Below are 1049478 nucleotides of genomic sequence, written 5' to 3' on the forward strand. Positions count from 1 at the left end.
ATACTCCAGATACTGTTCCAAATCGTACAATTGCAAAACAATTTTAAACTCTCCTTAAAATACATAAATCACCTTCAGGCATTGTATTTTCCCCCCCAAGAGCCAACATTTTCCCTTTCCAAAACACAGCAATCTTGTCGTTTTCGGTGTAATTATCTAACACACACAGCTCATTGCCACCTCTTAAATACACAAAATAGTGTGTATTCCACAGAACCAAATCAAGTGCATATCATTTTCCTCGTCTATAATTGCTTTAAGTACCGAGGCAGTTGTCATGGTTATGAGGCTTATGTTACATTACCCTTTAGCTTAAAGGTTTTAATGGAGAGAGTTGAAAAAAATGACTCCAGCCCGTAAATGCAAACGTTTAACATCTTAACTTTGAACCGCGTACTGAAAGATCGGAGAGAAACACTGGGTCTCTGTCTCAGTTACCCCAAAGCGGCTTAACGCCGCCGGAGCGTCTTCAGCCGGTATGGAGCTGGCCTGAGGACCCTCTCCCAGCCAGGGACATATTGAAGGTGCAGAGGGGAGGGCCCGGCATCACTCCAGAATATGAAGAGCACAATGGAGACCGAAAAGCCACTTTATCAACAGTACCTGCCTGAAGCACAGGAGCGCGGGGGTGAGGGGCGGGTTGTTGAGAACGGGGCCATTGGCCTTTATTTCTCCTTCCCAACACCATCCACTCTCAGCATCACAGGGCCTGATCCAGAAAAAACTCAGCTGAGCATCACACGCCACACTCTGAGCAGTCCTGCTGACGCCCATGGGACTACTCATGCAACAATAGGCATTGCACCCAATACTCAGTGCTACCAAAAGCTCATAGCCCTCATTTTTCCATAGCCCCCTGGGACGTTCCCCTGGTGTTATCTGGACCGGTGAACTGCTAGGTCACTCCAATCCTCGACTCTGGGAGCCAGCCTTACCCTGCTCCGCTGTGAGAACCCCCACTCCTGGGCTGTTCACGCACAGCCTGCGGCATGTAAGCTGCTCCCAGCTACGTGAGTGAGCACTTTTGGCCAGCCGTTGCTTGGATTGTGCAACTGAATGACACTAGCCAATATCTCTGGTCCCAGACACAACTCTACGAACCTCTGTCTTGCAGAAGCAGCAAAGAATCCTGTGGCACCTTATAGACTAACAGAAGTTTTGCAGCATGAGCTTTCGTGGGTGAATACCCACTTCTTCGGTATTCACCCACGAAAGCTCATGCTGCAAAACTTCTGTTAGTCTATAAGGTGCCACAGGATTCTTTGCTGCTTCTACAGAACCAGACTAACACGGCTACCCCTCTGATACTCTGTCTTGCAGTGTCCAGTTATGCCCCCTGGACGCTGCAAGCTTATATGAGTTTGTCAATTTAACAAAGAAATTGATATGTACCAGGCTCGTTATCCCGACATGCTTCAAACCAAACACACTGCTTCAGGTAGAATAAACAAACAAATTTATTAACTACAAAAGATGGATTTTAAGTGATTATAAGTCAAGGCACAAGAAGTCAGATTTTGTCAAATGAAATAAAAGCAAATCACGTTCTAAGCTGATCTTAACACTTTCAGTAGCCTTAAAAAATTAGATGCTTCTCACCACAGGCTGGCTGGTTGCTCTTCAGCCAGGCTCTCCCCTTTGATCAGGGCTTCAGTTGCTTGGTGTGGGGTCTGTAGATGGCGGCGGAAGAGAGAGAGCCTGGCAAATGTCTCTCCCTTTTATCATGTCCTTTCTTTCCTCTTGGTTTTGCCCCCTATCCCCGCCCACCTTCAGGGTCCGGTAACCATGACCTCATCGTAGTCCAAGGGAGGGGGCTCACTGGAGAGTCCAACCGATCCTTTGTTGCTGCCTAGGCCTGTGTCCTTCGTTCCTGTGAGGCTGGGCTGGGTTTGTCCCATCCATGCCCTGATGAGGTGTGAACTGCCCCTCTGCTCCTGGAGAATTGTGCCTGGGCTTGTTTTAAGCCATGAGGACACATTTTCAGCCTCATAATTCTATACATGCCATTGCAACCTATAACACTACTATAACAACAATGCTCAGTGCACCATGAGCCTTCTGAAGACACCCGACATGACAAACTTTGCATTGGATACCACACAATCCTATTATAAGGATGAATATGGGGGTGCAGGTTGCTCCCCTGAGGTAGAGTCTCACCTCTACTTCCCCTCTTTTTATCAGCCTTCACTACCACATGGCTATATGCTCCCCAGTGCAAGCCATGGGTGCACAATCTAGCCCTTAACGTTCAACCTCCTTGGGGCAGTAGCCTGTCGGTCACTTGTCTGGAAAGCACCGTGCACCCCTATGGAAGGATGGCCCAGTGGTTAGGACACTAGTCTGGGCCTTGGGAAACCCAGGGTGACTTCCCTGCTCTGCTACAGTCTTTCTGAGTGACCCTGAGCAAGTCACTTATCCTCTATGGCAGGGGTGGGCAAACTTTTTGGCCTGAGGGCCACACTGGGGTTGCAAAACTGTATGGAGGGCCAGGCAGGGAAGGCTGTGCCTCCCCATATATCCTGGCCCCCACCCCCTATCTGCCCCCTCCCACTTCCTGCCCCCCTAACTGCCCCCTCAGAACCCCCAACCCATCCACCCCCCCCCGATCCTTGTCCCCTAACTGCTCCCTCCTGGGACCCCCCACTGCTAACCGCCCCCCAGGACCCCACCCCCATCCGACCCCCCCTGCTCCCTGTCCCCTGACTGCCCTGATCCCTATCCACACCCCCACCCCCGACAGGCCCCCCAGGACTCCCACGGTTCTGCAACCCCCCTGTTCCCCATCCCTTGAGCGCCCCCCACGAACCTCTGCTCCATCCAACCACCCCCTGCTTCCTGTCCCCTGACTGCCCTCTGGGACCCCCTGCCCCTTATCCAACCCCCCAGCCCCCTTACCATGCTGCTCAGAGCAGCATGTCTGGCAGCTGCGCCTCCAAGCCAGAGCTAGACACGCTGCCGCCCAGAGCGCAGCCCGCATGGCGGCGTGGCTGCGGGGGAGAGGGAACAGCGGGGGAGGGGCCAGGGGCTAGCCTCCCCGGCTGGGAACTCAAGGGCCAGGCAGGACGGTCCCGCAGGCCATAGTTTGCCCACCTCTGCTGTATGGGCCTGGGTCACACTGCCCTCCCTGCAGGAGTCCTGTGAGGATAAACGCATTATAATCTGGGAGATGCGCCAACGAGATGAGAGCCACATACGTACCTTAGCTAGGCAAATAAACCCAGCACATACAATAACAATGCTAATATCTCGGCCTCTCAGCATGCAATCGATTTGACAGGGCTCACGCAGAGGCATAAAACGGATTCTCAGATATTCTGGCTGTTAATTGGAGTTGATTTGAAGCTGAGTTTGGCAGAACTCTCGAGGGGTTTGCTCAACCTGAAAGGAAAGAGAGAGAGACACACACACAACATCTTGAAATCCGGCCAGGAGGGTGTCAGAGGACAGGTCTCCTCTGTTTTTACAGTGACTCAAGGTTCACCTGGGCCCTGCTGTGGAAGCAAAGGGAGGCAGCAGTGTCTGATCCATTGCATTCGTCCCTGCTTTCAACTGGGTTCCTCTAACACGTTGGCAGGAGAGCAAACAGCAAGGGTTGCTTCTTGTCATAGGTCCTCTGTCACTGCCAGCTGCCATTTTCAAGGTGAACAGTCTGGCCAACCTCAAATATTTAAAAAATCATTAGTTAGCCCATCCCCCCCAAAAACTCTTGAGATTGGCTTAAAGATCACAAAGTTTAAAAACAAACAGATTATGGCTTCCTTTCCTCTGCCTTCTGGTTTCTGGTGTCTTTAGGCTGCAATCAGGTGCCCAGCTCTGAAGGCAGTGCTGCTGCCAGCACAGAAGTAAAGGGTGGCATACTTTTATCCTATAGGGTACTTACATAAAAGACCAGATTTCACGGGGGAGACCAGATTTCATAGTCCACAGCGTGTTTTTCACAGCCATTAATTTGGTAGGGCCCTACTTATTACACCAGTCCCTGAAACAATTCCCGCCGAGTCAGCTGGAATCTCCCGTTCAGGCACCGCCCCCTCCAGGAAGAGCTGGGACATAACTCCACAGTCTGGCCCTTTCAAGGATCTGTGTCTTATTAAGCTGCCAGTCAGCAGGGTCTGCCCACTGGGTGCCTGCCCGTATTGTTGCTAAGTGTGCTGACTGAATGCTGCTTCCTTTTCTAGCCCTCAGCCCCGGTCCCTCTTTGGTTCCAATTGCGAAGTGGAGAAGCCAATTCCAAATCCAGCCCCCCTTTCCACAAGGGATTAAAGCCCCAGCTCTGCCATTGAGCCTGGGATCCAAACCTCCTGACACGAAGCCCTTCCTGATCAAAATCCTGGTCAAACGGCCCCACGGAGCCCCTGGGAAGGAAAGGAGCCACTTTCCCCCATGCTCTTAGCCCGTCAGCCTAACACAGCATCTCCTCCCATTCTTCTCCCTTCCCCGCAGTCTCCTGCCAGCATCATTTTCGTTCTCAGTGACCCAGAATTAGTAAAGTTTGACTACATTTATTTCAGAAGCATTTTGGCTGTAGAGCAGTGTAATGTAAGCTGAGCCTCTGTCAGTAGGCGCTTCCGTATAGCTTCACTGCAGAGGCCACACACTAACCTGTCACGCAGGGCATCATTTAACATCTCTTTAAATTCACAGTGTTCTGCTAGCTTTTTTAAAATTGCTACAAATTGTACAACTGTTTCATCTTCCTTTTGGTCTCTTTTGTAGAACCTATATCTTTCAGCAATTACCAGTGGTTTGGGGGAAAAATGGGACCCCAGGATTTCCACAATGTCACTGTAAGATTTAGTCTCAGGCTTAACAGGGTGTAGTAAGCTGCGTAGCAGGGAGTAGGTTTTAGCCCCTACAACACTTAAGAATATTGGCACCTTCTTCGCTTTTGTAGTGTCATTTGCAATAACAAAAAGCTCAAAACGCTCAGTATACACATGCCACTGCTCTGTATTCTCATCAAAAGGTTCCAGTGGCCTGGTCAGAGTAGCCATGATTTTTAGTTTCACTTTCACAGTCAGTGCAAACAAGCAGCTTTTTTGTTTGTTTGTTCTTTACCTTGACTTCTACTTCCTTCTGTTACTGGAGCAGCACCGGAATCCCATCCATCGTCGCCACTTGTTATATCCTTGTGGGGAGCCGGTTTAGGAAGAAATCACTTGAGGCCAGACAGCAGACAGCTAACAAAACTACCATTTTATTTACAGACACAGAGAACTCACCCAACCGGCTGAAGCTGGCTGGGCTATCCCCTAATAATCTGACTCAGTTGCCATAGGAACAAAAACCATGACAACCACATTCACAACACCAACTTTGTAATATTTAAAAACAGGACACTCCAGCAAGAGTGCTGGAACCTCTTCTCTTCCCCCTGAGAACTCACCCCTCCCCTAACTCTTCTCCAGAGGCCCTGCCCAACAATCACTCCTCTGTCCCTCCTCTCCCCGGCCTCCCTCTGCACAGATTGGTAGGGACGTGCCTGCGGCCTGATGCAGGTAGGAGGCAGCCCTGCCTCAGTAAGGGCTGATGCGGGTGAGGGCAAGTGCCTCCCTGCCTCCCCCACCCACAGTAACCAGACTTTGGGTGTCCGGTGAGTAGATCTGACTGGACACTGTCGGAGCCCCTTTTTGACCAGACTTTCCAGTTGAAAACCAGGCACCTGGTCACCCTATTTCAGCTCCATTGATTCCCAGGGCAGTGTGGAGCCCAAATACCTTTAGGGACCTGATGCCTGAGCCAAACCCTAGAAGGGTGGGCACAGAATCCATGTGCCGTCCTACAGCCGGCCTGGGGGCGGATATCACTGCCCCCAAGCCCAGCTGGGAAGGGCGGGCTGCCCCTGCCCCGTGCAGTGGTTTCCCCAGGAATTGAAATTAGGGGGGGGGTGTTCGAATTTACAGGGGGGGTGTCAGAACCAATGAGAGATATAAAAGAGATATGAATAAAGTAAATGTTTTGTTAGGATTATGCAAATTTAACATAAGAATAATGCAAGTTATACCATAACACATAACAGGTCTAGATTTCTATAAAAATATACATTTAAAAAAAAAGTATTTAAATTGACTTTTGAAAAGTAAGCCATCATGGGATAAGAGGAAAGTCCTCTCATGGATCAGTAACTGGTTAAAAGATGGGAAACAAAGGGTAGGAATAAATTATCAGTTTTCAGAATGGAGAGAGATAAATAGTGGTATCCCTGAGGGGTCAGTACTGGGGACCGGCACTGTTCAACATATTCATAAATGACGTGGAAAAATGGGTAAACAGTGAGGTGGCAAAATTTGCAGATGATACAAAACTATTCAAGATAGTTAAGTCCCAGGCAGACTGCGAAGAATTACAGAGGGATCTCATAAAACTGGGTGACTGGGCAAAAAAATGGCAGATGAAATTTAATATTGATAAATGCAAAGTAATGTACATTGGAAAACAATCTCAACTATGCATACAAAATGAAGGAGTCTGAATTAGCTGTTAACACTCAAGTTAACACTGTTTGCTTTTTTAAAAAGAACAGGAGTACTTGTGGCACCTTAGAGACTAACACATTTATTTGAGCATAAGCTTTCGTGGGCTACAGTCCACTTCATCGGATGTAGCCCACGAAAGCTTATGTTCTTTTTGCAATACAGACTAACACGGCTGCTACTCTGAAACCTTTGCTTTTTTAAGAAAGGGATAGATAAGAAGACAGAAAATATCACATTGCCTCTGTATAAATCCATGCCACATGTACACCTTGAATACTGTGTGCAGATCTGGTTACCCCATCCCAAAAAAGACATACTGGAAATGCAAAAGGTACAGAGATGGGCAACTGAAATGATTAGGGGTATGAAACAGGAGAAGAAATTAAAATGACTGGGGATTTTCAGCTTAGAAAAGAGACGACTAAGGGGGGATATGCTAGAGGTCTATAAAATCTTGACTGGTGTGAAGAAAGTGAATAAAGTAAATGTTTTGTTAGGATAATGCAAATTTAACATAAGGAAAATGCAAGTTACACCAAAACACATAACAGATCTAGATTTCTAAAACAAATATATAATTAAAAAAAAGTATTTAATTTAAATTGACTTTTGAAAAGTAAGCCATCATGGGGTAAGAGGAAAGTCCTCTCATGGATCCGTAACTGGTTAAAAGATGGGAAACAAAGGGTAGGAATAAATTATCAGTTTTCAGAATGGAGAGAGATAAATAGTGGTATCATAGAATCATAGAATCTCAGGGTTGGAAGGGACCTCAGGAGGTCATCTAGTCCAACCCCCTGCTCAAAGCAGGACCAAACCCAACTAAATCATCCCAGCCAGGGCTTTGTCAAGCCTGACCTTAAAAACCTCTAAGGAAGGAGATTCCACTACCTCCCTAGGTAACCCATTCCAGTTCTTCACCACCCTACTAGTGAAAAAGTTTTTCCTAATATCCAGCCTAAACCTCCCCCTCTGCAACTTGAGACCATTACTCCTTGTTCTGTCATCTTCTACCACTGAGAACAGTCTAGATCCATCCTCTTTGGAACCCCCTTTCATGTAGTTGAAAGCCGCTATCAAATCCCCCCTCATTCTTCTCTTCTGCACACTAAACAATCCCAGTTCCCTCAGCCTCTCCTCATAAGTCATGTGCTCCAGCCCCCTAATCATTTTTGTTGCCCTCCGCTGGACTCTCTCCAATTTATCCACATCCTTCTTGTAGTGTGGGGCCCAAAACTGGACACAGTACTCCAAATGAGGCCTCACCAGTGCTGAGTAGAGGGGAATGATCACATCCCTCGATCTGCTGGAAATGTCCCTACTTATACAACCCAAAATGCCATTAGCCTTCTTGGCAACAAGGGCACACTGTTGACTCATATTCAGCTTTTCGTCCACCGTAACCCCTAGGTCCTTTTCTGCAGAACTGCTGCCCAGCCATTCGGTCCCTAGTCTGTAGCAGTGCATGGGATTCTTCCGTCCTAAGTGCAGGACTCTGCACTTGTCCTTGTTGAACCTCATCATATTTCTTTTGGCCCAATCCTCTAATTTGTCTAGGTCCCTCTGTATCCTAGCCCTACCCTCCAGCGTATCAACCACTCCTCCCAGTTTAGTGTCATCTGCAAACTTGCTACGGGTGCAGTCCACACCATCCTCCAGATCGTTAATGAAGATATTGAATAAAACCGGCCCCAGCACCGACCCTTGGGGCACTCCACTTGATACCGGCTGCCAACTAGACGTGGAACCATTGATCACTACCCGTTGAGCCCGACCATCTAGCCAGTTTTCTATCCACCTTACTTACTCCATTCATCCAGCCCATACTTCTTTAACTTGCTGGCAAGAATACTGTGGGAGACTGTATCAAAAGCTTTGCTAAAGTCCAGAAATAGCACATCCACTGCTTTCCCCTCATCCACAGAGCCGGTTATCTCGTCATAGAAGGCAATTAGGTTAGTCAGGCATGACTTGCCCTTGGTGAATCCATGCTGACTGTTCCTGATCACTTTCCCTTCCTTTAAGTGGTTCAGGATTGATTCCTTGAGGACCTGTTCCATGATTTTTCCAGGGACTGAGGTGAGACTGACTGGCCTGTAGTTCCCTGGATCTTCCTTCTTCCCTTTTTTAAAGATGGGCACTACATTACCTTTTTTCCAGTCATCCGGGACCTCCCCCGATCGCCATGATTTTTCAAAGATAATGGCCAATGGCTCTGCAATCTCATCGGCCAACTCCTTTAGCACCCTCGGATGCAGCGCATCCGGCCCCATGGACTTGTGCTCGTCCAGCTTTCCTAAATAGCCCCGAACTACTTCTTTCTCCACAGAGAGCTGGTCACCTCCTCCCCATACCGTGCTGCAGAGTGCAGCTGTCTGAGAGCTGACCTTGTCTGTGAAGACAGAGGCAAAAAAAGCATTGAGTACACTAGCTTTCTCCACATCCTCTGTCACTAGGTTCCCTCCCTCATTCAGCAAGGGGCCCACACTTTCCTTGACTTTCTTCCTGTTGCTAACATACCTAAAGAAACCCTTCTTGTTACTCCTAACATCTCCGGCTAGCTGCAACTCCAAGTGTGATTTGGCCTTCCTGATTTCACTCCTGCATGCCTGAGCAATACTTTTATACTCCTCCCTGGTTATTTGTCCAATCTTCCACTTCTTGTAAGCTGTTCTTTTGTGTTTAAGATGAGCAAGGATTTCACTGTTAAGCCAAGCTGGTTGCCTGCCATATTTACTTCTCTTCCTACACATCGGGATGGTTTGTTCCTGCAACCTCAATAAGGTTTCTTTGAAATACAGCCAGCTTCCCTCGACTCCTTTCCCCGTCATGTTATTCTCCCAGGGGACCTTGCCCATCAGTTCCCTGAGGGAGTATCCTTGTGGGGTCAGTACTGGGACCAGTGCTGTTCAACATATTCATCTGGAAAAATGGGTAAACAGTGAGGTGGCAAAATTTGCAGATGATACAAAACTATTCAAGATAGTTAAATCCCAGGCAGACTGCGAAGAGCTACAAAGGGATCTCACAAAACTGGGTGACTGGGCAACAAAATGGCAAATTAAATTCAATGTTGATAAATGCAAAGTAATGCACATTGGAAAACAATCTCAACTATACATACAAAATGATGGCATCTGAATTAGCTGTTAACACTCAAGGAAGAGATCTTGGAGTCATTGTGGATAGATCTCTGAAAACATCCACTCCATGTGCAGCAACAGTCACAAAAGCAAACAATGTTGGGAATCATTAAGAAAGGGATAGATAATAAGACAGAAAATATCATATTGCCTCTATATAAATCCATGGTACGTGCACACCTTGAATACTGTGTGCAGATCTGGTCAACCATCCTAAAAAATATACATTGGAATTGGAAAAGGTACAGAGATGGGCAACTAAAATGATGAGGGGTATGAAACAGGAGGAGAGATTAAAGTGACTGGGAATTTTCACCTTAGAAAAGAGATGACTAATGGGGATATGATAGAGGTCTACAAAATCTTGACTGGTGCGAAGAAAGTGAATAAGGAAATTTTATTTAATCCTTCACATAACACAAGAACTAGCAGTCACCCAATGAAATTAATAGGCAGCAGGTTTTAAAAAAACAAAAGGAAGTATTTCTTCACACAATATAAAGTCAACCCAGGGAACTCTTTGCCAGGGGATGCTGTGAAGACCAAAACTATAACAGGATTTAAAAAGAACTAGATAAATTCCTGGAGAATAGGTCCATCTGTGGCTATTAGCCAGGATGAGAGGGATGCAACACCATGCTCTGAGTGTCCCTAGCCTGTTTGCCAGAAGCTGGGAATCGGCAACAGGGGATGGATCACTTGATGATTCCCTGTTCTGTTCATCCCTCTGAAGCACCTGGCCTTGACCACTGTTGTAAGACAGGGTACTGGGCTATATGGGCCATTGGTCTGACCCAGTATGACCATTCTTATGTAAAAATTAATTATAATAAAAATGTTTAGTACAGAAACTCCCCAACATAATGACCTCCCAAGATAGCAACAATGTGAGATAACAACCTTGGCAAATACTGCATTTTAAAAATCTTGGCCTACTGGGAAACATATTTATATAAGTTTCCATTCCCAGTCACAAATCTAGCATTCTGGAGCAAAGTGACTAAAATATAGTCCAACAAACAAATGTTTATTTAACGTGCCCCTCACTTTTCCCTCCACCGCACTCCACTCACCGGTGTTGTCCTTGGTCAGTGGAGACTCAGAGTTCAGAGGTGCTTTCACATGAGTACACCTTCCAGGTGTTAGGCCTGAATAAAGATGTAGCACAAAACCAGTTGTGCCAACCTGACTAAAATCAGGCTAGCAGAGGTTTCTGGGAAAACCCAGAGTGAAATACTGACAGGCAGAATTGTCTCACAAAGCCCTGGGAAAGAGCAAGATAAGTGAGGGGGCTGATGCCAGCTGTGTTGTGTTAAGATACAGTGTTTGAAGGACCGATAAGAAACACAAGCATCTCACAGTTCTGACTAACTCCCTGGTTTAGTGTTCGGTGTGTTTTTAACTCCCTCACATTCCTAACCTTTGGCGCTTGTTGAGATATTAATAATATAATGCTGTAGAGACTAGGCATGCGTATATATTAAAAGGTGTCTAATTTCTAGTTGTTAGACAAAGGGGGTGGATTGCTTAAGTAAATGATTTATGACGTAATAAAACTGTCTATATAAGCTATACTAAGCTGTAAAGGAGTGGGCTGGTTCTTTTCGGATACGAGCTGTTCTTTACTGATACGTGCACTTGTCAATAAAGAACTTTTGATCGGACCTTGCTGGTGTTGCCTGTCTCTCTCTGCGGTCAGACAACAAACTTCGCTGTTGGGGTTCGAGTCCCCGACACAGGTGAGGGACAAAAAGGCACAGTTCGCTCTGGCCACGGCTGTTCATTGTGCCACCGTTCACTCCACCGTTCTGTTGCCAATGGCCCTGCACAGTCACCTTCTGCTGCCCCCAACACTGTGACCTCTGCGAATTGGTCTCTTGAGGTTCCACCAGCTCTCAGTGATTTCAGCTGAGCTCTCCGTGGGGGAAGCTCGCTGCTAGTGCAGTCTGGGCTGTCTCTTACACAAAAACACTGTCCCCACAGGAACACTGTCCCCACAACAGGACTAAGCACTTAGACCTGATTCTCAGTGATTTCAGCTGCAGTGATCACTTAACAGAACAAAAGACTATGGAGCCTAATCAGCTCTGTCTTTAAACAGTGGAGAGGGACAGGTCCCCACCCTCTCTCTTGATGCCTTCAAATCATCACAGGCTAAGTACAGTTCTACTGCCCTTTACTCATACAATAAGAACAACATTTCATCCCCCTTTTCCCCCCACATTCAAATGGTTTGTAACCCAACCCCAGCCAAAATCTATCACTTGGACAACACAGCTCTGTTTGCTGGATCCCTAGGTAGATTAGGTGTGAATGTAAATATAATCTGGCCCTGAAGCCTTAGCCCCCAGCTCATCACTAGCTGTCAGGGGGAGCTCATTGAGACTTTGCTTACAAATCATCATTTGAAATTATTAGGTTGGCCAACATCACTGAAATGAATGCACTGACATCATAAAAAACCAGGGGCGGCTCTACAAATTTGGCCGCCCCAAGCAGTCATGCCCGGGAGGCACCCCCGAGCCGCGGGAGCAGCGGACCTCCCGCGGGCATGACTGCGGAGGGTCCGCTGGTCGCGCGGCTCGGCTGAACCTCCCGCAGCTGCGGGCGGTTCGCTGGTCCGGCAGCTCCGGTTGAGCTGCCGCAGTCATGCCTGCGGGAGGTCCAGCCGAGCCGCGGGACCAGCGAACCGTCCGCAGTCATGCCTGCGGGAGGTCCACTGGAGCCGCGGGCCGAGCGTCCCCTCCGCAGTCATGCCTGCGGCAGGTCCGCTGCTCCCGGGGCTCCGGTGGACCTCCCGCAGGCATGACTGCGGCAGGTCCGCCGGCCCAGCCTGCCACCCCCCCGGGAAAGGGCCGCCCCAAGCGGCTGCTTGCCCCGCTGGGCTCTGGAGTCGGCCCTGTAAAAAACAGCTGTATAAGGAAGCAAGGAAGCTAGTCTATGTTCATACTTTTCAAATCTATTATACTTTTTCAGATACACATATTTTATCATACACTGTATAAGCTTTTAAAGTGTGTATTAATGTTTCAGTTTAAATTCAGATTTCCAAACAGTCACTAAATTGGTATGTAACTAGCTCACAAAACTGGGGGGGAGGAGAGGGGTAGGGAAATCACTGGCCCCGTGCGTCTCGCAAGGGGGCCCCCTCGGACTACAACTCCCAGGCGCCCTTGCGGGCTGCGGGGGCTCCCATTGGCCGCAGCGCCCCTCGGCCCCCACGTGACGCTCCAGCTGGCGCCCGCCCCGCACGTGCGCGGCTGCCCCGGGGGCCGGGGCCGAATGGAGCCGGGGCGGCGGGACTCGCTGGCGCTGCTCACCGACCTCTACCAGTTCACCATGGCCTACGGCTACTGGCGGGCCGGGCGGCAGCGGGAGCCGGCCGAGTTCGAGCTCTTCTTCCGCCGCTGCCCCTTCCAGGGGGGCTTCGCCCTGAGCGCGGGGCTGGGCGAGTGCCTGGCCTTCCTGCGGGGCTTCCGCCTCCGCCAGCCAGGTAGGGCCGGGGCCGGCGCCGGGGCCGGGCGGAGCGAGCAGGCGGGATATGGGGCCAGAGCGGGGCGGGGGGGAGCGAGCCGGCGGGATATGGGGGCCAGCGCGGGGCGGGGGGGAGCGAGCAGGCGGGATATGGGGCCAGAGCGGGGCGGGGGGGAGCGAGCAGGCGGGATATGGGGCCAGAGCGGGGCGGGGGGGAGCGAGCAGGCGGGATATGGGGGCCAGAGCGGGGGGGGGAAGGGGGAGCGAGCAGGCGGGATGTGGGGCCAGAGCGGGGCGGGGGGGAGCGAGCAGGCGGGAGAGGGGGCCAGAGCGGGGCGGGGGGGAGCGGGCAGGCGGGAGATGGGGGCCAGAGCGGGGGGGGGGAAAGGGGAGTGAGCAGGCGGGATGTGGGGCCAGAGCGGGGCGGGGGGGAGCGAGCAGGCCGGGGCCGGGGGGAGCGAGCAGGCAGGATATGGGGGCCGGGGCCGGGGGGAGCGAGCAGGCGGGATATGGGGGCCGGGCCGGGGGGAGCGAGCAGGCGGGATATGGGGGCCGGGCCGGGGGGAGCGAGCAGGCGGGATATGGGGGCGGGGGGGGGGAGCGAGCAGGCGGGATAGGGGGCCGAGGCGGGATAGGGGGGCGGGGGAGCAGGCGGGATAGGGGGCCGAGCCGGGGGAGCAGGCGGGATATGGGGCCAGGGCCGGGGGGAGTGAGCAGGTGGGATATGGGGGCTGGGGCGGGGGGCGGGGGGGAGCGAGCAGGCGGGATAGGCACAGGCAGGGTGGGGTGGTGCCAGGGAGCATGGGCGGGCAGGCAGGATAGGGGAGAGTGCCAGGGTGTGGGGGAGTGCCAGGGTGCATTAAGGGAGGGCATTGTTTGTCACAGATCATTGGTGGCAGTGGCAGGAAGCTGGAGGGTGGCGGGTGGGGGCACTTGGGGCAGTGACGGGGAGCCCCGGGAGCAGGCAGGGGCGGGGACCAATGCCAGGGAGCTGTAGGGGCAGAACTGGCGCTAGGCATAAGCAGACTAAGACTTAGGGCCCTGAGCAGCTCAAGGCAGCACTTTATTTGCTTTTTTAGTGTGTGTTGTGTGAGGGGGATCCCCAGGAGGCCCCCCACAACATTATTCCTGCTTAGGGGCCCCCAGTGGGCTAGCACCGCCTCTGAGTAGGGGCAGGGAGCATTCGGGGCAAGTGGAGGAGGGGGTGTTAGTGTTAGGGGCTGGACGTCAGTGCCCAAGAGTTGTAGGGGCAGGGGCAGGTGGTGGGCAAGGTTGGGGTCAGTGCCAATGAGCAAAAGGGGCAGGGGCATTGGAGCAGGCAGGGAAGCGTTGAGGGCAGGTGGGGGTTGGGTGAGGCAGGGAAGTGTTGGGGACAGGCAGGGGGTGAGTGGCTTAGGGGAAGTGTTAGGAGCTGGACGTCAGTGCTGGGGAAATGGCCGGGACAGGTTTTGCCTCATGTGGGGGGTGAGCTACAAACCCCCTGGGCTTCCACCTGTGTGGCACAAACCAAGGTCACAGCCCTTGCGTTCCCCTCACCTGCCCCAGGCAGGGTCCCTACCGGGAGGAGGGTATTACTAGAGACGCTACCATGTTTCTGAGTGTTGCTTTCCCAGCGGGTGGGGGAGCATGGGGCCCTCTGTCTAGGTTTCTAGGTTGTTATAAGGTGACTCCTCCCTGTCGTGTGTCAGTGCCACCTTCCTACACTGCCCGCCCTGTAAACTGCCTCTTCCCTGACTCTGAGGCAGGGGCGGCTCTATGTATTTTGCCACCCCAAGCACAGCAGTCAGGCTGTTTTCGGCGGCATGCCTGCAGGAGGTCTGCCAGTTCCGTGCCTTCGGCATACCCGCTGCCAAATTGTCGCCGAAACCACGGGACTGGTGGATCTCCCGCAGGCATGGCACCGAAAGCAGCCCAACTGCCACCTCCACAGCGACGGGCAGGCCGCCTCCCGCAGCTTGCCACCCCAGGCACATGGTTGGTACACTGGTGCCTGGAGCTGCCCCTGCTCTGAGGCCAGGTCTGCACTGTAGCAGAGATATGGTGCATCGTTATGCCGGCATAATCCCATAGTGCAGACAGAAAGAAGGTTCCAAAGAGGATGGAGCTCAGCTGTTCTCAGTGGTGCAGGTGACGGAATAAGGTGCAATGGTCTCAAGTTGCAGTGGGAGAGGTCTAGGTTGAATATGTTCTTATATTGAGAAACACTATTTCATTAGGAGGGTGGTGAAGCACTGGAATGGGTAACCTGGGGAGGTGGTGGAAGCTCCATCCTGAGAGGTTTTTAAGGCCTGGCTTGACAAAGCCCTGGCTGGGATGATTTAGTTGGTGTTGGTCCTGCTTTGAGCAGGGGGTTGGACTAGATGCAGGGCCGGCTCCAGACCCCAGCGCGCCAAGCGCATGCTTGGGATGGCATGCCGCGGGGGGTGCTCTGCCTGTCGCCGGGAGGGCAGCAGGCGACTCTGGTGGACCCTCCCGCAGGCGTGCCTGCGGATGCTCCACCGGAGCCGCAGGACCAGCGGACCCTCCGCAGGCACGTCCCTCCGCGTTGCTCAGGAGCATGGATTTTTCCCACTCCTGAGCGCCAACCTGTGTAGACCAGATCTCAGTGTTCACCATCTCTCTTAACTCCTCTCGGCCCAGATTTCTTTCTTTGCCTGCTCCCTCTGTCTCTAAGCTGTGCTATTATTATTATTATTTATCGCAGAAGTTCCAGGACAGGGCTTCATTGCAAAGAGCACCTCATGAACATGTAGCAAGTGACAGTCTATGTTTCTATAAAAACAGGGCATCATGGGGGATAAGACAAACAGGAATGGGGAGGGGATGAAATCCTGGCGTCCTTCCAGGCTGATAGCAAATCTCTCCTGGACTTCAGTGAGGCCAGTGTGTGCTCAATTAATAGCCAGTCAGTAGCAGTAATCACAACTCTGTCTTTCTGTGACTTGGGTTATCACTTGTTAAATATTACCCCAGCTCGGCAGCTTTGTCTCTCCCGTGTGGCTTCGTCTCCCTCATCAGTTGCCCCAAATCAAGGGACTTCACAAATAAACAGCTGATTTATTTCCTTTTTGTGCTTGGGAAACCTTTACCCAAACCTTCTGCTAATTGATCTCTCCCGCCCGCTGTCCAATCCAAATCGCCATATGTTCTGCGCTGGAGAGTTATGAAATGTTATAAAAACACTACTTGTGTATGAAAACAAAAGGTCATTCGGGGTCATTTCAAGTCTCTTCTGGCAAGGATTGTGATGACCAGTGTGAGACACAGGCTTTCAATAGAGATCTTACCTGATGCTCTTTGGTGAACTAAGATGTAAACACCACACCAAGAGAATCGTTGGCATCATGTGGTCCTTAGTTCAGAGGAAGGGTGGCTTAGTGGTTAGAGCACAGGACGGGGAGTCGAGAGCTCTGGGTGCTACTCTTGGCTCTTCCACTGATCCCCTGAGTTATTCTGGTCAAGTCATGTCCCTGCCCCGTGCCTCAGTTTCCCCAGGATTCTCCCCTGCCTTGTAGGGTGGTTGTAGAGCAGTTAGAGATCCTGGGAGGGAAGTGGCTACAGAGATGCAAAGTGTTTATTCTGCATAAAAAGCTCCCTGGCTCCTGAGTGCTTTCAGCTGGCAGATAAAGCTGATTACGGTTAAATCCGAGTGTCTCTCATTTGGGGTATCGATGACAAGTTTTTAAAGTGCTCATATACCAATGCTAGAAGTCTAAATAATAAGATGGATGAACTAGAGTGCCTTGTGTTAAATGAGGATATTGATATAATAGGCATCACAGAAACCTGGTGGAATGAGGATAATCAATGGGACACAGTAATACCAGGGTACAAAATATATCTGAAGGACAGAACAGGTCATGCTGGTGTGGGAGTGGCATTATATGTGAAATAAAGTGTAGAATCAAATGAAGTAAAAATCTTAAATGAACTAAATTGTACTATAGAATTTCTATGGATAGTAATTCGATGCTTGAAAAAATAAGAATATAGCAGTAGGGCTATATTACAGACCACCTAACCAGGATGGTATTAGTGACTCTGAAATGCTCAGGGAGATTAGAGAGACTGTTAAAATAAAAAACTCAATAATAATAATAATAATAATGGGGGATTTCGACTCTCCCCATACTGACTTGGGTGCATGTCACCTCAGAAAGGGATGCAGAGATAACGTTTCTTGACACCTTAAATAACTGCTTCTTGGAGCAGCTGGTCCTGGAACACACAAGAGAAGAGGCAATTCGTGATTTAGTTCTAAGTGCAGCACAGCATCAGGTCCAAGAGGTGAATATAGCTGGACCGCTTGGTAATAGTGACCATAATACAATTAAATTTAACATCCTTGTGGCAGGGAAAACACCTCAGTAGCCCAACACTGGAGGCAAAAAGGCATCCTTTAAAAAGTGAAAGATAAATCCTAATAGCAGCAAAGAATCCTGTGGCACCTTATAGACTAACAGACGTTTTGCAGCATGAGCTTTCGTGGGTGAATACCCACTTCGTCGGATGCAAGAGTAGAAAGGAGCATAAACTCTGGCAAATGAAGTGTAACAATATAATTAGGAAGGTCAAAAAGAATTTGAAGAACAGCTAGCCAAAAACTCCAAAAGTAATAGCAATTTTTTTTAAAATACATCAGAAGCAGGAATCCTGCTAACCAGTCAGTGGGGCCACTGGACGATCGAGGTGCTAAAGGAGCTGTCAAGGACGATAAGGCCATTGCGGAGAAACTAAATGAATTCTTTGCATCGGTCTTCACTGTTGAGGATGTGAGGGAGATTCCCAAACCTGAGCCATTCTTTTTGGGCAACAGATCTGAGGAACTGTCCCAAATTGAGGTGTCATTAGAGGAGGTTTTGGAACAAATTGATAAACTAGATCTCACAAAATTAAGTGATTGGGCAACAAAATGGCAGATGAAATCCAATGTGGATAAATGTAAAGTAATGCACACTGGAAAAAGTAACCCCAACTATATGTACAATATGATGGGGGCTAATTTAGCTACAACTAATCAGGAAAGAAATCTTGGAGTCATCGTGGATAGTTCTCTGAAGATGTCCACGCAGTGTGCAAAGACGGTCAAAAAAGCAAACAGGATGTTAGGCATCATTAAAAAGGGAATAGAGAATAAGATGGAGAATTTCTTATTGCCCTTATATAAATCCATGGTATGTCTACATCTTGAATACTGCGTACCGATGTGGTCTCCTCATCTCAAAAATGTTATACTGGCATTAGAAAAGGTTCAGAGAAGGGTAACTAAAATGATTAGGGGTTTGGAATGGGTCCCATATAAGGAGAGATTAAAGAGGCTAGAACTTTTCAGCTTGGAAAAGGGGAGACTAAGGGGGGATATGATAGAGGTATATAAAATCATGAGCAGTATGGAGAAAGTGAATAAGGAAGTTATTTACTTGTTCCCATAATATAAGAACTAGGGGCCAGTAAATGAAATTAATGGGCAGCGGGTTTAAAAAGGAAGTTCTTCTTCACGCAGCGCACAGTCAACCTGTGGAACTCCTTGCCTGAGGAGGTTGTGAAGGCTAGGACTATAACAGGGTTTAAAAGAGAACTGGATAAATTAATGGAGGTTAAATCCATTAATGGCTATTAGCCAGGATGGGTAAGGAATGGTGTCCCTAGCCTCTGTTTGTCAGAGGGTTGTGATGGATGGCAGGGGAGAGATCACTTGATCATTACCTGTTAGGTTCACTCCCTGTGGGGCACCTGGCATTGGCCACTGTCGAAAGACAGGATACTGGGCTGGATGGACCTTTGGTCTGACCCAGTATGGCCATTCTTGTGTTCTTATGTTAAACAGTAATAAGTCTCCAGGATCTCATGGTATTCACCCAAGAGTTCTGAAGGAACTCAGATGTGAAATTGCAGGACTACTAACTGTAGCCTGTAACCTATCATTTAAATCAGCTTCTGTACCAAATGACTGCAGGATAGCTAATGTGACACCAGTTTTTTAAAAGGGCTCCAGAGGTGACCCTGGCAACTACAGGCCAGTAAGCCTCACTTCAGTACTGGGCAAATTGGTTGAAACTGTCATAAAGAACAAAATTGTCAGACACGTTGATGAACATAATTTGTTGGGAAATAGTCAACATGGTTTTTTTTTAAAGGGAAATCATGCCTCACCCATCTACTAGAATTCTTTGAGGGGGTCAACAAGCTGTTGTCAGATGCTACCGGTGTGGTGCTCTGCTCTGTTCAATGTTGATATCACTCGGCTGCGTGCGTGTGTTCCCTCTGTGTGCTGTCCCAGCTCTGCGCAGATCGCTGACACAGCAGATCTCGAGAGAACCCCCAATGACCACAAAGTCTAGTAAGGTACGAAGGCACGTCGGCCAGGTTTATTGTCGAAGAGAAACACAGTCTCCAGCTCCCTGGCAAACGAAGTCCAAGGTGCTGCTAAGGTGCAGCTAGCCAGTACATATGTGCCCCCTGGCAATGGACTCAGCTCAGTCAGTGGCGGGACTTTCCACTGCCCCCAGGCTGGACAAAGACACTGCCCCAGGGATGCATTCTTATACACAGTTACAAACAAGTTACACATCACTCCTGATGTATTGAGGTGCAACCCCTCTACATAGCAAGGTACAACCCCTCTACACAGGAAGGTGCCACCTCTCACCTTGTACAAGTTGGTTCAAGCAAAACAACTCTATCCATCATATTACTCTTTTGGCCCTGTCATTTGGGTGGGTCAGCCTGTTCCTTGTTACCCATGTGGAGTGTATAAGTGTGCGAATGTTCTGCTATGTCTCTTTTTGCAGCATCAGCCCTTTCCTTGCCAGCTTCTGAGAGCAGGGCCTGCCTCTGGCTCACAGCTTAACTTTGCTTTACGTTAGCAAAGTCTTGACCATTACTTTAGTTCAGGCCTTAGGCCTCATACCAGGCCTCTGATACCAAGGTTTATATCTCAGGGCCTCCTCTTACTACACAAGTATGCGGACAAAGGGGATCCAGTGGATATAATGTATTTAGATTTTCAGAAAGGCTTTGACAAGGTCCCTCACCAAAGGCTCTTAAGCAAAATAAGCTGTCATGAGATAAGAAGGATGGTCCTCTCGTTGATTGGTAACTGGTTAAAAGATAGGAAACAAAGGGTAGGAATAAGAACATAAGAACGGCCGTACCGGGTCAGACCAAAGGTCCATCTAGCCCAGTATCTGTCTACCGACAGTGGCCAATGCCAGGTGCCCCAGAGGGAGTGAACCTAACAGGCAATGATCAAGTGATCTCTCTCCTGCCATCCATCTCCATCCTCTGACGAACAGAGGCTAGGGACACCATTCTTACCCATCCTGGCTAATAGCCATTTATGGACTTAGCCACCATGAATTTATCCAGTTCCCTTTTAAACATTGTTATAGTCCTAGCCTTCACAACCTCCTCAGGTAAGGAGTTCCACAAGTTGACTGTGCGCTACGTGAAGAAGAACTTCCTTTTATTTGTTTTAAACCTGCTGTCTATTAATTTCATTTGGTGACCCCTAGTTCTTGTATTATGGGAATAAGTAAATAACTTTTCCTTATCCACTTTCTCCAAACCACTCATGATTTTATATACCTCTATCATATCCCCCCTTAGTCTTCTCTTTTCCAAGCTGAAGAGTCCTAGCCTCTTTAATCTTTCCTCATATGGGACCCTCTCCAAACCCCTAATCATTTTAGTTGCCCTTTTCTGAACCTTTTCGAGGGCTAGAATATCTTTTTTGAGGTGAGGAGGCCACATCTGTACACAGTATTCGAGATGTGGGCGTACCATGGATTTATACAAGGGCAATACTATAGTCTCTGTCTTGTTCTCTATCCCCTTTTTAATGATTCCTAACATCCTGTTTGCTTTTTTGACCGCCTCTGCACACTGCATGGACATCTTCAGAGAACTATCCACAATGACGCCAAGATCTTTTTCCTGACTCGTAGCTAAATTAGCCCCCATCATACTGTATGTATAGTTGGGGTTATTTTTTCCAATCTGCATTACTTTACATTTATCCACATTAAATTTCATTTGCCATTTTGTTGCCCAATCACTTAGTTTTGTGAGATCTTTTTGAAGTTCTTCACAATCTGCTTTGGTCTTAACTATCTTGAGCAGTTTAGTATCATCTGCAAACTTTGCCACCTCACTGTTTACCCCTTTCTCCAGATCATTTATGAATAAATTGAATAGGATTGGTCCTAAGACTGACCCTTGGGGAACACCACTAGTTACCCATCTCCATTCTGAGAATTTACCATTAATTCCTACCCTTTGTTCCCTGTCTTTTAACCAGTTCTCAATCCATGAAAGGACCTTCCCTTTTATCCCATGACAGCTTAATTTACGTAAGAGCCTTTGGTGAGGGACCTTGTCAAAGGCTTTCTGGAAATCCAAGTACACTATGTCCACCGGATCCCCCTTGTCCACATGTTTGTTAACCCCTTCAAAGAACTCTAATAGATTAGTAAGACATGATTTCCCTTTACAGAAACCATGTTGACTACTGCTCAATAATTTATGTTTTTCTATGTGTCTGACAATTTTATTCTTAACTATTGTTTTGACTAATTTGCCTGGTACTGACGTTAGTCTGTAATTGCCGGGATCACCTCTAGAGCCCTTTTTAAATATTGGCGTTACATTAGCTAACTTCCAGTCATTGGGTACCGAAGCCGATTTAAAGGACAGGTTACAAACCTTAGTTAATAGTTCCGCAACTTCACATTTGAGTTCTTTCAGAACTCTTGGGTGAATGCCATCTGGTCCTGGTGACTTGTTAATGTTGAGTTTATCAATTAATTCCAAAACCTCCTCTAGTGACACTTCAATCTGTGACAGTTCCTCAGATTTGTCACCTACAAAAGCCAGCTCAGGTTTGGGAATCTCCCTAACATCCTCAGCCGTGAAGACTGAAGCAAAGAATCCATTTAGTTTCTCCGCAATGACTTTATCGTCTTTAAGCGCTCCTTTTGTATTTTGATCATCAAAGGGCCCCACTGGTTGTTTAGCAGGCTTCCTGCTTCTGATGTACTTAAAAAACATTTTGTTATTACCTTTGGAGTTTTTGGCTAGCCGTTCTTCAGACTCCTCTTTGACTTTTCTTATTACACTCTTGCACTTAAGTTGGCAGTGTTTGTGTTCCTTTCTATTTGCCTCACTAGGATTTGACTTCCACTTTTTAAAGGAAGTCTTTTTCTCTCACTGCTTCTTTTACATGGTTGTTAAGCCACGGTGGCTCTTTCTTAGTTCTTTTACTGTTTTTCTTAATTTGGGGTATACATTGAAGTTGGACCTCTATTATGGTGTCTTTAAAAAGGGCCCACGCAACTTGCAGGGATTTCACTTTAGTCACTGTACCTTTTAACTTTTGTCTAACTAACCCCCTCATTTTTGTATAGTTCCCCCTTTAGAAATTAAATGCCACAGTGTTGGGCTGTTGAGGTGTTCTTCCCACCACAGGGATGTTGAATGCTATTGTATTATGGTCACTATTTCCAAGCGGTCCTGCTATAGTTACCTCTTGGACCAGCTCCTGCGCTCCACTCAGGATTAAATCTAGAGTTGCCTCTCCCCTTGTGGGTTCCCGTACCAGCTGCTCCATGAAGCAGTCATTTAAAGTATCGAGAAATTTTATCTCTGCATTTCGTCCTGAAGTGAAATGTTCCCAGTCAATATGGGGATAATTGAAATCCCCCACTATTATTGGGTTCTTAATTTTGATAGCCTCTCTAATTTCCCTTAGCATTTCCTCATCGCTATTACTGTCCTGGTCAGGTGGTCGATAATAGATCCCTAATGTTATATTTTTATTAGAGCATGAAATTTCTATCTATAGAGATTCTATGGAACATGTGGATTCGCTTAAGATTTTTACTTCATTTGAATCTACACTTTCTTTCACATATAGTGCCACTCCTCCCCCTGCACGACCTGTTCTGTCCTTCCAATATATTTTGTACCCCGGAATGATTGTGTCCCATTGATTGCTCTCAGTCCACCAGGTTTCTGTGATGCCTATTATATCAATATCCTCCTTTATCACAAGGCACTCTAGTTCACCCATCTTATTATTTAGACTTCTAGCATTTGTGTACAAGCACTTTAAAAACTTGCCCCTGTTTATTAGCCTGCCTTTTTCTGATGTGCCAGATTCTTTTTTATGTGACTGTTTATCATCCGACCCGGCCCTTACATTATACTCTTCCATCCTCTGCTCCTGACTATAACCTGGAGATTCTCTATCATCAGACTCTCCCCTAAGAGAAGTCTGTGTCCGATCCACATGCTCCTCTGCAGCAGTCGGATAAATGGTCAGTTTTCAGAATGGAGAGAGGTAAATAGTGGTGTCTCCCAAGGGCTCTGTACTGGGCTCAGTCTCATAGACTCATAGACTTTAATGTCAGAAGGGACCATTATGATCATCTAGTCTAACCTCCTGCACAACGCAGGCCACACAATCTCACCCACCCACTCCTGTAACAAATTCCTAACCTGTGTCTGAGCTATTGAAGTCCTCAAATCATGGTTTAAAACCTGTTTAACATATTCATAAACGATCTGGAAAAAGGGGTAAACAGTGAGGTGGCAAAATTTGCAGATGATACAAAACTACTCAAGATAGTTAAGTCCCAGGCAGACTGCGAAGAACTACAAAAGGATCTCACAAATCTGGGTGACTGGGCAACAAAATGGCAGATGAAATTTCATGTTGATAAATGCAAAGTAATGCACATTGGAAAACATAATCCCAACTATACATATACAATGATGGGATCTAAATTAGCTGTTACCACTCCAGAAAGAGATCTTGGAGTCATTGTGGATAGTTCTCTGAAAACATCCACTCACTGTGCAGCGGTAGTCAAAAAACGAACAGAATGTTGGGAATCATTAAGAAAGCAATAGATAGTAAGACCGAAAATATCATATTGCCTCTATATAAATCCATGCTACGCCTACACCTTGAATATTGTGTGCAGATGTGTTCTCCTCATCTCAAAAAAGATTTATTGGAATTGGAAAAGGTTCAGAAAAGGGCAACAAAAATGATTAGGGGTATGGAACAGCTTCTGTATGAGGAGAGATTAATAAGACTGGGACTTTTCAGCTTGGAAAAGAGGCGAGTAAGGGGGGATATTATAGAGGTCTATAAAATCATGAGTAGTATAGAGAAAGTAAATAAGGAAGTGTTATTTACTCCTCATAATACAAGAACAATTGAAATTAATAGATAGCAGGTTTAAAACAAATACAGGAAAGTATTTTTTCACTCAATGCACTGTCAATCTCTGGAGCTCCTTGCCCGAGGGTGTTGTGAAGGCCAATACTCTAATGACGTTCAAAAAGGAGCTAGATAGATTCATGGAGGATAGGTCCATCAATGGCTATTAGCCAGGATGGGCAGGGACAGTGTCCCTAGCCTCTGTTTGTCAGAAGCTGGGAATGGGCGACAGGGGGTAGATCACTTGATGATTCCCTGTTCTGTTCATTCCCTTTGGGGCACCTGGCATTGGCCACTGTCAGCAGACAGGATACTGGGCTTGATGGACCTTTGCTCTGACCCTGTTTGGCCGTTCTTATGTTCTAAGGGTCATCCCCGGTCAGACGCAACCGTTGGAGGGTGGTTTATACTTTCCACCAAAGCAGCTGGTGCTGGCTGCTGTTGGAGACGAGCTAGTGAGCTAGCTGGAGCCCTGCCCTGCTCTGCTCTGCTCTGGCCGTTCCTGTGCCTCAGCCGTCACTGGGCATTATATCCATCCTCCCCCCGTGTGGTCTTCTCACCGAGGCCCTGCTTTGGGATCAGAATTGCACTGTCCACAGCCAGGTCCGAGCACAGTCACTGCCGGCACGGTGCTATCACGGCTGCCCTGACCAGCTGCTTGGTCCCGTCTGCTCCCGAGTGGCGCTTGGTCTTATCTGTGGAGCTGGGACCGGTGGCGTGAACTCTCCTCTGCAGTCGTGCCTCAGCCCAGCACGACGGGGATGCAGCTGGACTCGGGACCGTGGCTCCCCAGGCGAGAGCACAGTGGAGATCGTCTGTGCTGTCCTGCCTTGGAGCTGCAGTGAGGTGGTTCTCGCAGGGTAGATGGGACTGTAGAGGGCTAGGGAACACATGGGGGTTGGGAAAAAATTCCCTGCATGCCCTCAGGGAGACCTTGGTAGTGACATCATCTAAACCCACAACCCCGCCTGCCGCTGGGACACCTCTCCCAGGGCGCGAGGGTGCTCCTCCCTTCTCTGCGCTCAGGCTGAATAGCGATCTCTGGCTGCTTTCCAGAAATCGAGTACCTGCAGTCGGTCCTGCCCAGCACCATGGAGAAGGCTTTCTTTGATTACCTGCGCACCGTGGACGCCTCCGAAATCACTGTCTCCTCTGTGCCGGAGGGCTCCATCGTCTTCGCCACGGTGGGCATTAGTCACAGCAGCAGCGCGATTCGGTGTAAAGCAGTGGCATGGACGCAGGCTGAGACCCCTCAGGTGGTCTCTGCCGTTAGGCTTCAAGTGAATTATTCCTGAGTCAGGGTGGCCTAGTGGATAGAGTATTGGACTGAAATTGGAGAGATCTGGATTCTACTCCACTGGCCTGCTTGGGCAAGTCACATGACCCCTCCGTGCCTCAGTATCTCCATCTGTGCAATGGGGATAATGATACTGACGTCCTTTGTAAAGCACTTTTAAGATCTACTGGTGAAAGGTGCGATATACAAGCTGGTTACTATTGTTATATAATGTGGGTGGCTCAACCAATGCATTTCGCCTGGCTTTTCTTCCACTCCCATCTCTCACCTGTAAGTTTGATTGTTCACTCAGAGCTGAGAACAGAACCCAGGACTCCTGACTCCAAATTCTGTGATTCTCCTACGAGACCGTCCTGCCCTTTTGTGCTGGACTGGCAGTTTCCTCTGCAGTGGGCGGGGTGTGGATGCAGCTGCTGTTTGAATGTCTCAGTCTGTAGGCACGTGTGTGAGTGCTGGTGAGTGAGAGCTGGTGCAATGAGAGTTCAATCAGATTCTGGCTGTGTTAGCTGAAACCAGCTTGACTTTGGGTTTAGTTCACACTGGTTTCTTCAAGACCAGAAGGATGAACTTGTCCTGCAAACTAAGGCGTGCACTGAGCGGCATGTTCTTATATAAATAAAGCAGGGCCATTTCCCTCCAAACACTAAAGTCTTATTAAAAGACTCTTATCCACTCTGAAGAATGCTTTGTAGGAAAGGAAGGCGCTAGTCTGGAGAGGATGGAGGCTTCTGGCTTCTGAAAATAGTCAGAGAAAAGTCCCCAGAAGGAGAAGGGAAATACAGAATGATTGATGGACTAGCCCATATATAGCTACACAGGAATATTCAAGGTAGGAGCCTGGTAGTTAAAGGTCTCCAGACTTTGTTCGGCAAGAGCTGACAACTGAGTGTTAGTGAGAGACGGAGTTACCCCAGATCACAGAAAGGCAGCTCTGCAGACCATCTGAGGATGTCCACCCATTCCTGGAGAGCCTGGGATTCTGGCTTGTGCGATCAGTTCTAGGGAGAACTGAGTAAAACCAGACTTAATAAGTGGGGGGGCCCCTTCCTTTGTCTCCAGCCAGATGTTCCCCCTTGTACTGTCAAGGTTCCTTCCCCGCTCTGAACTCTAGGGTACAGATGTGGGGACCTGCATGAGAACCTCTAAGCTTAACTACCAGCTTAGATCTGGTTTTGCTGCCACCACCCAAATTATTTATGAGTCATTTAGGAAACTGTCTACCTCCCCCCCCAGAATAGCTCCCTCCCAAGTACTATAACCCTTCCCTGGGTAACCTTGAGAGAGTTCTCCACCAAGTTCCTGGTGAACACCGATCCAAACCCTTGGATCTTAAAACAAGGAGAAATTAACCGTTCCCTCTCCTTTTCCCCCACCAATTCCTGGTGAGTCCAGATCCAACCCCCTTGGATCTTAAAACAAGGAGAAATCAATCAGGTTCTTAAAAAGAGGGCTTTTAATTAAAGAAAGAAAGGTAAAAATCATCTCTGTAAAATCAGGAGGGAAAATAACTTTACAGCGTAATCAGAGTCAAAGAGCCCAGAGGGACCCCTCTAGCCTTAGGTTCAAAGTTACAGCAAACCGAGGTTAAACCCTTTAGCAAAAGGAACATTTACAAGTTGAGAAAACAAAGATAAAACTAACACGCCTGGCCTGGCTGTTACTTACAAGTTTGAAATATGAGAGACTGGTTCAGAAAGATTTGGAGAGCCTGGACTGATGTCGGGTCCCTCTTAGTCCCAGGAGCGAACACCCCCAAAACAGAGAGCACAAACAAAAGCCTCCCCCCCACCAAGATTGGAAAGTATCTTCTCCCCTTCTTGGCCCTTTGGGTCAGGTGTCAGCCAGGTTGCCTGAGCTTCTTAACCCTTTACAGGTTAAAAGGATTTTGGTGTCTCTGGCCAGGAGGGATTGTACACCGGAGGGCTGTTACCCTTCCCTTTATAGTTATGACATACTGGGACTCCATCTGGTAGAGAGGAGACCCCAAAGCTCCTGAGGTCTTAGAAGCCCAGCTGGAGTAACGTCTAAGAATTCACTGACCTCCTTTGTAAAGGGCTTTGTGATTGACAGACAAAAAGTTCTGTATAAGAGCTGGTATCTCCAGCTAAGGATCCTGTATAGCATACAGCACTACAGCTAAAAACTGAAAGCCCCTGCAGGAGACATGCTAGAGGAATTCCAAGGTGATTGCAGCCACGGGGGCTTGTGTGGGCCGGCAAGGGCCAGGGTGGGTGTCAGGGAGGCCGCGGCGACTGAGGTGGGAGAGTAGAGGGGAACGGGTGAGAGGATGGTGGTGGAGTCAGCTATGCTAGAGAAGCGGGGCAGCCTAGCCCACGACGGGGCCTGTTGCTTGGACCTCAGGGACGTGCTGCTTCCGGCTTGCAGGGCGTCGCTCCGGCGGCTTCGCAGGCACGGCGAGGACGTGGCTGCGAGTCCCGCGAGAGCATTGGCCGGATGTGGGGGCCAGGTGTGGCTTTGAGGCACCGGGCCAGGGAGCGGAGGTGGGGTGAGGAAGAGAGATGAGCTGGGGTGAAACCCCCCCCCCCTTTCCCCCGGCTCTTCCCCTCCAGGTTCCGCTATTGCAAGTGAAGGGGCCGCTGCTGGTGGTGCAGCTCCTGGAGACCACGCTGCTGTCTCTGGTCAACTACGCCAGGTGAGAGGCTCCGGGACATGCAGCTTGGTGGGTGGAGTATCCCCAGGGCGGCACCTGTTGGTTTGTTATAGGGTCCCCAGGGCCCTGGGGCAGCACGTGGTGGGTGGGGGCGCTGGGGGCTGTAGGGCCCTGGGGCGGCACGTGCTGGGTGGGGCTGCTGGGGTGGCAGGTGCTGGGTGTTAGATGAAGGGTTCCAGCCACTTGTAAACGTTTCCTGCCCCCTACAAGGGCAGCACAGGTGTCTGTGCGCTGATCCCCGGCTGCATCTCTGCTCTTCCCTCTCCCATTGGCTGTGGGGCTCCCAAGTCTCCCGTGTGTCCCTTCGGGTCTGCTCATCCATCTCGCCCTCCCCACCCCTGACAGCTGGAGCCGTGTCCCTCTCCCCCACAGCACCCTCCTCGTCCTGACCCCCAGGTGGGCTGCCTGGTGCTTGGCTCCACATTACTGCCCCCGTAACTCAGATCCTCCAACCTGATCCGTCCGCAGCTCCAGTCAGGGCCCTCTGGCTCCCACATGGTCCGGTCAAACTGATCCGCCCTCTGAGCCTCCCAGCACGTGTCCCTGTGTCATCTGCCCCTGTCGGCAGGGAGCTCATGGGCATGGGGCCTGACCCTTCCTGGGCCTTGCTTGGTGTCCAGCCGGGGTCGGCGTTCGGGGAATATTTGGGTTTTTCCTTTTCCAGCCTTGTGGCCACTAACGCTGCCCGGTTCCGCATGCTCGCTGGCCCAGACAAGAAGCTGCTGGAGCTGGGGCTGCGACGTGCCCAGGGCCCGGATGGGGGCCTTTCCGCATCCAAGTACTCCTACATAGGGGGTGAGCTTCGCCCAGGAGCCAGGCCGGCGTGCCAGCTCCTCGCAGCAGGGCGTTCCCTGTCCCCTTTGCTCCCGTTCGGTCTGCATTCCCCTCGCCCACGTGCCCCTGATCTCTCCGTTCCAGGCTTTGATTGGACCAGCAACGTGCTGGCAGGGAAGCTGTACGGGGTTCCGGTGCGGGCAACCGTGGCCCATTCCTACATCATGTCCTTCACGTCGCTGGCGGAGGTGCAGCCCCGGGTTCGTGTCCCTGCCGAGGGTGGGAGGATGGATTTGTTTAATAACTTTGCACGGTGATGAGAGGGGGTGGAGGCCTGTGCTGTAGTCTGGGGCGCTCACCTCTTCTCTTAGGAGCCTATTCAGCTTCACTTCTCCCCACCCATATGGTTCCATCCTGCTCCCTGTAGTTGTCCACCTAACCATGGTGTTAGTGCCTAGATGCTACGCTGACGCGTGCTATGGAAATGCACCGCGATCGATGCTAGTGTGATGGTCACGTCGTCGGAGCACACTAGACCCTTGCAGAGCACTGTGAACCATCCCGCTGCCTCCTTGGAGCATTGCATGCTGGGACTTGTAGTCTCCCTGGGGCACCACCTGTGGATTGAAAAACCGACAGTGGTCACAGTCTTCCTAGCTTCACACAGATTAGGAACCCACCCTGGGCTCCTGGCAGCGGCCACTAGCCCCCTCAGTTTGGTCACTTTGACATAGATGAATGGCCTTTGTGCATCATCATTGCCTGCATTTAGGAATTATCTCTACTGAGCTGCTGCTTCAGAGCCAGCAGGGGGCTGAGGAATCTTGAGATGTGTTTTTATAGGCCCTACGGAAAGCGGCCATTGTAGATGATGTGATTAGTGCCATGGAGGTGCTGTTTCCCATGCAGACCCTGAAGCCCCTGGACGGAGATGAGCCGGTGGATTTCCTGCCCCTTGCTGAGTCATGGCTGAGGCAGGTGTGCCAGACCCTGCAGGTCCCCCATGACAGGGTGAACCACGGGGAACTGGCTGCCTTCATGTCGTACGCCATCGCCTTCCCCCACAACTTCTACGGGCTGGTGGACACTTACTCCATCATGGGGTGAGGAGCAGAGGGGCGGCGGTGGCCTTTTCTGAGCATGCTCGATGCTTCATGATTGTTGCACGGCACCAGGATTCCACGGTGACCGGTGTAAGTGATGTCCCATTGACTGCGGGAGCAGAGATGGCGAACGGGGTCAGACTGGGTCCAAATGGGCTGTGGGTTTATATACGAAGTGTATGTGGGGTTAAGAAGCCGGCACGGGGGCAGCTGGTTAATTGCAGGATCTCTGAGACGATGTCTTAGAACCCAGCCGAGACCCCCCCAGAGAACCCAGCTGGGACCCCTCCCATGTGTTCCGTCTCTTCTGCATGGCCCGTGGTCCTCCATTCCCACACGCTGGGGATAGGACAGCTGTGATGATGCTGCAGAGCCTCTGGTACTGACTGCCCCGGGGAGTCCCTCTCTCCTGCTCCCTTTGTCCTTGCCTTGACCTAGATGTGGGACCTCGAATCGTCTCCTACCCCTGACCTGGACACAGCCTGCTTGGCCCATCTGTGTCGCAGAGGGTGGGGTTCCCAGGCCTTTTTGCCAGCCAGACCCATCCTCCTCCTTGCTCTTGGCAGGAGTGGCATCCCAAATTTCTGTGCCGTGGCGCTGGCATTGAATCAGCTGGGATACCGCACAGTAGGGATTCGCGTGGACAGCGGAGACCTCGGCAAGCAGGCGAGGGAGATTCGCCAGGTGCTCCGGACCTGCAGTGCCGAGTGAGTGCCATGCTGCTAAACAGACACTATTACCCCTCTGCTGGGAACTCCCTTGCAAGGCTGAGACACAGAGCCCTTTACGTCGACTCGGCACTAGGGGCTCCTATGTGGGGGCAGTTACTGACCCTGGACGATGGCCCCTCCTTACTCGCCATGTGTAAGAGTCAGAGGAGCAGTCAGATCTTACCCAACCAAAAGGAGGGTGTCCCTGTCTGTCTGTCTGTCTTCTGGGCCGGATTTTCAAGAATTGGACCCCCTTACTGCACCCAGCCCAGCCATAGTTCATAAGCCTGCACAGCAGCGACAGCACCTTTCTCTTATGTTTTAAAAGCATCCAGGAGATTTGGATGTTACCAAACCTCGTAATAAAATATTAGGAGGATGATGATGGTACTGCAGAAGCAAGGGAGCTGGATTCCCTTATGGCTTATGTTTCACTAAGAATTTTTCACTGATTCCCAGTCACAGAGTCAAGTTCTCCGCCCTCGGTGGAACCCCATGAGAGATGATGGGGTTGCACAGATGCCCCTGAAAGCAAAATTTGGTCTGCAGCTTCTTTGTGATCGGTGATGCTGCACAAACCTGAAAGAGCCCAGCTTGACTCTCAGATCCCTGGGGCAGTTTCCAGGGTGCCCAGGTCGGGGGGCACTTTTATAAACTGAGCAAACTGTCCAGATTTCTGGCTGGGCTGAGAGCCGCGATGGGGAGACAGACAGACACACACACACACCCCCTCCCTCCCTCCCTCCCTCATTCAGATCTAGCAAAGCTTCAACCAGCCTGTGCTGTAGGCTCAATGCTGGGGCACCTGTCCCTTGTAAGAATCCTGCAGCCGTTTATAGCGACTCACTTCCATTGTGTCCAGCTTCCAGGTTCCCTGGTTTGCAACAATCCCCATTGCTGTGAGCAATGATGTCAGTGAAAGGAGCCTGGAGGAGTTAATGCAGGAGGTGAGATGGTCCTAGTACTAACCTGCCTCTTGGAGGTGGTGTTTCAAACTACAGATTGTTTGTGAAACTGTCTAGGGGCTTCTCTACACATGAAAATTAATCTGGACTAAGGCAGGGTGTGAATTTAAATGGATTTAACTATTCCTGATTAACTCCATGTGTCGTTGCTCTTATTCTGAATTAATTTAATCCATTTGAAAACTGGATTAAGCTAATTTAGAATAAGGCGCTTGGAATAAGAGCATCCACAGGTGTTAATCAGGAATAGCTATTCTGGAATAACTGTGTGTGTAGAGAAGCCTGAGGAGCGAAGAGAATGAATCTGTTGCCTTCAGACATGGGGGAACGGGAGAGTTCTTAGCAGGGCAGATAGACAAACACTTGGTTACCTACAGGCAGACAAGCCCTTAATCTGTGTGTTCCCATGAGCTGTCCAAGTGGGCATGTGCTGCTCCCTGATTGCTACCAGCCTGTGGCCTTCCCCACCATCAGGGAAGAACTTGTAACTATGCAAGATAAGAGAGATTAATCAGGCCTTGGTTCAGGGCATCAGTAGACTGCAGGACGTTCCCCATTGGCCAGCAGCGGCTTTGGGGTGGGAGTCTGCCATCCTCTGGAGCTTCAGGTTTTGCCACTGGCCATGACTACCCGGATACCAGGCTCCCAAATGGGAAGCGCTATTCCTGCCTGTGCCCTTCTGGGAACCCAATGGGGAGCCCTCTGGGGCCAGAAATTCCATGTTCCTATTCAATGACCATGTTCCCAAAGATGGGGAACAGCCAGAGACCCTGTGATCACAGAAGGGAGGGCAGAGGTGGCTGGTCCAGGACTTGGGCAGGAAGATGAAGGGGATCCTGTCCTCTTCATCCAAGGGGTTTTCCTCAGCAGGGAGCTTCTCGCTATGGGATGCTACCTTTGTGAGCCGTGTCCCAGCCCCATGCCAGCCGGTGGAGGGAGGCTCTTCATACAGCACAAGGGAAAAAGAATTGTCCAGTGGTTAGAGCAGGGCAGAGGGGTCTGGGACTCGTGGGTTGACTCCCAGCTCTGCCACTGACTCGCTGTGTGGCCATTGGCTCCATACTCCCCCTGCCCAGGGGCGTTGTGGGGCTTGGCTGATGTCCGTAGAGAACTCGAGCTCCTCAGAGGGAAGGCGCTAGCAAGGCGCAGAGGTTGTAATCTCTTCAGGGCAAGTTAGTGCCGTACCTAGCGCAGTGGGGTCCTGGGCCGGGCAGGACTGAGGCTGCTAGACTCTGCCGCGATGCAGCCAACGAGTAATAACTCCTTGTCATCTGTCTCCTCTTCTAGGGGAATGAAATTGACATGATCGGAATTGGGACCAACCTGGTGACGTGCCCACTGCAGCCCTCCCTGGGCTGTGTTTACAAGGTAACCTCCTCACTGGGATAGTTCAACAGGAGCTCGTCCACAGCTCTGTTACTCTTCCGTTACACGTACGCGCACACACTAAGCCCTCCTGGAGTTCAGTGCAAACCTAGCAATTGCACCAACCTGCAGCTTCTTGACGAAACTGGCAACAATGATATACTAGCCGTTAAGGCTGCAATGGTTGTCTGGGTTTATTGTGTGATCGAGGGGGGGTGTTGCCGTTTTCTCAAATAGCCGGACTCCTCTTCCCCTTTCATTAATAGGGACTGGAAAGAGGCCCCATGGCCTGGAGCTTAGAAAAGGGAACTGGGCGTCAGAGCTGGGCTCTCGTCCTAATTTTGCCATTGGCTCACTGTATGCAGAGTGTGATAGTATCAGCTGCTGTAGATGTTTGGATGAAAAGCTCTGTGTGAGTTCACAGTGTGGTGATTCGCGGGAATTATTTTGGTGGACATCCTGTTGACACCACTAAAGAGACACTGTCAGGTTAAAAATCCTGGGCCTGATTCTCCTCTCATTTACATTGGGTATGAATCCAGAGTAAGGGCCGTAGGGCATGGGCCTGAAAGGTCCCTCCTGATCATGGGGTCCAGCTCCCTGCTATCACAGGCAACCCTCCCAGATAATCCCATTCACAAATCTATCAATCTCCATCTTAAAACTAGTTAGGTTCTTGGCCCCGCTACTCCTATTGGCAGGCTGTTCCAAAGCCTCACTCCTCTGAAGATTAGAAACTTTCATTTCATTTCCAGCCTCAGTTTATTCATAGCCAGTTTATGCCCAAGGCAGTGGAGTTATGTTAGGGTAAACTGAGAGAAGAATCAGGCCTCTCTCTCTCTCTCTCTCTCTCTCTCTAAAATTGTGTGTGTGTGTATATATCTGTACACACACACACACCCCTGCTCCGTCATTAACACTAGGTGATTAAAGCTGAAGCCATTTATAAATCCTCATTTACATTTTGCCTCTTTCCTGTTTGCTTCTGTATCGCACTGGACTTGGGCCGCCGCTGGTGAGTGCGGGGGCGGGCCTGACCCCTTCCTCCATGCGACAGGGCTGAGAGCAGGGAGGACTGGGGCCGGGTTGCTCTGCTTCCCGCTGCCATCGGGGGGGGTGGGCCCGACTCCTGCTGCCGGCACCAGCCCCCCACTAATCACCCGTGCTACCCTGGCCTCCCCCCCAGCTCCTGCCCCCGCGGCCCTGCAGCCCTTGAGCGCACCCCCCCTCCCTGCGCGGGGAGCGGCGCAGGGCACCACCGTAGGTAAGGACGGCCCTGCGTAGAAGTGAGATCTCCTGTGCCGTAGGCACTGAGGAGCCTTTCATCTTTGCTCCTTCCCCCTGTAGCTGGTGAAGGTGAACGGCTGCTCCAAGCTGAAGCTGACTGAAGACGAAGAGAAGATGACCATCCCGGGGAGCAAGGTGGTGTACAGGCTCCATGCTGCCACTGGTGAGACATTGACCCAGTGCTCGCCCTGCAAAATGAGAACGACATCCTGGGAATCCAGACCTGGCCGTATAAAGACTGGTCCCCCAGAGACCTGAGACACCGAGTCTTAAACATACACACCTTGCACGCCCGAGTCCTGGCTCCGGATTTAGGGGGGCAGTTTTGGAGCTGGGACAAGTGGCCATTGCTTTGGGTCCCTGGTTTGAATCAGGCTCAGGGCAGTAGTGACGGCCGTTACCACGTGGAACCGAATTGGCAACTAATGAAAGGGTATCTTTAAAACTCCCCATCAACCGTACTAGCCCCCTTGCTGGCAGTCCCAGCTGAATGCCCAGGATCGACTGGCCCTTCCCCCGGGATGTGGGTCTTTCCTGCTCAGGGCTGAGAGTACGGTGCTGCAGGAAAGCCTGCCTTGCTAGCCATGCTGCGCCTGCTCTGTGGACTAAGGCCAGGTCTACGCTACGATTTTAGGTCGAATTTAGCAGCGTTACCTTGATTTAAGCCTGGACCCCTCCACACGACGAAGCCCTTTTGTTCGACTTAAATGGCTCTTTAAATTGATTTTTTTTACTCCACCTCCGACGAGGGGATTTAGTGCTGAAATCGGCCTTGCTGGTTCGAATTTGGAGTAGTGTGGACGCAATTCGACGGTATTGGCCTCCGGGAGCTATCCCAGAGTGCTCCATTGTGACCGCTGTGGACAGTGCTCTGAACTCAGATGCACTGGCCAGGTAGACAGGAAAAGGCCCGCGAACTTTTGAATTTCATTTCCTGTTTGGACAGCGTGGCGAGCTGATCAGCACAGGTGACCATGCAGAGCTCATCAGCGTGATGTGCACATTGCCGGGTCAATTACTTGTTTTGATCCACTCCATCTATCTTTTACATCTTGGCTGGCAGCAGACGGCGGAGTAGGACTGCTAGCCATCGTCATCTCCCGGGTGCTCGGCAGAAGATGGGAATGACCTGGCTGAGTCACCCCCATGTCTTCCCAGGCGCCCCGACCGTTCTCACCGAGGTCGGCTAAAAGAGCACCCAGGAATACGACAACAGTGGCTACCAATCGTAATGCACCGTCTGCTGCCAAAAGGCAATGAGCTGCTGCTGTGTAGCAATGCAGTCCCACGTCTGCCAGCACCCAGGAGCTGTACGGTGACGGTGAGCTGAGTGGACTCCATGCTTGCCGTGGTAAGACGTCTGCTCAGGTAACCCAGGAAAAGCGCAAAACGATTGTCTGCCGTTGCTTTCGCGGAGGGAGGGAGGGAGAGGGGAGCCTGACCACATGTACCCAGAACCACCCGCAACACTGTTTTTGCCCCATCAGGCATTGGGATCTCAACCCAGAATCCCAACGGGCAGCGGAGACTGCGGGAACTGTGGGATAGCTACCCACAGTGCAACGCTCCGGAAGTCGACGCTAGCCTGTGGACGCAGTCCGCCGACTTAATGCACTTAGAGCATTTTGTGTGGGGACACACACAACTGTGTAAAAACGATTTCTAAAAAAAACGACTTCTATAAATTCGACCTAATTTCGTAGTGTAGAGAGACCCTAAGACCATCAGCCTCCAGGGACGTCGAGCTCAGCGTTTCCCTGTCACAGCCCAGATCTAACCTAAACGCCTGCGTGTTTCCCTCTGGCCTTGTGTCTGGGGCTGGGGTGCCCGTTCCCTAGGGGGATTCTGCTGAGCTGGGATTTCTCCCAGCACTAGGAAGGTTCCACCTCTGTGGCCAGGGCAAAGTCCTCTGGCTACTCAGCAGCCCAGCCCCTCCTCTCTCCCCGCCCCCTGGGCCGAGCATCCCCTGTCCTTGCTGTTTGCTCAGCTTCTAAAAGCACCAGGTGTTCCCGGAGCCTGCGGCTCAGGGCATCTGTCGGTGTCAGGATCCCCGGAGGATCGTCCGGAAAAGCTGCTGTTCCAGGCTCATGTTCTGCTTCCCAGAGCTGGGACTGTTGACCTTTGCAGCAGTGTAGCCCCCTTTCCCCTCCCTACCTGAATGAGGAGATCCTGCAACATCCCTTGCTCATAACCTCTCTCCCCCCCCGGGTTAACCGTGCGCCCGCCAGGGAGATTGCCTCACGTTCGGAGTGTGGGCACCGGCTGATGAAGCCTCGGTCTTGGTCTGGATCTAAACTGGCGCAGCTCCCCGACGAGGGGTAGCATTGCTCTGAACCCCAGCACGTGCACCCCCCTAACCTGGGAGGCTAACGTCTGCCTCCGATTCCTGGCAGGTCTTGCCTTTATGGATCTCATGGCACTGGAGGAGGAGCCCCCGCCCAGGGCGGGGCAGGAGGTGGCTGTCCGCATGCTGGGGAGGAGTGAAGCGGCCAGGAGGGTGACTCCCACGGCAGTGGAGATCCTGCACCGCACTTACTTTAAAGATGGACAGGTCAGAAAAGGCGTGTGCCCCTCCCTCCTTGCAAGCCGCCGGGCTGCTGCAGCTTTGACCATGTTGCAAGTAGGGTGACCAGATGTCCCGATTTTGTAGGGACAGTCCTGATTTTGGGGTCTTTTTCTTATATAGGCTCCTATTACCCCCCCACCCCCTGTCCTGATTTTTCACACTTGCTGGCTGGTCACCCTAGTTGCAAGCTTCTCTCTGCCTAGCTGATTTCTTGGCTCCCCTGCCGCCGTGACTCTCCGGTGCTAAGCGGGCTGCTGCTTAGCCTGGTACTTGAATGAGAAACCTCTAGAGAAGTCTTAGAGTAGTGCAGGGTCGGTAGCGCTGTTCCCTTCAAATCAGAACTGCCCCAGCAAGATATTAGGGGTGCTGTATCATCTGTCATAGGGGACAGAAAATCAAGGTACTGTCGTCTTGGCACAAATTGCAGGAGTCAATGGGTTAAACTTGGGTGTTCACCTTACCTTCACCTAGACCCCCCCACCTCTCCATTTTCAACTGAGTGTAATAATTGCTTCCTGTCCTACACTGTTGGGTCGTGTTGCTTTGCCCAGTCAGACAGCTGCCACCTTCCACCCCAGAAGTGGCTGCTTTTGGATGGGAAGCTGTCTATAAGAGTTCCTACAGAGAGTAAATATCCGAATAGGCCTTTGGGAGTCATCTGGATGAAAGGGAGAGTGCAGGAAAGTCAACAGCTCGGTCCACTCTCCTCCTGGCTCTTGAGCTGCGTCTCTGGCAGCACCCAGGCTGTTCCCAGCGGGATGTGGTTCTGCCGATCAGGAATCGGGTGCCCTGGGGAACTGCGAATATGTTTGAATCTTGTCTTCGTTTTCTGTCTCTAGAGAGCCTTGCAGGCAAACTGAGCTGCCCAGCCCCTACCGGTGCTGTGCGGAGGGCCTTCTTCACAGCAGATCCCATGCTCTGGCTTGAAAGGCAGCACATGTTTGGGGGAAGGCAGGTGACCTCCTCTCCTTTGTGGGAAGAGAGCAGCCAGGCAAAAGTGGCTCAGTGGGATGCCCCAGCTAGGACTTTCTCATTAGCGGCACAGCTTAGGGGGTTTGTTCATGACTCACTTTCAGCAGCATCCATGGTTTAGTGCTGGGTTCTCTCTTCTGCCCTGCCTTTGGCTTGCTGGGTGACCTTGGGCAAGTCACTGCCCTTCGCTGTGCCTCAGTTTCCCCCCTAAGTGGGGATCATATCTTCGGGGGGGAGGGGCTTTGAGAATGAATGCGTACGAGGCGCTTTACACGTACTGTCTCCTGTTCTGCCATCGCAGTGTTGTAACGTTAAATCTTAGATGTGGGGAGAAGCAAACCCCAGCTCTGAACTCCCCCAAACTCCGCTTCATCTTGGATGCAGACCCCTGTTCTGCTCGGGCCCAGCTCTTGCTTTTAATACAAACCTTTGTCCGTCTGTCCTCCCCCCTTCCAAGCAGGTTTGCCAGGCTCTTCCCAGCCTGCTGGAAATCAAGAGCCACGCCCAAGCCTCTTTGAGCACGCTCAGCCCTGCGCACAAGAGACTCCGGGACCCAGAGCCGTACCAGGTACGTGAGCCAACTGGCTGTGACAGGCCATCTCCAACGGCAGGGCGTTCTCGAGCTGAGCTCTTCCACCTCGACCTGGGATCACGCCTTGCAGGGGCAGGCCTGGTCAGTACTTGGCTGGGAGACTTCCAAGGAGCACCCAGGGTCTCCAGGTGGTGCTCTTCCTTCTGACCCTGCTGTCCATGCAATACTCAGATGTGCTCTCTGGAATGCCCTCTCGCAGCACTAGGGGGCGTTGTGCTGCCCCCTTTCAATGATGCACCCCTGGGCGGTGTGCCTCTGCGGTGGCATCTTTCAGAGGGGAAGTAAAACTGAGGTCCTGACAACCTGTGATCGTTAAAGACCCGCTGGCACTTTTTTGCAGGAGTTAATCCTGGCTGCATTCTCCATTCTGTCTCCCTAAACATGCTTTGCAGTTTCAGCTCATGCAGGATTTCCTCTGCACAGCATTGCTGTGTGCTGTTAAATGACTTTCCTGTTCCACTGCAGAGGTGGCTGCATTTCGCTGGTGGATGAAGTGTTTCCTGGCTAGAGTGTGTTCATTGCTTTGTGATGAGAGCCACCATGGAGGCGCCCATTCTGATAATATATCCGACCTTTTCCTTCTGTTCTTCTCTGCCCGTCGTCTGGGGTCTCTGGCAAGTCGGGAGCCTTCATCCCAATCATACAAGGCTCCGTCCCTCATAGCCTGTGATGACGCAACAAGAGAACAAGAGTGGCATCTTACATCAAACCACTGACCGGTTTCCTCCCATCTCCCCCCTGTTCACAGGTTGCTGTGACTGAGAAGCTGCACTTTCTCCTCAGTGACCTGCGTCGATCCAGCCGGTGAGCTGCCCTGCCTGCATCATCTCGTCCAGCAGCAACCTGCACCTGTGCAAGCCCGAATTAACCTGCACAAAGACCTGGCCGACCTCAGGGCCTGGGCCTTTCTATTTAATTGTCTAATCCTTTTTGAATGATGGTTTTGCTGTGCAGGGCAGTAGCTACAGGGCAGTCCAGCTCCAACAGGTACGGCAAACATTCCCGAACAGGACCTGCGCAGACGGGAAGGAGATTTTTCAGATCTGGTTTGAAATGCAAGGGGAGGCGTTGATGGGGGCAGAGATCCAGCAAGGCTCTGCCTAGTTTTACTCTACTAACAGTGTGGCTTAAGTGTTGGGATCCGCAGCTGTCCTCGGGTGCTGTTCTTCTGCCACCTCTACTGTGTGTTTTCGAAAGTAGTATCTCCTAATGTTGTCCCTCCCAGACTGCGGCACTTTCCTCAATAGGCCTGATTGCTGCGTGTCTTTGGAGTCGCACCTTCTGACTTTAATGCCTAAAATAAGGGGGTGTTTGTAGTGCAGAGCCATCCCAGCTATGGGAGAATGAGCTGGATTCTACTCTGGGCTCGTGCATCATGAACAAAGTTGTTTAAGAAACAGCAGATTCATCCTAAGCAGAATCAAACTCTCATCATAGACACATTGATTAGGAAATTCTCTAGGGCTATTAATTCTCTTTAGCTTATAGCTAAGTGTAGGCTCTCAGTAATTGTATTGGGCCAGGACTTGTTCTGTATCCTGTCCAATGGTGGCCAGTGCCAGCTGCTTCAGAGGAAGGTACAAGAAACCCCATGGGCTGCATCTAAACTGGGGAAATTTATGATCTAATCCTGAAATGAGCTGTGGCCAGGGGGCTCCCAGTGGGGTTCTGCACAGAGCTCCTTGCAGGAGCAGCAGTTTAATCTTCAGTTGTAAGTTTAAGAATACAAACTGACCTCTTACAGTTGGATCTTTGAGTAGGAATCAAACCCATTATTTCTCCCAATCCCACTTTGCCTGCAGATCCCAGGAGAGGCCTTGCAGGGTCTTCAGAAATACAAGTACAGTGTAAACAGCATAGAGGCAAGTGATTGCAGCCCCACAATCTGCTTTGTGGAGCTTTCGTGAAATCTCTCTAAACGTGATGGAAACGTTTCCCCTGCAGTGATTGACAAACCATTAAATGTTTGGATTGCAAAGGCCCCGTTGTGCTGCACAAAACAAGGAGAGATGTGGCCCCTGCTCTGAAGAACGTACCCAAAGTTAGTGCATGAAAGCTAGAGTGTGAAACCAGAAAGAGAGAGAAATGAACCATGTAGCTTGTTTTCACTGTCCAGCTTGAGAGAAGTACAAAAAGGTAAAAGAATTTTTAACAGGGTAACTGACCATTAGGGATGGGGTGGATTCTCCGTTACTTGGAGTCCTTAAATCAAGGCCGAATGGCTTTCTAGAAGCTGTAGCACAACCACAAGCTATGGGCTGGCTGCAGGAATCACTGCGTCAGGGTCTGGGACCTGTGCTGTGCAAGAGGTCAGACTAGAGCAGGGGGTAGGCAACCTATGGCACACGTGCCGAAGGCGGCACCCGAGCTGATTTTCAGTGGCACTCACACTGCCTGGGTCCTGGCCTCCGGTCCAGGGGGCTCTGCATTTTAATTTAATTTTAAATGATGTTTCTTAAACATTTAAAAAAAACTTATTTACTTACATACATACACTAGTTTAGTTATATATTACAGACTTATAGAAAGAGACCTTCTAAAAAACGTTAACATGTATTACTGGCACGCAAAACCTTAAATGAGTGAATAAATGAAGACTCGGCACACCACTGCTGAAAGGTTGCCGACCCCTGGACTAGATGATTGTAATGGCCTCTTCTGGCCTTCAAATCTATGAGTCTTTGAATGTTTCTTTAAATGTTTATCCTCTCAGGTGTGTTTAGTAGCACAGAGATCAGTTTGTTTTCAGAATCGTATTTGTATTATAGAATCATAGAATCTCAGGGTTGGAAGGGACCTCAGAAGGTCATCTAGTCCAACCCCCTGCTCAAAGCAGGACCACACCCAACTAAATCAGGGTAAATTGTACCCTGACTCTTGTATAGAAAAGTTATTCCCAACTTTCTGAGGCAGTTTCTGTTCAACAGCAGCGATCACACTTAGCATCTTCGTCAGTTCCCTGGAACATTCACGCACATTCTGGCTGAAGCGTTTCCTCTTTAGAAAAGAAGAGAAAACACCACTTGCCTTAAACCAAATAAATGTTAAAAATAAAAGATCTGCCCCCTGCCCTAGCAGAACAGAGGCTGGTTCTCTCCAGTCACACACGGGGGAGAAGTCGGAACCTGCTGGCTTTAGATGTCTTTCCTAGCGTTCAGTTTAATGAAGATAGCAGCGGGTGCAGCAGGGGGTTGGCTGGAGGAGGGGGGTCGGCCAGTTAGATGTGTCTGTTCTCTGTGGAGTAGGGATGAAAGTAACATCGCTGTAAAGGACCCAGGAATCACATGGCCTCTGCTGTGGGGTTTGTAATGGCTCTGTGACACTCTTCTTAGGGAGCCTAGGACCATAAGCCAGGCTGGTACCCTTCTGCCTCCGCAAGAGAGAGCGTGTGTGACAGCCCCTGCCACACCGGTCTGGCCACCCCTCCAGCAACCGCCTACAGTCTAAACCACGCCTGGCAGGTACCATTCAGTGAACAGGAGTTCCCCAACACATCTCTTGGCAGGGTCCAGTTCCTCCCCAGGGCCGCCGACAGAAATGAAGTCCCCGTCTCCAAGGAGACAGCACACGCACATACTAGCCTTTAATACACGGCACTGAGGTGGTTTATAGTAAAACTTAGAATACGTTTACTAATAACAATGATTGACATGATACTGAGCGAGAGAGAGACAGGGCTGGTTACAAACCAAACAAAACAACCTGCTTTCTAGGCACTAAAACTTAACTTTAGAAAGTTACAATCTTTGCCTAAACCAATTTGTCGCATACTCAAGCTACCAGTATCTCCTGCCCCACAGGCCAGAGCAGTGATCTCCAACCTTTTTACACCCAAGATCACTTTTTGAATTTAAGGGCAACCCAGGATCTACCCTGCCCTTTCCCTGAGGTGGTCCTCCTTCCCCAAATCCCCGCCCCTCTCTATCCCTCCCTCGCTGTCGCTTGCTCTCTTTCACTGGGTTGGGGTTTGGGAGGGGGTGTGGGCTCTGGCCTGGGGCAAAGGGGTTCACAGTGTGGGAGGGGGCTCTGGGCTGGGGCAGGGGATGGGGGTGCACACTCTGGGAGGGCGTGGGGTGCAGGAGGAGGTATGAGTCCTGGCTCCGGGAGGGGTTTGGAGTCAGGGCTGGGGTAGGGGATTGGGTTGCTGGCTCCGGGAGGGGGGTCAGGGCTGGGGTAGGGGGTTGGGGTGCTGGCTCCGGGAGGGGGGTCAGGGCTGGGGTAGGGGGTTGGGGTGCTGGCTCCAGGAGGGGGATGGGAGTTAGGGTGCAGCCTCCTGCTGGGCAGCATTTATGTCTGGTGGCTTCTGGTTGGTGGCACAGCATGGCTGCTGCTAAGACAGGCTCCCTGCCTACCCCAGCCCCATGCCACTCCTGGAAGGGGCCAACGTGCCCCTGCAGCCCTGGGGGGGGGGCATGTGGCTCTGCATGCAGCTGCTCTGCAAGCACCGCCCCTGAAGCTCCCATTGGCCACAGCTCCCGGCCAATAGGAGCTGTGGGGGTGGCGCTTGCAGGCAGGAGCAGTGCATGGAGGGAGACCCCCTGCTCCGGGGGGCTGTGCTGGCTGCTTCTGGGCACAGCGTGGGGCCAGGGCAGGCAGGGAGTCTGCCTTAGCAGCAGCCACGCTGCACCACTGGAGATGGCGATGGACTGGGAGATCCTCTAGGATCGACCACCACTGGGCTAGAGGGTCCAACCTTCACAGAAGCCGTGGGTGCTGACCCCTATATCCCTGAGGGTATGTCTACACTTGGCATATGACGCTTGGGCTAAGAGGCTGTTTAATTGTGGTGTAGATGTTTGGGCTGGAGCCTGAGCGCTAGGACCCTCCTGGCTTGCAGGGCCCCAGCCGGAGCCTGAACGTCTACACTGCAATTAAACAGCCCCTTAGCCTGTTGAATGACCACATAGACATGCCCTAAGTGCTGGATAACGAAGGGTTTTCTCTCCCCTTATAGTCTGGTAGCCCTTTGAAATGTAGTCGTTTGAAGTGTATCCCCAGATAAAGTCCATCTCCCCTGCTGGTGTGCAGATGCCATGCTGCCTTCCTCAGCCTCTTGTGAAGTAGCTCTTTCGCTTGGTTTGATCCTGTAGATGTACTTTCCTTGTCTCTGGCTTATGAACTTGACCCTAGCAGACTGGTACATCCACATTCCCTTGTCTAGGACAAACCTGTTTATTTGCTCTACTCAGATTGCTCGGTCTGACCCTGTGTTAGGAACCTGTTTCCAGCACATGTACCTACCTCTTTACACATGGGTGCTGGAACTAGGGATGCTGGGGCTGCAGCTTGAAGTGGTTTCTATCATATCCAGGGTTTACAGTTTGGTTCAGTGGCCAGCATGTCACCACTTCTCATATGATACCTTACGAGGTGCGGGTTGGCTAAATATTCTGACAACCCTGTGTTGGGTGCACCCTTTGCCAGTTGGCTGTTAGGGTCACAGGTTCCTGTTTGATGCTTCACTGTTTACAATGCATTCAGCCACCAGGAAATAAAATCTCCTTCCTTGTTGTGTTTTGCCTCTTTTTCCATGTGGGATGGAGGTGGCCACTGGGGGCTCTATGCTTGGGGAACAGTTGTAGGTGCGAATGCCCCTCATGTGGCTGAGACTGGCAGTCCGTTGGGGCCATGTGTGCACCCCAGACCACATGCTCTTGAACGAGGGCATAAAGGGCGGAATGGCCCAACTCCTTCCTCTGTTCTCTCTTATCGCCCATGGCAGTGAGATAGAACCTGGTGAGTGTCCGATCTGCGAGTACTTCCACATAGCCATCAACCTGCCCCCCCAAAAGTGCCTCAGATACACTGAGGCCCAACCCTTACCGGAGCAGGGTTCTGCCCTTCAGACACTGCATGGCATGGAAAGTATTCACCAAATGCCTTGTTGTGAATTTAAGGAGGTAGAAAATCCACATCTAGATGACTTGCTGGTCAGAGGCAGGACCCAGCAGGAGAACACAGCCTATGTCCTCTCCCTCTTCTAAGCAGGACTCAGCATGAGCAATGGTCCACTCATGATCTGCAGGAGCATTCCTCCCAGAGGCTAGGTTCTAGCCTCTCCAACTGCAAACTCTCGAAAATTAAATCCAACAATGGTGTGTACAAGTCTGGGACTTAGGCTGCATGCTGGTGTGTACATATGTGTCAAGTATCAGAGGGGGTCACCATGTTAGTCTGGATCTGGAAAGCAGCAGAGAGTCCTGTGGCACCTTCTAGACTAACAGACGTATTGGAGCATGAGCTTTCGTGGGTGAATACCCACTTCGTCGGATCCAACAAAGTGGGTGTTCACCCACGAAAGCTCATGTTCCAATCTGTCTGTTAGTCTAGAAGGTGACACAGGACTCTGTTGCTGTACATATGTGACACTGCTTGCCAGACTTCACATGTGGCTCTTACTGTGTGTTTCCCATGCACATGTCACACAAGAGTGTCATAGGCCCACCTCAAACCCTGTGAAAGCTCATGTAGGAGCTAGACCCAGTGAATGTACAGAAAGGGAGGCTGGTCTCTTATCCCCCATTCTGGGCTGACCCTTGTCACATACACTGCAGGGACTGGTTGAGATGCCTATCTAAACCATGCTGGACTAGCATTTTAACTCGCAAAGCCCATCTTGTAGCAATATTGGCATGTCACGCACTCACAATTGAATTCTATCTTTATAGACTATCAGGATTGGAAGGGACCTCAAGAGGTATCTAGTCCAACCCCCTGCTCAAAGCAGGACCAATCCCCTGGCAGATTTTTGCCCCAAATTGTACCCTTAAGGATTGAGCTCCCGACCCTGGGTTTAGCAGGCCAATGCTCAAACCACTGAGCTATCTCTCCCCACAACTGAGCAATTGCCCTGCCTGCCAGTCTTGAAGCCGCATTCAACGCTAGGAGAAAAGAAGCTATGTACTTTGAACATGGTCAGCATTTGCTCTGTTTCCTTAACTACACCACACCCTTCCTCAGGCTGTCTCCCTGCCTCTTTGTGGCCATTTCTGGCCAAGCCATCTCATCACAGAGCCTCTCTAAGTCGATCTCACAGGGCATTTCCCCTGCTAGCAGAGAGCTGCCAAGCCTCCCCCTCTGAGTGACAAGGTGCGCTCCACCAGCAGCATCTTTTGCCTGCGTCAGGTAGGTGCAAGTGTCTGCTAGCTGCACGGTGGAGCACTTCACTGCCTGTTCAACGTTGTGCTGTAGACGTGGTAACCAGGTCAGATGCCAAGGGCAGGAGAGCAGCACAGGTTGGGAGAGCAGTACTTCGATCCCTGTTTGACTGACAGCTGAAACGCCTCCCGCCCACCATCCAGCAAGGATGCTACTTTCCAGTCGCCTCGATCAGAATCCACATGGATGCATACGGCAACAGGGAACTGCCACTCGGCCCACAGCAACTGTGGTTCTCTGGGATGGCATAGTCCATGGGGATCCCCCAACCCGGCCTCCATTTGGAGACCTTGGCTACATGGGCGTTGAATTGTGAGGGAACTGAGGGAGGTCTGTCCACCCTGCCCTTTATGCCCTCTTGTGGGAGCATGAGGAGGCACAGTGGGCATGTGTGGCCTGGATGGACACCGCTATCACACTCAGTGGGGGATTAGCCACTGGGACAACAGGGCAATTGGGGGGCCCCAGCCAATCAGGGGGTCCTGGAAAAATGGGCATGCCCCGACCTGCTCCGCCCACCTGCCTGGAGCTCCTCTTGGGGAGCAGGGTCGGGGTGCTGGGGCTTGTCCCGCTCTGCCCACCCAGTGCTCCTGTCAGGGAGCGGGGGAAGCCCCCATGCCCCAACCCCACTCCCCAGCAGGATTGGGGACAGGGAGGACTGAGGCAGAAGGGGTGGGGAGGGGCCCTCTGGCCCAGGGATCCACAAAAGCCCCGATCACAGTTCCAGGGTTAACTGCACCCCTGACCCTTTCATAGCTTCCTTGAAGGCCCCCTGCTCAGATCTCAGGCCTGCAGCCATCACCTTTCTCCAGGTGGGAAATCGCGCTCCTCTCCCTCCACACCACGGCTTTAGGCTGTAATTTCCTCTTGTGACTCATTGTGATCAACTTAGTGAGGCTTAGTTCAGCACTTGCTGTCCTGTCTCTATGACCGGGTGAGCCATTGCCTAGCCAGGCTTCATAAAGGAAAGGATTTATTCAGAACAAATACATGGGAAAAAAAAGGTAATAAAACACTAAACAGCATCTATGCCTGCCTGTGTTAGTGTGTCACCCATCTTCAGCAGGGGTCTGTCCCTCAACCTTCCAGCAGGGTCTGACCCCTGGCTCAAGTCTCATGTCAGTGCTTGGACCAAGTGAGAATGACACCCCCGCCCCTCTCCCCCCAAAAAAAACCCTGCTATCATAGGTTGCCCACTTTATACAATTCTCCAAACTTAATCTGCTGGGCCTCTTGAACCCTGTTCCAACCAACATATACAATTCACACACACAACCACACCCCCAGGCTGGCTTGGTGATCCATCTAGCCATCTGCAGTAAGTACTCTCTAGTGCTGTTACTTCCTGCTGCTTCATCCATCTCACCCACCCCCTCCAAGTCCCTGCATTGCTTTGTCTCCTTTCAAAAAAGAAGTTAACCCTTTCTGACCCGGCAGGTAACACACAACTAAAAGGGGAACTGAGTCACGCCTGTTCGTTCATGAAAATGAATGAGACGTTTCTCAGTTCAGCACAACAGCTATTCAGAAACACTCCTGGCTGATGTGCATCGGGCTCACCCCCACACACATACACACTGGGAGCTGCAATGCCCATATCATCTCAATGAGCCACCGTTGCTGTAGGGAAAATGACCGTTCTTTTCCAGACACTACCAGGTGGGGTTGTACTGGGACAGCTGAAAAAATCCCACCCCTTCCTTCCCTCAAGCTGCCCTCTTGATGCACGTGGCCTCAGGGCAGCAGGATGGGGTAGGTAAGTTGCACGGATGGGGGGGGGAGAGTGAGGAAGCCCCCATTTGTAACCCTCCTCCCTGCTCTCTCCCGTTCACTGAGCCTATTGCTTAAGCTCCTAGCGGTAGGTCTCTCCCTGGAGTTATTTCCCTTTACTCTCCAGGATGCTGAGCCCTCTGATGCAGCGGGCAGCTGAAGAAGGATGCGGGACACTAACTCCTCTTTGCTTATCAAACCCTCTCTCACCAACTATTCCGTTAAGTGACACCCTCTGCTGGGAGAGCCTGTGCTACCAGCCATTGCAGCTGCTCCAAGGAGCTACGAAATGGACCTGTCCTCAATCGTGTGCAACACCGAAGAGATCCCTGCCTCTCCTGCCCCCAGCCAGGCCCACACTGTTCAGTTTGGAAGTTGGACTGAAAAAGGTGACGATAAAAAGCCAAAGAGGTGGGTTTATTTGCAGCAGTTACACAGACACAAACAGCAACCAGCAACTATTTACAGTTTTGAAATTAATATTTTTCACAATAATGACCGGTAACATTATGTGCAGCAGACACCAGAAATGAGCAACCAGAAAAGGTGTCACAGTCACTTCTCACAGAGTGAATCACATGGAGTAAATAAGACGTGCTGGAACTAGGGATGCGGCTTCACCCCCTGGCATGAAATGGTTTCCATTGTGTACAAGGGGTTACAGTTTAATTCAATGACTCTAAATACCCCCCTATACAAATCGTTCCAGAACGGCTGGAGTAAACTCTGAAAGGCCTGGAATGGGCACAGGAGCGTTCAAATCAATATCATCTGCTGCACAAGCTACGCTGAGTGGACGCAGTACAGAGAAGTCCCATTGTTCGACTTTGTTGCTGGTTTCAGGAATCTCTGGGGCTGGTCTCCTCGCTCTCTCCTCCTGTCTCCATCTCGCTGCTCCCCGGCTCCTTTCCCTCCGTGGGCAGGTTTCCTTCGCCTGCCTTCACCCCCTGACAGACGCTGATGGGAATGTCTCTGCCTTGTGCCGCTGGCAGGGCCAGACGTGGCGCCTCGACGCAGAGCTGCCCATCCTGGGACAGGGAGCAGAGCACGGCCTCCACCTTCACGTCTTCCGGCAGGAGAGTTTCTCTGCGGATCTCCCTGTATTCGTGGGAGCAGACTCCAGCCTCCGACTCCGTTTCCTTCTCATGCTTCCCCGTCACCGTCAGCTTCCTCCCGTCCACTCTCACCATCAGCTCAGCTGGGGAGAAGCCGCTCACGTCCATGGAGAGCTGGTACGTCTCCTTCCCCTGCGCCTGGGCCCCGGGCTCCTTCCCGGCACCCTCAGCCAGGGACTGGCTGCTCTGCCTCGGGGTCCTGCTCCCCTCGCCCTCCCCGCAGAGAAGGGGATAAGCCAGAAGGAGGGAGCGTCTCATTCGCTCCATCTCCTCCAGGTGCGTCTGCACGTCCCCCACCAGCTGGTCCCAGAGGCTGTGGGGACCCGGCCCCAGGAGGCTGGACACTGGGGCTCTGCTGCGAAGCCACGCGGGGCCACAGTCACGCGACTGCCACACTCGGAGCGGGAACATCCTGCGCGGGGCTGGAGCAGCTGGTCCGAGTTCAGCTGCTGAGACGCTGCTGCTGGAGCTGCCTCTGCCCGGCTCCCGGCTCCCGGCTCCCGGCTCCCTGCCCGGCTGCTGCTCCCTGGCTGCGGCAGCCCCGGTGCCACCTTTTATACCGGGCTGGGGGCGGGCCGGGCACCTCGGGAACCTTCCCGCTCCGGCCGGGTGGGGGCGGGGCTGGGGGCGGGGCCTGGCTCGGCTGGGGGCGGGGCCTGGCTCGGCTCGGGGGCCCAGCAGCTTCTAGCGGCCGCTAGTGGGCGGAGCTCCCGGGCTGGGCGTTGCTGGAGCCTTCCCGATCCGATCCCGCTGTGTTGGGGGGGCGGGGGAGGGGAGCCGGGGACACACTTCCCGGGCCGGTGTCTGGGCGGGGGAGGGGCCGGGCGACCACGCGCACGTGTAATAAACAATAACAGAGACTCGTGTCCGGTCCTGTTCCGGTCGGGGGGGGTCACACCCGGCACTGTCTCTGCCCCCCCTCCCCAGCAGCTCCTCCTAGGCTCTGGCTGAGGCAGGAGCTGGGGTGGGGGGGTGAGCAGCCGGGAGAACACCCTGTCCGAGCCCCCCCCCCCCCCGTCCATTCACAAGCACCAGGCAGGAGCTTCAGGGCACCTGAGAAACCCTCCAAGTTTGGCCGCCCCACAAGCGGCAGATCCCGACCCCCGCGGGAGGAGAAATATCCCGTTCGCGGGAGGGAGGGCGGGGGCTGTGCCGGGTGTCTGTGCTACCGGGCTCGGAACCCCCCCCGGGCAGAGCCGGGCTGCAGCCCCTGCCCCGCCGCTGAGACCTGCCCCCCCCTCCCCGCCGGCCGGGATCGGGAAGGCTCCAGCAAAGCCCAGCCCGGGAGCTCCGCCCGCTAGCGGCTGCTAGAAGCTGCTGGGCCCCCGAGCCGAGCCAGGCCCCGCCCCCAGCCCCGCCCCCAGCCCCGCCCCTCCCGAGCCAGGCCCCGCCCCCACCCCGCAGGAGCGGGAAGGTTCCCGAGGTGCCCGGCCCGCCCCCAGCCCGGTATAAAAGGCGGCGCCGGGGCTGCCGCAGCCAGGGAGCAGCAGCCGGGCAGGGAGCCGGGCAGAGGCGGCTCCAGCAGCAGCGTCTCAGCAGCTGAACTCGGACCAGCTGCTCCAGCCCCGCGCAGGATGTTCCCGCTCCGAGTGTGGCAGTCGCGTGACTGTGGCCCCGGGTGGCTTCGCAGCAGAGCCCCAGTGTCCAGCCTCCTGGGGCCGGGTCCCCACAGCCTCTGGGACCAGCTGGTGGGGGACGTGCAGACGCACCTGGAGGAGATGGAGCGAATGAGACGCTCCCTCCTTCTGGCTTATCCCCTTCTCTGCGGGGAGGGCGAGGGGAGCAGGACCCCGAGGCAGAGCAGCCAGTCCCTGGCTGAGGGTGCCGGGAAGGGGCCCGGGGCCCAGGCGCAGGGGAAGGAGACGTACCAGCGCCCCATGGACGTGAGCGGCTTCTCCCCAGCTGAGCTGATGGTGAGAGTGGACGGGAGGAAGCTGACGGTGACGGGGAAGCATGAGAAGAAAACTGAGTCGGAGGCTGGAGTCTGCTCCCACGAGTACAGGGAGATCCGCAGAGAAACTCTCCTGCCGGAAGACGTGAAGGTGGAGGCCGTGATCTGCTCCCTGTCCCAGGATGGGCAGCTCTGCGTCGAGGCGTCACGTCTGGCCCTGCCAGCGGCACAAGGCAGAGACATTCCCATCAGCGTCTGCCAGGGGGTGAAGGCAGGAGGAGGAAACCTGCCCACGGAGGGAAAGGAACCGGGGAGCAGCGAGATGGAGACAGGAGGAGAGAGCGAGGTGACCAACCCCTGAGATTCCTGAAATCAGCCCCCGGCTCCAGTAACCCTCAGACTCTGTTTCATTGACTTTACTCAGCCCAGCTAGTGAGGCCATTGTAATTTGTCAACACTTCTGTGCCTATTCCTTGGCTTCGTCTCTACTCTGCTCGCTAACTGTTTCTATGTTTGAGGAAGATGTCAGATGCTCTGTGTGGCTGTAGAGTACAGTTGGTGTTCAGAATTTTTTTATCTTGTGACTGTGATAACTAAACTTTTATTTTTACTGTAAATAAAATGCTGTTGTCTGAATTGTTTTCTGTGTGATTTCTTCCTACTTTTGCACAGGGTTCAATTTTTCCCCATGCTGTAGAAATTATTTTCAGTCTTAACTTCCCCACAGCAGCGAGAGGATGTGAGACCTGGTCAGGTGTTAAGAGCCAGGAGTGGGATGGGCTGGTTCAAGGAGCAAGTGTAGTGACAGTCAGGCCCCTCCCTTCTGCAAGAGGCTGCCAGGGAGCAGAATATTTCGGGTGGATTGGAGAGCCGAGGGCCTTGCACTGCATAAGGAAATAACTGTGATGGGGCTGGAGTAGAAGCAGAGCACTTAGCACCTGTATTCTGCCCCAGTGTAAGTCGTACACATTTTCAGAGCAGGGAAGGAGGGAATGGCAGTACAGCTGCAGCTAATGGTGCCCAGCACCAGGAGTTCTCAGCCAGGGGTCCTGCCCCGCTATGTGGATGGAGAGGCTCAGAGGAGGGCAAGAACTGCTGTGCTCCAGCTCTGGGAGGATGTCATTTTTAAATAGTGCTTTTCAAAATTGTGAGAGAAGGGCAGAGATTTGCGGAGGAAGGAGTTGTTGATGGTGAAGCAAGCTTAGGGCAGGACCGTCTGCCAGTCACAGGGCTGTCTGTCCAGGCTGGAAGGCACCTTCCCTCCTGGGAGGCCATGTTCTCCAGCTCTCCAAGCACACTGTGGGCCTGATACAGATGATAGCAGCAGCTGGGATGAAGACAATGGTGTCAGTTTAAAAAAAGAAAACCCAAACCCTGCCATGTTCCTACAGGGTATTAATCCAAACCACTCCCAGCTTTGCCCCTGTAGAGTCTTATGCTAGAACACGTGGATCTAGGTGGCCTGGATGGATCCCCTCTCAGGCCTCTCTTCCCAGCCCGAGTCTCTTGGCAAAAGCAACTGAAAAGGGAAGGGTAAGGGTTCATATGAAGAGAATTTGGACAGAAACAGGTACAGGCTGGTCCTTTGCCAAGGCGATGGTGATAGATCCGGTGCAATAGCTTGGAAGCGGAGCAGCAAAGCTGCCTGGCCCTTTAGCGGCCAAATGGGGAGTGGATTGGCCCAGGTGCAGAACTAAGCCAGTGCCACCTCTCTCCAGCCCCTTTACACCAGCAGGCCTGCTCCCCTCGATGAGCCCTCTCCCCTCCCCGCTGCTGGAAGCCTTAGCCAGAGCCCTTCGAGCAGCTAAAGAGCTTTGGGCTGCCCCCAGGCCACACCCCGTGGGGATCTGCTCCTAGGCTTGATGCAAGGCCAACACCAGCCACTGCTGCATCCCTATGTCAGGAAGTGGGGACGGCGGGCGGGAAGGCTCACCAGCTGACCCAGGATGGGGGTGGAGGCCTGGCTGGCAGAAGGAGGGCTCCAAAGAGGAGTCAGGACGGCACTGAGCCAATAGCTATGTGGCAGTAATAGGGGATCCCGGCAGGGGATGAGCCCCTCAGCCCACAGTGGTGCTCCCTGCTATCCAGCAGGGCTGAAGGACCCACCAGCAAGATAGCAACTGGAATGGAGCTGGGGGAAAGCGGGAGGAAAGAAAAGGGTTCCAGCAGTAGGGGGCAGAAGCAGCATCAGTATGAGGTCCAGGCTCAGGCTGTAATGCATGAAGGGACGCGCCAATGAATGCAAGAACAGGCCTAGCACTAACTCACACCTGGAGCCCAGCTGGATAGGCTCACCCTGCAGACGCAAGGGGTCTGAGAAGCAAAGCCACCCCCCTCCCCTGGAGAGCAGGAGCCAGAACAATAAGGGGAGGGGCCCCAGCTGGGTTCTTCCTATCACCTGGAGAACTGCTCTAGGATTCCCCAGCGAGCGCTCTCCCAACTGTTCTAAGCACCAGCACAGGTAGGCTCACCAGGTGGTGGGAAAGCTTTTCCTGACCGGGTCCTCCACCCTGTCCCACACAGTCTCCTGCCCTGTTCAGAGTCCCCTCCAGCCTCCTGTCCCTTCAGCAGCCCTGTATTTTCCTTCTTTTTTCCTAAGTCTTCTACACCCCACCCTGCCACGCCAATTCCTTGTCCATCATCTCCTCCTGCTTCCTAATCCCTGACCCCTCTGAACCCTTAGATACAGCCAGTTTGCTCAGGGTTATTCACAAAGACCAGGGTGGCCGTTAGTCTGGGGAGTTTGACACACATAGGGCTCCTAGCTGTCATCTCCAGACTGTCAGATGCCTACACTTCGCTTGAGAGCCTGGGTTCCTGAATCACCCAAACACACTAGGAGTGGAGAGGGAAGAGCTCCTGCTCTGACTCCAGCTGCGCTCTCACCAATAGGGGAGAACATGTCCCCCTTAGCCCTACCCTGGAACAACGGCTCAGTGAAGAACAAACACAGGCCCATGGCTTTATTAGAAGACATTCAAATTGAACTGGTATAATTAATCGCATTGCCTGGAAGAAAACAGACCGCGTATTCTCCTCCCCAAATCAGTTTAAGGCAAAGTTACAGAAACCACTAAAAGAAGAGACTTATGCATGAAACAAAGAACAGAAACAAATCTGTAAAATATACAGAGGTTTAAACAGTACAGAAAACATCAACCAAGCAATATACTACAGAGGAAGCACTGAGAGAGGCTAATGCACATTATTCCTGTCTGACTTATCAAGCATCAGAGCAGTGACTGGGTTACTCCAAGTGAAGTCAATCTGATATCCGGAGTCTGGATTTTCCCAGCATTACAAACTAGTGACATGTCACAAACCATGCAGCATCCATAGGCAAAAATGAATGGCTTCCACTTGTTTTGGCACTGAAACCTCTAGTTTTTAGGATACGGCATAGATTTACTGATGGACGCTCCTAATGCATGATGAATGCAGGGAAATCCAACTGGATTTGTGCATCCCACTATTGTCCTGATCAGAGAAATTCATTTCAAAAGTGCTGAAAGCTGCTTTGGTATTTTTGCAGTATTGGGGGTGGGGGGAGGAAACAGTGGAAACTCTACAGAGCTTAGGGATGTGCCCTGGATCAGCTCTTTTAGAAAGCATGGCTTGCTCTGTCCCCTGTGCAGAAGCTACGTCATGTCAAGAAGGCAGTGCTTCTGACAATTAAAAAAAGGTGTCTTGTGCTTAGAAATATAAAGAGAAACAAATCACATAAATATCTGAAGTAAAAATCATCTGATAGTTACCATTTACACTGTAAAATCCCAGAAGAGCTAACTCTCACCCTAAGAAACCACAGGATGGCTCCTTGAGACACAGAACCCCGGCCCATGCGATACCTGAGAAAAGAGGCCAGAGCTGTTAAGAGACGTCATATGGAGAAAACCAACTTGGGCCTGAACAGCTAATCATGGCTTTGAAAGAGAGCGGAGAAAGGTTTCTACAGCTCTATAGTTAACAGGGCATTAGTCATGGCAAGATCAGCAGGTCAGTTCGCATTAGAGAGCGGGAGAACCCAGCAACCAACACTTTAAGGAAGTTTGATCTTCCTGTCAGAGACAGGAAGCAATGAGCAAGAAGGATAAAAGTGAGGAGGTGGGCTGGCTAAAGGAATCCCATTGCTGAGGGAGTCCTGTGGCCCAAAGCTCTCCTGACTTCTTCAGACAGAAGCACCGAATTAGCCGTGGTGGAGCTGGGAGTCAGTGGAGGATCTTGAGGTTCATACAAGACCAGCTAAGAGGCAAGAGAAGCACAGGGCACCTGGAGAACAAGTACCTGATATGTTAACTGAAGCCAGCTATACGGGAGAAGATATTTGGGGCCGGGATCCGCGGGAGGCTTTCAAACCTCCTGTACTCCTGGAGCCCATGTACCATACAACACTAAACTAATACTATTACTGTTACCTTAGAAACCGCAAAAGCTTCGCTCCCAGGCACGGTGCATACACAGGATCTAACATGGATTTAAATAGCAGGCGATGCGGAGAGGGGAAGAACACCCACAAGCCCCAAGGCAATGGGAATTATAGGTGCCCAGCACCGGTCAGGATCAGCCCCCAAGGATGATGCTTTTGAGTTGAGAAGGGGCATCAGCCGCACTCTGAACTTCCTGGCTTGTGTCAACGTAACTCTGGTTTCTGTGCGTGTTTGGAAAGCCAGCTAAGATAACAGCATTTGTTCTAGTTCTCCAGGCCTTTCGGCAAATCCAAGTTCATTATGTGGATAATTTTCCCAACAGCTGAAACCATATGGAAACAGAACACCATGTTTCAAACTGGCATATTAACTCAATAGACTGTTATAATACGGAACTGGTTAATAACAGGGTGGCCAAAGATGGGCTAAATGCAGCCCGTTATGCTATGCACCATGATTTCTCCCATCTGTACTGGAAAGGGGCAGCCCATAGACAAGACACAATGTTCCAGCTTGACCCACACAGACAGGTCACTCAGATCAAGACAGTGTTACATGCTGTGAGTTGCCGCTGCCACACCCCATGTATAAAAGAGAACAGCTGCAATCAGCTACCTGTTCTACACCCATTCTGGACACCCCTCAGCTTCTTGACAAGTTGTCCATGTAGACTTTGGTTGGATGACGTTTGGGCAACCTGGGTCCATGACTCTCCTAGGGGCCTCCTACCAGCATTAGGAGAACAGAAACTTTGCAGCAGGCTCAGTACCAGATTTGCAAAGGTTAACTTGGCTGTTTTAAAGAAGTTGAAAGCCAATAACTCCCCCCAAACATACCCTCACCGTAGTCCTGTTACGGGTGGAAAACCTGAACAGGTTCATTTTTAAAAAGCATTTTTTCTGGGAGGTTTGTTTGGTTATCGCTGTTCCACATGCGCCTCAGGAAACCAGAACAATGAGCTTTAAAATGATGAGCTACAGCTAGAAAGCCACACGCTCCGAGCAATCTCGCAGCCTTTGGGGGAGGACATTCCTATGCTGGTTTTGACTGTATCTGCCCCAGTTTTCTTCTTAAAATTATATTTTTGTTCAAAGTGCGGCTTGAAACAGTGAGACAAAGCTTCAAGTCTTGAGCCAAATGTCATGTCTAAAAAGAGGGGACTTCCATCAGAAAGTGCTACTGATGTTAAGCAGAGTGTCAGAGAAATTAGTGCTGAACAGGGGGAGTAAAGGAACACAAGGGAGGTCTAAATAAGGGAGTGCAGGTCTGCATCCAGGGAATGGGGAGGTTCAGAACGGCCTGTTACTGGGACCTCAGGATCATAGTCACATACCCCAGAATTTAGTGAAGATCTACGCAAAATTCCCTTCCTGAGAGGTTTGATTCCTGACCATTTAGAAGGCGCTTTTGCATTTACATTCAGGAAGCCGATGAGCTGAGATGTCACCCAGAGGCCTAGTGCAGTTCTCTTGTGCTCTGTTGAAAACTGGAGAGTCACAGCCCATGCCTTGACTTGGGCTTCCTGATTCCTGAGCTTTGGGGAAGAGTTAATTGTGAGAATGAAAGGCTGGAGGGGTTCTGGTGAGCCCAGAGCCGTAGAGAGGGTCTGGAGAAGGAAGGATGATGGAAATCCGGGGTGTGGACAGGGGAATGGGATGAAGGTGAAGTTCTCTTACTCAGGATATGTAAAAGTGTAAACTGGTTCTGAGTCTGGATTTGCAGAAGGTCCAAACTGTCCCTCGGCTAATGCCGGCCACAGGCTTTCCACCACCGAATGCTGCTCTTATCAACAGTCTGACACTCGACTTCGGAAGAGGTTAGCAGAGGCAAAGCTGAAAGGTCACTTGACCTGGACTCTGGCTGGGTTTTCTCTATTAGCAGCTGCAGGCAGCTACTGTCTGGTTTGAACAAGCCCCCATTTCCAGTGTCTCATTGCTCTGCATGGGAGCAGCAGGGTCTCTCCCAGCCCAGGCTGGGGTCATTTGTAAAGTGCCATCTTCTTGCTCTGGTACATGTACATGTAGGCATCACAGAAGAGGCGTTTGGCCACGCCTTCCATGTCCCGGGGCTGCTCCATAGCCAGCGCTGCCACTGGCAATTGCAAGTACTTGGCAACTTCAGGGCACAGCGTTACGATGGGAATGTTGAAGCCATTCTCATCACCTGAATATGAGAGAGAAGAGGGGAGGGGTGAGCCCAAATCTCAGTTCCCAGGGGACAGGTGTCTACAGCACAAAGGAACACTAGGGCAAGTGGCATTAACTGGGCCCCAGTCAGCAGGGTCAGCAGAGAGGCCACGGACTGACTCGGCCGTGACTGAGCTGTCTTTGCACCCCTAGAAAAAGTCCCTCTAGCTGAGGTTTGAAGCACTGGTGCGCAGTGGAGGGGGCAGCCTGCCTGGTCACTACCTGTTCTACACTTACACAGAGGCTGTCAGTCCCCAGAGCTGTCAAGCCAGCACCATTCACCAGCATTAAACTCCCTGTAAAACGCTATGTTTGAAGAAGTGACACCTTTCCATGCTTCCCAGCAGACGGACCCTGTGGAGTTCGGACACACAGGCCTCCTGTTTTACATTACAGATCTGTGGAGAAATTACTCATGACCGCTGTGCGCTGGGACTGCAATTCCTGCACAGGGTCGTCCAGGTGCAAAGGGCCGACCAGCCTCCCCTCCGAGCAGAGCCCCTCCTCACCGTGCCTGTCAGCCATGCTGTCGAAGAACAGCCAGTCCTCTTTCTCCGGCCCGTACTTCACAAAGGAGACGTAGTGACTGGTCTCTATGCAGAGCACTGCGAAGAGCTCCATCCTCTCCCGCGGGATTCGGGGGCTGTCCATGTGGCTCCTGCTCTGAAACTCCTCAGGGACATGCAGTTTTGTTGGCCTGTGCGCTTTGCGCTGGTAGTGAGAATGAGCCTGGGGACAGACAATAGGGGGTGCTGGTGGGTCATCAGGGCTATCACAACTTTATATACACCTACCCTAAAGGGAAAGAGGAGGTGTCTGAGGACAGGCTGGCAATCGGTCACCAATTTGTTCTGCGGTCACCTGCTTTCCACTCAGTTCCTCACCTGGGTCTTTCCCATGTGCCAGGAGACTGCTTGGATGGGGACCTCTAAGGAGAAGCGAGGGTGCTGCAGGAAGTGGAAAGGTTCTTCCCTCAGAGCCTGCCCAGAATCAGGGCCCCAGCGTGGTAAAGCACATGGGGTCCCTATGGATGAGGGGCCATGTATGTGCAAGTTCATGATCCTGCAGCAACTACCCTGAGTGGCTGATCCAGTCAGCAGTGCTGGTCTGCTCAGGAAGGAGCCTCCCACCTGACTGGCTGCAGGGAACGCAAGGGAAGGCAGAGGTTTCGGTCTGTGATCTGCCTCCTGGGGGATCAGTAAACACACGGAGGGGGAAACTGGATACCTGTCTGCAGCAGGACTTGCAGTACTGCTTCATCCCCGTAACTGCAAACATCTTGTCTTTGAAGCACTCGGAACACTCCTCGGTGGCTACGTCCCCGCACACAAAGCACTCCCGGGGACCTGCAGTGGGAACACAAATGTCAGCAGTGGTTGTATGACACTTACCATACTGCTTACACCCGAGCTAGGCCAGCCTCGCCACCTGGATCCAAACGAGCACGTGTGCGCTAACGTGGGCAAGACAGCCCCAGAATCCCCAGTGCCCAGGAACTTACTGTCGAGCAGCAGGTCGGTGATGTCCAGCTCCAGGGAGGGAATGATTTTGCTGAACATTTTATATTCCTTCCCGAACCGTGGCATTTGGATAATGAAACAGGAGGGGATCTGGGAGAAAAAAAGCAAGTCACCAAATATGGGGAGACAACGCCTTGCCCCACCCACATAACCCCCTCTTGGACCTGCTCCCCAACCCAGCAGCTGGATGACACCTTCTCCACTCAGGTTCTCCACAGCCCACTATCTGTGAAGTGTCCATACCCCCTTTCATGTTCTCCACTGCACCCCTCCGGTTCTGGCGGTGTGCTGGGGGGCTCTGCTGCATAAAGCCCCTCGCCAGCCTTGCTGTGGAGATGGGGAGTAAAACATTCGAACAAGTCGTGTGCATGGGGCAGGGAACGAAGGCGGACGCGAAAGACAGAGGAGGAAAAGGGTAGCTGCACTCACCTCCACTAGCTTGAGATTGGAAGACAGGAAGGAATGTTCCACTAGCTGCTGCACGTTTGGCACGACCAGCCCCTCTTGCTTGTCTATGAATATCTGGTAACAGTAACACTCCTGCTCCTTCTGGCCTCCAGATCTGGGAGCAACGTTCCAGAGTCAGGGCACTGGGGCTGCCTCTCTGCACTATGTACGTACCCGGGGTGCCCTGGACGGCGGCGCTCTCACAGGACACAGCCTTTTAGTTCTAGGACAGCCTCCAACCCTGGCACTAAGGGGCTCCCAGCTCTAGCTTTCAAAAAACGAAGCATTTACCATCCAGAAACACCCAACAAATGTGATGGGTGACGGATACCGACCAAGTATTATTCTCACTCGCATTTTGCTCCTCTGCGATGGGTGGGCCAGACACACGTTTTTTCCCCTTTAATTTAAAAATGAAGACACACTGATTTTCTTGTAAGTCAGCTGTTTTACAGTGTGACCAGAAGATTCCTAGATCTGAGTTATAAGATGCCAGTTTTGTGATCCAGCCGCATGGAAAACTGCAAAGCAAAGCTGGCTGCATTCCCAAGGCAACTTATACATGAAAGATCCTCCAGGATCCTTGTGCTCCCCTGAAGCAGCATAGAAAGGATTCCCTGGCAGGAGGGTTGGAGTGAAGCGAGACAGGCTTCTTTGTATCCACTGCTTTTCTGAGTAGCTCCATGATACAAGCCACTGCACATTCCTCCACGGGGAACCCACAAAGCTGGCAACCCAGGTCTAAACTCCTGAACAATGCAGCTATTTTTGGGAGTCCTCACACTAAGTGAATCTCCTCTGGGACTAAATTCAGTGGATTCCCTGTTTGGGAGCTCTAGGCTCTCTGCTAATTTGGCAGCCTGGAAACACCAGACTCTTCAGAGGTATCTGCTATACTACTCTACAGCCAACGCATCGAAGACTAGGAAGACAAGCCCTGTGTTTCTCATGCCACCATTGACCCTATCCAGGGATTACTCTATGCATCTGATCACTCCCTGAAGGTGGCACATCTGGGAATGATTTATAAGTATCATCTTCCAGGTACTGTCCTTCCTGGAATATGACCACAATGTGATGGGCAGGCGTGATCACAACGTGATTCAGGGGCACAGCGGAGAATAGTTGGGCACAAACTTTTCCATCTCCTTCACGAACAAGGGAAATTCACTGATCCAATCCAGTCAGGCCTTATCTAACAAACCAAGTCACCTCCTTCCCTCCCCAGTCTCAAACGTGTGCAGCATCAGTAAGATCACAGAGAGATGTCAACTTACTGCAGTTTCAGTAGTGGCTCAATTCCCAGGATGTGATGCATGATGAGATTGAGAAACTCCTCGGGGTCTGAAAGTTGAGGGAAATCACAGTTCAGGCCAAGCCAACACACTTCCTGTCCCGCCTCCTCCAGGAAGGAAACAGCACCGTCAATTATGGGCTGGTGTTCCTGACACTGAGCTGCTTCTCTCTCACCCCAGGTATGGCGCTGGCCTGATTAGGAGCTGAAAACACTTGGTTAGTTTCATAGTTTGAAAGTTCTATGGTCAGCGTCAACGCAGAGAGATAGGGGAGAAGGAGAGGACAGAAGCCTGGTAAAAGGACACATTTCTCTTAACTCCTTCACTGCTGAATGATTTCTTTGCTATATTGAGGGAAAAATCACATTCATGCATCACAGGTACATTTACTCCATTCATCTGCACTCAAACGCGGGGGGAGAAAGATCTTGATAAATATTTACTGCTAGCACCAAATTCATTAATGGACACTGAAACCAGGGGCAGTGCTGGAAACTGGAGGAACAAAGAGCAAAAATCTGGGGTGTCGTTGGCCAAGATACAAGAAAATATCAAACAGATGAAACAAAAATGCTGTTCAGTAAATGACGGGACATGAGAGCAGAAGATGGACTGTAACTTCTACTTTTTAATGTTTATACAGCCATGATGACAGCATCTGGGTATTTCAATAATCCTTTGGCATTCTGCAGCTCCTTTCATCTGCAGATCTTAAAGCACTTTACAAATACTATCCCCGAGGCAAGGCAGAGACAGAAGGCTGTCTACTTCTGGATGGGAATGTGGTAACTGTTCAAACATGCATAACAACTAACAACAACAAATGCAGAAGAAGAATCTCTATCCGACTGAATCTGCAGAGGAATTTAGGTGAGCAAAATGTAATGAGGAGACGTGGAATCTTGCAAAAACCACATGGTTAACGCCCCTAGTAGGGCCTACAGAGTTTAACTGCAGACTGCAAATACAAACCAGTGGGTCAGATAAAAACCCCCCTTGGGCAAATTCTGCTTTGGTGGTGGTTTCTTCTGAGCAACAGGCCAGCAGCAAGGAACCTAGCAATTCCAATCTTTCCATCATACTTGGGGAACCTTCCTGCATGGCCAAACCTAAGCGGACACGTCTGAGGAATTCTCCAGGTAGCAGGACATTTATTTAAAAACAAGCGTTCTGGGGGCAGACAGGAAACCAGCTTGCGGGGCTGCCTGACTGGAAAAGGGGAAGATAAGAGAGACCACTCTGATGTAAGACATCTGCAGAGAGCACATTACCTTTCTCAGACGTGGCAAAGCTCGAACACTGGCCCTTCTCCGTCAACTGCTGCCTTAGGTGCATCACGCTACTAGCGTCAACAAAGCCATTCCTGGGAATGAGGGGAAGCTGGGGATGAGCTCTCTGTGCATCGGCAAACTTACATCTCAGGGGCAGAAAATACAGCAGGTGAAGCATGGAGCCCACCTGCCAAAATCCAAGTCAAGATGCACCCTCCCAAAAGGCAAGAAGTCAGCGCCAGAGGCTGGACCACAAGCAGCGCTGAACAAAACATTCCTGCCCCATGAGCATTGGGGGAGGGAAGGAGTGGGCCAAATATCCTTGATGAAGGCCAGTGGATACTCACTACCCTCCGCAAGGCCCTGTTTCAGTCACCAGCCTTACAGGCTGGCGGTGCACAGGTAACCCTTTGGAGCCGTTCAGTATTTCTATGAGCCAGCTGTTTAAGCAACATGGATTACTTGCTCCCTGGAGACTTTGCTCCCTTATCAGCATCACTCCCAGCCCTGGGAGCAAGAAATCAGGGCAACAGATTAAATCAAAGTCCTTCATGTGACAGTGCAGGGGGGCCAGCCTTTAATTGTACATTTCTTCCCCTCTCCCACAACACCTCGACTGAGACCTCTGAACCCCGGGATCCCTTCTTTAACCTTCTCACCTTCAACCATGAGTCATGACAGCCTCCCTTCTGGCCCAGGAGAGCAGGATGTGGCTTGTCACCACCACTCCCAAGCTCTCTGTTGACCCCTCCAGAGGGCCACAGGCAGCCTTCTCCTGCCTGGGACTTTGCAGCAGCATTTAGCAAAGGAAATCCACAATCTCAGCATTTGCTGGGTTAATATAAGTGGGAAGGAAGAGCAGAAAAACTTCAGAGTTGGCCAAGAGACATGAATCTCTAGGATACTTCTTGTCTCAGAGGCATCTGAACTACGGCTGTCAAGTGATTAAAAAAATTAATCGCAATTAATCATGCTGTTAAAAAATAATAGAATACCATTTATTTAAATATTTTTGAATGTTTTCTACATTTTCAAATATATTGATTTCAGTTACAACACAGAATACAAAATGTACAGTGCTCACTTTACATTTATTTATTACAAATATTTTGTAAAAAACACAATAGTATTTTTCAATTCACCTCATACAAGTACAGTAGTACAATCTCTTTATTGTGAAAGTGCAACTTACAAATGTAGATTTTTTTGTTTTGTTACATAACTGTACTCAGAAACAAAACAATGTAAAACTTTAGAGCCTACAAGTCCACTCAGTCCTACTTCTTGTTCAGCCAGTCACTCAGACAAATTTGTTTACATTTTCAGAAATAATGCTGCCCACTTCTTGTTTATGTCACCTGAAAGTGAGAAGAGGCATTCACATGGCACTGTTGTAGCCGGCGTTGCAAGATATTTACGTGTCAGATGCGCTAAAGATTCATATGTGTCTTCATGCTTTAACCTCCATTTCAGAGGGCATTTGTCCATGCTGATGATGGTAACAGTCCAAAGCAGTTCCGACCAATGCACGTTCATTTTCATCATCTGAGTCATATGCCACCAGCAAAAGGTTGATTTTCTTTTTTGGTGGTTCAGGTTCTGTATCATCAGAGTGTTGTTCTTTTAAGACTTCTGAAAGTATGCTCCACACCTCATCCCCCTCAGATTTTGGAAGGCCCTTCAAATTCTTAAACCTTGGGTCAAGTGCTGTAGCTATCTTTAGAAATTTCTTCAGTACCTTCTTTACATTTTGTCAGATCTGCTGTGAAAGTGTTCTCAAAAAGAACAACGTGCTGGGTCATAATCCAAGACTGTTATAACACGAAATATATGGCAGAATGTGGATAAAGCAGAGCAGGAGACATATAATTCTTCCCCAAGGAGTTCAATCACAAATTTAATTAACTTATTTTATTTTATTTTTTAAACAAGTGTTATCAGCATGGAAGTATGTCCTCTGGAATGGTGGCCGAAGCATGAAGGGGCCTATGAATGTTTAGCATATCCACACGTGAATACCTTGCAACACTGCCTACAAAAGCACCATGCGAACACCTGTTCTAACTTTCAGATAACATGGTAAATAAGAAGTTGGCAGCATTATCTCCCATAAATGTAAACAAACTTGTCTGTCTGAGCGACTGGCTGAACAAGAAGTAGGACTGAGTGGACTTGTAGACTCTAAAGTTTTACATTGTTTTGTTTTTGAGTGCAGTTATGTAACCAAAACAAAAAAACCCTACATTTGTAAGTTGCACTTTCACGATAAAGAGATTGCACTACAGTACCTGCATGAGGTAAACTGAAAAATACTACTATCATTTTTGCAGTGCAAATATTTGTAATAAAAATAATACTATAAAGCGAGCACTGTCCACTTTGTATTCTGCACTGTAATTGAAATCAATATATTTGAAAACGTAGAAAAACATCCAAGGTATTTAATAAATTTAAATTGGTGTTCTATTGTTTAACAGTGCGATTAAAACTGCAATTAATTTTTTTTAGTCGCGATTAATTTTTTTGAGTTAATCATGGGAGTTAATTGCAATTAATCGACAGCCCTAATCTGAACTGTGACAGACCCAATTCCGGCTGGAAGGAGGTGATAGCAGCACGGAGATTACAGAAGAGAGACTTGCTGCTTCCAGTAGTCCTACGTACAGTACTCACCGTCGGAGGGGATTCACAATCTCATCCCGGAGGATCTTCTGGACGTGCCCGTTGGGTGGGAGGGAGGGCTTGAAAAGCATGGAGTCCAGCACAGAGGTACAGGAGAAGAGGCTGGGAAGAGAGAGTGGTTGGTAACAGTGGAATCAGGTAATATAACAGTGTTTTTTGTTTTAAATGATACACAGCAGAGAGCTGGACAGATTTAAGGGCGAAAGAGAGAGATTTATAGTGTCACAGATGCCAAGACCAGAAGGGACTAGTGAAATCATCTTGTCTGACCTCCTCTATAGTGAGGCTCGGCAGAATTTTATTTGTCAAAATTATAAAGAAATAAAAACCAAAAAATAAAAATAAATATTGATTTTTATCAACTTGAATTTTCAGTTGGAAGAAATAATGGGGGGGGGGTCAGACAATTATTTAGTGACAGTAGACGTTGAGATTCAAGACGTTAAAGTTATAACCATTAACACACAAATTATCAACATCACATGGTAAAACACACACAGTAGGTATCCTTAAATCAAACTCTAAGAAGTTCTCAAGTGCATTTTACCTATTTTCCCTATCAGTAAATTTCAATGATCATCAATGGAAATATTTTTTTGTTGGAGTGTGCGGTGAAATGGACGTTTATACCAAAATTATTCAATAACTATCTAGTCCTTCCAAGCCTATCATAACACAGGTCACAGAACTTCCCAAAAATAATTCCTACAGCAGATCATTTAAAAAAAACAAAAAAATCCCCAGCCAATCTTGCTTTACAAATTGCCAGTGATGGAGAATCCACTATGACCCTTGGAATACTGTTCCAATAGAGTAGCTAATTACCCTCACTGTTAAAAATTTACACCTCTGATTTGTCTAGTTTCAACTTCCAGCCATTGGTTTCATGTTAGACCTTTCTCTGCTAGACTGAAGATCTCATTACCAAGTACAGATGCCCCCTGGGTTATGCAAACCCGACTTACGCAAATCCGCACATACAGAAAAAGTTCCACAAGCTAGAAATAGGAGTTTTTTTTTTTTTTTTTTTTGCGCGTAATGGTCAGGTATATGTTTCCAACTTACGCAAAATTCGAGTTACGCAAGGCGTTCCACAATAGAATGCTTGTGTAAGTCGGGAAGCATCTGTATTTGTTCCTCATGTGTGTGCTTATAGACTGTAATCAATTCACTCATTACCATTCTCTTTCATAAGCTACAGAGATTGAGCTCCATCAAGTCAACATTATAGGGCATACTTTCTAATCCTTTATTCATTCTCATGACTCTTCTCTCTAAACCATCTCCAATTTATCAACATCCTTCTTGAGCTGTGGATACCAGAACCAGACACAGTATTCCAGTGCTGGTCGCACCAGTGCTAAATTCAGAGGTAAAATAACCTCTCTGCTCCTACTCGAGATTCCCCTGTTTATGCATCCAAGGATCTCAGCCTGTCTGGCCACAGCATTGCACTGGGAGCTCACATTCGGCTAATTATTCGCCATGACCCCGGAATCTTTTCAGAGTCACTGCTTCCCAGAGTCCTCCATCCTGTAAATATGGCCTACATTCTTTGTTTTTAGATGTACAGATTTACATTTAGCCATATTAAAATGCATACTGTTTGCTTGTGCCCAAGTATACCAAACAATGTAGTTCGCTCGATATCAGTAACTGTTCCTTTTCATTATTTACCACACCCCCAATTTCTGTGTCATCTGCAAACTTTATCAGTGATGATTTTGTATTTTCTTCCAGGTCATTGATAAAAAAGTTAAATTACCGTAAGGCCAAGAACTGATCTCTGCAGGATCTCACTAGAAACACACCCACCCGATGATGATTCCCCTTTTACAAACACATTTTGAGACCTATCAGTTAGTGGGATTTTAATCCACCGAATGTGTGCCATGTTAATTTTATATCATTCAAGTTTTTTTTAATCAAAATGCCTTGCAATACCAATTCAAATGCCTTAGAGAAGTGTGTTACATCAACAAATTTTCAACCCAACTTTTAATCCCATCAAAAAACAAACAAACAAACAAAAAGCAAGTTAGTTTGACAGCATCTATTTTCTATAAACACATATTGATTGACATTAATTATGCTAGCCTCCTTTAATTCTTTGTTAACCGAGTCCTGTATCAGCCGCTCCATTATCTTGCCTGGGATCAATGTCTGATTGAGAGGCCTATAATTACCTGGGTGATCCCGTTACCCTTTTAAAACACTGGCACATTATCTTTCTTTTAGTCTTCTGGAACTTCCCCAGTGTTCCAATACTTATTGAAAATCAACATTAACAATCCAGCAAGCTCCCCAGCCAGCTCTTTTAAAACTCTTGGATCCAAGTTCTCTGGACCTGTTGATTTTAAAAAGTCCAACTTCCGTTGCTGCTGTTTAACATCTTCCCAAGATACTAGTGGAATGGAAAGAGTGTCATCATCATGATATGACTGTGTCATCTGTTTTTCCTCAATACAAAGGAAAATATTTATTGAACACTTCTGGCTTTTTTTGCATTAGTATTGATAATTCTACCATTTCCAGCTAGTAATGGACCAATATAATTGTTAGGATTCTTTTCGTTCCTAACATATTTAAAAAACTCCTTAACTCTGCTGGCCATACATTTCTCTTTGTGTCCTTTTACACTGCCTTCTTCCTCAATTGTGGCTTTTTCAATACCTAGTAAACTGTTCTTAAACAACTCTCAATTATCATTCACATCTTTCTGATTACATTTTTCCTCCTGGCTGATGTGACTCATAACTGTTTTCAGCTTTGTGAAATTTGTCCTTTCAGAGCACCAAACATATACACCACTACCTCGATATAACGCCACCCGATATAACACGAATTTGGATATAACACGGTAAAGCAAGGCTCCGGGGTGGGGGTGTGTGGGGGGGCTGCGCACTCCAGTGGATCAAAGCAAGTTCAATATAACACAGTTTCACCTACAACGCGGTAAGATTTTTTTGGCTCCCAAGGACAGCGTTATATCGAGGCAGAAGTGTATATTACTGGTCTGAACTTTATTCCGCTTGGACATTATAAATGCGATCAAGTCATGATCACTTTGTACCTAAGCTACTATTAATTTTTAGATGTAAGGACTGGAAAGAGAGAATGCGTGAAAGTGGCAGCGTGAAATGAGAAAGTTTTCCATCAATTGTGGATGAGTGAAATCCTGTGGCTTGACTAATTTAGGAACATTTGTAGCTAGGCAGGGTGAGATAATCAAATCTCATTCTTCAGGGCTAAAACTGACTGCTTCTGGGGGTCACCAAGGGATTTTTTTCCCCCACGTACAACATTATACCATCAGCTAGGTGCATTACTAGAGGTTTCTCTTAAGTATCAGTTTCTGGCCATTACCTGAGATGACATACCAGACTTGTGAGGACCAGTAATCTAATCTAATGTGGCAATCTATGATTTTTCGTTACACACAAATGGTGTGTGCTTAGCATCTAAGAACTTTCTCCTTCAGGTTATTGGGGGTTGGGACCTGTCATCTCTAGGCTGCATCTCTATATTAAAGAGCAATTACGTTCTACTCTTTGTGCAAATTACGTGTCATCCCTGTGCTCCTGGTGAGCTGCCTGGTTTGACGCTCAGTAAGGACCATCAGCCCTGGATGACGGTCCTCACTTAACAGAGGGAGATGGTCAAGAGAGGCCATTCTGCGTGAGGTTGAAGGAGAGTAGTGCCTCCTACCTGAAAAGGGCAGCATCCATGTAGCAGGAGTTGCAGTGGCCTTGAATCCCTCTCATGCGCCCTTGTAAAACACGCACGGCTGTGCCATTCCTGAGAGGAGGAGAATTAGCCAGAACCGTAGGACTATCCATCCTACCTGCAACAGAAACAACAGAAACTGCCTTTAGCATCCCCTTGCCCTCGGGACAGCTTTGCCCTCCTGTTCCTTTCCTGTGGGGCTAGTCCACCTACAAAGGTCACAACCCACTGTTTGTTCTGTACTGTACCCACCCCTGCATTCAGACCGTAACCTCTCTGGGACAGGGACTTGATTGCTTGGCACACTTACCCACTATAATCTGCTGCAAGAGCACAGACCCATAACCTCAGCATGAGAGGGAACCTCTGGGCAATCCGCTGGTCACTTGTTCGGCTGCTGGACTTTTTAGCCACCAGACATTCCCTGCCATCCACACCGCTGGTACTATCCTCATCGTCCTGCCAGCGAGCGTCTGACGCTGAAAGGGCCCACAGTGGAGGGAGCTAGTTTCCTGACACCGAATTGAATGTAAGCTTGAGATAATGGGATCTCTGTGTAAAGCATTCCTAGAAAATGCTTCTGCACTGCAAGTGTCCAACAACAAGCTAGAGGGATTCTCAGGGCTGCTGCTGCTGTAATGCCCATTCAGCCCATTCCTGTCAGCTTGGCTTTGGTATGGATTAGCTGGCCTAACCATACTAGGGGAGGGAAGGAGTGCTTCTCTAGCTCAGGAAAGCAGCAAAGATGCAGATGATGTGTGATCTGTACTTCCCTGCCCTTTAGGTCTGCTGGGCCTCCATGCGTAAAGGCTCAGGAGCATTTATTCTGTGGGGTCCACAGCTCTGTCCCGAAGATCTACACCCTCCACTCCATGCCAATGTGGTCATACGACCATTCCAGGTGGCCCATAACTATTCCATTGCAGCACAAATAACCTCCTGAAGGGCAGATACAGCATGCGATGCAAGTGGTAAGGGGATATTAGAGCAGCAGGATCTCAAATGCTTTAGCCTGACAACAACCCTGTGTAGTTGGTAAGTATCAGCCCCATTTTACAGAAGGGAAAAGTTAGGCAACAGAGAATTTAAGTGACATGCCAAGGTCACAGCAAGTCAGTGGCAAATGTCAGAATAGAACTGAGGAGTCCCCTGCCTCTACCACTAATAGCTTGAAAACGAGAAAATGGAAGGTGAAAGGAGAAGGGAGAGATGAGAAAGAGGACGAGAGAACAAAATTAGTCGCAGAGTCAGTTCGAATGGGGACGGGCGGGGGAATACAAAGTGCAGTAGATTTAGTTGTGCTAGGATACATCAGGGCTATTCTCTGGGAATGGAGGGGGGCACCTTGGACTCTCAGAATTATAATTTTACACAAAATGCTGGTCCTCAACACAGAGACTAGCAAAGACAACCCACATATGACCCTCCCATCCTAGCCGGAGCCATTAGCTTCTAAGGGAACTCACTGCAAGTGCTGGGGTCCAGGAGGCCACTGCTCACACACTGGAAGCGCATGTCGGGCTGGCATGACTGAAGCTTCACAAAGAGGCCACGCTTCGGGGGGCAGTGGAAATAGCGCGTGCCTAGCCATTCGCCATCTGTGACCCCCTTCTCTTCATCCTGTGAAAAGGACAGAAATCCATCCACAAGCAGTTCCAGGCCAGGCTTTCGAGGAATGAGTTAGATCAGTGGTTTTCAACCTGTGGTCTGCTGATCCCTGGGGGTCCACAGACTATGGCTAGGATTTCCAAAGGGATCTGCACCTCCATTTGACATTTTTTAGGGGGTCTGCAAATGAAAAAAGGTTGGGGGGAGGGATAGCTCAGTGGTTTGAGCATTGGCCTGCTAAACCCAGGCTTGTGAGTTCAATCCTTGAGGGGGCCATTTAGGGATTGGGGCAAAAATCTGTCTGGGGATTGGTCCTGCTTTGAGCAGGGGGTTGGACTAGATGACCTCCTGAGGTCCCTTCCAACCCTGATATTCTATGAAAGCCGCTAAGTTTGACTAAGCGGCGCTTGTGAGCACAGCTGTGGAAAGAGAGTAACAGCAACAATTTCGCCACAAGAGGGCCCAATCATCTGAAATGTTACATGTGACCAAACACTCTAGTAAACAAATCACACTGTCAGAGTTGCACATATCTGATGGCTGCTCTAGGGCTGATGTTAGGATGGGATTTCATGACCTGACAACTACATACAACTTTATACTTATTTTGACCCATTTTTTTTTTATTGGGTTTAGTTACATTTTAGACCAGTGAATCCCTTTTGTCAGCACAGAATGAATTTCATGAATCCAAATCCCAACAGCAGCAGCAGCTGTTGTCCAAGGATCTCAAAGCACTTCACAAATAACTAATGAAGCCTCACAGCACCTCTGCAGGCAGGTGAGAATGATCCCATTTTACAGATGGGGAAAAAGACAGAGAGGAGACTTGACCAAGCTCACACAGTGAGTCAATAGCAGGGCTAGGAACGGAACTCAGGAGTCCTGGCTCCCAGGTCCATGCTCTCACCAATGTACCACTCTCCCTCCACTAAGAAAGTCTGCATACCAGTATCTGTATTCTCCCATCCATGATCCCAGCAAGAGAGGCCTGCTTAATCTGCCCTGACTCTTTAATTAAGCAGTATGAAACGTTAGCAGCCTAACCTAGGGCATGCTGTGAAACAGACATGCTCATGACCCCCAAAAGACCTGCCAGTTCTGACCTCAGTGCCCTTAGAGAACAGAAACATTATTTTGCTACTTACTAATTCAACTCCTGCCATTTTGGGCTCAATACCGGGCAGGTACCCCAACCAGCGGATGATTCCAGAGACTGGATTCCCCTTGCCTAAGGGGATCTGTACCATGGAGTTCACGTCCAGGGACTGGTTTTCACTTTCCAATTCCTCCCCACTTCCGCTTCTCTCTCGCTTCAGTTGTCTCTGAGATCCCGGGGCCACGTCTGGCTCAAATACTGAAAATTCACAATACACACAATAAAGCCTGGGCAAGAGTTGGGGTGGAAAGTCTATCTTTGTTCATTAGACTAAGTGGTCACCAAATATTCTGCAGCATTGTTTTCCTAATAACAAGACAACCTAGTGTTTCTGTGCCTCTCAGAAGTGGATCTATGACAGAGGTGGGCAAACTATGGCCCACGGGTCACATGCGGCCCACGGGATCCTCCTGCCCGGCACCTGAGCTCCTGCCCCGGGAGGCTCGCCCCCAGCCCCATCCCTGCTGTCCCTCCCTCTCCCGCAGCCTCAGCTCGCCCCGCCGCTGGCGCAAGGCTCCGAGCAGCGCGGCTGTGAACTCCTGGGGCAGTGCCACTGCAGAACCTGGCCTGATGTGGTGCTCTGTGCTGCACGGTGGTGGGGCTGGCTCCAGCCAAGTGGTGCGGCTGTAGCACCGCCAGCCACTGGTGCTCCAGGCAGTGCAGTAAGGGGGCAGGGAGCAGGGGGGTTGACAAAGGGCAGGGGAGTTCAGGGGGGTTGTCAGGGGGTGGGGGGTGGATAGGGGTTGGGGCGGTCAGAGGGCAGGGAACAGGGGGGTTGAATGGGGGCAGGGCTACCAGGGGGTAGTCAGGAAGGAGAGCGGGGGTTGGATGAGGCAGCAGGGGATCCGGGGGCTATCAGGGGATAGGGAACAGGGGGGGTTGGATGGGGCAGGAGTCCCGGGGGTGGCCGTCAGGGGATGGGGAGCGGGGGTGTGTGGCTGGGGCAGGAGACCCGGGGGGGGAGGAAGGGTGCCAGGGGTAAGAAGCAGGGGCGGGGGGGCAGATGGGGGGTTGGGGCCAGGCCATGCCTGGCTGTTCGGGGAGGCACAGCCTCCCCTAACCGGCCCTCCATACAATTTTGGAAACCGGATGCGGCCCTCAGGCCAAAAAGTTCGCCTGCTCCTGATCTATGAGTAGGAGGCTAAGAAGAACTGAAAGGATATAGAGGAACTGGAAGAGGTTCAGAGAAGGGCAATGGAACAGCTTCCACACAAGTAGAGGCTGAAAAGATCAGGGCTGTTCCGCTTAGAAGAGAGGCCTAAGGTGGGAGATGATCGAGGTCTATAAAATCATGAATGGTGAGGAGACAACGACTGGAGGAGTGTTATTTATCCTTTCCAACATCACAAAAACCAGGGGTCACCAGACGAAATTAATAGGAAGCAGGTTTAATACAAACAAGAGGAAGGGCTTTTTCCGACAACATACAATGAACCTGTGAACTCACTGCCACGGGATGCTATGACGGTCAACAGTAAAACCGGGTTCAAAAAAAGAATTAGATGAGTTAATGGAGGATAGGTCCATCAGTGGCTATTAGCCAAGATAGTGCATGGGGATGTATTACACCTCTGACTACCAGAAGCCGGGAGGGGAAGACGGGGGGCTCTCCCCATAATTGCCCTGTTCTGTATAATCCCCCTTAAACTCTGGTACTGGCTGCCCTTTCAGACAGGGTACTGGGCTAGATGGACCACTGGTCTGACCCAGTGTGGACGTTCCTATGAGAGTCAGGAAACTCGGGGACTGATTCTCAATCAAGCTATGGCCCTTTTATACTGCTCTGGAGAATTCACCGCTTCCTTTTGGTCGTTTGTTCTAATGGTTAATCCCCTCACTGTTAATAATCCGTGTCCTATTTCTCATTTGAATTTGTCTGGCTTTAACTTCCAGACATTGGTTCTTGTTCTGTCTTTCTCCAACAGACAAAGAGCCCTTTAGTGCCCTGTATTTTCTCCCCAGGAAGGTATTTATACACTGTAATCAGGTCGCCTCTCAGTCTTCTTTTCAATAAGCTAAATATACAAAGCTCTCGAAGTCTCTCACTGTTGGGCATTTCCTCCAGCCCTCAAATCATGCTTTTAAAAACGTAACAAACTCCTCCATTGCATTTAGCCTTGTCAGCCACACGGCAGAGAATGAGGTGAAAGAAAAGGGGAGGGGGGGAGAAACAGCAAATCCCATTCTACCCTGGTGGGGTGGCTGTACTTGTGTGCTTTACCTGGGGAGAGCAGCCCTTCCTTCACAACAGAGTCCATAGGGATCTCTCTGAAAACATCTGCTGGGCCTTCTTCTTCCTGTAAGAGACAATGCAACAGAGCAGTGGTTCTCAAACTTTTGCACTGGTGACCCCTTTCACATAGCAAGCCTCTGAGTGCGACGCCCCCCCTTATAAATTAAAAACACTTTTTTATATATTTAACACTATTTTAAATGCTGGAGGCAAGCAGGGTTCGGGGTGGAAGCTGACAGCTCTTGACCCCCCCATGTAATAACCTCACGACCCCCCGAGGGGTCCCAACCCCCAGTTTGAGAACCCCTGCAATTAGGGTGACCAGATGTCCTGATTTTATAGGGACAGTCCTGATTTTTGGGTCTCTTTCTTATATAGGCTCCTATTACACCCCGTTCTGATTTTTCACACCTGCTGTCTGATCACCCTACCTGCAATAAAGGGTTATGCCAGCTAAATGGTCTGTAAGTGATGGGGTAAGATGAGGAAAGTCTCCCACAGGAAGACAAAATGGTTTTGTTTGCCCTAGACAAAGACTTCACTCCGTGTGCAGGAACTGATTTTGCACATTGATAAGGCTCCTACCACAAGGCAGGCCACAAGATAACAACGAGAAATAAAGGCAAGCTCCTCTTACCGGGCAAACTTTAACAAACCACCGGGTTCCCTCCTTGTACACGTCCATAGCTATGCCTTGTCTGAAGACATCATCCAGGTAGAAGCCAATTGTGTCCCCGGCTTTTACAGGAACAACCTCGTCCACATCCGGTTTGGGCTCCTCTCTCGCTGGATCACTGCCCAGCGCCGGGATAAACTGGATTTTGTTAAGCGGCAGAAAGAGTCCAGAGTTCTGCTTACACTTGAAATACTCAGAGCCGTTATAGGTGCCATCACTGTGGCCTCTGCCTTCACCGTCACCCTGAGGAACCAGCAGAAAGGCACATTATATTCTGGGCAGGGACGAGTCAAGGAGAAGCCACCTGACCCTTGGCACAGTGACATGATCCCATGTCAGAAATGAGGTACCCACCCAACCCAAGAACAACAACAGAACTGTTATACTGGACCAGAATACAGACCCACCCAACCCAATAAGAACAACAGAGCTGTTATACTGGACCAGAATACAGACCCACCCAACCCAATAAGAACAACAGAGCTGTTATACTGGATCAGAACACAGACCCACCCCACTTTTACAATGAGGAAACTGAGTCAGAAAGAGACAGAGAAGCCCGAGTCACACAGGGAGTCTGGAACAGAGCCAGCAACAGAACCCAGGAGTTCTGATCCCAGGCATACTGACCAGGGCCTTGCTATTAGGATAAAAAGGCTAAATGTTCAGTGAGGTATGATTAGAACTAGCACTTCCAGGGCAACAAGATTTGTTTTCCTGACCGAGGGGTTTGATTGTAAGATGTGACAGGGAGGCAATGCAAGTCCACGCCCCTCAGCCAGACCCCTTTCCATTGGGCTGAGACGCTGGGCCTATATAAAGTTAACTGTGGGGGAGGGGGAGGGAGGCATCACCTTACCTGTAACTCGACCCCAAAGTAGGATGGACAGAGTGGGGAGGACAAAGGGCTCTTGCTGATCTTCCCAATATAGCGGATGGTGCCAGTGAACAGTTGTTGGTTGAGATCCACTATCACCGGTTGGCCCACTGTAGCCTTCACTGCTACTTCAAGGCTACACCGGTCCAGGAAACAGTTCAAGCGCTCATTGAGGTTGTTGATGGCCAGAAGGAAAACAGCTTCCTCCTCATTCACGGGTTGAAGAATTTCTGCCTCAATAGTGGCTATGGAATGGTCATCCAGCATGGTGACCCTCATGTAGCGAGTGGAAGTCGTGCCACAGGCGATACTGTGCAGATACATCCTCTCTTTGAGGAAGCACATGCTCCCGGAGGGAAAGCACTTGCTGCCATACGGAAAATCATCTGTCAAGATGTAATAAACGTTTCCGTCCCCTTGTGACGGCAGAGGGCTGCCTGGTACAACTGCTGTAGTCATCTTTGCTTCTACTCCGTCCTGAGAAGTTAGAGAATCACAACAGGACAGCACAGAGCATGTGATTATTATTGTGTTTTATGGTAGCACCCATATGTGCTAGCTGCTTTTCATAAACACAAGCAGAAACTGTGCCTGCCTTGAGGAGATCACAGATTAAGGGGAGACAGGCATCAAGAAAAGGGAACAACTACCCGGATTTTCTATACAAGGTCCATACAGGCAGTCTAGCAAGGGTAGGAGTCTTGCAGATGAGTTCAGGGAAGTGAAAACTCGCTGGGGGCGGGGGGGAACTGCGGAAGAAGGTGATTGTTTGAGAGACTGACATATAGGCAGACTAGAGTGAAAATGTTGGAGGAGTCTGGACGGGGAAGGGGAGGCTACGTAAAGGTAAATAAGTAGAAAGGGGCAGAGCTATACAGAACCTGGAAGGTGACCAGGTATCGGGTTCGTTTTCAAAAGGGTTAAAAATCATCATTCGTAGTGTGGCAAATCTAGACATTAATGCCCTGGCTAAAAACCCCACAGAGCCACAAGTAACCAGGGAGGAAGGGCTGGGGGATTCTGTGCAACAGCCCTGGTCAATACCCAAAACATCTGGCTACTAGACAATGCTCCTCTGGCGCTGATGGCGGCCAGGACACCTAAACAGGTATTATATCCAATGAACAATCCATGCCTGGTGAGACAGTTGTACTGCCAGATCCTGCCCAAACCTGCCAGTATGGTTAACCTTGCCATTAAATATAGGAAGTCGATGGACACTGTACAGGTAACCAGGGCTGGCCACCAAAGGTCTCATCCAAGACTGGGAGAACTCTCTCTCTCTAGGTGGTAACACAGAGGCATTCACCCAAATATTCTACGTAAGTACACTTCCAAAGCAGTCTGGTATCATTATAGTCACAGCGATGCTTTGTGGGTGTATGAGGTGCCCTGAGTCTGTGATGCATGTAGTCTTAGTCAGGGACTCTGCACTTTAAAGATCTGGAGATCAATCACCTTGTTACATTAATAAGAAAAAACACATGTCACATACAAAGGTACGTTCTTTCATTTCAAATTAACACAACACCGAAATCTCACCGAGTTTTATACCCTGGCTAAAGGGACACCAACATGAAATCCAGCCAGATTTAAGAAGTGAAGTACAAGCAGTTTCTGGTGCTGCACTTGCCAATTCCCCCTGCCTAACGTGGTAGTTTTATAACAGTTTTTTTTTTTTTTTAAAGTTCTCTCTCCATGGGGAAAATAGTAAGTCTGACTGTATAGCAGGGGTCGGCAACCTTTCAGAAGTGCTGTGCCGAGTCTTCATTTATTCACTCTGATTTAAGGTTTCGTGTGCCGGTCATACATTTTAACGTTTTTTAAAGTCTCTTTCTATAAGTCTTTAATATGTAACTAAACTATTGTTGTAGGTAAAGTAAATGAGGTTTTTAAAATGTTTAAGAAGCTTCTTTTAAAATTCAATTAAAATGCAGAGCCCCCCCGGACCGGTGGGCAGGACCCAGGCAGAGTGAGTGCCACTGAAAATCAGCTCATGTGTGCCATAGGTTGCCTACCCCCGCTGTACGTTATGTGCTGTTGAATGCACAAAACAAAACTGAAAATAAAACATTTCTTCCTTCTAATCTCTTTCGGTTATAGGACCCTTTCGTGTTACTTGTATTTATACTGGTAAAAACACATTCAGGCAGAGGCGCGATTTTTAAGTTTGGCTTCTTAAATAGTGCTGTCATTGTAGCGTGAAAACCCTACACGCATTTAGAAACAGCATTTAACTGCCTGGGTTAGTAACAACATACCAGATTCTTCATACTGAAATGACTGTTAAGACTAAGGCAAGACCTCTGCACTGGTGCAGCTCACAGCGACTTCAATAGGGCTCCAGGTGGGCACGCAGCAGAGCCCCTTGCAGGGTCAAGACCTTACTTGGCCCCATTGTTGGCGGTTTGCTGTGGGCACGCCGTATACTTTGGATGGTCGAACTGCACGGGATGATTTCATGTTTGCTCCTAGTCTGTATCACTCCCCAGTTCCCAGCTCTTTTTGGAGGATTTGGATCCTGACACAGGCAGCTGGAGGTTCCCATTTAAATACAGGATTTTCCAACTCCTTGTTGATTAGGTTTGGTAAATTCGGGGACTGCCTTAAAACCAAACCCTCGTGGCTGGGCTTCAGCTACCTGACCTTTCACTTCTGCAGCACACAGAGCGCTGGGGGGTCAGAAGGGGTGACCCTAGTGCACTGGGAATGGGGTCCAGTGGCAGTTGGGGGATTCTCTCTGGGGGGTGTTCTCGGGGTGTCCCTACAGGGTGAGTGGGAGTTCCCTGAGGGGTAAGGGGTGCACCACAGGCTGGGACTGTCTCTGTTGGAGTCACAAATGGGGGGAGGGGGTGTCCCTGAGTGGAGGTGGTGGGAAGATGACTGTAGGGGGGTTGGGGATCCCAGGGGGTGGGGTTCCCATGGGAAGGAGGGGAGGGGCCCCAGGTAGGAGTGTGCCAGAGGGGAGGCAGTGGAACGATGACCCTGGGGGGAGGGGGTCATAGAATATCAGGGTTGGAAGGGACCTCAGGAGGTATCTAGTCCATTCCCCTGCTCAAAGCAGGACCAACCCCAAATAAATCATCCCAGCCAGGGCTTCAGCAAGCCTGACCTTAAAAACCTCTGAGGAAGGAGATTCCACCACCTCCCTAGGGAACCCATTCCAGTGCTTCACCACCCTCCTAGTTCTGTCATCAGGTACCACATCCTCTTTGGAACCCCCTTTCAGGTAGTTGAAAGCAGCTATCAAATCCCCCCTCACTCTTCTCTTCTGCAGACTAAACAATCCCAGTTCCCTCAGCCTCTCCTTGTAAGTCATGTGCTCCAGCCCCCTAATCATTTTTGTTGCCCTCCGCTGGACTCTTTCCAATTTTTCCACATCCTTCTTGTAGTGTGGGGCCCAAAACTGGACCCAGTACTCCAGATAAAGCCAGGGGCGGCTCTAGCCATTTCGCCGCCCCAAGCACAGTGGCACACCGCGGGGGGCGCTCTGCCGGTCGCCGGTCCTGCGGCTCAGGTGGACCTCCCGCAGGCGTGCCTGCGGATGCTCCATCGAACCCACGGGACCAGCGGACCCTCCGCAGGGACGCCTGCGGGAGGTCCACCGGAGCCGCCTGCTGCCCTCCCGGCGACCAGCAGAGCGCCCCCCGTGGCTTGCCACCCCAAGCACGCGCTTGGAGTGCTGGGGCCTGGAGCCGCCCCTGGATGAAGCCTCACCAATCTTGAATAGAGGGGAATGATCACATCCCTAGATCTACTGGCAGTGCCCCTACTTATACAGCCAAAAATGCTGTTAGTCTTCTTGGCAACAAGGGCACACTGTTAACTCATATCCAGCTTCTCGTTCACCTGCAACCCCATGGTCCTTTTCTGCAGAACTGCTGCCCAGCCATTCGGTCCCTAGTCTGTAGCAGTGCATGGGATTCTTCCTCCCTAAGTGCAGGACTCTGCACTTGTCCTTGCTGAACCTCATCAGGTTTCTTTTGGTCCAATTCTCTAATTTGTCAAGGTCCCTCTGTATCCTATCCCTACCCTCCAGCGTATCAACCACTCCTAGTTTAGTGTCATCTGCAAACTTGCTAAGGGTGCAGTCCACACCATCCTCCAGATCGTTAATGAAGATATTGAACAAAACCGGCCCCAGCACCGACCCTTGGGGCACTCCACTTGATACCGGCTGCCAACTAGACATGGAACCATTGATCACTACCTGTTGAGCCCGACCATCTAGCCAGTTTTCTATCCACCTTACCGTCCATTCATCCAGCCCAGACTTCTTTAACTTGCTGGGGGGAGGGGTGCCCATGGGAAGGGAGGGAGGGGCCCCAGGTGGGGGTGTCCCAGAGGGGAGGCTGGGGGGAGGGGGTCCCGGGGGGAAGGGATGCCGGGGAGAGGGGCCGCAGGCGGGGCTGTCTCAAGGGGAAGGGGGTGCTGGGGGGAGGAGATCCTGGGGGGAGGGGCTGCAGGCAGGGCTGTCCCAGAGGGGGGAGGGGGTCCGGGGGAGGGGCCCCAGGTGGGGGATCCCAGAGGGGAGGGGGCCCAGGCAGGGGAGGGGCCCCAGAGGGGAGGGGGGGTCCCGGGGGAGGGGTCCCAGGCAGGGGGTCCCGGGGGGGTCCCGGGGGAGGGGCCCCAGAGGGGGGTGGGGGTCCCGGGGGAGGGGCCCCAAGTGGGGGCTCCCGGGGGGGTCCCGGGGGGGCCCAGAGGGGGGAGGGGGCCCAAGTGGGGGGGCCCAGGGGGGGCCCAGGCGGGGGGTCCCGGGGGAGGGGCTGTCCCAGAGGGGGAGGGGCCCCAGGCGGGGGGTCCCGGGGGAGGGGCCCCAGGCGGGGGAGGGGCCCCACGCGGGGGGGATCCCAGTGGGGGGAGGGGGTCCCGGGGGGTCCCGGGGGAGGGGCTGTCCCAGAGGGGGGAGGGGGTCCCGGGGGTCCCGGGGGAGGGGCTGTCCCAGAGGGGGGAGGGGGTCCCGAGGGAGGGGCCCCAGGCGGGGGGGTCCCAGAGGGGGGAGGGGGTCCCGGGGGTCCCGGGGGAGGGGCTGTCCCAGAGGGGGGAGGGGGTCCCGGGGGAGGGGCTGTCCCAGAGGGGGAGGGGTCCAAGGCGGGGGGGTCCCAGAGGGGGAGGGGGTCCCGGGGGGGTCCCGGAGGGGGTCCCGGGGGAGGGGCTGTCCCAGAGGGGGGAGGGGCCCCAGGCGGGGGGACTAGGGAGGGGCCGCCTAGGGGGGGGCGCTTCCCGCTCGCGACGGGGACCCCGGGGCCCGGCCCGGCCGGAACCCGCCGCCGCCGCCTCTCACCTCCCGCGCCCGGGCGCCGGGGCCCTTCGCGGAGCCAGCCGGGGCCTCCCGCAGCCGAGGCGCTTCCGTGTTGGGGGGGGGCACCATAGAGTCCCGGGAGGGGCGAGACAGAGCGGCGGCCGCTCTCTCCCCGCACAGCGCCCCCTCTCGGCCGGGCGCAGAGCCCCAAGGGCGGAACCAAATCGGGATGAGGGGGAGGGACCTTGCGAACGCGGCTGTCCTATGAGAGGCGAGAGGGAGGAAACGGGACGGAGCAAGCTGACCCCGCCTCTTGCTGGAGGACTTGCTGTGTGTCATAGCCCCTCCACTGCTGCTCCTGAGGGGGAGTCCCCACCAGCCTTTCTGGGTGGGAATAGGGTGGGGCTGGGGGTGAGCACCCCTCCACTGCTGCCTCATGCTCCAGGGCCATGGCCCTCCCCCAGCAGCAAAGTGCCACCGGAGTCTGAGGCACCCCGCGGGTGGGACTCCTGCGCCTGGGTGGCGGGTGCACATGCTGCCCGGGCCTGGTGGGTGTCTGGCTGCGAAGGGATGGGGAATAGAGGGTTGTGCATGGTGCTTCCCTGCTCTGGGGATCCCCAGCAGGGATTCTCTGCAGCTTGAGGTCTTCAAACCACAATTTGAGGACTTCAATAACTCAGCCAGAGGTTAGGGGTTTGTTATAGAAGTGGGTGGGTGAGATTCTGTGGCCTGCGTTGGGCAGGAGGTCAGACTAGATGATCATAATGGTCCCTTCTGACCTTAAAGTCTATGAGTCGACTTGTCCTGGTGGAGGGAGGGGTTGGCTTTGGTGGGGGTCAGGGAGGAGGGCCTGCAATGGCAGCTGGGCTGTGGGGAGGGACGAGGAATCCCACTCCCATGTTGTCTTTTCTTTTTCCTTTACCTTGCTCTCTCCCTGCTCTGGCACTAATCGTTTCTCCCCCTTTCCTCCTTTTTCTCTCGCTCTCAGCCTCTCTGGCGTGTCTGTTCTCCATCACACTCACTCACTCCGTCCCCAGCCCGCTTGCTGCTCAGGGCTGGCCCCGTGTGTGTGCACTCAGTCAGCCGCTGCCCATGCCATTGGCTCAGCCACGCAGGGGCTCCTTCGGGTGGCCAGTCTGCTGAGGTTGATGGAACAAAATGTGCAAACCCCAGCATTGACCCAGTGAGAGGCCCTGCAAACAGAGTCATTCCTGGTTTGCGGGGACACATGAGCAGCCTAAGCACCCTCAAACCCAGGCCAGGGAGCCAGGGGCTGGGTGAGGAGCTGATCATCACTGTGATGTTTCCCCCAGGGTTTTTAGACGAGTGGGGGAAGCATGGGTCACCCATGGAAAATGATGTACGAGGATGGGATGGGGTCTGAGGAGTGAATCTTTCTCAGTGTCTGTCTTCACTATAGTCCTTTTCTCTCTCCTTTATCTCTATTTCTTTCCTGTCTCCACTTCTCTTCAGGGTCAGGGATTGTGCCCAGTGGGACGGACTGGTGCAGTTTCATTAATAACGTAGAAGAGGAGAGTAAGCAGCATGTTAATTGAATCCCCACAGGGGCCAGGAAGAGAGCCAGGGCACCTTTCTCTCGGTCTGAGCAACCCGTCTGCTGGGATGGGACTTTAACCTGGAGCACTGCAATGTGTTGGCTCCGGGAGCTGCCCCTTTTCCTTACAGATGAGGAGAATGATGAGCTGCATTTGGCCAATGTCCTGCTTTGAATCCAGAATTGAGAGCTAGCAGACAGAGACTGTAGAGGTCTCTGGGGTGAGTGGGGCAATGCACCAACAGAAAACAAGACCAACACCTGTGTGTATAAATATTGGCTAAATAGATTTATTTTCATACAAAGAATTCACGGATCTCCCTGCAGTGACACCAGCAGGACGCCTGATCCCCCATAGGGACACTCTATCCTCCTGCATGAGACCTACAATAACATCCTGACCCGATACCTGCCTGAAGCTGCTGCAAAGACCTGTCTTCCAGCTGCTGGCTCCCTTGTGCTTCTTTTACTAGCCACTCTTGGAAACGTCAGTACCTGCCCCAGTGCCAGCGTCTCCTAGCACTTTCCAGGGGCTGACGTACAACTGTGCACCTCCTATTTAACGGGAGGGGAACCAGCATCCGGCTTCCCCCCTTCTCCTCCACATGGGTCCAAAACAAATATTGAGTCAGATTCAGCCATGGTGTAGGTGGGCACAACTCCGCGGGCTTCAGTGCTTACACCCAGGCTGCATCTGGCCCACTGAGGTACCTCAGGCATTTTCCTGGCATCCCCCCCTTATTATGTTGCATTCACAACAATCCCAGAGCTGGGTGGACACGGGATCCTTCTTCTTGGACCCGAGATGCTGACTTTTGGAGCTGAGAGGTTGGACAACCCCTCACAACACAGGCATGAATCCAAAGTGGTTTCCTGCACTCCTCCTTTTATTTATCCTACCGGGGCTCTGGAAGGCAGGGAAGCTCTGTCTGGGATTCCTCGGAAGGGGTTTCACTTGCCCCTTCACTGCTCTCAGATCAGAGGTCCTGTTTTTAAAAAGAAGGGATTTATGTAGGGGTGATGAAATAGCAGGGATCTGCAGCAGCTGGGAGGGCAGGGGAGTCTCAGCTGGGTGTTTGGTTTCTTCCCAGCTCCCTTCTGTAGCCGTATGGCACTGTGGCTTGCACTGCCAGCGGGACTCAGGAGACTGATGTCTATGGTCAGCTCTGCCACTGACCTGCTGGGTGATCTTGGGCAAGTCACTTCACTGCTTTGTGCCTCAGTGTCTCCTCTCACCTTTTGCCTGCCGTGTCTCTTTAGTAAGTTCTTTGGGGATAGGGACTGCCTGTAACTATGTGTTTTTGCAGCACCTAGCACAATGCAGCCCATATATCAGCTATTGTCATACAAATAAAATAACAATAAAAATAATAATATAGCACATTTCATCCTGAAGGATCCCAAAGTGCTCTCTAGACTGATCTCTGAAATGCAGCCAGCTCTGGGGTGGGATGTGGCAGCTGTTTAACACCACACAACAGTGTTTAAAGAAGGGCGAGAAGGATAAACTCTCTGACTAACTGCGCTGGGCATGCTAGATTGGCAGAACGTCGTTCCCTGAGCTGGAGTTTCGTGCGTACCCTCCTCCTACCCTTGTCCACCCCCGTCTCCTACTTTCTTCCATCCTGCACCACATGCCTGGAACAACCTCCCCATGATCACAGGCCGAGCTCCCTTTGCCTCCACCTTCCCCAAATGTGGCCTGCAAGCTCCAGCGACTGGGTCCTGTTTATGGTCTGTCAACTGAGCAGGGCCCGCTCTGGCTATTTTGCCGCCCCAAGCAAAAAAAACCCCACCAAAACCGTGCAGGGCGGTCGGAGCGGCGAAGCAAAAAAATAAAATAAAAACCGTGGAGGGCGGCCGGAGCCAGGGTGCAAACTTTCAGTGCCACTTATTTGGTGGCTCACGGCTGCCTCCCCTGGCTGCGCTGGCTAGCGGGACTCCCTGCGTTGCAGACGTGCCCCGGGCAGTGGAGTGCGTGGGAAGGGGGAGGGAGCGGGGGAGAGCGAGAGAAGGGGGGCAGCCAGGGCTTCCTTCTGCCGGGGTGCTCGCCAGTCGGCCCCTCCCGCCTCGCCGCCTGCCAGGAGGGCTCCACAGCGCTCCTGCCTGCAGGTGAATTGAAGGTCAGCGGGGAGGGAAGGACGCGGGCTGCCAGGCTTGCTGCAGACCCGACACCGGCTGGGGCAGACAGAGCGTGCAGCCTGCTCCCAGCAGGGTGAACCAAAAAAGAAAAAAAAGGAAAAAAAAGGGCGGCCGTGCCACCAAGGATTGAACAGAAAGCTGCCCCTTAGAATCTGCCGCCCCAAGCACGAGCTTCCTTGGCTGGTGCCTGGAGCTGGCCCTGCACCTGAGTTTAGACTGTCAGCCCTGTGAGGAAGGGGGCTGGTGTCGCTCCTCTATTTACAGCACCGCAGATGGGATTTGTAATGACAACAACAAAGGAACATGCCCAGGGCACTCACTGACTGCGGGTGGTCAGGGCCTTGGTTTTACATCCGCACTGAAAGGTGGCTGTCCCTGCAGAGTGCAGGCGGAGCTCTGCAAGCCTGACCCCCCTCCCTCATTCTGTGAGGTCTCTCAGGGGACAGGGCATCATTTCCACATGCCCTGATACTGAGGCAGGTCACAGAACCCTCCCCGCAGTTCATACACACATTGAAAAAAGAAATCGCAGCTATTTCTCGAGATCCCAGCACAGTTCCTGGGTCTACATCTTCCCTGTGCAGCTAAATGGCCTGGAAACCTCAGCACTGGCTCAGTGAGTGTCTCATCCATACTGGCACCCGTTGGAGATCCCAGCTGTTAGTATGTGACACCCGAAGGGCAGGGCAGCCTGTGTTCCTGCCCTGGGCAAGGGCTCAGAAGTGGGTCTGAGTGAGCCGGGCTCCTGTCTGTGGTGCCTAATCCTAGTCATTGTGTGAGCGCGCCTGCTGATAGTCCTTTCTTAGGCCAACTCAAACGTGCAGGGAGGCAGCACGATCGGTTGGACGCCTGGGTCCGAAGCCACTGGCTTGTTGCATGCCCCCTTCCCTTCTCTGTGCCTCAGTTTCTTGGTTGGTCCGGTGGGGCGAACGATCCTGACTCACCTCCCTGCCGGGGGTTGCGGAGCTGTCCAGCACTGGGACGGTGGAAAGCCCTAGCTACGTGCAGAGTGCAGCTGCTTCTCAGTCCACCGATTCCTCATCCCGGTTCCCTGCACCCTTCTGCTCGACAAGCTAACGAGGTGATGGGCAGCGGGTAACGCAGAGGTGAAAAGCCCTTTCAGTGGCAATGACAAGAACCCCTCGACCTCAGCTGCACAAGGCCAGGCAGAGCCAGAAGCTCCACTCACCAGCCTGGGGCCGGGCAGCTCCCCAGGCTCTGATCTGCTCCAGGAGGAGGGAACTGCAGCCAGGGGGAATGGGAATGTACCTGTCTTACTGGAGCAGGGCTGGGAAGCCCCCCACAGCTGTGTGGCTCCCGCCGTCGGCCGTTCAGCCTGAGGCTCCCAGGGATGCACTGGGGCCTCTGCCCCCCCAGCATGTCAGGGTGACTGGTAGTGGCCTTTGGCTGCCTCTTGGGAATGTCTGAGGGCAATTCAGACCGTTTATCTCGTTGCAGAGCAGGAGCCTGGGGGTCACAGCAGCTCCCCAGGCCCTGCAGGCTCAGGGAGAGCTGCAACACATCAGCAAGTGTCACCCCGACTCTAAAGGGCCGCGGAGCAAGGGATCAAGCGCCAGCCTCCCAATAAATAAATAAATAGGGGGCAGGGTTTCCTCTAACCCTTGTGAGGGGAACAGCCAGGCAGAGCACACACCCTCCTGCTCCACACACTGCTCTGCCGGTGCCCCTCCATTACAACCTGCAGCCCCCCGGGCCAGTCACTCCTGCTACCCTTGGCACTCCCAGGGCCCCTGTGCGTGCGGTGGTTTTGTACGGCAGAGAAATGTCATCCAGGGACGCCACCGTGAACACAGGCAGACTGGTGAGTTACGAAAGGATTTGAACCTACAGCTCCTGAGATGTCCCTCTTCCCTCCCCCCTTTTGGAAGTCTCATGGTGGTGAAATTTTTTTTTTTTAACAGATGTTGAAGCAGATCAGACTGACTGGGGATAAGGCGGCTGCTGGGAACCCCTGCCCCGGGTGGCTGCTCGAATCCTCTTGAGAACATTGCGCGCCCTGACACGTGACCCCTTTTCCATCTCATTGAAAAGCTCGGTTGTTACAACAGGAAAGGTGCTAACACAGCTCTGCGCTCCCATCTTCAGAACCACCTCTAGTTCTCTCCAGGTCCTGCAAGTGCTGCGGTTCTAGCAGCCAATGTCTCTTCCCCCCAGGGCAGCCGACGGATGCAGGGTGAGAGCAGCGAGCCAGCTGGAAAGGTGGACTGTTGAGGGGATGGCTGGTAGCAGCAGCCAGATCTCCTGCGGGCAAGAATTTCCAGGCTCCCCAGCAGAGGGCCCCAGCTGGGAGAGCCCCGCGGCTGGCTCAGTTGTGCTTGTTGGCCATCTGTCGATCTCTCTTCTTTTTCTCCATCAGCCTGGAGGGGGAAAGAATGTGTAACATGTCTTTGGACCGTTAGCCATGGCCCTCTGGGAGCAGACAGCAGATGTCTGCCCGCTTCACAGCTGCTCCCTAAGGGACTGGGATTTGTCACTGCATGAGAGGATAGTTAGGGAGGAGTGCATGTGTGATCACACTGCCCTCCAGTGGCTGGTCTACAGAGTGGATAAAGGACCTACTATTACTATAGCTAAGGGAGCGCTCCTTCAGCTGCGGGGGCAGCAGCCTGTTTTTTTCATGCTGAAGTAGCTGGGTTCTATCCCAGCTCCCCAGGATGGGTGGGTGGGTGGATGGGGTTTATCACGTGGGATCAGGACTCACTTCCTGTTGCGCACTTCGGTCAGCTCCATCAGCCGCTCCTTGGCTGCCCGCAGCTCGTCCAGCCACTGCTGGTGGCGCAAGTCACAGTTGTTGCTGTGTTCGAAGCTCGAGACCCGGTTGGAGAGTTCGCTGGCTCGGTCACGCAGCTGCTGGATGGAGGAGTACAGGTTCTCCTCGTCTTCTTCCTGCAACAAGGAGACGCACAGGGAGTCGGGAGCTGAGAAACTGGCCTGACCTCCTTGCTCCACCTTGAGAAACACACTCTCGTGAGGCAAAGAGGGGCTGCGGCTCTGGGTAGCCCAGGAGCCAGGAGTCCACTAGCCCTCCGGAGCTAGACAGCTGGCTTCAGAATCACTTTCGATCACAAGTGGCATGAGTTTGCCAGCCTCAACATGGTTTCTAATAGGGATCCACATCCCCAACTGCCCCATCATTTAGTGACATGCAGACCCCTTAGTCAATTAACCCAATGCTTTAATTAACCCTCAGAGCCCACCCTGTGAGCCAGGACAGCATCTGAACCATTCTCCCCATTTCACAGATGGGAGAACTGAGGCAGAGAGGGGCAGGGCCTTGTCCAAGGCCACACAGTAAGTGAGTGGCCAAGCAGCAAGCAGAACCCAGTTCCTCTAACCACTATGTGACACTCTCCCTGGGGACCTTCCAGCTGCCCAGGACAGCTGAGCCCGACTGGCTGGCAGCAATGAGGAATGCAGACTGCTCAGCTCCCAGGTGGGAGTGAAAGTGCCTCACACTGCTCCGCAGTGCCCTCTGCAGCTGGTGAGTGAGCAGTACCAAGCCACAAGGGGTATATCTAACTAGTGAAGTGTGGGTGCTCCTTAGTGCCTAGGCCGGTGGTTGCCTGGGCTTGCTTAGATTTTGCAAGGGCCCGGGGCTGAAGTCTGAGCCCCACTGCCCAGGGCAAAAGCCAAAGCCAGAGGGCTTCAGTCCTGGGTGGCGGGGCTCAGGTTACAGGCCCCTTCCTAGGGCTGAAGCCCTTGGGTCCCACCCAGGGCAGTGAGGGTTGGTCTTTGGCTTCCCGCTGCCCACAGCAGGGGGGTTCGGCCGGGCTCAGGCTTCGGTCCCCACTCCTGGGGTTGTGCAGTAATTTTTGTTGTCAGAAGAGGGTCGCGGTGCAATGAAGTTTGAGAACCCCTGGCCCAGGCCCTTGATCAGGGCACCCCTCCTTTGTCCAGCTACAGGCTCTGTGGGCACCGCACCAGCAGCCATGTTCAGCTGGCACCCACCACACTCACATCGGGATAGCAGTGCAGCCTGTGAAGACTACAGATCCCAGCATGCAGAGTTTCTAGGGGAGCTGAGCCAGAAGCTGCATTGCATGCTGGGACTTGTGGTCTCCATGGGCCACACCTCTGTCGGAAAGATGAGGCTTCCCTGCTGAATGCTATAGGCTGTCCCTGGCCTGCCTGTTTGAGCTTCGTCTTTGGTCAGCTGGCATGGGCTGCTCAGATGCCCAGCAGTGCCCTGAGCTCCCAAGGCCGGTCAGCAGGGGAAGGGTCCCTATGGTGCAGCTATCACTACCTTCAGTTCTCCTAGCCAGTCCCTTCCTTCGGAGGCTGGCAGCTCTGCGGGGCGAGGCACTGGGCCTGGGGCAGGGGCGAGCCGGCTCTGCAGCGCTGTTCGGAGTCAGAGCTGGGGGCCGGGTGAGAAGGGAGTTTAGGGAGCTGGCTAAAGACCAAAGGAGGCGAGTGACTTAAAGGCACCAAAGAATCCTGTGGCACCTTATAGACTAACAGACGTTTTGCAGCATGAGCTTTCGTGGGTGAATACCCACTTCTTCGGATGCAAGTGGTGGAAATTTCCTGGGGCAGGTATATATAAGCAAGCAAGAAGCAAGCTAGAGATAACGAGGTTAGATGAATCAGGGTGGATGAGGCCCTGTTCTAGCAGTTGAGGTGTGAAAACCAAGGGAGGAGAAACTGGTTCTGTAATTGGCAAGCCATTCACAGTCTTTGTTTAGTCCTGAGCTGATGGTGTCAAATTTGCAGATGAACTGGAGCTCAGCAGTTTCTCTTTGAAGTCTGCTCCTAAAGTTTTTTTGCTGTAGGATGGCCACCTTAAGATCTGCTATTGTGTGGCCAGGGAGGTTGAAGTGTTCTCCTACAGGTTTTTGTATATTGCCATTCCTAATGTCTGATTTGTGTCCATTTATCCTTTTCCTTAGAGACTGTCCAGTTTGGCCGATGTACATAGCAGAGGGGCATTGCTGGCATATGATGGCATATATTACATTGGTGGAAGTGCAGGTGAATGAACTGGTGATGTTGTGGCTGATCTGGTTTGGTCCTGTGATGGTGTTGCTGGTGTAGATATGTGGGCAGAGTTGGCATCGAGGTTTGTTGCATGGATTGGTTCCTGAGCTAGAGTTACTATGGTGCGGTGTGCAGTTGCTGGTGAGAATATGCTTCAGGTTGGCAGGTTGTCTGTGGGCGAGAACTGGTCTGCCACCCAAGGCCTGTGAAAGTGTGGGATCATTGTCCAGGATGGGTTGTAGATCCCTGATGATGCGTTGTAGGGGTTTTAGCTGGGGACTGTATGTGATGGCCAGTGGAGTCCTGTTGGTTTCTTTCTTGGGTTTGTCTTCTAGTAGGAGGCTTCTGGGTACACGTCTGGCTCTGTTGATCTGTTTCCTTATTTCCTCGTGTGGGTACTGTAGTCTTGAGAATGCTTGGTGGAGATTTTCTAGGTGTTGGTCTCTGTCTGCGGGGTTAGAGCAGATACGGTTGTACCTCAGTGCTTGGCTGTAGACAATGGATCTTGTGGTGTGTCTGGGATGGAAGCTGGAGGCATGAAGGTAGGCATAGCGGTCGGTAGGTTTTTGGTATAGGGTGGTGTTGATGTGACCATCACTTATTTGCACCGTGGTGTCTAGGAAGTGGACCTCCCGTGTAGATTGGTCCAGGCTGAGGTTGATGGAGGGGTGGAAGCTGTTGAAATCGTGGTGGAATTTTTCCAGAGTCTCCTTCCCATGGGTCCAGATGATGAAGATGTCATCGATGTAGCGTAGGTAGAGAAGGGGCGTGAGTGGACGGGAGCTGAGGAAGTGTTGTTCCAGGTCGGCCATAAAAATATTGGCATATTGTGGGGCCATACGGGTGCCCATAGCGGTGCCACTGATCTGGAGATATATATTGTCAGCAAATTTGAAATAGTTGTGTGTGAGGATAAAGCCACAGAGCTCAGCAACCAGGTGTGCTGTGGCATCATCAGGGATACTGTTCCTGACAGCTTGTATTCCATCAGTATGTGGGATGTTTGTGTAGAGAGCCTCTACATCCATGGTGGCCAGGATGGTGTTTTCTGGAAGGTCACCAATGCATTGTAGTTTCCTCAGGAAATCAGTGGTGTCACGGAGATAGCTGGGAGTGCTGGTAGCATAGGGTCTGAGTAGAGAGTCTACATATCCAGACAGTCCTTCAGTGAGAGTTCCAATGCCCGAGATGATGGGGCGTCCAGGATTTCCGGGTTTGTGGATCTTGGGTAGTAGATAGAATAACCCTGGTCGGGGCTCTAAGGGTATGTTGATTAGTTCTGGTGTTAGTGTAGGGAGTGTCCTGAGTAGATGGTGCAGTTTCTTAGTGTATTCCTCAGTGGGATCTGAGGGAAGTAGCCTGTAAAATTTAGTATTGGAGAGTTGTCTGGCGGCCTCCTTTTGGTAGTCAGACCTGTTCATGATGACAACAGCACCTCCTTTATCAGCCTCTTTGATTATAATGTCAGGATGGTTTCTGAGGCTTGGATGGCATTGCGTTCTGCACGACTTAGGTTGTGAGGCAAGCGATGTTGTTTTTCCACAATTTCTGCCTGTGCACGTCGGCGGAAGCATCACCGGTTCATTCACCTGCACTTCCACCAATGTAATATATGCCATCATATGCCAGCAATGCCCCTCTGCTATGTACATCGGCCAAACTGGACAGTCTCTAAGGAAAAGGATAAATGGACACAAATCAGACATTAGGAATGGCAATATACAAAAACCTGTAGGAGAACACTTCAACCTCCCTGGCCACACAATAGCAGATCTTAAGGTGGCCATCCTACAGCAAAAAAACTTTAGGACCAGACTTCAAAGAGAAACTGCTGAGCTCCAGTTCATCTGCAAATTTGACACCATCAGCTCAGGACTAAACAAAGACTGTGAATGGCTTGCCAATTACAGAACCAGTTTCTCCTCCCTTGGTTTTCACACCTCAACTGCTAGAACAGGGCCTCATCCACCCTGATTGATCTAACCTCGTTATCTCTAGCTTGCTTCTTGCTTGCTTATATATACCTGCCCCAGGAAATTTCCACCACTTGCATCCGAAGAAGTGGGTATTCACCCACGAAAGCTCATGCTGCAAAACGTCTGTTAGTCTATAAGGTGCCACAGGATTCTTTGCTGCTTCTACAGAACCAGACTAACATGGCTACCCCTCTGATACTTAAAGGCACCAGCCGATGCTGGGGGCAGCCAGCTCCTGGTGGGGTGAGTCGTGTCACAGGCCGCTCACCTTGGCGTTGATGATTTCGATGTGGATGAGCAGGGAGGAGAGCTCCAGATCCTCAGTGTAGCTGTTCTTCAGGGGCACTGACCGGTAGCCTGCAGGCAGCAGCGAGGTGATAACAACCCAGTCGGCATGGCTCCACCTCAGCTCCCGCGCCGCCCTCCCAGCACGCCCGGGCCTCCGCCTCAGCTCCCGCGCCGCCCTCCCAGCGCGCCCGGGCCTCCGCCTCAGCTCCCGCGCCGCCCTCCCAGCGCGCCCGGGCCTCCGCCTCAGCTCCCGCGCCGCCCTCCCAGCGCGCCCGGGCCTCCGCCTCAGCTCCCGCGCCGCCCTCCCAGCGCGCCCGGGCCTCCGCCTCAGCTCCCGCGCCGCCCTCCCAGCGCGCACGGGCCTCCGCCTCAGCTCCCGCGCCGCCCTCCCACCTAGCCCGGGCCTCCGCCTCAGCTCCCGCGCCGCCCTCCCAGCGCGCCCGGGCCTCCGCCTCAGCTCCCGCGCCGCCCTCCCCGCGCGCCCGGGCCTCCGCCTCAGCTCCCCCGCCGCCCTCCCAGCGCGCCCGGGCCTCCGCCTCAGCTCCCGCGCCGCCCTCCCAGCGCGCCCGGGCCTCCGCCTCAGCTCCCGCGCCGCCCTCCCAGCATGCCCGGGCCTCCGCCTCAGCTCCCGCGCCGCCCTCCCAGCATGCCCGGGCCTCCGCCTCAGCTCCCGCGCCGCCCTCCCAGCGTGCCCGGGCCTCCGCCTCGGCTCCCGCGCTGCCCTCCCAGCATGCCTGGGCACAGATGCAAGCAGCCAGGACCGGCCTCCTCACACGCACGCTCCCGTGCACACGCAGATGTTCTTGCACACTCCCCTGCAAACCCGGCAAGCTCACACTTTGTCCTTCCTGCCATCTCACAGCAACACATTCGTTTGGGAAGGGAGGGAGCTGGCAGGTTTGGGGCACCAGGGGATTGCTGGTGAGGACAGAGCTGGGAGGGGCGGGCACTGCCAGCTGAACAGGGAGATGTCCTGGGGTGAGGAAATCCCCATGCAGAGCTGGCTCCGGGGACAGGCCTACCTCAGGGAGGGAGCGCGGAGAGGAGGGGCTGGCGGCAGGCAGTCTGTACCTGTTTTGAGGCCCTTGACGGGGAAGGTGGCCTGGGCCAGGAAGTTGGGGTCGCTGAACATGTCCTCCTCGTACACCACAAAGCGCAGGAAGGCAAACTCAGGGTTGTTGATGTCGAAGACGAACTGCTTGAAAAGCCACACGGGGTTCAGGCCGTTATCAGCTGGGGGAGAAAGGGGGGGGAGTCAGCGCACAAGAAACACAAGCCTCCGAATGCCTTACGCCAGCAGGGAACAAAGGGGAGTGCCCGCCGCCTGGCATGGCAAAGGAGCTGGCTGGCGCGGGTGTGTGCGTGCATGACACATGCCACTGGCCCTTGCGGTGTGTGTCTGTAGGGACCCGTCACCGCCCCCTTGTGGCAGATGTCAGACCCACGCCGGGGTACACTAGTCCGGATGGACACATCACCGCTGCCTGCTGGAGTGCACGGGACTCGCTCAAGAGCGAATCGGTTCCATTACTGGCTGCTCCCGGGGGGAACGATGTTACTAACAGATCCCCTGTTCTAGGGTCACGCTGTCCCTGTAGATCCACCCTCTGCCACGGGGAGCAGTTTTAAGGCAGATGCACTGAGAGACCACGGGCTGACATTGCTCCTTTTATAGACGCCCTCTCCAGCCTTGAGGGGTCACAGCCCCTTATTAGGGCAATTGCTACATCACACATCTGGGGTCCGCACAGCCGCTCCAGAGGGGCCATTCATGGGGGAGCTGCCCCTCGCCACCCCAACACGCAGGCCTCCAATACCCTGAGAGCTGCAGGGCACGAGTTCTGGTCCTGCTGCCTCCGGTACTGAGGCTGACAAGCTGGGGGCTGTGTGCGGCATGCAGAAAGCTCAGGGCATTGCGTGGCAGAGCAGTCAGGCCCCTTGTATTCATGCTGCAATTAATGAACAGCCCAATCATGCAGGGAACCAGCTGAATGTCTGCCCAAGCCAGGTGGGGGATGAGCCTGCTAGCAGCATTCTGTTCGGCTACAGGAGAGGGCCCAGTTCTGTTCTCTGCGATGCTTGTTCCCCCTCCAGCTCCTCACCTACGACGTCCGTCTTGTTCTTGCTGCTGTCAAACTCCGAGCCGCAGACCTCCACCTCCACGAAGGGGCACACGATGCTCCTGCCATTCTTGGGGAGATGCCGGGCGCCTAGGATCTGGGGCGAGGAGGCGGAGATGCCGGGAAGAGACAAGCAGACTGCAATGTTAGAACTGCTGCAGAATCCCAGCCAAGAGCACCAGAGGGCCATGGCCCCATCACATTTTACCATCCATAAGGGTGAGAGACAGAGCGGGGACAGGGGGATGGAGAAGAGTAAATGGGAGACGAGGTCTTGAGGGGGAAGAGGCCGCAGTGGGGCGGGACCTCAAGGGGAAGGGGTGGCATGGGGGGCGGGGCCATGGTTCAGGCACCAGTGGCCCCCTCCACACTTTTAGGAAGCTTCCGCCCAGGGGCAGCTCCAGACCCCTGCACGCCAAGCGCGTGCTTGGGGCGGCATGCCGTGGGGGGCGCTCTGCCGGTCGCCGGGAGGGCGGCAGGCAGCTCCGGTGGACCTCCCGCAGGCGTGCCTGCAGAGGGTCCGCTGGTCCCGCGGCATCCGGAGCCGCGGGACCAGCGGACCCTCCGCAGGCACGCCTGCGGGAGGTCCACCGGAGCCGCGGGACCGGCGACCGCCAGAGCGCCCCCCGTGGCGTGCCACCGTGCTTGGGGCGGCGAAATGGCTAGAGCTGCCCCTGCTTCCACCACTCCTGATCCCAGCTCCTAGTCGCCTCATTTCTGACTCAATCTCTGTGCTGGGTTTCTGTAATGCCCATCTTTCGGGTCTGATCCTCCTCCCTAGGGATCCCCCATTCTGTCCTAAGGGGCAGCACAGTTATGACATTGTGTGTCCTAAATCATAATGCACCAGCAGGGGGCAGGCAGCGCCCTCCCAGGGGATGGGAGCAGCACACACCCGCTCCGGCCTCAGGGTTTTTTCCAGTGTCCCTGCACCCCTCACTATTCTATTCTAGAGAGATTTTTATACCGTGCTCATCACAGTGGTGTCTAAGCACCCGCCTGTACTGCCACGTGATCCCACATCTGTCACATCCCAGGCCCAGGCCTTGTTGCTTATCTGATTGTAATTCTTGGCAGCAGAAACACTCAGTCATGGAGCTGGGGGGCTTGACAAGATTCCTGGCCTAGTCCCAGACGCTGCTCACCCTGCCCACTAGCATCCTGAATTCACCATCTTACTGACTCATCATAAAAAATGGCTCGCCCCACACAAGCAGGGAAGTAGAGTCCGTATATATATATATATATATACGGGGCATTGCCCCCTACAGGATGGAACCAGAACTGCTCAGCTGTGTGTCATAGGCTGTATACTGCTAACACCCAACAGAGATTCTCCTTGTGCTCAAGCACTGGGGCCTCCCGTGATTCTGGAGCAGGCTCTGAGCTCCCTGCCTGTGAGGGTGGGAGGGGTCACTGCACAGTGAAATATGTCTCTCTGTCATTGTCGCCTGTGTCGACACTGCCCTCTGTCACCCCCGTGCGGCCACATTGGCTGCAGTGGGGTTCTATGGGTGTGACGGACATGAGGATTTGACCAACGGCATTAATAGATGAAAGAAACAGACATTAAGTGATTGATGGGCCTGAGGCGACAGGTCCCAGGACGTGGGTCTCTTGGTCCCTCCCCCAAGTCCTAGGCTGGTCTCTCACTTACCTGGAGCTGCACAGTGATGGGTTCCACGATCTTCAGGCTGCTCTTGTCAAAGGGGTCAAACAAGTCGTCCCTCATGATGTCTGGCTGCAGGACGTAACCGCTGCGGCCTCCCAGCATGAACAGGGCCTGGTTCAACTGCATTGGTTTATCTGGAAGAAGCCCAAAGGCAGTAACCAATCAGCACATGGAAAGAGACAACGGAACGTTCAAAAGGGGCAAAAACCAATCAGCACGTGGCGAGAGACAATGGAACGTTCAAAGGGGCAAAAACCAATCAGCACGTGGAGAACGGGAGAGAGGAATAATCCAAGTGGCAATGACCAATGAGCTGGGGGAGAAGCCCGTGTGGGGCCAGAGGCAGCACAGAGGCACGAGGTCTCCGTGCGGTGTGGAGGCATGTAGGGCATTGTGCAGAAGGCCCTGCCCCCGGCAGTGCTGTTGGTTGGGGGAGCTAATCCCCCCACTTCTGTCACACAGAGGCAAACCCATGCCTTGTACCCCGATGGGAGACAGTGCCGCGATCTCCACAAACGGCACCTTGCAGTGCGTTCTGAGCCCTGCGTGGGAACAGCCTGTATAGTGGATGGAACCACCTGGGGTTGCTGGCAATTGCGTCAGGCTGGCTCTTGGTCACATGACTGCAGGGTCTTACTTAAGGAAGCCATTCAGCTGTGGGATTATCTCCTCAGGGAAGGGAGGGGAACCCCATTGCGAAAGGAAGTGGATCTGTGCCCAAACTGCCCCGTGCCCACTGCTTTGGGGCTGGAGAGTTACCGGGGGTCTGGAAGTTAAGGGCCACCAGCTGGCTGCCGCAGATCCACATGGGCAGCGGGTCGTAGTTGGAGGAGTCCAGGCGCTGGCCCTTGGGGTAGACGCGGCTGAGCTGGCGCCGGTTGTACTGCAGGAACTTCTTGCCCTTGCTGCGGTTGGCGTACTTCTCGGCCTTGGTCTCGGGGAAGGAGGACATGTCCCGATAGCAAGCCTTGTCTGTGCCGATCTCTGCAAGGACAACGGGCAGGGTCGGCGGGTGGCCACCAGGGGCCCTCGCTAGGGAGGTATCAGGGTGCTCTGGAGCCTGGCACATCAGTGATGCCCACTGAGGACAGTTGTTCCCTAGGCTGGCAGTCCCCACTGTGAGCTTTCCTCTGCCTGAACTTAGGGCACAGCCTCCACATGGGGCCCACCTACCACTGCACTTGCTATGGAGCTAGGCTGCTCTGAATCCTGGCGTGGAGAGGGGTGGCTGGCTGGAGGGGCTGGAGCTGGGCAGTTCTGTTGGGGACCAGAGCTGGCTGGGACAGCCAGGCAGGGCCTGGAGGGAGCAGCTGTTTGGACGGGTGGGAAGGATCTTCCCAGGGCCTGTTTGGTTCCCATCCACACTGGCAACACCCCTCGGAGGGCTCAGTCAGTGACGCAGTAGCAGCTGGGGCCTTACTCTCTTCATCAAATGGCACCGGGCGGCAGTAAACGACCAGCTCGGAGAGCTCCAGGGCGATCTTCTTCCTCCGCTCCATGATCTTCCCCTCTTGCATCTGCGCAGGGAAAGGCAGGCGCTCAGGTCACTGCCCAGAACGCAGAGAGGCCACAGAAACATGAGCCACCGACACACCCTGCACAAACGGCCTGGCAGAGCCTGTCTGTTAGGGCTGGGCACCACGTCCTCACCCGTGGCAGGGATGTTTCAGGGGAACCACTGAGTCCTGCAAAGCAGCCCATGCTCACACTCCCCTTCCAGACAGAGGTGCATCCTCTGGAGACTACAGGTCCCAGGATTCTGTGCTCCATAATGAACCACGCAGCCGTCCACTGAGATTGCTTTGGAGGAATGCATGCTGGGAACTGTAGTTTTCAAGGGCTGCACCTCCATATTCGGGATGATGGTGGCTACAACCTCCTTCCTTTAATGGATCCCTTCAGCTGCCAGCAGATCCCCGAATGGGCAAAGTGTGGGCATTACCCCTTAGCGTTAGTGCTCACTGTATCTCGGACCCAAGCGTCAAGGTAAGCTAGAGCCTGAGGGAGTGGAGCTGCACCTCCCCCAGACAGGGAGTGGGGAACGCTCTGCCTTCCTGGGTGCCATGGCACCCCCCAAAGTCAGCCCCAACCCCCACCTTTGTGAGGCACATTGGTCCTGGCCTGGATGTTTGTTAGGGTCACTCTAATGGCGACAATGAACGCCACTGACACTCAAAGCAGACGGCTCCTTTCACTCACCCTGGCATCTGCGTTCTGTGTGGCCTCCCGGATCTTGGCCACCCAGTCGTTGAGTTCCTCCTGTGTGTCTGCAGCCACGTCCAGTGATTGGGACGGGTGGGACATCTGCTGGGAATGGATGGTGAAGACAAATGGTTTGGAGCTCCTCCCGTCTTTGGAGATAACTATAAGGACATCAGAGGGGGCTTTACTTGGAGAGATTCCCAATGGACAGCTCTGTGGAGCGAAGGACCCCTCCAGGGTCCTGCTCTCCAATCTGCTGCACACGGGGGGGTGGAGTGGGGCTCGGCTCCTTCCTCTGACGCAACATCACCGCTGGCAGAGCGTCAGAACCTAGCGTGAAACCTGGTCTTCTGTCGCCCTGTGCAGCCCTGCGCTACCCAGGGCGCTTGGGCCAGCTGATTGACGCAGGGTATGATTCCTGACTCCCCTCCCAGTGGTGTCACTCACACCATGGGAAACCGGGGGAGGAAAGAGGGCGAAAGGTTCTTAGCCTGAGCTCCCTCTTATTCACCTCAAGCCAAGAGGGACACGGGAGGCTCTGCATCTCACAGCCTGTCTCAGGAGGTCCTGAGTTCCCTCACTGTCCTCTGCCTTCCACGGGGCTGACAGTGCTCAGCACCCCCAGGACTGGGCCCAAAAGCTCTGACAGTTCTCCGGAGAGGGCCACAGCTCTGAGGCAACGTGCTCGGATCTACCGCCTAGGACAGGGATGGGAGCTGCCCGGGAATGGGCTGGGCCTTCAGCTCAGGCCAGTTAAGCTGTAGTAAAGGCCATTCAGCAAATCTGCCTCTGGGGTGGATTCAGCTTCCTCCTAGGGCTTGGGGTGCTCAGCACCGACTGTCGGCTTCACCTCTCCTTGTGAGTCCCCTTCCTTCTGAGTCCCGATTGCTAGGACAAACGGGGGCCACAAGATAGCAGCTCCCTTGCAGCCAGGCCTCGGGCAGGGCCACAGCTGGGAGAGCCGCAGCCAGTCACACGGGAGCACGGGCTCCTTCCTAGCAGCTCAGAAGTCACTGCCGACCTTCGCAGAGGTGCCTGCTACAAAGCTCTGGAGAGACAGGGGCGCTCCAGAGCCTGCTCTTTGGGGCGCAGTAAAGGCATTGCCTACCTCCCTTTGGATCACTTTATGCGGTACTCCACAGCCCCACTCACAGGAAACCCCCCACAACTCACTACAGTGAGGGATCCAAGGTAGGAATCCAGCCAGGAGGAAACGGGTTTAGACCCACCAGACCTCATTTAATAATCATGATAATACCCAGCTCCTATAGAAAATTCTACCTATAGCTCTCCATGCACTTTACAAAGGAGGTCAGTATCCCCATTGTACAGATGGGGAAACTGAGGGATAGAGCAGGTGGATTGACTTGCCCAGGCCAGTCGCAGAGCCAGGAACAGAACCCAGCTCTCCAGAGTGCCAGTCTGGTGCTCTATCCACTAGACTGCACTGCCTCCAGATGGGCAGCTGCACGAATCACCCAGCCAGGTGCTCCAGGCAGGAGTAGCACCCATGCAAAAGGTGAATACTCCAAACGCTGCTCCTGTTAGAAGAGGTTTCTGTCTCCAGCGGTGTCTCATGGTTAAATACCCTCCCCCTCTCCTCCCGAAACGATACATTCCAGAACCTCTCACTCCGCCGGCGACAGTTACAGACACTCACCTACATGGCAGGACGGTACGTCAATGAACCCTTTCAGGAAGTTCCCCAGGGGGCTGTTTTCTGCCGACTGGAAGAGAGGAAGGGATGGGGCAGAGAAAGGCCAGTTACCAAGAGAAATACAGACAGACCTCTGCTTTCAGGCCAGTCTGGGCCTTTCTCCTGCTGTATTTGCAGTACCGAGCGGAGGGGCTGGAAAGCGGTAGTCAAGAGAGTTTCCGATCTAACCCTCTCGTCTGAGTTGCTCCAAAGGGTCAGCTTTCTGGACAGAGGTTTTCCAGGATGGGTCCCTAGACCCTGCCTAAGCTTGAGGCAAAATCATTGCAGCTGTTTTTGAGTAAAGCAAAGGTGGGGAAATCCACTTCTCCCACTTATCAAGCAGGTTTTAAACAGGGCTGTATCGGACGGGTGGAGAGAGACACCAAGGCGGGAGAGGAATCATTCAGGGGGTTGCAGTTTGGGGTGGTGAGATGAACTTCAGAAGGAAAGAAGGCTGCTGGGATGGAGCACTGTATGCTGGGAGCTGTAGTTTCCTTGGGCCCCTACTCGACACTAAAGGTGAGGGTGGTTAGAATTCTCAGCATCGCTTGGGCTCCAGGTAGGGTGACCAGACAGCAAATGTGAAAAATCAGGACAGGGGATGGGGGGTAATTGGAGCCTATATAAGGAAAAGACCCCAAAATCGGGACTGTCCCTATAAAATCAGGACATCTGGTCACCCTAGCTCCAAGGAAGTTGGCAACCTGGCCAGGTTTGGTGCCTGTGGCTTATTAGCAACAGGGGCGGCCTGTTAGTGGTGTTCAGGACAGCTGAATGGGTCCCTCAGATTGTGGTGGAAGGTGGGGAAAGAAGCCAGCGTGGGGGCTAAACTCACAGCCTCGTCCTGCTCCTGTACCAGCACGTTCATGATCTCCTCCACGTAGTTGGCTGGGAACCACAGCTGCTTCTTGCCCCCGTAGTCTCCCCGCCACCTAGAAGGGGTCACAGGAACAAGGCAAGCACACTGACTCAGGGGGACTAGGGATGTGAACACTGCACGCAATGTCAGGGGAACAGGGAAACAGAAAAGGAGCCATTAAAACACGTCTCAGCAACACGCACAGGGCACGCAATTCCTGTAGCCACCCGGAGCAGCAGCTGAAGCCGGGGTGATGTCTGCTGAGCTCCACTCTGCAGGAAGCCTGGGGCATAGAGCAGGGCACAGAGAACCGCTGGAGGGTTTGGTTGCCTGGTAACCGGCCAGTCCCGTGGTTAGAGCAGGGACGTGGGGGAGTCAGGATTCCTGGGTTCCACTGCTGGTTCTGCTGGCGTGTCCAGGGCAAGTCACTTCTCCTGACTGCCTCACTTCTGCCATCTGCCCTGACTTCTACCCAGGGCTGTGAGTCTTAACGAGCGCTTAGGAGGGGCCAGAGAAGGGCAGAGATTTAACACGAGTGTGGGCTCTCAGGGCTGCCCTACACTACACAGGTAGGTCGGCTTAAGTACATCACTCCGGGCTGTGAAAAACATCACGCTCTGGCTGGTGTAATGAGGCCAACCTAAGCCCTAGCGCTGACACCAACTGGTGATGGAGGAATTCTTCTCCCGACCTAGCTATTGCCTCTCGGAGAGGGGGATTAACGACAGCAGGGGAAGAGCCCCTCCCATCGCTGGAGCAAGTGTCTGCGCTGCAGCTGTGTCGCTGCAGCCCTTCTAGTGTAGACACACCCTCAGTCTCAGGCTGAATCAGCACTTGCTGGGTCAGAGGTGATTGGGCCGTGGAGTGGAAGCCCCAGGCTGGCCTCCCCTGGACCACCCTCCGCAGGGTGGCTCAGGGGAGTGATCAGCCCGGAGCGTTGCCTGTTAGCGCTTGTGCCAGCAGGGAGTGAAGGAGTCAGAGGAGCTCGGTCCTGGCGAGGGCAGCGTAGCTCCACCACAAGATGTTCACAGCAGGCATATGGCACAGCTGTCCCTGACTGGGGAGAGCACTGGGCATGTCAGGGATCAGGCGTCCCATCAGATGTCCGGACAGTAAGTAGGAAGAAGGACTCCACCTTGCTGGTAGAGAGCATTTGGGGCCGCTTGTGGCATGTGGGTTACACCACTGGTGTCCTTTCAGCTCTGGTGAAAGAGCCCCTCTCGGAGCCTAGCCCCGCAGGCCAGGACACAGATGGCCCCCATAAGAAAAAGGGGGATCTCCCGACAGGCCCCCAGTGTCAGTACTTTAGGTGGTGAGCCGGCTAGGACTGAGCCAACAAGGAGACACCCAGCTGCTCATGAGCAGAGGAAAGTCCTTGGGAGAGGAGCGTCTCCCCAGAGCAATCAGACAAAGCGACATCAGACACCTCGTGTTATCCTGAGCTGTGGCCTTTCTTCTTGACTCCACAGCGCCCTGGCCCCACCGCGATCTGATAAGAACGTGCTTTCTAGGCAGGGGACCCCTCCTCCGGGACAGCCAGGCAGTGCCAGGAGAGGAGTGGACCCCTGACCGGACGGGAGGGAGAACTCACCAGCCTCCATCCTGCTTGTCCACGTTGTGGATGATGGCCTGTTTGCAGAATGAGAGCTCGTCTTCCCGCTGGGCTTTGTAATCGTAGAGGGCCTTCACCGTACACTGTGGAGCAGAGCACAGACACACTAGCCTTAGCAGTTATGAGCCCAGCATTCCTGGGCAGGGAACGCTGCAGAAGAAAAACTGCAAAGGAATATAAAATAGCTCCCCAGGCCTTGATCTCAGGTAACCGAGGACTCTCTCAATATATATATCATGAGTGTCAATGAACTATTTAGATGGGCGATAATGCAGCTGGAAGCAGCCATATTGTCAACCCAATCCCCTGTGTCCAGACAGAAACATCTGTGCTGCTGGCAGAGACAGAGAACCACAGATTTCACAGCTCTTCTAGGGGCAAGTCAAAGGTTTTTCCACTGTCTCTCCAGACAGGTTTGGGGGAAGAGAAGGACAAAGCTTGAGTGTGGGCAGAGTGGGTGCCGGGAGTCTCTGCCGGCCGCTCTGATGGCATGCCTGCCGTGCCCTGCTCCTTGTTGGGATAATCATCAAGGGCCTGACCTGCCACAGTTCCCACTGGGACTGCATAGGGAGTATGGGAGGCAGATTCAGGCCCTAAGGTGGCAGCTGCTCTGGCTTACAGACCTGCCAAGAGAGCAGGGGAGATTCTGAAACATCTCCAGGTCTTCACTGCAGTCTCCTGGTCTAACGCACAGACTCTGCGTCACTGCCATCTACGGCAGCAGAAAAGTCCGATTTCCTTTTCAAGGTTGCAAACGGTTTCGAATATAACCAGAAAAGAGCTCCCTTTGGGCTAACGCGTCCCGTGTTTGGTCTCGGCCCAAGGGTTCACTTGTTGGGAGGGGAAGTTTAAGGTGCAGTGGTGCCCTGAAAAGTGATTCGATAAGTGCCCCCAGGGGGCTCCATGTTTATTCTCTACCTGACACCAGATCCAGCCCGCGCTGCTGATACATAAAGAGTTGTTTTTTCTAGCTACTAGTGCTGAAAACGCTGCCCAGGATCTGAGAGTCAGGCTGGGTCTTTCTGGTCCCTGCATCACCAACTAAAGATTCTGCCATCGGAGCTCCACTACTGTAACAGTTCTGCGGGTGAGCTGGAATAGACCCCTGCTCTCGCGCTCCAAGCCGCACCGGCTCTGCAGGGCTCACCGGTCCGACAGAGAAGGGATCCAACGTAACCCTTTCAAGTGAACGCTGAGTGTCAGACGCCTGGGTCTGCAGCCGGGGGTGGATGCCATGGGCACAGAATGACGGGATACGCAGGCTGCAGTTCCCAGGATGGCTGGGTGACTGCTGGGAGTCCCAGACACTTCTTGAACGGGCAGCAAGTCGGAACAAAGTATCACCCAGTTCCCAGGCACCACGTGAATCCCTCTCCCCCTCCTCCTGCCCTCCCTGTGCCACGCAGCCCTGGGGGGAGTCCCCGGCCCAGGCTCTCTTACCCTGGCCATTGGCATCTTGTTGGCCTCCACGTAGAAGTGAGGGGTTCGCACTTCATACAGGGCTCCATAGTCCAGCTCCTGCAAAGGACAGGCGGCAGCGGTAACATGGGAGGCAAGCCCACAAGCTTCCCCCCTTCCCCCTCTCCTGGGGGAGAGGAAGGGACCTGTGTACATCCCCACTCGAAAAGAGGAGATGTGAATAGAACGTTCCTTCGTGGAGCACTAGAGAGCGGGCTGGGAGCTCCCCCTGTCATGGGATGGGGCATTCCCTTTCGTACCCCTAGGCTATGTCAGGCAACTGGGGTCAGTCCAGAAAGATCTGTCTCTTCCCCGCTCTCCTGTGTGTCACACCTTGATTACAACCTCCAACGTGGCCCTAGGATCAAGCCAGAGCACTGCATGCTGGGAGATGTAGTCTGCACTTGCTGCACCTCTGCATAAGGATTAGAGCACCGGCAATCTGATTAGCCAGTCCCTGGGACTCTGGGCAACTTGCCGATGCACCCCCTGAGCAAAGTTTAGGGACCCCAGGATGCAGCCATGTTTGGCTTTTCCAAGATTCTGTGGGGTGGCCATACGGCCCCCCCATATTCACCACACTGCCCAGCTGCATTGCCCCTCTTCCCCGATGCCCTCCGTGGGATTCCTCTGCCCCCCAGGACTCACAGCGGTGCCCATCTTCTCCAGCGTCTCCTCGTTGATGGGATAGCGGAGTTTCATCTTGCGGTAGAGCGGGTGCTTCTCATAGTAGCTCACCAGATCCACCAGGCTCTCGAACTCGGCGGAGCTGCCCAGCATGAAGAGCCGGCCCTCCTGCTGGATGCGGCAATGCTTGATCTTGCCCTCCGCTCTGTTACCAACACAGCCCAAAGGGCACATGAGGAGGGGCTGGCGGGGGAGGGGGGACGTGCCTTCTGTTTTTACAAACTGCAGGGGGGAACCATTTCCCCCACCCTGAGATGCAGCCACCTCTGGGGTGGACGGCAGCAACTGGGGAACAGCACACAGCAGCTCTGCACAGCGGTTCAGGAAAGGAACGAAGACGATCCCCGTGTCCAAGTGGCTTATCGTGGGAGGTTTCGCCCCAGTGGGAAGGCAGCCAGGACACTGGGGTAACATCCTGACTCACAGTAAGTTCCACGGGGGTATCTACTGACTAGAGCAAGAGCTCACTTTTCCATGCAATCTACAAGACGGCACGACTGCCTCCCAGCAGCACGCTGTGTCATCGGTCAGTACTGAGCAGCAGCCCCAGCACAGCAGCGAGTTACCCACAGCACGCCGGGTATGTTTACCCTGCAGTTAGACACCCGTGGCTGGCCCATGCCAGCTGACACGGGCGGGCGGGGCTGTTTAATTGCAGCATAGATGTTCAGGCTTGGGTTGGTGCCCTGCGAGGTGGGAGGGTCCCAGAATGTCTACACTGCAATTAACAGCCCGAGTCAGCTGGCATGGGCCAGCCAGGGGTGTCTAACTGCAGTGTAGACAAACTCAGCCAGTCCTGAGGGAAGGGAAGAGGACCCCTAGCGACTTATCAACACAGCTTCCTGCAGCAGCAGCTTTCCTTGAAGGTCCCCGTCCCAGAACCCATCCAGCCCAACTGTGCTCAGCTAATGAGACTGGAGAAAATCATGTGCAAGCACACGGGAGGGCACGGGGCTGGGAGGAGAGACAGCAATGGCTGCACGCTGTAGCCTTTGAGTCCAGCGGGTCACGAAGGAAACAAGTCTGCTGCTTCTCAGCTCAGGCCCCAGTGACGGGTTTGGCCGACTGGCCAGCTCGACCCTGGGCAGCTCGCACTCACCTGAAGGAGATAGCATAGGAGTTGGGCTCGCTGCGTTTGCGCAGCAGGAAGGCTCCGTCCCGGGGCACCCTCATCAGCATGTGCTCGGCCTGCAGGCGGGACAGGTTGGCATGGTACCACCTGGGCCAGGAAAGAACACACAGCAGGATCAATGCATCATCTAGACCCTGTGCCATGGCATTGACTCAGCAAATGAGAGAGGGGCCGACTCTCTTCAATCTCCTAGTCCAGGGGTGGCCAACCTGTGGCTCCAGAGCCACGTGCGGCTCTTCAGAAGTTAATATGCGGCTCCTTGTACAGGCACCGACTCCAGGGCTGGAGCTACAGGCGCCAACTTTCCAATGGGCTCAACCCCTGGCTCTGCCACAGGCCCTGCCCTCACTCCACCCCTTCCCGCCCCCTCCCCTTAGCCTGCCGTGCCCTCGCTCCTTCCACTCCCCTCAGAGCCTCCTGCATGCCATGAAACAGCTGACCAGGAGGTGCGGGGAGGGAGAGGGAGGCGCTGATTGGCAGGACGGCTGGTAGGTGGGAAGTGCTGGGAGTGTGTGAGGTGGAGCTGATGGGGGGCTGCTGACGTATTACTGTGGCTCTTTGTCAATGTACATTGGTAAATTCTGGCTCCTTCTCAGGCTCAGGTTGGCCACCCCTGTTCTAGAGCATGGGAGTCCAGTTCTGGCTCTCCACCCTCCAGGGGCCCCAGGGAGACGGCCGATCTCTTGCCTGTATTAATGTACCGGCTGAGTGTCTAGGTGTGAGACCTGCTCTCGTGTGTGTATCTATTGCACTAGGAACCAGGTCTGCTCAAACGTGCGGATGCACACCCATGGATGTGTGCACTCCCCATGCTGCCCGTGTGCTGTTCTGCCGGCGATCACAGTCTTGGCTATATGTGGCCTGAGATTATTTACACATGAAACCCCTGTTCCCTATTGGTATCCCCAGGGAATAAGCAGGCTGAGGGAACACCTAGTTCCCTGGGGCTTGCGGGGGTCATTTCCTCTACAAAAAAATAGCCACTGCTAGGGCTATAGGCCAGAATCTCCCCCCATCCAGGCTCCTGCCCCAGAGCTCGATGTGGTGCCTCACTGACACCCCATAACAGAATAGCAGCAAAGAGTCCTGTGGCACCTTATAGACTAACAGACGTTTTGGAGCATGAACTTTTGTGGGTGAATACCCACTTCGTCGGATGCATGCAAGTGGGCATTCACCCACGAAAGCTCATGCTCCAAAACGTCTGTTAGTCTACAAGGTGCCACAGGACTCTTTGCTGCTTTTACAGATCCAGACTAACACGGCTACCCCTCTCATAACAGAATAGTTCCACTGGCGACACCGCCTCAGTCAAAGAGGAAGTGCAGCCCCAGTGACACCTCATCTCCGGCAGGGGGTGCTGGATCCGGGCTGCATGGTTCAGCAGAGGGTGCTCGCGAGGCAAAGAGGAGAGAGGCGCTGTGTGGAGACGACCAAGGGCCGGAAGGACAGGGAGAGGAGCAGAACAAAGGGGAGAGGGGAAGGGAGGAGAGGTGACACACTTACTCTTTGCTCTCGTGGGCGTTGGGCTGCGGCACGGGGTCTGTGAGCCTCATCTCAAACTCATTGCACCGCAGCGGCACCTCGCGGTAGTGGCAGATCAGGCTGTAGAGGCTGTCGAACACCAGGTTGTCCGTCAAGTAGAACTTGGTGGTGCCGGCTTCCTGCCGGGAGTGGATGCGGCAGTGCTGGACTCGGCTGGACCGCCTGCAGCGGGGACAAGAAGGGATCGGCAGGGTCAAGCACAAACCACGTCTCCCTGCAGCTGCCCAAACCGGCGCACAGTGGATGGGGGGGAAGGTCAACCCTCTGCACCAGTCCTGGCGGGGTGTGGGGAGATGACCGGACAGCAAAAAACATCCCGAGTCACAATGCGGGGTTTGGATCGAGACTCCCAACATTCGGAGGTTGGATCTGGGCTTCGGTTCCACTCGATACTGAGATAGCAGCCAGCCAGTCGGACATAGGGTGACCAGACATCAAGTGTGAAAAATCGGGACGGGGTGGGGGGGTAATAGGGGCCTATATGAGAAAAAGCCCCAAATTTCAAGACTGTCCCTATAAAATAGGGACATCTGGTCACCCTAGCTGGGCCATCCATATAGGGATGTTGGAGCAAGACACTGGCTTAGACAGTGTGACCATGTTGTCCCCTAGTGGATGGTGTAGGCAACTATTCCAGCTGGTCGCTCACAGCTAATGGTGCTATTTTCAATCCAGCAGCGGTGGGGGCGTGTGGTTTGGCTGCTTGCTCCTGGCTGATGCAGGTGGGAGCTGCAGGTATATGGCTGTGGTCCTTTACATTGGCTCAGGGCTTTGGGTCAGCCCACCTCCCCCTCACTGGGGCTTTCCCACGTGGAATCTATAAAGGCCAGACCCCTAGGCCCTAACTCAGGCAGAAGCCTCTCTGAAGTCAATGGGAGCGCGGTCTGTAATCCTGAGCCGCACTGGGAGGCCATCACCACGCCCCGAGAAGCACCGATCATCAGCCATCGTGGGGCTGCGGAATGATGTTGCAGACAGGTCTGGGAACCGCAGCCCTCGGTAGAGCCACATAACTGGGATAGCAGCAGGGCAAGCGTCCCTCCCCGACCCCACCCTGACAGGCCGCCTCTGGGGAGCCCAGTCTCCGGGATCGATTCAGGTCTCAGCCTCGCTGCTAGGCTGCCAATGAGGGAGAGGATCAACGCCCCTTCTGGTGGCTCCCGAGACTGGTCCAGTAGGAACCGGACTGAGGCCCACCAGCTTGTTTCACAGAGATGGCTGCTGTCATCAGATGGTAGCAGCTTTCCACCGCTACCACCTAGGACTGAAGGGAAACTGAGTCCCCAATGTGAGGGGATCACTGGTGCCGGAGGCAGAGGAGATCCTGTGCCCCAGTACGGAGGTCGCCGCAGGAGGCTCCTACCAGAAGGAGAGGGTGTAATCTCCCACAAAGGTCTCGCTCTCCCGCACCAGGAAGGTGCCATCCTTCCCACCCGTCTCGGTGCAGTACTCGTGCAGCAGCTTCTCAGCGATCTGGCGCCCGTCACGCCCCCCGCCCAGCTTCCCGTGAAACCACTTCTCGCTGAAGTGCAGCTCGTTGTTGTTAAACTCCTGGAGAGGTGCAGAACCCGAGGACGAGACGGGCGGGGCCGGGAGAGACCAGAGAAATCCAGGGGGGAGAGAGAGAAGGAAAGAGAGACAGTGGGTTTGGTGTCATGTCCTTAATCACTTTGGCCACCTCTGGGGTGGAGCACAGCAGCAGTCTAACAGCGCACAACAATGCTGCCCAACAGTTTAGGGCAGGTAGTGAAGGTTCTCATGTCCCACTGAACCTGCCTGGGGAGCTAGTCGGCAAAAGTTAATAGCCCCAACCGGAATCTGAGCAGGACCCTGAGGTTAATACCCTGCCTTGTGAAAAGTGAAGTGGGATATTTAATGGCCAGGAGTGGTCAGGACCTTGGTTCTGCATCTCTTACAAAAACACACATCTGTGCCCCTAACAACATTGGCTTAGCACTATCGGTGAAGGGCACCCTCTGCTGGGTAACTAATACTAGCACCTGGGCTTTTCTTGGCCAGCTCCTCTCCAAGCATTGACCTGGTCTAACCCTCCTTAGCTGGTGAGCTGGGGCAGAAGCACAACCCAAAGGGGTACATGCAGCTGCAGGTACTTGGGTGGCTCTGTAGGTGAATCCTGAAGGTCTCTGAAGCACTGTCTTCCCCCCCAATCCACACCTTTTCTCCCCACAAACACACCTCTTTTTGTTCCACCTCTTCCTCATCCTCGTTGGACTGGTAGCGGGACGTCTCCTCGGAGTAATAGATCTTGTTGCTTGTCAGCACAAAGTAATGTGGGCTCCAGGTCTGCCGAGGAGAAAGGAGCATCAGAACCAGGCAGCAAGGAAGCCGGGGAGTGGGTACAGGGCAGGGAGGTGGCCAAGGATGTCAGCACCTGCCAGAGATCACAGCTGCTTGCATTGCAGGCATGTGAGTTCACCCCATGCTTCTTGCTGATGCCCCAGTAACCCATGGCCAGAACATGTGTTGTGTTTCCACTCCAGTGAGTAGTCCACTAGAGGATACCAGCCTATTACTGCTAATGGGGAACGGAGTCCCTCCTTTAGCTTACATGGCGGAGGTCTGTGATGAAGGTCCAGGGTTCAAGCCCTTCTAATGACCCATGGAGGGGATGGGACTGTGATACCTCCTTCCCCACTGCTGGAATCCAAGCATTGGTATTCCAGCCTGCACCGTGAGGCTCAGTTCCTGGTTCCACGTGCAGACTATAGCCCCTTCCCTTGGCTGTTAGTTCTGGAAAGGGAGACCGAAGCCTGGGCGAGGCTCTCACATGATCAATGGGGTCCTCAAGGTACAGGATGCCATTCTTGATGGAGTTGCTGATGTCATTCTCCGAGTAACTGGCCGTGGAGACTTCTTCGTAAAGGTTCCCTTCCACCAGCTTCTTGTGCTAGGGAGCGAGAGAGCAAACAAGAGAGAGGAGAACTCACATAGTTAGACTGACCCTTGACCTGTGCTACCAGCACCCGAGCCTGTGTCCTGTCTGCCATGGTGGATGTGTAACATCACTCAGCCGGGGCAGTGAAATGACTGGTCAGTTTCACTCCCTGTTTACAACTGGTTTCACTTCCTGGTTCTCCTGGCCCAATGCTGCTGCTGTTTGGGTTCACGATACCGTGGGCAAAGGAGTCTGTTCTGGGAGCAAAAATGACTTAAATGACTGTGAGTGGCCAGGGCTGGTGGTTAGGTTTCATCTGGGAGGGAGATTCCCATGCATCTTTGTACTTTAGAGCTGGAGGAGGAGAAAGCTCACCCCAGTATGTTCCTGTAACCCCCAAACTATAGGGCTCTCCCACGAGCTACCCCTGCCCACACCAGGGCAAGGCTGGTGCGTGCAGTTCTTGTACCGCCCCCCTCTGGACAGTATCGGAGAAGGACTGGGGGAAAGGGGAGAGGACAGGCCCTACGTGCTGCACCTTGATGAGGATTTTCTTCTTGAGCTGGGTGGGGGAAGGCAACTCATCGGCGTTGATGTCCACTGGCTTGGTGAGCAGCATGTCCCCAAAGACCTTCTTGAAGTGGGAGGCCATGTTCCTCTGCTGGACGATGCTGCAGTGGTCCTCAATGGAGAGGATGATGGGGAACCTGGTGCGGTGGGGGAAGGAAAGGCCAGATCATTCAGAATAGCAACCGAGAAAAGGCTCCAGATCACGGGCCTGCTCCTAGTGTAGCCAGGGGCAAAACTAATAGGGTAGAGCCCCAAAGGGGCTTGCATCCGAAGAAGTGGGTATTCACCCACGAAAGCTCATGCTGCAAAACGTCTGTTAGTCTATAAGGTGCCACAGGATTCTTTGCTGCTTCTACAGGAACTCAGAGATCCATGGGACAATCTGGTAAAGACCTTGGTGTAGGGAAGCTGGATTAGGGCAGAACCCTCGAAGCTGGGGAACACTCAGTCAATCAGGGTGTGGCACACTCAACCTGGGAGTGCGCTGCAGGGAATGTATCCACGCCTTGGAATGGGCAGTGCGGCAGGGAACATGCCCAGACCCAGCAACAGGTTCTCACGATAAATACAGAACCAGTGAGTGCTGACCAGGATAAACAGGGACTATCTGGCTGCCACACATGGTTAAACAGGTTTCACCCCGGTCTCTAATAGTTGCAGACTGGCTTAAGGCCTGAAGCAGGAGGTTTCCACAATCATTGTTACCACTAACTATGCGAACTCTGGATATTCTTGTTATCCATATAAATGTCCAATCCCTTTTTGAATCCTGCTAAGTTCGAGGCCTCATTGGCTTCCTGTGGCCATGAGTTCCACAGTCTCATTACATGTGACAAGCTCCATGCCCTTTAGCAGTTCCTAAGCAGCAAAGGGGTGACAAAGCCCCTGTAGTGCAGTAGGGTGGTCCTTACTCAGAGGTCACGAAGGCGTGTTCCTTGATGGTGTGCAGGACATCCAGGAATTTGATTTTGGAGGTGAGTGTGTGTCCGTGGTAGATGATTGGCAGGTCGTCTGGACCATCCCAACAGTCCACTGAGGGCAGAGATGGTTGAGTTGTTAACACTCCCCCCACGTGCGTGAGCATTTATCCCCGTACCCCACACACGTTCCCGAGGGTCCATGTCCTAGCTCCCTCCTTTCCTGCACAGAGTGGAATGGACAGCACCACCTCTAGAGCCCATGGCCACTCACATGCATCGGCCCCAAGCGTCACTGTGGAGCTGTGCACACTTCATTGTCGCGCCAGTACATGGGCACTTCAGGGGGGGACAAAGGGGTAGAAAACACACTGGCATTCACCTCTGAGACGCCAGATAACAGCACATGCAGGGTCAAATGGGACTGAGCTAGTGAAAGAGGCTGTGGGGTTGGATGGGGGTCTGCCTGCCATTGATATGAAGGGACGGCAAGATCGCAAGGGTTCATCAGGTGGACTGAACGATCCTCAGCTGAGCTCCCATTGGGTCGTAGATCCCAAGGCCTGAAGGGACCATTGCGACCATCTGGTATGACCTCCTGCACAGCACAGGCCAGAGAACCTCAGCTGGTGATTCCTGCATCTGGTGGATTTTAAACTTCTCCCCAGGTTGCCCCAGAGGACAACGATCCAAGCATAACATCTCATGTTTCCAGGGCACCAGAAGGATCCCAGAACGATTCACCAAGAATTGCTGTAGCCACATCTGGGGTGAGACGGGGCGGCTGTTTGACTCCGAAGTGTAAGACAGAAAAGTGGGGGCAATTTAAAGGAACTACCCATCACAGGATGCGGCCGAGGCTCTGGGCTCAGACCCACACATTTGTCCGAAGTGCCGAGGGAGTTTTGGGGAGTGGTCAGGAACTTGGTTTTAGAGATTCCCCCAAAGGATGCTGACTGCAATGGTAACTTGTGGGGGGTGGCATCACCAGTGCCATTTCCTGCTGCCCTTTGGCAGTCCCCCACCCAGTCACTGAGCGCTACTCATGCTACTCAGCTCATGCAGTCGGACCAGCTCACAGCCGCTGACAGCAGCCCGGCCCCCGGCAAGGATCCGCTCACTCACGCTCTATGCAGCGGCAGCCCATCCGGAGGCAGCGAGCGTAGGCTTCCAGCGAGGACTCACTGGAGAACTGGTCCCCAGTCAGATACCTGCAAAGAGAGCGAGAGGGCCTCTGAATCACCAGCAGCGCCTGGAGTGGGGCCAGACTGCAGGGCCTGGGGGTGGGACCGGGAGGCCTGGAGGAAGTGGTGCAGCTGCAAATCATGTGGCTCCCAGTCCATCTCAGGGAGCAGCCACTGCAGATGGTGGGTGTCCAGGCAGCCGCCAGGCCAGCCACAGACGGTGTGCCAGGGGAGCTGCCTGGTGCCTTGCCATGCCTGGGAGCTTAGTGCAGGCAGGGCCTTGCTGTTTCAAGGGCACCTCGTTCTGAACCCAAGGCCTGGAGCCCATCAGATGTCAGTGTCTGCTGTCCCGTGGAACCCCTGCTCCTGCCAGTGCCGCCTGGGCTCGGGAGACCCATCCGAGGCCCAAAGCCACAGGGCCAGGCCCACAGCTGGTGTAAATCAGCAGAGCTCCGTTGGAGTCAATGGGCCAGATCCCTGGCTGGTGTAAATCAGCAGAGTTCCGTTGGCGTCAATGGGCTAGATCCCCGGCTGGTGTAAATGGGCAGAGCTCCGTTGGAGTCAATGGGCCAGATCCCCAGTTGGTGTAAATGGGCAGAGCTCCATTGGAGCCAATGGGCCAGATCCCCAGCTGGTGTAAATCAGCAGAGCTCCGTTGGAGTCAATGGGCCAGATCCCTGGCTGGTGTAAATCAGCAGCGCTCCATTGGTGTCAATGGGCCAGATCCCTGGCTGGTGTAACTGGGCAGAGCTGCATTGGTGTCAATGGGCCAGGCCCACAGCTGGTGTAAATGGGCAGAGCTCTGTTGGAGTCAACGGGCCAGATCCCCGGCTGGTGTAAATGGGCAGAGCTCCGTTGGGGTCAATGGGCCAGATCCCCGGCTGGTGTAAATGGGCAGAGCTCTGTTGGAGTCAATGGGACAGATCCTCAGTTGGTGTAAATCAGCAGAGCTCCATTGGCATCAATGGGCCAGATCCCCGGCTGGTGTAAATGGGCAGAGCTCCGTTGGGGTCAATGGGCCAGATCCCCGGCTGGTGTAAATGGGCAGAGCTGCATTGGAGTCAATGGGCCAGATCCCCGGCTGGTGTAAATGAGCAGAGCTCCATTGAAGCCAATGGAGTTGCTGGTTTAGCCCAGCCGAGACACTGGCCCATGTTTTCCAGTACCTGCTTACAAGGAAATGTCCAGGAATCCCATGTCCTAGATGGACAGAGAAGTGGGGCAATCCCTGCAGAACTCCCAGGGGAGGCTAAAGGGAAATCCCCCCTCCCCCCGGTCACTATTGCATCGCAGGCCAGAGCCCTTCTGGAGCTCAAACACCAGACTAGTGGCTCCCCGAGTCTCCAGAATGGCTCCTAGGGCTGCGGCGGGAGGCACCCGTTCCGCTCAGAATCAAACAGATTGTGCCACTTTATCTTCGCCCCACCATGCTGGGGGCCCTTCGTCGGTGGGCTGACCCCAAGCTCTTACGTATTGTGGGAGGAGGAGATCCAGTAGTGGGACAGCGGGTAGTTCATCTCCTCTGGGACCACCCGCTCGTACTTGGCGTCCATGACCATGTTTTCCCTGGAGAACAGGTACATCAGAAACTGAGGACAGAAGGAAAGCTGGTTAGAGCAACACGAGGCGGGTCAGGCTCCAGGACACCGGGGGTCACCCCAGGCAAAGGGGAGAGATGGGTGTGGGGCCAAAGCACTAACAGGAGTGGGGAAAGGGAGAGAAGTTGGTGGAGAAGACCTGCCAGCAGCAGAGGACGAGCTGAGGAACACAGCCCAGTGAGTACAGCTAGAGATGGGCTTCAGACGCAGAGTCTGGAATGTGGACTTTTCCAGAATGTGAGGGGGAGGGGTTCACTCTTTCAATACAACTGGCCTGTCTAAATACATGTAGTGCAATCACCTGTGGAATTCACTGCTGCACCTGCACACAGTCACCTGATGGTGGTGGATTTTGGGGCCAATCTGTAGCTGTGCCCCTTAAACAAGGATAATTAAACCTGATGCTTCAGGGCACAAGGAGATCACCTGGAAGGGTCAGGAAGGAATATCAATCCCCAAATGTGCAGCACTGTCCACTAGCCAGATGGGTGGTTTATTGCGTCCTTTTAAGCCTCAGGCATTGGTCATCGATGGCGGCTGGGACAGCAGTCTATAAGCTCCCTGGGTCTGATCTGGCATGGCCCATCCTAACCTCCAGCCTGAAGTGTACATTGTCTGTTATAAATACACCTACATCCGTGTGCACCAATTCAACAAACCCTAACTAATCTAGAGACTTTATCTGCCCCAGGTGGGAGTCTGAGCTCCGCTGGTGGGCAGAGCTCGTGGAGTTGCTAAGGGGATGGCTGAGGCAGGAGGATGGGCTGGGATCTGGGGTACATATTCCCCTACCTCATCCAGCTGGAAGAAGGGTTCTGCCATGTCACTGAAGGGGTCCCTGAGGCAGCCACACATGTACTCCCGCACCTTGCCGATGTCACTGGCCCAGGGCTCCTAGGGCAGAGAGCGCAGAAGGCAGCATTAGGGGGGGAACTGCACCGAAGGTTTGGAGGTGAAACCGTGATGGGAATCTCAGATCTGCAAGATCAAGAGCCTTCAGACAGATGGAAGGTGACTGGACTCAGGGCCCAGGAGACTCACGACCTCTAGCTATGCACAGGGCAGGCACAGCACATACTCGCCCCCCCCCCCCCCCCCCGCACCATCACTGTGCCTCCAGACTGACCTGGCCTGTGATGGATTCTCCTTCGCAGCTCAGCATGAGCTGTTCTGATGGTTAATCACCCTGCTGTTAAAAACAGGCACCTTCTTTCTGGTCTGAGTTTGTCAGGCTTCAGCTTCCCCCACCCATCGTAGCTTTCTCTCTGCCACAGCTGGAGCCTTTCTCTCTGCCACAGCTGGGCACACGCTGCCCTTCCCGGGAGACCACCATGGCCCCTTCATCCCATGGCCTCTCTGCTGAGACTGCCAGCAGAGGATGCCAGCTTCCGTGGCGTATCGGGAAGAGGAGAGAGATCCACCGGCTGGACAGCCATTGGATGAGCATGACTTTAGGTTACTAGCAGCCTGGGCTGGCTTTGAGGTAGCCAGACGCTCTCTCAGAACAGCTGCAGTCGTGAGAATTTCTGCTATCATCCACTGCATGCCAAGCGGTGCCTGGCAGAAGGGCTCGCAGTCCCTCAGGTCTGACAGGGTATTGGACATGCGCCTTAGCGGATACCTTCTGGTCGTGCTGCAGGAACTTCTGGAAGTCGTACAGTGTAATCTGGCACAGCTCCGCCCGGTCAACGTTCCTGGGGAGGGGCAGGGAGCCGGTCAATGGGAGGGTGTGCAAGCCGGATATGCCAGTCTCCCCCCACCAAACGAGTCAGGCACTGAGTGTGTCTCCCCCATACAGATACCTAGTCCCCTTAGTCCCCCCACTATTCCAGCTCTTCCCCCACATCCTCACAGCTTTTCCGATGAACCCGACTTGCACTCGCCTGCCCCTATTAGTCCAGCCCAGGGCTCCCCTGACCCAGATCTGCCAGTGCCCCTCAGTTCTAACCTGCAGCCCCCCCGCTACCCCAGCCCTGGGCTCCCCACACAGCTCTGCCAGTGCCCCTCAGTTCTAACCCGCAGCCTCCCCGGTACCCCAGCCCTGGGCTCCCCTGACCCAGATCTGCCAGTGCCCCTCAGTTCTAACCCGCAGCCCCCCCTGATACCCCAGCCCTGGGCTCCCCACACACAGCTCTGCCAGTGCCCCTCAGTTCTAACCCACAGCCCCCCGGTATCCCAGCCCTGGGCTCCCCCTGGTCACAGCTCTGCCAGTGCCCCTCAGTTCTAACCCGCAGCCCCCCCCGGTACCCCAGCCCTGGGCTCCCCACACACAGCTCTGCCAGTGCCCCTCAGTTCTAACCCACAGCCCCCCCGGTACCCCAGTCCTGGGCTCCCCACACACAGTGCTGGTGACGTGCCCGAGTCCTGACCCACAGCTACCTCCCCAGACGCTGATCTCAGTGACAGCATTAACCCGAGCACCCCAGTCATTGCCCTGGAGTCATTCTGGTTTAATCACTGTGTCCGAGAGTAGAGTCCTGCCCGTTCTCTGGGGATCTAACAGGGTCAGAGTCATGTACCAGCCCATTGTGTCCCGGGCTCAGCTTCACTGTCCCCATCTCTGGGAGCAGGGACAAGCAGAGTGTGGGTGCCCAGTGGTCCCCTCTGTGTGCTGCGGTGGGAGCAGACTTGTGAAGAGACCTCTTGGCTCTGAGTCTCGTTCTCACACACACACAGTGAGCCAGGCTGACCAGCAGGCCGGTGCCCCACCCGGGGCTGGGGCTGGATCTGACAAGGGGGGATCTTTGGTACTCACCGCAAGGGGAAGGAGAGCTCCAGCTGCTCGATGACCTGGAATGCAAAGGGGGGACAGGGGCAGGTTAGCCAGCGGAGAAGGTGCCACCTGCAGGCTGGATGGGGACTGGAGGAGGAGGCCCAGGGGGCCTTTGTCTAGAGTCTTGGAAAGCATCAGGCACAAGGCATCTCAGGGCCTGTGGCAGGAATCTGAGCTGCCCCTGGGACCTGCTGCACTGGCAGCAGCCTCCCCTCACTGATTCACTCTAGATGGTCTTCCCCATCTCCTGTCCCTACAGCAAAGCCCCCGCTCAGCCAGTCCTGGGGGGCTCTCTCCTGTGGCATGCCAAGTACATTTAGAGTGCTGGAGAAATGTCCATTAATAGTGACGGGCAGCACCATGACCCCACTCTGGCCTTCCTTACCCATCCCCGGGGCTGGGCCCAGCTGCAGGGTCACCCCAGGCCGGGCAGAGTCACCGAGGGCCCCAACTTCTTACCGATTTCTGAGCATCGAACATTAGGTTTTTGTAGAAGTGAGTGAAGTGGGTGAAGGCCATGTCGCTCCTGGCTTCCACTTCCTGTCGGGAGGAAGGAGAGAGACAGAACCTGGTGAGAATGGAACGGGAGGCAGCAGACCTCCCAGGGCTGAAGGATCTAGGAAGACTTCAAGCCCCTGGTGCAGAAGATGGGGAACAAAGGCCTCTGGCTGAAAGCATTGGCTCCAGTGGGATTCCCATGCTGTACCGCTCCAGCTGGGGGCAGCTTGAGTCAAGCCCGTGGGCCATGCAGAGCCCAGGGAGATCTACAATGTGGCCTGCAGCAACCGTCGGGCAGTCCCTGGGGATTACAGGTCCCAGGATGCAGTGCTACATTCTGAGCCAATATTGTAATCCTGCCTCATGTCTAGAGATGGGCTGGCCGGATTATTTGGAGGGGAGGTTGGAATCGTTGGATGGGGAATGAGCAGCAAATGTGATTGGCCAGCTCTAGGAATGGACTACGATCCTGTGTTTCCCTGTAACTGTCCCTTAGTAAGAGGGAGTGCAGGAGGAAGGTACAGATAATCCAGTACAGGCCAGGAGCAGAGGGGCTTCCAGAGAGACCACTTGCCCAGGCGGCATCAGCTGCTCGTTACTGTTCATTGACTGAAGACACCCCTCAAACACATAGCAAAGGAAAGGGAACATAAGAGAACATAAGAATGGCCACACTGGGTCAGACCAAAGGTCCATCTAGCCCAGTATCCTGTCTCTGACAGTGGCCAATGCCAGGTGCCCCAGAGGGAATGAACAGAACAGGGAATCATCAAGTGATCCATCCCCTGTCGCCCATTCCCAGCTTCTGGCAAACAGAGACTCGGGAATGGGCAGGAGATAACCCTTACAGGAAAAGCCAATGGGACTGAATGGAGCAAGAGACCCTTTCTCTTGGCTTCACTGCCCATCCTATAGAATTCTATAGCTGGGGGAAGTCCCTGTTCAATTCTATAGGGCAGCTCAGCACCTCCCTCCCCACAGGAAGGGTCGATTCTATAGGACTTCAGAGTCATCTCTGTAGAACCTGGTTGGTTCTACAAATCTCTACTGGTTTCCCTCCCATCCCATTCTATAGACCCTGTCTATAAAGGATGGGTCAGAAAAGGAGAGATAAAGGGGGGGAGGAGGAGACCGCGGGAGTGTTCTTACCACTAGCTTGTCCCGCAGGAACCTCATATTGGGCACCCGGTAGTTCACCTGGGGCAGCATGGCCTTCAGATCCTTCACCGTGATACTGCAAGACACACAAAGCAGGAGTCAGGCCTCAGAGCGGGACATGTGGGAGCCCTGCCTCTCATGCAGGCTCAGGGCCTCCAGCTGGCCCCATGGGCTTGGGGCCTTGAGCAATTTCACTCCCGCCCTTCTCCCAGATGAATCTTCAGGAGAGCAAGGGCCTGTTTCCATGAGAAAGAAGAGGGGTCAGGGGCCGCAGGCACTCCAGCCCCCATGGCTCCAGAGCTGCCAGGCATTCGCTGGAGCCCCATAGGTGGTTCATTCAACCTGTGTCTCCCCCAGGGAACTGAACTCTCAGTTCACTGAACAGGGGCTGGCCTCCAGACTGAGCTCGCACTCAGGAGGTTCCAAAATTGAATCACTTCCGTCTGTGCAACTCCCTAGTGTGGACACACGGAAATGGTGTGGTTTGAGTGGCTGCAGCCCGTGTCACTTAGCCTGGCTGGTACGGAACAGGGTTTGTTCCTGAGCTAGCTGAACGTGTGCAGAGCAGATATTGCGTTCAGGGATAGTTCGTTTATTCCAAATAAACAAAGGTGAGCCACTGTAAGAGGTGAAGTTCTAGGCACTGGGAACGCCCAGGTCAGACAGGCTGGTCTGAGCAAAGCTAGGGATCTCCCATTGCTCATTTTAAAATCTGAGTTACTTAATCTCCTCCTACGAAGGCGGGACTAAGAGGTATTTGTACTAGAATGACACCATCTACTGGGGACGGAGAGGAGAGCAGTTCAGAAACCTGAGAACTAAGACTGATACCTGGAAAGCAGGTCTGGCGGACGGACCAGTTGGGAAGACATTCAACCCTCTGTCTGATTTTGGGCCACACAGTTATTTTGCATAGTCCTCTTAAAAATACCAGCAGCCAGAGGGGTCCTTGCTGCATACTTGCCGTGAGGGCTGTAGCCACAGAATCATAGAAGATTAGAGTTGGAAGAGACCTCAGGAGGTCATCTAGTCCAACCCCCTGCTCAAAGCAGGACCAACCCCAACTAAATCATCCCAGCCAGGGCTTTGTCAAGACGGGCCTTAAAAACCTCTAAGGATGGAGATTCCACCACCTCCCTAGGTAACTCATTCCAGTGCTTCACCACCCTCCTAGTGAAACAGTGTTTCCTACTATCCAACCTAGACCTCCCCCACTGCAACTTGAGACCTTTGCTCCTTGTTCTGTCATCTCCCACTACTGAGAACAGCCGAGCACCATCCTCTTTGGAACGCCCTTCAGGTAGTTGAAGGCTGCTATCAAAACCCCGCTCACTCTTCTCTTCTGCAGACTAAATAACCCCAGTGCCCTCAGCCTCTCCTCGTAAGTCATGTGCCCCAGCCCCCGATCATTTTTGTTGCCCTCCGCTGGACTCTCTCCAATTTGTCCTCATCCCTTCTGTAGTGGGGGGACCAAAACTGGACACAGTACTCCAGATGTGGCCTCACCAGTGCCGAATAGAGGGGAATAATCACTTCCCTCGATCTGCTGGCAATGCTCCTAGTAATGCAGCCCAATATGCTGTTAGCTTTCTTGGCAACAAGGGCACACTGTTGACTCATATCCAGCTTCTCATCCACTGTAATCTTCAGGTCCTTTGCTGCAGAACTGCTGCTTAGCCAGTTGGTCCCCAGCCTGTAGCAGTGCATGGGATTCTTCAGTCCTAAGTGCAGGACTCAGCACTTGTTCTTGTTGAACCTAATCAGATTTCTTTTGGCCCAATCCTCCAATTTGTCTAGGTTACTCTGTATCCTATCCCTACCCTCCAGCATATCTACCTCTCCCCACAGCTTAGTGTCATCTGTGAACTTGCTGAGGGTGCAATCCATCCCATCATCCTGATCAATAATAAAGATGTTGAACAAAATATAGGGGGGTGGGATAGCTCAGTAGTTTAAGCATTGGCCTGCTAAACCCAGGGTTGAGTTCAGTCCTTGAGGGGGCCACTTAGGGATCTGGGGTAAAATCAGTACTTAGTCCTGCTAGTGAAGGCAGGGGGCTGGACTCAATGACCTTTCAAGGTTCCTTCAAGCTCTATGAGATAGGTATATCTCAATGTATCTAAAACCAGCCCCAGCTCCAACCACAGGGGCACTCCACTTGATACCAGCTGCCAACTAGACATGGAGCCATTGATCACTACCCAATGATCTAGCCAGCTTTCTATCCAATCCATACCTTTTTTTACTTGCTGGCAAGAATACTGTGGGAGACCATATCAAAAGCTTTGCTAAAGTCAAGATATATACATCATCCACCTTCCCATATCCACAGAGCCAGTTATCTCATCATAGAAGGCAATCAGGTTGGTCAGGCATGACTTGCCCTTGGTGAATCCATGTAGACTGTTCCTGATCACCTTCCTCTACTCCAAGTGCTTCAAAATGGATTCCTTGAGGACCTGCTCCATGATTTTTTCCAGGGACTGCAGTGAGGCTGACCAGTCTGTAGTTCCCTGGGTTCTCCTTCTTCCCTTTTTTAAAGATGGGCACTATATTTGCCTTTTTCCAATTGTCTGGGACCTCCCCCAATCGCCACGAGTTTTCAAAGATAATGGCCAAGGGCTCTGCAATCAAATCAGTCAACTCCCTCAGCACCCTCGGACGCAGTGCATCCAGCTCCATGGATTTGTGTATGTCCAGCGTTTCTAAATAGTCCTTAGCCTGTTCTTTCTCCACAGAGAGCTGCTCACCTCCTCCCAATACTGTGCTGCCCAGCCAACTCTCCTGGACTCCTTTCCCCCTCATATTAGCCTCCCAGGGGATCCAGCCCATCAGTTCCCCGAGGGAGTCAAAGTCTACTTTTCTGAAGTGCAGAGTCCATATTCTGCTGCTCTCCTTTATTCCTTTTCTCAGGAGCTGGAACTCAACCATCTCATGGTCACTGCTGCCCAGGTTGCCACCCACTTCTACTTCCCCTACCAATTCTCCCCTGTTTGTGAGCAGCAGGTCAAGAGGAGCACGGCCCCTAGTTGGTCCCTCCAGCACTTGCACCAGGAAGTTGTCCCCAACACTCTCCAAAAACTTCCTGTATTGTCTGTTCACTGCTGTATTGCAGGGCTGCCCAGAGGGGGGGGCAAGAGGGGCAATTTGCCCCAGGCCCCGAGCCCCACGGGGGCCCCCACCAGAGTTTTTCGGGGCCCCTGGAGCGGGGTCCCTCACTCGCTCCGGGGTGCCCGGCAAACTCTTGCGGGGCCAGGCACAGGAGCTTCTGCCGCTCCCGGTCTTCGCCGGCGGGGGGTCCTTCCGCTCCGGGGCGGAAGGACCCCCTGCTGGCGAATTACCGCCGAAGACGGAGCGGGACCCGCCGCCGAAGTTTAGCTCGGTCTTCGGCGGTAATTCGGCGGCGGGGGGCCCTTCCGTTCCGGGACCCGCCGCCGAAGTGCCCCGAAGACCCGCGGCAGGGCCCCCCTCCGCCGAATTACCGCCGAAGACCGGGCTGCTTCGGCGGTAATTCGGCGGCGGGGGGGCCCCGCCGCGGGTCTTCGGGGCACTTCGGCGGCGGGTCCAGGAACGGAAGGGCCCCCTGCCGCCGAAGACCCCGGGCCCCAGGAATCCTCTGGGCGGCCCTGCTGTATTGCTCTCCCAGCAGATGTCAGGGTAATTGAAGTCCCCCATGAGAACCAGGGCCTGTGATCTGAAAGCCTCGTCCACCTCATCCTCCTGGTCTGGTGGTCTATAGCAGACGCCCACCATGACATCATGCCATGAGAGTGCCCTTCTCTGAAAGACTAACCTGTATGTGACTTCAGCAAAAGAACCCCACATCAGCAAACCTTTAGCGATGGTGGGGCCAGATTCCCAGCCGGTGTAAATCAAGGCACCTCCACTGACTTCATACAGTCCCACCCGCTCATGGTTACGTGTGCCGGTGTGTATTTGTTTGCAGAACACGAAGGGGAAGTGGGCCCCGCCCAGTCCTTCCAATCCCAGACCTTGCTGGGGATTCGGCTTGGAAGGGGTGTGTGCAGAATCTAGCATGCTATTGTGTTTGTTCTTCACTGGCATTCGGTCGTGCCTCTGGGGACTAGTTAGGGGCTGAATGATTGCAAGAGCTGATGTTTACGCCTGATTCCCATCCCTAAATGTTGGAAATCCAGTGAACAGACCAGGCCCTGGGTTAATCTGGCCCAGTAAACAGTCCTCGGGGCGTTAAACTCACTAAATATCATCATCAACACTCGGGCAGCCACCAAGCTATTTGGGTTTCAGCAGAACCCAAATGCCCAGCCCTAGGGTTTGGCTTGAATCTACAGTTACCCAAATCAGACAGCAGGTGGCAGCATGTTCTATTCCACTCCTGCTCCCCCCTCTCCCCGACCCCTGTCCGCACTTGCTAACCTAGTCTACAGCTGCTCAATGTGTTCTCTGGGATTTGAGGGAAGGCCCTGGGTGCAGTTTAGTAGCATGTGCTCTGAGCTACACCAGAAAGGGTTTGCTGGTATAGCTACACCAGCAAACCCTCCTAGTGCAGACGCAACTTATAACAGCAAAAGACTTCTTCCCCCAGTAGGGATTATCCCAGATCCCTGAACAAAATAACCTGTCCCAGCAAAGGGATTCTTTTTTGTGGATATAATTGTGTCTACACTGGGGCTGTTGTTGCTGCAGCTGTGGCAGTTAGGGGTGTGATTTTTTCACACTTCTCATTAAGAGAGCTAGGCCAGCCAAACTTTTCCAAGTAGACCGGGCCTGAGACGCCAAGAACCACGTCACTTGATTCCGTGCTGGATGGGCCACGAGCCGTGACTTGGAGCGGCCCCTGGAAGGGCTGGGTACTGGTATGCGACATCAGCGAAGGGAAGGCAGGCAGGAAAAGCTCAGCCGAGTTGCAGAGATGTGGGTCCTGAACCGGAGACGTGCCAAGTGCCGTCCCCGCACGGGGACTCCGATCGGAGGTGTGGGTGCTCTGAGAGTTCAGAGACCAATCACTGACCGGGATATGGGTGCTCAGCACTGCTCAGGATCAGGCCGTTAGCATTGCTTTGCTTTGCTTCAGCTGGCCTCACTGAATTTAACGTGATCAGCTTCAACTGCCTTCAGCTCCACGGCCAGGCTCTGCAGCTGCGCCAGAGCGCTGTGCTTGGGAAAGCAACGTCGAGCGGCGTAGGGTGGGGGTAGCACAGGGGGACTCCTGCTGCGTCTCAGAGACTCAGCGGCGCACCATCCCGGCAGGCCTCCCAGGATCCCTGCCGTGTTATTAATACAGCTCTCATCTGGCACTTTGATCATGCTGTGCAACCCGCAATGGTGTACAAATTCCACCCCGTCGAGCTGGGTTGCGGTGTAAGCCCATCGCTGGAGTACCAGAGTGCTTTGTAGGACAATCCCAGGGGGATAACAAAACATGCCTAATCAAATCATCTCAGTGGGATTCTGCCGAGTGCCTGGTGCAGGGAGGCGTCCCTGGAGACTCCCGCAGGGCCGTCCCTTGGGGATAGTCCAGAAGGCCTTTCTCCCTCACTGTGCTTCTGTTTCAGACTTGAATATAGCACTCAGGGCCCCAGGGGACACACCCATGTTTTTGTAAAGCCGATTGCTCCTTCCACACTAGCCCCACTTCCTGTCCCATCTCCCATCATTTCCTGCCCAGGCCCCCTCCTCTTCCTGGATGGAACCCCTCAGTTCCTGTCCGATGTCCTGTTTACACAGAGCTGGCATGCGGCAGGGCCAAGAGCTCATCCTTGGCGGCGGCTGGGCCCCACCCCAGCAGCCGGGCCTCATTAGCTAGCTGGACAGAAAGGAACCAAAATGCTGATTAAACAAAAAATGTTAAATCCAGTTTTCTTTCCTCCTCCCCCCGCAACTCCGCACAGCTTCTCAAAGAGACACTGTCTCATTTCCACCTTCTCCGTTCAGTCCTGTCTGGCTCCAGATTCCTTGAGAGCCTGTTGCAGTGGGATCCTGGCCCTAGCCGCGGCTCTGACAATGGGATCAAATTTTCCCCCTGCTTAAAGCCACAATGTCTTAGAACCTGAGCCTGCCTAACAACCAGCCCTCATCCCGCTGCCTTCACGTGCTCCAAGCTCCCAGTCAAGCCCGTGGGAGGTCGGAGAGCACAAGGGCTGCAGGATCAGGGCTGTCGCTGCTTTATCTCCTGAGGCTTTATCTGCCAGTCTGCGGGGACTGGGGGATGGGGAAGGAGCGGCAGGGCTGTGTGGTGGCAGACAGCTGGAAGGCTGGGCAAGGTCTCATTTCCCCAGCCACCATGAAATGTTTGTCTCCTCTCCCCATCCTCTGAACAGCTCAAGCATTTCTCAGCTCCCGAAGGGGGTTTACCAGCCTCAGGCTCTATCAGGCCAGCTCCCCACATCCTGTGCAGACCGCCCTCCGGTGGCTGCCACAGGAAGTGTGGCAAAGCTGAGCGAGGGGCAGATAGTCTCTGCAGTGACACCTGCTAGGATGAAAACGCCGAGGGTCATCAACCCTCCTTTCGTCCCTGCCTGCCCGCCTCACTCACCTGCCTTCTCTCGTCCTGTCCATCAAGTCAAACTGTTTCCGCAGCCACCTAGTGAGAGGATTGAGAAGTGGATCAGCCCGGAGCCGAGGGGTCCCAGCAGTGACACGGCTAGGAGCGCGGTGCAGTTATCACACATGCTGGGGTGATGGGGTCCGGCCTCTTCAGGAGGAGATTACACCTCTGGAAGGCGTTTCATCCCCTCATCAGCACCCCAGCCAGCTCTGGGGCCCGCAATCAATCAGTGCTCTCCAGGATTACTGGCCACCCCAAAATGGGGACGAAGGAAAACCAAACTGGCGATCCTGTCTGCCCTTCACTTCTCCTGGTCCCACCTCACTCTGCAGTGCCCAGGGGTGGCTCGGCTCTCCCGGCCCACCCAGCCCTGCTCTGGAGTGATGGGGCAGAGGGGTCCCCAGCCCCCGAACAGCCCAGCTCCCTGCCCATACCTTTCAACCTGCAGCGGCGTCTGGGCTTTCTGAGTGTCCGTCACCAGCCAGTTCAGGCCCGTCATCCACACGTTGACGTCTTCCTCACAGAAGGCTGAGGAGGGAGGAGAGCAGAGTCCAGCCGTGGGATGAGCGGGGCTAAGGGACGTTCCCTCTCCGCACTTACATGAGAAACGTAGCTGGGCTGCAATGGTCTGCTCCGGGGCTGACCTCTCCCCACAGCTCAGGGCTACGGAGATTGAGAGATCTGGCTGCTCCTCATCTCTAGCTGAGGTTAGACGATGCACCGAGATGACGCCCTTCTTCGTACAGATAAGAGCACCCTTAGCCAACTGGCTAACCCCTACAGGTGCCGACTTTTATTTTTCATGGTGGGTGCTCCACCCCCATGCTGCCCCGAGGCCCCACCCCCTCTCTGCCCCCTCCCCGAGGCCCCACCCTCACTCCGCCTCTTCCTGCCCCCACTCCGCCCCCTCCCCCAGGTCCCTCGCCCACCGGCCTCTTGCTGCTTTCCGCCCTCCCCCTAGCGCCTCCCAAACAGTTGGGGCTGGTGGGTGCTGAGCACCCATTATTTTTTTCCCATGGGTGTTTGAGTCCCAGAGCACCCCCCAGAGTTGGCGCCTGTGCCAATGGGCCAAATTCACCCAGACAGTGGCATTCCATCAGGGATGGCCATCACTGCAAGTGGGGTCTGGGTGGGGGTGCTTGTCAGGGAGGAGGGATGCTGGGAGAAGGGACTATTGGGGGGAGATGGTGACAACCTGACCTGTCATCTCCCTGCTAAGAGGTTCCATGGCCCTCTTCTCCAGCTTGTGTGCCCACGTCCTGTTTTCCACCACAGCTGATTCCCACCCTCTCCCTTAAGCCAGGACATAGCTAGGGTGGGTGGGAAAGTTAGTGAGGCCACCTCATCCATGAAACCCTAATGGCCCTAGGAAGAAGTGGGGGAGGGAAAGAATCAAGATTAGACCCTCCCCGCCTGTCGTCACCCTCTGTCACCCAGTACTGACCAGCAACACTGAGTGTCCGGAGCCTGAAATCCTGTCCATACAGGATGATGAAACACATGGTGGAGTCCAGTTTCCGAGCATCTTCTGGATATCGTTCAAAATCCCGGGAATTCTTCCCTGGGCGGATCTCTTTTATCTCCCGAATGTCAACTAGAGAAGAAAGAGAGGGACACGTGACACTTTCCCAGAAGCCAGTCCTCATTTTAACTCTTCCATGCCCAGAGCCTTGGCTGCTGTCATGCAGTGTAGTAATTAATAATGACATATTCCGACAGTACCTTTTAGCTGGATTGTGTGCATGAAAATAACTTCAGGCCTCACTGAAATGCAGTCACCTCTGGGGTGGAACACAGCAGCTGCTTAACTGCATGCAGCAGCTTCAGACAGGAAGTGAGGAAGAATCATGTTTCCAACCAAACGCTTGGGAGGAATTTGGGGAGGCAGAATGCATCCAGTCAGGGATACCATTTCTACTCTTGTGAAAAGTACCATGTGATCGGTTATAACCCCAAGCAGCCAGGACTGCAAGTTTATCTGCACAGTGCCCCCTAGCATGTCACTGGGGCTTTGGGGTCTATGCCATCCCAGAGGGAAGCCTGTCGGAGCATGACCACTTTCTGTAAGATAGAGGTTTTCCTTGTGGGTCAGCTGTGCAAGTAGGTCTGCAGTGGAGCTCTGCAGCATCGCTTATGTATTGTGAGCCTTGGAAGGATTCTGGTTTTACTGGTGAATGTTGATTTCCCTGCACACAAACAAACCAACAACAAATCTTTCCACTGATAATAGCTGAAACTGACAGCTAGGCAAAGTACGAAAAATGCTGCTTGAGAACTTATTAAGAGTTTGCTTTTAGGGGATTTGCTTGGTATGCTTTGACGTAACGCAGCCAGTTTGTGTGTGAACGATTGTACAACTTTAACTTTTTGAATCTCAGTCATGAACTAATTATTGTCTGACCTCCGCTATTGTCTGACCCATCCCGATAATTTCCCCCACTGTGAAAAGGTATATCGATACACCTAAAACAATGCTTAAAAACCCTTCCTTTTGTGCCGTTGTGAAAAATTAAATTGATAAACATTTTTTAAATGCTTAAAAATGAATATTATCCATCAAAAGTACATATTAAAACATTGAATTCTGCCAAGCCTAGGCATCGTAACTGTGAATGTAAACTAACGAGAGAGCAGAGGGCACGGCCCAGCACTCAGATGCAACCTTACAACAACAAACCAGCAGTAAAATGGCTTCATGTTTGCAACGGGGCTGCAATTCAAAGACTAGAAAGTTATTTTAAAGCGTGCTGGGCAAAGGCCTGGTAACTTTATTTCGGCAAAGCTCTCTCTGAGGGCTGTGGGAGTTTTGCCTGAGTAAAGACTGAGGGGGAATTTCACCCTTGGGTGGGGGCCCAGAACAAAGCCTAGTTAAGTCTTGCTTAAGTCCATACCCCGTTAGGGCTGGAGAAGGAGTTAAGCGGTGCCCTGCTGCCCGAGGCTGCCTTTCATTCGGCGAGAGAGGACATGTCACTGTCCTCCAGATGTGTATTTTTAACAGCTAAGCCACTGTGTATGACCGGCCTCTCCTGCATGGTGGGATTCTCGAGCGGCAGAAGCCACAAGAATGGAGCTTGCAGATCAACCAGCGTCATTGCTGGTGAAGCTGCGTGGCAGGCAGACTTGTCTCTGCCATGGAGGAGCCCATGGGTGTCTGACACAGCCCTGCCCATCTCGATATTGCACTCAAAGGGTCCTGTCACTGTGGAGTCTCTGCCAAAGCTAAGCACTAGCTGGTTCTCATGAGTATTGTGGGGTGTTTGTACAGGAAACCATTTTAGAGTCATGTAACATGTAGACCAGAGGTGGGCAAACTATGGCCCATGGGCCACATCCGGCCCGGGGGATCATCCTGCCCAGCCCCTGAGCCCCTGGCCCCTCCCCTGCAGCTATGCCGCTCAGGGCCGCCCACAGGATTCAGGGGGCCTGTGGTCTTCGGCGGCAGGGGGCCCCCGCTTTGGCGGTAATTCAGCGGTGGTGGGTCCTTCCGCTCTGGGACCCGCCACCGAAGTGCCCCAAAGACCCGCGGTGGGGACCCCCCACCGCTGAATTGCCGCCGAAGACCTGGAGCAGAAGAAGCTCCAGGGGCCTCGAAAAACTCTCATGGGGGCCCCTGCGGGGCCCGGGGCAAATTGCCCCACTTGCCCCCCCCCCAGGTGGCCGTGACGCCGCTGCGTGGGCAGCGCTCTGGGTGGCGGGATTGCGCACTCCTGCCGAGCAGAGCGGCAGCGTGTCTGGCTCCGGCCGGGTGGTGCGGCTGCCAGACATGCTGCTCTGAGTGGCATGGTAAGGGGGCCAGGGCCGGGCCTGGGGCGTTGGATAAGGGGCGGGGTGTCCTGGGGGGCAGTCAGGGGACAGAGAACGGTTGAATGGGGCGGAGGTTTGTGGGGGGGTGTCAAGGGACAGGGAGCAGGGGGCGGTTGGATAGGCGTGGGGTCCCAGGGGGCCAGTCAGGGGCGGGGGTGTGGAGAGGGCTCAGGGGACAGGGAACGGGGGTGGGTGGGATAGGTGTGGGGTCCCAGGGGGCCAGTCAGGGGCGGGGGTGTGGATAGGGCTCAGGGGACAGGGAACGGGGTGGGGGGGTTGGATAGGCGTGGAGTCCCAGGGGGCCTGGGTGTGGATAGGGCTCAGGGGACAGGGAACGGGGGCGGTTGGATAGGCGTGGGGTCCCAGGGGGCCTGTCAGGGGGCAGGGCTGTGGATAGGGCTCAGGGGACAGGGAACGGGGGTGGGTGGGATAGGCGTGGAGTCCCAGGGGCCTGTCAGGGGGCGGGGGTGTGGATAGGGCTCAGGGGACAGGGAACGGGGTGGGGGGGGTTGGATAGGCGTGGGGTCCCAGGGGCCTGTCAGGGGGCGGGGGTGTGGGTAGGGCTCAGGGGACAGGGAACGGGGTGGGGGGGTTGGATAGGCGTGGGGTCCCAGGGGCCTGTCAGGGGGCTTGGGTGTGGATAGGGCTCAGGGGACAGGGAACGGGGGGGTGGGATAGGCGTGGGGTCCCAGGGGCCAGTCAGAGGTGGGGGTGTGGATAGGGCTCAGGGGACAGGGAACGGGGGGGTGGGATAGGCGTGGGGTCCCAGGGGCCTGTCAGGGGGCGGGGGTGTGAATAGGGGTCAGGGGACAGGGAACGGGGGGGTTGGATAGGCGTGGGGTCCCAGGGGGCCTGTCAGGGGGTGGGGGTGTGAATAGGGGTCAGGGGACAGGGAACAGGGGGGTGGGATAGGTGTGGGGTCCCAGGGGCCTGTCAGGGGGCAGGAGTGTGGATGGGGTCGGGGCAGTCAGGGGACTGGGAGCAGGGAGGTTGGATAGGGGGTGTGGTCCTGGGGGGCAGTTAGCAGCGGGGGGTCCCGGGAGGGGGCAGTCAGGGGACTGGGAGCTGGGAGGTTGGATAGGGGGTGTGGTCCCGGGGGGCAGTTAGCAGCGGGGGGTCCTGGGAGAGGGCAGTCAGGGGACTGGGAGCTGGGAGGTTGGATAGGGGGTGTGGTCCCGGGGGGCAGTTAGCAGCGGGGGGTCCTGGGAGAGGGCAGTCAGGGGACTGGGAGCAGGGAGGTTGGATAGGGGGTGTGGTCCCGGGGGGCAGTTAGCAGCAGGGGGTCCTGCGAGAGGGCAGTTAGGGGACAAGGAGCGGGGGTGGTGGTGGATGGGTTGGCGGTTCTGAGGGGGGCAGTCAGGGGGTGGGAAGTGGGAGGGGTCGGATAGGGGGTGGGGGCCAGGCTGTTTGGGGAGGCTCAGCCTTCCCTACCCGGCCCTCCATACAGTTTTGTAACCCCCATGTGGCCCTTGGGCCAAAAAGTTTGCCCGCCCCTGATGTAGACTATCATGCTCCAAAACTGCTGGAGGTAAAACACGCCGTCCCAGGCGGGCTGAGTCTCAGAGCTGAGTCAGTGAACACAGCATAATCCACCAGCCCTGGGTCAGGTCCAGGCTGGAGCATTCAGCTGGCCTCTGAATCGGGGACTTCAGGGGTGAACCGAAGTTAACAATCGCCCTGATTATGAAACGAGACAAAAGTCTGGGGCTGCGTCAGAGGAGAAAGGGCACGAGATGTTCTCCATTACGGACGTGGCTCTGCCCGCAGGAAAGGCGGAGCCCAGAGCGCAGGACTGGGCAAACGCTGCAGGGACTGACCATTGCCTGAGAATCACCTTATCAGATGGGAAAGGAACCGGTTAATAAGTACGGGCTCTCGACTGTTTTATATTTTTATCTGTCACCATATGTGGCCAAATTCTTATCAGGGGCAACAGAAGCTCCCTAAAAGTGGGGGGGGGGGCACCAGTGTCTGAACCATGGCCCCGCCCCCACGCTGCCCCTTCCCCCCCAAGGCCCCTCCCATGCCCCCTGCTGCCCCTTCCCCCAAGGCCCCCCCCCGCTGCTCCTTCCCTCCAAGGCCCCGCCCTAACGCCACCTCTTCCCCCCAGACCCCACCCTCCACTGGCTCCGCTCCGCCCTCTCCCCGCCTGTTGCTTGCTCTTATGCCCGGGGAAAAGTGGGAGGGCATAGCCCCCTGGTCCCCCGGTCCAGCACCCCTGATCCTTATACTTGCTTTTATTTAAATCTGTATCTCAAGCTCGGGCAAACAAACTTCACTTTGGTTTTACTACAGACACGTCTAAGGGCCTTATGCTAAGGAGCGTGTTGAACTGAGGTGACCCCAGGAACGAGGGGGGCGGGTGCTGCTTCCCCAGAGGCCGCGGCTCGTTGGGCAGTGTGGGTGTCCAGAAGCCACGGGACTGGGCACTCGAGTGTAACCAAGCGGGGTGTGTACATTGCTAGGCTGTACTGGGGAAGAGTGGGGCTTGTGTTGCCAGCAGCCGGCTCCTTCCCCTGGTGGGCGCTGACCGGGCTCCCTCCCGGGGTAAGTGGGTGGTGGCGATTCACCCCGGACACCTCGATTCACCCCCATAAATGTCACAGGCATCTCGGATGGAGGGGAAAGCGAGCTAGTGCTTTACCAACCTCCTCACAGGGAACGAGAGGGAGGCCGCCCTGCTCCACTCCCAGGCCCACTCTGGAGCGTGGACAAGATCACCAGACCCCTGCCCATCTTTCCGTCTCTTTCCCGGGGCGGGGGCCCCACTGCAAGGGCAGGTCTCCAGCCACTCCGAGCCCGTCAGACGCTGAGCTGCGGCCGCCGGGTGCCTTCCACAGGGACCGACTGGCATGGCCAGAAGACAGGAGGAGGCAGGGCTGAGAGCAGGGGCTGGGAAATAAATTCAGAGCCTGATCCAGGGCAGGGTGCAGCCAGCTGGGAAGTCAGAAGTGAATCCTGGGCTCCCTGGTTGTGGGGTGGGAGCCTTTCTGCCATGGCTTTACCACACGCCTCCTGGCCATACCATGGAGAAGGGCTCTGATTGGCTGGGCAGAGCGCCAGGCAGGGGTTACGGAAACCCGCGGCCAGTCTCCACCATACGCACATGCACCTGCTCACCCCCCGCCAGGCAAAACAGCCTGGGAGTGGGGGAGGGACACCGGGCGAGGGGCAGGAGCCAGAATGGGTGAGACACTGCCCAGGGGACTGGGCTGAGGTGGGGTCACACTGGGAACAGGGGTAGGAGTCCCGGAGAGCTGATTGCTTCCTGCCCTGCACCTCTGGTCCCCATTCACACCTGGGCTGAGGGGGGTCCAAAGCTACCGATCTGACTGGCACTCACGCTGCCCAGTGTGAATGAGACCCAGGGCGCGAGACAGACAGGACTGAAGCCCAGGACCATGGGTAGAGGGCAGAGGAGTTTTGGGCCCCGTGCAGGGAACCGGGTCCTGGGGCACTGGACAGATGTGATTCTATTTCTGTTAGTCTAATCCCTGACAAATGAATCACTACTGAGAGAGCCCTGTGAGGCTGATATGGGCATCCCGTGTCGGGGGATGTGATGGGGCAGGCTGACGGGGGGTGCAGGCTCCCCTGTGCTGGGGGATGGGACGGAGGACGCTGGCAGGGGTGTGGGCACTGGGCACCCCTGTGCCGGGGGATGGGACGGAGGACGCTGGCAGGGGTGTGAGCATTGGGCACCCTTGTACTGGGGGATGGGACGGAGGACGCTGGCAGGAGTGTGAGCATTGGGCACCCTTGTACTGGGGGATGAGATGGAGGAGGCTGATGACAGTGTGGGCATTGGGCACTCTTGTGCTAGGGGGATGGGACAGAGGATGCTGGCAGGGGTGTGGGCACTGGGCACCCCTGTGCTGGGGGATGGGACAGAGGACACTGGCAGGGGTGTGGGCACTGGGCACCCCTGTGCCAGGGGATGGGATGCAGGAGGCTGATGGCGGTGTGGGCACTGGGCACCCCCGCTGCAGGTACCAGGAAGGAAGATGCCAGCCTCGGAGCGAGAGCAACTCCTCCCAGCTCCATTGGCACTGGTGTCTTTCTCTGGCTGGTAAACAGCTCCCAGAGGTCAGGCCTCCTTCGCTAGCAGTCGGGTTACCCTGGTAACACCAGAATGCTGTCAGGAAACTGACAACGTCACCCGCGTCGGCTGCCAAGTCTGATGCTGGCAGCACAGCCGAGGCGAGGAAATCTCCCAGCAGGTCTGGAGGGACACGGGGTCCGCGGGGGCTGCACAGAGAGGGGAACCGGGCATCTCAGGCTGGGCTGGACAGAGCAGCCCCCTAGGCCCCCCATGGAGATGCAGAGGTGGTTTCCCTGCGCAGAGTGCATGGGGCTCTGTCCGGGCTGGGTAACCTGTGCCCACAGGTTAGACCCCTGCATAGCTCTCCTGGAGGCATGCTAGGGTGTCAGCAGGGCTTACAGGGCTGGGGTGAGCTGTAGAAGCCGTTCTCTCTGACAAGGCCAACATCCCCTTCCCTGCGATCCAGTCTGCTTCCCTCTCCCTGGATTGAGTGTCTGATTCCTGTCGCCAACCGCCTGTGAAATAACTTCCTCCGGTGCCCCCACTCTGCTTTCCCACGCTCCTGGCAGCGACACCTTGCTATGACGTCCCACTCCTGTCAGGCAGGTGCCCCACAAGCAGTGTCTGAGTGGGGACAGCAGGAATCCAGAGGCTCAGGCAGTGGCTAAGAGAGCGGGGCGTGTGTATGTGGGGGATATCCACCCAACCTCCTGCCCTCTGCAGCCTCCATTCCTAGCTCTCTAGATGGCCCCTCCCTGCAGACCTCAGAAGATCCCTCAGGGAGGTGGGGATGGGGTGAAATCAGGGAGCTCTGGGAGGGAAGGCTATCCTGGGGAAACCCCCTCCCCTTGGCATTCTGACATCTGCGGGAACGGAGAGCCCCCTTGTGAGGTCTCGAATGGAAAATCGGTTTTCCACTGACACTGTTGATCAGCACCGGCAGAGGATCCAGCCATGCCTCTGCAAGGAAACAGGTTAGAAGCTTCTTTCACAAAGGGAAAGTGCGGGTCTCCAGCAGCCCTGTGACAGGCTTCACTGAGCTCATCAGATCACTCAATCTAATTCTAGTAGCTCCTGAAACTGGACTTTGACCCACTGACTGTTGGCTGTGGGCACTAAATCCCACCAACAGTAGGGACTGGATCTCTCTCCTGCCATCTGAGTTTGTGCTACACGCTGGCAAAATGAATTGGGAGAATCTGGGAATTGCGTTTACTGTCTTCGTGCTCAGAGACTCGTAATTCAGGAAGCCCTGGTCTCAGTCGCTTCAAATTGTGCACAACAACTCTACTGTGAGCCCAGCCCTCACCTGTCAGGTTTGAGGTCAATAGATTTTTTCCGTAGATTTTAGAGGTGGGAAGGCAAAACTGTCTTTATATCATGGAAACTCAGTTGCAGCCTTAATCATGGAGTGACTGTTGTTGCTCCCTAGTACACAGGGATCTCTTCGCCCACTGCTGAAATGCAGCCAGCTCTGGAGTGGAGACCAGCAATTACCGAGCAACGCACAGGAACACGACGCAACGGTTTAGGACACGAAGGGAAGGAGAATCCCATACGCAATAGGAACTGCACCGAAGTCGGCGGAATGTTGTTACCTGAGTTGGCTTGTGCCCAGGACACCCAGCTTAGCACTTCCAGCTGCTGGCAGAAAGTGCCAGGGGATCTTTAATGGCCACCTCTCCTCTGAAAGGCACCACCTGACACCGGGGTCATCACTGACTCGAAAAAGAGAGCGCCCCCTACTGAGTCACCCACCCCAATCCCTGCAGCACAGCACTCCTAGTACTGACTGATGGGGGAGAGAGGCCCCTCGTGCATCACCATCACCCCTTCCTGCAATGCAGCACCCCCTGACACTGCGCTATCTTCACTGTTTACTGAGTCACCGACACCACTTCCTGCACATATAGGAATTTCACAGGGTGCAGCCTTCCCTTCCCTCTGCCTCCACCCACCCCCTTATCTCCACATAGGTCACCTTTGAACAGGGAAGTCACTCTCTCTCTCTCTCTGCTAATCAGTTTCACTTAGGATGACAACAGATGAGGTAAGCAGCAGTGTGGGAGCAGATAGCCCTGCGTAATCTGTCCATGCCGTGGCCTGTCCTGTGGTGGGACTGGGGGGGATTCTCAACTTCCCCATCGGCATGTGACGTTCATCTCGATATCTCTGATTTCCCCCATCTGTTTCCTCTCCTCTGCCTTATCCAGCCCTCTCCGTCTTTCCCTGTCCCCCTTGTTCTCACTCCTTTCCTCTCTCTTTGCATATTTCTCATGGTTATTTGTCCACGTCTAGCCAGGGCAGGGGAAAAGTGCTGCATTCACACACTTGGGGCATGAAGTCTCGTGGTTATCTGCAGAGCAGGTACAGCGCAGCCAGTGGCAAAGCCAGGTCACCCCCCTGCCCCCTGCTCTGCATCCCCGCCCTGCCTCGATGGACCAACTCAAGGGCCCGTGCCAGCGGAGGTAGTGGGTTTTGCAATGTGTGTGCTTAGAATGGACCGAGACCAGCCAAACTCATTTCATACAGGACAGGAAACAGCCAACACTGCTGGCAACAACTTTCACCATGGGTTGACTCCGAACTGGTGACCTAGAGGTAGAAGGCTCCATGTCCCTTTACAGCCCACAGGACACTCAGATCCACCCTAGCTTTCCCTGCTTTGTTTTTCAGATCTACCCTCCACGTGCCCAAGGAATCCATCCCATAACCCTCTTCACACTGTTGTCCCACATACCAGCCATCCCCTTCCAGCGCAGGAGGAGCGGGTAGGACTTCCTATGGAGCTCCTCAAAGTTGCTCGTTAATTGGCCAGAGGAGTCAACATCTTTCTGAGATCCCCAGACTGGGAGCGGTATCCCGGCTAGGCCACATCCTTCCCCTCGATATTATGACAGTCTGGCTACATGGACACTGGAGCTGGCATTTCCAGCGTGGCTAGACACAAAAGTAGGCACTTGGGTGCACTCTTAAAAATAGCCACGGCTGCATGGGCAGCGGGACAGGCTAGCTGCTGCGAGTATACAAGGTTTCAGACAGGGCGGGGCCCATGCAGCTGCAGTGACGTTGATAATTTTTAGTAACTTCTACCTGAGCTGGAAATGCCACCTCCAGCTTCGACGGAACCATATTCCAGGCCATTCCAGGCCCCGTCACTGCCTCAGAGCTATAGAGGGAGTTAGTGACAGAGCTGGGATCAGAACTGCAGTTCCTGGCTGGTGGGATAACAGGGCAGCACACAGAAATGCAAGGCAGCACCCCGTCTCCCTGTTCTGTGGAATAGGAGCTGACAGCAGAGTCAGAAATGAAATCTGCAGCTTTTCCTCTCCGAGGAGACACCCAGACAGCCCATTTCCCCAACTCTATTCTGGGATGGTTCAGGAAACAAGTGAACACAAACAAAGAGCAAGGCTTAGGGGAAAGGACTGGCTTGGCGAAGGAGGGCGTAGAAACACACAGCACAGCACATATGGATTCTGGTCAGTTATTAAAAGAACTGAAACCAACCCTTCCTCCCCCGTGATTTCTCCTGGGGGAGGGAGAGACAAAAGACCCCCAGGGGACAGATATTAGTCATGTTGTGCAATGCACTTCTGGAAGGCCCTCAAAGGCTCTGTAATGTAAGAACCGGAACAGACTAGGCCGGAATAGAGTAGGATTGATCGATGAACTCAGGCCTGGGAGAAAGGAAGGCCTTCGATGCTGAGGGGGAAAGATCCCTCACTGCTCTTCCGGCTGTATGGACTAGGAAAGAAACACCCCTCAACCTCAAGTGACCCTGGCCCAGAAAGAACAATGAAGAAAATACAGAAAATGTGCTGCCTCTGAGGAATGATCAGGTCTAACTAGAACATGGTCCGGAGTTACTCTATGGTAGATCGGTGGCTCTGTAAATCACCTCGCACACCCCTCAGCATGCCCAAAGGAGGACTTCATACTTGTGCACGCCGTAGTCTGTAGGGCCCCAGGCAGGGGCGGCTCTACAAATTTGGCCGCCCCAAGCAGTCATGCCCGGGAGGGGCCCCCGAGCCGCGGGAGCAGCGGACCTCCCGCAGGCATGACTGCGGAGGGTCCGCTGGTCGCGCGGCTCGGCTAGACCTCCCGCAGCTGCGGGCAGTTCGCTGGTCCGGCGGCTCCGGTTGAGCTGCCGCAGGCATGCCTGCGGGAGGTCCAGCCGAGCCGCGGGACCAGCGAACCGTCCGCAGTCATGCCTGCGGGAGGTCCACTGGAGCCGCCGGCCGAGCGTCCCCTCCACAGTCATGCCTGCAGCAGGTCCGCTGCTCCCGGGGCTCTGGTGGACCTCCCGCAGGCATGACTGCGGCAGGTCCGCCGGCCCAGCCTGCCGCCCCCCCGGGAAAGGGCCGCCCCAAGCGGGTGCTTGCCCCGCTGGGCTCTGGAGCCGGCCCTGGCCCCAGGCCTGCCCCCAAATCCCCTGGCACTCCCCATTCAGAGCTCTCTTTCTCCCCAGTGCTGTAACGGCGCCTTGGCCATGTGACTCTCTGATTCTTTTCTGGGTCTTGCAGAGCGACATGCCCCTCACATGAGGCAGGGAGTTCCACAGTGGCTTGAGAACGTGCCTCCTTTCATCCTAGCTGCCGAGTTCTTGTAATGCTGGGACGGGGTAAATAGAGGCCTCCAACTGGCTTTCTTGGCACTGTGCACTTTCATAACAGCACATCTCATAGCTCGTCTTCTTTGCCTGCTCTCGCTAAAGAGGAGTGCTCCTCTGGGCCAATCTGAGCTCATCTTTTAATTGAAGACGTCTGCCCAAAGGTGGCAATTTAAAACCCCCGAGCCCTAACCACAGGGTGTTTCTCTCTCAGTGCACTCTTATTATCCTCTCTATATAAAGACACAGACCGTGGGTCAGTAGGGTGGGGTTTCCGTGCTGGGCTCTTTCTCAGCGTTTCAGAGACAGCATTTCCAGCTGTTGCTCACGCAGAACTGGTTCAATGGGCACCTCGTGGTGTGCCAGCCCAGGGTGGGTGCAGCCAGTAAGGGGCGCTGATCGGTGCCGTAGTGGTTGCACAAAGGCACGCGTTGGAAATCCTGCGCTCTAGGGACCCCTGTGTGCATGAAGCCCAGGCACTGTTCTACCCTTCATTTGTGTCTGGGGCCAGTGGTTACGAAAGATTGGTCTTTCGTGATTATACGTTCTGTTCTATTTGCCACAGGCAATGCCCAGGCACTCTAAACAGAGCAGGAATAGTAGAGACGGGGTCAGAGCCCAGCACTGTCCCCAGCGGATTGCCAGCGCTACCGACCAGGGCTGACCTTATGGGTGGGCCATTGCCCAGGGCGCTGTGGTCGGGGGGGTGTCAGTGCTTAATTTGTGCTGGGCCTGCCAGGGCTGAGCCCCGGCGCCTCTAGGCTTGGCAGTTCATCGCCCCGGCACTTCTGGGATGCCGGCCGCCCAGCTCTGAAGTCAGCAGCGCAGAAGTGAGGGTGTCACGGTATAGTATTGCCACCCTCACTTCTGCACTGCTGCTGGCAGCGGCGCTGCCTTCAGAGCTGGGCTCCTGACCAGCAGCCGCCGGTCTCCAGCCGCCATGGTCAAGAGGGGCGGGCCTGGGTACAAGTCTGTGGAAGGGAGCTCAGGGAAAAGTGTGGGGAGGCAGCAGGGCCTGGGGGCAGTGGGGAGCCCAGGGAGGCAGCAGGGCCTGGGGGCAGTGGGGAGCCCGGGGAGGCAGCAGGGCCTGGGGGCAGTGGGGAGCCCGGGGAGGCAGCAGGGCCTGGGGGCAGTGGGGAGCCCGGGGAGGCAGCAGGGCCTGGGGGCAGTGGGGAGCCCGGGGAGGCAGAAGGGGCTGGGGTAATGGAGGGTGGATGGGGAGGCGGCGGGGGCCAGGGGCACCAAAATACAAGTTTGCCCAGGGTGCCATTTTCCCTAAGGCCGGCCCTGATACAGACACCGTGACTTTCACTGACCTTACAGGCATGGCAGTGCTAATAATCTCCTGAAAACCTACTCCTCGAGGCCAGCCATTGGCTACGGCAGATCGACCACAGCTCCCTTCTTCCATTGAAAGGAGATCGGAAGCTCTTCGGGGCTGAGGCCACGTCTAACGATGGGTTTGTAAAGCACTGTCCAACCTGGTGGCTGGCTACGAGAGTGAGGACAGAGAAGGACAGGCTTGTGGTTCAGGCACTGGAACTCCGGCAATCTAGGTTCAACTCCCTGCCTTGCCACAGACTCACTGTGTGACCATAAGAGTGTCACTTAATCTCCCAGTGCCTCAGTTCCCCATCTGACATCCCACAGATGCTGTTGGGCCAGCAGCATGACTGCATGTGGATTTGGCCACCGGGCAGGGGATTTACATGGGAAGGCTGAAGAATTAAATCTTTTTGGCTTGGCCAAATGAACACAAAGGGGGATGGCGCTAACCACCTAGGAGACAAGGTCCTGGACATGAAGCGAGAGCAAGTGTTCCAGATGGCCCAAGAGTGAGAGAACTGAAATAACCACAGTAAAATTTCACCTGGGTAGCAGGGAATGTTTTCTAGCAGTGAGATCTATTATGCCAGTGGATCCCAAACTGTGGGCCTCAGAGCATTTGCTGATGGCCTGTAGAAAGCTGGCTGGTCCCCTGATGCTGGTTCCTCCTGCTTGTTTCCAGCTGCTACATCATAGTCCAGAAAGCTAAAAATGTTACTTTCCCATCAGCGTTTGCTGCGGTTGCCACAGGGATGGTGGGCGACTGAGAGTGGGAGGAGAGGTGGTTTCCAGGATCATGAATGGGAGGTGAAATGTCCTCATAATTGTGAATGGAAGGGGGGCTGCCCAGGAGGGAATCTCTCTATTAAGCTGTGGCCCACCTGCTGGAAAGGTTCGCGAACCCCTGTGGTAAACGGGACGAGGCTGCCAAGGAAGGGGCGAAAGTCCCGCTGATTGAGGCACTGAAGACTAGACTGGACAGGCAGCCGACTGGACCAAATGGGTCTTCGCTCTCTCACGTCTATGAATCTGGGCTATTGCTGGCGTAGGGGCTGGTGTGGCTTACGGCTGCTGCCCTGAATGGCAAAATCTTGTAACTTCCACTCTCCTCCTCCAGTGTCTCTTCACAGTTCTCCCGCTGCCCTGCTTGGGGCCTTGCCTTCTAGCAGGGGAGAAGGTGCAGCCCTGGGGCACAGGAAACGAGGTCAGCGGCGGTGGGTGACATTATGACAAGGGAGGGCGAGAAAGCCCCCTCTCCTGGACACTGACTGCATCTCAGGGTGCTTCCCAGGGGGGCCAGCCGGCATGGTGATGAACCTCGGAAGAGCTCTCAGGATGTGCGATAACTGCTGCAGGAGGAAAACAACTTGGGGGCCCTTTGTCCGGCAAAGCCTGCTATTAACGAGAAACAATCAGCGCTACGTGGAAAGAGACAGCCAGCGCGGGGTTATTGTGCTGCAGGAGCGAGCAGGAAATGGGTCATTTCCCGGGGAATTTCCAGCAATGCTCCAGCTGGGTTTGTGACACAGTGGCAGGGACGGGGTTGGGGGTAGCTGGAGTGGGCAGGGGGCCAGGCCTGGGAGGGGTCCGGAATGGACTTCTCTACGTGCCACTGTGTTAGTTATCCAGACCCACAGCTTCCCAGCATCACGTGGGGGTATTCCTGTGTCCGCAGGGGTGTTCGTGTGTGGGTGTGACTGGGTCCGTGCCTTTGTGTGTGTGTACCTCCCTAACTGGGAGCATGCCTGTGTGCATCTGCGGGTTTATATGTATGTGTCTGGAGAGAGAGGAGAAAATCCTGAGCCCTGTAGTGCCCACGGGCAGCACCTGTATATGAGAGTGGACGTAGAGACCAAGCAGGCTTCCCACAAGTCGTCAGTCCAGCCCCTTCAGCCTCCCCAAACAGCCAGGCATGGCCCTGCCCACACTCCGCCCCCAGGGCCCTGCTTTGGCGGTGCCCCTGGGCTCCAGGGGCTGGGGCCACACCGCCCGCCTTCCCAGGACTGAGAAGGCTGCAGCGGCACCGCACACTCTCCCTCCCGGCACTCTGGGGCTGGGGGGCCTGCGGGCACTAGCCGGCCTAGAGGGGCTGTGGGTTCCAGGGCACGGGGAAGGGGCGGGGCCTTGGGCAGAAGGGGCAAGGCTGGGGGCTAGCCTCCCCCAGCCAGAGGTTTCAAACACCGCCCATGCCCTTCAGCTGAGACGTGCTCTAGATCTGAGGTGGCCAAGCTGCATCTTGTGAGCCACATGCGGATCTTTTACAGTTAAAGTGCGGCTTGTGGATCCCCCCATGCTCCCCGCATTCTCCATCTACCAGACTGGGGTGGGGGAAAGCTCGGGACTTCTGTCCTGCGATGGGGTGGTGCCAGACACAACTGGAGCCTGCTGAGAGTGGGGGGCACAATTCAAAGGTTCGCCCCCCACAGCAGCTTGAGTCACACACACCCAGGCGCACACGCCCCCTCTTGCCCTCAGAGGCCCCTCCCTGCAGCTCCCAGGTGTTAGTTCTGCCTGGAGAGGGAGTGGCAAACAGAGGCAGCAGCAAAAGCAGCGGCTCTCCCTGCAATTCCCAGCTGTCTGCTGCTGCCTCTCCCCAGGGCCACAGCTTCCAGCTTGACAGCTCCGGCAGCTGCTATACAGGGAGGGGGCCTGGAGGCATCATGTGAGAGAGCGGGGCCAGCAAACCCTGGCAAAAAATTGGGGGGGGGCACATGAGATGTCACCTCCAGCTTCTTCCCAGCAGGGAGAGGGGGCTAGGGGCTTTTGCAGGAGCGGGGCTAAAACCCTGAGCCCTGGCAGGTACCTCCCACAGGGCTGAAGCCCCAAGCCCCGGCAGGTGCGCCCTGGTTCTCGAACGTCTGAAGATTGTCGGATGCCGTTCGGACGATCAGTACGTTTGGCCACCCCTGCTCTAGATAGTCACGTTGGGTCATTCTGGACTGTCCCAGCTTGTCTGTTCTACGGAGGAATGGGTCACTGGGAAGAAGGACAACTTCTTAAGCTGGTTCTTCCGACATCTGGAGACCAGCACAAATAAACACAAGGTGGGAGGGGGAATTGGAACCTCCTCTAAGGGAGAGGAGACAGTGGCCCATCCAGCAGTTTAGTCATCATGCGCCTGGTCTGGTGGGGAGAGGATCAGTGAATCACACGTGGCAGATGTTAGTCATGTTGCTTAATGCATGACTGGAAAGCATCAGATCCGAGACAACCTCTGCAAAGGGAGGAGAAGGAGCGTCTCAGTGAAAATAGTAACAGATGGCAGATAATCAAAGGAGGGAAAGAATCAGAACGGGAGAGCTAGAGAAGGGTGAAAGAAAGCAGGATACAAAGTACAAGCACCATTCTGGGACCTAACCCTGGCTCCGCTGCTCACACCTCTCCACCCATTGATGCAGAACTCCTACGGAACGAAAGCCACACACGAGCCATTTCAAAGCACCGTTTGTTCACGGTCAGGCCCCTTACAAGCGCATGGCACTGAAGGTCAGGGTACCTGCTGAGCATGGTTCCAGTGGGGCCATTGCTCACGCCCAGAGCAAGCAGCAAAATCCCTGACACTAAACACAGCCGTTTGTACTTGACCGAGACTGGCAGCAAAACAAGACATGCTGTTCAGGACATGTGAAACTTCACCACCCCCTCCCGCCCTCCGCAGACAATGGGGCCATTCATGCTGCAGGTTCCTCTCTTGTGATCCTATTCTGCACGCCTGCAAACCCAGCGTGCATCCCAGAGACCACCTGGGAAGTGGGGATCCTCCCACACATAGGCCAGGCAAGGCCATTTCCCAGTGCAGGACAGCGACTTCCCACATTCCCTTTCAGTGCAGATCCAAGGCAGAAATAACGTGTGGCAGCTCTGGGTGAGGGATCATTTCAGGGGACAGCCGGGGACAGGCTTCTGGGGCGTCTGCCTAAGGTGGGGGCACCAGAGATCTGAAAGCCCCCAGCTCATCACCAATGCATGGGCTTCTGGCTGGTCAGAAGACAAGTCCCTGCTTTAGAGAAGGGAAGAGGAAGGTGGAGATAGGAGAGATTGAGTGAACTAGGGAAGGGAAAGACTATGCTGTTTTAGCAGTTTAAACCAAACTCCATTTTCCCCAAGGAAAAGTCCTATGGGATTTGATAGGCATGGAACCAAGAGGGTTCTAAAGAAATGTAACTGGATTCTGTTGATATTACTCTAAAATGCTACAGAACAGATGATTGCCACCTTCTGGAGCCATCCTATGAGATTCCACAGAAGGAGTAGTATTTTCTGTTAAATTCATCAGGAGATTCCAAAATCCTGCCAAAAGGTTATGTGTCCATCCCCTTCCACAGGACCTTTCAATAAGGGTGGTGATCGATTTACCTATATTCTCATAGTGGGCCCATCACCACCTGCGTGCCTCCCACACAGACAGCTCATGGACACTCCTTCCCCCGCCCCACAAAGCCATCGGGATAGTCCCAAATCACCCTCAATTATTATTAATTTCATCACGATTCCAGGAGAGTCATGGTAATAAAAGTGACTGTAAAACAGTGTTGACTGGGTTCCATATTCTCCAGCAGGGATTGCCAGATCAAACAGAACTGAGGAACCAAACCAAGATTAGGAGGCTTCAGGATGGATGAGTAGGGACAGATCGAAAGAGCTGGGGATGGTCACTCTTACAGTAGATTTAAATAAAAGTAGACCTGTTAAGCAATTAAAAAAATGAATCGTGATTAATTGCACGATTAATCGCACTGTTAAACAATAATAGAATACCATTTATTTAAATATTTGTGGATGTTTTCTACATTTTCAAATATATCGATTTCAATTACAACACAGAATACAAAGTGTACAGTGCTCACTTTATATTTATTTTTGATTAGAAGTATTTGCACTGTAAAATAGCAAAAGAAATAGTATTTTCAATTTACCTAATATAAGTAGTGTAGTGTAATCTCTTTATTGTGAAAATTGAACTTACAAATGTAGAATTATGTACAAAAAAAATCCATTCAAAAACAAAACAATGTAAAATTGTAGAGCCTGCAAGTCCACTCAGTCCTACTTCTTATTCAGCCAATCGCTCAGACAAACAAGTTTGTTTACATTTGCAGGAGATAATGCTGCCCTCTTCTTATTTACAGTGTCAACTGAAAGTGAGAACACGTGTTCACATGGCACTTTTGTAGCTGGCATCGCAAGATACTTACGTGCTAGATGTGCTAAAAATTCATATGGCCCTTCATGCTTCAACCAACATTCCAGTGGACATGCGTCCATGCTGATGACAGGTTCTGCTCAATAACAATCCAAAGCAGTGCAGACCAATGCATGTCATTTTCACCATCTGAATCAGATCCCACCAGCAGAAGATTGATTTTCTTTTTTGATGGTTTGGGTTCTGTAGTTTCCACATTGGAGTGTTGCTCTTTTAAGACTTCTGAAAGCATGCTCCACACCTTGTCCCTCTAAGATTTTGGAAGGCACTTCAGATTCTTAAACCTTGGGTTGGTTAGAAATCTCACATTGGTACCTTCTTCGCATTTTGTGAAATCTACAGTGAAAGTGTTCTTAAAATTAACATGTGCTGGGTCATCATCCGAGACTGCTATAACATGAAATATATGTAAAAGCAGCAAAGAATCCTGTGGCAACTTATAGACTAACAGACGTTTTGGAGCATGAGCTTTCGTGGGTGAATACCCACTTCGTCGGATGCAAAAGTGGGTATTCACCCACGAAAGCTCATGCTCCAAAACGTCTGTTAGTCTATAAGGTGCCACAGGATTCTTTGCTGCTTTTACAGATCCAGACTAACACGGCTACCTCTCTGATACATGAAATATATAGCAGAATGCAGGTAAAACAGAGCAGGAGACATACAATTCTCCCCCAAGGAGTTCAGTCACAAATTTAATTAACGCATTATTTTTTTAACGAGCGTCATCAGCATGGAAGCACGTTCTCTGGAATGGTGGCCGAAGCATGAAGGGGCATACAATTGTTTAGCATATCTGTCAAATAAACACCTTGCAATGCCAGCTACAAAAGTGCCATGCAAATGCCTGTTCTCACTTTCTAGTGACATTGTAAATAAGAAGATGGCAGCAATATCTCCTGTAATTGTAAACAAACTTGTTTGTCTTAGTGATTGGCTGAACAAGAAGTAGGACTGAGTGGACTTGTAGGCTCTGAAGTTTTACATTGTTTTATTTTTGCATGCAATTATGTAACAAAAAAATCTACCTTTGTAAGTTGCACTTTCACGACAAAGAGGTTGCTTTACAGTACTTGTATGAGGTGTATTGAAAAATACTATTTCTTTTGTTTATTGTTTTTACAGTGCAAATATTTGTTATACAAAAATATACACTTTGATTTCAATTACAACACAGAATACAATGTATATGAACATGTAGAAAAACATCCAAAATATTTAATAAATTTCAATTGGTATTCTATTGTTTAACAGTGCAATTAAAACTGCGCTTAATCGCGATTAATTTTTTTAATCATGATACATTTTTTTGAGTGAATCCGTGAGTTATCTGCGATTAATCAACAGCCCTAATAATAAGCTCTTTTGAGCAAGGTAGGGTGCAAGCTTCTATTGAGGTATCTTTGTTTTTCATCCTGTCCAGAACCCAAAAGTTCAGCGAGCCACAAAAATGCGTGTTCTACCTCTTCCCCGACCCTGTGTCTGTCTTGTCTATTTACAGTATTGGCTTTTTGGGGCACGGACTGTCTCACGTGGACTCTGCATTTGCACAGTACTTAGCACAATTAGGTCCCATTCTTGGCTGGCACTTAGGCACCACGGTAATAAACATGGTTAATTAATAGTGACTGAAAAACAATGAGATTGGGAGAGGCAGGTGGGGAAGTACGCCACAAACCTCCAAAATGTGTCAGTTCCAGTTTTGTGAGGAAGGTTTGGAGTGTGTGTGTGTTATTTTCGCTGCCTGTGCCTACTCCATAAAACGGCACTCTTTGAGCATATGGTAGATCAAATTTGTATTCTGCCCCACACACACGCTGGAAGTGACAACATGTGGCCAATGCCAATGCTGAGGTTTACTATTCTAGTTTAGCTGGAATCTGGCATTTGAATTTCCACTCGGCCTGCTCAATCTAAGCTCTGTGCAGCACACTTTCTGGTTTGCTATGGCATCTGCATCGGTGGTTTGTCCATTCCCGCCTCGATGAAGCACTGATGCTATTATTCGTAATCTGTCAAAATCCTGATTTCTAGTTTTAAATCCCAGGAAATTAGGAAAGAGCATCAAATTTCTAAGGACAAGAAAGACTTGGAAATGTAGAGCCTTTTAAGTTGCATTGTTACAAAGACGGTCTTGAAGACGTGGAAAATTAGCATGTTGAATTAGTGACATTCACTGAGAGTATCAAATTGGGAGGAACTGCACACACTTGTGAGGACTAGTATATAATAAAAGGGGACATGGGCCCTGATTCTGCACCATTCAAGTCAATGGAGCTTTGCCATTGACTTCAGTGAGTACAGGATCAAGCCCACAGAGAAGGTTTTTCACTCTCCACTGTCTAAGATTTTATGACTCACAAACCTGGGGGGAGTCTGAGATTTTTCCTTTAAAATGTGTTGAGTTTTAGTGCCCATGAACTTGGAACCTGACCTACAACTTCTCCTGCTATTTCGGCTGGGGCCCTCCCCTCACACACAGCCCTGCCAATGCACCTCTATCCTGACCTACAGCCCTCCTGCTATTAGAACTTAACTTAAGAGGTAATTCAAACCACAGACCTAGTCCCTGAATAGCCCAGCATCAGGAGTCATTAAGCTCACAACACACCATTGCTGAGAGCCAGCAGTTTATTTGTTTAGCCCCATATGAAGATCTTTGTACTGCTAACACGGAGCCACCAAGTCTCGGTGTTATGGAGCCAATGCACCAGGGAGAATGGAGAGGACATAAAACAGTGGCTTGTTTGCCTTTTGGATGGGATGAGCTATCAATATGTGGTGTGTGCAAGAGAGAGGCAGCCTAATGAATACCCCATGTCAGCTTTGAGTTACAGTCAGGGAAATTTGGAGATGTTCAAGATTATTTTTCCTGCAAGAGACTCTCCAAAGGACACTGGTGATTTCGTGCAGTATTTGCAGCTCAAACTTTACTTGAAGCAATAAATAAAAATGGCTTTAGCCTGAATCAAATGATTATTTCGTTAATTTGTAAAAAAACTCAATGAACACAGGGTTTGCTCTCCTTTTTATTTTTTTTACCTTAAACATTTGTTACTGGGAACCCAAAATCTACCAGCCTTGTGCTACCAACATTGTCCGGGTGTTGTACATCCCCCTCAGTGTCTAATCCACAGAGGTTATGATTCCACTACAATTCCTACCTAGGGGATTTAGTTTAGCAGCTCAGGTTGGAGAGGGTCATGCTTTAGGTCTGGAGGCACCAGATTCAATTCCCGGTGATGCTCAAAATGGCGGTTGTTATATTAGGGCATGATAGCCGGAAACTGAAGGTAACTCCTGGATTTGTGTGGGAGAACCTCAGTGTTCACATGGATCTGATTGCAGGATTGGGGCTTAAAAGGGAAGCAGATCAGCATTGCTTTCTAAGCTGAATGATGGGGGTGAAATCTACAAACATCAAGAATGATGGAACGTCAACTGGCTTTGTTTTTACACTCATTGGGATTTAATAATCTGAGGTGATATTAGGATCCCAGGGAATTAACTGAAAAATGAAAAATCTATCACTTCCCCACCTTAGGTACTTATCCGAGCCCCATCTTTGGAGCATACAGTCATTAATGTATTTATCCTTACACACCCTTGTACGGTGGGAAGGTAGAGACTAAGACCCAGATGCTCAAAGATATGTCAGTGCCTAAAACCCACTGAAATCAATGGGAGTTAGATGCTCAAAAACCATTGAGGAGCTGCCCCTAAGTGATTTGCCCAAGGTCACACAGGAAGTCTGTGGTGAAGCAGGGACCAAATCCAGGCCTCAGAAGTATCAGGCTAACACCTTAACCACTGGACCATCCTTACTCATGGCAGCGTCTCCTGCAGATCATAGAACAGAATTGTAGGACTGGAAGGGACCTCAAGAGGTAAGCTAGTTCAGTCGCCTGCACTCAAGGAGGACTAAGTATTATCTAGACCACTTGTTCTCAACCTCGTTACCATTGTGGGCCACATCTAGTACTACCTGTATGGCCCCGAGGATGTCAGCTGGGCTGCAGCTGTGTGCTGATTGGGCTGCGAGTTTAGAACCACTGATCTAGACCATCCCTGACAGGTATCTAACCTGCTCTTAAAAATCTCCAGTGACAGAGATTCCACAACCTCCCTAGGCAATTTATTCCAGTGCTTAACCACCCTGACAGGCAGTTTTTCCTACCTAAACCGCCCTTGCTGCAATTTCAGCCCATTACTTCTTGTCCTATCCTCAAAGGTTAACAAGAACAAATTTTCTCCCTCCTCCTTGTACCAACCTTTTAAATACTTGAAAACTGTTCTCATGTCCCCCCTCAGTCTTCTCTTCTCCCGACTAAACAAACCCAGTTTTTTCCAATCTTCCTTCATAGGTCATGTTTTCTAGATCTTTAATAATTTTTGTTGCTCTTCTCTGGACTTTCTCCAATTTGTACCCATCTTTCCTAAAATGTGGCACCCAGAACTGGACACAACACTCCAGTTGAGGCCTAATCAGCACTGAGTAGAGCAGAAGAATTATTTCTTGTATCTTGCTTACAACACTCCTGCTAATACATCCCAGAATGATGCTTGCTTTTTTTTGCGAACTGTTACACTGCTGATGTTGTCTAGTACAACATTTCACGAAAATGATCAGGGAGTGAGGTGTTGGCTTATGAAGAAAGAGTAAGAGAAACAATATGATAACTGAAGGGAAGAGAATTACAGTCCAGAAACATGAGGGATGTAAACGCCAAGCAGAGGAAATATTCAGCATAATTAAAAGGGGTGTATCTAGGACCAACAGGATGGAATCTAGAAAGGGAAATTGAGCTCGACCAAACATAATAAGAACATAACGTAAGAACATAAGAACGGCCATACTGGGTCAGACCAAAGGTCCATCTAGCCCAGTATCCTGTCTTCCAACAGTGGCCAATGCCAGGTGGTTCAGAGGGAATGAACAGAACAGGTAATCATCAACTGATCCATCCCCTGTCACCCATTCCCAGCTTCTGGCAAACAGAGGCTAGGGACACCATCCCTGCCCATCCTGGCTAACAGCCATTGATGGACCTATCCTCCATGTATTTATCTAGTTCTTTTTTGAACCCTGTTATAGTCTTAGCCTTCACAACATCCTCTGTCAAGGAGTTCCACAGATTGACTGTGCGTGTGAAGAAATACTGCCTTTTGTTTGTTTTAAACCTTCTGCCTATTAATTTCATTTGGTGACCCCCTAGTTCTTGTGTTATGAGAAGGAGTAAATAACACTTCCTTATTTACTTTATCCACACCTGTCATGATTTTATAGACCTCAATCATATCCCCCCTTAGTCATCTTTTTTCCAAGCTGAAAAGTCCCAGTCTTATTAATCTCTCCTCATATGGAAGCTGTTCTGGGACTGGGACATATTGTTTGCACTATTGCCAACTCTCATGATATTCTAACAATATTTGGCAGTTTTCTTAAAGCTCCAGCTTCTGGTGGCATGTGATGACGTGAGACTCCCAGCTTTCATTTTTTAAAATAAGCACGTTTCTAGCCCTCTTGGTTGTGTGAAAGGCTTGAAACTGTGACCCAGAAGGTTCAAATCCCAGAGAACAAATACAAAGAACAGTACTTTTTTTTAAAATGTTATGATTTTTAAGCCAATCTCATGATTTTTTGAAGCCTGACTCAGCTTGGGGCTGACAACACTGTGATAGCTTTAGGAAAACTCCCCAATGCCAGATCAAACCTTCTCACAGAGCCAATGTTTGGCTGTGGAACAGTCTCTCCAGCCCCAGCCCCTGCGTCCTTTAAAACTGGACAAAATCCTTGGGATCAGACTGTAGGGAATGATCCTGCTAAGAACAAGGGGGATGAACTCAAACAAATCACGGCACTATGGATCGGTTAAGGCTGGTCTGCACACAACATACCTACCACAGAACCACCAAGGCAAAGAAATGAAAACCTAAGCAACCTAACAGACATACATATCCTCTTCTCATCCACTCAGGGACACAGACTTCACAAATGGCACAACCATCACACACTACAGACCACAAACTGGACCCTTAACTCTGCCCGTTCATGGCCGTGGGAGGAGGGACATTTGGGAAAGGAAGTGCTGGAAACCCTATGGGGGCACAGTTAAGGATGTGCTGTCTGTCATTAAGCGTTTGTACAGTGCCCAGCACGATCAGGCTCCAATCTCAGATGGGGCCTCTACATTCTATTGTAATAATAAATACACCTCTACCCTGATATAACGCGACCCGATATAACACGAATTTGGCTATAACGTGGTAAAGCAGCGCTCTGGGAGGGCAGGGCTGTGCACTCCGGCAGATCAAAGAAAGTTCAATATAACGCGGTTTCACCTATAACACGGTAAGATTTTCTGGCTCCCGAGGACAGCGTTATATCGGGGCAGAGGTGTAACTAATAATAAATAATGAGACAAGCTAGGCGTGAATGAACAGAGCTAGATGCATCTCTTTTTCTGTACCCAGAGCTGCATATCCCCACAGTACGATACCATTCTCAATTTCCTGGAAACCAACATCTGCATTGGATTTTCAGAGATCATGTCAGAAATATGTCTCCAACTTCCCCCTACATTGTCTCAAGGGTCCCAGCTATTAAAACATCCAGGAATCCAATTCCAGCTGTACTCATCCCTTTCTCTTCTAATGGGATCCAGTACATTACAAAGAGTGCTTTAAATATATACACAACATGGCTTACATATGGGTGTAATGCTGGACCAGCCATTGTAAAAGGCCTGACCTGCTGCTTTTATCAACACTAAAAGAATCAGAGAGCTTCCTTTATCCATTAGGAGAAAACCCCAATGCCAAGTGGCCAGAAGTAATTGCTCTAACCGGAATCCTCTTCTCCCTGGGCACAGCTGTGGCTGGGACTCTATGGATGATATGAAAAATCTTGCAGCCTGAGACCTCCCCACTTGCAGAAGTTGGGTGAAAATGAGGATGCTGCTGAGAAGGTAGCTGCACCTCCATTCTGCATGGAAGGGGTATGATCCATCTCCTTTCTATGCTCAGGGAGTCCTTACTGAAAATAAAATTAAAAATTTCCTCCTGGTTCAGAGAAGTTAAAACACAGCTCTATTTTTCCTTCCCAGATGTCCCCATTTACAGATATCAAAAGATAGCAGGCATGCGCTAGTAATAATCAGCAATCCAATCCTAATTGCTAACATGAATAATTATTATTAAATGCTTTCTGAAAATTTAAACCCACTGACTTTCCCTTTTCTATCTTAGCCGTAACGTTCTCAGCAAATCCTAGCAGGCCTGTTACATGTGGCCTTCTGTGCCTGAATTGAAACTGGCTGCTCTTAGAGACTGTCAGCTGGTGTAAGCCCAGCATTCTTGGTCTGTGTAAAAAACGGTGGCTCACAAAACCATCTGACTAGGAGTGCTCTGTGACTTAAAATAATTAATTGAAATACAGATTTTGGTTTTGTGTTTTTCTGGATTTAAGCATTGCACTCGAAAGAGCACTGGGCTATTGCAGGGGAACCAGAAAGTAAAACTGACTAGAAACAAAAGTGAAAGGGACTAGTGGAGTTTCACTGTCCTAACTGACTGAAACAAACAACCAGCAGCAATAGGGAGAAAGCAGTCTAGGTTTGAAAAACCCTTCCTAGCTGAACAGTCTAACCTGCTGGTTCTCCAGCTTTTTCATTCTGTGGGCTGTTGTGTAAGACAAGCAGATCCTGTAATGAGAGATCCTCTTGCACAGTCAGATTCCTTCCCAATACCCCAATCCTGCATGGCTTGCTTCTCAACAGGCTTCATCTTGTGACCTGCTGGGGTGGGCTCCACAGACCACAGTTTGAGAACAACTGCTCTAAAATGTTATTAGTTGGGGGTGGAAGGAGAATTACGGTACTTTAAATACATGATTTTAATCTTCCCAGTGTCCTGTTCACCAAACCAGCCTTTTTGAGACATTCTCCCACCACATCCTGCAAGACTGTTTCCAAGCAGAGATTCTAACCTGCCCTATTTTTAGCCAGGATTTTACTCTCCCGCTCCTCCACCCCCAGTCTACCTCATCAAAACGAGAAGGAAGAAAATTCTCTTGTTCCAATGTATTTCAGAAGAGTCAAAAGCTGCTTCCCTCTGCCCCACTCCAAATGTCCCTGTTCATAGCCTTCATGGGTTGGTAACGATGCCTCGCTGATGTTAACTCATGGATCTATAGTCCTCTGGCTTGTCTGTCACGACCCATTCTTTCTCTAATATAGGGGAATGCTTTTGCCACTTCCCAACCCTCAGGAAAGTTCCTCCAAATCTTTTAAAAATGCTAGTGTGGCAGACCTGCTCCTGGGTCAGTGGATTGAGGGTCACGTGACTGCATGTTGGAAGTAGAGCCTGCTATAAAAAGGGGCTCCCCCCCCCCATTCCTCCGCCTTAGCCTAAGAAAGATCAGAACCTAATTCTCCATAGAGAGGAGTAGAAGGACAGCTGCCCTGGGGAAGAGCAGCTGGAACAGGACTAGTCGAGCTCCCTGTGCAGAGGAAGTTGGGCCAAGAGCCCAAGAGGGGCTCACTGAAGCAAGACCAGTGAGATGCCTTGATAGATAGAAGCTGGGAGTTGTGGACTGTGTTGTGCTTGGGGAGACCTAACCAGTAGCAGCAATAGGCCATACTTAATTTGTAATGAAGGAGGTGCCAGGACTCAACCAATTTTTGTACAGCAAGCACAGAGGTGCCGGGGCTATGAACTGCCAAGCCTAGAGGTGCTGGGCCTCAGCCCTGACACAAGTTAATCACTGGGGATAGGGAAGGAACCTGTGAACCCAACAAGCTGGGTAGGCAGTCCTGGGCTGGAGTGGGGTTTAGGGCCCGAATAGATGGCTGCTCCTCTGTATGAGGCTCAGGGCAGAGGATGGGACTGGGCTAACTCCAGTGTCACTGGGGGGGAGAGTGGGGGGGTGGCATAAACCCCAGTAACCAAGGGAAGAAGGAGGCTGAGTACTGAGAGGAACACCGAGCCCAAAGGGAACAGTGGAAAAGGCCAGCAAAGCCCTGTAGTAGGGATGGGGCTCTTGGATCAGCAATCTCCATCCCTGGTGGGATCAATTCTGTGACTAAGAATTTGGCCCATAATTCTGTGCAATACAGAACTCATTGTTTGTATAAAAAGAGCCAGTATTCTCGTTGTGTAACAACTGAACTCCTGGGTTCCTGGCAGTGGTGGAGGGGTGCTCACTTGCGCGCAGCAGAGGTCCTGCTGGGAAATCCTCCAAGCTAACAGCAAGAGGTTAATTTCAGGGGTAACTGCTTTGCAGTTAATTTCCTTGGAGGTTTAGCGCCCCACCACTGACGGCTGCTGCCCAGGAACGTGTTTTTTATGGTGTCTTCTCGTGGTTTATTGGGTCTCTTCTGTTTAAAAGGACATCATCAACCTGACGCTCTATTTTTTTTAAACAGGCTAACTGGAAATGGCAGAGCTGCTTAATGAGTTCTTTGTTTTGGTCTTCCCCGAGAAGTCGGAAGGATGCCTGACAGAGTGAATGCCAATAGGAAGGGGGCAGGTTTAGAAGAGAAAATAAAAAAAGAACAAGTTAAAAATCACTTAGAAAAGTTAGATGCCTGCAAGTCCCCAGGGCCTGATGAAATGCATCCTAGAATACTCAAGGAGCTAATAGAGGAGGTATCTGAGCCTCTAGCTATTATCTTTGGAAAATCATGGGAGATGGGAGAGATTCCAGAAGACTGGAAAAGGGCAAATATAGCACCCATCTATAAAAAGGGAAATAAAAACAACCCAGGAAACTACAGACCAGTTAGTTTAACTTCTGTGCCAGGGAAGATAATGGAGCAAGTAATTAAGGAAATCATCTGCAAACACTTGGAAGGTGGTAAGGTGATAGGGAATAGCCAGCATGGATTTGTAAAGAACAAATCATGTCAAACCAATCTGATAGCTTTCTTTGATAGGATAACGAGTCTTGTGGCTAGGGGAGAAGCGGTGGATGTGGTATACCTAGACTTTAGTAAGGCATTTGATACGGTCTCGCATGATATTCTTATCAATAAACTAGGCAAATACAACTTAGATGGGGCTATTATAAGGTGGGTGCATAACTGGCTGGATAACCGTACTCAGAGAGTAGTTATTAATGGTTCCCAATCCTGCTGGAAAGGTATAACGAGTGGGGTTCCGCAGGGGTCTGTTTTGGGACCGGCTCTGTTCAATATCTTCATCAACGACTTAGATATTGGCATAGAAAGTACGCTTATTAAGTTTGCAGATGATACCAAACTGGGAGGGATTGCAACTGCCTTGGAGGATAGGGTCATAATTCAAAATGATCTGGACAAATTGGAGAAATGGTCTGAAGTAAACAGGATGAAGTTTAATAAAGACAAATTCAAGGTGCTCCATTAGGAAGGAACAATCAGTTTCACACATACAGAATGGGAAAAGACTGTCTAGGAAGAAGTACGGCAGAAAGGGATCTAGGAGTTATAGTGGATCACAAGTTAAATATGAGTCAACAGTGTGATGCTGTTGCAAAAAAAAACCAACATGATTCTGGGCTGCATTAACAGGTGTGTTGTGAGCAAGACACGAGAAGTCATTCTTCCGCTCTACTCTGCGCTGGTCAGGCCTCAACTGGAGTATTGTGTCCAGTTCTGGGCACCGTATTTCAAGAAAGATGTGGAGAAATTGGAGAGGGTCCAGAAAAGAGCAACAAGAATGATTAGGGGTCTAGAGAACATGACCTATGAAGGAAGGCGGAAAGAACTGGGTTTGTTTAGTTTGGAAAAGAGAAGACCAAGAGGAGACATGATTGGAGTTTTCAGGTATCTAAAAGGGTGTCATAAGGAGGAGGGAGAAAACTTGTTCACCTTCGCCTCTAAGGATAGAACAGGAAGCAATGGGCTTAAACTGCAGCAAGGGAGGTTTAGGTTGGACATTAGGAAAAAGTTCCTAACTGTCAGGGTGGTTAAACACTGGAATAAACTGCCTAGGGAGGTTGTGGAATCTCCATCTCTGGAGATATTTAAGAGTAGGTTAGATAAATGTCTATCAGGGATGGTATCTTGACAGTATTTGGTCCTGCCATGAGGGCAAGGGACTGGACTCAATGACCTCCCAAGGTCCCTTCCAGTCCTAGAATCTATGCATTTATATATATAGCTGGAGGCTACAGCGGCAAGGCATCGTAAAGGGCAAGGGTGACACAGCTACTTAATCTGGATTGTAGCCTGATACACATGCTTAGCCAAATTAACGCTAGAGTCCCAACACCACTTTCTGCTGCACTCTGGATCTATTTAGGTCTCTTATCCAAGTGCCCACCAGACCTAGTCTTGCTTAGCTTGCAAAAGCAGGGATACCCTAGGACTTGGTGGCAGCTCCACTACTCTTGCTGAGCTTCTTATTCTCCAGGTTTCCTGGTGGTTGATGGCTGGCTGCTTTGGGACAACTTAGGCACAGCTGAGGCTTGAAGCCCCAGACATGTGGAAGCATACGGACACATTTATATTATAAGAAACAGCATGAGTTCCATCTGGGTTAACTGACCGTGTAATTAGTCTCCAATAGCAAATCGTCTTCTGCTTTAAAACATGCCTTTTTTTCCATACATAGCAGCACTGCTTTGCCTGCTTACCCAGTTAATTAATTCATCAGGTGGTGTACAAGATGCCTCATTCACTCCTTTACAAGTTGATCACCATATTGATGGCAGATTTAAAAGTGCGGGGATGGGACTGAAAGGGGAGGGAACAAGATCTTGGCAACATAGATAAGAAAGAAAACTATTTAAATAGCCCCGGCTGTGAAAGCAGGAAGCCATCTTGACAGCTAGAGAATTGAACTTTCCAACAATTAAATATACTCTGCACCCAGCAGCAAGTCAGGGGAACCGTTGTGAAATAAGCGTGATGGGGAGATGTGGCGCCCTAATCCCTTTCTCTGTAGCAGTGGGCTGAGGACAGCCCTGCTTTATTTGCAATTGCGTGCTTGGCTCTAAGGCATGGAGCTGGGACTAAACGCAAAGGGGAGATAGCAAGTTCTCTGCCCAGTTGTTCCTATTCCCCTTTGATAAACTAAAAATGATCTGGATTATACAGATTCACTTGGCTGAAGATTTACGACTGTTTCACCTGCTTTGGAATGGGAGACCTAAGCACTCGGCTCAGTGGCCTGACAAGGTGTGTGCTTAGATAGATAAATCGTGTTGGTTCCCTGAGATCCCTCTGCCAAAACTTGATGCTGTAACTTCCTCATAACAGCAGACACTCTCTATGTCTCTCAACAGCAGGGCGGGACTATTTTTCCGCTGTTGATGGTGAGGAAAGCACATCAAGGTCTTAAAAAACAGTACCAAATCAGAAAGGGCACTGCCTCTCTACACTGATGTCACCGTCTGTGGCCCCACAAAGTCATGAAACCTCCTCATTAGCCTCCTCCTGGGGCTGGCCAAGTCGGCTGTCCATCATACCAGGAGAAGGAAGCTGGATGGGGGTGGGGGGTGATTATCGGTGACTGTGTGGCCTATTTCCAGGCCCTTGTTAGGGTGACCAGATGTCCCGATTTTATAGGGACAGTCCTGATATTTGGGGCTTTGTCTTATGTAGGCACCTATTACCCCCCACTCCCTGTCCTGATTTTTCACACTTACTGTCTGGTCGCCCTATCCCTTGTACAGCCACGCATCAGAGCAGAATTCCTCTGGGTGGCGTCTGCTGACTCTCTAGATGCCTCTGAAGATCAGTGGGTGCTGTCTGGGGTTCTCTGATTGGTGTCCCCCTCCAGATCCCTCATTATTACCCTCTGATCCCACTCCTGCCCCTGTTTTTTTCATCTGTTGTCCCCTGCCATTACTTGTGGCCTGGCTAAGGAGGAGGGCCGTTAGCTATAGGTAGGCTTTAGGCCCGCCATCCCCCTGGTTTCCACAATAACACTGATAGCAATAATTCCTGTAAAATAGGACCTGAGCCATAAGCAAAATCAGTAGAAGTTCCACTGCCCATAGGGCAGTTACCTATTGTGTATGCAGGAAATAACATGCAGCTTCTTTCATCTCAAGATCAAGTGCTCTGCAAACGTTCCTTAAGCTGAGCAGCTGCCCTGGGACTGCAATCTCTTTTAAAACTGGTGAGATCATCCCTTTTCTCCTGGGGTCACTGATTTCCCTACACCCCCCTTGAATTTCTCCAAATCCCACTCTCCCCCAGTTTTGTGAACTAGTTACATGCCAATTTAGTGACTGTTTGGAAATTTGAATTGAAATTGAAACATTAATACATGCTTTAAAAGCATATACAGTGTATGATAAAATACGTGTATCTGAAAAAGTATCATCGATTTGAAAAGTATGAACATAGACTAGCTTCCTTATACAGCTGTTGTTTTTTATGACAATGCCAGTGCATTCATTTCCGTGATGTTGGCCAACCTAATAATTTCAAATGATGATTTGTAAGCAAAGTCTAAATGAGCTCTCCCTGACAGCTAGTGATGAGCTGGGGCTGCGGGGGAAAGGCTTCAGGGCCAGACTGTATTTACATTCACACCTAATCTACCTAGGGATCCAGCAAACAGAGCTTGTTGCCCAAGTGATAGATTTTGGCTGGGGTTGGATTACAAATCACTTGAATGCTGTGGGGGGGGGGGGGGGGGGTTAATGTTGTTGTTCTTATTGTATGAGTAAAGGGCAGTAGAACTGTACTTAGCCTGTGCTGATTGAGGGCACCAAGAGACAGGGTGGGGACCTGTCCCTCTTCAGTGTTTAAAGACAGAGCTGATTAGGCTCCATAGATAGTCTTTTGTTCTGTTAAGTGACCACTGCAGCTGAAATCACTGACAATCAGGTCTAAGTGCTTAGTCCTGCTGTGGGGACAGTGTTCCTGTGGGGACAGTGTTTCTGTGTAAAAGACAGCCCAGACTGCACTAGCAGCGAGGTTCCCCCACCGAGAGTTCAGCTGAAATCACTGAGAGCGGGTGGAACCTCAAGAGACCAACTCGCAGAGGTCACAGTGGCAGGTGGCAGCAGAAGGTGACTGCGCAGGGCCATTTTTTTAGAAATCTAGACCTGTTATGTGTTTTGGTGTAAAACTTGCATTATCCTTATGTTAAATTTGCATTATCCTAACAAAACATTTACTTTATTCATATCTCTTTTATATATCTCATTGGCCCTGACACCCCCACCCTGTAAATTTGAACACCCCGCCTAATTTCAATTCCTGGGGAAACCACTGCCTGGGGTCATCTCATGGGAAGTTCACATCTCTCAGCATCACTTTAGGGGCCAATGACAGGTCATCGTGTAAGAGGAATTTGTTACTATGATCAAGATGCCAGCTGTCCCTGTGAGGCGGGTTTTACTGGCCCCATTGTATAGATGGGGACATCGAGGCACAGAAAGGATAAGTGACTTGCCCATCAGTCACATGTGAGTCACTGGCAATGCTGGGAATTGAATCTGGGAAGCCTGACTCTGTCCTTTCCTCTAATCACTAGACAACACTGCCCCCATACAAGCAAGCAAACAGGGAAGGGGATCTTTACTGTGCACAAACAGACAGTAATCCCATTCTCCGTGTGGTAAGGGGACGCATATGTTTGTTTGAACAGGAGCGATAGGAGGAGGTTACCAGCTACCAATTCAGAGAAGGGTACTGGAGATTTAATTTTCACCCGCCTTTTCGAAGTCAAGTTGCCTAGGTCTGGTGCTTGCTCGTGGTCCAGGTCACAGCAGTGGGATATTGGAAGTTTGTGGTTAATCAGTTCCACGTGGTGAAACCTGTGCTGTGAAGGGACTTTCCAAATGCCTGTCAGAACAGCAAAGGGTCACTTACGACACTGATGTTATTGCTTCAGTTGCCAAAAACGGGCTCGAGAGCAATCTACTGCTGCCCACACTACAAATCACCACTTCGGTACTAGAATATAGCCATGCTACCACCAGCTGGCCAAGCAGACGCAAGAGTCTCTCTTCTTTCCTGAAATCTCACCTGCATGGCAATCGAGAGAAGGCTGTTCGGAAGCCTGTGTGATCAAGGGACTAGTGTGGAGGGCTGGGATTCCGGGGGAGCTGGATTTGATTCTGGACTCTGCCACTGACTTGCTGTGTGACCTTGGCTGAGTCTCTCATGCTCTGTGTGTAGTGGGGCTAACGCTAATGACTCACCTCCCAGGAGGGCCACAAGGATCAGTTGCAAAGTGCTTTGAGACCCTAAAAGGGAAGACACTCTTAGGCAATGTCTACACTTATGGCAGCATGCAGAGTACCTACACTGCATGCCCCCAAAGTACGGGTGTCAATAGCTGTGTAGACAGCGAGGCACCATTTAGACAAGTAAAGACATGCCAGAACCTTAGCGTATATACCCTACATGGCTCTCTACGTCCCCAAACAGTGCATCCATTGTCTATGCTGCTATTTTTAGCAGTGGAGTGTCCAGCTGCCTCCCTGCTGATGGAGCCTTTCCCCACTGCAGGGAAAGGCTCTGGCAGCAGGGAAAGGCTCTGGTGGGGGAAGACAGTGGGGAAAAGCTCCAGCATATGCTACACACTGCAACAAGTGTAGACAAGGTTTTAATGACAGGCCAAGAATTATTCTGGAAAATCAAATGGCGCAGGCCGTGGTTCTTTCATGGCCTTGGAAGTCCTCAACTCACCCTCCTGCTCCCCATTTCAAAAGTTAGGGGCTCATTGGTTTTAGTGATGCCAATTCCTTCCACATCTCCCAGCTGGAGGTAGGGAATCGATTTGTATCAGACACTGAGGGCACCATTCTGTGGGATAAAACCCATGAACAAAGCGGGGTTCACAGACTGATTGGAAACAAGGGAGGACAGATTCAAAAAGCGAGACTGACCCATTCCCTGTAGTCCACTTCCAACTTCTGGCAAACAAAATCTAGAAGTTCCCATTGACTTTATTTAGGATTGTAGGTTTTCAGCATCTCTGAAAGTGAGACTCTTGGTAGGAAATTTTGGCTCCACTGAAGTCAAGAGCATAACCCCCCTTGATTTCAGTGGGGCCAGAATTTCACTGTACATATCTCAAGTTGGACACCCAAAATTACTGAACACTTTGGAAAGTTAAGGCCCAAGTCTTTCTGTACCTGTTTCGCCATTAATAAACTTGGGTTATTATTATTTACATACCACCTATGGCTGCTTTATGGGTAGATTAATTAGTGTTTGCACAGCACTTTGATCTGTTAAATGTTGCAGCATTTTGCAAATATCCAATTTGACCATTAGAGCACATCTCTGCGCTCAAAAATCACCATAAAAAGCAATCCATATTTATCATCTCTCAGCGAGTCCAGAACAAATTCTATACATTTCCAAGTAAAAAGATATTTTTCTATCTACTGCCCTGGGATCTGAGAGTCAAGCTGGGTTCTTTTTGGTTCATTCATCATCAGCCGTGATAATGACTCTTCAGGCTAAATTTTGTCCTCACACCTGTTCAATTTCACTGTTTTCAAATTATCCCTTCAGTTCTACCTGTGCAACCCCATTGAGGGCAATAGGGTTGTAAAGATATAACTAAAGCAGGACATGAAAGCAACGAAGATGCACAGTTGACCCTGCAAGTGGAACTTAAACAATCCTGTTGACGATGCATGACTCCAGCCCCCTCTCCCAGAGCTGTGTTGGGTCTAAGGACTGATAGGAGTAAAAGTAGTAAACACTTATTTTTGTCACTAAAGCAAGTAGCTCTGACTTTGATATACCCAGGGGGAGCAGATCTGCTGAGTAAGAAGGGATCATTCTTTCACAGCCACTTTTCAGAGGATAACTGCACTTTAAAGGGACTCCATACCCAGTGGGGCTTTCCATGTGGAGGGTTAGTGTTATCTCCATAACCATGTGCTGGTTTCCTGGGTAAAATCATGGCTGGCTGCAACCACTTCTCAAGAATAAGGGATGGGATTGGCCATTTAAAGCATGACAGAGGGAAAATACCTGCCTCTTCTGCTGCTGATGAATTAGACCCTAAGTAAGCAACACACAGGAGGCAGATGAACAAGTACTATCTTCTGAACTCTGCACGAGCCACACAATTCCCCCTAGCAGTAACATGCGCTAGGAGAGTGAATCTGCCCATGCTGAGCTGAGAGTACCCTCCCCCCCCCAAAGATGAGAGGGCAAGCAGAGTAGAAGGGACTAGAAAGAAGAAGGGTGGGTTAAAGCACAGGGAAGGGCATAAATGAGGCAAAGCAGGAAAACACCACCCGCTCACCCCGGTCAATTCCATTATCTTCAGTGGAACTGCGGCAGTGACGCCAAGGGCAATCAGAAAGGAGGAGATGACAGAGTGGCCGCATGTGCTCTGCAGGCTGTAAGTATGCAGCTGCCAAGGGAGAGGAGGATGGGATTGTGGTGGCTGAGTGAGACAAGGGAACTTATTGAAAATTAAATGGCAGGCAGGTGAAAAGAGGAGCCCAGACCCTTCACGCAGTCATCTGCTCAGGCACAATGTGCTAAACATGGCCGGGCTAGGTCACGGCTTGAGTGGAGAACCTCCAAGGAGAAAACTCGGGGCCACTGCAGGCAGTGGCGTGTTGCTGCTGAAGTAAGTGGCACTCTTCCCCGGCGCAGAGCCAGTGCCCTGGGGTGGTGCTAGGAGATGGAGTGCTGCTGCAGGAGCCCTCTTTAGGATGCTATGTAAACAAAGGTCACGGCCATTCGTGATTATTAATGATCTCCTGGTGCTTTTTGTCAGGGAGGGAGTGTTAACCCTGGTATCCTGGCCACCTCCCTACTCAAGTAACTACATGCTCCTGACCTAAATCCCCCTGCACTTACATGCTGCATTCTTCTTCAGTGACTGTTGCAGCGGAACAGATGCCACATTCCGCTCCAGAGGTTGCTGCTTCTCTGTGGCTAGCGAAACAATCCCTGGGCAAATGGTTGGTACCGCCAGTAAAGTTCGTACCATTGCTTAGAATAAAGGTGCTATGACCGATCATTAAGCCGCCATCACCACAGCGATTGATAAAACATAACATGTAAATAGCACTTTTCAAAGAGCTTTACAAATGTTAACCAGTGAACCCTCACAAAAGCCACTATCCCCATTTTACAGGCTAAGATCTAGAGACTTGCCCATGGCCATGCAGCAAGTCACTGGAAAAGCCCAGCCAGAGCTAGAATAGGGGAGTTCCTGGTTCTCAATCCACTAGGCCAGGCTGCCTCCCCACAGAGATTTACAAGCCAGTGCATTCAGCTTTGATTTTCCTGGGATCTTGGCCAGAGCTGCACCAAGCCCAGCTCCCCTAGTGAGAGGCATTTGACAGTTAGCTTTAGAGACAGACATTTTCTTGGTTCACGCCACGATGCGGAATATACTCACTGTCTCCTTCCACTTTCTCAGGCGTCCGGCTCCAAATGATCTGCCTGGTCTCCAGCTTCACCTGAAACGTCCTCCTCTCTGGCCTCTGGGACTTTTTTTGGTAGAACAAGGTCAGCACGGTCCCAATTTCCAAACTCCTGAGGATCCTCCCCATGTCCCCAACCTCCATCCTGGAGTCCTCCAAAAACCCATTGACACTGTTCAGCCTGGACACTGACATCTTTACTGCATGGCCATCGCCTGAAGGAATCACAGAGCAGGATCTGTGTCATTCATGAAAGGAACGAGCCTTTGGGAAATGAAGCCAAGACCCTCAGAAACAAAATCTACCCTCTTATTTTCAATTCCTTTCCCCCAAATCACCCGAGACAAGTGCTTCCTTTGCTGCAGTGGCTACTGGTGCTGGCTTCCACTCCGATGCACCACATATGCTGCAAAGAGCCAGGACTCTCCTCGGAGCTGTGGAAAGAGGAAGGGGGTGGGATTGAAGGATCCTGCAACCTTCTCTCTCTGCAACCCAGGAATGAGGCTTCCCTGCTATAATACAGCTGCAGCTGCAGCAGTGAAAGATCAGGCAGGCAGGAAGGCTTGGTGGCTGCTTTTCAAATCAGAGCTATAAAAAATAATCCAACCAGGGCAGGTCGAGGAGGCTGAAATTACAGCAGCCCCTTTACACACACAAAATCCATACAATCCATGCATGGGAGCTGGAGCTGTTGGCGCTGCAGGGAGGCATGGAGGGACAGCCCCTTGCAGAGCTCTGCGAGGCTGGGTTTTACTGTCAGTGGTGGAAGAGATGCAGGAAAGAAGCCCAGAGGGTGCAAAGTAAAAAAACTGTCCAGCCAGATTCAGAGAATTCCCCCTCAGCAAGCAAAGAGCAACCTCCTCCAAACTGGGGGTGGGGAGGGCTGGAGTGGAGGAGGGACAGGCGATCTCCTGATGGCTTTTCCTGCGGATCCTGGGGAGGAATGAAGAGGAGTTGGTCCAGTAGATTTCTGGCAGGGAATCTGGAGGATGTGGGGTTCCCCCTGCTCCAGCAGATCACAGTCAGGGAGCCCGCCTGCAGATCCTGGCGAGGGAGTACTGGTGTGAATTCCTGGGGGCTGCTGCTCTGCTTCTGCTTGGGGATCAAGATGACAAGGGGGGTTTCTCCCCCCTTTTCTCTCTCTCCCTCTTGCTGCTGATTAATTTCAGGCTGATGAAATGGACGCCCAGAGGAAACTGCAATCACACATGGCCGGAAAGAGATCAGAAAGGAATTTAAAAAAAAATTGCAGGATCTTGGAGAAAGAAAAATAGAAGGAGAGAAAGAAAAGATGGAGGAGAGTGACATCTAGAGGCAGAAAGCACCTGCTTCCCTCTGGAGGGAGAGGGAAGGAAGGCTAAGTTGGGAAGCCGCATGGGACATGCTGCTGTTCACATGGTTCGTACATCTGGAGAGGCTGACTTTTGCTTTTGCAGATGAGTGCTTTTGAAGGGGGGTGGGGGGGGACTCTGCCAGTTTTGGGGAAGGCTATTTTCAACATATTTTTACACTTCTTCCATATCCTAGTTATTGAATATGAGTCTATCATTGGTATCTTAACTATTTAAACATTATTAAAATAGTAATGAACTATACAATTACATGACCATGAATTACAGTATATTAAAATCATTGCACTCACCCACAAGCCGTCTTCACTAACATCCCAGTTTAAAGACATTACGTCTCTCGTAGCTTTCTGGATGAAACTGTCAGCAATCGTATTTACATCTAGTTCCCTAGTATGGTCTTGAGGCACGTTAAGGACAGCCACATTCTTCAGTCGCATCTGTCCCATTGATGACCGGAGATCATTTTTAAGTCTTCTGAGGCTGGAGAATGAGCATTCCATAGTGCAGGATGGTACAGGTGCAGTGAGAAGGATTCTTATACATTTGCAGTACTCTTGAAGCACAGTGCGCAAATGTTCATTCCCCTCAGTTTTTAAAAACGACGCTGGAGACTGTTACATTTTTCTATACAGCTATGTCCAAGAACGTGTCACGCTGTAGTTTCCTTTGCCTCGTTTTTCTTTTGTGTTTTGTTTGCTCTCGCTGGTATCAAAACCAATGGGAGCAGTTTCAGCGGTTGGCTCGCCCACTGTTGCAGCAGATGATCCTGTATTTGCTGGAGCACGCTGGGTTCCTGAAGGTTTACCACGGTTGATTTTGAACACAAATGTATCCATTTCAACCTGGCCCTACCCACTTCCATTCCCTAACTGTGAATCGCGATATACTAGTTAGGAGGAACCGCACGTCCCGTTTTGGCTGGGACAATCCCTTTTGTAAGCCCTCTCCCAGCCGTCCCAGTAGGGTGCTACCCCTAACGGGGCAGGGGCGGGGGGCAGGGGGCAAGGGACAACTCCAGCCCTGCGTGGGAGGGAGGGTTCTGGAGAGCGGCTCAGGCCAGGCCAGCCCCGCATGGGTGGGAGGCAGGGGGTCTTGGGCCGGTCCTGTGTGCAAGGGCTTGAGGGGGGCCTCGGGCTGGCCCTGCGCACGGCGGGGGGAAGGGAAGGTCTTGGGCTGGTCCCACATGATGGGGGAAGGGAGGGTCTCAGGCTGGTCACACACAGGAGGGGAGAAAGGAGGTCTCGGGCCGGTCCTGTGCCAGGGGGAGCCTTCAGGTTGGCCTCATGCAAGGGCAGGTGGCAGAGGACCTCAGGCTGGCCCTGTGCATGGGAGGGGAGAGGGGAGCCTCGGGCTGGCCCCACACAGGCGGGGTGGGAGGGCTCCTGCCAGTCTCATGGCAGGAGGCAGGGCTGGGGCGGGGAGCATGGGGGGACAGGGGCCTCGGGCTGGCCACACGCAGCGTCCCATTTTCCCTTTGGGAAAATATGGTTGCCCTAATACGAGTCTAATAATTCTCCCTTCCAGTTTCACTGTAAGTGCTCCTGCCACCTACTGGGGCCATCGTAAAATGTCGGCTTACGGCAAAATAACTCCCAGCCAACATCTTTAATAACATTTATTACGTAAAAAAACCCATTGTGGCTTGTGGATGCTGAGCCCCCCCCTATTTTTTTTCAGTGGGTGCTTGAGCCCCGAAGCACCCGGGGGGTCAGTGCCTATGAGATGGAGGATGACGTTTGTGGGGCATTATAGGGGGAACCTGATGGACTTTGACTACAAAGACACAACGAATTTGCAATAGTGTTTGCACCAGTAGCATGGAAATACAGGCAAAGCCTTTCAATGGTGCTGGCTGTGTTACACACGGTGTAGTAAGATTAATCAAGGCTCAGGGTATGTGGTCTCCTGTAGAAGTGTCTTTTTATTAGTATTTCAGACTAAAGAAAGAAATAGTAAAACTGGGGCTGCACGGAGAGGCAGGGAAGTGAGGTGGGGGTGAGAGACAGGAAGGAGATGGCATCCAGACTGGAGGAACCCTGGAACAAGGCTTATCATCCTGGAGGGAGCTGCCAAGTGTTGCCCTCACAGGTGACTTTTCTCACCTGACTCCCCTCACCTCAGCGCACTGAGAGCAGCGGTGGGTGAGAAGGTGCAGTAGGAGGTGCTCTCCCACAACCCCTCAGAATTGGAAGGGGCCAGAGGCAGCTGGAGGTTTTTAGGGGGCTGAGATGGAAGGAGGTGAAAGGGATACAGAGGAGAACAAAGTGTTGATAGGATCTGATGGGTGTGGGGGTTTGAGGGGGAAGAGGGAGCATGGGGAGGGCTGGTGGGGGTGAATCTGGATGGTAGTGCTGGGGAATGACACAGCCCAGAGCAGCCTCCTACATTCTCTCCTCCAAGTGTAAGGAGGAGAAGAAGAGGCACCACTGGCTGCATGCGCTCCATGTGCTGCAGCTGGGAGCTGACTCTGCCCGGGAAACCCTGCAGCCCTTGGATGTGCATCGTGAAACCTGCAGTCTGTGCAGGCCGGGCCTCCATATTACAGATTAGGGTTTGCCAAGATAAATGGTAGAACTCTCGGCTTTAACGATCACTGGCTCTTTAATTACCTAAATGGTCAGAGCCAGAGATTTACCTCTCAGCCAAAAGATGGCCCTTCCTGGAGCACAGCACTCTCTGGGAGGTGGTCATTCGGTACTGACTCACGGCGAGGATTTCCACCAACCTCACTTCTCCGTGCAGCACCTTGGGTTTTCTGTGGCGACCCCTCCTCCAAGTATTGACTGTGTTTTTCCAGATTAACGTGCACAGCAACACTGAGAAGCGAGGGAGGAAGCAGAGAGAAGAAGGCAGGAATGAATCTAGGAAACCTGGAAAGCCTCTTACCCCTAATTAAAGGGCACTTAGGCTATGTTGCTGTAAGGTCTCCCGTGTAGCCGCTCTTTGCCGGCAGGAGAGAGCTCTCCTGCTGGCATAATTAAAGCACCCCCAATGAGCGGCGTTAGCTATGTCGGCAGGAGAGGCTCTCCGGCCGACATAGTGCTGTCCACACCAGGAGTGTGTGTTTTTTTCACACCCCGACCGACAAAAGTTTTACCGAGAAAAATGCTAGTGTAGACATAGCCTTAATGTCAAGCAGCTCAGTAGAAAAGACCCCTCTGTGCAAAGCAGCTGATTGGTCTGAACATAGCAGGTGTGGTCCTGGGAGATAAAACACTTCACAAGAATTCTTCTCTGTCCCAGGTTGAATGCTGCATTGTGGTTGCTGCTATCACCCATCACTCATATTTAACATCTACATTAATGAGCTGGAAGAAAAAGTCAAAAGCATGTTCATTAAATTCTTGGATGATACCAAATGAGGAGGAGTTGCAAACGTCAGTGAGGACAGAAGCTGGGACTGAAGGACAGTCATAACCTTTGGGACACCCAGAGCATGGGATTGCATCCCTGACCATCTTGGCTAATAGCCAATGATGGACTTGTCCTCCATGAACTTATCTAATTGTTTTTTGAACCCACTTATACTTTTGGCATTCACAACATCCCCTGGCAATGAGCTCTACAGGTTGTCTGTGCATTGTGTGAAGAAGTACTTCCTTCTGTTTGTTTTAAACCTGCTTCCTATTAATTTAATTGGGTGACCCCTAGTTCTTGTGTTATGTGAAAGGGTAAACAATGCTTCTTTATTCACTTTCTCCACACCATTTATGATTATATAGCCCTGTGTCATATCTCCCCTTAGTCATCTCTTTTCCAAGCTGAACAGTCCCAGTCTTTTTAATCTCTCTTCATATGGATACTGTTTCATACCCTTAATTATTTTTGTTGCCTTTCTCTGTTCCTTTTCCATTTCTAATATATCTTTTTTGTGATGGGGCAACCAGAACTGCATGCAGTATTCAAGGTGTAGCTGTACCATGGTTTTATATAGTGACATTATGATATTTTATGTCTTATTACCTATCGCTTTCTTAATAGTTCCTAACTTTCTCTTAGCTATTTTGACTGCCCCTGCACATTGATCAGATGTTTTCAGAGAACTATCAACAATTATTCCATTTAGACCTCATTATTTTGTATGTCTAGTTGGGATTATGTTTTCCAGTGTGCATTACTTTGCATTTATCATCATTGGATTGCATTTGCAATTTTGTTGACCACTCAGTTTTGTGAGATCCCTTTGCAACTCTTCGCAGTCTGCTTGAGACTAAACTATCTTGAGTAATTTTGTATCATCTACAAACTTTGTCAGCTCACTGTTTATCCCTTTCTCCAAATCCTTTACGAATATCTTGAACAGCACTGGTTCCAGTACAGGACACTGGGGGACACTGCTATTTACTTCTCTCCATTCTGAAAACTGACCATTTTACTGATTCGAGAGAGGACCTTCCCTCTGACCCCATGACTGCTTACTTTGCTTCATAGCCTTTGGTGAGGGCCTTGACAAAGGTTTTCTAAAAGTCCAAGTACACTATACTCACTGGATCACCCTTGTCCATGTTTGTTGACTCCCTCAAAGAATTCTAATAGATGGGAAATCATGCCTTACCATTTATAAAAGCCATGTTGACACTTCCCCCAACAAATCATGTTCATCTATGTGTCTGATAATTCTGTTCTTTACTATTTGCCTGGTATGGAGGTTAGCCTTACCAGCCTGTAATTACCAGGATTGCCTCCGGAGCCTGTTTTAAAAATTGCCATCACATTAGCCATCCTCCAGTCATTTGATATAGAAGCTGATTTAAGTGGTAGGTTACAAACCACAATTAGTAGTTCTGCAATTTCATATCTGAGTTCCTTCAGAACTCTTGGAGGAATACAATCTCGTCCTGGTGACTTATTACAGTTTAATTTGTTCCAATATCTCCTCTAATGACACCTCAATCTGGAACGGTTTCTCAGATTTATTACCTAAAAAGAATGGTGAAGATGTGGGAATCATCCTCTGCAGTGAAGACTGATATAAAGAATTCATTTAGGTTCGCCACAATGACCTTTTCATCACTGAGTGCTCCTTTAGCATCTTGATCATCCAGTGGCCCCGTGGATTGTTTTGGCAGCCTTCCTGCTTCTGATGTACTTAAGAAAAAAATGCTGTTAGTTTTTGTGTCTTTTGCTAGTTGCTCTTCAAATACTTTTTTGGTCTGCTTAATTATACTTTTACATTTGACTTGCCAGAGTTCATGATCTTTTCTATTTTCCTCAGTAGGATTTGATTTCCAATTTTTAAAAGATCTCTTTTTGTCTCCAACTGCCTCTTTTAATCTGTTGTTTAGCCATGGTGTCATTTTTTGGTCCTTTTACAGTTTTTTCTTTTAAATTTGGGGTATACATTTAATCTGAGCCTCTACTATGGTGTTTTACAGAAGTTTCCATATAGAATGCAGGCATTTCACTCCTATGACTGTTCCTTTTAATTTCTGCTTAACTAGCCTCCTCATTTTTGTGTAGATCCCGCTTTTGAAGTTAAATGCTATGGTGACTGGTTCCTTTGGTATTTCCCTCCCTACAAGTATGTTAACTTGAATTACATTATAGTCACTATTACTGAGCTGTTCAGCTATATTCACCTCTTGGACCAGATCCTGGGCACTACTTAGGACTAAATCAAGAATTGCCTCCTCCCTTATGGTTTCCAGGACTAGCTGCTGCAAGAAGCAGCTGTCATGCTGCCTGGTATGGGACACAGCACAGAGCGCCAGTCTCAGGTCAGACTGCCAGGAAACAGGGCATGTTCCCCAAACTGGTGGTATAGTCTTTCATAAAATTTAATCAAGCCAATAACAAATAAGTACTTCCAAAATACTATATTAGTTATTATGAAGCCACAGACAGTCCCCTTCAAGCCCTCTAGCCCCTCATGTACCACCCAGACAAACCAGACTTCTGTGATAAATTATTTTTAAAACCAATAATCACATATATTAGGTTCTTCTCGTAACAAAGAACCAGACACATACCCCAGGAAAATATACTTCAGTTCTTACCCAAAAACCATACTGGTAACCAACCCTTTAGTAACTAAAACTAAAGGTTTATTAATATTAAAAAGGAAGAGCATTAGCAAGAGGTTAAAATGAATCACATCCATTACAGTTGATGTCAGAGTCTGTAGATCAGGATGATAGCAGTGTGGTTAAATCTGCCAGTTTGTAATAAATCTCTCTGGTTCATCCAAAAGATTGGAGTCCAAATGGTAGCTTAGATGTGGAGTCTGTTGGAGTCCTTCCATGAATTTTTCAGGGCATCCCAAGTAATTACTTGGGGCTCGCTGTCCAATGGCTCAAACTTTCCCTGTTAAAGTTCAGCAGATCAGAGATGGCAGGATCCTGCCCCAGGTTTTTCTTTTATAGCTGAAACAGGCTGCCAAGTGTTTTGAGCACAACCCACCCATTGAAGTTAACATTCGATTTCCTCTTGACCTATGCATAATCCAACTACACTGATTTACATAAGGCAATTGCTGGCCATTCATTATAACAGGGATAGATAAGCTGAAGACAATATAGGTAATATTCATTAGATTCATGCAGTATATACACATCTTTGATCTTAAGGTTAATTAGAGTTACAGGATATAGACAGACATAAACATACACACAGTTCTTATTTCTTATCAAGGCAAATGAAAGGGCCAGCCTATTAACCCCTTTTAGCATCTCTTTGATGCCCACTCACAAGTGAATGGGCCAGATTACAATTGCAGTGCCTCTTGTCAAGCCTTTAAGGTTCATACACAGGTTACTTGGCCCGCTGATCCTAACTTGACTGCTGGTTTGCCAGCATCACAGCCGCCATTCATGGTGTCTAGAAATTTTATCTCTGCATACCATCCCAAGGTGACATGTTCCCAGTAAATGTGGGGATTGTTGAAATCACCCCATTATTATTGGGTTTTCTGTTTTGTAGCCTATCTAATCTCCCTGAGCATTTCACAGTGTGTATTATTTTCCTACTGCTATACTCTTATTATTCAAGCACAGAATTTCTATCCATAGAGATTCTATTGTATCATTTGATTCATTTAAGATTTTTTACCATATTTGACTCTATGCTTTCTTTCACATATAGTGCTACCCCCGCCCCCAGCTCAACCTACTTTGTCACTCCTATATATTTTGTACCCTGGTATTACTGAGTCCCATTGATGATCATCATTCCACCAAGTTTCTGTGATGCCTATTATATCAATATTTAATACAAGGCACTCAAGCTCACCCATCTTACTATTTAGACTGCTTGCATTTGTATACAAGCACTTATAACATTTGTCAATATTTAGCTGTCTGCCTTCATGTGATGTAATTGCATGGGACTCTTTTTTGTGTGACTGTTTCTCTTCAGTTCCTACCTGTTCTTTGGGTATGTCCAGACTACCCGCCGTATCGGCGGGTAGCGATCGATTTATCAGGGATCAATATATCGCGTCTCATCTAGACGCGATATATCGATCCCCAAACGCGCTCCCTGTCGACTCTGGAATCCACCGGAGCGAGTGGCGGTAGCGGAGTCGGCGGGGGAGCCGCGGTCGTTGGTCCCGCGCCGTGAGGACAGGAGGTAAGTCAGAATAAGATACTTCGACTTCAGCTATGGTATTCCCATAGCTGAAGTTGCATATCTTACATCGACACCCCTCCCCAGTGTAGACCAGGCCTTTATCAATTCTATTCTCTCCTCTTTACTAGGATATAGAGTATCATCTTCTATAAATCCTCCCCTAAGGGATGTGTCTGTCTGAACCATGTGCTCCTCAGCACCAGTCAGCTTTCTCCCAGCCCTTAGTTTAAAATCTCCGCTACTACCTTTTTCATTTTACATGCCAGCAATCTGGTTCTGTTTTGGTTTAGGTGGAGCCCATCCTTCCTATATAGCAGGGGTCGGCAACCGGCAGCAGGCAAGCTGATTTTTACTGCTGCCAGCCGGGGTCCCGGCCACCGGTCCCGCTCAGCCCCCTGCCATCAATATTTCTAATAATTGTACCCCTCATTACTATTACTTGTCTCTTCCTACTAACAGGGGTTCCCTCCCCCGGAGAGGTATCCTCAGTGCGACAGGATACCATCCATCATGTAATGAACCAGTAAGACAAGTTCCTCTCTAAACAGTTCAGCTGATACCACAACTGGATTACAGCTTTAGTTTCTGGGTACCTTGTTGCTGGAAAGCTATTGACAAAATGCAGCGAATATGGAAGAAAACAAAAATGATCAGAGGTCGGGGGAGACGGATTTATAAGGACGGACTAAAGACCTGATCTTGCAAGGCACTGTCACAGTCCTGCAAGGTTCTGATTAGTAGCATGCACTAGATGTAAGTAACATACCCAGCCTCAGCACCACTAACTAAACAATAGCACAGAGTGCTCTTCCACAATGGCTAACAGGACTTGCACCTCATGAGAATGTCATCCCCACACACTTTCTCCTGTCTGATGAGAATGTGTCCACTATGTAACAATAACCCACTGGCAAGCCAGGTTCATGGGGGGTAATGTCTTAATTGTGAACAAGCATCGTCATCACTTTTTAAGTGACTTTGCTGATAGTGGAAGGTACTAGACTGAATGCCCTGGAGTCTGACATTCTCTGTTTGTTACGCCAAGAGCTTGTCACAGGTAATGGAGAAAGAAGGGAGACTTCAATAGGCACTAGTGTGGTCTTTCTGTTCTGACTCCAAGATACAGAAACCTCCACCACCGCCCCTTAAATCTTCCCCATATACTGCTCCTTGCAACAAATAGGCCTCTCTTTACTGAGGTGCTCAGCAGAGGTGTGAATGTGTATGGGTTTCAATTCCTCCCCTCTACTTTACCTCTTTTTGAGCCTCATTTTCAAAGGAGTCTCCAGTCTCCCATCAGCCTAGGACAGACATTCCCTGGCTCCTTTCCCCTGGCACCTCTCCTTGTGACTTTGCAGGAGTTGGCTATCCCAGGCGTCCCTGCATGTTCTTCACACTTGCAATGCCCACTTTAAGAGAACATTAGGCCACATTTGGCCTCTGGTTTGGGGTACCTTGGGTTTTGGGAGTCCCCTTGAGACACCCTGCACCTCACTTGGAGATGTATTGAGCACCCAGAGGTGCACTTGAAGTCAGTGGGAGCTTTGGGTGTTCAGCACCTCTGCAAATCAGGGTCCAGGTGTCTCAAGTTGCTCATCCCAAAACTGAGACACCCAAAATCAGTGACCACTTTTGAAAATTGAGGCTCTGGACCTCTCCTTGCAGTCAGTAACAAAGAAACCTGTTCTGGTGGTCTGACCCTCAGATAATCAGTGGTCCTTGAGAACATATCCCTGGGCGTTGTTATGGTAACCCTGTTCACTGTGACCTGCTCCTGGCTCTAGAACCCTGGCATGACTCCATCCCATCCCACTTGATTCCTGCAGCTGCTTTACTGCAAAGGGGCCAATGAGCTGGCTGAGGCTTCCCCTGGTGGGATTCATGTTTCAGAGGGACGATCCAGCACACGTTCAGCATTGGACGCTCCTATTGACAGCTAGACAAGGTTTGTCATTTAATTTTTAATGGCAATGAGCCTCTTCCGAGCCACAGGGTGCCCCAAAGTAGCCGTTGATGGTCTTATGGATGTGACCTCCCCTCCGGAGAACATACTGAAGAGGTTAGGGAAGAATATTATTATGAGTAACTTTGGGTAAGAGCACGGAGTCCTGGCCCATGACGGGTTAACTGTGGGAACATGACCTAGAAATTGCCCCTATTGACTTTATGAGGAATTGAGGGAAATAATTATATTTTAAAAACTCCAAAAAGGTGGCACTGAAAAAAAAGGCCAGAAATCCAGATAATAAAGTACATCTCAGCCCCCTCCCTCCATCTCCCCAGCTCAGGCCAGTTAACATTAGACAGGACAATATGCCATAGAATGTCTAGGATAGAGAGCCCCTTGAGGGTGGGAAGGACCCAGTGGTATCCAGTAAGTCTTTTCCATCTCAGATTTAGACATTATTGGTACAGGGAGCAGAGATCGTCTCCTTGCTCACCTTTCTCAGAGGTGCAAGTAGTGGGATAACAAGGGCTGGGAACATGTCAGGGAAAGTCAGGGAACATGACAAGGACAGTTCCCTGGTATTCAGGAGGGAAAGAGCGAGGCTGAATTCTCCAACCAGTAGCTGAAGGGCTGGGCTTTTTCATAAGCTCATCCCATGTCCTTTTCAATGGTTGGTTTGGTTTTAACCTGGGAGCCCTCACACCTGAGAAAAAAGCCTGGTGAATAAAACTCGTAGTGAACTCTCGTTATTCGACCTACTGGCCCACTGGCTTAGAGCCATCTAAGCAACCGTTTGGGTGTGTGGACAGTGAGGGAAATAAGATGTTAGAATTGAGATATTAGTTGGGCCTAGTGGGAAAGTGGGAGGTAGAATTAAGACATTAGCTCATACGTGTGTGTGTGTGTGAGAGAGAGAGACCCCTGATGTCAACTAGATGGAACCACACTACTCACATGTGTGTCATAGGCCTTATTCTGCTAACAGCTAATGGGGGTTCTCCTTTAGCTCCAGTGGGGAGGCGCTGTGCCGTTGAAGCAGGAGGGTCTGAATGGTAGCACTGCTGTTGCAGTGAAGCTGTGAATGGCCACTGGATGCAACAGAGTGACAGCCAGGATGTCCTAGATTGCCAGGTTGTTACAGGATGTTCTGTCCAATGGATGTATTGGCTAGCAGCAGCCAGCCAGCCCCACACAGGGAGGAGGAGCAGTGGTCTGGGTGCTGTGGGTGGCTGTCAGGTCATTTTGGTGGGCAACAGGGCTACTTCTTAGGTACTCTAGATAGAAAAGGAAAGTTATTATTTATTATTATTATTATATTTAAATGTACTGGGTTCTTTCCAAGGATCTAGAAAGACAGTTCCTACCCCAAAGAACTCATACATTTTTTTTAGATAGACAGATGGGGAGCTGCAGTACCATGGAGCACTCATTATTTATTGTCTGTATTGTAGTAGTGTTTACAGGCTTCAGTCAGGATCAGGGGCCCATTTTGTCAAGTGCTGTACAAAAACAAAATAAGAGAGAGTCCTTGCTACAAATTTAAACAGAGAGCTTAAGAGCCATGAGGAACAGCAGGCAGAAAAAACACAAACCCTGACACTCTCTCCTCCAGGGGATCATTTATTTGGTGGGGAACTTTCTATTTATTTTAGAGGTATAGTGGCCTGATTGATCAGGCACTGGACTGGCACTCAGGAGACCTGGTCTTGTCTGGGCCCTCGAGATGCTACGGCAATACAAACAATAACAGTATTTATTTATTTTGGATGGTCCAGTGGTAGAAACTGTGATTGTTCATAGGGATTCTGTTACGAACCCCAAGTGAAAGTGGTATTTGCACACCCTGGAAGTGATAGGATCCTGCCCTGGGTTTTTTTATTTGGAGTGTGATTTTACTCTGAAAAGTGACTGTAAAAATGGAGAGTTTAATCTGGTTCCTGCCTTTAACTCTCTCCTCTCCATGGTGCCCAATTGTCACATCTTGAGAAGAAGAGAACGTCTCATCATACTTCTCAAATGTCCCTCATAGGAGGCGCGTTACTTATTTTAGTCCCAAAGCTACCCACTTTCCCTACAAATTTGCCACCCCTCTTCCTTATACTGTTGAAAATTATTTACCTAAGAAACAAAGAACCATTAAGATGCAGTTTACAGTCAGTTATTTACACTAAAGGAAGGGATTGACCAGCATTTTCAATTTCCTGCATGAACCATTTTTAGTGTCCTTGATTTTGGGTCTTGGTCACATATTGTGTCTCACAATTCAGCCGTGGCAAGTTGAGATGTATGGGTCTCTGACATTTGTTCTGCAATTCCTAAGCATGAATGGAAAATAATTAATTGCTCTTCCTGATTTAATTACAGTATGACTTCAGTTGCACGGCAAGACCCTCAAAAGAAGAGCAAACAGAAGTCTGGTAGTGTCTCTGAGATCATTATTGCTGGTGAGGGCATAAGCTCCTCTCCAAAGGTTGAGAAGAACCTAACCTTACAGCAGGAGAAATCTCAAACAGTCCAGCCGGTTGCTGCCAGGAAGGGAACACTGCCTAGTCTGAAGAGAGAACTAACCTCCTTGTGGGTTCAGGAGAAGTTTCAGGCTGTAAAAAGGCTAACATCCTCTCTCTCTTCTCCTGAAATAGCCATTGTCCCTCCCTCAGTGAGAGATCTCTCAGCTGTGTTTGAAGAAATCCAGGTTATTAAGGGGACATTGCAGGTACTTTCAGACTCATCTATGGAAATTAAAGCCAAGCTCTCCAAAGTACACAGTGAAATCTCACAGATCAACATGTTGATGGAGAAAAATGAATCAGGAATCAGCCAAGTTGGAGACCAAGTAAAGATTCAAGTCACTAAACCGGAGGCCAACTCTCCAGATATGAAAACACAGCTCTGTCTTGCAGACAAACAGGACCTTACCCTACAGCAGGAGCAGCAGAGGTCTGTAACGCAGGAGTCCGGTGCTGCTTCAGGAAAAGTGGTGGAGCAACACAATGTCAAGAATCAATGGGACCTCACTCTTTGGCAAGGGAAGACGAAATCTGAAACAGCAGGGCCCCTGATAACAGGAGACTGGACAAGCTTGCAAACTCAACAGAACTCCTTCCCACTACCGCAGGAGGAAGGCAATGGTCATGTATGAATGTTCTCCATTTATTACAGCTTCCTTCCCACTTACACCATCTGGGCCATACCACAAGCTAATCCCAGGCAACCCAGGCCTCTCTGCCTATTTATGCCACCCAATCCAGGTCTCTGCATATTTAACCTACAGAATCTGGGCTTCTTTGTACACTTATCCTACACAATCTGGCTCTCTCCACATATTTTTTCTACCTGATCTGGGCTTCTCTGAAGCACCATGCACCCAGACCGGGCCTCTGGGCAGACTCATCCCACTTGACCTATGCCATATGAAACAAGCTAGCAAAGGTTTAGGCTAATGCTTTCAAATGTTGACGCCTAATGCTAGGCCCATAAATCCATATGTAGACACCTACTTAAAAGGCCATAATCTCAGACATGCTGAAAACCCAGCAGTCCTCACTGAACTCAGTAGAGGCTGGGTTCTGTGCATCTCTGAAAACCAAACAAATTAGGTGTTTAAATATGATCTGAAATGCCTAACTTTATTATTACTAGTATGTGTATTACTGTAGCACCTAGGAGCCTTTTCTGTCATGGACCCCATTGTGGTAGGCGCAGTATAAACAGAGAATAAAGACAGTCCCTGCCATCAAAGAGCTCCTACCATCTAAGGAATCCACGTTTGAAAATTCTGTCCTGAGGAAACCTTGCAATCTGCTGGGTGATTCAAGTGACTGAACCTCTAAGGAGCCCTAGTGAGGGACTGGTCTTTGGCCAGATTCCTCTTGCTTTTAGTCTCCCCAGTGCGGGTGGCATCTAGAGCTGTGCCATCAATGAAAGGGTTTATCTTGTTTATTTCAGAGCAGCAAAGAGCATATTAGTCTGGTCTCACTTACCGACCTGGTGCTGACAACTGTAGCCAGTCTGAAGGACTCTGACAATGCCAATGAAGCAGCCACGACAACACTGGCTGCAATTCTGGAGCACCATAGGGCTGAGATGAAGGAGAAGGTAAGAGGGCAGAAGCTGTGAGTGGTGGAAATTGGAGTTTTCTATGCTGGGGGCAGTGAATGGACCTTCTTTGTGGGTTTGTATAGTGACTTTGCCATAATGTAACAGGTGTACCAAAACTGCTCATGTTCTTAATCGTATCCACGTCTGTATTATTGCAGTAGCCCTCTACTAGGCATTAAACTAATCATCTGTGTCTTCATTGCAACAGTGAGCTATGTGCTGCTATATGAATGAGCTGCCAGTATGAACTTGTGAATCAAGTCTTCTACAGGAAAGATGCTCTGTCACAGTTCCTCCCAATCCAGGGCTCCTTCAGACGCGTCTTGTCCTTCTTACTCTTCTCTGGGGCTTCATGCTCACTCCATGGGTTCTAAAGCCTGGTCTACACTAGGCGTTTAAACCGGTTTTAGGAGCGTAAAACCGATTTAACGCCACAACCGTCCACACTAAGAGGCACCATATATCGATTTTAATGGCTCTTTAAACCGGTTTCTGTACTCCTCCCTAACGAGAGGAGTAACGCTAGTATCGGTATTAACATATCGGATTAGGGTTAGTGTGGACGCTGATCGACGGTATTGGCCTCCGGGAGCTATCCCACAGTGCAGCAGTGACCGCTCTGGACCGCAATCTGAACTCGGATGCAGTGGTCAGGTAGACAGGAAAAGCCCCGCGAACTTTTGAATATTTCCTGTTTGCCCAGCGTGGAGCTCCGATCAGCACGGGTGGCGATGCAGTCCGAAATCAAAATAAAGAAAGAGCTCCAGCACGGACCATGCGGATGTGATCACTGTAAGGGCAGGCAAATCTGTTCTATCAGCGCTCCGTTACAGAAGATGAAATTCAGAATCCTTTTTTAAAAATCTCCAGACAGACGCCATAGCAGGGACTCAGCGCACTGCAGCGTGACAAGCGTAACGGAAAGCCAAAGAATCAAATGGACGCTCATGGACTGGAGGACTGGAGGACTGAAGCTATCCCACAGTTCCTGCAGCCTCCGAAAAGTATTTGCATTCTTGGCTGAGCTCCAAATGCTTCTAGGGTCAAACACAGTGTCCGCGGTGGGTCAGGGCATAGCTTGGCAATCTACTCACCCCCGCCACCCACCCTCAGAAGTGAAAGGGAAAACAATCCTCTGACTCTTTTACATGTCACCCTATCTTTACTGAATGCTGCAGATAGACACGATGCTGCAGCCGTCAACACCAACATCCTCACTCCCCCCCTGCCATGGGTGGCTGATGGTACAAAAGGACTGGTAACCGTCCTCGTCATCAGCCTATTGGCACATGGGGCAGTAACCATGCTGACTAGCATCCGTCAGGTCGATCAAGGGCGCCTGGCCCTAATTTTTTCTGGTGGATGGTGCAGTATGGCTGGTAACCATCGTCATCATAGCAACAGGGGGCTGAGCTCCATCAGCCCCCACCCTTCATGTGTAAAGAACAGATTCAGTTGCCCCTGGACTAGCAGAGGGATGCTGGGCTTCTCTCCTACACACTGCTTAATGTCCTGTCTGGACTATCATAGCAGCTGGAGGCTGCCTTCCACTCATTTCTCACTAACAAGTCACCATGTCTTTTTATTCCTGCATTCTTTATTACTTCATCACACAAGTGGGGGGACAATGCTACGGTAGCCCAGAAAGGCTGGGGGAAGAATGGAATCAACAGGTGGGGTTGTTACAGGAGCACCCCCTGTGAATAGCATACAGATCATAGTTTCTGCAGGATCTGACACAGAGCAGCTGTGCTCTCTGGTTCTATAATACAGTGGTTATCTAGTACACTTGCCTATATTCTAGGCAGGACTGATTCTATTTTTAGATACCAAAAAGGAGGGATTGACTCAGGGAGTCATTCCCAATTTTGGCTTTTGCGCCCCTGGCTAAGAGCAGCCAGGGGCACTTATGACAGCAGCAAATGGTACAAAAGGACTGGTAGCCATGATCATCTTAGTTCCAATTTATGGAAGGGTTTGGATGGTGCAGTATGGCTGGTAACCATCTCTGCTGTCATGCAAAAGCAAAAGCATGCTTCTGTGTAGCGCTGCTGAATCGCCTCTGTGAGCGGCATCTAGTACACATACGGTGAGAGTCACAAAAGGCAAAACAAGCTCCATGATTGCCATGCTATGGCATCTGCCAGGGCAATCCAGGGGAAAAAGGCGCGAAATGCTTGTCTGCCGTTGCTTTCCCAGAGGAAGGAGTGACTAACGACATTTACCCAGAACCACCCGCGACAATGATTTTTGCCCCATCAGGCACTGGGATCTCAACCCGGAAGTTCCAAGGGGCGGGGGAGGCTGCGGGAACTATGGGATAGCTAGGGAATAGCTACCCACAGTGCAACGCTCCAGAAGCCGACGCTAGCCTCGGACCGCGGACGCACACCACCGAATTAATGGGCTTAGTGTGGCCGCGCGCAATCGATTTTATAAAATCTGTTTTACAAAACCGGTTTATGCAAATTCGGAATAGTCCTGTAGTGTAGACGTACCCTAAGTCTGTCAAATTTGTTATTGTGGTCTCTGTACCTTTTTGCCCTGTGTATCACATCTGTCTGAGTTAACAGTATAAGCTCCACAGAGCAGGAACCATGTCTCTCCAGGTATTTCATAAAGACCCAAATACACATGGCCAGAAATAACTACAGATATGATTAACAAGAATTCAGTTCCCACCACCATGAAGAAGTGAATCTTTGAGTGTCTTTTCTTTTGCTCCAGGTGTCAGACATTGTGGATGGCATCTATTTCCAGATAAACAATGTCCCAGAGGGCAGTGCCAGGCGGGCAGCTCTCAGGGTGGTGTGTTCATTGGCTGAGGAGTACCCAGAGGAAGTGGTCTCAAGCCTTCTGAGACACTCACTCCCATGCGACAGGTAATTGCATTCATGCATAGCCCCTTTCCAGCGCCTTTCATGTGAGGCTCTCAAAGCACTCGATACATTGCAATGACTTGAGCCTCACAACCCCTCTGAGGTACGTCAGTACTCTCCCCATTTTACAGACTGGGAAATTGAAGAGAGGTGAAGTGACTTGCCTAAGCTCAGGCGCTGGGAATAAGACCTAGGAATCCTGACTCTCATTCCCAGTCTCCATGGGCGATGGGTGCTTGTTAAGACATAAACCGTGGCTCTAGGGGCACATGTTGGTCTTTGGGGCCCTACACATGCCTCTCATGAGCCTGGTAGGTCTGGTCAGAGCGCTGTCTCAGTTTGATGGTGCAAAACTTCCACTGCATTTTGATTTTACAGAACCAAACCCAGCCTGGTTCAGATCCAGCTCCTATCAATCCAAATGTGGAGTGATGGTTCTGTTTTTGTCTCATCCTGTCATCCCTGCATTTCTTCCTGTTTCCTGACGGAACACATTCCGAGCAGATTCCCTCTGTGCTGTAGGCCTCCCCTGGAACCGTGTTTAGGGGCCTGGCTCCATTTTAGGCCTCACAAGTGCAGTCAGACCCTGGAAAGGGAGTTCAGGAGAAACTTCTCCATGCAGAGGGTGATTAATGAACACAATGGAGCACAGATACCATGGTGATGGGGGCTATATAAGTACCTAAATAGGGGAGAGTGGTGAAGGTCTGATCAGTATGCCTACATTTCTGAATTTTCAGCAAAGCTGCTGAGCTGTGGAAGGGCCTGTGCACAAACCTAGAAATCAACGCCAAAGTTATGTGGCAGCTGCTCAGAGAGCTGAAACAGAGACCCCGACTCCAGGAGAGCAGCAGCAGCTCTGGTGATGGAGCCTCCCTCACTCCACTGGCTGTGAGTAATTAAACCAACAGGCCTTCCCATTCCAGAGAAAGGGAGCAGCTCTGTATCCTCCTTCATGTTGACCAGCAGCATGTCGGAGTACTGAGGGATGATGCTGGTGACACATCTGGGGGGAATAGTGTGTATGGGTTCCACATCTGCCTGATGACACTCTGAAAGTCTCCCTGTCTTTTGTACGTTACCTTCCACCATGACTTTTTACCATGACCACCCCTTCTGACTAGGGGTGGCTCTATGTTTTTTGCCGCCCCAAGCACAGCAGTCAGGCGGCCTTCGGCGGCAGCCTGCGGATGGTCCGCTGGTCACGTGGCTTCGGCGGCATTTCTGCAGGTGATCTGCCGTTCCCGCGCCTTTGGCGTACCCGCCGCCGAATTGCCGCTGAAGCCGCGGGACCAGCGGACCTCCCGCAGGCATGCCGCCGAATGCTGCCTGACTGCCGCCCTCACGCTGACTGGCACACCACTCCCCATGGCTTGCCGCCCCAGGCACGCGCTTGCTGCACTGGTGCCTGGAGCCACCCCTGCTTCGGACAGAAGACCGGATGGACTCATTTGGAGGAAAAGCAAGTTCTTAACCCACCAGAGGGGTCAGCATCATCATCTGTTTCTCAGGGCAAAGCACTCTGCCTCCTCACAGCCCCTTCTATAGTAGGCTAAATTTCCCGCTTGAACACATGTCTAGGTGAGCTTAATGATAATCCTTCTTACTGGCAGGGCCCTACTGAAGTGATTCCATTTTGCCTTTGCAATTGGGACACCATTTAACGAGCCTGTTAGTAACTTGGGAAATGTGGTCGAAATGAAACTTCTATAAGGTGGATGCACAACTGGTTGAAAGACTGTACCCACAAAGTATTTACCAAGCAGGGAGGATGTATCTAGTGGGGTCCATAGGGGTCAGTCCTTGGTCTGGTACTAGTCAATATTTTTATTAATGACTTGGATAATGGAGTGAAGAGTATGCTTATTACATTTGCAGATGACACCAAGTTGGGAGGGATTGCAAGCACTTTGGAGGACAGGATTAGAATTCAAAATGAGATTGACAAATTGGTCTGAAATCAACAAGATGAAATTTAATAAAGACAAAAGCAAAAAGTAGTACACTTAGGAAGGGAAAATCAAGTGCACAACTACAAAATGGGAAATAATCGTTTAGGTAGTGATACTGCTGAAAAGGATCTGGGAATTATAGTGGATCACAAATCGAATGAGTCAACTGTGTGATGCAGTTGAGAAAAAGGCTAATGTTCTGGGGTGTTGTGATCCTAAGCACCCCTGTATTCACACCCTACACACTATTGTAATAATCTTTGTACAAAATATGGCTGGTGAGGTATCATTTGAAAACTAATAAGTCATTGATCATTAATATTCTTGCGTGATGTATGCACATGGTGTGTATTAAGAGTTATGAATGTATGCTGCAATTATTACTAATGTGTGTTTAAACCAGGCACGTCAGGGGGAGTTGGTAAAGAGGTCTGCTTTAGACAAAGGAATGTGTATTTGCTTCTCTGACCAGCCCGGTCATCTGATTGAGACAATGAAGGTCCATTTTTACATACCAGGTAAACAAGACTATCAAGCAAAGAAGATGGGGAGGAGACAGTATGGCATCTACACTCAGCCAGAAAGAGAAGCTTGGTTTGGGTTTTACTTTTCAAAAAATACATTGCAAAGGTTTATTGGTCTATAAAGATAGGGGCTGAACCTAAAATGATAAGTAATTGAATCAACTCATGTTCTACAATATTACCGTATTATAATGTAGGGTGAGGTATTTTCTGGAACTTAATGGCACATGAGTGATGAATATCACTGTGAAATGTCTGTATTATACTGTATGAAGAAATATGGATACGCAATGATATTATGAAGTAAAGTCTGTGGCCAAACAGGGAGAAATGGGTTCCCTCCCAGAAAGGAGAGAAGGTAGCTATCTATATAAATTAAGCATGGTGGAATCAAATCAATGGAAGCCCCATTTACATCCAGAGGGATGGGAAACCCACAGGAAGGGAAAAACAGCATGAGGGCATCCGGCCTCTGCAAACAAAGTCACTGAACTTTGGAAGATATGAGCAAAGACAGAAGCCATCTTTGGCACCCATCGCTAAACAGACACAAGGGAACAGAGCTCTTGCAAGTTGAGAAAGATGGGTCTTCAGTCCAGAGGTGGTTGAAATCTCTGAAAACTGAATAAAAGTGAGAAACCATCTTGAACAAAGCTTGCACCTTGCTAGATTAAGTTTTAGACTTTTAGATACGTGTTTTCACTTTGATTTGCTTGTAACCCTTTCTAAATTTATTCCTTTTACCTGGCATCACCTAACCTCTGTCCTCTTGTTAATAAATTTGTTTTATTTTTTTACTATAAACCAACTCAGTGCTGTGTTTACAGGGAAGGGTGTATTCACCTCTGTAAAGTTAATAAGCTGTGACGTGATTTTGTGTCTTTAGAAGAACAAACTAACTTTTTCATGTCTGGACTGTCCAGGATGGGGCTGGGCATTGCAGCGCACACAGTTTTTGCCTTCCCTTTTGATTCTTTCTTCTTGGGTAGACAGGCCATGAAGAGGAGGAGTCCTGTTTGCCTTCCTCCCCACCTTCAATAGGATTTACATAAGGTGGGAATGCTTTGTTTCCCAAACTTGACCCCCCTTCCCTTACAGTGGAAAGTTACAAGAAGTCCCATGTAATGTTTTAGGCTTTGGCTACACTTACACTTCAAAGCGGCAGCGCTTTGAAGCGCTAAGTGTAGTCAAAGCGCCAGCGCTGGGAGAAAGCTCTCCCAGCGCTGTCCGTACTCCACCTCCCTGTGGGGAATAACGGACAGCGCTGGGAGCCGCGCTGGGAGCCAGCGCTGGGGCTTTGACCACACTGGCGCTTTGCAGCGCCGCAATTTGCAGCGCTGGAGAGGGTGTGTTTTCACACCCTGCTGCAGCGCTGCAAATTTGTAAGTGTAGCCAAGCCCTTAGTATCAGGGGACAAGACCACTTGACTCTGTAAGATCACAGTATCCATGAGTCAGCAGCAGTATGGAGAGTCCCCAGGAAGGCCAAGACTTTCACAGTCTATTGTCCTTGCTGATGGGTCATCCGCCCTGTCTGGCTTTTCCATTGTTGTACCTGAAGTGTTAGCAGTGGGCGTCACCCAAAGTACCATAGTTGAAATACAGATACATAGTCAATATTCCTAACTTCAGATACAGAAATGATACAGGCATACACATTGGATAATCGCATTCAGTAAATCATAACCTTTCCAATGATATCTCACATGAGCCATCTTGCATAACGTATATCTCAGTTATGTCATACTCATATCATAAGCATATTTTCATAAAGAATATGGAAGAACACATCACACGGGGATGAACAGTTCTCCATGTCCACGGAAGGTAGGACAAGAAGTAATGGGCTTAAGCTGCAGCAAAGTGAGCTATTAGCTTTCTAACTCTAAACTCTGGAATAGGGTTCCCAGGGAGGCTATGGAATCCCCATCACTGGAGGTTTTTAAGAACGGGTTGGACAAGCACCTATCAGAGGTGAGCTAGGTTTACTTGGTCCTGCCTCAGCAAGGGGGACTGGACTTGATGGCCTCTCCAGTTGCCTTCCAGCCCAAAATTTCTATGATTCTATGTAGGGGAGACAGAGGATTTTAGAGTTAGATTTGTTTCTTTTACCTTCTTCAGGCAACCAGAGCCTTGTCTGAGATGCTTACTATCTATGTGTGCATTGGAGCAACGCGGGGCTTCTACCCCCAGCTATTCCTAGCCCTGCTGACTCAAGTTCACTACCTGGTGAGTCTGCCGGGCTACACTGAGGTCACCAGAAGGGAGTGCGGCCAGCAGAACAGGCTCACGACAGCCAACCATGTGAGGTAATTATGGAAAAAAGCAGATGCTAATGAGGCAAGTCACCACATGGGTGGTTCCTCGTGGCAGGGCTTGGGCAGAACCTACTGAAGGCTCGGATGTGAACACAAATCACTCTCTGGAGGAGAGGTCCTGTTGAAGGTGCTCTGGCTTAACTCAGATGGACACAAACCTAGTAAAAGTCTCTAGCTGCTTCCCTTCCATGTTGCCTTACAAGCAGTAAACTCCAAAATTCAACAAACCATGAAGGGTAGTTCCTATGCTTCCTCCAAGCATCCTTTCTTGGCTTCTGATCAATAACAAACCTGTTTTTAAAGACGATGAGCTTAAACAGCCTCAGCTGCATCTGAATGGCTCCCAGCTTGTCAGGCTTCCCTGAGCTGCCTCTGAACCCGGGCTGGGACTAACCCCCTTGTCACTCTCTGGCTCAGCAGGGCCTCATCTGATGGACACCACTGGGATGGCTACCACAGGGCTTTTGGATCCCCTACAGGGTGGCACCAATAGACCCATAAGCCTGATGTGAGGTTGAGTCATCCCTGAACCAGAGACCGACTAAGCCACATGCGGTGATGAGTCATTCCGATGCTAGGCTCCAGCCAACCCACAAGCCAGGAGCTGGGCTGATGAGTCTCAGGGCAGGTATACAAGCCTCACGGGAGAGACGGCAGCTCAGTCTGCTCAACGTCACTTCATGGCTTGGAACTCTCCCCTGCCTGCTAGTTGTGACAGACTCCTCAGGCCTTAGCCTGCTCCAGCCCTGCGCCAATTCCAGGCGTGTTCCCACTTCTGCTCCAGCCCCATCCTTGCTCTGGCCTAGCTCCCAGTCCTACGCTTGCCTTGTTCGGACTGTGCTTTTGACTCCTGATTTCAGCTCTGGCTCCAGCTCCTGGCCCAACTGCCACCATGCTGACCACTAGACCCAACTGCCACTACTCCAACCACTAGGTCTGATCATCCAGGTCTCAGTTTCTGACACCCTATAGGGGTTATATCACTGTACACTGTTCCTCTCCACCCACCAGGCAAGGCCCAGTTACAAAGGGAGTGGGGGGATAGCTCAGTGGTTTGAGCATTGGCCTGCTAAATCCAGGATTGTGAGTTGAGGGGGCCATTTAGGGAACTGGAGTAAAATATATATATATATTTATATATAATAAAATAAACTGTCTTGGGATTTGTCCTGCTTTGAGCAGGGGGTTGGATTAGATGACCTCCTGAGGTCCATTCCAACCCTGATAGTCTATGATTCTATGGCTGTGTTTCTACTCTCATGACAACACTATAGGAAAATAAAGAGGCAGTGTTGCCTTGTACATCAAAGATGTATACCCTTGTACTGAGGATGAGACAGAAGTGGGAAGCACACCTGTTGAAAGTCTCTAAGTAAGGATAAAAGGGGTAAAGACAAGGGTAATGTCATGGTAGGGGTCCATTATTGACCACCTCACCAGGAAGAAGAGACAGGTGAGGCTTTTTTTAAACAACTAACAAAATCATCCAAAGCCAGGACTTCAACTACCCAGACATCTATGGGGAAAATAACACAGCAGTGCACAGATTATCCAACAAGTTCTTGGAATGCATTGAAGATAACTTTTTTGTACAGAAGGTGGATAAAGCTACTAGGGGAGAGGCTGTTCTAGATTTGATTTGGACAAATAGAGAGGAACTGGTTGAGAATTTGAAGGTGGAAGGCAGCTTGGGTGAGAGTAAAATCATGACAGAGTTCATGATTCTAAGGAATGGTAGGAGGAAAAACAGTAGAATAAAGACAGTGGACTTCAAGAAGGCAGACTTTAGCAAACTCAGAGAACTGGCAGGTAAGATCCTGTGGGAAGCATGTCTAAGGGCTTGTCTTCACTACGGGGTAAGTCGACCTAAGTTATGCTACTCCAGCTGTGTGAATAATGTAGCTGAAGTCGACGTAGCATAGGTTGACTTACCCCGGTGTCTTCACTGCACTGAGTCAACAGGAGACACTTTCCAGTCGACTTCCCTTTCTCTTCTTGGAGAGCTGGAGTACCGGGGTCGACAGGAGAGCGCTCTGCCGTTGATTTAGCGGGTCTTCACTAGACCTGCTAAATTGATCCCTGCTGCATCGATTGCAGCAGTGCCAATCTCCCCATAGTGGAGACCAGTCCTAAGGGGAAAAAGGAGTTCAGGAGAGTTGGCAATTTTTTAAAGAAACATTATTAAGGGCACAAGAGGGAACTCTCCCAGTGCACAGGAAAAATAGTAAGTATGGTAAGAGACAACGCTGGCTTACCCAGGAAATCTTCAGTGACCTGAAACTCAAAAAAGAGTCATACAAAAAGTGGAAACTAGGTCAAAGTTCAAAGGATGAATGTAAAAAACCAACACAAGCATGTAGGGACAAAATTAGAAAGGCCAAGGCACAAAATGAGATTAAACTAGCGAGGGACATAAAGGGTAACAAGAAAACATTTTACAAATAAGTTAGAAGCAAGAGGAAGACTGGAAAAGACAACAACAGAAAACAAAGCAATGGCCAATGCATTAAATGCCTTTTTTGCTTCAGTTTTCACCAAAAACTGCAGTGATCGGATTACTAACATAGTGAACATAAGTGTAAATGGGGTAGGATCTGCGGCTAAAATAGGGAGAGAACAAGTTAAAAATTACTTAGACAAGTTAGATGTCTTCAAGTTGGCAGGGCCTGATGAAATACATCCTAGACTACTTCAGGAACTGTCTGAGAGATCTCTGAGCCATTAGCAATTATTTTTGAGAAACTATGGAGGATGGGAGAGATCTCAGAGGACTGGAAAAGGGCAAATATAGTACTTCTCTATAAAAAGGGGAATAAGGACAAGTCATGGAATTATAGACCAGTCAGTTTAACTTCAGTACCCAGAAAGATAATGGAGCAAATAATAAAGCAATCAGTTTGTAAGCACCTAGAAGATAATAAGATGATAAGTAACAGTCAACATGGATTTGTCAAGGACAAATCGTGTCAAACTGATCTAATATTCTTCTTTGACAAGGTAACAAGTCTTGTGTATAAGGGGAAAGCAGTAGATGTGACATATCTCGACTTTAGTAAGGCTTTTGATACTCACATGACCTTCTCATAAGCAAACTAGGGAAATATAGCCTAGACAAACTTACTATAAGGTGGGTGCACAAATGGTTGGAAAAACATACTCAGAGTAGTGATCAATGGTTCACTGTCAAACTGGAAGGGTATACTGAGTGGGGTCCCACAGGCATTTGTCCTGGGTTCAGTTCTATTCAATATCTTCATAAATGATTTGGATAATGGTAGAGAGTGTACGCTTTAAAGTTTAAAGTTAGATCAGTTTGACACGATACCAAGCTGGGAGGGGTTGCAACCACTTTGGAGGACAGGACTCGTATTTGAAATTATTTTGGCAAACTAGAGAAATAGGATGGAATTCAATAAGGACAAATGTGAAGTATTATGTTTAGGAAGAAATAATCAATTGCACAAGTACAAAATGGGAAATGACTGCCTAGGAAGGAGTACTACAGAAAAGGATCTGCGGATTATAGTTGATCACAAACCAGATATGACTCAATAATGTAATACTCTTGCAAAAAAGCAAACATTATTCTGGGATATATTAGCAGGAGTGTTTAAGCAAGACATGAGAAGTAATTCTTCCACTCAGCACTGATAAGGCCTCAGCTGGAATATTGTGTCCAGTTCTGGCCACCACACTTTGGGAAAGATATGGACACACTGGAGAAAGTCCAGAAGAGAGCAACCAAAATTATTAAAGGTCTAGAAAACATGACCTATGCAGAAAGATTGGTTTGTTTAATCTGGAAAAAGAGAAGACAGAGGGGGGACATGATAACAGTCTTCAGGTATGTAAAGTTGTTATAAAGAGGAGAGTAATTGTTTTCCTTATCCACAGAGGACAGGAAAAGAAGTTATGATCTTAAATTTCAGCAAAGGAGATTTAGGTTAGACATTAGGAAAAGCTTCTTAACTGTCAGGGTGGTTAAGCACTAGAACGAATTACTTAGGGAGGTTGAGGAATCTCCATCATTGGCGGTTTTTAAGAACAGGTTGGACAAACACCTGTGAGGGGTGGTCTAGCAAACACTTAGTCTGCCTAAGTGCAAGGGACTGGACTAGATGATCTACCAGTGTGTGGTGCCCAAGTCACTGAAAACTCTTGGAAACCACACCCAATAAAGGTGTAGCAGTCAGAGGAGTCTGTTACCCAGCTATGCAAAGGGGATGTTGATAACTTAGATCAGTTATCCACTGTGGGGCTCCTTTACCATTTCCTGACCTTACCAAAGCTCCTAAATACTCCAACATCTACACATTGTAGCTAGATGGAAAGAGGCCACTGGGCCCCATTCAGGGCCAAACCCCCTTCTGTCTATAGTATTTGTCCCCTGAGCACTGAAATATCCTTCTTTCTTCCAGGTAGTTCCTGAGATCTTCTCAGTGCAGGTTCCCTAACTCCTTATGGGAGACATTAATCTCTCTCTGCACAGAGAAATTTGTCCTGCAATCCCACACCCCCTTACTCTTCTTTCAGCTCTCATCTACACCCTCTTGTTTTATAGCCAGTTACCAGCTATGTTATTAGCTACCTTCTGATTTCCCATCCCATCACCATATTTGATTGTCAGGCCCTAGTGGAGATCAGAACCAAGTACTGGAGCAGAGAGTCCAGTAAAACCAGCTCAGGGACTATTACTAAGATAATAATCGTGCCAGGGAAAGTTCCCAGGGATTATAGGGAGGGACTCAGACAGAGAGAAGGCATTTAATAGCCATATGTTTCATCCACCCACCCACCCATGTGAACAGAAATTAGATGGATAGGAGCTATTGTGTCACATCTAATCTACCCACTGTAGGTCAGTGCAGGATTATTCCCTGCAGTTGATTCTGCAGGCTAATTTTAGATGTCTCAAACTAGGAAGCAATCCCACATTCCCCAGTGTGCCCCTGTGATATCTGATTCAAACTTATTCTGTGATCTCCCTTCCCAGGGAAAGCAGTGTCCTTTCTTTGCGATACATGCCATGCCTGCAGGGTGTTGATGTCTCAGGTCTAGCCTGTCAGACTGCCCCTGAGGTGATGGGCGTGTCTGTGCAGTGGGGTGCAGGTGGGATTGGGGTTTCACTTATATCCCAGTATGCTGAATGGATCAAAATAATCCCTCGTGTAACTCTATAGAAGTTGGCCCTATGTATCTTGGTGCTTATAAACAGGAACTGAAAGGGATCTTTTAATTCCATAATCCTGGTCTTTTTTTCAATGTAGCTGTGCAGTGGAATCTCTGAAGACCCTGTTGATCCGAGACAGAAAAGAAATTGTGTTGCCATGGATGGAGAAAGTGGGAGGCTGGGACCTTCTCTCAAGTGCTGAGGGTTACCTGGAAGGGGTCCTTCTGCTAGCTAGGTAGGCAATGCGAGCTTCAATGTGGGGAGGGATAGCTCAGCGGTTTGAGCATTGGCCTGCTAAACCCAGGATTGTGAGTTCAATCCTCAAAGGGGCCATTATAGGGATATGGGACAAAAATTTGTCTGGGGATTGGTCCTTTGAGCAGGGGGTTGGACTAGATGACTCCTGAGGTCCCTTCCAACCCTGATATTCTATAAAGTTTCTCTGGCTACCCTGGGCAGCACTGATTCATGCTCAGGCTGCCATCTGTTGCAAACTCATTTGTTACTGTATATTCCGCCAATAATTATGAGTATATGATTTATATCACAGAGCCATGGTTACACATTCAAGCTACCATCTCTCTGGGCTTCTTGCCAGTACCATCCCAAATCTCCACACTGAGGATGAAGAGAGAAAACTGACAGCCATTGCCTTCTTTGCTGGGGTAAGATGAGTTAGTTGACATGTGTGGCTAGGCTTCTAGGAGCAGTTTAGCTCCAGACTTCAGTAGCTCACTGTTGAATGGGGAATTTGCATTGGCAACTTGGCCATCCTCTTAACTGTTCCTTGTCGCTGATTCTGGTGGGAGAGACATGATGAGAGATCCTATCTTTGGTTGCAGAAGTACTAGTTTTGGATAGGCTAAACCATCAGGTGACACAGGGAAAGAATGAGAGATCACCAAGGATATTTCTCTCCAGGTTTCCTCACTAATTAGATGGCTTGTCTTCTCCCAGTTCTTTGGGGCTGTCTGCACAGAATGGTCCTTCATCTAAAGCCATGAGATCTAGAGATACTCACTTTATGGGACTTTTATTTTTAATTTACAGACCAATCCTACTTCTGAGTCCCTTGCCTGGGGACAGCTGTGAGAAAAGCCTATTCACACCTCATATAATGTGGGTGAGGAGTGAACTGCATTCACACAGGAGTGGGCTGTGAGCTGTAATACTTTGGTCTAGTGTTTTAGTGCGTGAGTGCTGGTGGTTTGTGATATACATGTCAAATTAGATGATCTGGTGGTCCCTTCTGGCCTTAAACTCTATGACTCTAGGAGATTTTATAGCAGAATGCAGGGAATTTTGCCTCTGATATCCATCTAAAGAACACACCTGGAGAGAGAATTCTGTTTTCCGCTTGTAATGGACTCACTGTTTTGATTTTAGCTTCTCCGTAGCAAATCTGTGACCAAGCTATTGCCAAAACGAACTATTCTGGGTAGGCTGGAAGAGTGGCGGATAGATCCGAGACCCACTGTTCGCTGGCTAAGTCTGCATGGGCTTGGAAACATGGCACTTCACCGGCAGAAGGTAATAGCAATAAGAGGGACTTCCGTGGGAGCTGGAGATACTCAGCTCCTCTGAATACCAGGGCTTACATTTCTGCAACAAGGTCCCAAAATTAGAGGCTACTTTTGAAAGCATGTGTGTAAGTAACTTGCTCAAGCAAGTCGTTTGTGAAGCTCAGACTAGAATCCAGGAGTCCTGACTTGTTCCAGGCCGATTTCTAGACCAGGCTGCCTTAGGTATAGCAGTGACAACTGTCACTGAATGGTGAATTATCATTATTTTCAGTTATAAAACCAACTCCAGTAATACCAAAACACGCCTGTAGTGAACACAACAGAACTGTGTAGCTGGTGTTGATGGCGCAAATCCTAGGTCCGTGGAAGTAGAATCAGAACTGATGGATGGTTCGTGGCTGAGTGAATTACAGCTGGGAGTGCTTCATCAGGGGTCAATAATGTTCCAGGAAGGTGACAAAGAGCTGTCAATACCCTGCATCCAGCTAAAAGAAAGCGAGTCTCTGAATCCTGGGAGGGACCATGCTCTGAGCACCCTCTATCTTCAGTCTGCTGGTTACACTGTGCAGTGACTGGAGAGCATGAGTCAGTATTCATCTCTTCTGATGAGCTTCTTTTCCACAGGTGAAACAGCTCCAGGCTCTCCTTCCCGCCATCCTGGTGGGTTTGAATGAGACACACGAGAGGCTTGTTAGGGAGGCCATCACCGCTCTGGGAAGTATTCTCAGACACCACAGGGACAGGGTGAACATCAGCTCCATCTGTGTTCGGATTGTGAAGACGCTTCGGCCCTTCCTGGATGACGTAAGGCAATGGGAAGAGGGAGGTTCCTACGTGCATGGAGGAGGAGCTGGTTACTGCTGCCAGGAAAAAGCAGTAACCTTTGTGAGGAGAGAACCTCCTTTTTTAATCCCTTCGATTCTTGGTTCCTCCTGCTTTCCCCGATCCCGAGCTAAGTTTTTGTTCAGTGGATCCTGCTGGGCCTTTATTAAGCAGCAGAACAGATCCACTTATAGCCATGCTTATTAGGGTTGGCTTTGGGATGCTCTGTCAGAAGTAAAGTTAACGTCCTATCACAGTCAAACTCAATAGGGCAATATCTAGTCTGTTACCCATCTGCAAAATGGGGTTACTGATATTTCCTGACCTCCCAGGGTACTGTGAGGTCATATTCTATATTGCTTGTGAAGTGCTCAAAAACTAGTGACGAACACCATAGAAAAGCCTGTAAACAAGTGATCAGTAGGGCAGATTCTGATGTCCTCTATTAGTCAGAGGTATACTCTCTGCTATAGCCATGATCTGCAGCTCACAATACTACAGAACCAACATTGGCCTTCCTCATTACAGGAGGAAATGAATGCTCGGGGTACAGCAAACCGAGACATTTGAAACTCAACCAGTCTATAGACTGCATTCTCCATTAGGCATATGGCTCCCCATATAGGGTCTCCCATGAGAATGGGGACTTCTGTCGCTGGTTGATTGGGTGACTGAGAGTGAATATCTTTATTGATTCTGATCTAGAAGGGCAGCTTGATTTCCCCCCAACAATCTTTGGTGAGCGAATGGACCCTGAGACCAGAAAGATAATATGGCAACACTATCTGGAGGTTCAAATTTTATCTGATACTCAAGCAGTATGCTGCAGAATATGGAAGATGTAATCCACTGGAAGATGCAGGATTATGATGTTCTATGTGTTATGCAGCAGAATGTGCTGATTTAATAACACCCTCCCCACAATGAATTGTCAACAAAGTTTGGCCCCAGGACCTTCTGTGCCACAGCACAAGTCTCTACCACTTGAGCAAATGGAATAATTTAACTAGCTGGTAGCAGTAGTGAGTTGTTATCCTCTAGTGATCCACCCGCTAGAGAAGGACATGGCACAAACTCTGCCACTATGTTACAATGACATGGTGTTAGCAGGGTGTGCACCTCTTGTATAGAGATGCCTGAAATGTAGAGCAGAGAACTTCCTGCACCTACATATGAAACTGTAGTGGGAAGGAACTGCCATTTCATCAATCCGCCTCATTGTATAAAGAGCCATTCTTTCTCCATAGGCAGGCTATCCACAGTTATAAAGCCGCAGTCTGAGTCTATAGTTTCCATTACACAGACACTGCTCTGTGCTGAAACAGCTTTCAGTGAGAGCTCCCTCTTTGTGTATTACTCACAGCCCAGAGACAAGGTGCGCTCTTCTGCCATTGGCCTGTTTGGGAACCTCTTAAGCGGTTTGAACCTAAAGTCTAAATCCATCATGCAGGAGCAAGTCCTCAGCAGCTTGGTGCCGTTGCTCCTCCATCTGCACGACCAGGACCGGGAGGTGGTTGAGGTAAGACTTAGTGTCATTTCTCCAGCCCTAAGGAATGACAATTGTCAGGCTCTTCTGCCAGATTCCTCTCTAGATCCATTTCCCAAGGCACAATCTTTTCTGCTTTTTACCCTAACGTGTTTCCTATACACATGTACCCAAAGGTAAAAAACAATGAACCTCATGGACCCTTCCCGTACCCTTTTAGCCCATGCAAAGAATCAACGCCAGATGCCATTAACAGGAAGGCAGGGACATTAAGCCCACATTGCTAGGTGGCATCTACAAATGCATGCTCATCTGTCTGCAAGTGCAAAACTCTATAAATGAGGTAACTGCAGCCTAAACACCTCATTTGCATGAATTCATCTGCAAACATCTGCCCACCAAAAATGTGGGAGGAGACTGTAGGAACCCAGGGACCTGGCTCTGGCTCTTTCTGTGGGATAGGAACACAGAGACTACAAGGGCCAAGGAGGAGGCCATTAACCCTTTCCTTCCCTCTCCTACTTAGGGTAAGTTTTCTTTATTGGCTTTCAGTGGCTATTGGACAGGATCATCTGTCCTTCTGACCTCCCTCTCTCTCCTTTGCCATGCAGAGCTGTGAGTGGACTTTAGCACGATGTAATGACTTCATGGGATGGAAATTGCTGGAGGAGATATTCACCATGGCCCATTATGACAATCAGCAGGCCTTGTGCAAAGTCTGCAAGCACCTGGTAAGGGAACAGTGGGCTTCTCTGTGGAATGGGATGATTTGGTGGTGGGGGGAACATGAGTTATCTAATAAATGGCACCATATTTAAAAAGACTTGCATCTCCCCCAAGATCTCGCTTTGCAGGCTTAGTGACCCTCCTGTCCACACCGGGCTGGTGCTGTCTTAGATCACGTTGGTGAACTGGAAAGCTTTAAAATCCTTGGTGTTTGTCTAAAGGTGATACCTTGAGCAATGCGCATAGGCACAGGCAGTGGGAAGGGCACTTGAGGACAATGCAGTGGGAATAGGTAGGTGGCATCAGTGCTGGGGACGAGGCCATGAAGCACTCAGAGAATGGTAGTGATGCTTCTTCCTGTTCAAAAGCTCACTGGCAGGAATTGTCTGCAGCAGAATCACAGACATTAGAAACGGAACGGCGGTATTAGGTGACCCAGCCCCTTCTCCTGACAATGGAGGAATGTCTGTGCTCCATCCCGTCTAGTTTTAAATATTTCAGGTGATGGGTCTTCCACTGCTGCCTTTGGGAGAGTCATCTACTACCAGCAGGCTCCCATCTTCACTGAGGTCCCATAGGACCTCTTTTCCCTCCCCCTAATGCTGTTCTCTGGTGACTCCAGCACCATTCCAAGGGCTTGTCTACACTTGAAACACTACAGTGGCACAGCCATGCTGCTGTAGCACTTCCATGTAGACACTACCTATGCTGACGGGAGGGGTTCTCCTGTTGGAATAAGTAATCCACCTCCCTGAGAGGCAGTAGCTAGGTGGGAAGAATTCTTCCATCAACCTAGCATTGTCCATACCGGGGATTAGGTTGGTTTACCTATGTCGCTCATGGGTGTGGATTTTTCAGATTCTTGAGCAACGTGGCTGGGTCAACCCAACTTTTTAGCGCAGACCAGGCCTGAGAGGAGCTTGCTCAGAAGGTGAAAGCTCTGGATTTGAAAGAATGAGCTGCTGGCACCACAGTTTGACTAGTCTGTTAGCCCACTAGGATCCAGCCTGTGTCTCCTCTTATACCTGTCTCCACTTATACCCTCCTCCCCTTGTTGACCTAGATACAGTATTTCCCTTTCTTCTACTCCCCAGCCAAGCTCTCTCTAATATTCAGAGAGGTCTCCTCATTCCTCCCTAGGTTCAGCGATACTCAGGGAGAGTCCACAAATTCCTGTCCCAGGGCCAGCACTATCTGAAGAGCGGCCAGGCTCCTGTGAGGAGGGTAGCCAGTATGTTCACAGGTAAACAAAACCAAACCACACACTTGACCTTTGTAAGCAACGTCTATTAAAGCCTTTTTCTGAGCTTCCCCTCCTCTCTCTTGGGGTTTATGCAGAACTATAGGAAGCAAGTTACATCCCTTTCATGCCCCATGCTCTCATCAGAATTCCTCTAACCCCCACACTATGCTATTCCTGGAACAACTGCTATAGAACAATGCAAATAATAGAGCTGAGTTAATAATTCACAGCTCATTATTTATTAGGCACATTTTGCTTTTTTGATCTTTGACCACATTGTGAAATTCTCCAGTGTATTTATGATTCAAAAGGATTTGGAAAAAGCTTTAACGACCAATTCTTGGGCAGCTGATTATGCAAACTGCAAGTGTTACAATTGACTATATATACTTGTTCACACTGTAACTCAGCAAACTAACGTAACTGTCACTTTGGGCTTCTCTACACTTAAAATGCTACAGGAGTGAAGCTACCTCGCTGTAGCGCTTCAGTGTAGACACTGCCTGTGCTGATGGGAGGGATTTCCCATTGGCGTAGTTAACCCATCTGCCTGGGAGGCGGTAGGTCAACGGAAGAATTCAAGAAGAAGTTATAATCAAGCATACAACTGGAAAATAGTTTGTGGCCATTATTTGAGATACAATTTGCTTTCTGCTAGTATTTGCCCTAGCTAAGCTTGAGTGATCACAGATCCTCTGACATTCACCAATGCTACTGAAGGAAAATTCATTTTTGCATTTGACCAAATCTTTGCCAGGGTGTCCCCATTTGCCCACTTTTAGTAGCTATCCCCTCCTTTTCAATATAGCCCTTCAGGCATGCTCCATATTTGGGCTCCTAGGAGCTTGTGAACTCCTCTGATGACCTGATAAGATGTTGTGAAAACACCTCAATTTGGGGATAGGCCTAAGCAGTAGAAGCTCCCACTGGAGGTTGTGAGAAATGAGAGGCTAATTATTTTAACCATCTCTCTAGGGTTCATTGTCCATCACATGGATGCCAGCTGCATGAGTGTAGGAGATATGTCCTCACTGCTCAGTGGTAAGTGAGGATCCTGGCCTTTGAACCAAACAAATTAATTTACCTGGGTGTGTGCATCTAACTGGTCATGTGTCTGTGCACGACTGTTTCAGGGTGTGTGTTTAACCTGAGTGTGTGCCTGTCTCTTTCTGGATGTTTAGGTAACAAATTTGCACATTTAAGGTATTCCTCTAGGCACAGCTGTTTCTGATCACATGGGTAGCAAATTTGTGTATCTAAGTTCATACTTTCTGACTGCGTATTTGCATATCTCTGTGGGTGATCATGGTTCAGTGCCTGACCTGCTCCTTGTTTCAGCTCTCAGCAATTCGCTGCTTGACCCTGAGCCCTCAGTCTGCAGTGTTGCTTCTGTTTCTATCCAGCAAGTGAAGCAAGTCTCTGAGAATCTGGCTGTGACAAGTGTCCTGATCTCACTGAGGAGGCTATTCTGCTGCATGACGAGCCAGAACAGAGAGAAACCTTTGTATGAGGACAGCCCCTTTAAAAGAAAGAGATGGCTGGAACTCCAAGATTCAAAGATTGCGTGAGAATTAATTCAAAAAGAGTAAGAATAAAACAAAGAGACTCCTTACTGGAGGCTTCTGTGCCTCTGGGCCTGCATTGGAAAGTACACAAAGAGGAAAAAAATCCCACGGTCTCTGTAGAAGAACTTGTTCCTCCAGCATTAAAAAAACTGGCAGAGCTCCTGAGAGGTGAACACAGATCTTACCTCCAGGCAGAAAATTGGACTTATAGCTTCTCTCTCAACAAAGAAAAATAAATTTTGATGCAGTGTGTCGTTAACCTGTGGAATTCTCTGCCCCGGTAGGTCAGTGAGAAATACTATGGGGAGAGGGTGGGAAGGAGACTGTGCCAATATGCTCTTCAACCAGGGTGTGCTTTAGCTGGAGTTCAGATGTTACCGCATATACAAGCTCCTGGTTTTGCTCAGCTTCGAATCATCTTCGTTTAAAGGAGCATTGTGAAATGGAGTGAGGCCGTGTACAGCATAAACAAGGAAGTATCTTGGTTCAGTTTTAAAAAGGATCTTGTTGGGCCTAGACTAATAGGAAGGCTTAGTCCAGCTCTGGGCTTTTTGGGTCCCATTTGCTTCACAAGCTCAAGGAGAGAGGTTTTGGCTACAGAGGCATTCCCATAAGCATTCCCACTTGCAGACATACTCTTTAATGAAAGATTCCCTGGAGGCTCTTTCCCCTTAGCAGACCACTGTAGTCTATTAATTTCTGGATTAATATATTGATTATTGATAGATTGGTTTTATATTGGATCACAGTCACCTGGGTTAAAAATTCAGCTTCCTACACAACTTGTTATGTACTGGGATGTAGGCGGCCTCGCCTAGTAGTCAGAGCAGCAGTCAGGTCTAGTGGGTGGAGCAGGCATCCCAGTTGCAGAACAAAGCCGAGGGTCAGCACCAGAGTCAACTGCCAGTTACCAGCGCCAGGGTCAAGCCAGAGTCAGAACCAGGAATTGAAGCTGTGGGTCAGAGCTGAGATCAGATGCCAAATGCCAAAGACAAGGGTCAAGCCAGAGTCAGAAGTTGGAGGCTGGGGTTGGAGTCAGGACTGGTCACTGAGGATTGGAAGCGAGGTGTAAGGGCAAGAGGATAGACAATGATGAAGCATAAAGCAGGAGGATGGTGGGAACAGGAGCAAAGGCAGGGGTGAGGCAGGAGGCAAGCAGGAATCATGAACACAGTTGGGTGCAGAATACAGGCACAAGCAGAGTCCAATGCAGCCACAGCAGAAAACCACCTTGTTTCTCAGACAAAATTCCTATTCCTCTTTCTTGTTTAAATAGCATAGTTAGACCAACCCGCGGAGCCGTGTGAGCTTCCAATCAGAGTTCATGTGGGTGGTGCCTTGGCTGGGGCAATAATCCTAGCAGCTTCTCAGCCCATCAAGTTTCAGCAGACATTGGGTGGAGGCCAGGAGGCAGCAGCTGTCTAGGGACTCCCAAGCCTGGCTTCAAGATCCGGGACATCACACAACTACAGTAGCAGGATTAGTCGCATGAGCGTCACCAGCTTCAGAGACTCCAGAAGCACATGAGGGACCATGACCACAACTGATGTACTTACAAGTTCTCAAGTGTCCTTTTATTAACAATTTTACTGAACAGATAAACTATATCACAAATACTATAACACAGCAGGAAAGAAAGGGGTAACACAGCATGTGTAATCCTAATCCTGGCATCACTTACACTTACGGGTAGTGATCAATGGTTCAATGTCTAGTTGGCAGCCGGTATCAAGCGGAGTGTCCCAGCGGTCGGTCCTGGGGCCCGTTTTGTTTTACGTCTTTATCAATGATCTGCATGATGAGATGAATTTCACCCTCAGCAAGTTCGCGGGTGACACTAAGATGTAGGGAGAGGTAGATATGCTGGAGGGTGGGGATAGGGTCCAGAGTGACCTAGACAAATTGGAGGATTGGGCCAAAAGAAATCTGATGAGGTTCAACAAGGACAAGTGCAGAGTCCGGCACTTAGGAAGGAAGAATCCCAGGCACCGCTACAGGCTGAGTACCGACTGGCTAAGCAGCAGTTCTGCAGAAAAGGACCTCGGGATTAGAGTGGACAAGAAGCTGGATATGAGTTAGCAGTGTGCCCTTGTTGCCAAGAAGGCCAACGGCATATTGGGCTGTATTAGTAGGAGCATTGCCAGCAGATCGAGGGACGTGATTATTCCCCTCTATTCGGCACTGGTGAGGCCATATCTGGAGTATTGTGTTCAGTTTTGGGGCCCCCACTACAGAAGGTATGTGGACAAATTGGAGAGAGTCCAGCGGAGGGCAATGAAAATGATTAGGGGGCTGGGGCACATGACTTACAAGGAGAAGCTGAGGGAACTGGAGTTATTTAGTAAACAAAAGAGAAGAGTGAAGGGGGACTTGATAGCAGTCTTCAACTACCTGAAGGGGGTTTCCAAAGAGGATGGAGCGAGGCTGTTCTCAGTGGTGGCAGATGACAGAAAAAGAAGCAATGGTCTCAAGTTGCAGTGGGGGAGGTCTAGGTTGGATATTAGGAAACACTATCTCACTAGGAGAGTGGTGAAGCACTGGACTGGGTTACCTAGGGAGGTGGTGGAATCTCCATTCTTAGAGGTTTTTAAGCCCAGCTTGACAAAGCCCTGGTTGGGATGATTTATTTGGGGTTGGTCCTGCTTTGAGCAGGGGGTTGGACTAGATGACCTCCTGAGGTCTCTTCCAACCCTAATATGATTCTATGACCCTGAGGTGTCAATCATTGTCATCACCACCACCAGTGGCTGTCATCCTGGCTTCTCCTTCCCACAAGACACATAGGCCAGGACTCAACTTTTATAGACTATTACTCTGACATCCCCTGTACTTTATGCTTATGCAGAATGGTTTCAGCCCCTTTTCCTTATCTGTACATCCAAACCCCACTAATTTCAGGGTGTCATGTTTTACATAGGCTAACTCCTTCGTTCCTCTTACATTCATTAGCACTTATGTCAGTGAGTTACTATGCGACAGACAAGGAGGAAAGTACCAGCTTTCAAGCTACACACAGCTCTTCTTTCTATGTGGAGAAGGAAGCAGAGTGTCTGAGCTAAACACAGGTTGGGATAGATTGTTAAGCAGAAGGGGTAACGTGGGTGGTGGTCACTTGAAATGAAGTGGGCCATTTGGGGATAGGCTTTTATGCATAAAGAGTTTGAAGTGAGCCATTAAGGGCAGCAGGCAGTGTGGCGTGTTATAAGTTGGTGCAATGAGCCATAAAATCTGTGTCCCTGTGAAGTCCATGTTTTTTGTTGACTTTATGTTCCCACTATTTCCTGAAGTCCCTCTTTGGATACCTGCCATCTCAGTACTGACCTAGACCAACCTCGCTTAGCTGATGAGAACTGAAGAGCTCTCAAAGGCATTGTCTTTTAGATCCCTTTCTCCTTTAAGAACTTCTAAAAAATAATCATTGTCACTGTGAATTACAAGAAGGTCACTAAAATAGTTTTGAACTAGCGCTCCCATTTCCTCCTAGTGTTTCCCTCCCAAACTCATTTGTACACAGGTATGATGCTGTTCCCAGAAGAGTGATGGCACTAAACCCAGGCAAGAATGAGGCCAAGCAGCAGGAATTATAATAGAAAAGTGATGCTCATTTGATAAATGAAAGTGGCTCTTCCTTTAGGATTATGCTGCAGCCTCTTTTCCTGTAACTGACATTTTTCTCTCCATTTTCTATATAACCCAAGAGACATCTCCCTCCCTCAGGCAGGTACTCCTGAGTCTTGCTGTTATCAGCAAAAATACAATTCTAAAGTTTATTTGCCCTTGGGAGTCATATTTTTTTAAAGTAAGAATAGCAAAAGTTTTCAGAACAGATGCAACTTTTTTTTAGTAGTAAATAAATGTCAGGCTCTTCGGGGCTCCTTTCTCAGTCTGGGGACCAAGTATATTATTGAGTTATTGCAATGCTAATAAATAACAGTCACATGAGCATCCCCAGTCGAGCTCAGGGCCCCAGTGTGGTACAAGGCAAAGACAGTCCCAGTGTATAGACAGAGACAAAGGAGGAAGATGAGAACTGAAATGTGAAGTGACTTGCCAAATGACACAAAGCAAGTTAGTGGTAGAATTGGAATTAGAATTCTAGTCTCCTGATTCCCACTCTAGTGCCCTATCCACTGGAACATGCTGCCTCCCGCAAGCTTGCTGAGTGGCCTGATAGCACTATCAGGGTTAGACACCTCTAACTAGTATTAATTTGTTCCTACAGGGAGGAAGGCTATTTGAGATCCAGCACTAGGAGACTTAAGAGCTGGGTTCTATTCCGGGATCTACCACTGACTTGTTGCATGACCATAAGCAAGTCACTTCACCTGTGTATGTCTCTGTCCATACCCGAACACTTCTTGCCTTGCCTACTTCAACCTCCTCCTTTTCGTTGCCCTCCCAGTTCTCACAGCATATCTAACATCATATCCCCATATCAAGCATGTTGCTATCCTCCTTTCCTGTTGGCCATTTCTCACCTCCTGAAGCTCTGAATTGGCTTCTGTCTCTTTCCTTATCATACCTCGATGCCTCATCCTCGCTTTCATGGTCTTGCACAACTCCACCCCAGCCCAGCCTACGTCTTGTCTCATCTCTTACAGTACCACTCTCACATTGCACTCAACGTTCTGCCAACATGTTGCAGTTTGGCCCTCCCTTCATTTCCCCCCCAGACAGCTCTCTGCCAACACTGACACTGGTTCTTTTCCTTGGAATCTACTTCCTCGTCCCATGTACCATGCAGCCTCACTCTCCGCCTTCAAATCCATCCTCGACACCTTCCTTATCTTACTAGTGTTTTATATTGAGCCAGCCGTTGTAGTTCTGAGCACTCCGAATATTTAAAATATGTTCTTATCCTACTTCGTCTTAGCATATGCACAATGTGCCTCAGGTGGCATGTGACCAGGATTCATCACCAAATTTGATCTTCTGGTTGGATCATTACTAGCAACAGCTATTATAAATACCTTCTTCCATCTCTAGCTGGACAGGAGACTGCATCCCATCCAGATAAGTGCAGGTTTGGCTGCAGTGACTCATGTATTCATATCTTCCAGGCTTGATTACTGCAACACACTGTACCTGGGAATGAAAACACAGGCCTTGAAAAACCTCTGTCTCATTCTGCATGCTGCAGTTCATTTCCTAGTCAATACAGGTCAACATGAACTCCATTAGCCCCACATTGCTCCAGTAGCTACCCTGGCCCCCATTGGATTGCAGATCAAATTCAAGGTGGTTTTAATAATCAGAACACTCAGTAGATTGGGCCCACATAGTGCAGGGAACTGCCTTTCTCTCCATGACTCGGACCTTTCACCATAGGTGCGTTCTTCACAGACTATGGATCTATGAATGAAAATTGAGACTGGTCAGAGTGGGAGGCAGAGCCTTCTTAGTGGCCAAAGATCTCCCTTTTACAGGAAATTAGAATGACCACAGACTCCACTGCTCCCTTCAATCCCAATGCAAAACACTTCTCTTAAGTAAGTCTTTCCCATGACATAAAGAAAACCTTTCTACCCTTCCAACTGCAAAAAGAAGTGCCACAACTAAAGACTTAGACACCTGCTGGATTTTGCAAATATATATGGTGCACAGACACTATAATGATGCACATGGTATAAATACCTAGATAAATCTGGTCATTAATTGGTATTTGCTACGTAATGAAACAATTATGCTCTTATTGCTATTAATAGTAGGGCTCTAGGTTGGTGCAAAACAACTGTGAGGGTGATGCTTATTATAGGTAATATTGAAAGGTAAAAGGTTCATAGAAGATCCCTGTGCATTCTCCTTTGGAAGCCAAATTCTGTGAGCAGCCAGCAGGAAATGCTAGCTACTCCCACTCACGCTATCATCAGTTCTCTGCAATCTGCTGGTTCAGCGCTTAACTAAGTTGAACATTTTAGCTCTTCTCAGCAAGTTTCCCCTAAGCCACCAAGAGACTCCTGACTAAACCAAAGCTGATAAAGCTATGATTTCAAATGTGTGAGTAATTTAATTGGGTCCTACTGCATGCATGTCACAAGATACACAGTTCTAGTGACGTTTAAACCCATTAGAGGGATTAGCACAAGGTTTGTTCTAGGCAGAATGAGACAATTTAATTTCTCTTACGCGTGCCATCCTCCCTGGGGCATGTTCTCATGTACAGACGCCCTGCCAACCCAGCATCAAAAGCTTGTATTTGCTTTTTACTGTTTCTTTAATTAAATTAGACTCACAAACAAGTGTCATGCAACTGCAGTGTAATTATCAAAGAACAAGTGTCAGGAATACTTTGTGGTTTTCCGAATGTGTTTTTTTAACACACATCTAGCAAGACTGCTGAATGTTTGGCATTTGGCATTAACCCAGCAAAGGGAAAAAGGAGTTTATTTTAATGGTGCAGCATCCCTTGGTACTTTGCCCCCAACAATAGGAGACATCTGTAAGGTATACGCTATCTATCTCAGATACTTACATAGTTCACTCACTGCTAGGCACTCCCTCATGACCATATGTGGCATCACACCTCTCTTGCTGGGCTAATGCCCCTGGCACTGTGGAGGTTTCTCTGCCTGGTTATTTGGTCCACCAGCTGGTTCACTGTCTTTAGCCCACCCGTTTTGGGGTCCCAGTTGTCCTAACCAAGAAATTGTCCCTTTCAACTTCAAAAAGGGGAACTACCCAAAAATTAGGAGTCTAGTTAAACAGAAATTAAAAAGAACAATCACAAGAGTGAAATACCTGCACACTTCATGGAAACTTTTTAAAAATACCAGAATAGAGAATCAAACTAAACATATACTCCAAATAATGAAAGCTGGTGAGAGGACCAAAAAATGGCACCCTGGCCAAGCAACAGAGTAAAGGAGGTAGTTAGAAACAAAGACACATCTTTTAAAAATTGGAAGTCAAATCCTGCTGGGGAAAATAGAAAGGAAGATAAATTCTGGCAAGTCAAGTGTAAGGCAGGCAAAAAATCTGAAAAGCAACTAGCAAAAGACAAACATTCTAACAGCAATTTTTTTTAATGACATCAGAAGCAGGAAGCCTACCAATCAATCAGTGGGGTCACTGGGCAATTGAGGTGCTAAAAGAGGATTCAAGGAAAACAAGACCGTTATGGGAAAGCTAAATGAATTCTCTGCATCACTCTTCACTGCAGAGGATGAGAGGGAGATTCCCACACGTGAGCCATTCTTTTTAGGTGACAAATCGGAGGAACTGTCCCAGATTGAAGTGTCATTAGAGGAGGTTTTGAAACAAAGGGCTTGGCTACACTTGCAGGTGTGCAGCGCTGGGAGTTACAGCTGTCTTCGTACAGCTGTGTAGGGAAAGCGCTGGAGTGTGGCCACACTGACAGCTACCAGCGCTGCAGTGTAGCCACATTTGCAGCATTTGCAGCGGTGTTGGGAGTGGTGCATTATGGGCAGCTATCCCAGCGTTCAAGTGGCTGCAACGTGCTTTTCAAAAGAGGGGGGTGGGGTGGAGTGTGACAGGGAGCGTGGGGGAGAGAGAGAGAGTGGATTTTGGAGCTGACACTGTATGTCAGCTCCCTGCCTTGCAAGTTCCGATCCCTTCCTTTCTTTTAAGTTTGCCCAAGGTGATATCAGTGCAACCCTTGGCTCCTCTCACCTCCTCGTTCATGCTCCCTGCCTTGCAAATTCTGACCACTTCCCTGACCCATCATTCACTCTTAAATGCAAATAGCCTGCAGACCAGATAAGCAGCTGCTCCGACGGACTCCCTTTCCCCCCCGCCCCCGACGTGCTGTTTCTCTCCTCAAGCAAACACTAGGCTGTGGACATTCATCCCCCTGCCTGCCTCATTCACAGCAAACAGGAGCTGTGTTTGTTTTTTAGATAAGCAGCTGCGGGAGCCCCGAGTTCACAACAAAACAAAGAGAGGCATCATAACAAAACAAAGAGAGTTATTTAGTTAAAAGCATTATGGGAAAATTCCGGAGGTCAGTTACAGCATAGTAAGATTAATCACTGTTTACACTGGCACTCCAGCGCTGCAGCACCAGCGCTGCAGTCGTTATTCCCCAGGCTGAGGTGGAGTACAGCCAGCGTTGTAGCCAGGGAGATACAGCGCTGTATGTGCCTTGCAAGTGTGGACGGTGAGTGAGTTGCAGCGCTGTAAAGCCACCACCAGCGCTGTAACTCTCCAGTGTAGCCAAGCCCAAACTGATAAATTAAACCGTAGTAAGTCACCAGGACCAGATGGTATTCATAAGAATATAAGAATGGCCATACTGGGTCAGACCAAAGGTCCATCTAGCCCAGTGTCCTGTCTTCCGACAGTGGCCAATGCCAGGTGCCCCAGAAGGAATGAACAGAGCAGGTAATCATTGAGTGATCCATCCTCTATTGCCATTCCCAGCATCTGGCAAATAGAGGCTAGAGACACCATCCCTGCCCATCCTGGCTAATAGCCATGGATGGACCTATCTTCCATGAATTTATCTAGTTCTTTTTTTAACCCTGTTATAGTCTTGGCCTTCACAACATCCTCTAGCAAAGAGTTCCACAGGTTGACTGTGCATTGTGTGAAGAAATACTTCATTTTTTTTGTTTTAATCCTGCTGCCTATTAATTTCATTTGGTGATGCCTAGGTCAGTCATCCAGGAGTTCTGAAGGATGAAATTGCAGAACTACTAACTGTGATATGTAACCTCTCACTTAAATCAGCTTCCATATCAAATGACAGGAGGATGGCTAATGTGATGCCAATTTTTAAAAAAGGCTCCGGAGATGATCCTGGCAATTACAGGCTGGTAAGGCTAACCTCCACACCAGGCAAATTGGTTGAAACTATAGTAAAGAACAGAATTATCAGACACATAGATGAACATAATATGTTGGGAAAGAGTCAACATAGCTTTTGTAAAGGGGAATCATGCCTCACTAATCTATTAGAATTCTGTGAGGGTGCCAGCAAGCATGTGGACAAGGGTGATCTAGTGGATATGGTACACTTGGACTTTCAGAAAGTCTTTGACAAGGTTCCTCACCAAAGGCTCTTAAGCAAAGTAAAGTGTGCTGGGATAAGAGGGAAGGTCCTATCATGGATCAGTAACTGATTAAAGGATAGGAAACAAAGGGTAGGAATAATCAGTCAGTTTTCAAAGTGGAGACAAGTAAATAGCAGTGTCCCCCAGGGATCTGTACTGGCACCTGTGCTGTTCAAGATATTCATAAATGATCCGAGAAAAAGGGGTAAGCAGTTTGGCAGCAAAGTTTGCAGACAATACTAAATTACTCAAGATAGTTAAATCCAAAACTGACAGCGAAGAGTTACAAAGGGATCTCACTGTTCCGGGGCAGTGCTCGGGACTAGTTGCCTGAGGCCACCCGAGCAGCGGCCGGTGTGGCTGGCCCCGGAGCTGCCCCAGCTGCTTCGTTGGTCCTGGAGTCAGCAGTACTGGCCAGTGCAGAAATCATGGAAATCCCAGAAAGTCATGGAATCTGTGACTTCCGTGACCTCTATGAAAGACTCGCAGCCTTAGTGACTGGGCAGTAAAATAGCAGATGAAATTCAATGTTGATAAATGCAAAGTAATGCACATTGCAGAACATAATCTCAACTATACATACAAAATGATGGCATCTAAATTAGCTGTTACCCCTCAAGAAAGAGATCTTGGAGTAATGTGGATAGTTCTCTGAAAACATCCACTCAATGTGCAGCGGCCGTCAAAAAAGCGAACAGAATGTTAGAAACCATTAGGAAAGGGATTGAAAATAAGACAGAAAAATATCATAATGCCTCTCTATATATCCATGGTATGCCCACACCTTGAATACTGCATGCAGTTCTGGTCACCACCTCTCAGAAACGATATATTAGAATTGGAAAATGTACTGATAAGGGCAACAAAAATGATATGGGGTATGGAATAACTTCCATATGAAGAGAGATCAAAAAGAGACATACTAAATTGATATGATAGAGGTCTATAAAATCGTGAATGGTGCGGAGAAAGTGAATAAGGCAATGTTATTTATTCACATAACTCAAGAACCAGGGGTCACCCAATGTAATTAATGGGCAGCAGGTTTAAAACAAACAAGGAGGTACTTCTTCACACAACGCACAGTCAATCTGTGGAACTCCTTGCCAGAGTATGTTGTGAAGGGCAAAAGTACAAGTGGGTACAAAAAAGAGTTAGACAAGTTAATGGAGAATAGGGTCCATCAATGGCTAGTGCCCAAGATGGTCAGGGATGTAACCCCTTGCTCAGGGTGTCTCAAAGCCTCTGACTGCCAGAAGCTGGGACTGGACAACAGGGGATGGATCACTCGATAATTGCCCTGTTCTGTTCAGTCTCTCTGAAGCACCTGGCATTGGCCACTGTTGGAAGACAGGATACTGGGCTGGATTGGCCATTGGTCTGCCCTGGTATCATAGGCGCTGACTTCTTCTGGCGCTGGTGGGTGCTTGACCCCCCTCTGCCCTGACTCCACCCCTGCCCTGCCCCGCCCCCTCACCCCCATTCCAACCCCTTCACCAAAGTCCCTGCCCCTATTCGACTCCTTCCCCAAATTCCCACCCCAGCCCCGCCTCGTCCCCTGAGTGCGCCATGTTCCCGCTCCTCCCCCTCCCTCCCAGAGCTTGCTACAGCTGTTTGGTGGCGGCAAGTGCTCGGAGGGAGGGAGGAGCGGAGACGTGGTGCGCTGGGAGCAGGCGGACACGGAGGTGAGGTGGGGGGGGGCGCAGCGGGCAGCTCAGCTGCTGGTGGGTGCAGAGCAGAGTTGGCACCTATGCCTGGTATGGCCATATTTATGTTCTTAAGAGTCTCAAACTCTCTTAATGAAAACCAAAAGCCATCTCCCTTCTCTGACGCTCTTCTTCAGCCAGTCCTCAGTTCAGCCTGCTGCTCCTTGCTAAGCTCAACAACCTTTGTGCAGGGCTTGTAGGGGGACCCCAGTCCCACCCTTGCAGCCCAGGGCCCTGCACTGCACAGCTGGATCAGCCCCCTTACCCGTAATGCGGTCTTCCTGGGGCCACTTCCTACTTTGTCTCTTTACTTCCCCTCTGGATCTCCCAGTCACTTCCCTGGTTAGTCAGGGGCTCTCCCAGGCCTCCCTGCCTGGAGAGCTTTTCTTTTTCAGTCCTTTCCCTGCAGCTTCCTTTTCCTGCTCGGAGCTATCCCACTGCTCACTCAGGGCCCTGCAGGAGCCTTCTTGTGCCCTACAGTCTCCTCCCACCAGCTCTTGCCCCAGAGAGGCCCTACCAACACGGAAACCCAGCTCCTTTCATACAGGAAGCCTCGGATTCCTCACAGGTGGGGCTTGTCCTGTAATCAGAGCTGGCTTAGTCCCAGGCTCACCAGCCCACAGGCAAGCCACCTTGTTACATGCCCCCCTTGCGGTAGTATCTGTACCCCTCACATTCTAACGTATTTATCCTCACAACACCCCTGGGAGGTAGGATGCTGCTATTATCCCTATTTCGCTGGTGGGAAATTGAGACACAGAGGGATTGTTTCATACAACTTCATAGATGTAAAGGCCAGAGGTACCATTAGATCATCTAGTCCAGTGGCTCCCAAACTTTAACAACCTATGAACCCCTTTCACTAAAATATCAAGTCTCACAAACCCCCTCCTAACAATGAATATTTCCAGGGATTTTCTCCTTTACCTGAGTATAAACTATAAAAGCAGTGATCTTGGAAATATAAAATTTGTTTTTATGACATGCTGATTACACACTATTTATTATTATCATTTATCATTACAGTATTTTTATTATATTATGAAAATAGCAACACTCTTCCAAGATCTCACTTTCATAGCTTGTATCACTTTGAATAAGCCTGTGTGGAAGTAGAGCAAGAGTCAGGCTAGCTGTAACCCTCATAACGGGAGATTTGAGGAAGCGAGGATTGTGTGAGGCGAGTGGGAAAGAACTGTGTGAGAAGTTGTTGCGACCTTGTGTCGACAATGAGGAATGTAGACTAGCGTCTAAATAGAAGTGAGAAAAATAAGATATCAAGATGACCTATCTTGATATCTTATCAAATATCAAAATGCAGCTGTTGCTTATTATTGTATGTAACAAAAGGTATAAATGCTTGCTGTAATTGTTTACCTGTGGAGAGACCTGCCTAGGACTGGGGCAACCCTGTGTCCTAGGGCACTCCCTCCCTCTATACAATTGTAAAGAGAAAATAAAGTATCTGACTCTGCTGCACCCAACCAAACAGTGAGAACTAAGTTTTTCTCTGACACCTGTTATAAGACAAGGCTCCTATGTTTCATCAAGGAGTATCAGATGTGAAACAGCAGGAAGGTATTTAAGAAGCCAACTCAAAGAGTTCCTCCTACACAAGCATTCAGGTCTTGAGCAGTCCAGGCAAACAACACATGTTACAACAAAGCTTAAACTTGTTCTTCATTATAATTTTAAAAACAATACTAGCTGCCTATTTAATTTAAAAAACAGCAAAAAATATTCACCTCCCTTTCCGTTTCTTTAAGGAGTCTGAAGTTTAAATCTCCTCAGTGTGATAGACATGCTTGCTTTGATCTTCTTAGCTCTTGGAAGTCCAGGGGCTCCAGGCTCCTGGCCCCATGCTGCCCAGGGTCTCTAGGGACAGCTCTGTCTGCCATTAGGGATTTTTTTCTGAAAACCCCCTGTAACATTTCGCGAACTTCACTTTGGGAACCACTGATCTAGTCTGACCTCCTGTATAACACAGGTCAGAGAATTTCATCCAGTTACTCCTGTACTGAGCTCAGTACCTTGTGTTTCACTAAAGCATCTTCCAGAAAGCGTTCAGTCTTAATATGAAACACACATTTACTGTGCAAAGCTATATCTGAGATGGAGAAGGGACTCCCAACAGAAGGGATTCACAACCAGTGCAAACCCAGCCAACTCACTAAAGCTTTGGGCTCACAGCACAGTGAATAAAGTTACTCAAGTGCTAATAAAGGGCTTTTTCAAATCTGATGGGCTGTTAGCAAACAACATTTTCTTTGGAGAAAATCCACATTCAGCAACACACCAACACTGAGTGGGATGTTCACATACCACAGGCTCTTCTACCTCTTCAAATCAGGTTTTTTTTTTAACCTAGTTGACAAAGCCTATCCTATACACTGTTCCTAGCTTTCAGGGGAGGGCTCTAAAAATCTTCCCACTTGCCCCATTTGTTAAGCTGCAGAAATGTCTTTATTTAGTGACATTTGAATGCATTACAATTAAAAGGTTAACATTTTCCACTGTGGCTACCATCAGTGGTAGCAACATAAGGAGCTCTTGTATAGACTGGCTTCCTGTAGTTCAACTGCCATGTTATGCAACCTTGCTCAAAGCAGGTCTAATCTGGACAACTTCAGCCATAGCTTCAGCCATCTGAAGTACTGCTCCTTCAGTGTGTCCTTCAGAGGATCCTCCACATTCTGCCCTCCAACTTTCTGTAGAGGAATTCTACAGGGCTCTGTCCTCGGTCCCTCTCTCTTCTCCCTCTACACCTCATCTCTGGGTAGTCTCATCCATAAACAGAAATTAAACTACCATCTTTATGCTGATGACTCCTAGATCTACATCTCTTCATCAGACCTGCCTTCTTCGATCCAAATTAAAAGGTCAGCCGGACTCTCTGGCATGTCCTCATGAATGTCTAGCCATCACCTCATGTTTAACATGGTTAAAAACAAAGCTCTTATTCCCAGCTCACCCCACTACTTCCCTTCTCAATCACTGAAAACACCACCACCATCCTGCCTGTCACTCAGGCCTGTAACCCGGGCATTATCTTCAACCTGAACATCTCTCCAGGTTTTCATATCCAGGCTATGGCTAATACTTGATGATTCTTCTTTCATAACATCTCTAAGATGAGGCCTTTCCCAGCCATCCACACAGCTAAAACTCTCATAATCTTGTACCTTCATTACTGAAACATCCTTAAGAACATAAGAACGGCCATACTGGGTCAGACCAAAGGTCCATCCAGCCCAGTATTCTGTCTTCCGACAGTGGCCAATGCCAGGTGCCCCAGAAGGAGTGAACCTAACAGGTAATGATCAAGTGATCTCTCTCCTGCCATCCATCTTCATCCTCTGACAAACAGAGGCTAGGGACACCATTCCTTACCCATTCCTTCTTTTTGGCCTTGACAAATGCACCCTTGCCTCACTCATAGCCATTCAGGGTGCAGCTGCAATGATCATTTCCCTAGCCTGTTGCTTTGACCACGTCACTCCTCTTTGTACATCCTTCCACTGGCTCCCCTTTCTCTATTGTATCAAACATAAGCTTCTTGTCTTTACTTCAAGGGCCTTTGTGGCCTTTACGCAACTTCATTTCTCTGTCAGTATTGAAAGGTTTATTTCAGCTTATGATCAGCCCAGGATACCAGCCTCCAGCTTCACTTTTCTGAAAATCTAACAAGCCCCTTCATTCTTTCACTTCTGTTGCCCCTCATGCTTGGGAGGAACTCCCCATCAACACAGGTGCTAGCTTTTAATTTTCCCTGGGGATACTCAACGCCCACTCAACCCCAGACCCTACCTCTTCTCTCAAATCTCCACCCCTTCCCACCCCCACTCCACCCCCATCCCCAAGGCCCTACCCCTGCCCGCCTATTCCTGCCCCCGTTCCTCCTCTTCCCCTTCTGTCCCTTACCCGAGTGCACCCCCTCCCTTCCAGCACCTCCCGTACACCGCTGAACAGCTGTTCTGCAGCATTCAGGAGGCGCCAGGAGGAGGAGTTGATCGGCGGAAGCCATAGGTGGATGGGAATGGGCGGGAGGGATGGGAGCTTGGCTGCTGGTGGGTGCTAAGCACCATGGATTCGGTGCCTATGCCTGTAAACCTCCATCAAGCTATCTCATTATCCATTTTCAAAACCCCCTTAAAACTCTCCTTTGTTGCAATGCCTGCAAAAAAATAACTAAACGTGTTGACCAACATTAGTCCATTGTTTCCTTGTACTCCCCTATCTGTCTGTCTCCATCTATTGTCTCTTGTTTTATACGAAGATTGTAAGCTCTTTGGGGCAGGGATCATCTTTGTACAGTGTCTAGCGCAGTGGGGCTCTTGTCCATGACTAGGGTTCCTGGGCACTATGGTAATAAAAATATTAATAAGGGATTAGTCTATAGGAACCAATAGTCAAATTGAGAAATAAAAATGTGGTAATACTATCTATGTCCCAATTACCATAATAATTGAGTGCTTCACAATCTTTAATGTATTTGTGTTCATAATGTCTGGATGATGTAGGGCAGGGCCATTATTCCATTCATTTTTCGGAGTTAATCGCGTGAGTTAACTGCGATTAATCAACAGCCCTGATACTTATCTAATCCATCATTTAGGGTCTGACCCAAAACCCACTGAAATTAACAAAGCTCTCTACTGACCTCAATGGACTTTGAATCAGGCTACTAGTACTGCGGTTGTCAAACTGTAGTCCACAGCGCACCTGCTGTTGGTCTGTGGAAAGTTGTATGTTCATATGGTGCCAGATCTTCCTTATTTCTAGTTACTCAATTGCATTAAAAGACAGCTACAAATACATTAGACATTATCCTATATTACTTTTCCATGTTAGCAATTGCCACTTGGCCAGTTTTTCTACTGCCTTGGCTTTTTTATTGCAGCGTGCTGGGTTGTTTTCACTTTAAGTGTGCCAATCTTCTAACTACCAGGAGCAGATGCCTGTCACATGGCTGGAAGTGCTGCTGGCACAGCAGATGGTGGTGATGGTTGTGGGTGCCTGAGAGGAGGAGAGGAGGTGGAGGGATGCCTGGTAGGGCAAGTGGGAGGCAGGGTGGTGGGGTGCCCGGGATGAGTGGGGGAGGGTCGGGGGTATGAAGACACTTGGAAGGGGAAGAGGAGAGTCAAGGCGGGGGTGTGGGCTGCCTGGGAGGAGAAGGAGGGTCAGGGCCATGGGGATGGGGGGATACCTGGGAAGAGAAAAGGAGAGTCAGGCTGGTGGTGGGGACACCTGGGAGGTGCGGGCTGGTGAGGGTGCCTGGGAGGGGAAGAGGAGGGTCAAGGCCGTGGGAGAGTCAGGCTGGTGGTGGGGACACCACGGAGGTGCCTCGAAGAGGAGCGTCAGGGTGGGGACGGAGTGCTAGGAGGGTCAGGGCCGTGGCGGAGCGGGGAGGGGAGGGAGGGTCATGCCGCTGCGGGTGACAGCGATGCGGGGCGGGGGATGGTCAGGCGGGTGGGGAGGATCAGGCCGCTGTGGGGCCGGGGCCGGTTTTTCCGTCTCTCGGGGACGGGGAGCTGGGTTGGGCTCGTGGGGCCGGCGCGGTCCCTGGTCCCGCTCCCGGGGCCGTAGGCGGGGTAAACTCTCCTCCCTATTCCAGTTGCCAAGGGAACGGAACGCAGCAGCCCCCGGCGTCACGTGACCAGGCTCCCTCACGTGACCGGTTAACAGGCGTCGCGGGCTGGTGACGTTTCCAGAGGGAGGCTCTCCGGTGCCGGGCGATGACGTAGAAGGGGGCGGCCAGCGGCGGGGATGGAGGAGAAGGAGCAACTGCGGCGTCAGATCCGCCTGCTGCAGGGTGAGGGGCGCTCGGCCGCGAGGGAACGGGTCCGAGTCGCTGTGTCCAGCCTCCTTCCCCGGGCTGTTGGGCCTGAGGGCGGCCCTTGTACCCCCCGCTGCGCCGCCCCCCCTCGCGGGCCCGTTACCCCCCCCCCCGCCCCGGCCCCTTTACCCACCCCCGCCCCGTCGCAGCACCGCCCCCCCCCCCCGCCGCGGGCCTGTTAGTCACTCCCGGTAGGGCCGCCGCCGGGTCCCGTTACCGCCGCTACGCCACGTCCCCCGCCCCCGCCCCGGGTTCGTTACTGTCTGTGTCTGCTGTCGCGCCGCCCCCCGGTCCGGTTCCCGCCCCCCGTTGTTGTGAGCTCCTCGTGCGGTCCGCCCCCCCCCCCCGTCTGCCAGTGTTCCGCCCCCTGGTCCTGTTACTACCTCCCCAGTCTGCTGCCGCGCCGCACCTCAGTCCTGTCCCCCCCCCCGCTGCGGTGCGAGGGGCCCCGCTACCTGCGGTAAGGGGAGGGAGCTGACCTGCTGCGACACTCGTTTTCCCCGAGCTTCTTGTCCCTGGTGCTGGGATCGGGTCGTGTGGCCCCTCAGCCTGAGCTGCGGTGCAAAGACTGGGCACCTTCCTTGGCTCCCCCAGTCTCTCAGGTCCTTTGCAGAGAGGCTGGGACCTGTTTGTGTGGCCTTGTCTAGTTCCTGGTGAAAGACACCAGCTGAGCTCCCGTGCCTGCGCTGAGGGGTGCCTTGCTTTGCGGGTTGCAAGGTTGGTTTTTCTAATGTGCAGTGCTAGAAACCCCACCTTGGGTCCTGCAAATCCTCTTGTGCTCTCCCCTCTGTCAGGGCTCTTATCTTTGACCGAGGGTACCTCTAGACAGCAAAAAAAACCCAGACCCATGGCAGTGAGTCTTAGAGCCCAGGCCAGCTTGGGCACATACCACAGGACTAAAAATAGCAGTGTTAGTGTTCCCACCTGGGCTCTGAGGAGGGTAGGTCTCAGGGCCTGGGCTCCAGCCTGAGCCTGAACGTATACACTGTTGCTTTTAGCCCCAGGCTCTGAGATGCTGCAACACACATTTTTCTTTGCAGTGTAGACAGACCAACACTGTCTGAGTTGGACACAACCAGATACACCTGATCTCATATGACTAATTTTGCACCACCACAGGCATGCATGGAGCTGTACACACAAGTAAGATGACTTGGTCCTTGCTCTGAGGAGCTCATAATTTTATTAAATGTAATACAGACTAAGTGTGGTTCTGGGGGGTGGAATGGAGAGCAGCAGAAAAAGTCATGAGATTTTATTTGTGTTTTGATGTGTGTCTTGTTGCTGCTGGATTTTGAAATACATTTCAACATCAATCCAGCAGTTTGTGGGCAGGGAGTTTAGCTGGCAGGTCAGCTTATGTTGCCTTTCTGCAGCTATATGGTCTAGTTTTTGACAGCAGGAAAAACATGTTTTCTTCATTTAAAGCACACAGAGATCCCTCGTAATAACACAGGGCTCAGATATAGTCCTTTGTTAACCCCTTTCATCTGAAGATCCCAAAGTGCTTTATAAATATTGATATTTTGCAAGTCTCGCAATCCCTCTACCCCTGGAAGCATATTCATCCATATTATTGTTAATAGGGAAATTGAGGCACAGAGACATGAAGTGATTTGCCCAAGTGACTCACATGCACTGTTAATCAGTGGTGGAGATGGGATTAGATCCCAAGCCCTCCTGACTCTTAGACTTATTATTAAAGCAAGAGTCTACCCTTCCTTTCCTAGACCAAATTATAAGCACCTCTATAGGGGACTATATTGTGCTGTATATGAGCAGGATCAGATTAGGGTTGCTAGGCAATCTCCACTATAAAGGGGCTCAGAGATGCAATGGTGAGAGCTAAAAAGATACCTATAAAATAAATAAGCAGTAAGTTTTCTCCCCTTCTTGTCTGTGCCCCCTCCTACCGCCATCCTCACCACGAGTGATCTACAGGAACAATGATCAGAGTAGTGGATTCAAGACTGGTGCATATAAGAGGAACTAAACATGGCCAAAAGGTGGGATGATGCAGTATTTGATTGCTATGTAAAGATCCACAATAAGAAATCTGTGATCATTACATAGCTCAGCTTTTCTTCCAGCATTAGTGATGATGTCTGAAACCTACTGAGCATGAGAGCTCATGTACAACAAGTGGGTATTCACCCACGAAAGCTCATGCTGCAAAACGTCTGTTAGTCTATAAGGTGCCACAGGATTCTTTGCTGCTTATGTAGAACGGGTGTTTTCAGTGAAATGTGAAGACAATCAGTTTGCATAACTTGCTGTTGCAAGACTGTTGTGGAAGATGCAACTAACAGAGGTTGTTTTGCTTTCTTCAGGTCTCATAAATGACCATAAAAACATCCATGGAAATGCACCAGTGCCCCCGCCCTCCAGGACTCCAAGGTGGAGAAATCCCAGGCAGACTGCCTTCAACAGTCAGGGAGTATTCTCTGCAAGATATTCTCAGCAAGCTCCAAGGGATTTCCAATCACATCAAGGTAACTCCTGGAGGAAAAAATACTCCCTTGTAAACAGACCGCCTGCACCAACACATCATCCTGGAAGCAGTGCATCTGCTAACGCACTTCAGGCTTTTGTGAGCCAAAGGAATAGCCAGCCTCCGGGGCCACAAGGAACAGGCTCGGAAAGGCAAGTGGGCTTAGCAACAGGTGATATAGTCATAGGAGTCAAACTGCCACAGAAGACTAGCTCAGCCTTGGACAGTAGAAACGTTAGTGAGTTGGGATCCCAGCAGGGTTCCTCTGGGATGAAAGCAGCCATAGCTGCTCCAAAGGGAAATGAAAAGGTTAATGAAAGTTCTAGCTTTCAAAGTGTTGCTCAAAAAGAGGACAAAGAATCGTCTCTCTCTGTCTCCCAGAGTTCATTGCACCAGCCTGCTGTTGCTGGAGGCAGAGATGACGCAAGCCCAGCATATGTGAAGGAACCGGGCAAACTTCGGACTGTGAAACTGGCTAAAAGTGCTCCTGAGTTACGTGACGTTATCAGTGAAAGTGCCATAGCATTAAAATCGAAGCCTCAACAGCCTTCAGCTCTTCCTGATCGAGAATCAGGCTGGCTGGTAGCCTGGAAGAAGCCAGTAGCACAGGTTCCAGCTCACTGTAGTTCAGAGCAAGTCACGGCAGGAAGAGGTACTTTGAAGGAGCCAAAGACCCTTGGAAAATCTGAGGCACGCACAAACTCAGTTCAGGCTGTGACTTCAGACTTTGGGATAAACCCAGTGAAGAACCAGTTTGCAATACCACACAAGCTATCCAGTTTCCAAAGAGCTGCCTCAACGCCAGTCTCCAGTAAAGCTTCTAAATTCAGGAAAGCCAACTATACATGGGTAGCAAATCCTAGTAAATGCTCTTGTGCTGTAAAGAGATGGACCAGCCCTAGAGCTTCTGAAAGCACTAGGAAGCTTTCTGTGGGAGCAGAGAGAACTGCTAAGCCACTGCCAAAGGGGGACTTGGGAGCAAAGCAGAAGAAATCCGGAGTGCATTTGAAGCTGGATGCCTCTCCTAGTAAATACAAATGGAAAGCATCCAGCCTACAGCCACCTTCTTCAACTTCCAAGTCAGTGTTCAGGTGGCAGTCTGAGGGACGAAAAGAGGCTGGAGTCTCCCAGGCTTCCAGAGCCAACTTTGGCCTTCAGACTCTAAGCAACGCATCCATCGGTCATGATGGGTTGAAGTCATCTTTCAACGATGCTGCACTTTCCACTTACAAAGTGAAGAGCCGGACCAAAATCATCAGGAGAAAGGGGAGTTGCTGGTAAGTTACTAGTTGTCTGAAGTTCTGTAGCTGGTACTAACCTTCTTCGCACTTCTCCCGGGGCCAGTTCCTACTTTCATTGAAGTCCCTAGGAGTCTTGCCATTGACTTCAGTGGGAGCAAATACTCAATTATTTACATTGTAAGCTCTTTGGAACAGGGACCCTCTTTGTGGTCTGTGTACAGTGCATAGCCCTGGTCCATGACTGGGATTGCTAGGTGCTATCGCAGTACAAAGAAATGCTGCTTCCTTTCCAAACACGGGACTTTCAGATCAGCGTGAAATATGCTGTTTTTGAGAGGTGAGAGTCCTTAAACTTCAACTGCTTTATTTCCCACAAACAACTGCTATTTCCTTTCCTTTTTCCCCAACTGTAGCCCCCTCCAAATATATATTGCCGACAGCTCTTATTAGAAACCTACAATAATAAGCCAGTATTCAGTGGGGGAAAAGAAGTCAGTAAGGAAACAGGTTTCAGAGGGGTAGCCATGTTAGTCCAGGGGTGGGCAAACTACGGCCCGGGGGCCACATTCTATCCTTCAGACGTTTTAATCCGGCCCTTGAGCTCCTCCTGGGGAGCGGGGTCCGGGGCTTGCCCCGCTCTGCGCGGCTCCTGGAAGCAGCAGCCTGTCCCCCCCTCTGGCTCCTATGCATAGGCTCAGCCAGGGGCTCCACACGCTGCCCCTACCCCAAGCACCACCCCCGCAGCTCCTATTGGGTAGGAACCACGGTCAGTGGGAGCTACAGAGGCAGTGCCTGCAGACGGGGCAGCACGCAGAGGAGCCCGGCCACGCCTCCGTGTAGGAGCCGGAGGGAGGATATGCTGCTGTTTCTGGGAGCTGCTTGAGGTAAGTGACGCCTGGAACCTGCACCCCGATCCCCTCCTGCACTCCAACCCCCTGGCTTCCAAACCCCTCTGTCCCAGCCAGCACCCTCCTGCACCTCCAACCCCTCATCCCCAGCCCTACCCCAGAGCCTGCACCTCCACCTGAAGCCCTCACCCCCTCCCGCACCCCAACCCCCAATTTCATGAGCATTCATGGCCTGCCATACAATTTCCATATCCAGAGGTACCTTACTAAGTTGGGGGTCAGTGCTAATGAGGCCAATTCAATCAGGGTGGATGTGGCCCATTCCCAACAGTTGACACAAAGGTGTGAGTATCAACAGAGGATTAGTTTTTGTACTCGCACCTTCATGTCAACTGTTGAGAATGGGCCACGTCCACCCTAATTGAATTGGCCTTGTTAGCACTGACCCCCCACTTGGCAAGGCAACTCCCATCTTTTCATGTGTTGTATGTATACCTGCCTGTATTTTCCACTCCACGCAGCTGATGAAGTGGGTTCTAGCCCACGAAAGCTTATGCCCAAATAAATTTTAGTCTCTAAGGTGCCACAAGGACTCCTGGTTGTTTTAGTAAGAAAAGAAGTTTCAGTTTCAGGCTATGACTTTGTTAGATGTAGGGGATGAGGAGGGGAGATGGAATGATTTCAGTTAATTGTTTTATCATGCCTCTCACCCCAGGGTGTTTTACGTGTTTTATATGCAGATGCCTCTGGAGAAGGAGGCAGCAGCTGATCTGTGTACAACACTCCACATTACAGTGGGGAGAAGGGATACCCGGGCAAAAGTCTATTTGTACCAAAAGTACCATGGGCTTGTTGTTAATCCCATGCCAGGTCTAGCATGATACCATCCCTTGGGCCTAGGCGTGCCTTGTCTCTCTTGTTAAGAATTTTTGCAGGTGCTTTTAGAATTTCCCATAGATTGAAATTGACAAGGATCCATGTCCCCTTGGTGGTCGTGCAGTTTTCCTGGATGCCACTAGGAGAGTACTATGTGCAGGAGCAGCAGATCTATCCAGCACAATTCATATGCAGTGAAACTTCTGCTGTGGGCACATCTGATAAATGTAATGTACAATAGGAGTGGAAGTAAACAGAAGTGAAGAGAAAAGGCATGTGGGCTAAGTCACACATCCAGGGAAGTGGCACAGGTTGGACTGATGGTCTAATGCAGTGCTTCTTAAAGTCAGGCCGCCACTTGTTCACGGAAAGCCCCTGGCGGGCCAGGCCGGTATGTTTACCTGCCGCGTCCACAAGTTCGGCCGATTGTGGCTCCCACTGGCTGCAATTCGCTGCTCCGGGCCAATGGGGGCTGCGGGAAGCGGCACGGGCTGAGGGATGTGCTGGCCACTGCTCCCTAAGGGGCCCCCTCAAGAATTGAACTCTCAATCCTGGGTTTAGCAGGCCAATGCTCAAACCACTGAGCTCCATCAATAAACTAGAGATGCCCAGAATGAACTTGAAAATTTTGGTTTCACTGATTTGTCCAGGGCCATGCAATAAGCCAGCGACAGAGCTTAGGTTAGAATTTGGGGGCATCTGGTCCTTACTCCCATGTCCAAGCTGCTCTTTTCGTCCATCTTCTACTAATCTCCCCACCGTGGCTTGGCATTGTCTCCTGGAGAGAGGTGAGGGTGTCTCCACATGAGTGGTGCTGAAGAGATGGGGTCCGTGGGGTGAGGTGAGGAGAGTTTGGGGTCTGCTTGCTTATTTCTTTTGCCTGGCTTGGCCTGATTTTCTCAGCCCTCTTAAGAACATCCTCCTCCTCCAACAGCTATAGTAGGGGAGAGACTGGGAGTGATGGGGGATACCTAGATGTGAGTTGAGTTGTCAAAGAGCGCTGTCTCTCTTCATGCTTTCCCAGCAATTGGTCAAATTTGCCCTTTCACCTGGCATTACCCATCAGCATATTTCCATTGCTCTTACTAGAGAAGCACCGTAGTTCAATGGATAAGGTATCAGACCGGGAGTCTAATCCCAGCTGTGCTACTGTCTCGCTGAGTTAGTGGAGAAAGGAGAGAACAGATAGCTAGGGACGGGGAGTTACTGTTTGATACCTTTGTGGTCCCTTTTAAAACTCCCTGTGTTGCATTCTTTGCAGTTCCCCAACAGATAAGAAGAGCAGCTCCTTCCCCACAATGCCACTGAAAAGTCACTACTCTCTCAGGAAAAGAAACTCCCTGCGGGGAAGACCTGCACCACTGAAGAGAACCCTGCCCAAGGAGCTGGTGCAGATCACCAAGCACAGGCTATGCCGACTGCCAGCCTCTAGAATGCACATCCCAGCCAAAGAAGGTAAGAGCTTGGACGTGTGATGATAGAGCTGGAATACGGCATGAGGAGGGACAGTTTTAGGAGTAGGTTTTTGGAAGTAGGAAATGAGCTGCTCATTCCTCAGTGAAGTAAACCTGCTGATCACTGTTGTAGGGTCAGTGTTGAGAAGAGAAGACAGCATGGGATGGGGCCTTCACTCCATCTCAGGGCTTTCTCACCAGGTCCCACTTCTCTAGAGCCTTGCGTTCCCCCACCTTGCCTCCACGTGCACCGTGAAACCTCCCCTCAGGACCACCTCTAATTGACAGCTATTCTAAAGTGTCCCCTTGCTCCTAGGATGGGTTGGTTGTACCGTCAGTTAAGGACCAGCTTTTACTGGGCAAATAATTGTTTTCAATAGTGTTGTGAGTGGTGGCATAAAGTAACTTTCACTGTGTATAGATCTGTACTCAGCACTGAGTCATCTTCTGCACGTGTAGGATCAATTCCCTATCTCTGAACGTATATGAACTGTCGATGGGCCCCCATTCCCCATGGTTAAGAAACCTTATTGGTGTGAACAGAACCTGAATGGTGACTGGTCAATGTCTGTTAATTTCGGTTGTGTCCTTCTTTCTCCTTCACCACTGTCACCTTGTCACTCTCTAGATCAGGAAAGGGCAAGGACTTTTCCATGGAAGATCTTGCAATCTAAACAGACACTCAGTACACAGAGAACTCGCTGAGTGGTCAGGAGAGTTCAAATATCGTTGGTCAGTATAGAGATATACCAATCTCCTAGAACTGGAAGGGACCTTGAAAGGTCATTGAGTCCAGCCCCCTGCCTTCACTAGCAGGACCAATTTTTGCCCCAGATCCCTAAGTGGCCTCCTCAAGGATTGAACTCGCAACCCTGGGTTTAGCAGGCCAATGCTCAAACCACTGAGCCATCCCTCCCCTTAAAAGGTTAAGCCAATTGTATCTTTGAGTGGGCTAGAGTCTATAGGCTTCACAGAGAGAGTGTGTTTGAAGGAGGACTCAAAGGAGGAGGTGGCAGAAGCGTTGTTTGTAAGGTACAGCTGTAAGATTGTATAATCGCTCTTTTTCCAGTAGGGAAAAAACGGTGTCTCTCTCATGAGATGCTCATCTCAGCAAGGAAAAATCTATCTGATAACTGCATCATGGTTAGGAACTGTGAGCATAACAGCTGAATCTCTGCAGGGGTAAAGCATGTATGTGTGAGTTGGTTGAAATTAATAGGTTAATTTAAACATTCTCAAAGGGTTATTAAAAAAATGAATGTTTGTTTGTGGAATGGAGTACTGCCCCCTAGGTAGAGCAGCATTTATCCGTAAAGCACCTCTTACCCTAGATCTAGCTGCTAGAGGATTTGACCTCATGCACATGGACGTCTATGTTTTGTAAGTTGGTGCGTCTCTGGTTTGATTACCTGCTGTGTATGGTGAGATTTGGCAGTTAGTGGGGCAGGCTTTCTGTGTCATTTCTGGCCCATTAACTTGTGTTTATATGATTCTCTTGTGTGGTCTGGGTTGACAGGAAGCTGTCTCCATAACCCTCCTTGCAGAGCAGGAGCTTTCAAATAACCCAGCCCATTGCTGCACTGGCAACTTGCCGGGAGTCTGAGGGCTGCACCTAATTGGCATGAACATGGAACAGATGAGATCTAGTGGTTCCAGTACAGGACTGGGAGTTGGGAGGCCTGGTTCTGCTACTGACTTGCTGTGTGGCCTTGGGCAAATCGTTTTATCATTTCTTTCAATTTTCTCCTCTGTAAAATCGGTTTAATGTCTGCCACAGGGGTGGGGAGGGTGGTAGTGTGAGTATTGTTTATAAAGCACTTGAGAGCCTCACATGGAAAGTACTAGAGAGGGGTAAGCCTTGAAGACTCTTGCTTTCAGCAAGTGTGGGTGGGAGGAGATGGAGTATTGTGGAGTGTGTGCACTTAGCCAGTTGGGGTACAACAGCGTGGCTATTGCTCTACTGTTACTGATGCCGCTGCTTATTTGAGTTGGAAGGGACTGTTCTATGCTCTGGCTACAGGAATTGGTCTCAAAATGGCTTAGGCATGAATTTTCTGGAAAATGCATGGGCAATTGCCTAATTTGCATGTGGAATTACTAGGCTTACATGCACAATTGCAGTCACTGCACGTGCAGAAGAGCAGCTGCATGTCTAACTTGTCATTTGTGTGCACAGATGCTGCTGTTCTTAGACAAACAAAAGACAGTAAACGGCAACACTTCAGGCGAGAATAGAGGATCAGGGGTTGTTGGTGAGGAGCAGGGAAGAGTGATTTTCTGCAGAAAGTGGGTGGTTTTATATATTATATGTGTGTGTATGTATGTGTATATATATATATATATATATATATATATTTATTTATTTATTTATTTATTTATTTATTTATTTTATGGAGGGATTTTGAGATGTGTGGAGAGGTTGCTTTGCAGCCGTGGTCAGGAAGAGTGTGCCAGGTATAGGGGGAGAGGTTCCAGGGGTAGTGAGCCAACGTGATAAAAGGCACAACACAGTGTGTGGGAGAGGAAGGTGAAGAGAGATGAGATGTGCATTTAGGTGTTTGATTGCATGTGTTGACCACCTGAGCATTTGTGATTGTCAGACCCCTGGAAACCAAACCAGTCACTGTGCAGTGGAGTCGAGGCTCAGTTTCTCCCAATTTTCTCTCTAAATTCTATTGCACCTGGAGAGGCTTTTAGGTTGCTGGAGACAGGACACCACTGAAAGGCCCTACATGAAAGGCTTGGGTAGAAAAGAATGTCATGGTACATGGACACTGCAAATAGAACCAAAGGTCTCTCTCAGCTCACATTGCACCTAGGAAATCAACTTATCAAAGACAGTTCAGCCACAAGGCCTCTTCAGAGCTCATCTCCCGAGGGAGAAGGGAAGAGAGATCCGGAGAGTGCCCAGGGCTTCACTTCATGTCAGTGAGAGTGTTTCTGTGAGGGCACAATATTTGGTGAAGGCTAAGGGGAGACTAAGGCTATGTCTACGCTACAACCTGTATTGGCAAAACGTATGTCACTCAGGGGTGTGAATATTCCACCCCTCTGAGCGACATAAGTTACACTGACATATGCGCTCGTGTGCACGGTGCTATGTTGGCGGAGAGCTTTTCCTGCCGACACCATTTCTGCCGCTCGCAGAGGTGGTTTTTTTTTATGCCAATGGGAGAGCTCTCTCCTGCCGGCATAGGATGTCTTCACCCAATGTGCTGCAGCGGCGCAGCTGCATCGGTACAGCTGCAGTGCTGTACATATAGATATCTCCTCAAGCTGTCGAGCACAAAGCAGCAAGGATTTAGGAAAAAATTAATGCTAAACCTGGTAGCTGGAAAGAGCAATGTAATGACAGCTGCTTAGTTCAAGTAGTGGGGTCTGCATGGAAGCCTCAGACAGGGAGGCAGCTTGCTTGTGCTGTACCTGCTCTAGGGGTATATATACAGCATTGAATCTCCTGAGTTGTTGTTCTGGCACCTTTCACCAGCGTGATATTCTCGGTGTCACAAATTTAAAAATTCTTTACAATTCACCTCTTTTAAAAAGAACATTCTGATGCATCTGCTGAGGTGCTGGAATAAGTTGCTCTGCTATAGAAGCTTTGAGGGGCGCAGCAAGTGCAGTCTGTAGTAATTCTTTGCACTTTAAGTGCTCTTTATCCACGGATCTCAAAGCACTTAGGAGGCGGGTACATGAGAAAACTGAGCCACCGAGAAGGGACGTGGGTTCATCGAGCTGAGTCAGTGGCAGAACTGGGACTAGAACCTCGCTTTCTTGACTCCTAGTTCTTTTGTTGTAACTGCCGGACATGAAGTTTTATTGAACCTTTCGTTTCTGGAAACCTGGCTTCAAATTCCGCAGTGGCTGAGCTGCAAATGAAAATGAGTGTGGGGATCTCTCAGGACCTAGTAGTTACTTGTCCATGTTGCAGAAGTACCACAAGAGGTGTCCATATTGACATTTTCTGCTTTGGAGAGGTCTATGACTCCACTCTCGAAGCTTGCACGTCACCTACAAAGATGGTACCTGGTTCTAGCTGGTGGTATTGGTCCCCCCCATGTAAATCTTATGTTCTTTGGCTTGTAGCATTTGCCTTTCAGATAGACCAGCACTGTGGCATTATCTTCTCATTAGCATGGCAAAATGGGGCTGTTTGTGTGTATCAGTTTTGCTCATGTCTGCCAGCTATGGAGGGTAGCTATGGAGCCCTTCTTTGTAGCACATCTCCCTGTTTTTAGCCTCACTTTTCAGGGCAGAACTTCACTATAAGTAGATGCTCATGATAGGCTGTTTAGCATAAATTATAAATGTACCACTATTTATTCCAAAAGCTGTCAGTCAAAGCCCATATAAGGATTTCGTAGTTAGAAGTGAAACCTTGTGTAAATTCAGAATATAAAGACCAAGTGGACTAAACCCTCCCAGTGCCCTAATGTCTCCCGGGGACCTGTACAGCAGTGATTGAATGTCTAACAGTGAATGCCAGTGAAAATGAGGTAGGATCAGAGGCTAAAATAGGAATAGAGCAAGTTAAAAATTACTTAAGACAAGTTAGATGTCTTCAAGTCACCAGGGCCTGATGAAATGCATCCTAGAATATTCAAGGAGCTCACTGAGGAGATACTTGAGCCATTAGCTATTATCTGTGAAAAGTCATGGAAGATGGGAGACATTCCAGATGACTGGAAAAGGGCAAATCTAGTGCCCATCTGTAAAAAGGGAAATAAGGACAATCTCGGGGAATTACAGACCAGTCAGTGTAACTTCTATACCCAGAAAGATAATGGAGCAAATAATTAAGCAATCAATTAGCAAACATCTAGAAGATAATAAGTAACAGTCAGCATGGATTTGTCAAGAACAAATAGTGTCAAACCAACCTGATAACTTTCTTTGACAGAGTAACAAGCCTTGTGGATGGGGGAAGCAGTAAATGTGGTACATCTCGACTTTAGTAAAGCTTTTGATACTGTCTCATGTAACCTTTTCATGAACAAACTAGGGAAATGCAAGCTAGATGGTGCTACTATACGGTGGGTGCAAAACTGGTCTGAAAACCGTTCCCAGAGAGTAATCATCAGTGGTTCAGTGTCATGCTGGAAGGGCATGATGCGTGGGGTCCCACAGGGATCAGTTCTGGGTACGGTTCTGTTCAATATCTTCATCAGTGATTTAGGTAATGGTATAAAGAGTACACATACAGAGTTTGCAAGTGATACCAAGCTGAGAGAGGTTGCAAGTGCTTCGGAGGATAGGATTAACATTCAAAATGATCTAGATAAACTGGAGAAATGGTCTGAAGTAAATAGGATGAAATTCAATATGGACAAATGCAAAGTACTCCATTTAGGAAGGTACACATACAAAATGGGAAATGACTGCCTAGGAAGGAGTACTGCGGAAAGGGATCTGGGGGTCATAGTGGACCATAAGCTAAATATGAGTCAACAGTGTAACATTGGTGCAAAAAAAAAAAAGCAATCATCATTCTGGACTGTATTAGCAGGAGTGTTGTAAATAAGACAGGAAAAGTAATTATTCCGCTCTACTCTGCATTGATTAGGTCTCAACTGGAATATTGTGTCCAGTTCTGGGCGCCACATTTCAGGAAGGATGTGGACAAATTGGAGAAAGTCCAGAGAAGAGCAGCAAAAATGATTAAAGGTCTAGAAAACATGACCTATGAGGGAAGATTGAAAAAACTAGGTTTGTTTAGTCTGGAAAAGAGAAGACAGATAGGAAACGTAAGTTTTCAAGTACATAAAAGGTTGTTACAAGGAGGAGGAAGAAAAATTGTTCTTCTTAACCTCTGAGGATAGGACAAGAAGCAATGGGCTCAAATTGCAGCAAGGGAGGTTTAGGTTGGACATTAGGAAAAAATTCCTAACTGTCAAGGTGGTTAAGCACTGGAATAAATTGCCCAGGGAGGTTATGGAATCTCCATCATTGGAGATTAAGAGCAGGTTAGACAAACACCTGTCAGGGATGGTCTAGATAATGTAGTCCTGCCATGAGTGGTCCCTTCCCTTCCCTCTCGAGGTCCGTTCCAGTCCTGTGATTCTATACCTGCTGCTTTACAGGATGAAGGAGAGACAGTTCCCCGCCTGGTTCATGAAGCTGCTCCCTAACTTTCTTTCTGCCTTCTTCACCAGGGAAGAATTACCATCCCGTAAAACACCAATCATCTGTCCTTGAAACAGGGTTGCTAACAGGTAATAGAATCCGTTCATTTTAGAGACTGAAAAGACTCATTGGGTCGTGTTACCCTGGGGCAAGTGCAGGGTTGCTCCCTGCAAGTACGTTTTCTAATGCTTTGCCCAGTCTTGGTTTAAATGTCCCACATGACAGGAGGTCATGCTAGATGATCACAGTGCTCCCTTCTGGCCTTGGAATCTATCATATAACTTCCACCATTTCCCTTGGGAGGCATTTCCGCAGTTCTTCTCATTAGGAAGATCTTGCTCATTTCAGACTAGTATATCTTCTTGGGAGCATCTTTTACTGAAAAAGATAGTTCTAGGAGAGCTTGACTGTGTATCTTACTCCCTGGGAATATTCTCCAGGCAGTCAACATAGCAATATATTCTGTAGAAGGACCCTTGTCCTCTCTTCTCCCTCACACCTACAGGCTTTCCCAACTAATATTTCCAGCATAAGATATTAGCAGCATACCAGTGTCTAACCTGGGAAGTGTTACCAGAGACGATGTCCGCTTTTCATCTTTGTAATGTCTTTCATCCTGAAGGATCTCCAGTCACTTTACAGTCTCTCTAATCACCATAGCCACCTCTGAAGTGGAATGCAGCAGCTGTTCAGCAACATGCAGTAACTCGACCTAACTGTGTAGCACAGGAAGCGAGGAAGAATCCTGTAGCCAGGTGAAATTTCAAGTTTAATATTGGTAGAATGTAGTCACCTTAATTGGAATTTGGCTAGGATCCTAGGAGTAACACCCCTATCCTTATTAAAAGTGACATGAGATCTTTAATGGTCACAAGTAGTTAGGGCTCTGGTTTCGTGTCTCATCTGAAAATTGATGTCTCCAGTGACACACTGCCCCCTAGACCTCTTCTGGGATATCTTGGAAATGAATTTGATATGTTATGTCTATGTATCATAGAAATTAAATTATAGAAATGTAGGGCTGGAAGGGACCTCAAGAAGTGATCAAGTCCAACTCCCAGCACTGTGGCAGTACCAAATGAACTGCAACCATCTTTGGCAAGTGTTTGGAGTTTTGTAAGAACAGGCTGGACGGGGATGGGGATTCTACATCCTCCCTTGGAAGCATATTCCAGAGCTTAACTATTGTTTTAGTTTTCTTCCTAATATCTAAGCTAAATCTTCCTTGCTGCAGATTAAGTCCATTACTATTTGTCCAATCTTCAGTGGGCATGGAGAACAATTGATCCCCATCCTCTCTTCAACAGCCTGTAACATATTTGAAGATTGTTATCGGGTCCTCCTCGGAGTGTCTGGTTTTGTATTGGCTAGTCGTGCCGCTTTGATGAGTTGTGGATCTGCATAATTGCCTAATTCTATTGGAGACCCTGTGAAGCGTGCAGTGTTCAGAAACATATACAGGCTGTAAATGTTCACCTTTTTGTACTTAAAAAATCAACAAAAAATGAATAAAAAAAAATGCATCTACACCAGCACTTCCTTCAGCACTATAGAATTTCCTTTATAAGTATAACTGGGTCCAAAAAGTTCATGGAGAATAGATCCGTCAGTGACTATTAGCCAGGATGGTCAGGGGCACAAGCCCATGCTCCAACAACCTGGGACTGGATGACAGAGGATGGATAGCCTGAAATTGCCCTGTTCTGTTCATTTACTCTGGAGCATCTGGCACTGGCCACTGCTGGAATACAGGATACAGAGCTAGATGGTCCATTGATCTGACCCTATATGGCTGTTCTTGCATTCTTTATTGGGCTGGAGTAGGAAGATCTCCCATCAAGTTTGATTGATTAGTTTGTGAGATAACAGCCTGAGTTGCGGTAGTTGCAGGCGTTAGACATCAGACCTTTATTAAGCTTTTTTGGTTTCTAATACTGGTAATTAGCATTAGATGAACAAACACTAATGTGGACATCTAATGCAGATAGCACCATTAGTGTTTCCCTAATGGGACAGCGGATACCATGCTGTTCCAGCAATAAAGGCTGTGTTGTGTCTGACTGGGTTTGTGTACAGCCAGGGCACAATCCCACATCCTGAAATGAGAGTAAAGAAAATACGGTACTACTACTACTATCAAAACAGTCTCTAACTTGACTAGAACAGCTCAGGTGCAGATATTGCCCAAATTATAGTGCCAGAATATATATTAAAAATTAAATGTATAATTGTTGGTATCGTCTAGTTTTTCTGTGGTCTAACGGTTATACAACAGGAGACTGGGAGTGAGGACTTCTGGGTTCTATACCTGACTGTGCCATAGACTTAGTGACTTTGGGCAAGTTATTTCACCTCTCTTGTGCATTAGTGACATAGGGATGATACTTGCCATGCAGAGTTTTATGAGGTTCTAAGAGATTATTGGGTGAGAGATGCTAAATCATTACACTTTCATCCCAATACTCTCAGGCCACTGGGTGTTGATGACTCTTTTGGTCGGGAGAACCAGGCTTGGTTCTCTGTGGAGCTGTCCGTGATGATCCTGGACCACCCAGATGGGATTGCTATGTAGTGACATTAGGCAATTCCTTTCCTCCGACTTCCTTTCTCACGAGGCTGACTACACAGCTCTGAACTGCAGTGTGAAACCCTGACTGAAGGCCAGGCAGGGAGACTGTTTGGGCTCAAGTTCCAAAGCTTGCACACCTGTGAGTTGAGCCAGAAACCTCCTAGGATGCTTGCATGATTTTCATGGAAAGCATGAGATCACGTGTCAAGCACCGGAGACATGAACTGCAAGGGTGTTGAAATTTTGTGGAACAATATGTCTTGGGCCGGGTCTGACAGCGTGGTCAGGAATTCTGGGGAGAACGGTGTTGTCCATATACCACCAGGATTTCTAAATGCCCATTAGGAGCACAAGCTTAGATGCATATCTTTCGGGGGGGGGGGTCATGCACTTGGGTTCAGAGGCTGGAAGCATGGCCTGTCCCCCCTTCTCCTTTCTCAGATTCACACAGACCCTAATGGACAGAGCAGTGTCAGAATTAGGCCCATGGAATTCTCCTGCCAGCTCTGTTACACAAGGAAGATTGGGTGCCTCCTCTTGGGGCTTGAGTAGCAGATCCTATGACTTGGTCAAAAAGCAACCATTATCCTCTCCTGTCTCCAGATGCAAGTTCCTCAATTAAATCTATCCAGTCACTCCTTTCCCAAACAAGCAGCAAAGAATCCTGTGGCACCTTATAGACTAACAGACGTTTTGCAGCATGAGCTTTCGTGGGTGAATACCCACTTCTTCGGATGCAAGTGGTGGAAATTTCCTGGGGCAGGTATATATAAGCAAAGTATAAGTATATATATATATACCTGCCCCAGGAAATTTCCACCACTTGCATCCGAAGAAGTGGGTATTCACCCACGAAAGCTCATGCTGCAAAACGTCTGTTAGTCTATAAGGTGCCACAGGATTCTTTGCTGCTTCTACAGAACCAGACTAACACGGCTACCCCTCTGATACTTTCCCAAACAAGTTACACAGCTGTTATCCTCATTTGACCCCCCCTAATTCTCCCTCTTCCTAAACGGAACCACTACTGATCCCATCCAAAGGGACCCCAATTCAACCAGAACATCTGTCATGCACAGGTCTAGAGATGAGGGAACTAATTCCGCCTAGCTCCCCTGCCACTGAGAGCAGGTAGTGAGTGTGGGTGAGCAGGGGCACACACATGTTAGAGGGGAAACTTAGCCCATTTTATAGCACCTGGAAAGTCCACAATGAAACCCTGATACCTGATTCCTTCAGCAACTCATAACGTTGTAGGATTACAAAATTGAAGTGTAAATGTCCCTTTGCGTTAATATTAGTATCATGTGTCGTGTCTAGGGCATGATCCAGCTCTCACTGAATTTGTCAGAAGTCTTTTGTGCTTACTGGGAGGTGGATCTGGTCCCTTAACAGCAATGCTCTATGGAGTGTCGTTAACACCAGTCTCATGTGTTGCAGGGAGGGGGCCGTAATAGTGTAGTGCAATTGGATGCATGGGTACAATAGACTCTTACAGAGTTCTGTATATGCAGAAATCTCATTTGAGAGGTTGTGTGATGGATTGTGGGATGCAGAGGTTAAAATTTGATCCTGGATTGGTGTTTCCTCTAAGCATTGAGTCAGTGGGACGTTGGTACAGTGCCTAGCGCAATGGGGGCCTGGTCCATGATTAGGGCTCCTAGGCTCTATAGTAATATAAATAATAATGATGCTTCTGTGGGATGAAGCAGTAATTGCCTTGCATCCAGCATTTTCAATTTACGAGCTAATGACGATGCAAGGGAGAAAATGGAACATTGTCACAGAATGATGGCGTCTGGCCATTAGATTATCCAAAATAGTCTTTAGCATAAATTCCACATCTGTTATAAATTAACTGTAATATATTAGTCTGAATGGAACATTTAACAAGTGCTCAGTAATTAAGAAAATTCCCAAAATTTAAGTTGCTCTGACAAGGTTAATACAGCCATGATGCCTCTATGGTATAGTTTATGGCCTGTTTATCGTGGTTTTTATAATACCACACTCATCCCTGTGGTGGTGTGTATTCATAGATTCCAAGGCCAGAAAAGACCACTGTGATCATTTAGTCTGACCTCTATGGCACAGGCCATAGAACTTCCCCAAACTAAATCCTAGAGCAGATCTTTTAGAAAAACGTCCAGTCTTGATTTTAAAATTGCCAGTGATGGAGAATTCTTCACAACCCTTGGTAAATTGTTCCAATGGTTAATTAATCACTGTTAAAAACGTATGCCTTATTTTTAGTCTAAATTTGTCTAGTTTCAATTTTCAGCCATTGGATCGTGTTCATAACAAAGGGTAAAACATACCTACCAAGGGAAATAGGAAGAGAGACTATTCCATTTATGAAGTGCGGCAAAATTAATGTTTCTAGAGCAGTCTTAATTTTCTGGATTTTTTTTTTTGACCCTTCAGTGCTCAGTCTTGCACTTGTTCCATTAATGTTAGTGTGGTTTTTTACATTTAATTTCCTAGGATTGATTGATTATTTATTTTTAGGATGGGAGTGAAAAAAGAGACTCTGTTGATAATTGGCATGCCCTAATTACAAGCTTTTGTGGGGCTTGTAAATGCTTGCTTTTGACCTGGCTGGTAGCTTGATGAAGTTAATGGAAAGACTCCTACTGTGTTCATTGGGTCTTGTGTTGGTCCTTGATTGGCAGCGTATCTGTTTTAACTCTACAGCTGTTTTCTATAGATGGAAAGGGCTGTACAAGTGCAAAAATATTGTTAATACTGTCACTTCTGTGTTTTTAAAATTGTGTGTATATGGTTTGCCTTGATTTGAAATGCACTTTTAATTTGCGCTATAAATTCCCAACATTATTTGTCTGTGAATAACTATGGAAGAATGATCTTGATTCAGTTCTGGCACGTGAATCACTAAGCAAACTCTCAGCTTTGTTTCAAGTGCAGAATTTTTGTACCAAGCAGAGGAAGCCCAACTTGATTTCTGGATCCTGTGTGGAGTTTCCACCTGTCGTAAATTGGAAAAAAGCATCTTTTTGTCATCTGAGCTAAACTCATTGCACGTAGACACCACAGAGAGAAAATCATAATAATTATTTGTATTAACATATTGCCTAGGAGCTCTGGTCATGGGCCAGAACCCCATTGTGCTAAAGGCCTTATAAACATCGAACAAAATGACTGTCCCTGCCCCAAAGAATTTACAGTCTAAGCATGAGACAACAGACAATGGATACAGACAGACGGGAGCACAAGGAAACAGTGAGGCAATACCGGTCAGCATGATGGGCAGGGGACTCCCACACTGGTTTTTAAAAGTAAATGTTCTGCCATTTAGGACGCTTCGTAGCTATTACTGTTTCAGTTGCAGATGTTTATCCTGCATCTGTGTTCCATTGCAGTGACTTTTTACAACAAACAGTTAAAATAATAAAGTAGCAGACTGTAGGTTGGTGCAGTCTGATACCTGCAGCTCCTTGGAGTGCTGTTGACAAGCTATATTCTGATTGGTGTAGATAAGACGTGTTTATTCTGAAGAGGACAAGATGGTGCAGATTGTAGTTTTATAACTATGCTGTTTTCAGACAGTCTTCATTTTTTCTTTTTTTTAAACAAAACTTTTTGGTAACATCTGACCAACAGAGACGCAATAATACATCCCCGCTACTACTGTACAAAGGGTTATCAGCTGTACAATGCAGTTTCCGAAGTGTTCAGACACCCTAGGACAAGCTAATGCCCTTCTACCAGGTAGTCTTAATTATGGGCACAGTCCTGCGAGGTGCTGAGCAATCCCAACTCTAGTTGGCATTGGTGGCATTTGAGGGTGCTCAGCACCTTGCAGGATCAGGTCCTTCATGAGCTCTGTCCTTTAATGACAGGAGGGTAAAAACAGTCAAATGGTTAGAGTTGTGAACCTTTTCTCACCCCTGTAAAATCAATGCTGCTGCTTTCGTTGGTCGCTCCAGCTCTGCTGCCTTTGTGTAATGCTCCTTTCCCAGTGGCATTCAGCTCTGCTTAGGCATGCAGTGCAATTGCGCAGTCATCTTGTTTCTGTGGTTTAGTACTCTATTAATAAATAGAATTAATCTTGTCAATTAACATTTTCTTTTCTGCTGGAGAAGTGGCAGCCATGTAAATGTCAAAGCAGGCTCCCATGTGTATATTATCCACGATTCTCAACACTTCCTTGCAGACCCACATATAGAGTGTGTGTGTGTATACACATCAAAACAGGATTATAAATTACAGGACGTGCTGGAAAGCAAGGTAGTGCTGCCTCTTTTTTGGCAAAGGCTCACGTGATGTCTCCTCCCTCTGACCTGCAGAGGGCAGTCTTGCCCCTTGTATTCTCTGTAGTCCACCTTTTTCTGGTAATTGATTGCCTAATTTCCTCTTTATGTGAAAGAAAGCAGATATCCAGTAATTTGCAGCAATAACCTGCTAATGCTGGGCCAGTATCAAAACTCCCATGTTCATTTCAAGTGGCAGATAAAACACTAATATATAATTATCCTTGCAAATTGGATTGTTTTAAATAACCAAAAGGCTATGGCCAGGAGAAAACTATCCCATTTCCCTTGAGTTACTATTGCAGCGTAATTGCTGCGTTCAATCAATTTCCCTGGCATTAGAAATTCCATCACAATCAACATTAAGCTTTATTCATTGTGATGGCTAAGAGCCGGGCCATTTCTCCTCTTTTCCTTAACTGGCAAAATTAATCAGGGAAAAGATTTTAAACATTTACCCGTGTGAAAGAGGTCAGCTCTGCCACTATATTGCTCAGCAGATAAGGGGGCTAATAAAAAGAAAATTGAATTACTAATGATCGCCAGGAACAGAGTATATAAAACCTGGCAATCGCCTGGTTCAGGAAAAAGGAGAATCAATTTTCTTCAGACAAGGTGCGCTCATTTTTTATTTTTGGCGCATATTATCAGCAATTTAATTTGGAAGTGCATAAACAGGAGGAAACAGTTAGAAAATAATGAGCCTGAAGGTGTAAAATGCTGCAGGATATATGCTGTACACAATTTATTTGGCACAACAGATAATCACTTTAATTGAATTCAAAACTGCATTGTTCAGCAGCAGTGCAGTCTGCCTTTCTTGCCTGTGGGGATTGCAGAATATTACAGAGATTCCAGTGAGAGGCTCTTCTGCGTCTCTTTCCCCTTTATAATGGCTCCTCCTAGGCAGGATTCCTCGTTGCCTGGGTTCGTTCACACATGGCCACAGCCACTTGGAGGTGTAATGTTTAAAAGCTGTGAGAAAATCCCCCTTGGGAATGCTGCTTAGGTAGCATTGTGAGCGAGTTCTTAAATAATAATGTGCCTGTCTTTTGCCATGATTGATAACTTAATGCAAACTCAGCATATAAAAAAAGTAGCCCATTGCTTCAACACAGTGCACACCTATCCTCTTAGCAGGTTTTGTGTCAGGGAGCAATGGGCTGAACTGAGTTGGTTGTTTGGATGTTGCTTGTACGGCTATCACTGTACTTATTGTCTGCTTAGGTGGGGGGTGTGTGTGTGTGTGTGATTTACACCTCTTCCCATTGTACTTTACAGCCAGCGTACGCACCTTGCTTCAGAATGGTTCATCTCTTCCCTTCCTTGGGCACCAAATGGTTATGATCCCAAATTTGCATGGTTAAGACAAATATTTATGCCTTGGGAAAAAAGCATCTGATTGAGAATCTATTTTATCTATCTATCTGATCTAATCTAATTTATGTATATTTACAGTGGTGACTTTATTGCTTAGTTTTATCCCCACACAATTAGCAGGAGCATTGCAGAATTTCATTCTTTACAGACAATGATCTGTGGTAATGGGTTTATTCTGAGAAATTCGAGTTAAATCTATTACTCAAGAGTCAGACCAGTTAACTTTCCCCAGGACTGGTTCTCCCCATTCAGCTCTGCAAGTGCTGCTTGGTTCTGACCTGCAGCACCTCATGCTCTTCTAGTCCTGGCCTCTGAGCATAGAGGATCAGTTATGGCAAAGCATTAAGGGATTTGCAGATGGCGAGAAATATCCTCAAAGGGATGAGGCTGAGATAATCAAGCTCATTTTGGTAGTGACCTAATCCAAATCTCCTGAACTCAATAGCAGATGTAACTCATCTGTCCATAGTGAACGACAATCCAACCTACATATTAAACTAGTTTTTATTTATCAGCTTAGGGGTGACACGTGGGAAAGTGTTGCAAATATGGGTGTTGAGGAGATAATTTTGTTTAAAAGGGTTATTAATGGGTTTCCTCCAGCTAGATTGCAGGTCCTTGTGATTGCTACACAAAAGCCTGTATTGTGAAAGGTGTCTCTTCAGCTGTGTCTAGGAGAATCATCTTTTACTTCACTGTGTTCCTTTAATTTGGAGAGCAGCATGGAATTGTACTGGTGTGTGAATAATACTGTTACTCAGCACTTTGTATGTTCAGAGCACTTTACAGACATAAACTCAAGGATGGTATGATGGGATAGCCTAATTTTGGCAATTAATTGATCTTTGACTATTAGCGGTAAATATGCCCAATGGCCTGTGATGGGATGTTAGATGGGGTGGGATCTGAGTTACTACAGAGAATTCTTTCCTGGGTGTCTGGCTGGTGAGTCTTGCCCACATGCTCAGGGTTTAGCTGATCGCCATATTTGGGGTTGGGAAGGAATTTTCCTCCAGGGCAGATTGGCAGAGGCCCTGGGTTTTTTTTGCCTTCCTCTGCAGCGTGGGGCACGGGTCACTTGCTGGAGGATTCTCTGCACCTTGAAGTCTTTAAACCATGATTTGAGGACTTCAGTAACTCAGACACAGGTTAGGGGTTTGTTCCAGGAGTGGGTGGGTGAGATTCTGCGGCCTGCATTGTACAGGAGGTCAGACTAGACGATCATAATGGTCCCTTTTGACCTTAAAGTCTGAGTCTAATCCTTACAAGATTCCTTTGAGATGGATATAGTAGGGGGAAGTATTAACATTCCTGTTTTCCAAGTGGCAAGATAAGGAAGCCTTAAACATACCTAAGATAGATGGAGGATTAAAAAAGTGACTTGCCCAAGGCAAAGAAGTCAGTGGCAAACCTGGGGTTAGAATATGGGACTATCCTGTGCTCAGTCCACTAGCTGCACTGCCTCGTTGTACTGCCAAGATCCCAGGATTTCAGGCCTCTCCCATTCGAAAAATGCTCTGCTTCCTGCGTAGAGCTCTCTAAACTTCACAAACTGCGGAACTAGCTTGGCTGTCTGTGTGAACAAAACCATTCCCGTTACCAGCTTGTTCTCAATGCTCTGTCAGCTATTACAAAAATTAAAACTGAGCTCTCTGAGTCATTAACCAAAAGAGAAAACATCTGTTTTTTAAAGGGACACTGCCAAGTTTTTTTTTTTAAGGTTTTGTTTTGACCTGATATCCATCAGAGTGGTTCTACACGTCTATTTAATTTTAATGGAACTTAAATGTATTAGGAAAACAAATTCCTCTGCACTCTTTATCAACCCAACAGTGTAGCACTGAGCTAGTGCATTAGAACAAGGGAGTGGGACTCCTAAAAACTGACTGTGGACAAAAGTGAAACTGACGAGTGTTCATTATCCAAGCACAGTGAAGTGCAAAATGTCAACCAGGTGTGAAGAGTGACTAGTCAGTTTAAGGGTGGGATTTGGACATGCACTCAATTGCCACTAATTATATTGGGAATTAGGTATACATTTCTCTTTGGCAGCTTTGAAAACCTCAGCCTAGGTTTTTAAAATCTTCACACTGTACTGGAAGGTGGAATTAGTAACATGTAGCTCTAACAGAGGATTTCTAACGCCTGTCTCTTTAACACTTTATATTTCTTTATATAACACCTTTTTTTTTGCTTGCTCTAATTTTTCTCCCCATCAGTCTATTCTACAGATTTATTTGTGTATGTTTTTCTTGTGAGATGACATCCCTGATCACGTTACCAATGAGCGAGGCTGGTGCGGTGTCTCAGTAAAATGTTACCAATTAAGTCCAAGGTTATGATCTTTGCCCTCAAATGAGACCCTGGCAACATGTGTAAAACTAGCTGGGACCCCTGTGAGTTCCTGACGTCTTTATTTGGTGTGTTCCATCATGAGTCTTGTCTAAGTGACTAGATGCTTCCTGGAGCTGCTCTGAAGAGTTAACAGGTTTGCTGTTTGAAGCCAGCAGGGTTAATGTCATTACCAGCTATGCTGTCAGATACTATGTAGATTGACCTTACTCATAAATCATTATGTTCTCAAATCTCTCCTCTGACTTTCACTGGCTTGTCCTTGGGTATGTCTACAGTGCAACCCCTCCCCCTGCAACGCCTGCGAGTCTCAGAGCCTGGGTCAGCTGACTTGGGTTGACGCGTGGGACTCACGCTATGGGGCTAAAAATAGCAATGTAGACGTTCTAGCTCGGGCTGGAGCCCAGGCTCTGGGACCTGATAAGGGGGGAGGAGCTGGCTAAGTGTTTGTCCCTTGCAGTAATTGGTAAAAGTTCACATACTTGGCTGTATCCTCAGCATCAGTTACGTCAGTATTAGTAACGGTTTTGGGTTTCCCTGGCATTTACAGGTGGCTATTCCTAAACTACAAACAGCCAGCAGCAGGGATGCTGTTTTCTGAGAACTCTCTGAAATAACAGGCTTTTGGTTTTCTATTACTGGAAGCCTGTGCTCCTAAATGGGTGGGTGTCACCGAGTCAACTGCATTTTCACCAGTGGTTAGATAACTTCAGGGAGTTAGGTGCCCAGTTCCCATTGAATTTATTGGAATTTAGGCATCTGATTCCCTTGGGTTTCCTGGAAAATTCCAGCCTAAATCCTTTGAGCAGAAAAATTCACATAAGGTTGGGGTGAATGAGTGGGGATGGACTTCATGTGAATGGGGGTTGGGGGAGAGAAAGAGGAAGTGTAAAAAGGTAACTTGCCCTTTGTGGAGCGTTACTCCAGTTCATCCTTAATCCCCATGTATATTTTTTCTCCCCTTTGTTTTCTAGCTCAGTGACTTTCTTCCACCACTATTTCAATGTGGGATTGCTCCTCTTCCTGGTGTCAGATAATCCCCCGCCTCCTTCGCCACCCACAGAACTTTATAATTGGGATGAGTTTATATTCTATTAGTAGTAAGCAGGTCTTTGGTAAATATGTATTTATAGGTTAATGGGAAAAATATTTGGCTTTGGAGATGTATGACGTCCTTTTGTTGGCTGTGACCTTTGATATTTTGAAGCCCCTGGGGTGGGGGTGGGGTAGGGGGAAGCTTTACTAAGATTTTGAACCTTGCCCAGTGTGGGACCAAAATAGAAACCCTCCCCCCAAATCAAAACAGAGCACAAGCCCTTATCACATCAATATGTGCTTCTCATTTGTCCTGCAGAGGCTTGCATTGCACCACTTCTTAGCTAATGCCTGTAGCTTGTAACTCTGCATAGCATAGCCACGTGTTGGAATTGCACAGTGTAATTCTGGTCATCAGTGGCAGACCAGACAAGCACAGAGTGTCTTGCAGTTCTGTTTTAAAATGAAGTTTTGCAAATGTAATCCTGACTGGTAAAGTACTAATAAAATTAATCTACATTATAGCTTGCGCTGATAGCGAGAGAAGACTACAAAGTCTGCTAGTGAAACTGTTATTAAAATAACTTTTACAAACACCCTGGAAGGTGAAATTTTCTCATCTGCACCATCCAGTACATAATTATGTTTAACAAATACATTTGCAGAAATCGGGAACTGTTCACAAACATGAACTGTGGCTGAATTGTTCATGCTGATTAATTCCTCCGGCTCTATTTGCCACACTACATTGTGCAGAGTATCTGAGCCTCTCTGTCAATTAGACCCCTTATATAGTCTCTTCAGTTTGTGCATTTGTCTTTTAAAAGAGCACTGGTCTAGTTGCCTTTTAAAATGTTTTTATAGCTGGGTATGTTTAAAAAACCAACAACAAAAAATCACACCGCTCCTTGGAGTTTGCAAACTAATCTCTCCCCTTCTTGTGTTTCCTGTACTATTTTCTTTCCCCTCTCCCTTTTGCTTCATCTTCCTGTTTCCCGTCAATTGAAAACCAACACCTATGTTAGTATAATAGGCAAGGTAACCCGTGATGTTGCAGCTGGGGCCCTGGTTGCTGGCAGCCTCAGTAATGAGGTGCTTGACTGCACTTTACGGGTAATGTGTGTACTTCATGGATATTCTTCGCAGAACTTGCAAAATTCCCCAAGTCCCATCCCAACCGACAGTGGGCTTGTAAAACCTGGAAAGTTTTCCACGGGGCAATCACTGTGTGCTCTGTGCCCTCCTCCTTCCTCTTGTTCTCCAAAACGCTCCCTAAAATCTGTTTCTTTTGTAAACTCCCCTCCTGTGTTGATTTCCTCAGTGACCTGAGCTCTCTTCAGTTTCTTGCTTATGAGTCGTTGGAGCAGTGTATTGTAACTGAGCTGGAGCATCAGCTCTTCTGGGAAGAACCTGCCCTTCATTTACTTGTACAGGGCCGTGTAGAATCTATAGTGCTATATAAATAAGTAGTAAAATTCCTTGAATATGTAACAGATGCACAAATGCACCTAGTATGTGCTTCCTAAATACAGTAGTTATTGCATGCAACCTCATACACCATGTTATCCCACCTATTTTGTTGTTGTGAGGCTCTGTTTTATTTGAGGTGATAAATAAGAGTATTTCAGTTGTCCTTATGAATGGTGCTGCTACCTGTGAAAAGTCTGGTTTTAAGGGACTTTTTATCTGTTCTTATGCCAGTTAGTACAAACAGACCTTTAAGTTTGCATCTGTGTCAGTTTGTCCTACAACATTATATAGAGTTGAAGTGTCCTGTTGTAAGACTCTATTGTCTCTGTGTTCTTGTGTCCCTCCTGAAAATGGGGCTGTCTTGTGAGGCTATCTTAGTGAATGGATAACTCAAGCTAGCCAGGACCCATGTGTAGTATTTGTGGAAGTCCGTGCAAAAGACAGAAGTGTAGATAATTATTAGAAGATTCAAAGGGGTGACCAGCATACTGCCATCCTTGGATTTAAAAGCTGCTGCTGTTTGTCGGAGAATATGCTCATGTTTTGTGGAGGTGCAGGGAAGCATCTGAGTTAGGAACCAGGTCAAGAATGGCCAGCAAAAACTGTGGAAATAACCCTCTCAGCAATTGTGCTGCTATATGTTGATGGCTATCTCATCTGGGTTATCTGAATATATTGCACAGCTTAACTTATTGCAATATGCATCAGACAATCGCTTGCTATCTTCACCTCTGAGTTTTCCAGTTTGGTGGTTGGGCTGAAAGTGAGGCTCTCAGATCAAAGGGCCCAAATACTTTATGGCCGAGGTCCCCAAACTGTGGGGCACACCCCCTTAGGGGGATGTGGAGGAAAGTTTAGGGTGCTGCAGCTGGGGCCCCGGCTTGGGTTGCCAACCATCCCGGTTTCTTCGGGAGTCTCCTGGAATCAGGCCCTATCTCCTGGAGGCTACTGAAGCCAAACCAGGAGATTTTAGGTACTGAAAGTCTGGAGGTGCAGCAGGGCTAAGGCAGGATCCCTGCCTGCCTTGGTTCCATGCTGCTTCCGAAAGTGGCTGGCACGTCCCTATGGCAATGGAGGGAGGGTGGCGGAGGAGGGGGGAGAGGGAGTCTCCGTGCACTATTCCTGCCACAAGCGCTGACTCCACAGTCCTATTGGCCAGGAACTGCGGCCAATGGGAACTGCAGGGGCGGCACTTGTGGGTGTGGGCAGCGCACAGAGCCCCCCACTCCCTCAGTGGCTACAGGGATGTGCCAGCTGCTTTTGGGAGCTGCATGGAGCTAGGGAAGGCAAGGAGCTGCCTTATCCCTGCTGCGCTGTCGACTGGGAGCTGCCCGAGGTAAGTGCCTCCTGTCCGGAACCTGCACCTCGCATCCCCCTCCTGCACCCTGGCCCAGCCTGGAGCCCCCTCCTGCACCCAAACTCCCTCCCAGAATTTGCACCCTATACTCCCTCCTGCCCCAGGCTCATCCTGGAGCCCCCTCCCACACTCTGAACCCTTCGGCCCCAGCCCAGAGCATGTACCCCCCCACACACACACTCCAATCGCCTGCCCCAGCCTGGTGAAAGTGAGTGAGGGTGGGGGAGAGCGATTGATGGAGGGAGGGGGGATTGAGTGAACAGGGTGGGGATCTCGGGGAAGGGGGCGGGGCCGTGGGGAAGGGGGCGGGGCAAGGATGTTTGGGTTTGTGTGATTAGACCGTTGGCAACCCTAGCCCCAGCCAAGGCTCCGCTCCCACCCCCAGCTGTGGCCCCAGCATCAGCCCTCTTACCCCGTCCATGTCCCCACCTCTCGGAGCTGCAGCCCCGTTTCCAGGGAAGGGGGTGCAGACAGAGGTAAGGTGGGGCCTGAGGTAAAAATTTTGGGGACCACTGCTCTATGGGATAATTCTGACTATCCCCCCCCCACCCCAAGAACTGAGCAACTCCAAAAGTCAACCTCTCCCCAAATGATGTTTCTCTTGGCTGGGTCTCCCCATCGACTGGTGAGCTTAATCTGGTGACAATGACTTTGACGTGTTTCCGTTGCCCTGCAGCTGTTTGCTGAACTATTAGAAAAGAATTGTGCTTTGTGTACCAGGTTCTGTGTTATCAATGAGAAAAACCAAAAGGGTATTTGACAGGGCAAGGATAGTTCCGTCAGGAATATCAGTGTGTGAGTGAAATAGGTGAAGTGGGATTTACACCACCATCTGAACATGGTTTTACCATGCCTCCTCCGTTAGGCTGCTGCGATCCATCATTTCCTTGCTGCTGTACTGTACTGGCTGTTACATTTTACTACACCAAACACTGTAAAAGGGCATTAGAGCAGTTAAATCTAGAGTCTTGCTTTCATAAGGAGAAAAGAAAATGCTGAATTAGGCAGTGGAAAAGGCAACCACAGCGATACTTTAATCTTGCATAAATTATGAAAAGAGAGGCTAGCAATTTTATGTATTGTTAGAGCTGTCCTAATTAATTTTTTTTAGACCAATCAATGGCGGAAAAAACCCAAAGTTTTGGGTTTTTTTGTATGAATGGAGTATACTATGTACTTCCAAAATGGCTGCTGTTTTTTCCCCTGACATGACTATATTTTAATTTTATCCTACATAAATTTGAGATTAATGCACTGGCTTTTTTTAACTAAAGTACAGTAGAACCTCAGAGTTACGAACTGATCGGTCAGCCACACACCTCATTTGGAAGTACGCAATTAGGCAACAGCAGAGACCAAAACAAAAAAAAGAAAAACAAATACAGTACTGTGCTGTGTTTTAAATGTAAACTACTCAAAAAAACCAAACAAACAAACAAAAACAAAAAGAATTTGACAAGGTAAGGAAGCTCTGTGCTTGTTTCATTTAAACTAAGATGGTTAAAGGCAGCATTTTAATTCTGCATAGTGTTACCCGCACACTCCTGGGGCTCCCACCTTTATCCAGTTCCTAGGGCTCAAGGCGTAAGCCCGTTGATTTAGGCACCCCTGCCCTTACCCCGTTCCTAGGGCTCAGGGACACCCTTACCCTGTTCATAGGGCTCAGGGCGACTCTTCTACGGGTTTGCAGGATCTTTTTACCAGTGAAATAGCCTTACACAGAGTAATAGCTTTATCCTCTATTTATTAACAATTGCCAAGCAGAATACGCACGCTAAGCCAGGGGTGGTCAGCCTGAGCCTGAGAAGGAGCCAGAATTTACCAATGTACATTGCCCAAGAGCCACAGCAATACGTCAGCCACCCCCCATCAGCTTTCTTCCCCACTCCCAGCACCTCCTGCCCACCGGCAGCCCCACCGATCAGCGCCTCCCTCTCTCTCCCCACACCTCCCGACCAGCTGTTTTGTGGCATGCAGGAGGCTCTGCGGGGATTGGGGAGGAGCGAGGGCACGGCAGGCTCAGGGGAGGGGGCGGGAATGGGTGGATTGGGGGCAGGGCTTGTGGCAGAGCCAGGGGCTGAGCAGTGAGCACCCCCAGCACGTTGGCACCTGTAGCTCCAGAGTCGGTGCCTATACAAGGAGCCACATATTAACTTCTGAAGAGCCGCATGCGGCTCCGTAGCCACGGGCCGACCACCCCTGCGCAAAGCATAGTGCTGTACTTAGCAATCTGATCATGCAGGCAGAGTTTCCCTGCTGATCAGGTTAGATCAGTCTTGTCTGGGTTCTGGTTGCTGTACGTCAGTCGTGCAGAGGATTCTTAGCAGCTCTGACTTTAGGCCAGGGGTCTCAAACATGCGGCCCGCGAGCTCCTCACAGCCCCCCCGCCATCCCCCAGCGTTTACCTAGAGCGGCTCTGGCCCGGTGTGCACCGGGGGCAGGGCAGGCTCCCTGCCTGCCTGCCTGCCCTGCCCCGGCGCCGCTCTGGGAAGCGGAAAGAACGTGGGGGAAGAGAGGTGCAGGGGCATGTGTTGATGTTGCTTCAGGCACCACCCCCAGCAGCTCCCATTGGCTACGGTTCCCCATTCCCGGCCAACGGGAGCTGCTGGGGAAGGTGCCTGAAGCAACAGCAACACACGTCACTGTGCCTTTGCTCCCCACGTTCCAGCTGCTTCCCAGAGCAGCACGGGGGCGGGCAGGCAGGCAGTGAGCCTGCCCTGCCCCCAGTGCGCGCCGGGCCAGAGCCCGCCCCCCGAGCCCCTCCTGCACCCCAACCCACTGTCCTGAGCCCCCTGACCTGCACCCCGACCCCCTGCCCTGCACCCACTGCCACACCCCGCACCTCTCCTGCACTCCAACCCACTGCCCTCAGCCTCCTGCCGCACCCCACACCCCAACTCCCTGCCACCCCCCACACCCCTCCTGCACCCCCTGGGGGCAGGGGCGGGGCCTCATGGAAGGGATGGAGTGGGGGGGGGGTGTGTCAGTAATGCGGCCCTCAGGCCAATGTACTAGTCCTCATGTGGCCCTCGTGGTCATTTGAGTTTGAGACCCCTGCTTTAGGCTGTCTTTGGGGGGTGAGTTCTTCTTTCAGGTCTTTCCTTCTTATTCTTTTTCTTTTTCCTTCCCAGCTGGTCTCCTTCTTGGACTTCAGTTTATATCATGAAACTTGAGTCCTGTTTAGCTTTACCTTAACCAATCATTTTACTAAATTATTACAAAATAATTCTTTGACCAATCGTAACATATTGCAAAATAATTCTTTACCCAGTCCTATCCCACCACCTTAGTTGATTAAATCTTGTAAAATTAATTATGCAACAAATAGAAACAAAGAACCAGACAGAAACCATACAGATATACAATGGAGAAGTGGGTACCCATAAAAGCAAAACAGTAACAAAGTAGATATTTCACACCCACAACTAAGTGATTCCTTGCCAGACAGAATGCTGTCAAACAATGTTTTCTTTAAATGTCTTAAGATCTGTTTCTTTATCTGGTGATGGTGGGTGCTAGTAGGACAGAATCTCCTTAACAGCCCAATATTACATTGTTTTATGTAATTTAGGCTTTATCTACACTGGAAACTGAACAACAAAACTACTGTCATTCAGGGGTATGACAAACACCCCCCTTCCCTGAACAACAAAAGTTTTGCAGATGAAAAGTGCCGATGCGAACAGTGCTTTGTCGGCAGGAGCATGCTCCGCTCCTGCCGACAGGCTACTGCTGCTCGTTGGGAATGGACATTTTTTGTCGGTGGCAGAGCTCTCGCTCTCCGACACACAGCAGCTACACTGTGCGCCTTTTAGCAGCATGGCTGTAACAGCACAACCGTGTTGCTAAAAGCTGCATGGTGTAGACAAAGCCTTAGATGGAATGTGAGGATGTGACTTTTTGCTTCTTGGCTCATGGCTGCTGCTCTGCTAATATGGCTGCGGGAAAAGGTCTCAGTCCTTACAGTAGTAAAGTTTCAAAGCTATATTAAGTCAGTGTTCAGTTATAAACTTTTGAAAGAACAACCGTAAGGTTTTGTTGAGTTACGAATATTTTCTTCGAGTGCTTACTCATGTCCATTCCAATATAGGTGTGCGTGCATTGCGTGCACAGTCGCTGGAGGACTTTTTTCCCCAAGTGGTACCCGTCGGGTCGGCTCTGGTGACCTCTGGAGTGGCGCCTCTATGGCGCAGTATATAGGCACCTGCCGGCCTGCCCCTTCCTCAGTTCCTTCTTTCCATCCACGGCAGTTGCTGGAATGCTCCAATCCCTTGCTCAGCAAGTGATTCCAGTGGTGGTCTTCCTGTAAATAAATTGTAGATAAGTGTAAATAGTTTGTTAGCATAAGTATTGTGATAAGTCAGTAAGCACCCGCCTTGCGGGGCTCTCCCACCCGGGCCCTGGGGCATGCCTCGGTCCCAGGGTTTCAAACAGTATGCGGTGTGCCGCAAACACATGCCAGTCAGAGACCCTCATGAGAGCTGTTTAAAGTGCTTGGAAGAGGGTCATTTTGACCCATGGCTATAAAGGGTTAAACCTCCTGCAAAATAAATAACCCTCAAAAGATGTGGGGAAATAATGTTTGTGTGTTTGTGTATTTACATATGTATGAGTAGGGTCAACAATGTAATCAACAGTCCCTGTCTATGCTGTATTCTGATAGTTCAGAGATCAAAAGAACATCCTAGCATTTAAATGAATTGTAAACATGGGATATCTCAGTATTCATCTCTGTTTGAAATGTACCGTGAATGGTGGAGGAACAATCAAATGGCCTTATGTTAATTCATATATCTAAGTACTGGTAATGGACCTCCTTCAAAGTCATCCTAATTACCTTTTGTTCCCCGAGGAAATCCCAACTTGTCAAAAGGGACATGAAATTGTATAAGAGATCCTTGGGTCCTGATTCTGTCATCTCAGATCTGTTTAGGCTTCTCTGGGGGAAGTTTGAGTCACAAGACTGAGGTCCCAGTGAATATGATATTTGGACATTGGACTATAACCTATGAACAATTTTTGAAAGAACTCTTTGCAACTACCATCTCTCTCAAAGCTCACCATCTCTGCTAAGAATCTCTTCACTCTCTTCTAAATAATTTCTTCTCATCTTGGATACATTTGCAGCATTGTCTGTGACCAAGCTGCGTACTAAACATTTGAATTTTTTTTTCACAGTTCGTTATAGCTTTTACTGCTACTTCTTGTAGGTATTCTGCTGTGTGCGCAATTCCTGATGTATCAATTGTTTCTGTAAGGAAGACATTCCCTTCTTCTGTTGTCACACAAGCACATACAACAGGATCATTGTGGACATTGCTCCACCCATCAAGACTCAGGTTAACAATTTTACCCTCTAGACCTTTTACATACTGCTTAATTTCTCTTTCTTACACTTTATCCAACAATTTGCCTGCGACATCTGCTCTGTTGGGTGGACTGTACCCTGGTCTTAATGACTAAACCATGTTAATGAGGTGTGGGTTCTCAATCATACGGAAAGGAGAGTTTGTTGCATAAACAAACCGATTTAATTTTTTTCATCTATTACCTTTTTTTGTAATCTGCTGGATCTTATCACAAACGTATCTATGGTTGTTTCTGGATGATAGAGATTTTTTTTTCTTTTTGCTAGAGGTGATATACTGTGGTGATGTGACTGAAACACTATCATTGGCAGATAACTCTGAAACTATAGAAAATGATGGTAATCTTGAAGGTGGATAGTCTTCAGAATCCTGCACATTGAGGATGGATTCTCCTAAACAAAATAAGTCAATGCAGTTATTTAATTATTATTGTTGTTGTTGTTGTTATCGTGCTGCTCATTTAGTATTACTCATTGCATTCACTGACACTCAGTACTACTTTAAAGGTGAAATTGTAAAAGGAAGATCTGCCTATTTCAGCTATTTATTTTTTATCTCAACTGCATCTAAAATGATAGTACCATAGAGTAACAACTATATTTTTTGCTCAAACATGCGAATTCAAGAAGAGTCCAGAAGGAAGATGAGCAGTCCTTAAGAAAGAAGTATGAAATAAAACAACCTGAAGATTCTGCATGTTCAGACATGTTCCTTTCATCATCTTCAAGCAACTTCCTCCTGAGAAGGAACACTTCTCATGATGTTGTTTCATTTGGGCAACCAGGCCTTGCATTTCTTTGTTGCACTGTTTGCATAAGAACATAAGAACATAAGAACGGCCGTACCGGGTCAGACCAAAGGTCCATCTAGCCCAGTATCTGTCTACCGACAGTGGCCAATGCCAGGTGCCCCAGAGGGAGTGAACCTAACAGGCAATGATCAAGTGATCTCTCTCCTGCCATCCATCTCCATCCTCTGACGAACAGAGGCTAGGGACACCATTCTTACCCATCCTGGCTAATAGCCATTTATGGACTTAGCCACCATGAATTTATCCAGTCCCCTTTTAAACATTGTTATAGTCCTAGCCTTCACAACCTCCTCAGGTAAGGAGTTCCACAAGTTGACTGTGCGCTGCGTGAAGAAGAACTTCCTTTTATTTGTTTTAAACCTGCTGCCTATTTGCATTTTGCACACATGCCTGTCTTATCCACAGGTAGCGGAACTTCATTAAAATATTCCCAGACTGGGTCTCTTTTACGGCCTGCTGCCATTGTAGGTTTTTCCTTCTAGTGAGAGAATGGTATGGTAGATCTCAAATCAATGAAGGCTACACTCAGAAAGACCTGAAGACTTCTGGAATATGCTGCTCAGACAGTTCACTTTTGTTTCTACTGCCTGCCCTTCCGTTCTCACATTTATCTCCAAAATTTGTCTCCTTGTCCAGATCTATTCTGCTCCCAACAATCTTCTATTCATTGAACTTTTGGAAACTTTACACTTTTAGAGAGAGGTAAGGCATTGACAATAGGGTTGAGGTCTATTATGTCTCACCTCTATATGTTGCTTGTTAAATGTTTTTAAATAAACATGTTCTCTCAGGAGACACAAATCCACAGTTTGAGAACTGCAAAACTAAGCATCTCTGATGGTATCTTCTAGACTGAGCACTGAGTCCCATTGGATAGATAGAAAGATTAACCTAAATAATCTATACAGAAGCCCTTGGAACCCCATAAAATTGGGTCCCTAATCGATGAGCTATTGGAACTCATTTACAAAACTTTTCTTAAACATTAGATGAATATATTGTCTCATACTACAGAATTAGAATTTATAATCCCTATTCCATGATGAGATATCTTTGAGCTATAATGTATCTTAATTAAAACTATCTTTAGATCGGTTTTTTCCTCAAAAAGCATTTTATAAAAAAAGATTTAAATAAAAACTATATATATACATAACATAAGAACGGCCGTACCGGGTCAGACCAAAGGTCCATCTAGCCCAGTATCTGTCTACCGACAGTGGCCAATGCCAGGTGCCCCAGAGGGAGTGAACCTAACAGGCAATGATCAAGTGATCTCTCTCCTGCCATCCATCTCCATCCTCTGACGAACAGAGGCTAGGGACACCATTCTTACCCATCCTGGCTAATAGCCATTTATGGACTTAGCCACCATGAATTTATCCAGTCCCCTTTTAAACATTGTTATAGTCCTAGCCTTCACAACCTCCTCAGGTAAGGAGTTCCACAAGTTGACTGTGCGCTGTGTGAAGAAGAACTTCCTTTTATTTGTTTTAAACCTGATGCCTATTAGTTTCATTTGGTGACCCCTAGTTCTTGTATTATGGGAATAAGTAAATAACTTTTCCTTATCCACTTTCTCAACATCACTCATGATTTTATATACCTCTATCATGTCCCCCCTTAGTCTTCTTCTCTTTTCCAAGCTGAAGAGTCCTAGCCTCTTTAATCTTTCTTTGTATGGGACCCTCTCTAAACCCCTAATCATTTTAGTTGCCCTTTTCTGAACCTTTTCTAGTGCTAGAATATCTTTTTTGAGGTGAGGAGACCACATCTGTACACAGTATTCGAGATGTGGGCGTACCATGGATTTATATAAGGGCAATAATATATTCTCAGTCTTATTCTCTATCCCCTTTTTAATGATTCCTAACATCCTGTTTGCTTTTTAGACCGCCTCTGCACACTGCGTGGACATCTTCAGAGAACTATCCACGATGACGCCAAGATCTTTTTCCTGACTCGTTGTAGCTAAATTAGCCCCCATCATGTTGTATGTATAGTTGGAGTTATTTTTTCCAATGTGCATTACTTTACATTTATCCACATTAAATTTCATTTGCCATTTTGTTGCCCAATCACTTAATTTTGTGAGATCTTTTTGAAGTTCTTCAGTTTGCTTTGGTCTTAACTATCTTGAGCAGTTTAGTATCATCTGCAAACTTTGCCACCTCACTATTTACTCCTTTCTCCAGATCATTTATGACTAAATTGAATAGGATTGGTGCGAGGACTGACCCTTGGGGAACACCACTAGTTACCCCTCTCCATTCTGAGAATTTACCATTAATTCCTACCCTTTGTTCCCTGTCCTTTAACCAGTTCTCAATCCATGAAAGGACCTTCCCTTTTATCCCATGACAGCTTAATTTACGTAAGAGCCTTTGGTGAGGGACCTTGTCAAAGGCTTTCTGGAAATCTAAGTACACTATGTCCACCGGATCCCCCTTGTCCACATGTTTGTTGACCCCTTCAAAGAACTCTAATAGATTAGTAAGACACGATTTCCCTTTACAGAAACCATGTTGACTATTGCTCAACAGTTTGTTTTTCTATGTGTCTGACAATTTTATTCTTTACTATTGTTTCAGGTAATTTGCCCCGTACCAACGTTAGACTTACCGGTCTGTAATTGCCGGGATCACCCCTAGAGCCCTTTTAAAATATTGGCGTTACATTAGCTAACTTCCAGTCAGTGGGTACCGAAGCCGATTTAAAGGACAGGTTACAAACCTTAGTTAATAGTTCCGCAACTTCACATTTGAGTTCTTTCAGAACTCTTGGGTGAATGCCATCTGGTCCCGGTGACTTGTTAATGTTGAGTTTATCAATTAATTCCAAAACCTCCTCTAGTGACACTTCAGGTGCCAACTTTCCAATGTGCTGGGGGGTGACTCATGTTCTTGAGTGTTTCCCTTTCAACCCCAGGATCCCTCCATTTTCTCTGGGATGAACTTCACTAGGTTCTGCAGGCAAGTCAGCAGTACTACATGGCTGGTTGGTATCCAAGCCAGCTAACATGGATATCCAACTTGTGTCCATGGCTGTGAAGAGGTCACTGACCAACAGGATAAGTGCAGATTCTTTACCATACCCAGTTCAGAACCATCTCCAAAAGGGGTCGAGGCAGTCTGAAAACACCAGAAATGCTTTACCAAAACCTCTTCAATAATCTTTTCCAAAGAATGAGAAGGCAATAATTGCAAAGATTCTCAGTAACTAGAGATGGTTTCTTGAGCAGTGTCAGAACAATTGCTCACTTGAGGGATGATGGCAGCTTGCCCTCAGAGGGTGTGTCTACACTGCATTGTAAGCCCAGGGTTAGTAGAACTTGGGTTTATAGACCCTGGGTTTGTTAACCGAGGGCTCGAGTGTCTACGTTTATCTGTAGCCCCAGGTTAGGAATTGTTGAACCCTAGGTCCCAACCTGGGCCTCTAGCGTCTACACTGCATTATGCACACCCGAGTCCAACCACCCTTATCCCAGACTTCCTAGCACGCTCCCAAACTGTGGCCGCTCTAGCCCGTTGTTCATGGTGCAGTGTGGGAAAACTGGACAGTCCACAGGACAAAGAAAGTTGATTTGTGGGATACTTTTGGCAGACACCCAGAGAACGAGTGCAGTGGGGCTGCACCTATGCTGCAGAGCAGTAAGGCTTGAACCCTGGGTTCCCTCTTGACTCGGGCCCGGCCCCTCCACTCCCATGGGATCCTGGGACCCTGCTTCTAAACCCTGGCTTAGTGTGATTTGTGTGTAGATGGAAGGGGATTAGGCTTGAGCCTGAGTTCAAACCCTGGATTTACACTGTAGTGTAGACATACCCAGAGATGACTGTCTAAGGCCTAGTCTACACTAGAAAAGGTTTGTCAGTATAGTGATAACCCTCCTAGTGTGGATGCAGTGTATACTTACCAAAGAGTGCTTTTGCTGATATAGCTTCTACTGGTTCCCAAAGAACAATAAGCTGTGATGGCAAAAAGAATTTCATTCTGCTCTAACTACATCACCGCAGGAGCTGTTGCTGATATAGAAGTATGCTTAAAAAAAAATCACACCACTCACCGATATTGCTATACTGGTAAAAATGGCTACAGTAGACCTGGCCCAAAAGCACAGTGGACGCAAATCCACCTACAAAATTTTACTAGCCTTGAGGATGGCTTGAGTCCAACCTGCTGGCCCAGGATCCCCTCACATTTCCACAATCACTGTGAACAAGAGCGTTCTTGCATCTTCAGGGACGTTATTGATTCAGGAGCCCAGTTCCTGATATTCCAAATTTTGCTTAACAGATCAGTATCTCACAGTGTGTTTCACTTAGCACAGTTGCCTGATGGTAGGACCACTGTGGTTAGGTTTTGCTATTTCGGATGATTTGTCATTCTGTGGCATTACTCATGCAGCACCATAAATGTAAATTGCACGTTACAGTCAGTAGAATGGGCCAGGCAGTTAACAAAATCCTTGTCTTGACGAGTTGACATTCTAAAGAGTCCAGTGCAGGGATGATGTGGAACAAATACGGGTGGCCAACAATGAGAGTGGTAGTTGAATGCAGATGGTTTTGTGTGTGGGGTGTGTTTTGGTTTAGCTTTGAGATGTAAAGATAAGAAGATTCCAAGGAGCCTTAATTCAGAGGAAACTGAAGCTTTTAAATGTAAGGAGTTCACATCATTTCCTTCTTGAAGTTTTTGCTTTTGGTGTTTTCGTGCAAACCCAGCTGGTGTTAAAGCACCTGAGTAGCCACACTGTGCAACACATGCAAATATTTGCAAAAAACAGTTTGCACTTGATAGCACAGCTTAGTGTAATCTCTACTTATTTTGATTTATAAAGAGCATGGCTCTGTTTACACAGATATTAGAAGTTGCAGTAAGGGGAAACATCCTTCATCCAAACAGACTTCACTGTCCAGAGCCACTTGGTGATATAGCAGTAATACAAACAGCTCAGTCATGATTCAGGATCACCTTATAAATATTAAAATGATTGACCATTGGCCACTCTTACTCCCTCAAATCACCCCTCCTAGGAAAACCAAACGAGATGGGAGGCGTGCAGTGTGCCCTGACTTTTTTTGGGGCGGCCCAAGTGGGGAGCCATATTTTCTTCAGGTCCAGTTTAAATGGATAAATCCTTTCCATGCCCTGGAACTTGGTTCTCCTCCTGAATCCCTATAAGAGCACTGAAAATCTGCCTATCCCTTTCCATTGCACATGCACAGAGTTTCTCCTTGTGGCAGCTTTCCTTCTGGGTGGAGATAACTGGATGGGATTGAAGCTTTTGGAATCCATCAGGTTTGCTCCTTCTTTGGCTGGAGAAGTTGAGTTTTGCCTGGTTCCTAGTGTCAGGGAGGTGAGCAAAACAGGCCACTGCCTGCTAGTAACACTGCACTGCCACCAATGTGGTTTCATAGTCTCTCTGGGAGCACAGGATAAGGACCATTGTAGAGCCCCAAGGAGAATGTGGAACACTCATTATTGTGTGATCGAAGGACTCATGCTGATTGGTAGCTCCTGACATTACTCTTTCCAACAAGGCTGGTGGAAGTGACATGGGCATGAATTAGTATTGGGAGGTAATCATTAATCCTTCTTATCTTCCACATGTATCTCTCCATCCCCTCAATGTCCCCCGTGCACTTACTTCCTTGTGCCTGTTCCTTTACTCATCCCCCTCACCTTAATCATTTACTTTGCAAGGGCTGGAATATGTCGTGGCTCCTCTGCCTTTGTCTCTCTGGAGGGCAGGGATTGTCTCTTTGTATGTGTTAGTATAACATCCAGCACAGTTGGGTCCCCTTCCTGATCAGGTCTTTGGGTGCTGCTGCGATTAGTGAGTCCTAGTACTGCTCAGTGTGAACAGCACAGACTTACTACATATTATCGGCGCTCAGGAAGCAACAGTGCTATGGATTTAACTTCCCTGTTTAGAAAACCCACCTCCTCACAAGTGAACTGCATGGCTCAGTAGGGGGAGTGCTGGAAAGAGACAGTTAATAGAGAGGAGGCAGGGATAGCTGTACCGTGCAGCAGTTGCTCTGCAGTAACATTTGGCTGAGGCATAGAGGGACAGGGAGTAGTTGCGGTCAACGCGTACAGTATTAGTAAAATGATCTGTGTTTGAATAATTCCTCCCCCTCTCTGTCTCCAGATTTTGAGGGCGGGGGGCAGTGACTGTGCCCTCTGTCACCACTTTTATTTCAGGACAGGGGAGGGCGTGTGTGACATGCCATCACTTGTGCATCACACTGGTGAAGCAGCTTTGTTGAAAAGTGGCTTAAACTAGATATCCTTGTTTATCACTTTACAGCCTCTGCCTGGCTGTCCTAGACAAACAGGTGTCACTGTATACAGTTCCCAGCAGTCCTTTTCTGCGTAGATAACGTGGAGAGTAAAGCTTGTCTACACATGGAGCTATTCCTGATTAACTCCATGTGTGGATACGCTCATTCTGGAACAACAGTGTCAGCATATAGAGTTAGGAACACACAAGCAAAGGGGAAGGAAGGCAAAGGCTGAAAGTTCAGAGCACTTGCCTTGCCTTCATTGCTGTTTGTTGTGGCAAGATGAACAATGGAAGAACTTTGTGTAGCACTTAATCTTGCAGTGACGAGCCGCAGGCTGTCAGGCCTGTCGCAGCTAGGGGAGCCAGTGTGTCAGTCTCTCGTAGTTTTGTAATAGGGATAAAAATCTCATCTTGTATATGTGGCTGGAAGCTCACTTTCCTGTGTTCTGTGTCTTTAGTGCTGCTGAATAATGCTTGATTGACAGCCTCAAAGATACAAGAGGTACAGCACAGGCAGGGACCGTGAAGGCTTCCCTCTGCTAATGTGTCTCAGTTCTATGCTAGAGGGGCCATTTCTAGTGGTCAGGGGGATTGTCATCCTGGCTCACTCAGGTCTTGGTTGTCTCTGTGCTTAATTTGTCAAAATTGTGCTATCTGTAATAGCATCTCTTCTGCTTTGGATGCTGGGGTTTATTTCACGCACAGGCCGCCAGGTATATGTCATGCCTAACTTTTCTATTACCTTGAAAAAGGAAAGATTATTCTGGTGTGTAGGAACAGTCCCTCCTCATGAGCCATACCCATGTGTGCTGCATTAGCCAGCCTATTTTCCATCCTCATAGCCTCTACAATAGGCAGGGCACTAGGACAGGCTGACAAAAGTGCTAGTGTAGACAAAGCCTTGATATATTCTTAAGATATTTAGGTTTCAGAGTGGCAGCCGTGTTAGTCTGTATCAGCAAAAAGAACGAGGAGTCCTTGTGGCACCTTGGAGACCTTAACTGTTTGTTCTGGCTGAGTTATGTTTGAGCTGCTAAATATCCTAGGTAAACATTCCAAAAGTGATGTGGGGCTTGTCTACAGGAGCAAGTAGACCTTGGCAAACTGGGGTGTGAATCCATCCCGCACTAGCCTGCCATCCTCTACCTGTCCGTGTGCACCCTGCTGGTGTGCATTAATAGTTCATTCGGGTGCTTTGATCTAGTCCTTTTTGAAACAGGACTAGCTCAAAGCACTATAATGAACTGGTAATGTGTGTCAGCAGGGTGCACACAGACAATTAATCTGTGACAGGCTAGTGTGGGGTCAATTCACACCCCAGCTTGCCACAGTCTAATTGTTCACTTAGACAAGCCCTTAGGCTGATCATTGTGCTTAATTTGTAAAATGCCCTTTGGGGAGAACTTGAGATGAAAACCAGGCTATACAAAGAACCGTGTGGTACCTAAGGTGAAGGGGCGAGATAGGAGTTTATTAGTTTCAGAGGGGTAGCCGTGTTAGTCTGTATCAGCAAAAACAACAAGGAGTCCTTGTGGCACCTTAGAGACTAACAAATTTATTTGGGCATAAATACTTGCATCCGAAGAAGTGGGTATTCACCCACGAAAGCTCATGCTGCAAAACATCTGTTAGTCTATAAGGTGCCACAGGATTCTTTGCTGCTTCATTTGGGCATAAGTTTTTGTGGGCTAAAATCCACCTCATCAGATGCATGGAGTGAAAAATACAGTGAGCAGTGTGTGTATATGTATATGTGTGTGTGTGTATGTGTGTGTATGTGTATATATATATATATATAGCACAGCACGTGAAAAGATGGGAGTTGCCTTGCCAAGTGAGAGTCAGTGCTAACGAGGTCAATTCAATTAAGGTGGAAGTGGCCTGTTCTCAACAGTTGACAAGAAGCGGTGAATATCGAGAGGGAAAATTACTTTTTGTAGTGACCCATCTACTCCCAGTCTTTATTCAGGCCTAATTTGATGGTGTCCAGTTTGCAAATTAATTCCAGTTCTGCAGTTTCTCGTTGAAGTCTGTTTTTGAAGGTTTTTTTTTTATTGAAGAATTGCCATTTTTAAGTCTGTTATTGAATGTCCAGAGAGATTGAAGTGTTCTCCTACTGGGTTTTGAATGTTACAATTCTTGATGTCTGATTTGTGCCCATTTATTCTTTTGTGTAGAGACTGTCTGGGTTGGCCAGTGTACATGGTAGAGGGGCATTGCTGGCACATGATGGCATATATCACATTGGTAGATGTGCAGGTGAACGAGCCCCTGATGGTGTGGCTGATGTGGTTAGGTCCTATGATGATGTCCCTAGAATAGATATGCGGACAGAGTTGGCAGCTGGGTTTGTTGCAGGGAATGGTTCCTGGGCTAGTGTTTTTGTTGTGTGGTGTGTAGTTGCTGGCAGTGATGAGCTGCCAAATTTTTAACAACGGGTTCCCTCCTTCCCCCCCCTCTGGGGGGGGGGGTCGTGCCCCATCCAACCCCTCATGTTCCTTGACACACACACTCCGAGACCCCTGACCCATCCCCCTCTTCCCTGTCCCCTGACTGCCCCTTGCCGCCCCACCCAACCCCTCCTCTCATTCTCAATGGCCCCCCAGAACCCCTACCCCATACAACTACCCCTTCTCCCTGTCCCTGAGTGCCCCCACCACCTCATCCAACCTGCTCTTTCCTGACTGCTCCCCCGGACCCTTGCCCCCATTCAATCCCCCTGTTCCCTGCCCTCTGACCCCCCCACCCCCAAACTCCCCTACCCTCTCTCCAACACCCCCTCCCTGCCCCCTTACCGCGCTGCCTGGACGTGGCTGGGCCAGGACAGGAGTCGCGTGGCCGGAGCCGGAGGATGCGGCGGGAGCCCAGCGGCTGGAGCCAGGTGGCTGGCCGGGTGGAGCCAGGGAGGGCTGCGGCCAGAGCTGGAGCCGGGCAGCCGGGGCCGCCGCCAAGCCCAGACCCGCGCTGCCGGAGCCCGGCCCCCTGGCAAAACAGCAGGGGCGGCTGGAGCCACGGGGCCAGGCCGGGCTGGAGGTGGGGGGCCGTGTCCAGAGCCGAGCATCCCGGTAGGTGGGGGCACGGCAGGGCCGGGGGGGGGTGCGGCCAGAGCCGGGCGGCCGGGGAAGGGTTCAGGGGGGGGGGGTCGGGGACGCGGGGCCGTGCCGCAGCTGGTGAGGGTCGGGCGGGGACCCGGGGACGGGGGGGGACGGGCAGGGCCGGGAACGCGGGGCCGGAACGCGGGGGGGGGGGACGCGGCCAGGGAGGGTCGGGCGGGGACCCGGGGGGCCGGGCAGGGTCCCGGCCGGGAACGCGGCCAGAGAGGGTCGGGCGGGGACCCGGGGACGGGGGGGGCCGGGCAGGGCCGCGGGGGGGGGGGGGGGATGCGGCCAGGGAGGGTCGGGCGGGGACCCGGGGCCGGGGGGGGGCCGGGCAGGGCCGCGGGGGGGGGGATGCGGCCAGGGAGGGTCGGGCGGGGACCCGGGGCAGGGGGGGGGCCCGGCAGGGCCGCGGGGGGGGGGATGCGGCCAGGGAGGGTCGGGCGGGGACCCGGGGATGGGGGGGGGGGCGGGCAGGGCCGCGGGGGGGGGACGCGGCCAGGGAGGGTCGGGCGGGGACCCGGGGATGGGGGGGGGCGGGCAGGGCCGCGGGGGGGGGACGCGGCCAGGGAGGGTCGGGCGGGGACTCGGGGCCGGGGGGGGGGCCGGGCAGGGCCGCGAACGCGGGGGGGGGCCGCGGCCAGGGAGGGTCGGGCGGGGACCCGGGGACGGGGGGGCTGGGCAGGGCCGCGAACGCGGGGGGGGGGGGAACGCGGCCAGGGAGGGTCGGGACGGGGGGGGACGGGCAGGGCCGCGGGGGGGTGGGGGGATGCGGCCAGGGAGGGTCGGGCGGGGACCCGGGGACGGTAGGTGGGGGCACGGCAGGGCCGGGGGGGGTGCGGCCGGGGAGGGGTTCGGGGGGAGTCGGGGACGCGGGGCTGGGCAGGGTCGCGGCCGGGAAGGCGGGGACGGGCCGCCGCCGCGGGGACGGGCCGCGGCCAGGGACCGGCCGGGGCACACGCCCCCCTAGTTTCCTACCTTAGGGTCGTCTTCCTGGGCCGGGGAAGCCTGCTTGCTTCTCAGCCCTCCCAGGCTTCCCGCGCGAACAGCTGATTCGCGGGAAGCCTGGGGGAGGAGAAGCAAGGAGGAGCTTCATGGCAGGAGGTGGAGGCAGAATTCGCAACGGTTCGCGCGAACCGTTTGCTAAAATTAGACGCCGGACAGAGAACTTTAGCCTCCGGTTCTCTGTCCGGCGTCTAATTTTAGCAAACGGTTCGCGCGAACCGTTGCGAACCGTCTGCAGCTCACCCCTGGTTGCTGGTGAGTGTTTGTTTCAGATTGGGAGGCTGTCTGTAAGTGATGACTGGCCTGTCTCCCAAGGTCTGTGAGAGTGAGGGATCATCCTTCAGGATAGGTTGTAGATCCTTGATGATGTGCTGGAGAGGTTTTAGTTGGGGGCTGAAGGTGATGGCTAGTGGCGTTCTGTTACTTTCTTTGTTGGGCCTGTCCTGTAGTAGGTGACTTCTGGGTACCCTTCTGGCTCGGTTTATGGAATCCACAGGCTTCTGGGATGATACTGTTTCCTTTCTCCACAATCTTGCTGGAATCTTGCCTTGCCTCTCCAGTAACCAGATTGTGGTGCTTTCTTGCCTTGGCTCAGGCCAGAGGTTTGGTGGCTAGCTCCCTTGTCTTGGTGCCAGTGATAACAGTCATCAGACTTGGCAGTGTCCAGCTGTGGGGTCGTTTAATGCCTGTACTTCAAGACCTTTTTGAATGAATCCCTCTAATCCTCTCCTGAACACTGCAAGTGGCAACATAAACAGGCAAAACCCAGTAATAAAGTACAAATGAAATCAAGATGTTAACCCCCCACTAGTGACAAGCAGTAAATCTGAAGCCTGGGGCGTTCCTTTTTTTTAATACTTGTTAAGGCGGGCAGCTTGTTTTGTGTCATCTCTTCTCATGAGCTCTTATAGAACAGGGGTGGCCAAACTGTGGCTCGTTTACAGTTAAAGTGCGGCTTGCAGAGCCCCCCCGGTACCTCCCCATTCTCTGCCTACCGGACTGAGCAGGGGAGAGCTCAGGGCTTCTGTCCTGCGGTGGAGTGGTGGGACGAGGGGCTTCTGCACTGCAGGGAGGGAAGTTTAAGGGCTTTAGCCCTGCAGAGGAGTGTCAGGGCAGAAGGCACCGTTCCACGGGGCAGGTTGCGCATGTCTTGCAGCTTTTGAACTTCTGAAGTTTATTGTATGCGGCTCGGAGAGTCAGTAAGTTTTGCTACTCCTATTATAGAAGGTGGTTATCTCAGTACGAGGTGAAAGGGTAGATTTTTGTTTTATCACAATATTGTGCCTCCTTATGACATCAGTTGTTCCCAGTTATAGCTACTTCTGGCTTTCAGAACTGCTGATTCTAGGCTCCTACTTCTTGTCTTAAAGACTTCTGGGTGGAGGGTCTTAAGCACATGCCCTTTCTTGCCATTACATCCAAGAAAGTGGCAATGTTTTCTTTTCAGAACAGCGAGCATTGTGGGCAAACTTGCATCTGCTCAGGAGGCTGTTGGTATCCTGCCAGAGAGACGTTACCTGTAATGTTTTCAAGAGTACCTAAGAGATGTAGGAACCCTAAACCTCGCTGATTTTCAGTGGGACTTAGATGCTTTTAAAAATTGTACCCTTCAACTTCAGTGGCAATTTCTTGCCTCCTCGTTCTGTCTTCAGTTGTGCAGGTTTCACATTCCCGGAGATCCTTGAAAAGACGTCCATCCCTGTTCGGGATGGGCAGCTGCAGATGTTGATCCTTGACTTTAGTAATATCCATCTCTTGGAGACACACACACACACATATGTATTAAAAAAAACGTATAAGACTTTTGTCTGGCGGCTTACAGGCAACAGTTGGTGTTGGTCTTGCTTTGAGCCGGGGGTCGGACTAGATACCTCCTGAGGTCTCTTCCAACCCTAATATTCTATGATTCTTTGGACAGTATGGCCTGTGCAAGGCACAGTCTGTCTGTGTTACTGAGTATGAACTCAAAGTCTCACTAGCAATATGCTAAGGAACAGGCTGTGTTCAGGAACATGTAGCACACAACGTTGTTCCTTTGAGGAGTGCACTGCAGTGGTAACATGTGTATGTGACCTCAGATTTTTTCAGGCATTGTGGTAGTGTTTGTTGGGGAAGCTTTTCTTAAAGGTTTTATTTTTTTTAATTATATGTATTTATTGCATCTTGAGGACTCCAGGTCACTTTTTCTCAGTTTACAAGTAAAACTGTTTTCCTCCCCCTTAGCCAACAGCTTTGCAAACTCCCTCTGGGATCAGAAAGTCATGCTGGGTTCTTTCTGGCTCATGCATCACTAGTAATAAAGGCCAAGATTTTAAAAAATGGGTGCCAAAAATTAGACTCTCAAGGCCATATTTAAACACCTACCTAGATGTGGGCCTGATCGAAAGCCCATTGAAGGAAATGAGTCTTGCTGTAGACATCAGTGGGGTTTGGATCAGGCCGTTAATAACCTGGTTTTTCAAACATGCTGAGCATCTGGCAGCTCCCAGTGAAATCAATGGGAGCTGCTGAGTGTGCAGTTCTGAAAATCAGACCACTTATTTAAGAGTCTAAATTCAAGCATCTGTTTAAAAAAAACTTAGCCAGTGAGTCTACCGATCAAATTCTGTGCTTGTTTATGACTGTACAACCCTGTTGTCTTCAAGTGGGTTGCCCAAAATGTAATTAAGGGAAAATATGGACCTGCACTTAGAACTTGGCTAATATTTCTTTTGATATGTGAACCAGAATAAACTTCAGCTCGCTCTCCTGTAGCTGTGTTGTCTCTGCCGAGCCAAACAGGAGTAAAATGAAGTTTAAAAGAAGACTGAAGTTGTCACTCTGATACTTACAGGCCGGGCTAGTAAAGGAAGAAGGGGCTGTTTTTATCTATAGTCTCTTTTCTGACCCCAGCTAAACCTTAAATCGGTGTGTATGCATGAATGGATGAGGATAGTTGTTCTTCTGGATATTCTGGGCCACATTTCTCTCACATAAGAATGGGAACGGTCCATTAGGTCATCCAGTTCGTTCCTCTGTCAAACGCAAGATTTTACCCTCCAGTGATTTGTCCAATCTAATAATTAGATGCCTGGAGAGATTTGACTTTCCACATTTCCCTTAGAGATTTTTCTGTGGCATAATAGACCTCACAGTTGGGGAAATGTTTAATCCCATTATTCCTGGTCTTACACCCCTGCATGCCTCCCTCTTTCTTATTTGTTTGTTCGTTCCTTACATACTTGAAAATTATATCTCCCTTAATTGTGATTCAATACGGCTATTGCCTTCCACGGCACGAGTAGTGCTGAGCATTGAACAGCCTGCTCAGTGAGACTGCTACTTTGTTCCATGCTAAAATGAGATGGTGTAGGAGAGGGCTATGCCCGTTGTGGTCTTATCCCAAAGGCAGCATGCTGATACTTCCTGCATACTTCTCTCCCATCTTCCTGAAGAGCTCAGTGTGCATCCTGGGCTGTTTGGATGCCTAGTGCTGTCCTTTTTTGTTGTTTTAAATATTCATGTGAGCAGAGTGGCTTGGTGACTTAATGAAGCTGCACGGTCTTCTGAGTCCAAAGCAAAAGTGGACTTGCCAGTAGCTTGTATAAAACTTCTCATTAACCCAGTCAGTGGCCTCTAATATTGACACATTGTCCCCCTTTTTAAACGTTAAGAAATTAAAATGAATCCATGTGCAGTAACAGACATCAGTTGCAAACAAAAAGTTGCTCTTACCATACTGGTAGGATAAAGAATGCTCTTCGTGCATGAGAGATAACTGATGATCACACAATACTGTTTACTTCTTGTGTTCCTTAGTGCTTTTTGATGGGTTACTTAAGTGTGTACCTGAAGCTTATTTAAGAGTAATAAAAAGAAAGAGAGTGTCTCAGAGGAAGAGAGGAAAAATGAACAAGTTGGTATTCTGGATCTCTGGGGGGTTAGATGTGATGTAAACTACCCCTTGGAAGATGAGATGAATGGGCTGTATGCTATTACCGTATTGTCCTGAGTATAGGCCACACTTTTTCCCCCTAATTTAAGTCTTTAAATTAGGGGTGCGGCCTATAATCAGGAACTTGAAAAAAAAAACAATAAAAATACTTCAAATCCCAGCCGTGGCCGGGAATCAGAGCGCTCTGGGCTGCCCGCTGCGGCGGGGAGCCCAGAGCGCTTTCAATCCCAGCCGCGGCGGGGAATCAGAGCGCTCTGGGCTGCCCCAGCAGTGTCCCCGCCTCCCCCGCCACCCGGCCCCGGCCCCGCGTACTCGCCTCCACCGGCCCTGGCCTCGCGCCACCCGGCTCCAGCCCCGGGCGCGTCCCCGCCCCGCTCCGGCCCCAGGCCCACCTACCTGCCTCCGCCGGCCACGTCCCCGCCTCCCCTGCCGCCCGGCTCCACCCCGGCTGCGTCCCCGCCTCCCCCGCCGCCCGTCTCCAGCCCCGTGTACCTGCCTCCGCGGGCCCCGGCCTCAGGGCCGCGGGGGGGGGGGGGGGGGGGGGGCAAAGGGGGCAATTTGCCCCCGGGGCCCAGCAGGGGCCCCCATGAGAGTTTTTCGGGGCCCCCGGAGCGGTGTCCTTCACTCGTTCCGGGGGGCCCGGAAAACTCTTGCGGGGCCGGGCGCAGGAGCTTCTTCTGCTCCTGGTCTTCGCCTGTGGGGGGGGGGGGGGGGCCTTCCGCTCCGGGGCAGAAGGACCCCCCACTGGCGAGTTACCGCCCAAGCAGGACCCGCTGCCGAAGTTCAGCCCGGTCTTCGGCGGTAATTTGGCGGCGGGGGGCCCTTCCATTCCAGGACCCGCCACCGAAGTGCCCAGAAGACCCGCGGCGGGGCCTCTCGCCGCCGAATTACCGCCGAAGACTGGGCTACACTTCAGTGGCGGGTCCCGCTTCGGCGGTAATTCGGCAGCGGGGGCGCCCCGCGGCAGGTCTTCGGGACACTTCGGCGGCAGGTCCCAGAATGGAAGGGCCCCCCCCCCCCGGAATTCCCCGGGCCCCCGGAATTCTCTGGGCGGCCCTGCCTGGCCTCGCGCCACCCGGCGCCGGCCCTGGCCGCGCGTCCCCCACCGCCCGGCGCCGCATCGCCCGCCGCCCGGCTCCGGCCCCGGCCCCGCATCCCTTCCCGGCTGCCCTACTCTGGCCGGCCAGCTACCTGGCTCTGGCCGTCCGGCTCCCGCCACATATTTTAAGTTAAAAAAAGTTAAAAATTTAATTTTTTTAAAATAGCACCAAACTTTAAGGGTGCGGCTTATAATCAGGAGCGGCCTATACTCGGAACAATACGGTATATCTTGTAAACTCCCTGGATGAAAATAATTCATCCACTTTGTTTCTTCAGAGGATAACCATCCTTCCAGCCATCCATCTACGTGTTGAGGAGAGCTCAGTATTGTGGGGTTCTCTCTTCATTGTTTGTCTGTGCAGTGCCTAGCCCAGTGGGGCTCGGACCCTTGATGGGGCTTCCTGGGTGCTACTGGAGTACAAATAACAATCCACTGCTTCACTTTAGATTCAGTCCTGCATGGCGCTGAGCACTTCTATGAGGTGCTTGCTGCCTTTCTGCTGAAGATGGTGGGAATTAAGGATGCTCAGCACCTTGCTCTTGAAGAGGGCGTGTCTTGATCGTTGCAAACTGCTTTGAAATCTCAGCTGCAAGGTGCTATAGAATTGCAGTGTATTAAATTAAGAGTAAAATAACATGCTGAAGGAATGTAACAATGTTGAAGAGCATGGCAACGCTGCAAGAAATAAACAATCTGCTCTCCTGCATTCAGGTCACTGGTGGGATGGGGGCCGGAAGTCCGACTCTCCTGCTATTAAAATAGACAGTAGATTCAGGAGATAGCACCTGACACATGGCCTGGAGAGCATAATTTGACATGGCGGCTGAGTGAAAAATGCTGGATGCAATTTTTATTTTCAGTGCACTCAGACACAGGAAGTTTTAAAAACTTTTCTAGTAAAATAGAACAGGGTCAAGTGGGGATTCGTACAAGCCCTTGGACGAGTCGTGCTCCGGGACAAGAGAGAAGTGCAAGCATTCCACTCCCACCGTGCACTCCCAAATCTGGGGCTGTGGCTACACTTAGCACTTCAAAGCGCTGCCGCGGCAGCGCTTTGAAGCGCTAAGTGTAGTCAAAGCGCCAGCACTGGGAGAGAGCTCTCCCAGCGCTGTCCGTACTCCACCTCCCTGTGGGGAATAACGTACAGCGCTGGGAGCCGCGCTCCCAGCGCTGGGGCTTTGACTACACTGGCGCTTTGCAGCGCCGCAATTTGCAGCACTGGAGAGGGTGTGTTTTCGCACCCTGCTGCAGCACTGCAAATTTGTAAGTGTAGCCAAGCCCTGGGATTTCTGATGGCTTGGAGAGATCCTCTATTTCACTTGGCAGTACTCTTCAATTTTAATACTCAGTATGCCTCGAAGACGCAAGGATTGTCATTCAAATACATCTCTAGCTGATTAAAACCAAACAGCCATAACTCCCGCTGGACCAAGTTTTATAGAAAATCCTGTGAATCACATCAGAGGAGTCTAGCACATTCTGACTGATGCAGTTACAGTTAAAGCTTCCTCCAACCTTATTTTAAAGGATGGTAGCAAGCATTTCAGTTACTTGAATAATAGAAAAAATACTTGTGTATGGAGCAGTGGGGCTGGGACTCAGGAGACCTGGTTATTAACATTCCCAACTCTGGCACTGATTCAGTGTATGATATGGGGGCAAGTCAGTTTAACCACTCAGTGACTCAGTTTCCCCATCTGAAAAAGGAGAAGAATAAAGTGCTCTGAGATCTGTGGATGAAAAAGCATATGTCAACAGCTTATGTTAGTATTAACCTAATTTTTAAGTACAATAGCAAGTCTCAGTTATCTAAATAATAGAAAGAATTGTTGCATATGTAGCTATTGGCATATTCAAAGCTTTTGCAGTCTTACACTTCAAATGAATGGGATGTTGGGGTGTGACTACTATGCTGGAAAAATGCTTGGATTGGATTTTTCTGGTAGGTGACCACCAGTTGATCTGGTTGTCAGTGCTGGTATGTAAGTAGTTATAATTGGGCTGTAAAGTTAGCATTCCATTAAGGTAGGTGGGAGCAATTCACACCTCTTAATGTTAATGCGTCCTGGAGAATAGGGTGCTGATTAAATTGTTGAGACTTCACAACCAGGCAAAATAATTCCTTTGAAAGAAAGGAGGAAAATTTAAAATGGAAGCTCAAGGGCCTAACCAAAAGTTTAAAAACAAATATAAATTGTTGTACTGCTTAAACTATTTGCGGATAGTCAAAGCAATTACCCCCACGTGGACTTAGTTATAGCCTTATAAAGGTGCTTTATACCAGCTCAGCTAGTCCTGTATTGGAGGGGGAATAAACTCTACTGGTGTAATGCACCAATATAACTGCGTCCACATTAGGAAGTGAGCTGATATCACTTCTGGTATTAAAAAAGACACTACACTTCTAATTGAAGTAGTTATACTGGTACAAAAACTGTGTGTAGACCAGACCTAGGTGTAAGTTTTGCCTACATAGGAAAGCTTTTTGGGTCTAACCTAAGGTGTGCCTTAACCAATATAATTCTACCGTATTATCTCCCCACCCCACAATGTGCCCACTCATAAGTGGTTTAGCTTAAATCACATGGGAAAGGGCTTAAGCAAAACCCCAAAAGTCACTCTTGTATTGGTCTGAGCCCTCCCACAATGGGGTTACACCTGTGTAACTATATCAGGATGACTGGTAAAAACTTTCCCTTGTAGATAAGACCATAGAGCTTAGAGCAGGGGTTCATTGCACCGCATTCCCTTTCTGACAACAAAAATTACTGTACAACTCCAGGAGTGGGGACCGAAACCTGAGTCCACGCAAGCCCTGCCCCCCAAGCAAAGCCAAAGCCCCGGGCCCTAGCAAGTCTAATGCCAACCATTGCAACCCCATTAAAAAGGGGTATTGACCCGCTTTGGAGTCCTGACCCACAGTTTGAGAACCACTGGCTTAGAGGAAAAATGCCTCTGGTGGTTGTTTAACATGTAATTAGCTCTGTATTGGATGAAAACTATCTCCCAAGACCTTAATCTACAAGCTTTCTGGTTTTCTCTGTCTGTTTTAATTGTACTGTAGTAGTGCTCAGATTGTGATAGGAACTTTCCAAACAGAAAAGAAGATGATGGGGAGGGGGGAGAAGAATACAATAGACAAGCCGATTGATCAAGCTGGTGATTGGGAGATACAATCACAGAATATCAGGGTTGGAAGCAGTGGCGTAGCCAGGTTTTCAGTGTAGGGGGAGTGTAACCGGGTCCTTTCCTCGGCCCCACCCCCGGCTGAGCTCTTTGCTGTTCCAATAAAGCACTGCGAGCCTTTTCTTGATGCAGCACCCGTGGCTTGTATTCACACAAAGTTCCCACCACCAGTGATACTATTTACAGAGCCTTACAGGTCGTACTGTCTCCTCTTTTACAGGGAGTCTCCCCCAGCCTGGAGACTGCCCTTTCCCTGGCCATTCCCCCCCTTGCTCTGGCTGCCAGCCAGCCTTTATGGCTCTTCAACCGGCAGGCCCAGAGGTGCAGCCAGTTCCAGAGGCCAGGCACCAGACTTCTCCCCAGCCCCAATCTATTTCCCCTGATTGGGGCTGGCTGAGCAGGGGCTAATTAGGTGCCCTTGCAGCAGCACCAAGGGAGCAAACATAAAAAAGGCACCCTCCCTTGGCTCCTCCTCTGGCCACGCCCCCATTGGCTCCTCCCATTCCCCCCCCCCAGATTAACCCTGGGACCAGCTCAGGACTCCTGCGGGCTTCCCGGGGGTGCGGATACCTCCTCGTCCCCCTGCAGTCCCGGGAGAGTCTCTCCTGCCCAGTGCGCTCAGCAGGTACCCCCTGCCGGGCTGTGCCGCCTGTCCCCCCTGCCCCAGACAGTCGGACCCCCCAGTGCAAGGCACCGGACCCCCCACATCCCCGGCTCACCTTCTGTCCTGCATCCCCGGCCTGCTTCCGGCGCTCCATGCGGGGCTCGCCAGCCAAGTGGCCTTAAAGGCGCAGGGGCCTTTTCGCCTCCCCCCACCCGCCGCATTAGCAAGGGGCCGGGGGGCGGGGGGGAGCGCTTGGCTGCTGAGCCCTGAGCCGAGGAGCTGGCCCCCTCGCTCCTCCGTGCCGGCCTGCCGGCCCATGGCTCCTCCGGCCGCGCTGCTGGCAGCGCCGGCCCGGCAGGCGCCACTTCCGCACCTGCTGCCCTGAGGGGAAGCGGCAGCTTCCGCTGAACCTCGCTAGCTACGCTACTGGTTGGAAGGGACCTCAGGAGGTATCTAGTCCAATCCCCTGCTCAAAGCAGGACCAGTTCTCAACTAAATCATCCTGATGATAACCTAGAGATGTCATCTAGGTTACACATTCTTTAAAAAAAAAAAAAAAAAAAAAGGCACTAAAATTCATCTCCTCCTCCTCCCTCCACCATTCAACCCACATATGTTTTCCCCAGAGCGATCCCCAGCTTTGTTACCAGTGTCCTTTTGCCCCTTTCTCCCAATGTTTGGCTGCTTACCTCTGCATACATAAGCAATTCGCTATACCCAGGAAGTCTTTTTTTCTCTGCATGGTGTCAAGTATCAGAGGGGTAGCCGTGTTAGTCTGGTTCTGTAGAAGCAGCAAAGAATCCTGTGGCACCTTATAGACTAACAGACGTTTTGCAGCATGAGCTTTCGTGGGTGAATACCACTTGCATCTGAAGAAGTGGGTATTCACCCACGAAAGCTCATGCTGCAAAACGTCTGTTAGTCTATAAGGTGCCACAGGATTCTTTGCTGCTTTTTTTCTCTGTGGATAATTTTCTACAATGTTCAAACACGCCCGCCTGAAACTCTTTCCCAAAGATGGCGTACTTTGAGAATTCTACAAATATTTTTGGGAGAATTTGTAAGAAAACTGTCCAGTTCATCTAATCCATCCATGCCCCTGAATAAGTAAGCGTGTTTTGCTAGCACAATAGCACATGCATGCTGTGCCTCTGGGAACTGTTACAGTTCATCTGATGCAGCTTGTGGTGAGCTGTTAAATCACAGCCATGTCTGAGGCCACCAGCCTAACGTAGCTGTAGCCTGTCTTCAAAACTGCCACATGTAGTGCTTGATTCCTCAACACGGTTTAAATTGGTACTATGGAGTGATTTGTATTTCAGAATATACAGCAGGAAAGGTGGGGAGCCCCAAAAGTTCCTGGACTTCACAGGTTATTTTCCTATACTTGTGCATTGTTGATTCTCTGCCAGGTCAGTGAAGCCCTTGAGTTTTGCTCGAGGCTGGATGATTTTGAAGTGGCTTTCTTAGTCCACCTTTAAAATCTCTCTGCTTTCTTTTCTTTTTCCTTTCTCTGAGTTTGGGGGAACTTGCTTACCCGGCATACTGGAGCAGTCCTAACTCTACTCCGTGTTCACTGGTTATGGTGGGGCTCCAGAGGGCCGTGATCCCATCACTTTTAAAAGTGGGAAGGCTATGCCCTTCCGCTTCTTACTGGCCATAAGGGCAAGTGGTGGAGGGGGTGGAGATGAGCGGCTGGGGGGCGGGGTCTTGGGAAGGGGAGGTTCAAGGGCGGGGATTCAGGGGGAAGGGGTGGTGCGCGACCTCAGGGAGCAGTACGGCATGGGGGGCATGGTTCAGGTGCCTGTGGTGTGTGCCCCCCCACTTTTAGGGTGCTTCCACTGCTTGTGGGATATGGCTTGAAATACTTACAGGATGGGAGCATATCTATGTTTCTCTAGTATGATTATTTCACCCTATACACATGCCAGGGATGCAGGCGTTGACAGGAGATATTCTTGAGCAGCCAAGAGTCCTGGCAGTGCAGCCATGGGTCTATTTTAGAAGTGCTAAGTTTTGCTGTTGTTTATAAAAAAAAAAAAAAAAAAGGTCTAAATCATGTTTTCAGTCTTATTTTCTTGCAAATTTTGTAGAAATATTTCATTTGGACAGTACAATTTATTTCCGTTTTATGCGTTTTTTTCATTTGAGTACTTTATTTACCATATAACGGGAAGTAATTTGATCGTAATAAAACCCTTCAAAACTTTCCTCCCGGTTTGTTCCCTGATCGTAATGTCGACTGATTCAAGGAACTTGGTCGGTCTCATTCCCTTGTAGAAGAAGAAAAGGGAAACAACCCTTCTGTGGCTCTCATCACCGCAATATCTATGGATGTCACAAATGGTATTACGCATACCCGCATAAGGTAGGGTGTAACAGAGCCAGCTGTTTCCAGAGTGCCCCCTTGTGGCCAGAAGTGGTTTTGCAGCACCCTGCCTCTGTTTCCCCTCTTTAGGACCCCTTGAGATGTCCTGCTAACAAGCCCCCGCCCCCCACACTTCCTCAGTGACTTTCACACCAAAACAGGCTTTCAGGCCCTGCTGTCCAGGTTGTTATTTAGTTCTCTGTTTTCCAAGTAGCAAACCAAACCCTGAAAATAACACCAGAGCCATTACCCTGCTGGGTCTTAGGCTGTGCCCTCAGGGAGTCTTTTTTCTAAAACTTACTGCTGGGTTTCCTCTCCCTGACAGTCTCAGTGGCTCATTTTCTCTTTCTCCCAAAACAACCCCCCTCCATTGCAGCTTCCTGCTGCTTGTATAGTGGAATTGCCTAATCCAACCCAGGTGTGCCTATTCAGTAATCAGGGTTGGCCAGTCCCAGGCCCTCCAGACTTGTAAGTGGCAAGCTGCCCTGTTACACAGGAAAGTATTATTTATTAATCAGCTACGTATAATAATAAGGGATTATTTCCAATCTATACCTAAATACAAGAGGGCAATGCTTTGCAAACATTTCTACGCAGTAGCATGCACTTGATGCATATCCATATGCCAACACTTACAAACAGCTAAGAAGAACTGAGGGGCGGCTGTTAAATTCCCAAAGTGGTGAACCCTTGTCATGGCTGAATGTTGTCCATGCTTGCTTAATATGAATTAATTCACAGCCCTGCTCCCTAGAAATTGGAACCGTTTAAAGAATGTGATAAAAGAAATGAATAGCCGTGCTGCTACATTGTGCTTGACAGTCTATTAGGATGTTATTGCTAAGAAGAAAATTGCTAAGATCCCATAATTATAGGTGGAGAAGTTGCAATAGTTATACTGAGGCTGCCTTATGCTTTCCATTACAACCCCTTCTGCAGATAACTTTAATGATTCATGCTTGCTCTCTGCCTCGTGTTAATTGTTCATGGATTCATAGATTCCAGGGCCAGAAGGGAATATTGTGATCATCTAGTCTGAGGTCTTAGAGCTTCCCCAACATAATTCCTAGAGCAGATCTTTTAGAAAAACAGCCGATCTTGATGTAAAAATGGTCAGTGATGGAGAATCCACCACAACCCTTGGTAAACTGTCACAGTGGTTAATTACCCTAACTCTCAGAAAATCCCACCTTTATTTCCTGTCTGAAAGCTATATTGTTGTTGTTTAAGTTTGAGCTTTCTGCTTTGTAGCCTTAGATAACGGTCCATGCTCTGAGGAGCTTCTGGTTTTCATAGCTGTTGAGCACCTGCAGTGCCCCCTGAGGTCAATGGTATTGGAACCTAAATGAGACAGTTGACATAATGGGATGATGTGCCAAGGGTGGGGGGTAGCTATGCCACAGCCCTAGGCACCCGGCTGACGCAGTTGATGAGCACAGTTCAGATTGCATTGATATTCTGGGTCTGGCACTGTCCTGCCTGTGTGTATCAAATATACCTTATCGAAGGGGCGATGAAAGCAGAGGAAAGGCCAAGGGTTCCTTAATGCTGTCAGCCGCCATGGGTGCCACGTGACAACCATTTATTGCAAACCTCAGATACTGAGGGGGTTCTGTGTGCCATGTGGCCCAGTGCTGTTGTGATGCCGTGGTTGTTGAGCCGTCTTCCTTGCTGGGAAGCTCCCTCTGAACCAAGCACATTTCTCAGGAATGTGGGAATGTGGTAACTCCATTCCTTGAGAATACAATTTGAGCTATGACATAATCCCTGTAGCAAGTGAGGAGTCATTAGCAGGTTCTTTCTTACTGCAGTTGGTGGAGTGGAGCTGCATGTCTTTGGATTCTGCTCATTCCTTGGTATTTTCTCATGCTCTAAACACTAACAGGTGGCACCCTTCACCGAGGGGAATGGATGGGGGTAAATTATGTTTTAAATCATTCAGCACCTCAGAATGGCTTCCTATGTATATCTGAGCTATCAAGCCTACCTCCATAATTATGAATATATTCTTTATACATGACCAGTCCTGAGAGCTGAACCTTGCACACTGAAGGGGGCAGATGAACTGTGTTCTAGTGCTGGTCAGGTTACCAGAACCTCGGGTTTGATCAGCTATCAGGAACCGTATCCCATGAAAAAGAGCAGAACAGATAGAAAGTGAACCCCAAATGCCCCAACTGGAATTACGCTAGGTTATTGGGTGATTTACAGATGTATCCGGATGTGCGCACACAAGGGCTGTTTATAGCAGACTCTGGGAAGGGAAGGTTGGCAGACACTAGTTTAATTGAAATTGATTATAGTTAGGTTGGGCCCCAAAGTTCAAACTACTCAGAGTTCCAATGACGGACCAGGTCCTCTAGTCGGAGTCTATGGTCTGCTAGTGAGAGAAGGGAATGGAGGCCGAGACACAGTGGGTCCATTGCCCTCTTCTCTCTGCCACTGACTTGCTCTGTCACCTAGAGCAAGTTACATGGGGGTAGGGATAGCTCAGTGGTTTGAGCATTGGCCTGCTAAACCCAGGGTTGTGAGTTCAATCCTTGAGGAGGCCACTTAGGGATCTGGGGCAAAAATCAGTACTTGGTCCTGCTAGTGAAGGCAGGGGGCTGGACTCGATGACCTTTCAAGGTCCCTTCCAGTTCTAGGAGATTGGGGTATCTCCAATTATTACCTTTTTTTTTTATTACTTCTTTGTGCCTCAGTTCATTCCTCTGAAAAATGGGGATAATTACCCTGATTGTTGGTGTGAGTTTAAGTGCTTTGGGATCCTCCCATGAGAGAGAATACAGAAGGGCAAAGAATGATTAGTATGAAGAAGCATTGGGGACCGGGGATGCCATCATCGGAAGCAGACCCAAGTTTTTTAATTCCTTAATTTGGAATTGGGACGCAGTAGTCCTGCCATGGTGAATTCAGAGTTTTTTTGTAGTTAAAATGTCTCTTTTCCAGGCCTCTCTGCTCTTTGTTTCAAGGGGCAAAGTGGCTCTCTTTCCAGAGATGGGATGTCTCTCCATGGAAGTGGCCATCTGCTCTTTAAGGATTCCCCTCCTGTTAATGGCAGCACTTCTGCTATGGAGTAAAGTATACACGTAAGCTACTAGGAACCTTGTGTGTTTATTCCCTGGTCCCATTGCCTCTTATACAGGGACAGAGAAGAGGAGCAGAATCGAAATCGCTCTTGTGAGGTTTATCAGTAAACCTCTAGGCATTATACTGGTTTTTACAACAGTGGCCATCTGAGAAGGTAGATGAGTTCTGTGGCAAAAGGTTTGTAGTTATGTGAGATCTTTGCTCTCACCTTCTCCGAGACCTGTACAAGCATTTCCCTTAAAATCTGTGCACCGCTATTAGCAACAGCTGTAGCGCTCATGTCACCTATCCACTGGCATTGTAGCCCATGTTGCTGAACACTGCTTCGAACTGGTCTAGACAACACAGTGGTTGAAACATCAGTAGTGTCTCCACACTAGCACTCCCGCCTTTACTGTCACTGGTCGAGTTGCTTCAGTTGTGGCGTAACAGTGGAGTGGCAGACTTTCAGAATATGCTTTTGCGTAAGGCCCCACAGCATTGATCTAGACAAAACTGTGAATTAACTAGTCCACCATTATCCTTGCAGTTGTTGCATTATTAAGGAAGTGAGGGGATTACCTAGTTACAGTCTTTGTTCTATGGACAGTGCCTAGCACAATCATGTCCTGGTCTGTGACTGAGGCTCCAGACCCAGATGCTACAGTAATACAAATAATACATAATATTTCTAAAGAACGAAATGCAAATTGTAACAAATGAGCTGAGATTTCTGAAGAGCTGCTTCTTCCAAGGAGCAGGGCACTTCATCCCAGGAACTGGCCAGATTCTCCATTCGCGTTCTTCCATTATAAAATATATCTATAAACCTCAGAGCCCATCTAGAGCTGAGGGACAGAACCAATATGAGATTTCACTTGTTGGACTTTGGCACTGTGTTTAAGGCTTGGAGTTTTGTTCACTTGGAGATCCAGTATCTTTTTGTTCATATTTGGATTGTGAGAATTTTTGGTTCCATGCTGGACCTGATAATTTATTAGTTAATGTCAGGCGATGTGTCCACACAGAAGACAGTCACCGCCCTCAAGGCATGAGAGTTGTTTCCAACCTGCAAAGTTTGGATCCAGATCTTTTCAGTCTTCTTCAGAGTTGGAGGGTGTTGAGAGCCAGGGTTTTGGTTCAGTTCTAACTCTGATTACAGTAGTTGGGCTCTACTTCCAGAGTGGCAGTTGTTCACACTTGGGTTTTTCCTGCTTTTGTCCCACTGAATAGCCAAGCACTTCGGGGTCCTTTTAATATAGTATGCTGCATTGAAAGTTTAATGAGCACAGAATTGTGTTCATTCCTTTCTGTCCCTTACCATAGCTGTATATGAGCATTTCCTTCCTGTGGATTAGGCCCCTCTGCTTGTGGGATTTGCTGCTAAGCGGCATTATGGGACAGAGTGTCATGTTTTGTGACAGTATTTACCCCTCTTTAGTGGAGGTCATTGGCTTCCTTTGTTCTAGGCTGCTTTTTGCCCTCATTCACCATTCTGTCCCTGGAAACATTTTGCCCCTTGAAACAAATGGAACTGGCTGTTATACCATAGTTGTTAGGGGATCTGTAAAACAACCACTGTCCTGTAAAACTGTTACTATTTTGTGCCTAAAAACGAAAGTGATAAATGTAACTTTCAAGGGTCTTATTTCTGCCTTGACTTCAAGTGACATTGACATGAACGAGGCCCTGCAGGTACTGCAGAGTGGAAAAAGCATCTTCTCTCGTGTACGGTGTAATGAGCTGCTGGTTAGTAACATGTAACTCCTAGTGCTATAGAGTGGACACTTCTTGGGCCAGGGCCCGTATGCACTTCTGCATTTGTTTGGTGCCTCATTGTGGACCGTGTCAGAAACAATATGAATGTCACAGTTTTGCTTTGCACTGAACACAGTGGGTTGTCAATCCAGTTCTGCCACTTGCTCAGTGTGTAACTTGGTGTGTCACATTTCCCCTTGGCACCTCAGTTACCCCAGCTGTAAATGATATAGGCAGTATTGCTTGAACTGTGCTAGGCGCTTACAAAACTACATGCGGCCATGGTTCCTGCCCGGAAGAGCTCTGTCTAAATATGGAGATAACGAGCACCCGCCTTCGTTATGCTCTCGGAGGTCTTCTCTGAGTTGTTATTGCTATTTGCTTATTAATTAGATCAAATGATGTCATGCTGCCAAAAGGTGCGGGGGTAGCAGTGCTGGAGATTAAAGTAGTCTGCTTATCCACAGAACAGGGAAGACAGGCAGCCACCGCAGGGAAAGGATGGATGTTCTAATGATTAGGATGCCAGCCTGGCATTTGGGAGAGCCAGATTGAATTTTCTGCTCAGCCACAGAAGTCTGTGTGACCATGGGCACCTTTTTAAAGGTTGAAATCAGTGGGAGTTAAGCACCTAGGCGCTTTCATAAATCCTACTAGGCACCTATCTGCATCTTTAGGCACCTAAATCTCTTTACAAATCTGCCCCTTCGTGTCTGTGGGCCTCAGTTCTCCATCTCTAACATGGGGATAACAGCTCTTGCAAAGCTCCTACCAGTGTGAGGAAGATACAGACATTAATTATGGGGTGCTCAGATACAACTGTAATAAGGGCCATACACGTTCTGTAGCTAAAAGCTTTCCTCACCATAGGGTTGCTGCCTGGCTGGTTTTTAACTGGCCTGGCTGGGTTTTGTATTATCTTGCTGGTTAATAGACTTAATGTGCTGTTTGTTTTTTCACTTGGCACACATTAGAACGCTCTACATTCACACTTCTGCCGGGTGGGGAAAGAGAAATGACACAGTAACACATATTGCACTATTCTTTTGGTGTAACATGGTTCTCTAAAATATTGTAGCAGTTAGAGTTGGTACTGGAACCACTTTTGTTGGGCGGGGGGTGGCCAGTGCCTATTTTTTTGGGGTGGTGGTGGTGTCGGCCAGTATCTGAGTTTTCTGGGCCTTGGAGGTGGCAACCCTGTGCGTGCCTCAGCTAACTTGTTCTGTGAAGTATTCCAGCATTTGGTTGGTTAGTTCCAAAAATCTGTGGCAAAATCACAGACTGTCTCCTCAGAACGAACCAGCATACTAACTGTTCTCCCATGCAGTTGGTGCTGTTGAATAGCTGCTGCTTTCCCCCCTCAGTAGTTTACAGAGTGTTTAGGGATCCTTTAGGGTAAAAGTATCAGAGGGGTAGCCGTGTTAGTCTGGTTTTGTAGAAGCAGCAAAGAATCCTGTGGCACCTTATAGACTAACAGACGTTTTGCAGCATGAGCTTTCATGGGTGAATACGAAGAAGTGGGTATTCACCCACGAAAGCTCATGCTGCAAAACGTCTGTTAGTCTATAAGGTGCCACAGGGTTCTTTGCTGCTTTAGGGTAAAAAGCACTTTCACACTGAATCTCTCCAGGTATCGTCTACACACCTGCGGTATTGGGGGAACTTCCACTGTCATGTGTCTTTTCTGCACCTTTGCTGATGCCCCTGTGCAAAGGAAAGTTTTCCCCCTTCTAAACTATAAGGGCGTGAGTGAGAGCCTGAGCTGCAGCCTGAGCAGCAGCACCCATGCAGCTATTTTAGGCATGCTTGTTGAAGCCCTGATAGCATGGGTCTGTTACCCAAGCCGGGAAGCTTGCTCCCAGCTGCAATGAACACCTAACCAATGACGCCACGGTTCCATGCATCCCACCCCTGACCTATCATGCACTCAAGCACGTATGTATAATATAAACAACAACAAAAACTTACCCCCAAATTAGAATAAACAGGGAAAAAAAAAACCTTGTGGAGCTAAAAACATTTGCAGACTCACTCTGCTGGTACGTCTGATCCCTTCCCTTCCCCCCCCCCCCCCGTCTTTTTTTTCTCTCTATTTAGATTGTAAGTTTTTCAGAACAAGAAATGTCTCTTATGGGTTCAGTGTTTAGTACTATGGGGCCCCAGTTCTGGTCAGGGTCTCTGGCCACTATTATTATAAATGTCTTGTCACTTGTGGTCTCTTCCATGGGGCTGAATTGTAATGAGTCATATGCTTGATCTTGAAATCTCTGAATGAACCAAGCAACAGCAGCAGGATGGGTGTGAAGAAGACAGAGTCTGTTTGCACACAACCATCATATTATTTAGCAAAGATGATAAAGTGCATATAGAAATAACAGATGACACTTTCAATGGGGTTTTCATAAAATCTACATTGACTGACTTGCTTGTAAAATGCTGGGTACTTGAGAAAATCCCTTATTTAGGTGCCTAAGTGTGGATTTTTAGGAGCTTAACATTAAGTACCTGCAGTTAGGGTTGGACCCCCATTGTGTTGGTGCTGTATGAACACGAAGTAGGATACAGTCCTTGCCGGGAAGAGTTGGCAATCTAACATGGCAAATGAGATCTGAAGGGTAGCGGGTGAAGGAGACAATCACATTGATAAGCTTAATACCGTTTTTCGTATACATTTAATAGAATCATAGAATCTCAGGGTTGGAAGGGACCTCAGGAGGTCATCTAGTCCAACCCCCTGCTCAAAGCAGGACCAACCCCAACTAAATCATCCCAGCCAGGGCTTTGTCAAGCCTGACCTTAAAAACCTCTAAGGAAGGAGATTCCACCACCTCCCTAGGGAACCCATTCCAGTGCTTCACCACCCTACTAGTGAAAAAGTTTTTCCTAATGTCCAACCTAAACTTCCCCCTCTGCAACTTGAGACCATTACTCCTTGTTCTGTCATCTTCTACCACTGAGAACAGTCTAGATCCATCCTCTTTGGAACCCCCTTTCAGGTAGTTGAAAGCAGCTATCAAATCCCCCCTCATTCTTCTCTTCTGCAGGCTCAACAATCTCAGTTCCCTCAGCCTCTCCACGTAAGTCATGTGCTCCAGCCCCCTAATCATTTTTGTTGCCCTCCGCTGGACTCTCTCCAATTTATCCACATCCTTCTTGTAGTGTGGGGCCCAATACTGGAGACAGTACTCCAAATGAGGCCTCACCAGTGCTGAGTAGAGGAGAATGATCACATCCCTCGATCTGCTGGAAATGCCCCTACTTATACAACCCAAAATGCCATTAGCCTTCTTGGCAACAAGGGCACACTGTTGACTCATATTCAGCTTTTTGTCCACTGTAACCCCTAGGTCCCTTTCTGCAGAACTGCTGCCCAGCCATTCGGTCCCTAGTCTGTAGCAGTGCATGGGATTCTTCCGTCCTAAATGCAGGACTCTGCACTTGTCCTTGTTTAACCTCATCATATTTCTTTTGGCCCAATCCTCTAATTTGTCTAGGTCCCTCTGTATCCTATCCCTACCCTCCAGCGTATCAACCACTCCTCCCAGTTTAGTGTCATCTGCAAACTTGCTAAGGGTGCAGTCCACACCATCCTCCAGATCGTTAATGAAGATATTGAACAAAACCGGCCCCAGCACCGACCCTTGGGGCACTCCACTTGATACCGGCTGCCAACTAGACATGGAACCATTGATCACTACCCGTTGAGCCCGACCATCTAGCCAGTTTTCTATCCACCTTACCGTCCATTCATCCAGCCCATACTTCTTTAACTTGCTGGCAAGAATACTGTGGGAGACTGTATCAAAAGCTTTGCTAAAGTCCAGAAATAGCACATCCACTGCTTTCCCCTCATCCACAGTGCCGGTTATCTCATCATAGAAGGCAATTAGGTTAGTCAGGCATGACTTGCCCTTGGTGAATCCATGCTGACTGTTCCTGATCACTTTCCCCTCCTTTAAGTGGTTCAGAATTGATTCCTTGAGGACCTGTTCCATGATTTTTCCAGGGACTGAGGTGAGACTGACTGGCCTGTAGTTCCCTGGATCTTCCTTCTTCCTTTTTTTAAAGATGGGCACTACATTAGCTACATTTATCAATTAAGAAACTACATTTGTGTTAAGGCACTGCTGCTTTTTTAAGCCTTCAATCAAGAGGTGTATTTTACCAATAGGTGAGTGTTTTCATCCTCGTTTTACAGGTGGGGGGAACCGAGGCAGAGAGGCTACTTGCGGTCAAGCATGGAGTCAGGGTAGAGCCAGAATTAGAACTTGAATTCCTGGCTCTCAATCCTGGGCTTTAAAACTCTGCTCTCTCTGGCTTTAATTTCACCTTTTGTTTAGGGTGAGGTTAGTTTCTTAAATGCTCAAACCAAAAAAATTTGCAGCCGCGTAGATAATGAACACTGACTTTTGTGTATTTGCAGCTTGTGTTCAAAGAGTCGGGTGATTCCTACAGAGGATAGATATTGTGGACTCTCTTTGTCAGTTTTATTAAGTGGTAGAACTGTCTATAGAAAACCAACCATCCAGTCAAACAAAAAACTACTCTCCACAGTGGAGTAAAGAGCCCATTTCCCACTGAAATATACAGCTGAGTGGACTGTTGATTTTGTTGGGAGTTTTGGGTTCACAAGAAACTCAGAACCAAACCTAGCATTACTTTGCCCCTCAGTGACTTCATTGTCCTTTGAAAGCACCATTCTCGCTGATTACTGCTAACCTGGACTCTTATTCAGCCTTTAATTCACAGTCATCAGAGAAATCACTGCAAGTTTCTTTGCTTTGCTTCCTGGAAGTGACTCCAGCCACTTCCTGAAGTGAAGTCCAAATATTGCGGTTTGACCCACTTGACTTAGGCAGTGTGATAGAACAGAGTGTGGATTGTTGTGAGTAATTGCAAGTACTTAGCTGGTGAGGTGTGTATCAAGCACCTGATCAGTTTGTTGGGAACTATTCAAGCCTGTCCAGCTGCGATCAATGAATTAGTTTGTTGAATGGGCTAGTGGAAAATAAATGAGGAATGTCCAGAACTCCTGGTTCTTAGGGAGGTGTTTTGGATGATGATGGGCTGTTAGATGTTACTTCTGGGAAGGTGACTTCTCTGAATCTTAAAAACATTTGAGCTAAAACCCTAAGTAAAGGCATCTGCGCAGGCTATCTGCTTTTCTGTCTCTTCCTTTTCCCGTTTCTTGTGTCCATTTAAAACAGCAAATGTTTACAGCAAGAGTGATGAAAATTACCAATTAACTGCCTGTGAGAAAGCTAGAGAATGGCAGCTGTGAGCAGGCCACTGCTCCCTCCCTGATCTCTGAGTAACCCTATCCCCTTTGCAATTTGCTTTTCAAACTTTCCATTTCTGTGCAACAAGCCAAAAAACCAAGGTGGGTTTATTTGGGGAGGAGAGAGAGGAGAAAGAGAGCGTTGAGAGCGAAACCTGAGCTGCAGGTTTATTCTGGTGTGCAAGAGCTATCTTTACCCCTTTTGGCTCAAAGAGAGTCAAAGCCCCTACAGAAGCATCCAGCTTGGCATCCCATTCATGACAGGCATGCTGGCACTGGCTTGGCCTCCTTGCCGCAGCCTCGGTGAGATTCTCCCTCTGTACACAGGTGCCTTTCCAATTTTAAGATTTGGTTTGAGTGCATAGAATTGATGGAATTTGCAAATGAAAATGTCTCATCAGATGCAATTACCATAAATTAGAAAGCACCCAATTGCATACAGGGTGGCTCTTTTGTGTCTTCAGGTTTGGGGCTCTTGAGAACAGCAGGGAATCATGTTGCATTAGAAATGAGTTTAATGTCTGCCAACTTCACCTGGTCATTTTGTTTTGTTTTAATAGCTGCATGTCCACTTTATTATTGACTAGTCCCTCTGCGTGTACCCTACTGTCCTGAACTGCCCTGCGTATCAATCCTGTATATGGTTTGAAGGACACTTAGCCATAGGAGTAACTGAGTGGCTGTGTTGTGTGAAATATGCCAGTGTTCTGCAGTGCCTTTCTTTTCCTTTCACTGTAACCTCCATGAAACATGGATGGGTAAAATCCTGTCTCAGGCTGGGCTCGCGTTGTGCCTCACTTTTCTTCATGGATTCATAGGAATCAGAGATGGAGAAAGTCCCCCGTTCAGCCCTTGTCCATTACTGGTGCCAGGTGGTTCTCTGCTGTGCCCAGTGTAACCGATCTCCACGTCGCACAGCTTTCCCTGAGGTTCAGGCTGTGCATGTGCTTGACTTCTGTCCTTAGGAGTTTTAAAAGTACCTGCCCTGAGAGAGAGACAAGGTGGGTGAGGTAGTGTCTTCTATTGGACCAGCTTCTGTTGGGGAGAGAGACAGGCTTTTGAGCGTACACAGCGCTCTGGGAAAGATACTCAGGCCTGATGTACGCTATGATTTTACTTTGGTATAGCTGTGTTGCTCCGGGGTGTGAAAAATCCACCCCCTGAGAGATGCAGCTATACTGACCTAATCCCTGGTGCAGAACAGCGCTAGGTTGAGAATTCTCCATCAGTGTCACTACTGCATCTTGGGGAAGTGGAGTATCTATGCTGAAAGGCGAAGCCCTCCTGGGCATGGGTTGTGTCTTCACTGAAGTGCTACAGCAGCCCAGCTGAACACAAGAGTTAACATGCTGCAAGAGACCGTTCAAGGTGAAGTGGACTGTTAACATAGCTAGCTGGGATCATAGGACAAAGGAGGATTAATGGGTTACAGATTGTTATAATGAGCCATAAATCTAGTCTCTTAAATCCATAATTTTTGGTGTCTAGCAGAATTATGAATTTGCGTCCCCAGTCTCGTCTTCTGAAGGTGTTGTGCAGGTTTCCTGAGAGGTCAGATATAGAGTGATTGTTAGAGTAATGTCTCTTTTGGGGGAGTTAGCTGCCACTTAGTGTTAAAGCAGCCTTTTTTGGTGGTGTGGTGGATTTGTTTGGGGGATTGGGTTAAGGGTCACTGCTCGCTTCATTTACTGCCACGTCATGGCTGACATGTAGCATCTAGAGACCCATGTTAAGCCTTCCTTTTGAATCAGGCACATACTTCCTCCATTGTATAGCTGTAGAAACTGAGGCACCATAAAGAAAAACTAAGTGACTTGCCTTCCATCATCCAGTAAGTCATAATGTGCAAGGCACCCAGATATCAGGATGATGAGTGAATATAAACACCTAGATCAATAGCTGGTGACAGAACTGGGAATAGAATCCAGGCATCTTGTTTCCCAGGCCTGGTCTACACTACGAGTTTATCTCGAATTTAGCAGCGTTAAACCGAATTAACCCTGCACCCATCCACATAACGAAGCCCTTTACTTTGATATAAAGGGCTCTTAATATCGATATCTGTACTCCTCCCTGACGAGGGGAGTAGCACTGAAATCGACACTGCCATTTTGCATTAGGGTTAGTGTGGCCGCAATTCGACGGTATTGGCCTCCGGGAGCTATCCCACAGTGCACCGTTGTGACTGCTCTGGACAGCAATCTGAACTCGGATGCACTGGCCAGGTAGACAGGAAAAGCCCCGCGAACTTTTGAATTTTATTTCCTGTTTGCCTGCATGGAGCACTGATCAGCACAGGTGACCATGCAGTCCCAGAATCAAAAAAGAGCTACAGCATGGACCGTACGGGAGATACTGAATCTGATCTCTGTATGGAAAGATGAATCTGTTCTATCAGAACTCTGTTCCAAAAGACGAAATGCCAAAACATTTGAAAAAATCTCCAAGGCCATGATGGACAGAGGCCACAACAGGGGCTCAACACAATGCTGCGTGAAACTTAAGGAGCTGAGACAAGCGTACCAGAAAGCCAAAGAATCAAATGGACGCTCACGGAGGGAGGGGCGACTGACGACTGTAGCTATCCTACAGTTCCCGCACTCTCCGAAAACCATTTGAATTCTGGGCTGAGCTCCCAAAGCCTGAAGGATCAAAAACATTGTCACAGGTGGTTCAGGGTATATGTCTTCAGGATTGGGGAGTCATTCCCATTTTTGTCCAGGTGCCCCCGACCGACCTCACTGAGGCTGGCCAGGAGCACCCATGACAGCAGCAGACGGTACAGTATGACTGGTAACCATCATTGCCAACTTGCAAAGCAGCAGATGGTACAGTAGGGCTGGTAACCGTCTTTGCTAACTTGCAAAGGCAAGGGGATGTCGCTGTGTAGCACTGCAGTACTGCGTCTGTCAGCAGCATCCAGTACACATACGGTGACAGTAAAAAAGGCTGAACGGGCTCCATGGTTGTCGTGCTATGGCGTCTGCCCGGGCAATCCAGGGAAAAGGGCAAGAAATGATTGTCTGCCGTTGCTTTCACGGAGGGAGGATTGACTGACGACATTTACCCATAAGCACCCGCGACAAATTTTTGGCCACATCAGGCATTGGGATCTCAACCCAAAATTCCAATGGGCGGGGGAGACCGGGAACTATGGGATAGCTACCCACAGTGCAACGCTCTGGAAGTCGACATTAGCCTCAGTACATGGACAAACACCGCCAAATTAATGTGCTTAGTGTGGCCGTGTGCACTTGACTTTATACAATCTGTTTCCAAAAATCGATTTCTGTAAAATCGGAATAATCCCGTAGTGTAGACATACCCCCAGTCTCTGACTCTTGCCACTAGATTCACTCCCCCCCCCCACGTTTTCCTCGGCACCACTTTTCAATCAGTCACTTACACTTAGGGCTGGAAGAGATGCACCAAAGAGATGCCTTTTCCTTCTACACACCCCCAATGCAAGGGCCTACTTGACAACTCTCTGCCAGGGTTTGTCTGCCGCAGGACATAACAGTTCTGACTTACAAAACGTCTGCTTAAAGCCACTGTCTTTGCAATGTAGATGATGTAGACGTTTCCTAAATGTATATTTATCTAATATTAAAAAGACCGATATCCAAATACCACTAATACCTGTAAGTTTCAACTTCTCCCTTGGCCTGGTCCAGAGCACTTTGCAATTAATGAGGGACTTTCCATTGACTTCAGTGGACGTTGAATCAGGCCCTCTGGCTGCAGCGATCTGTAGTTTCCTACATGGAAACTACAGTAGCCATATTGCAGAAGAGCAGTACCATCATTACTGACACAGGTGGAGATGATTCTGACGTATTGATTTCCATCAGCATTGGGGGTTTGAAGTGTCTTTCCTCCAAAACATAGGATTTCTCTGTGCTTCGATGTAGTACATGCGTCCAGGCTCAAAGGGACCTGAACCACATTGAGGCAATGAGGGGAAAGGAACGGGAGGCCTAAGGACTTGGATAGGTTACCGAACCAAAGAGGAGGGGGATTGGAGCAATCCTGGTGAACAGGTGCATCTGCTTGTCTTAAACATGCTCTCTCTATAACACTTCCAGCCTGGAGAGCTTGGGACCAGAATTCGGATTCTGTCCAGAGGTGCTGCTAGACTGTTGGCCTGGCCTGTAGCTCTGTTTCCTTTTGATCCTTCATCTGTGGAACATAGGAACTGCCAGACTAGATCAGACCCCCGTTTCATCTCTCTAGGATCCTGTCTCTGACAGTGGCCAGCACCACATGCTTGAGAGGAATGTGTAAGAACCCCCCCCAATAGGCAGATGTGGGGTAATCTAGTCCCCAACATCAGGTCTTTTCCTGGTCTCCAGTAGTTAGGTAGGTTGAAGCCCTGAAACATGACATTTAATATCCCTCCCACAATGTTTCTTGTCATAATTTATAACCGTTCTGGATTAACTTGGTTTTAGCAAAGCAAAGGGGATTTAAAAACATCACATCTTTTTGTGTCCTTTTTGCTGTTCTTTCCCAGCCTGTGGCTCCAGGAAATGCTCTGTATGGTTTGGGATTGAGGTGCACGCTCTGCTAGCGTGACAGTCCATCTGTAAGTGATCTTGCTTCTTAGCATGGCAGCTTGTGACAGGCTGCAGCTTGTGGGGAAGCAAACATGTTTTTCTTTCTACTCCAGGGAATGCAAAGGGGCTGCAAAAATCCAGGTGTCCGATCAGCCACACTTGGTTAAGAAACCAATATTCTAGTAAGCATGTGATTAACTAAAGCCAATCTTATCTGTATGTACCTCACCCTAGCCTCCCGGAGCTAAGCACAAAGGACACATGACCTCTTGTCAGATGGGGCTTTGTGTGTAGGACTAAATGCACTAAGAAGCCCTCAGTCCATCCAGTCGTTTAGGAAGCTGAGTATTCATAACCTTCCCCAAGTGGGAGCGTTTGAGACAGCCAGAAGGGAAAGGTAATTATTGCAACTTCTTTGTCTCTTCATACTGCCCATGCAGAATGCTGCCCCTTACCGGCTGACATGCCCAAAGAAAAGCCACCATATCACCCCAGTCCTCCAGCACTCTCGCTGACTCCTATTCATTGCAGGATCCAAAATTATCATCCTTGTTTTTCATGGCCCTCTGTGGTCCTGCTCCAGTCTGCCTCACACCCCTTCTCTCTCGCTTGTTTAGCATTAACTGGTGCTCTGTTCCTTCGCATTATGGGGACAAGAGCCTTCACCTTGGCAGCTCCTTCAGTCAGGAGCAGCCTCTGTGTATGTTATTTCTCTGCCTCATTGATTTTCCATCTGTTTTCAGATCTCAGCTGCAAGCATCTCTTCTTTGGCTCTTAATTTCTCTTTCCCTCCTCATCAGTTTTTTCTTTTAAATGTAGCTTTATTCTTTAACTCAAAGCATTTGGGGGGAGGGATAGTTTGAGTGGTTTGAGCATTGGCCTGCTAAACCCAGGGTTGTGAGTTCAATCATTGAGGGGGCCATTTAGGGATCTGCGGCAAAAATCTGTCTGGGAATTGGTCCTGCTTTGAGCAGGGGGTTGGACTAGATGACCTCTTGAGGTCCCTGCCAACCCTGAGATTCCATGATTCTATGAAAAACTGTGTGCTGGTATCTGAACTGAGCACAAGAAATCCCCCAGTAACTTCATCAAGGCCCTGATCGAAAGCCCTTTGAAATCAATGGGAGTCCTTCCAGTGATTTCAATTAGCTCTGGATCAGACCTTAATTGACTAATTATATCTCCTGACTGGGAATGTAGTTAAGCTGTAGAAACATCTACTAACTGCATATTTTCACACAGCCTGTTCCATGCAGGAAACTCAATTCTTTATTAAGCTGAATAGTATTTTGTTGTTGTTGTTGCAAATTCCCTATTTCTTTTTTACCTTTTAAATGTATTCCGGGGGTGGGGAGGAGTCTGCAGTCTGTGGCAGTGGATGGCACGTGGCACTTTTCTCCTCTGTCTTGCCATCTCCACTTCAGCCGTGAAATGATTAAATACTGGAGTTCAAGCATGAAGTAGTTCTTCTGGCATTGTAGCTGTATTGTGCCTTCCTCTGGTATAGATGTTCCCTGATCAGTGTGTAACAACAGCTTCACTCAATCCCCTGAAATGCCCTCTAGGGGGCATAACATGCCTGTATTTTTGCTAGGGCCTGGTGTATGCCTTGTAAAGCATGTTTGCAGCCACAGAGAGGAGGTTCCTCAGAAAACGGCTGTAGGTAAATTAAACGAGGACTAAAAGAAACAGCAAAATACAAACATGTTTAGCAAGGAATAATGGCCTAGCCAGAAACGCATGGCCTTTTGCCCATCAGTAGTACGTTGTATGACATTGCAACTAACAGTTTCCACTTTTTCTTTTGAGATGTTCTAACCCAGTAGCTCTGTCTTCCCAGACTACTGTACCTCTTTCAGGAGTCAGATTTGTCTTCTGTACCCCCAAGTTTCAGCTCACTTAAAAACTGCTTGCTTACAAAACCAGACACAAAAATACAAAACTGTCACAACACACTATTATTGAAAAATTGCTTATCTTATTTTTACCATATACACCTCTACCTGGATATAACACTGTCCTTGGGAGCCAAAAAAATCTTACCGCGTTATAGGTGAAACTGCATTATATCAAACTTGCTTTGCTCCGCTGGAGTGCACAGCCCTGCCCCCGCTCCCCCGAGCACCGCTTTACTGCGTTATATCAGAATTTCTGTTATATCGGATTATCTTATATCGGGGTAGAGGTGTAATTATAAAATAAATCAGTTGGAATATAAATATTGTACTTACATTTCAGTGTATAGTGTATATAGAGCACTATAAACTAGTCGTATGAAATTTTAGTTTGTACTGACTTCACTAGTGCTTTTTATGTAGCCTGTTGTAAAACTAGGCAGATATCTAGATGAGCTGATGTACCCCATGGAGACCCTCTGAGTACCTCCAGGGGTACACACATCCCTGGTTGAGAACCATTGTTCTAACCAACATTAATTTTACTTGTGCTTTAAGATCTGGGGCTCATGAGGAAATGGAGATGGAAAGCAGCAATGAAATCAGTCTTTTAGCAGTGCTGTAAGTAACTTGCTCCCTCTTCTTCCTCTGCCCTCACCAAAACAAGCTTATTTTCTGGAACTATTACAGTTGTTTAAATGGGGTGAGGTGGGGAAAGATCAGTGTTTTAAAACTTTGACTTATGTATGCGGACAAGAAATAGTGGCTATAACCATCCCAAAGTTTGTGAGCCCATGTGCAAGGGGTTTAACAGCAGTAATATTAAACAACATTGCGTATGCCACTTTAACCCATGACTTTGAAATGTGTAAAAGCAGCAAAGAGTCCTGCGGCACCTTATAGACTAACAGATGTATTGTAGCATGAGCTTTCATCCTTGCATCCGACGAAGTGGGTATTCACCCACGAAAGCTCTTGCTACAATACATCTGTTAGTCTATAAGGTGCCACAGGACTCTTTGCTGCTTTTACAGATCCAGACTAACACGGCTACCCCTCTGATATTTGAAATGTGTGTGGCTTCCCTCATCTCTAACATAAAGGTCCCAGCAAGTAACACTCCACCTTGAGCTGAGCAGTGTACGCTGAAGTCAAAGTGGAGCACGGCATGCTGGCACTCGTAGTCTGTCTTTCTTGCAATGCAAATCAGGTGCATCCATCTGCTTCTGGTAAGATCAGAACATGGTCCTGGGTTGGCCAATGCCTGTCTGACCCTTTGTTGGTGTTTAAATAGCTATAATGTCACACTGACAAATTTGGGATGTGTGGTGGAGTGGGGTTTTATTTTAAACATAGTTTTATTGCTTTTACAGTTAACGCTGCTTGTTGCATAAAGCTATTATGCGTGGTGGTAGTTGTGTGAGCCACATGCCTCCAGAGCTGCTGCAGATGTGTTGAAAACCTTTCTGAGTAAACCCTGTTTACAGTGCTCCCATAATTAGCTTCTGCTCTGGTATATCTGATCTTTGTGTTTAGAATTAGACTGTTTATTTTGGGGTTTGTTACACTTTGCATAATACACTGAATTCTGCATAACTGATTCCTAATATTCCAACGGGGGGGGTCACTCGGAATTCTTATTTTATTACTTTCTTAAAGCAAGCCCAACGTTCTGAATCTCCACAGTCCAAAAGGTGACGTAAATTTTTCACTCCCTTCTTTCTGTTGTCTCTGGGTTTAGGTATTTCTGGCTTGATCACTAGATCAGGCAGAGGAGAAGGAGCCAGAAAACCCCTGCCAAAATCTGAAATAGGCATCTTCAGTGGTTGAAGAACAAACTCAGGAAAAGGATCTACTGTTTAACTGTACACATGCTAGTCAGTTAGGTACTTTGTTGCTGTGTCTCCTCCGAGCTGCAAAGCCTTGCATTCAGATGGCAAGCTGCTATCTGTACGCTGGGATATTTAGTGGCTTTTACCAAGTTAGCTGGCTAGTGAAGGGCTGGCATTGTTCTGGCTTCTATCAAAATTTGTCTGTTAGCCAAACAAATACAGTTTCACCCTGCAATTCCCACATGCCAATCAATGGCATATAGGGATAGCGTAGAGAAACCTGGATACACAGACATTTGTAATTACACAGCAATAATGCTGCTGCTGGAAAGAGCCCTGTTCTTTGTTACCTCTTTACACCTTGTGCTGAAGGGGGACTGCAGAGCAGTGATGAAATGTAAGGAAAGAACAACATGGGAAGGGGATGCACAGTCCGGTCCCCTCAAGGACGCACATCTGGAGTAAAGCTCTCTCTGAAGGATACTGGGACTTTAAAAGCATGGGATTAAATTCTGAGAGACTCAAATGCCCTCAATTCTTAAAAATCACTTCAACTGTGATTCTATATAGCTATGTACAAATCCTGTCATTGGAGGGTTTTAAGAACAGGTTAGACAAACACCTGTCAGGGATGGTCTTGGTTTACATGATCCTGCCTCAGCACCGGGGGGTGTATTTGGTGGCCTCTCGAGGTCCCTTCCAGTTCTACATTTCTGTGATTCTAAACCACATTTAATGATTTTTCTCGTCTGCTGATATTGATAAGTGTCTTTCCTACAGAAGAGAGCGGGCAGGCTTGAGAACACCGTCCTAAACGTGGTTGGCCCCAGCCGTTTTCCCCGGTCACAGCTTTCTGTGTGTACCTGCCCGCCGGCTGCCTCTTTGGTTTCAGCTTTGCTCCTGTTCTTACTAGTGACATCTCCATACAGGGTGCTGAGAGCAATGTCTGGTGCTAGTGAACCACACAGCAATTCCCCTGACTTTCAACAGAGCAATGAAACTGGCTATAGGCAAAGTCCCATCAAAGGCACAGAGTAAACAAACCCGGGAAAAGATTGTAGGGATAGCTTGTAACAGTGGGTGGTACCAGAAGTTCACAGGGGAATGTGGTTATCAAATCAGTGAAAGTAAAATGTATTCTGCAACACTAGTTCAATCAGTTGGTATTTCTGCAATCAGCGACGCTTGCATTAGGTGGGAAGCCGAGAACCTAGAATGGGGAAGGTCCCTTAATCAAGAAGGAGAGTGGGGAGTTCAGAACTTAGACCTCTTTGGGTCATCTTGTACATCACCCTGCCAGCGCAGGACTGTTCAGTATGTTCCCCATGTGCTTTATTTGGGCCCGTTTTTAAATATGGGGAGATGGCATCGAGATGGAGCATTGCATGCTGGGGTGGGGCCTCTCCTCCCTTCAGGCCCCCTCTGCATTAAAGAGAAAAGGATGGGCATAATTTGCTGTGCTCTATGCAGATTATGTGCAGCCTTTGAGCCCCCATCAGACTGCTGGTTCAGCTGTCGGTTCAGCAAAGCGTGGGCACCCTGTGAGAGCTCTGTGTCTGCGTATGGTACTGCTGTCTGTGTAGTAAATAATGCAGTGTGTCTATGTAGCATAGCTGGTAAGTAAGACACTCGTCGGTTCACTACATTGTGAAGTAATGAAGTGGAAATGAACTCTCTGCCTGGAGAAGAGAGAGGGGAGGGGATTAACCTCCCGACAGTAGCACTCCGCTGCAGAGATTGATGGGATGTGCTGACGTCGGGCGCCAAACACGACCATCTCACTTTGCAGAGCAATTAATCTAAAGATTCAGTAATCTGTCATCCTCTCACACTCCCTAATAGGTGGCGGGAGTCGCACCAGAGCTGGGAAATTGTTGAGGTGGTTTGAGAAGGGCTTTGCATGGTGTTTTTCCCCCCTCCCATTCCCTCCCCCTTCCTCTTGGCTTACGCAGCTGAGGAAGAGTTGAACATGTTAGAACATCCTTTCCTAGCTGTACTCTGGGATGGCAGGATTCTAGATGGGAAGCATGTGCCTGTGGTTTCATCACATTTTTTGTGTTAAGGCCCTGATTCAGGAAGCCACCTGAGCATCTGCTATTTCATTCCTAGACAGCAAACCACTTACTGTCTTCAGTGAGATTTTTAGAATGTGCTTAAGTGCTTTGCTGAATCGGAGTTTAAATGGGTAAAATGCTGGGTTTTTATTCCTGACTTTTTTCCACATTCCATCCAACCATTGAGTGGGATGGATAAAGAGACATGTTCTCCTCAACTATTTACTATCCTGTTTGTCACTGTCAGTGTGTCTGCATGGCTAATGTTGTTCTTACTACTGATTCACCCAGCATAATGATGTGCCCCTTGTAATAGCTGAATTCAAATATATGGAGGCAACGTACCTGACTTGTGATCACATTCCAGCATGTGCTTGCTGCAGCCTTGGTTCTGTGTAGGAAGCTAGTGCAGTTATTGATTGAAAAACATGTATTTAATCTGGTGAAAGTGGTTTAGTGGTCGTGACAGGGAAGGATCAACAGCTTTGTGTGTATAGTGGATAGGCATTTCTCTACAGCTCTGCCAATGCATCTCAGCTCTGACCTACGGTATTGTTCCAGCTGCAGGCTTGCAGTCAGTTTTGTCCAAGCACCGCCCTTCTGAGCAGGAGCCCAATCTCATATACTTGTCATGAACCTTATGAGTGTTGACTGTTACTCTTGATTGATGGTTGCAAGCAGTTTAATAGATTTATGCTGTGGAAGAGATTGAGATGAGGCCCCACCAAAACTAAACAAAACCAAAACAACTGAAAACAAAAGATTAACCTTCCTTTTTACTGGTGACTGAATTTGGGTTATGAAACAGGGCCAACATAAGTGAGAGGCAGTGCATTAAGTCACTGGGCTGGTGAGTCCCTACAGGCAGTCTTTTAAAACATCCGTTCTGCTGTCCTCCATGTAGACCATTAGAAGAAAGGTCTGAAGTAGTCTCTACAGAAGAAGGGTAGTTAAATAGTGCCAGGATCCCTAGGTCCTATTCCTGGCTCTGCCACAGACTCCTTGTATGATCTTGGGCAAATCTCTTCACCTTGTAGAAACCTCTTAAAGGGCATCAAAAAATAATGTACCAAAATAATTTTGAGATACTCTTATGAAAAGCATTATGGAAGGACATAGTATTAGGCCATGTCTATGCTATGGGTGCTACATTGGCACAGCAATGGTGCCATAGCTGTGCCACTGTAATGCCGTAGTGTAGATGCTTCCTACAGTGACGGAAGGGTTTTTTTCATCGCTGTAGGATCTCCACTTCCCAGAGCTCCAGTAGCTGGGTTGATGGAAGCATTCTTCTGTTGAACTAGCTGCATCTATGCCGGTGTTTAGGCTGGCATAGTAATGGTGCTATGGGGTGTGAATTTTTCACATCCCTGAGCGCTGTAGGTATGTTGACCAACGCTTAAATGTAGACCAGGCCGCTCTTCCCTGAGAGCCGCACAAGGATAGAAAATGCCAGTCAAATTGACTTGGCTTTCTCCAGACAGCTAATGTCTCTTGTTTTCTTGGGTAGATGCATATTTGCGAATGGTTGGGGAGAACTAGTATGATAAGTTACTGATTTGCGGTGGTGAGGGGTGTGTGTTTAAATGTATTTGAACCTAAAATATCAGGGTTGGGAGGGCCCTTGGGAGGTCATCTAGTCCAACTCCATGCTCAAGGCAGGACCAGTCCCTAGACAGATTTTTGCCCCAAATTCCTAAGTGGCCCTCTCAAGGATTGAACTCACAACCCTGGGTTTAGCAGGCCAGTGCTGAAACCACTGAGCTATTCTCTCCAACCCCCCCTCCCCTTTTAAAAATTGGCCACAAAATTCAAATGTCACATTTGGACAGTTGAGAATAGCAGCTCTTAATCAAGCATACACAGGCTCTTCGGGCCAGGGTTTATTTGATTATAATGCCTAGGTTACACGTTAATGGATATTGTGTACTGCTATTGACAAGCAGTTTTGGACTGAGAGGCAGACTCAAAGTTACTGAGGGCAGGACAGTGCCTAGCTAGCTGCTGGCAGAAAAGGAGCAGGAGAACTGAGATGTGGCCATTGTCAGCCATTAAAAAAGGGACACTGCAGTCCCTAGTACAGGCTGCTTGCACAGTTGCTACAAATCTGGAAGCACAAGTGGCATGACATGTTAACGTTCTAGTGTTTAACCCCTCCCAGCAGGAGAGGATGCCTTGGCGTATTAATAGCCGTACGGTTTGTGAACTTACATGGCTGTACTGAAACCTAATGCCAACTACTTTCACACATGTTGCCCTGCAGATGGACAGAATTATTTCAGAGAGTCACTGTAAGCTACAAAGTACATGGCTGTTTCTAGGGCTAGGAGCCACACTGCCAAGTAAAAACCACAGATCCTTTATCTACATCGTTCTCTCATCCCTCTGCCTTTGATTAAAGCTTTGCACAATGGGGGAAAAACTGGATACTGCAATAAGGAAGATGACTAAACTTGTTGAATTCAGGAATTGGGGAAAATATCCTGGCATAACAAAGACTGGACTCCTTCCTTCAGAACTGCTTCCATGAATCCCTGCTGTCAATCAGGCATTGTGCTGTGCAGACCTGGAGTGTTGGAAAGCAGTAGGGTACTTCGGGGCCAGTCCTTGCTTGCAGCCAGCAGGGGGCTCCGGTGTCATTCGACCCCCCCTCTGTTTTCATTTCCTTGGCCTGCCCTTTGAATCCAGAGTTTCCTCCCTTTGAAGCTTCAGCTCCTTAAGTAACTGTCCCTCAGTGCTGCCTTTTGGTGGCTTACCTCTGCCAGATGGGTGAGGAGGCTTCAGGCCCTTATTTCTGATCCTCTCTTGACGCAGTGCGTAGCCTGGGTATTATTGTGCATAGATTGGAAGAATGCTCTGTTTTCTCCGAGGATTCTGCAGAGATCCTTGCTTTTGAGTGTTCTTTCAGGATGGTAAATGGGCTGATTCCATCACATCACGTCGCTTCCACGGCATGTTTTCCATGGTCCTCCTTGCCAGTTGCTGCAACACAACCACTTTGATGGCAGTCCTTGCCTTTGCGTTCATAGCAACATGAAGTCACTTCATCTCTCTGTGGTTCTGCCTTCCCTGCCTGCCCTGGTTTGTCTTGCGTGCAGAGATTTAAACTCTGCACAATGGGGCCCTGATCGCAGCTGGAGCCTTTCTAGGAGATACTGAAGTGAACATATAGTTGTATGGTTATTCCACCTCATTATCTGGGAGTACTCAGCCCACCTCTGTGGGAATTGCCATTCACTGGTCTCCAGGAGAAGGCATTCCTGGGCACCGATTTATGGATACAGGGTTATTTGCCTACAATAGGAGTTTTCCAAATATACCGTCTCCACATTTATCCTCCCTGTGCACCAAACAGTTTTGGAGACCCCTTTGTGCAGGCTGTCAGGAAACCAAGGTGGGGAGGCTTCGAGAGCATTCTTTTATTGAGATGTCTCTGGAGCATTTTAGTTGGCCTTGTTACGACAGTAGACTCTAGCAGAGTGGTAGTCCATTTTTTTTTTTTTTTTGGTCAAGGTCCAGATTTCTTGGTGAAGGTATAGTCAAGGTCCAGACTCCAGAGAAAATAATAAAAAATAATGATAATAATAAGTAAATAAAAAGATTTCAGGGTCTGGTTAAAAGCATCTGGCAGTCCGGATTTGGCCCGTGGTCAGCCTATTGACTCCCCCTGCTCTAGCAGCTGTTTGGCTTTTAAGAGCTCTGTGTCGATGTGGTTGCCCCAGTGTTCACCACTGTAAGTGATCAACGAAACCCGTGATAATGAAAAAATACTCTTTCAAAGGAGAAGAGAATGCAGAATTTAGTGGTGTGAGTTCAGGTAGGACACGGTCTTGCAAATGCTGAGCATACCAGGGTGCTTGATGCAAGCTGTGCCAGCTGCCTTGACCATAATAATACGGTTATGTCCTGCTAATCCTCTTCAAAGTACTATGCAAACTAAGTAATCCTACAGGGAGGGAAATATTACCCCCATTTTACAGATGGGAGCGAGATTGTGACTCACCCAGGTCACACTGGGAATTGCTGCTAGAGCTGAGATTGGAACACGAGTCCCTAATTCCTGGGCCTGTGCTTAGACAAGTAGATCACAGTGGCTCTTGGAAGCATCAATAACCTCGAAAGGAGTCCCTTCCAACCAAAGGAAGATTGGGTTAGTGTGTGTTCAGTGTATAGCATTTACATTCTACAATAATAAATGCTGCTAGATTAAAGCTTTTCCATAGGGTACCTCTTAAAAGAATATACTTTTTAATATTTGCAATATGAAATATTAAAATTTACAAAATGTCTCAGTTGGGGCTGAACTTTCAGGAAATTGTTGCTACCTCCCTTGTGTTGGTTTGTACTCTTAATGCCTTTTTAGAGAGAGAAACACACTGGAGAGGAGAGAGAGCTTTCATCAGTGCCAAATATTTCTATTGTTTAATATCATATGTAATGCAAATTACCGAATGTTGCATTAGAAATTGCTTCCTAGGTTGTTATAAATTTCCATGTAGCTAAATATTGATAATCTGCTTCAGCTTTTTTGATATGCATTCTCTTAGGCTGCCATGTTTTTCCACTTTTTATGGATATGAAAAATCAAAGATGGTGTATTATTTTAAATAGCTGCCCAGTTTAGTTGTATTGTACATCCAAAATCATCTGTGTTAATCATAAGAACATATGAATGGCCACACTGGGTCAGACCAATGGTCCATCCAGCCTAGTATCCTGTCTCTGACAGTGGTCAATGCCGGGTGCTTTAGAGGGAATGAACAGAACAAATAATCCTCAAGTGATCCATCCCCTGTCACCCACTCCCAGCTTCTGGCAAACAGAGGCTAGGGACACTTCAGAGCATGGTTTTACATCCCTGCCCATCCTGGCTAATAGCCACTGATGGACCTATCCTCCATGAATGTATCTAGTTCTTTTTTAACCCAGTTATAGTCTTGGCCTTCACAACATCCTCGAGCAAGGAGTTCCACAGGTTGACTGTGCATTGTGTGAAGAAATACTGCCTTTTCTTTGTTTTAAACCTGCTGCCTATTCATTTCATTTAATTTCAAAATCAGTGGGGAAGGGCCGAGCTATATTTGTCTGCCAACCGCCAGCTTTCAGTGCATGTCATTAACACACTTTAAGGAAGGCAAGCTAGTGTGGTACTCTTGAGATAGGTGATGGGAGCTGAGGGGGAATCAGACTTGTATCAGGAAGCAGAGTTGTAAATTAAGTAATAAGTAATCTAGTAATAACGAGGGCACCCATGGTTTGTCCACCTGAGGGCTGCTTTGACAACTGTCAGGAGCCTGAGGGTGCTGCATAACAGATCATGTGTTGGCCCTTGTCTTTAATATGTTGGTGCAGCCAGTGGGGATGATGGGTCCCATGGTGCAGTGCTCCATCTGGAGTTGGGCAGCCCTCCCCCACCCTGCTCCTCTGTTTCTCCTCCCCATTGTCTTGTGTGCCTTGCAGCAACGTGATCCTACCTGCTACATTCTCACCAGCCCTTTCAGCAACAGTATGGGTGGCATCTGACTGCTGTAGGAATGAGAAAGATGGGAGATAGAGAGCGGGTTAGAAGTGGAGTTTGTCTCATGATCAGTTATCCTCCTCCCCCCCCCCCCCCGGTCACATCAAGAAGTGACACTGCTTCTGTCAATTCTCAGGAGCAATAATACCATATTCATTTCTCTCCCGCAAGGGGTGGTAGATATCTAGGGAATGCTCACCGGTGCTTCTGGGAGTTGTGCACATATATCAAAAGGAAGAGAGACCCCTGGAAGAATTTCTAAAAGTTTTTGCTGAGTTTGTAAGAAAAAACAACTTGATTGTATTTTCTCTAATATTCTTACAGGCATATAGTACTTTCTGGGGAGTTTAGATGGCCAGACTAGCTACCTGAGTTGGCCATTAACGTTGGCAAAAAGGTCTCTTGGATCCTGAATGTCCACAAGTGGTCGGGACCTCAAGTTTTACACCTCCAGAAGGTGGCACTGTCAGAAATACAACACTTTCAGTACCACTCTGTGGCATTGCTTTGGTACAGACTCGGAAGCGCGCCACCTACTGTAGCAACACCACTTCCTGCAGAATCGTGAAATTCCTTTTAGGTCTCCTATACAAATACCGACCAGGCCTTGACATGACTTATCTTACAAAATTTGATTAGATCAAAAGTCAGAGCTGGGTGGCTGCAGGCCATTTCTCTACAATAGGGCCGTAGTGGAGAGAAACTACACTAATGGAGTCTGATAACATTGCCGTGGGAGCCAAACTGATCTTTGTCTATCTGCAATCTGGCATTAATGTAGGGTCTTCACTTGCCAGGGAAGGGTTTTCATGTGGTGCTTTGTTGCCTTCTGCCTTGAATGAAATAATGCTGGTGAAAGACTTAAAATTAGCACTAGTTTTCAGTTCTCAGGCTGTGTAGAGAACCTGGATTTTACAATGAATTACTGCTGCTTCCTGTCTCCTGCATGCTACAGTCCCTGCAACTGCTGCACAGACCCTGAGCTTCTTTTCCTAGCTGCAGAGCAGTTGTTCCAAGCTATTTTTTCCCCGGAGCTCTGTATTGACTTGTAAGATTTGTTATGATTGGTTCCTTTGTGTCAAAAGTTGGCCTGGGAATGTACAAGGATGAGGATGCTGCTCTGGTTTTTAATATACAACCCACTATTCCAAACTGTTCTTGCTGAAAGCTTCCCCGAAACCGCTGAGTCACGATAATGGTTTGGTGGGCTAACACTTCCTCCATTACCTTCTGTTCAGACCCTTGAGCCCCATTCACACATGGGAAGGAGCTGTGGTTCTTGGAAAGGAATGTAGTTGAAAGGAACCTTCGGATCCTTGCAGGAGGAGATGGAGAGTATTTCAGGGGGCAGTTTTAATGCTGCTTGAACTGCTTTCAGGCTAAAAGACCCCTCTTCTCTCCACGCCGCACTATGTTAAAGTTGTCTTTGAAAATAGTGTTGTTCTAAGACTCAGTCAAATCTAGACCCACCATGGTAACTTATTGTTGTTTAAAAATCTGTCAAACAGGCTGATCCTGCTTGTGCTGTAGCTTGTCTGTGTGTGTTTGACACACCTTTATAGGGCAGGGAATGGAGTTTACCTTGGAAAGCATGTGTCAGTTTCCAGTGCTGGAGTTTTCTTAACCCCTTCTCTCTCACCGGTAGAAGTGGGACTGTAGGAATCACATTGCTAGGTTAATTTCATAAGCTCAGCCAAGACCTGCAAGTAACTGCAGCTTCCATGCCTCCCTCTGCTGGGCCCATGGCTGTTGCTAATGTGGCTGAAGGGTACAGTTGGTTAAATGCTTTTTAACTTAACTTCTCCAGCAGTGACATTGACGAAAGGTTATGTTACCCAACCAGGCTATCGTTAAGTGTGTGTATAGGAGCTTGGGGGGTGGGGAACCTAAACCAAAATAGTTAGGCATCAGGCTGAAATCATTAATGCCTGTTGCCCACAGAGACTAATTAAGGAGAGCTGCAGCTGTTTTTGGAAGCAGTTTATGGGGATTACATAGCGAGCACATGCTGAAGGAGCTCCTAGAGTGTGAAACATTAGGAAATCTGTTTCATGCTGCCTCGTGTACAGCCACTATGCCCCAAAGAGCTGCTACGGGAGGGACTGGCACTGGCATATGGGAGGGTGCTGGAGTGGGACGAGGCTATTATGCGCCGTTTGCTTTGAAACCGCTGCTGCTGTGCCCGCAACAAGGCGTGTAAGGTGGCCCTGTGGCTGCTCCTGATTTTCGATACTAATAGCCCATTAGCTAGTGTAACTAATAGGAAAGAATAATAGTACCACCAAAACCAAGAGGCTGCCTCTTTCATTTGCCCTGTGTAGTAAACATGGATGCCAGCCAAGTGCCTAGCAAGGAGATCCTAGGTCAGCACAGAACATTGCTTTATTTTGTCATGTTACTCTGCTGTCTGGAGAAGATCAGATTTCACGTTGTATTTGGTCATCTCCAGAATCCACCTTTCTAAAGAAGATAAAACAAGCATGTCTGAAATGCCGTTATCCCAGCCCCATAATCTTTTCTCTTTTGGTAAATGACATACTTTCCCTCCACACGTCTGACTGCCGCTGCCACTATCAGCCTCAGTCTATGGAACAAACTGAAGAGTTTACCAGTTGCAGTTTCACCGCTGCACTTCTAGAAGGGAAAAAGCTGGGCTTCCCATCGAGTTAGGACTCCTGGGTTCTGTTGCTGGCTCTGCTATTGAATTCCTTGGTGACTTTGGTCGAATCACAATATCTGTTTCCCTACCCGTGGATTGGGCCTACAGGGTGTTGAGGCTAAATCTTTGCAAAGAGCCCTGAGATTCTTGAAGGAAGAGTTATGCTATAGGTGCTTTTATAGCGGCGGTGGAAGACACTGGTGAGATTCAGAGAGGAGCCGCGAGAAGTGTGTGGAGAACTAGAGCTGCGTAGGTAAACAGAGTAGTTTCTTATTCGTCCCTTTATTTTACAGCTAAAGTCATGTGTGTGCCTTGCGTATCCCACTGGACATGCTTTGAAGCTGTTGAACTCCATGTCTGTTGTCCTTTCTACGTCAGGTTTGCACGCTGGCTTTCTCTCATGTTTTATTCTTCTAGGCAGTGTTGCTATAGAATGTTAGAGCAGCGGTTCTCAAACTGGGGTCCGTGGACCTCTGGGGATCCGCTGGCCCTGCTGATCAGCTCCCCCCCCCCCCCCGCGCCTTCTGCACACTGGGGAACAGCTGTTCAGCGGTGTGCAAGAGGTCTTGGAAGGGAGGGGGAGGAGCAGGGATGGGGCGCGCTTGGGGGGAAAGGGCGGAATCATGTCCAGGGCTACTGGCCCCGGTGATCAACTCCTCCATCTCCCTCCCAGTGCTCCCTGCACACTGCAGAACAGCTGTTCCCTGGCATGCAGGAGGGAGGGGGAGAAGCGGGCACAGGATGTGCGAGGGGGCGGAAAGAGGCGGGGAACAAGAGGGGCAGGGATGGAGAGGGGGTGGGAAGAGGTGGGGTGGGGCCTTGGGGGAAGGGGTGGAGAGAGGCCTGGGGCTGAGCAAGGGGGACTTGGGGGGAATCCACGAAAAATTTTAAATGAAAAGGGGGATCCTTGGGTTGCTAAAGTTTGAGAACCACTGTCTTAGAGTAAGTCTACATGGCATTTTGGGGCAAGCCTCCCAGCTTGGGCTGACAGATGTGGGTAGCAGGGCTCACACTAGCGCTCTAAAATGAGCTGTATAAACAGGGCTTTGAAGTTGTGGCGCTGAAGCTTAGGGAGGGGGTGGGCTTCCGAGCCTGAGCCGCAGTTTCAGAGCACTGATGATAGTTGTTGTTCGAGCACTAGCGCGAGCCCTGCTAGCTCAATCTGTCGACCTGGGCTGGGAGGCTTGCTCCAAAGTGCTGAGTAGACACACCCATAGAATCATAGAAATGTAGGGCTGGATGGGACCTCGGTCCACAGCTTTCCATAACACAACTTCTCCCTGTTCCTTTCTCTCTGGTTGTCCATAGACATAACTCGTAATTAACATTAGTTAACATATGGGGAAAAGAACAAGTGTGGCTAGTGAAATCATTTCATCCAAGTTGGATTTTCAGACCTATTGTTTTTGTGTGTGCATGTGCAGTTTGATCTTGAAAGATTTCTGCTCAGCTAGCCCAGGCACCAACATTTACTTGAAATTTAATAGTTTGTATTGAGAATGATTGATTAGAAAGCTCAACTGCTTAGTCTTTCAAGTTCATAGTTCCTTTCCTTAGTTTTCTCCCCCTTCTCCCTGTAATGGCATAGTTGTAAAGTGGCTTGGTGTTCACTGAGTTCTCAGTTTTTGACAGATAATACAGCCTTGGTTGGAATCCTGGGTCAGATCACAGTTCTAACATTCATTCATGCAGTCACCTACTATTATTTTATAGTGCCTAAAATTCTGATAGATGCTTCATAGAAGACCTAAAAAAAAATAGTCTCTTCTCCAAGGAGTTTATAATCTAAGTTTTAGATGTGACACAATGAGAGAGAAATGAGGGTAGTTGTCTGGTGGTGTTTGCTGTGAACCCCCCTGACCCCAAAGCAAGTATGAATCCTACAGAGGAAAAGGGAAAGTATGGCTCATACAACTTGTATTAAAAACATTAACTACCTTTCCCATCCTTGTTAACCTTATTTTCCTTCCTGCATCTTGACACAAATGAGATGGTAAGCTTTTCAGAGTGGGGAACGTTACAGTACAGCACCTAGTGCTCAGAGGACTTGGGCCCCGTTGTGGTATTGTACTAGCAATGACAGTAATGCTCTGCAAGCTTTCCTACAACATTCAGCCCATTCGAGCTTCACCTGGAACGTGTTTTCCTAGTCTTGAACCCCCACAAAGGAGCACAGAATTTGCCACCCCAGATCAGACCATAGACCTATCTGGCATCTTACCCTAGCAGGAACCAATGGATAATTCTTATGATAATTTATGCAGGAATTAACAACATTGAGAGAGTCAGACACAGGCTTCAGCTATTCCCACTCCTCTACTTGTCATGTATGGAATCTCTCTAGCATTGAGGATTACTGTTATGGTGTGTGCGGGGAGTTTGCTGTAAACATCTAGTTCTTTTTGTAGCTAATCTTCTCAGGGTTTTCTTGAGACTGTTTGTTTTTTAACCTTTTAAACAAGAGCCCACTGAATCATGGAACATTAGAGGAAACAAGAAGTGTCTCAGATCTCCTCACTTTATGCTTATCCTACCCGATGTTTTCTGTTAATATCCCGCCTATTTTCTATTTTGGAACATTGATCACTTAGGTGACCTTTATTGCAGTATTTGGTGCTATGTTGAGATGTATATTAGAAAGTAATTTGCAAAGTACATTTCCCTTGTATCCCGGTACTGTCCAAAAAGGTGCTGAAATACTAAAACCAACAGCCGATTGTTCTATAAGTAGCTTGCAAAGAGAGACTAACTTAAAAATAGATATGAATATTGTACAGAAGAGTTTCGCCAGCTATGGACCAAGTACTCAGCAGCTGTATATTTGGCTACTCCGCTGATGGAATAACTGGCAATTAATCAGAAATAGATGAAAGAGCATGAGGTGGAAAATAACAGCAGAGTAGATTATGCAAGAAAGAGAGGATTGAAGCAATTAGTGCTGAGTATTATTAGATTACAAAATACTCCATTATCTTCAAAAGGCTGCCCAAGCGTTAATTAATCCTGCCACAACCTGTGAGGAGTAGCAGTAATACATTTTTACTGGTCAGAACACCAGACACACAAAGTTAAGGCCCCAGTTCAGCAAGGTGCTTAGGTTTGTACCTAACTTATCACATGTTGAGTAGTTCTGTTGACTTCAGTCAGACTGATCCCATGCTTAAAGTTAGGCATGTGCTTAAGTACCTTGCTGAATCAACACCAAAGTGATTTGCCCAATGCTACACCCTGAGTCAACGTCAGAGATAGGATTAGAGTTTGGGGGTCCTGTGCCGAGTCCAACGAAACCTGCTGCAGAAGATCTTATCCTCTGGTGCTAACGAGGGTAAATAGAGGGCTAGAATAAGTATTACACGATGCAGGAAAAATATTAAATGTGCAGCTATATTTTTGACAGATGCTAGAGATGTTGTGGATGAGCAGAACAGGGCAGCTAAAAAACTGCCACAACCTACTGTGAGAGGACTATAGCTTTAACCAGAAACTTGGCTGCTGCAGTCTGATATTTATGAATTTTATATAAATTGTTCAGAGCACGATTTCACTGGCATCCCAGTATGATTAGAAAATGAAATTACAGAGCTTTAATCTAAACCATCCACGCTCCCAATCACAACAGGATGCAGATGCGACAAACTTGCTTTAATAACTTGGTACCCCTTGGGGAGGAGAGCTGACCGCTCAAGCCAGCCATCTTAAATCTCTGACATATCTGTAGGGCCCTATCAAATTCACGGTCCATTTTGGTCAATTTCATGGTATAGGATTTTAAAATTAATACATTTCATGATTTTAGCTATTTAAATCTGAAATTTCACAGTGTTATAATTGTAAGAGGTCTTGTCCCAAAAAGGAGTTGTGGGAGGGTTGCAAGGTTATTGTAGGGGGTGGGGGCATACGATGCTGCTACCTGTACTTCTGTGCTACTGCTGGCGGCGGCGCTGCCTTCAGAGCTGGGCAGCTGGAGAGCGGCAGCTGTTGACTGGGAGCCCGGCTCTGAAGGCAGAGCCGCCGCCAGCAGCAGCACAGAAGTAAGGATGGCCTGGTATGGTATTGCCACCCTTCTGTGCAGCTGCCTGCAGAGCTGGGCCCTCAGTCTGCAGCTGCTGCTCTCTGGTTGCTCAGCTCTGAAGGCAGCACAGAAGTAAGGGTGGCAATACTATGACCCCCCTAAAATAACCTTGTAACCCCCTTCAACTCCCTTTTGGGTGAGGACCCCCAATTTGAGAAACGCTGGTCTTCCCTGTGAAAGCTGAGTACTATAGGGTAAAAGCACACAAAACAGCAGATTGCATGGGGAGAGACCAGATTTCACAGTCCGTGATGTGTTTTTCATGGCTGTCAATTTGGTAGAGCTCTGCATAGCTGTATTCAACTAAAGTAACCCATGACGAGGGATCAGTCAAGCACTGAAAGCTGACACCATTGGAGAGGGTGGAAAGGAAGGTGTGGATCTGAATGGTTGCCTATGTAGGGATAATTAAGGCCAGGTGAACTAATGAGAGCTAAGAGGGGATGGAGGAAGCAAAAATAAAGAAGGGGGGCTCCATTGAGAATCATGAGGCTATATTGCCTGGGGGAAGGAAATGGGAATCTGGAGAATTTGTCCTGTGGGGGTGGAAGGAAGTTATTTATAACAGAATTGTGACTTGAAGGTGGTGGTTGGTGTCGTGGCTTTAACATTTTTTCCTATATGACCATAAAACCCAGGACTAACAGTGACACGAGCGATACCATTTGACAGACCCACCAGGGAGTGATGTGGGCCCTATATAAAATGGCATGCTGGTTGTAACGGTATTGTTATACATCCTTTGAAGGACAGCAGCTTGATGTGAAAAGATTTGTGGGGGATGGGGTGAAAGAGAAGGAAGATTAGCAGATGTTTGGGGAACTTGCATGGTCTTTCTATTACATTCCCTGTCTGGAAGGGGAAGCCTTCAGATGGCGACTGAGCTTTTAGCAGAGTTTTTGCAGAGCGTGTGTAAATCCGATGTGTGCACTCGCTCTCTCAAGGCTCCACGGGGGGATTAGAAGGGCTGGACTAATAAAGTAATCAATAGTGCCCCATTGCACTAGGTCCTGTATAAACCTGTTGGTACATATGGTCCCTGCCCTGAAGAGCTTATATGAGATGGAGGGAGGGAGCAGAACAAGCAATAGGAGGGTAAGGTTGACAGTACCACCACCATACTGGCATGTACAGGAGAAAGGAGCTGATTTTTGCAAGAGGCTCTGAAGCCAGAGAGGCCAGATTCACCCAAAACAAACAGTGCCGTGCACAGCTGCAGGAGAGGAGGATTGGTGGTAGTAGCAGGTTGGTCTAACTGTGTAAAGTGTCACTCTTGGAGCTTCTGTGGAGTTCTGCTCATCCAGGGTGTCAACATGTTTGGAATCTGCATCTGCAGCCACCGTTTCTCTTCTAGCTTTTCAAATGAACTGTTGGTGCTTAAACTCGAAGGGTGGGATTTTTGGAAGTGCATAAGAGCACTTTTCAGTGGGCTTTAGGCACCTAATTCCCTTAAATGCTTAGAAAATCCCAGCCTTAATCACCGATGGGGTTGTCATTACAGGTATTAGTGATTCCCTTCCTCTTTTGTTCTTTTAGATTGGAGTTTAGACTTGCAAAAATTACAGCTGACAACCAAAAACCAGCCAGCCAGACCTTGGTGCGGAATCCCTCTGTGTTTAAATGGATTCTCAAGGACAAGAGGCTCCAAAACCTTATATGAATATGAAGTGGAGTAGTAGGAGTTTTATGTAAAATCCAAGCTGCTTGTCCTTGTTACTGGCTTTCTTGGTAGCATTTCTGCACTTTAATGTCTTACCTTGGTTTTGGGTGTTCATGACACCTTGTGCTTCTGTGTGACCTCTGTAACATGGTCCAGCGGCTGGAAGTTGAAAGTAGACAAATTCAGACTGGAAATAAGATGTAAATTTTAACAGTGAGGGTTATTAACCACTGGAACAATTAACCAAGGGTCATGGAGGATTCTCCTTCATAGTCAATTTAAAATCCAGATTGGCTGGTTTTCTAAAAGATTTGCTCTAGGAATGGTTTGGGGAGTTTTGTTGTTCGTGTTACGCGGGAGGTCAGACTTGATGATCACAATGGTCCCTTCTTTTATTATTTTTAATATTCTATAATATGCTCTGTTGTTGGGATTCTTTTACGGGCGGGGATAACTCCCCTTCCCGCGTTTCAACAACGAATTCCAGACTAATGGAGTTTCTCTTTGTTACTAAAGCATACATAGTGGGCATCGGCCTGGGGAGTTTATAAAGCATTTCCAAGGTTTCCAGTAGCTCTGCGGCCTCTGGTAGTCCTGTGGCATCTGTTCCAAATTGATACACTAGCAAATGTTGTAGTTGTAAGTACCACCACTCCATTGATGCTGTCAGGTCATGTAGTTGCTTAGTGTTAGAAATGAGACAAAGTGCTTGTTCCCTCACTAACTCGGACATCCCTTTGATGCCCTTGCTCAGCCAGTTGTTCCAAATTATAGCTCCCCTCCCCATTAGCAAGTCATATGACTTCCTGTATAACACAGGCCATAAAACTTCCCCAAAATAATTCCTAGAACAGAACTTTTAGAAAAACTCCAATCTTGATTTAAAAATCAATAGTGATGGAGAAACCACTATGACTCTTGGTAAATTGTTCCAATGGTTAACTATCTTCCAAGTTAGAAATTTGTCTTATTTCAAATTTCAGGCTGACAGGCCTATAATTACCCAGGTCATACCATTTACCATTTTTAAAAATTGGCATGTTAGCTTTTTTCCAGTGCCCTGTGCGTCAAGACTTTTTAAAATCAAGATTAATGGTCCAGCAAGCTCCTTAGCCAGCTCTTTAAAAACCCTTCGATGCAAGTTATCTGGACCTGCTGACCTTAAAATTTCTAGCTTTAGTAGCTTTTGTTTAACCTCCTCCAGAGATACCAGTGGAATGGAAAGTGTGTTATCACCATATGATGAGACTGTATCATCTGTTTCGCCCGCCCAAATATATACAAAAATATGTATTGACCAATTCTGCCTTTTCTGCATAATTATTGATAATTATACCATTTCCATCTAGTAATGGACCATTACCATTGTCAGGATTCTTCTTGTTCCTAATATATTTAAAAAAAACCCTCATTGTTCTTAACTCTGCTGTCCATAAATTTCTCCATGTGCATCTCAGCTTCCTTTATCAGTTGTCTATAATTCTTAACGTCTGATTTATGTTCATTACTATCAATTTCCCCTTTCTTCTGTTTGTTGTATATTATTTTAATTTTTTTACAGTTGCCTTCAGTTTCCCTTCTAAATCCAGGTGGGTTTTTTTTAACCAACACATCCTCCTTCCTCAGCTGTGTGATTGTGGCTTTTGGGGCATGTACTAAGGGTTTGTTTGTCTCCAGGAACAGCCAATTTCTTTTTCAATAAAAATTTTGGAATTGGGATCTAATAAAAGTGAAGAATGGCCCCTCCCGCTTTTAGTTTGCCACCAAATGTTCCGTTTCCCTTCTTCATATTAACTAAATGTAGCTAATGGGAGAAATCAAACTGCTCCCACAAATTGTAAATCACTGCACCAGAGAACACAACAAACAATCCAGTTGAACAAGTGACTCTTCTATATTAATGTTGTACGTTATGTTCATGTACTCGGCGTTTGAGCTTATAGAAGGTGTTAGGGTGGGGGAAGGGGCTGAAGAAGTTTGTGTGTTAGATTTAGGGCAAAGGGAGATGGGGCAGCCGGGGAAAGAGATTGGGGAAGTGGGATGGAGGGTAGATACAGTGGGAGAGGAAGGCCGGGGATATTGGAGAGGAACAAGCAGAGACAGGGTGACAAGGAAGAAGTAGGAGGTGATGAGGAGGGCAGAAATCATTGTCCACGTAGTTCGGCAATCTGCGTTGGCCTTCTCTGCTCATTTGGTGGCCGTAGGGGTACAAATACCTTGCTCGTTTCCATGACATCTTGCAGGGAGGAGAGCCACCTCTTGCGCTTCCAGCACATGGGATCTCCAGCAGACGGGCTCTGAAGATCCCCAGCCGTTAGACGTGGTCACACAGCCAGGTCTCCCACTGGCACCAATTTTAAAACAGTGGTATTGGAGCTCTCAAATTTCTACAGAGAAACAGAGAGCGGCACCACCTCCGGGTGGTCTCTTCAGTGTGCATGGGTGCTGAGCTAACACAAAGGCCTTTTACAATGACAAATAGTTCCCATGGATCTGTCCAGTTAGGGATGTTGTCAAATGTTTCATTAGTTTCCCAACACAAATAGGAGTAAAGACACTTGATATTGCTAATGCGCAATTTAAATAAATCCTTTCCCAAGTCAGTTCTCTCCCCTGTGATCGATTTGGGATGAGGTGTTCCCTTGACTCCTCTGCCGGGGTACTTCACGTGCAGCCATGTGATGAGAATTGATATACATGACCCACAAGTTAATAAAATATCACCTTGGAGCAGAAGAGCGAACCCACGCAAGTCCCAGTAACTGAATATGTTCATGAGTGCAAGTAAGGGAGACATAAACAAATGAGAAGTAAAACAGAACAGGTACTCAAGTCACTGCAGGCTACTTTAAAAAGAGTTCTGCTTCTTGTGGCTTTTGGAACAGATACACTTCCTTACCAATCTTGACATGAAACTGAGCTGGATACTTACATAAAATATTTCAGCCCTCGCTGTTTGACAAGTTCAGTTGTTCTTCTAAGGCTGATCTCTGTTCAACCATATCTTTTGCAGACAGTTGAAAAATCATTACCTTTTCGTGGCATCCCCACAACATTTCTTTTTTTCACAAATTAGCTGCATTTTATTTTACAGTAAATCTGAGAAATTTGATAATGAGGGTGCAAGGTTTGGCATTTGAGGCTGGCTTAGGAGCTCTCTCAAACTCAAATTTAAAATCATCTGGCAGGCTGAGCACTTCTGAAAGGAGCTGGGGAACAAATGCTAGGTGGGTGCCTTTCTCTACTCCTTGTGGAACTCTTATAATTCTCAGATTATTGAGGCAAAACCTTCCCTCGAGGTCTGCCACTTTAGGTTTAAGAGAAGAAAAGTGTTGAGTCTTCACTACACCTGGGCAGAGTTAATTGATGTAACAGTCAGTTGTACTGTGGCTTTGAGATGTACTGTAGCTACTGCAATTTTCTCCAGTCAGGCCATCAACAGCCACCTTATGCAGGCGGTGGGGAGGCCTCCGTTCTCCTTGATTTTTGGCTACTTGTAGAACTCTATGTAGACAAACTTTTGTCTGCTGATATTCCAGAGATTTGAGGTAACTCTGCCTTTATTGGCGGGAAGGAGAGGAGTTGGTCGGGGCCCTGGATTAGAGATGGAAATGGATATTAGTGGATGGCTCTGGAGGCCCCCCTCCCCGCGCACGCGCGCGGAGTCCTCAAGTGTTTAAGAATAATAGGGCAACATTAAGTCACAGAAAATTTTCCTGACATTGAGATTTGTTAACTGTGGAATCATCTCCCCAAGGAAGTGGTAGAAGCCCCATTGCGTAGGTAATGGAAAAGCAGACTGAGAATAAGAAACAGAGGCTATTCCCATAATTTGTTTGTACTGTGGTAGCGCCTAGGGGCCCCAAATGTAGACTGGGGCTCCCACCATAGACCAAGGTACCGCTGTGCTAAGTATTCTCTCTGTAAAGCTTGTGCAGTGTGTATAGTTTTTAAGTGCATAGTTGGCAGCTGATATCCCTGGGGTGGGGGGGACAGCGTTTTCTGGGTGGGTGGATGTTGGTTGTTTCTCCATTAGAAATATGTATTTGATTTAATAACAAGCAGGAGTGTAAGCCCTTTCCTTGAGACTACAGAAAAACTCCTATAGCACTGTCAATAAAAAGATTACCTGACAGCCTAGAAGGGAAAATGAGAATTTATCAAATATTACCACCACTGTCTAGAATTGCTTGTCAAACTTGGAGGCAAGATAAGTGAGATTTCTCGCTCCTCTCCTCCTTTCCCACACTGACTTCATTTGGTAATCCTGAGAAAGGTACAAGGGGAGCATTCTGCTTTCCTGTCACTCATGGTTTAGAAAATTAGGTGTTTATTGGAGGCAGAACCAGCATGGTGTTTCAGTTGCAGAACAAGAATCGCTCCCTTCAGAGTGTGCTGTCAGGAAGGACAGAAAAGAGCCACTGGATTGGACTGTGTGGATTTAAATCTAAACACAAAGTGCTCTCAATTGTATTGTAAAGATTGGATTATTGACTCCTCGGATGAAACAACATTCACTGTCGGTTGGAAATGGAAACTTTCCCTTCATTCTGCTAGCGCACGCTTCTCTTTGTGTTCACACTCAGGCAGCTGGGATGCTAATTGGTTACCAGCAGACTTTTTGGCTTGATCTTGCCTTCTTGCTGCATCTCTAATTTACCATTGGCTTCCAAAGTTAGAAGCCATCAAGTAGATAGTTACTGTCCTCTTTGTAGTGTTACGCTAGCATGCTGAGCCTGAAGAGGTTGGGGTCAAAATTCTGTGCATAAGGAGTCTTGTATACTAGTTGCATTGTGCTTATTTAGGGTTGTTTTTGTTTTTGTTTTTTTTTTAAATAAGGGACAGCTCGGGTGAGCAATCTCGGTAGTCAGTGAAGATGGCCTTCTTGTATGGCTGCAGTCCTCTGGTCTTATTTTCAACATAGCACAATTACAATACTAATAGGCCCATAATGTAAATGTTGCAAATACAGAATTTGACAGCACCGAGACTCAATAACTGTGTTCTCATGATTTAATTTTTTCCCAAGAGAACTGTTCATCTGCATTCAAACCTTGCCCTGCAGTGTTTCCAACTCAACACCGTAGCATTATGCCGGGCTTTGTCTACGCTAGCACGTTTAGGACTTGTAATTCTCCTGTGGAGGTGGTAGCATGGGCAGGACTCAGGTGTTTCTGCCTCTGTGTCCTCTAGTCTGTGGTGAACTTGGAGCTATAATGGTTGTGGAATTGTGGGTCCTTATTTTCTTAGGGTAGAGAGGGCCCTCCTGGGTGAGGAAATCAGCATGAGACTGACTGGTCTGTTCTGTCCAAACAGTGAAACAAAAAGTAAGCCACATCCGCTGATCCTGGGTTGTTAATTTAAGTGGAGACAGTTTTCACTTTTAGTAACCTGCAGTAGTCATTATTCGGTATAGAGAAGTAAGGAAATTTTTAATTTTAAAAATAAGTTTAACCTGATGCTGTCCATGATTTTATGGAGCTGAAGAGAAGTAAATACAACCAGAGTGTAATTGTTCCTGTGAACCACTCAATATTGCAGCGAGTAGGTACACGGAACACTGCAGTGAAACTAGAGCCCTCAAATCCTGGATTTAATCCAGTTAAATCAATCTGGGAACATCTCCAGTGTGGAGGAGGTATAAATTGTCAAGTAAAATTAACAGACTATGGGAGAGAGAGAGAAGGTGGGTGAGGTGATGTATTTTATTGGACTGCTTCTGTTGGTGAGAGAGAGGAGCTTTCCTGCTTACAGAGCTCTTCTTTAGCTCCATGTAGACTCAGCATTCTCACCAACAGAAGTCGGTCCAATAAAAGATATTACCTCACCCACCTTGTGTCTCTAATATCCTGGGACCAACACGGCTACAACAGCACTGCATCCAACTATGGGGGAGAGATGCAGAAATCTAAGGCCGATGGACTGAGACCAGGCCATGGCACCTGTGAGCTGTACTGAGCACCAAGAGGTGACACATTGCATTACATTCTAGGTTTTGTTCTTTTGTGGTCCGGGATTCTTTTCCTACTTGAGACCTCCCTGAAACAGCAGAGTGCCTGCTGGCATCTGTGAATTTTTCTCTGGTTGAGTAAAAGCTTCATGTTTTTCAATCTCTCACTGTGTAGACACAGCTTTGGGACCCATCTTTGCCTGGATGCTCAAGGTGTCACCCTGCTGAAGTAAAGTGATGGGCTCACTTTGCCCACCAGTGCAGTGGTGGAATACAGTAAGGCCAAGAGATGGGAGGATTTTTTTTTGAAAACTAAGGTGTTTATTAAAACGTCACAAGAAAAAACAGCCTGTACAGACCAGCAATCCCAAGGCTGAAGTGTAGCACTCTGGACAATGTACCCCAAAGACAGACACACAATATGGAGGGGTTTCTTCCTTTGTTCCCCATACAGGGGCTTTGTTGGAGTTTCAAAGCCATTACTGTAGGAGAGCAGAGTTTTATTTTGACAAATGTTCCATCTTGGCCTGTGCTTTTAGCGGAGGGGATATAAGCTGCATAGTCTGCTTCATGCTCTGAAACATGCAGCTTTCTGTATTGGAATTCCTTCCTTACCTCTATTTTCATTGTTTCTGAGTAGCTCTCCTCCCCCCATGGTTCAGATTTCCTTTATACAGCTGAGAATTCAGCGCATTATCTGCAAACTGAAGTGGAGAGTTCATATTGGACTAGACGTTTTCATTCTGGCGGAAGGATTTGTTTCTATGCGCTGCCAAACCAAAATTTAGTTTTCTGCAAGTAAAATAGAATGACTTTGAAATGACGACTGTAGAGCCCATGTTAAATGGAAGCAGACAAGGTTAACAAGCATTTAAAATGAAATTAAACCTCCCAGCCCTTGGGAGTATCTGGATCCTAGCCGTTGCCTGTATTTTTAGATGGGAAAGCAGAGTGCATAAAGTAGCCCTTTAAGTGTGGCAGAGGTTGGATAGAGCCGTGTCCATGTCCGCTCTAGCAGTGCCTTTTTGGCTCCGGCAGCTCTCATTGCCAAAATCAGTGGGGGGAGCCTTTGTGTCTGAATGGTGAAAGTCTAAAGGTTTGAGTTTCAAGTTAAAACTTCTCAGGTCTCCTTCTCTCACACCGAAGGCTACATTCTGCCTTCTTCCGTTCATTCCCTTTGAGGATCTGGTGTGGACACTGTCGGAAAACAGGCTACTGCGTTAGATGGACCATTGGTCTGACCCAGTGTGGGTCATTCTTATATTCACATTAGCCTTGCTTACGCTCCCCTTTTCTGAGCAACCTCCCCCAGTGCAGCTCCCTGGATGGAAGCAGTGGTGAGCGCTGAGGTAATGGCTCAAGCAGCCACTGGCACGTTGGCCACCAAGTCATCTAGATCTGTTCTGAGCGGGTTTAGAGAACAGCGATTAAAATGTGGGTGCCCGTGTACACTAGCTACCACCAATGGGGGTGCATCAGTGGGAGGATTTCCAAAAGGCTGCTGGTGCAGACACAGTCACTGCGGTGGCAGGAGGACGTGACTGTTGCAGCAGTGGTTCTCAACCAGGAGTCCGGGGCCCTGTGGGGGGCTTCAATCAGGTTTCAGGGGGTCAGCCAAGCAGGGCCAGTGTTAGACTTGCTATGGCCCAGGGCAGAAAGCCAAAGGCCCACTGCATGGGGCAGAAGCCCGGGGCCTTGAGCCCCACCACCCAGGGCTGAAGCCGAAGCCTGAGTAATGTAGCTTCGCGGGGGCCCCATGCAATTGCCCTGCTTGCTAAGCTCTAATGCAGGCCCTGGCTTTTATGTGCAGAGAACCAGTGATTGTGGCACAAGTGGGCCGTGGAGTTTCTATAACAGGGGTCTGTACCCCCCCCATGACCCCAGCCCTGACTCCAGCACCCCCACACATATCCAGCCCCGCCATGTCCTGACTCTTGCACCCCCCACATCCCCACTCTGAGCACCAAATGGGAGCTCCTGCACTGCCCCCCCATTTCTACCTGCAACCCTCACACCAAATGGGAGCTGCCCAGGTAAGCACTCCTCCTCCCAAACCTTCTGCCCCAACCCTGAGCCCCCTCCTTCATTCTAGCTCCTGGCCAGACCCTACACCCCAACCCCCAGCCTGCTTCTGCACCCCCAGCCCTGTGCTCAGTGCACCCCCACCCTCAGCTCAATGCAGAGAGAGAGAGGAAGAGAATGGGCCAGAACCAGGGAGAAGGTAGGTACCCACTCTGCGTGGGCAGGGCCAGGACCCCAGACCGGCAGCGGGCTGAGCAGCTCAGCCCCCTGCTGGTCTGGGGTCCCAGCTGCCAGCCCCGCTCAGCCCGCTGTCGGCCCTGGGTTCTGGCTGCCGGAGTCCTGGCCGCTGGTCCCACTCAGCCTGCTGCCGGCCTAGGTGAACAGAACCCCCGGCCGGCAGCGGACTGAGCAGGCTGGCGGCGTAAGATCAGCATTTTAATTTAATTTAAAATGAAGCTTCTTAAACATTTTGAAAACCTTGTTTACTTTACATACAACAATAGTTTAGTTATATAATATAGACAGAGACCTTCTAAAAAACGTTAAAATGTATTAACCTTAAATCAGAGTGAATAAATGAAGACTCGGCACAGCACTTCTGAAAGGCTGCCGACCCCTGGTCTATAGCATGTTCGGGGGGCCTCGGAAAGAAAAAGGTTGAGAGCCCCTGTGTTACAGCATGGCCAGTAGAGATGCTGTGGCAGTGGCGTTAATTTTTGCTGCATACCGTATAAAGCAGGGTTCAAACCAGTTGAAAGTAACAACCCTGGACTGGCTCTGGGGCTACATCAGCAGCTGCACAATGAGGGTTTGATTCCTTTATCCCCTTCTCCACCAGCCCACCCTCCTCCTACCTTTTTTCTTTCTGGAGTGTTACTTTTCGGGCTTTCCACACGTGAACTCTCCCAGCACTGTTTTCTCTTTCTCTGTGTGAACGTGTGATATCAGCGCGCACTGTTCCTGGCTTTACAGCATACGTTGGGCAGGTATTTAATTCCTTCTTCCTTCACAATGGAGCAGTTGAGACATTCAGTTCCTCCTCCTCTTGATGACCGTGTTTGGCTCAACGTTCAGGTTAGAACATCACTCCAGTGGAGCATCCATTCCAGTGATCACCTGGCGAAAGTGGAAGGAGCACATAGCTGATAAGTTCCCTGAGCTAGCATCTTCTGTGCAATACAGATCCTTGCAAATAGACTTTGTCCCTTTTTCTGCAGGCCAGGAAGACTTTGTGTTGAAATTTACCCAGGGGGCTGGCACTTCATGAGTTCTTTATGGTGACCGTGGGTTAGCTCCACATTGCCTGCAAATTCAGAGCTCCCTAATGTATCTATATGTATCTATCTAGGGAGCTCAATATGAGGATGTTAACTGTATGTTAAGCACTCGTGAGTATCCTGCCATTGCCTTGATGCCATGGAGTTAATGGGTGGGGGGGGGGGAGGAGAACTCAGCTCCCTCTTACTTTGTTCTTAGGATTCCCAACTTTGAAAGTCTTTGAAAGCAACTTGGGCGCAGAGGACTGGGATGGAAAAGTGTCTTTGGGGGAAGCTGTGCACTTTTTTGTCTTCCTTCCTATCCATTTTCGGCTTTGTAGAGCAGTGGATAAAAGGGGGGAAGAAAAAAACCACAAAAAACCACCCACAATAATCTATAGCAACTGTCACCCAGCAAACTGCTCCCATTTCATACAGCTAGGTTAGGTGTCAGTATGCGATCGATGGCTCTCGTACAATAATTATAAAAACTAGCGGGTTGTGTTGCTTGAGTGAGTTTAAGAAGAGTAGGGTCTCAATCTTTCCTCTAATAGGGCTTTGACAGTCCGCAGTGCAGAGGCTTCGTCTTAGTCTGACAGTGTTGTCATTAAACACCAGGTAGTGTGGAACAACAGAGAACAAAGATTCTGAGCGCAAGGGAACATGCGGTTTTGACAGGAGTTATTTGTCATCACGAAGCTGCCCAAACTCTTCAGACTGCAATACGGACGGCTGCTTAAAGTGACTTATTGCCCCTGTCTGTGGCTGCAGTTGTGATTTGATAATCGGTAAATGTTTGTCAAAGATGAATTCCCTACCTGATTCAGTGCTGTGCTGGAAAAGCAAATGAAAAGCAGTGTGCAGGAAAACAGATTGGGTGGATTAAGGTGCAGGCAGATGATGACGACAAAAAACAGGTTTCCCAGACAATTTGACCAACTTTCTGTGGGACATAAAGCTACCAAACTGCAGGACTTCAGCTTCTCCGTATTCACAACTGGACTGGGCCATACTCCCCACACACCCACACCCACGCACACACACCCACACACACGATCTTGCAAATCAGCGTGCTGTCTGGTGTGTTGGGGGAATTGCTCCTGTTTTGATTTGTTTCAAAGCTTTCTAGAGTTGCATGTTACAGTTCTAACCCATATTTGATCTTGAGGTACCAAAGCCACTGGACAGCTAGAGGGATGCATTCTCTCGTGCTTAAGATGCATTACAGCATTGTCTCTCTATTTTGGTGCCCTCCCATTCTTCCAATGTGTGTAGTGGATATTTTAAAGGAGCAGAATCCTGATGTCTTTCAGTTTGCATCATACTAGTCAAGGTTTGGACTCTGCGTTCCTTTTAAGTATTTTTCTCTGCCAAGTGTGTTTGCATGTGTACGCTCCCAGCAAATCTGGGGCAAAATTAGACCCCTTTTTGTTACTCTCTCTAGATACTGTCATAGCCAATCCATAGCATCAATGTTTTTATTCAGAAATTCGGAGGGGCGGGGGAGGGGAGAATGAAAAGAACTTTGCAAACCTGCCCTCTTGTGATGTGGCTCGAACAGTGGCTGCAAAGTTTTCTTTCATTCGTAGGAGTTTATACAAGTTTTTCTGCTGATGCAGGAGTCTGTGCAGGGTCTTTTAAATGGATAGCTAGGAAAGTTAAAGGCTGGGAAAAAAATAGTCTGGCCTTCAATTTGATATGCGGTTTTGGGGGTGGGGAATCCTAATGGATTCAAATTTTTGATCATTATATAAAAAAAAGAAAAAAACCCAAAGTATAAATGCAAATTAATTTTGCATCTGACAAGAGGTTTTTTTTTGTTTCCAAAGGCGGTGATTGCGGGGGTGGGGGCAGGGGAAGAGACCTCTCCCCATGCCCCCGCCCATGGCCAATCTCTAATGCAAGATCCATGAACCCATTTGATTATAGCCAGGTTTTTTCTAGTGTTTGAATTGGTGAAAACGATCAAGAGCAGGAAAAGTGGAGTGATTTATTAGACTCATAAAAATTCATACTTTGTTATTCCAGTCATCTTACATCTGACGCTTGTTAGAACGAGAACCCTGGCAGCTCCTGCCGGGTGAGTGGGGGAAGGGGGGCATTTATCAAGCTTCATTCTGCCTCGGCTGCCATCGCTGTTCTCATTTAGAGAAATGGACTGGATTCCTGGAAACACATTAATAATCATTCACTGAAGGAAGGGGTTATTATATTGTTATAATAATAAGGGTTGTGTTTGAACAAGGCCCAATGCTCCAGAGACCCATTCACTCTCTTTAATGGGGGCTTTATTAGAGAAATGCGTGTTCCGTGTATTAACTGTGACCACCTCTTAGTAATCGCAGCAGAGGAGTGGAAAACGCACAATCTCTCCTTATCCATCCATGAGACACTAGTTTATCTGATCCTTCCTGTTGTGTTGGTCCAGCATATCCAGGAGACTTGAGACCTGTAGTTATCCACTGGCAGTAGCAGCAATGGAAGCTGCAGTGTAGGCAGGACTCAGCCATCTTTATCACCATGTTGGCTGTCACACCATGCCATCTACACTGGTGGTAAAAATTGCTGCATTCTGTCATGTTACAGCTGCTACCAGTGGAGTTGGGATTATGGGTCATCAATTTTTCCCCAGAGTGGGAATATGTGTGGTCTTCTCCCTTGTTTGCAGAGAGAGGCAGTGAAGCTGGGTGCAAACAAGCAAAATGTATATTAAAATGAAAGTGTATAGATCTAGGAACAAAGAGTGTAGGCCATACTTACAGAGTGGAAGAGTCTATCTTGGGAAGTAGCGGCTCTGAATAAAGATTTTGGGGTGATGGATAATCAGATGAACACGAGCTCCCCGTATGATGCTGTAGCCAAAAGGGCTCAAGTGATCTTTGGATGCATAAAGTGTGAAATCTTCAGTAGGAGTAGGGTTATTTTACTGCTCTATTTGGCACCGGTGCGGCTGGAATACTGTGTCCAGTTCCGGGGTCTGCACTTCAAGAAGGATGCTGATAAATTGGAGAGGGTTCAGAGAAGAGCCCCCAGAATGATTAAATGATTTGAAAACCTGTTTTATAGCAATCGAGTCAAGGAGCTCAATCTATGTATCTTAACAAAGAGAATGTTAAGGGGTGACTAGATCACAGCCTGTAAGTACCTACTTGGGGAATAAATATTTGACAATAGTTTCTTTGGTCTAGCTGGGGAAGGTCTAACGTGATCCAATGGCTGGAAGTTGAAGCGAGGCAAATTCAGACTGGAAATAAGGCATACATTTTTAACAGTGAAGATAATTAACCATTAGATCAGTTTCTCATGGGGGGTGGTAGATTCTCCATCACTGGACATTTTAAAATCAAGATTGGATGTTTTTTCTAAAAGCTCTGCTCTAGGAATGGTTTGGGAGCAGTTCTGTGGCCTGTGATGTACAGGAGGTCAGACTAGATCACAATGGTCCCTTCTGGCCTTGGAATCTGTGACTCAGTAATGATGTTTTTTAGTGCTTGAAAGGGCTCTTTTGTCTCTTAGGGAAGTGATTCTCAACCAGGGGTACATGTATCCTTGGGGCTACTCAGAGGTCTTCCAGGGGGTCCATCAACTCATCTAGATATTTGCCTAGTTTTACAACAGGCTACATAAAAAGCACTGGCGAAGTCAGTACAAACTAAAATTTCATACAGACAGCAAATTGTTTATACTGCTTTATAGACTATACCCTGAAATGGAAGTACAATATTTATGTTCCAGTTCATTTATTTTATAATTGTATGGTAAAAATGAGAAAGAAAAGGCATTTTTCAGTGCTAGTGTGATGTTACACTTTTTATATTTTTAGGTCTGGTTTGTAAGCAAGTAGTTTTTAAGTGAGGTGAAACTTGGGGATATGCAAGACAAATCAGACTCCTGAAAAGGGGACAGTTGTCTGGAAAGCTTGAGAGCCACTGTTTTAGGGTAGGTCTTCACTGCAAGTGACGGTAGCTTACCGGGATTAGCTTTAATTTAGCTAGCACAGGTAACAGTAGTAGTAAAGATGTGGCAGTGCGGGCTTCTGCATGAGCTAGCAACTCGAGTCTGTACCAGGGTTCCTTGTGGGTACAAGCCTGTGCTGCCTCTTCATTTCTATTGTTACCCATGCTAGCGAGATTAAAGTTAGTGCAGATACGCTCTTGGTGTGCTACAATCACCCCTTCACTTTGCAGTGAAGACATATCCTTGGTTTCTGTTGCATTTTTGATTCAGCTGGATTTTAAGTATCAGCACTAAAGTTTTTAACACCACAAAATGTGTGATTTTAAAAACACTAATTTGTGTGTGAGTTGTTCACTGGACTTCCCTGCCCACCTTGCTGATATTGTTAGTGTTTGTATACTAATGCTATACTGTTAGTATTGAACTGAATCACAGCCTTAGAATGAAGCCCAGACCGTCTCAGGAACTGATCTCACTGGATCTCACAGGCTAAGCAGGATGGTTCTCTATTAATGCCTACATGGGAGCTTTCCCAAGAAAAGCTAGATATGGCAGGCAGTAACATAGATAATGCAGAACGTGGGACTCCTTTCTGAGTACCTTTTGATCAGGTACTTGGCCTGGAGCTAGAGGATGTTCTTCTGGTGGAAATGCTTTTTTTAATGAGAAAAGCAATCAGAGTTCCTGATCACTTGCAGTCATTAAAGATTCCATGGCACTTTTGGGAAGGGTTAGGAGTCCTGCTGCAGTTGGAATTCAGACAATCACATTCTCTTCTCTATAGTTTAATTGGATAAAAGTCTTTGCTCCTTGACCTAAACTGCTGTGTAGTGCTGTTGTGTGCTTCTGCATTCAAGTGACTTTATTTGTTTGTAAATCAGTTTTAAAGCACTGTGGGTTCCTTCTGCACTAAAGTTAAACCGTTACTTCAAGAAATGTGCATTCCTGCTAACAGTGTGCTGTTAGCAGGGCCTTTCTGAGGATAGCTTGCCTTACTGCTGCTGCAATATTTGAATGAACCTGTAGGTGAGTGACAGGAATATTTCCAGAATAACTGCCACTGTGACTAGAGAAGGGAACTCATCTAGGCTGTATGAACCAGAAGAGCAGTGGGAATGGATGAACAGAAGTGATATGAAACTGTAAGCAAAGAAACATTCAGGGTAATGCAATGTGTGATGTATAATGTGCTGACGATTGGTGTGTTATGGGCCACCAATCATCTGTAAAGATCTGTGTGTATTAAATCAGTGTTAGCCCTTCGAGGACCAAAAGACATACATCACGAATCTTCAGAAGTATGTGCAAGATTTACATGCCTAATTTAGTATGATGGAAAAATTCCCCAACGGTGCAGTCCAGTGATATGGTGCTCAGATGACTAGAGGAATATTGATTATTATGCTAAAGCAGCAGGTCTCCAACTTTTTCATTCTGAAACCTGATTTATGGGCCAGACTTGGTGCAGCTCCACCCAAGTCATGGAGCTACACTGACTTACACCAGCTGAGGATTTGGCACTATGAGTCATCGTTTAAGTTAGAAGGGACCCCCAGATCATCTAGTCTGACCTCCTGGACTGCCAGCACCACCCAGCCTCCACACACTAAACCCAACAGCTGAAATTGAACCAAAGTATTACAGCCCTCAGGAATCTAGACTGTCATGTGCCACAACCAGAGAATAGGAAGGACTGAGGTGCCCGGTGTGTGTGAACATAATGTAACTGGAATATGCTTCATGCAAAAGGTCTCTTGTAAGGTATCATTATAAAGCTTATAATCTACTGAGTGTGATCATCCTATTTTATGAATGTATCATTCTTGTATCTGAAACTAGGAATATAAAATATAACTCTGAGGTCCTACAGTAATTATGCAAAGTGTGGGCCATTAATGGTGGTTTGGAATCTTGATGGCTCCCATCAACTAGGACTGTTGACTATAGATGACTCTGTTTACTTGCAAGCCTTCCTGTGAGTCAGGCTGGGTGGAATGAAGGCTTGGGGTCTCACAGGACATGTGACCGTGTCACCTGGTACTGGAATCCATCTTAAACCTGGTGCTTTTCCATTTAGAAGGAAGGGTGGGCACCCAGAGAGACAAAAGATTCCCACCTTATGCCAAAGCTATAAAAGGGGGTGGAACAGAACACAGAGGGCTGCAGTCATGAGAAATCCCCTAGCTACCACCGGAGCTGGAACAAGGACTGTGCCAGGGGAAAGGATTGGGCCCAGACTAGAAAGAAGTCTAGTCTGTGAAAGAAGCTTATTGCAACATCTTTGAGGGTGAGATTTCATCTGTATTTAGTTTCCTACTGTATTAGGCTTAGACTTGCGTGTTTTTGTTTTATTTTGCTTGGTGATTTACTTCGTTTTGTCTGTTATTATTTGGAACCACTTAAATCCTACTTTTTAGACTTAATAAAATCACTTTTTGCTTATTAATTGACCCAGAGTAAGTAATTAATTCCTGGGGGAGCAAACAGCTGTGCATATCTCGCTATCAGTGTTGTAGAGGGCGGACAGTTTATGAGTTTACCCTGTATAAGCTTTATACAGAGTAAAACAGATTTATTTGGGGTTTGGACCCCGTTGGGAACTGGGTATCTGGGTGCTAGAGACAGGAGCACTTCTTAGGCTGTTTTCAGTTAAGCCTGCAGCTTTTGTGGGGCATGGTTCAGACCTGGGTCTGCGTTTGTAGCAGGCTAGTGTGTCTGGAATGCCGAGCTGCCAGGGAAAACGGGCTCAGAGGTAGTCTCAGCACGTCAGGTGGCAGTCCCAAGCGGGTCTCTGTGACCCAACCCGTCATACCCGAGCTACAGCTTTTCAGGTCAGAAAGGAAGTAAACACGCTCTGTGAACTAATATAAGATGGGTGCTATTCTCAGTGTAGTGGAAACTTTTTTAATATGTTCCCTCTTTTCCCTTTCTAATGAGATACCATGTCCATAGGAGCACATGGGCTATTACACAGTTTGCTGAAATACCAGAACTGTTAGATCTCCAGTGGCAGACAAACTAGAAATGGTAAATTCCACAGGCAGATGTCTATATTGTACTATACATGTAGACAGAACACGGACAGATGGGGAAAGTTGATTGCAGAGGAGGCTGGGTACATTAAACAGATGGGTGGATTAATCAGAAAGACAGATAGGTAGATCTGAAAGGCAGATTAATTAAATCTCTTACTAACTTCCTCGTAGTGAAAATGTACATACAGGTTCTTTCACGGAGATGGTCTGTAGCTCGCAGAAGAATGCCACTGAGTAGCTGGGTTAAATAATGTATATGCTGATCTAGCAAGTGGCGCATGACTAGTTCTTTCTGGGAAACCCTTGTCTTGTTTTTGCCCTAATCTACTTTGAGTTGCATATTCTGAACACTCGTTTGTTGAGGTAGTTCTCGAGTGTGCCATCCCCAGTGGTGTGTGCAAGGTAGGAATACGTTTGATCAGACATGGAGATACTATATACATTTGCTGTGCTGAATGCTGTTGAAATGTTCCAATTAAAGAGTGGGCAAGCACATTAAAAAGCCACACTTAAACTCTCCTTCTCCCCACAGAATAAACGGGAAATGCATTGAAAGTACTTTACTCCTTTCTTTCAGGGAATTTGATGGTGCAGAGAAGGGGGGAACCAGACTGAGGGGAGATAGTGGTTTGTCCCTCCTGAATTTGATACCAGGGCCACCGGGGGGGGAAGAGGGGCAATTTTCTCCGGGCCCTGCAGGAGCCCCCATGAGAGTTTTTTCGGGGCTCCTGGAGTGGGGTCCTTCACTCCGGGGGCCCTGGAATACTCTTGTGGGGCCCGGGCCCCCGGAGTTTCTTCCGCTCCGGGTCGTCGTCGGCAATTCAGCGGCGGGGGGTCCTTCCACTCCGGGACCCGCCGCCAAAGTGCCCTGAAGACCCGCGGTGCGTCCCGGGGCGGGTCTTCGGCGGCAATTCGGTGGCCGGGGGTCCTTCTGCCCCGGGACCCGCCGCCGAAGTGCCGGGTCTTCGACGGCCCCAGGCCCCTTGAATCCTCTGGGTGGCCCTGTTTGATACAAAGGGAACATGCGGTCCTGCTCATTTTAGGAAGATGTGGACTACCCACAGTCTCCTGTTAAGGCCTTAGCAGCCCTTCATAGATACCTTTGAATCGCCTTCTCCTGAACTATTAGCCCTCAGAGACAACAAGGGGGAAAATAGCTTCTGGGTTTATCCTTCACCAAGGACAAACCTGCCAGCATTGCTATTCAAACACTTGCTGGTTGCACTGGCTGTAGTATTCTTCCAGGTAAGTTTCTTATTGTTCTGGTTCCATTGATGTCTATTATTTCCCTCATTCAAACCACATTCCCTTTCGTTTTCCCACCCTTCACACTGCTTCCTGTCAACTTTTCTTCACAGACTCTTCTCTCTTCCTCAAAGTGCTGTCACTCTGCTTCTCTAGATCCGTTCCAGGCATCCATTCATCCATTCCGAATAGTTATGGAACTGCCTGGTTCCAATGTACCTGTCCAGTTCTTGGGGAGGCTGCTTCGAGCCTTTGGTTTTGCGTTTGAATGGTAGTGAGGAGATAGAGACTAGTGCTTGCTGTACACTGTACCAAGAGCTTTGTTACTGTCTAACACGCTGTCTTGGTTTTTAATAGTCCAAATGCAGGCACAGTAATGACATTCTTTTTATTCTGCTCCCGAGCATTATTCTATTAGCCTGCATTAGCACTGTGATTCCTTATATTGATGGCTAGAGATGTTTCAGATATGGCTGCATTCTGCACTGAATATTTGAGGTACAGTAGATGTGGATTCGTTAGCTCTTGTGAGCAGGATAAACTCCTTATTTATATATCACTGCTTTTTTTGTATACTTTCCTTCATGCAAACATAATCGCAACTATACATATAAAAAGATGAATCTAAATGAGCTCTTACCACTCAAGAAAGAGATCTTAGAGTTATTGTGGATAGTTCTCTGAGAACATCCACTCAATGTGCAGAGGCAGTCAAAAAAGCTAACAATGTTGGGAATCATTAAGAAATGGATAGGTAAGACAGAAAATATCATATTGCCTCTATATAAATCCATGGTATGCCCACACCTTGAATACTGCATGCAGATCTAGTCACCCCATCTCAAAAAAGATATGTTGGAATTGGAAAAGTTACAAAAAAAAGGCAACACAAATTATTAGGCATCTGGAACAGCTTCTGTATGAGGAGAGATTAATAAAACTGGGACTTTTCAGCCTGGAAAAGAGACAACTAAGGGGGGGATATGATACAGGTCTATAAAATCATGGCTGATGTGGAGAAAGTAAATAGGGAAGTGTTATTTACTGCTTATCATAACATAAGAAGTAGGGGTCACCCAATAGGCATCAGGTTTAAAACAAACAAAAGGAAATATTTCTTCACGTAACACACAGTCAACTTGTGGAACTGTTTGCCAGAGGATGTTGTGAAGGCTGAAACTATAATAGGGTTTAAAAAAACAACTAGATAAGTTCATGGAGGATAGGTCTATCAATGGCTATTAGCTAGGATGGGCAGGGATGGTGTCCCTAGTTTCTCTTTGCCAGAAGCTGGGAATGGGTGACGGGGATAGATCACTTGACGATTCCCTGTTCTGTTTATTCCCTCTGGGGCACCTGGCATTGGCCACTGTCAGAAGACAGGATACTGGGCTAGATGGACCATTGGTCTGACCCAGTTTGGCTGTTCTTATGCAGACTGTTTCCCAAAGTTTGTCAGAGTTCAAGGGGCATTGTCAACTCAATTTTATGAGGTTAAGCAATTTTAAGAAAAATTCTACCTCCTGATAGAGCATTTGGTGATACCACTCTTGCTTGTGTCCAGATCACTCTACAGAACTGTCTAGTTACGCCGACTTAAAACCCCAAACTCTTTAAAATAATAAAAGGCCTTCAAAAAACTTGACAACGATTAGGCTGCTGGTGCGCAGAGATCACTGCTGGCCAATATTATCTCACTGTTTATTTGTACTCCCCCATCTGTCTGTGTCCATGTGTTGTCTTCTCGTCTGTTTAGTTTGTAAGCTAGTTAGATTTTTTGTTCTGTGTTGATGCAGCATCTAGCAAATAGGAGCCTGGTCTGTGACTGAGACTCCCTATGCACTACAGTCCCACAAATTATAAAATTCAATGCTTATGTTTACGGTTTGTTTGTTTTTTTTTTAAAGCAAGTGAGTAACTGCCTAACTGGCCATACAGAATAGTGAAACTGACTGAACACACACACAGCTGTCAAATGCACAAAGAGAACACTGAACAAATTGAAAATATTTGTACTAATGACTTTCATTTCTAGTGAACTCAGGTGTTACTAGTATCTATAGTGGGTGTAAGAGTTTCAGACAGAAATTTGATTCCCCCCCCAAGTTGATGCTAGTGAAAAAGAAATAATTGAGAGAGAGGTAGAGAGACAAGGAGGAGGAGAGGAGACTTTCTTTTTCAGCTGGGAATTGAAATGGGGCAGAGGGCTAATGAAATGACTACAGTAAGATGGCAGGAGAATTCAGTGGAGGGTTTTTGCACCAACAGTGAGTGGAGAGGAACTGGAGAAACAGCAGGCCATATTTAGGCACGTAGTCAAGAGAGGAGGAGAGTGATGTGGCAAACTAAGAAAGCTAAAAGGCTTTTTAAACTAAGACTGGGGGGAAGTGAGTGATGTCATCTGGGAAGATTAGAATCTTCACAATTATCTGGTAAGAATTGCAATGAAATTTCATTCTGATGCCCTTTTATATTGGGACTTTACTCCACCACTGTCCTGCTTTAATTCCAGGCTTCAAACCAATTTGTTGCCAAAAACATCTAAATGAAAAGTCCCTAATTGAAGCTGTTTTTGAGAAGTGTTATTGCTTAGTCTGTGCCCTGCAGCTAGGAAAATGTGATTATTTGTTCTCCAGTTTGTTTAAACTTGGCGATAAATACTTTTAAGCATGTTGCACTTATTTCAGGAAGATGGACATCATTACCAGCATGCTTTGAACTTGGGGAGGAAAAGGCAGGCAATATTACTAGTATAAAAAAAATGCAGTGTCTTAAAATTAAGATAATAGACTTTTCTTAAACAGCTCAGCAAGTCCTGAAAGTTAATTTTTCTCTCTACCATCCCCAAAGCAAGGGGAGATGGGCCTTGCAAGGTGTGAGACCATAGTCTTGTGTGTGTGATGGTAACATATGTTATAGGACAGGCTTCACACATCCTCATTTGGGGCCAGGACTTTGCTTTAATTATCTTGCAACAGATCTGTATTTTAAAAAGCTTTTGAAAGAATAAAATGTGCCCTTCTGTTCACTGCCTTGGCTGAATCTATTAGCACTTATCCTGAGATTTTTCACCTCTTGCTCACTGGTTCATGTCCAGCCAGAGTTGGTAGTGAGCAATATAGTTTTGTTTTGCTTTGGTGGAATATGAGTGATGAGTTAACTAGTCTCAGCCCAGCTCCTTGAACGTGATTGTCTGAAGAGCCAACACAGTTGCCTCTGTCTGCCTAGCGATAGTGTCATGTTGTTCTCCATTGTGTTCTCCTCCTCCTCCAATAGTTTTCCTGTGAGTTAGGAGGTGCTAGTAGCTCCAGCATTCTCAGCTCTTAATAAATTATTGCTTGATGAGCCGTTGATAGGTTTGCCCCTAACTTTGGGGAAAGGTTTTCCCTGCCACAAGGTGTCCTGGAGACAGAAATCCTATTTCCTTTCTTTGAAAGCTCAGGAAATCCGTTTGCAAAACTTAACTTATATTTGCTACTTAACAGCTAGATGCACTTCCTGTTAATAGTTTACATGGATTTAATACCTTCACTACAAAAATGGGTATTTCTCTTGGAGCTTGCTAGACTCAGTGCTGTCTTGCCACTGCATTGTCATTCCTGATAAGTTATGCCAGCGTCATCTGCCTGGGTCCATTCAACGTAAGGAATTAGTGAGCAGATTTGGCACTAATTCCCCAAATGTCTCCCTCTGAAACCGATTGCCTTGCTAGGCAAACATTGGAGGGTATGTGAAGCCCAATAAGATGTTTGAGTTGCAAAGCCAATGCTACTATTGTTCTTTGTGGATCTAGAGTCTGAACAGCAATCCTGCTTCGGAGTCACAGGTAAAGTACTTTTAATCATTTGGATTTATTTCCTATTAAACAGCAGTTTGTGATCTTAAACTATCGATTACACTCTGGCATAAGTAGCAATCTCTCTTGAAAGAGCTCAGAACTGAATGAGTGTGAAAATTAAATTCCCCTCTTAAACCGAAAGATGGTCCTTTTAGAAGCAGATTCCAGTAGCAATATAATTAACCTCTCGCTGTGCCATTCTGTGTGAACATATTGAACATACTCAGTGATAATCATCCCATAATACTGGGTGTCTGCTTTCACACTGAATTCGTAACAGTATTACAGTAATCCCAAATCCTTTTGTTAACTCCAGGGACTTGGCCAACTTGGTAACCAGAACAAAAGACATTTGAGTTCTGCAGCACAGCACTTATGTTTTGCAGGTGTTTTTTGGGTAAAGTGAATCACCAAGAGAATTTGTAGTTGGTTGGGATAGGCGCTCTGATAACCTTGAATCAGTTTTAAAGCACTGTGGGTTCCTTCTGCACTAAAGTTAAACCGTTACTTCAAGAAATAATAACTGCCACTGTGACTAGAGAAGGGTATTGTATGATCAACAACCCTTGAATGGTCCAGCGAGGAATTTTGTGATTCTGACACCAAGTCTGGAAATGCAAGGACGCTTCTAATGCCATAAGATATAGTCCCATTATTGTATGTACCGGTGATGTTTGGCTTTTTAATTGTCAAAACCCCGTTTGCAATGGATTTGAGGATGGGCACCTCTCACATACACACCTCTTCTCTTTTGAGCTTCCCAGGCTCAGTTTCTGCTCTCTCCTTTTGTCTTTTCCCCTCTCTCCCTTGTCCCTTTTTTTTCCTTCTCATTTTTGTATTGTTCTTCTAGTTCTTTTCTCCCCGGTTGCTTCCCTGTCCTGTTACTTCACGCTCCAGAGGGCCACGTGTTCCTCGGCATGGGATCTCCTGTGTGGCTTTGTGGTGTGACCTTACATGTGGTCTTGGAGCTGCGTTGATCACTGTGGAAACAGAGACCAGAAAACTTGTGCTGGTGTCTGCTGTCTGTGCCTATTGACAGCCAGATGCATTGCACTTCTGAGAAAGGAGCACTCTATAGGAGACAGTGTGCCCCTTTAGTTCCATCCACTTATAACTTAGATAGCCAAGATCCAATCCCACTTTACTTCACAAAAAGGCAGGATCAGATTATTTGATTGTGAGGCCTCAGCAGATACTTGGCTGCTCAAAAAGTAATAGATGGTGATCTTTATAAGGGCTCTTGCAGACCATATACACACAACACAGCTGTGGTACACCCACCTATCTGGGGAGAATGGGGACACCCACTCAATGGAGTTACTCAGCAGTTCCCAGGTGCTGTTTGTAGCTCCTACCCCTTTTCAGCTCTCAGCCGTAATTTCTGAGAGCCAAACCTGTTCCCAAACCATGGCTTAAAAACAAAACTAACCCCGTGTCACTGGTATCTGATAATGCAGTGCCTGCCCATTGCCACGAAAACACGAGCCAGGAACAGCTAGTAGCTATGAGTGGTGGTCTAGTCCTCTCTCATCAATTTCAGCTGCGGCTGTTAATGGAGAGCAGAATGTTTTTCATATACACCTCTACACCGATATAATGCCACCCGATATAACACGAATTTGGATATAACGCAGTAAAGCAGCGCTCCGGGGTGGGGTGGGGCTGCGCACTCCGTTGGATCAAATCAAGTTAGATATAACACAGTTTCACCTATAACGTGGTACGATTTTTTGGCTCCCGAGGACAGTGTTATATCGGGGTAGAGGTGTATGTTTAATAGAGAGAAACCCTATGGTATCACTGGTAAATACTCCAGGCAGCTGCAGAAGATCGTTATCCTTTCTCTGAGTATGCAGCGTCTGTCTCTACCTATGTGGGTTTTCACTTATTTGGTGTTCGATCACGCACAAGCCAATGGTGGAAGCAGAGACATTTAGAGCAGCAGCCCAGGTTGTTCTGAAGCTCCTTATGACCTTCCCTTGTATGCCCTGCCTTCCAGACGGAACAGCATGGGAGCTTAAATCTCACTCTTGCTTTCAATTGCCCCAGTGAGGTAGGAAAGTCCTGTTATCCCCCCAATTTACAGGGGGAGCCAAGGCACAGAGAGACTAAGTGACTTGCTGAAGGTTGGAAAGAAGTCTGTGGTGGAGCAGGGAACTGAATCTGGCTTTCTTGGGTCCCAGGCTACCACCCTTACCACTGGCCCATCCTGTCAGGCATCGGATGATACCAGCTTCAACTGTAGTTGGTGAGTTGCCAGACCTCCCCAAGCTGAAAGTAGCCTCCAAAGGTAAGCTCTTGGCACACGCTGACAGAGCTATGCCAGTGATAGTTCTTGCCCATACCACTGTGAGATGAGCAAAAGACTCAATTGGCAATGGAGAAGTTGTCATTAGTAGTTGGGAGGTTTTGGAGAGCTGGTAGTAAAGGTAAAGGTGCCTCCTGGCCTGCGGTTTTGTCTAAAGTACGGTAGGCTAATAAAAAAGTTGACCAAGTGCCTATAAGAGTTCTGGCTTTTAAAGTACCAGATACTGGCTGTCTCAGTCTGCATTTCCAACCTTCTCAGAAAGCAGGCCTGTGCCTCCTAGTGAAACATTTGTCACCATTTTTCCAGGAGTACAGCTCAGCATCGCAGATCATTTAAACATCAGCTATCTGACATAATCTTACATTATGCAATTCAAAGGATCAGTATCACACGTGTGCCTCTCTGCGGGGTCCCTCATATATTATGCAAAAATCAGTATAAAGAACAATTTTCCATCGTAGTATTCACTGTGCAGAACAGTCTCTTATTCAATTTGTGGCACATCTGGGGAAATTGTTTGAGATCCCTTATGAGGCAATTCTTGACTAGATAGCAAATTCGGGAGGCGTCTGAGCCTGAAGAGCTAAGTGCCTGTTTTGAAGATGCAGAGGGAGAGTCCCTTGCAGTCTGAGAGTTAGTAACAGGCTCTTCAATATTTAGCAAGTCTCCAGCTTGCAGCTATGATGAGTACATTTCTCTCAGCCTGTAATGCTCATGTTGGACAGTTCATTTCTGCCCCCCGTGCCTCTGTCCACGGGTGCTGGAAAACGGAAAGGAGGAAAACTGGTTAAAATTATGAAAGATCCTTCCCCGTTCTTTGTTTTGTACCTCACATACTGAGCAATGTTCAGCGCGCTCGCCTTTGTGAATCGTTTTCTTTCAAGGCTGTCTGGTTGCAAAGCCAATAGAATTCTTCAGGTAATTTCAGGCTATAGAGGTCAGAGAGGCAGACTGAAGAGTCAATCCAGGTGTGTCTACACTGCCAAAAAACCCATGCATCAGTGACTCTGAAAAGTGTGGACGTACATTAAGTTAACACCCCTTTGACCAACTCAGGATTCTTCCCTATAATATGTTCTCTGCTGCTTTGTCCCAGCTAATCTCTTGTGACCCAAGCAATAAGGCGTCCGCTACTTCTCCATGGGGCTGTTCTTCAGGTAAGAAATTGTTTCCTTGTATTCAGCCATAAAGTTTCCTTTGCTCAGTTTCATCCCGTTCCTCATAGTTGTAACCACTTGCACAACCATAAATAAATCCTCCTCTTGTGGTAGTTAGACAGTTATCTTATCTCTGTTTAATCATTGCTTAGCCGACTGGTATCTACTGGTTATTCATTTGCTTTCCGCTAATATAGCAAACTTTTAAGCCCTTTATATAATATTTTTGCTGCTGTTCTCTGAATTCCTTTCAGTTTATGTGCATCTTTCTGGTATTGAGTTGCCCAGAGCTGAACGTAGGATTCTAGGCATGGCCTCACTGGGACCTTATAAAAAGGGACTATCGGTTGCTTGTTCTGTGGCTTGATGCCTTCTGCATGCAGCCTGAACTTTCATTAGCTCCTTTTGCTGCCAAGTTGTGGAAAATCCTGCTGAGTCTTCTGCCTCAATAATGCAGAGTTCTGCAGATCATTAACATTGCATTTACCAGCTGTACAGTGTGGGACAACTTCTTAACCTGTTTTGCAGGTGTGCTTGCAAATGAGAATATATGGGATCTATGGATCCGTTGATAATGCAAGGCAAGCAGGTTCTAATTAAATGATTATGCAACAGCAGACAGTCAAGTGGGAGTTTCTAGGTAAAATCTGGACTTGAGTGCTGTGACATTATTGATATAAACTGGGACCATAAAGAACATGGTTTGCAGCCAAGGTCCTGTAGTGGCACCAAATCTTATGTAAAGGGGGTCATATAAGGTGTCTAAGACCAGGTTCTGGGTTGCTGGTTATGATTATGCTGTCTGTATGTCTGTGTATCATTTTGTAGTTGAAGTTATAAGTATTGGCTCTGTACTGTCTGTATTTTGTATTGTGCTCTGCTTTTGGGTGACACCGCAGACAAGTTGGTGTTAGCCCTGCCTAGTCTGCTTGATGGCCCATTAAGGACCATCAGCTACACAATTGACCCATGGAGAGAAGGCAGACACACCTTGTGACTCAGCAAAGTATGCAGGGACTTGCCCATGTGACTCCAGACTCCATTTTGCTGTAATTTTCCACAGTAAGGACAAAGAGGTTCTTACACCTGGAAAAGCCTATATAAGGCTGATGCCTCATCTCCATCTTGTCTTCAACCCTGCTTCTGACCTCTGGAGGGACTTTGCTACAAGCTGAAGCTCTGCACAAAGGACTGATGACCCATCCCAGTGGGGGATGTTCCAGAGGCTTGATTTGAACCTGCAGTTTATGCCATCACTGCTGCAAGCCTGAACTAAGAACTTTGCCATTACTGTATGTAATTGATTCCATTTAACCAATTCTAGCTCTCATCTCTACCTTTTTCCCTTTATGAATAAACCTTTAGATTTTAGATTCTAAAGGATTGGCAACAGCATGATTTGTGGGTAAGATCTGATGTGTATATTGACCTGGGTCTGGGGCTTGATTCTTTGGGATCGAGGGAACCTTTTTCTTTTATTGGGGTGTTGGTTTTCATAACCATTCATCCCCAGGACGAGTGGGACTGGTGGTGATACTGGGAGACTGGAGTGTCTAAGGAAATTGCTTGTGTGACTTGTGGTTAGCCAGTGGGGTGAAACCGAAGTCCTTTTTGTCTGGCTGGTTTGGTTTGCCTTAGAGGTGGAAAAACCCCAGCCTTGGGCTGTGACTGCCCTGTTTGAGCAATTGGTCCTGAATTGGCACCTCAGTTGGGTCCCGCCAGAACCGTATTGTCATAGGTGCCTACTCCTCAAGCTTGATACCTTGGAGTAAACTTAGTCTTGCCAAAGGTCCCCTTCTCCCCCACAGTCCTATGCCAGATGATATGTCCAGCAGCTAAAGAAAGGAACTGTGTGTGCCCACTTTGGGCTCCACCTAAGACACCACAATTGTGATTGCTGTAAAGCAGGGTATCCTGGGAAATGTGTGCCCAAGACCCACCTGTGCCACTTAGGAAATCAGCCAGTCACTAATGGGGTTAGGGGCAGTTGGGAAGAATTGGTACTTTGTATATTATTATTGGTGGCGGGGGCTAAGGATTTGAAACATTACAATTATATCTGATTGTATTCCTCTCCCCCACATTTTATTAATCATTTATTGTCTTATGTTGTGGGCTGTTTGGTACAGAGAAAGTATCTTCAGATGTATTTGTACAGTGGCTAGCGCCACGAGTGTTTTGGGTGCTACCATAATATAGTAAGGAGAAAAAAGGTCCAACATGGAAAGAGACCCCAGTTGCATTCACTAGGAGGAGTGTGATAAGAAAGGTCTATTTTTTGGGTACCAGGGGAGCAGAGAACTCAGCCTGGGAGCAGCATTGGGGGGGACAAACGCAATGAATTTGAGGGCTCATCTGCACAGTAGGATAATGCATTCTGTGGGGGGTTGATTTCTAAAGCGCCCTGATGTGTGGTGCATTAATTGGTCCATGTAATTCCCGCTGGTGCTCACTGGTTTAGGGTTCGTAGGTTCCAATCTTGCTGAGGCGTGGGTAGCAGTGTCTGCTTAACACTCTCCTTCCTCACCAGCTCAGCACTCCTCAGCCTAAACCAACCTCCTCCCTGTGGTGAGAGGACCTGGAGCTGGGTTCCACAGCTCAGGGGGTTAGAACAGTGGTCTTGGAAGACAGGGGTTGCAGGTTTGAATCTCAGTAGGGCCTGAATAGTAGTCTCTGGTTCAGTCTCTCCTCGCTGGTGGCTCATCGCGCCTTCCTTGGTCATATGTTGCTCCTCAGCCTTAAACAACCTCCTCCTTTTGCTGAGGGGACCTGCGGTCTAACTTCGTAGCTCAACAGGTTAAAGCAGTGGTTCAGAATGCAGGGGTTTGCAGGTTTGAATCTCGCTGTAGCAGCCTCTGCCTCAAACAGTGCACTTTAACTTAATGCTGTTTGAAACAATACTACATTAAAGTGCACCAGACTGGTCTGCGTGGACCAGTTCGTGCAAAGCACATTATAGGGCTTTAGAAATCACACTTCCAGAGAGCACTTAACCTCACCATATAGACAAGTCCTGAGATGTGTTAGACGTGCCTAACAATGTTAACATTTCAGCAGCCCTAATTAGGATTTTGAAGCAGATAGTTCATAGATCACTTGATCATTTCCTGTTAGGTTCACTCCCTCTGGGGCACCTGGCATTGGTCGCTGTCGGAAGACAGGATACTGGGCTGGATGGACCTTTGATCTGACCCAGTATGGCTGTTACGTTTTTATTGAAATGAAGGAGGATTACAGTGTGTCCCTACAGCTAGAGAAATAGACCAAGGTCTTATCTACACACACTTTGTGCACAAATTTAACTCAATCAGTGAACCTTCCTAGTGTGGATACTCTGAAATTGGTACAAAGCCTGGCCTACCTAGCTCTGTGATTTAAGTGGGTGATTTTTACCAGTGTAGCTATGCTGGAAAAAGCCCTAGTGTGGGTGCAGTTATACAGTATAACTCTGCTTATGCCTGTTGGAGGAAGGTTCCCACACAAAGCTGCACTGATTTAACTAAATTGGTTTATATCACACATTGAGGCCTGCTCCACACGTAAAACGGACACGAGCATTCCTGCGCTGGTTATGGCTGTGATTCTGTGTGTTTTTTACCATCACAGTCTCAATGTAATCTTCACTCTGGTGGTTACCCCCCAGGTGACCTCTGCAATACACATTCATATTCATTCAGTAAAGATTTTCAGTTATTCCCTTATGTGATTTGTGGCCCTGATCCTGCACTAAGGAATTCAGTGGAAGCAGAATCAGAGGATCGGTATCTAAGGTATATTATACTTGTCCCCCTTTAGCTTTCTTGTTAACAGGCTGCCTTTGAAACAGGCGGCTCTGTGGCTCAGCCACACCAGAATTATTGTTGGTTTCATCTGTCTCCTGCTTTTTCACTAGCCTGTCTTCCCTGATAGATCTGTAGAAGCCTGTTAGGCTAATGCTAACTCATCCTTCTTTCCAGCAATTCCCCTAAAGCCCTGAATGGCTGTAGCCGTACCACCTTTGCCTAACCCTGGCGTTCATTGCCCTCGAGGGCTCCCCTACCCTGGACTGAGTTCCAAGTAACAGAAAATAAACACTTAACTTCTGCTATTGCCCATTTTCCACGGACTTCGGGGTTCAGTTTGGTGCCTACCCTTCCTGACTGTCTTGATGGCAGCTCCTGTGGCTCTCCCCCTGCAAGTCGTAATGGCCCCTTGTGACCCCATAAGGGGTCCACAGTCCCTCTCTGTTTCCAATGTGGATCCTTGTGACCCTCAGATGTTGGAGCATCTTACAGAGCCCGACTGGCCCACTTCTTGGTTCTTGCATTTTTCTTTTACAAAGGAATTGAAATCTGTTGTCTCTGGGAATCCCAGCTCCCAGACTTTATCCTTGCACTGTACCTTGATCATTGGGGTACTTTATTCCTCTCACTTCTAGGAACATAGCATTTACCCTACCAGTTTAGATGATTAGCTAATCTATCCCAACAATGGCTGCTAGTTTACTGTCTTTCTCTACTTACCAGGCTTATTGGTACTCTGGGCATGTGCTAATAATACTCTACTATGTTATTTCTCTAGAGATAAACTGAACAAAGATCTGCAGAAATAAACAGCAAAGGATGGTGAGTTATCATCATCTGGTCAAACGTGCTGTCTTTATGTCAGTACAGCTCCGGTGTGATTGTAGGCATAAGAAATTATGCAGCAGAGAATTTAGGAAGTTTTTCTGGCTCCTCAGCCCAACAGTGAAATCCAGCAGACTATGGCACATTCTCCTCAAGGAAGAGACAGACTAGACTGGCTAATGTCTTTCCCGCTTCTGATTTCTATGGGAGCTGTGGAGAAGTAAAATGTAAGTGGTTGGAGCCTTTGAGATAAAGGGTGCTATGTAAATAAGAAGGAGGTAGTCTTTTTCCATGTTCACCCAATTTGGAGGGGATGTAAGATCTCAAGATGAACCCGTGTACGTGTGAATGCGTGGACATAGAAATCCATTCTAAGAAATTCTAGTTTTAGGGAAACAATAATATTTTGTCACTTTGTATAAAAAAGTTAGCCTCTCCCCTCACTTTGAACATTTATTTTAGCTATTCATTAATTTTGGGGGAGGAAAAATGAAAAATGAAAATCACTGATGTCTGAAGACGATGGAAGATGGATGAACACTAGCCTTGAGAATGATCCCATTGTTAAGGCAAAGAACTAGAAGTTTGAGTTCTGTTCCTGGCTCTACCATAGACGCCCTAAGTGATGCTAGGAAAGGATGTTTATTCTCGCGGCACCCCCCCCCCCCCGATTTTCCATCTGTAAAATAGGGATCATGCTTCCCTAGCTCTCATGAGTATTGTGTGTCTCAGCGAATGCACAGACACACTTTGAATGTGCTGTGTAAGTGCGAAGTATATTATTGTGAAGCTTAACCAGAGAGCTTTGCCACCTTGATGTTACAGCATTCAAACGTCTTCCTAAAAGGCTGAGTCGAAAGAGTGGCACGCTTTGGTTCTTTAACTCCATCAGCTCATAAGGAACCTTGGGAAGGATGCATACATAAGTATCGCTTTAAGACTTTTATGGCAATAAGGTTCCATTGTGAAGGTCAGCCATAAGGTGTCTAAGTTTCCACACCAGGTTTTTTCCTTCCTCCTTTCCTCTTCTCCTTGGGTGTGGTTGGTGTGAATTGTTCATGGGGGAGGCATGTCTCGGAGTAAAACCACCATCTCAGCAATGCACAGAGCACTCTGGTGTGCATGAGCTGTGAGCCCTGGCTGATAAATGGTGCTCATATCCCATTCAAATATGATGCAAGCAGTTTTTTTGTAGTTTGTCTTCCATTGCGGTAGTAAAGTTTTTAATTAGGAAAGCTAATGAGATCGATTAGTCATTAGAACTGACCTCTGGATCTCTGCAAGGAGCGTGCATGTGTGTGCTGGGCTGATAACGGGAGACGCTGGGGTATTGTTTGTAATAAAAGCGTAAAGTGTTTGATTTGAGTGAAATGTGCCACAGGGAATACATCATGCGGCGAAAAAAAATTACAACCCTGGGAGCCTGTAATGAAGGGAATTAAACCAACATCCTATCTAAATAACATGATTATCTACACAAAACCCCTCAGCTAGCAAGTAATAATAGAAAACTGAGCTGCTTCGGAGAGTCTCTTTCAGAACATGGTTAATGCCAGAGACTCGCGCACAGGCAGTATCAGAAGAGCAGCTACTGTATGAATGCAACATCCAATTACCGCTGTGGAATAGAGTTTACCAGGCGCCGGTCTGTCTGTGTTTTGGGAATGGTGGGGAGGGGGAGCTGAAAGCCACAACAATTTGGGACCTCTATTTCTTACATCACTTGTAAGTGCAGGGCAGTAAGGGATGTCAGGCAGGAGTTTGATTGGATGTCTGATTGATTAGCAGCCACTAGAGCTTGTAAAGGTGCCAAAAAAAAAATTAATGTATTTGAGAAATTCCCAACTTAAATAATTGTATAAGGTCAGAACATAGGTAAAGAGTCAGCTAATATTTCAAATATGAAAGTAGCACGTTTAGGCAAATTTCTACAGGGATCTGTACATATTACATAGTAATACACAGTGTTCTCGCAGGCAAGTTAAAGAAGTCTGGGCTGGATGAATGGACTATAAGGTGGATAGATAGCTGGTTAGATTGTCGGGCTCAACGGGTAGTGATCAACGGCTCGATGTCTAGTTGGGAGCTGGTATCAAGCAGAGTGCCCCAGGGGTCGGACCTGGGGCCGGTTTTGTTCAACATCATTATTAATGATCTGAACAGTGGGATGGATGGCACCCTCAGCAAGTTCACAGATGACACTAAGCTGGGGGGAGGTAGATACTCTGGAGGGTAGGGATAGGGTCCAAAGTGACCTAGACAAATTGGAGGATTGAGTCAAAAGAAATCTGGTGAGGTTCAACAAGGACAAGTGCAGAGTTCTGCACTTAAGACTAAAGAATCCCATGCACTGCTACAGGCTCGGTATCGACTGGCTAAGCAGCAGTTCTGCAGAGAAGGACCTGGGGATTACAGTGGACGAGAAGCTGGATGTGAGTCAGCAGTGTGCCCTCATTGCCAAGAAGGCCAACGGCATATGGGTCTGCATTAGTAGGAGCATTGCCAGCAGATCGAGGGAAGTGATTATTCCCCTCTATTCGGCACTGGTGAGGCCACATCTGGAGTATTGTGTGCAGTTTTGGGCCCCCCACTGCGGAAAGGATGTGGACAAATTGGAGAGAGTCCAGCAGAGGGCAATGAAAATGATTAGGGAGCTGGGGCTCATGACTTATGAGGAGAGGCTGAGGGAACTGGGCTTGTTTAGTCTACAGAAGAGAAGAGTGAGGGGGGATTTGATAGCAGCCTTCAACTACCTGAAGGGGGGGTTCCAAAGAGGATGGAGCTCGGCTGTTCTCAGTGGTGTCAAGTGACAGAACAAGAAGCGAATGGTTTCAGGTTGCAGTGTGGGAAGTCTAGGTTGGATATTAGGAAACACTATTTCACTAGGAGGGTGGTGAAGCACTGGAATGTGTTACCTAGGGAGGTGGTGGAATCTCCATCCTTAGAGGTTTTTAAGGCCCGGCTTGACACAGCCCTGGCTGGGATGATTTAGTTGGGGTTGGTCCTGCTTTGAGCAGGGGGTTGGACTAGATGACCTCCTGAAGTCTCTTCCAACCCTGATCTTCTATGATTCTACATTCAAGGAAACACACGTGTGAAAGTTCACAAATAGGATGTAGTCTAATGTTTGGCAAGGAGAAACAGGGAGCTAGGACTCCTGGGCTCTCTTCACACTTTTGCCACTTCTTTTCTGTATGACTTCTGTGTAAAATAGCTTCGTGACTTTTAAGATCCATAAAAAGCTTTTAAGAGTAGTCCTATTAAATCTATGGATATGAAATGTGTAGAGTGGGTCAGCCCAACCATTATATTCCCTTCTAAAGGGGGAGAGGCAGAACTGCTTTCCAGTGTGGACCTCTGTGATATTATAGATGCGTTGCCAGAAACATGTCCTCATATGAGTTGTGAATGGCTTTGTTTGAGGCCATTCAGAGAAGTGGAGTCATTTATTTTTTAGTTCCGACTCTGGACTTTCTGCTAGAGGATAGCAAAACATATGAAGGCCTGGTATCACTAGAGCTCTCTGTGTTTGCTCCCCCTCCGACTTGGTCTGAAACAGGCCAGATGAGGGGACAGTTTAGATCTGTTAGGTAGGGCTTTGGGGAAGATTGAGGGAATGCTCCTTAGATAACGAAGGGACGGAAAAGAGGTTTTGTAGGTGGCTGGCTGAGCGCCTGCTGAATTTATCATGTTAATGTTGCTGAGATATTGTTAATGGTGCATTAGCGCATCCAAAGGCTTGGATAGGTGTTTTTTAGTTATTATTTAAATCAAAATAACTAAATTAAATAGATGTTCCATGAACAAAACAATCTAACCTGGCCATGGCTCAATAATATTATAAATTATATTACAATAGGTCTGAAACCGTGCTATGGCTTTACAGACACACAGGATGACGCACTCACTACTCTGGGGAGCTTACGATAGTTTTTAACAAGTCCAGTGTGGGGAAACTTTGATAAACATTCTGTTTAGATGAGAAACTGTCCCGTTTGTTCTACATTTTCAATCTATCCCCTTTCTCAGTCTTTAGTGCTAGGGAGATTCGCAACACAACAGGATCTTTCTTTCATAGGTCTTGTCTACATTAGGGAAATTTTGTAACTGCAGGACTTTGCTAACACTAATTTAGCTACATCATGTCAATTAGACCCACTGTGATCAAGGTGAGATGAGATAGTCCTGAAAACACCAATGAGACCTGTTTCCACTGGCACTCCCAAGATAGCTAACTTTGGTAGAACTGAACTGGTGTCTGAACAATGGGAAATTTTTACAAACTGTCCCAACTGTAGGCAGGGCCTTAGATTTCCCCACTGCCTGCAGCCTGTTACCCAGTATGGAATAGGAAGTATCTTTTAGAACTGGTTGATTTGGAAATGCCTGTCAAAACCATAGACTTCTGTGTGGGGAACAAGGGGCTGGAATATCTTGGAAACAAAGAACATTTTTTAATGTAAATAATAGTTAATTAAGAGAGAAGGAAGAGAAGTATTGGGAATATTTGATTTGATTTATAGATCTGTGGGGAGTTTATTCATTTGTTTTTTTTAAGCAGAATTTTTTACTAAAAGGCACCAGCAGTTCTTTAAGCTGCTGGCTTTAACTTCGTGGCTTTTGTGGGTATTTAATACTTAACATTAACTTAATGTACCCTTTTTGGTATTTAATATACTGTATAGCACTGCTACTTTTATTAATGCTTGCTGATAATTGCAGACTGCATTATATCTCTAGGTCTCCCTACAGCAGAATCCTGCCATCCTAAAAAGCATTATTATGTGTTTTGTGCTGAGGCTATTTATTAACATAACCGTACATAAGATTATTTCAGGGCATTTATTATTAATTATTTACATTGTGGTAGCAAGTAAGGGCCCCAATAAGGAATCAAGGCCCCTTTGTGCTCAGCAGTGTACAAACATATACCAAAAAATGCAGTCTTTGGACCCAATATCCATGTCTTTGCCAAAACGAGCTGGTTTGCATCAGAAGCTCAGTCATGCAGTCTTCTCCGAGGACTTCCTACTTTTGCATGCTTGAACCACTGCATTTGCTGTATTTAAAAAGTATTGTTTGGTTTGATTTTAACCATTTGAATTTGGGCTGTCAAGCGATTAAAAGAATTAATCACGCGATTAATCAGTAATAGAATACCATTTATTTACATATTTTTGGATGTTTTCTACATTTTTCAAATATATTGACTTCAGTTACAACACAGAATATACAGCATACAGAGCTCACTTTATATTTATTTTGATTACAAGTATTTGCACTGTAAAAAACAAAAGAAATAGTATTTTTCAATTCACCTCATACAAGTACTGTAGTGCAATCTCTTTATCATGAAAGTTGAACTTACAAATATAGAATTATGTACAAAAAATAACTGCACTCGAAAATAAAACCATGTAAAACTTTAGAACCTACAAATCCATTCAGTCCTACTTCAGCCAATCGTTCAAATAAACAAGTGTAGTTACAATTTGCAGGAGATAATACTGCCCACATTGTGTTTACAGTGTCACCTGAAAGTGAGAACAGGCGTTCGCATTGCACTGTTGTAGCCAGCATTGCAAGATATTTATGTGCCAGATGTGCTAAAGATTCATATGTCCCTTCATGCTTCAACCACCATTCCAGAAGACATGCGTCCATGCTGATGACAGGTTCTGCTCGATAACGATCCAAAGCAGTGCGGACCGACGCATGTTCATTTTCATCATCTCAATCAGATGCCACCAGCAGAAGGTTGATTTTCTTTTTTAGTGGTTCGGGTTCTGTAGTTTCTGCATCGGAGTGTTGCTCTCTTAAGACATCTGAAAGCATGCTCCATGCCTTGTCCCTCAGATTTTGGAAGGCACTTCAGATTCTTAAACCTTGGGTCGAATGCTGTATCTGTCCTTAGAAATCTCACATTGGTACCTTCTTTGCATTTTGTCAAACCTGCTGTGAAAGTGTTCTTAAAACAAACATGTTCTGGATCATCATCCGAGACTGTTATAACATGAAATACGTGGCCGAAAGTGGGTGAAACAGAGCAGGAGACATACAATTATCCCCCAAGGAGTTCAGTCACAAATTTAATTTACGCATTATTTTTTTAACGAGCGTCATCAGCATGGAAGCATGTCCTCTGGAATGGTGGCCGAAGCATGAAGGGGCATACAAATGTTTAGCATATCTGGCATGTAAATACCTTGCAGTGACGGCTACAAAAGTGCCATGCAAACACCTTTTCTCACTTTCTAGTGATATTGTAAATAAGAAGAGGGCAGCATTGTCTCCTGTAATTGTAAACTAACTTGTTTGTTTTCGCAATTGGTTGAACAAGAAGCAGGGCTGAGTGGACTTGTAGGCTCTGAAGTTTTACGTTTTGTTTTTGAGTGCCGTTATGTAACAAAAAAAAAAAATCTGCATTTATAAGTTGCACTGTCACAACAAAGAGATTGCACTACAGTACTTGTATGAGGTGAATTGAAAAATACTACACTTCTACCTCAATATAACTCTGTCCTCGGGAGCCAAAAAATCTTATCGTGTTATAGGTGAAACCGTGTTATATCGAACTTGATTTGATCTGCCAGAGCGCGCAGCGCCCCCCCTCCCCCAGAGCGCTGCTTTACCGCGTTATATCCAAATTCATGTTATATTAGGTGGCGTTATATCGGGGTAGAGTTGTATTTGTTATCATTTTTTAAGGTGCCAAATATTTGTAATAAAAAATAATATACACTTTGATTTCAGTTACAATGCAGAATGCAATATATCTGAAAACGTAGAAAAACATCCAAAATATTTAATAAATGTCAATGGGTATTCTATTGTTTAACAGTGCGAATAAAACTGCAATTAATCACAATTAATTTTTTTGAGTTAATCGCATGAGTTAACTGATTAATTGACAGCCCTAATTTGAATATTTTTAAATGTAAAACCTACAATATAACGGTAAAAGCTGCAGGTAGTAGAAGGGAAAATGGTAGATTAAAATTATTGTCCTAATTGTATATGCTTCAGTATGGGAAATTTGCTGCCAGATTTGCCTTGATTTATTTACACTGAGCCCTTTTCAGATTGTCACAACTGTATAGAATGCTGACAGTATTTGTATAGCGCCACGAGTGCACAACGCTTAATAGGCAGAGTTGAAGATCTCAATATTCCTAAATCTTGCTCTCTTCAGTCAGCGATCATCTTTTTTCCATTATAATTCATGGGGAAAGTTGCTATCTTCATTTTTATTATTAAGATCTCCAGTGACATTTTGCACTATTGAGCCTTCTCTTGCCTATCCCATGTGTTAAAGATTTTTTACCGCTATCTGAATTTGGGATGGGAGATTCATGCTGCTATTCTACCCTCCAGATCCTAACAGAGGTGCTGAGTTGCTGAATTTAAATTAGCTCTAGGACCCAGCTTCTGAATGAACTAGAAAAATGAGTACCTGTATTTTAGCTCTGGTGCAAGAGGGCACAGGAGTTATTGCCATCACATTCTCAAAACCTGCTCTGCCTATGGTAGTACTTAGCACTGATGCAACTGCTGGAATGTGGTTGTACGCTGGCAGTGGTATCTCTGTGCTCCTAGCACCCTTGTTATTACCACATGCTAAATTTAGCTTGTGGGCAGCACTAGTCCCACCTCTCCCAACAAGGGACACATTAGGCAAACACAAAAGTGGGGTCTGGTTTTCCCCTCTCCATCTTGCAATAATTTTAATTAGAAGATCTCCAAAAAAACCCAGCCAGCCCTTTAAATCAGTTATAAAACCAGAGGATTTAGTCTCAGCATGTAGTGTCAGCTTTAATTATCTGGGCAGTTATAGCTGTATGTTATAAAAGTCAGGCAATTAGACGCATTCCTTAAAGCTGTGAAAAAAAATTGCTAACTATCAAGGAGAGGAAAAACAGAGTCAAACATATAACTGTTAATTGCATGAAGCATTCCACATTAAAAACCGGCGTGTAGATCATCTTGCAAAATATTATGAAAATGGAAATGATTAAATACATAAATCTATTCAGAACGTAGATGTCAGGGATAAGGTGTGTTTTCTAAATGTGTTTGAAATGTCTCAAAAGACCATTGTGCAGTAGGAAGGCTGGAATATTTGTACTCCTTAAGATGCAGTGGGGAAATGCCTGCTTCAGTCAATAGTGTGCAATGATATAACCAAGGATGAAAACATCTTCTGCCTGTCAAACTGGACCGATCACTTCTTCTCTCTTAAACTGAGCTGGCTAACTAGTCGTATCCTTCAGACTTGATGTATTAATGACCTACTGAAACTTAGAACCTCTTTGTCCATAAGCAGGAGCTAGAGTCAGACTCTGTGAGATTAATGAAGATTGTAAAAGCAGCAGAGAGTCTTGTGGCACCTTATAGACTAACACACGTTTGGGAGCATGAACTTTCATGGGTGAATACCCACTTCGTCGGATGCATACGAAATACCCACTTTGTCGGATGCATTCACCCACGAAAGCTCATGCTCCCAAATGTCTGTTAGTCTATAAGGTGCCACAAGACTCTTTGCTGCTTTTGCAGATCCAGACTAACCCGGCTACCCCTCTGATACTGAATGAAGATTGACACAGTCAGTACATAGTAATTACAACAGTGTTCCATTTTGTCCAGTTTCTACCTTGGACAAAAAAACATGAACACCCCTATAATACAGCTGATGGCTTGTGCTGTACATATGCACGTGTGTGTATGTGCACACTTCGGGGGGCATTACTTTCTGACCAAATTGGGGATCATAAGTAGTTGAAGTGCTAACAAGCTCTCCTTAGTTTTAGCTAGAAGCCACTCTTCTCTGCGTAGTGTGAACTGGTTATGTAGGTGGCTCTCCTCCTTCCCACCCTTAATCACGTGCGTCCTAAGGATGAGAACTTTTCAGGTTATTCTTTTGCTTACTTTCTTCCAGGGTCCAGCTTGCACCTTGTAAGGAGCCCTGTGGCTAATAAAGTAGTACAGACTCGCTATAGGATAGTGAAGAAGAATGTGGCTTCGCCTTCAAGTTCATCATCATTCTTCAGCATTCCTGTTCCCAGCTGGAAGACAAGGCGACTTGTGACATCCAGGTAATGTTTCTGCCTATGCTAATCTATTAGGATGCTATTAGGATGACAGAACAAGGAGTAATGGTCTCAAGTTGCAGAGGGGGAGGTTTAGGTTGGATATTAGGAAAAACTTCTTCACTAGTAGGGTGGTGAAGAACTGGAATGGGTTACCTAGGGAGGTAGTGGAATCTCCTTCCTTAGAGGTTTTTAAGGTCAGGCTTGACAAAGCCCTGGCTGGGATGATTTAGTTGGGTTTGGTCCTGCTTTGAGCAGGGGGTTGGACTAGATGACCTCCTGAGGTCCCTTCCAACCCTGAGATTCTATGATTCTATGATTATAATAGACTTCTGTTGTGAGATGCACAATATATAGTGGTTCATGAGGGAGATACTTCTCCCATATCCTGTCTGGAGAAGTTCGTCTCATGACACGCTACCTTGGAGTGATCTGCCTTTAACTACAAGGCCTAGAAAACATAATTTTCAGCGTACATACACAACTCCCCACACATTTTCCGTACATTCGTCTCTCAGTGATTAAATAGCCCCAGTGTGACAGGCTTTCAGTAGAGACCCTTGCAGTGACCCCTTTTGGTGAACCCATGGGATCTCTGTACACCATGCACCTTGGTGTCCTCTGTCAGTTAGCATCAAGAGGTCCTGAGCTCACACTCTTCCCCAGGGAACATGCCCTATTCTCCATACTAGTCTACAAATTACTCTTGCACTTCATGGAAGGTATCTACTGAGCCATGGACCCTCCTCCAATTCATCCCCATCAGCCTGGAAGTTGCCCTCCTCCTCTCTTGAGTTAGGTGTATCTGGAGAGTGTATCTTTTTGTCCTGAACAAGCAGTATTGAGCGAATCTTGCTCTTTTATTTAAATCTATTAAGGGGAACCTACCTTGCTTGAAACAGTTGCTTCTTTCTTTATGTGGTACAGCCAGTCTTGTTAAAATGACCATTCTCCCTGTTACTGCCCAGTTATCTGAAAGCCTGAGCAAAGATTGATTTTTGTTTCTACTTTTTGTGTGACCATAAATGTTCTGTGTAGGGTCTGGACAAAACTGCCACTTCAGTGTCTCTGCACTTAATGTTTCTCTAACTGGGGCCTGGAAAGAGGGTGGCACCCATTAGATTCCATAATTGTCCCAATTTTATCGACCGGGGGTCGGGGGGGATTTGCATCCTGTAAGTGCTACTTGTTGGTTAGTCAGGGTTCTGAAATCACTTCCGGAGTCAGTGCAACTTGCGGGTGTTGTGTGGTGGTCCAGCGCTGTTTGTACGGAGCGTCGTCGTGTTGCACAAAGCTTGATATGCCAATCTGACTCATGAGACCAATTCAGGATTAGGAGAGGCGACCCTAAAGAAAGAGGAAGGTTATTTGTATTTGTACCAAATTTTGCACTGAAAAAAAAAAAGCCTCTGCTCTTCAGTAAGATGAGCCCTGTCAAATTTGAAATGGGTAAGTTTAATATCAGTGATGTTATTGAGATGGGGCAAAAAGAGGCTTAGAACGGGAAGCTAGCTTCAACCATAATGATGGAGAGACAAGTCCCTCCTCGATTTGATTCTGTTCAGGTTCTCATACCCTCCTCCTTACCATGCCATCCGAACATCTAATTGATTGAGCATCTGACTGAGAGGAGGGGACTTGTGGTTGAAAATGGGGGAGGAGCGGGGCTAGAGACAGTGATTAAGACCAGAGATCAGAGTCACACCATCAGTCTTACTCAACAGAGCAGACATTTTATAGAGGGGTAATCGGATCGTTCTGTTTTGATTGGATGAGAGCTTCCACTTGTAGAATCATCTTCTACTTATTAATCTTGGACTTCATTAAATTGTGTAGCTTAGATCTTATGGCAGTTTCATACAGATCTCAATAAAGTGCCATCAGCAAATTAAAACAATTATATTTTAAAGAAGTGATAAATCTCTGATTCAGTCTTGCTATTACCTTTGTTGCGTGCGATCCATCATACGGACCGTCTGCTCAGGACATGGCAAACGCTTTTTCTGTAGTTCTGACATTTGTCTTATACTCCAGTGTTCATTACATTCTCCTGGATGTGGATCAAAAAAGAAAGATCGATTAGACTGTTGAGCTACTGTCTCAGGGGAAGGAGGAGGGAAGATCCGACGTTCGGGTTGTTAAAAACTGGACTGGATGAAGCGCTGGAGATGTCTCTAGCGGGGAGTCATCCTGCACTGTTTGGAGGAAGATTGAGATATGGATTAAGTGAGTGGATCTCATCCATCTCTAGTTTTGATGGTCCAATGACCTCCTTTCAGTCACATTTAATCTTGCCCCACTCTTAAAAAGTGGCTCATTTTGAAGGAGGTCTAATTCAGAACCACTGAAAAATCTCCCCGCTGCTGCCCTGTTTGCTAGTGGTGATGCCTGACGTTGTTTTTCTCTGCGTGGAATATACTCTCTCTGCCCCCTCCTCTCCCCCTTGTGTGTTACTTGGTTTAGTGAACTGTAAGCTCTTTGGGGCAGGGACCATGTGTTTGTACAGCTCCTAGGTCAGTGGGGCCCTGATACTGACTTGGCCACGGGGGGCTACTGTAACATATTAAATAACAGTTGAATACTAAATAATACAACCGGTGCTGGGAATAAGCCCAGCTTGAGGCAAAGAGATCTCAGGTGTGTCTGACTGCTGCTGCATAGCAATAAGTGGGGGCCAGGGGGTACTTATGCTGGGATAATGGCCAGCTTTCTGTGTTGGTGACAGTGGTTAGATTTAGCACATGCACGCACTGCCCTCCTTCAGATGAAGTTGCAGCTTGTTTGTCGAGTGGCTAAGCAGCGGTGATTTATTAACCTTTTAGTTTTACCCTTTGGTATGGTACCGAGAACTGTAAACATTTTTGTAATGTCTGTTTGGCACTGAGCCACAGTGCTGTAAAGTAGAGCTCTAAATGCAGCACTGGGTGCACGTGGCTGCTGCACTTGCAGCACGTAGGGACTGGGAAGTCCCAGCGATCAAAATTCAGATCGTTCAGGGCCTGCATGAGATGGCAGCGGCCCTTCAGTTCTGCCGTAATCCCTTGATTTATGTGGCATTTTAATGGACTTCTGGTGGGGGCCACATATCTGACCCACCGAACACTTTGTAAAGCTTGTCTCTGCAAAGAGTATTGCTGTGCATCTGCAGGGGAAACCACCCGGCAGTTTGCAGCACGGAGTGGTGTCTCTGGCATTAGCTCCATTGCAGGCAAATCCCATGAAGCAGTTTGCCAGAGACAGAAGACAAATGTGTCTCTCAGGATTGTGAACGGGGGTGGAGGGGTGCTGCTGCTGCTCGGCCACAGGCACCCAGTGCTAATTCGTCAGTGATTGGTTGCTTTCTCCCCTCATTGCTAGATTGCATTAAACTTTGCCCTGCTGCTGACTTTTCTGCAGGCGATAGATGGGAGTGTATTTTAAATTAATTTTACTGCACTTTTTGTAATATTTTTGTTTTAAATAGATTTATAAGCAACTTGGGGGCTATTTCTACAAATTTATGAAGATAATTTTCACTCTCTTGATAAGGTTAAATTTACACCTGCTATTTCCATATTAATTCACATTGCTAAGTGGATCTAATTTTCTTCCGTTCTTCTATCTAGTGAGCATGGCCTTTCCTAATGCAATTTCCCCCTCACTAAATCACTGTGATCAGGAGTCATGATCGAGTTAAATTAACTTAAATTAATTTACTTAATAAGAGCTCCAGATCATTGTGAATGAGATTAAGATTTATTGATTCTCCTTTCACTCCGCCCCCTAATCTCTTCCTGCTCTGCAGGAGTGAGTTTTGGAAAGGCTGTGGTTTCTCTCTTAAATTTCATTTTTGTGTCACATTTGGTGGTTGTGTGAATCATGCAGGGACATCTTAACTCTGTTGAGAGCCTCCTCTGGCCATGGATGAGCTTGAAGAACTGGTGGTGATGTCAGGGACACTCTACACTCATAAACCCTTATTAACAGATACTTGAGGTTTCAGAGTAGCAGCTGTGTTAGTCTGTATCCGCAAAAAGAACAGGAGTACTTGTGGCACCTTAGAGACTAACAAATTTATTTGAGCATAAGCTTTCGTGGGCTAGAGCCACTTCATCGGATGCATAGAATAGAACATATAGTTAATGGTATCTAGTTTGCATATTAATTCAACCTCAGCCGTTTCTCGTTTGTCTGTTTTTGAAGCTTTTCTGTTGCAAAATTGCCACCTTTAAGTCTGTTACTGAGTGACCAGAGAGGCTGAAGTGTTCTCCTACTGATTTTTCAGTATTATGATTCCTGATGTCAGATTTGTTTCCATTTATTCTTTTGCGTAGAGACTGTCCGGTTTGGTCAATGTACATGGCAGAGGGGCATTGCTGGCATTAACTTGGGTTTGAATAGAGACTGGGAGTGGCTGGGTCATTACACATATTGAATCTATTTCCCCTTGTTAAGCATCCTCACACCTTCTTGTCAACTGTCTAAAATGGGCCATCTTGATTATCACTACAAAAGTTTTCTTTCTCCTGCTGATAGTAGCTCATCTTAATTAATTAGCCTCTTACAGTTGGTATGGCTACTTCCACTTCTTCATGTTCTCTGTATGTGTATATATCTTCTTTCTGTGTGTTCCATTCTATGCATCTGATGAAGTGAGCTGTAGCCCATGAAAGCTTATGCTCAAATAATTTTTTTAGTCTCTAAGGTGCCACAAGTACTCTAGTTCTTTGGGGTAATTTGTTTGCCAGCTGCTCTACTGCAGCTGCTTTCAGGAAGGTCTTGCTTTCACCCTGGTTCATAGCCTGATATTGATATTAGGTGACTTGCCTGGGGCGTCTCTGATTCTGCCCTGAGAATAATAGGAGACCGTTCAGCTTTTCCACACTTGTTTGGGGGAGGAGGAAGCCTTTCTCCTCATTTGAGGATGCAGCAGTATTGTGGAACCTACTAGAGAGGACACAGATTCCCTTACTGGAGAGGGGGCCAGTGGAGTGTCAAGCGGGAGTGCACCTTGCTTGCAGCTGGTGGGTACAGATAACAATGCAGAGATGCTGCCTGTCATTAAAAACAGGACCTCTTTCCCTTGTCTCCCCCCCTCCTTCCGTGAAATCAGAATCTTCTGAGCCTGTCTGGAGAAAAGAAGACTGAGGGGGATCTGGTAAGTCTTCAAAGATGTTAGACTGTTAATCTGCAGCCAGGAGGATTTAGGTTAGATATTAAGAAAAACTTTCTAACTATTTGATAACGGGCTCTTCAGTCTAGCAGAGGAAAGTCTAACACGCTCCAATGGCTGGAAGTTGAAGCTAGACAAATTGAGTCTGGAAATGAGGTTTTGAACAGTGAGGGCAACTAATCACTGGAACAATTTACTAAGGGCTGTGCTGGATTCTCCATCATGGGTGGCTTTTCAATCAAGACTGGATTTTTTAACAAAAGATCTGCTCTATTTCAAACAGGAATTGTTTTGGAGATGTTCTAAGGCCAGTGTTGTATGGGAGGTCAGACTTGCTGATCACAGTGGTCCCTCCTGGCTTTGGAAGCTGTGAATCTATAATCTTAACCTTAACCCACATGCAAAACATTTTTCTGCATACTTGGGCTGTAGTGCTGCTTGTGCTAGGCACAGCAACTGATGGAAGGTGGAGCCATAATTATTATTGGAGTGCTCCGTTATGCTGCTGACATTAATTTGTATTGCAGGAGTGCTCCGGAGCCAGTCAAGGAGCAGGGCTCCCATGCTCTGTACAGACAGGAACAAAAAGACAACTCCTGCCGCAAACAGCTTACATTGTAACTTATCAGAGGAGACAACAGGTGGATACAGACAGGGGAGTACAAGAAAACAGACACATGCTATTGGTCAGCCTGACAGGCGATGGTCGCAGCGCATCAGCTGCCCAACTGTTGTCAATTTTTTTGTAGGCATCGTGTCAAGTAAAGTTTTTTAGGAGTCCTTAAACTTTTGTGTTATTATATAATACAATTGTGGTTCTATATAGCTATGTACAATTCATGTCGTCGGAGGGTTTTACGAACAGGTTAGACAAACACTTGTCTGGGATGGTCTAGGTTTACATGGTCCTGCCTCAGTGCCGGGGGATGGACTTGGTGACCTCTCAAGGTCCCTTCCAGCCCAACGTTTCTGTGAGTCTATAACTGTTATGCTATGTGCTGTCCACACACTTAAGGAGAAGTAGACCTTGTCCCAAAGAGCTTTCAGACTAGGCTACAACAGAACACAACAGGTGGGTGAAACAAGCCAATGGGAATTGGGGAGGGAGGTGGGGAAATGAGGTAGCTGTAAAACAAGCTTATCTTAGCACACTGAGTGTTAGTCATGGCTTGCCGCCTGCCTTGCCATTGTCAGCTGGTACTTCTTGTAGGTGTCAGGCAGAGCCTAGAACTCAGGACTTGGCAGGGAAGGGAAGGGGCACCTGCTTTGCAACTCTGTTCTTTATACATGTGTGTAATTTGTCTGCATATATACCCGGTCGCTTATTAGGGCACTCAAGCAGTTTACTGTGGAAAGCTTTGAAGTTCACCTTGGAGAACAGTGTTAAAGAACCAGTGCTGCATGCAAAGAAATATAGCTAGGGAGAGAGAATATTTATCACCATAGGATTAAAGTGTATTTTTCCCTCTGCAATTCCATTCTCTGAAGAAGAGCAGTGTGGTCCAGTGGACTGAGCACTGCTCTGCACAATAGGAGCTTCAGATTTCTAGCCATGCCTTCTCACAGGGACTCCCTTTAGCCTATGACAAGCCTTCACCTCAGTGCTTCAGTTTACCTGTCTGTGAAATGGGGTTGATGATTGATACTGAGCTACCTTACGGAGTGTTGAGGATAGATTAGTTGTTTTTTCCCCACAGTGGTTCATGGGTGTAAAGTGCTCTTAATGTCCTGGGTATCATTATCATTTCATTGCTGCCTGTCAGTATATTTGTTTGTAGATTTCTCCTAGTACCCAGCTGCCTTCTCTTGTGTGATTTATCCAGGGTTTGTGACATCATAATTCATTGTGACTGTGACTAATGAAGTCAGAGACGTGCTTGAGAGATAAGGCACTGCCTCTCTAGCTCTGGTAGCCCTTGCAATCCCAGGGGGCTGGCGCTCTAAGCTTCAGATCTGCCAATGATACCATCCTCCCTATCTTGTTTAGCTCTCTCTCAAGTGTCACTGTGCTTTTTTTATTCCACCCCGCCTGGGTGCTTGGGATGCCCTTCTGAAATCTAGTCAGCCAGCTGCCTCCCTCTCTCCGTTCAGGTCCCACATGTGCAGCTTTGCCTACAAAAAATGCATGTTTCCACCTATCCTGTCTTAAACTGAGTAACCGTGTCATCTTTATAACGTATGTCCTCCCCTTCTGGTGCATGTTATATTTTCTGGTGTCTGTAGCGCGACCAGTGCCCAGTTTTCAACCGGAAAGTCCGGTTGAAAAGGGGACCTGACAGTGTCCGGTCAGATTTACTGACCGGACACCCAAAGTCTGGTTACTGGAGGTGGGGAGGTGCTGAGTCATCACCCGCAGCAGCCCCTACTCAGCCAGGGCCGCCTCCTACCTGCATCGGACGGCTGCAGCTCCCAGCCCCGCAGGTGAGTCCCTCCCGACCCACGCAGGGAGTGAGGGAGAGGGAAAGATCAGCGAGCTATGGGGCAGGGGGGAAGAGGAGCGAATGGTGGGAAGGGGCACCTCAGTAATACAAAATAATAATTCTAATGTAGGCCGCCTGGCGGTTAAGGGGCAGGGCAGTTCTGTGGCTATGCTGCTTCACCAGCGACACCACTGCGGTGCTTTGCTAGAAAAAGGTGGTGATCTTACTCCAGCTAATTTCTTGCAATGCATCAGGGTAGCAGGCTGAAAGGCTCACATATTTCCAGCATTACTCCTGCGCTCGTTTGGATCTTGGCAGCGTGGTGTTTGTCCTTTGAGATTTTCTTCACCACTTGATCTACTTTTTGCTGACATTTCTCCAGTCCTGTTATGAGCTTCTTCAGAGGAGTGAAATAGCAGTTTGCCTTCTTGAAATTGTTGTTACCGCCCTATTTAAAAGGTCAGTTTATCCTTTGCTGTAATGGAAGTAAATGGCTATTTCACACTTCCAGAGAGTGGTGAGCGGAACACTCACAAGACACTGGAGATTAAACGGTAACAAAGTCGTTGTTTTGTTGGGCGAGTTGTATTTTTTCCCCCTCTGTCAGCTGGGACATGCATGTCAACTCTTGGAATATTAGTTGCTAGCTCAACCCTCAAGCAACTGAGAGTCAGGTGAGTTGAATTCTTGTGTTTCAAGACACTGGGACTCGTGCATTCTGTTGCTGAGTGTCTACACTGCTTTCCCATGCTGATAGCTCTTTCTAACTTCTGCAGAATGAGAACCACTAGGAGTCAGTGTTGCCTACTGGGAGGAGCACTGGACTGGCTCTCAGGAGATCTGGGTTCTATTCTTGGCTCTGCCACTGGCCTGCAGGGTGACTTTGGGCAAGTCACTTCCCCTCTCTGCCTCTGTTTTTTCAGCCGTAGAATGGAGATGACACAAACCTCCTTTTAAAGTGCTTTGAGATCTGCCGATGAAAGGTGCTAGATAAGAGCGTGGGTGGTGGTGCTGTCTTGCTTTGAACACAAAGGCCACACTTACGTTGCATGTTAATTTATGGACATTTTAAAACCTAAAACTCAATCCTCACATCCCTGTTATGTGCTTTTACTTGTCTTCCTTGATAGGTAATACATTGTGTCTTCTATATCTGAGGATCTTGCTTTGCATAGCAAACATTAATGAATTTGTCCTTCTGACTTTTCTGCAAAAAAGCTCAGGATTAGCCAGATTTTATTGATGAGGAAACTGAGGCACAGAGGGGTTAAGTGAGTTGCCCAAGATCATACAGTGCGTCTGTGACGGAGTTTAGGAGAAGAGCTCAACTTTCCCAACTACCAATCCTGTGATTTAGCTGCAAGAGGTAACATTTTCAAAAGCACTTGAGTAACTTAAGAGCCTAAATATCATTAAAAGTCAATGGAACTTAAGCACCAGAGGTCTTGGCTACACTTACAAGTTGCAGCGCTGGGAGTTACAGCGCTGGTCATGCAGCTGTGTAGGGCCAGCGCTGGAGTGTGGCCACACTGACAGCTACCAGCGCTGCAGTGTGGCCACACTTGCAGCATTTCCAGCGCTGTATTGAGAGGTGCATTGTGGGCAGCTATCCCACAGAGCACCTCATCCCATTTTGGCGCTGAGTATTGTGGGAAGGGGAAGGAAGTATGTGGCTCATTCCGCTTCCTGTGCCCCATGGTGCATCGCTTCACATCCCAGCATTCTGTCTTTCCGGCAACGTTTGGCGCCATTGTGAGTGTCTCTCTGTTTTACTGTGTGTGAATCGCGATTTCTGTGGGAAATGGAGCCTGAGCTGCTGAGGACTGTGCTGATGAGTGTCGCCAGAACAACACGTTTGGCAGTCGAGCTATTCCTTCAGCTCCAAAGTGACAGTGAGGAGTCTGACGATGATATTGATATCGATTCTCCTGCCGCGTGTGACACTACAAGTGCTTGTGGCATTCACGGAAATGCTCAGCACCGTTGAACGCCGCTTTTGGGCTCGGGAAACAAGCACTGACTGGTGGGATCACATCGTCATGGAAGTCTGGGATGACGAGCAGTGGCTGCAGAACTTTCGTATGAGAAAAGCCACTTTCATGGGACTGTGTGCTGAGCTCGCCCCCACTCTGCGGCGCAAGGACACAAGATTGAGAGCTGCCCTGACGGTGGAAAAGCGGGTGGCTATTGCAATCTGGAAGCTGGCAACTCCAGACAGCTACCGGTCGGTCAGGAACCAGTTTGGAGTGGGAAAGTCGACCGTTGGAATTGTTTTGATGCAAGTTTGCAAGGCAATTAATCGCATCCTGCTAAGAAAGACCGTGACTCTGGGGAACGTGCAGGACATTGTGGATGGCTTTGCACAAATGGGTTTCCCTAACTGTGGAGGGGCGATAGATGGGACGCATATTCCGATTCTGGCCCCCCCCCACCTGGCATCAGAGTACGTTAATCGGAAGGGGTATTTCTCTATGGTTCTCCAGGCGCTTGTGGATCACCGTGGGCGTTTCATTGACATTTACACAGGCTGGCCTGGAAAGGTGCATGATGCACGCATCTTTCGGAACAGTGGCCTGTTCAGGAAGATGCAGGCAGGGACTTTTTTCCCAGACAGGAAGATCACAGTAGGGGACGTCGAAATGCCCATTATGATCCTTGGAGACCCTGCTTACCCGTTACTGCCTTGGCTCATGAAACCCTATACAGGGAAGCTTGACAGGAGCAAGGACCGGTTCAACTACAGGCTGAGCCGGTGCCGAATGACTGTGGAGTGTGCTTTTGGGCGTTTAAAGGCCCGCTGGAGATCCTTGTATGGGAAGCTAGACTTGGGGGAAAGCAGCATCCCCGCGGTTATATCCGCTTGCTGTACCCTCCATAATATTTGTGAAGAGAAGGGTGAAACATTCAGTCAGGCATGGACCACCGAGGTTCAAGTCCTGGAGGCTGAATATGCACAGCCAGAGAGCAGGGCTAATAGAGAGGCCCAGCACAGGGCTACAAGGATTAGGGATGCCTTGAGGGAAGAATTTGAGGCTGAAAGCCAACAGTAATGTTTGCTGCCTTGCATGGGAGTGAAGTGCACTGTTTACACTGTTATTCTATTATCCCTAAAATGATTTGCAGTGCCTGTTTCTTTACTGGGCTAAGGTATCTTTCACTATCTGCTATAATAAAGACTGTTTTCAAAGCCAAGAATTGTTTTATTGAAAAGAAAAAAACTTCCTTGACAGACAGACAGACACACAACATTTCATGAACACAAGAGGGCAGGGGTGTGGGTTGGTGAACTGTACAGTCACAAGTTTGCATATGTCCTGTCTGGAGTGCTGTGCAATGAATCCTGCACTTCAGGGTGCATATACTGCATGGTGATGGGGGTTGAGTGCAGAGGGTAAGGGTTGTAGTTATCAGGGCTGGTTGGTGAACGTACAGGTGTTGGAGGCAGCTGGTGGTGGTAAGAACCTGGATGCTGGGGAAAGGGGGTTTGAGCTGACATTGGGGCACAAGGCAAAAAGCTTTGGGACGGGGGGGGGGGCTGTGGGGCAGCACGGGACTGCTCTGCCTGCATGGCTACGATAGCCTGGAGAGAGTCCGCTTGGCGCGACAGGATGTCTAGCAGCTGGTTTGTGCTTTTCCTCTTTGCCACAGCGTTTCTCCGCCAATGTCTCTGGCGGATCATGCTTTCCTTTTCTCTCCACTCCTGCAAGTTTTTACTCTCTCTAGTAGAGTGATCAATAACAGTTTTCAGCATGTCCTCCTTGCTCTTTCGGGGCTTTTTCCTCAGATTCTGCAGTCTCTGTGCAGTGGTAGATCTGGTCAGTCCAGCAGTCAAGGTCACTTTTGGAAAGCAAAAATGGCAACAGTTAACAGGGTAGCATTGTTTTTATTATCTCATCCAGACAGTAATTCCCACACACTGAAGGAGTTTTCAGTCCTCACCTTAGCATACTTTTCCCACACACATAACACAACAGAAGCCACGAAATGGTGAGTGAGGGGTGCTGCATAGAGGGAGAAGTGGGGCTTGAGTGATAGAGGGGAGCTGGTTGCTTCGGGGAAGTGCACTGAACAGCTGCAGTGATAGAGGGGTTGAGTGAAGATGCAGCTGCAGGGGTGATCTTCACTATCTCCCTATCTCTAAAGAGTCTCCCAACATTTTTCACAGGAGTTAATCCTGGAAGATATCTCCCTGCTCCGGGTCACTAGGGAAGAGCGGGAGGCTCTTCTACAGCAATGTGGATTCCGTCCTGGACCCTATGCGGGTTGCCTGTGTGCAGCAATGGTCCCACCACCCCTCGTGGCACAGTGGCGCGGACGCGTCAGCGTGACTGGGACAAGGACCACAGTGGCTCTCCCTATAAACCTGCGCAGGCACATTGCCCACACTCTGGCTGAAACTTTTGAGGAGATCACTGTAGCCGATTACCGCGACGTGATAGACCACATCAATGGGCTATTCCACATCTAGGCTGGCATGCATGCAGCCCTAACCCCCCTTCCTCTCCAGAAACATTTCCACCCAGAAAATAAAAGCCGCTTACCGGTAACCCGCTGCTCTGCTTGTCCTTCTGCAACTGCTGGCTGCTGCGATTGGGTACTTTCCTCCTGGCTTGAGAAGAGCTCCTGGCTGCATGCCTCCTGGGACTCTGGGGTGTCTTCCCCCATCCCAGTAGCTTCACTCGCCTTTTCCTCCCCCCCCCCGCCTCCTCCTCCTTCTCCTCCTCCTTCTCCTCCTCCTGTCCCCCACCCTGCTCAGAAGTGTCCATCGTGGTCCTGGGATTGGCAGTGGGGTCACCCCCAAGTATCGCGTCCATCTCCCTGTAAAAACGGCAGGTCGTGGGGGCAGCTCCGGATCGGCGATTCCCCTCGCGGGCTTTGTAATAGGCACTCTGCAGCTCTTTAACTTTCACCCTGCATTGCAGTGCGTCCCGATCATGGCCCCTATCCAGCATGGACCTTGATACCTGCTCAAAGATATCGTAATTCCTACGGCTGGAGCGCAGCTGGGACTGCACAGCTTCCTCCCCCCAAACACTAATGAGGTCCTGCAATTCGCCAGTGCTCCATGCTGGGGCTCGTCTGCCGCGTGGAGGCATGATCACCTGGAAAGATTAACTGATTGCACTCCACACCTGGCTGCAGCAAACAGGAAGGAGATTTTTAAATTTCCCGGGGCATTTAAAGGGCGGGTCACCTGAGGCAAGAGCAGTAGAGTGCAAACTGATGAGCAGAGTGGCTGAACAGGAATTCTGGGATAACTCCTTATTCCCTGGAGGACAATTAAAGCGCTGGTGAGTGTCCACACCTGATGAGCAGCGCTGGATCACCAGCGCTGCACTCCTTATACCCCAACCCGGATGGGTTTTCAGCCAGCGCTGCAACCAGGGAGTTGCAGCGCTGGTTGTGCCCTGCAAGTGTGGACGGAGTGTAATTGCAGCGCTGGAAAGCCTCCACCAGCGCTGCAACTTGTAAGTGTAGCCAAGCCCTGAGTCACTTGGGTAAAAATCTGAAAAGCACGTAAAACTATTCTAGATTTCTAACTGCTTGTTGGCTGAGTTAATTTGCCATAAAACCCTGCAGTTGGTTAGTTTTGTGTAACCGCACAGTTACAGAGAACGGGCAGCTCCTGCATTGAACATACTTTAGGCCCTATCTTACTCTTTATCATTAAAGAGTTCAAGACGTTCCTTGATATGCATTGCCAGCATTGGGTTACGCGCTGATCCCCAGAGTAACCTGGAATTACTGGTGAATTAGTCCCTGCACTCTTAGGAGATCACTGGTGGATGGGATGAAGTATAATGAACTATTTATTGAGATGCAAATGGCTGAGACAATGTACTTTTAAAAATGTGTCTTCTGCAAAAATAAATAAATAAATAAATAAAGAAAAGTAATTAGGGCTGCAAGGAAGTGGGGAGAACCTTATAAAACATGTTGGGGGGCATGCGGTGGGTCCCAGGCCAGCTCTCACAGGGGGTGGGGAGGGAGCTTCCAGCTCTGTTCCTGCTCCACTCTGCCCCCAGCCCAACTCTGTCCTCATTCCCTCTCTGCCCCCATCCCTGGTTCCGGCCCCAGATCCACTTTCAGCCCAAGCTCTGCTGCTGAGGAGGCCTTGGCTGTGCAGTAATGGAGGGTGGGGGCGCGCAGACAGATTCCGTTAATGGTAGCAGGGATGTGACTGGAAATGTTTACGCACCACTGTGCTAAAGGAATACGAATTTTAAACACAAATCAGTGCATCTGTTAAGGATTCTAGAATATTATGGGAATTAACATCTGAATTTACCACACAGTGACTATTAGTTTTGAGAACTCAGGCAAAACTGCAGAGGTAGCAAAAGAAAAGCAATTTTGGGACTGAAAACGGAAAAGAAAAGTAATCCTGTCAGCGAATGTCCCATAAATCTAACTTCTCTCTGCATTAAAATTGGGACATCCAGTGAAATAAAGGGCTGTACGTTTAAAACTATAAAAGGTAATACTTTTTAGCACAATACATACTTAACCTGTGGAACTCATTGACACAATATATTGATTTTAAGATCTTACAGGATTTGAAAGAGGATTAAACGTATGGATTTGAGAACATCCACAGTTATATTAAATGTATGTTTATGAGCAATATACATCCTCCTGCTTCAGAGCGTAAGTAACCACTAAAGTGATGGGGGTTAAGAAGAAACCTCCCCCATCAGCAGCTTATTTTGGAATGGTCCATTATAGGGATTCTTACCCCCTTCGTCAGAAGCATCTGGTACTGGCTGTTGTCATCAACAATAATAATCTGTGCACCATTGGTTTGATCCAGACTAGAAAATCCTATGTTCCTAACATAATTGTATGGAATGGAATTGGAACAAATAAGCAGTATTAGTTTATAAAAAAATAGATCTTTACAGGTAAACTTTGTTGCTCTTTTGGGTAGAATTACAAAAGTTAATAAAGGAAGGGAAAGCAGTGGGTGGTAATATATTTGGATTTTGGTAAAGCCTTTGTTATTGAGACTCAGAAAATAATATTCTCAGTATTAACTAAAATTGGCTTAGCTACCACTATTATCGTTTTACTTGAAAACTGGCAGAAGGACCATAAACAAAGGGGGATAAACTACAGTGTGCTAGTTGGGATGGGTGTCAGGTGGGTGAGGTACCATAGATTTAACAGGAGCAATGAAATTAAATTTAAATGTATGCTGAATATCAGCCTAAATGTCTTAAAGTGAGATCTGTGAGGCTGGGGAATAGTCTGCCTCAGGGAAGTGGTGGAAGCCTCATCACTTGGGACATGTTTTAAAACTAGACTTAACAGACACGCTGTCTAGCAGAGCATGCTGTGTTGGCTGGGAGGTAGAGCATCCTGCACTGTAGTGGATGTCTCCATGTGTAACCTCTCTGTGGTGAACTGGCTGGCTCCACAGGAAAAAAACATATTTCCAAATGAATGCCTTAGGGGTTGTTAGTACATAAGAGCGGCCATACTGGGTCAGACCAAAGGTCCATCTAGCCCAGTATCCTATCTACCAACAGTGGCCAATGCCAGGTGCCCCAGAGGGAATGAACAGAACAGGGAATCATCAAGTGGTCCATCCCCTGTCGCCCATTCCCAGCTTCTGGCAAACAGAGCCTAGGGACACCATCCCTACCCATCCTGGCTAATAGCCATTGATGGACCTATCCTCCATGAACTTACCTAGGCTTTTTTTTTTTGAGCCTTGTTATAGTCTTGGCCTTCACAACATCCTCTGGGAAAAAGTTGCACAGGTTGACTGTGCGTTGTGTGAAGAAATACTTCCTTTTGTTTGTTTTAAACCTGCTGCGTATTAATTTCATTGGGTGACCCCTAGTTCTTGTGTTATGAGAAGGAGTAAATAACACTTCCTTATCTACTTTCTCCACACCAATCATGATTTTATAGACCTCTGTCATGTCTCCCTTAGTCGTCTCTTGTCCAAGCTGAAAAGTCCTCATATGGAAACTGTTCCATAGCCCTAGCTGACTGAGAACATGGTTTAATCCTGTTCTTCTCTGCCATGGCTGAATCCTCATCCTTCAGATGCGTTGTTACCCTGGGATGTGTACCATGTGGTCGGCTTGTAAACTGACTCAGTAGCACAGGCTGAGAATTCTAATTTGTGATAAGCTTAGTGAATGGAATTAGGTGGAAGCATGTTCCCAAGTTCATTTTTGGTGCAAAATGTACCTTTTTGTGTAATGCGTTGGAAGCAGCGTGATGGGAGTTTCAGCTCGTGTGCATGGCGTTCTGATTTGGATCAATGCGGGCGATAAGGGCTCTGAGCTGCCATTACTGACAATTATGCGTACAGTGTGCTCCAGCTGCAGTATCATTTTTTTCTCCATTCACAACCAGAATGGCTCAAGAAATATCAAGGAGAAGAATCAGCTAGAGGCAGATAAATTACAAGTAATTATTTCTTTCTGTTGCTAGCTAGTTTCTGCTCTTGTGTATTTTCTCAAATGCACCTTCTGGAGAAGCTAGCTGAAGTGGCCCCTTGTCAGCAAATGTTTCTGTGAGCTATGCAGAGCACGGCATGGAAAAGAGATCCTTCTCAGTTATTAAAACTTGCTGTTGGTTTAAACTCATGCTCTCTGCTACGTAAATACATCTGGCATCTCTTGTCCACACCATCTCAGCTGCACAAAGATGCATGTTTAGACACTGCATGGCAGGAAAGAAGAAGGGAGAGCTGAGAACGTGTTTCCTCCTGAATTCTTGGGAGGGAGGTTTATGTATTACTCCCACTTTGTCACTTGAGAGAGGAACTTTAATCCTGATGGAGTGAAACTTGTTGATAAGGGACAGACATGTTAAATCACGCTGAATATACAAGTGTGGGGGTTGATTCTCAGGGTCCTGGATTGCAACTGCTGAGAGTGTGATTCTGGAACATAATGCACCCTGGATAGATAGGATCTGTATTGCTCGGGTGCAGCAGAGTCCAATGTGCCATTTCCACAGTGGCAGAGAAGAGGGTAGCGAAGTGTTAACGTAGGTTAACATAGATAATCACGGAGTGTGCGGGTGGGGTGGAAGCTTCGAATGAAGTTACATATATTGTGAGGTGACTTCTTTGTGGTGTCCTCAGCAGAGGTCTGTCTCTTCCCCGTGGTCCTCGACAGCTCTCTGCAGTGTGCAAGCCTTTGCTTGAGCAGGAAATGAAAGCCCAGACCTGCAAATCTGCCACTGGACTCCCATGTGCCAGTCCACAGTGATAACCAGCCCAGCCCTGTGGCTAACAAGTGGCTTTTTTTTTTTAAATAAAGTGTGCACGTGTAGTGTTTACTTGGTGACAATGAGGTGAGCATGCTGAAGCTTCTTTCTCTGGATTCTCCTGGGTTTTGTCAGTTTTGAACAAGATTAATAATGTCTTTCAGGTAGGTTTTTATAGACTGTCTGAATGATCAGGGAAGGTATCGAGAGGCTGAGTGGTGGATCACTTGGAATATTATTTTTGTTGTACTTTGTTAAATCCTTCCCAGCCATGAAGCACACCCTAGCCTTGGCTAATCTGAGATCCCCATATAATTTCAGTGGGACAGAGCCAATTGCCTACCTGAATTCCTGGTGTCCACCAGAAAAAGCAGCAGCAGCGCTTGCATTTTATGATGATCAGTCTACTAAGCATTTGACTTGGAAGAATTTGGTTACTTTAGTGTGTTTATCAATTGAGAGAGATGCGTATGGTCCTCTCCTTTCGGATCCTCGTGCTGGCCTTTACCTTTCTTACTGTGACTCCCCTCCTGACTTTGGTCTGTATTTGCACTGCAGAACTGTGCGATCTAAAGTTGGGGGATTAGGAGTTAATTTTATTTTATCAAGATATGCAGTTATTATCCCAGTTCTTATCCCCTCCTCTCTTTCTCCACCATCCCCCCACCCCAAAAGCTCTCAGTGCATTAATCTGAAAGGGACTTGAAATGTGACTAATGTCCTTAAAGTTCCTGTCAATTTTTTCTTCCCCAATTCATTTGACATGAAAGTGAGAAGTAAACAGAAACCCTGTGTTTAAGCAGATAACTTGGAAAGCCTTTTCCATCACATTTAAAAATGGCCGTGTCATGGATTCTGCGAATTGGCGGGTTCTATTTTGTTTTATTTTTTTTTGTCTGGGTGGTAAATTTTCTTGTAATAATCTCTACGTGGTTTTATGAGGTTTAGGGATAAGATTTTTTTGAAGGGATGTTAAACCATTCTCAAAAATGACATCTCATTACAGTGAAATTCATCTGCTGAGATTGGAGACATTATAGGCCGGGGGAAACTATGGCTCCAGTTTAAAAATATGATTTTTTTTCTATAGGAAGTACTTTTTAATCTTTTTAATGAGGGTGGTATGAGATACACAACCCCTTATTGTTTCTGAGAAGTCCTGACATCCGGCCTAACATAATCCATTTTCTGTTAGCTACTAGTTAGAGGCTTTAAAAAACAATGTAGGCTCGTTTTGGCAAAGCTGTGCATTAATCTTTCATATGCTCAGTGCTCCCCCTCCCCGAGAATGAGACACTTTATAATGCTCCATCTCGTTTTTCCAAATGATCCTGATATCTGGGTGCGTGGCTTGACTTTCCCTAGCATGCTACCAAGTGTTGGACTCCTGCACATTTACTGTGCAGTGTGGGATGTTGAAATGGCAGCATGGGATCTTTCAAGCCACAAATATCCAATCTCTGGTGAAGTTCCCCTTGACCCAATCCCACCCCAGTTCCTGAAACAATCAGCTGTGAGCATTACCCACCATTGTACAGACCAAATAGGGGAGACTGAGCGAAGAAAGGAATGTGCATCTTTCCCCTGCATTTACATATGTTGGATTGTTTCTATCCAAGAAAGAAGTGAGGGGGAACATGGTGATCAGTGCTGGTTGAAATCCCGATTTCCCAGATGTACCCCCAGGCCTTGCCTAAAATGCCGCCTTGCTCTCTCTTTAACACTGGTTTGTGATGATGCTTTGCCCTTGGGCTCCAGGCTGCTGGTATGCACTAATTCTGGTCTGCCTGGGGAGAGAACCCCCCCCCCCTCAGTTTCCTCCTCCTTTAAGAGACAGCCATACTAATTGAGCTCTACTTTGGAGGAACTAATGAAAACAAAATAAAAATGGGATTCAGAGGTTAACTGCCAGCTTTAAATGCATATGAAAATACTTAAGAATAATGGGATTTTCTTTTTTTAATTTTGGTTAATGGAGTAGTAGATTTTTGAATTGATTCTATTAAAAATAAAACTGTCAGTTTCAAACCTGGGGAGGCAATTATGGGTTATTTAGTTGACAAGGTATTGTGTTAATCTTGGCTCGTTCCTTCCATGCAGTCCTTCTCTAGAGCGTTCCATGCAGGGGAGAGTGGTTGGTGGAGGTGCTAAAGGACCAGGTCCTGGTTTCTAAAGCCTCCAAGAAAGAATTCGCTCCAGGTTTAAGGAAATGGACATCTTGTGTGTGCATCACATACTGTGTCGTTTCTGTAAATGAGGAAGAAGATGGACCTACTTCAACTGCTTTGGCCTCAGCACAGGGAGGATTCAAAGTTTTCTCTTAATTTAATGAGGATAAAACTAATATCCCAAGGCCTCCCATTATGTAATGTGTTTGTATGGGTCTGATTTTAAAATGTGGGTGCTTAAAAGTGTGCACCTAAATTAGCTGCCTGACTCTTTCCATGCTAACCAATAGGACCTGCATGTTCGTAGCTCCTCTGAAAATCAGGCATATTGTGCTGTTTAAATATGCATTCAGATTCCTAACATGGGGCACCCATGAAAATGTTTTGGCCTGTTTGTAGAGAGCTAGACAAAACTTAATACCCAGCTGCAGACTGTCTTTTGGCTGAGTTGCATGATTATAAAAATGGAGAGCATAGCACACCTTTGAATTCAAAATAGTGCCTTTTTGTTTGGTACTGGTTGGGCATAGCTTTAAACCGAGACACGTAAACTCCATCGATGAAAGGTACGTAAGAGTCAGTTTCCTCCACTAGGCTCTTCTCCAACTGGCTGAGCTTCCATTGAGACCATTCCTCCATGCAAAATCCCAGTCTAGCTCTGGCTTTCTTCTGCCACGACACTCTGACCTTTCACTCGCTAGGTAGCAGGGCGGATGGAAATGAATGGAGAGACCCAACCAGTCTGTAATCTGGTTAATGCAGAACCCTCTGCTCTGTCAGCTGTTTCAGTTTCTTGTGTGAATGTTTGTTACTGTAAAAATCCACTACAAACACGTGTGTTTGTGGGGTGGAGTGTTCTGAAGGTACAAGGATGGCGGGGGAAGCCAGAGTGGTGTGCAGAGTGACTAGGGCTGCCAAACCTCCCTCCAGGATTGGCCTGCAGTCTCCTGGAATCAGCATCCATCTCCCGGTGACTATTGAAAGCATTTCAGGAGATTTTAATAGGATATTTTAAGAAAATGACATTACGTCATGGTGGGAAAAATAATCTCCCGGAATAGCTTCAGTCAGAGTTGGCAACCCTAGGAGTGACCCAGAAGACAGGGCACCGGATTTGGAGATGGGAGATCTGGATTTTAGCCTTAGCCCTGCCACTGACCTGCTGGGTGACCTCTGGCAACTCACTTCCCTGCTCTCTGCCTCAGTTTCCCCTCTCTACATCTGTATTGTCTGTTCAGAGTGTAAGCATGGACTGTCTCTTACTATGTGTATCTACAGCATCTAGCACAGAGGTGGGCAAACTATGGCCCGCGGGCCACATCTGGCCCGCAGGACCATCCTGCCCGGCCCCCGAGCTCCTGGCCCAGGAGGCTAGCCCCCGGTCCCGCCCCTGCTGTCCCCCGACCCCCGCAGCCTCAGCTAGCTCACTCCAGGTGGCGGGGCTGTGAGCTCCTAGGGCAGCACAGCTGCAGAGCCCGGCCTGACCCGGTGCTCTGAGCTGTGTGGTGGTGGCGGTAGCATGGCCGGGCTCCAGCCGGATGGTGCGGCTATAGCGCTACCAGCTACCGGTGCTCCAGGCAGCACGGTAAGGGGTCACTGAGAGGGGGGATTGGATAGAGGGCAGGGGAGTTCGGGGTGGTGGTTGGGGTCGGGGGTGTGGATAGGGGTTGGGGCGGTTGGGGGGGGAACAGGCAGTTGAATGGGGGCAGGGGTTCCGGGGGGGGCAAGTCAGGAAGGAGTGGGGGTTGGATGTGGCAGCGGGGGGCAGTCAGGGACAGGGGAAGGGGTGGTTGGATGGGGCAGGGGTCTCGGGGGGCTGTCAGGGAACAGAGGGTTGGATGGGGCAGGAGTCCTGGGGGCGGGGGGAGCAGATTGGAGGTGGGGGCTGGCCCTCCATACAATTTTACGAAACCCGATGCAGCCCTCAGACCAAAAAGTCTCCCCGCCCTGATCTTGTACATTGGCTCCAGGTTGCAGGCGGGGCCTCTATGTGCAACTGTAGCCCCTGATCTCTCATCTGTTCATGTGGGGTTTTGTAACACACTCGCCAGCACAGCCAGCATCTCAGCTGCTGACAGCAGAAGCTGAACCAAGGCTTTGGTCCAACAATACGGGATATGCGTTACTGGGTAAAACCTTTTCTTCTTTACTTTTGTCAGACAAAGTTTATTGCTTGTCTAGCATAGACATTTCTGTTTCAATATTTGTGTTAGATTTTTACAGGACACATCTAATGAAGTGAACTCATTATGTAAAGTGTAGTAAGTACCCAGTAATCACATGGTACATAGGCACAAGGAATTATGCAAACCTCTCATACTGGACAGAATAAATCAGTGCTACTGAAAGATCAGAGGCATGCTAGTTAAACTTTCTGATTGACCATCTTCTGTGGTGGACAAGAAAAGCAGCCTCATGTCTAATACAGCCCCATTGCTGATTCATTGCATGTGAGAGGAAATTGGAGTATACAGCAGTGTATGGTAGAGTGGAGAAGAGAAGGTAACTAATGGCCTGTTGGACTGATTCATCTATCAAACGGCTTCAGGTGAAAACCTTTCACCAGACTGTTAATGATTATGTAGTCGAGCAGGCTTGTCAATGGGGTGTTATGTTGTTCTGCACATATAGATGACGCTTGTAAGCTTAATTCTTGGTGGCACTGGATCTTACATGTTAACATATGGGCCACTTGACCAACCAGACTAACAGAGAAAAGGAACAAAGAAAAACAACAACCTGAAAGTTTAAAAAAAAAGAGGTAGGAAAATCTCTCTCTGTGCAATGCAGGTCAGTCCAGCGGAACTTTATTGTGTGGCAAACTATACGAGTGTTACTGAAGAGTAAGGAAAAGCCAGACTGGGCAGGTGTCTGGGGTGGTGGTGGTGGGGTTTTATCCTTTATTCATTATTGTCCATTCCTGATCCAGTGGCCAGTTGCTACGAAGCACAGTGCCATCTCTGCTGTGTCTCCTCTTTTTCCCAGCGTCAGGATATGACAGCTGTATCTCTATTGCGGTAGGTCTTTGTGAAAATACCCCCTCAAGTAGGTATTCTAGTTTTATAGGTTGAACGTGATTCTGTGCCGAAGATACTACACTGAGGCATTGGAAATACCTACACAGAATATGTTTAACAAGACAACTAGCAGGCAGATTCCAGGGAAATAACCATCAAACATAGAAGACAATCTATAGAGTCTTCTTAAACAAGGAGACTTCCTTAGGATTTTAAAATCGTTTTGGTGGAGGTGTGAACCTGCCTCTCCAAATTCCTGCCTATGCAGCATGCATGCATGAGCTCACCTAGGAGAGGGTACTAGTCATCCTGGCCTGAACTTTTGAAATCGGCCTCTGTTTTTGGGCAACCACCGTCAAATTCCAAGGGTTCTGTTTTCAGAGGTGCTGAGCTTCTGCAGCTTCCATTGACTTAAGAACATAAGAACGGCCATACTGGGTCAGACCAGTGGTCCATCTAGCCCAGTATCCTGTCTGCCGACAGTGGCCAATGCCAGGTGCCCCAGAAGGAATTAATAGAACAGGGAATCATCAAGTGATCCATCCCCGGTCACCTATTCCCAGCTTCTGGCAACTGGAGTAAAGGGATATTCTGCACCTCTGAAAATCATGCTCATTGGGCACCCCAAAAGTTAGTGAGGGAGTTTTGAAAAGTTGGGGCCTTGTTTTTAGCAGTTAAAGTGGCTGCTTGTGGCCTTTGGAATAGGTCTGAGGCCAGGTCTCCCCTAAGAAATCAGGTTGGTATGAGTACGTCATTCAGGGATGTGAAAAATTAGTTATACTGACCCAACCTGTGGTGTACACAGCGGTGAGTCGACAGGAGAATTCTCCCGTCGACGTAGCTTCTCGGGGAAGTGGATTAACTATGCTGATGGGAGAAGCCCTCCTATCGGTGTAGGTTGTGTCTTCACTGAAGCGCTACACTGGTGCAGATGCACTGGTGCAGTGTTCTGCCCTGAAGAACCCTTACTGACTTTCTCTGTGCAGTGTGGGTGACATGGAGCTGGTCCTTGTCCTTATTCATTAGAGAGTCTCATGTGGAAATACTGCGCAAAGGCTAGTGCACAAGTAAAACTGGTTAATTTAAATCATTACATTCCTATCTCCAGTAATAGGAAGGTGAGATTTGTAGATTTCCAGATTGCTCTGGGAGGTGATGGAAGCTCCAACCCTCTCCCCACACCAGGGTGTTTTCTAAGAGGCCATAGTGCCATACAGATAAGTTTTCATACACCCGTAAGATTTCGTGGTGGGATGTTATATACCTGTAGCCGACTGTACTTCTGCAGCCTCTCACTAGCTTGGGATGCCATTGTAGCCATCCAAGGGTAGAAAAATAAGGCAGTTGAAAAGACTTGTTTCTTTATTTTATGCTCCCCAATCACTTACAATAGCTGCAGCCTGTCAGTGATATGGTGATAGCTCATTTTTACCAAACTGCCAGGATGCTGCCTCATGTTCCATCTCTGTTCTCCCCTTGTACATTTTCTTTTTTTAATTTGAATAAATGTTCCTCCCTCCCTCCCTGATAGTGGCAAGTACCTGTAGGCGTAGGCTAGAATTCTTGTTCTCAGTTTTTCCCTTCTATAAAATAGATTTCCCACCTCAGCTTCCCAGGTCCCTAGGCTACTTTCTGTCCTTGTTCTGAGTTCTCCATTACACATGTAGCCACCTGTATCTGTGACAGACGGGAATTTGTGTTGCAGCATTGCCTAGAGACCTCACCCGAGAAAGGGGCCCCATTGTACTGGATGCCATACAGACACACGCAAAGCAATGGGCTAGACCAGGGGTCGGCAACCTTTCAGAAGTCCTGTGCCAAGTCTTAATTTATTCACTCTCATTTAAGGTTTCGCATGCCAGTAATACATTTTAATGTTTTTAGAAGGTCTCTTTCGATAAGTCTATAATATATAACTAAACTATTGTTGTATGTAAAGTAAATAAGGTTTTTAAAATGTTTAAGAAACTTCATTTAAAATTAAATTAAAATGCAGAGCCCACCAGACTGGCCAGGACCCAGGCAGTGTGAGTGCCACTGAAAATCAGCTCGCGTGCCGCCTTCAGCACGCGTGCCAGAGGTTGCCTATGCCTGGGCTATACCCTGGAGAGTTCACACTCGAAGTAGACAAGGCCAACAAAGTGCAGGAGAAAGGAAATATTGTTATCCCCATTTTACAGATGGGAAACTGAGGCACAAAGTTCAAGTGGCTTGCCCGGGGTCACACAGGATCTATGGCTGAGCCAGGAATTGCACCCAGAGTTCCCAAAGCCTAATCCACTGCCTTCATGACAAGACTATCCTTCATCTTTTTGGTCCACATCCAGTCCCGGGGTGTTTTATTTTTAATGCTGCAAGTTTGTCACAGAAGTCACCAGCAGCAGGAATTTGTTGCGGGGGCTCAGGGCTGGGGCATGAGCTTTGGGTAGCGCTTGCCTCAGGGGGGAGGCTCCCTGGAAGTGGGGATATGTCCCTCCCTCCCTCAGTTCCTGGCTCTGTGTGCTGCCTCCGCTCGCAGGCACCGCCCCCACAGCTCCCATTGGCCATGGTTCCCGGCCAATGGGAGCTGTGGAGCTGGTGCTCGGGTGGAGGCAGCGTGCAGAGCTGCCTGGCCACGCCTCTGCCTAGGAGGAGCTGGATGGGGATGTCGCTGATTCCGGGGAGTGTCAGAGCCAGGCAGGGAACCTATCAGCCTCCCCCCGCTCCCAGCACCATCAGGGATCCCAGGCTGCACCTGGGCCGCCGACACCCCCTGCACCTGTGGTACCCCTGGGCCACTCATCCCACCCCGATTTAGTCAGGGTACATACAGTACAAGTCAGGGTAAGGTCATGAGCTGTGAATTTTTGTTTACTGCCCGTGACCTGTCCATGAGTTTTACTAAAAGTACCCGTGACTAAAACGTAGCCTTATTTATTTTTCCCTGTACAGGAAATCAAAGATTAAATGGACTTTGTCAAGGCAGATGTTTCCTCCTAGGCTTCTGTCCTCTCCCAATCACCCAGATGGCAGCTATGCCTTTGGAAATACACATCTAATATGGTGAGAGCATCTACCTTTTGAAAGCCAGATTTCCAGTGCAATTGAGCATTTTTAGATGCTGTGATCTAAATGACCTAAAATTGTACATATTGTTTTTCTGTATTAAACACTTTTGAAAAGACGTTTTTAACCTCTGGAAGCAGTTACATAAATATAATAATCCTACCTAACAGTATAAGAAGTTTGAGAATATTTTGTTTCAATCCTGGATATTTATAAAGTTAAGGGACATTTGATTTTAAATCTGATTTTTAACCTGACAATGACAGCAGAATGAGTGATGTATTTAATTTCTACTCCAGACTGGGAAATTAACAATGGCAAGTTTTTTTCAAATGGTTTTCTAACTTCTCTGGCTTTCAGTTGATCAGTTCCAGAAGTTTGGCACCAATTGCTGGTGTAGAAGTTGGTAAAAAGTCCTGACATACTGCAATAAAATGAACACAGCTGAATGGCAGATCAATGCCCTCCAGCAGTGACCCTAATCAGTTTGTATGAGCTACCAAATGCATCTAAATAGTGGTCCCTTCCTCTAAGCCCCACCACGGTCTGTTGCACTGAGCCATATCCAACTGTTGCTAGCATCTGGGCTGTACCTCGCTGCACTGCCAACATGTTACAGATGAGTGACAGGGGAAGTCTCAGGCCTCGAAAAAGAGCTAACCAGTTTCCGGGGGCAGTAAGGTCGGACCACTTGGCAAGTACTTGGGCTTAATTTTCAACTGATTAATTCTTTCCAGGCTAGACAAACATTTAGTCCTCTTTCAGGCTGAAAGATGGATCCATCTGTTTCTTCCTGGCATGAGAAAAATGTTCTAAAACCCCTGGAAATACTCCTGGATTTGTGGATGTAAAAGAGCGATTGTGAAATGGCCTAGGCCTGGAAACAAAATGAATGTCTCTCGTCACAGGGGTACTGTGCTTCTTCTGACCTGTAGCTTGGGTCGGTGCAAACCAAAGGCTTCTAAATTACATTGAAAACAAATTGAATGTCGAAGATGAAGGCTGATTGAGCATTTCTTCCCAGTTTGATTAATCAGGAGTCAAATGAAAGCAGAGTTATTTCAGAGGCTATTAAGGAAGATAAGAATCTGGATAAAAAACCTTTTAGTGGGAAAAACTGGGTGGCTGATGCTTTGAGGGACGGCGAGGTAGTTCTGGGAAGAACGGCAGATAATCGGTCCTTTTCTTGAGCAAACTCACTGGAACTGTGGCAATGGTTATACACCGATAACGCCTGCTCCCCACCAACATCCCAGATGTTTTACAGTCAGGTTCAGACTGAGCCACGGGATGCGGACAGCTCTAGCAGTACTAACTTGCTCTTGGAGGAGCTTGTGCCCTTTAATCTGGGTTCTCATCCATGATGGTGTTTCCTGTGCACCCACTGGACCTGATAGTCACACTCCTTATGAGTGAGGACTCTAGTTCAAATCCGAGTGGGTGTGAAATTCCCAAACGAGCTAAGACCCAAGTGGCCTAATTAATATGGAAATTAATTAAGACGAGAGAGAAAAGATCAAGTTAAAACAGAAATGGTTTGCATAGCATGTCTGACCGGACACTGCAAAAGCCCATCCTGTTAGGCCTAGTTTAGGGTTAGCTCCAGTGAATAAAGAAAACCTTGCGTTTGTGGAGAATGCCCTTTCTCCTCTGACCCTTCCTGCCGAGCAGTTTGTCAGAGACCCGTCCTTTGTGGCATCTGTTGTCCCCTGGCTTTACTTACCTCTCTCAGCCCTAGTGCACATATCAGATTTCATTCTGTCTGGCTTATTCTCCTAGAACGCGTTCTGCCAAAGAGAAGTGGTGTTTCCTGGGGTAGACTGTCGCCAGATTAACTCATGATTGTGCTAGTGCTGCGGATGTCAGCATGATATCGGTTACTGCTGTCCCATTCTGATTTGCCTCTTATATCCCCAAATAAGCATCCTCTCTTCTCCAAGGCTGTCTAGCTGTGGTGCTGGCCTTACTGACCATGCTTTGGCATGTGCATTGTTTTGCCTGGGGAGCTCAGTTTTCTGTAAAAGACACAAGGCATATAACATTCTGTAACTGATAGTTAACATTAATTCTAGCATTTCAGCATGAATGAATCACAGACAGCTTAACTGATCTGTAACAATGAATGGTGAAGGAGTAGCTTTCTTTAGGGTAGAAATCTAGTCATCGTTGTTGGCTGTCCCTCGATACAAGGCTGATGTCTGCCAGGGGAAAAGTCATTGATGAGACTTAAGATTGCCGAGGAGTCCAATCCGTGCTCTACAGATTTTTCCGCATATGTGACAGGTGGTTGCTTGGAGAGAGCACAGCTGCTGGCCAGGATGCTGTACACGTTCCTTCCTCTGCTGTTTCTCAGCCTCTTGAGCAAGCTGATTCCCTTCAAAACAGGCTGAGGCTGGGTGTATGACGCGTGGTGTGACACCACTGCAGTCTATTTCCAGCCAGCTCTTCCCAATTCATGGGGTCAGTGCCTCCCTTCTTAAGATGTACTTTCAGGGTGTCCTCGTACGTTTCCTCTGTCCTCCGCAGGTCCTCTTACCATGACTAAGTTGAGAAAAGAGGACTTGCTTCGAAAGACGAGTATCAGCCATCCACACGCAATGACCAGCCCAACAAAGTTGATGTTTCATAATCTTCACCTCAACAGTGGTGATGTTAACTGCAGAAAGAATGCTGCCGTTGATGCAACGGTCTTGCAGTCTGATAGGCAGCACTGCTGTACCACTCCAGACACTTAGGGCTTTGGTATGCCACCCGTGTCTCACACCCATAAAAAAGAGTGGGGATGACTACTGCATTGCAGGCTAGGAACTCTAGTTTCCATCCACAGATCTCTGTCAATAAAGACATGACAAAGCAACTTTCTGAAGTATGCGCTGGCACAATTCTAGTAGGAGCTTGGAGAAGACTGAAATCACATGTGTGTCTATAATAACGTTTGACACTGCAGTAGGTTATTCCAGTATCATTATTTGTATTGCAGTAGTATCTAGAGGCCCCAACCAGGATTGGGACTCCCTTTCACTGGGCACTGAGCTGTAGGAGAGAGATCCTTCCCCAAAGAGCTTACGGTCTAAGTAGACAAGATGGACGAAAGGGTGGGAGGGGAAGTGACTTGCCCAAAGTGAGCCAGGACCAGAACTTGGGTCTTTGAGTCCCAATCCCCATGTCCTATGCATTGGACCAATATGTCCCTAATAATGACCCAAACTTTAGACCATTGGTCTACCCATGCTCTGAGTAGCTAATTGCCATCCACAGAGGGATGTGAAATGTTGCACTGTAACAAGCCTGCGTTCATCGTTGACTTTGGCATGAATGCCTTAAGGGCTGAAATCTGTGCACCAACATGGTTTGGAGGAAGGCAGGTGCAACTCACAGGTGAAGAAGCCCCCCAGCTTGCTAGTGTCTTCCAGGAGATGCAGCAGCATGACTTACCATCCTCATAAATATGACCTCTTATACGTTGCAAATGCAGGTTAGCTAATGTCAAAGTTATTCCTAGTATAAACTCTTCTTGATGAGAAGGGTGTGTCATTGCTTCTTCCTAGGCACATGGGACAGTCAGAAGAATGCTTGTTTTATGCTGATCAGTCTTGTGTTCAGACTGAAATACTTATGTTGATTAATGCATCAGGGGAAATCTCTTCCTCTGTATTATGGTATCTCTGCTTGGACCAAAATGATGAGGGTTAAAATTTTGCTGTTCAGTCGCTCCCAGTTGTTTGTCTGTCCGTTGGCTTCTCACATGGTCACTTCCATAACTTCTTCCACGTGACCCCCTATGGATGGTGCAACTTCCTGCATCTTATCCACAAGGCCCCTGCCTGGTTCACAGTTAAGTCCCGCTCGAAAACCAACTATTATGAATCAAGTAGATTTGTATATAAATAGGCTGTTCCCATTTCCTTTTCTTTCACCTGTCTCCTCGTCTGTTCTTAGACTGTGAGCACCTCTGTGCAGGTCATGCTTTCTCCAGTGTTTGGAAAGTAGCTATAACAGAGTGAATGCTACTGTAAATGAATAATAGTAGGTTCTTTACATCAGGCACAGTGGCCTCAGGGCAGAAGATCAGGATTTAGCATTTGATCCTATGTTTTAGGGCAAACCGTTCATGCCTTTTGGACCAGGAACACCCGGTTTAAGTCGGATTTTAACAAATGTTGGGCTTTTCAATGTGGAATAATTTTTCTAAGTAATTACTCGTACATTTCTGTATTATGAAAAAGAGAGGAATTGGCAGGAAGGTGAGTCAACTGGGAAACACAGTAGACCTTTTGGATTTGTGATGGGATATATTTGCCCCTTAATATCTGCTTAATACCAGAGACCCAATAATCAAGAGCGAGTTCGTATCGCTCAGTACACTGTACCTCCATAGCCTAGCTGGAGCCTTGTGTGAGCTAATGAGCCTCTGGCTTACCTTTTCCCCCCTCCTAGATTTTATTTTGAGGAACAATGTAATCGGCTTCCTCAGTCACTGTAAATTTATTTACTTCTGCTGCTTTTGAGATGATCAGAATTAACTTGTTTAGTATTGAATAAGTACCACCTTGAGGTATCATAAAGATGTCTGGCTCAATCATTTCAGGAGGTGTCTGTATCCACTCCTTATGGCTGCACTCATCTGTGGTTTTTAATCCTTGCCGTGGCAAAGTATTTTTTTTTTAAATGCAAATTCTCTGTCTGACCGCATAGAAGTTCTTGCCCTCTAGAGCAGTGTGGTGAAGCTTTGCAATTTGTGGTATGACCTATGGGCTTTCTTTCCTACTAGAGGAAATCTCTCTGGCTTTTATGTTTGATTGTGTAACGTCAAAGAAAGCCAATAAAGAAACTTGTACAACATATTGTTTGTGTCGCTAACCTCAGATACCACGAACCTCTAAACTGCTAACAGTTGTCTTGCATAAGGAATAGTCCTTTTCTTCGTCACTTATCAAACAAACTTGCGGGGTGGTGGAGAGGCGGCAACTGATTTACCTCTATATAGTCTTCTGTTCCCACCCTGACTACCCATGTTAACCATGGGACTTGTCCTAGGACTAACATCCAGATCTCTTCTTTAACCAGCCAGTATGTGGCCTTCATAGAGGGGTGGAGGCTGGAACTGTTGCCACCCACACAGATTCCATGATGCACACAATCTCCACTGGGTTGGTAAATGGCATTCCCTTGAGGCAGGATCCCCAGCATGGCTGTGAAATGTGCTGAGTGGGGTGTCATGGATGGGATGGTGGTCTGCCATTAATCAGTGATTCCTGAGTATCGGTAGGTTGATTTGCACAAGATTTACAGAATCCAGGCTAAACTTGGCATGCTGTTTCATTTCCATTTGGCTAATAGCCGAACTTCAGTGAGCTGGTGAGAGGCCTCCGAGAAGTAAGTTACCGTGGGACTGCCGTGTATTGGAAGAACATCTGTGGTCAGCATCTTCTCTGCTCCCTTTGTACTCCTGATATCTGACTGGGGCCCCCGGAGTGCTAGCTGACCCCAGCAGCATCTGTCTTGCACTGTCCACCAGGCTTGTCTGAAGAAGGGATTTACAGATGGACATAGGAAGGTCTTAAAGGTCACAGCTGTTAAATATGAGAAAGTGAAAAAAGGGCACAAGGGTTGAACGTGGCACAAGTGCAGTAGCCGCTTGTCCAAAAGCATTGACAGTTTCCAAGCTGCTGACCATTTTGAGAACAAATAATTTCACTTGCTGTGGAACACCGCCTGAACTTAATCATTTATCAAATTAAAACCTAGTGAATTCAAATATAAGAAACTGAAAGAGGCTTTCATCCCCTAGACCTGAAACAGAGAGGGGAGGGAGTCTCCAAGGGGGGCCCCTAAAGGAAACTCCAATATTTTTTTCATAAAAATTTGTATGGATAAATATTTTATTCTCAGTTAAGCATGAACAGTACGCTCGGGGCTGTACAGGACATAAAAGAAGATAGTTCCTACTTGAAATTTTAATCTAAAGAGATCTTAAATATTCCTTTTAAACCTATTTTTAAGACTATATTAATAATTTGAGGAGGAAATGTGGAAATGCCTGCAGTTCTGTGGCTTTGCATGGCTTGTCATTTGCTCTGTGGAGGCTGCATTCTTAACGGAGATGGACAGTGTGTTGCTTTCTCAGGACATGCAGGATTGTAAACCACCCTGTTATCCTTCTGCCTTAGCAAGAGGGATTTATTGGTGCTATACTGTGTGGCAGCTCCCCGCCTCCCCAGTCTGTTAGCCAGCCAGACAAATCCCTTAGGACTCTGCCAGTCTAACCCAAACTCTCCAGAAGCATCTCCCTGCGTCATCCAGCCCCTGTCACTGATGTCCACAGATGCACCAAGTCCGCTGTCTCCAGAGAGAGAGAATATACACGAGCTTGTTGGCTCAGCTAAGGATGCTCACCTCACTTTCCTATCAGCCCTGCAATGAATTGGTAATAAAACACGAATATGTTTATGGATAAAGAACAGAGATTGGAGTGACACCAAGCAGAGATAATAGAAACAGAAAATGGTCACAAATAAAACAAAAGTATAACATGCTTCAGAGAGGCTACTTATAACCGGAGCAGACTCCAAGCTTTGTCTAAAGCAGTTTTCTTACCTACAGCTGCTTCTCAGCATCACCAACCCACATGGCTGGGGATCCGTCACTCAGATGCAAAGAGCTCTAACTTCTGTGTTCCCTCAGTGATGGATAACAAGATGTCCTTTTGCTTCTCCTTATATTCCCCAGAGTTCATTATCTTTGTCTCAAGTTAAGATGGCCGCCTGGGGTTCACATTGTGATGTGTCCTCTGGTGTGCTGATGCCATGCTGTTTCCTCATTCTCCTGATAACTGGTATTTACCTGGATTGCAAATGAACTGCCCATTGCCTCTGGCATCACCATGCTCAATTTACATTGGAGACCCAGGCAAACAGGCAAATCAACATTCCTTTGTCTAGGACAAACTTGTTTGCGGTGTTGTAACCATTTGGTCCTAGGATATTAGAGAGATAAGATGGGTGAGGTGCAATATCTTTTACTGAACCACCTTCTGTTGGTGAATGAGATAAGCTTTTGAGTTTATACAGAGCTCTTCTTTGTGTCTGAGAAAGGTACTCAGAATATCACCATTAAATACAAGGTGGAACAGATAAGGAGTTAACACATGTTGCAAGAGACAAACACATTGCCAATGTATCCATTTCATCCTTGCCTATAACAATTTTACATTCAACAACAAACACTTTGTAAAAACCATGGGAACAGCCATGGGTACTAGGATGGCTCCCCAATATGCCAACATCTTCATTGACCACGTGGAGGAAGAATTTCTGGACAAGTGCACCACAAAACCAATGAAATACCTGAGATTCATTGATGATATTTTCATTCTCTGGGCAGATGACCTAAACTCCCTTGTAGATTTCCATCACAACTTCAACAACCACTACCCATCCATCAAACTCTCTCTAGAGCGACACCACAATCAGCTTCAGTAATGGAACCCTACAGACAAGTACATACAAGAAATCCACAGATCACCATCCTTACCTTCACAGATCCAGTAACCACCCCAAACACACCAAGAAATCTGTTATCTACAGCTAAACCCTCGGATACCACAGAATATGCTCCGAGGAGAAAGTCCAGGATACACTCTTGAATACAGTTAAAACTGCCTTTCCCAAACAAGGACACTCCACCAGAGAAGTAGATTGCATCATGGAAAGGGCCACCCAAATATTTGGCGAGAACCTGCTTCAATACAAGGGTGAAAAAGCCTCCAACAGCACACCCCCTAGTTGTCACCTACCACTCCGCACTGGAACCTGTACAAGGTCTCATTAAGCAATTACAAGCCATGCTCCATGGGGATCTCATCCTGAAAAAAATCTTTCCCAACCCCCCCACTCTTCTGGCCTTCTAACAAGCCACCAACCTAGCCAAGCTCATCATCAGAAGCAAGCTCTCCACAGACAAAGGGGGAGGGATAGCTCAGTGGTTTGAGCATTGGCCTGCTAAACCCAGGGTTGTGAGTTCAATCCTTGAGGGGGCCACTTAGGGATCTGGGGCAAAAATTGGTCCTGCTAGTGAAGGCAGGGGGCTGGACTCGATGACCTTTCAAGGTCTCTTCCAGTTCTAGGAGATTGGTATATCTCCAATTATTACCTTTAGACCAGGACCCACCAACTCAAAGTAACACCAGATCCTGCCAGAACAACAGATACAAAACCTGCAGATCTATCTCCATTGCTGAGAGTATCAACACCCGCCACAATACACCTTTCAAGATTCATGGTTCCTACATGTGCCTATTGCAACATGTGGTGTAGCTCATCCAGTGCACTAAATACTCCAGTAACAACTGTGTGGGTGAAACCAGACAATCACTGTGCTATCAAATGAACTTGCATGGAAAAATAAGACAAAAACAGCATATTGCCCGTGGGTGAACACTTTTCAAAAAACAATCACTCCATATCTGACCTCTCAGTCCCTGTCCTCAAAGGAAGTTTACATAACACCTTCAAAAGATGAACCTGGGAACTTGAATTTCATAACTCTGCTAGACACCAAAAATCATACTTAATAAAGTCACTGGAATTATGGCTCATTCCAACAATCTGTAATCTATGAACCCTAGGATTTAGGGGTGATAACTGCCAATTTCACCTTAAATAATCTCTTGCAATATGTATTAACTTCTTATCTTTTCCACCTGGTATTTAGCTGTGACATAGATTCATAGACTGTAGGACTGGAAGGGACCTCGAGAGGTCATTGAGTCCAGTCCCCTGCCCTCATGGCAGGACCAAATACTGTCTAGACCATCCCGGATAGACATTTATCTAACCTACTCTTAAATATCTCCAGAGATGGAGATTCCACAACCTCCCTCGGCAGTTTATTCCAGTGTTTAACCACCCTGACAGTTAGGAACTTTTTCCTAATGTCCAACCTAAACCTCCCTTGCTGCAGTTTAAGCCCATTGCTTCTTGTTCTGTCCTTAGAGGCGAAGGTGAACATGTTTTCTCCCTCCTCCTTATGACACCCTTTTAGATACCTGAAAACTGTTATCATGTCCCCTCTCAGTCTTTAAGTCTAACCAGCGCAGAGTAGAGCGGAAGAATGACTTCTCGTGTCTTGCTCACAACACACCTGTTAATGCATCCCAGAATCATGTTTGCTTTTTTGGCAACAGCATTACACTGTTGACTCATATTTATCTTGTGGACCACTATAACCTCTAGATCCCTTTCTGCCATACTCCTTCCTAGACAGTCTCTTTCCATTCTGTATGTGTGAAATTGATTGTTGATTGATGTTTTGAGGCAAGGAGAATAAATGACCAGAAGAAAGAAGACATCCTGGAAAAAATCACAGTACAACATGGCAATTTTTCAGTGCACACAAACCACTCTACCCTTCAATCACTAGTATCTCAGACCCTTCTGGAGAAAGAGGGAGTATTTTGTAGAACTAACGAGGAATCTTCTGACACCTTAAAGACTAACAAATTTATTATAACATAAGCTTTCGTGGGCTCTGACCCACTTCTTCAGATGTATGGAGAACTGTGTATGTTGTTGTCTTTGTCAAAGAGACTAAGTTAGAGTTGCTGTGGGATCCATAACTGAATTTCCTAGGGGGTTTGTGCATTTAAAAAGGAGAAATCTAATCAGGGGACTTGGAGCTGGGCCTCCTGGATTCCATTACCAGCTGTGCCCAGCCACTAACCTGGGTGTCCTTCAGCAAATCACTTAACTTCTCTGCACCTGTAAAGTGGGGTGAACATTTTCCTACTCCATGGAGGTGTTTGTAAATTGCTTTGAGTTTCATGAATCAAAGGTGCTGTAGAAATGTGTTTTATAATAACCTTGACCCTGGCACTGCATTTAATTTCCAGAGTGTTCAAAATAAAGGATCCAAACTTAAAAAAATAAATAAAATGCTCACACCATGGGAAATGTGATTAGAGCCAGCTGAACGCTCTGTGTGTGTGTGTGTGTGTGTGTGTGTTGACCATGCAGTCACTGAACATCAGCACACCTTTATTTTTGTATTCCAGCAGTCCCTCCATATACTGGTTGCTGCCCAGACACATGTGAAGTTATTGTCCCATCGCTAAGATCTCACAATCTAAGTATTTATTTCAGGGTGCAGAACTCCAGACATGTTCCAGCTGCATTCCATACCATTGCACTGTAAAATGGTGTGGTGTTCGGACAAGCTTATGAATGATTTTTTTTCAAACTATAGAAAACCACCACCCTGGGGTAACTGAAAGGCTTGAAGAGACTCTTACCAAACCATCCAGAAAAAAACAAATCACTCTGGATTGAGAAACTTCAGCCCAATGAGTGTATCATTCCCTCTCTGGAAGTTTGATCTGCAGTTGGAAGAAGGAGCTGGGCCTTTTCCTTGACTATAATAGACATTGCAGATATAATAATGCCCAGAATGTTCCAGCACTCTAGCATCTGCACGCAACTAGGTAGGAATCAATTTACCCTGATTGGACACTGGAAATACAAAGGCCACACCATGAAAGTAACAGTGAACCTATACTGTGTTGAACTATAACCTGTGAAACAGCAGAGAACCCAGGAAGCCTAGGATGTGTGTCTATCTGGCCTGGTCTCCAGTAGAAAATGAAGTCGTCTTAACTGTGTCACTCAGGGGTGTGAATCCAAGCCCCTGAATGGTGTAGTTAAGCCAGCCTAATCTCCGGTGTAGACCGCGCTAGGTCAGTGGCAGAAATCTTCCATCGATCTAGCTACTGTCTCTCTGGGAGTTGATTTTACCTACAGAATGGGAGAAACCCTCCTCTCAGCAGTGTAGTGTCTACACTGAAGTGCTACAGTGGTGCCACTGTCACATTTCCCGCGTAGACGAGCCCAGAGTGTGTGTCTGTGGCGTGGGGAGCCAAAGGAGTGTCGGCGTGGGCAGTAATCCTGTCTTGTGGAAGCCTGTCTAGCGGTGCCCTTTCTTGTCTGAGGGGATTGTTCTGGGTGGCTGGGGACAGAGGTAGCCATGCTGATAAAGTGGAATGTGGGCTGGTGGGAGAAATCTCTGCCTGTATTTTTAAACTCCTGGCTCCTCCTTTGCTTTCTGTTGGCAGTGCTGAAGCAAGGCTTCCTCCGGCAGGTTTTTTAAAATTTTATTTTATGAGAATAGTCGGTTACGACTCCCCAAGTGCTGTAAAAGTTAATGTGATAGTCTCTTTGCGCCTGTGCTCATTTTTATAATTTTTTATTTTATGAAACAGGACAGGGAGCTTAGTGACTTATTACTATTCATTTCGTTTCAATGCAGTAAATATTGATTCAGTTGGGGGTTTTCAATTTAAACCACTCGGCGATTATATAAAATATTACTAGCCTCTGAAATTATGCTTACCGATCTCTTTGGCTGCTCATTAAGGAAGGAGTGCAATTTTTAGATCCCTTTGCTTTCATCATTCTAATAAATGGGCTAAACTACAGTTTTGCACGGAAGGTGCTGTAGACTCAGCTAGCAGGAGCTTGACAGCATGGCTGCAGCTCTTAATTTGGAACCACTTTCAAAGGATTTTTTATATTTTAGTTTGAGACACATAGGTCTCCTCCTTCGATTCTTCAGCCGCGGTGGAGCATGTGAATGACAGCCAGGATAAATAGAGCTGGTTTGCCATGGCACAGTTAGAAGGGAGATAACGTAGGCTTCTCCCTCCATTGAGTCCCAGGATTTTGCATGAACCTAAAAGGTCCTGTTTACAGGTGTCAAGGGGAACAAGAGAGGAGGCACAAAAAGAGGGAGAGAAATCTGACCAGCATAATTAGAAATTGTATAACGGCATCTTTAGCAGTGGAGTTATTATTTGCTGCAGGCCACATACTGGCGATCAAAATTTTCATGACAAATCGCTACGTGAAACCAGTTCAATCAACTCCTGAAGTGCTGCTTCAGCATTGTGCTGAGGCTGAAGAAGTGTATCTAGCTGGGAAATGGAGCTAAATAAGCATTCAGAATATTTCTGAGATGACACCAGGGGCTGGTGTGTAGTCAAATAGTGTGTGAATGCCATTTCCTGTGTCCTTGGAGTCCTATGGGACCTGGCATTTCCACCTGTTTCACATCCCTTCCATCCTCCAGGTATGCTGGTGCACCCTCCTGGAAGAGCACAACAGTCCTCAGTGCCTCTCAGTATCACTCAACTGTTGAACCACATGAGGCCCTTGCATTCACACCCTGTCTAGTCTCATGCTGCTTCCCCAGCTCTCCTGTCCCTAGTCGACCCAGTGAGCTAGTACTAAAAAAAAAAAAAAAAAAAAAATTTGAACCAGAGTTATCCGCGGAGCATTATGAAGGGCTGATTCAGTTCATTCCAGCTGTATGCTAATTTCCTCAAGGTAGAGACATTAGCCATTTTTAATGAAATGTTTCCAAAGCACTTGTTCCTTTTAAAGTCTTCTGGAGCCTTCTGACCATTCTTGGTTGTGTGGTGCTGGAGAGGTGATCAAGGTTCAGGGGTTGTTTGGATCAGTGATGAGGAGATTTAGGCCAACACTTTCAAACTTGGGTGCCTAAAATTAGGGCTGAGGCATGACATGAAGCTTTCTGAATATTTTTCTTAGCATGGGGAAGCTGGATTCATAGATTGTAGAGCTGGAAGGGACCTCGAGAGGTCATCGAGTCCAGTCCCCTGCCCTCATGGCAGGACCAAATACTGTCTAGACCAGCCCTGATAGACATTTATCTAACCTACTCTTAAATATCTCCAGAGATGGAGATTCCACAACCTCCCTAGGCAGTTTATTCCAGTGTTTAACCACCCTGACAGTTAGGAACTTTTTCCTAATGTCCAACCTAAACCTCCCTTGCTGCAGTTTAAGCCCATTGCTTCTTGTTCTATCCTTAGAGGCGAAGGTGAACAAGTTTTCTCCCTCCTCCTTATGACACCCTTTTAGATACCTGAAAACTGCTATCATGTCCCCTCTCAGTCTTCTCTTTTCCAAACTAAACAAACCCAATTCTTTCCGCCTTCCTTCATAGGTCATGTTCTCAAGACCTTGAATCATTCTTGTTGCTCTTTTCTGGACCCTCTCCAATTTCTTCACATCTTTCTTGAAATGCGGTGCCCAGAACTGGACACAACACTCCAGTTGAGGCCTGACCAGCGCAGAGTAGAGCGGAAGAATGACTTCTCGTGTCTTGCTCACAACACACCTGTTAATGCAGCCCAGAATCATGTTTGCTTTTTTTGCAACAGCATCACACTGTTGACTCATATTTAGTTTGTGGTCCACTATAACCCTTAGATCCCTTTCTGCCGTTCTCCTTCCTAGACAGTTTCTTTCCATTCTGTATGTGTGAAACTGATTGTTCCTTCCTAATGGAGCACCTTGCATTTGTCTTTATTAAACTTCATCCTGTTTACCTCAGACCATTTCTCCAATTTGTCCAGATCATTTTGAATTATGACCCTATCCTCCAAAGCAGTTGCAATCCCTCCCAGTTTGGTATCATCTGCAAACTTAATAAGTGTACTTTCTATGCCAATATCTAAGTCGTTGATGAAGATATTGAACAGAGCCGGTCCCAAAACAGATCTCTGTGGAACCCCACTCGTTATACCTTTCCAGCAGGATTGGGAACCATTAATAACTACTCTCTGAGTACGGTTATCCAGCCAGTTATGCACCCACCTTATAGTAGCCCCATCTAAGTTGTATTTGCCTAGTTTATTGATAAGAATATCATGCGAGACCGTATCAAATGCCTTACTAAAGTCTAGGTATGCCACATCCACCGCTTCTCCCCTATCCACAAGACTCGTTATCCTATCAAAGAAAGCTATCAGATTGGTTTGACATGATTTGTTCTTTACAAATCCTGGCTATTCCCTATCATCTTACCACCTTCCAAGTGTTTGCAGATGATTTCCTTAATTACTTGCTCCATTATCTTCCTTGGCACAGAAGTTAAACTAACTGGTCTGTAGTTTCCTGGGTTGTTTTTATTTCCCTTTTTATAGATGGGCACTATATTTGCCCTTTTCCAGTCTTCTGAATCTCTCTTGTCTTCCATGATTTTCCAAAGATAATTGCTAGAGGCTCAGATACCTCCTATTCCTTCTGGATGGGAGGAACTTGCTTCATAGGAATGCCTGCAAGGACCAGGTTTTGTGTGGAGTTCGGCAATGGGAAAAGTGGCCCACTCTTTGAGTTTATAGCACTTAATTTCTTTACTATGTGGTCATCTCTAAACCTGCTGGAGAGATGTCAGTATTTCCTGAATGACAATTGAGCCACCTGGGACTTGGCAAAACTGTGATCCTGTGAGCCCTTATTAAGCCAATCTGGATTCAGAATTATTATTTTAGGTATAGATAATGTGTGTGTATGTGCCCCTTATGCAGGGCCGCCCAGAGGATTCCGGGGGCCTGGGGTCTTCGATGGTGGGGGGCCCCTGCTTCGGCGATAATTCGGCAGCGGGGGGTCCTTCCGCTCTGGGACCCGCCACCGAAGTGCCCCGAAGACCCGGGGTGGGGGCCCCCCGCTGCCAAATTACCGCCGAAGCGGGACTCACCGCCGAAGTGCAGCCGGGTCTTTGGTGGTAATTTGACAGCGGGGGGCCCCCGGCGCGGTTCCTCAGGGCACTTCAGTGGTGGGTCCTGGAAGGGATGGGCCCCCCGCTGCCGAATTACCGCCGAAGACCTGGCTGCACTTCGGCGGCGGGTCCCGCTTCGGCGGTAAGGACCCCCCGCCGGCAAAGACTGGGAGCAGAAGAAGCTCCGGGGGCCCGGGCCCCACGAGAGTTTTCCGGGGCCCCCGGAGTGAGTGAAGGACCGTGCTCCAGGGGCCCCAAAAAACTCTCATGGGGGCCTCTGCGGGGCCCGGGGCAAATTGCCCCACTTGCCCCCCCCCGGGGCGGCCCTGCCCTTATGTTCCTTTTTGCCTCTGACCTGCTAACTAAAGTCTTGTTTCTAACTTCCTTGTCAGATATTTACATTTTATAGTGTATATAAAATCTTGTGTGTTATGAATGTGAAAATCTAGGGAGCCATGCCCTTTTAAATTGGTGCCTATGGAATTCTTAATCACCGATTCAAATGTTCCAGGTTGGGGTGTAAGTATATCTCCACTGTGCTTGATTATGAAGTGCCAGTGGGTGCTCATTTGAGATCCAGATTTCTGTTTCTCATACACAGACCTGTTGTGCTCTCTGTTCATTATTGTGAATTACCAATCCGAAGTGCCGAATCATGGAACTGAGGGTTCTTGAAAACTTTATACATGTCAAAGGAATTAATTCTACATTATTTTAAGCTCCCTTCTCTATTTTCCATTCTCTCTCTCATTGGATGTCTTTGCATTACCTTTTAAATGCTGTTGGCACAATATAGGTAGTGTTAGAGGCTCCTTTGGATAGCAAAGGTTTGGCTGTTAGATCATCTTGATTATCCTTTGTCTCCCTTAATTTGTGCTTGGTTTTTTGAAAGGATTTCAGAAGGAGCAGATCTGTGTTTTAAAAACCATTTAAATTTCTTGGTGACACTGATGGATTTGACCGGGACAATTATCCCTATAATATAGCAGTCGAGATTTGTCAGCCTTTTGGTCTAATCAGTTTGATAGCAAACACAGAAAGTGTTAATTGAGGAAGAAACCATCCATCTGGGGCAAAATATTTTGACAAATATGAAGGCGGGGGGGAATTCAAATTGGTCTTCCATTCTCTGCTTCTTTTACATGCAACTAGGAATATTTGATGACCACAAGGCTTAGGGATGATCAATTAGATTTAGCCAGAGCTGCATTAATTGAATCAATATTAATATGTGATTTAAAATATGTTGTCAATTGGAATAGAGTGTTTGGCTAAGAGTCCAGAGTGACATATGAATTATTATGTTTCAGATTCTTTGAGGCAAGGACTTTCTTCACTTTGTGTTTTGCACAGCAGTGAACAAACGGTTGGCATTGAACCAAAAATAAGTAATGAAATAGCTGAAAAGAACCCAGAAGAGACTTCACTGAAAAAATCCTGCAAAAAGATAGAACAGAACTTGTTATACACACTGCTATCTAGCCATCTTACATAATTAAACACTGTTTTAAATACCACTTTACTCTAGGTTTAAGGATAGTAGTAAACCATGTTTAAGGTAATCAATAGAATGTTAGACTACTTGCATATTTCAAGCTTGCTGACCTAATCTTGACCAAAATACAGTTCACTTTTCATGGCCCTGCTTATCAATTCATTGGAAAGCAGTAGAGACCATTGCATTAAAAGTGACGTACAAATCACTTTCCCCAAATTCCTTTGGTGTTAGCAGTGGGAGATAGGTGGGGTGAATTCAGAGCATATGTCTTGCAATTGATTTTCACTTCTTAATTTTTAACTAAGACTTTGCTAAATATGCCCCTGCCCCAAAGCAGGCTGCTTGATGAATATTGCTGAAGTGGAGTGAATCTTTAAAAAAATTATTTGAAGGTCATTTTAAGAAGCCTTTTTATGACGTTCCTCTTAAATACAGCCCATTCCTAGTCATCCGAATGGCCCGGGGGACAGCTGAAACTTTCCGAGGACAGGCATTTGTTTTGAGCTGAGCTACAGGGCTCCGTGATGGGACAGCAGATCTGACAAGAGGTGCAGCCATTTGCCCTGGACATGATGCAGAAGCCACAGAACACCACATTTGGAGTGGATACATTGCACTGGTGTAACACAAATTAGACACATTGCTGTAAATTGCTCTCATAGTTATCTGAATCCAAAGTGTTTGCAGAGGGGTGACGTCTTGTGGATTCGGAGAAGTAGCATTTTGGGATAAATGGAATTTGGATAACAGCATTCTGGGAAAGATTAGCTCAAAATATTGAGAAACTTGAGGTGCTGTGAGGGGAGTGTGTGTGCGGGGGAGGGGAATGGTTCTGGTGAAAAGGACTGTATTAAGGACCCCTCGACCCAGAGAACTCACATGTCACAGACAATGGTAGTGGAATATGAGCGAGACACCGTAATAGATTTTTCCCATAGATAACTCCACTGATGATGTAAGCTTGCTTCGTGCTCATCGCTGTATTTCAGCCCTCATCTGGTGGGAGAATAGATTCAGTTCTTGTGCCCACTGCTGAGGCTGCCTCTGATTGTTGGGTGGTGTATGTTGATTGGGTGCAGCCCACAAGGGACTGCGTTGAAATCACCAGCTCATGTGCCATAGGACAGTGGACAACCACCAGGTGGTTTCTCCTTTTGGTCACTAGTAGCAAGGGCTGGCTTGGATCAGAACTAGTAATCTAGAGGTGAAAGGCTCTGCAACCTGTTACTGCTCCCACCCCAGCCCACCTCATCATTTCTTCTCATATTTTTTAAATAGCTTGGATGTGACTCTGGGTTCTCTAATCAGATATTGCCACATAAAGGCCTGGGATCTCCTACAAACCATCACCATGCTCCACATTCTTAAGGCTTGAGAACACTCTTGGCTCAGGGCACGTGGGAATTTTGGTCAGGTGAGAGGCCAGAGAGTGTGCTGCCTTCTTCTGTGGAGGAGAATGGGGAGGCAGGGAGCGTACAAGGTTGAAGTGATGAGGGGGAGGGATGCATTGGCACTGGCGAGGCCACACCTGGAGTATTGTGTCCAGTTTTGGTCCCCCCACTACAGAAGGGCAATGACAATGATTAGGGGGCTGGAACACATGACTTATGAGGAGAGACTGAGGGAACTGGGGTTATTTAGTCTGCAGAAGAGAAGAGTGAGGGGGGATTTTATAGCAGTCTTCAACTACCTGAAAGGGGTTCCAAAGAGGATGGAGCTGGGCTGTTCTCAGTGGTGGCAGATGACAGAACAAGCAGCAAAGGTCTCAAGTTGTGGTGGGGGAGGTCTAGGTTGGATATTAGGAAACACTGTTTCACTAGGAGGATGGTGAAGCACTGGAATGGGTTCCCTAGGGAGGTGGTGGAATCTCCATCCTTAGAGGTTTTTAAGTTCCAGCTTGACAAAACTCTGGCTGGGATGATTTAGTTGGTGTTGGTCGTGCATTGAGCAGGGTGTTGGGCTAGATACCACCTAAGGTCTCTTCCAGCCCTAATATTCTATGATTCTAACAGAGTGGCTGGAGAGTTAGCTCCTTTTGCAAGGAGGACAGGGGAGGAGCAGGAGGAGGGAACAAAGTGACAGGATATTAAGGTAGAGAACAGAATGACTAGAGGACTAGGACCTCTTGTGTGTCCAGGAGAGCAGCCGTGTGATTAGCAGCAGCAGAAGAGACTTGCCGTGAGGCAGGGGGCTAGACTCTATGAATTCGGTGGGGAGGATCCCAGAATTAATTGATTTATTCAGGGACAGGGTGGAGATCCAGAATGGATTCAGTGGTGGTGGGGTGAAGATTTGGCAGTGTAAGTTAAATAGACATGGTTTCAGGGGTCATGACAGCACAGGTACTCAGCTGAGTAATGTTCAAGCTCTGCATACAATGAGGATGAAATTGAATATATCTTTACATATGGCATATAAAACACACTAGCACTGATGCCTCCTCAGCTAACTCACAAGCTAATGCACTGCCTTCCCAAATGTGCTTTTTTCCCATCAACGTTCTCTTCATAACCACTGTGGGTTGGGTTTTTCAAAGGGGCCATTAGAAATCAGTGGGATTTGGGCACCTAACTTCTTTAGATCCTCTTGAAAATCCCTGGTGCAGGCTCCAAAGTCTTGCCATCTGATTAAGAATTTTGGGATAGATACTATTACTGTGGGTGGTTCTAAGAGGTTTCTGTTGGTGACCTGTATGACATGGCATTCTCTTCTAACTTTGTTTCTTTGACTTTTTAAAAACCATGCCCCACTTAGGGCTGTAAGAACATGAAAACCTTTACTATTATATCCTGAATTCCTTCTATCCCAGTCAGCTATTCTGAATTATTAGTAATAATGCGTAGTCGTTTATCCATGGGTCTCAAAGCACATTATCCAAGCAGGTAAATATCATTAATATCCAGGCCAGCTAGGACACCAGGGGATATCTCCTACTTTTCTGAAAAGTGCCCAAGAATCCCCATCTTCCAGTTCCAAACATCTCCTCATAAGGGCAGTATTTCAGGGCTCATCTACCCTTGGAAATTTACCAAAATAGCTATCCCAGAATAAAAGTGTCCACACAGGAACTTATACCTGTATAACTATTCCAGAATAGCTATTCTGGTAAATTTCCAAGGGTAGATGAGACCTGTGCAATGCCCCCTGCAGTTCTATCATAGTGTCGTCAACCCTAGCCAGGAGCCCAGATCCTCAGGTAATATGTTGAGCTATCTACTACATCTGTAGACATTCTGGTTACTCCTAATTTCATATGATCATTTAGGACATTCAAGGGATATTTTAAATTTTGTTGTAAAAAATAAATCCCTGGGCAAGCAGTCCAGCTTCTTCAGTGCTCATTCAAAACCTCGTAATGGTTATCTCATTTGTGAACGCGTAGAGCATGTCTGCTGAGAACGATCTGGAAGTTTTGTGCCGACCAGAAAGCTCCAGAAGCAATGAGGAAGGATCTCTGCTCCTAAGGGCTCACTACAGTGCTGGAAAGGGGGCCTCTCCAAAATAGTCTTTGTATTTTTTAAAAATGTCTTCCCTGATCTTTTGTTGCTGGGCGTTGGCTCTTTTTAATCTGTCAGTTGCCAGCAGTGGGCTCACCAAAAGGCACTGTGCAGCCGAGGCTTGTATGACTAACATTTTCAGAGCAAGCATCACCTGCTGCTGAGGAGATGAATTAGTGATTTGCTGACAGGAGCCTGGAAGAGGCCCAAGCATCTATAGGAATGCCACATATTGCGTGACAGTGAGGGGACATAACTGCTCAGCCTAGCTGGGAGGCTTTACCGTCCAGATTGCATTGAACCTTTAATGACCACCAGTATGCAGCTGGGTCTGTAGTGATCTCCTCCATCTGAATGGGGAAAGCCCACCGGGGCTGGTTTGGGGTAGGCTGCTGGGCCTTCGGAGGAAGCAGACTCGTTGTTGTTAGTTCTTTGCTTCGTTTTATTTTTTCTTCCAACTCAGCAGGGTTCAGTGGTCTGGCCCCGCACACCGCAAAGGGTAAGAAACCCCCAGTTTAATTTGTGGTTAGATATCTGTTAAGATTGCATCCACTTCCCCAGTCAGCACTTAATTGGCAAGTCGCTTGATTTAACAGTGTGGGAGCCAGTACCGGAAAAATGGCTTGAATAAATCACCGCCTGACGCTAGAAAATAGATATAATCTCAACATTAACTACATTAATAGTAGCAGGAGCTGAATTAAGAAAGCCATAAAGTATAGGCAGGAGAGTATAAATTATAGCCATCTCACTGTCTCCGCAGTCTCCATTCTCCCTCCTCCTTCAGCCCCTCCCACACCTCAGCCCACCCATTCACATGGGGTTGTGCCTTTACCAGCCCTGTTTTATGATGAAGGACCCAGGCTGATCTGCATAGAGAGGAGTGATCTTCTGAACTGCACCTTTACCAATTTGTGTCATCTGTTCTGGGGACCACCAGACTTGGCCTAATCAGTTTTAGTGGCTAAATATTGATTTCAAAAGGATACAGAAAGGAAGGTAATTGCTCTGCTGTTGCAATAATGCATTTCATTTTTCCCCTCCCTGGGCTGGTGGAGGCTGTGCTCTTTTATGACTCTCTGATCGCATACATCTTTAACATGATTGTTTGAGGGTGAGGAGATGGACAAGAGGGGAGAAGTGCACTGCTGTTGCAAGATGCTTTTTAATGGCACAAAGGGAGATCTTCACTGGAAGCCCTGGCTTCCATGCATGCAACTGGCCACGAGGGGAAATGTGGTTTTTATTCCCACAATGGGAAGTGGTTTCGTTTTGCTTGCTGAATTAAATTAAGATAGATGCCTGAGTCTAGGAAGGTAAAGGAAACTAATTGAGTTACACCTTGATGGAGCTTAATTAATTTGTGTCTTGCAATTGCTTCATAATCTTCTTTTTTTGGGAGCACTCAGAACTGAGCCCAGAGAAGTTAGGCTGTAGTATAAAAGGGGTGTGTGTTTGCTTATTTGCAGTCTTGGCCTATTTATATACAGCACTGTACAACTTTCTTTATACATCTTCTTGCATGCAAACTGCATCCCATAATGCTTATAGCATTGAAAGGGGACAAAACCATGGTCTTGTGGTTGAGGCAAAGGACTGGGGCCCAGGTGACTAGGGTTCAGTTCTACCACCAACTTCCTTTGTGACCCTGGGCAAGTCATTTAATCTCTCTGGATCTAAATGTGCAATCCTGTAAAATGGGCATAACACTCCCTTAGTTCACAGTGGTATGAGAATAAAATCCATTAGTGTTTATGAGGTGCCCATACACCACATTAAAAAACCACCCTAAGAAAACCTATAAACAAACAAGAAAAATAGCAGAGGGAGGGAGAAATCGAGAGATCTGGGCAAGGGAGAAAAAGTTATTCAATCTGAGGTTTGAAAAAAATGGAACCGTTGTAACCTTTGTGCCTCAGTTTCCTATCTGGAAAATCAAGGCTTGTACCCATAAGGGCTCTTATGAGGATTACGGTTTCTATGGTGTTGTGAACATACAGAAAGCTAGATAAGCACCAAGTATTCGTCTAGCAACTGGGCCAGGACCACCGATTTAACACCCCCTACTCTTGGGAAAAGTGTCACAGGATTGCTAATGACTGCTCGTAGTCAGGACTTCACCCAAAGGAGGAATCCTAGTGAGGAACACAGGTAGCATCGCTGGGTCAGGATGCCTGGGAATTGAGCAGGGGCAGGAAGCGCAAGGCACAGAGTCCAGAACTGGGTGGAGCCCACTTGGTTGGACAGCTTCCCGTTCCTCCTATTGGCTTATGTAGGATCAGGTGGCCAGTCAGCTGTTCCGGGACTCTGCCAATAGGACTGCAGGGGCAGAGCCTCAAACTGGGGCTGGGCTTCATGGGTCCCAGGTAGGCAAGCATCAGCAGGCTGCCAGATGGAGGGTTGGAGCATGGCTGCTGCAGAGCCGGTTCGGCTCCAGGGGTTATGACAACCGTGGGCTTTTGAAACTCACTGATTTGGTATAAAAGGCTCCTAAATGCCCTCAGCCTGGAACGTTGAGCTCTTCTTGGAACAGGCTCGGCTAATCTGGAATCTTTTTATGCCAGACAAGCATTTCCTTTCTCCCTTGGATAGTGGCACAGAAGGCCGTGGTGTCCATGTGAATTTCATGTCAGTGTGACTGCATGCTCCCCGTCACCATGATGCGCACAAGGAACTCTTGCCATGTGACAGCTGTTTCTCTTCCCTTGGAGCTGGATTGAAGTGTTGCACCTGTTTCGTTAGGCAAGCATTAAATACTGTCCTTCCTTTCCACTGCAGGCTGAGGGGAAGCAAACACAAGGGGCCTTCTGGAGAAGACCTCATGCTAATTAGATTCAGTGAAGTCTGTGGTGTGACACAGCCCCACAATCTATTAAGCATTCCCACAAACGATGTGGCAATTGTTAACTCTCTCTGAGGGATTTCTCTCTGGAGGCAGCTGTGACTGACGCACAGCCCCTTTCTCCCTGCACTCAATTGTTCATCCTCCAGTCTCAGCTCTTGTCCATGTGGGGTTGTTTTTCTGCATTCCCCAGGGTGCTCCTCATACTGCCCCAATTTCAGTGCCCCATGCACTACTGACTGCCAGCTGACTGACTGATGGTCTCTCAGATGTGGCACTGAAGGTTGGCTTCTGGCAGATCTGATGGTGCTGCTAATTCAAATTCCTCAGAGACCCGATGAAAGCAGTTGCACAATCCAGCCCTCTCTGACATGCACAACAAAGTTTCAGCATACAAGGAGGGGAAGGTAAGAAATCAGCACACTTCTGTTTGGTTGTGCACTTCCCTTTCTGAAGAGTTGCTTGGTTCTTTTCCTATCTACCTTAAGGTTTTCAATGTAGTATCAAAGTGCTTTTTATCAGTAAACGTTTAATGATTCATCAGCCACTACTCGTAGTGCTTTATGAAGTTGAGTGTTTGTTTGTTTGTAGCTATCAAGGTCTGTGCAGGAAGTTATGATTTTAGGATTGATCTAAGAAGTAAAGTATAGATTTGGAACCACGCTTTCCATGATATCAGGGGTGTTGGGATCGGGAGTTTTGCTTCAGGATCCTCTTTAGCTAAAATACATATCACTTTCTTCCTCGCATATCTGCCATTATGTGGGATTTTATAACCTAAGATGTGGTTTAATTATGCTATAGATGTGGCTGTAACTGTAAATTAAAGCCTACTTTAACAAGACCTAATCTTTCCACCATCCATCATATCAGTGCACTGGGCTGGACACTACAATCATGAATTCCTTTAGTTTGTAAAGCTTTGCTGTGTGCTTTGTTTCTTAATCAAGTTGCTCTCATTCTCTTCCAGCAGGGGGAGACAGCTCTATATGAGTCATCCTCAGGGAAGGCTGAAGAATTAATTTAATTTTAATCACAGAATACCTGTGAATTTCAGGTTTGTTTAGGATTTTTTTATGTATTAAAACACACAATAGCTTAGCAGCCCTGAGATGCTGAAAGTGGGGTGTAGGGGGGTTTCATCTTGGGCGTGCTAAGCAGAATGCTTGTATGATCAGGTGGCCTCATTAGAACTATTTCCCTTAAATTGCGTGAGTACCTGATATAGCCCTAACACCGCAGGCTTTTGCAGACTTGTATTTCACAGGGAACGTCACAGTCATTACATCATTTTGCTCCTGTAGTTTCTGTTGTCGCCAGAGAGCCCCTGATAAAATACATAGGAAAGAAAACCATTCAGAAGGATGAAGTTGCTTCTCTTTGTTTCTACCAGGGCTTTATATATTAGTCATGTGTGAGTGGTGCCTTTAACAAAGAGTAATCTAAAGACCTTGGGAATGTTCTGAACAGCCTGTACAACTGCAGCGGGTGCTTTTCAAGATCCCCGATAAGCAGGCCTCAGAGTTTAGAGTTCCAGTAGAGAGAGGTACAAGAAAACATCCTGCTAGTTGATGTAGAAGTTGCAGGCACCCGTGAAGTCTTCCCTTAAAGAGCAACCCCACTGGCAGAAATTATGCAGAAAGGTTCCCAATACAGTCAGTAAATGACTGATTCAGCTGCAACATGCCTATTGGCCACTTCTTCTCTGCAGGTTCTTGCTTTTGTGAGTGCTCTAATTTTTTTAATGGTTCTTGGAGGTGGTAGAAGCACTGGGGAATTAGAAACTGTCCCCTAAAGACTAACTGTTGGTTTGCTTGGGTTGATACAGTCAAAAAAAGCTTGAATCCTGATCCGAAAATCCAAGTCTGCTATTTTCATGCTGGTTGGGATCAGCTGAACTATTCTCCTGACCGCATTGAATGGATTGTATGTGCATAAACAAACTTCATTAGACAGTGGTTGTCGCAGATAATCTATTGTGTTGCTTAATTAAGTTCAGACTTTTTAAAAAAAGTGATTCTGTAAAAATCCGAACCCCGCCCCCTGAAAAAAAACAAAACTGTGTGATCCAAGCAGTGCCAAGATGAGTGCATTCCAGGAAATACCTCTGCCCTGGGGCATGTTGATTTGGCACTGATTCCTGTGTTAACTTCCGAGCACTAGTCGGATTTGAGCTGTGTTCTGTAGTAATTGTGCCAGCCAAGTTTCTGGAGTGATGCGGTGTGTTAACTACATGATGCTTGTCTGCATTTTCAAATTTCGGAGTTATCTTAGATTGTGAGTTCTTTGGGGCAGGGATTGTCTTGTTCTTCGTTTGTACAGTGCCTGGCACAATGAGGGATGGTCCATGGCAGGGGCTCCTAGGTGCTCCCATAATACAAATAATATTTGAATTGAGACCCCATTCCTCTTTCCGCTGAAGTCAGTGGGAATCTTCACTTCATTTTCTTTGGGGTGGCTAACGTTCCCCTTATTCCTGTGTTCAGCTAATTGAGTTTTGTTCCCCTCTTAAGGGAATATCCAGCGTAACCTTTGGAAGCAGCTCTGCAGAGTTACATTCTGAACTCTCTAACTTTAAGAGCAACCCCTATCTCTTTGTGGTTGGTTGGTTTGCAGCCTGCGTTGCAAAGTACCAATAGCTCCAGCTGAAATGGATTTTTAAAAGTGTCATATTATGGAGAATTTTACTTTCCATCTTGTTGTTTATTAGGCTCTTAAAGGGAAAGCTTGTAATGCATCCATTGATCGAAATACCAATTGAATAGATGCGAGCACATAAAATTGTCCCGACCCTTTAATAATGGAGCAATATCATTTGTAATGTAGGCAGTGCAATTAGTATTGCCAACCAATACACTACCCCTTGATGGGTGCCTTTGAATCATTTTTATACATTACAGCGTATAGAGAAACCAAGCAGACTAACTTGCTTTAAGTATCTAGCCAACGAGTAATGAAGCCCTTAGAAGCGTGCAATTCTCTTTGGAGGATACTATATCTTTCTTTCTCTTTCTTTCCCTCTGAAGTGGAGCCTAAACTCCCTCTATGTATTTTTTTTTTAGCTCTTGCTTAATGTAAAGGTAACCATATAGGGTAAGGAGCCAGGAACAGTGCAAGACAGCATTGCACAAGCTTTCCCCAACCCAGCTCTGTTGATACAGTTTCAACTTTAGGCTTCCTTGTATCCGCTGCTCAGATAGTGCCATGATGATTCCTAGGAATTTAAGACATAGAAAGAGCCACTGTCCCAGCTTTCTTGGGGAATCAGATTAGTGTTTATAGAGCACTTTACATATCCAAACTCGTCATCAAACTTTAATTAAAAATAGTACATTACTGCCTGAGGTCAACACCAAAACTGATGTGATGTACAGAGAAAAAGCAAAGTTTATGTGAAGACTTAGGAGAGCCAGGCTGATAAAGTCGAGATAGTTACAGTTTTCTGACACGTGAGACAGCGGAAGAATAATTGAAGGGTGCAAGAGGTAAAAAGATCAGCTACACAAGAGGCAGGATCCATTTTTCTCTAACCAAAGTGTATGTGTAAGTGGTTAAAGCACAGGACTAGGAGTCAGGAGAATACGGGTTCTGTTTCTGGATTTGCCTTATGTGACCTTAGGCAAATCGCTACGGCATGTATTTTGAGTGCCTCTGTTTTAGGGTGCCCAACTTGAGACGTATTGGGTCTTACTGTAAGAAGTACTGAACCCTCCAAATGTTAAATGAAGTTACTGGGAGCTGCAGGTGCTAAGCACCTCTGATAACAAGGACCCAAGAGGTCAGAATTTGAGCCCCAATGTTTAATAGACGATTTGAAAATGTTGACCTTAACCTTTGTGTTTGTTTCATGTCTGTAGAATAGGGATAGTACTTATCCTGCCTCACAGAGGGGATGAGGTTTAATTAATTAATGTTTATAAATCGCTTTGCCATTCTTAGATGTCAGGTGCTATAGGAAACCAAAGTGTTTGTGAGCAGGTATCTTTGCCAGCCTCTTCTAAAGCAAAGTCCTCACACTGAGTAGAATTAAAAACTTTCTGCTTATTGGGGTTTGACTGTGTTAATTTCCTTGTTATTACAGTTCAATCTCAAACCTTTTCCCATGCTTGGTGATTCCTAGGTCCATCCCTAAGGACTGCTCAGCCCACACACTGGATCCTCTCTCATCAGGCAGCCACTCTCAGCTACCTCCTATCTGAGCGTGGTAATGAGTCCCTTTTTACATGAGTCCTCAGAACGCTCTTAAAGCTTTCATAGCAGGATCAACACCTACCAGTAGGGTGTGGGTTATAGGCAAAAATTGCTGGCCTGTTAAATGTATTCATTAATAGAAATAAATAATATTTTAAGTTACATATTTTTTAGGTTATGGGGAGAATGGCATTCAAAAAGAATTCACTTGAGGAGAAAATGAACGTGCTGAGTCATTTAGGAAACTGGAGAAGAGGGGAAAAACATTGATTTAGGGTATCGCTTTGTCTTTGGCTGATTATTTCGGAGAACATTTGCAGTTGTTTCTCAAAATGGGGTTACGTGCAAGTCATTTGGATTGGTTACTTCAGACATCATAACCGATACTTTTAATCATTTCCAAGATTACGCAACTGCCATGGATACAGTGTCAAAATAGGTTCCTGTCATAGCACTCTAGTTTATGGGATTTATCTTGCTGTTTAGGATTTTAAAAGGTAGTTTTCAATTAGGCTTTGCAAAGTGGTGAGTGTAGCTCGAACGTAAAAATATGCATTGATGCAAAATCACATGAACATCTGTTTTGCCCCAATGTATTGTTGAGCTTGTTTGGATGCATACTCCATCAAGGTGGTAATAACACTTAGCACTGTCATAGCACTTTACAAAAGGAGACTTACACCTGTCAAAATCCCAGGCTTATTTTATATATCAGTAGATTAGAAGGGAAGCAGCAAAATACAAATTCTGTTTCATGAGCTACCTTAGTTGGAACACATCCAGAGGACTGAAATGTAGGTCTTGTCTACACTGGCAAGTTTCTGCGCAGTAAAGCAGCTTTCTGCACTGGAACTCCTGAGGCGTGCACACTGCCAAGCCACTTAGTGCACAGAAACTCGCAGTTACAGCACTGTAAAACACCACTCCAACAAGAGAGGTACAGCTTCTGCTACAGCGTTGCAGTGCCAGCGTCACCCTGGTCAATTACAGCACTGCAATTGGCCTCCAGGAGGTGTCCCACAATGCCTCTTCTTGCCTCTCTGGTCATAGGTTTGAACTCTACTGCCCTGCCCTCAGGTGACCAACCGTGAGCCACACCCCTTAAATTCCTTGGGAATTTTGAAAGTCCCCTTCCTGTTTGCTTGGTGATCCATGCAGTGGCACAAACCGCGCAGTACAGAGGCAGAGCGCGCAGTACACAAACCGTTGAAAGATGGCGCCAAATGCGGACAGAAGCACAGGGATTGCTGGAATGCGAAGCAATGCATCACGGGGCATTGGAACAGGACCCAGGATGGCCCGCAACCCCCTCCACCTTCCCACAACTCTTAGTGGCAGAAGAGTAAGAAATGCTGTGTGGGATAGCTGCCCAGAGTGCACTGCTCTGAATACCACTGCAAGTGCCGCAAGAGTGAACACGCTATTGCGCAGGCAGCTGACAGTGTGAACACACAACAGCGGTTTCCCATCAGCGCTCTCTGAGCAGCGCTGTAACTGCCGGCGATGTAACATACCCATCGTTTACTAGCCTCTGGCATTAGTTGATGGAAAAATGTCATTTGTGTCATTGTGGAAGAATGTAGACATTGCTTTGCTTTCATTTTTCTTCTGACTATATTACTAACCTGAGTGAGTGAACATGCTACTTAAAAAGAAACAAACTTCTACTCTCCAGTAGCAGATAGATCCAAAGAGGCAGTTTATTGTGGTTCTCAGAGCAGACACTTACATGTAGCAGAGTGTATTTCACAAGTGCTCAGAAGCCAATAGCACCTGACTGCAGCATGTGTCAGAAAAGATCCATTTCATGTAACCTGAAATAAACCATAATCAACTTCTGAGCTGAGCTAATGGGGGTAAAAGAAAGCTACTTAAAGGGAATGGTACTCCCCTGGCCTTCCTAGCATAATTACTGATCTGCTGTAGTATTAGAATTTTGCCTTTGCAAAGCTACATGTTAGGGAGTTGTCATTATTTCCATTCTAAATCTTGGCTTAAGCAGTTGAATGGGACATTGTCATGGGTTTTAGGCTAAAAGTTGACCTACCTTGAAAATGATTTAGACTAGACAGTCATACCTGCTGGAGTTTTTCCATCTTTTTCTCTCAATGACTATTGCAATGGTGGAGAAGCTTATAAAGTGTTAAGACATAATTTATTAGAAGACTTAAGTAAACTGTGAACCATTTTAAAAAAAAACATTTCCTGAGTCCAAACAGTGGGGTCAGAGAGTTCATGGACAGCAGAGAGTGTGGATCCAAGGGTATTTTAAAGACAAGGGGTATAATTTTGAACTGGATCCTGAAATGAATGGGGAGTTAACACAATGGTTTGAGGCTGGGATCTTATACATTTTTGTATGTGTGAGATGATGGAGCAGCAGCCCGGTTCTGCACATGGGACTTTGGGAAGCTCCAGAGAAGGGAATTGCTATAGTCAAAGCAAGAGGAGACGAAGGAATAGAGGTGAATTTAATCAAAAGATCACAGCATACCCAGCCAGCGTTGCCCACATGGAAGATGAGATTAAGCAGGCACAATTTGCTGATGCACTACTAAATCTCTGCGGTTTAGTCTCTAGACATATCATAGCTTCCAAACTCTGGGTGAGGGGGACATGAGAATAAGCTCTTGGTGAGAGGCTCCATGAAGGGACATGTGTGAAGCTAAAGTTGCAGCAAGCAAGCTGTGTGCTAAGAAGGCAAGTAAAGCGTAAACATAAAGCATCTTGGGTCTGAGTTGCTCTGGTCATGAGGTGTTGAATAAACCAAGTTGTACAAGATCACAGAGGAAAGCTGAAAATAAGAGAGTTGACATGATCCCCGTTACCCCTGAGGAAAGCAAGAGCCACAAGAAGATGCGTGACTGAGATCACAGCAGCTGTTTGCTTTCAAGAGCAATGATGAAATATTAATTACAGGTAGAAATGGCGTCCTGCAGAGAGCAATGGTGTTCTACGGAGCCATTTGGCAGGGTATTGCAGGCCCCCTCTCATTGCAGGGGAGGCTCAGAGGAAACCTTTTTTTTTTTTTTTTTTTAGTCCATTAAAGTGAGAGGGAATAGAAGAAGCGCTGAGATACCGTGGTGATGGGTTCTACAGAAAACACTGAGAGACAAAATAGTCCTGAGGCCTTGCCACCGACGTCTAGAAAGGGCAACTGAAGAACTATTCAGTCTGGAGAGGAAGTCGATGACATCTGTTGTCATTGTCTCTTTACACAGCATAGGTAATCTGAAGGAACCACACAACTGCGGCGAGGGGCGGGGTGCTCTGGCAGCGTTCTGCCGATGGCCTCTGAAACACAGAAGACAACAAGGGCCGCTAGAGGGCTCATAATATATTAAAGGGATTCTACCCTAAGCTAAGAAAGCTAAGGATGACTGGGGACTGCCCGTGAGACTGCGCTTTCACCAGGGTGTCCGTCAATCCCGCTAGGGGAGAGAGAGAGAGAGAGAGAGACAAGAAATCCTCAGAGAAATTCAGTAGGCTTTGTAGAACATTTTCTCTCGGTTTTCCTTGTTCTAGCTCAGAGGGGAGCCTCAGCACAGGTAAATCTGCTAATGCTGCAGCGCATGTTGAGGGGAAAAATGATCCTGTATCTGAGACATTTAAAGCGACTCGCTTGGGGATGAAATTTGCCTCTGTGTTGAGGGGCCAGCATAAGCCCTGATCATCACTGAAATCCCACAGAGTCCTTGTTTGAAAGGCTTAGGGAGGTACATAGGGCCTGTTCTATTTGGTGCAAAGAATTATCTTAAGCTAGCTCCATGACTTTAACAACTGACAATCAGTAAATTATGCCTGTCACTGGAGTTTGGTTGCCCAGTTCAGGTTGTATTGGACAAGATCATTGCAATTAAATAACTGATATTCACAGTGCTTTCAAATTAAGAGGAAAAACTCCCTTGTTATTAAACCCCTGTGTCAATATCCTTCTAAAATACTCTGCATTGACTCTAACAGTGGTTTCTGTTTGCCTGAAAACTTACTGTGGAGCAGTATTCCATCGCAGAAATATTAACTCTCACTTCCCTTTGCTGCAGCCTCTTGCAAAGACTGGGATTTAAGATCGCCTCAGGACAGGGTAGCACTGCTGACGTACAGGTTTGTTATTTTGACTTGCAAAATCCTCCCTGATGGAGGAGTTCAGAGCGCGTCGTTCTGGGTCAGCTGGCAGGTGATGTCTGAGATTAGTGTATCAAGTACACAGAATTCACAACCAGCCCTCTGTTGGGTTCGCTTGCCTGTCGGCCTCTCACCCTGCCTTCATGGGTTTGACTAGATAGGCAGCAGTCTCCCCCCCAAGTGTCTTCCATCACCCACGTTGCCTTAGTCTCTCTCCTCCCACTCATTGGCAGTGATTAGGTAACTGGTGTTCTGAGACCACGGTTTATCATGCTGACCAGTATTGTCTCATTGTTTCCTTGTTCTCCCCTGTCTGTCTGTCTAGCTACGTGTTGTCTCTTAGATTGGAAGCACTGTGAGGCAGGGACCGTCTTTTACATTAAAGATTGTGACATGTTCAGATATTGTGGTAATAGGGGCTGTACAAATACCATAGACAGCACTAGATCCAGCACCCTGTGGCATTTATGTGAGCATTATATCCCCACTTTACATAAGGGGAAACTGAGGCATGGAAGAGGTGAGGTGAATTGCCCAAGGTCACAAAGTGAATGGCAGAGCTGAGAAAAGAACTTGGGAGTCCTGACTCCCAGTCCAGAATTCTATCCACTAGACAACATGTAGAGGTTTTTTAGAAAGCATCTTCCAACAGATTTAATACATCTGTAAATCAGAGAGGGGCCTTTGTTTTGATCTTTTAAGGCAATCTGGCACATTCCTGTAAATTCCCCAAACATACAGTTCAATCTGCATGGGATGCAGCTGGGGGCACTCGTAACTGGAAAATTGCAGGGATTGTCAAAGGCCTGTTGACACACAGCTGTCTTGCATAACAGTTGAAAATACAGGGGATGTAAAAGAACCATGGTAGTGAGGAGGTTGAACATGACATGGGACATTATAGGTTATCTGCTCCTTTCAATTTATGTTGCTGCTCAGGCTATTAAGCTCCCTTATACTCTTGGCTATTATTGACCAATAAAAGATACTGTGAACAGACATGCAGCCTCAGGTTAAAATCTTTCCGGAGCATGTCTGCACATTCTTTTCCTACAGTGGAGGAGGAAAAGGGAGTGTAACACAGGATGACAGGTCTTGCATGTGGTAAAATATTGTTCACCATGCTAAATTAGTAATCTCAGGCCTGATCTACACACATCATTGCACAGGTTGAACTGAAGAGGTGATTTTTTAAACTGATTGATTGTTAATTCCGTGCAGCTTTGTGTATGGACACTATTAAATCAGTTTACACCTGGCTTACATAGAGGTAGCTGTAAAATTGATGCAGGCAAGCTAAAGAGGTTTAATTAAAACTGATGCAAGCTTGTGTGTAGACAAGCCCTGAGTGACTTATTTGTAATACGGCAACAGTAGTTCACATAAAGTCTGTTACCTAATCACCTGGCAAAGGTTCTTGGCACTTCGGTTTTGGGAATGGACTGAGCTGGTGCACCACACCTCGGCAGACAAGGGGGTGAAGTCCTGCCTGGGAGCACAAATCAGAGTGAATTTGGTTTGCTGTAATCCCTGTACTCTTGCCTCATGGAACCCTTGCACAGACTCATACAATTTAGTGCAATTGCCAACTTTCTTTCAAAGCAACCTAGGCTTGATTATGGGTTTTGGGTCCATTGGTTAGAACTGTGTGGGGAAAGCTTACCCATACTGAGCTTGCTGGAAGCCACTTCTCTTACCCTAGACTGTGTTCCAGAGCCTTTCATAGTTCGGTTTTTAGGGGGGCTTAAAAAGCATGAAGTTCCCCCCCCCCGTGGAGTCTCACGTCTCTTTTTGGAGCTCTGCCCACACCTGGAATGCTCAGCACTCCCCATGCACATACAGCTGATGCTGCATCCACCATCCTGCTGGTGGAGAATGATTGGAAGAGCCTCACTTTGGGGAATCTCAGTGCTTCTCCTTAACCAGGCATAAAGGACTCTGAGCACCAAGAGATATTGCTATGTGGGGAGGAGGGTGTGAGAGATGGAACAGAGTAATATGGATAAGATTCACAGGATGAGTATCTAGGGCAGTGTAAAGTTGAAGTCACCAATTCGGTGGGTGGGGCTAGTTATGATCAATGCTTCGTAAATTCTCCCTTGGACTAAACCATGTAAACTCAACTTGCTGTTCTAGCCCTCCCTGGCACCCCCCAGATGGAGACTTCAGGAACCCCACCAGCTTCTTAACAATCCCACCCTGGTATTTTCAAATGCTATAGAAATGTGACTTAGCTGCTCATCGAGAGGCACATTCTGTCCCTCCCCCAGTGACTGTGGAGGGTCTCAGGTACAGTGGGACACTGTGTAGTAATTGAAAACCATTTCACCTGGCTTCCCTGCACAGCACTTTGTACACAACGCTGTTTTTGCAGCCAGGCTGTATGCAGTCTTGTATAAGAAGGCATTTGTATTCCTCATGATCAGTGGAGTTGCAAGCAAACAAAGGGAATTGACCCCAAGGCCTCAATCCGGAGTGATTTGGGATGTGTTGGTGTGTGTCCACAGTTACACAGTGAGCTCTTTGGGGAAGAGGCCATGTCTTATCTCCGCTTTCTAAAGTGCTTAGCATGCTTTAAGCACTATGACATGGAGCATCTCCACCACAAAATGGTAGAGGCGATTGGCACGCTCTCCAGCTGGACTGTGCTTTTGAGATCTCAGCACACAGTGGTGCTGCCAGCTGCGGTTTAAACTCTGCATTGTGATTTTTTTTTCAGGAGCAATAGAGGAATTAAGGGGAAAAGCGGTTGTGGCACTGAAACGCATTCAAGAGAGAACTTGAAATAAATCCAGTGGGAACAGAGCAGCTGGATTATAGCTCATGGCCAGAAACCCAGGGGGAAAGGAAGAGATTTAGTAGGGGGTGCCGCTGAATGTGACGTCCCTGCTTCTCCCCACAGTCAGACCCTGCCATACAGGGGAGACACTGGATTGAGGGTCACGTTTTGTCATCATAGCCCATAGCTGTGTTGGATTTATAATTTCTTTTTTTTAGGCCAAGGGCCTTGGATTCAATTGTTGCCTAATCTAGGTGCTGATGGGGCAATGGAATATTGATGCCTTGGCCAGGGGGTTTGTAACTTCATTTTGAGTGAATAAGTAAGAAAGAGGGAAGCTTTTGGGGAGAAACATTTTGTTTATGTGCAAAAAACTTTTAAACTAGGAAAAACTTGGAAAGATTTAGAGATTTTTCAATCTGGGCTTTTAAAATACAAATCTTCCCAGTCCGTTTAACATAAACCTCACAGTAATTTTAATTATCAGAGGGGTAGCCATGTTTGTCTGGATCTGTAAAAGCAGCAGAGAGTCTTGTGGCACCTTATAGACTAACAGACATTTTGGAGCATGAGCTTTCGTGGGTGAATACCCACTTTGTCGGATGCATGTGTAATTTTAATGTGACTTTGGAGTCTCTAACCCTGCATGACACATCAAATATCTGCATTTAGAGAGAGCCAGCAGAGACCTAGTGGCCTTGTTCCTACTATGGGGGACCGGGTTGCTCGATCCACCTACGAATACTCTGTGTAAATGCCTGTATATGAATGGATTTATTGGGATGAAGTGTGGTCCAGTGGCCCATTGAGCAGGAGAGCTGGGAGTTGGGATTCCTGGGTTCTAATTCAATCTCTGCTGCGGTTTGTGACCTAGTGCAGCTTATGTAAGATCTCTGTGCTGTCTGTAAAATGTCTAATGACATCAACCTACCTTGCAGTGGTATGTGACTTAACTATTTTGTGGGAGGCCCTTTGAGGTTTTCAGATGGAAGGCACTGTAAAAATAATGCAAAGTGCAGAGAACTTAAGAACAGCCATACTGGGTCAGATCAAAGGTCTGTCTAGCCCAGTGTCATAGGTGCCCCAGCAGGAATGAAAAGAACAGGGAATCATCAAGTGATCCATCCCCTGTCACCCATTCCCAGCTTCTGGTAAACAGAGGCTAGGGACACCATCCCTGCCCATCCTGGCTAATAGCCATTGATGGACCTATCCTCCATGAATTTATCTAGGTTGGTTGTTTTTTGTTTTGTTTTGTTTTTTTTAACTTTGTTATAGTCTTGGCCTTCACAACATCCTCTGGCAAAGAGTTCCGCAGGGTGACTGTACGTTGTGTGGAAAAACACTTCCTTTTGTTTGTTTTAAACCTGCTGCCTATTCATTTCATTTGGTGACCCCTATTTCTTGTGTAATGAGAAGGAGTAAGTAACACTTCTTTATTTACTTTCTCCACACTAGTCATGATTTTATAAACCTCTATCATATTCTCCCCCCCCTTTAGTAATCTCTTTTCCAAGCTGAAAAGTCCCGGTTTTATTAATCTCTCCTCATACAGAAGCTGTTCCATACCCCTAATCATTTTTGTTGCCCTTTTCTGAACCTTTTCCAATTCCAATAGAGATGAAGTGACCACATCTGCATGCAGTATTCAAGATGTGGATGTACCATGGATTTATATATTTATATTAGGAAACACTATTTCACTAGGAGGGTGGTGAAGCACTGGAATGGGTTACCTAGGGAGGTGGTGGAATCTCCATCCTTAGAGGTTCTTAAGGCCCGGCTTGACAAAGCCCTGGCTGGGATGATTTAGTTGGGTTTGGTCCTGCTTTGAGCAGGGGGTTGGACTAGATGACCTCCTGAGGTCCCTTCCAACCCTAATCTTCTATGCTTCTAGAGGCAATATGATATTTTCTATCGTATTATCTATCCCTTTCTTAATGATTCTGTCTGCTTTTTTGACTGCTGCTGCACAGTGAGCGGATGTTTTCAGAGAACTATCCACAATGACTCCAAGATCTCTTTCTTGAGTGGTAACAGCTAATTTAGACCCCATCATTGGGATTATGTTTATGTTGGGATTATGTTTATCATTGGGATTATGTTTTCCAATGTGCATTACTTCGCATTTATCAACATTGAATTTCATCTGCCATTTTGTTGCCCAGTCACCCAGTTTTGTGAGATCGTTTTGTAGCTCTTCTCAGTCTGCCTGGGACTTACCAAACTACTCAAGATAGTTATCATCTGCAAATTTTGCCACCTCACCATTTACCCCTTTTCCCAGATCATTTATGAATATGTTGAATAGGACTCGTCTCAGTACAGACCCCTGGTGGACCCCACTATTTACCGCTGTACATTATGAAAACTGACCTTTTATTCCTACCCTTTGTTTCCTATATTTTAATCAGTTACCACTCCATGAGAGGACCTTCCCTCTTATCCCATGACTGCTTATTTTACTTAATAGCCTTTGATGAGGGACCTTGTCAAAGGCTTTCTGAAAATCTAAGTACACTATATCCACTGGATCCTCTTTGTCCACATGCTTGTTGACTCCCTCAAAGAATTCTAGTAGATTGGTGAGGCGTGATTTCCCTTTACAAAACCATGTTGACTCTTCCCCAACAAATTGCTAATCTATGTGTCTGACAATTTTGTTCTTTATTATGGTTTCATGGCTGGTACTGGAGTTAGGCTTACCAGCCTGAAATTGCCGGGATCTCCTCTGGAACCTTTTGTAAAAATTGGCCTCACATTATCTATCCTTCTGTCATCTGGTACGTAAGATGGTTTAAATGATAGTAGATTGGTGAGGCACGATTTCCCTTTACAAAAACCATGTTGACAATTCCCCAACAAATGATGTTTGTCTATGTGTCTGACAGTTTTGTTGTTTACTATCGTTTCAACCAGTTTGCTCAGTATTGAAGTCAGACTTACCAGCCTGTAATTGCTGGGATCACCTCTGGAGCCCTTTTTAAAAATTGGCATCTCATTAGCTATCCTCCAGTTAGTAGTTCTGCAGTTTCACATTTGAGTTCCTTCAGAACTCTTGCGGGGGAGGGATAGCTCAGTGGTTTGAGCATTGGCCTGCTAAACCCAGGGTTGTGAGTTCAGTCCTTGAGGGGGCCACTTAGGAATCTGGGGCAAAATCAGTACTTGGTCCTGCTAGTGAAGGTAGGGGGCTGGACTCAATGACCTTTCAGGGTCCCTTCCAGTTCTAGGAGATTGGTATATATAATACCATCTGGTCCCAGTGACTTATTACTGTTTAGTTTATCAATTTGTTCCAAAACCTCCTCTAATGACACCTCAATCTGGGACAGTTCCTCAGATTTGTCACCTAAAAAGAACGGCTCAGGTTTGGAAATTTCCCTCATATCCTCAGCCGTGAAGACCAATGCAAAGAATTCATTTAGTTTCTCTGCAATGGCCTTATCGGCCTTGAGTGCTCCTTTAGTATCTTGATTGTCCAGTGACCCCACGGGTTGTTTAGCAGGCTTTCTACTTCTGATGTACTTAAACATTTTTTGTTATTATTTTTTGAGTCTTTGGCTAACTGTACTTCAAAAAAATTTTTGGCCTTCCTAATTATATTTTTACACTTCATTTGCCAGAGTTTATGCTCCTTTTTATTTTCCTCACTAGGATTTAACTCCCACTTTTTAAATGATGCCTTTTTGTCTCTCACTGCTTCTTTTACTTTGTTTAGCCATAGTGGCACTTTTGTGGTTCTCTTACTATGTTTTTTAATTTGGGGGATACATTTAAATTGAGCCTCTATTATGGGGCATTTAAAAAGTTTCCATGCAGTTTGCACAGTGGTACACTGCTGTACCTCTTAATTTCTCTTTACCTAACTTCTTCATTTGTGTGTAGTCTCCCTTTCTGAAATTAAATGTGACAGTGTTGGGCTGCTGTGGTGTTTTCCCCCGCCGCAGGGATGTTAAATGTAATTATATTATGGTCACTATTACCAAGTGGTCCAGCTATATTCACCTCTTGGACCTGATCCTGTGCTGCACTTAGGACTAAATCAAGAATTGCCTCTCCTCTTGTGTGTTCCAGGACTAGCTGCTCCAAGAAGGAGTTATTTAAGGTGTCAAGAAACTTTATCTCTGCATCCCTTCCTGAGGTGACATGTACCCAGTCAATATGGGGAGAATTGTTGTATTGTTATCTGGCTGTTTCCAGTTGTACCTGTCTGAGAAGGGAATTTCCCCAGCCTGTAGGAAAAGGAGGAGATGTTATATTTCATGTGGATAATGTGGAACCACCATCCCGCTGCCCAACCCACTCCCCCCCAAATCTGCATTGCAGGTATAATCAAGTGTTTGTTATATAATAGTCAGCCATAAAAATGACTACGATAGTTTTGATTGCAAGATTAAGTAATAGATTGAGCTGCGAAGAAGAAAACTCTTTAGATAGCTTCAGTTATAATATTGGCAAGGAGAACACAGGAAATCTATGAAAGGTTTTAAAAATATGAAGAAAATATTAGATGCTTCAAAGGCAATTTGTATTATTTACAATTGATCCCAGTGGTTCTGCTCTTGCGGCTGGAGTTCCCTGTTAGTGTGAAACCGCTCTACTGTTAGCAGCTGGGGGTTGGGTGCGCCTTAAAGGGGGTGCTTGGAATGGATTCCATTGAAATGGGGACCCACTTTTCTAGGCTCTGCCAGACTTGCAGCTGAGGGCCTTACAGAAAAGGGTACAAACCTGCTTTGGTAACGTGGGAGAGCAAAGCGTCTGTTGCAGAATCTTCAGGAAAAAAACTAGTCATTAGTCAAATGGCCACCGAGGGAAAACTTTCTGCTGAAATGCTGGTTTGCTCCACACACAGCTGCTGAGTAGACTTACCCTGTTATGCAGCAGCCAAGGGGATTTGGTGAGGGGCTGTGAGCCTTCTGAGCCGTTTCCTCTCTAAAAAGAGCTCCCTTTCCAGTCCCTGCGAGCGGCCGGCGCTGCTCTGGGAGGGCTTTTAGGGACCATCCTCCCCAGCAGCTCTGCTCTTCTCTTTTCCAAAGTGAATTGTGTGCTGGCGTTAGGTGCCAGATTGACAGCCATGAAGGCTAACGCCTCCAGAATGGAATCAGCCTGGGCAGCAGTGGTGCCAGCTCCCCACATGCTGCCTCGTGAGCCTCCGTTGGGGGAACTAACCGTAACGGTGAGAAGGGAGTTCGGAAAGTATGGCCCGTTCATCCTTGGCCTCCATACTGACGCTGCCGGTAAGGGTGCCCACTGAGATCAGGGGTGTTTTATGGCAAAAGTAAAGCCTAGATCCCCCAAACATTGAGGGCTGCTAATCGGGGGGTCCCCATCAAAATGTCAGTGTCCCTGCCCCAAAATCTCTGCTTCTCAGAGCCTAGAAGCATTCTTCTTCTCCAAGCCCCCATCTCTCCACCCCTTTACTGTGCTCCCCAGTCTCCTCTTCCTCCTACTTTCAGCCTTTCCTCTCCTGCACAGGGAGCTTGGCATTGCAGGCCTACAGCGTTCTCCCTGCAAGGTCCCTCTGGAGACCAAGCCCTGTCTGGGAAGCCTCCACTGCTTCACATCCGTCGCCTTACGGTGCTTGAAGATGAGAGGTGGAAGGAAACTAGCTAGGTGACAGCTAGCCCAGCTCCAGGGGCTGCTGAGGATTTGTTCTCTGCTGTACATCTCCAGATGCATTTTCCACTCTAGTTTTGGGTGTGTCAGGCACTGCAGCTTCCACCCCTTCCCTTGGGAGACTGTTGCATAGTCTGATCACTCTCACTCTGAGGAAGTTTTTCCTGTTGTTTATTCTAATTTTCCCCTGTCTTAATTTAATCCAGTACCCCTAGTTATACTCAAAGGATCATCCCTAAATCATTCCTCTTCCTCCTTGGTGCTTGTACTTCTCAGTACCCCAAGAGGGGACCCATAAGAGTCAAACGAGAGTGAATGTCAGCTTCTGGCTCTGTCATGAGGTCTTTGTGTACATGCAGCCTGAAGCAGTAGAGGTGCTAGAGCAGAGGTGGGCAAACTTTTTGGGCTCAGGGACACATCTGGGTGGGGAAATAGTATGCAGGGCTGGGACAGGGGGTTGGGGTGTGGGAGGGAGTGTGGGGTATGGGAGGGGGTGCGGTGTGCAGAGGGGGCTCAGGGCAAGGGATTAGGGCAGAGGAGGGGTGCGGAGTGTATGAGGGGGCTCAGGGAAGGGGGTGCAGCGTGCAGGAGGGGGCTCGGCAGGGGTGCAGGAGGGATGCGGATTACGGAAGGGGGCTCAGGGCAGGGTGTTGGGGTGCACAGGGGTGCAGGATGCAGCAGGGAGCTCAGGGCAGGGGGTTGGGGTGCAGGAGGGGTGCGAGGTGCAGGTAGGGGGCTTAGGGCAGGGGGTTGGGATGCAGGAGGGGTGCGAGGGGCAGGCAGGGGGCTTAGAGCAGGCAGTTGGGGGGCAGGGTGCACGAGGGAGCTCAGGGCAGGGGGTTGGGGTGCAGGAGGGGTGCGAGGTGCAGGCAGGGGGCTTAGAGCAGGCAGTTGGGGGGCAGGGTGCACGAGGGAGCTCAGGGCAGGGGGTTGGGGTGCAGGAGGGGTGCGAGGTGCAGGCAGGGGGCTTAGAGCAGGCAGTTGGGGGGCAGGGTGCACGAGGGGGCTCAGGGCAGGGGGTTAGGGTGGAGGAGGGGTGCGAGGGGCAGGCAGGGGGCTTAGAGCAGGCAGTTGGGGGGCAGGGTGCACGAGGGGGCCCAGGGCAGGGGGTTGGGGTGCAGGAGGGGTGCGAGGGGCAGGCAGGGGGCTTGGGGCAGGGTGTAGGAGGGGGCTCAGGGCAGGGGGTTGGGGTGCAGGAGGGGTGTGAGGTGCAGGCAGGGGGCTTGGGGCAGGCAGTTGGGGGGCGGGGTGTAGGAGGGGGCTCAGGGCAGGGGGTTGGGGTGCAGGAGGGGTTCGGGCTCCAGCCCTGCTTCCCTCAAGTGGCTCCAGGGTGGCGGCTGCGTGCCCCGGGGCCAGGGCAGGCTCCCTGCCTACCTGCCCTGTCCCCGGCCCTGTGCCGCTCCCGGAAGCGCTGCGGCCCCTGGGGGAGGTAGGGTAGAGGGCTCTGCATGCACTTCCCTTGCCACGCCTCCAGGTACCTCCCCTGAAGCTCCCATTGGCCGCGGTTTTCCGTTCCCGGCCAATGGGAGCTGCGGAGGGTGGTGCCTGGAGTCAAGGGCAACGCACAGAGCCCTGTGGCCCCCCTGCCCCCCACCCGGGGGCTGCAGGGAGGTAGTGCAGGTGGCACTGCGGGTCGGATCCAAAGCCCTGAGGGTCCGGATCCTGCCCGCGGGCCGTAGTTTGCCCACCCCTGGGCCAGAGGAAGAGCTGAACTCAGTGTTGATTGGTTGGGGAGGAAATTCCCCCCATAGATTCTAAGGACAGAATAGACCATTATGGTCACTTAATCACACCTCTTGAATAACACCAGCCATAGCACTGCCCCAAACAATTCCTAAAACAGATCTTTCAGAAAACATTCACACTTGACTTAAAAAATTGCCAGTGATGGAGGATCTACCACGACCCTTGGTAAATTGTTCCAATGGTTCATTACTTGCGCCTTATTTTGCACCTGAATTTCTCTAGCTTCGGCTTCCAGCCATGTTAGACCTTTCTCTGCTAGCCTGAAGAACCCATTATTAAATATTTGTTCCTCATATAGATAGTAACAGACCGTGATCAAGTCACCTCTTAATTGTTTCTTTGTGACGCTAAATAGATTGAGCTCCTTGAGTCTATCACTATAAGGCAGGGTTTGTAATCCTTTAATCATTCTCGTGGCTCTTCTCTGAATCCTCTCCAATTTATCAGCATTCTTCTTGAATTGTGGGCACCAGAACTGAACACAGTATTATAGCAGCGGTCACACTAGTGCCAAATTCAGAAGTGAAATAACCTCTCTGCTCTTACTTGACATTCCTCTGTTTATGCCTTAGCTCTTTTGGCTCCAGCATCACATTGTTGAGCTCATGTTCAGCTCATAATCCACCGTGACCGCCAAATCTTTTTCAGAGTCACTGCTTCCCAGGATAGAGTCCCCCATCCTGTAAATATGGCCTACATTCTTTGTTCCTAGATGTATACCTGTATACATTATACATTTAATTGTATTAAAATGCTTACTGTTTGCTTGCACCCAGTTTGCCAAGCGATCCGGATCTCTGTATCAGTGACTTGTCCTCTTCATTATTTATCACTCCCCGACTTGGTGTCATCTGCAAACTTTATCAGTGATTATTTTGTTTTCTTCTTGGTCATTCATAAAAATGTTAAATAGCATAGGACCAAGAATCAATCCTTATAGAATATTAGGGTTGGAAGGGACCTCAGGAGGTCATCTAGTCCAACTCCCTGCTCAAAGTAGGACCAATTCCCAGACAGATTTTTACCCCAGTTCCCTAAATGGCCTCCTCAAGGATTGAACTCATAACCCTGGGTTTAGCAGGCCAATGCTCAAACCACTGAGCTATCCCTTGTGGAATCCCTGTGAAAACACACCTGCTTGATGATGATTCCTCATTTAATATGACATTTTGAGATCTATCAGTTAGCCAGTTTTTAATCCATTTAATTTGTGCCGTGTCATTTTCTATCATTATAGTTTTTTTTAATCAAAATGTTGTGTGGTACCAAGTCAAATGTCTTACAGAAATCTAAGTAGGTTACATCAATACTGTTATCTTTACCAACGAAACTTTTAATCTCATAAAAAAAAATATACCAAGTTAGTTTGACAGCATCTATTTTCCATAAACCCATGTTGATGTGCATTAGTTATATTACTCTCCTTTAATTCTTTATTAATCAAGTCCTGTATCAACCATTCCATTATCTTGCCTGGGATGGATGTCATGCTGACAGGCTTATAATTGCCTGGGTCATCCCATTTACCCTCTTTAAAAATTGACACATCATTAGCTTTCTTCCAGTCTTCTAGAACTGCCGCAGTGCTCCAAGACTTATTGAAAATCAACATTAATGGTCCAATGAGATTCTCCGCTTGCATCCAAGCATTTTAAAAGAACTGGCTATCTCGACATGCTGATTTTAAAATGTCTGACTTTAGTAGCTTCTGTTTAACATTCTCTGGAGATACTAGTAGAATGGAAAGAGTGTTGTCATCACCATATAGTGAGACTATATCATCTGTTTTTCCTTTCAAATACAGAACAAAAATATGTATTGAACACTTCTGCCTTTTCTGCATTATTATTGATAATTCTACCATTTCCATCTAGTAATGGACCAATACTATTGTGTGGATTCTTTTTGTTCCTAATATGTTTTTAAAAACTCCTTACTGTCCTTAACCCTGCTGGCTATAGATTTCTTTGGCTTCCCTTATCAATTTTCTACAGTTCCTAGCTTCTGACTTGTATTCCGATATATCAACTTCCCCTATTTTCCATTTGTTATTTTTACTTATTTTTTTAACAGCTGCCTTCACTCTCCCTATAAACCAGGTCATTCTGTTAACCAGCACAGCCTTCTTCAATTGAGGGATTGTATATAGAGCATAGATGAGAGGGCCTTTCGGGAAGGCGTCTGTAGCAGGGGAGCTCTGCTTTGAATGGGCCTTGTAAGGTTTGTTGGAGCAGGATTCTTTTCATATGCAACATACACACCAACCGCATTTAATTGGTGGTGTTCATTCAAAAAACCTAGGAATTTCCCAAACCAAAAACTGTTTTTAAAAAAGTAGTAACAGTGGGCAGTGAAGTATGGCAGTGAGGGAAAGGCTGTATCCCTTGTCTGATCGCATATTTGGAAACATGGTTTTTAAGAAGGAGAATTTTGGCAAAGAAAGTTTAACGTTGTTTTTGGGTCCAGCCTTAGCTCTTTTCAACCAAGTTTGTTTTGTTTACAAGTAAATAGTTTGGTGGTTCATTGAGCCAAGCGATCTGATTAGCTGACCAGACTTTAGTGCTGCTTAACGCTACATTGTCTTGCTGAGTCCTTTGCTTTCCTGCCAGCCTGGACTGACACTTGAATCTTTCTGGTCTGTTGGAAGAGAAAGTATATTTGCAAGAATTCAATCTTACAGAAAACAAGCGAGGGAAAACACAGACTCTTAAGTGTTTTAAGTAGAGAAAATGGAAGAAAGAAAATCAAACCTGGCCAAGTGTGTGATTTATGATGGGCCTGACTAAAATCTCAGGTCACTAGCTAAGTTATTACTGTTGAGTAGTCAGTGGATTTAAAGGGGAAAGCCCAGACATAATCATTGCCTAACTCAGGGAATCAAACCTTTTCCTAGAGCAAGACTTGGGCTCTGACCGTTGTTAACACAGACCGTGGGATTCTGCTTTTGAAGCTCTCACTGCTGTTGGCAGCTGATCTTTGGCAGCTGCTACGCTGTTTTTAAACGTATATTTTTGTAGTGTCCCTCTATCCCCTTTTTTCATTTAAAATTATATTCCCCCTCCCCCATCCTCCCCCACGCAGGAGTGGGGGAAAGACAACCCTCAACCTTGTGTAGTCAAGGTTATGGCGATAAATTCTGTTGCATTGTCACTTCTATTCGGAGTAAATTGGCTGGCTGCTTTCGGGCTGAAGGGAAGATAATTTGCTGTAGTATTTCAAATGGATTAGAAATGGATTTGAAGGGAAAGTTCATGCCTCCCATTACAAAGGCTAGAAAGAAGACTATCTTAAGGCACTGTTCCCTCTCTGGCCTTCATTATCCACGCTTAATACCTTTCCTATTTTCCAGCGTTAATGAAATTTCCTGCCGGAGCAGGCCTGCTGGACGGATGGGAAAAGTCTTTAGATCTGAGAGCTTGTGTTGTAGAAAAGGAATTACAAGCCCCTCATGTTGAGGGCCGGCGTATTCTTCAGGTCCTTGGCCCAGCTATTATCTCATTAATTTTATCCTCTCTTCTCAATACAGTTAGTTTCCAAAGGCCATCCTTTCCATTAGGGTAACAATTGAGTAGAGTGCTGTGACACTGCTGCGAATTAAAAGCTACATGCTGTTTTTAGAGGCACCCTGCCCTTCTTTAGATGTGTCCTCCTTCCTTCACGCCCCCGCTCACCCCATGCTGCCCCTGTCTCTGCCTTTTGCTCAGACTTTTAGCCGGTGAGGCGAATGTCACTTTAAGCAGGTGTAGGAGAGACAAGCCGAATATTACTGCCAGAGCTAAATACCCATTTGGAAGACCAATGAATCCAGCTTAAATCTGTAGAGCCTGCTGTAGGAATGGAAGGCAGCTTTTATAAAGGCATGATTGGAACAATTAAGTTCTAGGCAAAACCCTCTCCCTTCTGTATGGGAATGGCTTATATGTGCTCAGCAAATTCACATAATTATTCTCTCTCTCCCCCTCTGATACATGGCGCATAATGGATCTTTTTCCAGTCAATTTCTGGATATCTTATGCCACCTGAAAATAAGATAGCTGGAGCCAGAGCTGAGCAGAGGTAGGCAGTGTCTGAGCTTCCCCTTCTAATCTCTCACAGCGAGATTCAGGCCTCCTTGCACACAAGCCTGTGATCTTGGACAGCCCTCTGTTTAAGAAAAGACCTGATTGTGTAAAATTCTGTTGCAGACACGTGTCCACTGGAGACTAGATTGACTCCTCCAGACTCATTTGACTGGTAACCCAAGCCAAATGGAAACCTAGGATTCCTGAGGGTGAAAGGTGAAGGAATTAACCTCCTGGTGCAGCGTGAAATGCAGAAATTAAAAATAACTCCCGACATGTTTAGTGTAACCATGGGTTATCAGGGTTCCCATGCCTAGCACTCTATGTGCAGTAAGGTGAATTCAGGCAGAGAATGTATTCAATCTTCTGCTCTCCCACCCCCACCTCCATGTACAGTAGGTATTCTGTAGCATTCCCTGCACCAGTCTGGACTGTATCTTTTGCAAGCAGGGTGAAGACAGATAATAAAACTGCTGAAGCAGTAATGTAACTTCCTGGCGCCTTTCCCTCAGTCTTTCTGTCTCCAGCGGGGGAAACAGCTCTAAAGGTTATTGGAGCGGATTACAACTCCATTTGGGAGTTTTTCCCCCCATTAACTTTGACTTTTCTAGAAATAAACATTTTTCAGGTCATAAGCCCTAGCTGGTAGGTGACCCGGTCTTCCTAGAGTCCTGGGGCTGTGGGCATAGGGCACAGGTGGAAGCAGTGTTCAGAGAAATCACTATTCAGAGTCTTCCTGGCACAGAGAGAATGGGAACAAAGGCAGAGATGATTCCAGCAGTCACCGCTGTGGCACAAAGCTTCCCTCGGCCAGCAACACTGTCATGCCCTCAGGTTAGACTTCAACTGTATGTATCTTGTCCCCACAGTGTCTTCAGATGTGTGTCACCCACATTGGTAGCACAATCTGTGGGTATGCAAACACAGTATGTACGCTAACGCGTGTGTGTGTGTTCAGAGTGCTGCTGAGATTTCACTGCTAGGGACTTGGGAGGACCATGTTATATTCTGAAACGGAGGAGCTAAGGGTATGTCTTCACTACCTGCCATATCGGCGGGTAGCAATCAATTTCTCGGAGTTCGATATATCGCGTCTAGATGAGACGCGATATATCAAACTCCAAACGCGCTCCCGTCGACTCCAGAACTCCACCACCGCGAACGGCGGTGGCGGAGTCGACGGGGGAGCCGCAGACGTCGATCCCGCGCCGTGAGGACGGGTAAGTAATTCGAACTAAGGTACTTCGACTTCAACTACGCTATTCGCGTAGCTGAAGTTGCGTACCTTAGATCGAACCCCCCCCCAGTGTAGACCAGGCCTAAGAATGCAGTATAAAGGCCTCTCTGTCTGGCCTATCTGTTACTATGCCACTCCCACCCCACACAAGTGCAGCTCTGAGTCTCTAATCTCAGAAGAAAGATAAAGATTCCTGTAGCACTTGAAATATTATTTGGTCAATTGGCTATGAAGCTTAGTCAATTCCAGGATCTTTCAACCCCAGCAGAATCCGACACGCTCAGCTACCAGTCCCAGAGATTTTCTCCTAGCTGAATTTGAATGGGCCCCACACTTAGGCCTCAGTCCCACAAAGGGAACAATGCAAGTGCATGGTCTGCCTGTGTAGTTCTACTTAAACATACCACGCCTTCATCCTTTCAAGTTAGTTCAACTTTTCCCCAAGATTCCAGCAGTCTGGCTAGTGGTTCTGAAGGCAGAATGAGGAACAGTGCTGTTATCCTGTTCTGGGATCTCCCATGTGATGTGTGATTGTCTTTGGCCTGGTGTTCTCTTCAGAAGCCTTCCAGATGTCACTGTGGTGGAACATCTCCAACTGGGGGAAGACAGCTTAGGTGGCCCGTCGGTGGTTCTGAAGCTTACATTCCAAACTCTGCCTGCTAGTTAAGAAAGGCAAAGCACGCTGAGGAGCTCTCCAAACTGTGACACTATCCATAGCATTTAAGTAGGGTTGTTGCTCCCAAGATGCAAGCCTGGTTCCCTCGGATGTTCTGGGCGCTGACTACTGCTTTCTCTTTATAAAGAATTAAATATTTATAAACCACAGCGGTTGCTGTGAGGGAGTTAGTATTTGCCAGCAGGTACTGTACAGTTATTCTCTGCTCAGACACAAGGGAAACCTGTGGGGTTTTTCATGGAGTGGTAACGATTGGGCAAATGGTGTCTTGAACAGGGACCACTGTAGTTTGTAAACATTTAATAGCTTGTAACTCTGTGATGAAGAGAGAATCATTGTCCAGAGTAGTCAGGGAAACTGCTGGAACTCTGGGAGCAACAACTGGGCTTAGGCTGGTTGTTAGCAGCATGGTTTGAACTGCATTGAGCGCAAGCCCTTCGCTCTCGTCTGCACAGGCCCAAAAACTGTCACTTAACCCAATTTTAAATGAGCTCCACTTAGACGGAGCTTAGCCAGCCTGTGTGAATAGGGCCAGGTAGCGGACAGAAATCGTGCTCATTTATTCTAGAGAATTGAACTGATGGGCTAAAAGTGCTTTGAACACAAACCGATCGCTGTGTGCACTTAACCATACGGACAGAAGTGCTGCAGCTCTTGGCTTTGTATTCAGGATGTTTAGCTTCCAAATACAGATGAGGTACAAACACTTTTTTTCCTGACCTGAATGAATGTTTTGGGGGTAAAAGGATTTTCCTCCCAGTGTAGCCAGGGCTCTGTTCCCCCGTAGTTCTCTCATTCACCCATGTTGTATTGTGTGTAAGTGGATGTTAGTTTTTCAGACACCAAGCAGTGTACAACACAGTTCAGTGATTGTTGAGCTGCTAAATTAACCAAGTTACTTGTCAGAAAAGCAAAGACGGGGGCCACAAGTCATTCCACCGAGATTAATACGCTTTCAGCATTCAGTTCCAACTCGCAGGAAGTGGCTTGGCTTATATACATTTTTTTTCCCCAGTGAGAATTACCTAGTGTCTTGACAGGGACAGCTTTCACTTCAGCAGTTTGCATACACACAATTTGCTGCTAACACAGGGGGAGAAAAATAAGCGTAACTTTCAGTAAGCTTCTTTTCGTGTGCTTTGCAACATGATAGATGTAAGATATTAACACAGCAGCGTCTGTATGCCCTGAGCACTGCATCAGCTTCACTGAATTCCGTGCATCTCTGCTGGCAAGCTGGAGATGGAAATTTAAATGAGCATGTGGGTTTTTTCTCCTATCAGAGACTAAAAGAAAATATTGAAAGTTCCTGTATCAGAGTAATTTTGTAATAGCTGGGCCTTGTGTCTCGATCAGTGATGTTTTATAGGCATTCTTTGGTGTTTTATATGTAGAAATCGAAGTAAATACATCCCATATCGCTAATCATTCCTACCTTGCTGCTTGTATATAGGGATTATGGACACATCCCTATCTCTCTGAGCAAGCAAATACTCTGTTTCTAACAACACAGTCACAGGATTCCTTTTTTAGTATCAAGTGTGTGTAGTTCTTAGTTTCTTGTAGGCAGCTCTCTTGGGTGGAATTTTCTTGTAAGGATCTTTGCTGTTATACATGACTTCCAATTAAGTTGTGGGAAAGCAGCTTAAGTACTTTCAAACAATATTTGCTAACCTGAAGGCTCCTATATTTGATTAGTTTTTACACTTGGGTTTGGTTTTAGCTCAGGTGGAAGTAACTTCATGTTCTGTTAAAAAGCTGTTTGTCTGTAGTGGTTAGTTTTAATCACAGCTGTAGCATATTACAACTATCACAGCTAGTGAAACCAGGCAGCATTTACCTTTTAGCTAGCATACTTTATTTAAAGGAAACTAACTGCACCAACCACTTTAGGGTGGATAGCTTTAATGAGGCCTTTTCTGGGCATGTTTTCCAGCGAGGGGTTTACTGAGTCTCTGTATTTAGAACAATACTGAATGCAGGTGTCTGTATTAAGGATCTTCCTAGTAAAACCCTGCAATCTAATGCAAATCTGAGCAAAGAGCCCTCAAAGTACAACAAACTAATTGATACCTTAAGTACAGGCCTGTCTATGCAAGCCATTGTGTAGCTCTGAAAGAGGCTTGTGCTCTTTGAAGGTGTGTTTTTTTTTATAGGTACATAAGAGAGATGCTTTGAGCATCTATTGTGCTTTTCATAGAAGGATCTCAAAGCGCTTTACAAGCATTACAACATTTAAGCCACTCAACCTTCTTGTTGGTACAGATGAGGGAAACTGAGGCACTTTTAAACAATGCCTGCAAGGTCACATAGTTTGGGGCAGGACTGGGAATAGACCCCACATACCCATTTCAATCCTTTAGCCCCCAAATCACCCTTCTCCTGTAAATTCACACCTTCACTTTAGCTTTGAGTTTCCAGTGCCCCATGCAAAAGGTGTGTGACTTCAAAGAACCTGTGGTTTTGCAGTGAGGAAGTTATTCTACTAGCTACAAATGCCATATAAATAGCATCTAGCTCTGAACCCATTTCATTTTGTGCAACATGGTTATCTATAATATTTCCTGGATGTGGAAAGTAGGCAGCGTAAGTGGAGATGTAATGTAGATGCCATGACTCAAAATGTGTGTTGTTTTTTTTATTCTGAGCCCCTGCAGTCTATAAATGAATACAAATCTGTCAGTGGCTGTGGTCCACAGCTCAAGACTAATGCAAAATGGGAACATAAGAATGATTTGCATGTAGGCCCACTTGACAACGCGTTGCTCCAGGTTAAAATATGGAGCTGGTCGAGTGGAGGTGTGTAGTTCAGGTGGTCTCTCTTGCCCAGGGAGTGTTGATATTGCTTTATGGTTATGAAAACTTTTGTGTTTAACATGTATTATTTATGTGTCCATCACTAAGGTATCAGGATCCATTCTTAATGTATATACACTATAACTCTGTACATCCTCTCACAACATCTAGTTCGGTTCCCTTAGACCAGACCGAGGAGCTAACCAGCTGGGAGACCAATTTCCAGGGGGTGCTGATACTCATAATTTTGCTAGGGCCCACACAAAATAGATGCACCTTGAAGATAAATCTCTGGCTCTGATATGTCTGTGCTGTGAGTGAATTTGACAGCTGAAGCCCTGCCACTGAGAGGCCTTTACCGCAGGTCCTTGGAATTCCACTCTGGGAACCAACGAACAAAGCCGTGGCTGTTTACCCCTGCCAGGATGGGATTCAGGTGGTTCCTGAGGCAGGCACTATGTGCCTTTTAGAGGCTGACCAAAGTCTTGAATTGCACCAGGAAGAGCATGGGATTAACATGCGGTTATTATGCTGTGTCCTATCCCCCCTGCCTAAAAGGAGAGTAGCTTCATCCTGCACTAGCTGATGCTTCCAAATGCCCCACCAGGGGGGTGCCACAGAGCACACGTTGCAGTGTAGCGTAGCTCGGAGGTGAGGAGATGAGGTTCATTCCTGCCAGGCCTTGTGAATTTCAGGCTCTGCATTGATCTCCTTGTGATGTTCTTAAGAACCAAACATCATGCAAACCAAACACCTCTGATCTCTAAAGAATCCTGTTCCCCACAGACCAGTGGAACTAGATCTCTCTAGAGAGAAGATTACTTTCACATTGATTTTTGGTATGGATGAGCTGAGAAAACAGATTGGAACCAAGCTGACAAACTTCTGAAATGCAAAAGATAGGGGTTGTTTCCCATCTGCAGGCTGATCGCTAGGCTGTAACCTGGCATAGTCAGGCTTATCGGGGGTACTTACATTGCCCCTTTACCACAGTAATGGAGTGCCTCATAATCTTAATGCATTTATCTTCACAACACCACCGGAGGGTGGGGAAGCGCATTTATCCCCATTTTACACACAGGGAACCGAGGCAAAGAATGATCGTGACTTCTGCAAGGTCACACAGCAAGTCTGGGTAGAGCAGGGTCCTGAACCCAGCTTTCCCAGTTCCCAGGCTATTGCTCTAACCACTGGGCCGTCCTCCTTCTTACTGTATCACAGATTTGCGCTTTAAGACGGCAGAGGTGAGAAGCTCAGTGGAGAGAATCCAGGAGGAAATCAGGTGCCGCTCGCTTTCATTCTGCATCACGATCCAATCCCCACACACCTGTCTGTCCTGTCAGAGATCCCACCTGGGCTTATGCTGTTTGTAGCCCCATTAGAAATGCTAACTTCACTATACAAGAATGACAGGGAAGTTCCTTCTCCATTTCATGTGAGTCCTTTGCTATAAACACAGATTTTTAGACCTTTAATAAGATGAGTACGTCCCAAAGGCACATTGAAGGGCTTGCCAAAGAATCCGATTGCAGATTGCTGCAGCATAACCGTTCATTCTAAGGTTTCTCCCGCCTTGCGTCTGTGGAAACTCGCAAGCAGATATGTAAGGTTGGTAGCCAATGGCAACAGCCATATTAAATGAATAGACTGTCAAACTAAGCACTAATAAATGTAACTATTACATTTTACAATTCTCTCTTTCTTTGCAGCACATCTTCATTTAAAGGTAATGCTCCCAGGGTTTGCGTCCTGCTGATAGGATGCCAGGCCTTAATTTACAGATATTCTTCAGTAATGCGCGGTTTATATATACGTTCTGTTAATAGCATTAGGAGCATAAATTGTACTAATACAAAATTAGAGCTGTAATTTGCATAAACAAATTACTGTTTGGATTAGTGGTAAATGGTTAAGAGGACTGGATATTTGAGTGGATTTGATTTGGCCGCAACAGCTCTGTGTGCATAACAGCATCTGTACAAAAATGAGGCGCACGGCTTTACACAGATTGAATGCAAGCTGGCATCACATAGGAAAAGTCAGTCTGTCAACGGGAAGGGTTTCCTGCAGTGAATGAGCACACGGAGGGGAGAACTGGTACTAAGGTATTAGTTCACAGCCTTTATCAGCGGCTGTTCATCTCATGCAACTGTCAACAGGCCCTAGATTAATCGTACGCCAGTGTCCTAAAAGCACCAGGGCCATGTGATTGTGCTAACCTGGCTCCCGCTGACTGCTGGGAAGTAAGGGGTGTCACTCCATTCTCATCCCTCTCACTGGCTGCAAGATCTGCTCTTATAGCAGAGTCTTATAGCAGAGGGGCTGGGAAGTTGGTCCCAGTAGCTGTCCGTGCTACCATGTCTTTTGGTTCCTAGTCTCCGCTCTCTGCTACGTAGGCCCTAGGCAGGTCAGTGTCTGTGCCTGGTGTTAGGCAGAGCACTGATTAGACGTGCAGGCCCTGCAAGAACCACTTGTAAGGCCCTAAAGAGGTGCGGAAGGGTCACAGTTTATGGATCACTTTCCTACAGCTTTAGGGCTCCAGTAAGTTTGGTTAGACTCTGTTCAGTTGAAGTAGTGGGGCACAATAAGGGGGAGTAATAGCTCAGTGGTTTGAGCATTGGCCTGCTAAACCTAGGGTTGTGAGTTCAATTCTTGAGGGGGCCATTTAGGGAACTGGGGTAAAAATCTGTCTGGGGATTGGCCCTGCTTTGAGCAGCGGGTTGGACTAGATGACCTTCTGAGGTCCCTTCTAACCTTGATATTTTGTGATTCTACAATCCGGTCACTGTTTGTCCCACCTGTCTGTGGAATTCCAGGCCTACATCTGTTGCCAGCTACTTATGATTGCAGATGGGTCTTGGGCTGCCAGCCCCATCTGGGCTGCCCCAACACTTCCATCTGGCTAGGAAGGACATCCTTTCTTGGGGAGATTTTGCAGAGAGGGCATCTTCTCCAGCACTGGTGCAGAACAGGGACAACCTGGAAAAGGGGGCTCCTCAGAAAGAGCCAACTTCTGGCTTTAAATGAACCATTGAGCTTGGTTTTCCTGCCCTTGGCAGCTATGGATCTTCCATGGGCTAGGGACAGGATGTTCCAAACCAGTGGGCAGCTGAGCACTCCTGTGCCCAGTTTCACTGGGATGGTTGTGTCCACATGTATGTATTTGGTAGCAGTAAAGTTGGCTCTGTATTTAGAAGGCACACAGAAACCTCGAGGTGCTATATGCTGTCATGCACTAATGTACAGCCCAGGTTTTAGCTGTACTTTGGGTTCAGCGTTAGAGGTCCACGGTATCAGTCAGCAATATTTAGGGACAATGAACAGGGCTGGGTCAACCAAAGCCAGGGTGCCCTGAGAAGCCATTTGATGTCCCCTAGCGCCCCTCAGCCAGCTTCAAGACCCAGAGTTCACTTCCCAGCAGCAATTCCCCCAAACTTCTATTCTGGCTTGGGGAGGACGGGGCTTCTCAGGCCTGTAGGGAAGGGGGAATGAAGATGTACTGTGTCCTGAGCTGAGGAGCGGAAGGGCCTTAAAGTGAGTAGTCAATAGATGTTAAACAAGAGGAGTGGGGGACCTATGATTTTTCTCTGGCCTGCAGGAAAAGAGAGCCCCTGATTCCTCTAGTTATTTAGAGCTCTCCATCATTATGGTAGTACGGAGCATGAGCAGGAAGGATCCAGGTAGCACAGCAAGTGGCCCTAGGTGGGGCTGGAGACTCCCTCCATCTGTAGGGCTGTCCATGAAATCTGAAGCAGAGTGGATACCAAGCTCACGTGTTCTCCCGTTTGTGGCCTTTCTTTGTCTTTGCAGATCTCTGGCATTGAACCAAATGCGCCAGTCACCCCTAGGCGGCAAATCCCAGCAGCTACAGCCAAGATGGAGGAACAAAGGCTTTTGCTGTATAGGAGGCGTGATGTACACGGTGTCAGCCAATAAGCTCTCCAAAACCACCAGCTCCCCAGTCAGGGGTGGCGACCTGAGTAACAAGCTCCACAGTAGAACAGGTAGGTGACGACAAGGCCTCTGTGTTCTGTGCTGAGTTTGCACATCAGTGTGTGTGAATTCCCGGTGAGACAAACTGAGCAACATAGGTCCGCACTCACATCTCTCCAACTCCATCGTGTGGCATCTTCCGCTGCGCTTTTGTCCCCTGCTTGCTCCTGAAGGGTCCCAGCCACCAAGGGGCCAGTGAAAACCAGAAATCAAAGTTGGAGAGAAGCGAACTAATGCAGCCATGCAGGCCATGGATACTGCATCCTTTAGTCTGACTGAATGAGAAATATGGATGTTCCTGAACAGGGCTATGAGATGGTAAGAGCAAGGTGAGGCTTACAGAGATGTGACACCACTTTGTATTAAAGCTCGCCAGCCCGGCAGTGTTCCCGCAACCACTGCTTCTCCCCAGGCACTCTTTCTGCTACTCGGTGTGACTATTTTAACTCTTCCCAAACGCATCAGAATCCTGCAGGAGCATGTGCCTGAACTATCATTTGGTTGTCACCCTCCCATAGCCTGCTCGACAGCCCTACCCATAGCTGTTTACCAGACAAAGGGAAGACTGCCTGAACTCAGGTGATGTGATATCCCATTCTCCTAAACGCCAGAGGTGCCGAGATACTACTCTGATGGGCACCCTATAGCTGCCTAAGATAGTGCTGCCTGTAAATGGCTCATCCAGTTCAAAGGCATCTGTTGGGTTCACCAAATTAAACTTAATACTGATCTAAGTAGATCAGCCGTGGTTGTTAACTGCTTCTAGAGATATTTGTCCCAATCACATTGGTTTCCCGTCTTCATCACTTTTGTTATAGAAGTGTCAGCTGTTGGTTACTGCTGCAGGTAAAATGATAAACCTAGATTGACCAGTATCCTAGTCTAGAATGGCCTGTGTTCCTATCCCAGGTGTATTTGACAGCTAGTCTTATGTACTTCTCTTAAGCAATCCAGGGCTTGAGGACCTGTTGTGCATTTTCCTCCATTTCTATCTGTGCTCAGCAGGTGTTTATTCTGTAACCACTGTCATAAAGGAAAGTCAGGGATAATCTGGCTGTCTCTCTCAAGTATTTAGGTGGCCCCATCACTGTAATACCGGAGCTGCTCACAGTCTGTAATGTATTTATCTTCATAACCTCACTGAGGTGTTGTGACGTTCCCTTCTCATTGTACAGGTGGGAAACTGAGACACAGAGACATTGAGGCTATGTCTACACTGGCGCTTTTGTCTGCCAGGGGTGTGAAAAAACACGCACCCCTGAACGATATAAGTTTCACCAACAAAAACGCCGGTGTGGACAGTGCTATGTCGGCGGGAGACGCTCTCCTGCCAACATAGTTACTGCCGCTCATTGGAGGTGGCTGTGCTGCTGTAAGATCTCTCCCGTCGGCATAATTCAACCAAGTCCAAAGTTAGTGCCTTATCCACTGCACCATTCTGCCTTGCTAACCATGATAAAGCTCGACTAAGTCAAATGGTTGGTATGTAGAGTTTTTGGTGGGAGAGGGTTGAGTTGTGGAGAGATGGAGGGTGGATGTATAAATTAATGTTACTATACTTGGATCTGACTTGGTCCCCCCCACTACAGAAGAGATGTGGACAAATTGGAGAGAGTCCAGCGGAGGGCAACAAAAATGATCAGGTGGCTCAGGCCACATGACTTATGAGGAGAGGCTGAGGGAACTGGGCTTGTTTAGTCTACAGAAGAGAAGAGTGAGGGGAGATTTGATAGCAGCCTTCAACTACCTGAAGGGGGGGTTCCAGAGAGGATGGATCTAGGCTGTTCTCAGTGGTGGCAGATGACAGAACAAGGAGCAATGGTCTCAAGTTGCAGTGGGGGAGGTCTAGGTTGGATATTAGGAAACACTATTTCATTAGGAGGGTGGTGAAGCACTGGAATGGGTTACCTAGGGAGGTGGTGGAATCTCTATCCTTAGAGGTTTTTAAGGCCTGGCTTGACAAAGCCCTGGCTGGGATGATTTAGTTGGTGTTGGTCCTGCTTTGAGCAGGGGATTGGACTAGATACCTTCTGAGGTCTTTTCCAATCCTAATATTCTATGATTTTATGAGTTGATACAAAGGCGAGGATTTAATTTTAAATATAATTTAAAACACTGGGAGATTGACAGATTAAAAAGAGCTCAGGACATGTGAAAGTGGATACAGTAAGCTTATTTGAAAGGCTACTGAGGGGGAGGACATCTCAACTGTCCAGACACTGATTGGGATAACTAGAGTGGAATCAGTTAAAGGGGAGAGACATTTCCAGAGGCTCTCATAGAGCTCTGTTGCCTGGCATAGTTAGGGGAACATCCCATCATTTTAGGAGGGTTTTTCCTCTTCTTTCTCTTGGTCAACGGAAATAACTGAGGTAGGATAAACAAGAAGTTGGTGAGCACCTGGGGTCTGCAGATTACAGCGTAAACAGAACTGAAATGCTTCTCTCACTGTATCTGAAAGTGGCATTTCGGCAGCGCGCCCACAACCCCCGACTTCACAGAAGTGCAGGATGAGGTGAAGGAAAATCTTTGGAATCGATTATTGTCCAAATTAACTCAGGAAAAAATCAATCTACATCTAATTTCCCTCTTTCCTCCCTTGAAAACAACCCAAAAGAGAGCAAAAGCCCAAGGCAAATGAAATATTTAAAAGGGACGCTGGCAGCCAGGGCGGTTAAACAAACCCATAAAGAACAGGATTAGAGAGTGAGCGAGTGAGAGAGCCTTGAATAGGCACAAAAATCCTGTCAGCAGAAGAACTGAGCAGCCTCGGAAAGTTTTTAAAAATGGGCAGAAATTAAGAGCAAATGGCAACATCTCAACAAAGAGTAAACACCCTCCCTCCCTCCCCCAGCTTACATGCAGACCATAAATGTGAGAGAGAAAAAATTGAGAGTGGGAAATTAGGGATAGGCTGGAGAAGTAACCGCGGCGATGAGAAATGCTTACGGCACATCATCTCCGTAGGTGAAGAGGGCGGAGATTTAGCTTAAACCAGGGATTAGCTTCCCAGGCCCTGCCGATGGGAAATGAAGAAGTGTGCAGATAATGCCAGAGATGATGATGCTGAGGAGGTCAGAGGGGTGGAAAGTTGATGAAGCATCGTTTCCAGGTAATCTGCCTTCTGAGAGCATTAAAAGAAGTCTGGCCAGCAGTTTGGGAAGGAAGCTGTAGCTGGCATTTTCACAACTTGGGCCTGTTCAGGACAGAGACCCACCCTGTGGCTGGCTACGCAGGCAGGTACTGTACAGTGTCTTCCCTGCTGCTGGCTCTGCACCCACACGCACAGGTTCTTGTTTGGTTTAAAAGCACTTGATCCCGCCTGTAAGCTGTTGACTCGTCACTTTGCTACTGTGTGTGGGAAAAGGTACGGGGGAACTTTGTGAAGGGGGAAGCAGGTGGACCAAACCAAAGGGAAATCTTTGTCACTTGTGTGTGTGTGTGTGTATACATACACAGTATAAGTTTTAAACAGACAATTTAATACTGTACACAGCAATGCTGATTGTGAAGCTTGGTTGAGGTGGTGAAGGAAGAGGGTGGGATATTTCCAGGGAATGCCTTACTGCTAAATGATGAACTAGCTGAGCCCTCAAGGGTTAACACATTGTTGTTAATGTAGCCTCACACTCTACAAGGCATGACAAATGGAGGGAGGGGAGACAGCGTGGCAGAGAGAGAGAGAGAGACACACACACACACACACACCCTGTGTGTGGGAGAGAGAGAGAGAGAGATGCGCATTGCCCCTTTAAGTACCCTGACGCCACTCTTAGTACATTGCCTTTAAAAAGATCAGGAAGTTGAGACAGCAGCTACGACCAGCAAGCTCTCTCAGTCCTGACCCCTGTCGTGTCCCCACCCTGCTCTATATGGAGAAGGGGTAAGTGGGGGGCAGGAGTAGGGGAGAGGGGGACACCCTGACATTAGTTCTCCTCTTCCCCCCTCCCCTGGAGCAGCTCCAAGGCAGAGGGCAGGAGCAGCACATGGCAGTGGGGGGAGGGACAGCTGAACTGCCGGCAATTGATAGCCTGCTGGGTGGCTGCTGCACAGAGAACTTAGGGGAGCAGGGAGCTGATGGGGGAGCTACTGGTCCACCCTGGTTCCAAGCCCCCACCAGCTAGCTGCAATGGGCTGCTCTTCCTGCAAACAACGTTATAAGGGAGCATTGCACAACTTTAAACGAGCATGTTCCCTAATTGATCAGCAACGTAACAACGTTAACTGGGATGATTCTAAGTGAGGAGTTACTGTACAGTGAATGCTGGGGCGAGTGGGTGATCTCTCATTTGGGGGAATTCAATACTAGTAAAGGTCCCTTAGTTTTGAATCCCTTCTGTTCTGAATGGCCCTTTTACCCCTGCCATTTGAGCCATTCAGTTTATACCCCTGTAGCTCTGTCTCTTTGTGTGACTTTTCAGCCCTCCTTTGAAATGTAGCCATATTATCTCCTGCTTGGAAAGGGTGAATTCCATTGAATATCAGGATTCCTTCCTTCAGGACAGGTGGGGCTGTCAGGCTGCAAAATCGTATTTATTTGTCATATATAAGACTCCACACATCTGCTTAAGCTTGATCTTAAGCACTTTAAAAGGTATATTTAAAAGAGAGCTTTTCAGTTCCCTTTCAGTGCAAAACATAGTGTATTTTGGGCTAGCAAGGAGATGGGAAACACTCTTGACAATTTAATAGCTTGGAATTTACTTAAGGTGGGTTATAATTTTGCCTTGTGATTCTGCTCTTCGTCTGAATTTATTGGGTCAGTCTCCTCCAGTCATGGCTACAATTAGAGTTATGATAAAATTCTGACATGTCCCTACCTGCAAATCAGATGGGCCACTAATCTTGTGCTGTGCGCCAGAGTAGCTTCTAGCGAGCAGACGCTGAAATCTAAAGAACAGAAGGGAGAAGGAGTTACTTAGCGCGATATGCGCTGGGAGCGGGTGCCACAGGTCTCGCGTTCAAGGCAGTGTTTTCTCAGTGTTTGCCTCGGACAAGAAGCCAAATATTGAATTTCAGTAGCTAGTTAATGCTAAACAAACCAGGCAGGCTACTGCTTTATCCAGGAGTCCCTCCCTTTGTACGCGCTGTTGCCACTCTGTGATCCTTTCATTCCATCATGTCATCTACCACCACTGTATGACAGCAACGGGCAAGAGTTACTGAGTATCATTTAGTCTGCTTTGTTCAGACTGTCTTGTTATGTCCTCTGCCAACCTTTCCCCCCCCCGGCAGCTGGACCATTCCAATTCACTTCTGCTTTCCAGGCCAAATGCCTACTTTAACCGCTGGAGCAGGTTAGAATTTGGTCTTGGGGCTGCGTGTGTTCCAGCCCTATACAATCTCAGTGGCCAATCACAAGGCTGCCAGAAGTGATAAAGCAAGTCATCTGTCTCCCTAAGTGAGAGGGAAACCAGGAGTTTTACTCCTGCTTGTCTGCAATCCACCTCATTACCATGAAGACGGAGCGTGGTAAGCATTGTGCCAGGCACTTTTTGGGCAGGAGAGCAGAGGAGGGGTGGGTATGTGGGTTTCTTTATGCCGAAACCTGAACTGAATGCACACAGGCAAGAAAAGGGCTGGTCTGCACAGCTAGAAATGGCTGTTAGATCGCACCCTTCCATTAGAATGGATACCGCTGAACCAGGGCCAGATTTTGCTCTTACATCCATATAGTCCCGCTGACTTCAGCGGAGGCTGCACAAAGGGAACCGAAAGCAAAGTCTGGCCACCCATAATGCCGTGGCGTCTCAGTGCACCTCGCTCACGGCTCCCTGAATGTGGAGGGGTGACGGCGGCAATCACACCTGCACGGTGCTGGATTTCATCCACCTTTTCCCCTTTCCTCCAGCTCTCAAAGGAGCATTAAACTTCTAACAACTCTTAGGAATCCCTTGCAGTTTTTTTCAAAAAGGGGGTGTTGAGGCTGGTAAGGAGAGCGACTGGGGAGTGTGAGAGAAAGACCTGGCCCCCCTTTCTCCTGGACCAGGGCTTTGTCATCAATACAGCAGCTAAAACATCAGAAGCCGCTAGAGCTCCTGCCCGTGCAGCTCAACTGGTGTGAACCCAGGAGGAAGTCATTTGTGAAATTCCCTTGTATAGGTGTGGCCTCTGGCAAGGGAATGGCAACTTTTCACCCGTAATCCCATTTTTAGATGTTCCCCTAGCCTCCCTTTAGTATTATGATGTATTATTTATTTGTATTACAGTAACATGTAGGAGGCCCAGTCCTGGATCAGGGCCCTACTGTGCTGGGTGCTGTACAAACAGAGCGCAGATGGACAGTGAGCTCTTTGAGGGGGGGCTAAGTGTAAGAGGCCTCCCCAGAGTTCAGAGAATTGCGTTTCCTTCCTGTGGAGTGCCCTGCGGTATTAGAGGGGAGAAGTCACCAGTAACTCCGTACAGATTGTTTATTGACGAAACCGGCAAACAGCATGAACATCGGGAGGAACGGAAACCCAGCTAGCTCAAACCATTGCGGTAAACGTACCTAGCTACCTCCCAAGCCTAGTTACAGGGATACTGTTAAGCAACATGAAAGCTCCTTAACGTGTCAGGTAGCCTTTTTTTTTTCTTTGCCTCACTGGGGAAGACTTTAATAATAAGATTGAGAAGTCCTGTCCATGTAAAGCCCTGCTTTACTGTTCAGTTGTTCCTTGCAATAATACTGAGGACCTGGGTAGGGGAATCCACTCCTCGTTGCAAGAAAAAGATCATTTTGAAGGACAGGAGTGTCTCACTTGCATTGTATTTTTCATGAAAGCTCTGCAAACGTTCTCCTGCTAATGGTGAAATAATTGTGTAATTTTTACCTGTAACCCAATAATAATAATAATCCCTTGTATTTACATAGCACCTTTCACCCAAAGATCTCAATGTGCTTTACAGACAATAATTAACTACCCTTCCCCACGCTCTCCCTTCCAAGTAGGCAAGCACTCAGCGCCTTTGAAAATCAGGCCATTGAGATAGGTGCTGACACATCTATGAATTTGGAAGCCTCACATTAAGTGCCCACATTTGAAAACTTTAGCCAAAGTGTGAGTAAGGTCATGGAGGAAGTTGGTGGCAGAGCTGTGCCCCACAGTCCTGTATCTTAACCATCATACCATCATTTCTCACCCTTCTAACTTTCCATTCACCTTTCATAGATTCTCATTCTGAAAATCCACTAGTGCAGAGTTCTGACCATGCAAAGTAGTGATAACCCTCAGATACAGTACTGTGGTTCTGATTGTCACAGAAATGCCATATGAAGATAGTATAGTTAGCTTTGCATTTGTCCTGAAATCTTAATATATCCTAGGCTGTAGGTGAGTATATATCTTCAAAGTTTCTTTCCCTTGTCTGGTTTGGTAAGTTATTCCAGTTTTCCTGTCCTGGAATCAGTAGAAGAGTTCAGCAGTTTAGGACGCATTTTGGAACTTTTATGAACAGAACCATGATAAACTTTAATGCACTGTTGGCTCCATTGCCAACTGCAAATTCAGCCTGGGATCTGAAAGCCAAGCTGGGTTCTTCCTGGCTCATGCATTAGTGCTGTTAATCAAAATATCTGTAATTGGAACATACATAACCATTTCTTTTGCTGATACACAAGCCAGACTAGACCATCTTTTCCCATAGTGGTGGTGGTTCGGCAGGCCTTGGTGAAGTGAAAGCTTATAAAAAAGCATGTTTGTGTGGGGAAGTCATCAGATCAAGTCTTTTAGTCAACAGATCTGATCTCCAGGCTGTATGGAAAGTGCAATTTTTATGCTAGACCTCATCTGACTGTAGTGGCATTTTAATGCTCTTTCTCAACAAATGTGATTTTCCTTTGACCTAAGATAGGCTATGCCTATAAAGGGAGTGGATTTAATGACCACGCTCAGTGTGTGTGTATGCACTTACCACACGCATCACTCTCAGCTTTCTTTTTTGTTTGCTTAGCAAAATTCTCTTACAAGATCCATCTGCCAGCACAGATCAGAACATGGATGTAGCATGGTTAGACCATTGGGGTAAATGGTTCAGGGGGGAAAACATGCAAATAAAAATGCTGACCTGGTTACAGAGTCACTCTGCTACTCCGTGGCAGCCAGTGCGTGTTGGAGGCATGCCGATCAGAAACGAACGAACCTCTAACCTTGGGCTCTTCTTGACAACTGCATTTCATTTCATTAGTAGCCACCTCAAAGTGGTGGGTACAGAGATGATTTCAATTCCTCCTCTGAAACAAAGGAGTATGAACTGGGCAGCGGGTTAAAACAATCTACACCCACATATTTTGCAGCTAGATGTGTCTCTAATTGGACAGGCTGATAAGTTGTATTTGCTCACAAAGAACCTTCCCTCTGCTCTTTTCACATCTTACAAAACAAAATTGAGGCACGTAAGGAATTTCCATGTCCCATTGTGGAAATGGGGAAGAGGTCCTGGAAAAGTACCCTTTGTTTTTTTCATAAATTCTAAAGGAAAAAAGAGCAACCCCGGTACAAGATTGAAAGCAGCAGAAACAAAATTAAGGTTTGACTTTGTCTGGAAAGCAGCCCTGACCCCAATCTATTAAAGAACTGCTCCTGGTTACAGTTAAAGCTATTGGTAACATGATGGAATTGAAGGTGCACAGAGGCATCTGTGGAGCACGTATTAGATACAGCAGCTTGAGGGCTGCACCTAATTTACCTGGTTGGGAACAGATTGCAACCTCTTTCGTCTGTAATACAGAAGGGCAGAGGATGGGGATTGCAGTCCCAACATGCAATGTTCCATTTCCATGTTGCTCAGGATGCAGATTTGCAGGCTGGGATGTTTAGTCCATGGGCCTGACTTGTGTACGAAAGACACAGAAGTCAATTGGCTGGATTTGGCTTCTGGGCCATGCCAGAACCCCCTCTTGGCCAACCGTGCGAGATTTTGAACCCTACTTATCTCCTCTATAGATGTCTCGCAGAGTTTTCTAAAGGTTAACATTTGGCATAGATTTCCAAGCCTGGGAGTCAGAAGATATGGTTTCTAGTCCTTTAGCCTCTTCCCCCAGACTGAACCAGGCTGTTTCAGTACAGCCCACCCTACATGGTCCAAAATCATGAGTCAGGACTAGAAAAGTCATGAGTTCTTGTTTTTTGCTTTTAATTTGTTCTTTTTATTTGCCTTTTGAATTTCGAGCTTTTCTCTGTAATCACAAAGGCTAGAAAGTTATCTTTTTCATTTTAATGAAAGCTGAGATTCTACCATCATGAGAAGATTCCAAGAGCTGGAGTTTTAAGAAAAACAGAAAATATCACAAGACTCAGAATAAAATCATGAGAATTTAGCAACAAGGCGATTTCTCCCACACTTTGGGAAAGAGGAGAGAGGGAAAATGTATGATTTATAAATACTTGGGTATGTTCCAATAGTACACAGGTGCTGGGTAAATACCTAGATAGATTCCCAGCCCTTCCATGGGTTCGCTGCATCACACTGGCCCTGCTGCTTCCCCTCTGTGGGCCTCAGTTTCCCCATACAGAAAAGGAGGAGGATGATACTTTTCACCCCCTCCCCCCAGTAGCATTAAGGAGTCAAGACTCATTACCATTTGCAGCGCACTTTGAGCTCCTCAGCTGGATGGTGCCAGAGGAGGATGACTAATAATAATAAACATTATTTCAAACCCAGCAGGGGAACTCCGTACTCGGGTGAAAGGAAGGGGAAGAAAAAAAATTCCGAGCCAAGCTGTCAGCTGCCGTAGCAGGGAAGAATGCATCTGTAGAAAGTGCACTATCTGCTGGTTGTTTACCAACTCATTTTAGAAGTGCTGAGCGCCACAGAAATGCACTTTCCACATTTGCACAGATGATCAAGTGCTCAGCACCACAGCCAAGCTGGTGATGTCACCGAGGGCTTGTGTGAACAATCCATTCTCTAGTTCGCTCCTTGGCTTCAGGCCAGCCCTTCGAGAGCTGGAGTGCTTTCGCCACGACTTGCCCCCTTTTCTTTCCTCTTATGAAGCTCTATTAGTTGCTGCTCTGACATGCAGAGACACTTTCCGCAAAGGAATTGTGGGCTCCATGTCTGCTCCTGTTAAATATCACCCTGGCCTCCATTGTGCCTGTTAGTGCAATACCTGCATTTTTGCTCTTACTGATTTTCTGAGCCCAGGAACGATGCCAGCCCCTCAGTCACGGAGTCGGCACAGTTGATCAGTGAGCTCACGATTCCTTCTTCTAATCCCATCTCAGATGCTGACTACCTCTGGTTTGGGGCAATTTGCTACCTTCTCTGCCTCTCTTTCTGTAAAATGGGGATAATACCTCTGGGGAGGGGGTATTCTGGGAGGGCTAAATGGATGTAGAATGCTATGTAAGGGTACAATGTTGTTTTTGGTGTTAACTCTGGGCCAACTCACAAAAGACTTGTAGTCCAATATGATTTGCCTTTCAGTGCTCATCTGTCTCTAGTACCACCCTCAAGGCTGCAAGAGATGGCTAACTTGTAAGGGTGCAGTCCTACAAGCTCTCTGCTAGCAGATCCCCAGTTGAAGTCAATGGGAACTCTGTGCATGGAGGCCTTTCCAGCTCTGGCCTTGAGTTGGTGATATAAACAGGTGTCCGCATCTCTTCCTAGCCACAGCCATTGTACGTACTGCATAGGCTGTCTCATACCTGCAGGAGGCTGGGTACCGGGCAGAAAGCAAGAAAACCCTTTAATTTCTTATACATTTCAGTTTTGGGGAGAAGCCTGATGAATTGTGCTGGTGTCGGAGTGAGGAAAGAGGCTTTGTTGCAAGCTCCTAAATACAGTAGGAAGAGCTGAAAATAGGGAGACCCGTTCACCCTTCAGTGATTTCACTTTGCAGAGCCTCATGCAGGCCTCTTTGGCACCACTTTTGCTGGGCTCAGCCTTGCCTCCCGAGCCTACAGTTGTGCTTTGAACTGATCCCAGAAGGGTTTAATCAGGGTTTGCTGACTCAGGGCTGAACCCGACTTGCTCTGGTCTACGCTAAGTGGTAAATTGTGCTCAGCAGCCTTCCAGCCAACTTGATGTCTCGCCATCTTATTCCAACATGATGCAATATACTAGAGACAGTACCCTTACTGCAAGCTCTTGCGGGCAGAGACCTTGTCACCTAATTGTCTAAAAGCACCTGCAGTTTTGTAGTGCATCATAAATAATAATCTTATGGCTGCATGTGGCCCAGTTTGAAGTTTGCCCTGAAATCCTGAGCATCTCGGGTGGTTTGGGGGTTCCTTGCAGAGATTTCCAGAGCCAGAATATTAATAACCTGGAAACAAACAAGTGGTTTTTTATTAACTTAGTCTCAGGCGTGTTTCTGTAATAACAAAATGCTCCGGGATGTAGTTTGTATCAAGGCCATTGGTGCTCCTCCTACGACTCTGTATGCAGCTCACTTAGGTCAGCAAGGAGGAAAGTGTGGCTGCTTGGCTTTAATGGTACCTTCTACCTTGTTTTGTCATTACCTCGTAGGGAATGAGGCCTCTCACTGTCTGGTGAGTAAAATAAATTACCCCCAGCAGCCGCTTGTGCTGATCATCTGAAATGGTGGAACCCACTTAAATGAATAATAATTAAAGAAATAAATTTCCTCGGCACCAACCTAAAAACTTTTTGTTCAGCAATAAAGCCAGAGTCCTCTGCAATGACTCGTTCGCTGCACGAGGAGTAGGGCTGCCTGTGCAGCAGAAGAGAAAGGAACAATGATAACGTGACCTATTAAAGGAATCATTGTGGTTAAAAGAATATTCTTCGTGGGTGCCAAGGTCATGCATTAAACAGGTTTAGCAGAACAAATTGTGTTTAATGGTGCAGAAGTACCGTACGGGGAACAGATGAAAGCTGCGCAGTTTGGTGGGAGCTGCATCAAAAGCCCTTTCCTTTTAGAAGTAGGCAAAATAATGGAAGCCTTGGAAAAACCCATTAAGGTAATCCAAGGAGAAGCCCATCAGAGGGAGCATCCGTCAGCTGTGATCACCTGTGCGGAGTGTTAATCGCTCCTGGTACGTTAATTTCACTTTCTTTGTGGGGATTTAAACAAATAAAATGGATTTTGTGCTGGTGAAACATTGTAGGAGAAAACGACAGCCCTGGGCACCAAAGTCCTCTATCCACAGAACAGGCAGGGTAGGGCCTTTACTCCGGCCACTCGGCCTCCACTCTGACCTGGAGCATTCTGCCTCCTGAGGTGAGAGCTGAGTTCCCTCTGTGGCCCATTCGCTCCTTGATCTCTGCTGCAACTGTATGTGGTGACCAGCTGTGCGTTCTTAACGTGCTCCTATCAAGGGACTCTGCCAATCTTTTTTGGTAAATGGGAATGTTACCTTTGTATGGTACCCTCCTCCAGTGCTAGGCATCCCTGACTCAGTATGTCCTCCATCGGCTCCTCTCAAGCTTTTTCTATGGAAAATCTGATTTCCCTATATATAAAGCATTAGCGTATACAAAGTGTCCTTCACATCTTGGATGCTGGCATTCTTTCCTTCCTAAATAGTTGGACTGATAATTAACCAAGCAAATATCATGCAATAATTACAGCTAATATTGGTGAAAAGGAAAATATTCAATGTACATCCAGTGTGTGTGTGTGTGTATATGTGTGTGTGTTAATTGACCTTCCGTCTATTCCGATCTATTCAATATCAGTTCCTATACTGCACTCATCACCGTAGTATCTGAGTGCCTCCCAGTAGTGTGTTAAGCAGTGTGACTACATATCTGTCATGTGTTTTCTGTTCGCTTAGTCTTGCCCCAGGAGAAGCAGCATGTCTAGTGGAGTGTCTTATTTTGGGACTTGGTGTGGTGAAGTTTGTGATGCGCCTTTAGTTCCTGGGGGAGTTCGTTCCACAGTTTCAGATCGGTCCCTAAGAAGGTTCTGCATACAGCTCTCTAGCCAGCACATTTTATAAGACACTGAACATTTTCTCCCAGACAGCACTCATGAGGCTGTCTGTGAAATTATCCAGTGCCCCTCTCCAGGGGCTATGGAGACGAGGGTAACAGATGAAGGATCTCTTGATTGTTGATCAGCTTTATTTGTGTCACAGTTGCTGGGATGACCTTAAGGGCAAAGGTCGGCATTGATGTGATGGCGTTGGAAGAGAAACACTGCGTTGGAGCCCACTGGTTGTAAATACGTTTTGTGGTTGCAGAACAGCTTAAGCAGAGAGAAATCCAGACTTTTGTCCTTTTAAAATAAAATTACCAAAAAGTTCAGATGCTTTGTGATGGACTCAGTAGAAAATCCTCGAGTAGCTGGATTGACAGGACAAGGCTACTGTGCAGTTTGGCTGATGATTCATTCAAAGGATTGAAAGAAAAGTCGTTAGGCTCTCGACCCCACTATTAATCATAGCTGTAATCATGCATTTAATGAACATGACAGTTCCTGTTCCCTCCGGAGAGACGCGCGGAGTCTCGCAGCTGAGTTAGGTACAACAATCACTTTTCAGCGCACTTGCTTGATAATGCTGAGAACTGCCAGCGCAGGCAGTGTCAGGTACAGATGATGTATTGAGAGGAACAGCCCCTTTGCATGGGCTGTGTATTTTCTTACAGATGATGTGCCTCAGATGGACAAAATCATTAATTTAAAAAAAAGATACAGTAGCCCCTTATGCAAGATATAAAATACCAAGCCCACTGCGGCTGTGCTTGTGTAATCAGTTAAAAACTCCTTAACGTGCAGTTCCTTGATGCAATCTGCAGCAGCCTTTTTTTTTTTCCCCCCCTTATGCTCACTGCTGCCTTCTGAATGTGCGCCTGGGAAGGAGTGTTATATGCATCTGTTTACATCGGTACATCAGGAGCGTTCCAGGTTATGGGGGAAAGCAGAATCTGGCATGCGTGACTTGCCATGCAGATCCAAGAGCAGTATTTACTCCTGGATTTGAAGTTAGACCCATTGTTGAATCAGCTCGTGGCTCCCAACGTGCTGAGAGGCGCCTGTCATTTAGAGAGAGGCCCAAATCGGAATCTGATCTTATTATTATTTATTAATTATTTTAATAAATAATTACACCTGGGAGCCCTAGTCTTTTCCCTGGATCTAAAGCCATCACTACAGCTTTGTGTTCCTAAAACTTGAAGGAACCTGTTTCCCATCTCTGGTTCTAATACAGCTCAATATGCAGAAATTTTGCAAGGCCAGCTCTGATTTCATCACACACACAATGCTTTGGATGGGAAGGAGACATGTCAGGTGTAGTCCAGTCTCCACCTCTGACCATCAGCACTAAGCTGCCTTTGGGTTTCTCCCCCTTCTTCCCTCTCTTCCCCCCGCAGTTGAGGAGGGTTTATGACTTCAGAATCTTTCAGAGACATCTGAGTTGGTGAGGGCGAGCTCTGTGTAAGAGTTTGCACCGTGATCACCAGCATTAGCAGGTTCTTTTAGCAAGAGTAGTGAGAAGAATCAAGAAAGTAACGACTTGAGTCATTACCACTGTTTACTAAATTAACCCGGCCCCTGCTCCCTGCACCTGCTGTGTTGATGCCACTGAAGCGGGTGGAATGTGCGGTGCAGCGGATGGGCCTGTTCTGCAGTGACTATGGCTTACCTGGGGCACCCTTCCTGAACAGAGCTTTGGGAGCCAGGAACTGCTGAGTTCTAGTACTTGGCCTTGCATTGACTCCCACTATTTGGCCTTTCTCCCTTAGTTTCCCCATCTGCAAAATAGGCGCAATCTATCCCTTGCAGCGGTGTTGGCAGCGTCCGTTAATAACTGAAGTGCTTTGAAGATGAAAAGTGTAGTGTAAATACTAAATACTAGCAGCCCAAACTTTGTGATTTTTTTTTAACTGCCTCACTTTTTGATTGACTGACTTGAGATACATTTAAAGGGCTTGATTTCCAGGGGGCAGGTGCTCAGGATTTGTCAGACCCCTTTCCAGTTGCCTAGACAAACACCTGCCAGGAGTGACCTAGGTAGACTTCATCCTGCCTCGGTATGATGGGGTGGACTAGATCAGGGGTTTTCAACCTTTTCCTTTCTGAAATCTCCCTCCTCCCGAAACATGCCTCAAAACTCCACAGCCCACCTGTGCTACAACAACTGGCTTTCTGCATATAAAAGCCGGGGCTAGGGGGTAGCAAGCAGGGAGATTGCTGGGGGCCCCACGCCACAGGGGGCACCACTAGGCTAAGTTGTTCAGGCTTCTGCTACAGCCCCAGGTGGCAGGGCTCAGGGCCCCAGGCTTCAGCCCCATGCCGTGGGGCTTCGGCTTTCTGCCCTGGGCCCCAGTGAGTCTAACGCTGGTCCTGCTTGGCGGCCCCCCTGAGACCTGCTTGCGGCCCCCAGGATCCTGGTTGAGAACCACTGGACTAGATGACCTTTAGAGGTCCCTTCCAGCCAGGGCTTTGGAGCGGAGCCCGGACCAGTAGGTTTTTGCCTGGAGCGGAGCCGGAGCGGAGCAATTCAAAAATTTGATTGCTCCAAATCCCTGCTTCCAGCCCAACATTTCAGTGGTTCTATGATAAACGGCTCCTAAAGTCAGTAATCAGATTTGAGAATCTGGGCCAGCGTTGTTAGGTAGATGGATCCACTTGCAGGATTGTGGCCACAGATTGTATCTCTGACGTCTTTTTTTTTTTTTTTTTTAAAGATTTGCAAAATATGTTGCATGTGTTTTAAAATTCTTTTTGCACAAGGGAAACACTTCAAAAAATTGAGACATTTGTCCTGGGTAAAAGCCTAGTGTATTAAACCCACTTCCGGACTGTTAAAGGCTAATACATAATGATGCAGTTTTTTTAACCAAGAGCATTAAGTAAGCAATGGACTGTTTCCAACTGTGTAAATATTTAGGCAGTTTTTAAATAGTTTTCAGAGCAGGTTCAGTTTGGGTAAATAATTAGGCAGCTTTCTAAAATGCAAGTAGCGCTAAGAAGCAATTTCTGTTCCAGCTATCAGTCTATTGGTTTTTGTTCTATCAGTTAAAAATTCTAGCCACACATTTTTCTAACTTTTGCAATAGACAAGAATGTCTCTGGGTTGTTGTAACTCTGTGTATAGGATGTTAGTTATTTGCAGTAAAATCCCTTAAGGGGAAATATGCACTGTTCATGCATCGTAGCACGTTTTTAATCCTTAATCTCTTGACAGTTTTAAATGTCCATATAATGGTGTGGCTCCTTGCCAGACCGCATGTTAGAAGAGTACAAAAGTTGTGTAAATAGCATAGATAGATATTTTTTTTTTCATATAGACATTTAAAATCAGCTACCTGGAAATTGTTAGCTGTATCTTTTCATAATGACTCTTGGCAAAGACTTGGTGGGTCAAATTACTTCAAACAGCAAGCTGGTTTGCAAGCACAGAAATGCATATGCAACTGACAGTCTACATTTGCATGCTATTACAGATGAGAATCAAATAGAGGCGTTTTATGCAGCATTGGAGAGATCACTTTGTCCAGTTCTGGTGTCCACACTTTAAAAAGGATGTTGAAAAACTGGAGAGAGCTCAGGGAAGAGCTACAAAAAATCCTTCGAGATCTAAAGAGCAGGCGTTACAGAGAGAGGCCTCAGGAGCACAATCTGCTTAGCTGATCGAAGAGAAGGTTCTTCGAGATGTGTTGCTCCTATCCATTCCAGTTAGGTGTGCGCGCCGCGCGTGCACGGCATCTCGGAACTTTTTTACCCTAGCAACTCCGGCGGGCCGGCTGGGCGCCCCCTGGAGTGGCGCCGCTATGGCGCTGGATATATACCCCAGCCGGCCTGTCCGCTCCTTAGTTCCTTCTTCCCGTCCGTGACGGCCAGTAGGAACAGTGGAGTGCTCTCTTACCTCCACAGCCCTAGCGTTCTCCATAGCTTTAGTGTACATAGTTGTTAGTAGTTAGTTAAGTTAGTAATTGTAGTTGTAAATATAGTTGTATAGTGTAGTATAGTAGGGAATTAGAGGGGTTAGCCCTCTTCTTCCGCTCCCGGTGCGGGCTTATGCCCGGGGCACCGGGATTCAAGCCCTGCGCGGCTTGCCAGCGGCACATGCCGGTGAGTGACCTGCACGACTCCTGCCTCCGCTGCCTCGGGGAGTCGCACAGGACTGACAAGTGCCCGATCTGCGTGGCCTTCAAACCCCGAACGAGGAAGGAGCGGGACTCTCGCCTCAAACAGCTGCTGATGGAGGCTTCGCTCCAGCCTCCGGCGCCAACTCCACCGGCGCCGAAGCCTTCCTCGGCGAGCAGCGCACCGGCAGCACCGAGCCGCTCCGGTGCCGCAGAGGCCCCTCGACACCCGGCACCGAAGTCCCGGCACCGCTCCCTCTCCCCAGGAAGGAAGCATAAGGCGCCGAAGACGGCCTCTGCAAAGCAGCCGCAGAGACCGTTGGCCCAGCCGCCTCCGACAAAAACGGTTCAGGCTGAGGCAGTGCACAGGCAGTGCACCGTGCCGTCGACTCCGGCGCCGCAAGGGCCGTCGAGTCCGGCACCCCCCAGCTCCCCGGTACCCATCGAGGAGGAGCTGTGGATCCCGTCCACGCCTGAGGCGTTTGCGACGGCGAGTAACCGTCTTTTACTAGGTGACTCTTGAGCCCAGGCTGTGAGCACCTGCACTGGGAAGAGGGAGCTGATATCTATCTACCAGATATCACGAGAGCACGTCGTTGGAAGATTAAGTTAGACAAATTTAAACGGGAAGTGATTTAACAGTCAAGGTCATGAACCACTGGTGCGGCTTCTCAAAGAAAGAGGTAGATTTTCCATGACTTACAGTCTTTAAATCCAGCTATTGGGTGTCCTTTGAAAATATCTGCTCCAGCTCAAACATAACTTATTCGGCTGGATGCAGCAATCACTTGGTGATGTTCTCTGCCTGTGCTATTAAATCAGTGGTTTTCAACCTACTTCCCATTGTGGGCTGCATATGCAGCTCTCTGTGTATTATGTGGGCCACATCCACACACTATATATACTACCTGTATGGCCACGAGGAGGTCACATGGGCCGCAGCTGTGTGCTGATTGGGCCGCAAGTGGACCGCGGGCTGCAGGTTGAGAACCAATGGACTAGATGATCATGATGGTCCCCTCTGGCTTTAAAATGTCTGACTCTAATGGTAGATCAGGAAACGTAGGTTCTAGTCCCAGCTGAGCCACTTATTTGCAGTGTCCCTGTGGCTGTTTGCCTCATCTCAGTGTACCTCAGTATCTCCATCCATAAAATGAGATCATCAACCAATACCCGCTCTGAGGGTGTTTGGAGGTTCCTGGATGAAAGACATTCTGTGAGTGCCCTGTATTCTTTATTATTGATGAGGAACATTCAAGTGGCTATTCTATGTGTGCAGGCTTCCAGTAGGCTTATATGGTTGTCCCACAAATGGGCCTTTCATTCCCCAAATAAGAGACCCCCCCAATTCCTTGGGCCTGGCTGGCAAAACTCAGCATGACTTGGATATGTCCTCCTGTTTGATCAGTCTGATTTCACTTCAGAGCCCAGCGGCTGAGCTGAGATCTGTTTTGCCTCTGAATAGCTGAAGGTCTCTACACAGTCACCTCCTTCCCTCTCGTATGAAGTTGAGCCTGAGAGAGGTAAGGGGGGAGATGGAGAGAGACAGGAGGAGAGTGGCTCTGCAGATTGACTGACAGCAGGCGAGGAAGAGCCCGGCAGCCTGACCTCCCCTTCTATATCACTCCGTGGCCCAGGGCACAAGTTCGTTCCACATCCTCGGTTTGTCACTTAGCAGCTCAGTATATGGCATTGCACCACCAGGCCCAGTGCTTTGTCTGGTGGAATCCCATTTGTCTCCATAAAGTCAGTTCTTACAATGTAAACTGGCTCCCTGCTAAGAGACGCAGCTGCTACGTGTCGGCACTGGACTGTAGTCGCATGTCAGAACGATCCCTTCAGAGCTGGCCACTGTCTTCCCCCCAGCGTCAGGTTTGTTGAGTCAAATGCTTACCTGGCTGCTGGAAGCCTCACAAGATGTTCGCTGGTTGCAGATGGGCTGGGGCTGGGGCTCAGCACGTGGCCTTGGTGGAATCAGACCAATTGGACAGACCTGCCTCTGGCAGTTAGTCAGGATCTGGAAGCCAGGATTCCCGAGTTTTATTCCTGGCTCTCCTGGTGACTCACTGTGGAACCTTGAGGCAAGATATTTAACCCCTCTTTGTACCTCAGTTTTCCCCTTCTGTAAAATAGGGATGATGATGTTTCTTAGTTTGACGCTTCTGTGGTGTTTGTAAGACCCCTGGCGATGATTGATTGGATCCAAGGTGCTCTAGAATTGCAGAGCAATAACACTTCATTAGCAGATAGTATTATGCAGGTGAGGAAAGGGGAAAGAAAAATGCAGCTGTAAGTGGGCTCCCGACCTCTCTTGGAGAGGAGAGACAACCAACCATAATACAAAACACTGGAGCATGTGATAGGGAATCGTCTGCGCTGACATCTGGTGTCTGAGCAGATAGATGCACTGGCTAATCTTTTCCACCTCTGACTTCTGCAATTCTATGAAACTATCACCAAAGCCACAGTCATTGGTAACGATCCTTTCTGCAAACAGGGCTCATGAAATCAAGAGATTGTTCCTCTAAAAACTGTGGTTTCTCCTTGTTACACCCCTACTGCATTTGGAACCAAGGGTGGGCCCACGCTGCAGGTGAAGGTGTAATGATACAGGCTTTAAAATGTAGCTTTCATCTAGCTGGCGGCGGTAACGGCATTAGTACAAGTGCCAGGGATTCTGGATACACATTTGGGCAGCTAGTCCTCAGATTTAATCTAACACAGGTACCACGGTCTCACTGCAGTTACACCCTCGGTACTGCAGTGCCGGAGTACCCCAAGATACAGCACAAGCTCTAGCCACCCATTCAGCAAAGCACACAAGCATGCTCTTAAAGTCCATCCTTCTTCAGCAAAGCATTTAAACGTCGGTGTAAAAGCAAGCAGTTGTTTAAGGGCTTTGCTGAATTCATGGCCCTAATCTTAGGATATATCGACGTAATGCTGCAATTAGACACCTGCGGCAGGCCTGTGCCAGCTGACTCAGGTTCACAAGGCTCGGGCTAAGGGGCTATTAAATAGCCGTGTAGATGTCCAGACTTGGGCTGGAGCACAGGCTCTAGGACCCAGTGAGGTGGAGGGCTCCCAGAGCTTGCCTGAACATCTACCACAATTAACCAGCCCCCAAGCTGGAGTCAGCTGGCACACGCCCGCGGTGGGTTTTTAATTGCAGTGTAGACATACCCATGGCAGATTCCAAGTACTGCTCTCACTGAAATGTACAAGTAACTTCAAAAGGAGTGTGTGAGCTGTATTTACTCTGCTATAAGTGTCCCTTCTCCAGGGACTGCATTGCTGTGGCAGGGAATAAAATACAGTTCATTATGTAGGTTCAGCTTCATGCTAGGGTTTGTGCCATGTACACACATTCAGGAGCCTCACGCAGGGATCCCTATTAAACTAGAAACAGTCAGGAGGCCTTTTATTTATTTATTCGTTTAGTTAAACATGGATTTCTTTTTTTAATTCCCCAAGAAGTGAAGGTTCTGCAAAATGCTAAACACCTTCTGCTCTTTAGGTTCAGTACAGATTTGCTTGAACTTTTTAGCACCTTTCCACTCCGACATGTTTTGGTTTTAGTGCCTCTTTTCAAGCAAGCTAGTTTATGTGCATTTTTTAACACTGAAAACTATTTGAAAAGGTGCCTGGCTGTTCTTGTCAAAACTCCCACAGTGAGGCAGGCTCTGCAGAAGGGGGAAGGGGGAAACGAGCAGAAAGTAAAGTTTAAAAAAAAAAAAAGAAAGAAAAGATGCAAAATAAATGCAGCAGCAACTTAAGCGACCGGTTCATATTCTGTTAGATTGCGGCAAAACCAAATCCAGTTGTCGGCAAATTGTATCAGTCTGTTAGCCGGCCAGATGTTCGCAGTGACTGACTGCTTTCATTTTCGCCCCGTGGCTGGGATGTTTGATGCCTCTGATAGACAGGCATGTGACACCCACTCCTGGATTGCGACTGCGCCAGCGTTTTATTTGCACACGGAACAGATGGGGCTATGCCGTCACCGGCGGGCCGAGTGACAGCTCGAGCGATGGGAGAGCTCATTGACACGCTATCAAATTCCACTCGCTCACTCGGTAACACACTCGGGCTGGCAGGTGAGTGACTGAGCTGCACTCTTACCACCTGGAACTCCAAGATACAGGCCTTTTTTCGTTTGATATTAATTCCCTCTTTCATGTGCCAGTCAAGGGCGATTTAATGATGTGTGTACACGTACACGAGTCAGTCAGTCTGAACGTGAGGGAGCGCGGGGCATCCCCACGGCTGCGACAGCAGGGATTTGGAGGGCTCTGAAGCGACTCCCGGCATTCTGACTCTCAGGCACGTGGCTGCCTGGTTCTCTCACACACGCTCAGAGCCATGTGTGGGGTTAGGAAGGAATTTTGCCCCAGGTCAGATTGGCAGGGACCTTGTGGGGGTTTTGCCTTCCTTGGTAGCACAGGGGGTAGGTCACTTGCTGGGATTTACCTGGGTACTTAATAATTGAGCTGCCATAGTGGGGCCTGCACGCACTGGTGCCCCTTACACAGGCAGGGAGGGGCTTACAAGATCAGGACTGTGTGTCCTTTGAGTCGATTTGATACCCAACCTGCTCCTCAGAGGAGGATTTTGCGATGCTCCTTCACACCAACCTGAAGGTCCAGAGCGTTTTTGCTCCAGTGCCAACCCAACCCTCTCCCAGTTTCCTTGTTTCCTTCTCTCTTGCTGTGGAATCTCCTGAGGCACCAGCAGCATCCAAGCCCACAAAGAGTGTATTCACCCCTGTGTGAACTTTGCATGCCACCTCCTGTATGTTAATCAATAAGATATTGAGTGTCTCGTGAATTCCAGCTAAATTCTTGGCTCTGAATGAATTGTAATGAGTGTGTCTGTGTTTCTTTCTCTCTCTGAACAGCAAGGTTGGATTGTACAGCCAGCAGCCTCGGTTATTCTCCTCCCAGCTGTCTGCACAGATCAGCTACAAGCCGATACATTGCAAGGTTTGTACTCCCAAGAAAGAATGGCAAGATCCGCTTTCGCAGGGTGCCCATGATGTATGCACATATTGGTGCAAGTAGCCTGATATCCAGCTGTTTAACTGGCCGTTTAGTCGATGGGGCTTCTGATTGCTAAGCTGCTGGTTTTCTCCTGCCGTCTGCTGTGAGTTTGCAATAAATGAGACAAAATGACATGGTTTCTATTTTGGAAGCTTGCATCTAGTGGCAGTGTCCTGTGCTGAGACCCAACTCCTGTCCTGGGCACGGAATGCAAAGTTACATGTCTGCCCCTTCTGAATAACCCCTTTCACAATGACTTTCCTCTAGGTCCAGGTTGGGTGTTCTCATGGGACAGCTGTATCTCCGTCTTGAATATTTCAGCAGTCCTCATATAGTCAGAATATAGCAGTAGGGATATATTACCGACCACCTGACCAGGATGGTGATAGTGACTGCGAAATACTCAGGGAGATTAGAGAGGCTATTTAAAATAAAAAGCTCAATAATAATGGGGGATTTCAACTCTTCCCATATTAACTGGGTACATGTCACCTCAGGACGGGATGTAGAGATAAAGTTTCTTGACACCTTAAATAACTGCTTCTTCGAGCAGCTGGTCCTGGAACCCACAAGGGGAGAGGAAATTCTTGATTTAGTCCTAAGTGCAGCACAGGATCAGATCCAAGAGGTGAATATAGCTGGACCGCTTGGTAATAGTGACCATAATATAATTAAATTTAACATCCTTGTGGCAGGGGAAAACACCACAACGGCCCAACACTGTAGCATTTAATTTCAGAAAGGGGAAATACACAAAAATGAGGTTAGTTAAACAGAAATTAAAAGGTACAGCTCCAAAAGTGAAATCCCTGCAAGCTGCGTGGAAACTTTTTAAAGACACCATAATAGAGGCTCAACTTAAATGTATTCCCCCAAATTAAAAAACACAGTAAGAGAACCAGAAAAGAGCCACCATGGCTAAACAACAAAGTAAAAGTAGTAGTGAGAGGCAAAAAGGCATCCTTTAAAAAGTGGACGTTAAATCATAGAATCATAGAATCTCAGGGTTGGAAGGGACCTCAGGAGGTATCTAGTCCAACCCCCTGCTCAAAGCAGGACCAAACCCAACTAAATCATCCCAGCCAGGGCTTTGTCAAGCCTGACCTTAAAAACATCTAAGGAAGGAGATTCCACCACCTCCCTAGGGAACCCATTCCAGTTCTTCACCACCCTACTAGTGAAAAAGTTTTTCCTAATATCCAACCTAAACCTCCCCCTCTGCAACTTGAGACCATTACTCCTTGTTCTGTCATCTTCTACCACTGAGAACAGTCTAGATCCATCCTCTTTGGAACCCCCTTTCAGGTAGTTGAAAGCAACTATCAAATCCCCCCTCATTCTTCTCTTCTGCAGGCTAAACAATCCCAGTTCCCTCAGCCTCTCCTCACAGGTCATGTGTTCCAGCCCCCCCTAGTGAGGAAAATAGAAAGGAGCATAAACTATTAGCCAGGATGGGCAGGGATGGCGTCCCTAGCCTCTGTTTGCCAAAAGCTGGGAATGGGCAACAGGGGATGGATCACTTGTGATCACTGTTCATTCCCTCTGGGGCACCTGGCACTGGCCACTGTCGGCAGACAGGATACTGGGCTAGATGGACCTTTGGTCTGACCCAGTTGTTGGCCGTTCTTATGCCCTGGATGGCTGTTGAATGCAGCCCAGTTTGCTTTAGCATTGTCAATGTCTGTGCTCCCCCCTTTCTCTCCAGCTCCCTAACGAAGGAGTTGGGTGGCTTTTCCAAGCCATGTTGGTTGTGTTGGTGGAACCTGTTGATCAGGGTGCCAATATGTGTGCTGTTGCTACCAGTGAACGGCAGGTCATCAGCCTTAGCAATCAGAAAGCAAAGTGTAAAGGGAACGAGATTGCTTATTCCAGCCACGTAATGCCCTGATGACCTTGGTTGTGCCTGTCCTTTCCTTTGTGCAACAGACACGAAGTCTTTCATAGACTATTTAAGCATTTTCAACTGCATGCAATGCTCTCTTTGCTTATAATAGATTAAAATGGCTCCAGGGTTGCGTTGATTCCATGGTATAATTCCTAGCATAATTCCTGGCTGCATCTTGTTGTGACCTTTCTTGAAGGCGAGTGATGCATCAGTAGTTTTCAGCACTCTGTTGGATAGTCCATCAGGTGTCTGACTGTTAGATATATGCTGCGTAAGAGAGATTATCCTCTGGAAAAATTACTCTGGAAAAAGGCATTGTGGGGTTCCTTACTCGTGTCTTGATGACTCTGGAATAAATTTCCTCAGTGTGAAAATTAAAGAGTGGCTTTTTAGTCTGCCTAAAAAGCTTCCCCTGGGATCGGAGAGTCAAGCTGGCTTCTTTTCTTGATTGTGCGTCACTACTATGAAAAAAAAATCTGCCATCAGAATTTAGCCAACAATAGAATCCAGTTCACCAACTGCGCTGTGACTATGCAGGTCTCATTGGAAGAAAATGAAACAGTCACTTATTTAGGTCAGTAAATTCAGCAGCTCTGGCTAGATACACATTAGGGAGATCTATTGAGTAAGAAGGAGCTGTTTTTAAATAATCACTTTCCAACCAGAGTCTCAGTAAAGAATTCTCTTTTTGGAGGCTCCTAAAGCCAAACAGTCACCTGCCTTGCAGCAGTCATTTAGGGAACAGTGCAACAAATCTATAATTGCTAGTCTGCCTTGACACATGTTTTTCCAAGACACGTTTTGAAGACAGCCATTTGCAGCTGAAAAGTTGACACTCCTCTTCTGCTGCATAGGGGTGGCAGGGAGTTTAACTTCAGAGAACACTAGACAGCAAGTAAATACTGACTAAAAATGTATTTTCCCCAGGTAGACTCCTTATGTCAATGCTGATCCTGGGGGATATCAATGTTATCAACCTAGTACATACTCTGGCACCCAGTGGGACTGGGAAATCAAGACTGTGGAGGGATAATGGTTATCCCTGATCTCTGAAGAAGCAACACATGCAAAATGGGAAGCGAATTGGAGGAGTTTAGTTTTATGTGCACCCATCAGAAGTATTGTGCTCTCTAAAAGCTTTGTTCAGCTCTTTTCTTCCACGTTAATTAGCTGCACGCAGAGAAATCAAACATCAGCCCTCTCACTCTATTTTACCAGAGACAGATCTCGATGCATCCCCTGGACCTACTGGTCTCCTGGAACATGGGAACTCTATAGTCACCGGGTAACTACAGTAAAGCTGTGTTATCCGGCACTTTACCAACCATAAAGCTCTAGAAATCGGCATTTCTGATATCTCCATAAAAGTTTGGTTGGCTCAGAGCTGGCAATCTCCCTCCCTGGCTCCGCGTGGCTCCCTGGAAGTGGCGACATGTCCCTGCTGCTCCTAGGTGGAGTAACAGTCACAGGGGCTCCGTGTGCTGCCCCCATCCCGCCCTAAGCGCTGGCTCCACAGCTCTCATTGGCCAACAGCCAGTGGGAGCTGCAGGGGCGGTTCCTTTGGGTGGAGGCAGCGTGCAGAGCTGCCTGTCTGTGCCTCCGCCTAGGAGCAGCAGGGACATGTCACAGCTTGTGAGGAGCTGCCCGAGGTGAGCACTGCCCAGATCCGGCACCCCGAGCCCCGTCCCGCTCCCCAATCCCCTGCCCCGAGCCTGAACCCTGCACCTCCTCCCATGCCCCAGCCCTGAATTCCCTCCCTCCATTGGTAAATATAACTCTTAGTTAACTGGAATTTTTGATTAACTGGCACCCCCCATTTCCCCAACATGCCGGATAACAAAGCTTTTCCTGTACCTGGATATTTCTGTCTCCTCAGCTGGAAGTTTATCACGGGCTCCGACTGTCACAAGATGTGGGCTAAGCAACCTTTGAAATACTTGGTAGCTTCCTCTGGTATCTGCAGGTGGTGGGTTGTTCATTGATATTTGGTGTTACCATGTGCTCCTACAAGGAACATGTAGGTCCCAGTTCACTGGGGCCCTTAAATATGTGCCTACTTTTAAGCACATGAGAACTTGGTGGAACATCTCTCATGCTTAAAGTTAGGCATGTGCTGCAATACCCTCTAAATCGGGACTTCAGTTATTGTTCACATGCTGTGTGCTGTATACGCACAGAGCAAGACTAGCTGCCGTCTGTGCTATGTCGTGTTTGTAAAATAGGTTGTAGTTCTTCAAAGCTGCAGTCAGCCCTTCCCCTGTCCCGGAGGCATCCTGCAACATGGACTTCATAGGGCAATTTTTTAGAAATACTGGGTAAAATTTTCAAAGCACCTAAGTGACTTAGGAACCTGAAGCTCATTGAAATTCAATGAGACTGAGGCTCCTATGTGTTTAAATCACTTTTGAAAGTTGGATTGGGCTCCTTTGTCACATCGGTACTTTTGAAACATTTACCCTAGACGCTTGTGTTTGATGGAAAGAAAACTTCCCAGTATGTTGTAAGGATGCTGCCTTGAAGTTAGGAATGTTATCTAAATATCTCTTTGTTCCTCCATTTAGCCGAGCTGTGCAGCGGAGTTTAGCCATCATTCGTCAGGCCAAGCAGAAGAAAGTGAAGAAGGAGTATTGTATGTACTACAACCGCTTTGGCAAATGTAACCGGGGGGAGAGCTGTCCCTACATCCATGATCCGGAAAAAGTAGCTGTCTGCACCAGGTGGGCGCGTGAACACGTAACTTTTCTCGTTGCAAGCGCATATTTGTGCTTCATCTCAATATGATTGGACGCAGAACTCACCTGCAATCAGTCCTTGCCTCTGTCACACATTTTAGTGAAACAGACCAAACAGTAGCGATACTTTGAACTAGTACAGAATTTTACATCTTCAAAGTGCGTGTCATGCCGGTAAAACACTATTTGAACCGGGGAGCGTGTGAGTGAGAGAGAGGGAAAGAGATTTGCTTTACTACATGTAATGATGGCCTTAAATCCGGAGATTGCCTTTCATCCCAAAGGATGCCAGAACATTCTTTGGTAAGTTTTTAACAGGAACCACAGACACACAGATTTCTGAGAATCATAGCAACGTTGGGTTGGAAGCGGCCTCAAAAGGTCATCAAGTCCAGCCCCCTGTGCTGAGGCAGGTCCAGGTAAACTTAGACCATCCCTGACAGGTGCTTGTCCAGCCTGTTCTTAAAAACCTCCAGTGATGGTGATTCCACAACCTTCCTTGGAAGCCAGTCCCAGAGCTTAATTATCCTTATAGTTAGAAAGTTTTTCCGAATATCTAACTTAAATCTCCCTTGCTGCAGATTAAACCAATTACTTCTTGTTCTACCTTCAGTGGACATGGAGAGCAACTGATCACCTTCCTTTTTATAACAGTCCTTAACATATTTGACGACTGTTATCAGGACCCCGCCTCAGTCGTCTTTGTTCAAAATGAAACGTGGTCAGGTTTTCTAAACTTTTTTTTCATTCTTGTTTCTCTCCTTTGGATTCTCTCTGATTTGTGCACATCTTTCTTGAAGTGTGTTTTCCAGAACTGGACACAGTACTCCTGCTGAAGCCTCACCAGGGCCAAGTAGAGCAGGATAATTACCATCCACACTGACATGCCTGGTTTAAACACACATTAGTAATAATTCCAGCATATATCCATAAGTCTTGATACACACCAAGTACATACATCACACAAGAATATCATAGAATCATAGATTATCAGGGTTGGAAGGGACCTCAGGAGGTCATCTAGTCCAGTGCCCTGCTCAAAGCAGGACCAATCCCCAACTAAATCATCCCAGCCAGGGCTTTGTCAAGCCAGGCCTTAAAAACCTCTAATGAAGGAGAGTCCACTACCTCCCTAGGTAACCCATTCCAGTGCTTCACCACCCTCCTGGTGAAAAAGTTTTTCCTAATATCCAACCTAAACCACCCCCACTGCAACTTGAGACCATTATTCCTTGTTCTGTCATCTTCTACCACTGAGAACAGTCTAGATCCATCCTCTTTGGAATCCCCTTTCAGGTAGTTGAAGGCAGCTATCAAATCCCCCCATATTCTTCTCTTCTGCAGACTAAATAATCCGAGTTCCCTCAGCCTCTCCTCATAAATCATGTGCTCCAGCCCCTTAATAATTTTTGTTGCCCTCCGCTGGACTCTCTCCAATTTATCCACATCCTTCTTGTAGTGTGGGGCCCAAAACTGGACACAGTACTCCAGATGAGGCCTCACCAATGTTGAATAGAGGGGAATGATCATGTCCCTCGATCTGCTGGCAATGCCCCTACGTATACAACCCAAAATGCAGTTAGCCTTCTTGGCAACAAGGGCACACTGTTGACTCCTATCTGGCTTCTCATCCACCGTAACCCCTAGGTCCTATTCTGCAGAACTGCTGCCTAGCCACTCGGTCCCTAGTCTGTAGCGGTGCATGGGATTCTTCCTTCCTAAGTGCAGGACTCTGCACTTGTTCTTGTTGAACCTCATCAGATTGTTTTTGGCCCAATCCTCTAATTTGTCTAGGTTCCTCTGTATCCTATTCCTACCCTCCAGCATATCTATCACTCCTCCCAGTTTGGTGTCATCTGCAAACTTGCTGAGAGTGCAGTCCACGCCATCCTCCAGATCATTAATGATGATATTGAACAAAACCGGCCCCAGGACCGACCCTTGGGGCACTCTGCTTGGTTCTGGCTGCCAACTAGACATGGAGCAATTGATCATTACCCGTTGAGCCCGACGATCTAGCCAGCTTTTTATCCACCTTATAGTCTGTTCATCCAGCCCATACTACTTTAACTTGCTGGCAAGAATACTGTGGGAGACCGTATCAATGATTAATCATTATTAATGGTCAGTGACCTATTCGTTTTCAAATGATGCCTCACACGGCATATTTTGTACAAAGATTATTACCATAGTGCATAGGGTGTAAATACGGGGATGCATAGGGTCACAATCCCCCAGAATGGTACTACCTTTTTCACAACTGCTTCACATTGCTGACTCACATTCCTTTTGTGATCCGATATTACCCCCAGATCTATTTCATTAGTACCAGTGCCTAGCCAGTTATTCCCCATTTTGTAATTGTGTATTTGATTTTTCCTTCCTAAGTGCAAAGTACTTTGCACTTGTCTTTAGTTAATTTCATCTGGTTGATTTCAAACCACTTTTATAATTTGTCAGGGTTGTTTTGAATTCTAACCCTATACTCCAAAGTGTTTGAAACCCCTCCCAGATTGATGTCATCCACACATTTTATAAGCGTACTCTCCACTCCATTATCCAAGTCATTATAGAAAAATATTGAATAATACCAGACCCAGGACAAAGGACCCCACTAGATATTACCCTCCCCAACCCCCCCAGTTTGACATTGAGCCATTGATAACTACTCTTTGAGTACAGTCTTTCAACCAGTTGTGAACCCACCTTTTGTAATTTCATCTAGATCATATTTCCGTAATAATTAAGTTGTTTTCCTATGGCAAAAGATCAAAGGTAGTAACTCATGTAGCCTGTCTAAGAATCAGCATTAATGTTTACTCAACATGTACACTGGCTAGCGTGAAGTTCTACAGCCCTTAAATTTAATAGTAAAGCTTAGAACTTACTGTCAAGCACTGATTCTTCTCGCCTCTATGAGGCCAAGTATTGTGTCTGGTGGCTGGGGAAAGTGAGGCAGAGAGTAAATGGTTTACCCAAGGCCACAGGGGGGAGTAGTCCCACAAGGGTAAGTTCTTTCACCAATCCTGTTCAACATGTACATGCCGCCCCTAGGCGAACTGGGCAGGTGACACAGACATCAGAGCAGTGTGGGGTTTTAGCTGCAGGACTCGTTAGCCTGCACTTTACAAAAGTCTGTCCTCTTCTTCCTCCCTTCCCATGTTTATTTTATGCCAATGGCTTTAAGAAGATTATAATCCAATTTAGCAGATCGATTATAAAACACCTCTCCTGGGGAGCGTATCTAGAATTCAGTAAAGGAGGAATCGCTTCTGGTTTGACATCTAACAGGTGTGAGCTTCTCTGCCTCTCAGGTTAGGTTTTCCCCTTGATGGAGCACGTGAAGATGTAAGATATTTGGACTCTGTTGCAAGCACCCTCCTCTCCAACATGCGCCGTATGCCCAAACCTGCTTTCAGCCCAGTCTGTTTTCCTGGAACTGAGACGTTGCGCACGCAAACACATTTCCTAGCGCCCCTCGCTGTGGGCTAGGCCCTCTGAACAAACCACTCCGTGACTCTGAATCTTGAGGGGGGATGTTCTGAAAATGCCTCTGCGGTGGGAAAGAGACTGTGCTGCAGTCGGACATTGTTTTATAGCTAATCCCAGGTAACAAACAGTTAAAGTTGCTTCAGGACCCATCCACTGGCCCAGGCCTTTCAGAACAGCGGAATGCCAAGCTAAGGGAAAAGTTCCCAACATTCCAGGCCACCTGGACATCTCTGTCAATGATCCACACGCAGACATCGCTTCTGCTTCCAACTCTGACCACCTCTGCTCCTCACAGAGCACCAACAGACCTTGCTGCAGCTGCGTGCTCGCACATCCAAAGCTGCTGCCGATTGCTGCTGCTAAGGTTAGGGCGAAGGTTTGGCGTTAGTGGTTTGCTTTCTGTCACACAGTGGTTGTGCTGACTCCAGCCTTGCTTATTGTCCTACATGCTCCACCGAAAAAAACTATTTTACAAATGACTGATTAGACAAGTAACATACTGCAGACACGTTCCTCATGCCTCCTCCTGGGGCCCAATCCTGTGACATTCTTAAGGCACTCAGCGCCTTGCAGGATTGAGCCCTACGATTCTGGGTGCCAACAAATGAGCCCTGTGGCGTTAGATGCTGGGCTAGCATGTCTGAAATGAAGACATGAAACATTTTTTAAACCAGGGGTCTGTGGTGCACCTATTTCATACTCTACTTCCAACCTATGCCAGTACAGACGCTCCCCGACTTACACCATCGTTCTGTTCCGGAAAGCCTTACGTGACCCGAATTTGACGTAAGTCGGAAACATATATTGTGCAAGCATAAAAAACAAACAATTACAACAAAAAGGTTGCATTGACCTTAATCCTATTGTTATCCTGGCACACTGAAGGCTGCATTTGGTGGTGGATGACAATGGGCTTAATTGGTAGATGAGGAAGGAGAGGAGGAGACAGGCATGATTTGAATGAAATAATAGGGTGAAATAACAGAAATACAGTATCACTGAAATAACATGAGACTGAGAGGCTGTGAGAGCGCAAAGCCTTCCCTTGTAGGAGATGCTACCGCTGTATTCCACCGCACTACAGTTACTTTGCGTTCCCGTACGCTATGCAATATTTTCCACAACTCGAAAATTTTATTTATGCCTTATGGCACTTTTTGCGTAAGGTCAAATTTGCGTAAGTCGGGTCTTGCGTAACCCAGGGAGTGTCTGTACTGTGCTTGTTAAACATTTAAGCCATGATCCGGGCAGTATCTTCCCCAGGGTTAGTCTGACTTCATGTAAAACCTCCAGTAAATCTATTATTTTTTCCTCAAAGCACAGGCGGCAGTCTCCAGTAGGGGATGGCAGCCCCTTTCTCTTCTAAAGTGTGTAATTTTGAATGCTGCTGCACACTGTGATGTTCCTCTCCAGAGGATGCCGTCTCCTTATATATCCTTTTGTAGCAACATGCCAGGAGTGGAGAGGGATCATACCTCTGTGGATCTTACATACCACTGACCTGAGGAGTCATTCTCTGGGGCAACACTTGTGGAGCTTGTCATGCCAATAAAACCTGATTGAACTGAACTGAACTGTGTGTGTCGGTTGCGATCTGGAAAGTTCTGTGGGATGCTACAGGTTGAGATGATGGGTAGCTGGGAAGGGATATTACTTTATTACAGAGATGCACTGAAGACTGTTCCCAGCTCATCTTACTTCCCCTATTGCTGTAAAACGTTTGAAAAATGAACAGTTTTGCTAGTATCATTTCTTACCCAACTGTTAATGTTATGATATTATTCTTTTAAAAAGTCATCTTAAATAATTTCTCCTTTAAGAAAATGCCTCTTCAGATCCCCACTCCTGCTGCTAGAAATCATTTGGATCGCATCCATAAACTTACACCGTGCTTTACAGAGATGAAGGCACGTTCCCTGCTGCGATGAATGTCGGTTAAGTCATAGCGGCACAAGCAGTGCTGTGTAACTCCAAGAGGGTGCATCACATCGGGAGACTGTATTTGGAGGATTCCGGTAACTGACAGAGTTGGGTCTGAATGTGTCTACCTGAATTTAAAAATCCACTATAACTGTGGTATCCAAATACTGATTAATCAGAAGACGCTGGCTCTAAATGCCTACACATATTTTAGGGGCTTGTTTTCAGAATCTTGAGCTCTGATCTTCATCCAGAGTTCATATATTATCCCCCATGTCTTTTGAATCCAGACCTTAAATACCCCTGAATGGGGGACCAGGCCTTCCTTTGTCTCTGTTCACTACTGGGCACAGTGAAGTCCCAGTGCGACTGGATCCTTTGGGCACTGCCAAGGTATAAATAATCCTCCTGATAACCGCAGGGTTTCAAACACTCCATCTGTAGTTTGTAGCTCCGGTCCCTCTGGTTACTGGTCTGTAACTTAGTTGTCTAGAAATCGTTTATGAGCCATCACTTGCTCTTTTAGGGGGAAAGATAAGTACCGGTTTAATATGTGAAATGGGCTTTAATAGGAAATGTATGGAGCAGTTATGTAATGTTCACTTGAACTGTGCCTCAGGCTAATACAAGTATGAAATGGTGAGTCCGAGGATATTCTCTGTGTTTAAAATAGCATGTTTCTGTGAACTGTTTGTAATACTCCGTATCTGTCTCTAAACCCCTTTCCGGTTCTTTGGCAGATTTCTCCGTGGCACATGCAAGAAGACTGATGGGACATGTTCATTTTCACACAAAGTTTCTAAAGATAAGGTCTGTATGGTTTTCTAATGAGCACATTCCAGCTTTATGAGAGAGTTGACCTAAGGAAGCAACACTTCTGCTGGTTGTAGGGAAGTCTATGCTATAGAGTGTTTCAAATTGAGTTCATTTTCAGTTTGCTTGCCAAGCTGTTCAGGCTCATTACGGGGTCCTAGCTTATAATGAGAGAAGAGTGTGCCTCTTAAACCAGCTTGGTGAATCAGTATATTAGTGCATTAAGCAGCGAATTTGAGACTAGAGCACCTGGGGCTGTTTGCAGTGCTGGTAACGTGTCTGGTTAAGGGGTATTTAAGCTCTTGAGATCAGAACAGAAGCACACGGAGTCAGAGCATTTGCCATCTCTTTAAGACTGTGCTTCATTCTAAATCACGCCCCAGCTGGGGTCAGACCGAGAGACTGTTGGAACGTACCGTAGTTAGGAGACATAAATTAACTTTTTTTTTTTTTAAAGAAAAGCTAGACAATGAAACTGTCTGGCAGAATGATTTTTAATTTCATCATTTTCACTCTGCTTGGAAGTATTCGGAGCTCTTTCGTTTTATTACACAGACTAAGGTTGAGAGATAATTAGATTTTCTTTTAGCGATTATTGGCTGATAATTTAGCAGGTTAATCTTCATTCGCTGGATAGGACTTCAAATTGGAAGTAACTTGTGAGGTCCCAATCCGGCAAAGCACGTAAGCACATGCCTAAATGAAACCCTGGGACTTAAGAATGTGCTTAACTTACATGCTTGGGTTCTTTGCTGAGGAGGGCTGGACTTTGCCCCTGTTAAGCACACACTTAAGTGGTTTGCTGAGTCAGGGCCTGTATGAGTGAGAGAAGTTCTCAAGCCCTAGACAGAGAGTCAGAACAAAAGCTAGAGGGGCTAATGTCCAAGCCAGAAGGGTTTATTCCCCTAGGAACCCATGCTCCCACAGCAGCAGGGATCACGGTAGCAGAAGCAGTTCGGTCTTCATGTTCCGCTCTAGTGGTGGAGGTGCAAGAGGCTGGGGTGTGAAAGGGAAAAGATCCCTCCCCAGCAGTCCCTAAACGCTATGCCTCCCCCCTCCATCGTGTCACTCAGTAATTGTTCCAGCCCCGCTGTGCATAATTCTGGCATGTAGTTTGCCTACATCAGCTTTAGTGCAACTTTAAGGACAGGAATCAAAGCAGCAGAAAGCCGTCAGGTCAGGAAGCATTGCTTTGGTGCTTGTCCCAAAGATACCGTCATAAATTACCCTGGAGATGCCACCATCCGGTCTCTCCTTTCTCCAGTCCCTATTGGTTAAATGTCTCTGTCCATTCATAGTCCATCATGCCATTTATGTAATCAAAATGTATGACACAGAGCTTTCACTAACCCAGCGATACGGCCCAAGGATTTAACCATCAGCCCCCCATGTCTAACCAGTGTTTGAAACAGAACCATTTTCAACAGCTCTCGTCTCTGGATGCAGCTTACTTGTTTTTCTTCCTCTCTGGCGGTGGTTGATGGGTAGCTCCGAAGTGATCCCAAAGGCCATCTGACTTGTGCTCTGAATTATTCGCCAAAGTGCCACGTGGGGCTTTTTGTGCACACAGCACTTGTAGAGCAGTCATTTAATCATCAGTATGTAAAACTGGTCTAGAGCAGGGGCGGGCAAACGTTTTGGCCCGAGGGCCACATCGGGTTTCCGAAACTGTATGGAGGGCCGGGTAGGGAAGGCTGTGCCTCCCCAAACAGCCTGGCCCCTGCCTCCTCCCGCTTCCCGCCCCCTGACTGTCCCCCTCAGAACCTCTGACCCATCCAACCCCTGCCCTCCTTGTCCCCTGACTGCCCCCTCCCGGGATCCCCCACCCCATCCAACCCCCTCTGCTCCATCCCCTGACTGCCCCGACCCCTATCCACACCCCTACCCCCTGACAGGCCCCCCGGGACTCCCACGTCTATCCACCCCCACCAGAATCTCCACCCCATCCAGCCGCTCTCTTCTCCCTGTCCTTTGACTGCCCCCCTGGGCTCCTTGCCCCTTATCCAACCCCCCGCTCCCTGCCCCCTTACCATGCTGCTCAGAGCACCAAGACTGGCAGCTGCGCTGCCCGGCTGGAGCCAGCCATGCTGCCACCCAATCTAGAGCGCCAGGGCAGGCCGGCGGCTCTCACAGCCGCACTGCCCGGCAGGAGCTCGCAGCCCCACCGCCCAGAGCACTGGTGGCATGGCGAGCTGAGGCTGTGGGGAGGGGCCAGGGGCTCACCTTCCCAGCCGGGAGCTCCAGGGCTGGGCAGGAGGGTCCGGCCTGCGGGCCGCAGTTTGCCCATCTCGGGTCTAGAGAGTGCAGATCGGGAACTTAAAACACAAGAACAAGGAGAGATTTGATGACTTCAAAAGGTGGGGAATTCAGAACTGATAAAAAGTGGGTTTTTTATACAGTGTGTAACCGGACTGTGGAAGTCATTGTTGAGACCAAGAACGTAGCAAGATTCAGAAAGGGATTGGATGCTTATGTGGAGATCAATAATATCCATTGTTACAGTTAAAGCTAACAACCGTTTTGGAAGGAAATTACACTTCATGCTTCAGAGCCTGACCCAATCTCCCACTATTAGAGATCAGAACGAGACTGAATGTGAGGGGACGTTTATCCCACTTTTGCTATTGCTGGTTCCTGACAGCTTCATTTGAAGTATCTGGTGCCGATTGCTGTCACAGACCGGACAGTGGACTAGAGGGACCTGGGGTCTGATCCAGTCAGGCAGTGTATTAGCGCTAGTGTATGGAGTAGAACTATCCAGAGCTGTAGTCATGCTTGTGTGTGTGTGTGTCCTGCAGTGCTTAGAGGCATGTTGTGAAGGCATTTCTCAGATCTAGTCACGCCTAAAATCTCTGTTACACTGTAAGCCTGCAGCTGTAACATTTCCTTAGCATTTCCCCCATTCCACTACATGCCTGCCCTGACCGAGCACTTGTCTCTGGGCTCTCAGGAGCGCTGGGACAGTGAGGATTAAAACAAGCAGCCACCGCCTTTTTTTTTCTTCAAGTGACTGTTGCAAGTGTTTCAGTGGAGTCCGGTGAACACCCCAGGCACCATTACTGAACGTGTCCAACCTCAGAGAAACCCCTTAGAGTGAAATGGCTGGAAATGATCAGCCAGGTCCCAAGAGCCACTCCGGTCCCTCCACTCAGTGTACACCCCCACCCAATCGTAACTGTGCCCCTAAAATAACAGCTTGACCTTTTGCAAAGGTGAGACTCTCCCATTCCCAGAGCAGGGAGCACGGCTCCATGCCATGCAGTCCCTCACCGCCAGTCTGTGCGCCTCTCATCCACTACCCACTTCACCATCCCTGCCACCCCCACATGTCCCCCTCTGTCCTGCCCACTCACCCCCAATCCAGGCCTTGAGTCGGGAGCAGGTCAGATTTTATTTCTAAACACAGGTTAAAACGATTGGACCTTTCTGGGTGGAGATGTGAAAATAGCTCGGGACAATGCCGCACGGGCTGTAGGCGCAGGAATGGGATGTAGGTGACACGGGAAAAGAGAGAAAATACTGCTTGGTCACTTTAAGGCGCACGCAGTCCTGTCCAGGGCATTTTCACTACCCTGGCCTACTGAGAATCAGGACCTGGGCTGTCTTCAGCCTGGCCCAACCTCCCTTCCCCCAGCAAGCAACATAAAGCTTAAGCTGTGTCAGTTGGGAAAGTCCACAGTCCTTCCCTTACCCAGTCTCTTCCTTCTGGCTCCCTGATCACTTCCTCATCTTTCCCTGCTCCACTCCCCTCCCCTCCATCAGCATCCCTCTGTTTCCTCTAGAGGCCTGCCTTAGCCATCCCTGGTCCAGACAGCACTGGAGCACAGGCTTATTCTCTCCGACTCCAGGGAAGGGACTGTGTCCTGTGTTCGTACAGCTCCCAGCACGACGGGCCCTGATCCTGAGTGGGGCTTTTGGGGGCCACCACAATCTAAAGCATAATCATGATGCTTAAAGTTAAGAACGTATCTAACAGCTGTCCTGAAATGATGACGCTTTCCTGATTCAGGGTCTTAATATGCCCCTGGCCAAAGTCCTGTCCCTGTGTGTCATGCAGGGAATCACAAGCGGTCTTTATTACATTGTAGGCTTCTGTTGGACTCTGTCCACCTGTAGGTTTCCTTTACCGGGGATAGTTTTGTCAGCGAAGCCTTCTGTACACCCAGAAGCAGTAGCTGTCATAGCAGTGAGCCTCAGACATAGAAGAGCATGCAGGGCTTCCTGTACATCTGAAAAACCAATATTGTAAAAATGTCCATTGTGCTACCAAAGGGGGGAAGTGACTGTCCCCAGCATTAGTCTCCCTTAAATGGTTTAAAGGTCCCCGCGTGCCATCTTGTAGTCAGTGTGGGCTGGAGGAGAAACAGCCTTCTCTGCTGAGTTCAGAGCCCATTCACTGTGATTTATGGCTGCAGGGAGCAGGCTCCCCAAAGCAAGAGGCGACTCCGGCATTCACTTCTGTATCTTCCTGTTAACCTGTGTGATTACTAGCAAAGGTGATGTTAGCCTCATTTATCAAACACAAACCCAAAGAGAGGGACAGGTGAATTCATTCAGCACAGGAAGGAAAGTGGTTTTCTGCTGCTTGGAGGCTTCGCTGTGACCAGGCAGAGCAAATTCCACTTGCTCTTCAAATGAGAAGTATTGGGTGATTGTTTATTGTTTTAACTGGTCGAGCTGAGCTTTTGCTTGTTGATAATGTGACTTTCCCTTGGCATTGTTAACTTCAAAGCAGGGTGTGGGTGAAGAGGTACCAGTCTCCATCCATATCAGATCTGGGGTTGATCACCGGGCAGATTCTTGTAGAGTAAATTGCCAGGAAATCAGTGTAAATCATCCTAAATTGTAGGGTAATAAGATTCTTTCCCCCTCGCTGCCCCCGCCCCCATCAGTCCAGCCCTAAATATCTGTGCTCTGAACATACACAACACTTGCTGGTACCCTCTGAAGCTGGATTGCTTGGTAAGCTTCATAGTCATATCCTGCTTTAGCCAGCAGTTCCAGCTTTTACAGCTGTCAGTCTTGCCCTCTCTTGCAGGGCTGGTGGTCCTCCAGCACCCTTACAGAAATGTACAGCACCTCAGACAGGCTTGAATATACCCAGTTTAGATTGTGCTGCTTAAATCATCTGTTTGTGGTGCCACTACGTCCATTTTGCACCTTCACGTGTTAAAGCCTCGCCTCCTCCCCGTTGTGCCACATAGTTTGCGGCTGTTACTGGTAGGCATTCATGGCTATTATCCAGAAATCACTAACCCACCACTCTCAGCCCCGGATGCTCCCAAATGCATTTTTCCCACCAGCTCACATGGGAGCAGTATGTCTCCTGTGATGGTTCCCCTTAGCACGAGTCAGGGTAAAAAGAGCACAAGGATGAGGGCAGTTAATGTGGTTTACTGTAACTCAGGCTTGTCAGTGCTCCCAAATATCTGTCATTAATATTCATATGCAGGAGCGTGCGTACGTAGAGGGAGCATGCCCAGGCATTGTCGGTGCACAGTAGGTATTTCTAACATGCCCAGTACTCTGGTTTTGAGCACATAGATTTTATATCTCGTTAGAGCTCTATGTGCGTAAAGCTCATGTAGCTTTTCAGGAAAACAGGCGAACAAATCCAGGCTGCTTCAGCCCTTGAAAATCCACCAGTTTGGCAAGGCGAGCGGAGCATTCCTTTACCTGCTGACATCTCCGGTGGCAGCTGTAGGTCAGCGTGTTGGTTGCGTTGTAAGGAAGCGCCCGTTGGTCCTTTGCTGCAGCTGACGGGCTAGTCAGTGGAAAAGTTACTGCAGCTGTGGAAACCCCTAGTGGAACGTGCACATGGGCACGATATTCTCGGGACAATGGAGCGGTTGCTTTGCTTGTATCCTTTATGTGGGAGAAGCTGTTCTGTTGAAAGCACCTTAGTGCATTGTTGGTTGTTTACCAGATAATAAGCAGTCTAATGGCTGTGAATGGTGCATGGGATTTTGCAGCCGGCCCCTTTATTTTACTCTCATTTACCTTTTGTTTTTCTGAGTGGGAGTGAGACGCGCAGGGCTCCACCAGAGGAGCCTTGCTCATTTTCACGTGAGCCATTGTCCCATATTGGTCTGAGGTAACGTGAAATCTCCTTGGGGGCCTTAGCCAGCGGTGGAAGACTGGGCTAGTCTGCAAGCAGCTCTCTATGAGAAGACTCAGCTAGGAAATCTCCCAGCACTCAAGTGCAGCCCCCCTCTGGAAAGTACCCAAAATAATATTGTCTTGCGCTGTAGATAAATCTATACAACGTAAACTCATAAATTTGCCCCCTCCCTCAATATGGAGGAAGATATGCACAATTTCTCCCCCCCCCCTGTTATAAATTGCACAAACTGGGTTTTATAATAAACAAAACCAGGCCTTGATGCCTTAATCTTAGGAACATAATTTTCATGATAGATACGTAACTTTCATGATAGATATTAACTACAAAAGGCAGATTGTAAGTGATTATAAGGGGTAGCAGATAGAACAAAGCAGATTACTAAGCAAATAAAACAAAACACGCATGCTAAGCTTAAGATCTTAGCGACTGGTTTCAAGAAGTAATTTTTCACCCTAAATGCTGCTTTTGGGCAGGATGCAGAAATTCCTGAAGGTTAGTTACCCTGCTTGCAGCTAAATCTTCAGACACTGTGTTCACAGACCAGCTCCCTTTTCCAGCCTGGGCTCCGCTCGCCCTCCCCCCACCCCCCTCCACTCCTGTGTCTTTGTTTCTGAGATCTTTCCAGCTGTCACCCTGGGTGGGGATTCAGTGAAGAGAGAACCAAGATCAACTTACTCCCCAGCCTTAAACAGAATTTACATAAGGCGGGAAGCTTTTGTTTCCCAGTCTTGACACACACACCCTCCCCGAAAATCCCTAGAAGCCCAAGATGGTGTTTAGTACCAGGTGACATGACCACCTGACCTTGTAGTGTCAAAGCAATGTATGAGCTTCTCAGGAAGGAGAAAGATTAGTATCTTCAAAGTCTTATGGTTTCTTCCTAATGGCCCATCAAGGCTGATGCCTGTTGTCTGGTGGGTGTTTCCCAAGTACACACACAGTTGTAATTGTTACATAGTCAATATTCCTACCTTTAGATACAAAAATGATGCATGCATACAAACTGGATAATCACATGACCCATCTTGCACAAAACAAATCTTAGTTATGCCATATTCATATCATAACAATCTTTCTATGAAGATTATGGAGTGTAACATCAGTGTTTATAGTGAAAACAGGTATAAGCAAAGCACAGAGATTCAGGTGATACCAAGTAGACGTATTGGAAACAAATGGCTACATATGAAATAAAATCGTAACATGCATTCTATAACCTAGACTTAGTTAACTAGCTACTCTTGTGTCTTATAGAATAATGCTCACCCTAAGTCCTTGCAGCCTTTTACAGCCAGGCTTGGCATGGATCCTTCTTCCACGAGACATACACGCGGACAGTTTACCTCCTAGGTGAAGGACCCAGTGTGTTCCTTTGCATCCCAAGATATGCAAGTCCCATCCTTGGTCTTCATTTGTAAACAGGGCACCTCTTTTTGACTGGCACCTGGCTCAGTATGCAAATAGGCCTCCAATGGGAGGCAGATAATACACATATGACCGGATGGGGAGATCAGTGTCTGGCATCTCCTGCTGGAAAGGAACCTGTCTGAGATATGTCACCTCCTGGTGACGGGCCTTGATTCCATGATCTTAAGAACATAATTTTCATGATCGATACATAACTTCTGAAATCGTATCTGTACGTACATTTTGCAATGATTATAATGGGCTACTGGCTCTCGGTAGAGACCTTTCGTGCCACTCTTTGGTGAACTATTATGTATATATCTGATCCAGGGGAACATGTAAAACCCTCTTTGTCCTCTACTAGTTGGCACCAATTGGTCTCTGGGTTATAGCAGATTCTTTTCCCTGGTCATAAGCTATACTCCCTCTAGCCTAGATCACATGACAGGCATGACATGGGGCTGTCCAAAGCAGAGATTAGGACAATTTTGGTATTTTGCTGTCCTGGTAAGAGGAGAATCATAGAAATATGACCTCCAGAGGTCCATTCCCGGCGTTGAGGCAGGATCAAGTAGACCTAGAGGGAGATCAGTTTCATTTGCAGTGGTACTCTGTGTACAGTCTGAAAAGCAAAGTTGCTGTTAGAGTATCAGTGGCAGAGAAAGCGAGGGAGGTATTGACAGGAGGGCAGGTAAAGGTGCGGGATGAAGGTTCAGCCGTGGCCCCTTTGAGGAGAGGCATCCAGAACAAAGCCAACTTGGCCAAGAGTGGATCTGAAATTGCTGGTGTGTTATGGGGCTGTGTGGAGAAGCAGGCCCTGCCTCTTCCTGATGATTTAGGGAGAACAGTAAGTGTGAATGAATGGGTTTGCGAATGAAGGTTAGCGAGAGGCTAGGACTCGGGCACAGGCATGCTGCTGTTACAACAGCTTTTCCCCTTGAGGAACTTGAAAAGAATCAGCATTTTTCTCCCTAATAGAGCTTCAAAACTCTGTTGTGAGCAATTTGGAAATTCACGTTGACTTTCGGGTTCATTAGCTGCCAGCTCCAAAGCATGTACATATTCAAAGCTGTCTAATATGGAGGCCCCGCACCAGTGCCTTGAATTAATGTTATTGTTATTTGCGTGGACGTAGTGGGGTGCAAACAAGGTTAATTGAAATGAGAATGTGGCTTCCTCTTGATAATGGTTCAGGCTTGACAGCTAGGAGGACTTTATTTTTGTATAAGAGCCGGCTTTATTATCCCTTTTTATTAGAGCTAATTTGGGTTCTATATCAAAAACTACATTAAAGGAATCATTTACGGTCACACCACCACCAACAAAAAAGCTAGCCCTAGAGCCTTGTCCTTTATGTTAACGGCTGCAGTTAAAAGACAATTAAAAATAAACTCTTCCCTTTTGTTTTCTTTCCTTTCTGCTTCCCCCACCCCCCTCTGTGTGTCTCACTCAAGTGAGCCCATTTAGTGAAAACCCTAAGCCGTCCTTCAGGGAAATGGACTTTTCCATAGAACATCAGCTGCAGTTATTGCAGAATTGTAAATGTTGGGTTGGGGCTCTTTGAACCTGCAGGAATAAGATGATACCCGTAATTGAGGGATTGATATGCTGCCATGCAGTAAGTAAATTTTGCATTTAGGTGAGCAGTGTGTGTCTGCAGGGCGGGGATCAGGATGAAGAGCAAAGCACGGAGAGGGGAGAACAAATGGACCATAACAGCAGTTTCGGAAACTGCACATTGCCATCTGCGACTAGGGGATCGGCACAGATCCAAAGGGCTACGTTCTCTTATGGGGAAAGCACCGATTTGTAACTGGCTAGTCAGTTTTGGAAGTTGTATGCCATAGCCGGTGACTGAAAAATCTGAAATATCACAGCAGGCTGGTCATTTGTTTTTAATTATAACAGCTGGCTGAAGGTAAAGTTTGTGTTTTGAGGCATGACCATAAGGATCCTTGATTTCTCACTGTTTCACTTTGCTTGTTGTATTGCAAAATGACTGTAAATAATGACTTCTGGAATGTGCGTTCTGTCGAGAGCTGCCTGCAGATCTGAGGCACCAGTTGTCTGACACACTTGTATGTCATTGCAGAATGAGAGAGAGCCCCAGTGAAAGAATCAGACCAGTCCTTTTACTTTCACTGTTCCCCATGGCATTCTGCTCCCTGGTCGCCTTTTAAAGCAAAGAAACATACACTGTAGTGTGTATCCTCTTCCTTTTCTAGCCAAGACAGAGACTTCCAGTGGCCTAGGTCACCACAGGTCACACACCTAGGGAAAACCGTTCTGAAATCTGGGTTTGAAGCGAGACAGTTGCTGGTGAAAGAAAAAATTAAAATGTGTTAGAAGAGTGATTCTCAACCTTCTCCATCCCGGGACCCCTTGATGGCGCCCTCTACCTTCTAGCCAAGCCCCTCACTCCTGATTAGCAACAGGAAAGATCAAGGTGAAACGCCTGTTTCAACCCCTTGGGGGTCATGACCCTTGGGTTGAGAACCTCTGTTTTAGGACCAAGCTGTCTGAGGTTCCTGAAGTTCCATCTCCGGGGAATGCGGACTCAGTGTTCCCTGAAAATGAAATTTAAGCCCCGGGCAGTGAAACTTCTGCTTAAAAACATTGAAAGTGAAAGAATCTAGAGAGCAGCAACCTGCTTCTCTCCAATTCAAGGTTACTCAGGAGCTTTGGCCGCTTTATGGTGGCGAAGGAAGCGCAATCCGACACGGAGCCTGTGCCAGTAAGGCCCCGCCAGTGACGTTTATGAGTTATTAGCGACTCCCCCATCTCTTCGCTGTGTTGTAAAGGGGCACTTTTCACCACGATTGCAATTTCATTAATTCCACCCCATTCTGAGCTAGCCTGAAGGATGCTCAAGCAGTGTGTTTGCCCCCTGCATGTATACACCGGGACCACGTAATGTCAGAGAGCTCTGTTGCAAGAGCCCAATAAAAGATCTAAAAATACCCCCGGGATCAGTGGCTGGCAAAAGGCATATCTTAATTTTATGCATGTCATGGTTTTATTTCAGTTCTGGGTGTTGGAACGGCTCCTAATCTACGTGGGAGGGGTAACAGTTTGATCATCTTCTACCCTTGCAGATGCCAGTGTGCTCATACTTCCTGAAAGGAATCTGCAACAACAGCGACTGCCCCTACAGCCACGTCTACGTGTCCAGGAAAGCTGAAGTGTGCCAGGATTTCCTCAAAGGCTACTGCCCCCTGGGCGAAAAGGTAAATAGGTAACTGGCTCTCAGTGCGTCTTTCTCGGTTTCAGTTGACTGCAGTGATTGATTCGCGGTGCTGAGCCCCTGCAGGAGGGGAGGTAGGGGTGTTGGTAACCCACAAGCTGTTTTTCATGCTGGTTATGACACCGAGGGGAGTAGTAGAGCTGAAAGCTGTGGAACACCTGGACATGATGAACAGCAGTCCTGTGCTTTTCAAAAGGTTTATGGGCAAAAGGGCTGTTTCGTTACACACAGAGAAAAGAAGCAAGGGGGCTGCAGTATGGTGCCATCAGCGTATTCTCCTATCAGATCCCCTGGGTGGAATTCTTCAGGGGTTCTGCAAAACTTCCAGCACTTAGTGCTGTTTGTTGTTGGTTGTACAGTATTACCATTGCACCTAAAGGCCCAGCTGAGATCGGTGCCGCACTGTGCAAGGTGCTGTATGTATAGTAAGAGACAGTCCCTGCCCTGAAGAGCTGACAATCTAAGTAGATAACACAGACAAGGGGTGGGGAAAAGGGAGGTTTTATTCCTTCCCTGTTACAGAGAGGGAACCTAGGCATAGAGGTTCTATGTGACTTGCCAAGGGCACACACAGGAAGTCTGTGGCAGAGGTGAAACCTGAAGCCCTGTCTCTTTGAGGCCACCCTTCCTCACTGAAAACTCAGTATTGTGAAACATCATAGGACTTGGGAAATTTAACTTATATTTCTAGCCATCTGTCTGCCAGTTTTGTCCTGGTGGCCATAACCTTCCTGTCCGGATGCCTCCCATGTTAATCAGATTGACATAGTGAGGTCCCTAGTGGGCTTCATAGATATCTAGAGTGGATGTGCAAAGCTGTCCCCAAGCTCCTGACACTTCAGCTGATGACCCTATGCATAGAAAAAGCAGCAGGATAAAGGAACACGGTCATCCTGGAGAGAGACATGGAGAAGTCTCAGAAACTTCCGTCTAAAAAGGAGTGATTTGGGCATCATGCAATAGAAATAAAAGCTGAGCTTGGTCTGACATCTTTCCACTCTGAGCCCTTCCACAGTCTCTCTCTGCGGCTTAAGAAGTGCGCTACCCAGAGGTCCAAAGTCTGCTTCATTTCTCAGTTACTTAGAGCCTGCATCGCGTCTCTTCCCCACATGCCGTCTTTGGCAAGGCTGTGAAGGTTCGCTTGGTAAAGCCAGAGCTTAGCAGAAATGCCTGGCTTTGGGGATGGAAGGTGAGCCCCTCCTCCACCTCCCAAAACCTGCTCAAAGGGCTGGACTGGAGACGGTGCGAGTCACTGAGATGCCCCGTCTGGTCTTCAGGGAAACCTGTGCTCGCAGGCAGTGCACAGGAGAGCTCTGTTCTTCCGATTCTGTGCCTGAATAGCTCCTCTTCACCCAAATTGTACTGTTGGTTAGAATAGTCACCAGGAACTTTGTCTGCTTTAAGCTTTATAGAGCTTTCTTTTCTGGGCGGCCGTTATGTGGCTTGGTTGAACTAAGTGAAAAAGGCAGCTGGTATTTCTCTTTCCCCACTGTGCCAAGACACATGGCTTTACATACTGCTGCGTAGTTCTGTTCATTCTACTGCTGCTTTGGCTAAAAGCTGCAGTGATTTTCAATGGGGTCTTTGCAATTACATGGCTCAGTTACACAAATAACTTTTTAAAAGGCATCTTACCTTGGCCTCCACTTTGTGCTAGCAAATAACCGAGTCCAATTTCGCAGGTGCTTGTGAAGCGCCATCAGCGACACTGCATTTACTGTGTTAATTGCAGGCACAGATGTGGACACGAATACTTTTAACTTATGTTAGTTGCAAATGAATTTGCACCTGCAAATTGTACCAGCAGCTATTTACAGATGCAAAAATAGAAAGGAATTTAAGTCAGGTTTCTAGTATGAGAGTGACAGTGTAAAGCTAACTAATTATTGTTAACAAAGTAATAATTATAAAATCATTCACAAATGCACATGATCTTCAGTCTTACCTAAAGGTCTGAACACTCTGAACTTTGATACATTTTGATTGATTTTTAATTTCTATTTCCATTAATCAGAGGAAGCTGTAGAAAATAAAATGGTTGTGATAGAAGTGTCACAATTAAATGTATGAATTTTAAACAGGGTGATCAAAGCTTTCTGAATAAGCTGTGATAAAACCAATGAGCTCAATACTCAATCCTCTAGAAGTCTAAAGTCTCCTGCCAGATAATGGCTGTTATAGTCTAGGACAGGGGTCGGCAACTGGTGGCTCGCGGCTCGCCAGGGTAAGCACCCTGGCGGGCCGGCCCGGTTTGTTTATCTGCCGCGTCGGCAAGTTCGGCCGATCGCGGCTCCCACTGGCCGCAGTTCGCGGTCCCAGGCCAATGCGGGAGGCAGGAAGCGGCGCGAGCCGAGGGATGTTCTGGCCGCGGCTTCCTGCCTCCCACATTGGCCTGGGACCGCGAACCGTGGCCAGTGGGAGCCGCGATCGGCTGAACTTGCCGACGCGGCAGATAAACAAACCGGGCCGGCTCACCAGGGTGCTTACCCTGGCGAGCCGCGAGCCACCGGTTGCCGACCCCTGGTCTAGGGAATCCCAACCATTTCCCTGGACTAATCCATGCTGCAATAGAGAGCATCTCTCATGGGCTCCAACTCCTCCCATCCAACATCTCACAGTCCAGTGCCCCCTTCCTGTTGTCATCACATAATTTCTAGGAGACCGCCTCGCCTCTGATCCCATAACATTCCTAAGGCAATTGCGGGAAATTAATATCAGGGAAGTATTGACTATGTCTTTAGATGGTCTTAAAGTGATATAGCAATTGAAAATAAGGAGAGCCAATACCACGTGACCAGCTAGAACTCTGAATAACTCGTGGTCCATGGACCCTGGCTTGGGAAGTACAGAAACAGACCAACGTTCTCTCTCACATTCTGTAACTATAAGGTATTAATTTGTTAAAAGGTTAAAGACTTCAAACTGATGCCACATTGAGGTAACATCATATCTGTGTGATCAAGAGATTTGTGTTTTCAGATTTCACTTTTAACGTGGCTCACAGCTTTCCCATTGGGTATTTAGCACTTTGGCCTGGAGGGGGCAGACAAACAAGGATGGACATTTTGGCCTGGTCTACACTAGTGGGGGGTGTCGATGTAAGGTGCGCAACTTCAGCTACGGGAATACTGTAGCTGAATTCGATGTATCTTATTCCGACTTACCTCACGGTGCGGGATTGATGGCCGCGGTTCCCCTGTTGACTCCACTACTGCCGCTTGCTCTGGTGGAGTTCCGGAGTCGACGGGAGCGCGTTCGGGGATCAATATATCGCGTCTAGGTGAGAGACTCAACATATCGATCTCCGATAAATCAATCGCTGCCCGCCAATACGGCAGGTAGTCTGGACATACGCCTAGACTCATATAAGACCAGACCTGATCATTGTCCAGAACTTGCCCCAAACTATTTTTGAAGTTCAGAATTATTCAGGGAACAGCTTCTGTTTGGAATTTGGTATGCTTGTGTCTGCACTTGCTAGCTTCAGCTGGGGCATGAAGTAGAAATATGACATGCTAAGAGAAGAGGTCGTTTCTATGATATTTCTGTCTTTGAAATTCTGGTGAGAGCCTGATCTTGTGAAAGTTCCAGCTGCATTTCTAGCCCATAGATTTGCCACAGTTTGGGGAAACTTGAACCTCTGAACTGTTTGAGGTTCAACATTCATTAGACAGAAAACAAACGTGTCTTTCAGATAGAGCCCTCTCATTTAGAATGTTGCCTGTAGCTGTTGCAGATTTGTTGGCTGTGAAAGGCAGGTTGGTTGTAATTCCTTTCCCATCCATTCAGTCATACTGCTTTTCAAACTCGCACTTTGTGGGATTGGAGACATTTTCACAAGCTCCAGCCTTGCAGAACGTTGCAGGGTGCCTCCTGCAGTACTGAACCCTTATGGCTTTCTAACTCGAGAGCTAGACGTATCTGCTAGAGAGCTCCTTTCTTTGTTTAAGGTTCCTTTCAATCTACTCACATTAATTCTGTGGGCTTTGCTTCACCTTTTAATATAACAGTTTCCCTTTCATCTCTCATCTCTTACCGCTGTGGTGAGCGAGGATATGAACCGACACTTCTTGTCCTCTCATTCTCATCTCAAACCCTTTTCGGCATGACCATGCTTCCCAAGGATGTTGTCATGGGAGAGCCCTCCCTGCTTTGGAAGCAGGAAGTCATAGTTCATAAAGAATTGGGCAGTTAATTTTCAAACAGAATAAACAATGTCTTTGGCTGAAAATGGCAAAGATTCTGAAAGACATCCAGCCCCCGCTTCGTTATGCCCTTTCACTATGAATCTGAACCATTTGCCTGGTCTGTTGTAGCATAGGCTACTGCGAAGGGTTTTCTGACAGGCCATCTCACCACTGGCTGCATTATGTCATTCTGTCCTGTAGAATCCTACACGTATTCAGTTAGCTTCTGTTCACCTAGGTTGCCAAGAAAAGTCAGCTATTCCTGTCCACGAAATTTCCACATAATAGGACATGTTTTGGAAGCCTTTGGTAGAGAAAAGATGTCAGATAAGTGCCTCCAAAAGGGCTTTTTCTCTTGCCACAGCTGCTTTCGTTCATGAAAAAGGAGGTGTATATGCTGTCAGGTATGAAGTTCAGGGAAAAGCCACCTCTCCTAGTTAGAGAATCTGGACACCATATTTAAACCTGACAGGAACTTTGCAAACAGTGCTTTGCACTGACTCTTCGGCTGAAAAACAAACTACTAATGAAATAATAATTTGTTGCTATTGGGTCTGCCAAACCTCAGGGCGCCATCCCGATAGGATGACCTTATTTTATTGCATTTCATAGATACACGTGAATAAGCGTTTGCCTAGGCACAGTTTTGCACACTGGTTGGTCTTAGAAGTTTTCACCCCTTACACTGGAGACTTAACCATTGTATACCTGAGCATGTGCTGCTCTGAAATGGAGCCTGAGGAGGCCTGATTCATTTTTCCTGCCCTTTGGTCGAGGTTACAACTCTGGCAGACAAGGCTACAATCCAGAAATTTGCTGCTGTGCTCTGAGATTGTTGTTTCTGCAGCAGTGGAGTCCAGCCCCATAGAGACGAAGGCTCCAGTAGATTTACTCCCAGGGCATAACCCCATAATTGTGGCTGTGGGCTTTTCTTTTGAGGGTGGGCAGGGATACGTTTTGTTGGGGGGAGCAGAGAGGCAGAGTTGGAGCAACAGGTTCTCAGATTCTGCGGTGAGGGGAGGGGGCCGCTGTTTCCCCATTAATGGAGCAGGCACATGCACTGTCACAGACCATGTGGCGGTTCAACTGTGACATAGGATTGTGCCTGATGGATTTGCTAAAGCAGCATGAAATATACAGATTCCATAGGAGAGACAACTGCAAAACAGAGCCATCAAAAGGGAGGAAGAAAAGCAAAAAGGAAGAGCTATAGGGTGAGTGGAATATCAGCAGCAGAGGAGAAAAATGCTAATAAATTAACCTTTGGCCCAATTACATTTTGTGGCAGTGCAGGGAGGGGACTGGGTGAAGAGTAAACGTTCCCTCCCAGGTGAAATAAAGTAATCTGGCAATCTCCCGCTAAACGCAGTACTAGCCATCCAGGCACTGTGTGTACAATTATTTTAAAATATTCCAATTTAAATGAAAATATAAAAGAGATATTTAGAATATTTATTCTATTAGCAAAAGTGCTTACTGCGTCACTTCTGGAGTGTCAGAAAAGCATTCTCCTACAGATGATGGATAGCAGCCTGTAATTATATATGGGGGGGAAATTGCTGAGCGTGCCATATTGAACTGGGGAGGAGTAATACCAGCTTGGGCCATTGAGGGTTAATTTTATTCTCTAAATAATATAAAAAGTGCTGAGTCTGTTTCTTTTGCTCGAAGAAGAAAGTCCTCAAATGGACCCGAGAGAGTTTATAATATTCTACTGAATCAAGTAAAAATGTTAACCTTGCTTCATAAAATGATGGCTTGTTAAAGATGCGCAGTCCCTTTTCTTTTGAATAATTTAGGACGGGAATAAATCGCTTCTCGTTCTATGTCCGAGCTGCAGCATAGCCCAACCGTCTGCAATTTTAACTGTAAAAGGACAAGGCAAGGAAGTGGGGTTGGGGTTGATGTAGCATCGTGTAAAAATAAACTTAAAAAAGGATGTTCAGTGTTAGAAAATTAGCTGTTTGGATACTGAGGTTCTAAGCTGCTTCTCCTGCTCTTCCCTGCAGTCATGTGGACCTCACAGTGTTTCGCTGAAGAAGTTCCACTTTTGATTTTTATTAGATGCCCATAAAAATATCCATTATTATTTATAATTTATTGCACGCTGTTTCCAGTGTCTCGTCGTAAGTACTTTTCAGAATTTCTTCCAGAACACTCAGGATGACAAGCTCAACCTTTGCTCATCTCCCAGGTTATAGCTTTGGGCTGCACACGGTGCATACACGTATGAGCTTTTAATGAAAATTATGCCAGTTGTTTTACAGTATCTGTGCCCTGTGACTTAAACAGTAACTGCTAAGAAATGAGATGGGATGAGGGAACCCTAATCTTTCTTTCCCAAATTGCCAACATGTTTTCCCATTTGTAGTCGTGTAAATCGTAGAGATTAGAAGTCATCTGATCTATTAAAGATGGAACAATTCTTATACAAATGTGCACACAAGTCCTTAATAAGGCAGCATTCTACACACCATTAATAATATACAGGATGGAATTAGTAGTGAGTCTAGAACCTGGATCTCAGGTGTCCTAGCCAATTGCACTCTCCTTGAGTTAACAAAGCAAAGGCAGTAAGTCGTGGTGGTGGAAAGAGTCATGCTAGGACGGACGTGTAACTTACTAAAGGGGAGCACAGACACAAATATCATGGTGGCTGTGCAGTCAGTGGAAGTATAATTGTACCTACTTTTCTCTTCTGATTTCATGTGATAGGAAGTGGGGCTGGAACAATATGTATAGTGGGGATGGTGAGAGCCATTGAACCAAACTGTGACGCCTGTATATGATGGAAACCACTTCAAGTCGGGGGTGCTGCCACATCCTCAGAACCCCTAGTTCCAGCACCTACGGTGATAGGATCTCTTCTGTCTGATAGTACAATCGGCTGTAAGCACGACACTGTATGTATCTTAACTTTGTGATATTATTGAGACCCTCTCCATATTACACTTTGTACTACCTTAGGGTACGTCCATACTTACGGCCGGGTCGACGGGTAGCGTTCGACTTCTCGGAGTTCGAACTATCGCATCTAATCTAGACGCGATAGTTCGAACTCCAAACGTGCTCCCGTCGACTCCGGAACTCCACCACTGCGAACGGCGGTGGCGGAGTCGACGGGGGAGCCGCGGACTTCGATCCCGCGACGTCTGGACAGGTAAGAAGTTCGAACTAAGGTAGTTCGACTTCAGCTACGCTATTCGCGTAGCTGAAGTCGCGTACCTTAGTTCGACCCCCCCACCCTAGTGTAGACCAGGCCTTAGAAACGCCTCTCTCTCCATGCCCCATCATAATAGCTGGAATCAGCTGAGTGATTCTTAGAGGTGTGCTCTTGAGGACTGGAGATCAGAGTCTGTATTTACCAGCCTTCTCAGCATGGCAAAAGGCATATCTTTTTGGTCAGCTACTTGTTTGACTATGGGTCATAGCTTCAGGAGGGTTTTCCCATGACAGGTTTCTGTAGAGTAGGGGGTTGGAGGTTGAGTGCCATTTCTCTCTATTGGGAACAATTAAATTAAACACCAAAGCAAGAAGCCAGATGCCAGAGTGCTGGGTGCCTGAAAATAATGGACTACAGTGAAGTTTTGCTGAGTCCTGAGAGAGTGAAATGCCATTCAAAGCAGAATGCAGGTGTGTCAGTGTATTGCAGAACGGATGCTGGCGAAAGGGTCTGGTGACTGGAATAAAAAATATTGCACATGCATGTTTGAGGTCTTAAATCAAATCTTCATAGACAGACTCCAACACCCATGCTAAGTCCAATTGACTTCAGCGGGACTCTACATGGACGTAAATCAGGTTGAAGAATCGGGACCTAATGGGAGTCATGATATTAACAGAACATCATGGAAGCTTTGCAGGTTGCTTCTGAGTTGTGTGCAGTTGCAAAAACAAATAAAAAAGGTGAGACATTATAACTGACATGCATACAAAGAGCAGCTTCCAGGAACGATGGACCCAACATGGCTTTCCATGGGTCAGCCTGACGGGGAGTCTTTATTGGCCCAGGTAACCTTTGGGCAAATGGTGAGTCTTTCAGGGTGGGGCTAGAACTCAGGAATCTTAATTCCAAGTTCTCTGCTCTAATCATTAAGCCCCACACCCTCCTGTTCACTTTTCTTACCCTTTACTAGGCTTGGGGAATGAAGCTAGATTGATAACTTTCACTTCCTGTTTCTAGTCCCTCTTCCTTCCTGGATCCTATGTACTAGCATGAGGCCACTGGATAGATTTGCCACACAGCAAGGGAATGTTGACATTTAAAAATACAAATAATATGAATTGAATTTTTGAAGTCATGAAAAAATTTCTAGTCATATAAAGTTTTGTAGAGCACTTCTACCCTTAGAAACGTTGGCACCTGAGCACAGGTCCATATAATATTAAAACCCTCTCATTCTGGTGGCCGAAAGCAGTTATAGCTAAAACTGCTGTGTGTATGTGACATGGGTAAGAACCTAGGTGCACGGTTCACTGCGTGAATACTGATGTGTTTGTTGGCTTCATGAGAGCAGAAATGAATTTGTAAAACATGTTGCCAGCTCTCATGATTTTATTGCAAATATTGCAATATGTTGTGTTTACTTAAAGCCCCAACTTCTGGAGTCCTGTGAATATGTGAGGATTTCAGGTTCCCTTTTTAAAAAAAATGTAAGTTTCTAGTCTTTGTACAGAAAAGTTTGAAGACATGAACCCTACAGGTTCAAAAACTTGAAGGCAAATACAAAGAACCCAGATTATTAAAAAAAATAATCTCATATATCAATCTCATGATTTTGTGCGTCTAGCTTATGATTTTTGAATAGTTAAGGTTTGCAATATGGCATCTGATTGCTTCCATCCCTTCAGGTGCATGTTCGTTCACTCTGTATGCATCCGTCCTGAAATATCTTTGTGTGCGCTACCAAGCTTGGTGCTAAGCACAGTTGTGTGGCTAGACCATGGAAACACCAGCTCTTCCTTTCTCTGTTTCCACACATGCCAGAATAAGTCTATAATGTGACCACTCTTTCTCAAAGTTTGACTCCCTTCCTCCCTCCCAATCCCTTAAAAAGCTAATTTGCTGTCTGGGTAAACTTTAGGGGGGTGGGCAAGAGTATGCAGATTGCTGGCTCCTGTGGGGGGTCTTGTATCAGTTCCCATGGGTCTCTAGTAGGTTTCTCAATCCTACTTTAAACTGCCACTGTACCAGGGTCAGGACTCCTTTCCTTCCCTTGGCTGCCCCCACCACGTGTGAAAAATAAAGGAAATATGAGGCCTGTACTGTTTGGTCTTCCCTTCCATCTCTGCCTCTCATCTGTCACGGACAGTTTTCTGATAAAGTGCAGAAAGCACAAAGTGCACAGCAGCTTAGTGGAGAGATTGTCTTGTGGATCCTTCCTGCCCACTCACCTCTGCAAATCTCCACCATTCACTGTTGTGCAAATCACACGCACACATCTCCCAGCCCATTTACGATTGCATAACTCCAGTCCTCCTGTAACGCTCTTGCCAATCGTCCCCTCTTGGAACATGTACAAGGGCAGTTACTGCTGTTCCCAACAGTTGTCATATACTTGGGAGTGAACCTGACATAGCGGCCTCCCCGGAATACTTGAAAATGAAGATCTCTTTCCGTACTGCCTTGATACGAAAACTATCAGGAACCGCCCAGCGAGCAGACCCTTTGGTCTTTCGCAAATCTGGATTGGCCCTGCTGTTTGCTCCAGCTGTGGCTGCTCTGTGGTTTGGGCTTGTCGACACAGCTGAATTTGGCAACCTGTATTATTAGTGGCTCCTTGAATTCTACAGCAACCTCCAGTTTGTATGCGCTAGCTCACAGAACTCCACCAGACCTTCAAGGAGATGCCATTACTGTTGCATCTGCCTGGAGAGCTGTGACAGATGGAACCAACCTGCCACATTTCCTGTTGACCAATGCCGCATTCTTGGACAGGAAACAACATGCAGTGCCAGCTCGTAGGTCTGCTCATGTCCAGGGGAGGAATCCCACTCATGCGGACAGGGGTGGGACATCACGGCTGCACTCTCCACCCTTTTGCTACAGAGGCTCACGTAGTCCTGGACAAGTGCGCTTCTGGCCCCTTCCCATGCATGGACGATCAGCAGCTCCAAGGATCTGAAAACAACCTTTGTATAGATTGGAAGCATCGGTGGGAAAGAGTCTAACACACTAAGCACATTCAGGAGTCCATCACTGCACTGCCTCCTAGTCCACTTGATTGTCGATCTTTGACTAGGCTCAAGAGGCTCTGAGTCATCCAAAGTTGCCACAACTATACACTGGATTGGCCCAGTTTCCTCTCCATGCTGCTACTATGGTGCAGCATTGCAGGCAATAACTCCCATGGTGGAAGAGTGCCCAGCTCGACATCTGGAGAGCGGCTTCCAACACCTTGATACAGAGCCTGTCCTCTGCTTACGGAACCTGGACATGGAGCCCCGAAGTCTGCATACAAGAAAAAGAAACACTCACCGACTCCCTTACTCCAGGATTTGAGGATTTCCAGTGAGCTGCTCCTGGCAATTAGCACCATGTGAATCCACATCTGGACTGGATCTTTTTATGATGTGATAATGTTCCATGGTAAACTCTCTGCCATGGTTCACATTCTCTCCCATCATCAGGAATGTGCTGGCTTTCGCTGGCTCTCAGGAACATAGGAATTGCTACATCGCACCAGAGTTGAGCCATCCAGTCATATCTTGTCTCTCTGACAGTTGCTTCTACCCAGTGCTTCAGTGAAGAATGACAGGGGAGCAGGAAACAATTGTTCCATGACCCCTTTACACGCACAGGGCTGGAAAAGACCTTGCAGGGCATGTCCAATCCTTTGCATGTCATTCCCTAGAGATTTTCAAGCTATCATCCATATGTCATTCAGTCTGAACTTCACTGTGAAACTGCTTCTGTCTCAGTGGGGAAGAGTCCATCGCTCTGCAGGCAGAGATGCTTTCTGCTAGATACAGCCTGGTCCCAGGCTTTCTTTAGCGTGTCCAGAGACTCTTTTATCCAAAGAAGCCAAAAGCCCTTCCCTGCATGGGTTTGTGGGTTGTTGCATGTCAATTCAGCCATGCTCAACCTGGGCACTGAGATGAAACCCAGATGAGAGAGGGCAGGAGACACGTGGGGAACAGCTCAGTGACCTGGAGAGCTGAGAGCAGGCAGGCTGCAGCCCACAAGGCGAATAAGTGTATGAATAAAGGTACCCGAGGGAGTAAACAGCTGACATGCTGTTAAAGAAAAATAAGAAGTGAAGCGTAGCTAAAAAGCTAGAATAGTCGCTGCTTAATGCTGTCCCTTCATTACCTCATAACCAAGCACTCTTGTTGCCTACATGTAGGCTCAGGGGTTGGGTGGTGAGGTTGCCACAAGAAGACCCCTCTCTTGAGAATATTTGCCAGTGATGAATGTGTATGAAAGGCCCTGCTCTTCACCCACCCCCTCTGGGTGCCACCTAATTTCTTTCTGAACATTTCCATTGCTAGGGCCTGAAAGCCTTCCCTCGGCAGCCGTTCTGACAGAAGGAAATGGAGCTGATCCACATACGGGCTGTCCCATTATCTGAGCCCTGGCCATGAACGGCTTCCTGGCCTCCAGCTCGAGTCTTACGTGTCAGGTTATGGCAGGCTAGTCAGGGTGTCGGTACCCGCTGCTGCCACTCTGGCAGGCACCATTATTATTATAGCCTAGCATTGCTCTGTATGCCCGGCACTGTGCAGCCATAGAGAGAGACTCCAGCCTTGATCAGAGGAACGTGCAGTCTAAATTAGAACCAGGCGGCGCTGGTCCAACGGATCTGGCTTAGGTGTTTACGGAATGCTAGGCACTGTAGTAGTTAGCTGCTGGTTTGTATGCTACGTATACTGAGAACCGTATCCTCAGCTGGTGTAAATCAGCCTGGAAGGAACTATACTTACTGACGCACACCGAGGGGCTGGCCCTGATGACTAATCTTAAGTGATATGTTTATATATGTGTGTGTCTATGGACGAATGTGTGAAAGTAACTCAGGAAACTTACCGGTACAGGGCCGGGGCAGCTCTGGCCCCCAGAAGGGGCAGGACCTTGGGCAGAAGGGTGGGGCTGGGGGTCAGCGTCCCCCAGCCAGTCTTTCCAGGTTGCCTGGCCCGTGCCGCCCAGGGCTCCCGTGGTGATTTAAAGGGCCCGGGGCTCTGGACGCCTTTTAAATCACTGCCCCGGGGCAGCTGCTCCCTTAGCACCCCCCCCCCCGCCCATTGGCAGCCGAGGGGACACTAAAGAGCTGCCGCGGCAGCGGTTTAATGTGGGCTAGGTGTGGGCTGGTGCGGGTCCTTGCCGACTGGCCCCTACCGCCTCACTTTCACCCCTGGGTGTGGGTTAAACAGGAGCTGTGCCCTGGGTGGGCACATGGCTCCTTGCAGGACTAGAAGAAGACAGCAGTTCTCCAAGTCCAGAGTGCGGGCGGGTCCGACGGTGCTGACTCTCCTCATTGTGCCCACCAGCTGCATCGCATTAAAAGCTGGTTCACGTGCACTAAATACTTGCCTGAAGTGAACTTTCCAGGTGGGGTTGCAGGTGCAGCGGAGCTATTACACAGTCATGAATGGGCTGGTGTGGGGGTGTGTAGGGAGGGGGATCTTCACACTTGTGAAGTGGTGGGGCGGGACCTGTGAGACAACCTCTGTGTTGAATGGACAGCAACGTATTTGAGGACCCCTGAAATAAGACCCAGTATCAGGAGTTTACGATCTAAACCAGCGGTTCTCTACTTATTATACATGCGGCCCACAATGTGTTACCTGGGCTGGGTGGGAGGGTAGCGGCAGCCTGGACCCCCACCGTGCACTGCCGGCAGCTGCCCCAGACCCCTCTGCACTGGGCAGCCGGGACCCTGGCAGACCCCAGCATGCAGGCCGCACTTTAGCACATAGCTGAGCTGGGCCACGGCTGTGTGCTGATTGGGCCGTGGGTTGAGAACCGCTGATCTAAACGCACCACATCCGAAACACACAGCGACTGGGGGACAATCTGTAGGGCTGGGAGCTGGCTCCTGGGTTGTTGATGTGCTTTTCTGTGGTCAGTCACCCAACCCCCCACAGCACATCAGAGCAAGACAAGTGGGTTAAATTTTGTCTCCCTCAACTGCTGCATTAGTAAAGCTGTTTTTATTAAATAAGCTCTCCCCCGCCCCTCACTCCCCTGTGGTGTAGGTTAGCAAGTATGGTGCATTAAATACCTATCTTCATATTGTTTCCATCAGCTGCTTTGAAGCCTGTGGGTACATTGTTCCCCCTCTGGAACTGTTAAACACTGAGACATGGTGAGATTAAACAACCAGGCTGCTGTGAAAGCACACGGGGAAGTGCATTGGAATACATCATGGTGAAGTGGAGATCTGAGCGCTTTGTTGTTTGCCAGCTACCCTTCCTGTCCAGAACAATAACACTATTTAAAACATATTGTCACTGCTCATCAGATGCTATTGGCAGAGCCTAACCCTGAGGCCTGCCTGCAAATTCTACTGTGGTAGAAGATGCTAACTGGCAAACCAGACTGGAGTTTGATGAAAATCTCCAAGCTCGTTCTTTCTTGCACCTGGCCTGTCTGGTAGCTCTGTGCCTGCACACTAAACCCAGGTTTGATTTCCACTGTGATCAGCAGAGACTGGAAGTGTAGTGGTGAGACCCTGAGATAGCCAGAGGGCAGTGGAATAGCAAAGCTACTGCAAGTTGGTATTGAAATGCATTGGCAGAGCTGTATAGTGTCTCCAGAACAAAAGTAGCCTTCGTTCTGCAGGTCTGGATTGAGGTGGAGCAGCTTGATATACAAATGCAGCTCTTTAAAGCTTTTTACCCAGTCGGGTAATTTTAGGTCTTGTTCCCAGGGGGAACCATGCCACACCAGAAAAGTCCACAATCATCTTTTTAAAAAGGTCTAGTTTGAGTTTATATCAGAGGCCAGCGATAGATGTTTGCATTTAAATTTAGAAACGAGTTCTGAAAGGAGTCACCCAAGTGATGTGTCTCAAATTCCTATACAGGATTTTATTTACATAAAACTATAACAAATCATCATTGGCCAATAAAGTTTAGTTAACCAGTGCTTCCTAATTAGCTACCACTTCTAAAGAAAACCATCCACATCCCCAGATGCAGTGTTTTATGGTTTAGCAGCAAACTGCTTTATTCTCTGCAAACAATTTCAATAGGTGACTTTCGTTGTGGCTCAAACCTCATTCTCTTTTGTATCCATCTAGTTCCATCAAGTCTTAGCACAGTTTTCCTGTTTTATTGGAAATTTCACAGATTTTTAATAACATTTATCAGATGCGTCTAACACACTAAATTTAAAATCACTCCACTTCCAGGAAAATCAGCCCTAGCTTAATTAGCCGCAACTACCAGTAATATGCCTTAACAGTGAATTTTTAAACAAATAACCACTGTTTGGCTCAAGATGGAGCACTGCATGCTGGGAACTCCAGTCTCTTTGGGTGGCAAGATGAAGATGGTTGTAGGTTACATTGTCCCACCCCATTTTGATGTCCTCTGCTGTCAGCTAACTGGAAGCACTGCGTCTCTTTGGTAGTGCTCCGTTAGTATAAATTTCCTTTGTAGTCACTCATTATTTCTGTGGCTTGCAGGTATTCCGCTCTGTTCTATAATTTGTTGAGATTCCACAAGCTAAGCAGTGCTGTGCTGATCACCATCTTCGATGAGAGATCAAGGCACACCAATGTTCTGCAGGGAAGTTGTTCCTTTTTCAGTAGGTGGCTCTCTTTCCTCTGCATCGGTTCTGAGTTATTTCCTCAGCCGGCTGCTAGCATGCACTCTGCTCCTGGCAGAGACATAAAGCCAAGGCCCTGAGTGTGTGTGCTCATTTAAGATCCCATGGTACTTTTTTGCAAGAAGAGAGGAGTTCCTGGCCAAATTCCAGCTCTGTAATTACATTCTCCATCCCTAATTTCCTCCTGCAGTTTCATTTGGATACATTATTTTTCACTTCCTGTCCTAAAGTATTGTTATTGTTGGGCTCTGTTACACATCTGTCCTAGTCCATCTTCGACATCTCCCCATCTCATTCCAAGAGCATCCGGAGACCTGTCTAATTATTGTTGGTAGAGCACTTTGAGATGTTTGGATGATAGAAACTCCACAGGTATAATGAATAACAACGAATTACTATTAATTAATAAGCTACTAATTAGAAATCTGTTTTAAATAATTTGTAGCTGCTGTTTCTTGCTGTTCTCTTTTACCACCAACTTTGATGGCCCTTGTGGTGCTGTGCACCGTACCTGATCATCCCCACCCCCAGAAGGCTATGCCGGCCCTAAGATCTCTGCCTCTGCCCTTTTGGTATGGGAAAGCTAGAGCTCTTTCCCTGCTCCCATGCTCTGCCAGTTTAGAAGTAGGAGCATGCTCCCTAGCAGCAGAAGCCAGAGCTCTTCCCAGGAACTGTTTGATTTCCCGGATGTTGTAGTTATTTCAGAGGGCTCTGACTGAGGCTCCAGGGTTTGGAGGTGTTGGTAAAGTGGGAAGGAAAGTGCACCTGACTTTGCAGCAAGAGACGATGTAACACCACCATCTGGTGTCTTGCTCCAGGTTAATGGCTAGTGCTAGCATTTTGACAGGCTGTGGCTTAGAGTTACAAAGAAAACAATTGGGGAGTGTGTGTGTGTGTGTGTGTGTGTGTGTGTGTGTGTGTGTGTGTGTGTGTGTGTGTGTGTGTGTGTGTGTGTGTGTGTGTGAGACTGCACAGTGAGCATTAATATTCCTGCAAATGTGCTTCCCTTAGGGAAGAGTTTGTGCTGTCTATGTGGGACTTCCTGCTGGTGTGGGAATGGCGGTCATGTTCCTTTCCCTATGGCACTTTGGATACTTGATGAGACCATAAACACTTAACTGGCTGGGTCATTACACAAAATGACTCTATTTCCCCATGTTAAGTATCCTCACACCTTCTTGTCAACTGTCTGGAATGAGCCATCTTGATTATCACTACAAAAGTTTTTTTTTTCTCTTGCTGACAATAGCTCCTCTTAATTAATTAGCCTCTTACAGTAGGTATGGCAACTTCCACCTTTTCATGTTCTCTGTATGTGTATATATCTTCTTAATGTATGTTCCATTCTATGCATTTGATGAAGTGAGCTGTAGCCCATGAAAGCTTATGCTCAAATAAATGTGTTAGTCTCTAAGGTGCCACAAGTCCTCCTGTTCTTTTTGCGGATACAGACTAACACACGGTTGCTACTCTGAAACCTGCAACTATCTAGTGAATCATTTGGCACATCCCTTTACACTAGACTTGCAATGTCTGTGGATCAATGTGTAACTGAGGATCAGCGAGGAGAATAGTTTTCCTGTAGCATCTTGCTGCCGCTTACACCAAGAAGTTTGTAGAGAACTCTGTGCTGTAGCCCAGACTTCCTGCTAGCAGGTATTTCAGAGCTACCTAAAGCCGTGATGCTGAACTATGCCAAATTCAATTGAAAATAAGTCCCTCGGTGGTTGTGTGTTACAGGGGGTGTCTGAAGTGCTATCGTTAATGCAGCAAGTCTTAGCAAAGTGTGTGCGCAAAGGGGATTAATTGCGGAGTGTCACCTGAATTTTGTATTTCTTGACCATTTCCAAGGTTTTTTTCCCCATGGTGCCCATCATAGTGGCTTCCTAGTTCTGCTCTTCTTTGATGCAGAAAAAGCCACGGCAGGATAGGGTGTGCTTGTGTCTTTCACCAGCTAAGAGCTGTTATCTTCTGGAAGCTCGCGTTTGGGAGGTCTGGGAGCGTTGTATAGCGAAGGAGGGTCACAGAAGCATTTCTCTTGTAGAGTGAATCCACAGACCTGCTGACATTACAACAGTCTGGAAGCAAGGTAGCTTGGAATGGTTATTCATTGATGTTGTAAATCAGTTTAGTGGGTGACCTTGTCAAGGGGTGAGGAGCAGGCCTTGTGCTACTTATTCCACGGCTCAGATACACATTCCTTCTCTCTCCTTTCCTGGCAAAATCTTTCAAGACAATCAGGATTACAATGGGCTTGTACAACTCTGATGCACTAATCTGACTATTCCATAGCTGGCTGTCCCCAAACAGATCCTGAAATTGGGCTCAAATCCACTACGATCCTATAAGAATTAAATAACAAATAGTTGAACTATCTGCCTCTTTTGAACCTTGGCGGCTCGGCATTCTGGGATCCATACCTCTGCGCGTTGCCTCTTCTATGGAGGAAATCTCCGTGTTACACTTCCGAAAGAGCGATTAGAACTGTAGCCTTAAAGGATACGTCTGCACTGCAATAAAAAATCTGTGGTACCGAGTCTCAGAGCCCAGGTCATTTGAATCAGGCTCTTGGGGCTCAGGCTGCAGGGCTAAAATAGGAGTGTAGACATTAAGACTTAGGCTGGAGCCTGAGCTCTGAGACCCACCCCTAAAATGTCGTTTCAGAGCCTGGGTTCCAGCCTGAGCCCCATTGTCTACCCTGCAATGTATCACCCCGCAACATGAGCCCAAGTCAGCTGACCCTGGCCAGGTATGGCTGTGCCGCTGCCTTGTACTGCAGTGTAGACATACCCAAAGTGTCTTGGATGACTGACCCCTGTGCGAGGGGTGAAGAGCCATTTAAGATTCAAAATAATCTCTTTCCCACCTATACCTGGTGATGTTGTCTCAAGTTGAGCACTGTCGTCAGAAGCATTGAACATGGCTATAGAGATGTTACTGACACACACGAAAAGGATTGCTCATAATTGTAAACTCTGTGCATTATTTTCTTCCCCTTGTTATTTCTTTAGGGCTTTGTTCCACACTTTGGGTCTTGGAGGGCTGGACGTTAGTTTGTGATACAGCCAGTAAGACTGCTCAGAAACTTTACTAAACGTGATCTGGGAATGCTTTGTCATGCTGGGACCATCTCTAGAAGCTTGGTACTTGTGCATGGGGTGAGGGTGAATAATGAATTTACTGAGAGAGATTTGTAGCAGGTCACTTTGCCTGTTCTTCATTAAGCCTAAACTTTTTTTAAAAATCAGTATGGTGAAGCTGCCAGATTGTTATCTATGGGATCTGACATCCTTCAGTTATCCATAGTACAGGTACACCCCAGACAAAAGCTGCAAGCAATACTCCACTACAGACCGTCACCCTTGACGCGGGAGAGGAGAATTCAGTTCCTTCGATTCTATGCTGATCCTTATGTATGCCCCACCCTTCCTCTCTCACCTCTTCCTACCACACCTAAAGACCCACTGCTGCAGCATCACCTATAGTGATTGCTTTAAAAAAACCGGACCCACTAAAACGTGCATACCTGGTGAGCAACTAGGTCAGTGTGTCTCTGTAACCCTTCCTGGCCACTCTCTTTCCTACTATGTGCGTTTCCCTTCATGTCCATCACTGAGATTGTAAGATCTCCGTAGCATGTTCCTATTTCCTGTATGTTTCCTGTGATGTCCCAGATGCACTTGTAGGCCATATCCTTATGTGTCTCTCTCTTAGCAATCAATCTATCAGCATACTGAGCGGCTATAAAAGAATAATTATTAATCCTGTTTGCCGAGACTGCCACCAAAGGGACAAATTAATGCCCTAGTCCACTAGGAACTGGAGTAAGTCCCACTAACTCGTAGGCCACTGAGCAGCTGTCAGAGGGAATAATGATTTTTGTGATTAGGGGCCTGGGTTGGATTCTAGCCAGTGGCCAGGATCCAAGAGGCTCTGAATCCTATTATTATTATTACTCCTCTTGGCCATCCAATCGTTAGAAATATTGTAAAAGCTCCCCATGAAGATGTGCTTTTAAATCATTTCCCTTTGATCTTAGGTAGGAAGCACTTCCCCTGAAAGTTGCAGAGAGTAGAGGAGTTGGACTGATGACAAGTTATGCAGCTCTTACCAACAATTTATGAAAATTAGCGGTACTTTCCTCGGGATACCATTGGAGGTTTAGGCCCTGCATTCGCAAGTTGTTCAGAAGTAACTGATGGATAGCGCTGCCTTTGATAGCTCTTTTATAGTCCAGTGCAGCTGTATGAAAATCAATTACAAAGGCAACTTAATTTTGTTTATCTTTAATTTTGGCTTTGGTTAACAGATGTTTTCTGGGTACCATAGTAGCCAGCTTAATTTGTTTTTCCTACAATGTGTAGCAGATATCTTCAGTCAACGAACTGATTCGTAAGTAAATTCTAATTTCTTTTTTAAAAGGAGGAGTAGGCTGCTTAGTGCTTCCAAATGTCCGCTCTCAAGATCAAGAATGTTGATGCTAGATTTGACATGTCCACTTGTGCACCTGTTGGCTTGCTATAGAGAGTGAACTATTCTGTGTTGTCCTGGGAACATAAGAGGAAAATGCACAGACTGTCACCTCTGGGTGGGTTAAATGCTGGTTTAGGACACAACACACAGAAAGAACTTAGGGTTTCATCCTACAGTCCACGTCTTAGCCTTACGGCTACAGTATTGGGCATAATTTAGACTGACTGGCTGTCGCTCATGACAGTATTGCAGCTCAGAACAGAGGTGCATTAGCAGAACTGTCGCAGAACTGAAATAGCGGAGGCTGTGGTGGGTAGGCCTGATCAAATTGTGTGGAAGGTTGTACGCAATCCCTGCTTGCACCGTGCTTAGCTCCTGTAAACTGTGCCAGTCATTCCCTTCTGAGCACCAGATTGATTCTCAACTGTACAAAATTAAAACAACCACAACAATTTTATTACTGATAGTAACAGATAAACCTCAGGATTGGCAATGAAAGCTTTTCATTTAAAATGCTTAGTAAACTATAGAAGAGTTTTAAAGACTAATCAGATTTCTTGTCCATCCAATCCTATCTTTCTATCTCTGCAGAAATCTTTGTGGGTTTCAGTTGCATCTTATTTTCCATATGTTGTAATGGTATAATGAGTGTTCCTATTGCTGCGCTCATTTAACTGTAGTATCTTCTACAACATTCAGCTGCTTACATTAAAGATGTTGCTTATCAGGGCAAACTTGAACCACTTAATAGCTTGGGCTAGTTTGATGAAAACATTTTGATAGCAGTCTTGTGATTTTTTTTATTTTTTTTTCTCTTCCAGCATTGTAGTATCCCTCTAGGAAATGGTGCTTCACACACACTGATAGAAACACTAAAATGTAGAAGTTCTGACTGTCTAAAAATACTTTTCAGAGTAAGGGTAGTCTCTGAATCACAGCTGCCTAGTACCTGGGGATGTACTAGTGTGACAAAGGGTTCTTGATATCTACCTTAAATTCTTAGTATCTGTGGAGAGACGGACACTAATATGGTTGATCCATGTATTTTGTGCCACTAGGTTTGAGGTTAATAATAATGCTGCTATAGCACTTCTGGGCAATAGATTTCAAGACACTTTGCAAAGGAGGTCGTTATCGCTCAGTTCAGTCTCTTTCCCATTCTTCAACTTTTGTGTCCCATCAGCCCTGTCGAACTAAACGAAAAGACATTGCAGAAAACATAGGCTGCAGGACGCGTCAAAACCACCATCCCAGCTATTTCACGAGCATTGCTTGACCAGTTCCTTGTACCACCTGGGAAAAGGTATTTGGCTCAGCCAGTGCAGTCTGGGATGGTTTCTTCCCATTGTGAGGAGGAAGCTGTAAGTGATGTACCGGCAACTGTTCAGCTGATCCCCCCGACTCCATCCCAAGCCACGTGCGTGGAAACGAGTCCCTGCTCCCAACATGGGTGCTGAGCGTTACCGATGGGTACTTCAGGGGTCCCAGAGTGCACTGGTACCACCACAATTGTACGGCATGTTGGGCGAATGTACCAAATTGCTCCGGCAGAAACAGTGTTGCTGAAGAGATGTGTGCTGAATAAAGGGAGGCAACAGACCAGTTCATACAATCGTTCCTGCACCGGTTTTCCTGCTGAATGTCATCCATTACATCCCACCAGAGAGGGGGTTCATTCTGGGGGGTTTCTCCTTTCCGCCTTACACCCTTAGCATTCGTTGTACAATACCCAGTGTGTGCCGAGTGCTTTAGAATTAGGAGTGGATGTTGTTCTTGGTGTGCCTCTGTCCTTTTGGGGTTCTTTTTTGTGTGTGCGGATGTGCCGCTTAAAGTATAGCGGGACCCTTGGAAAGGGGTATCTAGACTGCATCCTAGACTGACAGAGAAATATTAATCTGACCAAAACCAAGCAAAGAAAGATCCAGATTGTGATCTTTGCACATTAGAAACAAAGCAGTTGAAACCTGCTGGGGATTTGGATCGAAGCCGTAGAATTATCCTGGAAAGTATTTCCAGCCTAGGAGATATGATATAAACTCTTCATGATGACATTTTGGCTCTTGCGCTTAACATATCTTGTATGTGTCATGTGCATACACAGAGGAGGTTAAATGAATAATCATCTTTGACACAGTTTTACTGTATGGAACATTCCAGCTACAGAGAAATTTGTTACGGGCCATAGTATAAAATCAACTGATCCAGGTTGAAATAGCCATAGTTGGGCAATTCATCAAAAGGCTATTATCATTCCCGCCCCCTGTGAGTTTTATTGAACTTCCATGTCACTGATCAGTTTGTTTCCAAAATCTTGAAGAAATTATTTTTTCCCCTCCCCACTTCCAAAGATCCATGTTTGCTTGGGAACGGATAGAGTGACTCAAGGGGCATCATGCAGTTTAGCCTCAGAGTTATCCATGTGCCACACAGATTTGATATTTCCACACTTGCTGTTGAACTTTATTTAGAATCATGAAGCTGATGTTCTAGAAAGAGTTGTTGACACTAGAGGAAAGCGATTCCCCGGCACTTTATTTCCTGTGTAAATAATTATTTGTGGGTCTGTCACTCATTGCTTCTCACTTTTGGGCCTTGTCAAGCTGAGATCTGAGATCTGACTGGGAATAGGCATCATTTTCTGGAGAGTGTCCCTGGCAGACCAGCCATGGAGATGAAAAGCAATACTATAGAAAAAGCCATCCTAGATCAATAGCAGCAATCCGATGCCCACGCACCAAGCTGTACAGTGTGTGCTTCAGCAGTGAGACCAGGCTAGGGGACACTGTGCCCTGTAGATGCTCTATTAGCACAAATATCATACGTAAGAGTCAGCAAAACACAGATGGAGGTTGGAGCAAGAGGGAGGCAGAGCAATACAAGGGGCAACGGGAGGAAATAGTCAAAGGTTTAGACTGAACATGAGGAAAGATTTACCAGGGAGACTCTAGAATAGCAAAACAGATGAAAGTGCCATTGCTTCAGCCACCTACATCTAGACTGGACAAAGCCCTGCAGATCAAACTGTGAGGAGAAGTCTTGCTCTGTTCACCAGGGAAAGCTGCTAGGTGTCTTCCATCTCCAACTTCTGTTGCTCTTTGGGATTTTTAAAATAGCACCAAAAGACGAACAGTGAGGATGAGGCAGCTTCCCTGTGTCTACTGCAGCTCAGAAGGTCTTTAATGTCATATGCTGTTTTATCACTAGAAAATACCTACACAGAGCCCAGGGGAGCTGGAGGGTGAGTGGCAGCTTGACTGGAGTGTATTTGCCTTTGTCAGTTTAACTCAGGACTCTTAGCACTTCGCCAACGTACGTTTGATGTGTACAACATCAAGGGAACCATCTAATCCAACGAGCAAAAGATTCCCTGTGGTAAACAGAATGCTAAAGCACCAAGTCAACGAAAGGGAGTATTTCTTCACACAGCCCATAGTCAACCTGTGGAACTCTTTGCCAGAGGACGTTGTGAAGGCCAAGACTATAAGAGCGTTCAAAAAAGAACTAGATAAATTCATGGAGGTTAGGTCCATCAATGGCTGTTAGCCAGGATGGGCAGGGATGGTGTCCCTAGACTCTATTTGCCAGAAGCTGGGAATGGGCGACAGGGGATGGATCACTTGATGATTCTCTGTTCTGTTCATTCCTCTAGGGCACCTGACATTGGCCACTGTCGGAAGACAGGGCTAGATGGACCTTTGGTCTGACCCAGTATGGCCGCTTTTATGTTCAATTACAACACAGAATACAAAGTGTATATTATTTTTTATTACAAATATTTGCACTGTAAAAATGATAAACAAAAGAAATATTATTTTTAATTCAGATCGTACAAGTACTGTAGTGCAGTCACTTTGTTGTGAAAGTGCAATTTACAAGTGTAATTTTTTTGTTACATAACTGCACTCAAAAACAAAACAGTGTAAAACTTTAGATGCTATAAGACCACTCAGTCCTACTTATTGTTCAGCCAATCACTAAAACAAACAAGTTTGTTTACATTTACAGGAGCTAATGCTGCCTGCTTCTTATTTACAGTGTCACCTGAAAGTGAGAACAGGCATTTGCATGGCACTTTTGTAGTTGGCATCGCAAGGTATTTACATGCCAGATATGCTAAACGTTCATATGCCCTTTCATGCTTCGGCCACTATTCCAGAAGACATGCTTCCATGCTGATGACGCTCGCCAAAAAAATAATGTGTTAATTAAATTTGTGACTGAACTTCTTGGGGGAGAATTGTGTGTGTCCTGCTCTGTTTTACCCACATTCTGCCATATATTTCATGTTATAGCAGCCTCGGATGATGGTTTGTTCATTTTAAGAACACTTTCACTGCAGATTTGACAAAATGCAAAGAAGGTACCAATGTGAGATTTTTAAAGATAGCTACAGCACTTGACCCAAGGTATAAGAATCTGAAGTGCCTCCCAAAATCTGAGGGACGAGGTGTGAAGCTTTCAGAAGTCTTAAAAGAGCAACACTTTGCTGCTACAGAACCTGAACCACCAAAAAAGAAAATCAACCTTCTACTGGTGGGATCTGACTCATGATGATGAAAATGAACATGTATCAGTCCATACTGCTTTGGATCGTTATTGATCAGAACCCATCATCAGCATGAACGCATGTCCTCTGGAATGATGGTTGAAGCATGAAGGGACATATGAATCTTTAGCGCATCTGGCACATAAATATCTTTCAATGCCGGCTACAACAGTGCCATGCAAATGCCTGTTCTCACTTTCAGGTGACATGGTAAACAAGAAGTAGGCAGCATTATCCCTGCGAATGTAACCAAACTTGTTTGTCTGAGTGATTGGCTGAAGTAGGACTGAGTGGACTCTTAGGCTCTAAAATTTCACATTTTTATTTTTGAATGCAGGTTTTTTTGTACATAATTCTACATTTGTAAGTTCAACTTTCATGATAAAGAGATTGCACTACAGTACTTGTATTAGGTGAATTGAAAAATACTATTTCTTTTGGGTTTTTTTACAGTGCAAATACTTGTAATAAAAAATAAATGTAAAGTGAGAACTGTACACTTGGTATTCTGTGTTGTAATTGAAATCAATATATTTGAAAATGTAGAAAACATCCAAAAATACTGAAATAAATGGTATTCTATTATTGATTAACAGCGCGATGAATTGAGATTAATTTTTTTAATCGCTTGACAGCCCTAGTTGATATCTGACCTGATTGTACAGAGGTGCTGTGCAATGCAGCTGCCATTAACTCTGGTTGAAGCTCAACACCTCTGGAAACTCAGGTCTCTTGTTTGGAAGTAACTATTTGGTTACTACTGGAATCCACGCAATCACCTAGGCCAGGCTATGGAACTAGATTCTGTCACAGGTTAAAGCACAGGCATACGACAGAGAGTTGAACAGCATCTGTATTATTACTTATTCGTATTAAGGTGGTACCTAAAGGCTCCAAGCAGGGATCGGGGTGCTGTTGTGCTAGGAGCTGTACAGACACTTGTGCGTGTGTGCGCGCTCGCGCTCTCTCTCTCTCTCTCTAAAGACAGACCCTTCCCCAAAGATCTGCTTGGGTTTCACATTTTTCTCTGGTTCCTTGTTTTTGTACCGACTTACAAAAGACAAGTAGCCCCAAAGGTACCCTTAACGTAAGGGTTAGATGTCAACAAAGCCGAAGAGTTGGGTTTATGTTGAAATGCCTTCAGAAATGTAATCCTGTTGTGCCCTAGTCTTGCAAAGCTCTCTGAGCTTGGGGTGGGCTTTCACCCTGCTACCACCACCCAGGCTCAGTGGGGTGAGTTTGTTTCCCTTGCTTCGTACTGTTTAAGTGGAGCCCTTCTTGTTACTTTTCCCAGCACAAACCCAGCTCCACTGCGCTGTATTAGGTGATTACATGGGTCCCAGTGGTAACTAATTAGTTGCTTTCAAAAAAAGGCAAGTGAGGGTTGCACTGTAAAATGGAAATATGCAAGCATGCATCGCACCTTATTACTCCTGCCTCCTCGGGAGCTGAGCACTGAGTGTTGTAAAGAGGTGTGGTTATAAATAATGAAGGTAATTAACGCAGTCTGTTGTAGCTGGGCACCAAGGGTAGAGCGGGCTGGGTGCTCCCAGGGGTTGGTTTTTCAGCTCTGTGTCAGGAAGAAAGTATAAAATAGAAAGTAAAAAACTAGGTTTTTGTGTTTGCAGCTGAAGATGAAAAGGCACAAACAATGCTCCATGTGTTGGATAAATTTCTCCATTATTATTCCACAGACTGTACAATGTTCAGATGTATTGTCTTCCAGGTTTTAACGACAGGGAGCTGGAATTTTTAAGGCTGCTTCCATCTGCACCCAATTATAAAAAAGCCATGAAAAAAGCTATTTACTAGCTGTCAATTCAGAACGACTTCAGAAAGCAGCCCCTCCACCTCCAATGATAGCTTCCCAACAGCCACTTAGCGCTAGGAAGTTGTGGGTAAGAGGTACATTAAAACAGCCTGACATCAATCCAGCCAGTTAATCCTGTAACTTGGAGATGGTTCTACCTGTAACAGCTCAGAAAAGCTTCGGGGATGTTTGGTGTGGCTTTTAAAATCACTTGAGGCACCCAGATTTCGATTTAAAGACCCAGGGAACTTTTATTATGGTTGCACTCAGTGTCTCCACTCAGGATTGAAGTCCTGTTGTGCCAGGCGCATTGTGCAAACATACAGGAAGACGTGATCCTTGCCCCAAAGAGCATACGGTCTAGAGACAGATGCAGGATGGGGGAACAGGACATAACCTATGAGAAAAGTGGCTGAGTAATCAGGGATTGGTACTCCAGATGGCTTGTGTAACACATTTTAGACACATTTACCCCAGATGTCTTAGTATGGAGTTGGGACAAGGAAAGGATTGTGGGAGGAAGAGAAGGGAGGGGGACACTGAGTTGGAGGGAGGTGAAGAGGAGGAGGAGGGTGCGGTTGGGCAGCCGAAGGGGCTGTAGAGGAAATAGGAGGGGGTAGGAAGAAGCTGGTGATACCGCAGTCAACAAGGAAAGAAAATCTAGAGTCCACATTGCAGAGGTGGGGGAATCATGATGTCAGGCACCTGGGAAGGCGCCTCCTGGCTTCTGCGGGTGGAATCACTGCTCTGGAAGGGTCCTGGGGAAATGAGAAGCTGGGAGGCCCCAAATTCCCTGCTTAAACTAAAGCAAGGCGCAAACGCTCACTGAAATCAAACATACCTTGTTCTGCTTCCCACACGCCCTCCCTGCCTGTGAAAGGGCAGGACAGCTGGCCAGGGCGCTCAGATCTGTAGTGTCTGGAAACACCTGGTTCTGTTGTGGCCCCTTTGGAGAATATGCACAGGGAAACCCAAGGCTTAACACAGGGTGCACAAAATCAGTGCGACTAATACATCTCAGTCCTGGGGGACAGACCAGCTGGGACCCCGTGAACCTGGGGGGACGGTGTATTTCAGCCAGATCCCTCCTCAAACTCCCAAAAAACGGAATAACCAAAACTATTACAAACCGTGCTGCCCTTATCTCTGTCTGACACTTGCCCACACGTGTATGCTGGGCCATAGTGGCGTTCCGAGCCCACTACAAATGCCAAATACACTGTGTGTACATAGTGGCAGGGCCGGGCCAGCTATTTTATCAGTATTGTATTTATTTGTTTCAGCCATTTGTATGGCGACCATCACTGCTGCCTCTGGGCACATTGTGCCTGGGTTATGTTAAGGCATCAGTCATTCCCATACAGAAGGAGCTAATAATGTGTAAACGCCTCACCCCCACCCCATTGGCACAAGGAGCCTAAAAAGGACAAATCAAGAAGGATATGAGGTGATGGGGGAAACTAAAGCAGTGGCCATGTGAGGATTTGGTCAAGAGGTCTTGACTTCAACAGACGCCCAGGTAGAAGCGTGTTCCCATGATATATAAGCACTGGCCATCAAAAGCAGCTGGCCCCCTCCACTTTCTTCCGTGGGAGGGTTTGCTTCTTCCTCCGCCCTGCAGCATTGAAGCAGACGGTCTCTGAGGCAGCTGTGCCCCAGACCATTTAAGGCTTTGTGCATAGTGAGCAAGACCTTGAATTTCGCCCAGAGTTCATTGGTCTCCCGTGTGGAGGCAGAGTCCCAGCTGTGAGGCACTGGGGGCCCAGGCTGGGGATGCGACAGAAGCAGACGGCACCCTCTCGAAGGGCGAGGGAGCCCCATGGGGCTGAGCAATGACCTTCCCGACCAGCTCCGCAGGGAGCTGTAGCTAGTTGGCCTCAGCAGACGGGGGCGTGAAATGTACTAGGGGAAATACTAACCTCCAACTTGAGCTGGGGCTGAGCTGATACCCCCCAGCCTGTGGGAGTCTTTAGAGCAGGGGTGAGCAAACTATGGCCTGCGGGCTGGATCCGGCCCATCGGGGCTTTGGATCCGGCCAGCGGAATTGCCACCCTCGTGGTGCTGCGGGCCCTGCACCGCTCCCAGAAGCGGCCGTAGGGTGAGCAGATGTCCCGATTTTATAGGGACAGTCCCGATTTTGGGGCCTTTTTCTTATATAGGCTCCTATTACCCCCTACCCCCGTCCCAGTTTTACCCATTTGCTGTCTGGTCATCCGAAGCGGCCGGCACCAAGTCCCTGCAGCCCTGTGGGGGGTGGGGCAGAGGGCTCTGCACACTGCCCTCACCTGCAGGCACCGTCCCCCGCACCTCCCATTGACCAGGAACGAGGAACCGTGGCCCATGGGAGCTTTGGGGGAGGTACCCACAGGTGAGGCAGCGCTCAGAGCCCTCTGCTCCCCCTCCCCCAGGGGCCGCAGGGACGTGGTGCCGTCTGCTTCCAGGAGTGGCACGGGGCTAGGGCAGGCAGGCAGGGAGCCTGCCCTGGCCCCGGTGCACGCCGCTGCCACCCCAGAGCCGCTCCGGGTAAGCGGCGTCAGGCCAGAGCCTGCACCCCAAACCCCTCCCCCACCCACACCCCAACCCCCTGCCCCAGCCCTACATTCATAGCCCTGCATGCAATTTCCCCACCCAGACGTGGCCCTCAGGCCAAAAAGTTTGCCTGCCCCTGCTTTAGAGGCAAGGTTTTGGTTCAGGTCGTACCTCCACAGGCTGTCCCTGGTGATTATACTGCCGGAGCCCCCCCCGGGTTGGTACTAGTTGCATCCTCGTCCCCTCCGAGACCCGAGTGGGTGTTTTTGCCTCTTTGTATTTGTCTCTCTTCCCCACTTCCCAGAAACTTTTTGGGGAGGTCTCTGGTTTTCTGCAGTCTCCACGTAACTCTTCTGAGAATGACCAGATCCTCTTCTCTTTTTATGGTACAACCTGCTAGTTGGCCGGGATCCCGCTGTGCATATAATTAGTCGCACTGACAGGTGGAAGAGATCGGATAGCTTACGGAATGAGGTTGCTCCCTTGCCATCCTAAACCCAGCCCTCCCGTTCACCTCAACTGACATGTGCAGGGCAGCAAGCAGGTTCCCTGAAACCCAATCCTTACGTTTTATCTGGCTTTAATACCCCGGGCAAGAGCAGAACATCTCACATCGCTCTTCCCTGCCCAAAGGGGCTTCTCCAGACCCCACCGTCCTCAGCTGGCAAGTGAGCTGGGCTTTGCTCTGCAGATCAGAGTGTGCAGAACCTGCCCCACTTCCCTGGCCTTCTCCCTGCCCTGTGGGCCCAGGCTAAGCTGATTGACAGGTGCACGGACAGAGGGCCAGGGCAGGTCTGCAGTGCTGCGGAAAGGTGGCCAAGCGTGGTGTCACAGCCTAGTACAGCCAAGCTAAGAATGGCTTGGAAAAATCATTAGAAACCTGAGCCCGGGAGCCAACCTTGGAATTAGTTACATGTGGTTTGTTTTCTTTATAAAGTGTATATTGGAAAAGGCGCCAATCAGCATCCCTTAGTGCAATTATTAGCATCGAGATTTATAACTGGAGAGGTGGAGGGCTATTTGGGGCGGTGGGGACATAACTTGCTAAAGTAAACATAGGCAGTTCCTTGGCCACAAAGGTCACCTTCCATTGGGGTTACCCCGGTAGGTGATAAGACATGAGGTGGTGTTTGCAGATGGGAAGCGGAAGAGGAGGAGTGAGAGCCTTGCGAATATGCCAGCGCAGAACGCCGTCCCCTGGAGGTATTTTGAACGGTGCGCTGCCGTGTGGGGAAAGAAAATCCACATTTAGAGGCCGTTAAGAAGAGCTCATTGCTCTTGATTCCCAGCAGATAGTGGGCCCCCACGCCACTGAGCAGCGTGCTAAAACGACCCATACGCCAGTGCAGATTTTGATCTGCCGCGTGGGGCTCTGAGCTTTCCAGCTCTCCTCGCCTCCAGAAGACTGGACCTGGTCCATACTTAAACGAGAGACGGCCCAGGAGAACCCAGGTGTGGCAGGAAGGAATTCAGTAGGTGGTGCTCTTCCCTCCATCACCGCTGAACAAGTGCCCTGGCATAACACTAGGGGGCACTGTACTGGCAAGACATTGAATGTGGTCCCATCCTTAACGATCCTGTGGCAATCTTACAAGCACTGGGGGTTTGAACCCTGCTGTCGTGCACATTCCAGCTTCGGTCATTGACGCTGCCATTTCAATTGGGTCCTGTCGTTTTTCACATTCCCTCCCAAACTGTTCTGTGCTGCTACACTTGCCACCACATCCCACCTCAGAGGTGATAGGTGGAGATGGGCAAATAAGGAGGGGTACAGAAGGGTTTAGTTTGAAAAAAATAATGAAGTTCATCAGATTGCTACTTTGATTTGGGGTGACCGCATGGTCCAGTGGGTAGGATACTGGACTGGAGGCCTGGGGTCTGTTCTGAGCTCTGCTGCTAACCAGCTGTGACACCTTATATAAGTCATGTCACTTATCCGTGCTTCCGTTTCGCCTCCCACCCTCTGACTGCCTTGTCTTTGTGACTGTACACGCTGTGAGTCTGTACAGCACCCCGCACAATGGGGCCGCAGTCTCGGTGCTACAGTAATACGAGTGATTATCTCTAATAATTTATGAATATATTTGTAAATGGGGAAACACTGAATAATTTGAAATAGACTGAATAAACGGAACAAATAATGGCCGATGAGCAGCAGTGGTGTGTGAAGTGAATGGATTCTGCTCTATTATGAAGCCGTGTGGGATCCTGGGGGGTGAAATGCACTGTATAAATGTGAGAGAGAGTGAATGTATCTCAGCTCAGCCGGACGCAGATTTGTTTGCCTGCTGCAAAAGAGCTGAAAGGCCGTTATTCATGGTAATGGCATAACATGGTTTCTGGGTGTGAAAATCCCTGTGGTGATCCTACAGAGAGTGAATGGGCAAGCGAGAACATATGTATAAAGCAGGACATGGGAATTTAGCCAAAGGAATTTCCTGGCTAACTCTCCACATGCACTTCTTGGAAAACACACTGCATCCTTTACGGTGGTGAGATGGGGAGTAGAGGTCTTGCTTTCTTATGCCCTCTAGCTCAGTCCAAGGTCTGCGTGTTGGTGGAATGCGGATCTCCCAGAGCAAAGATGTGATAGTGTCCAATGGCAAGTAACGCACTGGCCTGAAAGCAAAGTGTGGTTTTCATGGTGGCATCGTCCCCAAAACATATGGAGAGCAAACGTATGGTAAATATTAGAGAGAGCTCTCTGCTAGTAAACTTTGGAGCATTCCCTTATGTAAGAGTGTGCCAACCAGCCAGGAAATGCTATGTCCAGATGTGAATTAAAAAAAAGGAAATAATTTCCCATTATCATCCGAGTCAAGAGTGTTCACTCTTTAGCCCCAGTTTTGATACGTCCTGAGAGTTCCCCTTCTCTCTCTTTTGGTTGAGGTGTAAAACCCAAGTCCTGAACCTTGGCCGTTGTTGACAATCCTACAGTGTTTTGTGTAAGAGTAGGAATGCTAGCCCCGGAGTTCAGCCTAATGCCAACTCCAGCAATCAGAGGGGTAGCCGTGTTAGTCTGGATCTGTAAAAGCAGCAAAGAGTCCTGTGGCACCTTATAGACTAACAGACGTATTGGAGCATGAGCTTTTGTGGGTGAATATTCACCCACAAAAGCTCATGCTACAATACGTCTGTTAGTCTATAAGGTGCCACAGGACTCTCTGCTGCTTTTACAACTCCAGCAATCTCATTCACTCTACATCCATTGCCTCTGCAGTTTCATTTTGATACAATATTCTTTGCTTCCTGGCATAGTCCCATATGTGGATGTTTAAACAGCGGCTGTGTTCCTCCCAAGAACTGGTTGCATTTCCCTGGTGGGCAAATTACCTGTGTGTAGCATTTATTTTACTTACCTCCTAGTAATGTTATGAGGTTGAATGTTAGTTTTGTAAAGCTCTTCAAAATCATCTTCTGAGACTGTTTACACCATGGGCAGCAGCACCGAGGGATGTGGAGCAACTCGCCGCAGTGAAAAGCAAGCTGCGTCCACGCTGCGGTGTAGAGTTATGTGTGTCAGTGAAAGGCTCTGGTGGGGGCAGTGCGGAAAAGCTTCAGCAGTTCCCTGCTGCCAGAGCCTTTCACTGCAGGGAGGAAATGCTCTGGCAGGGAGAAAGCAGCTGGGAAGAAAGGCTGCAGAGCAGGACACTGCACTGCTAAAAACAGCAGTGTAGCTGGGAGGTTAGGGTGAGCAGAGAGTCGTGTAGGGTGTGTACTCACGTGCCTCCCCACACCCTTATGGCATGTCTGGCCACGGTACTCTTCATACCTGTGCTAGCGGCCCATGTGTGTATGGACTCAGTGTGCCCCCCAAAGAAGCCTGCAGTGTAGACGTTCCTTGAAAGGTGATGCAGATGAAAGGAATTTATCTTCTATAACACTGGCTGGAGGGCACTGCCAGCTGCTACAGAGGATGGCCTGGTCTTTCAGGCACCCAGCCCTGCTCACCTTGATTTTCCAACTCTGTCATCTTCACTATAATCCATAGCTTTATTCCCAGGAACATCCTTTCCAGGGGATGGGAGGTCCGAGTGTGCCCCACCCAGCCCTGCTGGATACGCACTGTGCCTGGGTACTTCTGGTACTGACGTGGTCAAGTGCTGCTATTTAAATGGCTTCCAAGTGAACACCCTAATGAGGTGAATGGAGTATGGGAGGAATTAAATGGTGGGCAAGTCTCCCAGCAGGAGTAAAGGAACCCCCAGCGTGGGACAATTAGTACAAGCCTGGAGGATGCACTGCAGGGAACAATCCTGCACTGGTTCCCTGGCTACGGACTAGATGAGCTAAGGCCTAAGGGTTTTTTTCCAGCTCTAATCTGCGTGAAGTTCATGCCCTCTCAGTGCTGCTGTTTCAGTCGGTTTGGCTGCAGGCTCAGCGTTTTAACAGGGTGTCACTGATGTCACTGCGGCTTTTGGCAACCAAAAGAGGGAGAGACTTTTGTAGTGAAACTTTAGGTTTCAAGGAAATAGAGCAAAATCTGCAGGCAGCCCCAGATGCTCCAGCACTTCAGGATGCTGCATGAAAACGAGCTGGTGGATCCTCACAACACTTCTGGACAGGCAAGGTTTTTATCCCCCATTTTGAAGCCAGGGAACCTGGGGCACAGAGAGACCAGGGGATTTGCTGACGGCCACAAGGGGAGTCTGTCAGAGCTGGGATTGAAGTAAGAGTTCCTGGTTTTCAGACCCCTGCTCTAGTCAATAGACCATGAGAACCCTATAATTTGTGGCTGGGCAGCACCCTCCACTGAGATCTATCAAGCAAAAGCCATTGTCCCCAGACCTAGTGGTTCAAAGTACGTGATGAGAGAGCGATTAAACTGCTTTGCAGAACTGCAAGGAGACTGCTGATGAACAGAGCGTAACGGGTGGGAAGGGATGGCAGGATTCAGAACCTAGGGAGCCTGTTACCTGGTGTCTAATATCCCATTCATACAGTCAGGGGCGGCTCTAGGAATTCCGCCGCCCCAAGCAGGCTCTGGCGGTCCCCGGTCCCGCGGCTCCAGGGGACCTCTTGCAGACGTGCTTGCGGAGGGTCCGCTGGTCCCGCGGCTCTGGTGGACCTCCCGCAGGCATGCCTGTGGATGCTCCACCGGAGCCGCGGGATCAGCGGACCCTCCGCAGGCATTTCTGCGGGAGGTCCGCCGGAGCTGCCTGCCGCCCTCCCGGCAAAATGCCGCCCCAAGCGCGCGCTTGGACGCTGGGGTTTGGAGCCGGCCCTGCATACAGACAGTCCACCTTCAGCAAGACAGACTGGAGCAAAGGCTTGGCAGCCTGTTGGTTACTCTTCTTAGTAAATAGCTCTGTATTTTTTCATCCCCGACCCCACTGGTTAGTAATCCCCTTGCCTTACTTTACTTATCGCTTAGATTTCTCATGGGAGGCAGGTTCATGGCTAATTTTGCTTCACTTTATTTTAAAGCACTACAAGGATTGACTTTCCTTTTCTTTCTTTTCACTGATCCACGATTGGCTGTAGTGTCCCAGCCTTCCCAAAGCACTTTGGATATTAGCCTTTTCCATTGAATTCCAGCAGCCAAAGTCTCAGGAACGACACCCGTTAGACAGAAACGTCCCGGGTGATTCGAAAGCTGGGCTTCCAACTGCAAGCTGGTTTTAAACCTTTGATTTCTAGCTCCAGGGGTTCAGGAGGTAGCAGCTGCTAAAATGTTGGAATTGAAGAAGTTTTAGAAGCCGAATGGGAGGCTCCTCTTCGAGGGACGGTCCCTGTGCGAATTCCAAAGGTGGGTGTGGATTTTATATGTCCAGCATCCTGCCTCATACCATGACTAGTGTTGTTGCCAGCTTTCACCTGGTGAAAGGATTTGTGTCTAGCCCTGGCAGCACGTAGGATCTTACTGCTCTGTCAGCCCAGCATTGGTCCCTCAGTGCAGTGAGACTGAGGGTCGCGGGCCGCAAGTGACTCTAGTTTATTGTCTCTCCTGCAGCTCTTTGCAGCACGTGATATTAAACACCTGTGTGATTAATTATTACCCAATCAGGAGGCTTTTACTAGGTTATTAACAATGCATAAAAACGAAAGATTTCCCCTGCTGTGATTATATAGAACTCTAGTAAATGAAACCCTGAACTCACATGACTGTGGCTCTGTTGGGTAATGTTGATCACTGATGTGGCTGCTGAGTTTCACTGCTCTAGTGATACTTCTACCGCACTGGTCCAGTCCTTGAGTACAGCAAGCTCTGGATCTTGGACCAGTGGAAGCCCGCGCTCAATTTTGCAGAGAGCCTGCTGCACTTTAAATGAACCACCAGGGTTATTTTTTCCTTTGTCAGAGAATCACTCTGAGGTAGAGTGAAAAACCGCTGGAGCCGTTTCTGTGGCTTTTACAGTGTCTGGGCTTGTAAAGTGGTTCTGCTGCTGCTCTGCCTTGTGTTGTTCCTGCGGGGTGTTCCCCTGGTTTTCATGTTTTTAATTTCTGGCCATCTCTCCACTGTAGCTGATGCCTGTTTCGTCCCAGATCCCCAGCTCTCCTGCTGTTTAACAATACCCTCCGCCTCCAGTTGACCACCTCTTTGTTTGCTTGTCAGCTTCAGCAGTCTCTGCTGGGTCGTAGAAACACAAAGCCCCTCTTCCCTTTCACAGAGAGACACCCTTGATCTGTCACTGCTTATACCTGTCAAATGGACTGTTGAGTAATTCCAGTGGTCAGCAGTGTGGATTGGCCTAATTTCCCGAAGTCTCTTGGAGAAAAAGGGCAGAAGCTTTGTTATGTCCTACTGAGGGGCATGGAAGGACCTCCTTAGAGAGAGCTCAAATGCAGCTCCATTCCCGGAGGAGGGAACAGGGCCTGAGGAGATTCCATTGAGTGCAACGTGCAGGCTGTAATCCTGGTCATGGGGAAGCCTTTTGCTATGGATCTTCCCCCAAGAGAGGCGAGACCATATTTTGCTGCTGTTGCTAATGTGTTGTCAACCATGGTGTGGACAGAAGGTGTCCTGGGGGAGCAAGGGGATGACTTCACTATAAAAAGATACATCGGACTCTGCTGTAAGAGAAGAGGCTGTGTAAAGATATTTGAAATGCTGCTGCGTTGTGTATTATCTAGCTCAGGTTGCCAGTGGGTGTTGTTGTTTAGTGTGTGTTTGTGACTCCTGAGTGCACCTGGCTACTCAAAATGACAGCAAAAGAGAAGGTAATAAAACACATTTGGAACCCAAAGGCAGAACGTAACAGCAGATGGGTGTAAGTGGCCACACACAGTCAGGGTTTCCGCATGGGGCATGAACAAGGCTTGGATGGCTCAGGAGACGTTCACGCTTTGCGTTCCTGTTGGCAGCATTGGAAGGCTTTTTCCATTAGCCCTGGCCAACTTTTCTGTTGACTCTTTGAAGAAGTGAGTGTGTTAGCGCAGAGTTATGCTTAGGGTGACCTGACATCCTGATATTTAGGCGTTTGGCCCGCGTCCCGACCGATGTTTGATCGGGACGCACTTTGTCCCAATATTTTTTTTGCTCCACCAGTGACCTCCCCCATGTGTCCTCATATTTTCTTCCTCTCATCTGGTCACCCTAGTTACGCTCAAAGGGAGGGGCGTTTGCATGGAGAGATGTAATTAGGAAGATGTTCATCCACCTGACTGACTCGCCCAGACACCTATTTGGAAATCTCTGAAATGCTCTCTTCTGCCTTCCTGGGGCCTGCAATTTCTCTCTCCCTCTGCTGCGGTTTGTTGTTTAACTCTGGAAAGTGAGGGGGACAGCCTGTGTGAAAGATGCTGTAAAATGCTGGAGTATTATCACTGTGGGACACAGGGCTTGGGAAGGGGCATTGTCTCTGGGCTCAACAGGAGAAGGTGTTTTTTGTCCTGTGTGATACAGCGGTAGTGGGACCAGTGAACATCAGCAGACTGTAGCCTTTCCACTTGGCCAGGGCTTTTGAACACGCATCCTTTTCTCCCCAAGTGCGCCCAAAGCTGAGCCCACCAAGTCCTCAAAGGAACGACCCTGTGACTGCCCTTTTCCTCCTAGCCAGGTCAGCTGCAAGTTATTGTTGGTGAACCCAGGTCTGGATACAGGGCCAAGCCAGTACTGGAGGACAGGTTATTTTCACAATGGTATATTTTTCCTCTCATGATCTGTAACCATTTTGGACAGGTAACATAGTTTTTAAAGTGGTTATTTTAATGGTTTATCCGTATATAATCAGTTGTAATAAGGCAAATCCTCAGTACAAATGCTGAAATTAAAACTGCATTACATTGCTCTACACTATTATGGTCATGTGCAGCCATCAGGCTTGCAGCTTTAGGGCTTCTCTAGTTCATGCTTTGGAATATGAGGTTTCTTTATGACTGTGTCTGCATGGTTTGCTCACATAGTTACTACAACTGCATGTGCAAATGACCAGCTGGATGTCTAATTATTCATTTCCATGCTAGGTTATTGTCTGTTTGTGTGTGTAATTGCAATAATTGAACAGATTATGCCTGTGCGGTTTTGTATGCACATATGTAAAAATGTGCTAAAGAAACCATCTCTTCATGCTGATGAACTGACTTACCCTCTCTTGCCTATCGCTTCTTGGTCATATGGCAGCACGTACTTATGTGAGACCCTTTGCCGGGCTTCATCTAGGTTGCCTGCAGGCCTGGCTCAATTCAGTCTACTCACTCAACAAATACCACATGAACTCCAAGGTGACCATTCCCACCCGGATCATTGGCTCCTTGGCTTGGTGGTCAAACCCCGACAAGGTACAAGTGGGAGTTCCCTTTTCCACTCCACTCCCAGTGCCACCATGGTAATGGAGGTGTCCCTTCTGGGGTGGGGCACCCATCTGAACAGTCATACTGCGCAGGGTACATAGCCCATGCAGAAGGCAGGCTACATATCAACATCCTGGAGCTGCAGGCAATCCACTTTGCATGCAAGGCCTTCCTCCCACTCCTTGTCCTCCCAATATCACTGCCGTGGTCTACACAAACAAACAGGGAGGAGCAGGTTCTCCTTTGTCTGGAGGCAGTCGGGCTTTTGAACTGGTGCATCGGGCACATCACCGCCATCCAGGCAGCATACAGTGTGGGTATTCACAACTACTTAGCAGGCGACCTCAGCCGCCATTTCTCGGCAGACCACGAGTGGGGAAATCCATGACTCCATTCTGACCAACATCTTCACGCGGTGGGGCACACCTCTGTGGGACCGCCTTGCATCGCAAACCAACAAAACCCTCCCCCTACATTCCAGGGGAGCCATAGATCACGACTGCCAAGGCGGCACTTTCCTAGTCTCGTGGGCAAGCGGTTTCGGATATGCTTTTCCTCCCGTCCCCCAGCTCCCACAGGTGCTGAGAAAGAAATGTCATGACAGGGCCAGTGTCATTCTTCAAGCTCCTTGTTGGCCCAGGCAATTTTGGTTCCCAGAGCTTCTGTCGCTGTCAGCCCATCCTCCAGTCAGGATCCACCCCTCCCAGATCTCCTCATGCGGGACAAGGGCAGAGTCAAACACCCCTGTCCGAGCTCTCGTGCCCTGGTGTTTGGTGGGCACTGGAAGCTGATTGCTCTTGTTCTCCTCTGTCCAGTCTATACTTACCCAGAGTAGGAAAGAATTGACCAGAACCTGTTGTTCGGCTAAATGAAAACGCTTCTCTGCCTGACTACAGCACAGTCAGCCTTAGCCAGTCCTGATTTGTTTTAGACTACTTCCTGTCTCTAAACAAGTCCAGTCTCTCACTCAGCTTGTTACGAGTCCACCTCAGAGCCACTCGTGCCGTCCTCCCACCAGTAAACAGGCACTCTGTCTTCACCCACTCGGCTATGACTCAGTTCATGAATGACCTCACCAAAGCCTTCCTGCCAGTCATTAAATCCACACCACTATGGGATCTTCATCTTGTGCTATCAAAACTTACTAGGCCTCTGTTTTATCCCTTAGTGGCGTGTTCCACATCCCACCTATCCATAAAGGTGGCACTTCTAGTGGCCATCTCTTGAGCTAGGAGGGTCAGCGAACTGGGAGCCTTCACGGCAGACCTCCCTTTCACAGTATTTCACAAAGACAAAAGTTTCCCTTTGCCATCACCCTAAATTTCTACCCAAGGTTGTGTCCGAATTCCCCCTTAACCAGTGTATTTAGTTACTTGTCTTTTTTCCCAATCCCTGCGCTTCTCCCAAAGAGAAGGGACTTCACTCCCTCAACATCAGGCGGGGACCAGCCTTTTACCTGTGAAGAACCAAACCCATCAGAAGCTCCCCTTCGTCGCAGATAGATCCCATGGCCAAGCTGTCGCCTCTCAAAGGATTTATAAGTGGGTTCAGGCTGTATTATCGAGTGCTACAGGCTGGCTAGCTCACGTCCCGCTTCCTGGTAGTATAAGAGCCCACTCCACAAGATCACAGACTCCCTGCCCAAGGTCCTGCTGCAGGGCGTATGCAGCGCACCCACCTGGAGCTCCATACATGTTTGCTAGACACTATGCACTGGTCCAGGTCTCTGCTGCGGATGCAATGGTGAGAATTGCAACTGCAAACATCTTTGCTGCCGGCCTCCTGGCACCCACTTCCAGTCTGAGTACTGCTTGCCAATCACCCACATGTGGAATATGCTTAGGGACCAGCACTTGAAGAAGAAATGAAGGTTACTGTGGTCCCTGTCTGTATTCCACTGTCTGCTCTTCACCCCCTCTGGTTTGGATCTGGCTGGATTCGCAGTAAGAGGAACTGAGAGGAACCTGCACTGCCTCTTATACTCTTGCTCGGGAGCACAAGATGTCATTGTGCAGGCCAACGGACGCTGCTTGTTTAACATCTCCAGACTCGGGCACCGGATGCGCATGTGTACCCCATATAGGGATCACACATCTCAAAAAATAAGTAACCTCCAATCATCTGATGAAATTAACAGGCACCAGAGCAGCAGATTTAATACAAACAAGAGGAAATGCTTTTTCACACAACACACGATTAACCTGTGGAACTCATTGCCAAGGGATGTTGTGATGGCCAAAGGTGTAACTGCGTTCCAAAAATAATTAGCTAAGCTCATGGTGGAGAGATCCATCAGTGGCTATTAGCCAAGATAGTCAGGTAACTCCATGCTCCGGGGCGACCCTAAAACTCAGATTGCCAGCGGGGAACGACAGGAGTTGGATCTCTCCAAATTACCCTCAAAGCTCTGGCCCTGGCCACTGTCAGAGGGAGGATACTGGGCAAGATGGACCGTTGGTTTGACCCCGTATGGCCATTCTTATATGAGACACATGGACTGCATCTCTATTCCTGCAAGTACTGGAGATAGTTCAATTGTCCATGGGGCTTAGCCAGGCCCCTTGTGTCAGAATCTCTGCCGCCGATGGCCCAGAAAGCACCACTACTCAGCACTCCCCACCTTATCCACTGGCATCCTGCTTGTAAAGCGTATCTGGGGCAGGAGTGAGCCAAACCTCCGTCTCCATACCCCCAGAGGATTGGTATCTGGAGTTCTGTCCCCAGAATGAGACAAGCCTCTCAGGAGCTGCAGAAAATCTGCCATGGAAATCAGTCAGCTCCAGGAAACCTGGTGTGCCAGCTCTTCTGAACAGCCTAGATTTGGCCGGAGACTTTCCACTTCTAGCATCTCAGCTCTAAATGGGGCCACAGACCCAGCTTTGTTTAACTTCCTGCTCGATTTCCTGATGGTATCAAGGTTCCTACAGCAGCACGTCTCTCCAGGCCCTCATTTCGGACTGTATTCCTGATCTTTGATCTACCCACATTGCCTCAACCTCTCACTGCCCAGCCCTTTGAACCATTCCCTGTGTTTTCCTCTCCATAAAGACCTGCTTCCGGGCCACAGTCTCCTTGGCCAGAAGTCTCTGAAATAGTTGCTCTTAGAAGCCTTCCTGCAAGGACAAGATGCGTATTCCCAAGTAATCCCTCAGCAGGTTAACTCTTCACTGCCTTCCAGTAAATCATTCTGCCTTCGTTTCCCCCAGAACTTCAGCACCCAAATGGAAAGGGGTTCTGTGTGCTAGATGTGAGAAGAACTGTTGAGATTCACCGTGGTAGAACTGTCCAGTAACTCATCGTCTTTATTTGTTTTCTTTCATCCCCAAATGTCTGGGCTTGAAAGCACCTGAAACGTCAGTAGCTAGAAGTATCAAGTGCTGCATCTCTAAAGCCTCTGTAGCTACAGACACTGATTTCATTACACAGTGCTTCTCAGCCGTTGCTATTCTGGAACCCTGTTTTCATATCTTGAGTCCCCCCTCACCCCGCCTCCGGACTGCCCTGAGACCCACCTTCCATCTAGCTTGGATTTCCCTGCCACTTAGCAGTGTGGGAAGGGCGAGGCAGTTTTGACACCACCACCCCCTGTGAGGACCCTCCATAACAGATCAGGACCTCGCCAGCAGCCTTCTTTGGCAGGAAGGTGCTCCAGGCAGCGGGCCCAAACTAGGTGAATTTTAAGGAGGGGGACGCTTATTCTTTCCTGCTGATCACTCCTTCCCTGGTCACTTTTCCTCGCTGCTCACTGAATCCCAGCTGTCCGACTGAGAGGAGAGGTCACAATCCCAGAATGGAAAATTTGTTTCCTAATTTCCTTTCTGGGACTGACCTCTTCCCTAGCTCACCCCACCCAAGTTAACTTCCTTGGGTCCCTCTATAATAGCCTCTTCCTGGGGAAAGCCTTACAGTCAAGAGTTTACCATTAGCTACAGAGAAAGTTAAGGATTTCAATGACTAAGCATTTGAACCTAGTGGACAAGACTGAACTGCCCACCAGATTTGCAGGAAAAGAGGGATAGCCCTGTGTCTTGGCCTGAAGAAAGGAAATCATCACGTAACTCATTTTCCATTTTCTTTAGTGATCTGTTGGTGCCACCTGAAGGAAACAGCCTCTGTTAATTAACATTCCTTGCAGATATTTTGCAGCGCGAGTAGGGGCATTACGTTTGTTCACATCTCTCTATGTAGCTGCAGTGCCAGGAAGTTTTTCACAGATTTGTGTAATTTTCTTTTCAGTGCAAGAAGAAACACACACTGGTGTGCCCAGACTTTTCCAAGACTGGCATCTGTCCAAAGGGCGCCCAGTGCAAACTCCAGCATCCCCAGAGAAAGTATCACTTCAGACAGCCCAGTACCGCAGGTGACTCCAACCAGGGCAGGTCATCGCCGAAGTGGAAGAGGCTGGGAGAGGAGGCAGTGAGGTAAGGGGAGTTAAAACACTCCTGTTCTTTCTTTTGCATAAATCCCTTTCGTTGGTGATTCGGGAACACCATCTGGGCTCCTCTTCCTCTGCACATGGTGTGATGCGTTTACCCTGCAGTTTCAGGAATCTGGCTGTATCCTATTTCTTTGGGGTTTTTTGGCTAAACCTGAGTGTCGTCAATTCAAATTTGCTCTGGTACCTGAAATTCAAGCTGTGCCTTTTGAGTTCCGACCATAACAGCCCAAACTACAGATTCCAACGCCAGGACACCCCTAGCCATTTTGTCAAATGTACCACAAGACTTCAGAGACTGCCACTTGCTCTTTAACTCTGCAGGGCTGATCGCAAAAAGCTTTGTTTGAGGTGCTGGGCTAGTGACTGTACGTCTAATAGTGCTGAAAGTGCCTCATACAAGGTGTGTAACAGATTGGGGCTGCTGCTATGGCAGCCTCAACAGCTCCTATCAGCCAAGTGGAGTCAGTGCTTGGGTGGGAGACAGCCATGAAACAGCTACTGATTAGTAGGGGTCACTCTTCTCTCTGAGTGAGCACTGACCCTAACAGGCATGGTGCTGCTAGACTTACTGTCTTTCAGGAGAGATGGAAAACTGGCCCCCAGCCACCTGTAGTTAGGAAACACCTCTGGCATGTCTGACCAGGGTTCAGGCATATTCGCTCTGATGTCCTGGCTAATTGTTTTCTGTCCGCCTGTACTCTTGGAGCTCCAGGTGGAGGCTGTATTCTTTGCCCTCCTGTCATCAGTATGTAGAACCCCTGTGAGCTGTTGAATTGTTACTGGCTTCTTCCCCGGAGCAGGGCTTTGTTTCATCGATGGGTGAAGTGCTCCCTGTGTGTCTGTGTAGTTTATATTCTGCAGTTTGGGCACATTGGCATCTTCGCCTGGAAGGTGCCCTAGAGATGTTCCTGCCCTGAGCAGAGATGGCGTGTCCTGCCCAGCTGTCCAGTACTTTCTTCATGTGCATCAGAGTCTCTGGGCTCCTGAAGTTCAAAACTGTCCCTGGTTTAGGACCCAGGCCAAGTTTGTGCTGAAGTGGAAGTCCTGCATGTTAACCCAATGCACCCACCATGCCACCCCTTTTACCACACACCCATTGCAGCCCACTTCTTCCTGAAGGGGCAGGGTGACCAGCTCAGCTTCACTTTCCTCTTGTCGCCAGTCTGTCCGATGCACGTGGGTGTCCAGAAATCCCTGCTCCTGCTGTGAAGGTGTCAAACGCCAACTCGGTGCTGACAGCATCTCCCCACTGTCGAGCAGGTTCCCCTGTCCAGGGGGCAGCAGGACAGCTGTGCCCTCTGAATCTAGCTCTGGGGCATTCTCACATCTGGGCTCATTTGCACCAGTGTTTGGAGGCCTCTTCTCTCCCTGTGGGAAACCTCACGCTGTCAGACCAAACCCACTGCCACCTTTATTGTTAGGGACGAAGGAAAACCAGCTCCACAGCCTGTTCCCTGTCCCTCGGACACGCTGGTCCTATCACAGAGCTGTCCACGTTTGGCAGCGTTGGCAGCCCCCGCTCCAGAGCATTCCAGCGGCTGGTTGTAGGCCAGGGCTGAACTGCAGCGGCAGGACTGTATGGGCTGGAGCCGTGTGCCGTCTGGCTCTGTCCGGTGCTTGTAGCCCCTGGGTTCAAATGCACTTAATTCGCTCCATGTAAGAAAAAAAAAAAAAAAAAAAAAGACAGCATCACCCACAGCCTGGGACTGGATGCAAGAACTTGTCAGAAGAAGAGCAGTTTGACCTCTCTGATCTGGACGCGTTGCTGTGTCCCTGCTGGAGCTCGGCAGCTGTCTCCGTAGTACAGGCGGGGCTATGGCGTGACAGGAAGCACCCCATCCCCCGCCATAGGGGCCGAAGGTTTGAGGAATCTCAGGCCTTTCTTTGGTTCTTGTCGCATTAGTACTTGAGTACTGACTTCCTCCTGGGAGGCAGGGAAGTGTTATTATACCGATGGAGAAACTGAGTCACAGAAAGGGGAAGTGACTTACCCAGGGTCATGCAGGAAATGGCAGAGCTGGGAACTGACCTCAGAACTCCCAATTCTCGTAACTACAAGATTATCCTTCCTCTCCGAGGCTCGTTTGGCTCCTGCCTGCTTGGGAAGTGGCAGGCCTGTGACTCGAACCCAGCTCTCCTGCGTGTGAGTTCGATCCTGCTCACTCCACGTTCTAAGTTAAGGCAAGGAAAAGAGAACAATCAGCGATCTGGGGCAACTGCCTGCCTCCCTCCTACCCATGCAGAGGCAGCCGTTAGGGGAGGCCGAGGTGGAGAAGGACGTGGAAATATAATAGGTGTGCAGAATGTCTCTGCTGTTGTGCTGGGTGCTTTGTTAATCACATCAGCAACTCTCAGCATAAAATGACTATTTGATTCTTGTAGAGGTCATTGTCCTATGTGCCCTTGGGGGTCTATTGATTATTCAATTTTAATAATGCTGTGTGGCTGCAAGCTACCTAACTGGGCAATCCACCAAGCCTGGCACCCAGAGGTATCTCCAGTGTTATTAACTCCCTGCATTGTAATAGAGAGGAGAATTGTTAACACTTGGTCAGCCGGGGACTGGGAATCGGTACGATGCTGAACACCTCCACCCCAGTGCAGGAGCTCCAGAATCGGCCATAGCCAGGAAGCTGGCCTTGTTTTAGAATTGCTCAGATGCCGGGAGTTGGCTGGCTGGTAGCCAGGTGTGGTGGCTAAAGCACTTGCCTTTCCTTTCAGGGGAAAAGGTTCGTGTTGAGATGGAAGGCATACGAGTTTGGGGGGCTTGTCTCTGTACCAGGGCCGGCTCCAGGCACCAGCTCAGCAAGCAGGTGCTTGGGGTGGCCAAGGGGAAGGGGTGGCATGTCGAGCTCTTCGGCGGCAATTAGATGACGGATCCCTCGGTCCCTCTCGGAGGAAAGGACCTGCCCTGAATTGCTGCCGAAGAAGAAAGCGGCATGGTGGAGCTACCACTGAATTGCTGGGATCGTGGGTTTTTTGTTGGTTTCTTTCCCCGCTGCTTGGGGTGGCAAAAACCCTGGAGCCGGCCCTGCTCTGTACCATCATTGGACATGAATCCACATCACAATGCCCATCCCACTGTTGGGCCCGGGTTAGCAGCCTCCGCTCAGGAGATTGACCCAACGTGAAGAATGAGCTTCTTACCTCTATGGGAAACAGTCTCGTCAGCCCAGAACTGAGGTCAGCTGTAGGCCAGTCTGAGAGAGCTTATATGGGCCTACAGTGCAAGGGACAGTACTGTTTCCTCGCGCTCCTCCTTCGAGCTGTCTGTATCCACCTCTGGTCTCATGTTTAGACTGTAAGCTCTTTGGAGAGGGTCAGTCTTTCTAGTCTGTGTCTGCACAGCGCCTGTCACGGTGGACTCCTCGGCGCTGTGGTAGTACAAAGAAGAAGAGATGGAGGATTATCGGCAGTGGGACCCCAGCAGTGGAATCCTCTCTTCCTGAAGCAATGGCATCTTCCTAGGACTGACCCTCGCTTAGGGACCTGGGCCAGGAAAGTAGAGGGCAGGGCAAGAAGCGAATGCAAGAAACCACTCATGCCAGGAACAAAGGAGGCTATGAGAATATTGCCTTTAAGGCAAACTCAGCACTGATTCATTGCTCTGAGGTGCTTATATAACGCTGACAGAGCCCGGTCATCGGCGGGTAGGATTGAACCAGGGACCTCTGGAGCTTAGTGCATGAGCCTGTACTGCATGAGCTAAAAGCCAACTGGCTGTTAGCTAAGGGTGTAGAGCAGACTCTCTCTAAGTGGTCTCTGTGCCACTAGATGGGACACATCACCACACCCAGGAGGTGTGTGGGTTACACTTAGGCCTGGTCTACACTAAGGGGAGGGGTCGAACTAAGGTACGCAAGTTCAGCTACGCAAATAGCATAGCTGAACTCGAACTACCTTAGTTCGAAGTACTCACCCGTCCAGACGCCGCGGGATCGAAGTCCGCGGCTCCCCCGTCGATTCCGCCACCGCCGTTCGCGGTGGTGGAGTTCCGGAGTCGACGGGAGCGCGTTCGGAGTTCGAACTATCGCGAGACGCGATAGTTCGAACTCCGAACGCGCTCCCGTCGACTCCGGAACTCCACCACCGCGAACGGCGGTGGCGGAATCGACGGGGGAGCCGCGGACTTCGATCCCGCGGCGTCTGGACGGGTGAGTACTTCGAACTAAGGTAGTTCGAGTTCAGCTATGCTATTTGCGTAGCTGAACTTGCGTACCGAACTAGATTAGACGCGATAGTTCGAACTCCGAGAAGTCGAACTCTATGCGTCGACCCGGCAGGTAAGTATAGACCTACCCTCAGATACCACAGTAGCTACATGTGTTACAGCTGCCTAGCTCCATCTGCAGTGTGGAGCAAAGGGAAGGCTGGTTCAGTCAGGCTGTGTACGGGCAGACGTGTGTCTGACTCATATAAGAACGGCCACATTGGGTCACACCAAAGGTCCATCTAGCCCAGTATCCTGTCTTCCCACAGTGGCTGGTGCCAGATGCTTCCGAGGGGATGAACAGAACAGGCCAGTTTATCAGCTGATCCATCCCATCGTCCAGTCCCAGCTTCTGGCAGTCAAATGTTTAGGGACGCAACCCTGACCATGGGGTTGCGTCCCTGACCATCTTGGCCAACAGCCATTGATGAGTCTAACCTCCCTGAACTTATCTAGTTCTTTTTTGACCTCCCTCCGTCATCGTCTCAGCCATGGGTTGGCCTTACTCATTCTCCCGGCGTTTCTGGGAAGGTGCCGGCAAACGCACTGGGTGCAAAGCTTTCCCAGCCAGTGCCAGGCAAGTGATCAGAGAGGGTTGTTCTTGCCTGTAGTGTTTGCTGTGAATTCTAGGGAGCGAGGAAGCTGAAGAGTGATTCCAGAAACAGCCCTTGGTGGAGGCTTTTTATCAATGAAGGTAGCGCTGGTGAAGATGCTGACCCTTCAGGACAGAAGGGGTAGTAGCCGTGCAGGCTTCTCTGTGTAGCTGTCTGGGGAGTCCAGCTTCTAGTGGGGACAGGGCAGTGTTCAGACCCAGCCATGCCTTAGTCTCTCGGCTAGCGCTGCCCTGCAATACCCAAACTGAATGGTGCCTTTTGTGTTAGGAAGATCTGCCTCCATAGGCCGCTACTGAATCTGCGATTGCACCCGGGCCTTAGGGCTAAAGGACTCAACCCTAGGGCTGCCTCGTCCTGCATAAAGAGTCATTTTAAGGCCGAGCTAATAGACCTGACTAGACTAGAAGGGGACGGCTACAGCCCTGTTGGCAGGACTCGCTTTATCCATCACTGTCAGCAGCCTGTCGTCTGGGTCCATCAGTGCCGTGGCTCCAAACACTTCCTGGCTCCATCTCCGTTTGTATTTTTCTATTGCCGTTTGCGTCACTTCTCTGGAATGTTTTGTTAACAGCCTCCAGTGGGTACCTGGGAGCCGGCGGAGCAGACTCTCCAGCACACAGAGCCTGGGCGGGGAACCCTGCCTCCCTCCAGCAGCATTTCCCTTGCACTCCCCTCATCGGGATCCTGGGCCTAGGCAGTGCGGCCTCCTCCGCAGCGGTTCCTGGCCGCAGGTCACTGACTAGTCTGCTGTGGAAGTGATGGACGCTCACTGCTTACGGACACTAACGCTAGATGGGGAAAGCACTAGGAAGTGGACCATATGGCACAACCCCGCACTGACTCCTGGGGAAGGGACTAGATGTATTTGGTTGTTTGCCCCGTCGTTCCATGAGAGCCGGGATTCAGCAATCTCTATTCTGCTCTATACAGGGTTTTATGCCACACTCATTATCCTTCCCCCGCAGATCAGTCGTAGTCACCTGACTGGAGACGGGCAGAGCTGAAGCACCAGCTCTCTCTGTATCCGGCCCCAAGACACGTCCCAGCACGTCCCAGTCCTTGTATGGTAGCACCGGGGAGTGAGTGTGCGGCGGGCTCTGCGAAGCTATCTAGGGTGACACAGTAAGCTTGGAATGACATGCAGCTCCCGGCCCCTGGACGAGTGAGGTGTAAAATATTTCCTTGCTCCTTTTAGGTGGGAATGTGATGTGCAGGGCTGGCCAGCGGGGAGGAGAGCTATGCACGGCTCTTTCCATCCCCTGTTCCTGGAAAGGCCGGCAGCAGCCGCTGCCCGAGAGAGAGAAGACGCCGGGTTCAGAGAAGCTTTAAACTGCTCCAGCTTTTTTTCCCTTTATTAGCGCCGTCAGTGTAGATGTCAAGCTAGATAAAATGTCCCATTAGCCATCTGTGCACTGAGGAGTGAGCCAAGAACACTGACGCAGCCAGACCTGGAACTGGAGGCCGCTCAGTCCCTTACGCACCTGGCTCACCCCCGTGCCCAATGCTCCAGCCTTGCTACCTTAACCCCACTCCCTTCCCGTTTGGCTCGGATCTGTGACCCAAACAAATGAAGGTGATGCGGCCACAAGCTCATATCTGAAGGGCGGAAACTTCCTTCAGGGAGAATGGGGATTTTCTGGGATGTAAATAGGAGTAAGGGGATCTGGCCAGCCAGAGAGAAACTAGCAGTGGGATGGATCAGGCTGTGGGATCATCCTCCAGGTGAACGGGCAGGCATGGCATCACTCAGGTCGTTTCAAACGGAGAAGATGAAGCCTTTGGAAGTAGACTATCAGGGACAATCCTTGCCTGGCAGCTAGAAGAGCTAATGAGTCTCTTCATCTCTATCACCTGAGTCTTATCTCGCTAGAACCTATGTTACTATTCTATGTTGACGTCGCTTGCTGATTCGCATGGGATTTGCTGCTGTTTTTCATACTTATATGAATGTGTTTTTTAGGAGGGATGCAGCCCACCTCCAGGATGATGGGGAGATTCCCGGACCCTCCAGCGCAGAGCAGGGGGTAAAGTTTTGGAGTGACACAGACACCCCAGCATGCAGCAGACTTCAGAAGCTCCCATCTTTCATCTCTCTCCAGTCACCTACCTCTCCAAGTGCGGTGGCATGCACAGCTGACAGAGACAAGACAGGGGAGGATACAGGTACAAGGCTGTTGTTCTGTGTTGCATTCTCACAAGCTCTGGGGTCCCTGTGGTTCATCAGCCAAAGCCGAGCAAGAGCCATGTCCCGGTTGTCACTTCTCTAGCTGCCCCTGCCCTGGGCACAGTACTCCTTCAGGACAAGGGACAGCCCGGCTGTGTGAATTCAGTGCTCCACAAAGGGGAGAACTGGAGTAGAATTGGGATGGTGCAGTCATGCATCCCTACACAGCTCTGCTGGTATTCTCCAGCTCTGTCAGTGCACCTTAATCCTGGCTTTGGCTCCTCCTGCTTGTCCACTCCTGGGACACACACAGCTCTGCCAGTGCGCTGCAGTCCTGACCTGCAGCAACACCCATGCTATTCTAAACCAGGCCTTAGGGAGAGGATAGTATCAGCTGGAGAATTGCGGGCTTGTGTTTGATGGGACCAAGAGTCCATTGGGCACCATCAAATACATTTCACTTGAAACCTGAGCTGGGGTTAGAACCCATGTGTCCAGAGATGTGCCTGAGCCGGGGTTAGAACCCATGTGTCCAGAGATGTGCCTGAGCCGGGGTTAGAACCCATGTGTCCATGTGGGCACCTGTAACCCATTCCACCGCCCCATTCCCTCGAGCGGCATGCACTGAGCTTACAGCTGCCCTTGCAGCATGACTGCTTTCTTAGGCCCCTCCCTCTCAAAATCTAGTCCCGTATGTTACCTTGAAGGACATCTCCAAACTGCAGTCCCATCTCTGTGGTCACACCACAATCAGCTCCAGTCAAGCACCCTTCTGTTTTAACTCATCGGCTTCCAGTGTGTGTGAGAAGGAGAGACCGGAGTATATTAGGATTAGAGATCCGGTAGTTCAGAAAGTTACTTAGCCCTTTGCTGTCCTTTACAAATCTCCCAGCAATTACTATTGGGGCCAGTGCCTGCTTTGTGAAAGAGAAACAGCCGCTTGTTCGGTGTGAAGCCAAGCAGTAAAACAGGAGGTGAACAAGCGGAGTCTCTTCTGGTGTTCCTGGGCCTGTATGAAATGTCCAGGGTCTCAGCCCAGTTCCATGTGGAACAGCGTGCGTAGCACAAAGACTGGCACCACCTCTTGCTGCCTGCACCTCCCCCTTCTTGGGCAAGGTCTGAATTGGTCCTGGGGACTACCCGTCAGGGCTTGAGGGACACTTCCGGAGGTGAGGACAGGGCAGTGTGCTGTACGGCTGCCCCATGCTGTCCTCACCTTTAGATAAACACAAGGCTCCAGGGCCGTCCATCATGCACCTTTCAGCAGTGTGAAATTCACTAAGAAACTTTAGACTAAACGTGGTGATGGGTGGGGCTTTCAGCAGCAATTGGTTCAAATGCCAAAATCAACTTGCTGACTAACACAAGGCAGCCCCGAGGCAAAGGGGAGTGAGAGTTAAGGGTCCCCCAGCTGCTGATATGGGAGCAATGTTTGGCTGGCTCCTCAGTGAATCCTGTCCATTTCTCCTCTGCTAGAAGCCCGGCCGTCATGGCATGGAGATCCAGGGTTAGCAGTGGGGTTACATTACTTTCCCCTGCCCTCCTCCCGTTCCCTGGAAAAGGGAGGAACACACACATTTCTCTTGGACTAATTTCTACTTAGTCTGAACCTCTTCGCTGAAATCTTCACTATTTAGACACAGCCACACACAGGGGGGCTGGAACAACTTTTATAGTGGGGGTGCTGCGAGCCATTGACCAAACTGTAAACCCTGGATATCAGGGTCGGCAACCTTTGGCCTGTGGCCCATCACAGTAATCCACTGGCGGGTCACGAGACGTTTTGTTTACGTTGATCAACTGCAGGCACGGCCCCCTGCAGCTCCCAGTGGCTGAGGTTCGCCGTTCCCGGCCAATGGGAGCTGCGGGAAGTGGCGCGGGCCGCAGGGACGTGGTGTGAGCTGCAGGGGGCCATGCCTGCGGACGGTCAATGTAAACAAAACGTCTCGCGGCCCGCCAGCGGATTACCGTGATGGGCCGTGTGCCAAAGGTTGCCAGCCCGTGCTGTATATAATGGAAACCATTTCAAGCCAGGGAGAGCAACAGTTCCGGCACGTGTTGCCACAACTGGTCTGTTGTGCTGTGAGATCAGGTACGTGGTAGGTTAAGGGAGGCGGAGAGACTCAAAAGAAAACCAGACTTTCCTCGGGGTGGAAGATGATGGTGAGAACACTAGGCTGAAATTGGGGGACGAGATCCCCACGAAATGCACAGAAAACCATCTGCGTGGGATCACTCCATTCAGAATGCAGTCAGCCCGGTCCCCTGCTGGGTGCAATGTCTTGGAAACAGCAGAGCAGCCAGCTCCTCTGGGACTGGCAAAATCTTCCCAAGTGAGGCAGGGGATTTTGCCTTTGTTTTTTTTTTTTAATTCTCATTTTGTCTCCAGTAAGTCAGTTGGAGATTTTTGCGATTCCTTACTCCTACTTAATGCCCAGCTCCTCTAGAGAGAGGAACTGCTTATGCTGCTTTTGGTGTGTGACACACTGTGCAGTACTTCAGAAGAAGAGAGGTGATTGGGGAGGGCACAGGGGGGCCAAATATTCAAATGTCCATTTAGGACCCTAAAATTAGAGCTTGTCCAAACTTGGTTTTTAACTGAAAACTTTTTTCGATGAAAAATGCCGTTCCGTCAAAATCAAAGTGTTTTGCGAGGACAGGCTGATTTCAGTGAAATGTTTGGGGGTTTTTTCAAGAAAAAAATCAAGTAAAAATATTTTTTTCATTTTGAACTAAAATCGAAAACAGTTTTTGTTTAAATTTTGAAAATTTTCATCAAAAATGAAAAATGTTCACAAGAAAAATATGGAGATAAACTTTCTGGTAATAAAATTGAATTCTTTTGACCATCTCTACCCAAAATGGGAATGGCCTGCCTAATGATGGCACTTACCTGTAGGCGCCCACCTTTGAAAACAGCCAGGGATGACACTGCTAACTCCAGGGCTATGGACATTGTCTCCAAGAAGGTCCCTCGGTTTTCTAGCACTCTGTGAAGGTCCCTAGTACATGCCGTGTGTGTGGGGGATAATGAGAAGGGGCCCAGAATGCAGCATAGGACAAAACCCAGGAGGCACCTCTTAATCTACTTAGATTGCAAGTTCTTTGAGGCGGTGTGTGTTTGTGTGTGCACCTAGCGCAATGGGGCTCTGGGTGCTCGTGCAGTGCCAATACCAAATCAGCCTGCCTAGAATTACTTGGGTGCTGAGGGCCCCCTTTGGCATGCCATCTGTGGGGGTGGGTGGGACATCCCTAACTCAGACGTCCTTTGATCTAGAAGGCAGGAATGTAAATAATGTTCTGCCATGTTGGTTGCTTCTGTCTCTCACTCCTGCACCCTTTTCTGTAGTATCCGATCTAGGGAATGAAACCAACATTTTCCAAAGCGGGGGCTTAAAGTTAGGTATCCAAGTCCCCGTACAGCGGTATCCTGCTGTTCAGAGGCGCTGAGCCCTGCAGTCTCCCGTTAAGTCTGTGGGAGCTGGGTGGGGCTCGAAAGCTTTGAAAATCCGGCCAGTGAGTTATAGCAAACTGGCCACATGCCCCAGGTAGATCCTAGAGCGGGGACAGCCTGAGAAGTCCCAGCAACGCGCTGCGAACTCACCCCGTTCAGTAAAACTCCCCCAAGGGAACTGCCTCCTGAGGATGCTGGAGAACTGCACCCGTCAGCTGCTGCTGGAGAAAGCCCTCTGGAGGTCACCCAATGAGACCTGCCTAAAACAAGACACAGCTGGAAGGATTTATGGAGCCAGTCGTGGCTGCTGGACTGGATGGGCCAAGGCTTGGGTCTGTACAAAGAGAAGGGACACAGGGAAACAAGCCATGCCAGGAGCACAAATCCATTTCTTTAACTTTTCCTCTCTGCTCCATGTCCTGTTTCTGCAGTGCCTTCTGTATCTCGTGTCTAATGGCGGTGAGCTCACCCTGCAATGAGCGCCAGCTGAGTGCTCACGTGAGCCCGTGCTGGAGAGAGACGTCTCTTCTGCTTAAGGGAACTTTGGAGTGGTGATCAGCCTGGCAGTGAAGTGTGAAACCCACTTCAAGGCTGGGAAGTTTCAAGGCATCTCAATGTCTGGGGGGAAAGAATTCCCGGGATTAGCAACATATTCCTTAGGTCACTGGTGAGCGTGTGCGTTCGGAGGAATGGCTGCTTGGCTGCATGCTATTGAAATGCTAAGCAATGGGCGCGCAGGGCAGCCGGTGCCCTTTCAGCAAGGATCATTGCTGCTATAAAGGCTTTTCTACGCAACGTGGAGAGGAGTGCTTGGCTTCCCTTTTGAATCACAGTGATTTCTTCCGCCTCTTGGCCCCGTTTCAACTCCTTTTGATCTCAGTGGCAGGGCTGCTGCTGTCTGCTGTGGGAAGTGCTCTTGAACCAGGGAGTTAATCTGGCTTTTGTATCTCTGCCGTGAAGATGGAGCAATTAATCCGCAGAAAGAAAGCTGTTGAAATGCCATGAATTGCACTTGTCAGCCTGGAGTAACTCAGCCTCTAATGGGTCAAGGGAATGGGTGTCAGATAGAGAATAAAGATGCGGTAGCGGAAAGGACATCTGGGAGGGGAAAGAAGCATTTCTTTCTAACTCCTGGTTTTGGTCATCGTAGGAGGAGAGCACGTGCAGAGAAAGTAGCTGGTGCTATCTATGGCTTGGCTTGTCTAGTGGAAGCACCAGCCCAGTGAATAAAGAGCTCACACATGCTCTTGACGTGGGTAATCTGGCTCCTTCCTCCTCTTTCTCTGTCTTCCCCCTACATTAGCGAAAGCACTGGCCGTGATGCGCCGCGCAGGCCCTTACACCTCGTTTCCTGCTCACCTTCTCTGGAGATGAGGGAACAGCTTTCGTAAGGCGGGGGGCCCTCGAGCCCCTGCAAATCGGCATGGCCTGTGTTCGGAGATGCGGCTGTGCTAGAGAGCCAGACGGGGGAGTTGCCAGGGCTGGTGGAGACAGGATGCGAGGGTAGGAGATCCAAGTGCAATAGGATGTAACTGGTAGCCCACTCTCCGCATTCCTGGCCCTCTCCCTTCCCTCTGAGGCAGGCACCCGCCCCTCCTCCAGTTTCAGGGGGGCAGTCCCTTGCTAGAGGTGAGGCGCCCAGGCTGGGGGGGCGGCTGGAGACTCCTTGGAGAAAGTGTAGGTGTCGGGGCTCACAGGGAATTGCAGCTGTATCAAAACCATTTTGAGGGGGAGTGTGTTCTCCTGCCAGAGATAAAGTGATCCATAAAACACACAGGGCTTGCTTGGCACATGGGCTGGGGGAGGTGGGGTGGGGCTGTCCTCTGGTTGTGGTTGTCACCAAGGGACTGGGCAGGGGGGACTCCCCTCCGTATTTGCTGCCCTATCCCTGCACTCATGGAGCATGCATCCTGCAGGGAGAACTGCAGTTCAAAGGTGATCTGTGCACAGTAGGGCTCCTCAGCCAGTTACAATGGGCCACGTTTGCTGACAGAAGAAATGCAACTTTTGTCATTGCTTCCATTCATTCATGGTGGGCGTGTCCTCAGCAACCACTCAAGAGACCAAAAACTCCCATGTTTAGTGGTGGATGGTTGTCTTGTCTTGTGCTCTGTCCACACTTACGAAACCACCTCAGCTTATCCCCGGAGATGAGAGGTTGCCCAGTAGGGTGGTCAATTCCTTGGGTTGCCATGTGTGTCTAATTATTAGATCAATGGTGAACTGCATTTGTCATACCGCTTTGGCCACCTCGGCTTTTCTTTACCCACTATATTAGGAAAAACTTTTTCACTAGGAGGATGGTGAAGCACTGGAAGGGGTTCCCTAGGGAGGTGGTGGAATCTCCTTCCTTAGAGATTTTTAAGGTCAGGCTTGACAAAGCCCTGGCTGGGGTGATTTAGTTGGGGTTGGTCCTGCTTTGAGCAGGGGGTTGCACTAGATACCTCCTGAGGTCCCTTCCAACCCTGATATTCTGTGATTCCCTGAGCCTTGTTCTAACATCCCTACAGCCTTCAGGAACTGCAGGCAGCCATCCAACACCAACAACCCCCTGGTTCGACTGGTCTGGGAGGCAGGAATGGCAGTAGGTACTGGTTAAAGGTCCAATATCTCTCAGCCCTGAAGCTTTAATCATGGGAACTTCATGCTGCTGAAGAGGGGAGCTCTAAACTGGCCATCAACAAGTTTAGGCTCAAAATTAGGCAAAGGTTTCCAACCATCAGAGGAGTGAAGTTCTGGAACAGCCTCCCAAGGGGAGCAGTAGGGGGCAAAAAAATCTAACTGGCTTCAAGACTGAGCTTGATAAATGTCTGGAGGGAATGGTCTGAGGAGCTGCCTACAATGGCGTGTAACTGATCTGCGACAGCCAGTAGCAAAAATCCCCGACTGCTGGAGCCAGGACACTAGATGGGCAGGGCTCTCAGTTACTACAGAGAATTCTTTCCCAGGTAGCTGCCTGGTAGCTCCTGCCCACATGCTCAGGATCTAACTGATCACCATATTTGGAGTTGGGAAAGAATTTTCCCCTGTGTCAGATTAGCAGAGACCCTAGGATTTTTTTCTCTTCCTCTTCAGCATGGGGCATGGGTCACTTGCTGGTTGAAACTAGTGTAAATGGTGAATTCTCGGTAATTTTAAGTCTTTAAACCAGGATTTGAGGACGTCAGTAACTCAGCCACAGGTCCTGGGTCTATTACAGGAGTGGGTGGGTGAGGTTCTGTGACCTGCGATGTGCAGGAGATCAGACTACTGAGCATGATGGTCCCTTCTGACCTTCAAGTCTGAGTCTGAGATTCTCAGCTGTCCGGTGGGATACTCAGCTCTCGCTTGTAGCCCTTGACAGTCCCCAGAGATAAAGACAGGACATTTTTGTGTACAAAAAATTATTTCAGGCCATTTGTAAAGGAGCTTTAACCTTGTTAGTTTCTATGTTCCTGGTGACTTACCGGTAGAGGGCTATAAGAAATTGTGTGTGTATCTGTAGCTGTATTTTAAAAATGCATAGATACGTTGAAATGTAGGGAGGATTTTTTATAATAGCTGCCCCATGTGGCATACCTGGGGTGAGGAGAGTCAGAGAGACGTGATTGGTACGAATTCGGGATGACTGCTCGTTTGTAATGCCACGGTCTCAAACGTGGGCGTATTACACCACACAGCCATAGGCTCTCTGTGAAATGTGCGTGCGCATCTATGAAACATCATTTGGTGCACGCTCTTTGAAAACTCTTCCGGCTGGAAAGATCGTCATGGAATTCCCCATTTTGAAGATTTTGAAGCTGCCACAGGAAACATTTCTGAAACCAGCATCATTTTTCAAACTAGGAGAACTTCTTAAGCGTATCCCCTGTGTGTGGAAGATCTGTCTGCCTACGCGGTGTACAAGAAAATTAAAGTATTTGTGCCTCTGCAGAAGCGAGTGGAGTTGGGAACAAGTATATCACCACTCTACGTTCAGCCCAGGTGGCCTCTGTTGTGAGCATGCAGTTAACTTGCCCAGCAGCCATTGAACACCCAGATAACAGTAACGTGTGTGTATTGGGTGTTTTGAGAGAGAGAAGACTGAAGGCTCATGTGGTTTATGACCTGAGCCCCAATCAATTTAATAGGAACGTGCATGCTCCAGGGTGGACAATATTATGCTTGTACTAAAAATCAGGACTGTGAGAAAAATGTTGTCGCATTTATTTTCAGTGCAGGGCCTTGGGCCATCAGATTGCAGGCGCTCTTCTCCTCTGTCTCAGTTTTGCAGTTTAGGCTGGTAATGACCCTTAGCACTTCTATACAGACCTCCAACCAAGAATTTGGAAGTGCTTTACAAACGTCCATTCGTGCACGTGCTCCCCTCTTCTGAGGCAGGTCAGCTTTGCTGTCCCTATCTCGCTAGCTGGGAAGCCGAGGCACAGAGAATTGAAGCGATTTGCCCATGGCCACACACGTAGCCAGCGGCAGAGACCGGAATAGAACCCACAAAGTCTTGGCGGGAAGTCAGCTGTTCCAATCCCGGGTCACATTGCCTCCTTTGCCAGCCTTTCCAGGGAAAGGGTGGAAGCTCCATCTCGCGAATCACTTATGGCAGAGCGGAAGACGTTCTGGAGTGTGCTGGAGGGAATAACCCCACACTGACGGGTAGGGAGATGAACTACATCTCTCCAGAGATCTGTTCAGTCTCTATTTCTGTGATTGGAGGAACAGGGATTGGTCGCTCCCCCTGAGCAGTGACTCCATGCTGGGACACGGACTAGCCCTAACCTCCAGAGGCCTTCTCCTGCCCTGTTATCTGATTCTGTGACTGAGTCTGTATTAGCTTTTCATCCATGTCTCATGCTCCTGCTAAGTCTCCTTGCCCCTGTGTGTCAGGCCTGACTGTATCCCACCAGCTGAGCCACTCACTCTCACTCCTCTGCGATCTTAGAAGCGCTACTGATCTGCTGCTGGGGTGGCCGTGCCTGGTGCATCATAGATGGGTTTTCAGAAGCACCTCAGTGACTTGTGCCCAGGATTAATGCTCTTAAACCCATCAAGTGCTCTTGAAAACGCCACCCCATCCCTTTCATGCCCTTTCCTGTGCACACTCGGGGAAGGGTTTGGTGTGGTCCATGGCCTACCATGGACTCAGTGACCTGGCCCTGTTAATACAGACCTTTGGGGATATCTGGTCCATTTCCCCAACGCTCTCAATGTGAGATTGTTCTCTCCAGTGTACTCCAAGCATGGGGAAAGGCGTCTTCTAAAGCGTGTCAGCTAACACATTCTAGCACTCTAGTGTAGACATGGCAAGTTGTACTGAACTTGCATGAGCTGGTAGGGGTCAGCCCTAGGTGTGGAGGGGCCCAGGAGTTAGCTACAGCTTTCATGCTAGTCTAGGCATGTCCAGTGTCATGTTGAACCCGTCTCCTGTGCAACATCTCAGTGCCGTGACTGTCTGAGCCACGCAACTGGCACAGAACATGGGCTGACACATACCAAGAGCCTCAGCTCATCTAGCTCTGGGATGGACCTGCTCTCCGCTCCCCGGGAGTGGTGTTAATGGGGACCCCAGTGTGCCTTGCAGGACTGTGATATGGGGCTTTCCCCAGCAGCCTGCTCTGTGACTCCAGGCCCCCTGCTCCGTTGCCCTGGACGCTGTGCCCAGTTATGGGGCCTCACAGCGTTCCGTCCAGGCAAAGCACGCCTTCCTCCCCCGGCTGTGCCGCCGCGGCAGCAGATTGGTGCGGGTGCTATTTCCAGGCAGCGCTTCCTCAGCACCGCCTTTGTGTGACTAGCTCTGCCCTGCACAGAGCCTTGCTGCTGGGCGAAGGGGACGGCCTGGCTCTCACTGGCAGCCTTCCCTTCCTGTGTGCGGCAGGGAGAAAGCTCCTTTCCAGCAGGAGCCGGGGACACAGGGAGAGCAGCTGCCCCCTGGATTTAGTTGCAACATTTGTGTCCTTCACCTTGTTTTGTTCTTACAAAACTGGGGAAGCATCTGTGTGGGGTTGGGAGGTGGGGAGAGATAAATCTATTCCCCCCTCCCCTCCTGGAAGTGTTTCCGGATGGGGGATACACTTAGCCACCCTCCGCTCCTGGAAGTGTTTCCAGGTAATGTGCTTTTCCATATTTCACCTTCCAGTTAAATAGCCTGCGCTGGAGCTAACTGTCCTCCCTGCGATAATTGTAACCAAGCGCACCAATGCGAACCATTCCAATCGAGTGCTAATTTAATTAGAAAGCACCCATTTTAGTTAATTTGTTCGAGAAGATCACTGAAAACTCCTGGAGAGAACAGATGTTCCCCTTTCCCCCGATGAACATTCAGGGGTTTGTAAATGGCTCCACTCAGCCTTGTTTAGGAGAGAAAAGAGGATTTTATAGCTGCAAACGACCCTTTCTGTAAACATTTTACAGCTCTCTGCACGTTTGAGTGACGATAAACCCCTAGCAACTCGGCGGGCTGCAAATTTGCGACCATACGGCTATCATTTTATTGTCATATTTCACAGTCGTAACGTTAATGGAAGATGCTCGCTACAGTCTTTTTTAATGGCTCCGCTGAGCACGCTCAAACACTTTTGCTTTGGAAAATTCATTGAGGTGCAGTGCTTCTGTTTTTGTTTACAGCTTTCACTTCTGGAGGAATAACTTTGAAAACATGAATCCCCTCCACGCACACACCTCCCTGCCATGTTCAGATTTCCGAACCCAGTTCATAGTTCCTGGCTCCCCCGGCTCCCAGGGTTACACAGACGGGCGCTGCCTTCCTGGGTTAAATGTTCCCATTTCTCACTGGACCAGCCACGTGTTCCCTTCACCTGCTGCCACAGGTGAGGGGTTGCAGTGGTGAAAGCACGAGCAGCCAGGCTGTAGCAAGTGCAGTCTCTCCACCAAAACTTTATAGACGTGCTAGAGATCAGTAGCCCTGAATCAAGCAGGGTATAGGAGGGGACTATGCCCGTCCCTCATTGTATTCATCAAACCCCACATCATGATGGAGTGTAACATTTTAAGACAGCAAAAACCTTTTTCTCTCAAAGCCACTATCTATTGTTCAGTTCAGTGGCTATTTTTTATTTCTTCCTTCACACTCTCTCTCTCTCTCTCTCTCCCCCTCATCTTGCACAAGAAATAATGTGATTATTTAAAAGACCCCACATCTCCTAACCCTAAGGCCATGCTGCACATACAGCTCCAGGCAAGCAAATCGCCATTAGTCTGGGTGCTCCTGGCGCCCTCTCATTGGTCATGTAGAAATGCTAATCAGGATTCCCTCTGTCTGCAGGCGTTCCTGAATGCCATACCCACCAGCGACTCTCCTCGCAGCTGGGCTTGGACGTCCGGTGCTCTCGCAATTTGCTCAGCACTGGGTGGGACAGGCCGGCTGGGTGAGGCAGTGGTAGCAGAGGATCAGCATTGAGACCTGGGCCTCGGTCTCCTGCTTCCTGCCAGGCAAGGCCTGGGCACATTGTGGAGCCAGTACTTTCACCCTGGGAAAGGATCTCACCTGTGTTCTCCTCTAATAATCCTCCCAGGCCACCATAGGAAATAGCATTTGGGAGTCTCTCTAATGCCACTTTGGAATATCTTTACCTCCCAGAGCTTCTCGTCTCCCAAGCACTTCACAGGCATTAACTAACCTCCCAGCAGCCCCGGGAGGCAGGTAAGAGTTAACCCAGTTTGCTTACAGTGCTGAGCACGATGAGTCCTGGTCCATGACAGGGGTTCCTAGGCACTACAGTAAGACAAGGAATAAATAATAACAGGCTTAAGCTAAACTGAACCAGAGCAAAAGTGTTCACACTCGAGGAGTGGCCCCAGTGTAACACAATCAGTTTCTAAACCAAGGTAGTTACAGCGTAGTTTTTTAATGTCAGCAGCAAGGAAGCATTGTCCAATGGGTAAAGCACATGACTCGGGGCATGTCTGCACTACAGCTCTAAGTCGACCTATGTTAAGTCAACTTACAGCCACCGCCGTGATTACTGCAGTGGCTGACGTCCACGCTCCCCTCCTGGGTTAAAGACTCCAGGGTTATGCACACAGGGTGCGCGTCCTCACTAGGATCACTTCCACCGACGGAAGGGGACAGTGTGGGGGAGCTGAGAGGCAGGGCTCGCAGCTCCACACTGGGAGCCCGGCTGCCCCCCAGGCTTCTCACTTCCCTGCTCCCAGCTGGGAGTGGGGGGCAGCCACCCGGGCTTCTCTGCTCCCTGAGCTGGGAGCCTCGAGGTAGCAGCCTGGCTGGGAGTGGGGAGCCAGGGGCATCTGGGCTTTAGCTGCCCAGCTTTCTTGTCAATTTCACAACTCCACCATGGAGCCATGAAATTGCTAAGACAGCTGACACCCAGTGTACCTAATGCAGCGTCTACACAGACACTGCATCGTCCTAACTACACCAGCGTAAGCCCTGCACCTCTCGTGGGAGCGAAGTAGTTATGTCGGCGTAGTGGGTCACTTACATCAACGGGACAAGTTTGTCGTGTGTGCGCTGACATAACGAGGTTGACGTAAGCTGCCATACGCCGATCTGTGTAGTGTAGACCAGGCCTGAGAGTCCAAAGATCTGAGCGTTCTCTATGCTCTCGCGAGCTTCTCTTGTGACCTCGGACACGCCACAGGGATACCATGGACTTAACATCTAATTACTTTAAAAAAATGAGTTCAAAGTGGTTTTGAGTCCTAACCTGGGGCTTTGTTCCACTACCCATCACTGTAGCCATTGAGCACCTGTCCCTGAATCACTTTGCCAGTTTTTGGATTTTGTGACCCTTTGTTGTTGTTGTTGTTAAGAAGAGCGGGTTTTTGCCTGTTGCTGTGTGAAACCCACACAAATTGGGGCGAGCGTATGCGTGAGATGAGCTGACTATGCCGGGGGAAGAGTGATTCTGACTGTACATAGAGTGCAGTCAAATTTACTAAATAAACACACTGCCAGGTCAAAGCGATAGCGTCCCTCACCTCTGCCGTTGCAGTCATTTCAGGCCTGGTGTGTAACAACAACAAGTACAAATGTTCAGATGAAAGGGTGGCTTTTAACATAAGTGAGTCTGTAGCTGCTCTGTGACTCAGTTTCCCCTTTCTAAAGTGGAAGGAGTACTTCCCTACATGGCAGAAATATTAAGGCTTAACTCTGTGGGTGCAGTGTGCTTAGGGACCCCTGGCTAGAGGAGTGCATGTTGTTCTCTCTCTGCATCTCAGGTAGGTAAGAGCACTATCAGTAGGTGCATTAATTTGCTGCTTGCCAGTGACCATGTGCCCTCGGGCATATCCCCTCCTTGCAGGGGGCTGCTGCTGCCCTTGACTCGTGCCTTCCACCCTAGTCTGGGCTTCTGAGCTCACTGGCAGGGCTGGAGGCTTTGCACAGAAACGTATCTCTCTTACCTTGTTCTGAGTACTCGGCCTTTGCTAGGTGTCTCCCGACCCCCAGTTTGCCGTGGGATCTAACTTTGCCAGGAGCCTTCCAGGCACTAGCAGGAGTGTGTTCCCGCTTCCGGAGGAGTCTGGGGTCTCGTACAGCCAGAGCCACTGGGCGGGCTGCCAGAGCCCTGCATTTCACCGCACTAATGCTGTTGCATCCCTTGTGCCATCTGCCTCCTGTAGCAGCGTAGGTGCTGGCAGAGGAGCAAGCTGGTACCCCGGGGGCTCCCACGACTGAGATCTGCTGCAGCAGATGCTGCTAAGGGCCATAAAATAGAGAAGGGGGGAAAGGGAAAAACCATCCAGCGTCCCTTAGGGACCCTGTCCTCCGCCCATTGAAGGCAATAGGCATCTTGCTGCTGACATGAAGTTGAACAGGATCAGATTCCAAGTATAAAGGGATGGAAAAAAATGTGACCTGTCCCTTCGTGGCCCCTGCTGTAAGCCCTCAGTCCCGCCGGCAGATGTGTGTACAAGGAACTGCCTCGCCGTTCCCCACCCCTGCACTCGCTGAGGGGCAGCTCAGCACTGCTCTGCAACCAGGTGGGCGAGGTGCTGTGCCATGCCAGCCCCTGCCCCTGCAGGGACACAGGGCCGTTCAGTCCCGTCTGGCGGGCTGGTCAACATCTGCAGCCCAGAGGGCACAACCTGCCGAGAAGACGCCACGATGGGCGGAGGAAAGCTAAGGTAATAATTGGAGATATACCAATCTCCTAGAACTGGAAGGGACCTTGAAAGGTCATCGAGTCCAGCCCCCTGCCTTCACTAGCAGGACCAATTTTTGCCCCAGATCCCTAAGTGGCCTCCTCAAGGATTGAACTCACAACCCTGGGTTTAGCAGGCCAATGCTCAAACCACTGAGCTATCCCTCCGGGCCTGTCCCTGTGTGGTCTGAGAGCTCATTGTCTGTACTCACATGTGCCGCCCCGGTACTGTAGCCATCTTTTCCCATCAGTGCAGAGGATATGGGCGTGGCCGGCTTTGGACCCAGCCGACTCCCCTCTTTAGCAGCTGTGAAACTTCCACAGCTTAGCACCTCCCCCCGTTGGAAGGAAGGACAGACAGTCTGGTGCCTCAACCCTTCGCACAGACCTGGGTTCTATTCCCAGCATGGCCACTCACTTGCTGTTGTCACTCACCTGCCCTGCCTCTGTTTCCCCACCTGTAAAATTGGGCTAATACTCCCCTACCTCGTGGGGCGGTTGTGAGGCTTTCTGCAAAGCACAATAAGGTCTTTGCAAAGAATGTGCTCTGCACCTGCAAGATGTCATGAGGGAGGTGGTTATTTCTTATTTTAGTGGAGCCTGAGACCCTGAGTTAAGGACCAGGACCGTGCAGGCACTGTACGAACCCAGGACACAGGTGGTCTCTGCCCTCCAGAGCCCATCTCTAATGAGGAGACACTGGATAAATGCATTCGATTGTGAGGCGCTGAGTTACTGTGCTAACGGGCCATATAAGTACCCAGACTATCAGAAATTGAGGTCTCCCCATTAGCATCACAACTCACTGGGCCAGACAGTGCCAGGCTGGCCTGCTACACAGGGAATTTCAATGGCAACGCAGTAAGATTTGCCAAGTTTGCTCCTGAGTAGAAGGTTTGAGTCAGAGACTAAAACAGCTGGTCAAAGTGGCAGCAGATTGGACCAGTTTGTTTCTTCCTCAGCAAGGGGAAGCTTCAAGTGCTGAGAGCTCGATGTGCACTTCAGACCCAGGCAGCTGCTTCACTTCGTGGAGAAGTCCTGGGCTCTGCCTACCGTGCAGCTGTTCTGTAAGGAGGGGAAGCGAGCATGGTGCTGGGGAGGGAGTCCAGAGAGGGCAGTGGTGGCCCAGGTGTAACTCCACTCCAGCATCTCTAGGGACCAGTGCGAGCCCCTGGGGATGGTCTTTTCTGCTTTCAAAAAGGGGAATTGGGTGCATCACTCCCTCATCTGGAGTCTCAAGTGGGGACACAGAGTCACAAAGCTTAAGGCCAGAAGGGAACGTCAGATCATCTGGTCCGACCTCCTGTACATCACCGGCCACCAGCACCACCCAGCGCCCACCCACTAAACCAACAACCAAAGTATTACAGCTGGCTGATTTCCTGCCCTTTGCTGCCTTCTCCAGAGGTCGCCTGACTGGCCAGGATGGTTTAGCAGCATCCAGAGGCAGGGACTGAGCTTATCAAGGGAACCACCCCAATCTTGGGGCCCACTATCCCCACCTGAGAACCTTCTTCGGTATCTTTCTGGTTACAAGCAAATTCCGCTGTGGAGGACCCCTGATCTCGCTGTCCCCCTTTGCGAAGGCCTTAGCTGGGCCGGCGGTGGCTAGTTGACCATAGCAGATTTCTCTTGCAATTGAACAAGTTTATCCTGTTAACTGCCCATAGGGGGGTGGTGGGATGCTCGTGGGTGCCCCCCAGCTTTGCTTACCCCAATTGCACTCCAGGGAATGAACTCCCCTCGGATGTCTCATCTGGCTTCTGCGGGCAAGTCCCAGGGAACCCAGGAAAATACGTGTTCCATCAAGCATTCAGAACAAGCTAATTGGAAAGCATCAAACCGCCTTTCATAATTGAATTAACAAACCTCTAATATAATTGCTTTTCTAATGCAAAACCTATCGAGTTGCAGGTAGTGCGCACATGCTCCTTCCTACGGCCAGGCACTGCATGTCAGTCTAATTGGTTTCTGTTCGGCACGCTGGGTTTGTTCAGGTCATTAGTGATTGCAGCCTTTACTCCTGCCATTGGCAGGTGGACGAAGTGGTTTTGGGGTTGCCCGCCAGTGTTCCCCAAAGCTTTATGGGTTTAGCTGCTCTGAGTGGTTTTCTTGGTTCCTTTGGTTCTGGATGCTAACTCTGTGAAAAGAGCTGGATAATGGGGGCTCCCCTCTGTGGGGGAAGAGACGTATTTGAGAGGAAGGAAGGCCTGATGGCCAGCACACTGGGCTAGGACTCTGGAGAGCGGGGTTCCCAGTCCTGCTACAGACTCCTTGTGTGACCTTCCTCGACCCGTGCCTGAGTTCCCCAGCTGTGAAGTGAGAAGAACAATATGGCCTTTCTCCCAGCCCAAGGGACTGTCTCACTGCGTGTCTGTACAGTGCACAGGGCTGATGGGCCCGGATCTCGACTGGGCCACTGTCGTACAGTGCTGAGGCCCGGGTCTCACTGCACCTTTGCAGTTCTGGGAAAGTCCAGAAGCAAACAGCTGTGCTGACATTTGATTTTGTTGTTGCGAGGGAAGCTGAGTCGCTCACTTTAAATGAAACTTCCAGGCATAAACTAAACGCGAAGGGCATTGTGATTCCATATTGGTCTGAACCGGAGCCTTCATTTCTTAGCCCACAGCAAGACATTTGCAAATACGCTTGCTGATTTATTTTTTTTGCAGGGATCTAATTGTCTGCAGTTTTCCAATCCTCTTGCCTTATTGATTTGCAGACAAGTTTCAGACCTGCCAAGTCTCACTTATTTGCTGGGATTGAGACTCACTCCTTCCGGATTAATCTTCCACACGTGTTTAAAAGCCTTTTCCTCTTGTGGTGGAGGGCCTGGCGATGACACCTTTTAAAATCTCACCTGGGTGCTTTGGAAATCGCTCTTGCTCAGATTCTTACAGCTTGACCGCCCTGCAATTTCCCCACCTGAGTTATTTAGTCTCATAGTAATTAGAGATGGAAAGGATCTCTGAGATCATCAAATCCACTCCCCTTTCAGGATAAACTATCACCCCCTGGTAGAGCGTATGTCTGATTATTAAATTAATACTATGCTCGATCCTAGACAAGAAGAATTAAAGTGACTGCTGTGTACTGTGTCAAACAGAACATAAAAATACCCCCAGTATTGCGTTCTCTCTTAGGGTATGTCTACACTACCCGACAGATCGGCAGGCAGCAATCGAGCCAGCGGGGGTCGATTTATTGCGTCTAGTCTAGACATGATAAATCAACCCCCAAGCGCTCTCCCGTCGACTCCTGTACTCCATCACCGCGAGAGGCGCAGGCAGAGTTGACGGGGGAGCGGCAGCAGTCGACTCACCGCAGTGAAGGCACCACAGTGAGGAGGTCTAAGTTAGATTGATTCTCCCCTCCCCCCCAGTGTAGACCAGGCCTTAGATGTGGTACAAGGAAGTCTCACCTGTAGCTTGTAAGCGTCATATTTCATCACTGATAAATCTGGTGCGACCCTGCGGCTTTTGAGAACTTACTTGACCAGACGACTAATCATGTGCTTTTGTGCTACCATAACCCACAAACCTGTATTTGTAGACAGGCTCAAAACTCATTTGCTCTGGATTAAAGCCTTTTGCGTGAATCTGAATCAAAGTGTTGGCGAAATCAGTTTAGTGCGTGGGTTTGGGGAGGCAAAGGCTCTGGACAGACAGGTCTCAGCTCCATATGCCGCAGGAGGCTGAGTGAAATAGACTATCTTCCCGAGTAATCGATAGCGCCTGGGTGTTTGCTCTGTGGATGCTTTTTGTCAGATAACAGAGAGATAAGACAGGGTGCTCATCTGCCAGCTTTTCTGGTCACTGAGTCGCAAAACGGAACCATTGTGTTTGTGAAAGAGTTGACAAGTAGAATTGAGAGGCTGTGAAGCATTCAGCCAATTCTGCAGCAGACATGTGCTCCTCTCCCTCCCCACCCAGGAAATATTTTTAGGATACAATCATTCTGCTAGGGATTACCCTCTGTGCTTGGTGTGACTGCCATCCCGAAGACGTGACAATGAATCCCGACCCAGCGGAGTGGTCCCATCTCGGGTTGGAGTGCCCCGAGTTCAGAGCTCCAGCTTAATCGGTGGTAGGTGTTTTTAAAAAACTGCAATTTAAACAAATTGTTTCTCTTGTGTGTTAGATGTTACACTCTGTTTATAGAGTTTAAGGCCAGAAGGGCCCACCAGGTCATCCAGTCTGACCTCCTGTATCTCACAGGCCACTGACAGCACCCGCACACTAAACCCAACAACCAGTATCAGACCAAAGTGTCACAGCCCCTGGCAGACTGGACTTCTCTGTCCTACAGGAGGGACCCAGGTGCACCAGTGCTCAAGGCCCCCACAATGGCAGGGCAATGATTAAGTGAGATATACCCAGATAATCCTGGCGAGTGACCCCCACCCACACGCTGCAGAGGCTGGCGAACGCCCCCCCCCCAGGTCCCTGCCAAAATTCCTTCCCGCCCCCAGCTATGGTGATTAGCATATGAGCGAAAATCAGCCAGCCGAGCACCTGAGAGAGCGCATGTTCAGTGCCACCTCAGAGCACTGACCGAACCCCACTCAGTGTCCTGTCTTCAGCTGTGGCCATCCCTGATGCTTTGGGAGGAGGAGATATAAAACCCAACAGACTCCAAAGGGGTGGGAGCATCCCTTCCTGACTCCCAGAATTGGCCAGCTGGAACCCTGCAGCATGAGCTTTGGGAACAGAAGACATAAACTGGAGGTGAGCCACAAAGCTGCCAAGCCCTGCCCCTGACCATCACAAGCAATCCCGTCGTACAATCACACTCATAAATTTGTCCCGCTTTCTCTTCACACTAAATAAGTTGTTTGCCCCCATAACTCCTATTGGGGGCCTGCTCCAGAGCCTCCCTCCTCCGATGGTTAGAAACCACCTTCTAATTTCAAGCCTGAATTTGTTCGTGGCCAGTTTATCCCCATTTGTTCTTGTGCCGACTTTGTCCTTTAGCTTAAATAGCTCTTCACTTTCCATGGTATTTACTCCCCTGCTTGGGGATCAAAGGCAAAAGTCTAAAGTGAATGGCACATTAAGGTTGAGAAATCAAGTGCACAAGTCAGACAAGTCTGTTGTGCTAACTTGGTCTTGTTGCAAGACCTGTATGTTTTTGTGGCAGTGTAAACGGGTCGGACTCACCCCTGTGGCGCCTCCTGCTGGTTACTCTGGGAATTAGCTTTGTTCAGCACCGGAGCGCCCTCTGCAGGCTGGTGATCCACCTGTTCTCAGGCCCCCGTCTCCCTCCCTGGACCCGGTGCCCCTTTTCTCCGGGGTGCTGCCCCCTGGCAGTAACCCCTTTTCACTCTGGGCTTCCCCCTTTGTCTCAGGGAACCCCCACCCTCTATCCCTACCTTGCCTCAGTATGTGGCTACTGTCAGTCATTGTCTAGCCCCACACCCTGGGGCAGACTGCAGTGTCAGCCTATTCATCATTGGCAGGGTTGGGTTTGGACCTGCTGCTTTGGCCTACCCCTGGGCTGCCCTCTGCAACCCCCAGTACCTGTTGGCCCTTCGCTAGGCCGCAGCCTGGGGCTTTCCTCGCTAGAGCTCCTCAGCCTTTCCCCAGCCCTGCTTCACCCTAGGTACTTATCTCAGCTCCTAAGCAGCCAGGCCCATCTGCCTCTAGCAACAGAGAGAGAGACTGTCTGCCCTTGGCTTCCCTGGCCTTTTATAGGGGCCAGCTGTGGTTCAGTTTGGGGCGTGGCCTCACCTGCAGCCACTTCCTCAATTAGCCCAGCCTTGAGAACCGCCACTCTCAAGCCCTGCCAGGCCACTTTTAAACCCCTCTGGGCCGAAGCAGGGGGTCACCCTGCTACAGGCAGATGTGTAATGTGTCAAAGTAATACACTGTTTATATTTAACAATTAAACCATCAAAAGGAAACTTCCCACGTGCAGTGTGGCTAAATTGGGGCTGCCTTAGGAAAATCAAACTTATCATTTCTGACTTCGCAGTGTTTCATTAACAGTGGGTTTTATTGTCTTTAGACAAAGAAACGAAAGGAGGATTAAAGATCAGCGGAAAAGTGGATGACACATTAAGTGCAGATGTCCTGCACACACCCAGCTCTGAACCACAGTAGCATAAAAGCTAGTAGAAAATATTCTAACAAATAAACCAATTTTAAACCTCTCTAACTTTTAAAATATTGAACAGGTTTTCTTCACATTTGAGCTTTTTTCCTTCCTCAACGAGGACTCTGAAACAAGCCAGCTTTGACGTTTCTGGCATGAGCTATTTGAATTACAGAGGAGAAGTTTTAATCCTAACAGGGTATTTTACTTTATGGTGTTTAACAAGTGTGTAATTCAGAAATGGCTGAATTGATTTAGCTCAAATCTTCCAAAACAAAGTCCGCCTTTGGGCTGACCCCATGGATGGAAGCTTTTGACCCAAAAGCAATTTGTATGAGAGAGTTTTAAAAGCAACTGAAAATGGAGAGTGAGATCGGAACACAGAACTCTGTCAACAATATCGTTTACTCCCCGCGAACGCTGGGGCTGCCACCTGTGTATTTATTATCTCCACGTTCGGGGTATTGAGACCGTTCCTGTTTGTGTGCGATGATTTATAATCCTCTGCCTGCCTTAACTATATACAACAGTGTGTGAAATTGCTCCTGACGCCTTCTAGTGCTTTGATGCAGCTCTCATGTCTCAGCATTCAGTGTAAAATCATTTACTTTTCTACATTGGGGTTATGAGTGTTGGGGGGAGTCCCCTTCTTCCCCCACCCCCTTTTCCAGTAGCAAAAAGAAAAATTGGGGGGGAAAACAGGGGGAGGGGAAATAAACAGGAGAGGAAGTAGGACAACACCAGTAAGAAAAACCATAACATTCATGGAGGACAGGCCCATCAATGGCTATTAGCCAGGATGGGCAGGAATGGTGTCCCTAACCTCTGTTTGCCAGAAGCTGGGAATGAGCGACAGGGGATGGATCACTTGATGATTCTCTGTTCTGTTCATTCCCTCTGGGACACCTGGCATTGGCCACTGTCGGAAGACAGGATACTGGGCTAGATGGACCTTTGGTCTGACCCAGTGTGGCCGTTCTTATGCTTTTATGGAAAAGATTGTGCAGAAAACTCTTAATTTTCACCCTTCTGCCTCTCTTTGCTCTTCCTTTTAAAAGGGCCTCAAGCCCTCTCTGATGGAAACTTTGCCTCAGCTGATTGGGCTGTGCGTTGCCCCTGAGAAAGTAAAGGCTAGCGCCTTGCCAAATTTCACCTTGCAGCTCCCTGCAAGTTAGCCCACAGGGTGGTTTGAAAAAGAGGTTTCTATAATGGGAAAAGTGTGGAGGGAGGAGGTTACTTTCCTTGCATTCAAAAATGGTTAAACCATTTTCATTCACACTTCACACGCACACATGAAATGCCCCTTTTAAGGCAGGGCCCGATCCTGGAAAGTTTCAAGAAGTGCTGAGTGACTGCGAATAGAGGATCAAGTATGTCACCTTCTGCTACTTTACAGAGTTCAGTGCTGCTCTCACAACAGTAATAATGTGAGCCTTGTTTGGCTTACTCTGAGCTCTGACTGTTAATTAAAGCCATCTCATTAGCCAGCTTCTCCTTCAGGGAGGGGGAGTTGTTAAGAAGATTGCAAAGATCTTCTGTCTGGCTCAAGATTGGCCAGGAAGGCCTAAAGGGAATGATGCATCAATGGAGAAGCCGTGTTTCTATTTGGAACGTTGCAGTGACTGAAAGAGATTAACAGGAGGGATTCTTTTTCACTGCGTCTCTGTTTTATGCTGCCTCCCATCACCTTAGCCTCTGGGCACCTTCCACGTAAAATCATTAGCAAGAATGAAGTCCCTAGTGGACTTCATGGAGGCTCTGGTGCTTCTCCCTGTTGGGTGGCCTGTGGCAGCACTTGGGTCTGTCAGGTGTCCCTGCTCATCGGGAGTCTTTAAATCTAACATTGAGGATGTCAGTAGTTCTGCCAGAAGTTAGGGGTCTATTGCAGGAGCGGGTGGGTGAGGGTCCATGACCTGCGATGTGCAGGAGGTCAGACGATGATCAGGATGGTCCCTTCTGGCCTTAAAGACCAAGAGTCTGAGTCTTTCACAGAGCAGGAGGGGAGAGACTGGTGTTTCCAACACAGGCCGATGCACTTACAGAAATTGGCCAGGGGATTCAGTAGCAGGTGTGGGATCCAAAGCTGCTGCTCACTTGGGTTTCGTTTTATTTGTAAATTGACTAGCGTTCACGTTGGCAGTGTCCCTGTAAATCTGCCCCCCTCCCCATCTCGCAGTGTGTGCTTGAAGCGAATTCTGTTTAACTTTCCCTTTGGCTGCAGATGAAGAAGCCCTTGCGGGCGTCTAAAGGATGTGTCTGAAGAAAGTACTTTTTTATTGAAAAATATAATGGTGCCACCTGAAGTGTGATTTACTGCAGGGCCCACTTCTCGGACTTGATAATATATTTCTATTAGATTTCTTTCTTTTGCTCTCTTTCCCTTTAAGAGTGGCAAGTTTCTCTGTCTGTCTGACACCTTCTTAGGCTTAGGCAAAATAAATGTTGATTTTCATCAAAAGTAAGAGCATTGGAAGTACTAATTCGCCAGTGATGCTGACAAGCTCAGCAAAAGCTGCTCAGGTTTCCACAAAGGGCTGGTGATCCAGCCCCGCTCTTCTCTTTGGAAGCAGTTCAATCATCATAATGAAAAAGGGGCTTCTTATCCTAGCTTTCGCTAACTAGAAATTATATACCTGGTTCCCAGAAGATAGATTGCATTGCTCCCGAAATACAGAGGGTGGTATAGACTGAAGGCACGCACAGTGCGGCACAAGATTGATCACACAATTTGCAGAATCTACCATGCACAAAAAAAGAGAATATATTTTTGTTTGCAGTTGTTGGGCCTCTCTGTCTCTGGGCAAAGATATGGGAGAGGGCAGAGGTAAAATTCAGCCCCCTTTGTCGAGTTTTGACCAATGTGTTGTAGGATCACACAGAAATTAATTCCAACCCTGTCAACTGTTTATTAAAAGAATGACTGTGGAGCCTGTTGTTCCAGTCAGCGCAGGCTTTCCATCCTCTGGATGTTCCCTTATTTGGCTGAATTCCCCATGTGCATTAGATTACATTGTATTTAAAAGCAATTGTTCATTTAGATGGGTTAGGGTTTTTAAAAACTTTGTATTGCTTTGGAGATAATTAATATACTTCGGGTTTCTCAAGGTGGAAGCGAAACTTTTTCAATGGCCCCATGTGTCTCCTGGAGGGGAACTGGGAGACCCGGGTCCAGGTCCCTGCTGTGCCACAGACCGACTGTGTGACTGTGGGGAAGACATAGGCCCAGAACCTCAAAGGTATTTGGGCGCTGAACTTGCAATCAGCTTCCCATGTGTAGACTGGGGATAACAGCACAGCCCTGCCTCCCAGGGGCGTGCGGCGGGGAAACACATGAAGGATTATGAATTGCTTTGGGGAAAAGCTCTATAGACGAGGGAGGGATTATTGTGTAATTTACCCCCTGACAGATTTGAAGCCTGCCTGACACTGATTCACATACAGGCTTGAGGGGAGGCCAGGGCTAGTACATGTAAGAGAAAACCCTCTCCCCTGTGGTCCTGGGGAGGTCTGAAATGTATTAGTGCAAGGACTGACCTAAGCAATGAATGAGGCAAAGGAGCACTGGTACCCCAGAAGCTCTAAAGAGAGCACCTGTGTCCCAAGGGGAACCTGCCTGTAGGTTTCCGTGGGATGCCGTGGAGGTGTTACGGGTCCACCTGCATGGATTGGATTGCAGGATCGGGGGGTAGAAGGACGGCCCAGTGGTTAGGGCACTAGCTGGGGATTCAGAAGACTGGGGATCAGTTTTCTGGTCTGCCACAGATTTGCTGTGTGACCTTGGGCAAGTTCCGGAACTTCTTTGTGCCTCAGTTCCCCATCTGTACAATGGGGATAATAGTGCTGTTGTGAGGGTCAAATCCATTCATGACTGCAAGGTGCTCAGATGCAGTGGTGAAGGAAGCCACAGAAGTACACGCCTCAGGGCCTGCCAGTGGTTTGAAAAGTGGTGGATTGACCATGCTGATGCCAACTCAACACCTGAGGATGGAGGTGATGCAGCTCGTTTAGCCGAATGGGGATGTGCTGGAAGTGATTGCTCCTGCCATTCACTCAGCCTACGCTGCCTGGTCCAGCTCACGTTAAAGTCAGTGAGCGTCTTTTCTTCTTCAAAGCACCGTGCCACATTCGGACCTTCACAGAGTCCCTTTGAGGGAAGCAAATATTATCTCCCCTCCTGCTTCTCATGGCTAGGTAAACTGAGGCAGAGAGATTAAGGGTTTCTTCTCAAGGCAATGGCTAGAGTCAGTGTCAGAGTTGAGAAACTGGTTTAAGCATAAAAACAGCTTCTCACTTGTTCTGCATGTTGTGTATTTTGAAGCACTAGTTGAGGCACTTGTGGATGCTAAGTTAATTATATAATAAAATTCACACAGGAAAGCACCACGTGTGTACAATATAGAACCGACAATCAATCCAACCAAACTATTTAAAAATGTGCACAAAGATCTGGAAGCTAAATGTGGTCAACAAAAGTTTCGTAAAGATGTTTTTAAAAAAATCTCTAAATTTCTCCGTCCATTATATTTATCGTTTCGATAGCTCTTTGCAAGTTCAAAGTACGGTACTGGTATTGGCTAACAATGTCTCACAACCCTGCTCTGCGGTAACTGGGCTGTTTGATAGTATCCCTGTTTTCCTTTGAAACTGATAAAAGGAAAAACTTGTATCCACAGCACATTGTTAACTAGTAGCACTCACTGCCACAAGATATTGAAGTCATGTTCCATTCAAGTGGGTGCTGGGGAAAATATAGCCGAAGAAGAAATGAAAGTGAAGGTTGGAAAAGAGCCTCAAACAGGTGGGGAGAGGGATGGAGAAGAGAAGAAGAAAGGAAGAGTGAGTTAGACAAATAAGTCAACAAAGAGGGTATTAGGAGATCCATGGAAGGCTTGCAGACATGTTGGTGGGATGATGCATAGTACTGGATCCCTCGTCTCATATCTTCCTCCTTTAGGTCCTGGGTTGCTCATTCAGGAAAACGACGTTTACTCTCGGTGCCTTGTGAGCAGTATGTAAAAAATGCCATGATTGGCTCAGAAATACAGTGAACGAAACTCGCCAATGTATGAGATAGGGGACCCTACCTGCGGGGGATTGGGAATTAAGCCTTTAACCTCGAGGTTGCAGGTTCAAATCCAGCTGTGGTCAGTTCTGACCAAAATTGATTGCCAGGGCTGAGCGCAATTTCTGGCAGATCGGCATCCACGTGACGGAAACCACCATTACAGTGCACATTTGGAGTCGCCTTGCTGGTCCTTCGTTCAAAGGCTGAATGGGTCATGGAGACTGAACTCCCTTCTGCCTCCTAGAGTGGGTCCAGACAGTACTGGGGCAAAGTTCCCTGGTGGGTGAGCGTTGGGCAGAGCGCACGTTACCACTGCGCTCTCCAGAGCCACTAGTCTGATGTCTTCGCTGTCACCAAGGCGCTGTTGGGATAATCAGGTGCTTTATAACCGCCGGGGGTTCCGTGACACATTGGGAAGAGACGGGCCACTGGATTGGAGGGCAGGTGGAGCCAGAAACTGGATTAAAGCTGTGACCCCTTTCCCTTTTGGAATTTCAGTAACAGCAAAGATCACTTCTCTCACCATGTTCCTCTTCAGTCCCCCGGCTGCCAGCGGAGACCAAGAGGAAATCATTTCCCTCATCGCAGTGGTTTCTCTGTTCTGGCTACTACTAATTGCAGCGGTGTAATTGTGATTTAGCAATCATCTGAAGTGTTAAAGCTGGAAGCCACCTGCTCTTTGTCGTGATCACCTGGTACCTGCCCATGTTGGGCCCGTGGGAGCTATTTACATTCTCAACGGTGTCCTTAGTGTTAAAAAAAAAAAAAAAAAAAAAGTTTATCCCAGGTCAAAGCTTCCCTGGCTCTTGGATGGTTCCTGCTGTGCTTTTGAAAGTGTAAAAAGTGTGTTCAAGGGGACGACACAGCCTCTCTTGGGGAAGATAGGATAGCAGATCAGTAAAAATCTTATGAACATTTTTGTCCCTCCAAGATGACAAATGATTTTTCCTGGTTGGTTTTTGGTTTTAAATTACCTCTCCTCTGTTTGAGATTCATAATTAAGATCAAGCCGCACGCAGATAAGAATTTTGGCGATTAACATCCCATCAGAGCCTCTTGGGGGGAAGTGACAGGCGATTTTACAACATGCCTCTAAGAATTTCATAGCTCCTCATAAAAAATAAATAAATACCCCCCCGTCCCCCCGCAGATTTATGGCTGTGGGTCTGACGCTGGGTGCTGTCCTTCAGCAGAGGAAGGAAACATACAGCATGATTAAATATCCCCCCGCTGATGGCTAAGAAAACACAGCTGACAAGAATGGTAAATACATTCTCTTACGGTAAGTATCCTCTATGGACGGACTCTCTTGAATCATGTGGTCTTCACTCAGTTTATTTTATTCTACACCATCTTCCGGCATAAACTAACCTGCCAATAGCATCGTTCAGAAATATTGCCGGGCTGGTTTTGCAGCAATAAATCTTAGTTTGTTTGTTTATATATTTAATGTCCAGCCTTGGGTGGGGGGTGGGCGGGTTGCCTCTGCTTTTCCCCTCCATCCCCCCTCCCCAGCTCCCTCTTCACCACTAATTAGTCCATCTGAAGTGGGTTGAGTCGGATGGCTTGACTGCAGTTCTAGTTGGAGGCTCCCGATTTTAGTCCTTAGTGGTGCAGATTTGCTGAGTTCTTGCAGACTTTGCTTTTGCCATCGGATGTTGCTTGCCTCCACCTTTCTTCCCCCTAGTAAGTGCAGTGTTTGTGAGTTTCACAGATGGGTTTCCATTCAATCAACGCTGGATGTTAATTGTTCTTTCTTACTCAAGCATTGGAAATGCGGACTTTGCAACCTACATACCGTTCTCCTCTTCGCTCCCTCCCTCCCCGACCATCCTTTTGTCTCTGTGCCCTGACCAGTCCAGTTTTATTTGAGTTATCTAAAATATTGGCAAGGAGGCTTCTGGTGGCTTGTCTTCCAAGCAGGAGAGAGCAGACTTTGTGGTGTGGATGTTCAGAGCTCAGGAACAGATGGGGAAGAGCCCAATAAAGTGTGGGCAAGACGTTTGATCTGGTAAATCAAACTCCTGGAATCAGGACTCCTGGGTTCTATTCACAGCGCTATCGATGACTCAGCGTGTGATCTTGGGCAAGTCACTTCCCCTCCCTGTACCCGTGAAGCGGGGATAATCGTCTGTCTCCCAGAGAGAACCACACTGAGATCCTTGGATGGAAGATGCTACATAAGCACCTAAGTATTATCATTTTAGGCAAGTGCTTCTAGGGCCTTTCTGCAGAAGGGATAGACTGGAAAAGGTGCCCCTATGCAAACATGGAAATACCCCGGTATCTGGTACTGCCCTTTATGGGGGGAGGCCCGTGGGGTTGGTTGTTTCTCTGCCACTGTGCCTTTAAAGCTCTGAGTCCACGTCACAGGTGACTAATTGCCGAGTCCCCAGTGACGGCCCCGCGTCCCTCTGATGTATGGGTGTTATGTTAAGGGTGGAAGGGTGCTAAATGAGCCCTCTTTGCTTTACATAAATTAGCTCCAAAGTCATGAATCAATGCCACTGACACTGCCACTGAGGACGTTTGGTTGCCAAATTTAACAGGGAAGACAAATCTTCCCCACCCCTGGCCATGTGAGTCACTGGAGGGCCAAGTGGGCTGAGGCACATGAACAGACCCGTAATCATCTCCCCCCCGTCACACCAAATCCCAGCAGTGTCCGAGGGAGGAATCCCCCGAACGCAAGGCAGCGTTTTATTGGACATTCCTCCAGGGGCCGTGACAACCTGGGCTCAGGTTAAGGCCCGTTGTGTAGATGGTTTGGGGTTTCCTGCCCTTGGGGCATGGAGTCCTGAACCCCTGTAGCATCAGCATGCCGGGAACCCTCCAGGGAGTGCGCTCCTTGGCCTAGAGCCATCTCCTCCCCTTGCCCATGGGATTCCTCGTTCGCCAGTCTCCTGCAGTCTGAACCAATGCACCCTGCAGGCCCGCACAAACCCAACCGGCCCTTTCCAACTGTGCATTTGTCTAACGAAGCAGCAAATTCCTGATCGCCCCAGAGACCCCCTTGACCATGTCCATCCTGTGGGAGGATCATTTGTTTCTACACATTCAAAACCTTTTAGTTCTCTCCTTTCCCCCGTTGGCTCGCCGGCGTGCAAGCTGTAATGCGTTTTTAATCGGCGTCCTGAGCACTCTCTTGTGGCCTCTGGGTCCAGGCCTCCTGCCATATGCAGACGCCGTCAGCAGGAATGGCCAGCTGTACAGCCCAGCACCCATTGTGCTTGGGAACAGGGTAACTGAATCCTACTGGCTTCCAGCAGAGAGGCCTGGGAGAGGAGCCTCATTCCTCGGGATTCCTAGAACTCGGGAATTCCAGCCAGCAGGCTGGAGCTGGTGTGTGCAGAGCTGAAGCGTTGCAACTTCATGTCCCATCTGAAAAGCTCTTGGGGGCTGGGAAGGGAGTGGGGAGGGCTACAAGGAAAATGAGGTCGGGGGGTCTGGGCGTCCTTCGCTATGGAAACGCTGCTCCAACCGGTTAAGCTTAGCGCTAAAGCAGGGACTCCAGGAGCGTGGCCTGCAACCTAAATGCAGCCTGCACCTGCCCTTCTCTTTTCAGCTCAGGATGGAGCGTTGCACAGCGGGACTGTGGTTTCTGTGAGCTGCACTCACACATGGAAGGCAGGACAGCTGCAGCCTGCTCCATTATGTGCTCGTTAGGTGCAGCACTTGCTTGGGCGTTGGCTTTGATCTAACACTCCCTGTCTCTGGGGATGGCCGATAGCCAGTTTGGTCTAAAATGGTCCCATCTCTCTGGTTCCAAGGGCAGGGTGAAGAGGGGACTTTCCAGCAGGAGCCACCAATGATATTGGTCCTCCTTCTCCCTGGGGGCGGGTCTGTTACCTAGTACGTTCTGGAGCTGTCTACGCGTTTCCTGGGCTAGCTGGCGGAGGGGCTCTGTGTCCCCCGGGGAAAGGTCTCTGATGCAGGGTGATGCGCTAGGGCCACAAGGCAGTCGTGTTTCCATTGTTAATGCAGGGTGCTGAGAGGTACTTTGGGAGATTTCAGCTGATCAGGAGGGGCGGCCAAATGCTTTTAGGCAGTAACTCACTCCAGGCATCCGAACGCGTGGCTCTTCTGTCACTTTCCAAGCAGTCCAGGAAGTGTTGAGTGGCAGCGCCAAACTATTGCAGTGCACAGATGCAGGGTAATAGACGCCGTACAACACGCAGAGGACTGCGCCCAGCCCCTGACATCCGGAAGCTGGAAATTTGGCCCAGCCTTCTGCACAGAGTATCATTCTCCATTCCTGTCCCTGATCTCTCCCTCTCTTCCAGCTCAACAGCTGTGGTCTCTCGCATCTGGCTGACTCGCAAGGGGTGCTGGCACCAGACCAAGAAGAGGCCACAGAGCAGGGAATGGCCTCTTGTAGGGGTGCCTGCGAATTGTGGCCTATATCCTGGCCAGCAGTGACTCTGGAGAGGATTTGAAGGGTCATGGTGGACAAAGAACTGACCACGAGCTCCAGCACAATGCCGTGGCAGAGAGCTAATGCTATCCTGGGATGTATGGACCAGGGAGCAGGAGTTTGTGAACAGCACTGGGGAGACTGGTGCTGGAGACTGCATCTGGTTCTGGTGTCCACATTTTAAAAAGGGTGATGAAAAATTGGAAAGGGTGCAGGGAAGAGCCACAAAAAGGACTCGAGGGTTGGAAAAATGCTTTAGAGTGAGAGACTTGGAGCTGAATCTGTTCAGCTGACCAAAAAGAAGATCCAGAGGTGATCTGATTACACGGGGAGAAAATGCCAGGTACTAAAGGGCTCTTTAATCTTTCAGAGAAAGAACCAGTGGCTGGAAGCTGAAGCCAGACAGATTAAGTTAGAAATGAAGCACAAATTTGAACTCAAGGGCGATTAACCATTGGAACGAACCACCAAGGGAAGCGGTGGATTTTCTGTCTCTGGGCTCTGGCCTTTGTCCCCTTCTCCCTCTACACCTTGTCTCTGGATAATTTCATCTGCAAACACAAATTCAACTACTGTATGCAGGTGACTCAGATCTACTTCTCTGCTCCAGGCCTGCCACCTTCTGTACAAGCTAGTCTCAGCCTGTCTTTGTCCATCTTGTTGATGTCTAGACATGAGTTGAAGCTCGATGTGGCTAAAGCAGAACTCCTAATCTGCACCCCTCCCCCCCCCCCCCGGCCTAAGTCCTCCCTGGTTCCTTCTTTCTTGACCACTGTGGCCAACAGCACTATCCTGCCTGTCACTCGGGCCCAGAACCTGATTTGGTTCTGACCCCTGTGTAGGTCCAAACATGCACTCTGTGTCTAAGCCTTGCAGATTCGTTCTGCATAACATCTGTAAGGTCCAGCCATTCCTATCAGTCCACACACAGAAAGTTCTTGTCCAAGCTCTCATTGTCTTGAGTCTCAGTTACTGCAACATCCTGTTCTCCGGCCTTGACGAAGACAACCTTGCCCCACTCCTATCGATTGAGAATATCCATTCTCCTAGCCCGTCGCTTGGAGCATCCTTGAGCCCTTCTCTTTGCCTCCCTCCACCGGTGACTCCCCCTTCTCTAGCCCTTCAAACATAAGCAGCTTGTCTTCACTTTCACTTCTTGGCCTGTGTCCACCCTACCTACCATCTCAGTCAGTAGCGCACCAGCATCGATTGCCCAATTGCTAACTTGTCAAACTAGACCTTTCTCCCATGTTGTCCCTGACACCTGTGAGGAACTTCCTGTAAACTTCTGCAAAGCCCCTTCACTGTTCACATCGCTCCTTAAAACTCTCCTTTGCTGTGATGCCGCCAAGAATCTGGAGGATTTACACTCTGACTGCGGGCCCCATGAAGTCACTCTTATAATGTCCTTATTGAGTAGTTAATAGATAATTGGCCATGTCATGTCAGCCTACCCCTTTGCAAAGGTGAGTGTCAGCTGTTTGATGGAGCAGCAGATGATTTGAGATGAGGTGGCGCCTTCTGATGAGGTTGATTGTCTTGTACCTAAAGTCTGGGTGTACTGGCCCTAGGCAATGATTATGTGGTGAAGAGATGGAAGGGGAGGAGGGCGTGGAAGAAGTGGGACTAGCTACAATCAGTATCCGCGTGATGGCTTCTCGGTGAAAAGTGCTCTCGAAAGCAGAGAACTTGTCTCCCCCGGAGTCCGAGAAGGGCTTTGAACTCTCCGAAATGGCCTGTCTCGTCCTGTGTGATGAGCAGGTGAATGCAGGTCTCTAAAGCACTCTGAGATCCTCAGGTGAAAGGGGTGATAGCAGCACAGAGTGTTATTGCCACTTTCCGTCCCTCTCCACAGCTGGTGTTTGCAGCTGGATAAAGTTCACTCTTTCATATCAGAATGTTTAATCTCCGATGATATTAAAGCAGTGATTGGAGTCCTGGGGAAGTCCCTGTGTGGCTGGGAGCAGGGAGCCCTCAGTTTTAGACACATGCTCTATCCCCGCAGGCAATTCGTAGTTTCTGCACAAGGAGTAGCTCTTTTCATCCTGTACTTTCAGCCCAGAGCAGGCCCAGCAAACTAGCTGCAACTTTTTGAACCCTTTGGAGTCAGTGGGTGCAGGGCAGTCTTGCTCTTAATTGATAAATTCGCTGCATCAGGAAATCACAGCTGTTAACGTAGCCACTCGGGGACTCTGAGTATCACAGAGCCTGTGAAGGTCAGAGGTACCTATATACATAGATTGACTCATTGGTATAAGCAGGTAAGGAACTAAGGCAATGAATCATCCAAGCCTGGTTTCTGTAAACGTCACATCTTCTCTGTGGAGCCAGCCAAAGGGGGGTGGGGGTTGGGAATGGTATCTTACAGAAGATGGAAGATCGGATAGTGAAGTTAGCACCCGAACAGCAAGACTGGAAGAGACATCATTGAAGAATAAACATCTGATGAGAAGCGTCATAAATCTGAAGACTAAATTCCAACTCTGAAAAACTTCCATGTGGCTGGCATTAAATTACGGCTTTGAAACGTAGACATTCAAACACTCATAATAAACAAACTACAATCCTTCAAATGATGATGTTACAGAAGAATTCTGAAAATATCCTGGATACACCATGTAACCAGTGAAAAGGTTTTGGAGATGACTGGAACTAGGCGAACCGCAGTGAGCAATCTTAGTAAAGAAAGATTTGAGTTGCAGGATACTTTTAAGAGGTCCCCGGGCGATGAATGTTTCTGGGCACTGGAAGGGAAAGTTGGTGGCAGAACAAAACCAGGCAGAAAAAGACGACCATGGATGAGGGGGTGGGATGTCCTAAGTGGATCAAAAGTATCATTCATCCACAAAGAGGTTAGCAGAGACCTGCACGGAATGGGCTACCGTTATTGCAAACTTCCAGAAATGGAGATGCCACATAAGAAGAACAGTGTCTTCCAGCCCATTGTGAAAGAACCAGAAACCAGCATTTCTCAGCTGTGCTGTTTGCTGCAGCTTAGCCTTCCCGTGAAGGAATCTTGTTACCAGGAGGTGTGTGTAAATCCAGGGCAGTTTGGGAAGGACGACGTTTTCAGTAAGTGATGCAGGGACACAACCACGTGGCTGCTTTTGATGTCAGTGGTAAGACAAGGTGGTTGAGGTTAAAGGGTCAGTCAGTCTAAAATGCCTAGAGAGCTGTTGCCATTAAAAAAACAACAACAAATAATTCCCAACAGTTTCCTTGCGCCAGGGTGGTGTACCCTCGTGTGTGCTATTAGCAATGCAGGGACGTACTACAATAAGGATTGGCCAGTCCTGATTCTCTAATGCAATTGCATTATTTTAAATGGAGCTGACAGATTTTCAGATCTTAATTATTTCTCCCCATTGCTGCTGTCTGTTTGCTTTCTGCACGTCACTAAAGTTGTACGCTGCAACTGGACTAGTCAGTTTCACTTTATTATCCTGATTATTTCTGTTCCAGGAGTGCCCAGAGGCCTGAACTGAGATCAGGCCCCCATTGTGTTAGGCGCTGTACTGAGACAGGCTCTGTCCCAGGCTGCTTACAGTCTAAATAGACGAGAGAGACAAAAGATGGGAGGGGAAATTGAGGCACAGGGAGGCGAAGGTCACTTTGCAGGTTGGTGGCAGACAGAGGAGTAGAATCCAGGTCTCCCGAGTCCCCATCAAGTGCTCTATCCCCTGGGCAACACTGCCTCCCCATTAAGAAATATGATAACTTGGTTTCTAGTTAGGTTAGCTTCCTAGCAGTGAGAGCAGATGTGGAAATACCCCCCACAAAACATTCCTGTCTTCGTTAGATTTTTGCAGCATCCACGTAGCTTGTGCAGCTAGTGCAAGGGCACAGGGGAGTTGCAGAGAAGGAGGGTTGCTAGGATGCTCTGGGGAACAGGGAACATCTCTGATGAGAGGAGACTTACAGAGCTTGGCTGAAATGTAGCAAAAGGAAGGCTGAGGGGAGACCCAATTGCTCTCTCCAAATCCCTTGGGTGGGGGGAGGAAGAAGAGCTATTTAAGATGACGGACAATGTCGGCACAAGAGCAAATGCAAATAAACTGGGCATCAATACACTGAGGCTGGAAATTAGAAGGAAGCTTCTAACCCTCAGAGTGAGGCTGTGGAGCAGTGTCCCAACCCTAGCAGCAGGGGGCACATAACCGACCTGGCTGTAAGCTGGATGGTCTGACAGGGTTGCCTGCGATAGCAGGGGACTGGGTCCAGTGACCCAGCAGGTCCTTTCCAGTCCTCAGTTCCAGTGAGAGAAGCAGGATGAGACCCCCTGTGTTCACACCACTGGCCCAAGCCCTGTTCGCTCACTAGCCTCATAGCAGAGGCTCCTGGAGAATCTCATTTAATGATCATGTGCTTGGCACTACCAAGCCAGTCCCTGCCCCTGGCTGCTTACAGGTTAGGGCCCTGCCGGGTAAGACTAGACACATTGGGAGATCCACGTTTAGGGTTATTTCGGTTTTCCAATCGCCCTCCTTTCTCCTGTGATTTGACGTTGGGTGGGGAAGAGGTTTGACGTTGGGCGGGGTTAGACGCGAGCCTTTGCGTGAGGAGAGGCTGGGAACCCAGCGGGCCCGGTTTGGGAGGCGGCTCGTGGAGGCAGGCAGCATGGAGGAAGGCATGGCGATGGGAGTAGAAGGAAAGCAAGGGGAGCCCAAAAGATGAGCTCTAGCCCCAGGTGGGTCTGAACGAGACGCTGGGGCTGGGCCAAGAGTGAGGATGGATGTGAACTCTCCCTCCGCGCCCCTTCCCCAGTAACGCCGCCTGCCCACCCCCACCCCCAGCTCAGGGAGGGAGGGTTAGTCACGCTGGCTTAGCAGCAGCTGCTGCCCCACTAAATGCCACTCATTTGTTTTGGGAGTCAACCGGATGGCATCTGCCCAAGGCTTGGAATTCTCCAGTGGTTCACAGCTGCCAAGAAATACAGGCTAGTGCAGTGTGTGTGTGTGTGTGTGTGTGTGTGTGTGTACACAATACATACACAGTCCCTAGTCAGAGCTGTAACATGGCCCTCAGTGCTCATCTAGGCGACTTTCCATTTAAGGATCCCAAAGCGCTTTGCAATCACTAACGCTGGCAAGGGATGGAAAGAGGATTTCCAGTGTGTTGATGAGAAAACTGAGGCTCTGAGGAAATAATGGTATTGTGTTAAGTGACGTGCCCAAGCTCATACGGCCAGTGAGTAGCAGAGCCAACAACAGAACCCTGAGCTGTTACCCCTCGTCTTACCCACTAGACTGTCTGAAATGCACCCTGCATTGGCACAGCCCACGTGGACGCAGTTTGCTCAGAGTATAGCTTCTCACTTACAAGCTTTATGCTCCGCTCTCCAGAGCATCCGTAGGCACTCTTCATAGCTCACACGAGACCCCCCCGTTTTGGAAGCTGTGGTTCAGTTCCCTGGCAAACGGATTGTAGGGTTGGCTAGTGGTGGGGGTCTGGTGGCCGCTTCCTTCGGTGCTGGGTGTCGCTGCGAGGCGGCTTGTTCGGCCAGGTGCGTATTGCAGCGTTCTCGGAAGGTGAGATGGCCCCTGAGCTAGCAGCTTCCTGGCCCAGCGGAGGATTTGAAGAGGAGGTGGGGTGGAGATCATGGCCCGTGGCTGAGCTCCCGCACAGTGTGAAGTGGTGCTCTCCGAATCCTATTCCCCTGTGCAGGCAGGGCCCTGGCCTGGCCACGGAAAAGGGAGCAGAGTTTGCCCCTTTAAGCCCATATTATACATCCAGCATGTGCATAGCTATCTTCTCCAGTGCTGTGGCCCCTCTGCCCTTCCCACAATGCATCTGGGGCTCGCCTCTAACCGCTTCCTCTGCCATAGATTTATATCCCCCAACTGCCAGCTACAACCGTCACCACAATCCTCACCTTCCGCCTTCTCCTTCTCTTTCCAGGGAAGCCGCTGCAGATCAAGCCCAGGCTGTGAGGTCAGCTCCCTGGATTCAGCATCTCTCCCGCCCACCTCATGCACTGGTCCATCCAACCGTCCAGCAGCCGAACGCCTCAGGAAACACAGCGGCCAGGCCATCCCGGCACCTACCTCAGGACAGCAAGACAGGAGGGGAGGCCGCCTCCTGATTTGTGTCCCATTTCGATACGTTCATTTGACCCTGAACCTGGTAACAGTAAATGCCCCAGGTTTCCCCAGCCCCGTCGTGCAGGGAGGCGGCTTTGTAAGCATTTTAATTTTGGAATAAATGATCTTTTAATCTGGTTTATTTAAAACAAACCCCTTTCCCAAGCCCCTGTTTAACTTCAGCTGGCCCGGTCATTCTTGAGTTAGCAAGAATGAACTGTTGTGATCAGACTAGGCTAAACGGGGCCCATTGATCTTACCTGCAGCCCTTTGCACCCGGGTTCTTGGTGCCGTGTTTGGAGCTTTGCAGCTGCAGTAATTCTCCTCACAGAGATTTGAGGAAGGGACAAGAGTTAAAGAAACCTAACTCTGTTTCTCTTTAGTGCCGGGAAGCTGCATCGCCCAGTTGGGTATATTTCAACAGCACTGTCTGTTAGTGGGAAATTATACTGCATGATGAGAGGCTGGAGAACTTCAGCCAGCCAAGAAGTGCAGCAATTGCCTAGAAATGAGGATGTGAGCGTCTTACAACCGTCAGGATAGGAATTTGTTTTGGGGGTGAGGGGTGTGCAAGGGGGCTGTGGCTTCCTGTAGCCATGTGCTTAAGGGATGTGTGTGACCCGAACAGAACAGCCACATGAGGTGAGCTCCGAAGCCATTTCAGAGAAACAGTTATGCCCTTGTGCCAAGAAATTGTGGGGGGGGGGCGGGGGGAGCGGGGAAGGAAGCATTTCTGAATTGAAATGCAAGCCCCTAATATCTAATGCATGCAGAGGAGTCTGTTTGCTAGTGATTTGTCTGCAGGTGATGGGGCCCAAGGAAATCCTGTGATCCTGCCGTGTGTGGTGGGGCTTTGCAAGGCGATCATCTTCCCCCATCCCGGTACCCCTCCAAGAGCAGAGGAGACCACAAGGGATGCGGTGAGACTAAGAGGACAGAAGGTGAAGTCTGTAGTCAGCGCAGTGGGTTCCGTGCTGCTGCTTTCAATGAGCACTGCCTTGTGATCCCGCTGCTTTCCCCGCCTGTATCTGGTTCATGCAAGGAGACGAGGAACGCAGTCTGGTTCAGTATGCCAGGGAAAAACACCAGGCTTGTGAAAGCTAAGGATGACAGAGTATCTAGTCGGGAAAGAGCGAGGAGCCGAGGACTCGGAACTAGACATTTGTTAATGGTGATTTCTCCTCTTCTCCACTGTGGCAATAGCAGGGTGCAAGGAGACAGGTGCATATGGAGCGTAGGCCTCCCACCTAGGATTTAGTGCCCTTCTCAACATGGGCGGAATTCCAGCTCCTTCAGTTCAGGTCCAGGGAAAATAACCTGTTTTCTTGGTTTAGAAGCCAGCATTGATCTGCCAGGTTCATAGAATGATTGTTTAGTGCATCAGAGACGCTGTCTGCTTAGTTCCCAAATGTACAGGCCAAATGCCCACCTGGATAAATCCACCTCCACCCCCGAGGGGCGTTTGTAATATTCAGAACTCCTTGGTTGCTTTATTTTTAACTGGTGTGTTTACTGTGGGTCAGACTCGAATGCAATGGAGCCCCAGTGATGTGCTCGGAGATGATATAAACACAACAAGCATTTGGTTTAAATCTAGAGCTGACCCAAACCAGACCCCCAGAGCCGAACACCTTTGCACCAGCTCTGCCTTTTACAGATACCCCAAACTTGGGAGCATTCCAAATCCAAAGTGTGATCTGGGTCTGACTTTCACTTTCTTGCAACGGGTCCACCCAGAGCCCAGCTTTGGAGCATTCAGAATCCAGATCCAGACGTAGCAGCCTCCACCTGTCTCTAGTTAAAACCAGACACATTTGCTAAACCAGTTCGCAGCTTCTCAGCATGCGTAATATGGCACTAAATCGCTTGGTGCTGACACATTTTATGTCTCGTATCCCTCTCGCCCCTAAGGAGATGCCCTGGAGCTGGGATAAAGGCACAGTTATCACATGTCGATGCCTTTCTCTCTCACGAGGTCTGATCGTCCAAAGTTGCTCCAGCAGCACCCTCCTGGAGGGTGTTAGTCACTCACCACGGTAGCATCTCTCGGTCACTTTGCATATCAAGCCAGCTGCTGTGGAGTTTGATTGAAATTTTTGCGGTGAGCGGTGAAATTTCCTCCCTTCTGTGAATCTGCCTGGCTCATCTCCTCCCTTCACCACAGAGCAACAAGCTAATAAAAGATTGATTGTAACTATAATTGCAATCTGCCGAGGTCGGCATTTCCTCCCCAGCTCCTCGCTGCACTGAGGGACGGAGGGAGCATGAGGGGGGTCGTTAGCAAACACCCAGTTGATTGGGCTGTTTTTATTTCCCCCACTCCGTTTCTTTATCTCCGTGATTTAGCATCCTGTCGCTGTGTGTTCCTGAAGAGCTGAGGAGTGCTGGCCGGGCAACTTACCGAGGGCGCTGCACGTGGAGAACTGCAGGGCAGGTTTTCTCTTTTTTGTTTCCATCATTTTAAACTTTAGGGGGTGGAGGTGATTTTTACTGGGTGTCACTAAGTTTCCATGGATAGCTCGAGAAATTCCCATCAGATCCAGCTTGCAAAAAGCACTGAGAACTCCATAAGGAATCCCAGTGACATAACATACTCTGCAGTGAAGCCAAGGAGATCCATACAGGACATGTCACATCATTGGAGTGCTAGGACCTCAAGATCGAAAGCATCTACAGCAGCCAGGAAGATCCCCAGTAAGACTTCAGACGCAGGGAATGGTCAGTGAGAACGTTGCTTTGGTGGGGTTCCCTGGAATTAGGTCAGAGGATAGTCTCAGCATTCGGTCATAGTGAACCTTAGGGCCAGATTTGTCTCTTGGTTGCTCCTATGCAAGACAATGGGGGCTGAATGGGAGTATCTGAAGGCAAACGTTGGCCATCATTGCTGCTCGGGAGATAGAGGCTGGAGAAGTAAATATTATCAAGGCAAATTCACCTTATGGCCAGGAACCAGCCTCAGTTTCTCCATTAGACCTTCCTGACGTGGGGAGATATAGAGGGTACAGGGCAAAGGAAAATCCTGAACTGAGAGGTCCCAGGAAAGACGAAGAGGGCCTGTCTCCTTCCAAACTCCTCCCACTTCTGGTAGGATTCATAGTTAGTAGCTTGGTATCATTAACTGGAAGTCTGGGGCAGGTGGTGATGACGGTTTCGCATCACGTAGCCGGTTCGGTTCTCATTCCTCAGACGGGCAGCAGCCGGCGACACACGCAATGGGAGGTTAGCAAAATCTCTCACCCTTGCGCCTGCCAAAAGCATACGGACTGCTGTGTGTCAGTAAAACCCAGACGGGCATACGTGCCGGCTGAGTGCTGCCTAACTTACCGCATAGCCAGGGAGCAAACCGTGCTGCCCCCCCATTGGAGCCCCTGGATTGCGAGGTCTGCGTGTTTGTCAGCGGAAGGGAAGAAATCAGATTTAGCGTGTGAACTCTGAAATCCAACAGCCCGGCACTTTTTATCTTCAAGGTCTTTCGGCAACATATTTCCCTGGGGGAGCCGTGCTCTCAGGTGCAGCATCCTTGGGTTCACAGTGACGGGCGAAGGGCCTGTAACGTATTCTCTTGGGGACAGTGAGCCACCAGATGAATCACCCTCAGGTTTGCAGTGGTTGCAGAGGGATCTGTAATGTCTCTGTCTCTTGCCACTGAGGTTTCAACTGCTTTTCACCCCATTTTCTTGCAGGGGTGACAGATGCTAGGAGGCCGAGTGAAACTGAGGTCTTAGTAAGTCAGTAGCTGGTTGAGGTTAGATCCAGGGAAGTTTCCTGCCTTGATGTATATTTTATAGCCAGCTGTTGTGTGTTCTGTGCCGTAGAGACTTCCTTGGCTCTGCTCGTGTTACAGTCCCTGCCTGGACAGTGCTTGTCTCTCTAGTGTGACTCTGCTCTGTGGTGTTCTCCTTCCTTGACTTTATCAGGTAGGGATCATGGCTGTCCCGGTCTGTCCATGCCTGCCTGTGTTACAGCCACGCGACACGTTACCCGTGACTCAGCATCGCTGAGACGTACGTCTAGAAAGGTTCGACCCCGCAGGTGCGCCATCCAGGGCGAGCTAACACTCCGGGCCCCTGGCTATCTCAGCCATTCATTTGCTCTGCTCCAGGGTAGGATGATGTAAGTTTAATGATGCTCTTTAGGGCTTGATCCTGCAAGGGTCTGAGCACCCCTCGACTCCTGGTGATGGCCTTCACATGTGGTGCTCCCCACCTTCCACACCAGGCCCAGGGTCTGCTCTAGCTCCCTGCCCTCATCCATGGCTGCGGGAATTGAGGGCCTGTTCGATCCCTTGGGGATCGATTCAGTTCAGGTGTTGGGGTGGGGACTGGCTCGTTCCTCTGCCAGGGCTTGGGATGGAGTTACTATCCTGTAACCGTATCGTTCTCTTTGGCGCTTGATGTTAACGTCACTGTATTTACTGCCACGGCAGGACTGAGATTCCTGTAGGGGAAATGAAATATGCAGAGGCTTGGAAAACTGTAGTAGCCCAGAGAGCTTCTGACTTTTCAAAGTACCAGCTGCCACTCTGAAACTTCCAGGAAGAAGCGTCTCTTTAAGGGGGCTGAGGCTGGTTGTTTATAGGGTGTGAGTTACACCGCAGGATTTGTTCCAGGAGGGACTGACAGATAGTGTGTCGCTCAACTGCCCAGCGTATCAGCTCTCGGATCGTGTACATTCACTGGCACGAAGTACAACCACAGCTGCCATGTAGCTAATTTCCAAACCTGAACGCTTTGGCACATATCGCTGCTATCTTCGTGGGCCCGCTCTGTGCTCCGTAGAGGCAGGGAAGGGAGCATGGTCCAGTGGTTAGGGCAGGTCACTGGGAGTCCAGATAGCTGGGTTCTAGTCCCACTTCTGACTTGGGCATGTGACCCCTCGGTTTCCCCATTGTGATGTTACACACCTTTGTGAAACAGGGTGACACTGACAGCACTAAATTCAACCATTGTACACCTGCCACGCGGACCCCGCTGCATCCTGCATCCTTGGTTTGAGCGAGACAACCCATCTAGGCACTGTTACACCTCAGCCCCTCACACAAGCCCTCTTTCATCCGAGGGCTCAATGAGCCCAGCGCCCTGCTGCTGCCTTGCCGATGGTGCAGTCTGTCACTGCACGGTGTTTAAAAAGACAGATGGGAACGCTGGGCAGAAGGTTCTTGAGTGCTTGACAGTTACACATGAACCCACCCTTGATCATGCCGTGTATTATAAGCCACCAAGGAGGGTCATGCTCAAAGGTTGCCTTCGGATAACACAGCCCACCTAGCTCCAGCCCTAAGAAGCAAACGCCGTGCTCCCTCCCCGGTGAACTGTGACACTGAAATGAAAGCCAGAGATGACTCCAGCTTTCTGTGCTACACTCGCCTGCTGACCCAGGCAGGCAATGGGGAAATGACTTTGAATTTCCCCCTTAAAAAAATGCCCTTCCTCCCTGGGTACGTCTACGCAGCAACTACACACCCGCAGCTGGCTTGTGCCAGGCGGCTTGAGCTCGGACTGCGGGGCTGTTTCACTGCTGTGGAGACATCTGGGCTCGGGCTGGAGCCTGGGCTGGAGAAAACAGCCCGAGTCAGCTGGTGCAGGCCAGCTGCGCGTTTTTCCTTGCTGCGTAGACATACCTTGTGAGAGCTGCTTGGTGTGTCCTAGTTTGCTAAGGAGCACCAGGGTTGGGGGGAGGGCTGGTCCGGAAGATCTTTAGCAAACGGGAGAGACGGCAGATTTCAGAGGGGCGAAGGCACCTTAAAAAGGCTAAATTACAGCCAAGCTTACTTGGAGGCTGCCCGCTCTCTCCTTCCACACAGTCTGGTGGTGGGGACGGGGAGGGCTGCTCCCCGGTGCGTGGGGAAACGCATGGGAGCGAACCTCCGATGTAAACTCTGCAGGCTGCAGTCAACTCCCTGCCGCTGCTCCTCATTCCCGTGCCAGTGGGAAGCATCTTGAGCATCCTCCGAATCAGGCAGCCCCAACGACTACACTTCTCAGGCCGGCTCCTCGGCACAGCTAGACGCGTTGATGCCAGCCGGGGATCTGGTGTCCATTTGGCTCTTAGTGGGTTTAAGCAGCCCAGCCTTATCCTACTGCTTTGTTTCAAGGGAGTGGAGGAAGTTAGGCCAGGTCCCTACTAGAGATGCAATTACGTCTAACTGAGCTAGCAGGCCTGGGAACGTAGTGCCACTCAGTGTGAAGGGTTTGCCCTCGATGTCAATATGCATCGCCTGCAAAATCAAGAGGAGCCAGAGCACTGATTGGGCAGCATAGGGTTTAAGGCAGCAGTAACCGGCTTCTGAAGCGTGAGAATCGGTGTCCATCACCGCTGGGGTGACGTTCCTTGGACAAGCCAGGAGACAGAGTATGTTCAAAACTTCCTTTTGCCTTGGGTCTCTGTGCTCGTGTTGGGCTTTGTTTGGTGTGAAACTCTTAGCTGTGTTTTAAAGGAAGCTATTTTTAATAAAGAATTCCATAGTCACTGTTGATACTAAATGGCTTTTGTTAATTGGTGCTTTTTGATATTTAAATAAAGGTGAATGAAGAGTTTGTGCAACAAATTGCTTTGTGGCTTTGTTCTTCCTCTGATGTATGATCAAAAGTTTCTCCCTATTCCCAGCGTTACCAAGGTAGTGCCTGGCTGAAAATTTTTCATCAAAATCCTTTTTTGGGCAGGGGATGAAGCAGAAATTTTTGTCAGAACCATTCCATTGTTGAAATTTTTCAGATTTTTATTGACCACCCAAAAACCTGAAAAACGTTTGGCTTTTGACAACTGAAATTCCAAAATGTTCAGTTTTGGGGGAGTTTTTGATAAAAACCAAAGTTCCATGAACATTGTTTGACAAAAATTTCAGTTTTGTACATTTTTAGCAGAAAATAAAATATAGTCACTTGCACAGCTCTGGTTAATGGTGTCTAAATATCTAATTTCCATGAGTGTTTAGGAAAGGGATGCGTGCGCCGATTGTACATTTGTTAGAAGAAGTAATATACACACACTGAAGGTAGAGATTATAGAAATGTCTTGAAATTACCCAAGACACAGAAGGCATTTTCCTGGGAGATGATATGTACATGGTGAGTAAATCCTTCCGCCTCCGAAAAGATTCCCTTTACATTTGGTTGTTCTGAACTTATTGACACCATTTATATTTCATTGGGCTCCCTCTCTGCCTCCTCTCTCCTCTTCCCAACTGATTCTGGTTTCGTTTTTGTCTCCTGCAAGACTGCGAGGGAATTGTTCAATGGCAGCATGGTGGCGTGGTCCAAACACAGGACTGAGAGTCTACTTACCGCTCTGACTTAGGCATTATCTGTACTGGGGGAAATCCTGGGTTAGGAAACATTAATTAAGCCATTGGAATCAGCACAGCGTAAAAGCCAGTTTTCAATGGTTCTTGGATTCACACATTTCAGGGCCACAAGGGATCATTGGGTCTGATCTCTTGCCCAGTGACTCCGGCATCAAGCCCCTCGTTTCTGTTTAAGCTAGAGCAGATCTTTTAGAAAGATGTCAAGTCTCGGTGAAAGGCTCCCAGGTTGGGGGGGAGGAATCCATCGCCCTCCTGGATAAGTTGTTCCAATGGTTAATCACCCTCACTGTTACAAATGTGTACCTCCTTTCTAGTCTGGATGTGTCTAGCTTCTGGTTCCCGCCCTCGGACCGTGTTATGTCTGTCTGCCAGATCAGATCACGAGTTGTCCTTTTCGGGGACGATAGTTGTGTTAAAAACATAATTAGCTGGTCATGGTTAACCTACCAGCTACCACATTTGTCTCTAAGTCTCAGCACCACCACCAGCTTCGACGTTTTTAAACACAACTGCCCTCGTTCACGCTAAGGGCAAAGTCATCATCTCTTTGTTTTGTCTGTCTTGGGTTGGATCCTGTATGGTGCTGAGAACCTTCCAATTCCTTTTGACGTTTAATTAGCTGCTCAGCATTCTGGGATTGGACCTTTCAAGGACGGAAACCCAGGGGATCCTGTAAGGCCCCGGGTAATTTTGTGGTATTGTGTCATGGATGGCTCGTGAGTTGAGATTCCTACCTCTATGTCACCCTGCGTAGTGCAGCTGGGAAGCGTGGATTGGCCCGGCTGGATCTATAAACACAGCTCAGAGGCAGCGTGAGCAGAAGGCACCGCTGGGAGCAGCAGTGAAGGCTCCTTAAGGAGCAGAGTAATGGGGATTAAGAATCATGCTGAAATAATTAAGCTAGGAAATTACTCACTCATTTAGTGCAGCCGTTCTACCGCCCCCGGTGCCTCCACTCCTTTCCCAAGGAATGGTGTAATTTATTGCCGGCTGCCAGTAAATAGATGCTTGGAGGTGATTAATTTCAGTGCGAGAGCAGGCGAAGTCCTCCTCCGAGCTGTCGCTGGGCGCAGAGGATACCAGCTACTTGTCCCATTCCAAATGGATACAGCCCCACTTGCTGGGTTTCCGCACATGGAGATGACCCTGTGGCCTACAGCCCTTGTCTAGGGCAATGAGCTTTTATTTTGGGTGACTTATAAACTCTTCTTCAAAGCCCTTGGTGGAGCTAAATACAGCGACCAGGTTAAAGAGTCAGTGTCTGTCTAGTCAGGTTATACCAAGCCCATCACCCAGGTAGCTGGGCAACCCACAACTGAACTGGCCAGGGAGATCCAGGCTTGGACAGAGGTGAAGTTCATGAAGCCGAGAGAGCGGCAGAAGCTGCTGAGAAGGTTTCTGTTGTGATATTTCCTGGGGTGGTGGTGGTAATGTGTTGCCAAGCAGCAAGTTGGTCCCATACCGCTGGAATTGGTGTTTATGATGGAGATGCCAGGGGAAGTGGTAGCAATGGAAATGATATCTCACTGCAACTGAACCGGTCATCCCAGGGCAAGGTAGGTAGTATGAGTGCGGTTTTATTAACCATAATACTTAGCGTTTCCGCAGCACCTTGCCTCCGAGGATCCCAAAGCACTTCACACATTTAAGCCTTGTACCCCCCTATACGACTGGTATTCCTGTCCCCATGTTAAAGATGAGGAAATAGAGGCACAAGGAACCAAACTAATTCAGGAATCTACTGTAATAGGGATCGCTGTTATCAAGGTAGCCTCGAGAGGCTTCAATCAGAGATCAGAGCCCTGTGGTGCGAGGTGCTGTACACTCATGTAACAAAAAGGAGGTCCCTCCCCCAAGGAGCTAATGTTCTTGATGAGATCGCAAGAGGCTATGTCAAAGATGGGGGCGGGGGTGGAAAGACAAGGTCCAAGCAGCCATCTCTGCACAATCATCTCTTCTGTAGAGGCATTTCTGTGGTAATCACCGCTGTAGCATGCAAACGCTTCAGAAACATGGATGGGTGAAACTCAAAGAATAAGTGACATGTCCAAGGCCAACCAAAGTTCTGTGGCAGAGCTGGGAATTAACCACGAGCCTGTCTGCAGGATGTTCACCTAGTGTGTTACGGAGCAATGTGCATGTGTGTGTTACTGGGATAATACCGTCCAGGAGCTTCTCATTAGTGACCCTGTCCGGGACTCCTAGAACTTCCCTGCTCTTTGCTAACATAGGAGTGGATTACCCTGCCCTTGTGGGGATGTCTGTACTGCTGCTGCCCAGCAGGATGGGTGGACCATGGGGACTGTACACTCCTTCCTGTTGGTGGGGAGGCAGTTCTTGAGTTGGCTGGAGGAGGTGTGCATGGGAAGTTTGCATTGCAGCTACCTCTGCTCCAGGAATACACAAAACAGCATGGATGCATGACCTGCTGTTGATGGATGGAGGGCAGACCCCCATTCTCCTCCTCCTGGGCACCTCAGCAGTATTCAGCGCTGTTCATCATGAGACATAATTGTCTTGCCTAAGAGAGGTGGCTGGGATCTAGAGTAATGCACTAAATTGGTCTGAGTCCTTCCTGGAGGGATGCCCTCAATGAGTAGTGATAGGAAACTGCACCCCCACAACTAGACCCCCATACTGTGGAGTCCCACAAAGATCAATGCCTCCCCAGTCCTAGTCAGCATCTGCATGCAGCCCCCAGGTGACCTGGTGAGATGACATGGGCTCCGGTGCCACCAATCTGCAGATGAGACACAGCTCCACCTATCCTTCACTGCCTACAGCCATACCCCTGCCAGTAAAATGGCCCAGTGCTTGGATGAGATCAGCTTGTGGATGAAGAACGGCTGGCTGACATTGAACCCGAGCGAGACAGAGGTGATGCTGGTGGGCAGAGGAAAGCACTTTGAGGAGTTTGCAGCCATGGTTTCTTGGGGTTGAAGGGACACACCCAGAAATTGGTCAATTCAGTCCGTAGTCACGGAGCACTGGATTCCTCGCCGACACTGAGCTCTCACACAGCAGCTTCTGGCAGCACAAACAATGAATTAGATGTTGGGTAAACAGGGACCTATCAAGAGGCTGACGTCCTCCATTAACCCACCACCACCACCCCCAGGATTGGTGGGTGACCAATCCTAGCAACGTGGCCATCATCACTCACCTAGCACTATCCACAACTAACACTTCCTACCTCGTCTGGTTGATTAGGAGACTCCACCCCATCCTGGCGGACATAAGCCTGGCCTTGGTGAGATGCCTTTGTGCGTCCCATCTGGCCTGCCTCAGTGCAATGCAGCTGACATGAAGCCATCAGCTCTTGGGAAAATCCAGCTGGTACTGAGCTCCGCAGAGTATTCCACAGCAACCAAGGGCTACTGTGAGCACATGACACCTGTCCTGCCCTCTCTACACTGGCTTCCCAGTGACTAACAAGTCACGTGCAAGGTCTCCGTCCTTATCTTCAAGGTGCTGGGCCCAGCATATCTAAAGCTCCAGAACGAAGACCCGGAAGTGGCTGGGCAGCTCTGCTCCTTGGGCCCAATGGGACTTTCTGCCATATGGGTAAAGCTGGTCTGTGCAGGAAGCTGGTCTGAGACACTGGAATGAACTTCCCCAGGAACCAGGCTCATCCTAAAAACCTCCCCCTCCCCTCAAGCGCATGGTGCATTTCTCTAGCCCATGCTCTGTCATATGACCACAGGGCATGTAACCCCCTCCCCAAACAAAACTCTCCGCTGCACCCACTCTTCCCCCATCACGGGGTGGCAGCGGCCTTTGAGAAGGCAGAGGCCAGCGCACCTGTGACTCGCCAGCTGGATTTGAAGAGACGGCAGCTGGGCCGGTAAAGGACTCAGCCAGGGAAGGGGAAGGTGAGCTTGGCCTGGGGGTGACAGGTCGGCAGGTGAGAGCTGTGGAGACCAGGAGCTGTAGGGGGTTCCTGGGGGAAAGCTGACGGCAAGAAAGCAACCAGAAGGATTTGCCGGCTGACCCCCATCACAGGTTGCTCTGCTTGCTACAGGCAGCAGCTGCTCCTGGCTGTTGTAGGGATTAGCTCTCTTCCAGGCTCCACATCTCCCCTCTCAGCCCTTCTCTGACTCCAGGAGCTGCAGCTCCCTCTCCCTGACGGAGCCCGTAATGGCCTGGCTGGGGGGTATAGAGTCTCCCTGGACCTGCTGTCCAGGCACTGCCAGGCCGTCAGTGGCTGGTGGGGGACTCGGGCCCACCCACTACTCCATGCTCCAGTCCTGGGACCCTACAACATGCAGCCAGGGTCTGCTCGGTCCCCAACCTTGCTGCTCTCTCCTGGGGCTGCTTCCTACTCGCCTCCCTCTTCTCTTCTGGGTACCCCCTTCCCTCAGGACCCGGGTCCTGTTCTTGCCCTGGATTCCCTCCTTCCCTCTCCAATGCCCAGACTCTCTGCTGCCATTGCTGCTGTCCACTTCCTGGCTTTAGACTAGCCCAGCCTTTGCCTGCGCACCAGAGCCCCATCTTCTCCCGCCTAAACCCCTCACACGGGGCCTATCTCACTAACTGGCCCTTTCGCTCTGGTGGGGCAAGGGGTGAACCCCCCATCACACCTCCAAGAACCAGGGCCGGAGGGATGAAGACCAGGGAGTGGCAGAGGGGAGCAGCCTGTTGCCTTGGAGAGCTGGAGTGGGCGGAGGGCCTGGAAGAGAGCTACCCTCGGATGCGTCCACACTGGAGAGCTGCAGCCAGAGGGCTGGGGGAGGGAGGGATGCTCCCCTGGTGAGGATGAGCTCCCAGCAGAGAAGCTGGGGGCGTTTCCAGGGGGAAGAGCGGGTTTGCACCCAAGCTGGAAGGGCGGTGCCAATGAAAGGCCAGGAGAGGACTGGAGAGGAGCCCAGGTGCGGTGGAAGATGCTGGAGCAGGGTACAGGCCACGTCAATGGATTAGAGGATTTTAAGGACTGTGTTCGCTGGGTGAGAAATGAATTGTTTAGGACTCTTGTTTTGGAGTTTTTGAACGGTGTGTTGGTAATAAGCCAGTCCCAAGGAGGGCATGAGTCAGGAAAGCCAGCGGGGAGTTACTGGGGGACCCCGCAGGAAGGAAACTGAGGCAGATGCACTTGTCGTGCCGCAGCCTGCAGCAAGGGGGCGCTCCAGTCGGGGGCTGCCCCAGGACATGCGCCAGGGAGAGGAGGAGAGAGAACGAACCACGTGTGACAGATCAGTCGCTACGGTTACCGCACGACTGGAAGATGCTCAGATGCCATGGTGACGAGGGCAGGATGAGAACCTGGCCAGGTGGAGGCCGTCAATCTCCTGGCTGTCAAGCCAGCCCCTTCACCCAGCGCTGAAGTCACGGTAAGAACGTCCCTGGCTCTTGAAGCCACCCAGGGAAACCCACCAGCCCCCTTCTCCCTTTCCTAGACGTGAAAAGTCGTCTTAGGAGATCCCTGCCACCTCTTGATCAGCGAGCCAGATCCCCACCCCTGCTCTCATGCAGCCCGCGCGGTGCACGCTGGTTCCCCAGGCTCCAGCCGATGGCGGGTGAGGTCAGATCTTTCACTGGCCCCACCTCTGCTGGTGCAAGAGATGAGCTTTCAAGCTGCACCGAGGTTCGGGAGGGCTGCTTCCCAGGGACGGTGTTAGGTGTCCGGCACAAGCCAGGATGACATTTCGGGAGCTTCCTGACACCTTGCAGTCATCTAGAGATGCCCTGTGGGCAATGCTGCCTTGGGATGGATCCCACCTTCCTAGAGGCCCCGCGGTACGAAACCCGATGCCACCCCTCGGGCTGGGAGATGGATTTCAGGCACATAAACAAGTTTGGGCGCATGGGCTGGCCAGCCAAAGTGCTAGCTGCAGCTGTTGGACACGTTCCCTCCACGGCAAACTCTCCCCACCAGGCGAAGGGAGAGGCGAGGTGCAGGCTGAAGGAGGTGCCGGTGCTCTCAGGAGCCTTAATGCTCCTGGCAACAAGCTGGCCATTGGTGGGAGAAGGCGAGTGATCCCACGCCCCACAGGCAGGGCTGGGTGGAGAAGCAAAGGCAATAGGCAGCCGGCCCTGGTTGTCCTGTGCTGCAGGCAGGTCAGAGGCCCCCTCCTGCCTCCCATCTGTGTCTCAATCCTGCTAATGTCCCTGTGGGCGGGTCACTTAGCCTCTCTGTGCCTCAGTTCCCCACCTGTGAAACAGAGATTGCAGCACTGCCCTGCATCACAGCGGAGTAGAGAAGATACATGCATTGAAGATTGGGAGAAGTTCTGATACGACAGTGCCTGGGAGTCAGGTCAGTATTATGGATAGGTGGATCTTAGGTTCCCTCTTTGTACCAATCCTGATTGTTGTCCATATTCATGTCATCGGCGAACAGGAATTCTCTACCAGTGGAGTGCAGCCACCTCTGGGGCGGAACACAACAGTTCTTTGGTACCCCACAGCAACGCTGCACATCAGTTTGGGACACAAGCGAAGGCTCTTGTAACCAGCTGAAACTGGGCTGTGGGGAAGAGATTTTAGGGAGGCAGAACAGAATGACCCAGAGCCGGGCTAGGACATGAGGAACAATAACCCTCCACATATTTAAAAAAAAAAAAAGAGGGGGTAGGGGTTTATTAATGACGCTTAGCAGTCGGGACCTTGGCTTGAAGCCCGGTGCAGCCGCACCTGCAGCACAGCGTCCCCTAGTGTGATGCTGGGGTGTTGGGTCGGTCCTGGATAGCTCAGTGGTTTGAGCCTGCTAAACCCAGGGTTGTGAGTTCAATCCTTGAGGGGGCCACTTAGGGATTGGGGCAAAACTCTGTCTGGGGATTGGTCCTGCTTTGAGCAGGGGGTTGGACTAGATACCTTCTGAGGTCCCTGCCAACCCTGATCTTCTATGGTTCAGAGAACTCCCCTTATCCAGTGACCCACAGCGCGCCGCGCAGCATGGGGTCCCCTCAGTCACAGAACAGGGCGGCAGCGGGAAGGGCGCCACCTGCTGAATCTCCAGAGTCTCTCCAAGCTGTTTAGCGCGAGGAATAAAGGCTGGGAGGGTCTGTGACGCCAGCAGGCAGGATCTTGAAGCTGTGAAATCCAGCCCCCCGGGAAGGTTGCTCGGGCCTTTGGGGTCATGTCCTCTCTCTGGTTATAATTGTCTTCTCCAGTTGCCCTGGCTGCTACTTTAGACACTTCCGCAGCCTGTGGTTGGGGGATTGTGCCGGGGTCAAGGATCTCCAGGTCCCTCATTTACTGTTTGCATTAGAGGGGGGCCTAGAGGCCCGTTTGGGACACCCCAGGGTGCTGGACAGACAGACCCAAGGCCAGTCCTTGCACCAAAGCCCGTACAACTCAAACAGGGCCAAGCCGCAACGGGGGGAGGATGAAGGTGACTGCTGGGGATGTGTGGCTGCAGCAAGTCTCAGCCCTGGGCCCCATTTAGAAGCCTCAGCCTCATCCGCCTTAGGCCAGCACAGGGGAAGATCGGAAGCAGGGCAGGGCGGTGGCTGTTCCAGTTGATCTGGGAGCGGGGAGCACGTTTACATAGAGAGAGGGGCCCCAAGGGGTTTGTGGGAGAAGCTGCCGAGCAGGGGGCGGGTCACGCTGTGGTGAGGCGAGATGGGATAAGTAGGGGGAGCTTCCCAGGGCGGGGAGTTTGCTGCCGGGGAGATGGGGGAGTGATGCACCCCAGGAGGTTGCAGTGAGCCTGGAAGATGCAGGGCGAGCCCCCATGCGCGCACCCCTGCACCCTCCCTCCAGTCTCCCCTCGCCGGTGGAGAAACTACAACTGACTCATTTCTGTTCCCAGCCAGTTAACTTGTTCCTGGTGCTGGGTGCGGTGCACGGTGAGCCCTGCCCGGGCTTTTCCAGGCAATTCGGGGAGCTGTCGAGCCCTGAACTAGTTACACTGAGATTCCCCCTTTCTGGGAAATCCTGGCTGGGGGGACGCCTGTTCTGCTCATTAGAAAGGGAATCCTCTCCCCGCGCATTCCAAGCTGCACCCCAGACCACTCGGATGTGTACACACACACACACACGCGCGCGCACGCTGTGGCAAGGGCAATTTGGAGGGTTAGTGTCAGCTGGGATCTTGCTTAGAGGTGAAGCGCAGCAATGGGCTGGGATCTGGCTGCCCTGTACCAGCACTGGCCTTCCCATGGTCCCGGCACTAAGCCCGATGCCAGCTCAGCCTGCAGCCAGCAAAATGCCTCCAATATGCTGAAGACCAGCCTGTTTGGCTAATGATGGCTGGGAGATCTGGCCGTGAGGTGAGCATGGAGGGAGCTCAATGCATCTCGGCTAGAGAGGACACCTGGTTCCTGGGGTTAGCAGGAACCGAGAGGCAAGGGCCCTGGGGTTGTTTCTGTAGGACAGTGGTGTTTATGGGGTGGAGCACACTACCGCCCCCTGCAGCATCCTCCAACTTTCTGCAGCATCCCCAGGCACTTTGCTAATAAGACAGCAGAACTCCCAAGACCCTCAGCTGTTTTAGCACAGGCCTGAGCAATTTCCCTTTGGGATACGGCCCTGGGTGGGCATTTTCAGGCCCAAAGGAATTGACTGTGGAGGGAATTAGAATGGAAACCGTTTCTCTGCTTTTTCTAGCAGTCCCAGTACAATGCAGCTGCCGCTGGGGTGGAAGGGAGCAGTGGGCTTGCCAGCGCCTCTGCACAAGCGTTCAGGACAGGAAGTGAAGGAGAGCCCTGCATCCAGTGGGAGCTTCAGGGTGGGAGTTAGGTAGGTGGGATGTAGCCAGGAAACCGGGGGCCATGCTTTTGCCAAAAGTTCCCTGGGACAGGGAGTGTCTGAGGGGTGTGAGGGTCTCGGCTCTGGAGTGTGGGGCCAAGGCAGAGCGAAACTTGTGATGAATGCCTGGCTTGCAGTACTAGCTGTACCACAGACCACAGAATCACAGACTGTCAGGGTTGGAAGGGACCTCAGGAGGTATCTAGTCCAACCCCCTGCTCAAAGCAGGACCAAACCCAACTAAATCATTCCAGCCAAGGCTTTGTCAAGCCGGGCCTTAAAAACCTCTCAGGATGGAGATTCCACCACCTCCCTAGGTAACCCATTCCAGTGCTTCACCACTCTCCAAGTGAAATCGTTTTCCACCCATCTGCTAAGCAGGTCTCTGAATCTCTGTGGGCCTCAGTTTCACCAGCTGTGTCATGGGGAATGGGCCCAGCTGAAGTAGGGTGACCAGATGTCCCGATTTGATAGGGACAGTCCTGATATTTGGGGCTTTTTCTTATAGAGGCCCCACCCTCCACCCCGTCCCGATTTTTCACACTCGCTGCCCTAGTCTGCAGGGGGGTTCTGAGGCTAAACTCATTAGTGGCTGGGAGGCACCTGGAGAGGGTTCTGGGAAGGCCAAGTAGTATTTTCGTAGGCACAGACTTGGAGACAAGGGCGCCACCTGCTGTACCCCGGTACCGCTCCCTCGCACCCCACTGGCGTTTGCTTTTGGGTCTCCCATCCAAACACTGACCCCGGCCTTGTGAGCTGGGATGGGAACCGCAGCCCAAAGTGGGCAGGGCCTGACCCGGCTCCTGCCCGTCGCAGGGGTGCAGGGTGTGGCTGGCGCATCCCCATTCTCCAGAGAAGCTGGCTGGGCTGCCCAGGGCTGGCTTCGTTGACGAGACGCTATCCCATCGTTTCCCCTTCTTTTGGCTGGCTCGATTTCTTGGCCTGGGATGTCTCTGAGGAATCCTGTAAGTACCTGGGTCACTTTTCTCCCATCTGCCAGTCTGCTCTCGATGTGCCTGGGGGCGGGGGGGGGGGGCTGCCACTCCTGCCTAGGGCCATGAGGGGTGGGGCTAGGATAGTTGATACTTCTGGATTCTGTGCCCAGCTCCTGCTGCCAACGTGGGATGTGAGTGACGCCGGACAAGTCCTATCCCTTTGCCGTGCCTCAGTTTCCCCCGCTGTAGAATGAGGGTCACACTTGCCCACCTCCTGAGCGCGTTGCGTTATGGCCCGTAGAGCACTTTGATGAAAGGGGCAGATGGAGATCTCGGGTGTGCCCCAAATCGAGCCGACTCCAGGAACGTGGTGATGACGGTCCTGCTGTTAACCCGTGGACGGGCTGCTGTGGCAAGGGGCGCTTGTGGGACCCTCGCAGATGCAGCAGGAGGTGCAGGCTGGAGTTTTATTCCTGGGTTTGAGTCATGTGGGTTATTCCCTTCTGTGCATGGACCCCACATCCAGCTGGCACCGGGTGTATGTGTGTGTGTGAGAGAGAGAGAGAAAGAACAGCAGCTCCTCCGGCTCTTCCAAGTCCTAACCCCTCTCTCGGGCAGCCACGGCCCAGCGAGCCAAATTGTGTGGTGGGTTCGTGAGCTGGGGGAATCTCTTCGGGGGTGGGGAGAATTACACGCAGCCTCCCAAACTCGTGTCACTGGTGACCTGTTCCAGATGTTGAGGCAGCTGGCCAGAGGTTGAAAGGCGCTCATTGTTTGGCTGACGTTTCCCCATGTTGCCTGGGGAGCTTTGGAGAGAAATTGTGGGGGAAACAGTTAAAGAAAAAATCCCCCAGCTGTTTGACTTCAGCGCCGGGTTTCCTGGAGGGAGACATCTGTAAATCTGGGGGGAGCGCTGGTTCACACGGGGGCAGAAGGGCGGGGGCTGGGCTGGGAGCTGGGGGGGGGGGGTTCAAGCTTGGGAACACAGCCCCTCCTTCCAGTTAGGCCGGCGTATGGAGCCATGGTTCTTCGGCTGCCATTCATGATGGTTATTAATTGTATTCCAAGGCATTGATGAAAGCCCCTGACTGATCATCTCACGACTGGGGACGCTGTGATCTCATGAGCTGAATAAGCCGGGACAGACCCGGTGGGCGGACGAAGGGTGTGGGGCTGGGGCGTGAGTGGAGAGAGATTCACTCGTAGCGATGTCCCGTGGATGTCACTGGGGCTGGAAAAGACAGGTCAGAGGTTAGGGTGGGCGTGCCAGGCTGGACGGCCTGTGATTTCCCAGGGGATGGGTGGGAAAAAGAAATAGCCCCCTCCGTGTTGGATGGAACACATGTGTCTGAGCTGGGCTCGAGTTCTCTGGGGCCGGGACACATGCTCTGTTCATGTCAGCACAGGACAGAGCACGCTCTTGCCTCTGGATAGCAAATACCACCGCACATGAGTTAGCGTGTCAGGATTGCTGCCGGCTAGCGCCTGGCAGCTGAACTTCTCAGCTGTGTGTCATAAGCCCCACACTGCTAGAGGAAAGTCTCCTTTATTCTATTTAATCTGATGGTAGTGCCATGGTCAGGTTACCCCAGACACAGAGCCTAGGGTGGCACCTGCTGGCGCTTTTGAAGCAGAAGGCTCTGACTTCTGTGCTGCCGGGAAGGTCTGAGTGAGTGTAGTGATAGCTGTGAGGGCCTGGACTTGTGTTACAATCCCAGATGGGGAAACTGAGGCACGGTGCATTTTGCCTGGAGAGCCCGAGCGAGTCAGTGGCACAGCCGGCAAAAGAACCCAGGCGTCCTGGCGCACAGTGGGTCCTCAGCACAGAAGGGCTCCAAGAGTTAAATTCGCGCACTTGTTCGCCCCTCTAAAAGCGAGGGGATGATGCAAGCGCTCTGCCATCTCTGGGCCTCCAAATGGTTATGTCACTCTCCCTCCTGTGCACAAACTTCGATAACCGCTTGGCTCCTGGGCCGGGGCCGGGGCGGGGGGAGAGGCCACTGGCTCCGCAGCAAAGCGCCTATAAATACACTCCCACTCCCTGGGCCCAGAGTGACAGAGCTCCTTGGAGCCCGGCCCAGCCCTAATCCTTTAATGTCTCATTTCCATCCAGGGAGGCAGCTGTTAATACAGCTCTGGGGAAGGTGCTGACGTGTGTTCCTGTCCCAGGGAAAGGAGATGCTAATCTCCTTGGGTTACTGCAGCTCAAGGAAGGGGATTCCAGGCCAGAAGAGTCCCAGCATCCTGGACACTTGGGGAGGAGTGGAGGGAGGTGTTACTCTGGCTTGATTCCCCTTCCCTCCCTGCCAGTCCTTCCTTATCACCGGACCCCACATCCCAGGGAAGGAGAATTAACCCATTCCTGGGAGCCTCTTCTCTCAACCCCTCGTGCGCCAGAGGGAAACTCTTGGCTCGGGCCTGGCCACCACAGGGAAAGCAAAGTGCAAATCAGAATCCCCCGTGTACAATATTCCACCCAGGGGAGCTCACCTTTCATTAGAGCCTTTCGTGCCAAAGGATCCCAAACAGCCCGAGGCATTTAAACCGGCACACGAGGCGCTGCCTGTCCAGGGATGGCTTTTGATCGCTGCTGGAATGCAGCCACCTCTGGGGGGGAATGCAGCAGCTGTTCAACAGCACACAATGTGGAGACGAAAAGTGTAGCCACTTGAAACAGCAGGAGGACTTTGAGTGGAGCGAGATGTTACTTGGTCGGAAGGACACCCTCTGTTTAAGCGCCGTAGGGTCTATGTTGTGGTGTTGCATCTCAGATGCTCTGGTGGTAGTGGGGCTGTAGGAGTGCCTAGCTAGATCTTGTCCAAAAGCACCACAACCGAGTACCACGTGGAGGTGTTGTTTCCTCCTGACCTCTGTGAAAAGAGCTCCCCGATCTACGGAATCACCAGTGCCAAGCCGTGCAGCACCTTGGCAGTCTCCCATCCACGCCTGCTCAGAGGGAGCTGCAGGCGAAGGTCCAGCAGTGACACCGGGTGTCTTCCAGCTCATCTCCGGGAGGACAGCTTCGTTGCCGGTGTCCCACGTTTCCAGCACAGACAGGATTCACCACGCTTTGGCCAGGTGTGTGCTCCGGCCAGTGGCATTGGCCCAGCTGGGAAGACATTCAGGAGCCGTCGTTGCATAATGTGCCGGGGGGAACTGAGAGGTCAGGATCCAGCACTCGGCCCACAGTGTTCCTGCGATCAAGGAATTGGATGACTTCAGGCTTGTGTAGACCAGGGAAGCTTGCACCAATATAAGGAGGTCAATGTAGTTTGGTACGTCTCTGGCCCCCTCTGCTGTAGTGTCCGAGCACCTCACATTAAAGAATGTGCTTATCCTCACAACACCCTTGTGTGGTAGCACTGCTCCATCAGCTGCATTTTAGAAGGGGAAACTGCGGCACGGAGCGGCTAAATGATTTGCCCAAGGTCACACAGGAAGTCTGTAGAGGAGCAGGTGCTTGAACCCAGGTTTCCCAAGTCCCAGGCCAGCACTGTAATCGCTGGAGCATCCTTCCCTGCAGATCTCTATTGCAGACCTGCATCTTGCCCTGGCCTGCCAGCTGAGCTGCGCTTCGAGGTGACGGGTGGTTGCAATCCAGAGGGCGGATGCCCTGTCTGCCCGTGGCCTGAAGCCGTGTCCCGTGAAGTGGTTTCAAACGGCTCCATTGGAGGGGCCCAGTGACAAGCGTGGACCCGTTATTTTTCCCAGCTCCAGCCCCGTTGACGTGGCCCAGCTAAACCTATTTCTAGCCTGAGCAGCCAGCCCTCCCCCCACACCCACAGAATCATAGAATCTCAGCGTTGGAAGGGACCTCAGGAGGTTCTAGTCCAACCCCCTGCTCAAAGCAGGACCAACCCCAACTAAATCATCCCAGCCAGGGCTTTGTCAAGCCGGGCCTTAAAAACCTCTAAGGAAGGAGATTCCACCACCTCCCTAGGGAACCCATTCCAGTGCTTCACCACCCTCCTAGTGAAATAGTGTTTCTGAATATCCAACCTAGACCTTCCCCACTGCAACTTGAGACCATTGCTCCTTGTTCTGTCCTCTGGTACCACTGAGAACAGTCTAGATCCGTCCTATTTGGAACCCCCTTCAGGTAGTTGAAAGCAGCTATCAAATCCCCCCTCACTCTTCTCTTCTGCAGGCTAAACAATCCCAGTTCCCTCAGCCTCTCCTCGTAAGTCATGTGCTCCAGCCCCCTGATCATTTTTGTTGCCCTCCGCTGGACTCTTTCCAATTTTTCCACATCCTTTTTGTAGTGTGGACACAGTACTCCAGATGAGGCCTCACCAGTGTCAAATAGAGGGGAATGATCACGTCTCTCGATCTGCTGGCAATGCCCCTACTTATACAGCCCAAAATGCCGTTAGCCTTCTTGGCAACAACCCCCACTGACATCCAGCTGTTCCCCCTCCAGCCCCCGTTGCATCCCTCTCCCCCTCCCAAAAGGTAGCTGCTGAGTTTGAGCCCTGCCTGCCCACTCATGTCCCGCTCAGCTCCCCCTGCCTTGCGTGTGATGGACATTGATGCAGCCCGGGAGCCTTGGCTGCTGATGGAAACAGGCAGCTACGTGACCAGGTCGGGTGTAGCATCCTGGCCTGGCCCCATGCTCCCTGCTTGGCAAGACACAGGAGCAGGCCTGCAGCTCACCCTGCCAGCTCCTCACATGAAGCACAAGGCTTGCTGCCTGGCAGGGAGTCTCTGGGCATGACACTGCACAGGGCCAGGACTGAGAGACGGCACAGTGGGTGGCTGCATATCCATGTCATTCCTGGGCTGGCCTGATCTCCCTCCCCAGCAGAGGAAGCAGACCTGAGAGCAAATCTCCATGGGCCAGGGAGCAGACTGGGCAGGGGAGGCAGTTTTGTACCATTCAAAGAGTCCCTGGAAATGTTCATCTCAAATTGAAAAACAAAGTTTTGTGGTCATTGTCCCCTGGTGCTGGGGAGTGCGGGGGGGAGAGGAAAACGTAACTACAAAAGTTTTGGTGTAAAAAACCCTCCATTTTTCATTTTGTTCTCTTGGCAACCCTGCGCCCCCAGTCTTGATTTTCACAGGGAATGTTCATTTCCTTTCACAAACCATTTATTGTTTGAAACATTTTCAACTGGCTCAGGATCGTCCCCATCCTGTGCAGCGGCGCCCTCTAGTGGCCGAGCTGCTCCTTTAGCTCGCACACCCGTGTGTGTTTGGGTTAGGGTGACCAGACGGCAAATGTGAAAAATCGGGATGGGGGTGGGGGGTAATAGGAGCTTATATAAGAAAAAGACCCCAAAATTGAGACTGTCCCTATAAAATCGGGACATCTGGTCACCCTAGTTTGGATCTGAAAGCCCCGAGTTCACAGGTCATGAGTCTTGGCTGGCGGGCCAGGCACCAGGCTGGCTACTCCTACCGCCTGCTGTTTCTCCTCTCGTCCCTGTTTAGATCTCTTCCTAACTGCCACTAGCACGCTTCTGGGTTGCCCATTAGCTTCTCCGAGTTTCTCTCCCTCCAGGAAGCCTCTGCATGAATTGCTGCTGGAATCTGAAGCTTGGGTTTTTCTTAACTAGATCCTGGTGTCTCCTGCTTGGGTTGTTTGGGGTCGTCAGTCCCCCAAAACTTGGATGCTTCTGTGAGTCAGCCAAACATGGCCTGCTGACCTCAGCCCTGCAGCAGATGCTCTCTGATTCCAGCTGCTGCCACACGGACAGGAGAGCTTCTCTCTTTCCAAGCCCCGGGCTCATCGGTACCAGAAAGATGGAGTAAGGAGACAAACAGCCAAATTACAAGAGGTTGGAGCCACTGAGTGATGGAAATTTTTTTTAATTGAAATTTACAATGATCTAAAGGCTGAAAGCAGCTTAAGGAAGCCCCCTGAAACTGATCGAATAAAGCCTTTGATTGGTTTAAGCTGGTCAGAGAGCACTAAGAGCTAGCTAAGGAGTGCCCGGAGATGCCCTGCCAGCTGATCCTGCATGCTTAGAAATCTCCCCCACCTTTCTCTCCTCCCTGCTGCTCCCTGCAGTTCTTAAAGAACCTGTAACGGAGAGAGCAAAGCGTGGCCAACTGATACCCAGCCTGGGCATTTGCCCAAGTCACCAGAGCTCACACCCCAACTCCTGAGAAACGGGCTGTGCTGTGCCACATGGGGTGTGTGTGTGTGTGTGGCACCGCTGCCCTCTGCTGGATAGAATGGCAGACCTGCTTGGGCAGGCGTGGCTGTATCGGGGTGGGAGAGGGGTTTGGGGTCCAGAGGTCCTATGTCTTTGTTTTCATTCACCAGACAATGCTCACTCTCGCGCGCTCTCCAAGACACCTGGCTTCTATCCCTGGCTCTGCCGCTGACTCAATTCGTGACCCTGGACAAGTCACTCGGGGCCTCAGGCTCCCCATCTTTATAATGGGATCAATAATATCCACCTCCCAGGAGCAGGGGGGCATTTGGGAGGGACTAATTCATTATGGTTTGCAAAGCCCTTTGAGATCTGTTTGCTGGGCAGTGCTAGTGAAGGGCAGAGACTTACTGGGTTGTCCTCCAGGGAGGGGCTTCCAGGGGAACTAACCCAGAACGAATTTCTCCCTTAACTCTGGGGGTGAGGGCCTGTGTGTGGGGAACTTAAGGCTCTGATTTCTCTCTCTGCCTTGGCCATGGAGGCCACATGGTCACAGTGTGAAGAGCCGTGGAGGCTACTCCGTCCATGGAGTCAGTGAATCTAGGGGTCCCTAATGACCATCTGGTTTCATCTCATCCAGCACCTCGGTGTCCTCTGATCACAGGCCAGGGCCTGAGCTAACTGCTGGCTCGGAGAAGAGTTCCCTGGGTTTCCCTGGAAGTCTCCCATCCAAACAGTGACTCAGCCTGGGCAAGATCTGATGTGGGGGTTGGCCAGGCGCTAGCTTTTTTGCCAGGTTGGAAGCGTTTGTTGGCCTCTCTCGCAATAGGAGAAGCTGGTTTCTTTCCACAGTTCTCATTCGGTGAGCTCTGCCTACGTGCCCCCTACCCCCTTCCAACGGTAGGCCAGTGAAGTGAAAGCCCAGGGCTGGCGAGTGCTTTCCAGCTGCACGGCGCCTCGTTTGCTTGGCGTTGCGAGCTCGCTCCCATGTGGAGAGGTCTCGGCCTGTTAGGAACGTGGGGCAGCCATGTCAGGTGGTGTCCCTGGAGGCACCTGCTGCCTCTGCTGGTCCTCATGTTGCATCCTGGGCTCTGGCAGGGTGATGCACTGAGGGGAAACGGTTTGGGGCTGTATTTCCTTGAGGACGGTGTCCGTGTCCCGCCCTGGCCCAGTGCTCCGGGATTGATGGAGCGTGTGTGCGGGCCAGTCTGAGGCCTGGAGGGGACGCCTTGCCGGCGCTCTGTTCCAGGGGGCGGTTGGCGAGCGGGAGAGGTGGATGCTTGCGAGGCGAGGGGCCTGGGTAATGCGAACCAGGGTCCGCCCACCTTGCTGTTGGAGAGGGGTTGCCATGACAATGGAGCCATCCTGGTGGAGGGTCTGGGGGCTCTTTGGCTGTTGGGCCTTGCATTGGTCCCCTCTCTTGGGGGGGAAGTGGGTGCAGCATGCACCCCGATGGGGGGCTGGGGAGCGTTTTGCCTGAGGGCGCATTGGTCCACGCATGGGTCCTTGGGTGACCGTGGGACTCACTGCAGAGCTGAAAGGGGTGTAAGCGCGCCCCTCCCCCGCGTGCACGCTCCCTCGGGGTGCACCCAAGGCCACAGAGGAGGCAGTGGCAGAGCTGCGGGAGGAACACGGGAGTTTAACTCTAGCCCTGGCCCTGCTAGGACTCCCCTGGCCGGGGCAGCGCGGGCACCCAGACACAATCAGTGCCTGGGGCGGGGACTCTGCCTGGGGGGCCGGGGCAGGAGCCGACGGGGGGAGGGGCGGGAAGGGCAGCTGAAAATGAGCCCATGGGAATGGCTGCCTGGGACCATCTGTGAGAGCCCCGGGAGCCTGCCCCGCATTGTTCACACCCATCCTGCAGTGGGCTGACGTTCCCCGGTCACTAAGGGGCCAGGCAGGGATGGAGGCGCGGGCTGCCAGCTGCAGGCTGGCTCAGGCAGACCGGGAGGGAAGCAGGGACAGGCTGGGTTGGGCTGATGGCTCCTTGGGGCTGGGACAGGCTGGGGGAGGGGGATCAGGCCAAGCCCTGAGCCCCCTTCTACCCAACTTGAGATCCCACCCACCTTTGTAACCTGTGGAGGCGCCCAGATTTTCTTCCCGCATTGAGCCCTGTGCCCTGCCGAGGTTCTCAGATCTGCATCTGTCAAGGAACCCGCCCCCTGCCCCGTCTGCAGAGAGCGCGCCAGGCGGCAGGGTCACCCCCCCGGAGCTGCTGGGGTGTTCCACGTTTCGGGTGGGCCTGCGGGGACCGTCCGTCTCAGCACCCTGCAGAGCGGGTGTGACGGGCAGTAAACGTGTTGGGACAGAGGGCGACGCACGCCCAGTCTGTGGGGACTCGGGGACCAGCGTGAGGGGTTTGGTCCCAGCTCGCTGCCTGGCTCCAGTCTGCACTGCTCTTTCTGTCCTCGGATGAAGGTCCGAGCACAGAAACCAGCTCCTCCGAGCCCCTGACGTGTCTCCCGGGAAGGGCTGAGCTCATGTTTATGTGACACTCAGGGGAGCGACGCTGGGCTCCAGCGCATGATGGCGGGTGGACGGGGTGCACTAAGATGGGGGTGGGGAGATGCTAAAACGTCTGAGGCCCCCAGGCCACCATGCTGGAGCCGCTTCAAGCCACGTGTTTAGGGGGTATGGACAAAGCTGCCCCTCATGTGCCCTTATCCCCAGGCTGGGTGTCCCTGCACCGCTCTTCCCAGCCGTCTCCTCCTCGCCAGGCCGTCGCCTCCCTCAGAGCTCCCCTGCCGGGGCTGCCTGGGGCCATTGGGTCGCTGGGTGCTCCTCCGGCTGCAGTCATCTCCCCCCCCGCCCCCACGTAGGGTCGCCACCTCCAACACAAAACACCAGCCGCTGCCCGCTTCCCCCCACCGACTATGGAGCCTGCTTCCCACAGCCCCCAAGGGAGCCCCCGACCATCCCCTGCCCAGAGCAGTCTTGGCTCTGTCCTACTCCCCGGTGCTGAGAGGAGCCACCGCGGTGTTGGGCCTGGCCTGCAGAGCAGGACCCAGGTGCCAGCTTTGCTCCCAGGAACTGGCGAGGCAGCATGAAAACAGGGCAGGCTAGTGGGCCCCCCAGCCTAGTGGCCACCTCCACCCCCTTGCTAGGACTGGGACCTAACCCGTCAGCGGTGGGCGCTAAGCCCTGAGGAGCCTGGGGACTTGTGAGGCTCGGCCTGGCCTCATGCCGGAGTGAGGTGTGTGCAAAAGGCACAGGGCAGCCAGGGATTTCAGCCGCCATCCGCTCCCCCTTGTCCCCGTTGGGTGGAGGAGCTCGGGGCTGAGCGCCTGCAGCATTTCCTCCTGCTGGTTCGGAGCACTGGGAAGATAGAGGGGCACGTACGCAGTGGGTTGCAGGCAAGCAGCTGTTAAATCTCTGCCCAAGCTGCAGGGATCCTCGTTTTCTCCATCCCCTTCCAACCTCAGCCCGTGTGTGGCTTTGACGTCCTACAGCGTGCTGTGTAAGCGTGCACACTGTGCCTGTGTGCAAGGGGATGGGGCAGAGAGGAGAGGTTACCAGGGGCGGCTCCTCCCCCCGCACCATGCTGTGCCTGGCTGGAGGAGGGGATTCCAGGTCCCGGGGAAATGTTCTTCTGAGTCATGGCTTCTGTTGGGAGGGGAACGTCGGATTACAGGAGAGGCGTCTCTACCGCTGAGTTCCCCCATCCAGACGGTCTGCGGACGGGGCCTCGGGGGTTGTGTGTGAGGGAGAGGGGAAGCGGGTGCATTGGGTTCACCCCCCAGCTGCTCACTCCTGAGTGTGGACGTCAGGTGTGGACCCAAATCATACAATGAGCTCGGTGAGTCTTTGACACGTTCCCATTTGTCTGCGTTACAAAACACTTGCACAGTGCGGCAGGACTGGCCGGTCCCATCTTATCCTAAAACTATCCTACCCCATCTTGTCCTATATCCCATCCCATCCCTTATCCAACCCTCATCCCCTCCTGAGCGCCTTCCAGAAGCACATTTAGTGATTTGACCAGCCTCTGTCACGTGGTTTGTCCGTCCGTCCTTCCTTTCTCTGGGGGAAATTGCATGAGATTTTAAATTGCATGTAAACTGTGCTCTGTGTTGTCATTAGCAAAGGCAGGTGGAATAGGGAACAGGGGGGAGGGATAGCTCAGTGGTTTGAGCATTGGCCTGCTAAACCCAGGGTTGTGAGTTCAATCCTTGAGGGGGCCACTTAGGAATCTGGGGCAAAAATTGGTCCTGCTAGTGAAGGCAGGGGGCTGGACTAGATGACCTTTCAAGGTCCCTTCCAGTTCTAGGAGATTGGTATATCTCCTATTATTATTATAGGTCTGCCTTGCACTTGGAATGAAAAGTGATGAGGTTTGTGGTGGTTTTTACAGGCTGAGTACTGGAACAGCGAGGGGGAGAAATATGGGCTCGGCAGAACTATCATTAAGTAGATACAGAACTGGTGGGGCCACACCTGGAGTATTGTGTCCAGTTTTGGGCCCCCCACTACAGAAGGGATGAGGACAAATTGGAGAGAGTCCAGTGGAGGGCAACGAAAATGATCAAGGGGCTGGGGCAGATGATCTAAGAGGAGAGGCTGAGGGAACTGGGTTATTTAGTCTGCAGAAGAGAAGAGTGAGGGGGGATTTTGTAGCAGCCTTCAACTACCTGAAGGGGGGTTCCAGAGAGGATGGATCTAGGCTGTTCTCACTGGTGGCAGATGACAGAACAAGGAGCAATGGTCTCATGTTGCAGTGGGGGAGGTCTAGGTTGGATATTAGGAAACACTATTTCACTAGGAGGGTGGTGAAGCACTGGAATGGGTTACCTGGGGGTGGGGGGTGGAATCTCCTTCCTTAGAGGTTTTTAAGGCCCGGCTTGACAAAGCCCTGGCTGGGATGATTTAGTTGGGGTTGGTCCTGCTTTGAGCAGGGGGTTGGACTAGATACCTCCTGAGGTCTCTTCCAACCCTGATAGTCTATGATTCTATGGTTAAACAACTGCATAGAGTAACTATGAATGGAATAATGTCAGATTGTAAGGTCGTCTCATATGGGGTTCCACAGGGATCTTTTTTGGTCCGGTGCTGTTTAACATCTTTATTAATGACCTGGATGCAGGAACAGAGAGCACAGTGATCAAATTTGCAAATGACACACAGCTGGCAGAGGCAGGGTTGCAAACACTTTGGAGGATGGAGCTAAAATTCAAAGGGATCTTGATAAATTGGAGAACTGGGCTATAGACGACAAAATGAAATTCAACAAAGACAAATGTAAGGTGCTGCACTTAGGGAAGAAAACCCAAATGCACAAATACAGAACGGGGGATAACTGGCTTGGCAGCAGCACTGCTGAGAAGGATCTGGGAGTTGTGGTGGATCACAACCGCAACATGAGTCATCAGTGTGCTGCTGTTGCAAAAAAAAAAAGCAAATGCAATTTTGGGTTGCATTAACAGAGGCACAGCGTGCACATCACTGGAGGTGACAGTACCGCTCTACTCAGTGCTGGTTAGCCTCAGCTGGAGAACTGTGTCCAATTGTGGTCACCAATGTACAGAAAGGATGTAGAGAAACTGGAAAGGCTCCAGAGGCGAGCGACAAAGATGATCAAAGGGCTGGAACACAAGCCAGATGAGCAAAGGCTGAAGGAACTGGGCATGTTTAGTTTGGAAGAGAGGAGATTGCAGGGGGACATGATAGCGGTCTTGAATACTTGAAAAGCTGCCATAAAAACGACGGAGAAAAGTTGTTCCCTCTTGCCACAGAGGGCAAGACAAGAGGTGATGGGTTCAAACTACAGCTGAGCAGATTTAGATTAAATCTCAGGAAAAACTCCCTCACGGTAAGACCAGTAGGAAAGTGGAACAGGCGCCTAGGGAGGGTGCGGAAGCTCCTTCACTGGAGGTTTTCAAAAGGAGGCTGGAGCCAGCTGTCTGGGGCGGTTTAGACACAACAAATCCTGCATCTTGGCAGGGGGTTAGACTAGCTGACCCTTGTGGTCCCTTCTAACCCTGTCGTTCCATGAGGATATGTGACCTGTTTCTTTAGATGAGGAACTTTATTAGACTAAGTAAAACTACGTCTCTGTACAACTCCTGCCTAGAACCTTCTCCAGCCAACCGCATGATCAGACCGTGTGCACGCTTGGGTGTGCAGAGGTAGGGGTGTGTGGGGAATGTGCACCCCCCCCGGGTTTGTATAAGTGTGAGGGAAGTTGTGCAACCCACTGGCCGGTGTGCGTTACGTGTTGCCACTGAATCCATAGAGGACGTGGGTCTGTTAAAACCCTCAGCTATGGAGCCTGGCTCTACAGCTCGGTCTCTGGAGGCTCCTGCTTTTATGCCTATGAAGTCCCCGGTTCAGTCCCCAGTGCATCGGCCCAGATGATGGCTGTCTCCGTCACACATGGGTGTGCACGCCCAAGTGCCGCAGATTGCACGTGGGTGTGTGGCCATACTCACCTGCCAGAGCGGGGGTGGGGTCCGAGCATTTCCTCTCCTCTGTTAGAAACATTTCCTGGGTCTGGCTGCCTTCGGTGTCTCATCAGCCTCTTGTTCTCCATGGCCAGGAAAGGGAACCCGTGCTGATGCCTGGAGATGGGTGACGCTGCAGCCGCGGCAGGGATCCGAGCCCTTCGGATCATGTTGCTAGTGGAAAGAAAAGTGGCAGCAGATTGGGGTGCTCTAGAAGGGCATTACTCTCAGGACTGCCTGTCGCGACCGCAGCAAGGTTTGGGTTCTGTGCCCAATTCTCCCAGCAGCTGCCATCCTGTTCTCCCATCCCTGGCTCCGCTGATGCCCCAAATGAATTAGGGTCTCGGGGCTGGTGGAGTTTAGGGCACCTTCTGATGAATGGTATCCCTTCCCTCGAACTCAGTCATCCTGGGCGAAAGCTCAGTGCTTTAACACCCCCCTTCCAGATGGGTAAACTGAGGCAGAAAGGCTGAGTGACTTGAATAAGGCCACGATAGGGAGTCAGTGCCAGAGCTAGGATTAGAACCCAGCTATTGCTTAATCCATCCTGTGCTTAGTCCACTCATCCAGACTGTTGTGTTGACAGGCCGCCCCGAAGCGTTGTGGCTGGAAGTGACACAGGCAGCAGGTAGCCAGCTGAGAGCTTTGTAGCACTAAAAATAAGTACAGGGGATAGAGACCAGAAATTACCCACAGATCTAGTGAGGATCAGTGAATTTCTATAAACTGGTGCTAAGTTCCTAACCCCCAAAAGCCATCTCAGATCCTCCCTCTGTATGGACGACCCGATGAATTCTGATACACAGCATTTAGCACGTCAATAACTGGCTGGTTTTCTCCTTTAAATGAAGAAGATATGCCAGTTTTTGTTACAAATTGACCCAGGTGCAAAGTGACTGAAATCTTCCAATTCATCCTTCTGATGAGTGCAGGGCCCAAAGCAAACGGGATTTAGGCAAAGGAGAGAGAGAGACCCTGACTCACTAGTGTTGTTTTATTTACTCAGAAACAAGTCTGGTCTTCGGTTTAAGGCCTGGGACTGAGGCTTGAGAGATCTGGGCTGGATTCCTGGCCTTGCCACTGGCTTCCTCTGTGACCTGGGGCAAGTTGCTTTATCTTTCTGTGCCTCATTGTAAAATCCTTCCCTCCCTCACAGGATGCTCAGAGGCTGCAGTGTGGAGGGCTGCAAAAGACCCTGGAGATTTGATGGGACCCCCTGGGAGGAGATCCCTGGCGACGAGCTTTGGGGCCCAAGCCGATCCTTGCTAAGGGGAGCTGTGGCAATGTGGTACTCGGGTGTCTCCTCAGAGTCCTGACCATTGTGGTGAGTCTGCATTGCTGACACTCGATGGCTGTCCCGAGGAGCCGGACACTGAAAGCTGCTTCAGCAGCTCACGAGGGCTGAGCCCTGTGGGTGTGTCTGCACCAACACTGCATTAGAAACCTGGGTTAGAGTTGCTGGACCTGGGTCTCCCAGCCGTGCCATCATGTTCATACTGCGCCACACTGCCCTTCTGGCTCCGGGCTGCAGCTTGGCCTGCGTCCACCCTGCAAAGTGGCAGGGCTCTGACCCAGCACACCCTCCCCCCTCCCAGCAGGGTCCTAGCGCTTGCTGACCAGAGTCAGACTGATTTGTGTGTGGACGGAACAGGGGCTTGCGCTCGAAGGTGAGTTCCAGCCCATGCTTAGTATGCAGTGTAGACACACCCTTAGAGAGCTGGCCTGGCGTGTGCCCCGGTGGAGCCGAACACACTTGGAGATCAAGAGCTACTGCTGGCCTAGGAACCCTTTCCTTGTATTCTGGATCGTTGTTGCACACTAAGCATGGGCTGGAACTCACCTTCCTTGTGTACATGGGATTGGTGTGCATAGGGCTCTGCATGGGAAGGCCCCGTGTTCCTGTGCAAATATGCGGGTGTAAGCAGGGGCTGAATGAACTCTCCGTAGCTGAGGGTGCTGGGTTACAAAGCACGGTAGCATTGAATGCAGGGGTAGTGAAACATGATCAATCTTGTTATCTTTATTGTAGAGTAAAGGGGAGCAGAACTGTGCTGAGCCTGTCCCCATTGAGGGGTCACCCTCAGCTGAAGGGACTTGCTATGCCAGACCCCTGTGAAGGGAAGAGGGGTGGGGACAGGTGTCCCTGCTAGGCTGTGTGGACTCTCCCTAAGGGTCCCTGGTTTGGTTTAACCTGTTCCTCCCCCACTGTTCAAAGATAGGGCTAAATAGGCTCCATTAGGAGTCTTCTGCTATGTAAAGTGCTCACTAGGGCCGACCACACTTGTGGTGGGACAGCCTTTCTGCCCAGCCTGCGTCACTAGGAGCTGACAGTCACGAAGAGTTGGCTGGACTCTCAAGAGACTGACCTGTAGAGAGGCGGGTGGCAGCGGGTGTGAGCAGAATGAGCAGCTGGCAGGGCGCCCAGCGGAGAGGAACCGCGGCTGGCAGGGTGGCAAGGCACTGAGGAACCGCAACTGGCGGGGCAGCCGGGCACTGAGGAACCGCAGCTGGCGGGGTGCCCAGCGGAGAGGAACCGCGGCTGGCGGGGCGGCCAGCGGAGAGGAACCGCAGCTGGCAGGGCGGCCGGGCACTGAGGAACCGTGGCTGGAGGGGCGGCCGGGCACTGAGGAACCGCGGCTGGCGGGGCGGCCGGGCACTGAGGAACCGCGGCTGGCGGGGCGGCCAGGCAGATCAACTGCTCAGAGGGCAGAGCAAGGTGCCTTCTTCCCTGGGTGGGAGGGGAACTCACACAGATGCACCTTGGAACCCTGGGACCTCACTGACCCAGGAGAACCACTGTGAGTGGGGTGCGGTGAGGGAGCAGACGGGGGCACAGAAAAGGAACGGTTGGTTGTAGAACTCAAGAACACGAGGCGGAAGACTCTGCCCCTCCCTCCCCCACTCTGCAGCGGGCGTCCTGCTCACAGTTTTAGGTTTAGGAATCCTGCCTCTGGCATTTTCCCTAATTAATGTCGGGTGACTTCCCTCCTTTCATTAAACGTTTCCTTTCTGCACTCAGACTCTGTGCTTGCGAGAGGGGAAGTATTGCCCCTTAGAGGCGCCCGGGGGTGGTGTGTAATTTTCCCAGGTGGGGGCTCGAGCCGGTTCTGTGTTGTATCGATGGAAAGGAACTCCTAGGTATTGAACCCGGCCCTGGTTGCTGCTAGCTCCACCTGGCAGAAGGGTTACGTGGACTTTGGTGCAGGCACCTGGCTACCTGCTGCTGTTCCAGGAGCTTCACCAAAGCAGCAGCACTGGTGCCACTGCTGAGCCACGTGGGCCTGGATCGCAGGTGGTTTTGGGGCTGCCAGAGACCAATGCTACATCTCTAAACAGTCACCAGATGGCAGTGCTCCAGCCGCTCCGGCCACGGCCAAGGCCAATCCTACACGGTGCTGAGCGCCCTTCAGTCCCATTGACTTCGATTCGGCAGCGACACGCTCCCACATTTCCCACAATCCTTTGCTCCCTTCTCCCCTTTGAAGCTGGCACTTGTCCTTGGACTCGCAGCTCGCGAAGGGTTAATTTGCTAGCCAGAGCTTTCGCTGGAAATGAAGCACTCTGGGCAGTCTCTGAGGTGGAGGGGGGCTACGGACATATTAGCTCTTGGGCTCTGGATCTCCAGGCCAGGGCCGCACAGAGAGGGGGGGCAATTTGCTCCCAGACCCGTAGGGGCCCCGCGAGCCCTGGCTGAGAATCCCTTCCCTGGCTCGAGGCGCCTTTTTAATTTTCACTCACCCGGCAGCGGTCTGGGTCTTCGGCGGCACTTTGGCAGCGGGTCCTTCAGTGCTGCCGAAGACTCGGAGCGCCGCCGGTGAGTACAAGCGCCGCAGCGGGTGGCACCTTTCTTTACATCTGCTCCCCCGCTTTGCCCCAGGCCCCCTGAATCCTCTGGGCGGCCCTGCTCCCGGCAGTGTAGAAAGGAGTCTCCCATTTCCGGGTGGAACCGTTGACGTGGGGAGATTGGTTTTTGTGAAGCTTCCCCTGGCGTAGCTGGCAACTAATTAGACCTTGGCCACGGGTTGCTTCAGGTGACTGGCAGACTGGCTGCCCAGTAGTCGGGCCAGCAGGACTCCTTTCAAGGCCTCTGCAGATCCGCTCGGGCCGAAGCGAGCTGTAGAGCAGAGCGGCTGGCGGGGCTGCGGGGCTGCTTGCTTCAGGTGGCTGGGTGAGAGAGCTAAGCTTGGATCCGAACTTGGGCGGCCAAATGCTACTCTCATGATGCCAGTGGAAATCGCCAGCTCCGCTGCAGTCGCACTGACGGTGCAGCTCAGAGCAAAACTGACCCTCTCTACCCTTCATTCTGGAAGGCCCTGTCCACCCTGTTATGTCTCAAGTTACCAGCAGCTCCTCAAACCCGGAGACGGAGCCTCGCTGGTGAGATATGTGCCAGTTGTCTCTGCACTGCCTGGTTATTCACCCGGCGCTCACTGAACTCCCAAAGTCATGTCCCAGGATGCACAGGGCTCCGGAAAACGCCAGGAGGGATTCTCTGGGGCGGTCACTTCTCGGGCTGTTGCTGCTCTACAAGGGAAGCAGAGCCTTAGGGGGGTTGGTACAGTTTACTCTCACAGCTGAGCTGCTTGTATCCTGTAAGAGCTTTGCCTCTCCAGCGCAGGGCTGTTGAAAACAGCGATTTACTTGTGGCATGGGCTATCCTCTTATAGGTCACTTGCACATTACAAATGTGGGGCTGGATATTCATAATGGTGTGTGTGGGTATGAAAATCTAGCCCACACCCTTCGAAACAAAACACATTTCCTTAGGCCTCCGATTTATTTAAACTTGAAGGCACTTTAAAAATCAATTTCCCTTTTTTTGCCACCTGTGGTTTATTTTATTTATTTCTTTGCCTTTCACACAGCCTGTAGCAATGATCACTTTCACTGGAGCTTCTAGTCTTGCCGATCCACTTGCCGGGTTCAGTGCTTAGAGGCTCCAAGGATGGGTGGGAGGATGCATACGCTGTTTCTTTAAATCTGTCCCAGCAGGGCTGGGCAGGAAGGGCTGTGGGGTGAGCTCTAGGCAGAAGCATTACAGGGAAATGACGTGGGAGCAGCTGAAGGAATGACACGGTTTTCCTTGTTCTAATAGAGTTCCTTGTTCAGTGCTAGATGAAAGTGACACTTTCTGTGGAATCAGCAGAGTCCTGTGGCACGTTATAGACTAATAGATGTATTGGAGCATGAGCTTTCATGGGTGAATACCCACTTCGTCGGATGCATGTCATACGTGCATGCATACTTTCTGTGGAATGAATTTTCAGAAGTGCTGAGCACTGCCAGTTCCCCTGGACTTCATAGATTACCAGGCCAGAAGGGACCATTGTGATCAGCTCATCTGCCCCCGCCCTGTGTGACACAGCCTGGAGAACTGCCCCCAAGTCATTCCTATGGCAGGTCTTTTAGAAAAACAGCCACTCTGGATTTTAAAATGGTCAGTGATGGAGAATCCACCATCACGCTTGGTACATTGTTCCAATGCTTAGTTACCCTGACTGTTAAAAATGTACATCTTTTTTCCAATCTCAATTTGTCTCACTTCATCTTCCAGCCGTTGGATCGTGTTAGACCCTTTCTCTGCTAGATTGAAGAGCCCGTTATCAATTATCTGTTTCCTGTGTAGGTACTTACAGACGGTGATCAAGTCACCCCTTAGCCTTCTCTTGGTTAAAGTACATAGATTGAACTCCTTGTTGGGTCTATCACTATAAAGCAGATTTCTAATCCTGGAATCCTTTTTGTGGCTCCTCTCTGAACCTATTCCGATTTATCAATCTCCTCCGTCAATTGTGGGCACCAGAACGGGATACAGGATTCCACCAGCGGTCACTCCAATACCAAATAAAGAGGTAAAATAACCTCTCTGCTCCTACTCAAGATTCCTGTTTCCACATCCAAGGATCCCATTAGCTTTGTTGGCCACAGCGTCACACTGGGAGCTCATGTTCAGCAGATTATCCACCACGGCCCCCAAATCTTTTTTTTAGAGTCGCTGCTTCCCAAGATAAAGTCCCCCGTCCTGTAACCATGGCCTGTGTTCTTTGTTCCTAGACGTATATTTTTACATTTACCCAGATTAAAGTGTATATTGTCTGCTTGAGCCCAGTTTACCAGGCGTCAGTGACCTGAGCTCCTCATTATTTACCTCTCCCTCAATTTTTGTGTCATCTGCAAACTTTATCAGGGATGATCTTGTGGTTTCTTTTGGGTCATTAACAAAACTGTTGACGAGCCGAGGGCCAAGAGCCGATGATGATGACCCACGTACAATTACATTTTGAGACCTATCAGTTAGGCTATTAATCCATTCACTAAATGGATTAAAAGATGACTATGTGGTACTCTCAATCCTGATTTCTCCTGCTGCCTCTTTCCATGCCCAAATACTGTAGCTAATGTTCCAAAGCTCCAATTAATAATGCTTCAATTGGAGCGGGGCATGCTCAGTGTTGTGGCGAACTACCCTAGAATGGTCCGTTTGAAAGGGCTTTTGAGAGCTGCTTTGATTTGTAATTCATGCGGGTGGAAGGTCACAGGCTGGGCAGCTCCTGAGAGTGGGGAAGGAGGCACCCACGCTGCTGCACCCCATCTGCCAGAAGATCTTGTACTTCGATTGTAAACTAGGGTCTGTCTTTTTGTTCTGTATTTGTACAGCACCTAGCATAATGGGGTCCTGCTCCACGACTGGGGCTCCTAGCTGCTATGGTTAAACGAAGGATACATTCCCATAATACAGCAGCTTGTAGCATTAAGTGAAGAAAACCCATCCCTGCGCCCACCCGCCACTGCAGTTGCTAAAGAGAAGGAGAGGCTGGGTTTTTTGGGAACAAATCCCAGGAATCCGAGGAGAAGAGAGAACAAAGATCCTTCCTCCTGCACCTCACCCCAGCTGAGATTGGATTCGGGCTTCTCGCAGGATCGCAGCTCTGGCTCTCAGAGCCAACCAAGCGCTGCGCCCTCCTTTGCTGAGCCAGCAGGAGCCGTGCAGAGCCTGTCTGGGCTGCAGGCCTTTGCTTTGCAGATATCTCGCTCCGTATCAAGGGGCGAGTGACAGCCGTGAGGCGGAGGCGCTTCTTCCTGTCTGAATCCAGGCCAGCCCGGCTGGTGGGCTTAGGAGAGAGAGCCCTTATTTTTAAAAGCCATTTGAGTGTTCTTCAGGAACGCTTCTAAACAGCACAGCCTGCAGCAGCGCTACTGTCGGGCTGCCTTGGGGCCGTTAAGGTAGGATACTGGAGTATTGTTTTAGAGGAATACTGCTGAGCCTGGCATCTTGCAAGGTTACTGGAGTGGCTGCACCGTTAGACTCTGCGTGGATCGGACTGACTGTCGCTGGGCTTTCATATGCCAGGGAAGCCTTAGGAAGGTAGGAATTGCCAGGCTGGTTCATCTAGTCCAGTATCCTGTCTCTGACACTGCCCAGCACTAGATGCATCAGAGGGCTGTACTAGAAATGCCACAGTGGAACAGATGCCTAGGGAGGGTGTGGAAGCTCCTTCACTGGAGGTTTTCAAAAGGAGGCTGGAGCCAGCTGTCTGGGGCGGTTTAGACACAACAAATCCTGCATCTTGGCAGGGGTTAGACTAGGTGACCCTTGTGGCCCCTTCTAACCCCGTGGTTCTAACCTGATAAAGGAATTTCCCTCCTTATTCTCATCAGTTAGTGACTGGTTTATATCCTAAAGCTTGCAGATATCATTCCCTTATTTTTAATCTGACCTCAGGTGACTACTCTCTGGTCCTTTTTTGAATCCTGCTCAGCCCCTGACCTTGGTGATATCATGGTGCAGTGAGTTCCACTGGTTAACCATGCACTGAAAGAATATTTAAAATGGCTAAAAGGAAACATTTTCAGTCTTCAGTTTCATTGGACATTCCCTTGCTCTTGTATATGAGAGACTAAACAGCAGGCGTGCCCAATTCACCACTTTTCTCTCATTCTTTGTTTTCCAAACCTCTCTCATGCCCCTTCTTATTTGTCTCCTCTCTAATCTGTCCCCATCTTTTCAATCTCTTTTAATCTTCAATTCCTTTAATCTATTAATACTTTAGTGTTCTTCTATCTGTAGATCTCAAAGCACTTTAAACGTATCTCACTTCTCCCATTGCACAGGAGGGGAAACCAAGGCACAACAGTGCAGTGACTGTCACAGGGTCACACAGCCAGTGGGCAGCAGAACTGGATGTAGCACCCAGTTCTCCTGGCTCCCAGTTCTCCTATTCTCTCCTCGCCAGTCATTCTGTCCTCTTGGTTCTCCTCAGTGCACCGCAGTATATGGCAGAGCAGAAACTACCCAGCTCTTTCACAGTGTGGACAACTTTGCAAGATTAAGAGCCCTCAAGGGACCATCAGCCCCCTCTCCCACAGTCCCTTGCTCTATGGTTTTCAATATGTTTTGTTCAAGGGCCACCATGATGAGCTCTGAAGCTCACCTGTGCAGCATGGATCATGGCTGGAGAATGGATAAGCTACATACACAGTCCAGAGGACCCTGCACCTTCCAGCAGTGATCATACAATATCAGGGTTGGAAGGGACCTCAGGAGGTATCTAGTCCAACCCCCTGCTCAAAGCAGGACCAATCCCCAACTAAATCATGCCATCTGCAGTGTTCATGCCATGACTATAACCTGGCTTGGGACACACTGTGCTGGGATAATTTTCCTCCCTCAGGGTTGGATCCTTCCCCTAAATTGTGGAGAAACTCTAGAGTAAGGTCAGACCTGGGAGCTTCTGGTCATCTTCCCATGGACGCGCTTCCAGCCCCAAACCCTCAGTGCAGGCCAAGGGCTCCCTCCCCAAGCATGGTTGCTGGGAGCAGAGTCCAGGTACACTCCTGACTGGCCTCTCTGACACCGGGACCCCACCCTGTTGCTTGTTCTGCCCGGCCTGCAGGGTGGGCACATGCATGGAACGAACGGGCACTCTTCCTGGAGCAGCAACGGCCAAAGTCTCTGGGCCTTCATGGTGGGGTTTGGACCCTGAGCCTGACTCAGCTGTGTGACGTGGGCAAACAGAGATGAATCCTGAGCTTGCTGGGGCGGTGGTGTGAAACGAACAGTAAATCGCCCCACGTGGAAATCCTGCTGTTATCTCTGTGAGCTGACAGTGGTGAGGGGAATGGGAACTGCGTGGCTGTGTTATTTCCCCCTGGCTAAGTCTGGGGCTGTGGGATTTTGGCCAGTGGCTAGAGGATTTTTGGCACAGGATTTGGGGGGTGTGCCAGCCAGCCGCACCCGGGGAGCAGGTTTGGTGCTGGCCCAGGGACTGTGGGATTGATGGAGAGACAATGAGCCCTGCAGCGGGCTGGGTTGTTAGACTCTAATTCATGCGAAATCTGACACTGCAGATATTTGAAATCAATAAGCCACGTTCTGGGTTTTTCCCTTCTCTTTTGAGTGAGGGTTTTTCCTTTTGCTTGGCCGAGGCCAGGTAGGAAAGTTACAATTTGCGGAGAGCAAAGGCAGGGCATTTTAACCAGCTTACGACAACCCCAACGACCCCCCCTGCCAACACGTATGACATGGGAACTGCCTACCCTCAGAGGGGGAAGCCTTTGGCTATTGCCGTTTGTCGTTTGTCAGCCTGTATGTACTGGTTGTGGGATTTGAGGCAGGTGGGCTGGAGCTGTCTGTGTCTGTGTCTGTGAAGGCAGGGCCTATATGTATGCCTGGGCTGCTTGCTGCCATTTGGGGTACTGGGAAAAAGTACAGTGTTGGGGTGTATGTCAATTGGTGTGACAGCTAGTGTGTAGTGAAATGGGTCTTGGATGTGTGCAGTTTCTGGGTATTAAGATGTACGTGATATCTCCCAGTACACCTATGGAGCTAGATGCACTGTGTGTATTGAAGTTTGTGTTTTTATTGTACAGAGCTCCAGGAATGCAGAGGGGTGTGTGTATGTGTGTGTGGGGGGGGGGATGCATTGCCCTGCCATGTGCACCTGTGTTGTGGTGTGTGGTTTGCGAGTCATTTTTACATCCCCAGAGGTGCGTTGGGAGAACCGTGGTCGCGTATCGGAGCAGGTGTCTTTTGGATTATAATAATTATGGGTAACAGCATCACAAGCGTGGACACACTTGGGGTGTGCCTGCCTGCTTGTGTATTTGTGTTAGGGGGGAGTGGAGTGATGATGGGTTTGTATGGGGGGGGGGGGAGAGTTGCATTGACCTTTCCCGGTTTTACTGCCCTGGTAAAGGAGCAGAGCTGGTCCTGACGGGCCAAGAAATCTCTGTCTTTACTGTCACACTTCTTTCTTCCCGTGGCCCATGAATTCAAAGGGAGGCCGTTATTCGACTAGAGCTTTGCAGACAGTAAAATAAAAGGCCGGGGTTTGTGTCGTGCATTTAGGCTAAACTAACTGTTCCGAGCCTCTCCGTGTGCACTGAGCCCTGGGCTCTGGATTTGCTGGGAGAACGGAGGGGAGGGGAGCTGGGGAGCAGCCAGAAGCCACTTACAGCCGAGTAGATTCCTGGCGCTATTGATGCTATTCCCGTGCATGGCCACTGGAGGGAACTTTTCCCTGCCTCCTCCCCCTGACTTACAGCTGTTCCCGCCGGAGACTGACAGCTGGCCCCAGGGTTGCTATAGGGATAGGCAAATTGCACTGGCTGTTATAGGTGGGGAGGTGGCTGCCCCCGCCTGGGGAGGCGGGGCCAGGCACTACTCCGTATAAAAGGCAGAGTGCTCCATTCAGCACTTCAGTGCTTGCGAAGCGGGAGCTGCCGCAGCTGAGCGGGGGGCGCAGGCAGGGAGCCCCTCGGTGGCGCTTGCCCAGCGTGGTGTCTTGGCGGGGGGGGGGCACTGCCCTGAGCAGTCAGCCTCGGGGGGGAGAGGGCTGCTGCTGCCCCGCTGCCTGCAGCGCCGAGGGGGGGGCGCAGCACAGGTCGGGGGGGGCTCTTTGCAACTGGCAACCGGCCGTCTGCAAAGCCGAGACGGGCGCCCGAGAGCCACTGGTGCGAGAGCCGCTTTGCAAGCGCAGGGGCCCAGCGGGCGGGGACCAGCGGTGCCCTCGCCCCGCCGAGCCGGATTCCCGGGCAGCGCCACTTTTCTCCGAAGACGCCCCCGCCCCGGAGCGCTGCTCCGTCGCTTTCCGCCGCCGGCGGCTCCCCCCCATGCGCCGGGTGCCGCTTTCCCGGCTGAGCCTTTGAACGGCACAAAATCTCCCCCTTGATCGCCCCGTCCCGGCCCGAGCTCCGGCAGGAGGCGGGCGGCTCCCCGCTTCGCAGGCGGGCTGCGCCGGGGCGACCCCTCGGGCGGGCGGGCGCCGCCGGCGCATGGACTGAGATGGCCGCCTCCGAGCTGGCCCTGAGCGGCGAGCTGCCCACCAGCCCGCTGGCCATCGAGTACGTCAACGACTTCGACCTGATGAAGTTCGAGGTGAAGAAGGAGCCGCCCGAGGCCGAGCGCTTCTGCCACCGCCTGCCCGCGGGCTCGCTCTCCTCCACCCCGCTCAGCACCCCCTGCTCCTCGGTGCCTTCCTCGCCCAGCTTCTGCGCGCCCAGCCCCGGCGGGCAGGCGGGCCCGGGCGCCGCGCCGCACCCGGGCGGCCCCGGCAAGGCGCCGCTGGAGGATCTCTACTGGATGTCGGGCTACCAGCACCCGCTCAACCCGGAGGCGCTGAACCTCACCCCGGAGGACGCGGTGGAGGCGCTGATCGGCAACCCGCACCCGCTGCACGGCTACGAGGCCTTCCGGGGCCAGGGCTTCCCCGGCGAGGAGGCGGCCCCGGCCGGGCACCACCACCACCACCACCCGCACCACCACCACCACCACGCGGCGCACGCGCACCACCCGCACGCGGCGCACCCGCACCACCACCTGCGGCTGGAGGAGCGCTTCTCGGACGAGCAGCTGGTCAGCATGTCGGTGCGGGAGCTGAACCGCCAGCTGCGGGGCTTCAGCAAGGAGGAGGTGATCCGCCTCAAGCAGAAGCGGCGCACGCTGAAGAACCGGGGCTACGCCCAGTCCTGCCGCTACAAGCGGGTCCAGCAGCGGCACATCCTGGAGAACGAGAAGTGCCAGCTGCAGGGCCAGGTGGAGCAGCTCAAGCAGGAGGTCTCCCGGCTGGCCAAGGAGCGGGACCTGTACAAGGAGAAGTACGAGAAGCTGGCCGGCCGCGGCTTCCCCCGGGAGCCGCCCCCGCCGGCTGCCCCCAAAGCCTCGGCCGAGTTCTTCATGTGAACTGGGGGGGGGGTCCCCGAGCTCCCCCCGGGACTCGCCCGCCGTGTACATAGCGAGGGGCTGGCTGCTGTACATAGACTCGTGTTTCTGTGTGTGTCTCCGGGCTGCAAACAAGCTCACAAAGCAGGCGCGCCCCCCACGCCGGGCAAGGTCCCCCCCCGTCCCCGCTTGCGTCTCCCTCCCTCCCCGCCTGGGCTGCCCACGAAAGCCCCAGCCCCGCTGCGAGCTCGCTGCGGTCCGGCCGCAGCCCCGGGTCCTGCCCCTTGCAAGAGCCCCGCGAGTTCCCCCAGCGCATCCTCCTGCCGTTGTGTGTCTCCAGGAAAGGAGCCCGAGCTGGGACTTGCCGAGGCGAGGCAGCCGCCAGACCGTCACACGCTCACTCCTGAGTCTTAACACGTTGTGATCACGAAAACTTTAAAAAAAACCAAACCCGCCCAGCCCAGGCAAAGCTTTGGCTGGTGGGAAAGACAAACTGAACTTTCAAAGACTTGAAGCAATAGGGGGAAAAAATGAGCAAACCTCTGAAATTTTTTTTCTCTCCTGGAAAACTGGGTAACAAACCAAAATCGTTTTGGGAGAAAAAGTGCATCATAATGAAATCCTCCTCTATACTCTTCTTAATAATCCTACTAATTAATAAAGCAGCATCCAAGGAACTGTGCAACTTCGCTGTGGTTCTTAGAAGACTTTTTAAGCAATCCTGCATGCAGGACATGTATGGTATTTCAATAATCTCCCCTTCTTTTCTACTAGAACAGATGAAGAAAAAGCATGATCCAGTTTTTTTTTCCTTGGTAATATTTTTGTTTGTTTTTTTTTCCCAACGGTCGGTTTTTAGTTTGCAGCACTCTTTTTGGGTGCATCTTAAATAACAAATAGTCTTAAAATGTTTGCAAAGTGATGTTTTCTCTCTCAGTGGAACAGTGCAGCAAAACACTCACAAAAGGGACTGGAATATATATCTTGGGACTTCAGACTCCAAAAAAGAGTTGAGTTTACCTGCTTTTTATCTCCTTCCTTTTCTTACTAATAATTCTTGTTGTTTTAAAAAGGAAACCTGAGCCAGACTTAACTTATTTAAAGGTGTCCACTTGTACATATGTAGAATTTAGTTAATTTTTGCCCTTTTTTTTCCTGAGCCTATATTTTGCTTGGTGATTTAAGGAAAAAAAAAGCTTAAAAAAATCACAAGTCTTAATGAAAGTTTGTATGTAATAGCATGCAAATAATATAAGAATTAATTAATTTAATTATGTTGAAAAAGCCGAATGCACTATATACAGGAATCAATTGGATTAAATAATACTGTTGTTTTATAGAGATTTAAAATTATCTATGCTGTTAAAAATATTGGAAAAAAGTTAACATTCTAAGATGACCTGAAAGGCAATATAGTAATATATGGACTGCAATCAGTTGGCTGCTATATCACTATGCACCAGTTTTATTTATTAACCCCTGGGAAACAATATTATTTTAACCTTGATGATTTTTAAAAAAGAAATGGCAATCTTGCAATTACGCTTTGTGTGAAAGTTTAAAAAAAAAAAGCAGCAGTTGGGGTTTTTAACAAGTTGCTTATTTTAAAAAAGGAAATCTTGGGGAAAACTGTAAAAGTCTTAAAAACAAACCATGTGTGAACTTTGGCAACTGGTGCATTTTAGGTGCTGCTTGTGCAAAGCATTTTAAATAACCAGTTTGTTTCCATTTCTGATGGTTTTAACTCTGTTGCATCAAGATAGAACTTATATTCATCTAGAGCTTCAGTTAAGTCCTTTTTATATAAACTGCTGTTGAGCCTTGTGGGCTGTTGCAACCTCAAAAACACCTATATCTTTTTTGTTTTGTTTGTTCTTTGAATTGTTTCCTTTGTGTTCAGGCATCAATGCAAAAACTCATTTTAGCTTTCATTTGCTACAGACGAACGAAAAATAAATCTCTTTAGACGTACCTACCTTTTTTGCCTTCCTAGTTTTTGTAGGGAGGGGACATCGTTTGAAATTTTTGCACTGGTGACAGTGGTGATTGTCTCTTTCGGATTAGATGTTTGGGGGAAATTAAAGCACACTGGTTTCTTTGCTTTGTGTACCAGAATGAAATGTCAGTTTGAGTTTAAATACAAAGGCAGGGGAACATGCAACTGCAATCCTTGGACTGAATGAATAGTTAAGAAATTATTTTAACTTTGTTTTGGTGGCTCTAGATGAAACAGTGTAAACTCCCACATTAAAAATTCGTTTTCCAGTTTAAAAAATGAACCCCCAAAATTGATCTCTTTAGAAAGATTGGTAAAAATTGACACTTTTTTTTTAACGAATGCATCAATATTTTGTCCATTTTTAAAGATGCACTTTCTTATTCTTCTGGGCGATGTTTAGCTTTCTAGTTTAGTTTAAAGGACAGCACTTTAAAAATACAGTTGCTGTGTTTGGAGACGCAAGATACTAGTAGTAAAAAAAACAAACAAAAAACGTTTAGGCTCATAATTTTTCTTCCCAAGTTTTCATCTATGGGGGGGTGGAATTTTGAAAACATTTTCGTGCTATTTGTGGTACTTTTTCATTTCCAAAGATTTGGTTTGAAATAATTTTAAAACATCACAGTTTATTAGCCTGATTTATTTTTTGTTTAAATGCTGAACATTTAAATTTTGAGAGAGATTCCTTGGAATTAAGTGGTGGTTTTACACTTTTTTTTGCCTTTTAACTTTCAACAGAAACACTTTCTCTGAATCATTCCATATATGGGATATGCTTGATTTAAAAAGTTTGTTTTTAAAAAGGACCATGAAATTGAACGTTTTTAAGTGCATGTTTTAGAGCTCCATTTTAATTTTCAGAGTGCTGAGATTTAGAATGATAAAGGATTTGATCAGAAATCGGAGCATTTTTTTCCTGCACGTGCCAGTGAAATCATTTTCTTCTTAAACCAAGAATTATTTCCACACCAAACTAACGCTCTGAATAGTGCTTAGTGCGGTCTCTCTCTCATACCCAAATCAGTCCATTGACTGACTTTTTTATTTTAAATGGTTTTATTTCCCCTTATGGATATTGTTTAAGAATTTTTATTAAAAAAAAAAATCCTCCCCAAACTAATATTTTAAACTGCACTTTAAAAATAGAAAAACAAGCAGTGAATGGCTTTAAATTACTTTAAAACGACCAGAAATAGAGTGGATTTAATTTGTTAAACATGCCTGCGGTGGCAATCCTCACGGGAGGGAATCTTTTGGGTGCCAATTAACATCCCCTGTACTAATTGATTTATTTTTTTTGCTAAACAAATGGGAAAAAATCTGAGTGTTTCAAATATTTTAAAAAATTAAACCAGAAAGCTTCTGCTTTGGCACACTCTCCCCCCACCCCCAACCCCCCTCCTTTTTCAGAGTCTGATTTTGAATTTTCCCCCAGTTTCTCTGAGCCTGGCGGGTTTGCTTTAGACCTTGTGCTGCTCGCACTTTGCAGATGCGAAATGGGTCGCTGGCTGGAGGCTTTGGTAGGGTGCAGAGTCGGAAAGCTGTTCCCCGAGGAGAGTCTCCTTGGCCTGGGGGAAGAAGGGTTGTTTTTTTTTTTTTTTGCTTGAGGGAAGCTGAAATGGACACTTGGCATCTGTTCGGCATCGCACCAGTTTTATTTAATGGGAGGGGGAGATGGCACTAAATGCGATGCTGGGACTGAGGATGGCGGGTGAATGGGAGCGTGGCAATGCTGCTGGTGCAGCTGCCTGCCTGGCACCTTTTTATAGATCAGTCACAGAAGTTAAAGATGGAAAAGACCAATTAGCTCATCCAGTTGATTCTCTTGGCCAGGACAGGCTTGGTCTGTATTGTTCTTTTCCCTAGTGCTTTATCCAGCCTAGTGTATCTATCCCAAGCGAGGGGGCGTCTACCCTGAATATTCAGCCTAAATTTGTTAATTTTCCTTCCAGTTCAATCCACTCCCACTGTCCTAAATATTGTGGGAATTCCTCTCCCTGAATTGTTCAGCTACTTTTTAGGCAGATATTCATTGCCTCATGATATGGACAGTTAGCCAGATTCCTGACTTCTCAAAGCACTTTTTTTGTGGATTTGCAGGCGCTCTGTGTGTGTGTGTGTGTGTGTGTGTGTGTGTTGTGTGTCTGCTACAGACTAGATCGGAATCTCGAAATCCAGAGGTTTAATATCCACAGAGAGAGATCCACATTCTGTATAGATAAGGGCCTGATCCTGATTCTGCTCCGACATCCTGGTGAATTTTGCTACCGACTTCAGGGGGAGCAGGATTGGGCCCTGAACATATAGAAAGACACTCTCTCGGAGAGTAAAAATGCAAGATTCCTGCAAAACCTGCCTGTGCAGGTGGAGCACGCGAGTATCCCTGGCAAAGATGCAGGGGGAAACGCATCAGTCAGTCAATCCCAGAATTGTTTTCTGTCTTCTTGGGTCTTTTTGCCCTGTGGAAGTCGTGTGTCGTTCACACACCCCCCCCCCCCCACGGGGATTCGGACAGTGTTAACGGCATGGTTTCTCTCAAATGGGCAGGGCAGGGCCTGCGTAGGATTAATTTGCACTGGACTTGGGTCAGTCATTCGGATTTGATGAACGGCCACAAGTGTTAACAAGGAGGAAGCCTTTTGGGAAGGAAACTGGCTCCGTTTTTTTTAAAGCAAGGGAACGGATACCATCTTTGATCATCGAATTTCGTCTTGTAAATCGCACCACTTGCTGCTCTGCCTTCTTTTGTTTTGTTTTGTTTCAAGGCCCTTCCCTGGTGATGACCCTGAAGCCTTTTTTTAGTTTTTCTTCAGTTCTAGTTTAATTTCCCCATTTCATTGTGAGACGGTGACTATGGGTTGTCAGATCCCCAATGTTTACTTAGTCTATGCTGGGTCCCAAGCCTCTGCAGTAGAAGTCCCCCGTAATTCCCCTGCATCTTTCCACCCTTAACCCCCACCTCTGCGTTTTTCAGACAGCAGCCCCGGCCCAAGCCAGTGGGTGTTACTAAATAAAGAGAGCGGAAAAGTTGGTGAGGGAAAGGGGGTTCCCCTCTAGGAGAGGGGCTTCTCCCTCCCCCACCATAATGACTTGAGACTCATTCGCTCAGAAGCAATAACTCTTTAGGCGAGCGACTGACAATGAAGCTGTGAGACAGCGGCCCGATGGGAGTAGATAGGACTTGAAAAGTGTGTCTCTGAAAACCAAGGCTAGGAACGTTTTCACACCTGCAAAGAAGGGTTTTGTAATATTGCCCGTCTCTGGGCTAGATTGGCTCCGTTGTGGATCTAACTCTGTTGGATTGTGCCCAGTGTGATCTATGTAGGGTGCCCAGACAGCAAGTATGAAAAATCAGGACTGTGTGTGTGTGTACATGGTCCTCCGTGAATCATGTACACTTACCTCCTTGCACTCCACTGAGATCAGTTAACTTCACATTTGCCAGTTTTACTGTGGGTGTGTGTGTGTGTGTGCATATGATATTCATGCATTAATTAACTCCATGGATTCCCCATTACAATCCAGTCTCTTTTAAGTAGAGTACCGGTCATTCAGCTGTTTGTAGACCGGTCAATAGTCACTTAGTCTAGTTGCTTATTGAGTGAGAATATCTTGTGCTCGGATAGGTCCAGGAACTGCGACTTCTTCGGCAGAAGGAATAGTTGAGTTGCTTTTTGGCCGTTCTTTTGCTTGAAATCTTTCGGCGAATATTTCTCCCCCCCCCCCCCGTTACATGGGATTTAGTGTTAACATGACTATCTTCACTCCCCCATCACACCCCTGCTCAAGTGCATGGCCCAGAGCAGCAGAATAAAAGACCAAATACAATTCAATGTGGACTTGCTTGCGCTTCGTCTCTGGGCTGAACTGAGACCATGCTCCGAGCCAGGCTTCCCAGATCATAAACCACGAGCCCTTTGAGCAGAGATCTTGACTTACACAGTGAATCCATTGTACCTTTTGGGTTAAAGTGTGACCCCTCCCTTTTCCGTGCCCCCAAGTCCGATGGACAGTGGTGGCAGTCTCTGTGCTGTAGTGCGTTCTCTGTGACAACGGCGGTTGGCGTTAGCCCTCAGCTTACCATAATGTACTATCCGAATGGAACTGCGGGACATGAAGTGAATTGATCTCAGCGGAGTGTCGGGAGGAATGTAAATGATTTGTGTAAGGCGATGTGGCCTCATTTGGGAGGACGGGGTTTCGGAGAAAAGACGTTCCGAAAATCAAGGTCTGATGCAGACACAGCGTCGGCGTGGGTCATGCCTACGCAGGGCACAGCAGTGACACAACTTGACTATATATGTGTGTATATGCCCCATATATTTATAGACACACGCCCAGCAGACTGGTACGCTAGTCAATTACTGAAATCTTCCAGTTTAATTCTCAGAGTCCAGCTCTGCCTGGTACAGGGCATGGGGAGTGTGTCGAACGGTTCCTGCCTTGTTACTGGCACACAAAAGAGGCAGTTACAGAAACAATGGCATTTTCCATCCCGTCTCTCGGTGTATATTCTTATTAGTAAGGGGCAAACCCTGCCCCCCCCCTAATCCTTGAGAGTTGTGGTCCCTCTCCCCCTCTCTTTGAATCTTTAGCTCTCCTCTCGAGTGCCCCCTGGTCACTTGCTTTGTTTTTGAACTGGGTAATTTGTGGCCAAACCCACTGTGAGGCAGTAACAGGAGTAAAGCTCGAGGGAATGGAGCAAATCAGAACAAGGCGCAGTGAAATAGGAATTGTGTCGAGTCAGGTCAGAAACCCGGCTGGCCGGCCACCCTGGGCTCCAGGGTGCAATGCACAGGGCATTCATTCGCCGGGCAGAAGCTCCTGGAGTTCAGCTCCGGGCTAGGCTTCCTGGCTCTAAGTGCTCCCATCCAAACTTGGCCTGCTTGAGTGCTGCTGCTTTTCTCAGCACACTGACAAAATAGTCAGTGGGAGTGGGCCCGATTCTGCTCCCGTTGAAATCGGCGGGAGTTTTGCCATTGATTCTGATGGGAGCGGAGCTGAGCCCAGTTGCATTTCCTGAGCAGCCCGAGATATTTGAGAAATACCCAGTGATTTCTCCGTTCTGGGCCTCGTTTGTGCTGGGGAATGGGCACTGGCCTCCTGCTTCAGACTCTGGGAACCAGGGGGTTAGGGCTGAAATGTTTCTACCCCATGTTGATGCCTCTTTATTCACTAGCACCCAGCTAACTAATGCAGGAGCCTTTTGTGGGGGTCTGATTCTTGCGGCTCTGCTGGGTGGGGTGGGGTGGGGGGGAACGTGTCTAATTTTTAGCAATTTCCACCCCTAGATCTCAGACCACTTCACAGGGGCGGGTACCCGCCAGCTGCCCCATTGTACAGATGGTGAAATAGGCAAGAGAAAATGAAGTGAGTTACCTGAGGCAACACGGCAAGTCAGCGGCCACCCCGGGAACAGAAGCAAGGCCTGACTCCCTGCTGAAATGGAACGGGAAAGTTTCGGCTCCCACCCAGTGCAATCTGCCTTTCGGCTGCTTCACAGGGCCGCTCCCTCGGTGGCCCTAGAGGGGGTGCCATGGTATGCCAGTTCCCTGGGGCTTGCTCCCCACTCTACCGACCCACCCAACTGCCGAGAAGGTTGTTGGCAAAAGCGAGTCCTAGATTCCATGGCCAAAGCTGATCGTGTTGTCTGACCCCCTGTGTAACACAGGCCCGAGAAGGGCTCCCAGTCATTGCTAGCGCAGGTCTGCTGGGAGAACAGCCAAGCTTCATTTAAAAATTGGTCTGCGAGGGACAATCCACCGTGCTCCAGTGGCTAATAACCCCACTCTGCTAGAAACAGCCCTTGGTTTTCACCTACCCAGGAACCTCCTTTCCCAACTGTGTCTAAGCGGCTCTTGGAGTCAGGCCTTTTTTGGCCGGCGGGCGAGAGGCTGGGAGGTTTGTCCATGTAGCCAAGACCCCCACGCCTGAGTTCCGGACAGGTTCCGGGGCAGACCTGGTGCCGGGGGAGGGGGGAGGAGGTGACCAGTCCCCTTGCAGCAGCTGTGCCTTTTCGCTCTCGGGTTTATTTTTTTCCCAGTGTTGTCCCTGAAACTTGCCTCCAAAAAAGGAAAGGGCTGTGACTGTGAACTGCCAAATGTGCGGTGTGCCCATGTGTGGGGCAGGGCCGGTGCCCTGTGGATTCCTCCCTGGCCTTGCATCCCAAGCGTGACCTTGTAGTAAGAGTCGCGTGGCTAGGGGAGGGGCCGTTTCGGAGTCGCCTTGCCCTCGCTAGCTGCTGGCGAGCCACCCTCAGCCGCATTCAAATGGAGTTTGAGGCAAAGGTTCCCGACAGGCCCAAACCGACTCCCATCCTGCGGAGCTGGAAGGAAGCCTGCTAGGCACCGCCACCTTCCCTAGCAGTCGGGGATTGGGCCCTACGCTCTAGCCTTGCTTGAGACATTGAAAACAAGACAGCAGCCGGGCTACGTTTTCTCCAAACCACTCTGCCCAGCCCTACCCCCTCTCGCTACCGCGCTGTCCCCTGGCCTCGCATTAGAAAGCACCCTCCAGGATGCAATTCAGAGCCGATCGCAAGCGTCAGCAAAACCACAAACAACGGCCTGGTTTTGCGGAGACGAGCATAACCCCCTAATGCCGCCGCAGCTCCAGAGATGCCCGTTTCTGTCCTGGGTTAAGGCGATGCCTTTGCATACAGGATAAAGAAAGCAGATGCCAATTTTTCCCCCTCGTTAAGCTTCAGCAGGCTGGTGCGGGGGCCAGTCTCTCGGGTTGCTGGTTTCCTCAGGCGTTTTAGGGTGAGGGTGGGAACTGAGACTTTTTCCCATAGGAGGAGAGGGGCTTCCGTGCCAAGGGCTTAAGGACAGGGCTTAATTTGTAATGAAAGAGGTGCCGGGGCTCAAGCAATTGATTGACTTTCATAACTGCCAGGGCAAGCGTGGTGGTGCCGGGGCTCAGCCCTGGCCTGACCCGGCACAAGTTAAGCACTGTTTAGTGAACCTAGCGCCGATATGCTTTGGCACAGGGGGGAGTGGTTGTGCCTGAAACATGGTGCTTCCAAAATTCAGACCCCTCCGCTGTCCGTACAGTTTGTTGATTTTAACCACAGGGAGGTGGTTTGGGGCTGGCACAAGGCTATTTAATGTCTTTTATTTGAAATTGCAAACGACAGTTTGGTAGGTTTGAATCTCCCAGTGCACGGAGCGATGCCAACAACTGCCCCAGTAGAATGAATAGGGACCATGTTCCCCCCCCCCTCGCCCCCCGGAAGTGGAACAGTTCAGCTAAAAATTCTTTTTGCCCAAGTTGGGTCAGTGTATTACAGGCGGCAGATTCGGATCCACCTCCAATTTCTCTCCTGCGTAGACAACAGATTCCGCCGGCTAATGCCAATACTAAAATCGCATCTATAAAGCGTCTGTCCCCGTCCCTCTGAAGACAAGCTAGAAAGTCCCGAACCACACTGGATGCCTCTCTGAAGGGTTGTAAATCTCATTTGGGGGTTAGAAAAATGCAGGGGTTTCTGCTGCCTTCTCCAATTCCACTCCCCCCAACTAAAGGCACTGTGCTAGTCCTCCCCCCATGCTGAAATCTGCTGCCCCCCCCGATATTAGTTGTGTATTTTGCCTGTAAGATCATCCCCTTCAGCATTATCTCCCTAGCTACAATATTATGACTATCACACAGTATTGTATACGCCCGCACGCAGGCATTATGTTGGAAGAAGTCTCTTGGGTCGTTAGGCTTTCGTCTCTTCTCCCCCTCTTCCCCCCCCGCCCGCCCCAATCTATCGCCAAGTTTTCGATGTGTAAAAAGAGCCTTGTGTCCAACGCACAAAACTGCTTCTGCAAATTGTCCTTGAAAACACCCCAACTATGTGAGCGATTTTCCAGGCAAACAACGGTATGTGCATTCTCAGCTTGCTCCCCGAGGCCTGGGTTTCCCGCCCCCGTCCCTCCCCGAACACACATGCCCACAAGCTAGAGAGCGGCTAGCGAGCTGGTGCGCACACATCTGTCCACCCGGAGCAGAGGGGAATTGGTCTGAGTGCGCCTCCTGCTTAATCCACCAACAGCCGCTGGTTCCCCAGCGTGCCGCTGCCTGGGAGCTTGGTGCAGGCCACGGAGTGTGATTTACCCTCCCCTATAGATCGTGTGGCACTACCCTGACGTGGTGCAGTCGAGTAACAGTCTGCAGCGAGTTACAGCCCCTCCCTTTCTCTCGACATGCACCCAGCTCTCGCTGCGGCTTCGCTTCTCCCCCCTCGCAATCCTGCCCGAGTCAGCTCCTGGGGCTTGGCCAGCCTCCCTGTTGAAAATAGCCCCCTTAATAATCCAGCCCTGAGTCCGGCTCTTGGAATGGAACAATATTATTTTAAGCTCTCCTGGCTGTCGACAGGGGCCAGCCAAGATCCTGGCCTGGCTCAGCCCCAATGCAGGGCCGGCTGCGCTCCAGTTTGCAGAGAATTCTCCTGCTGTCTGTGTCCCCCTCCTCCCTCCGTGGAGGGGGACAGGCCGGGTGAATTTTGCAGCCTCCTTGGCAGGTCGCACAGCCTTTGGCAGCTGCTGGAGTCCTGACGGGCCGGGGGAATTCTTCTGGCCTGAACAAGGCTGGGATCCTGCTCTGCGCGCACTCGCCCCACGCAGGGAGCGGATTCTGGGCCGCATTGGAGGTGGGGAGGGGAAGCACGCCATTTAACCCTTGGAACGCCACTGTCTGGATCGGTCAGATGAGACCTTAAAAACCAACATCCTGGGGATCCATGGCTCTGCGTGGGGGTGTTCGAGGGCTTTCCCCTGTGTCCTGGCCTGGGTTTCCCCTCCCGCTCAGAATGCTCCATTCCGCACGCGGGGCGGCTGCGTTTCCCAGGTCCCCGGTGGCCCGCGGCTGCGGGCGGAAAGGCGCCGTAGAAACGACGGCTAGCGTGGGCGCGATTCACAGAGGCCATGTTGACCCCTGGGCTCTGAGCGCCGGCGGAAAGGGGAGCATTCAGGATGCTCCTGGGGCCTTTATCTGCTTTGGGCGGGGACGGGGCAGGTGAATGACAATGCCCCCGAGTTTGAGCCCAAGCAAGCGAGGGTTCCAGGCCGGCGTGTGAGGTTCCCATCAGGTCGCTGTCCCCAGGCTGGGTCTGAGCGAGGGGCTGCAAGCAGCAGCCACCCTTCAGAGCTCGGTTCCCAGCGGCTCCTTGCTGCTGGCTTGTAAGTTCCCTCGGGAACCCTCTCCCTGGATATTAGCCTGCAGTTTCCATGCCTTTGGCAGGGCTAAGAGGAGCTGTGACCTTCCTCATTGCCCTGGATCATGTGCCTCCTGCCACCTACCCCCTCCTTGGGCAGTGTCTCCTTCCCCAGCTCTTCCCTCACCTTCCCTAGCTAATCACTCGCCCTCGCTACTGTCCGCACAGGGTAGTGCTGCAGGAACAGCATCGCCTGCACTGTCACCCACGCCAAAGGGGGCCTCGGTTTCCCCCGAGCGAAGCCGGCGTGCGGAAGGGGTGATAGCCCCTCTGGCTTCCCTTCATCACGTGCTTCGCTTTGGAAGAGCCCTTGGGGACTTTGGAGTTGGCGACATTCTTGTGCGTTGCACGTCCGTCTGCCAGGGCGCAGGCGGAGCACGGGGTGAGTGGTGGTGGGGGCATCTCTCTGACCTGGACCCTGGGAAGGTGGCTCTGTGAGCATGCCATGTGGAGTGAGCACGCCCTGGCTGCGATGGTAACGCAGGAGACCCCCTGAACCCCGGTACCTCCGTTGAAGAGTGGAATGTGCACTGTTGACAAGGCGCCCTGAAACTGGTGAGCAAGAGGGTCACGCGTGGACGGGGCCTGTGCAAATTCTTCCAGCGTAGCCAGCCGGCCCTTCCAGCCCCCGGCTCCCCTCTCTACTCTGCCAATGCTCCTTGAGCCTACCCTGCACCATCCCCTGCTATACCAGCCCAGCGCTCCCCCAACTCTGCCCCGTGCCCCTCCCTTTAATCTGCAGCCCCCCCACTCCAGTCCTGGAGGCTTTGTTGGAGAGAGACTGCCAGGCATGGTGACTTGATGGCGTCTTGATGGCTGAGGGGCTGGCCAAAAATCCCCCGGGGCCCAGATGGGGGGGCCCCGTAAGTCATTCCCATGCGCCCTGGTTGAGCTGAGGACTGGAGTGGATTGAGGCTAGCACATTAGCCCCTCCGCACGCTGGATTCAGCCTGGAGGACTGAGACGTCTTACAGCTGACAGGAGCGTTCTCCAGCTTTCCCTGCATGTTTGCGTCAGGCTGTTGTGTAGGCCGGGCCAGTTTTCATCCCCCCTCGGGCTGCAGCTCTGAAGGATGCTCCTTAGGGCTTTGAACGCCTGGTGTCAATGGGAGCGAGATCAGGCCTTAGAGACTCATCCCAGCGGCGGGGTCCTTTCAAACTAGGATGGACGAAGCCCTGGAGAAAGTGCCGTAGGGAACTCTCCTGTGGATGACTGATGATGACCGTGGCTTCTTCCATGGGAGGCTTTTCTAGTGCTTTCCAAGCTTTCATTACGCCTCACCAGAGGTGTGGAGAGCAATTTCAAAGGGCCACTGTCAGCTTAAAATCACAGGCCAGATCCCCAGCTGGCGTAAAGGGACTGAGCTCCACTGAAGTCAATCCAGTGATGCTCACTCACGCCAGCTACGGATCTGAATAAATGGATTGTTTCCCCTGCATAACGGGCATCAGCTTATATTACTGAAGTGGAAAAGACTGTAAACGTTCAGTTTTGTTTTACACTGTGTCTGCCCTTCGCACGTCTCCGCCTTTGCAGGAGCGGTGCCAGGGTTTCTGGCACCCTAGGCAGAATTCAGGGGGGAGGCATTTTGTGCACTCCCCACGGGGCGCGCGGGAGCTTCCGGTTCCACTCCCGTCGTGCTGCCGAAGAAGGACCCTCCGCCGAAATGCCGCAGGCGACAGCGGCCGTCATTGAGCTGCTCAATTGCCTGCTGCTGTTTTCCGCGGCATGTCGGCAGAAGGTCCTTTTTCGGCGGCGCGACGGGAGCGGAACCGGAAGTTCCCGTGCGCCCCGTGGGGAGCGCACAAAATGCCACCCCCCCGTATCCTGGCACCCTAGGCGACCGCCTAGGGTCACCTAATGGAAGCGCCGGCCCTGCACCTTTGGACAAGGGAGAGCAGTGACGTCACTTTCACACTGGTTTACGACCAGTTTCACTTTCTGGCTGGGAGTCCTGCAGAGTTTACTGGTTTAAACAACAGCTTTCAGATCTGTGCTGAGGTGTGGAAACCTTTGGGCTGGTCTTAGATTGTAGCACAAAATTAAATCGTTGCACAGGGAGGAACTGGGACTTGGAGAGGTGAAGTGACGTCTCCAAGGTCAGGCTGTTGGTAGGTCAGTGACAGAGTGAGGAGTAGACCCTGCTCTTATGACTCCCACGCCTGTTCTTTAACCCCAAGACCAACCCAGCCTTTCCTATTGGATCTGACGAAATGACCTAACTGAGCTTTCCGATCTCAAATGTCCGTGATGCTCTGAGATGGTGCATCGTGAGCGTGCGCTAAATATATTGTTCTCTGTGTGCAAAACACATGTCGTCTTGCACAAATGATTAGACAAATCATAGATACCCAGATTTTGCAAATAAGCAGACAACCAAGATAAAACAACTGATGATGCACCACAAAATACACTTTGCTCGTTCATTTGCCAAGTGTAGCTTCAGTTTTAATTATTGATACTAATATTCCCTAGTTATACTACTGAATGTACTGCAGTGTATTTTGCAGAAGTCATGACGTCTTAGTAACATGAGACCATCCTACGACACTTGGCTATTAAATTGTTGCCGAGAAGCAAGGAGAGGAGGCTGTTTTGGGTACGTGGATTATGGGACTTGTGAACTCAAGAAGACTGAATAAACACTAATGAAGTTTGATTGTATATTATAAAATTATTTTAACTGCTAACGGTGGTGGGGTTTTACGAACTGAGTTATACTGATGTAAATCTGGAGTATAACTCTATTGGCTTCAGTGGAGTTACTCTGGATTTAAATCAGCATAACTGAGACCAGGAGCTGGCCAATGAGAGAGTATGTATTTGTGTATATAACCCTGAGATGCTGTTTCGATTACGTATTTTGCCCTACACGCTTTTTAAATTTTCTCCAGTTCTTTGAATTCTGGTTTTGTTTAGATACTGTTTTTACACGTCCCCCACAGCATGCCTGCCTCCTACCCCCCGCCCCCTATTATTTATATCTAAAAAACAGTCAGACACGTGAGACGTGTTGCTTTGTGGCCTATCGAGAAGCAGAGTTAATTTGGTTTTGATTGATCGTGGGTTTGAGAGGTGTTCATTTCATCAGTTTTCAAGCCGACCTGTGGCAGGCTGCTGGTCGGTGTGTCTGTCGCTCTCTCACTATATGCAACCCATTGTTTAGCAAAGCTCACCGCTGTGTGTCCAAGGAGGATTGCATCGAGCAGACTGGCAGTTAGGACCAGTTCTGCTGCACTAACCCAATAAGTTGTAAATCCACAACAGGCAACCCCCCTTCAGGAAAGATATTTCTGGAGAAAAGGGACCATACAGTAAATGCAAATGGTAGAAGATATTTGGTCCAAAGTTCCCCCCCCCCATCGGTCTTCGAGGGAAACTCTCAAGGAGTCTAAATAAAAACAAGAATAAACCATTTTTAAAGAATAAAAAACCTCTTGACTTCTTAAAAAAATTGTTGTTTGAGAGTAAGTGAAGTTATTTGTAGATGGGGTGAGAATTGAGCCTTCTTTAGCTGTCCTGTAACCTAGATCATCCCTTGGACCCAGGTGTCATGTGAATCAGAAAGTGAAACCGACTAGAAACTGACCAGGAAGTTGGCCAGGCTTTTCTGTCCATACCAGTGAAGAACAAAGGGCGAACAAAATACAACTCTAATGGGCTTTTTTGTAAGATTCTTTCTGTTTTAATAATCTCAGCTGAGTTTAGTAACCAACAGGGAATTTTCCTGGAAAGCCCTTTTATTTTAGTGTTGCTTTATGCACACAGTAAACACAAATAAGTGCACTGTTTCCAACCCCAGACATTAAACAATCATGAGCCTGGCCCTGCAAAATCACAGAATTGGCTAAAACAGCATGAAATTAAAAAACTCACATTCTGAGTTGTTTTCATTTACCTTCTTGTTTTGAAACCCTTAGGAAGCACTTGAGTCACATTTTTCCTTCCTTAAAAAAATGAAACTCCCATATATTCCCATGACTCCAGCAGCTGGGGCTTGCAGCACTGTAATGGTTCCATTTGTTTATAATAATCTATCTGTTCAATCTATTCCGCATCCATTGTCGTGGTACAATATTTCAGCATCTTGGCCAGTTGGGTGATCCTGAGCAAGGAAGAAGAGGCCACACGTGAAAATGGAAGATAAACGTGGAGACCGAAATTTTCAAAGGTAAGTGCCTGGAATGACTTCCTTCCTCTCTTTAGATTGCAGGGACTGGCTCTTAAGCCACGTCTACACGGCACACTTCTTTCGGCAGCAGGCAGGAGAGTACATACTCGGGTGGCCTCCCAGTATAGGTTTAAGTAGCTCTGTGGATGGTGAGGCCTGGCTGAGCAGAGAACAGGCTCTACCAGCCCACTTCCCGTCTACATGGCTGGTTTTCGGGGGTTGGTGTCTCCTGCTGCAGAAAAAGCCTCCGGCAGCAGGGACAGGCTTCAGCAGTGGGGAGGGCTCAGAGCCTGTCGCTGACACGTTGTACCCACTGCAGTGTGGCTGCAGCCTGCTTTTCACTACCGGGTGTAGCTACACGAATCCTACACGCCACCGGAAGTGGTGTGTGGGGTAGACGTAGCCTTCCTCTGCGTGGGCAGTGCTCAGTGTAATGGGGTCGCGATCTGGGTTGTGGCTTCTAGGCACGGCTGCGATACAAATCATGAAGAATGTGCCTGAGTATGAATTGACGTGCCTAACGTTAGCCATCTACATTTGATAACTGTGTGTTCAGAGCTGCTATTAATATATCACCCAAGGCAAGTGAGGTGCTTTACTGACCGTGAATACAGGGTCCCTGCCCTGAAGGGCTTGCAAGTCTATTTTCTGTTTCCTAAAATGCCCCAATGTAGGTAGGGGTTTGTCTTTAAATAGTATAAAGTCTTGCTAGGCAGCTCTTGAAAAGTAATCTGCTCCCAAGGTATTTTTAACAGAGGGAATCTGGGTTTGCGTTTGTCCTGTGTGAATCCAGTATGCGACACATGCACATGCTGTTTTGAATGCCCTCTAGTGGTAATATTAATTATACATTTCTCGGTACAGGAAACGGCCTTTTATAACTTATTTATCTGGAATCCATAGTGGAAAGATCCGGGGAGGGGGTGTATATTTGCAGCTGGGAGGAATAAAACTGGTTACTTTTTAGTAGCAAACTTTAAGGTCTCTCCCTTTCCTTAGAAAACAAAGAAAAACTTCCCAAATCCTACGCGAGCAGAATATTATCACACTAGTAATTTAAAATGATCCCTCTCTCCCCAGCCCAGCGAATGTAAAAAAAAAATAATGCTTTATTGAATGATCTTGTGTATATGCACGCTACCGCCCACTCCTGGATGCAATCAGAACTGCTCAACTACACGTGACCCTATCGAAGTCAGTAAGCCGGTGTATTAGAGGGAAATGAGAAGGGTTAAAACCGGATTTTGAAAAGCTAATAGCTAAAGATGTTAAAACAAACAAGCAATTCTTCAGGTATATCAAAACTAGGAAGCCTATGAAAGAAACTGTGGGTCCGTTGCATCATTGGGTCAAAGGGACCAACTAAGAAAAGTAGGGACATAGCTGAGAAATTCAATGATTTCTTTGCATCAGGCTTCACTGCAGAGGATGTAGGGGAGAGATCTACCCAGATTCGCTCTTTGCTGATAATAAACATGAGAGACTCTCAGAGATCGAGGTATCAGAAGAAAAAGAATTTACTGGAGCAAATTTATAATTTAAAAACCAGTAAGTCACCAGGCCCACCTGGTCTGCTCAAGAGTTCTGAGGGAGCTTAAATATGAAGCAGCTGAGCTGCTAACAAAAATATGCCCCCACTCCTTAAAAACAGCCACTGTTCCTGAAGCGTGGAGAGTAGTGTCTGTTGTACCCATAAGGGTGATCCAGGGAATTATAGACCAGTAAGCGTCACAGCTATACCTGGCAAACTGGTTGAAACTACAATAAAATTCAGAATAACAAAACACCTGGAAGGTCATGGCATGATAGGGCCTAACCAGGATAGCTTCTGCAAAGAGAATCATGTCTCACGGGATCGCTTAGAATTCCTTAAACATCTCAATAAAATGGCGGATAAAGGCAAACTGGATGAAGTAATTTATTTAGCCCCCCCAAACATCTTTGAGAAGGTCCCAGGGAAGAGGCGACTAAAGAATTATCCTAAGTAGTCATGGGGTGAGAGGCAAAGTAGGGTCCTGGATGAATAACTGGTTAAGAGACAGAAAATAAAGAGTAGGATTAAATGGTCAGTTTTGATCATGGCAAAAGGTTAACAGCAGAGGCCTCCAGGTGGTCTGGTGTTGGCTCATGTATTTAGTAATGATCTGGAAAGGGGGCGTCTGCAGTGTGGTAGCAAAATCGGGAGATGATACAAAGTTATTTAGGTCAGGACCTGAGAGAACGGCAAAAAGACCGTAGCAACATGCGGGGGAGGAAACAGTGTAAACGCCATGTGACAGGACACTCACCGCTTGTGAGTGCCTCCTGGAGTGTGGGTGTGGTGCTGCAGTCTGTCCTGCCTCAGGCACCCCCGGTAGGTTCTTGACCTTGCTAGATGGGTCAAGACATCCAGACAAAGGATTTGTCTCTTCCTTTTGGCGTAGTTTTCGCCCTGCTTTCTGGGCTCTGTTCTCAGCCCCTTCCGGGCTAACTCTGAGTCCTTTCCTGCCCTGTTACAGAGCAACTGAGCCCAGGCTGCCTTCCTGGGAGTCCCTCCCACCCACAGCCCACCACTCGCTGCAGTTCCCTGCACGTTGCCCTAGTCCTGGGCCCTGCAGAGTTCTCCTTGGCTCCTTAGCTGAGCGCTGCTCCCAGGGCTCTGTCCCCGGAGACGCTTCCTTTTCCCAGGTTCCCCCTGCCCCAGCTCTCCAGCCAGCAAGTTCAGGGTCCCAACCCAGGGATCCTGTAAATAGCAGCCGCATCCTGCTTCCCTCAGTTTGCTGCTGCTGTTCCCTGGGTCTTTTCCCATGTCGCCTCTTTCCCCTCACCCTGAAGTTCTCAAATCTTCTTCCTCCCTGTTGAATGCAACGTGCAAGTATCACCGGAACCCGTCCTCTGGTTCTCTCCTTGAGCGCCTGCGACCAGCCTCCTAGCGGCTCTGATCGCGATCACGAACTGACCTGCTCAGCCCCTGCAGCTCCTTTTATCTGAGCCTGCTGGGCTCTGATTGGCTGCTTCTATGCAGCCTCTCCAGGCAGGGCTGCAGGACCCACCTTCATGGCTCCTTTCCTGGGCGGCCTCCAGCGGGGGGTCTCGAAGGGCCAGGTGCAGCCCATCCCACCATTCCTGTACTTTGCAGGGTTCTAACGAGCCGTATCAACTCATGAAAGGGGGCTGGATACCACTGTAGAGAGCTCATCCAGGACCTCTGCTCAGTGTGCACCTGCGGCCCACAAAGCGAACCCGGATGCGAGGGGCATAAAGAATGGGGTGGTGAAGAATATGGAGAATATTTTAATGCCTTTATGTAAAGCAATGGCTTTAGTGTGTGCAGTAATAATGATACTACCTCTCAGCAGTAAATGAGAGATTAGCTGCATCAGGAGCTCTCAAAGCCCTTTACACAGGAGGTAAGCAGCCTTATCTCCATTGTATAGTTGGGGAAACTGAGGCACAGGGTGGCAGTGACTTGTTCATGGTCATCCAGCAGGGTAGTGGCACTGCTGGAAATTCTGAGTTCCAGGCCAGTGCTCTATCCACTAGACCACACTGCCTCTCAGTACTGGGCACCCCATCTCAAGGGATATTACAGCATAAGAGCGGACACACTGGATCAGACCAAAGGTCCATCTAGCCCAGTATCCTGTCTTCCAACAGTGGCCAATGCCAGGTGCCCCAGAGGGAATGACCAGAACAAGGAATCATCAAGTGAGCCGTCCCCTGTTGCCCATTCCCAGCTTCTGGCAAACAGAGTCTAGAGACACAATCCCTACCCATCCTGGCTAATAGCTATTGATGGACCTATCCTCCATGAACTTACCTAGTTCCTTTTTGAACCCTGTTATAGTCTTGGCCTTCACAACATCCTCTGGCAAGGAGTTCCACAGGTTGACTGTGTGTTGTGTGAAGAAATACTTCCTTTTGTTTGTTTTAAACCTTCTGCCTATTAATTTCATTTGGTGACCCCTAGTTCTTGTGTTATGAGAAGGAGTAAATAACACTTCCTTATTTGCTTGCTCCACACCACTCATGCACTAGAAGACATTCAGAGAAGAGCAATGAGACTGATCCAGGGCCTGGAAAAAACCTCCCATGCAGAGAGATTGGAAAAGTTGAAATTGTTACCTTAGAAAGGAGACTAATAAGGGGGGAGAAGAGTCTATGAAATACTGAATGGTCTAGAGAAGGGAGGTGGGGCACTGTTATTCTCCTTGGCTCATAACACAAGAACAAGAGACAGTCAATGAAATTAAAAGGTGGGAAATTCAAAACAAAAAAAACCGGAAATACTTTTTCACACAATGTGTGATTAAACTATGGAACTCACTGCCACTGGAAGTCATTAAAGCCAGGAATTTAACAAGATGCAAGAAGGGACTGGACATTTATATGGAGATCAGGAATATCCAGAATTATAATTATTTATGATAAAATATCGTGGAAGAGATATTAAGTCTCCTGTTTCAGGGCTTAAGCAGCATGGCCGAGGAAGAGCGGAACAGGACAGGCTGCTGATTGCTGATGGGGACGCTCTGCCATGGGGCTTCATACTCTCCAGGGGCAGCAGCAGCTTGCTAGGAGGAGCCTATTGTTACAGCTCCCCTAAGCGCCCGAGTCCCAGTTGCGGCAGAATGTCTTGTCATTGCGCAGGGCAGCATCTGTCTGATGCTGGGTGCAAGACCCACGTGATCTAATCCAATCTGGCGCCTATCCCACTGGCCCGTCACTGCAGTGTCGCCAGCTCTCGCGACTTTATCGTTCGTCTCATGAGATCCGCTGTCTGTCTTAAAGCCCCAGCTCCTGGAGGAATGAGAATCTGGGCTTTCACTGGGAAAAAAATGAAGTCAGGTTCAAGCCATTGTTGCAGAGGAGAGCTTGAAATTGTGACCCCCGGTGCCCCTGGAAGGTCCAAAAAAGACCCCGAGGTTTATTATTATTTTTAAAATCTCATGATTTTGAAGCCAATCTCGCAAGTTTGGGGGCCTGTTTGAATGCTTGGGTGGGTGACGTGGGGGTTGTAGCCCTGCCCGGTACTCTCTCTTAGGATTTCCAGCCTCTCCTCCAATGGGATCAAAGTGACCTGGAGAGCTGAGATCAGCAAGGGGAAACTCGGTACCTAGACATGTAAAACCCTGCGCTCCACTCAACAGCCCAGACACTGATGGGAGGGACTTCACGAGGCTGCTCCCCCACATCCGTTCTCCTCTGGTGTCTCCCCGTGTCTGTTTCCCGGGGGAGCGGGGTGGAATGCCAGGTACATCGCTGGCGTTCAACTGCCCCAGGCCAATGGCTCCTGCTAAGGGGGCTGGGGGCGGAGTTCAACTGCCCATTCTCAGAGACACCCCCAAGTAGCCTCCACCCAGCTGAGGGGCTGAAACTTGCACCAGGCTGGCTGGGGTCATGTGCACCACAAGGATCACACCCTGCCTAGGCTTGGTCACCTGATCCTCCCCCACGCACTGGAGTTTGACCCAAGCCAGAATTGTGCCCGCTCAGATCCCGGGCCAGGTTCACGGGCAGCAGCGGGGAAGGTTGCACCTGCCTCAAGGTGCTGATGGTGGCTGCAGGAAAAGGCATGTGATGTCTGTGCTTGGCAAAGCAGAGGAGGAGCTGCTGGTCAGGCACCAGGGACTGCCCGGGTGCTGGAGGCGGGGAAGCAGGGGGTGAGGGTAGGGCAGGGATGGGGGGCTCTCTCTCAATCTCTTGGGGGTTTGCTGCTGATACCGCTGACCCATGATGTTGCCTCCCTGCAATGCCATCCGTGGAAGAGCCTCCCCCTGCCCGGGGGCCAGAGATCCAGCGGGAGCTGGGGGAGGATGATCCACGCCGGTGCAGGGGCTGGAGGGCCTGGCTGCAGGGGAGAGAGAGTGAGAGAGCTCGGCTGGGCTGGCTGGGCCCAGTAGCCGCAAGGGGAGAAGGCAGGACCAGGAGCAAGGGTTGAGAATGAACAAAGGGGAATTGAGGTTGGGTCTCGGGCACCCTCGCTCACCACGAGACTCTGGGAGCATCAGCGTCTTCCCGGCAAGAGCTCTCCCCTGCCTGCCCGCCCGTGTTTCCCGTTGCTCATTCCCTCCTGTTGGCCCCAGCTCCATTCGGAGAGTTCTGGGAATGACAGAAATCGGGGGCTCTGGAGGGGAGCGGGAAACGAGCTGAGTGTTCCTCAGCCGGTTCTTGGGGTGAGGTGGTTTGAAAGCAAAGGGCATTTCCCCGCTAGGGCCGGCTCTGGAGTGACCCCTGCTGCAGCTCCAGGTGCTTCCTCTGCTCAGAGCCAGGCCTGGACCCAGGCGTGGCACGATGGCGGCTGCGGTGCTGGAGGGGTTGAGGCAAGATGGAAAGGCCGGGTCTAGACGGGTGGTGAGGAGTAAGGATCCCAGGGGCCTTTGGCAAGTGTTCAGTGTTAGCTCTGGGGACCATCCTCCACTGGATCACCTGACCTTCACTTCCGGTCCTAAAGGGCTGGGTAGCTGCCCCATGGATGGACGATGTGACGTACGTGGATAGATAACAAAGCCCGGGCAGGATCTTTCCGGATGCAGGACACTATAGCAAGGTATGTGCTCCCCTTACATAAGCGGGACCTTCTGTGCACTACACTAGCCTGCCCTTAGCCACCTAAACCCCTCACCTTCCCCTACATGGCAACTGCAGGACTAGAACTCAACTCCCCTGCTCCCTTCTCCCGGAGCTAGAGGAACCATCTCCATTTGGCACTAGCACTGTAGGGCCTATGACACACAGTTGAGGAGTTCTGATTCCATCCAGGAGAGGGCAGTGATGCACCCTAGCTAGCTCCTTGCAACCTTATCATCATGTCTGCCTCTGAAAAAGGAGGACGGGCAATTGGAGCGGGTGCAGAGAAGAGCCACAAAAATGATTCAAGGGCTGGAGAAAACGTCTGACAGCGAGAGACTTAAAGATGTTGAACTTATCGAAAGGCCAGAGAAGTGCCTCAGTTATGGCGTATAAATCCCTTCTTGGGCAGAAAAAACTGGGTACCAAAGTACTCTTTAGTCTAGTAGAGAAAGGCATAACGAGAACCATGCGTGGGAGCCAGGCAAATGAGATTAGAAATAAGGCCCCGTGTTTTACCAGTTGGAACAAACCCCCGAGGGCAGTGGTGGATTGTCTTTCTCTTGGGGTCTTCAGCCCCAAATGGCTGCCTTTCTGGAAGTGATGCATTAGCCAAACACAAGTTCTTCGGGTGCTTGCTTACGTCCATTCCAAGGAGGTGTGTGTGCCCCGTGTGCACAGTTGCTGAAAGGTTTTTCCCCTAGTGGTACCATTCGGGTCGGCCCATGCACCCCCTGGGATCGCACCTTCATGGTGCTGCATATGGGGCCCTGCCGACCCCCTGCCTCTTCAGTTCCTTCTTACTGCCCATGAGGATCGTTGGCGCTCGCTCTCGTTCGCACCTCGAGCGATCCCCTAGTGGACTCTTAGTTTTCATCTGTAAATAGTTCAAAGGGTTGTCAGTAGTTTTTAATGGTAGTCTAGTTCTTAATTACAATCCCCAACCCTGGGGTTCCCTACCCCGTTCCCCTTCTTTTCCCTGGGACCGGGGCATGTCTTGGTCTCAAGGGTTTAAGCTGGGTGGGGTTTGCCAGAAACCTATTAAAAAACCAACAAACCAGACTGAAGGACCTACCAGTGTCGCCTAAAGAATTTCTTCGCGGATCACGTCCTGCATCCGAACTTGCTCTGACTTGGCAAAGGTGCCAGCCCCCGCGCTGACAGCGTACTCCAGGAGGATGCACTCGGCAGAGCGGTGCGTCAATCCGTGAATCCGGGAGCTCTGACCCCTCCTCTGAGGAACTGCTTGGGAGTCACTTACTTGGAATGCACATGCGCAATCACTCGAAGAAGAAAAACTGGTTCCCTACCTCTGGTAACTGTGGTTCTTCGAGATGTGTTGCTCATGTCCAGTCCAAGGCCCACTCGCCTCCCCCTCTGTCAGAGCAAAGCCGGTAAGAAGGAACCGACGAGGTGGTGGATCGGCAGGGCCCTATAAGCAGCGCCATAAAGGCACGACCCCAGGGGGAGCCTGGATCGGCCTGACGGGGACCGCGAGGGGGAAAACCTTCCGGCACCTGTCCTTGGAACGGACCTGAGCATCACAGAACTGGGGCAGCTGCGTGGAGTGTAAGGGCCGGGGCGATACAGGAAGTCAGAGCAGAGGATGGAATGATCTCTCCTGGCCTTAAACAGCTCTGAATCTCTTGGGGTTTGTCGTACTGTCCATCACCGAGGTATCTGAGCCCCTCGGCTGCCCTCCGTGCCCGGTGCTCACTGCTCCCAGGAGCTGTGCGCTGTTGTTGAACCCCAAGGGGGAGGGAGTTGGGAAAAGGGGGGGGGGTCTGTCGCATTTCCCCTCCCCCCAGTTTATTCAGCGAGCAGTAGCGTATTCAGTATCTCAGTGCAACCTTGGCAGCTCTCTGGGAGCAGCCAGTTGTAATTTACACAAACAAAAATAAACTAATTGTCATGTTCAATTTACATAAAAGAAAAAAAGCCCAGCCTGCCTGGCAGTCCTTGAGAGGCGAATAATATAAATAAACCCGTCCCGAGCACCCCCTGCTCCTCCCCCAGTGCTAAGGGCCTGTCTACCCCCGCCCCCGCCCCAAGACAACATGCAATGGGTTTTGCAGTGGTAGCCATGTTAGTCCGGATGCGGCTGCTATTTTATTGGTGATCCAGTAGCATCTGAAGACCCCTGCTGAGAACAGGTCCCCATTGTTCTAGGTGGTAATAAATCTGTGGAGATTACCTATCTCATAGAGCTGGAAGGGACCCTGAAAGGTCATTGAAAGGTCATTGAGTCCAGCCCCCTGCCTTCACTAGCAGGACCAAGTACTGATTTTGCCCTAGCTCCCTAAGTGGCCCCCTCAAGGATTGAACTCACAACCCTGGGTTTAGTAGGCCAATGCTCAAACCACTGAGCTATCCCTCAGTGTAGGTGGTGGGTAGACATGGAATGAGAGACGCCCCCTGACCCCAGGGAGCTTACAGTCTAAATAGGCCAGGCAGGTGCAGGATGAGAGGGGACGCAGACGTGAAACTTTCCCAGGGTCACACAGCAAGTCAGTGGCAGAGCCAGGAACAGACTGCTGGGACCCCTGTTTATGCCAGAGGCCAGACTAGCTGATCAGAATGATCCCTAGGAATCCAGGAACCTGGGTCTCTGCGGACCAGCCCAGGGTCCCACCCCCTAAACCACTACACGGCCTTGTCAGGCTGGGAGTCTGGCCCAATGGCTGTGAAGTGCTTTGAGATCCTCCAGGGAAGGGGGCAACAGCAAAAGCAATCACCAGTCTGATACTGGCGTAATCCGGCTGGGCTGGGGGCGTCTGTCTATCGTCTCAGGGCTCTGTTTGTGCTAGCGGCTCAATAAGCTTTGACAAAGAATCGGATCGTTCCTTTTATTAGCATTTCACTTAACCCGCCCCCCCAACTCTTTCTTCCCAGCGAACGAAGGCAGGGAGCAGCACGTCAGCTTTTTGGCTTATTCCGTATTGATAGATTTAATTGTGGCCAACAATTAAATTGTATTGATAGGGATTCAAATTGAGGCAAAAAACCTTTAATGGAAAAGAAATGAGCTGTGGAGGGCGGGGGGGAAACCCAGCACCAACAAATCCCGTCCGCTCTCATCGGGAAATAAGGAATTGGGGAGGAAAAGCCGGAGATAGATTTGTATTTTGATCCCCCCACCTGCCTTTAAAATATATTTCTGGCTGTTGAATCCAGTGGCTGGTGGGTAGCTGGACTTGGGGGCTTTCTGGGCTGCGATTAGCAGTGGCTATACAGCTGTCCGCCATGCATTTGACAGAATCAAATGGACAGATCTCCCCCCCGCCCCGCCACCAAAGAAGACATCAATAATGACATCATAAAGCAAAACCAGGCCCAGCCTGCCTACCGGAGATGGGTTTGAGAGATTCCCTTGTGTTCCAGCTGCTGTGTGAGGAGCAGCCTCGGCCCCACACTGAATCCAAGCAAACCCAACCAGAAATCAAGGCGTGGGAGCCCGGCACAGACAGCGTTCAGATGGGAGGATCTGGCCCAGAGATGGGCAGAGCTGTGTTTAGCAGGAAGCCAGCCGTGTGTCACAGCTACTGTAGCAAATAGTTACTCTCAAAAGCTCCTGGCTATGAGCAGATACCGAATACCGCGTTCGGCGCTCTGCAAGCCGGTTTAAATCCAGGGTAATGCCACGGGTAGCAGGAGCCTGGCGTTTAGCTCAGCAAGAGGCAGCTCGGCCCAGTCGTTTGGTGGCTAGCCTAGCGCGTAAGGGACCCCGATTCAATTCTCAGCTTCATCGAAGACTCCTTGGGCAAGTCACTTCGTGGCTCTGTGCCCCCAGGACTGGTGCAACCCATTAAGCGACCTAGGCAGTCGCCTGGGCGCTGACATTTGGGGGGTGGCGACCGCAGCGGCTGAACATCCGGCTGCCGCAGTCGTCGGTGGTATTTCGGGGGTGGGACCTTCCACCGCCTCTGTCGGGGGCGCCATTTTGGGGGCGGGACCTTCCGCTGCCTAGGGCGCCAAAAAGGCTGCGGGTGCTCCTGTGTGCCCCAGATGCCCAATGGGGGGCCGTAGAAGGCCCCAAGCTAGTTGAGGATTTACACAGCCCCTTTCATCCATGGGATCCCAATGTTCTTTGCCCCCCAGGGCTGCAATGCTGTTCCCTGTCTGTCTGCCTGCCCACTGCTCAGCCCTTTGGACTCCCCACCACTGCTGGGTGACCAAACAGCCAGTCACTCAGACGGCTGCCCCCCTCCTATCAGCCGCAGACCTGGCCACAGAGCACCATGCGTCCGTGGCCTCCAGGCTGCAGCTCACATCAGAGTTAGGAACGAAGCCACATGCCCCGAAGACGCACCAACTGGTGCAAATCACAACTCCAAGTGGTGCAAAGCTCAGGCATATAGGGGCCCATGAGTGCATCACCCCAGGGCTCTGCCCTTTGGCTCCCCACTGGACAGAGAACAGTTCCATGTCTCAGTACTGCTATTCAAAGCTCTCTGTGGACTGGTCTCCTTCCCTTCATGACCATGAGTTCCCTGTACAGCTACACTCCACTGGGACAGTGGAACTGTTGGCCCATGGAGAGAGGCTGAGTGCAGGAGAATGAACTTTCCCAGGAGACTGAGGAACTCATGGCCACAAGAGACCACGGGCCTCACCGCAGTCAGGACCAAATGCAAAACCCAGCTCTGAGCCTTAGCCTTTCCTCAATGAGTTCTTCACGCGATGTGCTCACTGGCTTGCACTCCTGCCTCACGCTCTGTACGTTCACCCTCGTGCATGCCCATCCAGAGACGTGCTGCCCTCCTCCCTGTAGCCGTGCTATCCACGCCCACCTCTCACCAGCCCCCCCGTAGACACATGCCCACCCTCTTGCACGCCATTAACCAATCCAGTGTTTTTTGGACAAGATAGAGGGAAATTGTCATTGTTGTTTCTTGTTTTAATTGCTCGGGAGGTGCCTGGTGACGGGGCCATTACAACGGACAGTCTGGCCCAGTGATCTGCTTCTTTCCTCGGTGCCTGAGGCCTGGAATGCCAGCTTGGCGATGGGCACAACCAGACATAGACATTCTTGTCGATTGATTGTGTCGCTAGTGAGCACCGACCTGTAAAACCGGGCTCCCGCACTGACCAACCTCCCTGGATCCCTACGCCCCGGACCCTGGGCAGGCCGCATCAGTCTCTATTCATGGCCATTCATTGGCCTGCTGCTGGCAGTGGATGGGCAGCATCTCTCTGGGACCGAGTGGCAGGATTCACCGACAGGAACGTCAGAAGGTGAAGTAGGGGTGCGGGCCTGAGGCACGCGGGGGCAGACTCTGCAGGGGGAGTGGGTGGGAGGGCAGGGGGGACGCAGACTGGGCGCGCCCCAAAGAAAGGGTGCGCTGGGATCATGCTCCTGGCAGGGGGGCTGGGCCGGCCATGGGGAAGTAGCAGGAGGAGGGGTGCTGGGGTGTCTAAAGGGCGGCTAACCCTTTTCCCGCTCTGCGGTGACTTGCCCTGGGGCCTCTAAAATTCCTCCCTCCTTCGAAGGGTTCCAGGGCACCGGGGGCTGCTCAAGGTCCCCTTGGCAAGATGGCCCCTGAAACAGCTGCCTGCAGACACCCGGTGGCAGCGGCCACCAGCCACAGCGAGAGAGGCAGGGCGCCCCCTGCTGGCCGCTGGTATCTCCAGGGCTCCTGTGCCAGGGAACCCCTTCCTTGCCCATGGCCTCGCTGCCTGGGGCACCTACCCACTCACGATAGCTCGCAGGACACTGGGAGAGCTCGCAAGGGGGACGCGCTTCCTGCCCGCCTCTGAGCTTCGGGGCGAGGCCATGCTGTATTCCTGCCCCCCACGGCCTCTGGCTCAGCATCCCTCAGCTGTGGGGCTGGGGGCCGGGCCCAGCATCTCAGGGGGAGACTGATTCCCTGGGCCTGTTGAAGGAAAATCCCCTCCAAAGCTTGTCCCGTCCACACCTTGCCGGCCCCCTCCCCCTCTCCGCAGCCATCGCTCCCCCACTCCCCAGCTAGTTACCGGCCAGCAAGCGTATTAGTGGATTTGCAGAAGGCTTTGGAGCTCAGCCTAATGCAGCGCTGGAGCCAATGGCCATTGCTCCAGGAGCCCAGGCTGCCAAGTGCTAATAGGGCCATTTGGTGCCATTCTTCAGCATCGGTGATGGGGGAAGGGACTGGACCATCGCACCACAAGGAAGCGTATTACTACTGTAACTTTGGCTGTAGACCCCCAAGGCCCCCGCTGCGATCAGTGCCCCAGGGGTGCTAGGAGCTGTACATATCGCTTATTTTGAGACAGTTCCCTACGAGCGAAGGTCTCGGTCCTACAATGAGGCCTAAAATTTGAAGCACAGTGGGCTGATGAATGAACATGAGAAGCGGAAGGGGGGTGGCGGGGGGAAGAGGTGATGGGAGCAGGTGAGTTTGCAAAGTGGGTAACTTGGATTTCTTAGCTTCCCTTAGCCTTTGCCTTCCACCCCTGGAAAAAGTGGAATCGTCTTGGCGCTGCCTCGGCAGGTCACTGAACGGGTTTTTCTGTGATCACTGAAGAGCGAGCAGCAATTGTTGTGCCTCCCAGGATCCTCCCCTGCTGTCTCTCTCTGCAGCCTCCCGTCATCCGGGTCTGGGCACCGCGTGTTGCGCACTCGGAAGCCTTTGTCATAACACTTTAAGTGAGATGTTGCGGGCATTTAATTTAGATTTACTTCGACAGGTTGTGTCCGTTCATTAAATATCAATTGATTGTTTGGACAACACTTCCTTGGGTTTATTGTGTTTCTGCGAGACAAATCAAATTGCCATGTCATTAACCCACAGCTATGCAATCCATACATAATGACGGTCTTATTAATACAGTCGAGTTACAAGGAAGTTTTAGGCAATTAATATTTGTGGGCTAGTTTGTATCAAGTTAATTATGTCAGGGTTATGTTAACAATGCGGACATCTGATAAGCTGGGTAATTAACGTCTTTCTAGTTAGCATCTTCCCTGATGCCAGTTAAATGTCGGCCCTGTCTTTGTGGCCATGCTGACTTTAATTACATGTGTATTACGGATGGATTCGTTTGTTACATGATAACTACATTCACAGGCTTGTGATACCTCAGTGATCCCTGTATAAACAGCTACCATGGTCCATCTCAGAGGTGGCTGCATTTCAGTGATAGGTGCGTGATCTCTTTATAAACAGTTGCCATGTTTCCTCTCACAGGGGGCTGCATTTCAGCAGCAGGTGAATAAGCCTCCGATGTATGTTCTGCTTAACTTTTGGTGTAATAAAAAGCATCCAGGGTATTATTTAAGAATATCTAGATGCCCTGCTACAGCCAGGGTGCCATTGTGCTAGGCATTGTACTTACGCATACTAAGGACACGCTGGCACTGAAATTTCAGCATCGGCGTAGCTGCGCTGCTATAGAGCTTTAATGAAGACACGCTATGCCGATGGGAGACCTCTCCTGTTGGCTTAGTTAAGGGTACGTCCAGACTACCTGCCGTATCGGCGGGTAGCGACCGATTTATCGAGATTGATAAATCGCGTCTCGTCTAGACACGATATATCGATCCCCGAACGCGCTCCCTGTCGACTCCGGAATCCACTAGAGCGAATGGCGGTAGCGGAGTCGACGGGGGAGCCCCCGCCGTCGATCCCATGCCGTGAGGACGGGAGGTAAGTTGGAATAAGATATGTCGACTTCAGCTACGGTGTTCCTGTATCTTACATTGACACCTCCCCCAGTGTAGACCAGGCCACAGTCACCTCCCTGAGAGGCAGGAGCTATGTCGGTGGGAGAAGCTGTCTACATGCGGGGTTTGGGCGGTGTAACTGCATCGCTCAGAACTGTGGACTTTTCACTCTGCTGAGCGATGCAGTTATTCCGCTAGAGGTCTGTTGTGTAGATCAGACTGAAGAGGCAGCCGGCACCCTGAAGAGTTTACAATCTAAACGGGCAATCCAGATTTATTATCCCTATTTTACAGATGGGCCAGGTCTACACCACAGACCTCCAGCGGTATAACTCCATTGCTCAGGGGTGTGAGAAATCCACCCCCGAGTGACGCAGTTATGCCGACCTAAGCTCTGGTTGTAAGTGCGTTACCAGTTTTGGTTGGACGTATTCCTGGAGGTTTCTGCACATGACAGAATCAGGAATTAAAGCTTCATCTTTAATTCCTGGAGACTCCAGGCCAATCCTGGACAACAAGGAGGGCGTCTCCCGTCCACATAGCGACCCCCTTTCGCGGAGGTGGATTAATGATGCTGACCTAGTAGCATCTTCACTGAAGCAGCTGTGCAGCATTTTAAATGTAGACCTGCCCTGGGACATGGGGTAGATTAAGCATCTTGCCCAGGAAGTCTGGGACTAGAAGGCAGACCTGAAACCCAGTCCACGCTTTAACCACAAGATCATCTTTCTTGACTATTCAAATGATTTGTTTAAGTTAATTCGGTTTTGTCACATTAATAGCAACGGGCAGAAACGGACTTGACTGAGAGCTGTGGGGTTCAGCACCTCTCAGGATCAGCCCCACAGGAATTAGAGACGGGACAAATCCCCATCTCAAGCCTCTTCTCCGGCCTCAGGCAAAGTCGCTGTGTGGCCCCTGGCTGCCTGTCCTGCCACGGCCAGCGCACACAGGACTGCCAGTACAGGCGAGTCTCATCTTACGTGGGGGTTCCGTTCCGCGGTCAGCGCGTAAAGCGAAAACTGCATATAGTGAAACACTCATTGAGTTGAATGGCGGGCGGAATTGCCTGCACTACAGGTACAGTACTAAAATTGTTATTTTTCTCCTTTTTTTTTTTTTTTGCCAACCACGTAAAGCTGAAATCGCGCCTGTTAAATGCGTGTAAGATGCGACAGACCTGTATATTACCTAGAGAGTGTCTTGTTCCCAGTGCTCCCAGAGCTGGGATGCCATCACTTCCCTTCCCAGGCTCAGAGGTCTGACAGTCAAATGGTGCCCCCTGATATTCATCCCGTTCCTCCTGCCTAAATGATCCCTCTGTCTCCGGACCATCCCGCTGTTTGGAGATGGGCTCTCATGTCCTCACAGCTAGTCATTGTGTTAGCTGTAATATGCATCTTAGAGCCTGAACCAGATCCCCCTGGAAGCCAATGGAAAGATTCACTTACTTGTATGGGCATTGGAGCAGGACCTTAGTTTGTTTAATCTTTCACCATGACTGTGCCCCCGCTTTGTCCTCCCCATCCAATAGCTGTGCTTCCCCCAGGCGCGTTCTCTTCCTTGCCCGTGTTTCTGACCTCTCTGGCCTCACCACATCGTTAGTTTAGAGCTTGTGTTATTTCAGGCCCAGAAATAGCCTCCCATGGCATAAATCGAAACGTAGGTTCAAACACTGAGGTGTCCGGGTGTGTTCCGGCTTCCTGCAGAACCCAAACACTGATCCTTGGAAATGATTCATTTCTTTATTTTTGTTTAGCCCCTTAGGCACCCGCTGCCACCCTGCTAAGACCATGACCGCAACCAGATCGCATGCATCAAGGTGTAATGTGCTCATTAGTAAAGGGTCAGGAAGGAAGCATCACTCAATGATGACCCACAAGATCCAGATGAAAAACATACGTCTCCACGTTCAGCTCAGATGATGGTCCTTAAATCAGGTTAGTCCTGCATGGGGGGAAGCATTGTGGTCAGAACAAGATGACCCGTGAACCAAATGTCATCTGGCAATATGGCCACCCCAGGAATCCCTGCTAACAGTGAGGTGAAGACTTTTTGGAAACAGCCAGAGGCCAAAGATAAACCCAAAAGGCATCCTTTGAAACTGAAAGAGCCCATGTGGCTGAGAAAAGTCATGCGGTTCTATGAGTAAGGGGCTAACCGTATCTGGAGATATCCCTGGTGTAGATCCAATTTAGTGAACAAGTTGAACCAAGACATTGTGCTGCCGGTTCTTCTACAATCGGTAGAGGATAGAAGTTGGGTCTGATGGCCTTGTTCACTTGGTGCAAGCCCACATGAAAGCGTAGTTCCCCTTCTATCTTTTTTGCAACAACAAGGTTTGACACCCACGGTGGGGAGTCAGCTGCTTCTATCATGTTCTCTTGAGCAAGCGAGAAATCTCTGTGACTATGGCACACTTGAATGCCAGGGCAGGGCTTTGGAATGGTTGTATAATTGGGGTGGCCAGTGAATCCACCCATGGATGATACTTATAGCGACGACAACAGTTGAGTCCAGAGGAGACCTCAGGGAGTACATCTCTCCAATCATTCTCCACAAGGTGGATTTCTGTGTTCTGTGAGCCTAATACTTTAAAGTCCAGTGCCTGGAACAGATCCTGCCCAAGAAGGTTGGCCCCAGAATGGGCCACGTAAAATGGGAACGCTCCCATGTCTTGTTGATGATACGTCCCGGGGAGATCCATCCCCAGCAAAGCGAAGTTGGCATTGCCGTATCTGGATTGGTTGGACTGCGCAGGCTGCAAGGCGAAATAGGCAAAATATCTATGGTATGCGGTGTAGTTTATGAGTGAGACTTGTGCTCCAGTGTCCACCAGCAGTGGTATCTCCACATCTGCTATATGGCATGGGCAGATTTTAAAACTCTCCTGGTGCCGTGTCACTGAGTTGATCCCCCCAGGCATGGAATCTTCCTCCATCCCCTGGTCTTTCAGGCAGGTGACGGCTGGGGCAGAGTGGACCATAAAATCATAGAAGATTAGGGTTGGAAGAGACCTCAGGAGGTCATCTAGTCCAACCCCCTGCTTTGAGCAGGACCAACCCCAACTAAATCATCTCAGCCAGGGCTTTGTCAAGCCAGGCCTTAAAAACCTCTAAGGATGGAGATTCCACCACCTCCCTAGGTAACTCATTCCAGTGCTTCACCATCCTCCTAGTGAAATAGTGTTTCCTAATATCAAACCTCGACTTCCCCTACTGCAACTTGAGACCATTACTCCTTGTTCTGTCATCTTCTACCACTGAGAACAGCCGAGCTCCATCCGCTTTGGAACCCCCCTTCAGGTAGTTGAAGGCTGCTATCAAATCCCCCCCTCACTCTTCTCTTCTGCAGACTAAACAAGCCCAGTTCCCTCAGCCTCTCCTCATAAGTCATGTGCCCCAGACACCTGATAAATTTTCGTTGCCCTCCGCTGGACTCTTTCCAATTTGTCCACATCCTTTCTGTAGTGCGGGGCCCAAAACTGGATGCAATACTCCAGATGTGGCCTCATCGGTGCCAAATAGAGGGGAATAATCACTTCCCTCGATTTGCTGGCAATGCTCCTATTAATGCAGCCCAATATGCCATTAGCCTTCTTGGCTACAAGGGCACACTGTTGACTCATATCCAGCTTCTCATCCACTGTAATCCCTAGGTCCTTTTCTGCAGAACTGCTGCTAAGCCAGTTGGTCCCCAGCCTGTAGTGGTGCACGGGATTCTTCTGTCCTAAGTGCAGGACTCTGCACTTGTCCTTGTTGAATCTCATCAGATTTCTTTTGGCCCAATCCTCTAATTTGTCTAGGTCACTCTGGACTCTATCCCTACCCTCCAGCATATCTACCTCTCCCCCCAGCTTAGTGTCATCATCGAACTTGCTGAGGGTGCAATCCGTCCCATCATCCTGATCAATAATAAAGATGTTGAACAAAACCGGCCCCAGGCCTGACCCCTGGGGCACTCTGCTTAATACCAGTTGCCAACTAGACATCGAGCTGTTGATCACTATCCATTGAGCCCGATGATCTAGCCAGCTTTCTATCCACCATCTGGCAAAATGGTGAAGTTTTCCACATTGCTGGTGCATTTGTCCCTGGACTGGACACTCCTGGAGCCCCGATGGTGAGAGGCTCAGCCAGAGTTGCTGCAGCTACTGATTGGGACGATCCCCTCTGTCACCCACGTGGGTACCTGAACTTGGTCACTAAGCTGAACTGGGGTGGCTGCGGTAGTGGATGGGTGCCCCTGAAGAAGAAGAAGAACCTGTGGGGGTCTGGTTCATAGGTTGCATGTTCAAATTGACAGCCCATCTCCACTGCCCTGTGGAGTGTCCGGGAATCTGGTTCCACCAGGAGGCGCTCGTGCAAGCGTGGGGGAGGGAAGGGGACGAAATCCACTCCAGAAACTGATCCTGAGTCATCTCATCAGTCAGGGTTGCAAATTTTCACATAACTGCCAGTTCCCAGAGGCTGGCTACAAACTGACCGACTGATTCCCCGGGGAGTTGCGCTTGCCACCGAAACGTAAGATGTTTGAGTGCAGCCTTGGGCGTGGGGTGAAAATGTCCTGCTAGTGCCCTTACCGCCCCCTGGTATGCTGCACCTGTCTCCAGAGTGGAGGAGATCCAAACGCCTTTGGTACCTAGCATGTGGCGTGCGTCGGCTCGCTTCAGGTGTCACTTCCAGACCGGCTCCCATCCAGGACACATCGAATGCTGCGATCCAGCCGGTCCATGGCAAGGGTGGGTCCCGTGGTAGCATCAGGAATGAGGCAGATGCGAGCACAGAAGCTGGGAATTGCATGGCAGGCAGTGGCACACGCAGGTCCGACATCCTCTTGCCACTGTGGTATCCCAGTAACTTGAAGAACGCTTAGGTTTAAATGCAAAGAAGAACAAACTCTATTCCAGGGATGTAAGGGGGGATATGACAGAGGTCTGTAAAATCATGAATGCTGTTGGAGAAATTGACCAAGGAAGTGTTATTTACCCCTTCACATAACACAAGAACTAGGGGTCACTTAATGAAATGAATAGGCAGCAGGATGCTGTGAAGGCCAAGACTAATGCAGGGTTCAAAAAAGAACTAGCTAAGTTCATGGAGGACAGGTCCATCAATGGCTATTAGCCAGGATGCTCAGAGATGCAACCCCTGATTGCCAGATGCTGGGAGTGGATGACGCACATCACTCACGATGGCCTGTTCTGCTCATTCCTTCTGGGGCACCTGGCACTGGCCACAGTCGGCAGACAGGGTACCAGCTAGATGGACCATTGTCTGACCCAGTCTGGCCGTTCTTCTGTTCTTATGACTGCCACCAGGGGGCCACCTCCTGGCTCCACTTCCTGGTTTCTTAAAGGAGCCACACCTCATAAGCAGCAATTCCCACATACGACATGTGTGTGTGTACGTACGTCCCATGGGCTGCGGGGACTGGGAATTGCTCCCTAAGAATTGTGGCGCAGCCACTGCTGTTTATTACATTGGGTCAGGGTCTCTGTTCCTAAAGCCAAGGGTGAGCTCCAGTGGGTGGGTTCTTATAACAGACCCTCGGTGCGATTCTTCGCTGGCTCCTGCTGATGTCGATCAGGAATAGCTCCACTGAGGCCAGTGTGAAACCAGCGTAAGCGAGGGGGGAGTCGGACCCATCAATCCCATTCTCTTGGCTCTGTCAGCTCTGGTCCTGAGGCTCACTCGGTCCGGTGGAGCCTGTGTTCGTCTGGTGCCCTCTTCGTGTGTCTCTCTCCCTCCCTCCGGAGAGTCATAAATAAAAGATTCGCCTTATGTACCTGGCCTGTTTGTCTTTGTGAAATATTCATTGGCTGCTGATTAAGTTTTAAGTAAGGGTCCAGCCATCCAGGTGTGCTGCTGGGCTCCAGCTGCTAGGGAAGAGATGGCACATGGAGTCTCTCCTCATCACGTCTGACCCCCCACACCTCCCCTTCTGCTGTACGCCCCCCTGGGGTCCAATGCAGGGGATATTGGGTAGGTTGCTGCGCCCTCAAGATTATAGACTCGAGTCCCATCTCCGTGCTGGTTGAGGGGGTGTTTCCATTCATCCCTCCCCATCCTGCTTAGATTGTCGGGCACAGACACTCTGGCATGTCTCCAGGCAGCTTCTGCTACCAGCAAGCCATGGCCTGACCCTGGCTGCTAGTTACAGCCAGCCGGGGTCACAGCCTGCCAGGGGAGCGAGCGAGCGGAGGGAGGGGAGTGGGCGCAGGGCTGTTCCTGGCTCTGCCACCAGGCGCCCTTGCAGGTGAGACGCTGAGGATGGGAACACGGGCCTGTGCCCCGCCTCTCTAGCTCTGTCCTGGTGGGTAGAGAGAGCCTGGTTTTGCAGTTGGTGGTTTTTGATCTTGGACCTACGGGGAAGGTCGATTGTGGTCAGCCCTGGTTTTGGGGAGGGCTCGCTGGTGGCTCAGCAAGGAGAGGAGGGTGCTGATGCCTGAAGGAGAGAGCTTTACTGGCAAGTGCTGCTCCAGCCTTTATGTGAAATAGGGGTTAAAGGGACAAAACCCCCTCAAACAGTCTGGCTGAGGATCGCCAGCCCTGTCACGCTGCCGTGTTTCACTCACTCGGGTGCCGGGGATGTGCGGCACCCAACAATTCTGTCTCCTGAGGGCTGTAATACGTTGGTCTAATTCTGGTTGTGGGGCTGGGTGTAAGTTAGTGGCCTGTGGTACACAGGAGGTCAGACTACATAATTGGGGAGCACAGGTGTGACGTTATTGATATAAATGGGGACCATATAGAACATGGGTTGCAACCAAGGTCCTGTAGTGGCACCAAACCTTAGGTAAAGGGGGTCATCTAAGGTGTCTAAGACCAGGTTAGGGGTTGCTGGTTATGATTATGCAGTCTGTATGTCTGTGTATCATTTTGTAGTTGAAGTTATAAGTATTGGCTCTGTACTGTCTGTATTTTGTATTATGCTCTGCCTCTGGGAAGTGTCCCAGACAAGCTGATGTCAGCCCTGCATAGCTGGCTTGATGGCCCATTAAGGGCCATCAGCTACACAATTGACCCATGGAGAGAAGGCAGACACGCCTTGTGACTCAGCAAAGTATGCAGAAACTTGTCCATGTGACTGCAAACTCCATTTTTGCTGTAAGTTTCCACCGTGAGGACAAAGGGATTCTTACACCTGGAAAAGTCTATATAAGGCTGATGCATCATCTCCATCTTGTCTTCAATCCTGCTTCTGACCTCTGGAAGGACTTTGCTACAAACTGAAGCTCTGCACGAAGGACTGTTGACCCATCCCAGCGGGGGATGTTCCAGAGACTTAATTTGAACCTGCAGTTTACTCCATCACTGCTGCAAGCCTGAACTAAGAACTTTGCCATTACTGTATGTAATTGATTCCATTTAACCAATTCTACCTCTCATCTCTACCTTTTTCCCTTTGTAAATAAACCTTTAGATTTTAGATTCTAAAGGATTGGCAACAGCGTGATTTGTGGGTAAGATCTGATGTGTATATTGACCTGGGTCTGGGGCTTGGTCCTTTGGGATTGAGGGAACCGTTTTCTTTTATTGGGGTGTTGGTTTTCATAACCATTCATCCCCAGGACGAGTGCACTGGTGGTGATGCTGGGAGACTGGAGTGTCTAAGGAAATTGCTTGTGTGACTTGTGGTTAGCCAGAGGGGTGAGACCAAAGTCCTTTTTGTCTGGCTGGTTTGGTTGGCCTTAGAGGTGGAAAAACCCCAGCCTAGGGCTGTGACTGCCCTATTTGAGCAATTGGTCCTGATTTGGCACTCTCAGTTGGGTCCCGCCAGAATCGCTCCGTCACAGTGGCGTAGTCGGCAGGACCCAACTGAGAGTGCCAAATCAGGACCAATTGCTCAAATAGGGCAGTCACAGCCCTAGGCTGGGGTTTTTCCACCTAGGGGTCAGCACCCACTGCCACAGCTGTTCTGTGGTGCTGCTGATCAGCTAATTCGGGGCGCCAGCAAACAGCTTATCTGGGAGGTTGCCGAATAGCTGTTGGGCAGCTTGGGGAGAGGCAGAGACCAGTGAGTGGCAGGTAGGGTGGGGGCCTCGGGGAAGGGGGCGGAGCAGGAAGAGACGGAGCAAAGGCGTGGCCGTGGGAGAAGGGGGTGCAGTGGGGGCGGGAACTCAGGCAGAGCAGGAGTGAAGCACCACTAGGGAAAAGTAAAAGTCGGCGCCTATGCTGGGAGTCTCTTCAGGCCTTAAATGCTATGCTAGCCGAGCTCCCATGCTCCAGAGAGTTTCCCAGGAGGAGGGGAGACAAGACCTGAATTGCTGATGTGAAAAAACAAGCAGAGTGGAAGCCCCCCCAATAGGGTTGCCAGCTCTCCAGGACTGTCCTGAAGTCTCCAGGAATTAAAGTTTAATCTTTAATTAAGGAGTCTATCAGGTGATGAAACCTCCAGGAATACGTCCAACCAAAACTGACAACTCTACCTTGCAGCCCTTTAATTCACCACCAAACAGGCCAGTCTGGCCTTTCTAACCCACCACACAGTCCAAAAATGACCCAACCCCAATTCTTTTTCCCATCATGAGTCTTGTTCAGTATAGAATAAAAGTCACTCTGGGTAAAATTTTCAAAAGTGCCCAAGGGCCACATTCGTAGAGCTCCGTAGGCATCTACAGCCAATTACTGATTGCTTCAGTAGTCGTTAGGCACCTAAAGACCACTGGCCTGGGTCCCAGTAATAAGCACCTCAAGTGAGACTTAGGGCACTTTTGAAACTTTTCCCCTTTGCCTGGCGGCCTGGGATTGATCTTTGCACCAGTGAGGAAAAGACCAGCCCACTGCCCTGCAATGCAGCAAATGAGCGATTAAGGAGCTCTCATTGCTTCTTGCAGCGCTGTCTGTCTTCCTAATATCAGTGCGATTATTAGGATTTCATATTGAGAGGGCGGTAGTGCCCAGTGGCCCCAAGCAGGAGCGAAGCCCCGTTGTGCTAAGGACATGCTCCAAAGCGGGGGTGAATGCCCCAATTCTTAAGAAAAGTGCCACTGGCTCCCCATGGTCCATGCGGAAGGGGCAAGGCTGCCGGTCCCCTTGGAGAGAGCATCACACAGCGGGATGAGAGCCGCCCGTGCCTCTGAACCAGCAGGGATCTGACCCTGGGGGAGTCGTGGGGGTTTTCAAGTCTCGCTGCTCAGAGCAGAAGGCCAAGGGGAAAAGTTTCAGCGGGGCAGTAACAGCAGGCAGCTGAGACCCATAGCCCGGGGTTTTACCGAGGCTGCCCGGGACACCGAGAGTGCCTGGGTTGGAGTTAACAGGCCAGATGGTAGCGTGGCAGAGGGGCTGGCCCGTGAGGCGGCTTTTCACAATGCTGCTCCGGAGGTGAGTCATGCCGCAGCAGCTCAGTCACAGGTGAGGGCGCTGGTTTCTGCGGGTAGGTCTCCACGACAGTTACAAACCCTGGGCGGCCTATGGCCCTGATCCGGCGAGATCCCGAGCGCCTGGCTGGTCGGGCACTCCCTCGACAACAGGGTGCCCACGTGCCCGGTTTTCAACTGGACTTTCCGCTCGAAAAGGGGACCTGACAGTGTCTGGTCAGAGCTATGGACCAGACACCCAAAGTCCGGTTGCTGAGTCATCACCTGCGGCAGCCCCTACTCAGCCGGGGCTGCCTCCTCCCTGCATCGGGGGGCTGCAGCTCCCAGCCCCGGCTCTGCAGGGGAGTCCCTCCCGACCCACGCAGGGAAAGAGCAGCGAGCTGGGGGGGTCGGGAAGAGGAGTGAAAGTAGGTCAGGGCGTGGGGGGGGGAGGGGCAGGGAAGAGGTGAGGCCTCAGGCAAGGGGCGTGTTCTCAGGAGAAGGGGCGGGGCCTCGGGGAAGGGGGGGAAGGGGTGAGGCCTGGGGCAAGGGGCGTGTTCTCAGGAGAAGAGGCGGGGCAGGGGCGGAGCCTTCAGGAAGGGGTGAGGCCTGGGGCAAGGGGCGTGTTCTCAGGAGAAGGGGCGGGGCAGGGGTGGGACCTCAGGGGAGGGGGTGGGGGAAGGGTGAGGCCCGGGGGAAGGGGCGTGTTCTCAGGAGAAGGGGCGGGGCCTCAGGGAAGGGGCGGGGAAGGGGGGGTGAGGCCTGGAGGGAAGGGGCCTTGTGTGGTGTGGAGTAAGGGGCATATTAAGTGATGCCAGGGAGCAGGCTCCTGCCTGCAACGTGGCCTGGGGCTAGTCAGGCAGTTGAGGAAGGGGCATGGCTGAGCTCCCTTGGGAAACTGGGATTGACACTTTGCAGAGCCTGGTTCCTGCCAGCAGGGGTCGCCACGTGCGGCCCGGGGGCTGGAACAAGCCAACTGGGAATGCCCCAGGGGAACAGGACTTGTCCCTAAATTGCACCCAGTCTTGCGCGTTAGCCACAAGCTCACCCTTTCTGTCCTAACTCACAAGGCTGGGAGCCGGGACTCCTGGGTTCTGTTCTTGCCCACGATGCTGTCTTGGGCAAGTCACCGCCTCGCTCTGTGCCTCGGTGCCTCCCAAGGCAGTTGTGAGGCTCAAGTCTTGATTTTTTGTTGTTGTTTGTGACATGCCTTGTGCTCCCTGCATACAGGTTGCGAGTGAATGACAAAGGAGGAGGAGGAGGATGGTATTTTATTACCTTAGCTGGTATTATTGTAGATGTGGTTGTTTGTCACAGAAATAGCTAGTCTTTTGTTGGAAACTTGCTGAGCTGTTTTCCTGCAGCAGTGAGTTCCACAGGTTAGCTATGTTGCATGAAGGCACGCTTCCTGTTATCCATTCAAAAAGTGGGATGTAGGTGCCCAGCTACCACAGTGGTGAGCGGCCATGTGAAATCTGAGATAGCCCTTTTAAAGGGTGTCAGAGCAAGCTCTCAGCACCGCGACCCACAGCATGGCTCCAACTCGGGAGAAGTACGAGACCTGAAGCTCGCCTTGCGCTGAGGTGAAGCAACAACCTCTCATGAGAGCGAGGGGCCTGGCCAACTGCGCGGCAACATGGTCCTCCTTTGCCTGGTACATGGTGCCCTGCTCTGCAGCAAGAGCTCTCCTTTCTCCCTGGCTTCTGAGCAGCGGAGGCGGAGGAGAAGTCTGCAGGGAGCGGGGTACCACTGTTCGGCAGGTTACACGGAGGAGCATCGAAGCCTTGGGCTGTGATGGAGGTAAGAGCCAGCCTCAAAAACCTTCTACAGGAGAGGGCTTCAGGGTGGTGAGCTTAGAGAGAGGGCGCCTGGCATTCCGGTAGAATACACTTCCCTTCTTTGTAAAATTCCCTCATCCCGTCTTTATTTGTCCTTGTTCTGCTCCCCCTACACCTTTCTTTCTTTCTTTCTTTCTTTCTTTCTTTCTTTCTTTCTTTCTTTCTTTCTTTCTTCCTCCAGGCTATTCCTCCATTTACCTGTTCTGATACCCTCCTTACCTTACCCCTCTGCTTCCCTTCCTGCCCTATTTCCCTCTCCCCTCCACATGAGCCCCGCCGGCAGAGTCGGGTGTGCGCATGCACATCCAGTGGGACCACCCTGTGTCACATTCTTCCCGGAGCCCACCAGGCCAGTGCCCGTGTTGCCTGCTTGCCCCATCAATATTTCAGGAGTTGAAGTGGCTCGTCTCTGGGGGACGGAGCATTAGCGCAGGCTGAAGTAGCACTGGACAGGCAGCAGAGGGGAAAGAGCGAAAGCTGCTACAATAAACAAGCCAAAGGCTGCCAAAAACACAAGGGCAGGCATGAAATATTCATCCCCGTCATGCTGCTGCCGCTCTGGAAGGCAAGTGTGGGGGCCCTGGTGAGGCAGCACCTCCCCGGCGCAGCAGTCGAGCTCCCCTGGCCATCAAAAATGCACAGCCTGACAAAGTTGGGGCTGTAGTTAAAGATGCATGATCCTATTTTTGTAACACCCAGATCCATCTGTCGCCGCATCTCTCTCCCCGTCGAAAGCTGCAGGAGACGACGAGGAGGGGAGCTGGGGGACGTTTCGTAGCTTGCAGGGATGCTACTGCTCAGCTGTGACCGAATCCCCCCTTGTGTGACCTCCTTCATCGAAGTCAACGGGTTTGATGGGTGTAAGTGACAGGATCAGGGGAACGGCCGGTGGTCCAGCTCACGGGTACTACCTCCTCCAAGTGAGACGGGCTGGTTGGGAGCATCCCAATGAAACACGGTTTTGTCAGACTCTGACGATTCATTGAAATGGGCATGTTTTGCAGAGATGATTGTGACCAAGTTCCCATAGAAGACAGGCAGGTTTCCTGCCAGTTCACAGCCCCCACTCCCACCCCGCCTCCTCGGCAGTCTGCCATGAGGACTGCCCTGGGGTCACGGCAGACCCCTGGGTCCGCGGCACCAGGTCAGCCCACTAGGCAGACTGTTCCAGAGCTGGGGCTCCATTCCCTTTCACCGAGATTTTTGAAATGTTTGGTTTTTCATTCTGAATTGGAGCAAAACCAAATTTGGAAATATCAAAATCCTCCAGGAATCAGAATGACCTTTGTCCACCTAACTCTAGTGCCAGGTGCTTCAGTGGAAGCGGCAGGCAGCCCCATCATGGACAACAATGGAGTCACCAACTCACGGGGGAATTTTCTGCCTAAACCCCATCAGTTAGTGCTTGGCTTTTGCCCTGATGCATGAGAGTTTAAATCCCTTCTCCATTGGTATCCTGTCTAAAGGTAACCCTTGACAATCTCATCATGCATATAAATGACTGCTCCTTTTCGGAATTCTGCTAAGCTCTTGGCCTTGACAATATCATGTGGCAGAGAGTTCCACAGGCCAATGATGTTTGGGTTTAAAAAAACAACAATGGATTTTCTTCATTTATCTTGAATGGTGCTGTCCTCAAATTTCACCAGGTGTTCTCTAGTTTTAGCTCCATGAGAAATAGTCAGTCGGAGCTCCTGGGTGACTTCTGGGGAATTTGGCCCATTGATTGAAAGCCGTTATGTGCACATTTTGGGCAAAGTTATCCAGTGAAGTTGATTAGGGTGTGCCTGGCCAGCATCCTGTTGTCTGTACAATGGTGAGTGCCGGTCGGGGGGTAGGGGCTGGGGTGGGTTATGGGGGAAGGGGGATGAGGTGGGGGGAAGAGGCGGTGGGGAAGGAAGAGGGGGAGGGGGCAATGGGGAAGAGAAGGGAATGGGGGAGAGGGAAGCGGGAGCCCCACATGCAGCATCCCCTTGGCAGCAGCAGCTGGGGCTGCCCTGTTAAGCCGGCCCATTCCCTGCCAGCGCTGGCAGCCCACCTCCAGTGGCTACCCCTGCCCCGACACAGGTAGAGCAGGGGGACTAGTGGGGGCAAAAGACATATCTGGCTTCAAGACTGAGCTTGATAAGTTTATGGAGGGGATGGTATCATGGGACAGCCTAATTTGGCAATTAATTGATCTTTGATTATTAGCAGGTAAATAGGCCCAATGGCCTGTGATGGGATGTTAGATGGGGAGGGATCTGAGTTACTACAGCGAATTCTTTCCTGGGTGCTGGCTGGAGAGTCTTGCCCACATGCTCAGGGTTCAGCTGATCGCCATATTTGGGGTCGGGAAGGAATTTTCCTCCAGGGCAGATTGGCAGAGGCCCTGGAGGTTTTTCGCCTTCCTCTGCAGCGTGGGGCATGGGTCACTTGCTGGAGGATTCTCTGCACCTTGCGGTCTTTAAACCACGATTTGAGGACTTCAGTAACTCAGACATAGATTAGGGGTTTGTTCCAGAAGTGGGTGGGTGAGATTCTGTGGCCTGCGTTGTGCAGGAGGTCAGACCAGATGATCATAATGGTCCCTTCTGACCTTGAAGTCTATGAGCCTATGAGATACCCCCTCCAGTGCACTCCTAATACCCCCTCTACCACCCCCCAAATATCACTCCCAGTACACAGACACCCCATCCAGCACCCCATTCAGCTCCCCTTTCCCATCCCCCCGGCAGTGTCCTCTATTTGGGAACTTGAAATATAGTAACCCAAAGGCTTGCTCCGTTCTGACAGCTTTGGTTTCTGGAGCTGGCGGGAGCGAGTCTGCCCTGCCAGCAGCCTCCTGCCCCCAGTGCCTGGGCAGGGCAGCAGGCTCGCGTGGCCGAGCTCAGAGCTTGGGCTGTGTGACCGCGAGCCCGGCAGCCACGGGGATGGAGCAGGGCAGCCAAGCGGAGCAAGGGGCGGTTCCGCGCTGAGGGTGGGGAGTGCGACCCGCTGCAATAGCAGGTCCCCGGGCAGCGACTGGGGTGTGACCGGGCTGCTGAGAGGCAGGAGCCCAGGGAGCACCTCGGGGAGCATCTCATGGCAGCCAGGCTCCATGGGCAGGTGCTGGCTCCCAGGGTGGGGGGTCGCCGGCTGGCACTGAGCTCCTTTGGGGCAGAGGCAAGAGTGCATTGAGGCACTGCTTGGAGCTGTGCCGCCTGCCCTGCCTGGGGAGTGCCCGGCCATGCAGAGGCAGGTGGCTCGGGGAGCAGGGCAGCGGGGGCTGCCAGGCAGCCAACCAGTGCCCTGGCTCTCACCGTGCCCTAGGGAGGCGCGCCTCACAGTTTGAAAAGCTCTGTGTTGAATGGGAGGCAGAAATCTGGGGGGACACGTGACCCAGCGTGTCCCTTCCATTCATTGCCTCTAGGGGGTGCAAAGATGATTGCTCACCCCGGGGCACTGAAATACTTAGTTACAGCTCTGGGGAGGGGATTCGGAAAGGAGGAAATGTAAAGTAACCGGGGCAAGCTTCCTGCCAGTGAGATGTGTTAGGATGTGCAGTGGTTTCCCCAGAGGGTGTCCCGGCACACCGGAGAACGTACGGCTAGGCCCAGTCGCACTGTGGTTGTGGAAGTGGACTGGGTGAGCTCAGATCTTTGATAGCTGTGTTCAAATCCTCTGGGTGGAAGGAACTGGGTTGTGTGTGTCCTTCCTGGTTAATGGGAATCCCACAGGACAAGCCCTCCTTCCCAGGGACCAAGGAAGAGGAGAAGACCCCTAACTGATGGACTTTCACAGATGGTGTATCTTAAAAACCAGCTCTTCATCAAGATAATGAGCTGATGAGGCCTGCTCCTTGTATTTTCTTATGCAAATAATTTCCCTTCGTCGTGTGTATGAGCTAATTATCATTCTGAAATCAATTTACTCTAGGTCAAAAGAAAGGGAGGCAATTTTTCTTTGCCAGGCAACTTTATTTTCAGGGCTAATCGGACCAGGGTTCAGCGTGTGTGTGTGTGTGTGTGTGTGTGTGTGTGTGTGTATCTCTGATTTAATTAGAATGGAATAATAATAATGATGCTTGTTATTATGAGGCTGCACAATGGTGGACTATTTTTAAATTGTCTCAGAATTGTGCTCTGGGATCCCGGCTTTCCTTTAAAAAAAGAAACCTCCAGTCCTTGTGGTTACAAATAGTGGTGCCAAAACATGAACTGAATGAAAAATGTCAAGTGCCTGAGCCTGCCGCCCTCTCTGATAGGTGTGAACAGCCCCATCCAGCTCAGTGAGATGTTAACTCTGAATCATAATGACTACACTTGAATATCGTATAAGGCAAGATGGGGCCATTGTGGTCATCTACTCTGACCTCCTGTATAACACAGGCCGTGGGACTTCCATGCATTAATTCCTGTTTGTCCTACAGCAGATCTTTTAGAAAAACAGCCAAGCTTGATTTAAAAATTTCCAGCGATGGAGCCTCCAGCACGACCCTTGGTACATTGTTCCAGTGGTCAGGTACCCTTACTGTTAAAAAAGTGCACCTTATTTCCAGTCTGAATGGGTTCAGCCATTGGTTCTCATTATACTTGGCGTGCTAGACTGAAGAACTGTCATCACGTTTTTGTTCCCCAGGTAGTTACTCTTAGCCTGGGATCAGGTCACACTTTGGGAAGCCATGTGGTGCTCTGCGACAGAACTGTCGCTATCATGGGGATGATTATCTAGGCTGAGCCCCCGTCTCTGGGGACAGTGGAAAGCAGGATGTGTTGCTGACCTTAGGCCAGTCCTCTGCCCTATTCTGTGACGTTGCTCTTCTTTTTTGTTTGTGCGACGGTAGCACTTGGGCCCTGATCCCTGACTGAGGCCCATCATTGCACTAGCGCTGTACACAACAAACGGGTCTGCGGCAAACAGAAGCAGGGAGCCCGCAGTAGGCGTGAGCTGACTAGTGTAATACGCAGCAGTTGCGACATGCCAGCTGCCTAGCCAACTTGTGGCGGCATCTGCTTCGCCTTTGAAGTTTGATGCCCCTCCAGCTTGCTCGTGGCACCCGAGGGACTTTGCTCGTGCCCCCCCCCATTACAGAGCCGCATGCACAAACACAAATGCACATGACGTACGTGCAGCCAAACAAATGCGATGCAAACACAAATCCAGTGAAACAAGGGGCAGGACAAGCTAGTGTAAAAACAGTATACACTGTATACATGCACACGCATGCCGCACACACACACTAAAGCCATGCATCCATGCACGCACACACACAGCATGGGTACATACACGGACGTGAACACCCACGATGGACATATATGGCTGCACCCACCATAGTCATGGATTCGTATATACATGCACTCACACGCTATAGACACAAGAATGCAGGTGTGCACATATGCACAAAATACATGCACACACGTGCGATAGACATGTGGGTGCGCACACACTTGTCAGCCTCATGGACTGGTATGTTTGCATGCACACAGCCTGTAGACATGGATGCCTGCTTACAAACTCAAACACACGTGGGCATACTCGCCCCCAGGCCAGTGCAAGGATATTTTGTGGCCTAGGTGAAACTTCCACCATGCGTCCCCTCCCCCCGTCCCCTCCCCCCGGAGCATCGCTTATTATAAACTTTCAAAAATGAATACGGCATAATGTGGCATTGTTCATTAGAATTAATACAAAGGGGTCAGAGGAGATGATCACAATGGTCCCTTCTGATCCGAGGCAACCTATTAGGTTGGAGATTAGGAAAAACTCCCTAACTGTCAGGGTGGTTAAACACTGGAATAAACTCCCAAGGGAGGTTGTGGAATCTCCATCTCTGGAGATATTTAAGAGCAGGTTAGATAAATGTCTATCCGGGATGGTCTAGGCAGTGTTTGGTCCTGCCATGAGGGCAGGGGACTGGACTCAATGACCTCGCAAGGTCCCTTCCAGTCCTAGAATCTATGAATCTATGAGCAAGGAGGAGGCTGGGAATGGCCCCAGCTCACAGGGTCTCTAAACGTTCCCAGGCTCTGAGTACTTCGCCCTCCGGGGCGACCCAGGGGGCAAGGAGGGCAGAGCCCGGCTCTCCCAGGGAGCAGGTGAGGATCTCCCTGGGGATCAGGGCCGGCTCCCCGCATTGGCACAGTGCCACCGGGGGTGGGTCGGTGTTTGGAAGGGGCACCTGCACCAGCCCTTTCCCCTCCGTCGCGCTGCAGGGTTGAGTTTCACTTTCCCTCGCCCTGGGAGGTGGCTGCGCCCGGCCCCAGGCGCGGCGCGTTGGAGGCGAAGCTCACCTGAGCTCAGGACCGCGTCCTGCCTCCCCCGACAGCTCCGTCCCTCGGCCGCGCTGGTCGCCGTGCCCGGCCGGCTATCTCCTCCTTGCTCCGCCGCAGGATCCCACTGACCATCCTGCGTGGCGCCCCTCGCTGCAGAGGTGGGTTTGTTATGGAGGCCTCGCTCCCCGCCCTGCCCCACTCAACTGACTCCCGTGACGCCGGACACTGCTTTTTGGCGCTCCCGAATCTTGGCACCCTAGGCGGCCGCCTAGTTCGCCTAGTGGTTACACCAGCCCTGCCCCCCGCCACACACAGACACACATGCAGGGGCGGCTCTAGACATTTCGCCCCCCAAGCACGGCGTCATGCCGCGGGGGGTAGTCTGCCGGTCGCCGGTCCCGCGGCTCCGGTAGACCTCCCGCAGGCGTGCCTGCAGAGGGTCTGCTGGTCCCACGGCTCCACCGAAGCCGCGGGACCAGCGGACCCTCCGCAGGCATGCTGCCAAAGGCTGCCTGCCTGCCGCCCTCCCGGCGACCGGCAGAGCGCCCCCCGTGGCGTGCCGCCCAAAGCACGCGCTTGGTGTGCTGGGGCCTGGAGCCGCCCCTGCACACATGCTAGAAAAAGGCTGTAGACTCAGAGTTACAGCTAGATTTCGCATCCCTCCAACCCTGGGTGGCGTTGGGGTGTGGGGTTCTGGTCCAGGCACCTCTCTGATATACACACACACACACACACACACAGAGGCATTGTTGGCTCGAGGTCGCCTTGCTGCGAGGAGAGGCCGGGAGTTGCAGAGTCAGCAGCCCGCACATCTGCAGCGAAGGATCCATGGTACGATGATATTAATCAGTGTTTTTCTATTGGACTTTGGCAGGCTCCCGATGCTCGCAGCTGTGGCTGCATCCTGGGAAATAAGCTCCAGCAGTGCAGTCAGCAAACTCCACCCCCTCCGTCCCTAATCGCTACACTTCCCCCCCCCACCCCCCAAAAAAAACAAAAAAACAAAAACCCTGCAGGTGCATTGCAGACTCCCAGCTGGTCCCCGCACCCCCGATTTGCAAGCAGGCTGAATCTGTAGAGAAGAACTTTGCTTGTGTCTCTCCCCTGTGCCCTGCTTTCCATCCACTCTAGCACCTCGTGGCATTGATCGCTGCTCCGGACGGAGGTCATTGGTGGCTCTACCCTGAAACCGATCCAGTGGCTTAAACTACTTAAACTACCAGTGGCTTAATCCCCAATGGCAAGACCCCGAGGGTCACCCATTGCCATTGCTGCAGCTCTGGGAGAGCCTTGCTAAGCCAGGAAACTGAGAGCCGCCCCGCTGGGCTAAGCAGTACCCTCTCCAGTGGTCAGGCTGCTGTGTCCAATCCCCGGGGGCCCCCAGCTTCAGTGCAGGGGGGATGTGGGGCACAGGTGTGCCTCAGTGAATTCCCCATTCAGGGGCTTCTGTTGACCCAGCCCTTGGCGGGTGCGGAGAAATCTCAGCGGAGCTGGACTCTGTTGAATCTGAGGTTCAGGTGGGCCCAGACCCTGCCACCGATGGAGATGGCGTCCTCTGCTCTGGGGATTCACTGAGTGATGCCGGGAGAGATTCCCTGTTATTGCACGAGCTGATTGAGTGGTTGGCAGAGCCAGAGGCACAAAGCCCTTCCACAGCCTGTATTAGCAGGAGCAGGAAATCAGGCACCAAGCAGCCCTGTTTTCTCCAGCAAGCGGGCGGCGCAGGGCGTGCTGCCGAACCAGGCGAGCACCACTCGCTGCATGAGTCTGTCCTCTGGCTGCTGCCCTAATTAAGTAGCTGTGGGGCTCACAGGTGGCCCCCGGGGTCTCTGGCTGATGCTGATCTATTGTTCGTCCTGAGGGCGGCCGCCACCCTCGGCCAAGGCTGCAGCAGGCGAGTGAAGGAATTAGTTGGAAGCTGGACGTGGCCAGTGCACAGAGTAAATAATTACAACAACCCACTGTGCTAAGACAGCACCATCCAGCTGAGGAACACCGTGCTCTTTACAAGCACTGAAGTAGTTCGCCTCACGAGAGCCCTGCAGGGTGAGGCAGGAGTCCTGGCAGAGGCAGCGAGGGGCCGGGGCCAGGACCTGTGTGTGGAAGATCTGGTTTCTAGTCCCAGCTCTGCCACTGGCTCAGCATGGGATGCTGCATAAGTCATTTCCCCGCTCTGTGCCTCAGTTTCCCTAGCTGTAACATGAGGACGATAGCACAGCCCGACCGCTGTAAAGTGCTTTGAGAGACATGGGGTAACCCCCCCCAATGTATTGACAAGGAGCCCCCCCCGTCCCTGTTTGAGTCTCCTGGGGGGTTACAGCAATAACAGTCATAACTCAGACCTCCGGCCTCCTTTCCCATGCCTTACAGCCAGGGTTTCCCTGCATCCCAGTAACAGAACGACATTAACGGGAGTAAAACTGAGACTGTCCCCGAACAAGCATCCCAGTAGTGTGATTTGCGGGGCCGCGGAATAGTCTCCTGAGTGAAATAGCAGACGCCTTGGTGTGTGGGTCACTTAAAATGGGTCAGGGTACAACACAGAGCGATGATGCGCAGGAAGGATGGAGCCTGCCGGGGATTGGGGGTGGCTGATACAGTGCAGGGTGATATACAGGAGGGATGGATCCTGTATTGGGTCAGTGGCTGATACAGCGTGGGGCGATACGTGGGAGGGAGGTATCCTGCATGAGGCCTGGCATTGCCTCCTAAGGCTATCTAGGCCTCTCTGTTGTTCTAATCCCGGTGCTATTGTGGCCCGGCAGGACTGTGGTGTTTTGGTTTGACGTTGTGCCTTTTCCTGTGGACACTGGCTCGTGCGGGGGGAGGCGAGGAGGGGGCGAGTGCGGGGGGAGCGGTTCCTCAGAGCAGGCTGCCGCTCGCTCCCAGTCCCGCGCTGTGTTGTGGAGTAAGCAGCACTCACTTATTCTCTTTGATTTTGCTCTTTTTGTTGTTGCTATTTTTCATGTTTCCCCAGTGTCGGCAGTTTTCTCATGCCCCCCCTCCCCTTGGGTTACAATAGCAACCTGAAACCAGGAATCATTTGGGTTGCAAAGGACCTTTAGTGGGTCGTTCCCTCCAGCCGCCTGCTCTGTGGCATCCTCCAGAGACTAACGCAGAGTTATTAACCTTCCCCTCTTCCCGCAGCGACACACACACTCTCTCTCTCTCTCTCTCTGGCCTTGCTAGCAATGGCCTGTGACATTCCTGGGCTCCATGCTGGACAATGTAGAGCCTCCCCGCGCTGCTCCTTTGCTTTTGTAAATTCGTTATTTTTAAATCCCTCTCTGTAAAGTCAAAGGATGGACAACCAACCTCCGGGGGCCTGGGGCTTGCTTCTAAATGGCAGGCAAGGGGCTAACAGAATTCTGGCATTTCTGGGGCAGACAGGGTGTGTAATTCGGAGCATTGTGGCGTTCTGGGAGTGGGTTGGGGGCAGAATTCGGAGCACTGCGGCGTTCTGGGAGCGGGTTGGGGGCAGAATTCGGAGCACTGCGGCGTTCTGGGAGCGGGTTGGGGGCAGAATTCGGAGCACTGCGGCATTCTGGGAGCGGGTTGGGGGCAGAATTCGGAGCACTGCGGCATTCTGGGAGCGGGTTGGGGGCAGAATTCGGAGCACTGCGGCATTCTGGGAGCGGGTTGGGGGCAGAATTCGGAGCACTGCGGCATTCTGGGAGCAGGTTGGGGGCAGAATTCGGAGCACTGCGGCATTCTGGGAGGAGGTTGGGGACAGAATTGCGAGCACTGATTCTGGGAGGAGTTTTGGAGGAAATCTCCACCTTGGTTCGATCCCTGCAGGGGAACACTACTGTTTTCCATTCTGCTGGGGATCCTGTTTAGCACAGACTCTAGTTGTGCCCTTGCCCAGCCTTGTTACTATAAAGTGTAAAACCTGTGTCCCAGTTCTGAGTCCTGGCTCCCAGTGTCAGGCTGGAGTCGCTCAGTCAGAGTGGGTGGGGGTGTACGGAATTGCTGGTCAGTTAGTCAAATGCAGCGATAGGCCATTGCAGAGACTGGGTTTGCTCTGTGCTTTCTTTGACTCGTACAGGGCATATGGGGCCTTTCAATGCGCTTTGGATCAGGCCCGCAGAGTGTTGCCATTGACCTCAGTGGGGCCAGGCGTTCATCCCGAATACGGACACTCCACCCCTGAAGTCAATGGGGGAATTGACCAGGATGTGGAGCGAGAAAAGCCTTTGATGCATGTCCTCTTTTCCCTCTGTTGTCATCCCCCCTCCCTCTGCGCTTCTAGCCCCCGTCTCCTCTCTGCCCCTCCACACCAGGGGTTGGTGCGGGAGCCTTCTCCTCTGCACTTCCTGCTGTCTGGATCAGCTTTTCCTGGCCTCATGGCGCCTCCCTCGTATTCCAGATCTCAGCAGGCACATTTCTCTGTCCTCGTCCAAAAACCCTGGGCCGGGACCCCAGTAATCACGAGACGGGCTGAAAAACTGTGAGCGATGGGGCGGGGGGGAAGGAATCGGGTGGTTTGGGTTTATCTTCTGGTTTATGAACGTCCCTGGCATCCCCTCTGTGTGTGTGTAAATTACAACCAAAATAAACACAGGATGTGCACACACAGATGGGCGCCAGCCTCCTCTGCAGCTGCTCCCTCGCACTGCCCAGAGCCCTCCCCAGCTCTCCACTCTTCCTAGCAGGCTCCCCCAGCCTCCAGTCCCCGGGTATATGAGGCTCCTGCAGCTGTCCCCAGCGTGCAGGGGAGGGGGCTGTCTCTGGTCTCCTGCCCGCTGCCCCAGCTGCCCGTCGCTCGGGGCCAGAGGGGAAAACTGCAGGGGGTTGAGGCAGTAGTCCCAAGATGCCTGTTTGCTTGCAAGAGCCGCCTGAAATCACAACAACGTTGCAAGTGTTGGCAGCACCGTGTTGATTTCTCTCACCCCCCTGTGATTATTCACTATTCAGCTCCAGCTCCCTGGTGTTTAACGGTGTAAGAGGCAGCGGGACGCTGTGTGGTGAGAGACACCAGGCGGGATAAAGCTGAAGGGCAGAGGAGAAAGGAATCAGGCAGAGCTCTGTTAGAAGAGCCCCTGCTCAGTTAAGCGGAGAGGCAGTGTGAGCTAGTGGGCAGGGCACTGGACTGGGAATCAAACAATAATATTAATAAGGGCTCGGCCGTTGTGAAAGCGCTTGAATGGATATAACTCCAGTGGGATATTGAGGTGGCTTTGCAAAAGAAAAGAAATGTAGTGACTATAAAGAAAGTCTGAATGTTCTTCAAATAATTTTAAAGGTCCCTCCCTCTTTTTTGCAAAGCTTTTTGACATGCATCGGGTAATGCACAGTGCGCAAACCGCACCCATAGCGTGCACACGCTGCGCCTGTTCTGTCTTTCAGTGTGCACTGTGTGTATACACAGCAGTGCCTTGCTGCATGCTAAGCATGCGGCATTCTTGGAGGGTGTCCCATGGTCCTTTGCTTCCGTGCTGAGCAATGTGCATCCTGGGATATTTTTTTTTTACTAGGAGTTGTGGGATGCAAAGCAGAAACCAGTCAGGTTCAAGCTTAAAAAAAATAAATCCCATGTTCCCTCTGGCTCCGCCCCTCGCTTCCTTTGTGGGTGGAGGCAGAGCTATTTTCGAATTGCTATTGGCCAGCGTGGACCCAACAATGCTCTGCTCCGTACCCACCAAGATGCAGAGGCTGCTTGGGCTGTATTTCAGCACTCAGTTCCGGACGAATTCAGCTTTCGACTTTGCCCATTGCACCACCGAGCAGATGCTGCGGCATCAGCAGCAAGCGGAGATTCAGTGGTGATGGAAGCAGAACGAGGACAAGTCTGGGCTTGTCTATGCTACTGCTTACGTCCATGTAACTTATGTCGCTCAACGGTGTGGAAACACCCCCCACCCCCCACCCCAGAGCAACACTAGTTATAGCGACTTGAAGTGGTGCCCACACTGCGTTCTGTCGGCAGGAGACGCTCTCCCGTCGGCACAGCGCCGTCTTCACCGGGGCAGCTGTGCCGAGGCAGCCCATTAGCCTAGACTAGACCTACAGATCTTTTCTGCATGAAATGCCGGTTTGAGGCCTTGTCGGGGATGATTTTTAAATGGGTTTTTATTAGGAAACAGCAATCGATTCTGTAACAGACCAAAAATGAAGGTTTATGTGAGCCAACGCTAAACCAACAATAGTTTATTGGGAAATACACGGGGGAAAAAAAGCCTATTAAGTAAGAGCTGTAAAAGAAACCTTTCAGTTTTGGCTTCGCTGGTGTTTTTGCTTAAAGTGCAACCGTGCAGGGCACAACGGTGTTGGGTGGGGGGCTTAAAGTCACAGGCCAGTATACAGCTCGGCTCTGTCTCTTTTTGTTTGCGGGGCTTCTGGGGCTGAGTGGCGTGGCTGGAATGTATCCGGGCTCAAATGTCTTTGCACACAGGGGGGGTTTCTCAGACTGTACTGGGCCACCCGCTGGACCCCATGTGCCTGTCATCCGCCCCCACCCCAGTAAGATGCAGGATTTGAAAACACAAAGGGGAATTTCTCCATGGTGCTCCAAGGGCTGGCCAGCCACCGGGGTAAGTTCACTGCAGGGTGCTCTGGCAGGGCTCATGACGCTAAGATCTTTCAGAGCTCCGTTGTATTTGCATGAATGGAGAAGGGACTTTCTGCCCTTAGGATCACGGTGGGATCAAAAAGAGCTGGGCTCCCGGTGCAATTTTTCTTTGTGCCCAGAGGTTGGCTCTGCAAGAGGAATGGCTTCTGGGGGCACTGTTAGAGCAGGGAGGAGTCGCTGGCATCCCCAGGAACCCGTATTGTCCAGGGTCTGAAGAACATGGGTGGGGCCTGGTGTATGGGACTGCAGCACCTGCTGCCCAGCAGCAGCATGCGATGGAGCAGAGCATTTTGGCTTAGGATAACCTCTGCATCTCCCACCGTGTGGCACATCCTGCCAGGGTCGTGCTTTCTGTGGCAGCTTCCATACTGTCCTTGGCCCCTTCCACAATGTCTATGGAGAGCGCCGTTTCTGTTTCCTCTGGGTCCTCGTGTGGTGCCTCCGCCAGAGCTCCCTTGGTTTTCCTTTGGGACCCTGTGGTGAGTTCCGAGAACATCTCATCGGGAGTCTTACGGCAGCTGCTCTGCGACTGGCAGAGCCCCTGCCCAAAATGGGCTGGCTGCTGCAGGTGTTGTGGCTGGGGGAGTGTGGGAAAAACAATCTGTTATCGTTTGTATTCCAGACAGGGCATGATAGCAGTTGCGTGTGCGTGTGCGTGTGCAGTTCTGACTTTACCTCCCTGGGACTGGGGGAACTCAGAGCCGGTAAGTGGGGTGTGCCAGGGAAAGGCGCTGGTTGCATTGCTGTTTGGTCTTCCTGCTGTGCCGGGGGGTGGTGGTGGTGGAATTATGTTCCTGGTATTCCCTGAGGCACTTCTGTGCTGTCGGTTGGGGGATATCGGGGGAGGGAGGGGGGGCTGGTTAGTAATCCCATCTCCACCCCCTTCAGGCTGTCCCGACTCTCGGTGACGTTACACGGAGGAGGCAGTGTGCCCAGGAGGCAGAGAACGGCCTTATTCAAAAAGGCAAAGGGCGGAGATACTCTGTGACTTGATTCACCAGGGTGGTCCCCCCGTCATGCCCTATAATGTGTGAAGCTAAATCGAGCCATTTCTTGGTCTTCAGTTCGGCTTTATCTCCCCTGAAGGCCTGGTGAAAAGGCAGAGTGACTGTCAGGCTGGGCGTTACGGGGCATTTTAACCCCAGTGGGGAGCTGTAATGGTCGTACCTCTATGGCCATGCCAGGCTGCTAACCAAACGCTTTTGCCTGCAACCGCGGTCTCGATAAACTGCTGAATTTTGCACAAACGGGTGTTTTCATCAGTCAAATCTGCCGTGAGACCTGAGCTGCTGGTCACCAGTTGGAGATGGCAAACGGGTGCTGCATGGAGAGTTGTTTACTGGGTAGGACAGATTAGGGAAGAGGAAAGGAAAATAGGCGGATGGGCGTGAGCTCTCCACGGAATGGGCCATCTTGGGAATGGACAGTGTGGGCCGAGGGAGGGATAGAGACAGGTACTTACATCCACCAGGGGATCTGCCTTTTTGGTCCCAGCAGGGGTTGATGGTTGGGACTTGGGCTTGGCTGATGCAGGGCAGGAGTCGGGCACCATATTTGCAGGCCAGGAATCGGGCTGGATTTCATCTTGGCCACTTCCGGGTCCGAAGACCCAAAGAGATCCTGGCTGTCGGGGGCCAGTTCTTCTCCAGCTTTGTCCTGCTCATCCGCTGATGGGTCTTGCCGGATATTTTGGGGGCCGGGGAGGGAAGAGAGCAGACAGCAGGTTACACAAGCTTTCTGGGTTATGTACTTGTGCAAAATGCTGTCCAGTTCCTCAAAAAATGGACAGGTCACATGTCCCCTGCTGGCTGTTTACCTTGCATCCCTCGTTTTAATATAGATCCTGCTTGCTCTGTCTCTGACTCTGCTCGCCCTCTGGGTCATGGCGCCTCGCGGACATCTGCTTTGCCATGTCCACAAACAGATCTTCATGCTCGGAGCAGGCCACAAGAACGTCCTACACTGATGCACTCCTCAGATGGCAATGAGCTCCAGGGTCTCAGCACTGGCTAGCTCCAGGGGGCTGCATGAGGCATGTTGTGGGGATTCGGAACGGCTACTGCAGCAATATCACAAGCATGCCGGCACGCTCAAATCCAGGAGCAAATGGTCAAAATCTGGCCTTGTGCCAGGTTTTAAATAGGGGAGGGGTCTTCCTGGGAACTTGACACCAGAGTAGGGGAGGGCAGAGGGGTCCGGAACAGTTGCCTGCAACGCAGCAGGGGTAGCCACTGGAGATGTGCAAAAAGTGGCCCAGAGCACTTGTGTGCACCCCAACAATACACCGAACTATTTGAGTTCACAGCAAACTTAGTCCGCTTTGCAAGAGGGCTCCAGAGTTCACAGGAAATGTGGCGCTAGTGCGCTGTGATGGATTGCATCGGGGTAAGTGTGCATTCTCAAACCAGATTAACTTGACTTGATCCTGTTTAAAACCTCTGGATAGACAAGCCCTTAGACTGTCAGGAATGTCAAATATGGCCCTTCCTGATTTTTCTGGAGAACTCATTGGAGGTCCCAGAAAAGTGAATTGACTCTGAATGGAAGGGGTGAGCATTTTTAATCTTTAACGGCGAGATTTTTTCTCCCAGCTGTGTGTTGGGTGTTTGTGTTAAATAGGGGTTGACCAAAAACGACGACAACAAAAAAGACTCTGAAATGGAGTGAATAAAAATCATTACCCCTTTCAATAAGGGTTCCATGGCTTATCAACTCGGATGCTATTACCGTGCCAGTTCTCCAGTCAACCATAGAATCGTCCAGGCAGATCTGTGTAGAGAAGGCCTGAACATTTGATGTAATAAACGAACAGAAGAAATAATCGTTTGAAAAAAAAGCCCATCAGCAACAACAACAGCAAATCTTTCAGGCCATTCTATACATAATAAAGAAGCTACTAAAGGCAGAGACTGGTTCTTGTGAGCCATTGCAGCCTGTGTTTTCAAACCCAGCCTTCCATTTCAGAGCTAGGGTCACCCCATCCCACCCAGGAAGCGTATGGCTAAAGGGTCTCCGGGGCTGTCAATCACACATCTTTCGCCAGCTCTAAATTCACTTTAAGGAAAGAGCTATTTAAGCAAACAAAGCAAAACCTGGCCTGGGTCCATAAAGCGAAGAGCTAAGCAAATGGGGCAACTGTCAAGGGAGGTCAAATCTGTTGCCTGTCAAGATTTCTCTGAAATGAACTTGATGCAACTCCTGTTGGTGTAACATGCCCAGTGTCCAGGAGCAGGGCTAGTTGTGTTCCATGCCCCTCTTTTGTGGAGCCTGTTTTGGAAACTCAAATCAGGCCAATTTCACGTCCCGGGGAACATTTCGTAATAGCGCTCAGCTGGTTCTGTACGGTGCTTCAGCTCGGGGTTTGCCCACATCTGGCCATTTGTAATCGGTTTTTGCACTGACGGAGCAGCATGGGAACAACCCCCAGCTGGAAGGATGGTCCAGTGGTGGGGGCATTAGCATGGTGTTGGGAGATGCAGATACAATTCTCTGCTCTGCCAGAGACTTCCTGGGCGAGCTTGGGCCAGTCCTTTGGTCTCTCTGTGCCTGGATGGTGGGGCTAACAGCACGGTCCTGCCTCACAGGGGCGTTGTGAGGATGAATACGTTAAAGATTGTGACGTGCTCATGGTACTGTGCTAATGGAGGCCAGACAAGTACCTAAGCTAGACAGATGCTGCGCTGGGGTAGACAATGACTTACACAGCAAGTTTCCCTGTTGTTTTCTGTCCCCCTCCTAACTGCAACTTAACAGCTGAGGAAACTGACGTCCAGGAAATGCAGAGTCTGGTCCATGTGGGGTGGATGCTACTGGATGGATTTGTGGGGCAAAGTTTGGTGGGTTTTGGCCCCCCTCACCCAGCTACATGTCAGGGTCCTCTATTAGATCCACACAGGGCTGAGCTGAAACCCTGGATCGAATGCACCCAAACCTCGGGGATGATTGGACTTGGATCCAGATCAAAACTGCCTGGCTGGGGTCTGTTTCGGGTGACTGCTTTCGGCGTCAGCTCTCGGCTGCTGGGCGATACCGGAGCCGCTTTGGGAATGGCTAGTGGAGCGCTTCTGTGGCAAAACCATGTGGATCAGTGGGCCCTATCCTGGGTGGGACTGAGTGACTCCTTCTGGGTGCCCAGCACATCTCATTCCCAGAAAAGGATCTTCTGCCTGGAGGGTGCAAGTGTGTGTGTGTGTGTGTGTGTGTGTACGTACAAGGCTTGACTCGAGAGTCCTTGATTGGCTGCCAGCAGCGCACCGCGTAGCCCCCAGCTCCTGCAGGACTCTTGGAAGGAGGTTTCCAGGGAGCGTCTCTGGGGGTAGGGGCGACGGCGCAGCAGCATGTCAATCCCCGGCTGCAGTGTTGTTCCCCCCCCGCCCGCCGGCCTCCTCCATCAAACAATTAACATTGTTCTTGATGTTTTCTCCAAGCCCCCTTATCTGCCGCTTCACAGCCTCCCCCCTTCCCTCGCCAAAATGAAGCCCTGTCAAGGCTCTCACCAGCTGTTAAGAGTGAGGCGTTTAGAAATGAAAGCGCCCGAGTCAGCGAGCTCTATTAAAATCCATCGGGAAGCTGCTTATTGTAACAGGGCTGCGTCTTAATACAGGTTATTTCATGAAGCAGGCGAGAGAGACGGTATCTCCTATAGAGAGGGAGCGAGACTTGAAAACAATCTGTCTGCATTATCGTCTCCAGAAGGCTTCAGGGGTCTTTCTCTTATTTCCAGTGACACGCACACACCGGCTGACAATCTGGAGGCAAACAAACCAAACCAAACGGAAATTAAATGGAGGAGCCTGACGAGGCTTTCTGAACCAAACTTTCTTACTTTTCCAAACCCAGCTTGCTTTCAAGGGACAAAAACCGCTGAGCTGCCGGAAGCGAAGGCCCCGGACTCTAACCTGCTTTTTCCCCCCTCCTTAGATCTCGTTGCAAAGTCCGGGCAATGTTTCTGCAGGTTCTTTCTAAAGAGAATGTAATTTTCTGATGCACTTGAAAGTTGTCACAGTCAGCAGAATAGCAGCTTCCGCAACCCTACAGTAACAATCTGGCGCATGCAGGCCTAGGCTTCACGAGCAGCCAGGCAGTAACAGACCCGTGTGTTCCACGCAGCAATAAGAAAGCAGTGTGCAATGAAGGGAACCAAATTTCAGCAAGTGAACACAGCTTAATTTCAAGTATTCCAAGGGAACTGATAAGGAACAGAGGGTACGTGTACATTGCAAAAACAGACCCGTGGCAGCCTCAGAGCCTGGGCTCAGATTGGGGCTCATGCAGTGTAGACATTCCCTCTCGGGCTGGACCTCTGGGGTGCTGATACCCAGTGAGAGTGGCGCATCTCAGAGCCTGAGCAGGATCATCTACATGGCTGTAGTGTGAACCCTAGTATGTAGACCTTGGTTCTGAGACCCATTGCTGCAGGGTTTTTTGTTTGTAAGCGGGGTCTGAATGAATGCTTCCCTGACAGCTCGCAGGGAGGGGAAGAGACTAGGGGTGTGTTTATGTAAATACAGTTTGCTCCTGTCTGTTTACATATTCATCAGATACAGCTGTGTCCAAGGATCAACTTTGGCTGGTGTTGGGTACAAATGACCTTAGTGCTGAATGCAGGGGTCATGAAATATGGTTCCCGATGTTTTAATTATTGTAGGAATACAGGAAAGCAGGACTCTGCTTAACCTGTCCAAAATGAGGAGGGCCACCCTCAACTGTAAGCACCTTGTTAAGTAGGGGTTTGAATGTCAGAGCCCTGTAAAAATAAGAAGTGAGGGATTCCGCTACGCCCGGACATCGTCGTCACGGACGAGGATCGGAAAAAGATCATCCTCGTTGACGTGACGATCCCGTTCGAGAACAGGACCCCGGCCTTCCGCGAGGCCCGATCCCGCAAGCTTGAGAAATACGCCCCCTTGGCGGACACCTTGCGGTCAAAGGGCTACGAGGTCTGCACCGAGGCCCTGATTGTGGGGGCCCTGGGCGCCTGGGACCCTTGCAACGAACGCGTGCTTCGGACCTGTGGGGTGGGCCGTCGCTACGCGCAGCTCATGAGACGCTTAATGGTCTCGGACACTATTCGCTGGTCCAGAGACATTTACACAGAGCACATCACCGGCCACCGCCAATACCAGGAGTGAGCGGGCGTGACTCTGTGCACGCGGAGGGGGGACGAGACTCGTGGACCCCCCCGTCGGACTCTATCCCCTAAGCCCCAAACCCACCAAACTGTACTCCACCATGTGAGGGTCGTCCCAACCCCATTACTCAGCCCGCTTACTCATGCCCATGACTATCTGTAACCTGTCTGTATGAGTGATGTACCCTCACCATTTACTTGCCTGTACCTTTAACTGACCCACCGTATACCCCGCATTGGGGACATGACAGACTATGTATATATATGCGCTGCCTAACACCAAAACGTTAACATCCCCTCACAATCTGTATGTAACCCCCAATGACATAATAACTGACGCATCAAACACTTTGTATCGTTTATTTTAAATATTCTCTAGTGTGGAGGTTGTGCACTTTTCAGAGTTCTCTTTAGATGGGTGTAATCTGTTTCTCTCTGCTGTTCAAAGACTAAAAATAAATAGGTTTTATTAGGAGCTTCTTTGTTATGTTAAATGCCCAATCAGAGCTGAAATCAGGTGTGGTAGGAGTGTGTTTCTGCCCTGCTAAGAGCTGCAATCACCTGAGATGGGCCAGTGTTTTAGCCCAGCCTGCAAAGAGCTGAAATGTACTAAGGGTATGTCTACACTACCTGCTGGATTGGCGGGTAGTGATTGATCTATTGGGGATTTATTGCGTCTAGTGTAGATACGATAAAATCAATCCCTGATCGCTCTGCCATCGACTCCGGAACTCCACCGCGGCGAGAAGTGGAAGCAGAGTCGATGGGGGACCCGTCCTCACGGCCAGGTAAATTGACCTAAAATACGCCCACTTCAGCTACTCTATTCGCCCAGTGTAGACCTAGCCTAAGAGACTGATGTGCAGAGGTCACAGCGGAGAGGCAGGTGGCAGCAGAAGGTGAACAGGTGGCTGGAGAGGTGTGATGAGTGGCGAGTAGGGCAGCTGGCCGAGAGGTGCAGCGAGAGCGGTGAGCAGCCAGCAGGGTGGCGAGCGAGTGTCCGAGCGGCGGAACAAGTAAGGTAGCTCTTTACCCCACCCACAGGGGGAGGTGAACTCTTCAGATGCACCTCTGAACTCTGGGGCCGCACTGACCAAGGACAGCAACTGAGAGTGGGGTGCAGAGAAGGGCTGGGCATGTGAAAGGGACTTGTGGGTTGATGGACTTAAGAACCTCAGTGGAAAAGGACACTGCCTCACTTACTTAGAATAATAGAAGATTAGGGTTGGAAGGGACCTCCTGGGTCATCTAGTCCAACCCCCTGCTCAAAGCAGGACCAAGCCCCAGACATTTTTACCCCACTTCCCTCAATGGCCCCCTCAAGGATTGAACTCACAACCCTGGGTTTAGCAGGCCACTGCTCAAACCACTGAGCTATCCCTCCCCACCTTGGTGAGTCTTTTACTCGTGGTTTATGTTTACGAGCCTTGTTTGCAGTGCTTTCCCAAATTAACGCCGAGTTACTTCCCTCCTTTTATTAAAAGTTTCTTTTCTACACTCAGACTCTGTGCTTGCGAGAGGGGAAGTATTGCCTCTCCGAGGCGCTCAGGGGTGGTGTGTAAATTTCCCAGGTTACTGGGTGGGGGCTCAAGCCGGTTCTGTGTTGTATCGATGGAAAGGAACCCCTAGATTTTGAACCCAGCCCTGGTTGCTGCTGGCTCCACCTGCCAGAAGGGTTATATGGGGTTTTTTGTGTTTTTTTTTTTTGCAGTGCAGTTGTACCCAGAGAGGACAAAATGACTGTAAACCTTATGAAAGATACCTCATCAGTGTCCTCTTAGGAAAGCTTATCCAAATGGAGATTTTCCCAGTCCTGTCTGGTCAGCCATCTACTTAGAGTTCTCTCTCTGGAAGCGGCGTGTTTATGATCACTGAACATCTCGCAGGCGGAGCTGGTCCAAGCCTGTTTTAGGGGAAGAATATTTGCTCCTTTTTTTTTAAAGTGAGAAATAAAATCTCCTCTTCCCTTCCTGAGCCTGGAGGGGTCGAATCAGAAACTGGTCCATATATCGGGGATTGGTCCCAGTCAGAAAATACTTCCCTTCTGCATGGGCTAGTTTCTGATGACGTAGCCCTGTCTAGCTGGACTGTTAACAGCCTTGTTGGATACAACATCTTCCCATGTAGCCCCTGTGTTTCAACCCCCAAAACACGTAATCGCCTTATGTGCTGTCCTGGGCGATGGAGGTCCCCATCTCTCATGGAATCTCAGTGAGATCTGCATATCTAAGTTCCTTTGCATTCCCGTGCAAAGCCCAGGCTACGTGTCCATAGGGTGGTAGTATACACTTCCCTATGCATCTGTCATATATGCAGATCACTGTGTTTGTCCATATGGTGGACACCCATGTGTGTCCACATAGGAGTTGCCAGACTGGATCATACCTCAGGTCCAGCTAATCCAGTATCCTGTCTCTGTCAGTGGTCGGCAACAAATGCTTCAGAGGAAGGTGTCAGAATCCCACAGTAGCTGATGCCCCCACTGCTGGGTCTCTTTCTGGTCTCTGAGAGGTAGAGATTGGCTTAAACCCTGAAACAGGAGGTTTAATCCTTTCCAAAATGTGTGTTAGCATTGACTCTGATAACTCCAGGTATCCTTGTTGTCCCTAGAAATGTCCAGTTCCCGTTTGAATCCTGCTAAATTCTTGGCCTCAACAACATCCTGTGGCAATGAGTTCCACAGTCTAGTTACATGTTGTATGAAAAAGATTGTTTTTTATCAGTTCTGAATTTTATAGCATACTATGGTACATCTATGGCCCAGCTTGTTAAATCAGGCATGTTTTCCTCTGGGTTGCACTCCTCCAGGAATTCATTAAAGATGGGGAAATTCGCTGATACTGTGGCAATGAGGCCATATAAATGCCTAGAATGGATGGCTGGATTCAGAGTTAAGCTCTGCTGTAGATGTTGTTGTTTGGTCAGATATATAATATCTTTTATTGGAAGGTGCAAGAGACAAGGCTTTGCGCTCTCCAGCACACTTCCTGGGGACGTACAGTGACAGTAAGCAAGTCAGCTGCAGTCTGTCCTGCTGGGTGACATATAATTTACACGAGGAGGACACCAGAATAACTAGTGCCAGTGTACCGGGAGCCTGAACTGGAGGTGATCAGGATGTCAAGGACATGTGCTAAGGCAGGTAAGGAATGGGCCATTCCCAGATGGCGTCTCACCAGCCGTGACATGGGGGAGAGGGGAAAGGAAGGTTTGGGAGGGTCGGGGGGGTGGGAAGCATCACGAGCTGTTTCCTGATGAAATGATGGAGCGATGTCTTTGAAAGCCCTGTGCAGGAGCACACTCAAAGGCACGACCGCTGCAGCGTGTGAGGATGAGGCATCCGTGCGAGCTGCCGCTCCATCCTGATTATTTTATCAGGCGATGCAAACGAGCAGGCGTTCAGAACGCTTCCGCAGGGTGGCTAAGGAGCTGGGAAGCAGGGACGCTGCTAAGAGCTTTGTCTTTATTAATTCTTTATTATTTTGTCTCAAGCCAACGCTGGGTTTGCAGAGGCAGCCGGGAGGGAACTTAAGTGAACTGAGCGTGGGTGAAAGGTGCCAGATTGACAGTCGCTGGAGGCAGGACCTCTAAAGCCATTTGTGCAGGAGATTCAGCCCAGGCACTGGCAGGTGCGAGCTTCCCCACAAACACGCTGAGGGGTTGGAGGGAGCGTATGTAGGGCCAGCTCTGTTCTCATCCAGCCCCTGGCCGCTCCGCTGGCAGTTGGTTTTGGGATGCTGGTGTTTGCTCCATGGCCTGAGCCAAACATGGATGGAAAGACTCCCACGCGCTTTGTCTCGAGCCCTAGGAACTGAACGGAGACCCTGCCAATTCGTTCCACGTGGCCACTGCGCACCCGCTTTTGCTCCCGAGCACCAAACTGGGGCTGGACTTGAACCAGTGGCAAGAGCTTCTGCCTCCTCTTGACAATTCACTGACCTGTCTGGTCTCCTGTCCTTCCTGTCACATATTCTCTTGAGCCTGCTCTTGCATTCTGGTCCATTTTTCTGACCTCTTGTCTGTCCTCATGAGCGTATAGCTAGCTGCTGACCCTTCAGGCTTTGCTTATGTCAAGGTCAAATGCTTAAAAGGAAGCCAGTTGGCCATGTTTGAATATCATCTCTCCACACCAGTGGTCCCCCAACTGTGGGGCATGCACCCCGAGGAGGGAGTGGAGGAACCTTCGGGGGGGTGCAGTGCACCTGTGCCAGCACCCCCGGGCAGTGGGGAGGGAACGCCACCCTGCCCCGCTACACCCCCAGCGCTGGTCCAGCTGTGGCCCCCGCTCCAGGCCCAGCTCCCAGCCCCGCCCTGAGCCCCGGCCCCCGGCTGGGGCTTTGCTCCCGGTCCGGCCCCCAGCTGCAGCTCCGTTCCTGGCCCCGACCCCAGACCCAGACTCGGCCCCCGCTGAAGCCCCAGCCTTGGACCTCTGACCCCCAGGAATGTTTGGGGCCCACCGCACTGCAGAGATTTCTTCAGCGAGGCCATTTGCATGCCCAGGCCAGGAACTCCAGCCTGTTCGAATGCTTTGACGGAAGTAGGGAATTAGAGGCTTGAAGAGAAAAAGCGGGTGCCGTTCCTTTAGACTTTCAAAAGGATTTGGACTGAGTCCCTCACAAGGGGCAGTGAAGGAACCGGGGTAGCGCTGGAGTGTACATGTACATTCCTGGATTAAAAGCTGGTGAAGAGAGAAGCAGCCGAGGCAGACCAAAGAACCGATGCTCACTGTGGGATGAGTGGGATGCACCCGAGATCTGCCGGAGGGCAGGTGCCACTCTATATATTTATGAATGATGGGGAGGCAGGAGTGAATTCATAATAGGGCCTTGTACTTCTTTACAAACATTAATGATCTAGGCTCTGATTCAGCCAAACACCAAAGCGCAAGGTTAACTTCAAGCATGTGTTTAAGTCCACCCCTATCCAGCACAGACAAGTAACGTATTTCAGTCATTAGGGGACGGTCTGGAGCCAATTCTAAGGCCTGGTACCAGGGGGCACCTTACTGCTGACCTAACCAGATCAGCCACACCATCACCGGTTCATTCACCTGCACGTCCACCAATGTAATATACGCCATCATATGCCAGCAATGCCCCTCTGCTATGTACATCGGCCAAACTGGACAGTCTCTACGGAAAAGGATAAATGGACACAAACCAGATTTTAGGAATGGCAATATACAAAAACCTGTAGGAGAACACTTCAATCTCCCTGGCCACACAATAGCAGATCTAAAGGTGGCCGTCCTGCAGCAAAAAAACTTCAGGACCAGACTTCAAAGAGAAACTGCTGAGCTTCAGTTCATCTGCAAATTTGACACCATCAGCTCAGGATTAAACAAAGACTGTGAATGGCTTGCCAACTACAGAACCAGTTTCTCCTCCCTTGGTTTTCACACCTCAGCTGCTAGAACAGGGCCTCATCCTCCCTGATTGAACTAACCTCATTATCTCCAGCCTGCTTCTTGCTTGCTTATATATACCTGCCCCTGGAGATTTCCACTACTTGCATCCGACGAAGTGGGTATTCACCCACGAAAGCTCATGCTCCAAAACGTCTGTTAGTCTATAAGGTGCCACAGGACTCTTTGCTGCTTTTACTGCTGAAGTTACATTCTTTCGGATGCAAAGCAAAAACTGAGATGGCAACCTTATTAAAGAACCCATTCTGTTAAGGCAAGCACATGGCGGCTGAGTTTGAAATGCCGTCGGTGCATTGCATCCCTTGGGAGGACTGTTCCGTGACTCGATACAGCTCCCTGTCGGGAAGATTTCCTCTGTATTTAACATTTTTAATATCATCCTAAAGTTCCGAGTTCCAACAGCTCGGAACATGCTCAATAATTCCTTGACATTTACACCCCGGAGATGCTTGTAGGCTGCTCTTCCTTCCTTTCGGTCTGTCAGTCCATCCGTTCTCAAAGAAGTGTCTTAGTGACTGTCTACACTCAGCTACTGCTTAGCCAAGGCAGGCTGTGTCTTTCTCACCAGAAATTAGTCCCTCCGGCCCCAGATGATGGAAGAGGGAGAACAGGTAGAGAGGGGTGGGTGGTTAGAAAGAGAGAGAGAGAGAGGAATTGGCACCCAAAGCAGCTTTGCAGAGCAGAGGAATTCCCATGCTGGAAACGTATCATGCCGTTTCCTTTTTCCACTGCTGGGAGTTCAGCTCCTGTTGGGATTTGCAGCAAGCAGCCGCCCCCAGGCTAGGAGCAGGCTAAAATCTTACTCCCTTCCTCTCCCCGTTGGGATCTTTGGGGCCTTTCTTTTTCAAAAATACCTTGGCGTTGCTTCTAGGACACGAGAACCTGACTGTGGGCGAGGCGGAGATGGTAACGGACGGTCACCAGTGACAAACCGGTCACAGTCTCTGTTAACTGGACCGGGAAAGGGGGGGTGGATTTGGCATTTGAGGGCACAAAGGAAAAAGGGATGCACGGGAGAGAAGAGGAAGCCTTTTGCAAGAACCCAGAAGAACCAAGCAGCCTGGGGTGAGGCCCAGGTCAGGGATGCCCTTGGCTGTGTGGGAGGTGCCGCTCCGTGCTGCAGGGCAGGGCTTTGGCAGCTGAGCAGAACAGGAAGAGTGAAGAGAAGCAGAATTATCTACACTACAATTTTCTGTTGTGTGGCCTCATCCAATTAGTCCACTGACCTTATCATGGTGTAGCTGTATTAATTAGCCTGCTCTATGTCCGAGGCTCCTTTGTGCTTTGAATACATTCACTAAGAGCCCCATCCAAAGTTTAGTGGAGTCGGTGATAATCTTCCCATTGGCTTCCATAGGCTTTGGAGCCAAGCCTGTGATTCACCGTGGAAGAACCACCCCCACCATTACCAAATGTCTCCAGCTTGGTGAACCTTGAAATAACTTGGACTCTCATCATTTTTCAAAGGGCCCAAGAGATGGGGCTTCCACCTCTTTGCTAGGGAAACTATTCCACAGCCGGCTAGGTCAGAGATTCCAGGGCTGGAAGGGAGGGCTGTCATCAGCTGACCTGACCTCCCGGGGAGCACACCCCAGAGAACTGCCCCCAAGTCATTCCTCGGGCAGCGCTTTTAGAAAAACCAGTTTTGATTTAGACATGGCCAGTGATGGAGGCTCCACCAGGACCACTGGTTAATGAGCCTCCCTGGTAAAATGTGACACCTTCTTTCCAGTGTGAATCTGTCTGGTGTCAACTTCCAGCCATTGGCTCGCGCTTTACCTTTCTCTGCTAGATTGAAGAGCCCGTTATCAAATGTTTGAACCAATAGACTGTAATCAAGTCACTCCTTAAGCCTTCGCTTTGCTGAGCTAAATAGATTGTGCTCCCTGAGTCTGTCACTATAAGCATAGGCGCCGACTCCGTGGGTGCTCCGGGGGTTGGAGCACCCACAGAGAAAAATTAGTGGGTGCCCCCCTGCTCCAGCTCACCTCCGCCTCCTCCGCGAGCGTGCCGCCATGTCCTGCTTCTTCCCCCCCCTCCCAGCGCTTGCCCCATGAAACAGCTGGTTCGCGGGGCAGGGAGGGAGGGGGAACGCGGCACGCTGGGGGAAGAGGCGGGGCTGGGGCGGGGATTTGGGAAGGGATCCAATAGGGGCAGGGAGGGGGCAGAGTTGGGGCGGGGACTTTGGGGAAGGGGTTGGAATGGGGGCGGGGCCAGGGACGGGGAAAGGGTGGAGTCGGGGCGGGGCCGGGGCGCGGGGGGTGCGAGCACCCTCTGGCGCTGGAGAAAGGTGGCGCCTATGACTATAAGGCAGGTTTTTTAATCCTTTAATCATCCCTGTGGCTCTTCTCTGAACCCTCTGCAATGTATCAACCTCCTTCCTTAATTGTGGACACCAGAACAGGATTCCAGCCGCGGTCACACCAGTGCCAGAAACAGAGGTAAAATAACCTCTCTGCTCTACTCAAGATTCCTGTTTTTGCATCCTAGGGCTGCATTAGCTCTTTGGGGCGTAGCGTTGCAGTGGGAGCTCCTGTTCAGCTGATTATCCACCACAACCCACAAAGCTTTTTCAGTCACTGCTTCCCAGGGTAGAGCCCCCCCCCCGCCTGGGAGTACAGCCTCCATTCTTTGTTCCTAGCTGGATATATTTACAGTGAGCCGTATTAAAACGCATATGGTTTGTTTTTGCCAAGCTTACCAAGCGAGCCAGATTGCTCCATATCAGTGACCTGTCCTCTTCCTTGTTTACCACTCTCCCAATTTTTGTGTCATCTCCAATCTTTATCAGTCATGGTTTTATGGTTTCTTCAAGGACATTGATAAAAAAATTGAGTAGTACAGGGCCAAGAACTGATCCCTGCAGGACTCCACTAGAGAAACATGCACTCAATGATCATTCCCTATTTACAATTAGATTTGGAGATCTATCAGTTAGCCAGATTTTAATCCATTTATTGGGTGCCTTGTTGACTTTATATCCTTCTAGTTTTTTAATTACAATGTCATGCAGTGCCAAGCTGAACACCTTACAGAAATTTTAGTTTATTATGTCGCTGTTATTACCTTTATCAATCAAACTTGCAATCTCAGCAAAAAAGATGTCGTTAGTTTGTCAGGATCTATTTTCCATGAACCCATGGTTATTGGCATTAATTATATTATCCTAATTTAATTCTTTTTTAATTTAGTCCTGTGTCAGATGCTCCATTATCTTGCCCAGGATCGATGTGAGACTGACAGGCCTATAATTATCCAGGTATTCCTGTTTATCCTTTTAAAATATTGGCACAGCATTAGGTTTTCTTCCATTCTTCTGGAACTTCCCCAGTGTTCCAAGATTTATTGAAAATCAACATTAACAGTCCAGTAAGCTCCTCGGACAGCTCTTTTAAAACTCTTGGATGCCAGTTATCTGGACTTTCTGATTTAAAAATGTCTAACTTCAGTAGATCTTGCTATCGAAAAGTTATTTCTGATATTCAGCCCCAAATTTCTCTTGGCTTCTTATGAATCATTGGTTAATTCACTGCTAAGACTACTTAGTATAGGTATTAATGAAGAAATCTTGCCATATCCTTTCTGTTTTCTCTATGAGTATATTCAATTTTGTGTCTATTTTATGGCATGCAAAATGGAAGTTTCCTCCTGGGTTGCAACTTGTTTCAAGGGGTATGTTGAGGTGGGGGTAGTTTCACTGGTGTTTAGATCATACAGAAACAAGCCTTCTGGGTTCTGATCCAAGCTCTGTTATAGATGTTTGTTTTCCTCATCTATGAAATGGGGATAATACTGACCTGCCTCAAGGGCGACAGGGAAGGCTTGAGTTCAAATGCTCAAAAATTAGCCACACTGTGCACTTGCCTGCAATAGTCAACATTTGCAATTTTCCTTATTTTGATTAGTCACATAAGCTGCCCAATCAGAGAATGGAAATAAACCCATATGATTCATCCAGCTAGGCAGCGCAGATTTCAATATCAGAGTCTGTGAGCTATTCATTATGAGTAAGGAGGGATGAGTCTTAGGTCTATTTGGATTGTAAAGCCTATAGATTCTACTTAGATTGTAAGCTCCAGGGGCAGGGACTGCTTCTTACTATGCATTTGTACTGCACCCAGCACAAGGGGGCCTGGATTGCAGTGAAGGCCTCCCAGTGCTACTTTAGTGATGAGAAAGAAAAATCGATGAGCAATTTCGGGCAACACAGTTGTGAATGTTTTGATCTGTTCTCCAGCAGAAAAAGAAGTGAAATTCGCCACCTAACAATGGAGCCGCTGCAATCAGTTCGACTGACCCACGGGGCATAGCAGAGGCCCAAGGAGTGGACGTGACTTGCCCAAGACAGCAGCAGAGCTATGAAAGTGCAACCCGAGAGATCTGGATTGCCCTCGCTTCCGAGAGGGATGGTTTAGGATAGTAGGACGGGCTGTTACTAGTGCGAGTGGGATGGAATTAAGAAAGGGGACATTTTGTCTGAATGAAACAGGCTCTCTGCTGGCATCAGTGTCACTCCATTAACTTCCATGCAGCTATGCTGATCTGAGGAGCTGATCCAATACTGGGAAAAACTTCCTGCGGGGAAGATCTCTTGGACTGGGGAGCGGGCTGCTTAGGAAAGGAACCTTTGCAACTAGACTGTCCAAAGAACAGTGGCAACGGATCTAGGAGTGGCTCCCAGGGATGGCTGATGTAGAAAGAGGAGGCCCTGAGATATAAACCTTGGTATCAGAGGCCCGGTATCAGGCCTAAGGCCTGAACTAAAGTAACGGTCAAGACTTTGCTAACATAAAGCAAAGCAGCAAAGAGTCCTGTGGCACCTTATAGACTAACAGACGTTTTGGAGCATGAGCTTTTGTGGGTGAATACCCACTTCGTCGGATGACGTGCATCCGACGAAGTGGGTATTCACCCACGAAAGCTCATGCTCCAATATGTCTGTTAGTCTATAAGGTGCCACAGGACTTTTTGCTGCTTTTACAGATCCACACTAACACGGCTACCCCTCTAATACATAAAGCAAAGTGAAGCTAGAGCCAGAGGCAGGCCCTGCTCACAGAAGCTGGCAAGGGAAGCGCTGTTGCTGCAAAAAGAGACATACCTAAAAGGTACTGGACACCAGATAGCAGAACTTGTGATGCACTTGTACACTCCCCACAGATAACAAGGAACAGGCTGACCCATCCCAATGACAGGACCAAAGGGTACTATGATGGATAGAGTTGTTTTGACAACACATCACGTCGAGGTCACCAGTGTTGTCAGATGCTACCGGTGTGGTGTTCTGCTCTGTTCAATGTTGATATCAATCGGCTGCGTGCGTGTTCCCTCTGTGTGCTGTCCCAGCTCTGCGCAGATCGCTGACACAGCAGATCTCGAGAGAACCCCCAATGACCACAGACTCTAGTAAGGTATGAAGGCACGTCGGCCAGGTTTATTGTCAAACGAAGCATAGGAATAGTTCCCTATACACTTTACTCTACAGGACACACTATGAATATGTGCCCCCTGGCAATGGACTCAGCTCAGTCAGTGGCGGGACTTTCCACTGCTCCCTAGGCTGGACAAAGACATCCACTCAGAGGTGCATTTTTATATAGAGGTACAAACAAGTTACACATCACTCCTGATGTATTGAGGTGCAACCCCTCTACGCAGCACGGTGCAACCCCTCTACGTAGCACGGTACAACCCCTCTACGTAGCAAGGTACAACCCCTCTACGCAGCACGGTACAACCCCTCTACGCAGCAAGGTACAACCCCTCTACGCAGCACGGTACAACCCCTCTACGCAGCACGGTACAACCCCTCTACGCAGCAAGGTACAACCCCTCTACGTAGCAAGGTGCCGCCTTTGTTTCGAACAAAACAACTCTATCCATCATATTCCCCTTTTGGCCCTGTCATCGGGATGGGTCAGCCTGTTCCTTGTTATCTGCCCTTTCCTTGCCAGCTTCTGTGAGCAGGGCCTGCCTCTGGCTCCCAGCTTAACTTTGCTTTATGTTCGCAAAGTCTTGACCATTACTTTAGTTCAGGCCTCAGGCCTCATACTGGGCCTCTGATACCAAGGTTTATATCTCAGGGCCTCCTCTTACTACAGCTGACATCTATCATCATCATTGCAAAGTGTGTTGCCTCCTTGCAGACTGATCGCAAGGGATGGACTAAACGACCCCGTAGATAGCTGTTTTCTATCCCTAATGTTGGTCATTCCAGCCTCCTTGGAGTGCGTGCGGGTGTGGTTAGAAAGGAGGAGGAAGGGAAAGGAAGGAAAAGGCTGAGTCAGCGTACTTTGCTGTCCAGAGTGACAGGCAAAGCTTCAGGAATTCATCTCCAGTTTTTCTGAGCTTTATTTGTCCGGAAGCCTCATGGACACTAATTTTCCTGGTGATTCCTAGACAGGTCTAGTCTGGGGCAGGAGAGCAGCTACAATGGCCTTGCTCAAAATCTTTCAGTGCTTCGGCTCCTGTTCCTGGTGGAACATGAAATGCAGATGGGTGCCTACATTGCAGCAAGAAATAAACTAAAGGCAAGAGCGACAAACTTCTTACACAGGAAATAAGGTTCTGTTTTAGCTCTGGGTAGACTTATTTCTTCCAAACTGATTTTCTCATCCATCCCTCAGGGAAATCACCATTTTTAGCTCTGATCACTGATCCAGGACCAGTGGTTGGAAGAGTTTACTGATTGATCAAAGTTACCCTAGTCCTGGCAGGTCACAAGACAGAAGACCTTAAAAAATCACGTCGTTCTGATTACCCGCTTACGTCCATTCTCACCTAACTCTAGCAGCTGATGGCTCATAACCCACTGAGGTGAAAGATTGAGGGATCAAAGGCTTGTTTCCGCTGGGGATCTTCGCATCAGGGTATTTACACCAGTGTGAAACCCCCTAGACGTGTACAACGTGCCCGGCTTTGCTATCCGAGTGCAGCATGTTGACATTAGTGGCTTGCATTGGGGCAGCAGCCTCAGTGCAAAATCCCTCACAGTATCGGCCAAAGGGCTGACGTGGTACTTAGGTCTTGTGCTGGCTCTCTGCACCGGGCTCAGTTTCACCCACTGAGAGCAAGGCAGCTAGCCCTCCTGATGGTGACTGATGCCCCCAAGAGGGTATGATCAGGCAGGCTGGGCATGTGAGTGACCTCCTGCCCACTCTTAGCACCTTAGTAGGCAGCGCTAGGAGAATCGTGGGATGCACCTTTTTTTTCTAAAGCCTGGAAGGGGGCCGGCTGTCCAAGTGTATGATGTGGTGTGATGGATTTGCAGGGTTGCCAGTTCAAAACCTCAGAGGTTCCTGGCCCTGCCTGTAGGCTAGGGGGCTCTGTAGGCAAACATGCAATCTGGGTCTTTCAGCAATCGGTCTGCAGAGAAACCGTCTAGAGTAAGATGGGTGGTGAGTTGTACCACTCTGTTTCAGGGAGCAGCCTGCTTTGTCTCTCTCTGTTTTGGGGTCGCTCTGAATTCTAACAAATCAAATAGTGTCATGTTGCAACCTTCCAGCAAGTGTATTTGATGTTTTTAATCTAATGTCTATGTGTGTATTACATGGATGTAACATACAGCACCACCTGGAGGCATCTGCCCTGTATGGGTAGGGCGCCTCCATCTGCTCTTTCACCCTCTTTAAGCCAACCACTCTCTGCTGTAGTCCTAAAATATTAGCCCAATGACATGCTCCTCCCTTCTTCCCGCACCCCCACCTGCTCTGCTTGTCTCTGGCAGCAGCCACAGATTCTCTTTCAGGTTAGCTCAGAGCTTAATTGAAAGCAACTGATGCTGTGCGTAAGCTGCACACAAACACACAGAGACCCAGGAGCCACTTTGAAGCTTGACTAGGGCTGGGTTACCTGCCGGCACGTTGAGGGGCCGATAGATAATTAAAGTGACAATCGATCAGGCGGGAACAGAGGGGGGAAAAGAGGAGGAGGAAGAGGAGGATGAAGATGACGGTAATGCTGATGATGAAGTCAAAACAGCCCAGAAGGGGGCTGCCTGTCCAGGCTGCTGGGTGGAGTGAGAGGAGCGGAGCCCGTCATATTCCAACCTCCGGGCCCACCTCCCCGTGTCTTCTAGAGCCTTAAAGTCCCTCGGAAATTATTTATGCTGCTACAAAAAGCCACGGCTGATAGACAAAGTGTTGTGCCGTTTAGAAGAGTGAGGGGGGAGATGGACTAAAATTTCTGAATGCTCATGAAAGATTCAGGGGCGTCTCTTGTTAAATTTAATTGGGAGAAACCCGGCTCGGTGTCTGCCTGCCTGGCTTTCTGGCTTTTACTTAAGAAGTCAACTGACAAGCTTGTCGTGTGTGTTTGCTCGCCTTACCTCCCCCTCCTCCTCTTAACCCCCACCATGGGCCGAGTCGTGAATCATTCTGGGAGCGTTCTTGCCCGCCGTCACCCGGGCTGGTTCTGCCACCGTCTCTTGTCTTATTAGCATTAAAGAGAGGACGGGTGGGTGCATAGTCAGGGCACAGGAGCGGGACCGGGCGGATCTGGGTCCCGCTTCTTGTTCTGTCGTGGATTCCTGTGCGTGATCTCGGGCATGTCGTTTAGGGTATGTCTACACACGGGAGCTGCCAGCTCAGGCAGACATACCCACTCTAGCTGACAGATGACGGGACACCTGCACAGGCGAGTCTGTATCATTATCCCCATTCACAGAAAGGGAAACTGAGGCACAGAGCGGGGCAGTGACTTGCCCAAGGTTGAACAGTGAGTCGGTGACAGACCACCGGCAACTCGCCTCTTTCCTGTGCTCCAACCACTAGATCAGTGTTCCCCGAGGCGGGTTGTGAAGCCCTTCTCTGGGGTAGCGTCATGACCTGTTCTTTGGGAGCTGGGCTTTGAGCCAAGCCAGACCTGTTCCAACTTGGGATGGCAAAGGAAACCGTGTGACTGTAAAACAGCAGCGAGGATGATGTTGGTTGGGGCTGCGGCTTTGGGGAATGTGCGAGTTGTGAAACTCTTCCGTGAGAATGCAGCCGTGATACCTGCTGGTGTGTTTTTCGGAACGTGCAATTCTCCTGTTCCTGCACAGGTGGGGCCAGATGTTCAAAACAACTCCGCACCCGCCAGCGCGGCCAGGTTTTCTTCAGGGCTCAGCTGCCACTCGGGCACCTCGATAACTTTCCAGTGTGTCCATCAGTGCCACCACGGGGGCTGAGCGCCTCTGAAAATCTGGACACTCGGCTCCAGATGGCATGTTACATCCTTAGCTGCCGGGATCGAGATGGAGTGTTGCATGCTGGGAGTGGTCGTCTTCCTGGGCCTCACCTCTCTATTAATAGGGAGGATCTCTGCAATCTGCTCCATTTGACGCAAATCAGGAACCTGGCAATGTACCAACAGGGCCCCGACAGGACCGCCCCGGATCTTCACCACCTTGTTCCCATCCCATGTTGGAGGGGCCACCATGTTTAACTAGGCCTGTGGGAGGGCAGCCATTCCCAAGGGCTCCCGTGTCAGATCAGCAGCCGGTCCAGCGTCACGTTCACCTTCCCCCTTCTGGGCAGTCTCCATCGTTTCAGTGGAAGTTAATGCATGAACCGAGGGCCCAAGGTAGCCAGACCCCAGGGACTCAGCTCTCCGTGGCACTGATTTCCGGGCACTGTCGCTGGCCGGTTCAGGCAGCCATGAAGAACTGCTGTTTGAATCTCATCCCCTGTTGCTGTCGGCAGTGCCGGGGGAGGCTTTCCTCCCCAGCTCCCTACGGCGGGCAGGAGACCGGGACTCACCCGGCACAACGTTCTGTGGGGACACCTCTTTTAGATGCACAGGTGGCCATCAGCAGCGCAAACCGGAGACAGATGATGTACGTGGAAGCAGCTGGACGTGGCTGGCTAGGCAGCCAACCAAATGCTTTGCTCTTTGTTTTCCTGGGAGGGTGGATGTGAGCGGGTTTCCTCAATGGGACAAGCTACTCCTTGTTCCAAAACATTGCTCCCTCCTGCCCTTTCACCTGGGTAATTTACTATCTGGCTTCAATGAAACTATCCATGTGAGTATGATTTTGCAGGATCAAGTTGTCTGTCCATACATCCGTCCACCCATCCACCTCTCAGTCCCTCCTCTCCCAGGGCCACCACTTTGGTATCTGAGCATAGTATGTCACTTCTCGCTCCACCCTAATGAGCTGGCTGGTACGTAACTTGTCTCCACTGCCCTCTACTGGATGCAGTTAGAACTGCTCAGTTGTGCCTCACAAGCCCTGTATTGCTCAGTGAGATTCTCCTTTAGCTGAAGTGGTAAGAGCATTTTGGATCACGAGGGTCTGAGTTCTAATCCCCCTGCCACCATGAAGTTGTGAGTAGCTGTGGCATGCAACACAGTGACAGGTGTGAGGCCCTACGGCGCTGTGGATTCTTTGCACTGTATGGCACCATACATGTAACAACCCCAAGCATTTGCTGACCAATCCTCACCATCCCCAGTGAGGCATTATCGCTGCCATTTCACAGAGGGGAAACTGAGGCACGGAGGGGTCAAGTGACTCACCCAAGATCGCAAAGCAGGGAATAGAATCCAGGTGCCTGCTCCCTCCCCATCACAAGAGAACTCAAGCATGTGTAATAATGAAACGATTTCCATTTGTGGTGAAAGTATTTCCCTTGGGTGGAGCTGACTGAGTCATTAGTTGCAGCTAATTTATCTCAGGACCTTAGCCAATCTGAACATGTTTGAGGACTTTTAAATGTCTTTTATATGAGCCGGTGCCATGTGGCCATAGTCCTATGTGACGACACTGGGCAGGGATTCAGGAGATCTGGGTTCAAGTCCCAGCTCTATCACAGACTGCCTGTGTGACCTTGATCACATGGTCTCTCGATGCCTGCATGGAAGCTGAGCCTGTGCGTGGCTGTCGCTGGTTAAGAGTGCCGCACGTTGGCACTTAGAAAGCCGGGGTCAGAGTAGCAGGGGGGGCTGTGGGTCAGCATTGAGGGGCATCAGCAGAGCTGTGTGTACGGGGAGCCCAGGCCTGTGCGTTGGGACTGCATGGTGAGCCCCGGGCTGGGACCGCAGGTGAGGGAGGGCTGCAGATATAGCTCGAGGTGCCTTCACAGGCAGACAGGGAAAGTCTCCCTGGCGAACACCCGCCTGTTCGTTTGGAACCCAGCACCTCCGTGCCGAATAAAGCAGCGGAAACACTGTTCTCCAAGAGGGCGGTTTCCATCTGGCTCAGATGTGACGTGGTGCTGTGGTTATGATGTATTATTTAGATAGCACCGTCGGTGAGCGTGGTACATTACAGACAGAGAAGAAGGGCCCTGCCCCAAGGAACTTCCTAGCTAAACAAGACAGCGAATCATAAACAGATGGGGGGCAGCGAGAGAGCAGAAAACAGCAGGAGGAGGGGCTCTGCTCCAGGCAAGCAGCACCTGGGTCTGCGTTTTCCTTCTGATGTGCACCAAGGTCTGGATAGCACCATTGTCACTGGGTCTGTGGAGTGGTGGGGTTTGCTGGCTGTTCCGATTCCCTTCCTCCCTGCCTGCAGTTCGCTGGGGGTAGGGTGACCAGATGTCCCGATTTGATAGGGACCCTCCCAATATTTGGGGCTTTGTCTTATACAGATGCCTATTTCCTCCCACCCCTGTCCTGAATTTTCACACTTGCTCTCTTGTCCCCCTAACTGGGGGTCTCAGTGTGTCACTGCCGCAGGGTAGATGGGCTCTACTGGCCCATTTATTGACAGAGCAGGGGGACGTGGCTGTGAAAGCGACAGGTGAAATCCCAATCCAATTGGCCATTGACGTCAATGGGCCAGGACTCCACTCCTTGCTGCTGTGGGGCTTTACACGGATGGGCGCTGGCAGTGATCCACGTCGGCGTCGGCTCTTTGTGAACATAAGTCGTGAGCCGTTCACGCTGGGGCTGTCTCGCACGATGCGTGTGCACAGCGCCCCGCACAATGAGGCCCTGATCTCAGCCGGGTGCTGTCCCCAACCATCTCCCCACGGCTGAGTTGCCCTTGCCTGGAGGTTGGTGGAAAGTGAATTCCACAGGCCCATGCGTGAGGATTCACACGGACCGAGCGTTTGATTGGTACACATGACTACAAATGCCGCAGGCTCGTCCAATCAGGGAACAGAAACAGGACCATGCCGCATAACTGACCAATCACTGCTAACTAAGGCTGCTTAAATAGTGTCAACTGCAAAGTCCTCTTCCCGCCCCAAATCATTAGGAACAAATTTGAGGCCATGGGGGTCAATCGGCTGTTGGAGGTTCTATGAGCAGAACCAGGACATGCATTGCCAGGTGGATTATTGACTCAAAATTATCCACTTGGCTCTGGTTCTTGGTGTGTCGTGCGTATGGCTAAGAGAGGAGGCTGTGCCCATGGACAGGGCACTGTCCTAGGGCTTGGAGTTGCTGCTCTGCCACAGACATCCTGTTTGAACATGGGCAAGTCACTTTGCCTCTCTGCCGCAGCTCCCCATCTGTACAACGCTGTACCTGGCCGGGGGGCTGTGAGGAGACAGACATCAAAGTAGGGCTGGTTGAAGAAACTCTGTCAAAACTCTTCTTCGATGGAAAATTGGGTTTTCAATTCAACCTTTTTTTTTGTGTGTGAAAAGTGTCTGCTCTTTGTGAAAAATTTCAGTTTTGTTGTCAATCTGGCTGAACACAGAACGTCGGTAGCTGAAATATATTGCTTTTCGGACAAAAACTTTTGGTTTTCAGTCAAAAAATTTCTGCCGAGGAAAACAAACAAACTCGGTACCAGCTCTCCGTTCAAGATGGTGAGGGGCTCCGGGGTGATGGTGAGGGGGCCAGATAAGGATCTTCGGGGAGTTGGTATTTGACTGCCCTTGTCTGTGGCGAGCATTTGCTCTTTGCTTTCTGAAATGAATAAAAAGGGTTAAAATAAAGGTTTAACGAGAGGAATGGGAACAAACGGGAACCTGAGCTTTTAAAAACAGCCTGTGATACACTGGAGGTCGGCCTAGAGCTAATTCCCCCTTCTGGTTTTAAACTCTATGAATCTATAAACATTCAGATTTCCCCCAAACACCCGAGTCTGCTCTGCACGTGCTCCCTTGTTGCCAGTCTCCCATCTGTGACGCAGAGCAGGGATGAGTTGTTCCTGGGCTAGCACCGCCGCAGGGGACGGGACTGGCAGCTGGGGTTCTAGCCCTGCCTTTGCTGCTCAACTCCTTGTGTCAGGTCATTTCCCTTCCCCTTGCTGCACTTTGCCCATCTGTAAAATGGGGCTATTCCCAGGTGGGCTGGGAAGCCTCCTAAAGCACTAGTAGTAAGGTGATTTGGGGTGACCTGGGCCATGTAAGTTACAAAGGGTACGGCCGTCCTGGCTTGTTACAATGCCTCCTGCGGGAACGGGGAATCTCTCTTTTATTCTAGGAACTCGGCGCTGTTCAATGCAATTCACCCAGCTGGACCCGGAAACTGCCCACAGGAAAGGTGCAGTTTTACAGGGCCAGGCCTGTGGGCTCTGCCTGTGGAACGGCTCTTCTACACCTGATCAGCTCCGGCAGGGGGATGGTAAATTGGCTTCTTTGTGGATACTGGGGATGGTTTATACCAGGGCTCGGCAACCTTTCAGAAGTGCTGTGCCGAGTCTTCATTTATTCACTCTCATTTAAGGTGTCGCGTGCCAGTCATACATGTTAACGTTTTTAGAAGGTCTTTTTCTATGTCATTAATATATAACTAAACTATTGTTGTACGTAAAGTAAATAAGGTTTTAAAAATGTTTAAGAAGCTTCATTTAAAATTAAATTAAAATGCAGAGCCCCCCGGACCGGTGGCCAGGACCTGGGCAGTGTGAGTGCCACTGAAAATCAGCTCGCGTGCTGCCTTCGGCACCCGTGCCATAGGTTGCCTAACCCTGGTGTATACTTTCCTATGACACTGGGGTTTTATGAGCAGAGCAGGGCAAATACCCACGTGAGCTCCACATCTAGGCAGAACAAACTGCTTTCTAATTTTGAATAGGGCACTCAGCAAGCCCCAGGCCAACATTCATTTGCAGAAGTTAGGAACATAGGAACTGCCAGACTGGATCAAACCCCAGGTCTATGTAGTCCAGTGTCGTGTCTCTGGCAGTGGCCGGCACCAGAGACATCAGAGGAAAGCACATAAAACCCTGCACTTATGGGATAACCTGCCCTGGGAAAGTTTCTTTGTATTACCCATCAGCTCAGGGCTCACTCAGGCTTAAGGCTAAGATTCGGTCCCGGAAGTCACAGATTCAGTGACCTCCAGAGACCTCTGTGACATTTTCCACTTCAGTCCCCGGGGCAATGGGACTGGAACTGTCAGCTGGCAGGGCCCCAGAGCTCTCAGCCATCATGGCTGGTGGGGGGACCCTGCAGCTCCCAGCTGTTGGCCCCAGAGCTCCAAGCCGTGGCAGGGGGCCCTTGCAGCTCTGAGCTGCCGTGCATGGCGGGGGGGGGGACCCCGGCACTCTCAGCCACTGTGGGCAGTGAGGGGACCTGGGATCAGTGCGGGAACCTCCCCTCTTCATTTTTGTTTATTGCCATGACCTGTCTGTGACTTTTACTGAAAATAACCGTGACAAAATCTTAACCTTCCTCATGCTCTCTGCCCCCATTCTGAATATTTCAGAAAGTTGCAAACTGTTAGCGGGTGATTCTCAACGTGACAAACGGGTGAAACTGGAGAATGAATGATTTGCTCTGACCTAGTTTTCTGCTTTAAATTCCTTAATATCTGCAGGTGATTTCTTAGATCCCAAGGCCAGAAGGGACCACTGTGATCAACTAGTCTGACCTCCTGCACAACACAGCCCAGAGAACTGCCCCCCAATCATTCTTAGACCATAACTTTTAGAGAAAACAGCCAGTCTTGCTTTGAGATCCTCCGCCCCAAGGGGGAAGGATGAGGATTAATAACACTACTTTTCTGTGGGGCCGCCAAATATATATACAGCAGAGCTGGTCAGCTTGTTTTTGACATGTTTCTCTCTCTCTCTCTCTCTCTCACAAAAAGGCAGATTTTTCTAAACGGAAACTTTTTGTGGCAAAGGTCAGTTCTGACGCCTTTGGCTGCAATGTCCCAGTTTGGCATTTTCAAAATGAAAAAAATTCAGGGGGTATTTTGTTCAAAATAGTCTTTGATTTAAAAATGGAAGTCATTTTTAGTAAAAAAATATTAAAACAGTTTTAAAGGGTCAAAACCGAAATAAGTTGTTTGCAGTGTTGGTGTAGCCGTGTCGGTCCCAAGATATTAGAGAGACAAGGTGGGTGAGGTCAGATCTTTACCTAGTGGTGACAGAGACAAGCTTCCGAGCCACACGGCGCTCTTCAGATCTGGGAAACGTGCTCAGAGCGTCACAGCTAAATACAAGATGGAAGAGATTGTTTAGCATAAGGGTTAACATATTTCAAGGGAGCATTGAAGGTGAAACGGCCCATTAACGCCCGTCCAGTCACAGGGAGGAAAGGAAGGGAAGGAGAGAGGGGGAAAAAGAAGAGGCAGCTGGGGGTGGCTATGAATGGGTTATAGAGCCATAAATCCAGTGTCTCTGGTCAGTCTATGATTTCTAGTGTCTGGCAAAGTTATGAATTGAAGCTCCCAGGCTCCTCTTTTGAAAGTGTTGTGCAGGTTTCCTTTGAGGATGAGGACGGAGCGGTCAGATATAGAGTGATCGCTTTGGAAAAAGTGCTCACCGACAGGTGATGTCATGTGGTGTTTTTTCTTTTATCATTTGCCTGCGGGCGTTCACTCGAGAGCCTAGTGGTTGTCTGGTTCCACCCACATTGGGGCATTTAGTGCAGTGGATGAAGTACACCGCATGTTGTGATAGGCATGTGCGGGACCCTGGATCCTGAAAAATGTGTTGAGGGGGGCGTGTTGATCATTGCAGCCGTGGAGCTATATCTGCAGGTTTTGCATCTGTTGCTCTGGCAGGATCTGGTGCCGCTTTGAGTTGGTGGGTCCTGGTCTTTGAATGGTCCCTTGAAATGTGTGTTAATGCCTTATGCTAAACAACCTTGTATTTAGCTGTGACACTCTGAGTGCATTCCCACACCCGAGGAAGAGCTCGGTGTAAGCTCGTCTCTCTCACCAACAGAAGCTGGTCCAATAAAAGATCTCACCTCACCCACCTTGATTCTGTCTAAAATAGAAACAAAACGTTTCAACTGACCTGACCCAAAATTTTGTTTGGATTTTCAGTTTGCAAAAATTTGAGGTTTCCACTTTTTGTCTCAGTGCAGGATGGGGATTTTTTTTTTAATTTCACATTTTCAGCTTAGAAAACCATTGCCTGCTCAGCTCTAATATTCAGCTCCACCAATCCCCCAAAGGCAGCTGTTTCTGGGGTGGAAGGCAGCAGCTGTCGAACGGTGCACAGCAACACCAGGTCGCAGTTTAGGATGGGGAGTGAGGAAGAAGCCGGTATCCAACCAAACCTGCAGTGGGCAGTGTAAGATGGTGGAATATACTTCCGGTGCCTCCGATGTAATGCAGTCAAGACACTGGGGCTGTTGGGAAAGCCGTGTGGTCTCTTTAATGGCCACACACAGGTGGGAGGGACCTCAGCTTTAAGATTGACAGGGTAATGGCCACTGAATTGTTTCAATGTTGTTTTATTGCGGGGGTGGGTGGGTTTACTTGGAGAAGGAAGGGAAAGTTCAGGGGAGCTCCCATTTCTCTGCTGCTTGTAGTCCTGTGGCTCTGGCCTGAGCCATCCCCTCTGTAGGGCATGAGCCCATGGCCTCCTCACTGCCCCAGCTAGGGCTGCCATGATCTGCCCTGGGACCGTATCAGCTCCTGCCTGCATGGTGATGCTGTATGCGCAGCTGCCAAGTGACGGGACTGGGTCTTATTGCAGGAACTGACTCCGGCCTCCTTAGTGAAATTCCAGCTTTGTGCCAGCCCGATGTACCATACTGCACTGTGGCTTTCCTCCCTGACCCAGTGCAGCCCCCACCTCAGACCCGCCACCCCTCTGCCCCCGGCCATAACTGACTTTTCCTTTTCAGAATGATGGAACTGGGGAAAGACCAATGGTCCGTGAGTTTGGGGTTCCGTCTCCAACAGTGGCGAGCGCTGGGTGCATCAGAGAGTGGGGTACCCATCCCGTCTCCTGCTGCCAAGTGTTCCTTGTTGTGCTGGGTTATGTCATGGAGGGTCTTCCTGACCCCAGTTTCTCATGGGTGCCCTGGAGCCTACAGGTTGACGGGTCTTTTTCTCTGGAATCACAGCCGATGCTCCTCTCATTCCTACAAGTGCCATTGGAACTGCATGTATTACCAATCTGGTGGTTACTGTTGTTCCATAGCGGCAGTACCTATGGGAACAGTTGCCTTCCCCACCCAAGGAAAAGCAGTGATGGAGGAGAAATCTCAGACTTCTCCCCCTGCTCCCTCTCCCAAGGTACAGGCTGCCTGGTTGCCTCCCTTGCCTGCACCTGCACCCAGCACCTACCTCCGCGCCAGCTCTGTTTCTGACACCCATTCCCTGGCTGGCACTGATACGGCGGATCTGTCCTGATTGGGGCTCCTGTGGCCAGTAGCTGCCATGTGCACCGCCCTTAGAGTCAGCGTTTAAGGTCGGAAGGAACCAGCAGATCCAGTCTGTTCCCTGTAGCTCACAGGCCATCAACACCACCCAGCGCCTACACACCAAGCCGAACCACCAGAATTAGACCAAAGTATCAGGGTCCTCAGGAGACTGAGCTGTTGTGTGTCACAGGCAGAGACCAGAAGGGCAGGTCCTTCCTCACCACAGAGAGGAGAGCTTTAGGGGTGACATCTCTGAGCAGCCGCTGTGGGGTGATACCTGGTTTTCGTATGGCCTGCCTGGCGCCCACCTGCTTACGCTATGTTCACACAGTCTAAGAAATGGAGCAGAGTTGCCACAGGGCCATAAACCACACAAGGCCTGAGGTCTTCTCCTATGCAGTGGCGGTGAGTTCTGCAGGTTAATTTATACATTGCATTAATGAAACCAACCAATCTCCCCGCCTCCCCCCCTCCCCCCAACAGCTCCTACCCCTTCTTCTTCGCCATGGCTGGGACGCTTCTGAGTCGCTTTCATTGTTTCCTCGCGTCCCCGTTGTTTTCTCCGGGCTCGGCAGAGGCAGCTGTACCATTAAACCAGCCGCTTGAATCTCCCCCCTTCCCTCAAAGTAATTTTTTCTCACTTCCGCACAGCGTGTGGAGTGAATTTTAGCACCCGTAAACAGTTTGCGCTGCTGGCTCCCGGCTAATTGACTCTGACAGTTAGTGCAGTCAGCAGCCGAATGGTGTCACTGGGAATTAGACAGCCGTGATAGACTGCCAAGAGCAAATTACTTTGTCACTTCTCAGCTGACTCTGAAATGTGGGGCTTTTTCCCCCCCCCTTCTTCTTTTTACTTTTGATTTTTTTTGTTTTTTTGTTTTTAGGATTTTTTTTTTTTGGCGTAGGCGTTTGAAGCCCAGATAAACTGCACTTGATTTGTTTAAGGATCATTTTCTGTCGAAGACAGCCTGGCACGTTGGGAATGAACCCCCTCAGTTCTGTTTATGAAGCAGGTTCTGGAAGTGCTCTTTTAAAGAGGACCCTGGGGTACCACAGGCAAGTGAATCTGAAAGTGGAGTGCACACGGGAAAGGCGATTATACACCCCAACCTGCGGTTGACACACATTTCCATCTAGGTACAGTATCCCTCTACCTACAGGATCTATCATTCGCCTGTCTACAGCATGTAGCTATCACTCCTCTATCCACCTACAACATGTATCTATTTGTCTGTTCATCTGACGTTTCTTTTGCTGTACACTCTCTCTCTATTGCATCCATTTGCCGGCTGTATGTAGCTAGCTATCAATCATCCAACGATGGTATCTATCTTTGCCCAGCCTTCTTGCTATCTACCGACCTATCTCCCAGCCCACACTTCTGTCTACAACCTCATCTGTCTGTCTGACCATCTGTTTTTCAGTCTGTTTGCCCACCCATGAGTCAGTCAGCCTGTCCAGGGCTCCACCGCGTGACTGGTGAGTGGTTGGTCCAGCTGAGGAAGGGGCTCAGATCCTTCTTGAATCTTCAAAGGTAGTTAGACATCAACCTCCAACTGATTTCAATGGAAATTAAGTGCCAAATACTTTGGAGGATGTGGGCTAGGGTTCACAGCTCTGCTTTTTATGTGCCTGGATCCCACATGGCCGGCCTAGGGGCATGTAGGGAATGGGGAGTCACATAGTCCAAGTCACATATTCGCCCTAAGTAAACACAGGGGACAGATCTATTCAGAGATTCTAAAGCCAGAAGGCTCCATTGTGATTATCTCATCCCGTCTCCTTCCCAAAGCAGGCCACAGGACGTCTCTGAATTCATTCCTGCATGCAGTAGAGCAGAGCTTTCAGAAAAACATCCCACCTTGATTTAAACATGGCCAGTGATTAGGGTGACCAGATGTCCCGATTTTATAGGGACAGTCCTGATTTTGGGGTCTTTTTCTTATATAGGCTCCTATTACCCTCCACCCCCGTCCCGATTTTTCACATTTGCTGTCTGGTCACGCTACCAGTGATGGAGACTCCACCCTGACCTTGTTCCAATGGTTAATGACCCTCACTGTTAAAAACGTTAAAACCATATCCCTTATTTCTAGTCTGAACTGGTCTAGCTTCAACTTCCAGCCATTGGATCTTGTTAAGCCTTTGTCAAAAGACCGAGGAGCCCTTTTATTGAATGTCTCCATGTCGGTGCTTATAGACTGTGATCAAATCACCCCTTAACCTTCTCTTTGTTAAGTTAAACAGCTGGAGCGCCTTATCCTGCCCCTAGAAGGCATTGAGTTCCCAGGAGCTGGTTTTTGCCCTAGAGCAGAGGTTCTCAAGCTGAGGGTCGGGACCCCAAAGTGGGTCGTGACCCTGTTTCGAAGAAGTGGTCAGGGCTGGTGTTAGACTGGCTGCAGCCCAGGACCAAAGGCCAAGCCCGACCCCCACCACTTGGGGCTCAGCCTTTGGTTTCAGCCGGGGGGGGTGGGGCTCAGGTTTCAGGCCCCACACCCAGGGATGAAGCCCTTGGGCAGGCTGAGGCTTCGGTCTCCCCTCCTGGGGTTGTGTAGTAATTTTTGTTGTCAGAAGGGGTCCTAACCCTCTCGGTGTGTGCAGAAGCTTGTGTGTATGTGTGTGTGTGTGTGTGTGCGCAAATGCGGGTTGTGCATGCACAGCTTGGAGCACCTTCCTTTGAACACTTGTCCCTAAAACAGCTGCCTGCCCGGGGGGACTGATATTGAATGCAGCAGCTGCCAGGTTAGGAGTGTGGTCTAATGGTTAGAGGAGGGAACTGGGAGTCAGTAACGGCACAACTGGTGTGACTGGTGAATTGTGGGCTAGTAGCATTTAGCACCCGCTGGACACGGGCAGGAGAGAGAGGCGAACTAGCCAAGTGTTTCTGTGTAAGTCCTAAATAAACAGTCGCCCTTGTTGCTGAGAGTTATATTTTCTGGCAGGTGGAGTAGGATGTTTATTGTTGCCTTGTTTCCAAACTAGCTCTCTATGTTCTGATCATTTTAAAGGCATCGCAGGGAAAATTTCCTCCCCAAGGCATTGTCTAGACTAGGATTTAAAGGTTCCTTTGGGGATTGCGTTAGCTAGCTCGATCTAACGCTCTCCAGAGTTCTAGACAAGGCAAGTTGTACCAGGTGCAACGCTGGTTGAGTTAGCGGGTGCCCCTATGCTTTCTAATGGCTCAGCTTCACAGGTGCTGAAGTACAACTTACCTCCTCTAGCGTTCGGGAAAGCGGCCGCTCGCTCGAGCTAGCTAACGCAATCTGAGTCGTGTTGCCACCGCGCAGGTTTTTGCATCAGCCTCGTAAAGTTTGGTGTCTTTCTACAAGCCCCAGTAGCTGGAGTCATGTTATATGGGGAGAATGTCATTTAAACAGAGCAAGTTTCTACTGTTCCATGGATTTTTAGGCCAGGTCATCTAGCTTGACTTCCTGTATATCACAGGCCACCAACCCCACCCGGCACCCACTCACCAAACCCAACGACCAGAATTAGATCAAAGTATTACAGCCCTCGGGAGAGCATAAGATGCACCAATGCATGAGGCCCCTGAAGTGACCGGGAACTGAGTAAGGGAGATATGTTGCAAAGAGAAGCTTGAAAATGGGACCCGAGTGGCCCCTCAAAGGCTCCGAAACTAGAAGAAAAATAAAAAGAACCCAAGACTGAGCATTATTTATTATCATGTGTATTGCAGTCGCACCTGGGAACCCAGTCACGGACCAGGGCCCTGTGGCGCTAGGTGCTGGACAAGCACATTTAAAAAAAAATCCCTCAGGATTTCTAAGCCAGTCCCATGATTTTTGTGGCTGTGGTTTGAGAGCTTTTTGATCGCTTGGGGTTGGGAAAGCTGCTCCCATCCCATCTGTGAATAATACCACGTTCAACGAAGTCTAACCCTCCAGAGGCTTCCTGTCCCTGTAGGAAATGCTGCCCATTTCCAGGCACCCTGAGGCCAGGACCCAGTCTGGCACGTGACCGGAACGTGAAGTGCCAAGAGACGTATTACAGTAGGGCCACCCCCATTCCCAGGGCGCAGGGGCAGAAACACCACCTGGAGACAGCGCTGATATGCAGGAAGTCAGTGGCCCTCTCTCTGCCTCTCCTTCCCCTCCTCCAAGCAATAAACCTGAGTGTATTTAATCCTCAAAGTGCCTGGGCCCTTCTCCTGCCAGCCTCTGGCTCAGACACAAGCCATGCATCAGCCGTAAGTAGCAATTCCTTTCAGAGACGCAAATAAATAGATTGAACTGCGGGGCCTTCCCATCTCCTGGAGAGGGAGAGTGTGTGTGTGTGTGTGGGGGGGGAGTGGGGGCAGATGTGAGCAGGACCTGGGGCGCTGCTGAATTGTGTCAGGCCCTATTGATGCTCCAATGAAGGGTAGCTCCAGAGGGAAGGGTCTGTCGGAGTCGGGAGATTCCCCCTCCCTGCTCCTTCTGCTCAGCTTCTGCTTTGTTCCTTCCCGGGATCTTCCCTTGTTGGTGCAAGAGGTTCCTTCTCCAAAGCTGGTGCTGCCGTCCCCTAATGTAACAGTCCCAGCCTGCCTGTGCGTCGCACCTTTTCTATGGGGACCATTGATTTCCTGGGGGATTTTTTCCCCAGGTTGCTTGTTGGGAAAAATTGTTGCAGTTCATGGGCACAGCGCATCTAACCTAGGAAATCCAGCAGGGTTGGTTGTCTACGAACAAGCAGCATAATTACCTGGAATGGCAACGTGGCCTGAAAACCACAGCAACTCATTACAAGAGAGATGGTTAAAATGCTTCCATCGGCTCCTATGGCACAGCCACTATCATGAGGTTTGATATGGAGGCGGCGGTGTCTGCAGAGACTACAGGTCCCAGCGTGCAATGCTCCAGCCAGTTCTGTTTGGAGGCCACTCCAGGTCAGATCAAGGTGGAGCATTGCCTGCTGGGAGCTGTAGTCCTGGAGGACTGCACCGTCTTATGATATGATATGATATGATAGAGCTCTATAAAATCATGACTGGTGTAGAGAAAGTAGATAAGGAAGTGTTGTTTACTACTTTTCATTACACAAGAAATAGGGGTCACCAAATGAAATTAATAGACAGCAGGTTTAAAACAAACAAAAGGAAGTATTTCTTCACACAACTCACTGTCAACCTGTGGAACTCCTTGCTAGAGGATGTTGTGAAGGCCAAGACCATAACAAGGTTCAAAAACAGGGTTAGATAAATTCATGGAGGATAGATCCATCAATGGCTATTAGCCAGGATGGGCAGGGATAGTGTCCCTAGCCTCTGTTTGCCAGAAGCTGGGAATGGGCGACAGGGGATGGATCACTTGATGATTCCCTGTTCTGTTCATTCCCTCTGGGGCACCTGGCATTGGCCATTGTCGGAAGACAGGACACTGGGCTAGATGGACCTTTACTCTGACCCAGTAGGGCTGTTCTTATGTTCTTATCCAAAAGGAGAGTGGCTGTAATTTGTGCTTTTTAAAAAAAATGCAAATTAGCACTGACACTTGGGCTCCTAGCAACCACTCTGGTCACTGTTTGGGTGCCCCTAGATCAGGATAAGTGTCCAGCACAGGATGGAGGGTCTAAGATGCACTAATGCCTCCCTAGTGGAAACCCCAGTAGACTCCATTGGAATCGTTTAGCAGGCCCGTCATGTCCACAGCAGCTCTGATTTCACTGGCGGTCTAGTAGGCTCAGGAACCGATAGATGACTGCACCATTGCTCTGCCCAAACCGGTGGACGTCTGCTGTCTAGAATCTAGCTGGCTCACTGGAACCCATTGCAATTTTTCACTCGGAGTGTCTGGCTGGGACTCGGAGCAGCTCTGCAATGAAACCACCCCGTTCTCCTGCCATGTCACCCTCTCTTCCTCCTCTCTGCTGGCCTCCAAAGGTGCATCTGACAGGTGTCCGGGTGGGCGGGAGTGCTGAGTAGCAGAGATGCTGGCACAGGTCTCTCTTTGTTGCTACTAGAGCTGTCGCCTCCTCCTGAAGGAGGAGAATTTGACAGGCCGATCGGGAGTCTGCTAGTGATGGTGGGAAGGAAAGGAAACCCTGGGGTAGGTGGGATGGAGCATTTTGTGGCTGTACATCCAGTAGTCCCCAAACTTTTTACCCCACACCCCCTCTTACCTCTGTCCGTGCTCCTCAGCCCCCCCCCCAGACTTGGAGTGGGGCTGTGGCTCCGGACAGAGGTAAGGGGGCCGAGGCTGGGGCCACAGCTGGGGGTGGAGGTAGGAGCTGAGTGGAGGCCGGGGGCCAAGGCCCAGCAGCATTAGTCTTTGAAGAGATTAGATGCAAAATCCCAGTCCTCTCTGTTGAGTGGGCCAAAAAGGGCCCAGTTAAGGACAAAGAGTGACTTGTCAAATGCCACCTCCAGTGCGGGGTGCCTTGTGTTTGCAGGTGTCCAGTTGGGAGACGCTTTGGGCCTGATCCTCAGGGGCCTTGCACGTCTATAACTGTAGTGACAGTTAATGGGAGGTGTGGGTACTCGGCACTTCAGAGTGTCGGGCTCAAGGGGTCTTAAAGGTGGCCCTGCAAAACCTGAGGCACCCGGAACTGATGGGGAAAAGATGGCCTTGAGCCCTTAACCAGGACAGACTCTGAAGTCAGTCCCAGAACACGAAGGCAGGCCAAGCTGTGACTACCAAGGGCTGTCATCTTTCCCTCAGTTCCACGGCGACAGCTCAGACTGGGGTTATTTGGCTATAGGTTGGTTCTAGCCGTTCAGACAAGGACTCTCTTCTGGAAGGGAAGGAAAAAGAGGCCCGAGGGTGACAGAGGCTGATCAAGCCAGGTCTGGAGAAGAAAGAGAGAGACCCTGTGTGAGACCCGCTCAAGGGGAAACGTGGCTATAAGCACAAAGTCCATCTAGCTGCAGTAGCTGCTCTTTCTATGCTGGCTGCTGCATCAGCTGAGCATTTACTGTGTCCCGTTGGAGGCTCTTGTGTTGACTCTCCCGCCTTTGCTGGAGTCTTACAGAGGGGGTGCTGACTCCTGCTGATTGGCTGTGGTAGGCACTGGGCGGGGCCTGTTAACGCCACCATGTGTATATAAGGGAGTTGGGCCTGGCTCTTCCGTCACTCAGAAGCAGGGTTTGGCACAGGGAGGTCTCTGCAGGGATAGCCTGCTTAGTTTGAGGTTAGTATTTTAATTGAGTTACCCCTAGCCAGCCTGTGGGAAAGGGGATGAATTGGAACTGAAGACAGCGTGTACTGATTCTGTTCAGGGCAGGGTGGGAAAGGCACCTGCTAACACGAGGCATTTACAATACGCTCATTACCAGGGCGTTTAGGAACCTAGAAGACGTCAGTAAGAGCATCATTTTGGTCCGCAAATTTAAGCCACCTCCCTGCTTGTTTGTCCTTTTTCTTTTATTCCATTTCCCCTCTGTTTTCTGTGTCCTTTTTAAGTGGTGAAATGCTCTAAATGCAAGTGCATTAGAAAGGTTTGCAAGAATTTTTGTGGTCAGAAATTCATGTATTTGCATTGGGAAATCTTGATTCTAAGAGTTATATTCATCCAGTCACGGAACTGAAAAAGTCCCTTATGCCGTAGAAGTCCAAACAAAGCTGACAAACCTTCTTGCGAGAGACAGCTGCGCTCTGAGGTTTCTCCAAAGAAATCAGGGAAGAATTTTGATTAGTGAGTAAATCTGAAAAAATCGCACTTGCTCATGGATGATCAGCCAATAAAAAAAGAGGCTTGTAGCATGGTGGTCACCCTGCTCCTGCCCTGAAGGCCATAAAACCGCCCTGGGAGAGGGCTTCAGTGGGGAAAAGCCAGGCTGATTGGGGGAAGCAGTCACAGGTGGGGCCATGCCCCAATCAGGCCACAGATGGCTCTGTAAGAGGGCTGAGGGCCAGAGGCGAAGAAACACACTCTCCCTAGCTCCTAGAGAGAGAAGGACCTGGCGGCCTGGGAAGCTGAGGAGGGTCCTAGGGTGGAGCAGTGCTGGGGAAGGGCAGAGGGAGCTGGGGAGCTCCAGCCTAGCAAAGCCCCAGGCTGCAGGCCGGGTTAAGGGCCCACAAAGGGCACTGGGGCTGCCCAGGAATAGGCAGAGGCAGCAGGTCCCAACCCCCCTTGCCGATGATGAGTGGCCATGACAGACTGTGAACAGGGGCTAGATGGTGACTGGCAGTAGCCCCTGAGGCAAGGTGGGGATAGAGGGTTGGGGGTTCCCCTGGGTGGGGAGACCCAGATTGTGGGTTACTGCTGGGGGCAGAACCCTGATGTAAACGGCACTGGGGTCTGGGAGGGACATGGGGGCCTGTGGCAGGCGAGACACCGGCCTGCAGAGAGCGCTCCGGGCTGGAAGAGCTAATTCCCAAGACAGCCAGCAGGAGGCGCCGCGCTGGTGAGTCATCGCCCCGCTACCAGGCCACATTTACTGAATAACCAATGTCTCCGCTCGTCTCTGTGCACTCCACATTTCTGGCTGGGTCTTTGTTCTCTTTGGACTCACGGGTGCAATTTAGAATCTGGGTGGTGAATTTCTCACCTTTACCTGTTTGCGGTAAGCCTTCTTATGGAACCAGGGATTAGCACAATTTAGACGCATTAAAAATATTTGTGATGAGCGATTTTAATTGTCTCGGCCTTTGGAATGCAAGAAATTGCACCAAAAAGCAACTATTATTAAACATATTCCTGAGTTCGGATATCCCCAGACTCCCCCTTTTTAAGAAGTCTGCAGAATTCAAAGACTGAGGACCGGATTCTGCACTATAAATTTGGGATGACTCCACTAAAGAGATTCCAGATTTACACCCATGGAAGTGAAATCAGAATTTGGCCCAGAGATCACACCGTGCACCCCCACAGAATGTTTGGAAATGACAGCCCAGCCCTGCCCAGATGCTGACCGTTCCGCCAGACACTCCAGCTGTTCAGCTGCCCAGGTTTGACTCGCGTTGGGTAACCGGGTACTGTGGGCAGACTGAATTCCCTGGACCAATATACCAGTCTGATGAGTTCCTAATGTTATGGATAGAGCCCTCCCAAATTCATGGTCAATTTCAGTCAATTTCACGGTCATAGAATTTAAAGAATCATCAAAAATCTGAAATTTCACAGTGTTGTAATTGTAGGGGTTCTGACCCAAAAAGGAGTTGTGTCTGGGGCTCGCAAGGGCACTGTCGGGGGTGGGGGTTGCGGTGCTGCTACCCTTACTTCTATGCTGCCGCTGCTGGTGACGCTGCCTTCAGAGCCGGGCAGATGGAGAGCAGCAGCTGCTGGCCGGGATCCCAGCTCTGAAGGCAGAGCCGCCGCCTGCAGCAGCGCAGACGTTAGGATGGCCTGGGATGGTATTGCCACCCTTACTTCTGTGCAGCTGCCTGCAGAGCTGGGCCCTCAGTCAGCAGCCACCATTCTCCAGCTTTGAAGGCAGCAGTGCAGAAGTAAGGGTGGCATGGTAGGGTATTGCCACCATACTGCTGCTGGGGGGACACTGCCTTCAGAGCTGGGCACCCAGTCAACAGCTGGTGCTCTCCAGCCGCCTGGCTCTGAAGGCAGCGCGGAAGTGAGGGTGGCAATATCACGACCCCCCTAAAATAACCTTGTGACCCCCCTGCAGCTCCCTTTTGGGCCAGGACCCCCAGTTTGAGGAATGCTGGTTTCCCCAGTAAAACCTGGTCTTTTGTGGGCTTTTACCCTACCAGACAGGGGGAGACCAGATTTCCTGGTCCGTGATGTGTTTTTCATGGCCCTGAATTTGATAGGGTCCTTGTTATGGATGATGCCAGCAAGCTTTGTCCCACCTTCATTCTTTCCCAGGGTGTTGAGCTGCATTTCAAGTGTGTAAAAGTCAGTGAACCCCCTGGGGTAGAGGCCTGTCAGATGGCGGGGTGGGGTTTCTATTCCCAGCTCTGCCACTGACTTGCTGTGTGACTTTGGCCAAGTCACTTCCCTCGCTCTGCGACTCAGTTTCCCCTCATTAAAGTGGGGATAGTGATTCCTGAAAGGAGTGTGGTGAGGCTTAATTCATTAGTGTTTGTAAAGTGCTTTGATAGTCTCAGATGGAAAAGGTCGGGGAAGGGAAAAGTATTAGCATTTGACTAGGGTGCACCGGTGTGGGGGTGGGTGTTCTACATGGAATGGCTCCCTGCGATAGGCGTAGTATGGATGCTGTGATATCGTTGGGCTGAAACCGTGTGTGGCTGGTAAATAATCACACTCTGCTTTAGCGCTTCATGTTAGAGTATTTTTGACACAGGGCCAAAGTTTGCTCTTGCTCCCCTAATCCAATCCCCTCTGTATCGACGGTGTCATTCGGAGCAGCACGCGGCGCTAATAATCTTACATTTATGTACAGTAGTTACTGCCTTTCACCTCATCTGTGGGTGTGAGACTGTGGGTGAGGGAGTCTGTGAGATGGTGTGTTTGTATTTTTGGGTGGGAGGCAGTGGGGTGGATTTGGGGTGATGCTGTGCTTGGTTGTGTCAGGCTGCGTGGGAGAGCGTTTGTGAGCTGGGTGTGTGCAGATGTTTGTGTGAGAACGTGCGCTGCTCTGTGTGTGTGTGTGTAGATGTTTGTGTGAGAATGTGTGCTGCTCTGTGTGTGTGTGTGAGAATGTGCACTGCTGTGTGTGTGAGTGTAGACTATGTGAGAGAACGTGTGCTGCTGTGTGTGTGTAAATGTTTGTGAAAATGTGTGCTGCTCTGTGTGTGTGTGTGTGTGTGTGTGTGAGAACGTGCGCAGCTGTCTGTGTGTGTAGATGTTTGTGTGAGAATGTGTGCTGCTCTGTGTGTGTGTGAGAACGTGTTCAGCTGTGTGTGTGTAGATGTTTGTGTGAGAATGTGTGCTGCTGTGTGTGTGTGTGTGTGTGTGTGTCCCAAACCCAGGTGGGAGGGTGGTCTCTCAGGAAGGTGCTGGAAGTCAGTATCTTTGATGACAACACCATGTCTCGTTGAAGCGCCGTTGTTTGCAACCAGTGCTGGCTGTGAGTGCTGCACCCTGTGCACGGGGAAGTGCCTTTTGCCAAAAGGGTGTGCGGGGTGAGAAGCAGCAGAGACCCAGGCAGGGTTCGCTCCCTTCCCCTGCCCTGCTCCCCCAGGCAACGCTGGGTGGCGGGTCTGGGCCGTGGGGAAGCAATGGGAGGGGAAGCCAAGGCAGAGAGAGGGCGACGGGGGAGGCTGACAGCTCGACACACGTTTGCACAGCACAGCGCAGAGGCCTGTACGGTAATTACGAAGCCCTTCAAGAGCGAGCTTGTGACAGGGACCTCGTTATGTGGCAGCTTCGCAGCGTCACACACCTCTGCCATGCTGCCTGCAAAACAAAACACCCGCACAACTCATTAGGCAGAAGAATCCTGCTCAGCAATGGGCTGGGGGGGGACAGGCGCCAGCCGCCCTGCACAGGCAAAGCACAGCGTATACACAGCCCCTAAACACCCACCCAGAACACTGTGCAGTACCACCCACCCAGATACAGTATGCATCACCCAGACACTGTACAGTACAACCCCCAGCTGGACGTTGTACAGTGCACCCCCATCCAGACACTGTACTGTATACACACCCGCACCCAAACACTGGAAAGTACTCCCCAGCATCCCATCCAGACATCATACAATACACTCCCATCCAGACACTGTACAGTATACATCCCCCAAACCCAGACACTGTACAGTACAATCCTCAGCTGGACGTTGTGCAGTAAACACCTTCACCCCCACACACTGTACAGTACACCCCAACATCCCCATCCAGACACTGTACTGTATACACACCCACACCCAAACACTGTACAGTACCACCCACCCAGATACAGTATACATCACCCAGACACTGTACAGTACAATCACCAGCTGGACATTGTACAGTGCATCCCCATCCAGACACTGTACTGTATACACACCTGCACCCAAACACTGTACAGTACCACCCACCCAGATACAGTATACATCACCCAGACACTGTACAGTACAATCACCAGCTGGACATTGTACAGTGCACCCCCATCCAGACACTGTACTGTATACACACCCGCACCCAAACACTGTACAGTACAATCCTCAGCTGGACGTTGTGCAGTAAACACCCTCGCGCACACACACTGTACAGTACACCCCAACATCTCCATCCAGACATTGTGCAATATGCTCCCATCAGACACTGTACAGCATATACCTCCTCACGCAAACACTGTCCATCCCCCAATGCCCCCTTTCAGATATTGTACAGTGTACACCCCCACATTCTAATGCTGTACTCAACATCCCCCACAAACACTGGTCAGTACACCCCCCTCCAAACACCCCCGTTGTACAGTATAGACACTCCAACACTCCCCCAGCCCTATACAGTGCACACTCACCCAACTCCTGTACGGTATGTCCACTCACCCCACACAAGTACTGTACAGCGCGCGTGCCCACGTGCACGCACACACACACACACACACACACACACACACACACACACACACACACACACACACACACACACAAGCCTGATTCCCAAACCAGCAGAAGCCTCCCTGCATAGGCAAATTCTCAGTGTATACGTGGTCCCACCACAACCACCCAGACACTCTCCAGAACACGCACACTGACTCCCAGCCTCTGACAGGTGTGTACCTCCACCTCTCACACACCACTACCCCCATATGCGGTATGGTATCACCCCATCCCCAAACACACACACAAGCTCAGATAGGCATATGCTTCGTTCACGTAGGCACATTCTGAACTCTGATGGACATAAAGAGTGCCAGTGTCGCCACCCGCAAGCATTCAAAAATCATGGCACATCATCGGCTTCAGTTCTCATGTCATCACCTGACTCCTGGCACAGGGGCTTTAAGAAGACCACCCACAATCAGGAGAGGCAATAGGATATTTTCTGTCTTCTTATCTATCCCTTTCTTAATGATTCCCAACATTCTGTTCCCTTTTTTCACTGCCGCTGCACATTGACTGGATGTTTTCAGAGAACTATTGACAATGACGCCAAGATCTCTCTCTGGAGTGGTAACAGCTAATTTAGACCCCATCATTTTATATGTATAGTTGGGATTATGTTTTCCAATGTGCATTACTTTGCATTCATCCATATTAAATTTCATTTGCCATTTTGTTGCCCAGTCACTTAGTTTTGTGAGATCTTTTTGAAGTTCTTCACAGTGTGCTTTGGTCTTAACTATCGTGAGCAGTTCAGTATCATCTGCAAACTTTGGTTTGCAGTTTAGTTTAGTTTGGTTTGCAGTTAGCAGAACTCTCTGCGGAAATTACTGCCAGAAGGAGGGAACCCCAGGAGGCCTTGCAGGCCACGCGCAGATTCCCCGCGCCAAACCATAACAACACCGCCAGAGAAGGAAGGAGAGAGTACGTCGGCCGCCGCTATGATCCGGCGGCTGTATCCCGTATACAGAAACTATACAGGATGAACCGGCCGAAAGCCATGAGGGAGATCCTTGATGGGACCTCCTCATGCTGTGCCATCCAGCCCGAGAGACTCCACTCATACTTCAAGGATGTGTTCGACAACGAGGCCCAGACTGACTTGCGACGCCCAGAGTGCCTTCTCCCGCTACCCCGGATCGACCTCACGGAAGATCTGGAGTGAGATTTTTCCCCCCAGGAGGTGCAGGCAAGGCTGACAAGGACCAAAAGCACCGCCCCTGGAAAAGATGGCATCCGCTACCACCTGCTAAAGAAGCGAGACCCCGGCTGCTTGGTGCTTGCTGCCATCTTCACCAAATGCAAGCAGTTCCATCGCGTTCCTCGCTCCTGGAAAAAGTCCATGACCGTCCTCATTCACAAAAAAGGGGCATAAGTGCGGGAGGGATAGCTCAGTGGTTTGAGCATTGGCCTGCTAAACACAGGGGTTGTAAGTTCAATCCTTGAGGGGGCCACTTAGGGAACTGGGGTAAAAATCTGGAGATTGGTCCTGCTTTGAGCAGGGGGTTGGACTAGATACCTCCTGAGGTCCCTTCCAGCCCTGATATTCTATGATTCTGAGACAACCCTGGCAACTGGAGGCCCATCTCCCTCTGCTCCACCATCTACAAGCTGTACACCAGCTGCCTTGCGGCAAGGATCATGGAGTGGTCAGTTTGCAGGGGTGCCGTCAGCTCAGTCCAGAAGGGTTTCATGTCCTCCGAGGGATGCTACGAGCATAACTTCCTCCTTCAGGCGGCCATCCTGGAGGCCAGGAGGTCCAAGAGGCAGTGTGTCGTAGCATGGCTCAACCTGACCAATGCCTTCGGTCCATACCCCACCACCACATCTTCGCCACCCTGGGAGAGTTCGGGACCTCTACAAGGACTGCACCACCACCATCTGTGCCACGGACGGAGAGAAGGACACCATCCCCATCCGCTGCAGTGTGAAACAAGGATGCCTCCTCAGACCCATCATTTTCAACCTGGCCATGGAACCGCTCATCCGAGCCATCTCCAGTGGCCCGACCGGCTTCGACCTGCATGGCAAGAAAATCAGCATTCTGCCCTACGTGGATGATCTGGCCCTGGTCGCCGACAGCTCGGAAAGCCTCCAGCAAATGCTCGATGTCACCAGCCAAGCCGCCGAATGGATGGGCCTGCATTTCAACCCCCAAAAGTGCGCCTCCCTCCACATCGACGGTGGCACCAGGGTGCTGGTCCACCTGTCGCAGTTCCTTATCCAGGGCGAGTCCATGACCTTCCTCGAAGAGGGAGAGATATACCAACACCTCGGCACACCCACAGGAGTCTGCGTTCGGCAGACCCCCGAAGACACCATCGCGGAGATCCTGCGAGATGCAGCCCAAATTGACTTCTCCCTGCTCGACCCCTGGCAAAAGATCAATGCCCTCAACACCTTCCTGATCCCCCGCATCTCCTTTGTCCTCAGGGGATCGGCCGTGGCCAAGGTGCCCCTGAACAAGGCCGACAGCACCATCAGACAAGCTGGTGAAGAAGTGGCTCCACCTTCCCCAGAGGGCATGCACGGACATCATCTACATTTCCCACAGGCAGGGCGGCGCCAACGTACCTCAGATGGGTGACCTGTGTGACATGGCGGTGATGACCCACGCCTTCCGCCTCCTGACGTGCCCGGACCCGACGGTGAGGAGCATCGTGCAGGAGGCCGTACGAGGCGCAGTCAGGAAACGCATCGCCAGGGCCCCCTTTGAGCGGGACATCACCACTTACCTCAGCGGCTCCCTGGAGGCTGAGTTCGGGAGAGGGGGGGGAGACCTGTCCTCTCTCTGGTCCCGTGCCCGCAATGCCTCGAGACGTCTGGGTAAGAGGATCGGCTGCTGCTGGAAGTGGTGTGAGGAGCGCCGGGAGCTGGGAATACTGGTGCCACGCGTAAAGACCCCGGACCACACCATCATCACTCCGAACGCCAGAGCCATGCTAGAAAGGTCCCTGAAAGACGCCATCCGCTGCCACTACGCCGAGAACCTCAAGCGGAGGCTAGACCAGGGCAAGGTGTTCGAGGTGTCCAGCAAGTGGGACGCCAGTAACCACTTCCTTCCCAGGGGCAGCTTCACCAGGTTCGCCGACTGGCGGTTCGTCCACAGGGCCCGACTCAACTGTGTTCCCCTCAACGGAGCCATCCGCCACGGCAACCGGGACAAGCTCTGCAGGAAGAACGAGACCCTGCCGCGTGTCCTGTGTGGATGCAAGCAGCACTCCGGAGCCTGGCGGCACCGCCACAACGCCACCCAGAACTGGTTAGTGAAAGCCATCCCACCATCCCTGGGGAAGATCACTGTCAACTCCGCCATCCCCGGGACAGACAGCCGACTGCGACCTGACATCGTGGTGATGGACGCAGAAAAGAAGAAGGTCCACTTGGTAGACGTCACGGTGTCTTTTGAAAACCGGTCACTGGCCTTCCACGAGGCCCAAGCACGGAAGGAGTCGAAGTACGCCCCGCTGGCCGAGACCCTGAGAGCCCAGGGCTACGAAGTCCAGGTACACGCCCTGATTGTGGGAGCCTTGGGCTTATGGGACCCCTGCAACGAGCCGGTTCTGAGAGCGTGTGGGGTCGGTCGATGCTACGCCCAGCTCATGAGACAGCTCATGGTGTCCAACACCATCAGGTGGTCCAGAGACACTTATACCGAACACATCACCGGACCGCCAATACCGCACTGAGTAATCGAGACAGTCGACCAGGAAAATAACCTACTTCCTTCCCTGGACGACCAAGGGACGCACCCCACCCATGTACCTAGCCTCTCCACTGATACTGACTTGGACTCCTTATTCATTCCGTGGGTGGCGTACCCGAGCCCACTTATCCACTGACCCTTTAAAAACCCTTGCACCCCAATCTGGGTCTATGCGATATGTATGTATCTTTTCATCCTTGCAAACGATATCTGTAACCCCCCATAACCCAAGCCTGACCCCAGATGTACAGTACCTGCCCTCTCAACCTGTGTAGATTTCATTTCAAACATTTACTTTAATACAATTTTTAAATCTGTTCTCATCTGCAAGCTCTGCTCCCAGCTGTGCTCGGGCCCTGCACCCAGCCTTGGCTCCTGACTGTGGTCTGGCTGCAGCTCTGCACCCGGTCCTGGCCCCGGTCCTGGCCCCATCTGCGGCCCCAGCCTTGGCCCCCTTACCCCTGTCTGTATTCCTGGCTCCGGAAGGGAGGCGGGGCGCAGACAGAGGTGAGCGGGGGCGTGACCCTGAAAAGTTTGGGGACCACTGCTCTAGTCCTTTCTTAACAGTGCTTCCCACACTGTGCCCATAGCCTGTGTCCCCTTGGGACCAGCTAGGCCTCTTCACGTCCCCCCTAAAGCACCACCTGGACTTCAGCAGGGCTAACTCAGGCCTTTCCATGCAGACTAGCCACGGCCGTTCCTCTAGCTCTACCACAACGCCCTGTGGCCCTGTCGCCAGCAGCTGTCACTGTGACCACAGGGCTGGTCCCTTTGCCCTCACTCACGTATCCAGGTCTGGGGGCGGTCGGCCGCTGAGCCCCCCCCCTCAGTGGGCACTGCCTGGGGTTCTCTGCTCAGTGCCCCCATTCCACCCGTGGCCCCATCTGTTTGTCCCCCACATTGGGCTGACCTTGGTTTCTTTTTTGTGAGGGCGGCTATTGTCGTTCCTGGGGGTGGAGGAGGGGGGAAGCCATTTTGGGACATGTCCTCCCATCACCAGAGGTCAGCTAGGCCAGTGAGCGTCGGCAGCAGGGTGTGGTGGGGGGTGTGGGCGGCAGAGCCTCATGCCCAGGGAAGAGGTGGTTTAAGCCTACCCCACTGAGTGAGGATGAATCTCGGATGCAGAGGGATGGGGCAGCAGGGGTTGTCCCAGCTGGAGTCAGCTCTTCCCACCCACTGCATCCCACTGCTGCTCTCCAGCCAGTGCAATCTGGGCACTTCCCCTCCTTGCTGGAGCTGCGGCTGGTTCTGGGGAAGGCCTGGTCTGCCAGGCAGCGCCCAGCCTGTGTCATACGGGGGGCAGAAAAGGCACTTGAGTCATTATGTTAGCAGGGACAGGAATGATAATACAAGCCTTTGTCTCAGGAGCCCATTACGAGCCGCACACCTCTCCCTCTCGCTCGCTTCCCTTTGAGAACTCTATTGATTTAATTTCCTGGATGAGCCAAAAATCCCAATAAAGGAAATTGTTCAATAATGAAAAATAGACAATTGGACTCCATTAAGTGGCAGAGCCGGCGGTGGATCTGAGCACATTAACGGGAGCCACCTCCGTTTGCAGCTGTGGGGAAAACTAGGCTGGGGAGGGGGTAGTTCCAGGACATTCGGTCCCAGCTGTGGGGTTGCTCTCTGTTTTCACGGGCCAGTCCTGATTCCGGCAAGGCCAGTCCATGTCCCGGCGTGAGGGAGAGGCATCCTGAAATATCTTCAGGGCTGGTGCCGCAGCACCTCGGTGGTTGCATCATAGCAGGATTGCCGTGTGTTGCGGTGGGACGGTGGAGCATCACGTCACGGTAGGACCGTGCAGTGCTGCAGTGCACTGGGACCACACAACACTGCAGTTCAGCTGGGACAGTGCAGCGCGATGGGACTGTGCTGCAGGGCAGTGCATTGCGATGGCTCGCGACCAGGGCCGGTGCAAGGAGATTTTGTGCTCTAGGCGAAACGTCCACCTTGTGCCCCCCTGCCCCCACACCCCTGCCCCACTCAGCTGACTCCCATGACGCCAGACACCACTTTTTGGTGACCCCAAATCTTGGCGCCCTAGGCGGCCGCCTAGTTGACCTAGCGGTTACACTGGCCATGCTCTTGTCGTGAATCCGCATTGCAGCAGGACCAGGGATGCTGCATTCCAGGGAGCCCCTACACCACCACTTTGCGATGTCATGTCACGGCAGGGCCATGCAACGTGGCATCCCGGCAGGGCCATGCAGCGCCGCATGTGCTCCAACTGGCCTGTGCGACGGCTCACTGGGGCAGGGTAAGGGAACAGCACGTTGCAGTGGGGACATACAGCGTTGCAGTGCAGCAAGATCAGCCATTGTGGCACTGCAACAGGCTAGCTAGATCGATCAACCTCCTGATTCCCAAAAGACTGCCCATGGGACCGCTCCTCAGTTGTTAGTATATTGCTGATCTCCCTCCCACAATGACTGGGCTAGCCGACGCGCCAGCACCTGATCCACCTGTTACTTTAACCTTTGGTTCTTTGGCACATGCTCCCCCTCTGGTGGGGCAGGCCCCTTCATACCAAGTTGGAGCCTGATACCCTTTGTCCCCTAATGAACCTGTACCTGCTGCAGCTGTCCCCGGCTCCCTGCCGTGAGTGCCCCACTCTGGGCAGTGTAAACGGATCTCTCTGCTCCCTGTTACTTTTGACCTTTCCTAGCACAGTCCGTGCTGTACCTCCAGGAATTCAGAGATGGATACAGCCCATCAGGGCGGGGGGAGCTCTCGGGAGCAAAAGGAATGGTGTTTTCCCTGTGTATTGTATAGAAGCCGGTTCAGATAGACAGGACGCGGCCAAGGCATTTTACGTAGCGCTCAGCTGATCAAACCTGCAGCAAAAGCCCTGTGGAGATGCGACACTGGAATGCTTTTCCTGCCTGCGGCGTGCACGGAAGACACCGGTTTGTTATTGCAGGGCTGCTCCTGAGGCCAGGGCCGCACACGCTTGGCAGGTCGTCCGTGAGCACTGAGCTGTATGCCCTGATTTATGACTGTGGGGCTGGCTTGTGAGAAGCGGGCTCCCCCTAGGCGCTTGTTGTTGAAGGCTGCCCTTGATCGCCGTCTGGGTTGTTCTGGCCGGGGTGCTGCTGGATGCTGGTGGCTCCCGGTGCCGGCTGCTTTGCTGTGGAAGGGTGTTATAGGGGGAAGAAGGTTTGTTGGGGGAGGGTTGCTCTGAGAACCAGTCGGGTGGTTGTGGCGGGGTTGCTCACAGGTGCTAGACTTGTTTTCTTACCCGCACCACAGCGGTTGTTTTTGAGGAATAAAGGACTTGCCCACCATTGCCAAAGAGAAACAGAAGCGCGGAGCAGAACCATATTGGGTCCAGTTGTGATGGGGGGGTTGGCGGAGCATCTTTCTTCTCCTGCCCCCTACTGGGCACGTCTCCAACCCAACCTTTCCCTGAGCATCCGAAGGGCTTTGCGAAGGTCCTTATCCCTCTTGTGTAGATGGGGAAACTGAGGCACAGAGCCAGGAAGTGACGCCCAAAGATCCTAAAGTGAGCTAGTGTCAGTGTCCAGAACAGAGCCCAGGTCTCTCAACTCCCAGTTGGCTGCTCTAACCAGTAAACCACACTGCCTTTCTATTATTCTAGCTGTTCATGCAGGGCCCAATGCTGCCCTCTGCTCGCTCACAAGCAGTCCTGCCTCCTGTGACTGGTCCCATTGATTTTTGAAGGGGCTATTCCCAGGAATAGGGAGATTTACTTGCATGAGTAAGGTTTGCAAAATTAGCCCCTTTGTTCCTAGAATGAGCGTGCTTTGCCCTGGGCTGCAAATACTCTAACGCGGGGTTAGGGGAACTTGCCAAAGTCTGGCAACCTTCCAGATGAACTCTTGCATTCGCAAAAGTGGTTTGAGGTGGTGACCCTTTCCCCGGTGATTTCAGTTCCAGAGCAGAGGGGAGTCCCTTAAAGCGACAGAGCAAAGGAGAAATGCATGATGGGGTCAAACATCCATATCAGCGAAAGGGGACATGGCTGAGCGTTGGTCTGGGAGAGCAACACCTGGGAGTTTTCTAAGGGAGAGAACGTAGAAGTCTCACAGCTTATCTGCTAGGAGGCTCTGCCTGTGTGTGTGTGAGGTGTTGTGTCTGGTGTTTATGGTGTGTGCGCTCATTGTGTATCTGTGGTGTACGTGTGTGCTCGGTGTGTACCTGTGGGGGTGTGTGGTGTGTGCGCATGCACATGTGCTGGAGGCCTGTAGCTGCAGGGCTAGGGTTACCATATTTGAACTTTCAAAAAAGAGGACACTCATGGGGGGAGGGGTAGCCCCGCCCCCTATCCACTCCCTCCCTCTTCCCGCCCCCCACAGAACCCCCAACCCATCCAACCCCCCCTGCTTCTTGTCCCCTGATTGCCCCCTCCGGGACCCCTGCCCCTAACCACCCCCTGGGACCCCACCCCCTATCTAAGCCTCCCTTCTCCTTGTCCCTGACTGCCCCCTCCTGAGACCCCCCCCATCCTAACTTCCCCCCTAGAACCCCACCCCCTACCTGTCCCCTGACTGCCCTGACCCCCCGCCCCCTGACAGCCCCCCCAGAACCCCCGACCCATCCAACCCCCCTGCTCCCTGTCCCCTGACTGCCCCGACCCCTCTCCACACCCCTGCTCCCTGATAGCCCCCCCCCAGGAACCCCCAACCCATCCAACCCCCCCTGCTCCCTATCCCCTGATTGCCACGACCCCTCCCCACACCCCCGCCCCCTGACAACCCCCCCGAACCCCTGATCCATCCAACCCCCCTGCTTCCTGTCCCCTGACTGCTCCCCGGGACCCCCTGCCCCTTCTCCAACCCCCCAGCCCCCTTACCATCCCGCTCAGACCAGCGTGTCGGGCTCCACGCGGAGCGCACAGACCCACCCCCCCAGAGCGCTGCCGACGCGGCGCGCTGAGCCTGCGGGCGAGGGAGGAGCAGGGGTCGGGCTCTGGCTGCTGGAGATCCCGATGCGAGCGGCTCAATCCGGCCTGGCCGCTCTGCATTGGGAGGGAAATCCCGGACCTATTGAGATTTTTACAAAGTCCTCCCGCACAGCTATGTAACCCCCCCCAAATCCGGACATGTCCAGGGTAATCCGGACATATGGTGACCCTCCGCAGGGCCAAGCCTGGTGCTCTATGACCAGCGTGTGTATGGGGGGGGGAGTGTCGCCGCCCTGGGGAACCGGAGCAGGTGGCCTGGCACTGAGAAATGTCAAAGAGCCACCAAGGACGAGATCCTTTTTCACCCAGCCTGGGGGGGCTGCAGGGAGCTTCTCCCTGTGAGGGAAGCCGGGGCATCCCACACAGAGACAGGCCTGTCCCCTGGAGTGACACCTCCTCGTCCCCCACCCCGCATCAAGCCTGGCCGTGGCCTCTCCAGCCCGGCGCCCCGAAGGGGTTGGCCTCTGCCTTGCCGAGAAGCAGCCGAGCGATGGGGAAATGAGGTTCCCTAGGCCCGTACCAGACAGTGGGCCTGATTCTGTGGGACGCTGAGTGCTCTCAGCTCCCAGTGCAGTCAGGGGGCATTGACAGGGCTCAGCAACTTACAGGGTGGGGCCCGTTAACATGAGAGGGGCTGGGTGTGTTGGCAGACTTGGCCTTGGTCTAGGTCACAGCTGATCCAGCTTCCCAGATCCAGCCCCTGCTCCCTGCTTCCCATTCAATTGGACGTCCTCTGGTCCACAACAGAGGTTATGGGTTCATTGATTATAGAGCCAGTAGAGCCCACTGGGATCATCAGCGATTTTTAAATCCAAATGGGATGTTTTCCTAAAAGCTCTGGGAAGTTTTGGTTCAGTTTTGCTGAGGGGATGGGGAGCAGCTCCGGGAACCCAGGCGGCTGGTCTGCACGTCCCTTCTCTGCAGGTGCCGTTCAATTCCTGACCATCCCCACCTGGTGCCTGGGAGTGCAGCTGAGAGACTTGGCTCAGGGCCGGAGGGGGCGGAGCTAATTGTGTTGCTCTAAGGCCAGTCCCTCCCCCTTTCCGAGCCTCAGTTTCCCCTTTTGTGAAATGGGGGTGATAAGAGTTATGCAGCTCCCCGGGAGTTTGTGAGGCAGAATTTGCTCCTGTTTCTAAAGCACAGCTTGCCAGTTCCATGGCTCAGGGACCCGGGGCATGGCACTATGAGTGTAGCCACCCCAACCCCCTGACTCTCACGGGCAGGTTGGGAGATATGGCCTGCGATGCCCTGGAGGAACCTGTGCTTTGCCTTGACTGGGCCAGGTCACTGAGCATGAGCTACCATGAGGAGTCACTGTCTCCCTCTCTGCTTGGCATACAGGAGGGGAAAGGCTGCAGACATCACTGTGGAGCTACCTGGAGGTGGGGCTTTGACAGAGATTTCGGAGTTGGTCCCTTGGTCTCTCTCAGCGCCTCCTGCTGCTTCTGAGAAGTGGAACCTCCATATCACTCACTTTCCTCACTTTCAGCGTGGAGCTGGTGGCTTTGCCGGTGCTGTGGGGCTTTTCAGAGATTCCAAGGCCAGAAGGGATCATTGTGATCATCCAGTCTGATCTCCTGTATGGCACAGGCCAGAGAACTGCCCCCAAATAATTCCTTTTAGAAAAACATCCAATCTGGATTTAAAAGTTGCCAGTGACAGAGAATCCACCATGATCTTTGGTAAATTGTTCCAATCGTTAACTAGTCACTGATAACAATTTATACCTTATTTCCAGTCTGAATGTATTTAGCTTAAACTTCTGGCCATTGGATCATGTTAGACCTTCGTCTGCTAGACTGAAAAGGCCATTATTAAAATGTTCCTCGTGTAGATACTTCTAGAGTGTAATCAAGTCACCCCTTAACCTTCCCTTTATTCAGCAAAATAAATGGAGCTCCTTGAGTCTATCACTATAAGGCAGGTTTTCTAATCCTTTCATTATTCTCATAGCTCTTCTTTGAACCTTCTCCAGTTTATCAACATGAACCATGTTAATTTTATATCATTCTAGTTTTTTAATCAAAATGTTGTCAAATGCCTGTAAATCAAAAGCCTTATTATATCAACACTATTACTTTTATCAACCAAATTTGTATTCTTATCAAAAAGAGATTGTTAGTTTGACAGGATCTATTTTCCATAAACCCATGTTGAGTGGAATTAATTATATTACCCTCCTTTAATTCTTTATTAATCGAGTCCCGTATCAGCTGGCCCATTGTCTTGCCCCGGATCAGTGACAGGCTGACAGGTCTAAAATTACCCAGGTCACCCCATTTAGCCCTTTTAAATATTGGCACAACATTCACTTTCTTCCGGTCTTCTAGAACTTTCCTAGTGTTCCAAGACTTATTGAAAATCAACATTAACAGTCCAGCGAACTCCTCAGTCAGCTCTTCTAAAACTCTTGGATATAAATTATCTGGAGCTGCTGATTTAAACATGTCTAACTTTAGAAGCTGCTGTTTCACATCCTGTTGAGATACTAATGGAATGGAAAGAGTCTTGTTATGATAAGACTACCTCATCTGTTTTTTCTCCAAATACAGAACAGAAATATTTATTGAACATTTTTGCCTTTTCTGCATTATTATTGATAATTCTACCATTTCCATCTAGTAACGGACCAATACCATTGTTAGGATTCCCTTTTTTCTTAATATATTTAAAGAACTCCTCCTCATTGCCCTAAATTCTGCTAGCCATAGATTTGTCTTTGTGTCCCTTTACTTCCCTTATCAATTTTCTACAATTCCTAGCTTCTGATTTATATCCATTGCTGTCAACTTCCCCTTTCTTACATATTTTTATTTTTTATAGCTGTCTTTGCTTCATCTCTAAATCAGGTTAGTTTTTTTTAACCAATACGGCTTTCTTGTTCAATTGTTGGATTGTGGCTTTTTGGGCATCTAGTAAAATGTTCTTAAACAATTCCCAATTATCACTCTCCTTTTTCTGATTAAATTCTTAATTGTGTTCAGCTTTGTGACACTGGCTCTTTTAAAGCACCAGCTATATATATATTACTGGTCTGGATTTTATTCTGTTTTCACATTAGAAATGCAATCAAGTCGTGATCACTTGTACCTAAGCTACCATTAATTGTTGGTTCTGTGATCAGTTCCTCTTTATCTGTGAAGACAAAGTCTGATATTGAATTACCCCATGTTGGATGCAACAGTCTGTGAGTTAGGAAATTGTCTTCGCTAATATTGAGAAATTCCAAGAATGTTGGGGGCAGGGGAAAAAGCCAGGGATTGAGGGGGTTGATAGGTGTGGGGCGGGCGGGTGTGGATGGAAGGAGGTGGATAGGAGCTGGAGGGATAGGACAGGATAGTGGGTGGATAGGAGCAGAGGGGGACAGGAAGACCCTGGGGACACAGGTGCAGGAGAGTCTATAACCACTAGAGAACACCCCATGTCTCCTCCTCCTCCAATAGCTGATCCACACCGCAACAGCCTTCTACTGCTACTAGCTCAAGCGGTAAAGGTCTGTGCTATGGATCTAAAGGTCCAGACACTGCTAATGGCCCAGGCTGAGGGTCAATATGGTTCCACATGATGGAATTTCTTGTTTTCCAGTTTGTATTTTAAAAAATTAAGAAATTACATACAAATCCCTATGTTAAAAGAACACTGGGGTATAGGGTTGCCAACAAGTTTTCCATCCGTAAAATAATACCGCTTGATTTCCCAGGTGTGTTGTGAGCCTAAATTCATTACTGGTCAGGGAACCCTCCGATCCCAGGAGGAGAGCACCACAGGCGGCAGGGGCGCTGGAACAGGGGAGGGCAAGGAGGCCACGCTAGCCCCCTGCCCCTCCTCTTCCTGCCAAATCCCGCTCCCTGGCCAGGCTGGAAGCTGGAGTCCAGCCCAGGGATCCCAGGCAGCTGTGGGGAGCCGCAGACACTCCACCTGCCCGGGGGGGGGGGGAGGACTTGAGAGCAGCCCCAGACCTGTGTCCCTGGGCAGCTGCCCACGGTAGGTGGAGGGTCTGTGGCTCCCCACAGCTGCCTGCATGGCTCTTACCCGACCCGGCTCTAGCTTCCAGGGGGCGGGGCCTCAGGGATGAGGCAGGGCTGGGGCGGGGCCACAGAGGGGGTGGGGCCTTGTGCCCCTCCCCCCATTAGGACATCTCCATTGCCCCTACCGGGAGGAAATGAATAATTCTGGAGCCAGTGCAAGGTTTGCATGGTGTGGGGTAAACGAAGCCACGGCTCCATGTCGAATGAGGAGGAGGAGAAGTATTGAACCCATCTGCAGAATGAGGCAGGAGTCCTGCAGGAAAGAAAATATAGGCTGTGAGCATGGAATTAACAACTGGATCATAGTGTATCAGGGGCTGCTGGGGCCACCTGAATCCTGGCATTTCCTTACCGGCACAAGCCTGGCTTAGAAACCCGACGGCTCTTTCCACGTAGCAATTTGGATGTAATCGAATATGAGCTGTCAGGGCAAATCCACAGGCTCCTGGAGCTTCAGAGGAGATGAGCTGGAGGGATAGGACAGGATAGTGGGTGGATAGGAGCAGAAGGGGACAGGAAGACCCTGGGGACACAGGTGCAGGAGAGTCTATAACCACTAGAGAACACCCCATGTCTCCTCCTCCTCCAATAGCTGAGGAGGAGCTGGCCTGGGGGAGGAGGAGAAGGGAGGGGAATCCAGCAGCTTTTAGCCTTTCATCTGTGGATAAATCACCCAGTGCCTTGTTGGCTCCCATGCCCCCCCTCACGGCTCACACCCCCACACGTACTGTGTGCTGCTCGCTATCAGTCGGAGAGACAGTGAAGTGAGTGCAGGCCGGGGTCAAGTGTAATCATTTTTATAGAGCTGGGGATCAATAACCGTTTGAGATAAATGCTGCATGTCAGAGTCCCCCCTCGGATCCCGGAAAGCCGGAGAAACACAACATGAAACAGCACTTACGATATTACAGCCACGGGCGGAGGCAGGGGACGGAGCCCAGCACCAGCTGCTCGGCAGTGCTGTCCAGGTACGCTGGATGCGAACGCTGATAGCACCTGCGTCCTGGGGATCTCAAAGTGCTTCCCAGCTGTTTGTGACTTGTGTTGCAGCAGCGCCTAGAGGCTCCGACTGAGATCAGACCCCCTTGGGCCGGGCGCTTGACAGACACATAGTGAGAGATTGTCCCTGTCCCAAAGAGGTTTTGATCGCAATAGGCAAGGCCGACAAAGAGCATGTTATTAACCCCATTGTACAGATGGGGAACTGAGAGGATGTGACTCCCCCAAGGTCATGTAGGGATGTCTGAATCCAGATCCCCGGCATCTCAGTTTAATGCCCTACCCACAAGACCATGCTTCTACTCTATCCCTCTGCATAGTACATAGATCACATTTATCTTCATTTTACAATTGGGAAAACTGAGTCACACCGATTAAGTGACTTGCCCAAGGTCACCCAGCGAGTCAGTGGCAGGAAATGAACTGAGTCTCCAGACACTGATCAAATCACTAGATCCTTCTCTCTCTTAGCCAAGTTAAATATCTCAAGAATAGCTTCAGAGATTCCAAGGCCATATGGGACCATTGTGATTAACCTAACCTCCTGTATAACACAGTCCATCAAACTTCCCCCAAATAATTCCTAGAGCACAGGGCTGTAAATGCCAGTATTTTTCTCCAAATGCCAGTTTTGTATGGCTCCCCTACAGGATGCAGTGTTTGCATCCTGCTCTTAGGTGCTGGGTGGCATTACTGTGTGCTGTTAAACAGCTGCTGTGATCTACCCCAGAGATGGCTGCATTTCAGAGGGAGGGAAAGTAATTCCTGTATCACATTGCATGTAAAGTGCTTTGGGATGAGATGCGCTGTAAGTGTAAGATGACACCTCCATGGAAGATGTACAAGCTTGTTACTAGCTTCAGTTGATGCCAAGGTGAGCTGTACTGCAAGGGGACGAATAGCTAACTCTGATCCCAGCTGCGCGTCTTCCCCTGATTGACAGCGGCTGAGTGAAATGGACAGTTCAGGCTCTTTACAGCTGAGAAATCCTTTATTTAATAATCACTTCTCCCTATTCTTCGTATGGCGGGAGTGCCCAGAAGCCCCCGGCAGGATCAGGCTCTGTTGTGGCAGGAGCCAGTGCCTGTCTCAGAGAGTTTGCAATCTAACTAGACAGTGAGTGGGTGTCTGTAAGTGCTGCGGGTGTCTGCTCTGCTCAGCGATCAGAGCTCTTGACTGACGCTTCACTTAGGCAGTGGCTGCTTAAGGCACAGTACTAATGTATCTTAATGGCTCCTTACAATGCTGGCTACACGTGTGTCCCCAAGGAGAACTGGAGGAGTTGTGTCCTTTAGAGACATCTGACATCATCTTATGGGAGCCTCTAGAGTTCCGGTTCGAAGCCAGCCTGGGTGTAGTAAGCTGGAAAGGTGAGAGGGCAGGCGGGTAGCACGGGACTCAGGCTCTCTCTCCATTTACCCAGCCATCCATTGCTGGAGTGCCAATTGATGCCTCTCCGCTGCTACAGGGGCCGGCTGGAGAAGTCGAGTCGCACAGTTTTGTATCATTACTAATGACTCGCTGGTTGTAGGTATATGATCCACCGCTGACAATCCGCTAAGGGAAGACATTTCAATCAGTGACATGAAACGGCCCCGTAAGCCCCTCAGGACTGTTAAAATCACAACAAGCATGACACATACAAACCAAAATGTTCTGCTCCCTACACCTTCACCTCATCTCCTGAGGACAACACTTCCACCCTGAGTCTTCTGGCATCTCCCCACTTCCCCCCACTTTCTGCCCCCTCACCCCCCCGTCCCCGTCCCCGCCCATCCACCATCATAAGGTTGCTCTCTGGGCATTTTTAGACTGCAAATGCCTTGAGGGAGGCACCATAATATGTTACGTGTCTGCAAGGTACCAGGCACACACATGACTGCATGCACACGTAATGCTCTTGTGAAGCTTGTATCCTGTCCTTTCCGGGCGCTAGTCCATATTGAGCAGTGGTCCCCAAACTTTTGACATCGCTGTCGCCCCTTACCCCTGTCCTCCCCCCACCCCAGGGCCGCGGTTCGGAGCCGGGGCCAAGAGTGGGGCCGGGGCTGGGGCTGCAGCTGGAAGCAGAGCTGCAGTCATGGCCAGAGGCTGAGGCAGGGTTGCCAACTTTCTAATCATACAAAACCGAACACCCCTGCCCCGCCCCTTCTCTGAGGCCACGCCCCCGCCTGCTTCATCCCCCCTCCCTCTGTCACTCACTCTTCCCCATCCTCACTCACTGTCACCGGGCTGTGGCAGGGGGTTGGGGGTGCAGGAGGGGGTATGGGCTTTGGGCTGGGGGTGCAGGCTCTGGGGTGGGGCTGGGGATGAGGGGTTTGGTGTGCAGAAGGGGGCTGCAGGCTGGGCCAGGGGGTTGGGGCGTGTGTGGGGGGGTGAGGGCTCTGGATGGGTGTGGGGGCCATGGATGAGGCATTTGGGGTGCAGGAGGGGGTGAGGGCTCTGGCTGGGGGTGTGGACTCTGGGGTGGGGCAGGGGATGAGGGATTTGGCGTGCAGGAGGGGACTAAGGTTCCTGGCCAATGGGAGCTGCAGAGCCGGTACTTGGGGCAGGGGCAGCGCACAGAACCTCCCAGTCCCTGGGAGCCTGCCTTAGCCCCAGGTCCCCGCTGTGCCTCCAACTGGACTTTTAACGGCCCGGTTGGCAGTGCCAACCAGAGCTGCCTGGGTCCCTTTTCGACTGGGTATTCTGGACGCCTGGCAACCCTGGACTGAAGCTAGAGCCGGAGCTGCGGCTAGGCTGGGAGCCAGTGGCCGCAGCTGGGGGTGGGGCTGGGGCTGGGAGTGGGGCCGTGGCTGGGGGTCATGGCTGGGCCAGGGTTAGGGCTGGTAGCTGGGGCCAGAAACCAGGTGCCAAGGCCAGGGCCACAGCTGGGGGTGGAGCCGGGAGGAGAGCTGCGGCCAGGAACTGGGGCTGTGTCTGGGGGTGGGGCCGGAGCAGAGCTGGGGACAGAGTGGGGATGGGTGGCGTTCCCTCCCTGTGGAGGCTGGCCCCGGCCCTGCCACATGCCCCTGAACATTCCTCTGCACCCCCCACCCCCAGGGGAGCACATCCCACACTTTGGGGACCACTGATATAGAGGTTACTAGTCTACTACGACTGGAGTCACTCCTTTAGCTCAAGCGGTAGAGAGCTGGGTTTTGGGAGCCTGGATGCACAACCTGGTGTCAACCCATAGGGGGTGCTGTTACACACAGACTTCAAAGCCTGCTGGCTAGATCCATCATTTATGGACAGCTGTCCATCCCGGCAGGACAAAGGGACTTTAGTTAATGCTAAATTTTAGTTAACCGTTCTCTGTAAAACTGCCCCATCTTAACCCCTCTGAAACGGTTTCATGCTCCAAGCACTACAGTACGAGCGACCTGACTTTATTTTGAATACCAGGGAGGTTTGGGGTAAGTTTTGCACCACCCAAGCTGTGCTATTGCTCTGTCTCAGGTGCCTGTGTAATTAACTTGGGGTCACATCCAGACAGACACCGTAGTTGTTAGTGGGGATTGAATCTTCAGCACCAAAATTGCAAGCCCTTCATAGCTGAGATAAAGGAACCCCTCCCTTAACTGGCAGCAGGAGGCCGTTGTACTCAATTAGCTGTTGGTAAGTAACAGGATCTTAGCCTCTCTGGGTCTGACCACTGGAGGGTGACGTGATCCCATGCACTGTCAATGTATTACAACAGGTGTTACTATTTGTGATTACAGCCCTGGCAAAGCAGGCATAGAGCCCAGGAGTCCTGACAGCCAGTTCCCTGTTGTAACCAGTAGGCCACACTCCCCTCTTTGCGCTTTTCACCCTGAAGGGATCTCAAAGGCTTTGCCGACTGTGTGTCTGGGAGTCCAGTGGGAATGCAGCCGCCTCTGGGGTAGGAAGCAGCTACTCTTTAAACAGGCCACAGCAGCGCCCAGATCTTTAACAGCCGCAAGCCTTCAGCGGCACGACTCTGCTGGCAGCCAGGAGGCAGGGGATGGCAGGCATCGGGTGGCAGGGGCCTGCTCGCGGGCGGAGCCCCGTTGGATGCAATCGGAGGGGACATTTTGCCCCCTCCCCTGGCAGGGGGAGGACGAAAGAGCGAGTAAGTTTAGCTGCATCTGTTTTAATCCTGGGCTCAGGGAGGATCCTGAGGCTCTAATGCTGCCTCGGATCCTGTTTTCTGACTCTTGTTTAAACACAGCTGCTCCCTTTCTGCCGCACACCCACAGCCTCTGCACCAGCCCCGCTTCTTAGCTCTCCCCGGCCTGGGTGGGGGAAGAGAGTCCAGTCAGAGCTCTGCGGCTGAGTCCCTTGTAGCTTTGGCCCAGTCACTTGCCTGCTCTATGCCTCAGTTTCCCCCTCTCTATAATGGGAAAATTATCCGGTCTTATGTCCATTAAAGAGCTTTGAGATGGAAGATGCACCCAGGACCTGGGCTGGAAGGTAGGGAAGTTCTCATGCAGGTTTAACTGTGTCCCTCTGCCCCCATTTATTACCAGCAGCTGGGAATAGCCAGGAGGTGATTATTACAAGCTCCCTCATGTCTGCAGCAATGCCCCCGTCCCCAGTCACCCAATCCGCTGTGTATCCCAGATGGCTGGCCCTGGGCACAGGTCACAGAACAAGGTTTGCAGGTACCTGAAAACTTTCTCCTTTGCTCAGAGAACAGCTTTTGGCCTTGGTCACCTTCGTCACCAGGGGAGCAGTTGGAGAGACTAATCCCCCTCCTAATACCTGGCTTTTGTCCTGTGGCACCATCACAAACCTTAATGACATGAGCCTCTTCCTCCCCCGCTTTGGAAGTGGGTATTGCCAGCTCCAGCTTTCCAGGTGAAGGAACTGAATTCCAGAGCAGGGCGTTGCTCCAGGTCCCACAGCAGGTTAGTGATGGAGCCTGGGACTGGCCCTGGATAATTTGACTCCTAGACCATCACTTTAACAGTGAGACCGTCGGGCTAGTGGCAGCCTTGGGGCCTGAAGCAAATGACTGGGTACAAGATGAGCTGTTCCAAACCTAGTATGAATAGAAGTTATTGCCAAACTGATCAGACCAAGGGTCCAGCGATGCCAGTGTCCCGTCTCTGACAGCAGCCTGTACTGTCTACTTCAGAGGAAGGTGTAAAAAGACCTTTTTATGAATCCCATTCAATTCTTAGCCTTGGAGAGACCCAGTGGCAATGAGTTCCACAGGCTCATTGTGCTGTGAAAAAAAAATTTCCTTTGATCATTTTTGAATGTGCTGCTTTTCGATTTCAATGACCATCCCCTTGTTCTTGTGTGCCGAGCCCTCGGTGAAAGCATTCTTCGAGCATGACACTGATCAGATACGTAGGGTGAAATTGACCAGTTCAGTCTGAGAATCTTTATGTTGCTCTTAATATTCCTGCGTGTTATTTGTATTGGATCAGTGCCTAGAAGCCCCCTGGCCTGTTGTGCTAGGGGCTGTACAAATACAGGATGAAAAACTGATCCCTGCTTCAAAGCGCTTACAGTGCAAGACATGAGGCAATACCCACCATGCTTAGCTCTTACCAGTGGCTCGCCAACCACTTTACAAAGGAGATCAGTTTCATTATCCCTACTTACAGTTGGGGAAATTGAAGCACAAGGAGGGGACATGTCTTGCCCAAGGTCACCTAGCAGGCGGACCGGGAACAGAACCTAGGTCTTTGGAGTCCCAATCTAGTGCTCTGTCCCTAGGCCGCACTGTTGGAGAGATCACAGTGTAGCAACAAGAAGAATGTGATCAGCCAGCAATGCTGCCTGAGACATGCACCAGCACAGCAGGGCAGGATAGAGTTAAATACAGTCGATGGATTTTTTTTTTTTAAGGGATGGATAATTTTATGAGCAATGATACAGGACCACAGGAATCACCCCAGTGTCTCAGACCAACAGCATCTTGTCCAATATCTTGTCTCCGAGAGAAGTATAAAAACCCTGTAATGGACACTTAGCCGATAACATGCTGGGGGGGGGAGGCAGTTTCTTCCTAACCCCAGAAGGTTAGTGCTTTGCTTGTATCCTGAAGCAGAAGGGCTGAGATCCCTTATAAATATTTATCCAGCTAGTGGACCTGCTGACGATATTTTTATTGCCATCCCACTAAACTCTTGGCCTAGTGATATCTAGTGGCGGTGAGTCTCCCAGGCTAACCATGCATTGTAGATAAGCGTTTCTCTTTTATCAGTTCTAAAATCTGTCACTATAACATCCCCCATGTCACTTCATTCAGGAGTGGCAATGCGCATGGGAACCTGAGCTGGCAAGTCACACATGGGGTTATGCCACGGACCCAGCGGATGGCTCTGGGTCGGTCTTTCTGTGCACCAGTTTCCCTGCCTGCAGAATGGGACTAATAAGCCTACCCCACGAGACGCTGTGAGGATTGATTCATTAATGACAGCGCTGCTCATTGAAGCAACACGAAGTGCTGCTGTACAAGGACCAGAATCTACTCTTGATTACAGCAGTGTAAATCTGGACTAATGCTCTTGGCTTTCATGCTGTTACCTGGGTGTAACCGAGAGCAGAATTTAGCCTGAGGTGTTCTTGCTGTTACGCAGCCCAAGACAAGGGTCATTGAATATGAGGCTTCAGGGCACACCCTGCTTCCCTGCAAAGGTCAGGAAGGAATTTAGCCCCATGTACAGGACGAGAGGAAGGCTGGCCTGGAGGTTAAGGCACTTGGGACATCTGGCTTCTAGTCTCAGTGCCGCCACCGGCTCCCTACATGAATTTAGGTAAGTTTCGTGCCCACTCTGTATCCCCATTCCCCCGCTGTACCATAGGGATGCTAACAGTTGTCTTAGCTAGGTCTCTCTGCGGCAGGGACTGTGTGTTGTTTGTCTGGACGGTGTCTAGGCCATTGGGGGCTGGCTCACTGGATGGGGCCCTCCCACGTCCATCCTCTAAAGCTGCAGGTAAGGGTAGAACACGAGGACTCGAGGGGCAACGTGCTGATCCGGCAAGGCCCGTCCTCTGCTCTTACAGAGGGACCCCAGAGACTCTACCCGATGGCTACTGAGGCTACAAATCTCCCCTGCCCAGTTCCCCTGGGCTCCGTCCCTCTCTGCAATGAGCTGAGTGGGCTCTGTGTGGGCTGGGGGTGAAAGGGTTAAGGGCTGGCCAGGTTGCCCTTGCCCTCCGGGAGTAATGAATGAATAGAATCGCTCCTACTCCCCCGGGAGCAGAGCCCAGGCCTCCTCCGGCTCGGCTCCGCGGGGCAGCCAAGCCTGACGCCCCCTTGGTTCCCACTGGCATGAACAATGTTATTCTCCACCGATGCAATTACCTCCATCTAATTAAAACCGAGGCAGGCGCCATCCCTCAATGACAAGGGGGGAGGGAAGGTTCGCTGGCTGCCCGGCCCCACCAGCAGGGCTCCCCCGCCGTGCAAGCAGCAGCCCCCCCCAGTTCTTGCTGGAGGATCCTCCCTTGCCTTGGTTTGATTAGGGGGATGGTGCCACCCAAAGGGGCAGGCTGGAGGGTGGGGGGCGGCGTGGGGTTTGGGGAATAGCCTCGTGCCAACGTGGTGGTGATGCTGCAGGGGGCACCATGGGAGGGAAATGGACGTGGGGGTGGGGCTGCTGAATGGAGGGGGGGGGGCGTCGTGCTGTGGATTTATCATCAGGGCAGACCCCCTCCCCTCCCTGCATCCCAGGCAGGTAGGAGACAAAGGCCAGGGACTGGTTTAGTGAACCCAGCAAGGCAGCTAATAGGGCCTTTTCCATCCCCTCCGCCGCCCACCCCCTTAATAGCATCTCTCAGCTCCAGGAGCTCCTGATTGACTTTAAATGTAATTAAATTGTAAGAGTGCCGAGTGGCATAATTCAGAGAGATTTCATTGCCCATCAGAGAGCGCGAGGCAGCGGGAGACAGAGGGGTATTAATAATGCACTTTTTATTGGTGTGCAATTGAAGTAGTTTCAGGGGATTTGAGGGAAGGAAAACACCGCCGGAAACGGGCTTCCACCAGGGCCCTGGGGTGCCAGGCACCCCGGCCCCAGCCCATAATGCTCTCGATGGCAAAGCCGCGGGCTCCCGGGGGAGGGGAGGCGCCCATTGGGAATAGACAGAGACAGCAGGCATGTGTTAGACTGGGTGGGACAGGTCACCAGGTCAGTGTTGTTTGCATGCAGCGGGGGTACTCTGAGTGTGAGTGTGTGTGTGTGTGTGTGTGAGAGAGAGAGAGAGAAGGGGCAATATCTGCATGGGTTTGTTTGGGGTGCATGCTGGGTGTATGTTTATCCATGCCAGAGAGAGCTTAATCCCATCCAGTGTGGGGTGAGGATGGGGATCTGCAAGCAAAGGATCACTGGGCAGATCGGGAGAAGAAGAGAGTTTCTCAGCTCGGTGGAGTACAAGCCATGCCTCCAAGCAGTGGCGGATTATACAACGGGCCCGTGCCCAGGGCCCCCAGCCAATTGGGGCCCTCTGGAAAAATGGGCATCCCAGCAGAATCCGCTGCAGGGTGGTGGAAGCCCGGACTCTGGCAGAAGCCAGGGGTGGGGGAAGCCCCATTGCCCTGTCCCTGTCCCCGTCAGAAGGCGTGAGGGTGGCAGGGGAAGTCCCCGTGCCCCGACCCCAGTCCCTGGCAGAAGCACCGGGCGGGGTGGACCGGGGAAGCCCCAGCACCCAGACCCCTGCTGTTGATTTCTACTGCAGAAATGCCAGTGGGTATGATAGCAGTTGATGGTGCTGTCACGGCCGAGGAGGAAGCGTTTCCTCCTTAGCCCCTGTCTTGAAGCGTTTATAAGGTTTTTTTGTGGGTGAGGAGAATCAAATGCTTGGGGTTGAAATTTCTCGTGCTTGTTCTCAGCCTCCCTTTTATATTGAAGGGAGAGAAGTGCGATAGAATTCCACTTGGCCTTGTGTGTGAGACGGCTGAGTGCACAGGCGCCGACTCTGTGGGTGCTCCGGGGCTGAAGCACCCACAGAGGAAGCACCCACCGGCTGCCCCCCATCAGCTCCTCCCCTGCCTCTTAGTGTTTGCCGCCTGCCAGCAGGCCCTGCTGATCAGCATCTCCCCCTCCCTCCTCACACCTCCGGCCTCGCAATCAGCTGTTTGGCGGCATGCAGGAGGCTTTGGGAGGGAGGGGCACGGCGTGCTGGGGGTAGAACGGGGCAGGAAGGGGATGGAGCAGGGGCGGGAAGGGGCAGAGCAGGGGTGTGATGAAGTGGGACTGTTCTTAGTGTTTCCTCTGAATACCGTGTGTGTGCCTCAGTTTCCCCTATGCATTTCTTAAGTCTCCAGTGTGCATAAATGGCCGACACTCTGTATCCTGGCAACAAATGACTGGGGCCCTTCCTCCCTCCAAGGGGATGGCTAAAGGTGAACAAAGAGCTCAGGTGACCTCCTGGCCCAGGAAAGAGACAAAGGCCAGAAAGGAGGGGCTGGAGGGGGTTTCAGTTTGGAGCTGGCTGGGGACGAGGAGTGAGAGCAGATGTGGGTGTCTGGCTCGCTGCCCCCCAGGATGGACCCGGCCGAGGGGTCCGGTTCGCTGTACCTACAAGCTCTGTTTTAGACCATGTTCCTGTCATCAAATAAACCTCTGTTTTACTGGCTGGCTGAGAGTCACATCTGACTGCGAAGTGGGGGGGCAGGACGCTCTGGCTTCCCCAGGACCCCACCTGGGCGGACTCGCTGTGGGAAGCTCATGCTGAATGCTCCAAGGTCAGACCCAGGAAGGTGAAGCCGTGTGAGTGTCTTGCCCTGCAGACAGGCTGCTCCAAGGGAGAGGAGGCTCCCCAAAGTCCTGCCTGGCTTTGTGGGGAGCAGTTCCAGAGCATCGCCCGGGGACTCCATGACAGGGGGCATGGCTTTGGAGGAAGGGGTGGAGTCAGGGCAGGGCCTGGGGCAGAGCCGGGGGTCGAGCACCCCCCAGCACATTAGAAAGTCGGCGGCTGTGGCTGAGTGCAAACGCCGTGAGCAGCAAAGATGGTTTCCGGAAGCTTTCGGTGCTTAGGAGATGAGCGAGGCAGCCTGGACTGATGGCTAGGCCCACTGCCCGGGCTCTGTTCCAAGATCTGCCACGGACCGGCTGGGTAACCTCAGTCTGCGCTGCTGCTTCCCCTCCCGTTCTTTGTCTGTTGAGATTGTGTTCGAACAGCCCCTAGCACTGAGGCTGGGTCTGACCTCCAGGCATCGCTGTGAGACAAAGAACAATAGCAACTCAGAAATGGACCCTTTGAAAGACTCACCAGGCTGGTTCCCCTCTGGCTAAATGATCCCCGCTTGTGTTTGTTTGAGTGGGGGCATGTTTTCCAACAAGTGCCTTCACGCCACCCCTGCAGACATCCCCAAAGCCACCCCTGTCCTCCATCAGGTCTCTCCTTTAAAACTCACTTCTGCCATGCTGCCTACAAAACACCGGCCTGTGGTTTTTTAGTACATAAGAGCGGCCATACTGGGTCAGACCAAAGGTCCATCTAGCCCAGTATCCTGTCTTCTGACAGTGGCCAATGCCAGGTGCCCCAGAGGGAATGAACAGAACAGGGAATCATCAAGTGATCCATCCCCTGTTGCCCATTCCCAGGTTTTGGCAAACAGGGGCTAGAGACACCATCCCTGCCCATCCTGCTTGTTCTCAGCCTCCCTTTTATATTGAAGGGAGATAAATGTGATAAAATTCTACTTGACCTTGACGTGTGAGACGGCTGAGTGCGCAGGCGCTGACTCTGTGGGTGCTCCGGGGCTGAAGCACCCACAGGGGAAAAATGATGGGTGCTGAGCCCCACTGGCAGCCCCCCATCAGCTCCTCCCCTGCCCCTTAGTGTTTGCCACCCGCCGGCAGGCGCTGCTGATCAGCAACTCCCCCTCCCTCCTCGCACCTCCGGCCCAGCAATCAGCTGAATGGATCTATCCTCTAAGAACTTATCTAGTTCTTTTTTTGAGCCATGTTATAGTCTTGGCCTTCACAACATCATCTGGCAAGGAGTTCCACAGGTTAACTGGTTATGTGTCTGCTGCTGATCCCCCAGCACCAAGAGCCACCTCTTGGCTCTCATGCCAGGCAGCCCAGGTAGCAATGTCCTAGTTAAGGTTTTGCAGCACTTTCCATTTATAAGACCTTCTTTTCTGTTGTGTATAACTTTGCCAAGCTTAAACCACTGAGACTGAAATTTCCCCTGCTGGGTGTCTGCCACAGGCTGAATTGTTCTGGAAAGTTTCCTCAAAAGCGATTCAGAATGAGGGCAGGGGAAAAAGAGATTGTTCTGCTCCTGTTAAAAACTCTTACAACGTTTTGGTGAGATGCTCTGGTGCCTCCATGCTTGGAAGCGGGGAACTGAAATGTGGCAGGCGGGTGCCTTAGTGGCAGGCAGGTGCATTTTGCGGTTCCCGAAAAAAAATGCCCAAATGTGTCCAAGTTAGGAGCCTCTGAAAATCTTAGTTCGCACTCACTCAGTATCAGAGGGGTAGCCGTGTTAGTCTGGATCTGTAAAAGCAACAAAGAATCCTGTGGCACCTTATAGACTAACAGACGTTTTGCAGCATGAGCTTTCGTGGGTGAATACCCACTTCTTCAGATGCAAGTGGTGGAAATTTCCAGGGGCAGGTTTATATATGCAAGCAAGAAGCAAGCTAGAGATAACGAGGTTAGATCAATCAGGGAGGATGGGGCCCTGTTCTAGCAGTTGAGGTGTGAAAACCAAGGGAGGAGAAACTGGTTCTGTAATTGGCAAGCCATTCACAGTCTTTGTTTAATCCTGAGCTGATGGTGTCAAATTTGCAGATGAACTGGAGCTCAGCAGTTTCTCTTTGAAGTCTGGTCCTGAAGTTTTTTTGCTGCAGGATGGCCACCTTAAGATCTGCTATTGTGTGGCCAGGGAGGTTTGAAGTGTTCTCCTACAGGTTTTTGTATATTGCCAATTCCTAATATCTGATTTGTGTCCATTTATCCTTTTCCTTAGAGACTGTCCAGTTTGGCCGATGTACATAGCAGAGGGGCACTGCTGGCATATGATGGCATATATTACATTGGTGGACGTGCAGGTGAATGAACCAGTGATGGTGTGGCTGATCTGGTTAGGTCCTGTGATGGTGTTGCTGGTGTAGATATGTGGGCAGAGTTGGCATCGAGGTTTGTTGCATGGGTTGGTTCCTGAGCTAGAGTTACTATGGTGCGGTGTGCAGTTACTGGTGAGAATATGCTTCAGGTTGGCAGGTTGTCTGTGGGCGAGGACTGGCCTGCCACCCAAGGCCTGTGAAAGTGTGGGATCATTCTCCAGGATGGGTTGTAGATCCCTGATGATGCGCTGGAGGGGTTTGAGCTGGGGACTGTATGTGATGGCCAGTGGAGTCCTGTTGGTTTCTTTCTTGGGTTTGTCTTGCAGTACACGTCTGGCTTCTGGGTACACGTCTGGCTCTGTTGATCTGTCTCCTTATTTCCTCGTGCGGGTACTGTAGTTTTGAGAATGCTTGGTGGAGATTTTGTAGGTGTTGGTCTCTGTCTGTGGGGTTAGAGCAGATGCGGTTGTACCTCAGTGCTTGGCTGTAGACAATGGATCTTGTGGTGTGCCCGGGATGGAAGCTGGAGGCATGAAGGTAGGCATAGCGGTCGGTAGGTTTTCGGTATAGGGTGGTGTTAATGTGACCATCAATTATTTGCACCGTAGTGTCTAGGAAGTGGACCTCCTGTGTAGATTGGTCCAGGCTGAGGTTGATGGAGGGGTGGAAGCTGTTGAAATCGTGGTGGAATTTTTTCCAGAGTCTCCTTCCCATGGGTCCAGATGATGAAGATGTCATCAATGTAGCGTAGGTAGAGAAGGGGCGCGTGAGTGGACGGGAGCTGAGGAAGCGTTGTTCCAGGTCAGCCATAAAAATATTGGCATATTGTGGGGCCATGCGGGTGCCCATAGCGGTGCCACTGATCTGGAGATATATATTGTCATCAAATTTGAAGTAGTTTGTGTCTGAGGATAAAGGCACAGAGCTCAGCAACCAGTTGTGCTGTGGCATCATCAGGGATACTGTTCCTGACAGCTTGTATTCCATCAGCGTGTGGGATGTTGGTGTAGAGAGCCTCTACATCCATGGTGGCCAGGATGGTGTTTTCTGGAAGTTCACCAATGCATTGTAGTTTCCTCAGGAAATCAGTGGTGTCACGGAGATAGCTGGGCGTGCTGGTGGCATAGGGTCTGAGTAGAGAGTCCACATATCCAGACAGTCCTTCAGTGAGAGTTCCAATGCCCGAGATGATGGGGCGTCCAGGATTTCCAGGTTTGTGGATTTTGGGCAGTAGATAGAATAGCCCTGGTCGGGGCTCTAAGGGTATGTTGACTTGTTCCGGTGTTAGTGTAGGGAGTGTCTTGAGTAGATGGTTCAGTTCCTTAGTGTATTCCTCAGTGGGATCTGAGGGAAGTGGCCTGTAGAATTTGGTGTTGGAGAGTTGTCTGGCGGCCTCCTTTTGGTAGTCAGACCTGTTCATGATGACAACAGCACCTCCTTTATCAGCCTCTTTGATTATAATGTCAGGATGAGAGTTGTTAGAGTTTGGCCGCTAAAGTCCCACACTGAGCGTGCTGCGTCCCAGGGATGCAGAGCCTGAGGCGGACTTCCCCTCCGATTGCTGCCTGCAGCCGCGGCTGGCCAGGGTGGTGTCCGGCACAGGAACTGAGAGCAAGGAGATTCCCCATTGCGCTCTCAATGTTTCACCTGCATGGAAGAAGTGAAGGAATCCCGACCGAAATGCAGACAGGTGAGGAGCTGGGCCTGGGGCTGGGGGCAGAGCCAGGGACAGAGTGGGCAGGAGACTGGGATGAAGAGCCGGGGTGGAGGGAAGCTGGGATGAGTAACCAAAGGGAGTGTGTGTTTAGGGCTGGGGGGAATGGGAGAGGGAGCCACGGGTGGAGACCGGGACTGGGGTATGATGTCGACGGGGGCTGGAGACTGGGACTGGGGTGTGACGCCGACGGGGGCTGGAGACTGGGACTGGAACTCGCCACCTCTCTCCAACCCCTGCCCCACTGGCTTGCAGTGGGGAGTGTCCTGAGATGGGGGCTCACTTGGCTGAGCAGGGAGGGTCCAGCTGCCTCCCACTCCCCTTCTTGATTGAGTAACATAAGGGCCCAGTCTTGTCCGAGGCTATTGGTTCGTTTAGGAGTGTGCACACTCAAGCAAGGCTGCATGGCGCCCTAGGTAGACGTCTTAGTGGTGCTGCAGAGGATCCTGGAGACGCACTGCAGGCTTTTGCTTGGAGAGCCATGCAGAACTCCCCCCTGCGGGCACAACTTGGGAGGTGAAACACACCACGGCTCTCAGCAGGTAGGACCGTGCTGGGGAACAACGGCGAACGGAGCGGTACGGCTGGCAGCTGGAATGCACAGCTCCAGGAATCACACTGCATCTGTGCCACAGGCAAGATGTTGCCACCTAGCACCTGTGTTCAAGATGGAGGCGACCAGCTGGTCCATGTGTGTCACACGTCCCGCTCCGTGATTGATCCTACAGGCACATGCTGCATGAAAATGTGGATCGGGGTCCTGTCCACACTGGTGTTGCCTGCATTGGCGTAGTGCAGGCCTCCAGGGTGGAGGTGTAGCCATAGCGTAAGACAGGGCCTGCTCTGGTAAATTGCACGGTCCCCATTTTGTATGGGCGCAATGTGTCTACATTTGGGCTTGGGTTACATGGATGCACTCAACACCAGGTCAAATTTCCCTAGTCTAGACAAGCCCTAGGCCACTGTATTTTGTGCCCATTTCACAGTAGCTCCCATCTCTCCCGAAGAGGCAATAATCCAGTCCAAACTTTAATGCTCAGAAGATCTGACATAATTTCCCACATCTGTCTGAACGAATTAACTCACGGGCGTGCGGCGAGAGGCTTTGCTGCCTCAGCACCGGATTAGGCATGGGCGCTGTCGGGTGAGAGACGCCAACCGGAGGACGTGCAATAAGGTCTTGATGTGAAACGGCGATCCTGGGGATGGGCAGCGTCACAAGCCACTGAGCAGGCGACCTTGGGAGAAGTGACAACACACTCACCCAACGCTTTTCCCAAGGGAGAGGCTGGAAGTGACTGATGTAAACTTACTCTAGAAACGAACCAGTGACTTTAGAGTGAAACATGATCCTGTTGTGTGTCAGGAAAGTGAGGTGAATAATGAAGATGAATTAATCTGCCCATCTTGGAAGCTCATATGGAAAAGCCCTGTAGATTTACCAAGGATTAAACCAATAGCATTCTACAGATGTTTAATAAAACGGTATCAACCTTGCTTTAGAAGCCTATAGACTTTAACAGAGAACAAGGATCCTTTCCATAGGCTTCTAGAAACAACCATATAATTTTGTAATGGGGAGAGAATTTTCTATTTATCAATAAGGAATGGTCCATAAAATCTATACAAAGTGATCATTTTCTGTTAAATTTTATAGAAGATAATATAAAAAATGTATTATCTAGTAATTTTTATCAGTAGCTCTCTAAGAAATTCACAAAGGAGGCAAATATACCCATTTCACAGATGGAGAAGCAGAAGCGCATGGAAAGATGACTTGCTCAAGGTCACCCAGCAGGCCAATGGCAGAACCAGAATCCTGGTTTGTGCTTAAAGCCGCAGCTGTCAGAATCCTCTGATTACATAAGAATCTCAGCGTTCATTAAGAAAATGAAAAGTATGTTTCCAGCCGGCATAGACAATGTGATGCGGTCGCACTCTGAAGGCTCCAAAACTGAAAGGTAAATAAAAGATCTCCAAATATACGATGTTAAAAAAAATCCTGTGATTTTCAAGTCATCCTCAAGATCTTTGTGGGCCTGACCTGTGACGTTTGAGTGCTCGGGGTTGGCAGTGTGTTTACATTTACTGTTACCTCTGAATTGGGCCATGGGGATCAGTGGAGCATGTTGTACAGGTCACACATTGGTAGGTGGGTGGCACCTAATCTAACTTATTTACGGTCAGATTTTTTAAAGGTATTTAGGCACCCAACACCCACAGACGGATTAGGGGTTTGTGGGGCCCTGGGCCAGAGCAAGTGAGGGGCCCCTCACCCCTTCCGCCTGCAGCCTCCCCCCCGCATGCTCCTGCCAGGCAAATGGGCTCAGGGCACTGAGGCTTGGCCCACCCCCTCCCCCCCAGCTTTCCTACCGGGGAGCAGGGTTGGGGTGCAGGGGCTCCCCCCGCTCCCTGGCAGGAGCGCTGGGCGGGTGAGGTGGTTTGGGCCACGGGGGCGCCCATTTTTCCAGGCATCCCTCAATTGGCCAGGGTCCCTGGCACAGGCCCCATTGGGCCAATGGCTGATCCGCCACTGCCAACACCCACTGCCGTCAATGGGAATTAGACACTGGCCTACCCTTAGGCTTGCAGCAGCTTCTCCGCAGTCCTGTTTCTGACTGATAGCTGCTCCTGTTGATAGCAGCAAAGGGTCCTTCTTATGAAGTTATTCCCACCTCACTAGCCCCGGCTGGACTCAGGCTTTGAGAGACTGGTCACGTTTTATTGCGCTGCGTGTACAGCTCTCACTTGGGGGGAGTGTCACACCCAGGGAAGCAGTCATTGCAAGAACGTGGATATGTCTATATTTTAGTTTGGAGCCATGGTTTAATCACAGGTTAATTAACACATGCCGACGCCAGTGTAGCAAAGCCACATTTGCTTCCAGCTGAATTCCTGCTGTTTAGGGTTAAACACAAGTAGGAACAAACATTTGTGTCCTGGAGCAAATGTTTGCGTAGGGTCTACAGTAGAATGTACAAATCATGTTTAAGTAGACGTACGCCATAGGACTGAGAATCAGGACACCTGGGTTCTATCTTGTCCTTGGGTTTTATACCACTCCCAGCTCTGCCAGGGACTCAACTCTGTGACCTTGGGCAAGTCCTGTCCCTGCTTTGTGCCTCAGTTTACTCATCTGTAAAATGAGGATACTTAACCTTCTTTTGTACAGTGTTTTGAGATCCACAGATGAAAAGACAATGGAAAGGCTAAGGGGAAACCATTATTTTGGGGAACCTGCCATGAATGCAAGTGGGTGTGTTCCGCACGCCTTTTAAAGACCTCATTTTAAGAGGCGACGTCTGAGTTTCCACCCTCATTTTTGCACCCACAAAAAATTGTGATTGCAAATTATTGAGGGTCCATTTTGCAGTACTTGGGCAGCCAGTCATCTGACTGGGTGCGCCGTGTGTACGCACAGGTATGTACGTACGTTTGTGTTTGGTGTATTGTCTGCTGCGAGTCCAGGCTGGGCGCGGCAGGGACGAGCCCTTGCTCTGAGTTAGAGGTCAGGTTACAATGGACACGGTGATCCCGTTAGTGTCTGAATACGCGCTGGGCACAAGGAAGTGCGTGCCAGGTCGAAGGATGCGTGCGGGACCTTCTGAAAATCAGGGGCTAAGTGTGCGTTGTGCAATCCTCGCTAGAGGATAAGTCAGGCCAGTGTTTAATTTGTAATGAAGGAGGTGCCAGAGCTCAAGCAATTAGGTGCTGGGGCTCAAGCAGTCTTTTTACATTCATAACGGATGCAGCAAGCTGGGGCTCTGAACTGCCAGGCCCAGACATGCCAGGGCTATGAACTGCCAGGCCCAGAGGTGCCAGGGCCCTGAACTGCCAGGCCCAGAGGTGCCGGGGCCCTGAACTGCCAGGCCCAGAGGTGCCGGGGCCCTGAACTGCCAGGCCCAGAGGTGCCGGGCTCTGAACTGCCAGGCCCAGAGGTGCCGGGGCCCTGAACTGCCAGGCCCAGAGGTGCCGGGGCCCTGAACTGCCAGGCCCAGAGGTGCCGGGGCTCTGAACTGCCAGGCCCAGAGGCGCTGGGGCTCTGAACTGCCAGGCCCAGAGGCGCCGGGGCTAGGAACTGCCAGGCCCAGAGGTGCCGGGGCCCTGAACTGCCAGGCCCAGAGGTGCTGGGGCCCTGAACTGCCAGGCCCAGAGGTGCCGGGCTATGAACTGCCAGGCCCAGAGGTGCCGGGGCTAGGAACTGCCAGGCCCAGAGGTGCCGGGCTATGAACTGCCAGGCCCAGAGGTGCCGGGGCTAGGTACTGCCAGGCCCAGAGGTGCCGGGCTCTGAACTGCCAGGTCCCAGAGGTGCCGGGCTCTGAACTGCCAGGCCCAGAGGTGCCGGGCTCTGAACTGCCAAGTCAGGCTTATTAACCTTAGTATCAAAATGTAGCTAGAACACATCCACAGGGAGCCATGAGACCTGCAGGGTGTCATGGCGACTCCTAGATGCCCCTTTCAAATTCTCCTCCCCTCTCTTATCTGCTTCCTTCAAAGGCTCATAAATCCACCCAGAGGAGTCAGTTCCTATTTGGTCCCTGCTGTGGTCACCACGGCAGGACGGTTCCCCACTGCTTTGTCCTGTCCCGTTTAAAATCACGGAAGAGCCCCACCGATCTCAGACGTTTGCTGAGGCTGGGCCAGATTCCCAGCTGCCGTAAATCAGCAAAGCTTTATTGCCATCAGTAAAGCTTTCACTAGTTTCCACCAGCTGAGGCTGTGTCCCGTTGAGCCTCGTGCTGACGGGATCAGATGGGACAAAGCAAAGACCCATTTGAGGCACTGGGCAGAGACAAGAGGAGTTGGTCTTTTCCTCTCCTGGCTACTGAAGGTCCCGCAAACGGAGGGACCGGGCGAGGCAGTGCCCGGTGTGCTGGGGTCCCTCTGCATGGTTGGGCCAGGAGGAACCCTGCTGGAGCAGCTGATTGGGCAGGTGGGGGGGGAGTGGATTAAAATTCTCGTTTCTTCACGCTGGGTGAGAATGACACAGCCATTAGGCTGGGAGCCGCTCCTGGCCGCGGTGCTCTGCTGAATTAGCAGCATGTTTGAATGAGATAAAAGGGGCAGCTTACCCCCGTGCGCTCGCTCCACTAATCCCACTACAGCTGTGAAATGAATAGCAGCAGATCCTCTTTACTCCCCTAACTGCCTATTTTACACTTGAGACCGATGCCAAACCTGGCCCACCGGGGCTTATTCCTCCTGAATGCCGAAGCTCATTCTTCGCAGAAGACTTCATATCCCAGGCCTCCCTAAGAAACGAGGCTCTCAGAGGAGACCGGGGATCTGGAGAGGAATGCTGGATCCCATCGGAACTGGGCTATCTAGTTGCAGTCTTACATGGGTGCCCATCACCATGGCATCTGGCCACTTACAGGTCAGAGAAAGAGCTATTACTGGAGGTCCCTTTTACCATGGAGCTTCCACCTCCTCTCTTTGAGAGACTGGGCCACAGTAGAACTGATCACGCCAAGAGGAAGTTGCTCCTGGGGATTCCCTCTGATTTTGCCTTGGCTCGGTTTCATCGGCTCCTTGCTCCTTGCACACTTGCAGCATCTCAGTGAAAGCAGCGTCACCCCTCTGGGAACCCGGGCAGGAGGTATGGCAACGAATGCACACGAGGTTGTCACACCCCCTCCCTTATACAGGACTGGCCTAGCCCAAGTCTATAGCATTGTTGCCTTCAGAGAGTGGTTGTATCTCAGTCCGGTTCCTCAAGGACAGGAGGCTGGATCTGCTAGATGCATCCCTTCCAGCACGGGTTTGAGGCACAAAGGCTGGGAATGGTGGAGGAAACTTTCTCTGCTCCTCATCCTGTCCCTGCTTGGTGGATGTAATAGCCCTTTACTCACCCACTTTCTTTCTCTCTCTCTTTCTCCATCCATCTATCCCCAATGCACCCATCCGTATCTACCTAGGCTTTCATATGGTCCTCCTGTCCTCCTCATACTATTTGAACACCTTGGTAGCTACCCTCCAGCTTAGGCCAAATTGTGCCACAAGCGGGCTGGGTTGCATCAGAGCCCAGGTTTGCACACAAAGCTGGCGATCTTGCGCCCAGTCGGTGCCGGGCTTGACGTGCGAAGCCACGACCACAGCTAGGCGAGAACCGGGCATGATGAAAGAGTCACCCCCGGGCCTGGTGAGTGCGTCACGGTGTGAGAGCCCAGCGCGCTGCAGAAGGGGGAGGTTGGCATGATGCGCAAGGCTTCAGTTCACAGGAACCGGCTCCCAGGGTGCTCCGGGGCTGGAGCACCCATGGGGAAAAAAACAGTGAGTGCTCAGCTCCCACCAGCCACAGCTGTTTGGCAGCTGGGACTGAGGGGTTCGGGGGAGGGTTGAAAGCAGGGGTGGGAAGCGGCGGAGCGAGGGTGGGGCCCTGGGGGAGGGGCAGATCAGGGGCGGGAAGCGGCGGAGCGAGGGCGGGGCCTTGGGGGAAGGAGTGGAGTGGGGGCAGGGCTGCAGGGCAGAGCGGGGCTGCAGTGGGTACATAGGATGCACCTTTGCACCCTCCGTCACATGCACGACTGTGCACATAGCCCCCCCCCCCCGCTTCCCCAGAAGAGCCCCCTTAGGTGCCGTCACCCCGGCTGCCCTGCATGTCAGCGCTGACCCCGGCGATAGCAGCACGCTTCACTTTATCAATCTCAGACGTCTCTATTAACAGGACAATGGAAGACTAAGCACTTTCCTTTATTCATTTACCCGCTGTCTGATAATATCATAGTGATGATAATTTTCCTTTAATGGGCCATTTGCTGTAATTATGATGCAGCGGGTGAGTAATTGTATCGGACACCCAATGCCGCCGTCGCAACTCTGCAAACGTAATGCGCTCCATTGTCTGGGGGGGGAGGCGGGAGCGAGAGGAAGCGTGACAAAGAGAGAGACAGACAGTGAGACAATGTCCCAGCTCCCTCTCCCTTCTCCAACATTCAGTAGATCAAATTCTTTCTTCTCACACTTACGCAGCTCCCAGGCCTCGGCGGAATTTGGCTTAATGTCTCTTCCTCTCTAAGCCTGTTCGTTCTACCCTAGCCATCTAACGCCCCCCTGCCCGTAGCCTCCTCTCTGTCTTACACACGGCCAAATTCTGCCCTCCTGTACGTGCAAATGATTCCTTACTGGGCACAATGCTCCATTGTCATTTACACTAGTGAAAACCTGGTGCAAACTGGGTTAGAAGGGACCACAAGAGTCAGCCAGTCTAACCTCCAGCACGGGAACAGTTGAGCCTCCCTTTGCGATGGTGAACATCATTGCACAAGGGGCAGGCCCATGGAGCAGCCAGCCCATTGAATTCAGTGAGAGCTGCGTGCCCACAAGTGGCAGACTTATGATTGCTCTTGTATTGTTTGTACGACAATAGCCCCCCAGGGCACCAATCGGGGCACCGGACGCAGTACAGTCATGCAGGAGAATTCCACTCCCTGCCCTAGACGGCTCATAATCTGGGTTGTGCTAAAACACAATGGGCCCAATAATTCATTGCAGCCATTCGCTGCGCTGCGTCAAACCGGGTTCAAACTGCTACCCAGCAGTGGGGCTTTAACCCCCGTGCTACAGCAACGGAGACTCATGCTCCAGGAGCGGACGAGGTACGTGGCGAGGGAGATGAGATAACAGCAAAGCAAGCAAATTACTTCGCAATAAGCAGGTGCCTGAGCTCACGCAGCTGTCTGGAATTGTGCTTACCGGTGGGCATTGAGGCTGGGCGTGCAGAGCACCCACTGGCCTCAGTGGGCATTCCGAAATAGGGCCCTCTCCCTTCCTCTGTGTCTCTCCCCTGCCTTCCCCCAGCCTCTCCCCGGAGCTGGGCTTTATTCCTTCTAGCATCAGTAGCCTGAAAGAATGAAGTAAGAAGGCAGCTGGGTGGGTGGCTAATGTTGCAGCACCTGTGGCTGCTTCAGACTCCTGCCAATGCACCTGTGCAGAGCCTTCAGCATAGGCGCCGACTCCGTGGGTGCTCCGGGGCTGGGTGCTCGGGGGGGGGGGCGGAGTGGGGGCAGGAAGGGGTGGAGCGAGGGCAGGGCCTTGGGGGAGGGGGCCTCATGGGGGGTGAGGCCAGGGGGCAGGACCTCGGGGAGGAGGGCAGAGCAAGGGCAGGGCCTCGGGGTGCAGCACCCCTGGGGAAAAGAAGAAGTCTGCATCTATGGCCTTCAGCATGTGCGCAGTCCCACCGATTTTAAGGGGCTGTTCGTGCCATTAACACTGGGCACGTGTTGAGTGTCTGGAGCAGTGGTTCTCAACCTATTTACTGTTGCAGCCCACAAGGTGTTATGTGGGCCGCATCCAATATGATCTGTATGGCCCTGAGGATGTCACGCAGGCCACAGCTGTGTGCTGATTGGGCTGCGAGTGGCCCGTGGACCACAGGTTGAGAGCCACTGGTCTGGAGGATCGGGGCCCCGGGTTGTCAAATGAAGCTAGGGGAGGAATTTAAACATCTCCCTTGTCTCTATTGGTTGGCTTCTCTCACCCTCCTCTCTGCTTGTTTTTGCAGGAGAGAGACACAGGAAAGCAAACATTGAGAATTCCCCCCCCGCCCTCTATGGGTGCCGGGCTGAGCTCCTCGGGGATGCCTTTGGTGGGGTGGGATTCAATTTTTGATTGTCCCAGACAAAACCTGGAGGTTGGGAAACTCCCCATTTTGTTTAAATAACCAGAGAAAAAGCGGGATTGAGAGAGGGCACTAGAGAGAGGAAGCAGACACGGAAAGAAGGGGTGAGCAAAGCAGGGTGCAGTATCTGAGCTATGGGGAGGCAGGGGACTCTTTGGGTTCCTTCTCAGCCCTACCGGGCACCCTGGGTCAAGTTGCGTCACCTCTGATTCTCCTATTTAGGGCGTAAGCTCTTGAAGGGGCAGGTCTCTTAGCATGTGATGTACAGGGCCTAGCACATGGGGCCTTGATCTCAGCTGCGGCCTCGAGGCACTCCTGGAATGTACGTACTAGTGATAAAAGACCTGACCAAAAAGCCACTTTTCTGCTACTTATGCAGGGAAAAGGCAGAACCAAATCTCGCCCCTTTCGATAGTTTTGGGCATGTTGTGGCTGCTTCTCACTCAGTGGCCCTGCTATTCAGAGCGGGTGCGTCTCTCTTCGGGGACCCGTTCAGTGTCACCCGGCTTTTACTGCTCTCCAGGAGCTCCGGGGAAGGGAGTTATAGTGGACCACAAGCTAAATATGAGTCAACAGTGTGATGCTGTTGCAAAAAAAGCAAACATGATTCTGGGCTGCATTAACAGGTGTGTTGTGAGCAAGACACGAGAAGTCATTCTTCCGCTCTACTCTGCGCTGGTCAGGCCTCAACTGGAGTGTTGTGTCCAGTTCTGGGCACCGCATTTCAAGAAAGATGTGGAGATATTGGAGAGGGTCCAGAGAAGAGCAACAAGAATGATTAAAGCTCTTGAGAACATGACCTATGAAGGAAGGCGGAAAGAATTGGGTTTGTTTAGTTTGGAAAAGAGAAGACTGAGAGGGGACATGATAGCAGTTTTCAGGTATCTAAAAGGGTGTCATAAGGAGGAGGGAGAAAACTTGTTCACCTTCGCCTCTAAGGATAGAACAAGAAGCAATGGGCTTAAACTGCAGCAAGGGAGGTTTAGGTTGGACATTAGGAAAAAGTTCCTAACTGTCAGGGTGGTTAAACACTGGAATAGATTGCCGAGGGAGGTTGTGGAATCTCCATCTCTGGAGATATTTAAGAGTAGGTTAGATAAATGTCTATCCGGGATGGTCTAGACAGTATTTGGTCCTGCCATGAGGGCAGGGGACTGGACTCGATGACCTCTTGAGGTCCCTTCCAGTCCTAGAGTCTATGAATCTATGAATCTATGGACGGGTCATGGGCCATGAATTTTTGTTTACTGTCAGTGACCTGTCCATGACATTTATTAAAAATACCCCTGACTAAAGCGTAGCCTTATTGATGAATACAGTGCCTGGAATGCTGTATCTTGCAAAATGGCCTTCAGTTTGCCAATCACTCACTAGCTTCTTGATTCATGCAGGGCATAAACCTCCCAAAAATTTGAATAGTCGTCCACTGTGATCAACTACTGCTTTTCCTTGAAGGTAAATAAGCCCACTCCGACCTTGTTGTATGGTTGGGTAGGCAGCTCATGTGAAAACAGGGTCTCTTTTTGCTGGTGGTTTTCACACAGCTGGCAGGTGTCAGATAGCTGTCAATGCCCAGGTGTGAGGCAAGTCTTTTATGCATGACATCCTTACGTGACGAGGTGGGGACAACAGCTCCCTGGCCTGGAAATATGATTCCATTCTTGCACACTCGGTTCATCTTTAATTTGAAAATATGGTTCTGCTCCTACCGGTCCTTGGCTTTTGTCTTCTGGCCACCCTGGGTAAGATTGATCTCTTGACAGCCTAGAGCTGGATGTCCTTTTCCCCAGCCTCTTTGATATCCATCAGCTTCGCTGTTGAAACGAGGAGACAGTGCAACATGTTAATGGATTCCGTGTCCTGATCCCCTTCCTGCAATTTGCTGATGCTGGATATATATGTCCAGCTTAGGTGTCAGCTAACACTAGCAATCATCCAGGAGAATATCTGATCTCTGTCTGGTAGTGCGGGAGGGGGATCAACATGCCCTGCAATCTCTTTGGAGAACTAGGGGCTTGTCTACCCGAACAATTGGTTCAGGCCAAGATGGGGTGTGATGAGGAAACAGAAGAAGTTCTGAGAAGACTAGATCAAAGCACATTAATGGAACGTTAATAGGTGTCAGCAGGTGGACAGGGACAGTTGGGCTAGTGCAGGGTAGTTTCACAACCCAGCTGCGAGCTAAATGTTTGTGTAGACAGTGCCTACGAAGGGGCTTTGCCATGACTGTGGGCAGGTCTACACTTAAAACGCTGCTTCGGCATGGAGCTGCGACGCCGTGGTGCTTTAATGAAGATGCTCTAAGCTGATGGGAGAGAGCTCCCCCATCGGTGTAGTTAATCCACCTTCCTGAGAGGCGGAGCTATGTTGACAGGAGAAGCTGACACAGCGCTGTCTACATGGGGGGTTAGTCAGTATAACTACGTTGCTCGTGGATTTTTCACACCCCTGAGTGATGCAGTTATACCGATATAGGTCTGTAGCGTAGACCAGACCTTAGTGGGTGAGCCTAGTTTCACTGATGAACCCCTCCACTCCAAATCCCACAGCCAAAAGCTCCTTTTCTGTTTGGGCGTACCCCTGTTCAGGCTCTGCTGCAGAAGAGCAATGCCCAGTCGTCCCTCCGCTGCAGCACACTGGCTCTGCTGGCTGCTGGTGCTCCAGGACAGGGCATCCATTATGATTTGTGTCTGTATGTCCAATGGTTGCTGTTGGGAACCTGCCCAGTTCCACCCAACATCCTACCTTGTGAGCTGCCATTTGGGTTCCCCAGCTGCAGACAGGTGTGGACAGACAATGTATCATTCCTTTGAAGTGCTGTACCCATTTCACATCCCGTGGAGCAGGCACGTCTCTGATTGCCTTGGTCTTAGTGCTTTCTGTCTCTCTATTGCAAGCAGATGTCCAATGTCTGTCAATTTGCGCTCTTTGAGTCATATTTTTTTTCTGGGTTGAGTTTTATGTTCGTTTCCCTACATCACTGTAGACTAGCAGGGTAGCAGGCAAGGAGGGGCTCAAGGCAGGGGCAGGACAGAGGCAAGGCTGGGTGCAAGGCAGGTGCAGCAGGACAAGGTAGCGCTGGAGCAAGCACAGTGAAGGTTGAGAAGCCAGCAAGATGCTGCTGCTACTGGCTTAAGAGCCAGCCTGCTGGCCTTGGCAGCTACTCAGGTTGCATAGCTAATCAGGCAGCTGCTGCAGGCCAGCTGTAGTGATGAGGCTACCTGGAAACTAGCTCTGCTGAAGGCCCTGATTCCTGACCCAGACAGTCCTTCTAGTGCTTGGGTAAGTTTTCTCTGGAACAGCTCTGGTGCTGGTCTTATGCCCACTGGCATGCAAGGTTGTCAGCATGCTCGACTCTTTATTCAGGCTTATGTGCCAAAACCCGTTCCTCTCATCACAGCCCGTAACGATTCTGGCTTTGGAAAGTTCTGTCATGAGTTGTGGGAAGTGGATAGTGGCATCTTTTAAATGCCTTTGTCAGTTACTTTGGATCTATGCAGATGCATAATTTGCCTAAAGGTTCTTTACCATCATCATGATGCTTGCCCAGGCTGTACTGGTTTCTTCAGATGTTGTGATATTCCTGCTCTGCAGACTTTTGAGCTCCTGGCATACTGGATTACATAGTGCCACTGGAATTTTCCTTCATGGTAAGCACACAACTTCCACTGTGGGGTCGTCTTCCAATTGCAGCTTTCCTTTGAGGCCTTTGAGAAAACATCTCCATATGCTTTTAAAATTGTCTCCACTGTCTGTGGGCCGCCCTGGAATAGAATTATAGAATCATAGAAATGTATGACTGGAAGGGACCTCGATAGGTCATCTAGTCTAGTGTCCTGCACAGAGGCTGGATTAAGTATTATCTAGACCATCCCTGACAGATGTTTCTCTAACCTGTTCTTAAAAACCTCCAATGATGGAGATTCCACAACCTCCCTTGGTAATTTGTTCCATTTTTCAACTATCCTTTGTGATAGACCCAGGCCAGTTGGGAACAGCAGAGTAGTAGAAGGGAGATATACTGGCCACTGGATAAGCAGTTTTCTGTTCCCTGAGTGACCAGAGCAGGGGCTGCTCCAGGCTAATGAGAACACCTGACTCCAATTAACCTGCTAAGAGTCAGGGGAGGCAGTTAAGCACCTGATTCTAGTTAAGACCCCTCTGATGCTATAAAAGGGCTCACTCCAGTCAGGCCAGAGGGAGCCAGGGAGCCAGAGGAGAGGAAGTGCGTGCGAGGAACTGGGAGCAAGAGGCGTGTAAGAAGCTGAGAGTGAGTAGGCATCCTGCTGGAGGACTGAGAAGTACAAGCGTTATCAGACATCAGGAGGAAGGTCCAGTGGTGAAGATAAAGACGGTGTTTGGAGGAGGCCATGGGGAAGTAGCCCAGGGAGTTGTAGCTGTTGCGCAACTGTACCAGGAGGCACTCTAGACAGCTGCAGTCCACAGGGACCTGGGCTGGAACCCGGAATAGAGGGCGGGCCCGGGTTCCCCCCAAACCTCCCAACTCCTGATCAAACACAGGAGGAATTGACCTGGACTGTGGCTTCTACCAGAGGGGAAGGTCTCTGGGCTGTTTCCTGACCCACAGGGTGAATCTGTGAGGCGAGCAAATCCGCCAATAAGTGCAGGAACCACCAAGGTAGAGGAGGAACTTTGTCACATCTTACAGTTAGGAAGTGTTTCCTAATGTCTAACCTACATCTCCCTTGCTGCAATTTAAGACCATTACTACTTATCTTGTCCTCAGTGGATAAGAAGAATAGCGTATCACATTCCTCTTTATAACAACCTTCTACATACTTGAAAACTGTTATCATGTCTCCTCTCAGTCTTCTCTTTTACAGACTAAACAAACCCAGTTTTTTTCAATCTTTCCTCATAGGTCGTGTTTTCTAGACCTTCAGTCATTTTTGTTGCTCTCCTCTGGACTCTCTCAAATTTGTCCACATCCTTCCCAAAGCATGGTGGCCAGAACTGGACACAATACTCCAGCTGAGGCCTTATCAGTGCTGCGTAGGGGAAAGTGCTTACAACGCTCCCGCTAATACAGCCCAGAATGATGTTTGCTTCTTTTGCAATAGATTGAGACTCACCCTCCACCTATTGGTCCTAGCTGTATTCTGCTGGGTCAGATCACTCCCTGTGGGTAACCCCTGGTTGTGCCTCTCAGGGAATCCAGGGAAACTGTTTTTAGCTGGGGGTAGTTTCTTTAATTGAGCCTCCTTAACAAATACAATCTTGGGCTTCCCCAAGAGTCTCCCATCTCTTGCAGCAGCTACGTTCCACAGCCACTCCAGTGGCAGTCCATTGGGAGCACCGCCCGGGCACTTCCGCTTCCTGGAGGATGTTGCTGTCTCCTCACCCTCATCCCTGCTGCCTTCTTTTGTACAGCTCAGCTAATTAACTTTCACCTCTTTCCTCTGGTGCAGGGGGTGGGCTAATCAGGCAACGAGGCCAGCTCCAGCCCTCAGAGCCCGGGGGAATGTTATCCCTTATTCCTTCACACTTCCCCTTTTACTTCTTGCACTGCAGCTATAAAATTCTGACGCTGCTCCCCGATCAGCTCCCTGGCTTGTCTGGCTGCATTCCCCATCAGGGTTCTGTGACGCTTGCCATCCATCACCGCAGACTTAGAGCCGCCAGTTATGTTTTGGGTTAGTTACTCTGATGTCCCATTTTCATCTGAGCTGCATTGTGTGCCCATTGTGTATTGTTGGATTGCGCCTGCTTTTGGTTACGGGTGGGCTCAAGTCCAGTTCACTCCGAGGAATCACATTGCAGGAGGCTCCGCGATCCAGCTGGAATTTCAGCCAAATTTCCCTATTAACATTGTTGCCTGCACAGAGTTTGATATTGTCCCTTGCTTCCGTCCTGTCCCAACAACCTGATGTGCACTTGCTGTCAGGGCGAGTGTCGTGATGTCACACCGCTGTCTGATGGGCCCTCCCCCATTAGTGTAAGTCTGACTGAATTGTTCTGGGACGTTCCTCCACTCTGGCACCCACACACTGTTAAATTGGTTCAACTGGCCACATTCCTTGCAGTGCTGTCCCAGTGGGGCCGCTCATGCTCTGTCCCACAGTAAATGCCTCTCACTAAGGGCATGTCTACACTGCAGTTAAAAACCTGCGGCTGGCCCATGTAGCTGATTTGGGCTTGTGGGGCTCAGGCTAAGGGCCTGTTTAACTGCAGGGTAGATGAACCCTGGGCACCTGCTCTCCTTTGTTGGTGTCTCACTGCATGTACTTTTGGGGTTGTTGCGCCTCCTTGGGCTTTCCTCCTTTCTCCTGAGGCTACCACTGCACGCACCACATCTAAGCAGCTGTCTGGTGTGAGATTGCCTTCCTGGAGCAGTCGCTCCCGCTGGGGTCAGCCCACGTGTCAGAGACTATTCCAGCCTGGATTAGGGAGTCTGTCAAATCCCCCAGCTTGCACATAGCAGCCAGTGTGCGTAAGCCTGTAACTACTCCCCTCTGCCCCCTCCCCTCTCCTCCCTCAACAAATCTCAGTTTGCACATGCTCAGTAGAGGCTTGTTAGAGTCTGGCAGCTAAATTCTCCAAATACTCTGTCTCCACTGAGCATGCTCCAGCCCCTCAGAGCTCGTACCTGTCACATGCTCCACCCCCACAGAGTGTCTGAGCATGCTCAATCCCAAGGCTAATCAGGCTCAGAAGGGCTTTCTCTGCTGTTGCTCCGCTGGGAGCCAGATACACCAACCAAGATAAGGGAGCCTGTCTCTTGCGCCGAGGGCTCCCCCTACTGGCACCCAGGCAGCATGGAGGAGGAAGTAGCAGAAGGGACAAGACCCAGTCCTGGGGCAGGAGGGAATAGATTGGGACTGGGAGCCTGTGGGAAGGCAGGGGAACTGGGTCTGGAAGCAGGTGGAGGCAGGATCTGGGACTGGCTGGGCAAGTAGACTGGGAGCCATTGGGGGTTGGAGAATGTATGTGTGGGGGGGACCGGGAGCCAATGGGAAAGAGATCAGATGTGGGGGAACTTGGATTCATTGAGACGAGAACTGGGACAAGGAGCCCGGGATTCACAGGGCCTGGGAGCTAGTGAGCACTAGTTACTCCACAATGCACTTTGGAAGTGTACAGGCGAGTTGCATCATACGCACATTTAATTTACGCAAATTCAACTATACACGCTCGGCAAAAAAAAAAAAATTAAAAGAAAGAAAAATAACGATTCCACCCACCATTCCACTCAATGAGCGTAAGTTACAAGCAAGTGGAAACAGGGTCATTGCATGGGACGTTTTGGCAACCTTAATAATGGCGGGGGCACTCGCGGTCAATACACCATGCTGTGGATATGCAGTCCAGTCCTCTCACTGACTTATATGGGTGCAGGATCTGCTCTGTGGTACATTCAATGTCTATCTTTAAGGCTCATGCTGACAATCTTGAGAGCGGTGGGTGAGCACCGAACGCAGGACTGGTTCGTTAGGTGCGCAGATAGTACGTTATGCGTAAGCAGCCTAGCCACATATGGGATTTTACACCTGGGGCATGGATACAACATGCAGGATCCGTGTGCATTTGAGTAAAGCGATGTATTGTCTGTGGGGAACCATGCTACAGACTGGGTGCATGGCAGGCAGACCATGCCCTCGAGGAGTGTGAGACACCGGGCCCTCTTTCCACAGACTTTGCCTTCCACTTAACCCACTTCCCATATGGAAGGATTCCATTTGATTTTCTTCCATTATTATTTGTGTTTTGGGAGCATCTCGAGGCCCTCACGTGCCAGGGGCTGTTCAGATGCGTGTTAAGAGACAGTCGCAGCCCCCAGAGACTTTACAGGCTCAATAGACGGATGAGAGGAAGTGTCCTTAGCCCCATTTTATAAATGGGGACCAGAGAGGTTAAGTGACTTGCCCAAGGTCACGCAGGAAGCCTATGGCAGAGCCAGGAATCAAACCTCTCCTAAGTTTCCACCTGGTGCTTTAAGCACAAGACCATCCTTCCTCCTCGGCTAGGTTATAACCTCCTGAAAGTCCTGCCGTCTCACAGTCACTGGGTAGTGTCAGGGGAACAGCTCCCAGAGATGCTGGAACTAGGGGTGCTGCAGGTGCTGTAGTGGTAATAACAACCCAAATATATGGTTTCTGCCTTCAGCACCCCCACTCTAAAAAGTGTTCCAGCATCACTGATGTCTCCCTGCATCTAGGGCAATATTGAAATTTCCCTGTCACTGAAGGAGCCTGAAGCAGATGACAGGATAAGAGGGGTCCTGGCCTTCCTCTGACACTGGTTTTCTAACATAGTAGCAGGGTCCTTCTGGAAAGTGCCCAATAGTCTATTGCACTGATTCCCTTGGCAACTTGTGCAAAGCGGTGTGAGAACTGTTCCAAAGGATTCTGGGATATATATGAGGAGGACAGTCACTGAGCGTGGGAGTTGTGTTTTGACCTGGTCTGAGAATCCCTGATTTAGAAGAAGTGCAGTGGGGCATCATTCAGCCTTCTCCAGGGACCCAGCAGTTCCACATGGTCATGGACCAAACATCGTCCAGGTGCTGGCTTCGGGATTCGGGAAGCCCACGGCCAAAGGGTGGCCAATTTGGGAGGGCCCCAGTTTGTGAGACAACCCTGAGCAATGCACGGCACTGCGAGGTCTGCTTCAGTGTGTGCCCATTAACAGCCAATGGGCTTAGCAGAGCAAACATCAGGGCCTGCTCTTGGAATAAGACCCTGTTGCCGCAGTGGGAGAGAAGACGCTGACCCACTGTAGAACCGTCCATCAATGTGCTTTACAGACAGTGAGGGAAACTGAGGCACAGAGTGGCAGCTCTTTGCCCAAGGTCACACACACGGTGAGCCAGGTGCGCAGAGTCAAGAATACAACCCAGGAGCCCCAGTGCTCACTCCTGTCTCTAATGGCAAGACCATCCTCCGAGGCCTGGTAGTGATGGAGTATGAAGAACAGCTACTCCCTGCACCCCTGGACCATGCCTGGAGGCAAGCAGCTGTGGATGTGGGGGGAAAAGATGGAGGGAATCTTGGTGGGTGTGGGGAGAAGAGGGAGGGAGATTAAACAGAGGTGATGCCTGCAGCATCCATGCTGGTGGCTCCACCACATCCTAGAAGTGGCCCGTCTCCACCCTACAGCTCAGCATATCGGAGAATTTTCATTCCTTGGTGCCAGAGAGGCAGAGGGGTCCGTAGGGAGACAGATAATAGCCAGAGTTACGTGTAAGGATGGATAGCTAGAGGGGTACATATGAGGGTAAATCGATTATTAGATGGAAAGATACATACAAGGTAAATTAAATAGAGGGGTAAACACAGGAGCAGGTAGATAATTAGAGGTATGGGATAGCTAGAGGGGTATGTATGTGGGTAGATAGATCATTAGAGAGGTATGTATAGGAATGGGTAAACAGAAGGGTGCCTATGGCAATAGATGTTAGATAGTAGAGACAGGGATAGGTAAGTCCATAGGTGGGTACCTGTGGGGGTGGCTAGATAAACAGACAGACAGTGGGGATAGGGAGATCTGGCGTGTTACACTGCCGCCCATCACCATAGCGTCCAGGCGAGGGCAGCAAGTACAGAACCTGTGTCTACACTTTCTGGGGGGATCCCTCCTCCGTTAGCCCCCAGCGGGGGAACATCACCTCTCGGTTTCTTTGCCTGATCGCAGGCCGAGAGAGGGAAATAATCATAATAAAAACCAAACCCAGCCCACCCGCCTGCATCTTATTTGAAACCCCCGTTATTGCTTGGCTGCCTCTCCCTGCCCACGCTGCCAATATCTCTCCGTTTATGCAGTGGCTCTTAATGAGAACGAAGCGACTAATTTGATCATCCTCTATCTCTTTATAACCCACGCCCACGGCTACGCCAAGCCAGTAGAACTGAGCTAGTTCTACTGATTATTTTAATCTCATCATATGTCTTTTCTGGTCAATAAACTCCCTCTCAAATCAAATTGTTACTGAACATAACCTGACGCTAATGTCCATTGGACTCTGGGCTATAGCGGATAATGTAGTTTGTCATAATTAAGTGTACTGCCTAATTAATTGAGTGGTCAGGATGCTAATTAGCCAGGTTTATTGAGACTGGAGGAGTATGAAGGGCAATACTGCAGCTCATCAAAAGCACTGGGGTTGGATATAAAGTACGTTTCCCCTTCCTCTCCCATGTCAGGCAGCTGAATCTGTGGCCATGCAGCTTCATGGACGCTGGACGGCACCTGGAGGTGACTTGTTGTGATTGCTTTTAAACACGTCTAAGGTTCTTTTGTCTTTGTTTCCAGTTATGGTCCAGCCCTCGGGTTCACCTGTCATTGCAAACCAAAGCAAGGCTCCTTCCTCTCTTTAAACCGAGGTTAGTCCTGGCATCTCAGTCCCTGCATGAAGAGAGGGTGCTGAGACAAGCAATTGCACCGGGTGAAGAAGAATGGGCTTGTGGGTAAAATATTAGACCGGGAGTTTGAAGAGCTGGGTTCTATTCCTAGTTCTACTACAGACTCCCTGGGTGACCTTGGCACATCAGTTGATCTTTCTGTGTCTCCGTTCTCCATCTGTAAAATGCGAATTATATTTCTACTGTTCCTATTTATAGAGTCAGGTTTTTAGAACAGGGACTGGTTCTTACCATGTGCACATACAGTGCCGCTAGCGTAATGGTGTAATGTTAGGGTGGGAGAGGCTATGCTAATGAGATGATGTAATGTAACGATGGGTGAGGCACTGCTGAAGTTTGTAATATAAGCCTCTGAGCATGCCCAGTGTGATCTAGGAGATTCCAGAAACCTAGATAGATACAGGCTGAGGTGCGTGCTTATGTGGTAGTGGACGTTCTGTGCTTTCTCTCCAACCCTCCTGAGTGCTTAGTAAACAGGATAGGTCTTGGAGACCAGAGCCCCAGCAACAGAGCTGGATTCAGCAGAGGGCCTTGTGCTTTTTGAAGCGATCAGATAGTTAACAGGAATCGTGGAATCACAGACTAGTGAGGATGCAGTTGTGCATGGAAATAAGATCCTCAGCTGGACGGAGACGGAGTTATCCGTTAACGTTAGAAGAGAATTGACAGTTCTCAGGGATTACTTGAGCTATGAATTATGCGCCTTGTCTCAAAACCCAGGCGTAATCCTGCCATGAGGTTAGGGTGACCAGACAGCAAATGTGAAAAATCGGGATGGGGATGGGGGTTAATAGGAGCCTATATAAGAAAAAGACCCAAAAATCAGGACTGTCCCTATAAAATTGGGACATCTGGTCACCCTACATGAGGTGCAACTGCAGAGAAGAATACCCTTTGCAATCAGTATTGTGCACTTGATGCAGCTTTCACTTACACCTCTCACTTCCATTGCATGCACTATCTGAACATATACAACCCTTGTGGTTTTTCCCCAAAAAGGGTTTCACATTGTTTTTATGTTTGGAGGTTACTGGTGAAACGGTTGCATTCATTTTGGGGCAGAGTAAAGGTTGCTGGGATGAAATGTGCATTATTTGCAACTGAGTAAGACTGTATTTATTCTGAGGCCGGCATAAACTGAACAACATCCTCCGCTATTTATTTCAGGGCTTGGGTTGTGTAGATTGTTGTCTCTAAGGCTGTGTCTATGCTGCACAGTTAACCCAGGTGATTGGCACCCAGGTCTGGGCACCTGGGTTAGCCTGGCCCACATGTGAGCATCCTTGTTGCAAAGCCCGACCTGCATTACCGTGTTCTTACTGTCGCTGCACTTGCTGGGTGTATTGGGGATGTGACCCATGGCTCTGTGTGCTGAGATGCGCTAGGAGTCTTTCCCTGTCAATTGTGGGAGGAAATTGTGGGAAGGCAGGTTTAAAACAAATAAAAGGAAGTTCTTCACACAGCGCACAGACAAGCTGTGGAACTCCTTGCCTGAGGAGGTTGTGAAGGCTAGGACTATAACAGGGTTTAAAAGAGAACTAGATAAATTCATGGAGGTTAAGTCCATTAATGGCTATTAGCTAGGATGGGTAAGGAATGGGGTCCCTAGCCTCTGTTTGTCAGAGGGTGGAGATGGACGGGAGGAGAGAGATCACTTGATCATTACCTGCTAGGTTCACTCCCTCTGGGGCACCTGGCATTGGCCACTATCGGTAAACAGGATACTGGGCTAGATGGACCTTTGGTCTGACCCAGTATGGCAGCTCTTATGTTCTTAAGGCAATGGAGGACTATCAACACTTGAGTGATTTAGCCTGTGTCCTCACTGCCAAGTGGGCGCATAACGGCCCAAGTTAAAGCAGAGCCTGTGCACTAACCCAGGTTTCTTAGCCTGTGGGTCACACCCCAGAATTGGGTCACTGCAATGTGTCAAAGGGTTGTATGGGAAGCTGCAGGGAGGGTGGCAGAACCCACACTCACCTTGCAGTCGGTGCTCCTGCAGCTCTGGTCCCACAGCACCACCCTGGCTTGGCCCAGCCATTCCTCCATCATGCTGATGTGGGTCCAGCTGGACCACATGTGTGTGAGTGGCATTGCAACCCTGTGCACCAGGTCACATCACCCAGAGCAGGGTGCCTGGCTCAGTCAGCCCTGCAGGACTGGAGCTGCAGGCTAAAACCCTGCTAAGAATCCAGATTAACTGTGCAGTGTAACCATACCCTTAGAAATCCACCATAGGGGGCTGAGACACCTGCTCCAATAACCGATGATTGTTTCTTCTGGTCTGGGGCCAGATAGCTTATTTTTTTTCCCTAAGTGCTTCTTGGTTGGCTCCAGGAAAGCTTAGACCACACTCCAACATCTTACCACATCATTCATTTTATTTGACCACAAACTAATAGCTAAGACAGCTACGAATACAAGAGTCAGGTGTCCAAATAGCTCTTAGTTATACCTGTGCAACGTCCTCTGCGTTAACTGTGTCATGATAGGGCCTAGCGGCCAGGGCCCCTTGGTGCCAGGCACTGCACAGATGACAACGGAGACAGTCCCTGCCATGACGAGCTTCCTTGACATCACTGGAGTACAGAGAGAATTTGACCCCCTGCCTCTAGATTTTTGCATGATGCCACTGGGCAAGAAGCATAGAATTTGGCCAAGTGTGACTTAAATCTGTTGCACAACAAGATTATTAATACAATTGGGCAACTAATGCAAATCTTCTGCAAACGAATTGGCTTCACATATGAGCCTGCATGGCTTGTATTTGCTTTTGTGCACATTGTAGCGAATGAATTTATGGACAGCAGTACCTATGCCAACAATGACGTATTGCAGAACATTCACAGGAAACAAATTTCGAGTTCAGAATTGTGGATAGTCTGACTGGAAATCTGACTGTCCGTTAAAGGAGCAGAGACATAGCACATGCCTGCTACGTCCAGTCAGAACACCTCACATACCAAATCCCATCAACCGATTTTTTGTCAGTGAGCTACAGCTGGAAAATTCTTCACAGACATGAACTGGTGAAGGCTCTTGGAATAACAAGTAAATCTAAGAAAACTGCAGTCTGTATGGTGGACAATTTGCAAAACCAAAAAATGAGGAAGAATTAAACAAGTCAATTATCAGGTTATGAACTTTTTGCCCAGCTCTACTAATTAGTAGCCTTGATGCTAATTACGTAAGGAAAATGGAAGAGACTAAGTCCTGCATTTAGGTACACTCGTGTAAGCCCATTGATCTCTGTTGGGATGGATGGGGGTTAACTGATGGCAGAATTTGGACCAATGCCTTTGACATGAGTCTGTACAGGGAAGACACCTCAACGCTAGCCATTTGACAGCCCCCAAGTCTCAGCCCCCAGTTTTCCTCTCTAAAAGACTACTGTTGGACCAAATGATAGGTCACCATTGAGAATATGCTTCAACTATTCAAAATGGCCACCCTTTTACACAAGTTCCTTATACTGAATGCAGCCAGGTAAACATTTTTGGAAGAAGCAGTTTTCTGTTGGAAAATGCTGACTCAACAAAATTGAAACATTTTAGAGGAAACATCAGTTTCATAGAAATTTTTCTGGGCAGTTATCAGAATGATTGGATAAGGTCAAAGCATTTAATTTTGACATTATCATTCTAAATATTATATGATATCATTAGTATAACAAATGTCAACACAATAAAGTCAAAACAAAATGTTTGAGCCTTACCAAAATGAAATATTTTGCTAAAGGCAAAAGGAAATATTTTCGGAATATTTTGTTTTGCAAAAAATCTGAACGTCTCGTCCCAACTGGGACAAAAGTGAACTTTGAAATCCCAGAATTTTGTGACACACACACACACACACACACACATATATTATCAACTTGTTGGTAATAGGTAAAATAGAAAGAATACATTGCATATATATGAATGTGGGCGTGGATAATACAGGGTTTCTTGCACTTTCTTCTAAAGCATTTGGTACCTGCGCTCTGTTGGGAATAGGATACTAGACTAAGTGGACCTGTGATCCAGATAGCAATTCCTGTGTTCTTAAGATCTTATGCCAGCTGGTGGACTGGCACCTCTTTGCCACACTCCTGGCTGGAGACTGGAACATGGGGCTGGTCTCTGCCAGCTGATCGACTGCTTTTCACCATGCATCAGACTGGAGCTCAGGCAGCTCCTTTGTGCTGGAAACAACAGGTGACAAACAGCTGATGGGAGCGCCATACACCCAATAGGACGCTCCCTCTGATTGGCTCTTGACAACATACAGATTAAAAATATCTTAGGGGGCTGAATGACTTAATTAAGAAAGTGCCAACAAAGAATTTCGAAAATAGCCTCCTGAAAGGGTTAATCATACTGACGCTGTGGATCTTTTATTCCCAGCATAGCTCCGGTTCCACACAAGCCAGAGGGGGAGAGGACAAGAGGGAATCAATTTACAGTCGGAATGTCCCATAAGAATCCATCCTCTTTCGGGGAAGGGGGGGAGGGAGAGAGCAGGGGTGGAGAGGGGCATGGCTATTGTGTCAGGCCTGACTAGGCCCTTAAAAATGGGAAGACATTTTTCAAACTCCACGCGTTCTCCTCCGTCAATATCCCAAGCCAAAACACATTAAAAGGCAGTGTGGGACCTGCCATCTTTCTCAAATCCATCTTCTCTCAAATCGCTGTATTACAACCAAACAGGATTTGTTCCACTGCAGTTTGTCAAGATTGGACAAGGCCTCAAACTTGGCAGGGACATATATTAAAGGTTTCTCAGGGACTGGAGCCAAGGAGGCAATTACCTTCCTGCACTCGGAGAGGAGGGAACGCAGCTGCCATCTCAGCTCCTGTTACCGTTATGTAACGTGGGAGGGCTGGGGTTCCCCCCCCAACTCCCAATAAATAAAAATAAAATAGACGTGCCCCTCCCCGCTTTGCAGCCTGAAACTGGTGCAATCTGGCTCTGCAGGAAGGACAGCTGCAGCTTCCTGTCAGTTGCCGGCAATGCAGCTGACTAGATCGGGCAGAAGCAACATGCTGACATGCCCTGTGCACAGAGAAGCCGTGGGATAAGAGGCACCTGGAGCCGGATCCAAAGAATCATAGGGTTGGAAGATACCTCAGGAGGTCATCTAGTCCACCCCCCTGCTCAAAGCAGGACCAACCCCAACTAAATTACCCCAGCCAGGGCTTTGCCAAGGTGGGCCTTAAAAAACCTCTAAGGATGGAGATTCCACCACCTCCCTAGGTAACCCATTCCAGTGCTTCACCACCCTCCTAGTGAAATAGTTTTTCTTAATATCCAACCTAGATCTCCCCCACTGCAACTTGAGACCATTACTCCTTGTTCTGTCATCTGCCACCACTGAGAACAGCCGAGCTCCGTCCTCTTTGGAACCCCCCTTCAGGTAGTTGAAAGCAGCTATCAAATCCCCCCTCACTCTTCTCTTCTGCAGACTAAACAATCCCAGTTCCCTCAGCCTCTCCTCATAAGTCATGTGCCCCAGCCCCCTGATCATTTTTGTTGCCCTCCTCTGGACTGTCTCCAATTTGTCCACATCCCTTCTGTAGTGGGGGGCCCAGAGCTGGTTGCAATACTCCGGGTGTGGCCTCACCAGTGCCGAATAGAGGGGAATAATCACTTCCCTCCATCTGCTGGCAATGCTCCTACTAATACAGCCCAATATGCCATTAGCCTTCTTGGCAACAAGAACAACAAAGGCCGTGGAAGCCTTTCTGTTGATTTCAATGGGCTTTGGATCAGGACTCTAAGGTGACCACCATTAACAAGTCAACATTGGCCAATAGTCACCCTCCTAGCTACTGCAATTCCTTCCTTTGGTGCGCCTGAGCCGACACTGCTAGATGGTAGCTGTTGACACACATGGTGATTGCTCTGACACTGGCTTTTCTGGGAGTTAATACCCCGACCGAAACGTGGAGGAGATGAAAACCCTGCAGTACCTTCCGGCTTGTTCTTGTTACCTTGTTACCTGCCTGCCCACAATGGGGATTGGACAAGGCTGACTGGTTGATGGTTCATTCGGACCGTGCTGGTGCCCTGGGGGGTTGGGTTGCTTGAGGAATGCAGAGTTTTCTCTTTAGGAGACATGCATCCGAGGCCCCCAGTGTTCATAAAGCCCTAGTATAAGCAGGGGCCACTCCAGCGACTTCTGCTCAGATGGGCCATTAAAGATCCCACAGAGCCCCAGATAGCTGGGACCCCATCTACTGGAGAGCGTGTGCATGTCTGTGAGATGCCAAGCTCACAGCCCCCTAGTTTCAATGAGAGGGAGTGGTTCGCAGGCAGGGGCAGATTAAAACAGAGTCCAGAATCTGATCCCTGAGCTGGGTTGGATCCAAGGGGCAATGAGGGCGCTGGCCCAGAAAGGAGGGAAGACAGTAGGGACACAAGCCCTCAGCAGCTCTGGGGGTTCACTTCCAGGATATGTCTGATGTTCCTAACAGGAGTTCTGAAGGAACTTGCAGAACTACTAACTACGGGGTGTAACTTATTGCTGAAATCAGCCTCTGCACCAGAGGACTGGTCGATCGCTAATGTGATGCCAATTTTTAAACAGGGGTCCAGAAGTGTTCCTGACAATTACACGCTGGCAAGCCCGATTTCTGTACCCGGCAAATGGGTTGAAACTATAGCAGTGAGCAGAATTGTCAGACACATAGATGAACACGATTTGCTGGGGAAGAGGCAACATGACTTTTGTAAAGGGCACTCATGGCTCACCAATCTATAAGAATTCTCTGAAGGTGTCAACAAACATGTGGACCAGAGTGATCCAATCAATAATAGTGTACTTAGACTTTCAGAAAGCCATTTGCAAAGTCCCTCACCAAAGGCTCGTAAGGAAAGTAAGCTGTCATGGGATAAGAGGGAAGGACCTCTTATGGATCAGTAACTGGTTAAAAGATGGGAAACTGGGTAGGAATAGATGGTCGGTTTTCACAGTGGAAAGCAGTAAATAGCAGGGTCCCCAAGGATCTGTATTGCGACCAGTGCTGTTCAACATATTCATAAATGATCTGGAAAAAGGGGTAAAGAGTGAGGTGGCAAAGTTTGCAGTCAGATGATACAAAACTACTCAAGATAGTTAAGTCCATAACTCATTGCGAAGAGTTACAAAGTTTTCTCACAAAAACTGGGTGATTGGGCAACAAAATGGCAGATGAAATTCAGTGTTTGTAAATGCAAAGTAATGCACATTGGAAAACGTAATCCCAACAATTCATACAATTTGATAGGGTCTAAATTAGCTGTTACCAGCCGAGAAAGAGATCTGGGAATCATTGTGGGTAGTTCTCTGAAATCATCCACTCAATGTGCAGCGGCAGTCAAAAAAGTGAACAGAATGTGAGGAACCATTGGAAAAAGGATAGATAATAAGACAGAAAATATCATAATGCCACTATATAAATTCATGGTATGCCCACATCTTGAATACTGCAGGCAGTTCTGGTTGCCCCATCTCAAAAAAGATGTATTAGAAATGGAAAAGTTACAGAAAAGGGCAGCAAAAATGATGAGGGGTATGGAACAGCTTCCACATGAGGGGAGATTAAAAAGACTGGGACTGTTCAGCTTGGAAAAGAGACGACTGAGGGGCATATGACAGAGGTCTATAAAATCATAAATGGTGTGGAGAAAGTGAATAAGGAAGTGTTATCTACCCCTTCACAGAACACAAGAACCAGGTGCTACTCAATGAAAGTAGTAGGCAGCAGATTTAAAACGGACAAAAGGAAGTACTACTTCACACAACGCACAGTCAACCTGTGGGACTCATTGCCAGGGGATGTTGTGAAGGCCAAAAATATAGCTGGGTTCAAAAAGGAATGATATCAGTGTATGGAGGATAGGTCCATCAATGCTTATTAGCCAAGCTGGTCAAGGACTCAGCACCATGTTCTGGGTGTCCCTAAACCGCCAGCTGGCAGAAGCTGGGACTGGGCAACAGGGGATGGATCACTCGATAATTATCCTGTTCTGTTCATTCCCTGTGAAGCATCTGGCACTGGTCTCTGCCAGAAGTCAGGATACTGGGTTGAATGGACCATTGGTCTGACCCAGGTCAGGCCGTTCTTACCCTGATATTAGTGGTCTGAAAGGGATTCCCCCACCCACAATGTAGTCTGGGTAGGGTTTTTTTTTATCTCCTTCCTCTGAAGCATCAGAGATGACCATGGCTGGAAATAGGACATTGGAGCGGGGGTGAGGAGGGCCGGTGCTCTGAGGTGGCACCAAGCGTTCCCTCTCTCAGGGGCTTGGCTGGCTGGGTCTTGCTCACATGCTCAGGGTCTAACTGACTGACATTGTGAGGGTCAGGAAAGAATTTTACTCTAGGTCAGATTAGCAATGACCTTTCTGGTGTGTGTGTGTATGGGGGAGGGGTTCACCTTCCTCTGCAGTGTGTGGATGCGGGTCACTCGCTAGGATTATCTGGGTATATCTCCCTGAGTTATTGCCCTGCCATTGCAGAGGCCTTGGTGCACCTTAGTCCCTCTTGCTCTCTGCCTGTGGCACGTCATAGTCTCGTCTCCTGTGGGCTGCAATTCTTTGGTCTCATTTCAGTTGTTGAGTTTAGCGTGTGGGTGCCGGGTGCTGTCGGTGGCCTGTGATATACAGAAGGTCAGACTGGATGATTGGGTGGGCCCTTCTGGCCTTAAACTCTATGATGATTTTGGTTGGATCTAGGCCAATCCACCCCTGCTGGTAGGGCACTCTCTGTGAGGGGCCTGGGAATTATTCCATTGACTTTAGTGGGTTTTGGATTGAGCTCCTAGAGAATATGATGGGTCCCCCTGGAAATCTGTCCCAACTAATAAAGCAAATCTTCTGTGGTTGCCTTCCATAATTTGAAATAGATCTGGTAGAATTCTACATACTGCTCCCAACCCCCAGCCTATTACCTTATAGTGCTTGGATTATTCCTATATTATTATTTATGTGTTGTAGTCACGCCTCGGGACCGTTGGATGTAAATTACTGTGTGACATGAAATTATTACAGCCAAAAGCTGCCATAACCTTGCTGGTTTATAATCAGTATTGGAAAGACTTAATCTTTATATGGTCATGATGAATTTCTGCTGGTAATAGTGAGGCTCATTTCCAAATCTTTTTGTTTTTCTATTTTTGTACCAAAGGGAAACTTAAGAAATAACCATCCCTCTTGTCAGCAATTCTTATTCTTTTAATATATGACTGTAGAAACTGAGTTTTCGAATGAGACTCCTTACTACAGCTGGTATGAGAAAAGGGATGAAGAGAACTACATTCCTTTATTTTTGTTGGAAAAAATCTGATTTGAAATGTTATGACTAGCTCTAGAGAATAACACTGAGAACCTGTTAATGAAAGGCTCTCTCTTCATAGAATCAGAGAATATCAGGGCTGGAAGGGACCTCAGGAGGTCATCTAGTCCAACCCTGCTCAAAGCAGGACCAATCCCCAACTAAATCATCCCAGCCAGGGCTGTGTCAACCCTGACCTTAAAAACCTCTAATGAAGTAGATTCCACCACCTCCCTAGGAACCCATTCCAGTGCTTCACCACCCCCCTAGTGAAAAAGTTTTTCCTAATATCCAACCTAGACCTCCCACACTGCAACTTGAGACCATTGCTCCTTGTTCTGACAGCAGGTACCACTGAGAACAGTCTAGATCCGTCCTCTTTGGAACCCGCTTCAGGTAGTTGAAAGCAGCTTCAAATCCCACCTCATTCTTCTCTTCTGCAGACTAAACAATCCCAGTTTCCTCAGCCTCTCCTTGTAAGTCATGTGCTCCAGCCCCCTAATCATTTTTGTTGCCCTCTGCTGGACTCTTTCCAATTTTTCCACATCCTTCTTGCTGCAGGACAGGAGAGATCAAAAGGTACCAGGACATTATTGCCTGTTTTTGTTTTAATAACCTCACCTTTTACAGAACCTGCTGAGTGACATCATAACAGAGGAAGTTTGGGCTTATGCTTAAGGCACGGCACTGGGACACAGGAGATCTGGGTTTATTTGCTAGCTGTACCACAGGCTCCCATATGACCTTGAGAAAGTCACTTAAGTGCTCTGTTCCTCAGTTTCCCTAATGAAAGATGGGCTAATAATGCTCCTTTTGTCTGTCTTGGCTATTTAGATTGCAAGCTCATCAGGGCAGGGACTGTCTTTCTCTGCGTGTATGTACATCCCCTCGCACGATGCAGCTTTAATCTCTATTAGGGCCTCTAGGTGCTCTTGTGTTTATTAACAATAATTAGCAGTGGTATGTCCCACACGGTGCCTGTCCCATTACGTTTTTTTTAGGAGGTGCTCCAAGGACCTTTGTGGCTTTTGTGCCTAGACTTGTCTCTAAAAGGTGAAATCAAAGGAGAGCATGAAGAGCTCTCTCTCTCTCTCTATTTATAGTGACTCTTCCTGTAATTAACAGTCCCACTTTAGTAACCACAGGAGCAGTGTGACTACACTCCCAACACACATGCCCCCAAACAAAGCCAGGCGGCTTAAATAAAGTTCAAGCTGTGACACTTCTCCTGACAACAGCCAGGAAGCTGGGAGCTACGGGTGATGCTGCATGATCAGCCCCGCGTCACTGACTCGGGGATGCAGGGTCACGCTTAACTCTTCCTTCCTTGGATGCGGCTGGAGTAGATCATTTGCAGCCGTTAGAGGTGACCTGAGAAGAAATCGTTATCAATGATGGTCTGAATCCGAGGCTAAAGTCCCACTGATGCAGTAGAAACTCATGAAGGCCTCAAGGTCTGGCCTAATAGATTTTATTTAGTAAACCTTAATTAATTCAGCCTCCCAACACCTTTGAGTGAGAAGAGGTCATGGATTTATTATAATACTCAGGCCATCGTAGTTGTAACTATGCCACACATCACGGCGATGCAGGTCTTTGTGCTTCCACTTGAGTTCAAGGCAAACCTCCATACGCTGTTAGCAGTATAGGGCTTATGACATGCAGCTGAGCAGTTCTGATTTTGTGCAGTAGAGGGCAGTGGTCCATGTAGCCTCTGGACAATTCATTGTTAGGGCTGGCTGGGAAACAAGAATTTGGTTCTGCAAAAAATGTTGAGGTTTCAACATTTGTTTTCATTCCCATGTGGAACAAAACAGAGACCTGTCACCATTTGTCATGGGAGACCTACTCACTGCTGAATAGCCAAGAGCCCAGTGGTTTGAGAACTCACCTGGGTTGTGGGAGATGTAGGCTTGGGTTTCTGCTACAGATCAGGAACTTTAACCTGGGTCTCCCACATAGGTGAGTACCCTAGGCATCAGGCTATTGACTTTTCTGGGATAACTTGAGCTCTCCCACCTGGCAATTTCATTCTGCACCTGAGAAATCTTCTGGACGAATCAGCATTTTCCAACAAAATAATGTTTCACTGAAAAATTCTTGACCAGCTCTATTCATGACGGTGTTGTTATCCCAATCTGACAGATAGGGAAACTGAGGCATGATACAGCAAAATGACTTACCCATGGTTGTAAAGAGAGTTAGTGACCGAACAGGGAATAGAACCCAGGAGTTCTGACGCCCATGCCACTGCTCTAACCAATAGACTGCTCCAGTCCCATGGTGCCTTGGTAACTTCTGATGACATCACAGGCCAACTGGTAATAAAACAAAGTCCTGAATGGAACCTTTGCCCCAAACTGGATCTGAACCTTTGTTTTCCATCCCTGTGTTGTGTTTCTGAACTCCGCGAAAGCAGAGGTGCTGAAATAGTCAAGGAAGTTGGCAGTGGTGGGGCAGGATGCTGGAGTGGAGCTCTGCTCTCCTATTCCTCCCTGGAGAGTCCAAATTGTATCGGCAACGACCGAGACTCCCGGGTTAGGGATCCTTGTGGGATAGAAGGGTGGAGGTTGGTCAGTGGCTGCTGGGCTGACTGGTACAGCGTATACATGGGGAGCTGTGTCTCGGGCGGGGGGGGGGGGACAGCAGCTGAAGTAGGGGTTATGAGGTGGTGACCCTATTTCCTCTTGCACCATAGGAAAATCAGTGGCAGTTCCTTGTACGCTGTGGGGGGAGAATAGGGCTAGTGAGCAGATCTGAGGGCAGCTACCCACCCTCCTCCTAGTTACTCTTGCTGCACTCCTGGTGTGTACCTACACCAGCTCCTGCTCCCTCCAGCTCTGCAGGCCCAACGCAGAGGAGATGGGTGTAGATTTCACCCTGACAAGTGGGCACGCCTAGGTGACACTAGGATTATGTCTGCACTCTGTCTGGGAGGCATCATTCCCAGCTTGGGGAGATGTAAACACACGGCCTGTACCAGCTAAAAATGGCAGCGCGGCCCTAGCAGCACGAGCAGCGGCTTGGCTGGTTGCCCAGGTACCACCCTGTCCAGATCCGACGGACATATGCGGGCTGCCGCGGCCACACGGGTATTTTAGTGCGCTAGCTCGAGCAGATCTAGTGCATGTCAGTCTACCCATGCTGGAAATTACACCTCCCAGCTGCTGTGTAGATGTGTCCCCTGCCATGGTGTAATGTGCCCACGGAGGGGACCATGAAAAGATGCCAGTCACACCCTCTGGCTGCCTTCACTTGTTCTTTGTCTCAGTTGCCTTCTTTCTTTTTCCCTCTCTTGCTCCGTTTAGCTGCTCGCCTCAAAGCCCCTTTACTTTGCATTTCCTTGCTGATGGCTGGCCCTGGATGGAAAAGGTCAGAGGGCCGGATAGACAGAGCCATAATAATTTGCCCCACCACTCGCTGGCTCCCTATCTGCCCTCCCCAGTCCAGATCCACGTGCCCTCCTGAAACGAGATCACTGCTGATGATAAGGCTGCAATGACCAGCAACCCACAATGCACCTTTCAGGATCATACAGAAGCCTATCGCAACATGTGGCATATCTCATCCAGTGCACTAAATGTCCCAACAACTATCTGAATGAAACCAGACAATCACTACGCTCGCTAATGAACTCACCCAGGACAAGGGATAAAAGACAAAACCACCTCATCACCTGTGGGGAACACTCTTCACAAAGTGATCACTCCATAGCTGACCTCTCAGTCCTCATCCTCAAAGGAAACCTGCACAACACCTTCCAAAGATGAGCTTAAATTCATAACTTTGCTAGATACTAAAACGCGTGGACTGAAGAGAGACACTGGATTTATGGCTTATTACAACGATCTATAACTCACATTAACCCCCTCAGCATTTTTGTTTCTTCCCCCATGATTGGAGAGGTGTTAACGGGCCACTCACCTTGGATAGTCCCTTGAAATATGTGTTACCTACTTATGCTAAACGATCACCCTTGTATTTAGCTGTGACACTCTGAGTACCTTCCCCAGACCTGAGAAGAGCTCGGTGTGAGCTCGAAAGCTGCTCTCTCTCACAAACTGAAGTTGGGCCAGTAAAAGCTATCACCTCACCCACCTTGTCTCCGTAAGGCTTCTGTCACTCTTGCTGCCAAAATCAAACCCCTTCCCTCATCAAATCCCTAATCAGCCGGAACGGCACTGTAAGCCGTGCTAAATTGACTCCTCTCCGCTCCTCTGGCTGACCGCTGCCCTTCAATGATCTGGCCCCGTCTCTGACTCCGAGGGCAACAGCCTCTCTAATTATATTTCTCCTACCTTCCAAATCCTCTCAGGCGCCTGGACAGGAGCTGGTATTGAGAGGGTGGGAGGATTAGAGGGACCCAATCTCGCATTGCAGCACCAAATGGGAAATGCATTGGGAGGAGGAGATGAGAGAGCGTGCGCAGGTGTGTGGGGGAGGGGGGGTGCAAGGATTGTGGGGGTGTCTGTGTGAGGCACGGGGGGTCTATGCCGAGTGTGTGGGAGCACAAGTGGATGGGGTCATCCCTGTGAGTCGCAGGTGGGTGCGTGTCTGGGACCACACCTGTGTGGCTGCATGTATGTAGTGGGGCGAGTGCAGGGTGTGGCATGGGTAGATGCGTGAGGTAGGGACATGTGTGTACGTGGGTGGCAATGTGTGTGTGTGTGCGTGTTTCAGATAGCTGTGGTGCATGTATGTGGGTGACATGGGGGTTACACACATGCACACAGATGTATGAATGGGCCCCAGAGCCAGAATTCCTTTGGCCCCAGGGAAGGGGTCTGGTTTGCAGGCCACAGGGACATGCAGCACCTGTGGCCCATACACTTCCAGTTCAGCTCCAGGACTGTCATTCAGCATCTTTCATCCGAGGAAGGAAAAGGATGGACTTGTAGCCAAGGCAATGGACTGGGACCCAGGAGAACTTGGCTTCTGCCTCGGCTTCCAGTGCGAAGTTGGACAAGTCACGTCAAACAGGGCCTTGCACCCGCAAAGTCACTCACAACTCAACCAAAGCAGATGGGGAGATGGGCTCACGCTAGTCCACTAAGAATAGCCGTGTGGATGTTGCAGCTCTGGCAGAGGCAGCATGAATCTGTCTAGCCGGGCTGGGGGGCTGGCTCCCAGCTGCAGTGTGGGCAGACTCTCAGCATCTGGGCTTGATTAACCTGTGCCCTCACTGCAGAGTGGGTGGGTTGCCAGCCGGGACTGAGGCAAAACCCGGTGTCAAGCCAACATCCTCAGGTGTGTCCACTAGCCGGGGTTTAAAGCCCCTTCGAAGCCCAGGGCAGAGGTTTTTCTGTGTGGATGGGAAGGGGGCTGTGACACCACTGAGGTTCTCGTCCGGGTGAACTCTGCTCTGAAGAAATACCCAGAGAGGACTGCACTGCAAGAAAACACCCATAGCTGGCCTGTGTCAGCTGAGGCAGGGTTGCGGGGTTCAGGCTCCGGGGCTATGAAATTGCAGTGTGGCCGTTCAGGCTTGGGCCCTTGCAGGGTCCTAGATCCCAATCCCAGATGTCTGCCCTGCAATTTTATAATCCTGCCGCGGGAGCCTGTCAGCTGTCCTGGGCCAGCCGCAATCTACTGTTTCAATGTAGATACACCCAGAGAGGCTAACTCAGACCCCTCGTTACAAAGGTGCCTGGGAGTTGGCTAATCTTGGGCCGGCTGGCACGAGGTCACTGAGACAGGACCTCCCGGCAGCCGCATCTTGTGGGTCAGACGCCTCGGCTGGGTTGTCGTGCAGGAGACGCAAATGGATTAAGGAGCGAGGGACTACAATTAATTGGATTATGCGTAACTAAACGCAGGGCTTTGGAATGGAACTAGCGCGGGGGATGTTTTAATCAAAGGGGGAAGACGAAGAGATGGGCTGATAGTACCTTGGCACCGGTCACCATAACTGTGATTTATTGCCCATGTTGCCACAGAGTCAATTTGGGCATAATTTCACTCTGCTGCTCGGGTCGCGCTTGTAGTGCTTCTGCCTCTAACGCAAATTGGATACCAGGAGGCGCCTGCTGGCTTGGCATTAAGAGGCTAAAGGTTATCCCCAGCTGCCGCTTGGAGCCCAGGAGAGAGAGCAAGGCCCAGCGCCTCATAGTATTTAGGCACCTAATTCCCATGGGAGTTAGGCCCCAAAATGACTTTGAAGATTTGGGCCCAAGAGCTTTCTCTGGTGTTGCCGCTGCAGTGGGCTTGCTTGGCCCACAGTTAAAGGTCTCTCCCCTTACAGCCTCTAACAATACACTCCTTAGCGCGTTCCCTCCAGCCATCTCTAAATAGTGGGGAAACTGAGGCACAACTGGTACTCCTCTGAGCACCTCCTTGTGATTGCGGTTGTTCTTTTAAATGTTGACACCTGTCCCGCAGCATCTAGACTGGGACCCAGCAGCTCACTGCATCTCAGGTAATGGGTAGAGGTGTCAGGTGGTAAGCATCTAATGGTGCCAGCAAACACAGGCTGAGCCTGAAGCCACGGCCTTGAGACCAGACTTCTTAGTGATTGCCACTGCTCACCAGAGCAGCATGGCCTAGTGGCTAGAGCACTGGACTGGGACTCAGGAGATGTGAGCTCGGTTTCCAGCTCTGCTTCTAGCCTGCTTGGTGAACTTCGACAAGTCCTTTCCCGCCTCTTTGTGCCTCAGTTTCCTCATCTGTAAAGTAGGGTGAATGATAGTTACCTCCTTTGAAAAGCACTTCGAGATCTGGTGATGAGAAGAGGTAGGTGGTATTACCGGTAATGCTTCGCTCTAACGTGAGGTACATCTCCCCACCCCTGTCTGAGGTCAGGTGGGTCGCCACGTCTCTGGCCGGGCTCAGGATCTGGGTGTGCAGCTCAGGCTGGTGGAGGTGACTCATTGCTGCAGCAGGTTGTGTGGAAGCAAATGGCACTAAGGGTGCTAAAAATACAGCGGCTGTGCGTCATAGCCAGGCGTGCTGGGAGGGGGGCTGGACTGATTCATGAGCCAGGACTGTACCTCTAATGCCAGCATGCAGCTGATAACATCCGCCATGACACCTACACCCCGGCACACACACGTACATCCTCTTCTCTCCCATGCATCCCCCCGTACGGACCTCTACCCATGGGATCTCGCACACCCATCTCCCATGCACACACCTATATATAGTACACGGTCACCCACATACTGCACCCAGGTTCCCTGCCCCGGCCTGCCACCCTCACACACAAACACCACCCGCTGCTAACACTCTGCCTCCATCCCACCTAGACAGCTATGCCAACACAGTCTCACAAGCACAGTTAAATTCAATCAGACTGCTCCTTACCAAACTAAAGGAGACAGAGCCACAGGTGTAAATCTACACTCCCCAGCTCTCCTTCTGGCCTCCGCTTCCAAGCTCTCGACTTGCTGGAGACACTTTCGTTTGTGAATTGTTTTATTAGTGGCCCCCAACCCCATAACATCCCAAACGGCTTCCTTTTTAGTCTTTAGAACACAGCTAGTAAGTTCCAATCCATATCATTTTATGAACAAGAATAAAATAAAAATGCTGTCCCCTTTGCAGGCTTGTTTCAGAGGCTGTTAGGGGAGCCGCCAGCCTCGTTACTCATTCCACAAACGGGACCCGGTTTATTTTAAAAGCGTGAAATTTGCACGCCCACACACGTAGGCCAGTGGAAGGGCAATTGATTAATACAGTCTAAGGGCAGAAGGAAGCCACTGTGATGATCTAGGCTGACCTCCTGTCTGACACAGACCAGAGAACTGCCCCCAAATAATTCCTCTTTGAGCTAGAGCAGATCATTTATAAAAAACATCCAATCTTGATTTTAAAAATGGCCAGTGGTGGAGAATCCATGGTGACCACTGCTATTTATTTCAATGGTTAGTTACTCTCACTGTTAACATTTTGCTCCTTATTTTCAATCTGAATTTCTCTGGCTTCAACTTCCAGCCATTGGATCACGTTACACCTCTCTCTGCTAGAGCAAAAAGCCCCTTATTACATGTTTGTTTCCCCTGTAGGTACTTCTACACTGTAATCAAGTCACCCCATAACCTTCTCTTTGATAAGGTGAATAGATTGAGCTCCTTGAATCTATCACTATAAGGCAGGTTTTCCAATCCTTTAATCATTCTCGTGGCTCTTCTTTGAACCCTCCAATTTATCAACATCCATCTTGAACTGTGGATACTTTTAGAAGCAGGAGCATGAAGGCACACTGTGGAGTGAGCCTTGCTGGCTTGTGCCTAAGAAGTAGATTTAAAAATACCCTGAGATCTTAATAAAAATGTAACACAGCATTAATCTAGCAGGAGCGGCAGCATCTGATCCAGCTATGCTTGTATATCAGTCTCCATTCGACCCCCCTCTATTTTTAATAACTCATACCCACCTGAAATGTCCCTCTTTCAGGCTGAAATTTCCAGTCCTGGTCTCTGTTCAAAGATGGGAGACCGTTTAAGAAAAAATGACGGATATTTTCGAGCCCAAGGAGAGTGCAAACAAATCTACTTCCTCCTCGTGATTAAGAAATTTCTTGCAAACGTTTTCTCGAGCAGCTCCGGAGCTGAAACAACCAGATTCGGAAAGTTGAGGTACAGCATAGAACGAGCCCTCCTGGCGTCTTCCAGAAAAAAACTGGGCTTAATTTGAATGCGTTCTGAGCACGTGGTGTAAGGGCTGTATGTCTTGCACGGTATTTTCCCTAAAGCTCTGATCCTTCAGACTTGCTTGTGAGTAACTTTGTGATTGTGGGTAGCATGTACCTCAATGGAGCTGGTTATGTGCTTAAAGCGAACACTAGTATAAGTTCTGGCAGGACTGAAGTGTGTGAAATGCATGCATGAGCGGCTCATTTGCTTAGGTACCCAGTGTGTGATGCATGAGGAGCAGTGCTTTGCATTTTGTAACATGCACAGGAGGGGTTGATACATCCTAGGGATTCATGAAGAGACCTGAACCAGGAGTGGCAGCCAGGTCGTTTCAGATTGCAGAATTTTCCTGCCCTATTGCCAGTTTTTCTGGCAAGCCAACGGAACTTCTGAGGCTCAACGCGTGGAACATCTCCTTTTCTACCTTGTTTTCGCTTTGGCCCATCTTGGTTGCTTTAAGGAAAACTGAAACACCTAGGAAATTCCACACAAAAACCTTTGTTAAGAAACCATTAAAATTGCACTGCTAAGGTGCTCAAAAATCAGGAGATAGCAGCAGGAAGATGGCATGCACAAACCCCAAAGCTGACCTGCAAAGATAAAATAACTAAGGGGCTGATTCTGCCCAGTGCTGAAATTTGTGTTGTCACTTACATCTGTGCAAAGGAGGAGTAAGATGACATTTTGACTGGTGGAGTACACAGACGCTAAGAATGTGTGCTCTACTTTGCTTTTTATGACGTATTAAGAAGGCTTGAATATTTTTTTTAAAGTTTTTCACCTTGAAAATATAGGGATGACGAAGTCTTGTCTGCCCTGCTTTTGCTGAAGGTCTCCTTGGAGGAGAAGGGAACTGGAGTAGGAAATCTCTCAGCCTTTAGTTTCAGGGGTGGGGGATATTGAGTCTTTACCAGAGAGAGCTTTTCCCCCATGTGTTTTGAGTTAAATGAGAGTTAATAAAAAAAAGAGCTTTAAAAAATCTGAATAAAAACTTCTCATCCTGCCGTTTGTTCAGGTTTCAGGCTCTTGTGGTTAACTCTTGCGGTTAACTCAGGCTCTTGTGGGCTCTGGGCTGGGGCAGGGGCTTGGGATACGGGGGTGGAATGAGGGCTCCGTTTGGAGGTGAGGGCTCTGGGGTGGGGCTGGGGATGAGGGATTGGGGGTGCAGGAGGGGGCTCTGGTCTGGGACCGAGGGGTTTGGAGGGTTGGAGGAGGCAGGGGATTGGGGGGTCAGGAGTGCAGGCTCTGGGCGGCATTTACCTCAAGCAGCTTCCAGAAGCAGTGGCATGTCTCTTCTCTGGCTCCTATGCGGAGGTGTGGCCAGGCGACTCTGCGTGCTGCCATGTCCACAGGCTCCGCCCCTGCAGCTCCCATTGGCCGTAGTTCCCAGCCAATGGGAGCTGCGGGGACAGCGCTTGGGGTGGGAGCAGTGTGTGGAGCCCCCTGGCTGCCCCTACGTGTAGGAGCCAGAGGGGCGACATGCTGCTGCTTCTGGGAGCCATGCAGACTGGGGCAAGTCCCTGACCCCACTCCCCGGCTGGAACTCGAGGGCTGGATTAAAACATCTGGAGGGCAGGATGAGGCCCCCAGGCCATACTTTGCCCACCCCTGTGATAAATCAAATTCCCCTCCCAGAGCGGGGAATAGAACCCAGGCGTCCTGAGTCCCAATCTCCAGTGCTAATCGCTGCTAGACTCAGCCAATACTTCCTCTCCAGCAGCACACGTCCGCAGCCGCTGCATTCCCACCAGCCTAAACCCTTTTGGAACTAATGGGAGCAGTTGGCAGATTTCATGTGCCTAATGGGCCACGGACGGCACGGGTAGTTAACCGTTCGAAAACTGCCTGGCGCTACCAATCGCGTTATTATATCAGGCAAGAGATTAAGGCTCCAATTAAAGAGAGACAGGGAATTCGCACAGTGACCAGCCATGAGGAGCTTGAATTTCCAGAAGGCCATTTAGCGACTGATTGAAACAGTAACGAGGTGGGAGCCAGCCAGCAGCGGGCTTGCCCGGAGCCTGGGTGGCAGCAGGTGGCCCAATGGTCGGGTCAGGGAGGTTTTCTGTACTAGGCTGAATTATTCCCCTGCTACTGCTATCCACTGACAGAGGAGGCCATTTTCTAGCAACCTGCGAAGCCTGGGGGAGTCACCCCTCAGCTCACCTGCCCTGGCACTGCCCGGGAGCAGGAGAGGGTGTCGGCAAGCCCCCTGCAGGCTGGAGTTGGAGGTGGGGAAGGTGTGGGGTGGATATCGTGGCAGCTGGATGGGGGCTGGGCAGTAGCGTGGGGATAACTGGGGGTGTTGAGGATTGGAAGGGCGGGTGAGTCTCTGGGAAGCTTGGTGGGGGGGTGTTGATGGAGTGCCTGGGTAGGGGTTTGCGTGGGGGGCAGCTGGGGCTCTCTCTCCCCACTTTTTGACCTGCTGCCACCAGGACTAAGCTGCCCTGGGGATAAACCGTGGGTCCCAGTCCCCCTTGCAGCAGTGGATGGCAATGCAGAGCCACCAGGAGAGGATCTGAGATGAGCAGCGAACTCCCACCTGCCTGGGGTGAGGCCTGGGGTGGTGGGTGGGCCTCTCCCTTCCCCCTGACTCCGCTCCCCCGGGGTGTGTGCCGTGGCCGGGGGGTGCAGAAAGGGGCATCTCAGCGTTGGGCGCAGCATGAGGGAGTAAGAGGTGCTGGTGTCGCTCTCGCCCCTGGGCCTGAGAGTTTGGGGTTTGACTCGGTCGCCGTGCCTTGGGCTCAGCCCCGTACCGACCCAGCAGGGCCGTGTGTCAGCAAGAGTGCAAAACGGGACACGTGCCGGAGCCCCACCCCGCTGCGTGGCACCACCCCTGCTCCTCCTCTTCCCTCGAGGTCTTGCCCCCGGCCAGGCTGGAAGCCAGGGCCTGGCACTGGTAAGAGGCACCCAGAGAGCCGGGGTTGCTGTGGAGAGCCCTGGACCCTCGACCTGCCCTGGGCGGGGGGTTGGGGTGCCCAACCGCAGCCCCCAGCCTGTGTCCCTGGGGCACACCGCCAGGGCAAGTGGAGGGTCTGGGACTCAGAGCGCCCCACAGCTGCCTGGGTGGCTCTTACTACTGCCCGGCTCTGGTTTCTGGCCTGGCCAGGGGATGGGGCCTTGTGGTGGTGATGGTGGGGCTAAGGACAATCTCATGCCCCCGCTCCCTCCCCACACAGACCAGAAAGAGGCTGGTGCTGCCCCTGAGCCTCAGGCAGGCACGGAGCGACCCCGCAGGGAATCTGGGGCAAATGCTGTCCCAAAGTCATTCAGTCCAGGAGTGGGACTGGACATGTGTATCTCAGGACTGTCCTGCCCAATTAGGGACGGGTGGTCACCTTAAGTGCAAGGGACATGCACGGAACATGCAGATATGTCCTTCACTTCCCCTAGATCCTTGAGCATTCCCAGCACTGAGCCCTATGTAACTGATATTTGTCTCAGCCACGGGTGACCCTTGTCCTCTTGCTAGTAAGGGGTGGGGAAGGCATCAGAGTGGAGCTGCCAGGCCTGCCTGGCTGTCTGTAACCCCCATCAAAATCCAAAGGGTCCAGGTTCAGTCTTTGCTGATGAGCCAACCAGGGACGTTGTGAGTATTTCTTGGTCCAACCAGTCACCTCCACCTCTCACCATGGTATTGATGCATCCGATGGATGAGATGAGATGGTAAAGCAGGGGCTCTGGACGACCATCTAGGAGAAAGGTGAAGCTCTGCAACCCAGGATCTGGAAACTGGAGGGGTTTGTTTGTTTGAAATGAAAGTGTGAATTATGGAGGGGGGCATTGGAAAAGTATTTATCTGGCCTTCTAGCTAGTACGGTCTCCCAGCTGACTGGAATTCCTCTCAGCTGAGCCCATCCTGTTTGATCCCTTCCAAAGGGGATCGCTCAACATATTTTATTGACAAAGCCCTCCAAGTGTGTATTTGTTTAGTCTAAAGGTGAGCATGCTGAACTCTTAAATAGCAGGACATTTTAAAGCTGCAGCCTGTCTTATCCAGGGTCTGTCTCTTTGCACGGGCTCTTCGCTCTAGCATACCCAGGTAGAACAAGATCCAGTGGCCGGAAGTTGAAGCGACAAGTTCAGACGAAGAATAAGGCGTACATTTTTACCAGTGAGGGTAACTAACCATTGACAGCATTTTAACAAGAGGGGTGTGTGTATGTGTGTGTGTGTGGATTCTCTAGCACTGGGTGAGTGTTTTTCTAAACGATCGTCTCTCTTCAAACAGGAATTAATTCAGGAAATGCAGTGGCCTGTGCTGTGCAGGAAGTCAGACGAGATGAGAGGATCACAACGGCCCCTTTTGGCTTTATAATCTATGACTTTACTATATGTCTGTACAGCACTACCATAACACACCTAATAATAGCACTCACTTTTGCAGAGCACTTTGAGATCCTTTGACACAGGGCACTGTGTAAGTGGGAGACGTTATTACCATAAATTACGATATTAACGTGTAGGCCTGTGCATGACAAGGAAACACAAAGGAGCGGAAATTCGGCTGTTCCTGCCCTTAGCTGCCAAGTCCTGAGTTCTGGCTTTTTTATTTTCTCTGCAAGCGTTGATGACACCTACCTGGCCCGGGGGTGGAGAATGACTTAGTTTTGCTGTCGCATCGAAATACCGAGTGCTTTCCGTTTTCACACAAACGCGCACACAAAACTACGTTAGGGGAACGTTATTAAGGTTGCAAGGTTAAGCGCTCCGAAGTGAGGAAATGCCAGAATTAAAGCTGCCTGGTGCAACCTTCATTTGGCCCCTTTGTGCATATGTAGATGATGTCGTCAGACGCCACCGGTGTGGTGCTCTGCTCTATTCAATGTTGATAACAGTCGGCTGCATGTGTGTGTTCCCTCTGTGTGCTGCCCCGGCTCCGTGCAGATCGCTGACACAGCAGACCCCGAGAGAACCCCCAATGACCACAGACTCAGATAAGGTACGAAGGCACCGGGCTAGGTTTATTGCCAAACGAAACACAGTCTCCAGCTCCCCGGATCAGATGTCTACAGTTCTGCCAGTACATATGTGCTCCCTGACAATGGACACAGCTCAGTCAGTGGCGGGACTTTCCACTGCCCCCTAGGCTGGTCAAAGACACCGCCCCAGGGATGCGTTCTTATACAGAGGTACAAACAAGTTACACATCACTCCTGATGTATTGAGGTGCAACCCCTCTACGCAGCAAGATACAACCCCTCTACGCAGTAAGGTGCCACCTCTCACCTTGTACATGTTGGTTCGAAGAAAACAACTCTATCCATCATATTCCCCCTTTGGCCCTGTCATTGGGATGGGTCGGCCTGTTCCTTGTTATCTGTGTGGAATGTGCACGCATCTGAGTGTTCTGGTACCTTTTAGGGGTGTGTATCACCCCTTTCCTTGCCAGCTTCTGTGAGCAGGGCCTGCCTCTGGCTCACAGTCAGCGGCATATTATCGCCTAGGCCAACAAGGCCTAGGCCTAGGGCGGCAAATTTGCTTGTGACCCCTCCCCAACTCCACCCCTTCCCCAAATCCCGGCCCGCCTCCTCCCCCAGGCACCCTGGGCTTCCCTTCTCCCCTCTCCCTCCCAGGCTTGCCGTGCGAAAGCACTGGGAGGGAGGGAGGAGCGAGTAGTGGTGCGCTTGGAGGAGGCAGAGCAGAGGTGAGCTGGGGCCCGCAGGTGAGGGGAACAACTTGAGGGGGCTGGGAACCGCTCCCCACCCCAGCTCACCTCCGCTCCTCCGCTGCCATTCCCTGAGCATGCCGCACTCCCCTTCTCCCCCCTCCCTCACAGGCTTGCTGCGGGGGAGCAGAGGTGAGCTGGCCAGGGGGTGGGGGTGGCAATTTTTTGAGGGCCTAGGGGTGCCAAATTTGTTAATCTGCCGCTGCTCACAGTTTAATGTTGCTTTATGTTAGCAAAGTCTTGACCATTACTTTAGTTCAGGGCTTACGCCTCATACCAGGCCTCTGATATAAGGGTTTATGTTTCAGCTTCCCATCTCACTACAGATGATACAGTCTTTAGACAAAAAGAACAGGAGTACTTGTGGCACCTTAGAGACTAACACATTTATTTGAGCATAAGCTGTTCTTTTTGCGGTCTTTAGACACATACATACTATTTTTTTCATGGGACCCCGCCTCTTTCCATGCACAGGTCTGCTCAGGGCTGCGCAGTGAAAGAGGCTGTTGTCTGTAAGTCCCTGCTTCATTTGTTGCAGAAGTTGGAAGGTGGGTACGATTTGAAGCACTGGAAAAAGGCAGGTCTAGGCTCAAAACTAAAGGCCCTCCCCACCAATTGAGGGGAGAAACCACTAAGTCCAGGCTCCAGTCAGTTAGGGGATCAAGGAACCAGAAGGGGACATCAAGCAGAGAACCCCGAACAAGGCCCACCGGTCTTCAAATGCATCCAAGGAGTCAGTGGACACAGCCCAGAAGAACCCTGCCTGGAGATATGACCAAACAAGGGACCAAACACCTCCTCCTGGTGTGATGGACGTCCATCTTGGCCAGCGCCAGGAAGAGGTTGAGGAGGAGGTCCCATGACTTTGTGAGGCCATGGATAGGGGTGTGAATAGATCAGGAGACGTGGGGTAAAGTGCAGCCAGAACTGTTGGAGGAGGAAAAGGGCCAGGTGTCAGGGAGTTTGTGAACTGTACCAGGTACACACCATGGAGGAGCTGCCAACTAATACCCCTGGCAGGCTGTGGAACCCGCCTGGAGCACAGGATGTCCCACCTGGGTTCCTCACCCTCCTCAGGTGGCAGTAGGTCCTGCCACTTGGTGTCAGGGCGGGACATGAGGATGAGAAAGTGCATGGTGTGAAGCATGGTCTCTGGGCGTGGTTCGGAGGCTGACTGGCTGGATGTGCAGCTGGCTCAGGTGATGTGTCAGGGGCGGCCAGGGAAGCTTGTGGGGCAGGGCATGATGACATGCTCTGGAGGGCCAAGAGTGAGGGGTGGGTGAGGAGCACCCTCCTGCAGGACCCGCTCCAGGAAAGCAAGAGAAGCAGGAGGCAAAGCTGCCTTTACATCATGGAGAACACGACAGGGGACATGCAGGGCAGGCAGCCCCATGCAGTGGCCAAGCGCTGTGGGATCCGGTTGTGACGTTATTGACATGAACTGTGACCGTATAGATCATTGTTGCAGCCAGGGTCCTGTGGTTGCACCAGGTCTTGTACAGAGGAGGTCAAGTGAGGTGTCTATGGAAAGGTTGTAGTTTGCTGGTTATGATTATGCTGTCTGTATGTATGTATCATTTTTGTATTTGAAGTTATGAATATTGGCCCTGTACTTCTGTCTCAATGTGTTTGATTCTAAGTAGCCTCAGTGAAGCATTTGGTCAGCTTCTTGAGACGGAACTATTCTCAGCAAGTGCCCACTTAACTGACAATGGACTTTGGGAGACACCAATCCATATTTGAGCTTTCCTGGGAATGTTCAAACTAACATGTAAACAATGGTGACGGTCTGCAAAAAGCTGAATCATTCATGGACATGTGACTTGCCCAGGTGGCTACAAACTCCACCTTGTTGCTGTGATTTTGCACAGGAGAACAAAGGACTTTCCACCCACAAGAGAGAGACTATAAAAGGCCCTGGAAACCCCTCCATTTTGTCTTCAGCTGGCTCAAAAGATAGACTCTGCACTCCAAAGAGATGCCTGAAAGAAACTGGAACAAAGGACAGTAACTACGGGGTGTGAGTGATTGCTGGACCCAGACTAGGAAGGAGTCTAGTCTGTGAAAGAAGCTTATTGGAATATCTCTGAGGGTGAGATTTACCTGAATTTAGTTTCCCACTGTATTAGGCTTAGACTTGCGTGTTTTTGTTTTATTTTGCTTGGTAATTTACTTTGTTCTGGCTGTTATTACTTGGAACCACTTAAATCCTACTTTTAATACTTAATAAAATCACCTCTGCTTACTAATTAACCCGGAGTAAGTAATTAATACCTAGGGGAGCAAACAGCTGTGCATATCTCTTTATCGGTGTTATAGAGGGCGGACAATTTATGAGTTTACCCTGTATAAGGTTTATACAGGGTAAAACAGATTTATTTGGGGTTTGGATCCCATTGGGAATTGGGTATCTGAGTGCTAGAGACAGGAGCACTTCTTAAGCTGTTTTCAGTTAAGTCTGCCGCTTTGGGGCACGTGGTTCAGACCCTGGGTCTGTGTTGGAGCAGAGTGGCATGTCTGGCTCAACAGGGCAGGGTTCTGGAGGCCCAAACTGGCAGAGAAAACGGGCTCAGAGGTAGTATCAGCACATCAGGTGACTGTCCCAAGGGGGTCTCTGTGACCCAACCCATCAGACCGGTCTTTCCGATCATAGTCCAGGAGGTCTCTGAGTCTGGTGGCACCAGCTGGCACATGAAGGGGGAAGACAAAGAGTTGAAGAAAGACAGGATGATTCCCTCGAATTGAGGCACAAAGAGGTTAAATGGCTTGCCAAAGGCCATACAGCCTGTCTGTGGCAGTGCCAGGCTTGGAACCCAGGAGTTTCTAGCTGCCTGTTTCATGCTTAGCCCATCCAGTCCATGATGAGCCACTGCAATGCTGTTTTGTGACTCCCCAGTAAGTCCCAGGAGAGCTCTTTACCCTTTCTACAGCAACAGGAAGTATGAGATGGAGAGGGGACTATTTTTCCTGTGGTAGCCACAGTGGAAGCACACGAAGCCAAGTGACATGGCTTCATGGTTTGGGCATGGGACTCCCGCCAGGGTGCAGAACGATCCCCAAGATGATCTTGATCAATAAACCAATGATGCATTCCTTTGCCCGCCTGTCGATTGGCTGGATTCATTGATCCATCCTTCTTAATACAGAGGGAGGGCTGTCGGAGCCCAGATTTACAGGGGTGGGAGGGACAGGAGAGCCACACAGCTGCTTCAGAAATCAGCCACAGATTCGACCACTCAGCTCTTTCCTCCTGGGACTGGGCCGGTGGCTTTGTTAATTACGTGAGTGAATCAGGAGAAGTGGATGGGGTTCAGAGTACACCCCAGACTGAAGCCTGGCTCCTGGGACTGCAAGCTCGGGGGCTGGGGAAGGTGACCTCCCATCTCCCCCTTCTAGCTGGCTGGTGACAAGAGCTGGGTGAACCAAATTAGCTGATTCCCCAGAGAGCAGCAGCAGTGGGTGTATTTGGCCATCTGGTCTCCGACTGTATTTGGGCACCTATTTCCCCTGGCAGTTAGGCATCTGGCTGATACTCTGCAGCCAGCTGGGCACTCCCCTTGGGCACCTAGCAAAAGCACCACCCCTCCTGGCATCACTGGGGTGTGGGTGTCCAGGCCTACTGGTCAGAGTCAGGAACCGAGCAGGGCAGGAACAATCATAGCTGCAGTTGATAGTATTGAGCAGACACTGGCCTGCTGCTAAGGTTAGATCAGGCCTGGTGAAGCCGCTCAGACAGGCAGGGAGTCTGGCCGACCAGGGTGGTCAGCTGTAGGTTCAACTGGCTGGTCCCCAACTCGGCTGCAGGCCCTGATTTCTGACAGTCTGAAAGGTTCTCTGCCCCCTGGAGTCCTCTGTGGATTGTGGGTGGGATGGCCTCTGGGGTCATATCGCCTGACCCCAGTGAGGAGGCGGAGGGGAAGATCCCCATTGTGGCCAGCTCCTGCCATTATTGATGTTTGCCTTCAAGCCCCAGCTCCTGGAGTCATGTGTTCATGGGAGAATCTCAGCTTTCATGGAAACAAACAAGCAAAGTTTCTAGCCCTGGTGGTTACAGAGACAAGCTGGGTGATGCCCCCAGAAGGCTTAGAAAGCAAATGAAAAGAACCCACATTTCATTTTTAAGCCAGTTTCATGATTTTTTTGAGTGACTGACTCTTGGTTTTTGATGCTGGGGTGCTGACAACACTGCTGCCCCAACTTCACCCAAGTAGAAGCCGGTTGTCACCAGCTCCCCTGACCACCAGAACCGCTGAGGGAGAAATCAGCTGGTACTGGAACTGCTGAGAGACGATGCTGGCTGAGGAGGACCAGGATCCAGAGCCCTTGGAAGGGCTGTGGAGAGAAGATCCTAAGTGGCACCTGGATCCCTGACTCTTGGAGAGGATGGAGGAGAGGATTTGGTGGTGGGTTGGCTGCTGGAGGTGGGTGGCTCTACTGAGGAGCAGAGGATCCAGATAGGCTCCAAATTTGATTCTCTAAGCCAGCTGGTGAGTTGACCCTATCAGTAGGCCAGCTGAGGAGACCAGAGTCAGCCTGTGGGGCCTTCCTGGAGGCTGTTGGGTTCAGATGGAAGGAACCTGTTCCAGGAAGAGTTCCACTCTCCACCCTGTGTGAAGATTTGAGGTCTCACATCCCCCCACTGCACCTACCAGTGCCTACCAGATTTTATGAACTCAGGCTCCTGGTGCCTGATTGACCACAATGTGACATCTGGCTTCTGCAGGATGGTTTGTACATGAGTCCTAGCTTGCCCTGGTCACACACTTGTAGCTTCCTGTTCCCCGCTCGGTGCCTCCGCCTCCTGATATGTGAAATGGGCATAATAAACTTTCGACCGTCTTAAGGGATTGGGAGGTAAAATTCACAAGCTTTTCTAAAGGGCTTTGAGATCCTCTTGTGAAAGAGGCCACAGAAGCACAAATGTGTAACCCAGAGGTTCTCAAACTTTTTTTGCTGGGACACTCTTTGAAACTATTTCAGGTTGTAAGCCCCCCCTCCCAGTGACCCCCCCCCATACCATGCCACCCTTACTTCTGTGCTGCTGATGGCAGTGCTGCCTTCAGAGCTGGGCGCCCAGCCAGCAGCCGCTGCTCTTGCAACCCCCCTACAATAGTCTTGCAACTCCCTTTTGGATCAGGACGCCCGGTCTGAGAAATGCTGGTGGCCTTTAAGGCTCTGATCCTCTTTCTAGGCATTGCTGTAATTCCCATGCTACCAAGCACCTCATGGACGTGTTTAGCCTGTCAACACTGCAGCGCGCTAGGGAAGTGTTATTATTATTCCCATGCCACAGACGAGGAACTGTGAGACTAAGGGCTTGTCTACACGGGGACAATCAGGAAAATTAATCCGAATTAACTAAAGGAGTGAATTGAAACTGAATTAGTTAAACCACATGAAACCCATGTGGATGCTCTCATTCCAAATTAAAGTGGTCTTAATTCACTTTGGAAGTGAATTAAGTTCTCTGCAGCTCCGAGGAGGCTAAAGGAACAGCGAATGAAGGGCTTGTTTGCCCAGGGCAGCAGAGCACACTAAAGGCCTGTGAAGACCCTGCTGGTGTGTGCTAAAAGTTCTCTAGTGTGTGTTAACACCATTAACCTGTAGCGGGGAACTTTTAGTGTGCACCAGCAGGGTCTGTCTGCACCAGTTTGTGCACAGCACGTTGGTGCCCTTTAGAATTCACATCCCTTGAGTGCGCATTGCTGCACTGGGTAGACAAGCCCTCAGACCACTTTGCTTCTGATTGAGAGCATCTTCGGGGGGTGGGAATGTGCTTTAATTTATGCACATTGACTTCACACCCTCCGTTAATGTGTCTTAACTTTCCTGAGTGTCCCCACATGCACAAGTCCTAAGTGACTTGCCCAGGGTCACACAGGTAGCCTGTGGCAGAGCTGGGCGTTCCCATAAAGAGCCTCTCCCACAAGACCATCCTTCTTCTCCTCTTTTCCTCCACTGGAGGCTCTGGTTGGTCACGTGAGTGCTTCTGGCACGAGCAGAAACCCGGATTCAACACACCCTGGGCACCTCTGCAGAGCCCTGGTGAAGTGTGGTAGCATTTAGTCTGCTGCTGGCTTTCATCCACATCTGGATTTCTAGAGGACCAGGAGCTGGACACGGATCCCATGTTTCAATGGCGCCTTTTGCAGAGAAGGATCACAGATGGATCCTAGCAACTGTGGGTGTGTGAGAGAGTCATCTAGCCCAGCACAAAAATGGAGCCGTCTCCGAGGAGGAACGTGACGTCTCTTTAACAGCACACAGCAATGCGACACACAACTTTAGGTCAGGAGGTGGAAAAGACTATATTCAATTGGAACTACGGGGGGAATTTTAAGAATGAAATGGCCCAAGATTGGAATTGGGTCAGGGCACACCCCCTATTTTTTTTTGAAAAATGTCATGGGATCTTTAATGACCACAAGGGGGCAGGAGTTCAGGTTTAGGGTTCACGTGAGGACCATGTCTTCCGCATGGTTGTTGAACATGTAGCTTAGCTCTGAGTTACCTACATTCTCCTACAGGAGGGGATATCCATGCCCAGAGGCTGAGATCAGACGCTCCTCCCTGGGAGCTTGGACTCTGTTAGGATAATGGCGTAATTAATTGACGTGTATATACATGTACCACTGCCCTCTACTGGAAAGAACAAAAATTTCTCAAGTGGGTATGTGTGATTTGATTGTGCCCATGTAGTAGCTGAACCCTGTCAGGGTGGGAAGTCTGAGTAGTGCTGCTTCAGTGGAGTGGAGAAAAAGGAGGCCCAGAGAGATTCAGAGATTTCAGTAAAGTCACACAGGAAGCCAGGAATTAAACCTTAGTGCCTTAATCACAAGACCAACCTTCCCCTCGACAGACAAATGTGTCACATGCTCTGTACTGCTTCTCCTTAATGGGGATTCTCCTCTAGTACCTGGAGCAGGGCATGGGCTTTTGGAGTAGCGCTGCTCAGGAATTTTTTGACAACATTGTTTTTTTGGTGGAAAATGCTGATTCATCCAAACTGGTCAGTTTGGGTGAATCTCCTGGTTGGTCAAAATAAGTTGTGGGGAAAAAAGAGGATTGAAATGTTGGAAATATCCTGTTTTTTTAACATTTCCAAAGAAAAGTTTCATTTCTTGGTTCAAAATAACTTTTTAAAAAAAATTAGTTTATACTTAGAAAATTTAAACAGATCAAAATCTAAATGAAATGTTTGACTGACCTTGTCATGGCTGATTCCCCACTCTGGCACTTCGAGTGCAGAAGGTGGGGGCCCGCAAGGATTCCAAAACTTAATAAATGCCACTCCAGGCTTGTATTAAACTCCCAAGGTTACAGCTTTTCTCTGACCTTGGCTTGGTAAATGCTGCCACCCCCAAATGCAAAAAACCCCCTTGGACCCAGGAAGGAGCATTTGGGAATTCCTCCCTGTGGGGTACCCTCAAGCCCTTTCACCCCCCCCCTCCCCGAGAAGAGCTGAGACAGAAAACAAAGGAAATCAGCTATTGTCACCAGCTAACGAAACAGCATGTGCACAAATCTCTTAGGACACCAAAAACCCAATCCTGTTCTTAAAAAAGGTAAATTTTATTTAAAAACAAAAAGGAAGAAAATACATCTGGAACTTAGGCTTTTGCTGGATTTTAAAAGAGCAATTCCAAAAATTGAGCCCCCAAAATAGCTTTCTTGGGGGTTCAGCTTAAAGGTTACAAGCAAACAAAAGCATCTGGGGTTAGCACAGAGGAGATCCACTAGCCAAAATATAGAAATAAATCTGATCACAGCTATCTAAAAATTCCCTGTCCCAGTGATTCCCTTAGGTATGGTAGATAACTTTTCATACCTGGTTCAAACCTTACACAGCATTCCTGCTTATAGAATTGCTGCTCCTTGTCCCTGCAGCCCAGAGAGCGCAACAGACAAAGGGAAAGTTTCTTTCCCAATTTTAAAAAGTTCTAGTCTTCCCATTGGCTCTTTTGGTCAGGTGTCCACTTTTTTTTTCTTTACCTGGGGGACTTTTTAACCCTTTACAGGTAAAGCAAGTAGAGAACAGGTACCAAGAGGGATTTTACAGGCTGGCTAACAGGCTGGGTGTCCATCAAAGGGAGCTACTCCCCCTCTTCATTTATTGCAGACCTGGTCGGATATTTTTGTGGGTTTCCAAAATTGGGCAGGATATCGCCTTCCTGTCCTGATTTGGGAAGAGAATTTTTTCCCCCAAATCTCCAAAATACTCACAGGATGGCAAAACTGTTTCCCGCCCGGCTCTGGATTTGAGTTCCAGCCCCGTGGCAGCTGTGAAGTTCTGCAAACCCAGCAGAGTGACAATCACGCAGCCCTCGCGGGCCACGGGCATGCTCGGGTACCTTTCACTTGTGCGGTAGCGTACCTTGCGCCTGACGATGCCACAACGCTTGAGAAACGGATGAATTTAAGCCTGCAGACCCCCTGGGGGCAGGGGGGGCAGGCGACTCTCTCTGATTTCAGACATAGAAAGTGGAACATGTCCTCACCCAGGGAGCGACCCCAGCTATTCCAGATCCCTGGCCTGTGCTTTTAGCCACAAGGATGGATTTTCCTCTTTCAGCACCTGCACTGCACCCGGCACCACTGATGGTGATGTGAGGCAGAACTGATGTGGAGCCTGGGACGCAGAAAGGATGTGGGACAGATGGGGGGGGATGGACAGACAGATGTGATGTCACTTTCATTGCTGTAGGAAATGATAGGCTTCCCCCCTGCCGCCCTTTAAGCAGTCCTGCCTAGACTTCTCCCAGCCCTACCTTGTGCTCGTGCGTGGTGTGGTACCACTTGTGTTTGAATTCCATTCACTTCCTGATCCTCCCTCCAGCCAGACAGCTTCAGCCCTGGGCTAGCCAAGCGGATGAACCCAGGGAGTGGGAGAATCCAAGCCCTGCCATATTTTTCCCTCCTGCCCCACTGCTGGGGATGAAAGCGAAGGTATCAGGTTCCTGTCCCACGGCCTTCTGGGAGGTGGGAGCCTTCAAATCATATCCTGGTTCATACAGCATACATGCCACGCCATGCTGCCTGACCGAGATGGGCACTCAGTGCACCGCCGGAACTGGCGTGGTCCCCTCTGCTTCCTGGACCCCCGCACTGATGGCTGCCTAAGTGAATCGTAAGCCTTTTAAAGTCACGGAGGATTAGCGCTGCCAGAAAACCCTGCCACATGTTTTTGACATTTCAATTTGATTGCCATTCTTCTGGTGGACACACTACGATTTCCGGTCCAAGCCCCATGCCCAGTCAATCACATCAGTGGCTGGGCTGTCATGGAGACTTCCATTCAGGAACAATCATCCTTAACAAGAATGATTTGCCTTCCCCACTTTTCAGTCTGCCCGTAAACCCTCTCTTTCGATCACTGCAACACAGGAACAGTTTTGTAGCCAGATGTAGTCTGGTACCTTGCCTCTGATATGGACCGGGACCAGCTGCTACAGAGGAAGGTGCAAGAAACCCTGTAGCAGGCAAATATGGAATAACCTGCCCATTAGGTGAAGTTTCATAGGTTCACAGGGCCAAATTCTCAGCATAGACTCACTGAGGTCACCTAAGCCACACTGATTTATACCAGCTGAGGATCTGGCCCATTGATTTTAAGGTCAGAAGGGGCCATTATGATTATGTGGCCTGGTGACTTGCATAACAGAGGCCACAGACTCTCATCCAGGTACTCCTGCATCTAGCCGGTAACTTGTAGCTGAACTGGCAGGTAACTTTGGCAAAGACGGTCAGCCATAATTTTCAGACTTCCAAGAACCCAACACATCTCTTGGGGGCTCTGTTCCTCTGTTCCCATGGTTAATTACCTTCCCTGTTAAAAATGTGCTTCTTCTAACCCATTAACATTTCTTTGACTTCTGCTTCCAGCCACAGAAGCTTGTTATGGCTTTGTTCATTTCTTCTGGACCCCTGGCCAGTTAGTGACTGGCTTATGTCCTGAAGCTTGGGGATTTACAGCCTGTCTTCACATTTATCCTATGCAATGTAACAGCGGATGTCTTGTTTCAGTGAGTTCCACAGGGTAATTAAGTATTGCTTTGACACAAAAAGTCTTAGCATAAAGGGTACTCCCACCTACTGGACCAAATTTAGCCTCGGTATAAGCAGATGAAATTCCTACTGATTGCAACAGGAAATTGTACCTGCTTCAGCTTGAGCTGAATGTGGTCACTGAGTTCCATAGACATGCATGTGGCTCCGTGGTTCCCTGGGCTGGGAGCATCTCTCAGTAGGAGAGGGTAATGAAGAAGGTTTGTCTGCACTACAGAACCTTGGCCGGCAGAGCCCCAGCCACCAGAGCCCCTAGTATGGTTTTTCTGCTGGCATAGCTACACCAATTCCCCAAGCAACATTCGCTATGTGGCCAGAAGCATTCTGCTCGTGGCATAGCTGCGTCTACACCGGGTGTGGGCTGGCACAGCGGTGTCGGCTAGGCGGTGTGATTTATGGCTTTCACACTGGCTGCTGGCTGACAAAGCTTTGGGGATCAGGCTCAGCCTGCTTCTCACGTTTGAGCAACCTGTAGTATCGGACCGAGACACAATGCTGTGACCTTCCTGGATACCCTCTGCCTTCCCAGCTGCAGGGCAAGCATAGGTGTAATGTCCTGGGAAAGAGCCCCTCTGGGCTCTGGAACAGCTGTACCAGAGCTAGTGCCTTGCAAATCCCCACTGATACAACCCCCAGCCATAGCGTGGCTGAGCCCAGTGTATCTGGATTACCTAGCTCCCCCTAGTTTCACCACAGCTGAGCGGGGGAAAGCCATGGTTGGCAGGCAGGCTGCAGCAGGGTGGGGGCATTATCATCTAGGTACTTCTGGGTCAGGATGGAGGCCCAGCGTGGGTGAAAAACCTGCCTGTTCACCTGCCACCCGCTCGAAATCCACACCGTAACTCTGAGCATAAAAGGAAGGAAATAATTAACTCCTGATCAGTGTAGCAAAGCAGAGTCCCTAGACCTGTCGTGACTATGAGCCAAGCAGCCCCTCGCTTCCTTATTCACCCAAACTCCGGCTTTGCTGTTACAGCAAGCATCCCTTTCACAGAAGTGTTGGGAGTCTATCCTTAAAGCATTTATTATTCATTAGATTTTGGCTTGTTTCGTGCTGGCTGTGCCCAGTGCTCTACAATTCATGACTGGAAACAGAGTCCACGCCCCAGTCGGGTGAGTAGCGAAAGGCAGACGTGAGGCTGCCTGGATGAACCCAGAAAAGTGGGGGGAAATGGAGCGGTTGCCGTTGTTGTGGGTTGTTCTCCATTGGCAAGAGCGTAAGATGTGGATCTCGCGTCGGGGATGGGCTACAAAAATAGCTGCTTCTCCTAGCTCTCAGCTTTGGGGTTGGGATCCCGAGATGGGCCGTGATATTGTCGCCTCTCATTTGGGTGGTGGGGGAAAGTTTCTGGCTCTTTGGTTTACAGCGGAAGCCTTCCAAATAACTGCAGTCATTAGGGTTACAGAATACATAGCACTGGAGGATGTGCAGTTCTGGGGGATTTTGTAAGAGCATAAGAATGGCCAGGCTGGGTCAGACCAAAGGTCCATTTAGCCCAGTATCCTGTCTTCCGACAGGAGCCGATGCCAGGTGCCCCAGAGGGAGTGAACAGAACAGGGAATCATCAAGTGATTGAATAAGGAAGAAACTGTTCCATCTAATCCACTCTTTAAAGATGAAATTATCCAACGTATGATCTAACAGAGCACCCAGCTCCAGACAGCTCTATAGTGCTATCCAGTCCATCAGTAGAGCATAGATGCCAATGGGCTGACTCTTTAGACAGGCTTTTTTGAAAGGTTTCTTTATTGCACTTAACAGAGTCTCCCCACCTAGTGACCCAGCCAGGAATTGCAACTCAGCATTTATGAACTATCTGGAGTTTAGAATCGTTATTCTGGTAGTGCCCACAATGTGCCAGGTGCTGTACTAAACATAAAGGAAGGCATGGTCTATGCTCCAAAGGGCTGACATCTGTCCCACTACCTCACCATGAGTAGCTGACATCATGGAAGAAACGGGTCTCAGGAGGGATTTGAATGCAGATAGGGAACCAGCTCAGCTCAGCGGGGTGATCCATCTATAAGGGATGGTATGCAAGAAGCCCGGAAGGGAGCTGTGGGAGAAACGTACCAATGGCTTGTCAAAGCAGTAGGCACTGTGAATAGCTGGCAGGTGAGGCCGTGCCATTGAGCGCTTGCTCAGATCTTACAAAATAGGCTTCCATTTCAAGAACCAATGGGCAGAACGAAGGATGTTGAAAGGACAAGGGGTGCGGGAGCTCACGTATTTATTCCTTGCTGCCCTGCTGGGTGGAGAGTGTCAGACCAGCTCAAAGACCTTTGGGTGACTGATCAGAGAGCTGTGTTTGAAGAGGAAGGTCACAAGTTCCTCCATGTGCACATGATGAGCTGGCCATGCAGCCACAGATCTTGCCTGGGATCCGGCCGAGACACCTCCATTTGCATCCCAGGGATGTGGCCATCCTAGAAAGTGTCCATCTGCCATCAGCTGTTCCCCCCACACCCTATGAGGTGAAGGCGGCTGGGTCTGCACAGGCAGTGCCAAGACAGGCAGGTTCTGGGATTCTGTTACAGCATGGAACTGTTTCAGTGGTTCTCCCCCGTGCTGGATCTCAGTTTGAGGGAGGCCTTTAGGGGATGATGGGAAGAACAAAGGGGCTTTGGGCTGGCGCACGGTTGTGGGAGGGAGGCTGAGGTAACTTGGAAGAGTCCTTCCTCTGCAGGGCTGCTCTCTCGGGGCAGCTCCTCCTGCCAATAGACAGCTCCTCACTTCAGAGACTCTACCTGTTCCCGCAGGAGCATCAGTCAATCCCGCTTTCCTCAATTACAGCCCTTTCAGGACCAAGTCACCTTGTGGGCATTGACACCTGCTAATGTTGCGTGCTCATTGGCCAGAAACAATATGGCAAAATGGCCAAGACATTGATGGCCTCAAGAGTGGGATCACTCCTGCTTTTCTTATGCCAAGTGCCATCCATTCGTGGATGAAACCCTGTCTGTCCCCACTGCGGTATCTGGAGGATCAAACTCAGCAGAAGGTCTGGAGGGCCGAGGGCCTCAGAAGATACCAGCTCTTGCCAAACTCACCCATCGTCATTCTTTCTACCAATGCTGATGATAGGCAATGGGAGTGGGAGGTCACCAACATTCCTCTCACCCCTCAAGTCCTTATCCAAGGCAATATTATGGCACAACGTGTTGGGTCCTTCCTGTTCAAGAGTCTGGCTTTTATTTTGTAATGAAGGAAGTGTGAGCCGATGAGACCTGGTGGGTCGGTTCAGCACAGCACTGTCCAGTGTCCAGTGCAAGCTACTAGAGACTTGGGATCCTATTGGTCAGATATGGGGAAACTCCACTAAATCTCTGAGTCTGTCATCTGCCTTGCTGGGGCAGGAGACCAGCCCCATCCTATTTTTATAGTCCCGGCCCTTTAAGAGTCTGCTTGTCCTGCAGGAAAGGGCGTGTCTTTTCAACAGGAACTCAGCATTAGTCAATGGAACACACCCTGCAGGACTCCTGGAATTTAAAGGCCCAGGACTATAATTTTAGCCAAGAAGCTGATTTTTCCTGTGTGTTTTTTAAAAGGCAGACAAAGATGCTGCAGTTTCTCACCGTCAAAGTTAGGAGCAGGAGGAAGGGCCTTTGTTTCTTTCTTTACTTTTGTGCTTAACAGCCGTAGAGTGGTTTTTAGGGCTCGTAGTTGAATGAATGTGGTCTTTTCCCTCCCTCTCTCTCTTTAAATTGAAAAAAAAATAGAGAGAGATGAGAGTCTGTCAAGATACTAGATCTAACATCCACAAGCCATGTTCGCCTTGGCAGATGGCAGGGGAGATGATTGCTTAGCACTGCATGTTTGACATCTCACAGAAATAGCAAGGCTGGTGTGGTAGGCCTGTAGCCATTGTCAGCTGCTGTGGTACCTGTGCTGGAAGTGGGAGTCACATGCTCCGGTTCACACCTCCCGATGCAAAAACGCTCTCGGGAGTGACTCCTGGTGCATCTGTTTGCCCTCGCCACCCCCTCCCCATCCCTCTTCCCCTTCGGCCTCTGGTGGCGGTTGGTGGGTTGTGCTGTTGCTTTCTTGTCACCAGCTTGTGTGACAGGTGAGGTGACACGGAGTCTGCAGAGTTGTAAAGGAAGTTGCTCCGGGGCTTTGCCACGCTGGGGAGGTGAGCTCGCTGTAGCGGAGGGGGGGGAGCAAGGTGGGAAAGCGTACAACATCTGTTCACTTCTCCACTTCTTAAAGGAAGAGGAAAGCAAGAGGAAGAATGGAAAAGGGGAAGGATGGTATCTGGCCATCAAACTAGGTAAATTACCCCAGTCTGGGCTCCCAGGGGTTAATCTTCACCCGAGCAGGAGGATTGCCACTTATCTCCTCCAGATATTCTAATTAATTAATTAATCCAAGGGCCTGCTTTGTTCAGTAAGTTTAGGCACCCAATTTCTGCGGTTGCATGCCCAACTGCAAGAGCTGTGCATTCAAATGACCAATTGGACGCACAGCTCTCCATTTGCACGTGCAATGGCTGCGGTTGCATGTGCAAATCCCCCCCCCTAAGCCTCTGCTAACACCGGCTCTTCGTTTTTGATCTGGTTCATTTAATTTTCCATTTTGTAGGATGTGCCTATCATGGGCTTCAAGCACGCTTGCAAGAAATAAATAAAAGAAAGTGATGATCCTGATCTGCTATCTGTCAGTAACAGAAGAACCACTCCCTTTACTTTGCAAAAGCCAAAATGACCTTCAGGTGGCAATGCCCACAAAGTGACTTGGTTCTGACAGGGCCGGAATTGAGGAGAGCAGGATAGAGCTTGACTTTCCAGTCTCTGAGGTGAGGAGATATCTGACCACATAACTTGTTGCTGGAGGGAACGGTTAGGTAAAGAGGCAGGGAGAAATTCAGAGGTGAGTCTGAGTCTAGAAAGAGTTTGTGTTTGCATAACCTTCTTCTGGCTCCGAAGCGTGTAAGTTACACCTAATATGTTTGAGCATAAGGGAGTGGAACTTATTCCAGCTTGCTCATTGCCTCTGCATCTGGCCTATAGTCTTTTCAAGGTCATAGCCTTAAAGATCATAAATCTCTGGCTCAGGCAGACCAAGAGTGGAGGAAGCAAGTGGCCGAGTCACAAGTGGCCCCAATGAGAACACCCCACTGCCAACCAACAGACGTGCCAATTCAGTGACACTTGGTGTGAGAGCCTCTGCTATGGAGCAAGCGTTTGAGGACAGAGAGAACCTAAGCCATGAAGGGTTGTACGAACCAACACCTTGGACTGCGTCCAGGAGTCAACTGGAAGCTCAAAGAGTATATAGAGAAACCATGCAATTCGCTCCTTGTGAGAAATGGCCCTAAGCAATTTGTAGCCACAGTTTTCACCAACTGAAGCCTGAATATGGTCTTCAAGCGCCAGCCAAGTAGTGCTTGTAGGATTCATCCACACGGGATGACTGTGACATCCCAGAAGAAGAGTAAAAGGTCTCTTCTAACCAAATCCAGTGAGGGGCTTGGCTGGAGGCTAGCGGGTACGGAGGAGCTTTCACTGGCTCAGATCCAGCCCCAGGTTGGCAGTGGCACCATCTGATGGCTGTTCAGTAGCCCCATGTGAAATCAGCGGGTGGGGCTCAGTGCAGTTCCTGGTGGATGGGTGTCCATGCTGCACAGTCCTCCACTACAGTGGGCACTACTCAGCCCTTCACTAGGCTGACCGGGCCCGCGGAGACTGAACTGGGCGTTCCCACCAAGTCAGGAGCAAAGTGCATTGGTCTGGAAGGATCTTGCACTTCTGCTGCCTATATAGCTTCTGTGGCCAAACGGAGCATTTTGTCACCAGGGCTGAACCCCCAGCACTTGTCAACTGCTCGAAACTTTCTTAAAAAACCAACAACTTCAGATTTGTCTTTGTGTCATGCTGGGTGAGTTTCCTTTAAGGTGGTTGTATCCGCCAGTGAGCTGATCCCTGCCAAGTCCTTTTATGTATGTAGTGCCCTGCCTTCAAAACAGTTCACCTTTCGAGGGCGCTTTGATCCAGTGGAAATCATTGTGACACGAGTGCCCCCTGAAGCAATCGGAAAGTGCTGACTCTCCGGAGAGTGAGGTGAGGAGGGGGGAGCAGGAGGGAGGTCCCGCATCTTAGGGCTTGCAGCAGGCATCCTGTGCTTCCCTGACTCCAAACCTTAGACATGGGTGCCCCCTCGGATCCTTCTGCGCTTTGGTGATACTGCCCACCCCCTCTGAGCAATCTCTGATTGTTGGCCAGTGCTCTAACGGGGCTAGAGCAATCTACTGCCTGTGAAGCCTGGAACAGCTGTAGATGGTATTTTGGTTGGTCACCTCTTCATCCCACAGCCAGAAAAATGAAACCCAGCCCCTCCATAAGCACTTTGTTTTGGAATAAACCATCGGAGGCACCAGTCCCCAGCCTGACATGGGAGACCGTCTCCTGTCCATGGGGATGGTGGCCCTGGCTAACAGCTTGCCAGGCTTACCTGCACAGGTTGGCACAGGTTGTGATGGTGCTAACCACTCATCGACGTCTGCCTTGGAGCCAAGGTCAGCGAGAGGAAGGATGGTCTTGTGGTCACTGCACCGTGCTGAGACTCTGAGATCGCGTCCAGTCCCTGCCTCTGCCACACTCTTACTGTGTGATCTGGGGCAGTTACTTCATCTCTGTGACTCAATGCCTGCCTGTGTTGTGGCTCTGTTTAGGTTGTAATCCCTGTGAGGCAGTGCCCAGAGCTACAACTCTACTGAGCCCAGCACAGCTGGGCCCTGATCTCAGTTGGTGGGGTTGTCATGTAACAATCACAACGTGAAACCCATCTGGACATAGAGCTGTGGTGTTATAGACCATGGCCTAGTGACTAGCATGTATGTGTACCACCTCCCCATAGTGACCCACAGAAGATATCATTGCTTTTTGCCCTGCTGCTGCAGCCAAAGGAGGTGCCCACTGGGCTCAAGAGGTTGAAGACAGTTTCTGGAGCTGTGTTTCGTGGTCTCTCTCCTTCTCATGCCTCATCTTTGCGGTTTAATCGACAGCTGCTTTGTCTGTAGCTGTGACTATGTTGCAAAATAGAAAACCGTCTCGGAGGATGAGGCCATGGTGTGGCAAAGCTGAGGGTCATTCACTGAGAATTCACCGCTCCCTGGCCATTACACTAGGCTACCTTGAGAACCTCGGCCCATGTCAGCTGCCTCAGTGTCACACAGGGAGAGGGGCAAGCTCTCAGATCAGGCAGGGCTGAAACCATTTAGGGTGTTTTAGTTTGAAATCTACACCTTTAAATTGCAGCCAGAAACTAACCGGCAGCCAGCTGTTGGAAATGTGCATCACAGACTCTCCTCTACCTGATGAGAACATGGAAATTAGCTAGTCCCAATATCTGTGTGTCCTTTAGCTTTGCAGTAGCCATGACACATGCACGGGGGTTGTTGTCACTGCAGATGGTAAAGTATGGAGCATAGACCCCTGAACTGCTTTATAAGAGTCCATTTCTAAGCCAGAAAATCTAACATCCCTAGCACAGTGGTAGCTCTTTTCTGCCTGGATAAGCATTTGGGATCTTTAGGTATTACTCACAAATAACACTCTTGCCACTGGTAGAATATCTCCCCTACCCTTCGGCTGAAGTGTCAACATACAAAACATTGCTGGTTGGTTGAAATGAGGCCATTGTGCATGGAGATAGACACCAGTCACCAGGCTCCCCCAAACCGCCTGGTGGCTTTCTGCCTAGTAGACTTTCTGGGTAGGATGCAAGTGGCAAGAATTCCTTTTCTCTGCCTTTCTGCCTCTTTTTCTGTTCATCAGGTCCTTGGAAAAGTCCCTATAAGGCTTTAGTTTGTGTACCTTTTCACTGATGGGAGCCACATCTCAATGGCAGCTTGATACTTGTTATTGAGGTAACTCTTCCAAAGAATCAGATTTTATAGAAGTCCCACCTCCTGGCATTTAATTTACTCTCTGGCCTCACAAGTTCTTTAAGACCCTTCCTTATATCTTCCACGGGTTGGTCAAAACCACTGTTATCAAATCAAGAGGTCATTTAATAAAGGTCTGGATGATCCCAGAGACCCCTTCAATCCTCATCCATACAGTATTGGGAAGCTGCAGGTGCATTTGTCAGCCCAAAAGGAATGCAGGTCCCCAGGGCCATTACAAACATGGTGAGCTTCTGGGCATCCTCATTTCTGGGCCTGTGGGATAAGCTTTGCCTTGATAAAGTACAGTAAATCATTTGTTTCCCCACAAGCCATCAAGTATTCCTCCGGTTCTGTGTAGCAGAAATCAGGCTGGTATGGTTTTACAGATTGATTTTTTTCACATCGCTAGGCAGTCTCAATGTCCCATCCTTTTACTCTGCATCCTGATGCTCACTAGGCTGGGGACAGAGTCCTAGGTAGGGTGAACAGAAGTGATATCAGCTAGTTTTATGCCCATTTTCAAATCAGTGATATTTTTTATGCATGGCCCATCCTGAGCCAAAGTTGCACATTCTTCTCACAGCATTTTGCAGACCTTTCCCAGCTGCTTCAGTGTCAAGTGAGAGACAGGACAAGAGATGAGAAGAGATTGTTCTATGGCCTGGCCTATCGTACTTCTTTGGCGATGCTGGCTGTGAGTCTCATCAGTAAGATCCACATTTTCCGTGCGGGACATCCCCTTAAAGACCTGAATTAACTATTTTAGCATAACCAGTTCAAATAACCCTCAGGCTCCCACTCCTGGCTCAGTCTGCACTGCAGAAACCTGCGTGGACTGCATTCTAGATGGGCCTTGCAGAGCACCAGGATTATATCGCCCTCCTTACTTGTGCTCAGACTATAAAATCATTCCCCCATTTCCACAAATTGGACTGGCCAGACGCTGCCTACATTCTGCACCAGTGGTCTGTGTACAGGAACATGGACCTGAGATGGTCTCTTGCGCACCCTTTAAGTGAAAAGGAATTTTCATTCCATTAAACCCAATTCCAGGCCTTTTCTGTGGCTCACTGCTTACCAAGGATGGGACTAGTACTTCATCCAGAGTCCCAGAGGATGTACTGTGGTGGGCAGACTGAATCTAGCTTTGCTTGCAAGGAGTCTTGGCCGCGTTCACCGCCAGCAAGTCAAGTTTTGCAGTTCCACCCAGAAGGTTGGTAAGTGTCCCAGCTGCACAGAGGGGAGATCCTTTTCTCATCCAGCCTAGACGGAGCAGCCTCAGCTGGGCACCGTGCTCAGCATGGCCTTGTCTCTATTTTAGCTAAGCAGCCTTCTGCTAACGGTGTGTCTCCAGTCAGCTGGGCGATCTGTCCCTGCACCGAAGGCTGGTTGTCCGTTGTCCGCTCTCTGGAGTGGGTGTAGGCGTTCTCCTCTTAATCACTGACCGATGCTGTAGATGGGATTGTTTTGGTGGTGTTGCTTCCTCTCCAGTGGCCTGGGCCACCACTTGTCTCCTGACGCCTGTTTCCAGCACTTCCTTCTGCACTTTACTGTGCCAGGTGTTCCAGTGTCACAGAGCTAAGAGGGAATGCAGCCATCTCTTTGGGTTGCACAGTAGCCACTCCGTCTTTCCCAGGGGGTCCTCTGAATCCTCTCACCACGGCCCTCCCACCAGCAGCCAGTTCTTGCAAGCCAATATTTATTGTCTTTCCATTTCTGAACCAATGAGTTTTCCCGGCTGCCTCTTTCCCCTTCCTGCAGGATGGCGATTGCTTTGGCTCTCCACCTTATTCTGCTGCACTGGCTGGGCCCGATGCCCCGTCTTCACTCAACGTCCCATCTCACTACAGGAGGCCAGGCTCATCCAGCCAAGCAAGGTCTTCATCATCGCCGCCTCGGGAGCTTCCCAACGTTGCCTGGTTGCAGCCCGGATATGATCACTCCATAGCCCCGTCGTTGTTACCTGAAAGAATTGGCTCTGGATGACGCTCCTGCCTGGTGCAGCCCAGACAGAGAGGATTTGCAGCTGTAGAGGCACTGGGCAAACTAAACAACCCGAAGGGGGTTTCCTGAGCCACTCTGGTCAGATGCTGCTATAAAGCTAAGCACCCTTTTCTCCACAGCTTGGCCTGAAAACCTGCCCCAGGAAGTTGAGCCTGGCCTGTGTTCTCCTGGGCGGTTTCAATCCCAGATTCTGTGATCTCTCTCGATTTGTAGTTGAGCCAACCCCTGTGACCTGCTTCTCTGATTTGTCCAGTTCCTGAAGGGGCACTAGGTGCCTGAGTCGCTGCGTTGGTCGTCTTAAAGCTACAGCTTCTGATGACTTAATACCGGCTGTTTTGCTTCCATTTGTGACTGCCTGAGGAAGTGTTGCCAGTGCCTACCCGGGTCCTGTGTTGCGCTGGAGCTGTGCGGTCTTTGGTGGAGGGGACCTATCCAGGCAACTGGGGAGTGGTGCGGCAGATGGCTCGGGCTGAGGGCCATTCCAGCTCAGTGGTACACTTCTTCTCTGAGATTAAAGCCATGTGTGTGATCAGAGCGTGAGGATTCCGCTTTCCTCCCGTTGCTGGTTTCACCTGTTCAATTTCTTTGCATAGAACTTCCGCCGTAAGCTGACAAAGTCTCCCGCAGTACGCAACAGGGAGGTCTGCTGACCCTCCGCGGTTATCCCATTGTTTGCTTAAAGCAGGCTTGTCCTGTAAGATGGACGAGCTCTCATTGGCAGTTGTCTGGGTGGGAGGAATATATTGGCGCTGGGACGCTCGCTGGGGCCGCAGAACAGAGCCATAAGAGCAGTATTGGCCTGGCTCTGGCCTCGAGGTAGAATGCTGATGAGGCAGGGTCTGCTCAGGACATGGTTGAGACTCACTGTCTGGGCAGCATGAAGGAAGCTCGTTCTGCTGCTGCCCCTGTTCTGACAGAGAGGCCTCCAGTCTCCCAAGCTGTCTATTGAGCACGTCTCATGAGAACAGATCTAAGCTGCTGGGTGACGCCTGCTCCCTCTCAGACATGTCTCCATTAGGATAAAAGCTGGATATGTTAATACCCAAACCCTAGTAAAGACAGGACAAGTGGTATTTTGACACATACTAACTGGTAAGTATCAAACCATGGGGGAGCCCGGGAGTGGCCCCTACCAGCTAACACCCATTAAACTACGTGTCCTTTCTTCTCTGGGGTTTTAATATGTAAAACACACCTTTATCCCAGTGTGGACGTACCTGGAAGGTCGAGCAGACATGGGCTTGGTATGCCTGCACTCAGGGAAATAAAATACACCAGGACTAGGACAAATGCGAGCTGAAACAGGGACAAAGAGGTGGCATTCGTTGCCCGTGGGGAAAGGGCACGCAGAAGGTCTGCTGCAGTGGCAGGTGGGGTGGAGCTGATGTCGTCTGCCGGAGACGAGCAATTTGCTGATGCGGCCTGCAAAGCAGAGGCCAGCTGGCGGGCCATCTGAGGGGAGTGTGTGCACACCAGTGGAGGCGGGAGGGCTGTTGCATAGTCAGCCGTCCCTTCCATGAGTGCTGAGTTCAGGCCAGGGCTTAGGGAGACCTTGTGCGGTGACGCCAGGCAGCCCCTGGTGTGTTTGTCTCTCTGTGGGCTGGAGGGCCAGAGAAAGCCATGGGCTGTGTCATAGAATCATAGAATAGCAGGGTTGGAAAGGACCTCAGGAGGTATCTAGTCCAACCCCCTGCTCAAAGCAGGACCAACACCAACTAAATCATCCAAAACTAAATCTGTTTCCAGCAGCCTCCCTAAAGAACCCCCTGGAAATCCACCACACCTGAGTCCTCTCTTCTCTACTGAGATTGACACTCACTGGAAATGTCCCCTTCTGTTTCCAAGGTCCTGAGGGGAATTCGTGTCTGTGCTTGAAGTCGCAGGGCCTGGCTCCCAATCTCTAGGGATAGCCTCCGCCTTTATCATGGGCTCAGCCCAAGGCTGAGGGGCGAATGAAGACTGCTGGAATTCGGGAAGCTAAGCCACACAGCTCAGGCCCCGTTCTGCGCCGCGAGTTCTGGAGACAGCTCAGACAATATCTGGGTCACGTTCGGTTCTAAAACTGCCGAAGGGTCCGAATGAGCCCAGCGGTTCCCTGGCTGCCCTCTGAGCCCAGTGGAGCCCAAGGCAGCTCTCTGGCCATTTGAGGGTGGTGTCCTATGCGGTCGTGCCCACCTCGGAGCTGTTGCCTTGGCAATGGGCAGCGTGTGCCGGGGGGAGGCTCCTGCCTGTCTGTCGCTGGGATGTGGGGTATGTATGTCTGGGGCAATCTACTTAATCGTGCCTCACAGCATCAGACAGGGGATTCCCCACCAGTGCCTCTGGAACACCAGGGCCCGAGCCTGAGAGCAGTGGGTGGCAGGGTGGGTTCTGCATTGCATGCGACCCACGTTTAAAGGGGGTCCCGTCCCAGCCCATCATCCCTTTCCCAGTTTGTGCCCCCTCCTCCATTAGCGCATTCCCCAGACGCTTGACCCTAGACAGCAAACTCCCCGGCTTCCGCCCCCATTATCTTAATGGGGGTCACCATGCCCCTTCCGGGGGTCGCCATGACAACACTTCTTTGCCAGCCATCCTGAAGAGGCTAATTCAGTGGCTTGGTCCCTCTCCAGTCAGCCCCCTGCCCCCCACTCTTTCGAGCCGTATACAAGGACTACAGCTCCTGTGGTCTTTTATTTTTCATCTTTTTTTCTCCTCTCCTTGTCTGAGTTGTTGCCAATTAAGGGGAAGCTATTTGATGGTGTCATCAGCCCGGTGCCAGCAGGCAGACCTGTGCGGGTGCAAAGGGAGAAAGGAATAATAATAAAAATAATAATAATAGGGAGGGGGAGGGGGAAAAAGCGCCTCTTCCCTCTCTCCTCTCACAAGGTAAAGAATCAAAAAGTCATTTGATGCATAATTGATTGCTTTGGAGTGACTCGCAAACTGCCGAGGAACCTTGATACGCTGGGTAATAAGCAAATGGAAAACACAGGGACTTTTTGACCGCGGGGTTGAGTAGCAGGGGCTGGGGAGGGTGGGGGAAGGGCGAGGGGGGGGGCGCGAGGGAGACGAAGTGAGAAATAAATAATAAAAAAAACAAAACCTGCAGCGGCAACCACAAAAAAGAGATTAAAAAAATTATTTTAATGAGCATCAAGAACAAGGGAGTTGGAGACGCAGGAGCTGAGGCCAAAACAACATCTTAGCAAACAAAAAGGGAAACAAAACCAAAAGAGACTTTTAAAAAAAAAATTCTTTTTGCATAAGAAAAGCAAAAAAGTGCTGAGCGTGCGGGGATGGGGCTGCATCTCCCCCTCCCCTGCCTCTCTGGAGCTCATGGACAGGGATGCTTTTGCTGTCAACTGCTGCTAAATACTCCCCAGGTCTTCCCTGTCACCCCGCCCGCTTTGCACTCAGGGTGACCAGATGTCCCGATTTTATAGGGACGCTCCTGATATTTGGGACTTTGTCTTATATAGGCGCTTATTACTCCTCACCTCCTGTTCTGATTTTTCACTTTTTTCACTTTTTCACAGTTGCTCTCTGGTCACCCTATTTGGGCTGCTCATGTGGCATGATTCAGAGTGCCCCCAACTTCCATTAACCTTGAACCCTTTCCTGGCCTCAAAGGGAGCCTTCATCCCAGAAAAATGTGTCTGTTGCTGTTTGGCAGATGATGACAGATCCAGAGACATCCCAGCGAGAGATATAGCCCCCAGTTTTAACAATCGGGGGGATAACCATTGGAAAAAAAACACCAAGGGAACATCTCATCGTCTCTTGATGTCTTCAGATCCAGATCAGCTCCCTTCCTGGGAGAGATGCTTTAGCCAAACACAAGTTATTGGGTCAGGACACGGGTAACTGGCTGAAAATCACAAGTTCATAGATCTCAAAACCAGAAGGAGCCATTGTGATCATCCGGTCTGACCTCCTGTTTAGCACAGGCCAGAGAACTGCCTCAAAGTAATTCCTGGAGCAGATCTAAGAGTTTAAGAGTTGCCAGTAATGGAGAAACCACCAAGATCTTTGGTAAATTGATCCAATGCTTAATTATCCTCACTGTTCAAAATGTAGATCTTATTTTCTGTCTTCAACTCCCAGCCATTGGATGGTGTTAGACTTATAATTGTTCCACATATAGATACTTAGAGACTGTGATCAAGTCACCCCTTAACCCTCTCTTTGTGCAGCTATACAGATTGATCTCCTTGAGTCTACTGCTATAAGCCATGTTTTCTAACCCTTTATTCATTCTCGTGGCTCTTCTCTGAGCCCTCTCTGGTTTGCCAACACCCTTTGTGAGCAGCAGGCACCAGAACTGGACACAGGACTCCAGCAGCAGTTGCACCAGCACCAAATACAGGGGAGAATTCTCTGGCCTGGGTCATGGAGAAGGTCACACGAGGTGATCTGCAGGTCCCTTCTGGCCTTAAAAGCTACGAAGCTGTGATCATAGCGGCACTGTGGGTCTGAGGCACAGAAAAGGCCTCTCTGGATCTGATGTCTACACAGCAGCTGGGAGCGAGCCTCCCAGTCCAGGAAGACAGACGTGCACAAGCTGGGCTCAAACTAGCAAGCTAAAAATAGCCGTGTGGACACGGCGGCGTGGGCTGCACCTCTTGTGCTCCAGCCCCCAGAACCTCTAAGCTTGAAAGCCCAAGTTGCAACGTCCACACTGCTATTTTTAGCACACTAGCTTGAGGTAGTCTGTCTACCTCGGCTGGGCGTTGCAGAGTAGACGTACCCACAGGGCCCGTCTGGTCCTGAGATCAGTGCAGGATTATCTCCGTGATGGCATGCTCTGAGAGCCCCTGTCACGTCTCCCAGCCAGTAAATACTGCCTGGGTATCCAGCCTCCCATTGTATTTGCCCAGGTTCATCGCATTTCCATTCTGGCCCAATTCAATCCTTGCCTCCTCTCCCTTCAGCTGCAGGGGCACCAGTCATCAGAGGCTTTAGATAGACCTGTGATGTCACATTGCTGGCCCACTGCAATGCTGTCCCCTCCTGTGTATTTTCTGCAACCCAGAGTCACACTGCGGAGCATTTACTCCCTTGAGAAGCCCCATGTGAGTCAATGAGGCTACTTTGCATGACTAATTTCTGCTTACAGGTTGCAGTATTGGGCTCTTCAGCCTCCCTGCCATTTTGATTGGGCACCGTATTCTTCCCTCCCTGCCCTGCCCTCTTGTGCCGCATTGCTGTGTGGCTTATAACAGCCCGTGTGCCTCACCCCAGAAGTGGTTGCTTTTAAAGTAATGCCTGGACAGACCAAGCATTTTTCAATCCTGCCGGGCGTGTCCAAGAAGCCCGATCTCCCCACTGAGGTTGGTGTGATGGCTGGTGTTAATTACGGCTCACTGCCAGAATTCTTATCAGGCAATCAGCTGGCTGGTCTTTGCCTGCTCCTTTGCAGTCTCTTATGTTGGTGACTGGTTGGTGGCCCGTTACTAAATCCATTAATCTGGCAGGCGGCTAGCCGAGCCTCTGAAGAGCTACCAACCACGTCGCGCAATTCAGCCAGCGCTCAGAGGGCCAGTGCACATCTGCCAAGACGGGTGGGTAATTTGTCCTAGGAATTGAGCCTCTTTTCACGCTGTCATTTCCTCCGTCGTGTTTGTCGTTTGGAACCATAGGCCACGTCACTGCCATGGCATGGTGAAGAGCAGCTCGGGATCATTCACCATCCAAAGTTCCAGCTGGCTGGTCGGACTGAGCGGGCTGGACGCAGGCTGAGCAGGATTCAATTTGTGTGGTTTTTATAATATCGAGCTTTATTTTTAAACATTTTTTTTCCAATTTTCATCAACTTATGTGTTCACAGTTGTGCAAAGTTCTGGTTTTGAAGCATTCCCTCCCCACCCCGATTTTTATCTAGTTAAATGTTCACAGTTGCAGGAAATTATGGGGATTGCCAGACAACGGGTGTGGGTGTGTGGGGGGGTGTCTGTCAGATGATAATTATTTAATGACAGTGGACATTGAGATTCAGAAAGTTAAAGCTTTATAGCCATTAAAACATGAAGTGTCAACACCACATGTCAAACTATACAAAGTAAATATCTGGAACTCAAACTCTAATGAGTTTCGAGCAGTATTGTTCTTACTTTGCCAGTCTGTAAATTTCTATTATTAGCAATGGAAATACTTTTTCATTGGTTCGTGTGTGTGAGGGGAAATCAACGTTTATGGATAGCAATCTTCTAACCTCCTGGTGCAAAAACTTCTCCTCTCACGCCTCCCCTTGCCAGTAAAGGAAAGTATCTGCGGCTCCCCCACCCCACCCCAGGCCGGGTGGGCTGGAGTTGGGGATCCAGGGGCCACGGATAGGGGCCGGAGCTGCGGACAGGCCAGGAGCCATGGCTAGGGCCAAGGCCAGAGCTGCGGCCCGGGGCTGGAGCAGCAGCTGGGATTGGGGTCATAGCCAGGGCTGGGGGCTGTGAGCGGAGCTGGTGCCACATCTGTGGCCAGGGGCTGGGGCCAGAGCAGAGCTGGAGGTAGGGCAGGGCTGGGTGGCTCTCTCTTTCTTCCCCCTGTGGGAGCTGGCCTGGGCCCCGCTGTGCCCTGCCAGATGTTCCTCTGTGCTTTTCCCTAGGCAGGTGCGCCACATAATTTAGGGACCACTGTTCTAACTTCTAACCCTTGCAAGCCTTGTTATATGGCATGTTACTCCTCCCTGATAGGTCACATGGCAGCCTTCTCTTCTCTGGTTGGATGAACAGAACTCCTTGACTCAGATATCTGATATGAATGCTCCAAACTGTGAATTCAAAGTGTGCTTATGGAAATGTCCGGTAGAATTTAATAGGGATTCCAAAGAACTGCAGTAGGGTTCTACAGGCAATACTCTAAAATGTATCGAATTTAATGAAGAATGAGATCCTTTCTGTAGGCTTTATTTTGAAACCAGCCTACAGAATTTGACAGCAGAGATATACTTCACTATTGCATTCTAAAGAAACTATTACAAAGACAGATGATCTTTCTCTATTAAATTCTACAGGGCTTTCTCAGTTGGGTTTCTGTTCAAAGGCACACAGGAATTACCATGCCAGAACACAGCAGTGCTCCATGTAGTCTAGGCACCTCTCTTTGACTGTGGACATCAACAGCTGAAAGTACATGAAATCCCATAATGGAACAAAATGGAAGAATCTGCTGTGACAGGTTGGATCACGGAACCCCCCTTGGAAGCTGCCACCCGATGTGCCAAGACTACTTCTGCCCCTGTTTTCTCTGCCAGCTCGGGACCCCAGCACCCTGTCTTGCTGAGCCAGACACTCCCGTCTGCTCCAACACAGACCCAGGGTCTGAATTACTTGCCCCAAAGCTGCAGGTTTACCTGAAAGCAGCTCACAGAAGTGTTCCTGTCTTTAGCACTCAGATGCCCAACTCCCAATGGGGTCTAAACCCACATAAATCTGTTTTACCCTGTATAAAGCTTATACAGAGTAAACTCAAATTGTTCGCCCTCTAGAACACTGATAGAGAGATACGCACAGCTGTTTGCTCCCCCAGGTATTAATACAAACTCTGAGTTAATTAATAAGTGAAAAGTGATTTTATTAAATACAGAAAGTAGAGTTTAAGTGGTTCCAAGTAGTAACAGACAGAACAAAGTGAGTCACCAAGCAAAATAAAATAAAATGTGCAAATCTATGTCTAATCAAACTGAATACAGATAATCTCACCCTCAGAGATGCTTCAGTAAGTTTTTTCCCTCAGACTGGACCCCTTTCAGGCCTGGGCACAATTCTTTCCCGGTACAGCTCCTGTTCCAGCTCAGGTGGTAGCTAGGGGATTCTTCACGATGACTCCTTTCCTCTTTGTCCTGTTCCATCCCTTAATGAATCCTTTGTCTCTTTCTGGGTTCCCACCCCCTCCTTCTCAATGGAAAGACACCAGCTTAAAGATGGATTCCACTTCAGGTGACATGATCACATGTCACTGCAAGACTTCATTGCCCATTTGCCAGCACACATGTATACAGGGAGACTTACAGGTAAAACACACCCATCTGCAGGCAATTGTCCTGGTTAATGGGAATCATCAAGATTCCAAACCACCCACACTTTGCATAATCACAAGAGGCCCTCAGAGTTATATTTCATATTTCTAGTTTCAGATACAAGAGTGGTACATTTCTACAAATAGGATGATCACACTCAGTAGATTATAAGCTTTATAATGATACCTTACAAGAGACCTTTTGCATGAAGCATATTCCAGTTACGTTAGAGTCACTCATTAGCATATTTTTATAAAACCATATAGACCGCAGTGTCACACCTGCCAATAGACATTTCTTCCTAAACCTGTCAGTTAGAGGTTGGTTTATATGCTGAAGCATTAAGGTCTATTTCCCTAATTTTTTAATCCTATCTACTAATAATATTTAGCTATTATAGAGTGCTTTTCATCAGTAGATCTCAAAGTGTTTTACAAAGGAGATCAGTATTATGGGTTCTCTCATGGGTTCTAGCTCTGGTTGTGCTAATGAGGTTCTAGCAACAGTTGTTAGCAGGTTCTAGCTCTGGTTGTTGCGAACGAGGTTCTTGCATGGATTCTAGCACCAGCTGTTGTTAGCAGGGCTCTCCCATAGGTTCTAGCTCTGGTTGTTGCGAACAAGGTTCTTGCATGGGTTCTAGCACCAGCTGTTGTTAGCAGGGCTCTCCCATAGGTTCTAGCTCTGGTTGTTGCGAATGAGGTTCTTGCATGGGTTCTAGCACCAGCTGTTGTTAGCAGGGTTCTCACATGGGTTCTAGCTCTGGTTGTTGCGAACAGGGTTCTAGCTCAGTTTTTAGGTCCCTTGGAGATGGGGAGTTTTTTCTGGAGAACTGTGCAAGGCAAATGGTGCTAAAGAAAGAGAGAAAATGAGCGAGCGAGTGGGTGGACTGCTTTGAGAATGCACCTCTTCTTCCTGCCAGTCCGGATGAATGGCTGGCCACCTGGGAATCCTGAAAGAATAGCTGTCCAGCACACAGATTACTTTTGCTATCGGTGGTGCTATTTCCACCACTGCTGATGTGTGCCTGGCAGGCTCTCAGGGTGCCTAGCAATTCCCTCCTTTATAAAGTGGAGCACTCAGCCATAGAAGGCACAACTGCCTTTGGGAGCCCTCCATCCCGCAGCTGCGAGACCTCCCTTGCTGAGTGGGGGTGCGGGGAGGGCAGGGGCTTTCCCCTACATGTTACACTGCTGCATGCACTGAATGGCTGATTCAGCTGGGGGGACGTCAGGTGTGAACTTTGCAGATTGGCAGACGGTCCTTTGGGGTCCCCTGCTTAGCTAGGCCAGCACTGACACGTGGTGGCAGCTCTGATGCTTCCAGGAGCCAGGGCCGTGGAATCTCCTAAGTAATTACCAGGCCAGGTAATTACCAGTCTGTGAGACAAAGGACTTTCCCCATCCTTTATAAGCTGTGGGGGTTCTCGTCCCAGCTTTGTCACTGCCCTGCTGTGTGCCTCCACCCTTTGAGCCTCAGTTTCCCCTCCCATGTTTTGTCTGTCTTTTCTATTTAGATGGTGAGACCGATTCTTACTCTGTGTTGGCCTAGAGCATAGCTCAGTAGAGCTCTGACCTGTGGGCACTACGCCAAGAGAAATAAGGGCTCCTAATGACGTGCCCTCTCTGTGGGCCTATGGGGGTGTGTAGTGAAGCGACGACTCACCACCGTGGCGCCTCCTGCTGGTCTTCTTGGGCATTAGCGCTTCAGCCTCCGGAGCGCCCTCTGCTGGCCGATGTCTCGCTTGCTTCAGGCCCCTGTGTCCCTCCTGGACCCCGGTGCCCCTTACCTTGGGGTTCTGCCCTCCACAGTACCCCTGCTCTGGGTCTCCCCTCGCAGGGGAACCCCCAACCCTCTAAACCCACCTTGCCTCAGTGGCTATTGCCGGCTGCCCCACTGTGGCCCCAGTACCTTCATAGGCCTTCAACAAGGCCTGCAGCCTGGGGGTTTACCAGGCTGGAGTTCCCCAGCCCTGCTCCGCCTCAGGTACCCTGCTCAGCTCCCAGGCAGCCAGGCCCTTCCCACTCCAGGGCTAGATTGGGACTCCCCTGTCTCCTGGCCCCGCAGCCCTTTGATCCACGTCAGCTATGGCCTCATTAAGCCAGCCGCACCTGTGGCTGCTTCCCCAATCAGCCTAGCGTGGCTGCGTTTAACCCCTGTTCTGCAGGAGTGGGGCAGCCACGTTCTCATGTCTATGCGCTCAGGGCCTCGGTGGGCCTCACCGTCTCTGCTCCCCTGTGCTGGGCGCTAACCGCCGAACCTTTGGGCTGCATCCTCTTCCCTGCCCCTCCCTGCTCTTTATAACCCCCCCCCCCCCGCCCTTTATGTGTAAAATCAGCTCGGTGGGACGGGGAATCTCAGTCATGATGAGTGATTTCTGGGTGGAGCTCGGGCAGAGGGTGGTTGCTCAGGAGTTTTGGAAAATCCGGCCTCTTTAAGGGTATCTCAGATTGCACCCCTCCCCCCCCCTCCCAAAAAAGTGAATTACTCCAGCTCACTAGGCACCTTGGGAAACCTTAGCCAGGCTCATCTTTGGACTGTATTGGGAGTGCCTGGCCCGCTCCTGGCTGCCATTAATCATGACAGTCTCATGGGTGTGGTGCCTTCCTACCCACCAGGCCACGCACACTGTACTGGGACCCATCTCATCTACCACTGCCCTGCAGAAGCTGGTTCACTGCGCAGAACAATGCTGCCTAGGAGTGTAGGATGGCCAGAGATGAAGAAACCTGCATCCAGCTGAAAGTACGGGGTGTGTGTTTGGAGGGGGGCACCTTTTTTGGCCATATGCCAACGGGAATAGGAAAAGCTGCAATAGGGGCAGGGTTAATACTGCTACAGAAAATACCCTGGTGATATTTAATGACCAGACCAGGCCAAAGTCTCGGCTTCACAGCTCGCTGCAAACACAGCACTAAAGCACTGGCAGTGTGCCAGAATACTGCCTCGCTCTTAGCTCGAGCTTTTCATCCAGGGACATCAAAGCACTTTTCAAAAAAAGGGGTTTGGTTTATGATCCCCATTTTACAGATGGGGAAACTGAGGCACAGACTGATGAAGTTACTTCTCTAAGGTCACCCAGCAGGGCAGCAGCAGAGCCAGGGTCTCCTGAGTCTCAGTCTGGTGTGTTAGCCACTAGGCAACATTTCCGGGTCCCCTGCTGGATTGGCAGGACGATGCCACCTACAGAATTGCCAGCACTGCTGCCTGCAACACCTTGGGGCTCCTACCCACCTCCTGAACCAGCCCTAACCCTGCCCAGATCTCCAGGGTCCCAGGTCAGCGGCTTAGCCACAAATCAGCCTTCCTCTTCTAATGATAATCTAGAGTTTACCTAGTGCTTTTCATCAGTAAATCTTAAAGTGCTTTCCAAAGGAGGTCAGTACCATTATCCCCTTTCTGCTGAGGGGGAAACTGAGGCACAGAGCAGGGAAGTGACTTGCCCAAGGTCACCCAGCAGCAAAGCCAGGACGAGAACCCAGCTCTCTGAGGTGCTAGGCCACTTCACTCTAGACCACATTGCCTAACCACTAACAGGACTTTACCCATTGCCTGCCTGGGTGGACTATCCATTGGGCTACGATCCAGGGCTGTTTGCAGCAGAAGCCAGTGTATTTGGCCTTCCCGCCCCGCCCCGCCCCGCCCCATCCCATTTGGAGCAATGGTTGGGCTGCGTGTCCTGGTTCCACACTACCCCTCACTGCCCCCCTCCACATCCCCGCTAGTCTGTGCACGTGGCTAACTTGAATCTGTGCCTGTGAACCAAATCCAACAGGAGCAGAAGCTGTCAGGAAGGGAACGAGTATCAGAGGGGGAGCCGTGTTAGTCTGGATCTGTAAAAGCAGCAAAGAGTCTTGTGGCACCTTATAGACTAACAGACGTTTGGGAGCATGAGCTTTCGTGGGTGAATACCCGCTTTGTCGGATGCATGTAGAAGGGAGTTTGTGCAAGATCTATTGAACTGGTTGAGTTCTGGGATGAGAGGTGAGCGCGAGCAGACATCTAAGCACTCGACAAGACAGGTGCATGGGCAAACCAGCCCTCTGCTCCACAGACAAGGAGAACAGCGCACGAGTCACAAGCAGACAGACAGGGAGACAGGCACGGAGGGAGGCAGGGATGCATGAAGAGATTAGTGACAGAGCTGCACAAGCACGGGGAGAAGGCAGATGTACTTCCCGAATGCTGTGGGTGCTGGAGCCCAGATGGACTCCGCATGGGGTGCAGGCCCCCAGAAGTACTCCATGAGGGGCGCAGGATCAGACTCCTCCCCCCCCCACTGCATGGGGCGCACGGGCTCAATTTCCAGTGCTATTCAAGTGAGCTGTACGGTATAAGCCCTGGTGCGGTTCCCCCGGGCACCTTTTGAGAGTTTATGTAGCTGTATCAAAACTAAAAAGCAACCTATTCTCTCTCTATCAATCCATGCTTCAGTTTAAGCCTGGGCGAGCAATCAACGGGACATGCCTAACTGCCTTGCTGGCATGGGGCTGGCAGGTGTAAGTAGGGGAGTGTGGTTTAGTGGTTAGAGGAGGGATCCTGGGACTCAGGAGCTGGCAGTGTGATGTTGGGCAAGTCACTTGTGTCTCTGTCCCCTCAGCCCCAGTGCAAAAAGGATTGTAAGAAATCCAAGGCCTCCCCAGAAGTGCCCCAGGGGTTGCTCTGGCGCCCACAATTGCCACTTGGCAGTTCACCACCAGACTGGGTATAGCGCTCAGCTCCTTCAGTGCATGGTACTTGAGAGAAAGGAGAATCTCTATTAGTTCTGAGCAGTCCAGGGCCTATGGCACACAGTTGAGCAATTCTGATTCCATCCAGTAGAGGGCAATAAGGTGCAACTACACATGTAGTAGCTAGCTACTGTATGTGCGCACCACTGCCTCCCCCACATGGGGTGTGTGTGTGGGACACAGTTAATCTATGTAAAGTGCTTTGAACTCCTTACTTTCAAGGTGCTATTGCCAGGCAATGTATTAGTGCCAGCACTTTGGCACCTGCTGGCTTATCTCTGGGGGACTCTGCTCACTCTCTGAGCCACTTCCCCACGTCCCATCTCATCTCAACACCTTCCCGTTGCGATCACTGCCTGTTCGGTGGGCTGCAGGCACTAAGTTTGTTGGGGATCAGCCCAGTTCCCAGGGGGCTGGTATCTGCAAACCAAAAGCCACCTCACCCCATTGGCTGCCACGTTGTAGTCCTCAGGCAACAGGTGGTCCCATCCAGGTAAGTACGAAAGTTCGTGGCCAGGGGAACAGCAGGTGTGTTTGTGTGGGGGGACTTTGCACTGCCGCTCTGCTGGGTATAGCTTGTACAGAAATCTAGGCCTAAGGTTCCTTTGAGTGTGGGCCTGTACTGAGCTGAAAGGGTTCCTCTGACCCTACCCTACCTTGCTTGGTCTGTCTCCTTCCCCAGACCCCGGTATCTGAAAGGTGGCTCTGTTTAAAGTGCATTGGTATCGCCCAGAGCAAACTGACTCTATAACATGTAACAAACGGTGATTCTGTGGCAGAAAAGGCCACCCATCTGCGGGGCTGGCGGGCTGGCACCTGTCAACAGTGGGACCCTGACAAAGAAAATAGGCCGGATGGGACAGGTGAAAGATGGGGACCTGGAAAGCATCTTTGTGGTGGCATGTTTAGTGCTTAAACACGATGTGTGTGAGTGGGGGGGGGGTTGTGTTTGTGTGTGTGTGTGTGTGTGTGTGTATTTGCATGTGCACCTCAGGGCGTGTGTGGGTCTATGTAACTATGGGGCGTGTTTATTTCCAGCCCACAGCTCCTGCTTGACCCCCCCCCCCCCACCCTTCTTTACCAAGTTTCAGGCTGGACTGAAGTTCGACATAGGATCACTTGATGAGTCCCTTGCGTGTTTTGAGGACACGGAACTATTTTCAAATGAATCACTAACGGGTCCCACCCGGCTTGGGGGAGGCCAGATGCAGGGGTGAGTCTCCCCACACAGGCCCCGAGGTGGACGGAGGAGAAGTGAAGATGCTGTGCTGTAGGAAACCCTGCGAGGTAGCATGGACTCGCCTCAGGTCACACAGCAAGTCAGGAACAGCTGAAAATGGAACCCGGGTCACCGTGTCCTTTGCTTTAACCATTGCTGTGGCTGGGTGATCCCGAGGGAAATGGGGGCTGACCCCTAAATGGTGCTGCTCGGATGGATCACTGGCACCGGGATGGGATTATTGGTCTCAGGCCAGGTGGAGCAGCAGGCACCAGCTTAAATGGCCCGGTGCTTGCTAATCTCTGTCCTGGGGGTGGGGGGAGATCTGCTTATTTACTGCTCTACTCAATGGAGACCATTCGTAATGTAGATCTCCCTGCCCCCCCGCCACCCCTCTGCAGGATTCCTAACTGCCAGGAAGAGCTTGTTAATATTCCAACAGCTCCAATCTGCTTCTAAACGAAGGCCGCCCTTAATGGGGGGTTTATAATTGGACCCGAGCGCCGCTGCGTGCGACCTTGTCAAATCCGCGCGCGCCAGCGCCTCGGCGGAGGCTCACAGCGAGGAGAAATCAAACGCCAGCCCCCCTTTGAAAGGGAAGCGCGAGGAGGGAAGCTGTCAATAGGATCAAGCTGGCCGTGGCCATGAAAAGCTTGGCAGATCCACACTCAGGGCCGTTCAAGGGGGATTGTGGGTAACCGGAGGGTCGATAGGTTGAGATGAAGGCGAGATGACAGCCCCCGAGGCTGGCAGGGTTGGAAACGAGAACACGCAGGAGCCAAAACCTGCAGTGAGACACTTGCAACTTTTCCCTTATTCCCTTTGACAAGACAATGGGTCTCCCCCCACCCTTGTTTTTTAATGCAGGGACGTATTTCTCAAAGGATGAAATAACCTGCAGTAGGGAGGGAGGAAGGAACAGAATCGAGACACGACCCAGTCCTGTTTCGGACGGGAGCGAGTGCGCCTTGGCTTCCCTGGACAGGGGTGGCCGAAAGGGGCCCTCGGTGCTCGTGGCCTGGAGTTACAGCAAAGCGCCGGCTTCCTGCAGGGGGGTCAGCAGGACAGGACTGCGCTGCTGCAGAGGAGCGTGTGTGTGTGAGCGGGGGGAGTCAGGGAGTTCCCAGAATGCTTCAGGGCAGGGCAGAACCAGGGGAGGCCCAGGGTGAGATGGGGGAGATCCCACAATGCTGCAGGGCGGAGCTGGGGGAGCAGAGCCCAGGGGAGCTGGGGGAGATCCCACAACGCTGCAGGGCGGAGCTGGGGGAGATTCCATAACGCTGCAGGGCGGAGTTGGGGGAGCAGAGCGCAGGGGAGCTGGGGGAGATCCCACAACGCTGCAGGGCGGAGCTGGGGGAGCAGAGCGCAGGGGAGCTGGGGGAGATCCCATAACGCTGCAGGGTGGAGCTGGGGGAGCAGAGCGCAGGGGAGCTGGGGGAGCTCCCACAATGCTGCAGGGCGGAGCTGGGGGAGCAGAGCGCAGGGGAGCTGGGGGAGATCCCACAACGCTGCAGGGCGGAGCTGGGGGAGCAGAGCGCAGGGGAGCTGGGGGAGATCCCATAACGCTGCAGGGCGGAGCTGGGGGAGCAGAGCGCAGGGGAGCTGGGGGAGCTCCCACAATGCTGCAGGGCGGAGCTGGGGGAGCAGAGCGCAGGGGAGCTGGGGGAGCTCCCACAATGCTGCAGGGCGGAGCTGGGGGAGCAGAGCGCAGGGGAGCTGGGGGAGATCCCATAACGCTGCAGGGCGGAGCTGGGGGAGCAGAGCGCAGGGGAGCTGGGGGAGATCCCACAACGCTGCAGGGCGGAGCTGGGGGAGCAGAGCGCAGGGGAGCTGGGGGAGATCCCACAACGCTGCAGGGCGGAGCTGGGGGAGATTCCATAATGCTGCAGGGCGGAGCTGGGGGAGCAGAGCGCAGGGGAGCTGGGGGAGATCCCATAACGCTGCAGGGCGGAGCTGGGGGAGCAGAGCGCAGGGGAGCTGGGGGAGCTCCCACAATGCTGCAGGGCGGAGCTGGGGGAGATTCCATAATGCTGCAGGGCGGAGCTGGGGGAGCAGAGCCCAGGGGAGCTGGGGGAGATCCCATAATGCTGCAGGGCGGAGCTGGGGGAGCAGAGCGCAGGGGAGCTGGGGGAGATCCCGTAATGCTGCAAAGTGGAGCTGGGGGAGCAGAGCGCAGGGGAGCTGGGGGAGCTCCCACAATGCTGCAGGGCGGAGCTGGGGGAGCAGAGCGCAGGGGAGCTGGGGGAGCTCCCACAATGCTGCAGGGTGGAGCTGGGGGAGCAGAGTGCAGGGGTCAAACAGTGGAGCTCTAGGGTGACTCCCGGTCCCGAAGTGGGCGGGACAGTCCTGAAATGCAGAGTTCAAGTCCCAGTCCTGGGCTGAATGACTCCGGGACAGCATTTGTCCCCTATTCCCTGCGGCGCTGCTCTGCACCTGCCCTGGCTTGGGGGGGCGCCAGCCTCTTCCTGGCGGGCTGGGCTGAGGTAGGCCTTAGCCAGCCCCTTTCCCTGAGGCCCTGCCCCTGCTCCTCCTCTTCTCCCCAGGCCCTGCTCCTCCTCTCCCCCGAAGGCCCTGCCCCCTTGGCCATGGTAAGAGCTGCCCAGGGAGCCTGGCCCGCTCTGGGGGGCCCCGGACCCTCCACCTGCCCTGGGTGGTTCACCCCAGGCAGTTAGCAGTTCTGATTCCCTCCAGCAGAGGGCAGTGGCCATCATACGTATCATAGCCCCGACACTGCACGGTCGTGTCGCATGCATTGATAAGGTGCCCATCACGGTGGTATCTGGGCGCACGCCATGTAGGTTAGCCCAGTACAAAAGACAATCCTCCCCCAAAACAGGAGGCTGTTGCTGCCCGGCCCTCCACAGCAATGTGGGGGAGATGCTGGCTGTGTGAGCATGAGGAAAAGGGGAGACGGTGGGTCCATTGAATCCTGTGGAGCTGTCCGTGGGGGCTAGGAGAACTGGGGGTGCTTTGGAAGGTGTGTGGGGGATCTGTGAGGGGCAGAAGGGAGATCTGGGTTATGATACAGAATGGCTTGAATCACGTGTTTCTTGTGGCCTGTTTGGAGGAGGTGGGGGGGTGGAGAGTGGTTCTCTGCCCCTGGGTGGTGGAGGAGGCCAGCAGAGGGTTGTGGAGAGAGAGGGTCCCTGGCCCTAGAGTGCTGGGGAGTTTGGGGATGGGCTTGGGGGGCAGATGGGGAACATTATAATGGCACAGTGCAGATGGGAGAGGGAATCACAGTTAAGGGACACATCAGCTGCCCTTTTTTGACCAATCGCCCATAGGTGCTGGAGGAGATGCTGCACCCCCTGGCTTGAAGTGGTTTCCATCATATCCAGGGTTTACGGTTTGGTTCAGTGGCTCTCAGCACCCCCCGGTACACATTTCTCCAGCACCCCTGCTGTCGCCCCTAGATGTGAGTCCCAGCCAGGGGTGCAGCTGGGTCTGCTGCGTGGAGGATGCCAGGCCTGAGCAGACGGAGTGTCCTGCGGCAGTGGTGTTGTGGAGGTGCCGAATTTCAGCTTTCCCCGGGGGGTGCTCCACCTCTGCTCGGCCCTGAGGCCCTGCCTCCACTGCGACCCTTCCCCCAGGCTCCACCCTCTTTCTGCCTCTTCCCACTCCCACTCTGCCTCTTCCTTCTCTGCCCCCTCCACCAAGCATGCCCACCCTCGCTCCACCTCTCCCCCTCCCCCGTGTGCTTCCCGCCCGCCACCGAACAGCTGATTGGCGGCGGGCAGGAGGTGTTGGAGGAAAGGGGGAGGAGGTGATCAGCAGGACCGCCAGTGGGTGCTGACCACCCACTATTTTTTTTCTATGGGTGCTCCAGCCCCAGCGCACCCATGGATTCGGCACCTATGACTATCCTGGGCAACGCCTATGTCCATGTGCATGATGACTTGTGTGGGTTGGACCAGGATCTCATGGCCACAGTGGGACTCTCCCAGGTCAACCCAGCCATCTACCTGGCCATGCCCTGGGTCTTGGGTTGGGGATGGGACTGGAGGTTGGGAGTGGCAGGGAGAGGAAGGAGAGATGGTGCCCTCCTCACGCACCTGCCGTTACCACCTCTGCTTGGAGGCTGGGGCCAGGAGCTCTTGCTCATGTGCTCTGCGCTCTGCAAGAGGTATAGGCACTGAGCTGTTGATTAGATCCACCTCTCCCCTGTTTGAAAGAAGCAGTGGGCAGGTGCTGGGGCCGTCTTGGGGAAGGCGAGATGTCGACACCCCTTGAGGAAGTGATTGTCAGGCTCTGTCTCGAGGCGGCATCTCTCACAGCAGGCAGCCTCTTCGGCCTGAAGCTCACATTTCCGGGGCACATTACCAAGAAAGTGAGGATGGGGCATCTCAAATCTCCTGGCCCCTGATCAGCTGGGCTTTGGGCCTGCGTAGAATACACAGCCCACATTGGTTGCGTTGGCCAATGACTTTCTCCTGGCTGACGGATGAAGGGGAATTATTGTAGGTCTGTCACCTCACCTGCCTTCCATCCTGTTGACCATGCTGTAGACAGGAGTAGACGGCTCCGCTCCTTTCCTTCCGAGAGATTATCCCAGGGGGTAGTTTGGGGGCACGGTGAGCTCCAGGGGGTGCTGTGCTGTCACCACTCATTTGTCATGGGGACATGGGGAGGCTAGCGAGAGCCTGGGTCATGCTGGCTTCTGTTGGCTGATAGTTTGGGAGGGGCTTTCAGTCCCTTCTGAGCTGCCTGGGGCAATGGCTGGACTTGCCCAACGTCCAGTGGGGGAAGATGAGCAGACTGAGACCCCTCCCAGGTAAACAGGGCCCGTGATCTCATTGGCTGGGGGAAACAATTGATAGTTGCAGTGGAAATGACATCAGCACCCCGGTGGGCTGGGTTTGCTCCCCTCTTACTTACCAGCCTGGCGAGCTCAACATCCTTGAAGAGCAGCAGTTTGCCAAGAGATTTGACCAGCTGTGCTTGGCTGGGAGTTTGTGTCCTTTTCCCTTGGACAGACGACCTCACACGGGTCTCCGTGCCTTGGTCACCTTGCAGCTGGGGCACTGCACAGCTCTCTGCTGTGCAGGGGGCTGCGTCTCCAGACCCTTCAGTGGCCTGCTTGTTGAGCCTGACACGTTACCTCTGAGCGTCTTGATCTCTGCCAGCTGCCAGCTGATTTCAGGGTGAAGTTTCAGGGGGTGGGTGGGATCTGTAAAGCCCTGCATGCTTTAGCGCCTGCTGAGCAGGTTCTTGGGGATGGGTCCGTCACTTTGCGATGTGCTTTCTGTGCTGGCCTGCCTGAGCCCACGTCTGGGGCTGTAATGTGCCTAGAGAACCTGAGAGATGCATAGGGAAAAATAGAAAAAGAAAATGTATATAATATACAGCTTCTACGCACACATTTTTATTATTATTATTATTGTCTTCACCTAGAAGCTCCAAGTGATATGTAGAGAGCGGTATATCGATACACAGTGTCAATACACAAAAACCTAGCTGGGAGGGTTTTGTGCTAGCTTCCCCTCCAGCCTGATCTGCCTACAGCAGTCAGTCCCCTAGTCCAGACCTGGGATGCCACATCTCCGCCTTAATGGGCTTATTATTTCTCTCCACCCTGATTGGCCCTCAGGCTGCGACTCCCTATGACTTCGCGGCTGTTAGCCCGGGCAATCGGCACCTGCATCTGAGCTGCCGGGTGTGAGCAGCCCCAATGCAAAGCCCTGCTCGAGTGGCTCTATCCTGATTGGTGCTGTGCTCGCCCAGGTGTGCCGCTTGGCCTTCTGGCGTCGTATCCCTGGGCTCTTTGTGCTTCAGGAAGCTGAGCCTTTCCCAGCAAATTGTGATCAACCTTGTCGGTCCTTGTGGGCACCCAAAGGGAATTGTGGGAAGGCACTGGAGGACTCTCCGGAGTCCTCACTGCACAATGGCTGGGTTAATGTGGTGTATTGAAGTCTGTGTTGGAATTGCAAGCTATCACTTCAAGGGGGGAAGGGAGGGGTCCTGGTCTTGTTTGAAGGTGAGAGGGCACTGTAGCAAATTTTGGCCCGCAAGCAGTCAGTCTGAAAAGAGCCAGCTTAAAGTAAGGAGGGGGGCAGTTTTGTCGCTGCCTTAGGGAGCAGCCTGCTTCGTCTCTCTCTGGTTGGGGGTCTTGTGTGTTATCATTCTGAATTCCGAGAATTCAAGTCGTGTTACATTGCCACCTTCCAGCCAAAGTAATTATGTTTTTACCTAACTTCTCTCTGTGTGCGTCTGAACAGAATCATTAACAACCTGAATGTAAGCATAGCACAGGGACTAACCCACAATGACAGTTGGGCCAGGTTGAAAGCACCACTTAACACAGGTGAGAGGGTTTTGTGTGTGGACAGGAGAGGAGTTAGGGACAACATCTGAGCAAGAATCTGGGTTAACTTTGCAGTGAAGACAGACTGCAAGCAGCGCCCTCTGTGGTTCGAGCCCTGGGCCTCTCCTGATGGCTGTGAGAAGTGCATGGTGCTTCTGTGATGGGGATGGTGGTGATGTGAGAGACCAGAGGGGCACCCACCCTGTTCCCCTTGGTGTGCTAGCCCTTTCGGGGGTGTCCAGGCCAGGATTTGGGGAGACCCTGGGGAATGACACCAGCAGCACTAGTGCTTTAGCTTTGCAGCTCCCGCTCACGTCTGAAAAGCCAGCACTCTCCAGGCAGCAGATGCAGGTTAGAACCTTCCTCCCCCCGCCTGACTCCCTGATTTCAGCTGAACGGTTAGAAATTCTGACCCGCGGCCTCTGAGATTCCCCCCTCGGTTTGTGCTGCTGCTGGAAAAGCTGCTGCTTCAGCAGAGCAGCAGCTTGTGTCAGTGTCTAGCTGCGGCTGGTTAAGTTTGTTAATCTCATCTGTGGATCCCCCAGGGAGATCTGTCCCGAACCTTTGGGGGTGGCAGGCTCCTTGTGATTCTGCAGACACATGCTTGGCTTCCATCAAGCGGCTTCGGCCAGGGGGATGAGAGGGTGGCAGGGCCCAGGGCTGGTGAACAGAACAATATCAGACAATAATCAAAATCATGTTCAACATTAATTCCTGCTCCTTTTCAGAGCTGTGAGGCAGAGGCAGCATGGTCCAGTGGGTAGAGCACTTGGCCAGCCTACAGGTGCCCTGGGTTCTGTTCCTGAGCTGCTCTGAGCCCCCAGGCAAGTCACTTCCCCGGTTGGTGCCTCAGTTTCCTCTCTCATCTCTTTAGACTGCAACCTCTTTAGGGCAGGGGCTGTGTCTTACTGTGTGTTTATACAGCACCTGGCGCAATGGGACGCTGCTCTCCTTTGGGAACTCGAGGTGTTCCTGTAATACAGAAAAATATCAACGCCCTGAGGGGTTAAAGGCTGCACTTCCCTTGGTGTGGCTGCACGATCACCGTGTGGCTGGTGTTGGATAGCGCTCACCATAGGGGGGCAGGTTGTGGGGGGCTGAGTGTGGAATCAGTTGGTTGAGTCTCAGCGCAGACCCTAGTGGCTGGCAGTCACCAGCAGGACACGCTCCCCGCCCCCACAGAGCCAGCATAGCACGGGCTGCCCTGGCGAGAGCTCGTCTCGAGGAAAGTTGTTGATTATAACACCGTGGCTGTGTCACTTTTTGGCTTCTCTGCTGACAAGGCCGAAACATGGGGTCAAATTGTAACCATTGTTTTAAGAGCTGGCCGCCTCGCCCCAAGCAGTCGGGCTGAGACCCCCACCCCCAACTCGTTTCACGTAAGGCCACCTGCCATCTGTTAGATGGTTGCAGTGAGTCTCCACACACCTGGGCCAGATTGCCATTGCTCGCCCAGTCATGCGAGTCTCTCCTGGTACCAGCCCCTGGAGCCATTAGCCACCCTCCTGCTCGGGGATCTGGGTCAGCTGCATGGGTGGGTAGACAGGGGTGACCTGGTGTGGAGGAAAGAACCTGAGCCCAGATCCCAGGTCAAATATCCCAGAGCTCTGTACCGGCACAGCCACCCCAAAGAGCTTGTCTCCCTCAGTGACGCAGGTTCTCATGTGTCTACTCCCTGGCCCCTTGTGGAGCCAGTTACACCTGTGGGTGTAAAACACCACTATTCTGCTCCGCTAAAGAGTCCTACTCGGGTGTAAAGGCCTGCACAAGGTGCAAGGCAGCAGGAGAACTGGCCCGGAAGTTCTTTGCGTGCCCCGAGTGGTCGTTCTGATTCTAATACTGCGTAGCCCAGGAAATGCCAGTTGGATTGCGCTACCCAGAGCCCTTAGCAGGATGTTGGGAGTCTCAAGGAAGAGAGAAAGTAAAGCCCAGTGGGTTATTAGCAATGCGTCATGGTCTCTGTCCTTCCTGGTGCATGCAACGCCCCGTCAACCTGTGGAACTTGTTGCCAGGCGATGTTGTGAAGGCCAAAAGTATAACATCAGAAAAAAACAAGATATGTTCATGGAGGACAGGTCCATCAGGGGCTAGTAGCCAAGATGGTCAGGGATGCAACCCCGTGCTCTGGGGGACCCTAAACCTCTGACTGCCAGAAGCTGGGAGTGGACAACAGGGGATGGATCACTTGAAAAATTGCCCTGTTCTGTTCACTGCCTCTGAAGCACCAAACACGGTCGGAAAACAGGCTACTGGGCTGGATGGACCATGGGTCTGCCCTAGTGTGGCCGTTCTTACGTTCTAAAGCAGGATCCCACTGCTCGCTGCCGGGATTGCAGGCACTTCTGTATAAGAGCAAATTGTAAGTGGTTCCATCCGAGCCGTTCTACTCTGAGCAGTGACTGTCCTGACACTGGGGGTGCCCACCCTCACCCTCTCCCAGATCCAGCAGTTTAGCTTACGTGTCGTAAGCCAGTTCTCCTAGCTGCTGACACTGCAAAGCCCCTTGGGAGCTGAAACACCATCTGGGACCTCTCTCTGCCCTTCGCCGCCTCACCAGAGAGAAAGATTCTCCCGTGCCAGTTTCTGTGGCCGATGCGCAATGTGGATTCAGCTGCCATCCCTACGCTGGGGCCTCACCAATCTCTCTTTCTGCATCAGACCTGCTCCCTGCTCCCTGCTGTCCCTTCCTGCCTTTCTGGGGATCTCCCCGAGTTCTCACCTCGGATGAGTCTCCCTCAGCTCACACCCAGCTCGCTCGGAACTGAGCTCCCAGCCTAACTCCATTGCTGCGGACAGCACCCTCCACCCTCCCCCTCACTCAGACTCTGGATTCATCCGTGACTCCCTCCCCTTCTTCCCCACGCACAGTCGAGCTGTGACTCTTCCCTCCACTTTGCTTCCTAACCCTGGCCCTTCCTTTGGGTCTCGGTCATCGTCTCCTCTGATCACTGCCCTCACCTGATTCCCAGAGGGAGCTTCTTAGCCGACCCCCTTGCAAGGCAGAGGCAGTGGGGAAAGCAGCGAGTGGAGGGGTCAGGGTGGAAGGATCTCCGCCTTGAGCGTGGTGCAGTACAGCAGCGACCGACTCGGGTAAGGAAGTGGCCCCCGGTTATTCCTCAGCCGGGAGGTTGTGCTTGAATCTTGCCGCAGCCCAGAGGTCCAAGCGGCAAAGGCCATGTCAGCTCACCTGTTGTGCATGATGTCGCCCACACGCACCCTCGTCTGCTGAGCTGACACCGGGAACGGCTAATGTCCAGCCTTTGGGACAAGCTGTCCACTCCCCGGAGGTGACAGGCTGTCCCAGGGGGCCTGTCCCCGGGGATGGCAGCACAGCGTCCCAGGGCACCTGAAGGTTGGATGCAAATGCTCACATGTACACTACCTCCAAACACCCCAACGCGCACCCTCGCCCCAGCTGCTTCTTGGAGCCACCCGGCTCCTGGCTGTCAGCTGAGCTTGGGGAGCCCGGAAGAGCCATGGAAGGAACATGAGGCCATGGCAATCCCAGCATGCACGCCCCGCGCCGTTCTCTCCTTCACTGGGCTTTCAGACTCCTCTCTCATCCCCCCTTCTTTTCTCTTGCCCACCTCTTTCTCCCCCATTCTCTCTCGCTCCTTTCTTCTGCTCTCCTTTCTTTCTCCACTCTCCTCTTCCCTCTCTTCTTCCCCCTCTGCAGCTGGCTGTGCTGTGCGTACGCATGCGCATGCGCACACACACACACACGCCATCTAGTAATGCAGTCCTTTGGAGCTGCTGCGCATTGATCATTAGAGGCAGCAGGTTAATGGGACCCCACTGAAGAACTTTCTGTGTTATTTTCCCCTGATGTGCCTGTGTGAACACCTGGCCCCCAGCCTCACCGCGAAAGATTGGAAATGCACCTGCCACAGACCTTGCCACGGCACATTTTCGGATCCCCGCTGTGTCTTCTTTCCAATAAGAAGAAAGACCTGTCAGCATTAAGCAAATCAGGCGCGTCTCACCTCCCCCGAGCGGTGTGTCACACATGAATATCTGAGGGCTCTTCTCCCCCCCTCCATTCCCATTTCTGTCCTCTTGGTTTTTAATGAAAGAAAAGTTTAATGTGCTCACCGAGAGGGTGAGAAATATCCATAAAACTCCAGTTTAAACCCCTTTAACCCATTCGGCCGCTCTCCCTTTAAACTTTGCAGCGCTCCCTTTTTTCTGCTTAAGGTTGGCTTTTTTTTCCAGGCAGCCGGAGCGGGAGGAGGAGGAGGAAGTGCTGCTGAATACACACGATCATGGTGCAAGCGGTGCCTCTCTGAGGCAATGGAAATGCAGAGGTGAAACACAGGAATAGCAAATAACTCCCCCGGGCTGGGTGCAGGCTTCAAGGGGTTTTTCTCCTCGATCAACTGTACCACTGCACATCACCTCTCCAGGCCGCAAGCCATTGCTGGAGTGGCTAACGCACAGGGCCGGTGCATGGGGTGTGGGCTTCATGTAACAAGTGGGGACCAAGAAAGCGTGATGATGTCCCTCCTGCCCAGGTGAGCAGCCAGCAGGGATTGAACATGGGAACCCCCACCCCCAATATGGCAGCATGACCTTCTCCGGCTTGAGTTAAGGGGTTAAGTCGGCTGGCTAGGAACGGCAGCAATGTCTTATGCAGACTGGCCGCTGGAGGGAGGCAAAGCCCCACGGTGGGCAAATGCACCGTGACTTAAGACGGTACGAGAGGTTGGCCCGGGCTGTGGTAGGGGAAGGGGAAGTAGCACTCCAGGCTCTGCTCCAGAGACACAGGAGCGAAAAGAGACTTTTTGTAACATTTATCAGGGCTTCTATCTCCACCATTCAGTCCTCCGGCCATTAGATGGCGACAAAATCGCAGACACCCGAGTGGTTTCATTCCATCCAAAGGATCAGTGATTCGTATGCGTGCACACCTAGACCCGGTTCTCTCCACTAGGTGGCAGTGGTGACATGTACACAGCAGCAGAGGCCCTAGTGAAAAGGGCAGGATACATCTAGTAAAAATTTCAAACCAAATGAAATTTGTTCATTTTCTTCAAAATTTTCCAGGGCGTTTTCTTTTCTTTTCTTTTAAATGAAAATTTTAAAATTGAAATTCTTCATAAATTTCATTCGGTTTCAGTGGAGACATGAGTGGAGTGGTTTTCAGTGGAGAAAAACAACTTTCTTTCACTGTTGCAACCACCCTGTGAGGCACAGCAGTGCCATTATCCCCATTGTATGGGTGGGAAACTGAGGCATAGAAAGACTATGTGAGTCACCAGGAAGCCTGTGCCACAGCAGGGCATTGATCTCAGGTCTTTGGCTAGCTCCCAGACCACTGGACCTTCCATCCTCATTGATCTATAGGGACAGAGCTGAGAGAAAGTAGGTTAGTGATCAGGGTTTGTGCTCCTTGGGCAGCTGGCTCCATGTGTGAAAAGTGCTTGGAGGGGGAAGTCCTGCCTCCTGGGATACTGAGGCCTAAAACAAGAGCTCCTTAGAGTAAATGATTCAGCCACTAGATGTTTCCGGGGACTTCAATTGTTTCAGACAGGATGTGCTCCCTGGCAAACAGGGGAGACAAAGCAGAGACTCAAGCTGTGTAGAAGCCTATTTGAGTCCCAGGTTGTAGGCTTTTCTTTAATAAATGCCTCTGCCAAAGATGGACTGTGATTCTATATCTGGTGACACTCAGTGCCCGCCTGTGGTGAAGGCCTTCTATATTGGCCCAACTACCCCTCTGTCCTGCTCCTCCACCCCCACATTGGTCCCTTCACTCAACTGGTAACAACCTCCTCTCTGTCCTTTCCCATAATCTCACCAAAGAAGGTGCAAGAGCCTTCTCCTGCACAGCTCCTACTATCCAGAGCAGCCTCTCTCCTTGATGTTCCACCTGTTTCTAAAGCTCAGCTATGAACCCACCGTCCTTGTTCCCCCTCGTGTGTGCCTCTTAGCATCACTCTTCTGCTGTTGCCACTTTTCTTCCCCCACTGCACAATGTTTAAGGATTGAGAGTGGATAGTTTATGTCACCTCTTTATCTGTTCCCATATTGTCCCCGAACTGATCCCGGTGTTCGCAGATTTATTTGCATGTGTGTGACTGACGCTCTTCCGTGAGCAGCGGTGCTTAGCCTTGGTTGGACACACAGGTCACATGGTATTGCTTTTGTTCCCTGATTGGGCCCGTGTGACTCGGAATCGGGTCTCTGGCACAGTAACTGGTGATCACCAATTGAAATGTCCCTTTCCATGAATAGTGGTTCAGAATGACTTTTGGTGACTGTTCCTGCCGGTGCGTTTGCTGACGAGCGCAGGTCCCTTGTGGCAGAGACCTGACAGAACTCAGCTGTAATGACGAACTGTGACCCTACCGGGCTATAAAGGGCCTCTGTTGAGGCTGCTGGGCACAGACGGACCATACGGTTCTCTCTAGCTCCCAGTCTGTTCAGATTGGTGTCACCACTGTGGGTCTCTCGATAATCCTGGCCCAGATTAGGCCGCCTGCTGGTGATACTACATCTGAATTGGAGGTTCTTAAATTGGGGGCTTAGGCCCAGGAGAGAGGGGGGTCCTGGCTAGATCCCAACTGGATGAGAGGAAGCTCTCAGGGGGGTTCCCGGTTGTTGAGACCCACTGAGTTAAATGATTGGTGGAAAGCCATGCAGAGAAGGCGATGAGCGCAGTGGAAGGGAATTCATTTAGATGTCTGAGCGCCTAGTCACAGGCAGGTTACTGTGCTATTTGTCTAGCTCTGGCTTTGGGCTGCTAGTTTGTCTGGGGTGGGGTGGGGGGCTAGCTACAGTGGGAATTGTACAGTACAGAGGGGACTGAGAGCCAGACGGCCTTTCACTGGGGTCTGGAAAAGAGGCTGATTCTCATGAATCAAGGGGGGGGGGGGGGATTTTTTCCTTCATGAGTCTGGAATTACCTGTTTGAGTCATTTATCTTCCTTGCCAGTTAATGCTCAATTGATCCACGGCGCTAATTGACTGCACTTGCAACCAGCGACACAGAGAGAGGCAGGATCGAGCTAAACGAGGCTATTTCCTGGCTATGCATGAGGGAATTAGGCCGGGGAAAGGAGAGACCTCGGGGATGTGATGGCTTCCGGTTTCTAGCCAAATAGCGGCTCCGTCACAGCTGCAGACTGCAGTGTGTTGTGGCAGGCTCCGTAATGCCTTGTCGTTCTTCTCTGCATGCAACTGGCCAGGCCTCTCCCACTCAGCCCTTCTGAGAGTGGCGTAGTGTCCCAGCTCACCCCAGCAGGTGCTTTCTGGTTTCCACTGGAAATCCTGAGTCTCCTCCCGCAAACACGTGGCACAATTGATCTTTGCATGGCAGAGTATGTTTAGCTCTGTCACTGCTATGGGTTTGTATGCTCTGTATTGCACCTTTAACTCTCTGTGGATGCAGGCAGCCGTATGTTGTGTTCAGCTCAGTGCAGACTGTCACAGACAAACACACATATGCTGCTCTCTCCTGGAGACTTTACATTAGTACTTTCTTGCCCTCTCCTTTGAAATTAAGAGTCATTCTTACTGGAAGTATCTGTTTGATTTTCCATATGGGAAAAAAACAATGTATAGTGTCCCTCATACAAAATGTGCACAGGTCCCTTCCCAGCTGTAATGTTGTATGGAATCATCATCCTTCTTAAAACAGGAGACACTGATTATAGAGAACAACCACAATTACAGGTACACGACTGGGTTTTCACACAGCTTGAATTCCAGCATTGTCTCCCTTGTTCACCAGGGACCACATTCTGTCTGGTACGCTATACAGCACACAGAGACATCTAGTGGCAGAATAATATACCACAGGTAAAGATGACAGTACAACAGCCTGCGCAGACAATCACCAGCAATGGAAGCTTTTCCCTAGCTGCCTCCGTATTATCAGACTTGGGGAAGTTCAGTCTCTATGGTTCTCTATGACAAGTGTCTAGATGTCATATGGACACCCACCTACTAGGAACTAGACTGAAACAACCAACCTAGGCCACTAAACAGTCATCAGCTGGTACCAGCTCTTAGCTTCCACCGGTCCAGACCAGAGGTGAGTCAATGATGTAGTTGTGACAGGCTCCATCTCCCAGTCACATCAGCCTGAGCTACCCAGCTCCTTTCTCCTTCCTGCCCACCATGTCTGCTGGATGTTAGTGTGGTACATCCGTGGGGCTGTTTGGCCTCAGTTTCCAGGCAATTTACAAGCTATTTCTCAAGGCAGCCCAAGTCATAGCTGCAAGACACACAAGGTTCAGTCAAGTTCAACATTTCTTTGGCTCTTGGAAAAGAGGCAGCCTCGAAACTCATGTAGTGCAATTGTCATATTAGAAGAGATCAATGGCCCTTGAGGTCTGGTATCCTGCCCCTGAGAATGGCCAATGTCTTAGAGGTAGGTGTGACCACCACTTCCTTGTGCCATGCAATGCCATGGGGTAGGGTGACCAGATGTCCCGATTTTATAGGGACAGTCCCGATTTTTGGGTCTTTTTCTTATATAGGCTCCTATTACCCCTCACCCCCGTCCCGATTGTTCACACTTGCTGTCTGGTCACCCTACCATGGGGTCACGTTTCTTCCTGACCCCATTGGGACAGCATATTTGGCATAAGGATTGGTAGCCCTTGTCACTCTCATTTTCTCTCTAAGTGCAACAACCCCTGCTGTCCTGATTCATATAAATGCCCAATACCCTCTTAAATCTTACAAGCAGCAAAGAATCCTGTGGCACCTTATAGACTAACAGACGTTTTGCAGCATGAGCTTTCGTGGGTGAATACCCACTTCGTCGGATGCAAGTAGTGGAAATTTCCAGGGGCAGGTATATATATGCAAGCAAGAAGCAAGCTAGAGATAACGAGGTTAGGTCAATCAGGGAGGATGAGGCCCTGTTCTAGCAGTTGAGGTGTGAAAACCAAGGGAGGAGAAACTGGTTCTGTAGTTGGCAAGCCATTCACAGTCTTTGTTTAATCCTGAGCTGATGGTGTCAAATTTGCAGATGTCTGAACACCCAGACTTTCATATTCATTATTCCTATAATTGCGCACTTCATTCTCTACTGAAATGCCATCACCTCTTTAGGAGTGCACCAGGATTGAGGGAAAATCCTGCAAAATTAAACCGCAGGTGGAATCGGAGCACCCCGCACGTAACTTCCTGTATGTGAATTTCACTAGGACACCGGGGATAATGTCTCCGTTCTCACCGGATGTGCCGGAGCACCAGGAGGCGAGAGCATGTCCTGTGCCATCGGAGGCTGAAGGAAATGCAGCATGAATTGGGAAAAGGGCACTGTTCAGCAGCCAATCAGAATCACCAGCCGAGCATCCTTTGCAAGCAGAGACTATTAAACCTCCAAGGGGTGGGACCAAGGAGAAGTACAGGATATAAGGAGTGGAGGACTCTGGGACTGCGATATTCAGGAACCAGAGAGCTAGGAGAACTAGAAAATTCTAGCTACAGACTGTAAAGGGAATAGAGGAAACTCTTAAGATGCTGGGAAAGGGACCAACTTTGGCTGCATTCTGTCCAGAATGGGTTGCAGGGAATTCAGGGCTGATCCTTTTCGGACACTCAGAGCCCGGAAGTGTTGGGTTCTGTATCTGAGTCAGTTAGTAACTGGCCTGCAGCAAAACCTTTGATTCCAAGGCCACTCAGACTTTGCAGTTCTGGCCCATCCCAAACGTCAACCACTTGTAGGCTCAGACTCCCCGAATCTGTACAGAGCCCTGCCCTCTGAGGTGGGGATGTGGTGGGTGGAGACTGTTTCTGTGAGTGGCCCAAACTGGAACTCTGAATCTGGCCCCTGCAAATTTCTGAAACGTGTGGATCCAAAGCCAGCAGAGAAGTTGGTGGCAGCTCCAGTTCTAATGACAGCCAAGGAGGGTTACGATGTCCCGAGGCCATTCCACAGCAAAGACCCCGGCTCTGTCCTGACCAGGGAAGGCGGCTCGGAGATCCGTGTGAAAGGAATCAGGGCAGATCTCTCTCTGGGCCCTAGCAGACAGGTGCCCACATCACAAAGCTCCCATGGCATTAATTAGGCCGTGGAGGGTGGGCTCCCCTCTCGCCCCTTGAGTTGGCTCCTGCAGAACAGCTTGGCAGGGCAGCGTGCCCAGCTGGAGGACCTGCCCGGAGGACGTTGGGCTCCGGGGCTCTTTCCCCAGCTCTGATGGACCCAAGAACGAGCTGCTTCCAAGAGCCAGGGCTGGATTTTAGCTGAGGGAGTTGCGGATAATCGGGCAGCGGCGGAGGGATCTCACGAGGGCTGAATCGGCCTGGAACTAAGAAACCACGAACCAGCCGACTCCGCCATTTCCCAAGTGATGCCCGAGAGGTGAATGGAGCCAGTGGCTCCTTTGGCGACAAACCACAGGCAAACATAGGGCTTTCCTGCTCCCTCAGGACCCTGCCCCCTTGCCCTTACTCTGCCCTAGGGCCTCGTATCCTTCTCCCCTCTCTCCGTCCCCAGGCGGGGGTGACCCCATGAGTGAGCCCTAATGGCCTGCCCGACAGGGGAAACGCCTGGTCAGCATGGCTGCGCCGGCGGGGGAGGAAGGAATAGCGAGCGAAGAGCCCCAGCAGGCTCCAGAGAGGCTTGGCCATGGGGCGATGAGGCGATGGGCAGGGGAGGGGGAGCAGAGCTGGTTGAGTGGTTCCTGAAAAGGGCTTAATGTGTCTAAAAGTGGAAGGTTTCACGTCCGATCCTTGTCAACGGCAGCAGGGCTAATCGGCCGGATGCCATTTCCTGGGGAAGGAAGGGCCCCAGCGGCAGGCAAGTCACTTTGCTCCCAGGGGCCGCCGGCTTTCAGAGGCTTTTACTGCCGGCGCTTGGCAGCTCAGCAGAGAGGCACGCTGTCATTAGAGTGACACTGACAGGATCCAAAGAGTAGCTTGGAAGGCGACTGACTGACCCGTCTCTGTCAAGTTCGGAGCTGTGTGTGTGTGTGTGTGTGTGTGTGTGTGTGTGTGTGTGTGTGTGTGTGAAATGCAAGATCCCCCCACACCAAAGAAATTATTCTGGGGAGACAGGAAGGCAGGCAGTGTGTGCGGGGGATAAGGGGGACAGGTTGGAGGGACACAGATTTCCATCCCATAATGATACGTAGAACGTGCCATTGTCAATGCGCTCAACACACATCAGCTAATTCAGCCTCACAAGCCCCTGGGAGATTATCCACCTGGGGAAACTGAGGCACAGAGACACTCACTGGCTTCCCCACAGTCCTGGAGGGAGTCAGTGTCAGAGCTGGGAATGGAACTGAGGAGTTCCTAATCTTCTGGCTGATCAAGCCATCGGTCACTTTATCGAGCCAGGCCTCCCTTCTCTCTCTGGAATGCAGTTAATTTTAAGGGTGTCAAAACAGTTCAGAGAAAATCAGACTCAACCCAGATGCAAACCGACCATCTGAGAGATCTGAGTAAATGCTGACTGCCCTTCTTGGTCTTCCCTGTCATTTCCCCACCTGCCTTTGCCCTTTGCGGCTCTGTCTGGTGCCAGCAGCAGCAGAAGGTGAAATCTGATGAGAAAACCTGTTCTACCTAGTGTGAGTTAGGGATTCCCCCCACCCCCTCCTCATGCTTCAGTATCCAGATCTTGGTCTGACACTCCTCAAAGTTCCCGAGCTTGGAAATGGGGTTTAGGATAGCGTCCCAATCTGCTGAATGACGCTAGGCTTATCAGGACAGCAACAGAATTATGGGCATATAAGGTGATTTTTTCACTTCCTGTCCTTCACTACAGAGCAGCGTTGTGTGCTGTCAAAGAGTGGCCACGTTCCACCCCAGACGTGGCTGCATTTCAGTACAGGGTAGATGGGAGATGTGCTCCCTGTATGGCACATACTGTGCTCAGGTCTCTACTAGGGTGAAAGTTGCAATAGAAACACAAAGAAAATACCCATTGCCATCCAGGACGTCACACCTGTCTCTTGCTGCTGCATGCTGGGTCCTTTGTAGGGATATTAAAGAAGGTTTATATTAGACATGGTTTATATGAAAAATGACTTATTGTTAATTGATGCCTCATAACTAAAGGTTTATGTTAAAAGTAAATTTGTGATTCTAACCTGCAAGCCACCAGCTGTGTCTGTGTGAAGCCTGCTCAAAGAAATACTTTGTATAAAACTTGTTAAACATTAATTAACTCTAAGTAAGCCAAAACAGTAGCTGTTATAGTGTATAAATAGAGACCCCCACCCTCTGTAAGTTTTCATCTCACTTTATCTTTGATTGTTAAAAGACAGGGAGTCTCACATAAATTGGTAACACCCCAAAAAGTAAAGAAACAGTGAAATAGATGTGATTAAGATAGAGAATGTATGTGACTGAATGGTTAGGGAGTTACCAGTCTGAAGAATTCAGTGTTGGCTGAAGAAGGTGTCAAGTGGGATCAACCAGATGACCCACCACACCTCAAAGGAAGGAAAAACAAGCATCTGACAGAATGGAGCCAGCCATCTGCTGATTGATTTAGCAACAGCAGAATGAGGCAACTCCTATGAACTAACATAGGGAAAAATCCCTATAAAACTGGACTCTAAAGACTGAGGACTTTGAGTCTATGGTTCTGATACCAACCTCCAGGAGCATCAGATGCATCTGACACAGACTCGGCTCCATCCTCATGACCAAGGTACCTGGCCAGTAACTTGGCATGAGCAACATCTAGGCTGGTAACTATAACATCTATACAGAACCTGAATGAATGATTGTGTGGATGAATATGTGTGTGTGTGTGTATAAGGAATAAGTAGTAATGAAAACAAGTAGGAAAACATTGTCTTTTGTTTTGTTATGGTATTTACAATAAATGTGGCATCTTTGCCTTATCCCTCTTAATAAGATCCTGCTGGTTTTTATTATATTGGTACAACACCTTCTGCTCCAAAAATGCAAGTGACTCTCCCTTAGTGAGATAGAGCCTCTGACACTCAGGAAAGCACTTCTGATTCCATCCAGGAGAAGGTAGACGGGCATGCCCCCCCGCCAGTTCACTGTAACGTTGCTATTATTACTGTGGCAGGCAGAGGACAAACAGCTGCAGTGGAAAGGAAGAGGAACTATAGCAAATGGTGGGGGAAGAAAATTGCGCTTTCGTTCTTCCTGTAGTTGTAAAGTTGTGCTGGCTTCCCTCTGAGTGCCCACGTTCCTGAGCTTTGTTGCAGGCTTGCTCGGACCATCCTTTTGAACTTGGCAATGCCCAAGTGCCCTACATTGTGATTGAAGCCCCTTCTCGCCCCGTGCTGTCACAGACACGATGGGCTCCTGGCAGTCGCCTCTCCTCGCTGCATGTTCACGGCCAGGGTACCTCCCACAGGGGCCCAGATGATTTGTTAAAGAAAAAGGGTGTCATTCCTTAGAGGCTTTTAAGGTCAGGCTTCATAGAACACCAGGGTTGGAATGTCATGTAGTCCAACCCCCTGCTTAAAGTGGAACTAATCACCAGACAGATTTCCCCCCTGGAACCCTAAATGACCCCCTTGAAAATTGAACTTACAACCCTAGGTTTAGGGGACCAATGCTCAAACCACTGAGCTATCCCTCCCCCTCCAAAAAGGTAATGTATGGAAATATACCAATCTCCTAGAACTGGAAGGGACCCTGAAAGATCATTGAGTCCAGCCTCCTGCCTTCACTAGCAGGACCAAGTACTGATTTTGCCTCAGATCCCTAAGTGGTCCCCTCAACAACTGAGCTCACAACCATATCAATGCTCAAACCACGAAGCTATCCCTCCCTATGACAAAGCCCTGGCTGGGATGATTTAGTTGGGTTTGGTCCTGCTTTGAGCAGGAGGTTGGACTAGATACCTCCTGAGGTCCCTTCCAACCCTGATATTCTACGATTTTATGATTTCTCTGCCCTCCCCCCAGTTTCTTAGCCCCTGTCCAGACTGCCGGAGCAGGAAGCAAAGAAGGGAATCAAGACCCATTTCCAGGTGGGTTCAGCGTGGGGAGATGGTGAAATTGAACACTGCGACATTGCGCGAGGCTGGTGTGTCTGAGTCCCCTTCAGAGCAGGCCCGGAAGTAGGAAGAACCTGGGAGGTGACACTGGGTAGCCTGAGTGGTGCTAAACAGGCCGCTGGAGAGCCAGAGAGAACCACAGGGTCTGTCTGCATCCAGCAGCCTCAGCACAGAATCCCCCCTCGCTGGGTCTTTAGCTTCCTGATGAACACAGAAGGAGCTGCCCACTGTCACCACGACCACAGGACAACTTTACAACTACAGGAAGAACGAAAGCAACCCCATACCTGGCCAACACCTGTTCCCAGTGAAGTCCATGACAAAAGTCTGATTGACTTCAATGGGACCAGCACCTGGCTCCTGCCCTGTACGGTTCTGTCACCTCTTGGTGCCAACTGGCAGAGGGCACGGGGGGAGCACAGGGATTGACAGGGATCCGCCGTGTCAGATGTGTGTGAATGATAGTTCATGAAAGGGTGGTGTGACACTGCACCCCATATTCTTCATAGTAATATCATTGTGATATGAGTATGGCATAATTATGATGTATTTTGTGCAAGATAAGGCATGTGACATCTCATTGGAAAGATTATGATTTACTGGATATGATGATTTTCTTTGTGTGAATGCATCATTTTTGTATCTGAAGTCAGGAATATCGACTCTGTATCTATTACAAATGTGTTTACACCTGGGGAGCTCCTCTTTTTGCGGATACAGACTAACACGGCTGCTATTCTGAAACACTTGGCAGAAGACACTCAGGCTATGTCTACATAGGCAATGGAATGACAAAACTTTTGTCGTTCTGAGGTGTTAAACTCCCCCTCTTCCCCCGAAAGACAAGTTTTGCTGTGGCAGGTGCCAGCGTGAACCGCGCGTGGTTGGCAGGAGCGCTTTCCTGCCAACAACGTGAATGCCGCTCGTTGGGGATGGACGTATTTTGTCGGCGAAAGAGCCAACAAACAGTGGCTACACTGCCTGACTTTAGCGTCACGGCTGTGTCGACACGGCCATGTTGCTAAAAGCTGGGTAGTGTAGACAAATCCTCAGTCTAGATGGCTGGTGGGGAAAGGCCCATTTAAGGACCGTTAGGGAGAACAATAGGCTTTAGAAGAAGCAAATCTCTCACTGGGGAGCCTTCCTGAGGATGCCACAAACAGCCTCTGAGTCATGGCTGCTATGACACTACAGGGGCATGTGACCAAGTCACCTGGTACTGGACTCCATCATAGAATACCAGTGTTTTTCCACTGACCGGGCATGGGAACCAAGATTTGTGCAAAGGGTTCCTGCCATGTGCAAAAGCTATTTAAGACAGGGGAGTGACCTCATTGTGGTTCTTCACTGACTCCTCACCCATAGAGACACTTGGAAACGCTTGAGGAACAAAGACTGAACTGGGGGGAAGCGCTGGACCCAGGCTGGAGGGATTTCTAGTCTGGGAAAGGAATTCCTGGCATTTTAAGCTGTAAGCCTGTGCAACTGGGCCCCTCAAGACCTTGCAGCCTGGTTGGGTCCTCATTTAGGGTGAAGATCTGCTATTCATATCCAATCTCTTTAGTATATTAAGCTTAGATGGCGTTTTTGTTTATTTGCTGATCTGTTTGCTATCACTTAAAATCAATCTTTTGTAGTTAATAAGCTTATTTTTGCTTTATCTAAAACCAGTGAGTTGGTGTGACGTGTGGGGGAATCATAACTGGAGCAAAGAGCTGTTGTGTATTTCCTCTCCACATTGAGGGAGGGGGCAAATTTCATGACGCTGCACAGATCTCGGTGCAGCGCATGACGGCATAATTTTGGGTTTACACTCCAGAGGGGGGTGCGTGCCTTGGGAATTGGGAGGTTCCTTAGCTGAAACCTTCCCATACAGAGTTGATCTCAGTGTCTGTATGTGCTGCGGCTGGGTGTGTCCCCGCCAGTATCCATGCAGGAGGGGGCTTGAGGGCCTGTCACAGCAGTGCAGTATAAAGGGAGCCCAGGCTGGTGGGTCAGGCGGGCTCAGTGGTGCCCCAGTTCCAGGTGGCACCCAGGGGGGGAACCCGTCACAGGTGGCACGTGAGGTATCTGCCAAGAGCCAGTAGCTCATTGCACAGCAGGATCATTGGGGAATGCATGCAAGGATGATATGTAAGGAGTTACGTATCTATACTGTAAAAGCAGCAAAGAGTCCTGTGGCACCTTATAGACTAACAGACGTTTTGCAGCATGAGCTTTCGTGGGTGAATACCCACTTTTGCATCCGACGAAGTGGGTATTCACCCACGAAAGCTCATGCTGCAAAACGTCTGTTAGTCTATAAGGTGCCACAGGATTCTTTGCTGCTTTTACAGATCCAGACTAACACGGCTACCCCTCTGATACATATCTATACTGAACACTCTGTTCTCAAGACCTCGGCGTGATGGCAGGTCACCAGGAGGGGACGTACCTTGGCAATGTTCCTTTCCAGCAGGAAGCACCAGACACCTAGTGCCCTGTCTGGCCATTTGTGTCTTGTCTGCCTCACAACGGAGGCCTAGCATGCCCACGAATTTACACCCCAGCGAGTAGGGACTAAGCCCCTGTGTACCAAAGCCATCCGCTTGCATTTCAAATAAAAGTCCCTACGTGTCTATCCTGCTGGGTGTGGAGAAAAGCTTCAAAATGTGGCCTCTAAAGGCTCAGGAGCCAGGAGAAAAATAAAAAGTTCCCAATAGTTGGTATTTTTTAAAAGTTCATCTTTTAAAACCAGTTTCACAACTTGGGGCTGGGGGGGGGGCAGGGCACTCAGCGGTGCGTGCACGCAGGACTGAGGGCATGCCACTGTGTGCCTGGCACATTGGGAACAGCCATTTGTGAGCATGGAGGATGCAAAAGAAGCATAAAATGCTCCCAAATCTGACCGCTCCCAGCTTTGCCCTCACTTTGCTCTGGAGCAAACGACTGCGCAAGGCACAGGGCCGAGGGCAGAGAGAATGGGGCCCCAACGGTATGGCTGTGTGCCCGGAGGGTCGTACGCAGGAGATTGTGCAAGCGCGTGTGATGCTTTGGGTATTTCTGTACCGCAGCCGGGGATGGGAACGGCAGCTCGTGTTCTCTAGCTAACCCGCTAAAGATAGCGGTGAGGATGCAGCGGTCCAGGCTTCAGCGGGAGTTGTACAAGCCCGCCTGGCCCCGCTGGGTACGTGCTCACTTCTTCAGCCTGCACTGTGTGCTCACTTCTGTTCTTAGCCAGCTACTGCGGGTAGGTCTCCATGAGCTGCCATCCCCCACCATCCTCGGCTGCAACACAGATGTCCCTCCGTGACAGGCGGGGAGTTGTGTGCATGCCCAGCTGGGTGTGTGCACGGGCATGTGTTACCCTGAGAGTGTGTGAGGTGTTGCGGTGAGGGGCTGCTTGTGTGCATGCGATGCTGGGAGATCATAGAATCATAGAATATGAGGGTTGTAAGGAACCTCAGGAGGTATCTAGTCCAACCCCCTGCTCAAAGCAGGACCAATCCCCAGCTAAATCATCCTCTGCGCTCGCTTTCCTAGTGGCGGAACTGTCACGGCTCTGCACCCTTCTTGCCTCTTCGGTGAAATCTGCCGTTTGTTTGTGGAGGACGGCGGCACCTCCCCAGGACTGTCCCCCCGGACCTTGATTCCATCATTGGCGAGTGTGCATCACTGGGGTGTGAAATGGCAACAAATTCACCCTGCCTGGGGTGTCTCAAAGATTCCTTTGCTTTGTAGTTCGTGTTGGGGAGGGGGAAGACGTGCATAGCCCCAGATCAATAGAAGTCCTGGGGCAAGATTCAAGAAATGAATGACCGTGCCAGCCAGGGCATCTGTTACCCCAGTCTGCGGAGTCCGAACAACACAATACCGTTTCATTTCGCATAGTCAGAAGGGATTCAAGGATCAGCGGTGCGGGAGAAGGGGCATTTTCAGTAGGGGTTCAAGACAAGCCGGAGAGCTCATGAGATGGAGGGAAACAGGCTGTCTCAGACAGAAGAGGTTGCAGGGGAGAAGGCTCTTGCACCAGCGCTGTGCAAAGGAAGATGGAGGCTAGGTGCATGTAGGGGCGAGGATGCTGTCTGCTGTGGGTGTGTGTGGATGTGTGGGGCGGGGGTGGGGGAGGAAAGGAGAGCGGCGACAAGGAGGGGGTGTGATGCAATCAGGAGGGGGAGAAGGGAGGAGGATGTTTGTACTTTATCCTTCCCAAGAGCTGGTGACTGAAGTCTCCCAGGAAGACCAGCATCCCCTGTGCTTAGCTAAGGAGCAGTACTCACAACAGCCCGACAGCTCCTTCCAGGCTGTGATGAATGAGTTTGCACCTCTGCCTGGCTTCCCGTAACTGCCTCCCATTAGGTAGCACTGGCCAGCTCGCCTCCCCGGTGGGTTAGCATGGGAGGGGTAGTGTTGGCTGGGGCGGGGGTGGCATGTGTTTGTGTATATGGTGGTGGGGCCACGGGGTGGGGGTGGATGCTGCTGATTTTAGCTAATGGATGCAGCTGCCTTGGAGAAAGCATCCAGGACGCTTTATTGCCCAGTGGCCCAGGCACGAGCCTCCTGGAGATTCTGAGACACATAAGTAACTGCAGTGGGTGATCACTTAATAATTCAAGATATGCAGCGTTTGGACAGCCTCCCAGAGCTCCCGCCAGAACGGGAGAGCGAGGCACAGAGAAACGAGATCTTCCCGCCTTCCAGGAAATCTGTCCCTGCGGAACTTCAACCCAGACGCAGGGATAGACAGCAGGACTTGGCTGGGATCTACTCCACTGCTCCAGCAATTAGACAAGGGGGCAGATTACCAGGCTCAGCCACCAGCTCACTGTGTGGCCTTGGCAGGACACGGCCCTGCTCTGTGCCTCAGTTTCCCCATCTCTAAAATAAAAATAATGCTACCGACTGACCTCAGGGACGTGCTTTGAGATCAATGGGGGGAAGCGCTAGGGAAGCGCTGAGCACTCGGGATAGCCTAAGCTGTGCTGTTCACTGGGAGATGTCCCAACCCGTGGGAAAAGGGCTTTGCAAACGATATCGGAACTGGTGAGGCACACAAGACGTGGGGAGGACTCAGGGAGTCTGCTCAGTTCCTACCCTGCCTGTTGGCAGGGGTAAGCCCTGCGCAACATGTGCAGCAGTTTTAATTGCCCTGGTCAGAGAAGGTGATATGCAGATCCTCTTTTGTGCCTCAATTGGCTGGTCTCTCTCTGCATGTCACACCCGATGTGTTGGAGCGTCACTCTGCCAGGCCCAGATCCTCAAAGGTATTTAAGCACCTAAGTCCCATTGACATCAATGGGTTTCAAGTGCCTATATGCTTTCAAAAATCCCCCGAGATGCCTAAATACCTTTTAAAACCTGGCCCTAGCTCCTTTACCTGAGAGCAAGTAACGGGCTGTTTTAGGTGCTGGTGACAACCACTAGAGGGAAACATTTCGCTCGCTGGTCTTGTACATTAACTAGGGATTATGGTTTTTTGGGGGGGGGGGGTTATTAATTTCATTTTGGGGAGGGGGTATTTTTAGCAACTTTTGAGTTCTAAGTAGATGTCCAAAACTGAGGTGTGTGTGTGGGGGGCTTTCTCTTCCTATAACTGCACTGAGTAACGTAGATTATATATTATACACATTAATCATCATGGTAGTACCTTCTGCAATGACTACTCCTAGTAATGGTCCTAGAGCGCTTTAACGTAGCATTGTTTCAAACAGCACTAGGTCCAATTGCATGAGGCAACCTTCAGTGGGCACCAGCAGGGACTACACAGACCAATGAATGCACCACACGTTAGAAATCGCATTCCTGTAGTCTGCATTACAGCTCCGTGTAGACAAACCCTAGATGCAAGTAACCATTGCAATGTTTGTCTGGTGTTTACTGGATAAACACCAATTTCTTTCATTCTTTCATCAGTGCTAATCGGTTAAAACCATAATCAGAAGCCCTCTGATTAAATAACATTTCAAAACAAAACCCAGAAATTACACTCCCAATCAGTACAGTACACGGATATGAAAAGAAAACACCCAAATCCTCCACGTCCTAAGAACTAAAAGGTCCACTTGGCATCATAGACCCCCCCGTGCCAACTGCCATTTTGCCAAACTCAGCTGCTTTTTCTCCGCCATTTCTAGCCACGGGGCGAGTGAACAAAGAGTTTGAACTAGCGTTTCAGGTGAGTCGTCCTGTGCCTGGAAATAGCCCGGACTGCGGCTCTGTTGCAGGTAAATATAGACTGACTGCACTAACAACTGCCAGGGGCTCAAATTAAATACACAGCCAGTGTCTGTCCTTCCTTATCGAGGTAGATGCTGAATCCTCTAGTACCTGTGTAACCCCTCTGCCAGGCTGAAACGATAGCAGCAAGGGCCAGGTTCAATACCTAGGGGTCCCTTCCCCACAACGTAATGCAGACCAGCTCGAGCCCCCACCCAGTGACCTGGGAAAATCTTACACACACCCCTGGGCGCCTCAAGGAGGCAATACTTCCCCTCTCGCAAGCACAGACTCTTGGTGTAGCAGAAAAGGTTTAATTACATAAGATAAACAACAACAAGCATGACATTTGGAAAATACCTCAACTGGAGTTCATAGGTCAAACCGTGAGCAAAGACCCACCCCAGCAACTTGGGCCGTGTCCTTCTCTCTGGGCCCTTGAGTCCAGCAACCCCCCTAAATCACCCACAGTCCCAAAAGTCCCACAATTCAAAAGTCTCTGTCCCGGGTCAGGCAGCCCAGAGTTCAAGAGTCTCTTTGCAGAGGTCCCCCTCCCCAGCCTAGGTAGAAAGGGGCACCTTACGTGGTTCGGGGCCAGCTGCCCTGCCTCTTCGTGGGGTTCTGCTTCCCTTAGTCGTCCCCGCAAACAGCTCAGCTCCGCTTACTCTGTGGGCTGCTCCACTCTGCCAGCTGCTCTGGTCCACCAGCTGTCCTGTGATCCGCTCCAGCCGTCCTCACGAGCTGCTCAGCTCCACTCACCCAGTGGCTGCACAAACTGCTCCACTCTGCTCTGCCAGTATTGCTTCAGGCTCCCCCACTCATCAGCACAGTGCTCTCAGCTCAGCAAGTCCAGCTCTTCAGTGATTTCAGCTCCACTCATTAGCACAGTGCTCTCAGCTCAGTAAGTCCAGCTCTTCAGTGATTTCAGCTCATAGTAGGGGAGCCCCAGTGAATTCAGCTCAGTAACCTGCATCTAGATTCTTAAGGGAATCAAAAGTTAACTCTGACATTCCACAGTGGAGAGAGGCACAGGTGGAACTGGTGCTTCTGGCTCACACAAGGAGCCTGCACCACCAAGTACAGATACTGGCCCCCAGCCTCTCTCCTCTCAATGGGTTTTGGAACCCATGTGCCCCATCTAGCAAGCGCTATCCAGCTGACAATGAAACCCCCCATCACAAGACAATTTTGTAGTTCCCCATTTACCCAATCAGGGTGACAACATTTCATTCCTCCTGCCCCAATAACAACGAAATTGGGGGCTCCCACAGCTGTGAAAGTAACCATCCCATGCTGCTTTGCGGTATGCTAAGTGGGGTGGGAGTGCCCATGCAAATAACCGAAATACCAATGCAACACTTTCCGCACTCCCCATAATTTACCACCAGATGTCAGGGTGGGGCTCATCCTGACTCTGCTTACATCCTCCCCCCAGCCGAGAATTTGTCGTCCCGATAAATCACATTCCCTACTGTACCAACTTACTGGCCCCCGTCAAACGGCCTCAGATAGCCCACTTTAGCTTCCACAAGCCTGTGTGATAAATGTATTGGCTCCTCACTAGTCACCCCAGGTGCATCATAAGTTAACCGTTTCACTGGTCTTATTACCCTGTCTCGCCTATTGAGAATCTCTGTTGCTGTGGCAGGGGGACATCCTCTTGAGTAACGGATGGGGAAGTTTCCTGTGAGTCCCCCTCAGATATTGCCATAGGCCCCTGCATTTCCAGTTCTAACAGTGGAGGGTTGATGGTGCTCAGGACATCCTCCACCTGTATGTCTCCGCTGTCCAATAACCCGGGCGTGACATCACATGAGGGTCCCACCAGTGGCTCAGGGGTATCAGGAATAGGCCTAAATACTTCTGCCATGGGGTTTAGGGTGGAAGAGGAGGTGCTCTCATTTGATTCAGCTGATCGAGACTGAAATCTTGTCTTCATCCCAGGATACACCATGGTGGTGTCTTCCTCCTCAGACTCACTCTCAGATGTGCTGAGTAGGGGTAGGTTAGCTGCAGGGGGACGCCTGTCCATGTTGGAAGGTGGCTTTGGTACAGCACCTTCATTCTGCCCACTTGCCCTGTTGTGGCCTATCTCATAAGGGCTGCCCACCAATTCCCCCACAGGGAGCAAAAGGTTTCTATGCACAGTCTTTGCCTGCCCTGGACCCTCTTCAGGTTTGATCTTGTAGACCGGCAGGTCTCCTAGCTTTTCCATCACCAAGTAAGGTATTGCCTTCCATCTGTCAGCTATCTTGTGTTTGCCAGCAATACCCAAATTTCGCAGCAAGACTCTGTCCCCTGGCTGGAGCTCTTGCAGACGTACCCTAGCATCATATCGATGTTTGTTGCGGTCTGCGTTCTTCCGAGCTGCAGATGTCGCTAAGTGATAAGCATCCCGCAGCTTTTCTCGTAGTCGGGATACATATTGCTGATGAGTTTCATAGCCATCTCCATCCTCGGATACACCAAAGCACAGGTCTATGGGTAATCTTGGTTCTCGCCCAAACATCAAGAGATACGGGGTGAATCCCGTAGCGTCGTTCTTTGTGGCGTTGTAGGCGTGCACCAGAAATGCAACATGTTGGCTCCAGGTTGCTTTCTGTTCTGGCCGCAAAGTCCCCAACATATCTAATAGGGTTCGGTTGAACCTCTCTGGCTGAGGATCACCTTGTGGGTGATAAGGCGTTGTCCTCGACTTTTTAATTCCTGCTATCCTTAGCACCTCCTTTAGAAGGTGACTTTCAAAGTCCCGCCCCTGATCTGAGTGTATCCGGGCTGGGAATCCATAAACTGAGAAATATTTTTCCCACAGTACTCGAGCGACAGTAGTGGCCTTCTGATCACGTGTGGGATATGCCTGCGCATATCGCGTATAATGGTCGGTCACGACTAGAATGTTCCCAATATTCCTCTTGTCTACTTCTAAGGACAAGAAATCAATGCAAACCAGCTCCAGAGGTTTGTTGCTGGTGATGTTTTTCAGATATGCAGCCCTCGTGGGCAGAGTTTTCCTTTGAACACATCGAGAGCAGGTTTCACATTTTCTGCGAACATCTTCAGCCATCCGGGGCCAATAGAACCTACTGCGAATAAGTTCCAGGGTCCTCTCCATTCCTAAATGTCCAAAGTCATCATGCAGGGCCCTCATGGCCAGGCCTCTGTACTCTTTCGGCAGCACTAGTTGGGTCCTTTGTTTTTGTAAAGGATCTGTGGTCACGCGGTGTAGCACTCCCTGAATCAGTTTTAGTTTGGTCCATTCTCTCAATAGCAGCTTACCTTCTGGGTTGGGCGGGACAACCGCAGCTGGGCTTCGCCCCTCCCTTTTGGCAAGTAGTGTATCACGGATGTCAGTATCTTGCAGCTGGGCTTCCTGCCAGTCAGCCGCATTGAGCACAGGCAAGGGAGATTGGTCCAATGCAATGTAGTTCACTGAAGCAGAAGGCATGCATTCAGGGGGAAGGCCCAAAGCTTCAGCAACACATCCATGAAGGCTCTCATGGGCCTCTGGCTCTCTGCGACTCACGCTGCAAATAGCTCTCACTCCATCTGTGGGTATCACAGCAACTTCAGGTGTCTGCGGACGTCTGGACAATGCATCTGCATCTACATTGCTTCTCCCGGATCGGTATTGAATGCTGAACTCATAGCTAGCCAAGGCGGCCACCCATCTCTGCCCTGTAGCATCCAACTTAGCACTTGTTAGCACATAAGTCAGGGGGTTGTTGTCTGTCCACACCTGGAACTGAGCACCATACAAGTAGTCTCGAAATTTCTCAGTGATGGCCCATTTCAAAGCCAAGAACTCCAGCTTGTGGATGGGATAGCGAGTTTCACTGTCAGACAGTCCTCGGCTGGCAAAGGCTACAGGTTTGTGGTGGCCTTCCTCTTCCTGATACAGTACTGCTCCCAGACCCTCCAAACTGGCATCAGTATGCAGGATAAATGGTTTGCTTGGATCAGCAAAGACTAGGATGGGAGCATGAGTTAGGCGAGTAATGATTTCCCGAAAAGCCCTCTCACATCTTTCATCCCACCGTGGCCCAAATGGTTCGAAGGGGCCATAGTGTCTCTGCACAGGAGGCTTTGGAGGCCTCCTCTTATTCCGGGTCTTAGATTTGTACTTGTTGCACTGGTATCCCCTGGTAAGATCATTCAGAGGTTTTACAATTGTGGCATAGTTCTTCACAAATCTGCGGTAGTAGCCACTAAATCCAAGAAAGGTCTTGAGTTCCCTGTAGTTAGTGGGACGTGGCCAGGTAGTGAGTGCTTCTATTTTATCGGGATCAGTACTCACGCCCTCTTGGGACACGATGTGACCGACATACTTTACTGAGGTTTGGCAGAACTGGCATTTGTCAATTGAAAGCTTCAAACCATATGCCTCCAACCTATCGAGCACTTTAAGAAGTCTTTCTTCATGTTCCTCCAAGGTTCTTCCAAACACAATCAGGTCGTCCAAGTAAACTAACACTTGCAGTAAATTCATGTCTCCCACAACTTTCTCCATAAGTCGTTGAAATGTGGCAGGGGCCCCAGAAATCCCTTGGGGCATGCGTTCAAACTGGTAGAACCCTAACGGGCAGATGAAGGCTGTCTTCTCCTTATCCTCTTCTCCCAGAGGGATCTGGTAGTATCCACTCCGAAGATCCAATACAGAGAACCACTGGCTACCTAGCAAACAGTCCAAGGCATCTTGTACTCGAGGCATGGTGTATTGATCAACTGTAGTGCGCCTGTTTAGGGTGCGATAGTCAATACACATCCGGATTTTTCCACTCTTTTTACGAACGACCACAATGGGTGAAGCATAGGGGCTTCGGGACTCTGTAATGATACCAGCTGCGATCAGCTCTTGAAGATGATGGCGCACGTCTTCCATCTCAGAGAGGGCAATCCTCCTAGACCTCTCCCTGAAGGGTCGGGGATCTTGTAGCCTGATGTGGTGTTCCACTCCTTTGGCACATCCCACGTCCCACTCATGTAGTGAGAACACCTTGGGTCTCTCACAAAGTTTTTTCCTCAGGCGATCTTTCCACTCCTCGGACAGTGGTGAGTCCCCGAAGTCAAACTTTGCAGGATCTATCATTGGAACTTCAGCTTCACATTGCGGTCTCACAATGCTTTCAGGCTCAAAGATGTCTGCAATCTTCTGCCCTGGTTTTACAAACACATCACGGCGTGTTTCATTAGCAACCAGGATAGTCACCTCCTTCTGGGCTTCAGCAGGTAGGGTTATGACTCCACTGAGAACCAGCACTCCCTCTGGGAGCCCTCCCTCGGTTGGCTGCTCTGCCACAGCTAATGTTCCCTTACTACCTTGTAGGCAGGTACTCCTGACAATCACCTCCTTTTCTGACATTGCAGGCACCACCAAAGGGACCGGGCCCGCATACCTCAGTGCTCCTACTGGCAAATCAGGCATCACTTTTCTTGTGTCCTCAATTTTCCTGTAGGCCGCGGCACAGTGTGTGTGTATCACCAAGGTGTTCAGATATTGGTCTCCTGCTTGCTGTCTGCAGTACTCGGCAAGTATCCTAAAGAGGCTGGAGTTGGTCCCTATTAGCACGGACACATCAGAGGCTCCTTTGGGGTCGGGGCATATTAAAGCAGCAGTGTCCACCTCCTGTCTTACCCCAGCAATCTCTTCTGGGAATTCCAGGCGTACTATGACATAGCCCTGATAGGGGTATTCATCCATGCTAAGGCCACACAGGCCAAGTCCTGTCAGGGGCTGTATAGGCAGATGCCCAAGCATCTGCTGGTAGAAAGACTGGAATATGATGGTCACTTGGGATCCCGTGTCAAGTACTGCTCTACATTCTGTTCCTTCAACCTTTACAGTGACCTCTGCTCGGGGTCCTATCAATCCTGGGGGGATTCGGGCCGCATGGTTCCTTCCAGGGGAGCCTCCACATCCTGCAGGCCTAGGCGGCTCCCTTCCCAGGCCCTGGGGCCGTTTCCCGACTTTCCCCAGGTGGTCCTCAGCTTTTGATATACCAGCATGGGATTCTCTGCATTCTGACACCTTGCAGCAATGTGCCCACCCTGGCCACACCGGTAGCAGAAGAAGGATTGCCCTTTCCCTTGCTGACGGGGTGGTGCAGAGGTTCTAAACGTAGTCCTCTGGACCATGGTACCAGAGGGTTCCTTGCACCTCGAAGTCTTTGCTGAATCAAAGGTATTCTCTAGTTCAGTCACTTTCTGTGTCAGGGCCTGCACTTGCTGGATAAGTTCCTCTTGAGGATTCACCATTAGTGCCTTGGGCGTCCGCATGGATGTTGTGCCAGTTGCCTGGTGTTGCTGCACCTCCCAAACCTCGCCAGCTGCCTGCCTCTCTTCTTCCTCTCGGACCTCTTTTATCAGGCGAGAGTAACTTGGTGGATTATCTTGCCGTTCCCTTAATCGAAGGTGGAGAAGGATTGGGTTCTGATACTGAATTCCTCTCACAACCTGAGCCAATCTAGTCCGGTCCATTTGCTCAACTGCTACGGCTCCCCTCATGATGGCTCTCTGTAATAACTTCTCCAACCTCTGGATATAGGCAGAACCCTTCTCTCCCTTTTGTTGCCTTGCATTGAGGAACTTGCAATAAGCATCCTCTGAACCCTCAGTTCTCCCAAAGGCGTGATCCAGTGCCTCCAGGCAGTCCTTCACCTTGACCCCTGGGTTACCGAGCTTTAGGGTGCGAATCACATCTAGGGCTGGCCCCCTGAGACACTCTACTAGTCGCCTTCTCTTTTCAGCATCAGGCACCGCCCACTCCTGCAGCATCTCAGTGGTGTGCTCCAACCAGGGCTCAAATGCTTCCTCCCCAGGTATTGGGGTGGGACCCCCAGAAAACAACCTCAGCTTACGATAGGGGCTTGACTCAGGGTGGGGTGGCATAACTTTCTCTAATGCTTGCCCCAAAGCCTTCACCCACTCATCAGGTGAAGGGGCAGGCTCCTGTTGTGGGGCTTCCGGCTTAAGGCCCAACAGACCCGCCATATCAGCCAAAGTTTTTCCCTCTTTCCCCAAAAAGGCTGACATTTTCTTTAAAAACTCTACATCAGGGGTAGGGGCTGGTGAGGGCTGGCTCCCAGTGGTTATTACCTTCCACTCACCATCTTCCACTGCTATCGAGCCTGGAACCTGTAGAGGGTCCACAGCCGAGGGCAGCTCACACAGTACAGCAAAAGCCCCCTCCTCCCTCACAAACATGCGCCCACGCATTTTGCACTTACGCAGGTACTCAGTGGATGATCTTAAGGTAGGTTCTATTGAGCCCTCATCAACTGCCTCCAGCACCCCCGTTACCAGAAGACAGTTCCTGGGGTCAATATTCATCCCCTTGCACCAGTCCTCTAACAAGAGTAGGGCCATTATACAAACTCTAATCTGTTACAAATACAACAGGTCAAAACAAGGTAATTTGCAGTTTTCCCAATTCAATGGATCACTCAAGATGTGCTTGCGAGGGGTACTGACCCAGGATCCCGGACGAGCCCCCAAAAATGTAACCCCTCTGCCAGGCTGAAACGATAGCAGCAAGGGCCAGGTTCAATACCTAGGGGTCCCTTCCCCACAACGTAATGCAGACCAGCTCGAGCCCCCACCCAGTGACCTGGGAAAATCTTACACACACCCCTGGGCGCCTCAAGGAGGCAATACTTCCCCTCTCGCAAGCACAGACTCTTGGTGTAGCAGAAAAGGTTTAATTACATAAGATAAACAACAACAAGCATGACATTTGGAAAATACCTCAACTGGAGTTCATAGGTCAAACCGTGAGCAAAGACCCACCCCAGCAACTTGGGCCGTGTCCTTCTCTCTGGGCCCTTGAGTCCAGCAACCCCCCTAAATCACCCACAGTCCCAAAAGTCCCACAATTCAAAAGTCTCTGTCCCGGGTCAGGCAGCCCAGAGTTCAAGAGTCTCTTTGCAGAGGTCCCCCTCCCCAGCCTAGGTAGAAAGGGGCACCTTACGTGGTTCGGGGCCAGCTGCCCTGCCTCTTCGTGGGGTTCTGCTTCCCTTAGTCGTCCCCGCAAACAGCTCAGCTCTGCTTACTCTGTGGGCTGCTCCACTCTGCCAGCTGCTCTGGTCCACCAGCTGTCCTGTGATCCGCTCCAGCCGTCCTCACGAGCTGCTCAGCTCCACTCACCCAGTGGCTGCACAAACTGCTCCACTCTGCTCTGCCAGTATTGCTTCAGGCTCCCCCACTCATCAGCACAGTGCTCTCAGCTCAGCAAGTCCAGCTCTTCAGTGATTTCAGCTCCACTCATTAGCACAGTGCTCTCAGCTCAGTAAGTCCAGCTCAGCAAGTCCAGCTCTTCAGTGATTTCAGCTCATAGTAGGGGAGCCCCAGTGAATTCAGCTCAGTAACCTGCATCTAGATTCTTAAGGGAATCAAAAGTTAACTCTGACATTCCACAGTGGAGAGAGGCACAGGTGGAACTGGTGCTTCTGGCTCACACAAGGAGCCTGCACCACCAAGTACAGATACTGGCCCCCAGCCTCTCTCCTCTCAATGGGTTTTGGAACCCATGTGCCCCATCTAGCAAGCGCTATCCAGCTGACAATGAAACCCCCCATCACAAGACAATTTTGTAGTTCCCCATTTACCCAATCAGGGTGACAACATTTCATTCCTCCTGCCCCAATAACAACGAAATTGGGGGCTCCCACAGCTGTGAAAGTAACCATCCCATGCTGCTTTGCGGTATGCTAAGTGGGGTGGGAGTGCCCATGCAAATAACCGAAATACCAATGCAACACTTTCCGCACTCCCCATAATTTACCACCAGATGTCAGGGTGGGGCTCATCCTGACTCTGCTTACACCTGGAAAAGGCCAAAAGCCAATTGTGCGTAAGTCTGGCCATGTACCAGTGGAATTCTCCGTTTTGAGATCAACACACCCCAGATGGGGAGCAGTAAAGGAGCAAAATAGTAGAAACATGTTCGACAGTCTCCTCTAATCCAGAGCAGCCTGTCCCAGGGGCAGCCTTTATCTACTAGGTGTTTCCCTTGTAGGTTACCTCTGACAGAGAACTTCAACCTATGAAATACCTGCCACCGTATAACCCTGTTTTTGGAGGAAACTATTATTCTGAAGGTGGTTCAACAATTCCCCACTGGGACAATCTTCTGGGCAATTCAATCTCTCTCGCTCTCTCCGCCTCTATGTACATTTCACCTCGGACAGCCCCAGTCTGAGGTTCCCTGCCTCTGCTGAACAGACCCCAGTGCCCTCCAAGATCTCTCCCAACCGTATGGCTGTTAGGAAGCCTCTCCTCTCCCCCGCTGCCTTGGAACAGGGTTGCTGCTCATTGGCTGTTCACAGGGCTTAATTTGTAATGAAGGAGGTGCCGGGCCTCAAGCAATTAAGTGCTGGGGCTCAAGCAGTTTTTTTACATTCATTACTGATGCAGCAAGCTGGGGCCCTGAACTGCCAGGCCCAGAGGTGCTGGGGCTCTGAACTGCCAGGCCCAGACATGCCGGGGCTCAGAACTGCCAGGCCCAGACATGCCGGGGCTTGGAACTGCCAGGCCCAGAGACACCGGGGCTCTGAACTGCCAGGCCCAGAGGCGTCGGGGCGATGAACTGCCAGGCCCAGAGACACCGGGGCTCTGAACTGCCAGGCCCAGAGGCGCCGGGGCTCTGAACTGCCAGGCCCAGAGTTGCCGGGGCTCTGAACTGCCAGGCCCAGAGGTGCTGGGGATAGGAACTGCCAGACCCAGAGGCGCTGGGGCGATGAACTGCCAGACCCAGAGGTGCCAGGCTCTGAACTGCCAGGCCCAGAGGCGCCGGGGCTCTGAACTGCCAGGCCCAGAGGTGCCGGGGCTCTGAACTGCCAGGCCCAGAGGCGCTGGGGCGATGAACTGCCAGGCCCAGAGGTGCCGGGGCTCTGAACTGCCAGGCCCAGAGGTGCTGGGGCTAGGAGCTGCCAGGCCCAGAGGTGCCAGGCTCTGACCTGCCAGGCCCAGAGGTGCTGGGGATAGGAACTGCCAGGCCCAGAGGTGCCGGGGCTCTGAACTGCCAGGCCCAGAGGTGCTGGGGATAGGAACTGCCAGGCCCAGAGGTGCCAGGGCTCTGAACTGCCAGGCCCAGAGGTGCCGGGGCTCTGAACTGCCAGGCCCAAAGGCCTCGGGGCTAGGAACTGCCAGACCCAGAGGCGCTGGGGCTCAGCCCTGGCAAACTCTGGCACAAATTAAGCACTGGCTGTTCACCCTAACTATAAGAGAGTCTGCTGCTGTATCTGCTGGAGTCAGTGGCAAAACTCCCACTGACTTCATGTGGAGCAACCCAGAGTTTCTAATGTTCCTGTGCCAGGACCAGGAGAGTGAGCCATCCTAGGGAACGTTTGCTTTGGAAGAAGAAAGAGATGCTGATCTCAGTTACACTGGGGTAAATCGGGAGTAACTCCATAAAAGTTGGGGTTACTTTGGACTTGCCCCTGTGTAGCAGAAACAAGAATCAGGCCCTGGGGAGTTATCCTTCTCACTCCGGTGTAAAGGCAGTCAGCATTCGGTCCAAAGAGCCCTTCAGGCTGGCCCCAATTCAGCAAGAGGGTAACTAAATCAATGGAGCTGTGTGTGTGTGTGTGTGTGTGTGTTAGCACCTTGCTGGGCTGAAATCTGTTTCCAGGGTGACTAGTTATTAAAATAATCCATCCCCCTAAAATACACTCCTGGTAAAAGATCGACGGGTAACATATCCGCTGACAGAATTGTAACAGGATTTAAGGACAGGCCAACAAAAAAACTGTAACCGTTGTGGGTTTTCCCTGCTCTAGTGTTTTTACTCCATGTACTTTTCCCATGGCAACGTCCCATTAAAGGGACAGTCGCCAAAAAAAAATAGGTCAAGTTTAAAAACAACTCCTGACTCTGATCTCATGTGTCCTGGTGTAAATCAGGAGTAATATCATTTAAATCCATGGAGTTACTCTGGATGTAACACAGAGGTAAGAGCAGAATGAATTCACAAGGGCTATGAAGCCCGTCACATGCCTGGGTGATTCGTTCTCAGCCCTGCTCCATGGGACTTGCCAGCAGTGGAAGCACAGGCGGTCTCACATCAGCACTAGGCTGTTTTTGCAGCCGGGGGAACTCACTCCCATTCACACCCAGTCTTGCAGCTCCTGTATGCCATTGCAGTGGCGGGAAGGGGCAGAACCAGCCCCCAGACTGGGAAATTGAGCAATCCAGGGCCCGATCCCACTCCCAATTACACTGGTATAAAATCAGGATAACCCCCATTGAATTGAATTACACCATTGTAAACCTGGTGTAAACTGAGAGCAGAGCCAGCCTCTCCTTGTCCAAAGTGCAACAAGAAAACAAGCATCCTAAATGTGGGAAAGCAAATCTGCCTATGAAAATCCTTCGCTGTGGACTCAGTGACAGTGTTATCGGTCACGGGGAGGGGTTTTTCCCCACTCCATTTCTTAACAGAGGGCTACATGGAAGACTCCCTTTGCTCCAATCCAAACTGAAGTGTAAAGAGACACAGTCAACTTGATTTATTTTAATGACTAATTTCACCACAATACCCCTTCCAAACAGCAGCATGGGCCAGAGCCTCAGATGTATAAACTAGCATCACTCACACTGATTTACACCTGCTGAAGCTCCGGTCCATTGCCTCTCTAATGCAGACTAGCTCCTGATGCTACCCTAGGGCAGGCCTGCAACCCACCACCCTCAGCACAGGACTCTCCCGCACAGGAACAACGCAGCATTCAAAGAAAGACCAGACTCACCAATGAGTGCCAGCCATTCGCTCACTGCCTGGATTTTTGCAGGAGGAAAGGACACAATTCCCATCTTTCCACACTGTCCCATAATAGAAAAGCAAGAGGACACAGGATCAACGTTACGGGAAGCTAAATGAAGAACAAATAGCAGGTGAGACAAATAAAAGGTTAGGCAATTCCCTGCCTTGAGACACAGAGACAAAGACAGAGGCTGGAGTTTATGAAGTGCTGGGTAATTTTATGATCCTTCTAAACTATTCTAAATGAATGGAAGCATAATCCATGCTCATGCTTCAGGGCACAGACTGAAGGCTGCAGGAGTCAGGAAGGAATGCCCATCACCTAATACGCACAGCATTGCAAAATGAGCCAGATGCATGATAGATTTTTGTCTTCTTCCCAAACTTGAGGTACAGGCTAGCGTGGGATGCAGGAGGAGCAGACAGATCTGGGATAGCATGTCCTTTCTTCCTATGACGAGGGAAGCATGGCATTAACTCCTGGTGGCCTGGGAAGAGCTGAGTGGCACGGGCTGCCTTCAGCTGACTCCACTGGCTGACAGCTCCACTTTATTTATGGGCCTGATCGCAGCCGACACATGAGCTGATTTATTAACTCCGCTCTCCTGCTACTCAGAGCCTTGTAGATAAATGGTAGCGCTGGAGGCAAGTGCTAAAACTCAGCTAACATTAAAGTGAAGGATCTGCTGCTCCCTCTGCCTCAGTCCTGGGGGCAGGGGGGCAGGATGTGCTTTTGGTTGGTTTCTCTTTGCAGATCTGTCTGTCACTTGCAGGCCTGGCAGAGTGTTATACCAGGCAAGGCACAGGGAGGGGGTGTCTCCTGGAGGATGCTGAGTCAGCACCGATCTTCCTGCCCAGCAGCTCCCCTGCCGCTTGTGGGAAGGTCGGGTCAAGCCAGGTGATTGCCTGTCACTTTCACACAGCTGGCCCCTGGGAAAGGAAGAGCTGCCAAACAGGCTCACCCTGTCTGTGCCTAGCGGGCGCTACGGCTGGGCTCCGGGCCTGCTGGACACTCCAAATCCTGTTTGTTTTACGTCTGACCTTTGCCGCTCAGGTTTGTCGCAGCTGAGCAGGGAAGGAGACAGTTAGGAGCCCAAGCCTGCCTCCAGGTCAACTGGTGTAAATCTGGAGTCACTCCATCAAATGCAGAAGGAGTCACACTCCGTGGAGTTATCCTGGCACAACTGGGCGCAGAATCTGACCCTATGAGGAGTTTCTCTGTGTGTGTTGCTAGGTAGGTTGGTATGCACATTAACAGCCTGATTGCTAGGTAGGTTAGTATGCACATTAACAGCCTGATTAGTCTCACACATACACGGGTGAAAATCAGGAGTGACGACGCTCAGGGCAATGGTGTTACACTGGTGTAAACTGGTGCAAGAGGAGAATCAGATTCATTAAGCCTGATTCCCCGCCTCCTTGTAATTTTGCACTGGTGCAAAGTGTGCGTAGAGGGTCCCCGCATCCCTCTGGGTTGTTCCAGACTCTCCCACCCTGTGGGGAAGCAGGAGTCATTCCGGATCAAAAGGACCCGCATGGGGGAGCATCCCAGACCCACAAACCTGCCCCAGCGCTTTGCCTGGTATGGACGGAACCCCAGTGTCATTGCAAAGAGCAACCAGTCAAGGCGAGCGCAGCACAAGTCTCTGATGCCTAAAAGAAACCCTAAAAAAAACAGGAGTACTTGTGGCACCTTAAAGACTAACAAATTTATTAACAAATTAAAGAAACCCTGCCTCTTTGACCCTGCCTCCTTCTCTGTGGGCAGCAGCTGATTCTTACCTGTGGCATTCACACTGCTCCCTGTGTCCCTGGCCTGCAGGGGCACCAGCTGCCCTCCCTCTGCAGCCCTCGGGTTCCCTCCTGAATGGCTGGCAACCCCGGCCTCCAGTAAAAGGGGAGCTGGCTGCAGGATAGAGGGGTGGCCCCCACAGCACTGCTGCTGATCTGGGCCCGGGTGTAACTGATAATACAGTGCAAACGGGGGGCAGATAATCTGGTTCACAGGCTTTCACAGATCCCAGGGTTGCAGTCCCTGTTTGCTCGCTAGACTGGCGCAAAGGGGGCACGTGTCCCCACAGTGCAGAAAGCCCTGAAGCAGCCACAGAGCGTGCTCTGTCATTTTGAGGCTCCTGCATAGGATGGGGGGGAGCATTTTAAGGTGGGGGGATGTCAGGGACCAGTGGAGCAAGGCTGCACCTTGGGGATTCTGCCTCATTGGAGGAGGGTGTGCGTGGTGGTAGCTTCCCTCTCAGCTAGGCCATTCCAAACTCTGACCCCCTTTTGGGGGGGTGGGAGGCAGGAATTCCCTGAGGCCATTGTGGAAGTGACTTAAGAAGGTGCTAATGAAGCTGGAATTACTCAGGAATTACTCTGGATAGGCCCTGGGGTAAGTAGGAGCAGAATCTGACCCCTTAATTTTGAAGAACTTTTGTGCATGTTATTGGTGTTGATTTCCAGCTACATTAGTCCCGGCTTTTTATCCACCTAAATGTTTTGCACTTGCAAGAAGCTAGAGGACCATCCTCAGCTACGCACTGTTACTTAGTCCGAATGTAACGCCAAGGAAAAAAAAAATGGGCGAGCTTCCGAACAGCCAGAAATAGAATCGCCACCTCTGCGTAGCAGAACCAGGCAAAGCATTTTATGGCTAATGAATTGGTGTCCACCTCTGCTCTTTCCAAAAAAAAAAAAAAAGTGCCCCAGGATCTCTCTTGAATTACCGTACGGGCTCACTGCTGCATCTGGGGCCCCGATGGAAACGGGGAGAGCGCTATTGCTAGATTCATCGTTCATCAAGGCCAGAAGGGACCGCTGTGAACATCTAGTCCAACCTCCTGTGTAACACAGGCCAGAGAACAGCCCCCAAATCATTCCTAGAGCAGATCTTTAGAGTAAACGCCCCAGCTTGATGTCCGGTGATGGAGCATCCGCCAGGACGCTTGGTAAATTGTTCCAACATTAATTGCGCTCACTGTGAAAACCGTAGGCCTTATTTCCAGCCTGAATTTGTCTGGCTTCATCTTCTGGCCATTGGATGGTGTTGGACCTTCCTCTGCTAGATTGAAGAGCCCGTGGTCAAATATTTGTGCCCCATGTAGACTGTGAGCAAGTCACACCCTGACTTCCCTTTGTTAAGCTACATGGCTTGAGCTCCTTTTGAATCAATAGAGCAGCTGTGGCTATAGGGGCAGGTTTTGAAAGGGGATTAAAGGTCTAAAAGCATCTCTGGCAGGACAGTGCCCCCCACCTGCACGGTCCAGCTGCATCCTGACTCCAAGGGAAAAGCTCTCCCCAGCAAGTCCCCACTGCCTGCCTCCCTGTCATTTCCCCCCCCCGAGGTTTTCCAGTCCAGTGCTGACCCGAACCCAGCCCTGCTCCTGGTAGCTTGTGACCTTGCCACTGTGATGTGGCCACAGGTAGCTCCACTGGAGTGACACACACTGGTGGAATGACATTGCAGATGTAAAAGACCCCAGCGAGATAGCGAGGTGCTGCAGATGGAGGGCTTGATACAATGGACCAGTGGTGGTGGTGGGGTGATGGTGTCTAAATCACAGGTCTTGCAAGACAGGTCTCGGCACTTCCACAGTGACCCTGGGCAAATCATTTAATTGCCCATGACTCAGTGTCCCCAGCTGGAAAATGGGGATACTCCTGACTTGCCTCAGAGGAGAGCTGGTCGGAGTCGGTAATTCAGGGCTGGTTTGCACTGCAGTCAAAGGGAGTTTGGGTGCTCAGCACATCTGCAAGTCAGGCCTTTCATGTTTCTAAAGTGCTGCCCTTCCAATGGCGAGCGGAGAGCAGCACAGCCGGACATTGAGATGGATAGATCTGATCCTGCAGATGGATCAGAGGGAGGGAGGGGATCGATAATGCAGATCGGGAGAGAGCTGGACAGCGAGAATAAGCCCAGCATTGTCAATGAACACTGTGCTTCTCCCCAGGCACGGCTGGTGTCTCCAGCCACTCTGCCTGTCTGGGGCTTGTAACCATACAGAGCCATTCAGACAAGGACCTGAGTCAGCTACCCGGGCTCTGCCCGTGTGCACTGACCAAGTGCTGGCCGGACGCTGCTTTAATGACGGCACAGCCGGCCGGGGTGTGCGGGCTCAGGCAGCCAGCTGGAAACTCGAGGCAATTGTCTCTTCCTTATGTGACGAGAACCCGCGGTGAAAGGAGCTTCCCTGCTTCATCCCCACCCAGTTCATGCCCCTTCCTGATGCCAGGCTGCAGCCAGCCACCAGAGTTACAGGATCAAATATTTATCACTATACACATGTAGTTGGAATTATTTTTGCCAACGTGCATTACTTTGCATTTATCAATGTGCCATTTTGTTGCCCAGTCACTGAGTTTTGTGAGAGCCCCCTGCAACTCTTGCCCACATGCTCAGGGTCGAACTGGTCACCATATCTGGGGTTGGGAAGGAGTTTTCCCCTGGGTCAGAGTGGCAGAGACCCTGGAGGTTTTTTGCATTTGCCTGCAGCATGGGGCCTGGGTCAACTGCAGGTTTAAACTAGTGTAAATGGTGGATCCTCTGTAACTTGAAGGCTTTAAACCATGATTTGAAGACGTCAGTAACTCAGCCAGAGGTTAGGGGTCTATTACAGGCATGGGTGGGTGAGGTTCTCTGGCCTGCGATGAGCAGGAGATCAGACTAGAACAGCGGTTCTCAGACTGTAGGTCAGGACCCCAAAGTGGGTCGGGACCCCGTTTTAATGGGGTCACCAGGTCTGATGTTAGACTTGCTGGGCCCTGGGGCCGAAGCCCAAGCCCCACTGCCCAGGGCTGAAGCCAAAGTCCAACGGCTTCAGCTCTGGGTGGCCAGGCTCAGCTTACGGTACTTAGTCCTGCTGTGAAGGCAGGGGCTGGGCTAGACCTTTCAAGGTCCCTTCCAGCTCTATGAGACAGGTCTATCTCCATATTAAAATGAAATTAGCTTGCCCCCGGGGCCATGGGGCTCAGGCTTCAGCCCCTCTCCTGGGACTGTGTCGTCATTTTTGTTGTCAGAAGGGAGTTGTGGTGCAATGTAGTTTGAGAACCCCTGGCCTAGAAAAAAATATTACAACAAAAAAACTTCAAAACCAGACTTCAATGAGAGACTGCTGGATTGGAATTAATCTGCAAATTGGACACCATCAAACTAGGCTTGAATAAAGGCTGGGAGTGGATGGGCCATTACACAAAGTAAAACTATTTACCCATATTTATTCCCCCCCAATTCCTTACATCTCCTTGTCAAGTGCTGGAAACGGGCCATTTTCATTACCACTACAAACAGTTCTTTTTCTCTCCTGCTGGTAATAGCTCACCTTAACTGATCACTCTCCTTAGAGTGTGTATGGTAACACCCATTGTTTCATGTTCTCTGTGTATATATATATAATGTATCTTCCTACTGTATTTTCCACTGCATGCATCCGATGAAGTGGCCTGTAGCCCACGAAAGCTTATGCTCAAATAAATTTGTTAGTCTGTAAGATGCCACAAGTGCTTCTGTTCTTTTTCCTGGACTAGAAGATCATGATGGTCCCTTCTGACCTTAAAGTCTATGAGTATATGAGACTTTTCAGCAGCCCCTATGGCAGGACAGTGACCAGAATACATGTGAGGAGCAGCTTGTCTTAACTCCTTCACCGCTGGACTCTCCACCACACCTGTTGCCATCCCATCGTCCATTCACATTCCCCAGAGATCCAAGGTCTGGCCATCGTCGGGCTATCAGGAAAGTGCAGCAGGTTATGTCTAGAGCCAGGTTATGTCTAGAGCAGTGTTTCTCAACTTGTTTGATACCAGGGACCGGCTTCCTTGCCTGCCTAAACTGCGGCAGGGAGATCTCAGGGTCTGGCGCTGGTCCACGGGCCGGTCATTGAGAAAGCTATTCTAGACTCTTCAGCAGCAGGGCAGGTATTTTTACGCCAGCAGCTGCAGCATATTCAACAGCGTTACATGCAATGAACCTGGACAGTTCTCAGCAGATGTCTGAACAGCTGGCTGACTGGTGCTGAGCAGCAGTGGGGTCTACTGAGAGACAGGTAATCTGAGAGCTCTGCCACCTTGGGCAAGACCCTTCCCCTCTCTGCGATAACCTCCAAAGAAGGCACAGACCAAACATTATAATCTGTACAAAAGAATCCTTGATGCCGTCTTAATTGCGGTCAACTCAGCCTTCCAAAAGCAAGAGAGTTTAACCTTAACTCTGCCCCCTGGTGCTTGAGCCTTAAAGGCTGGTCCCTCTGGCATTCCCACTATAATTTGTTTGTTAATTAATTAATTCTGCCTTAAGGGCAGAAAGATCCTTCCAATACACAACCATCACTCTGCTGAACCCAGAAATGGACAAACGTTCTTCCCCGCCCCCCTTCCTTCCATTCTCCCCCTCCCCATCTCATTTCCTCTGGCGCTGAATAAATCTGTCTGACTGATAGATGCCTCCTGACAAGCTGAGCAGCTAAAAATCACATGTCAATAGGGCTATAATTAGGAGAATTGAGCCCTGTCAAGCCCGGACTGATATTTATCTGAAATCAATGGCCAATAGGGTGGAAAGAATGAAGATGTGGGAGTGTTTGCTTTGGAGTTGTCAGTGTTCTTTACACCATGTCTGAGCTCGGACTCTCTGGGCGGGGGCTTTCCTGCTGGCTGAAAGGGGGAAGGATTATTGCATTAGCCACAGAGATCTGCCTCTGTCGCTCGCCCTCGGAGCACCAGGACCCCGGTGACCTCTCTGGTCATGCAGGAGCCAATGAATCCCCCCCAGATGGAACCGCAGTGGCCTCCTCTGACAGAGGAAGGAGGCTGCGGGGTGTGACACATGCACACCCTGCGGTCCCAGCAAGGGAATTAGCCTGGCGCTCTCATTCCTCACTGGGGCTGGATTATCAAAGGCATATTTACAATCACAACTATGTTAACTAGTGAGAGATCTGAACCGAGACCTCAGCTACCCGCGGCTGGAGCCAGCATGGAACTTCCTGGCTCCTGGCCACAGCCGGCACAGCAGCCCGAGCCCAAGTCTAATTTAAACAGCAACCAGATCCCAGTAACAATAATAATTCACTGAGACTTACTCTCTGCTCATTACACTAGTAGCAAGTGTTTGGTATTTATTAGGAGTGGTAGAGGTGAGTGACTTTTTTCAGACCAAACTTTTAAAATTATTATTATTATTTGCACATTCTAGGGTACCAGGATGTTTTGTGAATTTGTGTCACTTTCGCCGAGTTGTTTCAGTTAAAAGAAAACTTCCAGAAATTGAAATGATTCGTTTCAACATTTTCACGAGAAAACATTTCAATTTTTTCCAGTTCAAAACGACTTTTTATTTCAAAATTTCCCTTTAACGCCCTCCCCCCAAAAAATGTTTTAAAAGATTGGAAATTTAAACGAAACGTTTTGCTCGACCTCAAACAATCCCCCCCGCAACACACCGATTTTGCGGCATTGCCAGTGACCTGAACAGTCTGTTACTCACACAGCTCCATGTATTGACTGAAATAATTATGACCATATCCTGGATGTGTTTGGAGCATGGTAGTGCTGGCGGACACTGGCCAAGCCCTGTGCCTAGTTGTGCCGGACCCTGTACAAACACATAGGAAGAGACAGTCCTGCCCCGAACAGCTTACAGCTAAGCACCAACAATGCGCTTGCCTCCGTACAAGATTCACAAGTACACACAGGCGCCGACTTTCCAATGTGGGGGGTGCTCGACCTCCGGCTCTGCCCCAGGCCCCGCCCTCACTCCACCCCTTCCCTCAAGGCCTCACCCCCACCCCACCTCTTCCTGCCCCGTTCCACCTCCTCGCTCCTCCCTCTCCCTCCCCAGAGCCTCCCGCATGCCTCGAAACAGCTGACTGTGGTGGTGGGAGGGAGCAGGAGCGCTGAGTGGCAGGGCCCGCCAGCAGGCAGGAGGTGCTGGGGGAAACGGGGAGCTGATGAGGGGCTTCTGGTGGGTGCTCAGGACCCACCTTTTTTTCCCTGTGGGTACTGCAGCCCCGGAGCACCCATGGAGTCGGCACCTATGTAAGTACAGATCATCCTCGCTCCGGAGAGATTACAGGGATGGAAGCGAGAATAACCCATTGTTTATGGTACTAACTTGGGAACAGGGACTGGAAATCCTAGCTCTGCCTCAAGTTTCCTGTGGGGCCTTGCGTGAGTCGCTGCTGGTGGTGGTGGTATTGCCATTGACTTTAAGAGGGCCAAGCTTTCACCCTTAGTTCTTCTGGCCCAGATCCAATCAATGGGCGTTAGGATCCCAAATCCCTCTGTGGAGCCGGGCTTCGATTCCTGTACAATGGAGACAGTAGCACTGCCCTACGGGACGGAGGTGTTGTGAGCATAAATCCATGGGGGGTTGTGAGGGGCTCAGATATGACACTAACGGGGCCAGGGAAGTGCCAGAGATAGACTCAGGGTGGGGGTTTTGGGGTCACTTGAATGACAATGTTGCGTTTTTCCAGTTGCAGGGATCTCAGGAGAGAAGCTATCCCGACAGAGCAGAAGGGGCTCTGTTCTTTATCTAGGGGCTCCATTTCAGCAGAGCATTCAGGTAGGGCTTTGTTGAACCGGGGCCTACATGGCTAGCTATGGATTTTAGGTGCCTGACATAAGCACTCAGTTTTGCAAATGCTGATCCTTATGTTTGCCCACAGGCACCAGGCGAGAAGAAGCATAAAGACTTTAGAGAGTTAGGTATGAAGCACCAACTTTCTAACTGGAGGAATTAAATTCCATTTAAGCAGCCAGTCGGTGAGAGGAAATCTCTTTGTGTTTCGAGCCCGCCTGACTCAGCATCACACTGTGACTTTGGTAACCAGCAGAGTTTCAATCCAGGACCTTCAGGGGCAAAGTACAGACCTTTATCACTTGAGGCTGAAGGAGCTCCATTCCTGGTAGCGGTAGTAGGCTGTAATCTCTATATGAACCAGAAAGTAGAAGGCGGTGTGACACATGCTATACAAAGGTGTTAAATAGAGCTCTGTGGGAAAAAGGTTTTCCCATCCTAAATTGGTCAAAGTTTCAGAAATGTTCGTGAACCAAAAATCTGAGAGAAAAAATTAATTTGGGTCAATTGAAACATTTTGTTTTGACTTTGCCATTTTAGTTTTGGATACATCGTTTTAATCACATTCGCTGAAATTTCAGAATGAAAAGTCATTTCAAACCAGAAAACCCGGAATGTTTTCATTTTACAATGTTGAAATGGGACCTTCCAACAAGTTCCTAGGTTTTTTTCTTTTTACATACATTTCACGTCGAGAAATACACCGAAACTGATCCTTTCCGCGAACACTTTAGGAATTTTTTGACTAGACGTTTTTCATTGGAAAATGCCGATTCCTCTCAAACTAACCAGCTCTAGTGTTAACCTTACACAGGTAGATACATCCCAGCCCTCTGCCTAGCGTATTCAGGAGGAAAGGAGGCTTCCATTGCTGCTATTCCTAATGATGCTTCCACCTATCATGTACACAGCATCAGACATCTGCTGCCTCCTGACCTGTGGCCAATTCCCTTGCGTAATATCAGTCCCAGTAGCACATTGCTATCCCTTCTTTTCTCCACCGACCTGAAGTTTGACTTGCTCCTGGATACCCCCTAGACCTCGGTGTCCTCTGCCTTGCAGATCTACGGGACGGGAGAAACTAGGAGAGGCGCAGGAATTGGCAGAGTCCCCCGTGGATGAGGGATGCTGCTTGGTACGGTTTTAATTTATTGCTTCTGTAATTGGGGTTAATTAGTGGTGACCAAATGTATCTCCTCTCTTCTCATTAATTCCAAACACAAAAGAATCCTGTTTGCAATCAATTGCTGTTTAATTATGGCACAATAGCTGCCGCAGGAGATCAAGGCCCCTGCTTACTTGAGGCCCTCACGGGACTTGGGGAAGGATGCAGCCTTGGAAGGATGGGCAGGGTAAGAGAATGACTCCAGTCTGGGACTGAGCGCCGATGTGCACGGGGGAAAGGTAGCCTCCGCTGGATGGGAAAACAAACAACCGGGAGATATTTGGGTGAGCTTCGCTCCTGGAGGGAATCCCAGAAGCTTTGTGGGTCCAGCTGGCTGGAAAACGAGTGTTTCATGAAACAATTGGAAATGTGTTTTCATTCCCATGCCGGACAGAATCAGGCAGAGCAGGGCTTCGAAGCTCTGACCACAGACGATCGGGGTCTCTCTCCTTCACTCTTCGCCTACCTCATCCTGGACCTGAGAAAACTTCTGATGAACGTGGCAGCAGAGGGCAAGCTCAATTGGGGTTAAACTGCTGTCGCCCTGGGTTCAAATCCTATGCCAGGTCATCACTGAAGATGTATGCATTGGGTTTTGCATCCTGGCGCCCTGTGAACATCTGTGAGCTGGGATAGCAACAGCAGCACTGAGGGCACCGTAAAGCCTAGAAATTGTTCTGTGGGCTCAACGAGACCCAGGGAACCCATCTCGGTCTCCCACTGCCAGCCTGCGTCTCATCCTCCAGGCAGGTGGCGGTGATGGTAACAGGTGACGGCTCCTTGTCCTCGAAGGCCTTCTCCTGCAGAGTCCCTCAGGGATCGATCCTGTCTCCCCTCCCTTTCCCAAAAGCACGTGGAGAGGTAGCAGGACACTCTGTTGCCAACAAGACACCAATGACACCCCCCTGTATTAGCTCATTCTCTATAGATGCAACCAGCACCACCCCACAGACGCCAGAATGCCGACAGAAGATCAGCCCCTGGATGAAGATCAGCCTGGGGCAAGACCCAGGCCATGCTGGTCACAAGGGGAAAATGCTAACAGGAAGTAGCAGGGTATATGATCCCATCTCATCAGAACGGTGCAAAGCCTTGGGTCCTGTTTGACTCACCACTGAGCTGAGGTGACTAAGTGGCAGCCAGCGGTGGTGAAAAATGCTTTCTTCCACCTCCAGTTTGCCCTGCAATTTCACCCCTTGCTCCTAGGTACGGCCCTCGCCCACACTGATCCATGCAGTCACCACCTCCAGGCTGGTTTACCGTACCCCATTGTGGCCAAGGCTGAAGGTGGAAGCAATGCAGAAGCTCCATCTTGTGCTGAATGCAGCAGTCTGAGCTCCAGTTCCTGCCCGGGCAGTTCCCGGCGTACTCTCTAGGGCTTGCTCCTGAACATCAAAGCTATCAACAGGTCAGGATCCAGCTACATCAGTGAAAGAACCTCACTCATGAGCCGCTAACCCAGGGGTGCTCAAAGTCTAGGAAGAAGTGCATGGGAGCTAGCGAGAACTCACTCTCCATCAAGGGGGTTTGGGTGTGGTCTGCCTTTCTAGAGGAGATTAGACTGATAGAACCTGACCACTTTTTGCAGCAAGACCTGCCTCCTTGCTAAAGCTTTTCCTCCGTAGCTGGAATGATGAAGATCATAGAATCATAGAACCATAGAAGATTAGGGTTGGCAGAGACCTCAGGAGGTCATCTAGTCCAGTGTTTCTCAAACTGGGGTTGCCGCTTGTGTAGGGAAAGCCCCTGGCGGGCCAGTTTGTTTACCTGCCCCATCCACAGGTCCAGCCGATCGCGGCTCCCACTGGCTGCAGTTCGCTGCTCCGGGCCAATGGGAGCTGCTGGAAGTGGCACGAGCCGAGGGACATACTGGCCACCGTTTGCAGCAGCTCCCATTGGCCTCGAGCGGCAAACCGCGGCCAGTGGGAGCCGTGATCAGCCGGACCTGTGGACAGGGCAGGTAAACAAACCGGCCTGGCCCACCCACCAGGGGCTTTCCCTACACAAGCGGCGACCCCAGTTTGAGAAACATTGATCTAGTCCAATACTCTGCTCAAAGCAGGACCAACCCCAACTAAATCATCCCAGCGAAGGCTTTGACAAGCCTGACCTTAAAAACCTCTAAGGAAAGAGATTCCACCACCTCCCTAGGGAACCCATTCCAGTGCTTCACCACCCTCCTAGTGAAACAGTGTTTCCTAATATCCATCCTAAACCTCCTCCTCTGCAACCTGAGACCATTGCTCCTTGTTCTGCCACCTGCCACCAGTGAGAACAACCAAGCTCCATCCTCTTTGGAACCCCCCTTTCAGGTAATTGAAGGCTTCTATCAAATCCCCCCTCACTCTTCTCTTCTGCAGACTAAACAACCCCAGTTCCCTCAGCCTCTCCTCATAAGTCATCTGCCCCAGCCTCCTAATCATTTTCGTTGCCCTCCGCTGGACTCTCTCCAATTTGTCCACATCCCTTCTGTAGTGATGATTGTAAGATAACACAGGCAGAGCCGCTGATACCCAGGGAAGGGAGAAAAAGAAAGACTCTGTGAAGTCCATGGTGGGACCCTCATTATGTAGATCTAATATACCTGGGAAAGCCTTACCTGCTACCGTAACAGAAGCTCGTGTTCTTTGGCTAAATGAGCAGTGATGTGACCACAGCTGGAGACTAGTTGTTCACTTCTGGGCGCCTTGATCCCAGGTTGTAGTTTGACTGAAAGGACTCCAGAGTAGGGGGAGACAAACAACGGAGGGATTGACTGGTGTGGAAAGGTCGACAGAAGAGAGCAGGCTGACTGAGCCAGGGGCAGTGGGGGAGAGGGAGTGAAGAGGGAAGAGAGGCATAGGGTGAAGCAGAATGGGGGAGGTGGGTGTGGGAAGATAACTCACTCCTTTCTGAAGATGGCCTGGCTTCTGGGACAGGCAATTGCAATTCACGCTACGAGGTTCCTGAGACATCTCAGCCGGGCCCCGCTCAAGATCCGCTCCAGGTTCTGGCCTGGATCTACAAAACCTTTAATGAGCTAGAGCCCTGCTACCTCCAGGACTCATCTCCTTCCAGGACCCACCTTGACAGCTGCAGCCATGTGGCACATGGTGCCTAGCAGAGCTCTGGCACAGGCTTGAAGGACCAAGAGGTGATGCCTTCTCAACAGCAAGCCATGAGTTCTAGATTCTACAAGAGAGAAGAGCCCCCTCCTTGGCATCTTCAGCTCACTCTGCAAGACACTGCTTCTCCCCAAAGCATTCTCAAATACCCGAGCCAGAAGGAACACCCGGACACACAGAGATGAGCCAGGCCTGGGACTCAGAAGGGATAGTCACACACGCTGGTATGGGGCAGGGTGCATGGAGCAGGGGGTGGAGCTTGTGGGGAGAAGGGCTGTGGAACAGGATGCCAGGGCATATGGCATATGGAGGAGACCACGCAGGCATGGGCAGGATGGGAGAGGGAGCCGATCCGATTTGCAGAGTGCTGCGCTCACCAGTGAGTGGCACTCGTTCTGCCCCCTCATTTACCCAGATGAATTTATGCTCGGTTAATGCCGTGAGTATTAAATAAACTCCCCGCCCGGCCTGTCCGCCTCCATCTCTGCTCTTTAGGTGTCATCAATCTGCGGGATTATTGAGCACAGTTTCGTCGTTAGTGGTGTGTTGAAAATGCTCTGGTCTTGCCTTTATCACTTTCAGATCGGCTCCTCAGAGCAGAATCCATCAAGGAAAGCAATGGGAGAGGCGGCTTTGATCTATGGGCTGCTTGCTTCTGGATCAATCCCACTCTTCCTTCTCTGGGAACACAGCACGAAGAGCCGGTGGAACGCAGGGCTGGGGGGCGGAGACCCCAGGGCACAGCATGGCCTCCCTGGTACCAGGATGCTAATTGAAACCTCCCTCTATGACAAAATATTTCCCCTGGGGGACGGATTTAAGCCTCCCTGGGACAAACTGTTTTATATTTTCTTTTCTGACTTTAATCGTTTATAATACACATGGGATCAAACCACAGAATAGGGATCCTTCAGAGTCTTCCAAAGTCTTCTGAGGTTTGTTAACTATTATTATTATCCTAGTAGCCTCTAGAGACCTCAACGTGGATGTCATTGTTCTGGGGCGGGGGCATCTATTAGAATAAATAATAATAAAATAATAATAATAGTTAATAAACTTCAGCAAACACTGGAGGAATCTGAAATCCCAGTACGGGATCCATATTCTATGGTTTGATCCCCATTACTTACGCACACCTTAGTAAGAAGCAGTCAGAGTCTGGGGTTTGGTTTGAACCCCATTACTAAGTAATATCTTGCATTTCCATGGTAGGCTTCCTCCTGAAGGATACCAAACTGCTTTAAAATGATTCCCATTGAGATTATCTCACCCAAGGCTGAAATGCAGCCACTTCTGGGGTGGAATGCAGCAGTGGTTTCACAGCATACAGCAAAGCTACAGAACAGGATGGGAAGTGATGCAGAATCTTGTATCCGATTACAGTGCAGAGGAAATACGGATCAGTGTAATAGCCCAGAATGGAAGTTGGCCAGAACACCAGAGTTAACACTCCTAGTATTATAAACCGTGCTTTGGGATCTTTAATACTCCCCGCTTCCCATTAAGGAACCTGTTTGACATTTCTGTTGTGGGATGTCACATTCACCATCAGACTGGCACTTAGCACTGTGCGGGGGCACCGATTTGACCAAATCTAGCTCTCCCCTACCTAGCCGTTTATACCTGGCTTAGCACCAGAGTCGTTAGCGACTCAGAGGGATGAGCACTGCCCACCGAGTCTCCAACCTCATTTTCTGCTTAAACAGCCATTGATTCCTCCTGGAAAACGCTGAAGACCATTTTACTTTCAAACAATTCTCTCGATCCGTCAGATGTTTTCTCCTCCGCGTCCCTGTGACACACAGGGCTTTTTTTGTTTTTAAAGCTGCTAAGGATGCTGGCATGAATCCTGGCCTTTGTGACTTCTGATTCCTTCAGCTCCTGCTGCTCCGCCCCTTAATCAGTTCTAACTCGCTATTTGTAATCCCTCCCCATTGATCGACGTCTCCACTTAAAATGCTCCAGTGGCACAGCTGTAGCGCTTCAGTGTGGACACGCACTGCCGTGACAGGAGGAGGTCGCCTGTCACTGGAGCTAATCCACCTCCTCTTGCGGTGGTAGCGAGGTCAATGGAAGAATTCCTCCTACAACCTAGCGCTGTCTACACCAAGGCTGAGGTCAGCTTCATCCAGGGGGCTGGATTTTTCACATCCCCGAGAGACGTGGCTCTGCCGATATAAGTTCTCAGTGTAGACCAGGCCACAGATTGTGATTTTGCACAACACACTGCAACGTGGGGGTAGGAATGGGCAAAGCAGGTTTGGATGGAATACAAACGGTTCTGAACTTTGATTCAAAGCTCAAACCTAACTTGAATGAACGCACACGCACACACGCACACACACACAAAATTTACATCTCAGAAATACAGAGAGAGATGGCCCAGTGGTTAGGCCATTAACCTAGTATGTAAAAGACTGTGGCTTAGGTCCTGCTCTGCTACAGGCCTCTAGTGTGACCTGGGACATGTCACTTGGCAACAAAGGGACTTACTTCCCTATCTGTAAAATGGGGGTAAAATATTGTCCTGCCTCCTGGGGTGTTGTGAGGATAAAAGCGTTAACGACTGGGAGGGACTCAGAGACTGCGGTGATGGGTGCCTGATAGATCACAACAACATAGTCATTCAGAACTTCACGGTGGTGGTGAGGCTAGAACTCAGATCCTCAGACTCCAAAAGATACAGGCTCCAGTTGCTTGATGTACAGAAGAATCTCCCTTTGGGGTTAGCAGTATAGGGGCCCTCACACGCAGCTGAGCGCTTCTGAGTCCATCCAGTGAAGTAAAAAGCAATAAAGAGTCCTGTGGCACCTTACAGATGCATCTGACCAAGTGGGTATTCACCCACAAAAGCTCATGCTCCAATATGGCTGTTAGTCTATAAGGTGCCACAGGACTCTTTGCTGCTTTTTAGAGATCCAGACTAACATGGCTACCCCTCTGATACTTGACATCCAGTGAAGGGCGCTAGTGCTCCTCTTGACCAATGCCTCGCCGTATCCCCTGGCCGAGGGACTGGGGGGCCACTGGAGCAAGCTTTGGGGATGCACACCTCTGAACCCCTTTTCCAGTTCCACCATTGCTGCTCAGGCTCTCCGGCAGAATACAGAACGCAGCAGTAGCAGCACAGGAAACGTTTGGGGTGGAAGCAGACCGGTGGAAGGGTTCCTCGTCCCACTGCTTGTTTTATTCTTTATTTTTCCATCGGAAAAAAGTCCATCAGGGTCCCAGCTGCCAGGGAACCTTCCCATCCAGTGTTCGCTCCCTCCCCTTCAGGCAGCTCCCGCCTATGGGGCAGGGGTGTCCCTCTGCCCCTCTCAGAGCCTTGAGCTGCACCCCTGCTAGACACTTTAGCATGGAGGACAGGTGCAAATGTCTCCCTTCCCTCCCAGACACCCACCACCTAGGACTGCCTCTCCCCATAATCACCTCAGCTCAGGGCTGGGAGGGGAGAGGTCTTCCTATCCCCTTCCCTCAGGCACCTGTGGACCCCCCTCCCAGATACCTTAGGTTGTGTCTACACTGCATGGTAAACCCAGCGCTGTGGGACCCAGGCTTGGGGGCTTGGAAGCGTAGTGCAGCATGAAAGCAGTAGCAAAATGACAAGGCCTGGGCGACAGCAGGACCTGGGCTCTGACCCCCCCACCTCCTCCAAGCAGGGTCCTGGGACCCAGGTCCTGAGTGCTGGCTGACCTGAATCAGGCTGATTTACATGTGGACAGAAGAGGCTCAGGCTCAAACCTCAGCATCTGGCTACACTACACTACAGCTGCCTGGGCTGCGCGGGGCTCAGGCTGTGGGGCTGCACACATTTGGGCTAGGGCTGGAGCGTGGGCTCTGGGACCCCGCGAGGGTGGAGGGTCCCAGAGCCCAGGCTCCTGCCTGAACAGCTACATTGCCATTTTATAGCCCACATCAGCTGATCCGGGCCAGCCGCTGATGTTTATTGCAGTGCAGACATTCCCTTGGGGTCTCCCTGCCCCTCTGCTTGGTCACCTCAGTGCCTAGGATTTTCCCTGCCCATCCCTATTAGGTGTGTGTGTGGGGGGGCATTTGCTTACTGTCCCCTCTCCTCCCACTCAACTCAGGACCGTGGGGAGGGGCCTTGGAGAACACCCTGGCCGAGCTCCTCGGGGTTTGGTGGAGCCACCTGGAGACCCTGCCTCCTCCCTGGTACGTCTTGAAGCTTTGTCTGGGAGTGGGAGCAGCAGCCAACTTCAGAAAGCTCCGTGGACCTCAGAAAGGGAGACGCCAGCCTGCCAGGGAAAGATCTGTATGGAGCCTGAGGCATCAGGGAAGAACATTCATTGCCACGAGTGAGAGACTGGAGAGCCCTGCAGAAGAGACCCGGAGCATTTGCTTCTGCTAAGGGCACTTCCCTGATACAGAACTTACTTTCTTTCCACTCTCTCTTTGCTTCTGGTTCTGGGTCTGTGGTCCTCCTCTCATGCACCCCTGTTTTATAGCAGCGCATCTCCACTGGCTTCAGTGCAGTTACTCCTAACTTACACTCAGATATGGGGCCCTACCAAATTCACGCTCCATTTTATAGACTCATAGACTTTAAGGTCAGAAGGGACCATTATGATCATCTAGTCTGACCTCCTGCACAACGCAGGCCACAGAATCTCACCCACCCACTTCTCTAACAAACCCCTAACCTATGTCTGAGTTATTGAAGTCCTCAAATTGTGGTTTGAAGACCTCAAGCTGCAGAGAATCCTCCAGCAAGTGACCCGTGCCCCAATTTCATGGTCCTAGGATTTTAAAAATTATAACATTTCATGGTTTCAGATATTTAAATCCAAAAATTAATGGTGTTGTAACTGGGGGGGGGGTCCTGACCCAAAAGCAGGCTTGGGGCAGGGCAGTTGCAAGGCGATTGTAAGGAGGAGTCGCGGTATTGCCACGCTTACTTCTGTGCTGGCTGCTGCTGGCGGCGGCACTGTCTTTGGAGCTGGGTTACGTACCATACCAGGCCACCCTCACTTCTGCACTGTTGCTGGCCGTGGTGCTGCCTTCAGAGCTGGGCTCCTGGCCAGCAGCCACCACTCTCTGGCCACCCAGCTCTGTGAAATCTGGGCTCCCCTACAATAGCCAGATTTCACTGGAGAGATCAGATTTCACAGTCTTTGACATATTTTTCATGGCGGTGAGTTTGGTAGGGTCCCACTCATATACGTGAAATCAGAATGAGTCTTTGTCTCTCTGCTTTTGCCCGAGTGAGGTTCACTTCTCTGCCTTACCCCGACATTCTCCTTCTCCTGTAGATCAGAACCATGAGAGAAGATTTTATTCCCCTGGCTCTTACTTTCAGGCCGACACAGGACACCCACATATGCACATGCACATGTTAATAGCGATCAGATCACTCTGGGAAAGCAAACTGCTGACCAGGCAAAAATGAAAAATAAACCAAAAAAAAAAAAAAAACCCTAAGAAAGCTCCTTCTTCTTCCAGTAATTCCCAGTGCGGGGTGTCAGCCCTGGTTTCTGTAAGCCGCGCGCAGCAGAACGCAGGGTACTGCTGGCAGTGCTAATGATGTTACCGCCATCCGGCGATTAGGTTAGAAGATCCTCCGGGACTGGCCTGCGAGGTGATGGACTGAAAGCAGAACGGGAACTAAATTGCATTTCATTTCAATTTGGCCATAAATTTGATGATTTCGTCAGAGGAGGAGGCGGGGGAGTGGGGGAAAGCGATCGCTCGGTGTGGGGAGGGTAGCGAAGAGGTGCCGGGAGAGAGCACGACACAAGAAATTACATCGTTCTAATTTGCACCATTGTAGATTATTAATCAGAAGTGTCAAAGTCTTCGGGGAAGGGCTGTATATTACCTGCTCTCTATAGACTATTCATTGATGTAATAAGGGCTGGGAATATAGGCTATTGACTCACCCTGAGATTTATTGGACGGGACGGGGCCAGTCAGGCCAGAGGCACATCAGGCAGCGTTGGTCTCTGTGCCAGTTTTCATGGGACGTACCATATTGTGCAAGAATTCTGTGTCTTATGTGTCAGGTTTCTAGGACATTAGACACATCCCAAAATACCTCTGGGGGCCTAATGATCTCATTGCGACGCAACTGTCACCTTACGATGTGGTGATGTCGCTCATTTCCTTGCTGATCATGAGGTGATCATGTGTTAACATGATGTATCATTAACTGCACCGTGACTTTATGACCTGGCCAGTTGAGGGCACATATTGATGTTTGCATCACAACATGATGTGGTGACACCTTTGTTTCCAACATCATGTCATGGGGAAATGTCTTTGCACGGGGTGCTGGGGTTTGCATTCTTAACATTGTCACATGGTCACTACTGGGCACGACGATGTTGAGGTTCCCCTCCCGATGGTGGCCTCCTGGCACGGTGAGTTGGTTTTCATTGCGATGCGGTGCAGTGACGTAACGAGGGGTTGATGTTTGCATTGTGACGAGGCGAGGTGCAGTCTCGGTGTGAAGTGTCGGGAGTTGTGTCATGAGGGCCTGGGGCCGGTTTTGTTCAACATCTTTATTAATGATCTGGACAATGGGATGGATTGCACCCTCAGCAAGTTCGCAGCGGACACTAAGCTGGGGGGAGAGGTAGATATGCTGGAGGGTAGGTGTAGCGCCTCCTCTCCTTCCGGTTACCTTCTTTAACGCCAATCTGCTTACAGGTTTTGATGGACAGGTCTGGGTTCTTCTGGATCCCGCCACCCACTCAGCAGGGTGCATCTTCTTTATTTGTCCTTATGAATCTGGCGGTGCCTCCACCCCCCTTGCTCCTTCCTGGCAGGATCCCCAGCGCAGCTTGGGAGGAAAATTCTAACCACAGGGTAACCCCCGCTTACTTGTCAGATAGCTGGAGACTCCCAAGAAATAACACAAATACATACAATATATTCAACACTGTAATTATATTAAACAGGAGACAAATATAACATAATAGGGTGAACCACTATTCTTAGGGGCACCGGTGCCCACGCTGATAATTCCTGTGACTTTCCCCAGTCACATGACCTGATGTAGCAGATGTAAGATCAGTGTCCCATTGGTACGTGTACTTTGCTGGGGCCCTTGATGACCTGTGACTACGATATCTTCTCGGCAGTGGGTTAGCCGTGTGGCTGGCTGGGTTCAGTACAGCCCCAGGGACTCACAAGTGGGAGGAGGTGGTAAGTCCCTCCATAGGTTTTATAGATTCATAGACTCTAAGGCTGGAAGGGACCTCGAGAGGTCATCGAGTCCAGTCCCCTGCCCTCATGGCAGGACCAAATACGTCTAGACCAGTGGTTCCCAAACTTTAACAACCAGGGAACCCCTTTCACTAAAATGTGAAATCTGGTGAACCCCCCTCCTAAAAAGGAATAGTTCCAGGGATTTAAGTTTAAATCTCCTCAGTATGATGCTAACATTCACTCACCTCTCGCTGAAGCAAAGCAGCGCTCCAGAGAAAATGACTTTTAGTATCCAATTGTTGAGGCACCTGAATGCTGCTGCAGTGACTACTGCCTGGTTCCGGCTGGCTTGGCGCGCAAACACCTTTTCTTCCACCACCAGGGCCATCCCTAGGGGGGTGCCCTGGGAGGGACAAATTAGCCTGGACCACCCCCCATGGACAGTGTGGGCCCTGCTCCCGCTGCCCCTCATGCCACCCAACTTCCCATGTGCTAAGGAGAGGGGTCCCAGCTGCCTTCCCACCCGCGATGGAGCTCAGGCTGCTGGCCCCATGCCAGGGTCTGGGCTGCTGGCTCCGCACTCCGCGAGGATCAGGCTGCTGGCCCCTGCTGACTGCTAGGGCTCGGGCTGCCGGCACCAACTGCCCGGCCCTGCGCTGCACGGGGCTCGGGCTGCCGGCGCCTCCGCTGACCGGGGCTCGGCTGCGCGCTATGCAGGGCTCGGGCTGCTGGCCCCGCACTGACTGGGGCTCGGCTGCCCATTCAGTGCTCCACAGGGCTCGGGCTGTCTGCTCCGCAGCTGGGTCACATCTGCTGCCTGCCATGCCCGGGGTCCTCTGGCCGCCATTAAGGACATTTTTCTGGCGACCCCCCTGTAACATTGTGCGAACCCCAGTTTGGGAACCACTGGTCTAGACCATCCCGGATAGACATTTATCTAACCTACCCTTAAATATCTCCAGAGATGGAGATTCCACAACCTCCCTAGGCAGTTTATTCCAGTGTTTAACCACCCTGACAGTTAGGAACTTTTTCCTAATGTCCAACCTAAACCTCCCTTGCTGCAGTTTAAGCCCATTGCTTCTTGTTCTATCCTTAGAGGCGAAAGCGAACCAGTTTTCTCCCTCCTCCTTATGACACCCTTTCAGATACCTGAAAACTGCTATCATGTCCCCTCTCGGTCTTCTCTTTTCCAAACTAAACAAACCCAATTCTTTCAGCCTTCCTTCAGAGGTCATGTTCTCAAGACCTTGAATCATTCTTGTTGCTCTTCTCTGGACCCTCTCCAATTTCTCCACATCTTTCTTGAAATGCGGTGCCCAGAACTGGACACAACACTCCAGTTGAGGCCTGACCAGCGCAGAGTAGAGCGGAAGAATGACTTCTCGTGTCTTGCTCACAACACACCTGTTAATGCAGCCCAGAATCACGTTTGCTTTTTTTGCAACAGCATCACACTGTTGACTCATATTTAGCTTGTGATCCACTATAACCCCTAGATCCCTTTCTGCCGTTCTCCTTCCTAGACAGTCTCTTCCCATTCTGTATGTGTGAAACTGATTGTTCCTTCCAAAGTGGAGCACTTTGCATTTATCTTTGTTAAACTTCATCCTGTTTACCTCAGACCATTTCTCCAGTTTGTCCAGATCATTTTGAATTATGACCCTATCCTCCAAAGCAGTTGCAATCCCTCCCAGTTTGGCATCATCTGCAAACTTAATAAGCGTACTTTCTATGCCAATATCTAAGTCGTTGATGAAGATATTGAACAGAGCCGGTCCCAAAACAGACCCCTGCGGAACCCCACTCGTTATACCTTTCCAGCAGGATTGGGAACCATTAATAACTACTCTCTGAGTACGGTTATCCAGCCAGTTATGCACCCACCTTATAATAGCCCCATCTAAGTTGTATTTGCCTAGTTTATTGATAAGAATATAATGCGAGACCGTATCAAATGCCTTACTAAAGTCTAGGTATGCCATATCCACCGCTTCTCCCCTATCCACAAGACTCGTTATCCTATCAAAGAAAGCTATCAGATTGGTTTGACATGATTTGTTCTTTACAAATCCATGCTGGCTATTCCCTATCACCTTACCACCTTCCAAGTGTTTGCAGATGATTTCCTTAATTACTTGCTCCATTATCTTCCCTGGCACAGAAGTTAAACTAACTGGTCTGTAGTTTCCTGGGTTGTTTTTATTTCCCTTTTTATAGATGGGTGCTATATTTGCCCTTTTCCAGTCTTCTGGAATCTCTCCCGTCTCCCATGATTTTCCAAAGATAATAGCTAGAGGCTCAGATACCTCCTCTATTAGCTCCTTGAGTATTCTAGGATGCATTTCATCAGGCCCTGGGGACTTGCAGGCATCTAACTTTTCTAAGTGATTTTTAACTTGTTCTTTTTTTATTTTCTCTTCTAAACCTACCCCCTTCCCATTAGCATTCACTATGTTAGGCATTCCTTCCGACTTCTCGGGGAAGACCAAAACAAAGAACTCATTAAGCAGCTCTGCCATTTACAGTTAGCCTGTTACTGTTTCTCCCTCCTCACTGAGCAGTGGGCCTACCCTGTCCTGGGTCTTCCTCTTGCTTCTAATGTATTGATAAAAAGTCTTCTTGTTCTTCTTCGAGTGATTGCTCCTATCCATTCCATGTAGGTGTGCGCGCCGCGCGTGCACGGTTCTTCGGAACATTTTTAGCCTAGCAACTCCGGCGGGCCGGCTGGCGCCCCCTGGAGTGGCGCCGCCATGGCGGCGGATATATACCCCAGCCGGCCCGTCCGCTCCTCAGTTCCTTCTTTCCGCCCGTGACGGCTAGTAGGAACAGTGGAGTGATCTGCTTTCCTCCACAGCCTTAGCGTTCTCCGATCGTTAGTGTATATAGTTATCATAGTTGTTAAGTTTTGTTAATAGTTAGTGTTACGATAGTCATTAGGGAATTAGAGGGGTTAGCCCTCTTCTTCCGCCCCAGTGCGGGCTTATGCCCGGACCGGCGGGTTTCAAGCCCTGCGCGGCTTGCCAGCGGTCTATGCCGGTGAGTGACCCGCACGACTCCTGCCTCCGCTGTCTTGGAGAGTCGCACCGGTCGGACAAGTGCCCCATTTGCGTCGCTTTCAGGCCTCGCACGAGGAAGGAGCGGGACTCACGGTTGAAACAACTCCTTATGGAGTCGGCCCTCCAACCTCCGGCACCGGCGCCGGCGGCGCCAAAGACTGCCTCAGCTAGCAGCGCGCCGACCGCACCCAGCCGCCCCGGTGCCGATGATGCATCTCGGCACCCGGCACCGAAGACCCGGCACCGCTCCATCTCCCCGGGAAAGAAGCGCAAAGTGCCGAAGACGGTCTCGGACAAGCACAAGAGACCGTTAGCCCAGCCGCCTCCGACTGTAACGGTGCAGGCTGAGGCTGTGCACAAAACGTGCACCGTGCTGTCGACTCCGGCGCCCCAAGGCCCGTCGAGTCCGGCACCGCCCGGCTCCCCGGTACCTACCGAGGAGGAGCTGAGGCTGCCGTCCACGCCCGAGGCGTTCGCGACGGCAAGACATTTGATTGACCTTACCGCTGATGCGAGCGCTCAGCTGCCGGTGCCACCGGTGCGGACTCTCAAATCTATTGGGAAGCCACTTATGATGCGCCCCCCGTCCCCGGGCCTCCGAGCTGATCGCAGCACCGCCGCCAGATCTCGGTCCCGATCTCGCTCACGGCACCGCTCTCCACCGCACCGGGCACGACGATCCACGTCGAGACGACGCTCCCCGTCTCCTCGCCGGTCGCAGTCCCGGTACCGCTCCCAGTCGCGGTACCGGTCGCACTCCCGGCGACGTTCCAAGTCCCGGTTGCCGAGTCGCCGGCACCGCACCAGGTCCGGCTCCAGGCACCGCGAGAGGCGTCGAGAGTCACGCAGTCGCTCCAGGCGCCGTCGCACGCGGTCCAGATCCGCATCCCGGCACCGTCGGTCGAGCTCCCGGCACCGTCGGTCGCGCTCCCGACGCCGCAGGTCGAGCTCCCGGGGCCGCAGGTCGAGCTCCCGGGGCCGAAGGTCGAGCTCCCGGCACCGCCGGTCGAGCTCCCAGCACCGCGCCACGCGCAGGTCCCGTTCGCCGGCCAGACCAAGTGATGACCGGCACCGTCCGTCGGCACCGCGGGGGCACTTTACTCCGGCACCGGACGTCCGCCCGGCCACCGCTTCGGCCCCCCCCGGCCATCAAGAGAGCCCTCAGTCGCTTCCCCTGGGGGCAGCGCAATTGACTTCCGGGCGGGGTCCCTCCCACCAGAACATGGACCTCAACAATGGGGATTTTGGGTGCCTTGGGCCGAACATGAACAGGGGCCTCCCCTTCCGCCGCGACAGCCAGGCTCGGTGCGCTCGGTACCGGTAGCCACGGTCAGCAGGCCACCTCCGTCCCCCACTCCACAGGCCGCCGCTCACGGCACGCACTTAGAGCATGAAACGCGGGCACCTATTCCCGCAGACACGGAGCAGGCACCGGAAGAAGTGCTACCGGGTCCTTCCTCATCCTCCTCCCCCGATGAGGCGGTGGCAGGGGCGTCACCGTCGGAGCCTCCGCCGATCGACCTCAAGGCTCACCAGGACCTTCTCAGAAGGGTAGCTAAGGCCATCAACCTACCCGTGGAAGAAGTCCAGGAGGTCGATGACCCCATCACGGACGTGGTGGGAGCGGAGGCCCCCGTGAGGGTAGCGCTCCCCTTCATCCGGACAATTCAAAAGAACAATGCCGCTATCTGGCAGTCGCCCTCTTCCGTCCCGCCTACAGCGCGCGGGGTTGAGAGGAAGTACTCGGTCCCTCCGAGGGGGTACGAATACCTTTACGTTCACCCGGCTCTGGACTCTCTAGTTGTCCAATCTGTCAATGACCGGGAGTGACACGGACAGCCCGCCGCTGCGCCAAAGTCGAAGGAGTCCAAGCGCATGGACTTGTTAGGCCGAAAAATTTACTCAGCGGGCGGCCTCCAACTCCGCATCGCCAACCAAATGGCCCTGCTCTCGAGATATACATTCAACATCTTGGGCTGCCTAGGGAAATTTGCAGAGCTCACCCCGCAGGATTCCCGCCGAGAATTCTCGGCACTGCTGGAGGAAGGAAAGCTGGCTTCCCGAACCTTAATTAAGGCAGCGGTAGACGCAGTGGACTCGGGGGCCAGGACCATAGCATCGGGGGTAACCATGCGACGCATTGCATGGCTTCAGTCCTCTACTCTGCCGCCGGAGGTCCAATACACGCTCCAGGACCTTCCTTTTGAGATGCAGGGTCTATTCTCAGAAAAGACTGATACCCGCATTCAGACCCTAAAGGACGGCAGAGTGGCGATCCGCACATTAGGGATGCACACGCCGGCCACCCAGAGGCGCTCCTTCCGGCGTCAACCTTATCGGCCCTATCAGTATAACAGACCTCGTCCGTCTAACAATCGGCGCTCAGCCCCCTTCCGCCGCAGACCATCGGGCGGGCGGCGTAATCAAACCCAGGGATCGTCCAAGGCCCCTCAAGGCCCAAAGACGGCCTTTTGATGGGACGCCCGAGGGCCGCTCACCTCTCTCCAATCAGGATCCACCCCTTCTGTTTTCCGATCGCCTTTCCCGCTTCCTCCAGGCGTGGTCATCTATAACATCAGACAGTTGGGTCCTCAGCACTGTCCAATACGGCTACCGCCTACAGTTCATTTCGCCCCCTCCCTCCCTGTCCCTCTTCAGGGACCCCTCTCACGAGCAAGTCCTCTTACAGGAGGTCCAATCTCTGTTGAGCGTGGGTGCCATCGAGGAGGTGCCTCCCAGCAGGCGAGGCAGGGGATTCTATTCCAGATACTTCCTCATCCCCAAGGCGAAAGGAGGCCTTCGTCCCATCTTAGACCTCCGGGAGCTCAACAGATACCTGTGCAAGCTCAAGTTTCGAATGGTAACCTTGGGGTCCATTATCCCTTCCTTGGATCCTGGAGACTGGTTTGCTGCCCTCGACATGAGGGATGCCTACTTTCATGTGGCAATCTACCCCCCCCACAGACGCTTCCTGCGCTTCATGGTCAACGGAGCTCATTACCAGTTCGCAGTGCTCCCCTTCGGCCTCTCCACCGCGCCGAGGGTATTCACCAAGTGCATGGCGGTCGTCGCCGCAGCCCTCCGCCGTCGTCGCATCCACGTCTACCCATATCTCGACGACTGGCTGATTCGGGGCCGCTCCCAAGAGCTGGTGGCGAATCAGGTGACCGAGATTCTACATCTGTTCCGGTCTCTCGGCCTGCTTGTCAACACCGAGAAGTCCCTCTTAGTTCCAGCCCAAAGAGTGGAGTTCATAGGAGCGGTCCTCGACTCCAATCTGGCCAGAGCGTGCCTCCCTCGCACTCGGCACGAGACGTTGGCCTCCCTCATTCGGGAACTGCAGGCCTTTCCGACGACAACGGTGCGATCCTGCCTCCGCCTCCTGGGTCACATGGCAGCGTCCACATTTGTGACCGCACACGCCAGGCTGCGACTTCGCCCATTCCAAATGTGGCTGGCGTCGGTGTACCGCCCTCATCGCGATCCCCTAGACATGGTGGTAACGGTGGCAAAGCCCGCTCTCCAGAAGCTCACCTGGTGGCTGGACCCGGAAACGGTCTGCGAGGGAGTTCCGTTCCGCCCGCCTCGCCCGTCAATCACCTTGACGACGGATGCCTCGGCACTGGGCTGGGGGGCTCACGTAGGAGACCGACACACCCAGGGTCTCTGGTCACCCCAGGAGCTCTCCCTCCATATCAACGTCCGGGAACTGAGAGTGATCCGCTTAGCTTGTCTCGCCTTTCGGGCTCACCTGCAGAACCGCTGTGTAGCGGCCTACACGGACAACACCACAGCCATGTTTTATGTCAACAAGCAGGGCGGAGCGCGGTCCACCCCACTTTGCAACGAGGCATTGCTCCTCTGGGATTTCTGCGTAACCCACTCGATTTGCCTCGAAGCGTTTTTTCTGCCAGGAGCGCAGAACACGTTGGCCGACCGCCTCAGCAGGTCCTTCGCCTCTCACGAGTGGTCCCTTCGCCCAGATGTGGCTTATTCCATCTTCCAGAGGTGGGGCTTTCCCCAGATAGACCTCTTTGCTTCCCAGTCCAACCGCAAATGCCACAGGTTCTGCTCCTTCCAAGGTCAAGCTCCAGGCTCCATCTCAGATGCGTTTCTCCTGTCATGGACGGGGCCCCTTCTCTACGCGTTTCCTCCGTTTCCGCTCGTCCACCGAGTGTTACTCAAGATCCGGAGAGACAGCGCCCGCATCATACTCGTCGCTCTGGCCTGGCCCAGGCAGCACTGGTATACCCTGCTGCTCGAGCTGTCGGTTCGGGAACCCATTCCCCTTCCGCGGTGGCCGGACCTCATAACCCAGGACCTCGGCAGGCTTCGTCACCCGAACCTGCAATCGCTGCATCTTACAGCTTGGTTCCTGAGTGGCTAACCGACGCAGAGAGGGATTGCTCCGCAGCGGTGCAGCAAGTTCTGCTCGAAAGCAGGAAACCTTCAACGCGAACTACTTACCTCGCCAAGTGGAAGCGCTTTGCCCTCTGGTGCGACCAGAGAGGTATCAACCCTTTCTCGGCCCCCATCCAGACTGTCCTCGACTACCTTTGGTACCTCAAAGGTCAAGGTCTTGCAATCTCGTCCCTCAGGGTGCACCTGGCAGCGCTGTCAGCGTTTCAACCAGCTATAGGAGGTCGCTCGATCTTCTCCAACCCGATGGTATCCCGATTCCTTAAAGGGTTAGACCGTCTCTACCCGCAGGTGCGTCCTCCTGCTCCGACATGGGATCTTAACCTGGTCCTCGCCCAGCTCATGGGCCCACCCTTCGAGCCCCTCGCTACGTGCTCTCTCCTCCATCTTACCTGTAAGACGGCCTTCCTCGTGGCGATCACATCCGCCAGACGGGTCTCAGAGCTCCGCGCCCTGACGGCGGGTCCCCCGTATACCGTCTTTCACGGGGACAAGGTGCAGCTCCGACCACACCCGGCCTTCCTCCCCAAGGTGGTGTCGGCCTTCCATCTCAACCAGGAGATCTTCCTCCCGGTCTTCTTCCCGAAGCCGCATGCCTCGCCTCGGGAACAGCAGCTGCATACCCTCGACGTCCGCCGAGCACTCGCGTTCTACATCAACCGCACGAAGCCCTTTCGGCGTTCGTCCCAGCTGTTTGTGGCAATAGCTGACCGCATGAAAGGCGAGCCAGTTTCCTCGCAGCGGATTTCTTCCTGGGTGACGTCCTGCATCAGAACGTGTTACGAGCTTGCTCGCGTTCCCCCGTGCCGACTCACCGCGCACTCCACGAGGGCACACGCCTCATCGGCCGCTTTCCTGGCCCATGTTCCCATCCAGGACATCTGTAGAGCGGCAACCTGGTCTTCAGTCCACACCTTCGCTTCCCACTACGCGTTGGTGCACCAGTCTCGAGACGACGCAGCCTTCGGCTCTGCGGTATTACACTCCGCCACGTCTCATTCCGACCCCACCGCCTAGGTAAGGCTTGGGAATCACCTACATGGAATGGATAGGAGCAATCACTCGAAGAAGAAAAGACGGTTACTCACCTGTAGTAACTGGTGTTCTTCGAGATGTGTTGCTCCTATCCATTCCAATCCCGCCCTCCTTCCCCACTGTCGGAATAGCCGGCAAGAAGGAACTGAGGAGCGGACGGGCCGGCTGGGGTATATATCCGCCGCCATGGCGGCGCCACTCCAGGGGGCGCCAGCCGGCCCGCCGGAGTTGCTAGGCTAAAAATGTTCCGAAGAACCGTGCACGCGCGGCGCGCACACCTACATGGAATGGATAGGAGCAACACATCTCGAAGAACACCAGTTACTACAGGTGAGTAACCGTCTTTTTCCCTTCATTCCTGTAGCTAGTTTGAGCTCATTTTGTGCCTTTGCCTTTCTAATCTTGCCCCTGCATTCCTGTGTTGTTTGCCTATATTCATCCTTTGTAATCTGTCCTAGTTTCCATTTTTTATATGATTCCTTTTTAGTTTTTAGATCAGGGGTAGGCAATCTATGGCACGCGTGCCAAAGGCGTCACATGAGCTGATTTTCAGTAGCACTCATGCTGCCTGGGTCCTGGCCACTGGTCTAGGGGGCTCTGCATTTTAATTTAATTTTAAATGAAGCATCTTAAACGTTTTAAAAACCTTATTTACTTTACATACAACAATAGTTTAGTTATATATTATAGACTTATAGAAAGGGATCTTCTAAAAATGTTAAAATGTATTACTGGCATGTGAAACCTTAAATCAGAGTGAATAAATGAAGACTCAGCACACCACTTCTGAAAGGTTGCCAACCCCTGTTTTAGATCATGCAAGATCTCGTGGTTAAGCCAAGGTTGTCTTTTGCCACATTTTCTATCTTTCCTACCCAGCGGAATAGCTTGCTTTTGGGCCCTTAACAGTGTCCCTTTGAAAAACTGCCAACTCTTCTCAGTTGTTTTTCCCCATAGTTTTGATTCCCATGGGACCTTACCTATCAGCTCTCGGAGCTTACCAAAATCCGCCTTCCTAAAATCCATTGTCTCTATTTTGCTGTGCTCCCTTCTACCCTTCCTTAGAATTGTGAACTCTATGATTTCATGGTCACTTTCACCCAAGCTGCCTTCTACTTTCAAATTCTCAACGAGTTCCTCCCTATTTGTTAAATCCAAACTATGGTCTCCTACCCCAGCGTCCAGACACACTCCCAGCAGGCAGCTGCCTGGGACCAGCAGGCAGAGCAGAGCTGACCATGTGGGACTCGTCTCACCTAGGGAGCTGGGGGGCAAACTCAGCCTGGCTGGGAAAGTTTCCCAGCAAAACTCTACACACGGGGAGTCATCAGTGCAGAAGGAAAAGCCCAGCTGAGGGATTTTGCTTTCATGTCCATAGAGGCCAGTTCTCAGGGGCAACCCTGCCTGCAGGCCTGGGACTCACCAGCTCCCCACACAGCCAATCCTGCCCTTGCCCTGGCTGGCTCCAGACAGACTCAAAAAATGGCTTCTCCCCTTTCCTGAGCTCCCTGGGAACGGCATCTCACTCCCTATTGCTTGCCAAGCAGACTCTGAGTCTCCCTGGGCTCCCCCTCCGCACCAGGGACAGTGCCTCTCCCTGAGCTGCCAGCAGACAGAGCCCCAGGAATCTAGGTCATCTCCGTGGGGTTTACATAGGGCTAGGGTCCAGAGTGACCTAGCCATATTGGAGGATTGGGCCAAAATAATCTTATTAGTTTCAGGAAGGACAAGTGCAGAGTCCTGCACTTAGGAAGGAAGAATCCCATGCACTGCTACAGGCTGGGGAGGGACTGACTGGCTAAGCAGCAGTTCTGCAGAAAAGGACCTGGGGATTACAGTGGATCATTAGTAGGAGCATTGCCAGCAGATCGAGGGAAGTGATTATTTCCCTTTATTCGGCACTGGTGAGGCCACACCTGAAGTATTGCATCTAGCTTTGGTCCCCCCACTACAGAAAGGATGTGAACAAATTGGAGAGAGTCCAGCAGAGGGCAACGAAAATGATCAGGGGGCTGGAGCACATGACTTACGAGAAGAGGCTGAGAGAACTCGGCTTGTTTAGTCTGCAGAAGAGAAGAGTGAAGGGGGATTTGATAGCAGCCTTCAACTACCTGAAGGGGGGTTCCAAAGAGGATGGAGCTTGGCTGTTCTCAGTGGTGGCAGATGACAGAACAAGGAGCAATGGTCTCAAGTTGCAGTGGGGGAGGTCTAGGTTGGATATTAGGCAGGGACGGCTCTAGATATTTCACCACCCCAAGCTATTAGGAAACACTATTGCACTAGGAGGGTGGTGAAGCACTGGAATGGGTTACCTAGGGAGGTGATGGAATCTCCATCCTTATAGGTTTTTAAGATCAGGCTTGACAAAGCCCTGGCTGGGATGATTTAGTTGGGAATTGGTCCTGCTTTGAGCAGGGGGTTGGACTAGCTGACCTCCTGAGGTCTTTTCCAACCCTGAGATTCTATGATTCTTTGATTCTACGTTATAACACGGTGATGTCTCGGCACGTCATTGGGGGTAGTGGTATTGATGTCACAATGCAGTGCCACCATGTCCCAGTGTGTTAATATTTGTGCCCTTTCCCCACAACACAGAGACCACCATGCTATGGCTAGTGATGGGCAAACCTCAAATCAGCCAGAGGTCAGGTGGGATTAGAACCCTCCAAGCAGGCTCTGTCTCCTCCCTGGGACTGATCCCGCCCCCAACCCCAAGACTCTTTGATGGTCTTCATGGAGGGATCTGAGGCTCTCCGGGCTCCTCTTTTGGTGTGGGTGGTCTGAGTCCACTTCCTCCCTGGGATTGGCCACAGCCTTCTTCTCACCCCCTCCAGCAGCTCCTTTCCGATAGAGGAAACCCCAAGACCCTTCTTGCCCCACCCCCTATTCACTGAGGCTGTTCTCCATGCCCCTACCCTCCAGGCAATGCTGTAGTCTTGGGGAATCTCTCTGTTGAGCCCAACCACCACTATGTTCAGCTGCTAGCCCCCCAGTGCTGGTTAGTAGAGCCAGAGAGATGCGTTCTAACCTGCACAGCTGTCAACAGCCCGCAGGGGCCATTAGGGCAGCCAAGGAGTGCTGGGTCATAGAGACACCCCAGCTACATCCACTCCCAGCTGACCACACCTCCCACGCCGGGCAGGAGGGAGACAGGTGGCACAGGAGGAGCTGCTTTGCTCTGGTGCTTTGCTCGGGAGGTCTGCTCTGCTGCGTGGAGGGCTGCTTTGCACTGGTGCCGCGGTGAAAAGGGTCTGGAGTTCGGCCCACGCTTGAGGCCAAAGCTTTGAAACTCAGATTTGAGAGAGATTCTCTCTAAATCTTAACCGCATCAGAGGATACTGGACTCCTGCTGAGGCAGAAACCGTGAGGCATCTGACTATCAACATATTGTCAAAGCTTGGCCTAAAGTTTGTGATCATCATTCGCACATGCAGCTAGCCGGATTCCACCGGCAGTCGTGGAAATTCCACCCCCAAATAACCCTCTAGACATCTCACTGGTCTGTTGTACGGGTCACTGCCTCAGAGGTACACACAACTGGGGTGACTGCATGCCCAGGCAGTGATGAAATATGTGAGACTCAGCTCACGTTCCTACAGATCCAACCCATGTCCGCCTCCATGCACGGAAAATACCATGTGCAATCAACATGGCCAGACTCATTTTCAGAAGCCACAAGCCCCCACTAATCCCCTTGGAAACGGGGAGCTGCAGGCACTCCCTTTTGGGAATCAGCCACAAACCGTTGGGGTGGGGGTGGGGGTGGGAGGGCCATCAGTGTAATTTCAACATGTTCAAAATGAGAGATTAGAAGCGTTAAGAAAATAATGACCAGGAGGTACATGAAAAAATATGCAAAAATCTATTTCTCATGTGCAATAATTTACTTTTAGATGTGCAATAAAGGCTTTATATGCACAATAATTTACTTTTACATGTGCAATGATGTTTTTACATATGCAATAATTTACTTTTATATGCAATAACTGACCAATTAAAACCCTGGATACCTCCCACACCACCAGCCTATAGGAGTTGCTTTGATCTATCCTGAAACCTCACTTTGTTGGCTCTGATTAGCCAGTAGTGCAACAAACTGTAATTTGATAGGCTGATTGAATGAAAGTAACATCACAAGTGTTCTCTTTTATAGGAACAGCCACACTGGGTCAGACCAAAGGTCTATCTAGCCCAGTATCCTGTCTGCCAACAGTGGCCAGTGCCAGGTGCCCCAGACGGAATGAACAGAACAGGTCACCATCAAATGATCCATCCCCTGTCACCCATTCCCAGCTTCTGGCAAACAGAGGCCAGGGACACCATCTCTGCCCATCCTGGCTAATAGCCATTGATGGACCTAGCCTCCATGAATGTATCTGGTTCTTTTTTGAACCCTGTTATAGTCTTGGCCTTCACAGCATCCTCTGGCAAAGAGTTCCACAGGTTGACTGTTCGTTGTGTGAAGAAATACTTTTTGTTTGTTTTAAACCTGCTGCCTGTTAATTTCATTTGGTGACCCCTAGTTCTTGTGCTATGAGAAGGAGTAAATAACACTTTCTTATTTGCTTTCTCCACACCAGGCATGATTTTATAGACCTCAATCATATCCTCCCTTAGTTGTCTCTTTTCCAAGCTGAAAAGCCCCAGTCTTTTTAGCCTCTCCTAACATGGAAATTGTTCCATACCCTTAGTCATTTTTGTTCCCCTTCTCTGTACCTTTTCCAATTCTAAAATATCTTTTTTTGAGATGGGACGACGAGAGCTGCCCACAGTATTCAAGGTGTGGGTGTAGTGTGGATTTATATAGGGGCATTATGATATTTTCTGTCTTATTATCTATCCCTTTCCTAATGGCTTCTAACATTGTTAGCTTGTTTGACTGCTGCTGCACATTCAGTGGATGTTTTCAGAGAACTATCCACAATGACTCCAAGATCTCTTTCTTGAGTGGTAACAGCTAATTTAGACCCCATCATTTTATAGGTATAGTTGGGAAAATGTTTTGCAATGTGCATTACTCTGTATTTATCAACATTGAATTTCATCTGCCATTTTGTTACCCAAACACCCAGTTTTGTGAGATCCTTTTGTAGCTCTTTGCAATCTGCTTTGGACTTAACTATCTTGAGTAGTTTTGTATCATCTGCACATTTGCCACCTCACTGTTTACCCCTTTTTCCAGGTCATTTATGAATATGTTGAACAGGACTGGTCCCAGTACAGACCCTTGGGGACACCACTGTTTACCTATCTCCATTCTGAAGCTGACCATTTATTCCTACCCTTTGTTTCCTATCAGTAAGTTACTCTCATCCCATGACAGCTTATTTTGCTTAAGAGCCTTTGGTGAGGGACCTTGTCAAAGGCTTTCTGAAAGTCCAAGTACATTATATCTAGTGTATCACCCTTGTCCACATGTTTGTTGACTCAATCAAAGAATTCAAATTATTCTTGTTTACACCAGCATAAATCAGGAGTAAACCCACTGAATGAAATTAATTTACACTGATGTAAATCTGGTTCAAGTGAGATCAGACTCAGGCCCCTGCATCCAAGCTACATTACTGAAGACTTCACGATCGAGCATGCAACGTAGCTGACTTTATAGGAAATGGTTCTCATTAGTATGTGTGTGGAATGTACACACCGTATCTTCAGAGTGTTACGGGATACAGTAATCTTTGGAAAAGTAGCACATTTTCATTCCAACTTTTAGAACTACCTGCTGTGGAGAGAGCTGAGCACTGCCCTGGGAGCTGAGCAGTCTGAGCACTGCCCTGGGAGCTGGGAAATTCTGCCACTGGCTCCATCTTGGACCTTGGGCAGGTCACTTAATCTCTGTGCCTCAGTCTCCCCCAATGACGTAAAACACAACTACTTCTCAGGGGTAGGGGGTTAAGAGGGGATGATCAACTGAAAATAAGCCCTGGTGTCATACCAACAACACTTCAGTCCGACCTGCGTTATTGTTCTAGTCCAATGCACAGGATTAGGAGGGCTTCTCGGCTTCCTGTCTCGGGGTATTGTGAAGCGCTCTTGTGCATCATTCAGGCACTACCTCAGAAACACTCACGTGGGGACTGAGCTATCACCCAGACCCCTGTTGTAATGACTGGGCCTACAAATTTACCCTAGCAGGGAGCGAAAGTTCATAACAATAACCTAGAATAACAAATGCTGGTGGGAAATGGTGCAAAAGGGTCACAGAAAGCCTGAATTTGTTCAAATAAAAGTCCGACCGACCTAGCTACAGGGCTGTGCTGAGATCATGCCTAATAAAGAAGAGCAGTAGGGGACCGGAAATCAATGGGGTGTTGGGAATTAGGCCTAAATGGTGAACAAAATACTGAGGGCTGCGCAGTTCCACCCCTCCTGCCATTTTGGGGCCTCAGCAAGAGACAGGGGTTGGGGGAGAATAAGTGGAGCAGACACTGACAGGCAGAAGAGAAGAGGTGAGTTTCTCCAGGCCGGCTGCCAAGCCCAGCATCTTCTGGGTCCCTGGAGTTACTGTGACGTTGTTGGGCCTGCGTTGTCCTGAGCAGACTGGGCCAGACAGAGAAACCCTGATGACATCGTCACTTCCACGTGCTTTGGCTAAATCCCAACCACCGCCTGGGATGTGAGACTTTGTTACACACCTTCCCCCGCTACCCTCCATGTGTCCGTTTCCTCCCCCACCTTATTTCTCCTCTTTCCTGGTTCCTTCTGTCTAATAACTGTCTGGGTTCGTCGGCCAACACTGTGGATTTGCAACACGGCTGTTAAAAGGCAGCTAAAAGCAGTGCCCTGCCGCACCTGATGCTGGTACCAGGGCTCAGAGCGGCTGAGCAGACCATGTGCCATGACTGTGTTTCTCTAGCGCTGACACCACCAGAGACAGAATCTGTATTGTCTCCCTTCGCTGTTCTCATCTCTCCCCTTTTGTGTGTGCTTGTCTTGTTTTGTCCTCTAGGAGACGGGATCGGACTTTAAGAATAGCTCCATTCCAGCTCAACGAACGTCTTCTCTTTTCCCCCAAATGGATAGTTATTACCATCTAAGACAGGGGTCGGCAACCTTTCAGAGGTGCTGTGCCGAGTCTTCATTTATTCGCTTCCATTTAAGGTTTTGCGTGCCAGTCATACATGTTAACGTTTTTAGAAGGTCTCTTTCTATAAGTCTATAATATATAATTAAACTATTGTTGTATGTAAAGTAAATGACATTTTTTAAATGTTTAAGAAGCTTCATTTAAAATTAAATTAAAATGCTGGTGGCCAGGACCTGGGCGGTGTGAGTGCCACTGAAAATCAACTCACGTGCCGCCTTCAGCACGCGTGCCATAGGTTGCCTACCCCTGATCTAAGAAACTGTCCAGCAAGGGGCTTCCTTCCTTCTAAAGATGTCCTACAGCTAAAGGGAAAAGGAGCAAGGGATGGTGCTAAAATGTAAACTATTAAGCAAGGCTTTCATGTCAAATGCTTTAACTGATTTCCCTTCTTTCCTGTATTTGTAATAAAAGGTTACAAAGATGTCTAACGTCTAATGGTGGGTTTGCCGTGGTTCTAAGCAGGCTGAGGTCTCTGGGTACTAAACCCCTAACTTTGGTTAAAAATTGTTTAATGTTGGACAGTTTCAGCATCATGTGACCCATTTGATTCTTTGGGCCCCTCTAGTCCATGCAAGTTGATACAATACAATTCACAGGAGCACTTGAGAGTTTGGCAAAGCAGCCGGGAGTGGAGGGCTAGCGAGCTGCCCTGTCCAAGGGCTTGTCTGTACCCAAGAGCTGTACCACTTCGACTATTCTGGTATCGCGTGGAGGCAGCGACACTGGGGTGAAGGGCTTTATACTGGTTATTCCCATAGGAGGAGGGATAGCACACATCACCTGCCTATATTAAGCAAGACCCTGTTTGGCATTTTGGGTGTTTATTATTGCTGGCTGCATGATCCATGCAAATAATGGAAAAATAGCCCATTGTCTCCATTAAATCAGATCAGTTAGTCTGAACTGGTCTATCAGCAGAAACTCGTGCATGACAGTGAACAATGTCCACTGTATTATGACTGGCTGCAAGAACAGACCAGTTGTGAGCTGGAGTCATTCACAGGTCAGATTTTGTACTTCGGGGGAAAAAACCCCCAAACCCTACTGAACATCAACTGTTTCTGAATGGCCGAAATTTTATCATTTAATAATGAGTTGTAAAACTCTTGCAGACTCATTAGAGAGCTAGCTGATAAACGAGGGGCAGTGTTGTCCAGTGGTCACAACAGGGGGGATGGGGAATCAGGAAGTCCTGAATTCTAATTCTGGTTCTGCCCATTAAGACATTCATTGCCCCACTTGGTGCCTCAGTTTCCCTATCTGTGAAATGAGGGTAATAGTACCGCCATACTACTGGAGGTGGTGAGGATTGTGCAGTTAATGCCTTGACAGCACTTTAAAGATGCACAATGCTATTTAGGTGTTCTGTAGCAGGGTAAGAATGAACAGCATAAACAAGAGTCGGCTCTGCCTCCAACAGGAGTGACTGCAATGGGTCCCACGGCAGGGCCAGCACTCGCTTCTCCCATCCTGTCTTTGGCCCCCAGGAAAGAAGAGGAGTACTTGTGGCACCTTAGAGACTAACAAATGTATTTCAGCATGAGCTTTCGTGAGTTGAACAACCCAGTGGAGGAAGGAATCCAGCACATAGTTGTCCACGGCTGGGTTGTCTCACATGAGATCGCTACATTTAACAGGACACTGTCCCACTGAAGGCTTTGAAATGGACCAATTTAATAAAATCCCCATTTCTGATGAGCCCCCTGTAAATAGTACACCCTGTTTTGTTTTTTAAACCCCAAACCTCATTTTTAAAAAACGCAGCTGGGGGGTTTCCTGATACCCTTCTGCAGTGTCATGGTTACAAAGCGAGCAGCAATGTCATGGGGTTCACTCACCACCGAGGCACCTCGTCCTTGCTGCTCTGGGAATTAGCTCCCTCCAGGTCAGACACTCCCTCCTGATCTATATTCACACACCCCGACACCTCTGTCTTGGTGACTTGGCCCTCCAGCCAGCTCACTACGTCCCCCCGTCTGGGGTAGCAAAGTCCTGTGGGATGACCATCCCAAACACTCTTCTATTCCCCTACCCTGTGCGTGGCACATCTCCCCAGGCACTGGGAGGGGAAGTTAGGCCTGCCCTCCCCTCTGGGTTCCAGTCCAGGGACCCTGGTCTAGCAAGTGTGCTCTGCTTCCTCGCAGATCCTACTGCTCTATCCCTAAATTGCTTCTAGCTTCCCTTCTGTCCCCAGGTTTACCAGCCCAAACGCCCCCATTCCAGGGAATCATTGCAGACTATCCCCCCCTCCAGCTCCTTTCTTCTGGCAACTTCCTGGTTTTATTCCAGCCCTGTCTGTTCCGTCTCAGGTGGGTTCCATCACCCACAGCCTGTCAAGCCCGGGCTCTCTCTCAGGTGCAGCCTATCAGGCTAATTCACCTAATCTGATTTGCTCTGCCTTCTGTGGGGTGAACACCCCATCACGAGCAACTTTCTGGGCTCTGAGTGCTGTCTTCAGGTGTTTGGCCTCATGCTCTTACGGGTCTGGGGGTGGAATCTCTCAGTTCTCTGGCTCTTAGACATTCATCTCCCAGGGTCTTTCAGTCAACTTAAGCATAAATCACCAGCAATTATCCACCTCCCTGCAGAGAGGAAACACACAAAGAGCTGTCATGTACAAAGCTGATATTTCCCCTGCAAAAAACTGATAAACCCCAATATTTCTCATTTTCCTTGAAAAAAATTTCATTGACTTTTTTTTGGGGGGGGGAAGGGGAGTCATCAAAAAAACAAACCCAGAAATTTGGCTGGAAAAAAGTCAGTTTTTGAGTTTTCAGATTTTCTATGAAAACCCCAGAATTTCAAATGAAAATGGATATTTTGGAGTGAAAGTTACTTTTCTGTCAAAGAAGCCATTTCAGATGCCCCTTTTCCAAGGACAAGTGTTCACTTGCTTTAACCAGATGCACAAAGTAAAACACTGAAAAAAAAAACAGATTTCACCCCCACCCCCCATGTCTTCCAGTTAGAGCGATCTCAGGCATTACTTGTGACTATAGACGGTATAACGCTTTCCCAGCCGGAAAGCTGATTTTCTAGTTGAGGCTGTCAAACAATAAACAACAAAGGTGCTTGATAACAGCTGTTGTTTTACACTTCAAAACAATGCAATGGTTCTAAGTGCAGTAACAATGGCCAACAGCAACCAGAAAACCCCTCACTCAATGTACTGATGGGATAAGGAATGTCACAGGCAGCAAAAGATACCCGACATAAACGCAATGGACAAAGGGTTTGCAGAGCACATTGCTGTCCCTCTGTACCCATTATTGCTATTGGATGGGCAGTTGAAGGTGAAGTCAGACTAGTAAGCAGGAAGAAAGGAGAGAGCAAAGCAGGGGAAGGAATAGACAGGCAGAGGGAGGAGAAGAAAGTCGACATGCAGAGGTATAGATGTCTGGAGAGAAGTGATGTAGTTACGGGTCGATCTCTGGGTACTTATAGGTAAGGCTATGATTTAATCACAGGTATTTTTCGTAAAAGTCATGGACAGGTCACGGGCAAGAAACAAAAAATCACGGCCCATGACCCCTGCCTGTGGCACCAGCAGCTGGGGGAGCCCCAGGGGACCTGCTGCTGGTGAGGGAAGGAACCCTGGGACCAGCCGCTGCTCCAGCCACACCAGGATTGCTGCGGGGAGCTACACAGCTGCAGCAGCTCCCGCCGCCCCTGGGCCAGCTGCTTGGGTGGCCCTGGGGTCAGCTATACTGGCCACTGAAGAAATCACAGAAATTCATGGAATCCGTGACTTCCACAACCTCCGTGACAAACATGGAGCCCCTATTTATAAGGCCCTCAGAACCATTGTATCTGAGCATCTTCTAAAGAATCAAGCAGAGATTTATAAATGGGATGGTACCCCGATGCCATTGATTTAGGTACCAGATCCCCATCTCATCATCAAGCAGGTTTGCTTCTAGCGGTGTCCTGCAGGGGCTGGTTCTTGGCCCCGCGCTATTCAACATTTTTATCAATGGCCTGGAAGGAAAAAAAATCATCACTGATCAAGTTTGCAGACGACATAAAGATGGGGAGAGTGGAAAGTAATGAAGAGGATAGGTCATCTCCGTAGGGAAATCTGGATCACTAAGTAACTTGGGTGCAAGCGAAGAATTTGTGTTTCAGTACGGCCAAATGTAATGTCCTATGTCTAGGAACACAGACTGTCGGCCACACTTACAGGATGGGGGACTCTATCCTGGGAAGCAGCGACTCTGAAAAGGACTTGGGGGTTGTGACGTTATTGATATAAATGGGGACCATATAGAACATGGGTTGCAACCAAGGTCCTGTAGTGGCTCCAAATCCTAAGTAAAGGGGGTCATATAAGGTGTCTGAGACCAGGTTCTGGGTTGCTGATTATAATTATGCTGTCTATATGTCTGTATCATTTTTAGTTGAAGTTATGAATGTTGGCTCTATGCTGTCTGTATTTCAAGTTTGTGCTGTGCTTCTGGGGGAAGCCTCCCAGACAAGCTGGTGTTAGCTCTGCCTAGCCTGTTTGATGGCCCATTAAGGACCATTAAGGACACAATGGACCCATGGAGAGAAGGCAGACACGCCTTGTGACTCAGCAAAGTATGCAGGGACTGGCCCATGTGACTCCAGGCTCCATTTTGCTGTAAATTTCCACAGTGAAGACAAAGAGATTCTTACACCTGGAAAAGTCTATATAAGGCTGATGCTTCATCTCCATCTTGTCTTCAATCCTGCTTCTGACCTCTGGAAGGACTTTGCTACAAACTGAAGCTTTACACAAGGGACTGAACGACCCATCCCAGTGGGGGATGCATTCCAGAGACTCAAACCTGCAGTTTACTCCAGCACTGCTGCAAGCCTGAACTAAGAACTTTGCCATTAATGTATGTAATTGATTCCATTTAACCAATTCTACCTCTCATTTCCACCTTTTTCCCTTTGTAAATAAACCTTTAGATTTTAGATTCTAAAGGATTGGCAACAGCGTGATTTGTGGGTAAGATCTGATGTGTATATTGACCTGGGTCTGGGGCTTGGTCCTTTGGGATCGAGGGAACCGTTTTCTTTTATTGGGGTGTTGGTTTTCATAACCATTCATCCCCAGGACGAGTGCACTGGTGGTGATGCTGGGAGACTGGAGTGTCTAAGGAAATTGCTTGCGTGACTTGTGGTTAGCCAGTGGGGTGAGACCAAAGTCCTTTTTGTCTGGCTGGTTTGGTTGGCCTTAGAGGTGGAAAAACCCCAGCCTAGGGCTGTGACTGCCCTGTTTGAGCAATTGGTCCTGATTTGGCACTCTCAGTTGGGTCCCGCCAGAATCGCTCTGTCACAGTGGCGTAGTCGGCAGGATCCACAGAACCAGGTCAATTAAGCTTTGGGTCAGAACCCCACGCTATCCAAATTTTAACTTTGGGATTGAGAGTTTGGTTGGTTAAAGGTCAGTGACCATGAGACAAAAAGCATCAGGAAAAGCAAGGAAACTGCAAGCCTTGAGAGACAGCCTGCGGTTTGATTATGAGCAAGAACTGGCAAAAATTCGAATGGAAGAGAAGCAAGTCTTGGCCCAGCTGGAGAAAGAGGCGGCTGAGAGAAAGAGAGAGGCAGCTGAGAGAGCGAAAGAGGCAGCGGAGAGAAAGAGAGAGGCAGCTGAGAGAGCGAAAGAGGCTGCTAAGAGAGAAGAAAAAGCTCGTAAGGGACGTCTGGAGGTGCTGGCTGCTGAGGAGGAGACTTACAAAATACAACAAGAAACTGCTAGACTCCAGCTCCAAGTCAAAAAAGCAAGGGAAGAACGGCAGAAACTGTATCCTCTTGAAAATCCAGTTTATAACTGTGTTGATATATGGGGTTACTCTGGGCAGTTTTCTATGTTTAACCAGTTTTGCTATGGCTGGGGAGATGGGAGTTCTAACCTGGGGAGAAATATCTGTTTGTCTGTGCAAGAAAGCAGTGTGTCTGTAAATGAAGTTTCTGAATGTCTGTCTAATGTTTCAGAAGTAAATCTGGAGTTAGATCAAGAGCAGAAAAATCTCATTGGTGAGGAAAAGGTTTCTCAGGAGCAGATTAAAGTAAATGGTCAGGTTAAAGCCCTAACTGAGGAAGGAGAGGGTAAATTTGTAATGGGTAATGGATTGGTGGCTAGTGCAGCTTGTAGAAGTAAACCTGAAATGGGTAACTGTGATGTGCTAAAAGTAGCTCAGTGTAGTGAAAAGAGCAGCAGCTTATCTGTTGGAAGAGGCAATGTGCCTGGAAAAGTTTGGAGGATTGTAAATACAGCTAAAGTGTGGTTTGCCAGTTGCTAATGTGTGGTTGGAAAAGGGTGCAGCAACTCTGTCTGATCAGGGTGATACCCCAGCCAGGGCACAAGGAGAGCATAAAGGTGATTTAATTGTGTTACCGACTGACAGTTTGACAACTTGTAGCAAGAAGGAAAAGATTCCTGAACTTGTTCATGGCCAAGGGAAGGAGATTGTTTCTAACCTGTTATCTAGAAAGTCTGTAGCATCTGTGGTTGCTCAGGGAAGTGTTCCTGTAGAGCAAGCCCTAGGTGAAGAGGGGAAGGGCAGAATTTCTGTGAGGGGTGAATTGCTGCTTAGAGAAGCTCCTAGGGAAAGGAATCCTCATGGTAGCCTGTGCAAGCAGTTTACTGCAACTGAAGGGTGTAAAAGTGATTTAATCAAGAAAGTTTCAGTTCCTAACAGCCAGAAATTTTCTGTTGTGAATGGATCCACTGACTTTCCTTTTGAGAGATCCAGTGTGGGCAGCTTTGAAAAGGTCTCAGGTGGAGTAGAAGCTGTTAAGGAAGTTGAGCAGCCCTATAACCACCTGGCTGTGTGTGGCCAGCTTGTTGGTGGGGAGACAATGCTGTTGGGACAGGAATGTCTCCATGCTGAATCTGTAAGTGAGCAGTCTGTGCTTCAGGATTTGAGGACAGATTCAGTTACTGGTGTTTCAGAGCAGAACAGTTGTATGGCTAAATGCTTGAGGAGGCAGGGGAGAGCAAGCCAGCTCTCACCCTCAGACTCTTTGGATTTGTGTGGTACCTCTGTGAGACAAAGTCCAGCCTTGGAATCCATAGCAGCTGAAGAGTTAAAAGCTAGTGTCTGTGTTGATGCGAATTACTTGGCTGGCAGGGAGAAGACAGAATTGCTAATAGCTGTTAGCACAGAGGGCCCGCCATCAGCCAGTGAATTCTGTTAAGCAAGAGAAATCAGGGTTTAATCCAGAAGGAAAGAGAAGACTGAATTTTGCAAAGGGAAGCCACAGGTTAACCCTAAAATGCCCAAACTCCAATGGTATAGAGCCAAGGGTGTGGCATGACAAACATGATTGTAAATGGACACTTGCAATGAATTTGTTGTTATTGCTAATGCTAATTTTTGTAACTAATGTGTTGCTATGGCCAAGAACTGTAACAATGTACAATGTGCCTAATCTTTTGGAAAATCCCTTAAACATGTTGAAAGGAATACATGAAAACACACTTTATGTTAAAGGGCCTTGCTATACTGATGTTTCACAGTTAATGCATGTAAACAGTGTTGGAACTTTTCACAGGGGAAAATACATTCCAGACCTGATGTGCTGTATGAAAGGGGAAACTGAGGCACACTACCATATTGCTTTCATGGCTAAATGCCAACTGTGACAGAGCGATTCTGGCGGGACCCAACTGAGAGTGCCAAATCAGGACCAATTGCTCAAACAGGGCAGTCACAGCCCTAGGCTGGGGTTTTTCCACCTCTAAGGCCAACCAAACCAGCCAGACAAAAAGGACTTTGGTCTCACCCCACTGGCTAACCACAAGTCACGCAAGCAATTTCCTTAGACACTCCAGTCTCCCAGCATCACCACCAGTGCACTCGTCCTGGGGATGAATGGTTATGAAAACCAACACCCCAATAAAAGAAAACGGTTCCCTCGATCCCAAAGGACCAAGCCCCAGACCCAGGTCAATATACACATCAGATCTTACCCACAAATCACGCTGTTGCCAATCCTTTAGAATCTAAAATCTAAAGGTTTATTTACAAAGGGAAAAAGGTGGAAATGAGAGGTAGAATTGGTTAAATGGAATCAATTACATACATTAATGGCAAAGTTCTTAGTTCAGGCTTGCAGCAGTGCTGGAGTAAACTGCAGGTTTGAGTCTCTGGAATGCATCCCCCACTGGGATGGGTCGTTCAGTCCCTTGTGTAAAGCTTCAGTTTGTAGCAAAGTCCTTCCAGAGGTCAGAAGCAGGATTGAAGACAAGATGGAGATGAAGCATCAGCCTTATATAGACTTTTCCAGGTGTAAGAATCTCTTTGTCTTCACTGTGGAAATTTACAGCAAAATGGAGCCTGGAGTCACATGGGCCAGTCCCTGCATACTTTGCTGAGTCACAAGGCGTGTCTGCCTTCTCTCCATGGGTCCATTGTGTCCTTAATGGTCCTTAATGGGCCATCAAACAGGCTAGGCAGAGCTAACACCAGCTTGTCTGGGAGGCTTCCCCCAGAAGCACAGCACAAACTTGAAATACAGACAGCATAGAGCCAACATTCATAACTTCAACTAAAAATGATACAGACATATAGACAGCATAATTATAATCAGCAACCCAGAACCTGGTCTCAGACACCTTATATGACCCCCTTTACTTAGGATTTGGAGCCACTACAGGACCTTGGTTGCAACCCATATTCTATATGGTCCCCATTTATATCAATAACGTCACAGGGGTCATGGTGGGTAATCAGCAGGACATGAGCCCCCGGTGCGCTGCTGTGGCCAAAAAGGGCTAATGCGATCCTTGGATGAATAAACAGAGGAATATCTAGTAGCAGTAGGGACAGTATATTACCTCTGTGCTTGGCACTGGTGAGCTCACTACTGGAATACCATGTCCAGTTCCAGGGTCCACAGTTCAAGAAGGACGTCGATAAAACTGGAGAGGGGTCAGAGAAGAGCCACAAGTGTTATTAAAGGAGGGGAAAACATGCAAAAAGCTGAGGACTGGCAAGTGCATAGTGATTGCAACTGAAAACTAGAAGTGGGAAATGGTTTGTTATGGTGGGGTTGTGTATGAGCCCAAGGCTGTACTATTCTGTTCTCTATAGGTACATGTTCTCCAATCTCCTGGATGATTGGAAAAAGGAAAATAAAGTGCCCATCTTTAAAAATGGAAGAAGGAGAACCTGGGGAACTACAGACCAGTCAGCCTCACCTCAGTCCCTGGAAAAATCATGGAGCAGGTCTTCAAGGAATCCATTTTGAAGCACTTGGAGGAGAGGAAGGTGATCAGAAACAGTCAACATGGATTCACCAAGGGCAAGTCATGCCTGGCCAACCTGATTGCCTTCTATGATGAGATAATTGGCTCTGTGGATATGGGGAAAGCAATGGACGTGATATATCTTGACTTTAGCAAGGCTTTTGATATGGTATCTCACAGTATTTTTGCTGGCAAGTTAAAAAAGTATGGATTGGATGAATGGACTATAAGATGGATAGAAAGCTGGCTAGATTGTTGGGCTTAACGGGTAGTGATCAATTGCTCGATGTCTAGTTGGCAGCCGGCATCAAGCAGAGTGCCGATTTTGTTTAACATCTTTATTAATGATCTGGATGATGGGATGGATTGCACCCTCAGCAAGTTCGCAGATGACACTAAGCCAGGGTGAGAGGTCCTGCACTTACGTCCTGCACTTAGGACGGAAGAATCCTATGCACCACTACAGGCTGGGGACCGACTGGCTAAGCGGCAGTTCTGCAGAAAAGGACCTGGGGGTTACAGTGGATGAGAAGCTGGATACGAGTCAGCAGTGTGCCCTTGTTGCCAAGAAGGCTAACAGCATATTGGGCTGCATTAGTAGGAGCATTGCCAGCAGATCGAGGGAGGTGATTATTCCCCTCTATTTGGCACTTGTGAGGCCACACCTGGAGTATTGCATCCAGTTTTGGACCCACCACTACAGAAAGGATGTCAACAAACTGGAGAGAGTCCAGCACAGGGGAGCAATGAAAATGATCAGGAAGCTGGGGCACATGACTTACAAGGAAAGACTGATGGAACTGGGGTTGTTTAGTCTGCAGAAGAGAAGAATGAGGCAGGATTTGATAGCAGCCTTCAACTACCTGAAGGGGGGTTCCACAGAGGATGGAGCTTGGCTGTTCTCAGTGGTGGCAGATGACAGAACAAGGAGCAGTGGTCTCAAGTTGCAGTGGGGGAGGTTTAGGTTGGATATTAGGAAACACTATTTCACTAGGAGGGTGGTGAAGCACTGGAATGGGTTACCTAGGGAGGTAGCGGAATCTCCTTCCTTAGAGGTTTTTAAGGCCTGGCTTGACAAAGCCCTGGCTGGGATGATTTAGTTGGTGTTGGTCCTGCTTTGAGCAGGGGGTTGGACTAGATGACCTCCTGAGGTCTCTTCCAACCCTGATATTCTATGATTTTATGATATACCTCCCTTCATCACTCTGGTACCCAAGAGCCTCTGGCAGTGCAGTAAGTAACATGACCAAGATTTGTCATGCCTGGTTCATTCTCTCTCACACACCCTTCCTGGGTGGAAATTGCATGAGTAGTGGAGGGTTTTGTTTCGGTTGTTTTTAAATAAATTATCTGTCCAGGCTGCTCTGTGTTTCTGTTCGAGGAGGCAGGTCGAAGAAGAGCACCTTGCGCTTGGAGCAGAAGGTGGCAAGGTTTGGGATGGCTCTTCATTTCTACCGGAGTTCGTTCCACTTTTCTGGACCAGCCCCAGAACAGCTCTGTCCCTGCACAGATGAGCTGTATAGGATCATAGAACTGCAGGGGTCATCTAGTCTAACCCCCTGCCAAGATGCAGGGTTTGTTGTATCTAAACCATCCCAGACAGACGGCTCTCCAGCCTCCTTTTAAAAACGTCTGGTTAAGGAGCTTCCACGACCTCCCTAGGTGTCTGTTCCATTGTCCTACTGTCCTTACCGTTAGGGAGTTTTCCCTGAAACTTCGTCTTAATCTGCTCTGCTGTAGTTTGAACCCATTGCCTCTTGTCCTGGCCTCTGTGGCAAGAGAGAGCGGCTCTTTCACCCTGTTTGTAGAATAGTTCCATTGTACTTGAGAAAAGCTGTTGGCCACGATCTGCATCCCAGAGCTTTAGATGCTTTCAGACATCCAGGGCCCAGGCCATGGAGCATCTTGAAGATAAGGACCAAGACCTCGAATATGAGTCAATATTCGACAGGAAGCCAGTGTAGAGAGCAGAGGATGGGTCTGATGTGCTCACGGTAGCGCACACTGCTGCATGCACACTGTGGGACCATACGCAGCAGTTTATTATTGTCGGTTGTTCCCAGGTGCGGGGCTGAACACACTGGATTGTCACTGTTCAGTTGCTTACGGCCCTGGACTGCGCCCACTGGTACGTTATTGTAGGAGCGATCCTCAGGCTTGCACACATTGATTAGTTACCGACCTGTTTGATATGCACTCAGCATTTATAGGCATCTTCCCCTCTTGCACTCCATAAACTGCAACACCAAATGTCGCCGGTCACTTGAGACTTTCTGTTTTATTTGGGCTGAGAAATCCACTTAAACCTTTTTAATTTGTCTTGTTTAGATATGGGTATAATTTTGCTTTTATTTTATGGGCACCCGGTTCATTTTACTTCCTGTAAATCCTCCCTTTAGTTACTAGGGCTTCTGGGAAGTTGTAAATTCTCCCACCTCTCTTCTTCATAGAGTTTACGTTGTTTTACAGTTTCATTAATAGGTTCTCTCCCCGCTAGGTTGATGAAAGTTATTGACCTAATCATAACCTATTAATTATGACAGTAAATCCCACTCTTGGAAATGTTTTACTGAGCAAATGCTACTTGGAAAATCTGCAGGTTAGACTGGAGTTCCAAGAACTTTAAATCTATTCTTCACGGCTCCAGCCATGCTGCTAAGGATACTGATGGGGAGCTAGCTTAGGTGGTATCGGTAACAGCTACGGATTATAAATAATGGGCTCAGAAAAACACGTCAATCTGCAGGGCCTGTGTTCTGTTTATAGACTGGGCCGATATTCTTGGGATGTGTGAGTAGCCAAGCTGGGCTCAGTTTAGCAACAGTGCGAAGAACTGTGTTGGTACTAACTCCCCACGGGTGAGGTTTGAAAGTCATCTCTAGGGGATAGAACCTGCCTAAATCCTAGTTATAAACGCCTTGGACTGGTTGGAGATCCACTCTTCTGATGGTAAGGGATGTATGCTGGGCCAGATTCTTTGCTGGGGTCAGTGAATGTAGCGCCACAGAAGCTGTGTTGAATTACACATAGGGCCAGCTCTGTAGCTGGTGTATGTTTCTGTCATGTGTACATGTGTCAGTGTGTACACGCATGTGCAGGCCACTGCCCTCTGCTGGACAGAATATAGACTCATATTTTTACAGGTTCCATTTGGCTGCTGAGTGCGGCAGGGCGGGTGTACACCCAGCGAGACAGAAATTCAACAAGAGTTCGGAGCTAAGCAGCTAGGGTGACCAGACAGCAAGTGTGAAAAATCGGGACAAGGGATGGGGGGTAATAGGACCCTATATAAGAAAAAGGCCCAAAAATCGGGACTGTCCCTATAAAATCAGGACATCTGGTCACCCTATAAGCAGCTGTCATATGCCTGGGTTTACAGGATTATTTACAGGGCAGCTGCAAAAGCATGAGCCCTTACTACTCATGCTCCTGGAGCTAAAGGAGTAACCCCGCTAATTGTAAGTAGCCGGCTGATAACACTCCCTGGGACAGCCACTAGAGGGAGACACTCCCCATATTAAACAAGCTCCTTCAAGCATCTGAGTGAAATCCCAGCGCTGTATCCTCACGGACCTGTGGCCATATACGCTCCTCAGTCATCAGCTGGGATTGAACTTGGGGGCCAAAGCAAAACCTGGGGCCTCTACACCAAAGCCAGCACGTTGCCCAGCCAAAGTCTCAGGCTGGGCTCACGTCTCGCAGCACAGCATTCTGCAAACCTCAAAGCAACCAATCCAACGCCCAGCCCAGCACCATGCCCCAGGCTCCAGAGATCCCTGCCCTGGCTCCTCCTCAGCCAAGCCAGCTAGTTTGGTTTTCCTTCGAAAAGCTCCTCAGCGGGTATAAATCAGGGTCATCTATGCCAGTCAATGGAGCTATGTCGATTTACAGCATCTGAGATGCCAGCCCCTGGACTTTAGACAGCACAAGTGGGCTCCTGGGTTTTATTGCCAGATACTAGATTAGTCCTTGGTAATCACTGCCACGTGCAGATCTCACTCTCACACAAAATCAGGCTCAGTTTCCGCTACAGTAGTTCATCCTCTTCCTGTCTCCCTCATGCAGGTTGCTTTGCAGACTCAGGGGTTTGCAAAAAGATGGGCTGGGGGGGGGGGAGAGAAAAAGAGGCATCAGTGAGACAGGGAAAAATTATGCAGATGGGGAGAGAGCCCATGGGATGCACATCATCCCCATGAAGTGAGAGGGCCAATAGATCCCCTGGCTGTATCAGTCCCTTTGGCTGATACATATTGTATCAGTCCCAATATGGCAAACAGCAATGTGCCTCCGTTCAAAATGCTTCACCAGGGAACACGCTCCACGGCGTACATTTCCATCAAACATCTGTATTCGGCATCTGAAAACAACTGGATGAAAGTCACTGTGTTTACGAGGCAGTCAGAACCTGGCCAGAAAGGCAGCCCGATGCACTCTGAGTTTTCCTTAAGGACGCTGCACAGAGAGAGGTTACGTGTCTTTCAGAATAATGATATGCCATTATTACCTATGTTGCAATCATGCCTAGAGAGTCACGCCAGCTAAGATGAGAGCCACCTTGCACGGGGTGCTGTATGTACGCTTAGTAAGAGACAGTCCCTGCCAGGAAGAATTTTGTATCTAAGTAGACTAAATAGACAAGATAGATAGGAAAGGTAAGTACTGCTAGCACATCAGTCCTTTTTTTGGTTTCAGTGGCGCGTATTAGGATGGAAGATCAACAAATCACAAAGTGCATTTACCAAGGAACACTGCTACATGGTCAACGATCACATGGTTGCAAAAAGTTCTGGCGACATGAGACGATCAGTAATGACAGATAGAGCATACAGACCAGACTGTCTTAAGTGCCTTGCTAGAGATCGATCCAGGTCATGTTTGATCGGCAAGGGGATTACAAGTGTTTGGGATTTGCCGTGATGATAATTATGACTGGTCCCACTTACAGCTGGAGAACTGAGGTTCAGTGACCTATCCAAGGCCACTCAAGGTGGAGACTAAAGGGGGGATATGATAGAGGTCTATAAAATCATGAGTGATGTTGAGAAAGTGGATAAGGAAAAGTTATTTACTTATTCCCATAATACAAGAACTAGGGGCCACCAAATGAAATTAACAGGCAGCAGGTTTAAAACAAAGAACAGGAAGTTCTTCTTCACGCAGCGCACAGTCAACTTGTGGAACTCCTTGCCTGAGGAGGTTATGGAGGCTAGGACTATAACAGCATTTACAAGAGAACTGGATAAATTCATGGAGGTTAAGTCCATTAATGGCTATTAGCCAGGATGGATAAGGAATGGTGTCCCTAGCCTCTGTTTGTCAGAGGGTGGAGATGGACGGCAGGAGAGAGATCACTTGATCATTACCTGTTAGGTTCACTCCCTCTGGGGCACCTGGCATTGGCCACTGTCCCGTTCTTATGTTCTTATTTTATTTTCTTAAGGTCCAAACTGAACTCTCAACATATTGAGTCACAGGGCACGGCGTTAGACATACGGTGATCTTACTTCTCAGTGATCCTTATAAGTTCATAGGTGTAGACAACTGGGGACTTTAGACCCCTGCCTCCCAAATAATTAGGAATTACATTAATCAGTAAAGGAAACACTGCATTTGGGACAGAGGCCTGTTTATCTCACACTATTTCTAAGTGGACAAATTTAGCCATGATACAAAATTATTCATTAAAGAATTACTTCCTAAAACAAATTAAAAGAACGAGTTACAAATCTGAAAAAGTTCCACACCATGATCTTTGCCCAGGGATTCTTGCAATGAATTCTGGAACATACATTAATCATCAGTTTTGTCCTTGTGTATGTGCAAACACATACACCAGTAGAGCCTCGTGAATCAAAGCCATGTGTTAATATGACTCAGAGCACCTAAACTTTGCTCACTTACTGGTCCCACCAGAATCATTTTCATCAACCTCACCAGTTTGGAAAACAGCTAACGTTCAGTCTGACTGAACGAACTGAGATATTTCTGAATTGACTTCCATGATCAGTAAGGTGACAGTTGGTTTGCAACAGATGAAGTTGAATAGTCAGTTAATCATGGTTGAAATTGATACCCTACACCTAAGCACGTCTTGAACTGCTGTTTATTACGTTTGGAGTTATGAGCGTTTCAATGATTTTGAACAGTTTCGTAGCCTTCCTATTCAAATATCAATTGATTTTACAATGTCCAGTAACCAATTACTTCAAGGTGAATGTACGTATACATTTCTTTGCTGAATTTGGGTAGCTAGGTTCACCCATCCCTGATTGCATTTTCTTGGGAACGTCTCTTCCTTGGAAGCTCAGCATTCTGACTATCTCCAGCATGAAACTTTTCTGGTGGATTTGCTCTCAGAATAAATTGTAGCTTTCACCTGACTGGCTTAGAGTGACCAGATGTCCCGATTTTATAGGGACAAGTCCCGATATTTGTGGCTTTGTCTTATATAGGTGCCAATTACCCCCCACCCCCGTCCCTATTTTTCACCCTTGCTATCTGGTCACCCTAGACTGGCTGGCCCGAAGAGAAAAATGTTTCATTTTTCTGAGACTGGCCTTTTGTTGAAATGTCTGTCCCTGGCACGGTTTTAGACAAATTGTCCACCACGTTTAGAACTTTTCCACCTAGTTCAGTATCAAAGGGGAAGATCCAATTTTCTGTTTGAGCTCTTTGCACTCTCTGCAACCTCTCCGGTTGCCCATAGTGCAAGGTAGCACTCAGCAATTTAAGACAGTGCTTCTGCACAGAGGCTCTGTCTTGCTGGACAGAGGATGTGGATGCCTGGCGGATGTCCTTAACACTTCATATTTTATTTCCTTGATGTAGAATGTCATATGGGTGATTTTTAAACGAATTTTGTGATTTTGTAAACAGATTCAGGAGGATCTCTTAGGATGGAATGATTTTTAATAATGCCCTGACATGCCAAAGTCAAAGCATGCCCTTCGCAATGATGACGATATGCAGCTTGTTGTTCCTCCGGTTGCAATCTGGTTGCTACACCTGATACTAAGCCTGCCATATTAGTGGTACCATAATAGCATTGTCCACGAGTGTTGTTGACCCTCAGATTCAGATGCAATAATGTATCTTTAATTACTGCTGTGATTACCTGCTGTGATTACCTCCACGGATGCACAGGCTGTATTGTACAATTCAATGCAGTCTTCTCACCCATTTATATCATCACCCACGTACCACGTACCACGTACTGAGGGTCGAAATGACAGTCTGGACCTATACATAGAATGCTTCCGCTGATGTGCACAGGCAGAAATAGTGGAAAAACAACATCGCTTGCCTCACAACCTAAGTCGTGCAGAACACAATGCCATCCACAGTCTCAGAAACCACTCTGACATTATAATCAAAGAGGCTGATAAAGGAGGTGCTGTTGTCATCATGAACAGATCTGACTACCAAAAGGAGGCCGCCAGACAACTCTCCAATACCAAATTCTACAGGCCACTTCCCTCAGATCCCACTGAGGAATACACCAAGAAACTGCACCATCTACTCAGGACACTCCCTACACTAACACCGGAACAAATCAACATACCCTTAGAACCCCGACCAGGGTTATTCCATCTACTACCCAAGATCCACAAACCCGGAAATCCTGGACGCCCCATCATCTCAGGCATTGGCACTCTCACTGAAGGACTGTCTGGATATGTGGACTCTCTACTCAGACCCTATGCCACCAGCACTCCCAGCTATCTCCATGACACCACTGATTTCCTGAGAAAACTACAATGCATTGGTGACCTTCCAGAAAACACCATCCTAGCCACCATGGATGTAGAGGCTATCTACACAAACATCCCACACACAGATGGAATACAAGCTGTCAGGAACAGCATCCCTGATGATGCCACAGCACAACTGGTTGCTGAGCTCTGTGCCTTTATCCTCACACACAACTATTTCAAATTTGATGACAATATATATCTCCAGATCAGTGGCACCGCTATGGACACCTGCATGGCCCCACAATATGCAAACATTTTTATGTCTGACCTGGAACAACGCTTCCTCAGCTCCCGTCCACTCACGCCCCTTCTCTACCTACGCTACATTGATGACATCTTCATCATCTCGACCCATGGGAAGGAGACTCTGGAAAAATTCCACCACGATTTCAACAGCTTCCACCCACCATCAACCTCAGCCTGGACCAATCTACATGGGAGGTCCACTTCCTAGACACCCCGGTGCAAATAAGTGATGGTCACATTAACACCACCCTATACCGAAAACCTACCGACCGCTATGCCTACCTTCATGCCTCCAGCTTCCATCCCGGGCACACCACACAATCCATTGTCTACAGCCAAGCACTGAGGTACAACTGCATCTGCTCCAACCCCTCAGACAGAGACCAACACCTACAAAATCTCCACCAAGCATTCTCAAAACTACAATACCTGCATGAGGAAATAAGGAAACAGATCCACAGAGCCAGACGTGTACCCAGAAGCCTCCTACTGCAAGACAAACCCAAGAAAGAAACCAAACAGGACTCCACTGGCCATCACATACAGTCCCCAGCTAAAACCCCTCCAACGCATCATCAGGGATCTACAACCCATCCTGGACAATGATCCTACACTTTCACAGGCCTTGGGTGGCAGGCCAGTCCTCGCCCACAGACAACCTGCCAACCTGAAGCATATTCTCACCAGTAACTGCACACTGCACCATAGTAACTCTAGCTCAGGAACCAATCCATGCAACAAACCTCGATGCCAACTCTGCCCACATATCTACACCAGCGACACCATCACAGGACCTAACCAGATCAGCCACACCATCATCGGTTCATTCACCTGCACGTCCACCAATGTAATATACGCCATCATATGCCAGCAATGCCCCTCTGCTATGTACATCGGCCAAACTGGACAGTCTCTACGGAAAAGGATAAATGGACACAAATCAGATATTAGGAATGGCAATATACAAAAACCTGTAGAAGAACACTTCAACCTCCCTGGCCACACAACAGCAGATCTTAAGGTAGCCATCCTGCAGCAAAAAAACTTCAGGACCAGACTTCAAAGAGAAACTGCTGAGCTTCAGTTTATCTGCAAATTTGACACCATCAGCTCAGGATTAAACAAAGACTGTGAATGGCTTGCCAACTACAAAACCAGTTTCTCCTCCCTTGGTTTTCACACCTCAGCTGCTAGAAGAGGGCCTCATCCTCCCTGATTGAACTAACCTCATTATCTCTAGCCTGCTTCTTGCCTGCACATATATATACACCTGCCCCTGGAAATTTCCACTACATGCATCCGACGAAGTGGGTATTCACCCACGAAAGCTCATGCTCCAAAACGTCTACATAAGAATATAAGAATGGCCGTACCGGGTCAGACCAAAGGTCCATCTAGCCCAGTATCTGTCTACCGACAGTGGCCAATGCCAGGTGCCCCTGAGGGAGTGAACCTAACAGGCAATGATCAAGTGATCTCTCTCCTGCCATCCATCTCCATCCTCTGATGAACAGAGGCTAGGGACACCATTCTTACCCATCCTGGCTAATAGCCATTTATGGACTTAGCCACCATGAATTTATCCAGTCCCCTTTTAAACATTGTTATAGTCCTAGCCTATAGTCTGTTAGTTTATAAGGTGCCACAGGACTCTTTGCTGCTTTTACAGATCCAGACTAACATGGCTAACCCTCTGACACGTACCACAGGCATTCTACCACTTAGACTTCTCCAACAAAGAGTCTTTTGTCTACCATAACTATATACCACTTTCCAGAAATTTTCTTAAAAATATTCTTCATGATTTTATGAGCTGTGATTTCCAGGATCTCATTCTGAATAACTGGACTTCTGAAATTGCCTTCACTCTTTCTCAGCCATGGTGAAATAACCAGGTCATATTCTGCCTGCAAACAAAGCAGCTGAATAAAGTAGCAGTCAGCCTCTCTACTTGGGTGGCTTCTCAGTTTGTTTAGTGTAATGGCTTGACAGTGCACGTCCTTGTCCAGTAAGATAATGTGCACAAAATATTTTCATTAGGATCACCCGGTTATCGTCTGAGAGTGCTGAATTACCATGTCACTGGCGTTCTTTGTGGTCTTGGAAGAATATCAACTGCTGTGTGGAGACACAAGAAGCATGGATGCTTCTCAAATCTACCATGTCTTTTTTCAGTCAGAGAATTCTGACTGTGTGAAAACTTCACCTGGGTACTTAGTCGAAAGTCCTTTGCTCTCAAAAGCTGTGCCACCATAGTAACAAAGGATGCAGTCACTAGCTTTGGAATGATGGAGCCATTGGAAATCAAACTAGGACGGGCCTTGTTTTCTAAAGTTATGCCAGAGAAAGAGTTAAGTCGTGACTGATGACGGGTGTCTCAGAAATGGGAACAGGATCAGGCAACTGGCATTTGGTTCCAACAGTAGGCAACGGTGGAGACAGCTCGGTCCTACCGCCAGCAGTATCTTTTGTTGGATGTGTGGTCTGCTCCTTTTTAACCAGCCATGTTTTAAGGGATTTCTTTTTAGCCCCTTGTAAACACACACTTTGTTTTTGTCCTTTGCTCAGTCATGACTCACTCAGTAAGGATGGGGTAGGATTGCAGAATTAAAACACACACACACGCACAAGAAACTTTGACAAATGGAAACCTTTAGCTGGCCTCTTGTTCTTATGTAGTCACCGTGTTATTTGGGTAACGGTTTGCAAGGAGGCAGAACGAGGAAAGGGAACTGCTGAACCTGATCTGTTGATTACTCTGGAAAACGATGACTTTTACGTTTTGCTTGTGCAACACCCAGGATTCTTCTCTCACCCAGATACACTGACGAGGAAAAGCTTACAAATCCGTCAGCCCACCGCTTGGGAACATGAGCGGCTGCAGCGGGGAGGCAGACGCGTTAAGGGGGACTCGGCAGCCATGCAGAGTCCAAGAAATTTGATACTTTACCCCCGATTCTGCCATGAATTTAAAAAACTCCATGATTTTCACAGGGCCTTATAAATCAGATGGTGGCTGAAGGCCCTTCCCCCCCCCAACACGATGGAACTGGGGTCAAAGGCTGCAAAAGGACAGCCAACGAATCATGGGCTTCATGGTATCTGGCCTTCCCACTCTCTGTGAAAAGAGCACATGGAACTCACGCCGGGGGCTGGGGGCAGGAAGGAAGGAAAGAGCCAATCAGGAGGCTCTGGGAGTCAGCGTCAGAGGAGTGGCAGCTGGCTGGACCTATCCCAGGTCTCCCTAGAGAGAGAGGAAATATGAAGTCCTTGTGCACAGAAAGAAAGAGGCTCAGTGGCCTTCAAAGAGCAGGCAGGAAACAGCCAACCTGGCTGCAGAAGGAGCGGGGGAAGTACAGACAGGAGAGCCTCACCTGAGCACACAGAATTCCCCTTCGCAAGAAGGGCCGACCCTGCTTGCTCAACCATCTCCCTGCCCAGGAAGAAAGGAGCCCGAGCCTGCTGCAGGAGAGACCTTTGGCCCTGCCTCAGCTGACATCCTGGGGAAAGCAAGGGCCTTCACGCAGCTGGGCCCAGCAGAGGTCCGCTGTCAAGGGACGGGCTGTGCTGCAAAAATTAGATAGCGTACAGATGTCATTCAACAATCATGTTATTTTTATTAAACCATTCACCCTCCCCAATAAAAAATGTTGTCTAAGCCCCCGTGGTTTCCCAGCCACCAGCTCTTTGGAGCTTTTAGCAAGGGCTCTGCTTTTGGCCTGGGAAGTCTCATCCTTTTCTTTTTAGGCTCATTCAGAAAGATCCCTGCTTTGTTTAATGGCAAGGGCAGAATTTTCTCCCTAGGCTCCAGAGGTATTTTAGGTTCCTAGTTAGTGATGAGGGAGGAGGGGGAGAGCCCTTCCAGAAGTAGGATGCACCGGATGTCCAGCTGATGAGTTCCTAGTCAAGAAGCCAAGACGCAACGATATGGAAGTTATGATTCTATGAAAGTGAGACTCTAGGAAGTGAACAGGGCCAGTCCGACACCTCTAGAGAATGAAACCCTGTACCTGGAGAGCAAGTACTGTGTTGGCAGCATTAGTGCAAGCTTCCTCACTGAAAGCTCTGCCAATATGCTTTCTGTTGAGCCAGCCACCAAAGGCCAGTTCGATCTATCTGTCCTGCTGGCTTTTGTCTTGGACCAACACCTAAGAGGCACATTTGCCATCGGCCACCCAAGAACTGTGAGACAACAGGGCTAGATCACCTCTTGCTGTTGCATCACAATAACATGAGGACATGGTGCAGCGAGACTGTCTTACAGCCCAGACTGGTGATAAGGTGGCAACCACCCTTCTAAACTGAGCCAAAAAGGGGATTCACCGAGCAAGCTCTTGCACTGGGTTGGGTCTCCGCAGGCCAGAGTGAATGGATGGAAATTGATGCCATCATCCTTCCTTGACCCATCTCCTCCTTCTCTGCCCATCATTTGACCAGCCCTGTGAACTTGGCCATCATGACCAAGGTGAGTGCCGGTCTGTGACCTGATGCCACGGACACATATGGCTGAAACCTCCTCCCTCTGGCTCTCCACCTGGGTCTGCTGCTGCCTGGCTCTGCATACACTAAGCTTGAACTTCCAGAAGCAGAGCCCAGATCGGCCCAGTCTGGTGCCAGGATGTGGAGGGAGACGAAATCGGAGCTGCCCAGGATTGGGTTACAAGGATGGCTTTCTTTTGAGATTAATAATTCAGGATTCTCCTATGATTGGAAGATGACATCATTTCCCACCGCCCTGACACTCCCATGGCTCTGCCTGCCATCTCTCCTTTATCCACCTTTTCAGCCGCCAAACAGAATTAGAACTGGAGCTTTCAGCAGCAGTTCACCCCCTCAGCCTGTTCCTCAGAGGACCAGCCATAAATTCAGAGTAGTTCTCAGCCTGTGGGCCGTAGCCAGGCCCCAAAGCAGAGGGCAGGTGTCTCTTGAAGTCATCTATGGAGTGAGAGAAAGGTCATAAGCTAGTTCCCATTTTCTCTCTCAGTGCATTTGATCAGCCACTTGTGTTCCTCCTCAGACAAGAGAAGTGGTCCACAAGCCTCTCCCAGGGCCAGGGGCAAAGGATTCTGGGGCACAAGTGGGGAAAGGCTGTAAGAGACTGAATGTGAGGAGAATCAATGAGAGCCTTATGACTTTGAGGGAGCTAAGGAGGCGAGGCCTGAACCAGAGAGGACTGGGAGCTTCCAGAAACTTCAGAGTGGTGCTAGCAATCATCGCTAGTGGGGGCGGAGAGGCTAAGAGGGAAAGAGCCGCTGGCATTGGTGTTTCCAGAAGCAATCGAGAGTCCAGGAGGAGCCCTCAGTTGTGACTCTCATTGATGGAGGAAGCCTCCAGATCCTTCCCTCCTACCAACCAGTATCACCTCGCCCCCATCTGGGCTAAGCATCGTGCAATTCACCCTCCTCCAAGCCCGTATCTCAGCCGGGCTCCAGTAAAGCCAGGAGACCCGTCAGGGGAGGGATTCCCAGGTCCCAGCCATGTGCCTCTACACTAACACCAACCCTCTGCCTTGGAGGGACAGAGCCAGCCCCCGGAACAGGCACCATGCTTCACAATAGCATCAGTGCTGTTATCTAACCCAGGAGCAGACTCAGGATCTCTAGCAGGAGCCACACAGATTCCCTCGCCCCCACCCGACCACGCCTGCTAGACACACAGACCCTCTGCCCTGTGCCAGTGCCGCTCTCCCACCACGTGGGTCAATCCAAGCTGTCGGAGCACTCTGATGCTGGGGTGCGTTGGGAGCACAGACGGGCGGGTCTTGCAGTGTGGGCTTAGCTGTCCCGTTAGCCCCAGTGCATCAGCTGGCTTCCCTCTGAGTAGCTCCTAGTTCAGACTCTGCTGCCCTGGGGTCTCTGTGCCCCATCTCAGCTCAGTGCTGCTGCCTCTCAGCTCTTCGTCCTCTCTCCAAATCTTCCCTAGGCTTGTACCCTAACCCGCTTCCCATCTGCTCATTGGCTCAAACCTTCCCAGGCAGTCCCTGGTTAATTCTGTGCCCTCATTTTTGGTTAGCACTCCCCACATTCCCCAGCCAATCAGGTTTGTGCAGCGTGGCGGGGAGGAAGGAAAGGAGGAAGAAAGGAAGGGAGAGGGGGAAGGGTCTCCCGACCCAGTGCCACAGAAAGGAAGCGTAATGGCATTAGCATGTGGATGGCACCGCAGCCCCGAAGCGCTTCCTGCTTCCCCTGCCAGCTGAACAGAGGGGAGGGGTGCAGAACAGAACCTAGCAGCCACTGAGCCATTACCCAGTCTCACCCTTTGAGATCTCCCCAGAAGCTGAAGAGGAGCGACTCACAAGTGCCACCTCACCTTTCCTTGTAAGGGTCAACAAAATCCCATGGTCGCTGAAGGCAGAGGCTACTGAGGGACCCAGATACCAACGTGGTAGGAATACCATGGATAGATCAATCAATCCCAGGAAATCAGCTTTTGAGCATCCCAAGGAAGAAGCCAACAACCAATGAGACCAAGCTGTGTACCACACCCTGGCCAGAAACCAGACTGAAAAGATTTAGGGATTCCAAGGGCTTTAGAAACAGACATCCTTGTCCAGACACCACCTTCTCACTATCTTCACTCCAAAAAAGGCGCGTCAGAACCACTGCCAGAGTAAGCGAGATCACCAACATCAAGGGGTGGTTTCTTGAGGGAGTGCCCATTGATCACTTAAAAGAGAGATGCTGGCATCCTGCCTTCTCTTAATGAGCTGCTAACCTCCGACTGAGCCAGAGACCTGACATCTCCAGGCTTGGTATTAGGGGCATGAGTCTAACTTGCAGAGAGCAGGTCAGAGCCTCCATCCTCACCCTTCTAGAACCTCAGGGTGAAATTCACCCGTGTAGAGGGCTGGCCCACGACCCTTGAACCCTAACTTAGACACTATTTTGAAGGCCTATGAAGAACTGAAGTTGATTGGTCTTCTGCTGCTCCTCCCTCCCAGGACGAATGTATCGATTTGGACTTTGGGGAGTGAATATTTTACTACAGGGTGAAACTCACCTGTACTACTACTTTCGGTCACCAAAGTCCAAATCGATGTTCCGGCATCCTCTGAAACAACTAAGAACAAAGGCCCAGATCCACAGAGGTATTTAGGAGCCTAAATTCCATTACTGGACCAAAGAGTCCAGTTTTTTCCTCTCATCTATACTCCTTTCACACTGGTGTAACTCCTGGTTTCAGGGGAGCGACTCCTGTTTTGTCCTAGTGTAAATGAGAGCAGAATAAAGCCCAAGGTTTTTCCGTCACCCAGGCATTGTTCTACTGTACATTTGATTTCCCATCCAGCAAACTTGACGGCCGTCTCTTGGTCTGGGGATTTTGACAAGTTAACATAAAAAGCCGCAGGCTGAGCTGTCTGATTTATCCCTCTCCTAACCTTGACTTTATTTCATCGTGATGATTCTAACAGCTAATGTTACGTTACTAGTTTAGCTGCCTGATTTATCCCCCTCACCTTGCACATTACTTCATGGTGCGGGTTTTAAATGTTAATTTTAATAATAAAAATTTTACACCCCTGGTGCTTTGTGCATGTGTGCGCTAGTGTGGGTACATTATTTCTTCGGATGGGGGTTTTAAAAGCTAATGTCATAATGCTAGTTTAATTGTCTGATTTATACGTCGTAACATTCAGCGGTTCAAGCCACGCATGGATGAAGGGGATTTTATGAGCCTGGCTGTTTGAAACCATGCAGCAAGAGCCCAGATGGGCACCAGGCACCCAACAACGTGTCACTTTCATAGCAACACTTAACTCTTACACAGGACCGTGCTGTTCATCTGGAGATTTCAAAGAAGCGGGATCCTGATTTTAAAGGTGAAGACACTGAGGCCTGGTGTGAGGAAATGATTTGCCCACCATCACACAACGGGTCCCTAGCAGAACAAGGAATAGAGCCCAGGTACCCTGATGCCCTACCCACTGGGCTACGCTGCCAACCTGAGGCACTTCGTTCAGTCTGTGTTCTCGTGCCACCTTGTGCCAGGCTGAGCTGCACTGTGCCAACATGTATCCCCTTTTGCCAGCCTCCGGGTTTCATAGGCACAAAGGAAATATCTGGGACTAGGAAAACACTTCCTTGCTGCTATAAAAACTACCCATGCAAATGGCGTTGCAGGGGAATGCATAACCTCCCCTCTTTGGTTCAGCTTCCTTGGGAGACTGAGTGAAGGTGACAGTGAGGGATAATTCTGTGGCACCTTCCATCCTGGAGGATTCAAGCCCACTTTTCAAGCTATGCAAATGAACCCCATTACTCCCCACTGGAATGCAGCCACCTCTGGAGTGGAGCACAGTAGCTTTCCAACAGCGCAAGGCCAGCTGGATTTCCGAGCACTCAGGAAGGTATTGCCTTTGACCTGGGAGCAGGAGGACAGTGCAGGAAATAGGGGCAGATCTTTGCCCAATGGGTCTCTTTTGTTATACTGCACAGTGTTGTACAGGGCCAGCGAGGTGGGAGGCCGGTAACTTTTAGCTAGAGTGGATTTAGAGCACATGAAAGCAAGGGACTGACAGCTCTCGACTGAGCAAAGCTTAAATGTAACAGATGCTAAATGAGCTTCCCCCCACATAGCGTCCAAATCCCGTCGGCACTTCCTATTATTCCAAATCATTTCTGCTGATGTAATTCCATCCTGGCCTGCAGTTCCCCTGCTGTTCCACTCCTGCCCACCCCTGCTCCCCACCAGCTTTGCCACCACCCCTCATTCTGTGAATTCACCGCATTTCGGATCGAAAACACCCCAGGGCTTCGCCCTCATCCCCAGCAACTCTGCCTTTGCTCTCACTCCTGGCTTGCAGCATCTTCCTGATCTCCGATGCGCCTGGGCCTTGCCTGAGCAGAGATTCCTCACTCTCCTCCTGCCTTTTGCAGTGGTTTTGCTGCGGGGGCAACCCAATGGAGTGACACTAGATTTGCTTTCACTGGAAACCCAGGAGCCAAGATCCAGACCCCGATCTCCACAGCTGTAGCCCAAGTGCACCAACCAGCCCTGATATTAGCAGCCCCTGATGGCCCATCTCATGGACCCATGGGCCTTCATTCGACTTATTTCTCCCACAACATGCAGCAACTGGCTCCTGCGGCATGGGAAACACTTCAGCCAGATGTCACTCAGCACGTCCGTGCTGGCTGGCTTCCATCCCCCCCACCACCGGCGCTCACAAGTGAGGAGAACAACGGCTGCCGAGGCATGTGTGGGATGCGAGAGGGAACGAGAGGCACATGCTTGCCGAGCATCACTTGCTAACGACAAATGTGCGAGCGTGGGAACAGCACCGTTGGCACCGCCGGTGCATACCGAGGTTTACGAGACATGGAGGGCAGGGCAGAGGAGCCTCTCGAGACCGTCAGACGCCACTCGGGAGGCTGGGAGTGGCTAGCAGAGGTGGGTGTGTGTATGGTTAGCCCACCCCACAATGCAGTGCAGGAGAGATGCAAAGATAGATATAGGGTAATCCACTCTATTATATGGGAGGGCTGGACAGCCTACCAAGTCCTTTCTAGCTCTGTGCTCACTGGTGCTGGGTATCTCTCCTTTCCTTGTCTCATTGCTAAAGCACCCAGGGAGATGTATGAAACCTTTCCCTAGGAACAGATGTTCATGGAACTTCCAACATCAGCTGAACGGCAGAGGCCCAAGCCTAACAGGCCAAACTGAAACCCTTGATCCAATACCTCTGAACTGTACCGTACATGGGCTGATCTGACGCTAAATCAGAGCCCCATCATACCTCTGCTTCTCCAGCACAAGGCAGCGAGTGGCTGTAACTAACTCTGCTGGGTGAAATTGAGTGGAAAATACAGGATTTAAGGGGAAATTTCCCTTGCCGAATTGGGACAAAATGTCCAAATGCTGAAAATGTTTGCAAAGCAAAAATTTGAAAACATGTTTGGTTCGGGTCATCAAAAATGTTTTTTTTTAATTTTGTACTTGAATTCACTTATGTTTCCAAACAAAAAGCCATGTCCAAATGGGAAAACCAACATTTTTTTGTTTTGAAAATGCCAAAGTGGGACGTTACCACAATTAAAAAACCAAGTCTATGTTTTTTTGTGCTCGCGGCTGAGGCTATGGCACAAAAAGTGTTGGTTACGCTGAACCCACGTTATTTAATGGAAATGTTTTGTCAAAACATTCCCAACCGGCTCTGCGCTTCACAGCTCTCTCTGCTGTGCTCAAAGCATATTGCCCTTCCATGGGCTAAAAAGAGTGATGGTCTTAAACTCATTAGCTGACCATTGATATGGGAGACCGTTTTACTCAAAAGTCTAAAGCAGCTGATGCAGATGACAAAGGACCTGTCACTGGATCAACAGCTTTCTGCACTTTATAACCAGGGAATGGTCTGCCATCAGCCAGGAGAAATTCATTCCAGGTTTCCCAGCTGTGCCCAACACAGATGCTGGGCTGAGATGAGGGAGGTGCCCTTCTCTGCCTCTGCCATAGAAATGGCAACCCATATGGTCAGTGTTGGAAACTGGCAACCCCAGGGAGGCTTAGACCTTCACTTGTCCATCAGCGAAAAGGGCATTTCTATACGGGACAGCACTGCACTCTAACTTCTCAACGGATGCTGACTGTGCCAGCTACCCACAGATAGACTGCCACAGATAGACTCTGAAACCTGCCCCTGCTGTGCTATTCTGTATGCCAGATACGTCCAGGTAGAACATCCCTGAGGTGCTACCTAGTAGATCTGACCAGATAGAAGTGACCTTACTAAAATCAGGTACAACCATATACAATGCACTGTTGTCCTGCTAAACATATCAGCTACATCCCAGTGGAACAGATCTGCTGTGCCAGGAGCATCAGTGGAGGAGTGGAGTCTAGCAGGTGAATGAACAGACCAGCACTAAAAAGGTTAAGGGGCTTAAGACTCTCTCCCTGAGAAATATGGTCAGTAACGGTAAGGGTTGCAAGAAAGACAAAATCAAAGTCCAGTCAGACCTCTCCCCTTGTTCGGTTTTATGGGCTCTGAAATGTTGCCCATCTGGCCCCGATGTATTCTGCTCTTTTTTAATTGAAACGGACGGAGGGTATTGACTAGCTATCAAAATTCATATCTATGCAGCATTTCATTTCCAGCGGCCTCAGCACTCTGCCGCCACCTTCCCATTATTCCCCATCGTTTCAGTATCAAGGCAACTGTCACTTCGATAAATGGCCACTAATGGCGGGCAGCGATGGTGGCAGCGGTGGGGTCATAGACAGGTGGGGAACCAAAAGCTTTCACAGCATGATTGAAAACTTCATCTGTTAAAAAAGAAGTTTTTCAAGGGATTTTTTTTTAATAACTGGAAGGTTTAATTAATTGCTTGACTATTAAGACTAATATAATTTTGATGATGTAACCTATCTTTTCTGCCATTGATTTTGAGTCAGGTTTCCTTTCAAATCTTCTGCTTGGTATTTTTGGTGATGGGATGTATTGTTATTTATTCAATTGAATTTCCATTCTCTTTTCTTCATAAGCCAGAGGACCCAAAAAAGATAGAAGGAAATTAGCATTCTTGTCATTTATGCAATTGGATTTTCACTAATGCTAGTTTCTCTCTCTCTTTCTTTTGGCTGACATTTATGATGGATAGAAGAGAAAGAAATCCCTATGATTGTTTATTCAATTGAATTTTCATTTTCTCCTGTAGGTTGGACAGAAGTAAGGTGGGGGATTTCATAATATGAAGAAAAGAAAAGCAAAAAAAAAAATTTTGCTGCAAAAAAAAGGGTTATTTGTCCATGATGCTTACCTTACCGTAAATACTCAGAGGTCAGAGGAAGCAAAATGGTGTGTCAGCATATTGTGTCACGTACGTATCCGTGTACATAACTGTGCCCAATTTGTGAGTGCAATTGTTTCTCTCTCTGCGTGGCTGTACTCGAGCGTGTCCGAGCAGTCGTCTATGCGCTAGTTGGTGCTTGTGTCACTGTGAATGTGTGTTTGGCTGTCTGCGGGTGTGAATGTGTTTGTGCTATGTGGTGTGTGTGTGTCCGTGTGTGTATGTACGTGCATTGGCTCATGTATGCAAGTGTGGCTGTGTTCGTGTGTGTGAATCTCTGGATATCGGTGTATTTGTGTGTCTCTGTGTATACTGCAATCACAGAGTATGCTTGCAGCTTGATTAGTCATCCCTGAGCTTCCTTTAATCTGGCTAGCTTGGGTCCCAGAGCAGTGATGCTGAAGTTACGCTTTTCTGAGGGTCCAGCAAGTCTATATTCAGTCCCGGTCCAGGGACAGGTGTATGGCACGGATATCTTGTGACCCATCAGGCTCTTTGAAGCAGGCTTTGGGAACGGTCAGACAGGGGAAGGTCTGACAGACGGACCGGAGGGAAGGCTCAAACAGGTGGGCCTGAGGGAGGAGAGAGGCGGCACATGGCGGATAACGACAGGAAGACTGTTCTAGTTATAGAGGCAGCCCAGCTGGGGGCACAAAATCAAGAGTGAGAGGAGACAAAGGATCTAGAAAGGAGAGGGCATCAGGAGGTGCTTAGTGGTGGGAAAGAGAGATGGAGGGTGGGAGAGATGCCATAGGGCATTGAAGCTGTGGAGAAGCAGCACGATTTTGATATGGTGAGGCAGGACATCGCTAGAGGCTTCTGAGGAAGAGATGGGAGTGTGGTTGGCCTGGCAGGAGAGGAAGATGTGTTTAGCACCAGCCGTTGGGGGTCAGGGTGGAGTGGGGAGAGGTGAGAAGTGGAGAGGCCAGAGAAGAGAGGGTTATGTGGACTAGTGGATAGAACACTGGACTGGGACTCGGGACAGAGGGGTTTTATTCTTGGCTCTGCCACTGGCCTGCTGGGAGACCTTGGGCAAGTCACCTCACTGCTCTGTGCCTCAGTTTCCCCATCTGTAAAATGGGGATAATACGAACCTCCTCTGTAAAGTGTTTTGCTGTCTACTAGGAAGAGCTAGCTTTATAAATTGAGAAATGGACAAACATATGGATTCACTAGTGTTTAACTTCCAGTTGGACATTTCAGTGGTCTCATCCTAGGGACACCTCTGAATCCCACAGCACCTCCTCCCGAGCAGCAATCCACAATGCCCACTTTGGGGACAAGCAGGCATCCTGATGGGAAATGTGAACCCACCCCCATGCGAGGGGGACAAGCGTCTTACTCACCAAGCCATGACAATGTCTTTACGGCTCAGCTGTGAAACCTCTGGGGGCATTAGGAATCAGTTCGAATCAGTTTTCCTTCACGCCCACGGCATCCAGAGCAATTCACATTAGCCTTGTCCTAGAGAACAAGCCGTTCACGCAGTAGAAAGAACCATCACCCATGGTCAGGCTCATCAGGGCCCAGCAGAAGGTGCTGTTATGCAGCTGCATCCAGTTCAACTCACTGCGTATCCAGACCTGACCAATCACCATATGGGGCAAAGAGCTTGTCACTCTGGCAAAGTGGGCAGCGAAGGCCCTTCTTGCTGTCAGATCTGCTCTGGAAACTTTCTCCAATAGTTCCCAGACTTGACTCACCAAGATCTGCCAACGCCTCCTCGCTGCTAAAATCAATCATTTCTCAATTCCCCGTGGCATCAGTCACAACGATAACAATCATATTTTACACGTAGATAGAGTTCCTGCAAAGGTGTGGAGTGCTTGGGTCCAATGTGTACCAGCCAGCACCACTACATAGTGAGGTGGAGCAGCTGCTCTTTGGGAGGCAGCAAGGGGACCTTTTGGTAATGGTTTCCAGCTCTAACATCTATCCAGTTTGAAGGTGCAGGGTGCATCATGTGAAGTCAATAAGATCACGGGGGAACGGCCCAATAGCCAGTGCGATTCTGCAATGGCTGTGAATCTTTTCTCTTGCATATAGAGGTTATAAAGCAGCCCTGGTCCAGGGCTAAGAGAGAATCCTAGGTGCAAACTTGGAACTGAGAAATGCACACAGGTGGAAACTAGAATAAAGTTCAAAGACGGAGGTTCAAAGCTGTATGTGTGTCAGAGGTCAGGGCCACCGTAGCCTTCCAAACGGGGGAGTTTGTTGCAACTGGACAAAAGCTGGTGCATGCCAAGGCGAAGAGCTTGCAAATATGTCAGGTCTAGGCCCTGAGAGACATGTGCACTACTGTGAGCAAAACCCAAACTCACAGCCCCTTTCCTCCCAAAGCGCTTTAGAAATTAGGGACTGGAGACACTTCACCCACTGCTGAAATGCAGCTGGGTCTGGGGTGGGGCTGGCATCTGCTTGGCAGGGCAGTGAAACACTGTGCAAGAGTTTAGGATAGGAAGTGAAGAAGAATGTGGCATCAGATTGAAAGTATAACAGGGGGAGTTTCAGAAGGCAGCAGGTAATTAGCGAAACTGGCGTTTGGTTAGAGCCATTCTGTGGATGTTCCCTCTTCTTGCTAAAAATGTGGTGGGATTTTAGTGACCACCAAGGTCAGGGCTTTGGCTTAATAGCTCTTCTGAAAGAAAGCGACCGTAGCACTCCACCCGGGCCAACCAACGCACGAACCTGGATGGATGGATATTGAGTCGGAGCGGAGAGCCACCCACACCATTCGCTGCAGTACAACACCCCTTAGCAACATGCTGGGGCTCTAAGGTGAGTACTGAAGCATGGGGACAAGTGTCACCTACAGAGTCAATAACCCCTGTATTCCTGCAACACTGGAGCTTTTCTTGGCAGTCCCCTTCCATCCTTGCTTCGCTTGGGAGAACCACCGTGATCATAACCCCGGTGAGATGGCAGCAGGCAAACAGATCCACTGGTTACATTGCACTTTCCGATGGACTTTATCATCAAGGAAATGACGTGCTTTAAAGAACTCGTCAGCGGCTAACGCCCACCCGAGATGTTCAGGGTGTCCCCACTACGGCTTTCTCCTCTCTGCCCGCCCCGTGCTGAGCCCCGCTCTCTCCCGACATTCCCTTCTCGGAGCAGCCAGGCTGGATAAGAGGCGAAGAAATCTGATTTGGCTCCAGCCCTCCAGAGCCCTGCTGGAGGCTAAGTGAGGTTAATCACTGAACACGCCAGCAAGGTACTGAGGGAAGAGGGAGGGGGAAAAAAATCTCCAGCACGGATCCAATAATGATAAATGACTGGAGACGGGGTATCTGATTTCTTCTCTCTGGTGGTCTCTGGAATAACAGCCTCCCGGCCTATGGGTTAACCGTTCATTAAAGGAAAACACCACTGATTATCTCTCATATCTTAAAGCGTTTGCTAGATAAAGATACACTATATAATAATATGCAGCGGGCCGGATCCTCAGCTCTTGAAAATCGGCATTGCTCCATTGAAGCTAACAGAGCTACACAGCTTTACAGCAGGTGAGGGTCCGGTAAATACGTACAAACCCATGTACACCACATCCTTAGAAACACAAAGCCAACAAAATGTAAGGGTTTATGGGACATCATACCATGGGCATGGCCCGTTAGCCAAATGGTTTTTACAAAGCTTTGGCCACGATTCAGGTGTGCTGTGCTATGTTATGTTTCTCCCGATTGAAACCATTCGGTGAATCACGATGGAGTTGAGGGTTGCTGGCAAAAATCCTAAATGGGGTAAGTTTTGCATGGTTAAACTTGGGAACAATTATAGAACAGGACAGTTGGTCAGAATACCCTTTTTCCTCATGAGAAACAGGGTTCAGGGGAATACTGGAAATATTTTGGTTGAATGAATTCTGTTTTCTGATGGGACATTTCAAATTCATTCAAAACTGAACATTTTTTGTTTCAAACTAGCATTCTGAAAGCAATTGGCAGTGGGTGCTTGGCTTCAGCTTCAAGAGTCATTTGTTTCAGTTTTTCTAAAGAACAAACCAACATCTGAAGTCTAACCTACATGAAAATCCTTATTTCATATCGACATTTCAACCCAAAATGGCCTTTTTGTTTAGCTCCCTTTACCCGGGAAAGCCACAATGACATCATAATACAAAACGAAATGAAAATGTTGATTCAAAACCAGTGGTTGCATTTCAATATTTCCCAGCTGAAAATCAAAATTTCTCATCAGAACTGACATTTTCCTTATGACGTGGGGAAATTTTCCACCATAGGAATTTTGACCAGCTCGACAGACAAGCCAGAGAGGAGAGTAGGGCTAGATGGCGGGGGAACAGAGAGACACAAGAGCGGCAAGGGAATTTGCATTTGATTTGGTGTTAGGGATGGAGGACTGGAAAGGACCTTCTGGGTAGAGTTGGGTGAACAATTGATTTTTTGGTTCAGCAAGCAAACCGAAAAAAAATCAGGGAAAATATTCAGTTCTGAAATAAGAATGTAAGAATGGCCGTACTGAGTCAGACCAAAGGTCCATCCAGCCCAGTATCCTGTCTACTGACAGTGGCCAATGCCAGGTGCCCCAGCGAGAGTGAACCTAACAGGTAATGATCAAGTGATCTCTCTCCTGACGTCCATCTCCACCCTCTGACAAACAGAAGCTAGGGACACCATTCCTTACCCAGCCTGGCTAATAGCCATTAACGGACTTAACCTCCATGAATTTATCCAGTTCTCTTTTAAACCCTGTTATAGTCCTAGCCTTCACAACATCCTCAGGCAAGGAGTTCCACAGGTTGGCTGTGCGCTTAGTCTCCTCTTTTCCAAACTGAAAAGTCCTAGCCCCTTTAATCTCTCCTCATATGGGGCCCGTTCCAAACCCCTAATCATTTTAGTTGCCCTTCTCTGAACTTTTTCTAATGTTTGGAATCTGCTGACAGATGGGGCCCAGAGCGGGATGGGGAGATAAAGAAAGACAAGACTTGCCCTCCCTCCTTCCCCTTCCCTTTAGCTCACTGCTTAGGGCACTTGCCTGGGATGTGAGAAACCCAGGTTTGAATCAGGGGCCTGAATTTAGATCTGCTCCTCTCTCCCACGGGCCTAGATGAGTGCTCTAACCACTAGGCTATTCTGGGACTGAGCATGCTCAGTCTCTCCTGCTCAAGCTCTTCCACTTTGTATTAATACTTAAATATCCATTGGGCCAAAGAGAGAGAGTGAACAACTCTCTAGCTGGGTGATTAAGGCACTCATCTGGGAGGTAGCAGATTTGGATTCAAATCCCTCTTCCGAATCAGACGAGAGAAGATTTCAATCCTGTTATGGGGTAAGCAGCTCCCCCATTTCAATTGACAAAGATGGCAGTAAAAGGAGTGCCAGCATTTTTGCCATCTCTGTATTAAGACAGATGCATGCGATGGAATTCAGGCCAGCCAGGCAGGACAGGAATCAGCATCAGTCAGCAGTAAATACCAGCAGGATTGAAAGAACAGGCAGAGATTAGCAGAGAAAGTCTATCCGTAATTGCACTCTCCGAATGCCATTTCACTAGCGGCCACAGATAAGCCAGCCTGGTCCCCACTACAATCATGATCCGCAGGGTTTGGATGCTGCCCAGACTGTACTGCGGGTGAGAGACACATAAAATGCATAATAAACTAATGTGCTCAGGCAGGTGCAGAGTAGTTAGAGCCCTTTGTCCCCACACAGTCTCACTCCCCCGCCAGGTCCTTCCAGCCCAGCCCCAGCCAGGATCCATCTTCCCTGTCCCCAGCTCCTGGGATATTACTGCAAGTCTCAGAATCTTGGGTGGTTTCCAGAAAGCCCCAGCTCCTGGAGTCATGGGATTACACAAGAGACTCTCAGCTTTAATTTCAACAACAGCAGCTAAATTTCTAGCCCTCATGGTTGTGGAGGAAAGCTTGAAAATGTGACCACAGCGGCTCAACAACCTGACAGCATATACAGAGAATCCAATGGACATTCATTCTGAAAAGTCCCGTGATTTTTTTAGCCAACCTCGTGACTTTTGATCGCTTGGCGCTGGCCATGCTGCTGGGCAGTCAAAGCCATGCTGAATCTGTACTATGTCTCCACTACATGCCTGGGGTGTGATTCCTCTGCACTCACACAGGCTAGCTTGATTAGCAGCGCAGCAGCTGCACAGCTTAGCTGTGCCAAGTTTGTACCCACCAGTTTCAGGCAGGTTTCTCCTTGGCACAGCTAGGCTGTAACTTCTGCTCCTGTTATGGGGGCTACGCTGCTCTCTATACTCATGTTAGCTCAATGAGACTAGTGCAAGCACGTGTACACAGGCAGGGGGATCACACCCAAAGCTCATAGTGTAAAGCTAGCCATGGATACTTATCTGCCCCCCACCATAGGATCTGAGCACCTCACAATCTTTATCCTCACAGCACCCTTGTGAGGCAGGGCAGTGCTATCGTCCCCAAGGAAGAACTGCGACCCAGAGAGGTGAAGTGACTTGCCCAAGACCCCACAGAAAGTCTGTGGCAGAGCAGGGAATTGAGCCCCCCCCCATCTCCAGCATGACAGGGTAGCTCCTAGAGACTGACCCACCCTTCCTCAGATAACACGTTCTGCAGGTTGGATGGGGACTGTACAACTTACCTGCACCACCCAGCCTACTACAGGCCAGGAGTCCACCTTGTTCAACTGGGAATCTCAAACAGGGACCATAATTTCCTTCTCTTCTTTAAATCATTCTTGCCCTGCTTCTGCTAGTGGGAAAGGCATAACGCACCAGATATCCGACAACGCCCCAGCCTGGCCGTAGCTAAGCTACAGGAAATCAGCCTTGTTAAAGCGAAACGACTGCGCATAACAGCATGCAGCAAACCAGCTTCAGCGGAGGAAATTCACTGAGATCCAGTGATTGGGGAACCTCAGGATGTGGATCTGAAGGCTTGGGTGCTTTTCTGGACTATCTGAAGGTACGGAGCCCTTTGTCCGCACACAGTCTCTCCCCTGCCTCCCCCCCCCCCCAGATACAGACATGGAAACTTCAAATCCCACCTCACCCTGCCTTGCCAGGGAGTTCCAGTAAGTGACACAGAATTCCTGCAGGACGGGTGAGATTTTCAGGCATGTAGGGTGATCAGATTCTCAAAGTGAAATTCTGGGAACTCTGTCATGGAGATGAAGGGGATGCACAGACAACTTCTCAACTGTTTGAAATGGGCCATGTTGATTATCACTACAAAAGTGTTTTTTTTCTCCTGATGATAATAGCCCACCATAAACGATTAGTCTCATTAGATATGGTATGGCAACCCCCATTTTTTTCACGTTCTCTGTATATCTATCTATCTTCTTACTGTATTTTCCACTGCATGCAGCCGATGAAGTGGGTTTTAGCCCACGAAAGCTTATGCTCAAATAAATGTGTTAGTCTCTACGGTGCCGCAAGGACTCCTCGTTCTTTTTGCTGATACAACCTAACACGCTACCCCTCTGAAACAGACAATAGGGTTTTTGGCAAGGAGAAGACATCAAAGGCTGCCCACTCCTCCCGCTCAGCTAAACAACTTCCCTCCCTCTCCTTCCTCACCAACCTGGGGGTCAGCTTGTATGTGGGGGAGAACATTGACTCAATGGCTCAGGCACAAGGGAGGATGCTTTCAGAATAGTTTGCTGGTCACATTAACAGTTTAACTCAGTGGTTCTGTACCAGGTGTTACCTGTACCTCTGGGGGTACGCAGAGGTCTTCCCTGGGGTGGGTGACAAAGTTTCTCCTCTGCCTTGGTGGGTCCTGCGCTAATAGGCGGATGTGCTCGCCTCAGAGATTCACAGCAGCCTCAGTTTGGCCACTTTTGCTAGTGGCTCAAACCTGCCATCCACTCAGCTAACCTCATCACTGGCCAGCATGGGGGAAATGGAGAACGATCCCCACAGTCTCTGTGTTCCACCTAGTGGGTCGGGGACAGGCCAGATCCCTTTCCAATTTAGACCTTCCCTTCTGGTGTTTCTCGCAGACCAGGTCAACTCCTCCTTCGTCTGATCAGGAGCTGGGGGGGATGCGGGGGAACCCGGGCCTGCCCTCTACACCGGGTTCCAGCCCAGGGCCCTGTGGATAGCAGCTGTCTACAATGTTCCCTGTAGCAGCTGCATGACAGCAACACCTCCCTGGGCTACTTCCCCATGGCCTCCCCCAGCACCTTTATCCTCACTGCAGGGTCTTCCTCCTGAAGCCTGACCACGCTTGAACTCTTCACTCCTCCAGCAGCACCTTCTCACTCCTTGCACACACACACACACCCCTACTAACTGCTGGGAGGTCGTTTTTAAACCAGGTGTCCGGATTAGCCTGCCTGCCATAATTGATTCTAGCAGTTTCTTAATTGGCTCCAGGTGTCTTGATTAGCTTGCCTGCCTTCATTGGTTCTAGCTGGTTCCTGATTGCGCTAGGGCAGCCCCTGCTCTGGTCACTCAGGGAACAGAAAATGGTTTATCCAGTGGCCAGTATATTTGCCTTCTACCAGACTCCTGTACCTGCCACCTCTCGAGGGTGAGGAGCCCCGGTGGGCCAGCCTGTATTCTGCCCTGGTCCCGAGGCCCGCCGGGGATGTCAGTTGGCGGCTCCTTCACGGGGCCGTGAGCACGGGCGTGTACTTGGCGCGGTTTACCCTTGTCCCTGACACCTGCCCCTTTTGCGGCGTGAAGGAGACCCTGGCGCATGTTTATTTAGAGTGCGCCAGGTTGCAGCCCCTGTTCCGGCTCCTCTTGGCTCTCCTCTTACGTTTTTGGTTGCACTTTTCCCCTCACCTGTTTCTCTATGCACTCCCCATCCGAGGCCCCACAAAGTCGCGGGATCTCCTTGTCAACCTCCTCTTGGCCCTGGCCAAACTAGCCATCTACAAAACCAGGGAAAGGAGGTTGGCCGACAGGATTTCCTGCGACTGTGGGGCCTATTTCCGCTCCTCCGTCCATTCACGCATCTGGGCAGAGTTCCTCTGGGCGGCGTCCACTGGCTCCCTTGACGCCTTCGAGGAGCAGTGGGCGTTGTCTGGGGTTCTCTGTTCCGTGTCCCCATCAGGTTCCCTTCGTTTAGCCCTATGACCTCACTCCCGATCCTGTTTTTTTCATTGGTTGTCCCACATAATTAGTTAGTATCCCAGACCTGTGGATCCTCCCCTTAGGCTGGGGGGAGGTCCTTTAGCAGTGGGCGGGCTTTGCCCGCCCACTTCCTGGATACTAATAGGACCAGACTCCTGTACCCCACTGGTCTGGGTCTGTCACAGGTGCATCAACTCATCTAGATATTTGCCTTGCTTTACAACAGGCACTAGCGAAGTCAGTACAAACTAAAATTTTATACCGACAATGACTTGTTTATACTGCTTTATATACTATACACTGAAATGAAAGTACAACATTTATATTCCAATCGATTTGTTTTATAATTGCATGGTAAAAAGGAGAAAGTAAAGCCAGCCATTTTTCAGTACTAGGGGGCTGTGACACTTTTCTATTTTTATGTCCGATTTTGTAAGCAAGTCGTTTTGAAGTGAGGTGTGACTTGGGGGTACGCAAGACAAAGCAGACTCCTGAAAGGGGGGCAGTAGTCTGAGAGCCACTGGTTTACCTGACCGCTGGCTCCTTCAGGCAGCTGCAGGGGTTCCCCCAAATTCTGTCCCAGGTGCAGAGTCCTGATCAGGAGGACAGACCCTGAGAATGAGGGCAAGATAGAAATATCACGGGCCTTTTACTACACAGCCAACCCTAGCTGGAAGCATCCTCAACAGGGTCTTGTGAGAGATTCTCCTCCTCAGTCACTCCCACCTGGTGTTGCCTTCTTGCAGGAGAAATGAGGAGCCTTCTGTGTTTCTGGCAGTTGGAAAGCCCACTCCCTACTCCAGCATTTCCATGGCAGCCGCCAGGGATAGCCAGTGCTTTTCAGTGAAGGATGGGCCTAAATGCCCTTAATCTTCACCCCGTTGCCCAGCCAGCTCATGGAGATCTCCATTTGAGTCACACCCCAAGGAAGCACTTGCAAAAGGCTGGTACGGAATCCCAAAGACACAAAGTCCTGCAAAAATATCAGGGACACCTTATTTTTTCGGGCTGATTCACAGCGAGATCACAAGATGCAACCACCCTCTCTGAACAAACATGTCAAAATGGCTCCTGCTGACCCTCCTGGAGATCTGAGGAAGGCTCAGCCAGTCAGGGAAGGGGAAGATGTACCAGGTGACGTAAGTCTTTGTCTTCCGACAGGTGCCTGGAAAATGGGAATTCACAACGCTGTGTGGAAAGCTGCCTCTGTATTTTCATGGAAGCTGAGACCGTGAAAAGAAATGTTTCCCCACAAATGCCATCATGGATGGAAACTCTGCTAATGTGGGACCCCGTGAGTTCACAGACACCCCATATTTCACATAGGAGTGTCCCAAAATCTCTTGGGGGGGAGAAGGGACCGATGGGGTTCATCAGACATATGAAACATCCGAAACCATCCTTTGTTTTTTCTGGAACTTGGCATCTGTGTACAGGCTGGTGATGGATTCCCTGAACTGGGTGACGAGGTCTCCCCACATTCTTATGGTGGTTCCCACCACAGCCTGCCTCTCAATGGGAAGGTCTCTGTAAAACCCAGGATCAGATCCTCAACCGGTGCAAAACAGCGCAGCTCCACTGCAGTCCATTGCTGACGTACACCCGCTAACTGAGGAGCTGGGCCAGAGACGCCATGCTGGTAAGTGAAGTGCAGCTAATTCCATCAACACACAAACCCAGGAATAGCTTATTAAGCCCACCAACACTGCTATTCATCAGGCACCCCATGGCCATCTCAGGAGAAAGGCCAGGCAATGCTTGGGCCACAGAGACTGAACTTCCCTCTTGCTCCTGGAGCTGAGAGTACAGGGTCCTAGTGGTAAGGAGATTGCATTGCTGCCCCATGGACTGTCCTGCTTGGTGCATAGAAAGAGGACTTCACTCTTCAGAGCTGCCATGACCTCCTGAACTACTCTCATCCTTGTTTGTTCATTTGCTGCCCCTCATTCTCAGTTAACTTCTGGGTTTTGTAGCCTCTGCCTTATTTGAGGGGTGAGCCTTTCATTGCTTTGCTGGGCCCCGCCCACCATCCCAGAATTTAAATGGGTTGCTGCCTCTCACCAACACTACATTCGCTCCAAATAAAGCACACTAACCCCAACCCCTCACACCCTCTACACCCTGCGCAGCCAACAAATATTCTACAGTAACAGCCACAAACTCTACAGCTTACAGCATCTTGTGGCCGTATTTAGGGTTGTTACTCTACAAATGCACTACAGAGAGCTGGTCAAAAAAAATGGACACAACAGTTTTCGGTCAAAAATGCATGTTTGTTGCAATTGAAACATTTTGCGAGAACGTGTCAATTTCAATGAAGTTTCTGACAGAACAATGTTGAAACAAACCATTTTGACTTTCTCGTTTCATTTCCTTAATGTTTCGTTTTGACGTTATCATTTCATTCCATTTTGGCTTGCATTTTATATTATAATAGCAATTTGAATATTGTAGTTAAATATATATTATATATGACATTCAGCTTCTTATAATATTTCAGCATTGTCTAAATAAGACATTTATTGAAAGGAGATATTTTAACATCAGAACAAAACAATCTGACATTATCAAAATGAAAGTTTTCAGCATTCCCAAATCAAAATCTTTGGGAATTTCCATTTGTGAGAAAGTTCACCTTTTTGTACCGCTTCAGAAGGAAAACAAATAATGGGCTAGCAGAATTCACCCCAGGATGGAAATTCCATTTTCCAGCCAGCTTGTGCTATACATTTAGTGATGCTTGGCTAACGGGCACCTCTGAGATACCTTCTCTAAGCAACCACTTCACAATAACCCCAGGTTCCTGGGCAGATTTGCTCAATCTTGAGTTAAAGACCTACTTCTACTACACAAATGATTTTTTTCCAAGGTCTCTTGAGGCATGTTTCACTCCGTGCATGTATGTGTAAAGGCCTGATTATTCTCTTGCAGCGTGCATTAAAAGAGATTCCATTGAAGCCAACAGAGTTAAACTGATATAAAAGGAGAATCGGGTCCTATCTGTACAAATAACTATATATTATAGTTAGTATTATAATTATAATATATTAATTATTATTATATGTACTGTATCTGCTTAGCACTGACAACTTTCTCTGTACAGTACATAAAGAGAGTCCCTTCTCTGAAGGGCTAACATTCAAAGATCCCATTCTTACAAACACTTAAGCCTGTGTGTAACTTTGATTGCGCGAAGAACTCTATTGAACCCAATGGAACTGATCACATGAGTAAAGTTATGTTTGCAAGCTTGGAGTGTAGGGATAGATTCATAGAATGCTGGAGTCAATGAAAACTCTAGAGCTGAGAATGACAGTGACGGGTTTTTAAAAAAATATATAAACTCATTCTTGCAGGCGTTTATTGCATTATTATATAAAATACGGGCCAGCTCTTCAGCTGGTGGATATTGTCATAGAAGCTCCATTAAAGCCAATGGAGTGATCGCTATCTAACCCCAGCTGAGGATCTAAAATATCTGTGATATAATATACTTTACATTTTCATTTGGTGTGTAACTAGCTAATTTTTTACATACACAATACTATACACACACAATACTACACACACACACAACTATACCCTTACACTAAAGAACCCATTACATTGCTCTGGCAGCACGGAGGAGCTTCCAAGTGAGTGCAATTGTAATTTACGCTGCTGGAGCACTGGGAGCAGCGTGAAGGGGGCTTGCTGTGAATGAGTGTCGGCCAAGTGGCAGAATTCTCCACTCACTTACACGGCGGTAGCGTTTTACAGACACTTTGCACAGCTGTAAATGACTGCACAAAAGCATACGTGAGGCCGGGGAGACTCGGGGTCGGAATAGACACAGCACACGCACATCTCTACAGCTAGATCTAGGGCGTGATTCTGATCTCAGTTACTCCACTGTAAGCAGGAGTAAATCCACTGAGTGTTACATTGGTATAAATGGGATCAGAAACAAGCCAATATACTGTAGCCCACCCGCCCGTCTAGCTCCAGTTCGCACATGCCTAGAGATGTATACGAGGGAGCCAGAGTTTTAAATCACAGTTTACATCATGTCAGGCCTGTGTATTATACGCTGAGACTTCACAGCATTTCTGCCTGGTATAAAAAAGACATTATCCCTTTAAGATTCAAACTCCCTAATAAGTTTCATTTAAGGGAGTGAGCCAGCCGCAGGAGCTTTTACACAGATGTCCGCAGTCCCGGCTTCTCCATCCAGCCCAGCGTCCCTGTTGATGCTCTGATCAATTACTCATCAAATCTTAATGTGCGCTTTAACTCAAGTGTGGCATCTTAATCAGAGCGATGACTGCGGTGTGTCAGGCCCATCGACTCAGCGAGGCTCGGACAAATGAGCCCATCGACTGGCTGGCAGCGGAGGGAGTTTTCCCCGGCCTGGCCTGGTGTCAGGACGCCTTCTAGTGGTTGCATGGGAAGAGGACGTACACACATGCATTCAGTAGAGCGGCTTTTTTTTTTTTTAAACTCCTTTAGATTCAGAGTATCTGGGGCTGTGTGGTGGCCGGGGGCAGGCTGGTTTCAGGGCCTCCTGTTCAAAGCTTGGCACCCAGGTCGCACAAGTGAAATGAGTTTGATGGGTCTCGTTCTGGATGGCGATTTGCCAACCTCACCAGAACACCCAAGGGGCCAGCCCGGGCTGCTGGCAGGCTCAGGGATAGCAGGAGGCATGGGGGCTGTGAGCTGCAGGGGAGTATTAAGATGCATCAGTAGGAGTGAGTGGGGATTCTAGGATTAGATTAGCAGCGAGTACTACAAGTCAAGACTGAAAAGCACTGGCAGGACTGAGGCTGCAAGCCAAGATTCACTGGCAGCAGCGCAGTGTTTCTTTAAGGAGGTGAGAGGGGTCTGGCTTGCATCTTGCTAAATGAGTTAACAGCCCTGGTATCCTAAAGGGCCTCTCCATGAAAACCAGGAGCACTGGTGCCATACAGCCAGCAGCAGGGTAACTGCAGAGTAGCTGGATAATGCTCGCAAAGCATTTTGTGCTGTAGAAGTGCTAAGTATTATTATTTTAACAGAGGTAGAGCCTAGACGTGCCAGTTCTGGACCATGACCCCATTGTGCTAGGGGCTGTACAAACACAGACCAAACAGATGGTCCCTTTCTCTTTCCATAAGCCTGAGAAGACTGATTGAGCTGGGTGGCCAAAGAGTTGATACAAATATGGGGGCTTCTCTTCCACCTGCTTATCCCTCCAGTGGTCAAGAAAGAGTCCCTGACAGCAGAAGATCGAGCAGCAGTCACCGGATTTGCCAGGAGATCTCACACCAAAAAAGCGGCATTAATTTAAGCAACCCGGTGAAATTTTTCTCACCACTCCAGGGGCCTGCAAGAAGCCTCTATAGTTCAGGCTAGGACATTTCTCCATGTGGTGAGCACTGACTCATAGATTCTAAGGCCAGAAGGGACTGTCACCATCATGACCATCTAGTCTGATCTCCTGCACATTGCAGGCCACAGAACCTCATCCACCCACTCCTGTAATAGACCTCTAGCATCTGGCTGAGTTACCAACGTCCTCAAATCTTGATTTAAAGGCTTCAAGTTACAGAGAATCCACCATTTAAACCTTTAAGTGACCAGTGCCACATGCTGCAGAGGAAGGCAAAAAGACCCCAGGGTCTCTGCCAATCTGACTTGGGAGAAAACTCCTTCCTGAGCCCAAATACGATGATGAGTTAGATCCTGACCATGTGGGCGAGACCCACCAGCCAGACACCTGGGAAAGAATTCTCTGTAGTAACTCAGAGCCCTCCCTACCTAGTGTCCCATCTCCAGCTGGTGGAGATATTTGCTAGTAGCAGTCACAGATGGGCCACATGCCATTCAGACCATCCCGTAAACTTATCAAGCTCAGTCTTGAAACAATTTAGATTTTTTTGTCGCCACTCCTTGCAGGGATCTGCTGCTTTTCCGTGGCAGGAGAAGGAAAACAAAGAGCATCTCACACAGCGTCATGGATAAATTTGCGCGGCCGTGTGTGTAATCACAGAAAAACAGGGTTTGTGATATGAGAGACATTTGGGTTTTATTTATAGTCAAGCGCAGTGTGAATTGGGTGATTATTATCAGCGCTGCAATAGTGGCTAGAGGCTACAAATGAGACCAGGGCTGCATTGCTGTACAGACCCATCTTAACAGCTGGTCCCTGCCCCAGAGAGTTTACAATCTTCATATAAAGAAAAGACAGACAGGAAGTTGTCTCTATTTATTCAGGCGTGGAGAGATGAAGTGACTTACTGAAAGCTATACAGGGAGCCTTTGGCAGAAGCAGGCATTAAATCCAGATCTCCCAAGTCCCAGGCTACTGCCTTAACCCCAAGGCAACCTTTCCTCTTGCAAAGCTGCCTTAAAAGTCAAATGTATGAATTTAAGGAACGATGACTCCATAATAAAAGATAGTCCTGCCTGTGGAATGCAAAATGACCATGCAAAGGGGCAGATCCAGCACTGCCAATGCTTGTGATTTGATCATGCGTTTTGCAACATCAGTTGTTTTATTAAAGCCCCAGCGCCTCATGCAATTGTGGGAAAATGTCAGCTGTCATTAGAAAAAAAAAGTTTCTAGTCCTTATGATTGCAAGGAGAAGCATGAAAATGTGAGCCTTGAAAGGTCGAACACTCGCAAGCAAATGAACCCAAAATGTATTAAATGTGAAAACTCCTGTCTTTAAGCTACTCATGATTTTTGGGGGTCTGACTCCTGATGTTTGAACCGTTGGTCGGGTGTTGGCATTGCTGCAGAATGTCGCTCAAAGTTGGGTTAATCTCACCCCGAACGAGAGACATATACAGAACCCGTGAAATTCACGAAATACAGATTCAGGTTTTAAGTGAGCAGGCCCGGCATGAGCAGTCAATTGATGCGGCATCATTGCCGGGAAACCTAAACACCCATCCCCACGCCACAGGTTTGAAAAGATTATCTGCTAACGAAGCCTATTGCATCATCAATGCATCAAGTTCTAGGCCTCTGGTGGGAAGGACAGCGTGTTGATCTTGCATCAAGATCTCTCTAGAAAAAGCTGCAAGAACCATATTCAGAATGAAAAAGAGAAGCTGGGGGTGGTGCTGGGTTGTCTTAAGTTCCACAAACAGTGAGAGGAAAGAACGGGAACTGATTACAAACCACTTGAAAGTTTAAGAAACCCGGGTCAGATTCTTCACTGCTTTGCATCGTGGCTCATTGCTGATAATCTGCAAAATGTTGCATTTGATAGTCACTTTTCACAGATATAAAAACACAAAGTACAGCAACTGGGCTCCCTGTCTTAAGTCCACTGCAGAATGCTGAAGTTGCAAAGATCTGACCTCTATAAGTCAGATAAGGGAATTACACTCTTAGCAGGGCAGTAAACAGATCAACACCACCCGAAAGTGACAGTGATCCGTGGTGTAATTTGCCCCGCGCATAAGACCAGCATTAACACTTAGTTGTTAGGTGTCCCACATAAGCCCTGTTGTGAAGGATATGCCAGGAGAGATGCTTATATTTACTGCTTCCAAATGACCAGCATTCTCAACTGAAACACAGAAACTTGTCTTTGCATAATCTGAAACGAGCAGGTTAATTAGGCAGGCCCAAAGAAAGCGACCTCAACCTGAGATCGCAGTAGCCAACTAGTGAAGACACAATTTTGCTTAAAGGTTGAAGAACTGCTTGTTCCAGCAGCGCTGAGAAAAGAAATCCACTAAAATCCGTAGCAGGCATCCAAATGCTGGAGAATGTAAGCAAAGGGCAAGAGATTGTGGGCCCCACTGGCATACACACGAAGGTCTCTTCACTCCGCCCCCACCTTTATATGGCCGCCAGACTTAGTATAAATGACACTCAGGTGCATTTTGACCCACAGTGCATTGGGACGGATGTCATCATTTATGAGCCCACAAACAAAGCAGTCAGCACCTAGTCACTGAAATCCCAGAGCGGGAGGTTGTTATTTGACTTACACAAAGAAACCTATTTTATTAGAGCTGGTCAAAAGTTTTTTAAAGTGAAAGATGGCCTATTTTTTCAAAAATATTTTTTGGGGGGGGCTGACAATGTGATCATAATATTTTGCTTTTTGACAGAATTGTCCCTTTTTAAATACATTTTACCTTGGCCCGCCCCCCGCCCCCTTTTTTTGGTAAACATTATCATCAGAATTGTTCATCTACCAAGGTATCTAGGCGCCAAGCTCGTGACTTTAACTTAACTCCTTCACTGGAGTTGGAGCCACAGATGTAGCCAGGAGTGGGAGTGAGGTGGGAGACGTGAAAGCGAGAAGGAGATGCTTGCGTTTTATGCAGAAGACAAATCTGCAAGGCCGAGGAAACCTCATCCAAGTGTCAGGTAAGGAAGACGAGGTTGGGACTGGGGTTGGAGAGATGAGAATGGGGCATCCAGAGATGAGAAAGCTCCAGCAGTCTGGCACTGAAGGTATTACATTACCTAGCACTTCTTCTGTCCAGACTGGTTTGTCTAGCCATCCCTATCAGGGACAGGAACCATAGCGGAAAGGAAGGGAAGGTGTCAGATCTCCAGCACAGGTCTAAAAAGGGAAAGCCAGGTCCTCAGCTGGTGTAAATTAACATAACGGTCCTGACATCAGTGGAGCTATGCCGTTTTATACCAGCTGAGGATCTGGCCCCTAGAGTCTCCTAGGCAGAGAATGGCCGGACCCAAATCCTCAGATCCAAACACTCCCCAGCTGCCTGACATTCCAGATCCAAACACTGTGGCTTTTGCCTTTCTCAAGCCCTGAGTAAGTTCTCTGCCCCACCTGTGGCTCTCCACGTAGCAGCTCTGTCCTTCTGAACAACCCCACCCCCTTTACGAACGACATACAGAGACCATTTTAGTCACCCATGAAATGCAGCCACTTCTAGGATGGAACCCAGCAGCCGTTTAACAGCGCACTGCAGACTTATGCAGCCGTTGAGGAAAGTCTAGTCATGTCTCTGCCGCACTAGACTTGATTCCGCTCCAGACTTCCTGTGTAACCTGGGGCATGTTACTTAACCTCTGTTTTCCGAGTCTTGCTGTCTTTCATCGCAGGGGAATGTGAGTGTAAATTAATGAATGCCTGAAAGAGTGCTTTACAGCTGTTTTCTGCATACTTCACCCTTACATTATTAGGGGTCTGATTCTCCTGTTTATCTACCCAAGGTTATTCTGTGGCTCCTGTAGTGATGTGGCCATTTCCTGCTTCGCAAACACCCCCTTGTGGCCAGAAGGCTGTCTATGGCCTCCTGCCTCTCATGCAGGCAGGCATTCCAAATCACAGATGAGATGGGCAGGCCATGTCACCAGAATGTCAGATGAGCGACTGCCAAGGAAGATCTTTTATGGTGAGCTAAAAGAGGGAAAGTGCACTCGGGGAGGCCAGAAGAAATGCTTCAAGGACTCCCTCAAGTTATCCTTGGGGTGTTTCAACATTGACACAGAGTCTTGGGAAGATCTTGTTCAGGATTGTTCTACCTGGTGAAGCTTCATTGTAGTGAGGTGGCATGGCCTCCCTCCGAGATTGACGGGGAGGGACAGCCACTCACTGCTACACTCATCCATACTGGAGATACAGTCTATGAACAGAAGAGAACTGCTGAGGCAGAGCAGAAGCGCCAGGAGCATAAATCTTGCAACAGCCCCATATCCACTGTTAATGAAGCAACCCATAGCGGCATCTCTTGTTCAGTGTGCCACAGACAGTTCAAAGCTCAAATTGGCCTAATCAGCCACTCACGTGATATCATGGTCATCTTCAAACTCGAAGGACGAACAACAAGAACCTCTGTAGCCATCCCATCTCTTCAGGGGCCTTTAAGAACTCATAGTTCACAAAATAATTCAAACAATCCCCAGAAGGGATTCCATTTATTTAGTCCTCAGGGGCACATGAGCCCCCCAGGCCCCAACCCTAGTTGAGTGTTTCTCTCCCAGCAGGCAACACAAAGTCTTTCAACAGGAAACACCAACTCATGAAGTCTTCATCCCACTTTCAGCTGGGCACAGCCCCCTCCTCCTTTAGGGTCTGTGTCTGCTTCCCAGTACCTCCTGCCTGGGAATTGGTCCTTCTCCACTGGCCTTTCCAGGCAGGGCTTTCCAGTCTCTCCCACACTCTGTGATAGAGAAGCTAAATGAATGCTTTGCATCCGTCTTCACAGCTGAGGATGTGAGGAAGATTCCCACACCTGAATCATTCTTTTTAGGTGACAAATCTGAGGAACTGTCCCTCATTGGTGTCATTGGAGGAGATTTAGGAACAAATTGATAAACTAAACAGTAATAAGGTCACCAGAACCAGATGGGATTCACCCAAGAGTTCTGAAGGATCTCCAGTATGAAATTGCAGAACTATTAATGGTGGGATGTAACCTATCGCTGAAATCAGCCTCTGTACCATATGACTGGTGGATAGCTAATGTGATGCCAGTTTTTTAAAAAGGCTCCAAAGGCAATCCTGGCAATTACAGACCAGTAAGCCTAATTTCAGTACCACACAAATTGGTTGAAACTGTAGTAAAGAACAGAATTATCAGACACACAGATAAACATGAAACGTTAGGAAAGAGTCAACACCGTTTCTGTAAAAGGAAATCATGCCTCATTAATCTATTAGAATTCTTTGAGTATGTCTTCAAGCATATGGACAAGGGGGAACCAGTGGATATAGTGTACTTGGGCTTTCAGAAAGCCTTTGACAAGGTCCCTCACCAAAGGCTCGTCAGCAAAGTAAGCAGTTATGGGATAAAAGGGACGGTCCTCTCATAGATCAATAAGTGGTTAAAACATAGGAAACAAAGGGTAGGAATAAACACTGTAGAGAGGTAAATCACAGGGTCCCCCAAGGATCTGTACTGGGACCAGTGCTCTTCAACATATTCATAAATGATCTGGAAAAAGGTGTAAACAGTGAGGTGGCAAAGTTTGTAGACTGTACAAAATTATTCAAGATAATTATGTCCAAAGCAGACTACAGAGAGTTACAAAGAGATCTCACAAAACTGGGTGACTGGGCAACAAAATGGCAGATGAAATTCAGGGTTGATAAATGCAAACTGGAAAACATAATCCCAACTATACATACAAAATGATGGGGTCTGAATTAGCTGTTACCACTCAAGAAAGAAAGAAATCTTGGAGTATTACGGATAGTTCTCTGAAAACATCCACTCAATGTGCAGCGGCAGTTAAAAAAGCGAACAGAATGTTAGGAACCATTAGGGAAGGGATAGATAATAAGACAAAAAATATTATAATGCCACTATATAAATCCATGATTTACCCTCACCTTGAATACTGCCGGTAGTTCTGGTCACCCCATCTCAGAAAAAAGATATATTAGAATTGGAAAAAGTACAGAGAAGGGCAACAAAAATGATTAGGGACATGGAACAGCTTCCACATGAGTAGAGATTAAAAAGACTGGGACTGTTCAGCTTGGAAAAGATATGACAGAGGTCTATAAAATCATGAATGGGATAGAGAAAGTGAATATTGAAGTGTTATTTACTCCTCCACATAACTCCAGAGCCAGGAGTCACCCAATGAAATGAATAGGCAGCAGGTTTAAAACAAACAGAAGGAAGTACCTTCACACAACGAACAGTCAACCTGTGGAACTCATTGCCAGGGGATGTTGTAAAGGCCAAAAGAATAAGTGGGTTCAAAAAAAGAGCTAGATAAATTCATGGAGGATAGGTTCATCAATGGCTGTTAGCCAAGATGGTCAGGGATGCAAACTACGTTCTAGATATCTCTAAACCTCTGACTGCCAGAAGATGGGACAGGGTGACAAGGGATGGATCCCTTGATAAATTACACTGTTCTCTCCATTCCCTCTGAAGCATCTGGCATGTTGAAAGCCACTGGCAATAATATTTGGAAATTCATGGATGACAGGCGAGATCCCGGAAGACTGGAGAAGGGCTAGCGTAGTGCCCATCATTAAAAAGGGGGGGAAGGAGAAGCCAGGAACCTATAGACTAGTCAACCTGACTTTGATACCTAGGAAGCTATTCGATCAATGTATAAAACATTCAGTTTGCGAATACCTGCAGGATGAAGGGGTGATCACGAGCATGGATTTACGAAGAACAAATCATGCCAAACCAGCTTGATGTCCTTTGACAGGGTAACTGGTTTGGTGGATAGGAGGAATGCAGTGCACATAAAATACCTGGACTTTAGCAAGGCTTTTGACACAGTCCCACATGACATTCTGATAAGTACGCTGGAGAAATGCGGGCTCAACAGACCTACCATTAAGTGGATATATATTTGGTTAAACAAGCGCAAACAAAGAGTAACTGTTAATGGAATGATGTCAGATTGGAAGGAGGTCTCAAGTGGGGTTCCACAGGGATCTGTTCTGGGTCTGGTGCTGTTGAACATTTTTATTAATGACCTGGATGCAGGAACAGAGAGCACAGTGATCAAATTTGCAGATGACACAAAGCTGGCAGGGGCGGGGTTGCAAACACTTTGGAGGATGGAGCTCAAATTCAAAGGGATCTTGATAAATTGGAGAACTGGGCTATAGACAAGAAAATGAAATTCAACAAAGACAAATGTAAGGTGCTAAACTTAGGGAAGAAAAACCAAATGCACAAATACAGAACGGGGGATAACTGGCTTGGCAGCAGCACTGCTGAGAAGGATCTGGGGGTTATGGTAGATCACAACCTCAACATGAGTCAGCAATGAGATGCTGTTGCAAAAAAAGCAAACACAATTTTGGGTTGCATTAATGGAGGCATCGCATGCAAGTCACGGGAGGTGATAGTACCGCTCTACTTGGCGCTGGTTAGCCTCAGCTGGAGAACTGTGTCCAATTGTGGTCACCCTTGTATAGAAAGGATGTAGAGAAACTGGAAAGGAACTAGAGGCAAGCAACAAAGATGATCCAAGGGGTGGAACACAAGCCAGATGAGCAAAGGCTTGAAAGATGAGCAAAGGAACTGGGCATGTTTAGTTTGGAAGAGAGGAGATTGCAGGGGGACATGATAGCGGTCTTCAAACACTTGAAAGGCTGCCATAAAAATGATGGAGAAAAGTTGTTCCCTCTTGCCACAGAGGGCAGGACAAGAAGCAATGGGTTCAAACTACAGCACAGCAGATTTAGAATAAATCTCAGGAAAAACTTCCTAACGGTAAGAACAGTAGGACAGCAGATCAGATGCCCAGGGCGGGTGTGGAAGCTCCTTCACTGGAGGTTTTCAAAAGGAGGCTGGAGCCAGCTGTCTGGGGTGGTTTAGACACAACAAATCCTGCATCTTGGCAGGGGTTAGACTAGATGACCCTTGTGATCCCTTCTAACCCTGTGGTTCTATGATTCTAAGACAGGACACTGGGCTAGATGGACCCTTGTTCTGACCCAGTATGGCCCTTCTTATGTTCTTGGGCAGGGTCTCTCCCAGATCTCCCCGCCTGGAGAGCTTTTCCCTGCTTTCTGTCAGGCCTCCTGCTTCTGCCAGTCTTAGTCACTCACTTACTTGCAGCCTTTTATGTGGAACCCCCTGGTTCCCCTCATTTGCGGCTCATCATGTAATCAGGCCTGGCTTAGCCCCCAGGCTCTCCAGCCCAAAGGCAAGCCACCCTGGTACAGTTCCCATCACCATAATATTGGAGCACCTCACAGTCATTAACGTATTGCAGGAAAAGGGAGGTTAAGTGACTTGCCCACGGTTGCAGGGAAGGTCTGTGGCAGAGCAGAGAATTAAACCTGGGTGTCTTGAGTTCTGCATTTGCGCCCTAAACACTGGATCATCCTTCCTCTGCCTTGTAAGTTCTCTAGTCACCTACAGCTGTGCACGGTGGGTGTAAAACTCTTCCCTCTCAGACAAGTCAAGCTTTATACCCCCAAGTAGAAATGGCTACGCGAGGGGCGGTGGAGAACCAGCACAGATAATTCTGTCCGTCGGCCTGACCGTGCCAATGGGATGTTGTTTGTAGTGAGATTTGCACGGCTTTGTTTTCCTCCATCCCGCTGTAGAACAATCCAGCCAGGAATCAGTGACAATGACACAGACTCCTGGCACTCACACATACACACACAAGCATGCGTGTGTGTGCGCGCACACACACACACACACACACACACATATTCAAACACTCAAACCGGCACAATTAACAGAACAGCTTTTAATTGGCAATTACATTTCCATTAGCTGGATCTGGCAGCTCATTTGCTCCATCAGAAAAACCCTGAGGCAGGAAAGCTTGATGGCTGGCAGATCCCGGCTCCTGCACTGGAGTCTTGGATGAAGAGGCTGCAGGTAAGAGCACTTATTTCCCGGCCCATGTGTGAGTGTGATGGTGAAGATCTATCCTTCTAAATACCCTTTGACTACTCAGCTCAGGGGTCTGCTTTCTAACAGCATCACAAAGAAAATTTCTCAGCTGATCAGACTGGGGGGTGCAGAGCCAATGACCTGAACAGGGTCCTAGGTACATTATCCCCGTAAAGTGCCACATAAATATGAAACAAGAATATGTCACTCTGATCCATAGCTGGAAAGCAGCTGTGGCTGGCAATCACGCTCAGGTTTAAAGGAAGAGCCAGCAGTTCTGGGATGCTGAGCGTCAGCTGCGGCATCAGTGGTTCTGCTGTTTTATATAAATTCAGAGATACCACGGTCAGAAAGGACCATTGTAATCATCTAGTCTGGCCTCCTCTATAACACAGGCCAGAGAACTGCCCCCAAGTCATTCCTAGAGCAGATCTTTTAGAAAAACAGCCCATCTGGATTTAAAAATGGTGAGTGATAGAGAATCCAACACAACCTTTGATAAGTTGTTCCAATGGATAATTACCCTCACTGCCTTGTTTCCAATCTGAATTTGTCTAGCTTTAACTTCTGGCTATTGGATGGCGTTAGACCTTCCTCTGCTAGACTGAAGAGCCCGTTATTAAATGTTTATGCTCCATGTTGTAGACACTTATAGACTGTGATCAAGTCACTTCTTAACCTTGTCTTTGTTAAGCGAAATAGATTGAGCTCCTTGAATCCCCCAAATCTTGTTCAGTTTACCTGCCCCGTCTGCAGGTCCGGCCGATCGCGGCTCCCACTGGCTGCGGTTCGCTGCTCCTGGCCAGTGGGAATTCCTGGAAGCGGCAGCCAGTAAGTCCCTCGGCCCGCGCCGCTTCCCGCAGCTCCCATTGTCCTGAAGCAGTGAACCACGGCCAGTGGGAGCCGCAATCGGCAGGACCTGCAGACGGGGCAGGTAAACAAACCGGCCCGGCCCACCAGGGGCTTTCCCTACACAAGCGGTGACCCCAGTGTGAGAAACACTGCTCTTCTCATCGTGTGTCTCAATTACTGCAACATCCTTGTCTGGGGCCTTGACAAACACAATCTTTCCTCTCTCATATCCAGTGAAAATGCTGCATGAAAAGCTTGACAAGTTAGGCTGCTGGAATGCTGAGCCTGTGGCTGGTCATCATGATAACTATTGGCTGTTTCCTTGTACCTCCCCATTGGTCTGTCTGTATCCGTCTGCTGTCTCCCGTCTTAGGCTGCAAGCTTTTGGGGGCCGGGATCATCTTTTGGTCCCAGCACAATGGGGCCCTGCTCCATATCCAGGGTCCTCGGTGCTACCACAATACAAATAAACAAATAATAAATAATAATTTTCAGACCTAACTGAATACATCTGGAGAGCAAGAAGTGCACTTTAGTACCTTTCAATACCTCTAAGTGACTCATGAGCTGCCTTACATCCAAGATACACAACTGTATGTTTCTAAGCTTCTGACAGTATAATAATATGCAGATACCATTGACTTCTGCTGAGGTCAGTGTGAAGATGTATTGACCTGAGACGGGAACATTGACCTGAGAGGAAGCTGAGGTCAATACGTGGCCCTCAAGGGACCATGCGTTTTGATATTGACCCACCAACCAGAAGTCGATAAATGAATGGTTAATATAAACATTGTCTTACAAGAATTAATTCTCAGTGACAAGGGTTCGCATGCCAGTTTCAGTGCGAACTATGGAGAGAAATATTGCTAGACATGCAATTGCTGGGGTGCGGAAAGGGACTGGATCTGATTATAATGTAATCTCTGGGCAGTAATGGAACAGTTGATTGTTAGCAGGCATGGGATTATGATGACATTTTAGCCTGTGCTGGACAGGAAAATATTGAAGGGGCAAGGGGAAAGATCACACAAGATGGCAGCTTGTGTGCAAGAATGATGGAGCCAGGGAATGTGTGCGGGGCTGGATAGGTCTCACTATTGATTTCATTGGGCTGTGGATCAAGCCATTGGCATACACCCCTGTAGCTGTAAAGTGATTCAATTAATGGTGAAGAGAATAAAACAAGGCCGAAGAGAGAATTTAAAACACGCTTTAGTACATTCCATTTGGAAATTTTAACCTGGCTCCTACTGATGTACGCCTGGCTTGACAAGAGTCATTAGACACGGGCGAGGTCTCATTTCCTGGAAGACAGGATTAGGGAGGTGTAAGGTAGGGTGACCAGCCAGCAAGTGTGAAAAATCGGGACGGGGGTGGGGGGTAATAGGAGCCTCTATAAGAAAAAGACCCCAAAATCAGGACTGTCCCTATAAAATTAGGACATCTGGTCACTCTAGTGAAAGGATCAGCAGGCTGGAAACAGAATGTTTGTACTAGCTCACGAAGGGGGAACACCTAGGGACATTTACAACGGGCAGGATAACAATGGATAAGTCACGAACGTAATGATGAGGCAAAGTGTACATTGTACATGGACAGAGTGTGGACCGCACATGCTGTACAGAGATTGGTTCATACCAAATAACCGAGCCAATCCCCAAACATGCGATACAATGTAGAGTAAATGTGATGCAATGTGTAAATATCTCCCTAAAAGAAGAGATTTGCTGCGTAACTTTGGAAGTGTGGCACGCCCTATATCCACCCGCTACACTTGAGACTGAGCAACTCACCATAGCTTTGCTGTGTGCCAAAAAAAGAACCTGAGTGACAAGACTGAAGTCGGACTGAATTTGGGGGGAACTGAATGGAATAGGGGTTCCCCAAAAACTGGTTCCAGGCGGCCCACTAGGCTTGGAACAGGACAAAGGGTCTATAGATCTGTTTGTTCCTGAGGGTATTGCTATTGTTAAGAGTACCAGCACATAGCTGTTATATAGTGTTTCTTAGCAGTAGATCTCAATGCCCATTACCAAGGAGGTCAGTATCACTCTCCCCACTTTGTAGAGGGGGAAACTGAGGCACGGGGCAGTGACGTGACATGATGTGCCCTCTAGCTAGTGGCAGAGCTGAAATAGAACCAGGCCGCCTAAGTTCCAGTCGGGTGCCCTGTGTATTAGGCAACTCTGCCTCCTTTAATTAAACATTTATACTATGGTAGCACTTACAACCAGGGCTGAGCACGAGACCTGGGCAATGGGAACCTCTAATCTCATCTCTGACACCGACTCCCTCTCTGGCTTTGGGAACGTGTGTCGCTTAACTTCTGTGACTCAGTTTCCCTCTCTGTAAAATGGGGACAATAAGACTTACTGTCCTAACGCACAGGGATGTTGTGCAAATCGACACGTTGGCGTTTGTAAAGTGCTTTTGAGAAGGGAACATCACTGTATGATTATTGCTGTTTACAGCTCGGGGTTCACGAGAAGTAGAAGATAGTGCTCCCAGGACACGCACAGCACAAACACCAACCCCACTGTGTGCCTCACCCCTATTTTGGGGAGAGCATCTATTTGCTTGAGCGGATAGTTGGGTCCCTGTGGTCCCTGGAGTCCTTGACTTCTAATAAGGCTGCTGAAAAATGTGCCAGGTAGCAGCAAAGGAGATGGGAGATTTCATGGTGTGGAGGCCTGTCCAATGGGAATTGGACAGAGACCTGTGCGGGCCTGATCCAAAGCTCCTTGACATCCATGTCTGCCTTTCCATTGAGTTCAATGGGCTTTGGATCAGCCGCCAACTCCTTTCACATCGGCCTTGCCACAGTACTCCCACATGAGCAGCTTTCAGCCACCACCTGAGCTGGATGTGTCCTGGCGGGAACCTCCATAGCCAGCCAGCTGCCCCATCAGCCAAGTTCCATGCTGGAAGTGGTCTTAGCTTGGAAGACGGGACGTATCGAGTGATGTAAGTGACTGCATATGTATCAGGACTGTGCCAATCTGCAGAGCAGAGCCAAGTTGAACCTGTCAGTCCCAGCCATAAATCATTTCCCAGCTCGAACTTCTTTCCAAATATTTAAACCATTCCAATTGTTTAAATTGCTGGGCGTAGTTAAGAGCGACTTAAATTATTAAAGCCCTTAATGTTTCTTTTTTTTAATACACATTTTGCAGCAGTCAGGCCAGCAATCTCAGATGAGTGATTGATGGATTCACTAGCCCTCTCTACCACTCATCACTCCGCCTACGTGCATGGGAACCACAATTCCCTCTGAAACCAGAATGGCGGACAGACCTGCTAATGAGGGTTCAGCCCATCTCCTAGTCTTTTGCCTCTTCCACGGGCCTCCTCTCCAGGGATCAGGCACTTCTTGGCTGTATGCCTGGCCTCTAGCCAAGGCCTTGGAAGTCCACCATTGCCCAGCTGTGACTCCAGAGGGGCTCATCAGCTGTTGACTGGGAGGGTGATTCATAAGCCCAGTCCATATTCCCCATGTCTGGTCTCTGACTGAAGCAGAGTTGACCAGTGCCTGTAGAAACAAGTCCACCTCAGAGACAGCAGCATGATCAGACCTTCAACCCATGGCACCAATTCCCAAGGGTAGCCCCTTGTGAAAGGAATTGGTGCAATGATTTTATAGACTCATGCAAAGGTGGTGAGGGAAGCAGTTGTGAACAGCTGCATCTGGGCTCATGGTGTGAAAACAAAGCCATGGCCTAAAGCTAACTCTAACCTGGGTCATTGCACTCAACCTTATTCCTGCTCGTTAGTTCCTCTGGGTCTGGTTCATCTTTGCCTTGCACCGGAGTGGTGCAAAGTGCATGTCAGACGCTCCTGAATCACAACTCCCCACTCGCCCACACCCCCTTTGCACCGGCGTCAATAATTATGTGAGGAGAATGAGGCTCCCATCGGGTCTATGAAGTGCCCTACTTGCTTTCCAGCAAGCAAGGTCTGAGATTCCCAGCTGAGAGCACCCCTGGGTGAACAGAGCAGTCTGATGAGGTGGGACTGGTGGCCCAACCAGGCTCCCAGATGGAACAAAAGTGACTCTCTGAAAACACCTACGTAGTAGTCTGAGGAGGAAGGCATCTGAAATAGCAGCACATTCCACCAGCTGCGGTGGGGGTCGCTAGTTATATGAAAGGATTTGGGTTTTGTTTCTTGCATTGTGACTCTTGCACTCCATAAACCTCAGGCCAAGTCCTGAAGCCACGGCTATCACTATTGCTACTGGAGACCACCCACAGCGCACAAGGTGGCTTACAGACAGAGAGGAGGATGGAATGCTTTCCCCAAAAATCATATAGTCCAAAGGGCTGGCGCTCAGGTGTGACTGTATCTGGAAGCTGTGCTCATTGAAGTACCTACATTGGGAACAGAAATTTGATAGTAGGACTCTTCAGTCTAGCAGACAAAGTTCTAACAAGGTCCAAGGGCTAGAAGCTAAAACTAGACAAATTCAGTCTAGAAATAAGGTGCACATTTTTAACAGTGAGGGTAATTAACCATTGCACCAGTTTTCCACGGGTTGTGGTGGATTCTCTATCACTGGAAACTTGTAAATCAAGATTGGCTGTTTTTCTAGAAGATCTGTTCTAGTTCCATCAGGAATTAATTCAAGGAAGTCTTATAGCCTGTGTAATACAGGAGGTCAGACTAGATGATCATAATGGTCCCTTCTGGCCTGGGAATCGATGAATTTCTGGTCCTCTCCTTACCAGTCAGATATTGGCACGTTGCAGAGGGTTCATAAAGGAATACTGAAAAGGACTGCGAGATTGATTTACAAGGGGAGATGAAAAGAGCGGAACGTGTACAGCGCGGCTGAGCAAGACCAAGAGGCAACATGACATCTGCCTAAGTATCTGAAGGGCGTAAACAGCGAGCAGCATTGTCTTTGCAGGAAGTGTCCTGAGTCTGTTTAACCACATGCTTCATTTCGATGTAACGGGATAGTTCCTGCTATTAAAGAAATGCCACTCGATCATTATCAGTATATTTATGGAGGTCTAATAGCTTGAATAAACTGCAGATCACAAAGCACAGCTCTGATCAGTCACTCACCGTTCCCCAAGCCCTGGTGACACCAGCCAGTGTTCAGCTCTCCTGGAACCCTGAGAACCAACACAACATCATGCTCACCACCCAGCTGCATTTGTGTTTTGCTTTTGAAATGACCAATGTCCTCAAAGAAGTCAGACAGGTGCTGGGGCGATGTGAAGCTGGTTTAAAACAGGCAGCGGGTTTAACACAAACATAGGAAAGTCCTTCTTCACAAAATGCACAGGCAGCCTGTGGAACTCATTGCCAGGGGATGTTGTGAAGGACAAAACTATAACGGAGTTCAAAAAAAGAATTAGATATGTTCATGGAAGATAGATCCATCAGTGGTCAGGGATGCAACCCCATGCCCTGGGTGTCCCTAAACCTCTGATAGCAAGAAGCTGGGACTGGATGACAGAGGATGGATCACTTGATAAATTGCCCTGTTCTGTTCATGCCCTCTGAAGCATCTGGCACTGGCCACTGTCAGAAGCTAGGATATAGGGCTAGATGGACCATTGGTCCGACCCACTGAGGCCATTCTTATGTTCTTAAGCCCAGCCATGAGACTTCACAGGGCATGACTGAAACTAACAGAGAATGGGTCTTTGTCTATGATGTTCTATTTTACATAGGCTCTTACACCACGCTCATCACTTCTCCTGGGGTGTGATTCAGTACCCAGTGAAGAGAATTGGGGTCTTTTCATTGACTTCAATGGAAGCTCAATCAGCTTCCTTGTGGCAAGTCTACACAAGAGGACAATGGCCATCAATGAGTCATTCCTCTAGCTGAAAGCAATAGAGACTCATGATCTCAGTGCTGAAGGTCCTGGGTTTAAATCTCCCTGATGGCCCAGGTGGGGTCGGTTATGTGAAGTTGCCATCTGGCATAACCATGTAGATTGTAAACCCCTTGCCGTCCTTAGCCTGACCCTCAGCTTTAAAGAGAAGCCACCAGCCCACGATCCCCTCCTGCCCATGCTCCTCTCTGCCAGGTCCCGGATTACATATCCGCAGCAGCCGAGACACAAGTAACTTAAGTATCGTCTCTAATGGAGACGGAGCTGCCCTTATCGGCTCTGATCAGACACAGGCCAGGGTGTGAAATATAACCCCCTGCTTGCCGCCGGCTCCTGCTGGCCCCTCGCGCCCGCCCTGGGACGGGGCATGTGTTGGATGGCGAGCGGGATCTTGCTGACGGATACAAGAGCCAAGGTCGTCTGAATTAGGAGCCGTCTCCGGCTTTTTAAAGGGCCGGGGCCTGCAGCAAGGTAGCTCCCACAGATTCATCTCATGCCCAGCAGAGAGCTGCAGTCACCGCTGGCCTGGGCCCCAGTCAGACCAGTGACCTTTCCCAGGAGACATCCAGGCCACCATTGGCTTTAGCAGGGCCACTGGTAACAGGGTGACCTGCCCCTTTAAGGGCCGGGGGGCAGGGGGTGGGGGCTTAGGGGCCAGCCTGCTCTGTGTGATTATCAGAGCCAGCTGGGAAAGGCTGGGAGGAGACTCTTTAGTTAGAAGAAGCGAGCTGGGTCCTGGAGCGGGCCCTGGAGCCAGGGGGAGTGGGGAAGGCCGCTGGGCCCCTGCACTGACCTACCCTGAGGAAGGAGCGTCACTGGTCAGAACCGACAGATACACCAGTCTGATCAAGTCCATCCAGCAGAGAGCAGCTGTGCGTCCATCAAGCCACCCACGCACTGTCACAAGCCTCGCCCACGGGGTCTGACTCGTATTACACGGTGGTGTGCTCTAGTGAACTGCGTGCAGGCTAGGGAGCCCAGGGCTCTTGCTGTCTGTGTCCTTGGGCAAATCACTTACTGTCTCCGTGCCTCAGTTTCTCCTTCTGCAAAATGGGGGTAATACTCACTCACAGGGGCGCTGTGAAGATTAATTCACTGTTTGCAAAACTCTATATTAGTGCTATGTATTTATGTCTGTTATTATCCAAGTGCCCCACTTCCCAGACCTTTGCATCCCTCATGTACCTACAAGTAAACACACAACACCACCTGATTACCAAAGGGGTGAGCCGAAGCCCACTGAAGGCCACAGAAAGGGTCCGAGGAGTGGGATCAGGCCCTCAGAAAGGAGGATTAAAATCCAACACTCTCCAAACCTGTGTCTGAAACAACTGAACCTTTCGCGGGGTTTAAAAAAAAAAAAGATGATTAACTTCCACTCCGTCCATGATGACTGATATTATTTTCCCGCTGCGTCTTGGAGCTCCCCGCTTCCGGAGGAGAAAGGAACCAGAGGTGCTGAAATTCCACGAGGAACCTCCTGCCTGACTGGCAGGAAGCACTGATGATAACATCTGTCCCCCGAACCCTTCCAGGCTGATTTTGCAGCCTTTGGGACGGACGGCAGAGCTGGGGGAGTGCCTGTCCTGAGCGATCCTCCAACCCTTTGCCCAGCTCCTTTAAGAATCAATGCTGGGCACCATGGACAGAGCAGAGAGGAGAGAAAAACCCTGCAAGCAGAGGCACTTCCTGGGGAGGAGATGGTTCCCTTTAGCCTGTCCTGGGCCTCAGAATTTAAACTGCATCAAAGGTAAGAAACGTCATTTTCCCCTTTCTGCCACGTTTCCTCCCTCGCCACAACAGAGAGAACAAGCAAGAAGCTCTAGCTTACTGCCCAGCTGGGAGGCAGTAGGGCCGATGCCTGAGAAATCCAGCTCAGAGGTGTTCATCAGTGTGAGAGAAATGCACGGGCTCCTACACCATGAAATCCTATTGAAGGAGGTTCTGTCTATCCCCCGTCAGTACAGAGACATGTAGCTGTCTAATAGTTGTTAGCTGCTTAGCTCTTCGGGCAGGGACTGTTTGTACAGCACCTGGCACAATGAGGCCTTTACACTGGTTGGACCACTGGGTATTATTGAAATACCAATAATAAAGAATATGCTATCCAACTACCTACCTGCCTCTCTGTGCCACCGTACAGTACACAGCCTCTGTCTCTCTGTGCCACCGTACAGTACACAGCCTCTGCCTGTCTGTGCCACCGTACAGTACACAGCCTCTGTCTCTCTGTGTCACCATACAGTACACAGCCTCTGTCTGTCTGTGCCACCGTACAGTACACAGCCTCTGTCTCTCTGTGTCACCATACAGTACACAGCCTCTGCCTGTCTGTGCCACCATACAGTACACAGCCTCTGTCTGTGTCACCATACAGTACACAGCCTCTGTCTCTCTGTGTCACCGTACAGTACACAGCCTCTGTCTCTCTGTGCCACCGTACAGTACACAGCCTCTGTCTCTCTGTGTCACCATACAGTACACAGCCTCTGTCTCTCTGTGTCACCGTACAGTACACAGCCTCTGCCTGTCTGTGTCACCGTACAGTACACAGCCTCTGTCTCTCTGTGCCACCGTACAGTACACAGCCTCTGTCTCTCTGTGCCACCGTACAGTACACAGCCTCTGCCTGTCTGTGTCACCGTACAGTACACAGCCTCTGTCTCTCTGTGCCACCGTACAGTACACAGCCTCTGTCTCTCTGTGTCACCGTACAGTACACAGCCTCTGTCTCTCTGTGCCACCGTACAGTACACAGCCTCTGTCTCTCTGTGTCACCGTACAGTACACAGCCTCTGTCTCTCTGTGTCACCATACAGTACACAGCCTCTGTCTCTCTGTGTCACCGTACAGTACACAGCCTCTGTCTCTCTGTGCCACCGTACAGTACACAGCCTCTGCCTGTCTGTGTCACCGTACAGTACACAGCCTCTGTCTCTCTGTGCCACCGTACAGTACACAGCCTCTGTCTCTCTGTGCCACCGTACAGTACACAGCCATCTACCTGTTTGTCTATGTCACCCCACAGTACACAGCCATGCACGTATCTATCTAATCCAACCCATCTACCCACCCTATCCTACATCACCAGGGTATCTAGGGCAATGGGGCTGCATGAAGCGCCAGTCCATGCTGCATTTGCCCTTAGGCCTGTAATTAAAAATCTCCCTTTTCCTCCCAGTGCCATCCCGAGAGTTCAGCCTTCCGCAGCCAGCTTCGCAGCCGGTCCCCTCCTTAAACGCTCCCGGGGCTCCCTGCTTTTCTCCTCTCTCCTCGCCGCCATCGATGGGGCAGTGGAAGCGGGAGCCGCGGTGGGGGGGAGGGAAGGAGTCCAACATACATAAACAACCAAGTTCCTGAGAGCGGCCAGGCTGACCTCGATAACAGGCTTTGCCATTAGCCCAGCTGGCGGGGGAAGCTGCATTGCCAGCATCTGTCGACCCCTGGCGCAGCATGGGTATCTCAGTTAATGGTCACTGTGGGGAGAAAGGGAGGGGCTGCCCAACCCCCGCATCCTTCCTCCAACGGAGCATTAGCTAAACAATCGCGCTCCCAAACTGCTGAAGTGCAGGCAAATAATGACACCGGAGCAGGAGCTGGGCATTAAAAATTCATGGCGACGAATATTAAAACTTTTCCCTTCGTCACGCCGCGGCGGCACCAGGCAAATGCAACCCAGTGAGACCGGCCGTGTGCTCCGGGTACAGGGCGAGGCGGAGAGGAGTGTCATGCGCCGGCAGGGAGAGAGCTGCATTGCAGTCCTGGCTGAGACGTCCGAGGGGGAGCCGGCGGGTATTTCACTGCGGAGCGTTTTTAAACAGGCTTTGCAGTGGGGCCAGAGCGACAGGCCGGGTGATGGAGGCTTTCTCCGTATCCATGGGGCAGGATAGCATTTGCAGGGTGGCGTGAGTGACCCACATGCACGCTGCTCTGCCGATCTCCTTTACGAGTCAGAAGGATGTTCAGGCTCCAGGGCCTGTTTGATCCTTGGTTCTCTGTTTGGGAGACCAAAGGAGCTGTTTAGTGCCACTTGTGTTCACTAGGACCTGGACTGAGGCCTAGCAAACTCAATTCACACAACTCACCCAGCAGCCCTTGGATGGCAACTTAAGGATACTCAATGGGCTGGCTAAGGTACTGAAGGAATGAGCTGAAGCAATCTTGGAACCAGTCAGTTATCTTTGAGAACTCGTGGAGGACGGGGGAGGTCCCAGAGGAGTGGGGAAGTGCACATACTGTATCTATCTGTAAAAAGAGGACCTGGGGAATCACAGACCAGCCAGCTTAGCTAGTTACACTCTGCAGCAGGCTTCCAAAGGAGGTTGTGGAATCCCCACCATTGGAGGGTTTTAAGAACAGGTTGGACAAACGGCCGAGGTTTACTCGGTCCTGCCTCGGCGCCAGGGGATGGATTTGATGGCCTCTTGAGGTCCCTTCCAGCCCGACATTTCTTTGAGTCTATCTTTCAGTTACTATGGACCTGATCTTGCTAAGCAAGTCTGGATTTGAGGTGGCAAAGTAGAGGCTTTTCTTTACCCCATGACCCTTGCCAACTCGCCAGCTCAGGGGCGGGCTGGGCTGTCTGTGGTGGTTATGGAGCACTAAAAGGGGATGATTTTGACTCTGGTGTGTGAAGAGGATTCTGCTGAATAGGGAGGGGGAGCCACTGTGTGTTTTGGAAACACGTCTGCACAGAATGACCACTCCCCTCCACAGATGTGGAGCTAGAACCTTAAGCAATGTACGCCCAGGTCCTCAAAGCTATTTAAGTGTCTAACTCCCACTGATTTCAATGGGCGCCAGGAACCTAAATAAACTGCATTCTCTGCTCGTGCCGCTAACACCGGAGCTCCAGGAACAGCAGCACTTAGTGGCCTTACCAACGCAACACCACAGCGCTGACGCCACTGGGCACAAGTAGCCCGTGTAAGAGCTTAATGGGGCTTCACATGCAGTGAGTTTGAATTGCAACCTGGCCCTATGACATCTCCCAAGCACTGCCATGGCTGAGCTGAACAGGATAACTCCAAGAGAGTTACTTCCTTGAGGCTGAGTAGCAATCTCACTGGTCCTCGTTGCAGAGTAAGGGACTACTCATTGAGTAAAGGTGGTGCAAACAGTCCATGGAGAGCCATATTTTGTAGCACCATCTGTCACTAATCATGAAATTTTGGCTGTTATGTCACCTGCTGTTTTAATGCACTCTGTTTACTTGATGACTCCTGCCATCCTATTAATGCGATTATTGGTAATAAGCAACAGCTGTAGAGAATGATTAGCTTAATGATCTATTGCTGTTTGCAGTGCCTTGCTGAAAATGTACCGAAGATCCCCGTTTGATTTTTAATAGATAACCACTCTAAGTAATTGATTAATCATAAACTTGCAGTCTGCAAGAGCCAGGGATGATTTTATAGCACCTAAAAACCCCGGGGTGATGTAATAACTAGCAATCAAATGGCAAAAAAAGGAGGGAAAATGTTTTATCACTTTATGTATCATGAAATTATATTCAAACGATTATTGATAAGCAAGGTAACAACTTAAAAATAGGCAACAAATATTATCCGGGTACCAGAGGTGCTCAGATAATACGTTGCAGGATGGATGGATAGATAAAGGATTAGTTTAGGAGGAATATTTAACTGTACTTGGTCTCGGTACCCTGGTTAAACAGTGACTAAGCCCATTGCAAACAATGGAAAGACTGTTGGCTTTGGATCAGGACCCAGTGAGGACAGGAGAATGGACGACACATATCTCGTGGGCATCACATCCAGCAGAGAAGGAATTATTTAGTGGGATACACTATATGTAGGAAGAACAGGGTGAAACTGAGAGAGGGGAAATGTAAGCTGACTATGCAGAGATCCTTGTTGATTGTGAGCTGCACCTCACAGGGCCCTACAATCATTTTTCCAAGGGCAGGGATGGGAGCCCCCAACCCGTATGTGGGACTTTTAAAACTAGACTGGACAAAGCACTTGAAAATGTTGTATGGGCAACAACTCTGCTCTGGTGCCCATACGATGGCCTGGATGGGCTAATGGACCTTCTCAATCTCTAACCTTTAAGGCTCTGTGTCAGTGATGAGCTGCCAACATTTTAACAACCGGTTCCCTATAAAAAGTTCTGATTTAAGGGGGCGGGGAGCGGGGGAGGGGCCGGGGGAGAGATCGTTGTGGGGCCGGGGACCCCTGCAGGGCCTGGGCCAATTGCCCCACTTGCCCCCTCCCTTCCCCTCTGGCCAGCCCTGGAGCTTGCAGCAGCAGCCCGCCCCACCCCCCACCTTGCTGGGCCATTCAAAAAGTGGCAGCAGGACGACTCCAGAGCTCAGCTGAGCTGCCCAGCTGGTGCCGGCGGCTGGCCATGCTGCAGCTGGGGGGAAGTGGGGGAAGGGACGGGGGAGCCTCAGCCTCCCCAGCTGGGAATCCTGGGAGCAACAGGATGGTCCGGCCCACAGACCAGAGTTCTTTGCCCACCCCCTGGCCCTTTAACAACTGGTTCTCCACAGTGGTCTAATTTTAGCAACCGGTTCTTGAGAACCTGTGGGAACCTGCTCCAGCTCACCACTGCTCTGTGTACATGCAAAACACCAGTTGTGGAGAGTGACCTCCAATATTTATCCACAGAACCGTATCAGCACAGACTCTGGCAACGAAAGATCCCCCAGCAGTGCCCTACTGAGGCCGCTGGCTCTAATTCCCCCAGACATAAAGAGGAACAAGGCCATACTTGTGGCTACTTAGAGCAGTGGCGAATTTAGCCCTCCATCTCCAGAGCCTGGTCAGGTATTAGCCTCTCTGCTGAGTGTAGATTGCCACGGACTCGCAGGGGCGAAAGAAAAATGCAGGCCTGTTATTTACCAGGCTGCACGTGGCAACAGACTATATTGGTAAGGGATGCAAGGAGAGTATGGGTCACGATGCAAACTGCAGACACACACACAAAACTTAATCAATTTAAAAGTTTTATTGGGGATAATTACAAGGGGTAAGGGAGCAGCGTATGATTAGCTAATAGAGTTAATGAAACTTAAAACACACAATGACTAAAATATCTACTAACAATATTTATAAACAAAGATGCAGCATTTAGTAATAACTGATACTTACAAATACAAACCAACGCATAACGACCGGCAAACGTAGAAGCTCTGTTTGAAACACGTGAGCTGAGAGAGAGGCTTCGAGGTGATCAGGCTCGGTTACGGGGGTACACAGGATACACAGGATTCGTTTTTCTTTCTCCTCTCCCTGCCTGCACATGGCAGGCAGGCCATAAAGTACCCACTATGACATCATAGAAGTGTCATAGGGGACGGGGCCCAAAACCTGTTTGTGTTCGTTTCTGATTGGCACAAGCAAAGTTTACACCATGTAGGGGAGCAGGTGCCTTAAAGTCTGGCTTCGCCCCCAAAAGGTGAGGAAATGCATATTGTCTTAGAATCGTTCAACACTGAATGACAAACGAAGAGGCCAGGGCAATACTGGTATGGGCAAGTTTTACAGGATGCAGACAGGAACTCATCTCAACACTGAGATGGCAACCAAGCATGGTGAGAACAGTGTGATCACCCATCTGCCTCCAGGAACTGACCCGTGTCTTCAAACAGACAGTGGCCCAGGTTCTCCATTGCCCGATCCCTGGGCAGTCATTTACAGTCTATTGTTCTGACATGGTGACACCATACACCCACTTTGCACAGCTGTAGATCAAAACACAAGGGGTAGGGCAGTGGAAATTCCAGCCCAGTAACTACTGTTTACTACCGATTCCAACCCGGGCTGGAGAATAGCCACCAACCTAGCTTGAAGGTCCTTTTAATGCAGTGATTCTCAATCTTTCCCAACTACCCCTTTCAGGAGTCTGATTTGTCCTGTGTACCCCCAAGTTTCACCTCACTTAAAAACGACTTGCTTGCAAAACCAGACATAAAAACACAAAAGTGTCACAGCCCACTAGTACTGAAAAATGCTGACTTTCTCCTTTTTTACCATATCATTATAAAATAAATCAATTGGAATATAAATATTGTACTAACATTTCAGGGTATAGTACATAGAGCAGTATAAACAAGTCATTGTCTGTATGAAATTTTAGTTTGTACTGACTTCGCTAGTGCTTCTCATGTAGCCTGTTGTAAATCTGGGTAAATCTGTAGCTGAGTTGATGGACCCCTTGGAAGACCTGTGCGGACCCCCGGGGCTACATGTCCCCCTGGTTGAGAACCACTGCTTTAATGATCACTTACGCCAATGCTATTTCGTAGTTGGCTGCCACTCAGAAAAAATGACTGGCTATCGTGTGCATCCGCGCCTAGAAAGTACGTTGTGGATTATTTTATTTTTAACGTAATCGCATGAGGGACCTGAACCGCAGCCTCTGAACAGAACAGCCCCGAACTTTGGATCCAGGACCAGAACTTTGCTGTTCAGGCAACTGATTAACGCTGAACGAGTTAATTGAAGGAGTCCCAGTTAATCCTTGGATAGGGACCATGGGCCTGATCCTTGGCTGGTGTAAACAGGCATTGATTTCAATTGATTTTGGATCAATGGAGCTATGTCCATTTACATCAGCTGGGGATCTGGCCCTGCATTCAGTGGGTGCTGCAACAGGTATAAAGAAGCTGGGATGCTTGACTGAAGAAGCCCTGGGGAAGGGAGAGCTTGCTGAAATGTTGGTTGACAGTCACTTCAATTCCCAGATAAGTACGGCCTGAATGGACAGCCACTGTCCTAAGAAGTGTGACAAGACGTGCCCTCCTGGTCACACATCATAAAGCCCAGCGGCTTCAGAAGTTACCTGCTCATCTGTATGGTATTGTAGTCGGTTGAGGGGAGTGTCCCCTCCCCCTCCGGGTCTGTGGGTGGCCAATCTGCCTCACTACGTCTCCGGGGGTCGCCTGACGTGGGGAATCAGCGGGGCGCCGGGAGTGTGGGTCTGTGATCAGGGCCGAACGACAAACACAGTTACGAAGCCCCAGCCCCTGGTCAGCCCCAGCGGGGCAGCAAACAGCCAGGTAGCCCAGGCCCTGGATCAGGGCGAGGCAGTAGAGAGTCTGAGGACTCAGGCCTGCTCTCAGGCTGAGCAGCAAACAATCGGGCCTCCTAGCTCTGGCGGAGGCCCGACAAGCGCAGGCTTCTTGCCTAAGCGAGGGGGACGCAGGCCCACCCACTCCACTGCGTCCCGACCCAGGGCCCTAGCAGTGGCAGAGGGGTCTGCTACCGGGTCAGCGGGGTCCTGACCACAACACGCTGACTCACTCGCTGGCAGCGCTGCAGCCAGACAGGGGTCAGCTCCCCCAGGCCACTTCCCAACACCCCCTCAGGGTGTATGTGGATCTGGGGAGGGTCGTCCTGGTGGTCAGGGAAGAAGGCCTTTGTCAGCGCTTGCAGCTCCTCTGTGCTCGGGTCCGTAAATGGCCCTGGCCAGTTCTCGTCTCCCTCGGGGTCTGCAGTGGCCTCTGGAGGCGTCTGGCTCCTCCAGTGGCTGACTCCCAACTGAGTTCTCCGGCCCGCCTTTTATACTTCTGGTCCCGCCCACTCACTTCCAGCGGGAGGGTTGAGCGTGGCGTGGCTCCGCCCACCAGGGTTCAATGAGGGGCCCCTCCCCCTCCGGGTCTGTGGGCGGCCAATCCGTCTCATTACAGGTATGAAGAAGCCACTGGTGTATCTTGGGGGAAGCTGTGTGCTATTGGGTTTCACACTGCATATTATTTAGTGGCACAATGATTTGCACCGCTCCAGGAATTCCCTCCCCTGCCCCCGCTGTTAGTTACCTCCCTCAAGCATTATGGGATGCAGTAGGAAAGATGCAATGTAAAATGAAGGCAGCAAAGATTATCACCACGCAGCACCGATTTTACTTGCCAGACTCTCGGCAATTGTGTAGCCAGCTGGTGTTTTCAATTGCTCCCAAACTTGCTGAATGAAGGAGAAGGGAGCAGCATATTCTGCTCTCGGTTCCGCGGCAGTAACTCCAGTGCCCTCTGTACAGTTATTCTGGATTTATTCCGAGAGCCGACACTGAGTCTGCGGGTTTGGCCATGTAGCATCAAACCCACTCTAGTTCCTCACTGCAGTAGCGGAGTCTAGCCACCAGACAAGCAACATTTTAATTGGATCTGGGCCTGATTGAAAATCCTGGACCCAAGTCCTTCTGAATGCCAGATTCTAGTTTATGAACCCAGATCCGCATTCTGTAGCTTTTCCCTACCTCCATAACGGGAATACAGGCTAGAACAGACAGACTCTGCACGTGTGGGCGTAGCTACATCGATCCTCTCCACTAGAGGTGGGTGAATCTGAAAAGGTTCAGAATTCGGTTTCCACTTGGATAAGTAACTCCAAAGTCTTGAATGCTTCTCCAGCCTTTGTCCCAGCCATCCGGACCTCTTGGCTCTGCACTCTGGGGCTGGAAATCTAACAAGCAGGAGCTCCTCCCGTGAGATCTGCCCTTCCGCTTCTCTTGGGGGGAACGTTCGCAGCTCACAGCAAGAAGATAAAGCAAATCTAACTTTTGGAATGACCCCGAATGCTCGTTTCAAGGTGTGAGGAGAAGATTCAGGTTCTATTTGGGCCGGCTCACTCTTTGCCTGTCCAGCTGGCGTTGCCATCAGAGCCTCATTCAGCCCTATGATGGAAAAGGACCACGAAGGGTCTTTAAAACACAGTCCCCGCCTGTAAGGGGCCCACACACAAACAGAGGCAATGGAGGAGGACGAGGAAGAGTTAAGAGGGGGAGGGGAGGTAGGGGGGAGAAGGGCTCGGATTACAGTAAAAATAATAGATAAATCAACCCACAGGAGGGGAGCCCGTGGCAGAGTCCTTAGCGCCAGTTTATTTATCACTCTTTTCTCCAGGCGCTGACAGGCCTGTCAGGATGGGGTGGGCGAAGGAGGACATGACCGGGCTTGATGGATGAGGTGCACAGAGGGAAGGAGCCGCTCCCGCACCCTGGCTGAAGGCCTGAGGGACGAGGTGGGGAAGAGGCATGACAGAAAGGGATGAAACCGTCCTTCAGCTGTGAATTTACCAAACGGCTACATAGATAAATAATACCGGGCCCATGGAAATGCCATAGGGGGTGCCCCCCCTCTTCCTGCCTGCCGTGCTAACTGTGAACGCCCCTGGGCTCAAAAACAGACCCCGGGGAAGGGCTCAGCAGAGGAGGCCACGCCACACTTCACAGGGGCCTCTCCCATTAACAGCATCTCCCATTGGCTTTTCATCTTCCAAGTTCTTTGCAGAGATGATCGAGTGGGTCCCCACACCCCAGCCCCTCTATGAGGCAAGCAACCCGAGGGGGCGGGGGCAGAGAGGTTAAGGGTCTGATTTGCAGAGGCCGAGCACCCACATCTTTCAGGAGCTCTGAGCAAGGCCGCCAGTGTCAGAGCCAGCATGAGAACCCAGAAGTTCCTGGCTCTTGTGCTTAGCCTACTAGACAGCACTGCCCCTCTGTAGCCCTGTCTCCTTCTGCAGCTCGTTAATTAACACAATTATCCTTTTCCTTCTTTATTACTTCTGTTGCAGTAGCACCCAGAGCATCCAATGCATTGCAGCCCTATCACGCTGCACACGTATGGGAAGCCACACTCGTGGAAGGTACAGACTTCAATGCTCAAACGCCTGGTATCCCCTGCCAAAGTGCTTAGCAAACTGTATGGAAGAATGGCTTCATCTGCCCCTAAAAGGCACCCATCTCTGGGGTGGAGCACGGCGGCGGTAGCTGAACCCCACACAACCCTTTCAGACGAGAAACAAAGAAGAAAATAGCATCCCACTGGAACCCCAGGGGTAATGTGTGTTGCTGACAATTAATTACTCCCATTGAAATGTGGCCAGTTCAAGTGGCAAGGGCCTCGGTTCTAATATCCCATAGCTGAATCTGGGGATCTCACGTCTCCTCTCTCCTTGTCTTCATCTCTGGCTTTGGTCACCATGCTTTGTGCAAAGGCTGACTGAACTGGGAAATATGGGACCTGATGCCATTCACAGTCGAGGAGTGCTGGAGAAACTGGGGATTTGCTGAATTTGCTACCTTCCTGAGCCAGCCCATGTGTGTGCATCCATACACACAGACACACACGCAAACACAGGGTGATGGCCATTAGGGAGTCAGCATTTGCCAATACTCCCCAGCTATCCGTGGTATCTGTGACACCTCAGTTATTTCCTCTTCTACATTTAGGGAATACTACGGGGTCTCTCAGATATCAACCTGTGGCCGGTGAAGCTGCCTAGTGGTGACCCCTGGACATGGATCCAGTAGGAACATTGCTTGCCCGCTTTGTGAAATCCTGGATTGACTTGCCGTACGTTTACACACGATGGGCAAGATCCACAAGTGTAAATCTGTGTCACTCAGTTGCCTTTAGTGGCAGGGCCGACTCCAGGCACCAGCCAGGAAGCAGGTGGTTGGGGCAGCCAATGGAAAGGGGCGGCACGTCCGGGTCTTTTATGGCAATTCGGCGGCGGGTCCCTCAGTCCCTCTCGGAGGGAAAGACCGGCCGCTGAATTGCCGCCGGAGAACGAATCGGCGCGGTAGAGCAGCTGCCAATATGCCACCGACCGTGGCTTTTTTTTTCCTCTTCGCCGCTTGGGGCGGCAAAAAATCTGGAGCCGGCCCTGGTCAGTGGAGCTATGGAGAGATTCACACCAGCTGATTTGGGATAAGGCTCAAGTCAGGCCCAGAATATCCTGCACGCAAAGACAGCTACTAACCATGGATTCCCCGCGGCTTTGACATGTTTTCGCAGGTGGATTCCCTTTGCAGACACCACTGGCCACAGTGTATCATGGCCATTAGTCCAGAGGATGCAGCGACCTTGTGATAAAACTAGTAGGAACCTTGTCGCTCAGGGAGTTCCTGTCGTTTCGGGGAAAATGCCCTGTCCCCTGGCACCTCTTCCCGCAAAGACTTGGTATTTGCATTACATGGGCATATTCCCCTTCCCGTCACTGGAAACAAAGCAAATCGATGGCGGCCTTTAGAGGAATTAAAAATGACAGAGGTTCCTTTAAACCTCCCATTAAAGGAGGAGCCATCTGGAGCCCGGCTGCCTTTTGCTTTTTTTCGGCAGGATGCGAGGAAGCTCTCAGAACGAAGAGGATTTCAATAATTGCCTTTCGATTCCGCCCCAGATACGGTACCCTATCCCCAAAGCGCAGGCCCAGCGTGGCTGCGCTTCATCTGAAACTCCAAGGGAAGCAGTTTAACATGAAGCCGCATTGATATTCAAATAGATTATCATGCAGGCAAATGGAGGCAGCGCTAGAGCCCGCAGTGTGTGAAAGAGCAACTAATGGATTAGTATTTCTGGTAGAGTATAATCCCCGTTTTAGGATACTGTATCTGGAATGGACATATCAACCTCTTCTTCCCCCCCTCCTCCCCACGCCTCCTTGTCTCTCTTCCTCCTCCTCCTCCTCCTCCTCTCTGGACAGGATACAGACGCATTCTGGCACCGCTGAGCTTGGCAAAATTGATGACAAGACTTTAGGATCCATTAGAAAAACAAATTCTTAAACAGTGTCTTCTAAAATCAATCCCTTTTACCTTTAGTGGGATTTATCGCTCTCCCGCTCCCTCTGATTGCAAAGATTCATGGCTCTTAAGAAGAGAAAACAATCCGAACGACCCCCAGGATTGGCCAAGCGGGACTTTGGGGGCACTGACCATTTGCAGCCCCCATGGAGAAGACAAGCAATGGGGCTACATGGTCCGGTGGTTGGGGCACTAACCTAAGACCTGGGTTCAGTTCCCTGTTCTGCCACCAATCTGTTATGTGATCTTGGACAATCAGTTACCCTTTCTCTGCCTCAGTTTCCCATCTGTACAATTGGTATAACAAGGCTGTCCTACCTCACAGGGGTGTTGTGGGGGATGTAGACTAAGGGCTGTGAGGTGCTCAGACACTGTGGTAAGAGTGGCCATAAAAGTACCTCATAGAGATAACTCAAGGTACCTCACACCATCCGGTGAGTTAGTAGAGCTGCTCAGGAATTTTTCTATGAAACGTTTTTTTCATCAGAAAATGCTGATTCGTTTTAATGGAAATATTTCACAAGAAAGAGAGTCTGCTTTGACTAATTTCCTGTTTGAAAAAAACCATTTGACAAAGTTTTGAACTGTCTGTTGGGTTTGTTTTGTTTGAAAATTTAAGTTAATTTATAGTAACAAAATAAAATAAAAGGGTCAAAAGATTTCCATCAACCCAAACCAAAATTTCCCCCACCCAGATTTTTAGCTTGCAAAAATTGCCAAGATTTCCAGATTCAGGATCTTGACAATTTTCCCAAGGTGGGAAAATCATGTTCTGCCAAGCTCTAGTATTTCAAACCTGTGGGGAAAGGCAGCAACCAGCCATTTCTTATCTTACAAGAGCAGGAAAGGCTTAAAACAATAGGAGATGGGAGGAATAGTTTTGGGTGGTGCGGTGGGGCATCATGATGAACGCAAGCAAAGGAAAATGTATCCAGCCTCTCAGGAAACCTTTCCAAATAAGGGGAGCTGTGGGTGATCTCCCAAAGAAAGTGTCCCATAATTTGGGAAATTATAATTTGGCTGAACATAAGTGTCATACGAAAAAGTCCTGCAGTGGCAGGGAGATGAGGAGTGGCTGCTGGATGGGTACCCAGCTCTGAAGGCAGAGCGGAGAGCAGTGGCTGCTGGATGGGTACCCAGCTCTGAAGGCAGAGCGGAGAGCAGTGGCTGCTGGACCAGCGCCCAGCTCTGAAGGCAGGGCGGAGAGCAGCGGCTGCTGGCCTGGCACCCAGCTCTGAAGGCAGAGCGGAGAGCAGCGGCTGCTGGCCTGTCACCCAACTCTGAAGGCAGAGCGGAGAGCAGTGGCTGCTGGATGGGCACCCAGCTCTGAAGGCAGAGCGGAGAGCAGCGGCTGCTGGATGGGCACCCAGCTCTGAAGGCAGAGCGGAGAGCAGCGGCTGCTGGATGGGCACCCAGCTCTGAAGACAGAGCGGAGAGCAGCGGCTGCTGGAAAGGCGCCCAGTTCTGAAGACAGAGCAGAGAGCAGTGGCTGCTGGACGGGCACCCAGCTCTGAAAGCAACGTCACGCCCGCAGCAGCGCAGAAGTAAGGGTGGAAATGTGAAAAGTGATATTCATCAATATCACTTTTCACAGAAGATTTAGTGCCCCATGGCCACCCTTCTGTGCTGCTGCTGCCACCCTATGGCTGACAGCCAGAGCCCCACCGCCTCCAGGTGAGGAATTGGGGGTAGCTGGGAGGAAGGAGAACCTGAGCCCAGGTGGCAAGGCTCTGGCTGTCCCATTAATCCCCGCCTCCCGGGTGTGCATGGCCCTTCTGCATGAGCCCCAGCCACACGAGGCTGACAGCCAGCGCTCTTCAAAAAAAAAATAGCTCACCGCTCATGCCTCCCTTGACGCATTCCTGCGCCTCCCTTGGGAGACCCACCCCACAGTCTCAGAACCACTGCTGTCTAGCAAACTGAGCCCTGAGTGCTTTGAGAGTTGGAAGTGAGGTAACCACTTGTTTCTCTCCTGTGGATGATCAGCAAAGCAGCACAAACGTCACATGGTGCCATCCTCCCCCAAGCACATGGTGCTAAAGGGGTTTTCATGTGTCATATTCATTAAGACTGAAGAAAAGGTAGCGCCTTGGGGGCAAGCTTCCCTCCCACCCCCTGCTCTTGTGCCTCGACCCTGAGCTAAAGGGACAAGAGGTGAGATCAGGCTCTGTCAGTGCCTTGCAGTGCCCAGGTGGTCTCTCACCTAACTACTCACCCAGCCAAGGCCTTCTTAGCTTTGAAGGTCTCACTGCAAGACTGCAGAGCCCTCACACCAAGAGGAGAGGAAGATACATGGGACAATGAGGAGGAACAGGGGACAGAAAGCCGAGTGAGGGTTTGGTGTCAATCCCAGGTGACTTCTATCAGAAAGGTCCTTTCTCAGGACACCCTATGGGACAAGTGCCCACAGCGGAGGACAACTGATCCTGGGATTGCTGGGCATCTGCTCCTACAGAATATCAGGAGGGGAAGGGACGTATCCAGCACTCTAGTAAATCCAGAGAGAAGCTCATAACTCCTACCGATTCCCAGGCAGCCCGTCTGAGGTGCATAAAAACGCTTGTTCTATCATTTAGAAGAATGGCAGTGTTATGATAGAACTGATTATGAATAGTCCTAAAATCAAACATCAGTTCCAAGAACTGAGTAATCTGCCTCCCCTGTGCCGAGTAAATCACTCCTCAAGTATTCACTGTGCATGCGGGGCAGGGCAGGTTATTATTTCTAATTCCCTTCAAAAGGAGCGGCTGGCCAAGAGCGTCTCAGAGCACAGGGCTTGCCAAACTGGAGCTGCAGCGGCTCCATCTAGTCCAACATCCAGATGCCAGAGGGTAACACAAACCCCATCCACCTCCATAATGCGTCTAACCATGCAATGTTGTACATAAGGGGAGGGTGAGACTATTACCTGACCTCAGCAAGATGGCAGCTTTTGTCCTGAAGCATGTCATTAGATCCCTCTGCCATTACCCTATAACTACCAGCTCTACTCCAGACAGACCATATGGCTTGTAACTTGCCGCTCTATGCGTCTCTCTTCATAAATGAAAAGGGACATGCTCAAGATGTACAAAACAAGGCCTAGTGTGCAGAAGGTAGATCAGAGACAAACCTCTTCACCCTGTCTCAGTAGATCAGGAACAAAGGGACAGCCAATGGAACTGAGTGGCAGCAAATCAAAAACCGAGCAAAGAATTTTTTTTCACCCAATGCACAGTGAGCCTGTGGAACTCCCTGCCACAAGATATTAAATGGTCAAGAACATAGAAACGGATTGATGTTCGCCTGGATAACAAGACTATGCAGAGTTAGAATAGCAAGGGTTACAAATCAAAACAACAGGAGTTCTGGTAGGATTATAAACCCTCATCCTCCAGGGCATAACTGATGGGGGTCAGGAAGAAACAGTCCATAGGGGGCAGATTATCCCGTAACTGCTTACTGTGGAGTTTCTTGCTCCCTCCTCTCAGACATGAAGTGCTGGCCACTGCCAGAGACAGGACACTAGACTACATGGTCAGCTCGGGTCTGGCCATTCTTATTTCCTGTCATAAAAGAAAGAACCTTTTAACTGATGCTCTTTCTTTCACGTGTGCATATGCTAAGCCAGCAGCATTAGGCGGCAGGACAGCTCAGAGGTCTGCCACATACAAATCCTGTCTCACCTGTCTGTGATTGTGATTTGTGGCTTGCAGTCTTCAGTGCCTTTCTCCTCTCTGACTTCCTGCAAGACACACCCACTGCAGCATTGGCTTCTTCTGAGGGGTGGGTGGGTGGTGTGTGTGTGGGGGGGGATCCCTGCCCTGCCCTGCCCGCCATCTGTGCTTTCCTCTCCTCTTTCTGGATCTCCCCTACTACAATCCCTTCCTTTTCTCACATCACTGACTCTCTCCAGGTAGTGTTTTGGGGCACTGTGATTGAAACTGCCCTGGTAACCCCAGCCTTAGCTCATGGCCAACTGTAGCTCTATTAGCCTGCAACAGTTCGGAGCCGGGCTCGTTAAAGAAGACTAAAATCCCAACCTCCCCGTCAATTGCTTGGGTTTGTGATGTCATCAGCCTACTGCCTGGGTACTTGTGATGTCATCAACCTGCCAACATCATCACTCCCTGAGTGTTCCAGGAAAAAACCACAGAGCCCAGATGTGGGTTTCTAATGTCACAAACAAAACGGAGGCGAATTAAAATCTTCCGTGTCTTCTTTCTACATTAGCAAGGCATAAAAGCCAAGTTTTTTCCCCCGTGCAGGTCTCCTTTAACATCTCACCTTAAGGGTCAAGTTTCAAATACAGGATTTAAGCTCCGAGCAGGGTTTTTGCTTAGAGGTGGGATTGCGGGGTGAAAGATATCCAGGAGGAAGTATTTTTCATCTGAGGTTAAAAAAAACCACGTCCTGATAAAAATATTGGCGATTTTTATTACCTTTTAGATTTTACTTCTCCAGCAGTCTCTCTTAATGAGGTCAATCTGCGTGGCACCAGGTACCCATTCGAACGGAGTGGCTGCCTGTCAGGTTCTGAGATGAGGGGGCGTCGAGGGGGCCCCCTAGCCTGTTCTGAGACACAGGAGCCTTATATCACTGTAACCAACCATGTAAAAATTGACTCCGTTTGCACATTTTTAACTGTATTTGAAATCGAAGAAATGCATAATGCTAAGGAGGGATAGATCTGCCGGGATGGGAGCGGGAGGTGGAAGCACTACAAAAGTATCTGCTTTTCTAGAGGGGGGGGAATATGTTTTAAATATAAATATACATATAATTTTGGGTTTGATTTTCCATATCCAATTTCAAAATGTGTTGTCTGTTTCCTATATACCAGTGGTTTTCAGTCAAGGGTATATTTACCCCTGGGGGTACGCAGAGCTCTTCCAGGAGGTACATCAGCTCATCTAGATGTTTGCCTAGTTCAGGGGTCGGCAACCTTTCAGAAGTGCTGTGCCGAGTCTTCATTTATTCACTCTCATTTAAGGTTTCGTGTGCCAGTCATACATGTTAACGTTTTTAGAAGGTCTCTTTCTATAAGCCTATAATATATAACTAAACTATTGTTGTATGTAAAGTAAATAAGGTTTTTAAAAGGTTTAAGAAGCTTCATTTAAAATTAAATTAAAATGCAGAGCCCCCCGGACCGGTGGCCAGGACCTGGGCAGCGTGAGTGCCACTGAAAATCAGCTCGTGTGCCGCCTTCAGCACCCGTGCCATAGGTTGCCTACCCCTGGCCTAGTTTTACAACAGGCTACATAAAAAGCACTAGCAAAGTCAGTACAAACTACAATTTCCTAAAGACAATGACTTGTTTGTGCTCTTCAATGCACTAGACCAGCAGTTCTCAAACGGTGGGTGAGTTCGTTTGAATGGGGTCGCCGGGGCCAGTGCTAGACTCCGGGGTCTGGGGCAGAAAGCCGAAGCTGGGTTTTCAAGGGAGGTGAAACATGGGGTACGCACAATGAATCAGACTCCTCAAGGGGGAAGGCTCAGAACCACTGCTCTACACAGTATTTTAGGAGTCAATAATATGCCAATGGGTATGGGAGACAGAAATGGGAACAGAATGGCCCCCCCAATCCAATTTTGAACGTTCAGCTCCAGATCTGGAGCGTCCTTGATGATGGAGTAGAGACAGGGCTCGGGGCTAGTGACTATAAAGAGGATTCTTTAGTGAGGCTGCTGGACACTGAATCCCTATGGTTGGCTCTGATTCCCTGATTAATCCCTACAACCTGTGCTCTTTGTGACACCTTAACGGGTCTCCCTGGGTATGTCTATACTGCAGTAAAACACCTGTGGCTGGCCCATGTCAGCTGCCATGGGTTCCTGGGGCTCAGGCTGCCAGGCTATAAAACTGCAGTGCAGACATTCACGCTCGGGCTGGAGGGTCTCAGACCCACAAGGCCAGGTCTGCACTACAGACCTCTAGCGATATAAAAGCGGGAGAGCTTTTCCCGTCGCCAGAGCTACCCCCTCCCAGGATGGTGGATTGACTATGCCGACAGGAGAAGCGTTTTCACTAAAGCGCTGTGTGTGAAGACAAGACCCAAGTCAGCTGACCTGGGCTCTGAGACTCAATGCCGCAGGTTTTATCGCTGTGTAGACATAATGACAAAGTCCTGGATTGGCCTATACAATCATAAAGGGACTGCGGACTGCACTACAAGAGCAAGACCTGGGCTTCGCAGTTTCAATAACGAGCCAAGATGAAACCCTAGAACCCAAGACTAGTGAGCTTTTGAAACGGGTACGGTTGGACTCCGGATCCATGTTCTAATGCTCAGCCCCTGTCTAATAGGAATATGGCTGGTGGTGTATTTCACAGGACAGAAAGCGCGCGGAGTGAATATTGATTTTTCAGTTCAGTGGCTGAATTGAAAAATAATTTTAATTTTAGCAAATGCAGCTCGTTTCAAACTGAAACAATGTTTTGGGGAGGATGGGGGGGGATTCCCTCACCAAATCAACTCTCACACACAAAATTTCACTCAGGGCGAATGAACCATTTTGAAGGACGGTTCGAACCGACAGTTCATTGTGAAAATGTCGTTTCAAAATGAGAGGTCTACGTCGTTGTGGAAAATCGACCACACGTGGTTCGTTTTGAAAATGTCAAAACAAACCATTTCAGACATTTCTGAAATTTTCTCCTGGGTTTTGTATTTTTTTCAGCCAAAACTATTTGCCAAATTTGATCTAAATTGGTGAATAGTTTCAGTGCTCCCCAAAATGCATTTTTCAGCAAATTTACACTTCGCTGAAAAAAAATTCTCCCCGCTCTCTTTCCCCCCCAATATATAATCTGCTCTTAAGATGATTAAAGTGAACTTGGGCCTGGTTAGACAGACAGCACTGGGTCAGGCTGTGTGCTCAGAATAAGAGCCAGCTACGCAGAGGTTCAGGGAGGTCTCCAAATGCACTTGCAAGCATGCATCCCTTCACAAACAACTCACAGACGAGAGCCACCCACGGAAGAACTTATTCTAATTCTTTCCCCTTCTGACCCACTTTTCAGGGTGCAAATTGATAATACCAGTCCAGATCTGCAAAGGCACAAACCTGGGCTTGGGTGTCCATCTGAGGAGCAGTTGCATGAAGATAGCTGGGAGGTGTCCATCACAGCAGGGTATGTGGCGTAAAGGTTTTACTGGCATTAACGTGCAATAGCCACATGTCTCACGGGTGGCGAGCTGTGCAATTTATCCCAATCCAGTGGCAATAAAACCTTTGGCCTGCACCATACAACCAGGAATCCTTTACCTGCCATACGTTCACTGGGAAAACCTGTGCCTGAGAGCAAGAGGACGGGAGAAAGGGAGCTAGATTGAGAGGCATACCGTTTGGTAGAGAGATTAATAGAGAGAGATATTTAGGATAAGCGAGTAGCTAGAGAGAGACCGATATTATCTGTCTCAGATATAGATCTATATCTGCATTGTATCTGTAGCTAGAACTATATCTATCTATATCATCTATTTATAGATAAATAATGTGAGAGACACATACAGGAAAACAGGGAGCGTTAGATACTACAGGGGGAACGCTAGAGAAAACCCCAACCCTGCCATCTACCTCTCTCTCTCCAGAGAGACCAATTTCTATGCCTAGATTTTGCTCCCCGTTACCCCGCTCAATCTGGTATCATTCCACTGACGTCCACAGGATCATTCCAGATTTACCCCGGTACAAAGGAGCTCAGAAGCTGGGCTGGAGAGTTTGAAGAGGTGGAATTGCTGTCTGGGAATATTTTATGCCTCGCTCCCCGTGACACCGCGCCTCACCGTTGCATTTCTGTAATATCCTAATCGCAGCCCCCCTGGGGGATTTCGCAGCAAACTGCTTAACTTGCTGCTTCCAGCTCCCTCCATCTCCCCCCTCCACGGGGACTGGTCATTATTGGCAGCGGAATCGATTACTGAGCGAAACCCACTGGCTAGCTTCCTCCTCCTCCCGCTCCCACTTTCCTTCCTCCGTCTCTGTCTCTTTCCCTCTCTTCCCGAGAGCAACACCTCCCCGTTCTCTCTGCACCCCCGCCCCCCATAGAGCTCCGGTGAGCCAGGCCAATTCATCACCCTGTCAGGCCTGTGTGACAGCCCTTCATAAATGCACCACAATGAGCCTAAATAGGCATCGGAGCGGCCCTCAGACCAGCCAATTTAGCAAAGCAGGCAACATCTGAGAGGCTGAATCCCAGCGAGCCGGAGATTGAAATTGGGAAATTGGTTCTACTCCTCTCCAGTAGTTCAGGGTTTTTTTAAATATACCTATATATTCCCTTCCTCTCTAGATATACATTTAAGGTAATTCTCTCCCACTTAAACCTCCAGCACTTATTACACGCGGATGCTGAGGCCCGGCCGCACGCTCTCTCTCGCAGTAGATTATTACAGGGACTTATTGGTAAACTTGCACGGTCTGCAAAAACGCGCTGGGCTCAGCAGATTGAGTCTGGATGCAGGCCCGGGCCGCTGGCTGCCACGCTGCACTGATTCCCCAGCTGTCGGCCGAGGGCTTGGGCAGCTGGGTAGCATTTTGCTCGTCTGTCCTCCGGCTAGTCTTTCTGGGCGCCCGAAATCCTGCAAGGTTGTGCTTTTCGATTCCTTCAGCACAGCGGATGTGGCCAACCCTGCCAGGCCCAGGTGGTAACTTTTGTTTGGGATGCAGGGCAGTGAACTAATGTGCTTCTTCCGTGGGAGAAGACTCGATGGCACGTAGGGTTTGGAATGGGCTGCTGCCCCTTTCACCTCCAGGCTGCCACACTGGATGCAGTTTGCAGATGACACTAAACTGGGCGGAGTGGTAGATACGCTGGAGGGTAGGGATAGGATGCAGAGGGACCTAGACAAATTAGAGGATTGGGCCAAAAGAAACCTGATGAGGTTCCACAAGGAGAAGTGCAGAGTTCTGCACTTAGGGCGGAAGAATCCCAGCACTGCTACAGACTAGGGACCGAATGGCTGGGCAGCATTCTGCAGAAAAGGACCATGGGGTTACAGTGGATGAGAAGCTGGCTATGAGTCAGCAGTGTGCCCTTTTTGCCAAGAAGGCTAACGGCATTTTGGGCTGTAGAGGCATTGCCAGCAGATCGAGGGACATGATCATTCCCCTCTATTCGACATTGGTGAGGCCTCATCTGGAGTACTGTGTCCAGTTTTGGGCCCCACACTACAAGAAGGATGTGAAAAAATTGGAAAGAGTGCAGCGGAGGGCAACAAAAATGATTAGGGGTCTGGAACACATGATTTATGAGGAGAGGTTGAGGGAACTGGGATTGTTTAGTCTGCAGAAGAGAAGAATATGGGGGGATTTAATAGCTGCTTTCAACTACCTGAAAGGGGGTTCCGAGGAGGATGGATCTAGACTGTTCTCAGTGGTGGCAGATGACAGAACAAGAAGTAATGGTCTCAAGTTGCAGTGGGGGAGGTTTAGGTTGGATATTAGGAAAAACTTTTTCGATAGGAGGGTGGTGAAGCACTGGAATGGATTACCTAGGGAGGTGGTAGAATCTCCATCCTTAGAGGTTTTTAAGGTCAGGCTTGACAAAGCCCTGGCTGGGATGATTTAGTTGGGTTTGGTCCTGCTTTGAGCAGGGGGTTGGACTAGATGACCTCCTGAGGTCCCTTCCAATCCTGATAGTCTAGGATTCTATGAGTCTATGATGGAACTGCACCATGGCTGAGAGGGGAACGTTACTTGGATTATAACTGTGCCAGGTAGGGACCTCCTCTCGGTGATATTGGTGCAGCACCTACCACAGCGGGGCCCTGGCCTTTTGGCACTACGACTAATTAATAATGTCAGGTGGCTGTTTGGTGGCCTACGTGAAATGAGGTGGCAGGTCTCAGCCCAGCCCAGTTCCTAGTAGACAGGTGTGCTTGGTGAAGTGTCAGAGCCTATGTCTACACTGCACGCTAAGCCTGGATCTGTGGGATCCAGGCTTGTGAACGTGGGTTTACTATTGCTGGACCCAGGTCTTACAGCCATGCTAATGTATCAACACAGCCCTTCTGACTCAGGTTTGCAGTATGAGCTGTGTCCACACTGCAGAATGACTCACAACAGGACTTGGGCTTTAACCCCTCCCCACCAGGGTCCACCTGAGTAGTGGCTGACCCGAGTCACACTGATTTGTGTGTGGACAGAAGTGGGGCTTGGCCTCACACCTGAGTCAGAGCCTGGGAGGCCAGGGATGGAATCGGCCATGGAAGATGAAGCTTGTTCTCACTCTGAGATAGCTCTGCGCTAGGAAGGCTGCAGCAATGTAGGTGAGCTCTTACTGCTGTTCCCCGCTCAGGAGATAGAAGTGTTGAAGGCTCCTGGGCTATCAACCCGGTGCCTTCAGTGCTGTTCGTTTCCCACCTTGTTCAATGCTCAGGTTGTTGTGGATACTCCTGGGAATGCCATGAAATTACTGAGATGGTCGTAAGGTAACGAGAGGCAATTAGACTCAAGGCGGAGATAAACCGATAGTGCCGATGGTATGTCATTAAATGCATCAGGCTCGCAATCTTTTCCAGAGGATACCAGTGCAACACTCTCCTCACAAAGCCACGTGCAGGGGCTGGCTCGTGGCGACACCGTTCAGATATATGGGAATGTCCTGCCACCGCAGACACATTTATTCAACTCCAATGCCCGACAAATGACTGAAGAGTGAGTAAATCGGTCACTCGCAAGAGGCTAATAAAGCCATGGCAAACCAGCCCCATGGTGTGCTCAAACCCAAGCCAACCTCAGCCCTTGCTTTGTCTGGAGACATTTGGTGGAGAAGTAGGGTGACCAGATGTCCCAGTTTTACAGGGACAATCCCGATATTTGGGGCTTTGTCTTATATAGGTGCCTATTACCCCCTACCCCTGTCCCGATTTTTCACACTTGCTGTCTCGTCACCCTATGGAGAAGGGAAAGAGCTGGAGGGGAATGACATGTGCAGTGACTGATTTCTGCTCTGACTGGGACTTTTCAGCTTGGAAAAGAGACGACAAAGGGGGATATGATTGAGGTCTATAAAATCATGACTGGTGTGGAGAAAGTGAATGGGGAAGTGTTATTTACTCCTTCTCATAACATAAAAACTAGGGGTCGCCAAATGGAATTAATAGGCAGCAGGTTTAAAACAAACAAAAGGAAGTATTTTTTCACACAATGCACAGTCAACCTGTGGAACTCCTTGACAGAGGATGTTGTGAAGGCCAAGACTATAACAAGGTTCAAAAAGGAACTAGACAAGTTCATGGAGGATAGATCCATCAATGGCTATTAGTTGGGATGGGCAGGGATGCAAAACCATTTTCTGAAGTGTCTCTAGCCTCTGTTTGCTAGAAGCTGGGAATGGGCGACCGGGGATGGATCACTTGATGATTCCCTGTTCTGTTCATTCCCTCTGGGGCACCTGGCATTGGCCACTGTCAGAATACAGGATATTGGGCTAGAGGGACCATTGGTCTGACCCTGTGTGGCCGTTCTTACGAAGATGGCATGGAAACGGTAGTAGGAGATGCAGATGAAGGAGGTGTCAGAGCCGGCACTGTTGGCAGAGTGAGGGATGGGGAAGGCGAGACGATAAGAGAGACGAGCGGGTGAGCCGGGAAGGGCAGAGCTATGTAGGATCGGGAAGGTGATTATGAGCAGCAACCTTGATGGACCTTCCCTTCCTCCCCAGGTTCTGCATGTCCCATCCTGCCCTGCCAGCTGGCTGTTGGGACCTGTCCCTGCCTCAAGCCTGCTGCAGGGCTCCCTGTGCTCCAGCTTCAGAGCCTCTCACGCTGGGTTGGCCTGGCTCGGAGCAGATCTGTGTGTAAGGGCCAGGTCGGGGGCGGGGGGGGGGGTGTCTAGGGGGCACACACCTGCTTGGGGGAAGGCCTTCTTTACAGCTTCTGGAGGGCCAGGAGAGGGGAACGTTCAGGAGGAGGGCATGGAGCATTCAGGGAGGCCTGCGTCGGGATCATCACAGTGTCGTCTCTCAGCAAAGGCAGTAGGGCCTGCGGCTGAGCCAAAATGGCTGCTGCATTCGCCTCCATCCAGCACTTAGCACCCGCCCCCAGGCTCCGTGTCCCCGGGGCAGCAGCAGCTGCTGGGGAGGGACTTCACCAGTGCCGGCTAATTGCTCCTCCTTTGCGCCCTATTCCAAACGCCGTGGCTGGCTCTGCTTTGCAAGTCGAGAGCTATTTGTTAGCGGGATGGCACTGCTGATGCAGCTGGCTCGGTAGCGAGGACGGCCTGGCGTTTGCTGCCGATCTGCCTATGGCCAGCCTTTGGCTCTGGCTTCCCCCATGCAGTGAGTGCTCGGATGCGATGGCCAGCGCCAGCGCTAGGGAAGGGCAAACCAGGTCTGCACGGGAGGAGCTGCAGCAGGCGGAGAGAGGCCGAGGCAGGGAGCCAGCTGTGCACGGTGCGGTTCGCTGATTGCACCGCAGCCCTTTGAAGACCCCAGCACTTCAATGACACTTTGGGATTAAGGGCCAGATCCTCAACTGGTGCAAATCATCTTCTCTCTCCTGGGAGTCAATTTACTCCAGCTCCCAACCTTTTAAAATCGTCCCAGGAGAGGCGCGATGTAAGCGCACAATATGATGGGTCTCCTCCTCGCCCATAACAGTCTCTGGGAGCTTTGACTTGCAGTTCGACGGGTGTGTCTCCACAGGAGCTGGGAGCAAGGCTCCCCCCACGTCAACGCTAGTCACCGCTGTTCCAGTTTAGAATCTCAGCCCCGCCCGTGTGTCCTGTGTCCTCGCCATCTCCCCAGCTATTTTGTGGATCTAGGCTGGCAGGCCTGCTCCCAGATGCAGTGTAGACAGACCCCATAAATGCAAGAGTAGGTTCTAATACAAGCGCCCGCAGCTACCAGAACCATGCAGGTCTCCCATCTACGGACCTATCTACCCCAATGCTGCTTGGCTTAGAATATTTGCAAGGAGCTCTTTCTGGATGGCACCACCAGGCCTGCTACTCGCTGGCTGCAGTGTCCCAAGGAGTGGCCACATCTCTCTTTGGGAACCCATGCAGCTCACCCCTGAAACAGTTCCCCTCTCCCACCCTCTGAAGTTACTTCATTCACTTCTTGCCATTTCGCCCATTAGCATACAAGCTTCTTTAGGAGCCCAGCGGCCACCCTCCGGCAATCACTCATCCCCGCAGATTGTTAAGAAGCAGAGGCTTAATTGTTGCAAGTCACTAAAAAAGGATCCTTCTCTGCAGAAAATTATCCTCATGTTCTACAGAAATGTTAACGCCGGCGGCCATAAAACGAACGGGGAGCTACGGACCAGCTATCAGGGCAGGCAGGAGTTATCATCCCACACTGGGCTGCGGAGGGAGGGAACTTTCCAACGTTCTCAAGCAGAGGAAACGCACCTTGATCGGACGTTCTTTCAGCTGCATGAATTTCTCACTGTCCCTGAGTCACAGTCACGACTGGCGACTGTAGCAGAATCAGGGATTAGACTTTCTTGGTAGGGCCGCCCTGGCATAAAGACAGTGTCAACGTTTTTCCATTATGAATTGGGATTTCTCTCCTTTATCTTTCTCCACCTATAGACCCAAGCAAGCTGAGCGATCAGTCTCATCCTTCCATCAAAGCACACTGCTCTAGCATAGGGCCATGGTGCTGAGCCGGTAGATAAGGGTTCTTATAATTCAACCTGGACAGTGATTATTTAAAAACTCAGTTGAAATGGACAGATATGGATACCGTGTTGGAGAAGGACACTGATAGGATTGATCTTCTGGGCCCACTCATGTGACATGGGTCTGAACCGCCAAATACCCCTGCCACATAGCAGGGGGTCATTATCCACCGACTCCAGTGGCTGCCCTTGCAATGAGGAGAGGTGCTAAACTGATAACGTTGGAGCCTTAAGCTTTTGCTCTGTCCCCAGAACAAGGACAGCGCGGAGAGCTGCAGCATATATCAGATCTGGGCTTGTCTATGTGAACAATTTACGCTCCAGCGTAAATCTATCTCACGCTGCACGGCCCCTGCTGCCGCGCACAAACGCTTCCGTGGCGCGCTTTGGTCTGTCTCCTTTCCAAACAGCAGCAGGCCAAAGCGTGCTAGGGACCTGTCTCACTGGCACTGGCCTGTCTCACTGGCACGGTGTGGTATCTCTGAGGGTCCCGTGGATACATGCCTGCAGGGATACAGACTCTGCCCCTGTGACAGAGTGGGAATTTTTCATAATATTTTGTATGAAGATGTGTGCCTCAGTTTCCCCTATGTGGGAAACTATGTGATGGGAAAAGGTTGTTTACTTTTTGCAGCGAGCCAGAGATCCAGGTGATCTAACTGCCTTGGGCCTGGGCCCCCATGCCCATGGAGAGTCCGAGAAGACAATGGTCACTCCAATTGCCTGGACATTTGGAACCTAGCAACTAACGACCATGGATGGCCCACCCTCTGCAGGAAGCCAGCCAGGTGTGACCAGCTGGGGAACAGAGGGCTAAGGAGGAGAGACAGGTGACAATGCTTGCCCAGGAACAAGGACAAAGGATTGATGACGGGCCCAGTGGGGTTGTGAAGTGTGGGCTGCTGGAAGCAGATGCTCCTGGACTGGGGCTAAAGAGGGGTCAGAGGGCTCTGGACTGACCCAGATGGTCCATGCTATAACTTTCTGTTCTTTATGTTAACTAAGGACTTACTACGCTGCATTCCAGACATCTAATAAACCCTCCTGCTTTTACAACGCCGGCTGGAGTCACCCCGGTTTAAGGAAGGTGGGGGTGTATTGCTCCCTTTAGGTGTACAAGGGTCTCATTCAGATGGACGCGCCGCAAGGAGCTCAAAGCGTGAAGCAGGGGTGTGAGAAGGCTCCGCGGTTCGGTCCCAGGAGGGGGTGAAGCCCTGTGGCTTACCCTAGTGAAAGAGTGTGACCCTAAGGGGGCTGACACACTGAAGGGGTCCACCGAGGGACCATTCCAGAGTTGTTCAAGAGCACCGGAGCTGCGGATCTGTGACAGACCCCAACTCACTCGTCTAGATAGGCTGTTCCATAGCCTTTCACACAGTCCTGACCTTTGATGGCTACTGATCAAAGCTGGAGTCGCGCCGGTGATCAAGGGGTTAAAGATTCCACACCCTTGGGTTTTCCAGAGCCGCTTCAGGGGTTCCCTTAAACGAGCCATCCGCTGGGAGAGAGGGACACACGACTGAGCGTGGCTGTGTCTGGGTGACAAGCGTGTGTTACTAGAGCATCCTTTGAAGGCCCGTTTGCCGAGAGATCCGGTGCAGGGACGCCCAGCATGTTCAGCATTTGATTCCTCCACCCCCAGTCCCAGAAATCAGTGACATGCGGCTCTTTTCAGAAACCAAAGAGAACCCCCGTGTGGTAGGAAAAGTAATGCAAAGCCCCAGCAAGCAAACAAGAATGAGTCAGTACGATGGGAAGTTCGACGGATTCCTTGTCTCCAGTCCCAGGCGGCTCCAAGCAGGACAGCAGCTGCAATGGCTCTCAAAGCACAGGCAGTCAGACGTGCAAGAAAACAGACGGGGATGCAGCTGCAGCCAATCATATGAGAACAATCGAAGAGACAGACTCTCTGCTCGCTCTGGACTTCTCCAGACAAGACAGAGCCAAACTCGCAGGGTATTTCTTCTGGGACATGCCCAGGTTCCTCAGCCACAGGTAGCAATCCATGCAGACTTGATCCCCATCCTCCTCACTCGGACAGAGCTGTCAATATGCACAATCCAGAGAGACACACAGCCCCTGCCCCAGAGGCGCTGCCGTCTAAAGTAAGAGGAGATCAAACAAAATCATCTCATTACAGAAGATGCTCCATTCATGTATAATGGAGAAATTCCCATTGCGCATTGGTCAGTTTCATTTTCCGGCTTGCGTGCACCAGCGCAGCACTCTCACGCAGGGCGGAGGTTCAAACCGTTCTTGCCGGTCCCTCTTTCCTGCTGTTTCTTTAAATCCACAGCAGGAAAGGAGGCAGTGGGGGAAGGGCCTAGTCAGAAGACCTACCTTGAAGCAAAGAAAGAAGCTCTAGGGAGAACGTTGTTTTCCTGATTAATAAAGTTCCCTGTTCAGTGTTAGAAGACAGTGAGTCTCCATCAACCTCTCCCACGAGCACCTGACGTTATCAATCATCCTCTATAGAGCAAAGGCTAAAGTTCACATCAGAACTTCCCTGGCTTTTAGCAGGACAGTCACCACTTTTAAACAAACACCCATTTTGATTTTGATTTTTTTGGCAAGGCTCCGTGGGGTTTAAAACCTCTGTAAACTAAACCCACACAGCCCCCTGCCCATGCCAATGAGTGATGTCGCTAATCAGTTTGTATTTACTCAGGATGCAATCGGACCGTGTTAAGTCTAAATTACACCTATAGTCGTTACCGTAGTGATGGTCTGGTTAGTAAAGAAGTTGATTATAAAAAGCGTTTATTGAGGTTTATCTGCTTCTGCGTGACCCGAGCGGCTATCGATTATTTACTTGTTAACCCTCATTAAATATGGTTTTAATAAGCAATTGGTGGCTAATCAACATACAGTCGGCATCTTTTTTAAGATACATTCAACGTGTAGTGATGAGAAGCCAATTGAACTGCGCTCTGCCCCATGTGCAATTCCTTGAAGGGGAGGATTAGTCCTGGGTCTGACCCACCCTCTGCAGCACCCTCTTACCTCCCCCCGCCCCAACCCCAATCTATTATAAATTACATGTGATTCTCCTGTATGGTGTCCCTCTATAATGATCTAGGCTAGACTCAGGAAAGCGTCTAGAAACAGGATCTTCCCCACTCAGTGTGCAGCATCTGAATCCCACCGAGAGTTCTGCCTGCCCGGCCTGCAGAGGCAGTCGCACTGAGTAACACTGAGCTCCTGTAATACTCCCACTTGCTGCTTGCCGTAGCGGTGCAATTCTGAGGATCCAGGACTGAGGTTCATGAAATGCTACGGCTACAGGATCAGCTCCGAATTTCACCGATACAGACCTGCTTCTGCCAGGAATCCAGTATGGGAGAGTGAGCAATTTGCTATTCTACCTAATGATTGGGCAACAAAATCCACTGCTAAGTGCCTGTGTGATGGGGCAAAAAGGATCGGGCTGGATCATTAGATGCCAGGTGGAGTTGGCAGAGGAAGGTAGTTGGGGGATGTCGTCCTTTGTTTCGAGATAAGAATCTTGTGGGATTTAACTTCGATTGCTCGCTCTGCTCTAGATCCTTTATCCTTAATCTTGTCAGGTATGTCCACACTGCAAAAAGGCACCCACCTCAGCAGCTCTCAGATCCCGGGTCTACAGACTTGGGCTCAAGCAATGGCACTAAAAATACAGCGTAGACGTTCCTGCTTGGACTGGAGCTCGGGCTCTGAAACCTGGAACATTTCCACTGCCATTTTTAGTGTGAGCCTGAGTCTGTTGTCCTTGGCTCAGACTCACAGCTGCGGGTGTACAGTGTAGATGTACAGTCTGTGCCTCGGTTCTCCTGTCTGTAAAATGGGGCTAGTGATCCTTCCCTTCTCCCACCCACTGTCAGATTAGATTGTAAACTCTTTGGGGCAGCATCTCCCTTACGCCTGGCCACAGCTGGTCCTCCAGGCACCAGTGCAATACAAATCAACCCAGCAGATTTCAGCTAGGATGCTGGGGAGCCAATAGCCTGTGCTATTTTCGCAGATTCATTCCTTTATGTTACACTTCAATCGGATTTTTTTAAAATAACCCATCAGCCCTTTGCAAAGGCGGAACTGGGAGATTCATCCCCATCCCCCTGGTACGAGGGGACAGAACGACCAGTAGCGGGATGAAACTGAGCAAAGGGAAATTGCTGCTCATGCTTCAGCCCCCTTCTCTCAAGGGGAGGCTGTCAATCAGGTATGTTTGGGAATTTAAAACATATCTTTCACCTGGCTAGGCACCCCTCCAGCTTGGTCAGCAGCAGCAGTGCAGAGCACCTTGGGATTGCTAGGAGCTAGCAGTCTGGGCTGTGGGTTTTATTCCCAACTCTGCCACTGTGAGACCCTGGACAATTGCCTGTTGACCATTCTCGGCCTCAGTTTCCCCACCTGTAGGCACCAGCTTTGCTTGGGAGACTTGATTCACGGAGGCTTGTCAAGAGCTTCGAGATCCTTGGGCGGCAGGTGCTGAGACAGGGTGGGAGTCCAGTGGATGGGGAATAGGGTGACCAGATGTTCCAATTTTATAGGGACAGTCCCGATTTTTGGGTCTTTTTCTTATATAAGCTCCTATTACCCCTCACCCCGTCCCAATTTTTCACATTTGCTGTCTGGTCGCCCTACTGGGGCAGGGCCCTGGATTGGGACTCGGGGGAGGCGGATTCTATTCCTGCCTTGGTTGTGTGACCATGGGCAAGGCCTGGCCCCTGCCTGTGTCTGTTGCTTCCCCCCCGGTCTATTTCGGGTGGGACAGGGGTTGTCTCCCGGTGTGTGTGTGTGTGTGTCCAGCACCTGGGTCTCGGCTGGCGCCTCTGGGCGCGGCTGTAGTACAAACAATGAAAGGAAGAGGAGGATCACCCAGCCGGCTGACACCTCGTCCCTTGGCTGGCCCCCTTCACTCCCTCACTTACTCTCCCCAGGGCATCCATCCGAGCAGCTGCCCCGAGCCCTCCCCTCCCAGCAGGCCCCGTACCCTGCGCTTTCCTCTCTCCTGGACTCCTTCTCCCTCTTCATGCTGCCCTGTCTCCCCTCTGGCCCCCAGCCTGGCTCCCATCCAGGTCCCCTGCATTTGCTCCGCTCTGCCTGAACAATTTTACCCCGTCCATCTTCCCCTCCGGCCCGGCACCTCTGGGCCCCGAGGACTTTTCTGTCTTCAGGCCTCTCCTCCCTGCACCTGCTTCCTTCTCTGCCGGGGAGCTGGACAACCCGTCCCTGCCCAAAACGACTCCTGGAACCAGCCCCTGGCCCTTCAGCCGCTTCCTGTCCCTGGTTTGGACTTTGGCAACACTCACAGGGCCCGGCTGGCCAACAGAGCCTCCTTGGCCGGAAAATGGCACAGGCGTGTGAGGAGAGGGGAGTCTGTGTGCACACGTGTGTGTGAGGGTAGGAGAGTCCACGTGCACGCATGTGAGGCATCTGGGTGAGCGTAAGCTAGCGTGTGCATGCACACCTGGGAGACATCTGTGCGCGTGTAGGCTTGTGTGTGTGTGTGAGGGGAGGCGGCGGGTCCATGTGCATGCACACAGGAGACATCTGTGTGACTGTAAGCTTGTGTGCATGTGTCTGTGGGGACAAAGTTCCATGTCCACACACATGTGTGAGGGAACGAAGGTCCGTGTCCATGCTCACACACGTGAGGGGAGGAAGGTCCGTGTCCATGCACACATGTGAGGGGAGGAAGGTCTGTGTCCATGCTCACACAGGTGAGGGGAGGAAGGTCCATGTCCATGCACACACGTGAATGGAGGAAGGTCTGTGTCCATGCACATACATGAGGGGAGGAAGGTCCATGTCCATTTACACACGTGAGGGGAGGAAGGTCCATATCCATGCACACATGTGAGGGGAGGAAGGTCCGTATCCATGCACACATGTGAGTGGAGGAAGGTCTGTGTCCATGCACACACGTGACGGGAGGAAGCTCCATGTCCATGAACACATGTGAGGGGAGGAAGGTCCATGTCCATGCACACATGTGAGGGGAGGAAGGTCCGTATCCATGCACACACGTGAGTGGAGGAAGGTCTGTGTCCATGCACACACGTGACGGGAGGAAGCTCCATGTCCATGAACACATGTGAGGGGAGGAAGGTCTGTGTCCATGCACACACATTAGGGGAGGAAGGTCCGTGTCCATGCACACACATGAGGGGAGGAAGGTCCGTATCCATGCACACACGTGAGGCAACTATGCAAGTGTGAGCTTGTGTGCGTGAGGGGACGAATGCTGTTTGCATGAGCCTGGGCCATGTGCCTGTGCACACTCACAGGAGGAGGTGTGTAATGTGTGAGCCGGACATGTCTGTGAGCCTAGGAGAGAGAGAAAGTTTGTGCAGACCTAGCTGGGAAATGCACACATATGTGAGAGGATGGGTGTGTGTGTGCGTGTGCAGAACATGTCTGTGTAAGCCTCAGTGACAGTGTGTGTATGTCTGAGGGGATGAGCACACGAGCGGTGTGCATGTTGCCTGGGAGAACCTGGATGGACGGGCACTCATGACGCACTCCCTCCCGTGCATCCCCTGGCGTCATTTGAAGGCGGGGAGGGGGGTGGGCGAAGATATTTTAGCCAGGCAAGTTATGGATGGATGACACCTATTCCCTCTTTTTATCTTCCTAACAGATCGCGCCTGGCGCTGGTGACTTATCGAGCTGTCGGGGGAGCATTTCAGGACAGAATTATATGGGAGAGGGAAAAGATTTTTACCAAATTAATGAAAAAATCAATCCAGCCTCAAAAATCCATTAATGGTCATAATGTGCTGGTTACAGCTAGAGAAATACCGCAGGGTCCAGTAGCGCTTAGTACAGAGGTACTGTACTCTCATGCCTTGCTCCCGGCTGGGAGCGCGCGGAGGGGTGGAGCAGGTGCCCCCGGGCACAGGAGAGCGCAGGTGTTCCTCCCAGCTCCCATTCACCTGCTCGCCTTGTGACTTTGGCATGCATGCAGGAGAAGGTGGGGGCACTTGTATGGAATAATAAATAACAGCACGCGGCTCTGCTACAGCGCTTTTCATCTACAGGTCCCGAAGTGCTTTACAAGGGAGAGCAGGAGCATTATCCCCGTCTGTAAAATGGGGAAACTGAGGCACAGCACAGGGCAGTGATTTGTCCAGTGTCACCCAGCGTGTCAGGGCAGAGCAAGGAAACAAAGCCCAGGTCTTCAGGGTGTCAATCTGGTACTCGATCCACTAGGCAACATTGCCTATGCGTGTACACACACACACACACACGTGATCTGGGTGTGCACACGTGTGTGAATGTGGGCAGCTCCCTCCCTTTGCAATGCATGTGGAAGGGCTCAGGCACAGACGCCTACCGAATCCAGTGGCAGGCCATTGCTCCACAGCGGGGAGGAAAGGCTCCCCGTAGGCATGGCTTGTCTCCTGGCTGTAGGAGCCTGAAATGGAGAAGACCCCTATGCTGCAGGCGGCGTGGCCCAGCAGAGTGGGCAGCTTCTGTGGCTTTGACAGCTCTTGCCAACGACGGGAGGGGTGAGAGACATGGGCAGGGTGAACACAGACCAACCTGTCCCCGGAGCACATGGGCATTCACACGCCGCCGTTTGCTGAACTATAGCTTGGCTTCCTCATCGAAAGAAGCTACCTATCATCTGGGTGATTCCAGTGAGAACTGTCTCAGATTCACACCCACCTAATTAATGTCCCGGGAGCAGCAGCTGGTGGAACCCAACTCAAGGAGCAGAGCCTCAGAACCAGAGCTGAGATGAGGGTCTATACAGGACCCTCCAGGGAAAGTGGCTCAGCTGCTCTCATTTCCGATCCAAACTGCCCCTGCTGGTGTGTCACCATCTTCCGGCACAATTTCAGCCCCGCTTCTAGGGAATGATGCAACCTCAGGAGGCAAAAAAGACCTAGAACAAGATTCATAGACTCTAGGACTGGAAGGGACCTCGAGAGGTCATCGAGTCCAGTCCCCTGCCCTCATGGCAGGACCAAATACTGTCTAGACCAGGGGTCCCCAACCCCCGGTCCGCGGCCCGGTACCGGTCCGCGGCCTGTTAGAAACCGGGCCGCGAACCGACCCAGTGGACCTCCCGCAGGCGTGCCTGCGGGAGGTCTACCCGAGCCGCGGGACGAGCGCTCCCTCCGCAGTCATGCCTGCGGGAGGTCCGCTGCTCCCGGGGCTCCGGTTGAGCTGCCGCAGCCGTGCCTGCGGGCGGTCCAGCTGAGCCGCGCGACCAGCGAACCGTCCGCAGTCATGCCTGCGGCAGCTCAACCGGAGCCGGTGGACCTCCCGCAGGCACGCCTGCGGGCGGTCCGGCTGAGCCGCGGGACGAGCGCTCCCGACCGGTCCCTGGTCCTCAAAAGGTTGGGGACCCCTGGTCTAGACCATCCCGGATAGACATTTATCTAACCTACTCTTAAATATCTCCAGAGATGGAGATTCCACAACCTCCCTTGGCAATCTATTCCAGTGTTTAATCACCCTGACAGTTAGGAACTTTTTCCTAATGTCCAGTCTAAACCTCCCTTGCTGCAGTTTAAGCCCATTGCTTCTTGTTCTAGCCTTAGAGGCGAAGGTGAACAAGTTTTCTCCCTCCTCCTTATGACACCCTTTCAGATACCTGAAAACTGCTATCATGTCCCCTCTCGGTCTTCTCTTTTCCAAACTAAACAAACCCAATTCTTTCAGCCTTCCTGCATAGGTCATGTTCTCTAGACCCCTAATCATTCTTGTTGCTCTTCTCTGGACCCTCTCCAATTTCTCCACATCTTTCTTGAAATGCGGTGCCCAGAACTGGACACAATACTCCAGTTGAGGCCTGACCAGCGCAGAGTAGAGCGGAAGAATGACTTCTCGTGTCTTGCTCACAACACACCTGTTAATGCATCCCAGAATCATGTTTGCTATTTTTGGCAACAGCATCACACTGTTGACTCATATTTAGCTTGTGATCCACTATAACCCCTAGATCCGTTTCTGCCGTTCTCCTTCCTAGACAGTCTCTTCCCATTCTGTATGTGTGAAACTGATTGTTCCTTCCTAAGTGGAGCGATCTACTTCTGTATGCTGCTTTGAGAATCACATCTGAAAGGGTCTGCTCCAGCAATATCCCTAGTCCGCATTTATACTGTCGCAGTGCAGAGGGCCCAGATCAGGACCTGACTGTGATGCACTAACACCAACGAGGCGGAGACTCAGACTCATAGACTGTAAGGCCAGGAGGGACCCTCGGGATCATCTAGTCTGACCTCCTGCACATCGCAGGGCACAGACCCTCCCCTGCCCACTGCTGGAATAGACCCCGAACCTGTGGCTGAGTCACTGACATCCTCAAATCCTAATTTAAAGACTTCAAGTTACTGAGAATCCACCATTCACACTCGTTTAAATCTGCAAGTGACCTGTGCTAACTACAAGACCATCCTGTTGTTATCGCCAGCGTCCTTATTCTGGCCAGGGCAGGTTTGTTCCCCACAGTATATTTTCAAGGGCTTTGTCTAGTCCACTTGTGGGTCAAGCAATGAGGCCTCCCCCATATCCCTTGCCCATAGATCCCCCCCCACACACACACATCTGAATCTCTCCACGGCTTCCCCTTTTCCACAGAATCCAGATCAAGCCTCTTTACTCTCCCCTGCCCGCCTCTCCCCGGCTCGTGTCTCGCACCCACGTTTGGAATGGGTGGCTAGTGAGCACACGCGGCAGCCGTGCAAGCTGCCTTTCCGCCAATCACTGCGTCTCCAACCTGCCTGGAAAGACCCCCGGGATCCATAGTGATGGAAGGACACCTGTGAGATAGCCCCCTGGAGCACCCATCTTCTCCCCACACCAACCTCCACGCCCTCCCTTTCCGCCCCCTCCAGCCGCGCCCCATTAATAATTCAGTGCCGGCCTTTCAAACTCGCTGGGAAACGGAGGATGATTGGCAGCCCCGTTATGTCTATGGAGGTTCCCCCCACCCTGAGCTGCTTCACCGCACCCCACCCCAGTGCCCCGCTGCGCTCTACGAGCCAGACCTGCATTACGAAGCGAGTGACTTATCGAGCTGTCGGGGGGCGGGGGAGAAGGAGGGAGTTTTAAGACAGAATTATAGGAGAGAGGGAAAAGATTTTTACCAAATTAATGAAAAATCAATCCGGCCTCAAAAATCCATTAATGGTCATAATGCCCTGGTTACAGATCGAGAAATACCGCAGAATCCAATAGTGCCTGTTAAATACTTCTCCGCAATGGAGCGTCTGGGATATAACTCATTCATTAGGCTGCCTATGTTTACTTTGTAAAGTGACACCGATCAGTGTCCCTTCAGGACTCACTGCAGCCGTGTCTTGGAGCGCCCGGCTCCTGGACTCTACCAGGCTGGGCTCAGCTTCTCAGAAATTGATTTTCCTTTCTCTGCTTTTCCCTCCCTCGGACCGTCCATTGCTGCAGATGAGTTCTAGTGCCGGGCAAGCTTTGCTCCAATCCCCGCAGCTCGGCTGATGGCCCTCAATCCAGACCAGCCCCCGCTGCCGTTCCAGTCCTGTCCCCGCCCAGCTTTGCCAATGCACCTCACACCGCAACCTGCAGCCCCCTTTCCGTTCCAGTCCTGTCCCCACCCGGCTTTGCCAATGCACCTGACACGCCGACCTGCAACCCCCTTTCCGTTCCAGTCCTGTCGTCTCGCGGCTTTGCCAATGCACCTCACACCCTGACCTGCAGCTCCCTTTCCGTTCCAGTCCTGTCCCCACCCGGCTTTGCCAATGCACCTGACACGCCGACCTGCAGCCCCCTTTCCGTTCCAGTCCTGTCCCCGCCCGGCTTTGCCAATGCACCTCACACGCCAACCTGCAACCCCCTTTCCGTTCCAGTCCTGTCCCCTCGCGGCTTTGCCAATGCACCTCACACCCCGACCTGCAGCCCCCTTTCCGTTCCAGTCCTGTCCCCGCCCGGCTTTGCCAATGCACCTCACACCCCGACCTGCAGCCCCCTTTCCGTTCCAGTCCTGTCGCCTCGCGGCTTTGCCAATGCACCTCACACCGCAACCTGCAGCCCCCTTTCCGTTCCAGTCCTGTCCCTGCCCAGCTTTGCCAATGCACCTCACACCGCAACCTGCAGCCCCCTTTCCGTTCCAGTCCTGTCCGCTCGTGGCTTTGCCAATGCACCTCACACCCCGACCTGCAGCCCCCTTTCCGTTCCAGTCCTGTCCCCGCCCGGCTTTGCCAATGCACCTCACACCCCGACCTGCAGCCCCCTTTCCGTTCCAGTCCTGTCCCCTCGCGGCTTTGCCAATGCACCTCACACCATGACCTGCAGCCCCCTTTCCGTTCCAGTCCTGTCCCCTCGCGGCTTTGCCAATGCACCTCACACCCTGACCTGCAGCCCCCTTTCCGTTCCAGTCCTGTCCCCTCGCGGCTTTGCCAATGCACCTCACACGCCAACCTGCAGCCCCCTTTCCGTTCCAGTCCTGTCCCCTCGCGGCTTTGCCAATGCACCTCACACCGCGACCTGCAGCCCCCTTTCCGTTCCAGTCCTGTCCCCTCGTGGCTTTGCCAATGCACCTCACACCCTGACCTGCAACCCCCTTTCCGTTCCAGTCCTGTCCCCGCCCGGCTTTGCCAATGCACCTCACACCCTGACCTGCAGCCCCCTTTCCGTTCCAGTCCTGTCCCCGCCCGGCTTTGCCAATGCACCTCACACCGCGACCTGCAGCCCCCTTTCCGTTCCAGTCCTGTCCCGGCCAGGCTTTGCCAATGCACCTCACACCCCGACCTGCAGCGCGTTTTCGGTTCGAGTCCTGTCCCCTCGCGGCTTTGCCAATGCACCTCACACCGTGACCTGCAGCCCCCTTTCCGTTCCAGTCCTGTCCCCGCCCGGCTTTGCCAATGCACCTCACACCCCGACCTGCAGCCCCCTTTCCGTTCCAGTCCTGTCCCCGCCCGGCTTTGCCAATGCACCTCACACCCCGACCTGCAGCCCCCTTTCCGTTCCAGTCCTGTCCCCGCCCGGCTTTGCCAATGCACCTCACACCCCGACCTGCAGCCCCCTTTCCGTTCCTGTCCTGTCCCTGCCCAGCTTTGCCAATGCCCCTCACACCCCGACCTGCAGCCCCCTTTCCGTTCCAGTCCTGTCCCTGCCCGGCTTTGCCAATGCACCTCACACCCCGACCTGCAGCCCCCTTTCCGTTCCAGTCCTGTCCCTGCCCGGCTTTGCCAATGCACCTCACACCCCGACCTGCAGCCCCCTTTCCGTTCCAGTCCTGTCCCCGCCCGGCTTTGCCAATGCACCTCACACCCTGACCTGCAGCCCCCTTTCCGTTCCAGTCCTGTCCCCTCGCGGCTTTGCCAATGCACCTCACACCCTGACCTGCAGCCCCCTTTCCGTTCCAGTCCTGTCCCTGCCCGGCTTTGCCAATGCCCCTCACACCCTGACCTGCAGCTCCCTTTCCGTTCCAGTCCTGTCCCCGCCCGGCTTTGCCAATGCACCTGACACGCCGACCTGCAGCCCCCTTTCCATTCCAGTCCTGTCCCCTCGCGGCTTTGCCAATGCACCTCACACCGCGACCTGCAGCCCCCTTTCCGTTCCAGTCCTGTCCCTGCCCGGCTTTGCCAATGCACCTCACACCCTGACCTGCAGCCCCCTTTCCGTTCCAGTCCTGTCCCCGCCCGGCTTTGCCAATGCACCTCACACCCCGACCTGCAGCCCCCTTTCCATTCCAGTCCTGTCCCCTCGCGGCTTTGCCAATGCACCTCACACCCCGACCTGCAGCCCCCTTTCCATTCCAGTCCTGTCCCCTCGCGGCTTTGCCAATGCACCTCACACCCCGACCTGCAGCCCCCTTTCCGTTCCAGTCCTGTCCCCGCCCGGCTTTGCCAATGCACCTCACACCCTGACCTGCAGCTCCCTTTCCGTTCCAGTCCTGTCCCCGCCCGGCTTTGCCAATGCACCTGACACGCCGACCTGCAGCCCCCTTTCCGTTCCAGTCCTGTCCCCTCGCGGCTTTGCCAATGCACCTCACACCGTGACCTGCAGCCCCCTTTCCGTTCCAGTCCTGTCCCCGCCCGGCTTTGCCAATGCACCTCACACCCCGATCTGCAGCCCCCTTTCCGTTCCAGTCCTGTCCCCGCCCGGCTTTGCCAATGCACCTCACACCGTGACCTGCAGCCCCCTTTCCGTTCCAGTCCTGTCCCTGCCCGGCTTTGCCAATGCCCCTCACACCCTGACCTGCAGCCCCCTTTCCGTTCCAGTCCTGTCCCCGCCCGGCTTTGCCAATGCACCTGACACGCCGACCTGCAGCCCCCTTTCCGTTCCAGTCCTGTCCCCTCGCGGCTTTGCCAATGCACCTCACACCCCGACCTGCAGCCCCCTTTCCGTTCCAGTCCTGTCCCCGCCCGGCTTTGCCAATGCACCTCACACCCCGACCTGCAGCCCCCTTTCCGTTCCAGTCCTGTCCCCGCCCGGCTTTGCCAATGCACCTCACACCCTGACCTGCAGCCCCCTTTCCGTTCCAGTCCTGTCCCTGCCCGGCTTTGCCAATGCACCTCACACCCCGACCTGCAGCCCCCTTTCCGTTCCAGTCCTGTCCCCTCGTGGCTTTGCCAATGCACCTCACACCCTGACCTGCAGCCCCCTTTCCGTTCCTGTCCTGTCCCCGCCCGGCTTTGCCAATGCCCCTCACACTGCGACCTGCAGCCCCCTTTCCGTTCCAGCCCTGTCCCCGCCCGGCTTTGCCAATGCACCTCACACGCCGACCTGCAGCCCCCTTTCCGTTCCAGTCCTGTCCCTGCCCAGCTTTGCCAATGCACCTCACACCCTGACCTGCAGCTCCCTTTCCGTTCCAGTCCTGTCCCCGCCCGGCTTTGCCAATGCCCCTCACACCCTGACCTGCAGCCCCCTTTCCGTTCCAGTCCTGTCCCCGCCCGGCTTTGCCAATGCACCTCACACCCTGACCTGCAGCCCCCTTTCCGTTCCTGTCCTGTCCCTGCCCAGCTTTGCCAATGCACCTCACACCCTGACCTGCAGCTCCCTTTCCGTTCCAGTCCTGTCCCCGCCCGGCTTTGCCAATGCCCCTCACACCCTGACCTGCAGCCCCCTTTCCGTTCCAGTCCTGTCCCCGCCCGGCTTTGCCAATGCACCTCACACCCTGACCTGCAGCCCCCTTTCCGTTCCAGTCCTGTCCCTGCCCGGCTTTGCCAATGCACCTCACACCCTGACCTGCAGCCCCCTTTCCGTTCCAGTCCTGTCCCCGCCCGGCTTTGCCAATGCCCCTCACACCCTGACCTGCAGCCCCCTTTCCATTCCAGTCCTGTCCCCACCCGGCTTTGCCAATGCCCCTCACACCCTGACCTGCAGCCCCCTTTCCGTTCCAGTCCTGTCCCCGCCCGGCTTTGCCAATGCACCTCACACCCTGACCTGCAGCCCCCTTTCCGTTCCAGTCCTGTCCCCTCGCGGCTTTGCCAATGCACCTCACACCCCGACCTGCAGCCCCCTTTCCGTTCCAGTCCTGTCCCCGCCCGGCTTTGCCAATGCACCTCACACCCTGACCTGCAGCCCCCTTTCCGTTCCAGTCCTGTCCCCTCGCGGCTTTGCCAATGCACCTCACACCCCGACCTGCAGCCCCCTTTCCGTTCCAGTCCTGTCCCTGCCCGGCTTTGCCAATGCACCTCACACCCCGACCTGCAGCCCCCTTTCCGTTCCAGTCCTGTCCCCGCCCGGCTTTGCCAATGCACCTCACACCCCGACCTGCAGCCCCCTTTCCATTCCAGTCCTGTCCCCTCGCGGCTTTGCCAATGCACCTCACACCCCGACCTGCAGCCCCCTTTCCGTTCCAGTCCTGTCCCCGCCCGGCTTTGCCAATGCACCTCACACCCTGACCTGCAGCCCCCGCTGCCGTTCCAGTCCTGTCCCCGCCCGGCTTTGCCAATGCACCTCACACCGCGACCTGCAGCCCCCTTTCCGTTCCAGTCCTGTCCCCGCCCGGCTTTGCCAATGCACCTCACACCCTGACCTGCAGCCCCCTTTCCGTTCCAGTCCTGTCCCCTCGCGGCTTTGCCAATGCACCTCACACCGTGACCTGCAGCCCCCTTTCCGTTCCAGTCCTGTCCCCGCCCGGCTTTGCCAATGCACCTCACACCCCGAACTGCAGCCCCCTTTCCGTTCCAGTCCTGTCCCCGCCCGGCTTTGCCAATGCACCTCACACCGTGACCTGCAGCCCCCTTTCCGTTCCAGTCCTGTCCCTGCCCGGCTTTGCCAATGCCCCTCACACCCTGACCTGCAGCCCCCTTTCCGTTCCAGTCCTGTCCCCGCCCGGCTTTGCCAATGCACCTGACACGCCGACCTGCAGCCCCCTTTCCGTTCCAGTCCTGTCCCCTCGCGGCTTTGCCAATGCACCTCACACCCCGACCTGCAGCCCCCTTTCCGTTCCAGTCCTGTCCCCGCCCGGCTTTGCCAATGCACCTCACACCCCGACCTGCAGCCCCCTTTCCGTTCCAGTCCTGTCCCCGCCCGGCTTTGCCAATGCCCCTCACACCGTGACCTGCAGCCCCCTTTCCGTTCCAGTCCTGTCCCTGCCCGGCTTTGCCAATGCACCTCACACCCCGACCTGCAGCCCCCTTTCCGTTCCAGTCCTGTCCCCTCGTGGCTTTGCCAATGCACCTCACACCCTGACCTGCAGCCCCCTTTCCGTTCCTGTCCTGTCCCTGCCCAGCTTTGCCAATGCACCTCACACCGCGACCTGCAGCCCCCTTTCCGTTCCAGTCCTGTCCCCGCCCGGCTTTGCCAATGCACCTCACACCCTGACCTGCAGCCCCCTTTCCGTTCCAGTCCTGTCCCTGCCCGGCTTTGCCAATGCACCTCACACCCTGACCTGCAGCCCCCTTTCCGTTCCAGTCCTGTCCCCGCCCGGCTTTGCCAATGCACCTCACACCCTGACCTGCAGCCCCCTTTCCGTTCCAGTCCTGTCCCTGCCCGGCTTTGCCAATGCACCTCACACCCTGACCTGCAGCCCCCTTTCCGTTCCAGTCCTGTCCCCGCCCGGCTTTGCCAATGCCCCTCACACCCTGACCTGCAGCCCCCTTTCCATTCCAGTCCTGTCCCCACCCGGCTTTGCCAATGCACCTCACACCCCGACCTGCAGCCCCCTTTCCGTTCCAGTCCTGTCCCCGCCCGGCTTTGCCAATGCACCTCACACCGCGACCTGCAGCCCCCTTTCCGTTCCAGTCCTGTCCCCGCCCGGCTTTGCCAATGCACCTCACACCCCGACCTGCAGCCCCCTTTCCGTTCCAGTCCTGTCCCCGCCCGGCTTTGCCAATGCACCTCACACCCCGACCTGCAGCCCCCTTTCCGTTCCAGTCCTGTCCCTGCCCGGCTTTGCCAATGCACCTCACACCCCGACCTGCAGCCCCCTTTCCGTTCCAGTCCTGTCCCTGCCCGGCTTTGCCAATGCACCTCACACCCCGACCTGCAGCCCCCTTTCCGTTCCAGTCCTGTCCCCGCCCGGCTTTGCCAATGCACCTCACACCCCGATCTGCAGCCCCCTTTCCGTTCCAGTCCTGTCCCCGCCCGGCTTTGCCAATGCACTTGACACGCCGACCTGCAGCCCCCTTTCCGTTCCAGTCCTGTCCCCTCGTGGCTTTGCCAATGCACCTCACACCCCGACCTGCAGCCCCCTTTCCGTTCCAGTCCTGTCCCCTCGCGGCTTTGCCAATGCACCTCACACCCCGACCTGCAGCCCCCTTTCCGTTCCAGTCCTGTCCCTGCCCGGCTTTGCCAATGCACCTCACACCCCGACCTGCAGCCCCCTTTCCGTTCCAGTCCTGTCCCCGCCCGGCTTTGCCAATGCACCTCACACCCTGACCTGCAGCTCCCTTTCCGTTCCAGTCCTGTCCCCGCCCGGCTTTGCCAATGCACCTCACACCGCGACCTGCAGCCCCCTTTCCATTCCAGTCCTGTCCCCGCCCGGCTTTGCCAATGCACCTCACACCCCGACCTGCAGCCCCCTTTCCGTTCCAGCCCTGTCCCCGCCCGGCTTTGCCAATGCACCTCACACCCCGACCTGCAGCCCCCTTTCCGTTCCTGTCCTGTCCCCGCCCGGCTTTGCCAATGCACCTCACACCCCGACCTGCAGCCCCCTTTCCGTTCCTGTCCTGTCCCTGCCCAGCTTTGCCAATGCACCTCACACCCCGATCTGCAGCCCCCTTTCCGTTCCTGTCCTGTCCCCTCGCGGCTTTGCCAATGCACCTCACACCCCGACCTGCAGCCCCCTTTCCGTTCCAGTCCTGTCCCCGCCCGGCTTTGCCAATGCACCTCACACCCTGACCTGCAGCCCCCTTTCCGTTCCAGCCCTGTCCCCTCCCGGCTTTGCCAATGCACCTCACACCCTGACCTGCAGCCCCCTTTCCGTTCCAGTCCTGTCCCCGCCCAGCTTTGCCAATGCACCTCACACCCTGACCTGCAGCCCCCTTTCTATTCCAGTCCTGTCCCCTCGCGGCTTTGCCAATGCACCTCACACCCCGACCTGCAGCCCCCTTTCCGTTCCAGTCCTGTCCCCGCCCGGCTTTGCCAATGCACCTCACACCCCGACCTGCAGCCCCCTTTCCGTTCCAGTCCTGTCCCCGCCCGGCTTTGCCAATGCACCTGACACGCCGACCTGCAGCCCCCTTTCCGTTCCAGTCCTGTCCCCTCGCGGCTTTGCCAATGCACCTCACACCGTGACCTGCAGCCCCCTTTCCGTTCCAGTCCTGTCCCCGCCCGGCTTTGCCAATGCACCTCACACCCCGATCTGCAGCCCCCTTTCCGTTCCAGTCCTGTCCCCGCCCGGCTTTGCCAATGCACCTCACACCGTGACCTGCAGCCCCCTTTCCGTTCCAGTCCTGTCCCTGCCCGGCTTTGCCAATGCCCCTCACACCCTGACCTGCAGCCCCCTTTCCGTTCCAGTCCTGTCCCCGCCCGGCTTTGCCAATGCACCTGACACGCCGACCTGCAGCCCCCTTTCCGTTCCAGTCCTGTCCCCTCGCGGCTTTGCCAATGCACCTCACACGCCGACCTGCAGCCCCCTTTCCGTTCCAGTCCTGTCCCCGCCCGGCTTTGCCAATGCACCTCACACCCTGACCTGCAGCCCCCTTTCCGTTCCTGTCCTGTCGCCTCGCGGCTTTGCCAATGCACCTCACACCCTGACCTGCAGCCCCCTTTCCGTTCCTGTCCTGTCCCTGCCCAGCTTTGCCAATGCCCCTCACACCCTGACCTGCAGCCCCCTTTCCGTTCCAGTCCTGTCCCCGCCCGGCTTTGCCAATGCACCTCACACCCCGATCTGCAGCCCCCTTTCCGTTCCAGTCCTGTCCCCTCGCGGCTTTGCCAATGCACCTCACACCCTGACCTGCAGCCCCCTTTCCGTTCCAGTCCTGTCCCCTCGCGGCTTTGCCAATGCACCTCACACCCCGACCTGCAGCCCCCTTTCCGTTCCAGTCCTGTCCCCTCGCGGCTTTGCCAATGCACCTCACACCGCGACCTGCAGCCCCCTTTCCGTTCCAGTCCTGTCCCTGCCCGGCTTTGCCAATGCCCCTCACACCCTGACCTGCAGCCCCCTTTCCGTTCCAGTCCTGTCCCCGCCCGGCTTTGCCAATGCACCTCACACCCTGACCTGCAGCCCCCGCTGCCGTTCCAGTCCTGTCCCCTCGTGGCTTTGCCAATGCACCTCACACCCTGACCTGCAGCTCCCTTTCCGTTCCAGTCCTGTCCCCGCCCGGCTTTGCCAATGCACCTCACACCGCGACCTGCAGCCCCCTTTCCATTCCAGTCCTGTCCCCGCCCGGCTTTGCCAATGCACCTCACACCCCGACCTGCATCCCCCTTTCCGTTCCAGTCCTGTCCCTGCCCGGCTTTGCCAATGCACCTCACACCCCGACCTGCAGCCCCCTTTCCGTTCCAGTCCTGTCCCCGCCCGGCTTTGCCAATGCACCTCACACCCCGACCTGCAGCCCCCTTTCCGTTCCAGTCCTGTCCCCGCCCGGCTTTGCCAATGCCCCTCACACCGTGACCTGCAGCCCCCTTTCCGTTCCAGTCCTGTCCCTGCCCGGCTTTGCCAATGCACCTCACACCCTGACCTGCAGCCCCCTTTCCGTTCCTGTCCTGTCCCTGCCCAGCTTTGCCAATGCCCCTCACACCCTGACCTGCAGCCCCCTTTCCGTTCCAGTCCTGTCCCCGCCCGGCTTTGCCAATGCACCTCACACCCCGATCTGCAGCCCCCTTTCCGTTCCAGTCCTGTCCCCTCGCGGCTTTGCCAATGCACCTCACACCGTGACCTGCAGCCCCCTTTCCGTTCCAGTCCTGTCCCCTCGCGGCTTTGCCAATGCACCTCACACCCCGACCTGCAGCCCCCTTTCCGTTCCAGTCCTGTCCCCTCGCGGCTTTGCCAATGCACCTCACACCGCGACCTGCAGCCCCCTTTCCGTTCCAGTCCTGTCCCTGCCCGGCTTTGCCAATGCACCTCACACCCTGACCTGCAGCCCCCTTTCCGTTCCAGTCCTGTCCCCGCCCGGCTTTGCCAATGCACCTCACACCCTGACCTGCAGCCCCCGCTGCCGTTCCAGTCCTGTCCCCTCGTGGCTTTGCCAATGCACCTCACACCCTGACCTGCAGCTCCCTTTCCGTTCCAGTCCTGTCCCCGCCCGGCTTTGCCAATGCACCTCACACCGCGACCTGCAGCCCCCTTTCCATTCCAGTCCTGTCCCCGCCCGGCTTTGCCAATGCCCCTCACACCCCGACCTGCAGCCCCCTTTCCGTTCCAGTCCTGTCCCTGCCCGGCTTTGCCAATGCCCCTCACACCCTGACCTGCAGCCCCCTTTCCGTTCCAGTCCTGTCCCCGCCCGGCTTTGCCAATGCTCCTCACACCCCGATCTGCAGCCCCCTTTCCGTTCCTGTCCTGTCCCTGCCCGGCTTTGCCAATGCCCCTCACACCCTGACCTGCAGCCCCCTTTCCGTTCCAGTCCTGTCCCCGCCCGGCTTTGCCAATGCACCTCACACCCCGACCTGCAGCCCCCTTTCCGTTCCAGTCCTGTCCCCGCCCGGCTTTGCCAATGCACCTCACACCCCGACCTGCAGCCCCCTTTCCGTTCCAGTCCTGTCCCCGCCCGGCTTTGCCAATGCACCTCACACCCTGACCTGCAGCCCCCTTTCCGTTCCAGTCCTGTCCCCGCCCGGCTTTGCCAATGCACCTCACACCCCGATCTGCAGCCCCCTTTCCGTTCCTGTCCTGTCCCTGCCCAGCTTTGCCAATGCACCTCACACCCTGACCTGCAGCCCCCTTTCCGTTGCAGTCTTGTCCCCACCCGGCTTTGCCAATGCACCTCACACCCCGACCTGCAGCCCCCTTTCCGTTCCAGTCCTGTCCCCGCCCGGCTTTGCCAATGCACCTCACACCCTGACCTGCAGCCCCCTTTCCGTTCCAGTCCTGTCCCCGCCCGGCTTTGCCAATGCACCTCACACCCTGACCTGCAGCCCCCTTTCCGTTCCAGTCCTGTCCCTGCCCGGCTTTGCCAATGCCCCTCACACCCTGACCTGCAGCCCCCTTTCCGTTCCAGTCCTGTCCCCGCCCGGCTTTGCCAATGCACCTCACACCCTGACCTGCAGCCCCCTTTCCGTTCCAGTCCTGTCCCCGCCCGGCTTTGCCAATGCACCTCACACCCCGATCTGCAGCCCCCTTTCCGTTCCTGTCCTGTCCCTGCCCAGCTTTGCCAATGCACCTCACACCCTGACCTGCAGCCCCCTTTCCGTTGCAGTCCTGTCCCCACCCGGCTTTGCCAATGCACCTCACACCCTGACCTGCAGCCCCCTTTCCGTTCCAGTCCTGTCCCCGCCCGGCTTTGCCAATGCACCTCACACCCCGACCTGCAGCCCCCTTTCCGTTCCAGTCCTGTCCCTGCCCAGCTTTGCCAATGCACCTCACACCCTGACCTGCAGCCCCCTTTCCGTTCCAGTCCTGTCCCTGCCCGGCTTTGCCAATGCCCCTCACACCGCGACCTGCAGCCCCCTTTCCATTCCAGTCCTGTCCCCGCCCGGCTTTGCCAATGCACCTCACACCCTGACCTGCAGCCCCCTTTCCGTTCCAGTCCTGTCCCCGCCCGGCTTTGCCAATGCACCTGACACGCCGACCTGCAGCCCCCTTTCCGTTCCAGTCCTGTCCCCTCGCGGCTTTGCCAATGCACCTCACACCGCGACCTGCAGCCCCCTTTCCGTTCCAGTCCTGTCCCTGCCCGGCTTTGCCAATGCACCTCACACCCCGACCTGCAGCCCCCTTTCCGTTCCAGTCCTGTCCCTGCCCGGCTTTGCCAATGCACCTCACACCCTGACCTGCAGCCCCCTTTCCGTTCCAGTCCTGTCCCCGCCCGGCTTTGCCAATGCACCTCACACCCTGACCTGCAGCCCCCTTTCCATTCCAGTCCTGCCCCTCGTGGCTTTGCCAATGCACCTCACACCCTGACCTGCAGCCCCCTTTCCCTTCCAGTCCTGTCCCCGCCCGGCTTTGCCAATGCCCCTCACACCGCGACCTGCAGCCCCCTTTCCGTTCCAGTCCTGTCCCCGCCCGGCTTTGCCAATGCACCTCACCCCCTGACCTGCAGCCCCCTTTCCGTTCCAGTCCTGTCCCCTCGCGGCTTTGCCAATGCACCTCACACCCTGACCTGCAGCCCCCTTTCCGTTCCAGTCCTGTCCCCGCCCGGCTTTGCCAATGCACCTCACACCCCGACCTGCAGCCCCCTTTCCGTTCCAGTCCTGTCCCCTCGCGGCTTTGCCAATGCACCTCACACCCCGACCTGCAGCCCCCTTTCCGTTCCTGTCCTGTCCCTGCCCGGCTTTGCCAATGCACCTCACACCCTGACCTGCAGCCCCCGCTGCCGTTCCAGTCCTGTCCCCTCGTGGCTTTGCCAATGCACCTCACACCCTGACCTGCAGCCCCCTTTCCGTTCCAGTCCTGTCCCTGCCCGGCTTTGCCAATGCACCTCACACCCTGACCTGCAGCTCCCTTTCCGTTCCAGTCCTGTCCCCGCCCGGCTTTGCCAATGCACCTGACACGCCGACCTGCAGCCCCCTTTCCGTTCCAGTCCTGTCCCCTCGCGGCTTTGCCAATGCACCTCACACCCCGACCTGCAGCCCCCTTTCCGTTCCAGTCCTGTCCCCGCCCGGCTTTGCCAATGCACCTCACACCCTGACCTGCAGCCCCCGCTGCCGTTCCAGTCCTGTCCCCTCGTGGCTTTGCCAATGCACCTCACACCCTGACCTGCAGCCCCCTTTCCGTTCCAGTCCTGTCCCCGCCCGGCTTTGCCAATGCACCTCACACCCTGACCTGCAGCTCCCTTTCCGTTCCAGTCCTGTCCCCGCCCGGCTTTGCCAATGCCCCTCACACCCTGACCTGCAGCCCCCTTTCCGTTCCTGTCCTGTCCCTGCCCGGCTTTGCCAATGCACCTCACACCCTGACCTGCAGCCCCCTTTCCGTTCCAGTCCTGTCCCCGCCCGGCTTTGCCAATGCACCTCACACCCCGACCTGCAGCCCCCGCTGCTGTTCCAGTCCTGTCCCCGCCCGGCTTTGCCAATGCACCTCACACCCCGACCTGCAGCCCCCTTTCCGTTCCAGTCCTGTCCCCGCCCAGCTTTGCCAATGCACCTCACACCCTGACCTGCAGCCCCCTTTCCGTTCCAGTCCTGTCCCCGCCCGGCTTTGCCAATGCACCTCACACCCTGACCTGCAGCCCCCTTTCCGTTCCAGTCCTGTCCCCACCCGGCTTTGCCAATGCACCTCACACCCCGACCTGCAGCCCCCGCTGCCGTTCCAGTCCTGTCCCCGCCCGGCTTTGCCAATGCACCTCACACCCCGATCTGCAGCCCCCTTTCCGTTCCAGTCCTGTCCCCTCGCGGCTTTGCCAATGCACCTCACACCCTGACCTGCAGCCCCCTTTCCGTTCCAGTCCTGTCCCTGCCCGGCTTTGCCAATGCACCTCACACCCTGACCTGCAGCTCCCTTTCCGTTCCAGTCCTGTCCCCGCCCGGCTTTGCCAATGCACCTGACACGCCGACCTGCAGCCCCCTTTCCGTTCCAGTCCTGTCCCCTCGCGGCTTTGCCAATGCACCTCACACCCCGACCTGCAGCCCCCTTTCCGTTCCAGTCCTGTCCCCTCGCGGCTTTGCCAATGCACCTCACACCGCGACCTGCAGCCCCCTTTCCGTTCCAGTCCTGTCCCTGCCCGGCTTTGCCAATGCACCTCACACCCTGACCTGCAGCTCCCTTTCCGTTCCAGTCCTGTCCCCGCCCGGCTTTGCCAATGCACCTCACACCGCGACCTGCAGCCCCCTTTCCATTCCAGTCCTGTCCCCGCCCGGCTTTGCCAATGCACCTCACACCCCGACCTGCAGCCCCCTTTCCGTTCCAGTCCTGTCCCCGCCCGGCTTTGCCAATGCACCTCACACCCTGACCTGCAGCCCCCTTTCCGTTCCTGTCCTGTCCCTGCCCGGCTTTGCCAATGCCCCTCACACCCTGACCTGCAGCCCCCTTTCCGTTCCAGTCCTGTCCCCGCCCGGCTTTGCCAATGCACCTCACACCCTGACCTGCAGCCCCCTTTCCGTTCCAGTCCTGTCCCCGCCCGGCTTTGCCAATGCACCTCACACCCCGATCTGCAGCCCCCTTTCCGTTCCAGTCCTGTCCCCGCCCGGCTTTGCCAATGCACCTCACACCCCGACCTGCAGCCCCCTTTCCGTTCCTGTCCTGTCCCTGCCCAGCTTTGCCAATGCACCTCACACCCTGACCTGCAGCCCCCTTTCCGTTGCAGTCCTGTCCCCACCCGGCTTTGCCAATGCACCTCACACCCTGACCTGCAGCCCCCTTTCCGTTCCAGTCCTGTCCCTGCCCAGCTTTGCCAATGCCCCTCACACCCCGACCTGCAGCCCCCTTTCCGTTCCAGTCCTGTCCCCGCCCGGCTTTGCCAATGCACCTCACACCCTGACCTGCAGCCCCCTTTCCGTTCCAGTCCTGTCCCCGCCCGGCTTTGCCAATGCACCTCACACCCTGACCTGCAGCCCCCGCTGCTGTTCCAGTCCTGTCCCCGCCCGGCTTTGCCAATGCACCTCACACCCCGACCTGCAGCCCCCTTTCCGTTCCAGTCCTGTCCCTGCCCGGCTTTGCCAATGCCCCTCACACCCCGACCTGCAGCCCCCGCTGCCGTTCCAGTCCTGTCCCCGCCCGGCTTTGCCAATGCACCTCACACCCCGACCTGCAGCCCCCTTTCCGTTCCAGTCCTGTCCCTGCCCGGCTTTGCCAATGCCCCTCACACCCCGACCTGCAGCCCCCTTTCCGTTCCAGTCCTGTCCCTGCCCAGCTTTGCCAATGCACCTCACACCCTGACCTGCAGCCCCCTTTCCGTTCCAGTCCTGTCCCCGCCCGGCTTTGCCAATGCCCCTCACACCGCGACCTGCAGCCCCCTTTCCGTTCCAGTCCTGTCCCCTCGCGGCTTTGCCAATGCACCTCACACCCCGATCTGCAGCCCCCTTTCCGTTCCAGCCCTGTCCCCTCGCGGCTTTGCCAATGCACCTGACACGCCGACCTGCAACCCCCTTTCCGTTCCAGTCCTGTCCCCTCGCGGCTTTGCCAATGCACCTCACACCCCGACCTGCAGCCCCCTTTCCGTTCCAGTCCTGTCCCCGCCCGGCTTTGCCAATGCACCTCACACCCCGATCTGCAGCCCCCTTTCCGTTCCAGTCCTGTCCCCTCGCGGCTTTGCCAATGCACCTCACACCGCGACCTGCAGCCCCCTTTCCGTTCCAGTCCTGTCCCCGCCCGGCTTTGCCAATGCACCTCACACCGCGACCTGCAGCCCCCTTTCCGTTCCAGTCCTGTCCCCGCCCGGCTTTGCCAATGCACCTCACACCGCGACCTGCAGCCCCCTTTCCGTTCCAGTCCTGTCCCCGCCCGGCTTTGCCAATGCACCTCACACCCCGACCTGCAGCCCCCTTTCCGTTCCAGTCCTGTCCCCTCGCGGCTTTGCCAATGCACCTCACACCCTGACCTGCAGTCCCCGCTGCCGTTCCAGTCCTGTCCCCGCCCGGCTTTGCCAATGCACCTCACACCCCGACCTGCAGCCCCCTTTCCGTTCCAGTCCTGTCCCCGCCCGGCTTTGCCGATCCATCCCAGTTCTGACTGGCAGTGCCTGTAGCTTTCCAGGCCCACCCCTCCACCACAGCTGTGCGGATGCTGCTCAGTTCTGAACCACAACACCCTCCCTCTATTGCAGTCGCAGGGCCTACGTGCCGCTCTGCCAATATCCTTCACTATCCTGCAGCGGCAACTATCTCAGTCCTGAGTCGCCAGGCAATGCTGCCCAACTACCTCGAGCCTGAGCGTAGCCCTGCCGGGTATCCCAGCCTGGCCTCATCACGCAGCTCTGCCAACGTCCTTCAGTCCCGGCTTGCGGCAGCCCCTGCCGTTCCAGTCCGACGCCCTCACCGCACAAGGAGCGAACCGTGCGTGTTACTGCAGCTGGCACACTGACATGCCACGTAGTCGGCAGCCTGCGTGACGTGCTGGTGGATCTCAGGCAATCCCTACCAGCCCGGCACCCTCAATGCAAAGCTATCGCCGCAACTGCCACTTGTCAGCGGTCTGAGCCGAGGCCAAGCACAGAATGGACAGGGAGGCTTAACTTCTCGTTCATCCCTAGATGTGCTCTCTCCATGGCAGGGAGACAGTCTCCTCTGGGCACTTTAGCATCTGCCCTGGAGGGCTGGTGCACAGAACGGACGCTGCTGCTGTTCTGGCTACGTGTTCCAGGTTTGCATTCCAGGACCTGGGGACTTTTGAGCCTAGGACCTACCCGAAGCATTCAGGAAGGGCCGTGTTTCTGTTAAACTGCCGGTCACTGACTTACCAGGGACTTTGCTTTGGTGTTGGGCAAACTCCTTCTCTGGGTTAGACTCATAGAATCATAGAATATCAGGGTTGGAAGAGATCTCAGGAGGTCATCTAGTCCAACCCCCTGCTCAAAGCAGGACCAATTCCCAATTAAATCATCCCAGCCAGGGCTTCGTCAAGCTGGGCCTTAAAAGCCTTTAAGGATGAAGATTCCACCACCTCCCTAGGTAACCCATTCCAGTGCTTCACCACCCTCCTAGTGAAATCGTTTTTCCTAATATCCAACCTAGACCTCCCCCTCTGCAACTTGAGACCATTGCTCCTTGTTCTGTCATCTGCCCACTATTGAGAACAGACGAGCTCCATCCTCTTTGGAACCCCCCTTCAGGTAGTTGAAGGCTGCTATCCAATCCCCCCTCACTCTTCTCTTCTGCAGACTAAATAACCCCAGTTCCCTCAACCTCTCCTTGTAAGTCATGTGCCCCAGCCCCCTGATCATTTTCGTTGCCCTCCACTGGACTCTCTCCAATTTGTCCACATCCCTTCTGTAGTGGGGGACCAAACCTGGACACTCCACGTGTGGCCTCACCAGTGCCGAATAGAGGGGAATAATCACTTCCCTCGATCTGCTGGCAATGCTCCTACTAATACAGCCCAATATGCCATTAGCCTTCTTGGCAAGGAGGGCACACTGCTGACTCGTATCCAGCTTCTCATCCACTGTAATCCCCAGGTCCTTTTCTGCAGAACTGCTGCTTAGCCAGTCGGTCCCTAGTCTGTAGCAGTGCATGGGAGTCTTCCGTCCTAAGTGCAGGACTCTGCACTTGTCCTTGTTGAACCTCATCAGATTTCTTTTGGCCCAATCCTCCAATTTGTCTAGGTCACTCTGGACCCTATCCCTGCCCTCCAGCGTATCTACCTCTCCCCTCAGCTTAGTGTCTTCTGCGAACTTGCTGAGGGTGCAAGAGTTGGTCTTGAAAAGTCAGACTGTTGGTTCTGGGGAGATGTCCAATCACCAGAACCATGATAACCCTTGATGGCTTGCCAGAGATGTGCACCATCCATAAGATGGATCCTATATTGGATCTAGTCTTTGGTGTGGCTCTGAATTTAGTTGGTGGAGGGGTGGAAAGTGCCTGCTGTGACCTGAAGATATGGTGGCCCAGGTACAGTACCCTCTGGCAAACCAGGCCTTGATATTTTGGGGCATCCTTGGAAGTGCCTCAATCCTGTCAATCCCAGGAGAACCTCACAGTGAAAAAACCCACCCAACCAACAGGAGGGTTTGCTGGAGGGTAGACAACACCCAGCATACACGGATGTAAGTGAGAAAAGACTCAGACCCGGGGGTGAAAGAAGGGGTCTTGCACACCGCCATGGATTTTCACGTAGGGCCCAGGGAAGTCGGGGGAGTGCTTCCACTGACTTCAATGGATCAGGCTGTAAGGTTTCTAAACATTGGCTACGCCGCATGTGCAGCCATATCCGTGTGCATCACAGATGCAGCAGGCAACGCTAGTTCTATACCAGCCTTGCAAAATTCTACATGGTCCAGCAGCAGAATGTTGTGGCGCGGGTAACACGTCTCCATGGTGATTTTGCAAGGCTTTGCTAGTCCGATCCCATTGATCCTCCTTTTACCCTAGTGCAGGGGTCGGCAACCTTTCAGAAGTGCTGTGCCGAGTCTTCATTTATTCACTCTCATTTAAGGTTTCACGTGCCAGTCATACATTTTAATGTTTTTAGAAGATCTCTTTCTATAAGTCTGTAATATAGAACTAAACTATTGTTGTATGCAAAGTAAATAAGGTTTTTAAAATGTTTAAGAAGCTTAATTTAAAATTAAATTAAAATGCATAGCCCCCCGGACTGGAGGCCAGGACCCGGGCAGTGTGAGTGCCACTGAAAATCAGCTCACGTGCCGCCTTCGGCACATGTGCCATAGGTTGCCTACCCCTGCCCTAGTGCAATGCCAGTGGCTGCCATGGAGCTACTCCTGATTTATGCTAGTTTGAGCGAGTTCAGGCTCAGGACCTGGCGTGTTTAGATACTAGGCCTGGATCTAGTCAGATACACATATCGACACTGCTAAATGTCATAATGCACCAGGGTTTTGTTTCCTTTAAATCTTTTAAAAAGCAATAAAAGAGCTCGGAATACTCCAAGCGCCAAACATCTAGCAAAGTGACAGGCTGTCAAAGCCGCCTCACCGAGAAACCCTGGGCCCAGCAAATTTTAAGCAGGAAAATTTATTCCTGAGTCGCTCATCGCTCGGAGTGAAAAATGGCCAGCGCTCCTCTTTTGCATGAAGTCTTGAAACCACCGCGGTGCTCAAACGAGCGGATCAGCCTGAAACAGAATCATTCATCATCCGGAACAGGCAGCCACAAGCACTGCCACCACCACACCAAAATGAAGTTGTGGATTGTCTCCAGGCTCAAACGATCCTGCCCGTTAATACAACGTGACAGACTGGAGAGCGCGTTGGCTCTTTTCCCTGCCCCGGCTGGCAAGCAGCTTGGTGAAATCGAACACTGGCCTCTGCGAGGAATGCGGCGCCAGCTGGCATGGGCCGAGCGTGCTGTGCTAAAGCAAGTCTTCGCATGCTTGGTCCTGGCTGGCTCCAACGTCCACTGGAGTCAATCTTTCCGTCGCGTGTTGGATCGGGCCCCGGGTGCAGGGTTACAGACACCGCTGATGCTGCAACGGGTGACAGCCGTCTCCGGACTAGAAAGCTCACCAGGCTCAGGCTTGGGTGGGTGCTTAGGAGCTGCAGGAAGCACAGTGGGTGGCTCGGTCGGTGGCTCTGTTCCATCGAAGTTAGCAGAACTTGAATGAACCTTGTGATATTGCCCGTGTAGAACAGGCAACAGAATCCTCCCTTCCCCATTTATACAAGGGGACGAATAAGTAGAATTTTAAGGAAATAATTGTTCCTTATTCACCTTCTCTGGCCCAGTGAACCAGTGCCCCACATGGAGGCTCCCAGAAATGCCTTCTCGCTACTGAGACCCACCCAGCACTGGGGGTCAATATCGATGCTATGGTACTTTGTCCCCCTCCACGAGTGCCATTATTTACTGCTATTTAGGCAGCAGACCCAGAGGCGAGCGATGAAGATGATCAAAGGACTGGAACGCCGGCCACATGAGCAAAGGCTGAAGGAACTGGGCATGGTTAGTTTGGAAGAGAGGAGGTTGCGGGGGCACATGATAGCGGTCTTCAAATACTTGAAAGGCTGCCATAAAAAAAGATGGAGAAAAGTACTTCTCTCTTGCCACAAAGGGCAGGACAAGAAGCCCTGGGTTCAAACTGCAGCACAGATGAAATCTCAGGAAGAACTTCCTAATGGTAAGCACAGTAGGACAGCGGAACAGACGCCCAGGCATAGGCACCGACTCCTGGAGCACCCACGGGGAAAAATTAATGGGTGCTCTGCACCCATCGGCAGCCAAGCTCCTCCCCCACCCCACGCCCCACCTCCTCCTCCGCCTCCTCCCCTGAGCGTGCCGTGTCCCCGCCTTGCCACTGCCAAACAGCTGGGGAGGGAGGGGGAGGAGCGGGGACGTGTGCACTCAGGAGAGGAGGCGGGGAAGAGGTGGGGCTGGGGCGGGGATTTGAGGAAGGGGTTGGAATGGGGGCAGAGCAGGGGTGGAGTCGGGACACGGGCAGAGGGGAGGTCGAGCACTCACCAGCGGGAGCAGAAGTCAGAACCTATGCGCCTAGGGAGGGTTTGGAAGCTCCTTCACTGGAGGTTTTCAAAAGGAGGCTGGAGCCAGCTGTCTGGGGTGGGTCAGACACAACAAATCCTGCAGCTTGACAGGGGTTGGGCTAGATGGCCCTTGCGGTCCCTTCTAACCCTGTGGTTCTATGATTCTCACACACGTGACACTTACAAAGAGGTTCACGTTTCAGGGCCCTGATCCAAAGCTCACTGGCATCAATGGGAGTGTTCCCACTTTGGAGCCGACTTTGAGTTAGAATTTGAGCCAAGTAGGGGTCTTAGATCCAGCGTGGGCCGAATCATATTCCCCCGGTGGTTTTAACTGGACAAATTATTCACTCCTTTCCCTACGTTAGCCACCCCAGGTCTTTATTTAAAGGGACAATGGTTAAAAATCCTCCTTAAAAAAGCCTGAACCTCTCCTGTGTTAATAAAACCTCAGATCAGTCATTCAAGGTGGAAGATTTAACAAACAGAAAACAAATCCACCTTTCCCCATTTCTGCTGCTTTATCTGTTTGTTTTTGTTGTTGTTTTTTTGTTTTGGTTTTTTGCATTCCACTCAGTTTGGACAGTGTCAAGAAGCCAGGCAGTTGGGTATTTATTCCTAGTTACTAATCCCTAGGTGCAGTGTCGTGCCGGTGTCGTGCCGGAGGTCAGAGTAGATGATCTAAGATGACCCGACAGCAAGTGTGAAAAATCAGGAGGCTTTTTTTCCCCAGGGGCAGAGGGAGGAAGAGGCATAGTTGCATTTATAAGATAAAGCCCCTAATACCAGGACAGTCCTGATAATATTGGGTCACCCTAGTCCCTTCTGGCCTTTGAAGCTATGAAGCTATCAATGATCAGATTTGTTTCACAGTTGCTCTCAGACGTCCCAACCAACACAAGGGCCCCAACTGCCCTGGACATTCTGCAAACGCAGGCCCTGATTCTGGTCCTACGTGAGGTCAGTGAAACCAGTTGGGGTTCACACAGATGGGGGGGTTTGTCCTGCATGGAGGTCTTAGACTATCCGGGCAATAGACAAGCAAACATTTACATATACCATTAACCCCCCAGCTGGCCTTTGTACAATTATTCATGGGGCTTAAGTGCTTGCAGAATCAGACCCTAACTAAGAGCTTGCAATCAAACCGCATGCATCAGCTTTGGTGTCTAGCGAGTTTCCACTTTCCTCTGTCAGGGCCTGAGCCAAAGCCCATTGCAGTCAGTGGGAGTCTACTGATTTCAATAAGCTTTGGATAAGGTCTCATGCATTAGCAGGCTGCTGCAATGTTTGGAGTCAGAACACTGCAGGGGGGATATTTGCATGTCAGGTTTGCATTTGGAACAACAAGACTCACAAGATCATTTTTACTGCTTTGAGGTTGACATAAAAAGGCTCATATTTTAGAGTAAAAATCTACGTTTGGGGCTTAGCTTGACCTGAAGAATGCCCCTTAATTTTTCTTTTAGTAGCGTGGTGAGAGCTCACCAAGATAAAAGGCGAAGAAAAAAAAATCAAAAGCATTCTCCTGGTGTATTTGGGGAGCCAAGAAGGCACGCGTTACACAGGCTCTGTATCAAACAGCCTTTTTACCCGTGTAGATAAAATAATTCCCTAGATCTAATTTTAGAAGATTTGCCATTTTGTGTGGAAGCTTTTAAAAAAAAAAAATTTAACTGGAGTCTCATGAAAGTCAAATCAGCAGCATCAAGTTTGGTCTTTTTTTTTTTTAAGATGATTCTCCCTTTAGCTTTAACACATTTCCACACTTTTCCTAGGTGAAGTTGTGAACAAAGTCCTTAGACACAAAATGTGCTCCTCTTAGACAGCTTTCATGCTGAGCTTGAATACGAGGGGGAAATGCATACATAGGGTGCTTAGTAGAGTGCTTTGCCATCTGCAAATATTAATACTCAACCTGACTCACGCCCCAGTGAACTGGATTAGTGTCATCTCCATTCTACATATGGGGAAACTGAGGCACAGAGCGGCTAAGAGAGTTGGCCAAGACAGAGGGAATCAGTGCCAGAGCTGGAAACACACATAAATTATGGTGTATTGCCATGGTATAGTATTTGCTAGGAGATCTGAGGGGACCAATTACCAGCCAAGCTTGCATGACAACCCAGGTCATACTAGCAAGGGTCCCTGTTGCCACCAAAGTAATTTGAAAGCTATTGCTGATCAGTCGAGCATTTAAATACCTTTGACTCAGTTAAAGGGTTTTTCCCACTGACAAGTCTTTTAAATACCAATAAAAGGATCTTTATTAATTTCGGCTAGTGTGACTGGCAGAGCATGGCTTATGAAAGCATGGGGTCATCTAAGAGTTTGTGAGCCATTAATCCTGCTGGACACAAGCTTTGAGACAGCAATATTGCCTATAAGGCCTTCTCTACTCGTGATACTGCTGCTGCCGCCGACTGTGCGGCTGTGTTGGTGTTAGCAGATTGTGGACACTAGCAGAGACAGGGCTCCGGGATTTGCACCATCACATGATGAGCGCCTGCTTTGAGTGAGTTTAGAGGAACGTGGTAAGAACACCTGAAGCCTGAGTAACTAGGTGCTTTGTCTCCCCTCCCTGGATAACCTGAGCATAAATTAATTAATCTGCTCAACACCCCTGGGATGTAGGAAAGTGTCACCTCCATTTTCCAGCTTGGGAACTGAGCCACAGAGAGACTAAGTGACATGCCCAAGGTCGCACAGGGTGGCTGTGGCAGAGCTAGGAACTGAACCCCAGTGTCCTGAGACCTGTACCCTTCCTGAGTAGCCACAATCTCATGTGAAGTCATGGCATTAGACAGGCGCTGGCGTAGCCAGGAGACACCCTTTGTGCCCTCTGCTGTTCCTTTCTCTCTTTTGATGCAGATGGTGCCCATCACAGTCTCTGGGCTCATTCAACTATTGAATTAAATGTACCATCATCAAAAAAAACCCTCTAACAAAGACTTGCTATAGTCAACAAGACGGAGAGTGTGTAGGAGGGAATCAGAGCCTCCCATGAGGAAACCCGTGCAATGGGCCTCAGGAAGGGGGAACACCGTGAGATTCCATCCAGTTCTCCTCCTGGAGGGAAGAGGGTACTCAGCATCTGTGGAAACCCCGAAATCTGTTCAGCCCTGCAAGATCCCCAGACGCCCTGTGCTGTCTGGAACCCCAGGCTGGTTCTCCAGCACTCCAGCGCCAGGGGAGGGAGGGAACAGGTACGTCTACACTGGGTGTGACTGCCATTTGCGTGGACACACCGAAACAAGATTAAATCTAGCTAGCTTGGGCCGCAGCAGCGTGGGCTGTGGGGCAGGCCAGCCGCCTGCTTCTGGAAGGGCTTTTACAGCCCATGTTGCCACGGCTCCCTCCGGGACCCAAGCTAGCTAGGTTAAAGCCAGCTAGGGCCCATCTCCTCAAGGTGCGATCGCATCCCATGATTGCAGGAAACGTAGGGGACCCCTCAGTCCAGGCTTTATTTTTTGTGCTGATTCACCGCAGGGTTTGGGGGCCACGATTTGTTTGCCCCCACTGCAGGGCCCTGGGAAACAAGGGAGGACAGGGAACTCCAGCTTCTGCCCAGCCTGGGGGTAGATCCATGCACAGACAGACCCCTCTGTGTGTAGATCTCAGGGAGGGAGGGATTTCCTCCACTGCAGCAGGGCAGAGCTTGGACATGGCTCCCCTCCAATTGCTAACGGGAAGGGGACAGTCAGTGTCTTCTTACCTCTCTGGCATCGCTGCCTCAGTTTCTCTTCCGATCTGGAGCCTCGGTCGGTGGCAGCAGTTTTGGTGCTTTTGCTCCTTTGGCCGAAGCAAAACTTGCCTCTTCCAGGATACAACAGGAGCCCAGATACATGCAGTGTCCTCAGCAGCTTTACCCTGCATTGCCCAGGCCGCAGCCATCTCCCTAGTTGCCACAGAGCTCCTGCGAGAGTCCTGTCTGCTCTTGCTAGGGTACAAATATCCCAGGCCTTCCCCGAGGGGCTCTTCCTCATCACTGCCTGGGGGCACCATGTGGGAGATGGTCCTGGGACCGTAAACTGCAGCTGCCCATGGCTTTGCAGTTCCCAGCTAGCCCACATGCACACCTTCGCCAAACCGTCCCATCTCTGCACACGGGCTTGGCCCGCTCTGGGGTTCCTTCTTCTCCCACCTCCTCCCTCGGCAAGGGGTCCCTGACTCCAGGTCTCTCCCAGAGTGATTGCAGTATATAGTCCTGCAGTCACCTGATCCCCTCTGCAACACATCCCCAGAGCACCCTCTCTTGAGCCAGAGTATGTCCTGTTACCACCAGTTTAATACTGGCCCCTGTGACCATCCTGTCGGATAACACAGACCAGAGAACTCCACCCATTGATTCCCACCAGACAGGAAATTATTCTTCCCTTCTACAGGGTGACACTATTTAACTAAGTAACATGATCAAAGAGCCACTGCTGGCCTAGAACCCCCACACCTTGGCACTAGCAGAAAGCACCTTAGCCAGTAAGCCACTGCGCCGTGTGCAGTAATGGTGCTTTAAGAGGGTGTGGTCAACCCTTTGTGAGGCTGGCTAAGCCCCACCTTCCCCCTGCATCCTTTTCAAATGCTAGGCTCCTTCCCCCATCACCGTACCTAATAAAGCCAGAGCGTTGCTCCTGGTGGTGGTCATTATTCGGCTATATTGGCAGCGTGCAGTAGGCTCTGTTCAGCTCCTGGGCTCACCAGGGCCCATAAGATTGTAACTTAGCCCAGTATGTGTTATGGGAGTAGTTATGGAGAAAAATCAACAAAACTCTAATAGGAATGATTAATACTAACGAGGAAGGGTGGGTCTTTCTGGACTCAGTATAATGGTGGCACAAGATTTGGGAACAATTTGTTTTTCCTTTTTTCCCAATGGCATTGTTCAATCAGAGGATCTCCACGAGCTTCCCAGACATTAATTAGCTAGTTTGGCCTCACAATAGCCTAGGCAGGTGTAATGATCCCCATTTTACAGATGACTAAACTGAGGTCAGAGAAATTTAGGGCCAGATTTTCACAGCAGCTCATATCCTGTTTAGACCCAAAAATAGGTGGCCAGATTTTTTTCTAACGAGTTTAGCACATTGGGTTGTGTCGTTAACATCCTACTTTCAGATCAACAGCATGAGACTTGGGAGGAACGGTAAAGTCTGCGGGGTAAGTGGACTGGTAAACATCCAGCCATGTAACTATCTCAGAAGGGCTTGCAGCGTGTTTTTCCTTTCTAAAATTGGAGAGAAATAATTGCCCTGTGGAAGATGGGTGTTTAATAAAATGTTCCCAGATAGGAGCCGCTGCGCCCTGTGAAATGTAGCTCAGTCTGGTTAATTACAGTTCTGGGCAGCGGGGACATTACAAACGTACAGCTTGGCCGTGGCTCTTTTGACGTCTCTGGGGACAGCAGCCCAGGAGCCAGTCTGGTTATCCACACTGCCTAGGGTCCAACAGTGAGCCAGGCTTGGGTGGAGCAGAAGGGCAGCCACTGGCCTTTGTATTTGTCACGGTTTCAGTCGCACTTACTGTTGCCACATTATTTCATCAGTGCTCCGGATAAAGCCTGGCACCGGTAAGCGCTTCCGCGGGACTGATTGATGGCTTCCCAGGCAGGGGGAAGTTGGTTCCTTTCCGCGCTGCTGGAGCAGAGCAGGGGACTGAAGGGTACCGGGTGGCTGGTAAGTGTCGCACAGAAGCTCTGCTGGGTAATTCGAGGCTGGCCCTCCCCTGCGTGAGTCCATAGGAAGCTAGCGCATGCTGGAGGCCTGCAGTGGGCTGATATGGCTACACACACAGCGGGGATTGAACTGGGAACCTCCTGAGTTAAAAGCCTGCACAGCTACAGCCTGACCTCATACACCCAGCTGTGGCCATGGAGGAGCAGAGGGGGACCTGTAGCATAGCCCCTGACCAGCCGGTTACACAAAGTACAAGTCCCCTGCCGTCTACCCACTCTATCTCCAGGATCAGCCAGAGCCAGGTGGGGAGGGCTGGTTGTTCCCGTGCTCAGGAGTGGTGTGCTCTCCCGCTCGGGCAGATACGGCACACACTGCTGAGGACAGGAGAAAGTTACACAAGGGCCTAACGAGGTTAGGAGCAGAGGGCCGGATCTGTAACTGATGAGGCCCCATTGACTTCAAAAAAGCCTCCCTGCAGAGACTGTGACTCTGATCCTAGGGTCCAGTTGGTGGTATCATCCTGAGTGACTACTGCAGCTCCAGACCACGTCCCCCCAGCAGCTGCTGAGCCAGCAGCACTTGGTCAGATCCCCTCACTTCCCTCCCCTGCCGCTTCCCAGGGAGCGAGCCCCAGACGGGTTCCCGATCAGAGCCAGCACTTAGAACACAACCACCGGCTGGGACCCTGGGAGAGTGAGCGTCCGGCAGCCTTTGCAGCTTTTTCTCGCGGCGTGTGACTGACTCAGCACTTTGGCATCCGTGCGCCAACCTGGCGGTGATTAATTTCGCCAGGACACGGTGGGATCTTATTAAAGAGATCGCCGGCCCATCCCCAAATCTGCAACCCCCCCCACCTCATTTCCCCAGGGCGGCACTCGCCTTTCTTCCCCTCCCTGTTTGCCTTCTCTCTCCGACTAAATTAATCTCCATTGCTCCAAAGGTCTCTCTCTCACACACACCGCTGACCCAAGCTGAAATTGATTTCTCCCCTTACCCCACACCTCCTGCCGTTTTCTGCCAGCCAAGCAGACAGAGGATTTTGCATTATTTATTTATTTCTTTGGAGCAGAAATAGACCTTGGCCTTCTCAGATCTAGGGGGGGAACAGTTTGCAAATGAAAAAATTATTATTTTGAAATAGATTGCAACCTACAAAGGCCGCAGTGGCCTGCGATGGTCTTTTGCAGCTGGGACGTCTCCTTGGCGATCTTTTAAGTGGGGGATGCGGTTGGCGGGAACTTCCCGCTGATGCTCATCACAGGAGTTTAGTGGCCTGACTTTAGGCATGGGAGCCTGGAGCTCCTAAGTTGTAATCCTGACACATGCTCATTATGTGACCTCAAGAAAAAAAACATGTAATGTCTCTGCGGCTGTTCCCTCCAGCTGCTCACTGGGGAGGCAATGTCTTGTAGGGAATTACCAATCAGGAAACCTGGATTCGGTTCCCGGCTCTGTTTTGTGACCCTGGCCAAGCTACTTCCCCTGTCTGGGCCTCAGTTTCCCATCCTTTGTCTACTTAGATTGTAAGCTCATCGAGGCAGGGACCATTTCTTACAATGTGCTCGTACAGTGCCTAGCGCAATGGGGCTTTGATTTTACTTCGGGCTTCTAGATGCTACTGCTTTGTGTAAGCCGAGCTGGTCAAAAATGAACATTTCACCAGCAAATGGCTTTTTTCAACAGAACAGGTCCTTTTCAGGGAGCATGTCTGTTTTTGCCACAGTGTTTCAGGTTTGCATAGAAACACTGAAAGCCAAAAAAATTGTAAGCAAGTGAAAGCCAAAAGTTTTGTTTTCTGTTTTTTTTTGTTTTGTTTGACAAAAAAACCCCACCAAAGAAAACCAACAACATCCCATTCCCCCCGCAAAAATCTCCTTTTTCAATTTTTCATTGGAGAAAAATATGCTTCCCTTACTGCTGTTTATGAGTTCCAAGTATTATTAAGCTCCTCACACACCTGTAGTGATAACCCTAAATCGTGTTTCTCTAACCTGTTCAAATTCTTCACCCAAGTCAACAGGAGACTAGCTGAAGGGGAGCAGGTTGGTATGATGAATAGACTTTAAAGGGAATTTGTGAAAGGCCGTTACAATAAGTTATTAAGGGAATTTGCTAAAGAAAACCCAATTAAAGACACAAGAAAGAGAGAGTACGAATAAGATGGGCCATGCAAAGAGCTTAATAGCAAAGAGCCCAGAGGTCTGTTGTTATATGAACCAGCGGCGCTGTTATTCCGTATACTTGTTAATGATCTGGGAGACTATATGAAGAATTAGGTGGCAAAATTTGCTGATGATGTGAAGTCCCTGGCATTACTCAAGAGTAAGGAAGGCTGTGGGGAACTCTACAAGGAGCAAACCCAACCAGCTAACTGGGCAATGCGACAGTGGATGAGATAGGACAGATATGAGAGCGCCGTAATGCTCATTGGGATGAACACCTGAAAACGACCCAGGCGCACGGATGGAGCAGGGATTAATTGTGGAAAGAGAGCTAAGGGGGAAACCACTCAGTGAATGTGACGTTATTGATATAAACTGGGGCCATATAGAACATGGGTTGCAACCAAGGTCCTGTAGTGGCACCAAATCTTAGGGAAAGGGGGTCATATAAGGTGTCTAAGACCAGATTATGGGTTGCTGGTTATAATTATGCTGTCTGTATGTCTATCATTTTTAGTTGAAGTTATGAATGTTGGCTCTGTGCTGTCTGTATTTCAAGTTGGTGCTGTGCTTCTGGGGGAAGCCTCCCAGACAAGCTGGTGTTAGCCCTGCCTAGCCTGTTTGATGGCCCATTAAGGACCATCAGCTACACAATTGACCCATGGAGAGAAGGCAGACACGCCTTGTGACTCAGCAAGGTATGCAGAGACTTGTCCATGTGACTGCAGACTCCATTTTGCTGTGATTTTCCACAGTAAGGACAAAGAGGTTCTTACACCTGGAAAAGCCTATATAAGGCTGATGCTTCATCTCCATCTTGTCTTCAATCCTGCTTCTTACCTCTGGAGGGACTTTGCTACAAACTGAAGCTCTACACAAGGGACTGAGGACCCATCCCAGCGGGGGATGTTCCAGAGACTTGATTTGAACCTGCAGTTTATGCCATCACTGCTGCAAGCCTGAACTAAGAACTTTGCCATTACTGTATGTAATTGATTCCATTTAACCAATTCTACCTCTCATCTCTACCTTTTTCCCTTTGTAAATAAACCTTTAGATTTTAGATTCTAAAGGATTGGCAACAGCGTGATTTGTGGGTAAGATCTGATGTGTATATTGACCTGGGTCTGGGGCTTGGTCCTTTGGGATCGAGAGAACCTTTTCCTTTTATTGGGGTATTGGTTTTCATAACCATTTATCCCCAGGACAAGTGCACTGGTGGTGATACTGGGAGACTGGAGTGTCTAAGGAAATTGCTTGTGTGACTTGTGGTTAGCCAGTGGGGTGAGACCAAAGTCCTTTTTGTCTGGCTGGTTTGGTTTGCCTTAGAGGTGGAAAAACCCCAGCCTAGGGCTGTGACTGCCCTGTTTAAGCAATTGGTCCTGATTTGGCACCTCAGTTGGGTCCTGCCAGAACCGCATCGTCACAGTGAAGACATCTGCTCATTGCTCAGCAGTGGTCAGATGTGTGGATCAGGCATCAAGTGGTCCTAAGAAAGGGGAAGAGAAATTAGGTACACTGGACTCGATCCTCCCATGGTGTGAACGCACGTAGCTCCAAATGGAGCCACACCCATTCACACTCACTGTAGATCTTGCCTGTTGGTTTTGCATCCTCCCCCTGCATGCTGGGTTTTGGTCACCACCTCTCAGAAGGGATAGAGGACTAGGGATAGAAGATCAGTTGTGCTCGCTTCACGGAGGTCCAGAGCAGCGCCACAAAAAATGGTGGTGAGACGTCGGAGAGAAGGACTGTTGGCAAAGAAGAGCAAAAGGAGATATGATAGCGGCATCTAAGATAATAGAGCCAGAACCCCAGCTGGTGGAAATCAGCGTCGCTCCGTGGACTTCAAGGATTTGCACCAGCCAAGGATGTGGCCATAAGGGTTACAGAGAAGGCTGCTTGGATGTCCCAGTTTACCCCCTCCCATGATAGAAAATCAAGGGAGAGCAAATATAAAGACGGCTGAAAGGAACTACTTTGTTCACCTGACCTGTGGAACTCGCTGCTGCAGGAACTTACAGCTCAGTGAGACTCAAAAGAAGATTAAAAATGTATATGCCCAAGGAAAGCCTCCATCACTACCCTGGCTAGGATGCCAGTTACCAGGGCAACCACACCTCCTGTTCCAACTGATCACCAGTTAGGGATAAGTCCCTCTCCACTATCCTCCCAGGAGAATTAAGCTGCAGTGAGCAAAGGCCACTTTACTTCTCAACACAGAGTTTCGATGCACCTGAACTACTGCTCATTAACTTCACACCTTGAGTCGATTCCTCTTAACTTTCCTGAGCACCCAAGTGTAGACAAGGCCCTAGTATGCAGCACGGGCTGATACAGGCTCCCAGGCTCAGATGGACCCTGAATCTGCTCTGCCATGGCCAGCGCTGCCTCGCGGCCTAGCCAGTTGGGTTTATGTCTTCCTCTCTGGAGGGGAAAAAATCATATTTTGCAGCAGTGTTGTCACAACAATTGGTTATTCATCATTGTTACTGAGCAGCATTTAAATAGCTGGGCACTCCCAACACAAGGAGAAAGACACGGGGTGAAATCCTGGCCCTACTGAAGTCAATAGCAAAACTCCCACTGACTGCAGTGATTTCACCCATGGCCCCTATAGTGAGGAGCTTCTAGGCTCATGTTGGGCATGATACAGAGAGTGGCTGTAAAGGCAGCAGGAGGATACAGAAGAGAGAGAAGAAGGAAGGTTAGAACAAACAGGATCACTTGGTCCTGGATCAGTTGTGCTCACTTCACGGAGGTTCAGTTATCAGGATATTTGGTGTCTTTGGGGTTCAGTTGTTTGGGGGGCGGAGGGAAAGCTGGACAGATAGATACGCGCAAGTCACAAAATGAGAATCCAGTTGATTCCGGCCTGTCTCTCACCAGATGGAGACGCAGATGGAATTAATGTCGGGTGGTTTGGTTTCTCTGCCCGTATCCAAAGCTCTTGGCTCTGGGAGTTGGGTCAGAAGGGCTCCATCGTTGCTGTGAAATCGCGAGCGCGTTTTAGAGCCAAGGGCGCCAGACCAGCTTTTATAGTGGGGGGGCTGAGAGCCACTGAACCAAACTGTAAACCCTGGAGATAACGGAAACCACTTCAAGCCGTGGGTGGGGGGGGCAGGAGCCCACCCTGCCCCTCATTCCAGCACCTATGTCTGGAGCTAGTCAGACTGGAAATAGTGCAGTGAGATCCGGGCACTTCCTGTTCCATCCCCAAGCCCAGAAATGCAGCAGGAAGGTTTCCAACTAAAGATCACGGCTAGGGTGACCCGATGTCCCAATTTGATAGGGACAGTCCCATTTTGGGGTCTCTTTCTTATACAGGCTCCTGTTACCCCCCACCCCCGTCCCGATTTTTCACACTTGCTGTCTGGTCACGGAGGAACTTGGTTTAGTTAATTCCCATCTCACAGCAGCAGCGGTGCTGGGCCTGAGGGCTGCTCGGCAGCTCGAGCCTCGTTGCCCATGATGCAAACTGTCCCAGAGCTTTCCCCAGCCCCGGAACCCTGTGGTCCGGGCGCGGTGTCTCTTTAAGAATGCTGCTGAGCTTGCTCCGGCCCCAGGCCCCAGCGTGTGCTCTTCAGAAACCCAGAACCCCCTGCATCAATGCCCAGCTGCTCGGGGGAGCCATAACTCACTGGCCTCTCCTGCTCTAATCTACCGTCATTACGTAAGGCACTCACCACTAAAACTCCCTGCGGTACGGGGGCCTAACCCCCTCCCGCTGATCATAAGAGCCTCAATTACAGCTGCCCGCGGTTGGATCGTGCACTGGAGAGCCCAGCCCTGCCCCCACCCCCGCTGAGCTGGGAAGGACATTGGGAAGAGGGGGTTGGCAGGGCCCGGCTCCGGTGCCTCCGTTGAGGAATTGCATTGGCAGGCTCTGGCTGGATTCCCATGCGAACAGCCTCGGCCAGGGCGGGGGTGGTCCGAGTGGCAGGTTGCAGGGGGTGCAGGGAAGGGGTCCTGGGCTTTGAAGGGTCTAGTGATGGTAACAGAAGGGGGCCCATGTTCAGACCTGACGAACATCGCATGCAACTCTGTCGCCATCGCCAGGACTGGGCCCCGGGGGAGTCCTGGCGTTTGGGGGAAGGTCAGTGCTCCTGACACAGTAGGGTAACCAGATGTCCCACTTTTATAGGGACAGTCCCGATCCTCAGGGCTTTGTCTTAAATAGGTTCTTATTACCCCCCACCCCCATTCTGATTTTTCACACTTGCCATCTGGTCACCCTATGACATAGGCACGGACGCCGTGAGTGATCTGGGGCTCAAGCACCCGGGGGGTGGGGGAAGCGGGTGCTCAGCACCCACCAGCCACAGCTGTTTGGCTGGGCTGCTGTTCAGTGGGGCTGCCAATCAGCTGTTTGGTGGCAGGCAGGAGGGGCTTGGGGGAGGATGGACAGCAGTGAGTGGTGGGCAGGGGGCCTCGGGGTCGCCAGGGTGGGAAAAGGAGGGACAAGGGCAGGATCTGGGGGGAAGGGGCGGAGTGGGGGGTGGAGCACCCACCAGGAAAAATTAAAGTCAGCGCTCCTGAAATATCCCATTTGATGGGCTTTGATGACAGGCTTTGAACCGCAGGCCCGGGAAAGAGTGGGAGGCTCAGGAGATTGGGACTCGAATCTGGCACCTCCTTGGTTCAGTTCAGGCTAGTGGTGACCCAAAGCCCCTTCCGGCCGATGGATGCTACGCGCACTGCGACGGCGGTGCCTAGTGCGGCTCCGGCTGGGGTGGAGTCCGCCCGCCGGCCGGCTGCGTCAGCAGAGAGGCGAAGCAACACGGGGCCTGGACTTCATCTAGCCAAGCCCCCCTGAGACAATCGCTCCAGGTCAGGCACAGTAAAAGGGACCCAGCCTGGGCAGATCTCGCCTTCGCCACCCACCCCGTGGTCTCTGCCTGGCAGGGTGGGAAGCGTGTCGGCCTGGGGGGCTCTGTGCAGAAGCAGGAGACGCTGGTCTCCAATGAGTTCAGCCCCAGGTTCTACCAGCACTGACGCCCCTGTAGAAAGCACCCTGGGGCTCTGGAACAAGGGCCGGGGAGAGGAGAGTCGGGCACCCCCCACCGTCCCCTTGCTGCTGGAAGCGAGAGTCACAGCCGCAGGGTCCCCGATCCGAGAGCAAACCCTTCTCCTGCAGGGATAGGGCGCCCCGCCTCCCCCCAGGGCCAGCCTGGCTTTGAAAGGCAGGGCCAGGGACCAGGTGGGGAAGCCGGCGCTGAACTGCCTCCCAAAGCAAGTTCAGCCGAGGGACTGAGTCAGCAACTCTCCCCTCAGGAACTGGTTCATCAGCAGGTTCCAGGGGGTGTCTCAAGGACAGACACCAGAGGAAGCCAGATGGATGACAGGCCTTTGACGGAACGGCTCGGGGGGGGGGGTACGGGGAGGACGAGGGAGGGTGGCCTGGGGGATGGCGGAAGAGATCTGGACTGCAAACGCGCAGCAGTGCCCTCATTTGTACAGGAGGAGAGTGGGGAACCACCCTCAAACTGGTACCGGTGGCCACAGAGGCCAGCACATGGTGGACAGTTGGCTTCTTGGTGAGCCGGGAGGGCGAGGAAGGGGTGCATGGGATGGGCACAGGACAGAATTCCCCTTTCACGGGCAGACGTGTGCGGAGGGCTGGGATCGGTAGGTGCAGCTGTAACCTGCATCCCTCCTGGGTGTTGTGTTGTGTCCCATCTAATGGCACCGCGCCCACATAGAGAGAGAGAGATAAAATGAGTCTGCTCTACAGCCTTAGCTAACAGGGCCTTGGCTTTTAGCTCATGCGGTACAGGCTCATGCACTAAGCTCCAGAGGTCCCTGGTTCAATCCTACCCACCGACAAACGGGGTCTGTCAGGGTTACACAGCCCCCTTCCTTGCACTGACACCTCGGGAAAGGGATGATGCTCCCAAGGTCAGAGAACCGGGGCTGGCTCTTAGTCCGTCCAGTCTAGCATCCTGCCATTGTCACAGGCCACTGGTCCATCCCATCCTTTATCCTGCTGCCCGGAGCGGCCTAGGTAAGGGAGTGAGGTGTTCCAGAGCAGAGTGTATAGACCGGGGTGGCCAACCCGAGCCTGAGAAGGAGCCAGGATTTACCAATGTACATTGACAAAGAGCCACAGTAATACATCAGCAGCTCCCCCACCCCGCTCCCAGCACCTCCCACCCACCGGCAGCCCCGCTGATCAGCTGTTTCGTGGTGTGCAGGAGGCTCTGCGGGGGAGGAGTGGGGGCAGGGCCTGGGGCAGAGCCAGGGGTTGAGCAGTGAGCCCCCCCGGCACGTTGGAAAGTTGGCACCTGTAGCTCCAGCCCTGGAGTCAGTGCCTGTACAAGGAGCTGCATATTAACTTCTGAAGAGCCGCATGTGGTTCCAGAGCCACAGGTTGGCCACCCTTGATATAGACGACCCCTTATCATCACTGCTTTATGGTACAGTAGCTCCTAGGGGCGTCAATGGAGAGCGGGCCCTGTTGTGCTGGGTGCTGCACAGACACCCAGTGAGAGCCGGGCCCTGCCCTGAAGAACTTCTAGTCCAAATACACAAGATGGACAAAGGGTGGGAGAATCGAAGGCGTAGCCTCACCATTCCTCAGAGGGAAACTGAGGCGCAAAGTGTTTTAAGGCCTGAACACACAGAAGAAGTTAGATGCCTACATGCTTATTATAGGCACCTAAATCCCAGTTTTGGCTCCCTGCAACACACAGAACTCCTGCCAGGCCCTGGAGGTGCCTCGCTCAGGGTAACATCAGTGATGTTTCCTGCAGGCATGCACACTGCTGCCTCCCACTGGGTGTCTGGACTCCTCTCTCCTGCCTGAGCCCCAGAGTGATTCGCAAAGGTGGGGAAGACGGGTGTTTGGGCCCCTCAGGCACATGCGGGGATCGGTCCGGAATGCACCTTCTGGCTGTGGATAAATACTTACATAGTCCATGGGCCAGAGAGAGATCCATTGCCTGTGTCTGGAGGCAGAAGGGTCCATTCACAGAGCCCTCTGAACCCGGACCTCTGCAAGAGTCACTGACCAGAATAATCCTGCACTGGGCCAATGCAGATGGGACCTAACAGGGCCTTTTCCTAGGATTCTGCTGAGCCAAACGGGTAGTTTGATGGGGAGTAGGGCTAACCACTGAAGGGCTCTTAATCAGCAGACCTCAAAGAGCTGCCCAGTCTTTAGCGTCTTTATCTCCATTTCACAAAGGGGAAACCGAGGCACAGAGCGGCTAAATGAATCACCCAAGAAGTTTGTAGCCAAGCTGGGGCTTGAATCAGGGTCTCCCAAGGCCGAAATTAGTGCCCGAACCACTAGACCACCCTTCCTCTTACACCTAGTCCTCCTTTCAGCAGGATCACAGCCCAAGCTGCTCTCCGAGTGCAACCCCAAATCTCTCCCTGCTCCCCTCTCTCAAGGTTCCCTCTCCATCTCTGAACTGACGCTGCTCCACCGCGGAGGGAGACCAACACAGAGGCAAAGAAAAGAAATAAGAACTAGGCCTGATTGCCTGCAGGGCCTGTGACCGATGAAGTAATGTGAACGTTTGGGATGAAATCCTATTCATCAAAGGAAATCTCCCTGGTTCCTTAACACACAGACCTTATCTCTGGCCATTTACTGGATCGATGGGACGTGCTCAGATGCCTCGACGCCCCCCGAAAACATTTACCCAAATGAAACATTTATATATGCATTTGATCTCGAAAATGTAATTACCAGGCTCCGGCCATTGATCGTGTCAGAGCTTATTGACAGGCCCTGATGATTGATGGGCCAGTGCTGGGAGAGTCCTTACCTGACTCCTCCGGACGAGGGATCTCCAAAGGCAGCCAATGAAGTGGCTTCTCACCTGTCTCGGTCCCATTCTGGTAATGCACCCTCCAGCTGGGGCAGGTCCCTCCGGAACCCATAACCCCCGTTCCTGCTTGGCTGGAAGGGATTGCTCCAGGGACACAAAGTTCCTGCTCCCGCTAGCATGCCACCTCCCCAGCCCAGGGAACAAAGGGCCGCGACTCAGGTCCCTGTGTAACCCAGGTGCTTGGTGGGGCACCCTGTCACCCTCTAGAGGCGGCTTGCTCAGCTAGCGATTGATGAGCCTGCTGCAGCGTTGGCTAAAAGAGATGCATCTTTTAGCTCAGGCAGTAGAGGCTCATGCATTAAACCCCAGAGGTCCTAGGCTCGAGCCCAGCTGACGATGGCAAGCACAAGCCCCTACCACTTGAGCTAAAGGAGCGGGCTGTTGCAGGTACCGAAGCCAATCCCTAGAGGAAGACATGAGCACACGTGTTACTTGCATGCAATAAACGGCCAAACTATAACTAATCCAGGAGAGACTCTGCTTCAGCTCTGGTGATCTAAGCTTGTTCTTCCAGAGCAGAAGGCTGCAGGTTCTATCTGCAGATGGCTTTGCTGACAGCCACGAGGCCTCTGAGCATGGGGCTTTCAGGTGTTTTGCACCAAGGACACTGGACACAGGAGCTCTAGCAGTGTCCTCATTACAGGAAACCAGCATTCCTGCTCTTGGTGTCCAAGCTGCAGGGCGGGTGAGAACAGGAAGGTCACGGTGGTGCCATTAAGCAGGAGATAAGGGTCACTAGGAAAAAATGTCCAGTTCTTAGGGTATTTGCGTTCTGGACTAGGCTTCCAAGGGAGATTGTGAAATGCACGTCACTGGAGGTTTTGAAGACAAGGCTGGACAACACCTCCCAGGGGTGATCTATGTCCTGCCTCAGCACATGGAGCTGGACTAGATGATTTCTCGAGGTCCCTTCCAGCCCAACTTTGCTATGATTCTGTGTAGCTCTCCCCTGCTAGATGGCGGAAGGGAAGCACATTGGAAAGCATAATCCCAACTATACATATAAAAGGATGGGGTCTAAATTAGCTGTTACCTCTCAAGAGAGAGATCTTGGAGTCATTGTGGATAGTTCTCTGAAAACATCCACTGAATGTGCAGTGGCAGGCAAAAAAGTGAACAGAATGTTGGGAATAATTAAGAAAGGGATGGATAATAGGACGGAAAATATCATGTTGCCTCTATATAAATCCATAGTACACCCACATCTTGAAAATTGCATGCAGATATGATCACCCCAACTCAAAAAAAGATATATTGTAATTGGAAAACATTCAGAAAAGGGCAACAAAAATTATTAGGGGTATGGAACGGCTTCTGAATGAGGAGAGATTAATAAGACTGGGACTTTTCAGCTTGGAAAAGAAACGGCTAAGGGGAGATATGATAGAGGTCTATAAAATCATGACTGGTGTGGAGAAAGTAGATAAGGAAGTGTTGTTTACTACTTTTCATAACACAAGAACTAGGGGTCACCAAATGAAATTAATAGGAAGCAGGTTTAAAAGAAATTAAAGGAAGTATTTATTCACACAATGCACAAGACCATAACAGGGTTCAAAAAAGAGTTAGATAAATTCATGGAGGTTAGGTCCATCAATGGCTATTAGCCAGGATGGGCAGGGATGGTGTCCCTAGCCTCTGTTTGCCAGAAGCTGGGAATGGGTGACAGGGGGTGGATCACTTGATGATTCCCTGTTCTGTTCATTCCCTCTGGGGCACCTGGCATTGGCCACTGTCGGTAGACAGGATACTGGGCTCGATGGACCCTTGGTCTGACCCAATAGGGCCGTTCTTAAACATGGCGCTGAGTACCTCTGCCCTGAGCATTCGGGCCCGGTGAGCAAATGGGGCTACAGCGCCCCCCCTGGTGAGGGGTGCATAGCCACCTATGGTGGAGGAGAACCATTCACATATGGCCTGGAGCTGTCCCTGTGAATGGATGGAGGCACTGTCACCCCGGAATTGGACATTCCTTCACGTACCCCAGAACTTGACAGTACTGCAGTCAGCCATTTTGTATGTGCAGCCGTGTAGCTAGGAATAATCTTAGGCCTTTGTGAGACAAGGGCAGACAGCGGCAGATTTGCAGTTTGTTAATCAGGATGGGAGGATGCAGGGGTGGCTCTAGGTATTTTGCCACCCCAAGCACGACAGGCGGGCTGCCTTCGGTGGCTTGCCTGCGGGAGGTCCCCGGTCCCGCAGATTCGGCAGCACACCTGCGGGAGGTCCGCCAAAGCCATGGGACCAGCGGACCCTCCGCAGGCATGCCGCCAAAGGCAACCTGCCTGCCACCCTCGCGGCGACCGGCAGAGCGCCCCCCGTGGCTTGTCGCCCCAGGCACGTGCTTGGCGTGCTGGTGCCTGGAGCCACTCCTGGGAGGATGGACTAGAAAGTTATGGAGGAAAGTGAGTGAAGGGCGACTGTGGTTTTAGGTGCCCCGACATCTTGTCGTTATGGCTAGAAATACGAGCAATGTTTTGAGCTAATGAGGAGTTTGTTGAAGTTAGGAGAATTGGTGACGCAGTGGAGGTTATAATGCTGACCCGCTAGGAGTCGCTATCGGTTAGGTGCTATTTGAGTTAGTTATAAACAATTAGGTAAAAGTAAATACCTCAGAGCAATCCAAGGGAGCTTTTCTTCAGGAAAGGAGCGGACAGCTAAACTCCCCCTGGAAGTCCGGCTGGTGATCAGTCAAAACCATCTCGGTTACTATCTCTGGGATGTCTTAACCCTATTACTTATGTCTGTGTGTGCTTAATAGCTAATACATTGTAGTTTTAGCTAAGAGCATGCTTACTTATATCAGTCTGTTGTCAGACAGAAAGCACTGTGATCCCGTTGGTTTATTCCTACCACCACCTGGGGTGAAACAGTTAAGTTACTTTTTCACTAGGAGGATGGGTAAGCTCTGGTATGGGTTCCCTAGGGAGGGGGTGGAATCTCCTTCCTTAGAGGTTTTTAAGGTCAGGCTTGACAAAGCCCTGGCTGGGATGATTTAGTTGGGGATGGGTTCTGCTTTGAGCAGGGGGTTGGACTAGATACCTCCTGAGGTCTCTTCCAACCCTGAGCTTCTATGATTCTATCCCACTGCTTTGGGTTCTCAGCCCCCTCAAGTAACAGCGCCAGTTGTATGGTCTCCCTAGCCAAGCCCTAGCAAGCTCCCCAGTGGATGACTGTTAGGGTTTGGTGAAACTTTTTCTTTTTTTAAGTGGAAAATCGACAAAATGAATGTGTGCCTGCTGCTGTCCTGGGAAACCATCACGTGTGCCAGGAAACCAGAGCCAGAAAGCACCATCTTGGGATGAAAACCAAGATTGGTTTTGGTTATTTGATGAAAACAATTGAACTTGCTCTAGTTACAGTGTCATGACTCCAGTGTGCCATCCCCCTGGTTCTCTCTCCCCAGACTGTGCACCAGCTGTGCAATAAGGTACAATCAGACTGGAAACAAGGTGTACATTTTGAATGCTGACAGCAATTAACCATTCGAACAACTTCCCAAGGGGCATGGTGGATTGCCCCTCTTTGAGAGCTTTTAAGTCAAGGTGGGCTGTTTTTCATAGAATCACCAGGTTGGAAGGGATCTCAGGAGGTCATCTAGTCTGACCTGCTAACAGATATTTGACCAGATCCCAAAATGAGACCCTCAAGGATTGAGCTCACCACCCCTGGGGGTTAGCAGGCCAATGCTCAAACCACTAAGCTAACCTTCCCTGTGAAGAGTGCCTCTAGGAATTATTTTAGGGCAGTTCTCTGGCCTGTGTTACACAAGGGATCAGACAAGATGATCATGACAGTCCCTTCTGGCCTTGTAATCTCGAAGCGATGAAGCTAAAAGGGGAATTCAGGGGTCTTAGCATGGCCAATTCCCAGCTTCATGGCTGGGCCTGCTGAATGCCAGTAGGGCTGAGGCTCTGGTGATGTAGCCACATGTGCCACCAAGAACTGGACTGGGACTAGTGGCTCACTGGCAATGAATTTAAACCAGTGCCACTGGGGGTAACTAACCCACATGGGCAATAACCAGGCAGATATATGCATGCAGACAGGCACACAACATCATGATAGGCACATGGGGATGTACTTCTGGGCACATGGACCCAGGCACCATGGAGCTACACACACACACATTCTTGCAGTGGGAAGGAAGTCTGGCCCTTTAAGACATTCTTCTCTACCTCCTGCTATCTCTTACCTGCAGCTGAGTGACCATGCTGACCGGTGGGGATTCACGATAATTCTGCTGAGCCGCTCACATTTGCAGCTGTGTATCGACAGCCGCTCTGCAGAGTAATGTCTGCACTGCCAGAAGGGAACAAACAAACAAGCAAATGGAAACACACACACACACACACACACACATCACCCACCACTCCTACATCACACTCAAGCACACCACACAGACACCACTCCTAAGACCACACCATGCTGACCGGTACCCTTTACACATACGCATGCCCTCCACAAAACGCACTGCGCCAAGACACACATTGCATCGGTCACAAATTCACGCCCGCCCCGAACCACTCGCAAAAGTGCACGCCAAGAACACGGACACACATGACAAAACCCACACAAGCCACACCATTCACAAACACATACACCCGCCTCTCATCGACGCCAACAAACCCACATCTGCAATGCACACGCATCAGCACCCACTTCCCAGCCTGACCCCGTTTGTTTCTGCTGCACTGATCCACCCTCTCTTCCCACAACCTGCTCTCTGCTGGTAGCTGCTTAGTCCAGCCAAAGCCTGGTTCTCTCCCATTTCGGATATTAAAAAAAATAACCCCCCAAAACAAACAGGCCCCCTCCCTTTCAGAGGTGAGCCGGGTGACAGGCACTGATTGATACAGGGATCAGGGGAGGTTAGGGGAACTCAATTGCTCTTTTCACACACACCAGGTCGGCCGGCCACCTGGCAGTTTTTTTCCCCGACTCGGCTGATTTTTCTCATGTTATTCAGCGAATTTCATGCTTGTGCCGCTGAAAGGTTCTGGATTGACAGCCCTGGAGACCCAAGGCCTCTCTATTTATCACCAAGCGGAGACAGCCTGGGCTGCGGCGGGGCAAGCTCCCCCCCGCCACAACGTGCTCGAACGCTCCCTGGAAGGCTCACCTCGAGGAGTTCAGTCCATGGCCCATTCCATCCTTAGCTTCTCCTCTGGGGCCGCCAACAGGGGGCCAGTCAGAGCCATATTTGGGTGGAGAGTGTTGTGAGGTGAGTATTTACAAGTTGGATGCATAATGTGGGCCTGAAAACAGCCATGAAGTTATAAGAACATGAGAACAGCCATATTGGGTCAGACCAATGGCCCATCTAGCCCAGTATCCTGTCTCTGACAGTGGCCAGAGCTTCAGGAGGAATGTACAGAACAGGGCAGTTCTGGCAAGATCTTACCCTCTCTACCCTTCCTGACCTCTGCCAGTCAGAGGTTTAGGTTTGCCCAGAGCATGGGGTTGCATCCCTGACCATCTTGACTAATGGCCATCGATGGACCTGTCCTCCATGAACTTATCTAGTCCTTTTTTGAACCCACTTGAATTTTTGGCCCTCACTACATCCCATGTCAGTGAGTTCCACAGGTTAATTGTGCATTATGTGAAAATGAACATAAGAAGGGCCATACTGGGTCAGACCAAAGGTCCATCCAGCCCAGTATCCTGTCTACTGACAGTGGCCAATGCCAGGTGCCCCAGAGAGAGTGAAGTTAACAGGTAATAATCAATTGATCTCTCTCCTGCCATCCATCTCCACCCTCTGACAAAGAGATGCTAGGGATACCATTCCTTACCCTCCTGGCTAATAGCCATTAATGGACTTAACCTCCATGAATTTATCTATTTCTCTTTTAAACCCTTTTATAGTCCTAGCATCCCAACATCCTCAGGCAAGGAGTTCCACAGGTTGACTGTGCGCTTTGTGAAGAAGAACTTCCTTTTATTTGTTTTAAACCTTCACCTTGTTTGTATTAAACCTGCTTCCTATTAATTTCATTGGGTGACCCCTGGTTTTTGTTTTGTGGGAAAGGGTAAATAATAACATAAGAACATAAGAACATAAAAACGGCCGTACCAGGTCAGACCAAAGGTCCATCTAGCCCAGTATCTGTCTACTGACAGTGGCCAATGCCAGGTGCCCCAGAGGGAGTGAACCTAACAGGCAATGATCAAGTGATCTCTCTCCTGCCATCCAGCTCCATCCTCTGACAAACAGAGGCTAGGGACACCATTCCTTACCCATCCTGGCTAATAGCCATTTATGGACTTAACCACCATGAATTTATCCAGTTCTCTTTTAAACCCTGTTATAGTCCTAGCCTTCACAACATCCTCAGGCAAGGAGTTCCACAAGTTGACTGTGCGCTGCGTGAAGAAGAACTTCCTTTTATTTGTTTTAAACCTGCTGCCTATTAATTTCATTTGGTGACCCCTAGTTCTTGTATTATGGGAATAAGTAAATAACTTTTCCTTATCCACATCACTCATGATTTTATATACCTCTATCATATCCCCCCTTAGTCTTCTCTTTTCCAAGCTGAAGAGTCCTAGCCTCTTTAATCTTTCCTCATATGGGACCCTCTCCAAACCCCTAATCATTTTAGTTGCCCTTCTCTGAACCTTTTCTAGTGCTAGAATATCTTTTTCGAGGTGAGGAGACCACATCTGTACACAATATTCGAGATGTGGGCGTACCACGGATTTATACAAGGGCAATAATATATTCTCAGTCTTATTCTGCTTCCCTTTTCCCACACCAGTCATGATTTTATCAGATTCACCTTTAATCATTTCTTTTCTAAATTGACCAGCCCAAATCTTTTTAGTCTGTCCTCATATGGAAGCCATTCCAAGCCCTTGATCATTTCTGAACTTTTCCCAGTTCCACTAGCTTCTTTTTGAGATGGGCCGACCAGAACTGGACACAGTATTCAAGGTGTGGGCGCACCACTCATTTATATATCATATTTTACGATATTTTCTATCATATTTTCTATCCCTTTCCTAATAGTTCCTCACGTTCTGTTCGCCTTTTTGACCCCTGCTGTGCATTGAGCAGATGTTTTCAGAGAACTATCCAAGAGGACTCCAAGAGCTTTTTCTGGAGTAAGGACAGTTAATTTAGAAGCCATTATTATATGTGTGTAGTTGGGATTATTTTTTCCAATGTGCATCACTTTCCATTTATTAGTGCTGAATTTCTTCTGCCATTTTATTACCCAGCCACCCGGTTTTGTCACCCCTATAACCAGGGCCGGCTCCAGGCACCAGCTAAGGAAGCAGGTGCTTGGGGTGGCCAATACAAAGGGGCGGCACGTCTGGGTCTTCGGGGGGAATTCGGCAGCAGGTCCCTGAGTCCCTCTCTTCCTCTTTTAGTTGCTGCCGAAATGCCGCCGAAGAAGAAGAGAGGGAGTGAAGGACCTGCCGCTGAACTGCCGCTGAAGAATGGAGGGTGCGATTGAGCTGCTGCTGAACTGCCGCCGAAGAATGGAGGGTGCGATTGAGCTGCTGCTGAACTGCCGCTGAAGAATGGAGCCGCGCGATTGAGCTGCCACCCAAGTGCTGCCGATCGGCTTTTTTTTTCTTTTTTTTGCTGCTTGGGGCCGGTCCTGCCTGTAGCTCTTCACAGTCCATTTTGAACTTAACAACCTCGAATAATTTTGCAACATCTGAAAATTTTGCTACTGCACTGTTCATGCTCTTTTCCGGCTCATTAATGAATATGACGAGCAGCACAGGTCTTGGTACAGTTCCTTGGGCAATTCTGCTGTTTACCTCTCTGCCTTGTGAAAACTGACCATTTAGTCCTACCCCTTGTTCCTATCTTTTTATCAGTTACTGATCCATGGGAGGACCTTCCCTCTTATCCCATGACTGCTTCGTTTCCTTAAGAGCCTTTGGTGAGGGACCTTGTCAAAGGCTGTCTGAAAATCTAAGTACATTATGTCAATTGGATCACACTTGTCCACATGCTAGTTGATGCCCTGAAAGAATTCTAGTAGATTAGTGAGACATGACTTCCCTTTACAAAAGCTATTGACTCTTCCCCAACAAATCACGTTCATCTGTGTGTCTGATCATTCTGTTCTTTACTATAGTTTCTACCAATTTGCCCAGTACTAAAGTTAGGCTTACTGGCCTGTAATTGCCAGGATCACCTCTAGAGCCCTTTTAAAATATCAGTGTTACATTAGCTACCTTCGGGTCATCTGCTACAGAGTCTGATTTCAGCGATAGGTTACGTCCCACAGTCAGTAGTTCTGCAGTTTCACATTTGAGTTCCTTCTGAACTCTTGGGTAAATCCCATCTAGTCCTGGTGACTTATTACTGTTTAATTTATCAGTTTGTTCTAAAACTTCTTTTACTGACACATCGGTTTGGGCCAGTACTTCAGATTTATTGTCCCAAAAGAACAGCTCTGTTGTGGGTATCTCCCTCCACAACCTCTGCAGTGAAGACCAATGCAAAGAATTCACTGAGCAATGCAGTGGCCTTCTCTTCCCTGAGTTGTAATTTAATATCCATCAAATGAACGCTTTGGGGCCTCATTCTGCCATTTTTATATGGGTGCCGCTGCATGAACTTCCCTGGAGTTCCTCTGATTTGCCCTGGCCAGGGGAAGAGGAGAATCAGGTGCATTATCTCTGAATAAACACAGCAGCTGACTCACTATTCCCGTCCGTCTCATGCAGTCATCACACCAGTGTGCAGAGGACATAACATGTCACCATTTGGGGCACTGGTGTAAGTAACTTCCCAAGGGGCAGAGCGATGGCAAATCAAGCTCACGAGCATTGCTCTGTGGATGATTGCCAACAGCAGGAAGAAAGCCCAAGGCAAAGTTCATTTAGCAGGGACAGAAATTAACTGTCAACCCTTGGCTACTGGGCCTTGCACAGTTCCAGTCCAGTCTGCTTCTCAGACCTCATCTCGTATCATGTCTACTCTGCCAATGATGCCTGCTTAGATGCCCCGTTTGTTTCCATCTCTGTGTCTCTTTGCACTACACGCACGGAGTGTCAAATAGCTCAGTGGTTTAAGCATTGGCCTGCTAAACCCAGCATTGTGAGTTCAATCCTTGAAGCGGCCATGTGGGGAACTGTGGTAAAAGCCAGTCTGGGGATTGCTCCTGCTTTGAGCAGGGGGTGGGATTAGATGACCTCCTGAGATCCCTTCCAATCCTATTGTGATTCTGTATATGAGAGCAAAATGGTGCCCTGAGCAAGCAGATTACTGCATACATGCTCAACAAGACATAGGCCATTGCTGGATCCCAACAGTCAGACCCTACAAAGCAGGAGCCCACCCATCCCTGGTCCCAATCCTGGCTCTTGAAGAGCAGCTAGTGATCTCCCAAGAAGGTCCCTGGATTTGCAATCATGGCTTGAATTCTGAGTCTGCCACAAAGCCCATTGTAGGGTTCCCACCCTGGTGATATTCAATAGCTCTGCTAAGGATACCTGATTAAAGCTGGTCAAACACAGTGAATCAAAACTTTTTTTGGACCAAAAGTGGCTTTTTGATTAAATGGATGTTTTCTCTTGAAAAATCTCCATTGTTGTTGATTTTTTTTTCAGGTTTTCATAGAAAAACCAAAAACCGGAAACTCCAAATTCACGATGTTTTTGAGGGGCAAGAACTGATTAGCTAGTTTTGTTTTCAATAATCGAAAAACAATTTTTTTGTTGGTGTTTCAGTTTTCAGCTGAAAACCCAAACAACTCCGTGAACATTTTTATTTTCTTTGGAATTTTTCATAGTAGAGAAAAAAAACATTTCCTGGCCAGTTCTCCTCCCAGTCCTGGATTATAACAGTGTTTGTCTTTTTCTTCTTCCTTTTTTTTAAAAATAATCTTTTCATTTAATATTTCTGAAGGACACCTACCCATTGCAGATCCCGTTAAGATGTCTAAAAGCCACGAGTAACAGCCTCCCTTTGCATGGTAATGGCCGTCTGGCTTACAATAACAACACCTCAAATGTATCCCTAAGGGCGGGTAAAAACACAGATATAATATCGGCTGCGAATCCCCTTCAGCAGGAGAGGTAACCACTTTATACCCAAGGAGGAGGATACAGGGAGAAAAATCAAATTGGAAAATGATGAGCACAGGGAGATAGTGTAGCCACTGCATAAATACTCAGTCGGTTCAATGCGAGAACAAGGCAGATCTGAATACCAAGGGCCCAATTCTCCTCTGACTTGCACCAGTTCAAAACCAGGGCAAATGGAGAGCAGCTGCCTTGCTGGGAGATATGCTTCAGCCAAAATAGAAGCTACTGGACTTTATGCAGGGATGAAGGGGTGATATGTAATGGCCTGTGGGATACCGGAGGTCAGACTAGATGATCACCGTGGTCTCTTCTGGCCTTAAATTCTGTGATTCGATTAATTTCACCGGAGTCACTCCTGATTTACACCAGTGTAGATGATCAGCCAGTTTCCGATGCCACGGTGATGGGCACTGTGTAAAAAGCCTGCCTGGTTAAAATAGAATGGCATGTTCCAATGAGCTTGGTCTACAGGCAGGAGGTCTGGGTCCCATTCCTATCGCCACTGTGTGGTCTTAATTGAGACACCAGGCCAGGACTTACGTTTTCTAAAATGCCCATTTAGCCTCATTTTTGGGGGCCAAACAAGAGGGCCTGGTTTTCATCAGTGCTGAGTACCCACAGGTCTAGCAGGGGTCAATGAGTACTCAGCACCCCAGGAAATCAGGGCCACAGCATCTCCAGCTCAGTGCCCCCAAAAAGAGACACCTGTTATTACTGGGTGAATAGGGCTTAAATCCCCATCTGTGCCTCAGTTTAACAGGCTGTAAAATGGGGCTAATGCTATTTACGGCCCTTTGGGCTGGAGAGCTAGAAAGTGATATTCTGGGAATAGGTTCCCCCCCAATATTATAGAGCGGCTGGCGGGATGTTCTCAGTAAAGGTTTTGAGACCCTGGCCTTGGTCTATAATTGCCTGGATCCTGGCACATGGTCTTGGAAGAGAGGTAAGGGATTGAGGTAGGGGTCGGGGGATGTCTCAGTATTTGCCTGTGAGCTGCTGCGTGCCTCCAGGGATGAGTGCACTGCGTTTTGAGTAGTTGGCAGGGTGCACTAGCCTGTGGAGGGGCCCTTTTTATTATTACAAATCAAACCGGCTCCCTGATCGCCGAGTGCCGGCAGGCCCGGCGGACGCCAGTGGGCGCCGAGCCTGCTAGTTACAGAGCTGAACGGCAGCCCTAGACATCAGCTCTTCTCTGCAAGTACAGAAGGAGGGGGAAAGCGGAGGAGTTCCTAGTGAGGATCCAGCCCGGATTAGAGGGGAGCAAGAGCTGCCCCCCCACCACCACCCTTCCCCAATGGCTGTGTGGTGAAATGAGTGTGTTGGGTCTCAGCCCAGGTCCCAGTGGGCTAATGTCCTCACCATAAAATGTTCCACCCCAGCAGGCCCCCTTATGGTATCCAGGGCTGGATGGCTCCTGGAGACCGAATGCCTCTCTCGCCCCAGTGGGGGATCCCCCGTGGCAGGCTTGAGGGGTGGTAGCGGGCTGCGGGCAGAGCTGCGTTGTGCCTGCTCTGCGGCTGCTCTTTGATCTGGCCCCTTTCAGCAGCACTCAAATCACCACCAGAAGTAGGGAACCCCCGACAGGGAGAGACATGCCAGCCACTGCCTTGTGCCCAGGGTGCTGCAGCCTGGGCATCACCCCAAGCCCTGCTCTACCGCTCCAGGTCCACTCTCTTGAGGGCGCTGCCCATCTCAGGCTCAATGCCTGCGCCAGCATCGAATCGGGGCTTGGCAGTGATGCGCCAGCCAGCTCACTCTGATCCCCGACGGAGGCATTTCTCCGCCCCGCTCGCCAGCCCGTCTCCTCTGGAGAGGGGTCCAGTCGAGCTCCTCTCACAGAGCGAGAGCACAAGAACGTCTCCTAGTGGGGCTGAGCCTGCCAGCAGCTCACTGGCAGGAGGAAAAGGGGAGAGCAGAGGGTGAGGAAGGGGTTAACAGTCCTAGGGGCATTCCCCCCAGTTGGACTTGCCCAGCTCCTACCCAGCTCCCAGGGCTGGCGCGAGGAGGCAAAGAGGGGCCGTGGGCTAAGCACACCCAGGGGAAGGCAGACTTCCTCACAGCCCATTTGTGCAGGCTTTTTCCAAGCCGTACTTTATTTACCTGTTCAATATCAGAGAGCAATTCCCACAGCAGCCCTAACATTACACGCTAGAGTGCTAACTCGGCAAAAGAAAACTCTCTCTTAAAGGGGCACACACACAGAGTCTGCATGTATTCCCTGTCTACACACACGCACACACACACACACACACACAGTCTGCATCTATTCCCTGTCTACACACACACACACACACACACACACACACAGAGTCTGCATGTATTCCCTGTCTACACACACACACACACACACACACACACACACACACACACACACACACACACACAGAGTCTGCATATATTCCCTGTCTACACGCGCGCACACACACATGCACACACACACACACAGAGTCTGCATATATTCCCTGTGTCCCCACACACATGTTGCACACATGCATTGCATACTGCAAACCTGCACCAACCTGCTCCAGAGGCTCACCGCACACACATGCATGCTGCAGACATGCTGGCTCTGGAGCACTTTGCCAGAGCGGGGTGGGGACGCTTGCCCTGGCACTGCCCATACTGGAATGGTTTCGTGGGTAGCTACAGGCCTTTCCCTTACAGGATCCAGCCAGACGCAGAAATCATGGACAGCCTCTGGCAGCAGAGAGACGGGAGCTAGCAGAGAACTAGGTCAATCAGGCTTGGCCATAAGGTGCATGGTTTGAATAAGCAGCCTATAAGTGGATGTCCCCACGAGCGAAAGCTGGACCGAATCCAGCATCTCCCGTCTGACAGCAGCTCTAGGGAATGGTGGCAGTCAGCCTGAAGGCAAACTTTTTAATTAAGACTCCTCGGGCCAAGGATCCTCTTTCATGGGGCGAGCGCGACATCTCAGGAGAGCTGGGGAGGCCACCCGCCCTGACTTTGCTGGGAAGGTTTCACGGTCCTGCCTGCAAGTCGCAGCCTGTGGTCGTGCCAGGCCTTAGTCTTGGAAAGCCCTTGTGCCTTCGCTTTGCATCAATGCGCAGCGCCGCCGCGGGTTCGCCCCAGGGTGAAGCAGCTCAGGGCTGTTTCGCGGATGGCTCAGGGGACAGCCCCTGGGGAATTTGGCCGCTATCCCATGGGCCTAGGAGAAGGTGGGGCCCTGCAGTCAGACTGCCAGGAGCCCACGAGGCAACGTGCCACCTCAGGAGACCTGGGGCACCCGCAGGATGCGTGCGGGTGTCCTGACAGGCCCAGCGGCTGCACAGGCAGTGGGGAGCCAGGGTGGGCATGGAGAAGAGCCGCTGAGCGCCTGGTGGGTCCGAGCGCATCCTCCCTCTGTGAGCGTGACCGGCCCAATGAGGTGGCGTGACATTCCCTCCGCTCCCCCCCGCGAGCAGCACCTGCCTGGCTGCCTCCCCGATTTGCTCAGCCCCACCTCTCTCCAGTGCAGCTGACGTGGCGTTTGTGGATAAACCAGGCCCGGGGGGGCGCGAGCCGGAGAGACGATTGGCCAGGCTTACGGGGGAATGAGCTTTCGCTCCGAGAGACGCTCTCCCTCCCTCACACCTGCGAGACATTTCCCATCTCGGGCTAAATCCCATTTCCATTTCCCAGGCAGCCCCTTGATTTATTTAATCCCCCTCCCCTGGTGAAGATCCCCTTGATTCCAGCTGAGCTGAGATTGGCAGCCGGGGACCGGGAAAAATCAGAGAGGAGACAGGCTTGAGCTGTGGAAATTAATGCAATGGCTCCAAGGAACTTTAACTCCTGAGCGGAATAGACTTGGCTTCCTACAGGGATGCACGGGGGGTTGGGTGTTACAGCGATAACTTGGAAACGAAATGAGGCCAGCCGGCGACTTGAATTCAAGGTGCAGCAGAGACGAGGCGGGTGAACTTAAAATACCTTCTAGCCCTGCAGTAGCTCAGGTGTTCTTGGGCTGTGGTCACAGCAGTGCTTGCAAATCAAGCAGCCAGAGCCTAGACAGAATATTTGTATGGGAGACTTGCAGGGGGCAATGCTGCGGGTGATCCTATAGGTGGCAGGTGTCCTCCTATGGGCCCCAGGTATAAGGCAGCCCCATAGCTACCCTCCAACACACCTGGGGCAGGAACTTGTCCTCAGGGCTCCTGAGATCGCAAGATGCTCAGGGCAGAGACCTGGTCATGCCCAAACGCCAGGCACGCTGTCACAGCTCAAGAACAGATGGTCTGTCAGCAAGACCAGAGAAGGGTCTGAGCTGAACAGCTCTGGCAATTCCTATGGAGGAATTTGAATACAGAGCCCTGCACCCCACTGGGTCAGTGCAAAACCCCGGAGCCAGCCTGGATGTGAACTTTGCAGTTCAGGCCTGTGTCTGATCCGTGTGAGCATGCAGACGCACTCCTCACCAGGGGCCTAGAGATCTGCTTGTCACGGAAAAACACCAAATTTGCCTTTTTTATAGAGAATCTTGAGTTTTTACAGGTTGTGAAAAAAATAAAAACATATCCAGCAGAACTCCATTTACCCGAGCCTCCGTTATCCGGCCTGCCATGTTCACCAAAGCACCCGCCGCCCGGCAGGGGCTCAGGCGGTCAGCCTCTGGGCAACTGGGGGTTCCGTTAATATGGAGAGCCAGATAATGGTGGCTCGGATAAACTGGGGTTCTACCGTATACCAATGAAACATTGTGTTCAACTGATACCTATAGATAGTGTGGCCAGGGATACTGAAGGTCAGCGTTTTAATGGCCAAAAAAATGCTGGTTTTTACGTTTTTCTTAATCAGAGAATTTCAGGGTTTTTTGTTATGGAAAACACGGATCCCCGCTCATCACACCTAACGTCTGAGAAAAGAGCAAGGTTGGGTGACAGAATGATCCCTCCTTGCCGTCCAGCACAGTCACAAGCCCTGGTACTGCAGGAGACTCACTGCCCCTCTCCTGGGCACATCCTCCGAGGTGTTCAGGCTCTGAATTTCCAGCTGAAATCAGTGGAAGTTAGGAGCCTAAACACCATCAGAGATCTGGGCCTGACTCCCTCTCTCCTACCTGTCCCCGACAGACAGCGACCGTAGAATGGAGCATGGGAGGAGGAAAATCCCCACCCCCCCAGGAAGAGAAGGCCTCTCTGTTGGTGGTGGCAGATATGTTAATCTGCCGGTCACTGCTGATGAATGACTCCCTCCACAAGAAAAAAAATACTTGGCAGCAGCAGGCCCCATCCATCAGCAGATCTTCACTCACCCGGGGGTTAGCACTGTCCACTTCTCCTTGGCTATTATCCAGGCATGCTTGGCCCACTGTGCCATCTCTGCCCCTTCTGTGCTACCTGGCACGCCGGCTGGCCGTTTGTCTGGGGGCAGAGAGGTGGGAGCTGCAGTGGGGAGATGTTACATGGGGTTTGTAGGGACTCCCTCCCGCCTGGTGCAATAGAACCCAGCAACCCTGGCACCTGGAGTAGAGGTTTGGTAACTATTAAGAGTGGGACACTTGGAACATTCAGTGGGAATGAGACCCAGGCTGGCTCATTCCTCTGGTGTCAGCAGTGTTTACATCTGAGACATTCATGGTGAAAGCATATTGGGTACCACACCCACCAATGCACCCCAATGCTGGCCTATCGCTCTCCTGCTATTCCAGCCCTGGACTCCCAATTGTCACCAGTGGTCTCCAGTTCTGGCCCATTGTACTCCCTACTATTCCAGTTATGGTCTCTCCAAAGGCCAAGTTTGGCCATGTTTTCCCTTAAAGAACACAGGATCCTATGCAGGTGACAAGCTAGAGAACAAGATTCCAGGACTATCACTCTGGCTGTGTTGCGCTGAAGCCTAGAACGGCTGTTGAGTCAGTGTGAAATGACGGAAACAGCAGCGAGCATGGCGGAGGGCTCTTTTTGTTCCAAATCTCACCGGGTTCACTCATCACTGGGATTCACACTCTGCCGCCATCCCATTTTTAAGTTCTTTACAAATGACACCCATAGGGTACCGCACCAAGAGTCCTAGACCGTCACGAGAGCGGAGGTAAGGCAGCCAATCACCACCTTTACTCTGCAGCTAATTTGCATGCAACCATTTCCTTGGTTGGATGAAGGAGATCGCCCAGACGGTGGATTACATGGCCCACCTGCCACAGCTGTGCGGCTACTATTTTGCCAGTGAGGTTCTATGCAATGCGGGTACAGTTGGCTGCAGGCATGGTCTGTGGTGACACACCTAAAGGTACCATGGCAGCTAGCACTGTGTCACCTGTGCCCACAGGCCAGTACATGGCTCTCTTCCTGCAACCGGTTCAATCCTCGGGGCGGGGATGCCTCGAGAGTGTCTGTAACTGCTTTGCACGGTCCGCCCTCCGCCTAGCTCTGTTTGGTTGGCGCATCCCAGGAAGTATGGCCCTGTGGGCGTGCCCGGCGGGCACACTATTCCCCCGGCTGCCCAGATTGTCCCCAAATGAACGGCGATGCTGTCACGCACAACCTGTGTTGCGAAAAAAGCTGCTATGGGGACACAGCTGAACCATGGCTTCTTAATAACAGCAGTAAGACCTTGCGCTTGTAGCGCACGGTCCAGCGCTGGATCTCAAAGCACTTTACGAAGGAGGTGTGTACCGTCACCCCCATTTTGTTGCAACCGCGTCAGAGGAGGGAGTCACACCTCTAATGCAAACAGAGCTGGGGAGCTCAGGGTGCTTTGCCCAGAGCTCTGTACGTCACACGGGGCTGGGCTGGCTATGCTGCATGTAGCGCAGGACAAGCTGGACGTGGATCGTAGCCAATCTCTGGCTGGGTGGAGGATTTCCAGCTGCACCTGCCCAGTCTCCGGTCAGCCCAACAGCACAGCCGAGCCACAGCAGGGCTGCCTGATTTGTCCCTCCGCCAGGCCGGCCGAGGGAGTCAGAAAACCTGGTCTGAAGCCCAACAGCAACACTGGATCTCTGGCTGTTAAATGCACACGCCCACAGCTGCCATCTCCTCTGGGCCTGTCCGGCTCGTAGCCTTGCCCCAGCCCTGAGCTGGCCTTGTTCCCAGCTTTGTTCCTGTCCTCCCTGGTCCACCCCAGACCTGCTGCCCTATGGGCTTCCTGACTCCGGCTCCATCCACTGGCTCCAGCTCCCGACTCACAACTCCTGCTGCACCCACTAGGCCTGACTGCCAGCCCTGGTGCGTGACGCAAGGTGTTTGTCTGACCTGACCCAATTACAGGGATCCCACAGCCTCCCTCGGAGGGGAGGGACCTGAGCGCCGATCGCAGGGGAGGCTGAGTCCGAACACTTAGTCCGAGGGGAGATTCCCCTCCCCAAAGGGGGCGCCAAGGAGACCGTTCTGGATTAGGGAGCCCCAGCACTTGCAGTGCACAGCTTCAGGCTGGGGAAGAGCTTGGAAACCTGCATCCTTTAATCCCTCCCCCTTCCATGCCCCTGGAGTCAGGGCTTCCGCCGTCACCTCTGCCCAGTGCTCCCTTGGGTGGTGAAGCGTCCTGCTCTTTGGCACCGGAGCTGAGCCACCTGCAGTCGCTTGTCAGGCCTGGAGTACATCTTACAGACGCACGCAAGCATCAGTGTCGCGCCTTCGCTCCCTATCGTATCCCTCGCCACCATTCCAACATGGCCCTACGTCGCTGGGTAATGAGTTAACCCTTCGGTCGTGTGGCACCTGCCCACAGTGTAAACGGCCTGGGTGGTGAACGGGAGCGCAAGAAAATAGAAACCAGCAGACTCACCCCAAGCACGCGGAAGACACCCCACATAGCGTATTGCTGTATATGAGACAGACAGCAGCTGGCCGAACCCCTAGCCGGAGCCCTGGCGCTCGGCACTACAAACGGCTCGATGAAGCTGGAGCATTTGCCGCTCCCATGTGCTGTTTCCTCCAGAGGAAAGAGGAAGGCCCTTCGGGTGCCTAGCAAGTTGCCCATGTAGCCAGCGGTTGCCTCGTAATCATTCAGAGCTAGACTCCTTTACCTCCCAACTGTCACGGCGCTGAGATTGGAGGATGGGGGTCAGGGTTGATCTGGGACATTTTGCAGATTGGGGCCACCTGGAAAACTTCAGAGCCAGATCTGTGTGCAGCTGCTGAACCTTCTTGGGAAGTCGGGGGGTGCTCAGATCTCGGGGGTGGGTTTGGGCACCTCTCTACTTGAAATGAGTGTTGGGCAACTCCTCCAGCTCTGGTGTGACTCTCCTGAACACAGCTGGCCTCAGAGGTGTGCTTGGCCCCACCTGTGCGACCAGCAGATTCTGACTGTAGAGCGTTTCAGATGGGAACTCTCCCGGGCCTAGACTATTCGGAGCTGAGGGACATCCATCGAGAGGTCATTGTCCCACCTAGTCGGACAGGTCTGACCCCTGACCTTGAAGCCACAAGATCTCAAAAGTCACCATCCAGGGAACAAACACGCAAGTGGTTGCATTAGATTTTTGACCATTATTTGTTTGTACAGATAGGGCTTGTTAATTTCCAGACACTGCACGGGTGTATGCTCACTGTTACCACCCTGCAACAACCTTGCCACGTGCAGGAACACAGGCCCTACAATCACAAGCGGGGGTGGAACCCACAACCTTCAGTTCTAGAAGCCCCCCTGTCTCTGCTACTTGAGCTAAAGGAGCATCTGCATTAACTGCTACTTGTAGCTGGGCATTTATCCATTGTACATGACCCACTAGCGGGGCACAGGATCACATGCCCCTAAAGCCCGAGCCTACGTGCTTCCGGGGACTCGTCCATTGGCAACAATGTGAGCCTGGGGTGCTGAGGGCAATACACTGGCTTGATGCATGAGATCATGGCCCTCTCTAGTGCCAGCTGCAATGCCCTGCTCTTCACTCTCTGCCCACACTCTCTTCTTTTTCTCCAGTGGCGCAGGACTGTTATGCTGGTGCTGAGCTTGAGACACACAGACAACTGCAGAGTCTGTCCCAGGAGGGAAATGGCTGGAGTCAAAAGTATCATAGCACGTGGCAGAGCCAGATCCTTGCTATATAAGCGGATTGTTTTACAGATCCTGATCGGGCAGGAGAAGAAACCCAGGTCTTCACTATGGGTGGGGGCTCTTTCTCCAAGCACAGGTGAGACGTCCATCCGAACCGATCCCTGCAGCTGCCCCAGGGCAATGCCCATTTCACTACACCATAGGGCATCGGGGATTTCCCGCCCTGTGCATGTGTCGCTCCCACCAACATGGCTTTGAAACACGGCATTTGTGCGTTAATCGATAAATATGAAAATAAAGAGCAACAGCAGAAGCATTGCCATGCGCCCTGTAAGGATAATGGATGGGGGGAGCCCCAGATCACAGAGAGAAAAATCAATGGGCAGGGATGGGATGACATCATATCACCATTATCGTATCATCAGGTCCTTGCCGCCAATTTGTAATGTGGGTTATCATTCTCTCTCTGAATCTATTACCGCCAGCATGGCATCTCCCTCTATAGTTCCACCCTTTCTATTAACGGGACACCACTGGGTTAAAATCTAACAGGCCCCAAATGTGACCTCAAATTGGTGTCGCTCCACCAATTTCCTCCTCATTCACACCAGCATGGACAAGAGGCAAATGAACTCCCACAAGTTTCCTCATCTGTGTCACACAGAAGCGCTTGGAACATTAAAGGGGGAAGGACTTGGGAAAAAGAAATCAAATTGACTCGCCCTTATTTGTTCTGTTTGCAAGTCTCAGGCTTCTATTGTGAGTTTTGGAATTTTTGGTGGTATTCTTACAAAATCCCAGCTCCTGGAGTCAAGTGATTAAGCGAGAATCTCAGTTTCCATTAAAAAAAAGAGAGAGAGGGTAAATTTCTAGCCCTTATGGTTGCAGGGAAAAACTCGAAAACGTGACCCTAGAGCTGCCTAAGGGATCGAAAACCAGAAAGCACCTTTTTTTGTTTTAAATTTCATGGTTTTTAAGACAATCTCATAATGCCCAAGTCATGATTTTTGACTCACTGGGACTGGCAGAACTGTGTGTGTTTACATTTCCTCTCCCCTGATTTCAGCATTGGGAATGGAAACAGCCTAGTCCATTTCAGTTTTGCGTAGCCTGAGTTTCTAATCAATTTCAGTTTCACCCGCTGCCGTATTTAGGTTTCTAGCATGGCAGAAGGCGCGTTGGCTTATTTGAACAAAACCTCACTTCGTGTTGGATTTTTCTTTTAAATCATGGAAATATTTCTCTTTCGGCTTTCACCAAATTGGACAGGTCAGCATCCCTTTAAATACAACCTATCACCTTCTGCGTCGCAGGGGGTTGAGAGAATGTAAACCCGCATGCAGAATCAGGAAATTAAGGTGTTAGTCTCTACAGCGCCATTAACTCGGTAACGTGACACGTGTAGCATTTTAAATGACTGCTTATGCAATTAAACATGCACTTCAATATACAGGGTGTGGAGGTTACAGACATCTAGGCAAGGAGATGGTATCTTTTAACTCAGTGAGACTGAATACAGTCCAGATTAAACTGCCTATTAACACCACATAATTAACCAGGGAAACATCAACTCATAGCTCTCAGTAAGAACCCTGGTGTGGAGTTATTAGACAGGAAGTGTGGCCTAGCAGTTAGAGGTGGCGACTGGGTAGCCGAACATCTGAGTTCCAGCCCCACCTCTGCTACTACCTAGCAGGTCTTGAGCCAAGTCATTTCACCTCCCTGTATTTCAGTTCTCCCCACTTGTAGCATTGGGATAATGAGTCAAATTTACTCCACAGGCTGACTGTGGGGTTTAATTAATAGATGCAGGTAAAGTGCTTTGAGAACTTCAGATGGAAGGAGGGGAAAGAGGGACAACGTATTAGCACTATTTGTATGTGCAGAAGCTTCACTTAGGATCACAGCCCCATTGTGCAAGGTGCTGTACAAATATAAAGAAAGAGAGAATCCCTGTCCTGAAGAGTTCCCAATCTAAGTGGATCAGACAGGCAGAGGGTGGGAGAAAAGGGGGCATTAGTATCCCCATTTTACAGATGGGGAATTGAGCCACAGAAATTACGGCCAGGATTTTTGAACGTGGGTGTCCGTACTGAGACTGACTCGTTAAAGGATCCTAGTTTCCAGACAGTGCCAGACACCTGCCTTCAAAATCAGGCCCCTTTAAAGGGTCTTGAGTCGGGTACCCAAAAATCACTCACCACTTCTGAAAAATTGTGCCTTGAACTGACTTGCTCAGGGATCTCGAGTTCACCTCCCAGGTCTAATGCAGATCTGAATGCCAGCTCAGCCCCTTAGCCACCAGACCACCCTGCCTCTCATGATGGAAAACGTATCAAAAGCATCCAGCACCGACACAGGTTCTGGTGCCCTGAATCAGCCCCTCCGTCCCCAAGGCAAGCACCTCACATGGGCAGTGCTAATGGCCGCTGATTCAGAAGTGAGTGGTACCCCGAATGCCTCTCTGCAATGCTACATGAGGGGAAATCCCTTTTTAACCTCGGCAGCGATCAGCCAATACCCGGCAGCATGAGATTTCATTATCTGTCTCCGAGGCTGGGTGGCTGCAAGCACAGATCTGTGCTGCTAGCACAGTCTAATGGCCCAGCCCATTGGTACTTGTCCTTGGTGTCACTCAGGTGAAGCCTGTGGCTTGGCACCAACGTTAGATTTGCCCTTTGGACTCCGTGCCCTCAGTGCAGGAATAGGACTTCACAAGCTGGCTGGATAAAAACTGGGCAACTTTATCGGCTCTAAATTTCCCGGGCATTAATGTGACCAAGTGATTCCTTTGGCCTTCTGTCAGGGGACAGGCTCATCCGAAGGGAACCATAGTAGGAACGGATGTAAAGACCCTATTAGATCATCTGTCCCATCCCTGCCAATCCAGACTGTACAATGGGAAACTTTCATCAGAGTTCTACCCAGTCTAGTTTTAAACGTCCCACGTGCCAGGGCTTTCCATGTCCCTTGACACCTGAGCCTTTTCCGACATGTTCCCACTCTCAGTTCCATCCCATCCCCACTAGCCAGAGCCTCTGGTGCCGCCTGAAATAATTCCCCTGTCCCACTGAAATGCACCCCCTTCTGACAGTCATCAACTGCTAGCATGTGACTCTTTAGTTCTCTCTTAGGCCAGTGTGTCGGGGTGCTCGACTCACCGCCGAATGGCGCCTCCTCCTGGCCGTTCGGGGGATTAGCTCTGCCAGGCCGATGCCCCTTCCAGCAGTTACACTCTGCCGCTTTCTCAGTCCACAGGCCCCTCTCTCGCTCCCGGAACCGCAGCGTCCTCGTCGTGACGTGGTCCTCTGGCCAGGTCACTGTGTGGTTTCCCCTTCCGGGGACGGGTATCAAAGTCCCTGCTCACCCGCTATCTCATTCCCTGCCCCCGGTGCCACTCCCTCAGTGGCTGGCAGGGGAACCCAGCCTGCCCTCTGCTCTGGGGTCTGGCTCAGGGATCTTCTAAAGAGCAGCCATGGTGAGGTTCCCGCCTGTACCTTGCTGCCTTTCCCTGAGCCTCTTGGCCTTCCCCCCTCCTCCGGGTTTGCCAGCCTCACCACTCCCTCCTCCCAGAGCGTAACCATGGCTACTTGCCGCTATAGGCCCCAAACATGCCTCCTGTCCCCCCGCCCCCTTCCAATTCCTTGTCCTTCCCCTAATTAGGGCTTTTCCCCCCAGGCATAATTGCAGCCTGGTTGGCCCAGTTCTGCTCTTGCAGGGCCAGCGTGGGGCGTTCGCCCCATCACAGCCAGTGATGCGTATTGAGCTCTGTTAGGCTTCAGCGGGCCTCACAGCAGCACCGGCATCTGCCCCCATCTAGCTGCATCTAATGCCCGTGATCATTCGTGACGGGAGCCGGGGGGCCGGAGCTCGCACTGCTCCTGTGCTCGGAAGACTCTGCAGTTTCTCCATGAGGAGCCAGGCCCTGGACATGCTACGCTGCAAGTCCAGGCTCACCCCAGCGAGACCAGAAGGGACCATTCCCTCCGCCATGGGATGTGCTGCTCTGGCTTTTTAACTCCGAGGTCCCCTCGCAAACTCACGTTCCGTTGGCTCTCCAGTCTCACCCCAGGTCTCTCTCCGGATCATGGCTTGAATCTTTATTCCCCTGCCCTCTGGACCGATGGACTAGCTGCAGCTTTCTCAAGCACTATCTCATTGTTATTTCCTGCGGGTGTTTCTAGTTTCTCTCCATGTCGGTCCCTCTGAGCAGTCCTCCTTCCTCAGTGTGGTATTTGCCGCTCCGGCCGCTTTAGTGTCATCCGTCAGTTTCACTGGCATGATGGTTAGTTCCTGTCCCAGGTGACTACACAGGATGCTAACTAAGACCGGATCAAACGATTCCTTGCCACACCCACTAGGCACGTCCCTATAACATGATCCATTGATGTTAATCAGCATCCTTTATTCACAGTCCTCGAGCCCGTTTTCAGCCGCATGCCAGCCGTCCCAACCAAGCCAACTGTAATTAATTTTTCAAGTCCGATTTTGCCAGGCACCGTATCAAAGCCAAAAACAGCACAATACAGCCTCCACTTTCCCTTCAGCCACTTATATCGTTACTTGATTTAAAAGAGCAGTCACATTTCTTTGGCAAAATGTATTCGCTATAAACTCCTCCATGCTGCTTCTTGTTCCTGGTTCCACCATCCTCTGGATACGTAGTGAGGGGTTTTTCTAGTCATCCCTGAGCCACTGTTTGACATGGGATAGGAGTTAGTCTTGGGATGGGAATTGCCAGAAGCTGGGAGTGGATGACAGGGGATGGATCACTTGATAATTGCCCTGTTCTGTTCATTCCCTCTGGGGCACCTGGCATTGGCCACTGTCAGAAAACAGGACACTGGGCTAGGTGGAGCTTTGGTCTGACCCAGTGTGGCCGTTCTTATGTACTTCAGGAGAGTAATTGCCAGGATTATGTCTCTTTCCTTTTCAGAAGCTCGGTACCACATTTGTATTTCCTCCAGCCTTCCAGGGCCTCCTCGGTTCCCCAGGATTTTGCAGACACAGTGGCCAGAGATACACTAACCTCACTAGTGGAGATGGGCTTGAACCCAAATCATGGATCAAAAAACCCATGTGCTTTGGGGCCACTTGAAATGTGAACCTGGACCAAGATGAGAATTTTGCAAACGGATCAATATTGGATCAGACCAAAACCTCCAATTCTAACGCCCCAGTGTGTGGGCTGGACAAAGTTCTGGGTCTAAGTGTTTCACCCTGGTCCCATATCTCTTCATTAGCTAGTTCCCTTCACACTAGAATTCATCGCCCAGGTTGGGTCCTTAACAAAGCACTTTGCAGCATTAATGAGGCTGGACTCAGCGTCCAGCCCCATGTGGTAGGTTAGGCTCACACGTCCCATTTTACAGATGGGGAAGTCACTCGGCTCGGATTCACACAGTGAGACAATGACGGGTCTGTGGGGTAAGACCCTTGCTCTGACCACTAGACCCTGCTTCCTCCTAAACCACAACAGTCTTACTCATGCCGGAAGCCCACTCGAGACAGGGGAATTACCTGTGTGAGTAACGAGATCGCCCTCTGGCCCGAGCAGAACTTATTCTGGAGAGGGATTAGCAGAGACGCTCAGCTCCCACGGTAACGTAGAGACTCTCCCTTCCTGAGCACACTCCTTTCCCCTTGGATCACTCACCCTCCCTCTCCCCGCCCTTCCCCGGCCCTCCCCATGCCCTGGAGGGCATTGCTGCCCCCAAGCGCTTGAGCCTTCTGGCCAGCACAGAAAGGCACCGACACCGTCCCCCTCATCCCTTCCCACATGTCACCAGGTGACTTGAATGTGCTGGGGAGCAGCCGGCCTCGGGCGCGGGGCGTCCCCTCGTGCCTGGATCCGGCCTTGGGCACTTCTGTGTTTGACCAAATCTCCCATGGCCCCCCCACCCCCATCCCCCTGCTACAGCTGCCTCTGCTAACCAGGCCGACAGCGCCCCCTCTGCCAATGGGGGCAAAGCCCCCACACACTCATCAAACGCGGGCGTCCACACGCAGCACCATGCCCCTCCCTGGCCTTGCCTCCGCTGGTGCCAGCGTCCATCCAGCTGGCATCAGGACACTTGTTAGTGTGAGTAACGACATGCGGTTCCCTGCCATTCTTTATACTGCACCTGTCAGGTGGGGCTGGATAGGGCGACACTGCCTGGGAATGGGGTCTTGGCTGCCTTAACGTGAGGCCCCTGCCACACACCACTGGACCCCTACCCCACCGTCAGCACTCCCCTGGCTGCTCTCTGTGGCCATCACCCACCCAGGATTCATTTCCCTTTAAAGCAAAGAAAGCCGAGTGGATGTGGGTTGATTGTACTCCACAAGTAACAGCCATCAGCTGAGCTAAGCCTGACCCAGGGCTAAATCCAGATGTGACCCCCAGCTGTCAGCATAGCAGATGAGCACAGGGCCCAGGCATTGCCCCAGGGTGGTGAGATCAAGGTGGCCCGGGCTTAGGGCAGGGCAGTTCTGCAGGCTCTGCTATCCAAGTGCTGGGTAAGGGAGGGAGCGATTGTGTGCAATGGATCCTGGTGACTCAGACAGAGTAGGGCCCATTGGACTGGGAGTCTGAAGAGCTGAGGTCTGTCTCTTCCTGCCCTACTGGCTTGCTGGGTGACCTTGGGCAAGCCTCTTCCCCATCTCGCTCCATGCCTCAGTTTCCCCAACAATGCAGACAATAGTGCTGCCCCTCCTCTTGTAGAGCTGGCTGAAAAGCAAGAAGGAGCTCAGACACGAGGGTGAAGGGCTGCAGTACAAACCACTCAGAGAGAGACACAATGTACCCTTCGTCATGAGCCCCCTGGGGATGATAAAGCCCTGGGGTGAAGCAGTGAAGTGGAGGTGAAAGGCTCTGCATATTACTATTGATCCCCAGAGCCAGCGGCTCTCTCTCCTGAGATGCTCTGTTCCTTCTACCAGTGTGAATTATCTCAGGGGCAGCCATCCAATAAGGCCATCTGGGGAAGAAAGAGCTGTGACTTCCTTGAAGGAAAACCCCGAGCAGTCTCGCTGAGCCCAGCACATTGAAAGTTCGATGGATCAGGAGCAGGCTGCCCCATGAACCAACCGGCGCACTGTGTTGCAAAATGTTTTCAGCTACAATCGTCTTAGGAACAGAAGAGTCACCAGCCTGGCTCAGATCAGGTGGCATGTAGTCCAGGATCCCATCTCCAGCAATGGCCAATACCTGCTGCTTCAGAGAAAGGGGCAAGAAGCCCCTTACTGGGCAATGATGAAATAACCTGCCCCGGGGAAATTCCTTCCTGACCACACTCAAGTAGAGGTTGGTTTGTGCCCTGGAGCATAAAGGTTTACTTCCCTCCCAAACTTTTTATTTTAGTGCTGGATAATCTCATTGTCCCTATAAATGTCCAATCCTTTGTTTGATTTTTTCCAAGTGCCTGGCCTCAGTGCTCTCTTGTGGCAGGGAGCTCCAGAGGATATTTGTCTATTGTGTGGAAGAGTATCTTGCTAAAATACTGGTGATGCTGTTTGAGATTCTCTCCCTCTGTGGGCTTCCCTGGTCAAAGGGTGCAAACCGGAGAGGGGGGTGAAATATTCACCATAGAAAAGAACATCCTCAGAGTATGATGCTGCTTTTAAAACAGGTGGTGGATTGAAAATTGTGTACAAATTTTAAGCTGACACTTTTAAATTCTCAGGGAACTTCCTGGTCCAGCTTGCAGGCTTTGTAGGGAAGCACGAGATCTGGATCTACCAAGCAACAGTCAGTCAGCAGCCAACCTACGGGAAGTTGGGGTGAGTTGTGCTGCTCTGCTTTTGGGAGCAGCCTGATTTCTGTCTCTGTGTTTTGGGGTTCTTGTGTGCTACCGTTCGGAATTGTCAGAAATAAAGCTGTGTTACCCTGCAACCTTCCAGCAACAGCCTTTGATGTGTAACCCTTCTGCCAGATGGAACCAGCAGCAACCAGGGCTGGGTTCAATATCTAGGGGTTCTTTTCCATCGATACAACACAGAACCGGCTCGAGTCCCCACCCAGTAACCTGGGAAATTTACACACCACCCCTGGGTGCCTCTAAGGGGCAATACTTCCCCTCTCGCAAGCACAGAGTCTGAGTGTAGAAAGGAAACGTTTAATGAAAGGAGGGAAGTCACCCGACATTAATTAGGGAAAATGCCACAAGCAGGATTCCTAAACCTAAAACTGTGAGCAGGACGCCCGCTGCAGAGTGGGGGGAGGGAGGGACAGAGCCTTCCGCCTCGTGTTCTTGAGTTCTACAACCAACCGTTCCTTTTCTGTGCCCCCGTCTGCTCCCTCACCGCACCCCACTCACAGTGGTTCTCCTGGGTCAGTGAGGTCCCAGGGTTCCAAGGTGCCCACCCAGGGAAGAAGGCACCTTGTTCTGCCCTCTGAGCAGTTGATCTGCCTAGGCACCCTGCCAGCGATGGTTCCTTTCTGCTGACTGCCCCTCCAGCTGCTGTTCCTCTCCGCTGACCACCCCACCAGCCGTGGCTCCTCGCTGCCTCGCCAGCCACTCATTCACCAGCCAACTATCAGTCGCCGCCTGCCTCTCTGCTGTGACCACTGCACATCAGTTGCTTAGTGATTTTCAGCTCTTCGCAGACTAGGCAGAGACACTGCCTCACCACACATGATTTGAGGTCTTAGTTGAGCACTTTAACATAACAAAAGACTCCTAATGGAGCCTATTTAGTCCTATCTTTGAACAATGGGGGAGGAACAGGTTAAACCAAACCAAGGACCGTTAAGGAGAGTCCACACCTCCTAGCTCACACACCTGTCCCCATTCAAATTCTTTTGACTTTCACAGGGGTCGGCATTCGAGCCCCTGGCTTAGCCAGTTCCTTTCAGCTGAGGGTGACCACTCAAGCAGGACAGGCTCAGCACAGTTCTGCTCCCCTTTAGTCATATCCTGAAGACAACATTTCACGCCCCCTGCATTCAATACTAAAGTGATTTGTAAACCAGCATCAGCCAAAGTTGATCGCTTGGATCTCCACAACTCCCGTCTGCTAGATATTTACACAGAGGGGGGGGTGTTCATGTAAATACAGTTTGCTCCTGAAGTCTCTCCCCTCCCCAACTAGCTGCAGGGGAGAGTTCATTCAGACCCTGCTTACACCTGTTTTCGTCCAACTCCTCTGTGCACATGGCGTGAAACATCAGTGTGAGTGTGGAGGGAGCTGTTTTTCTGACAGAAAAGAGCCTCCATTTCTAACAGTGCAAAAAGGCTAGTTTCTGAGGAGAGGCAGCTCTGCAGTCACAGCTGGGCCTGCTCTCTGCGTGCAAACCAGCATCTTGCCTAGTTCCATGGGTGCACAAATGCCCCTGAATGAAAACTGTCTGGAGCAGGGGCCTGAGACCCACCACCCCACCCCTGAGCAAACAAGGTGATGCTCAGGCGCCATCTTCTCACTGTACTGGGTTGGGTGGGGGGCTCCCCTTTTAGAGACAGTCCACCCCAAATCTCCCCCCCCCCGCCTTGGCTTGGGGGCAGCTCCCATTGCCCCAGCAGCCAAACCACACCAAGGGTCCTTCCAACCTCAGTCCACAGCACATCCATCCTCATGGTCAGCACGCTGGGTACAGGCTTCTTTGGGCCTGGCTGTAGAACAGACTCATGAATCTCCCTCTCGGTGTCACTAGATGGGACAGAGCACCACCCCCAGGAAGTGCCAGGGTTACACTCTCTCTAGTTGACTGTGGGGAAACTGAGGCACGGGACAGCTTGCACAACACAGGGAGTCTGCAGCAGTGCCAGGAACTGAACACAGATCGCCGGGTCCTGAGCCCGGTGTCTTCACCCCCAGTCCATCCTTCCTCCCAGCCCTGGCTCCCTTGTGCTTCATGAGGCTTTTGCAACTAGCCACAGGGCTAGGCTGCTCTGGGACGCCCCTCAAGTTAGGCAGGCTGCCCCTTCACCCCCCTGCTTGCTGCCCCACATCTCCCCAAAACAGCATCTTAGCAGGGCAAGCCAAAATGAGCCACCACCTTACAGAAGCCAGGGAACGCAGGGCAATGGTGACACCGCACAGCCCTGCGTCTGCGCAATACCCACCCCTCCCCCAGCAGGATCCCTGCTGACTCCCTGCACTGCTGGCTCCTCTGGATAGGAAGATGGGTTTGGAGTTGCGCTGGGCCCCGGGGACATGACTGGGACAGGACAGGTATTGAGATATCCCCCAGCGCCCCTACGTGGTACGTTCTATAGTACCCAGCGGGCGCAGCCTAAGGGTCGGTCTACGCAGCAGTCAGAGGGGTGGCCGCAGCTGGGACAGGCAGACCCACGCTAGATGCAAGCTACTAGCACGGCTAACGAGAACAGTGCCGATGCGCACAAGCCCGCCCCAGCTCCCGTGGCACGTACTCCCCTTCCTGGCCTGCCGCCCGAGCTGCCAGGCCTTTGCTGCGATTTTGAGCTGTGCTGCCTGCCCGAGCTGCAGTCACCCCTCTGACCGCAGCGTAGACAGACCCTAAGGAAGTTACAGCCCTCGGTCTGTGCCCTGAAGGACTCGCAGCCCTGAAGGCAGAGACGGGAAGGGGAAAGGATGGCGTGAGATGGGAGGGATTCGGGCAAAGAGAGACCAGGGTCCTGCCATCATGGGCCAGGGGAGGAGAGGTAAAAGGGACTGAGCGCTCACCCCCGCTCAGCATCCAGTTCCAGTGCCCACAATTCTAGGAGGAGGTTGGTAAATTGAAGAGGGTGCAGAGAAGAGCCAGGATTCGAAAACCTGCCTTCCCGTGAGAGGCTCAGAGAGCTCAATCGAGTTAGTTTAACAAAGAGACGGTTCCGGGGTGATCAGTGCCCCTGTGGGGAACAGATATTTAATAACGGCTCTTTGGTCTAGCAGAGGAAGGTCTAACACCATCCAACGGCTGAGGCTGAAGCTGGACAAATTCAGCCTGGAAGTAAGGCATAAATTAGGCTAATTGGTCATTGGAACAATTTACCAAAGGTCATGGTGGATTTTCCATCACTGGCAATTTTTAAATCCAGACTGGCTGTTTCTCTAACAGACCTGCTGTAGGAATGACTTGGGGGCAGATCTCCAGGCTGTGTCACACAGGGGGGCAGACGAAATGATCACAACGGTCCCTTCTGGCCTGGGAATCTATGAATCTCTCGCTCCCTCTTCTCTCGTCTCCCTCCGCAGGCAGCCGGGCCGGGCCTGTCCCTCTTCTGCTCTCTGGCCCTGCAGGGGAAGGCGTTCTGCTGAGCCTGCAGTTTGCTGACATGACGAGCACCCTTTCGGAAAGGCCTGGGCCGGTCTCGTGTCACTGCCTGTCAGGATGAGCTCTTAGCTTCCTGGCTCACAGCCTGCCAAGACCTGACATGTCAGAGCTTGTCTCCCTCAGCCGCCCTGGCTGGGGAATTCAGTAGGGATGGGAGGACGGTTTATCGGATGCCAGGTTACATGGGTCCTCAGGTATAAGGGACTTGCCCAAGGCCAGTCAGTGAGACAGCTACAGACTAGAACCCAGGAGTCCAAATTTCCAGTCATTTACACAGCAAATCCGGTGGTGATAGGCCCATAACTTGGCAGCGTCTGGCTCCTACTCCTATGCTCAGACCCCGGGACTGTCCTGCCAACAATGCAGAGCAAACCAGCTGGCCAGGCCAGTCCTGGGCTCTCTCAAATATCCTTGGGACTTGGCCTCAGATTAACCCTCCCCAGCTTGGATCATGGCGGGCACTGGACAGACATAGACCAACGCATGCTCCCCGATACAGAAACCCTCCCGCGAGCTTTCTGAACGTCCCTTTCATCTGGAAGGACCATGAGGCCACTCTGCTCTCAGCGACTCCAGTAGGAATCCGGATTAACGTCACCCAAGCCCAGTGAGTCAGTGCAGATTTACACCTGTGCAAAGGAGAACACACAGTAGATCCAGGGGTCTCTTCAGTCCTGGAGCAAGCACCCACTGCACCCTAGGCTAGAGGGTCTGAGCATAGTGGGAGCTGGCGGGCTCTAATCCCACCTCCTGCACTTTTCACCTCTGCCACCAGGGGGTGCCATGAGCATTAAATCATTAAAGGGGTAAAGGATCCTGACCAGGGCTAAGCATCATTACAATTCAGAGGTTAAGCTCTTCGGGGCAGAGAAGGCCACGCTGCGGTTGTACCATGCATCTCCGCTGATCCCCGGCACAACCACAATAACCATGGAGAAATACCATGATCCTGGGTGGAACGCAGCAGCCATTCGGTACCAGCAGCGGCATGGTCATTGGGGACACAGGGCCAGGCCAGGTACTCAGCATCAGTGGAGCTGTGCTGATTGACACCCGCTGAGGTTCTGGCCCATTGTCTCAAAGGGAAGCACAATTACCCTGGCTGGAATGGAGCCAGCTCCCCTGCCGCACCTTTAAGTGATGGGAATGATCGGCCCGTAGAGAACCAGCAAACTCACTCCACCTGGGACTGGCAGCCCAGTGCATCTGCAGCCCTCTCCTCTCTAGAGAATCTGTAGGACTGAGGCTGAGGATCCCGCCTCCCACCCCTTCACCACCGCCTCCGGAAGCCACTGATTTCCCCAAGCCCCAGCCGAGCAGGGTTCTGCATGCGTGGAGTTTTAATAAACGCAAGTGAAGCGCGTGTGTTGGGAGAGGGGCAGGCTGGGGCTGGGAAATGGTCCCTTGGAGGGACAATCTCTGACAACCTTGTCGTCCCCAATTAGCGGGTAATTACCTCCGTGACGTACGTCTTTATTAATCCAATTAATAAAGCGGGTGGCGAGTCCTCAGCAGATCCGCTGACTCAGGGCGCAGCTCACCAGGAGGGGCTCGAGGGGAGAGCTGTGGGGGAGGAGAAAGGATTTCCCCCCCCCTTTGCTGCTAATTAAAAAGATTGTTTACAAACAGACCAGCGAGCGCCTGCGCTTCCTCCAACAGGCGCATCCCTGGCCCGTCTGCAGCCACCGCTCTGTACGGTCCCCCAGGTGGGAAGCGGAGCCCTCGCTGGTGAGATGTTCTGGGAAGTTCAGCTGAGATGGGGTGAGGGCATCATGGGACTAGATAGGAGGAACCAACTTCATTTCTGCCACGAATCCTGCAAAAAACTCAGCACTGGGGGGCAGGTGGAGCGACGAGACCATTGCCTGGCAAGCTGACCCGTACTGCCTCATTGGTTCCTTGTGCTCTCCCATCTGTCTGGATCCACCTATCGTCTCTTGTCTTAGACTTAAATTGTAACTTCTCTGGGGCAGGGTCTGCCTTTTTGTTCTGGGTTCGAACAGCGCCTGGCACAACGGCGGGGGTTCTCAAACTGGGGGTCGGGACACCTCAGGGGGTTGTGAGGTTATTACATGGAGGGTGGTGAACTTTCAGCCTCCACCCAAAACCCTGCTTTGCTTCCAGCATTTATAATGGTGTTAAATATATAAATAAGTGTTTTTAAATGTATGGGGGGGGGGGTCGCACTCCGAGACTTGCTATGTGAAAGGGGTCACAACTGGGACCTGGTCCAGGACTGGGGCCCATAGGTGCTGCGGTAACCCAAGGAATAAACAACAGTAATACGCTGAAATGGTTCAGCCCAGCGCTAGCAGGCTATCATCTGTCTTTGGGAAGCAGGAAAAACAGGCCCATCCTGTTGCCAGGAGAAGACACAAAAAGACGTATCTGCCATTCAGCACCTCACACTGTTCGTCTGGGGCTCAGGGCTGTTCGTTCCAGTCAGCCCTTCGGCATCCTCAGGCCTCCTGCTGCGAGTTCTCTCAGTTCCCTGCACCTGCACCTTGGCTGTCGTTGGCTGCAATGGCCTCAGTATCAGCTTCCTTGGTGGGTCATGGATGGAGAGGAGCTCAGATGCTACAGTGACAGGTGACGTGATGGGGCGGGGGGCGTACGGAGATATAGACAGAGAGGGTGTACAGGGATAGATAGTATGATGGTCAAGCGATTAAAAAAATTAATCACGATTAATCACACTATTAAAAACAATTATTGCGATTAATCGCACTGTTAAACAATAATAGAATACCATTTATTTAAATATTTTTGGATGTTTTCTACATTTTCAAATATATTGATTTCAATTACAACACAGAATACGAAGTATACAGTGCTCACTTTATATTTATTTTTATTACAAATATTTGCACTGTAAAAAAACAAAAATAGTATTTTTCAATTCACCTCATACAAGTACTGTAGTGCAATCTCTTTATCATGAAAGTTGAGCTTACAAATGTAGAATTATGTACAAAAAATAACTGCACTCAAAAATAAAACAATGTAAAACTTTAGAACCCACAAGTCCACTCAGTCCTACTTCAGCCAATCACCCAGACTAACAAGTTTGGTTACAATTTGCAGGAGATAACACTGCTCATGTTGTGTTTACAATGTCACCTGAAAGTGAGGACAGGTGTTTGCATGGCACTGTTGTAGCCGGCATCGCAAGATTTTATATTTATATTTATTTTTTATAATTGGAGATATACCAATCTCCTAGAACTGGAAGGGATCTTGAAGGTCATCGAGTCCAGCCCCCTGCCTTCACTAGCAGGACCAATTTTTGCCCCAGATCCCTAAGTGGCCCCCTCAAGGATTGAACTCTTAACCCTGGGCTTAGCAGGCCAATGCTCAAACCACTGAGCTATCCCTCCCCCCTAAAGATATTTATGTGCCAGATACGCTAAAGATTTATATGTCCCTTCGTGCTTCAACCACCATTCCAGTGGACATGCGTCCATGCTGATGACAGGTTCTGCTCGATAACGATCCAAAGCAGTGCGGACCGACACATGTTCATTTTCATCATCTGAGTCAGATGCCACCAGCAGAAGGTTGATTTTCGTTTTTGGTGGTTCGGGTTCGGTAGTTTCCACATCGGAGTGTTGCTATTTTAAGACTTCTGAAAGCTCAGCACCTCGTCCCTCTCAGATTTTGGGAGGCACTTCAGATTCTTATAACTTGGGTCGAGTGCTGTAGCTATCTTTAGAAATCTCACATTGGTACCTTCTTTGCATTTTGTCAAATCTTCTGTGAAACTGTTCTTAAAACAAACATGCTGAGTCATGATCCGAGACTGCTATAACATGAAATATATGGCAGAATGCAGATAAAACAGAGCAGGAGACATACAATTCTCCCCCAAGGAGTTCAGTCACAAATTTAATTAATGCATTATTTTTTTAACGAGCATCATTAGCATGGAAGCATGTCCTCTGCAATGGTGGCGGAAGTATGAAGGGGCATATGAATGTTTAGCACATCTGGCACGTAAATATCTTGCAACACTGGCTACAAAAGTGCCATGCAAATGCCTGTTCTCACTTTCAGGTGACATTGTAAATAAGAAGCAGGCGGCAGTATCTCCCGTAAATGTAAACAAACTTGTTTATCTTAGCAATTGGCTGAACAAGAAGTAGGACTGAATGGACTGGTAGACTCTAAAGTTTTACATTGTTTTGTTTTCGAGTGCAGTTATGTAACAAAAAAACTACATTTGTAAATTGCACTTTCACGATAAAGAGATTGCACTACAGTACTTGTATGAGGTGAATTGAAAAATACTATTTCTTTTGTTTATCATTTTTACTGTGTGAATATTTCTAATAAAAATAATACCATAAAGTGAGCACTGGACACTTTGTATTCTGTGTTGTAATAGAAGTTAATATATTTGAAAATATAGAAAAACATCCAAAATATTTAATAAATTTCAATTGGTATTCTATTGTTTAATAGTGTGATTAATCACAATTAGTTTTTTTTAATCACAGTTAATTTTTTGAGTTAATTACGTGAATTAACTGTGATTAATCACCAGCCCTAATAAATAAATAGATAGATAGATACATGGGGTGTACAGGGATCGATAGATAGATGGATAGAGGGGGAGTACGGGGATAGATAGATAGAAGAGGGGGTGTATGGAGACAGATAGTGGGGGTGTATGGGGATAGTCAGTCAGATAGATAATGTGTCTCTGAGAAAATCTGGTCGAGAGAGTTTGTAGTACTGTAGCTCAATGCCAGCACCCTGAACTCAATGAATCTCAACTGATTGACACCAGCTGAAAATCTGGCCCAACATGGATAATTACTTCTGCCTTTGGCGGGGACTAGAGTGCCCCACCGCCAGGTTTTTATACAGTGTTCCTGGAGAGGATCCTTCTAAAGAAGCACCTCCCAACTTCCTGCCCAAGGGGCCGGATCCTCAGCTGGAGTAACTCAGCGTAGCCCTGTGAGGACCTTGAAGACCACAGCTGAGGATCCGGCCCGTGGTCCTTCACTCCACACCGCAACGAACACGGACGTAGCCCCGTTCTGTGCAACATGGTGACATCTCCACAGGGCAGCTCCCTACAACCAGAATGAAACCGCTGGCACCTCCAGCCCCCTTCTCTTTGTAGCTCACATACTAGTGGGATGTGGGGTTAACACACATAAAGGGGGGGAATTTGTGGGGGCCAGTCCCTGGTTCAAACCTTGGCCAGGCCGGGCTTTGCGCTCAGGGCACTGGTATTTCTTCCTCCCTTCCCAGGGCAGGAGAAAGGTGGAGGAGGCGAGAGAGAGACAGATGCTTTCATGGCTCTCCTGAGGGGTGACCTCACCTCTCCTCCATCTCTCCCCACAGATGGCGCCTCAATTAAATTCGGAAATACATTTTTTAATAGGACTTTCACCTCAGCTCCCTCTTGGGCTATTAAAGCCATTATGGCAGAGTTAAGTAAAGAACTCGCGGCAAGGTAATAAGCCCGCGAGCCTCCGCTGCTGTCATCCCAGGTTTATGGCCTCGCCAATGTTTTCTTTATTAAAGATTCAGAAGCCATTTCCTAGCGGCTTGGGTCTGTCCCTTCCATTAAAGGCAGGGCTCCGGTGAAGGCAGCCTCTTAATGGCTGTGGGGAAAGAAGCAGGAGGACTTCACCCTGTGTGGAGCTCGCTCTTCCCCGGGAGGGAGAGAGAGCAGGAATACCGACGGATTAGATAGACAAGGGGGGTGAGGTCATGTCTTTAATTGGACCAACGTTGGGTGGGGGAGGAGACAAGAAAGCTTGTCTCTCTCACCAACCGAAGTCGGACCAATAAAAGATATTTCCTCACTCACCTGGTCTCCCTGATAGCCTGGGACCCACATGGCTAGAGCCACACTGAATACTGACAGATAGATCAAGACACTACAGTCTGTTTGCTACATGTATCTAGCCAACCAACCATCGCTCCATGTACTGGTGACATCCATCCATCTGCCTCTCCACCCACCCATCCTGTCTTTTTCTGCCTGTTGCTATTTAGCCTATGTCGTTGTCTGCCATCTTTCTCTCTGTCCATCTTTCTGTTCTCTCTGCATCTATCAATCGTCTCAGGCGCTTCCAAGGCACAGGGAATCTATGCACCATGCGGTAGTGGTAGGTAAATACTGGCTGTTTAGTGGCGACCACAGGCAGAGAAAGAGGGATGAGAGAGCTAGGTATGAACAGAGATTTCCATTGGTGGATGGAATGACTTGTTCCTATGACGCTGGCGGAAGCTGCATGTAACCAGTCTTTGGGAAGATGAGGTGGTTACTACCGATACTCGATCCCTGATTTTTCCACCTCTCCACATCCGGGCCCCATCTAGCCCAGTACTCTGCTGCCAGCAGTGACCTGATGCTTCAGAGGAAGGTGAAACTCATCTACACTGCACCTGCATCCCCTGTGCCATGCTGTACCAAAGGGAAGAAATTCCTTCCTGACCCTTGCTGGCCTGAAGCATGAGGCTAGATTTCCCTGTGTTACCAATTCACTCAGAACTACCCCACTAGCTCAGCTTTTTCCATGCTTCTTTCCTCATGGCACCATCCCAAGCCATCGGAAAGCCCACAGAACTCTTTGACTCAATAGTGACCCCCTCGTGATGGGTGCAGGAGCATTCAGTCATCACAAGTCCAGATGCTCCATGGTATTTAGGCATCTAACGTCCCTTGGTTTCCAGTTGGGCACCTAAATCCCTTTGGGTGATCTGGCCTGAGGTGCTTAAGGTGCTTGAAAGCAATTTGCTTTATTCTGGGTCTGGCTGCAGCTGGCTGTGCATGACAACCACAGCGCCCCACCCAGACTCTCAGTCTGGGAAGCTCAGCCCTTATAGGCAGAGCCCTCAGTACCAGAGATGTTTCAAACTGGGCTCCCCCCCCAATAAAATTGCCAGCCTGGGAACTTCTGATTTGGTTTTGGCACATGGTTTGGCCAAGGGGGTGGAGAAGAGCTGAAATGTCACTGTCTGTTACAGGCAAACGGAGGCTAAATGGCAAATCCTTTGGATGCTACCTCAGCAGGGACTGAACTAGGAACCACTACAGCTAAAGAACCAGCCCTTAATGGGGAGGGTTGTAACAGATTCATGTCATTGGCAGCCTGGGCACTGAGCAGGTTATATACACGAATGCTAAACTGCAAAGATCAAAGTTTCATTTCAGTAAATTGAGAAAGGTGGTGGTTTGGCTTGGAACTTTCTATTTGGTATACAGAGGAGGTAAATCAGGTGCTTCTACTCACCCCATCTCATAATACGGCAACAAGGAGACAGGCAAGGAAAGAAAAAGGAAGCCAAATTATACACTGATAAAGGGAAAGCTTTTTAAAAAACACAACATATAATTAACCAGTGGAACTCTCTGCCACATGAGAGCATTGAGGCCAAGAATTTAGTGATTCTCAAAAAAAAGATCAGTCACTTATATGGATACCGACAACCTGCAGCATTATACTAGTGGGATAAAACTATCTAAGAGATATAAACCCCTCATGCTTCAGGGCAAAAACTAATCTCGGCTGGATGGAGAAAGATCGTGTGGGCAGGTTATTTCATAGCTGGTCCCAGCAGGGTCTTTTGCCCCTTCCACAGATGCCATTTGTGCTGGCCACTTGGAGACGGGCCCCTCGTCCAATCTAACGGTGCAATTCCTGCACTGCTATTGGGATTCTGCAGAGTGAGCCGACACCGGCCAAGCTCACTGTTAGGTATCAGTAGAGCACCACGGAGCCCCGGCAGAGGAGCAGCCGGCCCTGCTCGTTCGCGCCAGGATAGGCTGATGCTTGTAGATGTTTTACTGCAGAATTAAATGTCTAGTCCCCAGCTCTTGTGCTTTCTTGTCTCTCTCCCTCCCGCATTCAACAGAAACAGCAGCCAGCTCCTTCAAGGAGCCACTTTCCTGTCTCAAGTCATCCGAGACAAGGATCTCCCATGGGCTCTACCCAGCTGGGTTCTTACCTAGGGGGACCAGATGTCCTGTTTTTAAAGGGACAGACTCATATTTAAGCCCTTCTGCAGGTGTCCCGACTTTTTTTTAAAAACAGGCAAATTGTCCTGTATTTTCTCCCCCCGCCCACCATCAGTACTGGCGGGTCCTGCTGCTGGCCGGCTCCCTGCTCGCCAGCCGCCCGCCCACCAGGGGTGCGTGGGGGGGTCCAGTGGCCAACGACGGGGGTGGGTGTGCAAGGCTGGGGGTGGGTGTGCAAGGCTGGGGGTGGGGCCGGCTGTTCCCTGTGTGGGGGCTCGTGCCAGGTGGCAGCCAGTTCCGTGTCACCCCTGCTGCCCACCCATCAGCCCTTCACGTGCTCCCCCTCTCGCTGCCCTCTCCCTGCTTCACCCCTTCACACCCCCACCCGCTGCTCCTCCGTATCCCCCCGGCGGGGCGCACCTCGCCCCCAGCGCTGTGCAGAGAACCTGCCCCTGCTCGGAGCGCTCAGCTCACCCACAGCCTGGCCGGCAGGCTCCTTCCTTCCCCCACTGCCTCTGGCTGGGCTGGCGCCCTGCGAAAGCCCAAGACCCTCTGGCCTGGGACGCTGGCCAGGAGGAACCGAGCCCTGCACAGCGCCGGCCCGGGGCAGCCTCTCCCCCGCTCAGCCAAGCTCTGGAGAACCGATTTCCAGCCTGGCCGTGCCCCGACCCTGTAGGCACCCCAGCAGCCCCCCAAGGCAGGTGCTTGGCACCACTCCCCCACCCTTGTCCTGCCCCTAGGGAGCATGGGGCTGCTCTGGCCCCTAGGCACCCTCCGCTGCTGAGCCACCTCTCTGGCCGGGTTCCCTGAATTCCCTGGGCCCTGGGGCACAGTGCGTCCTTAGGACTTAACCCCTTCCTGCCCACGCTGTAGCTGGGGAACAGGAGGCAGCTGGGTTGCGTTGCTGGCCAGCAGCAGCCTGGAGGCGTTAGCTGCCTTTCGACACTGGGTGGGTGGGAAGGGACAAGTAGCTTCCAGCCACGGGGCCAAGAGAGCAGCTCTGCAAAGACACTGGCCAGGTCTTCCCTTTCCCCCCTTACCCGCCTCCCCTGTGGCTGGAAGCAGCTCCTGTCCCTTCCCTCCCGCACAGTGCTGAAAGGCTGCTGCTGCTGGCCACATTGTGGTGTGGATCCTGGCAGAAACCTGGGAGGGCATGTGACCCTGCCTCCATTGCCCCCCTCCCCATGTTGGCTCAGGAGGATGCGGCCACAGGTACATACAATCCAACAAGATGTTACTGTCTAGCAGATCGAGACTTTTAGAATGATACCTCACAAGGCCGACTTTGTACAAAACATACCCTCATTACACGACAGTGGTGAATATTAGGGTGCCGGGGTGTCACAGGAAAGTATTAGTTACATTGGATAAGATGGGGATTAAGATGAGAATTGAAAGGTAGGTAAGGACCTGTTAAAGGGGAGACTACAATGGGTCGGACTGAAAGGTGAACTGTCAGGTCAGAGGGCGGTTACCATTGGAATACCTCAGGGATCAGTCTCGGGACCAATCTTAGTTAACAGTTTCATTAACCATCAAAGGGGTAGCCATGTTAGTCTATAAGGTGCCACAGGATTCTTTGCTGCGTTTCATTAATGACTTTGGCACAAAAAGTGGAAGCGTACTAATAAAATTTGTGGATGACCCACAATTGGGAGGTATTGCCAACAGGGAGGAGGATTGGACTATCATACAAGAAGATCTGGATGACCTTGAAAACGGGAGCAAACGAAATGGGATGAAATGTAATAGTGCAAAGTACGCTTAGGGACGAACAACAAGAATTTTTGCTATAAGCTGGAGCTGTATCAGTTGGAAGCGACAGAGGAGGAGAAAGACCGGGGTATATTGGTTGATTACGGGATGACTGAGCTGCCAACGTGATTCAGCCATGAAAAAGGCTAATGCAGTTCTAGTATCAGAGGGGTAGCCGTGTTAGTCTGGTTCTGTAAAAGCAGCAAAGAATCCTGTGGCACCTTATAGACTAACAGACGTTTATGCAAGATGTTTATGTATTTCCACCACTTGCATCTGAAGAAGTGGGTATTCACCCACGAAAGCTCATGCTGCAAAACGTCTGTTAGTCTATAAGGTGCCACAGGATTCTTTAATGCCGTTCTAGAATGTATCAGGCAAGGTGTTTCCAGGAGAGATGGGGAAATGTTATTGCCATTATACAAGGCACTGGTGAGACCTCATCTGGAACACTGTGTGCAGTTCTGGTCTCCCATTTTTAAGAAAGAGCTTGGCTTGTAGCCTAACGAAACGAAAGCAGAGGGGAGGGACGACTGCTCGCTACAAATACGTCAGAGGGATAAATACCGGGGAGGGAGAGGAGTTATTCAAGTTAAGCGCCACTGCTGACACAAGACAAAGGGGTATAAACTGGCCATCAACAAGTTTAGGCTTGAAATGAGATGAAGGTTTCTAACCCTCAGAGGAGTGAAGTTCTGGAACAGCCTTCCAAGGGGAGCAGTGGGGGCAAAAGACACATCTGGCTTCAATGCTGAGCTGGATACGTTTATGGAGAGGATGGTAGGATGATGTTGCCTGCAACGGCGTGTAGCGGGTCTGCGCCTGCTAACAGCAAATATCTCCAAGGGCTGGTGCTGGGACACTAGATGGGGAGGGCTCTGAATTACTACACAAAATTCTTCTGCAGGAGTCTGGCTGATGGGTCTCGCCCACATGCTCAGAATCCAACTGATCACCATATTTGCATCTCTCCATGGGTAAGGGCACCTTGCTGACCCCTACCTCGAGCCTGTGGCCACCTCCTGAGCATGTCGCCTCTTCAGCATGGGTGGATGGCACAGGGCTGGAAATGAGGCAAACAGGCCCCAACCCTCATCCTGCCCCCATTCATAAGGCCTCCCACCAACACCGGGAGCAGAGTCACGCCCTATCCCCATTTCACAGATAGGGAAACTGAGGCACTGAGTGAGAAACTGACCTGACAAAGAGTGAAACAGGGAGAGAGCCAGGAACAGAACCCATGAGTCTTGGGTCCCAGTGCCCCACACAGACCAAACTCACTTCCGAACATTAAAAAAGGAGCATTTCCAGAGCCCCACCACACATAACCCACCACGCACATGCTAACATGGCGTGCACACACACACACACACACACACACAGTGTCAGTTATGAGTATGCACATGTGTTCACGTTTGCATGTGTGTGGAGCAAACATGACCCCAGGCACACACATGCCCCAACAACCACACAAACACAAGCATGGGGGCTTGTACACCCACACCTGCCTATGCACACACCTGTGCACACACCTGTGCACCCTTTGCACAGCTGGGACCCACCACAGCACCCTGCAGCTTCCCTGCCATGTGCCAGCCCGCCCTAGGCTCCTGACCCAGCAGAGGGACCTGTGCCTGGAGGCTGCCAGTGGCTCACAGCAGGTGGGAATGGTGCCTGGGCTCTGTGACCGAGCTGCAAAGCCCTGCCCGGCTCTGAGGCCATGTGTGTGTTTCGCACGTGCCATCACTGCCCTCCAGTGGCTGCTGCTAGGACCTGTTAGGGTGGGTGTGGGGGACGATTGATTTCTGGCAAGAACGGTGAACCCCTGGAGTCAGTTCCAGAGGCTCCTGGCTGGGGGATCCCGCCCCAGGGCTCACAGGGATTGAGCTGAGCAAAGAGCTTTTTCAGGCCCCATTTCTTAAGCTGTAGCATAACCGCCATTGAAAAAGACGGTTACTCACCTGTAGTAACTGGTGTTCTTCGAGATGTGTTGCTCCTATCCATTCCATGTAGGTGTGCGCGCCGCGCGTGCACGGCTCTTCGGAACATTTTTAGCCTAGCAACTCCGGTGGGCCGGCTGGCGCCCCCTGGAGTGGCGCCGCCATGGCGGCGCATATATACCCCAGCCGGCCCGTCCGCTCCTCAGTTCCTTCTTGCCGGCTATTCCGACAGTGGGGAAGGAGGGCGGGTCTGGAATGGATTGGAGCAACACATCTCGAAGAACACCAGTTACTACAGGTGAGTAACCGTCTTTTCTTCTTCGAGTGATTGCTCCTATCCATTCCATGTAGGTGATTCCCAAGCCTTACCTAGGCGGTGGGGTCGGAATGAGATGTGGCGGAGTGTAATACCGCTGAGCCGAAGGCTACGTCGTCTCGAGACTGCTGCACCAACGCGTAGTGGGACGCGAAGGTATGGACTGAAGACCAGGTGGCCGCTCTACAGATGTCCTGGATGGGGACATGGGCCAGGAAAGCGGCCGATGAGGCGTGTGCCCTCGTCGAGTGTGCGGTGAGTCGGCACGGGGGAACGCGAGCAAGCTCGTAACACGTTCTGATGCAGGACGTCACCCAGGAAGAAATCCGCTGCGAGGAAACTGGCTCGCCTTTCATGCGGTCGGCTATTGCCACAAACAGCTGGGTCGAACGCCGAAAGGGCTTCGTGCGGTCGATGTAGAACGCGAGTGCTCGGCGGACGTCGAGGGTATGCAGCTGCTGTTCCCGAGGCGAGGCATGCGGCTTCGGGAAGAAGACCGGGAGGAAGATCTCCTGGTTGAGATGGAAGGCCGACACCACCTTGGGGAGGAAGGCCGGGTGTGGTCGGAGCTGCACCTTGTCCCCGTGAAAGACGGTATACGGGGGACCCGCCGTCAGGGCGCGGAGCTCTGAGACCCGTCTGGCGGATGTGATTGCCACGAGGAAGGCCACCTTCCAGGTAAGGTGGAGAAGAGAGCACGTAGCGAGGGGCTCGAAAGGTGGGCCCATGAGCTGGGCGAGGACCAGGTTCAGATCCCATGTCGGAGCAGGAGGACGCACCTGCGGGTAGAGACGGTCTAACCCTTTAAGGAATCTTGATACCATCGGGTTGGAGAAGATAGAGCGACCTCCTATAGCTGGTCGAAATGCTGACAGCGCTGCCAGGTGCACCCTGAGGGACGAGATTGCAAGACCTTGACCTTTGAGGTACCAAAGGTAGTTGAGGACAGTCTGGATGGGGGCCGAGAAAGGGTTGATACCTCTCTGGTCGCACCAGAGGGCAAAGCGCTTCCACTTGGCGAGGTAAGTAGTTCGCGTTGAAGGTTTCCTGCTTTCGAGCAGAACTTGCTGCACCGCTGCGGAGCAATGTCTCTCTGCGTCGGTTAACCACTCAGGAACCAAGCTGTAAGATGCAGCGATTGCAGGTTCGGGTGACGAAGCCTGCCGAGGTCCTGGGTTATGAGGTCCGGCCACAGCGGAAGGGTAATGGGTTCCCGAACCGACAGCTCGAGCAGCAGGGTATACCAGTGCTGCCTCGGCCAGGCCGGAGCGACGAGTATGATGCGGGCGTTGTCTCTCCGGATCTTGAGTAACACTCGGTGGATGAGCGGAAACGGAGGAAACGCGTAGAGAAGAGGCTCTGTCCATGACAGGAGAAACGCATCCGAGAGGGAGCCTGGAGCTTGACCTTGGAAGGAGCAGAACCTGTGGCATTTGCGGTTGGTCCGTGAAGCAAAGAGGTCTATCTGGGGAAAGCCCCACCTCTGGAAGATGGAATAAGCGACATCTGGGCGAAGGGACCACTCGTGAGAGGCGAAGGACCTGCTCAGGCGGTCGGCCAACGTGTTCTGCGCTCCTGGCAGAAAAAACGCTTCGAGGCGAATCGAGTGGGCTACACAGAAGTCCCAGAGGAGCAATGCCTCGTTGCAAAGTGGGGAGGACCGTGCTCCGCCCTGTTTGTTGACATAAAACATGGCTGTGGTGTTGTCCGTGTAGACCGCTACGCAGCGGTTCTGCAGGTGAGCCCGAAAGGCGAGACAAGCTAAGCGGATGGCTCTCAGCTCCCGGACGTTGATATGGAGGGAGAGCTCCTGGGGTGACCAGAGACCCTGGGTGTGTCGGTCTCCTACGTGAGCCCCCCAGCCGAGTGCCGAGGCGTCCGTCGTCAGGGTGATCAACGGACGAGGCGGGCGGAACGGAACTCCCCCGCAGACCGTTTCTGGGTCCAGCCACCAGGTGAGCGTCTGGAGAGCGGGCCTTGCCACCGTTACCACCATGTCTAGGGGATCGCGATGAGGGCGGTACACCGACGCCAGCCACATTTGGAATGGGCGAAGTCGCAGCCTGGCGTGTGCGGTCACAAATGTGGCCGCTGCCATGTGACCCAGGAGGCGGAGGCAGGATCGTACCGTCGTCGTCGGGAAGGCCTGCAGTGCCCGAATGAGGGAGGCCAACGTCTCGTACCGAGTGCGAGGGAGGGACGCTCTGGCCAGATTGGAGTCGAGGACCGCTCCTATAAACTCCACTCTTTGCGCTGGAACTAAGAGGGACTTCTCGGTATTGACCAGCAGGCCGAGAGACCGGAACAGATGTAGAATCTCGGTCACCTGATGCGCCACCAGCTCGTGGGAGCGGCCCCGAATAAGCCAGTCGTCAAGATATGGGTAGACGTGGATGCGACGACGGCGGAGGGCTGCGGCGACGACCGCCATGCACTTGGTGAATACCCTCGGCGCGGTGGAGAGGCCGAAGGGGAGCACTGTGAACTGGTAATGAGCTCCGTTGACCATGAAGCGCAGGAAGCGTCTGTGGGGGGGGTAGATTGCCACATGAAAGTAGGCATCCCTCATGTCGAGGGCAGCAAACCAGTCTCCCGGATCCAAGGACGGGATAATGGACCCCAAGGTTACCATTCGAAACTTGAGTTTGCACAGGTATCTGTTGAGCTCCCGGAGGTCTAAGATGGGACGAAGGCCTCCTTTCGCCTTGGGGATGAGGAAGTATCTGGAATAGAATCCCCTGCCCCGCCTGCTGGGAGGCACCTCCTCGATGGCACCCACGCTCAACAGAGACTGGACCTCCTGTAAGAGGACTTGCTCGTGAGAGGGGTCCCTGAAGAGGGACAGGGAGGGTGGGTGGGAGGGAGGGGGCGAGATGAACTGTAGGCGGTAGCCGTATTGGACAGTGCTGAGGACCCAGCTGTCTGATGTTACAGACGACCACGCCTGGAGGAAGTGGGAAAGGCGATTGGAAAACAGAAGGGGTGGATCCTGATTGGAGAGAGGTTGGCGGCCCTCGGGCGTCCCATCAAAAGGGCGTCTTTGGGCCTTGAGGGGCCTTGGACGATCCCTGGGCTTGGTTACGCCGCCCGCCCGATGGTCTGCGGCGGAAGGGGGCTGAGCGCCGATTGTTAGGCGGACGAGGTCTGTTGTATTGATAGGGCCGATAAGGTTGACGCCGGAAGGATCGCCTCTGGGTGGCCGGCGTGTGCATCCCTAATGTGCGGATTGCCACTCTGCCATCCTTTAGGGTCTGAATGCGAGTATCAGTTTTTTCTGAGAACAGACCCTGCGTCTCAAAAGGAAGGTCCTGGAGCGTATATTGGACCTCCGGCGGCAGAGTAGAGGACTGAAGCCATGCAATGCGACGCATGGTTACCCCTGATGCTATGGTCCTGGCACCCGAGTCCGCTGCATCCACCGCTGCCTTAATCAAGGTACGGGAAGCCAGCTTTCCTTCCTCCAGCAGCGCCGAGAATTCTCGGCGGGAATCCTGCGGGGTGAGCTCTGTAAATTTCCCTAGGCAGCCCAAGATGTTGAATGTATATCTTGAGAGCAGGGCCATTTGATTGGCGATGCGGAGTTGGAGTCCGCCCGCTGAGTAGATTTTCCGGCCTAACAAGTCCATGCGCTTGGACTCTTTTGACTTTGGCGCAGCGGCGGGCTGTCCGTGTCGCTCCCGGTCATTGACAGAATGGACAACGAGAGAGTCCGGAGCCGGGTGAACATAAAGGTATTCGTACCCCCTCGGGGGGACCGAATACTTTCTCTCAACTCCGCGTGCCGTAGGCGGGACGGAGGAGGGCGACTGCCAGATAGCGGCATTGTTCTTTTGAATTGTCCGGATGAAGGGGAGTGCCACCCTCACGGGGGCCTCCGCTCCCACCACGTCTGTGATGGGGTCATCCACCTCCTGGACTTCTTCCACGGGTAGGTTGATGGCCTTAGCTACCCTTCTGAGAAGGTCCTGGTGTGCCTTGATGTCGAGCGGCGGAGGTTCCGACGGTGCCGCCCCTGCGACCGCCTCATCGGGGGAGGAGGATGAGGAAGGACCGGGTAGCACTTCTTCCGGTGCCTGCTCCGTGTCTGCGGGAATAGGTGCCCGCGTTTCATGGCCCAAGTGCTTGCCGTGGGCGGCGGCCTGTGGAGTGGGGGACGGAGGCGGCCTGCTGACCGTGGCTACCGGTACCGACCGCACCGAGCCTGGCTGTCGCGGCGGAAGGGGAGGACCCAGCTCATGTTCGGCCCAAGGCACCCAGAATCCCCATTGCTGAGGTCCATGCTCTGGTGGGAGGGACCCCGCCCGGAAGTCAATGGCGCTGCCCTCAGGGGACGCGACTGAGGGCTCTCTTGATGGCCGGAGGGGGCCGACGCGGTGGCCGGGCGGACGTCCGGTGCCGGAGTGAAGTGTCCCCGCGGTGCCGACGGGCGGTGCCGGTCGTCATGTGGTGTAGCCGGCGAACGGGACCTGCGCGTGGCTCGGTGCTGGGAGGTCGACCGGCGGTGCCGGGAGCTTGTCCTTCGGCCTCGGGAGGTTGACCTTCGGGCCCGGGAGCTCGACCGGCGGCCCCGGGAGCTCGACCGGCGGCCCCGGGAGCTCGACCTGCGGCCCCGGGAGCTCGACCTGCGGCGTCGGGAGCGCGAGCGACGGTGCCGGGAGCTCGACCGACGGTGCCGGGATGCGGATCTGGACCGCGTGCGGCGGCGCCTGGAGCGGCTTCGTGACTCTCGACGCCTGTCGCGGTGCCTGGAGCCGGACCTGGTGCGGTGCCGGCGACTGGGCGACCGTGATTTGGAACGTCGTCGGGAGTGCGACCGGTACCGCGACTGGGAGCGGTACCGGGACTGCGACCGGCGAGGGGACGGTGAGCGTCGTCTCGACGTGGATCGTCGTGCCCGGTGCGGTGGAGATCGGTGCCGTGAACGAGACCGGGATGGAGATCTGGCGGCGGTGCTGCGATCAGCTCGGTCGGCCGGGGACGGGGGGCGCATCATAAGCGGCTTCCCCATAGATTTGAGAGTCCGCACCGGTGGCAACGGCAGCTGAGCGCTTGCATCAGCGGTAAGGTCAATCAAGTGTCTTGCCGTCGCGAACGCCTCGGGCGTGGACGGCAGCCTCAGCTCCTCCTCGGTAGGTACCGGGGAGCTGGGCGGTGCCGGACTCGACGGGCCTTGCGGCGCCGGAGTCGACGGCACGGTGCACGTTTTGTGCACAGCCTCAGCCTGCACCGTTACAGTCGGAGGCGGCTGGGCTAGCGGTCTCTTGTGCTTCTCAGAGACCGTTTTCGGCACTTTGCGCTTCTTCCCCGGGGAGGGGGAGCGGTGCCGGGTCTTCGGTGCCGGGTGCCGAGGTGCATCGGCACCGGAGCGGCTGGGAGCGGTCGGCGCGCCGCTAGCTGAGGCAGTCTTTGGCGCCGTCGGTGCCGGTGCCGGCGGTTGGAGTGCTGACTCCATGAGGAGTTGTTTTAAGCGTGAGTCCCGCTCCTTCCTCGTGCGAGGCCTGAAAGCGACGCAGAAGGGGCACTTGTCCGACCGGTGCGACTCTCTAAGACAGCGGAGGCAGGAGTCATGCGGGTCACTCACCGGCATAGACCGCTGGCAAGCCGCGCAGGGCTTGAAACCCGCCGGTCCGGGCATAAGCCCGCACCGGGGCGGAAGAAGAGGGCTAACCCCTCTAATTCCCTAATTACTATCGTAACACTAACTATAGAACTATTAAGAAGACTTAACAACTATAATAACTATATACACTAACTAACGGAGAACGCTAAGCTGTGGAGGAAAGCAGATCACTCCACTGTTCCTACTAGCCATCACGGGCGGAAAGAAGGAACTGAGGAGCGGACGGGCCGGCTGGGGTATATATGCGCCGCCATGGCGGCGCCACTCCAGGGGGCGCCAGCCGGCCCACCGGAGTTGCTAGGCTAAAAATGTTCCGAAGAGCCGTGCACGCGCGGCGCGCACACCTACATGGAATGGATAGGAGCAATCACTCGAAGAAGAACAGCCTGATGCCCTGCAAACCACCTGTTCAAAACCCAGCAGGGCCCATGCCCCACCCCGTCCTTCACACAGAGATCATCCCAGTTCCTGCAGCTCGCTGGGGGGCGGGGGAGAGACTTGGGGGAGACCTCACAAAGCAAGAGCTGGATTGTGGGAACTCTTGCTGCATGGATAAGCCTCCTGCCCCCCTGGAAGTGGGAGCCAGCTGGCTCTGTGATCACATTGTCCCATCCCCTCTCGCTAGGGTAACGTGCATCGGCCCCCGCCAACCCCTGGCAGGGGTGTTCATTTCCCTCCTTTCAGGCAGAGCAAGGGCCGCACAGAGATGAAAGTGTCCCAGATAGCGCAGCTCCCAGGAACATTAAATGCTATGGCCTTTCACAGCTGGTCTCCCTCGCCCAGGTTCCTCCGGCCATGCTGTGACATAGTGAGGGGGTTGTTCCATGCACTCTGCCCCCCAGCTATCTGCAGGAGAGCGGCCGTGAGCATCGCTGGGGAGCCTTGTGGGGGAAGAGGTGCTGTAGGAATTAGGCCACGATTAATTATCCAATGGGGAGCAGGCACGGGGCTCCTGCACTATCTCCTATGGGGACTAAGAGGGCTTATGGACAGCTGCAAAAAGCAACTGCTCATCCTTTGCAATGTAGCCGTCTCCCCTGAGTGGACACAAATCTAGCTGCAGCAGCCCCCTGGGAGGCAGGGCAGGTGCATAACCCCTGTTTTGTGAGGCATGCAGAGGAGCAGGGTATTATTCAGGGCAGGCTTGAGCCAGAGCCCAGAAGCATCCAGCCCCCTGCTAGGGCCCATTGCCTTTCCTCCCAGCAGGAAAAAGGTCCATGTGCCTACAGCATCTCACCCTAAGGGGGCTGGAGGCAGCAGGAGCTGCTGATCACACAGGAGCAGCAGCTGCAAGGCCGGCCAGGGGCACGAGAAAAGATCCCAATAGCTGATGCCTGGGAGCCTGGGCCCTGGGGAGCAGAGGGCTCGGCCCAGCCCAGGACGGCAGGTTGGAGCAGAGAACACAACACTACCCCGAGATCAGGGGGAGACAGGACCAGCCCTGGGGAGGGGAGCCTGGCAGGTGTTTAAGGAGGGAGGGGGTAACAGGCTTTCCTGGGGCAGGGATTGGGGGCAGCCTTTGCCCAGCCATTAAAGCCCTGTGCCCGGGCACTGGCCTGGGCACTAATTACACTGGCCTCCAGGTAGGGCCTGCCTTGCACAGGTGCCTGCTGCCCTCCAGTGGCCCGAATGGTGAACTGAAATCAGGGGGTGCAGCTCAGGCCCTGCAGCCGCTTCTTATTACTAACAGCAGCTGCTTCCCGGCTGTGCAGGCACCTGGAGGATAAACACCCCTAGGGCCTGCCTGGGGCACCAGACAGCTGCAGATCTTCCAGCCCAGGGCCGGGCAGCACCAGGAACTGCTCCATGGAGGATGCCACCGACACCTGGGCCGGGCTGGGCCAGGCTGGACTGAGCGGGTTAATACAGGGGCTGGATGGAGAGGGGAACAAACCCCAAACACCTTTCTCCGTTTTCATCCTGAGCAGCTGCAGGCACGAGGCTGGGCCCTAGGCTGAGCCAGGGAGGCTGGGCTGAAAGTAAGAAACCTTTAGTTCTGTGTAACTGCTCAAGCTCTGTGCCTCAGTTTCCCCAACTAGAAAACAGGGAGAGTAATGAACCATCCCCAGCTCATAGGTCAGGGCTGGTTGAGAGTTGCTCAGGGGGGGAGGCGTGTTCACACAGGCAGCAGCAAATGGTGCCCTCGCTGGGATAGTCTCAATCCAAGCACAGCTTGTTGAAGGAGGAAGGGGGGGGGGAGGGGAAGGAAACCCACAACAAGGAGCATCACCGTTAAAGACCAACCTTGGCATTTCAATGGGCAGAATGAGCAATGAAGGGGAGGGCAGGTAACTATTGAAATCTAGGTCCAGTTCATACTGGCTCAGAACCCCATGTACATGAGTAAAACCACACTGGGCCATAACAAACCACCTTAACTCTGCCCCTGCAGGCCTGCCAGCCTACAGCCCAGGAAGGAGAACACCTGCCCTACTGTATGCACGTTTCCACCAGGGGCTCCAACCACATGCTGCCCCAGGCCCCAGTACGTCAGACTCCAGGTCACCTGCCTGCTACATTCCAAGGGACACCCCCGCCCGCCTCCTCCCCTCCACGCAGGGCGGGGAGACCTGCAGGGCAGGGCAGCAGTACCAGTGAGCCTCTCCGTGCTCCACTGAATAACCCTCTCCTTGCTCCTTCCTCCTTCCCCAGCTGGGAGGGAGGCAGGCAGGGCTCCAGGGCCCTACTATTACCCCCTCGCCAGTTCATTCACCCAATGGACCCAGGTCTTTAAATCAACCTCTGCCTCCACCTGCAGGCCTGTAAAGGTGCACGCCTGGGCCAGATCCCACAGCCACTAATGGGAGTCTTTCCACTGACCAGATGGCACATCATCCTCCCCTCTCCTTCATACAGCAGAAAGCCCTGCCTGCCCCTACCCCTCCCTCCATGAGCTGGCCACCCCCCTACACCTGCCCGCTTCACCCAGGGCAGCATGAATCAGCCCCCAGCATCCAGCCACATGCCCCCGAGGCTGCAGACCGCAGAGCGAACAAAGGCACTCGGTGAAGCTCCCACAGCAGCTCGGGGGCAATGGAACCCAGGCTAGGAGCCCGTGTCCTGGCCTGTGCTGCCTCGGGCACGCAGAGAGCAGAGCAGGCAGGCTGGGGATGCTGCTGCTCCCCCAGGCCAGCACAACTCAGAAGCACCTTTTCATAAAGCCTGCAGCGAGGGCCAGATCCTCAGCCAGTGTCAGTGGTGCTCCAACTCCACTGTCCCCTTCCGCCAGCCAATGTTCGTTCGAGAGCTCAGCTCTCAGCAGGTCCCGAAAGGATGGTAACCAAACAGCAGGTGCAGGAATGAAAGAGGGGAGCACAGGGGAAGCACGTTTAGGACTCCACATCCCAATTCACTGCAGCCTCTCAGCTCCCATCCTCCCAGTACCTGGTCCTTCTGAGCATCAGCTCACTTAAAATCCTTGTTCACCATTCACCATTGCCAGGGAACCTTGGCGTTTGCTGCATTTCTCCAACAGCAAGTGCATTTCTTCACCCTCCTCCTGTCAGTGTCGGGAAGTGGCTATTGAAACAATCCTAACGAACAGCAGTTTGCTGCCTCTCTAGCCCTCTTTGTTCAGGGCAGACTTGGGGGTGTCCCTGAAGCTACTAGCTAGTGGATTGTGTTAGCGAGCACCAGGCCTCATTCCTTCACAAGGTTCAGGTGGAAAGGAGTTACCAAGAGAGACTTAAGCTACAGTTTGACTCAGATTCAAATCTAGAGGGAAAAACATCAGCGACACTTCCGCTAATGGAAACACGATTGCAATCTTCACTTGGAAGATCCAAGGTTTTGCTAAAATTAAGGGCAAACCTAGAATCCAGTACCCAGCATAGCCATTGAACAGCTGCACAGGTGAAGACCAATTCACTGGGAGTTATCAGCTGCTGGCTGTTGAGTGGCTTCAGTCCATTACCTTGAGGACAGGCACTTCCCCTGTAAACCACCAATGCCGGGGGTGACAATGGTTCCCCTTGCTGGTTATATTGGTGGAAGGGCCAAGAACTGAATGGGCTGAGACAGAACTCCTCCTTAGCCTCAGAGGTGGACGCAGTCGGAGATGCACTGATATTAGACAGATCACATCAAGGCTCCAATGCAGTCAATCCAGACCCGTTAGCAGCCTCTTTCCAAGCATGTGCAGCTGGCAGCTGCTTTCCATCAATTTTCCCAAGGATTTTGAGCACTGAGTCTAGCTGCACAAATCGTGGCAGCTAAATTAATTCAATAGCCTGGAATGGCTCCAAAGGAGCCATTATGGTTTATAGTGTCAATGATCCGTGAAGCAAGGAGTCAGGAATCCGCAGATTAAAGAGCACCCAGCTATGCCTCGCCACGGCAGAGTGGAGCTGCTCCGCATCATGTCAGGGAGACGCGCATTAGACACCCGACAGGTAGTTTCTCTTACGCGTCTATTAAGGGATCAGTTGTGCACTCGACAGGAAAAAAAACTGCGCAAAACGCTAATGCGGTAGCAGGGAGATTTTATCAAAGTGTTACTGAAGCCACAAAGCCAGGAAATTCAGAGGCCAGACAATAAAACCTCTCTTCCCATCATACATAGGATCACCCCAAGGTGATCTTTTGAGATGGCCCATCTGAATTCCACACTTGAAAGCAAGAATCATCCCAGCCAGGGCTTTGTCAAGCTGGGCCTTAAAAACCTCTTAAGGATGGAGATTCCACCTCTTCCCTAGATAACCCATTCCAGTGCTTCACCACTCTCCTAGTGAAATAGTATTTCCTAATATTAAACCTAAACCTCCCCCACTGCAACTTGAGACCATTGCTCCTTGTTCTGTCATCTGCCATCACTGAGAACAGCTGAGCTCCATCCTCTTTGGAATCCCCCTTCAGGTAGTTGAAGGCTGCTATCAAATCCCCCCTCACTCTTCTCTTCTGCAGACTAAATAACCCCAGTTCCCTCATCCTCTCCTCATAAGTCACGTGCCCCAGTCCCCTAAGAATTTTGTTGCCCTCCGTTGGACTCCAAGTTGTCCACATCCTTTCTGTAGTGTGGGGCCCCAAACTGGACACAGTACTCCAGGTGTGGCCTCACGAGTGCCGAATAGAGGGGAATAATCACTTCCCTTGATCTGCTGGCAATGCTCCTACTAATGCAGCCCAGTATGCCGTTAGCCTTCTTGGCAACAAAGGCGCACTGTTGACTCATATCCAGCTTCTCATCCACTGTAATCCCCAGGTCCTTCTCTGCAGAACTGCTGCTTAGCCAATTGGTCCCCAGCCTGCAGCAGTGCATGGGATTCTTCCTTCCTAAGTGCAAGACTTCACACTTGTCCATGTTGAACCTCATTAGATTTCTTTTAGTCCAATCCTCAATGTGTCTAGGTCACTCTGGATCTTAGCCTTACCCTCCAGCTATCTACCTCTCCCCCCAGCTTAGTGTCATCCGTGAACTTGCTGAGGGTGCAATACATCCCATCATCCAGCTCATTAAGGAGGTCAACCCACTGCCTGTTGAGGGCTTCCGAGGGGCCGTGTACACCAGCCAGAGCGAACAGTCACTCACCTTATAGTAACTGGTTCTTAGAGACGTCTTCAGTGCTGATCCCGCTTGACATGTGCGTGTGCCTCAGGGATGCAACAGTGGAATAGTGGTCTCCACTGGGCATGTCCTCGAACTCCCACCCCAGGGCAGAAAGGGCAAAGTGGCTGCAAGCATCACCCCAGAGCCCTCACTAGCTCAGAATCCTGGGTAAGCAGGACTCTGATAAAGCAAGGACAGAGGGCAGATCAGCGTGGGTCCCATGACACCAACATATGAAGAACCATAGTTACTGTAGGTAACATTCTCCGAGTACCTGGCTGTATGGATCCCACTCCAGGTGGCTGACGAGCAGTGTCCCATTTGGCAGGTGGAGTTGAGGAGCGCTGAGTGACACTAATTGAAGAGTGATTGCAACACTGCCCTTGTAGGCTTGGCATATGACCTGGTAGCTAGGCCAAGGGCAGAATGCTGAATAAAGGTCAGGGTTACTTCATGTCACTGCCTTACAGCTTTCAGATATGGGAGCGTTCCCAAAAGGTGGCACAGGATGCAGCTTGCACACTAGAGAAGTGAGCTGCACTGTTTAGAGGGAGGGAGCTAGCAGAGCCATATGCACTGCAGGATTCATTTTAATATCTTCTGGGAGCAGCAGAGATGGCAATGAAGACACGAGACGACAATCTGAAGGGCTTTATTCCATCAAGCCCTTGTAATGACCACAGCATGGGGTTTCTTCTCTCTGGGAGCAAAATGAGTGTAGGAAAGGGAACAGGTAAACTGATGGATGGGTTCAAAGGAGATTTAAGTTTATCCCTGAAGTGACTTTTGAATATCATCACCACCTGATCTCTGTGGAACGTTATGCATGTGTAGTGGGGAAAAATCAGCCATAAGTGGTTGGAGGTCATGGACAGTCCTAGCCAGTAGGACGATGAGCAAGACCACTGTCCAGAGTGTAAGGAACATTTTGAAAAGTGACTCAAAGAAGGGGACTCTTAAGGTTTGCAAGGACAACATTAAGCTCCCATAGAGAAGGGGATTCTCACAGTTGGGTGAACATGCAGTAACGCCTTCAGAAATATGGATACCATGTGATGGGAGGAGAATTGAATGGTCTCAACTAGCATGGAGCTATTGGGATTAATGTGGCTTTGCCCTGTTGGATTTTGCTTATCACCCTGGGAATCAGGGGAAATTAGTGGGAGAGTATGCATGAGACCTTGACTCCACAGTATGAGGAAGGCACCTTGCAATGAACCTGGGCACATGCACTTGGAACAGAAGACTGGGCATTGTGTGTTGTCTTTGGTGGCAAAACAAAGTTATTCTGGGATTTCCCCCAATGATTAAATATCAGGTTGATAATGGGCCTCTGCAGTGGCCCCCTGTGATTTGTGATGGATTGTCTGCTTAGGAAGTCTGATAGGAGCCAGCAACAGGCTAGGAGGTGAACAGCTCTGTGGGTTATCCTGGGTTGATGCCATGTCCACAAGTTGATAGCTTCTTGAGAGGGGCTGATGAACATGCTTGTTTATATAGTACACTGCAGATGTGTTGTCTGTCTAGTTCTGCACTGTGGAATTCTGTAAGACTAGCTGGAATGCCAGGGAAGCTAACCTGAATGTTCACAGCTCCAGGATGGTTATGTGAAGGGTCCTAGTTTTCTGAGACCAGGTCCCTTGTACCAGGCAATTCAGGTGGGCACCTCTACCTTTTCCTGGCATGTCCATGATTGGTATCATCATGGGAACAAAGGGCTCTCCTGTTCTGGAGGTTTTGGGATCTAACCACCAGGTCAGTTCTGATAGGACATATGGTAAGGCCATGATCCATGCTACCCTGGTGCCTTGTAGGGGCTAGCTAGACCTTAGCCAGACTTATAATGGATGCAGGTGAAGTCTGCAAGTGGCATCAAGTAGGTGCAGGCTGATCTACGGGCCAGCAGTCCAAGACAGCTCCACACTGTAGTTGATGGGTTTGACCTGACATCAGTGATTATCAATTGCAGACACTGCCACACGTCTTCAGGAAGATACACCTTTGCCAATTTGGCGTCTATCTTCCGTGCCAGAATGAGAGATGCCTTTTGGTAGTTCCCTAGAAAGCCCAGCTGGAGAACAAAAAAAAAATGTCAGGGCCATGGAAGCCTCCTGCTGGGATCTGCCTTTGTGCAGCCCATCGTTGAGGTATGGAGAGAGAAGGATGCTCCATCTCCTCAGATGCAGCGCCACACCCATTTTGCAAAGACTCTGTGTGGCAGAGAAAACTGAAGGGTAGCTCTTCTGTGGTGACAGTGACTGGGCACCGGTACTTCCTGTAGGCTGCGTGGATGGCAACATGGAAGGGCATGTCCTGTAAGCCAAGAGCCAGGAGCCAATCTTGAGCAGAAGGGGAAGGAACAACGGAGGCAAGCGCTACCATCCCAAATCCAAGATGGCGTACGTAGTTGTTTGTCCTACCCTGAAATGGAGAAGACCGAAGGCCCCCTTTTTTCCCTCTGGGATAAGGAAATATGGGGAGTAAAAGCCTCTTCCCCTGTATTATGAGGTACTTCCTCTATGGCTCCTAGGCACCAACAGTGATCCTAGCAATGGTGCCCACATCAGTACCTGCGCTGATGTGGACACTGACTAGTTTTGAGAGTGATGCCGGGCCGTGTTTCTTTGGTGCCAAGGGAGACTGAGCCAGCACCATTAGCTTCCTGTAAGAAGAGGGAGCTTAATGGCTTTCCTTGTGGAAAGCTAATGTTTAGCCTCTCCTTGTGGGAGGACACAGTGTATCTCAGCTCCAGCCTGCCCCACCTCTGGGAAGACGCGGTGCTGGCTGATGGTGTCAGGTCTCTGACGTACTCCAGTCTCTTGCCTGTCCTGGAGGCTGTGTGCCAGCTGTTCAGGGCACCGGCAGGAGGGGACTTCATGGGGGGGGGGGGAGAATCAGGTGCATTTTGGAGGCTGATCCTCGCTCTTCCTGGTGCAAGCTTACCCTCAGACTGCTTGAAGAAGTGGAGCTTGAAGTGGGAGTCTCTGGACTTCCATAGACTCGTAGAGGACAAACACTGATCTGGATCATGATGCTCACTCAGGCAAAGCTAGCAATGGCTGTGGCCTTATGGGAGAGGAATGAAGCCATCACAAGATGGGCACGGTTTAAAGCCCAAAGGTTTTGAGTCTGCCATTTGACATGGAAAGAAGTGCCAAGGAGAGAGAGAGAGAGAGAGAGTGTGTGGTGTCCCCCCCCACCTTGGAAGGCCCATACTGAAAAAATGTGTAAAATAAAAATTGCCAAGGCTAAAGGAAGATAATTTGATCTTGTTGAATCTCGCTGCCACAGGTGGTCAGAGGGAATGAGGAACAGCTGTGACCATTCTGCCCTTTATACCCTCTTGCAGGTGTGGTCCAATGGGCACTTCTATGCAAATGACTGTGGCTTTGGACACAAGGAGCATGC

The 1049478-nt window shown here is 50.2% G+C and overlaps 9 protein-coding genes and 1 long non-coding RNA gene across 19 annotated transcripts; 5 read left to right on the forward strand and 5 right to left on the reverse strand.

Annotated features, from left to right (window-relative positions):
* The first annotated feature begins 12874 nt into the window (after window positions 1-12874).
* Window positions 12875-41047, forward strand: NAPRT (nicotinate phosphoribosyltransferase). 4 transcript variants are annotated; one of them, XM_045005859.1, is made up of 13 exons: window positions 12875-13115; window positions 25380-25507; window positions 28191-28273; window positions 28956-29086; window positions 29210-29325; window positions 29975-30168; window positions 30735-30875; window positions 31741-31825; window positions 33131-33211; window positions 34556-34658; window positions 36889-37046; window positions 38494-38601; window positions 39374-41047. In XM_045005859.1, exons 1-13 carry the CDS (start codon window positions 12905-12907, stop codon window positions 39431-39433), a joined length of 1599 nt encoding a protein of 532 aa, XP_044861794.1. In that variant the 5' UTR covers window positions 12875-12904; the 3' UTR covers window positions 39434-41047. The 4 variants fall into 4 exon arrangements, 3 of the variants coding, with proteins under 3 accessions (XP_044861794.1, XP_044861793.1, XP_044861795.1); XM_045005858.1 differs by having other exon boundaries at window positions 28956-29325; XR_006576990.1 differs by lacking the exon at window positions 39374-41047 and adding an exon at window positions 37901-38012 and having other exon boundaries at window positions 28956-29325; window positions 38494-38592.
* A 6941-nt stretch (window positions 41048-47988) lies between these two features.
* On the reverse strand, window positions 47989-49174 carry LOC123364496 (heat shock protein 30C-like). Its single transcript, XM_045006682.1, has one exon. It carries the CDS (start codon window positions 49077-49079, stop codon window positions 48393-48395), a length of 687 nt encoding a protein of 228 aa, XP_044862617.1. The 5' UTR covers window positions 49080-49174; the 3' UTR covers window positions 47989-48392.
* Window positions 49175-50138: 964 nt separating this feature from the next.
* On the forward strand, window positions 50139-51133 carry LOC123364567 (heat shock protein 30C-like). Its single transcript, XM_045006793.1, has one exon. It carries the CDS (start codon window positions 50243-50245, stop codon window positions 50918-50920), a length of 678 nt encoding a protein of 225 aa, XP_044862728.1. The 5' UTR covers window positions 50139-50242; the 3' UTR covers window positions 50921-51133.
* A 2374-nt stretch (window positions 51134-53507) lies between these two features.
* Window positions 53508-80092, reverse strand: LOC123363874 (ubiquitin carboxyl-terminal hydrolase CYLD-like). The gene is made up of 15 exons (XM_045005390.1): window positions 79951-80092; window positions 74649-75143; window positions 73751-74032; window positions 73102-73177; window positions 70870-71078; window positions 69580-69733; window positions 68096-68231; window positions 64379-64489; window positions 61706-61797; window positions 60417-60483; window positions 59122-59254; window positions 58674-58782; window positions 58400-58518; window positions 57682-57901; window positions 53508-57149 (listed from the first exon to the last, which is right to left on the reverse strand). The coding sequence occupies exons 1-15, from the start codon at window positions 80035-80037 to the stop codon at window positions 56965-56967; spliced, it is 2475 nt and encodes an 824-aa protein (XP_044861325.1). The 5' UTR covers window positions 80038-80092; the 3' UTR covers window positions 53508-56964.
* A 1637-nt stretch (window positions 80093-81729) lies between these two features.
* On the reverse strand, window positions 81730-212388 carry LOC123364160 (1-phosphatidylinositol 4,5-bisphosphate phosphodiesterase gamma-1-like). 4 transcript variants are annotated; one of them, XM_045006025.1, is made up of 36 exons: window positions 211858-212388; window positions 201451-201565; window positions 165297-165477; window positions 162952-163454; window positions 161285-161524; window positions 125415-125564; window positions 124405-124498; window positions 123959-124006; window positions 117433-117517; window positions 116245-116325; window positions 115768-115802; window positions 114634-114706; window positions 113805-113906; window positions 112885-113003; window positions 111356-111441; window positions 110225-110345; window positions 109282-109450; window positions 108636-108755; window positions 108044-108151; window positions 107211-107398; window positions 105809-106009; window positions 104270-104389; window positions 103132-103315; window positions 102466-102543; window positions 101005-101108; window positions 99390-99486; window positions 98519-98585; window positions 96856-97019; window positions 96077-96173; window positions 95416-95640; window positions 94642-94790; window positions 92967-93081; window positions 91936-92097; window positions 90845-90933; window positions 86328-86512; window positions 81730-85983 (listed from the first exon to the last, which is right to left on the reverse strand). In XM_045006025.1, the coding sequence occupies exons 5-36, from the start codon at window positions 161502-161504 to the stop codon at window positions 85932-85934; spliced, it is 3888 nt and encodes a 1295-aa protein (XP_044861960.1). In that variant the 5' UTR covers window positions 161505-161524; window positions 162952-163454; window positions 165297-165477; window positions 201451-201565; window positions 211858-212388; the 3' UTR covers window positions 81730-85931. The 4 variants fall into 4 exon arrangements, with proteins under 4 accessions (XP_044861960.1, XP_044861958.1, XP_044861959.1 ...); XM_045006023.1 differs by having other exon boundaries at window positions 161285-162505; XM_045006024.1 differs by lacking the exons at window positions 201451-201565; window positions 211858-212388 and adding an exon at window positions 167582-167695 and having other exon boundaries at window positions 161285-162505.
* On the forward strand, window positions 171266-196722 carry MROH6 (maestro heat like repeat family member 6). Of its 3 annotated transcripts, XM_045006029.1 has the most exons (16): window positions 171266-171284; window positions 172054-172172; window positions 174540-175308; window positions 176121-176270; window positions 179001-179155; window positions 179893-180043; window positions 183749-183936; window positions 189213-189350; window positions 189666-189780; window positions 190502-190645; window positions 191263-191442; window positions 192824-192979; window positions 193558-193677; window positions 194813-194915; window positions 195891-195956; window positions 196254-196722. In XM_045006029.1, exons 3-16 carry the CDS (start codon window positions 174541-174543, stop codon window positions 196481-196483), a joined length of 2664 nt encoding a protein of 887 aa, XP_044861964.1. In that variant the 5' UTR covers window positions 171266-171284; window positions 172054-172172; window position 174540; the 3' UTR covers window positions 196484-196722. The 3 variants fall into 3 exon arrangements, with proteins under 3 accessions (XP_044861964.1, XP_044861965.1, XP_044861966.1); XM_045006030.1 differs by lacking the exon at window positions 171266-171284 and having other exon boundaries at window positions 172021-172172; window positions 192911-192979; XM_045006031.1 differs by lacking the exon at window positions 171266-171284 and having other exon boundaries at window positions 172021-172172; window positions 196319-196459.
* Window positions 212389-212889: 501 nt separating the features above from the next.
* ZC3H3 (zinc finger CCCH-type containing 3) lies at window positions 212890-553927 on the forward strand. 2 transcript variants are annotated; one of them, XM_045006028.1, is made up of 13 exons: window positions 212943-213009; window positions 214074-214176; window positions 215364-216801; window positions 219751-219944; window positions 340928-341084; window positions 419560-419753; window positions 441620-441704; window positions 446208-446363; window positions 452531-452600; window positions 463230-463361; window positions 504664-504848; window positions 511650-511852; window positions 546872-553927. In XM_045006028.1, exons 2-13 carry the CDS (start codon window positions 214155-214157, stop codon window positions 546901-546903), a joined length of 2868 nt encoding a protein of 955 aa, XP_044861963.1. In that variant the 5' UTR covers window positions 212943-213009; window positions 214074-214154; the 3' UTR covers window positions 546904-553927. The 2 variants fall into 2 exon arrangements, with proteins under 2 accessions (XP_044861962.1, XP_044861963.1); XM_045006027.1 differs by lacking the exon at window positions 214074-214176 and having other exon boundaries at window positions 212890-213009.
* On the reverse strand, window positions 342032-372790 carry LOC123364164. Its single transcript, XR_006577021.1, has 3 exons — window positions 372709-372790; window positions 343023-343128; window positions 342032-342425 (listed from the first exon to the last, which is right to left on the reverse strand). It is a non-coding gene; the product is annotated as an uncharacterized LOC123364164 (long non-coding RNA).
* Window positions 553928-587720: 33793 nt separating the features above from the next.
* MAFA (MAF bZIP transcription factor A) lies at window positions 587721-590640 on the forward strand. Its single transcript, XM_045006523.1, has one exon. The coding sequence runs from the start codon at window positions 587799-587801 to the stop codon at window positions 588693-588695; it is 897 nt and encodes a 298-aa protein (XP_044862458.1). The 5' UTR covers window positions 587721-587798; the 3' UTR covers window positions 588696-590640.
* Window positions 590641-819764: 229124 nt separating this feature from the next.
* LOC123365270 (paraneoplastic antigen Ma1 homolog) lies at window positions 819765-820889 on the reverse strand. The gene has a single exon (XM_045007990.1). It carries the CDS (start codon window positions 820887-820889, stop codon window positions 819765-819767), a length of 1125 nt encoding a protein of 374 aa, XP_044863925.1.
* Between the last annotated feature and the right edge of the window lie 228589 nt (window positions 820890-1049478).

This window comes from Mauremys mutica, chromosome 2, assembly GCF_020497125.1.
Source record: "Mauremys mutica isolate MM-2020 ecotype Southern chromosome 2, ASM2049712v1, whole genome shotgun sequence".
Classification (NCBI taxonomy): domain Eukaryota; kingdom Metazoa; phylum Chordata; order Testudines; family Geoemydidae; genus Mauremys; species Mauremys mutica.

Bases quoted from the DNA above. Each gene is read 5' to 3' on its own strand.
- NAPRT (XM_045005858.1), top strand. From the start codon at position 12,905: ATGGAGCCGGGGCGGCGGGACTCGCTGGCGCTGCTCACCGACCTCTAC. The intron at 30,876-31,740 runs GTGAGTGCCATG...CATTGTGTCCAG, and splicing joins CTCCGGACCTGCAGTGCCGA to CTTCCAGGTTCCCTGGTTTG. The intron at 38,602-39,373 runs GTACGTGAGCCA...CCCTGTTCACAG, and splicing joins GGGACCCAGAGCCGTACCAG to GTTGCTGTGACTGAGAAGCT.
- LOC123364496 (XM_045006682.1), bottom strand. From the start codon at position 49,079: ATGTTCCCGCTCCGAGTGTGGCAGTCGCGTGACTGTGGCCCCGCGTGG.
- ZC3H3 (XM_045006027.1), top strand. From the start codon at position 212,964: ATGGAGGAGAAGGAGCAACTGCGGCGTCAGATCCGCCTGCTGCAGG. The intron at 452,601-463,229 runs GTCTGTATGGTT...CTACCCTTGCAG, and splicing joins ACAAAGTTTCTAAAGATAAG to ATGCCAGTGTGCTCATACTT. The intron at 463,362-504,663 runs GTAAATAGGTAA...TTTTCTTTTCAG, and splicing joins ACTGCCCCCTGGGCGAAAAG to TGCAAGAAGAAACACACACT.
- LOC123363874 (XM_045005390.1), bottom strand. From the start codon at position 80,037: ATGGTGCCCCCCCCCAACACGGAAGCGCCTCGGCTGCGGGAGGCCCCG. The intron at 68,232-69,579 runs GTGAGTTCCCTT...TTTCTGTTGCAG, and splicing joins CCTGGACCCCAGCACTTGCA to GTAGGATGGATAGTCCTACG. The intron at 57,902-58,399 runs GTATCCAGTTTC...GTCTGTCCCCAG, and splicing joins GCAAGTCCTGCTGCAGACAG to GCTCATTCTCACTACCAGCG.
- LOC123364160 (XM_045006025.1), bottom strand. From the start codon at position 161,504: ATGTCAGTGTCCAGGCTGAACAGTGTCAATGGGTTTTTGGAGGACTCC. The intron at 125,565-161,284 runs GTGAGTATATTC...TTTCTTCTCTAG, and splicing joins TGAGAAAGTGGAAGGAGACA to TTGACATTCGGGAGATAAAA. The intron at 98,586-99,389 runs GTGAGTTTAGCC...CCTCTCTTCCAG, and splicing joins TACAGGAGCAGGACGAGGCT to TCGGCAGAAAACAGCCCCCT.
- MROH6 (XM_045006029.1), top strand. From the start codon at position 174,541: ATGACTTCAGTTGCACGGCAAGACCCTCAAAAGAAGAGCAAACAGAAG. The intron at 175,309-176,120 runs GTATGAATGTTC...TGTTTATTTCAG, and splicing joins AGGAGGAAGGCAATGGTCAT to AGCAGCAAAGAGCATATTAG. The intron at 195,957-196,253 runs GTAAGTGAGGAT...TCCTTGTTTCAG, and splicing joins TATGTCCTCACTGCTCAGTG to CTCTCAGCAATTCGCTGCTT.
- MAFA (XM_045006523.1), top strand. From the start codon at position 587,799: ATGGCCGCCTCCGAGCTGGCCCTGAGCGGCGAGCTGCCCACCAGCCCG.
- LOC123364567 (XM_045006793.1), top strand. From the start codon at position 50,243: ATGTTCCCGCTCCGAGTGTGGCAGTCGCGTGACTGTGGCCCCGGGTGG.
- LOC123365270 (XM_045007990.1), bottom strand. From the start codon at position 820,889: ATGGCGGGTCTGTTGGGCCTTAAGCCGGAAGCCCCACAACAGGAGCCT.